The 1,151,511-nt window shown below is 45.7% G+C and overlaps 13 protein-coding genes, 1 long non-coding RNA gene and 2 pseudogenes across 20 annotated transcripts; 6 read left to right on the top strand and 10 right to left on the bottom strand.

Annotated features, from left to right (window-relative positions):
• Positions 1-13,455: 13,455 nt before the first annotated feature.
• Positions 13,456-50,381, bottom strand: LOC141121747 (uncharacterized). 2 transcript variants are annotated; one of them, XM_073611457.1, is made up of 8 exons: positions 50,270-50,381; positions 27,960-28,087; positions 27,750-27,873; positions 27,536-27,633; positions 27,219-27,446; positions 26,515-26,721; positions 23,021-23,162; positions 13,458-16,443 (listed from the first exon to the last, which is right to left on the bottom strand). In XM_073611457.1, exons 3-8 carry the CDS (start codon positions 27,832-27,834, stop codon positions 15,011-15,013), a joined length of 2,193 nt encoding a protein of 730 aa, XP_073467558.1. In that variant the 5' UTR covers positions 27,835-27,873; positions 27,960-28,087; positions 50,270-50,381; the 3' UTR covers positions 13,458-15,010. The 2 variants fall into 2 exon arrangements, with proteins under 2 accessions (XP_073467559.1, XP_073467558.1); XM_073611458.1 differs by lacking the exon at positions 27,219-27,446 and having other exon boundaries at positions 13,456-16,443.
• A 49,735-nt stretch (positions 50,382-100,116) lies between these two features.
• On the top strand, positions 100,117-244,387 carry LOC141121774 (uncharacterized). The gene is made up of 15 exons (XM_073611493.1): positions 100,117-100,207; positions 116,755-116,878; positions 116,995-117,092; positions 117,182-117,409; positions 117,515-117,653; positions 119,354-121,074; positions 131,514-132,029; positions 137,347-137,595; positions 145,445-145,562; positions 145,679-145,776; positions 145,866-146,087; positions 146,167-146,373; positions 146,497-146,638; positions 156,470-157,311; positions 243,835-244,387. Exons 2-15 carry the CDS (start codon positions 116,794-116,796, stop codon positions 244,312-244,314), a joined length of 5,145 nt encoding a protein of 1,714 aa, XP_073467594.1. The 5' UTR covers positions 100,117-100,207; positions 116,755-116,793; the 3' UTR covers positions 244,315-244,387.
• On the bottom strand, positions 180,749-200,434 carry LOC141121757 (uncharacterized). Of its 2 annotated transcripts, XM_073611478.1 has the most exons (7): positions 200,321-200,429; positions 198,976-199,103; positions 198,764-198,887; positions 198,550-198,647; positions 198,296-198,469; positions 198,047-198,188; positions 180,749-182,066 (listed from the first exon to the last, which is right to left on the bottom strand). In XM_073611478.1, exons 3-7 carry the CDS (start codon positions 198,846-198,848, stop codon positions 180,991-180,993), a joined length of 1,575 nt encoding a protein of 524 aa, XP_073467579.1. In that variant the 5' UTR covers positions 198,849-198,887; positions 198,976-199,103; positions 200,321-200,429; the 3' UTR covers positions 180,749-180,990. The 2 variants fall into 2 exon arrangements, with proteins under 2 accessions (XP_073467579.1, XP_073467580.1); XM_073611479.1 differs by lacking the exons at positions 198,764-198,887; positions 198,976-199,103 and having other exon boundaries at positions 200,321-200,434.
• Positions 244,388-260,062: 15,675 nt separating the features above from the next.
• On the bottom strand, positions 260,063-267,684 carry LOC141121773 (uncharacterized). Its single transcript, XM_073611492.1, has 2 exons — positions 267,629-267,684; positions 260,063-263,987 (listed from the first exon to the last, which is right to left on the bottom strand). The coding sequence occupies exons 1-2, from the start codon at positions 267,682-267,684 to the stop codon at positions 263,327-263,329; spliced, it is 717 nt and encodes a 238-aa protein (XP_073467593.1). The 3' UTR covers positions 260,063-263,326.
• Positions 265,628-453,716, bottom strand: LOC141121772 (uncharacterized). Its single transcript, XM_073611490.1, has 35 exons — positions 453,573-453,716; positions 451,740-451,868; positions 451,333-451,467; positions 418,377-418,500; positions 418,163-418,260; positions 417,885-418,088; positions 417,568-417,795; positions 417,285-417,491; positions 416,792-416,933; positions 412,896-413,608; positions 406,301-406,415; positions 406,087-406,184; positions 405,801-406,007; positions 405,487-405,711; positions 405,201-405,407; positions 404,623-404,764; positions 396,202-397,181; positions 363,543-363,633; positions 361,959-362,089; positions 360,994-361,130; positions 360,221-360,884; positions 349,978-350,887; positions 349,224-349,523; positions 348,850-348,929; positions 347,917-348,036; positions 343,482-344,609; positions 290,959-290,971; positions 288,661-288,788; positions 288,451-288,574; positions 288,237-288,334; positions 287,920-288,147; positions 287,637-287,840; positions 271,791-271,997; positions 271,536-271,677; positions 265,628-269,890 (listed from the first exon to the last, which is right to left on the bottom strand). Exons 1-35 carry the CDS (start codon positions 453,714-453,716, stop codon positions 268,980-268,982), a joined length of 9,714 nt encoding a protein of 3,237 aa, XP_073467591.1. The 3' UTR covers positions 265,628-268,979.
• Positions 296,710-326,352, top strand: LOC141121743 (uncharacterized; annotated as a pseudogene).
• On the top strand, positions 370,001-987,570 carry LOC141121752 (uncharacterized). Of its 3 annotated transcripts, none has more exons than XM_073611471.1 (8): positions 370,001-370,064; positions 979,346-979,473; positions 979,560-979,683; positions 979,787-979,884; positions 979,974-980,195; positions 980,272-980,478; positions 980,825-980,966; positions 985,610-987,570. In XM_073611471.1, the coding sequence occupies exons 3-8, from the start codon at positions 979,599-979,601 to the stop codon at positions 986,770-986,772; spliced, it is 1,917 nt and encodes a 638-aa protein (XP_073467572.1). In that variant the 5' UTR covers positions 370,001-370,064; positions 979,346-979,473; positions 979,560-979,598; the 3' UTR covers positions 986,773-987,570. The 3 variants fall into 3 exon arrangements, with proteins under 3 accessions (XP_073467572.1, XP_073467573.1, XP_073467571.1); XM_073611472.1 differs by lacking the exon at positions 370,001-370,064 and adding an exon at positions 934,357-934,659; XM_073611470.1 differs by lacking the exon at positions 370,001-370,064 and adding an exon at positions 951,588-951,794.
• Positions 372,545-382,449, top strand: LOC141121760 (uncharacterized). Its single transcript, XM_073611482.1, has 2 exons — positions 372,545-375,714; positions 381,152-382,449. The coding sequence occupies exon 2, from the start codon at positions 381,166-381,168 to the stop codon at positions 382,144-382,146; it is 981 nt and encodes a 326-aa protein (XP_073467583.1). The 5' UTR covers positions 372,545-375,714; positions 381,152-381,165; the 3' UTR covers positions 382,147-382,449.
• LOC141121739 (uncharacterized) lies at positions 461,569-934,885 on the bottom strand (annotated as a pseudogene).
• Positions 483,433-769,920, top strand: LOC141121742 (uncharacterized). Its single transcript, XM_073611451.1, has 10 exons — positions 483,433-483,895; positions 497,173-497,302; positions 497,430-497,564; positions 497,651-497,774; positions 497,889-497,986; positions 498,075-498,302; positions 745,024-745,251; positions 745,329-745,526; positions 745,640-745,781; positions 757,240-769,920. The coding sequence occupies exons 2-10, from the start codon at positions 497,207-497,209 to the stop codon at positions 758,568-758,570; spliced, it is 2,580 nt and encodes an 859-aa protein (XP_073467552.1). The 5' UTR covers positions 483,433-483,895; positions 497,173-497,206; the 3' UTR covers positions 758,571-769,920.
• Positions 558,605-562,132, bottom strand: LOC141121764 (uncharacterized). The gene is made up of 2 exons (XR_012240593.1): positions 561,172-562,132; positions 558,605-561,039 (listed from the first exon to the last, which is right to left on the bottom strand). It is a non-coding gene; the product is annotated as an uncharacterized lncRNA (long non-coding RNA).
• LOC141121741 (uncharacterized) lies at positions 562,224-582,418 on the bottom strand. Of its 3 annotated transcripts, none has more exons than XM_073611447.1 (7): positions 582,316-582,395; positions 571,531-571,654; positions 571,321-571,418; positions 571,010-571,231; positions 570,727-570,930; positions 570,473-570,614; positions 562,224-566,873 (listed from the first exon to the last, which is right to left on the bottom strand). In XM_073611447.1, exons 2-7 carry the CDS (start codon positions 571,613-571,615, stop codon positions 564,769-564,771), a joined length of 2,856 nt encoding a protein of 951 aa, XP_073467548.1. In that variant the 5' UTR covers positions 571,616-571,654; positions 582,316-582,395; the 3' UTR covers positions 562,224-564,768. The 3 variants fall into 3 exon arrangements, with proteins under 3 accessions (XP_073467548.1, XP_073467549.1, XP_073467550.1); XM_073611448.1 differs by lacking the exon at positions 582,316-582,395 and adding an exon at positions 571,741-572,491; XM_073611449.1 differs by lacking the exon at positions 571,531-571,654 and having other exon boundaries at positions 582,316-582,418.
• LOC141121766 (uncharacterized) lies at positions 605,846-611,853 on the top strand. The gene is made up of 3 exons (XM_073611485.1): positions 605,846-605,852; positions 605,941-606,465; positions 611,729-611,853. The coding sequence occupies exons 1-3, from the start codon at positions 605,846-605,848 to the stop codon at positions 611,851-611,853; spliced, it is 657 nt and encodes a 218-aa protein (XP_073467586.1).
• On the bottom strand, positions 622,883-677,330 carry LOC141121738 (uncharacterized). The gene is made up of 6 exons (XM_073611446.1): positions 677,307-677,330; positions 677,134-677,220; positions 674,226-674,558; positions 624,180-624,562; positions 623,603-623,969; positions 622,883-623,398 (listed from the first exon to the last, which is right to left on the bottom strand). The coding sequence occupies exons 1-6, from the start codon at positions 677,328-677,330 to the stop codon at positions 622,883-622,885; spliced, it is 1,710 nt and encodes a 569-aa protein (XP_073467547.1).
• LOC141121745 (uncharacterized) lies at positions 825,266-851,095 on the bottom strand. The gene is given in 9 exon segments (XM_073611455.1): positions 825,266-825,850; positions 825,853-827,148; positions 840,111-840,252; positions 840,599-840,805; positions 840,885-841,100; positions 841,190-841,287; positions 841,404-841,527; positions 841,614-841,741; positions 850,994-851,095. Coding segments are annotated over 7 exon segments (2,328 nt in total). The 5' UTR covers positions 841,489-841,527; positions 841,614-841,741; positions 850,994-851,095; the 3' UTR covers positions 825,266-825,566.
• On the bottom strand, positions 943,442-1,135,862 carry LOC141121771 (uncharacterized). Its single transcript, XM_073611489.1, is given in 21 exon segments — positions 943,442-944,090; positions 944,093-944,425; positions 948,155-948,296; positions 948,420-948,638; positions 948,728-948,823; positions 1,002,096-1,003,342; positions 1,026,454-1,026,595; positions 1,026,717-1,026,926; positions 1,027,006-1,027,233; positions 1,027,314-1,027,411; positions 1,027,528-1,027,645; positions 1,045,527-1,045,611; positions 1,071,486-1,072,179; positions 1,129,966-1,130,865; positions 1,131,677-1,131,818; positions 1,131,943-1,132,155; positions 1,132,235-1,132,329; positions 1,132,446-1,132,569; positions 1,132,656-1,132,790; positions 1,132,918-1,133,046; positions 1,135,758-1,135,862. Coding segments are annotated over 21 exon segments (5,760 nt in total). The 5' UTR covers positions 1,135,845-1,135,862; the 3' UTR covers positions 943,442-943,767.
• Between the last annotated feature and the right edge of the window lie 15,649 nt (positions 1,135,863-1,151,511).

Here is a 1,151,511-nt window from a genome sequence, read left to right as displayed (position 1 = left end):
AGCCCTCTATCCCATGGAACAAGCATATCCAGGGATCTTCCGGAATTACTTTGTTGGTAATTTCCTTTATTAATTGTAGGACCTCTTTCCAATATTGTTTGATTATGGGGCATTCCCACCATAAGTGGGCCAATGGTCCCACTGCCTTACATCCTCTCCAACAGTCCGAGGATTTCCCCGGTTGATAATTACTTATTTTTCCCGGAGTCGCATACCACCTTGCTAGGCACTTGTAATTCATCTCAGCCGTCCTGGTATCTACAGCAGAATTATGTGTTAATTGAATAATTTTATCAATAGTGTATTTATTTCTTTGTAACCCTAGTTCGTGTTCCCATTTTTGATGTATGGCGGGACCTCCAGATCACCTCCGGCAGATATTTTTTAAAAAAAGAGCTACATTATTTCTTGATTTCCCCCTCATACATAGCCACTCCAGAGGCCTAAGATCCTCCACCTCTCCTATTGGGTGGGGCAGTTTCTCGACAAAATGGAGGTACCACCATCCATCTATCACCATTAATTCTGTGTCCAATCTTAAATCCCTATATGTGCTTATTGTTCCATTCTTCAATATGTCTTTCACCTGCGCATTATCCTTTTTATCCAATTCCCCCCAATTGATTTGTTCCCTTTTGCAAAATATTCGTTATCTTATAAAAATAATCAAAGGTGAATTATGTGTCCATTTATGTTATTTGTGAATAGTGTCCCAAATTTTAAATACATTGTGTGTTACTTCGTGCGTATCCCCCCCCAGTGTCCTGTATTGTGGAGGGTTCCAAATTACCCTTCTTAATTGTGTACTGCACATTGCATTTTCTATTTTAACCTATCTTTTTTCATTATTACTCCAAGCTTTATAACTTAGTGTCTGATAACCCGGACAAAACTACCTCAGAATCCGCAAGGATTAGAGATTTCCTATCCCAATATTGCCCCAAAACAATTACCACTCAGCAGGCTGAAGACATGGAAAGTCCTCTCTCGGTGGAGGAATTATGCACCGCCATAAAACAAAGGAAAGTAGGTAAAAGCCCTGGACCTGACGGCCTCCCACTCCAATATTATAAATGCTTCTTGGACGTTCTATCACCTAAGATGCTATCGACCTTTAATACCCTTGCTAACCCCCTATCGTCCCGGGAAGAATGCTGGAAGCCCACATAGCTGTCATCCTGAAAGATGGTAAGGACCTGACACAAGTCTCCAACGACAGGCCCATATCCCCGCTCAACGTGGACATAAAGCTTTACACCAAGATGTTAGCCAACAGATTACTTCCTCTTATACCCAATCTTATATCCTCAGACCAAGTAGGCTTCTTCCCGGGTAGAGGGGCAACAGATAACACCATACAGGCAATAAATCTCCACCATTGGCTCACCACAACTGAAACTCAGGGTTTCTTTCTCTCCCTTGATGCGGAGAAGGCGTTCGACAGAGTGGCCTGGGATTACATGCAAGAGGTACTGAAAGGAATTGGACTCCTACCTCGCATGTATGCGCATATTAAAGCATTATACTCCACTCCCTCAGCGAGTGTACGAGTGAATGGCCACCTGTCGAACGCCTTTACCATAAGCAACCTGACACGGCAAGGATGCCCCTTATCCCCCTTGAGTTTCATCTTGTCATTAGAACCTCTCTTAAACAGACTGAAAGCCAATCCCCATATTAAGAGAGTCACCATAGCAAACAGAGGCTTCAAGGTCGCAGCCTTTGCTGATGACATACTCCTTTCTCTACAATCACCTCAGATATCCCTGCCCAACTTACTGAAAGATATAGGAAAATTTGGAGACTTGTCAAACCTCAGAATTATGATTGATAGGGGGAAAGCAATGCGCTAAACCAAAAAACAATACAAAAAATGACAGCTGCTAACACTCAAACAAAGTCCACATAAAAGTGTAAACAAATAGTGTAGCGCTAAATAATGTAATGCATCTGTGTACCAAGAGAGGTAAAAAACAGTATTGAAAAAGTTATAGTGACACACCCACTGTAAAGATGTGCTAAAATGCTGACATACAACATATCATGAATAATAAATTACATAGTTACATAGTAGGTGAGGTTGAAAAAGACACAAGTCCATCCTATGTGTGATTATATGTCAGTATTACATTGTATATCCCTGTATGTTGCGGTCGTTCAGGTGCTTATCTAATAGTTTTTGAAACTATCAATGCCCCCGGCTGAGACCACCGCCTGTGGAAGGGAATTCCACATCCTTGCCGCTCTTACAGTAAAGAACCCTCTACGTAGTTTAAGGTTAAACCTCTTTTCTTCTAATTTTAATGAGTGGCCACGAGTCTTGTTAAACTCCCTTCCGTGAAAAAGTTTTATCCCTATTGTAGGGTCACCAGTACGGTATTTAGAAGTTGAAATCATATCCTCTCTCAAGCGTCTCTTCTCCAGAGAGAATAAGTTCAGTGCTCGCAACCTTTCCCCATAACTAAGATCCTCCAGTCCCTTTATTAGCTTTGTTGCCCTTCTTTGTACTCGCTCCATTTTCAGTACATCTTTCCTGAGAACTGGTGCCCAGAACTGGACAGCATACTCCAGGTGCGGCCGGACCAAAGTCTTGTAGAGAGGGAGAATTATTGTTTTATCTCTGGAGTTGATCCCCTTTTTAATGGCAATATTCTGTTTGCTTTGTTAGTAGCAGCTTGGCATTGCATGCCATTGCTGAGCCTATCATCTACTAGGACCCCCAGGTCCTTTTCCATCCTAGATTCCTCCAGAGGTTCTCCCCCCCAGTGTATAGATTGCATTCATATTTTTGCCACCCAAATGCATTATTTTACATTTTTCTACATTGAACCTCATTTGCCATGTAGTCGCCCACCCCATTAATCTGTTCAGATCTTTTTGCAAGGTTTCCACATCCTTCGGAGAAGTTATTGCCCTGCTTAGCTTAGTATCGTCCGCAAATACAGAGATTGAACTGTTTACCCCATTCTCCAGGTCGTTTATGAACAAATAAAATAGGATTGGTCCCAGCACAGAACCCTGGGGAACCCCACTACCCACCCCTGACCATTCCGAGTACTCCCCATTTATCACCACCCTCTGAACTCGCCCTTGTAGCCAGTTTTCAATCCATGTACTCACCCTATGGTCCATGCCAACGGACCGTATTTTGTACAGTAAACGTTTATCTACGGGCCTTCCTTTATCTAGATGGCAACTCACCTCCTCATAGAAGGTTAATAGATTGGTTTGGCAAGAACGATTCTTCAAGAATCCATGCTGATTACTGCTAACGATACCGTTCTCATTACTAAAATCTTGTGTATAGTCCCTTATCATCCCCTCCAAGAGTTTACATACTATTGATGTTAGGCTAACTGGTGTGTAATTCCCAGGGATGTATTTTGTGCCCTTTTTAAATATTGGTGCTACATTGGCTTTTCTCCAATCAGCTGGTACCATTCCAGTCAGTGGACTGTCAGTAAAAATTAGGAACAATGGTCTGGCAATTACTTGACTGAGTTCCCTAAGTACTCTCGGGTGCAAGCCATCTGGTCCCGGTGATTTATTAATGTTAAGTTTCCCAAGTATAAATTATAATTCTGTCCTCTGTTAACCATGGAGGTGCTTCCTGTGATGTGTCATGAGGATAAACACTGCAGTTTTGGTTACTGAAGCCCCCCGATTCCCTTGTGAAGACTGAGGAGAAGAATACATTCAATACCTTTGCCATCTCCCCATCCAATTTAACCAGATGCCTTTCCTCATTCTTTATGGGGCCAATATGGTCTGTCCTCCCTTTTTTACTGTTTACATACTTAAAGAATTCTTGGGATTTTTGTTGCTCTCCTCCGCTATGTGTCTTTCACGGTCTATCTTAGCTGTCCCTATGGCACCCTTACATTTCTTGTTGCATTCTTTATAAAGTCTAAATGCTGATGATGATCCCTCAACCTTGTATTTTTTGAAGGCCTTCTCCTTTGCTTTTGTATGCATTTTTACATTGGAGTGAAGCCATCTAGGACTTTTGCTCACTCTTTTAAATTTATTACCCAATGGAATGCATTGGCTAATGCCCTTATTTAATTTGCTCTGAAAGCAAACCCATCTCTCCTCCATGTTCTTTGTTTCTAAGATTTTATCCCAATTTGTGTCTTCTAGCAAGGTTTGTAATTTAGGGAAGTTGGCTCTTTTGAAATTCAGTGTCTTTGTATTCCCCTTATGTTTCCTATTTGTGTGATTTATACTGAAGCCAATTGACCTATGGATCGCTGTTTCCAAAATTGCCCCCTATTTCCACATCCGTGATCAGGTTTGTATTGTTGGTAATCAGTAGATCCAGTAATGCTCTTTTTTCTAGTTGGTGCGTCTACCATCTGACCCATAAAATTGTCCTGCAAGACATTAAAGAACTGGCGAGCCTTAGATGAATGCGCGGTTCCCTCCACCCAGTCTATGTCTGGATAATTAAAATCCCCCATTATGATAACACTTCCCATCCTTGCTCCTAATCCAAATTGTGATAGGAGATCTGTCTCCACTTCCTCCCTCAGGTTAGGGGGCCTATAGCATACTCCCAGTATTATTTTCCCCTTAGCTTCATCCCTTTGGAGCTCTACCCATAAGGATTCCACCTCCTCCCTAGCTCCCTCAGTGATGTCATCTCTCACTTTACTTCGTAACTAACAAGAAGGATGAGATATACCCTAAATTGCTACACAGTGGCATATACTGTGGATGCCTTAGACCCCAGGAGGGGGTGAAGTATCTGATGAGTGCAGCCATAATAGGAGCACGAATAAGGCACGCACGGTGTGATCACCCATGGGGAAGTGAATCAAGTAAAATGTGGATTTTTCACTGGCGCAAGAGCACTTTATTGATTTTAAATGATTTTGGATTATTGGTATCAGTATAGTTGGTTTCTTAGTGGCACATAGCACTTTATTGAATTGATATAAATTTGCACAATTATGTTAGGTCAGCCATTTTTGGAAATCTGAAAGTTTACATGCAGGTGGATTTTTCATCATTTGTTTCAGATTGGTTTTTATTTTTATTTTTCATATATTAATATTTCCATTTTACCTATGTTGACACATAGGGCATGGTGAATTGTGTTCACAGTACACAAAGTATCTAAACACACATATATACCACTTTTTAATTTATTAGAATCACCATACCAGTTCAAGTCATTTTTATTTTGTTTAATTTTTACATCACGTTTGCAGGATAAATTGGGAGACTAAGCTGTTTTTAAGCAGGCACCTTTGCTTACCCTTATGAGGGGTTTAACTAGCAGCACGTATTAGCAGGTAGTCAGTGGAGTAGCATTAATTGTAATCTACCTTTTTCTCCCTATCATTAACTCATTCCACTAATTGGTAACGTCAGTGGTTCTAATTAACCCTTCAAACAACAACATCTGATATTAGAACAGCGCCATATCTACTTTAGTTTCTTCTTCTATCTCTCACATTCACTTGTACATTATGCTTGATATATAGGCATACCCCTCCCCCTTTCTTAACCTCTCTATCCTTGCGATAAAGGGTATACCCTTGAATGTTTGCCAGCCAATTATGAGAGCTGTTGAACCAGGTCTCTGAAATTCCCACAAAATCCAAATCCACCTTGTACAGCAGTATCTCTAGTTCACCCATCTTGTCCGCCAGGCTCCTGGGCTTGGTGAACATGCCACGTAGTCTAGACCGGTCGCATATTATCCTCTTATTGGGTGTTCTGAGATTGCAACTAGGACTTGCTACTATACTTATCTTGGGTTTATGTGCTTTGGTCAACCTACCACTAATGCCCCCAATACTACCCTCTAGAATATGTTCCGCACTGACTATCTCTACTTCTGGACCCTCCCCCCTATCGCCTAGTTTAAAAACCCCTCTAACTTTTTGGCCATCTTCATTCCCAGCTGATCTGCACCCTCCTCATTTAGCTGCAGTCCATCCCTTCTATAGTACTGGTTTTTGACTGAGAAGTCAGCCCAGTCCTCCAGGAACCTAAAACCCCTCCTTACTACACCAGCTCTTTAGCCACTTGTTAACTTCCCTAATCTCCCTCTGCCTTTCTGGTGTGGCTCGATGTACCGGTAGTATTCCTGAGAATACTACCTTGGAGGTCCTTTTCCTCAATTTAGCTCCCAAGTCCCTAAAATCATTCTTTAGGACACTCCATCTGCCTCTGACTTTGTCATTGGTGCCAACGTGTGCACCATGACAGCTTGGTCTTCCCCAGCCCCTCCCAGTAATCTGTCCACCAGATCCATGATATGCCGAACCCGAGCGCCCGGTAGACAACATACAGTTCGGCGCTTCAGGCCTTTGTTACAGATTGGCCTCTCTGTCCTAAGAATTGAGTCCCCTACCACCAGAATATGTCTTTCCTTTCCCTACCCCCCCCCAATTCTCACTGGAGGAGTTCTTCCCCCGGCAGCTAGGAGAGTTCCTCAGCTCCAGCAATGCTGGTCCCTGACTGGTTTCACCAATGTTACTCAATGGAGCGTACTTATTGGGATGCTCCAGCCCAGGATCGGCCTCCCTGGCACTTCTCCCTCTACCCTTCCTGACTGTCACCCATCTACTCTTTCCTAGTGCCTGCACCTCTTTGTCTCCACCAACCTCTGTGCTGGCCCCTGCCGTGTACATTCCTGGCTCTCCGTTAGTATGGAGGACTTTTCAGTGCTGACAGTTGCTTCCCCAGATTCAGAACCTGGGCTTCCAGGGAAACAATGCGCTTACTATGACCCCCGTTATAACCTCCTGTTTTAAACTCACCACTTAGTCCAGTTCTACTAACTCTGGTTTTTAACTCACCACTTAGTCTAGTTCCACTTGGACAGAGTTCCAGCAAGCTCAAAGATGAGCAGGCTCACAATGAGTTCTACAGAAGGTTATATAGGCCTCAAGCACCTGTGACCAATTAACCACTCCCCTTAATTAGTAGGCTGAAGGAAGCAAAGAAAAAAAAAAGCGGTTTAAAAAATGTCAGAAAAGGGTGTTAAAAAGCTACAAGGAAAAGCCCCAAAAAGAACCTAAAAATGCAACACAGCAATCACTAGCAGTCAAAAAGCACGACTTGTTCACTCTCCACTCAAGGTCCCCACTGTTTAGCTTCCAACCAGCAGTCTGGTATGGTCTTGGCCACCGTGCTGGAGCTCAGTTTCAGGGTCTTGGCAATCTTCTTATAGCCTAGGCCATCTTTATGTAGAGCAACAATTCTTTTTTTCAGATCCTCAGAGTTCTTTGCCATGAGGTGCCATGTTGAACTTCCATTGACCAGTATGAGAGAGTGAGAGTGATAACACCAAATTTAACACACCTGCTCCCCATTCACACCCGAGACCTTGTAACACTAACGAGTCACATGACACCGGGGAGGAAAAATGGCTAATTGGGCCCAATGTGGACATTTTCACTTAGGGGTGTACTCACTTTTGTTGCCAGCGGTTTAGACATTAATGGCTGTGTGTTGAGTTATTTTGAGGGGACAGCAAGTTTACACTGTTATACAAGCTGTACAGTCACTACTTTACATTGTAGCAAAGCATCATTTCTTCAGTGTTGTCACACGAAAAGATATAATAAAATATTTCCAAAAATGTGACTGAGGGGTGTACTTACTTTTGTGAGATACTGTATATAGGAACAAGATGGTTTCTAAGTTGTTTGAAACCACAAAACATATGTAAAAAAAATTAATATGATTTTGGCCCTCTAGATTAATTATTTTAACCTCCATAGTTCTGACAACCCCCTCCCCCCCAAAAAAATAAAAAATCTGAGCCCCCACCCCCACATATACACATGTACAAACATAAACTCACACATTGGGGAGCCTACGCCTGAAAACGCTGATTGTGATACACAGGTTACATATTGCCGGAATGAGAGCAATAATTCTATACCAGACCTCCTCTGTAACACTAAACTGATGACCTATAGGTGGCTTTTAAAGCCTCGCCTATAGAAAATATAGGATACTGAAGTCTGTCACCATTTCACAGGTGCACACAGATTTAAGGTTTGACATGTTGGGTATCTATTTACTCGGTGCAACCTCGGCTTTTATATTTTACAAAAAAATTGGGTATTTTATTGTACTTTTGTTGCGTCTAAAATGGACTTTAGTGGGTTTTTTACTGAAATTTTGCATTTCATAAACTTTTGCAATAATATCATGTGACAAAAAATTAAACTACCTCGATATTATTCTCTAGTGTGTCTGCTTTCAGAAAATATATTATTATTATTATTATACAGGATTTATATAGCGCCAACAGTTTACGCAGCGCTTTACCTTCAGGCCTAAAATTATTTTTTAAACTCCTTTCCGCCTGGTCTATTGCAGAATGACTGCACGGCGGGGGTTCCATTATCCTGACTGGACGTCATATGTAGTCCAGAAGAATAAGCCAATCGGGCACGTGACAATCGTTGGTGTGGTGTGTTGCTCTGACACATGGATTCTCCAATCTCGGTAAAGAGCCTATGATGATGACAGATGAAAATTGGCCTTGACAGGAAGGGGGTGAAAGTGTCCATTACTGAAGAGGTTAAACATTTGGGCAAAAAAAATAATTAGGCATGAGCCCGAACAGCGAACAATATGCGGTAATCACGGCAAATTCGAAAGCTGTCCGAACACCATTAAAGTCTATGGGACGCTAACATGAAAAATCAAAAGTGCTAATTTTAAAGGCTTATATGCAAGTTATTGTCATAAAAAGTGTTTGGGGACCCGTGTCCTGCCCCAGGGAACATGTATCAATGCAAGAATTTTTTTTTTTAACAACTGAGGTTTTTCAGGGGCAGTGACTTTTTAATGCTTCAAGTGAAACAATAAAAATGAAATATTCCTTTAAATATTGTGCCTGGGGGTCCCCTTAGTCTGCCTGTAAAGTGGCACAGTTTCCCATTGTTTAGAACAATGCCACAGCAAAATGAAATTTCTAAAGGAAAAATTGTCATTTAAAACTGATTACGGCTGTAATGAATTGTCGGGTCTCGGCAATATAGATAAAACTCATTGAAAAAAAAGAGCATGGGATCCCCCCCACTCCATTATCAGGCCCTTTGGGTCTGGTATGAATATTAAGGGGAGCCCCACCCTCAGTTATATAAGAGCTGTCACAGCGAAGACACGTCATTCGACGGGAGCCTCCCATGGAGGCGGATAAGTTGTTGGATTTTTTGTTTCCGTCCGTCGGGCGGCGTGAACTTACATTGTGGGACATTTTTATTTTTTAACCACTTAACAACCGGCCCATAGCCAAATGACGGCTACAGGGCAGTTGCTTAACTCTGGGAGGGCGTCCAGGGATGTCCTCCCAGAAATCCGCTCTCGCGCGCCCCCTAGGGCGCGCACTCGAGAGCATCAGTGACTGCCGGGTCCAGAGGACCCGGCGCATTACGGATCTCGGTAAATGGCCGCTAATCGTGGCCGTTTACCATGTGATCGCTCCGTCACATGTAAACAAACCGGCGTCATCTCATGACGCCGGTTCCTCTCCTCTCCTCCCCTCCTGTGTACTGATCGGTACACTGAGCGGAGAGGGGGATGGATGGATGGAGCACTGTGGGCTGGATGTGTAGTGCCCACAGCGCTGCACAGAGACATTCAGCCATCCATCCATCCATGCTCAGCCATCCCCCACTATTCTGCAATGCTGTGCAATACTCTGCAATGCCCCACAATACTCTGCAATGCCCCGCAATACTCTGCAATACCCCGAAATACCCCGCAATACTCTGCCATACCCTGCAATACTCTGCCATACCCTGCAATACCCCAAAATACCCCGCAATACTCTGCCATACCCTGCAATACCCCGAAATATCCCGCAATACTCTGCAATACCCCGCAATACCCAGCCATACTCTGCAATACTCAGTGATACCCAGCCATACTCAGCCATACTCGGCCATGCTCAGCCATACTCTGCCTCTGTATGTGGCCAGGCTGTGGAAGTCTCACACATGTGATATCGCTGTACTCAGGAGGAGTAGGAGAATCTATTTTGGGGTGTCATTTTTGGTATGTACATGTTATGTGTTAGAAATATTGTATAAATGGACAACTTTGTGTTAAAAAAAAAAAAAAGCGTTTTAACCACTTCCCGCCCGCCGTCATACGACGTCCTTGACTTTGTGCGGGGATATCTGAATGATGGGTGCAGCTACAGGCATCATTCAAATATCAGCTTTTTCAGCCGGCGATTCCCTACACCATAAGAATGATCATAGCGGCTGTTACACTGCTTGATCGTTCTTACGGGAGGCGAGAGGGGATGTCCCCCCCCCACGCTTCTACCGACTCACCGCTACGATCGAAGCCAGGATCTTTTTTTTTTTTTCATTTCAGGCACAGCCTAGAGGTGAGATGTGGGGTCTTATTGACCCCATAGCTCACTGTAAAGAGGACCTGTCATGACATATTCCTATTACAAGGGATGTTTACATTCCTTGTAATAGGAATAAAAGTGATCAAAAAAAATTTTTGGGGGAAAAAAGTGTCAAACTAAAATAAATAAAGTAAAATGAACAATAAAAAAAAATTAAAAAATTTTAAAGCGCCCCTGTCCATGTGTTTGCATGCAGAAGCGAACGCATACGTAAGTCCCGCCCACATATGAAAACGGTGTTCAAACCACACATGTGAGGTATCGCTGCGATCGGTAGAGCGAGAGCAATAATTTTGGCCCTAGACCTCCTCTGTAACTCAAAATTTATAACTAGTAAAAAATGTTAAAGCGTCGCCTATGGCGATTTTTAAGTAGCGAAGTTTGGTGCCATTCCACAAGTGTGTGCAATTTTGAAAGGTGACATGTTAGGTATCTATTTACTCGGCGTAACTTCATCTTTCATATTATGCAAAAACATTGGGCTAACCTTACTGTTTTGTTTTTTTTTAAAGCACAAAACTGTTTTTTTTCCAAAAAAAAGTGTTCGAAAAATTGCTTTAGCAGGCCATCAACATAAATTATGTCGGTTTGCTGACGATATATTAATTCTTGTGTCTTCCCCTCATATTTCTGCTCCCAATCTTATAAGCAAACTAGATCACTTTGCCCAAATTTCTGGACTAATTATAAACTCACAAAAATCAACAGCTTTAAATGTCTCTTTACCATCGCAAACACTACAACAAGCTCAAGTATCTCTCCCTTTTACAGGGGGTCCCCGGGTTACAAACAAGATAGGGACTTTAGGTTTGTTCTTAAGTTGAATCTGTTTGTAAGTCAGAACAGGTAAATTTTTTAAGTGTAGCTCCAGCCAAAAAATCTATTTTTAAGTTTTGTAGATAGCATAGGGAAGGGTTATCACCCCTGTAACATTTGTTTTGCTGTCTGTGCCCCTGTTCAGAAGATTTCACCTCACTTTCTGTCCCAATGACAATTGGATTTTGAAAATTTGGGGTTATTAGGGAAATAAGGATAGGTGATGAAGCATCAGTGGAGACACCTTTTTCCCATATTAACTCTTACAGGAGTGAATTTCCCTTCCTAGGGGTAGATTTCCTCTCACTTCCTGTTGTCTCCCTCCGTTTGTAAGTAGGAGTCGTTTGTAAGTCGGATGTTTGTAAGTAGGGGACCCCCTGTACATGGTTAACGTGTCACCTCACATATCTAGGTATTACTCTTACCCCAAATTTATCTGATATCTTCTCTGCTAACTATCCTCCACTACTACGAAAAATTACTAATTTTCTTAAACAATGGTCCTCTTTTGCCAATATCTTTGCCAATATCATTGGTAAAATAAATGTAATAAAAATGACTGTATTACCTAAAATGTTATATCTCTTTTGTGTATTACCCATTCCTATCCTGGCATACTTCCTTAGGAACCTACAAGGTAAAACACAAGCATTCATATGGAGCTCCTTAAAATCTCGCTTACCTACCCACACTCTTCATCTTTCTAAACTTAAAGGAGGATTACCGTATATACTCGAGTATAAGTCGAGTTTTTCAGCACTTTTTTTGTGCAGAAAGTACCCCCCTCGACTTATACTCGAGTCAAGCACTTTTCTGCAGCAAAAAATTTCATTTTCCAAACCGATTTTGGGGCCCCGTATCTCAGGGTGACTTGGTGCTAGTAACCCCAAATTTGGTCTGCAAACCCAGTGGAACTGGTACCATAACATATCTAAAGATGGAGTTCCTAGCACCAAGTAGCCCCGAGATATTGACATTTTCTGAACTGATTTTTGGGGCCCTGTATCTCGAGGCCACTTGGTGCTAGAAACCCTAGCTTTGGATATTGTATGGTGCTAGTTCCACTGAGTTTGCACACCAAATTTGGGGTTCTTACCACTAAGTGGCCCCAAGATACGGGGCCCCAAATTCGGTCAACTGTGTCCATCTGCAGCAATGTCATTTTGGGACCCTTTGGGTTCAGAGACCCCAAATTTTGGCTGCAGCTAGGGGGCATCTAGGAACCCTTAACTACCGAGTTTGAAGTTCGGGGGACCTATGGCTGCAAATGGGCACAGTGAGGAATGCAAATGGGCACAGTGAGCCTGCAAATGGGCATTGACGACCCTCTTTTCCACTTACAGTAGCTGTGCAGTTCTCACCCTCGTCTTATACTCGGGTCAATAAGTTTTTCCCATTTTTTTGTGGTAAATTAGGGCCTCAACTTATACTCGGAACGACTTATACTCGAGTATATACGGTAGGTTTCCCTAATTTTACTGATTATTTCCATGTAGCACAAATAGCACATATTCCTAAATATCACACGAAACACGAGATCCCCCTCTGGGTAGCGATTGAATCAATCGACTGTGATCCGATCTCCATACCAAATCTAATATGGTCTACCTATTCTGACCATAAAATAATAAAAAATAGGATTACTAAACATACAATTGCTATATGGGATAGATTCAAAGTAATCAAAAGACTACAATCTCCACATTTACCTCTTGTATCATTTATTAGAAATCCACTTTTCTACCCGGCTCATACATCTCCTAAAACTTTTAAAAAATGGATTTCTGCTGATTTAACACAACTCTATGACCTGATAACGACCACGTCGCTTAAAACATTTGCTGAAATATGTGAAACCCATTCAATTTCCAGATTCAGAACTCTTTCGTTATCTACAGATCAAACATTTTTTTATGCCATTTATACAAGGTAGAGATAATCTATGTGACATAACGCATTTTGAACGTATTTGTAAAAATGACCCCCACTCAAAGGGGCTTGTGTCAATGTTGTATAGTCACCTGAATGCTTTGCCTGATACAAAAACACCCTCCTATGTGGAACAATGGGAGAATGATCTTGGTTTTCACATGGACTCATCCAAATGGGATAAAGTCTGGGTCAATACCAAAATATCTTCTCATAATGTAGTAGCCTTAGAGGCGAACTATAAAGTACTTATGTGTTGGTATCTGGTCCCTGTTAGGATCACGAAATATGTTCCAAAATGCTCTCCACTTTGCTTTCGCAGCTGTGGTGATCTAGGAATGCATTTTCATATCTTTTGGGATTGCCATATAGCAAAAAATTATTGGAAATAAATATTCCTAATGCTCTCTAGATTATTCAAGAAAACTACCATCCCAGATCCGACAATTGCGCTTCTAAATTTAAAGCCTACCCAAATCTCCTATACACAATTTAAACTCTTTCTACATATTACAACAGCCGCAAAGCAGACCATCGCCAATGCGTGGAAGTCCTCATAATTAATGCTTTCTGAAACTACGAATAGAATACATCAGGCCATGATCCTCTCGAAAACAGATGCCATATCCAACGATAACATACCTAAATTTGAGAAAATTTGGAGTCCTTGGGTGGCCCACTTTCTTTCTCCTAATTTTGACAGTTCTTTACTAAGACTTTGGTAACTATATAACTTTGTTTTGAATAACTGATAAAAAAATACTATGTACATATTGTTACTAAGATTTTCCCGGAAACCTCTACTAATCCACACTTTTTTTTTTCTTCTTAGCTTTACTTTCCTTTAATTCTTTTCTTTTCTTTTCTCCTTATTCTATCCTGTTTTCTCCTGTTTATTTTTACATAACGAAATGGTAGCGAAACATTCACTTTTATAATGTTCAATTATAATACAATAATAGATAGTAAGCTCTAATGTCCTATTAGAAATAACTGAATCTTGTATTAATTAATATTATTTCTTTATTACATATTACTCAAAGTTAAAAGTTTAACAACTTTTCCATTTTTTGTTGCTCTTGATTATATAATCGTTAAAATTGATTGTAACACCTTAGTCTTTCTAAAACATATAGCCTATTTAAGTCTTTCATTGCTTGTAACTACAAGAAATACTAAGATCTGATATGTAAATTCAACTAATGCTACCATTTAATGTAATCAATATTTTGTTAATTGTACCAATGTTTATATTTTCAAAATCAATAAACAAATTTGACAAGAAAAATAATAATACAAAAACATCTATGGCATTGAAAGGGTTAAAGGAAACGTTCCCCTTCGGGAAGATGTCACATGTTCCTGTTCCTCTAGCAGCTGTGTGACAGCAGTGCGGGGAGAAGTTCCCCGTACCGGCTGTCACTTTATGAAAAGAGCATGGCCGTGCCATTCATTCACAGAGTTCTGTCCTTTGCCGATGTCGGCTTGTAGTTTTCAATGAACTCCCACACCGCTGCTGAGCTCTCTGGTAGATGAGGAACAAGGAGATTGTCAAAAGAGACAAGGAGATTATCATAAGGGACAAAGAGATTGTCATAAGAGACAAGGAGATTGGGACCCCGATTTAGCCCCTCGGACAAGTAGTTTTTTTTACAAAAAATGTCCACACCCCTGGAACTGTTTCTTACACGATGAAGATCAGCCGTGGAGTATATCTGAGGTGTATATCAGGGTGTACTTCTTCCCCACATGAGAGCTGTGATGTCAATCAACTTCATATAGAAGACATTTACCGCACTCAAGGCACTAATACACCTATAGGGTTGTGTGGGATCCCTGATGTACAGGAAGACAGAGTAACAGAGTTCAATGAGTAACAATTCCCTCACTCAGGACAGGAATACAGCTTTTCCCTGTGTGAGATCTCTGATGTCTGTAAAGATGGTACTTATCTGAAAAGCATTTCCCACACTCAGCACAGGAATACGGCTTCTCCCCCTTGTGCAATCTCTGATGTTTGTAAAGAATGGAGATCCGTGAAAAACATTTTCCGCACTCAGGACAGGAATACAGCTTCTCCCCCTTGTGAGATCTCTGATGTGTGTTAAGACTGGACTTACTTGAAAAACATTTCCCGCACTCAGCACAGGAATACGGCTTCTCCCCTGTGTGAGATCTCTGATGTGCGGAAAGACTGTACTTTTTTGAAAAACATTTCCCGCACTCAGGACAGGAATATGGTTTCTCCCCCGTGTGAGATTTCTGATGTGTGTAAAGATGGGACTTCACTGAAAAACATTTCCTGCACTCAGGACAGGAATGCGGCTTTTCTCCTGTGTGAGATCTCAGATGTCTGTTAAGACTGGACTTGTCTGAAAAACATTTCTCACATTCAGAACAGGAATACGGCTTCTCCCCCGTGTGAGATCTCTGATGTGTGTAAAGATTGGACTTCTGTAAAAAACATTTCCCGCACTCAGGACAGGAATATGGCTTCTCCCCCGTGTGTGATCTCTGATGTTTGTAAAGATTGAACTTCAGTGAAAAACATTTCCCGCACTCAGGACAGGAATACGGCTTCTCCCCCGTGTGAGATCTCTGATGAGTGTAAAGATGAAACTTCAGTGAAAAACATTTCCCGCACTCAGGACAGGAATACGGCTTCTCTCCTGTGTGAGATCTTTTATGCTCATTAAGCTTGGATTTATTACGGAAACACTTCCCACACTCATGACAGGAATACGGCTTCTCCCCCGTGTGAGATCTCTGATGTGTGTCTAGATTGAACTTCTGTAAAAAACATTTCCCGCACTCAGGACAGGAATACGGCTTCTCCCCCGTGTGAGATCTCTGATGTCTGTAAAGATGGGATTTCACTGAAAAACATTTTCCGCACTCAGGACAGAAATACGGCTTCTCCCCTGTGTGAAATCTCTGATGTCTGTAAAGATCGGTTTTCATTGAAAAACATTTCCCGCACTCAGGACAGGAATACGGCTTCTCTCCTGTGTGAGATCTTATATGCACATTAAGACTGTATTTAGAATGGAAACACTTCCCACACTCAGGACAGGAAAACCTCTTATCTGTTGGAAGGACGGCACCGTCCCTCACAGTCTGAGGTTCCTCAGGATAAGAGGAATACGATGGTCCATCTACACTGTGTGGTGCCGGATGGACATTTGAGGTAGTCGGGTTTTCTCCTGGACTATACTGTGTGATGTCCTCATCTTCTACTTTACAGTCTGGAGACAAAGTGAGACAATCCTCTGAGGTTTTCCTCATCTCCCGTCCATCTACTAAAATAGAAATAAAAAGATTATTACTAGACATGAGCAGATTGGTTCCCCTAAACCAGGACTCCGCCCACATCAGGCAGCTTTGTCTCTGAGGATCTTACAATTCCCCCCTCAAGGTAACTAGTAAATGGGTCCTCTGTAAGGCGGCAACTAATGATTATTTTCATTAGTTGATTAGCCAATTATTGTTTTGATTAATCGACTAATTGGATAAAAACCTCAAAAAAAGGTTGGTGTATAATTCAGTTAATATTCTTGAATATCTATATACAGCGGTAAATATAAATATCCAGATATATAGTTGGATATTTAATCCACTCTGAGAATAACAGACAGATAGATGTATTATTAGAGGGAGAATCTGCTACATATCAGAATCAGAGATCAACATTATTAAAATATAAAAAAGACATAAAACGCTGTTTTGCAGATGATCAGACAGGAGTGTAATATAATATGATGGATGACAGACTCCCTTGTCATAGACAGGTAGGTGGGTACAAGCTCCCTGCACCTGATGTCACTTATGCTGGCCGTACACAAACTCATTTTTCTTTCAAAAAAACATTCATCCAATTTTCTAACTAATAGTGGGATCAAATCGGCGTTCATTTTCCACCACAGTGATGGGAAAATTCGAAGGAGCAGAACAGAAAACTTTTCTCCGTCAAACAAATTTTCAAATAGTATGTAGTTTTTGCTCAGAAGTTATATTCATTTTACAATTGAATGTTAAAATCAAGTGGAATTTTCTAATCACACTCGTCCATTTACTGAATGTATAAATCTTTTCATACAAATATTTGTGTGAATATTCTCGTCCAAAAATGGATCCGTGTATGACCAGCATAGGACATTTAGTAGCAGCAGCATGATTTTGTTTAATCATCTGTTATGATGGGGTTAAAAAAATATTCCTTTATAGTACAAAAACAGCAGATAATCACTACTATAAGGGATTAATTTATACTGTGAAATAGTGAAAGTAATATATCTTATATCATATATATAATAATAAATATACCCAGAAGTAGGATATATGGGGATTTTACCTGGGAGTCACACATGAAGATATATGGAGGTTAGAGGGGGGAGGGGGGACTTTTATATTAATGTAATACTGAAAGCTGAGACTTTTTTTTCATGGATATAATAATTTTATATATAATGCACAATACTAGTAAACTTTTACTTTATGTAATAGTAATGCCTTCTATCATCTCCAGTCTATCAGCCTCCACCTTCTCTGGGGTCAGATGCTGATCTTCCCTGCACAGAGCCCTTAAAGTCATTGTAAATGTTGGATTTGTTTTTTAAACAAACTTGTCATACTTACCTCTCGGGATGCACAGAAATTCCGGCAGCCAAAAAAAAAACCTGCAGAAAATTGTGTTTTCAGCACATTGCCGAAAGGAAAATATTGCCAATAATGGAGTGGAAAATGGGGCCACCTATTGCGGGGGTGTCATCCTGGAATGCCCCAGTCCTCCCCTCCCTCCTCCTCGCCTCCCTCTTCTCCTCCCTCCCACAGAGCGGCAATCTCCTTGTGTCACGGAGCTGAATTTGCCGGGGTCGCAGTAACAATGTCCCGCCTCCTGTGATAGATGGCACACTGATCCAATGGTGGGATATTAAATCTGTGACGTGATCACAGGAGGCGGGACATTGCTACTGCGACCTGGGCTATTCAAATACAGTTCCGTGACACATGGAGATCGCTGCTTTAATCCGGGCACTGGTGAAGCTGCATGATGGGCACTGGTGAGGCTGCATCTGACAGGCACTGGTGAGGTTGCATTGATCTCCTGCATCATGTCTGCAGTCTCTGACCATCTCCTGTATCATGTTTGCGGTCTCTGACCATCTTCTGTACTATGTCAGTAGTCTCTGACCATCCACTGTATCATGTCTGCAGTCCCTGACCATCTCCTGTATCATGTTCACAGTCTCTGACCATGTCCTGTATCATGTTCATAAATAGAAAAAGAAAAAACGGCGCTATTTAGTGGACAATATGCTGAGCTGTGACTAAAAGCGTTATACAACACTAAACAAAAATAAAAAACAAAAAGTTGCACTAGAAATGGTTAAATTGCAAGAAAATATGATATGTGCTCACAAAAAAATTGTAGCAATAGACCATACTAAGTAGATCTAAAAATAAACCAATCTATTCAGTGCAAAAAACAAATTGAATGGATAGCCACACTCAGTAATGATACTCAGTGGCCAGTGTGATACATCAAATATATTGCAATATAAAGGTGGATATTATTAATGTGATAAACAGGTGAAGTATATAAGTGCAAGAATCAAATTATATACTAAATATTATATGACAAAACTGTGACTTGTGTGGTCCCCTATAACAAGGGACCACTGAGTTCTGGTAAGCGGCAGTGTTTCTTTGTGGTGGAGGCATCCTTTCACTCGTCACTTTCTCTGGGAAACCCTGCAGCACATCACCATTCAAGAATCATTAATTTTTTAATGGACTAATTACCATTATGTTATGTTCTATTAGCACCAATGGACTTTTTTATTCAGTCACGGGTTTTGTCATATAATATTTAGTATATCATTTGACTTTTGTACTTATATACTTCACCTGTTTATCACATTAATAATATCCACCTTTATATTGCAATATATTTGATGTATCACACTGGCCACTGAGTATCATTACTGAGTGTGGCTATCCATTCTATTTGTTTTTTGCACTGAATAGATTGGTTTATTTTTAGATCTACTTAGTATGGTCTATTGCTACAAATTTTTTGTGAGCCTGTATCATGTTTGCAGTCTCTGACTATCTCTTGTATCATATTTGCAGTCTCTGACCATCTCCTGTACTATGTCTGCAGTCTCTGACCATCTCCTGTATCATGTCTGCTAGAGGTGCACCAAATGGACATTTTGCTAATACTATAGCAGCGTGTTTAAGTAAGAGATTGCAGACATGATACAGGAGATGGTTAGAGACTGAGGACATGATACAAGAGATGGTCAGAGACTGCATACATGAAACAAGAGATGGTTAGATACTAAGGACATAATACAAGTGATGGTTAGAGACTTGGGACATGATACAAGCGATAGTTAGGGACTGGGGACATGATACAAGAGATGGTTAGAGACTGAGGACATGATACAAGAGATGGTTAGAGACTGGGGACATGATACATGAGATAGTCAGAGACTGGGGACATGATACATAGGATGGTTAGAGACTGGGGACATGATGCAAGAGATAGTCATAGACTGGGGACATGATACATAGGATGGTCAGAGACTGGGGACATGATACATGAGATGGTTAGAGACTGGGGACATGATACAAGAGATAGTCAGAGACTGGGGACATGATACAGGAGATGGTTAGAGACTGAGGACATGATACAAGAGATGTCAGAGACTGAGGACATGATACAAGAGATGGTTAGAGACTGGGGACATGATACATAAGATGGTTAGAAACTGGGGACATGATACAGGAGATGGTTATGTGAAGGAATGTAATGAACATAATTATATTAGGAAAATGCCTATTTTCTTACGTGTATACATGATTCTATGCAACTCCTTACTTATTATATAGTATACACTTTAGCTTTGCTTCGGAACTAAGATGGCGCCTGCATCCTGTCGACTACGCCCTGGAGGTGTGAGGATGTAAAGCGAGAACAAGCAACAACCAAGCTTCAAGCATTAAGTTCCAGCATTTTTCCTGTATTTCAGCCACTAAGATGTGCCTTTTAGACTATGACCACATTTACATAGTAGTGATGTATACTCTATTGTTCTTTGTGTATAAAATGTTGGGCACTGCCCTGCAATAAAGCAGAGATAAGGAAGTAATTGAACTGAGCAGACGTCAGTGTGATTACTCCCGAGGTGCACGTACATCCACACTTCATAATTAGGAGCAGCAGCAGATTGCAGTTCTGATCCATTACAGTTAGAGACTGGGGGCATGATACAAGAGATGGTCAGAGACTAAGGACATGATACAAGAGATGGTTAGTGACTGAGGACATGATACAAGAGATGGTTAGAGACTGGGGACATGATAAAAGAGATGGTTATATATAAATGGTGGTTGTATATAAAAATATAAATATTTTTTTAAAACTGTAATTTTCAGTATTGGTTTTTGGCCTAGTGCATCCTTCATTTTCGGCACCAAAATTTCCATTCGGTACACCCCTACTTACCTCCTCCATGTAATGGTTTTGCACAGAGCAGCCCTGATTCTCCTCTTCTGGATCCCCCCAGGGACTTCTGGCTCCTCCTGCCTTCAGAGTTCCCCTATAGGAAGTCACAAAGTATAGTATAGAGTTCCCCTATAGGAAGGTACAAAGTATAGTATAGAGTTCCCCTATAGGAAGGTACAAAGTATAGTACAGAGTTCCCCTATAGGAAGCCACAAAGTATAGTATAGAGTTCTCCTATAGGAAGCCACAAAAGTATAGAATAGTGTTCCCCTATAGGAAGCCACAAAGTATAGTATAGAGTTCTCCTATAGGAAGCTACAAAGTATAGTATAGAGTTCCCCTATAGGAAGGTACAAAGTATAGTATAGATTTCTCCTATAGGAAGCCACAAAGTATAGTATAGAGTTCTACTATAGGAAGCTACAAAGTATAGTATAGATTTCTCCTATAGGAAGCCACAAAGTATAGTATAGAGTTCTACTATAGGAAGCTACAAAGTATAGTATAGAGTTCCCTTATAGGAAGGTACAAAGTATAGTATAGAGTTCCCCTATAGGAAGGTACAAAGTATAGTACAGAGTTCCCCTATAGGAAGCCACAAAGTATAGTATAGAGTTCTCCTATAGGAAGCCACAAAAGTATAGAATAGTGTTCCCCTATAGGAAGCCACAAAGTATAGTATAGAGTTCTCCTATAGGAAGCTACAAAGTATAGTACAGAGTTCCCCTATAGGAAGTCACAAAGTATAGTATAGAGTTCTCCTATAGGAAGCTACAAAGTATAGTATAGAGTTCCCCTATAGGAAGCCACAAAGTATAGTATAGAGTTCTCCTATAGGAAGCTACAAAGTATAGTATAGAGATCCCCTATAGGAAGGTACAAAGTACAGTATAGAGTTCCCCTATAGGAAGGTATAAAGTATAGTATAGAGTTCTCCTATAGGAAGCCACAACGTATAGTATAGTTCCCCTATAGGAAGCCACAAAAAAACTTCTGCCTTTAGAATCACTTGCTTCCTTCTCTTCCCCAGGACTACATGTCCCATGAGGCATTACTCCTCACACAATCAAGTTCTCAGGCATTTACTGACATGTATGGATGTGTACTGAGCTGTATTTTCTGATATGTATATAAGTATTGCATTCTGAATGCAGGCCAATTAATCGACTGACCAACTAATCAATTATGAAAATAGTTGACAGCTATTTCCATAATTGCATATCATCGATTAGTTGTTTCAGCCTTACATCTCTTTAATCTCCTACCAGTTAATTTCTTGTCATGGACCTTAGTCGGAGAGTGAGGAAACAACGAGAACTGTCTTTTATAGGAGTGACAGTGATGAGGGGATTATAGGACAAGTGTCCCCACCCCCTCTATCACTCATTGCCATCTTCCCAACACAAGAAGTCCTGCACTTCCTTATTTAGGCCATGATTTAGTCATGAATAACAGCGGGGATGAGCCCCACCAGAGGTCAGAGAGTGAGGATGGGGGGAGAACAACCAAGATGAAGACTGGACTGATCCTGAAGACCGCCATCATTGGGTTATTGACTCCTCCCTCATTATCACTTTCTGTTTAAGGTTCCAAAGTTTGAGGATGTTATCATATTATTATCAACATGTAAAAGTCTGTGCTCCAATCAAATCATCAGATATAAAATGTCCAGCTGGTAGGAAATGGGTGTAAAAGAAGTCAGGACTATGTAATGTACAACTTATTATATAGGATACAACAGATAGGACTATATAGTATCAGAATGATGTAATGTACAACATAGAGTATATAGTGCAGGGGTCAGGAGTATGTAATGTACAATATAAATTATACAGTGTAAGGGTCAGGACTCATAATATTGGTATTCAGTAATCAGTGGAAGATTAAATGTTTACATGAGACAAGTTGCGGAGGTCCCACACCACTGCCTCCCATCTCCTGAGACTGCACTCAGTGACTTGGGCCTGAGACTATACAGACATATCCCTCCATCCGGCACAGCCAGCAGATAACAGAACAAGTAATCCTGAGAGAATTGTTCTGTCAGAGATCTTGCCATACCCGGGTATGGGGCAGAAGACCCCAACCACATACCTCAGGTGCCTAGATCTAGTAACCCCTATGGTGAAAATGAACATTTTGCTGCCAAATGAACACCAAAATCTCCATAAATCCAGTCTAGATACATAAATTGTGTCTGCAGCACAGAGAAGGAAGATTATCCGAGAGGAATACAGGATGGAGAACACAGCTCAGGAAAGTGACCAGGGTATTACAGGCTGATATCACCCAGTCCTTGCCCTACTCTGGACCAATCAGAGAGCAGTATGGGTGGAGGAATGTATTTAGTGTTAATGACCCACCTGTACTGATCTCTGTAGGAGTGTCCTCCTCTATAAATGTCCCCGTTATTCCATCCTCCTCCATAGACTGCTGATCATCCCTCACATACCTCTCTTCTTCTTCTGATTTAACCTCAAATTCTATATCGATTGGATCTCCACTCTAAATCAAGAAAATGAGAGTGAATATCATCTGTGAGATATAAGCTTTATTATTGTGACATCACATATAAAATCTACACATTGTTGTTGATTTACTAAAGGCAAATCCACTATGCACTACAAGCAGTGCTGTGTTTTGGCCTAGGCCAACAAGGCCCAGGCCTAGGGCGGCACTGTGCGGGGGGGCGGCAAAAAGCCACCCCCCCCCCCCCGAAAACAGCAGCGGCGCCCTCTTCCCGACTCCCGCACAGCAGGGCCACCATCTGGGGAGTACAGCGAGTACTGCTTAGCAGTGCCGTGGCGTCCCGGGTGCAGAGGGGGCTAGAAAGTAGTTTAAGAGCCGTCAAGCCGCCCATCCGTAAATCTGTGATTCTGTCTCTGATTGGCCCTCTGCTGTGGCCAATCATGGGGAGGAAAACAGCGGTCAAGAAGCTGGGCGGCGGCACGGTGAAACCAATTAAGAGCCGCTCTCTCTCTTTTCTCCCTTCGGCTGACAGAAAGGGGGGGGGGGGGAGCGGGGGAGTTCTCTGGTAAATGGAGCAGCAGATCTGTGACAGGGAGAGGAGAGATGCAGGTTGTCTGTGTATCTCCCCCGCTCGCCCCCCTCCCCTTTCTGTCAGCCGAAGGCAGAAGAGAGAGAGAGCTGCTCTAATTGGTTTCACCGCGCCGCCGCCCAGCTTCCTGACCGCTGTTTCTCACCCCATACTTGGCCACAGCAGAGGGCCACTCAGAAGACTCTGGGGGGCATCATGGGAAAAGTAGTCCCTGAAAAGTGACGCCCCTGTGTGTCCACAGACATGCTACAGCCCCCAGCATGCATGCACTCTGCTGGGGAGGAGAAAAAGAGAGTACTGTGCTGGGGGAAGCCAGAGAGGGAGCCACGCTGTACCCCTGTACCACCAGAGCCACGCTGTACCCGCACCACCAGAGAGCCACACTGTACCCGCACCACCAGAGAGCCACGCTGTACCCACACCACCAGAGAGAGACGCTGTACCCGCACCACCAGAGAGCCACGCTGTACCCGCACCACCAGAGAGCCACGCTGTACCCGCACCACCAGAGAGCTACGCTGTACCAGCACCACCAGAGAGCCACGCTGTACCCGCACCACCAGAGAGCGACACTGTACCAGCACCACCAGAGAGCCACGCTGTACCCACACCACCAGAGAGCCATGCTGTACCCGCACCACCAGAGAGCCACGCTGTACCCGCACCACCAGAGAGCCACGCTGTACCCACACCACCAGAGAGCCACGCTGTACCCGCACCACCAGAGAGCCACGCTGTACCCGCACCACCAGAGAGAGAGCCACGCTGTACCCGCACCACCAGAGAGCCACGCTGTACCCGCACCACCAGAGAGCCACGCTGTACCCGCACCACCAGAGAGCCACGCTGTACCCGCACCACCAGAGAGAGAGCCACGCTGTACCAGCACCACCAGAGAGCCACGCTGTACCCACACCACCAGAGAGCCACGCTGTACCCACACCACCAGAGAGCCACGCTGTACCCGCACCACCAGAGAGCCACGCTGTACCCGCACCACCAGAGAGAGAGCCACGCTGTACCCGCACCACCAGAGAGCCACGCTGTACCCGCACCACCAGAGAGCCACGCTGTACCCGCACCACCAGAGAGCCACGCTGTACCCGCACCACCAGAGAGCCACGCTGTACCCGCACCACCAGAGAGCCACGCTGTACCCGCACCACCAGAGAGCTACGCTGTACCAGCACCACCAGAGAGCCACGCTGTACCCACACCACCAGAGAGCCACGCTGTACCCGCACCACCAGAGAGCGACACTGTACCAGCACCACCAGAGAGCCACGCTGTACCCACACCACCAGAGAGCCATGCTGTACCCGCACCACCAGAGAGCCACGCTGTACCCGCACCACCAGAGAGCCACGCTGTACCAGCACCACCAGAGAGCCACGCTGTACCCACACCACCAGAGAGCCACGCTGTACCCACACCACCAGAGAGCCACGCTGTACCCGCACCACCAGAGAGCCACGCTGTACCCACACCACCAGAGAGCCACGCTGTACCCAAACCACCAGAGAGCCACGCTGTACCCACACCACCAGAGAGAGAGCCACGCTGTAACTGCACCACCAGAGGGGGATAAAGATAAAGCCACTGCCAGGGTACAGACATGCTACACTACTGACCAGAGTCAGCCTGGGCAACCCAGAGTGAGCGAACGTCCAGCCGGAGGGATCACTGTTGCAGTTTCACCGGGCCTGGTAAGAGAGCCTGTTGGCCATTATCCATTACTGTTTCCAGGGACTGAGCCATTAGGAAGTGCCTAACCTGATATCCTCTAGGCCTTATTGACCGCCACAATGAGCTCCAACGCTGGGCCTCCAGTCAAAAAATTAAGGGGGGATGACACAATTTTTACAGCTCCAGGTGACACCAAACCTAGTGACGCCACTGTCCCGGAGCCCACAACAAGTTCCGGCACTGAGCTTCGGTAACTGGCCATACAGGGTGCGCTAGCGTGGGCACCCAGGACATCTGCTGCCTGGGGTCCCACAAGCCGCGATCGGCTTTCCGTAGCAGCCGCCACCTCTCTCCCCACTGTCAGTCACACACACTCCTCAGCTCCTCCTCCTTGTTCTAGTGTACACAGCCAGGAAGAGAAGGAGCCACAGAGGAGGGACACGACTTCAGTGCATGAGCCGCGCTGCTGCTCTGAGGTCTGTGTATAGTTTACAGTGGAGGGGGACACAGTAACCGGGAAGGGGGGGGCAGATAACAGATTCCCACATGAATGAGGGGAGGGGGGTAAGGGGATATGTGCTGGCTGCTTTGGGAGGGGAGAGGATATGTGCTAGTGGGGGGGGGGGTCTGATCCTCCCCTCCCAAAGCAACTAGCACATATCCCCTTACCCCCCAAATGAAAAGATGCCGCATGCCTCTCTGTCCTCCTCCTGTGGTGTCCCTCTGTCCTCTTCCCGCGGCGTCCCTCTGTCCTCCTCCAATGAAGATGACAGGGCGGATCTTAAAAAGAAAGGGGTGTGGCCTTGACAGGAAGGGGTGGGTCATATTTGAATTAGGGGGTGCGCAATTTAGTCTGGCCTAGGGCAGCACAAAACCTAAATACACCACTGACTACAAGTGCACATGGAAGTGCAGTCGCTGAAGATCTGAAATGAAGGGAAGCTCTGCTGATTTCTATCATCCAATCACATGCAAGCAAAAATGCTGTTTTTTTATTTTCCTTCCCCTCAGATCAACAGTGACTGCACTTTCAAGTGCACAGTGGATTTGCCTTTAGTAAATAAACCCTTCTGTCTCCTCAAGTCCATGTTCTAGATGATCCGTCCCACCAACCTTGTAACAGTGAGGGATGGTGTGATCTTCCTGTGTGGAATCCCGGGAATACAGAGGACGGGGACATCTCTCTGGTGGGTTCCTGGTATTTGGTGGCTCCATCATATCCTTGTGTCCTCCTGTAAACTCCTCCATCACTCCATACTCCTCATCCTCCTCTTTATACTCTTCCTTAACATCAATATTATCATCCCCGAGGTTTCCACTCTGAATATATAATAAAATATAATAAAACATTCATTGTAACAAACATGCTGTGTATAAATCAGAACTCAAAAAGAGGAAAGAAAATATTGGCTCCCTAATTTCTTCCCAACTCAGCACAATGTGGTTCCAGTTTATAGATTCAACAGGTAGTAGTGTTGTGATTGCTCACAATGCTAAACAAATTATACTTAGCTGCCACTTAAGCTTAAAAAAAAACAGATTTATATATAGGATAAAAATGGTCTGTCACAGTTAAAACCTCAAACGTAAAAGAGCATCATATCCAAGCGGCGCTTCTGTCAAAATTCTAAATAATGATTTAGAATTTTGACAGAAGCGCCGCTTGGATATGATGCTCTTTTACATTTGAGGTTTTAACTGTGACAGACCATTTTTATCCTATATATATATATATATATATATATATATATATATATATATATATATATATATATATATCTATAAATCAGAACTACCAATAATTGTCAATCATCTACCTGATGATGGTGAGGGATGGTGTGATCTTCCTGTGTGGAATCCCGGGAATACAGAGGATGGGGACATCTCTCTGGTGGATTTCTGTAGCTGGATGACTCCACCATGGTGTCCTGGTACAGATCTTTGTGTTCTTTTAGAGACTCTGACTCTTCCATCACCCCATCCTCATCATCCTCCTCTTTATACTCTTCTTTAACCTCAACTTTAGAATCTCTCAGGTTTCCACTCTGAATATATAATAAAAATGACATCAATTGTAACAATGCAGATAATGTACAGATCCTAATGATACTATCAGTGATTGTTTCTCATCTACCTGATGATGGTGAGGGATGGTGTGACCTTCCTGTGTGGAATCCCAGGAATACAGAGGACGGGGACATCTCTCTGGTGGGTTCCCATTACTGGATCCATCTGTAGGAAACACAGACACTGACTGAATACATTGTTTCTATGTGTTTATCAGATGATGGGGGATCTAGGTGGAGCCTCCGTACTGCTCTCTCCTTTACAATAAAGTCTCCTCTTACCCGGTGATGTGAGGGGCGGCTGATTGTCCATCATGATGTCCTTGTAGAGATCCTTGTGTCCTTCTAAATACTCCCACTCCTCCATGGAGAAATAGACAGTGACATCCTGACACCTTATAGGAACCTGACACACACAATGATACAGTCACCATCCAGACACATCCCTTGTCTGTTACTGGATAATGTCCCAGAATTCCCAGCACCGCTCACCTCTCCTCCATGATCTCTCTGGTGACTTCTAGAATCTTCTTTGTATTTCTCTATTCTATCAGGGAGGGAGGTGAAGGCAATGTGATGGTCATATGATCTCCAGACTTCACAGGAGGAAAACTCTAGATCTGAACACAAAGAGCAAAATCAAATGATATTCCCAGAATCCTCCTCACCTCACTATTCAGGTTTCCATTTTATTAAAGCCCCACTTCAGACTGAGATATAATTTACCCACACAGGACCCCCACACTATGCAGGTTAAATGCTTCTACCAGGCATTCTGACATTACATACAATGCAGGACCAACAGTCCCACTTTGTAAGTGAGGATGCCAAGGGTCCGCTCACATCCTAAGAGCATCAGAAAAAAAAAAGGGCTGGATGGAGAGACATTGCTAGGAGAAGCTGTGAGGTCAGTGTGATGTCATAGGACATATAGATTCTGGATGGAGGGACATTGGGAGGAGGAGCTGTGAGGTCAGTGTGATGTCATAGGACATATAGACTCTGGATGGATGGACATTGGGAGGAGGGGCTGTGAGGTCAGTGTGATGTCATAGGACATATAGACTCTGGATGGAGGGACATTGGGAGGAGGAGCTATGAGGTCAGTGTGATGTCATAGGACATATAGGCTCTGGGTGGAGGGACATTTGAGGGGTGCTCTATAAAAGGCTTGCTGTGCAAACCAAATCATTGTTCCTGGGTGTGTCCTACCTCTCCTAAACTGAAGAGTGAACTTTGACCTTTACCATACAGAAATCTGTCAGGAATCTGTGAAAGTAAGCTCTCATGTGATCAGGTGACGTGCCCATAGACTTTAACAGGGAGATGGAATGCCCATTGAGAATAATGGAATAAAATGGAATGCCCATAGAAAATAATGAAAACAACATATTATTATTATTATTATACAGGATTTATATAGGGCCAACAGTTTACGCAGCACTTTAAAATATAAAGAGAAGGAGACAATAAAGTTATAATACAATAAAATACAAGTGAATTAAGAGGGCCCTGCTCAGAAGAGCTTACAATCTAATAGGATGGGGCAGGTGGTACAAAAGGTTGTAACTGTGGGGAACGAGCTGATGGAAGTGGTAAAAGATTAGTTGGAGACGTGATCGGCTTCCCTGAAGAGATGAGTTTTCAGGGATCACCTGAAGGTAGCATGAGTAGGGGATAGCCAGACAGGTGGAGGTAGCGAGTTCCAGAGGATGGGAGAGACTCTGGATAAATCCTGGAGACAAGGGAATTTGAGAGTAGGAGGTCTTGAGAGGAGTGGAGAGGAGAGGTGATATTTGGAGACAAGACTGGTGGTGTAGCTTGGGGCAGATTTGTTAATGGCTTTGTATGTTGTGGTTAGTATTTTGAATTTAATTCGCTGGGCAATTGGGAGCCAGTGCAGGGATTGGAGGAGAGGGTTGGTGATCACTAATTGGGAGCCAATGTAGGGATTGGAGGAGAGGGTTGGTGGACACTAATTGGGAGCCATTGTAGGGATTGGAGGAGAGGGTTGGTGGACACTAATTGGGAGCCAGTGTAGGGATTGGAGGAGAGGGTTGTGGACACTGAATGGGGGCCAGTGTAGGGATTGGAGGAGAGGATTGGCAGACGCTGAGCGGTTGGTAAGGTGGATAAGCCTGGCAGCAGCATTCATGATAGACTGAAGAGGGGAGGAGCCTATGGAGAGGCAGGCCAGTGAGAAGGGAGTTGCAATAGTCAAGGCGAGAGATAACAAAGGAGTGAATGAGGAGCTTAGTGGTTTCATTTGTTTAAAAGGGGCAAACTTTAAAGATGTTACGGAGGTGAATTCTACAAACTTTTGACAACGATTGGATTTGAGGCTAAAAGGACAAGTCAGAATCTAGGATTACACCCAGTACCCTGGCGTGAGGGGAGGGACTGATGGTTGCATTGTTGATTTTGATGGAAAAGTCATGGAGGGGGGCACGGGCGGGGGGGATATTAATAGCTCGGTTTAGAAAGATTTAGTTTAAGGAAGTGGTGTGACATCCATGCTGATATGTCTGTTAGTAAGTTAGTAATGTGAGAGGAGACTGAAGGAGTGAGGTGAGGAGTAGACAGATGGATTTGGGTGTCATCGGCGTATAAGTGGTATTGGAAGTCGTGGGCGGTTATAAAGTGACCAAGGGAGGAGGAGTAGATAGAGAGAAGGGAGGTCCAAGAACAGAGCTATGGGAGACCCCCACAGAAATGTGCAATGGAGAGGAGGAGACAGAGTTGTAGGTAACACTGATGGAGCGCTGTAATAGGTAGGCAGAGAACCAGGATAGAGCAGAATCTCGGAGGCCAAGGGAATGGAGTTTATTGAGAAGGAGTGGGTGGTCAACAGTATCAAAGGCCACAGAGAGGTCAGGTAGTAGGAGTATGGAGTAGTGGCTGTTGGTTTTAGCAGTTAGTAAATCGTTAGAGAATTTTAGTAAGGCAGTTTCTGAGGAGTGCTGCGAGCGAAAGCCAGACTGTAAAGGGTCCAGAAGGTTATTTTCACTGAGGTAGGAGCTAAGACAGTTGTAGACTAAGCCTTCTAGAAGTTTAGAGGTGAATGGGAGCAATGAGAGGGGTCTTAAGTTGTTAAGGTTGGTGGGGTCCAGTGAGGGCTTTTTAAGTATGGGAGTGATCTGCGCATGTTTTAGAGGGGAGAGGAAGGTGCCACTAGAAAGGGAGAGATTGAAGATGTGGGTGAGGGAGCATAGGATAGAAGAAGAGGGTGACCATAGTAGTTGTGAGAGAACAGGATCCAGGGGACAATTGGTTCTTCAGTAGTAGCCAGTTCAAAAGAGGAGAGTGTTGATTGTGCGGTTAGGCAAGGTATGTTGGGTGGGGAAGATGTACGCACAGTGGAGGTGTCCTCACGAATTGCATCAATCTTGTCTTTGAAGTGATTGGCAATCTCTTGGGCAGTGAGAGAGTTAGTGGGTAGAGGGGGTGGGGGACGAGGAAGAGAGTTAAAGGTTGAGAAGAGCCGACTGGATGACAAGGAATTATTAAGAGAGACAAAGTAGGCTTTTTTGGCAGCATGGAGGCAGGAATTGTATCTTAGGAGGGCAGATTTATATAGGGTGAAGTCCTGCAGGGATTTTGTTTTATGCCACAGTCGTTCAAGAGCACGGCAATGTCTCTTGACATTTCTAGTGTTGTCAGTTTGCCAGGGTTGTAATGGTCATGGGGCCTAATTCTGCGTGTGGTTAGAGGAGCAAGTGCATCTAGTGATGATGAGAGTGAACTGTTGTAGACAGAGGTGGCCAGGTCAGGACAGGACAGGGGAGAGACTATGTCATATAGGTGATCAGTAGCAGAAAGAGAAGAGAAGGGTTAAAGTGGTAAAGGTTCCTACAAGTAATTGTTTGCTGCTTGGAGGGATGGGTGGCTGAAGGCAAGGATGCAGTGAAACTAATGAGGTTGTGATCCGAGAGTGGAAAGGTGGTGTTTGTGAGGTTGCCAGGGTTGCAGAGATGGGAGAATAAAAGGTCAAGGGTATTACAATTGGAGTGAGTGGAAGTATGTGTCCATTGGGTTAGGTCAAAAGATGAGGTTAAGTTGAGAAGTTTAGCTGTAGTTGGGCTGGTAACATTGACAGGAATGTTGAAGTCACCAAGAATGATAGTGGGTATTTCAGAGTAGAGAAAGTAGGGTAGCCAAGCAACGAAGTCATCAAAAAAGTGTGATACTGGTCCAGGAGGCCAAAAAAATAGGATTTTTTACTTACCATAAAATCTGTTTCTCTGAGTTCATTCCCAGACACAGCCTGCTTTATTCCTAACGACAGGGTTATATCGCCTCCGCAGGAGTAGGACTAGGCAGAACAAAAAAACGAAACATTTGGCCACTCCCATGGGCCGTCCTCAGTACATATATAACCCCCTCCCTGCTCTAGGTATTCAGTTTAGTAGCAAGCAGTAATAGAAGTATCAAAAAAAAAAACTCCATAGAGGGGTGGGTGCTGTGTCTGTCAATTAACTCAGAGAAACGGATTTTACGGTAAGTAAAAAATCCTATTTTCTCAGTCGTTCATGGACAGACACAGCCTTCTTTATTCCTAACGATAGGGTCGTCCCAAAGCAGTGCCAACATGAGGGGTGGGAAAACGAAAACTCCTGAGGCTAATACAAGAGCCAACCAGGTAACAGGAGCTTCACCCAGGACAAGCTGGAACCCCACCTGAACGATACCCCCTCAAGAGGGAATAGACCCTCTAAACAGCGGCCTGCAAAAAAACCTGCGGCCAAAGGAGGCATCCGCAGATGCCAATCCATCCACTTCGTAGAAGAAGAAGAATGCGCCATGACCGGGAAAGGAGGAAACCGATCCCTGACAGGATAGCCCAGAGACATCATCTGTCCGATCCATCCAGACCAACAGACTCAGTGGCTGGCAAATACATCCGAATCCCCCAAAAAAACATCCAGGCCAGATAAAGCCAATTCCTTGGGATGCGCTGACCAGGGACACAATAAGCCAACCCAATGTCCTTATTTAAATGGAAATCCAAGGACAGAACTATGTAAAAAAGGGCGAAGCACCACCTTAACCTGGGTAAGGTGAATGACAAGATAACACCACCATTCACGACAGTAGAGAAGATGTGATAGCCACCAAGAGGCCACCTTCTGAGACAGAGTAAGCAGTGGAATCTCCCGAATATTTTGAGAGAAAGATAGAGAGGCCTTGGAGAACCAAAAACACCAAGTTCAGATCCCACGGGCACCGACCGTGGCCCCTCACAGGGGCACTGACTGTGGCAGGGGGGACAAACCATGACCCCTCACAGGAGCACAGACCGGAGCCCCTCACAGGGGGCACAGACCCCCGCAGTGCCACCCCTCAGGAAAGGGGGCCGCCACGAGGCCTAACAGGCCTCCGAAGCCGTGGCCTAGCAGGCCGAAAAAGCCGCGGGCTAAATTTCTGGCCGCCCGCCGCGAGCATGCAGCCTGTGGGGGGACTGGACTGTGGTAGGCCACAAGCCACAGTCTAAATTTACGGATGCTGGCCGCAGTGCGCGGGCCGCGGGGAGACTGGACCACCGAGAGCCGGTAGGCCGCAAAAGCCGCAGGCTAAATTTTTAGCCGCCCGCCGCAAGCACGCGGCCTGCTGGGGGGACCGGACCGACCCTGAACGGACACTCAGCCAGTAGGTCGCAAAACTGCGGCCTAAATTTTTCACACGCCAGCCGCGAATGCGCTGCCCATGGGGGGGACCGGCCTAAATTACACAGCAGGACCCCTGATCACCCGCCTCCCAGGCCTAACCACCAGATACCCCCCCAATACAACCCAAGGGTGGAAAAAAGAGCCGTGTGTCCCAAAAAGTCCCTAGGCCGGAAGCCTGGGCCTCACGGGGGGGGGAGTAGGAGGGGGGGTGGAGGAGAACCCCAGAGGGACTGACCACCCCAGGGAGTACCCGCGTCCCACACCACTCTAGGGAAGGAGAGGAGGGGACTACTTACCTCTCTAGCAAAATGCGCAGGTAACGCTCCTGGACAGATCCTCCTCGCCACCAAAGTGGGGGGCTGTCGGCCATGAGGAACGCTGCGACACAGGCCGAGACCCGGTCGTATGCGACCTCACGAGACGTTTAATGCCGCGTACACACAGACGGACTTTCCGGCAGGAAAAGTCTGACGGAATAGTTTCATCGAACATTCCTCGTGTGTGGGCTTCATATGATTTTTTTTTTTCAAAAATGCTGACGGACCTAGAAATAGAACATGTTTCAAATCTTTCCAACGGAATCAGTTCCTATCAGGAAAACCGCTCGTCTATATGCTATTCCGACGGAACAAAAACGACGCAAGGGCAGCTATTGGCTACTGGCTACTGAACTTCCTTTTTCTAGTCCCATCTTACATCATCGAACGAACTTTGGTGTGATCGTGTGTAGGCAAGTCCGTTTCAGCAGAACTCCGTCGGAAAGGCCGTCAGAGTTCATTCCGACGGAAAGACCGGTCTTGTGTATGCGGCATAACTCCCAGGGCCAGCCCCTGTCCAGTGGGGCTATGTCGCAGCCGACCTAGCGCGTAGCTGCGGTCTGCAACCGCTCGCTGGCCAGACTGGGGTGACCCCTGGACCAAGTGTCCAGTCCGTCGCCCAGCCCGGCAGTTGATTGAAGATCTCACCGGAAAAAATCCAGGAAAAACAAAAAATAAACAAAAAATTCCCAGGACTAGCAATCCCAGCAGGTCCTTACTCCTGACTAGGCAGAAAAAAACTGAATACCTAGAGCAGGGAGGGGGTTATATACGGACTGAGGACAGCCCATGGGAGTAGCCAAGTGTTTTGTTTTTTTGTTCTGCCTGGTCCTACTCCTGTGGAGTCGATATAACCCTATCGTTAGGAATAAAGAAGGCTGTGTCTGTCAATGAACGACTGAGAAATTGCTGCAATCCTCAGAGAAATGGGAGAAAACTGATGAATACATTGCATCTCGAACAAAGAGAGGGATAGAGAGGGAGGGATAGGAAGGCCTTTGAAGGTGCTTTGCGGGAATAGAAGGAATCCAACTCCACCTCCTTTCTGTCCGTTGGGTCTGGGGAAGTGAGTCCAATGGAGACCACCATGGAAAAGGGCAACAAGAGAAGCTGAGTCAAAATTTTAAAGCCAGGTTTCAGTTATGGCGAGTATGTTAAAGCCATGAGAGATGAAAAGGTCATGCACAGATGTTAGCTTGTTACAGATGGAGCGGGTGTTCCAAAGGGCGCATGAGATTGGGGGACTGGTTTGAGGAAGCAGGGGGTTAGAAATTAAACTGAGCGGATTGTGGTGGTTGCCAGAGGAGGAGGGGTATTGGATATGTGGTTTACAGTTAGAAAATGGCGGGCCAGGATTAAGAGAAATGTCACCTGAGACTAGGAGAAGGAGGGTAAGGAAGGCAAGATGGGAGTGGGATGTTTATGAGCGCACATGTCTAATGGCCCTGGAGTTTATGTCAGCATGTGGGTGCAGCAAATGCAGGAGATGATGGGTGTAGTAGTAGAGATAGGGTAGGAGTGACAGTGATAAGTGTATGCTGCAGGGTAGAGGAGGAGGGGTAGAGTAAGGATAATTTGAGGATAGAAGACACCGATGTGAGAAGGAAGAGAAGAAGGAGCATGTTAGTGGATAGAGAGTAGGAATCTGACTTCATATAAAATAAATGTAGGAGCTTGGTTGCTTGTTGTCTTTCAGAGTGGAGCAGAGTTCTTGTATTTTCATACAGCTTTAGGCTCCATGCACACAGTGGTAGAAGGACCGGCAGAAGGAGAAAACATCGCCGAGGGAGAAGAGCCGCAGAGGATAGAAGGACCGGCAGAAGGAGAAAACATCGCCGAGGGAGAAGAAACGGAGAGGGGGGAAGGACCGGCAGAAGGAGAAGACATCGCCGTAGGAGGAAGGAGAGCCGGAGAGGGGAGAAGGACGGGCAGAAGGGTAAGACATCGCCGTAGGAGGGAGAAGAGCCGGAGAGGGGAGATGGACGGGCAGATGGAGAAGACATCGCCATAGGAGGGAGAAGAGCCGGAGAGGGGAGAAGGACCAGCAGAAGGAGAAGACATCGCAGAGGGAGAAGAGCCGGAGAGGGGAGAAGGACCAGCAGAAGGAGAAGACATCGCCATAGGAGGGAGAAAAGCCGGAGAGGGGAGAAGGACCGGCAGAAGAAGACATCACCAAGGGAGAAGAGCCGGAGAGGGGAGAAGGACCGGCAGAAGGAGAAGAAGAAGACATCTCCGAGGGAGAAGAGCCAGAGAGGGGAGAAGGACCAGCAGAAGGAGAAGACATCGCCGTAGGAGGGAGAAGAGCCAGAGAGGGGAGAAGGACCGGCAGAAGAAGAAGACATCGCCCGGAGGAGGGAGAAGAGCCGGAGAGGGGAGAAGGACCTGCAGAAGAAGAAGACATTGCCGAGGGAGGGAGAAAAGCCTGAGAGGGGAGAAGGAATCAGAAGAGATGTCGGAGCTGCCTTAATAAAATACTTTAAAAACCTGTAAACTGTGTTTGTTTTTGACACCTTTTTTTAGGTGAATGGGTAGGGATACCCACACCCCCATGTTGAGGGCATGTGGCCTGGTATGGTTGAGGGGGAGCGCTCACTTGTCCCCCCCTATCCTGACCTGCCGGGCTGCGTGCTCAGATAAGGGTCTGGTATGGTTTTCGGGGGGGGGGCCCAGGCATTTTTTTTGTGTGGGGGCTCCCCTTATAATCCATACCAGACCGAAGGGTCTGGTATCATTGGGGGGGGACCCCACGCCAATTTTTTTTTTCATTTTGTTAAGGGTTTCCCTTCAACATCCTCAGCACACAAGTCGCCCCACAAGTAGGATCATCATGATCTGACTTCTGGTGAAACCTATTCAAATCAATGGGCTCCCATAGGGAACCATTGATTTGGAATAGAGGCAGAGAAACGCGGCTAAAAGCTAGTACGGCTAAACGCACATTGACGCCAATGCAAAACGCTGATAAAATTGCATTTTTAAAGCAGCGTTTTCCTGACAGCAATCCGATGTCCAGAACAACTTTTTTAAGTGTCCTGTCTGCATGGAGCCGGAGTTATCCTGCTTTCGTTAAACTGCGGCGGTGAAACTGCGCATCACTCGTGACAGAGTCACTCAGGAAAGAGCCATGGTGTCTGCGCCTTGCACCTGTCTGCGCCTCCCCATAGGCTGCCTTTCCATTAGTGACAGAATCTTTAGACATATCAAATGAATCTTTAGCAAACCTACTTTTAAATATCAGTGGCAATGTTTAATATTGATATTAGGTGGGATTATTATTATTATTTTCTATGGAAGGACAGATAAATGATAGAAGGGAATGCCCATAGAGTATAATGGGAAACAAGATGTGACCCGGAGTCAGAACCACTAGACATATCAGATCAATCCTTAGAAGACATTCTCTCCATGTTCAGTGATGATGTTTATAACTAAGATAAAGTGGGATTAGCATTGCTTTCTATGCAATGACAGCAGTGCTGTGTCTTGACCTAGGATGACAAGGCCCAGGCCTAGGGCGGCACTTTGCATATGGGGGGGGGCACAAAAAAGCTTTGGCAGGGCGGAGGAACTGTGTTAGTTGGGGGTTCTGATTTATTATCCCCCCATTAGCACATGTCCTCTCCCAAAGCACCCCCCCAAGCATATATCCCCTCACCCCCCTCTCCCCCAAATCAAACGATGCCACATGCCCCCTGTCCTCCTCCCGCCGCGTCCCCCCGTCCTCCTCCCACCGCGTCCCTCTGTCCTCCTCCCATGGTGTCCCCCCCGTCCTCCTCCCACCGCGTCCCTCTGTCCTCCTCCCACCGTGTCCCTCTGTCCTCCTCCCACCGTGTCCCTGACTGATAATCATTGAGATGAAGCGGGGTTACCGATACATTTTATGGAATGACAAGGATGAATGACAGAAGGGAATGCTCATGGAATATAAAGTAATGCAAAATATAAACTCATTTGCAGACAAATCTGAGAAGCTCAGCAATTTCCCCTTTCCCACAGGTGTTCCTCCAGTAGAATAGCAGATTGTAACATTGAAATTATTTGGGATTATAATTGTTTTAAATGGAATGAGACAATAATGACAGAAGGGAATGCCCATAGATCAGGGGTCTCAAACTCAAACAAACAGTCACTGCAGCCTCACTGTGCCGATCAAATGACACCTCACCAGTGCCCATCATATACAGCCTCACTGTGCTCATCAAATGCAGCCTCACCAGTGCCAATCACATGCAGCCTCACCAGTGCCCATCACATGCAGCCTCACCAGTGCCCATCACATGCAGCCTCACCAGTGCCCATCACATGCAGCCTCACCAGTGCCCATCAAATGCAGCCTCACCCGTGCCCATCAAATGCAGCCTCACCCGTGCCCATCAAATACAGCCTCACCAGTGCCCATCAAATGCAGCCTCACCAGTGCCCATCAAATGCAGCCTCACCAGTGCCCATCAAATGCAGTCGCACCAGTGCCCATCAAATGCAGTCTCACCAGTGCCCATCAAATGCAGTCTCACCAGTGCCCATCAAATGCAGTCTATCTCCGGTTGTGTTACAGAGTTTGGATTTGAATTTCCGGGTGGCCACTGTATCAAAGTCCTACCTCCTAGACCGGCTCCTATTATACACATCGCACTGATTCAATTTCCCGACATCAGTGGATCAGTGTGCCGCCTATCACAGGAGCCGGTTTAGGAGGACTTTGTTACAGCACCGCCAAACAATTCAGACCCAAGCTCGGTGACACAGCAGGAGATCCTCGCTGTGTGTGATATACACAAGGAGAGGAGGAGGGAGGGGACTGCACTTTGTACACCTGCCAAGGATCAGCCCTGCCGCTGCAGCCACAGCTCAGAGCGGCCCCAGGGCAGACGGCCTGCCAGGAAATTTCCCGGTATTCTGGTAGGCCAGTCCGGCCCTGATCCTGGTGGACCACTCCTGTGGGCCCTTTGTAACCGGTCCGCGGGCCAGTACTTTGAGACCCCTGCTATAGAGTATAATGGGAAACAAGCTGTGACCCGGAGTCAAAACCTTTCAACATACCAAATAAATCCTTGGCAGACATTCTCTCCAAGTTCAGTGGGGATCTTTAAAATCAAGAGTCATGCCACACAGCGCCCTAAAGATGCCAGTGCCCACAAATGGTGCAAGTCAGTGCCCACTATGAATGCCTGCCAGATGTCTCCTCATCAGTGATGCCCAGCAGTGCCATCTATCAGTGCCACCCATCAGTGTCACCCACCAGTGCCCATCAGTGCCACCCACAAGCACCCATCAGTGCAGCCTTTCAGTGCCAAACAGTGCAGCCTTTCAGTGCCCATCAGTGCCACCTATCAGTGTCGCCTCATCAGTGTCGCCTCATCAGTACCCATCAGTGCAGCCTCATCAGTGCCCGTCACCGCAGCCTCATCAGTGCCCCTCAGTGCAACCTCATCAGTGCCCATCAGTGAAGGAGAAAACGTACTTATTTATAACATTTTATAACAGAAACAACTTTTTTTTATTTGTAGCGTAAAAAATAAAAACCCCGGCAGTGATCAAATATCACCAAAAGAAAGCTCTATTTGTGGGAGTGGGAGTGTAACATGACCGTGCAATTATCATTCAAAGGGCGACAACACTGAAAGCTGAGAATTGTCTTGGGCAGGAAGGGGGGAAGTGCCGGTATTGAAGGGGTTAAAGGTAATCAGAGATAAGTGACTGCAGAGTTTCAAACAACCATGTTCTTCATCAAGCTGCATGTGTGATTGATGAAGAACATGTAGAAACAAAAAGAGAACTATAGTGGGACTTTATATGAGGTATGTGCAGCAGCAGAAATGCAGTCAATGTAAAAGACACACAATGTTTATTGCTGAATAAAACATAACAGGTAAGAAAATACATTCATATATTTGTGTCCATAATGACAGCATATAACCATAATATGCAGAAAACTGGCAACAACAGTAAACAATACATTGTATAATAAATATATGACCGCTACCAAGATAATATACTGCAGGATAAGAACTTAAAGTGATTGTAAAGCTTTATTTAAAAAAAAAAAAAAAAAAAATTAACACACACATCATACTTACCTCCACTGTGCAGCTCGTTTTGCACAGAGTGGCCCCAAACCTCATCTTCTGGGGTCCCTCGGCGGCTCTCTCGGCTCCTCCCCACATCAGATAACCCCCTAGGAGAAGCAATCTCCCGGGGGGTTACCATGCGGGTGTGCTCCCGAGTCCATAATTCGCTGTCCATAGCCGCCAAATGTATGACTCGGCCCCGCCCCCGGCACCCGCGTCATTGGATTTGATTGACAGCACAGCGGGAGCCAATGGCTGCACTGCTATCAATCTATACAATCAAGAGCCGAGAACCCCGTGCAGAGAGACAGCACGAAGGTCAAGTTCCAGGGCTCAGGTAAGTAAAACGGGGGGGCTGGGGAGTCGGTCACTGCCAGGTGTTTTTTCATCTTAATGCATAGGATGTAGGAGGATTTACAACCCCTTTAACAGCCATTCTAGATGACACGGACCACCTCAGAAACAGTATAGAAGTAAAATCTGTATATATAAAATTTGCTAAACCATCCAATGAAAATGAGATGCATCCAATGATCCCTACGCGTTTTGACGATTTAAAGCGGAGTTCCACCCAACAATGGAACTTTAAGTGCAGGTGATCCCCTGACATGCCACATTTGCCATGTCATTTTTGGGGGGGCAGGTACCCAGTTTTTACGGGCACCCAGCTCCCACTTCCTTCCCAGGCACCGCGGTGCCGGAAGCAAGATCACCAATCCCCCCTCCCTTCTCCCTCCCGGCAATCTTCTGGGACATGCCACAGGTCCCAGAAGATTGCCCGGCCATTCACAGCGCACAGTGCGTGCCCGGATGTGAAGCCACAGTCAGGCACCCACAGTTAGAATGCCGGCACCGCAGAGAGGAGGGGGAGAGGAGCAGTGCTTTGTACGCCCGCATCGCTGGACCGTGGGACAGGCAAGTGTCTGGTTATTAAAAGTCAGCAGATACACTTTTTGTAGCTGCTGACTTTTAAATGGGTGGAACTCACCTTTAATCCACTCTTCAGGGGCAAATGCATTAAATATCTGTGAAATAAACACAAATATGTAAAATAGATAATATTGTATAAAGCAATCTAGCCAGAATACCTGTCAGATGACTACTAACCACAGGGTGGGAAGAGGACTTCTCCCCCGAGGGTACTTACATATCAGCTAAATATGAAGTGGTGAAACTGCAACAAAGGTGGCGCTCAAGGCGCCTGTCACGGGAACTGAGGTACTGGGACCCAAGGAATGGAGAAGGAGCACAAAAGGAACCTCCACAGAAAAAAAATATCCAGAGGTGATTTGTATAGACTCCAATACTATCATTTAATAAAATGTATTAAGAGAGTGATTGCACTTTTGTAAAAACATGAATGAAGTGGATGGAGACCTCCACCAAGGACAAGCTGGAGAAACAGGTACAAGAAAAGTACAAGAGTGGATTAAATCCATGAAACGCGTAGGGTTTATTGGATGCATCTCATCTTCATTGGATGGTTTAACCAATTTTATATATACAGATTTGACTTCTATACTGTTTCTGAGATGGTCCGTGTCATCTAGGATGGTTGTTATGTTTTTATCCTGCAGTATATTATCTCGGTAGCGGTCATATATTTATTATACAATGTATTGTTTACTGTTGTTGCCAGTTTTCTACATATTATGTTTACAGAAAAAATTGGGAGTTAGGGCGCTCAGAACTTCATTAATCTGCAAAGTCTCTATACAAATAGTCCAAACGTATTGATGATGGCGTGGTGTGGAGATATCTTCAACACAAAGGGCTGCAGCTTAACAGACTGAAGCGGAATCTATAAGAACATAAACAAACAAAAGGCGCCTCTAAGTGTAGAAGAAAAGCTGTTTTTAATGTCCCAACTGGGTTAAAAGCATTTACAGGATAGAAGAAATAATCAGGCACATCATGAACGTGGTGAACGGCTGCATTGGAAGGGGTCACGGTGGAGAAAAGTCTTCAGGAGGATGGATGCATGACTAACTGGATTTGTCACAGTCCACAGCAAGATAGAACGCTGGAACGCTCGGATACCGGCGTCGTCGGCAAGTGGAGGAGACGGACCCGGAAGTGATGTCATCTACTGCGAGACTCTGTAACCAGCCTGGACCGCAGCGCAGAGCCAAAGAGGGGATGTGACATCATAAAAAAGGGACGTGTTTCGGAACCATCAATCGTTCCTTTTTCAACCTATGACCATAATAATGACTGGATGTAGTATATATACTGGCGGTGGCCATGGGCGGATGCAGCAATAAACAACAGGAAATAGACAATGACAATAAGAACATTTTTTAAAAAGGGTTTAAAAATAGTGGAAAGTAAATAAAAAATATGTGATTAAAAATGTGTGATTAAAAAGTTAGAGTGTTCTGAGAAAAGATTTGGTGTATAAAAAAAGGGCAATAGCAGCATGAGTAGTCAACTTTTAGCCCTAACTCCCAATTTTTACTGTACTCATAATCTGAAGCAATTTTTTCCATTTGTCTCTTGTTATATTAGCTGATGGTCTTACTATTCATATAATCTTCTGCATGTTGTTTTATCTTTTAGCGTTCTGATTTCCTGTTTCAACTCATTCACCTCACACTTGTCATATACACTTTTCATTCATGGATTTTCTGTCTGAATTAGATTCCTTAAAATACTCTAGAATAAACGAACTTCTGGCCATTTTTCCTAAGGAATTTTTTAAACCCATCCGCCATTTTTCTCATGTGGAACATAAATCCTTTTGCTCACTGTTTCGTAAACTGGAGAAGCTAGTCGTTTCTGCCAATCAGCAATGGTGGGATGAATTCTTTCTCCTTAAATATTTGTCTGTCCATATTACTCCTAGGGGCCTGAGGATTTTAAAAACCATGTTCCTTTTTAGATCCAGATTCACAAAGAGAATGGTCTTCCATATCAGAGTTTTGTACAAATAAATGGATTAAAATCATTGCCGCACAGAGACATATTAAATATGAACAATGTATACATCAAATACAAACAGTGTTCTCCCAGATTGTAGAATTAACCACCCACTTACCATCTCTCTGGCTGTCCATTATTACCAAAAAAAACCCAGAAGGAGGAGGATAATCTTATTAAACATAAGTTAGGGAAATTTAGTAGGGATTTGAAAGATTATAGCAGTAACAATATATTTTCCTGGAAACGTAAATCCACTCATGACCTCCCATCCCTTTATGGATATTAATCCCTTTGCCACTATTGTCCCTCGAAAAATTATCCCTTCCAACAAAACATCTATCTCCGGACCAATTAAACTTACCACTACATATAATGGTAACATCAATACCATTATTTCATCATCCATATTGCCAGTCTAATTACCCACTGGTAATCCAGACCCTGGTCAGTTGTCACAGGAGGTGCATACGGCTCCCACTTGCACTGCACCTATTGTGTCCCATAACATCTTAGATGCTCCTCCTGCGATCACTTGCCTACCAACGACCACTGGTAGCCATAATAATGCTGCTGTTAATTCAGCATCCACTCCCTCTAGATTAAAAAACAGAGAATCTTCCATCCCATCAGTTTCTTTTGGCCCCAATTCTCTTCTTGTGACACCTCTTGCAACCACCCATTCCTCTGAGCTTACTGCGGTCCCTTTTTTAGCATTCGACCCTCCCCGGGCCAAACCACAAAAGAGAAAATAGGAAGGAGAGGATGCCGAGGTAGAGGAGGTAGATCCCAGTCCGTATCTTAGCAAAAAGAGAGCACTGTCAAAATCTTCAACCTCTCCACCCATGTCCTAACCAAAGATGAAATCTCCTTACTCAGTCGAGGTTTAAATTTTGCACCATCTGCTCCACCGAACCCTTTTCTCCTCTTTAAGGATTTGAATAAATTTGTTCGTCGTCTTACTTTAAAGAGATTTTTCAATATCCAGTCCTCCAAATTCCAGCTGTATACATACTCCAATGAATCTGATTTGCCATGTAATAATACTGAAACTGATGTAGAAAGTGATCCCCTTTCCACTCTAGAGGAACTATATAGCCACCCCTCCACCCAATCTTCCCGTCCAGATGGATCTGAGATTGAGTATTCATTATATACACAACATTTAATGACCTTTCCGCCCATTCAGAATACCACCTTCAGACCCACTTTTGTTTTTTATCCCACCCATTCTAAAGGCTTGTGTATTGATGCTTTCTATCGCATTGTTCATGCGGAAATACAAGATCTTTGTAATAACATAAAAACTACTTTAAACCTCACTCATTGTGAAAAAAAGAGCCCCTGACACACTTACCAACAATTTTGATCTGGTTATTAAAAGTGCGGACAAAGGAGGGGGCATAGTCATACAAAACAGGGCCGACTATGTCTCGGAAGCCACCCGACTGCTATCTGATACTAATACATATATCAGACTTAACAAAGACCCATTGCCGTATTTCACCCTTGAAGCCACATCCTTTGTTAAAAGAGCACTAAGTGACAACATTATTACTCAACAAGAAGCCTCATTTTTGGTTAAGGAGGTACACTTTACACCCTATTTTTATCACCTGCCCAAGGTGCATAAGGATCCAAATATACCACCTGGACGACCGATTGTGGCGGCTATGGATAGCATCAGCAGTGGCTTTTCACAATACATAGATCAGTTCCTCCAGCCACTTGCTCAATCTCTTCAGTCTCATATTAGAGATGGCGTTCGTTTATTGGAGATCCTATCCATATACTCCTGGGAGCCCAGTTATTACTGGGCCTCCTTAGATGTACAATCTTTATACACTTCCATACCACATGAAGTGGGCCTCAATGCCCTACAGTTTTTCCTATGTCAAGACCCCATGTTGAATCTGAGACAAGCCTCCTTCATTGTTGAGGCCACCTCCTTCTGCCTCACACACAATTATTTTAAGTTTGATAATGATTTTTTACGCCAGGTAAAAGGGACAGCTATGGGGGCGCATTTTGTACCCTCATATGCCAACCTTATCATGGGGCATTGGGAACACCAATACATATGGCAAAATAACCCTTTTTCTTCTCACATCGTTTTCTATGGTCGTTATATAGACGATGTGATTATTATATGGGATGGCAGTGCACCAACATTCTCTGACTTTGTCACATATTGTAACACCAATAATATGGGTCTAACATTCACCTCTGTCATTGACCAAAATAGACTAGCTTTCCTGGATCTTGAACTCTTTTGGGTTGGTAAGGAGATACATGCCAAAAATTACACCAAGCCAACAGCCGGGAATTTGTTCCTCCACTATAACAGCTGTCACCACCCTTTATGGCTAAATAATGTACCCAAGAGCCAGTTCTGCCGGCTAAAAAAGAACTGTACCTTGAGTAAGGACTATGACATCCAGGGTGAAATTTTAAAAGAGAAATTTCTTGATAAAGGCTTCCCTGCCAATCTTGTAGAAACAGCCTATCTGCAATATAAAAATACATCTTCTATAGAAAATTCTCTCCCACGTTCCAATACTCAGAAGAATAATTTACGTTTCATTACTCAATTCCATACCCGACATAAACAGATGGAAAATATTGTGAGGAAACATTGGCTTCTATTACTGCAAGATGAGCATCTTCTTCCTGCCCTGCCAAATAGACCCCAATTTGCCTATAGAAAGGCACCTAATATAAGAAGTAAGGTAGCGCCCAGTAAACTTAAAGCAACACCTTTGCCTCCGGGTCACCACATACCCACTTTTTTTTAGCGATTTCTGGGATGCACCAATGCCGCAAGCCTCTTTGCAAAACTTGACGCTTTGTGACGCATTGCCAGAAAGACTTTCTGTAAAAGGCAAAACATATCAGATAAAAGGCTTTCACACCTGCTCCTCTGACCATGTTGTATATTGCCTTACATGTCCCTGCGGTCTATTCTATGTAGGACGTACCATCCGGCCATTGCGTAAACGCTTTGGTGAACATCGCCGTTTTATCACAGGTGGATTGGATAACCATAGTGTTCCCAAACACTATCTCCAATTCCACGATAAGTCCACGGACGGCCTCAGGGTATGGGTCATTGAGGCAATGCCTAGAGACCTTCCCCCAGCTGAACGTTACCAGAAGAGAAATGTATTGGATCTTTTTATTAAATGTTTTAGCCCCTGGAGGGTTAAACGAGGACTTTGAAGTTAGTGCTATACTCTGATATTACATCTTTCTTTTTATTACTCTTAGTATCGACACTTATTCATGTTCCTATTCATGCTACCACCCCATACATATATGATTGTATGTGCTCATTTACGTTTGTTCTAGCATAAACATAGTCTATATCAAAAAATGTTTTATACATAGGCCCCTTTTTTATCAGTTCCAACTTTATATTTAGGCTGTCATATATGTGTGTGCACGCTTGGATACAACCCATAAGCCTGTACTACGCATCTGTGCACGCATATCCATGCTTTACTACTGATTGTCATATGCTTTGCTTGAGCCTTGCCTTCAAATCTTTTTATTTTTCTAAAGTTGAATACTCATGCTGCTATTGTCCTTTCTTATACAGCAAATCTTTTCTCAGAACGCTATAACTTTTTAATCACACATTTTTAATCACATATTTTTTATTTACTTTCCACTATTTTTAAACCCTTTTTAAAAAATGTTCTTATTGCCATTGTCTATTTCCTGTTGTTTATTGCTGCATCCGCCCATGGCCACCGCCAGTATATATACTACATCCAGTCATTATTATGGTCATAGGTTGAAAAAGGAACGATTGATGGTTCCGAAACGCGTCCCTTTTTTATGACGTCACATCCCCTCTTCGGTTCTGCGCTGCGGTCCAGGCTGGTTACAGAGTCTCTCAGTAGATGACATCACTTCCGGGTCCGTCTCCTCCACTTTCCAACGACGCTGGTATTAGAGCGTTCCAGCGTTCTATCTTGCTGTGGACTGTGACAAATCCAGTTAGTCATGCATCCATTCTCCTGAAGACTTTTCTCCACCATGACCCCTTCCAATGCAGCCGTTCACCACGTTCATGATGTACCTGATTATTTCTTCTATCCTGTAAGTGCTTTTAACCCAGTTGGGACATTAAAAACAGCTTTTCTTCTACACTTAGAGGCGCCTTTTGTTTGTTTATGTACATATTATGCTTGTTATATGCTGTCATTATGGACACAAATAAATGAATGTATTTTCTTACCCATTATGTTTTATTCAGCAATAAATATTTGTGTGTTTTTTACATTGACTGCGTTTTTGCTGCCTCACATTCCTCACATAAAGTCCCACTATGGTTCTCTTCTTGTTTCTACTGAATCAGGAATGGAGACTTATTCACATACGTTTCATATAAAGTCCCACCAAGTTCCCTCCCCCACTTTCCCTTTTTTCCTCATATGATGAAGGACATGGATATGTTCAAAACGGTGCAGTCGCTTTTCTCAGATTACTTATAATGTATGTGAAGATTTGAAGTAAAAAGAATAGTGCAAAGATCGGGATTGCCTCTTCAATTTTTATATATAAATGTATTTGTTTGATTATCCTGATCAACATGAAACAACTGTCTTATTTACAGGCAAAGCAAAACCTTTAAATGAGGCAGTTGTCTCAGAAGGAATACATGTCTGCAATGGCGTCACTAGAGTTGGTGCCATCTGGTGCGGCAAAACATGGTGTCAGCCCTACCCCTGTGGTGGATGGGATTGGGATGGTGGATGGAGCCGTAATGGGGTCAGGGAGGTGGAAGGAGCAGGAATGGGATCAGGGGGAATGGATGGAGCCCGGATGAGATTGAGGTGGTGGATGGAGCTGGGATGGGATCAGTGGGAAAGGATGGAGTAGGGATGGGAATGGATGGAGCTGGGATGGGATCAGTGGGACTGGATGGAGCTGGGATGGGGTCGGTGGGAAAGGATGGAGCTGGGATGGGGTCGGTGGAAAAGGATGGAGCTGGGATGGGATTGGTGGAAAAGGATGGAGCTGGGATGGGATTGGTGGGAATGGATGGATCCGGGATAGGATTGGGGGGAATGGATGGATCTGAGATGGGGTCAGGGTGGTGGATGGAGCCGGGTTGGGATGGGGGGAATGGATGGAGCCGGGATGGTGCATGGAGCCGGGATGGGATCGGGGTGGTGGATGGAGACGGGATGGGATTGGAGTGGTGGATGAAGTCGGGATAGGATGGGGGAATGAATGGAGCTGGAATGGGAGCAGGGGGAATGGATGGAGCCAGGATAGGATTGGGGGGATAGGGCTGGGCTGTGATCTTTGATTTGGGGGGGTTAGAGGATGTGTGCTAGGGGGTGCTTTGGGAGGGGGGAAGAATTGTGCTGGGGGGCCCTCCTCCTTCTAGCACAAATCCAATCCTACCCAAAACAAAGCACCCCCTAGCACATATCCTTTAACCCCCCAGCACAATTGCAAGCACAATTGTTACCTGTCCAGGCCCCCCAGAACCCCCCCTTCCCAATCACCATGTAAGACTCCTGCTGGTATTACAGACCTCGTAGGGCAGGTTTCCCTCCTCTGCCTCCTCCCCCCCTCTTCCTCCTGGCCTGTGTATGTGAACATCAGAGCCGAGGAGGATCCTGCAGGCTGCAGTCGAAGAGAGATGTGATTGTGGGGGTGTGGGGGGACGATAGGGTACCCTGTCTGTCAGTGTCACTCCCTCCACCCCCACCCTCCCCCGCACATCACATGGAGCTAAAGGGATTACAGAGATCCCGGAAGGGAAAGAGCGAGCCGCGGAGTTCAGTGTCAGTCCAGGCCTGGTGTCACCCTCTGGTGGGTGTCACCCGGGTGCCAGCAGCCCTCCGGTCCCCCCCCCCCATAGGGACGCCATTACATGTCCCTTTAACTTGCTATATCATTCAAGTTTGCCTGCAAAAAAGTTGATCTACATTCTACTCTATGGGGCTTTCATTCTTTTGTTCCATAGAAAACAATTATAATCCAATTACTCTCCATTTTAAACATCATCACTGAACATGGAGAGAATGTCTGTTAAGGATTGATTTGATATGTCTAATGGTTCTGACTCCGGATCACATCTCACCTTCCCATTATACTCTATGGGCATTCCTTTCTATCATTTATCTGTCATTCCATAGAAAACAGCTGTAATCCCAAATAATTACAATCATACAATCTGTTACTCTACTGGAGGAACAGCTGTGGGAAAGGGGGAATTGCTGAGCTTCTCAGATTTGTCTGCAAATTACTTTATATTTTGCTTCCCATTATACTCTATGGGCATAACCTTCTATCATTCACCTTTGTCATTCAATGGTGTATTTAGGTTTTGTGCTGCCCTAGGCCTGAATAAACTCGTGCACCCACTAATTTAAACATGAACCACCCCTTCCTGTCAAGGCCACACCTCTTCCTTTTTAAAACCCGCCCTGTCATCTTTGTGGGAGCAGGACAGAGGGAGGCTGTGGGAAGGAGGGTAGAGGGACGCCGTGGGTAGGAGGATAGGGGGACGCTGTGGGTAGGAGGATAGGGGGACACTGTTGGTAGGAGGATAGGGGGACGCCGTGGGTAGGAGGACGCCGTGGGTAGGAGGACAGGGGGACGCCGTGGGTAGGAGGACAGGGGGACGCCGTGGGTAGGAGGACAGGGGGACGCCGTGGGTAGGAGGACAGGGGGACGCCGTGGGAGGAGGACAAAGTGACGCCGTGGGAGGAAGAAGACAGAAGGACGCCGTGGGAGGAAGAGGACAGAGGGACGCCGTGGGAGGAAGAGGACAGAGGGACGCCGTGGGAGGAAGAGGACAGAGGGACGCCGTGGGGAGGAGGACAGGGGGACGCCGTGGGGAGGAGGACAGAGAGGGACGCCGTGGGGAGGAGGACAGAGAGGGACGCCGTGGGGAGGAGGACAGAGAGGGACGCCGTGGGGAGGAGGACAGAGAGGGACGCCGTGGGGACGAGGACAGAGAGGGACGCCGTGGGGACGAGGACAGAGAGGGACGCCGTGGGGACGAGGACAGAGAGGGACGCCGTGGGGAGGAGGACAGAGAGGGACGCCGTGGGGAGGAGGACAGAGAGGGACGCCGTGGGGAGGAGGACAGAGAGGGACGCCGTGGGGAGGAGGACAGAGAGGGACGCCGTGGGGAGGAGGACAGAGAGGGACGCCGTGGGGAGGAGGACAGAGAGGGACGCCGTGGGGAGGAGGACAGAGAGGGACGCCGTGGGGAGGAGGACAGGGGGAAACCGTGGGGAAAAGGACAGGGGGACACAGTGGGGAGAAGGACAAGGAATCCCTTTTTTTCCAAAGCTCCTAATGGTGGGGATGGATTTTGCTGAGTGCTGGTGCCAAGTTTCCACCCCCCAGGATCACTGCAGGTGTGGAGAAAAGCTGTGTAAGAGGATATGGAGGAGAGATGAGGAGGAGATCCAGGAATCAGGATAAAGGTCAGGACAAGCAACAGACGAGCGCATCCAAGAGAGGAAGCCGGGGTCACTACACAGAAAATCAGCAGGGATCGGTCACATTTCCATCCATGTGTGGTCACTGCCGGATAAAAGTCACTCGATCAGCGGCTGCAGCCAATAGCTTCATCACTGATCTGTGTATTCTGAGAGCGGAGGAGCGCCCCCCATTGTCAGAATACATCAGGGAGGATTCCCCCATCCCCCTCCAATGTGTGGATGGGAGAATCGGTTCAGTTTTTTTCTCTCATCCCGCTGGCTGAACGATAAAACTGAACCATGTATGGCCAGCTTTGGAGGGAAGATATATTAATCATCAACTGATCCTCCTGAAGGGGTTAATATACATATTACCTCCTCTGCCACCAAATCCAGCAACGTCTTCTCTCTACGTCTTATCAAATGGCATGTCTGTATCTGACATCACTTCCTGTCTGTATCTGACATCACTTCCTGTCTGTATTCCATAGAGACTTTTTTAATGGTTGAGATCACCACCTTGTGGAGCTCAGAGGAACTGCAGCTGAAGAAACGTCTCGTAGTGTGAACACGGCTGTTTCAAGTATTATTATTATACAGGATTTATATAACACCAACAGTTTACACAGCGCTTTACAGTATAGAAATGAAGACACTGCAAGCTGTTTGGGGAGTCATATTGACTTGTATAACAGGAACAGCAAACACAGAACAGGAAACAGGAAGTACAATCAATGCAATATTACCATGGAGTATATTACCATAGAGTCCCTGTATTTGTATAAGAACTCCATAACATCTCCCTTTTTTACTTTTTTTTTACATTCAATCTAAAAATGTGTAAACAATCTAAAAACAGATTGTGAACAGTCTTAAACATAACATATACTGGTAGATACACTACAGATGGAGTCTATTTGGCCATCTTGAAACTCGAACTCTGCGCAAGGCCACAGTGATTTTGCCTGGGGAATGCTGTTCAGCTCCAGAAGGTGTTGAAGAGCTGCTCTCTTTCCTGGCTGATGTGTTTGGTACAGAAGAACTTACTGGTATATGTGGCTTCATTATGTCATCCTCATGGTATCCTTCAGATATGACCGTAGTATTGGCTCTGCCTTGCTTACATGGTCCAGTAGGACACAGGGCATTGTAGGTCTAGGGGCATTGTAGGACAAGGGACATTGTAGGTCTAGGGACATTTTAGGACAGGGGACATTGTAGGACTAGGGGCATTGTAGGTCTAGGGACATTGTAGGACTTGGGGCATTGTAGGTCTAGGGACATTGTAGGACTAGGGGCATTGTAGGTTTAGGGACATTGTAGGACTAGGGACATTGTAGGACTAGGGGCATTGTAGGACAAGGGGCATTGTAGGACTAGGGGCATTGTAGGACTAGGGGCATTGTAGGTCTAGGGACATTGTAGGTCTAGGGACATTGTAGGACTAGGGGCATTGTAGGTCTAGGGGCATTGTAGGACAAGGGGCATTGTAGGACAAGGGGCATTGCAGGACTAGGGGCATTGTAGGACATGGGGCATTGTAGGACATGGGGCATTGTAGGACATGGGGCATTGTAGGACACGGGGCATTGTAGGACACGGGGCATAGGGTTGCCACATCATCCCTTTAATCCAGGACACGTATTAATTACACAGGTTCTGTGGCTGAATAAGGTGGTAATTAAACTCACTTGGTGCCTTATCTGCATTAGATCAGCCTCTGAACCTGTGTAATTAATGTGTGTCCTGAATTAAAGGGATGATGTGGCAACCCTAACTGGGCATTGTAGGACTAGGAACATTGTAGGAATATGGGCATTGTAGGACTAGGGGCATTGTAGGTCTAGGGGCATTGTAGGACACGGGGCATTGTAGGACACGGGGCATTGTAGGACTAGGGGCATTGTAGGACTAGGGGCATTGTAGGACTAGGGGCATTGTAGGTCTAGGGGCATTGAGCACCTCAGGAGGATCATGTGCAGGATGCTCAAAGGCTTGTGCTGTGAGTTGTTCTGCCACTCGCAGGTTCACTCGATTGCAGCGGTAGAGATTGCCTTCCACATCCACAAGATATGAGTGAGGAGCAACTCTCTGAGCAGAGGTGCCCAGTCTCCAGTGACCAGTCCTGTCGCCAGGCAGCAGCTTCATACGGATTGACTCTCCAGTTCTTAGCTCAGGTAAGTCTTTGGCAGACACATCAAATGTCAGTTTGTAGATCTGCTTCCTACGTCACAGTTTCTCCAGTACACCTGTAACCAAACAAGGTTCAAGCAATTTGTTTGCCACAGGTAATGAAGTCTTCAGTCTCCTTGACATCAAGCGTTGTGCAGGACTACTGTCTATACCTGTGGTTGGGGTGTTCCTCCAATGTAGAATGGCTTTCCATGGGTCATTACCATCATATTGGGACTTCTTGCAAAGATTCTTTACTATCTTTACAGCTCATTCTGCTTTGCCATTAGCTTGTGGGGGAGATGTTCAAACCCCCAATCTGTAGAGAACTGTCTGAATTGCTCACATGCAAATTGAGGTTCATTATCCTAGATTACTCTGCAGGCCATAACGTGCAAACTGTGCTTCACAACGCTTGATTGTAGTTTCAGCAGACAGGTCAGGAAGGTGCTCAATCTCTCAAAAATCAGAATAGTGATCCACAATCAGTAGAAAATTTTGCCCGCCATAATTCAGTAAATCCAAGCTTACAATCTGCCAAGGCCGGGTGGGCAGCACATGTGACATTATGGGTTCTTTCTGTTGTGCCTGTGCATGTTCATTGCATCATGAACAACGGATAACAAAGTCTCTAATCTCATTTTGCATGTTGGGCCAATATAAGGTATCTTGTGCCTGCCTATAGCATGCTTCTCCACCAATGTGACTGGCATGAATGAATATCACCGATCTTTAGGAATGATGACTTTTGGCCCTTTGTAAAGTATGCCATCCTGAATACAGCTATTACCTTTCGTACCACCACCCCCTCCCTTTAGAATGTAAGCTCTACGAGCCGGGCCCTCCTGTACCTTTTGTATTGAACTGTACTGTAATTGTGTTGTTCCCCTTATACATTGTAAAGCACTGCGTAAACTGTTGGCGCTATATAAATCTCGTATAATAATAATAAATAATAATAATGTCTGAAAGTCCAATATTCTCTCACAAGTAATGGAACTTCCATCTTTGAATCTGGACAACCATTCAGAACAGCAGATTTACGTGCTTGCAAACTCTTGTGTCAGGGAAATAGGCGCATCCCTATGCATAGTCCCGCTAGGTTAGCAAACCAGCACAGGCAAGGTCACGCTAACGCGCATCAACGCACACGGATGTGCAATGTTTCTACTAGGCGGACGCCTGGCGCCACGTTCGGACGAATATGCGTGCGTAACAATGTTGCGATGGAACGGTGCGCGTACGAAGTGATACTGCGCCTTGTTTATTTAAACGTTCCACTGACAGTGCCACATCGCTGGATTATCATTAGCTCTTCCTGTGTTCCTGTGATTGTGATTCCTGTTGTCCTGACCTCCTGTGTACCGACCCGGCTTGTTATCTACTCCTCTGGACCTCCTGGCTTACCCACCGGCTTGCTTTTGACTCTTCCTGCCTGCTTCCTGCATCTGACCCTGGCTTGGCTAACGGACGCATTCCTCTGTCTCCTGTACTTGGACTTGTTGTTTAGATTCTCGGACTGCTTCACTGTGTTTGACCCCCTGGCCTGGCTTCTGATTTCCTATTGGACTTCCATTGGCCCCCTCCTTGGACCTTAAGCACGTTGCCTCCAGTGACTTTGCTCTATCAAGCCTCCAACACCAGCTCCTACTTCCAGGCAACCCGTGCTTCTGTGAGCACCGCATCCCTGTGTCATCTTCAGGGTTGTGCTGCACTCGGCCGCAAGGGGAGCCCTCTCAGCAACTCGGTCTCCTACCAAGATCTTGACATCTCGTCAATTTCTCTGTGCTGTTTTATGTGAAGCAAACACTGGTCTGTGACGTTTAGATCTGATTAATTAATCTGTGACAGGACATCCAGGTCCTGTTGAACATTGTAGACTGGGGGTGTGGTCTGGACAAGGCTGTGTGAAGACATGTCTTCTGTGAGCTCCTGGCCTTCCCCTGCCTATCTCGACATATTATCGGATATAACCGTCTGTTTTACCGGCATGCTAGCTGTGAAAAGGTACAGGACCAGATCATCAGCTAGAGCAACCCGCTCCCACACATCCCAGGGGGAGATTCACCGTTTCTTCCAGAGCGTGTACCGCACCTCTCCAGGCGTCATTGTGGCGGCACCTCGTGGCTCAGGCCTAGGACCTCAACTAATGCCGGACCCACCTGATTCTCCTGGCTTTTCCTCTGTCTTGGATTCTCTACCAGAGACTCCTGCACTCTTCTGTCTGGTCATGTCAGGGGTGACAATTTCCCCGCTCCGCAGGGAGACGAGTCATCTTGACAGGGATGTCCGGGCGCTTCTGCAGGCCCTACCTATTAAACAGGACATTGAGGCCCTGATTATTTGGGTGGAGGAGACGCTCCACCAGGACATCCAAGTGGTCCACTCTCTCTCGGAGCGGGTGGATACTGGTGAGTCCTCGTTATCCTCCCTCGAACGCTGCGTGGTGGCCCTGGAGCACTCCCATGGTGGACCTTCAACTTCACTTGGAGGACCTGGAAGATAGAAGCCGCAATAATAATCTGCGGCTATGAGGTCTCCCAGAGGCAATGGGCACCGAAGATCTGCCAGCCACAGTGAGTGCCATCTTCCAAAGGGTCTTAAACTCTCCACAGGCAGATGTGGTACTCGACAGGGTTCATAGAGCCCTAGGCCCAATAGACCCTGAGATGTGGTGTGTCAATTCCATCGGTACCCTCAGAAGGAACCGATCATCTGCAAACCATGGGAGAGGGGAGGTGTAGACTTTGATGGTGCACCCATCAGGATTCTTCTTGATCTCTCGAGGGCGACTCTTCAGTGCAGGGCCCGCCTGCGTCCGGTCCTAGATCTGGCAAGAGAGCAGGGTGCCATGTACAGATGGGGCTACCCTTTGGCGGTCACCTTTCGAAAAACCTCTGCCTCCTTTACCCTGTGTACGCCTGCAGACTTACCGGAGCTGTTCACCTTCCTGGTTTTGGAGCCTATCCAGGTTCTGAATTGGCTCCATTTTCCCCCACACCCGGTAGGTCGACCTAGTTCTTCTGGGCCCCGGGGTCCCCCTCAAACATGCGAACAATGATTGTGGAGGAGGTCCTAAGCCCCTTCCAGGGAGCAGTCCCATGAGTCATAAACGACAAGAGTTTTTCTTCTACCTGTTTGCAGGGCAGTATCTGGCTGTGGGACTAATGGCGGACGTTCATAGTAGTCCCCGCCACTGGCCTACACCTGCCTGACTTGCTCCTTGCTGAAAGGGTTTGCCTGGAGGTTTACCCACTTAGCGCTGCCTGGTTTTATCTTTCAGTGGAAATAAGAAAAGGTTTTAACCACCTTTTAGTTCCTCTCATTTATGCATCCCTATGCCACCTCCATGTAGGGATACCACAAATGTTATGGTTGCAAGGTCTTTGTGCCTCAATGTTTTTTCTGCTTTACAATCTTCATATAGCAGTGACTTCAGCGTCTTCTTATTTTCCTGCTAAGTGCATTATTGTTCCTTACATGCCTGTGCTGCCTTACCATGCTCATTATGTATTCACTTAGTGCCTAAATGAGCTACCTGCTTCTATAGCGTTTCTGCTGAGGTTCCAGGACCTCTCATTGGTTTGCTCATAGAAGGCTTCACAAATCATTTGGGAGCTGCCTTGCTTGACCCAAGCTCCTCTATGGGACCAAACCAAGTCTGACTGGCAGGATTATGGTCTAGAGGTCACCGTGGTGACCACAAGCTATTGTACAAAAGGTGATTTATGCCAGCCGCTTTCATTTCAGTGCTGATGTGCATATGCTCCCTGCCACATACTTCCCCTCCTGGTATTACTAGCATAACATATGTGTAACAGCCCAGTCCCTGAGGGTTCTCACCTCACCCCCCTTGGTGGATCCAAAGTTGTAGTAGGCCCTGCTCATGCTTAGGGAGATGCTGAAATATGTGTGGAGTGGCTAGGGAGGATCGGAGGTCCCCACCTGGGGGAGATGGGTGGTTCCCCTCTCCCTCTGGGGGGCGGGGCCGCCATCAGGGGGGTACAGCCCATACAAGTGTAAGGGGCCCAGGCATCCCGGTCCTTCAGGACGTTGGGCTCCAAGTTGGCACCTCCCCTTTGCTCTTTTCCTCCCCCTACACTAGTCCTGACTCCCATTGGTGCCGCCCGCTGCACTGGCCCCTAACTTGGTGTACTCGAGGGGGGCGCAGAAATGACTACAACCCCCCTGGAAAACCCATGGTTCAACCCCCCTGCTCCTCTCCTCCCCTCGTTTGATTGCCGCTGAGCCGCTCCATCCTCCTGACGATCCCTGGGCTCAGTGTGCAGTGACAAGCGGCTTGGGAGGTGTGGCTGTCCTGGAAGGAGAGGATCCCCATGCTGCTCCGTCCCCTCCAGCACGCCTGAGCTTCACACACATCCCTTCTCCCCACCCCTCTCCCTGCCTGTGTGTTGTTGTTGTGTCTGTGAAGGGGATGTGGGGGCGGGAAGATTAAGGAGCTGACAACCACATTGAGAGAAGTCACTGACTCCGCCCCCCCTTTTTCCCCCCCTTCTCTCCGCCCCCTCATTCTCTCCTCTCTCCCCCCTCCTTCTCTACCTCCACTCTCCCCCCTCCATCTCTCCCTCCCCCTTGCTCTCTCCCTCCCTCTCCTTCTCTCCCCCCTCGCTCTCTCCCCCTTGCTCTCTCCCCTCACTCTCTCCCCATCTTCTCTCTCCCTTTGCCCTCCCCCCCTCGCTCTCTCTCCCCCCTCATTCTCTCCCCCTCCTTCTCTCCCTCCCCCTCTCCCCCCTCGTTCTCTCCCCTTTGCTCTCTCCCTCCCCCTCGTTCTCTCCCCTTTGCTCTCTCCCTCCCCCTCCTTCTCTCCCCTTCGCTCTCTCCCCCTCCTTCTCCCCCCCTCCTTCTCTCTCTCTCCCTCCTTCTCTCCCCTTCATTCTCTCCCTCCTTCTCTCCCCTTTGGTCTCTCCCTCTCCTTCTCTCCCTCCCCCTCCTTCTCTCCCCTTCACTATTTCCCCCCTCCTTCTCTCCCCCCTCGCTCTCTCCCCCCTCCTTTTCTCCCCTTGCTTTCCCCCTTCGCTCTCTCCCCCCTCCTTCTCTCCCCCCTCACTCTCTCCCCCCTTGCTCTCTCCCCTCATTCTCTCCCTCCCCCTCGCTCTCTTCCTTCCCCCTCCTTCTCTCGCCCCTCCTTCTCTCCCCTTCGCTCTCTCCCCCCTCCTTCTCTCCCTCCCCCGCCTTTTCTCTCTCCCCCCTTCATCTCTCCCTCCCCCTCTCCCTCCCCTTCCTTCTCTCCCCCCTCCTTCTCTCCTCCCTCCTTCTCTCCCCCTTCACTCTCTCCCCCTCCTTCTCTCCCTCCTTCTCTCCCCTTCGCTCTCCCCCCCCCCTTCTCTCCCTCCCCCGCCTTTTCTCTCTCCCCCCTTCATCTCTCCCTCCCCCTCGCTCTCTCCCTCCCCTTCCTTCTCTCCCTCCCCTTCCTTCTCTCCCCCCTCCTTCTCTCCCTCCTTCTCTCCCCTTCGCTCTCTCCCTACCTCCCTCTCCCTGCCAGCACTGGAAATAGCTTTACTCCAGTCTGTATAACTCCCATCATCTACCCATAGATGTGATGTATAACAGAATGACTTTATTAACTTAATCCACTTAAAGTGGTATTAAACCCGAAAGCAAATATTTATTATATTGCAGCTTACCAATTATTAAATGCATTGGCTGCATTCATTTTGTTTTTTAGGTTTCTTTCTGTTATTTTCACCTAGTGATCCTGCTAGTAAGTCTGTTGTTTTTCAATAGACCGAACTGTCTTGGAGACAAACCGTTTTACACTGGCAGATGTGCTTACAATGATCAGTTTCCATTTTTTCACTTTAGCCCAAAAGGGAAAAAAATGTTTGCTGTAACGGATTATAACTTGTGAGCTGGAGAATGGCTACAATTTGTTTAGTTTACCTAAATCTGCTATTACATCTAACACCCCCCACCTCCCTGCCCTTCAGCCTGCTGTCCAAAGGTGTCTCTGTTGCTCCTTCATCCAGAGTGGGGGGCACTCTAATACATGAGGTGTGTTACTGACCAGATCACCAGGGGAAAACAGAAAATAAAAAGCCTAAAAAAACCCCAAATGCAGCCACCACATCTAAGTATTGGTAAGCTGTAAATTGTATTTCTCTCCATTCACAGCGGATTCGGCAGGATGACCAGTGGGTGGACCCTGGGGAATGTTGGTGGTCAGGCCAGGGGGGGGCCCAGTCCTAAAGCAATGTAAGGGGCCCCAAAATTTCTGATGGCTGCCCTGCTGGGGGGGTCATGGTGATCTCACATTAGTGATCAGGGTCTTGAGGAGCTGATATTCTTCAACCCCCTGAACACTTCAAATTCCGCACAGGAGCTTTTCTTTACCGCCTACTGCACTATGAGACGCAAGGTTTGAATTATCTGTTTTATGTGGGTCTTAACATGTGTTGATTCCCTGAATGTTGCCGCCCATTTCTATGCATGTTGCATTATAATTTTTCATTATAATTTTTAGAATTTCAGTTTTAATGTTATCAATATCTTCCAAGGTCGGGATGGGTAGGGGCAGCCGGAGTTCTAATCTTGGTTGTGTCTATCCGTACCCCCGCATAGGTCATCGCTCACTTTCCAGTTTTTGCTGGTGGGCGTATTAGCAATAGTTTGCTGCCATCTTAGTATTCTTTTACTTTAGTTTGTTTTCTGCTCTTTTTCCTTCTCCCCGCTTTTTCTCTCTTTCTACTTCACCCCCCTCCCCCTTCTCCTTCATCCCCATCTTTCCGCAACCCTAACCATGGAGGTTATCAATGTGATCTCGCTTAATGCTAAGGGCCTCAGTGTGCCTGAGAAAAGACGAATGCTTTTACAGGATCTGCATCGCCTCAAATCGGATGTAGCTTTCATACAGGAGACCCATTTTAGAGACGACAAATTGCCCATACTCAAGAATAGGACCTTCCTGATGGTCTATCACTCGACCACTTCGACAGCGAAATCACGGGGAGTGTCTATCCTTCATTCGAGTAACGTTCCATGGACTTACCTAGACAACATTATAGATCTGGAAGGTCATTTCCTGTTCTTAAAGGGCATTGTTGGTGTCAAGGTCACTCTGGCAAATCTTTATGTCCCTAATAACCATCAAGATGTCTTCTTAGGCAAGACGCTAGAGCGCCTAGTGGATTTCACTGAGGGGCAGCTGATCTTGGGCGGTGACTTTAATGTCCCTTTGATCCCTCCTGAAGACACGTCTACAGGACTGTCCTCCGTTCCTCCTGGCTCCCGTAAACGCATTACTTAGTCTTTACTTAAGGCCCAACTAGTAGACGTGTGGCGCCTTTTACACCCCACCGAGAGGGATTTTACTTTTTATTCTTTACCTCACAAGGTATACTTGCGAATCGACTACTTTATAGTACCTCACGTACAACTACATTCAGTGTGAACTTCCACCATAGGCTACATTGCGTGGTCTGACCAGTCCCCGGTGTTTCTGTTCTACGTCCTCACTGATGCCCTCACTTCTAAAACCAAATGCTTGGGGCTAAATGAAAGCCTTCTGCAAGACAAAGAGGTGCTTACTGATGTCACTAGAGAACTAGAGTTTTACTTTCGCACTAACGACACGTCTGAAAGCGACCCCGGTATTGTTTGGGAGGCACACAAGGCGGTTATTCGTGGTGTGCTTATCAAACACGTGCCGAGACATTGTACTAAACAGTTGACATCCCTACTGGAGGACTTACAGGCCTTAGAGGCCCATCATAAACACGCACCAACATCTTCCCTGGAGAAGGAGCTTCTCACTCGACGCACACAAATTACGGACCTGTTGCAATTTAAAGCTAAAGCAGCCTTACAGATTGGTCGGAAAATATTGTATGAGTCTGGTAACAAACGTGACAGAATGGTAGCTAGATCCCTTAGGGAGCAGAAACTGGCAACCTATATACCACACTTAAGTCAGCCTTCTGGGCCCAAAATCACAATGCCCCACGACATTGCTCGGGAATTTCAGGGATTTTCTGAATCCCTATACAATCTGAAAAACGTGTCTCCAGCGTAGGAATGCATAGATTCCTACATATCTTCCTCCCTCATGTCCCACTTATCAAATGTGGCTAGTGAAGCATTAGAAGATCCCATTACATTTGAGGAACTTCAAGGGGCCATAGGAACAACTAAACCGGGGAAGGCACTGGTCCGGATGGTTTCACCATTCAATACTATAAAACACTGTTACCCTCTCTCAGCCCATTCATGGTCAAACTGTTCAACAATGTGGGATCCACCTCATTCTTTGCTGTAGATACTCTGCAAGCTCACATATCAGTGATCCCAAAGGAGCCTCCAGCCTCATGTGGGAGTTATAGGCAGATCTCACTGCTTAACCTGGATCTCAAATTATTCACGAAAATCTCTGCAACTAGGATTCAGCAACATCTGCCACATCTGATCCACTTAGACCAAGTAGATTTTGTCCCAACCTGAGAAACTAGGGATAATACCACCAAGGTCCCAAACTTGCTACACATAGCCAACAAATCCCACGCCCAATGTGTGTTTCTAGGTACAGACGCTGAGAAGGCCTTTGACAGTGTGAATTGGAGGTACATGCTTTCAGTTCTCCGGTATGCAGGTTTTGGTACCAATATGCTCCGGTGGATTTCTACAATCTACTCATGCCCCACAGTTCAGGTCTGAGCCACAGGGTCCTGTCGAACCCTTTCAAAATTACGAATGGGACACGACAGGGCTGTCCATTGTCGCCCTTCCTCTTCGCCTGTCACTGGAACTTTTTTATGTACTGTACATCTCAATCCGGATGTTACTGGCATAAACTTTGGAGACATACAACAGAAGGTCTACGTCGATGACATGTTATTTTCCCTTACTAATCCCCTGATCTCACTCCTGAACCTCCTTAAGGAATTTGAGAGGTATGGAGCCCTCTCCAATCTCAAAATCAATTTTACTAAATCTGAAGCGATGGGAATAAATCTCCCACAGTCGCTTATCTCACAACTCCAGATGAACTTTAAATTAAAATGGAATAGTTCTGCACTGACATACTTGGGCACACTCATCCCTTCAAACATATCCAAGATATTGAATTAAACTTCCCTCCATTACTAAAAAGAGTTTGTGCTTTCCTGGACAAATTGAATTTGGGACTCCGTTCATGGTTTGGCCGATGCAATATCTTTCAAAATGAGTATCCTCCCTAAATTCCTATATCTCCTACAGGCTCTACCAATTTCTATCCCGTCTAACTATTTCAAACAGATTCAGAAGGTTTTTTTTTTTTTATTTATATGGGCCCATAAACGCCCACGTTTTCAAAGAGGTCAACTCACACTACCCAAACAATATGGGGGACTGGCGGTGCTGGATGTATGTAAATACTATCAGGCAATTCATCTGAGTAGGCTCATTGAATGGAATAGACATCGAGACATCAAGTTATGGGTTTAGATGGAACAGGCTCAGAGTGCCATATCTCTCGGTAGACCCCCCCTGGTGTTACCATTCATTGCCTAGGGACATAAAAAACCATCCTCCTATTGGTCAGACCACACAACTTTGTTCATTTCTGTTTGTGCAAGCGTCTCTCTCTTCCCCGATTTTGCCACTCTTCCCGATATTGGGGAGCCTGCTCTTTACACCGGGATACCAAGATACAGCCTTTCGGAATCTGAGGGTGTCTGGCTGTTACCAGGCCTCCCATTTTGTGAAGGATAAAGGTTGGCCATCGATCTCTGATCTCACTAACCCCTCGGGTTTCTTCTGCCTGGAGTTTTGGAGGGCTCTCCAACTCACTAATTTCTTCAGATCCCCCCCTGAGCAAATTCTGCAAACATCTCACAACTCTGGTGGAGTATTGTTTGGAGGAGGGGGTGATGCCACATACACTATCGACCACCTATAATCTATTTATCACACCCCCAGAGACCTATATGTGAACTAAAAGTGCAACTAAGATCCCATGGGAACGGGATCTTAGTCGCACTTTTAGTTTGCAACTAAGGCAACATATTCTTAGATTTACATATAAAGTTTCCATCTGCACAAGAGTGCAGGAAACTAATTTTAAAATCTTAACCAGATGGTACAGGATGCTACAAAAAAATTTCCCGCAACTTTAGAGGAACGGGGCACACATCTATACATTTTTTGGACCTGTCCCAAGATCGAACACTTCTGGAAAGAAGTTAGACGTATCGCTCAAAAATTCACGGAAAGGCCGTTTCCGGACGTCCCAGCCTTTTTTCTTCTCCATGCTTCCAATACCCCCGGGAGGGTCTATAAGAAATCAATCATGCGCCATCTCCTTGATGCTGCTAAGACATGCATCCCTCTTAAATGGAAATCCTCACATTCTCCAACCATCGGAATATGGCTCAAAAAAGTGGAGGAAATTAACAAATTAGAGGATTTCGTCCTCTCAGCACGTCATCAGCAGGAACGTTACTCTAAAACTTGGTCGTTATGGAACATGTTCGTCTTCTCTGATGAGGGCCGAACCCTTTTTGAATGTGACTCTGTAGACTAAAATGGGCCTGAATACATTAGGTACTTTGGGGATACTGCTCAGGAATTCCGATCATCGCTTATGTGGTTCGCGATTTCACATTTTACATTTCTCCCCCCCCTTTTCTCTCTCCCTTTCTCCTCCTCCTTCTTATTACCTTTCGCTTCTCTCTATCATCTTGCTCTTTTCTTCTTCTTACCCACCATCTTTTTCTCATTCCTCTGTTGAGTGCCTCCACGGCTCTATGGTACTCTTTTTTATAAAAAGTTTGGAAAATGCTCTGGGCTGGTTCCGTGGGCTTACCCTGCCAAGCATTTTATCCCTTGGCTAGGGTCTGCCCTAGTCTTGTCCAGTTTTGAGATTATGTCTTCTCTATGACTAACCAGGGATATAAATGACGCCTTGGACGTTTCGTAGGCATAATGTCTTCTTCTGTTTCTAGTATCTCAAGATTTGGGTTGTGCTGTACTGTATGCCAATGTGTCTATGCAATGTTGTGTGTCCTTGAACCATGTCCTTTGCTTAAATAAAAGATTTGAAGAACATTGTAGACTGTGTGTTGTGCACATTCAGGTGTGCCACCTGCTGCTGTAGCTCTGCTAAGAGCATCACTAATGAACATTTCAGGTCCAGGTTTATAGACAACATTCATAGTTTTGTAACGTTAGCAACATGCTCTCTGGTGCTGCTGCTGCCATTTGTAGTAAGGAAAACTAGCAGTGAAGCCTTTTGGCTTCACAGTCGGTTCCCTACTGCGCATGCACAAAGTGCGCTGCACTTTATAACTGGCCCGACAGTGGAGGAAGGAGGAGGGGGCCAAACTTCTAAGGAATCTCAATGCCAGGAGGTCTCCCGAAAGTGGGGATGGGTACCTGTCAAAAACAGGTACCCACTCCCCCCAAAAGGTGCCAAATGTGGCACCGTAGGTGGGGAGGAAGTAAACAAGCAGAGCTTCCCCGTTTGGGTGGAGCTCCACCCAAAAAAAAGCAGAGCTTCCCTTTTTTGGGTGGAGCTCCACTTGTACCTGTGACCAAACGTTTGATTTCCTGCATTGCATTATCATGCTTAGGAAGCCAATGCCAAACCACATCCTTGTCCAGAAGCCTTCTCAATGGTCCACAGACTTCTGAGAGACGTGGTAGGAATTTTGCTAAATAGGTAATGTAGTGATTGTGGACTATAACTGTAATACTGTAAGTTTTCCTCATCATTCTATACCTACTGTATAGTTGTATCCCACCTGGGGAACAGCAGCAGCCACCGTCCATACCCACCTGGGGAACAGCAGCAGCCGCCATCCATACCCACCAGCCAGCGATACCTGCAGGAATCCTGAGGAAGAAGTGAAGATTAAGGTCAGTTAAGCTGCATTAGTGTGAAAGCAGCCTTAGGTCCCTTTCACTCGATCAGTCTGATTGGGTCTGCCTGTCCATTTTTCGTGCGGACCCAATCGGACCCTCCATTCACCTCTATAGAGCGTCAGTTGTAAATGGACCTGTGTCCTTTTACACCTGCCTATCTTCAATCCGATCCACTTTAAAAAAACCAGAAGGGGGTCCGTCCCTTTCTGTCTGGGTGGAAAGGACTGGAAGGTGCATAGAGTAGAGCGGGCTGTGTCCGTGTCTGCTCTGCATATGTAGAGTGGACACAGACCTGTCATCCGCCCGCTACACTCATTGTGGCCCGCAACTGGTTACCAAGTCGGTAAAGTGGCCCTCGCTCTTCAAAGGGTTGGGTACCCCTGGGTTCAAGTGTCACCTATGGGCTGTTTTTGAGTACAAAAGTTATTCTTCATTTCAATGGCCCACCAAATGTTGGTTATCTATTCACTCAGCAAAACCTCATGTTTATATTTTACCATCAAATTGGCAAAGCATTGTATTTGTCTGTTTTAAACTTAGTGTATTTTTTTTACCGATTGACATCATCAGTAATGTGGCATAAAAAATTTGAAACCACCACCATTTTATTCTCCAGAGCCTCTGCTTTCAGAAAATATATATTTGGGGGGTTTTATCTAATCTTCAGGCACAAAATCTGCATTTTAACATGTGTGGAAAAATAATCCAATCCAGCTCTGACAGTGAAAGGGTTAATGTAAGCTAGATGGGATCACTCTGCTGTGGTCACACTCTGAACGTTAGAGCTCCTCCTAGCTGCAGCCTGGTAATAACATTGCTAGGAGGTCTATTCATTTATCTGCTACATACTTCCCATCTTTATATAAACGTCTCCTGACATATAGGGCAGTGGCGTCACTAGGGGGGGTGGGGGGTGCAGGCCGCACCAGGGTGACACCTGTGGACAGTGCCGCGGCACCACTAACACCGCAGCCCTACACTGATCTGCTCTCACCAGCTGTGTCCCTCAACGGAGCACACCTAAGCTGCCTCCCCCTCCTCTCTGTTTACATCTACACAGGAGGGAGTCCGAGGGACACACCGCTGTGCATGTGCTGCGCTGTCTGAGGTCTGTACACTGTATTGTAATGTAGATGGACATATGCAGGGCGGGCGCTATGGGAGAAGGGTCTACTAGCACAGGTACTGAGTGAGGGTCTGCACTGGGGGGCTCTTTACTGAGAGGGGAGTCTATACTGAGGGAGGGGGTCTGTAATTAGTGGGGGGATCTATACTGAGAGAGAGGTCTATACTGGGGAAGGGGGGGCCTGTACTTAGTGGGGGAGTCTATCCTGAGAGAGAGGGGTCTGTAGTTAGTAGTTAGTGGTGGGGGTTTGTAGTTAGTGGGGAGTCTATACTGAGAGAGGGGGTCTGTAGTTAGTGGAGGGGGGTCTGTACTGAGGGGGGACTACAGTTGGTGGGGGGGTGACACCAATTTTTTCCGCACCGGGAGACACCCCCCCTAGTGACACAACTGATTTAGGGGTCTATTCATAATACATTTGCATAGCAATTCATCCATGGAAAGTGCATGTACATTCCTTCTGTGTGAATGGGATGGGGAGAACAAACGTTGATAGACTTTTTTCCGAGCTGTTTGAATGGTTTCCATTGATTTAAAATGGAAAATACCATATTTACTATTAGATGGGGCTAATTTCTTGATACTTAGCGCCATCTAAAGGCCAAATGCAGTATTTCCCATTTGAAATCAATGGCTGGTTTATTAGTGTTTGTTTAAATAACTTTTATGATGCACTAAAAATATATGCCAGGCCCTCAGCGTGCCGCCTACCTAATTCGTATATCAAAAAAGGTGAAACAATACTAATATATGGGGATTAAATAACCTCAAAAACATTCGAATAAAAATGACAAAATAAAAAAAGAAGGAAAAGGAGAGGATGGGAGCTCACGGTATGAAGATTAAATGGCAAACTTGAAATAAAAACCTGTAATAGCTCAACCAAGCCTGTGGTAGCACATAACTATAGAACTTCACTCACCATATAAACATGATTAGCAAAAAAGATTTATTGGTGTCAAAGATAAGAAAGACATTAAAAAACATCATGCATACATCAGCATTAAAGCTATAAAAACAAAAGGACATCTCTGGACAGGAGGTGCAATTCCACCCAAGTTGCAGGAGTTGTAAAAATGCTGTAATACAGCTGAGATAATATCCCCAGGTCTAAGCGATCTATGAAGAGTGACCCAAGTGTTGAACTGATATTCAAAAAGGGAGGATGGATAAAGTCAAAGCACAAAGTGGAAGCTATGAGATGATATGAATGTTTCTCCCGATCTGCATTGGAAAAAGGTGGACAAGTAGATGATTGTATTGATCTGGAAGGTAGGTGTTAAGAAATAGGGGAGCGTTGCTGGGTAACAGTGGTCAGGAGGAGATGTACAAGTGGAATAGTAATGAATATGGGGGTCCAATAAAGTGATGTGTGGCTCACTAAAACCAGAAGAACATGGTCCTCCTTGGCCTCCCTCTCACTGTACCAATCAGAGTCCCTATGAGGACTCGCTCTCAAACCCCAAATGAAAGAGCAATGTGAAGAGGTAATCCTTTCCAGAAAGTAATAGTCCTTTCCAAAGAATGGTAAATGTATTTATACTGTACTTATCAGCTTGTCATCAAGTCCACAGGTCCAGGGTCCCGGGGAAGGTCCTCCCTTGTCTTTGAAAACAGCAGTCTTCTAAAGTGTGTAGAACCATATATGGGTCAAAGGCATGTAGTCCAGAGATGGGCCGCGCTGGCCTGACCGCTTTCACCCATCTCTGCATCAGAGGCTGGTTCCCAATGCCGTCCATTGCACTTTTATCCTTCAGTGTCTACTTAACTCACAAGTGCATGAGTCCAATCTCAGATATTACAATCAAACCATGCCTGACAAATGAAAATTAAGGGCTCTACTAGCCAGAATTCACCTCAGTGATTTCCTATGACCATCAGCTCCATCTAGTGATCATAATGGGGTATTTTTCCTGAAATACCTTAATAAAAATAGCACAATACTGCCTTATGGCCACTAGATGGAGCCAAGGAAATCAGTGTATGAAATACAATACATCCAATATTCATCACAGCCGGGTGAATGCCGCTCACATTCATTCAACTGTTATTTTTTAAAAGGACCTCTAAATGTCTGTGAAAGATTACACCACAAAATGTACTCAGCCAATGAGAGGTAATGACTCCATTTTTATTATTCTACTGCTATCAATGGCCAATGCGGTACAACACTTCATCCATGTCTTTTGTGATCTGTGATCTCCTTATGAACTGTTTCTTACATGATGAAGATCAGCCATGGAATATATCTGAGGTGTATAGCATGGTGTGCTTCTTCCCCACATGAGAGTTCTTATGTTCAGCAACATTCATATAGAAGACATTTCCCGCACTCAAGGCACTAATACACCTCAAGGGTTGTGTGGGATCCCTGATGTACAGGAAGACAGGACTTCAGTGAGGAACAATTCCCTCATTCAGAACAATATGGCTTCTCCCCCATGTGAGATCTCTGATGTGTGTAAAGATGAGACTTCACTGAAAAACATTTCCCGCACTCAGGACAGGAATACGGCTTCTCCCGTGTGAGATCTCTGATGTTTGTAAAGACTGGACTTACGTGAGAAACATTTCCCGCACTCAGGACAGGAATATGGCTTCTCACCTGTGTGAGATCTTATATGCACATTAAGATAGGATTAAAATTGGAAACACTTCCCGCACTCAGTACAGGAAAGCCTCTTATCTGTTGGAAGGACGGCACCGTCCCTCACAGTCTGAGGTTCCTCAGGATAAGAGGAATACGATGGTCCATCTACACTGTGTGGTGCCGGATGGACATTTGAGGTAGTCGGGTTTTCTCCTGGACTATACTGTGTGATGTCCTCATCTTCTACTTTACAGTCTGGAGACAAAGTGAGACAATCCTCTGAGGTTTTCCTCATCTCCCGTCCATCTACTAAAATAGAAATAAAAAGATTATTACTAGACATGAGCAGATTGGTTCCCCTAAACCAGGACTCCGCCCACATCAGGCAGCTTTGTCTCTGAGGATCTTACAATTCCACCCTCAAGGTAACTAGTAAATGGGTCCTCTGATCTCCTACCAGTTCATTTCTTTATTCATGAACCTTAGTCAGAGAGTGAGGAAACAACGAGAACTGTCCTTTCTAGGAGTGACAGGAGTCACTTTGGGCGGGAGGCCCGTGGAACCCAGAATCCCTTGGGGAGGGTGGGAAACCCTTGTTTTAGCTCCCCATGCATGGAACGTAATGAATTAATAATAATGAATAACAATAATAATAATAACAACATTTTAATATTATTATTTATTATTACATATAGTTACATAGTAGGTGAGGTTGAAAAAAGACACAAGTCCATCAAGTCCAACCTATGTGTGTGATTATGTGTCAGTATTACATTACATATCCCTGTATATTGCGGTCATTCAGGTGATTATCTAATAGTTTCTTGAAGCTATCAATGCTCCCCGCTGAGACCACCGCCTGTGGAAGGGAATTCCACATCCTTGCCGCTCTTACAGTAAAGAACCCTCTACGTAGTTTAAGGTTAAACCTCTTTTCTTCTAATTGTAATGAGTGGCCACGAGTCTTATTAAACTCTCTTCTGCGAAAAAGTTTTATCCCTATTGTGGGGTCACCAGTAGGGATGAGCTTCGTGTTCGAGTTGAACCCATGTTCGACTCGAACATCGGCTGTTCGATCGTTCGCCGAATTGCGAACGTTATGGGCCGTTCGCGCTAAATTCGTGTGGCGCGTCACAGCCCATAATTCACTGCGGCATCGCAGTGCATTGCTGGCTGATGATTGGCCAAGCATGCACTATGACCCGCATGCTTGGCCAATCACAGCGCCGTCAGTAGAGAGAGCTGTAATTGGCCAAAGCCAGGGTGGCTTTGGCCAATTATGGCTCAGGGGATTTAGTACACACCCCACACTATATAAGGCCGCCTGCACGGCGGCCCTGTGTAGTGTGTGTTCCGGTGTGCTGAGAGCTAGAGAGAGAGAGAGACAGTGTCATTTGATTTGAGTTAGATAGATTAGGCAGAACAGTCAGTCAGTTAGCTGCACTTACAGTGTATTGTGTATATATATGCATCCCAGGTGTTGCATATATATATATATACACTGTATTCAGTTTAGCTAGATCCGTTCCTGTTATCTTCTATCTAGACTATTTACATTTAATGCAGTGCGTCCTGCTCACAGTGTTCAGCTAGATCCATTCCTGCTATTTACATTTAGTGCAGTGCGTCCTGCTCACAGTGTTCAGCTAGATCCGTTCCTGTTATCTTCTAGACTATTTACATTTAGTGCAGTGCGTCCTGCTCACAGTGTTCAGCTAGATCCGTTCCTGCAATTTACATTTAGTGCAGTGCGTCCTGCTCACAGTGTTCAGCTAGATCCGTTCCTGCTATTTACATTTAGTGCAGTGCGTCCTGCTCACAGTGTTCAGCTAGATCCGTTCCTGCTATTTACATTTAGTGCAGTGCGTCCTGCTCACAGTGTTCAGCTAGATCCGTTCCTGTTATCTTCTAGACTATTTACATTTAGTGCAGTGCGTCCTGCTCACAGTGTTCAGCTAGATCCGTTCCTGCTATTTACATTTAGTGCAGTGCGTCCTGCTCACAGTGTTCAGCTAGAGCCGTTCCTGCTATTTACATTTAGTGCAGTGCGTCCTGCTCACAGTGTTCAGCTAGATCCGTTCCTGTTATCTTCTAGACTATTTACATTTAGTGCAGTGCGTCCTGCTCACAGTGTTCAGCTAGATCCGTTCCTGCTATTTACATTTAGTGCAGTGCGTCCTGCTCACAGTGTTCAGCTAGATCCGTTCCTGCTATTTACATTTAGTGCAGTGCGTCCTGCTCACAGTGTTCAGCTAGATCCGTTCCTGCTATTTACATTTAGTGCAGTGCGTCCTGCTCACAGTGTTCAGCTAGATCCGTTCCTGTTATCTTCTAGACTATTTACATTTAGTGCAGTGCGTCCTGCTCACAGTGTTCAGCTAGATCCGTTCCTGCTATTTACATTTAGTGCAGTGCGTCCTGCTCACAGTGTTCAGCTAGAGCCGTTCCTGCTATTTACATTTAGTGCAGTGCGTCCTGCTCACAGTGTTCAGCTAGAGCCGTTCCTGCTATTTACATTTAGTGCACTGCGTCCTGCTCACAGTGTTCAGCTAGATCCGTTCCTGTTATCTTCTAGACTATTTACATTTAGTGCAGTGCGTCCTGCTCACAGTGTTCAGCTAGATCCGTTCCTGCTATTTACATTTAGTGCAGTGCGTCCTGCTCACAGTGTTCAGCTAGATCCGTTCCTGCTATTTACATTTAGTGCAGTGCGTCCTGCTCACAGTGTTCAGCTAGATCCGTTCCTGCTATTTACATTTAGTGCAGTGCGTCCTGCTCACAGTGTTCAGCTAGATCCGTTCCTGTTATCTTCTAGACTATTTACATTTAGTGCAGTGCGTCCTGCTCACAGTGTTCAGCTAGATCCGTTCCTGCAATTTACATTTAGTGCAGTGCGTCCTGCTCACAGTCTTCAGCTAGATCCGTTCCTGCTATTTACATTTAGTGCAGTGCGTCCTGCTCACAGTGTTCAGCTAGATCCGTTCCTGCTATTTACATTTAGTGCAGTGCGTCCTGCTCACAGTGTTCAGCTAGATCCGTTCCTGTTATCTTCTAGACTATTTACATTTAGTGCAGTGCGTCCTGCTCACAGTGTTCAGCTAGATCCGTTCCTGCTATTTACATTTAGTGCAGTGCGTCCTGCTCACAGTGTTCAGCTAGATCCGTTCCTGTTATCTTCTAGACTATTTACATTTAGTGCAGTGCGTCCTGCTCACAGTGTTCAGCTAGATCCGTTCCTGCTATTTACATTTAGTGCAGTGCGTCCTGCTCACAGTGTTCAGCTAGAGCCGTTCCTGCTATTTACATTTAGTGCAGTGCGTCCTGCTCACAGTGTTCAGCTAGATCCGTTCCTGTTATCTTCTAGACTATTTACATTTAGTGCAGTGCGTCCTGCTCACAGTGTTCAGCTAGATCCGTTCCTGCTATTTACATTTAGTGCAGTGCGTCCTGCTCACAGTGTTCAGCTAGATCCGTTCCTGCTATTTACATTTAGTGCAGTGCGTCCTGCTCACAGTGTTCAGCTAGATCCGTTCCTGTTATCTTCTAGACTATTTACATTTAGTGCAGTGCGTCCTGCTCACAGTGTTCAGCTAGATCCGTTCCTGTTATCTTCTAGACTATTTACATTTAGTGCAGTGCGTCCTGCTCACAGTGTTCAGCTAGATCCGTTCCTGTTATCTTCCTACTGACAGGCAGGCTTGTCTGGTTACAGTATATAAAGCTACCTGAAGAAAATTACAGGTGTTCCATTTGATCCTATTAGTACCACGGTCAGGCAGCTAGACTATTTACATTTAGTACAGTGCGTCCTGCTCACAGTGTACAGCTAGATCCGTTCCTGTTATCTTCCTACTGACAGGCAGGCTTGTCTGGTTACAGTATATAAAGCTACCTGAAGAAAATTACAGGTGTTCTATTTGATCCTATTAGTACCATGGTCAGGCAGCTAGACTATTTACATTTAGTACAGTGCGTCCTGCTCACAGTGTTCAGCTAGATCCGTTCCTGTTATCTTCCTACTGACAGGCAGGCTTGTCTGGTTACAGTATATAAAGCTACTTGAAGAAAATTACAGGTGTTCTATCCCAGCTTAGTGCAGCTACAGGCCATTAGTATGTCTGGAAGGCCAAGAAGGAGAGGCAGACAGTCACAAGCCAATAAGAGAGGGCAAGCAGGCTCTGTGTCTAGTGCTGGTCGTGGAGACGGTGCATCCTCATCAGCACGTGGCCATGGGACACGCTTGGCCTTTTTTTCGGCAGCTGGCCGTGTTGAGCCGCAACATGCGGAAGACTTGGTCGAGTGGATGACCAAGCCGTCCTCATCCTCCTCATCCTCTCTCACCCATGCCCAGGGTGCTTTGTCTGGCAAAGCAGCGGCCTCTTCCCTCAGCTCAATGTCATCAGTGACTCCTTCCCTAGCTCCACCATGTCCTCATGAGGATTCCCTCGAACTGTTTGACCACAGTGTTGGGTACATGCTCCAGGAGAATGCCCAGCGTTTGGAAGGCTCTGATGACGATACTGAGCTCGATGAAGGCAGTAACATGAGCACGGACAGAGGGGGTGCCCAAGAAGGACAGCAATCTGGCAGTCATGCTCCCCCTGCTGCAGCATACTGCCAGGTTTGCTCCAGTGATGAGGAGGGAGGGGATGATGAGGTCACTGACTCAACGTGGGTGCCTGATAGGAGAGAGGAGGAGGAGGAGGAGGAGGAGGCGGCGGCACATCACCAACGAGGCAGGATGCCCTCCAGGGGCCAGCCTAAGGGCAGCACATTGACTGCATCACACCCCAAAGCTCCACATGTGCAGGGCGCTGCAGTCTCTGCGCGTTATTCAAAAAGTTCTTTGGTGTGGGCCTTTTTTGAGACGAGTGCATCAGATCGCACCGCTGCTATTTGCAACATATGTCTCAAGCGTATCTCGCGTGGCCAAAACATCTCCCGCTTGGGTACCACATGCTTGACCAGACATATGTTGACCTGCCATGCAGTTCGTTGGCAAGCGTATCTAAAAGACCCACACCAAAGAACAAAGAGGATCTCTCCTTGCTCCTCATCAGCTGAGATTTCCAACCCCACTAGACCTTCAGTCCTCTCTGAGACCTGCAGTGAGAGGAATGAAGGTGTAGAATTAGGTGTGTCACAGCCAAGTACTTGTGGGGAATCTGCTTTTGGTACACCGACGTCAGATTGTACCAGGCAAATTTCCCTGCCCCAGCTGCTGCACCGCCGAAAGAAGTTTGCTCCCAGCCATCCACATGCCCAGCGGTTGAATGCTAGCTTGGCAAAATTGCTAGCACTTCAACTGCTGCCTTTTCAGTTGGTAGACTCTGCCCCCTTCTGTGAGTTTGTGGAATGTGCGGTTCCTCAGTGGCAGGTACCCAAACGCCACTTTTTCTCACGGAAGGCGATTCCGGCTCTCTACCGGCATGTGGAAGGCAATGTCCATGCCTCGCTGGACAGGGCGGTCAGCGGTAAGGTGCATATTACCGCTGACTCATGGTCCAGCAGGCATGGACAGGGACGTTACCTAAGTTTCACGGCGCATTGGGTGACTCTGCTGGCAGCTGGGAAGGATGCAGGACAAGGTGCAGTAGTGTTGGAGGTTGTTCCGCCACCACGCCTCCAAAATGCTGATTGTGACACACCTCTCTCCTCCACCCCCTCCTCTTCTTCTTCCTCCATGGCCTCTTCCTCGGAACCAGCGGTGCTCCGTAGTCGTTCAAGGGGCTACGCAAGTACGCAGGCCAAAAGATGCCATGCGGTGCTTGAGCTGGTGTGCTTGGGGGACAGGAGCCACACTGGGGCAGAGGTTCTGTCAGCTCTGCAGGGGCAGGTTCAGAGGTGGTTGACGCCACGCCAACTTAAGGCGACAATGGCACCAACCTCCTCTCTGCCCTCCGACAGGGACAAATGACCCATGTGCCCTGTTTGGCTCACGTCCTTAACTTGGTGGTGCAGCGGTTCTTGGGCAGGTACCCGGGTTTACAGGATGTCCTGAGGCAGGCCAGGAAAGTCTGTGTGCATTTCCGCCGGTCATATAATGCCAGTGCTCGGCTGACGGACCTCCAAAAGGAGTTTAACCTGCCCAAGAACCGCCTAATCTGTGACATGCCCACCAGGTGGAACTCAACGTTGGCCATGCTGCAGCGGCTGCACACGCAGCAGAGGGCCATCAATGAGTACCTGTGCGACTATGGCACCAGGACAGGGTCAGGGGAGCTTGGTTTTTTTTCCCCACGCCAGTGGGCCATGATCAGGGATGCATGCACTGTCCTGTCACCATTCGAGGAGGCCACGAGGATGGTGAGCAGTGACAGTGCATGCATCAGTGACACTGTCCCCCTTGTCCACCTGTTGGAGCACACGCTGTGTGGAATAATGGACAGGGCACTTGAGGCAGAACAGAGGCAGGAAGAGGAGGACTTCCTTAGCTCTCAAGGCCCCCTTTATCCAGACAGTGTTCCTGCGTGCCCGCCGATCACACAGGAAGAGGACGAGGAGGAAGAGGAGGAGGAGGAAGATTGTGTCAGTATGGAGGTGGAGCCTGGCACTCAGCATCAGCAGCAGTCTTTAAGGGATCAGTCCCAAGAAACACATGGACTTGTACGTGGCTGGGAGGAGGTGGCTGCGGACCATGTCGTTCTTAGTGACCCAGAGGACTCCGGACCAAATGCCTCAGCAAACCTACGCTGCATGGCCTCCCTGATCCTGCAAAGCCTGCGTAAGGATCCTCGTATTCGTGGTATCAAGGAGAAGGACCAATACTGGCTGGCAACCCTCCTTGATCCACGTTACAAGGGTAAGGTTGCGGACCTTATCTTGCCATCGCAGAGGGAGCAGAGGATGAAACATCTTCGGGAGGCCTTGCAGAAAGGTCTGTGCAACACGTTCCCAGAGACTGGGAGGTTACAAACTCCTGTTTCTGGACAACGTGTTGCTGAGGCTTCGGTCAGTCAAAGAAGGAGCGGTGGAGAAGGTGGCCATCTGACCGATGCGTTCAGACAATTTTTTGGTCCGCAGCCCCAAGGTATGATCGGTTCCAGCAACCATCGCCAGCGTCTGTTTTACATGGTGCAGGAATACCTAGGGGCAAGATCAGACTTGGACACCTTTCCCACCGAAAATCCTCTGGGTTACTGGGTCTTGAGGATGGATCACTGGCCAGAGCTTGCACAGTATGCAATTGAGCTACTGGCCTGTCCTGCATCCAGCGTTCTTTCGGAACGCACATTCAGTGCTGCTGGAGGCGTGGTAACCGATCACAGGGTGCGTCTGTCCACCGACTCGGTCGATCGGCTGACCTTCATAAAAATGAATGAGTCTTGGATCACCACCAGCTACCAAACACCTGATGCTGATGTAACCGAATAATTTTTTTTGAAATCTCAGATCCCTTCAAAGACTGCCTATGCTGATGCTGAGTGACTATCCCTGAGTAATTATCCTCTTCCTCCTCAATCATCACGCTGATAGCTTGTAAGAACATTTTTGGTTCTGGGCGCCACCACCAGTGCCTAAGGCACAATTTTTCAGCCCCTGTTTAACAGGGGCGTGTAATTACAATTTTTGATGTAATACTTTGCAGCAGGGCTCTTTCCTGCATTCCAACTAGAGTGTCTGTGAGGGGTTGCAGTGTTGTGGCACCAGCACCAGTGCCTAAGGCCCAATTTTTCTGCCCCTGTCTAACAGGGGCGTGTAATTACAATTTTTGATGCAATACTTTGCAGCAGGGCTCGTTCCTGCGTTCCAACTAGAGTGTCTGTGAGGGGTTGCAGTGTTGTGGCACCAGCACCAGTGCCTAAGGCCCAATTTTTCTGCCCCTGTCTAACAGGGGCGTGTAATTACAATTTTTGATGCAATACTTTGCAGCAGGGCTCGTTCCTGCGTTCCAACTAGAGTGTCTGTGAGGGGTTGCAGTGTTGTGGCACCAGCACCAGTGCCTAAGGCCTAATTTTTCAGCTCCTGTTCAACAGGGGCATGTAATTACAATTCTTGATCTAATATTTCACAGCAGGGCCCTGTGAGGGCTTACAGTGTTGTGGCCACAGCAACACCTAAGGCCCAAATTTCTGCTGAGTATATAGGGCAGGACCCTACTTTCAAACATCTAACTTACAAACGACTCCTACTTGCAAACGGAAGGAGACAACAGGAAGTGAGATGAAATCTACCCCTAGGAAGGGAAATTCTCTCCTGTAAGAGTTAATATGGGAAAACAATTTCTCCTTTCCACTGATGCTTTCCAATCCTTGTTCCACAAAAAAACCCAAATTTTCAAAAAACATTTTTCATTGGGACAAAAAAGTGAGGTGAAATCTTCTGAAGAGGAGGAAAGACAGCAAAACAAATGTCACAGGGGTGATAACCCTTCCCTATGTTTTCCAAAAAGCTTAGAAAAGATTTTTTGGCTGGAGCTAAACACGTTAAAAATGTTCAAAATTACAAACAGATTCTACTTAACAACAAACCTACAGTCCCTGTCTTGTTTGCACCGCCTGTATACTGCTGTTCAGAGTATATAGGGCCTGGTGGCCCCACACCTTTCCTTATTTTAATTTGGGTGCGGGGTTCCCCTTAATATCCATACAAGACCCAAAGGGCCTGGTAATGGACTGGGGGGTACCCATGCCGTTTGTCTCACTGATTTTCATCCATATTGCCATGACCCGACATGACATTAAACCCGCAAGCAGTTTTAAATGAGATTTTTTCCTTTAAAAATGACATTTGGTGCAGGGACTGTTCTAAACATGGGAAACACGCGTCACTTTACAGGCATACTATAGACACCCCCCAGGTACGATATTTAAAGGAATATTTCACTTTTTTTTTTTTACTTTAAGCATCATTAAAATCACTGCTCCCGAAAAAACGGCCGTTTTTAAAAGTTTTTTTTGCATTGATACATGTCCCCTGGGGTAGGACCCGGGTCCCCAAACCCTTTTTAGGACAATACCATGCAAATTAGCCTTTAAAATGAGCACTTTTGATTTCGAACGTTCGAGTCCCATAGACGTCAATGGGGTTCTAACGTTCGTGCGAACTTTCGGTCCGTTCGCGGGTTCTGGTGCGAACCGAACCGGGGGGTGTTCGGCTCATCCCTAGTCACCAGTACAGTATTTGTAAATTGAAATCATATCCCCTCTCAAGCGTCTCTTCTCCAGAGAGAATAAGTTCAGTGCTCGCAACCTTTCCTCATAACTAAGATCCTCCAGACCCTTTATTAGCTTTGTTGCCCTTCTTTGTACTCGCTTCATTTCCAGTACGTCCCTCCTGAGGACTGGTGCCCAGAACTGGACAGCATACTCCAGGTGCGGGCAGACCAGAGTCTTGTAGAGCGGGAGAATTATCGTTTTATCTCTGCAGTTGATCCCCCTTTTAATGCATGCCAATATTCTGTTTGCTTTATTAGCAGCAGCTTGGCATTGCATGCCATTGCTGAGCCTATCATCTACTAGGACCCCCAGGTCCTTTTCCATCCTAGATTCCCCCAGAGGTTCTCCCCCCAGTGTATAGATTGCATTCATATTTTTGCCACCCAAATGCATTATTTTACATTTTTCTACATTGAACCTCATTTGCCATGTAGTCGCCCACCCCATTAATTTGTTCAGGTCTTTTTGCAAGATTTCCACATCCTGCGGAGAAGTTATTGCCCTGCTTAGCTTAGTATCGTCTGCAAATACAGAGATTGAACTGTTTATCCCATCCTCCAGGTCATTTATGAACAAATTAAATAGGATTGGTCCCAGCACAGAACCCTGGGGAACCCCACTACCCACCTCTGACCATTCTGAGTACTCCCCATTTATCACCACCCTCTGAACACGCCCTTGTAGCCAGTTTTCAATCCATGTACTCACCCTATGGTCCATGCCAACACACCTTATTTTGTACAGTAAACGTTTATGGGGAACTGTGTCAAATGCTTTTGCAAAATCCAGATACACCACGTCTACGGGCCTTCCTTTATCTAGATGGCAACTCACCTCCTCATAGAAGGTTAATAGATTGGTTTGGCAAGAACGATTCTTCATGAATCCATGCTGATTACTGCTAATGATATCATTCTTATTACTAAAATCTTGTATATAGTCCCTTATCATCCCCTCCAAGAGTTTACATACTATTGATGTTAGGCTAACTGGTCTGTAATTCCCAGGGATGTTTTTTGGGCCCTTTTTAAATATTGGTGCTACATTGGCTTTTCTCCAATCAGCTGGTACCATTCCAGTCAATAGACTGTCTGTAAAAATTCGGAACAACGGTCTGGCAATCACCTGACTGAGTTCCCTAAGTACCCTCGGATGCAAGCCATCTGGTCCCGGTGATTTATTAATGTTAAGTTTCTCAAGTCTAATTTTAATTCCGTCCTCTGTTAACCATGTAGGTGCTTCCTGTGTTGTGTCATGAGGATAAACACTGCAGTTTTGGTTACTGAAGCCCCCCGATTCACTCGTGAAGACTGAGGAGAAGAATAAATTCAATACCTTTGCCATCTCCCCATCCTTTGTAACCAGATGTCCTTCCTCATTCTTTATGGGGCCAATATGGTCTGTCCTCCCTTTTTTACTGTTTACATACTTAAAGAATTTCTTGGGATTTTTTTTGCTCTCCTCCGCTATGTGTCTTTCATGTTCTATCTTAGCTGCCCTAATTGCACCCTTACATTTCTTATTGCATTCTTTATAAATTCTGAATGCTGAGGATGATCCCTCAACCTTGTATTTTTTGAAGGCCTTCTCCTTTGCTTTTATATGCATTTTTACATTGGAGTTAAGCCATCCAGGATGTTTGTTCGCTCTTTTAAATTTATTACCCAATGGGATACATTGGCTAATGCCCTTATTTAATATTAATTTGTTCCATTCCAGTTGTTTAGATGCAGCATTCGTTTTGGATAATTCTTAACTTCGGATAAATTCGTATTTGTTACGTTCACTGACAGTCAAATTTGAAAGGAAATTACAATACCTATAATTTAATAGTTACTATTTCAGATTTTTGAATTTTGGGGTTTTTGGATTTTCAAACTTCGAATTTACAAATTTCCGAATTCTCCAATTTACAAATGTACGAATTTACGAATGTACGAATGTACAAATGTAAAAATGTACGAATGAACGAATGTACGAAAGTTCAAATTTACGAATGTACGAATGAACGCATTTACGAATTTACGAATGAACGAATTTACGAATCGCGATCATAATGAATGACACGAAAAACGAAAAAAATAATAAACTAATGAAACGAAAACGAAAATGAACGAATTTTTTGGCTGTGCACATGTCTAGTTTCTTGCACCAGGGCACTGAAGGTTCTAGTTACGCCTTTGCTCAGAACCCTCAGTATTTTCCTCCCTCTGACACCAATGATGGAACATATTCTTCATGGCAGGCTGGGAATGTTTTCTTCCTCCTGACCAGCAATGTAAGGAGCTCTATGCTCCATACTCCTGACCCCTGCACTCCATCTTTGTATTGGCTGCATATTGTAATGATTGCCCATTTGCTGCCTGTGTAGTGTAAAAATTGCCCTTTATAGGCCATGTAGGGTCAGGATGGTCATTGTGTCTACTTATTGTCAGTGCTGTTTGTTTAGAGGACCATATTACTAAAATGTATCTCCAAAATGAAGAGAATGTTCCGGCCCCATAAATAGGTGAATGTTCTGACCCTGAAGGGGTTAATCTACAAATAAATGTTGGGGCAGTGCTTGTACTATGGACAAATTATCTGAATCCACAACATGATAGTTCCAATAAAACTTTCTGATAACAAAGTGTCAGACAACTCCTGGGGTAACCTGGTAGCACTTATAACCCCGGCTGTAGATGATAGGTGTGCTGGGCTCTGTAGTCCTACAGAGTTCATGGTGCCTGTGAAGCAATAGACGCTTCTATAGCAGTAAATAGGGAATACCGACATAAGGAGCAGAAGAGCCAATCCACTGCCAGAGTACTCCGGCAGATGGTGGGCCGGATTCCCCTTAGATGTAAACAGCGAGGGCGCCTCTCCTAACCTGGTGACATCCGATGTGTTTGGATTGGAAAACACCAATCATTGTCCAGGAGGGCTATTGGCAGATGAAGAGGTTAAAATGCGCTCCTACCCCCACCTAGATTCATTAACCATTTATAGGACAGAATTACATCTTCTATATCATCATATATCACTAAATTCATACAAAACTTTATTTGTAATCATAAATAACTGGTAAAATTATATAAAAATGCATAAAACAGATGAATCAAAAGCAAACAGCTCAATATCAATATTCAGTCCAGCCGGAACAATTGTATTCAGCTGAAAAATGCATTTTGATTCCCATCTGGACGTCTTTTTGATAAAATTGCCCCACCCCCACTCCGGGTTCACCATCTCATCCCCCCAAAATCCAGCCCCTTTCAGTGTCTCTGGAGGGGCGCTGATCATTCCTGTGTAAAATCTTACAGAAATCTTCCCTAATCCCAACCTTTAATTATCATTTCATTCCCCCCACATACAATGTCTGGAACCGACATTTACTGACATCAATAACTCCCCTCGTGGTACAGACTAAGGATGAGCTCCGGCGTGTTCCCACAGGCCACATGCAGAGCCCGCCAGGAAGTCGGCACAGCGCTAATCACAGGCAGTGAGACATTGTCCCGATGTGCGGCTGCAGAGATCGGGAAATGTCTCACTGCCTGTGATTAGCGCTCCGCAATGCCGACTTCCTGGCGGGCTCTACACATGGGCTGTGCGAACACGTTGGAGCTCATCCTTAGTACAGACTATAAATTCCCTCATTGTAATATACGAGGTAATTCTACATTTCCACACTATATATGTGTGTATCATCATCTGCTGGAGATAAAAGACATCACAGTGACTATGGAGGAAGAGGACGGACATGACGGGGGGTTACTGGGTGTAAATAGAACATAAGATCTTATTATCTCCTCTGCTGCTTCTTTATTCCAGTAACGTCTCCTATTTCCTATCCATTGGAACTTCCTGTATGTACCTGACATCACTTCCTGTCTGTACCTGACATCACTTCCTGTCTGTATTCCATAGAAACGTCCTGTCTGGATACGAGTGAGATCACCACCTTGTGGAGTTTAGAGGAACTGCAGCCTCAAGAAATGTCTCATAGTAACCATTCCTTTAACCACTTCAATATTGGACACTTTCAACCCCCTTTCATGCAACACTGTACCCCTATAACACTTTTATCGTTTTTTTTCACACAAATAGAGCTTTCTTTTGGTGGTATTTAACCACCGCTGGATTGTTTATTTTTTGAGCTACAAATGAAAAAAAAACTGACCATTTTTCTTAGTCTCTGTTATACTTTTTTTTTTTTTATAAAATTTGATTGAAATTTGAAAATTACAAAATACAGAGGTGACAAGACACCTCAACAGACAGAGGGTAACAGATAGCAGATACAAGGAATGAGAATATATTTGAAAACCACAACTGATTGAGGCAACAACCGATAGGAAAGTAGGGTATCCAACGTTGCTAAGATCAAGGAGATGTGGATGGATGAGAACAGAGGAAGGGTGATAGACCTCACATAGGGTCCAGAAAGGTGCCCTAAAAGCAGTGCATCTCCTGACCCTAAGATAAGGCTAGTGGTTGGAATGAAGAATATAGCTAGGTCTAGCTACTAGAACTCTCAGAACGTTGCAGGAGTTGATCTTGATCATAAAAAAATGAAGTGAGTAAAGCCAGCACTTCTGAGTCTGAAAAGGTGGAATCGATAAATACTTGCCATCTGGAAGTAAAACTTATTGCACATTTCCAGGTCAAGCTTTTCATGCTAGAACAAGGTTTTTAATTCCTTTTTTTGAGAATGGCCCTTCATGCCACTAGCAGGCAAATTGCGATCCAGTGTCAGTGAGCGATTCTCTGCTTTGATGATGGCGGCTTGTGTGTATGAGAGCTATCATACCCAAAAAGGAATAAAAAGGGGTCATTCGGGATATGCCGTTGGGTGACTCCGTAGATGAAGATAATCACCTGGTTCCAAAGGTTTGAGAGAGGTGGGAAGAGCCAAAAACGGTGTGTGCTAGGTATGGCCTTGCTTGGCCGCAGAGTGGGCAAAGAGCGAATTTGGGGTTGGATTTTTGATTTGAGAAATAGAACAAAGGATGAGTTTAAGCTGAGTCTTTTGTCAGACTTCATCGGGTATTAAAGGAGAAGTTCTATCGTACCCGCTTAGCTATTTATGTGTGAGCAATTTAACTGGAAAGACTTTGCTCCAGTTAGCTGCCGATGAACGACCGAAAGGGGACATAAACTTAAGGTGGTTGTGAAGCCACTTAGTAAATTACATGCAATCTTGTCTGTTAGAAAGAGTCCTATGCTGCAGTGTAAGTGCTTTGTAAGAAAAATACCCATTTCTACCTCAATTCACAGCACCACGCAGCGCTCGCGTGACTCCTCGCTGATCCCTCTCCCGATTTGACAGCTAGAGTCGGAGGGGCCGAGAATCCACCGCTGACTTCAGTGGTGAGGAAAGGAGGAGAGAGCCAAGACGTCAGCTGGGGAGGACAGGAGCAGCGAGGAGTCATCTGAGTTCCCAGCGGCGCTGTGAATTCAGGTAGAAATGGACAAATGTTTTACAAAGCACAGACACTGCAGCATAGGATGCTTTCTAACAGAGGAGATTGCATGTCATTTACACTGTAATTTCAGCTGAAGGAGGGGGAGGGGCACTGTTACTAGCTGACTGTTAGGGAGGGGAGGGGAGAGAGGATGGGGGAGAGCAGAAAGGAGAGCTGCAGATGAAGGTGGCACATAAGCTGACCACAGTGTCAGGGCTCAGCAGCCATGATAATCTGTGGTCGGTTTACAGGGGGGAGGGCAGAACCAGGCAGGATCAGCCAGGTATTTCAGGTGATACAGGGGGCCAAATGACAACACAAGCCCTGTGCTGTTTAACATGCTTTCAAAATACAGGATCCATTTTTTTTTAAGGGTTACAAACGCTTTAAGGTTGAGGGGACAGTAAATGTCCAAGATGGAATAAGCTTGAGCGGAGATAAAATGGTCTTCCAATGACAAATGAAATCTTTTAGTCTGGTCTAGGCAGCATGATGTTGCATATCTGATGCATTCCCAGTGATGAAATAGGTAGTGGGTGGGCAATGAAAAGTCTTTATCCAGAGTTTGGAAGGAGTGTGGGTTGCCAGATTCCATATCAAATTAGGAAGGAACCAATGTTAATCCTCTAAGATTCCATATCGTGAAGGCCCCATGTTGCTTACCTGCAGGGAACATCGGGGTTACCCTGTATGGGCAAATACCTTAAAATGATTGAAGAAAGTTTCTTTTCAACTTGCCACACTATGTTGGTGTCCCTTAGAATCACATTGTGTTGAAATACAGAAGGTAGTTGTTTCCATTTGCAATACAGTAGAACTCCTAGGGAGTAAGAAAGTGCCATTTCTGACTCCAGTGACCTATTTGTGTAGCGGGATGAGGAGAAAATCCAATCTAGTAGCCGGGCCAGATTATACACCCTAATATTTAAAGTTTGTATCCCCTTCACTCCTAGGGAGATAAAGTTTGAATAATGCTATGCAAGGATTTTTATTCTGCCACAGGAACGAGGACAGGGCCCTATTCAACAAATAAACATCCTTGTGTTTTAATAAAAGGGGGATAGTTTGAAGTGGATAAAGTAAGCTGGCGAAACTCGTCATTTTGAATAAAAGACATCTCCCCAGGAGTGAAATGGGTAAATCCATCCAAGTCTCCAATGCTGAAGCAATCTACTAAATCAGGGATGGAAAATTCAAAGAGTAAATAGAGGCAGGCAGTCTTCCTATCTTTATACCTAAATATGTGATAAAGCTCTCTGCAATGGCAGAAGGGGATGTTTGATACCAAGGACAAGAGAAAGGAGAATATCTCTTTTATCATAGTTAATTCGAAGACTGGAACATAAACAGAATTCATCAAAAATAATGTCAACAGATGGATTTGAGGCAAAAATTAGGACACTGTCAGCAAAAAAACTGTACGTGCCTCCACCCTACCCATGGGGACCCCATGCAAGCGAGCCACCTCCAACAGGTATCTGGACAAGGGTCCCAGTGCTATGTTCAACAAGAGGGGCAATAAATGACAACCATGTCTAGTTCCTTTAACTAACTAATTAACTAACTAATGGGATATCATTGAAGATCAGGGCCGCCATCACCACTCTAGCATCGGAGAACCATACATACTATGAATGAAATGTAAGAAGATAGAAAATTCAATTTTGTCTAGGACAACGGAGAGCCAATACAGACTGACATTATGGAAAGCTTTCTCCACATATAGAGTGATGATTGCATAATCCCGCAAAGGATGGGACTTAGAGCATTCCAAGACCGTGAGGACCTTACATTTATTGAATGAGGCTGTCCGGCCTTTGATAAAACCCGATTGCACGGGGTGAATCAAAGTTGGTAAGATTTCAGCCAAGTGGGTGGTCACAACTTTGGAAGGTATTTTCATATCTAAGTTTAATAAAGAGATAGGTTGATAGGACCCAGGTTCTAAGGGATCTTTGCCTTTCTTAGCTAATACTTTAATATACGCCTGATTGCCAGTTGGCAAATAGGTGCCGTCAGACCAAATCTTATTATATACGTCTGCCAAAGCTGGATGAATAATGTCTTTAAACCATTTAAAGAATTCCCCAGTGAACCCGTCAGGGCCAGGGGCTTTATTGTTTGGTAAATGCTGTATAAATTCCTTATTTCATCAGAGGAGATGGTAGGGTTGTCCCCTCATCTCTTTAACCACTTCAGCCCCGGAAGGATTTACCCCCTTCCTGACCAGAGCACTTTTTACAATTTGGCACTGCGTCGCTTTAACTGCTAATTGCGCGGTCATGCAATGCTGTAACCAAACGAAATTTGCGTCCTTTTCTTCCCACAAATAGAGCTTTCTTTTGATGGTATTTGATCACCTCTGCCGTTTTTATTTTTTGCGCTATACACGGAAAAAGACCGAAAATTTTGAAAAAAAATGATATTTTCTACTTTTTGTTCTAAAAAAAAATCCAATAAACTCAATTTTAGTCATACATTTAGGCCAAAATGTATTTGGCCACATGTCTTTGGTAAAAAAAATGTCAATAAGTGTATATTTATTGGTTTGCGCAAAAGTTATAGCGCCTACAAACTAGGGTACATTTTCTGGAATTTACACAGTCTTTAATTTATGACTGCCTATGTCATTTCTTGAGGTGCTAAAATGACAGGGCAGTACAAAACCCCCACAAATGACCCCATTTTGGAAAGTAGACACCCCAAGGAAATTGCTGAGAGGCATGTTGAGCCCATTGAATATTCATTTTTTTTGTCCCAAGTGATTGAATAATGAAAAAAAAAAAAAAAAAAAAAAAAAATACAAAAAGTTGTCACTAAATGATATATTGCTCACACAGGCCATGGGCATATGTGGAATTGCACCCCAAAATACATTTAGCTGCTTCTCCTGAGTATGGGGATACCACATGTGTGGGACTTTTTGGGAGCCTAGCCGCATACGGGGCCCCGAAAACCAATCACTGCCTTCAGGATTTCTAAGGGCGTACATTTTTGATTTTACTCCTCACTACCTATCACAGTTTTGAAGGCCATAAAATGCCCAGATGGCACAAACCCCCCCCAAATGACCCCATTTTGGAAAGTAGACACCCCAAGCTATTTGCTGAGAGGCATGTTGAGTCCATGGAATATTTTATATTTTGACACAAGTTGCGGGAAAGTGACAATTTATTTATTTATTTATTTTTTTTTTGCACAAAGTTGTCACTAAATGATATATTGCTCACACAGGTCATGGGCATATGTGGAATTGCACCCCAAAATACATTCTGCTGCTTCTCTTGAGTACGGGGATACCACATGTGTGGGACTTTTTAGGAGCCTAGCCGCGTACGGGACCCCGAAAACCAATCACCGCCTTCAGGATTTCTAAGGGTGTACATTTTTGATTTCACTCTTCACTGCCTATCACAGTTTCGGAGGCCATGGAATGCCCAGGTGGCACAAACCCCCCCCAAATGACCCCATTTTGGAAAGTAGACACCCCAAGCTATTTGCTGAGAGGCATGGTGAGTATTTTGCAGCTCTCATTTGTTTTTGAAAATGAAGAAAGACAAAAAAAAAAAATTTTTTTTTTCTTTTTTTAATTTTCAAAACTTTGTGACAAAAAGTGAGGTCTGCAAAATACTCACTATACCTCTCAGCAAATAGCTTGGGGTGTCTACTTTCCAAAATGGGGTCATTTGGGGGGGGTTTGTGCCACCTGGGCATTCCATGGCCTCCGAGACTGTGATAGGCAGTGAAGAGTGAAATCAAAAATTTACGCCCTTAGAAAGCCTGAAGGCGGTGCTTGGTTTTCGGGGTCCCATACGTGGCTAGGCTCCCAAAAAGTCTCACACATGTGGTATCCCCGTACTCAGGAGAAGCAACAGAATGTATTTTGGGGTGTAATTTCACATATTCCCATGGCATGTTTGAGCAATATATCATTTAGTGACAACTTTGTGCAAAAAAAAAAAAAAAAAAAAAAAATAATTTGTCTCTTTCCCGCAACTTGTGTCACAATATAAAATATTCCATGGACTCGACATGCCTCTCAGCAAATAGCTTGGGGTGTCTACTTTCCAAAATGGGGTCATTTGGGGGGGTTTGAACTGTCCTGGCATTTTATGCACAACATTTAGAAGCTTATGTCACACATCACCCACTCTTCTAACCACTTGAAGACAAAGCCCTTTCTGACACTTTTTGATTACATGAAAAAATTATTTTTTTTTGCAAGAAAATTACTTTGAATCCCCACACATTATATATTTTTTTAAAGCAAATGCCCTACAGATTAAAATGGTGGGTGTTTAATTTTTTTTTTTCACACAGTATTTGCGCAGCGATTTTTCAAACGCATTTTTTGGGGAAAAAACACACTTTTTTACATTTTAATGCACTAAAACACACTATATTGCCCAAATGTTTGATGAAATAAAAAAGATGATCTTAGGCCGAGTACATGGATACCAAACATGACATGCTTTACAATTGCACACAAACGTGCAGTGACAACAAAATAAATACATTTTTAAAAGCCTTTAAAAGCCTTTACAGGTTACCACTTTAGATTTACAGAGGAGGTCTACTGCTAAAATTACTGCCCTCGATCTGACCGTCGCGGTGATACCTCACATGCATGGTGCAATTGCTGTTTACATTTGACGCCAGACCGACGCTTGCGTTCGCCTTAGCGCGAGAGCAGGGGGGACAGGGGTGCTTTTTTTTTTTTTTTTTTTTTTTTTTCTTTATTATTTTTTTGCTTTTTTATCTTATTTTAAAACTGTTCCTTTCATTTTTTTTTTTTTTAATCATTTTTATTGTTATCTCAGGGAATGTAAATATCCCCTATGATAGCAATAGGTAGTGACAGGTACTCTTTTTTGAAAAAATTGGGGTCTATTAGACCCTAGATTTCTCCTCTGCCCTCAAAGCATCTGACCACACCAAGATCGGTATGATAAAATGCTTTCCCAATTTCCCAATGGCGCTATTTACATCCGGCGAAATCTAAGTCATAAAATGCTCGTAGCTTCCGGTTTCTTAGGCCATAGAGATGTTTGGAGCCACTCTGGTCTCTGATCAGCTCTATGGTCAGCTGGCTGAATCACCGGCTGCATTCTCAGGTTCCCTGTTGAGACAGGAGAGCCAGAGAAAAACACGGAAGACGGTGGGGGGGGGGGGCATTCTCTCCCACTGCTTGTAAAAGCAGTCTAGAGGCTAATTAGCCGCTAGGATTGCTTCTACATGAAAGCCGACCGCTGGCTGAAAAGAATGATACCAAGATGATACCTAAACCTGCAGGCATCATTCTGGTATAACCACTCAAAGTCGTGAATGCTGTACCTGAAGACAAAAATATGGTTAACAATAAAGCACAGTAAACGTTAAAGTATAAAAAATTGCAGACCTGAAAAGCAAACATGATAAAACATAATAACAATAAAACATTGCAGAATAGAATACAGTAAAAAAGAGCAGAACAATAGAGAGAATAGAGAAAGAGAGAATAGAGAGAGAACAATAAAACGACAACTATTATTTTTTATTTTATATTTTTGTTTGTGTTTTTTTTTTTTTTTTTTTTTACACTTTTTTTGTAACTGTAACTTTTATAACTGTAACCGGTTCCAGGTTCGGGTCTCTCAAAATGCGATGGCATCTTGGGAGACCCTGTGAAAGTGTGCCTAGTCTGTGCAATGCTGTACCCTACGCTAATACTCAACTAGTGAATGGTAGCGTTCAAAACATTCACCAATGCAAAGACCAGGATTGTCAGGACAGGAGGGACAATAATAGCGGGTGTCACGCCTATATCCACGCTTGCTGCAGACACAACATCTTTTTGGGGGGTGTTCGTTGGGTAGGGGTACTCGGGAGGACATAAAGAAAATGCCTCTCATGCAGCTGACTGCATTTGGTTGGGGATGTGAATGGGGGAAGTACGGGCGCTGCAGAAGTGGTGGGTTCCCAATTAGGATTGGCGAATGCAGCAGGAAGGGCATTATGGGCACGACGGGCCTGTGTTTGTCTTCTTGGTGGCAGCGGGACACTACTTGTGCTTGCCACCTCACCAGCTTGAACTGCACTTATGGGACTCGCCACGTCACCAAGTGTTACTGCAGTGCTGGTTTGACTACGACCGGGGTGTACTAGGCCGCTTGCCAGTTCACCAAAACGCTACCAAAAAAACTGTTAACGATCGCAGGGATCAGGCCTGACTCTGCGAACGCTGCAGTTATGCATTTAGTGTTTTGTAAGTGACAGTGATCGATCGATACTGCACTTGGGTGGGCTGGGCTGGGCCGGGCGGAGGGGCAAAACGCAGGTGCTAGCAGGTATCTGGGCTGATCCCGCTAACACTGCGTTTTTGGGAACCCTAAACTGCTGGGGACGCCAGTATAGATCTGATCGGATCAGATATTGATCAGTTCAGATACTATACCACTAAGGGAGGTGTACAGTGCGTGCGTGGGTGTTAGCGCTACTGGCACTAACCTGACGCTGCATGGGGCTGGTGCTTGCCAGTTCACCAAAACGCTACAAAAAAAACTGTTAGCGATCGCAGGGATCAGGCCTGACTCTGCGAACGCTGCAGTTATGCGTTTAGTGTTTTGTAAGTGACAGTGATCGATCGATACTGCACTTGGGTGGGCTGGGCCGAGCTGGGCGGAGGGGCAAAACGCAGGTGCTAGCAGGTATCTGGGCTGATCCCGCTAACACTGTGTTTTTGGGAACCCTAAACTGCTGGGGACGCTAGTATAGATCTGATCGGATCAGATATTGATGCGATCAGATACTATACCACTAAGGGAGGTGTACGGTGCGTGCGTGGGTGTTAGCGGTACTGGCACTAACCTGACGCTGCCTGGGGCTGGTGCTTGCCATTTCACCAAAATGCTACCAAAAAAACTGTTAGCGATCGCAGGGATCAGGCCTGACTCTGCGAACGCTGCAGTTATGCGTTTAGTGTTTTGTAAGTGACAGTGATCGATCGATACTGCACTTGGGTGGGCTGGGCCGAGCTGGGCGGAGGGGCAAAACGCAGGTGCTAGCAGGTATCTGGGCTGATCCCGCTAACACTGTGTTTTTGGGAACCCTAAACTGCTGGGGACGCTAGTATAGATCTGATCGGATCAGATATTGATGCGATCAGATACTATACCACTAAGGGAGGCGTATGCTGCGTGCGTGGGTGTTAGCGGTACTGGCGCTAATCAGACGCTGCCTGGGGCGACGCATATCACCGCCGGGCGATCAGGGGGCTAAATCTTTATTCGGTAATAAACGGCGGGTGCCCTGACACTATAAAAAATAAACAAACTAACCAGCATCACCCGTAACGGTTATACAGTGATCAGTGGTGAAAGGGTTAACTAGGGGGCAATCAAGGGGTTAAAACATTTATTAGATAGTATATGGGGGTCCCTGTCGCTATAAAACTCTGACGGCGAACCTAAATATTTACGTCCCTAACTAGCGTCACCAGCGACACTAATACAGCGATCAGAAAAATGATCGCTTAGCGACACTGGTGACAGGGGGTGATCAAGGGGTTAAAACTTTATTAGGGGGGGTTAGGGGGGTACCCTAGACCTACAGGGGGCCTAACACTCACTGCCCTGACACTGTAACTGTCACAAACTGACACCAATACAGTAATCAGAAAAAAAAAAACCTGCTTGGTGTCAGTTTGTGACGGGGGGGGTGATTGGGGGGGGATCGGGGGGCGATCGGGGGGGGGATCGGGGTGTTTAGTGTGCCTGGCATGTTCTACTGTGTGTAGTGTGTTGGTGCACTTACATTGCAGTCTTCTCTCCTCGGCCCGGAACAGAAAATACCGAGCCGAGGAGAGATGACATCATTTCCTCTGCCTCTGTGTACAATACAGAGGCAGGGAAATGATCCCATTGGCTGAGAGCGATCGCGAGGGGGGGGCCACGAATGGATGGCCTCCCCCTCACCTCCGATCGCCGGGGGAGATTTGCCGACCGCCGCAGGCACCGGGGGGGGGTCCGATCGGACCCCCCACCCGCGGGCAGGCAAGGACGTACATATACGTCCTTTTGCCTGCCCGTGCCGCTCTGTCGACGTATATAGTTGTGCGGCGGTCGGCAAGTGGTTAAACCCGAACACATATGAATTACACAGGTTCTGAGGCTAATTTAATGCAGATAAGGCACCAAGTGAGTTTAATTACCACCTCAATCAGCCACAGAATCTGTGTAATTCATATGTGTTGGGTTTTGAAGGTATGAGGTGGCAACCCTAGGAGATGGGCATATTTAAAGTAATTGTAAAGTCTCATTTTATTCTCTCTAAAAATACCAAACATGTTATACTTACTTGCTCTGCAATGGTTTTGCACAGGGCAGACCAGATCTTCCTCTTCTTGGGTCCCTCTTTGGCTCTCCTGGCCCCTCCCACCTGTAGAGTGCCCCCACAGCAAGTAGCTTGCTATGGGGGTACCCCGAGCTGAGTCACAGCTCTGTGGGTGCATTCAGACATGGAGCCCCCATTCGGCCCCCCCCCTCCTCTCTCCTGATTGGCTAACTGACTTGGATTGACAGCAGCGGAAGCCAATGGTGCTGCTGCTGTGTCTCAGCCAATCAGGAGGAGAGTCCTGGAAGGCTGAGGAACTCGTGAACATCGCTGAAAAGAGATGGGGGCTCAGGTAAGTATTAGGGGGGGCTGAGGGGGGCTGCTGCACACAGAAGGCTTTTTATCTTAATGCATAGAATGCGTCTTCTGCCTTTACAACTCCTTTAACCACTTAAGCCCCGGACCATTTGGCTGGCCAAAGACCAGAGCACTTTTTGCGATTTGGCACAACTGTCAATTGTGCGGTCGTGCGACCTTGCACCCAAACAAAACTGACGTCCTTTTTTCCCACAAATAGAGATTTCTTTTGGTGGTATTTGATCACCTCTGCGGTTTTTATTTTTTGCGCTATAAACAAAAAAAAGCGTCACTTTTGAAAAAAACCCAATGTTTTTTACTTTTTGCGATAATAAATATCCCCCAAAAATATATAAAAAAACATTTTTTTTTCCTCAGTTTATGCCAATATGTATTCTTCTACATATTTTTAGTAAAAAATATCGCAATAAGCGTATATTGATTGGTTTGCGCAAAAGTTATAGTGTCTACAAAATAGGGGATAGTTTTATGGCTTTTTTTATTATTATTGTTTTTTTTTTTACTTTTAATGGCGGCAATCTGTAATTTTTATTGGGACTGTGACATTATGGCGGACACATCGGACATTTTTACAGCGACCAAAGCTATAAAATTGCATTGATTATTATAAAAATGTCACTGGCAGTGAAGGGGATAACCACTAGGGGGCAGTGAAGGGGTTAAGTGTGTCCTAGTACGTGTTCTAACTGAAGGGGGATGGGGACTGTGCAGGGGAGATGACAGATCGTCTCTTCATACTCTGTATGAAGAGACGATCTGTCTGTTCTCTCCTCAGAGAACCGGAAACTGTGTGTTTACACACACAGATCCCGGTTCTTGGTGAGCCCCGAGCGATCGTGGGAGCCCGGCGGTGATTGCGACCGCCAGGCACTCGCATCGGCTCTGTGGGTGAGCAGGGGGCGCACATGCGCCTCCTAGTGAGCGTCTATGGGACCGACGTACCATGACGGCAATTCACGCAGCCAAGCCATGTTGCCGCAGTACAACTGCGGCGGCTGATCAGCAAGAGGTTAAGTGCGCTAGTCGGGAGGACGCTATGGTAGGGAGCCTTCCTGTCTGTACATGACATCACTTCCTGTCTGTATCTAACATGGCTTCCTGTCTTCCATAAAGACCTCTGGGTAGAAGTGAGATCACCACCTTGTGGAGCTCAGAGGAACTGCAGCCCTGAGAAACATCTTGTAGTGTGAACACGTCCTTGTGCTGTGTGTGTATGTACTGTATATCCTTATAGATGGGTCATCTCCACTCCCACCAAGGGGGATAGAAATATATTACTGCTCGGGGGGGAGACATTTTGGCCCCTTTGATTTTGCAGTAAAATTGATTGCAGATTTAGTCATGTAGAACATCTGTTATATGGATACAAAGAACCCCAGCCGAGAGTAAAGGGTGGAAATGGCTCCTGATCCCCAGATTTGGGCAATTATGTCACCAATATAAATAGAATAAAACCCGCGCTATGTGTAACAACTCAAATACCTACAAAAATAACTTATACCGGACTACTGCTGTAACAAAGGTAAGTATTCCCTTTATCAACTAGAAGAGCATTATGTGTCACAGCGCTGTCCTATTGTGTGTGCACATAAATCATCACAAATACACTAAAATATGTGGAGACATTCATATATAAAGTGCTAGGGGCTCAAATAATATTCTCTGCAGATCTACTGCTTCCATTTTACACCGACTTCATTGATCTTATGGTGTTTATCAATAAATTAAGTAAACTGATCCATGTGCAAATTCATATACAACATAAAGTGCTTTGTGCTCAAGATGATGTTCCCTGCAGATCCACTGCTTCCACTTTACACCTATTTCATTAATCTTATAATATTTGCTGCTATATTAAAGTAGAAACCTGTGGAAAAAATAATGTAATCATACAATATTTTGTGCTCAAAATAGTGTTCTCTGCAAGTCCACTGCTTCCACTTTACATCTACTTCATATAACTTATTTAAAAAAATAAAAATAAATCCACCAATCAAGGAAATCACACTCAGAACTCCGCCTCTTCATACACACTCAGAGCTCCGCCTCTTCATACACACTCAGAACTCCGCCTCTTCATACACACTCAGAACTCCGCCTCTTCATACACACTCAGAACTCCGCCTCTTCATACACACTCAGAGCTCCGCCTCTTCATACACACAGAGCTCCGCCTCTTCATACACACTCAGAGCTCCGCCTCTTCATACACACTCAGAGCTCCTCCTCTTCATACACACTCAGAGCTCCTCTTCATACACACTCAGAGCTCCGCCTCTTCATACACACTCAGAGCTCCTCCTCTTCATACACACTCAGAGCTCCTCCTCTTCATACACACTCAGAGCTCCTCCTCTTCACACACACTCAGAGCTCCACCTCTTCATACACACTCAGAGCTTCTCCTCTTCATACACACTCAGAGCTCCTCCTCTTCATACACACTCAGAGCTCCTCCTCTTCATACACACTCAGAGCTCCTCCTCTTCATACACACTCAGAGCTCCTCTTCATACACACTCAGAGCTCCTCCTCTTCATACACACTCAGAGCTCCTCCTCTTCATACACACTCAAGGCTCCGCCTCTTCATACACACTCAGAGCTCCTCCTCTTCATACACACTCAGAGCTCCTCCTCTTCATACACACTCAGAGCTCCTCCTCTTCATACACACTCAGAGCTCCTCTTCATACACACTCAGAGCTCCTCCTCTTCATACACACGCAGGGCTCCGCCTCTTCATACACACTCAGAGCTCCTCCTCTTCATACACACTCAGAGCTCCTCCTCTTCACACACACTCAGAGCTCCGCCTCTTCATACACACTCAGAGCTCCTCCTCTTCATACACACTCAGAGCTCCGTCTCTTCATACACACGCAGGGCTCCGCCTCTTCATACACACTCAGAGCTCCTCCTCTTCATACACACTCAGAGCTCCGCCTCTTCATACACACTCAGAGCTCCGCCTCTTCATACACACTCAGAGCTCCTCCTCTTTATACACACTCAGAGCTCCTCCTCTTCATACACACTCAGAGCTCCTCCTCTTCACACACACTCAGAGCTCCACCTCTTCATACACACTCAGAGCTTCTCCTCTTCATACACACTCAGAGCTCCTCCTCTTCATACACACTCAGAGCTCCTCCTCTTCATACACACTCAGAGCTCCTCCTCTTCATACACACTCAGAGCTCCTCCTCTTCATACACACTCAGAGCTCCTCTTCATACACACTCAGAGCTCCTCCTCTTCATACACACTCAGAGCTCCTCTTCATACACACTCAGAGCTCCTCCTCTTCATACACACTCAGAGCTCCTCCTCTTCATACACACTCAGGGCTCCGCCTCTTCATACACACTCAGAGCTCCTCCTCTTCATACACACTCAGAGCTCCTCCTCTTCATACACACTCAGAGCTCCGCCTCTTCATACACACTCAGAGCTCCTCCTCTTCATACACACTCAGAGCTCCTCCTCTTCATACACACTCAGAGCTCCTCCTCTTCATACACACTCAGAGCTCCTCTTCATACACACTCAGAGCTCCGCCTCTTCATACACACTCAGAGCTCCTCCTCTTCATACACACTCAGAGCTCCTCCACTTCACACACTCTCAGAGCTCCTCCTCTTCATACACACTCAGAGCTCCGCCTCTTCATACACACGCAGGGCTCCGCCTCTTCATACACACTCAGAGCTCCTCCTCTTCATACACACTCAGCGCTCCTCCTCTTCACACACACTCAGAGCTCCGCCTCTTCATACACACTCAGAGCTCCTCCTCTTCATACACACTCAGAGCTCCGTCTCTTCATACACACGCAGGGCTCCGCCTCTTCATACACACTCAGAGCTCCTCCTCTTCATACACACTCAGAGCTCCGCCTCTTCATACACACTCAGAGCTCCGCCTCTTCATACACACTCAGGAGCTCCTCCTCTTCATACACACTCAGAGCTCCGCCTCTTCATACACACTCAGAGCTCCTCCTCTTCATACACACTCAGAGCTCCTCCTCTTCATACACACTCAGAGCTCCTCCTCTTCATACACACTCAGAGCTCCTCCTCTTCATACACACTCAGAGCTCCGCCTCTTCATACACACTCAGAGCTCCTCCTCTTCATACACACTCAGAGCTCCTCCTCTTCATACACACTCAGAGCTCCTCCTCTTCATACACACTCAGAGCTCCTCTTCATACACACTCAGAGCTCCTCTTCATACACACTCAGAGCTCCTCTTCATACACACTCAGAGCTCCTCCTCTTCATACACACTCAGAGCTCCACCTCTTCATACACACTCAGAGCTCCGCCTCTTTATACACACACAGGGCTCCGCCTCTTCATACACACTCAGAGCTCCTCCTCTTCATACACACTCAGAGCTCCTCCTCTTCACACACACTCAGAGCTCCGCCTCTTCATACACACTCAGAGCTCCGCCTCTTCATGCACACGCAGGGCTCCGCCTCTTCATACACACGCAGGGCTCCGCCTCTTCATACACACTCAGAGCTCCTCCTCTTCATACACACTCAGAGCTCTTCTTCATACACACTCAGAGCTCCGCCTCTTCATACACACTCAGGAGCTCCTCCTCTTCATACACACTCAGGGCTCCGCCTCTTCATACACACTCAGAGCTCCTCCTCTTCATACACACTCAGAGCTCTTCTTCATACACACTCAGAGCTCCGCCTCTTCATACACACTCAGAGCTCCTCTTCTTCATACACACTCAGAGCTCCGCCTCTTCACACACACATTTAGGGCTCCGCCTCTTCATACACACTCAGGAGCTCCGCCTCTTCATACACACTCAGAGCTCCGCCTCTTCATACACACTCAGGGCTCCGTCTCTTCATATACACTCAGGGGCTCCGCCCTCTTCATACACACTCAGAGCTCCGCCTCTTCATACACACTCAGAGCTCCGCCTCTTCATACACACTCAGAGCTCCTCCTCTTAATACACATTCAGAGCTCCTCCTCTTCATACACACTGAGGGCTCCACCTCTTCATACACACTCAGAGCTCCTCCTCTTCATACACACTCAGAGCTCCGCCTCTTCATACACACTCAGAGCTCCGCCTCTTCATACACACTCAGAGCTCCGCCTCTTCATACACACTCAGAGCTCCTCCTCTTCATACACACTCAGAGCTCCTCCTCTTCATACACACTCAGAGCTCCTCCTCTTCATACACACTCAGAGCTCCTCTTCATACACACTCAGAGCTCCGCCTCTTCATACACACTCAGGGCTCCGCCTCTTCATACACACTCAGAGCTCCTCCTCTTCATACACACTCAGAGCTCCTCTTCATACACACTCAGAGCTCCGCCTCTTCATACACACTCAGAGCTCCTCCTCTTCATACACACTCAGAGCTCCTCTTCATACACACTCAGAGCTCCGCCTCTTCATACACACTCAGAGCTCCTCCTCTTCACACACACTCAGAGCTCCTCCTCTTCACACACACTCAGAGCTCCGCCTCTTCACACACACTCAGAGCTCCTCCTCTTCATACACACTCAGAGCTCCTCCTCTTCATACACACTCAGAGCTCCGCCTCTTCATACACACTCAGAGCTCCTCCTCTTCATACACACTCAGAGCTCCTCCTCTTCATACACACTCAGAGCTCCTCCTCTTCATACACACTCAGAGCTCCTCTTCATACACATTCAGAGCTCCTCCTCTTCATACACACTCAGGGCTCCACCTCTTCATACACACTCAGAGCTCCTCCTCTTCATACACACTCAGAGCTCCACCTCTTCATACACACTCAGAGCTCCTCCTCTTCATACACACTCAGAGCTCCTCCTCTTCACACACACTCAGAGCTCCGCCTCTTCATACACACTCAGAGCTCCTCTTCATACACACTCAGAGCTCCGCCTCTTCATACACACTCAGAGCTCCTCCTCTTCATACACACTCAGAGCTCCTCCTCTTCACACACACTCAGAGCTCCGCCTCTTCATACACACTCAGAGCTCCTCCTCTTCATACACACTCAGAGCTCCGCCTCTTTATACACACGCAGGGCTCCGCCTCTTCATACAAACTCAGAGCTCCTCCTCTTCATACACACTCAGAGCTCCTCCTCTTCACACACACTCAGAGCTCCACCTCTTCATACACACTCAGAGCTCCGCCTCTTCATACACACGCAGGGCTCCGCCTCTTCATACACACGCAGGGCTCCGCCTCTTCATACACACTCAGAGCTCCTCCTCTTCATACACACTCAGAGCTCTTCTTCATACACACTCAGAGCTCCGCCTCTTCATACACACTCAGGAGCTCCTCCTCTTCATACACACTCAGGGCTCCGCCTCTTCATACACACTCAGAGCTCCTCTTCTTCATACACACTCAGAGCTCCACCTCTTCACACACACATTTAGGGCTCCGCCTCTTCATACACACTCAGGAGCTCCGCCTCTTCATACACACTCAGAGCTCCGCCTCTTCATACACACTCAGGGCTCCGCCTCTTCATACACACTCAGGGGCTCCGCCCTCTTCATACACACTCAAGGGCTCCGCCCTCTTCATACACACTCAGAGCTCCGCCTCTTCATACACACTCAGAGCTCCGCCTCTTCATACACACTCAGAGCTCCTCCTCTTAATACACATTCAGAGCTCCTCCTCTTCATACACACTCAGAGCTCCTCTTCATACACATTCAGAGCTCCGCCTCTTTATACACACTCAGGGCTCCACCTCTTCATACACACTCAGAGCTCCTCCTCTTCATACACACTCAGAGCTCCACCTCTTCATACACACTCAGGGCTCCGCCTCTTCATACACACTCAGAGCTCCTCCTCTTCATACACACTCAGAGCTCCTCCTCTTCATACACACTCAGAGCTCCGCCTCTTCATACACACTCAGAGCTCCTCCTCTTCATACACACTCAGAGCTCCTCCTCTTCACACACACTCAGAGCTCCGCCTCTTCATACACACGCAGGGCTCCGCTTCTTCATACACACGCAGAGCTCCTCCTCTTCATACACACTCAGAGCTCCGCCTCTTCATACACACGCAGGGCTCTGCCTCTTCATACACACTCAGAGCTCCTCCTCTTCATACACACTCAGAGCTCCGCCTCTTCATACACACTCAGAGCTCCTCCTCTTCATACACACTCAGAGCTCCTCTTCTTCATACACACTCAGAGTTCCGCCTCTTCATACACACTCAGGAGCTCCTCCTCTTCATACACACGCATAGTTGCCAACAGTCCCGATTTTCCCGGGACAATCCCGATTTTGGGACCCTCGTCCCGATTGGAGAGTGTCCCGAATCGGGATTTTCCATAAGAAAAATCGGGAATGTTGGTTTCTTTTTGTTTTTTTTTTTGGAGCAGCAGGCTCCAGCAAAATGGCGGCCGGCGCCTCCGCTCTATCTACCTCTAGTGTTGAGTGGAGAGGGGAAGGGGGCTCGATCCGTGCAGCCAATGAAGCGGCTTCTTTGGCTGCACGGCCCCTCCCCTCTCCACTGAAGCGAGCAGAAGACACGGCGCCGGCGCCGTGTCTTCCTGAAAGTTCCCCAGCCCCGTACTGCGCAAGCGCTGCGCCTGCGCAGTACAGGGGGTCCGCCATTGCCGAGGGGAACTTTCTCGGCAGAACACCGGCCGCTCCTCCACTGAGCGGGGGCCGGGCTGCATTGAGGGGGGGAGGCTGCACTAACTGAGGGGGGCTGCACTGAGGGGGGGCTGCAATAACTGAGGGGGGGCTGCACTGAGGGGGGGAGGCTGCACTAACTGAGGGGGGCTGCACTGAGGGGGGGCTGCATTAACTGAGGGGGGGGCTGCACTAACTGAGGGGGGGCTGCACTAACTGAGGGGGGCTGCACTGAGGGGGGGCTGCACTAACTGAGGGGGGGGGGCTGCACTGGCGGGGGCACCTGATGCAAGGACAGACTCTGGCGGGGGCACCTGATGCAAGGATGGACTCTGCTGGTGGCAGGCGACGTGGCTAGTGACACGCTCAGGGATCCCACTGATTCGGCATTATGGTGAGTTGAATGATTTAATTTTATATTACAATGTAATAATAGAAATAATGCGCTTCAATCATCCTGACACCATAACAACCATGGTGCCGGGATGATTGAAGCGTTAACACCAGGTGTTTGGAGTATCTTTATCTGCTGATTGTTAAACTTTCTAGAATACACATATTTCTATTGTTGTGTAGGATCTGGGGCTGCTGTCCCGTCATTCCTCTCTCCCCCTCTCCCTCTCCATCCCTCATTCATCTCAGACTCTAACCACACCCTCTTGAGCCACGCCAATTTAAGCCACGTCCACTTTCATGCAAGCCACGCCCACTTTCCGCGTAAGCCACGCCCATTTTTCGAGCTCTGCCTCTTCATACACACTCAGAGCTCCGCCTCTTCATACACACTCAGAGCTCCGCCTCTTCATACACACTCAGAATCAGGAAAATTATTTTGCAAACCATGCGCTTCATTTAAAGTCCCAACCCTCCCCCCTTCTTGCTCGCTAGCTCCTTGCCTGCTTATTTAGTTACTTCATTTATTGATAAACACCACAAGATCAGTGAAGTAGGTGTAAAGTGGAGGCAGTAGATCTGCAGAGAATATTATTTGAGCCCCTAGCACTTTATATATGAATGTCTCCACATATTTTAGTGTATTTGTGATGATTTATGTGCACACACAATAGGACAGCGCTGTGACACATAATGCTCTTCTAGTTGATAAAGGGAATACTTACCTTTGTTACAGCAGCAGTCCGGTATAAGTTATTTTTGTAGGTATTTGAGTTGTTACACATAGCGCGGGTTTTATTCTATTTATATTGGGGACATAATTGCCCAAATCTGGGGTTTAGGAGCCATTTCCACCCTTTACTCTCGGCTGGGGTTCTTTGTATCCATATAACAGATGTTCTACATGACTAAATCTGCAATCAATTTTACTGCAAAATCAAAGGGGCCAAAATGTCTCCCCCCGAGCAGTAATATATTTCTATCCCCCTTGGTGGGAGTGGAGATGACCCATCTATAAGGATATACAGTACATACACACACAGCACAAGGCCTCTGAACTCCACAAGATGGTGATCTCACTTCTAGCCAGACAGGAAGTCTCTATGGAAGACAGGAAGTGATGTCAGATGCAGACAGGAAATGATGTCAGATACACAGGACATTCCATTTGATAAGACGTGGAGAAGACACGTTGCTGGATTTGGCGGCAGAGGAGGTAATATGTAGATTAACCCCTTCAGGGGATCAGTTGATGATTAATATATCTTGCTTCCAAATCTGGCCATACATGGTTCAGTTTTATCGATCAGCCAGCGGGATGAGAGAAAAAAACTGAATCAATTCTCCCATCCACACATTGGAGGGGGATGGGGGAATCCTCCCCGCTGCACTATTGTATTCTGACAATGGGGGGCGCTCCTCCGCTCTCAGAATACACAGATCAGTGATGAAGCTATTGGCTGCAGCCGCTGATGGAGTGACTTTTATCCGGCAGTGACCACACATGGATGGAAATGTGACCGATCCCTGCTGAACCAGCTGAATTTCCATGTATCTATGGTCACCATAAGTCAGGGCTCAACAAATCCCAGGTCACCATGGGGACTAGAAATGGTGTCCTGGCCCCTGGGCTCTTGTCAGCTCATTCTCACTGTTGGTCTGAATAATGTTTCTGCCTGAAACCCGGACACATACAGACAGGAATGTGGCTCGGAGCGGGGCCAGGCGGGAGGGTGAGGGGGGGGGGGGGAGGAGGAGATAAAGGCACCCGACCTGTGAAGTGAGGAGTGGACTGGACAGGACAGGACATGAGAGGACTCATCTCACTGAGCTCCCGCTGCCGATCTTTCTCCTTTCCATGGCCGCATTACTGTCACCATCGGCTCCTGCTTCCACCCACAGCTGCCTGTGTCCCTGCAGAGCCCTCCGGCTGAACAGAGAGGAAGGAGCAGGACCGAATCTCCAACATGGCGCCACCTCGGCACTGCCACAAAGATCCCCACAAGGTGCTGAGAAACAGGACTACAAGGTCCTTACAGGAGTAACCAGGACAAGCCTGCAAAGCAGCCAGCTAAGAAACCAGCCAGGGAGGGACATGCTGCTTTATGTACACAAGATGTCCTCTCCATCCACTCTGCTCTCACACACTGCTGGGGGAGATGTACAGGACATGCAGGAGGACACAGGGGAGGGGGGATTGGATTACTGTACTGAATTCTGCACCACATGTCCTATATCTTGCACCCCATGTGCTGTGTTCTGCACCCTGAACTCCATGTTCTGCACCCTTCTCATAAACCCTAAACTCAATCAGCTCAAGGCGCTTGATCCGTGCTGTTAGTCCTGTTTCTTAGAAGAGATGGGTCTTGAGTTTTTGTCTGAAGGCCCGATGGTTTTCTTCCATGCGGATGTTGGTGGGTAGAGCGTTCCATAGCCATTGTCCTTGGACTGCGAATCTTCGTTCTCCCTTTGATTTGTAGTGGGACTTGGGAATGAGGAGGAGGTTTTGGTTAGTTGATCAAAGACTGCGATTGGGTGTGTAGTGTTTTATTTTCTTGCATAGGTATTGTGGAGCGTTTCCTTGAGTGCATTTGTGGGTGAGGCAGAGGGTCTTGAAAGTGATCCGATCCTTTACGGTTAGCCAATGTAAGCTCCTCAGAGATGGGAAGATGGATTCCCAGGGTTTTTTTTCCTGTTATCAGTCTTGCTGCAGTGTTTTGGATGACTTGTAGGCGTGCAATCTAGTATTTAGGTAGTCCTATGTAGAGGGAGTTTGCGTAATCGAGCCGGGCATTGATGATTGTTCCAACCTCTGCTGCTTTGTCCTCTTCTGGAATGAAGGGGATGAGTCTTCATAGTAGGCGAAGGAGATGGTGAGATCCACTGACTACCAATCCTATTTGTGCATCCATCGACATTTCTGAGTCAAAGATTTTTCCGAGACTTTTGCCTTTTGTACTTGGGGAGATGGTCTGTCCAAGGATGGTGGGTGGTGTCCAAGGGGTCTTCGCTTCTGTATTACGGTTTGCGTGGAGGAGAAGAAGCTCTGTTTTGGATCCATTGAGTTTGAGGGAGCTAGTGGTCATCCAGTCGTCTATCAATGTGAGGCATTTTTCTAGTCGTTGGTAGTGGTCTTTTTCACCGGTGATTTGAAAGTAGAGTTGGGTGTCATCAGCATATGAGTGGAAGCAGAGGTCTGATTTTCTAATGATTTTGAGGAGTGGACAGATGTAGATGTTGAAGAGCACTGGTGATAAGGGTGAACCTTGGGGGACTAAATAAGAAATTGCGCAAGTTTCAGAGGTGAAGGCTCCTAGTTTTACTGTCTGTGAGCGATTTTGTAGGAAGGATGTGAACCATGGTAGATCTGAATCTGTGACTCCAGCTACTTCTGTGAGGTGGATGAGTAGGGTATTGTGATCCACTGTGTCGAACACTGCACTGAGGTCCAGCAGTATCAGGAGACATGATTCTCTGTCGTCTGCTGCTTCGAGGGTGTCGTCCCATATTTTGAGAAGTGACGTTTCTGTGCCATGGCCTGGGAGGAAGCCTGATTGCAGTGGGTCCAAGAGTTTGTTTGTGTCCAAGTGGAGTTGTAGCTGTTGTACTACTGCTTTTTCCATAATCTTGGAGATGGTGTTGAGGCTTGTTACCGGTTTGCGGTATGTGGGATCTTTAGGGTCGAGGTTGGGTATCTTTAGGAGGGGTTTGACGATGCCTTGCTTTGAGGGTGGTTGGAACAATCCCTTCTTTGAACGACTGATTTATGAGATGTGTTATAGTAGGAGCCAGAATGTCGGAACATTCTTTCGGGAGTTTTGTGGGAATGATGTTGTTTAGTGATGTGCTGTCTCGGAGGCTTCTGATGATGTTTTTGGTGGTGTCAGTGGTGATTGGCTTGTGTCGATATTCTGTTTGCTTTAGTGGAATGAGGTTGGTTGTTTTTTTCTGTTGAATTGTTTCCCAAATGTTGTTGATATTGTCGATGAAAAAAAATCTGATAACTCATTACAGAATTTTTGGGTTTCCTATGCTGGGGGCTCTAGGCAGGTAGGGTTCATAGTCTGCGCGACTATTTTGGTGGTGTTTGAGAAATGTTCTTTTTTTGCTTTGAAGATTGCTATGTGATATTTCTTAGTGAGTGCTTTGTAGTTTGTGTGGTTTTCCTTTGTAGAATTTCTTCTCCAGGCTCTTTCGGCTCTTCGGCGTTCCTGCTTCAGTAAAGTAAGAGTGCCGTTAAACCATCCAGAGTTCTTTTTGCAGATTCGTGTTCTACGTTTTAGACCCACATCATCTTCTGTTTGTAGTAATGCCTTGTTCAAGGAGTTGAGTGTTTGTTTAGTTGAGTGGTTTGAATTTAGCATTGCTATTTTGGTTGACAATGTGGTTTTGAAGAGTTCGGAATGTAGTTTCTACTGAGATCTGGTCCAGTCTGTCGATATTGCATGTTTCGATTTTTGGATGGTGGTGTTGGTGGCGATTTTAAATTTGATAGCGTGGTGGTCCGTCCATGGTAGCGGTACGTTGTCGAATATGTTGATGTCCATATTTTGTTTGAAGATGAGGTCCAGAATGTGTCCTGAACCATGCATGGGAGTAACCATGCAGTACCAGAAAGTTTTTGGATTTCAGGGTGTATGTTGAGATGAATTCAGGGAAGGGTGTAAGGAGATTAGTCTTTGGTCCTGGTGGTCTGTAGCATAGTAGTATGTGACTGGTGTCTTGGGGTGTTGTTTGAAAATGAAGGGTGAGTGTCTCCATGAAAGGCACTGAGTTCTGTAAAGTTGGTTTGATGAGCGCAAGGTGAGATTTGAAGATCACTGCTAGGCCTCCTCCTTTTTTTCCTCTTCTATGCTCAGTTAGAATGCTGTAGTTCTCCGGCACCAATTCCGTTAGGATGGTGTTGCAGTCGGGTGTTAGCCAGCTTTCCGTGATGAAGAGGCAATCTATTTTTTTTGGGTGATGAAGTCGTGGACTTCCAGTCTGTGTTTGACTGCAGATCTGGTGTTGATCAGGGCGCATGCTAATTGTTGTGGTTGGATTGGTGACTTCCTGTGTTTGATGGCATGCTCATCACCCTTCTGCACCTTGCTCCCCATGTCCTGCATTCTGCACTCTACCCTTCCCCTGCACCTCGTGTCCTTTGTTCTGCATCCCATGTGCTGCAATGACCTTCACCCTTCTCTCGTACCCTGCACCCCATGTTCTGCACCCCATGTCCTGAATTCTGCACAATGTACCCTTCCCCTGCACCCCATGTCCTGCATTCTGCACAATGTACCCTTCCCCTGCACCCCATGTCCTGCATTCTGCACAATGTACCCTTCCCTTGCACCCCATGTCCTGCATTCTGCACCCTTCTCTTGCATTTCATGTGCTCCGGTGACCTACACCCTTCTCTAGTACCCTGCACCCCATGGGGGGAGAACTTCTGGGGGAGTCAATAATGGAAAAAGATCTTGGGGTCCTAGTAGAAGACAGACTTAGTAATAGCATACATTGTCAAGCTGCAGCTACCAAATCCGGCAGAAATTTAGCATGCATAAAAAAGGGAATTTTCCCAAGTCGTCTTCCAGGACGGCACCCTGAGAGATGACTGGCCCCACCTGACAGGAAACACAAATAAAGAAGAAGTAAAAAACCCCGCCTCTCCGTGTGCTCCTTAGTTTTTTGATTGTGTTTCCCCATAGTGAAACGTTTTGTTGTTTTCCAATAGACCTGAAGCAGAGGGCTAGTGGTCTCCCCCTGGGAGCCGGACCGCAGGCTTGTGAAGCCTTTGGGTCTGGTAGGGCTTGCCTTTCCTGTGGGGTTTCCCCATCTTCCTCGGGGCAGCAGAGCTTGGAAGAGCCCCCTGAGTGCTGAAGGACCCTGGGTACAGTGGGGTACCCAGAACTTCAGGGACCATTGTTTCCTGCTTCCTCCCCCTTACCTGGCGGGTGTCCATTTAGCGGGGGGAGCTGGCAGTCAGATTTCCCATGGGGCATGCCGTTGCGGCAGGCTCCAACTCCTGGGCTTCCGGGTTGCGCATTGTGGCTTGCAGGGTAGAGGAGGTGGCACCGGCCGGTGCTCGAGCCCTTGCCAGCGGCAGGAAGAGGAATGATGCAGCTTCTTCCCTTGCAATGAAAATGCAGCCGCGTGTTCCACGAGGGCAGGTTACATCCGGGTCTCTGAGACTTTGGCAAAATGGCGGCTTCCTAGGACACCAGGAGTGGAGGTATGGCCATTAGTGGAGGCAGGCGTCTACAGCCTGCTCTGGCCAGCATCAAGCACCACTCAGCAGGACAAGCGGCGGTGTAGAGATGGAGCGAGAGGAAGGGCCAGCAGCGGCAACAGCAGTGGAGGAGACCACAGGGGGTGAGCTAGCTGGGAGGAGTAATGAGGGGGGAGGATCCCCCTAACTTTTACCCCTGCAGGGTACAGTAGCAGGTGATTTCTGTTTGAAGTAAGCATGAAAATGTTTCTTTCAGGGGAGGACATTACTGCCCAGGTTGTCGCCAGCCGTCCTAAGTCTAACACCCCTTCCTGTTCCAAGAGGTGTGGATACTGTAATGACAAGTCACAGGACCACACAAAACCCTTTTGCTACAAGTGTATCCACAAGTTAGCTGGGAAGGAGACCTCTCAAGTCATGAGGGACTTTCTCTCCATACAGATGGAGATGTTAATGACCCTCAAGGCTTTCCAAGCAACCCTGAAACCCAGGGAAGCCGAGCCCCACTCTAGTAGTGCCCAGGGGAAGGTTCATTCTCACAGGAGGGCCCCACCACCAATAGAGCAGAAACTTGGGATCCAGGTGGCAGATTTAGACACCCCGAACCCCTGCGGTCGCTGCCCTCTCAGGACTCGAAGGAGGAGACAGAGGTCTCCAATCAGGGCTTTTCTGATGAGGGGGAGGAAATAGAGGGCAGCCAGGAGGAGGAAGAGGACTCCAGACCAGGCAGACACATATTTTCCGCAGATGATATAGAGGGTCTCCTTAGAGCAGTGTATGCGTCAGAAGAGATCCAAGAGCCTACAGCCCAGTTTTCTGCTCAGGATAGGATATATAGAGGCCTGGTTAAACCCCAATCCAGGTTTCTCCCAATCCACCAGGCCCTCAAAGACATCATTCTAAGAGAATGGAAGGAGCCTGAGAGGAAGCTCTTAAAAATTAAGACCTGGAAACGCACGTGCCCCTTCAAGGAGGAAGAGGAGGAAAGATTTTTTAAGACACCCAGACTAGATGCTTCCCTAGCACAGGTGTCCAAACAATCTGACCTCTCCTTCAAGGATGCAGGCCATATCGGGGGCCAAATGGACCGACAGTCCGAGACCCTTCTGCGCAGGGCTTAAAAGGCCAATGCTGCGGCCATGAGTCCAGCCTTGGCAACGGCTTGTGTGGCCAGGAACGCAGATATGTGGGTCACAAAGTTGATGTACTATGTGTCGCAAACTTCCAAGTCCAAACAGGTCTCCTTGGAGATGATTGGTAGAACCATGACCTACTTGGCAGACGCAGTGATCGAAACAGTACGTACAACTGCTAAGCCTGCGGCTCTTCGGAATTCCGCAAGCAGGGCCTTGTGACTTAAGTCCTGGGATGGGGACAACACATCTAAGACACGTTTGTGTTGTCTACTTTTTGACCTTTTGAGGGTTCCCTACTCTTTTGTTCTGGGTTGGACCAGGCCCTTTCTAGGTCTACAGAGAAGTTTCTGGTAAAGCCTAAGAAAGATGGGTGAAGATTTTTTTTGAGGCCCCCAGGTTAAGAACCGATTCAGGGATAAGAAGGAAGGCAAGAAATGGGGTGTTGGTAAGAGCAAACAAAAAGGAGGCCTCCTATTTTCCGGGCCCAAAATCCACTGACAAAGATACCAAGTGACATCAGGGTGGGGGGGCTCTCTCACTTTGTCACTTAGTGGGAAAGGATCACACAAAGCCCCCACATCCTACAGATAATAAGAGAGGGCTACAGGTTGGAATTACTCTCTTTGCTTTCCCCAAGCTTCCTTCTAACCCGCCTACCCAGGGATCAGCAGAAAGCAGTGGGTCTTCTTCAGCGTATCAGGCAGCTGGCAGAGCAGGGTGTTATAGTATAGGGATGAGCCGAACACCCCCCAGTTTGGTTCGCAGCAGAACATGCGAACAGGCAAAACACCATTAAAGTATATGGGACACAAACATGAATAATCAAAAGTGCTCATTTTAAAGGCTTATATGCAAGTTATTGTCATAAAAAGTATTTGGGGACCCGGGTCCTGCCCCAGGGGACATGTATCAATGCAAAAAAGTTTTTTCGGGAGCAGTGATTTTAATAATGATTAAAGTGAAAAAATAAAAGTGAAATATTCCTTTAAATTTCGTACCTAGGGGGTGTCTATAGTATGCCTGTAAAGCGCATGTTTCCTGTGTTTAGAACAGTCCAAGAGCAAATTGACATTTCTAAAGGAAAAAAAGTCATTTAAAACTACTCATGGCTATAATGAATTGCCGGTCCCGGCAATACAGATAAAAGAAGTAATTGAAGAAAATGGCATGGGGATCCCCAGTCCATTACCAGTCCCTTTGGGTCTGGTATGAATATTAAGGGGAACCCCAAACCAAATTTAAAAAAAAAATTGCGTGTGGGTTCCCCAAATTCCATACCATGCCCTTCAGGTCTGGTATGGATATTAAGGGGAAACCCACGCCAAAATAAAAAAAAAAATGGCATGGGGGTCCCCCTAAAATTCATACCAGACCCTTATCCGAGCACGCAACCTGGCAGGCCACAAGAAAAGAGGGGGATGAGAGAGTGCCCCCCCTGAACCATACCAGGCCACATGCCCTCAACATGGGGAGGGTGCTCTGGGGTAGCCCCCCAAAGCACCTTGTCCCCATGTTCATGTTCATGGGGACAAGGGCATCATCCCGACAACCATTGCCCGGTGGTTGTGGGGGTCTTCGGGTGGGGGGCTTATCAGAATCTGGAAGCCACCTTTAACAAGGGGACCCCCAGATTCTGGCCTCCCCCTCTGTGTGAAATGGTAACGGGGTACAAATGTACCCCTACTATTTCACAAAAAAGTGTCAAAATGACAAGACACGACTTGGTACAAGTCCTTTATTAAAAAATAAAAATGTCCCACAAAGTCATCTTCTCTTGCTCCGCCGACGGACTGAAAAAAAAAGGGACCCGACTCCATGGGAGCCTCCCCCCGTATGACGCGTCTTTGCTTTGACTGTTCTTTTATAACTGCCACACCATGATGTTCCCAGACTTCGTGGAACTTTTTTATTTGTTAATAAAAGACTTGTACCAAGCCGTGTCTTGTAATTTTTACCATTTTGACACTTTTTTTTTGTGAAATGGTAGGGATACATTTCTACCCCGTTACCATTTCACACGGGGGGAGGCCGGGATCTGGGGATCCCTTTGTTAAACATGGGGAAAAGGTTCTTTGGGGGGCTACCCCAAAGCACCCTCCCCATATTGAGGGCATGTGGCCTGGTATGGTTCAGGAGGGGGGGCACTGGTATGGAATTTGGGGGGACCCCCACGCATTTTTTAAATTTTTTAAATTTTGGTTTGGGGTTCCCCTAAATATTCATACCAGACCCAAAGGGACTGGTAATGAACTGGGGGGATCCCCATGCCATTTTTTTCAATGACTTCTTTTATCTGCATTGCTGGGACCGACAATTCATTATAACCGCAAATAGTTTTAAATGACTTTTTTTCCTTTAGAAATGTCATTTTGGTCTTGGACTACCACCTTATAATTAATTCAAGGGAGGTGGTTTTGCACCTCCATCTCCAAGGGATAGAGCTGATCCCCTATCTGGATGACCTTTTGGTTTACAACCAGAGTCGCGATCTACTACTGTCTGACCTGGACAAAGTAGTAAGTACCTTTGGAATCCCTGGGGTGGTTAATCAGCCAGGAAAAATCCTCTCTGATTCCAGCGCAGACCAAGGTTTACCTAGGGTTCCTGGTAGATTCTGCGGCACAGAAGCTTGTGTTGCCCCCAGGGAAAGTAGAGGGCCTGATAGCTGCAGTCTCGTCCCTCCTAGAGGCAGAGGAGGTCTCCTTCAGAGGAGTTATGAGATTCCTTGGGTTAATGACAGCTTGTATTCCTGCGGTGCCATGGGCTCTACTCCAGGACTCTCCAGCAGTTCCTCCTATTCTCCTGGGATGGAAAAAGGGGAACCTTAGACGAAAAAGTCTCCATTCCAGGAGGGGTAAAGGAGTCTTTGCAGTGGTGGCTCAACCCTCATAGGTTGGGGGAGGGTCACCTCTGGGCTCAGCTCCAACCCCTCAGAGTGACGACCAATGCCAGCGCCTGGGTTTGGGGAGCCCATCTGGAAGAACTGCGGGGCCCAGGGTGTCTGGAACCAAGTTCAGAGGGGCTCTTTCTCAGACTTCTGGGAGCTCTTGGTGGTCTGGGAAGCTTTGAAGGCTTTAGAAGAAAGAATCAATGGGAAAGAAGTTCAGATCCTTTCTGACAATTCAAGCACGGTGGCCTTCCTGAATCACCGGGGGGGCACCAGGTCCCACGCTCTTTTGGGCCTGACTCAAGAACTCCTGGAGTGGACGGAACAGAGGATCCTCTCAATTTCAGCAGTGTATATAAAGGGGGTCTGCAATGTTGAAGTCTGCCACCCAAACCCTGGTTTATTTAGGCTAGCGGCTTGGCTCTTGAAAGGGAGAGCCTGCGGCAGAGGGGGTGTTCAGAGAGAGTAATTGACACCCTGTTACAGAGTAGGAAGCCGGTTACCAGGCGTATTTACGCCAAATTTTGGGGATTCTTCTTGCGTTGGTGTCAAGCGAGGGGGACTTCCCAGCGGGAGATCCGTGCAATCATGGATTTCCTCCAGGATGGCGCGGATCAGGGTCTAGCTACTAGGACTCTCAGGGTCCAGGTGGCAGCCTTGTCCAGTTTTTTGGACGGCAGACTGGCACTGAACCCACTGATCAAGAGATTTTTGTCGACTAGGGAGAGGATGTCCCTGGTGCAAGTGAACCAATTTCCACCATGGGATCCTAACCTAGTCCTCGGAGCCCTGACCAAGGCACCGTTCGAGCCCTTGGCTCATATCCTGCCTAAATTACTTGCCTTAAGACAACCTTCCTGCTGGCCATTACAACGGCCAGGAGGATAGGTGATCTCCAGACTCTGTCTGTAAAAGAGCCCTTTTTCTTATTATTTGAAGACAGGATTATCCTCCAGCAGGATCCCCTGTACCTTCCGAAGGTGGCCTCACGGTTCCACAGGACGCAGGAGATCGTCCTTCCTTCATTTTGTGCCAATCATCAGAACAAGAAGGAAAGTTAATTTCATTGTTTAGATGTCTGACGGTGTCTGTTAGTTTATTTAGAGAGAGTGAAGGATTTTAGAAGGTCCAGTCACTTATTAGTTGGTTTTTGCGGCCAGAAGAAGGGTCAGCAAGCATCAAAAGCAACCATAGCAAGGTGGATTAGGCAGACCATTTCTGTAGCCTATGAGCAGGCTGGTAAAGTGGTTCCCACTAACCTTAAGGCACACTCAATAGTCTCTGGCGATTTCTTGGGCAGAAAGGGCTGGAGCATTGGTAGAACAGATCTGCAGAGCAGCTACGTGGAGAAGCCAGGGACTACAGGGTGGAAATGCTCTGACCTCAGGATTTGGCATTGGGTAAAAAGGTTCTACAGGCTGTTGTCCCACCCTAAGGTAGGCCTGAGCTACTTGCTCTTCTATCAGGATGCCGCCCTGAAGGAACGTCTTGAGAAAATGACCAGTTACACTTACCGGTGACCGTGTTTCTGGGAAGTCTTCCAGGATGGCAGGCCTACTTCCCACCTGTTTTTTGTGTGTTGGTGTTGTATGAACATTTGGTGTGGTTCTCACTCTCGTGCACTGGTGTGGGTCAATACTTTTTCACAACTGAGGAGCACAGGGAGGGACGGGGGTTTTTGGGCTGTTCTTTGATTGTGTTTCTTGTCAGGTGGGACCAGTTATCTCTCAGGGTGCCGTCCTGGAAGACTTCCCAAAAACACCGTTACCGGTATGTGTAACTGGTAATTTTCTCCAGAGATAAAACTATAATTCTACCACTTTATAAAACTCTGGTCAGGCCACATCTGGAGTATTCCATCCAGTTTTGGTCTCCAGTCCTCAGAAGGGATGTGCTGGAGCTGGAGAGAGTCCAAAGAAGGGCAACTAAATTAATTAGGGGGCTGGAGGACCTCAAATACGAGGAGCAACTACAAGCGCTAAATTTATTCTCGCTGGAAAAAAGACACTTGAGAGGAGATATGATAGCTATTTATAAATATCTCAGTGGTGATCCCAGCATGGGAAAAAAGCTATTCAATCTCAGGGGGTGTCAGAGGACACGGGGACACACAATGAGATTGGAGGAGAATCGATTTAACATTAAGCTGTGTAGGGTTTTTTTCACTCTCAGGGCAGTAAGAATGTGGAACTCTCTTCCACAAGTGGTGGGGGCTGAGGGGAGTATTGATATTTTTATCCACTTCAATACCTGGCTATAGTCGTATGACGTCTGCAGATGGGATCTCCCATCCTGGGTGGGCGTCATATGGTGTCCTCGGTTTCTCGCCGCTCTTGCGGGCCCGCGGTGATCGAGAATGAGGTGTATCCCTTGGACAGAGCCCATCCCAGATCCGTGTAAAGAGCCAATAAAAAATGTCTCTTTACCATGTGACCAGCTGTGTCCAATAACAGCCGGTCACATGTACTGCCCACATGCCCGGCACTCGTGCACGCCCCTAGGGAGCGCACAGAGTGGCTATCAGGGACGAGGCTTGTCACCCTGACACAGCCCAACCCTGATCGCATTAAAGAGCCAATGAAATTGGCTCTTTACCACGTCACCGGCTGTGTCCAATCACAGCTGGTCACAGAATGTCAACAAACCGCGGTAACGAGGTTCTCCTCCTCACACACTGATCGTGTGGGAGAAGGAGATTGCAATAACATCTTGTTACCGCTTACAGTCTACACTGACTGCTCCCCCCCTAATAAAGAGTACTTGTCGCCAGCCATCCGAGTACCTGTCACCAGCCATCCGAGTACCTGTCACAGACCATCTGAGTACCTGAGTAGCTGTCACAGTATATCTGAGTACCTGATTACCTGTCACAGCCCATCTGAGTACCCGAGTACCTGTCACAGTTCATCTGAGTACCCGAGTACCTGTCACAGCCCATTTAAGTACCTGTCACTGCCCATTTAAGTACCCGTCACCAGGCCATCAGAGTACCCGAGTACCTGTCACCAGGCCATCAGGGTACCCGAGTACCTGTCACCAGGACATCAGAGTAACCGAGTACCTGTCACCAGGCCATCAGAGTACCCGGGTACCTGTCACCAGGCCATCAGAGTACCCGGGTACCTGTCACCAGGCCATCAGAGTACCCGGGTGCCTGTCACCAGGCCATCAGAGTACCCGGGTGCCTGTCACCAGGCCATCAGAGTACCCGGGTACCTGTCACCAGGCCATCAGAGTACCCGGGTACCTGTCACCAGGCCATCAGAGTACCCGGGTACCTGTCACCAGGCCATCAGAGTACCCGGGTACCTGTCACCAGGCCATCAGAGTACCCGGGTACCTGTCACCAGGCCATCAGAGTACCCGGGTACCTGTCACCAGGCCATCAGAGTACCCGGGTACCTGTCACCAGGCCATCAGAGTACCCGGGTACCTGTCACCAGGCCATCAGAGTACCCGGGTACCTGTCACCAGGCCATCAAAGTACCCGAGTACCTGTCTTCAGCCCAACAGAGTACCCGAGTACCTACTTGCAGCCCATGCCTCATAGAATATACGTTGGGGTGTTTGCTTTCCAAAATGGGGTAATTTTGTGGGTAATTCCACTGTGCTAGTGCTCAAGGACCTTCAAAAGTGTGATAGGTAGGAATGAAATGAGATGTGTAATTTATGCTCCTAGAATGCCTGAAGGTACTACTTCAATGTTGGGCCTCTGTATGGCCAGGCTGTGTAAAAGTCTCACACATGTGGTATCGCCATACTCAGGATGAGTAGCAGAATGTGTTTTGGGGTGTAATTTTTTCTATATACATGCTATGTGTTAGAAATATCTTATAAATTGACAACTTTGAGTAAAAAAAAAAAAAAAAAAGATTTTCATTTTCTTTCCACGTTTTCTGAAGACTTGTGTAAAAAATTAACCGTTCAAGAGACTCATAATGCCTTGTAGAATATTGGGGTGTTTGTTTTCCAAAATGGGGTCATTTTGTGGGTAATTCCATTGTCCTGGTGCTCCAGGGCCTTCAAAAGTGTAATAGGCCGTTAGGAAATTAGGTGTGTAATTTATGCTCCTAGAACGCCTGACGGTGCTCCCTGCATGTTGGGCCTCTGTATGTAGCCAGGCTGTGTCAAAGTCTCACAAAAGCAGTATCGCCATACTCAGGAGGAGTAGCAGAATGTATTTTGGGGTGTAATTGGAAGTATGCATATGCTGTGTGTGAGAAATAACTTATCATGACAATTATGTGGAAAAAAATAAATAAAAATTCTTAATTTTCCCAAGAATTGTGGGAAAAAATTACAACTTCAAAAAACTCACCATGCCTCTTACTAAATACCTTTTGACTGTCTACTTTTCAAAAAGGGGGTATTTGTATTTTCCTGACATTTCAGGGCCTCAAGAAATGAGATAGGCCGTCAGTGCATCAAGTGTGATCAATTTTCAATGATTTCCACCATAGCTTGTGGACTCTATAACTTTCACAGATCCTAAATAATATCCACTAATTTGGGTTATTTTTACCAAAGAGATGTAGCAGTATAATTTTTGGCCCAAATTTATGAACAAAAATAACTTAATTGCAAAATTTTATCATAGAAACTAAAAAAAAATTTCGCTCTTTTTTCACTTATGTCGCAAAAAATATAAAAACCCAGTGGTGATTAAATACCACCAAAAGAAATCTCTATTTGTATGAAAAAAATTATAAAAATTTTGTTTGGGTACAGTTTTGCATGACTGAGTAATTGGCATTCAAAGTGTGAGAGCGCTGAAAGCTAATAATTGGTCTGGGCAGGAAGGGTGTATAAATGTCCTGTATTGAAATGGTTAAGAGACTCTTGGACGTGCATCTTAAAGAACACAACATACAGGGATATGGGAAATGATTATTGACACTGACACACGTGCACCTACACAGGTCAGACTGGGTGGACTATTGTCTTTATTCAACCTTACCTACTATGTAACTATGTCCTGCATTCTGCACACTGTACCCTTCTCCTGCATCTCATGTCCTGTGGTGACCTACACCCTTCTCTGGTACCCGACACCCCATGTCCTGCATTCTGCACACAGCACAACATGTCCTGCACACTTCTCCTGCACCTTGCATCCCAAGTCCTGTGTTCTGCACCTCAAAAATTACTTGCCCTGCCGAAGGCTCCGATAACCCACACTTCCCTTAAAATCTCTCCTAACTTTTTTAGCTGGCTCCTAGATTAAGGGGAAATTTGTCAAGCCCCACCTTAAGTGACTTCTTCCCCTCCCCCTCATCTCCTTCATTATATAAGTCATGCTGAGATAATCTCCCATTGCCTGAGCAATATTCTCATTTGTCTCTGAGCTCCTTCTTGCTATTCCTCGTCCTGCCTGTTGTTTCCTTGGATTGATTTTCTGTGTAGTGACCCCGGCTTCATCTCTTGTATGCGCTTGTCTGTTGCTTGTCCTGACCTTTATCCTGATTCCTGGATCTCCTCCTCATCTCTCCTCCATATCCTCTTACACAGCTTTTCTCCACACCTGCAGTGACCCTGGGGGGTGGAAACTTGGCACCAGCACTCAGCAAAATCCATCCCCACCATTAGGAGCTCTGGAGAAAATGGTCCGATATTATTATTATTATTCACGATTTATATAGCGCCAACAGTTTACGCATTGCTTTACAATGTAGAGGGGAGACAGCACAATTACAGTACAGTTCAATACACAAGGGACAGGAGGGCCCGTCCGTTCAGGGATCTCCTAAAAGTGGACAGGTTAGGGGCTGATCGAATATACTGGGGCAGAGAGTTCCAGAGGATGGGAGAGGCTCTAGAGAAGTCCTGAAGGTGGACAGGTTAGGGGCTGATTGGATATACCGGGGCAGGGAGTTCCAGAGGATGGGAGAGGCTCTGAAGAAGTCGTGAAGACGAGCATGGGAGGAGGTAACAAGGGAGCTAGAGAGCAGGAGGTCCTGGGAGGAGTGGAGGGGACGATTTGGGCGATATCTGCAGATGAGGTTGGTGATGTAGATGGGGCGATGTTGTGGATGGCCTTGTGTGTTGTGGATGGCATTTTGAATTTTATACGGTGGGGTAGGGGAAGCCAGTGAAAGGATTGGCAGAGAGGAGCAGCAGTCACGGATCAATTAGTGAAGTGTATTAGTCTAGCAGCAGCATTCATAATAGACTGAAGGGGGAGGAGCCTGTGTAAGGGTCAGCCATTAAGGAGAGAGTTGCAGTAATCAAGGCGGGAAATAATAAAGGAGTGAATAAGTTGCTTTGTGGTGTCATTAGTCAGGAAGGGTCGAATTCTGGAGATGTTGCGGAGGTTAAGGCGGCAGGATTTAGCCAGTGATTGGATGTGGGGGCTGAAGGAGAGGTCAGAGTGAAGTTTTACACCCAGGACCCTGGCATGTGTGGAGGGACCAATGGTTGTGCTGTTGATATTAATGGTAAAGTCATGGTGGGGGGATCGGGAAGGAGGAAATATTACAAGCTCAGTTTTAGAAAGATTGAGTTTGAGAAAGTGGTGTGACATCCATGCTGATATGTCACTCAGTAAGTTTGAGATCCGTGAGGTGATCGAGGGGGTGAGTTGAGGAGTGGAGAGATAGATCTGGGTGTCATCGGCATAGAGGTGGTATTGGAAGCCATGGGAGGTTATCAACTGGCCCAGGGAAGAGGTATAGAGCAACAATAGGAGGGACCCAAGGACAGAGCCTTGGGGTACCCCAACAGAGAGAGAAAGAGGAGCGGAGGAGATGGAGTTGTAAGTGACACTAAAAGTGCGCTGAGATAGGTAGGAGGAGAACCAGGATAAAGCAGAATCACAGAGGCCAAGGGAGTGTAGTTTGCTGAGGAAGAGCGGGTGGTCAACTGTGTCAAAGGCAGCAGAGAGGTCTAAGAGTATGAATATGGAGTAATGGCTGATATTTACACTCCGTTCCTCCGCACGTCACCTGATCACATGAGAGCTTACTTTCACAGATTCCTGACAGATTTCTGTATGGTAAAGGTCAAAGTTCACTCTTCAGCTTAGGAGAGGAGGGATGCACCCAGGAACAATGATTTGGTTTGCACAGGAGCCTCATATAGAAGACCCCTCAAATCTCCCCATCCAAATGTCCCTCCATTCAGAGTCTATATGTCCTATGACATCACACTGACCTCACAGCTCCTCCCAATGTCCCTCCATCCAGAGTCTATATGTCCTATGACATCACACTGACCTCACAGCTCCTCCTCCCAATGTCCCTCCATCCACAGTCTATATGTCCTATGACATCACACTGACCTCACAGCTCCTCCTCCCAATGTCCCTCCAACTGGATTTTTCTTCTGATACTCTTAGGATGTGGGCGGATCCTTGGCATCCTCACTTACAAAGTAGGACTGTTGGTCCTGCATTGTATGTATTGATGTCAGAATACCTGCAACAAACTTTTAAACACGGAGTGTGGGGGTCCTGTGTGGGTAAATTCTACATCAGCCTTAGGGATGTGACAAGGGATGTGTCTGGATGGTGACTGTATCATTGTGTGTGTCAGGTTCCTATAAGGTGTCAGGATGTCACTGTCTATTTCTCCATGGAGGAGTGGGAGTATTTAGAAGGACACAAGGATCTCAACAAGGACGTCATGATGGACAATCAGCTGCCCCTCACATCACCGGGTAAGAGGAGACTTTATTGTAAAGGAGAGAGCAGTACGGAGGCTCCACCTAGATCCCCCATCATCTGATAAACACATAGAAACAATGTATTCAGTCAGTGTGTGTGTTTCCTACAGATGGATCTAGTAATGGGAACCCACCAGAGAGATGTCCCCATCCTCCGTATTCCCGGGATTCCAAACAGGAAGATCACACCACCCCCCACCATCATCAGGTAGATGAGGAACAATCACTGATAGTATCATTAGGATCTGTATATTGCCTGCATTGTTACTATTGATGTAATTTTTATTATATATTCAGAGTGGAAACCAGAGAGATTCTAAAGTTGAGGTTAAAGAGGAGATAAAAGAGGAGGATGATGAGGATGGGGTGATGGAGGAGTCAGAGTCTCTAAAAGAACACAAAGATCTGTACCAGGACACCATGGTGGAGTCATCCAGCTACAGAAACTCACCAGAGAGATGTCCCTGTCCTCTGTATTCCCGGGATTCCACACAGGAAGATTATACCATCCCTCACTGTTACAAGGTTGGTGGGGTGGAGCATCTAGAACATGGACTCGTAGAGATGATGTGTGGATTTTTTATGTGATGTCACAATAATAAATCCTATTGTTTAATTTTCTTGATTTAGAGTGGAGATCCAATCGATATAGAATTTGAGGTTAAATCAGAAGAAGAGAAGTATGTGAGGCATGATCAGCAGTCTATGGAGGAGTATGGACAAACGGGGACATTTATAGAGGAGGACACTCCTACAGAGATCAGCACAGGTGGGTCATTAACACTAAATACCTCCCTCCACCCATACTGCTCACTGATTGGTCCAGAGTAGGGCAAGGACTGGATGATAATCTTCCTTCTCTGTGCTGAAGACACAATTTATGTATCTAGACTGCATTTATGGAGATTCTGGGGTTCAGCTGGGTTCACTAGGGTTGCCCCGATACCACTTTTTTAAGACTGAGTACAAGTACCAATACTTTTTTCAAGTACTTGCCGATACCAATTACCGATACTTTTTTAAATGTCATGTGACAGTTTGACTGATGGGCACTGATAGGTGGCACTGACTGGCACTTATGGGCACTGACAGGTGGCTGGCACTGATAGACGGCACTTATGGGCACTGATAGGCAGGACTTTTGGGCACTGATAGGTGGCACTGACAGGTGGCTGGCACTGATAGACAACACTGATAGGTGGCTGGCACTGAAATGCAGCAATAAATGACATGAGGAAAGGATTTATTTTTGAAATGCTGTGCTGTGAAGCCCATCTTGGTACACCCTGCCGCAGTAAGCAGCAGCAGACATCTTGTTACACCCAGCCCACATAGTTCGAGCTGGGTGTAACAAGATGTCCGCTGCTGGCTTACTACAGCCGAGTGCAGGGTGTACCAAGATGGGCGTCGGGATGTTCAGCCGCCGACGTCTCTCTCTGTTATGTCTCTCTCTCTCTCTCTCTGAATTCTCCCTCTCCTTCGTATGTCTCTCTCTTCCTGATCTCTCTCTGTAATTTTGTACCGGGATCTCCCGAGGAGATAGGAAAGTGAAAGTAAACTCAGCTTCAATCTCTGTCACAGCGAGGTACAGGGCAGCAGAAGACACGCCCCCTTCACACACGCCCTCTTGTAATGTGTATCATTACACAGGCTAACTCCTCCCACCCTCTCCGTCCACACGCTGACTCCGCCCACCCACTCCGTCCACATGCCGACTCCGCCTGCCCTCTCCGTCCACACGCTGACTCCGCCCGCCAACCATGTGTCGGATAAGGCATCGGGAGCATTTGTGCGAGTACAAGTACTCGTGCAAATGCCCAGTATCGGTCCCGATACTAGTATCGGGACAACCCTAATTTTCACCATAAATGTTGCTCAACCTAGGCACCTTGGGTATGTGCTTTGGGTCTTCTACCTCATGACCAGGGATAAGCATGATCTCTGACAGAACAATCCCCCCAGGATTACTTGCTTTGTTTGCTGGCTGTGCCAGGTGGAGGGATGTCTGTATAGTCTCAGACCCAAGTCACTGAGTGCAGTCTCAGGAGATGGGAGGCAGCAGTGTGGGACCTCTGCAACTTGTCTCATGTAAACATTTAAGCTTCCACTGAATACCAATATTATGAGTCTTGACCCTTACACTGTATAATTTATATTATATATTACATACTCCTGACCCCTGCACTATATACTCTGTTGTACATTACATATTCCTGATAACTGCGCTATATTCTCTGTTGTACATTACATATTCCTGACCCCTGCACTATATACTCTATGTTGTACATTACATAGTCCTGACTTCTGCTCTCTCCCCTCTCCCCACTGCTATATATACACATAATATGTATTCTCTTTAGTTACACCCATTTCCTACCAGCTGGACATTTCATATCTGATGATTTGATTGGCGCACAGCAGGAACCAATCAGCTCATGTCTAGTAATAATCTTTTTATTTATATTTTAGTAGATGGACGGGAGATGAGGAAAACCTCAGAGGATTGTCTCACTTTGTCTCCAGACTGTAAAGTAGAAGATGAGGACATCACACAGTATAGTCCAGGAGAAAACCCGACTACCTCAAATGTCCATCCGACACGACACAGTGTAGATGGACCATCGTATTCCTCTTATCCTGAGGAACCTCAGACTGTGAGGGACGGTGCCATCCTTCCAACAGATAAGAGGTTTTCCTGTACTGAGTGCGGGAAGTGTTTCCCTTCTAAATCCAAACTTAATGTGCATGTAAGATCTCACACGGGGGAGAAGCCATATTCCTGTCCTGAGTGTGGGAAATGTTTTTCACAGAAGTCCAGTCTAGACACACATCAGAAATCTCACACAGGGGAGAAACCGTATGTCTGTACTGAGTGTGGGAAGTGTTTCCATTATAAATCCTATCTTAATAGGCATAAAAGATCTCATACAGGAGAGAAGCCGTATTCCTGTACTGAGTGCGGGAAATGTTTTTCAGTGAAGTCCAATCTTTACACACATCAAAGATCTCACACGGGAGAGAAGCCATATTCCTGTCCTGAGTGTGGGAAATGTTTTTCAGTGATGTCCAATCTTTACAAACATCAAAGATCTCACACGGGGGAGAAGCCGTATTCCTGTCCTGAGTGTGGAAAATGTTTTTCAGAGAAGTGCAATCTCTACACACATCAGAGATCTCACACGGGGGAGAAACCATATTCCTGTCCTGAGTGTGGGAAATGTTTTTTAGTAAAGTCCAGTCTTGACACACATCAGAGATCTCACACAGGGGAGAAGCCGTATTCCTGTCCTGAGTGCGGGAAATGTTTTTCACAGAAGTCTGATCTTTACACACATCAGAGATCTCACACGGGGGAGAAGCCGTATTCCTGTCCTGAGTGCGGGAAATGTTTTTCACAGAAGTCTGATCTTTACAGACATCAGAGAACTCACACAGGGGAGAAGCCGTATTCCTGTCCTGAGTGTGGGAAATGCTTTGTACTAAAGTCACAACTTTTCACACATCAGAGTTATCATAACGGTATTAGTCCAGGAGAAAACCCGGCTACCTCAAATGTCTGTCCGGCACCACACAGTGTAGATAGACCATCGTATTCCTCTTATCCTGAGGAACCTCAGACTGTGAGGGACGGTGCCGTCCTTCCAACAGAAAAGAGCTTTTCCTGTACTGAGTGCGGGAAGTGTTTCCGTTCTAAATCCCATCTTAATGTGCATAAAATATCTCACACAGGAGAGAAGCCGTATTCCTGTCCTGAGTGCGGGAAATGTTTTTCACAGAAGTCCCATCTTTACACACATCAGAGATCTCACACGGGGGAGAAACCGTATTCCTGTACTGAGTGCGGGAAGTGTTTCCATTATAAATCCTATCTTAATAGGCATGAAAGATCTCACACAGGAGAGAAGCCGTATTCCTGTCCTGAGTGCGGGAAATGTTTCCCTTCTAAATCCAATCTTAATGAGCATATAAGATCACACACGGGGGAGAAGCCGTACTCCTGTCTTGAGTGTGGAAAATGTTTTTCAGTGAAGTGCAGTCTTGACACACATCAGAGATCTCACACGGGGGAGAAGCCGTATTCCTGTCCTGAGTGCGGGAAATGTTTTTCACAGAAGTCCCATCTTCACACACATCAGAAATCTCACATGGGGAGAAGTCGTATTCCTGTCCTGAGTGAGGGAATTGTTCCTCACTGAAGTCCTGTCTTCCTGTACATCAGGGATCCCACACAACCCTCGAGGTGTATTAGTGCCTTGAGTGCAGGAAATGTCTTCTATGTGAATGTTGCTGGACATCACAGCTCTCATGTGGGGAAGAAGCACACCCTGATATACACCTCAGATATAGTCCATGGCTGATCTTCATCATGTAAGAAACAGTTCTTAAGGAGATCAGAGATCACCAAAGACATGGATGAAGTGTTGTACTGTGTTGGCCATTGATAGCAGGAGAAAAATAAAAATGTGGTGTAAACTTTCACAAACACTTAGAGGTCTATTAAAAAAAAATAGTTGAATGTGACCGGCATTCACCCGGAAGTGATGAATATTGGATGTATTGTATTTCATACACTGATTTCCTTGGCACCATCTAGTGGCCATAATGTGGTATTGTGCTATTTTTATTGCAGTATTTCAGGAAAAATACTCCATTATGGTCACTAGATGGAGCTGATGGTCATAGGAAATCACTGAGGTGAATTATGGCTAGTAGAGCCCTTAATTATCATTTGTCAGGCATGGTTTGATTGTAATATCTGAGATTGGACTCATGCACTTGTGAGTTAAGTAGACACTGAAGGATAAAAGTGCAATGAACCACATTGGCAACCAGCCTCTGATGCAGAGATGGGTGAAAGCGGTCAGGCCAGCGCGGCCCATCTCTGGACTACATGCCTTTGACCCATATATGGTTCTACACACTTTAGAAGACTGCTGTTTTCAAAGACAAGGGAGGACCTTCCCCCCCGGGACCCTGGACCTGTGGACTTGATGACAAGCTGATAAGTACAGTATAAATACATTTACCATTCTTTGGAAAGGACTATTACTTTTTGGAAAGGATTACCTCTTCACATTGCTCTTTCATTTGGGGTTTGAGAGCAAGACCTCATAGGGACTCTGATTGGTACAGTGAGAGGGAGGCCAAGGAGGACCATGTTCTTCTGGTTTTAGTGAGCCACACATCACTTTATTGGACCCCCATATTCATCACTATTCCACTTGTACATCTCCTCCTGACCACTGTTACCCAGCAACGCTCCCCTATTTCTTTACACCTACCTTCTAGATCAATACAATCATCTACTTATCCATCTTTTTCCAATGCAGATCGGGAGAACCATTCATATCATCTCATAGCTTCCACTTTGTGCTTTGACTTTATCCATCCTCCCTTTTTAAATATCAGTTCAACATTTGGGTCACTCTTCAGAGGTCGCTTAGACCTGGGGATATTATCCCAGCTGTATTACAGCATTTTTATAACTCCTGCAATTTGAGTGGAATTGCACCACCTGTCCGGAGATGTCCTTTTGTTTTTATAGCTTTAATGCTGATATATGCATGATGTTTTTTAATGTCTTTCTTATCTTTGACACCGATAAATCTTTTTTGCTAATCATGTTTGTATGGTGAAAGAAGTTCCATAGATATGTGCTACCACAGCCTTGGTTGAGCTATTACAGGTTTTCATTTCAAGTTTGCCATTTAATCTTCATACCGTGAGCTCCAATCCTCTCCTTTTCCCTCTTTTTTTCATTTTGTCATTTTTAGTCTAACGTCTTTGAGGTTATTCAATCCCCATATATTAGTATTGTTTCTTTTTTGACATACTAATTAGGTAGGCGGCTCGCTGAGGGTCCAACATATATTTTTAGTGTATCATAAAAGTTATTTAAACAAACACTAATAAACCAGCCATTGATTTAAAATGGGAAATACTGCATTTGGCCTTTAGATGGCGCTAAGTATCAAAGAAATTAGCCCCATCTAATAGTAAATATGGTATTTTCCATTTTAAATCAATGGAAACCATTCAAACAGCTTGGAAAAAAGTCTATCAACGTTTGTTCTCCCCATCCCATTCACACAGAAGGAATGTACATGCACTTTCCATGGATTTATAACTATGCAAATGTTTTATGAATAGACCCTAATTCAGTTGTGTCACTAGGGGGGGTGTCATCGGGTGCGGAAAAAATTGGTGTCACCCCCCCACCAACTATAGTCCCCCCCCTAGTACAGACCCCCCTCCACTGACTACAGACCCCCTCTCTCAGTAAAGACCCCTCTCCACTAACTAGAGACCCACATTCACCAGTATAGACCTCCCCCTCAGTATAGACCCCCTCTGAGAGCAGACACTCCCCCTGTGCAGACCCTCCCTCAGTGCAGACCCCCCTCAGTACCCGTGCTAGTAGACCCTTCTCCCACAGCGCCCCCCGCACATGTCCATCTACATTACAATACAGTGTACAGACCTCAGACAGCGCAGCACATGCACAGCGGTGTGTCCCTCTGACTCCCTCCTCCTAGGAAATATATGTAATAATATTGCGCTAACTATATAGAACAAGCAGCCAACATAACCAATAGACAGATTGCAAGGAAATAAACGTGTATAACAATGTGGCGCTGAAAAAAATATATTGTCCGTTATCAGGCAACAAATTCACCAGAATGTACGTCTGGAGATTGGCTTGAGCGATAAAGTTTTACTAGACAAACTCAATTTAATGAGCCTGAAAGGTATATAAGTGATAACTCAAACTTTAATGCTTGACGCATGTGAGTAGTGTTCATCCTATTTTAAATCATACATATGAAAGTGATAGCTTCCTAAAATCAAAAATAATTATTAGGACCTGTGTACTCCCATAAGAAGTGCATACAAAAAGTACCCATGTACAAACGCATGCATACATCTAAAAACGTGAAACACGTGTAACAGTAACAAAAAATTACACCTATATATGACAAATGGTGATGAAATTAAGTGTAGAAACAAAAACAGGTGAATATTATCATGTGTATCAACTCAACAAAGTTGATTAATCGGTGTTCACCAAAATATTAAATAGTGCATAAATCTGGTGTTGGAAGTGTTGAAGAGGAACCAGTCCAATGCTTCCCAATGGGTTGGATTTCCTTGCTCTGGAATAACTGGAATGGACCTTGGGGTGACCTGGCACTAGGATATCTGGTGGATGTATATAGCGAATAAAATACCCTTACCAGAATGGGTGGACTCACTAGCCAAGGGCTGCGAGTCAGACAAGCTTGTATCCAAACCATCCAAGGAATGGTTATCCCAGGGGAGATGGGTGCCGAACCTGATCCTGACGCTGTGAAGCGTGGTAGAGATTACTCACCGATCGTCCCGATCGTAATAATACACTCTTGGGATCTCTCCGGTTCAAACAAGCAGATGCTGATACATACACTCCGAATGTTGGTCAATCAGTAGGGTGTATGCCCGTCAAGGGGAAAAAATGAAAAAAATCCTCCACATAGTGTAAATCTGCTTCATAAGAAATTTAATGAAGTAAAAAGGTATTTGGGTACTGACACAAATAAAACCCAAAATAAAAACTGACAGTATATAAAAAAGCGCTTATAAAATAAGTGGCTCAGCAGGCATATCGGACCCGACGCGTTTCGTCCTTGTGGACTTCAACTGGGGTGCATGCCTGCTAGCCACTGACATCTTTATATATGAAATATACAACCAAACATCAAAATCACCTGTTTTCGCCATGTGAAGCACCACTTCCGGGTTTATGGAAAAATGGCGTCCAGGATGTTATCTCTGGCAAATGGGGAGAGGGTGAAGAACCAAGCCTCGATCTGGTCCTCCTATGAAGTGTTACCTCAGTGTTCAGGCCCACTCATTAGCACTGAGAATAATGGACATTAAACTCGTCCAATCCCGGTGTGCCTATCCGCTGAATCCACTGACGTGGACCGCACAGCGTAACGCACGTTGGTCGTCATCAATAGTCTTGCGAGACCCATCGGCGCCAATAGACCTTGGAACGCGAATGCGGTTCAAGTGGATAGGATAGCGTAAAACTACGTCAGCCTTCACCAATAATACCGCGAGACGTGCCGATGGTATCAGACCTTGGAACGCTATTTGCGATCCAAGCCTCAATATGGGCTGTGTTGTGAGTTAAACTTCCGGATTTTAAACGGAAAAAAGAAACAAGGGGACACTCATGACATAATTAACGGTGATGTACAAATATATTTACCTTAAGAAAGATTTCAGAACTATAAGTATACCGCTTCACATAACGCCAACAGTATAATTACATATAACGTAGTTCACATAAGAAACTATAATATAAATCCATATAAATGGAAAACTAAATATTCACAGATCTATACATGTAAAAAACGTTATATCTCTATAAAGGTGGAACCCCTATATGAGGTGGTAATAATCTCTATCCACTAATTAATAGCTCCATCAAATGGGTGTATCTGCAGATCATTCAAAATAATCGGTGTGGAGTCTAGATGACAGTAAATACTAAAAGTTAAAATATATCAAAAAGGGGGGAGAGAGCAGGACTCATACTCAAGGTTAATTAATGGTGAATGCATTAATGCCTAATACTGATGATCTAATGCTCAAGATTGATTGATGAATGCATTAATGTCCCAATCGATGTTGAGACCATTTTTAATTGGTGTATCCAGAAAGTCTCTAATTTGGACACGCCCCTCTTCAGTGACTTGCCTCTCCAGTGGGGGACAAACTTATCTATAACTTGAAAGCTCGTCCCCATTGGATTCTGATGATGACAGTGAAGAAAATGTCTCGGGACGCTATGATTAGTATGTCCTTTTTTGATATTAGTTATATGTTCATTTGCTCTCACGGAGAAGTACTCAAGGCCACAGCCCCTCCCCCTCCATATATTCTGCACTTACCAGCTCAGGAGAGATTTGTGTGAGAACGTTTATCCCAACTCTATAATATGGGCAGAGCAAGGGAGGAGACTCGCTCTCACACTGATCTCCGGGCTGTGGGCTCTGGCTGTGTCACTGAAGCATGGAGAGGCTGGGTATATATAGAGAGTCTGGGTATACAGAGAGGCTGGGTATACAGAAGATAGGCTGGGTATATACAGAGAGGCGGCTGGTATATACACAAGGAGGCTGGGTATATACAGAGAGGCTGGGTATGCAGAAGAGAGGCTGGGTATATACAGAGAGGCTAGGTATATACAGAGAGGCTGGTATATACAGAGAGGCTGGGTATATACAGAGAGGCTGGGCATACAGAGAGGCTGGGTATATACAGAGAGGCTGGGTATACAGAAGATAGGCTAGGTATATACAGAGAGGCTGGGTATACAGAGAGGCTGGGTATATACAGAGAGGCTGGGTATATACAGAGAGGCTGGTATATACAGAGAGGCTGGGTATACAGAGAGAGGCTGGTATATACAGAGAGGCTTGGTATATACAGAGAGGCTGGGTATATACAGAGGCTGGTATATACAGAGAGGCTGGTATATACAGAGAGGCTAGTATATACAGAGAGGCTGGTATATACAGAGAGGCTGGTATATACAGAGAGGCTGGGTATACAGATTCCCCCTCCATATATTCTGCACTTACCAGCTCAGGAGAGATTTGTGTGAGACTCTATAATATGGGCAGAGCAAGGGAGGAGACTCGCTCTCACACTGATCTCCGGGCTCTGGCTGTGTCACTGAAGCACGGAGTGCAGACTCAGTGAGAGTGCGGCGGCACCTGTCTCCCCCAGGTGGGGACCTCCAATCCTCCCTAGCCACTCCATATATATTTCAGCATCTCCCTAAGCATGAGCATCGCCCACTACAACTTTGGATCCACCACGGGGGGGGGGTGAGGAGGGTGGGGTGGGAAGGGGGTGAGAACCCTCAGGGACTGGGCTGTTACACATATGTTATGCTAGTCATACCAGGAGGGGAAGTATGTGGCAGGGAGCATATGCATATCAGCACTGAAATGAAAGCGGCAGGCATAAACCACCTTTTGTACAATAGCTTGTGGTCATCACGGTGACCTCTAGACCATAATCCCGCTGGTCCCATAGAGGAGCTTGGGTCAAGCAACACAGCTCCCATATGATTTGTGAAGCCCTCTATGAGCAAACCAATGAGAGGTCCTGGAACCTCAGCAGAAACTCTATAGAAGCAGGTAGCTCACTAAAATCATTTAGGCACTAGGTGAATACATTATGAACATGGTAAGGCAGCACAGGCATGTAAGGAACAAAAATGCACTTAGCAGGAAAATATTCAGGCTCAAAGACCTTGGCTAAGAAGTATACTAGAAGACACTGAAGTCACTGCTATATGAAGATCGTAAAGCAGAAAAAACATTGAGGCACAAAGACCTCGCAACCATAACATTTGTGGTATCCCCGCATGGAGGTGGCATAGAGATGCATAAATTAAAGGGACTAAAGGTGGTTAAAACTCTTTCTTGTTTCCACTGAACGATAAAACCAGGTAGCGCTAAGGGGGTAAACCTCCAGGCAAACCCTTTCAGCAAGGAGCAAGTCAGGCAGGTGTAGGCCAGCGGCTGGGACTACTATGAATGTCCGCCATTAGTCCCACAGCCACATACTGCGCTGCAAACAGGTGGAAGAAAAACTCTGACTCATGGGACTACTCCCCGGAGGGGGCTCAGGACCTCCTCCATGATCATTGTTGGCGTGTTTGAGGGGGAACTCGGGGCCCAGAAGAACCAGGGTGACCTATCGGTTGTGGGAGAAGCTGGAGCCAATGCGGAACTTGGATAGGCTCCACATCCAGGAAGGTGAACAGCTCTGGTAAGTCTGCAGGCGTACACAGAGTAAAGGAGGCGGAGGCTTTTTGAAAGGTGACCGCCAATAGGTAGCCCTATCTGTACGTGGTGCCCTCTCTCCTGCCAGGTCTATGACTGGACGCAGGAGGGCCCTGCACTGAAGAGTCGCCCTCGAGAGATCCAGAAGAATCCTGATGGGTGCACTGTCAAAGTCCACACCTCCCCTCTCCCATGCTTTGTGGATAATCAGTTCCTTCTGAGCGTACCGATGCAAACGACACACCACATCTAGGGGTCTATTGGGATCAGTAGATCTAGGGCCTAGTGCTCAATGAGCTTTGTCGAGTACCACATCTGCCTTTTGGGAGTTTAAGACCCTTTGGAAGATGGCACTCACTGTGGCTGGCAGATCTTCGGTGCCCGTTGCCTCCGGGAGACTTTGCAGCCGCAGATTAATCCTGCAGCTTCTGTCTTACAGGTTCTCCAAATGAAGTTGAAGGTCCACCATGAGAGCGCTCCAGGGCCACTACGCAGCAGGGCCTCAATTTCCTGTTTAGTAGGTAGGGCCTGCAGAAGCGCCCGGATATCCCCGTCAAGATGACTTGTCTCCCTACGGAGCGGGGAAATTGTCACCCCTGACATGAGGTGCCACCAAAATGACGCCTGGAGAGGTGCAGTGCATACAGTGAATCTCCCCCTGGGATGTATGGGAGCGGGTCACTCTAGCTGATGATTTGGTCCTGTACCTTTTCACAGCTAGCATACCAATAAAACAGACGATTATATCCGATAATATGTCAAGATAGGCAGGGGAAGGCCAGGACCTCACAGAAGACACGTCTTCACACAGCCATGTCCAGTCCACGCCCCCAGCTATAATGTTCAACAGGACCTGGATGTCCTATCACAGCTCAATTATTCAGATCTAAACGTCACAGACCAGCCTTTGCTTCACATAAAACAGCACACAGAAATTGACGAGAGTTTGCAAGCATGTAAATCTGCTGTTCTGAATGGTTGTCCAGATTCAAAGGTGGAAGTGCCATTACTTGTGAGTAGGGATGAGCTTTGAGTTCGAGTTGAACTCATGTTCGACTTGAACATCAGCTGTTCGCAAGTACGCCGAACGGCGAACAATTTGGGGTGTTCGCGGCAAATTCGAATGCCGCGGAACACCCTTTAAAAGTCTATGGGAGAAAATAAAAGTGCTAATTTTACAGGCTTATATTCATGGTATTGTCATAAAAAGTGTTTGGGGACCTGGGTCCTGCCCCAGGGGACATGGATCAATGCAAAAAAAAGTTTTAAAAACGGCCATTTTTTCGGTAGCAGTGATTTTAATAATGCTTAAAGTGAAACAATAAAAGTGTAATATCCCTTTAAATTTCGTACCTGGGGGGTGTCTATAGTATGCCTGTAAAGGGGCGCGTGTTTCCCGTGTTTAGAACAGTCTGAAAGCAAAATGACATTTCAAAGGAAAAAAAGTAATTTAAACTACTAGCGGCTATTAATGCATTGCCGGTCCGACAATACAGATAAAAGTTAATTGATAAAAACGGCATGGGAATTCCCCACAGGGGAACCCCGAACCAAAATTAAAAAAAAAAATGACGTGGGGGTCCCCCTAAATTTCATACCAGGCCCTTCAGGTCTGGTATGGATATTAAGGGGAACACCGGCCAAAATTTAAAAAAAAATGGCATGGGGTCCCCCTCAAAATCTATACCAGACCTGAAGGGTCTGGTATGGATTTTAAGGGGAACCCCGCGCCAAAATAAAAAAAAAAAAACGGCGTGGGGTCCCCCTAAAGATCCATACCAGACCGTTTTCCGAGCACGCAACCTGGCAGGCCGCAGGAAAAGAGGGGGGGATGAGGGAGCGCCCCCCTCCTTAACCGTACTAGGCCACATGCCCTCAACATTGGGAGGGTGCTTTGGGGGAGGGACGGGGTCACCGGGTCAACCGTCAGAAGAGGAGAAGTGTCACACAGCAGGAGCCTCCCTCCATGCCATCATGGATGCGGAGCGGCCCGAAAAGAAGATGAAGAGAAGAAGATGAAAAGATGAAGAGAAGAGCGGGAGCCTCCCTCCATGCCATCATGGATGCGGAGTGGCCCGAGGAGAAGAAGGGAAGAAGACGCCGATGCCACGGAGGAGATGCCAGACGAGAACACCGGAGGAAGAACCAGAAGAAGAAGAAGATGGAGGAAGAAACCGAAGGAAGATAGAAGAAAGTAGTAAGAAGAAGCATTTAAATAAAGGAATTGTCAAAAACTGTCTCTTGTCATTTTTAACATTTTTGACAGTTTTTTAGTGAAATGGGGGGAGGGCCAGGATCTGGGGGTCCCCTTGTTAAAGGGGGCTTCCAGATTCTGATAAGCCCCCCGCCCACAGACCCCCACAACCACCGGCCAGGGTTGTAGGGATGAGGCCCTTGTCCTCATCAACATGGGAACAAGGTGTTTTGGGGGGCTACCCCAAAACGCCCTCCCAATGTTGAGGGCATGTGGCCTGGTATAGTTCAGGAGGGGGGGCGCTCTCTCGTCCCCCCTCTTTTCCTGCAGCCTGCCAGGTTGCGTGCTCGAAAAATGGTCTGGTATGGATTTTTAGGGGGACCCCACGCCATTTTTTTAAAAATTTTGGCGCGGGGTTCCCCTTAAAATCCATACCTTCAGGTCTGGTATAGATTTTGAGGGGGACCCCACGCCATCTTTTTTTTTTTTTTTGGCCGGGGTTCCCCTTAATATCCATACCAGACCTGAAGGGCCTGGTATGGAATTTAGGGGGACCCCCCACGTCATTTTTTTTTTTAAATTTTGGTTCGGGGTTCCCCTGTGGGGAATTCCCATGCCGTTTTTATCAATGAACTTCTATGTGTATTGTCGGACCAGCAATGCATTAATAGCCGCAAGTAGTTTTAAATTACTTTTTTTCCTTTGAAATGTCATTTTGCTGTCAGACTGTTCTAAACACGGGAAACATGCGCCCCTTTCCAGGCATACTATAGACACCCCCCAGGTACGAAATTTAAAGGGATATTACACTTTTATTGTTTCACTTTAAGCATTATTAAAATCACTGCTCCCGAAAAAACGAATGTTTTTAAAACTTTTTTTTGCATTGATCCTTGTCCCCTGGGGCAGGACCCAGGTCCCCAAACACTTTTTATGACAATAACTTGCATATAAGCCTTTAAAATTAGCACTTTTGATTATTCATGTTCGTGTCCCATAGACTTTAACGGTGCTTGCGTTTTCGAACAAATTTTTTGCCTGTTCGCATGTTCTGGTGCGAACCGAACAGGGGGGTGTTCGGCTCATCTCTGCTTGTGAGAGAATATTGGACTTTCAGACATGAAATTGACATTCAGGATGGCATATTTTACAAGGGGCCAAGAGTCATCATTCCTAAATCTCTTAGATCGGAGACACGCATTCATGCCAGTCACATTGGTGGAGAAGCATGCTATAGGCAGGCACGAGATACCTTATATTGGCCCAACATGTAAAATGAGATTAGAGACTTTGTTAGCCTTTGCTCAGCATGCAATGAATATGCACAGGCACAACAGAAAGAACCCATAATGTCACATGTGCTGCCCACCTGGCCTTGGCAAATTGTAAGTATGGAGTTACTGAATTATGCCGGGCAAAATTTTCTACTGATTGTGGATCACTATTCTGGTTTTTGAGAGATTGAGCATCTTCCTGATCTGTCTGCTGAAACTACAATCAAGCGTTGTGAAGTACAGTTTGCACGTTATGGCCTGCCGGACAGAGTAATCTAGGATAATACACCTCAATTTGCATGTGAGCAATTCAGACAGTTCTCTACAGATCTTATGGCAAAGCAGAATCAGCTGTAAATATAGTAAAGAATCTTTGCAAAAAGTCCCAATATGATGGTAATGACCCGTGGAAAGCCATTCTACATTGGAGGAACACCCCAGCCAAAGGCATGGACAGTAGTCCTGCACAGCGCTTGATGTCAAGGAAACTGAAGACTTCATTACCTGAGGCAAACAAATTGCTTGAACCTTGTGTGGTTACAGGTGTACTGGAGAAAGTCTGTCATAGAAAACAGATCTCCAAACTGACATTTGATGTGTCTGCCAAAGACTTACCTGAGCTAAGAACTGGAGAGTCAATCCATATGAAGCTGCTGCCTGGCGACAGGACTGGTCACTGGAGACTGGGCACCTCTGTTCAGAGAGTTGCTCCTCACTCATATCTTGTGGATGTGGAAGGCAATCTCTACCACCGCAAGCGAGTGGACCTGCGAGTGGCAGAACAACTCATAGCACAAGCCTATGAGCATTGTGCACATGATCCTCCTAAGGTGCTCAAAGCCCCTAGTCCTACAATGTCCCTTGTCCTACAATGTCCCTAGACCTACAATGCCCCTAGTCCTTCAATGACCCTAGTCCTACAATGTTTCTAGTCCTACAATATCCCTAGACCTACAATGCCCCTTGTCCTACAATGCCCCTAGTCCTACAATGTCCCTAGTCCTACAATGTCCCTAGACTTACAATGCCCGTTGTCCTACAATTCCCCTAGTCTTACAATGCCCCTTGTCCTACAATGCCTCTAGACCTACAATGTCCCTTATCCTTCAATGCCTCTAGACCTACAATGTCCCTTATCCTTCAATGCCCCTAGTCCTACAATGCCCCTTGTCCTACCATGCCTCTAGACCTACAATGTCCCTAGACCTACAATGCCCCTTTTCCTACAATGCCCCTAGTCTTACAATGCCCATTGTCCTACAATGCCTCTAGACCTACAATGTCCCTAGACCTACAATGCCCCAAGTCCTACAATGTCCCTTGTCCTACAATGTCCCTATACCTACAATGCCCCTAGTCCTACAATGCCCCTAGCTGATGAGCATTGTGCACATGATCCTTCTAAGGCGCTCATAGCCCCTAGTCCTACAAAGTCCCTTGTCCTACAATGTCCCTAGACCTACAATGCCCCTAGTCCTACAATGTGCCTTGTCCTACAATGTCCCTAGACCTACAATGCCCCTAGTCCTACTATGCCCCTAGTCCTACAATGTTCCTAGTCCTACATTATCCCTAGACCTACAATGCCCCTTGTCCTACAATGCCCCTAGTCCTACAATGTCCCTAGTCCTACAATGTCCCTAGACCTACAATGCCCCTTGTCCTACAATGACCCTAGTCTTACAATGCCCCTTGTCCTACAATGCCTCTAGACCTACAATGTCCCTAGACCTACAATGCCCCTTGTCCTTCAATGCCCCTAGTCCTACAATGCCCCTTGTCCTACAATACCTCTAGACCTACAATGTCCCTAGACCTACAATGCCCCTTGTCCTACAATGCCCCTAGTCCTACAATGCCCCTTGTCCTACAATGCCCCTAGTCCTACAATGTCCCTAGACCTAAAATTCCCCAAGTCCTACAATATCCCTTGTCCTACAATGCCCCTAGAACTACAATGTCCCTACACCTACAATGCCCCTTGTCCTACAATGCCCCTAGTCCTACAATGCCCCTTGTCCTACAATGCCCCTAGACCTACAATGTCCCTAGACCTACAATGCCCCTAGTCCTACAATGTCCCTAGACCTAAAATGCCCCAAGTCCTACAATGTCCCTTGTCCTACAATGCCCCTAGAACTACAATGTCCCTAGACCTACAATGCCCCTTGTCCTACAATGCCCCTAGTCATACAATGCCCCTTGTCCTACAATGCCTCTAGACCTACAATGTCCCTTGTCCTACAATGCCCCTAGACCTACAATGTCCCTAGACCTACAATGCCCCTTGTCCTACAATGCCTCTAGACCTACAATGTCCCTAGACCTACAATGCCCCTTGTCCTACAATGCCCCTAGTCCTACAATGCCCCTTGTCCTACAATGCCTCTAGACCTACAATGTCCCTAGACCTACAATGCCCCTAGTCATACAATGTCCCTAGACCTACAATGCCCCCAGTACTACAATTTCCTTGGACCTACAACGCCCCTTGTCCTCCAATGCCCCTTGTCCTACAATGCCTCTAGACCTACAATGTCCCTAGTCCTACAATGCCCCAAGTCCTACAATGTCCCTTGTCCTACAATGTCCCTATACCTACAATGCCCCTTGTCCTACAATGTCCCTATACCTACAATGCCCCTAGTCCTACAATGCCCCTAGCTGATGAGCATTGTGCACATGATCCTCCTAAGGCGCTCATAGCCCCTAGTCCTACAAAGTCCCTTGTCCTACAATGTCCCTAGACCTACAATGCCCCTAGTCCTACAATGTGCCTTGTCCTACAATGTCCCTAGACCTACAATGCCCCTAGTCCTACTATGCCCCTAGTCCTACAATGTTCCTAGTCCTACATTATCCCTAGACCTACAATGCCCCTTGTCCTACAATGCCCCTAGTCCTACAATGTCCCTAGTCCTACAATGTCCCTAGACCTACAATGCCCCTTGTCCTACAATGACCCTAATCTTACAATGCCCCTTGTCCTACAATGCCTCTAGACCTACAATGTCCCTAGACCTACAATGCCCCTTGTCCTTCAATGCCCCTAGTCCTACAATGCCCCTTGTCCTACAATACCTCTAGACCTACAATGTCCCTAGACCTACAATGCCCCTTGTCCTACAATGCCCCTAGTCCTACAATGCCCCTTGTCCTACAATGCCCCTAGTCCTACAATGTCCCTAGACCTAAAATTCCCCAAGTCCTACAATGTCCCTTGTCCTACAATGCCCCTAGAACTACAATGTCCCTACACCTACAATGCCCCTTGTCCTACAATGCCCCTTGTCCTACAATGCCCCTAGACCTACAATGTCCCTAGACCTACAATGCCCCTAGTCCTACAATGTCCCTAGACCTAAAATGCCCCAAGTCCTACAATGTCCCTTGTCCTACAATGCCCCTAGAACTACAATGTCCCTAGACCTACAATGCCCCTTGTCCTACAATGCCCCTAGTCATACAATGCCCCTTGTCCTACAATACCTCTAGACCTACAATGTCCCTAAACCTACAATGCCCCTTGTCCTACAATGCCCCTAGTCCTACAATGCCCCTTGTCCTACAATGCCCCTAGTCCTACAATGTCCCTAGACCTACAATGCCCCTAGTCATACAATGTCCCTAGACCTACAATGCCCCCAGTACTACAATTTCCTTGGACCTACAACGCCCCTTGTCCTCCAATGCCCCTTGTCCTACAATGCCTCTAGACCTACAATGTCCCTAGTCCTACAATGTCCCTAGACCTACAATGCCCCTAGTCCTACAATGTCCCTAGACCTACAATGACCCTAGTCCTACAATGCCCCTAGTCCTACAATGTCCCTAGACCTACAATGCTCCTAGTCCTACAATGCCCCTTGTCCTACAATGCCTCTAGACCTACAATGCCCCGTATCCTACTGGACCACATAAGCAAGGCAGAGACAATACTTTGGTCATATCTGAAGGATACCACGAGGATGACATAATGAAGCCACATATACCAGTAGGTTCTTCTGTACCAAACACATCAGCCAGGAAAGACAGCAGCTCTTCAACATCTTCAGGAGTTGAACAGCATTCCCCAGGCAAAATCACTGTGGCCTTGCGCAGAGTTCGAGTTTCAAGACCACCAAATAGACTGTCTGTAGTGTATCTACCAGTAACACAGTATGTTATGTTTAATACTGTTCACAATCTGTTTTTAGATTGTTTACACATTTTTAGATTGAATGTAAAAAAAAGGGAGATGTTATGGAGTTCTTATACAAATACAGGGACTCTATGGTAATATACTCTATAGTAATATTGCATTGCTTGTACTTCCTGTTTCCTGTTCTGTGTTTGCTGTTCCTGTTATACAATTCAATATAACTCCTCAAACAGCTTGCAGTGTCTTCATTTCTATACTGTAAAGCGCTGCGTAAACTGTTGGTGTTAAATAAATACTGTATAAAATAATAATAACACTTGAAATAGCCGTGTTCACTCTACAAGACGTTTCTTCAGCTGCAGTTCCTCTGAGTTCCACAAGGTGGTGATCTCACCTCTACCCAGTAAAAAAGTCTCTATGGAATACAGACCGGAAGTGATGTCAGATACAGACAGGAAGTGATGTCAGGTACACAGGACATTCCAAAAGGTGTGGATAGAAAACGTTGCTGGATTTGGCGGCAGAGGAGGTAATACAGAGATTAACCCCTTCAGGGGGATCAGTTGATGATGAATATATCTTCCTTCCAAAGCTGGCCATACATGGTTCAGTTTTATCGTTCATCCAGTGGGATGAGAGGAAAAAAACTGAAGCAATTCCCTCATCCACACATTGGAGGGGGATGGGGGAATCCTCCCCGCTGCACTATTGTATTCTGACAATGGGGGGCGCTCCTCCGCTCTCAGAATACACAGATCAATGATGAAGCTATTGGCTGCAGCCGCTGATCGAGTGACTTTTATCTGACAGTGACCACACATGGATGGAAATGTGACCGATCCCTGCTGAACCAGCTAAATTTCCATGTATCTATGGTCACCTGATGATGATAATTTATGGTCAATAGTATGTAAACTCTTGGAGGGGATGATAAGAGACTATATACAAGATTTTAGTAATGAGAACAGTATCATTATCATTGGATTCATGAAGAATCGTTCTTGCCAAACAAATCTATTAACCTTCTATGAGGAGGTGAGTTGCCATCTAGATAAAGGAAGGCCTGTAGACGTGGTGTATCTGGATTTTGCAAAAGCATTTGACACAGTTCCCCATAAACGTTTACTGTACAAAATAAGGTCCGTTGGCATGGACCGTAGGGTGAGTACATGGATTGAAAACTGGCTACAAGGGCGAGTTCAGAGGGTGGTGATAAATGGGGAATGGTCGGGGGTGGGTAGTGGGGTCCCCCAGGGTTCTGTGCTGGGACCAATCCTATTTAATTTATTTTTAAATTACATGGAGGATGTGGTAAACAGTTCAATCTCTGTATTTGTGGATTATACTAAGCTAGGCAGGGCAATAACTTCTCCTCAGGATGTGGAAACCTTGCAAAAAGATCTGAACAAATTAATGGGGTGGGCAACTACATGGCAAATGAGGTTCAATGTAGAAAAATGTAAAATAATGCATTTGGTTGGTAAAAATCTGAATGCAATCTATAGACTGGGGGGAGAACCTCTGGGGGAATCTAGGATGGAAAAGGACCTGGGGGTCCTAGTAGATGATAGATTTAGACACCCCGAACCCCTGCGTTCACTGCCCTCTCAGGACTCTGAGGAGGAGGAGACAGAGGTCTCCGATCTGAGCTTTTCTGATGAGGGGGAGGAAATAGAGGACAGCCAAGAAGAGGAAGAGGACTCCAGACCAGGCAGACACATCTTTTCCGCAGATGATATGGAGGGTCTCCTTTGAGCAGTGTGTGCGTCAGAAGAGATCCAAGAGCTTTGTCTTCTGCCCAGTACAGGATGTATAGAGGCCTGGTTAAACCCCAATCCAGGGTTCTCCCAATCCACCAGGCCCTCAAAGACATCATTCTGAGAGAATGGAAGGAGCCTGAGAGGAAGCTCTTAAAATTTAAGAAATGAAAACGCAGGTGTCCCTTCAAGGAGGAAGAGGAGGAAAGATTTTTTAAGACACTCAGACTAGATGCTTCCCTAGCACAGGTGTCCAAACAATCTGACCTCTCCTTCGAGGATGCAGGCAATATCAGGGACCAAATGGACCGACGGTCCGAGACCCTTCTGCGCAGGGCCTGGGAGGCCAATGCTGTGGCCATGAGTCAAGCCTTGGCATTGGCCTGTGTGGCCAGGAACGCAGACATGTGGGTCACAAAGTTGATGGACCATGTGTCGCGAACTTCCAAGTCCAAACAAGTCTTGGACTCCTTGGAGGTGATTGGTAGAGCCATGGCAGTACGTGCGACTACTAAGTCTGCGGCTTTTCTGAATTCTACAAGGAGGGCCTTGTGGGTTAAGACCTGGGTTGGGGACAACACATCTAAGACACGTTTGTGTGGTCTACCTTTTGGGGGTTCCCTACTCTTTGGTTCTGGGTTGGACCAGGCCCTTTCTAGGTCTACAGAGAAGTTTCCTGTAAAGCCTAAGAAAGATAGGGGAAGATTTTTTTGCGAGGCCCCCAGGTTAAGAACCGATTCAGGGTTAAGAAGGAAGGCAAGAAATGAGGAGTTGGTAAGGGCAAGCAAAAAAGATGACAAAGATACCAAGTGACGTCAGGGTGGGGGGGGCTCTCTCACTTTGTCACTCAATGGGAAATGATCACTCAAAGCCCCCACATCCTGCAGATAATAAGAGAGGGCCACAGTTTGGAACTACACTCCTCACTTTATCCAAGCTTCCTTCTAACCCACCTACCCAGGGATCAGCAGAAAGCGGTGGGTCTTCTTCAGAGCTTTAGGCAGCTGGCAGAGCAGGGTTTTATAGTACCTGTCCCAGTAGAGCAACGCGGCCGAGAGTTTTATTCTCATATCTTTGTGGTCCCAAAGCCCTTGGGAAAGTACCGCCTTATAATAAATTTAAGAAGGCTAAACAGGTTCCTACAGTACAAGAAGTCAGGAAGCAACTTCTGAAGGAGGTGTTTATGGTCACGGTAGACCTAAAAGATGCCTATCTTCACGTCCCCATTGTCCCAGGGCACCAGGAATTTCTACGGTTTGCGATTCTCTCGGGTTAGGGCGTGGAGCATTGGCAGTTTTGCGCCCTACACTTTGAGCTGGCAGCCAGCCTGAGAGTTTTCACAAAGATCCTTGCAGGGGTGGCTTTGTACCTCCATCTCCAAGGGATAGTGCTGATCCCCTATCTGGATGACTTTTTTGGTTTACAACCAGAGTCGCAATCCCTTACTGTCTGACCTGGACAAATTAGTAAGTACCTTGGAGTCCCTGGGGTGGTTAATCAGCCAGGAAAAATCCTCTCTGACTCCGGCGCAGTCCAAGGTTTACCTAAGGTTCCTGGTAGATTCAGCGGCACAGAAGCTCGTGTTGCCCCCGGGGAAAGTAGAGGGCCCGATAGCTGCAGTCTCGTCCCTCCTAGAGGCAGAGAAGGTCTCCTTCAGAGGAGTTATGAGAGTCCTCGGGTTATTGACAGCTTGTATTCCAGCGGTGCCCTGGGCTCCACTCCAGGACTCTCCAGCAGTTCCTCCTATCCTCCTGAGATGGAAAAGGGGAACCTTAGACGAAAAGGTCTCCATTCCCGGAGGGGTAAAGGAGTCTTTACAGTGGTGGCTCAATCCTCAGAGGTTGGGGGAGGGTCACCTCTGGGCTCAGCTCCAACCTCTCAGGGTGAAGACTGATGCCAGTGCCTGGGGTTGGGGGGGATTGGAGGGGCCCATCTGGAAGAACTGTGGGGCCCAGGGTGTCTGGAACCAAGTTCAGAGGGGCTTGTCCTCCAACTTCTGGGAGCTCTTGGTGGTCAAGGTTCAGATCCTTTCTGTCAATTCAAACACATTGGCCTTCCTGAATCACCGGGGGGGTACCAGGTCCAGCGCTCTTTTGGGCTGGAGTGGGCGGAACAGAGGATCCCCTCAATTTCAGCAGTGCATATAAAGGGGTTGGCAGACTGGAGATAGATCTCTTCAGAGGGAACAGGAAGGTGAAGATGTTCTTTTCACTGTCCAGGGAGAAAGGATCAGAGGGGATGGACGCGTTGGCCCAAGACTGGGACTTCCACTTGGCCTATGCCTTTCCCCTTGGCTCTGATTCCAAAGATAGTGCAGAAGCTGAGTCAGTCCGAGGGCAGACTGATTTTAATCGCTCCCTGGTGGCCCAAGAGGACCTGGTTCACTACCCTGGGAAATTGATTCATGTCCCCTCCACAGCATCTTCCGGAGCGGCAGGACCTTCTCCTACAGGGTCCAGTCTGCTACCCAAACCCTGGTTTCTTCAAGCTAGCGGCTTGGCTCTTGAAAGGGAGAGCCTGCGGCAGAGGGGGTGTTCAGAGTGAGTAATTGACACCCTGTTACAGAGTAGGAAGCCAGTTACCAGGCGTATTTACACCAAATTCTGGGGAGTCTTCTCGCATTGGTGTCAGGCGAGGGGGACTTCCCAGCAGAAGATCCCTGCAATCCTGGATTTCCTCCAGGATGGTGCAAATCAGGGTCTAGCTACTAAGGCGCTCAGGGTCCAGGTGGCAGCCTTGTCCAGTTTTTTGGACAGGAGACTGGCACTGAACCTACTGATCAAGAGATTTTTGTTGGCTAGGAAGAGGATGTCCCCAGTGCAAATTAACCAATTTCCAGTATAGGATCTTATCCTATCCTCGGAGCCCTGACCAAGGCACCGTTCGAGCCCTTGGCTCATATCCCGCTTAAATTACTTGCCCTTAAGACAACCTTCCTGCTGGTCATTACAAAAGCCAGGAGGATAGGTGATCTCCAGGCTCTGTCTGTAAGAGAGCCCTTTTTCTTATTATTTGAAGACAGGATTATCCTCCGGCAGGATCCCCTGTACCTGTTCGAAAGGTGGCCTCAGGAGATCGTCCTTCCTTTGTTTTGTGCCAATCCTCAGAACAAGAAGGAAAGTTCATTTTATTGTTTAGATGTCTGATGGTGTCTGTTAGTTTATTTAGAGAGAGTGAAGGATTTTAGAAGGTCCAGTCACTTATTAGTTGGTTTTTGCAGCCATAAGAAGGGTCAGCAAGCATCAAAAGCAATCAAAGCAAGGTGGATTAGGCAGACCATTTCCGTAGCCTATGAGCAGGCTGGTAAAGCGGTTCCCACTAGCCTTAACGCACACTCTACATGGTCTCTGGCGACCTCTTGGGCAGAAAGGGCTGGAGCATCGTTAAAACAGATCTGCAGAGCAGCTACGTGGAGAAGCCAGAACACTTTTCTGAGGCACTACAGGGTGGAACTGCTGTCACCTCAGGATTTGGCATTCGGTAGAAAGGTTCTACAGGCTGTTGTCTCGCCCTAAGGTAGGGCTGAGCTACTTGCTCTTCTCTCAGGTTGCTGCCCTGGAGGACAACTTGAGAAAATGACCAGTTACACTTACCGGTAACTTTGTTTCTGGGAAGTCTTCCAGGGCGGCAGGCCTACTTCCCCCCCCCCCCCCCCCCGTTTTTTGTGTGTTGGTGTTGTATGAACATTTGGGGTGGTTCTCACTTTTGTGCACTGGTGTGAGTTAATACTTTTTCACAACTAAGGAGCGCAGGGAGGGGCGGGCGTTTTTGACCTCTTCTTTGATTTGTGTTTCTTGTCAGGTGGGACCAGTTATCTCTCAGGGTGCCGTCCTGGAAGACTTCCCAGAAACACTGTTACCGATAAGTGAAACTGGTCATTTTCTCCAGAGATAAAACTATAATTCTACCAATTTATAAAACTCTGGTCAGGCCACATCTGGAGTATTCCTTCCAGTTTTGGTCACCAGTCCTCAGAAGGGATGTGCTGGAGCTGGAGAGAGTCCAAAGAAAGGGAACTGAAGTAATTAGGAGGCTGGAGAACCTCAACTATGAGGAACGACACAAGCGCTAAATTTATTCTCGCTGGAGAAAAGACACTTGGGGGGGAGATATGATAGCTATTTACAAATATCTCAGTGTTGATCCCAGCATAGGAAAAAAGCTATTCAATCTCAGGGGGTGTGAGAGGACACGGGGACACACAATGTGATTGGAAGAGAATAGGTTTAACCTTAAGCTGCGTAGGGGTTTTTTTCACTGTCAGGGAGGTAAGAATGTGGAACTCTCTTCCACAAGTGGTGGTGGCTGTGGGGAGTATTGATATTTTTAAGAGACTCTTGGATGTGCATCTGGATATGGGAAATGATTATTGACACTGACACACGTGCACCTACACAGGTCGGACTGGATGAACTATTGTCTTTATTCAACCTTACCTACTATGTAACTATGTCCTGCATTCTGCACACTGTACCCTTCCCCTGCATCTCATGTCCTGTGGTGACCTACACCCTTTCTCTGGTACCCGGAACCCCATGTCCTGCATTCTGCACCCTACACCCCATGTCCTGCATTCTGCACTTTACACCACATGTCCTGCATTCTGCACACAGCACATGTCCTGCACCCTTGCACCCCAAGTGCTGTGTTCTGCTCCTCGCAAATTACTTGCCCTGCCCCCATAACCTACACTTCCCTTAAAAACTCTCCTAACTTTTTTAGCTGGCTCCTAGATTCAAAGCAAATTTGTCAAGCCCCACCTTAAGTGACTTCCTCCCCTCCCCCTCATCTCCTTCATTATGTAAGTCATGCTGAGATGATCTCCCATTGCCTGAGCAATATTCTCATTTGTCTCTGAGCTCCTTCTTGCTATTCCTCGTCCTGCCTGTTGTTTCCTTGGATTGATTTTCTGTGTAGTGACCCCGGCTTCATCTCTTGGATGCGCTTGTCTGTTGCTTGTCCTGACCTTTATCCTGATTCCTGGATCTCCTCCTCATCTCTCCTCCATATCCTCTTACACAGCTTTTCTCCACACCTGCAGGGATCCTGGGGGGGTGGAAACTTGGCACCAGAACTCAGCGAAATCTATCCCCACCATTAGGAGCTCTGGAGAAAATTCTGCTATTTACACTCCGTTCCTCCGCACGTCACCTGATCACATGAGAGCTTACTTTTACAAATTCCTGACAGATTTCTGTATGGTAAAGGTCAAAGTTCACTCTTCAGTTTAGGAGAGGTAGGACACACCCAGGAACAATGATTTGGTTTGCATGGGAGCCTCATATAGAGGGCCCCTCAAATCTTCCCATCCAAATGTCCACCCATCCAGAGTCTATATGTCCTATGACATCACACTGACCTCACAGCTCCTCCTCCCAATGTCCCTCCATCCAGAGTCTATATGTCCTATGACATCACACTAACCTCACAGCTCCTCCGACCAATGTCCCTCCATTCAGGGTCTATATGTCCTATGACATCACACTGACCTCACAGCTCCTCCTCCCAATGTCCCTCCATCCAGAGTCTATATGTCCTATGACCTCACACTGACCTCACAGCTCCTCCTCCCAATGTCCCTCCACCCAGAGTCTATATGTCCTATGACATTACACTGACCTCACAGCTCCTCCTCCCAATGTCCCTCCATGCAGAGTCTATATGTCCTATGACATCACATTGACCTCATAGCTCCTCATCCCAATGTCCCTCCATCTGGCTCAAATCCCCATATTTGCTTATTATGTTCAGGTGTTTAAATAGCCTTGTAGGATTTTAAATGACATTTTTGTATGTGTGCGTTGTAATATTTTGTTCTGTTTGTATGGTCTTATAGCAGCACCATCCTTAATGTGATGCATAGTTAGGGTGTGCCCCCCAAGTCTTTATTTGTCTGTTGTTTGGGTCCTGACCAGACCCCTTGGGATAGAGTACTACATCATCCCTCACCAGTGCTTCTAATCGGTGTCCACCTGAGTTATAGGAGGAGTCCCTTTAGTCCCTTTCTCTGCAATACTCGGTGATGCCCAGCCATACTCGCGATACCCAGCCATACCCAGCCATGCTCGGCCATACTCTGCCATGCTCAGCCATGCTCAGCTGTACTCGGCCTCTGTATGTGGCCAGGCTGTGGAAGTCTCACACATGTGGTATCGCCGTACTCAGGAGGAGTAGGAGAATCTATTTTGGGGTGTCATTTTTGGTATGTACATGCTATGTGTTAGAAATATTGTATAAATTGACAACTTTGTGTTAAAAAAAAATGCGTTTTAAACACTTCCCTCCCGCCGGCCATCATATGACGTCCTTTACTTTGTGCGGGGATATCTGAATGATGCATGAAGCTACAGGCATCATTCAGATATCAGCTTTTTCAGCCGGCAATTCCCTACACCATAAGAATGAAAATAGCGGCTGTTCCACTGCTTGATTGTGTTAAACTAAAATAAATAAAGTAAAATGAACAAGAAAAAAAAAAGAAAATTTTTAAAGCGCCCCTGTCCCCGTGTGCTTGCATGCAGAAGTGAACGCATATGTAAGTCCCGCCCACATATGAAAACGGTGTTCAAACCACACGTGTGAGGTATCGCTGCGAACGTTAGAGCAAGAGCAATAATTTTGGCCCTAGACCTCCTCTGTAACTCACAACATGTAACCAGTAAAAAATTTTAAAGCGTCGCCTATGGGGATTTTTAAGTAGCGAAGTTTGGTGCCATTCCACGAGTGTGTGCAATTTTGAAGGGTGACATGTTAGGTACCTATTTACTCAGCGTAACTTCATGTTTCACATTATGCAAAACCATTGGGCTAACTTTACTGTTTTGTTTTTTCTAAAGCACAAAACTGTTTTTTTTCCAAAAAAAGCGTTCAAAAAATTGTTGCGCAAATACCGTGCGAGATAAAAAGTTGCAACGAACGCCAATGTATTCTCTAGGGTCTTTGCTAAAAAACATATATAATGTTTTGGGGTTCTATGTAATTTTCTAGCAAATAAATGATGATTATTACATGTAGGAGAGAAATGTCAGAATTGGCCTGGGTGCTCCAGAATGCCTGAAGGTGCTCCCTGCATGTTGGGCCTCTGTATGTGGCCACGCTGTGTAAAAGTCTCACACATGTGCCATACTCGGGAGTAATAGCAGAATGTGTTTTGGGGTGTAATTTGTGGTATGCATATGCTGTGTGTGAGAAATAACCTGCTAATATGACAATTTTGTGAAAGAAAAAAAATGAAAAAAAATCTTGATTTTGCAAAGAATTGTGGGAAAAAATGACAACTTCAAAAAACTCACCATGCATCTTACTAAATACCTAGGAATGTCTTCTTTCCAAAAAGGAGTCATTTGGGGGGGTATTTGTACTTTTCTGGCATGTTAGGGTCTCAAGAAATGAGATAGGCCGTCAGTACTTCAGGTGTGATTAATTTATTGGCACCATGGCTTGTGGACTCTATAACTTTCACAAAGACCAAATAGTATACACCGATTTGTACTTATTTTTACCAAAGATATGTAGCAGTATAAATTTTGGCCAAAATTTATAAAGAAAAATTACTTATTTGCTAAATTTTATAACAGAAACAAAGAAAAATGCATTTTTCTATAGAAGTCTTTTTTCTTTTATAGCGCAAAAAATTTTAAAAAAACAGCGGTGATTAAATACCACCAAAAGAAAGCTCTATTTGTGTGAAAAAAAGGACAAAAATTTCATATAGGTACAGTGTTGCATGACTGAGTAATTGTCATTCAAAATGTGAGAGCACCGAAAGCTGAAAATTGGTCTGGTTAGGAAGGGGGTTTAAGTGCCCAGTGGTCAAGTGGTTAAGACAGACCTGACCGGAGAGGTGAGGAGGATTCTGGGAGGTCACATGACATCACTCTTATCTCTATTAATAAAAAAACACAGACCTGGCCGGAGAGGTGAGGAGGATTCTGGGAGGTCACATGACATCACTCTTATCTCTATTAATAAAAAAACACAGACCTGACCGGAGAGGTGAGGTGGATTCTGGGAGGTCACATGACATCACTCTTATCACTATTAATGAAACACAGACCTGACCGGAAAGCTGAGGAGGATTCTTTTGAGAATCATTTGATTGTAATGTTTGATTTGATTCGATTTCTAAATCTAGAGTTTTCCTCCTGTGAAGTCTAGAGATCATATGACCATCACGTCACCTCTACCTCCCTCCCTGATAGAATAGAGAAATAAAAAGAAGATTCTAGAAGTCACCAGAGAGATCATCGAGGAAAGGTGAGCAGTACTGGGAATTCTGGGACATTACCAGTAATAGACAAGGGATGTGTCTGGATTGTGACTGTATCATTGTGTGTGTCAGGTTCCTATAAGGTGTCAGGATGTCACTGTCTATTTCTCCATGGAGGAGTGGGAGTATTTAGAAGGACACAAGGATCTCTACAAGGACATCATGGTGGACAATCAGCCTCCCCTCACATTACCGGGTAAGAGGAGACTTTATTGTAAAGGAGAGAGCAGTACGGAGGGTCCACCTAGATCCCCCATCATCTGATAAACACATAGAAACAATGTATTCAGTCAGTGTGTGTGTTTCCTACAGATGGATCCAGTAATGGGAACCCACCAGAGAGATGTCCCCATCCTCTGTATTCCTGGGATTCCACACAGGAAGTTCACCCCATCCCTCACCATCATCAGGTAGATGAGGAACAATCACTGATAGTATAAATCGGATCTGTACTTTATCTGCCTTGTTACAATTGATATAATTTTTATTATATATTCAGAGTGGAAACCTGAGAGATACTAAAGTTGAAGTAAAAGAAGAGATAAAAGAGGAGGATGATGAGGATAGGGTGACAGAGGAGTTTCTAAAAGAACACAAAGATCTGTACCAGGACACCATGGTGGAGACATCCAGCTACAGAAACCCTCCAGAGAGATGTCCCCATCCTCTGTATTCCCGCGATTCCACACAGGAAGATCACACCATCCCTCACCATCATCAGGTAGATGATTGCCAATTATTGGTAGTTCTGATTTATACACAGCATGATTGTTACAATGAATGTTTTATTATATATTCAGAGTGGAAACCTCGGGGATGAAAATATTGATGTTAAAGAAGAGTATAAAGAGGAGGATGAGGAGTATGGAGTGATGGAGGAGTTTTCAGAAGGACACAAGGATATGATGGAGCCACCTAATACCAGGAACCCACCAGAGAGATGTCCCCGTCCTCTGTATTCCCTGGGTTCCACACAGGAAGGTCACACCATCCCTCACTGTTACAAGGTTGGTGGGATAGAGTATCTAGAACATGGACTCCTAGAGATGATGTGTGGATTTTTTATGTGATGTGACAATAATAAATCCTATTGTTTACGGATGATATTCACTTTAATTTTCTTGATTTAGAGTGGAGATCCAATCGATATAGAATTTGAGGTTAAATCAGAAGAAGAAGAGAGGTATGTGAGGGATGATCATCCATCTATGGAGGAGGATGGAATAACGGGGACATTTATAGAGGAGGACACTCCTACAGAGATCAGCACAGGTGGGTCATTAACACTAAATACCTCCCTCCACCCATACTGCTCACTGATTGGTCCAGAGTAGGGCAAGGACTGGGTGATAATCTTCCTTCTCTGTGCTGCAGACACAATTTATAGATCTAGACTGCATTTATGGAAATTCTGGGGTTCAGCTGGCAGCAAAAGGTTGATTTTCACCATAGATGTTGCTCTATCTAGGCACCTTGGGCATGTGTTTTGGATCTTCTACCTCATGCTCAGAAATAAGCATGATCTCTGACATAACAATTCCTCCAGGATTACGTGCTCTGTTGTCTGCTGGCTGTGGCGGGTGGAGGGATATGTCTGTATAGTCTCAGACCCTGAGTGCAGTCTCAAGAGATGGGAGGCAGCAGTGTGGGACCTCTGCAACTTGTCTTATGTAAACATTTAATCTTCCACTGATTACTGAATACCAATATTATGAGTCCTGACCCTTACATTGTATAATTTATATTGTACACTACATACTCCTGACCCCTGTACTATATACTCTATATTGTACATTACATACTCCTGACCCCTGCACTATATAATCTATATTGTACATTACATACTCCTAACCCCTGCACTATATACTCTATGTTGTACATTACATAAGCCTGACCCCTGCACTATATTCTCTATGTTGTACATTACATAGGCCTGAGCCCTGCACTATATACTCTATGTTGTACATTACATAGTCCTGACCCCTGCACTATATACTCTATGTTGTACATTACATACTCCTGACCCCTGCACTATATACTCTATGTTATAGGACAATTTTATGGGTCAGATGGTAGACGCACCAACTAGAAATAAAGCATTACTGGATCTACTGATTACCAACAATACAGACCTGATCACGGATGTGGAAATACGGGGCAATTTAGGTAACAGCGATCACAGGTCAATTAGTTTCAGTATAAATCACACAAATAGGAAACATAAAGGGAATACAAAGACACTGAATTTCAAAAAATTCAACTCCCCTAAACTACGAACCTTGCTAGAAGGCATAAACTGAGATAAAATCTTAGGAACAAAGAACACGGAGGAGAGATGGGTTTGCTTTAAGAGCATATTAAATAAGGACATTAGCCAATGCATCCCATTGGGTATTAAATTTAAAAGAGCGAACAAAAGTCCTGGATGGCTTAACTCCAATGTAAAAATGCATATAAAAGCAAAGGAGAAGGCCTTCAAAAAATACAAGGTTGAGGGATCATCATCAGCATTCAGACTTTATAAAGAATGCAACAAGAAATGTAAGGGTGCAATTAGGACGGCTAAGATAGAACATGAAAGAGACATAGCGGAGGAGAGCAAATAAAAACCCAAGAAATATGTAAACAGTAAAAAAGGGAGGACAGACCATATTGGCCCCATAAAGAATGAGGAAGGACATCTGGTTACAAAGGATGGGGAGATGGCGAAGGTATTGAATTTATTCTTCTCCTCACTCTTCATGAGGGAATCCAGGGGCTTCAGTAACCAAAACTGCAGTGTTTATCCTCATGACACATCACAGGAAGCACCTCCATGGTTAACAGAGGACAGAATTAAAATTAGACTTGAGAAACTTAACATTAATAAATCACCGGGACCAGATGGCTTGCACCCAAGGGTACTTAGGGAACTCAGTCAAGTGATTGCCAGACCATTGTTCCTAATTTTTACAGACAGTCTACTGACCGGAATAGTACCAGCTGATTCGAGAAAAGCCAATGTAGCACCAATATTTAAAAAGGGCCCAAAATACATCCCTGGGAATTACAGATCAGTTAGCCTAACATCAATAGAATGTAAACTCTTGGAGGGGGATGATAAGGGACTATATACAAGATTTTAGTAATGAGAACGGTATCATTAGCAGTAATCAGCATGGATTTATGAGGAATCGTTCTTTCCAAACCAATCTACTAACCTTCTATGAGGAGGTGAGTTGCCAGCTAGATAAAGGAAGGCCCGTAGACGTGGATTTTGCAAAAGCATTTGGCTCAGTTCCCCATAAATTTTTACTGTACAAAAATTACAGTTGGTCCGTTGGCATGGACCATAGGGTGAGTACATGGATTGAAAACTGGCTACAAGGGTGAGTTTAGAGGGTGGTGATAAATGGAGAGTACTCGGAATGGTCAGGGGTGGGTAGTGGGGTCCCCCAGGGTTCTGTGCTGGGACCAATCCTATTTTATTTGTTCATAAACGACCTGGATGATGGGGTAAACAGTTCAATCTCTGTATTTGCAGACGATACTAAGCTAAGCAGGGCAATAACTTCTCCGCAGGATGTGGAAACCTTGCAAAAGATCTGAACAAATTAATGGAGTGGGCAACTACATGGCAAATGAGGTTCAATGTAGAAAAATGTAAAATAATGCATTTGGGTGGCAAAAATATGAATGCAATCTATACACTGGGGGGAGTACCTCTGGGGGAATCTAGGATGGAAAAGCACTTGGGGGTCTTGGTAGATGATAGTGTGAAGGAATGTAATGTAGATAATAATAATCTGAAAATGTCTATTTTCTTATATGTATACATGTTTTACTCCTTACTCATTATATAAGTATAGAGATTAGCTCTGTATCTTGATTTTCAAAATTGCGGATACCTCCTGCTTCCCACACACCAGAAGAATGCCGAAGTGAAAACAGAACTAGCAACAGTCAAGCTTTGTCAGCAACTCTCTCCATTTCTCTTGTATCTTAACCAATGAGATGTACCTTTTAGACTAACATAGCAATTACGTATCTTTATGTATAAAGCATTAGCACCGCCCTCGAATAAATTAGAAGTGTAACAAGTAACCGAGCTGAGCGTGTCTCATAGTGTGTTTACTTCTATATGCATGCATATCCACACTTTCTAATTAGAAACAGCAGCAGATAACCTTGAGCTTGATTGAAGTTCTTAACCTTATCAGCTGGTACCGAAACCTGGGAGCTCTAGGCTACAGTTGAAGGGAGACCGCGAGAAGGATCGGGCGGCTAAACTGCGAGAAAACAAAGGGGGTCTGCACAGCCCTAACAGTACGGTAAGCAAATATATTCTTACCACTGTATGACTTTCTTGTCTCTTGGTTGGCTGCTCGATTCTGTTGGCTCTATGAGACTGTTTTAGAGGCAGGTAAATTATTCCTCGCCTGGGGCTGTTTTAATGAACCTGCCGATGGGTTTTTGCTGACTGTATTATTTGTTCAGTGTCTGTCATCCTGAAGGACTGCAACTCAGCAGACTGAAAGTGCAGCTGCAGATGTGTGTGTTCTCACCCTCAGATGAGCTGTCTGCCTCTGGGGGGAGATGTAATCCTGTAGCAAGCATTTATAGACGGGTTACTCGAGGTTGACAGTGTAGGACCTCTGAGGGTTATCTTAGCTGCTGGAGCTTCGCAGTCTGAAGAAGAGTTGCAAGTGTGTGTGTGTCCTGTCTCAGGTGAGCTGTGAGCCCCTGGCAGGAACCCTGTAACAAACGTCTATAAACGGGATTTTCAGGTGAGCTGTTTGCCCCTGTGGATTATCTCAGCTGCTGGAACTTTGCAGTTCAAAGAGTGGCAGGTGTAATGTCCTGTCCTGAGTGTATTTGTGGTTTACACGAGAGGGGTTGGGGATTGGTGAAGGTGAGAGAAGGCGGCTACCCGAAGGATCAGTTGGGCCACAAGCCGCTGCTCCCCACCAGCCCTGACGTGCTTGTTCTGAGGTTAAAAGTACATTACAGAGATAGAGCAGACAGAAACAGCCAGGAGAGCAGTGTCATGTGCCCCCACCCTAGGAATTTGTTGATAAGAAAGCAGTGGAAGAGGAATATTAACCCATTAGTTGTCCGTATTCTCCTCTCAAGCTGAGAGGTCAGCCGAGAAACAGAATAGAAAGAGAGAGAGAAGGGAATGCTAACATGTGATATTGTGAAGAATGTGATATTGTGAAGAGGAGAGAAGATGTTGCAATAGTAAACAAAGTTGTACAAAGTAGCGAAGTTACGTTGCTAAAGAAACAGGGAGGAATCCTGTGTGATAAAAAAAATTGGATAAAGGAAGTTAAGAATGCTGGCAATTGTATTATGTATCACAGAGTTGATGATATGCTGGAACCACCGCGCTATGCAAAAACCTAAAAATAGAGGAGGGGAGGGACAACCCTGCCCTCCGTCTAACAACCACTCCCTTCTCACCACTCCAGCCCAAACACAACCCACTGTGACAACTACGCCCGGCGGCCATCTTAGTGCACCCATGCCTTCACTTTCTGCCCAGCCCAGTGCACTTCCTGCCGGCGGGCCATCTTGGTACACCCAGTAGGCTCAAACACAGCCTATACCCAGTCCCTCCCTGTTTTAAACCAGGATGGTTCCTACAACACACCTGTCTTCCCCAATATGGAAGCACCACATTCACAGGCCGGATATGTTAATGATGAAGAAGCGTCCCAGTGGGAAGACCAACAACAGGCAGCAAGGCCACCCACTGATTTAACCCCCAATCTGGCTCCGGACTCACAGTTGCGAGAGAATCTCAAACATATGCTGGCAACCGTAAGAACCAGTGCCCCTTCCCAGCCCCCACCCCAACAAGAGTCTCGGTTACCAGAAGGGGCACCAGTGATGTGTGTCGCTTTTACCCCATCACGAGCAGCGACCTTGGTAACAAGTCTGCCTGACCCAGAGAAGCAGCCAATACCCTTCTACCGCAGGATAGTGCAGATACAAGAAACTTACTCTGCTGCCTGGATAGACTTGATCAGCCTATGCCAAATCAAAGCAGGACATGTCTTTTGGCTGGTCATGCAGGCGGCCTTCAATGATGCCTGCCTGACAAGTGCCACTTCCTACATCTCAGGCGTGGAGTTCTGTGCACAACTCCACGACTGGGCAAAGGAAAAACTGGGGGATCAGACCACCACAATCCAAGATATTGCCCAACATAAAGGGGAGTCTGTGAAGAAGTATTATGCTAGACTCATACAGGCCTTTGATGATCTAAGCTTCTGCCACTATGAAAAGGCACACACACGTTTCCTGCGTAGGAGTGGATGGGGTGCCCCGCTCCAGTCCACTTACTGAGCCACTCCAAGTGGGGACGTTTCCTGATTTGCTTGCCAGATTTGTGGTGTCCTCTACATGTCCCTTGAATCTACTAGGAGCTGATGTTCTGTCCAGACTACATGCCTCAATCATGTACATGCCTGAAGGGGGGATGAAGTTACATACTCCCCTATCCTTAGAAGACTCATCTCCTTTGTGTTCTCTGCCTCTCCTGATGACACTTCATGAAGCAATAACTCCAAGTTCAATACTGCAGAAAGTACTTGACAGAATCCCTGCGTGCCTATTGTCCACAGGACCGGAAGACAACGGTCACTTAAAGGTGCCACCAGTTTCAGTCAAGCTCAAAGAGGGCGGCATCATTGCCCGGAAACCACAATACCCCCTAAAGTTAGCCCAATCTGCAGCTATTTGATGCATTCATCCACGGAAAGAAACGTCAACATACCTAAACAGTTGTGCCACAAGGGGCACAGAACTCTCCAAGCCAGTTTGTAAAAGCTATGGCTATCATCGTTGACACATGACAAGAGGATCACCCGGAAGTGATTCTCCTCCAATATGTTGATATCCTTCTCCTCTGTGCAGCTGACTTACCCCCTGTTGCAGTCACCTCAGAAAGCCTGTTGTGCTATCTTGCCAACCAGGGTTGCAAAGCCTCAAAGCCCAAATTGCAGTGCTGCTCAACATCTGTCATTTTCCTTGGACACTGTTTGTCCCATGGGACAAGACACCTCACTGAAGACAGGGTGAAAGTAATCTCTGACATCCCACTGCCACAAGGCCAGAAATCCCTTCATGTCTTCCTTGGACTAATTTCCTAGTGCGGAGCATGGATTCCAGAAGCCTCCCTACTGATGCTCTGCAATCAGACCCCTTCCAGATGTCTCCCGAAGTAGTATCCAACTTTGAGGCCCTCGAGCGCACCATCTCTGGCGCTAGGGCTCCCAGAGTACGACAAAAAATGTTCAAGCTCTTTGTATCCAAACGTCTGGGACATGCTGCAGGTGTACTCACCCAATCACACGGCATCCGCCTATGCCCCATGGGATATTATTCCTGTCGGCTGGATGCGGTAGCAAGAGGAGGCCTATCATGTCTGCGAGCTGGCTTTGCTGCACAAGCCTTGCTTGACAAAACTTTGGACTTGGTCCTCAGACACTGCCTCGTTCTGCTTGCTCTCCATGACATTGCTGCCATATTCAGCCAAGATCCAGCCGAAACACCTGTCCACTACCAGACACTTGAAACTCCTGTGTTCCCTCCTACTGGACAGCATTACTCTATTACGTTGTCAAACACTGAACCATACCACTCTTCCTCCACTTCTCCAGGGGGGAAAGGAGGAGGAGTAGAGTCTTGACTTGTCACCCCATGACTGCTTCGAACTAATGCAGATGGAAACCACGCATCTCCCCATCGTGAGTAAATTACCCCTGCAGAATCCAGGTCACCACTGAAAACACGGTTCTACAAGCTGAAGCCTTACTACCAGTGATGTCTGCACAGGAGGCAGAGATGCAAGCACTTACTACAGCATGTAAATGGGCAGAGGGAAAAAGAGCCAACATTCATATGGACTCAAGATATGCTTTCAGCGTTGCCCATGATTATGGTGTTATCTGGAAGGACAGAGGATGCCTGACGGCTGCAGGAACACCTGTGAAACACAGTTCAGCTATAAAAAACTTGATAGATGCCTTGCTTCTCCCAACCCAAGTGACTATTCTGAAAGTAAAAGCACACGACAAACTGAACTCGAAGGAAGCTCGAGGCAATCATCTAGCCGATTCAGCTGCCAAACAGACAGCCAGTTGTCCACGGGAAGTGGACAGCAGGGTGGTAAAGACGACCACCCCATGCTTACCCTATAAACTCTCCCAGTGGACAGAGTTTATCTGAAAGAATTACAGGAAGCAGCAAGTCGGGATGAGAAGTGTGACAGACTCAACCAGGACAGAGGGGACTGAACACAAGCCTCTTGCCCACCGATTATGGGTCCTAGCATTTGGGGGAATGGTGCTCTCTGTGAGCTGTATGCCTGGGGACCCTGGGGTTGGTGTTACTTTGGATTTAGCTCCATGTCCCCCCAAAACACACAGACTCTGGGAACCCTTTATATGCCATATTAGAATGATAAGACTGAATTATACTGTTGGGACACATCCTGTGAGGAGATGCTAATGTCATCAACTCCACTCACCTGTCTGATGTCAGCTATCATGTGTTTAATGTAAATAAGTTTAGTCTAGGTTCTAAAGGTATTCAACTCATTGTTGTTTGTTCTAATTAACCCTGTGTTGATGTTTATGGTAATGTATGTTAATTGAAGGAGCTGATCACATTGTCCTCTATACAATGTAGGAGACGGGACGACTCCTATTGGAGCTGCAGCTATTGTGTTTATACTACTGTGTGAAGCTCGGTACCCACAAGTCTGTCATCTGGTCTGGGTAAATTTTTTAGTTAATTAGCTCATGGTTAATTATGTTAATTAGGTTAAGTTGTATTGTTAGAGGAGGTTCCAACGGCATATAAAGTCTTGTAACTTTGATTCATAATAAACAGTCCTGATGTACTCCAAGACTGGTGTTGTCTAGTTCTTGGGGGTTCCTATAGCCAGATCCATTGGACTCCTGTTCCAGAACTTAGGAAGCGGTATACTGATGGAAGCACTCAAGCGGAGTGTGGGACGTTCCGTGACAAGAAGGAAAGCTGGAAACGCAGAGGAGCAACTCTCAGAGATGGACTATTCGAGTGCAACAAGAAGCCTTGTCTACCCAGGAGTATGTACCCAGCCGTGGTGCAATGGGCACATGGAGCTGCCCACTTGACAAAGACTTTTATGAACTCTCTTATCAACAAGTGTAGCACCAGGAGTTACTCCACTGACCAACAACTTCTTCAGATCATGCACTATCTGCACCAAATGTAACCCAGGATGCACAGAAAAGGCACAGAAGAAGCACCTGGTGAAAGCCCTATACCCCTTTCCAGTGGATACAAATTGATCACTCTCAAATGCCAAGAAGCGGCTGGTTCGAATACGCCCTAGTGGAAGTGGTCATGACTGCCAGGACCACAGCTAACAAACTACTGAGTTAGATAGTATGTAGATTTGGGGTCCCGGAGGTGATAAAAAAACCTAAAAGAGTTGCTGAGGAGAATGGGCCAGGCGAAGTAGGACCTTTAGCATGAGGGACAGAAAAGAGAAAATAGCCAATTTAGGGGGGTCTGTGAAGGAATGTGATGTAGATAATAATAATCTGAAAATGTCTATTTTCTTATGTGTATACATGTTTTTCTCCTTACTCGTTATATAAGTATACTGATTAGCTCTGTTTCTTGATTTTCAAAATGGCGGATACCCCCTGCTTCCCACACATCAGAAGAATGCGGAAGTGAAAACAGAACTAGCAACAGTTAAGCTTCCTCATCAACTCTCTCCATTTCTCTTGTATCTTAACCAATGAGATGTACCTATTAGACTAACATAGCAATGACGTATCTTTGTGTATAAAGCATTAGCACCGCCCTCGAAAAAATTAGAAGTGTAACAAGTAACCGAGCTGAGCGTGTCTCAGAGTGTGTTTACTTCTATATGCATGCATATCCACAGTTTCTAATTAGAAACAGCAGCAGATAACCAGATAAGCTCGATTAAAGTTCTTAACCTTATCAATAGGCTCAGCAATGGCAGGCAATGCCAAGCTGCTGCTAACAAAGCAAAGAGAATATTGGCATGCATTAAAAAGGGGATCAATTCCAGAGATAAAACGATAATTCTCTCGCTCCACAAGACTCGCGACACAAGACCTTAAACTACGTAGAGGGTTCTTTACTGTAAGAGTGGCAAGGATGTGGAATTCCCTTCCACAGGCGGTGGTCTTAGCGGGGGGCATCAATAGTTTCAAGAAACTATATAGATAAGCACCTGAATGACTGCAACATACAGGGCTATACAATGTAGTACTGACATATAATCACACACATAGGATGGACTTGTGTCTTTTTTCAACCTCACCTACTATGTAACTATGTTGTACATTACATACTCCTGGCCCCTGCACTATATACTCTATGTTGTACATTACATAATTCTGATACTATATAGTCCTAACTGTTGTATCTTATACAATGTGTTGTACATTACATAGTCCTGACTTCTGCTCCCTCCCCTCTACCCACTGCTATATATACACATAATATGTATTCTCTTTTGTTGCACCCATTTCCTACTAGCTGGACATTTTATATCTGTTGATTTGATTGGAGCACAGACTTTTACATGTTGATAATAATGTGATAACATCTTCAAACTTTGGAACCTTAAACAGAAAGTGATAATGAGGGAGGAGTCAATAACCCAATGATGGTGGTCTTCAGGATCAGTCCAGTCTTCATCTTGGTTGTTCTCCCCCCCATCCTCAATTTCTGACCTCTGGTGGGCTCAGCCCCACTGTTATTCATGACTAAATCATGGACTAAATAAGGAAGTGCAGGACTTCTTGTGATGGCAATGAGTGATAGAGGGGGTGGGGATACTCATCCTATAATCCCCTCATCACTGTCACTCCTATAAAAGACAGTTCTCATTGTTTCCTCACTCTCTGACTAAGATCCATGAATAAAGAAATGAACTGGTAGGAGATCAGAGGACCAATTTACTAGTTACCTTGAGGGGGGAATTGTGAGATCCTCAGAGACAAAGCTGCCTGATGTGGGCAGAGTCCTGGTTTAGGGGAATCAATCAGCATATGTCAAGTAATAATCTTTTTATTTCTATTTTAGTAGATGGACGGGAGATGAGGAAAACCTCAGAGGATTGTCTCACTTTGTCTCCAGGCTGTAAAGTAGAAGATGAGGACATCACACAGTATAGTCCAGGAGAAAACCCGACTACCTCAAATGTCCATCTGGCACCACACAGTGTAGATGGACCATCGTATTCCTCTTACTCTGAGGAACCTCAGACTGTGAGGGACCGTGCCGTCCTTCCAACAGATAAGAGCTTTTCCTGTACTGAGTGCGGGAAGTGTTTCCATTCTAAATACAATCTTAATGAGCATATAAGATCTCATACAGGAGAGAAGCCATATTCCTGTCGTGAGTGCGGGAAGTGTTTCCATTGTAAATCCAATCTTAATGTGCATAAAAGAACTCACACAGGAGAGAAGCCATATTCCTGTCCTGAGTGCGGGAAATGTTTCTCACAGAAGTCCCATCTTCACACACATCAGAGATCTCACACGGGGCAGAAGCCGTATTCCTGTCCTGAGTGCGGGAAGTCTTTTTCAGTGAAGTCCAGTCTTTACACACATCAGAGATCTCACACAGGAGAGAAGCCACATTCCTGTCCTGAGTGCGGGAAATGTTTTTCAGATAAGTCCAATGTTTCCACACATCAGAGATCCCACACAGGGGAGAAGCCGTATTCCTGTGCTGAGTGCGGGAAATGTTTTTTAGTGAAGTCCCATCTTTCCACACATCAGAGATCTCACACAGGTGAGAAGCCGTATTCCTGTCCTGAGTGCGGGAAATGTTTTTCCCAGAAGTCCCATCTTGACACACATCAGAGATCTCACACAGGGAGAAGCCGTATTCCTGTCCTGAGTGAGGGAATTGTTCTTCACTGAAGTCCTGCCTTCCTGTACATCAGGGATCCCACACAACCCTCGAGGTGTATTAGTGCCATAAGTGTGGGAAATGTCTTCTATATGAATGTTGCTGGACATCACAGCTCTCATGTGGGGAAGAAGCACACCCTGATATACACTTCAGATATACTCCATGGCTGATCTTCATCATGTAAGAAACAGTTCATAAGGAGATCAGAGATCACCAAAGACATGGATAAAGTGTTGTAAAAATACAGTGGATGGGCGGCTCATACAGGTCTGGTAATGTACTTTTATGTCATGGCTTTCTTCCAGGTCCGCACCGGACAAGTTTGTCAGCAGGTTCCAGCCAATGATTTTACCCCGTACCCTGCTGATCACCTGCAGCTAATGACAAATCACTCTTGTGTTTTATTTTGTAAACACGGGGAGCTATCTTGTGATTTCTTCTCTTCCCGAGTCCTTTTCGGTTCAGGAAGAGAAGAGAACACCACACTGTGAGTATAATCACCACACTTTACACCCACACACCTTAGATTGGCACATTTAACCCCATTGATTGTCCTCATTCACCCTTTGATCATCCCTGTCATCCGAACAGTGCCATTAGTACAGCATCAGTGTACAGTATTTTTCACCAATCGCTGTATTAGAGTCATTTGTTACATCAGATAGCGCCTGGGTCAGCTAGCATTAGATTGTCCACACAGTATCGCACTTACGCTATAGGATCCTGATCACCACCATTGCTAGTATAGTGTCTGTATGGATCAATATTCTGATCATGAACAGAACTATATTAGTGTCCCCCCTTAGTATAGTGTCCCTAATAACGCAGCGTTAGCAGGATCAGCCCTTCTGCCCCCCAACAAGTGCAGTGTCAGTAGATCACCGGCACCTCTGATACATTGCACACATAACCGCAGTGTTAGCAGAATCAGGCCTGATTCTAGCAATAGCAGGTAGATTTTATTTGTGTAGCGCCCTGGAGTTTAGGCAGGGAGCTCCTCACAAATTTACTTGCCAGGAGTAGTTATCCTGGTTGATTGTTAGAGATCTATTGATTTCTCCCTAAGTTTGGCCTTGTTGCACTTTTCTCTTCTACTACTAGGTGGCCGGGCACTTGATGGTACTAGATATGAGAAGGGCAACCCATGGTCAGGTTATGGGTACATGGGGTATTTCAGCCAATGGGCAGGAGCTTTCTTGAATCCCTTGGCCTGCTGGGAGAACCTATATATTTAGGTGGAATCAGGTGATCAATGTTCTGTGCCACATGGACGGCTGTCTGTCATATGCCCCAGGCTTCTATACTGGAGATTGGGCCTATCCCGGGCACATCTGGCTGATAGGCTGTCTGAGGTCCTATCCAGAAGTAAGAGAGCAGCGCAGGGTTGGAACTGTGGCTTGCAGTCCAACCAAAAGTGATGGTTCTGCTGGCCGAAGAACCTGTCATGGTCAGAGGTAGAGGGGAAGCTGTCACCATTAAGGGACCAACCACCTTATTACCAGGGATCTCAGTGAGTATTTGAAGCAAGTACTGGAGCAGTATTCTCACCGAACGGGCATGGTGGAGAATCAGGAAACTTCAGGGACCCAACCAGCGTAGGTGATGCTTGTAGAGCAGCCTTGTGTGTCAAGCCAGGGACTGAGCAGGCCAGTGGGGTGAAACTTAAGAAGTTTTTGGAGTGCCAAGCTAGGGACCCAGCAAAGAATCGGGGGTGACGCTTGAGGAAGATACCACCGTGAAGATTGGAGAAGCTCAAGGGATTCAGAGTCAGTGAATCAGAGGGTCTAGTGAGAGACCGGGAGCACAGTGCGCTGAAGAACTACAAGGAGAAGTTGTAGTGAAGGTGAAAGAACTGTTATGCTTTGTGTTAGGAACTGTTAAAGACTGTTGCCATAGGAGACAGCATTCCTGCACGTGCAGATGTGGTATCTTGCTGGAGGCCTTTTCCTGCACGGCTGATATCCTATTGAAGTCTCAGAGTCTGCTAATTGAACTTGCAACTATGTAAGGGTGTCCTGGCCCTTACCCTCTTTCCCCCAAAAAGTTTGTAAGATAAATAAACATCTCTTTTGCATTCAAGAATTGTCTGGTGCCCAATAACTTCCACCTTGCACCCATACACCATACCCATACTCACAACCCACCACATACAGAAGGATGTCAGCGATCTCTGGCCCTGGAGGATCTCATTAAACTGAAGGAGGCCGGAGTCCTTGCTACATTTGTAGTAGTTCAGACAGTCTCTGACAGCCAGGACGTGAGTCGTACTAGGTACCTGTGAATTTAGTGGCCAAAATGTCCCAACAAAGGTACTCTAATGAAGAGGCCTACAGGATTCTGAGTATGACAGCTGAGAGCGAAGGAGGAGTCCTCACTGACAGAATCAGGCTCTGAATACGAACCTGTAGATAGCAGCGGCACCCTGACAGGGAGCTCAGAGGATGGAGGTGAGGTCCCTGCTAAGGTCAGGCGTACCCGACCCCGGTGGGTGAAGTGCTAGGAACACTTGATTTGTCTTTTAATGCAGCAGGATGTCAGTACTAGTACCGCACTAACTTTTGGTGAACTGGCAGGTACCAGCAGCCTAGTACATCCTAGTCTTTTACATACCAGGACAGAAGTATTTCGTGCTGACCTGGCGGGTCCCACAAATGCAGTCCAAGCTGGTGAAGTGGCTAGCACTAGTGTCATCCTGCAGACACCAAGAATTCAACCACAGACCCATAGAGCCCATAGTGTTCTTCCAGATGTGCTTGTAAGTCCTTATTGGCAGCCCACAGATTGTGCAGCGCTTGTACTTACCCCATTCACTGCCCAACCCAGAATTCAGGTGGAATCGGCAAATTTAACAACTCCCCTAGATTTTTTTTTATCTGTTTTTCTCTGAAGACCTGTATCGATCGATTGTGAGCGGAAGGAATTTATACACACAACAGTACATCGCCACTAGCCCAAATTCAACTCTTGCCAGACAATTCGCATTGGCGACCTATCAAGGTTTTTAAATGTAAAACTTTTTTGTGCCTAACCCTCAATATGGGCATTACTAAAAAGAATGAGCTGCGATCCTATTGGTCCAGAGGACCGATTTGTCATATGCCCGTGTTCTCTGCTGCAATGGCCAGGCATACATAAGAGACGATAATGCGTTTTATGCATTTTAGTGATCACACACTTTGTCGTCCTTAGGGTGACCATGAATATGATCAGCTGAACAAAATTCTGCCCCTCATAAAATAACTATCCCAGAAATTTGCAGATGTGTATATGCCCCAACAAACCATCTATGTAGATGAGTCCATCATACATTTCACTGGACACCTTCCAATCAAACAGCATCTCCCCAGCAAGCGTGCCAGATCTGGGGTCAAAATGTAGAAGCTCTGTGATAGGGCCACAGGCTATATATCTTTTTTTTTTTTTTTTCAACTCTTTATTTGTGTAAGACAATACAGAATCCGCGCATTGGTGTGCATACAAAGAAACAGTTGAAATTTAAAATCCAGCACTTAAACAGCATTTTACATTAGTAAATTAACCACAATCTCAGGGAAACATTCCCTGGACTTCAGGGTCTAGGGAGCCTCTGCAGCCCGCGTGACAATTTTCCATGGCAGTCGCTGTATTTATAGATGCCAGATATAAAAATAAGGTAGAGATGACCCACAGGGTCTCTACTACTAACAGAGAACAATGGTGCAAAAGTAGAGAAAGAGGAAGAAGGAAAAATAAATAAAAGGGGGCTAAGGAGGGAAGGGGGTGCCACCATCCAGTCGCCCAACCATGTCCTGGGAAAGCCTTATGAGGCGGCACACAATCGGAACTAATCCACCAGCTCTGCGTATTTCTCAGAATAGACAAATTCATGCCAATAGAACCATTTTGTGAGAAATCTCTCACAACGGCCATTCTCCGTGGCCTCCAAGTCCTCCATTGCATTAATGCCCGCCACTGTTTTCAGCCAGCCAGGGACCGACGGTGGCTGCGTCTACTTCCAAAACAGCAGGATGCAGCCTTTCACCACTGTGTGCAGGAGAGGCAATATGGATCTCCTGTAAATCTTGGTCGGAATCTCATGGTGGTGCAGAAGAAAGAACTCTGGGGTCCATGATAGTTCTCTGTCAGTGAACTTCTGGACTATGCGGTGAACCTCCTTCCAGAAGGATTAAAGGAGGCGGCAGGACCAGAAGATGTGGAGGGATCCAGTGTCCTCCCCAAACCTCCAGCATAGGTCTGAGATCTCATGGATCCTCTCTGGTGTGTAATACCAGCGGGTCAGCACCTTGAATCCCAACTCTTGATGTCTGGCACAGATGGAAGTTTTGTAGGAAAAGTCTATTGACTTGTTTTTCCGTAAATTGTAGTCCCAGCTTTCGTTCCCATTTGGCAAGATATGGAGGTCTAAAGTCTGGGGGTTGGGATAACAATAGTTGGTAAGTTTGGGATATTGCATGACGCATTGAAGACTTGCTACATTTGTGTCATCTTTTTTCTGCAAGGGACACATGTATGTGGACAACTTCTATACAAGAGTGCCACTTTTTAGACACTTACACAATCTTGGAATTGGCTCATGGCCAGTGGTGTATTTTGCCCTATAGGGCCTCCCATCTAAATTTGTCCAACCCTTTTCTTCCCAAGTGGCTATGCGGGGTCCCTGGTGGCTGTGTGGGGTCTCTGGTCCCAGTGCGGGGTCCCTGTGCGGGGTCTCTGGTGGCTGTGCAGGGTACCTGGTCCATATGCGAGGTCTCTGGTGGCTGTGCAGGGTCCCTGTGTGGGGTCTCTGGTGGCTGTGTGGGTTCCCTGGTGGCTGTGCAGGATTCCTGGTGGCTGTGCGGGATCCCTGGTGGCTGTGTGGGATCCATGGTGGCTGTGCGGGGTCCCTGGTGGCTTGCAGGGTCTCTGGTGGCTGTGCGGGGTCCCTGGTGGCTTGCAGGGTCTCTGGTGGCTGTGCAGGGTCCCTGGTGGCTGTGCGGGGTCTCTGGTGGCTGTGCAGGGTCCCTGGTGGCTGTGCAGGATCCCTGGTGGCTGTGTGGGATCCATGGTGGCTGTGCGGGGTCTCTGGTGGCTGCACGGGGTCCCTGGTGGCTGTGCGGGGTCCCTGTGCTGGGACTCTAGTGAAGGTGCGGGTTCCCTGGTTTGGGATATCGCATGACGCTTGGAGACTTGCTACATTTGTGTCATCTTTTTTCCGCACGGGACACTTGAATGTGGAAAACTTCTATACAAGAGTGCCACTTTTTAGACACTTACACAATCTTGGAATTGGCTCATGACCAGTGGTGTATTTTGCCCTATAGGGCCTCCCATCTAAATTTGTCCAACCCTTTTCTTCCCAAGTGGCTATGCGGGGTCCCTGGTGGCTGTGTGGGGTCTCTGGTCCCAGTGCGGGGTCCCTGTGCGGGGTCTCTGGTGGCTGTGCAGGGTACCTGGTCCATATGCGAGGTCTCTGGTGGCTGTGTGGGGTCCCTGTGTGGGGTCTCTGGTGGCTGTGTGGGTTCCCTGGTGGTTGTGTGGGGTCCCTGGTGGCTGTGCAGGATTCCTGGTGGCTGTGCGGGATCCCTGGTGGCTGTGTGGGATCCATGGTGGCTGTGTGGGGTCCCTGGTGGCTTGCAGGGTCTCTGGTGGCTGTGCTGGGTCCCTGGTGGCTGTGCGGGGTCTCTGGTGGCTGTGCAGGGTCCCTGGTGGCTGTGCAGGATCCATGGTGGCTGTGTGGGATCCATGGTGGTTGTGCGGGGTCCCTGGTGGCTGTGCGGGGTCTCTGGTGGCTGCACGGGGTCCCTGTGCTGGGATTCTGGTGAAGGTGCGGGTTCCCTGGTTTGGGATATCGCATGACGCTTGGAGACTTGCTACATTTGTGTCATCTTTTTTCCGCACGGGACACTTGAATGTGGAAAACTTCTATACAAGAGTGCCACTTTTTAGACACTTACACAATCTTGGAATTGGCTCATGACCAGTGGTGTATTTTGCCCTATAGGGCCCCCATCTAAATTTGTCCTACCCTTTCCTTCTCAAGTGGCTATGAGGGGTCCCTGCTGGCTGTGCGGGGCCCCTGGTGGCTGTGTGGGGTCCCTGGTCCCAGTGCGGGGTCCCTGGTCCCTGTGCGGGGTCTCTGGTGGCTGTGCAGGGTCCCTGGTCCATATGCGGGGTCTCTGGTCCCAGTGTGGGGTCCCTGTGCGGGGTCTCTGGTGGCTGTGCAGGGTACCTGGTCCATATGCGAGGTCTCTGGTGGCTGTGCGGGGTCCCTGTGTGGGGTCTCTGGTGGCTGTGTGGGTTCCCTGGTGGCTTGCAGGGTCTCTGGTGGCTGTGCAGGGTCCCTGGTAGCTGTGCGGGGTCTCTGGTGGCTGTGCGGGGTCTCTGGTGGCTGTGCAGGGTCCCTGGTGGCTGTGCAGGATCCCTGGTGGCTGTGTGGGATCCATGGTGGCTGTGCGGGGTCTCTGGTGGCTGCACGGGGTCCCTGGTGGCTGTGCGGGGTCCCTGTGCTGGGACTCTGGTGAAGGTGCGGGTTCCCTGGTTTGGGATATCGCATGACGCTTGGAGACTTGCTACATTTGTGTCATCTTTTTTCCGCACGGGACACTTGAATGTGGAAAACTTCTATACAAGAGTGCCACTTTTTAGACACTTACACAATCTTGGAATTGGCTCATGACCAGTGGTGTATTTTGCCCTATAGGGCCTCCCATCTAAATTTGTCCAACCCTTTTCTTCCCAAGTGGCTATGCGGGGTCCCTGGTGGCTGTGTGGGGTCTCTGGTCCCAGTGCGGGGTCCCTGTGCGGGGTCTCTGGTGGCTGTGCAGGGTACCTGGTCCATATGCGAGGTCTCTGGTGGCTGTGTGGGGTCCCTCTGTGAGGTCTCTGGTGGCTGTGTGGGTTCCCTGGTGGTTGTGTGGGGTCCCTGGTGGCTGTGCAGGATTCCTGGTGGCTGTGCGGGATCCCTGGTGGCTGTGTGGGATCCATGGTGGCTGTGCGGGGTCCCTGGTGGCTTGCAGGGTCTCTGGTGGCTGTGCTGGGTCCCTGGTGGCTGTGCGGGGTCTCTGGTGGCTGTGCAGGGTCCCTGGTGGCTGTGCAGGATCCATGGTGGCTGTGTGGGATCCATGGTGGCTGTGCGGGGTCCCTGGTGGCTGTGCGGGGTCTCTGGTGGCTGCACGGGGTCCCTGTGCTGGGACTCTGGTGAAGGTGCGGGTTCCCTGGTTTGGGATATCGCATGACGCTTGGAGACTTGCTACATTTGTGTCATCTTTTTTCCGCACGGGACACTTGAATGTGGAAAACTTCTATACAAGAGTGCCACTTTTTAGACACTTACACAATCTTGGAATTGGCTCATGACCAGTGGTGTATTTTGCCCTATAGGGCCCCCATCTAAATTTGTCCTACCCTTTCCTTCTCAAGTGGCTATGAGGGGTCCCTGCTGGCTGTGCGGGGCCCCTGGTGGCTGTGTGGGGTCCCTGGTCCCAGTGCGGGGTCCCTGGTCCCTGTGCGGGGTCTCTGGTGGCTGTGCAGGGTCCCTGGTCCATATGCGGGGTCTCTGGTCCCAGTGTGGGCTCCCTGTGCGGGGTCTCTGGTGGCTGTGCAGGGTACCTGGTCCATATGCGAGGTCTCTGGTGGCTGTGCGGGGTCCCTGTGTGGGGTCTCTGGTGGCTGTGTGGGTTCCCTGGTGGCTGTGCGGGGTCCCTGGTGGCTGTGCAGGATTCCTGGTGGCTGTGCGGGATCCCTGGTGGCTGTGTGGGATCCATGGTGGCTGTGCGGGGTCCCTGGTGGCTTGCAGGGTCTCTGGTGGCTGTGCAGGGTCCCTGGTGGCTGTGCGGGGTCTCTGGTGGCTGTGCAGGGTCCCTGGTGGCTGTGCAGGATCCCTGGTGGCTGTGTGGGATCCATGGTGGCTGTGCGGGGTCTCTGGTGGCTGCACGGGGTCCCTGGTGGCTGTGCGGGGTCCCTGTGCTGGGACTCTGGTGAAGGTGCGGGTTCCCTGGTTTGGGATATCGCATGACGCTTGGAGACTTGCTACATTTGTGTCATCTTTTTTCCGCACGGGACACTTGAATGTGGAAAACTTCTATACAAGAGTGCCACTTTTTAGACACTTACACAATCTTGGAATTGGCTCATGACCAGTGGTGTATTTTGCCCTATAGGGCCTCCCATCTAAATTTGTCCAACCCTTTTCTTCCCAAGTGGCTATGCGGGGTCCCTGGTGGCTGTGTGGGGTCTCTGGTCCCAGTGCGGGGTCCCTGTGCGGGGTCTCTGGTGGCTGTGCAGGGTACCTGGTCCATATGCGAGGTCTCTGGTGGCTGTGCGGGGTCCCTGTGTGGGGTCTCTGGTGGCTGTGTGGGTTCCCTGGTGGTTGTGCGGGGTCCCTGGTGGCTGTGCAGGATTCCTGGTGGCTGTGCGGGATCCCTGGTGGCTGTGTGGGATCCATGGTGGCTGTGCGGGGTCCCTGGTGGCTTGCAGGGTCTCTGGTGGCTGTGCGGGGTCCCTGGTGGCTGTGCAGGATCCCTGGTGGCTGTGTGGGATCCATGGTGGCTGTGCGGGGTCCCTGGTGGCTGTGCGGGGTCTTTGGTGGCTGCACGGGGTCCCTGGTGGCTGTGCGGGGTCCCTGTGCTGGGACTCTGGTGAAGGTGCGGGTTCCCTGGTTTGGGATATCGCATGACGCTTGGAGACTTGCTACATTTGTGTCATCTTTTTTCCGCACGGGACACTTGAATGTGGAAAACTTCTATACAAGAGTGCCACTTTTTAGACACTTACACAATCTTGGAATTGGCTCATGACCAGTGGTGTATTTTGCCCTATAGGGCCCCCATCTAAATTTGTCCTACCCTTTCCTTCTCAAGTGGCTATGAGGGGTCCCTGCTGGCTGTGCGGGGCCCCTGGTGGCTGTGTGGGGTCCCTGGTCCCAGTGCGGGGTCCCTGGTCCCTGTGCGGGGTCTCTGGTGGCTGTGCAGGGTCCCTGGTCCATATGCGGGGTCTCTGGTGGCTTTGTGGGGTCCCTGTGTGAGGTCTCTGGTGTCTGTGCGGGTTCCCTGGTGGCTGTGCGGGGTCCCTGGTGGCTGTGCGGGGTCCCTGGTTGCTGTGCAGGGTCCCGGGTCCCTGGTGGCTGTGCGGGATCCCTGGTGGCTGTGCGGGATCCATGGTGGCTGTGCGGAGTCCCTGGTGGCTGTGCGGGGTCCCTGGTGGCTGTGCAGGGTCCCTGGTGGCTGTGCGGGGTCACTGGTGGCTGTGCAGGGTCCCTGTACTGGGACTCTGGTGAGTGTGTGGGGTCCCTGTGCGGGGTCTCTGGTGGCTGTGCGGGGTCCCTGGTGGCTGTGCAGGGTCCCTGGTGGCTGTGCAGGGTCCCTGGTCCTTGTGCGGGGACTCTGGTGGCTGTGTGGGGTCTCTGGTCCCTATGCAGGGTCCCTGGTGGCTGTGCAGGGTCCCTGGTGGCTGTGCAGGGTTCCTGGTGGCTGTGCAAGGTCCCTGGTGGCTGTGTGGGGTCCCTGGTTGTTGTGCCAGGTTCCTGGTGGCTGTGTGGGGTTTGGGTCGAAAAAGTTAGCACATAGGTGAGTGGAGGGGGGTGGGGGCACCCCACACACACAGGTAGGTGACACACTCTGCATGGGGCAGGCACGGATGACAGTTAACTGTTCAAGTGAGGGGAGGTGTAGAGGAGAGCCAAGTCTTAGGAGGAGGGTGACAATGATGTCAGGTGTCTGTGCACAGGGTCGCACTTATGGGCACTGATGGGTGGCAATGATGGGCACAGATAGGCGGCACTTATGGGCATTGATGGGCATCACTAATAGGCACTGATTGCTGGCATTTGTGGGCATTGATTGCTGGCACTATCATTATTATTATACGCAATTTATATAGCGCCAACAGTTTGCGCAGTGCTTTACAAACTGATTGCTGGCACTAGTGGGCACTCATTGCTGGCACTGGTGGGCACTCATTGCTGGCACTGTGGGGGCTTTATTGTATTCAGGACACTGATTATCAGTGCCCTGATTACATGGCTAGATGTCCTCTGTGAGGAGATGCCGCTGATTGGCTCTCCTCTTCTCACACTCTGTCAGTGTGAGGCGAGGAGCTCCGATTACCGGCATCCCTGTGTTTACATGTGACCTGCTGTGATTGGACACAGCCGATCACATGGTTAAAGAGCCGCGGTCGCAGCTCTTTAGAGATTGGCATCCTAGCAACACGGCACAGCTGCCATCGCCCTGTGGGCACACGAGAGCAGCCGTTCTGGGCGCCGTCATATGACATCCACCCAGAACGAGAGCCACACCGCCGTCATTTGATGGTGGGCAGGCGGGAATTGGTTAATTTCATTAATGCAGAAACTATGGTTCAAATTTGCACGGTATGTGATGTAGTTGAAGAGCCTCTCTGTGTCTACGAATATAATCTTTATATGGGAGGGGTGGACTTCAGTGACCAGATAATGAAGCTGTACTTATTTTCCCGTAAAGCCAGATGCTGGTACATGAAAGTGTCTGTATATTTTCAGAACAATTGAGGTTAAAAATAATTATTTGTAATGGCCTAAATATATTATTTTTAAATGTGATTCTCTGGACATCAGTAGTAGCCATCTTGTTCAAAACATTTTTTTAAAGAGATTAAACTAAGTTTACTGTCTTTAGAGAAGAGATTTTCATAGGAAGGTTTTAAGGCCTCACCATATATTCTACTAAGTTGTAAATTATGAATCCTTGTCAGTTAATCAGTTAAGGCAGGGATCTTCAAACTACGGCCCTCCAGCTGTTGCAGAACTACACATCCCATGAGGCATTGTAAAACTCTGACATTCACCGACATGACTAGACATGATGGGAATTGTAGTTCCTGAACAACTGGAGGGCCATAGTTTGAGGACCCCTGAGTTAAGGCATTAGCCAAGGAGGCCCAATGGTATGTTAAAATAAAGGACTTCTAGGTTTCAAATAACAGTGAACAGACATCGTCTCTTTGACTAAGGAATGAAAGTAAGAGACGTATTCACAAAATATGTTTTAAAAAAAAAATTTTCTTGTATTACAAACTGCAAATAATTATATTGGCAATAATTATATTATCATATTAGTTTTACATTTATAATGAGACAAGTATATGCCTACTTAATTGAATATCTCACATATTTTGGTTTGTGCATTTTTGTTTATATATGTATTTTATATATTATTCATGTATATATTCATTACTTTTGTATATTGTTGAATATTAATCATGGATATATTGTCTATATATAAATATGACATAGCATGTTTGTCATCTTATGAAGAGTCTAAATGTATTGGGATTCTAAGAGTAAAATCCTCCTGAAATAATACATGGGGTTAAGTTCCACATTACCTAACTTAAGGAATGAAATGGGAAGGTATATTTTCTTAAAGTAATAGATCTCATGAGATACCGCCAGGTCCGGAATGGTTTGACACGTAAGTGACATTTCAGTCTAATTCATAGTTTTTCTTTAAGCTTAAGTCAAAAGGTTATTCAGAAATTAAATGAAATATATTAAGAAGAATTTCTTGACCATTTCTAATACAATACTGCCCCCATTGGCCACTGTGAATAAAGGAAACTACAATTTCCCTATAAGTTTTGGGCAGGAAATGACATGTGTTTGATGTCATTCATTACATGAAAGGCATTCCCACACCCACATTCTAGGGTGCATATATTGGGTTTAAACATACGGTGAGGGAATCTGGAAAAAAGAAGATCTTGAGAGCTGGAGACGGAAAGAGAGAGAGAGCAGGAGAAAAACAGGAAAAAAATGTAGGAATTGTAGACAAGACCTTTGGGGAAATCCAGCTGATCCCTCTCAAAACAACATATTTCTTAAATCTCTGGTAAGAATCAATTTATATTTTTTATCTTTTTGGGTAATTGAAGTTGTTTGAACATATGCTTAACTAATCCAATTAATGTTGGTAGTGTCAGTTTTGGAGTGAATTGAATTCGTACTGCAGTATGAATTTGACTCCCTTTTTAAATAGATACATATCTTGTTATATCTCAACAAAACTGACTTTAATGTCTTAGAATTGGATTAGTTATAGTATGTGTTGAACCATAGATTCATTCTAAATTTATCTTGATTTAAAAATGAGTCTTGGTTAAACTACCAAGTTTGTACAGTATATGGTTAACAAAATTGTCCATATACTGTAAAAGAGTTTTAGGCTTGAAAGTCTTTGTTTTGAGAAGAAATCACATTAAATTAAACACCTAGTGTGTTTTCATAAGTCTATAGAGCCACGGAAAGCTTTTTACTAAGCCATAATGAAGTGTGAAACATGGTATTTTGAAACAAGAGCCTGTGGTAAAATTTCTCATCATCTGTATCACCCAAATATTTGATATTTGAAGTTATATATTTTTGTATTATCACCAATTATATTTGATATTATTTTACACTGAATTTTTAGTTAATAAATATATATATTATAGCACATTACTGTATTCATTCTTGTCTTCAAACTAGCATGGATAAACCAATTTGAATTTTTTTGGTTTTGTGGAAAGATGTGAAAATCTCCTTAACCATAGATTTTTGCATAATTCCATAAATATAATACTGTTAATATTTATTTCAGTATAAATATCTGACAATATTTATTTCAATTGGCTCTGTACAATGCTGTTATGTTGTATAAAACAACAGGAAGAAGTGGATCCTTCCTAAAATTTCAGGAAGTGATTGTTACATCCCTTTTGTATCCAGAAGGTGCTGTGGCCCAAATCCAGATGCAGTGACCCACCTACATGAGAGGCATTTTCCTGATGTCTTTCCCGGTACCCCGACCCAAAGAGCACCACAAAAAATATGTTGTGTCTGTAGCAGATACAAAATTAGGTGTGACACCCGTTATTTCTGTTCCTCCTGTCCTGGGCAACCTGGTCTCTGCATCCAGGACTGCTTCCGTCGTTCCCACACACTAGAGAAGTATTAGTATAGGGTAAAATATTCAAGCTTGCAACAGGATTATACAAATAATAATGGAAACTATAATATTAAATTACATAGTTACATAGTAGGTGAGGTTGAAAAAAGACACAAGTCCATCAAGTCCAACCTATGTGTGTGATTATGTGTCAGTATTACATTATATATCCCTGTATGTTGCGGTCATTCAGGTGCTTATCTAATAGTTTCTTGAAGCTATCAATGCTCCCCGCTGAGAACACCGCCTGTGGAAGGGAATTCTTCATCCTTGCCGCTCTTACAGTAAAGAACCCTCTACGTAGTTTAAGGTTAAACCTCTTTTCTTCTAATTTTAATGAGTGGCCACGAGTCTTGTTAAACTCTCTTCTGCAAAAAAGTTTTATCCCTATTGTGGGGTCACCAGTATTTGTAAATTGAAATCATATCCCCTCTCAAGCGTCTCTTCTCCAGAGAGAATAAGTTCAGTGCTCGCGACCTTTCCTCATAACTAAGATCCTCCAGACCCTTTATTAGCTTTGTTGCCCTTCTTTGTACTCGCTCCATTTCCAGTACATCCTTCCTGAGGACTGGTGCCCAGAACTGGACAGCATACTCCAGGTGCGGCCAGACCAGAGCCTTGTAGATTGGGAGAATTATCGTTTTATCTCTGGAGTTGATCCCCCTTTTAATGCATGCCGATATTCTGTTTGCTTTGTTAGCAGCAGCTTGGCATTGCATGCCATTGCTGAGCCTATCATCTACTAGGACCCCCAGGTCCTTTTCCATCCTAGATTACCCCAGAGGTTCTCCCCCCAGTGTATAGATTGCATTCATATTTTTGCCACCCAAATGCATTATTTTACATTTTTCTACATTGAACCTCATTTGCCATGTAGTCGCCCACCCCATTAATTTGTTCAGGTCTTTTTGCAAGGTTTCCACATCCTGCGGAGAAGTTATTGCCCTGCTTAGCTTAGTATCGTCTGCAAATACAGAGATTGAACTGTTTATTCCATCCTCCAGATCGTTTATGAACAAATTAAATAGGAATGGTCCCAGCACAGAACCCTGGGGAACCCCACTACCCACCCCTGACCATTCCGAGTACTCCCCATTTATCACCACCCTCTGAACTCGCCCTTGTAGCCAGTTTTCAATCCATGTACTCACCCTATGGTCCATGCCAATGGACCTTATTTTGTACAGTAAACATTTATGGTGAACTGTGTCAAATGCTTTTGCAAAATCCGATACACCACGTCTACGGGCCTTCCTTTATCTAGATGGCAACTCACCTCCTCATAGAAGGTTAATAGATTGGTTTGGCAAGAACGATTCTTCATGAATCCATGCTGATTACTGCTAATGATACCGTTCTTATTACTAAATTCTTGTATATAGTCCCTTATCATCCCCTCCAAGAGTTTACATACTATTGATGTTAGGCTAACTGGTCTGTAATTCCCAGGGATGTATTTTGGGCCCTTTTTAAATATTGGTGCTACATTGGCTTTTCTTCAATCAGCTGGTACCATTCCAGTCAGTAGACTATCTGTAAAAATTAGAAACAACGGTCTGGCAATCACTTGACTGAGTTCCCTAAGTACCCTCGGATGCAAGCCATCTGGTCCCGGTGATTTATTAATGTTAAGTTTCTCAAGTCTAATTTTAATTCTGTCCTCTGTTAACTATGGAGGTGCTTCCTGTGTTGTGTCATGAGGATAAACACTGCAGTTTTGGTTACTGAAGCCCCCCGATTCACTCGTGAAGACTGAGGAGAAGAATAAATTCAATACCTTTGCCATCTCCGCATCCTTTTTAACCAGATGTCCTTCCTCATTCTTTATGGGGCCAATATGGTCTGTCCTCCCTTTTTTACTGTTTACATACTTAAAGAATTTCTTGGGATTTTTTTTGCTCTCCTCTGCTATGTGTCTTTCATGTTCTATCTTAGCTGTCCTAATTGCACCCTTACATTTCTTGTTGCATTCTTTATAAAGTCTGAATGCTGATGATGATCCCTCAACCTTGTATTTTTTGAAGGCCTTCTCCTTTGCTTTTATATGCATTTTTACATTGGAGTTAAGCCATCCAGGACTTTTGTTCGCTCTTTTAAATTTATTACCCAATGGGATACATTGGCTAATGCCCTTATTTAATATGCTCTTAAAGCAAACCCATCTCTCCTCCGTATTCTTTGTTCCTAAGATTTTATCCCAGTTTATGCCTTTTAGCAAGGTTTGTAGTTTAGGGAAGTTGGCTCTTTTGAAATTCAGTGTCTTTGTGTTCCCTTCATGTCTCCTATTTGTGTGATTTATACTGAAACTAATTGACCTGTGATCGCTGTTACCTAAATTGCCCTGTATTTCCACATCTGTTATCAGGTCTGTATTGTTGGTAATCAGTAGATCTAGTAATGTTTTATTTCTAGTTGGTGCGTCTACCATCTGACCCATAAAATTGTCCTGCAAGACATTAAGGAGCTGGCGAGCCTTAAATGAATGCGCGGTCCCCTCCGCCCAGTCTATGTCTGGATAATTAAAATCCCCCATTATGATAACATCCCATCCTTGCTGCTAATCCAAATTGTGATAGGAGATCTGTCTCCACTTCCTCCCTCAGGTTAGGGGGCCTATAGCATACTCCCAGTATTATTTTCCCCTTAGCTTCATCCCTTTGGCGCTCTACCCATAAGGATTCCACCTCCTCTCTAGCTCCCTCAGTGATGTCATCTCTCACATTCACTTGTACATTATTCTTGATATATAGGCATACCCCTCCCCCTTTTTTACCCTCTCTATCCTTGCGGTATAGGGTATACCCTTAAATGTTTGCCAGCCAATCATGAGAGCTGTTGAACCAGGTCTCTGAAATTCCCACAAAATCCAAATCCTCCTTGTACAACAGTATCTCTAGTTCACCCATCTTGTCCGCCATGCCCCTGGCATTGGTGAACATGCCTCATAGTTTAGACCGGTCGCATATTGTCCTCGTATTGGGTGTTTCGAGATTGCAACTAGGACTTGCTACTATACTCACCTTGTGTTTTTGTGCTTTGGTTACCCTACCACTAATGCCCCCAATACTACCCTCTGGAATATCTTCCACGCTGGCTATCTCTGCCTCTGGACCCTCCCCCCATCACCTAGTTTAAAAACCCCTCTAACTTTTTGGTCATCTTCATTCCCAGCAGATCTGCACCCTCCTCATTTAGGTGCAGTCCGTCCCTTCTATAGTACCAGTTATCGACTGAGAAGTCGGCCCAGTCCTCCAGGAACCCAAACCCCTCCTTACTACACCAGCTCCTCAGCCACTTGTTTACTTCCCTAATCTCCCTCTGCCTTTCTGGTGTGGCTCGATGTACCGGTAGTATTCCTGAGAATACTACTTTGGAGGTCCTTTTCCTCAATTTAGCTCCTAAGTCCCTAAAATCGTTCTTTAGGACACTCCATCTGCCTCTGACTTTGTCATTGGTGCCAATGTGCACCATGACAGCCAGGTCTTCCCCAGCCCCTCCCAGTAATCTGTCCACAAGATCCGTGATGTGCCGAACCCGAGCGCCCGGTAGACAACATACTGTTCGGCGCTTCAGGTCTTGGTTACAGATCTCTCTGTCCTTCTAAGAATTGAGTCTCCTACCACCAGAATCTGTCTTTCCTTTCCCTTTGCTGCCCCCCCCACTCTCACTGGAGGAGTTCTTCCCCCAGCAGCTAGGAGAGTCCCTAAGCTCCAGCAGTGCTGGTCCCTGACTGATTTCACCAATGTCACTCGATGGAGCGTACTTATTGGGATGCTCCAGTCCTGGATAGGCCTCCCTGGCACTTCCCCCTCTACCCCTCCTGACTGTCACCCATCTACTCTTTGCTAGTGCCTGCACCTCTTTGTCTCCACCCGCCCCTGTGCTGGCCCCTGCCGGCTCCTGCCGTGTACGTTTCTGGCTCTCCTTTAGTATGGAGGGACTTCTCAGTGCTGACAGTTGCTTCCCCAGATTCAGAACCTGGGCTTCCAGGGAAACAATGTGCTTACATTTTGCACAGCAGTATTCGCCCTCGATCGGATGATCAAGGAACGCATACATGCAGCAAGATGTACAAAGAGTCACCTCTTCACACCCGTCGGGCATCGTACCTATTAAATTTAGTGAGGATTGGGGATTTTACCCTGTCCAAATTACCTAACAGCTAGCTTCCTGGCACTAATACGCAAGACAATACACAGGTACACAACAAGACAATACACAGGTACTCACAGACCTACGTGCAATCGCAGAACAGTCGCAGACCTACGTGCACTCGCAATACTCAAGTATACAGAACACAATACACAAGTACTAAAGATCCACACACACTACTCAGACAACACTCAGGTACTCACACTACACAGGTACTATGACCCCTGTTATAACCTCCTGTTTTAAACTCTGGTTTTAACTCACCACTTAGACCAGTTCCACTAACTCTGGTTTTAACTCACCACTTAGGCTGGATTCACACCTATGCATTTTTTGTGCTTTTTGCATTTGCACTACAGAACGTGTTCCATAGGGAACCATGGTAAATGGACCAAATCTGCAAAATGCAAAAAGCACTAAAAATGCATTGGTGTGAATCCAGCCTTTGAGCAGTTCCACTAACTCTGGTTTTAACTCACCACTTAGACCAGTTCCACTTGGACTAAGTTCCAACAGCCTCACAATGAGCAGGCTCAGGATGAGTCCTACACAAAGTTATATAGGTAGCAAGCACCTGTGAGCAATTAACAACTCCCCTTAATTGATAGCCTGAAGGAACCAAAGAAGAGAAAAAAAAAAAAGCTATTTAAAAAGTGACAGAAAAAGGTGATTGAAAAACTAAAAGGAAAAGCCCCAAAAATGCAACCCAGAAAACAAAAAGCAAGACTTGTTCACTCTAACTGGTTTTAACTCACCACTTAGACCAGTTCCACTTGGACTAAGTTCCAACAGCCTCACAATGAGCAGGCTCAGGATGACTCCTACACAAAGTTATATAGGCCGCAAGCACCTGTGAGCAATTAACCACTCCCCTTAATTGATAGCCTGAAGGAACCAAAGAAGAGAGAAAAAAAAAAAAAAGAACCTATTTAAAAAGTGACAGAAAAAGGTGATTGAAAAACTAAAAAAGTGAAGTGGATCAAGAAGGCTATTATCAGCGAGGTGGTCACTCAGTCGGTTGTAGACCAGACGTTCAAGGCATTTGTATAAAAAGGGGAGCAAGGAGATAGGTTGTAGGTTGTTAAGATTGGATGGGTCAAGTGAGGGCTTTTTACGTATGGGGCTGACAAGTGCATGTTTTAAGGAGTTGGGGAAGATGTCAGAAGAGAGGGAGAGATTGAAGATGTGGGTTAGAGAGTGTAGAATAGAGCCAGAGGGTGAACGTAGCATTTGTAAGAGGGCAGGTGGTAAGATGGACAGTAGCAAGTAGTTTAGCAACCTCGTCTATAGTGGTGGGGTTTAAAAAGGGAAGAAATAATTGTACCTATGGGCATGAAGTGTAAAGCGTGGAGGGTATCTGAACAGTAGAGATCTCCTCACGAATTGTATCAATCTTCTGTTTGAAGTGATTGGCGATCTACTGGGTAGTGTGTGAGTTGGTGGGTGGAGGCAGTGGAGGATGAAGTAGAGAGTTGAAGGCAGAGAAGAGTTGACGGGGAAGGGAAGATAAGTTGCTAATGAGAGTGATAAAATCGGTCTGCTTGGCAGTGAGGAGGCTGGAATTGTGTTTTTGTAGAGCAGATTTATATTGGTTGAAATCGTTCTGAGACTTATGCCGCGTACACACGATCGGACTTTATGGCAGACTTTGTCCGGCGTACTTTTCGACGGACTTTACGACAGACTTTCCGAATGAACGGACTTGCCTACACACAATCAACCAAAGTCCGACGGATTCGTACGTGATGACATATGACCAGACTGAAACAAGGAAGTTCATAGCCAGTAGTCAATGGCTGCCCTAGCATCGTTTTTTGGCCGTCGGACTAGCATACAGACGAGCTGACTTTTCGGCCGGACTCGAGTCTGTCGGACAGATTTGAAACATGTTTCAAATCTAAGTCCGTCAAACTTTTGAGAAAACAAAGTCCGCTGGAGCCCACACAAGATCAAATTGTCAGACGAAATCCAGTACGCCGGACCAAGTATGCTGTAAAGTCAGATTGTGTGTACTCGGCATTAGTCTTATGCCACAGGCGCTCATGAGCATGACTATGTTTTTTCAGACTTCTAGTATCATCTGTTTGCCAAGGTTGAAGGGTTCGGGGCTTGATTCTGTGTGTAGTGAGGGGGGCCAGTGAGTTCAGTGAGGCTAAAAGTAAAACGTTGTAGACAGAAGTGGCCAGGTTGGTGCAGGACAGAGGTGCAATTTTGTCATAGAGGTTGTCAGTAGCAGAGTAGAGAAGAGAAGGGTTGAGATGACGTAGGTTTCTGTGGGTAACTTTTAGGTGGTTGGAGGGATAGGGAGGAGTGAGTGAGTGAAACTAATAAGATAGTGATCAGAGAGAGGGAATGGATAGTTGGAGAGGTTGCATGGAGTGCATAGGTGAGAGAAAACGAGGTCAAGGATATTGCCTTCAGAGTGAGTAGGAGCGTGTATCCACTGCTTCAGGTCAAAAGAGGAGGTTAGACAGAGAAGTTTGGAAGTAGCAGGAAGTGTTATGCCCCGTACACACAGTCGGACTTTCCGACGGAAAATGTGCAATTGGAGCTTGTTGTCGGAAATTCCGACCGTGTGTAGGCTCCATCTGACTTTTTCCATTGGAATTTCCGACACAAAATTTGAGATCTGGATCTCAAATTTTCTGACAACAAAATCCGTTTGTGTAAATGCTGATCGTGTGTACACAAATGCGACGCACAAAGTGCCAAGCATGCTCAGAATCAAGCAGAAGAGCAGCACTGGCTATTGAACTTCATTTTTCTCGGCTCATTGTACATGCACGTCACCGCATTCTTGACGTTTGGAATTTCCGACCAACTTTGGATGACCGTGTGTATGCAAGACAAGTTTGAGCCAACATCTGTCGGAAAAAATCCATGGATTTTGTTGTCGGAATGTCCGATCGTGTGTACAGGGCATTAGTATTAATAGTGATGTTGAAGTCACCCAGAATGATTATGGGGATTTCAGAAGAAAGAAAGTAGGGTAGCCAGGCAGAGAAGTCATCAAGAAAGGTTGATACTGGTCCAAGGGGCCTGTAGGTCACAGCTATCCTTAGAGAAACTGGAGTGAAAAGACGAATGCAGTATGCTTCGAAAGAGGAGAGGGAGGTGAGTACCTGATGTGGGGCTAGAAGGATTCCGATACCTCCTCCCTTCCATTCACTGGATCTGGGGGAGTGAGTCCAGAGAAGAGCACCATGGGATAGGGCAGCAGAAGAGACAGTCGGATTTCTTTCATTTACATATACGTAAATGAAAAAGACCAAACATTTTGAACCCCCCTCCCCCCGATATTTTCTACTTTCTGCTATAAAACATGTCCAATTAAAAAAAAAAAAATTCTTCATCAATTTTGGCCAAAATGTATTCTGCTACATTTCTTTGATAAAAAAAAACCTGATAAGTGTATATTAATTGGTATGTGTGAATGTTATAGAGTCTACAAACTATGGGATATATACTGGAATTTGTATTTATTTATATTTTATACTAGTAATAGGGGTAATCAGTGACTTATCATAGAACTGTGATAGTGTGGCGGGCAATCTGACACTAACTGGTGCTGGCTGGGGGGTACACTAACTGACACTACCAGTGACACTAATACAGTGATCAGTTAGGGGTACACTGATACTGGTATTGGTGCTGATACCAAGCATTTGCGTGAGTATCGGTACTCACACAAAAGCTCCCAATACCGAAACTGATACTTTGTGGTGCGATTTGCATCAATACAAAATTAATGGGCACAAATCGCACTGCAAAGAATCGCATACTATTTGAACAGGAATGCAGTGCGATTCTTTTCCGAATCGCATGCGATTTCCCCCACCGTTCCTGTATGTTTTTGTGTACAAAGGGAAAAGCGCCATCTAGTGGGCAGTTAAAAAAAATTAGACCTCACAGTACATATCTGGCCACATGAAAAATAATAAATACATAGCTGTCCCAACCTGCCGATGATAGCAAGTCAGGGACGCTGGATGTGCTCACAGCGATGGAGGAGATGTAGAGGCGGTCCATTCCCTAGCGTGACATTACTTTTGCCCTATAACCACAGGGTCCCAGAACCTCTCCTCTAGCCCTGTGAGCACCTCCAGTGGCCCTGATTTGCTATCATTGGCGGACCGGGACACCTATGTAGATTTTTTTGCATGTGGCCCGAAATGTACTGAGAGTTCTAACATTTTTCAAATTGCCCACTAGATGGCACTTTTCCATTCTATACACACACACAGGAGCAGTGGGGAAAATCACATGTGAGTCGTGCAAATGTTTTTTGTATTGACATAAATCGCACTGGAAAGTATCAGCACTCGTACTCGCCAATAAAGAAAATTGGTATTGGTGCAACCCAATGATCAGTGATAATACCATACACTGTCACTTTACTAATCACACTGGCTGGGAAGGAGATAACATCTAGGGGTGATCAAGTGGTTAATTGTGTGTCTAACAATGTGTTAAAGTAGAACTATAGATACAACTCTCTTTTTCATTTTGGATGGAGTAAGGGAGGGTTATAACGCCTGTCAGATTTTTTTTCGCCATCTGTGTCCCATTGCGGAGACTTCCCTTCACTTCCTGTCCCATAGCCAACCATGAAGTCAGAGGAAATCCCTGCAAATTAAGAGAATTCCTTGGGTATCCCCTGGTTACCAGAACTAGTGTCCCCATTGGAGGATTTCCCCTCTATTACTTTTCTGGGGACAACCCAAATTTTAGGATTTTTTTTTTACTACATTCAATGATAATGGCAAACAGGACAAAAAGAGAAGGGGAATCTCCCTAACGGGCAGACAGCAATAAAAACTGACAGGGGGTCTAATCCCTATCCCCTCTATATACAACTAAAAAAGTGTTCAGCTATACTTTCATATGTGCTGATTGTTACTGTAAATCAATGTGTTCCTGTGATTGGACACAGCTGATCAGCAGACATGTGTGCTGACAAAAATCCTTCTGTGTCTAAGCACAGCGGGGGGGGGGGGGGGGGGGGTGTTCACTGGGATGCGCATGCTCAGGCTCTGAACCCCTGATGAGTCAAGCGATATACAGGTATGTCGCTGTGCATGCACGGGCTGCCTATCTGCTGTACATTGTGGGTGGCAGTCTGTAAGTAGTTAATAATTGTAGGAGTACGATCTCTCAGTTATTTGTAGGAACCATGCCTGATGAAGTCATTGTATGAGTACAACGTCTCTGTTATTTGTAGGAACCGTGCCGGATGAAGTCATTGTATGAGTACGATCTCTCAGTTATTGGGGGGAACCGTGCCTCATGAAGTCATTGTATGAGTACAATCTCTCAGTTATTTGTAGGAACCATGCCTGATGAAGACATTGTATGGGTACAATCTCTCAGTTATTTGTAATAACCATGCCTGATAAAGTAAATTAAGGAGTCATTTTATAAACAATTTGTTGGAAGAATGTGACAATCATTCATCCAGCCATGACAAATACTTGCCATATTTGAGTTAAAGCAGAGGTCCACCCAATTTTATAAGTTGTGCTCAATCAAATTGCATAAATAAATGTATTCATTCTTAAACTGAACTTTTTTTTTTTTTTAATCGAGTGTACCTGTGTATTTCTGCTTTTCATCTTAGTTTCCGGTATATCACCCCTGCGGCTACGGGCGGGTATTTTCCGGGTATATACGTAATGTCCTGTGCACCACACTGTCTCCTGGGAGCTCGTGTCATTGTTCCCAGGAGACATTGCGGAGGCCCGCCGCGAGTTCTCGTGGGATTTGGAAAGATGAACTTCCTACAACGCCGCCCGTTGTGATGGCAACCAGGAAGTTTACGGCGCTCCGCGCCATTACAACTGTGCATGCGCGGAAACGAGCAAGGAATGTTGGTAGCTCAGCATCACAGGAACCAGGAAGTTAATGCTTGTGGGCTTCAAATGCCCACAAGCAAGATGAAAACGGCCGTCCACATTTTTTATAACTTCTTCTTTACAACAAAACTGGACAGACTGGTGAGATAATTCACCAAAACAGTGAGTGTGCCATTGGCAATATGTGATGGTGTTAATGTTTGGAAAAAAAAAAAAAAACTCCGCTTTAACACAGTGAATTTCTATGATTGTCAGCTCAATCTAGTGACCATAATGCGGCACGTTTCCTGAAATACTGAAATCAGGAAGAATAGTGCAATATTGCCTTATGGTCACTAGATGGAGCCAAACATCATAGAAAATCACTGTCTGGAGTAAAATTCAACCAACATTTCTCAAGGCTGGATGATAGCTTCTCATATTTAAAAAATAAAAAAAATTGGACAAAAGACCTTTAAGTGTTTGTGGAAAAGCTTACACCAAAAAATGTACCCAGCCAATGAAAGGTAATGACTCTATTTTTATTTTTCTACTGCTATCAATAACCAACACGGTACAACACTTCATCCATGTCGTATATCTGAGGTGTATATCAGGGTGTGCTTCTTCCCCACATGAGAGCTGTGATGTCCAGCAACATTCATATAGAAGACATTTCCTGCACTCAAGGCACTAATACACCTTGAGGGTTGTGTGGGATCCCTGATGTACAGGAAGACTTCAGTGAGGAACAATTCCCTCACTAAGGACAGGAAAGTGGATTCTCCCCTTTGTGCAATCTCAGATGTGTGTTAAGATTGGACTTCACTGAAAAACATTTCCCACACTCAGAACAGGAATATGGCTTCTCCCCTGTGTGAGATCTCTGATGTGTGTAAAGATTGGACTTCTGTGAAAAACATTTCCCACACTCAGGACAGGAATACGGCTTCTCCCCTGTGTGAGATCTCTGATGTGCATAAAGACTGGACTTCTGTGAAAAATATTTTCCGCACTGAGGACAGGAATATGGCTTCTCCCCTGTGTGCAATCTCTGATGCTTGGCAAGATCTGCTTTTGTTACAAAACAATTGCAGCACTCAGGACAGGAATACGGCTTTTCCCCCGTGTGAGATCTCTGATGTCTGTAAAGATGGGACTTCTCTGAAAAACATTTCCTGCACTCAGGACAGGAATATGGCTTCTCGCCTGTGTGAGATCTCTGATGTCTGTAAAGACTGGAATTACGTGAAAAACATTTCCCACACTCAGTACAGGAATATGTCTTCTGTCCCATGTGAGACCTCTGATGTGTGTTAAGATTGGATTTATTCAAAAAACATTTCCCGCACTCAGAACAGGAAAGTGGCCTCTCCCCAGTGTGCATTCTCTGATGTCGGTAAAGATCAGAGCTCTGTGAAAAACATTTCCCGCACTCAGTACAGGAATATGGCTTCTCCCCCGTATGAGATCTCTGATGCGTGTAAAGACTGGACTTTCGTGTAAAACATTTCCCGCACTCAGGACAGGAATATGGCTTCTCTCCTGTGTGAGATCTTCTATGCACATTAAAATTGTATTTGGAAAGGAAACACTTCCCACAGTCAGTACAGGAAAACCTCTTCTCTGTTGGAAGGATGGCACCGTCCCTCACAGTCTGAGGTTCCTCAGGATAAGAGGAATACGATGGTCCATTTACACTGTGTGGTGCCGGATGGACATTTGAGGTAGCCGGGTTTTCTCCTGGACTATACTGTGTGATGTCCTCATCTTCTACTTTACAGTCTGGAGACAAAGTGAGACAATCCTCTGAGGTTTTCCTCATCTCCCGTCCATCTACTAAAATAGAAATATAAAAGATCATTACTAGACATGAGCAGATTGGTTCCCCTAAAGCAGGACTCCGCCCACATCAGGTAGCTTTGTCTCTGAGGATCTTACAATTCTCCCCTCAAGGTAATTAGTAAATGTGTCCTCTGATCTCCTACCAGTTCATTTCTTTATTCTTGGACCTTAGTCTAGCGATCACAGAATAATTACATTCAGCATAACTTTTCTAAACTGCGCTCCATCCTACAAGACATCAACTGGGACCAAATCCTAGAAACAGCGATCTTGGAGGAAAAATGAGAACGCTTTAGAAACAATAAATAAAAGGTATCACCTAGTGTATTCCAATGGGCAATAAATATAGGAAGGTGAAGGCTAATACTGGGTGGCTAAACCATAACGTAAAAAGTTATTAAAGAGAAGAAAATGGCTTTTAACCACTTAAGGACCGAGCCTCTTTCTGAGATTTGTTGTTAAAAAAAAAAAAAACATTTTTTTTGCTAGAAAATTACTTAGAACCCCTAAACATTATACATTTTTTTTCTAACACCCTAGAGAATAAAATGGCAGTCGTTGCAATACTTTGTCACATCGTATTTGTGCAGCGGTCTTACAAGCGCACTTTTTTTGGAAAAAAATACACTTTTTTCAATTAAAAAATAAGACAACAGTAAAGTTATCCCAATTTTTTTTATATTGTGAAAGATGATGTTATGCCGAGTAAATTGATACCCAACAGGTCACGCTTCAAAATTGCGCCCGCTCCTGGAATGGCGACATACTTTTACCCTTAAAAATCTCCACAGGCGACATTTAAAAAAATTCTACAGGTTGCATGTTTTGAGTTACAGAGGAGGTATAGGGCGAGAATTATTGCTCTCGCTCTACCAATCGCGGCAATACCTCACATGTGTGGTTTGAACGCCGTTTTCATATGCGGGCACTACTCACGTATGCGTTCGCTTCTGCACGTAAGCTCGGCGGGACGGGGCGCGTTTAAATTTTTTTTTCTTATTTAGCTTTTATTTTTTATTCTTACACTGTTTTTTTTTTTTGTAAATTGGGTCACTTTTATTCGTATGACAAGCATGACAAGACCTCTTAAATATGAGATCTGGGGTCAAAAGAATGCAAAAATACAATTAAAAAAAAAAAAATTGTCATTTTAAAAAAATTGCCCTTTAAGAGCTGTGAGTGGAAGTGATGTTTTGACGTCGCCTCCGCCCTACAGTGTCATGGAGACGGGTGGGGGCCATCTTCCCCTCACTCGTCTGCATGCACAGCCACAGGAAGGATCCCATTGTCTCCGCCGCTGCCTACGGCTCCGGTAAGCAGCGAGGGCACCAGAGCGTGGCGGGAGGGGGGGGGCCCCTCTGGACTACTTAACCCTGAGCAGGGTGGATTGTCCCTCTATGCCTTCCAAATCATCTGGTAAATCGAAAGGCGGTAAGATACTCCGATTTTCCCCAGGGTATACCCAAGCCAGACAGCCCTACACTGTGCGGGGTGGGAAGCCTGGGAAGGAGATCCAACATGGCCACCCAGACAACACCTGTGGAGGACACCTCTCCTTCGCTCCCTGGTATACCCGAGGTCATGGCGGCAATAATGGCCTGTCAGACGGCACTAACGGGACGGGGAAGCTGGAAGCTGTACAGATGGATACTGGATTGATCTGACAGGATCTTGACAAGATCCGTGCCCGGCTTGCGGTCACCGAACAACAGGTCGGACGCATGGAGGATGTGGCGGAGAAGCACACTACAGCGATCCGCACCTTGCAAATGAAGATGAAGGTTCTTGAATACCGCACGGAGGATGCAGAGAACAGGAGCCGGCGAAACAACCTGCGCATCGAGGGGCTGGCTGAGAGGGCGGAGGCTGAATCCATCTACCTTTGTGGAGGATGTGCTGCGCTCCCTGCTACCCGTGGCCCAGCTCTCTCCATATTTTACAGTGGAGAGGGCGCACAAAGTACCACCGCAGCGGGGCACAGCCAGTTCCCCCCCTCACACGCTGATCCTGTGGCTGCTGAACTTCAGGGACCGTGATGAGCTTCTGAAGGCTGCACGGGCATGTGTGGTTTGAACACCGTATTCATATGTGTGCGCTACTCCATGTATGCATTCGCTTCTGCGCACGTTTAAATTTTTTTTTTCTTATTTATTTTACCTTTTATTTTTTATTTTTACACTGTTCTTTTAAAAAAAAATTGCTGTAAACATCCCTTGTAATAGAAAAAAAGCGTGACAGGACCTCTTAAATATTTTATCTGGGGTAAAAAAGACCTCATCTCATATTTACGGCGGAGGCTCTTTACCGCCTGATCAGCCATGTCCAATCACGGCTGATCACGATGTCAATAGGAAGAGCCGTTGATCGGCTTTTCCTCACTCGCGTCCAAAAGACGCGAGTAGAGGAGAGCCGATCGGCGGCTCTCCTGATGGGGGGGTCTGCGCTGATTGTTTATCAGCGCAGCCCCCCCCCCCCCAGATCACCACACTGGACTCCCAGGGATCGCCACTAGGACCACCAGCGAAGGGGCAACATGTGGATGGCCAGGTATGTACCCCATGGCCATCCAGATGTGCCCAATCTGTGCCAATCAGTGCCCACAAATGGGCACTGATTGGCACCATTATGTTTCAGTTCTGCCCAGCAATGCCACCAGTTTTATCAGTGCCACCTGTCAGTGCCCATCGGTGCCACCTGTCAGTGCCCATCTGTGCCCACCTATCAGTGCCACCCATAATTACCCATCAGTGCCACCCATAAGTACCAATCAATGCCACCTACGAGTGCCCATCGGTGCCGCCTATGAGTGCCCATCGGTGCCGCCTATGAGTGCCCATCGGTGCCGCCTATCAGTGCCCGTCAGTGCCACCTCATCGGTGCCCATCAGTGCCGCCATATCAGTGCCCATCAGTGCAGCCATATCAGTGCCCATCATTGAAGAAGAAAACGTACTTATTTACAAAAAATTAACAGAAACAAAAGAAAAACTTGTTTTTTTTCAAAATTTTCGGTCTTTTTTTATTTGTTGCGCAAAAAATAAAAACCGCAGAGGTGATCAATTACCACCAAAAGAAAGCTCTATTTGTGGGAACAAAATGATAAAAAATTTGTTTGGGTACAGTGTTGTATGACCGTGCAATTGTCATTCAAATTGCAACAGCGCTAAAAGATGAAAATTGGCCTGGGCGGGAAGGTGTCTAAGTGCCTGGTATTTAAGTGGTTAAAAAAAAAAAAAAAAAAGGCCCTTTAAGAGCTATGGGCGGAAGTGAAGTTTTGACGTCGCTTCCGCCATGCAATAGTATGGAGACAGGTGGGGGTCGTCTTCCCCTCACTCGTCTCCATACCACACACGGAAGAGGACCTGATTGCCTCCGCCGCTGCCAACGGCTCCAGTAAGCGGCGGTGGGCACCGGAGAGTGGTAGGGGGAGGGGGACCCTCTCCCACCGCCGATAAAAGTGATCTTGAGGCAAAACCACTGCAGAGACCACTATTGCCGGAAACGGGACGGCCCGCTGAAGAAGAGGATACCGGGGTTATGGCAGCTAGCTGCTGCCATAACAAAGATATTCCTCTTCAAACAGCCGACGTATATCGGTGTGCGGCGGTCTGGTATATTAACAGTAAAAAAATTGCCATCAGCGCATATTGGCCAAATAATGGATGATGAAGGAAGAATGATTACAGATGACAAGAAGAAAGCAACTGTACTAAATGCTTTCTTCTCCTCAGTTCTTACATAAGAAAGGAGGGGTATAACAACCACGACTGTATTGTTAGCAACACGTGACAGGAGGTACTCTTGTGTCTTGCAGAAGTCGGGGTCCAGAAAAGCTTAACACAAATTAATCACTAGGACCGGATGGCTTATACCTGAGAGTCCTCAACACACTCAGGCAGGTTATAGCCAGACCATTGTGCCTAATCTTTATAGACAGCATACTGACAGGAATGGTACCAGCTGATTGGAGAAAAGCCCACGTGTTACCAATATTCAAGAAAGGGCAGAGATATATATACCTGGAAACTACAGGCCAGTCAGTCTAACATCAATAGTAGGGATGAGCCGAACACCTCCCGGTTCGGTTCGCACCAGAACCTGCAAACGGACGTTAGAACCCCATTGATGTCTATGGGACTCGAACGTTCGAAATCAAAAGTGCTCATTTTAAAGGCTAATTTGCATGGTATTGTCCTAAAAAGGGTTTGGGGACCCGGGCCCTGCCCCAGGGGACATGTATCAATGCAAAAAAACTTTTAAAAACGGACGTTTTTTCGGGAGCAGAGTGATTTTAATGATGCTTAAAGTAAAAAAAAATAAAAGTGAAATATTCCTTTAAATATCGTACCTGGGGGGTGTCTATAGTATGCCTGTAAAGTGGCCCGTGTTTCCCGTGCTTAGAACAGTCCCTGCACAAAATGACATTTTTAAAGGAAAAAAAGTCATTTAAAACTGCTTGCGGCTTTAATGTAATGTCAGGTCCCAGCAATATGGATGAAAATCAGTGAGACAAACGGCATGGGTACCCCCCCCCAGTCCATTACCAGGTCCTTTGGGTCTTGTATGGATATTAAGGGGAACCCTGCACCCAAATTAAAAAAGGAAAGGTGTGGGGCCCCCAGGCCCTATATACTCTGAACAGCAGTATACAGGCGGTGCAAACAAGACAGGGACTGTAGGTTTGTTGTCAAGTAGAATCTGTTTGTAATTTTGAACTGGTACATTTTTAACGTGTTTAGCTCCAGCCAAAAAATCTATTTTAAGCTTTTTGGAAAACCTAGGGAAGGGTTATCACCCCTGTGACATTCTGTCTGTGCTCCTCTTCAGAATATTTCACCTCACTTTTTGTCCCAATGACAAATGTTTTTTGAAAATTTGGGGTTTTTAGTGAAACAAGGATTGGTGATAAAGCATCAGTGGAAAGGAAAAAAGTTTTTCCCATATTAACTCTTACAGGAGAGAATTTCCCTTCCTAGGGGCAGATTTCATCTCACTTCCTGTTGTCTCCTTCCGTTTGCAAGTAGGAGTCGTTTGTAAGTTGGATGTTTGAAAGTAGGGGCCTGCCCTATATACTCAGCAGAAATTTGGGCCTTAGGTGTTGTTGTGGCCACAACACTGCAAGCCCTCACAGGGCCCTGCTGTGAAATATTAGATCAAGAATTGTAATTACATGCCCCTGTTGAACAGGGGCAGAAAAATTGGGCCTTTGGTGGTGGTGGTGGTGCTGGTGCCACAACACTGTAAGTCCTCACAGATACTCTTGGTGGGCGCAGAAACGGGCCCTGTTGTGAAATATTAGATCAAGAGTTCTAATTACATGTCCCTGTTGAACAGGGGCTGAAAAATTGGGCCTTAGGCACTGGTGCCACAACACTGGAACCCCTCACAGATACTCTAGTTGGAGCGCAGGAACTAGCCCTGCTGCAAAGAATTGCATCAAAAATTGTAATTACACGCCCCTGTTAAACAGTGGCTAAAAAATTGGGCCTTAGGCACTGGTGGCGGGACTGGCGGCACCCAGAACCAAAAATGTTCTTACAAGTTACCAGCATGATCATTGAGGAGGAAGAGGATAATTACTCAGCATAACAGGATAGTCACTCAGCATCAGCATAGGCAGTCTTTGAAGGGATCTGACATTTCAAAAAAATTTATTCGGTTACATCAGCATCAGGTGCTTGGTAGCTAGTGGTGATCCAAGACTGATTCATTTTTATGAAGGTCAGTCGATTGACCGAGTCAGTGGACAGACGCACCCTGTGATCGGTTACAAAGCCTCCAGCAGCACTGAATGTGCGTTCCAAAAGAACGCTGGATGCAGGACAGGCCAGTAGCTCAATTGCATACTGTGCAAGCTCTGGCCAGTGATCCATCCTCAAGACCCAGTAACCCAGAGGATTTTCGGTGGGAAAGGTGTCCAAGTCAGATCTTGCCCCTAGGTATTCCTGCACCATGTAAAACAGACGCTGGCGATGGTTGCTGGAACCGATCATACCTTGGGGCTGCGGACTAAAAAATTGTCTGAACGCATCGGTCAGACGGCCACCTTCTCCACAGCTCCTTCTTTGACTGACCGAAGCCTCAGCAACACTTTGCCTAGAAACCGGAGTTTGTAACCTCCCAGTCTCTGGGAACGCGTTGCACAGACCTTTCTGCAAGGCCTCCCGAAGATGTTTCATCCTCTGCTCCCTCTGCGACAGCAAAATAAGCTCCGCAACCTTACCCTTGTAACGTGGATCAAGGAGGGTTTCCAGCCAGTATTGTTCCTTCTTGATACCACCAATATGAGGATCCTTCCGCAGGCTTTGCAGGATCAGGGAGGCCATGCAGCGTAGGTTTGCTGAGGCATTCGGTCCGGAGTCCTCTGGGTCACTAAGGACGACATGATCCGCAGCCACCTCATCCCAGACACGTACAAGTCCATGTGTTTCTTGGGACTGTAAATGATCCCTTAAAGACTGCTGCTGATGCTGAGTGCCAGGCTCCACCTCCATACTGACACAATCCTCCTCCTGTGTGATCGGCGGGCACGCAGGAACACTGTCTGGATAAAGGGGGCCTTGAGAGCTAAGGAAGTCCTCCTCTTCCTGCCTCTGGTGCCCTGTCCATTATTCCACGCAGCGTGTGCTCCAACAGGTGGACAGTGTCACTGATGCATGCACTGTCACTGCTCACCATCCTCGTGGCCTCAAATGGTGACAGGACAGTGCATGCATCCCTGATCATGGCCCACTGGCGTGGGGAAAAAAACAAGCTCCCCTGACCCTGTTCTGGTGCCATAGTCGCACAGGTACTCATTGATGGCCCTCTGCTGCGTGTGCAGCCACTGCAGCATGGCCAACGTTGAGTTCCACCTGGTAGGCAAGTCACAGATTAGTCGGTTCTTGGGCAGGTTAAATTCCTTTTGGAGGTCTTCCAGCCGAGCACTGGCATTATATGACTGGCGGAAATGCACACAGACTTTCCTGGCCTGCCTCAGGACATCCTGTAAGCCCGGGTACCTGCCCAAGAACTGCTGCACCACCAAGTTAAGGACTTGAGCCAAACAGGGCACATGGGTCATTTGTCCCTGTCGGAGGGTGGAGAGGAGGTTGGTGCCATTGTCGCAAACCGCCATTCCTGCCTTAAGTTGGCGTGGCGTCAACCACCTCTGAACCTGCCCCTGCAGAGCTGACAGAACCTCTGCCTCAGTGTGGCTCCTGTCCCCCAAGCACATCAGCTCAAGCACCGCATGGCATCTTTTGGCCTGCATACTTGCGTAGCCCCTTGAACGCCTACGGAGCACCGCTGGTTCCGAGAACAAAGCACAGGAAGAGGCCATGGAGGAAGAAGAAGAGGAGGGGGTGGAGGAGAGAGGTGTGTCTGAATCATTAGTAGTGGCATTTTGGAGGCGTGGTGGCGGAACAACCTCCAACACTACTGCACCTTGTCCTGCATACTTCCCAGCTGCCAGCAGAGTCACCCAATACGCCGTGAAACTTTGGTAACGTCCCTGTCCATGCCTGCTGGACCATGAGTCAGTGGTAATATGCACCTTACCGCTGACCGCCCTGTCCAGTGAGGCATGGACATTGCCTTCCACATGCCGGTAGAGAGCCGGAATCACCTTCTGTGATAAATAGTGGCGTTTGGGTACCTGCCACTGAGGAACCGCACATTCCACAAACTCACGGAAGGGGGCAGAGTCTACCAACTGAAAAGGTAGCAGTTGAAGTGCTAGCAATTTTGCCAAGCTAGCATTCAACCGCTGGGCATGTGGATGGCTGGGAGCAAACTTCTTTTGGCGGTGCAGCAGCTGGGGCAGGGAAATTTGCCTGGTACAATCTGACGTCGGTGTACCGAAAGCAGATTGCCCACAAGTACTTGGCTGTGACACACCTAATTCTACACCTTCATTCCTCTCAGTGCAGGTCTCACAGAGGACTGAAGGTATAGTGGGGTTGGAGATCTCAGCTGATGAGGAGCAAGGAGAGGTCCTCTTTGTTCTTTGGCATGGGTCTTTTAGGTACACTTGCCAACGAACTGCATGGCAGGTTAACATATGTCTGGTCAAGCATGTGGTGCCCAAGCGGGAGATGTTTTGGCCACGCGAGATATGCTTGAGACATATGTTGCAAATAGCAGCGGTGCGATCTGATGCACTCATCTCAAAAAAGGGCCCACACCAAAGAACTTTTGGAATAACGTGCAGAGACAGCAGCGCCCTGCACATGCGGAGCTTTGCGGTGTGATGCAGTCAGTGTGCTGCCCTTAAGCTGGCCCCTGGATGTGCCTCCTCCTCCTCTCAGGCACCCACGTTGAGTCAGTGACCTCATCATCCCCTCCCTCCTCATCACTGGAGCAAACCTGGCAGTATGCTGCAGCATGGGGAGCATGACTGCCAGATTGTTGTCCTTCTTGGGCACCCCCTCTGTCCGTGCACACGTTACTGCCTTCATCTAGCTCAGTATCATCATCAGAACCTTCTAAACGCTGGGCATCCTCCTGGAGCATGTACCCAACACTGTGGTCAAACAGTTCGAGGGACTCCTCAGGAGGACATGGTGGGGCTAGGGAAGAAGTCACTGATGCCATTGAGCCGAGGGAAGAGGCCATGTTGGCAGCTGCTTTGCCAGACAAAGTACCCTGAGCATGGGTGAGAGAGGATGAGGACGGCTTGGTCATCCACTTGACCAAGTCTTCCGCATGTTGCGGCTCAACACAGCCAGCTGCCAAAAAAAAAAGGCCAAGCGTGTCCCACGGCCACGTGCTGATGAGGATGCACCGTGTCCTTGACCAGCACTGTTGCCTCTAGACACAGATCCTGCTTGCCCTCTTTTATTGGCTTGTGACTGTCTGCCTCTCCTTGTTGGCCTTTCCAGACATACTAATGGCCTGCAGTGAGATGTAGCTGCACTAAGCTGGGATATATATTATATATATTGATACTGCAGCTAGCAAAATAGGATCAGGAAAACACCACCAACCTTCTACAGGTAGCTTTAGCTGAACACCGTGCAGAGGTCGCACTACACTAACGTGTAAATAATGTAGCTGCCTGTGGTAGTGATAGGATCAGGAAAACACCACCAACCTTCTATATGTAGCTTTAGCTGAACACTGTGCAGAGGTCACACTACACTAACTTGTAGCTTTAGCTGAACACTGTGCACTACACTAACTTGTAGCTTTAGCTGAACACTGTGCAGAGGACGCACTACACTAACTTGTAGCTTTAGCTGAACACTGTGCAGAGATAGCACTACACTAACTTGTAGCTTTAGCTGAACACTGTGAGGAGGACGCACTACACTAACTTGTAGCTTTAGTTGAACACTGTGCAGAGGTCGCACTACACTAACTTGTAGCTTTAGCTGAACACTGTGCAGAGGTCGCACTACACTAACTTGTAGCTTTAGCTGAACACTACACTAACTTGTAGCTTTAGCTAAACACTGTGAGGAGGATGCACTACACTAACTGTAAATAGTGTAGCTGCCTGACTGTGGTACTAATAGGATCAGAAGAACACCAGCAGTTTTTTTTCAGGTAGCTGTACTGTAACAACACCTGCCTGTCAGTAGGAAGATAATAACAGGAACGGATCTAGCTAAACTGAATACAGTATATGTGTGTGTGTATATATATATATATATATATATATATATATATATATATATATATATATATACACACACACACACACACACACACACCACCTGAGATGCATATATATATACACTGTAACTGCAGCTAACTGACTCGACTGCCTACTCTATCTAACTTAAATCAAATGACACTGTCTGTCTGTCTCTCTCTCTGTCTGAACGCCGTAACACACTACACAGGGCCGCCGTGCAGGCGGCCTTTTATAGTGTGGGGCGTGTACTAAACCCCCTGAGCCATAATTGGCCAAAGCCACCCTGGCTTTGGCCAATTACAGCTCTCTCTACAGACGGCGCTGTGATTGGCCAAGCATGCAGGTCATAGTGCATGCTTGGCCAATTATGAGCCAGCAATGCACTGCGATGCCGCAGTGAATTATGGGCCGTGACGCGCCACACGAATTTGGCCCGAACGGACCATATCGTTCGCAATTCGGCGAACGATCGAACAGCCATCCCTAATCAATAGTATGTAAACTAATGGAGAGGATGATAAGGGACTATATCCAAGAATTTACTGATGAAAAAGGTATCAGTAGTAATCAGCATGGGTTTACGAAGTGTCATTCCTGCCAGACCAATCTGTTAACATTCGACGAGGAAGTGAGCTGCCATCTAGATAAGGGAAGACCTGTGGATGTGGTGTATCTGGATATTGCACAAGCATTCGACACAGTTCCCCACAAACGCTTAATCTACAAACTGTGGTCTGTAGGCAAGGACCATAGAGTATGTTCATGGATATAAAACAGGTTATGGGGGTGTGTCCAAAGGGTGGTGATAAATAACATGTACTCAGAATGGTCTGGAGTGGTTAGCGGGGCACCCCAAGGCTCTGTCCTGGGACCAATCCTGTTCAATTTATTCATAAACGATATAGAGGTCAGTATGAATAGCTTGATCTCAAAAATATGCAGGACAATAAATTCACATCAGGATATAGACACTTTACAAGAAGACGTGAATGGGGTGGGCAACTAGATGGCAAATTAAGTTTAATGTGGAGAAATGTAAAGTGATGCATTTGGGGGCTAAAAATATAAATGCAAATTACTCTCTAGGGGGAGAACCTCTGGGGGAATCCAGGATGGAGAAAGATCTGGGGGTCCTAATAGAAGACAGACTGAGTAATAGCATACAATGTCAGGTTGCAGCAAGCAAAGTGGGCAGAAAATTAGCATGCATAAAAAAGGGAATTTATTCCAGAGATAAAACTATAATCCTGCCACTTTATAAAACTTGGGCTCGACCACATCTGGAATATTCAGTACAGTTCTGGTCACCAGTCCTCAGAAGGAATGTGCTGTAACTAGAAAGAGTTCAGAGAAGGGCAACAAAATGAATAAGTGGACTAGAGGACCTCAATAATGAGAAACAACTACAAGCACTAAATGTATTCTTCCTGGAGAAAAAGACGCTTGAGAGGAGATATGATAGCGATTTTCAAATATCTCAATGGTGATCCCAGCGTAGGGAGGAACCTATGTCGTCTCAGGGAGTGCAAGAAGACACGGGGACACACAATGAGATAGGAGGAGAAGTGGTTTAACCTTTTAATGTCGTGTCACGTTGTACCCAAACAAAATTTTCCTTTTTTTCCCCACAAAATTTTTTGCGCTATAAACAAAAAAAAGAGCGACAATTTTGAAAAAAAAAAACAATTGTTTTAACTTTTTGCTATGATAAATGTCCCCCAAAAAATGTAAAAAAATTAATTTCTTCATCAGTTTAAGCCGATATATATTCTTCTACATATTTTTGGTAAAAAAAAAAAAAAATTGCAATAAGCGTATATTGATTGGTTTGCGCAAAAGTTATAGCATCTACAAAATAGGGAATAAATCTGCGATTTTTAGTGGGACTGCGACATGGCGGCAGACAGATCGGACACTTTTGACACCTTGGGACCATTGACTTATCCCCTTCCCGCCGAGCGTACGCAGAAGTGCGTACTTGGCTTTCGGGGGTTATACCGGGATGATACCCGCAGCTGCAGGCATCATCCCGGTACCGTTGTTTAGAGCGGGCGATTGGCTTTTCAGGGATAACAACCGATGTGGCTAAAAGCCGCTCAGTTGTTATCCCGGAGGAGCGGGAGGGGACATCCCTCCTCCCGCCGCTCTGAACGGGCCTCCCGACCCACTGGGAGACCCGATCGACGATCCGGCTGTTCCGGTGCCTAGTGACAGACTGGAACGAAGCCGGAAACGGCTTTGTTCCAGTCTCCTGATTGTAAACACAGAAGCGACGTCACAACGTCACTTCCTGTTTACTCGGCTGCCAATGGCACCGGTTTTAAAAAAAAATATACAGTATTCAGAATCGCAGAAAACGGCGATCTGAATACTTTGAAGTGCAAAGGAGGGATTTGGGGTCTTTTAGACCCCCGATCCCTCCATAAAGCGTACCTGTCACCACCTATTACTGTCACAAGGGAAGTTTACATTCCTTGTGACAGCAATAAAAGTGATCAAAAATGTTTTTTGTTTTAACAAAATTTAATAATATAAAAATTAATAATAAAAAAAAAATTTAAAGCTCCCCCGTCCCCGCGAGCTCGCGCAGCAAAGAAAACGCATACGGAAGTCGCGCCCGCATATGTAAACAATGTTCAAATCACACATGTGAGGTATCGCTGCGATCATCAGAGCGAGAGCAATAATTCTAGCACTAGACCTCCTCTGTAACTCTAACCTGGTAACCATAAAAAAAATTTAAAGCGTGGCCTATGGAGATTTTTAGGTACCGTAGTTTGTCGCCATGCCACGAGTGCGTGCAATTATAAAGCGTGACATGTTTGGTATCTATTTACTCAGTCTAACATCATCTTTCACATTATACGAAAAAATTGGGCTAACTTTACTGTTTCATTTTTTTTTAAATTCATGAAAGTGTCCCTTTTCCCAAAAAGTTGCATTTAAAACACCGCTGCACAAATACCGTGTGACATAAAATATTGCAACAATCGCCATTTTATTCTCCAGATTCTCTGCTAAAAAAAAATATATAATGTTTAGGGGCTCTAAGTAATTTTCTAGCATAAAATACAGATTTTAACTTACACGTACACATGGGCGGACTTTTTGACCGGACTGGTCCGACAAACTTTCCAGCGGACTTTCGACTGACTTTTGACGGACTTCCTAACGAAGGGACTTGCCTACACACGATCACACCAAAGTCCGACGGATTCGTACGTGATGACGTACACCGGACTAAAACAAGGAAGTTGATAGCCAGTAGCCAATAGCTGCCCTAGCGTCGGTTTTTGTCCGTCGGACTAGCATACAGACGAACGGATTTCTGGGTCCGGTGGAGTTACGACGTAAAGATTTGAAGCATGTTCCAAATCTAAAGTCCATCAGATTTGCGACTGGAAAAGTCCGCTGAAGGTCCGGTGAAGCCCACACACGATCAGATTGTCCACCGGATTTGGTCCGTCGGCGTCCGTCAGACCAGTCCGGTCGAAAAGTCCGACCGTGTGTACGTCCCATAAGTCATGAAAGGGCTAAACAGCGATCAGTGCTATAAAAATGCAGATTACTATGTAAATGTCACTGGTAGGGAAGGGGTTAACACTAGGGGGCAATCAAGGGGTTAAATGTGTTCCCTCACTGTGTGTTTCTAACTGTGGGGGATGTGACTGAGTAGAGGAGGAGCCAGATCGCTGTTCCTAACTAGTAGGTAAAGACGATCTGTCTCTCCTCTCCTGACAGAATGGAGATGTGTGTTTACACACACACACACACACACACACACATCCCCATTCTGGCTCTCATGCCCACACTCACGCGTGGCCAGTGGACATCGCGCCCGCTGGCCACGCGCATCAGGTCCCCCACCGTACAGTGGGCGCGCATGCCTGCTATAGCTGTTTAAAGGGCCGACATACAGCTATAGCTATTTGCAGGAAAGAGCCAACCTGCCGCAGTATATTGACGGTGGCTGGTCGGCTAGTAGTTAAGCTGTGTAGGGGGTTTTCACTGTCAGGGCGATAAGGATGTGAAACTCTCTTCCACAATTGGTGGTGTCAGCTGGGAATATTGAGAGTTTTAAAAGACTCATTGACTTGCATCTTAGTGAACACAACATACAAGGATATGGGAAATAATTATCGACATTGACATGCATACACTTACACAGGTTGAACTGGATGGACTAAAACACCTTGTCCCCATGTTGATGAGGACAAGGGCCTCATCCTCACAACCGTGGCCGGTGGTTGTGGGGGTCTGCGGGCGGGGGGCTTATCGGAATCTGGAAGCCCCCTTTAACAAGGGGACCCCCAGATCCCGGCCCCCCCCCCGTGTGAAATGGTAAGGGGGTACTTACCCCTACCATTTCACTAAAAAACTGTCAAAAATGTTAAAAATGACAAGAGACAGTTTTTGACAATTCCTTTATTTAAATGCTTCTTCTTTCTTCCTTCATCTTCTTCTTCTTCTGGTTCTTCTGGCTCTTCTGGTTCTTCCTCCGGCGTTCTCGTCCAGCATCTTCTCCGCGGCGTCTTCTATCTTCTTCTCCTCGGGCCGCTCCGCACCCATGGCATGAGGGGGGAGGCTCCCGCTCTTTTCTTCATCTTCTTCTTCATCTTCTTCTTCTTCCTTCTTCTCTTCTTCCTGTCTTCTCCGGGCCGCTCCGCAGCCATGCTGGCATGGAGGGAGGCTCCCGCTGTGTGACGGCGTCTCTTCGTCTGACGGTTCTTAAATAACGGGGGGCGGGGCCATCCGGTGACCCCGCCCCCCTCTGACGCACGGTGACTTGAGGGACTTCCCTGTGACGTCACGGGGAATGCCACAGGGAAGTCCCGTCATGTCACCGTGCGTCAGAGGGGGGCGGGGTCACCGGGTGGCCCCGCCCCCCGTTATTTAAGAACCGTCAGACGAAGAGACGCCGTCACACAGCGGGAGCCTCCCTCCATGCCACAGCATGGCTGCGGAGAGGCCCGGAGAAGACAGGAAGAAGAGAAGAAGGAAGAAGAAGAAGAAGATGAAGAAGAAGATGAAGAAGAGAAGAAGATGAAGAGAAGAGCGGGAGCCTCCCCCCTCATGCCATGGGTGCGGAGCGGCCCGAGGAGAAGAAGATAGAAGATGCCGCGGAGAAGATGCTGGACGAGAACGCCGGAGGAAGAACCAGAAGAGCCAGAAGAACCAGAAGATGAAGGAAGAAAGAAGAAAGAAGAAGCATTTAAATAAAGGAATTGTCAAAAACTGTCTCTTGTCATTTTTAACATTTTTGACAGTTTTTTAGTGAAATGGTAGGGGTAAGTACCCCCTTACCATTTCACACAGGGGGGGGGGGCGGGATCTGGGGGTCCCCTTGTTAAAGGGGGCTTCCAGATTCCGATAAGCCCCCCGCCCGCAGACCCCCACAACCACCGGCCAGGGTTGTGGGGATGAGGCCCTTGTCTTCATCAACATGGGGACAAGGTGTTTTGGGGGGCTACCCCAAAGCACCCTCCCAATGTTGAGGGCATGTGGCCTGGTACGGTTCAGGAGGGGGGGGGGCCGCACTCTCGTCCCCCCCTCTTTTCCTGCGGCCTGCCAGGTTGCGTGCTCGGATAAGGGTCTGGTATGGATTTTTAGGGGGACCCCACGCCGTTTTTTTTTTTTTTTTTTTGGCGCGGGGTTCCCCTTAAAATCCATACCAGACCTGAAGGGTCTGGTATGGAATTTAGGGGGAACCCCACGTCAATTTTTTTTTTAAATTTTGGCTGGGGTTCCCCTTAATATCCATACCAGACCTGAAGGGCCTTGTATGGAATTTAGGGGGACTCCCACATCATTTTTTTTTTTTAATTTTGGTTCGGGGTTGCCCTGTGGGGAATTCCCATGCCGTTTTTATCAATGAACTTCTATGTGTATTGTCGGCAATGCAATAGCCGCGGTAGTTTTAAATGTGTTTTTTCCTTCAAAATGTCATTTTGCTGTCAGACTGTTCTAAACACAGGAAACATGCGCCCCTTTACAGGCATACTATAGACACCCCCCAGGTATGAAATTTAAAGGGATATTACACTTTTATTGTTTGACTTTAAGCATTATTAAAATCACTGCTCCTGAAAAAACGGCCGTTTTTAAAACTTTTTTTTGCATTGATTCATGTCCCCTGGGGGAGGACCCGGGTCCCCAAACACTTTTTATGACAATAACTTGCATATTAGCCTTTAAAATTAGCACTTTTGATTATTCATGTTCGTGTCCCATAGACTTTAACGGCGTTCGCGTGTTCGAACGAATTTTTTTCCTGTTCGCATGTTCTGGTGCGAACCGAACAGGGGGGTGTTCGGCTCATCCCTAGTGGAGGAATGTATTTAGTGTTAATGACCCACCTGTGCTGATCTCTGTAGGAGTGCCCTCCTCTATAAATGTCCCCGTTATTCCATCCTCCTCCATAGACTGCTGATCACCCCTCACATACCTCTCTTCTTCTTCTGATTTAACCTCAAATTCTATATCAATTGGATCTCCACTCTAAATCAAGAAAATGAGAGAAAATATCATCTATAAAATATAAGCTCACATACAAAATCCAAACATCATCTCCATTGTCAATGTCCTAGATGCTCTGTTCCACTAACCTTGTAACAATGAGTGATAGTGTGACCTTCCTGTGTGGAATCCCTGGAATACAGAGGATGGGGACATCTCTCTGGTGGGTTCCTGGTATTTGGTGGCTCCATCACTCCATACTCCTCATCCTCCTCTGTATCCTCTTCTTTAACAACAACATTATAATCCCCAAGGTTTCCACTCTGGAAGATATCATAAAACATTATTTGTAACAAACATACTGTGTATAAATCAAAACTACCAATAATTGTCAATCATCTACCTGATGATGGTGAGGGAAGGTGTGACCTTCCTGTGTGGAATCCCGTGAATACAGAGGACGGGGACATCTCTCTGGTGGGTTCCCATTACTGGATCCATCTGTAGGAAACACACACACTGACTGAATACATTGTTTCTATGTGTTTATCAGATGATGGGGGATCTAGGTGGACCCTCCGTACTGCTCTCTCCTTTACAATAAAGTCTCCTCTCACCCGGTGATGTGAGGGGCGGCTGATTGTCCATCATGACGTCCTTGTAGAGATCCTTGTGTCCTTCTAAATACTCCCACTCCTCCATGGAGAAATAGACAGTGACATCCTGACACCTTATAGGAACCTGACACACACACAATGATACAGTCACCATCCAGACACATCCCTTGTCTGTTACTGGATAATGTCCCAGAATTCCCAGCACCGCTCACCTCTCCTCCATGATCTCTCTGGTGACTTCTAGAATCTTCTTTGTATTTCTCTATTCTATCAGGGAGGGAGGTGGAGGCAATGTGATGGTCATATGATCTCCAGACTTCACAGGAGGAAAACTCTAGATCTGAACACAAATAGTAAAATGAAATGATATTCCCAGAATCCTCCTCACCTCTCCATTCAGGTTTCTGTTTTATTAAAGCCTCACTTCAGGCTGAGGTATAATTTACCCACACAGGACCCCCACACTATGCAGGTTAAAAGCTTGTTGCAGGTATTCTGATGCCATTACATACAATGCAGGACCAACAGTCCCACTTTGCTAGTGAGGATACCAAGGGTCCGCCCACATCCTAAGAGCATCAGAAAAACAAAATCCAGATGGAGGGACAGTGGGAGGAGGAGCTGTGAGGTCAGTGTGTTGTCATAGGACATATAGACTCTGGATGGAGGGATATTTGGATGAGGAGATTTGAGGGGCCCTCTATATGAAGCTCCTGTGTAAACCAAATCATTGTTCCTGTGTGTGTCCTATCTCTCCTAAACTGAAGAGTGAATTTTGACCTTTACCATACAGAAATCTGTCAGGAATCTGTGAAAGTAAGCTCTCATGTGATCAGGTGACGTGCGGAGGAGCGGGGTGTAAATACCAGACAATTTTCTCCAGAGCTCCTAATGGTGGGGATGGATTTTGCTGAGTGTTGGTGCCAAGTTTCCACCCCCCAGGATCACTGCAGGTGTGGAGAAAAGCTGTGTAAGAGGATATGGAGGAGAGATGAGGAGGAGATCCAGGAATCAGGATAAAGGTCAGGACAAGCAACAGACGAGCGCATCCAAGAGATGAAGCCGGGGTCACTACACAGAAAATCAATCCAAGGAAACAACAGGCAGGACGAGGAATAGCAAGAAGGAGCTCAGAGACAAATGAGAATATTGCTCAGCCAATGGGAGATTATCTCAGCATGACTTATATAATGAAGGAGATGAGGGGGAGGGGAGGAAGTCACTTATGGTGACCATAGAGACATGGAAATTCAGCTGGTTCAGCAGGGATCGGTCACATTTCCATCCATGTGTGGTCACTGCCGGATAAAAGTCACTGGATCAGAGGCTGTAGCCAATAGCTTCATCACTGATCTGTGTATTCTGAGAGCGGAGGAGCGCCCCCCATTGTCAGAATACAATAGTGCAGCGGGGAGGATTCCCCCATCCCCCTCTAATGTGTTTTTTCCTCTCATCTCGCTGGATGAACAATAAAACTGAACCATGTATGGCCAGCTTTGGAAGAAAGATATATTAATCATCAACTGATCCCCCGGAAGGGGTTAATCTACATAATACCTCCTCTGCTGCCAGATCCTGTAGTGTCTTCTCTCTACGTCCTTCCAAATTAAATTTCTGTCTGTACCTGACATCATTTCCTGTCTGTCTTCCATAGAGACTTCCTGTCTGGGTAGAGATGAGATCACCACCTTGTGGTGCTCAAAGGAACTGCAGCCCCGAGAAACGTCTCGTAGTGTGAACACGGCCTTGTGCTGTGTGTGTATGTACTGTATATCCTTATAGATGGGTCAACTCCACTCCCACCAAGGGGGATAGAAATATATTACTGCTCGGGGGGGGAGACATTTTGGCCCCCTTTGATTTTGCAGTAAAATTGATTGCAGATTTAGTCATGTAGAACATCTGTTATATGGATACAAAGAACCCCAGCCGAGAGTAAAGGGTGGAAATGGCTCCTGATCCCCAGATTTGGGCAATTATGTCACCAATATAAATAGAATAAAACCCACGCTATGTGTAACAACTCAAATACCTACAAAAATAACTTATACCGGACTGCTGCTGTAACAAAGGTAAGTATTCCCTTTATCAACTAGAAGAGCATTATGTGTCACAGCGCTGTCCTATTGTGTGTGCACATAAATCATCACAAATACACTAAAATATGTGGAGACATTCATATATAAAGTGCTAGGGGCTCAAATAATATTCTCTGCAGATCTACTGCTTCCACTTTACACCTACTTCATTGATCTTATGGTGTTTATCAATAAATGAAGTAAACTGATCCATGTGCAAATTCATATACAACATAAAGTGCTTTGTGCTCAAGATGCTGTTCCCTGCAAATCCACTGCTTCCACTTTACAGCTACTTCTTTAATCTTATAATATTTGCTGCTATATTAAATAAAGTAAAGTAAAGCCAGTACCGCTAACACCCACGCACGCAGCATACGCCTCCCTTAGTGGTATAGTATCTGATCGGATCAATGTCTGATCCGATCAGATCTATACTAGCGTCCTCAGCAGTTTAGGGTTCCCAAAAACACAGTGTTAGCGGGATCAGCCCAGATACCTGCTAGCACCTGCGTTTTGCCCCTCCGCCTGGCCCAGCCCACCCAAGTGCAGTATCGATCGATCACTGTCACTTACAAAACACTAAACACATAACTGCAGCGTTCGCAGAGTCAGGCCTGATCCCTGCGATCGCTAACAGTTTTTTTGGTAGCTTTTTATTGAACTGGCAAGCGCCAGTGGCCTAGTAAACCCCGGTCGTAGTCAAACCAGCACTGCAGTAACACTTGGTGACATGGCGAGTCCCATAAGTGCAGTTCAAGCTGGTGAGGTGGCAAGCACAAGTAGTGTCCCGCTGCCACCAAGAAGACAAACACAGGCCCGTCGTGCCCATAGTGCCCTTCCTGCTGCATTCGCCAATCCTAATTGGGAACCCACCACTTCTGCAGCGCCCGTACTTCCCCCATTCACATCCCCAACCAAATGCAGTCGGCTGCATGAGAGGCATTTTTATGTCCTCCCGAGTACCCCTACCCAACGAACCCCCCCAAAAAAGATGTAGTGTCTGCAGCAAACGCGGATATAGGCGTGACACCCGCTATTATTGTCCCTCCTGTCCTGACAATCCTGGTCTTTGCATTGGTGAATGTTTTGAACGCTACCATTCACTAGTTGAGTATTAGCGTAGGGTACAGCATTGCACAGACTAGGACACACTTTCACAGAGTCTCCCAAGATGCCATCGCATTTTGAGAGACCCGAACCTGGAACCGGTTACAGTTATAAAAGTTAGTTACAAAAAAAGTGTAAAAAACACAAAAAAATATATAAGATAAAAAAAAATAATTGTCGTTTTATTGTTCTCTCTCTCTCTATTGTTCTGCTCTTTTTTACTGTATTCTATTCTGCAATGTTTTATTGTTATTATGTTTTATCATGTTTGCTTTTCAGGTATGCAATTTTTTATACTTTACCGTTTACTGTGCTTTATTGTTAACCAATTTTTTGTCTTCAGGTACGCCATTCACGACTTTGAGTGGTTATACCAGAATGACGCCTGCAGGTTTAGGTATCATCTTGGTATCATTCTTTTCAGCCAGCGGTCGGCTTTCATGTAAAAGCAATCCTAGTGGCTAATTAGCCTCTAGACTGCTTTTACAAGCAGTGGGAGGGAATGCCCCCCCACCGTCTTCCGTGTTTTTCTCTGGCTCTGCTGTCTCAACAGGGAACCTGAGAATGCAGCCGGTGATTCAGCCAGATGACCATAGAGCTGATCAGAGACCAGAGTGGCTCCAAACATCTCTATGGCTTAAGAAACCAGAAGCTACGAGCATTTCATGACTTAGATTTCGCCGGACGTAAACAGCGCCATTGGGAAATTGGGAAAGCATTTTATCACACCGATCTTGGTGTGGTCAGATGCTTTGAGGGCAGAGGAGAGATCTAGGGTCTAATAGACCCCAATTTTTTCAAAAAAGAGTACCTGTCACTACCTATTGCCATGATAGGGGATATTTACATTCCCTGAGATAACAATAAAAAAGATTTAAAAAAAATGAAAGGAACAGTTTAAAAATAAGATAAAAAAGCAAAAAAATAATAAAGGAAAAAAAAAAAGCACCCCTGCCCCCCCCTGCTCTCGCGCTAAGGCGAATGCAAGCGTCGGTCTGGCGTCAAATGTAAACAGCAATTGCACCATGCATGTGAGGTATCACCGCGAAGGTCAGATCGAGGGCAGTAATTTTAGCAGTAGACCTCCTCTGTAAATCTAAAGTGGTAACCTGTAAAGGCTTTTAAAGGCTTTTAAAAATGTATTTATTTTGTTGCCACTGGAAGTTTGTGCGCAATTTTAAAGCATGTCATGTTTGGTATCCATGTACTCAGCCTAAGATCATCTTTTTTATTTCATCAAACATTTGGGCAATATAGTGTGTTTTAGTGCATTAAAATTTAAAAAAGGGTGTTTTTTCCCCAAAAAATTGGTTTGAAAAATCGCTGCGCAAATACTGTGTGAAAAAAAAAAAATGAAACACCCACCATTTTAATCTGTAGGGCATTTGCTTTAAAAATTATATAATGTTTGGGGGTTCAAAGTAATTTTCTTGCAAAAAAAAATAATTTTTTCATGTAAACAAAAAGTGTCAGAAAGGACTTTGTCTTCAAGTGGTTAGAAGAGTGGGTGATGTTTGACATAAGCTTCTAAATGTTGTGCATAAAATGCCAGGACAGTTCAAAACCCCCCCAAATGACCCCATTTTGGAAAGTAGACACCCCAAGCTATTTTCTGAGAGGCATGTCGAGTCCATGGAATATTTTATATTGTGACACAAGTTGCGGGAAAAAGACAATTTTTTTTTTTGCACAAAGTTGTCACTAAATGATATATTGCTCAAACATGCCATGGGAATATGTGAAATTACACCCCAAAATACATTCTGTTGCTTCTCCTGAGTACGGGGATACCACATGTATGAGACTTTTTGGGAGCCTAGCCGCACACGGGACCCCGAAAACCAAGCACCGCCTTCAGTCTTTCTAAGGGCGTAAATTTTTGATTTCACTCTTCACTGCCTATCACAGTTTCCGAGGCCATGGAATGCCCAGGTGGCACAAACCCCCCCCCCAAATGACCCTATTTTGGAAAGTGGACACCCCAAGCTATTTGCTGAGAGGTATAGTGAGTATTTTGCAGACCTCACTTTTTGTCACAAAGTTTTAAAAACTGAAAAAAGAAAAAAAAACATTTTTTTTCTTGTCTTTCTTCATTTTCAAAAACAAATGAGAGCTGAAAAATACTCACCATGCCTCTCAGCAAATAGCTTGGGGTGTCTGCTTTCCAAAATGGGGTCATTTGGGGGGGTTTGTGCCATCTGGGCATTTTATGGCCTTCAAAACTGTGATAGGTAGTGAGGAGTGAAATCAAAAATTTACACCCTTAGAAATCCTGAAGGCGGTGATTGTTTTTCGGGGCCCCGTACGCGGTTAGGCTCCCAAAAAGTCTCACACATGAGGTATCCCCGTACTCAGGAGAAGCAGCTGAATGTATTTTGGGGTGCAATTCCACATATGCCCATGGCCTGTGTGAGCAATATATCATTTAGTGACAACTTTTTGTAATTTTTTTTTTTTTTGTCATTATTCAATCACTTGGGGCAAAAAAATTAATATTCAATGGGCTCAACATGCCTCTCAGCAATTTCCTTGGGGTGTCTACTTTCCAAAATGGGGTCATTTGGGGGGGTTTTGTACTGCCCTGCCATTTTAGCACCTCAAGAAATGACATAGGCCGTCATAAACTAAAAGCTGTGTAAATTTCAGAAAATGTAACCTAGTTTGTAGACGCTATAACTTTTGCGCAAACCAATAAATATACGCTTATTGACATTTTTTTTCAAAATTTTCAGTCTTTTTCCGTTTATAGCACAAAAAATAAAAACTGCAGAGGTGATCAAATACCATCAAAAATAAGCTCTATTTGTGGGAAGAAAAGGATGCAAATTTCGTTTGGGTACAGCATTGCATGACCGCGCAATTAGCAGTTAAAGTGACGCAGTGCCAAATTGTAAAAATGCTCTGGTCAGGAAGGGGGTAAATCCTTCTTGGGCTGAAGTGGTTAAAGACCATCTACAGCATTTTCAAGTGAAAATTATTGACTTCATCTGGGGTTCGGAAGGGCATTGAGTGTCTAAGAGGGTTATTATTCACGCTCGTGATAAAGGCGGTCTTGGTCTGCCAAACCTATTATGGCACTAGTAAGCCGCTCAACTAGCCCACATCTCAATCATACAACCCCTGGCAAAAATTATGGAATCACCAGTCCCTGAGGATGTTCCTTCAGTTGTTTATTGTTGTAGAAAAAAAGCAGATCACAGACATGGCCAAAAACTAAAGGCATTTCAAATGGCAACTTTCTGGCTTTAAGAAACACTAAAATAAATCAAGAAAAATAATTGTGGTGGCCAGTAACAGTTAGATTTATAGAACAAGCACAGGGAATAAATGATGGAATCACTCAATTCTGAGGAAAAAAATTATGGAATCACCCTGTAAATTTTCATTACAAACACAAACACCTGCATCAGATTAAATCTGCTTGTAATGCCCCGTACACACAGTCGGACTTTGTTCAGACATGCCGACAACAAAATCCATGGATTTTTTCCGACGGATGTTGGCTCAAACTTGTCTTGCATACACACGGTCACACAAAGTTGTCGGAAAATCCGATCGTTCTGAACACGGTGACGTAAAACACGTACGTCGGGACTATAAACGGGGCAGTGGCCAATAGCTTTCATCTCTTTATTTATTCTGAGCATGCGTGGCACTTTGTCCGTCGGATTTGTGTACACACGATTGGAATTTCCGACAACGGATTTTGTTGTCGGAAAATTTTATATCCTGCTCTCAAACTTTGTGTGTCGGAAAATCCGATGGAAAATGTGTGATGAAGCCTACACACGGTCGGAATTTCTGACAACAAGGTCCTATCACACATTTTCCGTCGGAAAATCCGACCGTGTGTACGGGGCATTAGTATGTAGGTAAAGAGGGTAAATCATCACACAGTGTTGCACAAGATGTTGGTTGTTCACAGTCGGCTGTGTCTAAAACATGGACCAAATACAAACAACATGGGAAGGTGGTTAAAAGCAAGCATACTGGTAGACCAATGAAGACATCAAAGCGTCAAGACAGAAAACTTAAAGCAATATGCCTTGAAAACAGAAAATGTACAACAAAACAAATGAGGAACAAATGGGAGGAAACTGGAGTCAACATCTGTGACCGAACTGTAAGAAACCGCCTAAAGGAAATGGGATTTACATACAGAAAAGCTAAAAGAAAGCCATCTCTAACACCTAAACACAAAAAACAAGGTTACAATGGGCTAAGGAAAGGCAATCGTGGACTGTGGATGATTGGATGAAAGTCATATTCAGTGATGAATCTCGAATCTGCATTGGGTAAGGTGATGTTGCTGGAACTTTTGTTTGGTGCCGTTCCAATGAGATTTATGCAGACGACTGTCTGAAGAAAACATGTAAATTTCCACAGTCAATTATGATATGGGGCTGCATGTCAGGTAAAGGCACTGGGGAGATGGCGGTCATTAAATCTTCAATAAATGCACAGGTTTACATTGAAATTTTGGACACTTTTCTTATCCCATCTACTGAAAGGATGTTTGGGGATGATGAAATCATTTATCAAGATGATAATGCATCTTGTCATAGAGCAAAAACTGTGAAAAAATTTCTTGAAGAAAGACACATAAGGTCAATGCCATGGCCTGCAAACAGTCCGGATCTCAATCCAATTGAAAATCTGTGGTGGAAGTTAAAGAAAATGGTCCATGACAAGGCTCCAACCTGCAAAGATGATTTGGCAACAGCAATCAGAGAAGGCTGGAGCCAGATTGATGAAGAGTACTGTTTATCACTCATTAAGTCAATGCCTCAGAGACTGATAAAAGCCAGTTATAAAAGCCAGAGGTGGTGCAACAAAGTACTAGTGATGTGTTGGAGTGTTATTTTGTTTGTTTGTTTTTCATGATTCCATATTTTTTTTCCTCAGAGTTGAGTGATTCCATAATTTATTCCCTGTGCTTGTTCTATAAATCTAACTGTTACTGGCCACAACAATTATTTTTCTTGATTTCTTTTAGTGTTTCTTAAAGCCAGAAAGTTGCCATTTGAAATGCCTTTAGTTTTTGGCCATGTCTGTGATCTGCTTTTTTTCTACAACAATAAACAACTGAAGGAACATCCTCAGGGACTGGTGATTCCATAATTTTTGCCAGGGGTTGTATATTCCCAAGTTACTAAACCCAATCGGATGCATATAGAATGACAAGAGGTACCCCAGTTCACTCTGGACTACCTAATGTGGTGTCCTCCTTGTCCCTCTATCTTAGCTCCAACTTTCTCTCTTTCAGTAACCCTATAGGGTGGACTTAGAGGTCACCCAAAGTTGGTCTCTGATAGTCACCCATTAGCCCATCTGTTTCATAACCCTCAATTTCCTCCAGGCATGCACAAGATTGGTCACTTTTTCAAGTCTTCAGGTCCGATCTCTCTGAGCTTTTGTATAAGTAGACTAGATATGCCCCTGACAGAGACGTTCAGATTTCTCCAAATCTCCCATTTTTTACACTCTTTATGGGTGACTAAACCCGAACCTCCCAGAATCTTGGCCTATGAACAATGGTGTGGCCAGACCATGGAGTAGAGGGGGGAATGCCTGTGATCTACAAGTCACTATCTCTGATCTCACTAAGCCCCTATATATGGTGGAATGGGAGAGAGACCTCTTGCAGGTACGGGACTTGGAATGGCATGGGGCCTTCTCTCGCTCCTACCAAGGGTCGTTAAACATTACCTTGGTGGAGGCAAGTCAAGTCTGAAGGTACTGATGCAGTGGTACCTAGTTCTGTCCAAATTAGCTAAACTTTACCCATCAGTATCCCCCTTTGTTCCAGAGGTTGTGAACACTTGATGTTACACACATGGTGGGATTGCCCTAAAAGTAGAGGGTACTAGAATAAGATTTTTAATTTGATACGTAAGATTACAGGTCTCTCTATACCCAAATCTCCCCATATTGCCCTGCTCAAATTTCCAGTGGAAAGAGTGGCAGTTGATTTTCTTCATTCTCCTCAGAAGGGATCATGTAGGATGACAGGAAAGTCTCCTGACTAGTGAGATCATCCAAACATAATGATTACATCCATGAACTGGAGTGAGCTCGTTGGGGTGATAAAGTCAATCTGTAAACACTGTGTAGACTTTATCCAAGAACTCAGCACACTCTATATGTGGAGGAAGTCTCAAGCTGGATTTAGCCTGTGATTTATCATAGATAGAAAAGTCTGCACATGGACTTCCACAGGGACCACTGAGACTACACATATAACTTGTAACTTGTACAGCATCCCCAGGTCTTCAGGAGGATTTAGCCTGTAATGAATTGATTCTCGCCAGGCCAATAGTAGAATGATGGCCGAGTGGGAGCTCTCCCATCCATGGACTAGAGCGATCTCTTTGGGGTGATAAAGTCAATCTGTAAACACTGGGTAGATGTTATCCAAGAACTCAGGACACTCCAGGTGTGGAGAAAGTCTCAAGGTGGATTTAGCCTGTCATTTATCATAGGTAGACTCATCTCTTCAGGGAAGCCTAGTACACCTCCAACTTTTAACTCTTCTATCAGATCAACCCCCACAGTTATAACCTTTTATACCACCTACCGCACCCCATTAGATTGTAAGCTCTTATGAGTAGGGATGAGCCGAACACCCCCGGTTTGTTTCGCAACAGAACATTCGAATGGACTTAAAGTTTGCGCGAAGTATTGAACACCGTTAAAGTCTATGGGACTCATAGTTACATAGTTAGTCAGGTTGAAAAAAGACACAAGTCCATCCAGTTCAACCATAAAAAAACAAACAAAACAAAAAAAAATATCGTACAATCCAATATACCCAATTCTATACCCACAGTTGATCCAGAGGAAGGCAAAAAACCCCAGCAGAGCATGCTCCAATTTGCTACAGCAGGGGAAAAAATTCCTTCCTGATCCCCCAAGAGGCAATCGGATTTTCCCTGGATCAACTTTACCTATAAATGTCAGTACCCAGTTATATTATGTACATTTAGGAAAGTATCCAGGCCTTTCTTAAAGCAATCTACTGAGCTGGCCAGAACCACCTCTGGCGGGAGTCTAGTCCACATTTTCACAGCTCTTACTGTGAAGAAACCTTTCCGTATTTGGAGATGAAATCTCTTTTCCTCCAGTCGTAAAGAGTGCCCCCTTGTCCTCTGTGTTGACCGTAAAGTGAATAACTCAACACCAAGTTCACTATATGGACCCCTTATATATTTGAACATGTTGATCATATCCCCCCTTATTCTCCTCTTCTCAAGAGTGAACAAATTCAGTTCCTCTAATCTTTCCTCATAGCTGAGCTCCTCCATGCCTCTTATCAGTTTGGTTGCCCTTCTCTGCACTTTCTCCAGTTCCCCGATATCCTTTTTGAGAACTGGTGCCCAAAACTGAACTGCATGTTCCAGATGAGGTCTTACTAATGATTTGAACAGGGGCAAAATGATATATCTCTCTCTGGAGTCCATACCTCTCTTAATACAAGAAAGGACTTTGCTCGCTTTGGAACTGGCATTGCATGCTATTATTGAGCTTATGATCCACCAAAACCCCCAGATCCTTCTCCACCACGGATTCCCCCAGTTGTACTCCCCCTAGTATGTATGATGCATGCATATTCTTAGCCCCCAAGTGCATAACTTTACATTTCTCAACACTAAACCTCATCTTCCACATAGACGCCAAATAAGACAGAGCATTGAGGTCAGCTTGAAAATTGGAGACATCCTGTAAGGACGTTATTCCACTGCATAGCTTGGTGTCATCTGCAAAGACAGAAATGTTACTTTTTGATCTCAGACCCAATATCATTTATAAAGATATTAAAGAGTAAGGGTCCCAGCACTGAACCTTGGGGTACACCACTGATAACCCTAGACCATTCACAGTAAGAATCATTAACCACTACTCTCTGAATTCTGTCTTTTAGCCAGTTTTCTATCCATTTACAAACTGATCTTTCCAAGCCTGTAGACTTTAACTTACACATGAGCCGCGTGTGGGGAACTGTATCGAACGCTTTTGCAAAATCCAAGTATACCACGTCCACAGCCACCCCTCTGTCCAAGGTTTTACTTACCTCTTCATAAAAAGAAATCAGGTTTGTCTGACAACTTCTGTCTTTCATGAATCCATGCTGTCTGTTGCTTAAAATGTTTTTTTCCAGCAAGAACTCGTCTATGTGGTCTTTTATTAAATGCTCCAGTATCTTCCCCACTATAGAAGTTAAACTAACAGGTCTATAGTTACTTGGTAAAGACTTTGATCCCTTTTTAAATATAGGCACCACGTTCACCCTGCGCCAATCCAGTGGTACTATTCCCGTCATTAATGAGTCCCAAAAAATTAGATACAATGGCTTTGAAATAACAGAGCTCAATTCTTTTAGGATCCGTGGGTGGATGCCATCAGGTCCAGGTGCTTTATCCACCTTTATTCTGTCTAAATTTCTGGACCATTTCACTTTTGAGCCATTGTGGATCGTTCGGGGCTGTGTCACTACCACCCCCATTATGGACATGAGCTCCCCCATGCTCCTTTGTATACACAGAGCTGAAGAAAGTATTTAATAAAATAGCCTTCTCCTTGTCCCCAGTCACCCACTCTAGATTATTTTGTAAAGGGCCTACATGCTCAGACCTGACCTTTTTACTATTAATATATTTGAAGAATTTTTTGGGGTTTGTCTTACTATTTGTTATTCATTTTGAACTTTTGCATCCTTGATTTCCTTTTTACATATTCTGTTAAATTCTTTGTAGCATTTAAACGACACTAGTGTTCCTTCATTGTTATATTTTTTAAAAGCTCTTTTCTTATTGTTTATAGCTTTTCTAACTTTGACCGTGAGCCACATAGGTTTTATTTTTAGCCTTTTAAACTTATTGCCCATGGGAATATACTTTGCAGTGTGGTCCCAAACAGTCTTTTTGAAGAATTCCCATTTCTGTTCTGTGTTTATCGATGCCAATATTCCCTCCAAGTCCTGGAGAGCAGTCCTCATCCTTGGAAAATTTTCTCTCTTGAAGTGTTTTTATCTTTCCCGTATGTATCTCTTGTTTACAGCTAACATCAAATGAAATCATGTTATGATCACTGCTACCCAGGTGTTCCTTTATCTGAACATTAGTAATAAGCTCTACATGGTTTGAGATTACCAGGTCCAACAGAGCTTCATTCCTATGTGCAAACGAGAAGATCTGGACAGCCGCACTCCAGGAAGTAATAATCCAAGTTTCTTTATTTTAAAATCAGGAACACATCAGATACAGGACATCATAGACAGAGTGTACAGATCATGGGCTAACACGTTTCACACTTGTCCAAGTGCTTACTCATAGCTATGAGAGGGGGTGCATCCAGGTGAAGGGAGGATATAGCCAGGTGGACAGGAGAGGGGGTGCAGCCAGGTGGAGGGAGGATATAGCCAGGTGGACAGGAGAGGGGGTGCAGCCAGGTGGAGGGAGGATATAGCCAGGTGGACAGGAGAGGGGGTGCAGCCAGGTGGAGGGATGGAGCCAGGTGGAGGGATGGAGCCAGGTGGAGAGATGGAGCCAGGTGGAGGGATGGAGCCAGGTGGAGAGATGGAGCCAGGTGGAGGGATGGAGCCAGGTGGAGGGATGGAGCCAGGTGGAGAGATGGAGCCAGGTGGAGGGATGGAGCCAGGTGGAGGGATGGAGCCAGGTGGAGGGATGGAGCCAGGTGGAAAGGAGGACGGGTGCAGCCAAGTGGAGGGGTCACACACCAATGATAAGGTCTGACTGGAAGCCTTCATCCCCAGAGCTTCCCCCTACCACCTTTGGGCACTTCTTTCCAGCTCCCTCCACATGTCAGGCAGCGGGCGGCAGTCTGTGTCACCAGTCACATGGGAGACCTCCTCCAGCTCTACCCCCGTTCAGCTGATCATTCGGTTCCCCCCCCGGGCTCCGGCGGCTGGCCGAGGAGAGGCTGGATAAACTGCAGGAGCAGCTTTGCTTTTGGCTCCTCGCTCCTCCAGGACAAGTGGCCCGGCGTGTGTCCTGTGGCCAGTCCGGGCCTGGGTGGATCCATCATGGCTGTCTTGCACAATGCCGCCCGCCCTGCTCCTCCAATGGCTGCACATCACCCAGGGAGGGAGGCGGGGCGGGCGATGAGCTGACACCCACAGCTGCTGGACATCAGCTTGGTCGCCCCTGGCTTAGTCTGGGGAAGAGGGAGATCTGCCTGCTCCTTCTCCCCGCCCAGCGACTCTGCAGCCAGCCATATGGAGCATCTCCCGCTACACTCTGCACCAGCCACCACCCGCAAGGGGGAACCGATCCTCTGGAGGGGACCCAGCGACTGTGGCTGCGCCCCTAGGCGGCAGTGCGCCTTAGGCCAGTGCCTAATTCGCCTAGTGGGAGCGCCGGCCCTGGTTGCACCCCAATGAAAAGTCAGCCCAGTGCTCTAGAAACCCAAATCCCTCCTCCCTACACCAGGTCTTTAGCTATGCATTCAGCTCTCTAATCACCCCCTGCCTTTCCTGCGTTGTGCATGGCACCGGTAATATTTCAGAGAATATCACCTTGGAGGTCCTTCCCTTCAACTTGCAGCCTAGTTCTTTAAATTGATTCTTAAGGAGCCTCCACCTTTCCATGTATACTGTCATTGGTTCCAACGTGGACCAAGACAGCTGGGTCATGCCCAGCCCCTCCCAGTAATTTATCCACCCAGTCCACCACATGCCGAACCCTAGCACCAGGGAGACAGCAAACCATTCGTTTGAGGCGATCCTGGCGACAAATTATTCTATCAGTCCTTCTGATTATAGAATCCCCTATAACCACCAACTGTCTAGGCCTACCTGCACTCCCCTCACCACCTCTACTAGATGGGCTGCTCTCCCGGCTGTTAGGGGTAGCAGTGACATCTTGGGCTGCCACCTCTGTGTTTGCCACCTCCGCATCTTCACCCAGCTTGGCAAATTTGTTTTGATGCACAAACACAGAACTGGCCTTCCTATTCTGCGAGCCTTCCACTCCCTCTAACTACATTAACCCATCTTCCTATCTGATAATCCTGACTTCCCCCTCCACCCTCCACATCAACCCTACTGACCACCTGCTCTTTGAGCAGAGGACCCCCTTCAAGGTTGTCCTTTCTGCCCAGTGTGGCAACTTGCTCCTCCAGATCTCTAATGCGAGCTTCCAGAAGGGCAACCTGCTCACATTTGTCACAGCGGTATCCATCCTGGAGCTGTTGCAACAATTTTGCATACATGTGTCACACTGTGCACTGAGCAAAACCTTCAACCCTGCTAGCACTCATTTCCCAGTTACAATACAATTACTTAAGGGAAGTTTAAGATGTTACTTACAGATTAGAAGACTCCTGTTTTAACTCTTGTTTTCAACTCCTGGTTTTTAACTCTCCACTTTAGTTCAAAATTCCACTTGTGTTCACAAAATCCACATGCAAGCAGGCATGTACTGGCCATCGGGACTACCGGGAGTTTCCCGGTGGGCCGATGGCTCAGTGGGCCAGTTTCAGTGACAGAAATGCCTTCTTTTCTTTTGTGTGGCCCCACATCTTCCTCCGGCCACCACGTAGCTGACACAGGCACAAATTGGGTCTCTCAAGCGAGATTTCCAAACTGGTTGCTAGCCGCCTGCCGCCTAGCGTGTAGCAACCAGTGACGTCAGGCACACAGACACAGAAGGAGGCTGAGACAGCCCCAGCATTCACAGCGGAGCAGGATTTAACTTTCTCCTCCTCCGCGCCCAGTGCTTAGCTCCACCTACCTCCTCTTCTGCTCCTGTGACATGTTCTCAGAGAGGTGTGATCCTCTTCTTCTGCTTCTCCTGCCCGACTTTTCTGCACTGCCTGAGTGTTGTCTGAGGGACCTAAGAGGGAGAACAGACCTTCCTTTGCCCGCTGTGTCCCCACTGCTCCTTTCCCTGCTACCTGTTGCTGTTCGGAATCTCCAGGCAGCTGTCACTATGTCAGTGAGGTGACATCAGGCATGCCCATTCTATCTCCCGAACTACAGTCTACAGCACAGTTTTGACCAATGGGGAAACAAGCAGAAAGCAGCAGGAAATATGACAGGTGAGCCTGAGGGGACATCAGCAACACCAGATGACATCAATGTACAAGGTAATGGATCAGTGAAAAGTGTGAGGATCGGTTTTAGTGATAAGCTCTGTAACATTAAACAAAACTAGTTCTGAATGAAAGCTGTGAACCCTTAGGGGTTAACTTAGTAACAGTGCAGTTACCCTCCAAAGTGACTGAAGGGGTTAGTTTGTACCTCTGATTTAAGATAAGAGTCAGTGGAAGCTTCTCTCTCCCCTTATCTTAGTTTGCAAGTTTTGCTGTATTGCTGCTTCAACTTCTGCTCTGGTGTGGCTGACCTGAGTGTCCAGAATCATTACCTGGGGATCAGTATTCAGGATGTGTTTGAAATGTGGAGAGATAACATTATTTTATCACTATAGTAGAGCCACAGTATCCTATGCCATTGATATGAAATGGACTCTAGTCAAGTCACAAACAGCATTGCATGGGTATCTATGGATGTGCTATATGTTTAAACCATTTATTTTTCCAATGATCTATTAGGGCCGGTTCAAACTGCTGCGATGCGGGACCCCTGCGAATCTATTGCGGGTTCCTGCATCGCATGTTTCCTTGTGGCAGTTCACACTGCCCTATGCCAACTGCTGGGAGTGTCAATTAAAGTTAATGACACCCCCAAATCAGTTCGCAAAGCGCAGTGCGATCTGCAAACTTGGACAGGAATCGAATCGCAGGGGTGTGAACACTCCTGCGATCCGATTCTGCTGTGGACAAAAAAGGGTCCTGTGCGAGTTTGATGCAAATTCAGCCATACAATCTTTTTGGCTGAAATCGCATCGCACAGAGATCGCATGTGATTTTCACTGCAGCGCGAGAGAAATCAAAAGTGTGAATTTCAAAGGCTAATATGCAAGTTATTGTCCTAAAAAGGCTTTGGGGACCTGGGTCCTGCCCCAGGGGACATGTATCAATGCAAAAAAAGTTTTAAAAACGGCCGTTTTTTTCGGAAGCAGTGATTTTAATGATGCTTTAAGTGAAAAAATAAGAGTGAAATATTCCCTTAAATATTATGCCTGGGGGGTGTCTATAGTATGCCTGTAAAGTGGCGCATGTTTCCCGTGTTTAGAACAGTCCCTGCTCAAAAAGACATTCCTAAAGGTAAAAAAGTCATTTAAAACTGATTGCTGTTTTAATGTCATGTCTAGTCCCGGCAATATGGATGAAAATCATTGAGAACCCCCCCCCCCGGCCCATTACCAGCCCCTTTGGGTCTTGTATGGATATTAAGGGGAACCCCGCACCCAAATAAAAAAAGGAAAGGCGTGGGGCCCCATGCCCTATATACTCTGAACAGCAGTATACAGGCGGTGCAAACAAGACAGGGACTGTAGGTTTCTTCTTAAGTAGAATCTGTTTGTAATTTTGAACTGGTACATTTTTTACGTGTAGCTCCAGCCAAAAAATCTATATTTAAGCTTTTTGGAAAACATAGGGAAGGGTTATCACCCCTGTAACATTTGTTTTGCTGTCTGTGCACCTGTTCAGAAGATTTCACCTCACTTTCTGTCCCAATGACAATTGGATTTTGAAAATTTGGGGTTTTTAGTGAAACAAGGAACTCTTACAGGAGAGAATTTCCCTTCCTAGGGGTGGATGTCCTCTCACTTCCTGTTGTCTCCTTCCATTTGCAAGTAGGAGTCGTTTGTAAGTTGGATGTTTGAAAGTAGGGGCCTGCCCTATATACTCTGCAGTAATTTGGGCCTTAGGTGTTGGTGTTGCCACAACACTGTAAGCCCTCACAGTTACTCTTGGTGGGCACAGGAACGGGCCCTGCTGTGAAATATTAGATCAAGAATAGTAATTACATGCCCCTGTTGAACAGGGTCAGAAAAATTGGGCCTTTGGTGGTGGACGGTGTGATGGTTTTGCCACAACACTGTAAGCCCTCACAGTTACTCTTGGTGGGTGCAGGAACAGGCCCTGCTGTAAAATATTAGATCAAGAATTGTAATTACATGCTCCTGTTAAACAAGGGCTGAGAAATTGGGCCTTAGGCACTGGTGCTGGTGCCACAACACTGCAACCCCTCACAGATACTCTAGTTGGAGCACAGGAATGATCCCTGCTTCAAAGTATTGTATCAAAAATTGTAATTATACGCCCCTGTTGAACAGGGGCTGAAAACTTGGGCTTTAGGCACTGGTGCTGGTGTCACAACACTGCAACCCCTCACAGATACTCTAGTTGGAGCGCAGGAATGAGCCCTGCTGCAAAGTATTGCATCAAAAATTGTAATTACATGCCCCTGTTAAACAGGGGCTGAAAAATTGAGCCTTAGGCACTGGTGCTGGTGCCACAACACTGCAACACCTCACAGATACTCTAGTTGGAGCCCAGGAATGAGCCCTGCTGCAAAGTATTGCATCAAAAATTGTAATTATACGCCCCTGTTGAACAGGGGCTGAAAACTTGGGCTTTAGGCACTGGTGCTGGTGCCACAACACTGCAACCCCTCACAGATACTCTAGTTGGAGCACAGGAATGAGCCCTGCTGCAAAGTATTGCATCAAAAATTGTAATTACACATTAACAGGGGCAGAAAAATTGGGCCTTAGTCACTGGTGGCAGTGCCCAGAACCAAAAATGTTCTTACAAGCTATCAGCATGAACATTGAGGAGGAAGAGGATAGTCACTCAGCATAACAGGATAGTCACTCAGCATCAGTATAGGCAGTCTTGAAGGGATCTCACATAAAAAAAAAAATTTGGTTACATCAGCATCAGGTGCTTGGTAGCTGGTGATCCAAGACTGATTCATTTTTATGAAGGTCAGCCGATCGATTAGATTCGGTGGACAGGCGCACCCTGTGATCGGTTGCAAAGCCTCCAGCAGCACTGAATGTGCGTTCTGAAAGAATGCTGGATGCAGGACAGACCAGTAGCTCAATTGCATGCTGTGCAAGCTCTGGCCAGTGATCCATCCTCAAGACTCAGTAACCCAGAGGATTTTCAGTGGGAAAGGTGTCCAAGTCTGATCTTGCCCCTAGGTATTCCTGCACCATGTCAATCAGACGCTGGCAATGGTTGCTGGAACCAATCAGACCTTGGGACTGCGGACTAAAAAATTGTCTGAACGCATCGGTCAGATGGCCAACTTCTCCACCGCTCCTTCTGTGACTGACCGAAGCCTCAGCAACACGTTGTCCAGGAGGACCAGGAAATTGTAACCTCCCAGTCTCTGGAAACGCGTTGCACAAACCTTTCCTGAAGATGTTTCATCCTTTGCTCTCTCTGCGACGGCAAGATAAGGTCCGCAACCTTACCCTTGTAACGTGGATCAAGGAGGGTTGCCAGCCAGTAATGATCCCTCTCCTTGATACCATGAATATGAGGATCAGGCTTTGCAGGATCAGGGAGGCCATGCAGCATAGGTTTGCTGAGGCATTCGGTCCGGAGTCCTCTGGGTCACTAAGGATGATTGATTTGCAGCCACCTCCTCCCAGCCACATACAAGTCCATGGGTTTCTTTGGACTGTAAATGATCCCTTAAATACTGCTGCTGATGCAGAGTGCTAGGCTCCACCTCCATGCTGACACAATCCTCCTCCTCCTCCTGTGTAGGGATGAGCCGAACACCCCCCTGTTCAGTTCGCACCAGAACATGCGAACAGGAAAAAAGTTCGTTCGAACACACGAACACCGTTAAAGTCTATGGGACACGAACATGAATAATCAAAAGTGCTAATTTTAAAGGCTAATATGCAAGTTTTTGTCATAAAAAGTGTTTGGGGATCCGGGTCCTGCCCCAGGGGACATGGATCAATGCAAAAAAAAGTTTTAAAAACGGCCGTTTTTTCAGGAGCAGTGATTTTAATAATGCTTAAAGTCAAACAATAAAAGTGTAATATCCCTTTAAATTTCGTACCTGGGGGGTGTCTATAGTATGCCTGTAAAGGGGCGCATGTTTCCTGTGTTTAGAACAGTCTGACAGCAAAATGACATTTTGAAGGAAAAAACTCATTTAAAACTACCCGCGGCTATTGCATTGCCGACAATACACATAGAAGTTCATTGATAAAAACGGCATAGGAATTCCCCAAAGGGGAACCCCGAACCAAATTTGAAAAAAAAAAATGACGTGGGAGTCCCCCTAAATTCCATACCAGGCCCTTCAGGTCTGGTATGGATATTAAGGGGAACCCCGGCCAAAATTAAAAAAAAAAAAAATGACGTGGGGTTCCCCCTAAATTCCATATCAGACCCTTCAGGTCTGGTATGGATTTTAAGGGGAACCCCGCGCCAAAAAAAAAAAAAAAAAACGGCGTGGGGTCCCCCCACCCGGTGACCCCGCCCCCCTCTGACGCACGGGACATGACGGGACTTCCCTGTGGCATTCCCCGTGACGTCACAGGGAAGTCCCGTCAAGTCACCGTGCGTCAGAGGGGGGCGGGGTCACCGGGTGGCCCCACCCCCCCGTTATTTAAGAACTGTCAGACGAGGAGCGCCGTCACACAGCGGGAGCCTCCCTCCATGCCAGCATGGATTGCGGAGCGGCCCGGAGAAGAAAATGAAGAAGAGAAGAAGAGAAGAAGAGAAGAAAAGAAGAAGAGAAGAGCGGGAACCTCCCCCCAATGCCATGGGTGCGGAGCGGCCCGAGGAGAAGAAGATAGAAGACGCCGCGGAGGAGATGCTGGACGAGAACGCCGGAGGAAGAACCAGAAGAGCCAGAAGAACCAGAAGAACCAGAAGATGAAGGAAGATAGAAGAAAGAAGAAGCATTTAAATAAAGGAATTGTCAAAAACTGTCTCTTGTCATTTTTAACATTTTTGACAGTTTTTTAGTGAAATGGTAGGGGTAAGAACCCCCTTACCATTTCACACAGGGGGGGGCCGGGATCTGGGGGTCCCCTTGTTAAAGGGGGCTTCCAGATTCCGATAAGCCCCCCGCCCGCAGACCCCCACAACCACCGGCCAGGGTTGTGGGGATGAGGCCCTTGTCCTCATCAACATGGGGACAAGGTGTTTTGGGGGGCTACCCCAAAGCACCCTCCCAATGTTGAGGGCATGTGGCCTGGTACGGTTCAGGAGGGGGGGGCCGCACTCTCGTCCCCCCCTCTTTTCCTGCGGCCTGCCAGGTTGCGTGCTCGGATAAGGGTCTGGTATGGATTTTTGGGGGGACCCCACGCCGTTTTTTTTTTTTTTTTGGCGCGGGGTTCCCCTTAAAATCCATACCAGACCTGAAGGGTCTGGTATGGAATTTAGGGGGAACCCCACGTCATTTTTTTTTTTAAATTTTGGCCGGGGTTCCCCTTAATATCCATATCAGACCTGAAGGGCCTGGTATGGAATTTAGGGGGACTCCCACGTCATTTTTTTTTTTAAATTTTGGTTCGGGGTTCCCCTTTGGGGAATTCCCATGCCGTTTTTATCAATGAACTTCTATGTGTATTGTCGGCAATGCAATAGCCGCGGGTAGTTTTAAATGAGTTTTTTCCTTCAAAATGTCATTTTGCTGTCAGACTATTCTAAACACAGGAAACATGCGCCCCTTTACAGGCATACTATAGACACCCCCCAGGTACGAAATTTAAAGGGATATTACACTTTTATTGATTGACTTTAAGCATTATTAAAATCACTGCTCCTGAAAAAACGGCCGTTTTTAAAACTTTTTTTTGCATTGATCCATGTCCCCTGGGGCAGGACCCAGGTCCCCAAACACTTTTTATGACAATAACTTGCATATTAGCCTTTAAAATTAGCACTTTTGATTTCTCCCATAGACTTTTAAAGGGTGTTCCTCGGCATTCGAATTTGCCGCGAACACCCCAAATTGTTCGCTGTTCGGCGAACTTGCGAACAGCCGATGTTTGAGTCGAACATGAGTTCGACTCGAACTCGAAGCTCATCCCTACTCCTGTGTGATCGGTGGGCACACAGGACCACTGTCTAGATAAAGGGGGCCTTGAGAGGTAAGGAAGTCCTCCTCTTCCTGCCTCTGTTCTGCCTCAAGTGCCCTGTCCATTATTCCACGCAGCGTGTGTTTGGTAATTACAGACCAGTTAGCCTAACATCAATAGTATGTAAATAGTATGTAAACTCTTGGAGGGGATGATAAGGGACTATATACAAGATTTTAGTAATAAGAATGATATCATTAGCAGTAATCAGCATGGATTCATGAAGAATCGTTCTTGCCAAACCAATCTATTAACCTTCTATGAGGAGGTGAGTTGCCATCTAGATAAAGGAAGGCCCGTAGACGTGGTGTATCTGGATTTTGCAAAAGCATTTGACACAGTTCCCCATAAACGTTTACTGTACAAAATAAGGTGCGTTGGCATGGACCATAGGGTGAGTACATGGATTGAAAACTGGCTACAAGGGCGTGTTCAGAGGGTGGTGATAAATGGGGAGTACTCAGAATGGTCAGGAGTGGGTAGTGGGGTTCCCCAGGGTTCTGTGCTGGGACCAATCCTATTTAATTTGTTTATAAACGACCTGGAGGATGGGATAAACAGTTCAATCTCTGTATTTGCAGACGATACTAAGCTAAGCAGGGCAATAACTTCTCCGCAGGATGTGGAAATCTTGCAAAAAGACCTGAACAAATTAATGGGGTGGGCGACTACATGGCAAATGAGGTTCAATGTAGAAAAATGTAAAATAATGCATTTAGGTGGCAAAAATATGAATGCAATCTATACACTGGGGGGAGAACCTCTGGGGGAATCTAGGATGGAAAAGGACTTGGGGGTCCTAGTAGATGATAGGCTCAGCAATGGCATGCAATGCCAAGCTGCTGCTAATAAAGCAAACAGAATATTGGCATGCATTAAAAGGGGGATCAACTGCAGAGATAAAACGATAATTCTCCCGCTCTACAAGACTCTGGTCCGGCCGCACCTGGAGTATGCTGTCCAGTTCTGGGCACCAGTCCTCAGGAGGGACGTACTGGAAATGGAGCGAGTACAAAGAAGGGCAACAAAGCTAATAAAGGGTCTGGAGGATCTTAGTTATGAGGAAAGGTTGCGAGCACTGAACTTATTCTCTCTGGAGAAGAGACGCTTGAGAGGGGATATGATTTCAATTTACAAATACTGTACTGGTGACCCCACAATAGGGATAAAACTTTTTCGCAGAAGAGAGTTTAATAAGACTCGTGGCCACTCATTACAATTAGAAGAAAAGAGGTTTAACCTTAAACTACGTAGAGGGTTCTTTACTGTAAGAGCGGCAAGGATGTGGAATTCCCTTCCACAGGCGGTGGTCTCAGCGGGGAGCATTGATAGCTTCAAGAAACTATTAGATAATCACCTGAATGACCGCAATATACAGGGATATGTAATGTAATACTGACACATAATCACACACATAGGTTGGACTTGATGGACTTGTGTCTTTTTTCAACCTCACCTACTATGTAACTATGTAACTATGTGTGCTCCAACAGGTGGACAAGAGGGACAGTGTCACTGATGCATGCACTGTCACAGCTCACCATCCTCCTGGCCTCCTCAAATGGTGACAGGACAGTGCATGCATCCCTGATCATTGCCCACTGGCGTGGGGAAAAAAAAAGCTCCTCTGACCCTGTCCTGGTGCCATAGTCGCACAGGTACTCATTGATGGCCCTCTGCTGCGTGTGCAGCCACTGCAGCATGGCCAACGTTGAGTTCCACCTGGTGGACATGTCACAGATTAGGCGGTTCTTGGGCAAGTTAAATTCATTTTGGAGGTCAGCCAGCCAAACACTGGCATTATATGACCGGAGGAAATGCACACAGACTTCCTGGTCTGCCTTAGGACATCCTGTAAGTCCGGGAACTTTTAAAAGAACAGCTGCACCACCAAGTTAAGGACGTGGGTCAAATAAGGCACATGGGTCAGTTGTCCCTGTCGGAGGGCAGAGAGGAGGTTGGTGCCATTGTCGCAAACCACCATTCCTGGCTTAAGCTGGCGTGGCGTCAACCACCTCTGAGCCTGCCCCTGCAGAGCTGACAGTGTCCCAGTGTGGCTCCTGTCCCCCAAGCACACCAGCTCAAGCACCACATGGCATCTTTTTGCCTGCATGCTTGCGCCTATGGAGCACCACTGGTTCTGAGGACAAATAAGCACAAGAAGAGACCATGGAGGAAGAAGAAGAGGAGGGGGTAGAGGAGAGAGAGAGAGGTGTGGCAGAATCACCACTAGTAGAATTTTGGAGGCGTGGTGGCGGAACAACCTCCAACACTACTGCACCCTGTCCTGCATCCTTCCCAGCTTCCAGCAGAGTCACCCAGTGCGTGGTGAAAGATAGGTAATGTCCCTGTCCATGCCTGCTGGACCATGAGTCAGCTGTAATATGCACCTTACTGCTGACCGCCCTGTCCAGCAAGGCATGGACATTGCCTTCCACATGCCGTTAGAGAGCCGGAATCGGCTTCCGTGAAAAAAGTGGTGTTTGGGAACCTGTCACTGAGGTACTGCACATTCCACAAACTCATGGAAGGGGGCAGAATCTACCAACTGAAAAGGCAGCAGTTGAAGTGCTAATAATTTAGCCAAGCTAGCATTCAACCACTGGGCATGTGGATGGCTAGGAGCGAACTTCTTTCAGCGGTGGAGCAACTGGGGTAGGGAAATCTGCCTGCTAGAATCGGACGTTGGTGTACCGATGGCAGATGCTGGCAAGTACTTGGCAGTGGTACACCTAATTTTACACCTTCATTCCTCTCAGTGCAGGTTTCTGAGAGGACTGAAGGTATAGTGGGGTTGGAGATCCCAGCTGATGAGGAGAAGCAAGGAGAGGTCCACCTTGTTCTTTGGTGTGGGTCTTTTAGGTAGTGTTGCCAACGGGCTGCATGGGAGCTCGACATATGTCTGATTAAGCATGTGATGCCCAGTAGGGACGAGCTTCGTGTTCGAGTCGAACCCATGTTCGACCCAAACATCGTCCGTTCGCCTGTTCGCCGAATTGCGAACGATATGGGCTGTTCGCGCCAAATTCGTGTGGCGCGTCACTGCCCATAATTCACTGTGGCATCACAGTGCATTGCTGGCTGATGATTGGCCAAGCATGCACTATGACCCGCATGCTTGGCCAATCACAACGCCATCTGAACAGAGAGCCGTAATTGGCCAAAGCCAAGGAGGCTTTGGCCAATTATGCCAAGGAGGCTTTGGCCAATTATGGCTCAGGGGATTTAGTACATGCCCCACACTATATAAGGCCGCCTGCACGGCGGCCCTGTGTAGTGTGTGTTCCGGCGTTGAAAGAGATAGACAGAGAGACAGTGTCATTTGATTTAAGTTAGATAGATTAGGCAGGACAGTCAGTGAGTTAGTTGCACTTACAGTGTATTGTGTATATATATGCATCCCAGGTGTTGTATATATCTATATATATATATATATATATATATATATATATATATATATATATACACACTGTATTCAATTTAGCTAGATCCATTCCTGTTATCTTCCTACTGACAGGCAGGCTTGTCTTGTTACAGTATTTACAGCTACCTGAAGAAAATTTCTGGTGTTCTTTTGATCCTATTAGTACCACAGTCAGGCAGCTAGACTATTTACAGTTAGTGTAGTGCGTCCTCCTCACAGTGTTCAGTTAAAGCTACAAGTTAGTTTAGTGTGACCTCTGCACAGTGTTCAGCTAAAACTACAAGTTAGTGTAGTGTGTCCTCCTCACAGTGTTCAGCTAAAGCTACAAGTTAGTTTAGTGTGACCTCTGCACAGTGTTCAGCTAAAGCTACAAGTTAGGGTAGTGCGTCCTCCTCACAGTGTTCAGCTAAAGCTACAAGTTAGTGTAGTGTGTCCTCCTCACAGTGTTCAGCTAAAAATACAAGTTAGTGTAGTGCGACCTCTGCACAGTGTTCAGCTAAAGCTACAAGTTAGTGTAGTGCGTCCTCCTCACAGTGTTCGGCTAAAACTAAAAGTAAGTGTAGTGAGACCTCTGCACAGTGTTCAGCTAAAGCTACAAGTTAGTGTAGTGCGTCCTCTGAACATTGTTCAGCTAAAACTACAAGTTAGTGTAGTGTGACCTCTGCACAGTGTTCAGCTAAAGCTACAAGTTAGTGTAGTGCGTCCTCTGAACAGTGTTCAGCTAAAACTACAAGTTAGTGTAGTGTGACCTCTGCACAGTGTTCAGCTAAAGCTACAAGTTAGTGTAGTGTGTCCTCCTCACAGTGTTCAGCTAAAACTACAAGTTAGTGTAGTGCGACCTCTGCACAGTGTTCAGCTAAAGCTACAGGTTAGTGTAGTGCGTCCTCCTCACAGTGTTCAGCTAAAACTACAAGTTAGTGTAGTGCAACCTCTGCACAGTGTTCATTTAAAGCTACCTGTAGAAGGTTGGTGGTGTTTTCCTGATCCTATCACTACCTCAGGCAGCTAAATGAGCTACAAGTTAGTGTAGTGCATCCTCCTCACAGTGTTCAGCTAAAACTACAAGTTAGTGTACTGCACAGTGTGCAGCTAAAGCTACAAGTTAGGGTAGTGCGTCCTCCTCACAGTGTTCAGCTAAAGCTACAAGTTAGTGTAGTGCATCCTCCTCACAGTGTTCAGCTAAAACTACAAGTTAGTGTAGTGCGACCTATACACAGTGTTCAGCTAAAGCTACAAGTTAGTGTAGTGTGTCCTCCTCACAGTGTTCAGCTAAAGCTACAAGTTAATTTAGTGTGACCAATGCACAGTGTTCAGCTAAAACTACAAGTTAGTGTAGTGCGACCTCTGCACAGTGTTCAGCTAAAACTACAAGTTAGTGTAGTGCGACCTCTGCACAGTGTTCACCCAAAGCTACCTGTAGAAGGTTGGCGGTGTTTTCCTGATTCTATCACTACCGCAGGCAGCTAAATAAGCTACAAGTTCGTTTTTTGCGAGCTCTGCACAGTGTTCACCTAAAGCTACCTGTAGAAGGTTGGTGGTGTTTTCCTGATCCTATCACTACCGCAGGCAGCTAAATAAGCTACAAGTTATTTTTTTGCGAGCTCTGCATAGTGTTCAACGCGGCCTCTTCCCTCGGCTCAATGGCATCAGTGACTCCTTCCCTAGCCCCTCCATGTCCTTCTGAGGAGTCCCTCGAACTGTTTGACCACAGTGTTGGGTACATGCTCCAGGAGGATGCCCAGCATTTAGAAGGCTCTGATGATGATACTGAGCTAGATGAAGGCAGTAACGTGAGCACGGACAGAGGGGGTGCCCAAGAAGGACAGCAATCTGGCAGTCATGCTCCCCCTGCTGCAGCATACTGCCAGGTTTGCTCCAGTGATGAGGAGGGAGGGGATGATGAGGTCCCTGACTCAACGTGGGTGCCTGATAGGAGAGAGGAGGAGGAGAAGGAGGCACATCACCAATGAGGCAGGATGCCCTCCAGGGGCCAGCCTAAGGGCAGCACACTGACTGCATCACACCCCAAAGCTCCGCATGTGCAGGGCGCTGCTGTCTCTGCATGTTATTCTAAAAGTTCTTTGGTGTGGGCCTTTTTTGGGACCAGTGCATCAGATCGCACCGCTGCTATTTGCAACATATGTCTCAAGCGTATCTCGCGTAGCCAAAACATCTCCCGCTTGGGCACCACATGCTTGACCAGACATATGTTGACCTGCCATGCAGTTCGTTGGCAAGCGTATCTAAAAGACCCACACCAAAGAACAAAGAGGACCTCTCTTTGCTCCTCATCAGCTGAGATCTCCAACCCCACTATACCTTCAGTCCTCTCTGAGACCTGCACAGAGAGGAATGAAGGTGTAGAATTAGGTGTGTCACAGCCAAGTACTTGTGGGCAATCTGCTTTCGGTACACTGAAGTCAGATTGTACCAGGCAAATTTCCCTGCCCCAGCTGCTGCACCGCCGAAAGAAGTTCGCTCCCAGCCATGCACATGCCCAGCGGTTGAATGGTAGCTTGGCAAAATTGCTAGCACTTCAACTGCTGCCTTTTCAGTTGGTAGACTCTGCCCCCCTTCCGTGAGTTTGTGGAATGTGCGGTTTCTCAGTGGCAGGTACCCAAACGCCACTTTTTCTCACGGAAGGCGATTCCGGCTCTCTACCGGCATGTGGAAGGCAATGTCAATGCCTCGCTGGACAGGGCGGTCAGCAGTAAGGTGCATATTACCGCTGACTCATGGTCCAGCAGGCATGGACAGGGATGTTACCTAAGTTTCACCGCGCATTGGGTGACTCTACTGGCAGCTGGGAAGGATGCAGGACAAGGTGCAGTAGTGTTGGAGGTTGTTCCACCACCACACCTCCAAAATGCCACTACTAATGATTGTGACACACCTCTCTCCTCCACCCCCTCCTCTTCTTCTTCCTCCATGGCCTCTTCCTGTGCTTGGTCCTTGGAACCAGCGGTGCTCCATAGCCGTTCAAGGGGCTACGCAAGTATTCAGGCCAAAAGATGCCATGCGGTGCTTGAGCTGGTGTGCTTGGGGGACAGGAGCCACACTGGGGCAGAAGTTCTGTAAGCTCTGCAGGGGCAGGTTCAGAGGTGGTTGGCGCCATGCCAACTTAAGGCTGGAATGGTGGTTTGTGACCTCTCTGCCCTCCGACAGGGACAAATGACCCATGTGCCCTGTTTGGCTCACATCCTTAACTTGGTGGTGCAGCGGTTCTTGGGCAGGTACCCGGGCTTACAGGATGTCCTGAGGCAGGCCAGGAAAGTCTGTGCATTTCTACCGGTCATATAATGCCAGTGCTCGGCTGGAAGACCTCCAAAAGGAGTTTAACCTGTCCAAGAACCGCCTAATCTGTGACATGCCCACCAGGTGGAACTCAACATTGGCCGTGCTGCAGCGGCTGCACACAGCACCAGGACAGGGTCAGGGGTGCTTGTTTTTTTTTTCCCCAAGCCAGTGGGCCAAGATCAGGGATGCATGCACTGTCCTGTCACCATTTGAGGAGGCCACGAGGATGGTGAGCAGTGACAGTGCATGCATCAGTGACACTGTCCTCCTTGTCCACCTGTTGGAGCACACGCTGCGTGGAATAATGGACAGGGCACTTGAGGCAGAAAGAGGAGGACTTCCTTAGCTCTTAAGGCCCCCTTTATCCAGACAGTGTTCCTGCGTGCCCGCCGATCACACAGGAAGAGGACGAGGAGGAGGAGGATTGTGTCAGTATGGAGGTGGAGCCTGGCACTCAGCATCAGCAGCAGTCTTTAAGGGATCAGTCCCAAGAAACACATGGACTTGTACATGGCTGGGAGGAGGTGGCTGCAGACCCTGTCGTCCTTAGTGACCCAGAGGACTCCGGACCGAATGCCTCAGCAAAACTATGCTGCATGGCCTCCCTGATCCTGCAAAGCCTGCGTAAGGATCCTCGTATTCGTGGTATCAAGGAGAAGGACCAATACTGGCTGGCAACCCTCCTTGATCCACGTTACAAGGGTAAGGTTGCGGACCTTATCTTGCCGTCGCAGAGAGAGCAGAGGATGAAACATCTTCGGGAGGCCTTACAGAAAGGTCTGTGCAATGCGTTCCCAGAGACTGGGAGGTTACAAACTCCTGTTTCTGGACAACGTGTTGCTGAGACTTCGGTCAGTCAAAGAAGGAGTGGTGGAGAAGGTGGCCGTCTGACCGATGCGTTCAGACAATTTTTTAGTCTGCAGCCCCAAGGTATGATCAGTTCCAGCAACCATCGCCAGCATCTGTTTTACATGGTGCAGGAATACCTAGGGGCAAGATCTGACTTAGACACCTTTCCCACCGAAAATCCTCTGGGTTACTGGGTCTTGAGGATGGATCACTGGCCAGAGTTTGCACAGTATGCAATTGAGCTACTGGCCCGTCCTGCATCCAGCATTCTTTCGGAACGCACATTCAGTGCTGCTGGAGGCTTTGTAACCGATCACAGGGTGCGTCTGTCCACCGACTCGGTCGATCGACTGACCTTCATAAAAATGAATCAGTCTTGGATCACCGCCAGCTACCAAGCACCTGATGCTGATGTAACCGAATAAATTTTTTTGAAATGTCAGATCCCTTCAAAGACTGCCTATGCTGATGCTGAGTAACTATCCTGAGTAATTATCCTCTTGGTTCATTTTTGGTTCTGGGTGCCGCCACCAGTGCCTAAGGCCCAATTTTTCTGCCCCTGTTCAACAGGGGCATGTAATTACAATTCTTGATCTAATATTTCACAGCAGGGCCCTGTGAGGGCTTGCAGTGTTGTGGCCACAACAACACCTAAGGCCCAAATTTCTGCTGAGTATATAGGGCAGGCTCCTACTTTCAAACATCCAACTTACAAACGACTCCTACTTGCAAACGGAAGGAGACAACAGGAAGTGAGATGAAATCTACCCCTAGGAAGGGAAATTCTCTCCTGTAAGAGTTCATATGGGAAAAACATTTCTCCTTTCCACTGATGCTTTATCACCAATCCTTGTTTCACAAAAAAAACCCAAATTTTCAAAAAACATTTGTCATTGGGACAAAAAGTGAGGTGAAATCTTCTGAAGAGGAGCACAGACAGCAAAACAAATGTCACAGGGGTGATAACCCTTCCCTATGTTTTCCAAAAAGCTTAAAATAGATTTTTTGGCTGGAGCTAAACACGTTAAAAATGTACCAGTTCAAAATTACAAACAGATTCTACTTAACAACAAACCTACAGTCCCTGTCTTGTTTGCACCGCCTGTATACTGCTCTTCAGAGTACATAGCCTGTATACTGCTGTTTCCTTTTTTAATTTGGGTGCAGGGTTCCCCTTAATATCCATACAAGACCCAAAGGGCCTGGTAATGGACTGGGGGGTACCCATGCCATTTGTCTCATTTATTTTCATCCATATTGCCAGGTCTTGACATTACATTAAAGCCGCAAGCAGTTTTAAATGACTTTTTTTCCTTTAAAAATGAAATTTTGTGCAGGGACTGTTCTAAGCACGGGAAACACGTGCCACTTTACAGGCATACTATAGACACCCCCCAGGTATGATATTTAAAGGAATATTTCATTTTTATTTTACTTTAAGCATCATTAAAATCACTGCTTCCGAAAAAACGGCCGTTTTTAAAAGTTTTTTTTGCATTGATACATGTCCCCAGGGGCAGGACTCGGGTCCCCAAACCCTTTTTAGGACAATACCATGCAAATTAGCCTTTAAAATTAGCACTTTTAATTTAGACCGTTCGAGTCCCATAGACGTCAATGGGGTTCTAACGTTCGTGCGCATTTTTGGTCCGTTCGCAGGTTCTGGTGCGAACCGAACCGGGGGGGTGTTTGGCTCATCCCTAGTGCCCAAGCGCTTGCTGTCTAGTTCACGCTTGATACGCTTCAGACATATGTTGCAAATAGCAACGGTGCGATCTGCTGCACACGTCTCAAAAAAGGCCCACACCGAAGAACTTTTGGAATAACGCGTGGAGTCACCAGCGCCCTGCACTTGTGGAGCTCTGCGGTGTGATGCAGTCGGTTGGCTGCTCTTAAGCTGGCCCCTGGAGGGCATCCTGCCTCGTTGGTGATGTGTTGCCTCCTCCCTCCTATCAGGCAGCCACGTAGAGTCAGTGAGCTCATCATCCCCTCCCTCCTCGTCACTGGAGCAAACCTGGCAGTATGCTGCAGCTGGGGGAACATGACTGCCAGTTTGTTGTCCTTCTGGGGCAACCCCTCTCTTTGGGCTCACGTTACTGCCTTCCTCAAGCTGGGTACCATCATCGGAGCCTTCAAAATGCTGTGCATCCTCCTGCAGCATGTACAGGACACTGTGGTCGAACAGTTCAGGGGTCTCCTCCGGTGGGGCTAGGGAAGGAGTAACTGATGATGACCTCTTTGGCACCTGCATTGGCAGCCAAGGTAGCCTGGGTGACAGAGGATGAGGAGGATGAGGGCGGCTTGGTCATCCCGCTCTACCAACTCTTCGGCATGTTGTGGCTCAACACAGCTGCTGAGAAAAAGGACAAGCGTGCCCCACGGCCATGTGCTGATGAGGATGCACCGTGTCCACGACCAGCACTGTTGCCTCTAGAGACAGAGCCTGCTTGTCCCTCTTTTATTGGCCTGTGACTGTCTGCCTCTCCTTGTTGGCCTTCCAGACATACTGTCTTTGATGTATTGGAATAGGTACACAAGAAATGGCCTGTAGTGAGATGTAGCTGCACAAAGCTGGGATGTATATATACTGATTATACTGCAGCTAGCTGAATCGCCTGCCTGCCTGTAGTATTATTAGGAAGAAAACAACAGGAATTGTCTGCAGTGAGCTTTAGCTGCACACTGTGCCCAGTATACAGTACACTAATATACTGCAGCTAGCTGAATCAACTGCCTGCCTGTGGTATTATTAGGAAGAGAACACCAGCAATTGTCTGCAGTTAGCTTTAGTTGCACACTGTGCACAGGATACAGTACACTTACTGAAAATACTGCAGCTGCCTGCCTGTGGTATTATTAGAAAGAGAACACCAGCAATTGACTGCAGTTAGCTTTAGTTGCACACTGTGCACAGGATAAAGGACACTGACTGAAAATACTGCAGCTGCCTGCCTGTGGTATTATTAAGAAGAGAACACCAGCAATTGTCTGCAGTTAGCTTTAGTTGCACACTGTGCACAGGATACAGTACACTGACTGAAAATACTGCAGTTGCCTGCCTGAGGTATTATTAGAAAGAGAACACCAGCAATTGTCTGCAGTTAGCTTTAGTTGCACACTGTGCACAGGATAAAGGACACTGACTGAAAATACTGCAGCTGCCTGCCTGTGGTATTATTAAGAAGAGAACACCAGCAATTGTCTGCAGTTAGCTTTAGTTGCACACTGTGCACAGGATACAGTACACTGACTGAAAATACTGCAGTTGCCTGCCTGAGGTATTATTAGAAAGAGAACACCAGCAATTGTCTGCAGTTAGCTTTAGTTGCACACTGTGCACAGGATAAAGGACACTGACTGAAAATACTGCAGTTGCCTGCCTGTGGTATTATTAAGAAGAGAACGCCAGCAATTGTCTGCAGTTAGCTTTAGTTGCACACTGTGCACAGGATACAGTACACTGACTGAAAATACTGCAGCTGCCTGCCTGAGTTATTATTAGGAAGAGAACACCAGCAATTGTTTGCAGTTAGCTTTAGTTGCACACTGTGCACAGGATACAGTACACTGACTGAAAATGCTGCAGCTGCCTGCCTGTGAGTATATTAGGAAGAGAATAACAGGAACGGATCTAGCTAAACTGAATACAGTGTATATATATATATATATATATATATATAGAACACCTGGGATGCATATATATATATATACACACAATACACTGACTGCAGCTAACTGACTCGCCTGCCTGCTTTATCTAACTCAAATTAAATGACACTGTCTCTCTCTCTCTATCTCTCAGCACGCTGGAACACACTACACAAGGCCGACTTCCAGGCGGCCTTATATAGTGTGGGGCGTGTACTAAATCCCCTGAGGCATAATTGGCCAAAGCCACCCTGCCTTCGGCCAATTATGGCTCTCCGTTCTTACCGCGATGTGATTGGCCAAAGCATGTGGGTCATAGTGCATGCTTGGCCAATTATCAGCCAGCAATGCACTGCGATGATGCAGTGAATTATGGGCCTTGATGCGCCACTCGAATTTGGCGCGAATGGCCTATAATGTCCATAATTCGTCGAATGGCCGATGTTCGAGTCAAACTTACGTTTGACTCGAACTCGAAGCTCATCCCTAATAAGGATATACAGTACATACACACACAGCACAAGGCTGTGTTCACACTACCAGATGTTTCTCAGGGCTGCAGGTCCTCTGATATCCACAAGGTGGTGATCTCACTTCTACCGAGACAGGAAGTCTTTATGGAAGACAGGAAGTGATGTCATGTGCAGACAGGAGGTGATGTCATGTGCAGACGGGACATTCTGGAATAAGCAGAGAGAAGACATTGCTGGAAGTGGCAGCAGAGGAGGTAATAAGATTGTATTTTCTATTTACACCCAGTAACCCCCCTATAATGAAGGTCAGAAGTATTAGATATTTGTATTTAGTTTTATAAAATTGACAATCTCTAATCCGAATGCAATGTATAACGCAGTCAGTTTATCTGTATAATTTGGAGTGTGAGTTCCGGGGTCTCCACATGGGGAGGACATGAGGCTCCCTCAGTAAGAAGCACATAAATGATTGTACAGTACCTGACCGCGAGAATGTGTTTTCAGCGCGATCCCATCGCGCTGGTTCTCGGCGACAGGGTACTGTACATCTCGCGCTGGCTGGCTCATCGGGAAAGGAAAACTGATTTTTCCTTTTCCGATGAGCGACAAGCGTTGCTGACAGGTGTCTGGTATGAATCATGAGTGGGAACGCCTCGCCAAATGTTAAATAAAAAAACGGTATGGGTTCCCCTCCAGGGGCATACCAGGCCCTTAGGTCTGGTATGGATTTTAAGGGGAACCCCCTACGCCAAAAAAAAGGCGTGGGGGGCCCCCAAAATCCATACCAGAACCTTATCCGAGCATGCAGCTTGGCCGGTTAGGAAAGGGGGTGGGGACGAGCGTGCACCCCCCTCCTGAACCGTACCAGGCCGCATGCCCTCAACATGGGGGTGGGCGCTTTGGGGCAGAGGGGCGCCCTGCGGCCCCCCCACCCCAAAGCACCTTGTCCCCATGCTGATGAGGACAAGGGCCTCTTCCCGACAACCCTGGCAGTTGGTTGTCGGGGTCTGCGGGCGGAGGGCTTATCAGAATCTGGGAGCCCCCAGATCCCAACCCCCCCACTCTATGTGAAGGAGTATGGGGTATATCGTACCCCTACCCATTCACCTGGAGGAAAAAGTGTCAATAAAAAAACACACTACACAGGTTTTTAAAGTAATTTATTAGGCACCCCCGGGGGTCTTCTTCCGACTTCGGGGGTCTTCTTCTGACTTCTCTGCTCTCTCTGCCTCTTCTCCCGGTGTCTGGTTCTTCTCCCGCTCTCTGGTTCTTCTGCCGGGCTCCTCCGCTATCTTCTGCTCTTTTGCCGCTCTCTTGCTAGCGGTGGCCCGGTCTTCTCCGTCGTCTTGTTCCCTCTTCTCGTCTTCCGATGTTGACACGACACTCTCTCCCGCTGTAATGCTGTGTGCGAGGTGCGCAACGACCTATATAGGCATGGGGCATGGTCACCGGGTGATGTCACCCGGTGACCCCGCCCTCTTATGACATCACAGTCTCGGGGCATGATGGGACTGTGACGTTATAAGGGGGCGGGGTCACCACCCCCTTATGCGCCCACCCCCCATGTTGAGGGCAAGCGGCCTGGTACGGTTCAGGAAGGGGGGGCTCGCTCGTCCCCACCCCCTTTCCTGACCGGCCGGGCTGCGTGCTCAGATAAGGGTCTGGTATAAATTTTGGGGGGACCCCCACGCCATTTTTTCAGCGTAGGTGGTTCCTCTTAAAATCCATACCTGACCTAAGGGCCTGGTATGCCCCTGGAGGGGAACCCATGCCGTTTTTTATTTAAAATTTGGCGCGGCGTTCCCCCTCATGATTCATACCAGACACCTGTCAGCAATGCTTGTCTCTCATCGGGAAAGGAGAAAACACAGTTTTCCTTTCCCGATGAGCGAGCCAGCTCGGCGCTGGCTCCTGGGGCTCACTGGTGTCAAATCTTGACGATAACAGCGGCGAGATTGACACAATATCGCGGTCACCTACTGTATATTGTGGCAGGATAGAGCCAGACACCTCGGCACCACCTGAATCTGAGGTGAGGTCTCTGGCTGAATTGAAAACACAAAGAAGGGGGTCAGTCTGGTGAGAGTCACCTTCCATGATGGACACAGAGAGGAGCTGATGGCTGCAGACCTCACTGGAAGGTGCTTGGAACTGCTGAGTCTGATGGATCAGTATGGACTGGGTGCTACTCTCGGCACCCTGGGACATATAGTTCTGTATTGTCTGTGCTGCTGAGCTGTGGTCAGACCCTCCCAGTCCCCCTCCAAGAACCCATGTACTTCACCCTGCCTGCCCTGCTTCAGCTACCAGCCCCTATCCCTGTCGTTCCGGATATCTGCCCTGTTCTGGTCTTAGCCCTGCCTGCCTGGATCTCTGCCCCGTTCTGGGCTTAGCCCTGCCTGCCTGGATCTCTGCCCTGTTCTGGGGCTTAGCCCTGCCTGCCTGGATCTCTGTCCTGTTCTGGACTTAGATCTGTCTCCTTGGATCTCTGCCCTGTTCTGGACTTAGCCCTGCCTGGATCTCTGTCCTGTTCTGGACTTAGCTGTGTCTCCTTGGATCTCTGCCCTGTTCTGGGCTTAGCCCTGTCAGCCTGGATCTCTGCCCTGTTCTGGACTTAGCCCTGTCTGCCTGGATCTCTGCCCTGTTCTGGGGCTTAGCCCTGCCTGCCTGGATCTCTGTCCTGTTCTGGACTTAGCTGTGTCTCCTTGGATCTCTGCCCTGTTCTGGGCTTAGCCCTGTCAGCCTGGATCTCTGCCCTGTTCTGGACTTAGCCATGTCTGCCTGGATCTCTGCCCTGTTCTGAGTTTAGCCCTGCCTGCTTGGATCTCTGCCCTGTTCTGGACTTAGCCCTGTCAGCCTGGATCTCTGCCCTGCTCTGGACTTAGCCCTGCCTGCCTGGATCTCTGCCCTGTTCTGGACTTAGCCCTGCCTGCCTGGATCTCTGCCCTATTCTGGACTTAGCTCTGCCTGCCTGTCTGAATCTCTTCCCTGTTCTGGGCTTAGCCCTGTCTGCCTGGATCTCTGTCCTTGAGTACGGGTTCTCCATTTCTGCTGGGCCATCCTATGTGCACTATCTGTGTGGTGTTACATTGCCACCCGGGGGAAAGTTTCTTTCTACTGTGTCTTGCTACCCTGATGTGCTAACACTGCTCTGCCCATGTGCCAAGGCCTTTAACCCCACTGTATCAAACACTGCTCTGCCCTGTGGATTATCACCCCTTTGCTGTCCCATATTGCTGTCCTGAGGAGCATGCTTCATTGCTGTGCCTTCTGTTTTCCCTGTGGACTACCTCCCCTTTGATGTCCCATATTGCGACCCTGAGGATCCCTCTTCATTGCTGTGTCTATTGTTTGTTCTGTGAACTAATTCTCCTCCTACCTGTAAACCGAGTCCCCCAATAAACGCCAACGTGTCAGGTTCTTGGTGATTTGCCTCTGTGTGCTCTCTCTCTGCACTCTTTGTTCATCACACCCTTGTCATGTCCGTCCTCTTCCTCCATAGTCACTGTGACGTCTTTTACCTCCAGCAGATGATGATACACACATATATAGTGTGGAAATGTAGATTAACCCCTTAAGGGGGGATCAGCACAAGGGTTTCCACCATATCCCATAAAAACTGAACACATATTGATTACACGGGTTCTGTGGCTGAACTCACTTAGTGCCTTATCTGCATTTAATGATCCTCAGAACCCGTGTAATTTATATGTGTTTGGTTTTAATGGGAAGAGGTGGACAACCCTACGTGGCTGCACTATTGTATTCTTGTTTCCACACTATATACAGTGGGGACGGAAAGTATTCAGACCCCCTTAAATTTTTCACTCTTTGTTATATTGCAGCCATTTGCTAAAGTTTACGTTCATTTTTTTCCTCATTAATGTACACACAGCACCCCATATTGACGGAAAAACACAGAATTGTTGACATTTTTGCAGATTTATTAAAAAAGAAAAACTGAAATATCACATGGTCCTAAGTATTCAGACCCTTTGCTCAGTATTTAGTAGAAGCACTCTTTTGATCTAATACAGCAATGAGTCTTTTTGGGAAAGATGCAAAAAGTTTTTCACACCTGGATTTGGGGATCCTCTGCCATTCCTCCTGGCAGATCCTCTCCAGTTCTGTCAGGTTGGATGGTAAACGTTGGTGGACAGCCATTTTTAGGTCTCCCCAGACATGCTCAATTGGGTTTAAGTCAGGGCTCTGGCTGGGCCATTCAAGAACAGTCACGGAGTTGTTGTGCAGCCACTCCTTCGTTATTTTAGCTGTGTGCTTAGGGTCATTGTCTTGTTGGAAGGTAAACCTTCGGCCCAGTCTGAGGTCCTGAACACTCTGAAGAAGGTTTTCGTCCCGGATATCCCTGTACTTGGCCGCATTCATCTTTCCCTCGATTGCAACCAGTCGTCCTGTCCCTGCAGCTGAAAAACACCCCCACAGCATAAAGCTGCCACCACCATGCTTCACTGTTGGGACTGTATTGGACAGGTGATGAGCAGTGCCTGGTTTTCTCCACACATACCGCTTAGAAATCTTGGTCTCATCAGACCAGGGAATCTTATTTCTCACCATCTTGGAGTCCTTCAGGTGTTTTTTAGCAAACTCCATGCAGGCTTTCCTGTGTCTTGCACTGAGGAGAGGCTTCCGTTGGGCCACTCTGCCATAAAGCCCTGACTGGTGGATGGCTGAAGTGATGGTTGACTCTCTACAACTCTTTCCCATCTCCCGACTGCATCTCTGGAGCTCAGCCACAGTGATCTTTGGGTTCTTCTTTACCTCTCTCACCAAGGCTCTTATCCCCCGATAGCTCAGACGGACGGACGGACGGACGGCCAGCTCTAGGAAGGGTTCTGGTCATCCCAAACGTCTTCCATTTAAGGATTATGGAGGCCACTGTGCTCTTAGAAACCTTAAGTGCAGCAGAAATTTTTTTGTAACCTTGGCCAGATCTGTGCCTTGCTACAATTCTGTCTCTGAGCTCTTCAGGCAGTTCCTTTGACCTCATGATTCTCATTTGCTCTGACATGTACTGTGAGCTGTAAGGTCTTATATAGACAGGTGTGTGGCTTTCCTAATCAAGTCCAATCAGTATAATCAAACACAGCTGGACTCAAATGAAGGTGTAGAACCATCTCAAGGATGATCAGAAGAAATGGACAGCACCTGAGTTAAATATATGAGTGTCACAGCAAAGGGTCTGAATACTTAGGACCATGTGATATTTCAGTTTTTCTTTTTTAATAAATCTGCAAAAATGTCAAAAATTCTGTGTTTTTCTGTCAGTATAGGGTGCTGTGTGTACATTAATGAGGAAAAAAATGAACTTAAATGATTTTAGCAAATGGCTGCAATATAACAAAGAGTGAAAAATTTAAGGGTGTCTGAATACTTTCCGTCCCCACTGTGTGTGTGTATCATCATAGAATACATGAAGGTAAGAAACCTGGAGCCTTTAGAACCACTTTAAGTCATGCTGAGATAATCTCCCATTGGCTGAGCAATATTCTCATTTGTCTCTGAGCTCCTTCTTGCTATTCCTCGTCCTGCCTGTTGTTTCCTTGGATTGATTTTCTGTGTAGTGACCCCGGCTTCATCTCTTGGATGCGCTCGTCTGTTGCTTGTCCTGACCTTTATCCTGATTCCTGGATCTCCTCCTCATCTCACACCCAACATAGAGAATGGAGTTTGTGATCCAGAAGGCCAAATTTTACGAGACTCCCGGACCCCAAGAATCATAATGAACACTAAACTGTCCAGATTAAATATTTTCCCACTGGGGACCATAGTGCTTAACCACTTCAGCCCCAGAAGGATTTACCCCCCTTAATGACCAGGCCATTTTTTTGCGATTCGGCGTTGCATTACTTTAGCTGACAATTGCGCGGTCATGCGACGTTGTACCCAAACAAAATTGACATCCTTTTTCCCCCACAAATAGAGCTTTCTTTTGGTGGTATTTGATCACCTCTGTGTTTTTTTTTTTTTCATTTTTTTTTTGCGCTAGAAACAAAAAAAGAACGACAATTTTGAAAAAACAAAACCATTTTTTTTTTTACTTTTTGCTATAATACATATCCCCAAAAAATATAAAAAAACAAATTTATTCATCAGTTTAGGCCCATATGTATAATTCTTCTACATATTTTTGGTAAAGAAAATCGCAACAGGTGTATATTAATTAGTTTGCGCGAAAGTTATCACATCTACAAAATAGGGGATAGATTTAGGGACTTTAATTTTTTTATTGTTTTTACTGCTAATGGCGGCGATCTGTGTTTTATTTTTATTGCGACATTCCGGCAAACAAATCTGACCTTAAATTACACTTTTTAGGGAGCAGTGACATTATTACATTGATCAGTGCTATAAAAAATGACACGGGCAGGGAAGGGGTTAACACTAGGGGGTGATCAAGGGGTTAACTATGTTCCCTCAGCATGTTCTAACTGTAGGGGGGTAGGCTACCAGTGACATGATAGAGATCACTGTTCCCGATCACTAGGAACAATAGATCTCTGACATGTCACTAGGCAGAACGGGAAATGCCTTCTTTACATTCTGCATGTGTACAAGGCAATTGCGGGTCGCCAGCAGAGATCGAATCCACCCGTCCCGTGGGCACACTCCCACAGCGTGCAGAAATGGCGATTTGCGCAGGAGACCTGCCACCGTATAACTGCGGCGGGTGGTCGGCAACTAGTTAAATACATAAGGTAAATAATAGCTGCGCTAAAAAATGGTCTTAAGTGTGATTGTCACATTGATAATGATAATAATAATAATATGTACACAAAAATTAAGTGATAACAAAAGGAAAAAAGGGTTGCATAAAAGTCCAAACACTAAGCCAAGAGCTGGGTTCAGAGTGAAAAAGTGCAATCTTCCATCACCAGTGATAGTAAACACCAAACCAAATGTACGTTTACCAGAGGCAAGCAAGAAGGAGCTTGTAGCTTTAAACCCAGCCAGGGCCTTTCTAGGAAATGTCAGGAAACAAGCTCCCAGGGAACACTGATCCAGGATCGGTATACATTCAATGGGTAGAAAGGGCCCTCCGGTGCCGTGACATCTTTCATCATGTTCCAGTATTTCTCACTGCGTGGACTTGCCAGGCATCGCTCCTCTTCTAAGTGCATATGAGCACCATTGCCACAATTATTCCTATGAGTGTAACGTACCCCACTTTTCCTCAGAAATGAGATTGTTAGTCGGTGACATCACTTATTTCCTGACACAGACCTCAGTATAACATTCACCTCAGTGACGTTCCGCGTGTGGTTCCCGGAGTGTACGGGCGCTCGCAAGCCGGCCGGCTACTTATGATTGTTACTTATCCATGCTTGTAAGTGTGATTCTTTTACCTACAAATAAATTATTCATACGTTCTTACACTATGGGAGGTCCCTTTTCCTTTATGTTTTGGTGATACAATTACCTGAGGGCCCCTTCCATATATCCGAGCGGTGTGCCGATCCTGGATCAGCGTTCTCTGTGTGTGTACCTCTGATTCTTCAAGGAAAGACCCTGGCTGGGTTTATAGCCGCAAGCTTATCTTTGCTTGCCTCTGGTAAGTGTGCATTTTTTCTGGCGATTCACACTGAATGGTGATGGAAGATTGCACCTTTTTGTTTCAAATCCAGCAATTGACTGATTGTTTTGGACTTTCATGCTAAGCTCATCTTCACCACATGTCACATTATTATTATTTTTTGTCCCTCCTTCCATTTTGTTTTGGTTTGTTTTCTGTGAACCCCATATTCACAATTTTGTTCACTTTTTATTATACCTTTATTGATCTAAGGTTTTTCACATATTATGTTCATTATTTTAGCGCAACTATTTTTTTTGATATGATGGCTTATATGGTTTTATTTCATATGTTAGTTGCTGCTTTGTTTTTTTCTTATTAGAGCGCGGTATTTTTTTCTTTTTACCTTAAATACATACTGACTTTCATATTATCTGCTGATATCTTCATCCTATTATTGTACAACCAATCCAGATAATTCTCTGTTATCAATGTTATCTGTCTACAGGGAAACCTTCATAGATGATGGCACCAACGAGGATGGAGGGGGACCGGAGTCACATGACTGAGAAGATACTAAACCTCACCCTGGAGATCATCTACCTGCTGACCGGAGAGGTGAGGAGGATTCTGGGAGGTCACATGTCATCACTCTTATCTCTGTTAATAAAACACAGACCTGACCGTAGAGGTGAGGAGGATTCTGGGAGGTCACATGACAGCCATCTTATCGCTATTATTAAAACATAGACCTGACCGGATAGGTGAGGAGGATTCTGGGAGGTGACATGACATCACTCTTATCTCTATTAAATAAACACAGAACTGACCGGAGAGGTGAGAAAGATTCTGGGAGGTCACATGACATCATTCTTATCTCTATTAATAAAACACAGACCTGACCGGAGAGGTGAGGAGGATTCTGGGAGGTGACATGACATCACTCTTATCTCTATTAATAAAACACAGACCTGACCGGAGAGGTGAGGAGGATTCTGGGAGGTCACATGACATCACTCTTATCTCTATTAATAAAACACAGACCTGACCGGAGAGATGAGAAGGATTTTAGGATTCTAACATAATGTGTTCCTATTGGTTCCCCGATACAGAGATTTCCTCTTATGAAGTCAGGTGATCATATGACTATCACAGTGCCTCCATGTGACTCCCTAAAACCTGAAAGACACAACATGCAGAAGATTCTAGAAGTCACCAAGAAGATGATGGAGCTGCTGACAGGAGAGGTGAGCGGTGCTGGGAATTCTGGGACATTATCCAGTAACCAGGAACAGTAGAAATAGTATCCAGAAACAATGTATTCAGTCAGTGTGTGTGTTTCCTACAGATGGATCCAGTAATGGGAACCCACCAGAGAGATGTCCCCGTCCTCTGTATTCCCGGGATTCCACACAGGAAGGTCACACCATCCATCGGGTAAATGAGGAACAATCGCTGATAGTTACAAGCATTTTTTGTTACAATTAATGTTCTATTATATATTCGGAGTGGAGACCTCGGGGATGATAATATTGATGTTAAAGAAGAGTATAAAGAGGAGGATGAGGAGTATGGAGTGATGGAGGAGTTTTCAGAAGGACACAAGGATATGATGGAGCCACCTAATACCAGGAACCCACCAGAGAGATGTCCCCGTCCTCTGTATTCCCGGGATTCCACACAGGAAGATCACACCATCCCTCACTGTTACAAGGTTGGTGGCATGGAGCTTATAAAAAAGGCTCATGGAGATAATATGTGGATTTTTTATGTGATGTCACAATAATAAATCTTACATCTTACAGATGATATTTTCTCTCATTTTCTTGATTTAGAGTGGAGATCCAATCGATATAGAATTTGACGTTAAAGCAGAAGAAGAAGAGAGTTATGTGAGGGTTGATCTGCAGTCTATGGAGGAGGATGGAATAACGGGGACATTTATAGAGGAGGACACTCCTACAAAGATCAGCACAGGTGGGTCATTAACACTAAATACATTCCTCCACCCATACTGCTCACTGATTGGTCCAGAGAAGGACAGGGATTGAGTGATATCAGCCTGTAATACCCTGGTTCCCCGTCATGTATTCCTGTATTTCTCTCGGATAATCTTCCTTCTCTGTGCTGCAGACAAAATTTATGTATCTAGACTGGATTTATGGAGATTCTGGGGTTCAGCTGGCAGGATAATGTTTATTTTAACCATAGACGTTACTAGACCTAGGCACCTGGGGTATGTTTCTAATTAGATCTCTGACAGAGCAATTCTGGGGTTACATGTTTTGTTATCTGCTGGCTGTGCCGGGTGGAGGGATATGTCTGTATAGTCTCAGACACGAGTCACTGAGTGCAATCTCAGGAGATGGGAGGCAGCTGTGTGGGACCTCTGCAACTTGTCTCATGTAAACATTTATTCTTCCACTGATTACTGAATACCAATATTATGAGTCCTGACCATTACACTATATACTCTATTGTACATTACATACTCCTGACCCCTGCACTATATTCTCTATGTTGTACATTACATACTCCTGACCCCTGCACTATATATTCTATGTTGCACATTACATCATTCTGATACTATATAGTCCTATCTGTTGTATCTTATACAATATGTTGTACATTACATAGTCCTGACTTCTGCTCTCTCCCCTCTACCCACTGCTATATATAAACATAATATGTATTCTCTTTTGTTACATCCATTTCCTACCAGCTGGACATTTTATATCTGATGAATTGATTGGAGCACAGACTTTTACATGTTGATAATAATGTGATAACATCCTCAAACTTTGGAACGTTAAACAGAAAGTGATAATGAGGGAGGAGTCTATAAACCAATCCTGGTGGTCTTCAGGATCAGTCCAGTCTTCATCTTGGTTATTCTCCCCCCATCCTCACTCTCTGACCTCTGGTGGGGCTCAGCCCCGCTGTTATTCATGACTAAATCATGGACTAAATAAGGAAGTGCAGGGCTTTTTGTGTTGGGAATATAACAATGAGTGATAGAGGGGGAGGGGACACTCGGCCTATAATCCCTTCATCACTGTCACTCCTATAAAAGACAGTTCTCGTTGTTTCCTCACTCTCTGACTAAGGTTCATAAATAAATTAACTGGTAGGAGATTCAGAGGTGTAGGGCTGAAACAACTCATCAATTATGAAAATAGTTGTCAACTATTGCCATAAACAATTAGTTGGTCAGTTGATTAATTGGCCTGCATACAGAATGCATTATTTCTTTACATATCAGAAAATATAGCTCAGTACACCATCCATACATGTCAGTAAATACCTGAGAACTTGAATGAGTGAGGAGCAATGCCTCATAGGACATATAGTCCTGGGCAAGAGAAGGAAGCAAGTAATTCTAAAGGTAGACCTTTACCTTCCCATAGGGGAACTCTATACTATATTCAGAGGCTTCCTATAGGGGAACTCTATACTATACTTTGTGGCTTCCTATAGGGAAACTCTATACTATACTTTGTGGCTTCCTATAGGAGAACTCTATACTATACTTTGTGGCTTCCTATAGGGGAACTCTATACTATACTTTATACCTTACTATAGGGGAACTCTATACTATACTTTGTACCTTCCTATAGGGTAACACTATACTATACTTTGTACCTTCCTATAGGTGAACTCTATAGTATACTTTGTAGCTTCCTATAGGGGAACTCTATACTATACTTTACGAAATTTGTTCGATGGAGAAAATTTTTCTGTTCTGCTCCTTCAAATTTTCCGGTCATTGTGGTGGAAAATGAACGCTGATTTGACCCCACTAATGGTTAGAAAATTGGATAAATGTTTTTTTGAAAGAAAAATGAATTTTTGTACGGCCAGCATAAGTGACATCAAGTGCAGGGAGCTTGTACCCACCTACCTGTCTATGACAAGGGAGTCTGTCATCCATCATATTATATTACACTCCTGTCTGATCATCTGCAAAACAGCGTTTTACATCTTTTTTACATTTTAATAATGTTGATCTCTGATTCTGATATGTAGCAGATTCTCCCTCTAATAATACATCTATCTGTCTGTTATTCTCAGAGTGGATTAAATATCCAACTATATATCTGGATATTTATATTTACTGCTGTATATAGATATTCAAGAATATTAACTAAATTATACACCAACCTTTTTTTATGTTTTATCCAATTATTTGATTAAGCAAAACAATAATTGGCTAACTAATCAATTCTGAAAATAATCATTAGTTGCCGCCCTACAGAGGACCCATTTACTAGTTACCTTGAGGGGGGAATTGTAAGATCCTCAGAGACAAAGCTGCCTGATGTGGGCGGAGTCCTGGTTTAGGGGAACCAATCTGCTCATGTCTAGTAACAATCTTTTTATTCCTATTTTAGAGTCAAATATGTTTTTATTGCTTTTAACAAAATAAAACAATACATATATCTTTCAGATGGTCACAATATGGGATAATACAGAACAGGTTTTATTCCTATTTTAGTAGATGGACGGGAGATGAGGAAAACCTCAGAGGATTGTCTCACTTTGTCTCCAGACTGTAAAGTAGAAGATGAGGACATCACACAGTATAGTCCAGGAGAAAACTCGGCTACCTCAAATGTCCATCCGGCACCACACAGTGTAGATGGACCATCGTAGTCCTCTTATCCTGAGGAACCTCAGACTGTGAGGGACGGTGCCATCCCTCCAACAGAGAAGAGTTTTTCCTGTACTGAGTGCGGGAAGTGTTTTCGTTTTAAATCCCGCCTTAATGTGCATATAAGATCTCACACAGGGGAGAAGCCGTATTCCTGCCCTGAGTGCTGGAAATGTTTTTCAGTGAAGTCTGCTCTTAAAAAACATCAGAGATCTCACACAGGGGAGAAGCCATTTTCCTGTCCTGAGTATGGGAAATGTTTTTCACAGAAGTCCCATCTTTCCAAACATCAGAGATCTCACACGGGGGAGAAGCCGTATTCCTGTCCTGAGTGCGGGAAATGTTTTTCACAGAAGTCCCATCTTTCCAAACATCAGAGATCTCACACGGGGGAGAAGCCGCATTCCTGTCCTGAGTGCGGGAAATGTTTTTCGCTGAAGTGCAATCTTTACAGACATCAGAGATCTCACACGGGGGAGAAGCCGTATTCCTGTCCTGAGTGAGGTAATTGTTCATTTACTGAAGTCCTGTCTTCATGTACATCAGAGATGCCACACAACCCTTGAGGTGTATTAGTGCCTTGAGTGCGGGAAATGTCTTCTATATGAATGTTGCTGAACATCACATCTCTCATGTGGAGAAGAAGCACACCCTGATATACACCTCAGATATAGTCCATGGCTGATCTTCATTATGTAAGAAACAGTTGATAAGGAGATAATGAGAGACATGGATGAAGTGTTGTACCGTGTTGGCCATTGATAGCAGGAGAAAAATAAAAATGGAGTCATTACCTTTCATTGGCTGAGTACATGTTGCGGTATAAAATTTCACAAACACTTAGAGGTCTATTTAAAAAAAATAGTTGAACGGTTATGACCGGCATTCGTCCAGCTGTGTTGAATATTGGCTGTATTTTATTTCATACTCTGATTTCCTTGACACCATCTAATGACCATGTGGTATTGCACTAATTGAGGTATTTGAGGAAAAATACCCGATTATGGCCACTAGATGGAGCTGATGATCATAGGAAATCACTGTGTTAAATCACAGCCAGAAATTGTAACAGCTCAATGAATGATTGTCACATTAGTCCAATTCATTTTTTGAAAAATAGATCTTTTAGTCTCCTTCATCAGACATGTCTTCATACTAATACCTGAGATCATACTCATACACTTATCAGTACAGTACACACTGAAGGATATAACTTAAATAAGCCAACACTATTAGACTAACCATTGATTTAAAATGAAAAATACTATGTTTGGACTTTAGATGGCGCTAAGTATAATAGCAATTATCTCCAGCTAGTGGAAAATGTAGTATTTTCTATTTTAAATCAATGGAAATTATTCTACCAGCAAATAGCCAATTAGACCCCATTCTGCCCTCATTCACACAGCAGGAATGTACATGTATTTTCATTGGGTGAATTATTATGTAAATTATTTTTGAATAGACCCCTAAATGACAGGAGACATTTATATAAAGATGGGAATTATGTAGCAGATAAATTAATAGACTTCCTAGCAATGTTATTACCAGGCTGCAGCTAGGGGGAGCTCTAATGTTTAGAGTGTGACCACAGCAGAGTGATCCCATCTAGCTCACATTAACCCTTTCACTGCCAGAGCTGGTTTTACATTATTTTTGCACACATGGTAATATGGAGATTTTGGGCCTGAAGATTAGATAAAACCCCCAAACATATATTTTTTGAAAGCAGAGGCCCTGGAGAACAAAATGGTGGTAATTGTTAAGGTGAAACAAGTGTGAACAAATATCCGCGCTAACTAGAAAGAAAGGTTAGCAGCCAGCATAGTTTGTTGATTCATCAAACGCATATAAAAAAAATCAAAAATGCAGCGCTAAATTGAAAACAAAATAATCAAATGAATATAATAGTCCAAAAAAACTTTTTTGAAGAGTAGAAATGACATGAAGCCTCCACCAAACTTCAGTGTGCACAAAGAAAGCACACCACATCCACGTGCTGCCAATCTGCTTACCAGAATATGAAAAGCATGCGATGTAATCATATGATGCCAAGGCTCAACTGTAACTCCGAATGACACACTCCATCACAGACAGCCAGAGAATGGGAAAAGCCAGGTAGTCACATATCATCAGGACATCAAGGTTCACATAAGAAGATGAATGGATTATGCAGTCACCAGCAGGATAACCAACTGCAATCAACAGGTATCCTGGAGCAGACCAAAAAAGAAGAACTCAATTGTTAAGGTGTTCCTCGTACACAAATGTCACCTTCATATCTGGGTTTATTTTCTACTTTCCCCCATTTTCTATGGTGTGATCTTTTCTACAATACTTTGTTATAATAATGTAACACATTGTGTATTGTATTGTACACAAATTAATAATGACTCCGCCTCCACATTCCAGACAAGTCATTTTCCTGACCATTTGGATTTCTACCTTTACTATTTCCTGATTTTATGACTGCAATCTTGTTATCTTGTTATATTATAATAAAAAATGTTTTGAACAAAAATAAAAGTTGCGTGTCGGTGCAATGATGAAAATCTTTGGTACCCAAAATTGCTCATAGGTGATGCTTTAAATCGTTTACAGGTCATCAGTTTAGAGATAACCATAAATAATGGACCAGAGTGCAGTGGTCAGGAACATGTCATATACAGCCCTGTGTATAGAGTGCAGTGGTCAGGAACATGTCATATACAGTCCTGTGTATAGAGTGCAGTGGTCAGGAACATGTCATATACAGTCCTGTGTATAGAGTGCAGTGGTCAGGAACATGTCATATACAGTCCTGTGTATAGAGTGTAGTGGCCAGGAACATGTCATATACAGTCCTGTGTATAGAGTGCGGTGGTCAGGAACATGTCATATACAGTCCTGTGTACAGAGTGCAGTGGTCAGGAACATGTCATATACAGCCCTGTGTATAGAGTGCAGTGGTCAGAAACATGCCATATACAGCCCTGTGTATAGAGTGCAGTGGTCAGGAAAATGTCATATACAGTCCTGTGTATAGAGTGCAGTGGTCAGGAAAATGTCATATACAGTCCTGTGTATAGAGTGCAGTGGTCAGGAACATGTCATAAACAGTCCTGTGTATAGAGTGCAGTGGTCAGGAGTATGTCATATACAGTCCTGTGTATAGAGTGCGGTGGTCAGGAACATGTCATATATAGCCCTGTGTATAGAGTGCAGTGGTCAGGAACATGTCATATACAGCCCTGTGTATAGAGTGCAGTGGTCAGGAACATGTCATATACAGTCCTGTGTATAGAGTGCAGGGGTCAGGAACATGTCATATACAACCCTGTGTATAGAGTGCAGTGGTCAGGAACATGTCATATACAGCCCAGGGTACAAAGTACAGTGGTCAGGAGTAAACCATATGCAGCCCAGCATACATAGTGCAGTGGTCAGGTAAAGTAATGGTCAGGAACATGTCATATACAGCTCCTGTAAGGAATACTGAATGAAGGTATACAGTGACAGCAGGGATGACAAGAGCGGTGGTCTGTGCCTAAGAAAGCTGGAATATGACCGAGTATGATTATGTAGAGTTTATCACTGCACAAAACACCCACAGACCATAAACAAAGCAAAAGTGAAAAATACATGTGTCAGTGAAGTAAATAACCAACCAACCTAACTATAATACACTGTGTAGAAGTGGAGGGAAACGCACATAAACAGGGTATAACCAGGAATTGAAATGGCAATGAAGGGAAGCACAGTTGCCAACATTGTGAAAAAAAAATTTAGGGACACTTTCTTGGCTGTAGGCGGAGTCGCGTTATAATTAGGGGGCGGGGCATGCATTTGTAGGTGTGACATAGAAAAATGGGCATGGTTTACGTGAAATAGTGGGCGTTGCTCAAAGGGGGTGTGGTTAGAGTCTGAGATGAATGAGGGTTGGAGGGGGAAAAGGGGAGGAGAGGGAGAGGAATGGAGGGACAGCAGCTACAGATCCTACACCACAATAGAAATATGTGTATTCCAGAGTTTAACCACTTGCTTACTGGGCACTTAAACCCCCCTCCTATCCAGACCAATTTTCAGCTTTCAGTGCTCTCACACTTTGACAATTACTCAGTAATGCAACACTGTACCCAAATGATTTTTTTGTCCTTTTGTTCATACAAATAGAGCTTTATTTTGGTGGTATTTGATCACCTCTGGGTTTTTTATTTTTTGCGCTATAAATGAAAAAAATTTTGAAAAAAAAACGAATTTTTCTTAATTTCTGTGATAAAATTTTGCAAATTAGTAATTTTTCTTCATAAATTTTGGCCATAATTTATACTGCTACATATCTTTGGTAAAAATAACCAAAAATTTGTGGAAATTATTTGGTCTGTGTGAAAGTTTTAGAGTCTACAAGCTATGGTGCAAATCATAAAAAAATGATCACATCTGATGTACTGGTGGCCTATCTCATTTCCTGAGACCCTAACAAGCCAGGAAAGTACAAATGCCCCCCAAATAACCCCTTTTTGGAAAGTAGACATTTCAATGTATTTAGTTAGAGGCATGGTGAGTTATTTGAAGTTGTATTTTTTTTCCCACAATTCTTTGCAAAATTGAGATTTTTTTCCCCCCACAAAATTGTCATTGTAATAGCTTATTTCTCTCACATGGCATGTGTATACCACAAATGACACCCCGAAATACATTCTGCTACTCCTCCTGAGTATTACGATACCTCATGTGTGTGACTTTTTCACTGCCTGGCCACATACAGAGGCCCAACATACATGGAGCACCATCAGGTGTTCTAGGAGCATAAATTACACATCACATTTCTCAACCACCTATTACATTTTTGAAGGCCCTGGAGCACCAGGACAATGGAAACACCCACAAAATGACCCCATTTTGGAAAGCTAACACCCCAACGTATAATAATTGAGGCATAATTAGTCTTTTGAATGTTTTTTTTTTTCAGAAGTTTTTGGAAAATGTGGAAAAAAATGAAAACGCATTTTTTTTTTTACACAAAGTTGTCAGTTTATAAGATATTTCCAACACATAGCATTTAGATAGCAAAAATGACACCCCAAAATACATTTTGCTACTCCTGAGTATTACGATACCACATGTGTGGAACTTTTTCACTGCCCTGGCCACATACAGAGGCCCAACATGCATGGAGCACCATCAGGTGTTCTAGGAGCATAAATTACACATCACATTTCTCATCCACCTATTACACTTTTGAAGCCCCTGGAGCACCAGGACAATGGAAACACCCACAAAATGACCCCATTTTGGAAAGCTAACATCCCAACGTATAATCTATGAGGCATAATGAGTCTTTTGAATGGTTTATTTTTTTCAGAAGTTTTTGGAAAATGTGGAAAAAAATGAAAACGCATTTTTTTTTTTTTTTTTACACAAAGTTGTCAGTTTATAAGATATTTCCAACACATAGCATTTAGATAGCAAAAATGACACCCCAAAATACATTCTGCTACTCCTCCTGAGTATTATGATACCTCATGTGTGTGACTTTTTCACTGCCTGGCCACATACAGAGGCCCAACATGCATGGAGCATCATCAGGTGTTCTAGGAGCATAAATTACACATCACATTTCTCAACCACCTATTACACTTTTGAAGGCCCTGGAGCACCAGGACAATGGAAACACCCACAAAATGACCCCATTTTGGAAAGATAACATCCCAACGTATAATCTATGAGGCATAATGAGTCTTTTGAATGGTTTATTTTTTTTCAGAAGTTTTTGGAAAATGTGGAAAAAAATGAAAACGCATTTTTTTTTTTTTTACACAAAGTTGTCCGTTTATAAGATATTTCCAACACATAGCATTTAGATAGCAAAAATGACACCCCAAAATACATTCTGCTATTCCTCCCGAGTGTTGCGATACCACATGTGTGGGACTTTTTCACTGCCTGGCCACATACAGAAGCCCAACATGCATGGAGCACCATCAGGTGTTCTAGGAGCATAAATTACACATCACATTTCTCAACCACTTATTACACTTTTGAAGGCCCTGGAGCACCAGGACAATGGAAACACTAATTCTTGTGGAAACACTTGTGGTGTCAGCATGATTGAAGCGCATTATTTCTATTATTACGTTGCAATATAAAATTAAATCATTCACCTTAATGCAGAAGCAGTGGGAACCCTGAGCGTGTCGCCTGCCATGTTGCCTGCCACCAGCAGAGTCCATCCTTGCATCAGGTGTCCCCATCAGAGTCCGTACTTGCATCAGGTGTCCCCAGCAGAGTCCGTCCTTGCATCAGGTGCCCCCAGCAGAGTCCGTTCTTTCATCAGGTGCCCCCAGCAGAGTCCGTTCTTGCATCAGGTGCCCCCAGCAGAGTCCGTTCTTGCATCAGGTGCCCCCAGCAAAGTCTGTCCTTGCATCAGGTGCCCCCAGCAGAGTCCCTCCTTGCATCAGGTGCCCCCAGCAAAGTCCCTCCTTGCATCTGTTGCCCCCAGCAGAGTCAGTCCTTACACCAGTGTCCCCAGCCTCAGTCCTTACACCACTGTCCTCAGCCTCAGTCCTTACATCAGTGTCTCAAGCAGAGCCTTAGTTACCCCCCCGTACATAGTTACTCCCCTCTCCCTGTACATAGTTACCCCTCTCCCCCTAGTTACCCCCTGTACATAGTTACCCCCCTTGCATCAGGTGCCCCAGCAGAGTCCGTCCTTACATCAGGTGCCCCCAGCAGAGTCCGTCCTTACATCAGTTGCCCCCAGCAGAGTCCGTCCTTGTTTCAGGTGCCCCCAGCAGAGTCTGTCTTTGCTTCAGGTGCCCCCAGCAGAGTCCGTCCTTGCTTCAGGTGCCCCCAGCAGGGTCCCTCCTTGCATCAGTTGCCCCCAGCAGAGTCAGTCCTTACACCAGTGTCCCCAGCTTCAGTCCTTACATCAGTGTCCCAGGCAGAGCCCCTGTACATAGTTACCCCCCCTGTACATAGTTACCCCTCTCCCTCTAGTTACCCCCTGTACATAGTTACTCCCCCTGTACATAGTTACCCCCCTGTGCATAGTTACGCCCCCTGTACATAGTTACCCCCCTGTACATAGTAATCCCCGTGCATAGTTACCCCCACTGTATATAGTAACCCCCCCTGTGCATAGTTAGCCCCCCTGTGCATAGTTACCCCCCTATACATAGTTACACCCCTGTACATAGTAATCCCCCCCTGTACATAGTTAACCCCCCGTACAGAGTAACCCCCCTGTACATAGTTACTATCCCCCATGTACATTACAGTTACATTGCTGCTGGCCTGGGCTTTACACTGAGAGGGACAAGAGCAGAGCAAACTCCATGAGCGGCCACATGTGTTCAATGGAGAGGGGAGGGGCCTATCCATGCAGCTAACCCCGGCTTCAGAATTGTGAAGAGAGAAGCCAATTCATTGGCTGCACGGATCGAGCCCCCTCCCCTCTCCACTGAACACAAGGGGAACGATCTAGTGGTGGCGCCGGCTGCCATTTTGTTGGAGCCAGCTGCTGCAGAGCCAAATATTCCTGATTTCCCTGGACAAAAAAGGCAAAATCCCGAATTGGGACGGCCTCCGATCGGGACGAAGGTCACAAAATCAGGATTGTCCCAGGAAAATTGGGACTGTTGGCAACTATGGGGAAGCAGAAATTAGGTAACAGGATGCAGGAAACCAAATGCAAGGAAAAGTGTAAAGAATACAGGATCAAGCAAGGAACTGGCTCACAGGTAGAACACTGAGGCCCTGATGAAACCTAAGGGAGGAATTATATACTTTCCCAGCAGCCAGCTTTAGGTGGAGCCTAATTACTGAGATCTTCTGTCTGCTGGGAGACACCCATTGTTGGCCACCGGAACCGCATCCTTCACCTCTGGGAATCACATTGCTGTCAGCAAGTTATCCAGGCCATGAAAGGTCCCCCTCTTAAGGAGCAATCTCCAGATGCTCCACTTGGCCTTGAACATAAATATCCATGTGAGAGACCCTTGCACTGGATAAATCCAGAAAGGAGAAGATGCATGCATCAGTGTCTGAAGAATTTCCACATTTCTTAAAGCCATAGTCCTTCAACCTGTAGGATACCCGTGTGACAGGTTCTGTAAACTGGCTAGGTATTCCATAGATCAGATCATTTAAAAGGTGCTACATCTCAATGCTACATTCTAATGCTACATTCCAATGCTGGGATCCCATTGGCCATCTGAAGGTTTAACACTAGCGTCCCTAACCCATACAAGTACCCTGACAGCAGGGTGTCCCATGGGGAATTTGACATTCTCCATCTTAGTTATGAGTTTGGTTTCTAGAAATTGCTTTGCATTTTAATGACCACCCAAGGCACTGGTTACCCTTCCCTGGTCCCCTAACACAACTGTATTTGTAGAGATTATGCCTGGGTCAGAGAAAAGTTAAAATTGAACTCTGCCCTTCCCCAGAGGACCTCTACTACTGGAGCTGTTATAACAAGTGCAGTTACTGAATTCAGAATGGTTGTCTGGGCCACCAGGCTTTGGCACAATAGAAACAAATGGCTGCAAAAGGATCTCAGGCAAGACAGCTGTGGGAATCTCAGACCAGATGGATAGTCCACACCAAACATGTCATAGATGTTGTCAGGGTTTTTCTGATATGAAATTATAAATAATATGGATTCTTAATAAGATATGCAGAATGGTCTTCCAATTAACTTAGTATCACAGGTGTTACAAGATACAATGAAAGATTCTTGGAGAGTTGATTTCCAAAGACATACAGTGCACTGGAACTGAGGGGAAGGTCTGATTGGGTGGACCTTGTTGTCTGCTGGTATAGTCCGTCTGCTTGTATTCTGAGACAGTGGAGATGATGCCTTCTGAATGAAAATGTAATTCTCTAATGCCTCGTTTCCACTGAGCGGATCGGTTCGGTTCGGTACGGTGGGTGTTTCCATTATGAAAGTGGCCCATACAACCGAACCGAACCGTTCCATTCAGGGTCCTGCTTCAGATGTGGGGCCATAGAAAATGGAAGGGTTCGGTTAGGGTGGAGCTACGATACATTCCACTGATTGGCTGACAGAAAACCCTCTGCTGTGCTATGATGAGGCATTTTTTCTAAACCCTGTATGGCCCCTTGTGGTCCAACTTGCAGTGGAAACGCTCACCAGAATAGAACGGACCATTCTAGGCCATTCAAACTGTACCGACCCGAACCAATCCACTCAGTGGAAACAAGGCATAAGTCATCCTAAGTTCTGAGGTTGACATTTTTAGGTGTATTAATTATTGAGTAGTTACGTCATAATAAATTAAATGTCTCCATGTCTTTTGATAAATCAGACTTACACATAGGTGATTGTTAGTGATTTGACTGTGACTAAATTGTCATTTATTTTATTGTTATGGAGTTTGTAATTTTACTAAGAATTTTATTGTGCTTAACAATTTCAGGCTCTGCTGTATATCAATTAATTAATCAGTATTACTGACTTGGTTAATCATATAAACTTCCTGATAATGTGGAGACTCAGAGGTATCAGACCCAATAGCTGGCAAGAGCTTGACCTTAGTACCAGAGACTGGCTGGGCAGCAGACAAAGGATCAGCAGAGGCAGGCTGGTTAGCAGACACAGGATCCGCAGAGGCAGGCTGGGCAGAAGACACAGGATCAGCAGAGGCAGGCTGGGCAGAAGACACAGGATCGGTAGAGGCAGGCTGGGAAGAAGACACAGGATCAGTAGAGGTAGGCTAGTTAGCAGACACAGGATCAGCAGAGGCAGGCTGGGCAGCAGACACAGGATCAGCAGGGGCAGGCTGGGCAGAAGACACAGGATCAGCAGAGGCAGGCTGGGCAGCAGACAAAGGATCAGCAGAGGCAGGCTGGGCAGAAGACACAGGATCAGCAGAGGCAGGCTGGGCAGCAAACACAGGATCAGCAGAGGCAGGCTGGGCACCAGACACAGGATCAGCAAAGGCAGGCTGGGCAGCAGACACAGGATCAGCAGAAGCAGGCTGGTTAGAAGACACAGGTTTAGCAGAGGCAGGCTGGGCAGCAGACACAGGATCAGCAGAGGCAGGCTGGGCAGTAGACACCGGATCAGCAGAGGTAGGCTGGACAGCAGACAAAGGATCAGTAGAGGCAGGCTGGGCAGCAAACACAGGATCAGCAGAGGTAGGCTGGGCAGCAGACACAGGATCGGCAGAGGCAGGCTGGGCAGCAGACACAGGATCACCAGAGGCAGACTGGGCAGCAGACACAGGATCAGCAGAGGCAGGCTGGGCAGTAGCACAGGATCAGCAGAGGCAGGCTGGGCAGCAGCACAGAATCAGCAGGGGCAGGCTGGGCAGGAGGCACAGAATCAGCAGAGACAGGTTGAGCAGCAGCACAGAATCAGCAGAGGCAGGCTGGGCAGCAGACACAGGCTCAGCAGAGGCAGGCTGGGCAGTAGCACAGGATCAGCAGAGGCTGGCTGGGCAGAAGACAAAGGATCAGCAGAGGTAGGCTAGTTAGCAGACACAGGATCAGCAGAGGCAGCCTGGGCAGCAGACACAGGATCAGCAGGGGCAGGCTGGGCAGAAGACACAGGATCAGCAGAGGCAGGCTAGGGGGCAGACAAAGGATCAGCAGAGGCAGGCTGGGCAGAAGACACAGGATCAGCAGAGGAAGGCTAGGGGGCAGACAAAGGATCAGCAGAGGCCGGCTGGGCAGAAGACACAGGATCAGCAGAGGCAGGCTGGACAGAAGACACAGGATCAGCAGAGGTAGGCTGGTTAGCAGACACAGGATCAGCAGAGGCAGGCTGGGCAGCAGACACAGGATCAGCAGGGGCAGGCTGGGCAGAAGACACAGGATCAGCAGAGGCAGGCTAGGGGGCAGACAAAGGATCAGCAGAGGCAGGCTGGGCAGAAGCCACAGGATCAGCAGAGGCAGGCTGAGCAGCAGACACAGGATCAGCAGAGGCAGGCTGGGCAGCAGACACAGGATCAGCAGAGGCAGGCTGGGCAGCAGACACAGGATCATCAGAAGCAGGCTGGTTAGAAGACACAGGAGTAGCAGAGGCAGGCTGGGCAGCAGACACAGGATCAGCAGAGGCAGGCTGGGCAGTAGACACCGGATCAGTAGAGGTAGGCTGGGCAGCAGACAAAGGATCAGTAGAGGTAGGCTGGGCAGCAAACACAGGATGAGCAGAGGGAGGCTGGGCAGCAGACACAGGATCAGCAGGGGAAGACTGGACAGCAGACACAGGATCAGCAGAGGCAGGCTGGGCAGCAGCACAGAATCAGCAGAGGCAGGCTGGGCAGCAGCACAGAATCAGCAGAGGCAGGCTGGGCAGGAGGCACAGGGTCAGCGGACACAGGCTGGACAGTAAAGAGAGAATAAGTGAAGACAGATTGAATGGGATTAATGGTTGAGTTTGGTTGAGCAGAGAGATGAAGGATCAATGGAATCAGGTTGAACATCAGGCAGAGGATCAGTGTCATGAGGCTGGACTGAACAGTAGACAATGTGTCAGCAACTTTAGGCTGGGAACCAGGTAGAATATCAGTATATATATATATATATATATATATATATATATATATATATATATAGTATATATTTTGTGCTGTTTTGTACATCAATGTTGTGAACCAGGCCTTTGCGGCTGAAACGCGTCTACCTCTGCTGTAGTTTTATCCTTATGGAGATATAATAAATTCGGATTGATTTAAAGAGCATGTATGGAGTTGCGGATTGTCCTTTATCCATTCATCACTTTGGCAGCTGAGCAACTGCGCATCCTGCACCCGACAGCTCAGGAGGAGTTTCACTAATCTGGGGTAGTAGCACCTTTTGTTGTTGTTTATAAAATATCAGTTTTTGCATTCATTTTAGAATTGTTTATTTGTACATTCATTTTGGTACTATATCCCTGAGGTTCATTTCAGTGGTACTTTGAACTATTCCCTCTTCTAGTTGTTACATATGATTGGCAGGAAAAGGATTGGTGGCATCTGGCTGGGCAGCAGGTGATGCACCATTAAAGTCAAACTGGATAGCAGATAGAAGATCAGTAGAATCAGACTGGACAGTAGGAGAGGTATCAGCAGACTCAAGCTGGGGAGATTGAACATGGGCTTGGTGCACAGTGGCATTAAGCAGTGGTGAGTCCTAAGAATGGATAAAACTTCTTAGAAAGGCCTGAGCACATAATGTTTCAGTGGAGTAAAGCCAGGGTACTGAGAGCCCCAAATATGAGAGGATAATAGTCAGAAGTGAGGCTGAGTATGGAGCAGACTGACCCATAGTTGATGCAGTGCCAGGCTGAACTGAGGTAGCTGGTACAGGGACAGGAATGACTTGGCAGGAATAATTAGTGTAGGCTGGACTGTAGCAGAAGCCATGGAAACAGGCTGGAACAAGCTGGACTGCAGCAGTTGGCATGGAGGCAGACTGGTGTGATGTGGCAGGCATGAAGGCAAGAACTGGCATAGGACCGGTGGTTGGTGCAAGAGTGTACAGTGACAGAAATGTGAGTGGGAAAAAGTGTTTTTTCTTCTTTGGTACTGGAGTCTTGTGAGTGGTTGTGGGGTGCCTACTAGGTAGATCAGATAGTGGAGAAGTAGTGACCACACTCAGACATAGAGAAGGAAGGTGACAGAGGAACATTTCTGAGGGGTTGCCAAGGGCAGCGGAGTAGTAGAGGAACCTTCCATACTAATATACAGTTGGAAGTATGGAGTACTCAGGAGCAGCTGTGGTTACTAAGGGGAATGAAGGAAGAGGTTCTTGGTGTCAGGAGGCAGAACTGAATTGGTGTGAAATGACTGAAACTGGGGGGATTATCTCTGACTGGGCTTGGTATAAGGTCTGAACAAAGTTTAGTTTACATTTGCCTTGTCTAACCAGAGATTGCACAGCAGTAATACAATCTAACAGGGTCTCCTGGGAACAAGCTGAATAGTGATCAAGAATGTAAGCTTTGCCCAAACTCACCCTCACAATTTAAAAGAAAAGCAGGCATGTGGGGCTCCGTTCATCCAGCCATTTCATTCATTCAGAGTTCTGTGATTGGGAAATCTACAACTACTGTCAGCCTTTGTGGCTGATGGCTTATAATTTTCAATAAAGAACCAGGGTGATGTTGAGCGCTCTAGGCAGTTCATTGATGATTCCTGTCATTGTGTAACTACCTGCCCATGTGAGATACAAACAGACAGCTTACACTGACAGTCATCAGGAGACCTGCATTACACCCACAATCTGCTGATCACAGGTGCAATGGTTTACAGTCTCCTAATAAAAAATAATAAAGCCACATTTTTTACCTTTTTTAAAAGGTGAAATGATCCTTTCACATCTGTGCAAAAAAAAAATAAAATGCAAAAACAGTATTGACAGTGAAATGGTTAATGTGAGCAAGATGGACTCACATCGCAGTGGTCACACTCTAAACATTAGAGCTCCCCCTAGCGGCAGCCTGATAATAACTGTAGTGCATACACTCTGCTGGTCACGCTATTTTGTGCCAGATCCACTTTTCCCGCAGTGTAAGAGCAGCCAGGCACACAAATCATCCACACTCTTTGCTCAATAACTAGTCTAGAGGATTGATTTTTCTGAATACAACTAATTCTTCTTGAAAAGTCCCTTAGACAAAGCTCTTGGGACGTGGACAGCTCTGGGTACCAAAGCAATGTTCCAGGCCGGGCGAGCCTCAGCATTAGTGCAACAGGGGGGGTTACCAACAACATTTACCCAGATCCTGCTCTCAGGTATATACTCACAAGTCATTGGGTGCTGGGGGGGCTTTCTCAGCATCAGGCAGACAGCTGTGTAGTGGACTCTCCAGACTGGATTCCAGGGGAAATTAGAGTTGCCACCTCATCCCTTTAAACCCGAACACATATTAATTACACAGGTTCTGAGGCTAATTTAATGCAGATAAGGCACCAATTGAGTTTAATTTCCACCTTAATCAACCTCAGAACCTGTGTAATTCATATGTGTTCAGTTTTAAAGGGATAAGATGGCAACCCTAGGTGAAATCCCCATTCTATAGCTTGCAACTCTGGAGATAGGGCCCTTTGGTAGCTGGGGGCCTCACTGGGCTCTTAGTAAAGGTGTAAGGTGACCTGAGAGGGTCACGGTCCTCCAGGCTGGGAGTTTCTCCTACTGGGAAAGGACCTAGACTGATTCGGCCCCAGCCTATTTACTAACCACCTTCTGAACACGCCCCTCAGGGATTGTCTGGGACCTCATAAAATATTCAGACTGCTCACTCAGACTGCTCCACTCCTATGTTCTGGTGCCTTCCAGAAAGCAGGGAGAAGCAATCAAGTGTGCAGCCAGTAAATCGAAAGGAGACATATTTAGAAACTTGGGGCCAATGGAATACATTTAAATTCTCGGAGGAAGGGAGTTCACTCTTTGCTTTTGAGAGTATTTAAAAAAGAGAGGAGTGGGGGGCCTTGGGGGTGACCTCACTTCCCTGGATGCGGGTATAGTAAACTCGCCTTTTCCTCTGTACGTTTCCCCTCCAACTCCGACTCCCCCTCCCCTATCAGTGTTTTTTTTCTACCCTTCTCTCTTTCTATCTTTTTTCTCTCTTTTTTTTTAGGAGTTCTTTCCCTCATGGGGCTTCTTACTTTCTCCTTTTGATTCAGATATGTAGAGGTTTTTCTTCTTTGTAAAGTATGTTGTCAGGGCATACAAGAGAATCAGGTCTAACGGAAGACAGAATGTCAAATAACTAGTTATTGTTTTTTCTGTCAATGTATTTAAGATAGGAGTAAGGCTGTTAATTGGATTTTGAATGGATTCATTGGAGCTCATATGATTGATAGATTAATGAAATTGTTCATTTCTCTGTATGTATGACAACTAAAATAAAGAAATTTAATATTGTTGGTTTACTTAACTTTTTTCATTCAGTGTGTACTGTACTCACAAATACATGAGTATGACCTCAGTTATCTGTATGAAACCATGTCTGACAGAGGAAACTAAGGGGTCTACTTATAGAAAATTAATTGTACGAATGTGACAATCATTCATCCAGTCATTACAAATTCTAGCTGTATTTTAATTAACACAGTGATTTCCTATCATTGCCAGCTCCATCTAGTGTCCATAATGAGGTAATATTTCTGAAATACCCCCATCAGTAAAAATAGCACAATACGATATTATGGCCACTAGATGGAGCCAATGATCATATGAAATAAGGCCTGGTTCACGCCTATGCATTTTTTAGTTTTGCAGGAACACACTACAGTCCATTTAACATGGTTTCCTATGGGTCATGTTCAGTTCTGTGCATTTTATGAAAAGGGCCAGGGACTTTTTTCTGTTTTTTGGTTCCATAGACTTAAATGGATCAAAAACATTATATTTAAAAATGCAAAATGCACCTGGAATATGCAAACTGCAACCTGCATAGGTGTGAACCAGGCCTAAAATATGACCAAAAGTTGTCACGGCTGGCCTAATCATTGTCACATTCATTCAATATTTTTTTAACTATACCTCTAAGTGTGAAAGCTTACACCACAAAATGTACTCAGCTAATGAAATGTATTGCTACCCCCTCAGGAGCCGCTGAGTATTTTTGGTTCCCTGTCCACTTCTGAGCCCTGGCTGGAGCACAACCCCTTGATGACACCACCGTAATACCTTAGGCAGATGTTTCACCTGGCTGTAATACACACAATAATCACACAGTGTTTGGATGGGAAGAAATCAGTCTGTGTTAGAGTCAGGTTAGCTTGAAGATGTACACAAAGGGTCAATGACTGATTTCTACAAGGTGATCCATGCAAGAAGAAATAAACACTGAATTATAGTAAAATACCCCTTTAAACAATCCAAGTTGTCCTGCAGGACTCAGAGTGTAATCAGAGCTCTCTTACCGAGAGAATTTCCCCCAAAGGAGCAAAGGGGGAGATATGAAGAAGGTATGCCAGCTTGCATTGGGCTCCCAGTAAACAGAACCGGTCTTTAACTCTCTGAGGTTTCATCAAACAAAAAGTCCATATATGACCTATCACAGTATACAAGAGAGACTCTTCCATCGGCTTTGTTGGAGCTCTTTACATTGGTGCACAGTGCAGATGTCATCCCTTTGAATAAGGAATGTCACTGAAATAAATATGGGGTGGTTTTGGATCTCCCCTATTTATTATAAATATGTATGATCTTGTCTATTCCTATAGTTAGCTAGTCTATCGAAGCTCTGATAAGGTTAATGGTGGTGATATAATAACAAGGTTAGCTATAGAAATAAACACAATGCTTAAATAAGCAAAAGTCTCATTTATTGACAAAGAAAGTAGAACTACTAACATAAAACACTAAAAGAATACTACAGAGCATATAAAACAAAAAGAGCATAGATGATACTTTACATAAGGTCATCCTCAGAATTCGGTGTCTCTCGGCTGGGCTCAATGGGAAAAGAGAGAGCCTCATCATTTGCCCACACTTTTTAAATCCCACTTAGGCACAGCCCACACACACACCCTCTGCCCGCCCATGTAGTCCTCTGTCCAATGAGAAGCTATAAAAGGCCGTTCTTCCTGAAAGGGTCATGGAAATAGCCCCCCTTGTGTTTTGCAATCTAATACACAAACTGCGCCTTTAAAGCTATTGTTTTGCTGGTCAAGTAAATATATATATATATTGTTGTTTAAGAAGTGAATTTGTGTTGAAATGAAAACCAGACATAGGGAAGTAACGTGTGTGTCATATGATGGTCTCCATTTATATCTGTCTAGGTGACATAATATAATGTGACATAATGAGTTTGCTTGGATACTTACATCTGTAAGTAGTTTTGGGAAATCATTTTTCCCCCCTCCTCTCCTTCTATATAGACCTATCATCCAATTCCTCTTCTAATATATATGTTTCAATATTTATAGACACCTATCTCATACTTTCTCCTGAAGAGTGGCAGTTGCCATGAAACGTGTCGAGCCAGTAGATGACCTTTCGCTTATACTGCATTATTACCATCAATTACCTTATATACCAATTGGACTGTACCAACCGATTAGGGTTACAGCTATTTATCATAGAGACACGCTTTAATGAATTTGGTCATCTATAATGCTTACAGTATGAACTAATTATGTTAGTATATTATGGGATTATAAACCAAAAGTTGCCCCCTTATTTTTATAATTGCATTATTACCTTATATATCAATTGCATTTTACCAATTAACCAGGGTCACAGTTATTTATTATGGAGACATGACTTAATGAATTTGTTTTTTTTTATGTTTATATTATGAATTAACTATGCTATTATATTATGTTATTATTACTGTCATATTCTATATACAATTAAACCATTGAATGCCAATTGATGTTATGTAATGCTTTTATGTAACGTTTTTAGTTCTACTATTTTAGGTACCTGCCATACTCATTGTTATTGTGTCATCTCCCGGGGTGCATGCTTCATATAAAGTCCCACCTTCCTCCTTTCTTGGTCAATTATCGGGGATGTAGGCGCTCGGCTCTACACACCTTGCACCTCATATAACGTCCCACCTTGCTGCTCTGTTTTTATCTTGGATACAGAGATGTACCAAGTTAATAATATTGTGACATTATGATTGGTTGAATGTATGTTAAAAGGAAATGTGTCATTTGAATATGTACCCCTTATTGGTGGACAATGGTCGGTAACGCCGATCTTTCATTCATATTTAACACCGTGTCGGGGATAATAAAAGTGAACAGTGTATGAATCAACGTGTTGTTTGGTCAATTATTTATATACGCTGTTTTCTATGCATAGAGATATTTGATTATGAAAGCAACAGAATCGGCCGATGATGAGGTAATTATAATTAGATAATAAGGTGATAGTCAGAACTAGTGGTTAAAGGTGAAATTGCACCTTTCACTTCCTAATCACCAGGAAGTATATTATTCCCCCGAACATCTTCCAGGAAGGATATTATTGTCTACCACAAGGGGCCAGCATTAGTCTATGAACACCTAACTTGACCCAGGTCAACATTCCAGCTACAATTGGCCTTTTGAAGCTCTGTTTGCAGGCATGGCATTTGGGAACTTTAATCTTCCCATCACCAGGTGGTGTGAGGCAAAGCTTTCCTATGCCCATGCCCCATCACCAGGGGGTATGCGTGAATCCTTTATCCAGATGAAGTTTCTGATAAGCATTCTTCCGTTGCACACACTCTGCTGGGTAAACTTGCTTTACTGACATTCCAAGACTACTTACAAAAGGCCAAAAGGCTTTATTAATCCGGCAGTAAAAATCCAGAAATATATGATATAACATGTTCTCTTCCAACAGTCACTTTAGGCAGAGTTCCCCTTTAGTAAAGGCAAGACAACTGGGAGTTTAAACTGTGTTCAACAAAGGTATGGAGGTTATCCAAATTGAAGATGGGTGGGAGTAAGGTTTAGCAGAAGTATATCCTTTTGAGTGAGGAGTTGGTGGGTGCAACTTATTTCTTCTTTGGGTAGGAAGGACTTGGGGCAATATACTTTTCTTCAGTTCCTGCCAATCAGGCAAACAGAGACTATTAAAGCTAATAGATAGTGTTTTGGCACTTGTGTGGGCCACTGATATAGATAGGCCGCAACACAATTAGGACTACAAAGTCTGTGTCCCTACATGGCAGCCTGTATTGCAGGAATCCTAGACTAAAAATAACTGACAACTACTTCTGAACTTGTAGTGCATGATGGTGTGGTTTGGGTTAGGAACCCTCTCACCCAGTCCTGGAGAGTAGCGGTGCAGAACGATGGCCCTGTTGCTCGGGGGCCTCCTTTCCTCCTGCAGTGATAGTGGTGCTGCTGGCAATGACCAGTCTACCTGCAGGCAGGACCAACTGTCCTGCTCCTCACTACAATCAGCGCTCTGGGAACTCTCTTCTGGGCTCTCCGGTTCAGTCAGATCCAGTCTGAGGCCTAATGGATCGGCACTCTGCTCTCCCACACATCCTCCCCTCTCACAGACTCCTTCTTTCTTATCCCAGGACTCCCTTGGCTTTTCTTTATATATGCTCCCTCCCCTTCTGCTCTCTTCTGGGAAATGTAATCTGTTTCACTATGTCTGGGGAGAGAAGTTCTGCTATCAGCACACAAGTTCAAGAATCCTTTGCTTTATTATATTGAAATCTGTAATAACTAACCTGAAGAACACTGCCATCTTGTGGTTAATTAACAGTTGGCAATCAATAACAGTGCCGTGTGTTACAGAAAGGTAATGACTCCATTTTTATTTTTCTACTGCTATCAATGGCTGACACGGTACAACACTTCATCCATGTCTTTGGTGATCTCTGATCTCCTTATGTACTGTTTCTTACATGAAGAAGATCAGCCATGGAGTATATCTGAGGTGTATATCAGGGTGTGCTTCTTCCCCACATGAAAGCTATAATGTACAGCAACATTCATATAGAAGACATTTCCCGCACTCAAGGCACTAATACACCTCGAGGGTTGTGTGGGATCCCTGATGTACAGGAAGACAGGACTTCAGTGAGGAACAATTCCCTCACTCAGGACAGGAATACTACTTCTCCCCGGTGTGAGATCTCTGATGTGTGTAAAGATAGGACTTCTGTGAAAAACATTTCCCGCACTCAGGACAGGAATACGGCTTCTCCCCCGTGTGAGATCTCTGATGTGTGTAAAGACTGGACTTTTGTGAAAAACATTTTCCACACTCAAGACAGGAAAGTGGCTTCGCCCCCGTGTGAGAGCTCTGATGTCTGGAAAGACTGGACTTATCTGAAAAACATTTCCCACATTTCGGGCAGGTAAAAGGCTTCTCTCCCGTGTGAGATCTCTGATGTTTGTAAAGATTAGACTTCACTGAAAAACATTTCCCACACTCAGGACAGGAATACAGCTTCTCCCCCGTGTGAGATCTCTGATGTGTGTAAAGATTGGACTTCACTGAAAAACATTTCCCACACTCAGGACAGGAATACGGCTTCTCTCCTGTGTGAGATCTTATATGCACATGAACATGGGATTTAAAATGGAAACACTTCCCGCACTCAGTACAGGAAAACTTCTTCTCTGTTGGAAGGACGGCACGGTCCCTCACAGTCTGAGGTTCCTCAGGATAAGAGGAATACGATGGTCCATCTACACTGTGTGGTGCTGGATGGACATTTGAGGTAGCCGGGTTTTCTCCTGGACTATACTGTGTGTAAATCCTTCCGGGGCTGAAGTGGTTAAACAATTGTACTTATAATTTGTCCTAAATCAGAACCTTTATATTTTTACCTTATAACAGAATTATCATTAGGTCAGTAGATACTAAAATTGTAATCGTATCTGTGTCCTGGAATATAATATTATAATTTGAATGACTTATAACCACATGTATTTTAAAAATAATACTGACTGCCCCATGTGAAGTGAACTTTGGACAGACTCGATGGATATTTAGAGATGGATTAGCTATCTACACAGTTCCTAAAATCTAAAACAATGAGTTGTGTTAGCCAAGGGTGATTTCTATGTGTGACCAGACTAGACACATATTTGCTTCGCTTTCCGACAAGAACAGGTAAATGGTTTTTCTGGTTTCTGTTTCAACACAAGGCTTATATTATTCAATGGTTGATGCATTAAAACTTGGAAAGCATATGAAGTCACAAAGACTTTTAGTTCATCTGTTTTGAGGCCTACTTGAATTTTAACATCTCTGCCAGTAGATTATAAAATGTATTATTTGGGTTTGGCTTTATAAGGGAAATATGTGTAACAAATAATTGCTTGGGTATACGTGTTTTGTAAAAAAAAAAAAAAAATGCAGTTAAAAATTGCCACAATGATGTGATGAAATAAAGGGGAGAATTTGAATATTAAATTATTGAAAGATGACTCCCGTAAAATAGTTCGCTGATGTGGCAAAGAAAAAAAAAATAAAATAAAATGTATTATTTCTTCATCATAATTACAACAGTGGATGACCCTCTTTGGGGTCTCTGAGGTGTCCTCCTCGCAATTTTTGACCAGTTCGTATATTCCCTGATGAAGCCACAAGGCAAAACATGTTGGGATAATATACGACCACTCAATCTCTGCTCAACTGGAACCCTCTATATACGACCACCATAACGGAGATGTTCAACATAACTCAACAAATTGTTATGTCCTATTATTGATTATAATCATGTTTCCAATAAACGTTATTATATTTTAATATTATGGTTTCCATTATTATTTGTATAATCCTGTTGCAAGCTTCCCCCTTTTTTTAATAATTTACCCTATACTAATACTTAACTTGTGTAGGGTAATGACGGAAGCAGTCCTGGATGCAGAGACCAGGTTGCCCAGGACAGGATTTTGCATCTGCTACAGACACAACATATTTTTTGTGGTGATCTTTGGGTTGGGGTACTGGGAAAGACATCAGGAAAATGCCTCTCATGCAGCCGGATCACTGCATCTGGATTTGGGCCACAGCACCTTCTGGTTACAAAAGTGATGGAACGTTCACTTCCTGAAATTTTAGGAAGGATCCACTTCTTCCTGTTGTTTTGTACAACACAAAAGCATTGTACAGAGCCAATTGAAATAAATATTGTCAGATATTTATACTGAAATAAATATTAACAGTATTGTATATATGGAATTATGCAAAAATCTATGGTTAAGGAGATTTTCACATCTTTCCACAAATCAACCAAAAAAATTAAAATTGGTTTATCCATGCTAGTTTGAAGACAAGAATGAATACAGCGATGTACTAAAATATATATATTAATTAACTAAAAATTCAGTGTAAAATGATAGCAAATATAATTGGTAATAATACAAAAATATATAACTTCAAATATCAAATATATGGGTGATACAGATGATGAGAAATTTTACCATAAGCACTTTTTTACGAAATGCCATGTTTCACACTTTATGATGGCTTAGTAAATAGCTTTCCGTGGCTCTATAAACTTATGAAAACACACTAGGTATTGAATTTAACATGTGATTTCTTCTCAAAACAAAGACCTTCAAGCTTAAATCTCTTTTACAGTATATGGACAATTTTGTTAACCATATACAAACTTGGTAGTTTAACCAAGACTCATTTTTAAATCAAGATAAATTTAGAATGAATCTATAGTTCAACACATATTATAGCTAATCCAATTCTAAGGCCGCGTACACACAGTCTGACTTTTCGACCAGACTGGTCTGACAGACTTTCCAGCGGACTTTCGATGGACTTTTAAACGAACTGACTTGCCTACACACGATCATACCAAAGTCCGACGGATTCGTACATGATGACGTACACTGGACTAAAATAAGGAAGTTGATAGCCAGTAGCCAATAGCTGCCCTAGCATCGGTTTTTGTCCGTCAGACTAGCATTCAGACGAGCGGATTTCTGGGTCCGGCGGAGTTACGACGTAAAGATTTGAAGCATGTTCCAAATCTAAAGTCCGTCAGATTTGCAACTGGAAAAGTCCGCTGAAGGTCCGATGAAGCCCACACACGATCGGATTGTCCGCCGGATTTGGTCCGTCGGACAAGTACGGTCGAAAAGTCCGACCGTGTGTACGCTGCATAAGACTTTGAAGTCAGTTTTGTTGGGATATAACAAGATATGTATTTGTTTAAACGGGAGTCAAATTCATACTGCAGTTAGAATTCAATTCACTCAAAAAATGACACTACCAACATTAATTGAGTTAGTTAAGCATATGTTCAAACAACATCAATTACCCAAAAAGGTAAAAATATAAATTAATACGTACTCAAATCTGTTGTTTTGAGAGGGATCAGCTGGATTTCCCCAAAGGACTTCTCTACAATTCCTACATTTTTTTTCTTCTGTTTTTCTCCTGCTCTCTCTCTCTCTCTCATTCTGTCTCCAGCTCTCAAGATCTTCTTTTTTCCAGATTCCCTCACCGTATGTGTAAACCCTCTATATTTCTTCTAGAATGTGGGTGTGGGAATGCCTTTCACGTCATGAATGACATCAAACAAATGTCATTTCCTGCCCAAAACTTATAGGGAAGTTTCCTTTATTCACAGTGGCCAGTGGGGGCAGTATTGCATTAGAAATGGTCAAGAAATTCTTCTTAATATATTTCATTTAATTTCTGAATAACCTTTGACTTAGGCTTTATGAAAAACTATGAATTAGACTGAAATGTCACTTATGTGTCAAATCACCCTGGACCTGGCGGCGACTCATGAGATCTATTACTTTAAGAAAATATACCCTCCCATTAAATTTCTTAAGTTAGGTAATGTGGAACTTAACTCCATGTATTATTTCACAAGGATTTTACTCCTAGAATCCCAATACATTTAGACTCTTCATAAGATTACAAACATGCTATGTCATATTTATATACAGTATAGACAATATATCCATGATTAATATTCAACAATAAGTAATGAATATATAAATGGAAAATACATATATTAAAAAAATGCACAAACCAAAATATGTGAGATATTCAATTAAGTAGGTGCATACTTGTCTCATTATAATGTAAAACTAATATGATAATATGATTATTGCCAATATAATTATTTGCAATTTGTAATACAAGACATTTTTTTAAACATATTTTGTGAATACATCTATTACTTTCATTCCTTAGTCAAAGAGACGATGTCTGTTCACTGTTATTTGAAACCTAGAAGTCCCTTATCTTAACATAACATTGGGCCTCCTTGGCTAATGCCTTAACTGATTAAGGTGTCCGTTTATGAAGCAGTGAACAGCGATGATCCCCAGGATCGCCGCTGATCACAGCCCATAATTGGTTTATGAAACAGAGATAATCCGGGGAGAAGTGTTTGAACATGTTCTCCCGCCGATGATCTCCGCACACCGAGAATCCTCATAGACTGACACAGGAACGGCCAGTTTATGAAGCTGTGATCTCATCGCTTCACTGCCAATCTGTTCCAGAATTCACCCTCCCTGATTCACCAGCTCAGAGCAGGATGAGTTTTCAGTACAACCAGCACACTGACCACACTGTGCTCATGCCTAGTGTAATCAATTTTTAATAGGAAAGCAGAGGGAGTGGCAGGATCACCAGAGATTTCACACAAAGGAAGCAATACAAAGAGAACAGGAGTTATTCATACCAGTGCATGGGACAGCAGGCACATATCAGGAATATGACATCTTGGGTTTACATGCTCTTTAACTTAAGTTCTTCAGTTTGTACTGTACTCATCAGTGTATGATCTCAGGTATTAGTATGAAATAATTCCCGATGAAGGAAACTAAGGGGTCTATGAATAGAAAATGTGTTGGAAGAGCATGACAAGTATTGTCCCAGCTGTTATATATTTGTGGTATAATTAAAATTGATGTGATTTCCTATGATCATCAGCTCCATCTAGAGACTAATAAGTATTTTTTCTGAAATACCTCCATCCGGAAAATTAGAGTAATACCACATTATTGCCACTAGATGGTACCAATGGTAATAGGAAATCATTGTATGAAATAAAATAAGACTGATACTTAAGATTCTGGGGTTTGTTCTGCCGCCTCTCTTTTGTTCCAAGACCACATCTCAGTACACACTTCCTACAATTATTACTGTCGTTTCCATGAGGAGCTTTGAAATGTTGGTCATAGAGACAAGACGCTCGCCCCGTCACAGTCTCTGAATATAAACAGATTCCACATGTCTTTATTATGCTGAATATTGTTTCTACAATCGGATGTTACTGATGATTGTAGTCACTGCCCCTGTGTATATTCCTAGGCCTTTGGGTCCATCTAACTTCACCTACTAAAATATTTTTGGAAATATAAAAAAATAACCAATATTTCTCACAGCTGGAGGAATGCGTGCAAACATTCATTTAACTATTTTTTTTTAATAGACCGCTAAATATTTACAAAAGCTACAAAATAGATGAAAGGTAATGACTCCAATTTTATTTTTCTACTGCTATCAATGGCCAACACAGTATAAAACTTCATCCATGTCTTTGGTGATCTCTGATCTCCTTATGAACTGTTTCTTACATGATGAAGATCAGCCATGGAGTATATCTGAGGTGTATATCAGGGTGTGCTTCTTCCCCACATGAGAACTGTGAAGTCCAGCAACATTCATATACAAGACATTTCCCGCACTCAAGGCACTAATACACCTTGAGGGTTGTGTGGGATCCTTGATGTACAGGAAGACAGGACTTCAGTGAGGAACAATTCCCTCACTCAGGACAGGAATACGACTTCTCTCCTGTGTGAGATCTCTGATGTCTGTAAAGATTGGACTTCAGTGAAAAACATTTCTCACATTTAGGACAGAAAAACGGCTTCTCCCCTGTGTGAGATCTCTGATGTCTGTAAAGATTGGACTTCTGTGAAAAACATTTCCCGCACTCAGGACAAGAATACGGCTTCTCCCCAGTGTGAGATCTCTGATGTGCGGAAAGAGTGGACTTCAGTGCAAAACATTTCCCACACTCAGGACAGGAATATGGCTTCTCCCCTGTGTGAGATCTCTGATGTATGACAAGTTCTGATTTTTGTACAAAATATTTCCCGCACTCAGAACAGGAATGTTGCTTCTCCCTCATGTGAGATCTCTGATGTCGGTGATAGAAGGATTGGCTTGAAAAACATTTACCGCACTCAGAACAGAAGTACGGTTTTTCCCCTGTGTGAAGCCTTTGATGTGTGGCAAGATATGATTTCATTAAAAAACATTTCCCGCACTCAGGACAGGAATACGGCTTCTCCCCCGTGTGAGATCTCTGATGTGTATAAAGATGGGACTTCCGTGAAAAACATTTCCCGCACTCAGGACAGGAATACGGCTTCTCTCCTGTGTGAGATCTTATATGCACAATAAGAAGGGATTTAGAACGGAAACACTTCCCGCACTCAGTACAAGAAAAGCTCTTATGTGTTGGAAGGACGACAGCGTCCCTCACAGTCTGAGGCTCCTCAGGATAAGAGGAATACGATGGTCCATCTACACTGTGTGGTGCCGGATGGACATTTGAGGTAGTCGGGTTTTCTCCTGGACTATACTGTGTGATGTCCTCATCTTCTACTTTACAGTATGGAGACAAAGTGAGACAATCTTCTGAGGTTTTCCTCATCTCCCGTCCATCTACTAAAATAGAAATACAAAGATTATTACTAGACATGAGCAGATTGGTTCCCCTAAACCAGGACTCCGCCCATATCAGGCAGCCTTGTCTCTGAGGATCTTACAATTCCCCCCTCAAGGTAACTAGTAAATGGATCCTCTGATCTCCTACCAGTTCATTTCTTTATTCATGGACCTTAGTCAGAGAGTGAGGAAACAACGAGAACTGTCTTTTATAGGAGTGACAGTGATGAGGGGATTATAGGACGAGTGTCCCCACCCCCTCTATCACTCATTGTCATCTTCCCAACACAAGAAGTCCTGCACTTCCTTATTTAGTCCATGATTTAGTTATGAATAACAGCGGGGCTGAGCCCCACCAGAGGTCAGAGAGTGAGGATGGGGGGAGAACAACCAAGATGAAGACTGGACTGATCCTGAAGACCACCATCATTGGGTTATTGACTCCTCCCTCATCACTTTATGTTTAAGGTTCCAAAGTTTGAGGATGTTATCACATTATTATCAACATGTAAAAGTCTGTGCTCCAATCAAATCATCAGATATAAAATGTCCAGCTGATAGAAAATGGTTGTAACAAAAGAGAATACATAATATGTGTATATATACAGCATTGGGTAGAGGAGAGAGAGCAGAAGTCAGGACTATGTAATGTACAACATACTGTATAAGATACAACAGATAGGACTATATAGTATCAGAATGATGTAATGTACAACATAGAGTATATAGTGCAGGGGTCAGGACTATGTAATGTTGAATATAAATTATACAGTGTTATGCCCTGTACACGCGGTCGGACATTGATCCGACATTCCGACAACAAAATCCTAGGATTTTTTCCGACGGATGTTGGCTCAAACTTGTCTTGCATACACACGGTCACACAAAGTTGTCGGAAAATCCGATCATTCTGAACGCGGTGACGTAAAACGCATACGTCGGGACTATAAACGGGGCAGTAGCCAATAGCTTTCATCTCTTTATTTATTCTGAGCATGCATGGCACTTTGTGCGTCGGATTTGTGTACACACGATCGTAATTTCCGACAACGGATTTTGTTGGAAAATTTTATAGCCTGCTCTCAAACTTTGTGTGTCGGAAAATCCGATGGAAAATGTGTGATGGAGCCTACACACGGTCTGAATTTCTGACAAAAAGGTCCTATCACACATTTTTCGTGTGTACGGGGCATAAGAGTCAGGAATCATAATATTGGTAATCAGTGGAAGATTAAATGTTTACATGAGACAAGTTGCAGAGGTCCCACACCGCTGCCTCCCATCTCCTGAGACTGCACTCAGTGACTTGGGTCTAAGACTATAAAGACATATCCCTCCACCCGACACAGCCAGCAAATAATCCTTGGAGAATTGTTCTGTCAGAGATTTTCCTAGACCCAGGTATGGCAAAAGTCAACATTTTTCTGCCAGCTGAACCCTAGAATCTCCATAAATCCAGTCTAGATACATAAATTGTGTCCACAGAACAGAGAAGGAAAATTATCTGAGAGAAATACAGGATGGGGAACACAGCTCAGGAAAGTGATCAGGGAATTACAGGCTGATATCACCCAGTCCCCGCCCTACTCTGGACCAATCAGTGAGCAGTATGGGTGGAGGAATGTATTTAGTGTTAATGACCCACCTGTGCTGATCTCTGTAGGAGTGTCCTCCTCTATAAATGTCCCCGTTATTCCATCCTCCTCCATAGACTGCTGATCATCCCTCACATACCTCTCTTCTTCTTCTGATTTAACCTCAAATTCTATATCGATTGGACCTCCACTCTAAATCAAGAAAATAAGAGAGAATATAATCTGTAAGATATAAGCTTTAATATTGTGACATCACATAAAAAAATCTACACAAGTCCATGTGCTAGATGCTCCAGCCTACCAACCTTGTAACAGTGAGGGATGGTTTGATCTTCCTGTGTGGAATCCCGGGAATACAGAGGATGGGGACATCTCTCTGGTGGGTTCCTGGTATTTGGTGGCTCCATCTTATCCTTGTGTCCTTCTGAAAACTCCTTCATCACTCCATACTCCTCATCCTCCTCTTTATACTCTTCTTTAACAACAATATTATAATCCCCGAGGTTTCCACTCTGAATACATAATAAAACATTCATTGTAACTAGAGTTGGGCTGAACACCCCCCTGTTTGGTTTGCACCAGAACTCCCAAACAGAGAAAAAGTTCTGACCGAAACGACGAACCCTAATAAAGTCTATGAGACCCGAACTTGAAAAATCAAAAGTCCCCATTTTGAAGGCTTATATACAAGTAATTGGCCATAAAAAAGTGTATGGGGGCTGGGTACTGCCCTGGGGGACATGTATTGATGCAAAACATTTTTTTAAAAAGATTGTTTTTCCAGGAGAAGTAATTTTTAGGGATGCACCAAAATTTCGGCCGCCGAAACAGATCGGCCAAAAATGGCCTTTTCGGCAATTTGCCGAAAGAGAAAATGGCTGATAATGGAGCCGAAAATGGGGCAGGGCCTGGGCGGGGGGCAGACGTTCTGTCCCCTGCCCCTTACAGGGGTGTCCTATAGCGCAGAAGAGAGGAGAGCCGCCGCCTGGTTGATTAGGGAACATAACAGCTTTCATTTCAATAGCTGTGTGTTCCCCGCCGCGTGCCGTCACATACAGCCCCTCCCCCTTGTCCGGAGAAATTTGATAGACAAATCACCCGTCCTAGGATCTGTTATAAAGCTGTTATGTTCCCGGTGCTCTAATCAACCAGGCGGCGGTGGCTCTCCTCTTTCTTCTGCGCTATAGGACACCCCTGTAATGGGCGCCCCCCGCCCAGGCCCCGCTATTGAAATGAAAGCTGTTATGTTCCCAGTGTTTTAATCAACCAGGCGTCGGCTCTCCTCTCTCTTTCCCTGCACAGGCTGGCTGCACTGGGGACACAGGCTGGCTAACTGGCTGTACTGGGGACACAGGCTGGCTGGCTGCACTGGGGACACAGTCTGGCTAACTGGCTGTACTGGGGACACAGGCAGGCTAACTGGCTGAACACACACAACAAACCAAGTTTAGCGCTGTCCCCACTATACCTATTCCAACAGTAAACAGTCTGTATGTATATTCCTTGCTTAAGGTGTTGCAGCTCTCCCAAAAGTCCACTGGGTGGTAGACATGATTCTGAAAATATATAAAAACAAGAGAGAGCTCACGCCAGCCCTAGTGTGTTATCGTTTAATAGATGAAGATAAGTGTATAAAAAACGAGGGTTGCACTTACAAACATCCAGCGTTAAATGGCATAAACAGCTCCATAATAGCCTCCTCTCCTGGTCTGTAGAAATCAGTTAGCTCATAGCAACTAGCAGCGTGTTAAAGTATTCCAGTAAGCACAGACCGCTGGCTTGCTTGTAACACACCGCCCAAAGCACTCGCACGGACCAGCCGGCGCTGCCTGACATCACTTGTGGCCAGGGAGGGGATGCACAGTGATGCAGCTGACTCTTCTCTTAAGCTTCATGCAGCCAGTTAAGGCTAACTGGCTGCACTGGGGACACAGGCAGTCTAACTGGCTGCACTGGGGACACAGGAAGGCTAACTGGCTGCACTGGGGACACAGGAAGGCTAACTGGCTGCACTGGGGACACAGGAAGGCTAACTGGCTGCACTGGGGACACAGGAAGGCTAACTGGCTGCACTGGGGACACAGGAAGGCTAACTGGCTGCACTGGGGACACAGGAAGGCTAACTGGCTGCACTGGGGACACAGGAAGGCTAACTGGCTGCACTGGGGACACAGGAAGGCTAACTGGCTGCACTGGGGACACAGGAAGGCTAACTGGCTGCACTGGGGACACAGGAAGGCTAACTGGCTGCACTGGGGACACAGGAAGGCTAACTGGCTGCACTGGGGACACAGGAAGGCTAACTGGCTGCACTGGGGACACAGGAAGGCTAACTGGCTGCACTGGGGACACAGGAAGGCTAACTGGCTGCACTGGGGACATAGGCTGGCTAACTGGCTGCACTGGGGACACAGGCTGGCTAACTGGCTGCACTGGGGACACAGGCTGGCTGGCTGCACTGGGGACACAGGCTGGCTGGCTGCCCTGGGGACACAGGCTGGCTAACTGGCTGCCCTGGGGACACAGGCTGGCTAACTGGCTGCCCTGGGGACACAGGATGGCTAACTGGCTGCCCTGGGGACACAGTATGGCTAACTGGCTGCCCTGGGGACACAGTATGGCTAACTGGCTGCCCTGGGGACACAGGATGGCTAACTGGCTGCACTGGGGACACAGGATGGCTAACTGGCTGCACTGGGGACACAGGATGGCTAACTGGCTGCACTGGGGACACAGGCTGGCTAACTGGCTGCACTGGGGACACAGGCTGGCTAACTGGCTGCACTGGGGACACAGGCTGGCTAACTGGCTGCACTGGGGACATAGGCTGGCTAACTGGCTGCACTGGGGACACAGGATGGCTAACTGGCTGCACTGGAGACACAGGCTGGCTGGCTGCACTGGGGACACAGGCTGGCTGGCTGCACTGGGGACACAGGCTGGCTGGCTGCACTGGGGACACAGGCTAACTGGCTGCACTGGGGACACAGGATGGCTAACTGGCTGCACTGGGGACACAGGATGGCTAACTGGCTGCACTGGGGACACAGGATGGCTAACTGGCTGCACTGGGGACACAGGATGGCTAACTGGCTGCACTGGGGACACAGGCTGGCTAACTGGCTGCACTGGGGACACAGGCTGGCTAACTGGCTGCACTGGGGACACAGGCTGGCTAACTGGCTGCACTGGGGACACAGTCTGGCTAGCTGGCTGTACTGGGGACACAGGCAGGCTAATTGGCTGAACACACACAACAAACCAAGTTTAGCGCTGTCCCCACTATACCTATTCCAACAGTAAACAGTCTCTATGTATATTCCTTGCTTAAGGTGTTGCAGCTCTCCCAAAAGTCCACTGGGTGGTAGACATGATTCTGAAAATATATAAAAACAAGAGAGAGCTCACGCCAGCCCTAGTGTGTTATCGTTTAATAGATGAAGATAAGTGTATAAAAAACGAGGGTTGCACTTACAAACATCCAGTGTTAAATGGCATAAACAGCTCCATAATAGCCTCCTCTCCTGGTCTGTAGAAATCAGTTAGCTCACAGCAACTAGCAGCGTGTTAAAGTATTCCAGTAAGCACAGACCGCCTGCTTGCTTGTAACACACCGCCCAAAGCACTCGCACGGACCAGCCGGCGCTGCCTGACGTCACTTGTGGCCAGGGAGGGGATGCACAGTGATGCAGCTGACTCTTCTCTTAAGCTTCATGCAGCCAGTTAAGGCTAACTGGCTGCACTGGGGACACAGGCTGGCTAACTGGCTGCCCTGGGGACACAGGATGGCTAACTGGCTGCCCTGGGGACACAGGCTTGCTGGCTGCCCTGGGGACACAGGATGGCTAACTGGCTGCACTGGGGACACAGGATGGCTAACTGGCTGCACTGGGGACACAGGATGGCTAACTGGCTGCACTGGGGACACAGGCTGGCTAACTGGCTGCACTGGGGACACAGGCTGGCTAACTGGCTGCACTGGGGACACAGGCTGGCTGGCTGGCGACACAGGCTGGCTGCACTGGGGACACAGGATGGCTGGCTGCACTGGGGACACAGGCTGGCTGGCTGCACTGGGGACACAGGCTGGCTAACTGGCTGCACTGGAGACACAGGATGGCTAACTGGCTGCACTGGGGACACAGGCTGGCTAACTGGCTGCACTGGGGACACAGGCTGGCTGGCTGGCGACACAGGCTGGCTGCACTGGGGACACAGGATGGCTGGCTGCACTGGGGACACAGGCTGGCTGGCTGCACTGGGGACACAGGCTGGCTAACTGGCTGCACTGGAGACACAGGCTGGCTAACTGGCTGCACTGGAGACACAGGCTGGCTGACTGGCTGCACTGGGGACACAGGCTGGCTGACTGGCTGCACTGGGGACACAGGCTGGCTAACTGGCTGCACTGGGGACACAGGCTGGCTGGCTGGCGACACAGGCTGGCTGCACTGGGGACACAGGATGGCTAACTGGCTGCACTGGGGACACAAGGCTGGCTGGCTGCACTGGGGACACAGGCTGGCTGCACTGGGAACACAGGCAGGCTGCATCTGATGGGCACTGGTGAGGTTGCATTGATCTCTTGTATCATGTCTGCAGTCTCTGACCATCTCCTGTACTATGTCCCCAGTCTCTGACCATCTCCTGTATAAAAATATTTTTAAAAAAATACGTTTCGGTATCGGTCATTTTCGGTATCGGTTTTCGGCCTAGTGTATGTTTCATTTTCGGTATCGGTTTCGGCACCAAAAAACCCATTCGGTGCACCTCTAGACTAATTTTAATGATGCTTAACCACTCACCTACCAGGCTCCTATATCCACTTCCTGCCCAGGTCAATTTTCAGCTTTCAGCACTCTCACACTTTGAATGACAATTACTCAGTCATGTAACACTGTACCCATATGAAATTTGTGTCCTTTTTTCACACAAATAGAGCTTTCTTTTGGTGGTATTTATTCACCACTGAGGCTTTTATTTTTGCATTTTTCTTCATTTCGGTTATAAAATTCAGAAAATTAGTAATTTTTCCTTCATATATTTGGGCCAGAATTTATACTACTACATATCTTTGGTAAAAATAACCCAAATCAGTGTATATTATTTGGTCTGTGTGAAGGTTATAGAGTCTACAAGCTATGGTGCCAATCACTGAAAATTGATCACACCTGATGTACTGACGGCCGATCTCATTTCTTGAGACCCTAAGGCCCCTTTCACACGATCGGCCCCTTTCACACGCTGTCTGTTTTCGTCCGATCCCTCCATAGGCGGCAGCGGCGCCTGACAAGCCCCTCCCCGCTCAGTGAGCAGAGAGGGACCTGTCATCCGCCGGCTCAGCGGAGATCAACGGATTGATCTCCCGCTGAGCCGGCGGACCGAGGCGGGCTCCGTAGAAACGGAGCCCGCCTCGTGTGAAAGAGGCCTAACAAGCCAGGAAAGTACAAATACCCCCCAAATGACCTTTTTGGAAAGTAGACATTCCAAGGTATTTAGTAAGAGGCATGGCGAGTTTTTAGAAGTTGTAATTTTTTTCCCACAGTTATTTGCAAAGTGACGTTTTGTTCCCAAAATTTTTATATATCAAACAATTCACACAAATCGCAGTACCCGTACATCGGTATTTGACGCTAAATACCGTTGTTATGGCAGCAGCTAGCTGCCATAACCCCGGTATTTTCAGGAACGGCGTGCGTTTCTCTTTAGGATAAAAGTGGTTACTGCGTCTGCTCCCCTCACTGCCTGGATGCAGAGTGAGGGGAAGATGGCCCCCCTCAGCTCCATAGCATTGGAGGGCGGAAACAACGTCAAACGTCACTTCCACCCAATGCCCTTAAAAGGGAAATTTTTTTTTTTAAATGACATTTAATAATTTTTTTTATTGCATTTTAGTGTAAATATGAGATATGAGGTCTTTTTGACCCCGGATCTCATATTTAAGAGGTCCTGTCATGCTTTTTTCTATTACAAGGGATTATTACATTAATTGTAATAGGAATAAAAGTGACCCAAATTTTTTTTTTTTTAAAGGACAATGTAAAAATAAAAAATTTAAAATAAATAAGAACTTTTTTTTTCTTAAATCGCCCGTCCCTCCCAACCTCACACGCAGAAGCAAACGCATACGTAAGTCACGCCTGCAAATGAAAACGGTGTTTAAACCACACATGTGAGGTATCGCCGCGATCGTTAAAGCGTGAGCAATAATTCTAGTCCTAGACCTCCTCTGTAACTTAAAACTGGTAACCTGTAAATGTTTAAATGTTGCCAATAGGGATTTTTAAGTGCCAAAGTTTGTCGCCATTCCACGGTGCAATTTTGAAGCATGACATGGGTATCAATTTACTTGGCAAAACATTATCTTTCACAATATAGAAAGAAAATTGGGCTAACTTTACTATTGTCTTATTTTTAAACTAAAAAAGTACATTTTTTTCTCCAAAAAAAATGCGCTTGTAAGACCGCTGCGCAAATACTGTGTGACATAAAGTGTTGCAATGACCGCCATTTTATTCTATAATGTTTGGGGGTTCTAAGTAATTTTTTAGAAAGAAAAAAAAATTATTTTAACTTGTAAACAACAAATCTCAAAAAGAGGCTCGGGGCTGAAGTGGTTAACAGGTTAGGTAGAATAGTTCAACTCAAGTGGGGTGGAGGAGATGAACCCCAAAACAAAAAGAGACCCTCTGGTGGGACTTTGAAGGGCAATGACTCCAATTGGGCGTAGACCAGTTGAATATGTAAAATATTGATTTTATTATTGCAAAATATAAAACAGTACACAGAATTAACTATGACAAGCAAAATACAATTAGACAAAATACATAAATGATGTGTAGCATAATACTCATGAAAGGACAAGGACTATTGGTTGTGATTTCATGAGTATTATGCTACACATCATTTATGTACTTTGTCTAATTGTATTTTGCTTGTCATAGTTAATTCTGTGTCCTATTTTATATTTTGCCAAATTAAAATCAATATTTTACATATTCAACTGGACACTTCCAGGTGCACGAGAAGCCTGAGCACGGGAGAACGTCAATAGACGCCCTCCCAGAACTAGCCAGCCATACTTTAGCCATCATTCAGCTACAGGAAAGTATACTGAAGTGCGGTCGGCAAGTGGTTAAAGTGAAACCATAAAAATAAAAAATTCTTTTAAATATAGTGCCTGGGGGTCCCCTTAGTCTGCATGTAAAGTGGTGCATATGTACCATGTATAGAACCTGCTGCAGCAAAACTGACAAGTCTAAAAAAAAAAAAAATAAATGACATTAAAATTTTCGGCAATACAATACCATTTCCGGCAATAGAAAAATATATAAAAAAAAACAGCATGGTGGTCCCCCCAATCCATACCAGGCCCTTCTGGTATGGATTTTAGGGGAACCTCATGGAAAATTAAAAAATAAAAAACGGCGTGGGGTCCCCCCAAAATCTATACCAGACCCTTATCTGAGCATGCAGCCTGGTAGGTAAGGAATGGGGAGGGATGAACGAGTGCCGCCACCCCTCCTGAACCTTACCAGGCCACATGCCCTCAACATAGGGGGGTGCCCAGCATGCAGTGGTCGGCGATGTCATAGGAGGGGTGGTGACACAATTAACATTGTTGGTTGGCTCCGCCCCTTACCTATATAAGAACTGTCAAATGGCAAGCCAGGCATTTTGACTGGGGAGCGTTTTAAAAAAAAATAAATAAATAAAAAAATCGGGTCTACGGTGCAGTGGGCGTCATGATTGAAAATGGATCAACAATGGGGGGGGGGGGGGGGAACTTGTTTTTTTCTTTTTTGATAAAGCAATTGTCAAAAACTTAACAAGCGATGGAAAAATAGGATTTTTTTAAAACAGCTTACCTGTAAAATCCTTTTCTTTCGAAGGACATCACGGGACACAGAGCCACAGTAATTACTGATGGGTTATATAGGTATCACTGGTGATTGGACACTGGCACACCCTATCAGGAAGTTCAACCCCCTATATAATCCCTCCCCCTTGCAGGGATACCTCAGTTTTGTAGCCAAGCAATATAGTGTATTAGAAGAGGGGCGGGACCTCTGTGTCCCGTGATGTCCTTCGAAAGAAAAGGATTTTACAGGTAAGCTGTTTTAAAAAAATCCTATTTTCTTTCTCGAACATCACGGGACACAGAGCCACAGTAATTACTGATGGGATGTCCCAGAGCAATGCTACCTGAGGGGGGGGAACCACGACCAAGTAGGGTGCAATCAGACCTGAGGACCCTGTACCACTGCCTGCAGCACACTACGCCCAAAGGCGATATCCTCATGCCTTCTCACATCCACCTGATAGAATCTGGTGAATGTATGAACTGAAGACCAGGTTGCGGCCTTGCAGATTTGAGCCATAGAGGCCCGGTGATGCACTGCCCAAGAAGCACCAATAGCCCTTGTGGAATGTGCCCTGATCTGAAACGGAGGAATCTTCTGTTTCAAACCGTAAGCTTGAATGATCAACTGTTGAATCCATTTAGACATGGTAGCTTTTGACGCTGCCTGTCCTCTATTGGGACCCTCTGGCAGCACAAACAAAACATCCGTCTTGCGGATCTGAGTAGTTGCCCCTAGATAGGCCTTAACTGCTCTTACTACATCCAACGAATGTAGAGATCTCTCTTCCGGAGAACAGGGATCTGGAAAAAAGGAAGGTAGAACAATGTCTTGGTTTAAATGAAAATCAGAAACCACCTTCGGTAAAAAACTAGGATGAGGGTGTAGTACCACTCTATCCTTGTGTACAATCAAATAAGGCTCCTTACAGGAAAGAGCTGCTAATTCTGATACTCTTCTAGCAGAAGAGATGGCCACCAGAAAAATTAATTTCCTTGTCAACAAGACCAAAGGAATCTGACTTATTGGTTCAAAAGGCTGTTTCTGTAACACAGCCAGGACCAAATTCAAGTCCCAGGGGTTTAGGGGCGCTTTAACCGGAGGATTAAGACGCATCACCCCCTGCATAAAGTTTCGGACCAAAGAATGCGAAGCAAGTGGCCGCTGAAATAATACTGATAAAGCAGAAACCTGGCCCTTGATGGTACTCAAGGCCAGCTTCATCTCTAATCCCATCTGTAGAAAATCAAGGATTCTACCTATGACATATTTCCTGGGATGCCAACCTCTGGATTCACACCAGGTTATATAAGCCTTCCAGACTCTATGATAAATCATCCTGGAAGCTGGCTTCCTTGCATTAATCAAGGTAGATATGACAGGACCTGAGAGCCCACGACTCTTCAGAACGTGGGTCTCAATAGCCAAACCGTCAAATTTAGCGTTTGTATAGCAGGATGGAACACTGGACCCTGAGATAACAGGTCTGGGCGTACCGCTAGGGTCCACGGGGAACCCACCATCATCCTTACTATTTCTGCATACCAAGTCCTTCTGGGCCAAGCGGGGGCCACCAGAAGTATCGACTTCCTTTCCTGCCTGATCCTGCGAAGGAGTCGTGGTAGTAGCAGAATAGGCGGGAATGCGTAAATCAGTGAGAACCGATGCCACGGAATCACCAACGCATCCGTCCCGCATGCAAGAGGATCTTTTGTCCTTGCCATAAATCTGTCTATCTTTTTGTTGAATGGGGATGCAAAGAGATCTACATCTGGAACCCCCCATCTTTGGCATATGGCCCAAAAGACGTCGGGATGCAGAGACCATTCCCCTGGAAGTAACTGCTGGCGACTTAGATAGTCCGCCTGCCAATTCTCTATTCCCGGAATGAAAACTGCCGATATGCATGGCACATGCATCTCTGCCCAGACTAAGATCTGGTTCACCTCTTTTTGAGCAGCTCGGCTCCGGGTGCCTCCCTGATGATTGACATAAGCCACTGCTGTGGCATTGTCGGACTGGATCCTGACCGGACAACCCTGTAGCCTGATAGTCCAGGTTTTTAGAGCTAGATGTATCGCCCGGATCTCCAGAATGTTGATGGGTAAGGTCCTCTCTGTCTTGGACCATACCCCTTGGACCGCAGCCTGTTCCAGAACTGCTCCCCAACCTGACAGACTGGCATCTGTTGTTACCACCGTCCAGGTAACCGGTAGAAAGGATTTCCCCTTCTGCAGGTTTTCGGGTATGAGCCACCAATTGAGGCTCTGACGCACCGCATGCGACAGGTGCATCGGAAAGTCTAATGCCTGAACCTTCTTGTTCCAGGTCGACAGAATACTGTGTTGCAGCATTCTTGAGTGAAACTGAGCATAGGGAACTGCTTCGAATGAAGACACCATCTTCCCTAGTAGCCTCATACAAAGGCGGACTGAGGGACCCTTCTTGGTCCTTACTGTCAGAATCAGCTCTCTCAAAGCAGTGATCTTTGCCTGGGGTAGAAATATTCTCCTGGCTTGTATCTATAATCAGACCTAAATACTCCAGTCTTCTTACTGGTTTTAGGAAATACTTTTCTAAGTTGAGGATCCAACCCAGGTGTTCTAGATACCTGACCGTGGTCCTCAAGTTTCCATTCAAAGAGGCTACCGACCGGTCTATCAAGAGCAGGTCGTCTAGGTATGCTATGACAGCTATACCCTGAGCCCTTAATCTGGCCAGAGGAGGAGCCAAGATCTTTGTGAACACTCGAGGTGCAGTGGCTATCCCAAAAGGCAGAGCCACAAACTGGAAATGGCGCCCTCCTACCTCGAAGCGCAGAAACTTCTGATGAGCAGGAAAAATGGGCACATGCAGATATGCATCTCTGATGTCTATTGATGCCAGAAATTCTCCTCCCTGCAGGGTGGGAACTACTGTTCGAATTGATTCCATGCGGAAGGATTGAATCCTTAGGAATCGGTTCAGATCCCTTAAGTCCAAAATGGGCCTGACATCCCCATTTGGCTTTTGGACCGTAAAAAGGTTGGAATAGAAGCCCAATCCCTGGTCCTTTGCGGGAACTATCATAATGACCTCCTGCGACAAAAGTCGCTCTAACGCTAGAAGGAGCGACTGCTTCTTCTCTGGGTCTCTGGGAACATTTGACCTGAGGAACCGAGGAGAAGGGAATTCCTGAAACTCCAGCTTGTACCCTAAGGTTACCGTGGAGACTACCCATCTGTCCTGGAAGTCCTCGTGCCAGAGCTCTGAGAACTGTTGCAGTCTTCCCCCCACTCGAGTGAGCGGGGGCGCCCCCTCATGCAGAGGTCTTAGTGTTTTGCCTAGTAGGCTTCTTTCCCCAGGACTTCTTTTGTCCCTGGGGTTGACTCTTGTCTCTGGACCCCGTTGGAGGCGGCCGTCGAGACTGCCTGGAGGCTGAAGCCCCCGGCACTGGGGAAAGAGTCCGTTTGAAAGAGGGACGCTTACTCTTCTTCTTGACAGGTAAGAGAGTGCTTTTCCCACAAGAGATTCTCTTGATATAGTTATCCAAGTCCTCTCCAAACAACCTTGCACCATGAAATGGAAACCCAGCCAGTAGCTTCTTACATGGTGCTTCGGCTGACCAATTTTTCAACCATAGGATTCTACGTATATGCACCAACCCCAGTGAAAGACGGGAGGTTTGCAGGATAGAATCTCTAATGGCGTCAACCACAAAGCATAAGGCCGCTGGAAGGTTAGCAAACCCCTGGGCCTGCTGTTCAGGTAATACTTTGATGACCTGCTTAACATGGTCTCTTAAGTATTGACAGACTCCAATCGCTGCTACTGCAGGTTGGGCCACTGATCCTGCTAAGGAGAAAACATCCTTCAATAGGGATTCCATCCTTTTATCTACAGGATCCCTGAGCATCTGAGCATTGTCTACAGGACAAGTCAGGCTATTATTTACGGAGGAAATGGCGGCATCAAATAGCCGGTATTCCCCACATTTTAATAAACTTTTCTTCCATCGGATAAAGTGTTGAAAACTTTCTCGGCGGAAAAAAATGTTTGTCTGGGTGATCCCACTCAGAATAAATAAGCTTTTCAAGTAAAGTATGAACAGGAAAAGCATGTGCTGCTTGGAAAGGTTTCAGTGACCCCAAAGCAGAAGAGGATTCTTTAGCAGTTTCAGGTATGGGCAACTTAAATGTGGAGCGGACCAATCCAGTGAGGATCTGCACTAAGACTTTCTCCTCTTGGGAAGTCGCAGAGGGTCCCTCTCCACCTGAATCCTCCGAAGAGGAATCATCCATCCCATCCCGATCCTCTGAAAGGGATTCATCTCCTTTAACCCAGAGCTCCTCTGTCTGAGGGTCTTGGGGAACAGAGGAAAGCCTAGTGCGTTTTCTTCCACTGAGTGAAGACGTAATCACGGCCATTAATCTTTCCTCTAGACCATTAATGGTTGAGGAAAAAACCTCTTGTGTAATATATACAGGGGCTGAAGTGCCAGAAGCAGGTGTAGCCCCTGACCCCGATGGCTCTCCCTGGCTAGCCGTCTCTGGCCCATATTTAGGGGGGGAGGATGCTGCCGACAGGGGGCCCTCAGAACCTGAACGAGATCCCCTAGTGTCTCTGGTTCCTGGGGTGCTTGAACCTCTTCTACCCATAGTGCAAAGCAACAAGGTGTGAGGTATACAAATGAACACTGCCCGCTGAGCGATGTAGTCTGGCTAAAAGCCTTGCTACCCAATGCTCAGTCTGGTGTTACTTCAGTAAATGCTGCCTAGGAGAATGCCTGTGTCCCACCTTACATGCGACCGTCAGCTCTGTGTCTCTCAGAAGGCTGAGTGCACCTGTACAGAGTGCCTTTAATAGCCTGCAGCTGGCCTGAGTGGGAGTCTAAACACTCTGTGCTGACATCCCGCCCCCTCCTCTACCGCCCCCCCCCCCCTCGAGTTTTGAAAAAAACGAGCGCTTCCCACACTGCCGACTCTCCTGTCATGCTTCTGGAGAAAAGGCTGGGGATGGGGGGTGGAGGAGGGAGGCTGGTAACAAGATCTGCCTGAACGGATAGATTCAGAGATGGTGGCCATTAGGCCGCAGAGCCCGGGTGGTATAACCACTTTCTAGACCCCTGTGGCCCCTCTCTAGCCTGGGGGGAACATTCAAACATGAGAAATCCCCCTTTCCACCTTACCTGTTTGCAGCCTGCTTGAGACGCTGGGACATAAACAGCGATTACAACACCTGAGACAGAGTGAGCATGTGTAGGTTTGTGCTCTTGGCAGCCCCCGGTGGTCACAATAGGCATAGCATGCATTTACCTTAAAGGAGAAAAGCCACTAGAACTCAAAAATTCTGTGGAATCTCCTCTTACCTTATCCAGCCGCAGGGTGCTGTTTACACAGACCCAATCTTCACCTCTCACGGTGGGCTCCGTTTGAAAAAACCGTCAGAGACTGGGGTCCCCATCAGTAGGGGGATCCAACAGTTCTGGGACCGTAAAGCACCTCGCCAGAAATTAGGAAGTTTAAAGCCATTTTCTGATCTGCGGGGTCCAGCTCTCTAAAAAGAGAAGCATTACGGGTAAAACCTCGTTTCTTCGGACACGAGGCCCGGGTACCATTCAATTCGGCCATGAAAAGACACTTTGAACAGATCCGGTTCGCCTGGCTTGCCCCAGTATAGGATCTTAGGATATTCCCTTTGGAGCTCAGCACAGGACATCTTTACACGTCCATCACCTAAGACACTGGCGTAAAAACTGAGGTATCCCTGCAAGGGGGAGGGATTATATAGGGGGTTGAACTTCCTGATAGGGTGTGCCAGTGTCCAATCACCAGTGATACCTATATAACCCACCAGTAATTACTGTGGCTCTGTGTCCCGTGATGTTCGAGAAAGAAACATAAATATATCTAAGAGTGTATAAATAATATAATCCATATTAGCGCTCTTAAATGTAAAAAAAAGACAAAAAAAGTCCTTAATGAATATATATATATATATATATATATATATATATATATATATATATATATATATATATATATATATATATATATATATAAATATATAAATATATAAATATATAAATATACGGTGAAAAAAAATGTTTCATATATAATGCTGGTCATTACGGGGTTAATTGCACAGTTGGATGAAGCCGCTGCAGCCTTGATGGATATTTTCTCTCTAGTGGTTAGCGCTGACATACTTTATATATATATTTGTTATCCTAGGATTTAATGTGCAATATCCTTATTGGTCTGTGATTATAAGATTTTGATGATTGATAGATTAGATTGTCATGTTTGATCTCATAATACTTTTATTTGAAATTGATTCCCAATAAACGGATGTAGGGATAATTGGACATATGGATGAGGTGGGCGGTGTCTATGCCGGGTGCCGTGCTGACAGATCCTGATAAGAGTCTGTTGGATACTTTGTGATCTAAAGTGCAATAAACCAGTTAAATGAACATTGGATTATTTTCATGTTAAATATGTGGACTGGCAGTAAAGGGTTAATTGCACATATGTATGAAGTTTGTGGTGTTGCTGCGGGGCGGATTCACTCAGCAGCTCGCCGTGGTGACAGATCTTGATAAGTGGCGGTTGAATACTTGGAGATGAAATGAGCAAAAGACCAGTTAATGTAATGCTTCGAGATCATTATGTGTAATTATATGCATATGAGGTTGTGCCGAGCAGATTGGTCGATAAGGAAGGAGGAGGATATTTTAACTTGGTTGCCGTGCCGTGTCGCCACCCCCTGTGACGAAACGCGTCAGTGGGTGGCTACACAGCGACTGTGGAAGCTGGGATGGTGTTCTGATGTCTAGCGAATGAAGCAGTGGTAAGATCGCAAACACAGAGCCGCTCGGCATGTCTTGTACTGTGTTACAAAAAGGCTGGTTTTAGCTGAATTTGATGTACATACAATATAGATTTTATATAGATCGATATCTCATATGATTTCGCACTATTAGAGGCTCCATTTCTTTCTCCATTTTCTACATGTGGAGTCAAACCCGGACATGTGAATGGAGTGTGGAGAGCTACAGCAGCCGTTCAATATAACCTTTCAGCTTGTTTGCCAAACACGAGAGTGAATGGAACATCATCTGGTGAGCTTGTTCCTTATCAGGAGTTGGTCTCCCATTCATCACTGTGGTGGAGGAACTCATCTCATCATATTGTTTTTTGCACTATTCAAAACTGATGAACTGAACTGATAAAAAAAAATGGATGAACTGAACTGATGAACTGAACGGTCCGAATGTTTGAAAGGACCCCAAGGACTGTCTTTTTGGTGTGGATTCACAAGACACTCTCATTATTTATATATATATATATATATATATATATATATATATATATATATATATATATATATATATATATATATATATTCATTATTAAGGACATTTTATGTCACTTTTGGACACATATAAGAGCACTATTGTGGATTATATAATATATACACTGTTATATATTTATGTTTTTCCATCTCTTGTTATGTTTATGTTATTTAAGTAGCAGCAATACTATTGGGTATTAAAGCGCATTGATTTTGTATTTATAAATTGTCAAAAACTGTCTCTGTGTTTTGACACTTATTTGGTGAATGGGTACTATGCACCCCATACTCATTCAGGATCTGAGGGCCCCCTTGTTAAAGGGTATTCGAGATTCCAATAAGCCCCCGCCCACAGATCCCCACAACCACCGCCCAGGGTTGTCGAGAAGAGGCACTTGTCCCCATCAACATGGGGGACAAGGTGCTTTGGGATGGGAGGCCCCCCTGCCCCAAAGCACCACCCCTCCATGTTGAGAGCATGTGGCCTGGTATAGTTCAGAAAGGGGGGGGCACTCGCTCGTACCCCACAGTTCATTGGCCTATCAGGCTGCATGCTCGGATAAGGGTCTGGTATGGATTGGAGAGGGGGTTCCCACGTTTTTTTTTATTCAGCTGTCAGTGGGAGAAGCACATTGACAGCTGATGTCTTATCGGTTGTTAAGGATGCCACGGCCAGCTTCCGACCCCACTCCACCCCACCTATTCACTGCACCCTGATTGGGCAAGGCATTACCCAATCAGGGCTTAGAATGTACTGTGCAGCACGCAGTGTATTGCAGAGTATTCAGTGGAACGAACACCCACCGAATGCCCTACAAATTGGCATGATCGCCGAACGGACAAACAGGCAATGTTCGGACCACTTTTTGCTCGGCCCAAACCGTTTACCCAACTTTAATTGCAACAATCCGGCTGTGTATAAATTATATCTACCAATAATTGTCAATCATCTACCTGATGATGGTGAGGGATGGTGTGATCTTCCTGTGTGGAATCCCGAGAATACAGAGGATGGGGACATCTCTCTGGTGGGTTCCTGGTATTTGGTGGCTCCATCATATCCTTGTGTCCTTCTGATAACTCCTCCATCACTCCATACTCCTCCTCCTCTTTATACTCTTCTTTAACTTCAATATTATCATCCCCGAGGTTTCCACTCTGAATATATAATAAAACATTCATTGTAACAAACATGCTGTGTATAAATTATAACTACCAATAATTGTCAATCATCTACCTGATGATGGTGAGGGATGGTGTGACCTTCCTGTGTGGAATCCCGGGAATACAGAGGATGGGGACATCTCTCTGGTGGGTTTCTGTAGCTGGATGACTCCACCATGGTGTCCTGGTACAGATCTTTGTGTTCTTTTAGAAACTCTGACTCCTCTGTCACCCCATCCTCATCATCCTCCTCTTTTATCTCTTCTTTAACCTCAACTTTAGAATCTCTCAGGTTTCCACTCTGAATATAGAATAAAAATGACATCAATTGTAGCAATGCAGATAATGTACAGATCCTAATGATACTATCAGTGATTGTTCCTCATCTACCTGATGATGGTGAGGGATGGTGTGACCTTCCTGTGTGGAATCCCGGGAATACAGAGGATGGGGACATCTCTCTGGTGGGTTCCCATTACTGGATCCATCTGTAGGAAACACACACACTGACTGAATACATTGTTTATATGTGTTTATCAGATGATGGGGGATCTAGGTGGACCCTCCGTACTGCTCTCTCCTTTACGATAAAGTCTCCTCTTACCTGGTGATGTGAGGGGCGGCTGATTGTCCATCATGACGTCCTTGTAGAGATCCTTGTGTCCTTCTAAATACTCCCACTCCTCCATGGAGAAATAGACAGTGACATCCTGACACCTTATAGGAACCTGACACACACAATGATACAGTCACCATCCTGGCACATTCCTTGTCTGTTACTGGATAATGTCCCAGAATTCCCAGCACCGCTCACCTCTCCTTCATGATCTCTCTGGTGACTTCTAGAATCGTCTTTGTATTTCTCTATTCTATCAGGGAGGGAGGTGGAGGCAATGTGATGGTCATATGATCTCCATACTTCACAGGAAGTAAACTCTAAATCTGAACACAAATAGTAAAATCAATCAATATTCCCAGAATCCTCCTCACCTCACCATTCAGGTTTCCATTTTATTAAAGCCCCACTTCAGACTGAGGTATAATTTACCCACACAGGACCCCCACACTCCATAGGTTAAAAACTTATAGCAGGCATGCTGACATCATTACATACAATGCAGGACAAACAGTCCCACTTTGCTAGTGAGATGATGCCAAGGGTCCGCCCACATCCTAAGAGCATCAGAAAACAAAAAGAGATGGAGAGAAATTGGGAGAAGGAGCTCATAGAGAATCCTACGACATGACACTGACCTGACTGATTGGAAGGACATTGGGAGGAGGAGCTGTGAGGTCAGTGTGATGTCATAGGACATATAGACCCTGGATGGAGGGACATTGGGAGGAGGAGCTGTGAGGTCATTGTGATGTCATAGGACATATAGACTCTGGATGGAGGGACATTTGGATGGGGAGATTTGAGGGGTCCTCTATATGAGGCTCCTGTGCAAACCAAATCATTGTTCCTGGGTGTGTCCTACCTCTCCTAAACTGAAGAGTGAACTTTGACCTTTACCATACAGAAATCTGTGAAAGTAAGCTCTCATGTGATCAGGTGATGTGCGGAGGAACGGAGTGTAAATAGCAGACAATTTTCTCCAGAGCTCCTAATGGTGGGGATGGATTTCGCTGAGTGTTGGTGCCAAGTTTCCACCCCCCAGGATCACCGCAGGTGTGGAGAAAAGCTGTGTAAGAGGATATGGAGGAGAGATGAGGAGGAGATCCAGGAATCAGGATAAAGGTCAGGACAAGCAACAGACGAGCGCATCCAAGAGATGAAGCCGGGGTCACTACACAGAAAATCAATCCAAGGAAACAACAGGCAGGACGAGGAATAGCAAGAAGGAGCTCAGAGACAAATGAGAATATTGCTCAGCCAATGGGAGATTATCTCAGCATGACTTACATAATGAAGGAGATGAGGGGGAGGGGAGGAAGTCACTTAAGGTGGGGCTTGATAAATTTGCTTTGAATGTAAGAGCCAGCTAAAAAAGTTAGTGGGTGCAGAATGCAGGACATGGGGTGAAGGGTTCAGAATTCAGGACAGTAATCCAATCCCCCACTCCCCTGTGTCCTCCTGCATGTCCTGTACATCTCCCCCAGCAGTGTGTGAGAGCAGAGTGGATGGAGAGGACATCTTGTGTACATAAAGCAGCATGTCCCTCCCTGGCTGGTTTCTTAGCTGGCTGCTTTGCAGGCTTGTCCTGGTTACTCCTGTAAGGACTCTGTAGTCCTGTTTCTCAGCACCTTGTGGAGATCTTTGTGGCAGTGCCGAGGTGGCGCCATGTTGGAGATTCGGTCCCGCTCCTTCCTCTCTGTTCTGCCGGAGGGCTCTGCAGGGACACAGGCAGCTGTGGGTGGAAGCAGGAGCCGATGGTGACAGTAATGCGGCCGCAGAAAGGAGAAAGATCGGCAGCAGGAGCTCAGTGAGATGAGTCCTCTCATGTCCTGTCCTGTCCAGTCCACCCCTCACTTCACAGGTCGGGTGCCATCATCTCCTCCTCCTCCCCCCCCTCACCCTCCCTCCTGGCCCCGCTCCGAGCCACATTCCTGTCTGAATAATGTGTCCGGGTTTCAGGCAGAAACATTATTCAGACCAACAGTGAGAATGGGCTGACAAGAGCCCAGGGGCCAGGAGGACGCCATTTCTAGTCACCATGGCGACCTGGGATTTGTTGACTTATGGTGCTTGGCAAGTCTTGTTTTAAAAAAAAAAAAAAAAAAAAACTTTTTTTATACTTCCCTCTTCTGTGTAGTTGGTTTTGAACACATCAGGCCGGATCCTCCTCTTCTCGGGTCCCTCATTGCTGCTCCTGGCCCCTCCCTCCCCCCACACCCGGCAGCTTCCTATGAGGGCACCCGAGCCGAGTCACAGCTCCGTGTATTCATTCAGACATGGAGCCCCGTCCCCTCTCTGAACCATGTATGGCCAGCTTTGGAAACAAGATATATTAATCAACGGATCCCCCTAAAGGGGTTATTCTACATTTCCACACTATATATGTGTGTATCATCATCTGCTGGAGATAAAAGACATCACAGTGACTATGGAGGAAGAGGACGGACATGACGGGGGGTTACTGGGTGTAAATAGAAAATAAGATCTTATTACCTCCTCTGCTGCTACTTCCAGCAATGTCTCCTCTCCCGACTCACCTCTCACCCAGAACTTCCTGTCTGTACCTGACATAACGTCCTGTCTTCCATAGAGTCTTCCTGTCTGGGTAGAGGTGAGATCACCACCTTGTGGAGCTCAGAGGAACTGCAGAAACATCTCAGCGTGAACACGTCCTTGTGCTGTGTGTGTATGTACTGTATATCCTTATAGATGGGTCATCTCCACTCCCACCAAGGGGGATAGAAATATATTACTGCTCGGGGGGGGAGACATTTTGGCCCCTTTGATTTTGCAGTAAAATTGATGGCAGATTTAGTCATGTAGAACATCTGTTATATGGATACAAAGAACCCCAGCCGAGAGTAAAGGGTGGAAATGGCTCCTGATCCCCAGATTTGGGTAATTTAGTCACCAATATAAATAGAATAAAACCCACGCTATGTGTAACAACTCAAATACCTACAAAAATAACTTATACCGGACTGCTGCTGTAACAAAGGTAAGTATTCCCTTTATCAACTAGAAGAGCATTATGTGTCACAGCGCTGTCCTATTGTGTGTGCACTAGGGATGAGCTTCGAGTTCGAGTCAAACTCATGTTCGACTCGAACATTGGCTGTTCGCAAGTTCGCCAAACAGCGAACGATTTGGGGTGTTCGCGGCAAATTCGAATGCCGCGGAACACCCTTTAAAAATCTATGGGAGAAATCGAAAGTGCTAATTTTAAAGGCTTATATGCAAGTTATTGTCATAAAAAGTGTTTGGGGACCCGGGTCCTGCCCCAGGGGACATGGATCAATGCAAAAAAAAGTTTTAAAAACGGCCGTTTTTTTAGGAGCAGTGATTTTAATAATGCTTAAAGTCAAACAATAAAAGTGTATCCCTTTAAATTTCGTACCTGGGGGGTGTCTATAGTATGCCTGTAAAGGGGCACATGTTTCCCGTGTTTAGAACAGTCTGACAGCAAAATGACATTTTGAAGGAAAAACGCCATTTAAAACTACTCGCGGCTATTGCATTGCCGGTCCGACAATACACATAGAAGTTCATTGATAAAAACGGCATGGGAATTCCGAACCAAAATTTACAAAAAAATGACGTGGGGGTCCCCCTAAATTCCATGCCAGACCCTTCAGGTCTGGTATCGATTTTAAGGGGAACCCCGCGCCAAAAAAAAAAAAAAAACGGCGTGGGGTCCCCCGAAAAATCCATACCAGACCCTTATCCTAGCACGCAACCTGGCAGGCCGCAGGAAAAGGGGGGGGGACGAGAGAGCACCCCCCCTCCTGAACCGTACCAGGCCACATGCCCTCAACATTGGGAGGGTGCTTTGGGGTAGCCCCCCAAAACACCTTGTCCCCAGGTTGATGAGGACAAGGGCCTCATCCCCACAACCCTGGCCGGTGGTTGTGGGGGTCTGTGGGCGGGGGGGCTTATCGGAATCTGGAAGCCCCCTTTAACAAGGGGACCCCCAGATCCCGCCCCCCCCTGTGTGAAATGGTAAGGGGGTACAAAAGTACCCTTACCATTTCACTAAAAAACTGTCAAAAATGTTAAAAATGACAAGAGACAGTTTTTGACAATTCCTTTATTTAAATGCTTCTTCTTTCTTCTTTCTTCTATCTTCCTTCATCTTCTTCTTCTTTTTCTTCTTTTGGTTCTTCTGGCTCTTCTGGTTCTTCCTCTGGCGTTCTTGTCCAGCATCTATCTTCTTCTCCTCGGGCCGCTCCGCACCCATGGCATGGGGGGAGGCTCCCGCTCTTCTCTTCATCTTCTTCTCTTCTTCATCTTCTTTTCTTCTCTTCTTCTCTTCTTCATCTTCTTCTCCGGGCCGCTCCGCATCCATGCTGGCATGGAAGGAGGCTCCCGCTGTGTGACGGCGTCTCCTTGTCTGACGGTTCTTAAATAACGGGGGGCAGGGCCCCCCTCTGACGCACGGGACATGACAGGACTTCCCTGTGGCATTCCCCGTGACGTCACAAGGAAGTCCCGTCAAGTCACCGTGCGTCAGAGTTATTTAAGAACCGTCAGACGAGGAGCGGCCCCGAGAAGAAAATGAAGAAGAGAAGAAGAGAAGAAAAGAAGAAGATGAAGAAGAGAAGAAGATGAAGAGAAGAGCGGGAGCCTCCCCCCATGCCATGGGTGTGGAGCGGCCCGAGGAGAAGAAGATAGAAGACGCCGCGGAGGAGATGCTGGACGAGAACGCTGGAGGAAGAACCAGAAGAGTCAGAAGAACCAGAAGAAGAAGAAGATGAAGGAAGATAGAAGAAAGAAGAAGCATCTAAATAAAGGAATTGTCAAAAACTGTCTCTTGTCATTTTTAACATTTTTGACAGTTTTTTAGTGAAATGGCCATTTCACACAGGGGGGGCCGGGATCTGGGGGTCCCCTTGTTAAAGGGGGCTTCCAGATTCCGATAAGCCCCCCACCCGCAGACCCCCACAACCACCGGCCAGGCTTGTGGGGATGAGGCCCTTGTCCTCATCAACATGGGGACAAGGTGTTTTGGGGGGCTACCCCAAAGCACCCTCCCAATGTTGAGGGCATGTGGCCTGGTACGGTTCAGGAGGGGTGGGCCGCTCTCTTGTCCCCCCCTCTTTTCCTGCAGTCTGCCAGGTTGTGTGCTCGGATAAGGGTCTGGTATGAATTTTTGGGGGGACCCCACGCCGTTTTTTTTTTTTGGCGCGGGGTTCCCCTTAAAATCCGTAATCCGTAAATCAGACCTGAAGGGCCTGGTATGGAATTAAGGGGGACCCCCCCGTCATTTTTTTTTAAATTTTGGTTCTGGGTTCCCCTGTGGGGAATTCCCATGCCGTTTTTATCAATAAACTTCTATGTGTATTGTCGGACCGGCAATGCAATAGCCGCGAGTTTTAAATGGCTTTTTTCCTTCGAAATGTCATTTTGCTGTCAGACTGTTCTAAACACGGGAAACATGCGCCCCTTTACAGGCATACTATAGACACCCCCCAGCTACGAAATTTAAAGGGATATTACACTTTTATTGTTTCACTTTAAGCATTATTAAAATCACTGCTCCTGAAAAAACGTCCGTTTTTAAAACTTTTTTTTGCATTGATCCATGTCCCCTGGGTCAGGACCCAGGTCCCCAAACACTTTTTAGGACAATAACTTGCATATAAGCCTTTAAAATTAGCACTTTTGATTATTCATGTTCGTGTCCCATAGATTTTAACGGTGTTCGCTTGTTCGAACAAACTTTTTTCCTGTTCGCATATTCTGGTGCGAACCTCACAGGGGGGTGTTCGGCTCATCCCTAGTGTGCACATAAATCATCACAAATACACTAAAATATGTGGATACATTCATATATAAAGTGCTAGGGGCTCAAATAATATTCTCTGCAGATCTACTGCTTCCACTTTACACCTACTTTACTGATCTTATGGTGTTTGTCAATAGATTAAGTAAACTGAACCATGTGCAAATTCATATATAACATATAGTGCTTTGTGCTCAAGATGCTGTTCCCTGCAGATCCACTGCATCCACTTTACACCTACTTCATTCATCTTATGATATTTGCTGCTATATTAAATAAACTAAAAATCTGTGCAAATTCATGTAATCATACAATATTTTGTACTGCAAGTCCACTGCTTCCACTTTGCATCTACTTCAACAAACTGATTTTCCTAAAAGAAAAAAACCCCACCAACCAATGAAAAGTTGATAAGGTGTAAAGTTCTCGGTGCTCCAAACTGTGCCAGCTGTAGTGTAGCCACGCCTTCTTCCACCTCTTACACACGTGATGGTGAGGGCGCCCCCTTAGTAGTGCTTCCCCACTCACCAGAGCAATATGACTCCCAGCTTTAAATCTACCAAAGTCACCAACATCCTTCACACTCTCCTCACCTCCGATGGCAAAGGAACTGGATCCTCCTCGCTCACTCCTGAGAGTCTGCTGCAAGTCACACTCAGAGCTCCACCTCTTCATACACACTCAGAGCTCCTCCTCTTCATACACACTCAGAGCTCCTCCTCTTCATACACACTCAGAGCTCCGCCTCTTCATACACACTCAGAGCTCCGCCCCTTCATACACACTCAGAGCTCCGCCTCTTCATACACACTCAGAGCTCCGCCTCTTCATACACACTCAGAGCTCCGCCTCTTCATACACACCCACAGCTCCGCCTCTTCATACACACTCACGGCTCCGCCCCTTCATACACACTCAGGGCTCCGCCTCTTCATACACACTCAGAGCTCCGCCTCCTCATACACTCTCAGAGCTCCGCCTCTTCATACACACTCAGGGCTCCGCCTCTTCATACACATTCAGAGCTCCGCCTCTTCATACACACTCAGGTCTCCGCCTCTTCATACACACTCAGGGCTCTGCCTCTTCATACACACTCAGGGCTCCGCCTCTTCATACACACTCAGGGCTCCTCTTCATACACACTTAGAGCTCCGCCTCTTCATACACACTCAGAGCTCCGCCTCTTCATACACACTCAGAGCTCCGCCTCTTCATACACACTCAGGGCTCCGCCTCTTCATACACACTCAGAGCTCCGCCTCTTCCTACACACTCAGAGCTCCGCCCCTTCATACACACTCAGAGCTCCGCCTTTTTCACACATTCAGAGCTCCTCCTCTTCATACACACTCAGGGCTCCTCCTCTTCATACACACTCAGAGCTCCGCCTCTTCATACACACTCAGAGCTCCGCCTCTTCATACACACTCAGGGCTCCGCCTCTTTATACACACTCAGAGCTCCGCCTCTTCATACACACTCAGGGCTCCGCCTCTTCATACACACTCAGAGCTCCGCCTCTTCATACACACTCAGAGCTCCGCCTCTTCATACACACCCACAGCTCCGCCTCTTCATACACACTCACAGCTCCGCCCCTTCATACACACTCAGGGCTCCGCCTCTTCATACACACTCAGAGCTCTGCCTCTTCATACACACTCAGGGCTCCGCCTCTTCATACACACTCAGAGCTCCGCCTCTTCCTACACACTGAGAGCTCTGCCCCTTCATACACACTCAGGGCTCTGCCTCTTCATACACATTCAGAGCTCCGCCTCTTCATACACACTCAGGTCTCCGCCTCTTCGTACACACTCAGGGCTCTGCCTCTTCCTACACACTCAGAGCTCCGCCCCTTCATACACACTCAGAGCTCCTCCTCTTCATACACACTCAGGGCTCCTCCTCTTCATACACACTCAGAGCTCCGCCCCTTCATACACACTCAGAGCTCCGCCTTTTTACACACACTCAGAGCTCCTCCTCTTCATACACACTGAGGGCTCCTCCTCTTCATACACACTCAGAGCTCCGCCTCTTCATACACACTCAGGGCTCCGCCTCTTCATACACACTCAAAGCTCCGCCTCTTCATACACACTCAGAGCTCCGCCCCTTCATACACACTCAGAGCTCCTCCTCTTCATACACACTCAGGGCTCCGCCTCTTCATACACACTCAGGGCTCCGCCTCTTCATACACACTCAGAGCTCCACCTCTTCATACACACTCAGGGCTCCTCCTCTTCATACACACTCAGGGCTCCGCCTCTTCATACACACTCAGGGCTCCGCCTCTTCATAAACACTCAGGGAGGAGAGAAAGGGGAAGAATATACAGTACATACACACACAGCACAAGGCCGTGTTCACACTACGAGATGTTTCTCGGGGCTGCAGTTCCTCTGAGCTCCACAAGGTGGTGATCTCAGAACTACCCAGACAGGAAGACTCTATGGAATATTGACAGGAAGTGATGTCAGGAACAGGCAGGAAATGCCATTTGATAAGAGGGAAGACGCTGCAGGATTTGGCGGCAGAGGAGGTAATACATAGATTAATCCCTTCAGGGGGATCAGTTGATTATTAATATATTTTCCTTCCCTGATAGAATAGAGAAATAAAAAGAAGATTCTAGAAGTCACCAGAGAGATCATGGAGGAGAGGTGAGCGGTGCTGGGAATTCTCGGACATTATCCAGTAACAGACAAGGGATGTGTCTGGATGGTGACTGTATCATTGTGTGTGTCAGGTTCCTATAAGGTGTCAGGATGTCACTGTCTATTTCTCCATGGAGGAGTGGGAGTATTTAGAAGGACACAAGGATCTCTACAAGGACGTCATGATGGACAATCAGCCGCCCCTCACATCACCGGGTAAGAGGAGACTTTATTGTAAAGGAGGGAGCAGTACGGAGGGTCCACCTAGATCCCCCCATCAGTGCTGGGACAAGGCCATTTGGTGCCCAGGGCGAAGATGGCAAACTGCGCCCCCCCCCCCCCCCCATTTTTAAGAAAGAATCAATTTCAAAACAAGAATATACCTAAAACAATATAAATTCAATTATCACCCCACACACAGTATTTCACTATTTACATGACCCCCCCCCCCCACACCACACACACACACACACACACAGTATTATTACTATTATGCCTGCTAAAAACCCGCCCAGGGCCGTCTTTAACCACTTGCTGACCAGCGCACGACGATATACGTCACAATGGCACGGCTGGGCAGATTTTTTAAAAAAAAGTTTTTATTGAACAATTTACATTTTGAACATAGTTCTGCAAGTTACAAGGCAATACTGGAGAAATGCATAAAACAAAGAAATGTGGATTATACACAGCAGATCAAAAACGTATTCAGATAGCCACCTCTGTATCCCCCCTTCCACTGCCACCTCTGTACCCCCCTTCTATAGCCACCTCTGTACCCCCCTTCTATAGCCACCTCTGTATACCCCCCTTCTATAGCCACCTCTGTATACCCCCTTTCTATAGCCACCTCTGTATACCCCCCCTTCTATAGCCACCTCTGTATACCCCCCCTTCTATAGCCACCTCTGTATACCCCCCTTCTATAGCCACCTCTGTATACCCCCCTTCTATAGCCACCTCTGTATACCCCCCTTCTATAGCCACCTCTGTATACCCCCCCCTTTTATAGCCACCTCTGTATACCCCCCCCCTTTTATAGCCACCTCTGTATACCCCCCCCCTTTTATAGCCACCTCTGTATACCCCCCCCCCCCTTTTATAGCCACCTCTGTATACCCCCCCCTTTTATAGCCACCTCTGTATACCCCCCCTTTTATAGCCACCTCTGTATACCCCCCCCTTTTATAGCCACCTCTGTATACCCCCCCTTTTATAGCCACCTCTGTATACCCCCCCCTTTTATAGCCACCTCTGTATACCCCCCCTTTTATAGCCACCTCTGTACACCCCCCTTGTATGGTCACCTCTGTACACCCCCCTTGTATGGTCACCTCTGTACACCCCCCTTGTATGGTCACCTCTGTACACCCCCCTTGTATGGTCACCTCTGTATACCCCCCCCTTTTATAGCCACCTCTGTATACCCCCCCCTTTTATAGCCACCTCTGTATACCCCCCCTTTATGGTCACCTCTGTACATCCCCCTTGTATGGTCACCTCTGTACACCCCCCTTGTATGGTCACCTCTGTACACCCCCCTTGTATGGTCACCTCTGTACACCCCCCTTGTATGGTCACCTCTGTACATCCCCCTTGTATGGTCACCTCTGTACATCCCCCTTGTATGGTCACCTCTGTACACCCCCCTTGTATGGTCACCTCTGTACACCCCCCTTGTATGGTCACCTCTGTACACCCCCCTTGTATGGTCACCTCTGTACACCCCCCTTGTATGGTCACCTCTGTACACCCCCCTTGTATGGCCACCTCTGTACACCCCCCTTGTATGGCCACCTCTGTACACCCCCCTTGTATGGCCACCTCTGTACACCCCCCTTGTATGGCCACCTCTGTACACCCCCCTTGTATGGCCACCTCTGTACACCCCCCTTGTATGGCCACCTCTGTACACCCCCCTTGTATGGCCACCTCTGTACACCCCCCTTGTATGGCCACCTCTGTACACCCCCCTTGTATGGCCACCTCTGTACACCCCCCTTGTATGGCCACCTCTGTACACCCCCCTTGTATGGCCACCTCTGTACACCCCCCTTGTATGGCCACCTCTGTACACCCCCCTTGTATGGCCACCTCTGTACACCCCCCTTGTATGGCCACCTCTGTACACCCCCCTTGTATGGCCACCTCTGTACACCCCCCTTGTATGGCCACCTCTGTACACCCCCCTTGTATGGCCACCTCTGTACACCCCCCTTGTATGGTCACCTCTGTATACCCCCCTTGTATGGTCACCTCTGTATACTCCCCCCTGTCCACAACCCCCTCTGTATCCAACCCCCCCATCCGTCCACAGCCACCATTGTAATCCTCCCTTTAGAGTTCTCACCTCTTTTCACAAATTCCTCCCCCTCCTTCTCACAGTTCTCATCCTCCGTGATACTGCACCTCTCTGGTATGTGTGTGCTCTTTTTCGAACACACAGTCTCAGATCTGTAGCATACAGCCAGAACACTTCACTCTGTTCTGTGCTGTGCTATAGAAGTGTGAGGGGGGGTGATGGGACGGGGGAGCACGGACAATCGCTCTGCCTCACTTCCTGTCACAGGACAGCGTCTCCGATCCTGCAGCTCCTGAGAGAGGGATAAGCAGGACGAGTCGGCACTTACACACAGCCCGCAGCTGTTCTCCTCCCCTGTCAGTGTGGCCGCCTGTGTTAACCCGGCCGAGAGAGCAAACGGGGGAGGACGGCACAGCTGTGTTCGTGACCGCTACACCGGGAGAACTATTCTAAGCAGTGCGCGCTTCAGGGGCAGCTGCTTTTGCTCTGCGTTAAAGAGGACCCTGAGCCCGCCCCCTCTCACACTCCGCCCAGGGCACTCGCCCCTCCTGCCCACCCCTTGTACCGGCTCTGCCCCCCATCATCTGATAAACACATAGAAACAATGTATTCAGTCAGTGTGTGTGTTTTCTACAGGTGGATCCAGTAATGAGAACCCACCAGAGAGATGTCCCCGTCCTCTGTATTCCCGGGATTCCACACAGGAAGATCACACCATCCCCCACCATCATCAGGTAGATGAGGAACAATCACTGATAGTATCATTAGGATCTGTACATTATCTGCATTGTTACAATTGATGTCATTTTTATTCTATATTCAGAGTGGAAACCTGAGAGATTCTAAAGTTGAGGTAAAAGAAGAGATAAAAGAGGAGGATGATAAGGAAGGGGTGATGGAGGAGTCAGAGTATATAAAAGAGCACAAAGATCTGTACACCATCCCTCACCATCATCAGGTAGATGATTGTCAATTATTAGTAGTTCTGATTTATACACAGCATGTTTGTTACAATTAATGTTTTATTATATATTCAGAGTGGCAACCTCGGGGATGATAATATTGATGTTAAAGAAGAGTATAAAGAGGAGGATGAAGAGTATGGAGTGATGGAGCCACCTAATACCAGGAACCCACCAGAGAGATGTCCCCGTCCTCTGTATTCCCGGGATTCCACACAGGAAGATCACACCATCCCTCACTTTTGCAAGGTTGGTGGAACAGAGCATCTAGAACATGGACTTGTAGCAATAATGTGTAGATTTTTTGTGTGATGTCACAATAATAAAGCTTATATTTTACAGATGATATTCTCTCTAATTTTCTTGATTTAGAGTGGAGATCCAATCGATATAGAATTTGAGGTTAAAGCAGAAGAAGAAGAGAGGTATGTGAGGGATGATCAGCAGTCTATGGAGGAGGATGGAATAACGGGGACATTTATAGAGGAGGACACGCCTACAGAGATCAGCACAGGTGGGTCATTAACACTAAATACATTCCTCCACCCATACTGTGCACTGATTGGTCCAGAGTAGGGCGGGGGCTGGGTGATATCAGCTTATAATCCCCTGGTCACTTTCCTGAGCTGTGTTCTCCGTCCTGTATTCCTGTATTTCCCTCGGATAATCTTCCTTCTCTGTGCTGCAGACACTATTTATGTATCTAGACTGGATTTATGGAGATTCTGGGGTTCAGCTGGCAGCAAAGTTTTAGTTTTAAACTTAGACATTACTAGACCTAGGCACCTGGGGTATAGGCCTTGGGTCTCCTTCACCATGCCCGGGTCTAGTAAGATCTCTGACAGAACAATTCTCCCGGGATTACTTGCTCTGTTGTCTGCTGGCTGTGCCGGGTGGAGGGATATGTCTGTATAGTCTCAGACCTAAGTCACTGAGTGCAGTCTCAGGAGATGGGAGACAGCGGTGTGGGACCTCTGCAACTTGTCTCATGTAAACATTTAATCTTCCACTGAATACCAATATTATGAGTCCTGACCCTTACACTGTATAATTTATATTGTACATTATATACTCCTGACCCCTGCACTATATACTCTGTTGTACATTATTCTGGTACTGTATAGTCCTAACTTTTGTATCCCATATAATAAGTTGTACATTACATAGGCCTCACTTCTTCTGCACCCATTTTCTACCAATTGGACATTTTATATCTGATGATTTGATTGGAGCACAGACTTTTACATGTTTATAATCATGTGATAACATTCTCAGACTTTGGAACCTTAAACAGAAAGTGATAATGAGGGAGGAGTCAATAACTCAATGATGGGGGCATGATGACTGCATTAGTGTATGGCCGCTGTGTGAGATGGCTCTGCTCCACATCTGGGTAAATCACAAATCTGATGGACTTACTGCTGCTTCTGCGCCCACCAGACTGCTTCAGATCGCATCTGGGACCCAATGGCATGCCCATAAAACGAAAGAAGACCCCCATGCCAAAAAAACTTGAGGGATTCTTTCCCTCTCTACTGCCAAGGCTTTGGCAAGATGGCGGCCGCTTTTCACAACAGGCCGGATTAAGCTCAGGGCCCTCCAGGAGCAGGCATCATGGTGCTGAGATGACCGGACAATACGATCTAAACCCATCCTCAGGCTCTGGAGCTTCAACTCCCTCCACCCGCAGATCAGCTCCTCGTACACGCAGAAGACGACCAGGCTTTCCTCAATGACATGGAGGTAGGCACAATGCAGGCTGATTCTCCCCTTCCCCTGATCGCCCGGATCCCATAGCATCCTTCTCTATCTCAGGCCAGCAGTGTCTGACACCACATTAATAGATCTGCTTCTGTCACTTAGAGCATCCCTGCAGGCCGACATGTTCTCCTGCATCCACAGTTTTAAGGGGAACTCCATGAAGTGGGTGAAAGGGTAGTTCAAATTGAAGATTAAATGGGAGAAAATGCCTCCTACTTTAACTCACTTGTTGATGTCCACAACGCACACAGCGATGACATCCAGTGGCTCAAGGCAAAAGTAGCGGAGGACAGATCCTGCAGGAACAATAATAAAATCCAGGGGATCCCAGAATCAGACCAACTAGCCCAGTATGAGCAAGACTTGTTCAAGTCTGTGGCTCCCTCCTTGATGCCAGAGGACCTAGAAAGGATCTACAGAATCCTGAAACCTGCTCACGTGCCACAATCTGTCCCACGTGATGTGTTGTTGAGGATTCAACTCTTTCGGAGCAAAAAGAAGATTGTGTCTGCTTTCCGCTGGACAAAGCACCTTCCGAAGAAGGTTGCAACTGCTAGCTGACTTGTCTCAATTCACCTTACAGAGACGTAAGAATGTGGCAATGGTCACCAAGGCTCTCAGGAACATCACCCACCACTGGTGCTACGCATGCACCTTGGTCATCAAGTGCAATGGAAAATTTTAAACTGTCAAATACGGAAATACGGGACAATTTAGGTAACAGCGATCACAGGTCAATTCGTTTCAGTATAAATCACACAAATAGGAAACATGAAGGGAACACAAAGACACTGAATTTCAAAAGAGCCAACTTTCCTAAACTACAAACCTTGCTAAAAGGCATAAATTGGGATAAAATATTAGGAACAAAGAATACGGAGGAGAGATGGGTTTGCTTTAAGAGCATATTAAATAAGGGCATTAGCCAATGTATCCCATTGGGTAATAAATTTAAGAGAGCGAACAAAAATCCTGGATGGCTTAACTCCAATGTAAAAATGCATATAAAAGCAAAGGAGAAGGCCTTCAAAAAATACAAGGTTGAGGGATCATCCTCAGCATTCAGACTTTATAAAGAATGCAATAAGAAATGTAAGGGTGCAATTAGGACAGCTAAGATAGAACATGAAAGACACATAGCGGAGGAGAGCAAAAAAAATCCCAAGAAATTCTTTAAGTATGTAAACAGTAAAAAAGGGAGGACAGACCATATTGGCCCCATAAAGAATGAGGAAGGACATCTGGTTACAAAGGATGGGGAGATGGCAAAGGTATTGAATTTATTCTTCTCCTCAGTCTTCACGAGTGAATCGGGGGGCTTCAGTAACCAAAACTGCAGTGTTTATCCTCATGACACAACACAGGAAGCACCTCCATGGTTAACAGAGGACAGAATTAAAATTAGACTTGAGAAACTTAACATTAATAAATCACTGGGACCAGATGGCTTGCATCCGAGGGTACTTAGGGAACTCAGTCAGGTGATTGCCAGACCGTTGTTCCTAATTTTTACAGACAGTCTATTGACTGGAATGGTACCAGCTGATTGGAGAAAAGCCAATGTAGCACCAATATTTTTTAAAAAGGGCCCAAAAAACATCCCTGGGAATTACAGACCAGTTAGCCTAACATCAATAGTATGTAAACTCTTGGAGGGGATGATAAGGGACTATATACAAGATTTTAGTAATAAGAACGATATCATTAGCAGTAATCAGCATGGATTCATGAAGAATAGTTCTTGCCAAACCAATCTATTAACCTTCTATGAGGAGGTGAGTTGCCATCTAGATCAAGGAAGGCCCGTAGACATGGTGTATCTGGATTTTGCAAAAGCATTTGACACAGTTCCCCATAAACGTTTACTGTACAAAATAAGGTCCGTTGGCATGGACCATAGGGTGAGTACATGGATTGAAAACTGGCTACAAGGGCGTGTTCAGAGGGTGGTGATAAATGGGGAGTACTCAGAATGGTCAGGGGTGGGTAGTGGGGTTCCCCAGGGTTCTGTGCTGGGACCAATCCTATTTAATTTGTTTATAAATGACCTGGAGGATGGGATAAACAGTTCAATCTCTGTATTTGCAGATGATACTAAGCTAAGCAGGGCAATAACTTCTCCGCAGGATGTGGAAACCTTGCAAAAAGACCTGAACAAATTAATGGGGTGGGCGACTACATGGCAAATGAGGTTCAATGTAGAAAAATGTAAAATAATGCATTTGGGTGGCAAAAATATGAATGCAATCTATACACTGGGGGGAGAACCTCTGGGGGAATCTAGGATGGAAAAGGACCTGGGGGTCCTAGTAGATGATAGGCTCAGCAATGGCATGCAATGCCAAGCTGCTGCTAATAAAGCAAACAGAATATTGGCATGCATTAAAAGGGGGATCAACTCCAGGGATAAAACGATAATTCTCCCGCTCTACAAGACTCTGGTCTGGCCGCACCTGGAGTATGCTGTCCAGTTCTGGGCACCAGTCCTCAGGAGGGATGTACTGGAAATGGAGCAAGTACAAAGAAGGGCAACAAAGCTAATAAAGTGTCTGGAGGATCTTAGTTATGAGGAAAGGTTGCGAGCGCTGAACTTATTCTCTCTGGAGAGGAGACGCTTGAGAGGGGATATGATTTCAATTTACAAATACTGTACTGGTGACCCCACAATAGGGATAAAACTTTTTCGCAGAAGAGAGTTTAATAAGACTCGTGGCCACTCATTACAACTAGAAGAAAAGAGGTTTAACCTTAAACTACGTAGAGGGTTCTTTACTGTAAGAGCGGCAAGGATGTGGAATTCCCTTCCACAGGCGGTGGTCTCAGTGGGAAGCATTGATAGCTTCAAGAAACTATTAGATAATCACCTGAATGACCGCAACATACAGGGATATGTAATGTAATACTGACACATAATCAAACACATAGGTTGGACTTGATGGACTTGTGTCTTTTTTCAACCTCACCTACTATGTAACTATGTAACTACTATGTCATTGGAAAGCGGGCTACAACTGCTCAGGTGATGGGGCTAAGAAGAAAGCACACCCCATCCTGGTCCCGGAGGCTCTTATACAATCACATCGGACTGGCAAGTGGTCTCATAAAGGAGATCTCCTAACCAGTAAAGTGAGTCCTAATTGCCCCTCTGGGGGACCACAGCTATATAATTCCCCAGCTTTGAGACTGTTGTCTCTTTCTCCCTATCCCCCCTTACAGTTTAGCAGTTTATCTGCACACGGTTCTTCCCAGAATCTCTTTTTATTTTTGTTACTGCTTTATTTCTTACAGTTGGTTTCACCTGCTCTCCTGAGACCATTGGCCATATCGGTTTATCTTTTGTCTATGTTAGCTCTAATTCCACGGCACGTGAAGATGCACTCTATGCTCTAAAGTGTCTACTACTGCTTCTTCTTGGCCCTTGTAAGAAATGAGGGTTGCTCACGGAAATTATGAACTCTCTATCTTTCTGTCTCAAAGACTCTGTATTAGACCCCTCTATGGCAGATGCATAGTTCTGACCTGTCGCATAAATGCCATGAACCCTGGAGAATGTGTATACCCCAAACTCTCACCAACTTAATTTCCTCCGTAAGTTACTTCACAAAACAGCCAAAATTAGATACGGCCGGCTGTTTTTGTGTGGGGACTTTACTTAGCAGTGGACCCAGCAATAGACTCCTCCAAGCCACCTAGAAAATCGGCACCTACTCTTTGCCTTGCCTTCTACTCCACTCTGAGGACCTCTTTGATGTCTACATGCAGCTGAAAGTGACTATACATTTTTCTCCCCAGGCATTTCACGTATACTCATATTGACCTGTTTTTAGTAGATAAATGGCTACTGCTGCAACAGGCCTCCTCCTCCATATCAGAGTTCACATGGTCTGACCATGCCACTATCTCCTTGTATGTGGAGGAGAGGGATGCCTCTCCCCCAGTCTGCCTTTGGTGCTGCAATTCAAAAGTTCTCAGCTCTCCTACTAATGTTAAATTGCTCTCTCAGCAGTTCCGGGAATACTTTGACATGAATGCTGCCGCTACCAAGGACACCTTATTATTATGGAACGCCCATAAGGCCTATATGAGAGGGTTAATTATCCAAGCATATGCCCAAGCCAAGAAACAATACAACCTTCTCTTGGATACAGTCTTTTCCAAAATGTATAAGGTGGAATCTGCTAATAAATGGTTTCTGACCCTGCATACTCTTCCACTCTCCTTAAACTTAGGCTGGAATTAAGAGGCATGTTATTCTAAACAATATAAGATTACAAAAACTCTCAAAATAAAACATTCCATCAATGGTAATCACGCTGTCCTAGATAACAGACTTGCGTCCCAAAGAACCAAAACCTCAATATCCCACCTTCTCACTAACCATTAAATATTTAATCCCAGAACATGGCTAACTAATTTGCAGACTATTATGAAGCCCTATAAAATCTCAGAACTGACCCACTCACAAAACCCAATCCTCCACCCAGGCCATCAATTCATTTTTGGCTCACCTACAGCTCCCAACTATCTCTGAAGAACACTTCTATACCCTAAATGCCCCCTTTACCATGGCTGAGATCACTAACATCATTGACTCTCTAACAGGAAAGCCCCAGGCCCTGATGGCTTCACAAATTACTATTACAAACTTTTTAAAGACCAACTGGCCCCACATTTGTGCCCATCATGAGCTTCTTTTCCCCTTGGAGATGCTGGGGGCTTACGTTGTCACCATCCCCAAATTTAGGAGGGAACCAACGTCCCCTGCCAACTTTGGACCAATCTCTTTGTTTATCACAGATGTTAAGATTTACGCCAAACTATTAGCAGGGTGCCTGTTCAATATCCTCCCTTCACTGATAAAACCAGACCAGACTGGCTTCACCAAAGGCAGACAGGCTTCCAACGCTACTAGGCAAATAAGAAACCTTCTCCACCATGCTGAAGCTCACCGAACGCCTTCTCTGTTCCTGTCTTTAGATGCAGAGAAGACATTCAATCGGGCCTATTGAGGTTAAATGCTTGATGTGTTATCTAAGTTTGGATTTCAGGGTCCTATCCTAGTCCTATACTCATGCCTATCTGCTCAGGTATATGCTTCTAACCTCCTATCTAGACCCTTTAAGATCACCAATGGCACCCATCAGTGATTCCCCCTATCCCCCGCCATATTCAATCCATTAACAAAATCACTAGCCGAGGCCATATGCTTCAGGATTGGTCACTCTGTTCATACTATTAATCTTTTCATGGACAATGTCATCCTGCTTCTCACAAATCCCTCCAAGTTGCTACCACTTCAACTCCTGTCTCAAATTAGTGACATATCTTACTACAAGGTAAATTTTTCCAATTATTCATTTTAGATTTGAGTACAACAGAATCAACTAAGAAGGCACTGCAAGCCTCGCTCCCATACACTTGGAACTCCCAGGGTGTCCCATACTTGGGCATCACCCTTACCCCTAATACAACTCAGCTCGCTAAAATTAACACGGAGACACTGTCTAAAATAATTGTCCAGGAACTCACTCACCTGGCCAAATATGAGCTGTCCTGGTCAGGCCGCCTAGCATCCTTCAAAATGCTCATTCTCTAGCAAATCCTCCACCTTTTGAGAACACTAACCATTTCCCTGCCTTTGAAACACCTCCAAGCCTTAAACTGTTCACTCAAATGATTTATATGGCTGGGCAAGAGGACGGGATCTCCACACGTTCTTCTTTTTAACCACTTGCCACCCGCCCACCATCAAATGATGGCAGTACAGTGCGGCTCTCGTTCTGGGTGGATGTCATATGACAGCACACCCAAATCGGTTGCTTAGCTCGGTGGTCGCGCCGTGTTGCTAGGACACGGCGCGACTCCGATCTTTGTAAAGAGCCGCTGACATGGCTCTTTAAACATGTGATCAGCTGTGTCCAATCACAGCTGGTCACATGTAAACAAGGAAGTGCCGGTAATCGGCGCTCCTCACCTCACACTGACAGAGTGTGTGGCGAGGAGAGCCGATCAGCGGCATCTCCTCGCAGGGGACAGTGAGAGATATAATCAGGACACCAGTGCCCTGATTACATTAGAGCACCACCAGTGCCAGCAACCAGTGCCAACAATCAGTGCCCACCACAGCCAGAAATCAGTGCCCATTAGTGATGCCAGTCAGTGCTGGCTTTCAGTGCCACCTATCAGTAATGCCCATCAATGGATATCAGTAAAGCCCATCAGTGCCGCCCACCAGTACCGCCTCATCGGTGCCCATAAGTGCATCCCATCAGTGCCGCCTAATCAGCGCACATCAGTGAAGGAGAAAATATACTTATTTATAAAATTTACTGGCAGAGACCTAAGAAAAACTATTTTTTTTCCAAATTTTCGGTCTTCTTTTTTAAAAATTTTTTGTAAAGAATAAAAATCCCAGCAGTGATTAAATACCACCAAAAGAAAGCTCTATTTGTGTGAAGAAAATGATAAAAATTTCACATGGTTACAGTATAGCATGATTGCGCAATTGTCATTCAAAGTGCGATTGCCAGGAAGGGGGTGAAAGTGCCATGTAGGTAAGTGGTTAAACATAGAGCGGGGGGATGGGACTAATGGATATAAGGGACTATTACTTGGCAAGCTGCTTGGATCAACTCAAGCACTGGTTTTTACCTCTGGACCCCTTAATTTGAGCAGTAATTGAGCGTCCCCTGTTCCCTGCCCCAGACCTTTGTACCCTTTTAATTGCAGATCTTTGGCAACCCTTCAGATGAAAAGACTTTTCTCCCCCACTAAGAGCATCTCTCCTAGCTTGGAGGGAACTGAACAGCCAATCCCGGTTACAGCTCTTTGACACTCCAGTCCACATCCATATCTCAATGATTTCTACACTTATACCGCACATAAGCCTCCAGTCCTAGACATCGAAAGAAAATACAGTCCTAGATGATGGGATGCTTCACTTCTTAGTATGACAAACCTGAAGGAGATGTATGGGCTGTCAGATGCAGACCACTTCATGTATCTCAGAATACATCACCTCCTGGTGACATCCCCTCCTCCTGAGGTGCATCTCCCCAAACAATCATTGCAGTTCTATTTGTCAACACCTGCCGGGAACAAAGGCATCTCCCTAATATATAACACACTGCAGGAAAAACTAACATTCCTTAGATCAAACATTTCCTTCTATGGTAGGAAGATTTAAGATTTAAAATCCTCATTCACCTCCTTCCAATAGAGCAATGCCTTCAGGTCAGTCTTCAAAGTCTCGCATTGTGTCCAGCATTGGTAGTTGATACAAAAGATCTCACTCCATTTGTATCTCGCTCCCTGTCACTTAGCTCAGATTTATCCCTACCACTTCCCATTTAGTTGGTGAGGATGTGGCCAAATCTGCAATCTTCTCCATATCTTTTGGTCCTACAAGAACATTGCAAGCTTCTGGAACAAAATCTTCACAATAATCTCAGATGTGATGGGTGTGGTGACCTCTCCCACCCTGGCTTTGACTGCCTTGGGCCTTGGAATTGACAATGTACCCTGTTCTTCTCGAGAAGTTGTCAGGCATATCCTGGTCACTCATGATAGCCAAATACTGGAAAGCCCAGGAAGCCCCCAATCCATCTGAGGAATTTTTGGGGGAATTAAATAGTAATACTAACAATATTAGCTTAGAATATCAGATTAATGAGAAAGTGGTAAATTTTTTGGATGTTACAATAGAAAAAAGTTTGGATAGGCTTAGCACAAAAGTGTATTTCAAACCAACGGATCGCAATAGCTACTTGTCCATCAGAAGTGGTCATCATCCCACATGGATAAGAAATATCCCTAAGGAACAAATATTGCGAGTCCGACGAAACTGCACACAAATAGATGATTATTATATGCAAGCCGACACTCTTAAAGAAAAAATTGTACAAAAGGGCTATAATAATAATAGCCTTAATGATATTATTCAGGAGGTAGCAAATATCCCAAGGGACCAATGTTTTAAGAAAAGAAAAACCCAGTTGTGTAATAGTCAGCACCAACTGGGTTTCATTTCAGGTTTTCATTGCCAATTTAGGGAAATTGAAAATATATACAAAAAGCATTGGCACATCTTATGTAAAGATAGACATCTAGGAGAGATTTTGCCTAAGCAACTGAAATTTATTTACAGGACAGCCCCGAATTTTGGGGATCGATTAGTGGAAAAGATTTTGGATCCTCCGGGACAGGATGCTATAAAAATAAACATGAAGGGATTCTATTGTTGCAGAAAATGCATATGTTGCAGAACGTTGAAAGTTGGTAATAGAGGGGTGAAATCTTGGAGATAAAGGAGTTTAGCACATGTAATTCCACCCATGTGGTATATTTGATGTGGTGCCCCTGCGGTTTACTTTATGTGGGGAGTAGGGATGAGCCGAACACCCCCCCCCCCCCCCCGTTCGGTTCGCACCAGAACCTGCCAACGGACAGAAAATTTGCACGAACGTTAGAACCCCATTGACGTCTATGGGACTCGAACATTCGAAATCAAGTGCTAATTTTAAAGGCTAATTTGCATGGTATTGTCCTAAAAAGGGTTTGGGGACCCGGGTCCTGCCCCAGGGGACATGTATCAATGCAAAAAAAAGTTTAAAAAAGGCTGTTTTTTCGGGAGCAGTGATTTTAATGATGCTTAAAGTATAACAAAAAATAGTTAAATATTCCTTTACATATCGTACCTGGGGGTGTCTATAGTATGCCTGTAAAGTGGCGTGTGTTTCCCGTGCTTAGAAAAGTCCCTGCACAAAATGTAATTTTTAAAGGAATAAAAGTCATTTAAAACTGCTTGCGGCTTTAATGTAATGTCGGGTCCTGGCAATATGGATGAAAATCGGTGAGACAAACGGCATGGGTACCCCCCCAGTCCATTACCAGGCCCTTTGGGTCTTGTATGGATATTAAGGGGAACCCCGCACCTAAATTAAAAAAAGGAAAGGTGTGGGGGCCCCCAGGCCCTATATACTCTGAAGAGCAGTATACAGGCGGTGCAAACAAGACAGGGACTGTAGGTTTGTTGTTAAGTAGAATCTGTTTGTAATTTTGAACTGGTACATTTTTAACGTGTTTAGCTGCAGCCAAAAAATCTATTTTAAGATTTTTGGAAAACATAGGGAAGGGTTATCACCCCTGTGACATTTGTTTTGCTGTCTGTGCTCCTCTTCAGAAGATTTCACCTCACTTTTTGTCCCAATGACAAATGTTTTTTGAATATTTGGTTTTTGGTGAAACAAGGATTGGTGATAAAGCATCAGTGGAAAGGAAAAAAGTTTTTCCCATATTAACTCTTACAGGAGAGAATTTCCCTTCCTAGGGGTAGATTTCATCTCACTTTCTGTTGTCTCCTTCCGTTTGCAAGTAGGAGTCGTTTGTAAGTTGGATGTTTGAAAGCAGGGGCCTGCCTTATATACTCAGCAGAAATTTGGGCCTTAGGTGTTGTTGTGGCCACAACACTGTAAGCCCTCACAGGGCCCTGCTGTGAAATATTAGATCAATAATTGGAATTACATGCCCCTGTTGAACAGGGCCAGAAAAATTGGGCCTTTGGTGGTGGTGGTGCCACAACACTGTAAGTCCTCACAGTTACTCTTGGTGGGCTCAGAAACGGGCCCTGCTGTGAAATATTAGATCAAGAATTCTAATTACCTGTCCCTGTTGAACAGGGGCAGAAAAATTGGGCCTTAGGCACTAGTACTGGTGCCACAACACTGCAACCCCTCACAGATACTCTAGTTGGAGCGCAGGAACTAGCCCTGCTACAAAGAATTGCATCAAAAATTGTAAAAACAGGGGCTGAAAAATTGGGCCTTAGGCACTGGTGGCGGTGCCCAGAACCAAAAATGTTCTTACAAGCTATCAGCATGATCATTGAGGAGGAAGAGGATAATTACTCAGCATAACAGGATAGTCACTGAGCATCAGCATAGGCAGTCTTTGAAGGGATCTGACATTTCAAAAAAATTATTTGGTTACATCAGCATCAGGTGCTTGGTAGCTGGTGGTGATCCAAGACTGATTCATTTTTATGAAGGTCAGTCGATCGACTGAGTCGGTGGACAGATGCACCCTGTGATCAGTTACAAAGCCTCCAGCAGCACTGAATGTGCGTTCCGAAAGAACGCTGGATGCAGGACAGGCCAGTAGCTCAATTGCATACTGTGCAAGCTCTGGCCAGTGATCCATCCTCAAGATGTTTCATCCTCTGCTCCCTCTGCGACGGCAAGATAAGGTCCGCAACCTTACCCTTGTAATGTGGATCAAGGAGGGTTGCCAGCCAGTATTGATCCCTCTCCTTGATACCACGAATACGAGGATCCTTCTGCAGGCTTTGCAGGATCAGGGAGGCCATGCAGCGTAGGTTTGCTGAGGCATTCGGTCCGGAGTCCTCTGGGTCACTAAGGACGACATGATCCGCAGCCACGTACAAGTCCATGGGTTTCTTGGGACTGTAAATGATCCCTTAAAGACTGCTGCTGATGCTGAGTGCCAGGCTCCACCTCCTTGCTGACACAATCCTCCTCCTCCTCCTCCTCGTCCTCTTCCTGTGTGTTATCGGCGGGCTTGTAGGAACACTGTCTGGATAAAGGGGGCCTTGAGAGCTAAGGAAGTCCTCCTCCTCTTCCTGCCTCTGTTCTGCCTCAAGTGCCCTGTCCATTATTCCACGCAGTGTGTGCTCCAACAGGTGGACAAGGGGGACAGTGTCAATGATGCATGCACTGTCACTGCTCACATCCTCATGGCCTCCTCAAATGGTGACAGGACAGTGCATGCATCCCTGATCATGGCCCACTGGCGTGGGGAAAAAAAACAAGCTCCCCTGACCCTGTCCTGGTGCCATAGTCGCACAGGTACTCATTGATGGCCCTCTGCTTTGTGTGCAGCCGCTGCAGCATGGCCAACGTTGAGTTCCACCTGGTGGGCATGTCACAGATTAGGCAGTTCTTGGGCAGGTTAAATTCCTTTTGGAGGTCTGCCAGCGGAGCACTGGCATTATATGACTGGCAGAAATGCTCACAGACTTTCCTGGACTGCCTCAGGACATCCTGTAAGCCCGGGTACCTGCCCAAGAACCGCTGCACCACCAAGTTAAGGACGTGAGCCAAACAGGGCACATGGGTCAGTTGTCCCTGTCGGAGGGCGGAGAGGGGGTTGGTGCCATTGTCTCATTCCTGCCTTAAGTTGGTGTGGCGTCAACCACCTCTGAACCTGCCCCTGCAGAGCTGACAGAACCTCTGCCCCAGTGTGGCTCCTGTCCCCCAAGCACACCAGCTCAAGCACCGCATGGCATCTTTTGGCCTGCATACTTGCGTAGCCCCTTGAACGGCTACGGAGCACCGCTGGTTCTGAGGACAAAGCACAGGAAGAGGCCATGGAGGAAGAAGAAGAGGAGGGGGTGGAGGAGAGAGGTGTGTCACAATCAGTAGTGGCATTTTGGAGGCTTGGTGGCGAAACAACCTCCAACACTACTGCACCTTGTCCTGCATCCTTCCCAGCTGCCAGCAGAGTCACCCAATGCGCTGTGAAACTTAGGTAATGTCCCTGTCCATGCCAGCTGGACCATGAGTCAGCGGTAATATGCACCTTACCGCTGACCGCCCTGTCCAGTGAGGCCAAGACTTTGCCTTCCACATGCCGGTAGAGAGCCGAAATCGCCTTCCATGAGAAAAAGTGGCATTTGGGTACCTGCCACTGAGGAAGCGCACATTGCACAAACTCACAGAAGGGGGCAGAGTCTACCAACTGAAAAGGTAGCAGTTGAAGTGCTAGCAATTTTGCCAAGCTAGCATTCAACTGCTGGTACAGTAGCTGGAAATATTTCAATGAGCCTACACAAGCACCTGGCTACAGGTTGCTATATTGTAGGTCAAACTGTGCAGGGTACACAGTACAGTAATTAGAAATACTGTAAAAACGCCTGCCTGTCAGTATATTAGGAAGAGAAGAACAGGATCTAGCTAAACTGAATACAGTGTATGTACTGTATGTATGTGTATATGTGTGTGTGTGTGTGTGTGTGTGTGTGTATGTATACACACACACATATACACACACACACACACACACACACACACACACACACACACACACACACACACACACACACACACACACACACACACACATACACATATATATATATACATACACAATACACTGTAACTGCAGCTAACTGACTCGACCTGCCTACTCTATCTAACCTAAATCAAGTGACACTGTCTGTGTGTGTCTCTCTCTCTCTCTATGAATGCCAGAACACACTACACAGGGCCGCCGTGCAGGCGGCCTTATATAGTTTGGGGCGTGTACTAAACCCCCTGAGCCATAATTGGCCAAAGCCTTCTTGGCTTTGACCAATTATGGCTCTCTGTTTAGACGGCGTTGTGATTGGCCAAGCATGCGGGTCATAGTGCATGCTTGGCCAATCATCAGCCAGCAATGCACTCCGATGCCGCAGTGAATTATGGGCCGTGACGCGCCACACGAATTTGGCGCGAACGGCCCATATCGTTCGTAATTCGACGAACGGTCGAACAGGCGATGTTCGAGTCGAGCATGCGTTCGATTCGAACACGAAGCTCATCCCTAATGGGGAGAACTAAAAGGCTTCTTAAAGTCCATATAGCAGAACATTTAGCTAATATAAAGAATGGATACAAATTTCATAGTGTGTCAGTGCATTTTAAGGAAAAACACCATCAGGGCCCCTCTCTGCTGCAGTTTTGTGGAATCGATGTAGTTAACCCATCTTGGAGAGGCTCTAATAGGGTGAGGGACCCGTCCCAAAGGGAAACTCGGTGGATTTTCCTTTTGAAATGTTTGGCCCCGAGGGGGTTAAACATTGAATTGGATTTAAACTGCTTCATCAATACCTTTTAATTATAACAACAGTATTTGTTGCTGATGGATTGTGCAGTTGGTCCTGTATTTGATGTTTTTTGGCTCCATCATTTTCCGTTTAATGATATATTGCATGTCCATCATATTCCGAGGTATTTTGTTTTTTCTCGAGTGAACACATTCTGGTTCACACATTTATTTATTTTAATATATTATTAAAACAGATTATTTACATCCAGCATATTCAGAATTTTTTTTTTTTGTAGGAACAGATTATCAACACCTCGGATATTTAAAACTTTTAACACTTTTAATAGATGTTACACAGATGACTGACAGAATTAGCTGTAAACAGTAGGGGAGAGATCAATTGACTTACGGTTAATACCCATCAGGGGTGGTTCATAGTTTGATTTGTTGTCTGTGTTGCCTGTGCAATTATAGGTCTGGGGTGTTTTATGTAATTATGTTAGACCATTTTAAAGAAAAAAGAAAAGTGTGTTTTTTTTCTTATACACATATGTTTTCTATTTTTATAGATTTGTGCACACTGAAATATTTAGTTTTGGAATTTCGTTTTCGTCCGAAAAATAAATGTATTTAGTTACTCCCGAAATTCGTTTTTATTTATTTCGTTTTTCGTTAAAAATTGCATTCGTCCGAAAATCCAAATTAGGGTCGAATGTGTCATTGAAGGCTTATGGTGTCTGTCAAATGTTCAAAGAAGATTCGACGGAGCAGCTAAACTGTACGACGCCGTATAGTTTACCTGCTCCGTCGAATCTTCTTAGAACTCTCAACAGACGCCATAAGCCAAAGTACGTGTGTACTTAGTTCTAGCTATTTTACTGCTTCTCCTCTTTGGTTATAATCAGCCAATAACATTCATCATCATCATCATTATTTGTATTTATCTTTTCTCCCCTACGTCGAATCTTTTCTCCCCTACGTCGAATCTTTTCTCCCCTACGTCGAATCTTTTCTCCCCTACGTCGAATCTTTTCTCTCTATGTAGAATAATCTAGGACTAATAGAGTTAAGGTTAGGCACAGTCGACCACAGGTTTGATGGACACAGATTGTTATTGTCATCATCATGTCGAATCTCCTATCTGTATCGAACTGCTGTAGAAACGAAAACGAAAATAAAGCATTTGTTTATGTCGGATTCGTTGTTCGGATTCTGCACTTTCGTTATCGTTTGTTAAAACGATAATGAAAATACCTGAAATTTGGACGAAAATGCATTCGGATGAAAACTAATGCACATGTCTATTTTTATACATTACTTATTTTTTAAATATTATAAGAGGTATATGTTGCTGTACTCTGTACTCCAGCCATTCATACTGTATTTTAATTATAATTAGAGAGGTATTGAAGTAATTTAATACAGTCTATATAAAGTTTTTTTTAGAGATATAATGTATATTATGGGGATTTATGGTTTAGACTAGCGGGGTTTAGAAGAAATTTATGGGTGGTGGATTATTGAGATACATACACCGTTAAGTATACACCTTTAGTCTTTTGTCTGGTACGTCCTACGTGTAGTGGATATGGAAGAAGTGTATCTGTATTTTAGATTATGCGGTTCACATGTATCCTGCGGCACTTATGTATTACTTGGACGATCGGGATTATGTGGCCACGGAGACACGAGGTGTGTGCAGGCGCGTTGGAAGGTTCTCTTACACTTGTTTGATAGGAGGATTTAAAAGGTATGATTGTCATCCCGTGCAGCCAATCCCATGAATAAGTCGATCTGTGACGAAACATGTCAGGAGAGCTGATCCGATATAGTGGCAAGACACCAAGGAGGGGGTGAGAGCTGTGGTATAACGCCTGCACACCTTGGGTCCGCCGTGACCGTATCCCTGCACTGTGTGATCCAATTGTTTAGCGTGCTGTGATTTGAAGCTATATTTTTTTGCTGGCTTGGATTTTGTAAAATGTGAGTGGATAAGTTGAAGAGTGATAGTGTTTACAATAAATTGGTTATACTGTTTTACACTATTGGAGCACTTTATTATTTTACATGTGGAGCGATTTCTACATACACTGGTGGATATCGGTTTGCTGTTTTAACCCTTTTTATGTGGTTATAAAAGCGCTTTAGCCTGGCCCGCAAGTGTAGGCATTTGGAGTGGGTGAGTGCATTTCCTAAGGGAGTGGGATCACTAAACACTTTGGTGTGGTGGAAGAAATCAAGAAGACACAATTAGTCAAGGACTTTCTTTATGCTTCAATATATGGACATTTCGTTTGTTTCATGTACTTACAAATGTCAAAGGGTGTTTTAATTGTTTAAACACAGTTTTTTTACACCAGATATTTTATACACCAGATTGTTTTTCAGTATTGTCGAAATCAGACAGTTCTGTCTGAGAGAGCGCCACTGTTTTTTTTCCTTTTTTCCTTTTTTAATTTTTTCACTATTTTGATATATTAGAACACTGTCTCACATTTCTATTTTTTATAGTGGCAGCTTTATTCATTTTTTTTTTCTGCTTACAAGTCATCTGAGGCCCAGTGGTGGTAATTATAGTAAGGGGCGGTTGATTTTAATTTAATACCTACAATTATTCACATCCATAGCTCAATGATTTCTACACTTATACCGCACATAAGCCTCCAGTCCTAGATATAAAAAAAAATTACAGTCCTAGATGACGGGACGCTTCACTTCTTAAAATGACAGCCCTAAAGGAGATGTATGGGCTGTCAGATGCAGACCACTTCACGTATCTCAGAATACAGCACCCCCTGGTGACATTCCCTCCTCCCCAAACAATTATTGCAGTTCTATTTGTCAACACCTGCCAGGAACAAAGGCATCTCCCTAATATATAACACACTGCAGGAAAAACTAACATTCCTTAGATCAAACATTTCCTTCTATGGTAGGAAGATTTAAAATCTTCATTCACCACCTCCCAATGGAGCAATGCCTTCAGGTCAGTCGTCAAAGCCTCGCATTGTGTCCAGCATTGGTAGTTGATACAAAAGATCTCACTCCATTTGTATCTCACTCCCTGTCACTTAGCTCAGATCTATCCCTACTACTTCCCATTTAGTTGGTGAGGATGTGGCCAAATCTGCAATCTTCTCCATATCTTTTGGTCCTACAAGAACATTGCAGGCTTCTGGAACAAAATCTTCACAATAATCTCAGATGTGATGGGTGTGGTGACCTCTCCCAACCTGGCTTTGGCTGCTTTGGGCCTTGGAATTGACAATGTACCCTGTTCTTCTACCTAGCCAGCTCCAGCCCAGTGTCAGCCACCCTGCACAGATCACCTCTTTACCTGAAGTACCTTCCGGCTACTGTGCTACCTGCTGCTGACCCGTGCTTCTTCGTGCCCAATACCCGCTGTGCCACTTCCAGAGGGTATCGTGCACCCAGCTGCAAGGGGAGCCTCTCTCAGCAACTCGGCCTTGGTGAGTACCTGACACCTGGTCACTCATGATAGCCAAACACTGGAAAGCCCAGGAAGCCCCCAATCCCTCTGAGGCAGTTATATTTTTCAAGCTCCATCATTCTTATGAAACATGCTCTTGCATTATGGCTTGGTCAGGCATCAGCCTTCGACTCCTTGTGTGAACACTGGTCTATCTGGGCCAATAAATTACATTACCCTTGTGAGTATCTATTTGCTCTACCTTTACCTATATTATGTTAAGAAAAAAAACTGCGCTGTTAACCTATCACAAAAACTGCAATTTGAAAATACACACAAATACAGCGCTCACAAACCAACCATATATCTAAATTTAAAAAAATATATGAAAATGACATATAAAACTAAAAAGTGCAAGTGGATGAATAAAGTGACAAAAATCCACAAAAAATGTATTTAAATGATGTATGACATTTTACAAATGAACAGTCCTGAAAAGTCCTCCAAAGGAAAAATAAGTGAATGATTGTAGTAACACAATACGGTGACTGTGTCCTGTGACTTTATAGGACAATGTGAATCCACCACCACCACATAGAGTGCAAGCTTACCATCTGCACAAGCTTTAGAGCTTGTGGCGAATACCCAGCCAGGGCCTTTTATCTTCCAAGCGCCTCCGATGGCCGATCAGGCCAGGTACTCCTGGCGATTGTAGGTGTTATCCTCAATCAGCAGCCAAACATTCAAATCCACTCGATGTAGATAATCACAATTGTCATGGATATTCCACTATACTCTTGCGCTAATAAGCGGCCTTCCACCATAATGGTATAATGCAGCCTTAAATAACCCATGTCTCCCCCTATCCCCAGTAAACAGACATTACCATAGCTTACGTTCTCAGCTCCATCAGCATGCCTGCCGCCAAGCAGTTGACTGGTTCTTTTATTCAAAGACAACAAAAGAAATTACAAAGAGGAGGTCCTAGCTCCAACAGCCAATCGCCTCCTACACGGGATGTGAATATCAACACAGGAAATGACCAAATAAGGATTTAACAACACAGGATGTAAATGTCAACACATGATATGACCAAATAAGGACATGACCAATACACCAATGACTAGGGGAGTCTTATGGGCATGTCTGGGTGGGGGCAGAGTGTACAAACTCCAGCCCCCTATCTCAGATCACTGGAAGCCTGAAACTATGAACACTTCTCCCGACCACAACAATTCAAAGAATACCGTTCTTATCGTTTGTGAATCCTTATTCTGTGCTGTTCATAGAACAAGGCATACCCGGACTATACTACTGTCTTTGTGGACGAGAGATTACCTGCAGGTGTATGCTAATGGGGCCACAAATATGTTGATCAGGCATACAGGGGCAACACAAGATCACACTCGTTAAACTGATAATGTCTTTGCAGAGCGAACATACCTCCACCAGACGATCGTTCTGTGCATTGCACAGGGGCCCTTAGCTGGCGGACATGTCCCCACTCCGCAGACACTTCTCTACATCCCCAAGGAGCTTTTCACTACCAAACGGATCTCAACCAGCGTCAGTCTGCCCCAGTCAGCTCTTCAGAGCAAGCTGCAAGAGCACTAACACTGGGAGACACGTATGACAATACATATTAAAATACATCTTCATAAAATTTCCACAACACAATAAACCGAAAAAATAGAGGGGAATCGCCATAGGTAAAACCAGGTGGCGATTTATTCATTAAGAATATGCTTAAGAATATGCTTACAAGCATAGAAGTTCCAATAAAAGTACATGACGATTAGATTGCTATTGTTCCAACTGTTGTACAAGATTTGTTAGTCGTGTTCCTATTTTCTTGTTAAATATGCTGAGAGCAACTTTCCATGTGTGTTCGCTCACAGAAAATTAACCTGTATGTCTTATAAAATGCGCTAAACGTGTATTACTAAAAAAATTGCATAAACAATTATGGTGGTTTTCAGGATCAGTCCCGTCTTCACCTTGGTTGTTCTCCCCCCATCCTCATTCTCTGACCTCTGGTGGGGCTCAGCCCCGCTGTTATTTATGACTAAATCATGGACTAAATAAGGAAGTGCAGGACTTCTTGTGTTGGGAAGATGGCAATGAGTGATAGAGGGGGTGGGGACACTCGTCCTATAATCCCCTCCCAATGAATAAAGAAATGAACTGGTAGGAGATAAGAGGATGCATTTACTAGTTACCTCGAGGAGTGGAATTGTGAGATCCTCAGAGACCAAGCTGCCTGATGTGGGTGGAGTCCTGGTTTAGTAATCTTTTTATTTATATTTTAGTATACATATAATATGTATTCTCTTTTGTTACACCCATTTCCTACCAGCTGGACATTTTATATCTGCTGATTTGATTGGAGCACAGCAAGGACCAATCTGCTCATGTCTAGTAATATGGAACAAGAGGGGTTGGGGAGCGCTAAATAATTGACCAAAAAATTAAATACATATATACCAAAGGAATCTTTAAAATGTGAGTAGATTCAAATGAAAAAATACCAGCCTGCCCATAAAAATAAACTTAGGTGAACAAAATTCATAAAACTGAATACCAGTGAATAATAATAATTGTGCAATCGTGACATGTGATGTCAAAAAAATATATTATAAAATAATTATATATCAAATATAAATTAGCATCAATAACAAAGTCCATCCAGAATTGGTGCAAGATCCTGATGTAAATCTTTGATAACAAAAACGTGAGCAGCAAAAACCCTTCACCATCACTGAAAAAAATTCAGAGGCGGTACTTGGTCACGCAATTACATCACTTCCGGCCTCCGTGGTTCGTCTGTCCGTCGAGGGTGGAACGCACGCTGCTGCCGTGATTATCCGGGAAACTTCTCCCATAGATCGGAATTTTTCCATCCTTAGATACGCTTTTCAGCCTCAGTGCCGGGCGATGGCACCTTCTATGTGAGTAGCCATTTGGCTATGTTTTGTTTTTACTTTTATTCCTAATAAATGGTATTACACTATGTTCGGTTCCTCTCCATCTATTTTATATCCCATGCGTGAGACCCTGTGATGTGAGGACAAGAGTCTGGTATATTTTTTCTCCATTGCAGCAAGCAATATCTTGCTAAAGCCTATTTGACCTTTTTTTAATTAAATTGGTCAACTCCATCTGGTAAGCGGACATCCATTTCCATGAGCACATTGGTGAATTTTTTTCAGTGATGGTGAAGGGTTTTTGCTGCTCACGTTTTTGTTATCAAAGATTTACATCAGGATCTTGCACCAATTCTGGATGGACTTTGTTATTGATGCTAATTTATATTTGATATATAATTATTTTATAATATTTTTTTTGACATCACATGTCACGATTGCACAATTATTATTATTCACTGGTATTCAGTTTTATGAATTTTGTTCACCTAAGTTTATTTTTATGGGCAGGCTGGTATTTTTTCATTTGAATCTACTCACATTTTAAAGATTCCTTTGGTATATATGTATTTAATTTTTTGGTCAATTATTTAGCGCTCCCCAACCCCTCTTGTTCCACATTCATGCATTTATGGAATTTTTTTCATTTTTTGCTTAGGGTGTAGCTGCTTCACAATTTTTTTTTTATTTTTTACATTATTTTTATCTGGCGCGGAATTATTTATTATTTATTCACATGTCTAGTAATAATCTTTTTATTTCTATTTTAGTAGATGGACGGGAGATGAGGAAAACCTCTGAGGATTGTCTCACTTTGTCTCCAGACTGTAAAGTAGAAGATGAGGACATCACACAGTATAGTCCAGGAGAAAACCCAACTACCTCAAATGTCCATCCGGTACCACACAGTGTAGATGGACCATCGTATTCCTCCTATCCTGAGGAACCTCAGACTGTGAGGGACGGTGCCGTCCTTCCAACAGATAAGAGGTTTTGCTGTACTGAGTGCGGGAAGTGCTTTGTAAAAAAATCAGACCTTGTTAGACATCAGAGATCTCACACAGGGGAAAAGCCATATTCCTGCCCTGAGTGTGGTAAATGTTTTTCACAGAAGTACAATCTTTGCACACATCAGCGATCCCACACAGGGGAGAAGCCATATTCCTGTCCTGATTGCGGGAAATGTTTTTCAGAGACGTCCAGTCTTTACAAACATAAGAGATCTCACACGGGGGAAAAGCCATATTCCTGTCCTGAGTGCGGGAAACATTTTTCAGAGAAGTCTCATCTTAACACACACCAGAGATCTCACACAGGGGAGAAGCCATATTCATGTCCTGAGTGCGGGAAATGTTTTTCAGAGAAGTCCAATCTTTACACACATCAAAGATCTCACACGGGGGAGAAGCTGTTTTGCTGTCCTGAGTGCGATAAATGTTTTTCAGTGAAGTCCAGTCTTTACAGACATCAGAGATCTCATACAGGGGAGAAGCCATATTCCTGTCCTGAGTGTGGAAAATGTTTTTCAAGAAGATCCCATCTTAACACACATCAGAGATCTCACACAGGGGAGAAACCGTATTCCTGTTCTGAGTGTACAAAACGTTTTTCAGAGAAGTCCCATCTTGACACACATCAAAGATCTCACACAGGGGAGAAGCTGTTTTCCTGTCCTGAGTGCAATAAATGTTTTTCAGTGAAGTCCAGTCTTTACAGACATCAGAGATCTCATACAGGGGAGAACCTAAATTCCTGTCCTGAGTGTGGAAAATGTTTTTCAACAAAGTCCCATCTTAACGCACATCAGAGATCTCACACAGGGGAGAAGCCATATTCCTGTGCTGAGTGTGGAAAATGTTTTTCAAGAAAGTCCCATCTTCACGTACATCAGAGATCTCACACAGGGGAGAAGCCATATTCCTGTGCTGAGTGTGGAAAATGTTTTCCAAGCAAAAAATATCTTAACAGACATCAGAGATCTCACACAGGGGAGAAGCCGTATTCCTGTTCTGAGTGTAGGAAACCTTTTTCAGACAAGTCCAGTCTTATTAGCCATCAGAGATCTCACACGGGGGAGAAACCGTATTGTTGTTCTGAGTGCGGGAAATGTTTTTCAGAGAAGACCAATCTTTACAGACATCAGAGATCTCACACAGGGGCGAAGCCGTATTCCTGTTCTGAGTGCGGGAAATGTTTTTCCGACAAGTCCACTCTTTATAGACATCAGAGATCTCACAAGAGGAAATAGCCGCATTCCTGTCCTGAGTATGGGAAATGTTTTTCAGAGAAGTCCAGTCTTTTTAAACATCAGAGATATCACACAGGGGAGCAGTCTTATTCCTGTCATTAGTGCGGGAAATGTTTTTCACAGAAGACCCATCTTTACAGATATCAGAGATCTCACACAGGGGAGAAGTTGCTTTCCTGTTCTGTGAGCGGGAAATGTTTTATCAAAAGCACATCTTGTCAACCATCAAAGGTCTCACACAGGGGAAAAACCATATTCTTGTCCTGACTGCGGGAAATGTTTTTCAGTAAAGTGCAATCTTTATAACCATCAGAGATCTCACACATAAAATGTTGCTGGACATCACAACTCTCATGTGGGGAAGAAGCACACCCTGATGTACACCTCAGATATACTCCATGGCTGATCTTCATCATGTAAGAAACAGTTCATAAGGAGATAAGAGATCACCAAAGACATGGATGAAGTGTTGTACCGTGTTGGCCATTGATAGCAGGAGAAAAATAAAAATGGAGTCATTACCTTTCATTGGCTGACTACATTTTTTGGTGTAAGATTTCACAAACACTTAGAGGTCTAATTTTTAAAACGTAGTTGAATGAATGTGACCTGCATTCACCCAGCTGTGATAAACCATGTTTTTGAAGTCGTATTGCACTATTTTTATTGATGGAGGTATTTCAGGAAAAATATCATATTATGGCCACTAGATGGACCTCACCATCATAGAAAATCACTGTGTTATTAAAATATAGTGCTAATTTCATCCAATGAATTTTCTATAAGTACACTCCTTAGTTTCCTTCATCAGGCATGGTGTCGTACTAATACCTGAGGAGATACTCATACACTTGTGAGTATAGTACACACTGAAGGATATAAAGGGTACATTTCAGTGAAAAATACACTACACATAATTTTAGAGCACACGGGTGCAATATTTTACCAAATTGTTTTGGTAAAATATAAAAGATGAGGTTGTGCTGAGTAAATAGATACCCAACACGTCCATCCTTATAATTGTGTGTGTCATTGAAATGATGAAAGACTTTGGTACTTAAACATCCCATAGATGACACTTTAACCCTTCCGCTGCCATGGATGTTATACTGACCTACAGAACTGCTTCCAGCTGGCCAGGTCAGTACTACATATGTCTATGGCATTCCCCCTTCTGCTATAAGCTTATTGTCTGCTAAGCTTCCCTCCACTCCACAGGCGGTCTGCCTGTCCTCTAAAATGGCTCCCCTCAGCTCAAACATCCCCCCACAGCACTGATCCACCTGTGGCTGCTTTTGGCTTCTCTCCCCTCCCACTGAATTCAGCTGCTACAGGGGAGGCACAGGGAGATCAAAATGTCCAAATACATCCCCCGCCACTTAAAGTCCCCCCTGTGCTGGGACCTCCTACTGATGCCCCAGAGCCCCCTCCCCTGGCCAGCTCCCCTCCTTCCCAGTCCATTGGCTCCAGCTGGGGCAGGAGATCAGTGCGGTGTTCAGGATGGAGAGTGGGAGCATGTTTACCAGCCTCTTCCTGAATGAACACAGTGAGGGATTTCTACCAATCACTCCTGTGTTCATTCATCACTGAAGCATAGTAAGGAGTGTTTACTGTGCTTCATTTTTGTGAATGAATAGGAGCCTCTCTACAGAATCTTCCTACAAATCACACCCATAAAACAATATTGAAGATAACAGCAGTATTGTCTTCACCAATCACAGCCTGTATATTTCCCAGTACAGAGGGGGGGGGGGGGGTTATTGTACAATAAGGGACCCATACACATGATATGACAGAGACCCTCATAGATATGACTTTGTCATCTGATCTTTCAGGAAATGACCAGATTGGAGGACAATCCCATGTCTGGGAGGTACCTGCACACAGTGGGGGCTCCTCAGGGGATATTGTGATTGGACGGGTCAGAATACACTATAGTTCCCCCTAATAAATCAACACTGGGAGGAGTCTGTGTACCCCTCCCCCTCCCCTCTGCATACAATTACAAGTAGACCTGTCATAAGAGCAATATGTAGAAATTCTCCAAACCATCAGGAGAGGGGAAAAAGGATAAGACAATGGGAGAGATGGGACTAAGTGTAGTGATAATATCAGAATGGGTGAGATTGTTCTAGAAGATCGGTAGAAGTACGGGGCATGGACTCACATCTGTGAGGTTGTGGGGAACCCATAAAGGGATTAGACAACCTATCTGAGGACTTGTGGAGAATATGTCAGTCTCCTCAGTGAAGCCAATGGGTGGTCACACTCCACGGTCATCAGGGAGTTCCGAATGGTCATATACTAAGCAGTATTTGGATCCTGGTGGAGAACTTTCACACCAAAAAAAACGAGGGGGAGTTCAGCAGAGGCGCCCATAGTAAAGGGGGAAATTCTGAAATGTTTTCTTCAAAAGGTAGGAGTTTATTAGACTACAACTATAAAATACATGATCAATGCATTTCATTGCTTCAAATTGTCACTTCGTCAGGACAGGTGTAAGAAGACGATATAAAAATAGGGAATGAAGTAAAAGTCCAGTATATTGTATTACAAAGAGCCAAGTCAGATACAATTCACAGACATGACTGAGATTTATAGCATTTAGGATTTGTATTATGTTAGACAAGGCGAAGAGATATATAGAGAGGATGATCAATACATGGAGAAATCAATCTATTCTATCATATAAGGGAATCAATAGATCAATAAATGACATCAACCAATCAATAAGATCCATTTCATGTGACAGATTTATAATTCTGGGCACTGGTTATTTTGGACGATCAAACCGTGATTACTGGATATTGGAAACATTCCTATTGATCTGATGATTGCTGGTATGGATTCCTGATTGATTATTGATGAGAATAAAGTCCAATAAAAATGGAGATTTGATGGATTATTGATATAAAAATCTCTTCATATTCCATGGAATAAATATGTGTAAAATAGTTTTGGATTGGATGTAATAAATCTCTATAAAAAGACTTTGTGGTGTTTGTTAGATCTTTTTTATTCCTCTCTAGGTCTGGATTTCAGGAAGAAGAAACAATTCCTCCAATTTCTATTGGATGGTGAGGAGGGGGGAGGGGTTTGGGATAGTTTTGTACATACAGGAGGTAATATAGAGAATCCGGCTGGTAATATTTCACGATAAAAAAAAAAAGTCCAGATATTCATACAGATAAAGTAATAATGTGCACTTTATCCATATGAATATCTGGACTCTTATCTTTTGGGGGGGGGCTGATTTATCATGAAATATTGAATATATTAATATCACAGTGGGGGGGGATTTACTAAAACTGGAGCACACAGAATCTGGTACAGCTGTGCATTGTAACCAATCCACTTCTAAATTTAGCTTTTCCAATTCAGCTTTGACAATAGAAACCTGGAAGCTGATTCCTATGCGGAGCTGCTCCGGATTCGGTGTGCTCCAGGTTTAGTAAATCTTCCTATGTGTGACGGTTTGGCACTGAATCCTTGGAGCGGTTCTGTTTTGTATTTTATTATTGTCTGATTTCATGTAATTTATACACATCAGATGTTTGTGGAGCATGCATTATCTTCCATTACTGAGGGGTCACTTTGTGCTGCAGCTTCACTTGCTGAGTGGTCCATAGTAAAAATTTGTCATTACTTTGATGTATAATACCAGTGTTATGACTGCAGCTAGCTTCCATAGCCCCAGGATGATTTTTTTACTATGGCCGGTTCTACGTCAGATACAAAGGGTCCTGCAGGTGGATTTGCTGCAGGATAATTTTTAGAAGCCGTGGAAGGGGTGACCCCCCCTCTGCTTCCCAGTCATTCCCAGGCTTACAGGACTGGTAAAGATTTGGTAAAGCCCGGGAGTGATCTGATACAGCCATTTACTGGGCAGGAAGTTGAGTGAGGCCAGGATGGCTGCCACTCATTTCTATGCCCTTGAAGGTAGGGTTGCCACCTTTTCCGGGATTCACACTGACAGTCTGGGTTTTGAGTCATGTGTCTGGGTTTCAGGCAGACTAAAGCCTTGACACATTATTCAGGCTGGGCTGTGGCTCCCCAAGTAACCAAGATAGTCACACACAAATCTGTTGCCATCCGGGAGCTACGGGTGGCTGTCTGGTGGCAGGTTCGGCATCACTGGGGGCAGGATGATGATGTCAGCGAGAGCAATTTGGCCATGCCTAATGTTCGCTGCGGACTGCATTACTGCTCTCAGGCCACTAAAGAGTTCAGATTTGGCTTGAAGAAAAGGTGGCAACCCTACTTGGAGGACCGGAGCGACGTCTGACATCATTAACAAAAATGCAAAAAAAACCCCATCTTTTTCTTCTTTTGCTTTTGAGTCTAGGTTCACACTGACAGCGGGATTGGAATTATGTAAGTTCAGCTGAACTCACTCGATTTCATACCCGCATGTCAGTCCAAATTCAGATGCAATTTCAGAGACATCTGTGCTGGTTTTCTGCACTGAGGTCTATTGAAATCGCATCCGAAGTTGCCAAAAGTGGTACAGAAACTACTTTTGGGAATCTGTGCGGTGCTGCAAATGTGGCGTTGCAGCGATTCGGACGGTGCCATTGCTCGCACTTCCCACCAATTTGCCATGTGAATTGACAAATGGCCTGCCAAATCGCATCAATGTGTCTTTTTGACACCAGATCTCTCAATAAAGAGGACCTCTCATCTTTATTTCTATTGCAAGAGATGTTTACGTTCCTTGTAATAGGAATATAAGTAATCAAAAAAATATATAATTCTAAAAAAAATAAAAAGGGACAGTGTAAAAATAAAGTAAAATAAATAAGAAAAAAATGTGAAGTGCCCCCATACCTCCGGGCTCACGCACAGAAGTGAGCGCATATGTAAGTCGACCAGCCGCCGTCATTATACTGCATGAATGGGAGATAGCGGGCACCCACTGCACACTGCAGGAGTGTGCCCGCGGGTCCTGCGGGTCCAGCGAGCTTGATGTCCGCAGTTGACCCGCAATTGCGATGTACAGAGGCAGAACGGGGATCTGCCTATGTAAACAAGCAAATCCCAGTTCTGCCTAGTGATATGTCAGAGATCTCACTGGTCCCCAAAAGGTATCATTTAGGCTCAGATTTGTCCGCCGCGATGTTGCAGTCCCACTAAAAATAGCAGATCGCCGCCATTACCAGTAAAAACAATAAAAAATAAATAAAAGTCCCTAAATCTATCCCATAGTTTGTAGAAGCAATCAGGGCCAGCCAGGAAAAACTTATTTTTTGTCAAGAGAGTTCACCCTAATAAAGTTGTCTAAGTGGAGGGGAGTGTCTGTTTAATCAAAAGATAAAAATGAATTAAAAAAGTTACACTTCAACCATCCACTGACAAAAAACCAAAGTGCCTAATAGTATAAAAGTTTATTAAGGCATGTTCCTCTGAATCAATTGTAAAGTAGAAAAACTAGGGAAGGGGAAAAATAGCTGGAAAGTAAACCCAAAGGGTCTGTAAAGGGTTTGTCAAAGAGGAGCAAATTGGTTGTAGAAAATGTAAATAGGGGGGCGTGTCCGGAAGCTGACGAGACTAGACGTGTTGCAGAGGAGCTCCGCTGAGCCCTCTGCAATCCATCGCCATCCAGCGTACACAAAACTTAGAGGAGTCTCCAAACACTGCCCAATAACTGCTGAGCATTGGCCACATCGATCCCGGGGGAAATTGTGGAGTCTGGCCGGCTGATCGAGCTGTTCTTGGGCCACGGCCTGCTCCACGCTACAGACACCCGCCGCTATCTTGCTGCCTACAGGAATTTCAGCATCCCTGGGCTCGAGTGCTGCGATCGGACAGAGACCAACCTGCCCACAGCTGAGAGTGCTGTCCCCGGAGCGGACAGACTGTGTGGGGACCTGGACATATCCTAAAAACTCAGTGGAAATAGGCCCCGGACACCAGCGGCCTGCCGCCGTCTTGTGGCCTGTGAAGCCTCCGGCGTCCCCGGGCTCTAGTGCCAGGACCGGAGGTACGGGGGACAATCAATTCACCCTCATCTACAGCGGGCACCTCCGGGAGATTGCTGGACAGTACGCAACCCCCTAACAGCCATCAGAAGATAAAGGAGAGGCTGTCTTTGGGACATTCAGTGCTGGCCGCCATCTTGCGGCCTAATGTTCAGGACGGACCCACACAGTCAGGTACTGTACCCTAGCTATACTGAGCCTTCTTCCCTGAACCCTCACTCGTACAGTAATTGAGCCCTGAAGCAAATCCTTACCCCGCACTGATGCACTCTCAGGCCTGTTTCTCTGGGACCCAGTGCCTGCCTGCTACCCCTCTTCAGGCGTGCAGCCCTGCTCCAATACAGGACACATTATGAATAAACCCCCCCAGACCCGCTTCATCTCTAAAGAATGGTCTATCAGATACATATACAACCTCTCAACGTGACAGGCATATAAGCTTACTACCTTGATCCCCTCCTCCAATCGGGACTCCTGTTAACCATTCTGAAATGCCATTAGCCATAGGAGTCATCTCCTCAGCTTCCCACAGTGACCTGCACCCCATGGGAAAAATCGGAGACCAAAGGAAGAATTACACCTCAGCGTTCACCTCCCCGTCTTCTACCACCATGGATCGCTTCCTGCACAGACCAGCATCCACGGCTTCAAATGGTGGAGACGCCACACAGGATCCACGAGAATAAATTGAGCCTGAGTCGGGTATTTTATTTGACATTACACCCAATCCTCCACAGGGAACATTTGCCCCGCTAACGGCAGACGTCCTAGACACTAAATTGCAATCCCTGCTCCAGGCCATCACCCACAATATAGCCCAGGAAGTAGGGAAACTTGCTAAAGAACTGAGAGGTGAGAAAGACCAACTAGGTGACCGTACAAACACCCTTGAGACAAAGTTTGACAAACTCATACAATATGTCCAAGTTTTAGAAGAAGATAACGCTGCCATTAAACACTCAGTCACTCAGCTCCAGGCTCAACAAGAAGACCTTGAAAATAGAGAGCGCAGGCAGAACCTACGGATCAGAGGCATCCCTGAAACAGTTGAAGATAGAGATCTTCGCCCTTATCTTTTGAGTTTGTTTAATGTAGTGGCCCCAAAAATACCTGATATTGATTGACGCTTGGACAGAGCCCATAGATCCTTAGCCCCTAAACCTCCGGCTGGAGCCAACCCAAGAGATATGATTGTCAAGTTTCATTACTATGACAGCAAAGAAGCCTTAACCATCGAAACCCGTAATCAATCCAGACTTGATTTCAGGGGATCTAGGATCCAGATTTTTAGCGATCTTTCACCTATCACCCTGGCAAGACGAAGGAATCTCCATCCATTGACTCTACACCTCCAGACCCACAAAGTCCTGTACCGCTGGGGCTTCCCCTTCCGCCTCTCTGCTTCCCTGATGAAGATCCTGTACCCCTTCCCGCTACTCCTAAACCATCAGCAATCCCAGTGAGGCAGAAACCACACAAGACCAACCTTACTCCTCAGAGGCGTCCATCTTCCAGATTCCCAACCTGAGGAACCTCTCACCTGCCTATGGCTCTATTTGTTATTTCTGTTTAGCCTCCTGATGTTCCTAGGAGGCCGCCTGCCCCTCCGGTAGGCTTACACACCCATCATTCTGCCCATGGGGTGTCCTAACTTGACTGTTGCTGTTCTTTATGACACCTTGGTTAACCAGTTTTATATTTTACAAAGTTTCAATTACCTTTATAACCTAGGTTTTTTGCTCCGGAAGTCGAGAGGGATCCTCTGGCCCCTATTTTTTCGGTGGCCCTCATGTTCCCCTTCCCAGCCCAAGGCTCAGACCTGGGCTTCCTGGAGGGCTACGCCCTTCCAGGCTTCTCTTCGGATGACTTTTGGACTCGTATCTATTTTTTCTTTTTCCTTGTTCTCCTTTTTGCTGCTTATCATTTTTATGATTGTTTCATTTTTTACTTACATTTTCATTTTCATTTTTGTAATGTCCTCTCCACGGTTTATCCTCTGGCATTTTTTCCGGATCAGAGGTGGTTACATCTCCTAGATTGGAGTTGTCAAGGTTACAGTTGTGATGTGGTTTTGTGTATTGACAGGTTGCTTTACACCCTCCCTATAACCCTTGCACCATGGAAGCCCTTACCCGACAAATGCTATGCAATGTTACCTATCAAACGCATATTCACCAGGTTAAGTCGTTATGGCACTAAGGTTTTTTACTTGTAATGTCAAAGGTTTAAACTCTGTTCAGAAGAGATGGCTGGCTCTGAAATAGTTTAAGGCTTCTAAGGCTGATGTAATCCTAGTCCAGGAGACCCACTTCCGTCCTGGGGGTTCTTTCAAATTTGCCAGTAAACATTTTCCGTTATCTTTTATGGCATCTGACCCGTCTGTTAAAGCAGGCGTGGCGATCCTCATTAATCGCCTATGTCCATTGCAAATTAAATCCTCCTACTTGGACCCCCATGGCAGATTTATTATCCTGGACTGCATGATCCTTTCCCAATCCCTTACAATAGTCAATGTATACGCTCCCAACTCTGGACAGGTTCATTTCCTCACCACTATGTTTGACGTTCTCGATAAATTTTCTCAACCCTTTACAGTAATCGGCGGGGATTTTAATATGACCATGTCCTCCAGTAAAGACAGACTTGTACTGTTCCCGTCTAAAACTTCATCTAACTCTGATCACCTTTACAAATCATTTCAGAAACTCATCAGATCTAAGAACCTCTTAGACATCTGGAGGATCAAACACCCAACACACAAACAATACACATTTTACTCATACCCTCACAAACTTTACTCCAGATTAGATCACTTTATTATCTCCTCACCCCTTCTGACATCCACAGTCTCGTCCGTAATTAATCCTGTTTCCTGGTCAGACCACTTCTCTGTCCATCTGGATATTGCCCTGTCCTCTGCGTCCCCTAGAACCTGCCATTGGCGACTCAACGAAACCCTTCCCTGAAACTAGAGACCACTTATTCAATAGCTTAGTTGAATATTTCCAGCTTAATGATAATACAGTCTCAGAGCCCTCCACCCTATGGGAAGCTCACAAAGCCGTCTTTAGAGGGCACTGTATTGCCACAGGCTCTCGTCTAAAAAAAGACGCAGATCTCCAACGCTCCTCTTCTATTTCCAAACTCCGCAAAGCTGAAAAACTTTTATTCTCCTCTCCCATGGTGGCTAGACTCCGAGGCGTTATTTCCTTACGCAATCAACTCAGATCATTAGACATGAAAAAAATTGATAAATCTCTCCTATGGTCTAAACAGAAATTCTATGAATATTCAAACAAACCCCATAGGATGTTGGTAAATAAACTGAAACCTCGTCCTTTCCACTCATCTCCAGACTTTCTTAGACAACCTGACGGCACCCCTACATACTGCCTTTTTACAATGTCTAAAGTGTTCGGAGATTTCTATCACAAATTGTACAACTGCCTGCAATCAGACCCCCACTACAACTTTACGCAAGAAAAATTTGACTCTTTCTTTAAATCCCTACATGAACACCTTTTATCTCTAAATGCGATAGTTACCCCTGAGGAATTAGCTGATGTAGTTAAAAATCTCCCTACCCAAAAATCCCCTGGCCCTGACGGCTTGCCATATTCCTATTATAAAACCTTCCTCCCAATCCTTAGCCCACATCTAATTTCCTTATTCTCCTCCTTATTCAAAGGTACCTTACCCCACCCCCAATTCCTTCACGCCCATATCTCCGTAATCCCAAACCCTGGTAAAGATCCCTCCCTCCCAGATAATTAAAGTCCCATTGCATTACTCAACTCAGATTACAAAATATTTTCAAAAATTCTAGCTAATCGACTATCCCACTTGATCCCCAGGCTCATACATAAAAATCAAGTAGGCTTTGTAACAGCCAGGCATGTGAGAGACAATACAAGACGCACTATAGACCCTATTGATCTATTGAACAAAACAACACGTCCAGCTCTAATACTTAGCCTGGATGCTCAGAAAGCCTTTGATAGGCTCAGTTGGCCCTTTATGTTTGCTACACTTTCTAATTATGGTTTCGAAGGCCCCTTCATTGCCGCACTGCATGCTCCATATTCTCGTCCCTCGTCCCAAGTCCAACTATCGTCCTATTTATCACCATCCTTCTCCCTAAGCAATGGTACTAGACAGGGGTGTCCATTATCCTCCCTGCTTTTCAGGAACCCCTAGCTGCAGCCATCCGCATTCACCCTGACATCCATGGAGTCTCATTACGCCAGAACGAATATAAACTATCCCTATATGCAGATGACATTCTGTTAACCTTGACTAGACCCCATATTTCTCTCCCAAACCTACATGCTCTGCTTAAAGAATTCAGTTCCCTCTCAGGCTATAAGACCAACACAAGCAAAACGGAAGCCCTACCCTTACTCATCTCACCCTCAGATCTTACCACCCTACAACAAAATTATTCATATAATTGGTGTACAAAATCCCTTAAATACTTAGGAATTAATCTAACCTCCTCCTATTCAAGCCTCTACCAAGCCAATTTCCCCCCTCTCTTCTGTGACATTGACCTACTCCTGCGACAATAGGACACATATCCCATCTCTCTCTCTTGGGTCGCATCAATGTCCTGAAGATGTCTATCCTGCCGAGACTCTTTTATCTATTTGAGACCCTACCAATCCCCGTCCCAATGTCACAACTCAAAGCCACTCAGAGGTCATTCCTTAACTTTATATGGCACTATAAAGCTCACCGAATAGCTAGTTTGGTTGAACTCGCCCACAGATCCAGAGGTGGGTTGGGAGCCCCGGACTTCCTCAAATATTACTTTGCTACCCATCTAAAATCGATCATAGTCTGGTCACATAGAATGGCATCCAGTATCTGGTTGGATATTGAAATGAACATTACTTGCCCTGTTCACCCCTGCTCCATGATTTGGACAAATCTAGAGTCTTCTCTAAACCAACTTAGAAATTTATGCTTACACCCGATGATTTTCACTCAATATGGAAAAAATGCTCCCGTCAGTTCTCCCTTTCATCCCCATGTCCACTCCTGTTAAATGTGCTGTTTAATCCTGACATTCCAGATAGTTTATCTTATACTCGAATGCTTCCATGGACTCAGGCTGGAATTTTTCAACTCTGAAGTCTTGTACACCCACTCACCCACACACTTTTACCCTTTGATGAAATTCAACGGAAACACCGAATCCCTAAACACTTATTCTACTCTTATCTCCAATTTAAACATTACTTTAGCTCCAGGGCCCATACCAAACCCGTCTTATTTCAGAAATTATAAATAACTACATGAGGTCCTCCCACTCTGCCCCACATATCATATATACATGAAGAAATGGTCCCAAATCATCAAACAACCCATCCTCATCCCCCAATGGCAGAAAATATGGGAAGCTACGTCCAAATCTTTACGATGTGTGGAGCAAAGGGAGACATCCTATAAAATACTACTATTTTGGTATAGAACCCCGGAGGTCCTACATAGATACGACCCTGGGGTTCCTCGGGTATGTTGGAGATGTCATGACGACACCGGCTCCCATTTTCATATTTTTTGGGAATGCCCCATTATCCAACCCTTCTGGTCCCCTATTCATGCATACTTACAAAACCTTTTCGAAGCCAATCTTCCCTTAAACCCAATTCACTTTCTCCTAGGTTTACCATTCCCAGATATCCCCAAATATGCTCAAAAATTAGCTGGCTTTATCCTTCTGGCAGCTAAAGGAGCCATACCCTCGAGATGGTTATCTTCATCTCCACCCACCCTCTCACAAGTCCTGCAAATATTGGAACAAATACACAGAATGGAACACCTCACTGCTACTATCCATGACACACTTCCTCAATTTTCAAGGATTTGGGATCTGTGGGACCACACAGAACTCAACCCCGGTACTATTCCTCCACTCTCTAATAGCATAATACTTTCTTGAACAATGTAGGGTAAATGCCTGTTCTTCCAGGCCCATCTACAAATTTCCCTGGAGATTCCATGGTGCATCCTCTTCTTCCCCCCTCCTCTTTCCTTTGTGGGAATCACATGGAGCACCTCTATCTGGTATAGGCGCTCCTGGAACCCCGCTAACCCCAGACCCAGTGAGCGACAACTCTTATGATGCAAACTACTAACATATCCAGTTCGCCCCCTCCCTGGGTCCCTCCCCACCTTGACTCCTATCTACACCCCCCTCCTATGATTTATATACATGTCACTTTGTTAACCTGTGAAGTTGGTAACACTGTAATCTTGCTCTGAAAATTTCAATTTACGTTTTACACTTTTTGAATGATTGTACTCATTTTGTACTGCCAATTGTTTGACGGTAACTCTTTGTTGTATTTTCTTTGAAGTCCTTTAATAAAAATACAATTAATAAAAAAAAAAATAAAATGTAAATAGAATTCTTTATTGAAAATGGTTATTAAAATGTATGTATGAAAAGATACCTCCACCACAAAGTTTAAAAATAATGATAGCGTTATCAATAAACAGGTGATTACCACAGACAGTCAGGACCAGCGCCTGAGGGCGCCAGGATGGGGGGCGCTAAAGTGGGGGCTTCTCTCAAGAAAATCTGATGCTGGCGCCATCCCCGCTCGCACGCTTTCCTCCCTTAGCACAGCAGAGCTTAGTGATAGGCAGCACAGCCCCGGGCACTGGAACTTCAGGGCTGCCTCCACACATTTACATCCACTCTCCCTCCCCCTCCCCCTTAGGGTGACCACATTTCCAAACTGCCATTTAGGGACCCCCCCCATGCACGCCCTCGTGCCAGCCCAAAAAAAAGATGATTTTTGATACTTTTTTTTGCCAATTTTTGGAAAAACAAAAGCTAACAGTGGTCACCCTACTTGTCAGCCTCGTGTTTTATTGCCCCCAAGGGCAGAGCTCCACTTTGTCAGCCTCATTTATTACTGTACTGTCCCCAGCCCCAGTGCCCCGACTTGTCACCTGACCTGCTCTAATCAAGTTCCATTTGCTCACCTTTTAATCTGGACTGGTCTGGTGTGGTGAGTGGTTGAGCACCGGTCTTTGTTCTCTGGTCCAGGCTGGGGGGCCCCCCTCAGACAGTCGGGCGGCTAGGGCCACGGGCAGGAGGAGGAGAAGTCGGGTAATGCACTGCGGGAGTCAGGATGGGCAGCTGAGCCATGGATCTAAGCCAACCAGCACTGCAGAATGCCTCCAACTGCCGGGAGGTCACTGAAGACTGGAGGAGTTAGGAGGAGACACGGTGAAGACGCTCTGGCTGCTCTCTCTGGGTGCTGCTGCCAGAGAAGGAGAGGAGGTGGGTGGACTCATTAAAGGCCTTGCTCCTCTGGGCCTCGCTCTGAGACTCTGCAAATGTGATGTCACTGGTTGCTAGACACCAGGCGGGGTGGCCCTAGCAACCAGTTTGGCAATCTTCTATTAGAGTGGCTATGTGTCCTCATTTCATTCCAGGGCACTGTATTTTCCCAGAATGAAGGTGCCTGGGACACGGAACAAAAATGCGAATTGAGAGACAATCCCGGGCAATCCGGGACACGTGGGCACCCTACTCCCCCTCCTCTGCTCCCAGTCAGTTGCAGGGCAAAGATGGCTGTTGGTTTCTCTCCCTCCTGCTTGCCCTATAAACAATCTCCTGCCATGGACTCCCACCTCCAGTCCAGCACAGAGACTATCGCCAATGAACTGGAGGTGATTCAGATGAGACGGAGCCCGGGAGACCAGGGGGAGGAGCCGAGTGAGAGCAGGAGGCGAGGCACAGGAAATGTGAAGATCCTCTGGGGAGGGTAGGAGGGCGTGGATTAAATGCTTTTTATGTGTGACTCTGTGTGCTTCTATTATACAGTACACTGCATGTATGGGGACCCTCTATAGAGCTGAACTTATGGGGGGAAAGAGGACAGAGAAGGAGAGAGAAAGCAAGGGGAAAGGAGAGATGGGGGCAGAAGGGGACATAGGAGGGGGGGCAGTTAGAGAAGCTACACAGAGACAGAACATAGGAGATGGGGGGAACTCTGCTTGGCTCAGTGGGGGATCTTTGATCAGGGTGGGACTCTGCTGTATGGGTGGTCAGATGTCAGACTTTGCTGTCCGTTGAGTGTCAGTTCACACCAGCACGCTCTGTGAGATCGCATGTGATTCGCATCGGACTGCAGTCCAAATCACCTGCGTTGTCCGTGCGATGTGATTTCAGACATACGGATAGTATGGCTGATATCGCATTGCATTCAGACCAAACTCGCACAGAACCCTTTTTTTGGTCTGCACCAGAATCGGATTCCATGGGTATTCACACCTAATGCAATCTGATTCATGTCCAAATTGGCAGTTTGCAGTGCGATATGCGAGCTGAAATGGGGGAGTCATTACCAATGTACTGACACTCCCAGCATTTCTCATATGGCAGTGTGATGCGGGAACCCGCAGTGGATTCACAAGGTTCCCACATTGCAAAAGTGTGAACCCAGCCTTACACCCCACTGCAATCTGATCCAATCCAAACAGGGGAACAGATCCACTTCCATTTATTCTTAGTGGACTGGATTGGATTGGAGATTACACCCGCTGCTCTAAGAGAATAGAGGGTCCACCTGAAAAACAGACGGGCAGATCCAATTGGACTTCTCATATAAAAAGTGCCTAAAGTGCAATGTGATCGAGAGAGAGAATCATTAATATATGTCCATCCAAAGTGCTAAATGTAAATACATTTCATACAAAAAGTACAATAAGATTGTGTCATGATAAACTTGTGCAGATCCACTGCAAGCTGTTTGCACCGACTTCAGTGTGACCTCACCAAGACGCAAGAGCACATACCATTTGCTTACCAAACAAATGTGACTTTATAAACTTATGAGGTCATGTGTGCTTGTCATCTGCTGGATAAGTGTCCTTTCACCACTCTGTCCAGTCCAGTCCCAACCACAGGAAACCCGTATATACAAAGAATAAAGCACACTATAGTACATTACCAGCACAAGTAAACAATTTGTCTCTTTATCCCAGTAAAGTTTTCTGTAAGTACATTACATTAATAAAGCAGCCCAGTATGTCCTGGTCGAATGTTATACTGGGAAGAAAGATTTATAGTAGTCTGATGTTTTGAAGTGAGTCCAACAAGCCCACGTAGTTGTGAATTTTTGTATGCGCTCTTAAGTTCTTCCATTTCTTCTATTTTGGATACTCTAAGTATCCATTCTCTAATGGTAGGTATGTCTGTTGATCTCCAATGAATTGGAATGCAAAGTCTTGCTGCATTAACCATATGCATAGCCAGGGATTTGTAGTATTCGTGTTTGGGTAGTGTAGTATGGTGTAAGAGGTATTGAGCATGTTTGTAGTTCAAAGTTTATGTGGTAACTTGTTTTATGATGGAGTCACACTCCCATCATATATTGGAATTTTTATATGAAATGTATGTTTTATACGTATTATTTATTGCACTAGCACTTTGGAATGTACCTTTATGTACCAAAATGCACCTTCACCTACAGTATGTACACAAAAGTGCTGGCACCGGCCCGGGGTCCAGTGTGAAGTTTCCACAGTCAGCGGACATTTTATTGCCGGCTTCTTCTTTTTTTTAGCAGCACACAGACCCTCCAAAGGTCCCCCAAATACACAGAAGAACCTCGGGAGGGGGGGGTCTGTGTGATGTTTTGGTGAATTATAAAACACTTTCTGCGCATTACAGAGATGTCCCTTCGCAGGCGGGATTAGGACACCCCAGGATTAAGGCCCCCTAGATATGTTATTTAACCAGTTGAGCTCTTTGTAGGTACATACACCCAGAGAGTGAAGGGTTAATCACAAGCTGATGGTGGCAGTAGCAGGGCTTATTTTCTTCAGCTGGCTCCCAGCTGCAGAGTAATGCCCTGTACACACAATAAGATTTTCCGATGGAAAATGTGTGATAGGACCTTGTTGTCGGAAATTCCGACCGTGTGTGGGCTCCATCACACATTTTCACATAGGAATTTCTGACACACAAAGTTTGAGAGCTGGCTATAAAATTTTCCGACAACAAAATCCATTGTCGGAAATTCTGATCGTGTGTACACAAATCCGATGTACAAAGTGCCATGCATGCTCAGAATCAAGCAGAAGAGCAGCACTGGCTATTGAATTTCATTTTTCTCGGCTCATCGTACGTGTTGTACGTCACCGCGTTCTTGTCATTCGTAATTTCCGACTAACTTTGTGTGACCGTGTGTATGCAAGACAAGTTTGAGCCAACATCCGTCGGAAAAAATCCATGGATTTTGTTGTCGGAAAATCCTATCATGTGTACAGGGCATAAGAGTGATCCAGGAGGCTGTATAGCTGTCTGATCCCATATACACTGCAGACGGCCCGATTCCCTCCACCATGACCCCCCAGTGTGGTTCCTGGGCTCTCCCTCTTGTCATGGGAGCCTGAGACCTCACCCAGCAGCTTCAGGAGGCCAAAAGGGAGAAGACTGGTGACCGTCCATCCCCCGATCTCCTCTGCACTAAATGAAGCCGGCAGTCCTCAGTGTTTGAGCCGTCATTCCCTGGATGATACCACCAAGGAAACATCTAACCGAGCGCCTTGGAGGGTAGAGGAGATATTGGAGGTCTAATACACCCCCACGTCTCATAAAGAGGACCTGTCACCTGCCCAATGATATCACATGGGGGGGGTTGTTACATCCTTGTAATAGCAATACAGCTAAATAAGAAAAAATAAAATAAAACAAGTTAAAAAATATGAATTATAAAAAAGTATTAATAAAATTAAACAAGTTAAAAAAATGATGATAAAATTTATATAAAAAATAAAAAAAAGTAACCCCCATTGCCCCGCACATACCTGTAAACGCACCCATACTGTGTATATGTGTATGTAAAGTGTGATTGCACCACACATGTGAGGGATCACCACAAATGTTGGAGTGAGAGGAATAATTCTACCACCAGAGATCACACTTATCTCTAAACTGATGAGCAGAAAAGCGCCTCCTATTGAGATTTTTAGGTACTGTAGTATTTTGCCATATCGCAGACACACACAATGTTATTACTTGACATGTTTGGTATCTATTTACTCATCACAACCTCATATTTTATATTTTACCTTGAAATTGTGTATAATGTGTGCGTGTGTTCCCACCCATGAAAGTGGGGGGCATATAATTCAGATGAGTGGTGTCCAGAGGGGGGAGTGGTGACACGAGTGGTGATATATAAGGGAGTGGAGCAATTTCTTCTTCACACTTATTAATGGACTTTGTTTGAGGAATGTTTGGAATGTGATGTTTGCACATCTTTTCACTTTTTTTTTACTGTTTGTATATTTTCATCATGGCACCAATGTGAATGGAGAGGTGTTGTTGTGGTTATTACACTCATTTTTCCACTTTTTTATGTATAACAAAGTATTGTAGAAAAGATCACACCATAGAAAATGGGGAAAAGTAGAAAAACACTATGTAACTATGTAACCCGGATATGAAGGTGACATTTGTGTACGAGGAACACCTTAACAATTACCACCTTTTTATTCTCCAGGGCCTCTGCTTTCAGAAAATATATGTTTGGGGGTTTTATCTGATCTTCAGGCAAAAATAATGGAAAACCAGCTCTGGCAGTGAAAGGGTTAATGTGAGCTAGATGGGATCACTCTGCTGTGGTCACACTCTAAACATTAGAGCTCCCCCTAGCTGCAGCCTGGTAATAACATTGCTAGGAGGTCTATTCATTTATCTGCTACATACTTCCCATCTTTATATAAACGTCTCCTGACATTTAGGGGTCTATTCATAAATAATTTACATAGCAATCTGCCCAGTGACAATACATGTACATCCCTTCTGTGTGAATGGGGGGACTGAAGGAATGAAGCGATCTGCTGAGCTGGTTGAAAGTTTTCCATCAAATGAAAATAAACATTACATGTTTACATTTGTTCATTAGATGGCGATAACTTCTATGATACTTAGGACCATCTAATGGCCAAATGCAAATTTTCAGTTTTATATCAGTGGTTGGTTTAATATTGTTGCTTTGATTAATTTACATCCTTCAGTGTGTTCTGTACTCACCAGTGTATGAGGATGACCTCAGTGATCTGTATGAAGACATGTCTGATGAAGGAAACTAAGGGGTCTACTTATAGAAAATGTATTGGAGGAATGTGACAAGTATTCATCCAAATTCTATCCATAATGTAGCCAAGCGATTTCCTATGATAGTCAGCTCCATCTAGTGACCATAATGGGGTATTTTTCCTGACATACCTCCATTAGTAAAAATAAAAAAAAAAATCACAATACAGCATTATGACCACTAGATGGAGCCAAGGAAATCAGTGTATGAAATAAAATACATCCAATATTCATCACAGCTGGGTGAATGCTGGTCATATTCAAATTATTATTATTATTTTTAATAGAAAAAAATGAGGAAGATTTGGCTACTATTAGTGTACCACATCCAATATACTGTATATATCATTTCAATAAGAACCTTGTATGTCGGACTTTATTGGTACAAAAAAGGCCAAACACAAAAATAACATAAAATATAAATCTTTATTACAAATAGTAAAATGATGTGTTAAAACCACATGGGAACAAATCCATCAAACATTAGGCCATATAGATTCATAATGACTCATTTAGCTTTGCCAAATTGTCCAAGAGGTCGACGCATTTCACATCAATAAGCTTCTTCAGGACCTTTTATGCCTTGGTAGCAAAGAAAATCAGCCTAACTAAAAAAAACATACAGAATATAAATACATAGCAATCTCATAATTTTATAACATTGTAAATTATCACCTGTGCCACTTACACAACGCTTGGGGGGCATAGCAAGGAGACAGTGATAAATGGCAGGGTCAAAGTAGCTTGCACAGTCAGCTGGTCATGAGTTATGAAGATTAGCGGGATAATAGAAATGTGCATAAAAAAACACTTTTTTTTTTACTTGTACAAAACAAAAGTTACACCCAAGCACATAAAATGAAGTTAGTCACCATTTCACAGGCGCACACAAATTTAAAGTTTGACATGTTGGGTATCTATTTACTCAGTGCAACCTCGGCTTTTATATTGTAAAAAAATTGGTTAATTTATTGTGTTTTTCTTCCCCCTAAGATTAAGATAAGTGTGTTATTTACAAAAACATTGTGTTTCCTAGACTTTTGCAGTAATATCATGTGACCTAAACATATGGAACTACTGCCATTTTATTTTCCAGGGTGTCTGCTTTCAAAAAATATATAATGTTTTGGGGGTTTTATATAATCTTCAGGCCTAAATGTTTTTTCATATGTGGGCAAAAAACACAAAAACGGCTCTGGCCGTGAAAGGGTTAAAGGAAACGTTCACCTTCGGGAAGACGTTACATGTTCCTGTTCCTGCAGCGGCTCAGTGATCCGAGTCCTCTGTGTGACAGTAGTGCAGGGAAAAGTTCCCCGTACCAGCTGTCACTTAATGAAAAAAGAGCGCGGCCGTGCCATTCATTCACAGAGTTCTGTCCTTTGCCGATGTCGGCTTGTGAGCTCTCTGGTAGAAGATTGGTTCTTCCTGTAACTGTAACTGCCTTCCCCTATAATGTACAGACAGACAGATTACACAAACAGTCTGCAGGAGTTTGGCATAGCACCAGCCATCAGCACATCATGGATGCAATACTTTCCAGGCACTTAAAACAATAAAAAAAAAATTGAAAAATATTAAATTAACATTTTTTTACCTACAGAAAATGTGCATTTATTATTTTTTACAAAAGGTGAACTTTTCCTTTAACACAGCGGACACCGTAGCGTGATTTTTCTGCTCAGCATGTGCTTGTACTGAGCACCCAAGTTATAAAAGCCCCCGACATTCCTAAAAGTACCTCAGATTTATATACGTTTTTGGTTAAATTATCTTTTATTTTATCAAGACAAGGAGATTTAAAAAAAAGTCCACACCCCTGAAACCGTTTCTTACATGATGAAGATCAGCCATGGAGTATATCTGAGGTGTATATCAGGGTGTGCTTCTTCCTCTCATGAGAGCTGTGATGTTCAGCAACATTCATATAGAAGACATTTCCCACACTCAAGGCACTAATACACCTTGAGGGTTGTGTGGGATCCCTGATGTACAGGAAGACAGGACTTCAGTGAGGAACAATTCCCTCACTCAGGACAGGAACTTGGCTTCTCCCCATGTGAGATCTCTGATGTTTGGAAAGACTGGACTTCACCGAAAAACATTTCCCGCACTCAGGACAGGAATATGGCTTCTCCCCCATGTGAGTTCTCTGATGTGTGTAAAGACTGAACCTCCGTGAAAAACATTTCCCGCACTCAGGACAGGAATACGCCTTCTCCCCTGTGTGAGTTCTCTGATGTCTGTAAAGATCGGACGTCTGTAAAAAACATTTTCCGCACTCAGGACAGGAATACGGCTTCTCTCCTCTGTGAAATCTCTGATGTTTGTAAAGATTGGACTTCACTGAAAAACATTTCCCGCACTCAGGACAGGAATGCGGCTTCTCCCCTGTGTGAGTTCTCTGATGTCTGTAAAGATCGGATGTCTGTAAAAAACATTTCCCGCACTCAGGACAGGAATACGGCTTCTCTCCTCTGTGAAATCTCTGATGTTTGTAAAGACTGGACTTCACTGAAAAACATTTCCCGCACTCAGGACAGGAATATGGCTTCTCCCCCATGTGAGTTCTCTGATGTGTGTAAAGACTGAACCTCTGTGAAAAACATTTCCCGCACTCAGGACAGGAATACGGCTTCTCCCCTGTGTGAGTTCTCTGATGTCTGTAAAGATCGGACCTCTGTAAAAAACATTTCCCGCACTCAGGACAGGAATACGGCTTCTCTCCTCTGTGAAATCTCTGATGTTTGTAAAGATTGGACTTCACTGAAAAACATTTCCCGCACTCAGGACAGGAATGCGGCTTCTCTCCTGTATGAGATCTTTTATGCACATTAAGACGGCATTTGAAACGGAAACACTTCCCACACTCAGTACAGGAAAACCTCTTATCTGTTGGAAGGATGGCACTGTCCCTCACAGTCTGAGGTTCCTCAGGATAAGAGGAATACGATGGTCCATCTACACTGTGTGGTGCCAGATGGACATTTGAGGTAGCCGGGTTTTCTCCTGGACTATACTGTGTGATGTCCTCATCTTCTACTTTACAGTCTGGAGACAAAGTGAGACAATCCTCTGAGGTTTTACTCATCGCCCATCCATCTACTAAAATAGAAATAAAAAGATTATTACTAGACATGAGCAGATTGGTTCCCCTAAACCAGGACTCCGCCCACATGAGACAGCTTTGTCTCTGATGATCTTACAATTCCTCCCTCAAGGTAACTAAATGGCTCCTCTGATCTCCTACCAGTTAATTTCTTCATTCATGGACCTTAGTCAGAGAGGGAGTAAGCAATGAGTCGAGGAGCCCATGCACCAAGGAGCTGATGTGCGCGCCCGGCAGCCGCAATTTCCGCTGGGCATACGCGATCGCTAGTGACAGAGCAGGAACGTGGATCTGTGCGTGTAAACACACAGATCCACATCCTGTCAGGGGAGAGGAGACAGATCGTGTATTCCTAGTATATAGGAACACCAATCGGTCTCCCCCCCTAGTCAGTCTCTCCCCCCACAGTTATTACACATTTAACCCCTTGATCACCCCCTGGTGTTAACCCCTTCCCTGCCAGTGTAATTTATACTGTAATCAGTGGCTATTCATAGCTCTGATCGCTGTATAAATGTCAATGGTCCCAAAATAGTATCAAAAGTGTCCGACCTGTCCGTCACAATCCCGATAAAAAATTAAAAAAATAACGCAGATCACCGCCATTACGAGTAAAAAAATAAAAAATAAAAAAATAATAAAAATGCCATATATCAATAACCTATTTTTTAGGCGCTATAACTTTTGAACAAACCTTCCCTGCCCATGACATTTACACAGTAAACAATGCATTTTTATAGCACTGATCGCTGTATAAATGTGAATGGTTTCAAAAAAGTGTCAAAAGTGTTCAATCTGTCCACCGCAATGTCGCAGTCATGATAACAATTGCAGATCACCGCCATTACTATTAAAAAAAAATAATAATAAAAATTCCATAAATCAATAACTTAATTTTGTAGGCGCTATAACTTTTGTTCAAACCAATCAATATGCTTATTGCGATTTTTTTACCAAAAATATGTAGAAGAATACATATTGGCCTAAACTGAGGAAAAAAATTGACAGTTACTTACCGATAACTGTTTTTCTAGGATATCTTCCAGGACGGCATAACCTGAGAGATGACTGGTCCACCTGACAGGAAACACAATCAAAATACAAGGTTAAAAGGCCCCTCCCTTCCCCCTGCACCTCAGTTTTCCCAAAGTAATAGGTTATCCGGGCGACAGAGAGAAACTCTTCCCGTAGTACTTATATTAAAACATGGGTGGGAAGTAGGCCTGCCGTCCTGGAAGATATCCTAGAAAAACAGTTATCGGTAAGTAACTGTCAATTTTCTCTAGTCATCTTCCAGGACGGCATAACCTGAGAGGATGGACAAGGAGTTCAAGGCCTACCTCAGGGCGGGACCACCGCTTGTAGCACCTTTCTTCCAAATGTCAAATCCTGGGGCGACAGCAGTTCCACTCTATAGTGTTTCAAAAAGGTATCCTGCTTTGCCCAAGTGGCTGTGCGACAGACCTGTTCTATCGAGGCCCCAGCTCTCTCTGCCCAAGAGGCCGCCAAGGATCTTGTTGAGTGGGCCTTAAGGTTCCCTGGTACTGGGGAACCGGTCTGTTCATAGGCCAATGTTATTGTCTGTATCACGGGTACTCACCGAAGCCGAGATGCTGGAAGTGGCTTCCCTTGCAGCTAAGCGCACTATACCCCTGGTGATGGTACAGAGGGTATAGGGCACAGAGAGGCACGGGTCGCCAGCAGGCAGGTAGCTCTTGAGAGGAGGACTTCTGTAACGTGGAGATGAGAGCAGTGGTGACTCTGCCCCTGGAACTGGAGAAGAAGACCCGGCTGGGGTTCTAACCCGTAAACACAACAGGAAATGAGTGAGGTGCAGGAGATCAGGCATGGAGAACCCAGTAATGGAGAGTCTGTGGTGCAGGCCGGGAACATATACTGGAGACTGGTAGATAAGGAAGTCCTTTAAACTGGCCTTTGCTAACGCGCATGCGCAGAAGCGTGGCTCTGCCGCGCAAACGCACAGGAGCCTCCCGATATTGGCAAGCTCTTTTCTTATTGCTTGTCTGACAGTGCCCTCCCCCAAAGGGCAACCTCCGGATGCCCAATCTGGCCAGTACTCCCGGATATTTCTTGTGAAACGTTTGTATTAACCGTGGGGCGTGTATATTGGAGGAAGGTTCCCAAGAATTATCTTCTGGGGGGTACCCTTTCCACTTGATCAAATACTGGACACGACCCCCCCTCCTTCTACAGTCCATTATAGCCTCCACCTCGAATTCATCTTCGCCTTCAATATTAATTGGAGGAGGTGACAACTCTTCCCTTCCTGGGAAAGAACTGTGAGTTACTGGTTTCAAAAGAGAAGTATGGAAAACAGGATGAATTCTGTAAGAGCTGGGTAAAGAGAGTTCAAAGGCCACGGGGTTCACTACTCTTTTTACTTTGAAGGGACCAATAAATTTTGGGCCCAATTTGCGTGAGGGACAAGAAAGTTTAAGGTTTGTTGCAGATAGCCAGACTTCATCTCCAATCTTAAAAGTGGGGTTGCTCCTCCTCCCCCTGTCATAGTATTTCTTGTAGCTGTTTGAGCCTTCTTCATAGCTTTCTGAATTAATTGGAAATTGGTTTGAATAAAATTTATTCGGTCTTGCACCGCAGGAACTGATACTTCTGAAAAAGAGTTAGGCAAAAAAGAAATGTGAAATCCATAATTGGCCCAGAAAGGAGTTTGGTTGGTTGCTGTGTGTATGGAATTATTGTAGGCAAATTCTGCACAGGGGAGGAGCGAAACCCAGTTGTCTTGAAAGCATGAGCAAAAGCAGCGTAGATATTGTTCCAGCGTTTGGTTCGTCCTCTCTGTTTGGCCATTACTTTGGGGATGATACGCTGAGGACAGGCATACCTTGATTTCTAAGGATTTGCAAAGGTCTCTCCAAAATTTTGAGGTGAACTGGACTCCTCTGTCAGACACAATGCTAACGGGTACTCCATGGAGCCTAACCACTTCCTTAATGAATATATCCGCAGTATCTGAGGCAGAGGGTGTGCCCTTCAATGGTAAGAAGTGGGCCATTTTTGAAAGGCGGTCGACCACTACCAGAATGGTGGAGAACCCCTCAGCAGGTGGTAGGTCGACGATAAAGTCCATAGCCACTTCCTTCCAAGGTTGCTCTGGTATGGGTAATGGTCTTAACAGACCCCAAGCTTTCGCAGTGGATCCCTTGCTGCGTTGGCAAATAATACAAGATTTTACGTAGTTTTTGCAATCCTGACTCCACCCTGGCCACCAGAAGGAACGATGTATTAGTTCAGAGGTCTTTTGTAACCCAAAATGTCCTGCAAACTTGTTATCATGAAATGTTCTTAGTACCAAGGGTCTTACTTGTGCTGGAACGAATATTTTGTTTTGGGCCCATAGCAGACCATCCTGTTTCCTCAGTGTGGGTACTTCAGGGTTTAAGCATTGGCTGGAGGCCTGTTCAATGGCAGTTCTTAGATCTGGCTGGATTGAACAAAGAAAATTTTGTGAGGACAGAATAGTACCAGGTTCTGCTGTTTGAAAGGTTTCTGGGAACATCCAAGATAGAGCGTCCGCTTTCCCATTCTTGGAACCTGGCTGATAGGAAATGTGAAAGTTGAACCTGGAGAAGAACAGAGCCCAGCGGGCTTGCCGGAGTCTGAGGCGTTTTGCTGTTCTAAGGTACTCCAGGTTCTTGTGATCTGTGAAGATCATAATGGGGTGAGAAGCACCCTCCAAAATATATCTCCACTCCTCAAGAGCAAATTTGATGGCCAGTAGTTCACACTCCCCAACGTCATAGTTCCTTTCTGGCGGAGACAGTTTCCGGGAGGCAAATGCCACAGGGTGAAGAAGGGCCTTCTGGCCTCGCCTTTGAGATAGAATTGTTCCTAAAGCTGACTCTGAGGCGTCTACTTCCAACACATAGGGAAAAGCAGGGTCTGGATGCAGTAGTACCGGGGCAGAAGTAAATAGATCCTTCAGTTTATCAAATGCTTCCTGAGTTTCTGGAGATCACTGGAATCGGCTTTGCTGGCGAGTCAATTGGGTTATGGGAGAAATGATCGATGAGAATCCTTTTATAAACCTGCGATAAAAGTTGGCAAAGCCCACAAATCATTGGACCCCCTTTTTATCTGTAGGGGCTGGCCATTCTTGGATAGACTTCACTTTCTGAGGGTCCATTGAGACCCCTTCAGTGGAGATAATGAACCCTAGGAATTGGACTACCGTTCTTTCAAATTCACATTTCTCTCCCTTTAGATAAAGTCCGTGCTTCCTGAGGATCGTGAGTACCTTCTTCACATGGACTTGATGCAGCTCAATGGTTGCAGAGAAAATCAGAATATCGTCAAGGTAAACGATCACAAAGTTGTCTAAGTATTCACGAAAAATATTGTTCACTAGATGTTGGAATGTAGCCGGGGCATTGCATAGGCCGAATGGCATCACTAGATATTCGAAATGTCCGAATCTAGACCTAAAAGCTGTTTTCCACTCATCCCCTGGGCGTATCCGAACCAAGTTGTAGGCACCCCTTAGGTCAAGTTTAGAGAAAACTCGTGCGGTTCGGAACCATTGGAACAGTTCTGGGATGAGGGGAAGCGGATAGCGGTTTTTGATGGTGATCTTGTTGAGTTCCCTGTAGTCCACACAAGGCCTTAGAGTACCATCTTTTTTTTCAACGTAGAAAATCCCTGCTCCAGCCGGAGAGGAGAATGGACGAATGAATCCCTTTTCAAGGTTTTCGTCGATGTAGGACCGAAGAGCCTCCAACTCCTTTTCTGATAGAGGAAATATACGACCAAAAGGAATCTCGGAGCCAGGTAAGAGATCGATGGGACAGTCGTATGGTCGGTGAGGAGGCAAATTGTCGGCTTTCTTTTTGTCAAAAATGTCCATGAATTTACGGTAGGCTGCAGGGACGTGCTGAAGATGATCAGGGACTGGCTGGATAGTCAGACAGGAAGCTGTGCAGACGGAACCAGAGGTGAAGCAGTGCTGGGAGCAGTAGGCGGAAGAGAAGGAGATCTTCTTCTCACTCCAATTAATATGGGGGTCGTGAGCCTGGAAGTCCCAGGATGATAGGGAACATGGGAGAGCATATGATGTCAAAGCAAAGAAATTCTTGATGTCCTGAATCTGTGATGGTGAGAGTGGGTTTAGTTTCTTGGGTAACAGGCCCGGAACAGGGGGATGATCCATCGGCCAGGTGGATTTGGAGACTTTGTCTTTTATTTTGCAGAGGGATGCGTAAGCTTCGGGCTAGAGATGTATCCAGGAAGCAGCTGCAGGCGCCAGAATCAATAATGGCTGGTAGCCGGATCTCCTCGCCTGCCACCTGTAGGGAGACAGGAAGGACAAGGTGAGTTGAACTTGGACCATTAACTTGAAAGTTCATAGCTGTTTGTGAATGGGACTTACTGGGTCTTATAGGACAGTTGCGCAAGAAGTAGCCTGACCCTCCACAGTACAGGCAGAGATTGGCTTCCCGCCGGCGTTGTTTCTCATCAGGCGTAAGTGGAGCCCGGATCAGGCCCAGTTGCATTGGCTCACTTTCCAAGGTAGAGGAAGAAGGGACTGCAGGAAGAGGATGACCTGTAGGGACCCTGGGTAGCATCCATTTAGGCCGGGGAGATTGAAAACGTTCAGAACGTCGTTCCCGTAGACGTCTATCTAGTTTTATGGCTAGCTGGATCAACTCCTCCAGGGTGGAAGGAGAATCAACGCATGCTAATTCGTCTTTGAGAGTCTCTGAGAGTCCCTGGCGGTACTGGTATTTGAGAGCCGCCTCATTCCATCCAGTGTCCCCAGACCATTTTCGAAATTCGACCGTATAGTCCTCCACCGGTCTCTTTCCCTGGACTAAGGTATGTAAGATGGACTCGGCCGTGGCTGTGCGTTGAGGATCATCATATAATCTTCCCATGGATTCAAAGAAGGTTTCCACAGAGTTTAGTAAAGGGCTTTTCTGTTCCAGGAGGTTGTGAGCCCAGGCTTGGGGTTCTTCGGACAATAAGGAAATAATGAACCCTACTTTTACTGTCTCAGAACTGAAAGTCTTAGGTTGGAGAGCCAGGTATAACAAGCAGGCGTTCTTAAATGCTCTAAACCTCTTCCGATTTCCGGAAAATCGTTCGGGTGTGGGCACCCTAGGTTCTGGGAGAGTCATAACAACTGCAGGAGCTGAGCTGGAGTGATCTTGCGAAGAGCTGGCCCCACTGGGGGATGCGGAGGCTGCATCCCCGGGAGATAAGGTTAGGTGCTGGAGACGACCTTCTAGTTGGAAATAGCCATCTTGTAACCTCTGGACTGCTTGCGTAAGGGCTGTTACCTGCTGGCATAGAGCCTCGAGAGGGGAACCCGCTCTGTCGGCCTCAGACATCGGGCTGGTTTGTACTATCACGGGTACTCACCGAAGCCGAGATGCTGGGAGTGGCTTCCCTTGCAGCTAAGCGCACTATATCCCTGGTGATGGTACAGAGGGTATAGGGCACAGAGAGGCACGGGTCGCCAGCAGGCAGGTAGCTCTTGAGAGGAGGACTTCTGTAACGCGGAGATGAGAGCAGTGGTGACTCTGCCCCTGGAACTGGAGAAGAAAACCCGGCTGGGGTTCTAACCCGTAAACGCAACGGGAGCTGAGTGAGGTGCAGGAGATCAGGCACGGAGAACCCAGTAATGGAGAGTCTGTGGTGCAGGCCGGGAACATATACTGGAGACTGGTAGATAAGGAAGTCCTTTAAACGGGCCGAGGGTCAAACACAGCAGACTGTAAATAGAGAAGGCAAGCCAAAGGTAATGTACTGGAGATGTCAGCAGAGGAGTCCGTTAAACAAGCCGGGGTCATACACGAAAAGGCAGGAGAATCTGGAGACAGGCCGAGGGTCAAACACTGGAAGCAGATGGTGGAGAAGTCCTTTTAACAAGCCGAGGTCAAACACTGGAGAGAAACAAGGTAGGTCAGGCAAATCCGGGTCAAACAGGTAAACACAAGTAGCAGGAATCAGGAACGGAACACTGGAAGCTAAAAGACAAACCAGCAATTAAACAGAGAACAAGTCAGTCCTTATATAGGCCAGAAAGGGGGTGTAACGCTGACGATCGAACGTTCGTACACCATTACGCCGTTACGCCGTGTAGTGAACCTGTGTGTGCCGCTACTTTGCTAACGCGCATGCGCAGAAGCGCGGCTCCGCTGCGCAAACACACAGGAACCTTCCGATATTGGCAAGCTCTTTTCTTCTGCCACAGCTTCTCTGACAGTCTGCCTAATCCACCTAGCCACAGTAGATTTAGGTGCCTGCCCTCCCTTTCTAGGGCCGCTAAATAAAACTAAAAGATTATTCGACTTTCTGTAGTCCTTTACTCTATCTAGATATGTCAATAAACATTTCCTGACATCTAATAAATTAAACTTCCTCTCCTTCTCATTCTTTGGATTATCACAGAAGGAGGGTAAAATGATCTCCTGAGATCTATTAAACTTAGATGCGACCTTGGGAAGATATAGTGGGTCCTGTCTAAGAACCACTCTATCCTCCAGAATCAACAGAAAAGGCTCCTTAACTGACAGGGCCTGTAGGTCGCTCACCCTTCTGGCTGTGGTTATGGCCAACAGAAACGCTAACTTAAGAGTCAAAAACTTAACTGAAATCTATTGCGCTGGTTCGAAGGGCGCTTTCGTCAGTGCCTCCAAAACCAGAGGTAAATTCCATGGAGGGAATACATTCACCCTGACAGGGGTTAACCTCTCCCTTGCCAGAAGAAATCTCTTAATCAGAGGCTCTAGTGCGAGCCTCTGATCCAAAAATACAGATAACACTGCTATCTGTACTCTCAAGGTGTTTGGAGAAATCCCCTGATCCACCCCTGCTTGTAAAAATTCCAGTACCACTGGTACTGAAGGGTAAGACACCTCCTTATCACAGCACCACTGTGAGAAGCAATTACAAACCTTGGAGTAGATCATCCTGGTGACCAGCTTCCTGCTGCCCAAGAGGGTCTCAATTACCCTATCAGAGCAACCCTTGCCCCTAAGGATCTCCTCCTCAAGAACCATGCCGTCAGTTTGAGGAATCCCGGGTCGGGGTGGAGGACTGGCCCCTGTAGGAGAAGATCTCGTCTGGTTGGAAGATGGAGCGGAGGAGAAATTGACCACTTTTTCAGAGTGGCAAACCAGGTCCTTTTTGGCCACCATGGGGCTACAATGATCAGTCCGCAATCTGAGCGGGCCAATTTTTGTAAGACCCGTGGTATTAAGACTAGTGGGGGAAAGGCGTATGCTAGACGGAAGTCCCAGTCCTGAGACAGAGCGTCCACTCCCTGGGATCCCCCTTCTCTGTTGAGAGAGAAAAAACGATCCACTTTTTTGTTCCCTCTGTGGGCAAAAAGATCTATATCCGGAATCCCTAACTTCTGGCTTATCTGGAGAAAGACCTCCTGATTTAACTCCCATTCCCCTTGGAGGATGGGTTGCCGGCTTAAGAAGTCTGCCACCACATTGGCGGTTCCTCTTATGTGAACCGCCGATATGGACTGAAGATTCTCTTCGGCCCAGTTTAAGATGTTCAGGACTAGATTTAGTAGCTTCCTGGATCTGGTGCCCCCCTGACGATTGAGGTAAGAGACCGTTGTCACATTGTCTGACAGGACTTGGATCTCTAAGCCCTGAATCCTGTCTCCAAAGGATACTAACGCCTGTCCCACCGCCAGGAGTTCCCTGTGGTTGGAGGATGCCCTTGCCTGAGAAGGCGTCCAGGCCCCCTGTTCCTGGACGTCCCCCAGGTGAGCACCCCAACCCCAGGCGCTTGCGTTGGTAGTGATTCTTGTGGGGGTTCCACTGGTCCCAGGCTAGACCCAACCTGAGCTTGTCCTGATCCAGCCACCAATCTAGGGAGGTCCTTACTCTTGTTGGAATAGACACCCTTGCATCCAATGACTCTCTCCTTTTGTCCCAGGAGGACAAAAGGAAGAACTGCAGCTCCCTGGAGTGGAGCTGAGCCCAAGGAACCGCTGGAATACACAAGGTCATTAGACCTAGAACCCTCATGATATGCCTGCGAGAGCACTCCCTGGCTTCTTAAAGAGGATACTGCTGTAACCACCTTTAACCGTTTTTCCTCTGGAAGAAACAGTTTCTGAGCCTCTGTATCCACCAGATATCCCAGGAACACTTTTATTTGGGACGGTGCCAGAGAAGATTTCTCTGTTTACTATCCAGCCCAAGGACTCCAGAGTGAAAATCACTCTGCCTACGTCTACTTCCACCTGCTCTAGGGATTGCCCATATACCAAAAGGTCGTCTAGGTAGGGTATAAGGGACACCCCCTGTAGGTGTAGGTAAGCTACAACCTCCGCCGGACCTTTGTGAAGATCCTTGGACTTGCAGCTAATCCAAAGGGAAGAGCTTGGAATTGCCAATGTTGAATCCCTTCGCTCGTAAGGACTGCGAATCTCAGCAGGGACTGGTGTTCCCTGGTGATCAGGATATAAGGTAAGCATCCCTCAGATCTATCGTGGCTAAGAACGCACCCCTTAATAGATGCCTGCGCACCGTGTATATACTCTCCATCCAGAAGCTCTTTTGTCGCAAAAACCTGTTCAACTTCCTGAGATTTAATATCAGGCGAAATTTCCCTGACGGTTTTTGAACGACAAATACATGGGAGTAAAATCCTTGGTAAAGCTCTTCCGGTGGAACGGGGATGATCACCTCTTGGAATGCCAATCCCTGCAAGCTGTCCAACAGCCCTGCAGCTTTTGAAGTTTCCTTGGGGAGACGGGTCAGAAAAAAGTTTTGAGGGGGAGGGGAGAGAAGTTCCAGACGATATCCCTCTGTTACAATCTGCAAGATATAGGGGCTTTCGGAGATCCTCTTCCACTGAGGGACAAAGTGGGACAATCTCCCCCCTACCCTGATGCTGGCGTCACTTAGACTGCTTGGTGGCGTCTTTAGGTCCAGAAAAGAGCAGACTACCATTTTGTGCGCTCTTTCCCTTCCCCACCTCCTATTCGCATCCTTTTCTCCTTTAACTTTAATCGGGAACTTTTTTCCCTTTTCTGCTGACCTTGACAGCACCTGATCCAGGCCAGGTCCAAAGAGTTGTGAACCTTCAAAGGGCAAACCACATAGCCTTGATCTAGACATATGGTCCCCTTCCCATGATTTGACCCAGACTGCACTCCTGTGCTCCTGACAGACTCCACAGCCGCATCTGCCAAATATGCCTATTATTTCTAACGAGTCTGTGATTTCCTTAGAATCACCCCCTTTAGAAACATGGTTGGAAAGTCTGCCTAACCATGCGTCCACGTTTCTTGCCACGCATGCTGACGCCAAAGCAGGAGCCATGGCAGCCGCATTGGAATCGCATGCTCTGCGCAAAAGCGCATCCGCCCTTCTGTCCATTTGGTCTTTTAGGTTCCCTGAATCCTCAAAAGACAAGTCAGATTTTTTAGAAACCTGCGACAGAGCTGCGTCTAACTTAGGGGTTTTAAAGAATTTCTGCTCTTCTTCCTCCCAAAAGGAAACCTTCTCTTCCAAGTTTTGAGTCCAAGAACCTTTCTTTCCGGGTCTTTCCACTCTCTCAAAATCACCTCCTTTAGGGCCTGATGAACTGGGAACAGCCTGGACTGAGGCTTTCCCAAACCCCTGTACATCTTGTCCCGGGCCGACGCCTGAACCGGAGGTTCTGGGATATCCTCAGAGACATAGATCGCCCTAAGTAACTGCCCCAGGTCTTCCACGGGAAAGAGATGGCTACTAGCTCTAGGACTGTCACTATCCTGGCTGTCAGCGTCTGTTTCTACACCTTCCTCTAATGAGTCCTCCTCTGACTCCTCTGGGTCCTCAAACTCCTCAACTCCCGAAGTGACAGAGGAAGGGGCTTTTTGCAAGGTTTTCTGACCCCTATCTGAAAAACCTTCCTGAGAGGAAGTGCCTTCTCTAGAGGACAGGATTTCTCTATCATCCGCCTTAGGTGCTATAGCTGTCTTAATAGACTGGAGGGTAGAAAGCATCTCCGACTGTACCGCAAGGAAGTCCCTCATAACCTGTGAGGTTTCCTTACTAGACAGTTTCTGTATGCACCTATAGCAAAAAGGTTTCACATGGTCCTGTGGGAGCTTATTATTACAGTTCCCACATTTTTTTGACCTGGGAGGAGGGGGATTTTTGCCCTTCATCTTGTGAGCCCCCTGAGCAGAGCCGCCAGGATCTAGGGAGACAAAAAAGACAAAGTCCAAACTTTAACCAGTTTCCTAAGACTTTCTGTGTGTGTCTCTCTCTCTCTCTCCCCCCCTATGGTGTAGGCAAGACCCCTCTTACTTTACACATTCAAAACGGAAGAGGACTCACCACCACTGGCCTCTTCCTGGGCTAAGGGTGCAGCTGTTACATCCTCTCCATCCATATCTGCTGCTTTGCGAGGTTTTCCGACCCCAAGAGAGGAGTATCGTGAGGCCTTCTGCTTTTCCCTGGAGCGCTGAGTGTCTATCTCCTATACACCGATGATTGGCGCCATTTTGTTGGAGAGCCGCTGTCTGAGGGAGGATTTTGGCCTCTAGTGTCCGAATCCGCCATTTTGGCATAAACCGGAAGTTGGAAGTCACGGCGCCCGGAACCGGAAACGCCGCCATCTTACTCCACCCTGGGATGCTTGCTCCATACACAGGAGCTTCAGCATTCCCTATGAAGTCCAGGACCTCCACCAGCCCTACAAGGCACCTAGGTACCGACCTGGCTGGCGTCCTCTACCCCCTCTGTGGCCTAGACACCAGCCTGAGCCCCAGTTCCTTCGTCACCTCCGTACCTGACTGGTTGGAAGGAAAAAGCATGAGGTATGTGCTCACAGGAGTTCCGGGATACCCCTCTGTACCCGGGAGGCTCCTTGCCGGGGAAGACTCTCTCCCCCGGCCATTGGGGGACCCCCTGAGAAGGACAGGGCCATGGCTGGACCCGCCACCCTCCCCGACTTTGGCGTCCAGCCCTCGGGGGGGACCATCCGCTACCAGCTTCAGGTCTGAGAAAAAACAACAAACGTTGTGCCGGGAAACACAATCAAGAACTGAGGTGCAGAGGGAAGAGAGGGGCCTTTTAACCTTGTATGTTGATTGTGTTTCCTGTCAGGTGGACCAGTCATCTCTCAGGTTATGCCATCCTGGAAGATGACTAGAGAAATTTGTTTTTTTTTTAATTCATTTGGGATATTTATTATAGCAAAAAGTAAAATTGTGTTTTTTTCAAAACTGTTGCTTTTTTTGTTTATAACACAAAAAAAAAAAAAAAAAAAGCACAGAGGTGATCAAATACCGCCAAAAGAAAGCTCTATTTGTGTGGAAAAAAATCATCAAAATTTCATTTGTGTACAGTGTTGCATGACCGTGCAATTGTCATTCAAAATGTTACAGTGCTGAAAGCTGAAAATTGGCCTGGGCAGGAAGGGGGTGAAAGTGCCCGGTATTGAAGTGGTTAATCCATAAACTGTGAGGATCTTACAACAATGAACACTGGATAGGTCGAAAGATCATAATGTGTTCCACTCCATGAGATTTGAGGCTGAGATGCATTACTGGGAAATGAACAAAGGGTGGAGCTAACTATACAGGAAGAGGAGGAACCAGGGACAGAATAATGAATATAACAATTAAAGGCATATCACAAAGCATGTGAAACATGAAACTCCCCATCAAAATCTATGATTTCTATTCTTAACAAACTTTAGTCCAAGTACAATTATAAGCAAATGAAGATTCTTTCCCAGGAACATCTGCAAAACAAGGAGGGAAGGGAAGAACAAGGGGAAACAATGCAAACATTGACATAATACTTGCAGATGCTGATCTCGAAGGTCCAGGCCCTTTGAATCAAGTTGATGACTTGTGAGACTTGTCTTCCTCTTTGGGTAAAAGAAGTACTAGTTCCTTTATAGGCCTGAAGTAAAGGTGTGCAGAACCTTCTTTCATTACTTTAACCACATGCCGACTGGCCGTAGTCAGAATGGCTCCCCTGCGCAAATCACTGTAGCTGTGCGGCGGCAGCTTTAAGGGGTATAGGTGGACGGGCGCGTGCCTCCACGTCACTGAGGAGCCGATGCCTGGTGGCCGCAATGTCCTCCGGTCACCGCGATTGCTCATGACAGAGCAGGAACGTGTGTGTGTAAACACACTAATCCACGTCCTGTGAGGGGAGAGGAGACCGATTGTTTGTTCCTAGTATATAGGAGCACAGATCGGTCTCCTCCCCCAGTCAGTCCTATCCCCCCACAGTTAGAACACACAGTGAGGGAACACATTTAACCCCTTGATCGCCCCCTAGTGTTAATTCATTCCCTGCCAGTGTCATTTATACTGAAATCAGTGGCTATTCATAGCTCTGATCGCTGTATAAATGTCAATGGTCCCAAAATAGTGTCAAAAGTGTCCAAACTTTCCGCCGCAATCCCAATAAAAAAATAAAAATCACAGATCACCGCCATTACTAGTAAAAAAAAAAAAAAAAAAAATATAATAATAATAATAATAAAAATTCCATAAATCTATCCCCTATTTTGTAAGCGCTATAACAACTTTTGCACAAACCAAACAATTTACGCTTTTACCAAAAAATATGTAGAAGATTACATATCGGCCTGAACTGGGGGAAAAAATAGTTTTTTGTTTTTTTTTTTAAATTGGGATATTTACTATAGCAAAAAGTAAAAAAATATTGTGTTTTTTTCAAAATTGTCGCTCTTTTTTTTGCTTATAGCGCAAAAAATAAAAACCGCAGAGGTGATCAAATACCACCAAAAGAAAGCTCTATTTGTGGGGAAAAAAGAACATCAATTATGTTTGAGTTCAACGGTGTCAGTTAAAGTGAAGCAGTGCCGTATCGCAAAAAAATGGCCCGGTCAGGAAGGGGGTAAATTCTTCCAGGGCTGAATTGGTTAACTTCTACTTTATGTAGTTTTCCATCGTTACTTGGCATAGTATTTGTAATAAGACCCATAGGCCAATAGTTGCGATGAGAATCTGTCTCTTTCAAGAGAACTGTGTCTCCTACTTGTAGGTTGAGTTTGCTAGTTTGCCATTTATTGAGACTTTGAAGGTTAGAAAGGTACTCCATCTTCCAGCAGTTTCAAAACACAACAGCAAGATGTTGAACCTGTTTCCATTGATGCTTGTATCTGTTAGGGTAATCAACGTCCTCTGTGAGAATAGTGGCTATCCCAATATTTTGGGTAATAAGAGTGGCTGGAGTGAGCAATACTGGAGACACTGGATCTGAGGACACAGAGACCAGTGGCCTTGCATTGATTATAGCAGACACCTCTGGAAGAAGAGTGACTAAGATTTAATGGGTAAGCTGGGATGTTTTTTGGTCCAGTAGCATAGAGTCCTGGATTTTTCTTACAACTACAATCATGCCTTCCCAAGAGCCTCCTATGTGAGAGGAATGAGGTAGGTTGAATTCCCATTTACACTTGTCATTTAAGAAGTTCACTATCTTTTATGCTCCTGTAAAATTAGTCCCACAGTCACATCTAAGTAACTTTACAGGTCCTCATACAGAAACAAATCTTCTGAAGGCATTAATGAAACAGGAAGAGTCCATTGATTCTATCACTTTGATGTGCACTGCACAAACTTATCGTTAGCAACTCTACCACAAGTTCTGAGTGTAACAGTCCAGGGCTCCAAATATGTCCATGCCAACGTTAGTAAATGGTGATTCAGTGCTTAACTGGTCAGGCGGCAGCTCTGCCTTCTGTTGTAGGTGCTTTCCTCTTAGTTTTTGGCACTTGACACATTTCTGGAGTATGGACGATATACACTCTTTCATCCCGACGATCCAGAAACCTGCAGACCTTACTGTTCCCTCTGCAAAAGTGAAAACCTTGGTGCTAAACTTGCTCATGGAAATGTCTAACTAACAGAGCAGTAATGTGATGACGTCCAGGAATAATGAGGGGATTTTTTCTTCACTGAACGAATTAGATCTTCCAATGTGACCACCGACTCAAAGTAAATTGTTGTGATCAATTATTGGATTTAATTTGTACAGAGGGCTATCCTTAGATAGGTTGAGTTCCTTTGATATGTTAACAATCTCTTGTGAGTACACTTTATGTTGGACACATCGGATGATAACCATTTCTGCTTGAGCAACCTCCTAAATTGTGGAGGGGCCTTTACAGATATCCCATTTGTGACACTACTTTTCAGTGCTAGAGCAGTTTGCAAATTGATGAGCAATGTGAATAAGATGTGCAATGGCTCATACAACAAAGGACCACTTAGAAAAGCTTTCAAAACAGGGAGGACTCGGCCTTACACTTGCTTTCACAGGTGTTGAGTTTTACGGTAGCAGCTCTGAATACCTTATCAGATTCCGGATAAACCAGTTCAAAGGGTAGAATTTGTAGAAATTAAGATGAGTTTATCATTCAAGAGTACTGGTGGAGATAGCCATGATGTGTCCATAAATGCAGTAGTAGGTACTGCATGACTGCCGCAATCAGCAGGGTTGAGGTTAGTGGGAACATAGTTCCATTGTTCAGGCATAGAGAACTTCCTAATACGTTCCACTCTGTTACCGACATACACATAGAACTGCAATGTTTGATTGTGTATATATCCTAGGACTATTTTGCTGTCTATAAAAAAGTCAAAAGGAGTCTATTTCAACATCTGTTTCAAGTTCTATAAGCGCAGCAATTTCCACAGCTAACACAGCTGCACAAAGTTCAATCCTTGGAATAGTCTGTGCAGATTTTGGTGTGAGCTTGGCCTTGCCCATGATAAATCCTACACCGACTTCACCATTGAGATTCGTAGCTCGAAGATAGGCCACGGCAGCAATGGCTTTGTTGGGTGCATCGGAGAAGACAATGGTTTCTCTTCTGGTGGCATGCTTTAAGGATGCTAAGGTGTAAGAGCATTGTATCAGGATTAATGCTTTTAGAGACCGTTTCCAGGATTCCCACCTTTGTTGTTTCTCCTTGGGTAAGGGGAAATCCCAGTCTGAGCTTTCAGAAGTAAGTGGTCTCAGCATCTTACCCTGAATGGTGAGAGGTGCAATGAAATCCAACAGATCATAAATGCTATTCACTGTAGACAAAACTCTTTGCTTTGTGAAGGGCTTGTCACAGACTGATGCTTGAAATGTGAATGTGTCTTGCTTAACATTCCAAAGCAATCCAAGACTGTGTTGCGTAATGGAAAGGTCAGAGCCTAGTTGGAATTTGACACTGATAGCAATGTCATGAGAAGGTAAGGCTCTCATGACCTTGTCGTTGTTGGAGATGATTTTGTGAAGTCTAATGTTTGCAGTGGCAAGCATGTTCTGGGTTCTAGTGAGAAGGTCAATAGCTTCTTCCGTAGGCAGAGATTTGAGTCCATTGTCTACATAGAAATTACTTTCGACGAACTGTCGTGCATCAGATCCAAATTCTCTCTCACCCTCGAGCCATTTTCCTCAGTCCATAAATTGCTACTGCAGGAGAAGGACTGTTACCGAAAACATGTACCTTCATCCTGTAGTCTATGACTTTATCAATGACATCATTTTGCAGTACCTTCGGAACCTGAGGAAGTTCCTGCAGTTTTCACAGGAGATGAAACAGTGGAACGTTTGCTGAATGTCAGCCATAACAGCAATTGGTTCTTGTCTGAAGCAAAGTAAAACGCTTATTAGATTCTTATTAGACCGCGGTCCATATCAAGCTATTTGGATGCTCCATGGTGGACCGCGGCTCAGAACGAGGCTTGACATGATCTTCCGGTATTTAGGGAGGTGATGCAGAGCGCCGCCCGTGCCCCTGGATGACGTGACCTATCACGAAATGCATAGGGCGGAGCAGGACAACGCGCTGACGTCACCTCTAGTCTGTGTGTTTTCTTCCAGTAGGACGGGTTTGTCCGTGTGTGATCGGCTGACAACGGACTTCAGGCTTGATTACTGACGCTTTATGTAAGTGTGTTATTGACGTTTTATGAAAATAAAGTTAGAAGGTTTTACACGATCTGAGCTTTCTACTTTTTGTTACATGTTATGTTTACATCTGAACCGATTTGGTCCTTATGACGATCTGAGGTACAGCCACAGCAGTCCAACACGGGAGATACACTTACCACTACAGCTGACATGCCTTCTATGATCCTCTGTAATGGGGGATCATCTATGTCTGGTAAGAAGTAACCCCCTTCTATACTGGTGGTGAACCATAATCTTTCGTCACACAACAGTTGAAGATTCTCCTATGTGTGGACTTTTATATATTTGTTTTTACACGGTGAACTATTCAAAATATATTGAAAGACCTTTTTTATTTCTTTCAAATGTGACCTGATTCGGTTTTAGGTACCATTATTAGGGATCACAGAGCTATACACCATTAGTCTTTTTTCCAGTCTATTCATCTTACCGAATCATTCTGGAATGTACTGGAAGATATAAAGGAAAAACATCTTGAGGTACAGTAGGTGCAGAAACCTTGATTAAGTGCCTTGGCTGCTGTGATAGGGAGTTGACGTTCTGGAGGAGTATGTGAAGAATCTGAAGCATAAGATACAAATGAGTGTCTGCAACTGCAGTCTCTTTCACTTTCACTAGCAGCTTGTTCTAAGACCCTTACCTTGCCTGTGGCATGCTCACTATGTTTTTCCAAAACTTCCATTTCTGCTTTCTGTCGTGCGGTTTGAGCTTCCATCTCTGCTTTCTGGCGTGCAGCTTGAGCTTCCATCTCTGCTTTCTGGCGTGCAGCTTGAGCTTCCATCTCTGCTTTCTGTCGTGCAGCTTGAGCTTCCATCTCTGCTTTCTGTCGTGCAGCTTGAGCTTCCATCTCTGCTTTCTATTGGGCAAAAGCTGCCTGAATTTTAGAAGCTTCAGCATCTGCACAGGCTTTTATGAGTTGTTGACTGATCTTGATTGTAGGGATTAGGAAGATCTTGTGGAGTGTCTAGTATATGGTGCAGCTTGAGCTTTCGTTTCTGCTTTCTATTGGGCAAAAGCTGCCTGGATTTTAGAAGCTTCAGCATCTGCACAGGCTTTTATGAGTTGTTGACTGATTTTGATTGTAGGGATTAGGAAGATCTTGTGGAGTGTCTAGTAGATGCAGAGCGATAAGATCTGGATTCTTGAAACTATGTTATTCTCACTTCTGCCTTTGTATGCACCACTAAATTGTCACTTTCAAGATTGAGCTCCTCAGATCCCTTTAATTCTTCCAATGACCCTTGAGTGTTGTTCCACTTTAAGAGATTAATATATTTAACACAGTCTTTGATAACTCTCATAAGCAACATTCAATTTCTTGATAGCGCCCTCTAGTTGTAATTGCTCATGAGATTGTTAAGAGATAGCAGACATGCATTTAACAGTATTAGACCATAAGTCATTGATATTAGACAGCAGTTCTTCCTGGTCAGCTTTAAGATTCTCTTACACTCTCCAGGTTGGTTTTGTTAAGCGTTTTTCTCTCTTGTTTGATTCCGGGTTTAATTCCTGATCTGGTAGGAGTTCTGATTCTGGTTGTGTATTAGTTTCCCCAGATTGCATATTAATTAGCTCAAACATTGTGAGAGGGTTAATAGTAAAGTCCTTCCAGCAGCAATGTATCAATTTCCTGTGCCTGAGCTCAGGTTTTGAAGGCTATAGTTACAGAAAGGTTTGCTTTGCCTTTCTTATAAGGATTTCACAGACAAAAAGCCATGTGCTAATGCATACAGAGGCAGCGTATAAACTATTTGTATGGCACAGTTGTATGAACATTCACAGCAGTAATATTGTCTTGTGGCTGATGAGTGCTATGCTGAGATTTGCTTTCAGGCGCATACAGGCTTGTGTTCACTCTCTGTTAGCTGCTATTTCCAGTGACCATATAACATCTCACTGTGTAGCCAGGGATAGCAAGGATCCTATGAAAGACATTTCATTGATCTTTCTAACAATCTTTTGACTGTTCTGCCTCTCCAATCTAAGCATTGAAAGTGTAATCTATGTAACTTACAGTTGTGTTGAGATATTAATAACCCAATCTTAGCTGAATAAACAGACAGTGACAATCCAGATGACATCTTGAAGATCTTGTGAAGTTTAATCTATAAAGTGAGGATCTTACAACAATAAACATCAGATAGATCAAAAGATCATAATGTGATCCACTCCATGAGACATGAGGCTGAGATGCATTACTGGCAAAATGAGCAAAGGGTGGAGCTAACTATACATGATAAATCTGAGCTACAGGAAGGGGAGGAACCAGGGACAGAATAATATATATAACATTTTAAGGTATATCACAAAGCATGTGAAACATGACAACGAGAACTGTCTTTTTAGGAGTAACAGTGGTGAGGGGATTATGGGATGAGTGCCCCCACCCCCTCTATCACTCATTGCAATCTTCCCAACACAAGAAGTACTGCACTTCCTTATTTAGTCCATGATTTAGTCATGAATAACAGCAGGGCTGAGCCCCACCAGAGGTCAGAGAGTGAGGATGGGGGGAGAACAACCAAGATCAAGACTGGACTGATCCTGAAGACCAACATCATTGGGTTATTGACTCCTCCCTCATCACTTTCTGTTTAAGGTTCCAAAGTTTGAGGATGTCATCACATTATTATCAACATGTAAAAGTCTGTGCTTCAATCAAATCATAAGATATAAAATGTCCAGCTGGTAGAAATAGGGTGTAACAAAAGAGAATATATATTATGTTTATATATAGCAGTGGGTAGAAAGGAGAGAGCAGAAGTCAGGACTATGTAATGTACAACATATTGTATAAGATACAGCAGATAGGGCTATATAGTATCAGAATGATATAATGTACAATATAGAGTATATAGTGCAGGGGTCAGGAGTATGTAATGTATAGTATGAATTTTACAGTTTAAGGGTCAGGCAATCAGTGCTGGTTTAAATGCTCACATGAGACAAGTTGAAGAGGACCCAACCCACTCCCTATCATCTCCTGAGACTGAATACATTGTTTCTGTGTGTTTATCAGATGATGGGGGATCTAGGTGGATCCTCCGTACTGCTCTCTCCTTTACAATAAAGTCTCCTCTTACCCGGTGATGTGAGGGGTGGCTGATTGTCCATCATGACATCATTGTAGAGATCCTTGTGTCCTTTTAAATACTCCCAGTCTTCCATGGAGAAATAGATAGTGACATCCTGACACCTTTTAGGAACCTGACACACACAATGATACAGTCACCATCCAGACACATCCCTTGTCTGTTACTGGATAATGTCCCAGAATTCCCATCACCGCTCACCTCTCCTGTCAGCAGCTCCATCATCTTCTTGGTGACTTCTAGAATCTTCTTTGTATTTCTCTATTCTATCAGGGAGGGAGGTGGAGGCAATGTGATGGTCATATGATCACTGGATGTCATAGGAGGAATACTCTAGATCTGAACACAGATAGTAAAATCAAACAATACCCCCAGAATCCTCCTCACCTCTCCATTATAATAAAGCCCCATTCCCAGGCTGAGGTATAATTTTCCCACACAGGACCCCCACACTACGCAGGTTAAAAGCTTGTTGCAGGCATTCTGATGCCATTACATACAATGCAGAACCAACAGTTCCACTTTGCAAGTGCCAAGGGTCCGCCCACATCCTAAGAGCCTCAGAAAAAAAGCCAGATGGAGGGACATTGGGAGGAGGAGCTGTGAGGTCAGTGTGATGTCATAGAACATATAGACTCTGGATGGAGGGACATTGGGAGGGGGAGCTGTGAGGTCAGTGTGATGTCATAGGACATATAGACTCTGGATGGAGGGACATTGGGAGGAGGAGCTGTGAGGTCAGTGTGAGGTCATAGGACATATAGACTCTGGATGGAGGGACATTGGGAGGAGGAGCTGTGAGGTCAGTGTGATGTCATAGGACATATTAACTCTATATGGAGGGACATTTGGATGGGGAGATTTGAGGGGTCCTCTATATGAGGCTCCATGCAAACCAAATCATTGTTCTTGGGTGTGTCCTACCTCTCCTAATCCGAAGAGTGAACTTTGAACTTTACCATACATAAATCTGTCACAAATCTGTAAAAGTAAGCTCTCAAGTGATCAGGTGATGTAGGGAGGAATGTAATGTAAATAGCAGACCATTTTCCCCAGAGCTCCTTATGGTGGGGATGGATTTTGCTGCGCACTGGTGCCAAGTTTCCACCCTAGGGTTGCCACCTGTCCGGTTTTCTCCCGGACAGTCCAGTTTTTCAATGATGTGTTCAGTTTTCCATCTCCCTCAGACCCGGACGCATCATTCACACTGGACTCCACTGGGAGTGAAGAGTCTGATCGCCATCTGATGTGTGTCTCCCCTCTCGACGGCAGAGTGTCAGTGGAACAAAGCTCCCCCTCTGCCCCCTCCTCCACTCTGTTTACACACACACGGAGGAGGAGGGAGACATGCTGATCGAGGTCTGTACAAAGTTTTCTATGTTCTGTAGACGGACAGGGAGGAGGAGGAGAGTGGCTGGGAAGGAGAAAAATGTAAAAAATGTGTAGTGATTGGGGGGGTTAAGAAGATATGTGCTGGGGGGTGCACGTTGGCAAATCAGACCCCCAAGCGCCCCCCCAGAAAATATCTGACCCCCCTTGCACTAGCCCTCTCCTCTCTTTAAGCGCCCCCCCAGAACATATCTGCCCTCACCCCCATTTTGCACTAGCCCACTCCCCTCCCAAAGCACCCCCAGCACATATTAGAACCCCAAGCTCCCCCAGCACAACATATCTAACCCCCACCTCCTTGCACTAGCTCTCTCCCCTCACAAAACACCCCCCCAGCACATATCAGACCCCCAAGTGCCCCCCCAGCACATATCCAACCCCCCCTTGCACTAACCCTCTCCTCTCTTAAAGCGTTCCCCCAGCACATATCTGACCCCCCACCCCCATCTTGCACTAGCCCTCCCCACTCCCAAAGCGCCCCAGCACACATATTAGACCCCCAAGCTCCCCCCTGCATATATCTAACCCCGACCCCCGCTCCACTCACAAAACACCCCCGCAGCACATATCAGACCCACCCTTGCACTAGTCCTCTCCCCTCTTAAAGCACCCCCCCAGCACATATCAGATCCCCAAGCACCCCCAGCACATATCCAACCCCTCTTTGCACTATCCCTCTCCCCTCCTGAAGCACCCTCCATTACATACCTGACTCCCCCCGAACACTAGCCCTCTCCCCTCCCATAGAGTCCCCCCAGCACATATCTAACTCCCTCCACCCCCTGTCAGCACTAGCTCTCTCCCCAGCACATATCTGACCCCTGCAATTTGTGCATTAATTATTTCTGACCCCCGCTTTCCATGCAGAGCACTCACAATTTGGCCACATGCACCTTTCACCATGGCGGGCTAGTCGCGCCACATTACTGCTCTCTTTCAGGCTACCAAAAGTGTCCTAGGTCTTTTACACTCTTATAGCGTATACACCAAAAAAAAATGGCACCACTAAACTGTTCGGGTTTGACTTGAAGAAAAGGTGGCAACCCTATTCCACCCCCCGGGGTCACTGCAGGTGTAGAGAAAAGCTGTGCAAGAGGATATGGAGGAGAGATGAGGAGGAGATCCAGGAATCAGGATAAAGGTCAGGACAAGCAACAGACGAGCGCATCCAAGAGATGAAGCCGGGGTCACTACACAGAAAATCAATCCAAGGAAACAACAGGCAGGACGAGGAATAGCAAGAAGGAGCTCAGAGACAAATGAGAATATTGCTCAGCCAATGGGAGATTATCTCAGCATGACTTACATAATGAAGGAGATGAGGGGGAGGGGAGGAAGTCACTTAGGGTGACCATAGATACATGGAAATTCAGCTGGTTCAGCAGGGATTGGTCACATTTCCATCCATGTGTGGTCACTGCCGGATAAAAGTCACTTGATCAGCGGCTGCAGCCAATAGCTTCATCACTGATCTGTGTATTCTGAGAGCGGAGGAGCGCCCCCATTGTCAGAAAACAAGCGCAGCGGGGAGGATTCCCCTATCCTCCTCCAATGTGTGGATGGGGGAAACACTTCAGTTTTTTTCCTCTCATCCCGCTGGCTGAACGATAAAACTAAACCATGTATGGCCAGCTTTGGAAGCATGATATATTAATCATCAACTGATCCCCCTGAAGAGGTTAATGTACGTATTACCTTCTCAGCCACAAGATCCAGCAAGGTGTCCTCTAACACATGGAACTTCCTGTCTCTAGCTAACTTTACTTCCTACCATGCCTGACATCACTTCCTGTTTGTATTCCATAGAGACTTCCTGTCTGGGTAGAAGTGAGATCACCATCTTGTGGAGTTCAGAGGAACTGCAGTGCTGAGAAACGTCTGGCAGTGTGAACACGGCCTTGTGCTGTGTGTGTATGTACTGTATATCCTTATAGATGGGTCATCTCCACTCCCACCAAGGGGGATAGAAATATATTACTGCTCGGGGGAGACATTTTGGCTCCTTTGATTTTGCAGTAAAATTGATTGCAGATTTAGTCATGTAGAACATCTGTTATATGGATACAAAGAACCCCAGCCGAGAGTAAAGGGTGGAAATGGCTCCTGATCCCCAGATTTGGGCAATTATGTCACCAATATAAATAGAATAAAACCCGCGCTATGTGTAACAACTCAAATACCTACAAAAATAACTTATACCGGACTGCTGCTGTAACAAAGGTAAGTATTCCCTTTATCAATTAGAAAAGCATTATGTGTCACAGCGCTGTCCTATTGTGTGTGCACATAAATCATCACAAATACACTAAAATATGTGGAGACATTCATATATAAAGTGCTAGGGGCTCAAATAATATTCTCTGCAGATCTACTGCTTCCACTTTACACCTACTTCTTATGGTGTTTATTATTAAATTAAGAAAACTGATCCATGTGCAAATTCAAATACAACATAAAGCGCTTTCCACTTTGCACCTACTTCATTAATCGTATAATATTTGCTGCTATATTAAATAAACAAAAAATCTCTGCAAATTCATGTAAACATACAATATTTTGTGCTCAATATAGTGTTCTCTGCAAGTCTACTGCTTCTACTTTGCATCTACTTCAATTAAGTTTTTTCTTATTACAAAAATCCACCAATCAATGAAAAGTTGATAAGGTGTAAAGTTCTCGGTGCTCCAAACTGTGCCAGCTGTAGTGTAGCCACGCCTTCTTCCACCTCTTACACACGTGATGGTGAGGGCGCCCCCTTAGTAGTGCTTCCCCACTCACCAGAGCAATATGACTCCCAGCTTTTCATCTACCAGAGTCACCAACATCCTTCACACTCCCCTCACCTCCGATGGCAAAGGAACTGGATCCTCCTCGCTCACTCCTGCAAGTCTGCTGCGCTTTCTGTCAGTCTCCCCCCTAGACTCGGCTTCCTCCTCCGACCGCTGTTCCAGCAGGAGCTCCACCTCTTCATACACACTCAGAGCTCCGCCTCTTCATATACACTCAGAGCTCCGCCTCTTCATACACACTCAGAGCTCCGCCTCTTCATACACACTCAGAACTCCGCCTCTTCATACACACTCAGAGCTCCGCCTCTTCATACACATAGAGCTCCGCCTCTTCATACACACTCAGAGCTCTGCCTCTTCATACACACTCAGAGCTCCTCCTCTTCATACACACTCAGAGCTCCGCCTCTTCATACACACTCAGAGCTCCTCCTCTTCATACACACTCAGAGCTCCGCCTCTTCATACACATTCAGAGCTCCGCCTCTTCATACACACTCAGAGCTCCTCCTCTTCATACACACTCTGGGCTCCGCCTCTTCATAGACACTCAGGGCTCCACCTCTTCATACACACTCAGAGCTCTGCCTCTTCATACACATTCAGGGCTCCGCCTCTTCATACACTCAGGGCTCCGCCTCTTCATACACATTCAGGGCTCCGCCTCTTCATACACACTCAGGGAGGAGAGGAAGGGGAAGGATATACAGTACATACACATACCTCACAACTGTCCCTGATTTTGAGGGACTGTCCCTGATTTGGAACAATGTCCCTCCTTTTCTCCTCATTTGTCCCTCATTTTGGTCGTATCTATATAATTGTATATAAAATGCACTATTTATCTTTCAAAAAGTGTTTCCCAGTGCTAAATCTTTCATCCAATTACTAAATTGCTGCATCTGTAAGCTTCAAAAGCCAATATAAAGGAATAGTAGTGGTAAAAATAAAGCACTTGTGGGTTTAACTAAATTTTTTTTGTATAATTCTCCTTTAAGGGGGCGTGGCAGGGGGTGTGTCCTATGCTTATCTACATTTGCTAATAGGTGTCCCCTGCTCCCATCTCAAAAAGCACAAGGCCGTGTTCACACTACAAGACGTTTCTTCAGCTGCAGTTTATCTGAGTTCCACAAGGTGGTGATCTCACTTCTACCCAGACAGGAAGTCTCTATGGAATACAGACAGGAAGTGATGTCAGATTCACGCAAGAAGTTGCATTTGGAAGGATGTAGAGAGGAGACGTTGCTGGATCTGGCGGCAGAGGAGGTAATATGTAGATTAACCCCTTCAGGGGGATCAGTTGATGATTAATATATCTTCCTTCCAAAGCTGGCCATACATGGATCAGTTTTATCATTCATCCAGCGAAATGAGAGGAAAAAAATGAAGTGATTCCCCCATCCACACATTGGAGGGGGATGGGGGAATCCTCCCCGCTGCACTATTGTATTCTGACAATGGGGGGCGCTCCTCCGCTCTCAGAATACACAGATCAGTGATGAAGCTATTGGCTGCAGCCGCTGATTGAGTGACTTTTATCTGGCAGTGACCACACATGGATGGAAATGTGACCGATCCCTGCTGAACCAGCTGAATTTCCATGTCTCTATGGTCACCATAAGTGACTTCCTCCCCTCCCCCTCATCTCCTTCATTATGTAAGTCATGCTGAGATAATCTCCCATTGGCTGAGCAATATTCTCATTTGTCTCTGAGCTCCTTCTTGCTATTCCTCGTCCTGCCTGTTGTTTCCTTGGATTGATTTTCTGTGTAGTGACCCCGGCTTCATCTCTTGGATGCGCTCGTCTGTCGCTTGTCCTGACCTTTATCCTGATTCCTGGATCTCCTCCTCATCTCTCCTCCATATCCTCTTACACAGCTTTTCTCCACACCTGCAGTGACCCTGGGGGTGGAAACTTGGCACCAGCACTCAGCAAAATCCATCCCCACCATTAGGAACTCTGGAGAAAATTGTCTGCTATTTACACTCCGTTCCTCCGCACATCACCTGATCACATGAGAGCTTACTTTCACAGATTCCTGACAGATTTCTGTATGGTAAAGGTCAAAGTTCACTCTTCAGTTTAGGAGAGGTAGGACACACCCAGGAACAATGATTTGGTTTGCACAGGAGCCTCATATAGAGGGCCCCTCAAATCTCCCCATCCAAATGTCCCTCCATCCAGAGTCTATATGTCCTATGACATCACACTGACCTCACAGCTCCTCATCCCAATGTCCCTCCATCCAGAGTCTATATCTCCTATGACATCACACTGACATCACAGCTCCTCTTCCCAATGTTCCTCCATCCAGTTTCTATATGTCCTATGACATCACACTGACCTCACAGCTCCTCCTCCCAATGTCCCTCCATCTGATTTTTTTCTCTGATGCTCTTAGGATGTAGGCGGACCCTTGGCATCTTCACTTACAAAGTAGGACTGTTGGTCCTGCGTTGTATATAATGATGTCAGAATACCTACAACAAGCTGTTATACTGCATAGTGTGGGGGTCCTGTGTGGGTAAATTATACCTCAGCCTGAAGTGGGGATTTAATAAAATGGAAACCTGAATGGTGAGGTGAGGAGGATTCTGGGAATATCATTTGATTTAGCTGTTTCTGTTCAGATCTAGAGTTTACCTCCTGTGAAGTCTGGAGATTATATGACCATCACATTGCCTCCACCTCCCTCCCTGATAGAATAGAGAAATAAGAAGAAGATTCTAGAAGTCACCAGAGAGATCATGGAGGAGAGGTGAGCGGTGCTGGGAATTATGGGACATTATCCAGTAACAGACAAGGGATGTGTCTGGATGGTGACTGTATCATTGTGTGTGTCAGGTTCCTATAAGGTGTCAGGATGTCACTGTCTATTTCTCCATGGAGGAGTGGGAGTATTTAGAAGGACACAAGGATCTCTACAAGGACGTCATGATGGACAATCAGCCGCCCCTCACATCACCGGGTAAGAGGAGACTTTATTGTAAAGTAGAGAGCAGTACGGAGGGTCCACCTAGATCCCCCATCATCTGATAAACACATAGAAACAATGTATTCAGTCAGTGTGTGTGTTTCCTACAGATGGATCCAGTAATGGGAACCCACCAGAGAGATGTCCCCGTCCTCTGTATTCCCGGGATTCCACACAGGAAGATCACACCATCCCTCCCCATCATCAGGTAGATGATTGACAATTATTGGTAGTTCTGATTTAAACACAGCATGTTTGCTACAATGAATGTTTTATTATATATTCAGAGTGGAAATCTCAGGGATGATAATATTGATGTTAAAGAAGAGTATAAAGAGGAGGATGAGGAGTATGGAGTGATGGAGGAGTTATCAGAAGGACACAAGGATATGATGGAGCCACCTAATACCAGGAACCCACCAGAGAGATGTCCCCATCCTCTGTATTCCCGGGATTCCACACAGGAAGGTCACACCATCCCTCACTATTACAAGGTTGGTGGGACGGAGCTTATAAAACACACTTATAGAGACAATGTGTGGATTTTTTATGTGATAATAATAAAATCTTATATCTTACAGATGATATTCTTTTATTTTCTTGATGTAGAGTGGAGATCCAATCGATATAGAATTTGAGGTTAAAGCAGAAGAAGAAGAGATGTATGTGAGGGATGATCAGCAGTTTATGGAGGAGGATGGAATAACGAGGACATTTATAGAGGAGGACACTCCTACAGAGATCAGCACAGGTGGGTCATTAACACTAAATACATTCCTCCACCCATACTGCTCACTGATTGGTCCAGAGTAGGGCAAGGACTGGGTGATATCAGCCTGTAATCCCCTGGTCACTTTCCTGAGCTGTGTTCCCCCGTCCTGTATTCCTGTATTTCTCTCGGATAATCTTCCTTCTCTGTGCTGCAGACACAATTTATGTATCTAGACTGGATTTATGGAGATTCTGGGGTTCAGCTGGCAGCAAAATGTTCATTTTCACCATAGATGTTACTATATCTAGGCACCTAGTTTATGTGTTTTGGGTCTTCTGCCCAATACCCGGGTATGGCAAGTTGTCTGACAGAACAATCCCCCCAGGATTACTTGTTCTGTTTGCTGGCTGTGCCGGGTGGAGGGATATGTCTGTATAGTCTCAGACCCAAGTCACTGAGTGCATGACCAGTGTAGTACAGATAAACCCAACCTTCCTTTTACTGCTTAACCATGCGTACTCCAACACCCCCTTATATCCCCTTTAAATGATGAGACCACACCTTAATTTGGAGTATAAATGGCCATAGCAGCCTTTTTATTAACACAATATTAGATAGTTCCAATATCAAAATATAACATCTGCAACAACTTGTTTTAACCCCAGTCTGTTGGTCTTTGACGGCACCCCCGAACACATATTCCACCAATACACTGCGGGACCTTTTTCATCATGATAGGCCTCCAGCCGTATCACCAGCTCGGGGACAACCCCCTTCCTGCAGTGCAACCATTACCGTATTCCAGCTAACACCAGAGGGGCACATACTACCGATGAGCCCCCCACCCCTTCCATCACATATGTTTACTGCCACCATCAAAGACCAACAAAACACTGTCAATCCACAGCTGCCAAGAAGACCAGATTAAAGCACACCTGAAATGAAAGAAAACAAACAAACACAAACACCATATAGGGAGGGCGGGTGGGAAAAACTGCCTTCTCCTTTCTCTCTCCCATCTTCTGTTACTCAGAAAGTACCACCTCCTCCTTAACCACTTAAGGACCAGCCTCGTTTTGGATTTTAGGTGTTTACATGTTTAAAACAGGTTTTTCTGCTAGAAAATTACTTAGAACCCCCAAACATTGAATGTGGTTTTTCTTCTAACACCCTAGAGAATACATTGGCGGTCATTGCAATACTTTTTTTTGCACCGTATTTGCGCAGCGGTCTTATAAGCGCACTTTTTTTGGAAAAAATTCACTTTTTTGAATAAAAAAATAAAACAACAGTAAAGTTATCCCAATTTTTTTTTATATTGTGAAATATAATGTTACGCCAAGTAAATTGATACCCAACATGTCACGCTTGAAAATTGCGCCCGCTCGTGGAATGGCGTCAAACTTTTACCCTCAAAAATCTCCATAGGTGACGTTTAAAAAATTCTACAGGTTGCATATTTTGAGCTACAGAGGAGGTCTAGGGCTAGAATTATTGCTCTCGCTCTACTGGTCGCTGTGATACCTCACATGTGTGGTTTGACCACCGTTTTCATATGCGGGCGCTACTCGCATATGCGTTCGCTTCTGCGCGCGAGCTCGTCGGGACAGGGGGGGTTTTAAATTTTTTTTTTTAATTTTTATTATTTATTTTACAATATTTTATTTATTTTTACACTGTTTAAAAAAAAAAATGGTGTCACTTTTATTCCTATTACAAGGGATGTAAACATCCCTTTTAATAGAAAAAAGCATGGCAGGACCTCTTAAATATGAGATCTGGGGTCAAAAAGACCTCAGATCTCATATTTACACTAAAATGCAATAAAAAAAAAAAAAAAAAAAAAAAGTCATTTAGAAAAATGACATTTGAAAAAATATGCCTTTAAGAGGCGTGGACGGAAGTGACGTTTTGACGTCACTTCCGCCCAGCAGTGTCATGGAGACAAGTGAGCGCCATCTTGGCCTCACTCGTCTCCAAACACACCACGCAGAAGGACGCGATCGCCTCCGCCGCTACCGACGGCTCCGGTAAGCGGTGGAGGGCACCGGATCGCGGCGGGAGGGGGGGGGCCTCTCCCACCACCGATAAAAGTGATCTCGCGGCGAATCCGCCGCAGGGACCACTTTTATCTGAAAGCCGGCCGCCGCACGAAGACGGGGATTCCGGGGTTATGGCAGCTAGCTGCTGCCATTACAACGATATCCACGTTCAAACTTAGGACGTACATCGTCGTGCGGCGGTCGGGAAGTGGTTAAATAATACCACTCCCCCTCTGACTCTGCTCACTATCACCTCCCCTCTTAGCACCTCTCCTGTTAACCCTTTGTTGTCTCCCCTTTACACACTGTCATGCCCGGCCCTGCACTACTTTTCTTTTCTTCTTTTTCCTTTCCGGGCCTCACTGTCTCAGGAGATGGGAGGCATCGGTGTGGGACCACTGCAACTTGTCTCATGTGAACATTTAGACCACTGCTGATTATTGAATACCAATATTATGAATCCTGACCCTTACACTATATAATTTATATTGTACATTACATACTCCTGACCCCTGCACGATATACTCTATGTTGTACATTACATCATTCTGATACTATAAAATCCTAACTGTTGTATCCTATATATAATAAGTTGTACATGACATAGTCCTGACTTCTTTTACACCCATTTCCTACCAGCTGGACATTTTATATCTGATGATTTGATTGGAGCGCAGACTTTTACATGTTGATTATAATGTGATAACATCCTCACACTTTTGAAACCTTAAAGTGATTGTAAAGCTAGGTTTTTTTAAATGGTTTTTATTTTTCATACATCAAATACCATACAGACGGGAAGTAGTGGTAAAAAGGCAGCAGTAAAGCTCTCAGCACAAGTAGAGATACAGACTGTTCCTAAAAAGTTCTGCAGGTGAAGAAGTTATTCAGAGTGACTCTTTACCATATATATCTTTATATTCTCTAGTAAATCTACTTCCGTGCTTCCGTGTATCTCTTCTTAATAAATTTGGAATTTGTTTACGGAATCACACTATGTGGCTTCTTTCCTTCTTATTTTACCATACGGCCATCTGTTTTTCAACATTATCCTGAGGGACCCACTAGCGTCCAGCTGTCTCTTGGACCTCCACTTTCATCATCAGCCTGGAACATCCATCATCATCCACCACTCAAGCCTGATTTGACCCAGTCGGGCGTATGCCCCCTTGGGTCCACGTCATCTGGTAAGCCTTCTTACATTTGGTGGTGGTGTGTCCCCTCTGTGTCCATCTTAGATGTCACATATTTGCTATGTTCTTCAAACGAAGTCACTGATATTTTGAGTCTCACTTATACGGAGGACTTTTTTATATATTTTTCCTTGACATCCCTGTCATCTGTTGGACATCATGTTGAACTTTTAGCGCTACACATAATTTTTATTTTTTGTTACATGCGTATATCCAATTGGTTGTGTTAGCTGCTTATTGTTATTTTCTTTCTTTGGCCGCGCAGAATTTCTTGTTACCCCATAGTTTCGTCTTCCCCACTGAAGAAATCATTCAAAGTGATTTTTTTATAGTCCGCATTGTTCTAAGTCTTTGCATAAGAAGGCAGAGAAAAGATTATGAAGCAACAAAAGAGCATCTCAGAAAATCCTTCTCCTATCCCAGTTTATGTTATATTAATAAAGCAAGAGAAAAGTACAATATGGACTGTTTCTATGGGTTGCGATGGGCTAGGTGGAAAACGTGATTTACGGATATAATATATATCAGCAGCCCCTGTGGGGGTAAGTGCTGCATATATATATATATATATATATATATATATATATATATATATATATATATATATATATATATATATATATATTTTTTTTTTTTTATGGTTGACTTGGATAGACTTGTGTCTTTTTTCAACCTGACTAACAATGTAACTATGTAACTTTGCTGATTGAGAACATCCTGACAGGATTTTCAGGGAACATCCTGACATGGATGAAAAGTTGGTTGAATTGGATGGACTTGTGTCTTTTTTCAACCTGACTATGTAACTTTGCTGATTGAGAACATCCTGACAGGATTTTCAGGGAACATCCTGACAGGGATGAAAAGTTCACTAAGAAATGGAGCATGCCAGCCACCATAGATGCAGCAGTCTTTTCCTTAAACAAGAACTTAACTTGTCCAGTGGATAATGCACTGGGCCTGAAGGACCCTGCTGACAAGAAATTGGAGTTATTATTAAAGGCTTCCATTTCTTTAGCCAGTTCAGCTATTCAGCCAGCTGTTGCAGCAATTGGTATTTGCCAGTCAGGTTCAAGGATCAGGTCCAACGGCCTGATAGGCCTAGCCAGGAGGATGATCTGCCTGAAAATTAGCAGATATTCCTCGAGCGCTGTGTTTTGCTGTTGACACCTTAAAGGATTCAATACAGAAGGTTTCTCGTTTGGCTCTCTTGTTTGTACATATGCGCAGATTTTTGTGGCTTAAGAACTGGTCAGCCGAGCTTCCTTGTAAGAAGTTATTGGCAGGTTTCCCCTTTCATGGGGAGCGTTTATTTGGCGATCATCTGGACAAATCTATCCAAAAGATTTCCGGAGGGAAGAGTTCTCTACTTCCTGTGAGGAAAAGAACTAGGCATCCCTCGTTTAAAACTTCAGGGACTGTTTCCTCAAATGTCTAAGTGCCAAGGCAGTTCCGCCGCCAACAGGGAACTAGAGCTAGAGGCAAGCCACAAGGCCAGGGCTAGAAAAAGCCCTGCGTCCAAAATTCTTCTAAATCTAACACCAAGCCCTCCTTTTGAGGAGATGCCCCCACTCTATTGAGAAGGCTGCTGCACTTTGCGGACATTTGGAGAACAATAGTTCAGGACGAGTGGGTCACCTTTAACTATATTCCGCGGTTACAAGCTGGAGTTGCGGGGGGTTCCTCCTCAGATGTTTTTAAGATCCAGCGTTCCCTCGGATCCTCCAAAACGAGACTAACCTTGTGTACACACAGGCAAACTTTTCGACCGGACTGCTCGGACGGGACAAATCCATTGGACAATCTGACCATGTGTGGGCTTCATCGGGCCTGCAGCGGACTTTTTCGGTCGAAAATCAGACGGACTTTAGATTTGGAACATGTTTCGTCATGCTCGTCTGTATGCTAGTCCGGCGGACGAAAACCGATGCTAGGGCAGCTATTGGCTACTGGCTATTGGCTACTGGCTATCAACTTCCTTATTTTAGTCCGGTCGTACATCATCACGTACGAATCCATCGGACTTTGGTGTGATCATGTGTAGGCAAGTCCGTTCATTCGGAAGTCCTTCGAAAGTCCATCGGAAAGACCGTCGGACCTTTTGATGCTGAAAAGTCCGTCCGTGTGCTTTATTGTTTCAGGCACTACATCATTTAGTGCATCAGGTCCCTGTAGCCAAAAAGGGCACAGGATTTTACTCGAACCTGTTTACGGTTCAAAAACCAAACAAGGACACCATTTTGGACCTAAGATCCCTGAACCAGTATCTACTGATCCAATCCTTTCAGATGGAGTCTGTTCGCTCAGTAGTAGCCTCACTCCAGATGGGAGACTTTCTAGCCTTCATAGATATGGAGGCTTTCAACCTCATCAGAGGTTCCTGGGAGTTCCAGTAGAGGAATGTAATTTTCTTGTTTGTGGCTCTACCCTTCGGGCTTTCTCCAGCTCCCTGGGTGTTCACAAAGGTCCTAGCACAAGTACTGGGTCTTTTAAGGGCCCAATGGATTTTGGTCCTAGGGTATCTGGATGACCCCCTACTCAGAGATCACTCACTACAGGCTCTACAACAGAGCATAACATGTACAGTGCGGTATTTGGAAAGCTTAGGCTGGATCATAATTACCAAAAAATCAACCTTGAGGCCAGCTCAAAGTCTGAAGTATTTAGGTCTGATACTAGATATGGTCCAAGCAAGAGTATTCTTACCACCTGCAAGGGTCTGTGCCCTGAACAATCAGGTGCGTTAGATAAGGGGCACCAGACAACCCCCCCATTCAGCTCTATATAAGTCTTCTGGGCAGGATGGTATCCTCTTTCGAGGCAGTGCCCTATGCCCAGTTCCATTCCAGACCTCTACAACGAGACATCTTTTTGGCTTGGAACAGAAGAGGACAAGCCAAGGATTATCCAATGTGCTTATTTCCTCAGGCACGTTTAAGCCTGAACTGGTGGTTGTAGGACCAGAACTTGCGAAAGGGAAAATCCTTTCTCTCAGTAACTTGGAGAGTACTGGCTACAGATGCGAGTCTCTCAGGCTGGGGAGTGACCCTAAAAGGGCTCACAGCTCAGGGGAAATGGTCAAGGACAGAACAGATTCTGCCCATCAACGTCCTGGAATTATGGGCATGGACGGTGGAGCTTCAGGACTGCCCTATCAGGATTCAGTCCGACAATGCCATGGCAGTGGCCTATATAAACCACCAAGGTGGTACCAGGAGTCCTTCAGCTCTGAAGGAGGTGAACTAAATACTAGCCTGGGCAGAGGGACAGGTGCCGATTATATCAGCAGTCCATATCCCTGGAGTAGAAAACTGCAAGGCAGATTATCTCAGCCACCAGCAGATCTGCCCAGGGGAATGGCCCCTACACCTAGAGGTGTTCCAGGAAATTTGCAAATGTTGGGGATGGCCAGAGGTCAACCTACTGGCATCCAGGTTCAATAACAAAGTACAGCAGTTTGTGTCCCGAACAAGCGATCCTCTGGCAATTGGAGCAGATGCTCTAATAGTTACATGGAGCCAGTACTCCCTGGTTTATGCTTTCCCTCCGATCCCTCTCCTTCCACATTAGTTGCATAGGATTCGGAGAGAGGGAGTTCCAGTCATTCTGGTGGCACCAGCCTGGCCCAGAAGGCTTTGGTTCCCAGAGATTGTGAGACTGGCAATAGATGGGCTATGGACGCTTCCACAGCGCCCCGATCTACTGTCTCAAGTTCCTATATTCCACCCCAATTTACAGTCTCTAAATTTGAGGGCATGGCTATTGAAGCCAGGGTGTTGAAGGACCGTGGCATCTCGAGATCAGTGGTGTATGGCTTGGTGTGAAGGCAGAAAATGACATCCACGGAAATACGTGATTGGGAGAATTCTCTCTTTTCTACAGTCGGTTGTAGAAATCAAATTGGCTTTGAGTGCAATCAGAGGTCAAGTTTTGGCCCTATCAGTATTCTTCCAAAGGCCTTTAGCCTCCCATTCACTGATCCGAACCTTTATGCAGGGGGCAACTCGTTTGCTTCCCCCCATTAGGTCACCTATGTGTCCTTGGGACCTGAATTTGGTACTGTCTGTGTTACAGGAACAACCATTTGAACCTATTAAGGAAATTCCATTAGACTTGCTGTCACGCAAGCTAGCCTTCCTGATGGCTATCACCTTGGCTAGAAGGGTGTCATAGTTGGCGACCCCTTCATGCAGGGAACCGTACTTGATCCTTCACCATGACAGGGTCGTGTTAGGACCTGTTCCATCCTTTTTGCCAAAAGTGGTGTCAGCCTTTCATTTAAATCAGGACATTATTTTGCCTTCTTTTTTTCTCTCAGCCTCGTTCGGCGGATGAGACTGCATTCTTTTGACGTTGTCTGGGCAGTCCAGGTTTATTTGCCTAGATCTGCAGAGATCCAAGGATCAGACTCTTTTTTTTGTTTTACCAAAAGGACCCAAAAAGGGGTCCCGTCAATTGGTCATTCAGGCCTACGATCTGAAACATAAAGCTCCTCCCTTTAGGGTAAGGGCTCATTCTACCAGGGAGGTAGGAACCTTCTGGGTTTTTCGCCATCAGGTATCTGTGGCTCAGATTTGTAAGGCTGCTACCTGATCTTCAGTGCATACATTCACAAAATTTTATCAAATGGATGTTCGAGCAGCTGAGGATTCGGCTTTCGGCCGCATAAAGTTTTGATGGCTATTGTTTGACAAGGTGTCTCCCTCCCCTCAAATCTATTGCTCTGGGACGTCCCAGCAGGTAATGAATATTAGCCTGACTCTGTGTCCCATGATGTATAAAAAAGAAACTAGGATTTTATGTCATACTTATCTGTAAAATCCTTTTATTTGACTACATCACGGGACACAGATCTCTCCCCTCTTTCTTGAGGATTCAGTGCTTGCTACAAAACTGATGTGCTTCTGTATGGGAGGGGTTATATAGGGATCACTTCCTTTCTAATGACCTTTGGTCTACCAGTGTCCATTCACCTGATGATGAAGTATAACCCAGCAGGTAATCAATATTAGCCTGACTCTGTGTCCCATGATGTACTCAAAGAAAGGGATTTTACAGGTAAGTATGATAAAAAAATCCTATATTTTTTAAATCATTGATTTTTATCCACTCTGCTAAATAAGGAAGTGCAGGACTTCTTTTGTTGGAAAGATGGCAATGAGTGATAGAGGGGGAGGGGACACTCGTCCTATAATCACCTCATCACTGTCACTCCTATAAAAGACCGTTCTCGTTGTTTCCTCACTCTCTGACTAAGGTCCATGAATAAAGAAATTAACTGGTAAGAGATCAGAGGACCCATTTACTAGTTACTTTGAGGGGGGAATTGTAAGATCCTCAGAGACAAAGCTGCCTGATGTGGGCGGAGTCCTGGTTTAGGGGAACCTAAATCTTCTCATGTCTAGTAATAATCTTTTTATTTATATTTTAGTAGATGGACGGGAGATGAGAAAAACCTCAGAGGATTGTCTCACTTTGTCTCCAGACTGTAAAGTAGAAGATGAGGACATCACACAGTATAGTCCAGGAGAAAACCCGGCTACCTCAAATGTCCATCCGGCACCACACAGTGTAGATGGACCATCGTATTCCTCTTATCCTGAGGAACCTCAGACTGTGAGGGACGGTGCCGTCCTTCCAACAGAAAAGAGGTTTTCCTGTACTGAGTGCAGGAAGTGTTTCCCTTTTAAATACAGACTTAATGTGCATATAAGATCTCATACAGGGGAGAAGCCGTATTCCTGTCCTGAGTGCGGGAAGTGTTTACGTTTAAAATCCAAGCTTAATGAGCATATAAGATCACACACGGGGGAGAAGCCGTATTCCTGTCCTGAGTGCGGGAAATGTTTTTCACAGAAGTCCAGTCTTGGCATACATCAAACATCCCACACAGGGGAAAAGCCATATTCATGTCTTGAGTGCGGGAAATGTTATTCACAGAAGAACAATCTTTACACACATCAGAAATCTCACACGAGAGAGAAGCAATTTTCCTGTCCAGATTGTGGAAAATGTTTTTCTGTGAAGTGCAATCTTAATAGACATCAGAGATCTCACACGGGGGAAAAGTCGCATTCCTGTCCTGAGTGTGGGAAATGTTTTTCACAGAAGTCCCATCTTTCCACACATCAGAGATCTCACACAGGTGAGAAGCCGTATTGCTGTCCTGAGTGTGGGAAATGTTTCTCAGACAAGGCCAATCTTTACATACATCAGAGATCTCACACGGGGGAGAAGCCGTACTCCTGTCCTGAGTGCGGGAAATGTTTTTCACATAAGTCCAATCTTTCCACACATCAGAGATCTCACACAGGTGAGAAGCCGTATTGCTGTCCTGAGTGTGGTAAATGTTTTTCACAGAAGTCCAGTCTTTACACACATCAGAGATCTCACCTGGGGGAGAAGCCGTATTCCTGTCCTGAGTGAGGGAATTGTTTCTCGCTGAAGTCCTGTCTTCTTGTACATCAGGGATACCACACATCCCTCAAGGTGTATTAGTGCCTTGAGTGCAGGAAATGTCCTCAATATGAATTATGCTGGACATCACAGCTCTCATGTGAGAAAGAAGCACACCCTGATATACACCTCAGATATACTCCATGGCTGATCTTCATCATGTAAGAAACAGTTGATAAGGAGATCAGAGATCACCAAAGACATGGATGAAGTGTTGTACCGTATTGGCCATTGATAGCAGTAGAAAAATAAAAATGGAGTCATTACCTTTCATTGGCTGAGTACATTTTGTGGGGTGGTGACTTAGAGGTCTACTTTAAAAAAAATTGTTTTAAAAAAATGAGAGGCATTTGCCCAGCTGTGATGAATGTTGGTAGTTTTATTCCATACAGTGATTTCCTATAATCATAATTTCCATCTAGTGGCCATAATGTGGTATTATGTTATTTTTCCTGCTATTTCAAGAAATATACCCCATCATGGTCACTAGATGGAGCTGCAATCAAGGGAAATGTTAAAGGAGTTGTACAGATTCATGTTTCTTTATCGTACATCATAGGACACAGAGCCTCAAATAATTACTTAGTGGGTTATGGGCCTACCTTCAGGTGTTGACACTGGTATAACCAATACAGGAAGTTGACTCCCCTATATAACCCCTCCTCCTTCCAGGAGTCCTCAGTTTTTTCGCCAGTGTCTAAGGTGTTGGTCACAAGTGAAGATGTGCTCTGAGGAGATCCAGAGAGGGATCCATGCTGGATTTAAAAAACCTCCACAACCGGATCCATCCTCGCCACTGAGGCCATAGGATGGTACCTGGGCCTCGCATTGAAGAACGAGGTTTTGCCTGTAAGCTTCCCTTTGAGAGCTGGACCCTAGGAACGAGGACTCTTTTTGGTTTTTCATATTACCTAAAGTTGTTCCTGAGGGGTGCTATACAGGTCCAAAGCAGAGGAACCCCTATTAAAAAGGGCCCCAGTCTTTGAAGGTTTAACTACGCTGCCCGTCGTGATGGGTGAAAGTTGGATCTGTCTGTTAAATCAGCAGCATCCTGCAGCGAGGATAAGGTAAGTGGAGAAGCCTAGGAACTGTAAAAAGTCCACCTATGCCTTTTTCTCCAAAAAATACATGTATAAAATGTATAACTGTATGCCTTAAAATGTCTCCTCTAGAGGGAGTATATTACACTTACCTAGTACGATGCCTTTTTCAGCAGCTCTGTGTCTGGCTATAGCAGCGGGTGTGGTCCCTGCAGCCAGAGGGGAGTTCTTAATTGAACAGATGGTGTTCCTCTTCTGATGGATCTAAAGGGGTTACAGCAGTAGTTTATGAACATACAAAACCAACTATTTGCATTTTTTTGTATAAAGTGAAGTCTTCCTTTAAAACTAGGAGCCTATTAAACACTGCTGATAAAAAATCCCCTCCCCCTCCCCTCTCCTCCTGGAGAGGTGCGGTAACAGCTGACACTTATGTGTAATCAGGTTCTCACCTGAGGCTTAACACAGACGCTCTCAGTTCATATGCTGAAGACAGAAGTCTGTCACACTAAGAGACACAGGAGCGCTGGGCATGTAAAGGTGTGTAAATAGGCATTTCCAGCACAGGAAATATTATGGTACTTAGCATTAAAGGGTGATCCTTATGGTGACATTGTTTTCTTTTGCTAAAACTATTGTTCAGCAAATACCATAATTTGTTAAAGTGCCTCTGCTGTTGTGCTTAGCACATTTGATTTCCAGTGTACCACAAAGGTACCAAGGATTCCACCCCCCAGGCGCTGGGAACTCCAGTCATGCCTCCACACTGTCATGCTCTCCGGAGATACCTGACATGGCAAGCCAGGGTGAGTCATTGGAAGCAATTGGTGGTGCAACTGCTTCTCACACTTCAGCCCCTGTGTATGTGACTGAAGATGCATTCTCCTCTGCCCTGTTGGGCTTAGAAGGAAGATTAGCGGCTTTAATCGCATTCTCCATCCAAGAGGATAGGAAGCATGCTAGATCCCCCTCCCCCACCTCAAACCCCTTTTTCCAAGGGAACAGTGGGCACAGGATGAGGTTATCCTCAGGTGATCACAGGGAAAAACAAGCCAAATTTTCCTCTGCGGAGGAAACAACAGTTGATGAACCTTATGCAACCTCACAATCTGACTTCTCTATCATGGAGGAAAAATTCACAAAGTTTGGAAAGTACCAGCAGTAGACGCTGCGATTTCCAGCATCAATAAAGATGCATAATTGCAATGGCGCTATGTTTTGCCATAGATGCCATAAAAGACCCTATCCACCAGGCGTCTCGCCTTGTGCTTGTGCTAAAACCCATGCTTAGGACTCTGTGGTTAAAAGGGTTGGTCAGCCAAAGTGTCTTGCAAAAAAGGGTGTCTGACTAGTTTCCCTTTTCATTGGGGATGGTTTGGGGAAATACATCCAAATGATTTCTAGCAGTAAAGCTCTTTTGTCCAAAAGAAGGTATAAATGTCCTTTTATTTAAAGTGAAGCCACAACAGCTCACAGGTTAAGTACTCTGACGGCCAGTGCAGCCATGGGAGACTTCCTGACAGACATGGGTTCAGATCCACATGTCGGCGTTCACTAGTGAAGGAGCCACTCCTCACAGGTTAGCTACTCTGAGGGCCAGCGTAGCCATGGGACAAGTCACTTAAGCAGATTCCTTCCCCTGCGCAGCGGCAGCTGCCTCTAGGCAGCGGTGAAGGCCTCCACCGTCAGCCTCTAGGGCATGATTTCCAAGGAGTACTGTTCAGATCTGTGCGACTTCAAGGTAGTCCCTTTGGGGTTGCAATAGTGGAAACTGAGCCTAAGAGGAGAAAATATTCAGCCCCTGTATACATGATTGAAGATGCGTTTTTCCTCCGCCCTGCAGGGCCTAGAAGGAAAATTAGCAACTTTAATCGCATCCGCTATCCAAGGATGTTGAAGCGCGTTAGATCCCCTCCCCCACCTGAGATCCCTTATTAAGGGAACAGTGGGTAGAGGATGAAGGATTACCCTCAGGTAATCTTTCAAGCTACCTCTAGTAGAGTCAGCTGATAGTTCTGTTTTTTTTCTTAGGTTCCTTGGAACCTTCACTGCCTTTTTCATGCGTTTCCTGTACATGTACATGTACAGAGCCACGCAGAAATTCAACAGATCCATTCTAGATTTAAAAGAATCTAAATCGGTTCCTGAAGATCCGCTCCTTTCCGCTCCTTTCTATGGAGTCGGTCAAGTCAGTAGTTTCTATCCTGCAAGGAGGAAAACTTCTGGCGCCTATCGGCATCAGGGATGCATATCTGCATGTCCATATATTTCCCACTCACCAAATGTTTCTGCGGTTCGAAGTAGAACAGCAGCATTTCAGTTTATAGCCTTGCTCTTCGGGCTAGCTACAGCACTTCGAGTGTTCACAAAAGTGCTAGCCCCACCTGTAGCCAGTTCAAGGGCACAGGGCTTAAACAGTCTTGGCATACCTAGACGATCTATTGCTAATAGACCAATCGCTGGATCTGTGGTCCCTTCCACTAAGGCCAGACCTGCTCTCACAGGGGCCGGTATTCCATCCTACTTTACGAATGCTAAATTCAACGGCCTGGCTATTGAGACCCACATTCTGAAAAGACGTGGGCTTTCCAGGGCAGTTATTTCTACTTTAATTAATGCTAGGAAGCCAGCTTCTAGAGCTATATATTATAGAGTCTGGAAAGCTTATGTTTCCTGGTGTGAATCCAAGGGTTGGCACCCTCGGAGATATATTAGAGGCAGAATTCTTGCCTTTCCACAAGTAGGCGTAGAGATGAAGTTGGCCCTGAGTACTATTAAGGGCCAAGTCTCAGCCTTATCAATTTTATTTCAAAGACCACTTGCTATGCATTCTTTAGTCCGGGGTTTCATGCAAGGAGTGATGCAGATTAATCCGCCAGTTAAATCACCCTTAAGCCCCTGAGACTTGAATTTAGTTTTGTCAGTGTTACAAAAAACGGCATTCGAACCATTACAGCATGTTCCCTTAGTGCTTCTGACTAGGAAGATGATATTTTTGGTTGCTATATCCTCAGCAAGGAGGGTTTCAGAATTGGCTGCTCTTTCCTGTAAAGAGCCATATTTGATTATTCATGAGAGTGGTGTTACGCCCTTGTCCAGGCTTTTTGCCAAAAGTGGTTTCAGGCTTTCATCTGAATGAAGATATTGTCCTGTCATCATTTTTCTTTCTCGAACATCACGGGACACAGAGCCACAGTAATTACTGATGGGTTATATAGGTATCACTGGTGATTGGACACTGGCACACCCTATCAGGAAGTTCAACCCCCTATATAATCCCTCCCCCTTGCAGGGATACCTCAGTTTTTACGCCAGTGTCTTTTGTCGCAGGAGGTCATTATGATAGTTCCCGCAAAGGACCAGGGATTGGGCTTCTATTCCAACCTTTTTACGGTCCAAAAGCCAAATGGGGATGTCAGGCCCATTTTGGACTTAAGGGATCTGAACCGATTCCTAAGGATTCAATCCTTCCGCATGGAATCAATTCGAACAGTAGTTCGCCCCCTGCAGGGAGGAGAATTTCTGGCATCAATAGACATCAGAGATGCATATCTGCATGTGCCCATTTTTCCTGCTCATCAGAAGTTTCTGCGCTTCGAGGTAGGAGGGCGCCATTTCCAGTTTATGGCTCTGCCCTTTGGGATAGCCACTGCACCTCGAGTGTTCACAAAGATCTTGGCTCCTCCTCTGGCCAGATTAAGGGCTCAGGGTATAGCTGTCATAGCATACCTAGACGACCTGCTCTTGATAGACCGGTCGGTAGCCTCTTTGAATGGAAACTTGAGGACCACGGTCAGGTATCTAGAACACCTGGGTTGGATCCTCAACTTAGAAAAGTCTTTCCTAAAACCAGTAAGAAGACTGGAATATTTAGGTCTGATTATACATACAAGCCAGGAGAAAATATTTCTACCCCAGGCAAAGATCACTGCTTTGAGAGAGCTGATTCTGACAGTAAGGACCAAGAAGGGTCCCTCAGTCCGCCTTTGTATGAGGCTACTAGGGAAGATGGTGTCTTCATTCGAAGCAGTTCCCTATGCTCAGTTTCACTCAAGAATGCTGCAACACAGTATTCTGTCGACCTGGAACAAGAAGGTTCAGGCATTAGACTTTCCGATGCACCTGTCGCATGCGGTGCGTCAGAGCCTCAATTGGTGGCTCATACCCGAAAACCTGCAGAAGGGGAAATCCTTTCTACCGGTTACCTGGACGGTGGCAACAACAGATGCCAGTCTGTCAGGTTGGGGAGCAGTTCTGGAACAGGCTGCGGTCCAAGGAGTATGGTCCAAGACAGAGAGGACCTTACCCATCAACATTCTGGAGATCCGGGCGATACATCTAGCTCTAAAAGCCTGGACTATCAGGCTACAGGGTTGTCCGGTCAGGATCCAGTCCGACAATGCCACAGCAGTGGCTTATGTCAATCATCAGGGAGGCACCCGGAGCCGAGCTGCTCAAAAAGAGGTGAACCAGATCTTAGTCTGGGCAGAGATGCATGTGCCATGCATATCGGCAGTTTTCATCCCGGGAATAGAGAATTGGCAGGCGGACTATCTAAGTCGCCAGCAGTTACTTCCAGGGGAATGGTCTCTGCATCCCGACGTCTTTTGGGCCATATGCCAAAGATGGGGGGTTCCAGATGTAGATCTCTTTGCATCCCGATTCAACAAAAAGATAGACAGATTTGTGGCAAGGACAAAAGATCCTCTTGCATGCGGGACGGATGCGTTGGTGATTCCGTGGCATCGGTTCTCACTGATTTACGCATTCCCGCCTATTCTGCTACTACCACGACTCCTTCGCAGGATCAGGCAGGAAAGGAAGTCGGTACTTCTGGTGGCCCCCGCTTGGCCCAGAAGGACTTGGTATGCAGAAATAGTAAGGATGACGGTAGGTTCCCCGTGGACACTACCGGAACGCCCAGACCTGTTATCTCAGGGTCCAGTGTTCCATCCTGCCTTACAAACGCTAAATTTGATGGTTTGGCTATTGAGACCCACGTTCTGAAGAGTCGTGGGCTCTCAGGTCCTGTCATATCTACCTTGATTAATGCAAGGAAGCCAGCTTCCAGGATGATTTATCATAGAGTCTGGAAAGCTTATATAACCTGGTGTGAATCCAGAGGTTGGCATCCCAGGAAATATGTCATAGGTAGAATCCTTGATTTTCTACAGATGGGATTAGAGATGAAGCTGGCCTTGAGTACCATCAAGGGCCAGGTTTCTGCTTTATCAGTATTATTTCAGCGGCCACTTGCTTCGCATTCTTTGGTCCGAAACTTTATGCAGGGGGTGATGCGTCTTAATCCTCCGGTTAAAGCGCCCCTAAACCCCTGGGACTTGAATTTGGTCCTGGCTGTGTTACAGAAACGGCCTTTTGAACCAATAAGTCAGATTCCTTTGGTCTTGTTGACAAGGAAATTAATTTTTCTGGTGGCCATCTCTTCTGCTAGAAGAGTATCAGAATTAGCAGCTCTTTCCTGTAAGGAGCCTTATTTGATTGTACACAAGGATAGAGTGGTACTGCGCCCTCATCCTAGTTTTTTACCGAAGGTGGTTTCTGATTTTCATTTAAACCAAGACATTGTTCTACCTTCCTTTTTTCCAGATCCCTGTTCTCCGGAAGAGAGATCTCTACATTCGTTGGATGTAGTAAGAGCAGTTAAGGCCTATCTAGGGGCAACTACTCAGATCCGCAAGATGGATGTTTTGTTTGTGCTGCCAGAGGGTCCCAATAGAGGACAGGCAGCGTCAAAAGCTACCATTTCTAAATGGATTCGACAGTTGATCATTCAAGCTTACGGTTTGAAACAGAAGATTCCTCCGTTTCAGATCAGGGCACATTCCACAAGGGCTATTGGTGCTTCTTGGGCAGTGCATCACCGGGCCTCTATGGCTCAAATCTGCAAGGCCGCAACCTGGTCTTCAGTTCATACATTCACCAGATTCTATCAGGTGGATGTGAGAAGGCATGAGGATATCGCCTTTGGGCGTAGTGTGCTGCAGGCAGCGGTACAGGGTCCTCAGGTCTGATTGCACCCTACTTGGTCGTGGTTCCCCCCCCCTCAGGTAGCATTGCTCTGGGACATCCCATCAGTAATTACTGTGGCTCTGTGTCCCGTGATGTTCGAGAAAGAAAATAGGATTTTTTAAAACAGCTTACCTGTAAAATCCTTTTCTTTCGAAGGACATCACGGGACACAGAGGTCCCGCCCCTCTTCTAATACACTATATTGCTTGGCTACAAAACTGAGGTATCCCTGCAAGGGGGAGGGATTATATAGGGGGTTGAACTTCCTGATAGGGTGTGCCAGTGTCCAATCACCAGTGATACCTATATAACCCATCAGTAATTACTGTGGCTCTGTGTCCCGTGATGTCCTTCGAAAGAAAAGGATTTTACAGGTAAGCTGTTTTAAAAAATCCTATTTTTCCAAATCCATGTTCCAAGGAAGAAAAGTCACTACATTGTCTTGATGTGGTGAGAGCAGTGAAGATCTATGTAAAGAAAACTGCTCAGATTCGTAAGACTGATGTCTTATTTATTCTGACAGAGGGTCCTAAAAAAGGACAGGCAGCGTCAAAATCCACTGTGGCTAAGTGGATTCGGCAAGTTATAATTTGAACTTATGATTTAAAGGGAAAGATTCCCCCTTTTCAAGTTAAGGCGCACTCTACCAGAGCGGTTGGTGCTTCTTGGGCAGTGCGTCACCAGGCCTCCATGTCTCAGATCTGCAAGGCCGCGACTTGGTCTTCAGTGCATACATTCACAAGATTTTATCAAGTAGATGTAAAATGGAATGAGGATATCGCCTTCGGGCGCAGTGTGCTGCAAGCAGCAGTATAATTCCTCAAGGTCTGGGGGTGCCATACGGGTTGTGTCTCCCTCCCCTCAAGTAGCATTGCTATGGGACGTCCCACTAAGTAATTACTTGAGGCTCTGTGTCCTATGATGTACGATAAAGAAAATAGGATTTTTAAAACAGCTTACCTGTAAAATCCTTTTCTTGAAGTACATCATGGGACACAGAGCTCCCGCCCCTCTGTTTTATGGGGTGAGAGTATATTGCTTATATTGCTTGGCTACAAAAACTGAGGACTCCTGGAAGGAGGAGGGGTTATATAGGGGAGTCAACTTCCTGTATTGGTTATACCAGTGTCAACACCTGAAGGTAGGCCCATAACCCACTAAGTAATTATTTGAGGCTCTGTGTCCTATGATGTACTCCAAGAAAAGGATTTTACAGGTAAGCTGTTTTAAAAATCCTATTTTTTTATACTAATAAATTGTCGTTGGTTTTATACTATTGGAGCATTTATTTCTTCCATGCACCATGACATCTATACGCTGATTTGAGCTGTTGTGAAGTGACCTTCCAGTGAATGAACATTGCCTGCTGTCCCATTGGAGCCGGTCCATGTTATAACCCACGTTTTCCCTGATCCTCTGTGATGGGGGATCATGGGGTTTTGGTAAGGGTGCATTTCAGCTGATATTGGTGGTGGATTTCACATAACACTTGAAGACAACAGATTGTTCATCTTTATGGACAATTTTCTCCCTTCACTGGTGTATACCATATTTTACTGTGTGTTTTTTATTTATCATTTGATATTCAATATATTAATTGTTTATGATATTTTGATGCTTAACATTAATCTATTTTTAGGTATTTATATCATTTGTTTGCACTGCTGATTTATTTCACATTTATTTCACACATTAATGTATTTTGATTTTCTATCATCAACTACATAGCTTTTGGCTATTTTTCTAGGGGTAGCGCAATTTTTTACTTTTTATTTGGTTAAATAACATGTCTGGGGAGTTCTAATTCTGGGGGGGGGTCATAATCCTGGGGCAGTTCTAATCCTGGGGGGTCCTAATCCTGCCTGTGAAGGGACATCTCTGTGATGTACAGAAAGTGCTGCAGTTGTGCTGACATTTATAGAGGAAAAATTGCCAAAACAGCAAACAGACCCCCAAGGTTCTTCTATGTATTCGGGGAACCTTTGGAGGGTGTGTGTACTGTTTAAAAGAAGCCGGCAATGAAATTTCATTTTCTGGCAAATTTAAAGGATTCATTTTATCTTTGTGAATGTCACTTTTTCTGTAGCCCGTCCTACAGCAAGAATGAAAAAATGTATAGAGCCCCCCAAATACATACCAGACCCTCTTAGTCTAAGATGGATATTAAAGGGTTACCGCACACAAAAGTGTGTGCCCCCCAGAAAATCCATACCAGACCTTTAATCCAAGCATGCAGCCTGGCTGACCAGGAAAAGGGGAGGCACAAGTGTGTAGCTCCAGCCTCTCCTCCCGAACCACACCAGGCCATATGCCCTCAACATGGGAGTGCCTTGCCAGGGGGACCCCCCATGGCAATTCATCTTTATGAGGAAAATGGCCCTTATCCTCACAATCCTGGCCTAGTGGTTGTGGGGGGCTTATCAGAATTTGTAAGTGTCCAGATACCCCTATATGAATGGGTTTGGGAAGCACAGCATCCCTACTCATCAAAAAAAAATAAAAATAAAGACCCTCAATGTCTTTTATAAAAGAAAATCCCCCAAAAGAGTCTCATAGTAAATCTATCATCAATCACGATGCCAACCACCCACTGACTCACCAATAACCCCCAATGACCTGCCACACAGGAGCGATCTCCAATGGTAACACTCGCTGGCTGATAGCATCCTGAGCTGTCATCAGCTAAATAAAGGAAGGGGCGGGGATATTGGTGACATCATTGCCCATATTCAGACAATGATGTCATGATCTATGCCCCACCCATTTGCCTACGTGGCAATGTAAGGGAATGGGCGGGGTGAAGTCACTGGTTGCTAAGGATGCAGCTGTTACAGGCAGCCGTTGCTTCCCTAGAAACCAGTGACAGCCAGAAGCTGTCACATTCGTCTGCACCAAATACTGTAAACGTTGGATGTTCAGAAGAATGTGGGAGGAGCCAGTGTTCATCCAATCTTCTGTTCAGACAAAGAGCTCCTCCCTAATGCAGATTATTGTCAGTGTATGGAAGTGATTGTATCTGCAGACAGGGATCTGTATGTGTGTGTGTATCACTGCCTGGCCCATCCATCGTTGGTGTCAATGAGATAGAAAAAAGTCTCATCATTGGTGTCAGCAAAATAAAATAAGGCATATTGTTGGTGTTGGTGAGATAAAAGCCAATCTTTGGCTGCAGTGAGATAAAATAATCTCCATCACTGGTGTCAGTAGGAAAATAAAACCCATTGTTGGTGTCACTGAGATAAAATAAGCCCCACTGTTGCTGTTAGTGTGATAAAATAAGTTCCGTCATTGGTGCCATGAGATAACGTAAGCCCCATTATTGGTGTCAGTGAGATAAAATAAGAACCATTGTTAGTGTCAGTGAGAATAAAGTGTAACTCCAGCATTGGTGGTCAGTGGTGGTACTTACCTGATCACACACTCCTGCTGCCTTTATGCAGTCCTGGAACCTGCGAGATGAGGACATGATTGGACAATGGACTAAATCCCAGGACTGTTCTTCATTATCTAGGTACACTTGGCAACAATGGCAAGGCCATGTTCACACTGCGAGATGTTTCTCAGGGCGAGATGTTTACTACGAGATGTTTCTCAGGTTTCTCAAGGTGGTGATCTCACTTCTACTCGGACAGGAAGTACTGCCAACCTGCATCCACAGCATACCTGCATCCGCTCTCCTGCATCCACAGCATACCGGCATCCGCCGTTCCTGCTACCTTCTGGTGCTCAGCAATCCAGTCTGGTCCTGCTACTCATCAGCTGCCACTACCAATGGAGGACTTTGCAGGCGCTCTTACCTCACCGTGCTCTCGTGGCCACTGTTGCAACTCCAGTGGTCCTTGAGCCGGGGCTGTGCGAGAGGTCTTCCTCTACTTGTCAGGCTCTCCCAGACGGTACATAACAGCAACGACACACACAATGTTTTTTGTTTAACATATTCTTTATTAAAATTTTAATTTCAACAAGAGTGCAGAAAGAAATGAATAAAATAGTAAAAGTAGAAATCCAATTGGTCAGGAAAATGACTTGTCTGGAATGTGGAGGCGAAGTCATTATTAATTTGTGTACAATACAATACACAACGTGTTACATTATTATAACAAAGTATTGTAGAAAAGATCACACCATAGAAAATGGGGGAAAGTAGAGAATAAACCCGGATATGAAGGTGACATTTGTGTACGAGGAACACCTTAACAATTACCACCATTTTATTCTCCAGGGCCTCTGCTTTCAGAAAATATATGTTTGGAGGTTTTATCTAATCTTCAGGCCCAAAATCTTCATTTTACCATGTGTGCAAAAATAATGAAAAACCAGCTCTGGCAGTGAAAGGGTCAATGTGAGCTAGATGGGATCACTCTGCTGTGGTCACACTGTAAACATTAGAGCTCCCCCTAGCTGCAGCCTGGTAATAACATTGCTAGGAGGTCTATTCATTTATCCACTACAAACTTCCCATTTTTATGTCTGTATGTAGGTGTAAAAAATGTAAAAAACATTTGCATAGCAATTCGCTCAGTGACAATGCATGTACATTCCTTCTGTGTGAATAGGGAAACATTGAATCTTATTAGGATATTTGCTTAGTTGATTGAATATTTTCTATTGATTTAAAATAGAAAAAGTTGCATTTGGACACTAGATGGCACTAATTGCTATGATACTTAGCGCCATCTAAAGGCCAAATGAGGTATTTTTGGTTTTAAATGAATGGTTGGTTTAATCCTGTAGATTTATTTAATTTATGTCCTTCAATATTTACTGTACTCATAAATACCCGAGTATGATCTCAGGTATTTGTATGAAACCCCCCTGACATAGTAAACTAAGGGGCCTATGCAAACACTATGTTGGGTGAGAGTGACAAGCATTGGTCCAGCCATGACAAATTCTGGCCGTATTTTAACGACATGCCGACCAGCGCACAACGATATACGTCGGCACAATGGCATGGCTGTGCAAATGGGCGTACAGGTACATCCCCTTTTAAGAAGCGGCATTGTGGGCATGCACCGCCAGTGGGGCGCGAGCCCGCCACGTGCTCCGTGACCGTGCCCACGGGACTCAATGTCCGCTGGTGTCCCGCGATGGTGTCACGGAGCAGCAGAACGGGGAGATGCCTATGTATACAAGGCATTTCTCTATTCTACCTAGTTACAAGACAGAGATCTCCTGCTCCCTGTCATCGGGAGCAGTGATTGCTGTCATGTCCTAGGTAGCCAACCCCCTCTACAGTTAGAATCACTCCCTAGGACACACTTAACCCCTTCACCGCCAATGTCACTAGGGTGTTTAACCCCTTCCCTGCCAATGTAATTTATACAGTAATCAATGCATTTTTATAGCACTGATCGCTGTATAAATGAAAATGCTCCCAAAATAGTGTAAAGAATTTCCGATGTGTCCGCCATAATGTCGCAGTCACGCTAAAAATCACAGACCGCCGCCATTACTACTAAAAAAAAATAATAAAAATGCCATAAACTTATTTTGTAGACGCTATAACTTGTGCGCAAACCAGTCAATATACGCTTAGTGTGGTTTTTTTTACCAAAAATATGTAGAAGAATACGTATCAGCCTAAACTGAGGAAAACATTTTTTTTTTTATATATTTTTTGGGGATATTTATTATAGCAAAACGTAAAAAATATTGCTTTTTTTCAAAATTGTCGCTCTTTTTTTGTTTATAGCGCAAAAAAAAAAAAAACGCAGAGGTGATTAAATACCATCAAAAAAAAGCTTTATTTGTGGGGAAAAAAAAGGACGTCAATTTTGTTTGTGTACAACGTCGCACGACCGCGCAATAGTCAGTAAAATTGACACAGTGCCGAATCGCGAAAAGTGCTCTGATCAGGAAGGGCGTAAAATCTTCAGGGGCTGAATTGGTTAATAAACACAGTGATTTCCTATAATCATCAGCTCCGACTAGTGGCCATAATGAGGTATTAGTTCCAAAATACCTCAATCAGGAAAAATAGTTCAATGCCGCATTATGGCCACTAGATGGGCCCAATGATCATAGGAAATCACTGTATGAAATAAGATAAGACCAACATTAGACATGGATGAATGAATGGATTGTCACATTTGTTCATTTATTTTTTTTTTAAAAACTAAACATGTAAGTGAAGTGGTAACTATGGAGCCAATCCCTTTTTCCAACCACACACAATATCTCCTTGAAAACAGTGAAAACAGAAATGATTTACACAAAATCAAACAGTATAAATATTCTCCAATCAATAACCTCTACCCAGACAAGATATGTAGAAATATAAAGACAAGCGGTGTTCCCTCTCGTGCCGCACTCCGCCAAGCCACCCAAACCCACACAGGAGCAAAGGAAAGAAGTTCTCACCTAGTTTATCTCTGAGTTCTCCTTCCCTCCTGTTGGGGGATGGGAGAAGGATGGACTGAAGACAGAGAGACGAGCTTCGGGGTCACCACTGGTAAGTAGAACCTTGAAATGAAGGACATCGACTTCAGAATTTCTGTCTTGTCTGTGTAAAGTTTACTGATAAAGATATATCGGCTCTCACAGCTTCTAGTTCTGTAACCCGCTATATCATTATCAGTAAACGTCACACAGACAAGACAGACATTCTGAAGGTGATGTCCTTCATTTCAAGGATCTACTTACCTCTCTACACCCCAAAATGTACTCAGCCAATGAAAAGCCAACACAGTACAACACTTAATCCATGTCTTTGGTGATCTCTGATCTTCTTATTAACTGTTTCTTACATGATGATGATCAGCCATGGAGTATATCTGAGGTGTATATCAGGGTGTGCTTCTTCTCCAAATGAGAGCTGTGATGTCCAGCAACATTCATATAGAAGACATTTCTCACACTCAAGGCACTAATACACCTCGAGGGTTGTGTGGGATCCCTGATGTACAGGAAGACAGGACTTCAGTGAGGAACAATTCCCTCACTCAGGACAGGAATATGGCTTCTCTCCCGTGTGAGATCTCTGATGTCTGTAAAGACTGGACTTCACTGAAAAACATTTCCCACACTCTGGACAGGAATACGGCTTCTCACCCATGTGAGATCTCTGATGTCTGTAAAGACTGGACTTCACCGAAAAACATTTCCCACACTCAGGACAGGAATACGGCTTCTCCCCCGTGTGAGATCTCTGATGTCTGTAAAGATGGGACTTCTGTGAAAAATATTTCCCGCACTCAGAACAGAAATACGGCTTCTCACCCGTGTGAGATCTCTGATGTGTGTAAAGAATGGACTTGTCTGAAAAGCATTTCCCGCACTCAGGACAGGAAAATGGCTTTTCCCCCGTGTGAGATCGCTGATGTGTGGAAAGCCTGGACTTCTGTGTAAAACATTTCCCGCACTCAGGACAGGAGTGCGGCTTCTCCCCCGTGTGCAATATCTGATGGGTGTAAAGATGATGCTTCTGTGAAAAACATTTCCCGCATTCAGGACAGGAATACGGCTTCTCCCCCGTGTGTGATCTTATATGCTCATTAAGCTTGGATGTTAAACGGAAACACTTCCCGCACTCAGGACAGGAATACGGCTTCTCCCCCGTGTGAGATCTTATATGCACATTAAGATGGGATTTAGAAGGGAAACACTTCCCGCACTCAGTACAGGAATATGGCTTCTCTCCCGTGTGAGATCTTTTATGCACTTTAAGTTTGGATTTAGAAGGGAAACACTTCCCGCACTCAGTACAGGAAAAGCTCTTATCTGTTGGAAGGACGGCACCGTCCCTCACAGTCTGAGGTTCCTCAGGATAAGAGGAATACGATGGTCCATCTACACTGTGTGGTGCCGGATGGACATTTGAGGTAGTCGGGTTTTCTCCTGGACTATACTGTGTGATGTCCTCATCTTCTACTTTACAGTCTGGAGACAAAGTGAGACAATCCTCTGAGGTTTTCCTCATCTCCCATCCATCTACTAAAATAGAAATAAAAAGATTATTACTAGATATGAGCAGATTGGTTCCCCTAAACCAGGACTCCGCCCACATCAGGCAGCTTTGTCTCTGAGGATCTTATAATTCCCCCCTCAAGGTAACTAGTAAATGGGTCCTCTGATCTCCTACCAGTTCATTTCTTTATTCATGGACCTTAGTCAGAGAGTGAGGAAACAACGAGAACTGTCTTTTATAGGAGTGACAGTGATGAGGAGATTATAGGATGAGTGTCCCCACCCAGGCATGGAGCAGAAGATCCAAGGTACGTGCCTAGGTTGAGTAACGCATATGTTGAAAATCAACATTTTGCTGGCAGCTGAACCCCAGAATCTCCATAAATCCAGTCTAGATACATAAACTGTGTCTGCAGCAGAGAGAAGGAAGATTATCCGGGAGAAATACAGGAATACAGGAGGGGGAACACAGCTCAGGAAAGTGACCAAGGGATTACAAAAACAGCAGAAAGAGGGCGCCTGGGTCAGTGTGATAGTAAAAGCAAGTAACACTTTATTCATATACACTTACATAAAAGTATCTTGCAAGCTGCACAAAGGGTGGATGTGGATCACTAATCAAGCAGTCAGCCATCACATGGGAAAAAAGTTTAGTCTGAAGAAGGAGGCGGCGCCTCGTAAATGTGTTGCGGCCCTCCCCCATCCTGATTTGGCCTCTTGCTAGCCCTGTGAGAGCTGGAGATGCTGCTGGTTATACACCTCCATATAGAAAGTGCAAATATAATACCGCACTGTGCCCTGGGAAAAAGCAGCTAACACAGCAAGAAGACAATTGCAATACTAGTAATAAATGGAAAGTGCAGCGCTGAAATTCTGAGTGAACAAAGTAAATCTCACAAATAATAAATACAAGTGATGTGGAACTCTAATGCGATAAATGTTCAGTAATTCTGTATACAAAATCAACAAGAAAACACATAGACATTGAGTCCATAGGTGAAGTGAAAAACTTGATGAATCTGGGTGGCCCTTAAAGGAACATTCGCCAAGTGTTCATAACATCTTTAAGACATGCAAAAATGGTGAATGAATAATAAAACAATATTGGAACAATGTGTGAATATAGTCCACCACTGATAGGATGAAGGCTTACCAGATGATTTGAACTCATACGTCAAACGTCCTATGGTCAAATTGGAGACATCTGATCTGGAGGCTTTTGACATGGAAGCCAGGTCCTCACACAGTCATTGGGGTAGTAGTCTCCATAGAGGGTATTTCATAAGAAAAATTGATGGTTTCTCCCATATGTTCATGTATATATCGAGGAAAGGAGAACAAAAAAGGGCCACATAGTGTAATTCCGTATAAAAATTAGAAATTTAATAAAGTTAAATACCTCATATTTTTGAGAAGAGTAAACAGCGCTTAAGAAATGTGTATGGTGGTAGTGAAGCCCGTCCCGATGCGTTTCGTCTAAATAGACATCATATAGGGTGCCAGTCCACTGTAGCCATTCTGATTATATAAGAAATATGACCCCAATAATGAGAAACAGACCTGTGATGCGTCATCAATCTCAGAAGTGCAAATCAGCGATCAGTTCCTGTGAAACAAAGATGGCAAATCGGCGTGCGTACCACGCCTCGCATTGGAATCACATTGAAACTGTGCACGTGCGTGGAGACATGCGCTCCACGCCTCGCTCCAAGGAAAGTGTATGGAAAAGCTGGATGCATGTCAAGCCCATCAATGAATGGCAAGGTGCGCATACAGCCGAAGTACATCACTTTCCCTAGAAAAAACGAGGACGCGCATCGCGCACCTCTCCCTTGCATCTCTCTTGCAAGGAGAGGCGTGCGCCAAATAACCCACAGAGGGAAGGCACGATGACATGACATTCACACATGCCTTAAAGTGCCTGTACTGATAAAAATATAGGGGATGTGAATAACAGTCCAACAATAGTTAATAGTAAACGCCCAGAAGGACAGTGAATGGCCAGAACCCACAGCGGCACGTCCACATGCCCTAATGGTTGATTCATAGAAAAATATGAACCCATGTAATAAAAATTAAAAATAATAAAATAATTATAATTTGTAAACCCATGTAATGTTCGGAACATATAACTGACCAGTCCATCAGCGACACGGAACACAAGAAAAATAAATAAATAAATGCATTTGGAGAATAACGCCAATAAGTGAATATGTGATGAATGAGACTGAACCTAAATCTAAATTGAATCTAAATGTAAGTTATGACAGTCCAGCGGGCCTGATACTCATCTGGGGTCAACAACTATACACATTGTTCAGCAAAAAGCAAAACAGATCCCTAAAAGAGATAAAATGAAACATAATAAATAACATAAAACAAAAGGGAAGTCCCAGAATACCACATAAATTGAAAATATTAAAATCTTAGAATATGATTCTCAATTTTTACGCCCTATTGATGAATGCGTTAATGTCCCAGTCCAAGTTCATGCCGAGTGGGAAGAGGGACTGTAATTCATAAATCCAGAAGGTCTCTAAACGCGAGACGCCCCTCATGGCACCTCTCCTCCAAGGGGGAATATACTTGTCAATGACTAAGAATTCAGTGCCTTTGGGATCTCTGTTGTGACACTGTCTGTAGTGTCTAGGCACACTATGTTTGGTATCCCCACTTTTGAACAAGGTATTCACTGACTCTGATGGAGAATGTTTGAATCGTTCGGCCAACATATTGTTTGCCACACGGGCAGGTGATCAAATAGACAACGTGTTTGGTCGCACAAGTGCAGAAATGTTTAATGGGATACGCGCAATGGGTTATGGAAGATTTAAAAACTCTACTGTTTTGGGCCTTCTCAATGAGTTGTGTTGACAAACACCACATCTTTTGCATGAAAAAAAATCAATCAAATTGTGAAAAAAAAGATGTATGAATAGCTGGATTAATGATATTAGGTGCTACTCTACTTTGTAGAGAAGGAGCCCCCCCTAAAAATGACCTTGACTTGGTCAGGTAGTGTAGTACCGAGAATACAGTCACTCTTAAGTATATCCAAATGTTTATTCATAATCGTTTTGATTTGTTTATGTTGTGTCGAAAATTAGGTCACCATGGACCATTTATAATTGTCATCTGGGTCGCGCCAAGGTTTAACGGCCAATAGAGAACTCCTCTTGACATCTAGAGTATTCCGTAACTCAGAGTCTACCTCAACTGGATCATAACCTTTGTCGAGGAACCTCTGCCTAAGGACCATGGTTTGCATTTTGAAAGTCTCTGTTTCAGTACAGTTCTTGCGTAATCGCAGAAACTGGCTACGTGGTACAGAGCGAAGCCAAGATCTATGATGGCAACTGTTGATGGGGATGAAGCCATTACGGTCGGTAGGTTTAATATATGTTTGAAATTTGAACTGTTGATCCTTAAGTTCAATTTCAAGATCTAAAAAATTAATTTTACTTCGACTGGATTTGAATGACAGGGAAATACCTCTATCATTCGAATTCAGAGAGACAAAAAACTGTTTCAAAGAATCCTCAGTGCCATTCCATAGGAGGAGGATGTCGTTGATGTATCTGGCCCATAAAACCAAGGAAGGTGTATCTTGGGCGTAGATGACATCCTCCTCCTATGTTTATGGCCAAGTGGGAGGAGGATGTCGTCGATGTATCTGGCCCATAAAACCAAGGATGGTGTATCTTGGGCATAGATGACATCCTCCTCCCACTTGGCCATAAACAAATTGGCGAGGCTGGGAGCAAATTTAGCTCCCATTGCTACGCCTCTCTGTTGAAGATAAAAACAGTTGTCAAATCAGAAGTAGTTATGTTTAGTATCGAACTCTAAAAGTTTGATAATGTAACTACTCTAGAAATCAGTGAGGGTCAGTTGCTGACTCAAAAAATGTCGAACTGCGTCAATCCCCAACTGGTGGGGTATGCAGGTATATAGGGAGGCGACATTGGCAGTAGCCATGATGTAATCACCCTGTATATCCAAACTTTCTAATAGTCTGATGGTATCTCCCATGTCTTTAAGATATGAGGGTGTCCATCTGACCAGAGGTTGTAAGTGAAAATCGATGTAACAGACTATACATGAAGTGACTGAATCAATTCCACTCACGATGAGCCGTCCGGGAGGGTGTAATGGATCCTTGTGGATTTTGGGCAAATAATAAATGGTGGGTATTCTGGGTTCCAGTGGGACTATAAATAATCTTTCCTTCTTATTTAAAATATTAAGGTTGTATCCCTTTGTGATGAGATCCTGTAGTTCCCTTTTATATGAAAAGGTTGGGTTATTAGTTAACTCCTGATATGTATCTTGATCGTTCAATATCTTATACATATCTATTTCATAGTCAGTCTTGTCTAATACTACAATACCATCACCCTTGTCATTAGGGCGAATCACTAGGTCCTTCTTCTCACACAAGGACCTAAGCCCAGATTGTGACAAGGAATGGTGGTAAGTCCACTTCACAGGTAGTTTGGCTAAATCTTTATGTACCAACTCCTTGAAGATGTTAACGGCCGGAGCAGCCGGGACAGGTGGGTTAAACAAAGATGGATTTGACAATCCAGAATAAACAGTCCCAGAAATGGCGCTCTGGCTGAATTTTCACGAGGATTAGAGATTAGATATTGTTGTATGTTAATTTTGCGGATATATTTTTGTACGTTGATAAATATGTTAAATTTATCTAGTTTTTTCGGAGGGGCAAATTTAAGGCCCTTATCCAAAACTGATTGTTCATCATGAGTAAGTATTTTTGTGCTAAGATTAAAAAACACCTTGGCCCATTAGGTTCACCTTCTTTTTTCTCCTCTGAATTCCCCCCCCCCTCTGGACCCTCTCTTAGGTCGGGACCTCTTTTTCTCGCCTGGGTGATCTTGTGAAAAACCTGATTACCATAGGTATTAGGGTTATGTTGGTTATACCCATATGGAGATTGCTCATAGGTTCCTTCTATGTACAGTAGGTGTGGGTTTCCCCCCAGGAGCATACCAGGCCCTTAGGTCTGGTATGGATTGTAAGGGGAACCCCCTACACCAAAAAATCGGCGTGGGGGTCCCCCCAAAATCCATACCAGACCCTTATCTGAGCACGCAGCCCGGCCGGTCAGGAAAGGGGGTGGGGACAAACGAGCGCCCCCCCTCCTGAACCGTACCGGGCCGCATGCCCTCAATATGGGGGGTAAGTGCTTTGGGGGAGGGGGGCGCCCTGCACCTTGTCCCCATGTTGATGAGGACAAGGGCCTCTTCCCGACAACCCTGGCCGTTGGTTGTCGGGGTCTGCGGGCAGAGGACTTATCGGAATCCGGGAGCCCCCTTTAATAAGGGGGCCCCCAGATCCCGGCCCCCACCCTATGTGAATGAGTATGGGGGACATGGTACCCCTACCCATTCACCTAGGAAAAAAAGTGTCAATAAAAAAAAAAAACTACACAGGTTTTAAAAGTAATTTATTAGGCAGCTGTGGGGGTCTTCTTCCGACTTTGGGGTCTTCTTTCGTCTTCTCCCGGTGTTTTGGCTTCTTCTCCCTGGCCCCTCCGCTATCTTCTTCCAGCTCTTTTGCTAGCGGGGGCCCAGTCTGCTGCCGCTGTCCGGTTCTTCTCTGGTATCTTCTGCTGGACTCCCCCGCTATCTTCTTCCAGCTCTTTTTGCTAGCGGGGGCCCGGTCTGCTGACGCTGTCTTGTCGCAGCTTCTCTTCTTCCGATGTTGACACAACGCTCTCTCCTGCCAGAATGCTGTGTGCGAGCTGCGCAGCCATTTATATAGGCGGTGACCCCGCCCCCTTGTGACATCACAGTCCCAGCATGCGCAGGGACTCTGGGGTCATGCCCCCTTATGACGCCGGGTTGCTCGGATAAGGGTCTGGTATGGATTTTGGGGGGGACCCCCCACACCGATTTTTCGGCGTAGGGGGTTCCCCTTACAATCCATACCAGACCTAAGGGCCTGGTATGCTCCTGGGGGTGAACCCACGCCAGTTTTGTTCCCCCTCAGGATTCATACCAGACAGCTGTCAGCACTGCCTGTCGCTCATCGCAAAAGGAAAAAAAAGTTTTCCTTTCCCGATCAGCGAGCCAGCGCGACATGCACAGTACCCTGGGATCGCGCTGGAAACACAATCTCACGGTCAGGTACTGTATGACTGATAATCCTCATTATGTAGATCTCTAAGTGGAGAATACCTATTATGGGTAGTCATAGGAGGGCGGTTATGGTGGCGGATCTCGGTTGTCTCCAATTTTGGCATTTGCCAATACAAGCCCGTTTGACTCATAGGACGTATGTCCTTTTGAGTTCAAACCATCTGGTAAGCCTTCATCCTATCGATGGTGGACTATAATCACACATTGTTCCAATATTGTTTGATTATTTAGTCACTATTTTCAGATGTCTTAAAGATGTTATGAACACTTGGTGAATGTTCCTTTTAGGCCCCTTTCACACGATTGGACCGTTCAGGTCCGCCTGTCAGTTTTGACGGCGGACCTGAGCGGACGCTCCAAGCTAGCCTATGGAGCGATGGATGTCAGCGGAGACATGTCCGCTGACATCCGACCCGGTCCGATACACTAAAAGCAGACGGATGGCCCTACGTCCAGGTCCGACGCAGGTGGATCGGGTGAGATCTGATGAGCAGAGAGGGACCTGTCATCCGCCGGCTCAGCGGAGATCAACGGAGAGATCTCCCGCTGAGCCGGCGGACCGAGGCGGACTCCGTGGAAGCGGAGTCTGCCTCGTGTGAAAGGGGCCTAAGGGCCATCCAGACTCATCACGTTTTCCACTTTACCTATGGACTCAATGTCTATGTGTTTTCTTGTTAATTTTTTTATACAGAATTACTGAACATTTATCACATTAAAGTTCAACATCACTTGTATTTATTATTTGTGAGATTTACTTTGTATACACCTCCATATGGCAAGTCTGAGCTTATCCCCACAGTGGTCTTCTCATCCCTTGTGATGGCTGACTGCTTGATTGGTGATCCACATCCACCCTGTGTGCAGCTTGCAAGATACTTTATGGAAGTGTATCTGAATAAAGTTTTACTTGCTTTTACTATCACACTGACCCAGGCGCCCTCTTTCTGCTGTTTTTGTTTGTCTGAGGGAACTCCCATTTCCTGCTGAGGAGCTGCCAGTGACTGTATGTGCAATCCCCATCCACCTGTGGATCCATCTGTCCTGTGGACTTCTCCTTGATATCTCTTACTACTTTGGACTGTATGGACTAATTCTTATTAATTCATTTTGGGTATATCTTGTTGCTTCCCCCCTCCCTGTTATTGATACCTTATAGCTGCCAGTGAGCGCTGACTCACACACTACCTGACAGTTCTGTGTGATATATTGCAGGGTATTACAGGCTATCAACCAGTCCCCGCCCTACTCTGGACCAATCAGTGAGCAGTATGGGTGGAGGAATGTATTTAGTGTTAATGACCCACCTGTGCTGATCTCTGTAGGAGTGTCCTCCTCTATAAATGTCCTCGTTATTCCATCCTCCTCCATAGACTGCTTATCATCCCTCACATACATCTCTTCTTCTTCTGCTTTAACCTCAAATTCTATATCGATTGGATCTCCACTCTAAATCAAGAAAATGAGAGAGACTATCATCTGTAAAATTTAAGCTCACATAAAAAATCCTCCATAAGTCCATGTTCAAGATCAGGAGTCTCCAAACTTTCAAAGCAAGGGGCCAGTTTTTTGTCCTTCAGACTTTAGGGGGGCCAAACTGTGGCCAGTAGCAGTGGAAATTGTCCTGGCATCAGTGGGCATAAACATCTCCATATTTGGTCTTAGTGGGAGGAATAATGCCCCATCATTGGCATCTTTAGAAGAAATGGTGCCCCATTATTGGTGTCAGTGAGAGAAATGGTGCCCCATCCTTAGTGTCAGTTGGCAGAATAGCATCTCATATCAGTGAGAGGAATAGTGCCCCAAGGGCCAGATAAAGGCAAGCGAAGGGCCACATCTGGCCGCAGTTTGGAGACCACTGTTCTAGATGCTCTATTCTACCAACCTTGTAACAGTGAGGGATGGTGTGATCTTCCGGTGTGGAATCCCCGGAATACAGAGGAAGGGAACATCTTTCTGGTGGGTTCCTGGTATTAGATCGCTCCATGATATCCTTGTGTGCATCTGAAAGTTCCTCCTTCACTCCATACTCCTCATCCTCCTCTTTATACTCTTCTTTAACTACAAACTTCTCATCCCTGAGGTTTCCACACTGAATATATAATAAAACATTCATTGTAACAAACATGCTGTGTATAAATCAGATCTACCAGTAATCGTCAATCATCTACCTGATGATTTTGAGGGATGGTGTGACTTTCCTGTGTGGAATCCCGGGAATACAGAGGACGGGGACATCTCTCTGGTGGGTTTCTATAGCTGGAAGACTCCATTATGGTGACCTGGTACAGATCTTTGTGTTCATTTAGAAACTCTGACTCCTCCATCACCCTGTCCTCATCATCCTCCTCTTTTATCTCTTTAACCTCAACTTTAGAATCTCTTAGGTTTCCACTCTGAATATATAATAAAAATGACATCAATGGTAACAATGCAGATAATGTACAGATCCTAATGATACTATCAGTGATTGTTCCTCATCTACCTGATGATGGTGAGGGATGGTGTGACCTTCCTGTGTGGAATCCCAGGAATACAGAGGACGGGGACATCTCTCTGGTGGGTTCCTGGTATTAGATCGCTCCATGATATCCTTGTGTGCATCTGAAAGTTCCTCCTTCACTCCATACTCCTCATCCTCCTCTTTATACTCTTCTTTAACAACAAACTTCTCATCCCCGAGGTTTCCACTCTGCATATATAATAAAACATTCATTGTAACAAACATGCTGTGTATAAATCATATCTACCAATAATTGTCAATCATCTACCTGATGATGGTGAGGGATGGTGTGATCTTCCTGTGTGGAATCCCGGGAATACAGAGGATGGGGACATCTCTCTGGTGGGTTCCCATTACTGGATCCATCTGTAGGAAACACACACACTGACTGAATACATTGTTTCTATGTGTTTATCAGATGATGGGGGATCTAGGTGGACCCTCCGTACTGCTCTCTCCTTTACAATAAAGTCTCCTCTTACCCGGTGATGTGAGGGGCGGCCGATTGTCCATCGTGACGTCCTTCCCAGCTCTGATAACCTCTCCTGTTAGCAGCTTGATGATCTCTCTGGTGACTTCTAGAATCTTCTTTGTATTTCTCTATTCTATCAGGGAGGGAGGTGGAGGCAATGTGATGGTCATATAATCTCCAGACTTCACAGGAGGAAAACTCTAGATCTGAACACAAATAGTAAAATCAAATGACATTCCCAGAATCCTCCTCACATTACCAATCAGGTCTCCATTTTTTATCAAAACCCCCCTGGGATATAATTTACCCAGACAGGGCCCCCCACTCTGTAGGTTAAAAGCTTGTTGCAAAGAATTCTGGGACCAACAATCTTGCTTTGCTTGTGAAAGGGACATTGGATGGAGGGGCTGTGAGGTCAGTGTGATGTCATAATATTCTCTGACTCAGATTGGTAGGAAATTGGGAGGAGGAGCTGTGAGGTTTCTGTACATAGAATCATTTCTCCCGGGTGCGTCCCACCTCTCCCAAACTAAAAGATGAACTTTGTCTTTGGGCTTTGCCAGGACACATCATATTCCTGTGATCTCCTGTGGTCTCCGGAGACTTTACTGATCACATTTTAGGATGAATATCTGAGACTGGGATCATTATGGAGAACTTGGTTTTCAGGACATTTACTACAAATTACATTTTTTTTCCTATTTGAATCTTATATATATATATATATATATATATATATATAAAAAAAAAAAAAAACAAACACATAAATATTCCAATCCCCCCTAAATAACCCCATCCCCCACCACTAATAAAAATCGTATAACCCATTAGTATAGACTGATGAGGTGAGAAGGTGATTGGTGGGAAAGGTGACACATCTCCAAAATGAGAGAATGTGGGGAAATGTTCTGCCCTTGAAGGGGTTATTCTACATTTCCACACTATATATATGTGTATCATCATCTGCTGGAGATAAAAGACATCACAGTGACTATGGAGGAAGAGGACGGACATGACGGGGGGGTTACTGGGTGTAAATAGAAAATAAGATCTTATTACCTCCTCTGCTGTCCCTTTCAACGTCTCCTCTCTACTTCCTCCTGACTCACCTCTCACCCGGAACTTCCTGCGTGTACCTGACATCACTTCCTGTCTGTATTCCATAGAGACTTCCTGTGTAGAAGTGAGATCACCAACTTGTGGAGCTCAGAGGAACTGCAGCCCAGAGAAACGTCTGTTAGTGTGAACACGTCCTTGTGCTGTGTGTGTATGTACTGTGTATCCTTATCCACTTCAGCGCTGGAAGAATTTACCCCTTCCTGACCAGGCCATTTTTTGCGATACGGCACTTTGTCGCCTTAACTGACAATTGCGCGGTCGTGTGACGTTTTACTCAAACAAAATTGACGTCCTTTTTTCCCCACAAATAGAGCTTTCTTTTTGGGTGTATTTGATCACCTCTGCGATTTTTTTTTTTTTGCGCTATAAACAAAAAAAGAGTGACAATTTTGAAAAAAAAAACCACAAGATTTTTTACTTTTTGCTATAATAAATATCCCAATTTTTTCTTTTTTTTAAACAAATTTTTTCCTTAGTTTAGGCCGATATGTAATCTTCTACATATTTTTGGTAAAAAAAAAAAAAAGCGTATATTGATTGGTTTGCGCAAAAGTTATAGCGCCTACAAAATAGGTTATAGATTTATGACATTTTTATTATTATTATTTTTTTTTTTTACTAGTAATGGCAGCGATTTATATCGGGACTGCGACATTGCGGCGGACAGATTGAACACTTTTGATACTTTTTTGAAACAATTGACATTTATACAGCGATCAGTGCTATAAATAGCCACTGTTTATTATTATTATTATACAGGATTTATATAGCGCCAACAGTTTGCGCAGCGCTTAACAAAATGAAGGCAAACATTACAGTTACATTACAATTTGGTACAAGAGGAATCAGAGGGCCCTGCTCGCTAGAGTTTATAATCTAGGAATCACTATATAAATGTCACTGGCAGGGAAGGGGTTAACACCAGGGGGTTAAATGTGTTCCCTCACTGTGTGTTCTAACTGTGGGGGGATACCGATCGTAGTTCCTATATACTAGGAACACACGATCTGTCTCCTCTCCCCTGACAGGACGTGGATTTGTGTGTTTACACACAGATCCACGTTCCTGCTCTGTCACGAGCGATTGCAGGTGCCCAGCGGACATCGTGGCCGCCGGGCAAGCGCATCGGCCCCCCAGTGATGCGGCGGGCGTGACCCCTGTACCCCTTAAAGCGGCCACCGTACAGCTACGGCGATTCACGCAGGGGAGCCATTCTGCCGCCGTTAAACGGTGGCGGGCAGTTGGCATGTGGTTATAGATGGGTTGTCTCCACTCCCACCAAGGGGGGTAGAGATATATTACTGCCTAGTCCAGTCTTTCTCGGCCAGGGTTCCTCCCAAGGTTTCTAGGGGTTCCTTGAGCAATAAACAATTTCTGTAAATAATAATGGTGTAGAACTAGATGAGGGTGTGCTTCCCTGCCCACCAAAACTTAACTAAAACGTAACCTTTATTGTAAATCATAAAAGGTATGTAAATGACCATATCAGGTATACCTATAGGATGAGGTCAATGCCATTATATGTGAATCAATGTTTTATCTCTATGTGGTAATATTTACATCTACAAAGTTTAAATAGTGAAACTTCTCTTGATATATACATATAGACAATATGAGGGTTATAATCTCCTCCTACATTCAATAGAAGGCTCCAGGCTGTATAGAGGAGATGTAAATTCAAGGTCTACTCACCAACACCACCTGGTATCAAGAGATGGGGGTATATCTGTCTCTCCTCCCATCTATTGGTCACATATAAAAATGAGATGAACAGAAAAAGAGAAAGTATGCCAGTAAATAATGTCTTACTGAAGATATGGGCTATCGGTCTTCTGCCCTATGAAATGATCTCTCAGATATGTAATAAGGGTACAACTCATCCATGTGGACACAAATATCCACTGATGGACGAGCCCCATATATCACCATATCCACAAAAATACTTGTCTCTTAATCAAGACTGCATTGACACAAGGCATGGGGTGAGATACTCCTTGTATATATACATCGGGGGGTCTGTGTGCTGTTTTGGTAATTTTAATTGTATGAGTATGATCTCAGGTGTTAGTATGAAGACATGAAGGAAACTAAGGGGTCTACTTATAGAAAATTCATGGGACAAATACAACAAACATTCCTCCAACCATTACATACTCTGCCCATAATGTAACAAAGTGATTTCCTATGATTATCAGCTCCATCTAGTGACCATAATGGGGTATTTTTCCTGACATACCTCCATTAGTAAAAATAGCACAATACTGCATTATGACCACTAGATGGAGCCAAGGAAATCAGTGTATGAAATAAAATACATCCAATATTCATCACAGCTGGGTGAATGCTGCTCACATTCATTCAACCATTTTTTTTTCTTAATAGACCTCGAAGTGTTTGTGAAATCTTCCACCACAAAATGTACTCAGCCAATGAAAGGTAATGACTCCATTTTTATTTTTCTCCTGCTATCAATGACCAACATGGTACAACACTTCATCCATGTCTTTGGTGATCTCTGATCTCCTTATGAACTCAGGGATGTACAATTCCTATCGCCTGACACCCGGGACATGCAGTTCTGAGGGCCGGAGAGGTCGTTCTTTTTAACATTTAGCCCTGCTGTGGGCGAGGAAGGAGCAGGTTTACTTGTCAGATGGAAGCATTCGGGTGGATGAGCGAATGTTTTCACACCCCCTGGTAAAGTGCCCCCACCCCGACACACACCCACTATGTATCCCGGGCTCCTCTTACCCATCTGTGGACCCGGGACCAGCATAGTGGATGATGATGGGTAGAGGGGAGGGAGGAGAGAGGACACACATCCGCTCTCCTCCCCTTCTTCTTCCTGACCTGGAAGTGACATGTATGACATCACTTCCGGGTCCCTGGTGACAGTTTCCCCGACTATCAAGGTCGGGAAAGAACATAATGCAGTGCGATCTGTATTACATTACATTCAGTGGAGCACAGAGGAGACATGGGGGGTCTTTTAGACCCTGGATGTCTCATTAAAGAGAACCTGTCACCAAAAAATCATCAGGAGCTTTTTTGTCCTCTATGTCAGTGTTTCTCAAACTTTTTTCAGTCAAGGCACCCTCCAAAATTATGGACAGTCTTGAGGTGTCCTCCAAAATTATGGACAGTCTTGAGGCACCCCAATCTAAAATTTAAAAACTATTCTAATAGTTTTACATAATGCAACAATCAACACACGTAGGACTCCCAACGTTATAAGTGATTTATTCTTCCAAACTAAATACACTTTTGCAAACTGGTACTGACTAGTATTCCAATGTTTCTCTTCCCCCTCGGTTTTTCTCCATCACTCAGCTAATGAGACCCCAAAGCTGATGGAGAGAGGCGGGGGAGGGTCACACAAGGATGATATTCAGGCAACTGACATCCTCCTTATCAACTCATGATGTCTTTGGTCGTTAGGAGGTTGGCATCTAGAAGGTTGTAATGGTGTACAATGAAAACCTGTGGCTTTGTGTAACTAAAAGGCTTCATCCACCCTCCGGCTTGTATATAATTTTGGGGCAATTGTTCGGCATTTTGCCAAGGGGCCCCTGAAGAAACCTCAAGGCACCCTGGTTGAAAAGGCTGCTCTATGTTGGAAAGAATGTTTTTTTTTTTTAAATTGTATAAAATGACATTTAAACCCAGCCACATAACCCCTTCCCCAAAACAAATCGGAGGCCCCGCCCCCACATATACACATGTACAAACATAAACTCACACATTGGGGAGCCTATGTCTGAAAACATTGATTGTGATACACAGGTTAAATATCGCCGCACACAAAGGAATGAGAGCAATAATTCTATCATCAGACCTCCTCTAACACTAAACTGATGACCTATAGGGGGCTTTTAAAGCATCACCTATAGAAAATATAGGGCACTGAAGTCTGTCACCATTTCAAAGGCACACACAAATTGAAGGTTTGACATGTTGGGTATCTATTTACTCGGTGCAACCTCGTCTTTTATATTTTACCAAAAAATTGGGTAATTTATTGTGTTTTTGTGCCCCCTAAAATGAACTTTAATGTGTTTTTTTTTTTTTTTTTTTGCGGTAATATCATGAGACATAAAAAATTGGAACTACCACTATATTATTCTCTAGGGTGTCTGCTTTCAAAAAATATATCATGTTTTGGGGGTTTATATAATCTTCAGGCCTAAAATGATTTCTTAAGATTTCCTGCCTAGCCAGGCAGAATGACGCCCAGGTGGGGGTTCCCTTATCCTGAGTGGACGTCATATGACATCCAGAAGAATAAGCCGCTCTGGTGCGCGGCGATTGGTGGTGTGGTGTGTCGCTCTGACAAAACGCATCTCCAATCTCGGTAAAGAGCCTGTGATGTAGGCTCTTTACCATGTGATCAGCCGTGTCCAATCAAAGCTAATTATAACCAGGAAGTTCTGGTTATCGGCTTTCCTTTACTCATGCTGACAAGGTGAGAGTAGAGGAGAGACGATCAGCGGCTCACCTGACAGGGGGATCTGCACTGATATTCAGCATTGATTATCAGTACAGGTCCATCAGTGATGATCGCAAGTGATGACTACCAGTGATGCTAATCAGTGCTCATTAGGGATGCTTGTCAGAACCTCCTCATCAGTGCTGCATATTAGTGCCTCCTCATCAGTGAAGGAGAAAATGTACTTATTTACAAAATTTTATAACAGAAACAAAGAGAAACTTTTTTTTTCTTTAATTAAAAACCCCCAGAGGTGATCAAATACCACCAAAAGAAAGCTCTATTTGTGGGAAAAAAAGATAAAAATGTCATATGGGTTCAGTGTTACATGACCGTGCAATTGTCATTCAAAGTGTAAGAGCGCTGAGAGATGAAAATTGGCCTGGGCAGGAAGGGAGTGAAAGTGTCCAGTATTGAAGGGGTTAAACATGTGGGTAAAAAAACCTTCCAAAACCGTCTCTGGCAGTGAAAGGGTTAAAGGAAACGTTCACCTTCGGGAAGATGTTCCTGTTCCTGCAGCGGCTCAGCGATCCGAGTCCTCTGTGTGACAGCAGTGTGGGGAGAAGTTCCCCGTACCGGCTGTCACTTTATGAAAAGAGCGCGGCTGTGCAATTCATTCACAGAGTTCTGTCCTTTGCCGGTGTCGGCTTGTAGTTTTCAATTAACTCCCACACCGCTGCTGAGCTCTCTGGTAGATGAGGAACAAGGAGATTGTCATAAGGGACAAGGAGATTGGGATCCTGATTTAGTCCCTTGGACAAGTAGTTTTTAAAAAAAATGTCCACACCCCTGGAACTGTTTGTTACATGATGAAGATCAGCCATGGAGTATATCTGAGGTGTATATCAGGGTGTGCTTCTTCCCCACATGAGAGCTGTGATGTCCAGCAACATTCATATAGAAGACATTTCCCGCACTCAAGGCACTAATACACCTCAAGGGTTGTGTGGGATCCCTGACGTACAGGAAGACAGGACTTCAGTGAGGAACAATTCCCTCACTCAGGACAGGAAAGTGGCTTCTCCCCCGTGTGAGATCTCAGATGTCTGGAAAGATGGGATTTCTGTGAGAAACATTTTCCGCACTCAGGACAGGAATACGGCTTCTCCCCCGTGTGAGATCTCCGATGTCTGCTTAAACTGGAGTTGTCTGAAAAACATTTCCCACACTCAGGACAGGAATACGGCTTCTCCCCTGTGTGAGATCTCTGATGTGTGTAAAGATCGGACTTCATTGAAAAACATTTCCCACACTCAGGACAAGAATACGGCTTCTCCCCTGTGTGAGATCTCTGATGTGTGTAAAGATCGGACTTCACTGAAAAACATTTCCCGCACTCAGGACAGGAATACGGCTTCTCCCCCGTGTGAGATCTCTGATGTCTGTAAAGATCAGACTTCTGTGTAAAACATTTCCCGCACTCAGGACAGGAATACGGCTTCTCCCCTGTGTGAAATCTTATATGCACATTAAGATTAGATTCAAAACGGAAACCCTTCCCGCACTCAGTACAGGAAAGCCTCTTCTCTGTTGGAAGGACAGCACCGTCCCTCACAGTCTGAGGTTCCTCAGGATAAGAGGAATACGATGGTCCATTTGAGGTAGTCAGGTTTTCTCCTGGACTATACTGTGTGATGTCCTCATCTTCTACTTTACAGTCTGGAGACAAAGTGAGACAATCCTCTGAGGTTTTCCTCATCTCCCGTCCATCTACTAAAATAGAAATAAAAATTATTCTTACTAGACATGAGCTGATTGGTTCCCCTAAACCAGGACTTCACCCACATCAGGCAGCTTTGTCTCTGAGGATCTTACAATTCCACCCTCAAGGTAACTAGTAAATGGGTCCTCTGATCTCCTACCAGTTCATTTCTTTCTTCATGTACCTTAGTCAGAGAGTGAGGAAACAACGAGAACTTATAGGAGTGACAGTGATGAGGGGATTATAGGACGAGTGTCCCCACCCCCTCTATCACTCATTGCCATCTTCCCAAACAAGAAGTCCTGCACTTCCTTATTTAGTCCATGATTTAGTCATGAATAACAGCGGGGCTGAGCCCCACCAGAGGTCAGAGAGTGAGGATGGGGGAGAACAACCAAGATGAAGACTGGACTGATCCTGAAGACCACCATCATTGGATTATTGACTCCTCCCTCATTATCACTTTCTGTTTAAGGTTCCAAAGTTTGATGATGTTATCACATTATTATCAACATGTAAAAGTCTGTCGCTGAGCTGGCTCGTTAAATCGGGAAAGGAAAACTTTTTTTTACTTTCGCTATGAGCTACAGGCAGTGCTGACAGCTGTCTGGTATGAATCATGAGGTGGAACGCCGCGCCAAATTTTTATTAAAAAAAACCGGCGTGGGTTCCCCCCCAGGGGCACACCAGGCCTTTAGGTCTGGTATGGATTTTAAGGGGAACCCCCTACGCCGAAAAATCGGCGTGGGGGTCCCCCCCAAATCCCTACCAGACCCTTATCCGAGCACGCAGCCCGGCCGGTCAGGAAAAGGGGTGGGGACGAGCGAGTACCCCCGCTCCTGAACCGTACCAGGCCACATGCCCTCAACATGGGGGGGTGGGCGCTTTGGGGCAGGGGGGCACCACCCCAAAGCACCTTGTCCCCATGTTGATGAGGACAAGGGCCTCTTCCCGACAACCCTGGCCGTTGGTTTTCGGGGTCTGTGGGCGGAGGGCTTATCGGAATCCGGAAGCCCCCTTTAATAAGGGGGCCCCCAGATCCCGGGCCACGGGGTACATCGTTCCCCTACCCATTCACCTGGGGGAAAAAGTGTCAATAAAAAAACACACTACACAGGTTTTAAAAGTAATTTATTAGGCAGCTCCGGGGGTCTTCTTCCGACTTCGGGGGGTCTTCTTCTGACCTCTCCGCTCTCTCAGGCCTCTTCTCCCACTCTCCGGCCTCTTCTCCCGGTGTCCGCTTCTTCTCCCGCTCTCCGGCCTCTTCTCCCGGTGTCCGGTTCTTCTGCCGGGCTCCTCCTCTATATTCTTCCGCTCTCTTGCTAGCGGTGGCCCGGTCTTCTCCGTCTTGTTCCTTCTTCTCTTCTTACGATGTTGACACGACGCTGTCTCCCACTGTAATGCTGTGTGAGTGGTGCACGATGACTTATATAGGCATGGGGCGTGGTCACCAGGTGCTGTCACCCGGTGACCCCGCCCCTTATGATGTCACAGTGTTGGGGCGTGATGGGATTGTGACATCATAAGGGGCGGGGTCACCGGGTGACAGCACCCGGTGACCACGCACCATGCCTATATAAGTCATCGCGCACCGCTCACACAGCATTACAGAGGGAGACAGTGTTGTGTCAACATCAGAAGAAGGAACAAGGCGGCGAAGACTGCGCCACCGCTAGCAAGAGAGAGGAAGAAGATAGCGGAGAAGCCCGGCAGAAGAAGGGAACACCGGGAGAAGAGGCCGGAGAGAGCGGAGAAGTTGGAAGAAGACCCCGAAGTCGGAAGAAGACCCCCGAAGTCGAAAGAAGACCCCCGGAGCTGCTAATAAATTACTTTTAAAACCTGTGTAGTGTTTTTTTATTGACACTTTTTCCCCCAGGTGAATGGGTAGGGGTACGATGTACCCCATACTCATTCACATAGGGTGGGGGGCCGGGATCTGGGGGCCCCCCTTATTAAAGGGGGCTCCTGGATTCCGATAAGCCCTCTGCCCGCAGACCCCGACAACCAACGGCCAGGGTTGTCGGGAAGAGTCCCTTGTCCTCATCAACATGGGGACAAGGTGCTTTGGGGTGGGGGGCCTGCAGGGCGCCCCCCTGCCCCAAAGCGCCCACCCCCCCATGTTGAGGGCATGCAGCCTGATACGGTTTAGGAGGGGGGGTAGCGCTCGCTCGCCCCCACCCCCTTTCCTGACCAGCCGGGCTGCGTGCTCGGATAAGGGTCTGGTAGGGATTTTGGGGGGAACCCCATGCTGATTTTTCGGCGTAGGGGGTTCCCCTTAAAATCTATACCAGACCTATGGGCCTGGTATGCCCCTGGGGGGGAACCCACGCCAGTTTTTTATTTAAAATTTGTCGCGGCGTTCCCCCTCAGGATTTATACCAGACAGCTGTCAGCACTGCCTGTCGCTCATCGTGAAAGGAAAAAAAAGTTTTCCTTTCCCGATGAGCGAGCCAGCGCGAGATGCACAGTACACTGTCGCCGAGAACTAGCGCGATGGGATTGCGCTGGAAACACAATCTCGCAGTCAGGTACTGTATGTAATGTACAACTTATTATATAGGATACAAAAGTTAGGACTATACAGTATCAGAATGATATAATGTACACCATAGAGTATATAGTGCAGGGGTCAGGAGTATGTAATGTACAATATAAATTATACAGTGTAAGGGTCAGGACTCATAATATTGGTATTCAGTAATCAGTGGAAGATTAAATGTTTACATGAGACAAGTTGCAGAGGTCCCACACCACTGCCTCCCATTTCCTGAGACTGCACTCAGTGACTTGGGTCTGAGACTATACAGACATATCCCTCCACCCGGCACAACCAGCAGACAACAAAGCAAGTAATCCTGGGAGAATTGTTCTGTCAGAGATCTTACTAGATTCGGGAACTGGGCAGAAGATCCTAAGTATATTCTCTAGCTGTCTAGTAACGTCTATGGTGAAAATGAACATTTTGCTGCCAGCTGAACCCCAGAATCTCCATAAATCCAGTCCAGATATATAAATTGTGTCTGCAGCACAGAGAAGGAAGATTATCCAAGAGAAATACAGGAATACAGGACGGGGAACACAGCTCAGGAAAGTAACCAGGGTATTACAGGCTGATATCACCCAGTCCTTGCCCTACTCTGGACCAATCAGTGAGCAGTATGGGTGGAGGAATGTATTTAGTGTTAATGACCCACCTGTGCTGATCTCTGTAGGAGTGTCCTCCTCTATAAATGTCCCCGTTATTCCATCCTCCTCCATAGACTGCTGATCATCCCTCACATACCTCTCTTCTTCTTCTGCTTTAACCTCAAATTCTATATCGATTGGATCTCCACTCTAAAGCAAGAAAATGATAGAATATCATCTGTAAGATATAAGCTTTATTATTGTGACATCACATAAAAAATCCTTTACTGAAGGCAAATCCACTACGCACTACAAGTGCACATGGAAGTGCAGTCACTATAGATCTGAGGGGGAAGATCTGAAATGAGGGGAAGCTCTGCAGATTTCTATCATCCAATCATATGCAAGCAAAAATGCAGTTTTTTCATTTCCTTCCATGTTCCCCTTATATCTACAGTGATTGCACATCCAAGTGAACTTGTAGTGCACAGTGGATTTGCCTTTACTAAATAAACCCCCCGTCTCCTCAAGTTCATGTTATAAATGATCCATCCCACCAACCTTGTAACAGTGAGGGATAGTGTGATCTTCCTGTGTGGAATCCTGTGAATACAAAGGATGAGGACATCTCTCTGGTGGGTTCCTGGTATTTGGTGGCTCCATCATATCCTTGTGTCCTTCTGAAAACTCCTCCATCACTCCATACTCCTCATCCTCCTCTTTATACTCTTCTTTAACATCAATATTATCATTCCCGAAGTTTACACTCTGAATATATAATAAAACATTCATTGTAACAAACATGTGTATAAATCAGAACTACCAATAATTGTCAATCATCTACCTGATGATGGTGAGGGATGGTGTGACCTTCCTGTGTGGAATCCCGGGAATACAGAGGACGGGGACATCTCTCTGGTGGGTTTCTGTAGCTGGATGACTCCACCATGGTGTCCTGGTACAGATCTTTGTGTTCTTTTAGAAACTCTGACTCCTCCATCACCCCATCCTTATCACCCTCCTCTTTTATCTCCTCTTTGACTTCAACTTTACGCTCTCTTAGGTTTCCACTCTAAATATATAATAAAAATGACATCAATGGTAACAATGCAGATAATGTACAGATCCTAATACTACTATCAGTGATTGTTCCTCATCTACCTGATAATGGTGAGGGATGGTGTGATCTTCCTGTGTGGAATCCTGGGAATACAGAGGACGGGGACATCTCTCTGGTGGGTTCCTGGTATTAGGTGGCTCCATCATATCCTTGTGTCCTGAAAATTCCTCCATCACTCCATACTCCTCATCCTCCTCTTTATACTCTTCTTTAACATCAATATTATCATCACTGAGATTTCCACTCTGAATATATAAAACACACACTGTAACAAACATAATTGTTTAAAAATAATCACAAGGGATTGTTCCTCATCTACCTGATGATGGTGAGGGATGGTGTGACCTTCCTGTGTGGAATCCCGGGAATACAGAGGACGGGGACATCTCTCTGGTGGGTTCCCATTACTGGATCCATCTGTAGGAAACACACACACTGACTGAATACATTGTTTCTATGTGTTTATCAGATGATGGGGGATCTAGGTGGACCCTCCGTACTGCTCTCTTCTTTACAATAAAGTCTCCTCTTACCCGGTGATGTGAGGGGCGGCTGATTGTCCATCATGACGTCCTTGTAGAGATCCTTGTGTCCTTCTAAATACTCCCACTCCTCCATGGAGAAATAGACAGTGACATCCTGATACCTTATAGGAACCTGACACACACAATGATACAGTCACCATCCAGACACATCCCTTGTCTGTTACTGGATAATGTCCCAGAATTCCCAGCACCGCTCACCTCTCCTCCATGATCTCTCTGGTGACTTCTAGAATCTTCTTTGTATTTCTATTATATCAGGGAGGGAGGTGGAGGCAATGTGATGGTCATATGATCTCCAGACTTTACAGGAGGAAAATTCTAGATCTGAACACAAATAGTAAAATCAAATTATATTCCCAGAATCCTCCTCACCTCACCATTCAGGTCTCCATTTTACTTAAATACTGAGGTATAATTTACCCACACAGGACCCCCACACTATGCAGGTTAAACACTTGTTGCAGGAATTCTGATGTCATTACACACAATGCAGGACCAACAGTCCTACTTTGCTAGTGAGGATGCCAAGGGTTCGCCCACATCCTAAGAGTATCATTAAAGTAGCCAGGCCAGACAGAGGGACATTGGGAGGAGGAGCTGTGAGGTCAGTGTGATGTCATAGGACATATAGACTCTGGATGGAGGGACATTGGGAGGAGGAGCTGTGAGGTCAGTGTGATGTCATAGGACATATAGACTCTGGATGGAGGGACATTGGGAGGAGGAGCTGTGAGGTCAGTGTGATGTCATAGGACATATAGAATCTGGATGGAGGGACATTGGGAGGAGGAGCTGTGAGGTCAGTGTGATGTCACAGGACATATAGACTCTGGATGGAGGGACATTGGGAGGAGAAGCTATGAGATCAGTGTGATGTCATAGGACATATAGACTCTGGATGGATGGACATTGGGAGGAGGAGCTGTGAGGTCAGTGTGATGTCATTGGACACATTAACTCTGAATGGATTAACCACTTGCCAACCAACGCATGGCAGAATGGCATGGGCAGGCAAATGGGCATACCTGTACGTCCCTTTAAATTTGCGTGACTCGTGAGTGCGCCCGCGGGTCCCGGGAACTCGATGTTCCCAGGCAGCCCGCGATTGCGGTTGACAAAGGCAAAACAGGGGGATGCCTTTGTAAACAAGGCATTCCCCTGTTCTGCCTAGTGACAGGTCAGGGATCTACTGTTCCCTGTGATCGGGAACAGTGATTGCTGACGTGTCACTGGTAGCTCCTCCCCCTAACAGTTAGAATCACTCCCTAGGACACACTTAACCCCTTCAGCGCCCCCTAGTGGTTAACCCCTTCACTGCTTTTTTTACAGTAATCAGTGCATTTTTATAGCATTTTTATATAGCACTGATCGCTGTATAAATTTGAATGGTCCCAAAATAGTGTCAAAATTGTCCCATGTGTCCGCCATAATGTCGCAGTCACGATAAAAATTGCAGATCACCGCCATTACTAGTTAAAAAAAATTAAAAATAAAAATGCCATAAATCTATCCCCTATTTTGTAGACGCTATAACTTTTGTGCAAACCAATCAATATACGCTTATTGCAATTTTTTTTACCAAAAATATGTAGAAGAATACATATCGCCCTAACCTGAGATAAAATTTGCTTTTTTTAAAAAAAATTTGGGGATAATTATTATAGCAAAAAGTACAAAATATTGCTTTTTTTTTCAAAATTGTCGCTCTATTTTTGTTTATAGCGCAAAAAATAAAAACCGCAGAGGTGATCAAATACCACCAAAAGAAAGCTCTATTTGTGGGGAAAGAAGGACGCCAATATTATTTGGGAGCCACGTAGCACCACCGCGCAATTGTCAGATAAAGCGATGCAGTGCCGAATCGCAAAAAGTGGCCCGGTCATTTGGCAGCCAAATGGTCTGGGGCTGAAGTGGTTAACATTTAAATGGAACGATTTGAGGGGTCCTCTATACGAGGCTCCCATGCAAACAAATCATTGTTCCTGGGTGTTTCCTACCTCTCCTAAACTGAAGAGTGAACTTTGACCTTTATCATACAGAAATCTGTCAGAAATCTGTGAAAGTAAGCTCTCGTGTGATCAGGTGACGTGTGGAGGAACGAGGTGTAGATACCAGACAATTTTCTCCAGAGCTTTTAATGGTGAGGATTGATTTTGCTGAGTGCTGGGGCCAAGTTTCCACCCCCCAGGATCACTGCAGGTGTGGAGAAAATCTGTGTAAGTGGATATGGAGGAGAGATGAGGAGGAGACACAGGAATCAGGATAAGGCTCCATGCACACTGGAGCTTATAAACGGCTGTTTTTTTGGAGTTTGGGCGTTTTTTTTTAAAAGCCCATAAACTCCACTCTATGTTATCCTATGTGCACACATGGATGTTTTTGGACGTTTATCAGCAGTGGAGTTTATGGGCTGTTGTCTGAACGCCATAAAATCGCGTTCAAGAGCCGTTCAAGAGCAGTACTGGAAACGCTAGACACCGGTAAAAGGTGTTAAACGAGGGTTAACGCTGCAAAAAGAGCGTTAAGCCTCGTTTGGCGTTTCTCTGCCTCTCACTTTGGTCTGGTATCGATTTTAAGGGAAACCCCCTTCGCCACAAAACGGCGTGGGGGTCCCCCCAAAATCTATACCAGACCCTTATCCGAGAACGCAGCCCGGCCGGTCAGGAAAGGGGGTGGGGATGAGCGAGCGCCCCCCCCCCTCCTGAACCGTACCAGACCGCATGCCCTCAACATGGGGGGTGGGTGCTTCGGGGCAGGGGGGGCGCCACCCCAAAGCACCTTGTGCCCATGTTGATGAGGACAAGGGCCAAAGGCCAGGGTTGTCGGGGTCTGGGGGCGAGAGGCTTATCGGAATCTGGGAGCCCCCTTTAATAAGGGGACCTCCAGATCCCGGCCCCCCACCCTATGTGAATGAGTATGGGGCACATTGTACCCCTACCCATTCACCTGGGAAAAGTGTCAAAAATAAAACACACTACACAGGTTTTTAAAGTAGTTTATTCGTCAGCTCCGGGGATCTCTTCCGTCTTCGGAGGTCTCTTCTTTCTTCTCCGCGCTCTCCGGCCTCTTCTCCCGCTCTCCAGTGTCTTCTGCGGGGCTCCTCCGCTATCTTCTGCTCTTTTTCCCCACTCTTTTGCTAGTGGTGGCCCGGTCTTGTCCCCGCTGCAATGCCGGGTAAGCGGTGCGCAACGACTTATATTGGCATGGGGCGTGGTCACAAGGTGATGTCATCCGGTGACCACGCCCCCTTTAACATCATTCCCCGGGGCATGACGGTATGGTGACGTCATACGGGGGCGTGGTCACCGAATGACATCACTCGGTGACCACGCCCCATGTCAATATAAGTTGTTGCGCACCGCTCACCCGGCATTACAGAGAGAGAGAGCGTCGCGTCATCATCGCAAGAAGAGCAGAGGGAAGAAGACGACGGACAAGACCGGGCCACCGCTAGCAAAAGAGCAGAAGATAGTGGAGGAGCCCGGCAGAAGAGCGGGAGAAGTACCGGAGACCGGGAGAGGAGACCGGAGAGCAGGAGAAGGACCGGACACCGGGAGAAGAGCCCAGAGAGAGCAGAGGAGTCGGAAGAGACCCCCGAAGACAGAAGAGACCCCCGGAGATGACTAATAAACTACTTTAAAAACCTGTGTAGTGTGTTTTATTTTTGACACTTTTCCCAGGTGAATGGGTAGAGGTACGATGTACCCCATACTCATTCACACAGGGTGGGGGCCGGGATCTGGGGGCTCCCTTATTAAAGGGGGCTCCCAGATTCCGATAAGCCTCCCGCCCGCAGACCCCGACAACCAAAGGCCAGGGTTGTTGGGAAGAGGCCCTTGTCCTCATCAACATGGGGACAAGGTGCCTTGGGGTGGGGGCGCAGCCCCCCCTGCCCCGAAGCACCCACCCCCCATGTTGAGGGCATGCGGCCTGGTACGGTTCAGGAGGGGGGGCGCTCGCTCGTCCCCACCCCCTTTCCTGACCAGCTGGGCTGCGTGCTCGGAGGTTTGGTATGGATTTTGGGGGGACGCCCACACCATTTTTTTTCGGTGAAGGGGGTTCCCCTTAAAATCCATACCAGACTGAAGGGCCTGGTATTGTCTGAGGGGGGAACCCCACGCCAATTTTTTTTTCATTTTGGCGGGGTTCCCCTTCATCCTCAGCACACAAGTCGCACCGCAAGTCGGATCATGATGATCCGGCTTGCGGTGTGACTTCTATTCAAATCAATGCGCTCCCATAGGGAACCATTGATTTTGAATAGAGGCAGAGAAACTAGTTAAATGCTAGCGCCGCTAAACATTAATTGACGGCAATGCAAAACGCTGATAAAATCGCGTTTTTTAAAGCAGCGTTTTCCTGCCAGCAATCCGTTCAGAACAGCCGTTTACGAGCTCCAGTGTGCATGGAGCCTAAAGGTCAGGACAAGCAACAGACGAGTGCATCCAAGAGATGAAGCCGGGGTCACTACATAGAAAATCAATCCAAGGAAATAACAGGCAGGACAAGGAATAGCAAGAAGGAGCTCAGAGACAAATGAAAATATTGCTCAACCAATGGGAGATTATCTCAGCATGACAGCAGGACAGTTTTGTTACCTCCACATATTTTAAACCAACAGACAGAAATTCATTGATCCCCAATGATAGCTGTCACCACTCTTCCTGGCTTAGGTCTGTGCCCAAAAGCCAGTTTCTTAGGCTGAAAAGGAACTGTATTGAGGATAGTACATTCCAGGCTCAGGCACAAGTTTTAACCCAAAGATTCTTGGCTAAGGGGTATGACCCTGACTCCCTTGCCAACACCTTATTTCAGGTTAATCAAGTGGATCGTAAGGATCTGCTGATAGCAGGAGCTGGTGGCCCTGGTGGGGAGGCTTATCGCTGCCCCTTTATCACCAATTTTTCCTGTTAACATTCTAAGGTTAAGCATATTATTGGTAAACACTGGCATATCCTTAAGAACGATAGGGTTTTGACATCTATCCTGCCAGAGAAACCTCAGGTGGTTTTCAGAGGTGCACCGTCTCTTAAAGATAGATTGGCGCTTAATATTTTGAACCCCCCAGTCTCTAGACCTGGTTTCTTTTCATAATTAACTGGATATTATCAATGTAGGAGGTGCCAGGTCTGTTCACTCAATCATTGTAGGACAAGAAGGACCATTAGCTTTACCTCCACCTGCACTTCCAAAACCTTTGCAATTGAGCCCTTCATTACTTGCTCCTCGGCTGGGTGGTATGATATATGCTTCAGTGTCCCTGTGGCCTGCAATATGTGGGCCAGACCAAGCGACCCTTGCAAGTGCACCTAAATGAACATATAAAAAACATACGTAGGGGTTTCACCAAACACTCTGTATCTAAACATTATCTTACAGTACACAACAGAGATCTTTCGAACACCCTTTTTCTGGGCATTGATAAATTCAAACCCCACTGGAGGGGCAGTTGCCTAGTTCGAAGCATCTCCAGATTAGAGATGTCTTGGGTTCACAAAATTAAAAGCTACACTTCTTTTGGTCTTAACATCGATGTCGATGTTAATTCTTTCATTGACAACTTCCTAGTGACTCGGTGTATATCCACATATTTTTCATATTTTTATCACATATTACTATTATATATTTCTTTACAGCAATTTTTGACTACATGTTAAGGGTATTTTCACTTTTTAAGTTTTTCTATTTTATATTTTCTAGTAAACTGTTTCATTACTATTTTTTAATTGTTAATTAGTTCTCCATTTTCTGTTATGGTATTTTCCAGTTTAGCACTTTTTATGCTACATGGACATTTCAATTTTTTGCCCCTTCTCTTATTATATTGGTGGGTTATGAGAACTGCGGAGCGCCTTTTTGTCAAGGGAGAACGGTGACCCTATACATCCAGTCATTTTTATTTAATATGTAGTTACCATTTTGTCAGCGATCTCGCTGTTTAGTCTGCTCTCTTGCTTGCTGTTTATGTTAGGTTCATCACCTTAATGTACATTTTATTGGGTCCACAGGTCTCCTTTGTGAGTGTTAGGACCTGACTGTTTTGTCTGTAGGCTACCCAGTTAGCCTTGTTAATCTTGTTCTGTCTACTTTATTTTTATTCTTATTTTCATTATCTTTTGATTTTTGGAAGCACTTTAACCATTCTTAGTTGTTTGTTTTATGCTAACTAGTAAGTCTTGATGCTCTTTGCATGTCCTTTTTATTAGCCAGTTTACATTTGGCTGCTTCCGTTTTGCCATCACATATGGGCTTTTAGATATATTTATCCCTGGGTTTTCCCTTGAACAAGATGGCGCCTAATGGTTCTTTCCTCGGGATCCAAACTGAGGATTGGTTGTATGTATGCTATTTAAGCGGTGCATCAGGACGCCGCCCGTATCCCGTGACCACGTCTGCTAGTGACGAAACGACATAGGGAGGAGAAGCGACGCACTGACGTCACCGCTACATGTCCTGTCCCGGAAGCAACGAGCTGTTTACAAGCCGGCCGGCTCTTTTTATGCTTATACTGTCTACTACTCTGTAAGTATTCACTAGTCTTTTTAACATGGAATAAATTTAAAAGGATTTTATGCTATGTGAAGCCTTTGTTGTTTTAGGGGGAACTTACAACTCACCTGAATCGATCCATCCATGGACCGTTCCTACTAAGGTTGAGGTGTCCTGTATATGCCAGAGAGATCCCGGGCTGGGGTTACAGTCATCCGCCTTGTGTGGTCCCCTATAATAAGGGACCACCGAGTTCTGGTAAGCGGCAGTGTTTTTCTGTGGGGGGGCATTCTTTCATTTGTCACTTATTCCGGGAAAACTCTGCAGCACATCACTTTTCAAGAACCATCAATTTTTTCAATGGACTGATCACCATTATGTTATGGTTTATATATTAACACAAATTGACTTTATTAATTCACAGGTTTTAATATAGAGCATATCATTTGATGTTTGTATTTATAAACCTCACTTGTTTATTACATTAACAATATCCACCTTCATATTGCAGTCTGTTTGATGTATCACACTGGCCGAGTATCATTACCGAGTGTGGCTATACAATTTATCTGTTTTTTGCACTGTATGGATTGGTTTATTTTAGATCTACCTAGTGTAGTCTATTGATACACATTTTTGGGAGCACTCATCAGAATTTCTTGTAATTTGATCATTTTAGTGCGACTTTTTGTTTTTATTTTTATGACTTACATAATGAAGGAGATGAGGGGGAGGGGAGGAAGTCACTTATGGTGACCATAGAGACATGGAAATTCAGCTGGTTCAGCAGGGATCGGTCACATTTCCATCCATGTGTGGTCACTGCCGGATAAAAGTCACTCGATCAGCGGCTGCAGCCAATAGCTTCATCACTGATCTGTGTATTCTGAGAGCGGAGGAGCGCCCCCCATTGTCAGAATACAATAGTGAAGCGGGGAGGATTCCCCCATCCCCCTCCAATGTGTGGATGGGGGAATCACTTCAGTTTTTTCCTCTCATCCCGCTGGCTGAACGATAAAACTGAACCATGTATGGCCAGCTTTGGAAGCAAAATATATTCATCATCAACTGATCACCCTGAAGGGGTTAATCTACATATCCAGGGCCATCTTTAAGGCAGGGAAAAAGGGGCAGCCCTATTGCTGTGTACAGGTGACTTACCTGCAGACCTTGTGTTTATATGTAAAAAACCTGCATTGATATGTATATAGATAGGCATTCTTATGTACTGTATATTATGCCCCCCTGAGGTCTTATCCACCATCACTTCTGCTGAATGCTGCCCACTGGGGAGGTAAAGAGACATGCTGGAAAGTGCTGCCTACATCTGTGGTCATGAAGCCCAACATCAGCCTGTTCTGCAAAGGTGAGCAAATTGGAGGTGGAACCCTTTTTCTAAATACCATGGTGGCCTCAACACGGTGAAGTTTGGTGGATGTGAATACGCAAATCTCAGCAGATGTGTGAGGGTGTCATTAACAAGTAATGGCATTGATGTGTATCTGATAAAGGGCAGCACATTTCTGTGGTGTCAGGAAAGTGATTTTTCATGCGTTCCCAACACACACAAATGTGAACGGAGGCTAAATGTCCGAGTTACATTGGTGGTCAGTGTAAATCTTCTCATTACATTGGGGCTTGGTGTGTAATCCTTTCATTCACACTAGTGGCCATTGTGAAGGTCCCCCTTATATTGGTGGTCAGTGTAAATACCCTCCTTACATTGGTGGTCAGTGTAAATACCCTCCTTACATTGGTGGTCAGTGTAAATACCTATTACATGGTGCTTACTGTGAATGCTCCTATTACATTGGTGGTCAGTGTAGAAACTCCTCTTTATATTGGTAATTGGTAAAAAAAAAATCGAATCCTTCATTGGTGGTCCATGTAGAAGCCCCATTTAAATTGGTGTTCAGTGTAAATCCCCCCTAACATTAGTGTTCAGTGTAAACCGTCCTTACATTGGTGGTCAGTGTAAATCCCCTCTAACATTGGTGGTCGGTGTAGAAGTGTCATGTTACATTGGTGGTCAGTACAAATCTCCTTGACAATGGTTGTCAGTGTTAATTCCCCCTTACATGGAGGTCATTGTATATTCCCCTTTACACTGGTGGTTGGTGTAAATGCTCTTATTACATTGGTGTCAGTGTAGAAATCCTTCTTTATATTGGTGGGTGGCGTAAAATCCCCCGTTATGTTAGTGGTCAGTGCAAAGTCCCCCTCATATTGGTGGTCAGTGCAAATTCCACCTCACATTGGTCATCATTGTAAACCCCCCTCACACTGGTGGTCGGTGCAAATTCCCCCTCAAATTGGTGGTCAGTGTAGAATCCCTCACTATATACTTGTCAAAGATTTCCAGCCTTGCACTACATGATTCAGAATTAGCCACAGTGTACTGTCTCCTAACTAATCCCATCCCCCCCCACCACTGATCCCATCAAATCCCCCCCCCCACCCCCGCAGCATTGCCACTGATCCCAGGAGTCCTAGGAGTTTTCTGTCTATTGATGGGTCCCCTCACCTCCCAGTCCATGGTGTGCAGGCAGCGAGGAGATGATGTGCTGTAACCTTTAGCAACTAATCAGTGAGCAGTAATGCTGTGCACTGACCTCTTGCAACCAATCATTAAATGGTAAGAATGTCCAGTAATCTCTAGCAACCAATCAGTGAGCAGTATTGATGTACAGTAATCTCTATCAACCAATCAACAAGCAGAAGCCATGTGCTGTAAACTCTAGCAAATAATCAGTGAGCCATAATGTGTGCTGTAACCTATAGCAGCCAGTCAGTAAGCGGTAATGATACACTGTAACCTCTGGCAACCAATCGCAATCGCTGCCTGATCTGACTCTGTAAACTGATTTTGAATCTAGCTGCTATTTATTGTATGTCTGAGAGCAGGTGGAGAGAGAAATTGCATGAAAATGTTTGCCTAGGGTCCAATCAATATTAAATTACTTGTTGGTATCCACACTATATATGTGTGTATCATCATCTGCTGGAGATAAAAGACATCACAGTGACTATGGAGGAAGAGGACGGACATGACGGGGGGGGGTTACTGGGTGTAAATAGAAAATAAGATCTTATTACCTCCTCTGCTGCCACTTCCAGCAATGTCTTCTCTCTACTTCCTCTCAACTCACCTCTCACTCTGAACTTCCTGTTTGTAACTGACATCACTTCCTGTCTTCCATAGTGACTTCCTGTCTGGGTAGAAGTGAGATCACCACCTTGTGGAGCTCAGAGGAACTGCAGCCCTGAGAAACTTCTCGTTGTGTGAACACGGCCTTGTGCTGTGTGTGTATGTACTGTATATCCTTATAAATGGGTCATCTCCACTCCCACCAAGGGGGATAGAAATATATTACTGCTCGGGGGGGAGACATTTTGGCCCCTTTGATTTTGCAGTAAAACCACAATATAATAAATACGCCCTCTTCTCTGATGATCTCCTTTTATTTGTCACTTCCCCTTTAATCTCCTCCCCCAACATCTCTCCATTACTGGATGATTTTGGTGGATCTCTGGCCTGAACATCAACATGTCCAAATCTCAGACATGACATATCACGGACCCGCACACACTAGTTACACGTGTGATAGATCACTGTGACTTGGCTTGGAGTGATTCCGTCATTCCTTACCTGGGAGTGAATGCAGCCTCCAGTATAGACCAACTGTATGGAGCCAACCTCACCCCTCCCCCGATATACAGGAAATTAGAAGAAGATCTACAACAATGGGCACAACTCCACCTGTCCTGGTGAGGTCGGGGTCATTCCATTAAGATGACTTTGCTCCCCCGTGTACTATATTTCTTCTGCTCCCTACCCTTCCCTATTGTTAAAGACCATCTGCAGCATTTTCAGGTGAAAATTCTTGACTTCATTTGGGGTTCGAAAAGGCATTGAGTGTCTAAAAGAGTCCTATTTCACGCTCGTGATAAAGGTGGTCTTGGTCTGTCAAACCTATTATGGTTCTATCAAGCCGCTCAACAAGCCCACATCTCAATCATATATTCCCGAGTTACTAAACCCAATTGGGTGGATATGGAATGACAGGCGGTACCCCAGTTCACTCTGGATGACCTAATGTGGTGTCCTCCTTGTCCCTCTATCTTGGCTCCAACTCTCTCTCATTCAGTAACTCTATAGGGTGGCCTTTGAGAGGTCTCTGATAGTCACCCATTAGCCCATCTGTTTCATAACCCTCAATTCCCTCCGGGCATGGACATCAAAGCTTTTAAATGGTGGCTGAACAAAGGGTTGTATAGGACGGCCACTTTTTAAGGTCCTGCAGTCCGATCTCCCTTAGCTTTTTGTATAAGTAGACTGGATATGCCCCGGACAGAGAAGTTCAGATTTCTACAAATCTCCCATTTTTCACACTCTTTATGGGTGACTAAAACTGAATCATGGCCTACGAATAATGGTGTGGCCAAAAAATGGAGTAGAGGGGGGAAATATCTGTGATCTACAAGTCACCAGCCACTGATCTCACCAAGCCCCTCTACATGGTGGAATGGGAGAGACCTCTCACAGGTGTGGGACTTGCAGGAATGGCATTGGGCCTTCTCTCGCTCCTACAAAGGCTTGTTAAACATTGCGGTCCAGAAATATTTAGACAGAATAAAGGTGGATAAAGCACCTGGACCAGATGGCATCCACCCACGGATCCTAAAAGAATTGAGCTCTTCAATTTCAAAACCATTGTATCTAATTTTTAGGGACTCATTAACCACTTCCCGACCGGCGCACGCCGATGTACGTCGGCAGGATGGCACAGCTGGGCAAATGGACTTACAGGTACGTCCATTTGAATTCCCCGCCGTGTCATTGCGTGTGCGCTGCCGGCTGCGCGCGCGCCCGGAGGGAGCTCCGTGAGTCGGGTCGCGGGTCCCGCAGGCTCGATCGCCACGGGGATACCCGCGATCACCTCACGGGGAGGACGAACTGGGAGATGCTGATGTAAACAGCATCTCCCCGTTCTGCCTAGTGACAAGTGTCACTGATCACAGCTCCCTGTCATCGGGAGCAGTGATCAGCGTAGTGACACAGCTAGCCCATCCCCCCTACAGTTAGAATCACTCCCCTAGGACATACTTAAGCCCTCCCTGCCCCCTAGTGGTTAACCCCTTCACTGCTAGTGTCATTTACACAGTAATCAGTGCATTTTTAATCGCACTGATCGCTGTATAAATGACAATGGTCCCAAAAATGTGTCAAAAATGTCAGACATGTCCGCCATTACGTCGCAGTCACAATAAGAATCGCTGATCGCCGCCATTACTAGTAGAAAAAAAAAAAATATTAATAAAAATGCTATAAAACTATCCCCTATTTTGTAAACGCTATAACTTTTGCGCAAACCAATCAATAAACGCTTATTGCGATTTTTTTTTACCAAAAATATGTAGAAGAATACGATCGGCCTAAACTGAGGAAAAAAAATGTTTTTTTATATATTTTTGGGGGATATTTATTATTGCAAAATGTAAAAAATAATGCGTTTTTTTCAAAATTGTCGCTCTTATTTTGTTTATAACACAAAAAATAAAAATCGCAGAGGTGATCAAATACACCAAAAGAAAGCTCTATTTGTGGGAAAAAAAGGACGTCAATTTTGTTTGAGAGCCACGTCGCATGACTGCGCAATTGTCAGTTAAAGCGACGCAGTGTCGAACTGCAAAAAGTGCTCTGGTCAGGAAGGGGGTAAAATCTTCCGGAGCTGATGTGGTTAATGACAAGACTAGTACCACTGGATTTGCACAGGGCGAACGTGGTGCCTATATTTAAAAGGGAAACAAAGTCTTTAACAAGTAACTATAGACCTGTTGGTTTAACTTCTATAGTGGGGGAGATACTGGAGCATTTAATAAAAGACCACATAGACGAGTTCTTGCTGGTAAAAAATATTTTAAGCAACAGACAGCATGGGTTCATGAAAGACAGAAGTTGTCAGACAAACCTGATTTCTTTTTATGAGGAGGTAAGTAAAACCTTGGACAGAGGGGTGGCTGTGGACGTGGTATACTTGGACAGAGGGGTGGTTGTGGACGTGATATACTTGGACAGAGGGGTGGCTGTGGACGTGGTATACTTGGACAGAGGGGTGGCTGTGGACATGGTATACTTGGACAGAGGGGGGGCTGTGGACGTGGTATACTTGGACAGAGGGGTGGCTGTGGACGTGGTATACTTGGACAGAGGGGTGGCTGTGGACGTGGTATACTTGGACAGAGGGGTGGCTGTGGACATGGTATACTTGGACAGAGGGGTGGCTGTGGACGTGGTATACTTGGACAGAGAGGTTGCTGTGGACATGGTATACTTGGACAGAGGCGTGGCTGTGGACGTGGCATACTTGGACAGAGGGGTGGCTGTGGACGTGGTATACTTGGATTTTGCAGAAGCATTTGACACACTTCCCCACACACGGCTCATGTGTAAGGTAAATTCTACAGGCTTGGAAGTATCAGTTTTTAAATGGATAGAAAACTGGCTAAAAGACAGAATTCAGAGAGTCGTGGTTAATGATTCTAATGCCGCGTACACACGGTTGGAATTTCCGACAACAAATGTTCGATGTGAGCTTGTTGTCGGAAATTTCGACTGTGTGTAGGCTCCATCGGACATTTTTTGTCAGAATTTTTTTTAGAGCTGGTTCTCGAATTTTCCGACATCAAAATCCGTTCACGCAAATTTCGAGCATGTGTACACAATTCCGACGCACAAAATTCCACGCATGCTCTGAATCAAGCAGAAGAGCCGCACTGGCTATTGAACTTCAATTTTTCTCGGCTCGTTGTACGTCACCGCGTTCTTGACGTTCGGCATTTCCGACAACATTTTTGCGACCGTGTGTATGCAAGACAAGTTTGAGCCAACATCCATCGGAAATAAATCCAGTATTTTGTTGTTGGAATGTCCGATCGTCTGTAAGTGGCATTACTCTGAATGGTCTAAGGTTATCAGTGGTGTACCCCAAGGTTCAGTGCTGGGACCCTTACTTGTTAATATCTTTATAAATGATATTGGGTCTTGGATTAAAAGTAACATTTCTGTCTTTGCAGATGACACCAAGCTATGCAGTGGAATAACGTCCTTACAGGATGTCTCCAATTTACAAGCCGACCTCAATGCACTGTCTAATTGGGTGACTATTTGGCAGATGAGGTTTAATGTTGATAAATGTAAAGTTCTGCACTTGGGGGCTAAGAATATGCATCATACATGCTAGGGGGAGTACAACTGGGGAATCAATGGTGGAGAAGGATCTGGGGGTTTTGGTAGATCATAAGCTCAATAATAACATGCAATGCCAAGGTGCAGGTTCCAAAGCGAGCAAAGTCCTTTCTTGTATTAAGAGAGGTATGGACTCCAGAGAGAGAGATATCATCTGTACAAATCATTAGTAAGACCTCATCTGGAATATGCAGTTCAGTTTTGGGCACCGGTTCTCAAAAAAGATATCGGGGAACTGGAGAGAGTGCAGAGAAGGGCAACCAATCTGATAAGAGGCATGGGGAGCTCAGCTATGAGGAAAGATTAGAGGAACTGAATTTATTTTCTCTTGAGAAGAGGAGATTAAGGGGGGATATGATCACCATGTATAAATACATAGGGGGTCCATATAGTGAACTTGGTGTTGAGTTATTCACTTTACAGTCAACACAGAGGACAAGGGGGCACTCTTTACATCTGGAGGAAAAGGGATTTCATCTCCAAATATGGAAAGGTTTCTTCATAGTAAGAGCTGTGAATATGTGGAATAGACTCCCGCCAGAGGTGGTTCTGGCCAGCTCAGTAGATTGCTTTAAGAAAGTCCTGGATACTTTCCTAAATGTACATAATATAACTGGGTACCAGCATGTATAGGTAAAGTTGATCCAGGGAAAATCTGATTGCCTCCCTGGGATCAGGAAGGATTTTTTTCCCCTGCTGTAGCAAATTGGATCCTGCTTTTCTGGGGGGTTTTTCGTCTTCCTCTGGATCAACTGTGGGTATAGGATTGGGTATATGGGATTGTATATTTTTTTTTATGGTTGAACTAGATGGACTTGTGTCTTTTTTCAACCTAACTGTAACTATATAAGACTTTCACAAATGTCCACTAGAGGAATATATCCTCTATATGTAATGTTTCCCCATATATCATACACGACACCAATGACCATCATCTAATTAGGTGTAACAATATTCTGTATAGTCCAGATGATCTTGTCCAACGGTTAACGCGTTTCCCTGAATAGCTTTTTCAGGACTGTATGCTTTTGAGGAAAACATCACTATCATCATCAAACAGACAAACACAAGATAAGGTTCCTACATCAAGTGTTCCAGAATGTAGGTAGTAAGATGAACATCCACATGCATAAACAGGAGATCATTCTACAAAAACAGAGAAACCAAAATCTAGGCCACCATTGTATGCACATTTGTGATATCTCACCCCATAAATTGCCACTTACATCCAATATAGATAATCAGCTGTGGGTTCCAATGTAATCCATGGCTAAGTAGCAATATCCCTAGGGGCCAATAATACTATATGTGACGTGGAATATACCCCATCTTCAGAACAACCCCTGCAACACAATGGCAATATAAACAAAAATATTTGGGGGGGCACACCCTACAATGCTTTTAAATTCAAGATGGTGCTGCTATAAGACCAATAAACAGTACAAAATATATTACAGCGCACACATTCAAGAATGACATTTCCTGCAAGGCTAGTTAAAAACACCTGAACATATTCAAAAAATACAGGGGTTTGGTCACACTATATGGTCATATAGTGCTTAGCCCACTTACTGCGACAAAGTACCCCGAATTAGTGGGTCCTACCCTAGTAATAGAATATTCTTTGTCTCAACCATGGGAGCTGAACTCCTCTATGTGGGAGAACTGAAGGGGATACATCCTATGCACTGGTGGCCACTAAATAAGAGGTAATGAGGAGGAGGAGGGGTGCTCCAGCCCACCTGGTCAAGGTCTATTACAATATACAAAAAAAATTCATTCTTGAATGTGTGCGCTGTAATATATTTTGTACTGTTTGTAGGTCTTATAGCAGCACCATCTTGAATTTAAACGCATTGTAGGGTATGCCCCCCAAATATGTTTTTGTATATTGTAATAGACCTTGACCAGATTTTTTGGGCTGGAGCACCCCCCCTCCTCATTACCTCTTATTTAGTGGCCACCACTGCATAGGATGTATGCCCTTCAGTTCTCCCACAGAGGAGATCAGCCAAAGGATCTTCCATTCTATTACTAGAGTAGGACCCACTAATTCGGGGTACTTTGTCGCAGTAAGTGGGCTTAGCACTATATGACCATATACTGTGACCAAACCCCTGTATTTTTTGAATATGTTCAGGTGTTTTTACCTAGCCCTGCAGGAAATGTCATTCTTGAATGTGTGCGCTGTAATATATTTTGTACTGTTTGTAGGTCTTATAGCAGCACCATCTTGAATTTAAACGCATTGTAGAGTGTGCCCCCCAAATATGTTTTTGTTTAACACAATGGCAATGCTTGTTACACTTAGGGGCTCCGTCAAACCAAAAACAGCATAGCGGAGTCTCACCCTGTTATCCTAGGGAAAACAATAAGTGGGGTCCAGATATATACAGCCGGATATCCTGGAGGATAATATCTTGGGAAGAAGGGAGGGAAGAGCTTTAAGATGAACAAACAAGGGGGGGCGTGGTTTGACCTCGCTAGAAGATGGCCACATAGAGAAAGAGCTCCCACCGCTACGGATTGCTGTCTTCAACCTACAGAGGTAAAACCTCCCTAAAACCCCTTGGACATCATGGGAACGGCATCCCGCAATTCCTCTGCTTCCCGCTCCAGCTCTCCCCATGAACAACCCTGGAATATGAGCCAGCAAATCCCGGAGATGTTCAGGACACAGCGCAGCAACATGGCATCTTCCCGCCATGTACAAACACAGGCGGCTTCTCCACCTTTACCCGGAACGGTGCCCACTCCTTCCCTACTGGTAATGCTGGGACAAGGAGACAATAGCTCCGCTCCCCAGCCACATCTCAGCATACAGGATCTGAAACGATCGAAGCCGACATTAAAGACACCCTGTCAGCTGCCATCTCAGAACTGCGACTAGACATACACATGCTAGCTGACAGGGCCCATGAGGTGGAACAGATCTCTGCACAGCACGATACGGTCCTCCGCAAGACCACCTGGAAAGTAGATGCACACACCCTACAGCTCAGGGAACTCCAGCGTCACATGGAGGACCTGGATAATCGGGGAAGAAGGCACAACCTAAGGATCCGTGGCCTACCCGAGTCGGTTGACACTGAGCAACTTACTCTTATGGTCACTGGCCTGTTTAACAATCTCCTTAACAGACCAGCCCAAACGGCGATCAACAAGGAAAGAATCCATCGTGCAATCAGGCCTAAGGGAAGAGATAAAGACCCGCCAAGGAACGTTATCTGCTGCATAGTGGATTACAAGGAGAAGGAGGAAATATTGCGAAAGGCCAGAAGCAGAATACAACTTACCTACGACAGAGCAGACATCCATATCTTCCAGGATCTTTCTGGCATCACCCTGCAGCACCGCCGAGACCTAAAGCCACTGTTGGAAGTCCTCCGCACAAAGGGAATCTAATACTGGTGGAAGTTCCCCTTCTGCCTTGCGGCCACTACCCACGGTCGCACTGCACTCCTAAAGGTACCAGAAGATATACCACACTTTTGCGAGACCCTGGGAATCCCGTTAGTGGAGGTACTGAATTGGTATGCGGAATTTCACCGCCTGACCAGCAGAAAGAATGCCCACCAGGAAGAGCCCATGAATGCGCAGAACACCCGGTTCCGCAGACAGCGTTCACCATCAGGCTCCAGACCCCCCGTGGTCACACATGGCGCCCAGCAAGGTTCCAGCTCCACTGAGTCACCTAGAGCATGGAGAGCCCTCAGAGATTACTAGCAGCATTGCATAATGCCCACTGAGATCTTCACACATGAGGCGGCTGTCTCAGTTATGATTTTATCTTCTTCTCAGGCGAGTTATTAACTCACTACGAGTTAACCTGTTTTCTGTTAACTGTTGAGCTGTTTCTATTTTTCCTTTTTTTTGATCTTGCCTTTTCTCAATATCTCTGCTCAACTCCCTTGGCGCATGACCCTTTTTTACTATTGAGGCCAAGCTAAGGGTTAACTACCTCGAGGAGGACTAGACTGCCACATCACACTTTCGCTGTCCACAATATGCCTCTTTGAAGCGCCCTCACGATTTTGCAGACTGCCAAGCGGTGTACGAGGACATTCGCAATAACTATTTATACTGCTTCTTTACTGCTGGTCCTTTCACACTCAACAACTTGCCTATATGGACGCCCGGATGACTCTGCACTTTCGAAGGAGGACTTGCCACTGCACCCCGATCGAATACGTCGTACTTAACCATGGATCGGATGAGAACATCCAAACTGTATTGAATACCACAAGAGAAACTCCCATGGATGGGCCGGGTGAGGTTAATCCAGACGGGGTTGCACGCTGGGGGTCTCCCTCATGTTCACAGGCTGGATTTCCCATTTCCAGTTCCCCACTGATTATAGCATTCCATGCCTGGTGGTATAAACTTCCATACCAATATGGAGAGACCCCATACTATGCCTTTGAGCAAACTGCTCACCTTTGCCCCCATACGGGACTCTTTTGATGATAGTAATGCATTAAGCAAGATGTATAATATTATTGAATTTGACTATCGGGGGGGGGGGGGGGCGGAGAGAAGGAGGAGAGTACAGATCTGCTATACACATCTACTATACCAGGATAACTTATAATACTAAAAGCATAACATAATGACATCTGTCTTATGAGTAAATAATTACACTTAATACGATCCACTTATAAGGGGATCATGGGTTAACTAAGACTCGCTTTACCCCCGGTCTCTTGACAGACGTGCAATGCACTTAACCGGGCTTGATGGGCTCTTCTCTGTCTCCTATGACCCCCTTCGTGGTTATGTTAGTGTCGAATTGCATGCTTTTAGCTAGAAATCTGTTACACTGACATTCACTTAGATGCACCTTTCTCCCTATCTTCATCACCAGGCATACTCGCCCATTCCTGGTATACTTAGGGGTACTGCAATACCTCCACAACAACTAATACAAGGAATGCCCCACCCCCCCAACACATGACTAATATTCCCCCATGCTATACAGCTTATCCACATCCCTTTTTATCTACACCATTCATGCTCTCTCCACTACCACACCAGCAATCCCCAATAAGCATTTATCCACATGAAACATATGGGATCATCTGTGGCGACTAACGACCGGAGACTGGCAGATAATACCCTCACGATGGACACACCACACCTCTTACAGACACAGGTGCCACTTAAAACATACCACGTCATACTGCTAAGGGACGTTATGTTACAGCATATTTCCATAATTTTTTTCTCAAAACTGTTAAAATGTTAAATGTTTCACTACTTTTTTTATACCTATAGATATAGAGACTTTAAATAAGACTAATGAATGTGATGGCTATGCCCCACCTTTGGTTTACCCAACCGGGTGGTATGTGCGATGCTGAAAGCTGCATATACGCCAATCTGAGGACAACCACTAACCAAGCACGACATAGATACCCACCCTCTGCCGTCACCCTATTAACCTCGTGACAAGCAAATTGTACCTCTCTCAGATGCCTCCACCTACCTTCCCTCAACTCACTCACATTCTCAACTAGACCCTTATAGACTGCCTTTACCTATTTAGCTCCATACCCCGTAGCGGCGGGCTATCCACTGAAACAAAGCAGTAAACCTCTTCTTCACCAGGTTTTACCAACCCCCACACAGTGACTGCATAGCGTAAGTAGCCCTCAGGCGCATACGCTCTAGCTACTCACTGTACCCGACTGACACATTTCATCACTAAACTCCCTCCCTTTTTTTTATTATTATTACCCCTACGCTCCTTGTAGTCATTAGGTTACCCTCTATCGCAAAAAGGAGTCAGATTACCCCCTATTATCGGCTTACAGATCTGGGAGGACATCTCCTCCTAACTGACTACCTCACGTCATCAACCCCCCTGGTACTTAAGGTACCCCACAGACACACAATCCTATATCATAGCGGATTCCCCTACCCCCTTCATGGCTCCTCACGACAAGACCCAAACACCTACACAGATCAAACTTTACTCATTAAATATACGCGGACTCAATATCCCAGAAAAGAGACCCCAATTACTCCTAACCCTACAGAAGACTAAAGCACATTCCTCCAGGAGACTCATTTCAGATCTGACAACATCCCCAAACTCAATAGTAATTACTTCCCTACAGCATATCACGCTTCTAACAGACACTCAAAATCTAAAGGCGTTTCCATCCTGATATCCAAACATTGCCCCATCCAAGTTCATGACATTCTACGAGACGACGAAAGCAGATTCCTGTTTCTAAAAGGAACTTTACACAATAAGCCCATCACATTAGCCAATCTATACGCCCCTAATAAACAACAAGTACCCCTTTTCCGCAAGACCCTACACCACCTTACAGAGTTCCAATCTGGAAACCTAATAGTAGGGGGCGATTTCAACGTGGCACTTTCCCCCTCCCATGACACTTCAGCAGGTGCTTCGTCTATACCTTACAGAGCCCTACGGGCTATCAAAACCCACCTCAGTGACCTGACGCTACACGATACGTGGCGCACACTACACCCAAACGAAAAAGACTACACATTCTCCTCACCACCCCACAACAAATACACCAGGATTGATTACTTTTTCTTTTCGCAGAATGATTTGACACTTCTCACCAAAGCAAAGATAGACCCCGTGCTCCTCTCAGACCACAACCCCATCTCTATGACCCTGACACTCCCACCCACACGCTCTACACCGGCGGTATGGCGCCTGGACAACTCACTCCTAAATGACCCGGAAACAACATCACGACTTACCACACACCTAGCAAATTATTTTCGAGAACGATTCAGCAGATACCACACCTGCCACACTCTGGGCTGCTCATATGTGTGTAATCCGCGGAGTACTAATCTCTATAGCGGCCAAACGACACAGAGACAGAAAGGCACATATCGAAGCTCTATCCCTACGCATCCGCTCTCTCGAACATAAACACAAACAAACACTAGCCGCTGATTCCCTTGCTGACTTGTTAAAAGCCAGAGAAGAACTACTTGAAGAGCTTGGAAAAACCCTAAAACGAAAATATGCACTGACATGGAAAATATACTATGAATTTGGAAACAAGTCAGGGAGGCTATTGGCTAGAGCACTTCAACTCAAAAAAGCTGCATCCACAGTCCACACTATTAAAAGCCCATCTGGCGCCACATATAATACACCAGAAGACATAGCCAATCAATTCGTACAATATTTTACCAAACTATACAACTTACCCACCCCGACGGAAACCGGGCAAGAGCTCACCAGAATGGGAGCAATCAACAACTTCCTAAAGCAATATAGCCCTAACCCCATTACCACGGAGGAAGCTATGGAAATTAACCACCCCATTTCCATGAGCGAAACCCTCTCAGCACTAAAACAACTAAACACTGGCAAAAGCCCCGCCCCCGACAGTTTGACTGTGATCTACTATAAATCCTTCACGGACACTTTCTCAAAGCATTCAATTCACTAACCTCCTCACCCCAAGCACCTAAAGATATCCTATCTGCACACATAACGCTCATATCAAAATACGGTAAATACCCCACTTTAGTGTCCAATTACAGGCCTATATCACTCCTTAATGTGGATGTGAAACTTTATGCGAAAGTATTAGCGAATCGCCTACTCCCCTTGCTCCCCAAGCTAATCTCATTGGACCAGGTTGGCTTCATCCCCGGCAGAGATGCAAGGGATAACACTATAAAAACTATCAATATCCATCACTGGCTCTCCAAATCCTCATGCCCGGGCTTCCTGCTATCCCTCGACGCGGAGAAGGCAATCGACAGAGTGGCATGGGACTATATGACAGCAGCAATAAAGGCACTGGGAATACCAGAACGTATGCTCCAATTGATACTGGCTCTTTACTCCTCGCCAACTGCGAGCATCCGTGTCAATGGTCGCCTGTCGTACGCCTTCTCCGTGGCGAATGGCACACGCCAGGGCTGCCCATTATCCCCCCCTCCTCTTTGTACTCACCATGGAACCCCTGTTACGCAGACTTATGCCGCGTACACACGGTCGGACTTTTGGTCTACAAAAGTCCAACGGATGCCGACGGACTAAAGCTGGCTGGTAATCCGATCGTGTGTGGGCTTCTCCGGACTTTCAGCAGACTTTTTCAGCCTCAAATCCGACGGACTTTAGATTTGAAACATGCTTCAAATCTTTACGTCGTAACTACGGACCCCGAAATCCGCTCGTCTGTGTGCTAGTCCGACGGACAAAAACCCATGCTAGGGCAGCTATTGGCTACTGGCTATGAACTTCCTTATTTTAGTCCGGTGTACGTCATCACGTACGAATCCGTCGGACTTTTGTGTGGTCGTGTGTAGGCAAGTCCGTTCGTTAGAAAGTCTGCTGCAAGTCCGCGGAAAGTCCGCCGGAAGTCTGTCGGACAGGCTGTCGGACTTTTGTAGACGAAAAGTCCGACCGTGTGTACGCGGCATTAGAGATAACCCTGATATTAAAGGAATTGATATCGGAGACAAACACTGCAAAATAGCTGCGTACGCAGATGACATTTTATTATTCCTCACCGACCCCATAAAGACCATACCCAATCTACTCCAAGACTTTGCGCTCTTCAAAACAATCTCTAATCTCCAAATTAATTTCTCAAAATCCAAAGCTTTAAACGTCTCCCTATCATCAAGGATGGTGACACAATGTCAGAATAACTTCCCCTTTAGTTGGGAACCCCATAGGCCCTTACATACCTCGGAGTAAAGATCCCGACACGCCTCTCAGAACTATATTCTAGAAATTTCCTACCCATTCTTACAACTATTCAGCAAGACCTCCACGAATGGTCAAAAGGCCCCTTCTCCTTGTTCGGCAGGGCCGCCATAACAAAAATGAACATCCTACCCAGAATTCTCTACCTGTTCCAAACCCTCCCAATTAGGATTCCCCCTACATTCTTTACCACGTACAAATGATTATGTCAAAATTTCATCTGGTCCGCCAACACCCCAAGACTGAACTGGGACAGACTGGTTCTCCCCAAACTTAAGGGAGGTGTTGGCCTACCAGATATCCTCAAATATCACTGGTCTAGTCACCTGACATGCATAATAGATTGGCACGTCCATTCAAACATGAATGACTGGGTAAACATTGAAGACTCGTTCGCCCCTACACCAATCTCTCACCTGCCATAGATTAGGCGGACATCTATCCCCAAGGACAACATTAGTCATCCACTAACTGGCCCAACTCTACTTATCTTTCACCGGGTGTGCAAAAAATGTAACCTAGCCTCCGCACCTGGACCACTAACCCCCATGGATCAAAATCCTGATTTCCCCCCAGGGCTCTCGGAAAACAAACTGATGGATAGCACCCCAAGAACTCCATTACTGGCTGAACACTTCTTTCACCAAAACGAAATCATCACATGTTCATCCCTCTCTTCCCGATTCCCCTACCGGACCATTCCCTTCTTTAAATACCTACAAATTAGACATTTCCTCAACAGCTCAAAACCCCTGGATGACTGGTACAGAGACCACACCCCCTTTGAAGCACTTTGCACCAGTACTGAACTCAATGACACTTGATCTCTGCCATTTATATGCTACTATTCATAAGCTACAACCCTAAGGCTAACTCTATTAGCCAGCAATGGGAAAAAAATCTCAACCTGGATTTACCCAAGGAAGACTGGGAACGAATATATGAGCATATCCACAAAGGATCAATTAACGTAACCGCCCAAGAAAATGGATATAAAATCTATTCCTACTGGTACAGGACCCCTGATAAGTTACACAAGTATTACCCTAGTGTATCCCCACTATATTGGAGATGCGCACGGGCTTTGGGTACCATGGTCCACATATGGTGGGAGTGCCCACTCTTACAAACCTTCTGGAAGGAAGTACACCGATTAACCATCCACATTACAACCAGCACCCCAGCCCAACACCTCCTTCATCACACCTCCATACCATACTCGGTGCACTGGAGGACGACTGGAGGACGACCTCCCCCCACAGATTTCTGAGTGGCTTTGCCACACAGACAAAATAGCAAACATGGAAGCCCTCATTCATCAAACCAAAGAAACCCCGACTAAGTATCAAACGATCTGGGCTTGCTGGACACACTTCAGGGAATCCGCAGAATTCCAAAACCTCATGACCAACCCTTGAACACCCATGATCCTTCCCCCAGCCCCCTTTGTTTTTTTTTGTTTTTTTTTTACTATCCACCACATAGGCGGAACTTACTTCAGCTCCATCACGTTGGACTCAAAATGAATCCCACCATGCACCAGCGTAAACCTGAATTACTATATTTTCAAACCTCCGAGTTCTCTACCCCACCCATCCACAGCTAGCTCCCAGTGGGGGTGTTTGGGTGTTTGGGTAGTTAAAATGGTTTATTTGCACATCTTACTAACAACCCTTGAACCATCTCCCCCATACCCCGTATCGGTTTATAAACAAAAAGTGACTTGTATACGTATTGATTACGAATTTGTTCAATGGATTTCTCACTCTCTATTAACCACACTAGACTGTCTTAACATACTCTATGTAACAACATGAATAGTTTACAAACATAGAAAAATGTTTTATCTTTGTTATTACTGTATTTCTGAAAACTCTAATAAAAATCTTCTGGGAAAAAAAAAAAAAAAGATGAACAAACACGCCATAACTGTACAGATGCCGTGCGACACCGACAGTGCCGAGGAAAGGAAATGCCGATAACCAGCATTTGTTTACATGTGATTGGACACAGCTGATCACATGGTAAAGAACCTACGTCATCAGCTCTTTACCACAAATGGTGATGCACAGTGTCCAAGGGGCACAGCGCCCCACCGATCGCCTCGCTACTCACCTGCGTGAGCACACATGTTCAGCAAGAATGGTAGCATGTCATATGACGTCCTCCCAGAACAATAGCAGTCCCACCATCATTGTACTTTAGGCTGGGCGGGAATCAGTTAATATTGTTGGTTTAAATAACTTTTATCCTGCAATGCCTACTGTAATTATTAGTTCATAAGTATGATCTCAGGTACTAGTATGAAACTATTCCTGACAAAGGAAACTAAGGAATCTATGTAAAGAAAATATGTTGGACAAATGTGACAAACATTCATCCACTCGTTACATATTCTTTACCTTAGTGATTTCCTGTGATCATCAGCTCCATCTAGTGGCCATACTAAGACATTTTGCCTCAATCAGTAAAAAAAAGCACAATACCTCATGGCCACTAGATGGAGCCAATGATCATAATCATTTCACAGGTCACATTTTTTCAACTATTTATTTTTAAAATAGACCTCTAAGTGTTTGTGAAATCTTCTACCACAAAATGTACTCAGCCAATGAAAAGTAATGACTCCATTTTTATTGTTCTACTGCTATCAATGGCCAACACAGTACAACACTTCATCCATGTCTTTGGTAACCTCTGATCTCTTATGAACTGTTTCTTACATGATGAAGATCAGCCATGGAGTATATCAGGGTGTGCTTCTTCCCCACATGAGAGCTGTGATGTCCAGCAACATTCATATAGAAGACATTTCCCGCAATTGAGGCACTAATACACCTCGAGGGTTGTGTGGGATCCCTGATGTACAGGAAGACAGGACTTCAGTGAGGAACAATTCCCTCACTAAGGACAGGAAAGTGGCTTCTGCTCTGTGTGAGATCTCTGATGTCTGGAAAGATTGGACTTCTCTGAAAAACATTTTCCGCACTCAGGACAGGAATACGGCTTCTCCCCTGTGTGAGATTTCTGATGTGTGTAAAGATTGGACTTATGTGAAAAACACTTCCAGCACTCAGGACAGGAATACGGCTTCTCCACTGTGTGAGATCTCTGATGTGTGTAAAGATTGGACTTATGTGAAAAACACTTCCAGCACTCAGGACAGAAATACGGCTTCTCCCCCCGTGTGAGTTTTCTGATGTGTGTAAAGATCGGACTTCCGTTAAAAAACATTTCCCGCACTCAGCACTAAGGAATACGGCTTCTCCCCCGTGTGAGATCTCTGATGTGTGTCAAGATGAGACTTCTGTGAAAAATATTTCCCGCACTCAGGACAGGAATACGCTTTCTCCCCTGTATGAGATCTCTGATGTGTGACAAGACTGGACTTCACTGAAAAACATTTCCTGCACTCAGAACAGGAAAATGGCTTCTCCCCGTGTGAGATCTCTGATGTGTGTAAAGATGGGACTTCTGTGAAAAACATTTCCCACATTCAGGACAGGAATACAGATTCTCCCCTGTGTGAGATCTCTGATGTCTGTAAAGATCCGACTTCACTATAAAACATTTCCCGCACTCAGGACAGGAATACGGCTTCTGCCCCATGTGAGATCTCTCATGTGTGTCAAGATGCGACTTCTGTGAAAAACATTTCCTGCACTCAGGACAGGAATACGGCTTCTCCCCTGTGTGAGATCTCTGATGTATGGAAAGACCGGACTTATCTGAAAAACATTTCCTGCACTCAGGACAGGAATATGGCTTCTCCCCCGTGTGAGATCTCTGATGTCTGTAAAGATGAGACTTCACTGAAAAACATTTCCCACACTCAGGACAGGAATACGGCTTCTCTCCTGTGTGAGATCTTATATGCACAATAAGATGGTATTTAGAAGGGAAACACTTCCCGCACTCTGTACAGGAGAACCTCTTCTTTGTTGGAAGGACGGCACCGTCCCTCACAGTCTGAGGTTCCTCAGGATAAGAGGAATACGATGGTCCATCTACACTGTGTGGTGCCGGATGGACATTTGAGGTAGCCCAGTTTTCTCCTGGACTATACTGTGTGATGTTCTCATCTTCTACTTTACAGTCTGGAGACAAAGTGAGACAATACTCTGAGGTTTTCTTCATCTCCCGTCCATCTACTAAAATAGAAGTAAAAAGATTATTACTAGACATGAGCAGATTGCTTCCCCTAAACCAGGACTCCGCCCACATCAGGCAGCTTTGTCTCTGAGGATCTTACAATTCCTTTGAGTATGTTTAGTGTTGTCACCCCAGGGTGGCTCTGTGGACAACACAGTTAATGATATACTAATCCACGTCCTAAAATGAGTATATATAGGAATTGGAAAAAATTTACTTTTCAGGCATATTTTACTGTTTGTTAAAAAAAATAACAGTATTTATTTATTACATATCATTCATGAAAAAGACTAGGACAAGAATAAAACAAACATTTAAGTGGAAGGAAAATGATAAATGGTTTTCAATTTTTTTACAAATAAATATGTGAAAAGTGTGGGGGGGCATTTGTATGGCGCCCCTCCGAGTCAATACTTTGTAGAACCTCCTTTCTCTGCAATTACAGATGCAAGTCTTTTTGGGGATGTCTCTACCAGCTTTGCCCATCTAGAGAGGGATTTTTGCCCATTCTTCTTTGCAAAATATCTCAAGCTCTGTCAGATTGGATGGAGAGCGTCTGTGAACAGCAATTTTCAAGTCTCGCCACAGATTCTCAATTGGATTTAGGTCTGGACTTTGACTGGGCCATTCTAACACATGAATATGCTTTGATCTAAACCATTCCATTGTAGCTCTGGCTGTATGTTTAGGGTCGTTGTCCTCCTGGAAGGTGAACCTCCACCCCAGTCTCAAGTCTTTTGCAGACTGTAACAGGTTTTCTTCTAAGATTGTCCTTTACTTGGCTCCATCCATCTTCCCATCAACTCTGACCAGCTTCTCTGTCCCTGCTGAAGAAAAGCATCCCCACCACATGATGCTTCCACCACCATGTTTCACGGTGGGGATGGTGTGTTCAGGGTGATGTGCAGTGTTAGTTTTCCTCCACACATAGCGTTTTGCTTTTAGGCCAAAAAGTAAAATTTTGGTCTCATCTGACCAGAGCACCTTCTTCCACATGTTTGCTGTGTCCTCCACATGGCTTCTCACAAACTGCAAACAGGACTTCTTATGGCTTTCTTTCACCAATGTTTTTTTTCTTGTCACTAAAGGGCAGATTTGTGGAGAACACGACTAATAGTTGTCCTGTGGACAGATTCTCCCACCTGAGCTGTGGATCTCTGCAGCTCCTCCAGAGTTACCATGGACCTCTTGGCTGCTTCTCTGATGAATACTCTCCTTGCCCGGCTGGTCAGTTTAGGTGGACGGCCATGTCTTGGTAGGTTTGCAGTTGTGCCATACTCTTTCCATTTTCCGATGATGGATTGAACAGAGCTCCGTGAGATGTTCAAAGCTTGGGAGATTTTTTTTTTTATAACCTAACCCTGCTTTAAACTTTTCAACTTTATCCCTGACCTGTCTGGTGTGTTCCTTGGCCTTCACAATGCTGTTTGCTCACTAAGGTTCTCTAACAAACCTCTGAGGGCTTCACAGAACAGCTGTATTTATACTGAGATTAAATTACACACAGGTGGACTCTATTTACTAATTAGGTGACTTCTGAAGGCAATTGGTTCCACTAGATTTTAGTTAGGGGTATCAGAGTAAAGGGGGCTGAATGCAAATCACCCCCCCACACACTTTTCACATATTTATTTGTATCATTTATCATTTTCCTTCCACTTCACAATTATGTGCCACTTTGTGTTGGTCTATCACATAAAATCCCCAATAAAATACATTTACGTTTTTGGTTGTAATATGACAAAATGTGGAACATTTTAAGGCATTGTATATTACCAAAAAAGGAAACTTTGCATCGGAATATGCAATAGGTCCGTGTCAAAGCAAATGTACAGTATTCAAAAATACATTTTTGTTGATAAAAAAAGTTATTTTTTGCCAAGGAGCGAAAGAAAGTGCTATTTTTTGGAAGGGGGAGGACAGGTTCCTCTCCCACAAGGATACGGGATTTTTCACAAGAAAGGCTTATATGAGATCACTTCATTCAAACCTGGTGATTTGATAGCATTCAATCGTTCTATCCAAAAGGTTTCCTTTTGTAGGATTCTCTTATCCCTCTCGGATTATGGGGTATCACCTCCAGGACCATAAATGACACATAACTTGTATCAAATCTATGGTACAGATCAAGGTGGTGGCTCACTGGGGTGATCATTTTTCCATTAGAGGAGTAAAGGATATGATCATTGATCCTCTGTCTCAGATGTTGGATCGTTTTACCCACGTAAAACGATCCACAACGGCACTGCATCAAATAGATCACCCCTTTTGTACTGCAATTCGTGAAAAAACATGGAGTGAAAATCTCCTCATTGGGAAGCGTGTAGTGGGTTCCCTCCGTATCCCAGGGGCACATGTCACAGGATCCACATGTAAAAATGCCTTTAGGCATTCTATTATGGCAAGAGATGGGAATATAGTGGCTCTGGGTTGGTTTATCCCGTAGAGAGGTGTTGCTACAGAACACAATCTCAGGGGTAGATCGAATATATTTGGAAATAACATGGTCATTTATAAGAAAATGCCAATGTTTATTTAGTAGTTGGCGCACTTGAGAATGTTGGGAAGAAAATGTAGTGATACATTTTACTGTGGAAGAATGGGAGTCCCTCATTTTTTTGGGCTGTCTTATAGACCAGTGAGTTTCTGTCCTGTGTTAAAGCTTTTTTTGTATGCCTTTCTGAGTAAAGATTTTCTATAGTCACATGCTAGTAAACATTGTCTAAGGAGGGCTGACTGTGGTTTAAAGTCACTAAATTTGGTGCAATTCCATGGAAGTCGTAGATATTGTGCATAGGCAATGCTTTGTACTAAGGAAATAGGGTGAGCACTATCCGCATGTAGAATTGTATTGCCTGATGTTTCCTTTCTATATAAATTTGTGGCTAGGCAATGGTTGGGATCCACATATATCTGGAGATCTAGGAAAGTGATTTGTACGGGATGATAATTTAATGTGAATTTAAGATTGTCATTGTTTGAGTTAATACAATCCACAGACTCAGTTAGCAATTCAACCGTGTCTGTCCAGATGATAAAAATATCATCGATAAAATGGAACCAGCATAGGGCCTGATCGGTATATGTGCTTAACGTTTCACTTGCAAACAATTCCCTCTCCCATCCCCCCCAGGTACAGGTTTGTGTAGGCAGGTGCACAACGTGTGCCCATAGCGACCCCCTGTACCTGGAAATAAGTGGTGTCTAAAAAAAGAAACCAATTGTGAGCAAGAATGAAGTATAGTAATCTGAGAACAAATTCCCTATACTTCCATTGTGTATGGTCTAGTTCCCTAAGGAATGTCTGCGCCTTACTGACTCCCCGTCCGTGAGGGATGCTGGAGTATAGTGCTTCAACATCAAGTGTCACCAAAAGGGCCCCAGTTGGCACCAACATTCCCTCAATACACCTCCTGTGTGTCCTTAATGTATGACGGAAGCCTAATGACACGTGACATGAGGTAGCAATCTAATAATTCGCTCACTTTTTCGGTAAGAGACCCTATACCCGATATGATCGGTCTGCCTGGAGGGTTGGTCATTCTTTTGGGGATCTTTGGGAGGACATAGAAAGTTGCCTCTCTAGGGAATTTGGTATTTAAGAAATCATACGTGTCCTGATCAATAAGTGGCAGGACCTGGTCATTCCTTGGGAGCTGTAGGATACCTGCCATGGGCCATATATACTGAGCCATGGATAGTACTTAACCTAGCATTCAGCTGGTCACCTTTGATGCAAATAGAGATCTCTCAGTTCATGTCCAATATACACCTCTCCTGGCTCTGCAGTTTTCAGGTTCCCCAATGAGCTCCAGTCGCCTTATGGTGACCGGGAACCCCCTGTGAAGTCTTTGTGTTACCTGCCTGCCTCACCTCAGTGATAAATTCATACTTCTTCTTCTTTACACATATATTCATATATCTCCAGAAGAAGAACGTCCAGAGCGCAAAACTGGTCGAGCAAATTTTGAATGTACCCTTTGAATATTGAAGCAGAATTGATCTATTCCAGCTTGGCTCTATCAACCCCTCCATACATGACTGCTGTATGATAAATGATTAGGTCATCTTATATAGAATTATATAATATAATATATATATATATAACTAGATTTTAGGGGTTCATTTGTAAAGCCATAGGAACCTTCTCGTCTATCTACCAACCCAGTCCATGTAGGTTCAGGTTGAACTCTGGACTGTTTGGTTGGTCACTGAGACATGTTTTTAAACAACATTCACTTTGTAAGTGTTTTTTATTCTTGTCCTAGTCTTTTTCATGAATGATTTGTAATAAATAAATACTGTTATTTTTTTAAACAAAGAGTACAATATGCCTGAAAAGTAATTTTTTTTTCCAATTCCTATATATGATCTTACAAGTCCACCCTCAAGGTAAATAGTAAATGGGTCCTCTGATCTCCTACCAGTTCATTTCTTTATTCATGGACCTTAGTCAGAGAGTGAGGAAACAGCGAGAACTGTCTTTTATAAGAGTGACAGTGATGAGGGGATTATAGGACGAGTGTCCCCACCCTCTCTATCACTCATTGCCATCTTCCCAACACAAGAAGTCCTGCACTTCCTTATTTAGTCCATGATTTAATCATAAATAACAGTGGGGCTGAGCCCCACCAGAGGTCAGAGAGTGAGGATGGGGGGACAACCAAGATGAAGACTGGACTGATCCTGAAGACCACCATCATTGGGTTATTGACTCCTCCCTCATTATCACTGTCTGTTTAAGATTCCAAAGTCTGAGGATGTTATCACATTATTATCATAATGTAAAAGACTGTCCTCCAATCACATCATCAGATATAAAATGTCCAGCTGGTAGAAAATGGATGTAACAAAAGAGAATACATATTATGTGTATATGTAGCAGTGGGTAGAGGAGAGAGAGCAGACTATGTAATGTACAACATATTGTATAAGATACAACAGATAGGACTATATATTATCAGAATTATGTAATGTGCACCATAGAGTATACACTGCAGGGGCCAGGAGTATGTAATGTACAATATAAATTACACAGTGTAAGGGTCAGGACTCATAATATTGGTATTCAGTAATTAGTGGAAGATTAAGTGTTTACATGAGACAAGTTGCAGAGGTCCCACACCGCTGCCTCCCATCTCCTGAGACTGCACTCAGTGACTTGGGTCTGAGACTATACAGACATATCCCTCGACCCGGCACAGCCAGCAGACAATAGAACAAGTAAAGCCCCATACACACTATCAGATTTTCTGCTGATTTTTTCCTTCAGATTTACCAAAAACCATATAATATGAGGTCAAACCTTGGGAGTTTCAATTTGTATGCAATCAGGCAGGCCCTTGCACTACATGGTTTTGGTAAATCTGAAGGAAAAAGTCAGCAGAAAAGCTGATAGTGTGTATAGGGCTTAATACTGGGAGAATTGGAAATCTTGCTAGATGGCTATTTTGAAAATGAACATTTTGCTGCCAGCTGAACCCCAGAATCTCCATAAATCCAGTCTAGATACATAAATTGTGTCTGCAGTACAGAGAAGGAAGATTATCCGAGAGAAATACAGGAATACAGGACGGGGAACACAGCTCAGGAAAGTGACCAGGGGATTACAGGCTGATATCACCCAGTCCCCGCCCTACTCTGGACCAATCAGTGAGCAGTATGGGTGGAGGAATGTATTTAGTGTTAATGACCCACCTGTGCTGATCTCTGTAGGAGTGTCCTCCTCTATAAATGTCCCCGTTATTCCATCCTCCTCCATAGACTGCTGATCATCCCTCACATATCTCTCTTCTTCTGCTTTAACCTCAAATTCTATATCAATTGGATCTCCACTCTAAATCAAGAAAATGAGAGAGAATATCATCTGTAAGATTTATTATTGTGACATCACATAAAAGATCCACACATCATCTCTATAGGTGTATTATAAGCTCCGTCCCACCAACCTTGTAACAGTGAGCGATGGTGTGACCTTCCTGTGTGGAATCCCGGGAATACAGAGGACGGGGACATCTCTCTGGTGGGTTCCCATTACTGGATCCATCTGTAGGAAACATACACACTGACTGAATACATTGTTTCTATACTGCTCTCTCCTTTACAATAAAGTCTCCTCTTACCCGGTGATGTGAGGGGCGGCTGATTGTCCATCATGACGTCCTTGTAGAGATCCTTGTGTCCTTCTAAATACTCCCACTCCTCAATGGAGAAATGGACAGTGACATCCTGACACCTTATAGGAACCTGACACACACAATGATACAGTCACCATCCAGACACATCCCTTGTCTGTTACTGGATAATGTCCCAGAATTCCCAGCACCGCTCACCTCTCCTGTCAGCAGCTCCATCATCTTCTTGGTGACTTCTAGAATCTTCTGCATGTTGTGTCTCTCAGGTTTTAGGGAGTCACATGGAGGCACTGTGATGGTCATATGATCACCTGACTTCACAAGAGGAAATCTCTGTATTGAGGAACCAACAAGGAATATCATGTTAGAATCCCAGAATCCTCCTCACCTCTCTTGTCAGGTCTGTGTTTTATTAATAGAGATAAGAGTGATGTCATGTGACCTCCCAGAATCCTCCTCACCTCTCCGGTCAGGTCTGTTTTATTAATAGAGATAACAGTGATGTCATGTGACCTCCCAGAATCCTCCTCACCTCTCCGGTCAGGTCTGTGTTTTATTAATAGAGATAAGAGTGATGTCATGTGACCTCCCAGAATCCTCCTCACCTCTCCGATCAGCAGGTAGATGATCTCCAGGGTGAGGTTTATTATCTTCTCAGTCATGTGACTTCGGTCCTCCTCCATCCTCATTGTTGCCGTCATTTGATCTATACAGGTCTCCTTGTAGACGGATAACTTTGGGAAATAAAAGTAAGAATTATTTGGATGGTATTGTCACACAATAATAGGATGTGGATGTAAGGGGGGTAATAGGAGAGTTGCTGTACATTTAACAACTACTCCCCCCATGGGAACAGATTTAGTTTGGACTGTTTGCTACATTTTTGAGGTCCGGGACCGTATTGGCCTGATGGATCAGATATTCCCCTTTTATATGTTGGGTTTGTTTAGTTTCTGAACTGGATTTGATTAGTTTTAGATCTGCAGATAAGGAATGATAAATACGATCCTTCCTTTGACTTGTTTGCTCTGAGGCAGTGATGTGAGGACAATGTCGGGTCATCATGATGTCCAGGAAGGGGAATTTGCTGACTTTTGGCAGGAGTTGCCGGCTAATCAGGATAATTGCCAGAACTCTGGCTGCAAGGCTCCAATCTCCGGCAGCCTGCTGACTGATCAGAGTGATGTCACTGTCACTCTCTGCAGTAAGAGAAGGGATCGGATTGGATAGCAGGAGGATGCTGCTGGTGGAGTACAGAACTGTGGGGGGAGGAGTGAGTTCTGTTCTCTCCAATAGCAACTCATCTGCCATCTATGCTGGTTATCAAGATTTTAACATGTAAGTGTACTATTTGTTTTTATGGAATAAATGACTTCATCATTCTAATGAGGATCTCGCGCTGTCATTTCTTTGTTGTTTGAGCTCCTTGGATCTTCCCGGATCTTTATCTGGCAAGTTGCAGGACCCTTGTATGTTGGAATGAACATTTGTCCTCATCGTGCTGTTACCATAGACTGCTGTCTGTTGGGCTGGACCTTGTAGTGCACATTACTGGTGTGTGATTTTTATTTCAGTGCTAGTAGGAGGACAGCAGGGGGGAGGGGTTTGTTCTCTTGGTCTATTTTGTATTCTGCAACATAATTCTAGAACGGTGAAATGGTGAGGTGAAGGCTTCCTTCACTTGCTGGCAGAAGGTCTTTAAAAGAGAAGTATGATTTTTTTTTTTCAGATTCATACTTACCTAGGTGGATGAAGCATCGGTCCCCCGGCACCTCTTCACTGAGAACCGAGCGATCTAACATCTGCGATGGCTCGGTTCTCACAGCTCCGCCCCCCGCACTCACTGGAGCTGTGGAGGGGCTGGGAGCGGCCATCTCAGTCTCTCAGTGGCTCGCTGAGAGACTGAGATGGCCATGATGATGCGGTGCCTGGACTGATTCCAGTGATGTCCCCAGAGAGAGGACTTCAGCCCGCTCTCTGCTGAAAACAGGTCACAAGAGTGCAAAACAAACTGCACTCCTGTAACCCATAGGAGAAGCCCAGCCAAGTGATCTCAAGCTGGACTTCTCCTTTAAGGAGGTGAGAAAAGTATGTGCAGGTGGGGTGAGAGGACCATCAGAGACCAACAGCCTGTGTGGTGTAATAATTGCCCTTTGTAGGCCATGTATGGTCAAGAAGGTCATTGTCTTGTCTATTTATTGTCAGTGCTGTTTGTTTAGAGGAACATATTACTAGAATTTATCTCCAAAATGAAGAGAATGTTCCGGCCCCGTAAGTGGGGAAATGTTCTGACCCTGAAGGGGTTATTCTATATTTCCACACTATATATGTGTGTATCATCATCTGCTGGAGATAAAAGACATCACAGTGACTATGGAGGAAGAGGACGGACATGACGGGGGGTTACTGGGTGTAAATAGAAAACAAGATCTTATTACCTCCTCTACTGCCTCTTCCAGCAATGTCTTCTCTCTACTTCCTCCTGACTCACCTCTCACCCGGGACTTCCTGTCTGTAGCTGACATCACTTCCTGTCTGTATTCCATAGAGACTTCCTGTCTGGGTAGAAGTAAGAACACCATCTTGTGGAGTTCAGAGGAACTGCAGCCCCAAGAAACGTCTCATAATAACCATGTATAACAGGGCAAAGTTAAAAACATAACTCCCGAAATTGAATTTTTTGGTGAAGAAAATGCAAACATATATCAAAAAGCATAAAAATATATATATCAGTCAACTCATAATGAACATGTTAAACATAAATTGCAAGGATGTAATGTTTACATAGAAATAGTGGTGGAGATCTCTCCAAGTAAGAACACTTCCTCGTATATGCTTATATATATGAAATAATTAAATGTGAAAAAGCTGTAAAACCAGGGCTTTTTTTCAGGGGGAACTTGGTGTTCCACCACCTCTGGCTTAGACCCTTTGGTGCCTGCTCACCACAATCACTTGTAAACACAGAAGTCTGGTTTCTGTGTTTACAAGTGACAGCTCTGCACTCTGTATGTAATGCAATCCTGTTATTTAATGCCCCTTTAAGATCCTCCTACTGTTTTCGTGAAATTTGACTGAACACACCCACTATTTGATGTGATTTGGAGGGTGTGTGTAGGGGGAGGGGTTTTGTGGGGCCCTGGTTAAGTTCCAGCACCTATTGTTTGAGAAAAAAAGCCCTGTGTAAAACAATATAAAAATATATAGACTGAGTCATCCACTTCAGCCATAAAGGCATTGTGATTCAAGATCTTCTAGATCACATAGAAGGAGGACTCATCGATATTTGTCACAACTTTTTGAGATGGGAACGAGGGACACCTATTAGCAAAAATATGTAGGCATCGGACACAGCCCCTGCCACGCCCCCTTAATGGAGAATCATACAAAAAAAATAATTGGTTAAACCCACAAGTGCTTTTTTACCACTACTATTCCTTTACACTGGCTGTTAAAATTTACAAATGCAGCAATTTAGAAATTGGATGAAAGGTTTAGCACTGGGAAACAATTTTTGAAAGATAAAAAGTGCATTTTATATACAACTATATAGATCAGACCAAAATGAGGGACAAATGAGGAGGAAAGAGGGACAGAGGGACATTGTTCCAAATCAGGGACAGTCCCTTGAAATCAGGAACAGTTGGGAGCTATGCATCAGTGATTTCATACATTTGTTTGGAAGGATAGAACAATCCTCAGAAGGGAGCATGTAGGATGACAGGAAAGTCTCCTGACTGGTGAGATCCAAAAGACATCCCAACTCTCCCACATTTCGGCTGTGGCTCCCTGACACCCGCAAGTGCCACGCAATATCCCGATAGCAGGGCCGATTCTGGGCAGGTGTGCGGGGTGCACTCAGGGGCGGCGATACCGCTAGGCAAAACTAAGCAGTCGCCTAGGGCGCAGCCACAACCGCTGGATTACCTACTCTCCATTGGGAGGAGAGAGGGCACTTGAAGCTTGTGAGTGCTTGTGCGGCTGTGCCTCATCCTCTACCCCTCCCCTACCCGGTGGCTATGTGATCAGTGGCATAGCATGGGGGGGAGGTAGGTGGGGCACCACCCTGGGGCCGGGTGCAGAATGTAAAGGGACGCTGTTGTACTGTCCCCAGTGTGATGGCCATTTAGCGGGGGCAAATAGGCACAGCGCTAGTGGCACTACAGCAGCAATGCGCATCACCCTTGGGGTGCAGTTGGGCATCCATCGCCACACACAGCAGTAATCAGAGATTCGAGGGCAGATAGGTGGGGGGTACCTGAGAGAGCCCAGGACTCGGAAGAAGAGCTCCTCCGGCACCGCCTCTTCCTCCTAGACCCTGCCTCCTGAGGAGGCGAGAAGCAGCTGGGCAGGCGCAGCATACCGTACCCCTTGCTTCCAGAGCAGCATGGATTGCTCAAACTTCCTCCGCTCTCTAACGTCACATGAGGCCCGGAGCGAGGACTGTCCTCTGCGGACAGGCTGATTTGGGACACAGAGGACAGGCAGGAGCAGCTGACTGGCAGAAAGGATCAAAGCAGACTGGCATTGAATGGAAGGTACCGTACCATCAGGTCATCATCATACACACACAGGTCTGCAGGCTGCAGATCTGCAGACAGATTCTAGTACAATGGGACAAAGGGGGGACTGCAGATAGGGACAGCTCTTGGGGTCTCCCAAGGGGGCTCCCCTCTCTCAGCCCCCTCTCTCAGCACCCCCTCTCTTTTAGCCCTTCCTCTCTCCTCTCTTAACCACCCTCTCTCTCTCAACCACCCTCTCTGTCAGCCCCTTCTCTCTCAGCCCCCCTCTCTATTTGCCCCTCTCTCTCTATCTCTCTCAGCCCCCCTCTCTCTCAACCACCCTATCTGTCAGCCCCCTCCCTCTCTATCAGCCCACCCTCTCTTGCTCACCCCCCCCCTCTCTGTCCACCACCCTCTCTCTCTCTGAGCCCCCAATAATGTTTTGAATAAGCGGAGGATTTTCATGGTGTTTTTGTAGTTTGTCTGACAACACATTTATAGGGCTGCCAATAATCGGTTGTAGAGCATGTAAATGTGAGGATGAGTACGCTGCATATGCAGCTGCACTGCACATGAGATCTGGGTTTGGGACTCTGGACATGAGACCCCTTAAAGATTGGCAGATATGGTCAGAGGGTACAGTAAGGTGTATTCTTTTGGAAGGTACTTTTGATGTCTGGAGGTACAAGACCCCAGAATAAAAATACCTTGGAAGTAGTTCAGCTGTGGCTTCAGAAATCTGTAATGGTGAGTGAGTTGATGGATGTATAGTACACGTTTGTGTGATTAAAAATATACAGGCCTGTTTTTGAATTTTGTGTGGCTGGTCAATGCAAAGATTTCGAGATGCTCTTGTGTTTTTCAAATTGTATTTTTTTCTATCGCTAAAAGAGTGAGCATTCCATCTGCTCGTTTTTATTTTTTCATTTTTGTTTTGGGAACTATGAAATATCTCCCCCACATTTGTATCTAAATGTTTGTCTCATGTTTTAGTCCTCTCAATGTTCGTATGTAGTAACATGAAGAATATGTTTGAACCTACCGCGACAGCCCTCTTACGTGTCGCGGCTGTTGTATTTTAGTAAAAACGTGAAAGTAAGATTTATAGAGGGTTTAGTTATTATCGGTTTTGTGGAATGTCAGTGACAATTTACCAATGTACACGAATGTTGTATTGTTTACCATTCTTTGAAGGATAGAGTAACTCTTGTTTATAAGTATCTTTTCAGATCCAAGGAGTTTCTGAAAGTGTATGTACATAGAAAGCAGGTGTATAAGAAGGTAAAAGTATCATAGGCCGTTTCACTGTTTCATTGGTTTTTTTTTTCTGCACCATTCTAAACCCTGAGTGTCTTCCTCCAGTTTGTAATCAGGAGGAAAAAAGGGGGGGATGAGAGTGGTGAGGATGACAAATTTTCAAACCAATAATACTAACCGCTCTAATTCTAGCCAAGTTTGTAACCTAGTAGAAACGACAGGTTCCACGACTTTTTTCCTTTGATGGAATTTGAGTTAGCAGTCTGGTGAAGGACGCTCCCATAAGAACCTTTTTTTCAATGGTTCCAGGTATTACACCCCAGATGGTAAGATGCAGTGACCACAGTCATTAAGTTCCCACATGTCTGGGTTATTGCCATATGAGGTTTGTTTGGAGGTCAACCAAAACCAGTGTTGTACTTTCCTCAGCAGCTGTCAACATTCTCAGCTGATGGGATAGGTGCAGTCACTGTAATATGACCTTTAAAAGGTCCACCACAGGGTTCATGAGTCCCTCCTGGACGATGACACAATAACCAGTTTACATTCTTTCTAACCAGGTGACTGGGTCGTTGTAAAGAAGCTTGAGGGACAAGACCAGGCCAGCCACTGCAAGAAGCTGCTCAACTACGCCAAAAGGATGAGGAGTATCTTTGTTTATTTATATTTTTAAAGTGTATTTTCCAACTAGCTAAGAAAGCGAACAGGACACATGGTGCGGTCCTACTCTGAATCTCCACTGAGCTCTAGTGCCCCAGCGATGACGGAGGTACATGCTATATGTGAGGTTCATATTGGTGTGAGGAGTTTTGACAAACTAGTAAAATCCCAACAGACACCTGTCAATAGAACTTAATGATAAATTTCTAAAGGGTAAAATGAATTATAATTTTAACAATAGCTCTGGTTCTTGCCAGCTTTTTTGGACAACTAGATTAGCCCACAAGTGTGCTTCAACTTTAGTTTGGTATTAATGCAGATCTACAGCTTATAAGGTAATTTCCCTAAGGCAAGAGGTTCATGTGTGCTGGTGAAACTCGTCCCAGCATCTTATGTCACGGCCGAGATTGCGGATATTACAGTGGGGGAGATGTGGATATTACAGTGGGGGAGATGTGGATATTACAGTGGGGGAGATGTGGATATTACATGGCGCTAGGATCTGATGGCGCGAGAGAAGGTAAGAATGGCAGGGACAGCTAGAAGGGAATTGCTTGTACACGGTGGGGGCTTGAGCTTATGAAACGATTAAACAATTTCTCATCCATTGAGGATGGGATGTTTCATGTAACTGTTGAAGCTACAAGGAAGTTCCCACAGTCCAAGAGGGGTTTCTGGGAATTCATAACTAAAGATTGTTATACCTGGATTGAGGATACCAGTGACAAAGTTCAGGCCCATATGGATAAGGTTAGATCCCTGCAAGGCAAAGCCAGAGCTATAGCTAGTGAAGGTTGGAATCCTTTTAAGGGCTTATCTAATCATGTTGTTTTTATTTATCTTCCTTCTATATGTCGTGATGAGGTGCTCCTGTCGCCTGATTGGACGAGTGAACAGAGCCCGAGCAGATGACCACATCTTCCTCACCGAGATGAGACCCCCCGAAGCCCAGCCCACGTACAAGACACAGAGGATCCCAGACCGACCGGCGATTACTACAGCTCACCATGTCGTGTCCTCCCTATAAGTCATTCCTCCTGAAGAACAGAGTCTACATGTCAAGCTGTGTTTTCCTTTTTTATGGACTCATATGGACTGTAAGGACTGATACATTTCCAGGTGTAAGAAGAAGATCAAGATTCATCGAGGGACACATGGGAGAATATGACAAAGAGGAGGAGCTGTTGTGGAAAATTTTATGTTGTCAGATGCCTCCCAGTGTCAGTTTTGCTATAATACGCTCATGCGAGGGTATTCGCACATACAGACGTTGGTGGAAGACCATTGGATGGGGAAACCTTCCCTTGGACATGGCGGATCTGTTTGCTCTTTTAAGGTTGTTTGTTTATGCCTCACCAAGGAACTGGCCACTCCATGGTGATCGCATTTAAACTCCTAAGTAAGCAGATTTGTGTACTTGGGAACTATAGTATAACCATACAAGATTATGGCCAACTGAGCCATAATGTAGTATGGCTCGAATCACTGGTAGCAGTGGGAATGTGCACACGGTTGTGTTCGAAACCATGTGCTTGCCGCATGGTTTTGCACACCACCATCTGCACACGTCACTACTGTATTTCTATTTGAATATATGCATGTGTGTCATTGGTTCTTTTGAATGAATACAAGTGTCTGATTGGCTGATTCTGAAGTCAGCAGCCTCTTTTGTTATCCATGTGTTTAGTATAAATAAAAGCCACTTGGCTACCTGTTCAGGATTTGTACTGAGCTTGAGGTGATACCAACAACTGTTTGTGTTACTTGGAGAGATAAATGAGCGCGCTTTCCCGGCATTATATAAGAGAGCTTTTTGTGCCTTTAAGCGCAGAGAAATTATATGCTTATAGGGAGAAGCTTAGATTTTCCTTGACAGAGACCTACAGCACAGCTGTTCTAGATTGTTGGTGGTTATCTTCATGGTATAATTAGGTCCCATGGAAAGGTTTCTTATGTTATCTGAATGCAACATTACCTATGTATTGCTGTTTACTATACATTTTCGTATTATGTGTTGTTTTTAAGTGTTTGTTAAATACTTTTTTTTATACACTTTACCTTTTACGTTTGAGGTGTGACTCTTTAAAAGTCCCCCGGGCTAATTTGTTTTTGTTGTGGTAATTCTAGCACCAGACCTCCTCCGTAACACTAAACTGATGACCTATAGGGGGCTTTTAAAGCATTCCATATAGAAAATATAGGGTACTGAAGTTTGTGACCATTTCACATGAGCACACAAATTTAAGGTTTGATATGCTGTGTATTTATTTAACTTAGTGTGTTTTTTACTAAAATTTTGCATTTCCACGACCTTTGCGTTAATATTGTGTGGCATAAAAAATTGAAACTACCACTATTTTATTCTCTAGGGTGTCTGCTTTCAGAAAATGTATCATGTTTTGGGGGTTTTATTTAATCTTTGGGCCTAAAATTATTTTTAACTCCTTGCTGTCCGGCCTATAGCAGAATGACAGCCAGGTGGGGGTTCCATTATTCTGACTGGACGCCATACAACGTTCCAGAATAATAAGCTGCTCGGGCGCGTGGCAATCGGTGGTGTGTTGTGTCGTTCTGACATGCCGCATCTCCAATCTTGGTAAGGAGCCTATGTCGTAGGCTCTTTACCATGTGATCAGCTGTGTCCAAACAAAGCTTATCACATGGTATCCAGGAAGTGCCGGTTATCATCTTTCCTTTATTCATGCTGACAAGGTGCGAGTAGAGGACAGCCAATCAGCGGTTCTCCTGACAGGGGAGGGAGGGCCTGCACTGATATTCAGAATTGATTATCAGTACAGGCCCATCAGTGATGATCGCCATTGATGACCACCAGTGACCCACCAGTGATGCCAATCAGTGCCCATCAGGGATGCCAATCAGTGCCGACCAGGTATGCCAATCAGTGCCCATCAGGGATGCCAATCAGTGGCCATCAGTCCTGCATATTAGTCCCTTCTTATCAGTGCCCATCAGTAAAGGAGAAAACTTTCTTATTTACAAAATTTTATAACAGAAACTTTTTCAAAATTTGTTGTCTTTTTTTATTTGTAGCACAAAAAATAAAAACCCAAGTAGTGATCAAATACCAAAGCTCTATTTGTGGGAAAACAAAAGATAAAAATGTCATATGGGTACAGTGTTACATGACAGCACAATTGTCATTCAAAATGTGAGAGCGCTGAAAGACGAAAATTGTTGTGGGCAGGAAGGAGGTAAAAGTGTCCGGTATTTAAGGGGTTAAACATGTGGGCAAAAAAAAACCCTGCAAAACTAGCTGTGGCAATGAAAGGGTTAAATGAAACGTTCACCTTTGGGAAGATGGTACATGTTCCTGTTCCTGCAGCAGCTCAGCGATCCGAGTCCTCTGTGTGACAGCAGTGTGGGTAGAAGTTCCCTGTACCGGATGTCACTTTATGAAATGGCTGTGCCATTCATTCACAGAGTTCTGTCCTTTGCTGATGTCAGCTTGTAGTTTTCAATGAACTCCCACACTGCTGCTGAGCTCTCTGGTAGATGAGAAACAAGGAGATTGTCATAAGGGACTAGGAGATTGTCATACGGGACAAGAAGTTTGGAACCCCAATTTAGTCCCTTTCACAAAATCACACCCCTGGAACTGTTTCTTACATGATGAAGATCAGCCATGGAGTATATCTGAGGTGTATATCAGGGTGTGCTTCTTCCCCACATGAGAGCTGTGATGTCCAGCAACATTCATATAGAAGACATTTCCCACACATAAGGCACTAATACACCTCGAGAGTTGTGTGGGATCCCTGATGTACAGGAAGACAGAACTTCAGTGAGGAACAATTCCCTCACTCGGGACAGGAAAGTGGCTTCTCCCCGTGTGAGATTTCTGATGTTTGTAAAGATTGAACTTGACTGAAAAACATTTTCTGCACTCAGGACAGGAATACGGCTTTTCCCTCGTGTGTGATCTATGATGTGTGTGAAGCTGGGACTTCATTGAAAAACATTTCATGCACTCAGGGCAGGTAAGTGGCTTCTCCACCGTGTGAGATCTCTGATGTCTATTAAGAGTGGAATTGTCTGAAAAACATTTCCCACACCCAGGACCAGAATTCGGCTTCTCCCCTGTACGTGTGAGATCTCTGATGTTTGTAAAAACTGGACTTGACTGAAAAACATTTCATGCACTCAGAACAGGAATATGGCTTCTCTCCCGTGTGAGATCTCTGATGTGTGTAAAGCTAGGACTTCATTGAAAAACATTTCCCGCAATCAGGACAGGAATACGGCTTCTCCCCGTGTGAGATCTCTGATGTGTGTGAAGCTGGGACTTCATTGAAAGCCATTTCCTGCACTCAGGACGGGAATACGGCTTCTCCCCTGTGTGAGATGTCTGATGTATGTGAAGATGGGACTTCTGTGAAAAACATTTCCTGCACTCAGGACAGGAATACGGCTTCTCTCCCCGTGTGTGATCTATGATGTGTATTAAGCTGGGACTTCATTGAAAAATATTTCATGCACTAAGGGCAGGAAAGTGGCTTCTCCACCGTGTGAGATCTCTGATGTCTATTAAGAGTGGAATTGTCTGAAAAACATTTCCCACACTCAGGACCGGAATACGGCTTCTCCCCTGTACGTGTGAGATCTCTGATGTCTGTAAAAACTGGACTTGACTGAAAAACATTTCCTGCACTCAGAACAGGAATATGGCTTCTCTCCTGTGTGAGATCTTATATGCACATTAAGACCGGATTCAAAATGGAAACATTTCCCGCACTCAGGACAGGAATACGGCTTTTCCCCTGTGTGAGATGTCTGATGTATGTGAAGATGGGACTTCTGTGAAAAACATTTCCTGCACTCAGGACAGGAATACGGCTTCTCCCCCATGTGAGATCTCTGATGTCTGTAAAGATGGGACTTCACTGAAAAACATTTCTCACACTCAGAACAGGAATATGGCTTCTCTCCTGTGTGAGATCTTATATGCACATTAAGACCGGATTCAAAATGGAAACATTTCCCACACTCAGGACAGGAATACGGCTTCTCCCCCGTGTGAAATCTCTGATGTTTGTAAAGACTGGACTTGTCTGAAAAACATTTCCTGCACTCAGAACAAGAATACGGCTTCTCCCCCGTGTGAGATCTCTGATGTGTGTGAAGCTGGGACTTCACTGAAAAACATTTCCCGCACTCAGGACAGGAATACGGCTTTTCCCCCGTGTGAGATCTCTGATGTGTGTGAAGCTGGGACTTCATTGAAAAACATTTCCCGCACTCAGGACAGGAATATGGCTTCTCCCCCGTATGAGATTTCTGATGTCTGTGAAGCTGGGACTTTATTGAAAAACATTTCCTGCACTCAGGACAGGAATACGGCTTCTCCCCCGTGTGAGATTTCTGATGTGTGTGAAGCTGGGACTTCATTGAAAAACATTTTCCGCACTCAGGACAGGAATACGGCTTCTCCCCTGTGTGAGATCGCTGATGTCTGTGTAAATGGGACTTCTGTGAAAAACATTTCCCGCACTCAGAACAGGAATACGGCTTCTCCCCCGTGTGAGATCTATGATGTGTGTGAAGCTGGGACTTCATTGAAAAACATTTCCCGCACTCAGGACAGGAATACGGTTTCTCCCCTGTGTGAGATCTCTGATGTGTGTGAAGATGGGACTTCTGTGAAAAACATTTCCCACACTCAGGACAGGAATATGGCTTTTCCCCTGTGTGGGATCTTTTATGAACATTAAGATTGAATTTAAAACTGAAACACTTCTCGCATTCAGTACAGGAAAAGATCTTCTCTGTTGGAAGGACGGCACCGTCCCTCACAGTCTGAGGTTCCTCAGGATAAGAGGAATGCGATGGTCCATCTACACTGTGTGGTGCCGGATGGACATTTGAGGTAGTCGGGTTTTCTCCTGGACTAAACTGTGTGATGTCCTCATCTTCTACTTTCCAGTCTGGAGACAAAGTGAGAGAATCCTCTGAGGTTTTCTTCATTTCCCGTCCATCTATTAAAATAGAGATAAAAAGATTATTACTAGACATGAGCAGATTGTTTCACCTAAACCAGGACTCCGCCCACATCAGGCAGCTTTGTCTCTGAGGATCTTATAATTCCCTCAAGGTAACTAGTAAATGGGTCCTCTGTAGGGTGGCAACTAATGATTATTTTCAGAATTGATTAGTTGGCCGATTATTGTTTTGATTAATGGACTAATTGGATAAAAATCTCAAAAAAAGGTTGGTGTATAATTTAGTTAATATTATTGAATCTCTATATACAGCGGTAAATATAAATATCCAGATATATAGTTGGATATTTAATCCACTCTGAGAATAACAGACAGATAGATGTTTTATTAGAGGGAGAATCTGCTATATATCAGAATCAGAGATCAACATTATTAAAATGTAAAAAAGAGGTAAAACGCTGTTTTGCAGATGATCAGACAGGAGTGTAATAGGGCTGGGGAAAAAATCGATTGAAATCTTGAATCGAGTTGAGAGGTCAAATCGATTCAAAATGTAAACAAATCAATTTTTTTAGATATTTTTTTTTTTACCGCGCCGGTCCTGAGGAGCTGCGGGCAGGAGTTTTTAGGCAAGGCCGCAGCTTAGTCCACGAGGCCAGACGCCGCGGACTAGACCGAAGCCGCAGCCTCGCCTAAAAACTCCTGTATGCAGCTCCTCAGGACTGACGCGGTGTCCAAAAAAAAAAAACTGAATTCGAATAATGAATCAAGTTTTTTTTTTAAAAATCACATTTTTTTCTTTGAGAAAATCTCTCAGCCCTAGAGTGTAATATAATATGATGGATGACAGACTCCCTTGTCATAGACAAGTAGGTGGGTACAAGCTCCCTGCACCTGATGTCACTTATGCTGGCCAAACACACTCATTTTTCTTTCAAAAAAACATTCATCCAATTTTGTAACCATTAGTGGGGTCAAATCGGCGTCCATTTTCCACCACAGTGACGGGAAAATTCAAAGGAGCAGAACAGAAAACTTTTCTCCATCAAACAAATTTTCACATCGTGTATGTGTTTTTTTTTCTCAGAAGTTACATTTATTTTAAAATTGAATTAAAAGCAAGTGGAATTTCCAAACTATACTTGTCCATTCATCAAATGTAATAATAATTTTCATTCATATATTTGTGCGAATATTCGTCCAAAAATCGATCCATGTATGGCCAGCATAGGACATTTAGTAGCAGCAGCGTGATTTTTTAAAATCATCTGTTATGATGGGGTTAAAAAATATTCCTTTATATTGCAAAAACAACTGATAATTTCTACTATAAGGGATTAATTTATACTGTGAAATAGTGAAAGTAATATATCTTATATCATATATATAATAATAAATATACCCAAAAGTAGGATATATGGGGATTTTAGCTGGAGTCACACATGGAGATATATGGAGGTTAGAGGGGGGAGGGGGGACTTTAATATTAAAGTTGTACTCAAAGCTGAGACTTTTTTCATGGATAGAATAATTTTATATATAATGCACAATACTAGTAAACTTTTAGTTTATATAATAGTAATGCCTTCTATCACCTCCAGTCTATAAGCCTAAACCTTCTCTGGGGTTAGATGCTGATCTTCCCTGCACTAAGACCTTAAAGTCATTGTAAATGTTGGATTTCTTTTTTTAAAATAAACTTGTCATACTTACCTGCTCTGTGTAATGGTTTTGCACAGAGCAGCCCTGATTCTCCTCTTCTGGACCCCCCCCTGAGACTGCCTTCAGAGTTCCCCTATAGGAAGCCACAAAGTATAGTATAGAGTTCCCAATAGGAAGCTACAAAGTATAGTATAGAGATCTCCTATAGGAAGCCGCAAAGTATAGTATAGATTTCCCAATAGGAAGCTACAAAGTATAGTATAGAGTTCCCCTAAAGGGAGCCGCAAAGTATAGTACAGAGTTCCCCTATAGGAAGCCACAAAGTATAGTTTAGAATTCCGCTATATGAAGATAAAAAATTTCTGATTTTAGAATCACTTGCTTCCTTCTCTTGCCCAGGACTACATGTACCATGAGGAATTGCTCCTCAGGCCAATTAATTGACTGACCAACTAATCAATTATGAAAATAGTTAACAACTATTTTCATAATCAAATATATTAAACAATGAGAACTGTCTTTTATAGGAGTGACAGTGATAAGGGTATTAAAGGACGAGCGTCTCCACCCCCTCTATCACTCATTGCCATCTTCCCAACACAAGAAGTCCTACATTTCCTTATTTAGTCCATGATTTAGTCATGAATAACAATGGGGCTGAGCCCCACCAGAGGTCAGAGAGTGAGGATGGGGGGAGAACAACCAAGATGAAGACTGGACTGATCCTGAAGATCACCATCATTGGGTTATTGACTCCTCCCTAATTATCACTTTCTGTTTAAGGTTCCAAAGTTGGAGGATGTTATCACATTACTATCAACATGTAAAAGTCTGTGCTCCAATCACATCATCAGATATAAAATGTCCAGCTGGTAGGAAATGGGTGCAAAAGAAGTCAGGACTATGTAATGTACAATTTATTGTATAAGATACAACAGTTATGATTTTATAGTATCAGAATAATGTAATGTACAACATAGAGTATATAGTGCAGGGGTCAGTAGTATGTAATGTACAATATAGAGTATATAGTGCAGGGGTCAGGAGTATGTAATGTACAATATAGAGTATATATTGTAAGGCGGCCCTCAAATTTTCCACTCGCCTGCCCACATTTTACGAGTGGAAAATTATGGCTGCTTCGGAGGAGGGGGGCGAGCACCACCAGCAGGCGGGGGTTGAACGGGAGCCGTAGTCCCAGCCAGGGGAAGAGAGGAGAGAAAGAGTCGAGCTGGCCGATCATCAGAGAGAGGGGATTGCCCGCTGTAACAGCTTTCATTTGAATATCTGGGTTCCTGGCGCGGCTCACTGTCACATACAGCTCCGCCTCCTCGCCCAGCACCGCTCACGTCACACAGTCCCGCCTCCTCGCCCAGCGCATTTCATAGACAGAACATCGGTCCAATGCTGGGAGGTGCCGGGTGAGGAGGCGGGACTGTGTGACGTGAGCAGCAAGGAGGTGGGACTGTGTGAAGGTGAGCGGCACCGGGAACCCAATAATTCAAATGAAAGCTGTTACAGCGGGCAATCCCCGCTCTCTGATGATCGTCCAGCTCGACTCTTTCTCTGCACAGGTGAGACTGTACTGACGGGCACAGGTGAGGCTGTATTGATGGGCACAGGTGAGGCTGTATTGATGGGCACAGGTGAGGCTGTATTGATGGGCACTGGTCTCGCTGTATTGATGGGCACTGGTGAGGCTGTCCGGAGGTGCACTGATAAAGTTGTTGTTAATATTTATTTTTGTGACTTAATTCTGCATAAAACATTTAAGTGTGATTTCCTGAGATAATTTATGAGGGTGTGTTTAGGGGCGGAGACTGGTTGGGTTGGGTAGAGCAACTAGTGACGAGTAACCCTTAAGGCCTGGTTAGTAACTCAGGACTTGAAATTTTGAGCCCTGGTGTAAGGGTCAGGACTCCTAATATTGGTATTCAGTAATCAGTGGAAGAATAAATGTTTACATGAGACAAGTTGCAGAGGTCCCACACCACTGCCTACCATCTCCTGAGACTGCACTCAGCAAATAACCAAGCAAGTAATCCTGGGAGAATTGTTCTGTCAGAGATCTTGCCATACCTGGGTATGGGGCAGAAGACCCAAGACTTATTCTCCAAGTGTCTAGGTCTGGTAACATCCAAATCCAAATTTTTCTGCCAGCTGAACCCCAGAATCTCCATAAATCCAGTCTAGATACATAAATTGTGTCTGTAGCACAGAGACGGAAGATTATCCGAGAGAAATACAGGAAAACAGGACGGGGAACACAGTTCAGGAAAGTGACCAGGGGATTACAGGCTGATATCACCCAGTCCCTGTCCTACTCTGGACCAATCAGTGAGCAATATGGGTGGAGGAATGTATTTAGGGTTAATGACCCACCTGTGCTAATCTCTGTAGGAGTGTCCTCCTCTATAAATGTCCCCGTTATTCCATCCTCCTCCATAGACTGCTGATCATCCCTCACATACCTCTCTTCTTCTTCTTCTGCTTTAACCTCAAATTCTATATCGATTGGATCTCCACTCTAGAATCAAGAAAATGAAAGTGAATATCATCTGTAAGATATAAGCTTTATTATTGTGACATCACATAGAAAATCCACACATCTCTATAATTGTGTTTGATAACCTCTGTCCCACCAACCTTGTAACAGTGAGGGATGGTGTGACCTTCCTGTGTGGAATCCCGGGAATACAGAGGATGGGGACATCTCTCTGGTGGCTTCCTGGTATTAGGTGGCTCCATCATATCCTTGTGTCCTTCTGAAAACTCCCCCATCACTCCATACTCCTCATCCTCCTCTTTATACTCTTCTTTAACATCAATATTATCATCCCCGAGATTTCTACTCTGAATACATAACAAAACATTCATTGTAAGAAACATGCTGTGTATAAATCAGAACTACCAATAAATGTCAATCATCTACCTGATGATGGCGAGGGATGGTGTGACCTTCCTGTGTGGAATCCCGAGAATACAGAGGACAGGGACATCTCTCTGGTGGGTTCCTGTAGCTGGATGACTCCACCATGGTGTCCTGGTACAGATCTTTGTGTTCTTTTGGAAAATCTGATTCTTCCATCACCCCATCCTCATCATCCTCCTCTTTTATCTCTTCTTTAACCTCAACTTTAGACTCTCTCAGGTTTCCACTCTGAATATAGAATAAAATGACATCAATTGTAACAATGCAGATAATGTACAGATCCTAATGATACTATCAGTGATTGTTCCTCATCTACCTGATGATGGTGAGGAATGGTGAGACCTTCCTGTGTGGAATCCCGGGAATACAGAGGAGGGGGACATCTCTCTGGTGGGTTCCCATTACTGGATCCATCTGTAGGAAACACACACACTGACTGAATACATTGTTTCTATGTGTTTATCAGATGATGGGGGATCTAGGTGGAGCCTCCGTACTGCTCTCTCCTTTACAATAAAGTCTCCTCTTACCCGGTGATGTGAGGGGCGGCTGATTGTCCATCATGACGTCCTTGTAGAGATCCTTGTGTCCTTCTAAATACTCCCATTCCTCCATGGAGAAATAGACAGTGACATCCTGACACCTTATAGGAACCTGACACACACAATGATACAGTCACCATCCAGACACATCCCTTGTCTGTTACTGGATAATGTCCCAGAATTCCCAGCACCGCTCACCTCTCCTCCATGATCTCTCTGGTGACTTCTAGAATCTTCTTTGTATTTCTCTATTCTATCAGGGAGGGAGGTGGAGGCAATGTGATGGTCATATGATCTCCAGACTTCATAGGAGGAAAACTCTAAATCCGAACACAAATAGTAAAATGAAATGATATTCCCAGAATCCTCCTCACCTCACCATTCAGTTTTATGAATTTTATTAAAGCCCCACTTCACGGTGAGGTATAATTTACCCACACAGGACCCCCACACTATGCAGGTTAAAAGCTTGCTGCAGGCATTCTGATGTCATTACATACAATGCAGGACCAACAGTCCTAATTTGCTAGTGAGGATGCCAAGGCTTCCCCCACATCCTAAGAGCATAAAAAAAAAAAGCAGATGGAGGGACATTGGGAGGAGGAGCTGTGAGATCAGTGTGGTGTCATAGGACATAAAGACTCTCAATGGAGGGAAATTTGGAGGGTGAGATTTGAGGGGTCCTCTATATGAGGCTCCTGTGCAAACCAAATTATTGTTCCTGTGTGTGTCCTACCTCTCCTAAACTAAAGAGTGAACTTTGACCTTTGCCATACAGAAATCTGTCAGGAATCTGTGAAAGTAAGCTCTCATGTGATCAGGTGACGTGCGGAGGAACGGAGTGTAAATAGCAGACAATTTTCTCCAGAGCTCCTAATGATGGGGATGGATTTTTCTGAGTGCTGGTGCCAAGTTTCCACCCCCCAGGATCACTGCAGGTGTGGAGAAAAGCTGTGTAAGAGGATATGGAGGAGGGATGAGGAGGAGATCCAGGAATCAGGATAAAGGTCAGGACAAGCAATAGATGAGCGCATCCAAGAGATGAAGCCGGGGTCACTACACAGAACATCAATCCAAGGAAACAGGCAGGATGAGGAATAGGGATGAGCCGAATACCCCCCGGTTCGGTTCGCACCAGAACCTGCGAACGGACCGAAAATTCGCACGAACGTTAGAACCCCATTGACGTCTATGGGACTCGAACGTTCGAAATCAAAAGTGCTAATTTTAAAGGCTAATTTGCATGGTATTGTCCTATAAAGGGTTTGGGGACCCGGGTCCTGCCCCAGGGGACATGTATCAATGCAAAAAAAACTTTTAAAAACGGCCGTTTTTTCGGGAGCAGTGATTTTAATGATGCTTAAAGTCCCTGCACAAAATGTCATTTTTAAAGGAAAAAAAGTCATTTAAAACTGCTTGCGGCTTTAATGTAATGTCGGATCCTGGCAATATGGATGAAAATCAGTGAGACAAATGGCATGGGTACCCCCCAGTCCATTACCAGGCCCTTTGGGTCTTGTATGGATATTAAGGGGAACCCCGCACCCAAATTAAAATAAGGAAAGGTGTGGGGCCACCAGGCCCTATATACTCTGAACAGCAGTATACAGGCGGTGCAAACAAGACAGGGACTGTAGGTTTGTTAAGTAGAATCTGTTTGTAATTTTGAACGGGTACATTTTTAACGTGTTTAGCTCCAGCCAAAAAATCTTTAAGCTTTTTGGAAAACATAGGGAAGGGTTATCACCCCTGTGACATTTGTTTTGCTGTCTGTCCTCCTCTTCAGAAGATTTCACCTCACTTTTTGTCCCAATGACAAATGTTTTTTGAAAATTTGGGGTTTTTTGTGGAACAAGGATTGTAAAGCATCAGTGGAAAGGAGAAATGTTTTTCCCATATTAACTCTTACAGGGGTGAATTTCCCTTCCTAGGGTTAGATTTCATCTCACTTTCTGTTGTCTCCTTCCGTTTGAAAGTAGGAGTCGTTTGTAAGTTAGATGTTTGAAAGTAGGGGCCTGCCCTATATACTCAGCAGAAATTTGGGCCTTAGGTGTTGTTGTGGCCACAACACTGTAAGCCCTCACAGGGCCCTGCTGTGAAATATTAGATCAAGAATTGTAATTACATGCCCCTGTTGAACAGGGGCAGAAAAACTGGGCCTTTGGTGGTGGTGGTGATGCTGGTGCCACAACACTGTAAGTCCTCACTCGCTCTTGGTGGGCGCAGAAATGGGCCCTGCTGTGAAATATTAGATCAAGAATTGTAATTATATGCCCCTGTTGAACAAGGGCAGAAAAATTGGGCCTTTGGTGGTGGTGCTGGTGCCACAACACTGTAAGTCCTCACTCGCTCTTGCTGGGCACAGAAACAGGCCCTGCTGTGAAATATTGGATCAAGAATTGTAATTACATGCCCCTGTTGAACAAGGGCAGAAAAATTGGGCCTTTGGTGGTGGTGCTGGTGCCACAACACTGTAAGTCCTCACTCGCTCTTGGTGGGTGCAGAAATGGGCCCTGCTGTGAAATATTAGATCAAGAATTGTAATTACATGCCCCTGTTGAACAGGGGCTGAAAAATTAGGCCTTAGGCACTGCTGCTGGTGGCACAACACTGCAACCCCTCACAGATACTCTAGTTGGAACGCAGGAACGAGCCCTGCTGCAAAGTATTGCATCAAAAATTGTAATTACACACCCCTATTAAACAGGGGCCGAAAAATTGGGCCTTAGGCACTGGTGGTGGCGCCCAGAACCAAAAATGTTCTTACAAGCTATCAGCATGATCATTGAGGAGGAAAAGGATAATTACTCAGGATAGTCACTCAACATCAGCATAGGCAGTCTTTGAAGGGATCTGAGATTTCAAAAAACATTATTCGGTTAAATCAGCATCAGGTGCTTGGTAGCTGGTGGTGATCTAAGACTGATTCATTTTTATGAAGGTCAGTCGATCGACCGAGTCGGTGGACAGACGCACCCTGTGATCGGTTACAAAGCCTCCAGCAGCACTGAATGTGCGTTCCGAAAGAACGCTGGATGCAGGACAGGCCAGTAGCTCAATTGCATACTGTGCAAGCTCTGGCCAGTGATCCATCCTCAAGACCCAGTAACCCAGAGGATTTTCGGTGGGAAAGGTGTCCAAGTCAGATCTTGCCCCTAGGTATTCCTGCACCATGTAAAACAGACGCTGGCGATGGTTGCTGGAACCGATCATACCTTGGGGCTGCGGACCAAAAAATTGTCTGAACGCATCGGTCAGATGGCCACCTTCTCCACCGCTCCTTCTTTGACTGACCGAAGCCTCAGCAACACGTTGTCCAGAAACAGGAGTTTGTAGCCTCCCAGTCTCTGGGAACAGCGGTGCAGCAGCTGGGGCAGGGAAATTTGCCTGGTACAATCTGACGTCGGTGTACCCAAAGCAGATTGCCCACAAGTACTTGGCTGTGACACACCTAATTCTACACCTTCATTCCTCTCAGTGCAGGTCTCAGAGAGGACTGAAGGTATAGTGGGGTTGGAGATCTCAGTTGATGAGGAGCAAGGAGAGGTCCTCTTTGTTCTTTGGTGTGGGTCTTTTAGATACGCTTGCCAACGAACTGCATGGCAGGTCAAGATATGTCTGGTCAAGCATGTGGTACCCAAGCGGGAGATGTTTTGGCCACGCGAGATACGCTTGAGACATATGTTGCAAATAGCAGCGGTGCGATCTGATGCACTCGTCTCAAAAAAGGCCCACACCAAAGAACTTTTTGAATAACGCGCAGAGACTGCAGCGCCCTGCACATGTGGAGCTTTGGGGTGTGATGCAGTCAGTGTGCTGCCCTTAGGCTGGCCCCTGGAGGGCATCCTGCCTCGTTGGTAATGTGCCGCCTCCTCCTCCTCTCTCCTATCAGGCACCCATGTTCAGTCAGTGACCTCATCATCCCCTCCCTCCTCATCACTGGAGAAAACCTGGCAGTATGCTGCAGCAGGGGGAGCATGACTGCCAGATTGCTGTCCTTCTTGGGCACCCCCTCTGTCCGTACTCACGTTACTGCCTTCATCGAGCTCAGTATCATCATCAGAGCCTTCCAAACGCTGGGCATCCTCTGGAGCATGTACCCAACACTGTGGTCAAACAGTTCGAGGGACTCCTCAGGAGGACATGGTGGGGCTAGGGAAGGAGTCACTGATGACATTGAGCCGAGGGAAGAGGCCGCTGCTTTGCCAGCATGGGCATGGGTGAGAGAGGATGAGGAGGATGAGGATGGCTTGGTCATCCACTCGACCAAGTCTTCCACATGTTGCGGCTCAACGCGGCCAGCTGCCGAAAAAAAGGCCAAGAGTGTCCCACGGCCACGTGCTGATGAGGATCCATCGTCTCCATGACCAGCACTAGACACAGAGCCTGCTTGCCCTCTTTTATTGGCTTGTGACTGTCTGCCTCTCCTTCTTGGCCTTCCATACATACTAATGGCCTGTAGCTGCACTAAGCTGGGATATATATATATATATATATATATATATATATATATATATATATATATATATATGTACTGATACTGCAGCTAGCAAAATCAACTGCCTGCCTGTAGTATGAGAACACCACCAACCTTCTACAGGTAGCTTTAGCTGAACACTGTGCAGAGCTCGCAAAAAACTAATTTGTAGCTTTTTTGGCTGCCTGCGGTAGTGATAGGATCAGGAAAACACCACCAACCTTCTACAGGTAGCTTTAGCTGAACACTGTGCAGAGCTCGCAAAAAAATAACTTGTAGGTTTAGCTAAACACTGTGAGGAGGACGCACCACACTAACTTGTAGTTTTAGCTGAACACTGTGAGCAGGACGCACTACACTAACTTGTAGCTTTAGATGAACACTGTGCAGAGGTCTCACTACACTAACTTGTAGTTTTAGATGAACACTGTGCAGAGGTCTCACTACACTAACTTGTAGTTTTAGCTGAACACTGTGAGCAGGATGCACTACACTAACTTGTAGCTTTAGATGAACACTGTGCAGAGGTCTCACTACACTAACTTGTAGTTTTAGCTGAACATTGTGAGCAGGACGCACTACACTAACTTGTAGCTTTAGATGAACACTGTGAGCAGGACGCACTACACTAACTTGTAGCTTTAGATGAACACTATGAGCAGGACGCACTACACTAACTTGTAGCTTTAGATGAACACGGTGCAGAGGTCTCACTACACTAACTTGTAGTTTTAGCGTGTGAGCAGGACGCACTACACTAACTTGTAGCTTTAGATGAACACGGTGCAGAGGTCTCACTACACTAACTTGTAGTTTTAGCTGAACACTGTGAACAGGACGCACTACACTAACTTGTAGCTTTAGATGAACACTGTGCAGAGGTCTCACTACACTAACTTGTAGTTTTAGCTGAACACTGTGAGCAGGATGCACTACACTAACTTGTAGCTTTAGATGAACACTGTGCAGAGCTCGCAAAAAAATAACTTGTAGGTTTAGCTGAACACTGTGAGGAGGACGCACTACACTAACTTGTAGCTTTAGATGAACATGGTGCAGAGGTCTCACTACACTAACTTGTAGTTTTAGCTGAACACTGTGAGCAGGACACACTACACTAAATTGTAGTTTTAGCTGAACACTGTGAGCAGTACGTACTACACTAACTTGTAGCTTTAGCTGAACACTGTGCAGAGGTCTCACTACACTAACTTGTAGTTTTAGCTGAACACTGTGAGCAGGACGCACTACACTAACTGCAAATAGTCTAGCTGCCTGACTGTGGTACTAATAGGATAAAAAGAACACCAGCAATTTTCTTCAGGTAGCTGTAAATACTGTAACAAGACAAGCCTCCCTGTCAGTAGGAAGATAACAGGAACGGATCTAGCTAAACTGAATACAGTGTATATATATATATATATATGCAACACCTGGGATGCATATATATATACACAATACACTGTAAGTGCAGCTAACTCTCTGATTGTCCTGCCTAATCTAGCTAACTCAAATGAAATGACACTGTCTCTCTGTCTATCTATGTATCTCAACGCCGGAACACACACTACACAGGGCTGCCGTGCAGGCGGCCTTATATAGCGTGGGGCGTGTTCTAAACCCCCTGAGCCATAATTGGCCAAAGCCACCCTGGCTTTGGCCAATTACAGCTCTCTCTACCGACGACGCTGTGATTGGCCAAACATGCGGGTCATAGTGCATGCTTGGCCAATCATCAGCCAGCAATGCACTGCGATGCCGCAGTGAATTATGGGCTGTGACGCGCCACACGAATTTGGCGCAAACGGCCCATATCCTTCGGAATTCGACGAACGATCGAACAGCCGATGTTCGAGTCGAACATGGGTTCGACTCGAACATGAAGCTCATCTCTAATGAGGAATAGCAAGAAGGAGCTCAGAGACAAATGAGAATATTGCTCAGCCAATGGGAGATTATCTCAGCATGACTTACATAATGAAGGAGATGAGGGGGAGGGGGAGGGGGGGAAGTCACTTATGGTGACCATAGAGACATGGAAATTCAGCTGGTTCAGCAGGGATCGGTCACATTTCATCCATGTGTGGTCACTGCCGGATAAAAGTCACTCGATCAGCGGCTGCAGCCAATAGCTTCTTCACTGATCTGTGTATTCTGAGAGCGGAGGAGCGCCCCCCATTGTCAGAATACAATAGTGCAGAGGGGAGGATTCCCCCATCTCCCTCCAATGTGTTGTGTTATGTATAAACCTTAACACATATGAATTACACAGGTTCTGAGGCTAATTTAATGCAGATAAAGCACCAAGTGAGTTTAATTACCACCTTAATCAGCCACAGAACCTGTGTAATTAATTTGTGTCCGGGTTTAAAGGGATGAGGTGACAACCTGACTCTGGCTGAACGATAAAACTGAACCATCTATGACCAGCTTTGGAAGCAAAATATATTAATCATCAACTGATTCCCCTGAAGGGGTTAATCTACATATTACCTCCTCTGCCGCCAAATCCAGCAACGTCTTCTTTGTGCGTCCTTCCAAATGGAATGTCCTGTGTACATGACATCACTTCCTGTCTGTATTCCATAGAGTCTTCCTATCTGGGTAGAAGTGAGATCACCATCTTGTGGAGCTCAGAGGAACTGCAGCCTTGAGAATCAAATCATAGTGTGAACACAGCCTTGTGCTGTGTGTATGTACTGTATATCCTTCCCCTTTCTCTCCTCCCTGAGTGTGTATGAAGAGGCGGAGCTCTGAGTGTGTATGAAGAGGCGGAGCTCTGAGTGTGTATGAAGAGGAGGAGCCCTGAGTGTGTATGAAGAGGTGGAGCTCCTGAGTGTGTATGAAGAGGCGGAGCTCTGAGTGTGTATGAAGAGGCGGAGCTGAGTGTTTATGAAGAGGCAAAGCTCTGAGTGTGTATGAAGAGGAGGAGCTATGAGTGTGTATGAAGAGGCGGAGCTCTGAGCGTGTATGAAGAGGCGGAGCTCTGAGTGTGTATGAAGAGGCAGAGCTCTGAGTGTGTATAAAGAGAGGCGGAGCTGTGAGTGTGTATGAAGAGGCGGAGCTGTGAGTGTGTATGAAGAGGCGGAGCTGTGAGTGTGTATGAAGAGGCGGAGCTCTGAGTATGTGTGAAGAGGTGGAGCCCTGAGTGTGTATGAAGAGGCGGAGCTCTGAGTGTGTATGAAGAGGCGGAGCCCTGAGTGTGTATGAAGAGGCGGAGCTGTGAGTGTGTATGAAGAGGCAGAGCTCTGAGTGTGCATGAAGAGGAGGAGCCCTGAGTGTGTATGAAAAGGAGGAGCTCTGAGTGTGTATGAAGAGGCGGAGCTCTGAGTGTGTATGAAGAGGCGGAGCTCTGAGTGCATGTGAAGAGGCGGAGCTCTGAGTGTGTATGAAGAGGTGGAGCCCTGAGTGTGTATGAAGAGGCGGAGCTCTGAGTGCGTGTGAAGAGGCGGAGCTCTGAGTGTGTATGAAGAGGTGGAGCCCTGAGTGTGTATGAAGAGGCGGAGCTCTGAGTGTGTATGAAGAGGCGGAGCTCTGAGTGTGTATGAAGAGGAGGAGCTCTGAGTGTTATGAAAAGGCGGAGCCCTGAGTGTGTATGAAGAGGTGGAGCACCTGAGTGTTTATGAAGAGGCAGAGCCCTGAGTGTGTATGAAGAGGCGAAGCTCTGAGTGTGTATGAAGAGGCGGAGCTCTGAGTGTGTATGAAGAGGCGGAGCTCTGAGTGTGTATGAAGAGGCGGAGCCCTGAGTGTGTATGAAGAGGCGGAGCCCTGAGTGTGTATGAAGAGGCGGAGCCCTGAGTGTGTATGAAGAGGCGGAGCTCTGAGTGTGTATGACGAGGCAGAACTCTGAGTGTGTATGAAGAGGCGGAGCTCTGAGTGTGTATGAAGAGGCGGAGCCCTGAGTGTGTATGAAGAGGCAGAGCTCTGAGTGTGTATGAAGAGGCGGAGCTCTGAGTGTGTATGAAGAGGCGGAGCTCTGAGTGTGTATGAAGAGGCAGAGCTCTGAGTGTTATGAAAAGGCGGAGCCCTGAGTGTGTATGAAGAGGTGGAGCTCCTGTGTATGAAGAGGCGGAGCCCTGAGTGTGTATTAAGAGGCGGAGCTCTGAGTGTGTATGAAGAGGCGAAGCTCAGAGTGTGTATGAAGAGGAGGAGCTATGAGTGTGTATGAAGAAGCGGAGCTCTGAGTGTGTATGAAGAGGCGGAGCTGTGAGTGTGTATGAAGAGGAGGAGCTCTGAGTGTGTATGAAGAGGCGGAGCTCTGAGTGTGTATGAAGAGGCGAAGCTCTGAGTATGTATGAAGAGGCGGAGCTCTGAGTGTGTATGAAGAGGCGGAGCTCTGAGTGTGTATGAAGAGGCGGAGCTCTGAGTGTGTATGAAGAGGCGGAGCTGTGAGTGTGTATGAAGAGGCGGAGCTCTGAGTGTGTATGAAGAGGCGGAGCTCTGAGTGTGTATGAAGAGGCGGAGCCCTGAGTGTGTATGAAGAGGCGGAGCTGTGAGTGTGTATGAAGAGTCGGAGCTCTGAGTGTGTATGAAGAGGAGGAGCTCTGAGTGTGTATGAAGAGGAAGAGCCCTGAGTGTGTATGAAGAGGCGGAGCTCTGAGTGCGTGTGAAGAGGCGGAGCTCTGAGTGTGTATGAAGAAGTGGAGCCCTGAGTGTGTATGAAGAGGCGGAGCTGTGAGTGTGTATGAAGAGGCGGAGCTGTGAGTGTGTATGAAGAGGCGGAGCTGTGAGTGTGTATGAAGAGGAGGAGCCCTGAGGCGGAGCTCTGAGTGTGTGTGAAGAGGCGGAGCTCTGAGTGTGTATGAAGAGGTGAAGCCCTGAGTGTGTATGAAGAGGCAGAGCCCTGAGTGTGTATGAAGAGGCGGAGCTGTGAGTGTGTATGAAGAGGCAGAGCTCTGAGTGTGTATGAAGAGGCAGAGCTCTGAGTGTGTATGAAGAGGCAGAGCTGTGAGTGTGTATGAAGAGGCAGAGCTCTGAGTGTGTATGAAGAGGCGGAGCTCTGAGTGTGTATGAAGAGGCGGAGCTCTGAGTGTGTATAAAGAGGCGGAGCTCTGAGTGTGTATAAAGAGGCGGAGCTCTGAGTGTGTATGAAGAGGTGGAGTTCCTGCTGGAACAGCGGTCGGAGGAGGAAGCCATGTCTAGGAGGGAGACTGACAGAAAGCGCAGCAGACTTGCAGGAGTGAGCGAGGAGGATCCAGTTCCTTTGCCATCGGAGGTGAGGAGAGTGTGAAGGATGTTGGTGACTCTGGTAGATGAAAAGCTGGGAGTCATATTGCTCTGGTGAGTGGGGAAGCACTACTAAGGGCGTGCCCTCACCATCATGTGTAGGTGGAAGAAGGCATGACCATTGGGTGGAGCCTTCGACGGTGACGTCATCACGTTCGTTCCTTCCGAGACGGTGGATGGGCGCGCGACATAGGAAGTAGTGGGAGACCGATGGTTGTATCGCAACTCCGGCTTATTGTATCCACACTGCCTGTTTGCTGATAGATGACTCCTTTCTTGTAAGTGCAATACTTATGTTTAATTCAATTTTATTATCAACGTACTACACAATGGAAGTCCTTTTCGCTTTGTGTTTCTAAATACTTATAGCAGCAGCGGGAGTCTTGGATTTTCCACAGGGGTTTGAGGGATACCATACTTCTCTAAGGCTGGGCGAGACTGCTGTGGCGGTCATCGCTTTCTGGTAAGCAGCTGGATGATCTGATCTGGATGCACTTTGTTTGTTTTGAAGACTTCTTCTTTCTGCAATTAATTTTGCTCATCTAGTTGGATCTAGTTGTTTTTTAAGAATCTATGGACTTTTTTCCTTGATGGGACCCTGCTTTAGTTTTTCTTTTTTTCACTTTTTTCTTTTTTTCACTTTGGTATTTTCTCACCAATTTTTTATGTATATTTATATTCATATATGTATGATTATATTAGCGCTGCATTTTTTGTTGGATATTTGCACTTTATTAGGAGTTTCTGTATTGGACTTTTTGATGTCAGCAGCTTATTTTTTATTTCACTAGTTTTTAGTTTTAGCACAGCATCAGCCCAGGGGCTTCAAACTTATACTAATATATTTCTATCCCCCTTTGGTGGGAGTGGAGATGACCCCATCTATAAGGATATACAGTACATACACACACAGCACAAGGCCGTGTTCACACTACCAGACGTTTCTGCAGTTCCTCTGATCTCCACAAGGTGGTGATCTAATTTCTACCCAGAGGTCTTTATGGAAGACAGGAAGCCATGTCAGCTACAGACAGGAAGTGATGTCATGTACAGACAGGAAGGCTCCCTACCATAGCGTCCTCCCGACTAGCGCTCTTAAAGGAGTTGTAAAGGCAGAAGATGCATTCTATGCATTAAGATAAAAAGCCTTCTGTGTGCAGCAGCCCCCCTCAGCCCCCCTAATACTTACCTGAGCCCCCATCTCTTTTCATCGATGTCCACGAGTTTCTCAGCCTTCCAGGACTCTCCTCCTGATTGGCTGAAACACAGCAGCAGCACCATTGCCTTCCGCTGCTGTCAATCCAAGTCAGTTAGCCAATCAGGAGAGAGGGGGGGCTGAATGGACCCACAGAGCTGTGACTCAGCTCGGGTGCCCCCATAGCAAGCTACTTGCTGTGGCGGCACTCTACAGGTGGGAGGGGCCAAGAGAGCCAAAGAGGGACCCAAGAAGAGGAAGATCTGGTCTGCCCTGTGCAAAACCATTACAGAGCAGGTAAGTATAACATGTTTGGTATTTTTAGAGAGAAAAAAATGAGACTTTACAATTACTTTTATTAATGCCCATCTCCTAGGGTTGCCGCCTCATACCTTCAAAACCGAACACATATGAATTACACAGGTTCTGTGGCTGATTGAGGTGGTAATTAAACTCACTTGGTGCCTTATCTGCATTAAATTAGCCTCAGAACCCGTGTAATTCATATGTGTTCGGGTTTAAAGAGATGAGGGGACAACCCTACCATCTCCTCTGATGAAATAAGGAATTTATACAGCATTTACCAAACAATAAAGCCCCTGGCCCTGACGGGTTCACTGGGGAATTCTTTAAATGGTTTAAAGACATTATTCATCCAGCTTTTGCAGACGTATATAATAAGATTTGGTCTGACGGCACTTATTTGCCAACTGGCAATCAGGCGTATATTAAACTATTAGCTAAGAAAGGCAAAGATCCCTTAGAACCTGGGTCCTATCAACCTATCTCTTTATTAAACTTAGATATGAAATACCTTCCAAGATTGTGACCACCCGCTTGGCTGAAATTTTACCAACATTGATTCACCCCGTGCAATCGGGTTTTATCAAAGGCCGGACAGCCTCAATCAATAAATGTAAGGTCCTCACGGTCTTGGAATGCTCTAAGTCCCATCCTTTGTGGGATTATGCGATCATCACTCTATATGCGGAGAAAGCAATGTCAGCAAAGCAATGTCAGCAAAGCAAATTTCCATAATGTCAGTCTGTATTGGCTCTCCATTGTCCTAGACAAAATTGAATTTTCTACCTTCTTACATTTCATTCAAAGTATGAATCGTTCTCCGGTGGCTAGAGTGGTGATGATCTTCAATGATATCCGATTAGTTAAAGGAACTAGACATGGTTGTCATTTATCGCCCCTCTTGTTGAACATAGCACTGGGACCCTTGTCCAGATACCTGTTGGAGGTGGCTCCCTTGCATGGGGTCCCCGTGGGTAGGGTGGAGGCACGTACAGCTTTTTTTGCTGACAGTGTCATAATTTTTGCCTCAAATCCATCTGTTGACATTATTTTTGATGAATTCTGTTTATGTTCCAGTCTTCAAATTAACTATGATAAAAGAGATATTCTCCTTTCTCCCGTCCTTGGTATCAAACATCCCCTTCTGCCATTGCGGAGAGCTTTATCACATATTTAGGTGTAAAGATAGGAAGACCGGCTACCTCTATTTACTCTTTAAATTTTCCATCCCTGATTTAGTAGATTGTTTCAGCATTGGAGACTTGGGTGGATTTACCCATTTCACTCCTGGGGAGATGTCTTTTATTCAATATGACGAGTTTCACCAGCTTACTTTATCCACTTCAAACTATCCCCCTTTTATTAAAACACAAGGATGTTTATTTCTTGAATAGGGCCCTGTCCTCGTTCCTGTGGCAGAATAAAAATCATTGCATAGCATTATCCAAACTTTATCTCCCTAGGAGTGAAGGGGATACAAGCTATAAATATTAGGGTGTATAATCTGGCCCGGCTACTAGATTGGGTTTCTCCTCATCCCGCTACACAAATAGGTCACTGGAGTCAGAAATGGCACTTTCTTACTCCCTAGGAGTTCTACTGTATTGCAAATGGAAACAACTACCTTCTGTATTTCAACACAATGTGATTCTAAGGGACACCAACATAGTGTGGCAAGAAGTTTAAAAAGAACTGGGCCTTTCTCCAATCATTTCAAGGTATTTGCCCATACAGGGAAACCCGATGTTCCCTGCAGGTATGCAACATGGGGCCTTCACGACATGGAATAGAGGATTAACATTGGTTTCTTCCTTATTTGATATGGAATCTGGCAACCCACAATCCTTCCAAACTCTGGCAAAAGACTTTTCATTGCCCACCCACCACCTATTTCATCACTGGGAATGCATCAGATATGCAACATCATGCTGCCTAGACCAGACTAAAAGATTTCATTCATCTCCACTCAAGCTTATTCCATCTTGGACATTTACTGTCCCCTCAACCTTAAAGCGCTTGTAACCCTAAAATAAAAAAATGGATCCTGTATTTTGAAAGCATGTTAAACAGCACAGTGCTCGTGCTGTCACTTGGTACCCTGTATCACCTGAAATACCTGGCTGATCCTGCCTGGTTCTGCCCTCCCCCCTGTAAACTGACCACAGTTTATCATGGCTGCTGAGCCCTGACACTGTGGTCAGCTTATGTGCCACCTTTATCTGCAGCTCTCCTTTCTGCTCTCCCCCATCTTCTCCCCCCTCCCCTCCCTGCCTGTCAGCTAGTAACAGTGCCCCCCCCTCCTTCAGCTGAAATTATAGTGTATATTACACGCAATCCCCTCTGTTAGAAAGCATCCTATGCTGCAGTGTCTGTGCTTTGTAAAACATTTGCCCATTTCTACCTGAATTCACAGCGCCGATGGGCACTCAGATGACTCCTCGCTGCTCCTGTCCTCCCCAGCTGACGTCTTGGCTCTCTCCTCCTTTCCTCACCACTGAAGTCAGCGGGGGATTCTCAGCCCCTCCCACTCTAGCTGTCAAATCGGGAGAGGGATCAGCGAGGAGTCACGCGAGCGCTGAGTGGTGAATTCAGGTAGAAAAGGGCATTTTTCTTACAAAGTACTTACACTGCAGCATAGGACTCTTTCTAACAGACGGGATTGCATGTAATTTACTAAGTGGCTTCACAACCACCTTAAGTTTATGTCCCCTTTCAGTCGTTCATCGGCAGCTAACTGGAGCAAAGTCTTTCCAGTTAAATTGCCCACACATAAATAGATAAGCGGGTACGATAGAACTTCTCCTTTAATACCCAATGAAGTCTGACAAAAGACTCAGCTTAAACTCATCCATAGAGCCTTTTGTTTTATTTCTCAAATCAAAAATCCAACCCCAAATTCGCTCTTTGCCCACTCTGCAGCCAAGCAAGGCCATACCTAGCACACACCGTTTTTGGCTCTTCCCACCTCTCTCAAACCTTTGGAACCTGGTGATTATCTTCATCTACAGAGTCACCCAACGGCATATCCCGAATGACCCCTTTTTATTCCTTTTTGGGTATGATAGCTCTCATACACACAAGCCGCCATCATCACAGCAGAGAATCGCTCACTGACACTGGATCACAATTTGCCTGCTAGTGGCATGAAGGGCCATTCTAAAAAAAAAGGAATTAAAAACCTTGTTCTAGCATGAAAAGCTTGACCTGGAAATGTGCAATAAGTTTTACTTCCAGATGGCAAGTATTTATCCATTCCACCTTTTCAGACTCAGAAATGCTGGCTTTACTCACTTCATTTTGTTATGATCAAGTTCAACTCCTGCAACGTTCTGAGAGTTCTAGTAGCTAGACCTAGCTATATTCTTCATTCCAACCACTAGCCTTATCTTAGGGTCAGGAGATGCACTGCTTTTAGGGCACCTTTCTGGACCCTATGTGAGGTCTATCACCCTTCCTCTGTTCTCATCCATCCACGTCTCCTTGATCTTAGCAACCATACACTACTTTCCTATTGTTGCCTCAATCAGTTGTGGTTTTCAAATATATTCTCATTCCTTGTATCTGCTGTCTGTTACCCTCTATCTGTCTGTTGAGGTGTCTTGTCACCTCTGTCTTTTGTAGTTTGCAAAATTCAATCAAATTTATATAAAAAGAAATGTATAACAGAAAATGGTCAGTCTTTTGTCGTTTGTAGCTCAAAAAATAAACAACCCAGCGGTGATTAAATACCACCAAAAGAAAGCTCTATTTGTGTGAAAAAAAAAAATGATAAAACTGTTATATGTGTACAGTGTTGCATGAAAGGGGGTTGAAAGTGTCCAATATTGAGGTGGTTAAAGGAATTGTTACTGTGAGACATTTCTTGGGGCTGCAGTTCCTCTAAACTCCACAAGGTGGTGATTTCACTTATATCCAGACAGGACATCTCTATGGAATACAGACAGGAAGTGATGTCAGGTACAGACAGGAAGTGATGTCAGGTACATACAGGAAGTTCCATGTGATAGGAAATAGGAGACGTTACTGGAATAAGGAAGCAGCAGAGGAGGTAATAAAATCTTATTTTCTATTTACACCCAGTAACCCCTAGTCATGTCTGTCCTGTTCCTCCATATTATTATACAGGTTTTATATAGCAGCAACAGTTTGTGCAGTGCTTTCCAACATGAGGGCAGACATTACAGTTACATTACAATTTGGTACAAGAGGAATCAGAGGGCCCTGCTCGGTAGAGCTTACGATCTAAAAAGGAAGGGTCAATTGATACAAAAGGTAATAGCTGTTGGGGGATGAGCTGATGGAGGAAGTAAAACAGTGTTAGAAGCAGGATAGGCTTTTTTGAAGAGAAGGGTTTTCAGGGATCGCCTAAAGATGGATAGATTAGGGGACAGTCGGACTGATTGGGGTAGGGAGTTCCAAAGGATGGGAGAAGCTCTGGATAAATCCTGGAGGTGAGCATGGGAGGAGGTGACAAGGAAGCTAGAGAGCAGGAGGTCTTGGGATGACCGAAGAGAGTGGCTTGGTTGGTATTTTGGGACTAGGTTAGTGATGTAGCTGGGGGCAGAGTTATGGATGGCTTTGTAAATTATTGTTAGTACTTTGAATTGTATTTGTTGGTTGGGTGGAAGCCAGTGTAGGGATTGGCAGAGAGGGGCGGAGGACACTGAATGGTTGGTAAGGTGGATGAGTCTTGCAGCGGCATTCATTATGGACTGAAGGGGGGGTAGTCTATGTAAAGGTAATCCAATGAGGAGGGAGTTGCAGTAGTCGAGGCAAGAGATGACCAGGGAGTGTCATTAGTTAAAAAGGGGCATATCCTGAAAATGTTGGGGCTAAGGCGGCATGATTTGGACAGGAATTGGATGTGAGCCTGAAAGGACAGTTCAGAGTCTAAGGTTACCCCTAGCACCCCGGCATGTGGGGACGGACAGATAGATGTGCCATTGATCTTGACAAAGAAGTCAGGCACGTGGGGGAGGAAATATTAAGAGCTCAGTTTTAGATTCAGTTTGAGGAAGTGGTTTGACATCCAGGCTGATATGTCTGTTATTAGATCAGTGATGCGTGAGGAGATTGATGGGGTGAGATGAGGGGCAGAGAGATAGATTTGGGTGTTATCAGCATATAAATGGTAGTGAAAGCCATGGGAGGCTATCAGCTGACCCAGGGAGGACATGTAGATCGAGAATAGTAGAGGTCCAAGGACAGAACCTTGAGGGACCCCAACGGTAAGAGGAGTTGGAGAAGAGGAAGTGGAGTTGTAAGTTGTAACTAACGGAGAGTGCAGCCATGGAGACCAAGTAAATTGAGTTTTTTGAGGAGGAGGGGGTGGTCAACTGTATCAAAGGCAGCAGAAAGGTCCAAGAGTAAGAGTATGGAATAATGACCGTTGGTTTTGGCTGTTAGTAAGTCGTTTGAGTTTTAGGAGGGCAGTTTCTGTGGAGTGCTGTGGGCGAAATCCAGACTGAAGGGGATCGAGAAGATTATTCTCAATGAGGTGGTCACTCAGTCAGTTGTGGACTAAACGTTCAAGGAGTTTGGAGGCAAAAGGGAGTAAAGAGATTGGTCTTAGGTTGTTAAGATTGGTGGGGTCTAGTGAGGCCTTTTTTGGTATGGGAGTGACTAGCGCATGTTTTAGAGGGTTGGGGAAGATGCCAGTAGAGAGTGAGAGGTTGAAGATATGAGTTAAGGAGTGTAGGATTGAGTCAGACGGTGACTGTAGTATTTGAGAAGGAACAGGGTCCAGGGGGCAGGAGGTTAGGTGGGCATTAGAAAAAAGTTTAGTGACTTCCTCTATAGTAGCTGGGTTAAAAGAAGGAAGTATTGATTGTGCGGGAGGACAAGGAGTGCAAAGTGAGGGAGATGTTTGCAGAGCAGAGATCTCGAGACAAATTGTCTCAATCTTATTTTTGAAGTGATTAGCGATCTCCTGGGCAGTGAATAAGTTAGTGGGTGGGGGAAATGGAGGATGAAGTAGAGTGGTAAAGGTAGAAAAGAGATGATGGGGACTGCGTGAGAGGGTGTTAATGAGAGTGATAAAGTAGGTCTGTTTGGCAGTGTGGAGGCAGGAATGGTATTTTTGGAGGGCAGATTTATATTGGCTGAAAACTTTGTGACTTTGTTTTTCGCCACAGATGCTCAAGAGCGCGACTATGTTTTTTGAGGCTTCTGGTATTGTCTGTCTGCCAGGGTTGTAGCGGTCGAGGCCTGATTCTGTGCATAGTGAGGGGGGGGCGAGGGTATCCAGGGTGGGACAGTGAACTGTTGTAGACAGAAGTGGCCAAGTTGGAGCAGGACAAGGATGAGATTTTGTCGTAGAGACAATCTGTAGCAGAAAAAAGAAGGGAAGGGTTAAGATGGAGAAGGTTTCTACGGGTAATAGTTTGGTAGTTGGAAGGCAAGGAGGAGGCAGACAAGGAGAGAGTGAAACTAATAAGGTGGTGATCTGAGAGAGCAAAAGGAATATTGGAGAGGGTGTGCGGAGTGCATAGGTAGGAGAATATGAGGTCAAGGCAGTTGCCAACAGAGTGAGTAGAAGCGCTTGTCCATTGTTTTAGGTCAAACGAGGAGGTTAGGCTCAGCAGCTTAGAAGTAGCGGGAGTGTTAAGATTAACAGGGATGTTGAAGTCACCAAGAATGATTGTTGGAATTTCAGAAGAGAGAAAGTAGGGTAGCCAGGCAGAGAAGTTGTCAAGGAAGTTTGATACTGGTCCAGGGGGCCGATAGATCACAGCAATTCTCAATGAAACTGGAGAAAATAGACAAATACAGTGAGCTTGAAGAGAAGGACAGAGAGGGGGTGGATGAAGAACCTGAAAAGTGCTTTGAGGGGATAGGAGGATTCCAACACCACCTCCTTTCTGTCCACTAGGCCTGGGAGAGTGAGTCCACAGGAGGCCACCATAGGAGAGAGAAGCAGGAGAAGGATAGTCAGATTCTTGAATCCAGGTCTCAGTAATTGCAAGTAGGTTCAGGGAGTTTGCGATAAATAGATCATGGACGGTGGTGAGTTTGTTACAAACAGAGAGGGCATTCCAAAGGGTACAGGAGAAGGGGAGGCTGGTTCTATGCCAAAGAGGAATAGAAATGAGATTGTGTGGATTGCGGCTGCTATCAGAGGATGGGGGTGCTGGGTATGTTGGACGAAGGTAAATGATGGTGGTCCAGGATTTGGGGAAATATCTCCAGAAGTTAGGAGAAGCAGAAGGATGGGAGAGGTGATATGGGAGTGTGACTTATGTGGGGGGACACGTCCCAGCGGCCTGCAGGTTTTATTGGTATATGGGTTCAGAATTAGCAGGAGCTGATATGTGCAGTGATAAGGTGAAGACAGGAGTGAGGGTGATTATATATAAGCTGTGGGGTGGAGAAGATGGGCGAAGGAGTGAGAATTTAAGGAGAGAGGATGCAACTGTGAGAAGGAAAAGTAGGGAGTGCATGATACAGATACAGAGTGGAGAAAGCCTGAATGAGAGATGAAGAAGTTTGATGGAGAATCAGGTCACCTGTAGTCTGTTTAGTGTTCTGCAGAAGTCTGTTCTGTATTGTTGCTTTGTGACAAGTGCTGAGCGGAAGTGTAAAGCCGCGTACACACGGTCGGACTTTTCATCTACAAAAGTCCAACGGACGCCGACGGACTAAAGCTGGCTGGTAATCCGATCGTGTGTGGGCTTCTCCGGACTTTCAGCAGACTTTTTCAGCCTCAAATCCGACGGACTTTAGATTTGAAACATGCTTCAAATCTTTACGTCGTAACTACGACGGACCCCGAAATCCGCTCGTCTGTGTGCTAGTCCGACGGACAAAAACCCATGCTAGGGCAGCTATTGGCTACTGGCTATGAACTTCCTTATTTTAGTCCGGTGTACGTCATCACGTACGAATCCGTCGGACTTTTGTGTGGTCGTGTGTAGGCAAGTCCGTTCGTTAGAAAGTCTGCTGCAAGTCCGCCGAAAGTCCGCCGGAAGTCCGCCGGAAGTCTGTCGGACAGGCTGTCGGACTTTTGTAGACGAAAAGTCCGACCGTGTGTACGCGGCATAATACTTAATCCAATATGGATACTTTATCCAAGATGATAGTTGCCAATGCAATCCCAGCCTTTGCAAACCCCTGCCTGTCATTCCATAGTCACTGTGATGTCTTTTATCTCCAGCAGATGATGATACACACATATATAGTGTGGAAATCTAGAATAACCTCGTATATTACAATGAGGGAATTTATGATCTGTCTGAGGATGAGCTCCGACATGTTCGCACAGCCCATGTGCAGAGCCTGCCAGGAAGTCGGCATTGCGCTGCGATAATCATAGGCAGTGAGACATTTCCCGATCTCTGCAGCCGCACATCGGGACAATGTCTCACTGCCTGTGATTAGCGCAGTTCCGACTTCCTGGCGGGCTCTGCGTGTGGGCTGTGCGAACACGCCGGAGCTCATCCTTAGTCTGTACCACGAGGGGAGTTATTGATGTCAGTAAATGCCGGTTCCAGACATTGTATGTGGGGGGAATGAAATGATAATTAAAGGTTGGGATTAGGGAAGATTTCTGTAAGATTTTACACGGGATTGATCAGCGCCCCCTCCAGAGACACTGAAAGGGGCTGGATTTTGGGGGAATGAGATGGTGAACCCGGAGTGGGGGAGGGGAGGACAATTTTATCAAAAAGACGTCCAGATTTGAATCAAAATGCATTTTTCAGCTGAATACAATTGTTCCGGCTGGACTGAATATTGATATTGAGCTGCCTGCTTTCGATTCATCTGTTTTATGTATTTTTATATAATTCTACCAGTTATTTATGGTTACAAATAAAGTTTTGTATGAATTTAGTGATATATGATGATATAGAAGATGTAACTCTGGGCTATAAATGATTAAGGAATCTAGGTGGGGGTAGGAGCGCATTTTAACCTCTTCATCTGCCAATAGCCCTCCTAGACAATGATAGGTGTTTTCCAATCCAAACACAACGGATGTCACCAGGTTAGGAGAAGCGCCCTCTCTGTTTACATCTAAGGGGAATCCGGCCCGCCATCTGCCAGAGTACTCTGGCAGTGGATTGGCTCTTCTGCTCCTTATGTCAGTATTCCCTATTTACTGCTATAGAAGCGTCTATTGCTTCACAGGCACCATGAACTCTGTGGGACTACAGAGCCCAGCACACCTATCATCTACAGCCGGGGTTGTAAGTGCTGCCAGGTTACCCCAGGAGATTTCTGACACTTTGTTATCACAAAGTTTTATTAGAACTATCATGTTGTGGATTCAGATAATTTGTCCATAGTGCAAGTGCTGCCCCAACATTTATTTGTAGATTAACCCATTCAGGGTCAGAACATTCACCTATTTATGGGTCCGGAACATTCTCTTCATTTTGGAGATAAATTCTAGTAATATGGTCCTCTAAACAAACAGCACTGACAATAAATAGACACGACAATGACCATCCTGACCATACATGGCCTACAAAGGGCAATTATTACACTACACAGGCAGCCAATGGGCAATCATTACAATATGCAGCCAACACAATGATGGAGTGCAGGGGTCAGGAGTAGGGATGAGCCCAACATCCCCCGGTTCGGTTCGCACCAGAACCTGCGAACGGACCGAAAATTTGCACGAATGTTAGAACCCTATTGACGTCTATGGGACTTGAACGTTCGAAATCAAAAGTGCTCATTTTAAAGGCTAATTTGCATGGTATTGTCCTAAAAAGGGTTTGGGAACCCAGTCCTGCCCCAGGGGACATGTATCAATGCAAAAAAAACGTAAAAACGGCCGTTTTTTCGGGAGCAGTGATTTTAATGATGCTTAAAGTAAAAAAAAGTGAAATATTTCTTTAAATATCGTACCTGGGGGGTGTCTATAGTATGCCTGTAAAGTGGCGCGTGTTTCCCGTGCTTAGAACAGTCCCTTCACAAAATGACATTTTTAAAGGAAAAAAAGTCATTTAAAACTGCTTGCGGCTTTAATGTAATGTCGGGTCCTGGCAATATGGATGAAAATCAGTGAGACAAATGGCATGGGTACCCCCAAGTCCATTACCAGGCCCTTTGGGTCTTGTATGGATATTAAGGGGAACCCCACACCCAAATTAAAAAAGGAAAGGTGTGGGGCCCCCAGGCCCTATATACTCTGAACAGGAGTATACAGGCAGTGCAAACAAGACAGGGACTGTAGGTTTGTGGTTAAGTAGAATCTGTTTGTAATTTTGAACTGGTACATTTTTTAAGTGTAGCTCCAGCCAAAAAATCTGTTTTTAAGCTTTTTGGAAAACATAGGAAAAGGTTATCACCCCTGTGACATTTGTTTTGCTGTCTGTGCTCCTCTTCAGAAGATTTCACCTCACTTTTTGCCCCAATGACAAATGTTTTTTGAAAATTTGGGGTTTTTAGTGAAACAAGGATTGGTGATAAAGCATCAGTGGAAAGGAGAAAAGTTTTTCCCATATTAACTCTTACAGGAGAGAGTTTCCCTTCCTAGGGGTAGATTTCATCTCACTTCCTGTTGTCTCCTTCCGTTTGCAAGTAGGAGTCGTTTGTAAGTTGGATGTTTGAAAGTAGGGGCCTGCCCTATATACTCAGCAGAAATTTGGGCCTTAGGTGTTGTTGTGGCAACAACACTGTAAGCCCTCACAGGGCCCTGCTGTGAAATATTAGATCAAGAATTGTAATTACATGCCCCTGTCGAACAGAGGCTGAAAAATTGGGCCTTTGGTGGTGGTGGTAGTGCTTGTGCTACAACACTGTAAGTCCTCACAGTTACTCTTGGTGGGTGCAGAAATGGGCCCTGCTGTGAAATATTAGATCAAGAATTCTAAATACATGTCCCTGTTGAACAGGGGCTGAAAAATTGGGCCTTAGGCACTGGTGCTGGTGCCACAACACTGCAACCCCTTCACAGATACCCTGGTTGGAATGCAGGAACGAGCCCTGCTGCAAAGAATTGCATCAAAAATTGTAATTACACGCCCCTGTTAAACAGGGGCTTAAAAATTGGGCGTTAAGCACTGGTGGTGGCGCCCAGAACCAAAAATGTTCTTACAAGCTATCAGCGTGATCATTGAGGAGGAAGAGGATAATTGCCCAGGGATAGTCACTCAGCATCAGCATAGGCAGTCTTTGAAGGGATCTGAGATTTCAAAAAAAATTATTCAGTTACATCAGCATCAGGTGCTTGGTAGCTGGTGGTGATCCAAGACTGATTCATTTTTATGAAGGTCAGTCGATCGACCGAGTCGGTGGACAGACGCACCCTGTGATCGGTTACCACGCCTCCAGCAGCACTGAATGTGCGTTCCGAAAGAACGCTGGATGCAGGACAGGCCAGTAGCTCAATTGCATACTGTGCAAGCTCTGGCCAGTGATCCATCCTCAAGACCCAGTAAGCCAGAGGATTTTCGGCGGGAAAGGTGTCCAAGTCAGATCTTGCCCCTAGGTATTCCTGCACCATGTAAAACAGAAGCTGGCGATGGTTGCTGGAACCGATCATACCTTGGGGCTGCGGACTACAAAATTGTCTGAACGCATCGGTCAGACGGCCACCTTCTCCACCGCTCCTTCTTTGACTGACCGAAGCCTCAGCAATAGGTTGTCCAGAAACAGGAGTTTGTAACCTCCCAGTCTCTGGGAACGCGTTGCACAGACCTTTCTGCAAGGCCTCCCGAAGATGTTTCATCCTCTGCTACGGCAAGATAATGTCCGCAACCTTACCCTTGTAACGTGGATCAAGGAGGGTTGCCAGCCAGTATTGGTCCTTCTCCTTGATACCACGAATACAAGGATCCTTACGCAGGCTTTGCAGGATCAGGGAGGCTATGCAGCGTAGGTTTGCTGAGGCATTCGGTCCGGAGTCCTCTGGGTCACTAAGGATGATATGGTCCGCAGCCACCTCCTCCCAGCCATGTACAAGTCATTGTGTTTCTTGGGACTGATCCCTTAAAGCAGTGTTTCTCAACTCCAGTCCTCAAGGCGCCCCAACAGGTCATGTTTTCAGGCTCTCCATTATTTTGCACAGGTGATTTGATCAGTTTCACTGCCTTAGTAATTACCACAGCCATTTCATCTGAGGGAAATCCTGAAAACATGACCTGTTGGGGCGCCTTGAGGACTGGAGTTGAGAAACACTGCCTTAAGGACTGCTGCTGATGCTGAGTGCCAGGCTCCACCTCCATACTGACACAAACCTCCTCCTCGTCCTCTTCCTGTATAATCGGCGGGCACGCAGGAACACTGTCTGGATAAAGGGTGCCTTGAGAGCTAAGGAAGTCCTCCTCTTCCTGCCTCAAGTGCCCTGTCCATTATTCCACGCAGCGTGTGCTCCAACAGGTGGACAAGGGGGACAGTGTCACTGATGCATGCACTGTCACTGCTCACCATTAGGGATGAGCTTTGAGTTCGAGTCGAACTCATGTTCGACTCGAACATTGGCTGTTCGCAAGTTTGCCGAACAGCGAACAATTTGGGGTGTTCGCGGCAAATTCGAATGCCGCGGAACACCCTTTAAAAGTCTATGGGAGAAATCAAAAGTGCTAATTTTAAAGGCTTATATGCAAGTTATTATCATAAAAAGTGTTTGGGGACCTGGGTCCTGCCCCAGGGGACATGGATCAATGCAAAAAAAAGTTTTAAAAAGGACGTTTTTTCAGGAGCAGTGATTTTAATAAAATATCTCCTCCGCGGCGTCTTCTATCTTCTTCTCCTCGGGCCACTCCGCACCCATGGCATGGGGGAGGCTCCCGCTCTTCTCTTCATCTTCTTCTTTTCTTCTTTTCTTTTCTTCTTCTCTTCTTCTCTTCTTCTCTTCTTCTCTTCTTCATTTTCTTCTCCGGGCCGCTCCGCATCCATGCTGGCATGGAGGGAGGCTCCCGCTGTGTGACGGTGTCTCCTCGTCTGACGGTTCTTAAATAACGGGGGGCGGGGCCACCCAATGACCCTGCCCCCTCTGACGCACGGTGACTTGACGGGACTTCCCTGTGACGTCACGGGGAATGCCACAGGGAAGTCCCGTCATGTCCCGTCATGTCCCGTGCGTCAGAGGGGGCGGGTTCACCGGGTGGCCCCGCCCCCCTTTATTTAAGAACCGTCAGACGAGGAGACGCCGTCACACAGCGGGAGCCTCCCTCCATGCCAGCATGGATGCGGAGCGGCCCGGAGAAGAAAATGAAGAGGAGAAGAAGAGAAGAAAAGAAGAAGAGAAGAAGATGAAGAAGATGAAGAGAAGAGCGGGAGCCTCCCCCCATGCCATGGGTGCGGAGCGGCCCGAGGAGAAGAAGATAGAAGACGCCGCGGAGGAGATGCTGGACGAGAACGCTGGAGGAAGAACCAGAAGAGCCAGAAGAAGAAGATGAAGGAAGATAGAAGAAAGAAGAAGCATTTAAATAAAGGAATTGTCAAAAACTGTCTCTTGTCATTTTTAACATTTTTGACAGTTTTTTAGTGAAATGGTAGGGGTAAGTACCCCCTTACCATTTCACACAGGGGGGGCCGAGATCTGGGGGTCCCCTTGTTAAAGGGGGCTTCCAGATTCCGATAAGCCCCCCGCCCGCAGACCCCCACAACCACCGGCCAGGGTTGTGGGGATGAGGCCCTTGTCCTCATCAACATGGGGACAAGGTGTTTTGGGGGGCTACCCCAAAGCACCCTCTCAATGTTGAGGGCATGTGGCCTGGTACGGTTCAGGAGGGGGGGCGCACTCTCGTCCCCCCCTCTTTTCCTGCGGCCTGCCAGGTTGCGTGCTCGGATAAGGGTCTGGTATGGATTTTTGGGGGGACCCCACGCCGTTTTTGTTTTTTTTTTTGGCGCGGGGTTCCCCTTAAAATCCATACCAGACCTGAAGGGTCTGGTATGGAATTTAGGGGGACCCCCACGTCATTTTGTTTTAATTTTGGCCGGGGGTTCCCCTTAATATCCATACCAGACCTGAAGGGCCTGGTATGGAATTTAGGGGGACCCCCACGTCATTTTTTTTTTTTTTTAATTTTGGTTCGGGGTTCCCCTGTGGGGAATTCCCATGCCGTTTTTATCAATGAACTTCTATGTGTATTGTCGGCAATGCAATAGCCGCGAGTAGTTTTAAATGGGTTTTTTCCTTCGAAATGTCATTTTGCTGTCAGACTGTTCTAAACACAGGAAACATGCACCCCTTTACAGGCATACTATAGACACCCCCAGCTACGAAATTTAAAGGAATATTACACTTTTATTGTTTGACTTTAAGCATTATTAAAATCACTGCTCCTGAAAAAACTGCCATTTTTAAAACTTTTTTTTGCATTGATCCATGTCCCCTGGGGCAGGACCCAGGTCCCCAAACACTTTTTATGACAATAACTTGCGTATAAGCCTTTAAAATGAGCACTTTTAATTATTCATGTTCGTGTCCCATAGACTTTAACGGTGTTCGCGTGTTCGAACGAACTTTTTGCCTGTTCGCATGTTCTGGTGCGAACCGAACAGCGGGATGTTCGGCTCATCCCTACTCACCATCCTCGTGGCCTCCTCAAATGGTGACAGGACAGTGCATGCATCCCTGATCATGGCCCACTGGCGTGGGGGAAAAAAAACAAGCTCCCCTGACCCTGTCCTGGTGCCATAGTCGCACAGGTACTAATTGATGGCCCTCTGCTTTGTGTGCAGCCGCTGCAGCATGGCCAACGTTGAGTTCCACCTGGTGGGCATGTCACAGATTAGGCAGTTCTTGGGCAGGTTAAATTCCTTTTGGAGGTCTGCCAGCTGAGCACTGGCATTATATGACCGGCAGAAATGCACACGGACTTTCCTGGACTGCCTCAGGACATCCTGTAAGCCCGGGTACCTGCCCAAGAACTGCTGCACCACCAAGTTAAGGACGTGAGCCAAACAGGGCACATGGGTCAGTTGTCCCTGTCGGAGGGCAGAGAGGAGGTTGGTGCCATTGTCGCAAACCACCATTCCTGCCTTAAGTTGGCGTGGCGTCAACCACCTCTGAACCTGCCCCTGCAGAGCTGACAGAACCTCTGCCCCAGTGTGGCTCCTGTCCCCCAAGCACACCAGCTCAAGCATCGCATGGCATCTTTTGGCCTGCGTACTTGCGTAGCCCCTTGAACGCTTACGGAGCACCGCTGGTTCTGAGGACAAAGCACAGGAAGAGGCCATGGAGGAAGAAGAAGAGGAGGGGGTGGAGGAGAGAGGTGTGTCACAAACATTAGTAGTGGCATTTTGGAGGCGTGGTGGTGGAACAACCTCCAACACTACTGCACCTTGTCCTGCATCCTTCCCAGCTGCCAGCAGAGTGACCCAATGCGCCGTGAAACTTAGGTAACATCCCTGTCCATGCCTGTTGGACCATGAGTCAGCAGTAATATGTACCTTACCGCTGACCGTCCTGTCCAGCGAGGCCAAGACATTGCCTTTGCACACACAGGGCTCACCTCTGCCGATCGCACACACAGGGCTCACCTCTGCCGATCGCACACACAGGGCTCACCTCCACCGATCTCGCACACACACAGGGCTCACCTCTACGGATCATACACACAGGGCTCACCTCCACTGATCTCGCACACACAGGGCTCGCCTCCACTGATCTTGCACACACACAGGGCTCACCTCTGCGGATCGTACAGACAGGGCTCACCTCCACCGATCTCCCACACACAGGGCTCACCTCCGCTGATCGCACACACAGGGCTCACCTCCGCCGATCACACGCACAGGGCTCACCTCCACTGATCGCAGGAACAGGTCTCCCCTCCGCGGATCGCATGCACAGGGCTCACCTCCGCCGATCGCACGCACAGGGCTCACCTCCGCCGATCGCACGCACAGGGCTCACCTCCGCCGATCGCACGCACAGGGCTCACCTCCGCCGATCGCACGCACAGGGCTCACCTCCGCCGATCGCACGCACAGGGCTCACCTCCGCCGATCGCACGCACAGGGCTCACCTCCGCCGATCGCATGCACAGGGCTCACCTCCACCGATCGCAAGCACAGAGCTTCCCTCCGCCAATCGCACGCACATGGCCTACCTCCTCTGATCGCACACACAGGGCTCACCTCCACCGATCGCTTCCTGCAGTGCCCAGCGAGGTGCTTTGCTCTTTGTGACCCCCAAATCTGGCACAATGCAGCCACTGAAGTTTCCAAGTGATGACAAAGGGTGGGATGAGGTACAGGAATGGGGGGGAAGGGTGTCTCAACTGGGGTGCCAGTCAGAGGGGGGTATGGGCAGGGGTGACAGAGGGAAGAGATGAGGGGGGTGGATAGGAATGGGTGGGACAGATGGAGGGGCAATAATATGGGCAGACCTGGGAGAGGCACAAGAGAAGAGATGGGGGGGGCAGAGGGCTTGGTAGAAACTCCAGAGAGCAGCTGGCAGAGGTAGGAGAGGAGTTGGAGATGTGCAGAGAGCTGATCCTGCCCCCCACACATCTCAAGGGCCCCACACACACCGAGGACCCCCACCCCACATACAGGCACTTGCCATGCTCCGGACCCTGTAGCTAGCATCAGTGAATGGTCCCTCAGAGCCAGCGCAGAGTCCATTCGGTATGTAGAACTTCAAGCTGTTGTTGATGTTGGAGGGTGCTGTGCCCACGTTGGGGGCAGATCAGGCACAGCAAGGGGGCTCTGCAAAGGCTGAATGTACTTCACACCCTGTTCTCAGCAATCCTACTTGGCGATCATCGGGGAAGACTCCACTGATCCCAGGACTCTTTCCTGCTGTCTTGGTGCCCTCCCCGTGGTGGCAGAATGCCAGGGCCCGGTGGCAGGTGTGGCCTTTGCGACCACGGTAGTTGCGCCACTGGTTCTGAGTAAAGTAGAGTCTCTGAGGATGTACTGGGACTAAAGGACTCTACAAGCCTCTGAAGGTTTACTTCATCTGAAAGACTCTAGGACCCCTGAGGAGGAAGTGTAGCTGAAGGACTTTGGGGGTCTCTTAGGAAGTAATAGGGCTGAACAACTCTGAGAGGTTAGTGGGGCTGAAGGCTGAAGGGCTGTGGGGGCCTTTAAGAGGGTAGTCAGGCTGCAAGGCTCTCAGGTAAGAGGTAGCTTTAGGGCTCATAGGGGTCTCTGATGGTCCTCCCACCCCACCTGCACTTCATTTTATGGCCTTCTTAAAGAACTCCTGCCAGCAAGCGAAGGGCCTTCACCTCACCATCTCACTGATGAAGAAATATGTTGCAGACACAAAATAGACGTGGACATTTTTAGAGGGGCATGAAGGCAGTAGTTCTTAAATGTACAGCAACCCTCCTACACCCCCCCCACACACACACCCATATCCTATTGTTATGTGATCAATACCATCCAAATAATTCTTACTTTCATTTCCCAAAGTTATCCGTCTACAAGGAGACCTGTATCGAATCAAATGATGGCGCCAATGAGGATGGAAGAGGACTGGAGTCACATGACTGAGAAGATAATAAACCTCACCCTGGAGATCATCTACCTGCTGACCGGAGAGGTGAGGAGGATTCTGGGAGGTCACATGACATGACTCTTATTTCTAGTAATAAAACACAGACCTGACCAGAGAGGTGAAGAGAATTCTGGGATTCTAACATGATATTCCTATTGGTTCCTCAATACAGAGATTTCCTCTTGTGAAGTCAGGTGATTATATGACCATCACAGTGCCTCCATGTGACTCCCTAAAACCTGAGAGACACAACATGCAGAAGATTCTAGAAGTCACCAAGAAGATGATGGAGCTGCTGACAGGAGAGGTGAGTGGTGCTGGGAATTATGGGACATTATCCAGTAACAGACAAGGGATGTGTCTGGATGGTGAATGTATCATTGTGTGTGTCAGGTTCCTATAAGGTGTCAGGATGTCACTATCTATTTCTCCATGGAGGAGTGGGAGTATTTAGAAGGACACAAGGATCTCTACAAGGACGTCATGAGGGACAGTCAGCCGTCCCTCACATCACCGGGTAAGAGGAGACTTTATTGTAAAGGAGAGAGCAGTACGGAGGCTCCACCTAGATCCCCCATCATCTGATAAACACATAGAAACAATGTATTCATTCAGTGTGTGTTTCCTACAGATGGATCCAGTAATGGGAACCCACCAGAGAAATGTCCCCGACCTCTGTATTCCCGGGATTCCACACAGGAAGGTCACACCATCCCTCACCATCATCAGGTAGATGAGGAACAATCACTGATAGTATCATTAGGATCTGTACATTATCTGCATTGTTACAATTGATGTCATTTTATTCTATATTCAGAGTGGAAACCTGAGAGAGTCTACAGTTGAGGTTAAAGAAGAGATAAAAGAGGAGGATGATGAGGATGGGGTGATGGAAGAGTCAGATTTTCCAAAAGAACACAAAGATCTGTACCAGGACACCATGGTGGAGTCATCCAGCTACAGGAACCCGCCAGAGAGATGTCCCCGTCCTCTGTATTCCCGGGATTCCACACAGGAAGGTCACGCCATCCCTCACCATCATCAGGTAGATGATTGACAATTATTGGTAGTTCCGATTTATACACAGCATGATTGCTACAATGAATGTTTTATTATAAATTCAGAGTGGAAACCTCGGGAATGATAATTATGATGTTAAAGAGGAGTATGGAGTGATGGAGGAGTTTTCAGAAGGACACAAGGATGTGATGGAGCCACCAAATACCAGGAACCCACCAGAGAGATGTCCCCATCCTCTGTATTCCCGGGATTCCACACAGGAAGGTCACACCATCCCTCTCTGTTACAAGGTTGGTGGGATGGATCATCTAGAACATGAACTTGAAGGCAAATCCACTGTGCACTTGGAAGTGCAGTCGCTGTAGATCTGAGGGGAACATAGAAGGAAAATAAAAAAACAGCATTTTTGCTTGCATATGATTGGATGATATAAATCAGCAGAGCTTCCCCTCATTTTAGATCTTCCCCTCAGATCTTCAGCGACTGCACTTCCATGTGCACTTGTAGTGCGTAGTGGATTTGCCTTCAGTAAAAAATATTTTATGTGATGTCACAATTATAAAGCTTATATCTTACAGATGAGATTCTCTAATTTTCTTGATTTAGAGTAGAGATCCAATTGATATAGAATTTGAGGTTAAAGCAGAAGAAGAAGAGAGGTTGGTGAGGGATGATCAGCAGTCTATGGAGGAGGATGGAATAACGGGGACATTAATAGAGGAGGACACTCCTACAGAGATCAGCACAGGTGGGTGATTAACACTAAATACATTCCTCCACCCATACTGCTCACTGATTGGTCTAGAGTAGGGCGGGGACTGGGTGATATCAGCCTGTAATCCCCTGGTCACTTTCCTGAGCTGTGTTCCCCATCCTTTATTCCTGTATTTCTCTCAGATAATCTTCCTTCTCTGTGCTGCAGACACAATTTAGGTATCTAGACTGGATTTATGAAGATTCTGGGGTTCAGCTGGCAGCAAAATGTTCATTTTCACCATAGGCGTTACTAGACCTAGGCACCTGGGGTATGTGCTTTGGGTCTTCTGCCCCATACCCGGGTATGACAACATCTCTGACAGAACAATCCCCCCAGGGTTACTTGCTCTGTTATTTGCTGGCTGTGCCAAGTGGAGGGATATGTCTGTATAGTCTCAGACCCAAGTCACTGAGTGCAGTCTCAGGAGTAGGGATGAGCTTCGAGTTCGAGTCGAACTCATGTTCGACTCGAACATTGGCTGTTCGCAAGTTCGCCGAACAGCGAACAATTTGGGGTGTTCGCGGCAAATTCGAATGCCGCGGAACACCCTTCAAAAGTCTATGGGAGAAATCAAAAGTGCTAATTTTAAAGGCTAATATGCAAGTTATTGTCATAAAAAGTGTTTGGGGACCTGGGTCCTGCCCCAGGGGACATGGATCAATGCAAAAAAAAGTTTTAAAAACGGACGTTTTTTCAGGAGCAGTGATTTTAATAATGCTTAAAGTCAATCAATAAAAGTGTAATATCCCTTTAAATTTCGTACCTGGGGGGTGTCTATAGTGTGTCTGTAAAGGGGCGCATGTTTCCTGTGTTTAGAACAGTCTGACAGCAAAATGACATTTTGAAGGAAAAAACTCATTTAAAACTACCTGCGGCTATTGCATTGCCGACAATACACATAGAAGTTCATTGATAAAAACGGCATGGGAATTCCCCAAAGGGGAACCCCGAACCAAAATTAAAAAAAAAAAATGACGTGGGAGTCCTCCTAAATTCCATACCAGGCCCTTCAGGTCTGGTATGGATATTAAGGGGAACCCCGGCCAAAATTTAAAAAAAAAAATGACGTGGGGTTCCCCCTAAATTCCATACCAGACCCTTCAGGTCTGGTATGGATTTTAAGGGGAACCCCGCGCCAAAAAAAAAAAAAAAACGGCGTGGGGTCCCCCCAAAAATCCATACCAGACCCTTATCCGAGCACGCAACCTGGCAGGCCGCAGGAAAAGAGGGGGGGACGAGAGTGCGGCCCCCCCTCCCTCCTGAACCGTACCAGGCCACATGCCCTCAACATTGGGAGGGTGCTTTGGGGTAGCCCCCCAAAACACCTTGTCCCCATGTTGATGAGGACAAGGGCCTCATCCCCACAACCCTGGCCGGTGGTTGTGGGGGTCTGCGGGCGGGGGGCTTATCGGAATCTGGAAGCCCCCTTTAACAAGGTGACCCCCAGATCCCGCCCCCCCCCTGTGTGAAATGGTAATACCCCTACCATTTCACGAAAAAAGTGTCAAAAATGTTAAAAATGACAAGAGACAGTTTTTGACAATTCCTTTATTTAAATGCTTCTTCTTTCTTCTATCTTATCTTCCTTCATCTTCTGGTTCTTCTGGCTCTTCTGGTTCTTCCTCCGGCGTTCTCGTCCAGCATCTCCTCCGCGGCGTCTTCTATCTTCTTCTCCTCGGGCCGCTCCGCACCCATGGCATGGGGGGGAGGCTCCCGCTCTTCTCTTCTTCTTTTCTTCTCTTCTTCTAATCTTCATTTTCTTCTCCGGGCCGCTCCGCAATCCATGCTGGCATGGAGGGAGGCTCCCGCTGTGTGACGGCGCTCCTCGTCTGACAGTTCTTAAATAACGGGGGGCGGGGCCACCCGGTGACCCCGCCCCCCTCTGATGCACGGTGACTTGACGGGACTTCCCTGTGGCATTCCCCGTGACGTCACAGGGAAGTCCCGTCAAGTCACCGTGCGTCAGAGGGGGGGCGGGGTCACCGGGTGGCCCCGCCCCCCGTTATTTAAGAACTGTCAGACGAGGAGCGCCGTCACACAGCGGGAGCCTCCCTCCATGCCAGCATGGATTGCGGAGCGGCCCGGAGAAGAAAATGAAGAAGAGAAGAAAAGAAGAAGAGAAGAGCAGGAGCCTCCCCCCCATGCCATGGGTGCGGAGCGGCCCGAGGAGAAGAAGATAGAAGACGCCGCGGAGGAGATGCTGGACGAGAACGCCGGAGGAAGAACCAGAAGAACCAGAAGATGAAGGAAGATAGAAGAAAGAAGAAGCATTTAAATAAAGGAATTGTCAAAAACTGTCTCTTGTCATTTTTAACATTTTTGACACTTTTTTCGTGAAATGGTAGGGGTACTTATGTACCCCCTTACCATTTCACACAGGGGGGGGGGCCGGGATCTGGGGGTCACCTTGTTAAAGGGGGCTTCCAGATTCCGATAAGCCCCCCGCCCGCAGACCCCCACAACCACCGGCCAGGGTTGTGGGGATGAGGCCCTTGTCCTCATCAACATGGGGACAAGGTGTTTTGGGGGGCTACCCCAAAGCACCCTCCCAATGTTGAGGGCATGTGGCCTGGTACGGTTCAGGAGGGAGGGGGGGCCGCACTCTCGTCCCCCCCTCTTTTCCTGCGGCCTGCCAGGTTGCGTGCTCGGATAAGGGTCTGGTATGGATTTTTGGGGGGACCCCACGCCGTTTTTTTTTTTTTTTTTGGCGCGGGGTTCCCCTTAAAATCCATACCAGACCTGAAGGGTCTGGTATGGAATTTAGGGGGAACCCCACGTCATTTTTTTTTTTAAATTTTGGCCGGGGTTCCCCTTAATATCCATACCAGACCTGAAGGGCCTGGTATGGAATTTAGGAGGACTCCCACGTCATTTTTTTTTTTTAATTTTGGTTCGGGGTTCCCCTTTGGGGAATTCCCATGCCGTTTTTATCAATGAACTTCTATGTGTATTGTCGGCAATGCAATAGCCGCGGGTAGTTTTAAATGAGTTTTTTCCTTCAAAATGTCATTTTGCTGTCAGACTGTTCTAAACACAGGAAACATGCGCCCCTTTACAGGCATACTATAGACACCCCCCAGGTACGAAATTTAAAGGGATATTACACTTTTATTGTTTGACTTTAAGCATTATTAAAATCACTGCTCCTGAAAAAACGGCCGTTTTTAAAACTTTTTTTTGCATTGATCCATGTCCCCTGGGGCAGGACCCAGGTCCCCAAACACTTTTTATGACAATAACTTGCATATAAACCTTTAAAATTAGCACTTTTGATTATTCATGTTCGTGTCCCATAGACTTTAACGGTGTTCGCATGTTCGAACGAACTTTTTTCCTGTTCGCATGTTCTGGTGCGAACCGAACAGGGGGGTGTTCGGCTCATCCCTACTCAGGAGATGGGAGGTAGTGGTGTGGGACCTCTGCAACTTGTCTCATGTAAACATTTAATCTTCCACTGATTACTGAATACCAATATTATGAGTCCTGACCCTTACACTATATAATTTATATTGTACATTACATACTGCTGACCCAAGCACTATATACTCTGTTGTACATTACATCATTCTGATAATATATAGTCCTAACTGTTGTATCCTATATAATAAGTTGTACATTACATAGTCCTGACTTCTTTTGCACCCGTTTTCTACCAGCTGGAGATTTTATATCTGATGATTTGATTGGAACACAGACTTTTACATGTTGATAATAAAGTGATAATATCCTCAAACTTTGGAATCTTAAACAGAAAGTGATAATGAGGGAGGAGTCAATAACCCAATGATGGTGGTCTTCAGGATCAGTCCAGTCTTCATCTTGGTTGTTCTCCACCATCCTTACTCTCTGACCTCTGGTGGGGCTCAGCCCCGCTGTTATTCATGACTAAATCATGAACTAAATAAGGAAGTGCAGGACTTCTTGTTTTGGGAAGATGGCAATGAGTGATAGAGGGGGTGGGGACACTCGTCCTATAATCCCCTCATAACTGTCACTCCTATAAAAGACAGTTCTCGTTGTTTCCTCACTCTCTGATTAAGGTCCATGAATAAAGAAATTAACTGTTGGAGATTCAGAGATGTAGGTCTGAAACAACTAATCGATGAAATGCAATTATGAAAATGGTTGTAAACTATTTTCAGAATTGATTTGTTGGTCAGTCGATTAATTGGCCTGCATACAGAATGCATTTTTTATTTACACATCAGAAAACACAGCTCAGTACACCATCCATACATGTCAGTAAATGCCTGAGAACTTGAATGTGTGAGGAGCAATGCCTCATGGGACATGTAGTCCTTGGCAAGATAAGGAAGCAAGTGATTCTAAAGGCAGAAGTTTTTTTATCTTCCTATAGGAGAACTCTATACTATACTTTGTACCTTCCTATAGGGGAACTCAATACTATACTTTGTACCTTCCTATAGGGGAACTCTGTACTATACTTTGTGGTTTCCTGTAGGGCAACTCTATAGTATACTTTGTAGCTTCCTATAGGCAAACTCTATACTATACTTTGTGGCTTCCTATAGGAGAACTCTATACTATGCTTTGCAGCTTTTTATAGGGGAACTCTATACTATACTTTGTGGCTTCCTATAGGGGAACTCTATACTATACTTTGTGGCTTCCTATAGGAGAACTGTATACTATACTTTGTGCTTTCCTATAGGGGAAATCTACATTATACTTTGTACCTTACCATAGGGGAACTCTATACTATACTTTGTACCTTCCTATAGGAGAACGCTATACTATACTTTGTGGCTTCCTATAAGGGAACTCTATACTATACTTTGTACATTCCTGTAGGAGAGCTCTATACTATACTTTGTGGTTTCCTATAGGGGAACACTATACTATACTTTTTACCTTCCTATAGGGGAACTCTATACTACACTTTGCAGGTTCCTATAGGGAAACTCTATACTATACTTTGCGGCTTCCTATAAGGGAACGCTGAAGGCAGGAGGAGCCAAAAGTCCCGGGGGGGGGGGGGGGGGGGTCCAGAAGAGGAGAATCAGGGCTGCTCTGTGCAAAACCATTACACGGAGGAGGTAAGTAGGGGTGCACCGAATGGAAATTTTGGTGCCGAAAATGAAGGATGCACTAGGCCGAAAACCGATACCGAAAATAAGTTTTTAAAAAATATTTATATTTGTATATACAACCACCATTTATCTCTAACCATCTCCTGTATCATGTCCTCAGTCTCTAACCATCTCCTGTGTCATGTCCTCAGTCTCTAACCATCTCCTGTATCATGTCCCCAGTTTTTATCCATCTCTTGTATCATGTCCCCAGTCTCTAACCATCTCCTGTATCATGTCCCTAGTCTCTAACCATCTCTTGTATCAAGTCCCCAGTCTCTAACCATCTCTTGTATCATGTCCCCAGTCTCTAACCATCTCTTGTATCATGTCCCCAGTGTCTAACCATCTCTTGTATCACGTCCCCAGTCTCTAACCATCTCTTGTATCATGTCCCCAGTCTCTAACCATCTCCTGTATCATGTCCTCAGTCTCTAACCATCTCTTGTATCATGTCCCCAGTCTCTAATCATCTCATGTGTCATGTCCCCAGTCTCTAACCATCTCCTGTATCATGTCCCCAGTCACTAACCATCTCTTATATCATGTCCTCAGTCTCCAACCATCTCATGTATCATGTCCCCAGTCTCTAACCATCTCCTGTATTATGTCCCCAGTCTCCAACCATCTCCTGTATCATGTCCTCAGTCTCTGACATCTCTTGTATCATTTCTGCAATCTCTTACTTAAACACACTGCTATAGTATTAGCAAAATGTCCATTCTGTGCACCTCTAGCAGACATGATACAGGCGATGGTCAGAGACTGCAGACATGATACAGGAGATAGTCAGAGACTGCGAACATGATACAGGACATGGTCAGAGACTGCGGACATGATACAGAAGATGGTCAGAGACTGCAGACATACAGAAGATGGTCAGAGACTGCAGACATACAGAAGATGGTCAGAGACTGCAGACATGATACAGGAGATGGTCAGAGACTGCAGACATGATACAGGAGATGGTCAGAGACTGCAGGTATAGTACAGGAGATGGTCAGAGACTGAAGTCATAGTTCAGGAGATGGTCAGAGATTGCAGACATAGTACAGGAGATGGTCAGAGACTGCAAACATGATACAGAAGATGGTCAGAGACTGCAGACATGATGCAGGAGATCAATGCAACCTCGCCAGTGCCCGGATTAAAGCGGCGATCTCCGTGTGTCACGGAGCTGTATTTTAATTGCCCGGGTCGCAGTAACAATGTCCCGCCTACTGTGATCACGTCACAGATTCAATGCCCCACCATTGGATCAGTGTGCCGTCTATCACAGGAGGCAGGACATTGTTACTGCGACCCGGGCAATTCAGCTCCGTGACACAAGGAGATTGCCGCTCTGTGGGAGGGAGGAGAAGAGGGAGGCGAGGAAGAGGGAGGGGAGGACTGGGGCACTCCAGGATGACACGCCCGCAATGGGTGGTCCCATTTTCCGCTCCATTATCGTCAATATTTTCCTTTCGGCAAGGTGCAGAAAACACAATTTTCGGCAGTTTTTTTTCGGCCGCTGAAATTTCTGTGCATCCCTAGAGGTAAGTATGACAAGTTTGTTTAAAAAAGAAATCCAACATTTACAATGACTTTAAGGTCTCTATGCAGGGAAGATCAGCATGTGACCTCAGAGAAGGTGGAGGGTGATAGACTGGAGGTGATAGAAGGCATTACTATTATGTAAAGTAAAAGTTTACTAGTATTGTGCATTATATATAAAATTATTATATCCATGAAAAAGTCTCAGCTTTCAGTATTACTTCAATATAAAAGTCCCCCCTCCTCCCTCTAACCTCCATATATCTTCATTTGTGACTCCCAGGTAAAATCCCCATATATCCTACTTCTGGGTATATTTATTATAAATATGTATAAATGAATCCCTTATAGTAGTGATTATCTGCTGTTTTTGTACTATAATGGATTTTTTTTAACCCCATCATAACAGATGATTAACCATTTCCCGCCCGGCCTTTAACAGATTGACAGCCGGGAAGTGGTTCTGTTATCCTGACTGGGCGTCATATGACATCCAGCAGGACAACATGCCGGTGCGCGCCCATGGGGGCGTGCATCGCGGTGATTGCGAGTGCGGCGTGTCAGTCTGACACCCCGCATCTCCGATTGTGATAAGAAGCCTCTGTCAGAAGTGGCTCTGTCAGAAGCGGCTCTCCCTGTTAGAGGGGGTCTGTGCTGATAATCAGCACATTGATTATCAGCACAGACCCCACAAATGTAACAGTCACCTGCCAATCAGTGCCCAGAAGCGCCACAACAATAAAGTGTGCCAGTGCCCAACCACAGTGCCAATCATTGCCCACCACAGTGCTAATCACTGCCCACCACAGTGCCAATAACTGTCCAGCAGTAACACCTGTCAGTACTTCTTAGTACCTAATCATAAGTGCTGCCAATCAGTGCCACCTGTCAGTGCCGCCTATCAGTGTCCATCAGTGCTGCATATCAGTGCCACCTATTGGTGCCCATCAGTGCTGCATATCAGTGCCCATCAATTGTACATATCAGTGCCAACTCATCAGTGCCCATCAGTGCCGCCTCATCAGTGCCCATCAGTGTCGCCTCATCAGTGCCCGTCAGTGAAGGGGAAAACCAAATTTTTTTTACAGAAACTAAAAAAAAAAAAAATATTTTTCTTTCTCGAACATCACGGGACACAGAGCCACAGTAATTACTGATGGGTTATATAGGTATCACTGGTGATTGGACACTGGCACACCCTATCAGGAAGTTCAACCCCCTATATAATCCCTCCCCCTTGCAGGGATACCTCAGTTTTTACGCCAGTGTCTTAGGTGATGGACGTGTACAGATGTCCTGTGCTGAGCTCCAAAGGGAATATCCTAAGATCCTATACTGGGGCAAGCCAGGCGAACCGGATCCATTCAAAGTGTCTTTTCATGGCCGAATTGAATGGTACCCGGGCCTCGTGTCCGAAGAAACGAGGTTTTACCCGTAATGCTTCTCTTTTTAGAGATCAGAAAATGGCTTTAAACTTCCTAATTTCTGGCGAGGTGCTTTACGGTCCCAGAACTGTTGGATCCCCCTACTGATGGGGGCCCCAGTCTCTGACGGTTTTTTCAAACGGAGCCCACCGTGAGAGGTGAAGATTGGGTCTGTGTAAACAGCACCCTGCGGCTGGATAAGGTAAGAGGAGGTTCCACAGAATTTTTGAGTTCTAGTGGCTTTTCTCCTTTAAGGTAAATGCATGCTATGCCTATTGTGACCACCGGGGGCTGCCAAGAGCACAAACCTACACATGCTGAATGTCTGTCTCAGGTGTTGTAATCGCTGTGTATGTCCCAGCGTATCAAGCAGGCTGCAAGCAGGTAAGGTGGATGGGGGGATTTCTCATGTTTGAATGTTCCCCCCCAGGCTAGAGAGGGGCCACAGGGGTCTAGAAAGTGGTTCTACCACCCGGGCTCTGTGGCCTAATGGCCACCATCTCTGAAGATAGCCGTTCAGGCAAATCTTGTTACCAGTCTCCCTCCTTCCCCCCCCCCCATCCCCAGCCTTTTCTCCAGAGCATGACAGGAGAGTCGGCAGTGCGGGAAGCGCTCGTTTTTTTCAAAACTCGAGGGGGGGGCGGTAGAGGAGGGGGCGGGATGTCAGCACAGAGTGTTTAGACTCCCACTCAGGCCAGCTGCAGGCTATTAAAGGCACTCTGTACAGGTGCACTCAGCCTTCTGAGAGACACAGAGCTGACGGTCGCATGTAAGGTGGGACACAGGCATTCTCCTAGGCAGCATTTACTGAAGTAACACCAGACTGAGCATTGGGTAGCAAGGTTTTTAGCCAGACTACATCGCTCAGCGGACAGTGTTCATTTGTATACCTCACACCTTGTTGCTTTGCACTATGGGTAGAAGAGGTTCAAGCACCCCAGGAACCAGAGACACTAGGGGATCTCGTTCAGGTTCTGAGGGCCCCCTGTCGGCAGCATCCTTCCCCCCTAAAGATGGGCCAGGGACGGCTAGCCAGGGAGAGCCATCGGGGTCAGGGGCTACACCTGCTTCTGGCACTTCAGCCCCTGTATATATTACACAAGAGGTTTTTTCCTCAACCATTAATGGTCTAGAGGAAAGATTAATGGCCGTGATTACGTCTTCACTCAGTGGAAGAAAACGCACTAGGCTTTCCTCTGTTCCCCAAGACCCTCAGACAGAGGAGCTCTGGGATAAAGGAGATGAATCCCTTTCAGAGGATCGGGATGGGATGGATGATTCCTCTTCGGAGGATTCAGGTGGAGAGGGACCCTCTGCGACTTCCCAAGAGGAGAAAGTCTTAGTGCAGATCCTCACTGGATTGGTCCGCTCCACATTTAAGTTGCCCATACCTGAAACTGCTAAAGAATCCTCTTCTGCTTTGGGGTCACTGAAACCTTTCCAAGCAGCACATGCTTTTCCTGTTCATACTTTACTTGAAAAGCTTATTTATTCTGAGTGGGATCACCCAGACAAACGTTTTTTTCCGCCGAGAAAGTTTTCAACACTTTATCCGATGGAAGAAAAGTTTATTAAAATGTGGGGAATTCCGGCTATTGATGCCGCCATTTCCTCAATAAATAATAGCCTGACTTGTCCTGTAGACAATGCTCAGATGCTCAGGGATCCTGTAGATAAAAGGATGGAATCCCTATTGAAGGATGTTTTCTCCTTAGCAGGATCAGTGGCCCAACCTGCAAAAGCAGCGATTGGAGTCTGTCAATACTTAAGAGACCATGTTAAGCAGGTCATCAAAGTATTACCTGAACAGCAGGCCCAGGGGTTTGCTAACCTTCCAGCGGCCTTATGCTTTGTGGTTGACGCCATTAGAGATTCTATCGTGCAAACCTCCCGTCTTTCACTGGGGTTGGTGCATATACGTAGAATCCTATGGTTGAAAAATTGGTCAGCCGAAGCACCATGTAAGAAGCTACTGGCTGGGTTTCCATTTCGTGGTGCAAGGTTGTTTGGAAAGGACTTGGATAACTATATCAAGAGAATCTCTTGTGGGAAAAGCACTCTCTTACCTGTCAAGAAGAAGAGTAAGCGTCCCTCTTTCAAACGGACTCTTTCCCCAGCGCCGGGGGCTTCAGCCTCCAGGCAGTCTCGACGGCCGCCTCCATCGGGGTCCAGAGACAAGAGTCAACCCCAGGGACAAAAGAAGTCCTGGGGAAAGAAGCCTACTAGGCAAAACACTAAGACCTCTGCATGAGGGGGCGCCCCCGCTCACTCGAGTGGGGGGAAGACTGCGACAATTCTCAGAGCTCTGGCAGGAGGACTTCCAGGACAGATGGGTAGTCTCCACGGTAACCTTAGGGTACAAGCTGGAGTTTCAGGAATTCCCTTCTCCTCGGTTCCTCAGATCAAATGTTCCCAGAGACCCAGAGAAGAAGCAGTCGCTCCTTCTAGCGTTAGAGCGACTTTTGTCGCAGGAGGTCATTATGATAGTTCCCGCAAAGGACCAGGGATTGGGCTTCTATTCCAACCTTTTTACGGTCCAAAAGCCAAATGGGGATGTCAGGCCCATTTTGGACTTAAGGGATCTGAACCGATTCCTAAGGATTCAATCCTTCCGCATGGAATCAATTCGAACAGTAGTTCCCACCCTGCAGGGAGGAGAATTTCTGGCATCAATAGACATCAGAGATGCATATCTGCATGTGCCCATTTTTCCTGCTCATCAGAAGTTTCTGCGCTTCGAGGTAGGAGGGCGCCATTTCCAGTTTATGGCTCTGCCCTTTGGGATAGCCACTGCACCTCGAGTGTTCACAAAGATCTTGGCTCCTCCTCTGGCCAGATTAAGGGCTCAGGGTATAGCTGTCATAGCATACCTAGACGACCTGCTCTTGATAGACCGGTCGGTAGCCTCTTTGAATGGAAACTTGAGGACCACGGTCAGGTATCTAGAACACCTGGGTTGGATCCTCAACTTAGAAAAGTCTTTCCTAAAACCAGTAAGAAGACTGGAATATTTAGGTCTGATTATACATACAAGCCAGGAGAAAATATTTCTACCCCAGGCAAAGATCACTGCTTTGAGAGAGCTGATTCTGACAGTAAGGACCAAGAAGGGTCCCTCAGTCCGCCTTTGTATGAGGCTACTAGGGAAGATGGTGTCTTCATTCGAAGCAGTTCCCTATGCTCAGTTTCACTCAAGAATGCTGCAACACAGTATTCTGTCGACCTGGAACAAGAAGGTTCAGGCATTAGACTTTCCGATGCACCTGTCGCATGCGGTGCGTCAGAGCCTCAATTGGTGGCTCATACCCGAAAACCTGCAGAAGGGGAAATCCTTTCTACCGGTTACCTGGACGGTGGTAACAACAGATGCCAGTCTGTCAGGTTGGGGAGCAGTTCTGGAACAGGCTGCGGTCCAAGGGGTATGGTCCAAGACAGAGAGGACCTTACCCATCAACATTCTGGAGATCCGGGCGATACATCTAGCTCTAAAAACCTGGACTATCAGGCTACAGGGTTGTCCGGTCAGGATCCAGTCCGACAATGCCACAGCAGTGGCTTATGTCAATCATCAGGGAGGCACCCGGAGCCGAGCTGCTCAAAAAGAGGTGAACCAGATCTTAGTCTGGGCAGAGATGCATGTGCCATGCATATCGGCAGTTTTCATCCCGGGAATAGAGAATTGGCAGGCGGACTATCTAAGTCGCCAGCAGTTACTTCCAGGGGAATGGTCTCTGCATCCCGACGTCTTTTGGGCCATATGCCAAAGATGGGGGGTTCCAGATGTAGATCTCTTTGCATCCCGATTCAACAAAAAGATAGACAGATTTGTGGCAAGGACAAAAGATCCTCTTGCATGCGGGACGGATGCGTTGGTGATTCCGTGGCATCGGTTCTCACTGATTTACGCATTCCCGCCTATTCTGCTACTACCACGACTCCTTCGCAGGATCAGGCAGGAAAGGAAGTCGGTACTTCTGGTGGCCCCCGCTTGGCCCAGAAGGACTTGGTATGCAGAAATAGTAAGGATGACGGTAGGTTCCCCGTGGACACTACCGGAACGCCCAGACCTGTTATCTCAAGGTCCAGTGTTCCATCCTGCCTTACAAACGATAAATTTGACGGTTTGGCTATTGAGACCCACGTTCTGAAGAGTCGTGGGCTCTCAGGTCCTGTCATATCTACCTTGATTAATGCAAGGAAGCCAGCTTCCAGGATGATTTATCATAGAGTCTGGAAAGCTTATATAACCTGGTGTGAATCCAGAGGTTGGCATCCCAGGAAATATGTCATAGGTAGAATCCTTGATTTTCTACAGATGGGATTAGAGATGAAGCTGGCCTTGAGTACCATCAAGGGCCAGGTCTCTGCTTTATCAGTATTATTTCAGCGGCCACTTGCTTCGCATTCTTTGGTCCGAAACTTTATGCAGGGGGTGATGCGTCTTAATCCTCCGGTTAAAGCGCCCCTAAACCCCTGGGACTTGAATTTGGTCCTGGCTGTGTTACAGAAACGGCCTTTTGAACCAATAAGTCAGATTCCTTTGGTCTTGTTGACAAGGAAATTAATTTTTCTGGTGGCCATCTCTTCTGCTAGAAGAGTATCAGAATTAGCAGCTCTTTCCTATCCCTGTTCTCCGGAAGAGAGATCTCTACATTCGTTGGATGTAGTAAGAGCAGTTAAGGCCTATCTAGGGGCAACTACTCAGATCCGCAAGACGGATGTTTTGTTTGTGCTGCCAGAGGGTCCCAATAGAGGACAGGCAGCGTCAAAAGCTACCATTTCTAAATGGATTCGACAGTTGATCATTCAAGCTTACGGTTTGAAACAGAAGATTCCTCCGTTTCAGATCAGGGCACATTCCACAAGGGCTATTGGTGCTTCTTGGGCAGTGCATCACCGGGCCTCTATGGCTCAAATCTGCAAGGCCGCAACCTGGTCTTCAGTTCATACATTCACCAGATTCTATCAGGTGGATGTGAGAAGGCATGAGGATATCGCCTTTGGGCGTAGTGTGCTGCAGGCAGCAGTACAGGGTCCTCAGGTCTGATTGCACCCTACTTGGTCGTGGTTCCCCCCCCTCAGGTAGCATTGCTCTGGGACATCCCATCAGTAATTACTGTGGCTCTGTGTCCCGTGATGTTCGAGAAAGAAAATAGGATTTTTTAAAACAGCTTACCTGTAAAATCCTTTTCTTTCGAAGGACATCACGGGACACAGAGGTCCCACCCCTCTTCTAATACACTATATTGCTTGGCTACAAAACTGAGGTATCCCTGCAAGGGGGAGGGATTATATAGGGGGTTGAACTTCCTGATAGGGTGTGCCAGTGTCCAATCACCAGTGATACCTATATAACCCATCAGTAATTACTGTGGCTCTGTGTCCCGTGATGTCCTTCGAAAGAAAAGGATTTTACAGGTAAGCTGTTTTAAAAAATCCTATTTTTTCAAAAATTTTGGTCTTTTTTAGTTTGTTTAGCAAAAGATAAAAACCGCAGAGGTTATCAAATACCACCAAAAGAAAGCTCTATTTGTGGGAAGAAAATGATAAAAATGTAGTTTGGGTACCGTGTTGTATGACCGCGCAATTGTCATTTAAAGTGTGACAGCGCTGAAAGCTGAACATTGTCCTGGGCAGGAAGGGGTGTAAGTGCCTGGTATTGAAGTGGTTAAACAAAATCATGCTGCTTCTACTAAATGTCCTATGCTGGCCATACACGGATCGATTTTTGGATGAGAATATTCACACAAATATTTGTATGAAAATGATTTGTACATTCGATGAATGGACGAGTGTTATTAGAAAATTCCAATTGCTTTTAACATTCAATTATAAAATGAATGTAACTTCTGAGCAAAAATCACATACACGATGTGAAAATTTGTTCGATGGAGAAAAGTTTTCTGTTCTGCTCCTTCGAATTTTCCCATCACTGTGGTCGGAAATGAACGCCGATATGACCCCACTAATGGTTAGAAAATTGGATGAATGTTTTTTTGAAAGAAAAATGAGTTTGTGTACGGCAAGCATAAGTGACATCAGGTGCAGGGAGCTTGTACCCACCTACCTGTCTATGACAAGGGAGTCTGTCATCCATCATATTATATTACACTCCTGTCTGATCATCTGCAAAACAGCGTTTTACCTCTTTTTTACATTTTATTAATGTTAATTTCTGATTCTGATATGTAGCAGATTCCCTCTAATAATACATCTATCTGTCTGTTATTCTCAGAGTGGATTAAATATCCAACTATATATCTGGATATTTATATTTACCGCTGTATAGAGATATTCAAGAATATTAACTCAATTATACACCAACCCTTTTTTGAGATTTTTATGCAATTAATCTATTATTCAACACAATAATCGGCCAACTAATCAATTCTGAAAATAATCATTAGTTGCCACCCTACAGAGGACCCATTTACTAGTTACCTTGAGGGGGGAATTGTAAGATCCTCAGAGACAAAGCTGCCTGATGTGGGAGGAGTCCTGGTTTAGGGCAACCAATCTGCTCATGTCTAGTAATAATCTTTTTATCCCTATTTTAGTAGATGGACGGGAGATGAGGAAAACCTCAGAGGATTGTCTCACTTTGTCTCCAGACTGTAAAGTAGAAGTTGAGGACATCACACAGTATAGTCCAGGAGAAAACCCAGGTACCTCAAATGTCCATCCGGCACCACACAGTGTAGATGGACCATCGTATTCCTCTTATCCTGAGGAACCTCAGACTGTGAGGGACGGTGCCATCCTTCCAACAGAGAAGAGGCTTTCCTGTACTGAGTGCGGGAAGTGTTTCCCTTCTAAATCCCATCTCAATGTGCATAAAAGATCTCACACAGGGGAGAAGCCGTATTCCTGTTCTGAGTGTGGAAAATGTTTTTCAGTGAAGTCCAGTCTAGACACACATCAGAGATCTCACACAGGGGAGAAACCGTATTCCTGTCCTGAGTGTGGGAAATGTTTTTCAGTGAAGTCCAATCTTTATACACATCAGAGATCTCACACGGGAGAGAAGCCATATTCCTGTCCTGATTGTGGGAAATGTTTTTCAGACAAGTCCCATCTTTACACACATCAGAGATCTCACACCGGGGAAAAGCCGTATTCCTGTCCTGAGTGTGGGAAATGTTTTTCACAGGTGATCAATCTTTACACCCATCAGAGATCTCACACAGGGGAGAAGCCGTATTCCTGTCCTGAGTGCGGGAAATGTTTTTCAAATAGTTCCAGTTTAAACAGACATAAGAGATCTCACAAGGGGGAGAAGCCACTTTCCTGTCCTGAGTGAGGGAATTGTTCCTCACTGAAGTCCTGTCTTCCTGCACATCAGGGATCCCACACAACCCTCGAGGTGTATTAGTGGCTTGAGTGTGGGAAATGTCTTTTATATGAATGTTGTTGGACATCACAGCTCTCATGTGGGGAAGAAGCACACCCTGATATACACCTCAGATATACTCCATGGCTGATCTTCATCATGTAAGAAACAGTTGCTAAGGAGAAAAATAGTTGAAAGAATGTGACCAGCATTCACCCATCTGTGATGAATATTGGATGTATTTTATTTCATAAACTGATTTCCTTGGCTTCATTTAGTGGCCATAATGTGGTATTGTGCTATTTTTATTGAGGTATTTCAGGAAAAATACCCCATTATGGTCACTAGATGGAGCTGATGGTCATAGGAAATCACTGAGTTAAATTCTGGCTAGTAGAGCCCTTAATTTTCATTTGTCACGCATGGTTTGATTGTAATATCTGAGATTGGACTCATGCACTTGTGAGTTAAGTAGACACTGAAGGATAAAAGTGCAATGGATCGCATTGGCAACCAGCCTCTGATGCAGACGACAGAGATGGGTGAAAGCGGTCAGCGCGGCCCATCTCTGGACTACATGCCTTTGACCCATATATGGTTCTACACACTTTACAAGACTGCTGTTTTCAAAGACAAGGGAGGACCTTCCCCCGGGACCCTGGACCTGTGGACTTGATGACAAGCTGATAAGTACAGTATAAATACATTTACCATTCTTTGAAAAGGACTATTACTTTCTGGAAAGGATTACCTTGTCACATTGCTCTTTCATTTGGGGTCTGAGAGCGAGTCCTCATAGGGACTATGATTGATACAGTGAGAGGGAGGCCAAGGAGGACCATGTTCTTCAATACAATCATCTTCTTATCCACCTTTTTCCAATGCAGATCGGGAGAACCATTCATATCATCTCATAGCTTCCACTTTGTGCTTTGACTTTATCCATCCTCCCTTTTTCAATATCAGTTCAACACTTGGGTCACTCTTCATAGGTCGCTTAACCAGTTGCCGACAGCCTAACGCAGATATACTGCAGCAGAATGGCACGGGCAGGCAAAATCACGTACCTGGTACGTGATCTGCCTCCCGCGGGCGGGGGGTCCGATCGGACCCCCCCCCCCATGCCCGAGGCGGTCGGCTTCTGTCTGGGAGCCATCAGAGGTGAGGGGGAGACCATCCATTCGTGGCCCCCCCCTCATGATCACTCCCAGCCAATGAGATTCTTCCTCTACTGCTGTATAGTAAACAGCAGCAGAGCAAATTATGTTATCTTTCCTCGGCTCGGTATTTTCCATTCCGGCGCCGAGGAGAGAAGACATTTGAGTGAGGTGCACAACACAAAACACACAGTAGAACACGCCAGGCATACTGTACACCCCCTGATCACCCCCCGCCCCCCCATCACACTGACACCAAGCAGTTTGGGTTTTTTTGCGATTACTGCATTGGTGTCAGTTTGTGACAGTTAGTGTGGTAGGGCAGTTAGTGTTAGCCCCCTTTAGGTTTAGGGTACCCCCCTAATAAAGTTTTAAACCCTTGATCACCCCCCGTCGCCAGTGTCACTAAGCAATCATTTTTCTGATCGCTTTATTAGTGTCACTGGTGACGTTAGTTAGGGAGGTAAATATATAGGTTCACCGTCAGAATTTTATAGCATCAGGGACCCCCATATACTACCTAATAAAAGGTTTTAACCCCTTGATGGCCCCCTAGTTAACCCTTTCACCAGTGATCACCGTATAACTGTTACGGGTGACGCTTGTTAGTTAGTTTATTTTTTATAGTGTCAGGGCACCCGCCATTTATTACCGAATAAAGGTTTAGCCCCCTGATCACCCAGCGGTGATATAAGTTAGGTTTTAGGGTCAGATAGGGTCTGCGTCACCCCAGGCAGCGTCAGGTTAGCGCCAGTAGCGCTAACATACACGCACGCAGCATACACCTCCCTTAGTGGTATAGTATCTGAACGGATCAATATCTGATCCGATCAGATCTATACTAGCGTCCCCAGCAGTTTAGGGTTCCCAAAAATGCAGTGTTAGTGGGATCAGCCCAGATACCTGCTAGCACCTGCGTTTTGCCCCTCCGCCCAGCCCAGCTCAGCCCACCCAAGTGCAGTATCTATCGATCATTGTCACTTACAAAACACTAAACGCATAACTGCAGCGTTCGCAGAGTCAGGCCTGATCCCTGCGATCGCTAACAGTTTTTTTGGTAGCGTTTTGGTGAACTGGCAAGCACCAGTGGCCTAGTACATCCCGGTTGTAGTCAAACCAGCACTGCAGTAACACTTGGTGACGTGGCAAGTCCCATAAGTGAAGTTCAAGCTGGTGAGGTGGCAAGCACAAGTAGTGTCCTGCTGCCACCAAGAAGAAGACAAACACAGGCCCGTCGTGCCCATAATGCCCTTCCTGCTGCATTCGCCAACCTAATAATTGGGAACCCACCACTTCTGCAGCGCCCGTACTTCCCCCATTCACATCCCCAACTAAATGCAGTCGGCTGCATGAGAGGCATTTTCTTTATTTCCTCCCAAGTACCCCTACCCAACGAACCCCCCCAAAAAAGATGTCGTGTCTGCAGCAAGCGCGGATATAGGAGTGACACCCGCTATTATTGTCCCTCCTGTTCTGACAATCCTGGTCTTTGCATTGGTGAATGTTTTGAACGCTACCATTCACTAGTTGAATATTAGCGTAGGGTACAGCATTGCACAGACTAGGCACACTTTCACAGGGTCTCCCAAGATGCCATCGCATTTTGAGAGACCCGAACCTGGAACCGGTTACAGTTACAAAAGTTACAGTTACAAAAGTTACAGTTACAAAAAAAAGTGTAAAAAAAAAAAAAAAAAATATATAAAATTTTAAAAAATAGTTGTCGTTTCATTGCTCTCTCTCTATTCTCTCTCTATTGTTCTGCTCTTTTTTACTGTATTCTATTCTGCAATGTTTTATTGTTATTATGTTTTAGCACGTTTGCTTTTCAGGTATGCAATTTTTTATACTTTACTGTTTACTATGTTTTATTGTTAACCATTTTTTTGTCTTCGGGTACGCCATTCACGAATTTGAGTGGTTATACCAGAATGATGCCTGCAGGTTTAGGTATCATCTTGGTATCATTCTTTTCAGCCAGCGGTCGGCTTTCATGTAAAAGCAATCCTAGCAGCTAAATAGCCTCTAGACTGCTTTTACAAGCAGTGGGAGGGAATGCCCAACCCCCACCGTCTTCTGTGTTTTTCTCTGGCTCTCCTGTCTCAACAGGGAACCTGAGAATGCAGCCGGTGATTCAGCCAGCTGACCATAGACCTGATCAGAAACCAGAGTGGATCCAAACATCTCTATGGCCTAAGAAACCAGAAGCTACGAGCATTTCATGACTTGGATTTCACCAGATGTAAACAGCGCCATTAGGAAATTGGGAAAGCATTTTATCACACCGATCTTGGTGTGGTCAGATGCTTTGAGGGCAGAGGAGAGATCTAGGGTCTAATAGACCCCAATTTTTTCAAAAAAAGAGTACCTGTCACTACCTATTGCTATCATAGGGGATAGTTACATTCCCTGAGATAACAAAAATGAAAAAAAAAAAAAAATGAAAGGAACAGTTTAAAAATAAGATAAGAAAGCAAAAAAAAAAAAAAAAGCACCCCTGTCCCCCCCTGCTCTCGCGCTAAGGCGAACACAAGCGTCGGTCTGGCGTCAAATGTAAACAGCAATTGCACCATGCATGTGAGGTATCACCGCGAAGGTCAGATCGAGGGCAGTAATTTTAGCAGTAGACCTCCTCTGTAAATCTAAAGTGGTAACCTGTGAAGGCTTTTAAAAATGTATTTAGTTTGTCACCACTGCACGTTTGTGCGCAATTTTAAAGCATGTCATGTTTGGTATCCATGTACTCGGCCTAATACCGCGTACACACGACCGGACTTTACGGCATACTTTGCCCGGCGGACTTTTCGACGGACTTTCCGAATGATCGGACTTGCCTACACACGATCAACCAAAGTCCGACGAATTCGTACGTGATAACATACGACCGGACTAAAACAAGGAAGTTCATAGCCAGTAGCCAATAGCTGCCCTAGCGTGGGTTTTTGTCCGTAGATACAGACGAGCTGACTTTTCGACCGGACTTGAGTCCGTCGGATAGATTTGAAACATGTTTCAATTCTAAGTCCGTCAAACTTTTGAGAAAACAAAGTCCGCTGGAGCCCACACATGATCGAATTGTCCGACGAAATCTGGTATGCCGGACCAAGTATGCCGTAAAGTCCGATCGTGTGTATGCGGCATAAGATCATCTTTATTATTTCATCAAACATTTGGGCAATATAGTGTGTTTTAGTGCATTAAAATTTAAAAAAGTGTGTTTTTTTCCCAAAAAAATGCGTTTGAAAAATTGCTGCACAAATACTGTGTGAAAAAAAAAAATGAAACACCCACCATTTTAATCTGTAGGGCATTTGCTTTAAAAAATATATAATGTTTGGGGGTTCAAAGTAATTTTCTTGCAAAAAAAATAATTTTTTCATGTAAACAAAAAGTGTCAGAAAGGGCTTTGTCTTCAAGTGGTTAGAAGAGTGGGTGATGTGTGACATAAGATTCTAAATGTTGTGCATAAAATGCCAGGACAGTTCAAAACCCCCCAAATGACCCCATTTTGGAAAGTAGACACCCCAAGCTATTTGCTGAGAGGCATGTCGAGTCCATGGAATATTTTATATTGTGACACAAGTTGCTGGAAAAAGACAATTTTTTTTTTTCTTTTGCACAGTTGTCAATAAATGATATATTGCTCAAACATGCCATGGGCATATGTGAAATTACACCCCAAAATACATTCTGTTGCTTCTCCTGAGTACGGGGATACCACATGTGTGAGACTTTTTAGGAGCCTAGCCGCGTACGGGACCCCGAAAACCAAGCACCGCCTTCAGGCTTTCTAAGGGCGTAAATTTTTTATTTCATTGCAGACCTCACTTTTTGTCACAAAGTTTTGAAAGTTGAAAAAAGAAAAAAAAATGTTTTTTTTCTTGTCTTTCTTCATTTTCAAAAACAAATGAGAGCTGCAAAATACTCACCATGCCTCTCAGCAAATAGCTTGGGGTGTCTGCTTTCCAAAATTGATTCATTTGGGGGGGGGGGGGGGTTGTGCCACCTGGGCATTCCATGGCCTCCGAAACTGTGATAGGCAATGAAGAGTAAAATCAAAAATTTACACCCTTAGAAATCCTGAAGGCGGTGATTGGTTTTCGGGGCCCCGTATGAAGCTAGGCTCCCAAAAAGTCCCACACATGTGGTATCCCCGTACTCAGGAGAAGCAGCTAAATGTATTTTGGGGTGCAATTCCACATATGCCCATGGCCTGTGTGAGCAATATATCATTTAGTGACAACTTTGTGCAAAAAAAAAAAAAATTTGTCACTTTCCCGCAACTTGTGTCAAAATATAAAATATTCCATGGACTCAACTTGCCTCTCAGCAAATAGCTTGGGGTGTTTACTTTCCAAAATGGGGTCATTTGGGGGGGGGGGGGTTTGTGCCATGTGGGCATTTTATGGCCTTCAAAACTGTGATAGGTAGTGAGGAGTGAAATCAAAAATTTACGTCCTTGGAAATCCTGAAGGCGGTGATTGGTTTTCGGGGCCCCGTACGCGGCTAGGCTCCCAAAAAGTCCCACACATGTGGTATCCCCATACTCAGGAGAAGCAGCTGAATGTATTTTGGGGTGCAATTCCACATAGGCCCATGGCCTGTGTGAGCAATATATCATTTAGTGACAACTTTTTGTAAAATTTTTTTTTTTTGTCATTATTCAATCACTTGGGACAAAAAAAATAATATTCAATGGGCTCAACATGCCTCTCAGCAATTTCCTTGGGGTGTCTACTTTCCAAAATGGGGTCATTTGGGGGGGTTTTGTACTGCCCTGCCATTTTAGCACCTCAAGAAATGACATAGGCAGTCATAAACTAAAAGCTGTGTAAATTCCAGAAAATGTACCCTAGTTTGTAGACGCTATAACTTTTGCGCAAACCAATAAATATACACTTATTGACATTTTTTTTACCAAAGACATGTGGCCGAATACATTTTGGCCTAAATGTATGACTAAAATTGAGTTTATTGGATTTTATTTTATAACAAAAAATAGAAAATATCATTTTTTTTCAAAATTTTCGGTCTTTTTCCGTTTATAGCGCAAAAAAAAAAAAAACGCAGAGGTGATCAAATACCATCAAAAGAAAGCTCTATTTGTGGGAAGAAAAGGACGCAAATTTCGTTTGGGTACAGCATTGCATGACCGCGCAATTAGCAGGTAAAGCGACGCAGTGCCAAATTGTAAAAAGTGCTCTGGTCAGGAAGGGGGTAAATGCTTCCGGGGCTGAAGTGGTTAAACCTGGGGATATTATCCCAGCTGTATTACAGCATTTTTACAACTCCTGCAACTTGGGTGGAATTGCACCTCCTGTCCAGAGATGTCCTTTTGTTTTTATAGCTTTAATGCTGATATATGCATGATGTTTTTTAATGTCTTTCTTATCTTTGACACCAATACATTTTTTTTGCTAATCATGTTTATATGGTGAGTGAAGTTCTATAGATATGTGCTACCACAGGCTTGGTTGAGCTATTACAGGTTTTTATTTCAAGTTTGCCATTTAATCTTCATACCGTGAGCTCCCATCCTCTCATTTTCCCTCTTTTTTCATTTTGTAATTTTTACTCCTAACGCTTTTGAGGTTATTCAGTCCCCATATATTAGTATTGTTTCACCTTTTTTGACACACTAATTAGGTAGGCGCCACGCTGAGGGTCTGGTGTATATTTTTAGTGTATCATAAAAAGTTATTTAAAGCGGAGTTCCACACAAAAATGGAACTTCCGCTTTTCGGAACCCTCCCCCCCCTCCGGTGTCATATTTGGCACCTTTCAGGGGGGAGGGGGGTGCAGATACCTGTCTAAGACAGGTATTTGCACCCACTTCCGGCATAGACTCCCATGGGAGTCTATGCCTCTTCCTGTCCCTTCACACTGTCTCCTGGGAAACACACAGCTCCCAGGAGATAGCAGGGACCACTTACGATGTGCAGCGCGACTCGCGCATGCGCAGTAGGGAACCGGGAAGTGAAGCCGCAACACTTCACTTCCTGATTCCCTCACCTAGGATGGCGGCGGCAGCTGCCGAGAACCGAGCGGGGTCTCGGCGTCGCCTGCCGACATCGCTGGACCCTGGGAAAGGTAAGTGGCCATTTATTAAAAGTCAGCAGCTGCAGTATTTGTAGCTGCTGGCTTTTAATTTTTTTTTTTTTGCGGTTTGGGTGGACTCCCTCTTTAACCACTTGACGACCGCCTCACGCCGATTTACGTCGGCAAGGTGGCACGGACAGGCAAAATCATGTACATATACGTGATTTGCCTTCCGCGGGTGGGGGGTCCGATCGGACCCCCCCCGGTGCCCGAGGCGGTCGTCTTTTGTCCTACGGTGATCGGAGATGAGGGGGAGGCCATCCGTTCGTGGCCCCCCCCTCGCGATCGCCGCCGCCCAATGAGAACATTCCTTTGCTGCTGTATGCTAAACAGCAGCAAAGGAAATGATGTCATCTCTCCTCGGCTCGGTAATTTCCGTTCCAGCCCGAGGAGAGAAGACAGGTATGTGAGTGCACCAACACACACAGTAGAACATGCCAGGCACACAAAACACCCCGATCCCCCCCCCGATCGCCCCCCGATCCCCCCCCAATCACCCCCCCCCGTCACAAACTGACACCAGCAGTTTTTTTTTTTTTTTTTTCTGATTACTGCATTGGTGTCAGTTTGTGACAGTTACAGTGTTGGGACAGTTAGTATTACCCCCCTGTAGGTCTAGGATACCCCCCTAACCCCCCCCTAATAAAGTTTTAACCCCTTGATCACCCCCCGTCACCAGTGTCACTAAGCGATCATTTTTCTGATCGCTGTATTAGTGTCGCTGGTGACGCTAGTTAGGGACGTAAATATTTAGGTTCGCCGTCAGCGTTTTATAGCGTCAGGGACCCCCATATACTATCTAATAAATGTTTTAACCCCTTGATTGCCCCCTAGTTAACCCTTTCACCACTGATCACCGTATAACTGTTACGGGTGAAGCTGGTTAGTTTGTTTATTTTTTATAGTGTCAGGGCACCCGCCGTTTATTACCGAATAAAGGTTTAGCCCCCTGATCGCCCGGCGGTGATATGCGTCGCCCCAGGCAGCGTCAGATTAGCGCCAGTACCGCTAACACCCACGCACGCAGCATACGCCTCCCTTAGTGGTATAGTATCTGAACGCATCAATATCTGATCCGATCAGATCTATACTAGCGTCCCCAGCAGTTTAGTGTTCCCAAAAACACAGTGTTAGCGGGATCAGCCCAGATACCTGCATACCTGCTAGCACCTGCGTTTTGCCCCTCCGCCCGGCCCAGCCCAGGTGCAGTATCGATCGATCACTGTCACTTACAAAACACTAAACGCATAACTGCAGCGTTCGCAGAGTCAGGCCTGATCCCTGCGATCGCTAACAGTTTTTTTTGGTAGCATTTTGGTGAACTGGCAAGCACCAGCCCCAGGCAGCATCAGGTTAGCGCCAGTAGCGCTAACACCCACGCACGCACCGTACACCTCCCTTAGTGGTATAGTATCTGAACGGATCAATATCTGATCCGATCAGATCTATACTAGCGTCCCCAGCAGTTTAGGGTTCCCAAAAACGCAGTGTTAGCGGGATCAGCCCAGATACCTGCTAGCACCTACGTTTTGCCCCTCCGCCCGGCCCAGCCCACCCAAGTGCAGTATCGATCGATCACTGACACTTACAAAACACTAAACACATAACTGCAGCGTTCGCAGAGTCAGGCCTGATCCCTGCGATCGCTAACAGTTTTTTTGGTAGCTTTTTATTGAACTGGCAAGCGCCAGCGGCCTAGTACACCCCGGTCGTAGTCAAACCAGCACTGCAGTAACACTTGGTGACGTGGCGAGTCCCATAAGTGCAGTTCAAGCTGGTGAGGTGGCAAGCACAAGTAGTGTCCCGCTGCCACCAAAAAGACAAACACAGGCCCGTCGTGCCCATAGTGCCCTTCCTGCTGCATTCGCCAATCCTAATTGGGAACCCACCGCTTCTGCAGCGCCCGTACTTCCCCCATTCACATCCCCAACCAAATGCAGTTGGCTGCATGAGAGGCATTTTCTTTATGTCCTCCTGAGTACCCCTACCCAACGAACCCCCCCAAAAAAGATGTTGTGTCTGCAGCAAGCGCGGATATAGGCGTGACACCCGCTATTATTGTCCCTCCTGTCCTGACAATCCTGGTCTTTGCATTGGTGAATGTTTTGAACACTACCATTCACTAGTTGAGTATTAGCGTAGGGTACAGCATTGCACAGACTAGGCACACTTTCACAGGGTCTCCCAAGATGCCATCGCATTTTGAGAGACCCGAACCTGGAACCGGTTACAGTTATAAAAGTTAGTTACAAAAAAAGTGTAAAAAAAAAAAAATATATAAAATAAAAAAAAATAGTTGTCGTTTTATTGTTCTCTCTCTCTCTATTCTCTCTCTCTTGTTCTGCTCTTTTTTAGGCTCGGTTCACACTGGGACGACTTGGGATCCGACTTGTCGCCCCTCAAGTCGCCCCAGAAAGAGATTCACATGAGAGTGAATGGGAGCGTCTTAAATGACACTACTGAAGTCGCTCCGACTTCAGAGCGTACTCCCTGTACTACTTGGATCCGACTTGGTAGGCGACCTGTACCATAGAAATCAATGGAAGTCGCCTCCAAGTCGGATCTCTCTGTAAAGTCAAGCGACTTTGCAGGGAAAACCCCTCCCTCCCCCCCTCCCTCCCAGAGAGCTGATTGGCCACAGGCGAAGTCGCCTGTCATGCAGGCAACTTCAAGTCGCCTTGTAATTTGCTAAAGTCGCGTCGAAGTCGCGTCGAAGTCGCGTCGAAGTCGCGTCGAAGTCGCCGTGCAAAGTCGCGCTGAAGTCGTGTTGCCCCAGTGTGAACCGAGCCTAACTGTATTCTATTCTGCAATGTTTTATTGTTATTATGTTTTATCATGTTTGCTTTTCAGGTATGCAATTTTTTATACTTTACCATTTACTGTGCTTTATTGTTAACCATTTTTTTGTCTTCAGGTACGCCATTCACGACTTTGAGTGGTTATACCAGAATGATGCCTGCACGTTTAGGTATCATCTTGGTATCATTCTTTTCAGCCAGCGGTCGGCTTTCATGTAAAAGCAATCCTAGTGGCTAATTAGCCTCTAGACTGCTTTTACAAGCCGTGGGAGGGAATGCCCCCCCCCCCACCATCTTCCGTGTTTTTCTCTGGCTCTCCTGTCTCAACAGGGAACCTGAGAATGCAGCCGGTGATTCAGCCAGCTGACCATAGAGCTGATCAGAGACCAGAGTGGCTCCAAACATCTCTATGGCCTAAGAAACCGGAAGCTACGAGCATTTATTGACTTAGATTTCGCCGGATGTAAATAGCGCCATTGGGAAATTGGGGAAGCATTTTATCACACCGATCTTGGTGTCATCAGATGCTGTGAGGGCAGAGGAGAGATCTAGGGTCTAATAGACCCCAATTTTTTCAAAAAAGAGTACCTGTCACTACCTATTGCTATCATAGGGGATATTTACATTCCCCGAGATAACAATAAAAACGATTAAAAAAAAAAAAAAATGAAAGGAACAGTTTAAAAATAAGATAAAAAAGCAAAAAAAAATAAAGAAAAAAAAAAAAAAAAGCACCCCTGTCGCCCCCTGCTCTCGCGCTAAGGCGAACGCAAACGGCGGTCTGTCGTCAAACGTAAACAGCAATTGCACCATGCATGTGAGGTATCGCCGCGAAGGTCAGATCGAGGGCAGTAATTTTAGCAGTAGACCTCCTCTGTAAATCTAAAGTGGTAACCTGTAAAGGCTTTTAAAGGCTTTTAAAAATGCATTTATTTTGTTGCCACTGCACGTTTGTGCGCAATTTTAAAGCATGTCATGTTTGGTATCCATGTACTCGGCCTAAGATCATCTTTTTTATTTCATCAAACATTTGGGCAATATAGTGTGTTTTAGTGCATTAAAATTTAAAAAAGTGTGTTTTTTCCCCAAAAAATGCGTTTGAAAAATCGCTGCGCAAATACTGTGTGAAAAAAAAAAAATGAAACACCCACCATTTTAATCTGTAGGGCATTTGCTTTAAAAAAATATATAATGTTTGGGGGTTCAAAGTAATTTTTTTGCAAAAAAAAAATAACTTTTTCATGTAAACAATGAGTGTCAAAAAGGGCTTTGTCTTCAAGTGGTTAGAAGAGTTGGTGATGTGTGACATACGCTTCTAAATGTTGTGCATAAAATGCCAGGACAGTTCAAAACCCCCCCAAATGACCCCATTTTGGAAAGTAGACACCCCAAGCTATTTGCTGAGAGGCATGTCGAGTCCATGGAATATTTTATATTGCGACACAAGTTGCGGGAAAGAGACAAATTTTTTTTTTTTTTTTTGCACAAAGTTGTCACTAAATGATATATTGCTCAAACATGCCATGGGAATATGTGAAATTACACCCCAAAATACATTCTGCTGCTTCTCCTGAGTACGGGGATACCACATGTGTGAGACTTTTTGGGAGCCTAGCCGCGTACGGGACCCCGAAAACCAAGCACCGCCTTCAGGCTTTCTAAGGGCGTAAATTTTTGATTTCACTCTTCACTGCCTATCACAGTTTCGGAGGCCATGGAAAGCCCAGGTGGCACAAAACCCCCCCAAATGACCCCATTTTGGAAAGTAGACACCCCAAGCTATTTGCTGAGAGGTATAGTGAGTATTTTGCAGACCTCACTTTTTGTCACAAAGTTTTGAAAATTGAAAAAAGAAAAAAAAAAAGTTTTTTCTTGTCTTTCTTCATTTTCAAAAACAAATGAGAGCTGCAAAATACTCACCATGCCTCTCAGCAAATAGCTTGGGGTGTCTACTTTCCAAAATGGGGTCATTTGGGGGGGTTTTGTGCCACCTGGGCATTCCATGGCCTCTGAAACTGTGATAGGCAGTGAAGAGTGAAATCAAAAATTTACACCCTTAGAAATCCTGAAGGCGGTGCTTGGTTTTCGGGGCCCCGTACGCGGCTAAGCTCCCAAAAAGTCCCACACATGTGGTATCCCCGTACTCAGGAGAAGCAGCTGAATGTATTTTGGGGTGCAATTCCACATAGGCCCATGGCCTGTGTGAGCAATATATCATTTAGTGACAACTTTTTGTAAATATTTTTTTTTTTTTTTGTCATTATTCAATCACTTGGGACAAAAAAAAAAAATATTCAATGGGTTCAACATGCCTCTCAGCAATTTCCTTGGGGTGTCTACTTTCCAAAATGGTGTCATTTGGGGGGGTTTTGTACTGCCCTGCCATTTTAGCACCTCAAGAAATGACATAGGCAGTCATATACTAAAAGCTGTGTAAATTACAGAAAATGTACCCTAGTTTGTAGACGCTATAACTTTTGCGCAAACCAATAAATATATGCTTATTGACATTTTTTTTACCAAAGACATGTGGCCAAATACATTTTGGCCTAAATGTATGACTAAAATTTAGTTTATTGGATTTTTTTTATAACAAAAAGTAGAAAATATCATTTTTTTTCAAAATTTTCGGTCTTTTTCCGTTTATAGCGCAAAAAATAAAAACTGCAGAGGTGATCAAATACCATCAAAAGAAAGCTCTATTTGTGGGAAGAAAAGGACGCAAATTTCGTTTGGGTACAGCATTGCATGACCGCGCAATTAGCAGTTAAAGTGACGCAGTGCCAAATTGGAAAAAGACCTCTGGTCCTTACGCAGCATTATGGTCCGGGGCTCAAGTGGTTAAACAAACACTAATAAACCAGCCATTGATTTAAAATGGGAAATACTGCATTTGGCCTTTAGATGGCGCTAAGTATCAAAGAAATTAACACCATCTAATAGTAAATATGGTATTTTCCATTTTAAATCAATGGAAACCATTCAAACAGCTTGGCAAAAAGTCTATCAACGTTTGTTCTCCCCATCCCATTCACACAGAAGGAATGTACATGCACTTTCCATGGTTGAATTGCTATGCAAATGTTTTATGAATAGACCCCTAAATCATTTGTGTCACTAGGGGTGGTGTCACCCTGTGCAGAAAAAATTGGTGTCACCCCCCACCAAGTATAGTCCCCCCTCAGTAAAGACCCCCCTCCACTAAGTATAGACTCCCCCACTAAGTACAGCCCCCCTCCCTCAGTATAGACCCCCCACTAAGTACAGCCCCCCTCCCTCAGTATAGACCCCCCACTAAGTACAAACCCCCTCCCTCAGTATAGATCCCCCCACTAAGTACAGACCCCCTCCGTCAGTATAGACCCCCCACTAAGTACAGACACAGACCCCCTCCCTCAGTATAGATCCCCCCACTGAGTACAGACCCCCTCCCTCAGTATAGACCCCCCACTAAGTACAGACCCCCTCCCTCAGTATAGACCCCCCACTAAGTACAGATCCCCTCCCTCAGTATAGACCCCCCCACTAAGTACAGACCCCCTCCCTCAGTAAAGACCACCCCACTAAGTACAGCCCCCCTCCCTCAGTAAAGACCCCCCTCCACTAAGTACAGACCCCCCTCTCTCAGTATAGACCCCTCCACTAAATACAGACCCCCTCTTTCAGTATAGACTACCCCCCACTAAGTACAGAACCCCCATTCCTCAGTAGGGATGAGCTTGATGTTTGGGTCGAACATCAGGTGTTTGCAGAAGAACGAACATTATGGGGTGTTCATGGGAAATTCGAGCACCCGCAGTGCATTGCTGTACGATGATAGGCCAAAGCATGCACCTGACCTGCATTCTTTGGTCAATCCCAGCGCCCTCTGCTAAGAGAGCCATAATTGGCCAAAGGCAGGGTGCCTTTGGCCAATCATGGCTCAGGGGGACTAAGTCCACGCCCCAAACTATATAAGGCTGCCTACAGGGTGGCCCTGTGTAGTGTTGTTGGTGTGGAAGGAGAGATAGCTTGCTTTAGATTAAGCAGGCAGGTTATTCAGTTAGTGGCAGTGTATTTGATATATACAGTCAGTCTAGTATCTATCTATCTATCTATCTATCTATCTATCTATCTATCTATCTATCTATCTATCTATCTATCTATCTATCTATCTATCTATCTATCTATCTATCTATCTATCTATCTATCTATCTATCTATCTATCTATCTATCTATCTATCTATCTATCTATCTATCTATCTATCTATCTATCTATCTATCTATCTATCTATCTATCTATCCTGTATACCCTGCATCCAGTCAGTGTACCCTAGAGATGTGCATTCCATGGTGTACTATTTCTAATCTACTTCAGGCAGTGTATTTGATATATATATACAGACAGTCTAGTATATTTATAAATATATGTAGCAATAACTCTCGTTGGAGCTGCTGGTTTAAAGCGGGCTGTTACCTTCACCGGCACCGGGTCTAGGGTCCTGTTGAGTTTACTTCCAGACAATGTAAGCACCAAACACTTGAGTATCTTTTCCAATGCTTTAATGAACAGGGAATAAATGAAGTAGCAGGAAATAGGCAGAAGGAAAGTTGCAGGGAAGCTCAAATACCTTTTGTTAGTATTCTTTAGTACATTGCTAGGAATTGAACGCTTGTTGTTGAATGCACTCCCCTTGTGGGATTCAATCTTTGCCCGCCTGGATAGGCCTCTCTCACTTGCCTAGCAGCCAGTACGTAGCACGAACAAAAGTCTCTGCCACAGACTTGGTTGAAGTAAAACTGTACGATCCTCTGCCACAGGATGTAATGGTTTGTGATGAATATCAGACACAGCACTTGAACCTTTAAGCCGACCCGGCAGTACTATGCAGTAAGATTATTTCAGGATACGTCCTCCAACTGAGTCACCAGGACCCTCTCCAGACCAGCACTCTGCATGATCCTTCCATGATGGGTCCTCCCCTGGGATCTCTTTAGTTGTCCAGCTTCTTCACTCAGGATAGACAGCCCAGGACCGTTCCTATGCCGCTGTGGTAGGCCCCAGACAGGTTTTTGGGCCCACCCACATGCCGCTTTGACGTGGGCCTCCGGAACGGAGGACCATGAGGTGGTATTTCTATTGCATACCTGTCGGCCAGGAGGGCCAGCAGGTGGATGAAAACGAATCCCTAAACATGGCATCTGTCCCATAAATACCCTCTCCCAGAATGCAACTCGGAGGACCACCTCCACCGAGTTGTCTCCGGGACAGAGGAGCACTCATACGTTTCAACACGTTGCCTTTCCAACACTGGCCCATGGTGACAACGACACCCACTGGCGCAGTGTTGAACTACCCGCAACTCAGCCAAGCTGGAACAGAGGCAAATCTAACTTCACCTAACAAGTAACCCACTAGATTTACCTATCAGGGGTAGATTGAAAATCTACCAGCGCTACATACTCCCCCCCCCATTACAATAGACGTCCTCAACGTCTGTCAAAAATAACTCCCAAGCCTGAGAGTAGGCAAAGCAAAGAAGAAAGGAAGACAGTAGAAAGACATTACAATTTCAACATATTTTTTTTTTTTATATGTTCACATCCGTAAACAAAACCACATTAAGACTGTTACAACCCCACTATCTATCTAGCTGAACAGCTTGATAGGAGGTCCACTTGCTCCTGAAAAGAAACAAAGTTAAACACACACACACACGATATATACAGTTTAAGGAGCAAAGTCTCATTTTGAAAGAAAAATGACACTCTCTTCCCATAATCTTTTTTACATTCCCTTTAAAGCGGTTGTATACCCGCAAAAATTTTTTATTTTTTTTTACCCCTGTAAAGCAAAAGGCATAATGAGCTAGTATGCACCGCATGTATCGTGGTTCCAGCGCTGTGAGTGGCTGGAGCCGCAATGTCATCACTCCCGCGCATGCGCGCGGGAGATTTCTTACCCGGCAACGTCCGGCAGTTGCCGGGCCTTCAGCCGAGAATCCCCTGTGCGCATGCACCGCTGCAGTCAGTGGCTCATAGCAAGGGGAATATCTCCTAAACCGTACAGGTTTAGGAGATATTTTTTTTACCTACAGGTAAGCCTTATTGTAGGCTTACCTGTAGGTAAAAGTTACAAAAAAGACTATACAACCACTTTAAGGAACCAACCAAAACTACTTAAGGAGTCCATCCCTATATGTATTTAAGTATGTCATATCTTTCAAACGAAGGAAGTCCAGTTAGCAAAACCGAGCCTTGAATTTAGAAACACTGAGTGGAACATCAAATCTTGATCACGAAGATCTCTAAACACTGACACTGTCTATCTACATACCCCACAGTTCTTTATCCATAATCACCAGTAAAACCGAGGATCTGGCAATGTCAGTGTCTTTCCCAGTTTATCCACTGTAGTAATGAAATACACAACGTCATCTTTTCCGGGTCTGCAAATGACCACTTTGTCAGCATGAATGTGCCGACCATAGTTCCAGTGCAGGAAACATCCACTGAAGCGTTCATCCATAGCGACAGAATATCCAGTTTTCCGGAAAGGTTTAGGCACTGACAAATAGTCCCAAACAGCTTCACTGTACCAGAGCTCCCGGTTAGCTTCAATCTCTTGCATAATGTCCCGAGTAACATAAGGGAACTCCAGGCCATATTCCGTGGCCACACGCTTGTTAAGCATTCTCTGTAAATGTGCAAGTTTAGGCAACAATCTGTTTTTCCCCAAACCAGGAGGCACACAAGAGTTCAATGACTTGTTCACCATAGACCTGACAGGTGTTGGAAACAAAGTAGTAACTTTAGGCAATGTCTCCTTGATAGTACTGTGCGGCTCCACACAAGGCGATGTTCTCCCAGAATCCAGGGCTGTCCATTCTGAGAAAGTCAAGGCTGAAGCAACATCTTCACCCTGAGACCATAACAGTTCCTGTGACATTGTCTCAAATAAAACATCATCACCGGAGAGATCCGACATGGAATCTATCTCTGAATCTCTCAATTCTTCTGCGGGCAAATATCTACACAAAGTCCCAGATACATTCCCCTCTGATCTCTCACCGGTTCCTGACGTGGACTTCTCTGGTTCGGGTAGTCTCTGGGGTAGGCCTCAACCACAGAAACGGGAAGCCTTTACGTACCCCACCTTCCTCTGGACAGGTACAACGGGGATAGGCGTGGTGGACGCGGAAATCAAAGTAATGTCTGCTGATGAGTTAGTTACTGCAGTATCTCTCTCAGGAACACTTTCGGTGACAACAGGCGAAATCATGGCCTGCTGTTCTTTTTTCAACAGTAGCAGCAGCTTCCACTGTGGCAATACCTGTAGCCCAGTCCATACGATAATCACAGGGCGACATGGTAGGTTGCTCTACCACAAACAAATATTCTCCACATTTCGGGCAGCGTACAAATGGACGGAGATGTACGGCCAGTCCTTCACACTTGTGGCAAAGCATGCCCATCCCTTCAATATCTCCGACTGTATAAAGGACAAACCTCCCCTGCGGTTTCAGATGAATGCCGGTATCCGTAAGCAAGATTCCGGACAGCATTACACCCGCAGCGGTGCTTGTAGGGAACATCTTAGGTCCCACTGTTGGTTGCATTACCGAAAAAGACATGGCCACACTCTGATCTTCTTCAGCACGATCACGAGGCCTCTCTTCTTCTCTGGCACCAACACACATACACGCGTCCCACGCAGTATCAAGTAGGCTAGGCTCCACCCACTTGTTTCTCTGGTCACGTAGCTCCCGGGCTTTCACTGGCGCCCACCGCCTACGCAGTCAGAAATAAAGTCCTGCAACTTTAACCCCTTCTTTTCCTGAGAATTTGACAAAGTCCAGCTTTCACTGTAAACTCCCGGTGAAATACCTCTCTGGGTTGCGGAAAGTTGATGGCCAACAAATCCCGGACGACGCCCCCACGTGTAGCAATAACTCTGGGTGGAGCTGCTGGTTTAAAGCGGGCTGTTACCTTCACCTCCGCCACCTCTGTTTCACCGGCACCGGGTCTAGGGTCCCGTTGAGTTTACTTCCAGACAATGTAAGCACCAAACACTTGAGTATCTTTTCTAATGCTTTAATGAACAGGGAATAAATGAAGTAGCAGGAAAGAGGCAGAAGGAAAGTTGCAGGGAAGCTCAAATACTTTTTGTTAGTATTCTTTGAATTGAATGCTTGTTGTATAGAAGGGGGGGGTTGGGACTTTAGATGAAGCACCCGAAGGTGCCTCCAACCCGGTGTTGAATAGAAACTAAAAGGGAGTTTGGGACTTTGAATGAAGCAACTGGATAGTGGAGGTGTTTGTACAATATTGAATATTTATTAAATATTTAGGACACATAGTTCATCTCATATATGTACATGGAGCATGCACACAGCTTAAATATGATGTATGGAAAAGTACAAGCATAACGACATATGATCAAAATAGTAGACATATAAATATCAATGGCAATGAGCCCAATGTTGGCAAATGCATCCACATGGTATATATGCATCCACCAAATAAATATAGTTAACAAAATAGAGTAAAAAGGTGTGAACGAATAAAAGACAGTGGCATCAAATATAGTTTGACACGTTTCGTGGGTTATCCCACTCGTCAGGAGCGGATGCAGACCGTAAATGCAGTGCGGGGCAGCGGGCGTAGGGTTAGCCAAGGACATAACCTCGCCACGGGAGCTGAGGTGACATAAAGCAGGGATGCAACAATGGGCAGTGTGAAAGCGTGTGAGGTATAAATGAGGTCTCCAGATAACGAAGGATGGTGTATGTTTAATTAAACAGGAATATCTGGGAACAAAATATTAAATATGTATGTAATTATGACAGTGTATATAGTGAACAATAACGATATATCCAAATAGTGAACCCAGTGTGGTTTCATAAGGAGTAAAGACAGCGGTATAAAGGTGCCAAATAATGTTACAGTGTCTGTGTTTGGAAATGGTAGACAGTTGACATAAGTGTCCAAAAGTGTAAATAATTTGCAAAGGTGCCAAATGGAAGGAGAGGCAAGGAATTGAGATGTAGACTAGCACCACCAAAAAAGGGGGAAGGAAACAAAAGAAAGAGAAAAAAAACAGAACTAAGAACAACAAGAAAAACTAACCTCAATGTTGCATCAAAACACCACCAGCAAACAGGCGTAACTGGTGTGTAATAACCCCAACAGGAGACCGGTCAAAATGAACAGCTCACCTGAATGGGGGGGTGGATATATGCTGCCAACGACACGCACAGTGGACCAATGAGGAGAGGGGAACCGCACCTGAACCGGGTAACCACTCAGTAACAGGCACGGAAACCTCCCCATAAGAAAACGCAAGATGTTAAGGCCGAGCGCCGGTGCAGTGACGTCATAACTGACGTCACACGCACGGCGCATCGGCCGTCACACAGATAGCGTGACAGGCGTGGCACCGATGCACGAAGGGGCACCCGCCCGATCCCCCTAAACACAAGGGGAGGAAGGGGAGGGACCACTGGGCGCATCGCTGCTCCCGTATTGAAGAGAGACCACAGCGACACCCAAACGCCGATCCTCCACACCCACAAGCATACACCTGACCAGGCGGGGAGAGTGTGTCAGGCATCTGGATAGAAACAATCCATGTGGAACCATATGACCAATACAGTAGACATTGCATGTAAAAAGTACCATGTACAAAGCTCAAGCTTGTTGAATGCACTCCCCTTGTGGGATTCAATCTTTTCCTGCCTGGATAGGCCTCTCTGACTTGCCTAGGAGCCAGTACATAGCATGACAAAAGTCTCTGACACAGACTTGGTTGAAGTAAAACCCGTACCATCATCTGCCACAGGATGTAATAGTTTTTGATGAATATCAGACACAGCACTTGAACCTTTAAGCCGACCCGGCAGTACTATGCAGTAAGATTAATTCAGGCTACGTCCTCCAACTGAGTCACCAGGACCCTCTCCAGACCAGCACTCTGCATGATCCTTCCATGACGGGTCCTCTCCTGGGATCTCCTCAGCTTCTTCACTCAGGATAGACAGCCCAGGACCATTCCTCTGCCGCTGTGGTAGGCCCCAGACAGGCTTCTGGGCCCACCCACACGCCACAGCGATGTGGGCCTCCGGAACGGAGGACCACGAGGTGGTATTTCTATTGCATACCTGTCGGCCAGGAGGGCCAGCAGGTGGATGAAAACGAACCCCTAAACATGGCGTCTGTCCCATAAATACCCTCTCCCAGAATGCAACTCGGAGGACCACCTCCACCGAGTTGTCTCCGGGAAAGAGGAGCACTCATACGCTTCAACACGTTGCCTTTCCAACACTGGCCCATGGTGACAACGACACCCACCGGTGCAGTGTTGAACTACCTGCAACTCAGTCAAGCTGGAACAGAGGTAAATATAACTTCACCTAACAAGTAACCCACTAGATTTACCTATCAGCGGTAGATTGAAAATCTACCAGCGCTACATATATATACATATACACACTGCAGCTTCCAGTGTAGCCTATATCTACAGTGTATTCCGTGGTGTACTATTTCATCTACTTCTACTTCGCCATACAGGTAGGTACAGGTACGTTGTTTCGTGCAGCCGGGCTGCCCTGCCACAGTGTATGTGCAGTGGGCGGTCCGGAAGCAATTAAAGTACCCCACTTTTTTGGAAGAACCCTAACATGCGCCTCCTAGCATGTGGTTCATATCACTTCCTGTCTGTACCTGACATTACTTCCTGTCTGTATTCCATAGAGACTTCCTGTCTGTATTCCATTGAGACCTCCTGTCTGGGTAGAAGTGAGATCACCACCTTGTGGAGGAACTGCAGCTCTGAGAAACATCTCATATTGTGAACACGGCCTTGCCATTGTTGCCAAGTGTTCCGGAATGATGAAGAACAGTCCCGGGATTTAGTCCTCTGTCCCATCATGTCCTCGTCTCACAGGTTCCAGGACTCAGAGTGCAAAGTGTCAGTGAGGTGATGAGGGCTGGAACACTCTCTGGGTTCCATCACCAGGCACTGCAATTATAGCAGACCATGGGGAGCAGTGATCTCCTTTCTGACAGTGATAGTAGAACTTCGACATCAGCAGAGAGGCAGTGGGAGTGTGTGATCAGGTACATACCACCACTGACCACTAATGCTGGGCTGGAGTTACACTTTATTCTCACTGACACCAACATTGGGGCTTATTTTATCTCACTGACACCAACAATAGAGCTTATTTTATCTCACTGACACTAACAATGGTTCTTATTTTATATTACTGACACCAATGATGGGACTTATTTTATCTCAGTGACACTAACAATGGGGCTTATTTTATCTCATTAACACCAACAATGGGTTTTATTTTCCTACTGACACCAATGATGGAGATTATTTTATCTCACTGAAACCAATGATGTGGCATATTATATTTTACTGAAGCCAAAGATTGGCTTTTTTCTCACCGACACCAGTGATGAGACTTTTTTCCTATCTCATGGATGTGCCGGGCAGTCATACACACACATACAGATCCCTGTCTGCCAGATACAATCACTTCCACACACTGACAATAATTTTTTGTCTACCGGGCGCTCGGGTTCGGCACATCACGGATCTTGTGGACAGATTACTGGGAGGGGCTGGGGAAGACCCGGCTGTCATGGTGCACGTTGGCACCAATGACAAAGTCAGAGGCAGATGGAGTGTCCTAAAGAACGATTTTAGGGACTTAGGAGCTAAATTGAGGAAAAGGACCTCCAAGGTAGTATTCTCAGGAATACTACCGGTACATCGAGCCACACCAGAAAGGAAGAGGGAGATTAGGGAAGTAAACAAGTGGCTGAAGAGCTGGTGTAGTAAGGAGGGGTTTGGGTTCCTGGAGGACTGGGCCGACTTCTCAGTTGGTAACCGGTACTATAGAAGGGACGGACTGCACCTAAATGAGGAGGGTGCAGATCTGCTGGGAAGGAAGATGGCCAAAAAGTTAGAGGGGTTTTTAAACTAGGCGATGGGGGGGAGGGTCCAGAGGCAGAGATAGCCAGCGCGGAAGATATTCCAGAGGGTAGTATTGGGGGCATTAGTGGTAGGTTAACCAAAGCACAAAAACACAAGGTGAGTATAGTAGCAAGTTCTAGTTGCAATCTCGAAACACCCAATACGAGGACAATATGCGACCGGTCTAAACTATGTGGCATGTTCACCAATGCCAGGAGCATGGCGGACAAGATGGGTGAACTAGAGATACTGTTGTACGAGGAGGATTTGGATTTTGTGGGAATTTCAGAGACCTGGTTCAACAGCTCTCATGATTGGCTGGCAAACATTCAAGGGTATACCCTATACCGCAAGGATAGAGAGGGTAAAAAAGGGGGAGGGGTATGCCTATATATCAAGAATAATGTACAAGTGAATGTGAGAGATGACATCACTGAGGGAGCTAGAGAGGAGGTGGAATCCTTATGGGTAGAGCTCCAAAGGGATAAAGCTAAGGGGAAAATAATACTGGGAGTATGCTATAGGCCCCCAAACCTGAGGGAGGAAGTGGAGACGGATCTTCTATCACAAATTGGATTAGCAGCAAGAATGGGAAGTGTTATCATAATGGGGGATTTTAATTATCCAGACATAGACTGGGCGGAGGGAACCGCACATTCATTTAAGGCTCGCCAGTTCCTTAATGTCTTGCAGGACAATTTTATGGGTCAGATGGTAGACGCACCAACTAGAAATAAAACATTACTGGATCTACTGATTACCAACAATACAGACCTGATCACGGATGTGGAAATGCGGGGCAATTTAGGTAACAGTGATCACAGGTCAATTAGTTTCAGTATAAATCACACAAATAGGAAACATAAAGGGAATACAAAGACACTGAATTTCAAAAGAGCCAACTTCCCTAAACTACAAACCTTGCTAAAAGGCATAAACTGGGATAAAATATTAGAAACAAAGAATACGGAGGAGAGATGGGTTTGCTTTAAGAGCATATTAAATAAGGGCATTAGCCAATGTATCCCATTGGGTAATAAATTTAAAAGAGCGAACAAAAGTCCTGGATGGCTTAACTCCAATGTAAAAATGCATATAAAAGCAAAGGAGAAGGCCTTCAAAAAATACAAGGTTGAGGGATCATCCTCAGCATTCAGACTTTATAAAGAATGCAACAGGATATGTAAAGGTGCAATTAGGACAGCTAAGATAGAACATGAAAGACACATAGCGGAGGAGAGTAAAAAAAATCCCAAGAAATTCTTTAAGTATGTAAACAGTAAAAAAGGGAGGACAGACCATATTGGCCCCATAAAGAATGAGGAAGGACATCTGGTTACAAAGGATGGGGAGATGGCGAAGGTATTGAATTTATTCTTCTCCTCAGTCTTCACGAGTGAATCGGGGGGCTTCAGTAACCAAAACTGCAGTGTTTATCCTCATGACACAACACAGGAAGCACCTCCATGGTTAACAGAGGACGGAATTAAAATTAGACTTGAGAAACTTAACATTAATAAATCACCGGGACCAGATGGCTTGCATCCGAGGGTACTTAGGGAACTCAGTCAAGTGATTGCCAGACCGTTGTTCCTAATTTTTACAGATAGTCTACTGACTGGAATGGTACCAGCTGATTGGAGAAAAGCCAATGTAGCACCTATATTTAAAAAGGGCCCAAAATACATCCCTGGGAATTACAGACCAGTTAGCCTAACATCGATAGTATGTAAACTCTTGGAGGGGATGATAAGGGACTATATACAGGATTTTAGTAATACGAACGATATCATTAGCAGTAATCAGCATGGATTCATGAAGAATCGTTCTTGCCAAACCAATCTATTAACCTTCTATGAGGAGGTGAGTTGCCATCTAGATAAAGGAAGGCCTGTAGATGTGGTGTATCTGGATTTTGCAAAAGCATTTGACACAGTTCCCCATAAACGTTTACTGTACAAAATAAGGTCTGTTGGCATGGACCATAAGGTGAGTACATGGATTGAAAACTGGCTACAAGGGCGAGTTCAGAGGGTGGTGATAAATGGGGAGTACTCAGAATGGTCAGGGGTGGGTAGTGGGGTGCCCCAGGGTTCTGTGCTGGGACCAATCCTATTTAATTTGTTCATAAACGATCTGGAGGATGGGATAAACAGTTCAATCTCTGTATTTGCAGACGATACTAAGCTAAGCAGGGCAATAACTTCTCCGCAGGACGTGGAAACCTTGCAAAAAGACCTGAACAAATTAATGGGGTGGGCGACTACATGGCAAATGAGGTTCAATGTAGAAAAATGTAAAATAATGCATTTGGGTGGCAAAAATATGAATGCAATCTATACACTGGGGGGAGAACCTCTGGGGGAATCTAGGATGGAAAAGGACCTGGGGGTCCTAGTGGATGATAGGCTCAGCAATGGCAGGCAATGCCAAGCTGCTGCTAACAAAGCAAACAGAATATTGGCATGCATTAAAAGGGGGATCAACTCCAGAGATAAAACGATAATTCTCCCGCTCTACAAGACTCTGGTCCGGCCGCACCTAGAGTATGCGGTCCAGTTCTGGGCACCAGTCCTCAGGAAGGATGTACTGGAAATGGAGCGAGTACAAAGAAGGGCAACAAAGCTAATAAAGGGTCTGGAGGATCTTAGTTATGAGGAAAGGTTGCGAGCACTGAACTTATTCTCTCTGGAGAAGAGACGCTTGAGAGGGGATATGATTTCAATTTACAAATACCGGACTGGTGACCCCTCAATAGGGATAAAACTTTTTTGCAGAAGAGAGTTTACCAAGACTCGTGGCCACTCATTAAAATTAGAAGAAAAGAGGTTTAATCTTAAACTACGTAGAGGGTTCTTTACTGTAAGAGCGGCAAGGATGTGGAATTCCCTTCCACAGGCGGTGGTCTCAGCGGGGAGCATTGATAGCTTCAAGAAACTATTAGATAAGCACCTGAATGACCACAACATACAGGGATATACAATGCAATACTGACACATAATCACACACATAGGTTGGACTTGATGGACTTGTGTCTTTTTTCAACCTCACCTACTATGTAACTATGTAACTATGTAACCAACAATGGGTTTTATTTTCCTACTGACACCAATGATGGAGATTATTTTATCTCACTGAAACCAATGATGTGGCATATTATATTTTACTGAAGCCAAAGATTGGCTTTTTTCTCACCGACACCAGTGATGAGACTTTTTTCCTATCTCATGGATGTGCCGGGCAGTCATACACACACATACAGATCCCTGTCTGCCAGATACAATCACTTCCACACACTGACAATAATCTGCATTAGGGAGGAGCTCCGTGTCTGAACAGAAAGTTGGATGAACACTGGCTCCTCCCACATTCGTCTAAACATCGAACATTTACGACATTTGGTGCAGACAAATGTGACGGCTTCTGGCCGTCACTGGTTTCTAGGGAGGCAACGGCTGCCTGCCACAGCTGTGTCCTTAGCAACCGCCGACTTCACCCCACCCATTCCCTTACATGGCCATGTAGGCAAATGGGTGGGGTCTAGATCATGACATCATTGTCTGAATATGACCATATTTGGGCAATGATGTAACCACTATCTCCGCCCTTTCCTTTATATATCTGATGACAGCTCAGGACACTATCAGTCAGCAAATGTTACCGTCGGAGATCACTCCTGCAGCAGTTGAAGTGCTAGAAATTTTGCCAAGCTAGCATTCAACCGCTGGGCATGTGGATAGCTGGGAGCGAACTTCTTTCGGCGGTGCAGCAGCTGGGGCAGGGAAATTTGCCTGGTACAATCTGACGTCGGTGTACCTTAAGCAGATTGCCCACAAGTACTTGGCTGTGACACACCTAATTCTACACCTTCATTCCTCTCAGTGCAGGTCTCAGAGAGGACTGAAGGTATAGTGGGGTTGGAGATCTCAGCTGATGAGGAGCAAGGAAAGGTCCTCTTTGTTCTTTGGTGTGGGTCTTTTAGATACACTTGCCAACGAACTGCATGGCAGGTCAACATATTTCTGGTCAAGCATGTGGTGCCCAAGCGGGAGATGTTTTGGCCATGTGAGATACGCTTGAGACATATGTTGCAAATAGCAGCGGTGCGATCTGATGCATTCATCTCAAAAAAGGCCCACACCAAAGAACTTTTTGAATAACGCACAGAGACTGCAGTGCCCTGCACATGCGGAGCTTTGGGGTGTGATGCAGTCAGTGTTCTGCCCTTAGGCTGGCCCCTGGAGGGCATCCTGCCTCGTTGGTGATGTGCCTTCACCTCCTCCTCCTCTCTCCTAGCAGGCACTCACGTTGAGTCAGTGACCTCATCATCCCCTCCCCCCTCATCACTGGAGCAAACCTGGCAGTATGCTGCAGCAGGGGGAGCATGACTGCCAGATTGCTGTCCATCTTGGGCACCCCCTCTGTCTGTGCTCACGTTACTGCCTTCATCTAGCTCAGTATCATCATCAGAGCCTTCCAAACGCTGGGCATCCTCCTGGAGCATGTACCCAACACTTTGGTCAAACAGTTCGATGGACTCCTCAGGAGGACATGGTGGGGCTAGGGAAGGAGTCACTGATGACATTGAGCCAAGGGAAGAGGCCGCTGCTTTGCCAGACAGAGTACCCTGAGCATGGGTGAGAGAGGATGAGGAGGATGAGGACGGCTTGGTCATCCACTCGACCAAGTCTTCCGCATGTTGCGGCTCAACACGGCCAGCTGCCGAAAAAAAGGCCAAGTGTGTCCCACGGCCACGTGCTGATGAGGATACACGGTCTCCACGACCAGCACTGTTGCCTCTAGACACAGAGCCTGCTTGCCCTCTTTTATTGGCTTGTGACTGTCTGCCTCTCCTTGTTGGCCTTCCAGACATACTAATGGCCTGTAGCTGCACTAAGCTGGGATATATATATATATATATATATATATATATATATATATGTACTGATACTGCAGCTAGCAAAATCAACTGCCTGCCTGTAGTATGAGAACACCACCAACCTTCTACAGGTAGCTTTAGCTGAACACTGTGCAGAGCTCGCAAAAAACTAACTTGTAGCTTATTTAGCTGCCTGCGGTAGTGATAGGATCAGAAAAACACCACCAACCTTCTACAGGTAGCTTTAGGTGAACACTGTGCAGATCTCGCCAAAAAATAACTTGTAGCTTATTTAGCTGCCTGCGGTAGTGATAGGATCAGGAAAACACCACCAACCTTCTACAGGTAGCTTTAGGTGAACACTGTGCAGAGCTCGCACTACACTAACTTGTAGCTTATTTAGCTGCCTGCGGTAGTGATAGGATCAGGAAAACACCACCAACCTCCGACAGGTAGCTTTAGGTGAACAGTGTGCAGAGCTCGCCAAAAAATAACTTGTAGCTTATTTAGCTGCCTGCGGTAGTGATAGGATCAGGAAAACACCATCAACCTTCTACAGGTAGCTTTAGCTGAACACTGTGCAGAGCTCGCAAAAAAATAACTTGTAGGTTTAGCTGAACACTGTGAGGAGGACGCACTACACTAACTTGTAGCTTTAGCTGAACACTGTGCAGAGGTCACACTGCACTAACTTGTAGTTTTAGCTGAACACTGTGAGGAGGACACACTACACTAAATTGTAGCTTTAGCTGAACACTGTGCAGAGGTCTCACTACACTAACTTGTAGCTTTAGCTGAACACTGTGCAGAGGTCTCACTACACTAACTTGTAGTTTTAGCTGAACACTGTGAGCAGGACGCACTACACTAACTTCTAGCTTTAGCTGAACACTGTGCAAAGGTCTCACTACACTAACTTGTAGCTTTAGCTGAACACTGTGCAGAGGGTGCACTACACTAACTTGTAGTTTTAGCTTAACACTGTGAAGAGGACGCACTACCCTAACTTGTAGCTTTAGCTGAACACTGTGCAGAGGTCGCACTACACTAACTTGTAGTTTTAGCTGAACACTGTGCAGAGGTCTCACTACACTAACTTGTAGTTTTAGCTGAACACTGTGACCAGGACGCACTACACTAGCTTCTAGCTTTAGCTGAACACTGTGCAGAGGTCTCACTACACTAACTTGTAGCTTTAGCTGAACACTGTGCAGAGGTTGCACTACACTAACTTGTAGTTTTAGCTTAACACTGTGAGGAGGACGCACTACCCTAGCTTTAGCTGAACACTGTGCAGAGGTCACACTAAACTAACTTGTAGCTTTAGCTGAAAACTGTGAGGAGGACGCACTACACTAACTTGTAGCTTTAGCTGAACACTGTGCAGAGGTCTCACTACACTAACTTGTAGTTTTAGCTGAACACTGTGAGGAGGACGCACTACACTAACTTGTAGCTTTAGCTGAACACTGCGCAGAGGTCGCACTACACTAACTTGTAGTTTTCGCTGAACACTGTGAGGAGGACACACTACACCAACTTGTAGCTTTAGCTGAACACTGTGAGGAGGACGCACTACACTAACTTGTAGCTTTAGCTGAACACTGTGCAGAGGTCTCACTACACTAACTTGTAGTTTTAGCTGAACACTGTGAGGAGGACGCACTACACTAACTTGTAGTTTTAGCTGAACACTGTGAGCAGGACGCACTACACTAACTTGTAGCTTTAGCTGAACACTGTGCAGAGGTCTCACTACACTAACTTGTAATTTTAGCTGAACACTGTGAGGAGGACACACTACACTAACTTGTAGCTTTAGCTGAACACTGTGCAGAGGTCGCACTACGCTAACTTGTAGTTTTAGCTGAACACTGTGAGCAGGACGCACTACACTAACTTGTAGCTTTAGCTGAACACTGTGCAGAGGTCTCACTACACTAACTTGTAGCTTTAGCTGAACACTGTGCAGAGGTCGCACTACACTAACTTGTAGCTTTAGCTGAAAACTGTGAGGAGGACGCACTACACTAACTTGTAGCTTTAGCTGAACACTGCGCAGAGGTCGCACTACACTAACTTGTAGTTTTCGCTGAACACTGTGAGAAGGACACACTACACCAACTTGTAGCTTTAGCTGAACACTGTGAGGAGGACGCACTACACTAACTTGTAGCTTTAGCTGAACACTGTGCAGAGGTCTCACTACACTAACTTGTAGTTTTAGCTGAACACTGTGAGGAGGACGCACTACACTAACCTGTAGCTTTAGCTGAACACTGTGCAGAGGTCGCACTACACTAACTTGTAGTTTTAGCTGAACACTGTGAAGAGGATGCACTACACTAACTTATAGCTTTAGCTGAACACTGTGCAGAGGTCGCACTACACTAACTTGTAGTTTTAGCTGAACACTGTGAGCAGGTCGTACTACACTAACTTGTAGTTTTCGCTGAACACTGTGAGGAGGACACACTACACCAACTTGTAGCTTTAGCTGAACACTGTGAGGAGGACACACTACACTAACTTGTAGCTTTAGCTGAACACTGTGCAGAGGTCTCACTACACTAACTTGTAGTTTTAGCTGAACACTGTGAGGAGGACACACTACACTAACTTGTAGATTTAGCTGAACACTGTGCAGAGGTCGCACTACGCTAACTTGAAGTTTTAGCTGAACACTGTGAGCAGGACGCACTACACTAACTTGTAGCTTTAGCTGAACACTGTGCAGAGGTCTCACTACACTAACTTGTAGCTTTAGCTGAACACTGTGCAGAGGTCGCACTACACTAACTTGTAGTTTTAGCTGAACACTGTGAGCAGGACACACTACACTAACTTGTAGCTTTATATGAACACTGTGCAGAGGTCTCACTACACTAACTTATAGTTTTAGCTGAACACTGTGCAGAGGTCTCACTACACTAACTTGTAGTTTTAGCTGAACACTGTGAGGAGGACACACTACACTAACTTGTAGCTTTAGCTGAACACTGTGCAGAGGTCTCACTACACTAACTTGTAGTTTTAGCTGAACACTGTGAGGAGGACGCACTACACTAACCTGTAGCTTTAGCTGAACACTGTGCAGAGGTCTCACTACACTAACTTGTAGTTTTAGCTGAACACTGTGAGGAGGACACACTACACTAACTTGTAGATTTAGCTGAACACTGTGCAGAGGTCGCACTACGCTAACTTGAAGTTTTAGCTGAACACTGTGAGCATGACGCACTACACTAACTTGTAGCTTTAGCTGAACACTGTGCAGAGGTCTCACTACACTAACTTGTAGCTTTAGCTGAACACTGTGCGAAGGTCGCACTACACTAACTTGTAGTTTTAGCTGAACACTGTGAGCAGGACACACTACACTAACTTGTAGCTTTATATGAACACTCGCAGAGGTCTCACTACACTAACTTATAGTTTTAGCTGAACACTGTGCAGAGGTCTCACTACACTAACTTGTAGTTTTAGCTGAACACTGTGAGGAGGACGCACTACACTAACTTATAGCTTTAGCTGAACACTGTGCAGAGGTCGCACTACACTAACTTGTAGTTTTAGCTGAACACTGTGAGCAGGACGCACTACACTAACTTGTAGCTTTAGCTGAACACTGTGCAGAGGTCTCACTACACTAACTTGTAGCTTTAGCTGAACACTGTGCAGAGGTCTCACTACACTAACTTGTAGTTTTAGCTGAACACTGTGAGCAGGACGCACTACACTAGCTTCTAGCTTTAGCTGAACACTGTGCAGAGGTCTCACTACACTAACTTGTAGCTTTAGCTGAACACTGTGCAGAGGTTGCACTACACTAACTTGTAGTTTTAGCTTAACACTGTGAGGAGGACGCACTACCCTAACTTGTAGCTTTAGCTGAACACTGTGCAGAGGTCACACTAAACTAACTTGTAGCTTTAGCTGAAAACTGTGAGGAGGACGCACTACACTAACTTGTAGCTTTAGCTGAACACTGTGCAGAGGTCTCACTACACTAACTTGTAGTTTTAGCTGAACACTGTGAGGAGGACACACTACACTAACTTGTAGCTTTAGCTGAACACTGCGCAGAGGTCGCACTACACTAACTTGTAGTTTTAGCTGAACACTGTGAGGAGGACACACTACACCAACTTGTAGCTTTAGCTGAACACTGTGAGGAGGACGCACTACACTAACTTGTAGCTTTAGCTGAACACTGTGCAGAAGTCTCACTACACTAACTTGTAGTTTTAGCTGAACACTGTGAGCAGGACGCACTACACTAACTTGTAGCTTTAGCTGAACACTGTGCAGAGGTCTCACTACACTAACTTGTAGTTTTAGCTGAACACTGTGAGGAGAACACACTACACTAACTTGTAGCTTTAGCTGAACACTGTGCAGAGGTCGCACTACGCTAAATTGTAGTTTTAGCTGAACACTGTGAGCAGGACGCACTACACTAACTTGTAGCTTTTGCTGAACACTGTGCAGAGGTCTCACTACACTAACTTGTAGCTTTAGCTGAACACTGTGCAGAGGTCGCACTACACTAACTTGTAGCTTTAGCTGAAAACTGTGAGGAGGACGCACTACACTAACTTGTAGCTTTAGCTGAACACTGCGCAGAGGTCGCACTACATTAACTTGTAGTTTTCGCTGAACACTGTGAGGAGGACACACTACACCAACTTGTAGCTTTAGCTGAACACTGTGAGGAGGACGCACTACACTAACTTGTAGCTTTAGCTGAACACTGTGCAGAGGTCTCACTACACTAATGCCGCGTACACACGGTCGGACTTTCTATCCTACTTGGTCCGGCACACTTTCCGACGGACTTTGTCCGCCAGGTGCGCCGGACTTTAAAACGGACGGACTTGCCCACACACACCCGGACTTTCCGGCGGGCTAAGTCCGCCCGTCTTTCCGTCGGACTTTCGCCGGAGTTCCGGCGGACTTTCAGAATGAACGGACTTGCCCACACACGGACAAGTCCGTTCATTTTGAACGTGACTCAGGTGCGACGGGACTAGAAAAGGATGTCAATCTTGCCGCTTTTATCGGCGAGATTGACACCTTGCGAGCCCCGTCGCGGGGCATACCAGGCCCTTAGGTCTGGTATGGATTATAAAGGGAACCCCCTACGCCGAAAAAACGGCGTGGGGTCCCCCCTAAAATCCATACCAGACCCCGATCCGAGCACGCAGCCTGGCCGGTCAGGAAAGGGGGTGGGGACGAGCGAGCGCCCCCCCCCCCCCTCCTGAACCGTACCAGGCCGCATGCCCTCAACATGGGGGGTGGGTGCTTTGGGGGAGGGGGGCGCCCTGCGGGGCCCCCCCCCCCCAAAGCACCTTGTCCCCATGTTGATGAGGACAAGGGCCTCTTCCCGACAACCCTGGCCGTTGGTTGTCGGGGTCTGCGGGCGGGGGCTTATCGGAATCTGGGAGCCCCCTTTAATAAGGGGGCCCCCAGATCCCGGCCCCCCACCCTATGTGAATGAGTATGGGGTACATGGTACCCCTACCCATTCACCTAGGGAAAAAGTGTAAGTAATAAAACACACTACACAGGTTTTTAAAATATTTTATTAAACAGCTCCGGGGGGGGGATCTTCCTCCGGCTTCGGGGGTCTTCTTCCGGCTTCGGGGGTCCCTCCGCTTCATCTTCTCCCGGCGTCCGGTTGGTTCTTCTCCGCTCTCTTCTCCCGGTGTTCCTGTTCTTCGGCCGGCTCCTCTGCTGTCTTCAAGTAGCTCTCTTGCCAGCAGAGGTCCGGACTTCTGGGCTTCTGGGCTTCTGGGCTTCTCTTCCCCAGATGTTGACACGACGCTCTCTCCTGCTGGACTGCTCTCCGAGGGCTGCGTTGTGACTTATATAGGTGGAGACCCCGCCCCCTTTTGATGTCACAGTCCCTGGGCATGCTGGGACTGTGACGTTTTAGGGGGCGTGGTCACTGGGTGATGTTGACCACGCCCCCTAAAACGTCACAGTCCCCCATTGAAGGCTTATGGTGTCTGTCGAATGTTCAAAGAAGATTCGACGGAGCAGCTAAACTGTACAATGCCGTATAGTTTACCTGCTCCGTCGAATCTTCTTAGAACTTTCAACAGACACCATAAGCCAAAGTACGTGTGTACTTAGTTCTAGCTATTTTACTGCTCCACCTCTTTGGTTACAATCAGCCAATAACATTCATCATCATCATTATTTTTATTTATCTTTCCTCCCCTACGTCGAATCTTTCCTCCCCTACGTCGAATCTTTCCTCCCCTATGTCGAATCTTTCCTCCCCTATGTCGAATCTTTTCTCTCTACGTCGAATCTTTTCTCTCTACGTCGAATCTTTTCTCTCTACGTCGAATCTTTTCTCTCTATGTAGAATAATCTTGGACTAATAGAGTTAAGGTTAGGCACATTCGACCACAGGTTTGATGGACACAGATTGTTATTGTCATCATCATGTCGAATCTCCTATCTATATCGAACTGTTGTAGCAACGAAAACGAAAATAAAGCATTTGTTTATGTCGGATCTTTCGTTTTTCGGACTCTGCACTTTCGTTATCGTTTGTTAAAACGATAACGAAAATACCTGAAATTCGGACGAAAATGCATTTGGACGAAAACAAATGCACATGTCTACACTACACTAACTTGTAGATTTAGCTGAACACTGTGCAGAGGTCGCACTACGCTAACTTGAAGTTTTAGCTGAACACTGTGAGCAGGACGCACTACACTAACTTGTAGCTTTAGCTGAACACTGTGCAGAGGTCTCACTACACTAACTTGTAGTTTTAGCTGAACACTGTGAGCAGGACGCACTACACTAACTTGTAGCTTTAGCTGAACACTGTGCAGAGGTCGCACTACACTAACTTGTAGTTTTAGCTGAACACTGTGAGCAGGACGCACTACACTAACTTGTAGCTTTATCTGAACACTGTGCAGAGGTCTCACTACACTAACTTGTAGCTTTAGCTGAACACTGTGCAGAGGTCGCACTACACTAACTTGTAGTTTTAGCTGAACACTGTGAGGAGGACGCACTACACCAACTGTAAATAGTCTAGCTGCCTGACTGTGGTACTAATAAGATCAAAAGAACACCAGCAATTTTCTTCAGGTAGCTGTAAATACTGTAACAAGACAAGCCTGCCTGTCAGTAGGAAGAAAACAGGAACGGATCTAGCTAAACTGAATACAGTGTAAATATATATATATGCAACACCTGGGATGCATATATATACACAATACACTGTAAGTGCAGCTAACTTACTGACTGTCCTGCCTAATCTAGCTAACTCAAATGAAATGACACTGTCTCTATCTCTCAGCACGCCCAAACACACCCTGGCTTTGGCCAATTACAGCTCTCTCTACTGACGGCGATGTGATTGGCCAAGCATGCGGGTCATAGTGCATGCTTGGCCAATCATCAGCCAGCAATGCACTGCGATGCCGCAGTGAATTATGGGCCGTGACGCGCCACACGAATTTGGCACGAACGGCCCATATTGTTCGCAATTTAGCGAACGATCGAACAGCCGATGTTCGAGTCGAACGCGAAGCTCATCCCTATTGATAGGGATGACTGTGAAGATGGAGTTTCAGCTGTTGCATTTACATATAGCTGTGTGTCATCAGCATAGCAGTGGAACAAAATTTTGTGGCGGCTGATAATTTGGCCAAGGGGGGCAAGATAGAGGATAAAAAGGATTGGGCCAAGAACTGACCCTGGGGTACACCACAAGTAACTGTATGTGGGTTTGATTTGAAATGACCCAGAGAGATGTATTATGTCCGGTTTGTGAGGTATGATTTAAACCAACTGAGAGCTGTATAATTTAATCCAGTGGTATGATGGAGCCAGTTTAAAAGAATACCATGGTCAACAGTATCGAATGCAGCAGAAAGATCCAGGAGGATGAGGAGGGAGGGAGAGCCAGCATCGGATAATATAAGGAGGTCATTTGTAACTCTGACGAGGGCAGTCTCTGTACTGTGAGCAAAGCGGAAACCTGACTGAAATTTTTCAAAAAGGTTATTATGTTTAAGATGGTCCTGAAGGTAAGTAGCAACGACTTTCTCAAGTACTTTTGATATGAAAGGGAGATTTGAGATAGGCCTATAATTGGATAGGACTTCCGGATCAAGAGTGGGTTTTTTAAGCAATGGTCTAATAATGGCATTTTTTTAAAACAGGGAGAACGTGACCAGTTTGAAGTGAATGATTTATAACAGCGGTGATCAGAGGACTCAGGACAGTGATATTAGTTTTTACCAGAGAGGTTGGGAAGGGGTCCAGGGAACAAGTGGAGGGTTTCATCTTCCTGACAATATTCTGCACCTCTTCTGATGACACCTCAGGAAAACAGTTTAGGGGTTGGGAGCCGATATATGTTGGGGGAACAATTTGGGTGGGAGGACCAGAAAGGGCAGAACGAATATGTGCGATTTTTGATGTGAAAAAAAATAAATTTATTGCACTGCTCTTCTGTAATTGCAGTAAATGGAGGGGATTTTGGTTTAAGAAGGTGATTTAGAGTAGAGAAAAGCTGCTTAGAATTTCCTGGACTGTTTCTAAAGACATTGGAATAAAACTGTGATCTTGCCTCTTTGAGGGACTGTGCATATTTTAGTCGTTGCTCCCGAAAAATATGTTTATGGACAGTAAGGCCAGATGCTTTGAAACGCCGCTCAAGGAGCCACCCTCCTGCCTTAATCTTACAAAGCTCATCTGTGAACCAGGGAGCTGAGTGGGTGAAAGTGACTGTTCTTGTTTTAACAGGGGCATGGAGGTCCAAGAGGCTGCTAAGTTGACTGTTGTAATAATCCACTGCTTCGCCGACTGATAAAAAATGTGTGGAAAGATGATGAAAATCTGCTGCCAAAAGTTCTGGGTTTATGTTTTTTAGGTTTATTAAACAGATATTCCACTTACGCTTGTAGAGGCTAGATGTGGATGGCAAATCCATGGAAATGACCTTGTGATCAGACACACCTAGGTCATACACCTGCAGGTTGGTAAGAGGAGCAGAATTTGTAATGACCAGATCCAAGGTATGCCCCCTGGTATGTGTAGGCACATCAACAAATTGTTTTAAATTAAAGCAATCCAATAGTTGAAGAAAATCAGCTGCAAAACGGCAAGAGGGAGTGTCAACGTGGATGTTCATATCACCCAAGATTATAACATCAGCAGAGGATGTGCAGAAAGTTGTGAGAAGATTTGACATCTCAGTGATAAATAATGGGTTTGGTTTTGGGGGTCGATAAATGAGGAGGAACAACACAGGGGAAGACAATTCGGGTAATGGTTGTAGAGATAGCTCCAGATTGCTGCGATGGATAACTAATAGGCCCCCACCATGTCCTGTGCTGCAAGCTTTTTGGAGGTAGCTATATCCTTGGGGACAACTCTCATTTAAAGAGGAAAAGGTATTTGGTTGGTGCCAGGTCTCTGTAATACACATATAGTCCAGACATTTATTCAGGATATGGTCATGAATGAGGCAGGATTTGTTTGTAATAGACTGTGCATTTAAAAGCTCAATTTTGCTACTCGATGATGATACAAATCTTTAGACCGGCCGTAGCAGACTAAAGTCCACACCACGTTTCCCATTCGGCTCACTGAGAGGTGTTACCATGGAAACGTTAAAACTTCATGTCTGGTAGAAGACAGTACTCTGATGATGCGTGTGCGAAGTGATAATTCGCGTTGTTGACCAGAGAGCTGGGATGATATGGCTTGTCTGTGAACAGACAAACTTTCTGTGAGAACTTCTATGAATGTAGCGCGGACGGCGAAGAAGCTCTAATTGTTTCATCACTGCAATACATGGTAGAGTGAAAAAAAGCTACTGAGATTTATCAGCTGGTTAACGGAGTAGCTCAACATAGTGGTGGTGCTGACAACGGCATAGAAAAAGTGCAGGCAGTTTTTAACTGCGTGGCCAGAATGCTAGCTGCAAGGACTTTCAACTCTGCAGCAGTGGCGATGGATGGTTTCAGGCTTCCCAAATGCGCTTCATGATGGCATGAACAAGCTGAGTCAAGCCAATTTCAGGGAGTCTCCAGGCTAGTATTTTGCTAGCGGCAACAGATAGGCCACCGCTAGGCTCAAAGGCTACCTAATAGCTATCCAAAAAGGTCCACGATTTAGAGGTGCATATAGCAAATTCTCTCTACTCAGTATGTCCCGTCTTACATGCACTCTATGTGCTGATCCTGCATTTGGTTATAAGATGTCATACTTTTACAGTTCTTTCCTAGTGACCGGGGTCTTACCATCCCTTCTTTAACCGCACAACCTCTCAGTTTAAACTTTGCATCCACATTCATCAATATCATAATCACTCAGAATTACATCAATTTTCTATATCGCACAGTTCTCCAGAAGGCATACAGTCATATAAGCCTACAGTCTGACTATAAGTCAAGCAGGTGGTCTGCTGCAAACTTTAAGGAATATGCCCAAGATGTTCGAAAGTAATATATCCATATATCACATTGCTCTGTTCAGTCCGGCAGTAGTGCAAGGGAATGACAAAACCACTCACTTTGTAGCAGCTTTTCTGCTGCAGCTCCGGCCACTTTGCTGACTAGTTCCGGTAAAATGGGGGATGGGTGAGGACCATAGGGAACATCTCCCACCCTACAATCCGGGCAGCTGACTATCCCCACAGCGCGTCTCCTCTCTCCTCCCAAGCCGAGACCAGCGCTGATTTTGGGCACTCTCCTCCTGTTGCTGCTTTAAACACTCTGACACTAGGTAAGCCCCTGGAAATGCAACCTCTCAGTACATCCGCCGCCGGGGCCACTGCAGGCTCTTCACCAACACTCCAGTAATCTTTCTCCTGTAAGTTCCTGAAGCACCAGGGCACACAAAGGGTGGGAGGGGACGGAGAGGGGATCCTTTCCTCACTCTCTCATGCCGGGGAGGATTTGCGGGCCTCAAGACATTAATGGCTGGGGCTGTGTGTTACTCCACTCGACTGGAGAAGCGGCGAACAGACAGCACCAGCAGGGAGATCATATACATCATATATATCATTATGGGTTGGTTTGTCCTTTCCTGTTCCCTGTTCTGTAAGCCATGGGACAGGATGCATGACTTATGACTCATAACCAGATGGTCTGTTGACTCTTGTGAACTCATGATAAATGTATCTTAGGGGTCGCTGATTTGAATAACCATATATTTTATACAAATACATAATTTACTAACCACTCCCCTTTTTTCTCTTTTGATTGGTAGGTTGAACCATATATAAGCTGTATACGCACTTAATAAAGGCAGGCATCTTATGTATGCACAACCTGCCTCTTGTTTCATTCTGTGTCTCCAGATATCTGAGGGCCCGGTTGGTGTACCTACAGAAGGGGTGGTCGTCCAGAATACCTACTATTTCCTTTCAGCGATCAAATACCACTAAAAGAAAGCTCTATTTGTGGGAAAAAAGGACACCAATTTTGTTTGGGTGCAACATTGCGCAGCCACGCAATTGTCAGTTAAAGTGACGCAGTGCCGTATCACAAAAAATGGCCTGGTCATTGAGCAGCCAAATCTTCCGGGGCTGAAGTGGTTAAGAAAATATACCCTCCCATTAAATTCCTTAAGTTAGGTAATGTGGAACTTAACTCCATGTATTATTTCACAAGGATTTTACTCTTAGAATCCCAATACATTTAGACTCTTCATAAAATTACAAACATGCTATGTCATATTTATATATAGACAATATATCCATGATTAATATTCAACAATAAGTAATGAATATATAAATTAATATTATAATAAAAAAAATATATATAACAAAAATGCACAAGCCAAAATATGTGAGATATTCAATTAAGTAGGCGTATACTTGTCTCATTATAATGTAAAACTAATATGATAATATAATTATTGCTAATATAATTATTTGCAATTTATATTACAAGACATTTTTTTTTTAAACACATTTCGTGAATACGTCTCTTACTTTCATTCCTTAGTTAAAGAGACGATGTCTGTTCACTGTTATTTGAAACCTAGGAGTCCCTTATCTTAACATAACATTGGGCCTCCTTGACTGATTAACTGACAAGGATTCATAATTTACAACTTAGTAGAATATATGGTGAGGCCTTAAAACCTTCCTATGAAAATCTCTTTTCTAAGGACAGTGAAGTTAGTTTAATCTCTTAGAAAAAAGATTTTGAACAAGATGGCTACTACTCATGTCCAGAGAATCACATTTAAAAATAATATATTTAGACCATTTTAAATTACCGTATATCCTCGAGTATAGGTCGATCCGAATATAAGCCGAGGCCCCTAATTTACCACAAAAAACTGGGAAAACGTATTGACTCGAGTATAAGCCAAGGGTGAGAAATGCAGCAGCTACTGTAAGTGGAAAAAAGGGTCAACAATGCCCATCTGCAGCTGCATGCCTCCCTGTGTCTATTGCATATCTCCCTGTGTCCTGTGCATACCTCACTGTGTCCATTGCATACCTCCCTGTGTCCTGTGCATACCTCATTGTGTCTATTGCATACCTCCCTGTGTCCTGTGCATGCCTATCTGTGCAGATCTGCCTACCTCACTGTGTCCTGTGTATACCACCCTGTGTCCATTGCAGCCTACCTGTGCCAATCTGCATCCTCTCTGTGTCCTGTGCATGCCTCCTGTGCCGATCTGCAGCCTCCGTGTGCCGATCTACATCCTCCGCGTGCCGCTCTGCATCCACCGATCAGCGTGTCATAAAAACATATGGCGGCCATTCCAGTGTTCAAAAGCCGCGCCTCCTCCTCGTCTGTGATAGGCAGAACACTCAATTTCCCAGCAGTCAGTGTTCAGCCTATCACGGGCATCCACTCATCCTCATACCACGGCTGAGGATGAGAGGATGTCCGTGATAGGCTGAACACTGACTGCTGGTAAATTGAGTGTTCTGCCTATCACAGATGAGGAGGAGGCGTGACTTTTGAACACTGGAATGGCCGCCGTATGTTTTTATGACACGCTGGCTGTCGTCTGTCTGCATGACATGCTGATCAGGTAGGCAGACGGTGGTGACTCGAGTATAAGCCAAGGGGGCACTTTCAGCCTAAAAAAAGGGCTGAAAATCTCAGCTTATACTTGAGTATACGGTAATTCTTTTTAACCTCAATAGTTCTGACAATATACAGATACTTTCATGTACCACCATCTGGCTTTACGGGAAAATAAGTACAACTTCATTATCTGGTCATTGAAGTCCACCCCTCCCATATAAAGATTATTTTCATGGGCACAGAGAGGCTCTTCAACTACATCAGATACCGTGGAAATTTGAACCATAGTTTCTGCATTTATGGAATTAACCACTTGCCGCCCGCCACCGTCAAATGACGGCAGGGCAGTGCGGCTCTCGTTCTGGGTGGACGTCATATGACGGCGCCCAGAACGGCTGCTCTCGTGTGCCCACGGGGCAATCGCAGCTGTGCCATGTTGTTAGGACATGGGGCGACAACGATCTCTGCAGCTCTGTAACCATGTGATCGGCTGTGTTCAATCGTAGCAGGTCACATGTAAACACAGGGATGCCGGTAACTGGCTCTACTCACCTCACACTGACAGAGTGTGAGGAGAGGAGAGCCAATCAGTGGCATCTCCTAGCAGAGGACATCTAGGTATGTAATCAGGGCACTGATCATCAGTGTCCTGATTACAATAAAGCCCCCACAGTGCCAGAAATAAGTGCCCACCAGTGCCAGAAATGAGTGCACACCAGTGCCAGCAATCAGTGCCCATCAGTGCCTATTAGTGATGCCCATCAAACTTGCCCATCAGTGCCGGCTATCAGTGCCCACCAATGCCATTCATCAGTGCCCACCAGTGCCACCTATCAGTGCCCAAAAGTGCAGCTTATTCATGCCTCCTCATCATTGCCACCTCATCAGTGTCCATCAGTGCAGCCTATCAGTGCCGCCGCATCAGTGCCAATCAGTGAAGGAGAAAAATTACTCATTTACAAAATTTACTGACAGAAACTGAGAGAAAACTTTTTTCTTCAAACTTTTCAGTCTTTTTTTAGGAAAATATAAAAAACCAGAAGTGATTAAATGCCACCAAAAGAAAGCTCTATTTGTGTGAAGAAAATGATAAAAATTTCACATGGTTACAGTATACCATGACTGCGCAGTTGTCATTCAAGGTGCGACATCGATGAAAGCTGAGAAATGGCCTGGGCAGGATGGGGGTGAAAGTGCCCGGTATTGAGGTAGTTATTTGTCCTTCCTCTTCACTGCGAGAAATTCATTAGTTCTCAAGCAGGCTTTCTCCTCCTTTCTAAGTTGGATGTTTTACAAGCCATTGGGGGAAGCCCCGGCATTTAGGTTGCACGGTGCCACGAGCCAATTCCAAGATTGTGTAAGTGTCTAAAAAGTGGCATGCTTGTATAGAAGTTGTCCACATACAAGTGTCCCTTGTGGAAAAAAGATGATACCAAGTCTATCTTGCCACTGCTCCCCATGTAGTCTGGGCAGTACGGGGGGCTCTACTTCCCTCATAAACTCTAAAATTACTTGTATATTTGCCTAGAGAAGTCTCCAATGCATCATGTGATATTCCAAACTTACCAACTATTATTATCCCAACCCTCAGACTTTAGACCTTTATATGTTGCCAAATGGGAACGAGAGCTGGGACCACAATTTACAGAGAAACAAGTCAATAGACTTTTCCTCTTTTCCTACAAAACTTCCATCTGTGCCGGATATCAAGAGTTGGGATTCAAGGTGCTGACCCGCTGGTACTACACACTGGAGAGGATCCATAAGATGTTCCCCCAGAGCTCAGACCTATGCTGGAGGTGTGGCGAGGACACTGGATCACTCCTTCACATCTTATGGTCCTGCCGCCTCCTTTAATCCTTCTGGAAGGAGGTCCACCTCATAGTCCAGAAGTTCACTGACAGAGAACTACCATGGACCCCCGAGTTCTTTCTTCTGCACCACCATGAAATTCTGACCAAGATTTACAGGAGATCCATATTGCCTCTCCTGCACACAGCGGCGGAAGGCTGCATCCCACTGTTTTGGAAGCAGACGCAGCCACCGTCGGTCGCTGGTTGGCTAAAAAAAGTGGTGGGCATTAATGCAATGGAGGACTTGGTGGCCATGGAGAAGGGCCTTTGTGAGAAATTTCTCACAAAATGGTTCTATTGGCACAAATTTGTCTATTCCGAGAAATACGCAGAGCTGGTGGCTTAGTTCACTGATTGTGTGCTGCCTGACAAGGCTTCCCCCGGTCATGGTTGGGCAACTGGACGGTGGCACCCCTTCCCTCCTTACAACCCCCTTTTTTATTTTTCATTCTTCTTCCACTTTCTCTACTTTTGCTCCATTGTTCTCTGTTAGTAGTACAGACCCTGTGGGTCATCTCTACCTTATTTTTATATCTGGCATCTATAAATACGGCAACTGCCGTGGAAAATTGGCACAATCTCAGGTTTCCCTGAGATTGTGGTTATTTACTAATGTAAAGTGGTGTTTATGTGCTGGATTTTATATTTCAACTGTTTCTTTGTATGCACACCAATGCACAGATTCTGTATTGTCTTACACAAATAAAGAATTGAAAAAAAAATGACATGTATAATCTGTGGCCCTATCACAGAGCTTCTACATTTGGACCCCAGATCTGGCACGCTTGTTGGGGAGATGCTGTTTGATTGGAAAGTGGCCAGTGAAATGTATGATGGACTCATCTACATAGATGGTTTGTTGGGGCGTATACACATCTGCAAATTTCCGGGAGAGGTAGTTTATGAGGGGCAGAATTTTGTAAGATGATCATATTCAGGGTCACCCAGAGGACGACAAAGTTTGTTCACTAAGATGCATAAAACGCATTATCGTCTCATATTTATCCCTGGCCATTGCAGTAGAGAACACGGGCATATTATGATCTCTGGACCAATATGATTGCGGCTCATTCTTTTAGTAATGCCCATGTTGAGGGTTAAGCCCAAAAAAGTTTTACATGTGTAAACCTTGATATGTCTCCAATGCGAATTGTCTGGCAAGAGTTGAATTTGGGCTGGTGGCGATGTAATGCTGTGTGTATAAATTCCTTCAGCTCACAATCGATAGATACAGATCGTCCGTGAAAAAAATCTAAAAAAAAATCTAGGGGAGTTGTTAAATTAGCTGTTTCCACCTAAATTCCGGGTTGGGCAGTGAATGGGGGAAGTACGGGCGCTGCACAATCTGTGGGCTTCCAATCAAGACTTGCAAGCACATCTGGAAGAACACTATGGGCTCTATGGGTCTGTGGTCGAATTCTTGGTGTCTGCAGGATGCTACTAGTGCTAGCCACCTCATCAGCTTGGACTCCATTTGTGGCACCCTCCAGGTCAGCACAAAATACTTCTGTCCTGGTATGTAAAAGACTAGTCTAGGATGTACTAGGCCACTGGTGCCTGCCAGCTCACTAGAAGGTAGTGCGGCACTAGTACTGGCATCCTGCAGCATATAAGACAAATCAAGTGTTCCTAGCACTACAGCTACCTGGGATCGGGTACGCCTGACCTTAGCAGGGACCTCTCCTCCATCCTCTGAGCTCCCTGTCAGGGTGCCGCTGCTCTTTACAGGTTCGTATTCGGAGCCTCATTCTGTCAGTGAGAACTCCTCTTTCGTTCTCAGCTGTCATACTCAGAATCCTGTAGGCCTCTTCAGGATTAGCTTTGTTGGGACATTTTGGCCACTAAATTCACAGGTACCTAGTGCGACTCACGGGGAAAGGAGCTCAGGGTGTCAGCGACTGCTTAAACTACTACAATTGTAGCAAGGTCTCTGGCCTCCTTCAGTCTAATGAGAACCTCCAGGGCTAGAGATAGCTGACATCCTTCTGTATGTGGTGGGTTGTGAGGCATATTAGGTGCAAGGTGGAAGTTATTGGGCACCAGACACTTCTTGAATGCAAAAGAGATGTTTATTTCTCTTATAAACTATTTGGGGGAAAGAGGGTTAGGGCCAGGACACCCTTACATAGTTGCAAGCTCAATTAGCAGACTCCGAGACTTCAATAGGAGGTCAGCCATGCAGGGAAAGGCCTCCAGCAAGACGCCACATCTGCAAATGCAGGAATGCTGTCTCCTATGGCAACAGTCTTTAACAGGGAAAAAACATATATGAGAGCACCCGAGGCTGCACAACCCAAAAGTGTAATACAAAGAAAACAAAGCAAAGGTTCCCCAGGGTTTTTTTTAAAGCAGCAATATATTAAATATTATTGTAACAATAAAATAGATCAAGTTCAAGATGTATTCAAATATGCAACAAATTTATTGTAAAATACAGACTCTGGTTCACGTATAACAAACAACAGCATAAAACATCACCTATGGCCAAAAGGGCCTCCAGATAAATGGCGTTATGATAAAATTAATGTCCACATGAATACCCCGATGCATTTCGACCCATTGGTCTTCTTCAGGGGGATTTATATTCTAGGGAAATATATCACAGTTAGAGTTTCAACTTGAAATTTTTTAATCAATATATAAATATATAGAACATTTACACAGTATTTTCCGTTGATAAATAACTATATTTCATAATATCTATGGAGGTTTATTTACCATTGAGTGGATGATATGGTGAAAATGCACTACGCGAACCAGATTGTTTAAAAGCATGAAGGCTCAGAGATCCCAGAGACCACACATATCCCTCCGTACCCCACAGGCGCATCCACAGTCCATCGGACTTACAAGGGGCCACACACTTAGGCGGGGAGCGAGGCACCTGCCATTGTATATAAGAGGACTTTATTAGTAACCTTAATAGTAAATGTTCCAAACGTGTCTAGTGCCGTAGGGCAATAGCCAATTAGCCCTCACTGAGGTAGTTGTTTGTATATATCTATATATTGATGAGACCTACTGGAGTATATCATTTATTAATAATGTGATAAATATAAAATGCGGATGAATGAAAATGTGTCTGAGTAGGGTATGATAAATAATAGAATTATATTGGAAGGAGTATTAGATCCAATTTAGTCATGGAGAGAGGAAGTGAGTGTGCTGGTGGTGCCATGGTGATGATAATGGATGTGAAATAATCGTGTAGGAGTGCAATGTGAAGTGTAAAATGGGAAAACAAAAAAGTGTAGAAAACAACAGAAATAAATGAAAAAATAAACCAAACAGTGATAGAGACTAAAAGTGTATATTAAGTGTCCGTGACCAAGAAAAGCCATGTCTCAATTATTTGGTTACATGAAATGAGTGTACAAGTGGGTGTAAAAAATATATAAATATGGACTAGGACATGTGTGTGAATGGTGATGGCAAAAAGTAAAACAGGTATGCTGTATAAGCATACCTGAAGCCAAAAAGTAGTGAATTGGTGATACGGTAGTACTAATAATGATGATGAAATCAATATAAACTATAATGTGTATGTGAAACATTGCACTTACCTAGTGCTGGATACTTCTCAATAGAGTGGCAGCTTTCCTGGGATTCAGCTAAGGATCAACCGGGAACTGCCAATTTATGTAATCTCAGGGGGGCTAACCTACGATTTCTAGGTGGTGAAACTCCTCCCCGACACACCATCCCCCACACATGCAGGCCGCTGACTAGTGGCGTCTGTGTTGCCCCCTCAGCGTTCCGGAAGGCAGAAGCCCCAGCCATCGCCGTCACCTCGGGCGCAATTGCGTGACGTCAAGACGCCACGCGCATGCGCAAGAAGATCCGCACGTGGGTGTAGTCACAGACAGTCCAGCGGTGATCACGGGACTCCGCCGGCACGGGAAAGACTCCCCACGGTTGCCCCTAATAGAGAGCCTTGCCGTGGAGACCAAACAGGGGGGAGAATCGCTAATTAAAGTGTCTCCCCCCCACGTGCTGGGAAGTTGGATGGAGATAGGAATGCCATCCCGGGACACGGAGCGGACACTGCGGCCCATGGGTAGTGAGCCCTACATGCCAAAACAAAGTATTATAACCACATATAGTAGTTCAAAAATATTAGAGATGGTGATTTGGTCTGATAGTATTAAATAATTCAATGAAAAAGCCAGGGACATATTGTGAAACCAAAAAGGTGGGGAGGGAAAAAATATGTTTTCCTTCATCCCAGGAGTAGTGTTCTCCTATGCTTAAATGGTAGATGTGATCTATACCGGGCAACATTCTTAGACCATTGGAAAAGAAAACCAATTGGAGCAAGGATGGGGGGGGGGATGAATGTTTTCCTCCATCCCAGGAGTGGTGTTCTCCTATGCCAATTAATGGTAAGTGCAATCTATACCAAGCAACATCTTTAAACCATTGGAATATGCCCTGGCTTATATTGGGTCTCTCATGTGTTAGGAGGGAAAGCGGGTGTTTAACCACCCAAAAAGAAAAACCATGGAAAAAACACATATACGAGAGCACCTGAGGCTGCACAACCCAAAAGTGTAATACAAAGAAAACAAAGCAAAGGTTCCCCAGGGTTTTTTTTAAGCAGCAATATATTAAATATTATTGTAACAATAAAATAGATCAAGTTCAAGATGTATTCAAATATGCAACAAATTTATTGTAAAATACAGACTCTGGTTCATGTATAACAAACAACAGCATAAAACATCACCTATGGCCAAAAGGGCCTCCAGATAAATGGCGTTATGATAATATTAATGTCCACATGAATACCCCGATGCATTTCGACCCATTGGTCTTCTTCAGGGGGATTTATATTCTAGGGAAATATATCACAGTTAGAGTTTGAACTTGAAATTTTTTAATCAACATATAAATATATAGAACATTTACACAGTATTTTCCGTTGATAAATAACTATATTTCATAATATCTATGGAGGTTTATTTACCATTGAGTGGATGATATGGTAAAGAATCACCACGCGAACCAGATTGTTTAAAAGCATGAAGGCTCAGAGATCCCAGAGACCACGCATATCCCTCCGTACCCCACAGGCGCATCCACAGTCCATCCGACTTACAAGGAGCCACACACTTAGGCGGGGGAGAGGGCGGGGAGCAAGGCACCTGCCATTGTATATAAGAGGACTTTATTAGTAACCTTAATAGTAAATGTTCCAAACGTATCTAGTGCCGTAGGGCAATAGCCAATTAGCCCTCACTGAGGTAGTTGTTTGTATATATCTATATATTGATGAGACCTACTGGAGTATATCATTTATTAATAATGTGATAAATATAAAATGAGGATGGATGAAAATGTGTCTGAGTAGGGTATGATAAATAATAGAATTATATTGGAAGGAGTATTAGATCCAATTTAGTCATGGAGAAAGGAAGTGAGTGTGCTGGTGGTGCCATGGTGATGGTAATGGATGTGAAATAATCGTGTAGGAGTGCAATGTGAAGTGTAAAATGGGAAAACAAAAAAGTGTAGAAAACAACAGAAATAAATGAAAAAATAAACCAAACAGTGATAGAGACTAAAAGTGTATATTAAGTGTCCGTGACCAAGAAAAGCCATGTCTCAATTATTTGGTTAAATGAAATGAGTGTACAAGTGGGTGTAAAAAATATATAAATATGGACTAGGACATGTGTGTGAATAGTGATGGCAAAAAGTGAAACAGGTATGCTGTATAAGCATACCTGAAGCCAAAAAGTAGTGAATTGGTGATAGTACTAATAATGATGATGAAATCAATATAAACTATAATGTGTATTAGGGCTGGGAAAAAAATCGATTTAAATCTTGAATCGAGTTGAGAGGTCAAATCGATTCAAAATTTAAGCAAATCGATATTCTTAGGTTTTTTTTTTTTCACCGCGCCAGTCGGAGGCGCTGTGGGCATGAGTTTTTAGGCGAGGCCGTGGCTTCGGCCTAGTCCGCGGCTACGGCCGGTAGGCCGAAGCCGTGGCCTCGCCTAAAAGCTCATGCCCGCAGTGCCTCAGGACCGGCGCGGTTTATAAAAAAAAAAAACTCGATTCGAATCGTGAATAGAGTTTTTTTTAAGAGAATCGAAGATTTTTTTTTAAAGAAAATCTCCCAGCCCTAATGTGTATACATTGTATATGTGTATATGAAACATTGCACTTACCTAGTGCTGGATACTTCTCAATAGAGTGGCAGCTTTCCCGGGATTCAGCTAAGGATCAACCGGGAACTGCCAATTTATGTAGTCTCAGGGGGGCTAACCTACGATTTCCAGGTGGTGAAACTCCTCCCCAACACACCATCCCCCACACATGCACGCCGCTGACTGTGTGGCCCCCTCGGCGTTCCAAAAGGCAGAAGCCTTCTTACAATAAATTTGTTGCATATTTGAATACATCTTGAACTTGATCTATTTTATTGTTACAATAATATTTAATATATTGCTGCTTAAAAAACCCCCTGTGGAACCTTTGCTTTGTTTTCTTTGTATTGCAGTTTTTAACAGATCCTAAAACAAAGCATACGTTTTTTCTCCTTTACTACAACTTCTCCTTGTAGTTGTTCAGCTCCCGGTCTCTCACTAGACCCTCTGATTAACTGACTATGAATCCTTTAAGCTTCTCCAATCATTACAGTGGTATCTTCCTCAAGCATCACCCCGCCTCTTTGCTGGGTCCCTAGCTTGGCACTCCGGATACTTCTCAAGCTTCACCCCACTGCTCGGTCCGTGGCTTGACAACAAGGCTGCTCTACAAGCGTCACCTCCGCTGGTTGGGTCCCTGGCTTTATCACCGCCTGAAGTTTCATGTTTCTCCACTATGCCCGTTCGGTGAGAATACTGCTCCAGTACTTGCATCAGTTACTCACTGAGGTCCCTGGTAATAAGGTGGTTGGTCCCATAGTGGCGACAGCTTCTCCTCTACCTCCGACCACTGACAGGTTCTCCGGCCAGCAGAACCATCACATTTTGGTTGGCCTGCAAGCCGCAGTCCCAACCCTGTGCTGCTCACTTACTTCTGGATAGGACCTCAGACAGCCTAGCAGCCAGATGTGCCCGGTATAGGCCCAGTCTCTGGTCTAGCAGCCCGGGGCATACGACACACATCCACCTATACAGCCATCCAGGTGGCACAGAACATCAATCACCCGACTCCACCCAAATATATAGGTTCTCCCAGCAGGCCAAGGGATTCAAGAAAACCTCTGCCCATTGTCTTAAATACCCCATATGGGTTGCCCTTCTCATATCTAGTACCACCAAGTGCCCGGCCACCTAGTGGTAGTAGAGGAAAATGCAACAAGGCCAAACCTAGGGAGAAATCAATAGATCTCTAACAATCAACCAGGATAACTACTCCTGGCAAGAATTTGTGAGGAGCTCCCCATATCAGAGGTGCCAGTGATCTACTGACACTGCACTTGTTGGGGGGGCAGAAGGGCTGATCCTGCTAACGATGCGTTATTAGGGACACTATACTGAGGGGGGACACCAATATAGTTCTGTTCATGATCAGGAAATTGATCCATGCAGACACTATACTAAGGGGAGACACAAATATAGTTCTGTTCATGATCAGGATATTGATCCATACAGACACTATACTAAGGTGGTGGACACTAATATAGTTCTGTTTATGATCAGGATATTGATCCATACAGACACTATACTAAGGGGGACATGAATATAGTTCTGTTCATGATCAGGATATTGATCCATACAGACACTATACTAGCAATGGTGGTGATCAGGATATTAATCCATACAGACACTATACTAGTAATGGTGGTGATCAGGATCCTATAGCGTGAGTGCGATAGTGTGCGGGCAATCTAATGCTAGCTGACCCTGGCGCTATCTGATGTAACAAGTGATGCTACTATAGCGATGGGTGAAAAATACTGTACACTGAAGCTGTACTAATGGCACTGGTTGGGTGACAGGGGTGATCAAAGGGTGAATGAGGGCAATCAATGGGGTAAATGTGCCAATCTAAGGTGTGTGGGCGTAAAGTGTGGTGATTAAACTCACAGTGTGGTGTTCTCTTCTCTTCCTGAACCGAGAAGGACTCGGGAAGAGAAGAAATCACAAGATAGCTCCCCGTGTTTACAAAATAAAACACAGGAGTGATTTTCCATTGGCCTCAGGTGATCAGCAGGGTACGGGGCGAAATCGTTGGCTGGAACCTGCTGACAAACTTGTCCTACAACCAATGACAATGGTGGTTTCTGGGTGTGCGCGTGCATGGGTGCGGACCTGGAAGAAAGCCATGACATAAAAGTATATTACCAGACCTGTATGAGCCGCCCATCCATTGTATTTTTACAACACTTCATCCATGTCTTTGCTGATCTCTGATCTTCTTATCAACTGTTTCTTACATGATGAAGATCAGCCAAGGAGTATATCTGAGGTGTATATCAGGGTGTGCTTCTTCCCCACATAAGAGCTGTGATGTCCAGCAACATTCATATAGAAGACATTTCCCACACTCAAGCCACTAATACACCTCAAGGGTTGTGTGGGATCCCTGATGTACAGGAAGACTGGACTTCAGTGAGGATTAATTCCCTCACTCAGGACAGGAATACGACTTCTCCCCATGTGAGATCTCTGATGTGTGTAAAGATTGGACTTCTGTGAAAAACATTTCCCACACATAGGACAGGAATATGGCCGCTCCCCCGTGTGAGATCTCTGATGTCTGTAAAGACTGGACTTCGCTGAAAAACATTTCCCACACTCAGGACAGGAATACGCCTTCTCCCCCGTGTGAGATGTTTGATGTGTGTTAAGATCGGACTTCTGTGCAAAACATTTCCCGCACTCAGGACAGGAATATGGCTTCTCTCCTGTGTGAGATCTCTGATGTGTGTAAAGATTGGACTTCTGTGAAAAACATTTCCTGCACTCAGGACAGGAATATGTTTTCTCCCCTGTGTGAAATCTTTGATGTGTGGCAAGACTGGACTTCACTGAAAAACATTTCCCACACTCAGGACAGGAATACGGCTTCTCCCCTGTGTGAGATCTCTGATGTGTGTCAAGATGCGCCTTCTGTGAAAAACATTTCCCGCACTCAGGACAGGGATATGGCTTCTCCCCTGTGTGAGATCTCTGATGTGTGTAAAGATGGGACTTATCTGAAAAACTTTTCCCACATTCAGGGCAGGAATACGGTTTCTCCCCTGTGTGAGATCTCTGATGTGTGTAAAGATTGGACTTATCTGAAAAACATTTCCCACACTCAGGACAGGAATACGGCTTCTCCCCCGTGTGATATCTCTGATGTGTGTAAAGACTGGACTTCACTGAAAAACATTTCCCACACTCAGGACAGGAATACGGCTTCTCCCCTGTGTGAGATCTTTTATGCACAATAAGATGGGATTTAGAAGGGAAACACTTCCCACACTCAGTACAGGAAAAGCTCTTCTCTGTTGGAAGGACGGCACCGTCCCTTACAGTCTGATGTTCCTCAGGATAAGAGGAATACGATGGTCCATCTACACTGTGTGGTGCCGGTTGGACATTTGAGGTAGCTGGGTTTTCTCCTGGACTTTTCCCGTTATGAGAACTTTGATGTGTGAAAAGTTGTGACTTTAGAACAAAGCATATCCCACACTCAGGACAGGAATACGGCTTCTCAACTGTATGAGATCTCTGATGTCTGTAAAGATGATACTTCACTGCAAAACATTTCCCGCACTCAGGACAGGAATACGGCTTCTCTCCTGTGTGAGATCTCTGATGTGTGTAAAGATTGGACTTCTGTGAAAAACATTTCTCACACTCAGGACAGGAATACAGCTTTTCCCCCGTGTGAGATCTCTGATGTGTGTAAAGATAGGACTTCTGTGAAAAACATTTCCCACACTCAGGACAGGAATACGGCTTCTCTCCTGTGTGAGTTCTTTTATGCACATTAAGATTGGATTTATAACGGAAACACTTCCCGCACTCAGGACAGAAAAAGCTCTTCTCTGTTGGAAGGACGGCACTGTCCCTCACAGTCTGAGGTTCATCAGGATAAGAGGAATACGATGGTCCATTTACACTGTGTGGTGCCGGATGGACATTTGAGGTAGCCGGGTTTTCTCCTAGACTATTCCCGTTATGAGAACTCTGATGAGTGAAAAGTTGTGACTTTAGTACAAAGCATTTCCCACACTCAGGACAGGAATACGGCTTCTCAACTGTGTGAGATCTCTGATGTGTGTAAAGATTGGACTTCTGTGAAAAACATTTCCCACACTCAGGACAGGAATACGGCTTCTCCCCCGTGTGAGATCTCTGATGTGTGTAAAGATAGGACTTCTGTGAAAAACATTTCCCACACTCAGGACAGGAATACGGCTTCTCCCCTGTGTGAGATCTTTTATGCACATTAAGAGTGGATTTATAACGGAAACATTTCCCGCACTCCGTACAGGAATAGCTCTTCTCTGTTGGAAGGACGGCACCGTGCCTCACAGCCTGAGGTTCCTCAGGATAAGAGGAATACGATGGTCCGTCTACACTGTGTGGTGCCGGATGGACATTTGAGGTAGTCGGGTTTTCTCCTGGACTATACTGTGTGATGTCCTCATCTTCTACTTTACAATCTGGAGACAAAGTGAGACAATCCTCTGAGGTTTTCCTCATTTCCCGTCCATCTACTAAAATAGAGATAAAAAGATTATTACTAGACATGAGCAGATTGGTTCCCCTAAACCAGGACTCCGCCCACATCAGACAGCTTTATCTCTGAGGTTCTTACAATTCCACCATTAAGGTAACTAGTAAATGGGTCCTCTGATCTCCTAGCAGTTCATTTCTTTATTCATGGACCTTAGTCAGAGAGTGAGGAAACAACGAGAACGGTCTTTTATAGGAGTGACAGTGATGAGGGGATTATAGGACGAGTGTCCCCACCCCCTCTGTCACTCATTGCCATCTTCCCAACACAAGAAGTACTGCACTTTCTTATTTAGTCCATGATTTAGTCATGAATAACAGCGGGGCTGAGCCCCACCAGAGGTCAGAGAGTGAGGATGGGGGAGACCACCATCATTGGGTTATTGACTCCTCCCTCATTATCACTTTCTATTTAAGGTTCCAGAGTTTGAGGATGTTATCACATTATTATCAACATGTAAAAGTCTGCGCTCTAGTCAAATCATCAGATATAAAATGTCCAGCTGGTAGAAAATGGGTGTAACAAAACAGGACTATGTAATGTACAACATATTGCATAAGATACAACAGATAGGACTATATAGTATCAGAATAATGTGATTCACAACATAGAATATATAGTGCAGGGGTCAGGAGTATGTAATGTACAACATAGAGCATATAGTGCAGGGGTCAGGAGTATATAATATACAACAGAGTATATAGTGCAGGGGTCAGGAGTATGTAATGTACAACAGAGTATATAGTGCAGGGGTCAGGAGTATATAATGTACAACATAGAGTATATAGTGCAGGGGTCAGGAGTAGGGATGGGCCGAACACCCCCTTGTTCGGTTCGCAGCAGAACATGCGAACAGACAAAAACTTTATTCGAACACGCAAACACCGTTAAAGTCTATGGGACACGAAAATGAATAATCAAAAATGCTATTTTTAAGGGTTAATATGCAAGTTATTGTCATAAAAAGTGTTTGGGGACCCGGGTCCTGCCCCTGGGGACATGTATCAATGCAAAAAAAGTTTTAAAAACTGCAATTTTCTCGGGAGCGCTGATTTTAATAATGCTTAAAGTGAAACAATTAAAGTGAAATATTCCTTTAAATTTCATACCTGGGGGTGTCTATAGTATGCCTGTAAAGTGGCGCACGTTTCCCATGTTTACAGCAGTCCGAGAGCAAAATGACATTTCTAAAGGAAAAAAAAGTCATTTAAAAGTACTAGCGGTAGCGCCGGCTATAATGAATTGTCGGGCCTCTGCAATACACATAAAAGTCATTGAAAAAAACAGCATGGTATTCCCCCACTGTGCATTACCAGGCCCTTTGGGTCTAGTATGAATATTAAGGGGTACCCCGAACCAAAATGTAAAAAAAAAAAAAAAAAAAAAAAAAAATGCGTTGGGGTCCCCCTCAAAATCCATACCAGACCCTTCAGATCTGGTATGGATTTTAAGGGGAACCCCGTGCCAAAATTAAAAAAAAAAAAAAATGACGTGGGCGCCCCCCTAAAAATCCATACCAGACCCTTATCCGAGCATGCAACCTGGCAGGCCACAGGAAAAGAGGGGGGATGAGAGAGCGCCCCCCTTCCTGAACCATACCAGGCCACATGCCCTCAACATGGGGAGGATGTTGATGGGGACAAGGTCCTCATCCCCACAACCCTTGCCCAGTGGTTGTGGGGGTATGCGGGCGGGGGGCTTATCGGAATCTGGAAGCCCCCTTTAATCAAGGGGACCCCCAGATCCCGGCCCCCCTGTGTGAAATGGTAATGGGGTACAAATGTACCCCTACCATTTCACAAAAAAAGTGTCAAAAATAATAAAAAAAGACAATAGCCGGTTTTTGACAAATCCTTTATTAATGTCTTCTTCTTTCCCCAATTCTTCTTCCATCTTCTTCTGGTCTTCATTCGGTTTTCTTCCTCCATCTTGTTATTCCCCCGCTTCTTCCTTCGGTATTCTCGTCCGCATCTTCCTCCGGCTTCTTCTTCTTCCCCGGACGATCTGCATCCATGGGAGGTTCCCGCTGTGTGACGCTTCTGTTCTTCTGACAGGATCTGGGGTCCCCTTGTTAAAGGGGGCTTCCAGATTCCGATAAGCCCCCCGCCCGCATACCCCCACAACCACCAGGCAAGGGTTGTGGGGATGAGGCCCTAGTTTCCATCAACATGGTACGGTTCAGGAGGGGGGCGCTCTCTCGCCTCCCCTCTTTTCCTTTGGCCTGCCAGGTCGCGTGCTCGGATAAGGGTCTGGTATGGATTTTTAGGGGGACCTCCATGCCATTTTTTTAAAAATTTTGGCATGGGGTTCCTCTTAAAATCAATACCAGACCTGAAGAGCCTGGTATGGAATTTGGGGGACCCCCACGCATTTTTTTTTCATTTTGGTTCGGGGTTCTCCTTAATATTCATACCAGACGCAAAGGGCCTGGTAATGCACTGTGGGGGAATCCCAGGCCATTTCTTTCAATGACTTTTATGTGTATTGCAGAGACCCGACAATTCATTATAGCCGGCGCTACCGCTAGTACTTTTAAATGACTTTTTTTTCCTTTAGAAATGTCATTTTCCTCTCGGACCGTTGTAAACACGGGAAACATGCGCCACTTTACAGGCAATACTATAGACACCCCCCAGGTACGAAATTTAAAGGAATATTACACTTTTATTGTTTCACTTTAAGCATTATTAAAATCACTGCTCCCGAAAAAACGGCAGCTTTTAAAACTTTTTTTTGCATTGATACATGTCCCCAGGGGCAGGACCCGGGTCCCCAAACACTTTTTATGACAATAACTTGCATATAAGCCTTTAAAATTAGCACTTTTGATTTCTCCCATAAACTTTTAAAGGGTGTTCCTTGGCTTTCGAATTTGCCACGAACACCCCAAATTGTTCGCTATTCGGCGAACAGCCAATGTTCGAGTCAGACTCATGTTTGACCCAAACAGACAGCCCATCCCTAGTCAGGAGTATGTAATGTACAACATAGAGTATATAGTGCAGGGGTCAGGAGTATGTAATGTACAATATAGATTATACAGTGTAAGGGTCAGGACTCATAATATTGGTATTCAGTAATCAGTGGAAGATTAAATGTTTACATGAGACAAGTTGCAGAGGTTCCACACCACTGCCTCCCATTTCCTGATACTGCACTCAGTGACTTGGGTCTGAGACTATACAGACATATTCCTCAGCCTGGCACAGCCAGAAAATAATAGAACAAGTAATCCTGGGGGGATTGTTCTGTCAGAGATCAAGCTAGACCTGGGCATGGGGCAGAAGACGCAAAGCACATGCCCAAGGTGCCTAGGTAGAGCAACATCTATGGTGAAAATCAACCTTTTGCTGCCAGCTGAACCCCAGAATTTCCATAATTCCAGTCTAGATACATAAATTGTGTCTGCAGCACAGAGAAGGAAGATTATCCGAGAGAAATACAGGAATACAGGATGGGGAACACAGCTCAGGAAAGTGACCAGGGGATAACAGGCTGATATCACCCAGTCCCCACTCTACTCTGGACCAATCAGTGAGCAGTATGGGTGGAGGAATGTATTTAGTGTTAATGACCCACCTGTGCTGATCTCTGTAGGAGTGTCCTCCTCTATAAATGTCCCCGTTATTCCATCCTCCTCCATAGACTGCTGATCATCCCTCACATACTTCTCTTCTTCTTCTGCTTTAACCTCAAATTCTATATCGATTGGATCTCCACTCTAAATAAAGAAAATGAGAGAAAATATCATCCGTAAGATATAAGCTTTATTATTGTGACATCACATAAAAATCCACACATTGTCTGTGCTTTATATCCTCCGTCCCACCAACCTTGTAACAGTGAGGGATGGTGTGATTTTCCTGTGTGGAATCCCGGAAATACAAAGGATGGGGACATCTCTCTGGTGGGTTCCTGGTATTTGGTGGCTCCATCATATCCTTGTGTCCTCCTGAAAACTCCTCCATCACTCCATCCTCCTCATCCTCCTCTTTATACTCTTCTTTAACATCATTATCATCCCTGAGGTTTCCACTCTGAATATATAATAAAACATTCATTATAACAAACATGCTGTGTATAAATCAGAACTACCAATAATTGTCAATCATCTACCTGATGATAGTGAGGGATGGTGTGACCTTCCTGTGTGGAATCCCGGGAATACAGAGGACGGGGACATCTCTCTGGTGGGTTTCTGTAGCTGGATGTCTCCACCATGATGTCCTGGTACAGATCTTTGTGTTCTTTTAGAAACTCCTCCGTCACCCCATCCTCATCACCCTCCTCTTTTATCTCTTCTTTAACTTCAACCTTAGAATCTCTCAGGTTTCCACTCTGAATATATAAAAAAAATGATATCAATTGTAACAAGGCAGATAATGTACAGATCCTAATGATAGTATCAGTGATTGTTCCTCATCTACCTGATGATGGTGAAGGATGGTGTGACCTTCCTGTGTGGAATCCCGGGAATACAGAGGACGGGGACATCTCTCTGGTGGGTTCCCATTACTGGATCCATCTGTAGGAAACACACACACTGACTGAATACATTGTTTTTATGTGTTTATCAGATGATGGGGGATCTAGATGGACCCTCCTGCTCTCTCCTTTACAATAAAGTCTCTTCTTACCCGGTGATGTGAGGGGCAGCCGATTGTCCATCATGACGTCCTTGTAGAGATCCTTGTGTCCTTCTAAATACTCCCACTCCTCCATGGAGAAATAGACAGTGACATCCTGACACCTTATAGGAACCTGACACACACAATGATACAGTCACCATCCAGACACATCCCTTGTCTGTTACTGGATAATGTCCCAGAATTCCCAGCACCGCTCACCTCTCCTCCATGATCTCTCTGGTGACTTCTAGAATCTTCTTTTTATTTCTCTATTTTATCAGGGAGGGAGGTGGAGGCAATGTGATGGTCATATGATCTTTAGATTTCACAGGAGGAAAACTCTAGATTTAGAAATCTAATCAAATCAAACATTAAAATCAAATGATTCTCAAAAGAGTCCTCCTCACCTCTCCTGTCAGGTCTGTGTTTTATTAATAGAGATCAGAGTGATGTCATGTGACTTCCCAGAATCCTCCTCACCTCTCCAGTCAGGTCTGTCTTTGATTAATAGAGATAACAGTGATGTCATGTGACCTCCCAGAACCCCCTCACCTCTCCAGTCAGGTCTGTGTTTTATTAATAGAGATAAGAGTGATGTCATGTGATCTCCCAGAATCCTCCTCACCTCTCCAGTCAGGTCTGTGATTTATTAATAGAGATCAGAGTGATGTCATGTGACCTCCCAGAATCCTCCTCACCTCTCCGGTCAGGACTGTGTTTTATTAATAGAGATCAGAGTGATGTCATGTGACCTCCCAGAATCCTCCTCACCTCTCCGTTCAGGTCTGTCTTTGACCACTGGTCACTTAAACCCCCTTCCTAACCAGACCAATTTTCAGCTTTCGGTGCTCTCACATTTTGAATGACAATTACTCATGCAACACTGTACCTATATGAAATTTTTGTCCTTTTTTTCACACAAATAGAGCTTTCTTTTGGTGGTATTTAATCACCGTTGGGTTTTTTTATTTTTTGCGCTAAAAAAGAAAAGAGACCGAAATTTCTGTAAAAAAAGGAATTTTTCTTAGTTTCTGTTCTAAAATTTAGCAAATTAGTAATTTTTCTTCATACATTTTGGCCAAAATCTATACTGCTACATATCTTTGGTAAAATAAGTACAAATCGGTGTATATTATTTGGTCTTTGTGAAAGTTATAGAGTCCACAAGCTATGGTGCCAATATCTGAAAATTGATCACACCTGAAGTACTGATGCGCGCCGGCCATGAGCTCCGTGAGTCAGGTCGCGGGTCCCGCGGACTCAATCGTCGCGGGGATACCCGCGATCGCCTCACGGAGAGGACAAACGGGGTGATGCTGATGTAAACAGCATCTCCCTGTTCTGCCTAGTGACAAGTGTCACTGATCACAGCTCCCTGTCATCGGGAGCAGTGATTAGAGTAATGACACTGCTAGCCCATCCCCCCTACAGTTAGTAATCACTCCCCTAGGACATACTTAACCCCTCCCCACCCCTAGTGGTTAACCACTTCACTGCCAGTGTCATTTACACAGGAATCAGTGCATTTTTATAGCACTGATTGCTGTATAAATGGCAATGGTCCCAAAAATGTCCGACATGTCCGCCATAATGTCGCAGTCACAATAAAAATCGCTGATCGCCGCCATTACTAGTAAAAAAAAAATTATTAATAAAAATGCCATAAAACTATCCTTATTTTGTAAATGCTATAACTTTTGCGCAAACCAATCAATAAACGCTTATTGCGATTTTTTTTACCAAAAATATGTAGAAGAATACGATCGGCCTAAACTGAGGAAAAAAACATTTTTTATATATATTTTTGGGGGATATTTATTATAGCAAAATGTAAAAAATAATGCGTTTTTTTCAAAATTGTCGCTCTTATTTTGTTCATAGCGCAAAAAATAAAAATCGCAGAGGTGATCAAATACCACCAAAAGAAAGCTCTATTTGTGGGGAAAAAAGGACATCAATTTTGTTTGGGAGACACGTCGCACGACCACGCAATTGTCAGTTAAAATGACGCAGTGCCGAATCGCAAAAAATGCTCTGGTCAGGAAGGGGGTAAAATCTTCCGGGGCTGAAGCGGTTAAGCTCACCACTGCGTCAAAGTACCCCATTTTCAGTGGGTCCTACACTAACCATAGAATGAAAGATCCCACTTCTCAACCATGGGAGAAATACACTCTTTTTTATGGGAAAACTAAAGGGTCCCCTCCTATAACTCAGGTGGACACTGATTAGAAGTACTGGTGAGGGATGATGGGGTGCTCTATCCCAAGGGGTCTGGTCAGGGTCTGGTCAGGACCCAAATAACAGACAAATGGCCAGCAGGAAAGTTGTCTTAAGGGCAAGTAATTTAAGTGGTATATGAGCCAAAGGCTCGAACGGTGCCTTGGTCAGAGCTTCGAGGACTAGGGTAAGATCCCATGGTGGAAATTGGTTCATTTGCACCAGGGACATCCTCTCCCTAGCCGACAAAAAATCTCTTAATCAGTGGATTCAGTGCCAGTCTCCTGTCCAAAAAACTGGACAAGGCTGCCACCTGGACCCTGAGAGTCTTAGCTCTAGCTAGACCCTGATCCGTGCCATCCTGGAGGAAATCCAGGATTGCAGGGATCTCCTGCTGGGAAGTCCCCCTCGCCTGACACCAACGCGAGAAGACTCCCCAGAATTTGGCATAAATATGCCTGGTAATCGACTTCCTACTCTGTAACATGGTGTCAATTAGTCTCTCTGAACAATCCCTCTGCCGCAGGCTCTCACTTTCAAGAGCCAAGCCGCTAGCTTGAAGAAACGGGGGTTTGGGTGGCAGACTGGACCCTAAAGGAGAAGGTCCTGCCGCTCCGGAAGATGCTGTGGAGGGGACACGAACCAATTTCCCAGGGTAATGAACCAGGTCCTCTTGGGCCAAGGGAGCGATTACAATCAGTCTGCCTTCGGACTGACTCTGCTTCTGCACTATTTTTGGGATCAGATCCAAGGGGGCATAGGCCAAGTGGAAGTCTCAGTCTTGGGCCAATGCATCCACCCTCTTGGATTCTTACTCCCTGGACAGTGAAAAGAACCTCTTCGCCTTCCTGTTCCCTCTAAAGAGATCTATCTCCGATCTGCCGAAGCTTTTACACATGAGGCAGTACCATTCGGGGTTCTACATTGCAGATCCCCTTTATATGCACTGCTGAAATTGAGGGGATCCTCTGTTCCGCCCACTCCAGGAGTTACTGAGTCAGGCCCAAAAGAGCACTGAATCTTGTACCCCCCCCCCACAGGGATTCAGGAAGGCCACCGTGTTTGAATTGTCGGAAAGGATCTGAACCTCTTTTCCCCAGATTCTTTCTTTTAAGGCTTCCCTGACTGCCTAGAGCTCCCGGAAGTTGGAGGAAGAGCCCCTCTGAACGTCGTTCCAGACACCCTGGGCCCCACAGTTCTTCCAGAACCTCTGAGGATTGAGCCACCACTGTAAAGACTCCTTTACCCTTCCTGGAATGGAGACCTTTTCGTCTAAGGTTCCCCTTTTTCCATCCCAGGAGGATAGAAGGAACTGCTGGAGAGTCCTGGAGTGGAGCCCACGGCACCGCAGGAATACAAGCTGTCATTAGCCCGAGGACTCTCATAACTCCTCTGAAGGAGACATCTTCTGCCTCTAGGAGGGACGAGGCTGCAGCTATCAGGCCCTCTACTTTCCCCGGGGGCAACACAAGCTTCTGTGCCGCCAAATCTACCAGTAACCCTAGGTAAACCTTGTCAGAGAGGATTTTTCCTGGATGATTAACCACCCCAGGGACTCCAAGGTACTTACTACTTTGTCCAGGTCAGACAGTAAAGGGTCGCGACTCTGGTTGTAAACCAAAAAAGTCATCCAGATAGGGGATCAGCGCTATCACTTTGAGATGGAGGTACAAAACCACCTTTGTAAAAAAACTCTCAGGCTGGCTGCCAGCCCAAAGTGTAGGGCGCAAAACAGCCAATGCTCCACGCCCTAACCCGAGAGAATCGGAAACCATAGAAATTCCTGGTGCCCTGGGACAATGGGGACGTGAAGATAGGTGTCTTTTTGGTCTATTGTGACCATAAACACCTCCTTCAGAAGATGCTTCCTGACTTCTTGTACCGTAGAAACCTGTTTAGCCTTCTTAAATTTATTATAAGGTGGCACTTTCCCGAGGGCTTTGGGACCACAAAGATATGAGAATAAAACCATCAACCGCGTTGCTCTACTTGGACAGGTACTATAACACCCTGCTCTGGCAGATGCCTAAAGCTCTGAAGAAGACCCAGCGCTTTCTGCTGATCCCTGGGTAGGTGGGTTAGAAGGAAGCTTAAGGGAGGTGAGGAGAGTAGTTCCAAAATGTAGCCCTCGCTTATTATCCATAGGATGTGGGGGCTTTGAGTGATCCTTTCCCACTGAGAGAGAAAGTGAGAGACCCCCCACCCTGAGGTCACTTGGTATCTTTGTCAGTGGATTTTGGGCCGGAAAAGAGGAGGCCTACTTTTTGCTTGCCCTTACCAACTCCCCATTTCTTGCCTTCCTGCTTATTCCTGAAACAGTTCTTAACCTGGGGGCCTGGAAAAAAAAATCTTCCCCTATCTTTCTTAGGCTTTACCGGAAACTTCTCTGTAGACCTAGAAAGGGCCTGGTCCAACCCAGAACCAAAGAGTAGGGAACCCCCAAAAGGTAGACCACACAAACGTGTCTTAGATATGTTGTCCCCATCCCAGGTCTTAACCCACAATGCCCTCCTTGCAGAATTCAGAAGAGCCGCAGACTTAGCAGTCGCACATACTGTTTTTCAGCCACTGCGTCCGCCAAGTAGGCCATGGCTCTACCAATTACCTCCAAGGAGTCCAAGACCTGTTTGGACTTGGACGTTCACGACACGTGGTCCATCAACTTTGTGACCCACATGTCTGCGTTCCTGGCCACACAAGCCGATGCCAAGGCTTGACTCATGGCCGCAGCATTGGCCTCCCAGGCCCTGCGCAGAATGGTCTCGGACTGTCGGTACATTTGGTCCCGGATATTGCCTGCATCTTCAAAGGAGAGGTCAGATTGTATGGACACCTGTGCTAGGGAAGCATCTAGCCTGGGTGTCTTAAAATATCTTTCCTCCTTATCCACTTTGAAGGGGCACCTGCGTTCCCAGGTCTTACATTTTAAGAGCTTCTTCTCAGGCGCCTTCCATTCTCTCAGAATGATGTCTTTGAGGGGCTGGTGGATTGGGAGAACCCTGGATTGGGGTTTACCAGGCCTCTATACAGAAAACTGAACTCTTGGATCTCTTCTGCGGAAAAGATGTGTTTGCCTGGTCTGGAGACCTCTTCCTCCTCTTGGCTGTCCTCTATTTCCTCCCCCTCATCAGAAAATCTCTGATCAGACACCTCTGTCTCCTCCTCCTCAGAGTCCTGAGAGGGCAGTGACCGCAGGGGTTCAGGGTGTCTAAATCTGCCACACGGATCTGGATTTTCTGCTCTATTAGTGGAGGGTCCTCCTGTGAGGATGAACCTTCCCCTGCCTGGGCACTACTTGAGTGGGGCTCGGGTTCCCTGGGTTTTAGGGTTGCCTGGAAAGCCTTGAGGGTCGTTAAAATCTCCGTCTGTACGGAGAGAAAGTCCCTCATGACCTGAGAGGTCTCCTTCCCAGCTAACCTGTGGATACACTTGTAGCAAAAGGGTTTTGTGTGGTCCTGTGACAACTTGTCGTTACAGTATCCACACCTCTTGGAACGGGAAGGAGTCTTAGACTAAGGATGGCTGGTGACCACATGGGCAGTAACATCCTCCCCTGAAAGAGACACATTTTCACGCTTACTTCAAACAGAAATCACCTGCTACTGTACACTGCAGGGGTGATTACCCCTGCCAGCTAGGTAGACTCACTCCCTGTGGTCTCCTCTAATGCTGTTGCTGCTGCTGGCCCCTCCTCTCGCTCCATCTCTACACTGCAGCTTGTCCTGCTGAGTGGTGCTTGATGCTGGCCAGAGAAGGCTGTAGACGCCTGCCTCCACTGATGGCCAGACCTCCGCTCCTGGTATCCTAGGACGCCTCCATTTTGCCAAAGTCTCAGAGACCCAGAAGTAAACTGCCCTTGTGGCACATGTGGCAGCATCCTTTCCAGTGCAAGGGAGGAAGCTGTGGCATTCCTCTTCCTGCTGCTGGCAAGATGTCACTCGAGCACCGGCTGACACCATCTCCTCTCCCCTGCAAGCCACACCGCGTGACCCGGAGGCCCAGGAGTCGGGCACCACCACACGGTGTTCCCCACGGGAAATCTGACCGCCAGCTCCCCCCGCTAAACGGACACCTGCCAGGTAAGGGGGAAGAAGCAGTAAACAATGGTCCCTGAAGTTCTGGGTACCCCACTGTACCAGGGGCCTTCAGCACTCAGGGGGGCTCTTGTAAGCTCTGCTGCCCCCCTGAGGAAGATGGGCAAGCTCTACCAGACCCAAAGGCTTCACAAGCCTGTAGTCCAGCTCCCAGCGAGAGACCACCTGCCCTCGGCTTCGGGTCTATTAGAAAACAACAAAAGGTTTTGCTGTGAGGAAACACAATAAAAAAAACAGAGGAGCACAGGGAGGGGTGGGGTTTTTTGACCTCTTCTTTAATTGTGTTTCCTGCCAGGTGGGACCAGTTATCTCTCTCAGGGTGCCGTCCTGGAAGACGACTTCAGAAAATTCCCTTTTTTATGCATGCTAATATTCTGCCGGCTTTGGTAGCTGCAGGTTGACATTGTATGCTATTGCTCAGTCTGTCTTCTACTAGGACCCCCAGATCTTTCCCCATTATTGACTCTCCCAGAGGTTCTCCCCAAATGGGGTGCAGGGTACCAGAGAAGGGTGTAGGTCACCAGAGCACATGGGATGCAGGAGAATGGTGCAGAATGCATGACATGGGGTGCAGGGTACCAGAGAAGGGTGCAGGTCACCGAAGCACATGGGATGCAGGAGAAGGGTACATTGTGCAGAATGCAGGACATGTGGTGCAGGGTGCAGAATGTAGAACATTGGGGTGCAAGGTGCACGACATGTGGTGCAGGGTGCATAACGCAGGACATGGGGTGCAGGGGAAAGGAAGAGTATGCATAATGCAGGACATGGGGTGACGGGTACCAGAGAAGGGTGTAGGTCACCACAGCACATGAGATGCAGGAGAAGGGTGCAATACACAGGACACGGGGTGCAGGGGAAAGGTACAGTGTGCAGAATGCAGAACATCGGGTACAGGGTACCAGAGAACAGTGAAGGACATGCGGTGCAGAATGCAGGACATGGGGTTCAGAACACAGGACATGGGATGCAATCCCTGCTCCCCGTGTCCTCCTGCATGTCCTGTACATCTCCTCCAGCAGTGTGTGAGAGCAGAGTGGATGGAGAGGACATCTTGTGTACATAAAGCAGCATGTCCCTCCCTGGCTGGTTTCTAAGCTGGTTACTTTGCTTGCAGGCTTATCCTGGTTACTCCTATAAGGACTCTGTAGTCCCGTTTCTCAGCACCTTGTGGGAATTTTTGTGGCAGTGGCGGGGTGGTGCCATGTTGGAGATTCGGTCCCGCTCCTTCCTCTCTGTTCTGCCAGAGGGCTCTGCAGGGACACAGGCAGCTGTGGGTGGAAGCAGGAGCCGATGGTGACAGTAATGCGGCTGCGGAAAGTAAAGTTCGGCAGTGGGAGCTCAGTGAGAAGAGTCCTCTCATGCCGCTGTCCTGTCCAGTCCACCCCTGACTTCACAGGTCGGGTGCCACCACCTCCCACCTTGTCCTCCCGCTTGGCCCCACTCCGAGCCACATAGTCTGAATAATGTGTCCGGGTTTCAGGCAGAAACATTATTCAGACCAACAGTGAGAATGGACTGACAAGAGCCCAGGGGCCAGGATGCCATTTCTAGTCACCATGATGACCTGGGATTTGTTGAGCCCTGACCTAAGGTTACATAGTTACATAGTAGGTGAGGTTTAAAAAAGACACAAGTCCAACCTATGTGTGTGATTATATGTCAGTATTACGTTGTATATCCCTGTATGTTGCGGTCGTTCAGGTGTCTATCTAATAGTTTCTTGAAACTATTGATGCCCCCCACTGAGACCACCAGCTCTGGAAGGGAATTCCACATCCTTGCCACTCTTACAGTAAAGAACCCTCTACGTAGTTTAACCCCTTCCCGCCGACCGAACGCATATATGCGTCCTCGGCTTTCCGGGGTTATACCGGGATGATGCCCGCAGCTGCAGGCATCATCCCGGTACCGTTGTTTTCAGCGGGCGATCGGCTACCCGAATATAACAACCGATGCGGCTAAAAGCCGCTCGGTTGTTATACCGGAGGAGCGGGAGGGGACATCCCCCCCCTCCCGCCGCCTCCCGCCGCTGTTACCGGGCCTCCCGTGCGATCGGGAGGCCCGGTGTCCGGTCCGCTGCCTTCGGCGGCTGGGGGCGGACTGGAACGAAGCTGCGAGCGGCTTCGTTCCAGCCTTCTTCTTGTAAATGCGGAAGCGACGTCATGACGTCACTTCCCGTTTACTCGGCTGCCAATGGCGCCGAATTTAAAAAAGTACACAGTATTCAGAATCGCCGTTTTCGGCGATCTGAATACTTTGAAGTGTAAAGGAGGGATGGGGGGTCTTTTAGACCCCCGATCCCTCCATAAAGAGTACCTGTCACCACCTATTACTGTCACAAGGGATGTTTACATTGCTTGTGACAGCAATAAAAGTAAAAAAAAAAAAAAAAAATTTAAACACAATTTATAAAGTACAAAAATAAATAAATTAAATAAAAAAAAAAAAAAAAAAATTTTTTTAAAGTGCCCCTGTCCCCGCGAGCTCGCGCAGCGAAGAAAACGCATACGGAAGTCGCGCCCGCATATGTGTGTTCAATCGGTGTTCAAACCACACATGTGAGGTATCGCCGCGATCGTCAGAGCGAGAGCAATAATTCTAGCTCTAGACCTCCTCTGTAGCTCAAACCTGGTAACCGTAAAATTTTTTTAAAGCGTCGCCTATGGAAATTCAAAGGTACCGTAGTTCGTCGCCATTCCACGAGTGCGTGCAATTATAAAGGGTGACATGTTTGGTATCTATTTACTCGGCGTAACATCATCTTTCACATTATACAAAAAAATTGGGGTAACTTTACTGTTTGGATTTTTTAAAATTCATGAAAGTGTCACTTTTCCAAAAATTTGCGTTTAAAACACCGCTGCACAAATACCGTGTGATAAAAAATATTGCAACAATCGTCATTTTATTCTCTAGATTCTTTGCTAAAAAAATATATATAATGTTTGGGGGTTCTAAGTAATTTTCTAGCAAAAAATATGGATTTTAACTTGTAAACACCAAATTTCAAAAATAGGCTTAGTCATGAAAGGGTTAAGGTTAAACTTCTTTTCTTCTAATTTTAATGAGTGGCCACGTGTCTTGTTAAACTCCCCTCGGCGAAAAAGTTTTCTCCCTATTGTGGGGTCACCAGTACGGTATTTAGAGATTGAAATCATATCCCCTCTCAAGCGTCTCTTCTCCAGAGAGAATAAGTTCAGCGCTCGCAACCTTTCCTCATAACTATTATCCTCCAGACCCTTTATTAGCTTAGTTGCCCTTCTTTGTACTCGCTCCATTTCCAGTACATCCTTCCTGAGGACTGGTGCCCAGAACTGGACAGCATACTCCAGGTGCGGCCAGACCAGAGTCTTGAAGAGCGGGAGAATTATTGTTTTATCTCTAAAGTTGATCCCCTTTTTAATGCATGCCAATATTCTGTTTGCTTTGTTAGCAGCAGCTTGGCATTGCATGCCATTGCTGAGCCTATCATCTACTAGGACCCCCAGGTCCTTTTCCATCCTAGATTCCCCCAGAGGTTCTCCCCCCAGTGTATAAATTGCATTCATATTTTTACCACCCAAATGCATTATTTTTCTACATTGAACCTCATTTGCCATGTAGTCGCCCACCCCATTAATTTGTTCAGGTCTTTTTGCAAGGTTTCCACATCCTGTGGAGAAGTTATTGCCCTGCTTAGCTTAGTATCATCTGCAAATACAGAGATTGAACTGTTTATCCCATCCTCCAGGTCGTTTATAAACAAATTAAATAGGATTGGTCCCAGCACAGAACCCTGGGGGACCCCACTACCCACCCCTGACCATTTCGAGTACTCCCCATTTATCACCACCCTCTGAACTCGCCCTTGTAGCCAGTTTTCAATCCATGTACTCACCCTATGGTCCATGCCAACGGACCTTATTTTGTACAGTAAACGTTTATGGGGAACTGTGTCAAATGCTTTTGCAAAATCCAGATACACCACATCTACGGGCCTTCCTTTATCTAGATGGCAACTCACCTCCTCATAGAAGGTTAATAGATTGGTTTGGCAAGAATGATTCTTCATGAATCCATGCTGATTACTGCTAATGATACCGTTCTCATTACTAAAATCTTGTATATAGTCCCTTATCATCCCCTCCAAGAGCTTACATACTATTGACCATAGATCATCAGGTGACCATAGATACATGGAAATTCAGCTGGTTCAGCAGGGATCGGTCACATTTCCATCCATGTGTGGTCACTGCAGCCAATAGCTTCATCACTGATCTGTGTATTCTGAGAGCGAAGGAGCGCCCCCCATTGTCAGAATACAATAGTGCAGCGGGGAGAATTCCCCCATCCCCCTCCAATGTGTGGATGGGGGAATCACTTCAGTTTTTTTCCTCTCATCCCGCTGAATGAACGATAAAACTGAACCATGTATGGCCAGTTTTGGAAGCAAAATATATTAATCAACTGATCCCCCTGAAGGGGTTAATCTACATATTACCTCCTCTGCCGCCAAATCCAGCAATGTCTCCTCTCCACGTCTTTTGGAATGTCCTGTGTACCTGACATCACTTCCTGTCTGTATCTGACATCACTTCCTGTCTGTATTCCATAGAGACTTTTTATACTGTGTAGGGGTGAGATCACCACCTTGTGGAACTCAGAGGAACTGCAGCTGAAGAAACATCTCGTAGTGTGAACACGGCTGTTTCAAGGATTATTATTATACAGGATTTATATAACACAAACAGTTTACACAGTGCTTTACATTATAGAAATGAAGACACTGCAAGCTGTTTGATGAGTCATCTTGAATTGTATAACAGGAACAGCAAACACAGAACAGGGAACAGGAAGTACAAGCAATACAATATTACCATAGAGTATATTACCATAGAGTCCCTGTATTTGTATAAGAACTCCATAACATCTCCCTTTTTTACATTCAATCCAAAAATATGTAAACAACCTAAAAACAGATTGTGAACAGTCTTAAACATAACATGCTGTGTTACTGGTAGATATACTACAGATGGAGTCTATTTGGTGGTCTTGAAACTCGAACGCTGCACAAGACCACAGTGATTTTGCCTGGGAAATGCTGTTCAGCTCCAGAAGGTGTTGAAGAGCTGCTCTTTTTCCTGGCTGGTTTGTTTGGAACATAAGAACTTCCTGGTATATGTGGCTTCATTATGTCATCCTCATGGTATCCTTCAGATATGACCAAAGTATTGTCTCTGCCTTGCTTATGTAGAACAAGGGGCATTGTAGGACTAGGGGCATTGGAGGACAAGGGGCATTGTAGGTCTAGGGACATTGTAGGTCTAGAGGTATTGTAGGTTTAGGGACATTGTAGGTCTAGAGGAATTGTAGGACAGGGGGCATTGTAGGACTAGGGGCATTGTAGGACAAGGGGCATTGTAGGTCTAGGGACATTGTAGGTCTAGAGGCATTGTAGGACAAGGGGCATTGTAGGACTAGGGGCATTGTAGGTCTAGGGACATTGTAGGACTAGGGGCATTGTAGGTCTAGGGACATTGTAGGACTAGGGGCATTGTAGGTTTAGGGACATTGTAGGTCTAGAGGAATTGTAGGACAGGGGGCATTGTAGGACTAGGGGCATTGTAGGACAAGGGGCATTGTAGGTCTAGGGACATTGTAGGTCTAGAGGCATTGTAGGACAAGGGGCATTGTAGGACTAGGGGCATTGGAGGACAAGGGGCATTGTAGGTCTAGGGGGCATTGTAGGTCTAGAGGCATTGTAGGACAAGGGGCATTGTAGGTCTAGGGACATTGTAGGACTAGGGGCATTGTAGGTCTATGGACATTGTAGGACTAGGGGCATTATAGGTCTAGGGGCATTGTAGGTCTAGAGGCATTGTAGGACAATGGGCATTGTAGGACAAGGGGCATTGTAGGACTAGGGGCATTGGAGGACAAGGGGCATTGTAGGTCTAGGGACATTGTAGGTCTAGAGGCATTGTAGGACAATGGGCATTGTAGGACTAGGGGCATTGTAGGACAAGGGGCATTGTAGGTCTAGGGACATTGTAGGTCTAGGGGCATTGTAGGACAAGGGGCATTGTAGGTCTAGAGGCATTGTAGGACAAGGGGCATTGTAGGACAAGGGGCATTGTAGGACTAGGGGCATTGGAGGACAAGGGGCATTGTAGGACTAGGGGCATTGTAGGACAAGGGGCATTGTAGGTCTAGAGGCATTGTAGGACTAGGGGCATTGGAGGACAAGGGGCATTGTAGGTCTAGGGACATTGTAGGTCTAGAGGCATTGTAGGACAATGGGCATTGTAGGACTAGGGGCATTGTAGGACAAGGGGCATTGTAGGTCTAGAGGCATTGTAGGACTAGGGGCATTGGAGGACAAGGGGCATTGTAGGTCTAGGGACATTGTAGGTCTAGAGGCGTTGTAGGACTAGGGGCATTGTAGGTCTAGGGACATTGTAGGACTAGGGGCATTGTAGGTTTAGGGACATTGTAGGTCTAGAGGAATTGTAGGACAGGGGGCATTGTAGGACTAGGGGCATTGTAGGACAAGGGGCATTGTAGGTCTAGGGACATTGTAGGTCTAGAGGCATTGTAGGACAAGGGGCATTGTAGGACTAGGGGCATTGTAGGTCTAGGGACATTGTAGGACTAGGGGCATTGTAGGTCTAGGGACATTGTAGGACTAGGGGCATTGTAGGTTTAGGGACATTGTAGGTCTAGAGGAATTGTAGGACAGGGGGCATTGTAGGACTAGGGGCATTGTAGGACAAGGGGCATTGTAGGTCTAGGGACATTGTAGGTCTAGAGGCATTGTAGGACAAGGGGCATTGTAGGACTAGGGGCATTGGAGGACAAGGGGCATTGTAGGTCTAGGGGGCATTGTAGGTCTAGAGGCATTGTAGGACAAGGGGCATTGTAGGTCTAGGGACATTGTAGGACTAGGGGCATTGTAGGTCTATGGACATTGTAGGACTAGGGGCATTATAGGTCTAGGGGCATTGTAGGTCTAGAGGCATTGTAGGACAATGGGCATTGTAGGACAAGGGGCATTGTAGGACTAGGGGCATTGGAGGACAAGGGGCATTGTAGGTCTAGGGACATTGTAGGTCTAGAGGCATTGTAGGACAATGGGCATTGTAGGACTAGGGGCATTGTAGGACAAGGGGCATTGTAGGTCTAGGGACATTGTAGGTCTAGGGGCATTGTAGGACAAGGGGCATTGTAGGTCTAGAGGCATTGTAGGACAAGGGGCATTGTAGGACAAGGGGCATTGTAGGACTAGGGGCATTGGAGGACAAGGGGCATTGTAGGACTAGGGGCATTGTAGGACAAGGGGCATTGTAGGTCTAGAGGCATTGTAGGACTAGGGGCATTGGAGGACAAGGGGCATTGTAGGTCTAGGGACATTGTAGGTCTAGAGGCATTGTAGGACAATGGGCATTGTAGGACTAGGGGCATTGTAGGACAAGGGGCATTGTAGGTCTAGAGGCATTGTAGGACTAGGGGCATTGGAGGACAAGGGGCATTGTAGGTCTAGGGACATTGTAGGTCTAGAGGCATTGTAGGACAAGGGGCATTGTAGGACTAGGGGCATTGTAGGTCTAGGGACATTGTAGGTCTAGGGGCATTGTAGGACAAGGGGCATTGTAGGACTAGGGGCATTGTAGGTCTAGAGACATTGTAGGACTAGGGGCATTGTAGGACTAGGGGCATTGTAGGTCTAGGGACATTGTAGGTCTAGGGACATTGTAGGACAAGGGGCATTGTAGGTCTAGGGACATTGTAGGTTTAGGGGCATTGTAGGTCTAGGGATATTGTAGGATTAGGGACATTGTAGGACAAGGGGCATTGTAGGTCTAGGGACATTGTAGGTCTAGAGGCATTGTAGGACAAGGGGCATTGTAGGACTAGGGACATTGTAGGACAAGGGGCATTGTAGGTCTAGGGACATTGTAGGACTAGGGACATTGTAGGACTTGGGGCATTGTAGGACAAGGGCCATTGTAGGTCTAGGGATTAGACATGTGCATTCGTTTTCGTCCGAATGCTTTTTTGTCCAAATTTCAGGTATTTTCATTATCATTTTAACAAACGATAACGAAAGCACAGATTCCAAAAACTGAAAGATCCGACATAAACAAATGCTTTATTTTTGTTTTCGTTGCAACAGTTCGATATAGATAAGAGTTTTGACATGACGCTGACAATAACAATCTGTGTCTATCGAACCTGTGGTCAAATGTGCCTAACCTTAACTCTGTAGTCCATCCATAGTAGTCAAGATTATTCTAAAAGATTCGACATAGAGAGAAAAGATTTGACAAAGAGAGAAAAGATCGCTGCTGGAATTGGGTGGGGGAAGTAAAAAAAAAATAATGATGATGATGACGATGAATGTTATTCGCTGATTGTAACCAAAGAGGAGGGGCAGTAAAATAGCTAGAACCACGCACGCACAGCCAACTTACTTTCACTTATGATTTGCTAGCAGAGAGAGACAGACACGCTGAATCATTTCAGAAGACAGTCAATCTTAGCTGGTCCGTTTGAATGGTCACTTTGTCAGAGAACCTGAATTATTTCATTTGAGCATAATCTAAGCACAGCAGCAGAACAGTAGTGAAGCAAGCTACATCTGTGTTGTAAACTTGATAGATAAATACTAGTGATACTAGTGTTGCAATAGCCTCAGAGGCTGCCCGTGTTGTGGGGGGTGGATTTATATAGATTCTATATTATAGATTGAGATTCTATATACCCTATCACCAGTCCATTTTCTGAACTATACAGCAACAGCAAGTCAGCAATGTACCCTTCTAACGTAAAAGTGAAGGCAGGTAGAGGTAGTGGTCGTGGTCGCGGTGGATGCCTTGCTAAAAAAAGTGGCAAGGTCTCTGCTACTAGTGCCTCTGACACTTCTGCCGCCACCAACATGCTGTCCACAGCAGTGGGTGTCACCACCTGTGCCACCAGCAGAGCTAGTTCCACCACCCCCAGTTCTTCTAATATTACTTTTTCTGCCAGACCACCAACATCTGCTGACGCTTCCACTGCCAGTGCAGCCCCTCCTTCCACTTCTACAGGTGTCATGGCTGCTTATTTTTATGGAGTAGGCAAGAAACCTAGTAAAGTGGAGTTGCCTTTACAGACACCACCACCAATTACACTGCCAGTGCCACTGCCCAGCTCCCCAAAGAAGCAATTGAGGGAGACAGCAGCAGAGACAGAGTGTGAGACTTTTTTCATTGGCCCAAGAAGATAATGATTTAGAATGTGATGCTCCTCTTTCCCCAACCACTGCAGATGTTTTATACACTCTTAGCCCACAGGACTTACAGTTTGACCTGGAGAAAGTGCAAGAGGGATATTCTGTGAGGAGTAGGACAGGTAGCAGTCCACTTTTTTCATCTGCTGCTAACTCCCCTTATCCCTCTGTTATTATGGAAGAATCCTGTGATGATGATATCACTGACCTCCCAGTCCCCAGCACCCCTGCCATTAGCAGCACTAGTTCTAGTTCACTAAGTGTAACTGTAGTGGCAACAGCTTCCACCACTGGTGTGCTACCTGCTGCAGCTATATCAGCCCTAAATAGATATTAACAGGGTCAAGGGGATGCATCCCGCCGCAGCAACATTTGGAAATACTTTCAAACATTGGAAGGCGGGTTCTTTGCAAAGTCTAAATTGTGTGGGAAGCAAGTGAGTAGGGGTAAAAAGTTAGGTCATTTAACCAATGCTGGTATGAACCTACACCTTAAAAATTACCACCACTCTACTTTACTGCGGGCAGAGGCAGAAAAAGAAGATGGTAGCGCAGGAAGCAGCATAACGCACTCTGACTGTACTGGTGGTACCTCCTCAAGCACACCACTTACTCAGAGCACAGGAGGCAATAGAAAGGGTTCAATTAAGACAACCCCTCCACGTGCAGTAGTTCCACTGCAGACCCAATCAGGCTCCTCATCCTCCCAAAGACATCATCAGCCTACCCCCGATAGTTTTGTTGGCTTTAATTCCAAGGGCATGTCAAAACAGCAGGCCAACAAGATCACCCACCTCATTGGCCAATTAATTGCTGTTGGAGGAGCCTCTTTTCGCAGGATTGAAGGGGAGCCGTTTAAACAGCTCATGCATGCCCTTGCTCCACGATACGTTGTTCCTGCACGAACAACTTTCAGCAGAAAGATTATTCCAGCACTATACCATTCGTGCATTGGATTATTGAAGGAAAAAATGGCTAAAGCCGAGGGTCAGACAATTCATTTGACAACTGATTTGTGGACAGCTCCCAGCGGTCAACACAGTGTTTGACTGCACACTGGTGGCAGGCCACTGTGCCTGTTGGTGGTGGCACTAGTGTAAGAGTTCAAACTCCATCAGGAAGCAGGTCTGCAGCGCAAGACCAGCAAGGTTATCAAGCTTTCCTGCTCCACACAGAAGTTTGTGATGATAAACACAGCTCTACCAACATATTGTGAGCAATTAGATCGATGTTGGCCAATTGGTTTAAAGAGCGGGCAGTCACCAATGTCTCTGTTGGGTTCATTGTGACAGACGGAGGTTCAAACATGGTAAAGTGCTCCAAGATGAATCTTTTGTCGGTGTGCGCTGTTCTGCACACATACTGCATTTAGTGGTCAAGGGTGCAATCCCAGTGGAGAAAAACAACAAGATTGCTCAAATCTTGGACCTTTGCATAAAGATTGCAGGGCATTTCCACCACAGTGTAGAGGCTAGTCAACTGTTGAGGGAGGAGCAAGAACAATCAGGGCTCCCTATACATCGCCTGAAACAAGATGTCAGCACCCGGTGGAACTATACCCTGGAAATGCTGGAACGCATTTTGGAGCAAAAGACAGCCATCCACAATCTATCATCCCGCATCCAGCATTGGGATTGATTCCACACTGGGACGTGATGACTGGTGTATAATTGGGCAGCTCGTTTATGTCTTAAAACCCTTTCGGAATGTGACGGAAAGCTTGAGTCAGAGCAATGCCAGCCTAGGACAGGTCATACCCTTGTTTACCTATCTCATTGATAAGATGGGATTGTTCCTAGAAAACAGTGAACCTGTTTGTGGCAGCCCACTTCATGCCGATGTAGCTACTTTCATCAGAAAGCTACAAGATAACTTAAAAGATCAGCTAAATGACCGTGTCCGCAAAAGCCCTGAACTCATGCTGGCTTCCCTGTGTGATCCCAGGATCAAAGGTAAACTGGCACTCAGAGACAACAGCCTCTCCTACTGGAAAGAAAAACTGATTGAAAGGGTCCGTAATTTGCAGCAACAGAGATGTATGCCGGATGAGGCTGGTTTGGAAGATTCACCTGCCATGTCGGCTATTCCAAGGCCTGGCACCACTCAAAAACAACAGAGTGGAGCATGTGCATGTTGGGTAGAGGCACTTGACAATCTGGTGGATGCAGGTCAAGCAGCAGGTAATCAAGAGGAGAGCAGTGCCTCTGAAATGGTCAGGACCTACCTATATGAAGCACCTTTGCTTCCTACAGAGGACCCTTTGACCTATTGGGATGGTAAGAAAAGTTTGTGGCCTGGTCTTTGCCTGGTTGCCCAGCAACTACTATCCTGTCCTCCAACTACTGTGCAAAGTGAGAGAGTTTTCTCTATTACTGGGAATATCCTTAATCCACACCGTTCACAACTAACACCCCATTTGATGGAACAAATAATTTTCCTCAAATTTAACTTCCCCAAGCTGGGTTACCCTACCCTTAACTTGTGAGACCTGAATCATTGTTACCATGTGAAGATAGATGGGACTCAGAGGAACCATCCAAATGTTGAGGAAAAGCTTTTTTTTTTTTTTTCTTACCACTTGACACAATAGCAATTGTCTACTTGTCTTTGGTGTGACCCCAAGATTTAAATAGAATTATATTGTTTTAAGCAATCCAAATGTTTCCCTTTATTCCTTCCATCACCCTTTTTTGTAATGAATGTTGTGTAGAGTGACTAGAGTGTGTGTGATTGCATGAATGAATGTTGTGTGAATGGACAGTAGCAAAGGATGAAGCCTTGATGTGGCACTACTGCTCACGTGTTGCTGTCTTTGTAAATACAAATAGCAACGTGTGCTAATTTAACCATTTTTGTTTGATGGTCTGGAAATAAGAGACAATGATTAAAGATGACCTCAACAGCATGACAGTTCCATTTGATGGAGAGACTGTCAACCCAAGGATCAGAATATGTTACCAACACAACATAGCACAAAAAAGCATACAGTTGGAAACGTGATTCTATGCTAGATAGATTAGTTGGTCACTGCTGAGCTGCATCCAGATGCCCAGGACCCCTCCCATTTGCCATCTCTGACCCAGGGGACACCAGGGCCCTCTCTGATCCTCCGCCTGTTTCATGACCATCTACAATTGTCCGAAGTCACCAGTGTGAGTAATCTACCCTGCTGCCATGTTACTCAAGCCCTGGAAATGATGACTGCCCTTTGAACTGTTGCTCCTTGTGATTGCGTTAGCCTGTGAACCTCTGTCCGGTTAACTGTTGCCCTCATGATTGCAAGCCTGCAACCTATGTCCTGTAGACTGTTGAGGAGTGGACTGTATGGTGGTTAACCCCTGCTGTAACTATCTGCTGTGTATTCTGGTGGGGGGAAAGCTGAACGGCGTGACTTGACACAATACATGGGATTACCCTTTGCACATTGAAATAGTGTAGAGAGAAATCTCATCAATTTTCTAAGTTCTGCCTGATGGTTAAATGTAGAAAAACTACAATTATAAGGCCTCTAGTAAGTTAGTAACAATAAATGGACTAGTTCATTTAGATAAACATCACATGAATCTAACAAGGAGAGCAAAACTCAAGAAAACAATTATTTCTGAACAAATTTTTTTTATTTTTAAGATAAACAAAACAAAAAAAATTGAAAATAAAAAAAATTATAAAAGTATATTCTTCCCCAACCTGGTGACCAGTCGCTGTAGGGACATATTAATCCCAGCCATCTGGTCAGGTACCGAGTAGCCTCCAGTTGTCTCCTGAGGCTACGTTGGTACCTCTCCAGAGCCACATAGTGATGGAGCTGCCGGCGATTGTGGAGGGCCAAAGAGTGACACAGCCTCCGGGTCACGGCATATTGTCTCTCTTGGACCTCCACAATGTGCTGCAGATAATCATTCACATGTGGCTCTGGAGGGTGGGGGAAGGGTACTGGTTCTGGAGCGGGTGGAGAAGGATGCACTGGGGAGGAGGCACCAATAGGTGTGTCCAAGTGGGGGGATAGTGATGAATGGTGGAGGAGAACATGCCCTGTAGAAATCACTGGGGAGGAAGGACAGTCAGCCCAACCAGACACGGGCAGGTCCAGGCCTTCGTCCACCGGGTGGAGTTGAAGGATGAAGACTTCACCTGTGAAGAAAAGAAAATACATTAGATAGATAGATAATACAATACACATGGTATCTTCACCCTAACATTATATAAAGGCAATTATCTCCCAGCCCTTGTAGATAATCATGTAACATCTTGAGATGTTTTCACTTCCATACCAGTTTTCCATTTTTGATATTTAGTGAGATGCACCTAATCAATTTGTGTGTAGGGGATAGTGGTGTCTGTGTCAATTCGCTGCGTCATACCAAGTTTGCAGAGCTGTGCAGGAAGGTGTAGTACTACTTTACTGTACTCTGACCGGGGAGGAGCTGAGTGTCCTCCACGGCCAGACTACAAAGGGATTCCCCTCTACACATCGAGCAATGTAAAGGGGAATCTCCCAAAGATTTTATCCACTTGGTCACACGGCCGGCTGGAGAAAATCTGCTGACCGACCACTAACTAATCTACCTCATCCAGACTGACTGACTGTCACAAATATAGAAGATCAGTTGCACTTGCAGAAAATCATATCAGCTATACCAGCTTTTAACATTACACTCACCAAAGAGAAGATATTCAAGCCATTGCATTTGGGATGACCTAATAAAAAGTTGTTTAATAAAATATAGCAGGCTACTTTTTAAAGTTGATAATTTTGTAAGGCCACTGATTGTTGAATAAGCCTCACTTCTGTTCTAGGCTAGGTAGGTTACTCACTCCTGGTCTAGGCTAGGAGGTATAACAGGTATAACATCATGAGAAAAGTGTTAATGCATGCATTAGGGGCATGCCAGGGATTGAACATGTCCAGGGACTGCCAGCCAATAGCTGGAGATTCTTTTCTGACACACCCCCTCCAGCCTGCTGTATTATTCACGATGATTAACAGCGATTGGCTCAGACTGGGAATCTGAACTGCAGCAAGAAGGTGGCGTGATCAGGGACATTGAGGAAATAACTAGCACAGGTCACGCTAACAGGAAGACTGGAATCAGCTGCAGAGGAGGACTAATATAATTAATAATTCTAGCTAAACCAAAGCCTTGCAGAATAAATCACAACAATTTCTAGACAAGGTATGCCATCAGCATTTCATATTTAAAATACTATATTTGCCTGGAAAATACAAAAAAAGTTATACTTACTCCCTGGATCTGCCGCGTCTGGCTGTTCTTCCTCATCCCCAGCAGCCTCTACAGGGCAGGTCTCCTCCACCTCCTGCTCATCCTCAGTAGCTGTTGATTAATGATAGAAAAGAACATTACAATCTGCAGCGTACAACAATCTCACACATTAGTACAAGAACATTGAAACGTGTAGCAATAACTCTCGGTGGAGCTGCTGGTTTAAGCGGGCTGTTACCTTCACTCTCCTTCCCTCTGTTTCACCGTCACCGGGTCTAGTGTTCCGTTGAGTTTACCTCTGGACGATACAGGCACCAACACTTAAGTACGTTTTCAATGCTTTATTGAACAATTAACGAAGGAAGTAGCAGGAAAGAGGCAGAAGGGAAACTGCAGGGAAGCTCAAATACCTTTCTGTAGGATTCTTGACAAATGTCCTTTAGAGTTGAATATTACAGTAGAATGCACTCCCCTTGTGGGACACACTCTTTGCTCGTCTGGATAGGCCTCTCTCACTTGCCTAGCAGCCAGTACGTAGCACGAACAAAAGTCTCTGCCACAGACTTTCTTGGGATAAACCTGTACGATCCTCTGCCACAGGATATATTGTTTTTTTGCGGTGAATGTCAGTCACAGTGCTTGAACCTTTAAGCCAGACCCGGCAACACTATGCTGTAAAGTTACTTTAGGATACGTCCTCCAACTGAGTCACCAGGCCCCTCTCCAGACCAGCACTTTGCATGATCCTTCCATGACGGGTCCTCCCCTGGGATCTCCTCGGTTGTCCAGCTTCTTCACTCTGGATAGACAGCTCAGGACCATTCCTCAGCTGCTGTGGTAGGCCCCAGACAAGCTTCTGGACCCACCCATGCGCCGCAGCGATGCGGGCCTCCGGAACGGAGGACCATGAGGTAGCACTCTAATGCATACCTGTCGGCCAGGAGGGCCAGCAGGTGGCTGTAAAACGACCCTAAAACATGGCGTCTGTCAAATAAAAACCCTCTCCCAGAATCCCACTCGGAGGACCACCTCCACCGAGTTGTCTCCGGGACAGAAGAGCACCCATACGCTTTGACACGTTGCCTTTCCAACACTAGCAGATAGTAACAATGACACCCACCGTCTCAGTATGGAAACACACGCAACGTCAGCCAAGCTGGAACAGAGGCAAATCTAACTTCCCTTAACAAGCAATTTACTAAATTTACCTATCAGATGGTAGATCGCAAATCTACCAGCACTACATACTCCCCCACTACAGTAGACGTTGTCCCCAACGTCTGTCCAAAAACAATGACGATAACTCCCAAGCCTGGGAGTAGATATTTGAGCTTTTCAATAACTTGGATAGACAAAGAAGAAAGAAAGACAGTGAAAAGACATTATAAGACTTACATCTACAAAACATTATGTTCACGTCCATAAACAAAACCATCCTATGACTGTACATAACCTCACTATCTATCTAGCTGAAAAGCCTCCCAGCTTGATAAGAGATCCAATAGTTCCTGAAAAATGAAAACATATTAAACACACACACATACTGTACAATATCAGGAGCAAAGCCTCATCTTTTTTTTTTTTTTTAAATGAGCCTCTCTTCCTTTTACCTATATATCAAAATAATCTTAAGGAGTCCATCCCTGTATAATAATTTCTTCAAATGAAGGAAATCCAGCTAGCAAAAAGAAGTCCTTGGATTTGAAACACTGGACAGAATATGCAGATCTTGACCATGAAAATCTCTTTATACTGACACTAACTGACTATTTAACTTCAAAGTTCTTTTGTCCATAATCACCAATAAAACCGGGGATCTGGCAAGGTCAGTGTCTTTCCCAGTTTATCCACTGTGGTAATGAAATAGACAACGTCATCTTTTCCGGGCCTGCAAATGACCACTTTGTCAGCATAGATGTGCCGACCGAAGTTCCAGTGCATAAAACATCCACTAAAATGTTCATCCATTTTAACAGAACATCCAGTCTTTCGGAAAGGCTTAGGCACAGACAAATAGTCCCAAACAGCTTCACTGTACCAAAGTTCCCGGTTAAGTTCAATCACTTGCATTATGTCCTGGGGCACATAGGGGAATTCCAAACCATACTCCGCAGCCATACGCTTGTTTAACATTCTCTGCAAAAGTGCAAGTTTGGGCAAAGATCTGTCTTTCCCCATACCAGAAGGTACACAGGAATCCAATGATTTGCTCACCATAGACCCAGCCGGTGTCTGTAGTGAACTAGCAACTTTCGATAAAGTCTCAGTAACAGTACTGTGTGGCTCCACACAGGGTGACGTCTTCCCAGAACTCAGGGCTGTCCATTCAGGGAAAGTTATAGCAGAGGCGACATCTTCGCCTTGTGACATAGTCTCAAATAGGTCATCATCACCGGAAAGATCCGACATGGATTCTATTTCCGAATCTCCCAACTCTTCCGCTGGCAGATATTTATTTACAGTCTCAGATACATTCCCCATCAGTGGCTTACCCATTCCTGACATGGACTTTGGTAGCTCCAGTTCAGGTAACCTCTGAGGTAGGCCTCGATCACGGCCGCGGGAAGCCTTCACATACTTCACTTTCCTTTGAACAGGTACAACAGGAATAGTTGTAATGGACGCAGAAATCAAAGTAATGTCCCCTGACGGCAACAGCAGCGTCTCTCTCCGGAACATTCTCAGTAACAACAGGCAAAGTGGTGGCCTGACGTTCTCTCTCTGTAGTAGTAGCAGCTTCTACTGTGGTGATACCTGTTGCCCAATCCATCCGATAAGCACGGGGCGACGTGGTAGGTTGCTCTACCACAAACAAGTACTCTCCACATTGCAGACATGGGCCAAACGACGAAGATGCACGGCCAGTCCTAAACATCGATGGTAGATCATGCCCAGTCCCTCAATATCTCCTGAGGTATACAGAACAAACCTCCCCTGCGGCTTCAAACGAACTCCAGTATCCGTAAGCAGGGTTCCGGTCAGCACAATATTCAACACAGTGTTTGCAGGGAACATTCTCAGTCCCATAATTGACTGCATCGCCGGAAAAGACATAGCCACACTCTGATCTTCTCAGCACGATCACGAGGCTTCTCCTCTTTTCTGGCGCCAAACACATACACGCGTCCCACACAGTATCAAGTAGGGTAGGCTCCACCTACTTGTTCCTCTGATCACGTAGCTCCCGGGCTTTCACTGGCGCCCACTGCCTACGCACTCAGAAATAAAGTCCTGCAGCTTTAACCCCTTCTCTTCCTGCGAAATTTTGACAAAGTCCAGCTCTCACCGTAAACTCCCGGTGAAACACTTCTCTGGGTTGCGAGAATTGACGGTCAACAAATCCCGGACGACGCCCCCACATGTAGCAATAACTCTCGGTGGAGCTGCTGGTTTAAGCAGGCTGTTACCTTCACTCTCCTTCCCTCTGTTTCACCGTCACCGGGTCTAGTGTTCCGTTGAGTTTACCTCTGGACGATACAGGCACCAACACTTAAGTACGTTTTCAATGCTTTATTGAACAATTACCGAAGGAAGTAGCAGGAAAGAGGCAGAAGGGAAACTGCAGGGAAGCTCAAATACCTTTCTGTAGGATTCTTGACAAATGTCCTTTAGAGTTGAATATTACAGTAGAATGCGCTCCCCTTGTGGGACACACTCTTTGCTCGTCTGGATAGGCCTCTCTCACTTGCCTAGCAGCCAGTACGTAGCACGAACAAAAGTCTCTGCCACAGACTTTCTTGGGATAAACCTGTACGATCCTCTGCCACAGGATGTATTGGTTTTTTATGGTGAATGTCAGTCACAGTGCTTGAACCTTTAAGCCAGACCCGGCAACACTATGCTGTAAAGTTACTTCAGGATACGTCCTCCAACCGAGTCACCAGGCCCCTCTCCAGACCAGCACTTTGCATGATCCTTCCATGACGGGTCCTCCCCTGGGATCTCCTTGGTTGTCCAGCTTCTTCACTCTGGATAGACAGCTCAGGACCATTCCTCGGCTGCTGTGGTAGGCCCCAGACAAGCTTCTGGGCCCACCCATGCGCCGCAGCGACGTGGGCCTACGGAACGAAGGACCACAAGGCAGCACTCTAACGCAAACCCGTCGGCCAGGAGGGCCAGCAGGTGGCTGTAAAATGACCCTAAAACATGGCGTCTGTCCCATAAATACCCTCTCCCAGAATCCCACTCGGAGGACCAACTCCACTGAGTTGTCTCTGGGACAGAAGAGCACCCATACGCTTTGACAGGTTGCCTTTCCAACAATAGCCAATAGTAACAACGACACCCACCGGCTCAGTATGGAAACACACGCAACTTCAGCCAAGCTGGAACAGAGGCAAATCTAACTTCCCTTAACAAGCAATTTACTAAATTTACCTATCAGATGGTAGATCGCAAATCTACCAGCGCTACACATGTATGATCACTCAGCAGATACCAGCAAGATTATACTAACTTACATGTGGGGGTTGCTGCCTCAGCCTCCTCCTCCTGAGTCTCCCCCTCTGACTGGATGACACCTATTTATAAAGGAGAAATGATAAACGTTACAATGTTAAAGCTTCAAATTACTATAACTAAATATACCGTAGTATATATATATAAAATTAATTATCCATTAGCATGCAATACAGAGTAGGTCACTAACGTTTATCTACAAGGCAGGGAAATGCATTCACCATTTAGAAAAAATCATAAAAAAAAAAACAAATATGAGGCACTTACCTGTCCTGGTTCCAGCGGCGCCGGCGAGTGCTAGGTGCACCGCCACTGATCAGGCGCCTCACTTCAGAGCGGCGACGTTCTGTCAGATTACATAAGTTACGCAAGCGCTTGCGTTACCTGACAGAGCGTCGCAGAGGCTCTACCTGTCACTGCTTGAGCGAGAAGCAATGACACTGGAATCGACAATGGAAGGCTGGACAAATGGAAAAGGAACCACTGTATTAGTATCACTACTACAGTACTTACTGCGCGTTGATGACGTGGAGGACTCCTGCTCCTTCGCCCTCTGCCTCCGGCGGCGCTGGGCCTGGATACGATCTTTAAATAAAATCAAACACATCATGGTAAATGACTATGTCGCGTCACATGCTTGACTAAAAAAATGTCCTGCACACATTGCAAACAATGCAATGCTGACACCAACCTTGATGAGCCAGCAGCTGGGTGATCTCATACTCCCCTACACCCGCTAGGAGCTCCTTCTCATAGGGGAGGAGAGGCACCTGCTTCCCTCTGCGCCCCCCCCAACTGCCTGCGCTTACGCGCTATGGAACTGCAAAACAAAAAGAGAAGAGAAACGTGTTTCACAATTAAACTACAATTGTAAACTGAAAATGACATCAACACATGAAACACGTGTAGAATGAACCCGTAGAATGAAACACTGCAAATGGAATTTTTGGATTAGGCACATTTTTTCATGTAGCACAAGGTTTGCACATTTATTTATTAACCTAATTTATTGTAAGAAAAATGTATGCTTTTTTTGGTGCACAATAAAATATAAAAGACAGGATTGGGATTGTGCCGAGTAAATGTCCATTGTTCACTCCAGTCCACCTTTCTAATTATTATTACGCGCTTGTGTGAACTGTGTATAGTGTAAAATTTCTTTTCTTGTTTCTTTTGCAAAGCATTAACCCACTTGTGGATGTGGACCCCCCCATAGTAACTAAACATATGGCGGGTCCGCAAGCTGGTTAAGTCCAGCCACCGTAACACTTTTTTTTATATATATATTTAACTCTTTTTATTTTTCAATAACAAAAAATGTAAAACCCATCGGTGATCTAATGCCACCAATAAAAGCTCCATATGTGGTGGGAGAATAGCATAAATTTAATTTGGGTAGTACATCGCAGGAGCGAGAAGTTTAAAGCTGCAACGCGCTAAATAGCAGAATATGGCCTGGTCAGAAAGGGGGCGTAACCTACAGGTGGTCAGGTCAAGTGGAACTTAGAAGCACTTACTGCTCAGTTTAGTGATAACTAAGAACAAATAATGGCCATGGAAATATTCTTCTTAAAATGATTGTGGCGATAATGATATTTAACATGTGCAACTTCAAACTATGCTTTCATGTGTAGGCTAGGCACACCTATGCGCAAATTTGGTTTTTCACAGGAGGGAGGATGATTTGAAAATTATTTATTCCTTTTTAAAAAAAAAAATTTCACTTAACTTTACTGACACCACATGTGATAGCAGTGATATATGTTTATGTGTGTGTGTGTGTGGGGGGGGGGGACTTGTTTTTGGGCATAATTTGTAATTTCATTTTTAACTACTTGCTGACCAGCCCACGCTGATATATATCGGCAGAATGGTACGGTTGCGCAAAGTAACGTGACATCAAGGCCCGCGGACTCGATGTCCGCCGCGTGCCGGCGATCGTGTCATGGAGCTGAAGAACACAGCATCTCCCTGTTCTGCCTAGTGACAGGAGAGTGATCTTCTTCTCCCTGTCATCGGGAGCAGTGATCAGTGTTGTGTCACTGGTAGCCCATCCCCCCACAGTTAAAATCACTCCCTAGGACACACTTAACACCTTCAGCGCCCCCTAGTGGTTAACCCCTTCCCTGCCAGCGTCATTTTTTACACAGTAAAATCAGTGCATTTTTTGAGCTTTGATCATTGTATAAATGACAATGGTCCCAAAATGGCATCAAAATTGTCCGATGTGTCCGCCATAATGTCGCAGTCACAATAAAAATCGCTGATCGCCCCCATTACTAGTAAAAAAAATTATTAATAAAAATGCCGTAAAACTATCCCTATTTTGTAGACGCTATAACTTTTGCGCAACCAATCAATAAATGCTTATTGCAATTTTTGTTACCAAAAATATGTAGAAGAATACATATCAGCCTAAACTGAGGAAAAAATTTGTTTTTTTTTATATTTTTTGGGGATACTTATATAGCAAAAAGTAAATAAAAACCGCACAGGTGATTAAATACCACCAAAAGAAAGCTCTATTTGTGGGAATAAAAGGACGTCAATTTTGTTTGGGAGCCATGTCACATGACCGCGCAATTATCAGTTAAAGCGACGCAGTGTCGACTAGCACAAAGTGGCACGGTCATTTGGCAGCCAAATCCTCCGGGGCTGAAGTGGTTAAAATGTAAAAAAAAAATAATAATCAGACACGTTACTTGCCGTTTTATGCCGCTGAATTTCTTGCGACAGGCAGTCGGGTCATGCCGATGGCGATAGGTCTCCTCAACCCTTCTGGAGATCTCCTCCCACTTCCACTCCTGAGTGGTTTCCCTGGAGCGGGGGCCACACAGCTGCATCCAGCAAGGAAGTGTTTCCCTTACAAGGACCCTAGACTCAATGTGAGTCCACGTAAGGTTACGCTTCCTGCTGGTTGCAGCTTGTGTCCCCCTCCTGTGCCCATTTTTGGATGCTGGTGTTGGGGATGTTGCTGCTGCTGCTGCCTCCATAGAAGGCCCAGGAACGTCCTCCTCCATGTCTTCATTATGAGTTGCTGCCATATCTGAGACTGACACAGACACAGCGTCGGATTTTGCGCCCGCCATTGCACTTGCGATTGGGAAACGAATGTGAAAGTTGGCTGACTGCTGGGGCAGAGTAGACCAATGATCATGAACGATGAAGATTCGACAAAGAAACAAAAAACATACAAAAGTGAATCTTTGGCTTATGGTGTCTGTCGAAAGTTAGAAGATTCAACGGAGCAGCTAAACAAACTGTACGACGCTGCAATCTTACATTTCCGGTCAAATGCATCCGCCCATAGGCTATAGAAAAATTCTAATGTTGGTTGACTAGTAAAATAATTAATAAATATAATTATTAATTTATTACTAGTCATACAACATTAGAATTCTATTACAGCTAGCTTGTAGCGGAAAATTTGACCGGAAATGTACGATTGCACCGTCATACAGTTTAGCTGCTCCGTCTAATCTTCTTTGAACATTCGACAGACACCATAAGCCTTCAATGACAGATTCAACCTTAATTAATTTCAATTTTCGGACGAATGCAAGTTTTTAACGAAAAAGGAAACAAAGAAAAACGAATTTCGGGAGTAACTAAATAAATGTATTTTTCGGATGAAAACGAAATTCCGAAACAAAATATTTCAGTGTGCACATGTCTAATGCCCACTTGCACCCCAAGGGCGATGCTAATTGCTGCCGTAGTGCCACTAGCGCTGCGCCTATTTGCCCCCGCTAAATGACTATCACACCGGGGACAGTACAACAGCGCCCCTTTACATTCTGCACCTAGCCCCAGGGCAGTGCCCCACCTGCCTCCCCCCATCCTATGCCACTGGTCACATAGCCACCGGGTAGGGGAGGGGTAGAGGATGAGGCACAGCCGCACAGGCACTCACAAACATCAGATGCCCTCTCTCTTTCCAATGGAGATAGGTAAGCCAGCGATTGTGGCTGCACCCTAAGCGACTGCCTAGTTTTGCCTAGCGGTAGCGTCAGCCCTGGGTGCACCCCATACACCCGCCCAGAATCGGCCCTGCAGCCGGGATATTGCACAGCACTTGCGGGTGTCAGGGAGCCACAGCCGAAATGCTGGAGAGTTACGATGTCTGTTGGATCTCACCAGTCAGGAGACTTTTCTGTCATCCTACATGGTCTCTTCTGAGGATTCTTCTGTCCTTCCAAACAAATGTATGAAATCACCGATGCATAGCTCCCAACTGTTCCTGATTTCGAGGGACTGTCCCTGATTTGGAGCAATGTCCCTCTGTCCCTCTTTCCTCCTCATTTGTCCCTCATTTTGGTCTGATCTTTATAGTTGTATATAAAATTCACTTTTTATCTTTCAAAAATGGTTTCCCAGTGCTAAACCTTTCATCTAATTTCTAAATTGCTGCATTTGTAAATTTTAACAGCCAGTGTAAGGGAATAGTAGTGGTAAAAAAGCACTTGTGGGTTTAACCAATCATTGTTTTTGTATGATTCTCCTTTAAGGGGGCATGGCAGGGGGTGTGTCCGATGCCTACATACTTATAATAATAGGTGTCCTTCGTTCCCATCTCAAAAAGTTGAGACGTATGTCGATGAGTCCTCCTTCTATGTGATCTAGAAGATCTTGAATCACAATGCCTTTATGTCTCAAGTGGATGACTCAGTCTATATATTTTTATATTGTTTTACAGCTTTTTTTCACATTTAATTATTTTATTTATATAAGCATATACGAGGAAGTGTTCTTACTTGGAGAGATCTCCACCACCATTCCAATGTAAACATTACATCCTTGCAGTTTATGTTTAACATGTTCATTATATATATTTATGCTTTTTGATATATTTTTGCATTTTCTTCACCAAAAAGTTCAATTTCGGGAGTTATGTTTTTAACTTTGCCTTGTTATTCAGGAATGGTTATTATATGTTTCTTGGGGCTGCAGTTCCTCTGAACTCCACAAGATGGTGATCAGGGCAATAACTTCCCCGCAGGATGTGTAAACCTTGCAAAAAGATCTGAACAAATTAATGAGGTGGGCGACTACATGACAAATGAGGTTCAATGTAGAAAAATGTAAACTAATGCATTTGGATGGCAAAAATATAAATGCAATCTATACACTGGGGTGACAACCTCTGGTTGGAAAAAGACCTGGGGGTCCTAGTAGATGATAGGTTCAGCAATGGCATGCAATGCCAAGCTGCTGCTAACAAAGCAAACAGAATATTGGCATGCATTAAAAAGGGGATCAACTCCAGAGATAAAACGATAATTCTCCTGCTCTACATAACTCTGGTCCAGCCGCACCTGGAGTATGCTGTCCAGTTCTGGGCACCAGTCCTCAGGAAGGATGTACTGGAAATGGAGTGGGTAAAAAGAAAGCCAACAAAGCTAATAAAGGGTCTGGAGGATATTAGTTATGAGGAAAGGCTGCGAGCATTGAACTTATTCTCTCTGGAGAAGAGACACTTGAGAGGGGATAAGATTTCAGGATACAAATACCGTACTGGTGACCCCACAATAGGGATACAACTTTTTCGCAGAAGAGAGTTTAACAAGATTCGTGGCCACTCATTAAAATTAGAAGAAAAGAGGTTTAACCTTAAACTATGTAGAGGGTTCTTTACTGTAAGAGCGGCAAGGATGTGGAATTCCCTTCCACAAGTGGTGGTCTCAGTGGGGAGCATTGATAGCTTCAAGAAACTATTAGATAAGCACCTGAATAACCACAACATACAGGGATATACAATGTAATACTAACACATAAACACACATAGGTTGGACTTGTGTCTTTTTTCAACCTCACCTACTATGTAACTATGTATCCAGTAACAGACAAGGGATGTGTCTGTCAGTGAATGGGAGGTGGTTTTCAGACACTTAGCAGAGGCTATTTCTAGCACTAAAGCACCTGACAACCGCCCCAGTGTGAAACATCAAAGATGATAATATTGATATTAAAGAAGAGTATAAAGAGGAGGAGGAGGAGTATGGAGTGATGGAGGAGTTTTCAGAAGGACACAAGGATATTATGGAGCCACCTAATACCAGGAACCCACCAGAGAGATGTCCCCGTCCTCTGTATTCCCAGGACTCCAAACAGGAAGGTCACACCATCCCTCACTTTTACAAGGTTGGTGGGACGGAGCTTATAAAACACACTTATAGAGACAATGTGTAGATTTTTTATGTGATGTCACAATATTAAAGCTTATATCTTACAGATGATATTCTCTCTCATTTTCTTGATTTAGAGTGGAGATCCAATCGATATAGAATTTGAGGTTAAATCAGAAGAAGAAGAGAGGTGTGTGAGGGATGATCAGCAGTCTATGGAGGAGGATGGAATAACAGGGACATTTATAGAGGAGGACACTCCTACAGAGATCAGCACAGGTGGGTCATTAACACTAAATACATTCCTCCACCCATACTGCTCACTGTTTGGTCCAGAGTAGGGTGGGGACTGGGTGACATCAGCCTGTAATACCCTGGTCACTTTCCTGAGCTGTGTTCCCCGTCCTGTATTCCTGTATTTCTCTTGGATAATCTTTTTTCTCTGTGCTGCAGACACAATTTATGTATCTAGACTGGATTTATGGAGATTCTGGGGTTCAGATGGCAGTACAATGTTCATTTTCACCATAGAATTTACTATACCTAGGCACCTGGGGTATGTGTTTTGGGTCTTCTGGCAATATCTCTAACAGAACAATTCTCCCAGGATTACTTGTTCTGTTGTCTGCTGGCTGTGCCGGGTGGAGGGATGTCTGTATAGTCTCAAACCCAAGTCACTGAGTGCAGTCTCAGGAGATGGGAGGCAGCGGTGTGGGACCTCTCTAGTAAACATTTAAGCTTCCACTGATTACTGAATACCAATATTTTGAGTCCTGACCATTACACTGTATAATTTATATTGTACATTACATACTCATGACCCATGCACTATATACTCTATGTTGTACATTACATCGGTTGGACTTGATGGACTTGTGTCTTTTTTCAACCTCACCTACTATGTAACTATGTAACATCATTCTGATACTATATAGTCCTCTCTGTTGTATCTTATACAATATGTTGTACATTGCATAGTCCTGACTTCTGCTCTCTCCCCTCTACCCACTGCTATATATACACATAATATGTATTCTCTTTTGTTACACCCATTTTCTACCAACTGGACATTTTATACCTGATAATTTGATTGGAGCACAGAATTTTACATGTTGATAATAATAAGATAACGAATAAAAGGGGGGACGGGTTTCCGCGCTCACGGATCAAAGGTTTGCAGCCTCCCCTTACACTTACCCCTATGGGGGTGAGGTTACTTGTAAATGAGATTATAGATAGGGGTAGGTGGCGCTACCTTTAGCAGGGTACCTTAAAAAATATAACATAAATATACAAATAAATAAGTAATATGTACTCATATGTGTAAAGCAAGAGTCACTCAAGACCATTGGTTAATGAGTGTGAGTGTGCATCTCTTAAATAGTGAACCGTGCTAATATGCCAATCTCATATCATACCTATAGATATATAAAGTGTAGTTAACCATCAAAATGTGAATAATATATATCAATGTAATAAATAAACCATTCAATAAACACCACAATCTGTAACATAGAAGGGAATCAGTCCAATAGGAATCCCCCCTCGGGAAGCAATGTGGTGTCCAATCTCCAAGTAGCATTAATCAACACGTGCAGTTAGTGATATCCCATAACCCAGATCCTGTGTTGATCCACTTTCCCATCCACAGCCAAACAAATGGACGGGAACCACAAGTGTATCAAAAAATAAATGGTATAAGGGTGAAAAGTCTAAAACATCTGAAGATATATTCTAAGTAGTCCCAGCTTAGGCAAAAAATGCAAAGATACAAAAAACAGTAGTGCAGAAAATGGTGAAAAAATAAGGCAAAAATAATGCATCAAATTCCAGCATAGGCAAAAAGTCTGTGATTAGTGACTTTCGTGAAGACAGCGGTTCATATCCAGTGACTTGCGGTGCTCCCCCTCAAAGATCCCCACTCACCAGCTCCCTACACCCCTGCAGGGGTAATAGGCATGTAGTACCAGGCAACAGTATGGTGTTTTGGGTCCCCAGGTGCTCCCGCTCCAGCTGTGATGTATCCGTCAGTTCATCCTCATAAGGAAGAAACAGGGCTCCATAGTGTGATACGTTTTTAAATTAATTTATTAAGCTATCATCAAAACAGCACATAAAAAAATTAAAGAAATATAAAATAAACTAAATAAAAATCCGGGCTCCTATTAGGAAAGCCAGATAGTCACACTGCGTGTAAACAAGTTTGTATGGAGAGAGCTAGTGGTAATAGGACCATCAGCTGAGCGGCGTGCGCCTCAGCTGCGTTCCACACTCTCTCCTACTTCCGCGTGTGACGTTAGTGCGTAGCTCCGCCTTACGCGTTTCGTCATCGACGTGATGCCTTTGACAACGTCGATGACGAAACGTGAGGACATCACACAGTATAGTCCAGGAGAAAACCCGACTACCTCAAATGTCCATCCGGCACCACACAGTGTAGATGGACCATCGTATACCTCTTATCCTGAGGAACCTCAGACTGTGAGGGACGGTGCCGTCCTTCCAACAGATAAGGGGTTTTCCTGTACTAAGTGCTGGAAGTGTTTCCATTTTAAATATGATCCTAATGTGCATAAAAGGACTCACACAGGGGAGAAGCCGTATTCTTGTCCCGAATGTGGGAAATGTTTTTCACAGATGTCCAATCTTTATAAACATCAGCGATCTCAGACGGGGGAGAAGCCGTATTCCTGTCCTGAGTGCGGGAAATGCTTTTCACAAAAGTCACATCTTTATGGACATCAGAGGTCTCACTCGGGTGAGAAGCCATATTCCTGCCCTGAGTGCGGGAAATGTTTCCATTCTAAATCCAAACTGAATGTGCATAAGAGGTCTCACACTGGGGAGAAGCCATATTCCTGTCCTGAGTGCGGGAAATGTTTTTCAGTAAAGTCCAATTTTTACACACATTAGAGATCTCACACAGGGGGGAGCCATATTCCTGTCCTGAGTGTGGAAAATGCTTTGTGCTAAAGTTACAATTTTTCACACATCAGAGTTCTCATAATGGGAATAGTCCAGGAGAAAACCCGGCTACCTCAAATTTCCATCCAGCACCACACAGTGCAGATGGACCATCGTATTCCTCTTATCCTGAGGAACCTCAGACTGTGAGGGACGGTGCCAACCTTCCAACAGAGAAGAGCTTTTCCTGTACTGAGTGCGGGAAGTGTTTCCATTATAAATCCAATCTTAATAGGCATATAAGATCTCACACTGGGGAGAAGCCATATTCCTGTCCTGAGTGCAGGAAATGTTTTTCAGATAAGTCCAATCTTTACACACATCAGCGATCTCACACGGGGGAGAAGCCGTATTCCTGTCCAGAGTGCGGGAAATGTTTTTCAATGAAGTCCCATCTTTACACACATCAGAGATCTCACACAGGAGAGAAGCTTTATTCCTGCCATGAGTGCGGGAAATGTTTTTCACGGAATTCCAATCTTTACAGACATCAGAGGTCTCACACGGGGGAGAAGCCATATTCCTGTCCTGAGTGCAGGAAATGTTTTACACATAAGTCCCACCTTTCCACACATCAGAGATCTCACATGGGGAGAAGTTGTTTTCCTGACCTGAGTGAGGGAATTGTTCCTCACTGAAGTCCTGTCTTCCTGTACATCAGGGATCCCACACATTAGTATTTTATTAGTGCCTTGAGTGTGGGAAATGTCTTCTATATGAATGTTGCTGGACATCACAGCTCTCATGTGGGGAAGAAGCACACCCTGATATACACCTCAGATATACTCCATGGCTGATCTTCATCATGTAAGAAACAGTTCATAAGGAGATCAGAGATCACAAAAGACATGGATGAAGTGTTGTACCGTGTTGGCCATTGATAGCAGTAGAAAAATAAAAATGGAGTCATTACCTCTCATTGGCTGAGTACATTTTGTGGTGTAAGATTTCACAAACACTTAGAGGTCATTAAATTAAAAAAAAGTTGAATGAATCTGAGTGGCATTCACCCGGCTGTGATGAATATTGGATGTATTTTATTTCATACACTGATTTTCTTGGCTCCATCTAGTGGCCATAACGTGGTATTGTGCTATTTTTTTTTAGGTATTTCAGGAAAAATACCCCATTATGGTCAGTAGATGGAGCTGATGGTCATAGGAAATCACTGAGTTCTGGTTAGTAGAGCCCTTAATTTTCATTTGTCAGGCATGGTTTGATTGTAATATCTGAGATTGGACTCATGCACTTTTGAGTTAAGTAGACACTGAAGGATAAAAGTACAATGGACTGCATTGGCAACCAGCTTCTGATGCAGACGACAGAGATGGGTGAAAGCGGTCAGGCCAGCGCGGCCCATCTCTGGACTTTATGCCTTTGACCCATATATGGTTCTACACACTTTACAAGACTGCTGTTTTCAAAGACAAGGGAGGACCTTCCCCCGGGACCCTGGACCTGTGGACTTGATGACAAGCTGAGAAGTACAGTATAAATACATTTACCATTCTTTGGAAAGGACTATTACTTTCTGGAAAGGATTACCTCTTCACATTGCTCATTCATTTGGGGTGTGAGAGCGAGTCCTCATAGGGACTCTGATTGGTACAGTGAGAGGGAGGCCAAGGAGGACCATGTTCTTCTGGTTTTAGTGAGCCACACATCACTTTATTGGACCCCCATATTCATTACTATTCCACTTGTACATCTCCTCCTGACCACTGTTACCCAGCAACGCTCCCCTATTTCTTTACACCTACCTTCCAGATCAATACAATCATCTACTTGTCCACCTTTTTCCAATGCAGATTAGAAGAACCATTCATATCATCTCATAGCTTCCACTTTGTGCTTTGACTTTATCCATCCTCCCTTTTTGGTTATCAGTTCAAGACTTGGGTCACTCTTCATAGATCGCTTAGACCTGGGGATATTATCCCAGCTGTATTACAGCATTTTTACAACTCCTGCAACTTGGGTGGAATTGCACCACCTGTCCAGAGATGTCCTTTTGTTTTTATAGCTTTAATGCTGATGTATGCATGATGTTTTTTAATGTCTTTCTTATCTTTGACACCAATAAATCTTTTTTGCTAATCATGTTTGTATGGTGAGTGAAGTTCCATAGATATGTGCTACCACAGGCTTGGTTGAGCTATTACAGGTTTTTATTTCAAGTTTGCCATTTAATCTTCATACCGTGAGCTCCCATCCTCTCCATTTCCCTCTTTTTTCATTTTGTCATTTTTACTCTAATGTTTTTGAGGTCATTCAATCCCAATATATTAGTATTGTTTCACCTTTTTTGATATACTAATTAGGTAGGCGGCACGCTGAGGGTCCGGCGTGTATTTTTAGTGTATCATAAAAGTTGTAACAGTAAAGCAATGTCAGAGCCAGCAAGGACTCTGACCCTAGCGCTCAGAATGGATAGAATATTTCAATGTCCTACTAGCTGCTATTATAGAATAAAATAAAAAAGTCGTTATAGCATCTATCCTAATAAGTGCTGTTAATATTTTTCTTTTTCTAAGAAAATATATCCATTTTTATATCATAAAAGTTATTTAAACAAACACTATTAAAGAGGAAGTAAACCCTGATGGGTTTACTTCTTTGTTTCCCTGCAAAGGTAAAGCATAATGGGCTACTATGCATTGCATACTAACCCATTATGTGTCACTTACCTGACACAGGGGCCTGCGATGTCACCGCTGTCCCCTCTTCCATGAAGAGTCCATCTTCCTTCCGGGTATCGCTGCTCCGGAGCTGTGAGTGGCTGGAGCAGCGATGACGTCACTCCGGCGCATGCGCACGGGAGCCGTCAGTGTTAGCCTTCACTAAAGGCATGCTCAGTGTGCTTGCGCCGGTGTCTGTGTCGCGCATGCACCGTAGACATCGGTGCCCCTTTTTAGGAAAATATCTTAACAGTGTAGGTTAAGGAGATATTTCTTGCACCTACAGGTAAGCCTTAATCTGGGCTTACCTGTAGATTAAAGTGGTCTGTAAGGGTTTACAATCACTTTAAACCAGCCACTGATTTAAAATGGGAAATACTTCATTTGGCCTGTAGATGGCGCTAAGTATCAAAGAAATTAGCCCCATCTAATAGTAAATATGGTACTTTCCATTTTAAATCAATGGGAACCATTCAAACAGCTCGGCAAAAAGTCAATCAACGTTTGTTCTCCCCATCCCATTCACACAGAAGGAATGTACATGCACTTTCCATGGATGGATAGCTATGCAAATGTTTTATGAATAGACCCCTAAATCAGTTGTGTCACTAGGGGTGGTGCCACCCGGTGCGGAAAAAATTGGTGTCATCCCCCCCGACCAACTATAGTCCCCCCTCAGTACAGACCCCCCTCCACTAAGCACAGACCCCTCTCTCTCAGTATAGACCCCCCCACTAAGTACAGACCCCCTCCCCCAGTATGAGCGCCCTCGTAACGCCCCATAATGCACTGCGAGATCAGGGTGCCTTTGGCCAATCATGGCTCAGGGGGACTAGGTCCACGCCCCACACTATATAAGGCCGCCTACACGGCCCCGTGTAGTGTGTTGTTGGTGTGGATGCAGACATAGCTCGATTTAGATTAGGCAGGTAATTCAGTTAGTGGCAGTGTATTTGGTAGATATATATATATATATATATATATATATATATATATATATGTCAGTCTAGTGTATGTGTGTATATATATATATATATATATATATATATATATATATATATATATATATATACCCTGTTTCCCCAAAAATAAGACCTAGCGTGATTGTCGGTGATGGCTGCAATATAAGCCCTACCCCCCAAATAAGCCCTATTTAAAGTCCTTGTAGGTCTTATTTTCAGGGTAGGGCTTATTTTCGGGGAAACAGGGTAGGGCTTATTTGGGGGGGTAGGGCTTATATTGCAGCCATCACCGACAATCACGCTAGGTCTTATTTTCGGGGAAACAGGGTATATACATACATATATATATATATATATATATATATATATATATATATATATATATATACAGTCAATCTAGTATATATGTATATACATACATGTATACATATATATGCTCTGCATCCAATCAGTGTAGCCTAGATCTACATTCTACAGTGCATACCGTGGGGTACTATTTCTAATCTACTTCAGGCGGTGTATTTGATATATATATCTATATATATAGATAGATATATATATCTATATATATAGATATATATATACACACAGACAGTCTAGTATATATATACTCTATATATTCTACAGTGCATTCCGTGGTACTATTTCTAATCTACTTCATCTACTTCTACTTCACCGTACAGTAGACATGTGCACACTGAAATATTTTGTTTCGGAATTTCGTTTTTGTCGTTTTGAAAAATAAATTTATTTAGTTACTCCCGAAATTCATTTTTAATTATTTCGTTTTTCGTTAAAAATTGCATTCGTCCGAAAATCCAAATTAATTAAGGTCGAATCTGTCATTGAAGGCTTATGGTGTCTGTCGAATGTTCAAAGAAGATTCGACGGAGCAGCTTAACTGTACTTGTACATTTCCGGTCAAATTTTCTGCCTACAAGCTAGCTGTAGTAGAATTCTAATGTTGTATGACTAGTAATAATAATAAAACTATTAATTATTTTACTAGTCAACCAACATTAGAATTTTTCTATAGCCTATGGGCGGATGCATTTGACTGGAAATGTACGATTGCAGCGTCGTACAGTTTAGCTGCTCCGTCGAATTTTCTTAGAACTTTCGACAGACACCGTAAGCCAAAGATTCAGCGTTTGTATGTTTTTCGTTGCTTTGTCGAATCTTAATCGTCCATGTTGAATGGTCTACTCTACCCCAACAGTCAGCCAACTTTCACATTCGTTTCTCAATCTCCAAGTGCAATGGCGGGCGCAGCATTCGACTTTGTTTTAGATATTGATATGGCATTATAATATAGAATCTATAATAATAAATCCCCCCCCCCCCCACAACACTGGCAGCCTCTGAGGCTATCACAACACTAGCAACACTAGTATCACTATCAAGTTCACAACACTAACACAATAGCAGCAGATTATTCTGAAAAAGTTAAGTTGAACTGTAGCTTGCTTCACTATTGTTCTGCTGCTGTGCTTATGCTTAATTGCTAAATAATTCAGGTTCTCTGACAAACGGAGAAGCTAAGATTGACTGTCTTCTGAAATGATTCAGTGTGTGTGTCTCTCTCTGCTAGCAAATCGTAAGTGAAAGTAAATTGGCTGTACGTGTGTACTTAGTTCTAGCTATTTTAATGCCCCTCCTCTTTGGTTACAATCAGCCAATATCATTCATCATCATCATTATTTTTATTTGATTTCCCCCACCCAATTCCAGTAGAAATCTTTTCTCTCTATGTCGAATCATTTTTCTTTATGTCGAATCTTTTCTCTCTATGTCGAATCTTTTTTCTTTATGTCGAATCTTTTCTCTCTATGAAGAATAATCTTGGACTAAAAGAGTTAAGGTTAGGCACATTCGACCACAGGTTCGATAGACACAGATTGTTATTGTCAGCGTCATGTTGAATGTCCTATCTATATCGAACTGTTGTCGCAACGAAAATGAAAATAAAGCATTTGTTTATGTTGGATCTTTCGGTTTTCGTATCCTGCACTTTCGTTATCGTTTGTTAAAACGATAACGAAAATACCTGAAATTCAGACGAAAATGAATGCACACGTCTACCGTACAGTACGCTGTTTTGCGCAGCCGGGCTGCCCTACCGCAGTATATGTGCAGTGGGTGGTCTGGAAGCAATTAAAGTACCCCACTTTTTTGGAAGAACCCTAACATGCGCCCCCTAGCATGTGGTTCACATCACTTCTTGTCTGTATTCCATAGAGATTTCCTGTCTGTATTTCATAGAGACTTCCTGTCTGTATTCCATAGAGACCTCCTGTCTGGGTACAAGTGGGATAACCACCTTGTGGAGGAACTGCAGCCCTGAGAAACATCTCGTACTGTGAACACAGCCTTCCCATTGTTGCCAAGTGTTCCGGGATGATGAAGAACAGTCCCAGGATTTAGTCTATTGTCCTATCATGTCCTCATCTCACAGGTTCCAGGACTCAGAGTGCAGAGTGTCAGTGAGATGATGATGGCTGGAACACTCTCTGAGTTCCATCACCAGGCTCTGCACTTATAGCAGACTGTGGGAAGCAGTGATCTCCTTTCTGACAGTGATAGTAGAACTCCAACATCAGCAGAGAGGCAGCGGGAGTGTGTGATCGGGTAAGTACCACCACTGACCACCAATGCTGGGCTGGAGTTATGCAGCGTATACACGACCAGACTTTCTGGGAAACTAGGTCCGATGGTCTTCCCGACGGACTTCCGGCCACATTAGTGGAAAAACCCTGTGTTCCTGGAACCGATCTCTCAGCCGTCTTGTAGTCCTTCCCACATATTGCATGTTACAAATCGCACATGTGATTAAATAAACTATATTAATAGTATTGCAGTTGGAGAAGGACCCAATGTTGTATATTTTGTGGTTAACAGAAGAGCTGAAGGTGTTACCACCCTGGATGTGACTGCAGCAGTTGCATCCCGCTGCACCGCATCTGTAGTTACTCGAATGCTGCGTACACACGAGCAGACTTTGCAGCAGAATTGGTCCGACGGTCTTTCCGGCGGACTTTCCGCCGGACTTTCTGAACGGACAGACTTGCCTACACATGACCGGACTTTCTGGCAGACTAGGTTTGCCGGCCTTCCCGACGGAGTTACAACGGACTTTCCGAATGAATGGACCTGCCCACACACGGAAAAGTCCGTTCATTTTGAACGTGACTCGGGTACGACAGGACTAGAAAAGGAAGTCAATCTCGCCGCTTGGCGAGATTGACACCTTGCAAGCCCCGTCGCGGGGCATACCAGGCCCTTAGGTCTGGTATGGATTGCAAGGGGAGCCCCCTACGCCGAAAAGACGGCATGGGGTCCCCCCCAAAATCCATACCAGACCCTTATCCGAGCACGCAGCCTGGCCGGTCAGGAAAGGGGGTGGGGTCGAGCGAGCGGCCCCCGCCACCCCAAAGCACTTTGTCCCCATGTTGATGAGGACAAGGGCCTCTTCCTGACAACCCTGGCTGTTGGTTGTCGGGGTCTGCGGGCGGGGGGCTTATCGGAATCCCGGAGCCCCCTTTAATAAGGGGGCCCCCAGATCCCGGCCCCCCACCCTATGTGAACGAGTATGGGGTACATGGTACCCCTACCCATTCACCTGGGGGAAAATGTTTCAATAAAAAAACACTACACAGGTTTTTAAAGTAATTTATTAGACAGCTCCGGGGGTCTTCTTCCGACTTCGGGGGTCTTCTTCCGACTTCGGGGGTCCGTCCGGCCTCTTCTCCCAGCGTCCGGTTGGTTCTTCTCCGCTCTCGCTGGCCTCTTCTCCTGGTGTTTGACCTCTTCTCCCGGTGTTCCAGTTCTTCTGCCGGCTCCTCCGCTATCTCCTGCTGCTCTTTTGCTAGCGGTGGCCCAGACTTCTGCCTTCTGCCTTCTTGTCTTCTTCCGTCTTCTCTTCTTCCGATGTTGACACGACGCTCTCTCCAGCTGTAATGCTCTCTGAGTGCTCCGCTATGACTTATATGTTCAACATGACCACTCCCCCTTTAGCCGTCACAGTCCCAGCATGCCCAGGGACTGTGACTTCTTAAGGGGGCGGGGTCACCCCCCCTTATGGTACTTATTTTATCTCACTGACACCAACAATAGAGCTTATTTTATCTCCCTGACATCAACAATGGGACTTATTTTATCTCACTGACACTAACAATGGGACTTATTTTATATCACTGACACCAACAATGGGACTAATTTTATGAAAGTGTAAGAACTAGTGCGCAAGAACCCAATGTATACAGGGAGCTATAAAACTGATGGTAAAATACCCGATGGAAAGCTGCCAACATAGATAGGTTCACTCAGTTCCCCCAAAAAAGATATTCAATAGAGATATGTGGCGCTACTCCATCAATCAGTACAAAATATCAATAATCCAAAATCGCAATTAAAATGAACTAAACTGTAAGGATAAAATAAGCAAAAGTGGGACTCCACCCAATACAATACCAGAAACAATATTTAAAGCCTCAAAATATCACCATGCATGAATATGACAAAGAAAAAATTCCTGCAATGCAAATAAGCAGCAATCGAATGCTCAAAATAATAGATAATCTCAGTGCTCAATAAATAAATGTCAACTACCCATCTTCAAGTGGTAAAAAATATGTGAATATAAAACGCTGACTTCCCAGACTGAAAAGCTCCAAAGACCAACACACATATGGCGTCCAATGTCTCACAGAAAATGGCTGGAGATCAAATCATTTCTAGTGCTAAGTAACAAAGTATATAAATCATCAACGTGAACTACAAAGTGAATGTAATAGCATACAGTGCAAAAAAAATATTTATACGGTCAGCAAAAATTCCCATCTGATCTACAATATAAAAGTGAATCCCATAATAATGTTGTAGTCATATCTAAATCCAATCCATAATTAATAATAATTGAAAATATTTGTGAAAAAAAATAAAATAAAAAAACATATAATTAAATAAATAGAAATAAATAAAAATCAAATGTAATAGGACAAGTAATCCCACAGAAGAGACACTGTCCTAAATGGTGACAATAGTGCGATTAGTCCATATAAAAAGTGCAGTAGTGCTGAGTGACTTCCAAAAAAACAGTCTTTAAATATGGTGCAAAATGTGCAGTGACTGGTGTTTTTTCTTCTATGCACGTTCTAGTGCATCTCTCAAGTGTTTCCCCCAGCCTCTCACCTCCAGCAGCGGCCCCCAATGGGCCAAGTGAAGCGGATACGTATTCTAGGAGAGGATGTATTTTCTGCAGTGTTTCTTAGGTAACAAATAAATCCGTCTCTCTGCAACTTTTCCCGCAGCTCCCAGCACTCACAGCAGTCCCAGCAGTTTGTTTAAAAACAAAGGAGAGGTCTCATGGTGCAGTATGAAATATCCGTTTATTCAAAAAATATAACAACTTACATTAAAATTAGCAGCGAACAGTAGATGTGTGAGGCTTCCGGGTTCGGCCGTCCCCGAGAAGCGTAGGCACCTGACTCCTCCTACCCTGACGCGTTGCGTCACACCACGTGACTTTATCAAAGGGATGAGGAGTCCGGTGCCAGCCGTTCAGTTTATATGTACGCCGTTGACATAGCAACGGATAAACAATACTTGAAGCCGAGCTAATGCCTAGAATGCTGCACAATGAGGAGGTATACATAGTGTACTCAATTATAACAATAAAAGACATGATCAGTAAACATAATCTCCTAATACTAAACTATAATTAAATACATATATAAAAACATGATTATCACGGCAATTAACATTGTAAATTCTTCTAATAAACATAAGAAATTCATAGAGTCACACGATCAACATCGCCATCTTGTGGTGACTCAGGATATCACTCCCAATGATTTCACAGGAACCATGGAATAGAACTAAAATTTGTATGTAATCCATTGAAAACACTGGTCACTAAGTCAATCCAGGCAAACAAACACGACCAGTCAGACAAATACAGGTACAGAGAGATCATTAAAATACTTTTTTAAAAAAATATATAATAACAAATTATACTAATTTTATATCACTGACACCAATGATGGGACTTACTTTATCTCATGGCACCAACGATAGGACTTATTTTGAATCACTGACACCAACAATGGGACTTATTTTATCTCATTAACATCAATGATGGGACTTATTTTATCTCATGGCACCAACGATAGGACTTGTTTTATTTCACTGACACCAACAATGGGGCTTATTTTATCTCATTAACACCAACAATGGGTTTTATTTTCCTACTGACACCAATGATGGAGATTATTTTATCTCACTGAAACCAATGACAGGGCTTATTTTATTTTACTGAAGCCAAAGATTGGCTTTTATATATCAAACACAAACGATGATACTTTTTTTCCTATCTCATGGATGTGCCGGGCAGTGATACACACACACATACAGATCCCTGTCTGCCAGATACAATCACTTCCACACACTGACAATAATCTGCATTAGGGAGGAGCTCCATGTCTGAACGGAAAGTTGGATGAACACTTTCTCCTCCCACATTCGTCTGAACATCCAATGTTTACGACATTTGGTGCAGACGAATGTGACGGCTTCTGGCTGTCACTGGTTTCTAGGAAAGCAACGTCTGTCTGCAACAGCTGTGTCCTTAGCAACCGCCGACTTCACCCCGCCCATTACCTTACATGGCCATGTAGGCAAATGGGTGGGGTCTAGATCATGACATCATTGTCTGAATATGACCATATTTGGGCAATGATGTCACCACTATCCCCGCCCCTTCCTTTATATATCTGATGACAGCTCAGGACGCTATCAGTCAGCGAGTGTTACCGTCGGAGATCGCTCCTGTGTGGTGGGTCATTGGTGGGTATTGGGGAGTCAGTGGGGGAGTTGGCATCATAATTGACGATGGATTTACAATAAGAGACTTTTTGGGGGAATTTTTTAAAATAAAGGACACTGAGTGTTTTTATTGTTTTTTTTTTTTAATGAATGTACCCTAAATGCATTCATATGGGGGGGGCGACTGGGCACTTCCAGATTCTGATAAGCCCCCAAGACCCCCACAACCACTAGGCCAGAGTTGTGATGATGAGGCCCTTGTCCTTGTCAACATGGGGACAAGGTGCTTTACTATAAGGAGTCCCCCCAGGGAAGGCCCCCCATGTTGGGGGCACATGGCCTGGTATGGTTCAGTAGGAGGGGGTGGAGCCGCACACTTATCCCTCCCCCTTTCCTGGGCAGCCAGGCTACATGCTTGGATAATGCATATGGTATGGATTTTCTGGGGGGCACCTACATTTTTTTGTGTGAGGCCCCCCCTTAAATTCAATCTTACACTCAGAGGGTCTTGTATGTATTTGGGGGTCTCTATACATTTTTTTTCATTCTTGCTGTAGGATGGGCTAGAGAAAAAGTGACATTTACATAGAAAAATTAATCAGTTTAAATTGCCAGAAAATGACATTTCATTGCCGGCTTCTTTTTTTTTTAACAGCACACAGACCCTCCAAAGGTCCCCCAAATACATAGAAGAACCTCGGGGGGGGGGGGGGGGGTGTCTGTTTTGGAAATGTGCTATTTTGGTAATTTTTCCTTAGTAAAAGTCAGCACAGCTGCAGCACTTTCTGCACTTCATAGAGATCCCCCTTTACAGACAGCATTATGACCCCCCCAGGATTAGGACCCCCCAGGATTAGTACCCCCCCAGTATTAGGACCACCCAGCATTAGGGCCCCCCAGGATTAGGACCCCCAGACATGATATGTAATCAGTTCAGCTTTTTGGAGGTACATAGTACACCCAGAGAGTGAAAGGTTAATCACAAGCTGATGGCGGCAGTAGCAGGGCTTGTTTTCTTCAGCCGACTCCCAGCTGCACAGTAAGAGTGACCGGGGGGGCTGTATAGCTGCCTGATCCCATTTACACTGCAGACGGTCCGATTCCCTCCATGACCCCCCCAGTGTGGTTCCTGGGCTCTCCCTCTTGTCATGGGAGCCTGAGACCTCATCCAGCAGCTTCAGGAGGCCAAGAGGGAGGAGACTGGTGACCGTCCATCCCCCCGATCTCCTCTGCACTGAATGAATCGGGCAGTCCTCAGCTCTGAGTGTTTGAGTCGTCATTCCCCGGATACCGCCAAGGAAGCATCTAACCAAACACCATCTGTGCATTGGAGGGTAGAGGAGCCATTGGAGGTCTAATACACCCCCCATGTCTCAAAAAGAGGACCTGTCACCTGCCCAATGATATCACATGGGGGGTTGTTATATCCTTGTAATATAGCAATAAAGCTAAATAAGAAAAAATAAAACAAGTTAAAAAATATGAATTATAAAAAAGTATTAAAAAAATGAAACAAGTTAAAAAAAAATGATGATAAAATTTATATAAAAAAATGAAAAGTAACCCCCATTGCCCCGCACATACCTGTAAACGCACCCATACTGTGTATATTTGTATGTAAAGCATGATTGCACCACACATGTGAGGAATCACCACAAATGTTGGAGTGAGAGGAATAATTCTACCACCAGAGATCACAATTATCTCTAAACTGATGAGCAGGAAAGCGCCTCCTATGGCGATATTTAGATACTGTAGTATTTCGCCATGTCACCGGCACACACAATTTTCCGACTTGACATGTTTGGTATCTATTTACTCATCACAACCTCATCTTTTATATTTTACCTTAAAAATAATGTGGGTGTTCCCACCCATGAAAGTGGGGCAGTTCCGGTGAGTGACACCCAGAGGGGGGAGGGGTGACACGAGCACTAAGTGGTGTATATATAAGGGAGTGGAGCAATTTCTTCTTCATACTTATTAATGGACTTTGTTTGAGGAATGTTTGGAATGTGATGTTTGCAAATATTTTCACTTTTATTTTTACTGTTTGTATATTTTCATCATGGCACCAATGTGAATGGAGAGGTGTTGTTGTGGTTATTACACTCATTTTTCCACTATTTTATGTATAACAAAGTATTGTAGAAAAGATCACACCATAGAAAATGGGGGAAAGTAGAAAATAAACCCGGATATGAGGGTGACATTTGTGTACGAGGAACACCTTAACAATTACCACTTTTTTAATTCTCCAGGGCCTCTGCTTTCAGAAAATATATGTTTGGGGGTTTTATCTAATCTTCAGGCCCAAAATCTCCATTTTACCATGTGTGCAAAAATAATGGAAAACCAGCTCTGGCAGTGAAAGGGTTAATGTGAGCTAGATGGGATCACTCTGCTGTGGTCACACTCTAAACATTAGAGCTCCCCCTAGCTGTAGCCTGGTAATATCTGCTACATACTTCCCATCTTTATATAAACATCTCCTGACATTTAGGGGTCTATTCTTAAATAATTTACATAGCAATCTGCCCAGTGACAATGCATGTACATCCCTTCTGTGTGAATGGGGGGATTGAAAGAATGAAGTGATCTACTGAGTTGGTTGAATGTTTTCCATCAAATGAAAATAAACATTACATGTTTACATTTGTTCATTAGATGGCAATAACTTCTATGATACTTAGCGCCATCTAATGGCCAAATGCAAATTTTCAGTTTTAAATCAATGGTTGGTTTAATATTGTTGCTTTGATTAATTTATATCCTTCAGTGTCTACTGTACTCACCAGTGTATGAGGATGACCTCAGTTATCCGTATGAACATGTCTGATGAAGGAAACTAAGGGGTCTACTTATAGAAAATGTATTGGAGGAATATGACAAGCAATTCTGTCCATAATGTAGCAAAGCGATTTCCTCTGATGGTCAGCTCCATCTAGTGACCATAATGGGGTATTTTTCCTGACATACCTCCATTAGTAAAAAAAAAAAAAAAAATCACAATACCGCATTATGACCACTAGATGGAGTCAAGGAAATCAGTGTATGAAATAAAATACATCCAATATTCATCACAGCTGGGTGAATGCTGGTCACATTCAAATTATTATTATTTCTTTTAATAGAAAAAAAAATGAGGAAGATTTGGCTACTATTTGGCTACTATTAATGTACCACATCCAATATACTGTATATATCATTTCAATAAGAACCTTGTATGTCGGACTTTATTGGTACAAAAAAGGGCAAACACAAAAATAACATAAAATATAAACCTTTATTACAAATAGTAAAATGATGTGTTAAAACTACATAGGAACAAATCCATCAAACATTGGGCCATATAGATTCATAATGACTCATTTAGCTTTGCCAAATTGTCCAAGAGGTCGACGCGTTTCACATCAATAAGCTTCTTCAGGACCTTTTATGCCTTGGTAGCAAAGAAAATCAGCCTAACTAAAAAAACCATACAGAATATAAATACATAACAATCTCATAATTTTATAACATTGAAAATTATCACCTGTGCCACTTACAGAATGCTTGGGGGGCATAGCAAGGAGACAGTGATAAATGGCGGGGTCAAAGTAGCTTGCACAGTCAGCTGGTCATGAGTTATGAATATTAGCGGGATAATAGAAATGTGCATGAAAAAAAAATTTTTTTTACTTGTTCAAAATAAAAGTTACACCCAAGCACATAAAATGAAGTTAGTCACCATTTCACAGGCGCACACGAATTTAAAGTTTGACATGTTGGGTATCTATCTACTCAGTGCAATCTCGGCTTTTATATTGTAAAAAAATTGGTTAATTTATTGTGTTTTTCTGCCCCCTAAGATTACGATAAGTGTGTTATTTACAAAAAAATAGTGTTTAGTAGACTTTTGCAGTAATATCATGTGACATAAACATATGGAACTACTGCCATTTTATTCTCCAGGGTGTCTGCTTTCAAAAAATATATAATGTTTTGGGGGTTTATATAATCTTCAGGCCTAAATTTTTTTTCATATGTGGGCAAAAATCACAAAAACGGCTCTGGCAGTGAAAGGGTTAAAGGAAACGTTCACCTTCGGGAAGATGTTACATGTTCCTGTTTCTGCAGTGGCTCAGTGATCCAAGTCCTCTGTGTGACAGCAGTGCAGGGAAAAGTTCCCCGTACCGGCTGTCACTTTATAAAAAAAGAGCGCGGCCGTGCCATTCATTCACAGAGTTCTGTCCTTTGCCGATGTCGGCTTGTGAGCTCTCTGGTAGAAGATTGATTCTTCCTGTAACTGTAACTGCCTTCCCCTATAATGTACAGACAGACAGATTACACGAACAGTCTGCAGGAGTGCGGCATAGCACCAGCCATCAGCACATCATTTATATTAGGTTGGAAGTCCGCTCTTAGGAGAATTGAAAGGGCTGCAGCCTCCCCCTAATTAATTCCCACTGGGAGTTAATTTACCATAAATGACAAAGAAATTGGGGAAATTGGCGCTGCCCTGTTTAAATGATGTTTACTGGATAAGCAGAGTCTACCACATCCGCAAGATTAGTTAATCCAAAAATTATAAATGATATAATGATTAGGTTGAAAATGCAAATCCTCTGTAGTGTATAAAGGTAATTCCCATGTGTACAACACGTGAATTATTATGTGAACATTTCCCTACATGCATAAAGAATTGGGTGACAGTGTAACACCCCCTAAGTGGGGCTAATATTAGCAATAGTAAAAAATAAGACGTCTTTGAAAACGTCCTATGACGAAACGCGTAAGACAGAGTCACGCTCACACGTCATACCCGGAAGTTAAGGCTGGAACGCAAGGTGAGACGCACGCTCGGACTCTTTTCCTGGTCTCATCCTTGCTCGCAGCCGCGTCTGTATGGGGTATTAATTTTATAGAAACCATATGTAATATGCAATTCCAATAAACTGGACATACTTCACCACGAAAGCCCCCTGTTTATTATTTCTTCATTACGGAGGATAAAGCAAACCGAAGGCGGAGAGTTGTGGAGGAGCCCAGCCCTGGAGCACCAGGTGAAACCCTGAGTTGGATCACTGGACGTACCCCACGGATGAACGAAGCAAAACTTCAGTGACAGCCATCCCAAGATACCCTCTCCTTTGCCTAGTACCCCTGTAGGGGTGACTGAGTCTGGTGAGTGGGGGAGCACGGGGGGGAGCACCTGGAGTCACCAGCGTTAATGAGCACGAAAGTCACCATCTGTTATCTTATAACCTCTATAATCACATATAGATGTGGCTCCTATAGAACTGTTTTTTTTCCATTGAAATATTGAAACTGCCTGTTTCCTCACAGAGACTATATACATTATGCTATGCAGCCATAAAGAGCTTTTTTAGCTACCATCTAAACCATATATACATCTGCTTGTAATTTTTGCTTATCATATGAACCATACATGTATCTGCTAGTATGAAATCTGTTTATCATCTGTATCCCATTGGGGTCTGATACATGATAAATATAGGGTCCCAGGAATTTCTGGATCACTTTATTAGAATTTGTGCACGTTAACACTTTATTTGCTGGCAAGGTTTATTACGTCTTCATTTATTTTTCACTACTGATGCCATTAGCCCCACTTAGGGGGTGTTACACTGTCACCAAAAAAATTTTTCACTGTAGTATTTTTTGGTATTCGGTAATTGATCACTTAATATCACACGTGTCGTCCACACGGGACCTACCCTTTATACATCACAGAGGATTTATATATATATTTTTTTTCATTTAATTGTAATTCAATTCATATATTTATTTATTTTTCATTATTTTTCACTAATGCTGATATTAGCCCCACTTAGGGGGTGTTACACTGTCACCCAATTCTTTATGCATGTAGGGAAATGTTCACCTAAAAATTCACATGTTGTACACACGGGACTTACCTTTATACACTACAGAGGATTTGCATTTTCAACCTAATCATTGTATAATTTATAATTTTTGGATTAACTAATCTTGCGGATGTGGTAGACTCTGCTTATCCAGTAAACATCATTTAAACAGGGCAGCGCCAATTTCCCCAATTTCTTTGTCATCAGCACATCATGGATGCAATGCTTTCCAGGTTCCTAAAACAATAAAAAAAAATTTAAAAAATAGTAAATTAACATTTTTTTTTTTTACAGAAAATGTGCATTTATTATTTTTTATAAAAAGTGAACTTTTCCTTTAACAGAGTAGACACCAGAGCGTGATTTGTCTGCACAGCATGTGCTTGTACTGAGCACCCAAGTTATAAAAGCCCCCGACATTCCTAAAAGCACCTCAGATTTATATACGTTTTTGGTTAAAGTATCTTTTATTTTATCAAGACAAGGAGATTTTAAAAAAATGTCCACACCCCTGAAACCATTTCTTACATGATGAAGATCAGCCATGGAGTATATCTGAGGTGTATATCAGGGTGTGCTTCTTCCTCTCATGAGAGCTGTGATGTTCAGCAACATTCATATAGAAGACATTTCCCGCACTCAAGTCACTAATACACCTCGAGGGTTGTGTGGGATCCCTGATGTACAGGAAGACAGGACTTCAGTGAGGAGCAATTCCCTCCCTCAGGACAGGAACTTGGCTTCTCCCCTTGTGAGATCTCTGATGTGTGTAAAGATTGAACTTCTTTGAAAAACATTTCCCGCACTCAGGACAGGAATACGGCTTCCCCACTGTGTGAGATCCCTGATGTCTGTAAAGATCGGACTTCTGTGAAAAACATTTCCCGCACTCAGGACAGGAATACGGCTTCTCTCCTGTGTGAGATCTCTGATGTCTGTAAAGAATGGACTTCTGCGAAAAACATTTCCCGCACTCAGGACAGGAATACGGCTTCTCCCCTGTGTGAGATCTCTGATGTTTGTAAAGATCAGACTTCTGTGAAAAACATTTCCCGCACTCAGGACAGGAATACGGCTTCTCCCCTGTGTGAGATCTCTGATGTTTGTAAAGATCGGACTTCTGTGAAAAACATTTCCCGCACTCAGGACAGGAATACGGCTTCTCTCCTGTGTGAGATCTTTTATGCACAATAAAATGGGATTTAGAAGGGAAACGCTTCCCACACTCAGTACAGGAAAAGCTCTTCTCTGTTGGAAGGACAGCACCGTCCCTCACAGTCTGAGGTTCCTCAGGATAAGAGGAATACGATGGTCCATCTATACTGTGTGGTGCCAGATGGACATTTGAGGTAGCCGGGTTTTCTCCTGGACTTTTCCCGTTATGAGAACTCTGATGTGTGAAAAGTTGTGACTTTAGAACAAAGCATATCCCACACTCAGGACAGGAATACGGCTTCTCAACTGTATGAGATCTCTGATGTCTGTAAAGATGATACTTCACTGCAAAACATTTCCCGCACTCAGGACAGGAATACGGCTTCTCTCCTGTGTGAGATCTCTGATGTCTGTAAAGAACGGACTTCTGCGAAAAACATTTCCCGCACTCAGGACAGGAATACGGCTTCTCCCCTGTGTGAGATCTCTGATGTTTGTAAAGATCGGACTTCTGTGAAAAACATTTCCCGCACTCAGGACAGGAATACGGCTTCTCCCCAGTGTGAGATCTTTTATGCACAATAAGATGGGATTTAGAAGGGAAACACTTCCCACACTCAGTACAGGAAAAGCTCTTCTCTGTTGGAAGGACGGCACTGTCCCTTACAGTCTGAAGTTCCTCAGGATAAGAGGAATACGATGGTCCATCTACACTGTGTGGTGCCGGATGGACATTTGAGGTAGCCGGGTTTTCTCCTGGACTTTTCCCGTTATGAGAACTCTGATGTGTGAAAAGTTGTGACTTTAGAACAAAGCATATCCCACACTCAGGACAGGAATACGGCTTCTCAACTGTATGAGATCTCTGATGTCTGTAAAGATGATACTTCACTGCAAAACATTTCCCGCACTCAGGACAGGAATATGGCTTCTCTCCTGTGTGAGATCTCTGATGTCTGTAAAGAACGGACTTCTGCGAAAAACATTTCCCGCACTCAGGACAGGAATACGGCTTCTCCCCTGTGTGAGATCTATGATGTTTGTAAAGATCGGACTTCTGCGAAAAACATTTCCCGCACTCAGGACAGGAATACGGCTTCTCTCCTGTGTGAGATCTTATATGCAAAATAAGTTTGGATTTAGAAGGGAAACAATTCCCGTACTCAGTACAGGAAAGCCTCTTCTCTGTTGGAAGGACGGCACCGTCCCTCACAGTCTGAGGTTCCTCAGGATAAGAGGAATACGATGGTCCATCTACACTGTGTGGTGCTGGATGGACATTTGAGGTAGTCGGGTTTTCTCCTGGACTATACTGTGTGATGTCCTCATCTTCTACTTTACAGTCTGGAGACAAAGTGAGACAATCCTCTGAGGTTTTCTTCATCTCCCGTCCATCTACTAAAATAGAAATAAAAAGATTATTACTAGACATGAGCAGATTGGTTCCCCTAAACCAGGACTCCGCCCACATCAGGCAGCTTTGTCTCTGAGGATCTTACAATTCCTCCCTCAAGGTAGCTAGTAAATGGGTCCTCTGATCTCCTACCAGTTAATTTCTTCATTCATGGACCTTAGTCAGAGAGGGGGTAAGCAATGAGTCAAGGAGCTGATGCACCAAGGAGCCGATGTGCACGCCCGGCGGCCGCAATGTCCTCTGGGCATACGCGATCGCTAGTGACAAAGCAGGAACGTGGATCTGTGTGTGTAAACACACAGATCCACATCCTGTCAGGGGAGAGGAGACAGATCGTGTATTCCTAGTATATAGGAACAACAATCGGTCTCCCCCCTAGTCAGTCCCTCCCCCCACAGTTATTACACATTTAACCCCTTGATCACCCCCTAGTGTTAACCCCTTCCCTGCCAGTGTCATTTATACTGTAATCAGTGGCTATTCATAGCTCTGATCCCTTGTATAAATGTCAATGGTCCCAAAATAGTGTCAAAAGTGTCCGACCTGTCCGTCACAATCCCGATAAAAAATTTAAAAAATAACGCAGATCACCGCCATTACGAGTAAAAAAATTAAAAATAAATAAATAATAAAAATGCCATAAATCAATAACCTATTTTTTAGGCGCTATAACTTTTGCACAAACCTTCCCTGCCCGTGACATTTACACAGTAATCAATGCATTTTTTATAGCACTGATCGCTGTATAAATGTGAATGGTTTCAAAACAGTGTCAAAAGTGTTCGATCTGTCCACCGCAATGTCGCAGTCACGATAAAAATTGCAGATCACCGCCATTACTATTAAAAAAAATAATAATAATAAAAATTCCATAAATCAATAATCTAATTTTGTAGGAGCTATAACTTTTGCACAAATCAATCAATACGCTTATTGCGATTTTTTTACCAAAAATATGTAGAAGAATACATATCGGCCTAAACTGAGGAAAAAATGTGTTTTTTTAAAAATACATTTGGGATATTTATTATAGCAAAAAGTAAAATTGTGTTTTTTTCAAAACTGTCAATTTTTTTTTTTTTTCTTCAATTGAGGGGAACAAGGATAAACATACAGCAACATATACCTATCTCACAGGATAGCAATGAGAACAAACCCCCGGATTGTCCCTCTCCAACCCTCCCTCCTACCCCCCCCACCTCCCGCAGATTGTTCACTTCCAATATAAGCTTAGCGAGTTAAAGTGCAACTATACTTAAATTACTGCAGAATAGCTTCCACAAAACACTCAGATTTTTTAAAGGCTTCCCATCTACCCCTTCCCTCTACTTGGTCCCTTTCTAAGTGATCTACTACCTCAGATTTCTCTAAAATATAAATTTCATTTACTCTTGAGATCCAATCCCTAATCCTCGGCTCCTCCACTTCCTGCCATTTCTTTGGGATTACGCTCTTTGCTGAGTTGAGCAACACCGGGATTAGTGAGGATTTATACCATCTTTTTGCGCCCTCCAACCCATGGAACAAACAGACCCATGGGTCAAACGGGATGGCCTTGCCCGTTATCACTTCTATTAAACCTATTCACCTCCCGACAAAATATTTTAATTTTTAGGCATTCCCACCATGGATGCGCCATAGTCCCCGGGGCCACACACCCTCTCCAACAATTGGGAGACCTATCCGGAAGAAATTTGCTAACTTTAGCAGGGGTCATATACCATCTGGCCAGACACTTATAGTTGCTCTCCGTCGTTTTCATATCGGCTGCAGTTCCATGCGTTGCCCCCAGGATACTTCTCACCGCATCTCTATGGCAGATTACTCCCAATTCCTGCTCCCATTTTTTAATGAATGGCGGTATTTCCGGTCCCACACTACTTAACAAAATTTTATACATTGCAGAAATATTCTTCTTTGCTATGTCCCTACAAAATATTTTCTCTATCGGTCTATAATCTGCTTTCTCCCTTAAGGGGCCAGGTAGACTTCTAACAAAATGCATGAGCTGGCCATACCGCCACCCATTTACCCTCATTAAGTCCCCTTGTGAAGCTAATTCCTGAAATGTGCGAATTTTCCCTCTATTAATAATATCTTTTAATTGTGCTTCCCTATCCAAAATCCAGTTTCCTCTCACTTTCTCCAACCCCGGTGGAAAATAGGCATTATCTTTTAGAAAAATTAAGGGAGAATTATACTCCCACTTGTTAGTGAAGTGAATCTGATCCCATATTTTAAATGTGAGGTGCGTTATATAATGTGTGTCTGGACCTAAATTCCTGTGGTGAGGGGGGTTCCAAATCATGTTATTCAAACGTGAGTTACTTAAACCTAATTCTATATTAACCCACCTTTTTTTATTACTGCCTTTTTCCAATCTAGTGCTCCTGATAATACAATCGCTTTATAATAATTTCTAAAATCAGGGATAGCCATCCCACCCTGTGCTTTTTCTCTACTCAACACTGTGTACGCTATCCTAGGTTTCTTATTATCCCATACATATCTGCCTATTAAATCTGTCAATGTTCTGAAAAAATTTTGTGGTAGGGGAATAGGGAGCATCTGCATCTTGTAGAACACCTTAGGGGCTATCACCATTTTCACTATATTAATTCGCCCTATCCATGAGATAGGGCGATATAATATTCTTTTCATTTCTGATTTAATTTCGTTTAAAAGAGGAATGAAATTCAACTTATATAACTTCCTAATAGAACCTGTAAGCTTAACTCCCAGGTACTTTATATTATCTCTCCAGGGGAAGTGAAACACCTCGCTGAGTCTAACAACTTCCTGTTTGTTAATATTAATTTTTAACGCTTCTGATTTCTCAAGATTAATTTTGAAGTTTGACAGCTCGCTAAATTTCCTCAGGGTGGACAATAAATTAGGTATCGTAATTCTAAGTTTAGAAATATAAAAGAGAACATCGTCTGCAAAAGCAGCCAATTTGTGCTCCTCTTTACCCACTGAGCAACCGCTAATATCTGGGTTTTTTCGGATCGTAGCTAATAGGGGTTCCAAGGTTAGAACGAATAGAAGCGGGGACAACGGGCATCCTTGTCTAGTCCCGTTTTCCATAACGAACTGGGCTGAGGGTAGATTATTGACCTTCACAAATGCAGTTGGTTGATTATACAGTATTTTAATCCATTTTAGCATTGTTGGCCCTATTCCCATTACTTCAAGCGTTTTAAACATGAATCCCCAGTCTACCCTGTCGAATGCCTTCTCGGCGTCTATCGACAGAAATAGACCTGGGGAACCACTTGTTTTAATTGCCTCCATTATGAGAAGAGACCGCACCCCATTATCTCTTCCTTCTCTCCCTGGAATAAATCCCACCTGGTCCAGGTGGACCAGGTAGGCCATTTTTTCCTTGAGCCGAAGTGCCAACACCTTGGCATATAGTTTAGTGTCCGCATTTAAGAGCGCGATCGAACTGTAGCTCGAGCATAGGGTGCAGTCTTTCCCCTCCTTAGGAATAAGTGTCACTGATGCAGTTAATGCACCCCTGCACAATTCTCCCTGCTTCCCCAGCCCGTTCCAAACCTGACATAGCCGTGGAACCGGGAGTCTTTACATTTTTTATAGAAGCTGCTTGTGAAAACGTCCGGCCCGGGACTCTTACCCGGGGGGATGATTTTAGGGCCAAACATACCTCATCTTCAGTTATCGGACTCTTTAGTTCTATTATATCTTTTTCTGACAGAGTAGGAAGTCCCGCCCCTTTTAAGAAGTCTCTCACCTTCGCCTCCTTATTTCCACCGCGTTTTTCCCTCTGCCCAACCGAGTAGAGGGAGGAGAAATACTGTCTAAATTCTTCTCCTATCTCTCTAGAAGTATGTCACATTTCGCCTTTTTTATTTTTGATCTTCTCTATAAAGTTCTCATCCTTTTTTTTTCTAATAATTGATGCCAGATGTTTCCCAACCTTATTTCCTCTCTGATAGTTATCTTTTAGATGTTTATTCCTAATTTTAAATGATTCTTTTTCTAATAAATCCCTCAGTTCTCTTTTAATTATCGATTCTTGAAATACAGATCTATCGTTTCCCATGGAGGCTTTATGTAGTTGTTCTAACTGATGTATTTTGGCTATCAGACCTTCCTTCCTTTTAGTTCTCTCTCTCTTCTCCCCGTACCGATAGATATTAAGACCCCCCTTACATATGCCTTAAAGGCCTCCCAAATAACAGCCCCCGAGATCTCTCTAGAATCATTATTTAGGAAAAACTCTTCTATTTCCTGTTGGACTATCTTATCTTTCTCGAGAAGTTTTTCATTTAAACGCCAAGTGAATGGGACCCTTTGAAGCCCTTTAATCTTTACTATCATCATGACGGGGGCGTGATATGACAGAGTCATAATCTCTATCTTCGACTCCTCAATAGGGTCCAGTAAACTATGATCTACCATCAAATAGTCCAGCCTTGAATAGGTCCCATGCACCGGTGAGAAAAAAGTATAATCCCTCTCCTTAGGATGCTGCACCCTCCAAACATCTATCAGTTGACTGTCATGCAACTTTCTCCCTAGGCTCAATAACAGGTTGTTACCTGCCTCCCATGTTCCAGAAGACCTATCCAAGGCTGGGTCTAAACAGAAATTGCCTGTCAAAATCACTTCCCCCTCTTTAAATTCCATTAGACTATTCAGGGTCCGGGAGAGGTATTTAATCGGATCTCTGTTCGGACAATAAACATTGGCCAATGTGTAAATCTTTTCCCCTATTTTTACCCTCAAAAACAAAAAATGCCCCTCTGGGTCCACCCTTCTCTCTATCAGTGTGAATTTGGTCCGTTTCGAGAATCCGATAACCACTCCCTTTGCCCGTTTGATGGGTGTGTCACAGTAAATCCAGACCGGGAAATTTCTTGAGTCCAGCTTAATACCCTCCTTCAGCACCAGGCGCGTCTCCTGCAAGAAAACAATATCTGCACCATAGAGCTGTAATTCTTTTAGCACTTTGCGCCTTTTCCCAGGAGAATTTAACCCTTTTACGTTGTATGACAGACATTTAACTTCCATCCCCCAGATCTTCAGTGATACTCCTGTTTCAGTCGCATACGCCTCAACCTTTCCCCGTGTTTGGCCCAAAAACAGGACCAAGGAGAAAATAGAAAAAATCTGCAGGAACCCCTTTCCTCCTCCTCCTCCCCTATATTTCTTCCCAGGAGTGGATTAGATATTTCTTTCCTCTTGGAGAACAAATCCTCCCCTCTCTGTTCTGGGATAGATCTAAACCTCAGGTTTTGCCTCCTGCTTTGGTCCTCCTGTTCCTCCAGTTTGAGTTGCAACTCCCGCTGACCTGACTGTAATTTTTTGACTTGGTTTTTTAGATCTAGGATCGCAAGCGCTTGTTGTTCTAATGCCTCCTCCACTGTTTCCACCCGCTTCAGGAGGTGCCCCATATCTGTCCTTACGTTAAGAATCTCTGCCTTTAAGGAGATCTCTAATTTAGAAAACATATCCTGCATCTCTGTTTTTGTTGGTGGTGCATCCACATATGCTTCTATGCTTAGATCTAGGTCCGCTCCCGGGAGTGTCTCACCTCTGGGAGTCCCCCCTAGGGCTCCTTTATATTTTGCGGAATCTTTCTTCTTATCTTTTGTGCTTTGTTGCCTATTGTCCATAATCGGGCTTTTAGATTGCACTTCTTTTAGATACTTTTGAATGGAGCTTGAATTTAAACTGTCTCTGGGTTTTTTAGCTTCAGCTGCCTTATGTGAGCGAGCGTCCTTTCATATTCTTCGCCCCCCCGCTCAGCGCCTCTCCTTTATTTCTTACTTATGGGACCTTTAAGCTAATGCGCTACTCCCAACACTGTGCATGCCGACCATATTCGCTCATTCTAGATAGTTCTTATGATTTTTTTTTTTTTCCTTTTTGGTTCCACTGAACCACCGTGCTAATCTTCAATACAGCAATACCTCTTATTCGATAATGATTTTATTTATTTATTTATTTTATTTAAAGGCAGCAAAAGACTTCCGAGGTACATAGGCAAATACTATTTGAGAAAAGCGTTCAGCTTCTGCTGATCCTACCTGGGGTCATCCGGTCTTAGGGAGGAAATCAAGCAGCGATCCAGGCTTTTCTTAAGCTCGGCGGGGGAGGACAAGAGCGTTCTCTGGAGAAGGCTTAGGGTTCAGCAGCTTCAGGGTCGATCTCCACTCTGCACTTGTACAGGAAGCGTAGGGCTGCCGGCCGTCAGTTCTCTTTCCATCTACGTCCGTGGGTGGAGAGAGGGGGGGTAGGGGGCACGGACGCGAGCAGGGACAGGGAGCCGGGACACGGGCAGGGACCGGGAGTCGGGCTCCAGGGAGAAATATCAGCGCGATGTGTCAGTCCCCTCAAGGCAGGCCGGGAACTTGTCAGAAAGCCTCCTTCCTGTGATGTCTGCGTCCGGGACGTACACACCAGCCTCCTCTTCGGGTGTGACACTCCCGCTGTGCAGATGTAACAGCTTAACGGGACCAGCGTGAGCTCTCACCCCACGCCGTCTCTCCCGCCATCATCCTACACTCCTCCGCTCACCTCCACCACCCCACCGCCAGGCCCCTCCCCCGGATCAAGCACGTCACATCCTCAGCCCCTTCTGAGCTCCAAAACTGTCGATTTTTTGTTTATAGCACAAAAAAAAAAACACAGAGGTGATCAAATACTGCCAAAAGAAAGCTCTATTCGTGTGGAAAAAAATAATCAAAATTTCATTTGTGTACAGTGTTGCATGACTGTCATTAAAAATGTTACAGCACTGAGAGCTGAAAATTGGCCTGGGCAGGAAGGGGGTGAACGTTCCCGGTATTGAAGTGATTAATCCATAAACTGTGAGGATCTTACAACAATGAACATCGGATAGGTCAAAAGATCATAATGTGATCCACTCCATGAGATTTGAGGCTGAGATGCATTACTGGGAAATGAACAAAGGGTGGAGCTAACTATACAGGAAGAGGAGGAACCAGGGACAGAATAATGCACATAACAATTAAAGGCATATCACAAAGCATGTGAAACATGAAACTTCCCATCAAAATCTATGATTTCTATTATTAACAAACTTTAGTCCAAGTACAAATATAAGCAAATGAAGATTCTTTCCCAGGAACATCTGCAAAACAAGAGGGAAGGGAAGAACAAGGGGAAACAATGCAAACATTGACATAATACTTGCAGATGCTGATCTCGAAGGTCCAGGCTGTGACAAGGAAAAAATCCATCTTCAGAGGGGAAGGCAGCAACATGCACCAATCCTTCTTACCTCCCTTTGAATCAAGTTGATGACTTGTGAGACTTGTCTTCCTCTTTGGGTAAAAGAAGTACTAGTTCCTTTATAGGCCTGAAGTAAAGGTGTGCAGAACCTTCTTTCATTACTTTTTTAACAAAAACAGTGGTGCTTTATTGTTGTACAAGATAAATTAGAGTTACAGAATACCATTCAACAGAGTACAATACACAACATATGTAGATTACACATTTTAGGATAAGGAATACAATATGCAAAGCCCACAAGTAATACGTAGGGATAATAGTACCATTCTCAACAAGTACCGTCCACCCGCCACCCTCCAAAGCCCTCCCCTCTTGGGGCAGATGATCGTAATGAACTAAGTGTTTCTCTACGAGGCCATCCACGGAGCCCAAACTTTTTCAAACTTCCACGGACAACCACGGTTTATATATGTCATTTTATACATTGGGATTACTGCCTCAATCTGTGCCTCCCAGGCTGAAAAGGATGGAGGGGAAGAATCTATCCATTTCATGAGTATTTCTTTTTTGGCATAGAAAAGAAGGAAGGAAATTAGTAATTTAAGATGATATGGCCTCTGCTCATCGTCATGTATCCCCAGCAACGCCATAGCCGGTAAGAGCGGAATAGAGGTCTGCAGTCTGGAGTTAATTTCACCTATTATCTTAGTCCAGAATAGTGCAACGACTGGGCACTCCCAGAACATATGTATAAATGTGCCTATATGAATTTTGCATTTAGGACACATGGGGTCTCTCTCAGGGAATATGCGATGGAGTCTCTGCGGGGTATAGTAGATCCTGTGTATAAATTTAACTTGAATCAGTTTGTCCTTGGATGCTATCACCAATTTCGGGCCATACTCTAAACAGTCCTCCCATCCCTCTCTATCCAATGACGGAATATCAGCCCGCCATCTTTCCCATAGTTCATTTATCTTGGGGGAATCCCTTCCCAGTAACACATTATAAAGAGAGGATAGGGGTTTAATCAAGTCTCCAGGAGATAGGAGATCTTCAATGGGATCCGTCTGTAACAGGGGGGTTTGCGGGAATTGAGCCCTGGCCGCATGTCTCAGCTGTATGTACCGAAACCCCATCCAACGGGGCAACCCAAATTTAGCCGTAAGCTCATGCAAGGAGAGCAGTTGTCCCCCAGACATTACGTGTTCCAACGTGGTTACACCATATCTGGCCCACACCTGTGGGTCCGGTATCATACGAAAGTGTTTAAGTCGTGGGTTTCCCCATAAGGGATGAGCTGGAGATAATTGGCCAGGTCTCAAATATCTGCGCCTAGCCGCCTCCCATACCCTCCAAGTTGCCCTAGTAGGCCCAGGGACCCCACAATATGCCCTGGGTCCTCTATAGGGAAAGTTCCGAAGGTCCGTCAGTGAACCCAGGATATTCGCCTCGAGACAGGTTGCCACATTGGATCTAGAACCCTGGAACCACCAGTGCACCGTCACCAACATGGCTGCCCAAAAATATATCTGGAAATCTGGGAGAGCAAGTCCGCCCAAATCTGCAGGTAAACACAACGTAGTGCGTGCCAACCTAGGGTTCCCCCCCGACCAAATAAAGGATCCCACTATACGGTCAATGTCCTTAAAGAACGAGATGGGGACCCAAACCGGACAATTCCTAAACAAATAGTTAAATTTGGGCAATATTATCATTTTAAGGAGACTAATGCGACCCAGAAGATTCAGAGGAAGACTCTCCCAGGCAGCACATTTCGAACGTAGGGTGTTCAGGACAGGGGTCAGATTTTTTATAATAAAATCAGAGGGATTTCTAGTGATCACAACACCAAGATATTTAAATTCCCTAACCCTTTGTAACGGGGAGGAGAGGGGCCCAGAGTTAGCTCCATCATCTATAAAAAATAGGACTGATTTGGTCCAATTTATTTTAACTCCCGAGAGTGCATCAAAACTGTCAAAAATACGCAAGGCAGCTTGAAGAGAGGGCCCAGCATCATTTAGGTACAATAACGCGTCATCGGCATATAGGGAGAGGCGCTCTTCCATCATACCCACCCGCAGGCCCCGAACGTCCGGTGCACTCCTAATGGCAATTGCCAGGGGCTCCAGCGCCAGGGCGAACAGGCTGGGGGAGAGCGGGCATCCCTGCCTCGTACCGCGAAACAAGTCAAAGGAGTCTGAGACCCAATTGTTAGTGCGAACCCGTGCTCGGGGGGAGCGGTACAGCAATCGTACTCCGTGAATAAACTTGGGACCAAATCCGAATCTACGTAAAGTCTCCCATAAAAATTTCCATTCGACGGAGTCGAAAGCCTTCTCGGCATCTAAAGAGGCAATAACCCTGGACCCCGTGTTGTCATGCGATGTTGCTAAGTTTAAAAATAGGCGCCTAATATTTATATCTGTACCCTTTCCTGGCATAAATCCTGTCTGGTCTATACCCACTAGATCTTCTATTACATGAGATAGTCGGGTGGCCAAGACCTTAGCAAAGATCTTGGCGTCGACATTAAGCAACGAGATGGGCTGGTACGATGCGCAATCAAGAGGGTCCTTTCCTGGTTTAGGAACCAGAACAATAACCGCCTCATTCATTGAGTCAGGTAGGGTTGGCAGAGTTGCAAATTTAGAGAGCAGTGAAGTCAGCTTAGGGGCCAATAATTCAGAAAAATTGGTGTAAAATTCAGATGGTAACCCATCTGCACCCGGGGCCTTCCCTCCCCTAAGGTGTCCCATGGCAACTTGGATCTCCTCAAGTGTGACGTCAGCCTCCAGCCCCTCCCTTGCTTCCTCAGACAAAACAGGGATAGACAGGGAGTCAAAAAATGAGGACATGGATGAGTCCGCTGCAACATCTCTTGAGGAGTAAACCTCCTGAAAGTATTCTCGAAAACGGTCATTAATATTACCAGGGGCGGTGAGGATCTGACCAGTATTGTCTCTAATGGAACCTATGGGGGTAGAGGGTATGTTACCTTTAGCCAGCCATGCAAGGAGCTTCCCATTTTTACCACCATGTTCGAACACCCGCTGAGCAGAGTACAGCAAGGCCTTGTCCGTCTGGGCCATCCTAAGAGTGGATAGGTCACGCAGAGCCCTTTTCCACGCCCTATACCGGTCCTCCCCAGGAGCAGAAACATATTCAGCCTCCAACCTACCAGCCAATGCCTCCAGCCCATCCATGGAGCGAGTAGAGTCACGCTTGAGCCGAGTGATACTATGCCCATACTCCCCACGTATCCAAGCTTTAAAGGAGTCCCATACAACAGAAGGGGCAGCTGATTCAGCATTGTCTGTCCAGAAATTGCAGATAGAGGCCGTTAGGGGTTCCAACAATCTCTCATCATTAGCCCAAAATCTGGATAAGCGCCACAGGCGAGTCCCCGGTGGAACAGACAGCGTCAGTGTCAAACATAATGGTGCATGGTCTGAAATTCCCCTGGGAAGCACAGATAGGTCATGTACGTATTGGAGTGCAGGGCCTGAAGCATAGACAAGATCTATTCTAGACAGCGTTTTGTGGGAGGCTGAATGACAAGTGTAGACTTTCAATGTCGGGTACAGGTGCCTCCAAACGTCAGTGAGGGCAAAAGTTTCCGCCTACTGCCTGAGGTCCGGAGTGTCCCGAGCCGAGGATTGTAGCCGGTCAAGTTCCACCAGTGGAACCATGTTAAAGTCCCCCATGAGGTACACCAATGCGGTATCAAATTGCACCGCTATTTGCATGATCTCATGAAGGACCCTGCCAGATGCTGGCGGAGGAACGTAAAGCCCAACTAGTACCACATTTTTATCAAATATATTAGCATGTATAATAACAAATCTCCCTTCTTTATCTGTTGTAACCTCAATCAGCCTAAACGGTAGTGTCTTGTGGACCAGGATGCTAACCCCACGGGCATAGGTGGAAAAGGTGGAATGGTAGTTAAGGCCCACCCAGGCTTTCCTAAGACATACCGTCTTGTTTTGCTGCAGATGTGTCTCCTGGAGAATACAGATCTGCGGGTTGTGGGAGCGAAGGAAACGAAACACCAGGGAACGCTTAAGAGCGGTATTGAGCCCCCGAACGTTCCATGAAATTACCTTTAACTCAGCCATGAAATATGAGGTATAGGGGAGATGCAGTCACGCACCACACCAGACAGGCAGCATCCCAGTCCAGCCACACATATTATTCTACATAGCACTGTGTAAATGGTTCTGTTCAAACATGTGTCATATCTAAAGCACCTGAAACAACAAAAAAATTTTAACAAAAACAGTCCCAGCATTAAACCTCGCCCCCCACCCCGCATCCCCCACCCCAACCTAGGAATGCCTTGTTCCCCAAACATCAAAAAAAAAAAAGAAAAATCAAACCCCAAGTTCAGGGAGCGTGAACCAGTGGGTGCAGAAGCTTTGTGGAGTGAATTGTCCACGTAAGGTGACGTGAGACTCCGCCGCCATTAGGAATTAGGAGAAATATAGTGATCCAACCAAAAACAGGGTTATTTCGGACCGTCTCATATAAATAAAGAAAAAATAAAATAAAAACACCCTAGCAGCATCTGAAAAATGAAAAATAGAAAAAACAAACACAAAATGTTCTCTGTTTAGGATAGGTGAGAAGAAACATCCCGTAACTCAGGAAGACAGGGTGCACCATCCTCCTAGGCAGGTAATCTGGCAAAGTGTTTATCTCCCTCGAATGCAGTTAGCAATTGATTGTCTCCTAGATTGGAAGTCCAGACCAGGCAATCATAAGAACAGGTGTATTACACTGCAAGTGGAAGAAGAGGAAGGATCTATCCTGTAATTCGTGTAATGGTCACTAGAGTCCGCCAGTGACCATCCCATAAACACTGCAAGCACCACTGAAATCTGAGCCTCCATAAGAGCCAAACAGGTCATTGCTGCAGTAGGTCAGTATAACATAAGCAATCTTCATCTCTAAAGATCCCAGCAACTCAGAAACATCTTGTAGAGGGCAAAAAAAAAAAAAGTTATCCCACAGTAGAATCAAACAGTGGCAGGCCTGGAAGTAGATATCACCTGGCATAGCCAGGGGCACAATACTTATATTGTAATCCTACAGGGAAAACAAAGGGCACAACAGGTGCAAGATTAATTCCCCTGTCCAGATTTAAATAATCAGTGGCTAGTAATCAGAACAGAAGTATAGAAGAGCATGCTGCAGCGGTTAACGGTTGGGGGGCAATGATTCCAGCCATGCGTTAGCATCCCTGGGGGAGGTAAAAAATCTGGTAGTTTCCCCGTCTTGAACTCTTAACCGTGCTGGAAACAGAACACTGTATCGAATGCCCTTAAGACGCATGGCTGCCTTCACCTGGTCGAAGGAGCGTCTGAGCTTTTGAGTTTCTACAGAGTAGTCAGGGAAGATAAGTAGCTTGTTATTTTGATGGCGTATTTCTCCCTGCACTCTAGCAGCCCGGAGCACTTCATCCCTGTCACGGAAGTTCAGAAACTTTAGGATAAATGTACGCGGCGGCGCTCCAGGGGGGCCCGGCTTGGGAGGGATCCGGTGAGCTCGCTCCACCGCATAGAAAGGTGAAAATTGAGCCCCCGGTAGGAGGGAACGTAACAGGCCTTCGATAAACTCCGTCGGACATTTCCCCTCAGCTCCTTCCGCCAGACCTACAATACGGAGGTTGTTCCTCCTATTACGATTTTCCGCATCCTCGGATTTATATTCCAGTGCTTTAATTTTGGTTTGCAGGGCCCGCAAGTCTGCTCCGTGAGACTCGACAGTGTCCTCCACGTGCCCCAGACGCTGTTCTGCAACAGAAAGTCTACCCCTTATTTTATCCATGTCCAACCTTATTAAGCCAACATCTAGTTGCACAGCATCTACCTTGGAGGTGAGGGTAGTAAGGGAGGCTTGGCAATTTCCAATAGCAGCCAGGACATCAGCCAGGCCTGGCTGTGTAGAGGGAGACTGCTCTGGCTGCTCTGTCTGGGACGCCATATTGCTGATAGCGTGCCCCCCGGACCCCACGCGGCCTGCACAGGCTGCCTCTATCTCCACCGGTTCAGGGGGGAATTTTAGTTTCTCACCCCTTCCTCTGGCAGGCTGGGACGATCGGCGGTGCATGTGAAGAAAAGCCGCCGGCTTAGCGATCTGCTGATGCTGCTGTTTAGGATTCCTCCACAGTGAGATGTCAGGGGTGGAGGTGCTCAGGAGTTCCTCCTCTGTTCAGGCAGCCGCCCTAAGCTGCTATATGGTCACTTCTCAGGCCACAAGGTTCAGGCCCCCCTCCAGCTGGTCAGAGGGCTCCGATCCTCCAGGAAAGGCCGCGGTCCCGGCCTAGTAAACACAGGGAGGGGAGAGACTTCAGGCCCAGGCCCAGCCTGTAATCCGTCCAGGGGTCGCCTCACCCGCTTCCCGCCGTGCTCCCTGGCAGCCGATGGAACCCCGCAGCCGATCCGATCGCGAGGATGAGCACCCGGTCCGCGGCGCGATCCGCCAGGAAAGGCCGCGGCTTCGGCCTATACTTCGGAGGTAGGCCCAAGCGGCGGCGGAGTGCCGATCACGGCCCGGGGACAGCAAATTTTCCTCCCCCCTCTGCAGGCAGGTCTTCCCCAGGTCCCCCACGGTCAGCAGGAGTGTTTTCCTGAGAGATTTAGTGGCGATGGATCCGGATAAACTGCGGATCAGCGGAACTCCCCAGAAAAGCTGCCTCTCACAGCTCCATCTTGGCCACGCCCCTTCATTACTTTAACCACATGCCGACTGCCCATCGTCAGAATGGCTCCCCTGCGCAAACCACTGTAGCTGTACGGCAGCCGCTTTAAGAGGTATAGGGGGATGGGCGCGTGCCGCCACATCACTGAGGAGCCGATACGCGTGCCTGGCGGCCGCGATGTCCTCCGGTCGCCGCGATTGCTCATGACAGAGCAGGAACGTGTGTGTAAAACACACAAATCCACGTCCTGTGAGGGAAGAGGAGACCGATTGTTTGTTCCTAGTATATAGGAGCACAGATTGGTCTCCTCCCCCAGTCAGTCCCATCCCCCCACAGTTAGAACACACAGTGAGAGAACACTTTTAACCCCTTGATCGCCCCCTAGTGTTAACTCATTCCCTGCCAGTGTCATTTATATGGTAATCAGTGGCTATTCATCGCTCTGATCGCTGTATAAATGTCAATGGTCCCAAAATAGTGTCAAAAGTGTCCAATCTGTCCGTCGCAACCTCAATAAAAAAAATAAAAATCGCAGATCACCGCCATTACTAGTAAAAAAATAATTTAAATAATAATAATAATAATAATAATAATAATACAAATGCCATAAATCTATCCCCTATTTTGTAGACGCCATAACAACTTTTGCGCAAACTAAACAATTTACGCTTTTACCAAAAATATGTAGATTACATATTGGCCTAAACTGAGAGAAAAAATTGTTTTTTTTTTTTTTTTTAATTGGGATATTTACTATAGCAAAAAGTAGAAATATTGTGTTTTTTTTCAAAATTGTTGCTCTTTTTTTGCTTATAGCGCAAAAAATAAAAACCGCAGAGATGATCAAATACCACCAAAAGAAATCTATTTGTGGGGAAAAAAGGACATCAATTATGTTTGAGTTCATCAGTGTCAGTTAAAGCGACGCAGTGCAAAAAAATGGCCTGGTCAGGAAGGGGGTAAATTCTCCTGTTGCTGAATTGGTTAACTTCTACTTTTCCGCCGTTACTTGGCATAGTCTTTGTAATAAGACCCATAGGCCAATAGTTACTATGAAAATCGGTCTCTTTCAAGAGAACTATGTCTCCCACTTGTGGGTTGGGTTTGCTAGTTTGCCATTTACTGCGACTTTGAAGGTTAGAAAGGTACTCCATCTTCCAGCAGTTCCAAAACACAACAGCAAGATGTTGAACCTGTTTCCATTGATGCTTGTAAATGTTATGGTAATCATCTTCCTCTGTGGGAATAGTGGCTATCCCAATATTTTGGGTAATAAGAGTGGCTGGAGTGAGCAATACTGGAGACACTGGATCTGAGGACACAGGGACCAGTGGCCTTGCATTGATTATAGCAGACACCTCTGGAAGAAGAGTGACTAAGATTTCATGGGTAAGCTGGGAAGTTTTCTGGTCCAGTAGGATAGAGTCCAGGGGCGGATCCAGGGGGGGGCAACAGGGCAATTGCCCCCCCCGAAATAATAGCACACTGACACTGAATGTTATTGTATATCCTGCTGCCGCTCCGCTGTGCCAGCCCGAGTCACTCTCTCTCATGTGCCGATCAGCAGCGGCGCCGAGAGAGAGACTCGCGTGTGGTACGGGCGGCGGCGGTCACTGACACTAAAGGAAGGAGGTGGGCGGAGCCTTTTCCCTGCACTCGTTGCTAGACGCCAGGCGGCCCTGGCGTTAGCAACGAGTGACGTCAGTCAGGTCAGCGTCAGTCACACTCTCAGCCGACCGGCCGGTGTGAGTGTGTGACTGTGTGACACACACAGCCTGGAGCAGCGCCTCCTATACATTACATACAGCAGAGGCCAGAGAGCAGACAGCAGAGCAGTAACTCAGTGATTGTGACACTGTGACTGTGACACAGGCGGAGGAGCCCGAGGGACACGGCTGTGTGTGTGTGTATCGTCCAGTCCGCGCTGTTCTGAGGTCTATATTAATGGGGGTTCTGCACTGAGGGGGGATTCTATATTAATGGGGGTTCTGCACTGAGGGGGGATTCTATATTAATGGGGGTTCTGCACTGAGGGGGATTCTATACCAATGGGGGGCTCTGCACTGAGGGGGGATTCTATACCAATGGGGGGCTCTGCACTGAGGGGGGAGTCTATACCAATGGGGGGCTCTGCACTGAGGGGGGATTCTATACTAATGGGGGGCTCTGCACTGAGGGGGGATTCTATACTAATGGGGGGCTCTGCACTGAGGGGGATTCTATACCAATGGGGGGCTCTGCACTGAGGGGGATGCTATATTAATGGGGGGCTCTGCACTGAGGGGGATTCTATACTAATGGGGCTCTGCACTGAGGGGGATTCTATATTAATGGGGGGCTCTGCACTGAGGGGGATTCTATACTAATGGGGGCTCTGCACTGAGGGGGGATTCTATACTAATGGGGGGCTCTGCACTGAGGGGGGATTCTATATTAATGGGGGTTCTGCACTGAGGGGGGTTCTATACTAATGGGGATTACAACATCTCTCTGCTGCCTGTCTCTGGGACACAAGAGACCACCTTAGCAGGTGGCAAGTGACAATCTTCATCTGGTGACAGGCGACGTGGCAAGAGACAATCCGCAACATGTGGCAGGCGACGTGGCAAGTGACAATCTGCATCTAGTGACAAGTAACGTGGCAAGTGACACACTCGGGGCTCCCACTGATTCTGCATTATGGTGAGTTAAACTATTTAATTTTTTATAACAATGTAATAATAGTAATAATGCGCTTCAATCATCCTGACACCATAACAACCATGGTGCCGTGATGATTCAAGCGCCAACACCAGCCATTTCCCCAATAGATGTACCCCCAAAAAATATATTTTCTGCCAGTGCCCCTCCCGAGACTAGACTCTGGATCCGCCCCTGATAGAGTCCCGGATTTTTCTTACAACGCCAATCACGCGTTCCCAAGAGCCTCCCATGTGAGAGGAATGAGGTAGGTTGAATTCCCATTTACACTTGTTTTCATTTAAAAAGTTCACTATCTTTTATGCTCCTGTAAAATTAGTCCCACAGTCAGATCTAAGTAACTTTACAGGTCCTCATACAGAAACAAATGAAACAGGAAGACACCCCCCAGGTACGAAATTTAAAGGGATATTACACTTTTATTGTTTGACTTTAAGCATTATTAAAATCACTGCTCCTGAAAAAACGGCCGTTTTTAAAACTTTTTTTGCATTGATCCATGTCCCCTGGGGCAGGACCCAGGTCCCCAAACACTTTTTATGACAATAACTTGCATATAAGCCTTTAAAATTAGCACTTTGGATTATTCATGTTCGAGTCCCATAGACTTTAACGGTGTTCGCGTGTTCGGACAAACTTTTTTCCTGTTCGCATGTTCTGGTGCGAACCGAACAGGGGGGTGTTCAGCTCATCCCTATTCTGGAGTATGGACGATATACACTCTTTCATCCCGACGATCCAGAAACCTGCAGACCTTACTGTTCCCTCTACAAAAGTGACGACCTTGGTGCTAAACTTGCTCATGGAAATGTCTAACTAACAGAGCAGTAATGTTATGACATCCTGGAATAATGAGGGGATTTTTTTTCTCCACTGAATGAATTAGATCTTCCAATGTGACCACCGACTCATAGTAACTTGTTTTGATTGATTATTGGATTTCATTTGTACAGAGGGCTATCCTTAGGTTGAGTTCCTTCGATATGTTAGCAATCGCTTGTGAGTACACTTTATGTTGGGCACATTGGATGATAACCCTTTCTGCTTGAGTGACCTTCTCAATTGTGGAGGGGCCTTTACAGATGTCCCATTTGTGACACTCCTTTTCAGTGCTAGAGCGGTTTGCAAATTGATGAGCAATGTGAATAGGATGTGCAATGGCTCATACAACAAAGGACCACTTAGAAAAGCATTCAAAACAGGGAGGACTCAGCCTTACCCTTTCTTTTACAGGTGTTGAGTTTTACGGTAACAGATCTGATTTCCTTATCAAATTCCGGATAAACCAGTTCAAAGGGTAGAATTTGTAGAAATTAAGATGAGTTTATCATTCAAAAGTAGGGATGGGCTTTATGTTCGGGTTGAAACATGAGTTCGACTCGAACATTGGCTGTTCGCCAGTTCGCCGAACAGTGAACAATTCGTGGTGTTCGTGGAAAATTCGAAAGCCGCGGAACACCCTTTAAAGGTCTATGGGAGAAATCAAAAGTGCTGATTTTAAAGGCTTATATGCATGGTATTGTCATAAAAAGTGTTTGGGGACCTGGGTCCTGCCCCAGGGGACATGTATCAATGCAAAAAGAAGTTTTAAAAACTGCAGTTTTTTCGGGAGCAGTGATTTTAATAATGCTTAAAGTGAAACAATAAAAGTGTAATATTCCTTTAAATTTTGTACCTTGAGGTGTCTATAGTATGCCTGTAAAGGGCCACATGTTTCCCGTGTTTAGAACAGTCTGACAGCAAAATGACATTTCAAAGGAAAAAAAGTCATTTAAAACTACTCGCGGTTATTAATGAATTGTCGGTCCGACAATACACATAAAAGTTCATTGATAAAAATGGCATGGGAACCCCGAACCAAAATAAAAAAAAATGCGTGGGGGTCCCCCTAAATTCCATACCAGGCCCTTCAGGTCTGGTATGGATATTTAGGGGAACCCTGCGCCAAAATTAAAAGAAAAAAAAATGCGTGGGGGACCCCCTCAGAATCCATACCAGACCCTTCAGGACACACCCGAATCAAGAGTGCACCCTGAACACCCTAAGCTCCTTCAGGTGATGGGTACATAAATGAATACAGTTGAAATAAATCATGTGCAAATCAATTAATAAATAAATGAATAAATAATGTCCATATGAAAATTAAATATAATGAGCAGTGTCTTCCTTAAATGTGATAGAAAGGTGAAAAATATGTGAGTTATAATCCACAACAGGTATCAGGGTCCAAATAATCAGCCTTATTCTTTGATGTCCACAAATGAGAGACAACTTGATGTAAAACTCTGTATATGATAACCCTTACTGGAACCGGTGGACCCCCTAAAGAGCGGGGTCATACGAGCAGACAGATTAAGCCCTCTGCGGGGACACTTGAATCCTCTGGTATCTCGAGTCCTTTGGTTGCCTTGAGCGGTCAGCAAGGATTTCGCCAAGTAGCAGTGAATGCTTATCAGCTGGATGTCCCCAATCTGAAAAGAAAAGCACACTCGTGTTCCTAGCCACGAATGAGCAAACAGAGAGGGACTCCAGTCGTGTAGTAGGTTAAAACTAAAAATCTTTAATGCTAAGGCTTCTGCCCCAGGAAGACGCAAGGTATTGCAAAACATGTAGGGCGGTGCGTTGTGCTGACGCAATCACGCCACATGTGACCCGGTACACAGGTGCTTTTTATTGTTTGTTTTAGCTAGCCGGCTTTTTATATATTCATGCACCTCTATGCAATATCTCTGTACAATATCTATGTACATTATCTCTGTACATGTTGTCTTATGAGCTTTGCCTATTTAGTTAGCCATATTAACTCTTACAGGAAAGAATTTCCCTTCCTAGGGGTAGATTTCATCTCACTTCCTGCTGTCTCCTTCCGTTTGCAAGTAGGAGTCGTTAGTAAGTTGGATGTTTGAAAGTAGGGGCCTGCCCTATATACTCTGCAGAAATTGGGGCCTTAGATGTTGGTGTTGCCACAACACTAAGTCCTCACAGTTACTCTTGGTGGGCGCAGAAATGGGCTCTGCTGTGAAATATTAGATCAAGAATTGTAATTACATGGTATTACACTGGTGCTGGTGCCACAACACTGCAACCCCTCACAGATACGCTAGTTGGAGCGCAGGAACGAGCCCTGCTGCAAAGTATTGCATCAAAAATTGTAATTACACGCCCCTGTTATACAGGGGCTGAAAAATTGGGCCTTATGCCGTGTACACACGAGCGGACTTTACGGCAGACTTTGCCCAGCGGACTTTGACGGACTTTACGACAGACTTTCTAAATGAACGGACTTGCCTACACACCATCAACCAAAGTCCAACTAATTTGTATGTGATGACGTACGACCGGACTTAAATAAGGAAGTTCATAGCCAGTAGCCAATAGCTGCCCTAGCATGGCTTTTTGTCCGTCGAACTAGCATACAAATGAGCGGACTCGAGTCCGTCGGATAGATTTGAAACATGTTTCAAATCTAAGTCAGTCCAACTTTTGAGAAAACAAAGTCAGCTGGAGCCCACACACGATCGAATTGTCCAACGAAATCCGGTACGCCGGACCAAGTCTGCCGTAAAGTCCGCTCATGTGTACGCGGCATTAGGCACTGGTGCTGGTGCCACAACACTGCAACCCCTCACAGATACTATAGTTGGAGTGCAGGAACAAGCCCTGCTGCAAAGTATTGCATCAAAAATTGTAATTACACACCCCTTTTAAACAGGGGCTGAAAAATTGGGCCTTAGCCACTGGTGCTGGTGCCACAACACTGCAACCCCTCAAAAATACTCTAGTTGAGTGCAGCAACGAACCCTCCTTGCAAAATATTGAATCAAAAATTGTAATTACACGCCCCTGTTAAACAGGGGCTGAAAAATTGGGCCTTAGCCACTAGTGGCGGCGACCAGAACCAAAAACATTCTTACAAGCTATCAGCATGATCATTGAGGAGGAAGAGGATAGTCACTCAGCATAACAGGATAGTCACTCAGCATCAGCATAGGCAGTCTTGAAGGGATCTGACATTTCAAAAAAAAATATTCGGTTACATCAGCATCAGGTGCTTGGTAGCTGGTGGTGATCCAAGACTGATTCTTTTTTATGAAGGCCAGTCGATCGACTGAGTCGGTGGACAGGCGCACTCTGTGATCAGTTACAAAGCCTCCAGCAGCACTGAATGTACGTTCCAAAAGAACGCTGGATGCAGGACAGGCCAGTAGCTCAATTGCATACTGTGCAAGCTCTGGCCAGTGATCCATCCTCAAGACCCAGTAACCCAGAGGATTTTCGGTGGGAAAGGTGTCCAAGTCAGATCTTGCCCCTAGGTATTCCTGCACCATGTAAAACAGACTCTGGCGATGGTTGCTGGAACCAATCATACCTTGGGGCTGCAGACTAAAAAATTGTCTGAACGCATCGATCAGACGGCCACCTTCTCCACCACTCCTTCTTTGACTGACCAAAGCCTCAGCAACACGTTGTCCAGGAACAGGAGTTTGTAACCTCCCAGTCTCTGGGAATGCGTTGCACAGACCTTTCTGCAAGGCCTCCCGAAGATGTTTCATCCTCTGCTCCCTCTGAGATGGCAAGATAAGGTCCACAACCTTACCCTTGTAACGTGGATCAAGGACAGTTGCCAGCCAGTATTGATCCCTCTCCTTGATACTACGAATACGAGGATCCTTCTGCAGGCTTTGCAGGATCAGGGAGGCCATGCAGTGTAGGTTTGCTGAGGCATTCAGTCCGGAGTCCTCTGGGTCACTAAGGACGACATGATCCACAGCCACCTACTCCCAGCCATGTACAAGTCCATGTGTTTCTTGGGACTGTAAATGATCCCTTAAAGACTGCTGCTGATGCTGAGTGCCAGGCTCCACCTCCATGCTGACACAATCCACCTCTTCCTCCTCCTCGTGTGTGATTGGCGGGCACGCAGGAACACTGTCTGGATAAAGGGGGAATTGAGAGCTAAGGAAGTCCTCCTCTTCCTGCCTCTGTTCTGCCTCAAGTGCCTTGTCTATTATTCCACGCAGCATGTGCCCCAACAGGTGGACAAGGGAGACAGTGTCACTGATGCATGCACTGTCACTGCTCACCATCCTTGTGGCCTCCTAAAATGGTGACAGGACAGTGCATGCATCCCTGATCATGGCCCACTGGCGTGGGGAAAAAAAAACAAGCTCCCTTGACCCTGTCCTGGTGCTATAGTCGCACAGGTACTCATTGATGGCCCTCTGCTGCATGTGCAGCCGCTGCAGCATGGCCAACGTTGAGTTCCACGTGGTGGGCATGTCACAGATTAGGAGGTTCTTGGGCAGGTTAAATTCCTTTTGGGGGTCTGCCAGCCGAGCACTGGCATTATATAACCTGCGGAAATGCACACAGACTTTCCTGGCCTGCCTCAGGATATCCTGTAAGCCCGGGTACCTGCCTAAAAACTGCTGCACCACCAAGTTAAGGACGTGAGCCAAACAGGGCACATGGGTCAGTTGTCCCTGTCAGAGGGCAGAGAGGAGGTTGGTGCCATTGTCGCAAACCACCATACCTGCCTTAAGCTGGTGTGGCATCAACCACCTCTGAACCTGCCCCTGCAGAGCTGACAGAATCTCTGCCCAGTGTGGCTCCTATCCCCCAAGCACACCAGCTCAAGCACCGCATGGCATCTTTTTGCCTGCGTGCTTGCGTAGCCCCTTGAACACCCATGGAGCACCGCTGGTTCCGAAGACAAATCAGCACAGGAAGAGGCCATGGAGGAAGAAGAAGAAGAAGAGGGGGTGGAGGACAGAGGTGTGGCAGAATCACCACTAGTAATATTTTGGAGGCGCGGTGGCGGAACAACCTCCAACACTACTGCACCCTGTCCTGCATCCTTCCCAGCTGCCAGAATGGTCACCGAGTGCACGGTGAAAGATAGGCAACATCCCTGTCCATGCCTGCTGGACCATGAGTCAGCGGTAATATGCACCTTACCGCTGACCGCCCTGTCCAGCGAGGCCAAGACATTGCCTTCCACATGCAGGTAGAGAGCCGGAATCGCCTTCCGTGAGAAAAAGTGGCGTTTGGGAACTTGCCACTGAGGGACCGCACATTCCACAAACTCACGGAAGGGGCAGAGTCTACCAACTGAAAAGGCAGCAGTTGAAGTGCTAGCAATTTAGCCAATCTAGCATTCAACCGCTGGGCATGTGGATGGCTGGGAGCGAACTTCTTTCTGCGGTGCAGCAGCTGGGGCAGGGAAATTTGTCTGGTACAATCTGACGTTGGTGTACCGATAGCAGATTGCCCCCAAGTACTTGGCTGTGACACACCTAATTCTACACCTTCATTCCTCTCAGTGCAGATCTCAGAGAGGACTGAAGGTATAGTGGGGTTGGAGATCCCAGCTGATGAGGAGCAAGGAGAAGTCCTCTTTGTTCTTTGGTGTGGGTCTTTTAGGTACGCTTGCCAATGAACTGCATGGCAGGTCAACATATGTCTGGTCAAGCATGTGGTGCCCGAGCGGGAGATGTTTTGGCCATGCGAGATACGCTTGAGACATATGTTGCAAATAGCAGCGGTGGGATCTGATGCACTCCTCTCAAAAAAGGCCCACACCAAATAACTTTTGGAATAACGCACTAACCCTTGAACCCATGCTTCGCAAACTGAGAGACAACCCCACTATCAAAGGTGTTGATATGCACCACAAATCATACAAATTAGTTGCATACGCGGATGACATACTGCTGTTCCTGACTGACCCCATCACAACCATCCCCAACCTTTTTAGCTGACTTCAAATTCTTCAAAACCCTCTCCAACTTGCAAATCAATTTTGACAAATCCAAAGCCCTCAATATTACCCTATCCTCTGATACGGTTAATCTCTGTAAACTTAACTTCCCCTTCGGCTGGGAGCATTAGCCATTTCTTACCTCGGAATCAAAATCACCACAGACCTGAAAAATCTCTACTCTAGTAATTTCGCTCCCATGATCCTGTCCATCCAAAGGGATCTTCAGAAGTGGCATCTGGGATCCTTCTCTTGGCTAGGCAGGATTGCTATATTGAAGATGAACGTTTTACCCAGACTCCTCTACCTTCTTCAAGCCATACCAATAAAGTTACCTTCAACATTTTTCACATTTGCAGGTCCTTCATATGGGCATCTAAACAACCGAGACTTAGCTGGGACAGATTAGTCCTTCCCAAACGATTAGGGGGCCTGGGACTCCCAGATCTCCTAAAATACCACTGGGCTTGCCACTTAACTAGATTGGTAGACTGGCACAAACACCGCCCGGCCAAAGAGTGGGTAGAATTAGAGGACTCCTTTGCGAGTCTTCCGATCGTTAACTCTCCATGGGTTATTAGTAGACACATACCAGAAGCTTTCTCGTCCCACCCATCCATTGGCGCCACCCTTATGATCTTCAAAAGGATTTGCAAAACGCTTCACATGCTTCCAGCACCGGGTCCCATGACTCCACTAGAAAATAACTCAGAATTCCCCCCGGGTCTAGTGCATAAAGACCCTGCCCAAGATACGGCCACCACTCCAGTAAGGGCCCATAGCTGTTTCCGAAATGGCTTGCTACTATCCCACACAGACCTCGACTCGACATTTTCTAACTATCACTTACCTTTCTTTAAATACCTGCAACTGAGACACTTTCTCCAAACACATAGCAGGGATTCCCCTTACAGCAGAGACCACACCCCACTGGAACTCATTTGCCTCAACACCGAACCCCAGGGTCATCTGATATCCACCACTTACTCTCTCTTGTTCTCACAACACATGGTCAAAAACGACAAATTAATACAGCAATGGGAATCAGACCTGTCATTGGACCTTTCCTCACAGGAGTGGGATTCCATCTTCACCCTCATGCACAAGGGATCTATAAACGTCTCAGCACAAGAAAACAGATATAAAGTGTTCTCTAAGTGGTACAGAACACCTGACAAGGTTCACCACTTTTACCCAACCATTCCCCCAACTTGTTGGAGGTGTGGTTCCGCCAAAGGCACCCTATTGCACATATGGTGGAATTGCAGCCTCATTCAGCCGTTTTGGCGGGTAATCCACCGGTTGATTGCTCAAATATCCACTTATTCACCGGCATTCACGCCCGAAAGATATCTACTCCACCACACTCCTGTCTCATCGGGATCCTACAAAAAAAATCGCTTACCATACATTTAATCAACGCGGCTAATCTATGCATCTCCGCTCTTTGGAGGAATACGTCGCCCCCGACGGTCCAAGATTGGATGCGGAGGGTAGATAAAATAGCAGAGATGGAAAATCTTATCTGCCAAGCCAACGATAACCCTACCAAATTCAACACCACCTGGGCAAGCTGGCTGCACTTCCATCAATCCCCCACACAGACCACTCAGCCTACATCTCCTCCACACACACCACACTGAGCGCACATGTTTGGCAATCCTGAATCCCTGATTCCGCTGAGCCGCCTACCCACTGCTCCTTCCTACTTCCCTCTTCTCGCTCCATTTAGGACCTTATCTTCACCCTTCTCACAGATACAATGGACACTGATCCTCCTGAGCATACTCTCCCATCTTACACACATGTGACATAGGCATGTAAGCACCTCTGTCAACCTGCCTTTCCCAACACCCATATGCAATGAACCCGGTCACCCAGTGGAACCACTTCCTAACCCACATGGCTCCTTAGTTAATGGTCCCACTTACCTACCAACTTCTTTCCCGGCCCATTCACAGCGATGGTCCCTTTAGGGGTGAATGGAACCGGGGTTTGTTCCCCTACCAATTCCTGCTGTGACCGTTGCTTCCCTGCAGACCTCCCCTTCTAGACGCAACATCTCAGCTCTACTCTAATGCTTTAGGTTCGGGAATTCTAATTATTTTTTGAACTACATATTCTCTCATTAGAATTGATTTACTATCGTCCGTTAGCGAGCGGATTACTATGGAAATTGCATATATGCTATAAGTTTGTAAACTCACGGATCGAGATGTATGTTACATATTCTTTGTAAAACTGTAAAACTCAATAAAAATGTTTTGAGAAAAAACTTTTGGAATAACGTACAGAGACAGCAGCGCCCTGCACATGCGGAGCTCTGTGGTGTGATGCAGTCGGTGTGCTGCCCTTAAGCTGGCCCCTGGAGGGCATCCTGCCTCGTTGGTGATGTGCCTCCTCCTCCTCCTCTATCCTATCAGGCACCCACATGGAGTCAGTGACCTCATCATCCCCTCCCTCCTCATCACTGGAGCAAAGCTGGCAGTATGCTGCAGCTGGGGGAACATGACTGCCAGATTGCTGTCCTTCTTGGCCACCCCCTCTCTCTGGACTCACGTTACTGCCTTCCTCTAGCTGGGTACCATCATCGGAGCCTTCAAAACGCTGGGCATCCTCCTGGAGCATGTACCCAACACTGTGGTCAAACAGTTCAGGGGACTCCTCAGGAGACATGGTGGGGTTAGGGAAGGAGTGACTGATGCCATTGAGCCGAGGGAAGAGGCCGCGTTGGCAGCTGCTTTGCCAGACAAAGTACCCTGAGCCTGGGTGAGAGAGGAGGAGGATGAGGACGGCTTGGTCATCCACTCTACCAAGTCTTCCGCATGTTGCGGCTCAACACGGCCAGCTGCTGAAAAAAAGAACAAGCGTGTCCCACGGCCACGTGCTGCTGAGGATGCACCGTCTCCACGACCAGCACTGTTGTTTCTAGACACAGAGCCTGCTTGCCCTCTTTTATTGGCTTGTGACTGTCTGCCTCTCCTTGTTGGCTTTCCAGACATACTAATGGCCTGCAGTGAGATGTAGCTGCACAAAGCTGGGATATATATATATATATATATATATATATATATATATATATATATATATATATATATATATATATATATATATACTGATACTGCAGTTATCAAAATAGTGTAAACAATAATTCTGCGCTGCCTAAAACAAACAAAAAAAGCAGCTAACACGGCAAATGTGGTATATGCATTAAAGATGTAGGACAAAAAGTGTAGCGCTAATAAAATAAATACATGTATGGACACATATCATTTTTTTTTTAATAAACCCAGTGGATAAACAACATATGAATGAAAAACCAAAGTGAATAAATCAATATAAAATAAAGTGAAAAGTCCCAAACGAAACTTAGTGTAAAAATCTTGATAGGTGCAAATTTGAAATGAAGAGACACCACCACCAATAATATAGAGGCTTACCAGAACGTTTGAACCCAAAAGAACCTACGTTCAATGGGTCAAACAAGCTTGTGTGGTGGAAACAACCACTAACAGCATGGAATCCTCTAGAAGCTGTACCGAAAAACACGACCATCCATGGATTGGTGTATCTCATAAAGAAGATGGCCCGTATTGCATGGATAACAAATGGATAAGGGAGAAAGAATAAAAGGGCCACATAGCGCAATTCCGTAAAATATACAAAATGTATTAAAAAATTGGAAAAACTCACATTTGATTAGGTAAAACAGTGCTTTGGTACATAAAATGGCGGCAATGGAATCCTACCCGACACGTTTCATCTCCTTAGACATTGTCTGGGGAGCCAGCTAGCTAGCCTGCCTGTCTGTAGTATTATTAGTATGAGAACACTAGAGATGAGCTTCGTGTTCGAGTCGAACCCATGTTTGACTCGAACATCATCTGTTCGCCCGTTCGCTGAATTGTGAACGATATGGGCCGTTCGCGCCAAATTCGTGTGGCGCGTCACAGCCCATAATTCACTGCGGCATCGCAGTGCATTGCTGGCTGATGATTGGCCAAGCATGCACTATGGCCCGCATGCTTGGCCAATCACAGCGCTGTCTGTAGAGAGAGCTGTAATTGGCCAAAGCCAGGGTGGCCTTGGCTAATTATGGCTCAGGGGGTTTAGTACACGCCCCACACTATATAAGGCTGCCTGCATGGTGGCCCTGTGTAGTGTGTGTTCCGGCGTTGAGAGACAGAGAGACAGTGTCATTTGATTTAGGTTAGATAGATTAGGCAGGAGTCAGTGAGTTAGCTGCACTTACAGTGTATTGTGTATATATATATATATGCATCCCAGGTGCTGCATATATATATATATATATATATATATATATATATATATATATATATATATACACTGTATTCAGTTTAGCTAGATCTGTTCCTGTTATTATCTTCCTACTGACAGGCAGGCTTGTGTTGTTACAGTATTTACAGCTACCTGAAGAAAATTGCTGGTATTCTTCTGATCCTATTAGTATCACAGTCAGGCAGCTAGACTATTTACAGTTAGTGTAGTGCGTCCTCCTCACAGTGTTCAGCTAAAGCTACAAGTTAGTTTAGTGTGACCTCTGCACAGTGTTCAGCTAAAGCTACAAGTTAGTGTAGTGCGTCCTCCTCACAGTGTTCAGCTAAAGCTACAAGTTAGTGTAGTGCGTCCTCCTCACAGTGTTCAGCTAAAGCTACAAGTTAGTGTAGTGCGACCTCTGCACAGTGTTCAGCTAAAGCTACAAGTTAGTGTAGTGCATCCTCCTCACAGTGTTCAGCTAAAGCTACAAGTTAGTGTAGTGCGTCCTCCTCACAGTGTTCAGCTAAAGCTACAAGTTAGTGTAGTGCGACCTCTGCACAGTGTTCAGCTAAGGCTACAAGTTAGTGTAGTGCGTCCTCCTCACAGTGTTCAGCTAAAGCTACAAGTTAGTGTAGTGCGTCCTCCTCACAGTGTTCAGTTAAAGCTACAAGTTAGTGTAGTGCGACCTCTGCACAGTGTTCAGCTAAAGCTACAAGTTAGTGTAGTGCGTCCTCCTCACAGTGTTCAGCTAAAGCTACAAGTTAGTGTAGTGCGTCCTCCTCACAGTGTTCAGATAAAGCTACAAGTTAGTGTAGTGCGTCCTCCTCACAGTGTTCAGCTAAAGCTACAAGTTAGAGTAGTGTGACCTCTGCACAGTGTTCAGCTAAAGCTACAAGTTAGTGTAGTGCGACCTCTGCACAGTGTTCAGCTAAAGCTACAAGTTAGTGTAGTGCGTCCTCTGAACATTGTTACATAGTTACATAGTAGGCAAGGTTAAAAAAAGACACAAGTTCATCAAGTCCAACCTATGTGTGATTATATGTCAGTATTACATTGTATATCCCTGTATGTTGCGGTCATTCAGGTGCTTATCTAATAGTTTCTTGAAGCTATCGATGCTCCCCGCTGTGACCACCGCCTGTGGAAGGGAATTCCACATCCTTGCCGCTCTTACAGTAAATAACCCTCTACGTAGTTTAAGGTTAAACCTCTTTTCTTCTAATTTTAATGAGTGGCCACAAGTCTTGTTAAACTCTCTTCTGCGAAAAAGTTTTATTTCTATTGTAGGGTCACCAGAACGGTATTTGTATATTGAAATCATATCCCCTCTCAAGCGTCTCTTCTCCAGAGAGAATAAGTTCAGTGCTCGCAACCTTTCCTCATAACTAAGATCCTCCAGACCCTTTATTAGCTTTGTTGCCCTTCTTTGTACTCGCTCCATTTCCAGTACATCCTTCCTGAGGACTGGTGCCCAGAACTGGACAGCATACTCTAGCTGCGGCCGGACCAGAGTCTTGTAGAGTGGGAAAATTATTGTTTTATCTCTGGAGTTGATCCCCTTTTTAATGCATGCCAATATTCTGTTTGCTTTGTTAGCAGCAGCTTGGCATTGCATGCCATTGTTGAGCCTATCATCTACTAGGACCCCAGGTCCTTTTCCATCCTAGATTCCCCCAGAGGTTCTCCCCCCAGTGTATAGATTGCTTTCATATTTTTGCCACCCAAATGCATTATTTTACATTTTTCTACATTGAACCTCATCTGCCATGTAGTTGCCCACCCCATTAATTTGTTCAGATCTTTTTGCAAGGTTTCCACATCCTGCGGAGAAGTTATTGCCCTGCTTAGCTTAGTGTCGACTGCAAATACAGAGATTGAACTGTTTATCCCATCCTCCAGGTCATTTATGAACAACTTAAATAGGATTGGTCCCAGCACAGAACCCTGGGAAACCCCACTACCTACCCCTGACCATTCCGAGTATTCCCCATTTATCACCACCCTCTGAACTCGCCCTTGTAGCCAGTTTTCAATCCATGTACTTACCCTATGGTCCATGCCAAAGGACCTTATTTTGTACAGTAAACGTTTATGGGGAACTGTGTCAAATGCTTTTGCAAAATCCAGATACACCACGTCTACGGGCCTTCCTTTATCTAGATGGCAACTCACCTCATAGAGGGTTAGTAGATTGGTTTGGCAAGAACGATTCTTCATGAATCCATGCCGATTACTGCTAATGATACCGTTCTCATTACTAAAATCTCGTATATAGTCCCTTATCATCCCCTCCAAGAGTTTACATACTATTGATGTTAGGCTAACTGGTCTGTAATTCCCAGGGATGTATTTTGGGCCCTTTTTAAATATTGGTGCTACATTGGCTTTTTTCCAATCAGCTGGTACCATTCCAGTCAGTAGACTGTCTGTAAAAATTAGGAACAACGGTCTGGCAATCACTTGACTGAGTTCCCTAAGTACTCTCGGATGCAAGCCATCTGGTCCCGGTGATTTATTAATGTTAAGTTTCTCAAGTCTAATTTTAATTCTGTCCTCGGTTAACCATGGAGGTGCTTCCTGTGTTGTGTCATAAGGATAAACACTGCAGTTTTGGTTACTGAAGCCCCCCGATTCACTCGTGAAGACTGAGGAGAAGAATACATTCAAAATCTTCGCCATCTCCCCATCCTTTGTAACCAGATGTCCTTCCTCATTCTTTATGGGGCCAATATTGTCTGTCCTCCCTTTTTTAGTGTTTACATACTTAAAGAATTTCTTGGGATTTTTTTTTCTCTCCTCCGTTTTCATCTAAAGCTACAAGTTAGTGTAGTGCACAGTGTTCAGCTAAAGCTACAAGTTAGTTTAGTGCGACCTCTGCACAGTGTTCAGCTAAAGCTACCTGTAGAAGGTTGGTGGTGTTTTCCTGATCTTATCACTACCGCAGGCAGCTACATTATTTAACGTTGGTGTAGTGCGTCCTCTGCACAGTGTTCAGCTAAAGCTACCTGTAGAAGATCGGTGGTGTTCTCATACTACAGGCAGGCAGTTGATTTTGCATATATATATATATATATATATATCCCAGCTTAGTGCAGCTACATCTCACTGCAGGCCATTAGTATGTCTGGAAGGCCAACAAGGAGAGGCAGACAGTCACAAGCCAATAAAAGAGGGCAAGCAGGCTCTGTGTCTAGAGGCAACAGTGCTGGTCATGGAGACGGTGCATCCTCATCAGCACGTGGCCGTGGAACATGCTTGGCCTTTTTTTCGGCAGCTGGCCGTGTTGAGCCGCAACATGCAGAAGACTTGGTCGAGTGCATGACCAAGCTGTCCTCATCCTCTCTCACCCATGCTCAGGGTACTTTGTCTGGCAAAGCAGCTGCCAACGCGGCCTCTTCCCTTGGCTCAATGGCATCAGTGACTCCTTCCTTAGCCCCACTATGTCCTCCTGAGGAGTCCCTCAAACTGTTTGACCACAGTGTTGGGTACATGCTCCAGGAGTATGCCCAGCATTTAGAAGGCTCTGATGATGATACTGAGCTAGATGAAGGCAGTAACGTGAGCACGGACAGAGTGGGTGCCCAAGAAGGACAGCAATCTGGCAGTCATGCTCCCCCTGCTGCAGCATACTGCCAGGTTTGCTCCAGTGATGAGGAGGGAGGGGATGATGAGGTCACTGACTCAACGTGGGTGCCTGATAGGAGAGAGGAGGAGGAGGAGGAGGAGGCACATCACCAACAAGGCAGGATGCCCTCCAGGGGCCAGCCTAAGGGCAGCACACTGACTGCATCACACCGCAAAGCTCCGCATGTGCAGGGCGCTGCTTTCTCTGCATGTTATTCCAAAAGTTCTTTGGTGTGGGCCTTTTTTGAGACGAGTGCATCAGATCGCACCGCTGCTATTTGCAACATATGTCTCAAGCGTATCTCGCATGGCCAAAACACCTCCCGCTTGGGAACCACATGCTTGACCGGACATATTTTGACCTGCCATACGGTTCGTTGGCAAGCGTATCTAAAATACCCACACCAAAGAACAAAGAGGACCTCTCCTTGCTCCTCATCAGCTGAGATCTCCAAACCCACTATACCTTCAGTCCTCTCTGAGACCTGCACTGAGAGGAATGAAGGTGTAGAATTAGATGTGTCACAGCCAAGTACTTGTGGGCAATCTGCTTTCGGTACACCGACATCAGATTGTACAAGGCAAATTTCCCTGCCCCAGCTGCTGCACCGCCGAAAGAAGTTCACTCCCAGCCATCCACATGCCCAGTGGTTGAATGGTAGCTTGGTAAAATTGCAAGCACTTCAACTGCTACCTTTTCAGTTGGTAGACTCTGCCCCCTTCTGTGAGTTTGTGGAATGTGCGGTTCATCAGTGGAAGGTACCCAAATGCCACTTTTTCTCATGGAAGGCTATTCCGGCTCTCTACCGGCATGTGGAAGGCAATGTCCATGCCTCGCTGGACAGGGCGGTCAGGGGTAAGGTGCATATTACTGCTGACTCATGGTCCAGCAGGCATGGACAGGGATGTTACCTAAGTTTCACCGCCCATTGGGTGACTCTGCTGGCAGCTGGGAAGGATGCAAGACAAGGTGCAGTAGTGTTGGAGGTTGTTCCGCCACCACGCCTCCAAAATGCCACTACTAATGATTCTGACACACCTCTCTCCTCCACCCCCTCCTCTTCTTCTTCCTCCATGGCCTCTTCCTGTGCTTTGTCCTCTGAACCAGCGGTGCTCCGTAGGCATTCAAGGGGCTAAGCAAGTATGCAGGCCAAAAGATGCCATACGGTGCTTGCGCTGGTGTGCTTAGGGGACAGGAGCCACACTGGGGCAGAGGCTCTGTCAGCTCTGCAGGGGCAGGTTCAGAGGTGGTTGACGCCACACCAACTTAAGGCAGGAATGGTGTCTTGCGACAATGGCACCAACCTCCTCTCCGCCCTCTGACAGTGACAACTGACCCATGTGCCCTGTTTGGCTCACGTCCTTAACTTGGTGGTGCAACGGTTCTTGGGCAGGTACCCGGGCTTACAGGATGTCCTGAGGCAGGCCAGGAAAGTCTGTGTGCATTTCTGCCGGTCATATAATGCCAGTGCTCGGCTGGCAGACCTCCAAAAGGAATTTAACCTGCCCAAGAACCGCCTAATCTGTGACATGCCCACCAGGTGGAACTCAACATTGGCCATGCTGCAGCGGCTGCACACGCAGCAGAGGGCCATCAATGAGTACCTGTGTGACTATGGCACCAGGACAGGGTCAGGGGAGCTTGGTTTTTTCCCCCATGCCAGTGGGCCATGATCAGGGATGCATGCACTGTCCTGTCACCATTTGAGGAGGTCACGACGGTGGTGAGCAGTGACAGTGCATGCATCAGTGACACTGTCCCCCTTGTCAACCTGTTGGAGCACACGCTGCGTGGAATGATGGACAGGGCACTTGAGGCAGAACAGAGACAGGAAAAAACCTTTCTCCTTTCCACTGATGCTTTATCACCAATCCTTGTTTCACAAAAAACCCCAAATTTTCAAAAAACATTTGTCATTGGGACAAAAAGGGAGTTGAAATCTTCTGAAGAGGAGCACAGACAGCAAAACAAATGTCACAGGGGTGATAACCCTTCCCTAGGTTTTCCAAAAAGCTTAAAATAGATTTTTTGGCTGGAGCTAAACACGTTAAAAATGTACCATTTCAAAATTACAAACAGATTCTACTTAACAACAAACCTACAGTCCATGTCTTGTTTGCGCCGCCTGTATACTGCTGTTCAGAGTATATAGGGTCTGGGGGCCCCACACCTTTCCTTTTTTAACTTGGGCGCGGGATTCCCCTTAACCACTTGACGACTGCCTCACGCCGATGTACGTCGGCAAGGCGGCACGGACAGGCAAAATCACGTACATGTACGTGATTTGCCTTCCGCGGGTGGGGGGTCCGATCGGACCCCCCCCGGTGCCCGAGGCGATCGTCTTTTGTCCCACGGCGATCGGAGGTGAGGGGGAGGCCATCCGTTCGTGGCCCCCCGCTCGCGATCGCCGCTGGCCAATCGAATCATTCCTTTGCTGCTGTATGCTAAACAGCAGCAAAGGAAATGATGTCATCTCTCCTCGGCTCGGTAATTTTCGTTCCAGCCCGAGGAGAGAAGACAGGTATGTGAGTGCACAACACTACACACACACAGTAGAACATGCAAGGCACACAAAACACCCCGATCCCCCCCCGATCGCCCCCCGATCCCCTCCCAATCACCCCCCCCCCCCGTCACAAACTGACACCTGCAGTTTTTTTTTTTTCTGATTACTGCATTGGTGTCAGTTTGTGACAGTTACAGTGTTAGGACAGTTAGTATTAGCCCCCTGTAGGTCTAGGATACCCCCCTAACCCCCCCTAATAAAGTTTTAACCCCTTGATCACCCCCTGTCACCAGTGTCTCTAAGCGATCAATTTTCTGATCGCTGTATTAGTGTCGCTGGTGACGCTAGTTAGGGACGTAAATATTTAGGTTCGCCGTCAGCGTTTTATAGCGACAGGGAACCCCATATACTACCGAATAAATGTTTTAACCCCTTGATGGCCCCCTAGTTAACCCTTTCACCACTGATCACCGTATAACTGTTACGGTTGACGCTGGTTAGTTTGTTTATTTTTTATAGTGTCAGGGCACCCGCCGTTTATTACCGAATAAAGGTTTAGCCCCCTGATCGCCCGGCGGTGATATGCGTCGCCCCAGGCAGCGTCAGATTAGCGCCAGTACCGCTAACACCCACGCACGCAGCATACGCCTCCCTTAGTGGTATAGTATCTGATCGGATCAATATCTGATCCGATCAGATCTATACTAGCGTCCCCAGCAGTTTAGGGTTCCCAAAAATGCAGTGTTAGCGGGATCAGCCCAGATACCTGCTAGCACCTGCGTTTTGCCCCTCCACCCGGCCCAGCCCAGCCCACCCAAGTGCAGTATCGATCGATCACTGACACTTACAAAACACTAAATGCATAACTGTAGCGTTCGCAGAGTCAGGCCTGATCCCTGCGATCGCTAACAGTTTTTTTGGTAGTATTTTGGTGAACTGGCAAGCACCAGCCCCAAGCAGCGTCAGATTAGCGCCAGTACCGCTAACACCCACGCACGCAGCATACACCTCCCTTAGTGGTATAGTATCTGAACGGATCAATATCTGATCCGATCAGATCTATACTAGCGTCCCCAGCAGTTTAGGGTTCCCAAAAACGCAGTGTTAGCGGGATCAGCCCAGATACCTGCTAGCACCTGCATTTTGCCCCTCCGCCCGGCCCAGCCCACCCAAGTGCAGTATCGATTGATCACTGTCACTTACAAAACACTTAACGCATAACTGCAGCGTTCGCAGAGTCAGGCCTGATCCCTGCGATCGCTAACAGTTTTTTTGGTAGCTTTTTATTGAACTGGCAAGCGCCAGCGGCCTAGTACACCCTGGTCGTAGTCAAACCAGCACTGCAGTAACACTTGGTGACGTGGCGAGTCCCATAAGTGCAGTTCAAGCTGGTGAGGTGGCAAGCACAAGTAGTGTCGCGCTGCCACCAAGAAGACAAACACAGGCCCGTCGTGCCCATAATGCCCTTCCTGCTGCATTCGCCAATCCTAATTGGGAACCCACCACTTCTGCAGCGCCCGTACTTCCCCCATTCACATCCCCAACCAAATGCAGTCGGCTGCATGAGAGGCATTTTCTTTATGTCCTCCCGAGTACCCCTACCCAACGAACCCCCCCAAAAAAGATGTCGTGTCTGCAGCAAGCGCGGATATAGGCGTGACACCCGCTATTATTGTCCCCTCCTCTCCTGACAATGCTGGTCTTTGCATTGGTGAATGTTTTGAACGCTACCATTCACTAGTTGAGTATTAGTGTAGGGTACAGCATTGCACAGACTAGGACACACTTTCACAGGGTCTCCCAAGATGCCATCGCATTTTGAGAGACCCGAACCTGGAACCGGTTACAGTTATAAAAGTTACAGTTACAAAAAAAAAATATATATATATATATATATAAAATAAAAAAAAATAGTTGTCGTTTCATTGTTCTCTCTCTCTCTATTCTCTCTCTCTTGTTCTGCTCTTTTTTACTGTATTCTATTCTGCAATGTTTTATTGTTATTATGTTTTATCATGTTTGCTTTTCAGGTATGCAATTTTTTATACTTTACCGTTTACTGTGCTTTATTGTTAACCATTTTTTTTGTCTTCAGGTACGCCATTCACGACTTTGAATGGTTATACCAGAATGATGCCTGCAGGTTTAGGTATCATCTTGGTATCATTCTTTTCAGCCAGCGGTCGGCTTTCATGTAAAAGGAATCCTAGCGGCTAATTAGCCTCTAGACTGCTTTTACAAGCCGTGGGAGGGAATGCCCCCCCCCCACCGTCTTCCGTGTTTTTCTCTGGCTCTCCTATCTCAACAGGGAACCTGAGAATGCAGCCGGTGATTCAGCCAGCTGACCATAGAGCTGATCAGAGACCAGAGTGGCTCCAAACATCTCTATGGCCTAAGAAACCGGAAGCTACGAGCATTTTATGACTTAGATTTCGTCGGATGTAAATAGCGCCATTGGGAAATTGGGGAAGCATTTTATCACACCGATCTTGGTGTCGTCAGATGCTTTGAGGGCAGAGGAGAGATCTAGGGTCTAATAGACCCCAATTTTTTCAAAAAAGAGTACCTGTCACTACCTATTGCTATCATAGGGGATATTTACATTCCCCGAGATAACAATAAAAATGATTAAAAAAAAAAAAATGAAAGGAACAGTTTAAAAATAAGATAAAAAAGCAAAAAAATAATAAAGAAATAAAGAAAAAAAAAAAAAAAAAAAGCACCCCTGTCGCCCCCTGCTCTCGCGCTAAGGCGAACGCAAGCTGCGGTCTGTCGTCAAACGTAAACAGCAATTGCACCATGCATGTGAGGTATCGCCGCGAAGGTCAGATCGAGGGCAGTAATTTTTGCAGTAGACCTCCTCTGTAAATCTAAAGTGATAACCTGTAAAGGCTTTTAAAGGCTTTTAAAAATCTATTTATTTTGTTGCCACTGCACGTTTGTGCGCAATTTTAAAGCATGTCATGTTTGGTATCCATGTACTCGGCCTAAGATCATCTTTTTTATTTCATCAAACATTTGGGCAATATAGTGTGTTTTAGTGCATTAAAATATAAAAAAGTGTGTTTTTTCCCCAAAAAATGCGTTTGAAAAATCGCTGCGCAAATACTGTGTGAAAAAAAAAAAAATGAAACACCCACCATTTTAATCTGTAGGGCATTTGCTTTAAAAAAATATATAATGTTTGGGGGTTCAAAGTAATTTTTTTGCAAAAAAAAAATAACTTTTTCATGTAAACAATGAGTGTCAGAAAGGGCTTTGTCTTCAAGTGGTTAGAAGAGTGAGTGATGTGTGACATAAGCTTCTAAATGTTGTGCATAAAATGCCAGGACAGTTCAAACCCCCCCAAATGACCCCATTTTGGAAAGTAGACACCCCAAGCTATTTGCTGAGAGGCATGTCGAGTCCATGGAATATTTTATATTGCGACACAAGTTGCGGGAAAGAGACACATTTTTTTTTTTTTTTTTTTTTTGCACAAAGTTGTCACTAAATGATATATTGCTCAAACATGCCATGGGAATATGTGAAATTACACCCCAAAATACATTCTGCTGCTTCTCCTGAGTACAGGGATACCACATGTGTGAGACTTTTTGGGAGCCTAGCCGCGTACGGGACCCCGAAAACCAAGCACCGCCTTCAGGCTTTCTAAGGGCGTGAATTTTTGATTTCACTCTTCACTGCCTATCACAGTTTCGGAGGCCATGGAAAGCCCAGGTGGCACAAAACCCCCCCAAATGACCCCATTTTGGAAAGTAGACACCCAAAGCTATTTGCTGAGAGGTATAGTGAGTATTTTGCAGACCTCACTTTTTGTCACAAAGTTTTGAAAATTGAAAAAAGAAAAAAAAATGTTTTTTCTTGTCTTTCTTCATTTTCAAAAACAAATGAGAGCTGCAAAATACTCACCATGCCTCTCAGCAAATAGCTTGGGGTGTCTACTTTCCAAAATGGGGTCATTTGGGGGGGGTTTTGTGCCACCTGGGCATTCCATGGCCTCCGAAACTGTGATAGGCAGTGAAGAGTGAAATCAAAAATTTTCACCCTTAGAAATCCTGAAGGCGGTGATTGGATTTCGGGGCCCCGTACGCGGCTAGGCTCCCAAAAAGTCCCACACATGTGGTATCCCCATACTCAGGAGAAGCAGCTAAATGTATTTTGGGGTGCAATTCCACATATGCCCATGGCCTGTGTGAGCAATATATCATTTAGTGACAACTTTGTGCAAAAAAAAAAAAAAGTGTCACTTTCCCGCAACTTGTGTCAAAATATAAAATATTCCATGGACTCAATATGCCTCTCAGCAAATAGCTTGGGGTGTCTACTTTCCAAAATGGGGTCATTTGGGGGGGTTTTGTGCCACCTGGGCATTCCATGGCCTCCGAAACTGTGATAGGCAGTGAAGAGTGAAATCAAAAATTTACACCCTTAGAAATCCTGAAGGCGGTGCTTGGTTTTCGGGGGCCCCGTACGTGGCTAGGCTCCCAAAAAGTCCCACACATGTGGTATCCCCATACTCAGGAGAAGCAGCTGAATGTATTTTGGGGTGCAATTCCACATAGGCCCATGGCCTGTGTGAGCAATATATCATTTAGTGACAACTTTTTGTAAATATTTTTTTTTTTTTGTCATTATTCAATCACTTGGGACAAAAAAAATAAATATTCAATGGGTTCAACATGCCTCTCAGCAATTTCCTTGGGGTGTCTACTTTCCAAAATGCGGTCATTTGGGGGGGTTTTGTACTGCCCTGCCATTTTAGCACCTCAAGAAATGACATAGGCAGTCATAAACTAAAAGCTGTGTAAATTACAGAAAATGTACCCTAGTTTGTAGACGCTATAACTTTTGCGCAAACCAATAAATATACGCTTATTGACATTTTTTTTACCAAAGACATGTGGCCGAATACATTTTGGCCTAAATGTATGACTAAAATTTAGTTTATTGGATTTTTTTTATAACAAAAAGTAGAAAATATCATTTTTTTTCAAAATTTTCGGTCTTTTTCCGTTTATAGCGCAAAAAATAAAAACTGCAGAGGTGATCAAATACCATCAAAAGAAAGCTCTATTTGTGGGAAGAAAAGGACGCAAATTTCGTTTGGGTACAGCATTGCATGACCGCGCAATTAGCAGTTAAAGCGACGCAGTGCCAAATTGGAAAAAGACCTCTGGTCCTTAGGCAGCATAATGGTCCGGGGCTCAAGTGGTTAATATCCATACAAGACCCAAAGGGCCTGGTAATGGACTGGGGGGTACCCATGCTGTTTGTCTCACTGATTTTCATTCATATTGCCAGGACCCGACATTACATTAAAGCCGCAAGCAGTTTTAAATGACTTGTTTTCCTTTAAAAATTACATTTTGTGCAGGTACTGTTCTAAGCACGGGAAACACGCGCCACTTTACAAGCATACTATAGACACCCCCCAGGTATGATATTTAAAGGAATATTTCACTTTTTTTTTTTAATTTAAGCATCATTAAAATCACTGCTCCCGAAAAAAAGGCCGTTTTTAAAAGTTTTTTTTGCATTGATACATGTCCCCTGGGGTAGGACCCGGGTCCCCAAACCCTTTTTAGGACAACACCATGCAAATTAGCCTTTAAAATGAGCACTTTTGACTTCAAAAGTTCGAGTCCCATAGACGTCAATGGGGTTCTAACGTTCGTGCGAATTTTCGGTCCGTTCGCAGGTTCTGGTGTGAACCAAACCGGGGGGTGTTCTGCTCATCCCTAGAGAACACCAGCAATTGTCTTCAGAGGATGCAGTACACTAACTGTAAATACTGTAGCTGCCTGCCTGTGGTATTAATAGGAGCAGAACAACAGCAATTGTCTTCAGGTAGCTTTAGGTGCACACTGTGCAGAGGACGCACTACACTAACTGTAAATGCTGTAGCTGCCTACCTGTGGTGTTAATATAGGATCAGAAGAACACCACCAATTTTATTCAGGTAGCTTTAGGTGCACACTGTGCAGAGGACGCAGTCGGTTCACACTGAGACAGCACGACTTGCAGCACGACTGCCTCAGGCGACCTGGACATGACTGGAGTGGCGACTTGCAAAACGACTTCTGTATAGAAGTCAATGTCGCCCCCAAAGTCGTACAGGAACCTTTTTCAAGTCGGAGCGACTTGCGTCACTCTGATTAGAACAGTTCTATTGTACAGAACGGGACGCTACTTGTCAGGCGGCTAAGTCGCCTGACAAGTCGTCCCAGTGTGAACCGGCTCTAACTGTAAAAATACTGTAGCGGCCTGCCTGTGAAGAACACCACTAATTATCTTCAGGTAGCTTTAGGTGCACACTGTGCAGAGGACGCACTACACTAATTTGTAAATACTGCAGCTGCCTGCGGTACTGCACTAATAGGATCAGAAGAACACCACTAATTTTCTTCAGGTAGCTTTAGTTGCACACTGTGCAGAGGACGCACTACACTAACTTGTAAATACTGCAGCTGCCTGCAGTACTGTACTAATAGGATTAGAAGAACACCACCAATTTTCTTCAGGTAGCTTTAGGTGCACATTGTGCAGAGGACGCACTACACTAACTTGTAAATACTACAGCTGCCTGTGGTACTAATAGGATCAGAAGAACACCGCCAATTTTTTTCAGGTAACTTTAGGTGCACACTGTGCAAAGGACGCACTACACTAATTTGTAAATACTGCAGCTTCCTACGGTACTGTACTAATAGGATCAGAAGAACACCACTAATTTTCTACAAGTAGCTTTAGGTGCACACTGTGCAGAGGACGCACTGCACTAGCTTGTAAATACTACAGCTGCCTGCGATACTAATAGGATCAGAAGAACACCACCAATTTTCTTGAGGTAGCTTTAAGTGCACACTGTGCAGAGGACGCACTACACTAATTTGTAAATACTGTAGCTGCCTACGGTACTGTACTAATAGGATCAGAAGAACACCACTAAGTTTCTTCAGGTAGCTTTAGGTGCACACTGTGCAGAGGACGCACTACACTAACTTGTAAATAATACAGTACCGCAGGCAGCTGCAGTAACAGGATCAGAAGAACACCACTAATTTTCTTCAGGTAGCTGTAAATACTGTAAAAACACCTGCCTGCCAGTAGGAAGAGAATAACAGGAACGGATCTAGCTAAACTGAATACAGTATATATATATATATATATATATATATATATATATATATATATATATATATATATATATATATATATACACACATATACACACACACACACACACACACACACAATACACTTTAAGTGTAGCTAACTGACTCACCTGCCTACTCTAACTCAAATCAAATGACACTGTCTCTCTGTCTATCGCTCTCTCAACACCGGAATACACTACACAGTGCCGCTGTGCAGGCGGCCTTATATAGTGTGGGGCGTGTACTAAACCCCCTGAGCCATAATTGGCCAAAGCCACCATGGCTTTGGCAAATTACGGCTCTCTGTACAGACGGCGCTGTGATTGGCCAAGCATGGGGGTCATAGTGCATGCTTGGCCAATCATCAGCCTGCAATGCACTGTGATGCCACAGTGAATTACGGGCCATGACGTGCCACTCGAATTCGGCGCGAACGGCCCATATCATTCGTAATTCGGCGAACGGCCGAACACACGATGTCCGAGTCGAACATGGGTTCGACTCGAACACGAAACTCATCCCTAGTGATGAGCCACAGTGGGCTGATCAAGAACAACCACAGATGGGGGGACAAGACAACATATAACAAAAAGTGAAAGAAAAAGTCCGGACGCCAGGTAAATTGGTGTCAGTCCAACACACCACATTGAAGTGGAGAATCCAGCGGGTGCTGAGTTCAGGGTAGACTAACACCAACCCCCCTGGGGGCTCGAGCCAGCAGAGGAAAAAGGGACAGGGATGGAAGGAAAGGGGTCAAACAGAGTTCTTTGATGGCTATGTGTGGGAATAGTCCTGTGATATGGCCGCTTAAAGCAAGTTGATTGCCAAGACTGCTGAAAATTCCAGAGGGGAAACAGAGTCCATCAGTGCATACAGATTCCTATGCAGGGGTATCAATATACTTCCTGCGTAAATCCCCAATAGAATGTAGTAATTAAGCGGTGGACATACACAGTTGCGGTACTAGCACACTACCAAACTATTAGTAGAGGCAATACATTACCGCTCCCCATGACGAGTGGTTCCGTCAGTCTATGAGATGTATTTTTCTCGGGCGGAGCACCCTTATTCGTTTATTCATCTCCCGGAAAACCAATAAGCCATCGGGGAGGTATTGCATGGAGTGCTGTATTGCGCATCCAGAAGGTTCTTGCTTCCAAACTAGTCCCATAGGAATCAAATAAGGTCCACAGGTGGACACGCCGAATTACCTCCTTCCATTTGCCGTGAACCGGCGATCGTAGCCCTTCCCTCAGTGTGCAGGCTTACGAGCACCACGGGGATGTTGCCGTAGCGTGGCATCCGGGAGGAAGTGATGTCAACGCATTTCACAATTTCAAATTGACAGCGTCCATTCCTCAAATACGCCCACCTTCAAACAGGGCTTCTTAAAGGAGCAGCACCTAATCTGTAAGGAAGCCAGAATTGTTTATTGGCTGTTACTCGCATTTTTGCTGTTCAACTCACTCACTTGGCAATACTTAACCCACCGTATGGGGGCATTAAGTAAAGAGTTGTTAAAAACCATACAGCATGTCAAGTGTGTATAGAATACGTATGTTGGGGAGTATTAAGGCCTTATTTTTTCGTCTCTTGCGAGCACTACAGCCCAGAGCGTAAGCTCCAAACTGAGGGGCCAAAGTACATAAAGAAAGAGGGAATTCAAAAATCTATCCCAGATCTAACAAGGGAAAGATACCCATGGGGGTAGCGGACCAGGAAAAGGGAGGGAAGGAATAGACATGAGTCGAGGGTCAGATCATAGGGTGACACATGTGCACATACACGTATACTGATACACACACAAACCGAACCATAAACACAACACAGAAACAGAACACCTAATAGCATGGTGGCATGTGTATCCCCATGGAATGAGGTAACCCATGGGGATAGTTGCCTAAGTTACCAGAAAAGGCTGTAAATTTAGTTCAGCATTCAGTCACTGCGGTATGAGTGAATCTAAATGGAAGATCCACCACTTTTCCTTTTGCCTGAGAACTTGATCAAAATCCCCTCTTCAGGAAGAAAGATTGAGGGAATAGATACCTTATACCGTCATGCCAGACAGATTGCCCTTGTGAAACTGTGCAAAGTGTCTGGCCATGGGTTTGTCTGGGTTTTTTCAACGATCTCCCTCATATGTTCCCCCAGGCGAATTCTCAACTGACGTTTGGTTTTGCCAATGTATATTTTATTGCACGGGCAAGTAATCATGTAAATAACCCTAGTTATTTGGCGCAGTTGATAAGATTTCTGATCTGGAAACTGTTTTTCTTTTGGAAGTCACTGAAGGTTGCTGTTTTATGTATGTACGGGCACACCTGGCAATGTCCACAGGGGAACATCCCCTTATTTCTCTGAAATTGTGACAGCCAGGTTGTGTCTATACGTCTAGTATGTTCGGATTGAATTAGACTATCGCCCAGATTCCTGACCCTTCTTGCCAACATTTTGGGGGTGGGCCCCATTATCTCTGCTATACCAGGGGCATTGTTGAGGATCCCCGAATGTTTTTGTAGTATGTTTCTGACTGACTTGGGTACCAAATTGGGCGATGATCCTCACTGGGCCTAGGTCAGGGGTTAGGGATAGTGTCTTTTCCATTTTATTTAGAAGGGCGGGGCAGGGCGGTGCCGGACAGCTGCCTTCCGCTTCGCCCTTCTAATCTGTTTGTGGGAGTAACCACATTCCCGAAAGTGCTTGTATAGTTCAATCGCTTTCTCATCTATAATCCTCAGCACTAGAACAATTGCGCCTAATGCAGATAAATTGACCATTTGGGATACTATCCCTAAGCCACTGTGGATGGTGGCTGTCTGCTCTCAATAGAGTATTAGCCGAGGTCTCCTTCCGGTAGGTGTGAGTCACAAAGGACAGGTCCCTAGTGCCAATCGAGAGATCCAGAAAGGAAATCCCCTCTCGATCACACACAAAGGTGAGTTTAATGTTATGATCGTTAGTATTAAGAATTTCAATGAATTCCATGAGTGACTTTTCGTCACCCCTCCAGATAACAAACACGTCATCAATGTACCTGAGCCACATGTATATGTGGCTCAGGTACATAGGTGAGGTGTAGACCAAGTCCTCCTCCCATAGCCCGAGGTGGAGGCATGCATATGCCGGGGCCCACGGGGCTCCCATTGAGGTACCATTGGTTTGCTGGTAAAAATTGGACAGAAATTGAAAAAACATATTCTCTAGGGCAACAGTTAGGAGGTCCACCAAAAACTCATTTTGGGGTCCACAATTTGGAAAATGTCTTGCAAGGAAGGTCTCTATGGCTCTAATCCCCCATTAATGAGGGATTGATGTATAGAGGGACTCCACATTGATCCCCACGAGTAAGATCTCCTCTGTTTGACCCCTTTCCTTCCATCCCTGTCCCTTTTTCCTTTGCTGGCTCGAGCCCCCAAGGGGGTTGGTGTTAGTCTACCCTGAACTCAGCACCCGCTGGATACTCCACCTCAATGTGGTGGGTTGGACTGACACCAATTTACCTGGCATCCAGACGTTTTTGTTCACTTTTTGTTATATGTTGTCTTGTCCCCCCTATCTGTGGTTGTTCTCGATCAGCCCATTGTGGCTTGTCACCAATCTGAGCCAGGGTTAGATTGTCATTGGTCTTATCAATTTACCTCCATGTTTTAAATATACCAATAAATCATTATATTTTGATACTTGATTATTAGTGTTTACTGCCATTCGGTTAGTCCCTTTCCTTTTCTGTCCCCCTCTGTTTGGGATAGCTGTTGCTATAGTTTTTTCTGGGGCTGAATCACAGTCACTATAATACTTGGTATATTGTGCATACATGGTTAATCAAGCCTCATGTCTTCATACATATTTTTAATTCTATGATGACCCAGCCTAGATCCAGAGACTGAGAATATGGTGCATCATGTGGACCGTTGACATGCTGACGAACCCTGCGCACCCTTAAGATGTCTCCGCCGAGTAACAACAGGATATCAGCACTTTTGATAAGGACTGCTATTTGGTCAGCTATGTTCTTCAAGTGAGAATGGTGAAAGGCAGCTTCAGGAGTAGGGATCTCCTCTTTGTTGCTTGGAATCTAACTGCAGTGATAGTGGGCAAGGATATTTCCACATTGTCATTCAGAGGAGCACCTACACAACCACTGGCTCTCCAACCTAAGGCTTGTTTGGCGCCGGCACAAGTGCTTAGGGTATAAGGTAGAGCATTTCCTGTTATCTTCAACAGCTCTTGCAAGAGATCTGTTGCTCTGATCATCCAGAATAGTATAGTCTTATGGCCTCTTCAGGATGACCTTTGGGCTATACATGAACCAAACATATCTTTGCACAGGATTTGTCACAGAGTAGAGAACACTGAAGTGGAGGGTGCTGTTTGATCTGTGAGCTCCCTGCCTTGCTTTGCCTCAGGAAGATTGTTTGTGAACATAGTAGAGTTGTGCGGATATTGATGAAGAGCTTGCACATGGTTATCACTGTCACACTCCATACAATTGGTGATAGCTTTACAGTCCACAGCATTTGTAGCAAACCCCACATTTCTTTCAAATGTCCTTACATTCTTGTAGGGTTTTCTTTCTGAAGCTGATACATTTCCTAACTGGATGTGGTTTGTTATGTTTTGGACATTGGCAATTTGGGTTCTCAATTTTCTTGTTTTGATCAGTCTTTTCAAGAACTGTAACAGGCGCAGGTAGAACATTAGCCCTTTTCACTGACAATGGACCTCTATGGTCTCTGTGTGTCATACGTGTGTTCATAGGTTTCGGAGAGGGTGAACTGAGAGGGTTACAGTCACCATAGGAGAAACTTGGGACATTCTTAGCATCTGTAATTCTTTTGATGAACTCACAGAAGTAGAAAAATGGAGAAAAGTCCATATATATACCATCTCCAAAGTAGAGCCCAACCAAAGCATGGAGTCCGCTATAAAGTTGGCAGACCAACGTAAAGCAGACCCCGAACAGCCTAACTACCATCCGACAGAGTCCCTACATGAGCCAATAGCGATCGCACGATAGCACAATAAGCACGCTGTGTTGTGTATGAGAGGGTCAATGTATATCTCACATGGGGGTCATAAAGATAGAAGGTGCTTAGCACAATAAAAAGCTGACAAGGCGAATAATGGAATGTGGGGACATATATTGAAAAATATATAAAAAATCAAGTAAATAAATAAACAAAACAGGCTGTTGGTCTCGATGTATGGAGAAAAGTATAGGTAAATCACTCATAAAAATGACTAACATCCCATTCAAAGTTGAGCCCGAGTGGGATGCGAGTTTGGAGGTGAAAAATACAGAAAACTTCCCCCCGACAAAGGGACCAGAATGCATCACCCCCTCGTCTTGATACTCTGACCTTTTCTATAACCTGGTGACGCATAGCTGTTTTGTCCCCATGGTGACACCTGTTGAAATGTTTGGCCACATTAGTGGAAAAATCCTGTGTTCCTGGAACCGATCTCTCAGCCGTCTTGTAGTCCTTCCCACATATTGCATGTTACAAATCGCACATGTGATTAAATAAACTATATTAATAGTATTGCAGTTGGAGAAGGACCCAATGTTGTATATTTTGTGGTTAACAGAAGAGCTGAAGGTGTTACCACCCTGGATGTGACTGCAGCAGTTGCATCCCGCTGCACCGCATCTGTAGTTACTCGAATGCCGCGTACACACGAGCGGACTTTGCAGCAGACTTGGTCCGACGGTCTTTCCGCCGGACTTTCCGGTGGACTACCTGAACGGACGGACTTGCCTACATATGACCGGACTTTCCGGCAGGCTAATTCCGCCCGTCTTTCCGACGGACTTTTGCCGGAGTTGCGGCGGACTTTCAGAATGAACAGACTTGCCCACACACGGGCAAGTCCGTTCATTTTGAACGTGACTCGGGTACGACGGGACTAGAAAAGGAAGTCAATCTCACCGCTTTTATCGGCGAGATTGATACCTTGCAAGCCCCATCGTGGGTCATACCAGGCCCTTAAGTCTGGTATGGATTATAAAGGGAACCCCCTACGCCGAAAAAACGGCGTGGGGTCCCCCCTAAGATCCATACCAGACCCCGATCCGAGCACACAGCACAGCTGGCCCCCCCACCCCAAAGCACCTTGTCCCCATGTTGATGAGGACAAGGGCCTCTTCCCGACAACCCTGGCCATTGGTTGTCGGGGTCTGCGGGCGGGGGGGGCTTATCGGAATCCGGGAGCACCCTATAATAAGAGGGCCCCCAGATCCCAGCCCCCCACCCTATGTGAATGAGTATGGGGTACATGGTACCCCTACCCATTTACCTAGGGAAAAAGTGTCAATAAAACACACTACACAGGTTTTTAAAATAATTTATTAAACAGCTCCAGGGGTCTTCCTCCGGCTTCGGGGGTCTTCTTCCGGTTCCTCTTCTCCCGGTGTCCGGTTGGTTCTTCTCCGCTCTCTCTGGCCTCTTCTCCCGGTGTTCCAGTTCTTCTGCCGGCTCCTCCGCTGTCTTCATGCCGCTCTTTTGCCAGTGGAGGTCCGGACTTCTGGGCTTCTTGTCTTCTTGGCTTCTTCCCTCTTCTCCAAATGTTGACACAACGGTCTCTCTGGCTGGACTGCTCTCTGAGCACTCCACTGTGACTTATATAGGCAGAGACCCCGCCCCCTTATGCCGTCACAGTCCCTGGGCATGTTGGGACTGTGACGGCATAAGGGGCCGTGGTCATTGAACACACCCCCTAAAATGTCACAGTCCCAGCATGCCCAGGGACTGTGACGGCATAAGGGGGCGGGGGTCTCCGCCTATATAAGTCACAGCGGAGCGCTCAGAGAGCAGTCCAGCCGGAGAGACTGTCGTGTCAACATCTGGAGAAGAGAAGAGGGAAGAAGCCAAGAAGAAAGAAGACAAGAAGCCCAGAAGTACGGACCTCCGCTGGCAAAAGAGCGGCATGAAGACATCGGAGGAGCCGGCAGAAGAACTGGAACACCGGGAGAAGACGCCAGAGAGAGCGGAGAAGAACCAACCTGACGCTGGGAGAAGAGGAACCGGAGGGACCCCCGAAGCCGGAAGAAGACCCCTGAAGCTGGAGGAAGACCCCCCCGGAGCTGTTTAATAAATTATTTTAAAAACCTGTGTAGTGTGTTTTATTATTGACACTTTTTCCCTAGGTAAATGGGTAGGGGTACCATGTAGGGTGGGGGGCTGGGATATGGGGGCCCTCTTATTATAGGGGGCTCCCGGATTCCGATAAGCCCCCCGCCCGCAGCCCCGACAACCAACGGCCAGGATTGTCGGGAAGAGGCCCTTGTCCATATCAACATGGGGACAAGGTGCTTTGGGGTGGGGGGGCCCCGCAGGGCCCCCCCTCCCCCAAAGCACCCACCCCCCATGTTGAGGGCATGCGGCCTGGTACGGTTCAGGAGGGGGGGCGCTCGCTCGTCCCCACCCCCTTTCCTGACCGGCCGTGCTGCATGCTCGGATCGGGGTCTGGTATGGACTTTAGGGGGGACCCCACGCTGTTTTTCGGCGTAGGGAGTTCCTTTTAAAATCCATACCAGACCTAAGGGCCTGGTATGCCCTGCGCTCGCCGCAATTTGTTTTTCCTATTGCAGCGAGCGCGAGATGCAATACCCTGCCCTTGTGTCGTATCAATGCCTGTCAGACTGACATCTAAAAAACACATGGAGCTGTTGTCAGCAGCGCCAGTGAATGACAAATTGACTCATCATCATTAAGGTATGTAAGCATAGATGACATGAGAGCCACTCCCCCACATACAACCAGCAAGAGGTCATCAATGAATCTTAGGTAAATGACAATCCTAGCTCTATAGGGATTTCCACCCCCAAAGATGCGGGACCGTTCCCACCAACCCATGAAAAGGTTGGCTAACAAGGGCGAAAATTTTGCTCCCATAGCTGCCCCACACCTTTGGAGGTAGAAATCCCCATCAAAACAAAGACAATATGTGACAGAAGATATTCCAGCACGTCAGCAATGAAGAGACGGTGTTCAATAGATAAGTTTGTCAGTGTCTCCAAGTAAAAAAGTACAGCTGTTATAGCCTGCTTGTGGGGGGAGTACAGACTACTCACATCAAAAGTAACCCATGAGTAGTCTTCCTGCCACCTAAGATCCTTCATAACATATAAAAGATGGTTGGTGTCTTTCAAAATTACCGGGAGCTGGTTTACCAACGGCTGTAGTTGTCTGTCAAGCCATTGGCCCAACCGCTCATATAGGGAAATGGTCCCTGATATGATCGGTCTACCCTGCAGGGGCTCTAACCCTTTATGTGTTTTTGGCAAATGATAGAACGTGGGGATGACGGGACATTCTGGTACTAAAGACGCTGCCTCCTTTGTATTAAATGAACCGAGTCCCATACCCCTACATATCAATTCTACAAGCACACCTCTAAACTTTTTAGTGGGGTCCTCACTTAATGTGTCATATGTAGACCAATCAGAGAGTTGTCGGATGGCCCCCTGTCTGTATTGCTCTGTGTTTAGAATCACAATTAACCCAACCTTATCTGAATTACGGATGGTAATGGTATCGTCTTCACCCAGGTTTTTAAGTGTCAGCCTTTCCTCCCTCGTGATGTTATCATGCCATACTGTCTCACCCTGCTGTGTCTGGTGTGCTTGGGCCATCAGATCCTGTTCAATACTTCTTTGAAACTTGGTCATATAAACAGACTGTGAGTTTACTAGATAAAAGTTAGTAGTTGATTTAAATTGAACTGGTCTGACGGTGCCATCACCCACCTGTAGGCAATCACACATATCACCTTCAGCTGCCAACTCTTCTAAATCTCTAATGGCACAACATTCCCTGCTGAGATGCTGCAGTCTGATGTACTGGAAGATATAAAGGCAAATCATCTTGAGGTACAGCAGGTGCAGAGACCTCGATTCAGTCCATTGGCTGCTGTGATAGGTAGTTGACATTCTGGAGAAGTATGTGAAGAATCTGAGGCATAAGATACAACTGAGTGTCTGCAACTGTTGTCTCTTTCGCTTTCACTAGCAGCTTGTTCTAAGACCCTTAACCTTGCCATGGCTGTAGCATGCTCACATTGTTTTTCCAAAACTTCCATTTCTGCTTTCTGGTGTGTGGCTTCAGCTTCCATCTCTGCTTTCTGGCGTGCAGCTTGAGCTTCCATCTCTGCTTTCTGGCGTGCAGCTTGAGCTTCCATCTATGCTTTCTGGCGTGCAGCTTGAGCTTCCATCTCTGCTTTCTGGCGTGCAGCTTGAGCTTCCATCTCTGCTTTCTGGCGTGCAGCTTGAGCTTCCATCTCTGCTTTCTGGCGTGCAGCTTAAGCTTCCATCTCTGCTTTCTGGCGTGCAGCTTGATCTTCCATCTCTGCTTTCTGGCGTGCAGCTTGATCTTCCATCTCTGCTTTCTGGCGTGCAGCTTGATCTTCCATCTCTGCTTTCTGGCGTGCAGCTTGGTCTTCCATCTCTGCTTTCTGGCATGCAGCTTGAGCTTCCATCTCTGGATTCTTGAAGCTTCTGCCTTTGTATGCACCATTAAATTATCTCTTTTAAGATTGAGCGCCTCAAATCTCTTTAATACTTCAAAGGACCCTTGAGTGTTGTACCGCTTTAAGAGAAAAATGTATTTAACAGTCTTTGATAACTCTCATAAGCAACATTGAATTTCTTGATAGTGCCCTCTAGTTGTAATTGCTCATGAGATTGTTGAGAGATAGCAGACATGCATTTAACAGTATTAGACCATAAGTTATTGATATTAGACAGCAGTTCTTCCTTGTCAGCTTTAAGATTCTCTTACACTCTCCAGGTTGGTTTTGTTAAGAGTTTTACTTTCTTGTTTGATTCAGTGTTTAATTCCTGATCTGGTAGGAGTTCTGATTCTGGTTGTGTATTAGTTTCCCCAGATTGCATATTGCACTGTATGATTTTGCTGTGCCTGAGCTCAGGTTTTGAAGGCTACAGTTACAGAAAGGTTTGCTTTGACTTTCTTATAAGGATTTCACAGACAAAAAGCCATGTGCTAATGCATACAGAGGCAGTGTATAAACTGTATGGCACAGTTGTATGAACATTCATAGCAGTAATATTGTCCTGTGGCTGATGAGTGCTATGCTGAGATTTGCTTGCAGACACATACAGGCTTGTGTAGTAATGGTTTCACTGTCTGTTAGCTGCTATTTCCAGTGACCATATAACATCTCACTGTGTAACCAGAGGTAACAAGGATCCTATGAAAGACATTTCATTGATCTTTCTAACGATCTTTTGACTGTTCTGCCTCTCCAATCTAAGCATTGAAAGTGTGATCTCTGTAACTTACAGTTGTGTTGAGATATCGATAACCCAATCTTAGCTGAATAAACAGACAGTGACAATCCAGATGACATCTTGAAGATCTTGTGAAGTTTAATCTATGAACTGTGGATCTTACAACAATAAACATCAGATAGATCAAAAGATCATAATGTGATCCACTCCATGAGACACGAGGCTGAAATGCATTACTGGCAAAATGAGCAAAGGGTGGAGTTAACTATACATGATAAATCTGAGCTACAGGAAGGGGAAGAACCAGGGACAGAATAATATATATAACATTTAAAAGCATATCACAAAGCATGTGAAACATGACAACGAGAACTCTCTTTTATAGGAGTGACAGTGGTGAGGGGATAATAGGACGAGTGCCCCCACCCCCTCTCACTCATTGCAATCTTCCCAACACAAGAAGTCCTGCACTTCCTTATTTAGTCCATGATTTAGTCATGAATAACAGCGGAGCTAAGATCCACCAGAGGTCAGAGAGTGAGGATGGAGGGAGAACAACCAAGATGAAGACTGGACTGATCCTGAAGACCACCATTATTGGGTTATTGACTCCTCGCTCATCACTTTCTGTTTAAGGTTCCAAAGTTTGAGGATATTAACACATTATTATCAACATGTAAATGTCTGTGCTCCAATCAAATCATCAGATATAAAATATCCAGCTGGTAGAAAATGGGTGTAACAAAAGAGAATACGTATTATGTTTATATATAGCAGTGGGTAGAGGGGGGAGAGCAGAAGTCAGGACTATGTAATGTACAACATATTTTATAAGCTACAGCAGATAGGACTATATAGTATCAGAATAATGTAATGTACATTATAGAGTATATAGTGCAGGGGTCATGAGTATGTAATGTACAACATAGATTATATAGTGCAGGGGTCAGGAGTATGTAATGTACAACATAGATTATATAGTGCAGGGGTCAGGAGTATGTAATGTACAACATAGATTATATAGTGCAGGGGTCAGGAGTATGTCCCAACCCACTCTGTGTGTTTATCAGATGATGGGGATCTAGGTGGACCCTCCGTACTGCTCTCCTTTACAATAAAGTCTCCTCTTACCCGGTGATGTGAGGGGTGGCTGATTGCCCATCATGACATCATTGTAGAGATCCTTGTCTCCTTTTAAATACTCCCAGTCCTCCATGGAGAAATAGATAGTGACATCTTGACACCTTATAGGAACCTGACACACACAATGATACAGTCACCATCCAGACACATCCCTTGTCTGTTATTGGATAATGTTCCAAAATTCCCAGTACCGCTCACCTCTCCTGTCAGCAGCTCCGTCATCTTCTTTGGTGACTTCTAGAATCTTCTTTGTATTTCTCTATTCTACCAGGGAGGGAGGTGGAGGCAATGTGATGGTCATATGATCACTGGATGTCATAGGAGGAATACTTTAGATCTGAACACAGATAGTAAAATCAAACAATACCCCCAGAATCCTCCTCCCCTCTCCATTATAATAAAGCCCCATTTCAGGCTGAGGTATAATTTTCCCACACAATACCCCCACACTACACAGGTTAAAAGCTTGTTGCAGGCATTCTGATGCCATTACATACAATGCAGAACCAACAGTTCCACTTTGCAAGTGCCAAGGGTCTACCCACATCCTAAGAGCCTCAGAAAAAAATGCCAGATGGAGGGATATTGGGAGGAGGAGCTGTGAGGTCAGTGTGATGTCATAGGACATATAAACTCTGGATGGAGGGACATTGGGAGGAGGAGCTGTGAGGTCAGTGTGATGATATAGGACATATAGACTCTGGATGGAGGGACATTGGGAGGAGGAGCTGTGAGGTCAGTGTGATGTCATAGGACATATAGACTCTGGATGGAGGGACATTGGGAGGAGGAGCTGTGAGGTCATTGTGATGTCATAGGACATATTAACTATTTTTGGAGGGATATTTGAATGGAGAGATTTGAGGGGTCCTCTATATGAGGCTCCATGCAAACAAAATCATTGTTCCTGGGTGTGTCCTACCTCTCCTAAACTGAAGAGTGAACTTTGACCTACGTCACCTGATCATGTGATCAGGTGACGTAGGGAGGAATGGAATGGAAATAGCAGACTATTTTCCCCAGAGCTCCTTATGGTGGGGATGGATTTTGCTGCGCACTGGTGCCAAGTTTCCAACCTAGGGTTGCCACCTGTCCGGTTTTCTCCCGGACAGTCCAGTTTTTCAATGATGTGTTCAGTTTTCATCTTCCTCAGACCCGGACACATTATTCACACCGGACTGCACCGGGAGTGAAGAATCTGATCACCATCTGATGTGTGTCTCCCCTCCCGACGGCAGAGTGTCAGTGGATCAAAGCTCCCCCTCTGCCCCCTTCTCCTTCTCCACTCTGTTTACACACACACACACACACACAAGGAGGAGGAGGGGGACGTGATGATCGAGGTCTGTACAAAGTTTTCTATGCTCTGTAGATGGACAGAGAAGACAGGGAGGAGGGGGAGAGTGGCTGGGAAGGAGAAAAATGTAAAAAATGTGTAGTGATTGGGGGGTTAAGAGGATATGTGCTGGGGGTACACTTTGGCAAATCAGATCCCCAAGCACCCCCCCATCACTTATCAAACCCCCAAGCACCCCCCTAGAAAATATATGACCCCCTTGCACTAGCCCTCTCCTCTCTTTAAGCGCCCCCCCAGAACATATCTATCCCCCATCTTGCACTAGCCCACTCCCCTCTCAAAGCACCCCCAGCACATATTAGACCCCCAAGCTCCCCCCAGCACAACATATCTAACCCCCACCTCCTTGTACTAGCCCTCTCCCCTCACAAAACACCCCCCAGCACATATCAGACCCCCAAGCGCCCCCCAGCACATATCCGACCCCCCTGCACTATCCCTTTCCCCTCACAAAGCACCCCCTCAGCACATATCTAACCCCCACCCCCTTGCACTAGCCCTCTCCCCTCACAAAGCACCCCCCAGTACATATCAGACCCCCAAGTGCCCCCCCAGCACATATCTGGCCCCCCTTGCACTAACCCTCTCCTCTCTTAAAGCATCCCCCCAGCACATATCTGACCCCCCCACCTCCATTTTCACTAGCCCTCTCCACTCCCAAAGCGCCCTAGCACATATTAGACCCCCAAGCTCCCCCAGCACATAACTAACCCCCACCCCCTTGCACTAGCCCTCTCCACTCACAAAACACCCCCCCCCAGCACATATCAGACACACCCTTGCATTAGCCCTCTCCCATCTTAAAGCAACCCCCAGCACATATCTGACCCCTCCTTGCACTAGCCCTCTCCCCTCCTGAAGCACCCTCCAGTACATATCTGACTCCCCCAAACACTAGCCCTTTCCCCTCCCATAGAGTCCCCGCAGCACATATCTAACTCCCCCACCCCCTGCTAGCACTAGCTCTCTCCCCTGCACATATCTGACCCCTGCATTTTGTGCATTAATTATTTCTGACCCCTGCTTTCCATGCAGAGCACTCACAATTTAGCCACATGCACCATTCACCATGGCGGGGTAGCACTGCTCTTTGGGACACCAAAAGTGTCCTAGGTCTTTTACAATCTTATAGCGTATATGCCAAAAAAAAAGATCCAGGAATCAGGATAAAGGTCAGGACAAGCAACAGACGAGCGCATCCAAGAGATGAAGCCGGGGTCACTACACAGAAAATCAATCCAAGGAAACAACAGGCAGGATGAGGATTAGCAAGAAGGAGCTCAGAGACAAATGAGAATATTGCTCAGCCAATGGGAGATTATCTCAGCATGACTTACATTATGAAGGAGATGAGGGGGAGGGGAGGAAGTCACTTATGGTGACCATAGATACATGGAAATTCAGCTGGTTCAGCAGGGATCGGTCACATTTCCATCCATGTGTGGTCACTGCCGGATAAATGTCACTTGATCAGCAGCTGCAGCCAATAGCTTCATCACTGATCTGTGTATTCTGAAAGTGGAGGAGCGCCCCCCATTGTCAGAATACAATAGTGCAGCGGGGAGTATTCCCCCATCCCCCTCCAATGTGTGGATGGGGGAATCACTTCAGTTTTTTCACTCAACTCGCTGGCTGAACGATAAAACTAAACCATGTATGGCCAGCTTTGGAAGCAAGATATATTAATCATCAACTGATCCCCCTGAAGGGGTTAATTTACGTATTACCTCCTCTGTCACCAGGTCCAGCAAGGTGTCCTCTAACACATGGAACTTCCTGTCTCTAGCTGACTTTACTTCCTGCCGTGCCTGACATCACTTCCTGTTTGTATTCCATAGAGACTTCCTGTCTGGGTAGAAGTGAGATTACCATCTTGTGGAGTTCAGAGGAACTGCAGCCCTGAGAAACATCTGGTAGTGTGAACACGGCCTTGTGCTGTGTGTGTATGTACTGTATATCCTTATAGATGGGGTCATCTCCACTCCTACCAAGGGGGATAGAAATATATTACTGCTTGGGGGGGAGACATTTTGGCACATTTGATTTTGCGGTAAAATTGATTGCAGATTTAGTCATATAGAACATCTGTTATATGGATACTAAGAACCCCAGTAGAGAGTAAAGGGTGGAAATGGCTCCTGATCCCCAGATTTGGGCAATTATGTCACAAATATAAATAGAATAAAACCTGCGCTATGTGTAACAACTCAAATACCTACAAAATTAACTTATACCGGACTGCTGCTGTAACAAAGGTAAGTATTCCCTTTATCAACTAGAAGAGCATTATGTGTCACAGCGCTGTCCTATTGTGTGTGCACATAAATTATCACAAATACACTAAAATATGTGGATACATTCATATATAAAGTGCTAGGAGCTCAAATAATATTCTCTGCAGATCTACTGCTTCCACTTTACACCTACTTTATTGATCTTATGGTGTTTATCGATAAATTAGGCAAATTGATCCGTGTGAAAATTCATATACAACATAAAGTGCTTTGTGCTCAAGATGCTGTTCCATTTTGTACCTACTTCATTAATCTTATAATATTTGCTGCTATATTAAATAAACTAAAAATTTGTGCAAATTCATGTAAACATACAATATTTTGTGCTCAAAATAGTGTTATCTGCAGATTAATCAATGAAAAGTTGATAAGGTGTGAAAGTGCTCGGTGCTCCAAATTGTGCCAGCTGTAGTGTAGCCACGCCTTCTTCCCAGTGGTGTATTTAGGTTTTGTGCTGCCCTAGGCCTGACTAAACCCATGCACCCCTAATTTAAATATGATTCACCCCATCTAGTCAAGGCCACACCCCTTTGAGTTTAAGTCCGCCCTGTAATCTGTAAACCACACCCCTTCCCTTTCAAGCTCCACCTTTTCATCTTAGAGCTCCACCTCTTCCTCTCTACATTAAAAGTGGGTACCAAGTGTAGCCTCATCACTGCCCTTCAATGCAGCCTCATCAGTACCCATCAATGCAGCCTCACGGGTGCCCATCAATGCAGCCTCACTGGTGCCCATCGATTCAGCCTCACCGGTGCCCATCAGCGCAGCCTCACCAGTGCCTATCAGGGCAGTCTCGCCATTACCCATCAGCACAGCCTCACCAGTGCCCATCAAGGCAGTCTCGCCATTACCCATCAGCACAGCCTCACCAGTGCCCATCAGGGCAGTCTCGCCATTACCCATCAGACAGCCTCACCAGTGCCCATCATCGCAGCTTCACCAGTGCCCGTCAGTGCAGCCTCATCAGTGCCCGTCAATGCCTCCTCATCAGTGCCCATCAATGCAGCCTCACCAGTGCCCATCAGCACAGCCTCACCAGTGCCCATCAATGCAGCCTCACCAGTGCCCATCAATGCAGCCTCACCAGTGCCCATCAGGGCAGTCTCGCCAGTACCCATCAGCACAGCTTCACCAGTGCCCATCATCGCAGCTTCACCAGTGCCCATCAGCACAGCCTCACCAGTGCCCATCAATGCAGCCCCACCAGTGCTCATCAATGCAGCCTCATCAGTGCCCGTCAATGCAGCCTCATCAGTGCCCGTCAATGCAGCCTCATCAGTGCAGGTTATCAGGGGCCATCAGTGCGGCCTCATCAATGCCCATCACTGTAGCAAATCAGTGCTGCCTTATAAGTACAGCTGAAGAGTGCCGCCTAATCAGTGGAAATCAGTGCTTTAACATCTTTAGAGCCTTTTCACACTGAAAGCGCCCCGGTGGTAAAGCAGCGCTATTTTTAGCGCCGCTTTACCGTTGTTTTAGCAGCGCTATTTGGCCGATAGTGGGGCGTTTTTAAAAGGGTTAAATCTGCCTGCAAAACACTGCTGCAGCGCTGCTTTGCAGGTTGTTTTAACCCTTTTTCGACCGCTAGCGGCCGAAAACCCCTGCAGAAACGACGGCAAAGCGTCACTAAAAATAGCAGCGGTTTACCACCAACAGCCCCGACGCACAGTGTGAAAGGGCTCTTAGTGAAAGTTCATGTACTGCAAAGTTTGCAGTACATGAACTTTCACTGAAGGTGGACTGTGCAATGAGCTTGTAGCATGGATCACTTTATTGCAATATCATGATCTGTATATTCATTTCCATATTGAGCACAGATTGGCTGCTTGGCACATGCACCCAAGCAGCCAATCTGTGCTCATGATATTGCAATAAAGTGATCTCATTACTGTACAAGAGTAATAGTAATTGAATCTACAGTATTTTACCTCCTGTCCTGGCTAAGGGGTAGGGGATTCCCCTCGTGCTTCTCTCTCTCTCTCCTCCTGTCATCAGACCCTGCCCGAGACAAGTGATGCAGGAAAGCCGAACGGAGGACGGTAGAGGGTGGAGCTTTAGGCTCCGCCTCCGCCCATCCAAATGACATGCAGCAAGTCACCGCAGCCACTCATGGGGGCGCGAGGAAAGCCGAACGGAGGAGGGTAGAGGGCGGAGCTTTAGGCTCCGCCTCCGCCTGTCCAAATTACATGCAGCAAGTCACCACGGCCACTCATGGGGGCGCGAGTCGCCCCCCCTGACAAGCATGCCATCACACCACAGGAAGCCGACCCCCGGAGCCTGCATCTGTGCGGGAGAAGGCCGCGGGACTCGGGAAGGCGGGTGGGGGGGCGGCTTTTTCGCCGCCCCCCGCAAAGTGCCGCCCTAGGCCTGGGCCTTGTCGGCCTAGGCCTAAATACAGCTCTGCTTCTTCCACCTCTTACACACATGATGGTGGGGGCGCCCCCTTAATGGTGCTTCCCCACTCACCAGAGCAATATGACTTCCAGCTTTTCATCTACCAGAGTCACCAACATCCTCCACACTCTCCTCACCTCCGATGACAAAGGAACTGGATCTTCCTCACTCACTCCTGCAAGTCTGCTGCGCTTTCTGTCACTCTCCCTCCTAGACTCAGATTCCTCCTCCGACTGCTGTTCCAGCAGGAGCTCCGCCTCTTCATACACACTCAGGGCTCCGCCTCTTCACACACACTCAGAGCTCCGCCTCTTCACACGCACTCAGAGCTCCGCCTCTTCACACACACTCAGAGTTCCGCCTCTTCATACACACTCGGAGCTCCGCCTCTTCATACACACTCAGGAGCTCGGCCTCTTCATACACACTCAGGGCTCAGCCTCTTCATACACACTCAGAGCTCTGCCTCTTCATATACACTCAGAGCTCCGCCTCTTTATACACACTCAGGGCTCCGCTTCTGCATGCACACTCAGGGCTCTGCCTCTTCATACACACTCAGAGCTCCGCCTCTTCATATACACTCAGAGCTCCACCTCTTCATATACACTCAGAGCTCCACCTCTTCATGCACACTCAGAGCTCCACCTCTTCATGCACACTCAGAGCTCCGCCTCTTTATACACAATCAGAGCTCCGCCTCTTCACACACACTCAGTGCTCCGCCTCTTCACACACACTCAGAGCTCCACCTCTTCATTCACACTCAGAGCTCCGCCTCTTTATACACACTCAGAGTTCCACCTCTTCATACACACTCAGAGCTCCACCTCTTTATACACACTCAGGGCTCCGCCTCTTTATACACACTCAGAGCTCCGCCTCTTCATACACACTCAGAGCTCCGCCTCTTCATACACACTGAAGGAGAGAAAGGGGAATCCCACATGGTGTAACGCCTTTTGTTAAAAGTGAATACTAAAAATTGCACTCACTTAAAGGAGAAGTTCACCTTTTCTGGCAGAATTTCACTTTCCATAATAAATAGAATCATTTTGTAATATAAATTCTGGCCCCTGCCTCTTGACTTACCTCATATGCTAAGAGTTTGACATTTCATCTTTCTGTCTTCATTTTAGAACATTCTCTGTGATGACATCACTTCCTGTAGGACAGCTCCCATCATTCTATGTGGTGACATCACTTCCTGTAGGACAGCTCCCATCATTCTCTGTGTTTTTCCATTAAGGAAAAGGGTGTGATAGGGTGTGTCTTACCAGTCTGGACCACACCTCCCTCATTACTATGTCACCACCTACTTCTTCTCTTAGACCCCTTTTACACTGGGGCGCTTTGCAGACGCTACGGTGCTAAAAATAGCGCCTGCAAAGCGCTCTGAAACAGCCAAGGGCTTTCACACTGGAGCGGTGTGCTGGCAGGACCCTGAAAAAGTCCTGCTAGCAGCATCTTTGGAGTGGTGAAGGAGCAGTGTATACACCGCTCCTTCATCGCTCCTGCCCATTGAAAACAATGGGGCAGCGCGGCTATACCGCTGGCATAGTGCTGCTATGGCAGTGCTTTGCGGTGGGTTTAACCTTTTCGCGGCTGGGTTTTAACCCTTTCTCGTCCGCTAGCGCAGGTAAAAGCACACCGCTAGCAGCCGAATACCGCCGCAAAAACGACGGTAAAGCGGCTCCGTTTTTCCGCCGATGCCACCCCCGCCCCAGTGTGAAAGGGGCCTTAAGGTGTCACATTACAATCTGATTGTACAATCTCCTTTAGATCTCCCATCAGCTATGTAGTACAAGGCCCTGTCTGATTGGATACAGAGTGAATGGATTGGTCAGGTGGGTCCTCCTATTCCATAGTTCTGGTAAATCTAAAGGAATAGTGTATGGCTATCATTATACAAGTATATAGGTGGGAGTGGATGGAGACACTGTCAGGCCCCATTCATGTCTTCACATAGCAGAAACTCACCTTGCCACGTGTTTTTTTTGTGGGGGGGGGCATTTGGAGCATTTCTGCTTGTCACACATACTGTAGGGCAGACCATTCACTTGAATGCTCACCAATCGCCCCAAGAAAGCTCCAGACCTTTCCTTTAGGGTGGATCTTTCTTGCATTTTTTACTGTGCTTTTTAGTGCGTTTGCAGCGTGTTTCTGAAACGCACAGCATAGCGCACATTTTCTGTGTGGTTTGCCATGCGTTTGGAAACAAACAGATGTGAATGGAGCCTCATTGTTCTGTGCAAACTCACCAATTTCACTTTCAGGCCCCACTCACACCTAGAGTAGTGGGAGCACACATTTTTTTGGCTTGTTTTTCCCATGACACACATAGGGCAGCCCATTAATTTCAGTGGGCTTCACTACTTGTGGCAAAGTAGCTCATGGGACATTTTGGCGTGGTGCGGGTTCCATGTTTGTTACTGTGCGTTATACTGCGTTTGTCACCTGTTTTTCTGGTCCAATGTTTTTATTTGAAACCAGATGCCCTAATCCCATGCAGAGGATAAAAACATGAAACCTAATACACAAGTTCACACAAAATTTGCTATAAGACCTAAATTCTAAACTAACAGTGACCCTCAGGCATGGCCAGGGGTGAGTGCGGAATGCCTGAGCCTGCAGACGCAGGGGCTGAGGTGGACAGGGGGAGCAGAACTGTCCGCAATAATGGGGAGACCAAAACCAAAAGCACAAGACAAACAAACTAAACAACAAAAAAAAAAGAGGGGGGACAAAGAACACCCCACGCAATGTGGGGGGAGAAAGGGAAGGAAGGAGCAGAGCGGTGGGCAAGAGGCCCAGAAATGGAGTAAGAGGAGAGACGAGGAGGAGTTTCCCCCAGGCTGGGCATGGAGTCAAGTTAGTTTGAGAGGCTGGTCGGTGAAGAGTAGGGAATGCATAGAACCAGCACAGGGCCCATACTTTGCGGAACTTAGCCTTATAGTCATAGAGGATACTGGTCAACTTTTCATGGATCATGAGGGTCGTTAAGGTGTTCTTCACCTCCGAAAATGGTACAGCCGGGTTTTTTCCAGGCCCTTGCTATTGTGCGGTTAGGTGCGATAAACAGGTATGTAGCAAGCAGGGATGGGACAAAGGGTTGGCAGGAGGGATGATTGCCCTGGGCACAATGGTTTATTGCAGGGATGGGGGTGCCCTGACCCTAACATTAAGAAAGGTGGGGGGAAATATTTTGGTATTTTGGCATCTTTACCCTGGGCACTGGATGACTTTATCCCGGCACTGGTGGCTTGTTTCTGCTGGTAATAGAAGAGGCCTGGGATTGGACAATGGAGCAATTCAAATTTGGGGTTCTTATGGAAAGGTATGTGGAAGAGGGTACACAGGAGTCCAAAAAACCCTAGAGTCGGGGCAGGACCACCATATGTGTATTTCATCTCCTCATTGACCACACCTCCGGAACCATTTATAACTATAGGATGTCTTTGACTTGGCAATGCAGGCTGGGACCCAGTACCAGTGTAGGAGGACCTTATATTTCACCCATGTTTCAAATGGCAAAATATGTCTTTGTTTCTGTATTTGGACTGCTGTTAGCAATTAATGACACTGAAAGGTGGCCATACACATGTAGCACCCTGGTGTTTAGGCAGGGTTGCTCCTAAATTTATCTGCCAGGTATAGCTACCTAAGTTAATTGTTGAGGATAAATTTATTTCACTCTAAGTCTGTAATTGCTGCACTTCTCTCTTTTGCCGCTAGGTGGCCCGGTACCTGGTGGCATTAGATACAAAAAGGGCAATGCAAGGTCACATTATGGGTACATGGGGTATCCCAGCCAATGGGCAGGGTTTTTTTTAAATCCCTTGGCCTTCTGGGAGAACCTATATTTTTGTGTGGAGTCAGGTGATCAGGGTTCTGTGCCACCTAGACGGCTGTCTGGGTGGACTGTGTTGTATTGCCCGGGCTGCTAGGCCGGAGTTTGGGCCTATCCCGGGCACATCTTGCTGCTAGGCTGTCTGAGGGCCTATCCAGAAGTAAGAGAGCAGTGCAGGTTTGGGATTGCGGCTTGCAGTACAACCAGAAGTGATGGTTCTTCCGGCCGGAGAACCTATCATGGTCGGAGGTAGAGAGGAAGCTGTCACCACTAAGGGACCAACCACCTTATTACCGGGGACCTTAGTGAGTAACTGAAGCAAGTACCAGAGCAGAATTCTCACCAACCGAGGACGGTGAAGAAACGGTGAAGAACTACAAGAAGTGATTGTAGTGGAAGTGAAGTAACTATTACACCTTGTATTAGAAACTGTTAAAGACTTTTGCCATAGGAGACATTCCTATACATGCAGATGTAGCGTCTTGCTGGATGCCTTTCCCTGCATGGCTGTCCTCCTGTTGAAGTCTCGGAGTCTGCCAATTAACATTGCAACTACCTAAGGGTGTCCTGGCCCAACCCTCTCTCCCAAAGTTCTGTTAAGAGAAATAAAATCTCTTTGCATTCAAGAAGTGTCTGACGCCCAATGAATCTACTTTGCATTACACCCACTATGCCTCACAACCCACCATATACAGAAGGATGTTAGCTATCTCTGGCCCTGGAGGTTCTCATTAGACTGAAGGAGGCCTGGGACCTACATTTGGCGCCCAACATGGGGTAAAGGTGTCATTCTTGCAGCAGTCGCCCATAGCAACCAGCTTCAGCTTCATCAGTATTTTGTCTAGGTTCCGTGGAAAGGTGGCAAGTAACATCTATACTTCTAATAGACTGTGTTGTCATGCATTCTAACAACGTGGGGAAGAACCAACAAGTCTCATTGCTCATGGGAGAGGATCAGCCTGGTCTTTTGACACTCCCCACCAGCGCTGTGAGGGTTAAAATAGACTCCAAAATGGACTCCATTACAGTTTTGGCACCCCGCAACATGAAGAAGGCGGGCACTACAATTTCCAGAGAACATCTGCACCAATCCGTTGGCAGGGGGAGGAGTTCCTGCTCTGCAGAGGAGGATAAGGAAGTGCTGCCACATGTGTCTGATTGTGGGTTGGAGAGAAAGATGGTGCAGTTTGTGAGTGAGATGGTGGATTGGAAGTACGCTCCAGGTGTTTGTTTCAGTCTGAGCGATGCAAAACCTGTCCTGACTGACACCAAAGTGCAGTATACACCGAATGGTAAACTTGCCCTGTATACAGCAGGAGGCTATGAGGCCATGGGACTGATCTGTGAGAGATGTTCTGGCCTGACCACGCAGTTGAGGTCTGTGGACGTTGCAGAGAGCACCTGTTTGAAGTTGTCTCCCCAACTCAACCTCCGTGGATACTAAAAGTTGACTGGAACAAGAAGGTCCCTATCCCAGCTGGGAGTGATATTCAGAGCCCACCAGCCATCAGCAGAGTCATGCAGGAAGCTGCTACCCCTGCCTTAGCAACTACCCCAGGACCCAGCGCACTGATTGCTCCTCGAGGCCGCGGTCGGGCCCAACTGCTTGTCCTAATGTCTGAACCGCCAGGGAATAGAGTATTGGAGCCGGGTAAGCCAGTGAGGAGTGCAAGAAGTGTGCCTGTAGGGGAGGTGATGCCTGTGGCCGTTAAAGGGGATAATACAGTTGTGCCAGTTAAGGCAAGCGCCAAGAGCAATTATATCCCGGCCGAAGAGTGTTCTACCATAATGGATTCAGACGTTTCGTCTGATGGACTGTCTGTTTTCGGGAACTTTGTCCTGTACCTGGAAGTGGAGTGACAATGATGAGGAGCCAATGAGTGATGTGCAGGAGGGTGAAGTTCTCTCTACTACTGCTGCTAATGTGAAAATTAAGCTCTCTGCCAATGCAGCTCCACTGATCAGTATCACCAGATCTTTTGAGGAGGATCGTTGGGCTCAATGGGTTCCCAAAGTTCGTCCTATTACGCCCATGCTTGTAATTAAGCCTGATCACAACCCAGGAGTCATTGCTGGGTGCTCAGTTCAGCATGCTCCAGACGCATGGGTCCTACCCGGATTTGAAGACCTTAAGACCCTGCCTCGGCTGTCCAAGGTACAGCAGATCATTATAAAGAAGTGGCTGAGGAATATGGGTACATATACCCTTACATACCCACTAATCTGGAAGAGGAAATCCTGGAGAAAGAGACCCAATGAGTGGATGAAGCTGTGCGCAGTTTCCTCCGGATCCCTCTCAAAAAAGACTTTCTGAAACTGTCAACCAAGGTGGCCGGAAAATATATCTCAGTGTTAAACATCTGGAGCTACAGCTGTAAAATTAATCTGAACAGCATAATCCTCCATAGGCCTGACAAGAAGGACGCTAAACATTATGTTGTCACCGTAAATGCCAAAGGAGAAGATGTAACACTGCGAGATCCCAGGTACAAGTGGCAAATGCCATAAAGATGCCTCTGTCACCTTTCCTTGTGGATTACAAATGTGTGTTGTGTGATGTAAAGGAGGCTATGCTGAAAGCCACTTCACACTCACATACAAGTTGTTGCTAGTGGAGAACATTCCAGAGAGCTGTACTGACAGGATTGTGCTGGACTGGATGCTGCCAGCAGATACAGGGAGTGCCCAACTGAGCCACGTTGGCTAATGTTGAAGTTACTGGGGTGCTTCACCCTGATAAGGGACCTGTGATGTTCAGCAGGTTGTTGTTCTTCAATTGAGGAAGGAAATGTTCTCAGTCCCCGGCTGTCACATGGCCAGATTGAGGTAATGTTGCAAGGGGATCTATGTCCCAAAGTGCAGTCCTTTGCATCATGGCTTGGCTGCTTGTTGTCTGAATGCAGCTGTGCCTCTTGTCCCCAGAGTTGTCCCTAAAGAAGAAGGGAAACTGCTGGGAAATGTTGTCCACCCCGAGTGAAATTGATGGACTGTGACACGTCATGGACACTGGGTGTGTAGTTAGTTAGGTGTAGAATAGGCTGTGTCAAAGGGGCAAATTCTTACCTTTCTTTGAATAATGGACTTATCCATGCATCAGGACTGTTACTTGATGAAACCATAACAAAGTTTATATTTAATTAGGAAAGGGGGTGGCATTCTCGGCTGAGAATGGAGCCTGCTTTCATTATGTATATAATGCAGATATATCATAGGGTGTATTTACACTGCTATGCTGTCTTTGGCTGAGGACAATTGAAATCCATTTAACCACTTCAATACCGGGCATTTTCACCCCCCTTCCTGCCCAGGCCAATTTTCAGCTTTCAGAGCTCTCACACTTGAATGACAATTGCGCGGTCGTGCAACACTGTACCCAAATGAAATTTTGATCATATTTTTCCACACAAACAGCACTTTCTTTGGTATTTGATCACCTCTGCGGTTTATATTTTTTTGCGCTATAAACAAAAAAAGAGCGACAGTTTTGAAAAAAAACACAATATTTTAAAAATTTTTTGCTATAATAAATATCCCAAATTTATTTAAAAAAAAAAACTATTTTTTTTCTCAGTTTAGGCCGATATGTATTCTTCTACATATCTTTGGTAAAAAAATTGCAATAAGCGTATATTGATTGGTTTGCGCAAAAGTTATAAATCAGGTGGATGTAAGGAGGTATGAGGATATTGCCTTCGGGTGCAGTGTGCTGCAGGCAGCAGTTTAAGTCCTCAGGTCTGGGGGTGCCCTACGGTTTGTGTCTCCCTCCCCTCAAGTAGCATTGCTATGGGACGTCCCATTAAGTTATTACTTAGGCTCTGTGTCCCATGATGTACGACAAAGAAAATAGGATTTTTAAAATAGCTTACCTGTAACATCCTTTTCTTAAAGTACATCATGGGACACAGAGGTTCCACCCCTCTTTTATGGGGTTTAAGTATATTGCTTTGCTACAAAAACTGAGGTACTCATGGAAGGAGAAGGGGTTGTATAGGGGAGTGAACTTCCTGTATTGGGCATAACCAGTGTCCATCACCTGAAGGTGACCCATAACCCATTAAGTTATTACTTAGGCTCTGTGTCCCATGTACTCCAAGAAAAGGATTTTACAGGTAAGCTGTTATAAAAATCCTATTTTTTTACTAGTAATGGCGGCAATCTGCGATTTTTATTGTGACTGCGACATTATGACGATACTTCATATTCCCATCGCACACATTCCTGGATGAGCTCACAAGTATGGGTGCTGCAGCAACAAGCAGCTGGATACTGGTTCAAGTCATAATGAGGATATTTGCCAGCACACCATGGAATGACGTACATAGCATCCAAACGTGTAATTTATTGTATGATTACAACACAGGGAGAGTGCAACGTTTCGGAGTCACGCAGGAACCCTTCGTCAGGCATGCCTGACGAAGGGGTCATGCGTGACTCTGAAACGTTGCACTCTCCTTGTGTTGTGATCATGCAAAAAATTAAACATTTGGACGCTATCTACGTCGTTCCATGGTGTGCTGGCAAATATCCTCATTGCGACATTATGGCGGACACATCGCACACTTTTTTGGGATGATTGACAATTATACAGCGATCAGTGCTATAAAAATGCACTGATTATTTATAAATGTTACTGGCAGGGAAGGTGTTAACACTAAGGGGCTATCAATGGGTTAACTGTGTTCCCTGACTGTGTGTTCTCACAGTAGGGTGAGGGGACTGACTAGAGGGGATGACAGATCATGGTTCCTAGCTATTAAGAACTCACGATCTGTCTCTCCTCACAGAACAGGGATGTGTGTGTGTTTACACACACACATCCCTGTTCTGCCTCTTGTGCCCGCGATCGCTTGTGGCTGGCGGTCATCGTGACCATCGGCCGCGAGCATCGGCACCCTCCGGCGACATGCATGTGCCTGCTAACGCGCTTAAAGCAGCCGACGTATAGCTAGGATGGCTCGTGGGATCCTGCCGACCTGCCACAGTATAATGACGGCGGCTGGTCGGCAAGCGGATAAACAAGTGACAGCTGACTATCCCTCGTGTTCTGACAAAGTTCCGTGTGTATAGGAAGGAAACATGTAAACATCTAAACGATGGGACAGGCACCCCCGTTCCCCACTTGGCTCAGCCACCCATTTTCAGGGATATCTAACCTGAGCATCTGATGTGCAGACCGGAGAAGTCCATCTGACCGGAGAAATCCATCCAACCTCTTCCCAAGGACTCTGGAGAACCACTATACTATATATTGAAACAGAAATACTGATCAGCACAATCTGAATCTTATGCCGTGTACACACGAACAGACTTTTCGACCGGACCGAGTCCGGCGGACAATTCGACCGTGTGTGGGCTTCATCGGACCTGCTGTGGACTTTTTCGGTCGAAAATCTGATGGACTTTAGAGTTCGAACATGTTTCAAATCTTTCCGACGGACTCAAGTCCGGTTGAAAAGTCCACTCGTCTGTATGCTAGTCCGACGGACAAAATCCGACGCTAGGGCAGCTATTGGCTACTGGCTATCAACTTCCTTATTTTAGTCCAGTCGTACGTTATCACGTACGAATTAGTCGGACTTTGGTGTGATCGTGTGTAGGCAAGTCCGTTTGTTCGGAAAGTCCGTCGGAAGTCCGCCGAAAGTCTGTCGGATAGACCGTCAGACCAGTCCGGTCGAAAAGTCCGCTTGTGTGTACGCGGCATAACAGTAAAGGAATTTGCCAGCTGGAAAAACTGTATGTATCGGTAACACACCGACAGGTCGATTCGACTGAATGTATGTGGAGATCTCTGTTTAGTGACCAGAGGGATCTGTGAGTCATTTTTACATAAAGAAACACTGAGAAGTGTTACCTATAATTGGGAGTGAATATAATTACCTGCACACTGTGGGAATCCCTTACGTTGCCATGCTTTACTTCACTTGAATCTGTTGTAATCGCCTATATACAATGAATGAATATCTGAGCAGATTGGATCAGTATTGCACATTTTATGCCGTTTTTCTCTTACCTGGATTAAGCAGTCGAGATGGAATACAATCATTATTACACTCATTTGGTACGGATGTACAAATATTTGGCTGTATTATGATACGTCCAATCCCGTTGTCTTCTCAGCCCCACTGACTGACGGACTTATGACCAGGGTAGTTTTGTTGATATTATAGAGTGTGGTTCTTTTTCTGTGCATCTTTCCATTACGGGATAGTGTGACATATGTCACATGTGTTCTACACAGACACACACTGCTCCGCTTTAGGAATGAGCTGCAGGGATCCCGTTTTAGCTGGCTTTGAGCCATCATATAGGAATTAAAGAGGAGGACCCATCAAAAAAAAAAAAAATAAAAGTCAGCAGCTACAAATACTGCAGCTGCTGACTTTTAATTGGACACTTACCTGTCCCAGGGTCCAGCGATGCGGGGGATCAAAGCCCCGCGCGTCTCCCCCTCTGTTCAGCGGCGCCGGCATTGCAACTATGGGCGCCGGGCTGTGGCTTCACAGCCTGGCACCCACTGCGCATGCACGAGCGGCGCCGCATGCTATGATTGCCTGCTCAGTCACCTGGGACCTGTAATGGGTCCCAGATGATTGACAGGAGGGAGGGAGCAGAGCCGAGTCCTTCCTGCGCCAAGGGGGAAGTGATGTAACCAGCCCAGGCACTGGAAGAGGCAGACTACGAGGGACCCCCTAGCAACAGGCATTTAGAGGTAAGTAAAAAAAAAAAATCCAAATGTTTTTTTTAATTTTTTTTTAGGCACAGTCATGAATTTTTTTTTTTTAGGGTGGAACACCACTTTAAGTGGGTGCTTTGCATTGGGGAGGGTGGGCTTGCCTATTGTGGGGTTTTTTGCACTTTTTTTTGACCCTCAGGCTCACAAGGGGTATTGTTGCTCTACATAGTGTGTCTGCTTTTAAAAGGAATATTTTGGGGGAAGGTTGGAGTATTTTGGGAGTATTGGGGGGGGGGGGGGGTTGGGTCATTGTGCTAATAAATTGTTGTACATCACTTTTTTAAGCAATAAATCTTTTTTTTTATTTTTTGTTTGTTGGTATAGTATATTACTGATTACACCCCCCAATATTTATTTGGTGATCTCTGCATATTTAATTAATTCCCATTTATTCCATATTTGTTCCATGTAAAATCACCGGAAAGTCATACATTTGTCCGAATCTTTAAGACTTTGCTGCGACTTCTGAGGAAGTGTTTCTTTAACCCTCACCTCTCCTGCCTGGTCATCCTTGCTGCTTAAAATCTTCCTCCCAAGCACAATCCCAGTCACACCATGCCAGTTTTTCCATTTAAAATTTGGCGTTCCCCCTCATGATTCATACCAGACAGCTGTCAGCACTGCCTGTCGCTCATTGCGAAAGGAAAAAAAAGTTTTCCTTTCCCGATCAGCGAGCCAGCGCGACATGCACAGTACCCTGTCACCGAGAACCAGCGCGATGGGATCGCGCTGGAAACACAATCTCGTGGTCACGTACTGTAGGCACAAGCAATGACCTTATTTCCTAACTGTCTAGCTAATATATACAATGATAAGAAATATAAAAGAAGGTTAGTGTTGTCATCAGGTTAGATCCCTGTCTCTCCTTGTCCAAGGAAGACGCACCGATACAGCAACACCTGAAAGAGAGATCAATAGCAATGCAAATGCTTTCTATCCTATTGTAACATGGTGCGGTATATACATAGGTGATTAACCACTTCCCATCCTGCGTATTGTCAAGGTGGCTCTCTCATCCTGGGCGGGTGTCATAAGACATCCTTTGCTTCCCGCCAGCATAGGGGCGCTGCATTCTGGCCGCGTCACCAAGGAGTCGAGGTGCACACACGATCACTCGTGACAGAGCAGGAACATGGATCTGTGTGTATAAACACACAGATCCAGGTCCTGTCAGGGGAGAGGAGACACATTGTGTGTTCCTAGTATATAGGAACACCGATCGGTCTCCTCCCCTAGTCAGTCCCATCCCCCCACAGTTAGAACACACAGTCAGGGAACACACTTAACCCCTTGATCGCCCCCTAGTGTTAACTCCTTCCCTGCCAGTGACATTTACACAGTAATCAGTGGCTATTTATAGCACTGATCGCTGTATAAATTTTAATGGTTTCAAAAAAGTGTCAAAAGTGTCCGATCTGTCTGCCAAAATGTCGCAGTCACGATAAAAATCACAGCCATTACTAGTAAAAAAATAAAAATGTCATAAATTAATAACCTATTTTGATCCGCAGAGTTCCCCCTTGCACTGTAGAGGGGAATCCCGTAGAGTTCGATGTAAAGGGGATGATGTGAAGGTGGGACTCTGGTGACAACTAGGGATGAGCTTCGTGTTCGAGTCGAACCCATGTTCGACTCGAACATCGGCTGTTCGATCGTTCGCCGAATTGCGAACGTTATGGGCCGTTCGCGCTAAATTCGTGTGGCGCGTCACGGCCCATAATTCACTGCGGCATCGCAGTGCATTGCTGGCTGATGATTGGCCAAGCATGCACTATGACCCGCATGCTTGGCCAATCACAGCGCTGTCAGTAGAGAGAGCTGTAATTGGCCAAAGCCAGGGTGGCTTTGGCCAATTATGGCTCAGGGGATTTAGTACACACCCCACACTATATAAGGCCGCCTGCACGGCGGCCCTGTGTAGTGTGTGTTCCGGTGTGCTGAGAGATAGAGAGAGAGAGAGACAGTGTCATTTGATTTGAGTTAGATAGATTAGGCAGAACAGTCAGTCAGTTAGCTGCACTTACAGTGTATTGTGTATATATATGCATCCCAGGTGTTGCATATATATATATACACTGTATTCAGTTTAGCTAGATCCGTTCCTGTTATCTTCTATCTAGACTATTTACATTTAATGCAGTGCGTCCTGCTCACAGTGTTCAGCTAGATCCGTTCCTGCTATTTACATTTAGTGCAGTGCGTCCTGCTCACAGTGTTCAGCTAGATCCGTTCCTGTTATCTTCTAGACTATTTACATTTAGTGCAGTGCGTCCTGCTCACAGTGTTCAGCTAGATCCGTTCCTGCAATTTACATTTAGTGCAGTGCGTCCTGCTCACAGTGTTCAGCTAGATCCGTTCCTGCTATTTACATTTAGTGCAGTGCGTCCTGCTCACAGTGTTCAGCTAGATCCGTTCCTGCTATTTACATTTAGTGCAGTGCGTCCTGCTCACAGTGTTCAGCTAGATCCGTTCCTGCTATTTACATTTAGTGCAGTGCGTCCTGCTCACAGTGTTCAGCTAGATCCGTTCCTGTTATCTTCTAGACTATTTACATTTAGTGCAGTGCGTCCTGCTCACAGTGTTCAGCTAGATCCGTTCCTGCAATTTACATTTAGTGCAGTGCGTCCTGCTCACAGTGTTCAGCTAGATCCGTTCCTGCTATTTACATTTAGTGCAGTGCGTCCTGCTCACAGTGTTCAGCTAGATCCGTTCCTGCTATTTACATTTAGTGCAGTGCGTCCTGCTCACAGTGTTCAGCTAGATCCGTTCCTGCTATTTACATTTAGTGCAGTGCGTCCTGCTCACAGTGTTCAGCTAGATCCGTTCCTGCTATTTACATTTAGTGCAGTGCGTCCTGCGCACAGTGTTCAGCTAGAGCCGTTCCTGCTATTTACATTTAGTGCAGTGCGTCCTGCTCACAGTGTTCAGCTAGATCCGTTCCTGTTATCTTCTAGACTATTTACATTTAGTGCAGTGCGTCCTGCTCACAGTGTTCAGCTAGATCCGTTCCTGTTATCTTCTAGACTATTTACATTTAGTGCAGTGCGTCCTGCTCACAGTGTTCAGCTAGATCCGTTCCTGCTATTTACATTTAGTGCAGTGCGTCCTGCTCACAGTGTTCAGCTAGATCCGTTCCTGTTAAATTCCTACTGACCGGCAGGCTTGTCTGGTTACAGTATATAAAGCTACCTGAAGAAAATTACAGGTGTTCTATTTGATCCTATTAGTACCACGGTCAGGCAGCTAGACTATTTACATTTAGTACAGTGCGTCCTGCTCACAGTGTTCAGCTAGATCCGTTCCTGTTATCTTCCTACTGACAGGCAGGCTTGTCTGGTTACAGTATATAAAGCTACCTGAAGAAAATTACAGGTGTTCTATTTGATCCTATTAGTACCACGGTCAGGCAGCTAGACTATTTACATTTAGTACAGTGCGTCCTGCTCACAGTGTACAGCTAGATCCGTTCCTGTTATCTTCCTACTGACAGGCAGGCTTGTCTGGTTACAGTATATAAAGCTACCTGAAGAAAATTACAGGTGTTCTATTTGATCCTATTAGTACCACGGTCAGGCAGCTAGACTATTTACATTTAGTACAGTGCGTCCTGCTCACAGTGTACAGCTAGATCCGTTCCTTTTATCTTCCTACTGACAGGCAGGCTTGTCTGGTTACAGTATATAAAGCTACCTGAAGAAAATTACAGGTGTTCTATTTGATCCTATTAGTACCACGGTCAGGCAGCTAGACTATTTACATTTAGTACAGTGCGTCCTGCTCACAGTGTACAGCTAGATCCGTTCCTGTTATCTTCCTACTGACAGGCAGGCTTGTCTGGTTACAGTATATAAAGCTACCTGAAGAAAATTACAGGTGTTCTATTTGATCCTATTAGTACCACGGTCAGGCAGCTAGACTATTTACATTTAGTACAGTGCGTCCTGCTCACAGTGTTCAGCTAGATCCGTTCCTGTTATCTTCCTACTGACAGGCAGGCTTGTCTGGTTACAGTATATAAAGCTACTTGAAGAAAATTACAGGTGTTCTATCCCAGCTTAGTGCAGCTACAGGCCATTAGTATGTCTGGAAGGCCAAGAAGGAGAGGCAGACAGTCACAAGCCAATAAGAGAGGGCAAGCAGGCTCTGTGTCTAGTGCTGGTCGTGGAGACGGTGCATCCTCATCAGCACGTGGCCATGGGACACGCTTGGCCTTTTTTTCGGCAGCTGGCCATGTTGAGCCGCAACATGCGGAAGACTTGGTCGAGTGGATGACCAAGCCGTCCTCATCCTCCTCATCCTCTCTCACCCATGCCCAGGGTGCTTTGTCTGGCAAAGCAGCGGCCTCTTCCCTCAGCTCAATGTCATCAGTGACTCCTTCCCTAGCTCCACCATGTCCTCATGAGGATTCCCTCGAACTGTTTGACCACAGTGTTGGGTACATGCTCCAGGAGGATGCCCAGCGTTTGGAAGGCTCTGATGACGATACTGAGCTCGATGAAGGCAGTAACATGAGCGCGGACAGAGGGGGTGCCCAAGAAGGACAGCAATCTGGCAGTCATGCTCCCCCTGCTGCAGCATACTGCCAGGTTTGCTCCAGTGATGAGGAGGGAGGGGATGATGAGGTCACTGACTCAACGTGGGTGCCTGATAGGAGAGAGGAGGAGGAGGAGGAGGAGGAGGAGGAGGAGGAGGCGGCAGCACATCACCAACGAGGCAGGATGCCCTCCAGGGGCCAGCCTAAGGGCAGCACATTGACTGCATCACACCCCAAAGCTCCACATGTGCAGGGCGCTGCAGTCTCTGCGCGTTATTCAAAAAGTTCTTTGGTGTGGGCCTTTTTTGAGACGAGTGCATCAGATCGCACCGCTGCTATTTGCAACATATGTCTCAAGCGTATCTCGCGTGGCCAAAATATCTCCCGCTTGGGTACCACATGCTTGACCAGACATATGTTGACCTGCCATGCAGTTCGTTGGCAAGCGTATCTAAAAGACCCACACCAAAGAACAAAGAGGATCTCTCCTTGCTCCTCATCAGCTGAGATTTCCAACCCCACTAGACCTTCAGTCCTCTCTGAGACCTGCAGTGAGAGGAATGAAGGTGTAGAATTAGGTGTGTCACAGCCAAGTACTTGTGGGCAATCTGCTTTTGGTACACCGACGTCAGATTGTACCAGGCAAATTTCCCTGCCCCAGCTGCTGCACCGCCGAAAGAAGTTTGCTCCCAGCCATCCACATGCCCAGCGGTTGAATGCTAGCTTGGCAAAATTGCTAGCACTTCAACTGCTGCCTTTTCAGTTGGTAGACTCTGCCCCCTTCCGTGAGTTTGTGGAATGTGCGGTTCCTCAGTGGCAGGTACCCAAACGCCACTTTTTCTCACGGAAGGCGATTCCGGCTCTCTACCGGCATGTGGAAGGCAATGTCCATGCCTCGCTGGACAGGGCGGTCAGCGGTAAGGTGCATATTACCGCTGACTCATGGTCCAGCAGGCATGGACAGGGACGTTACCTAAGTTTCACGGCGCATTGGGTGACTCTGCTGGCAGCTGGGAAGGATGCAGGACAAGGTGCAGTAGTGTTGGAGGTTGTTCCGCCACCACGCCTCCAAAATGCTGATTGTGACACACCTCTCTCCTCCACCCCCTCCTCTTCTTCTTCCTCCATGGCCTCTTCCTCGGAACCAGCGGTGCTCCGTAGGCGTTCAAGGGGCTACGCAAGTATGCAGGCCAAAAGATGCCATGCGGTGCTTGAGCTGGTGTGCTTGGGGGACAGGAGCCACACTGGGGCAGAGGTTCTGTCAGCTCTGCAGGGGCAGGTTCAGAGGTGGTTGACGCCACGCCAACTTAAGGCAGGAATGGTGGTTTGCGACAATGGCACCAACCTCCTCTCTGCCCTCCGACAGGGACAAATGACCCATGTGCCCTGTTTGGCTCACGTCCTTAACTTGGTGGTGCAGCGGTTCTTGGGCAGGTACCCGGGCTTACAGGATGTCCTGAGGCAGGCCAGGAAAGTCTGTGTGCATTTCCGCCGGTCATATAATGCCAGTGCTCGGCTGACGGACCTCCAAAAGGAGTTTAACCTGCCCAAGAACCGCCTAATCTGTGACATGCCCACCAGGTGGAACTCAACGTTGGCCATGCTGCAGCGGCTGCACACGCAGCAGAGGGCCATCAATGAGTACCTGTGCGACTATGGCACCAGGACAGGGTCAGGGGAGCTTGGTTTTTTTTCCCCACGCCAGTGGGCCATGATCAGGGATGCATGCACTGTCCTGTCACCATTCGAGGAGGCCACGAGGATGGTGAGCAGTGACAGTGCATGCATCAGTGACACTGTCCCCCTTGTCCACCTGTTGGAGCACACGCTGCGTGGAATAATGGACAGGGCACTTGAGGCAGAACAGAGGCAGGAAGAGGAGGACTTCCTTAGCTCTCAAGGCCCCCTTTATCCAGACAGTGTTCCTGCGTGCCCGCCGATCACACAGGAAGAGGACGAGGAGGAAGAGGAGGAGGAGGAAGATTGTGTCAGTATGGAGGTGGAGCCTGGCACTCAGCATCAGCAGCAGTCTTTAAGGGATCAGTCCCAAGAAACACATGGACTTGTACGTGGCTGGGAGGAGGTGGCTGCGGACCATGTCGTTCTTAGTGACCCAGAGGACTCCGGACCGAATGCCTCAGCAAACCTACGCTGCATGGCCTCCCTGATCCTGCAAAGCCTGCGTAAGGATCCTCGTATTCGTGGTATCAAGGAGAAGGACCAATACTGGCTGGCAACCCTCCTTGATCCACGTTACAAGGGTAAGGTTGCGGACCTTATCTTGCCATCGCAGAGGGAGCAGAGGATGAAACATCTTCGGGAGGCCTTGCAGAAAGGTCTGTGCAACGCGTTCCCAGAGACTGGGAGGTTACAAACTCCTGTTTCTGGACAACGTGTTGCTGAGGCTTCGGTCAGTCAAAGAAGGAGCGGTGGAGAAGGTGGCCGTCTGACCGATGCGTTCAGACAATTTTTTGGTCCGCAGCCCCAAGGTATGATCGGTTCCAGCAACCATCGCCAGCGTCTGTTTTACATGGTGCAGGAATACCTAGGGGCAAGATCAGACTTGGACACCTTTCCCACCGAAAATCCTCTGGGTTACTGGGTCTTGAGGATGGATCACTGGCCAGAGCTTGCACAGTATGCAATTGAGCTACTGGCCTGTCCTGCATCCAGCGTTCTTTCGGAACGCACATTCAGTGCTGCTGGAGGCGTGGTAACCGATCACAGGGTGCGTCTGTCCACCGACTCGGTCGATCGGCTGACCTTCATAAAAATGAATGAGTCTTGGATCACCACCAGCTACCAAGCACCTGATGCTGATGTAACCGAATAATTTTTTTTGAAATCTCAGATCCCTTCAAAGACTGCCTATGCTGATGCTGAGTGACTATCCCTGAGTAATTATCCTCTTCCTCCTCAATCATCACGCTGATAGCTTGTAAGAACATTTTTGGTTCTGGGCGCCACCACCAGTGCCTAAGGCACAATTTTTCAGCCCCTGTTTAACAGGGGCGTGTAATTACAATTTTTGATGTAATACTTTGCAGCAGGGCTCGTTCCTGCATTCCAACTAGAGTGTCTGTGAGGGGTTGCAGTGTTGTGGCACCAGCACCAGTGCCTAGGGCCCAATTTTTCTGCCCCTGTCTAACAGGGGCGTGTAATTACAATTTTTGATGCAATACTTTGCAGCAGGGCTCGTTCCTGCGTTCCAACTAGAGTGTCTGTGAGGGGTTGCAGTGTTGTGGCACCAGCACCAGTGCCTAAGGCCCAATTTTTCTGCCCCTGTCTAACAGGGGCGTGTAATTACAATTTTTGAAGCAATAATTTGCAGCAGGGCTCGTTCCTGCGTTCCAACTAGAGTGTCTGTGAGGGGTTGCAGTGTTGTGGCACCAGCACCAGTGCCTAAGGCCTAATTTTTCAGCTCCTGTTCAACAGGGGCATGTAATTACAATTCTTGATCTAATATTTCACAGCAGGGCCCTGTGAGGGCTTACAGTGTTGTGGCCACAGCAACACCTAAGGCCCAAATTTCTGCTGAGTATATAGGGCAGGACCCTACTTTCAAACATCTAACTTACAAACGACTCCTACTTGTAAACGGAAGGAGACAACAGGAAGTGAGATGAAATCTACCCCTAGGAAGGGAAATTCTCTCCTGTAAGAGTTAATATGGGAAAACAAGTTCTCCTTTCCACTGATGCTTTCCAATCCTTGTTCCACAAAAAAACCCAAATTTTCAAAAAACATTTTTCATTGGGACAAAAAAGTGAGGTGAAATCTTCTGAAGAGGAGGAAAGACAGCAAAACAAATGTCACAGGGGTGATAACCCTTCCCTATGTTTTCCAAAAAGCTTAGAAAAGATTTTTTGGCTGGAGCTAAACACGTTAAAAATGTTCAAAATTACAAACAGATTCTACTTAACAACAAACCTACAGTCCCTGTCTTGTTTGCACCGCCTGTATACTGCTGTTCAGAGTATATAGGGCCTGGTGGCCCCACACCTTTCCTTATTTTAATTTGGGTGCGGGGTTCCCTTAATATCCATACAAGACCCAAAGGGACTGGTAATGGACTGGGGGGTACCCATGCCGTTTGTCTCACTGATTTTCATCCATATTGCCATGACCCGACATGACATTAAACCCGCAAGCAGTTTTAAATGAGATTTTTTCCTTTAAAAATGACATTTGGTGCAGGGACTGTTCTAAACATGGGAAACACGCGTCACTTTACAGGCATACTATAGACACCCCCCAGGTACGATATTTAAAGGAATATTTCACTTTTTTTTTTTTACTTTAAGCATCATTAAAATCACTGCTCCCGAAAAAACGGCCGTTTTTAAAAGTTTTTTTTGCATTGATACATGTCCCCTGGGGTAGGACCCGGGTCCCCAAACCCTTTTTAGGACAATACCATGCAAATTAGCCTTTAAAATGAGCACTTTTGATTTCGAACGTTCGAGTCCCATAGACGTCAATGGGGTTCTAACGTTCGTGCGAACTTTCGGTCCGTTCGCGGGTTCTGGTGCGAACCGAACCGGGGGGTGTTCGGCTCATCCCTAGTGACAACAGTGACCCCCCATAGACTCTGTGTGGCCTGGTTGGAGCTGTCACACCGACCTCACCTCTTCCATTGCTCAGATGCAGAGCAGGCTCAGTCAGATGGACCTTGGCTTTGATCCATCACCTCTTCTCTTCTCCTCTTGGCGCTCCCACTCCCCCTCTTTATATCACCCGCCCATTCAGTGTAGTTTATCATCTCTAGCGCCCTGTTTGGTGAGATGCTGAAAAACAAGTAACATTTATCCCATATTTGCGGCTTTGGGCACCATATTGCTGAAGACTAACTCAGATCTGTGTATTTGGGCAGACTTCAACAAAATGGTGCCGGTAAAAGGGAAATTGGCTCGGTGGGGGGTCTAGCTCCTGGGGACAGAGATGAGGGGGAGATGTCCTGTCCTGGATGGTGAGGGGTTGCAGTTTTGTGGCACCAGCACCAGTGCCTAAGGCCCAATTTTTCTGCCCCTGCTCAACAGGGACATGTAATTCTTGATCTAATATTTCACAGCAGGGCCCATTCCAGCGCCCACCAAGAGTATCTGTGAGGACTTACAGTGTTGTGGCACCAGCACCACCACCATCACCAAAGGCCCAATTTTTCTGCCCCTGTTCAACAGGGGCATGTAATTACAATTCTTGATCTAATATTTCACAGCAGGGCCCTGTGAGGGCTTACAGTGTTGTGGCAACACCAACACCTAAGGCCACAATTTCTGCAGAGTATATACGGCAGGCCCCAATTTAAAACATCCAACTTACAAATGACTCCTACTTGCAAACGGAAGGAGACAACAGGAAGTGAGATGAAATCTACCCCTAGGAAGGGAAATTCTCTCCTGTAAGAGTTAATATGGGAAAAACTTTTCTCCTTTCTACTGATGCTTTATCACCAATCCTTGTTTCACTAAAAACCCCAAATTTTCAAAAAACATTTGTCATTGGGACAAAAAGTGAGGTGAAGAGGAGCACAGACAGCAAAACAAATGTCACAGGGGTGATGATAACCCTTCCCTAGGTTTTCCAAAAAGCTTCAAAATAGATTTTTTGGCTGGAGCTACACTTTAAAAATTTACCAGTTCAAAATTACAAACAGATTCTACTTAACAACAAACCTACAGTCCTTGTCTTGTTTGCACCGCCTGTATACTGCTGTTCAGAGTATATAGGGCCTGGGGGCCCCACACCTTTCCTTTTTTAATTTGGGTGCGGGGTTCCCCTTAATATCCATACAAGACCCAAAGGGCCTGGTAATGGACTGGGGGGTACCCATGCCATTTGTCTCACTGATTTTCATCCATATTGCCAGGACACAACATTAAAGCCGCAAGCAGTTTTAAATAACTTTTATTCCTTTAAAAATGTCATTTTGTGCAGGGACTGTTCTAAGCACGGGAAACACACGCCACTTTACAGGCATACTATAGACACCCCCCAGGTACCATATTTAAAGGAATATTTCACTTTTTTTTTTTTTACTTTAAGCATCATTAAAATCACTGCTCCCGAAAAAACGTCCGTTTTTAAAACTTTGTTTTGCATTGATATATGTCCCCTGGGTCAGGACCCGGTCCCCAAACCCTTTTTAGGACAATACCATGCAAATTAGCCTTTAAAATTAGCACTTTTGATTTCAAACGTTCGAGTCCCATAGAAGTCAATGGGGTTCTAAATTTTCGGTCCGTTCGCAGGTTCTGGTGCGAACCGAACCGGGGGGTGTTCGGTTCATCCCTACTGTGTAATATTGCACCCTATATACCTCAAGTCACATGAAAGTCACACCAAAGTAGTACAGGGACTACTTTGAAGTTGGTGCGACTTAAAGTAGCACAGATATGAATGGTTATCGTTGAGAATCATGGGGTAAAACTTGTCATGCAACTCAGAGGTCCAAATTTGCTGGAAAAGTCGCCCAACTGTGAAACAAGTCATATATATTTTAATAAAAGGAGCTATCATTTATACTTGCATTTACATCAGCAGAACAAATGCAGGAAGTGATGTGTGCACATGGGATGGAAGGTAATGTGTGGTAATGCCAAATAAATCAATGAACCCCACCCCCACCAAATCTAACTACAAAAATCCACCCCCACATTGAGTAAGTACATATTCTACACTTACCCGGCCAATCAGCAGCACCTCCTCTTTGCTAAAGAGGGACCTCGCCATGTCCACCTAGATGGAGATCCTGACCAGCACAGGAACTTCCAGGTGATTATAATGACTCATTTCCAGGTCAGAAGGTGAAACCACGCTCTTTTGATCGCAGCTGCGAATATTTGATCGCAACCCCAATTCGTATTTTTTATTTTTAGATATGCAAATCTGTATTTCTACATATAATGATATTTGAAGGTAAAGGGAGTTTGATAAGAAATGGTGTCCCTGGGATAGCAGCAGGTGAATTACAAAGACAAAGGCCCAGTTTGAGCCCTGGTTTACACTGACAGCGGGAGGAAATCATTCAGCTGAACTCACACGATTTCATTCCTGCATGTCCATCCCGACTGCGGGGGGAATATCAGAGACATCTGTGCAGGTTTCTGCACTGATATCAATACAAATCGCACCCCAAAGTCACACCAATTAGGACGGTGCAATTGCCACCAATGTGAACCAGGGCAGATGCATACAACACTGCCTATCCATCAGCTGAATTCATTACCTGCAATTCTCCACAGTTGTTATATATAAAGATTCCACCTTTATCACTTACTTGCAGGTGCGCTGAAGCCTAGGTTTACATTGGAGCGATTTGTCATGCGATTTGAGAGATCAAATCACATGACAAGCCACAGCCTATTGGAGGCAATGGCACTGTTCCAATCAATGCAACACCGATTTTGCGGCACCGCACCGATTTGCAAAAGTAGTTCCTGCACTACTTTTACTGATTTCAGGTGTGACTTCAATAGAAATTTGTATGAAGCCACACAGATGTCTATCAAGTAGCAACTGAAATCGTGCTGACCTTGCTACTCTGAAATCGGGCTACTTCAAGTGAAGTAGCCCGATTTCAAAGTAGCATCAATGTGAACAAGGGCAAAGAGATTAGTTTTTTTGGTGCACAAATACATATAGAAATAAGATATAAAAGATGCACTTTCCCAAAACCACCACCACCCCCAAAACTAAAGAGAAAGAAAAGAGAGAAAAAAAAAACACAACAAAGCTCAATAATGTACTTTTATTTTGCCAGCAGAAAAAAAATTATGTGCATTCATTTACCGTATATACTCGAGTATAGGTCGGTCTGAATATAAGCAACTTATTGGCTCGTGTACAAGCCAAGGGTGAGAAATGCAGCAGCTACTGTAAGTGGAAAAAAGGGTCAACAATGCCCATCTGCAGCTGCATGCCTCCCTGTGTCCTGTGCATACCTCATTGTGTCTATTGCATGCCTCCCTGTGTCCTGTGCATGCCTACCTGTGCAGATCTGCCTATCCCACTGTGTCCTGTGTATACCTCCCTGTGTCCATTGCAGCCTACCTGTGCCAATGTGCATCCCTCCGTGTGCCGATCTGCAGCCTCCGAGTGCCGATCTGCGTGTCATAAAAACATAAGGAGGCCATTCCAGTGTTCAAAAGCCGCACCTCCTCCTTATCTGTGATAGGCAGAACACTCAGCAGTCAGTGTTCAGCCTATCACGGACATCCGGTCATCCTCATACCACGAACGAGGATGTCCGTGATAGGCTGAACACTGACTGCTGGGAAATGGAGTGTTCTGCCTATCACAGACGAGGAGGAGGCATGGTTTTTGAACACTGGAATGGCCACCGTATGTTTTGATGACACGCTGACCACTGTCTGTCTGCATGACACGCTGATCAGGTAGGCAGACGGTGGTGACTCGAGTATAAGCCGAGGGGGGCACTTTCAGCCTAAAAAAAAAGGACTGAAAATCTCAGCTTATACTCGAGTAAATACTGTACTAGCTTCAAAACAATTTGTACAGGATATATGGTGCTACATTTAGCAAAACAGTTAGCAATTGGATTTTAAGGGCCCTGTTTATAGGAGCTTACAAGCTAAAATTTGTCAAAACCTTAGAGTGGACACAGCTTTACTTTCAGTGTATAACGGGCAACACATCACATTTTTATCTGCAAGGTTATAGAAACATACTTAACAGTCATTATTCTTACAAAGTATTCCAACATAATATTAAAAAAAAACAATTATTCAAAACATAACACCCACCACCACCCCACAATCCACACCCATATACATTGGTGACCATGTTCTGCTGGAAGCTGCATTTCTGTGTACACAATTAAGCAATGAGATCAAAGAGTAGAAGGTCAGCAGATGCTTCCAAACTATGTTTGCATGGTCAGACAGGAACAATACACACATAACATTGACAGTATGGCCACATAAACCCACTTTTGATTGAAAAAATGCACAAGAATTTCAGCAAACAAACAGCCTTAGTTGGGCATTTGTTAATATCCACAATATCATTCCTTCTCCCCCAAAAATCACAGCAAAAAAAAACTGTCCTTCTCAGGCCAAACGAACCCCCCTACTGCAGGCCTTTATATAAGATAGGTTGTAGTGTAGTGTTAGCACACTGACACACGCCCAATAGAAGTACACGGCCACCAGTATCTTTCAATCTGTCTCTTTGTGTATGTCTAAAGTGATTGCACCTGATGGGCAGGAACACATAATACTATTGCAACTGTGTTAGCTCTTGGCTATGTGCATCAAATCTCCAACTACAGGCCAAAGATTAAAGTCCATTTGCATGCACATAAACAACAGTTTTCTAAGCATATGTACCTGTGCAGTGTAAACCCTACAATTTTAAATGTCCAAGTCACTGGGTATAATTAGTGCTAACAAACATTAACATCAGTCCCTGGCTGCAATGAGCTTCCAATCTAAAGTCCAAAATTAACTTTCTTAACTTAGAGACTATTTAGACAGGAGACAAATAAAATGCCAGCATGTCTTTGGATTGTGGTGAGAAACCCACACAGGGAGAACATAAAAACTTTAACCACTTCCCGACCGCCACACGCCGATGTACGTCGGCAGAATGGCACAGCTGGGCAAATGTTTTTTTATATATTTTTGGGGGATATTTATTATAACAAAATGTAAAATATAATGCTTGGTGTGTAAGTGTAGAATAATGACGTTACCCTCTAATTTTTGGGAAATACATTTTGATTTCTGATGTTGGTATATTTTATATATCACATTTTTTTGGGCTCAAATTATGATTATTTGGAAATAATAAAAAACATACAAAATTGTGACTTACAGGGGGTCCCCGGGTTACGAACAAGATAGGGACTGTAGGTTTGTTCTTAAGTCGAATTTGTTTGTAAGTCGGAACAGTACCTTTTTTTCAGTGCAAATCCAGTCTTTTATTTATTTTTGTATAATTTTCTTATTGTTAATATTATTTTTCTTATTCTTTTTTAATTTTTCTTATTCTTTTTTAATTACTTCTTTTTTATTTTATTAATTTAATTATTACTGTATTTCTTATTTTTTTTTTTATCAATTTTTTTTCATTTAAACTTTATTGCTATCACACAGGAGAAAACAATTCCCTGTGTGATAGCAATTGGAGGTGACAGGTTCTCTTTATTGACCCTGTCACCTCCAAAACAGGACTCCCAGCACTGTGCTAGATTTCCACAGCACAGCTCTCCCCTCTCACTGTTTACATGGCAGCAGGGACAGGAGACACCAGAGAGAGGGGAGCTGATGTGTGATGGCACAGCAGGGAGATGGATGGTTACAGCAGCAGTGATCCGAGTCCGGGCAGGCCGGCCGGCCGGCTGGCCGGCCGCAGTGCACCTCCGCGGGGCAGCGGCGCAGGAAAGACCGGGGATCCTGGAGGCTTCACTAGGCCGCGGCCACGACGGGCAGTTTTAGCGGCCTGGCAGGCCACCGGCCCGTACCAGGCCTGTGGATGGGCAGGCAGCATGAAGAGGGGGGCCCGCAGCCAGGCCAGGAATGGAGGAACGGCTCAGTCAAGCAAGGAGAGGAAGATTCGTCCGGCAGTGACGTCATTCGGGCCCCGTTCGTAAGTAGGAGTTGTTCGCAACTCGGATGTTCGTAAGTCGGGGACCCCCTGTATTTTACATTTGCATCAGCAATGGTAATGTTTGTGGTTTGTAAAGACGTCTGTGTGAGATTGGGTGAAGATTTTTGTGAGATGGAGAGTAACAAGCATGCTCAGTTGTGCTGGCACCTAGTTGTACAGGGAAAGGGAATTTATCTCTTCTCAGACTTTTAAAGATATTTCAGTCACACCAAGATGTTTAGCAACATATCTAGTTTTTATTGTATGGGACATTATATGGTGTTCGTCCCTAAAGATTACGGAATCACTATGTGCAAATTCTTTACTCTCCCTATCCCTATGCCAGAGGTAATCATTGATACTGTTGCATGGTGGGAACCAAAGTATGATGGATCTTATATAACTGTGAGTTCAAACAACACTTATAGCTTGGATGATTGCCAGAAAGCAGATAAGGGTCTCATTTGTACACATGGGTCTCCTGTGTTTGAACCCTGCTTATTATCTAAGCCAAATGTTAACATGTGTATTTGGAATTTATATCCACAGGGTTATAATGCGTTTATAGAAGTAGGTTCACAGCAGGTATGCTTAGCAACGGAGGTAGGAGTAAACATCACTGAAGTGGATGCTCATTTACCCTTTTCAGGCTGCATACACAATGTTTCACTTTTGCATTGCCATGGGAAAAATTATATGTTAGGAGTCACAGAACACTTCCACAGTATCTCCTGGAGACCAGATGCACTCCCAGTGGGCGATTTCTCATTGCCCATTGGCCCAATTGTAGAAATACTCAAACAATAAAAGACATCTTTGCAATATCTTAAGACATATAATTTGACAGTACATCAGGAAATAGTAAAAACTACCATTATGAGAGGTAAACTTGAAGCAGGCACTACTCAGTTATCACAAGACACCCATCATTCATGGTATAATGTGTTCAAAGATTCGTCACCCACAGGAAGTGAGGTGATAAAAACTTTCTTCTACCCACTTGCTGTTTATGTTATTATTTTGGTCATACTAGTCCTGTACAATTGCTATTTGGTTTGTACTATAGACGAAAATTAACAGAATGATCAATAAGGCTGATGATAAAGCCTGGGCAAGCTTATTTCCAAAGTAATATGGAGAAAATGATCATATTCATGATAAAAGAGGGGCTTGAAGGGTTAATGATGTTTCTATGCTGTTTCTGTTCTGTATATGTCCATGTTATTTCTATTATCTGAGTTTGACTTGGAATGTGTTTACTTGCTAGATATGTTTAGGCTAATAGGTTGGCATGGCTGGTTTCTCAGGCCGAAGACGGCCTGACCTGTACTTTTTACCGAAAATATTATGAGACTGCACGTCATATGGAGGTAAACATCTTTTCTTTCTTCCATCCTTCCTTTATTTTGTATAAAACAAAGTAACATTCCCCTTAATAAACAGACATGTTTTTGACCTCATCTCATGTGTGTGTCATTTGGGTGTCCACAGGATCCTGGTGGAAGTTATCCAGCTGTCTGGTTCAAGTCCCTGACACCCCCCTGTGAGATCTCTGATGTGTGTAAAGACTGGACTGGTCTGAAAAACATTTCCCACACTCAGGACAGGAATATGGTTTCTCTCCCGTGTGAGATCGCTGATGTGTGGAAAGACTGGCCTTATGTAAAAAACATTTCCCACAGTCAGGACAGGAATACGGCTTCTCTCCTGTGTGCACTCTCTGATGGCTGGAAAGATTGGACTTACGTGAAAAACATTTTCCACACTCAAGACAGGAATACGGCTTTTCCCCCGTGTGAGATCTCTGATGTGTGTAAAGACTAGACTTCTGTGAAAAACATTTCCCGCACTCAGAACAGTAATATGGCTTCTCCCCCGTGTGAGATCTCAGATGTCTGTAAAGACTCAACTTGTCTGAAAAACATTTCCCACACTCAGGGCAGGCATATGTCTTCTCTCCCGTGTGGGAAATATGATGTCTGTAAAGATTGGCTTTCTGTGAAAAGCATTTCCCGCACTCAGCACAGGAATAGGGCTTCTCCCCTATGTGGGAATTCATATGTCTGTAAAGATTGCCCTTAAGTAAAAAACATTTCCCGCACTCAGGGCAGGAATACTGATTCTCACCTGTGTGAGATCTCTGATGTGTGACTAGATCTGATTTTCCTCCAAAACATTTCCCGCACTCAGAACAGGAATACAGTTTTTCCCCCTTATGAGATCTCTGATGTCTGTAAAGATTGGACTTTTGTAAAAAACATTTCCCGCACTCAGCACAGGAATAGGGCTTCTCCCCCATGTGGGAATTCTTATGTCTACAAAGATTGGACTTGTGTAAAAAACATTTCCCACACTCAGGGCAGGAATACGGCTTCTCTCCTGTGTGAGATCTTATATGCACATGAAGATGGGATTTAGAAGGGAAACACTTCTCGCACTCAGTACAGGAAAATCTCTTATCTGTTGGAAGGACGGCACCGTTCCTCACAGTCTGAGGTTCCTCAGGATAAGAGGAATACGATGGTCCATCTACACTGTGTGGTGCCGGATGGACATTTGAGGTAGTCGGGTTTTCTCCTGGACTATACTGTGTGATGTCCTCATCTTCTACTTTACAGTCTGGAGACAAAGTGAGACAATCCTCTGAGGTTTTCTTCATCTCCCGTCCATCTACTAAAATAGAAATACAAGGATTATTACTAGACATGAGCAGATTGGTTACCCTAAACCAGGACTCCGCCCACATCAGGCAGCTTTGTCTCTGAGGATCTTACAATTCCCCCCTCAAAATAACTAGTAAATGGGTCCTCTGATCTTCTACCAGTTCATTTCTTTATTCATGGATCTTAGTCAGAGAGTGAGGAAACAACGAGAACTGTCTTTTATAGGAATGACAGTGATGAGGGGATTATAGGGCAAGTGTCCCCTCCTCCTCTATCACTCATTGCCATCTTCCCAACACAAGAAGTCCTGCACTTCCTTATTAAGATAAATATGATATGAGATCATTAAGACTAATGATAAATAAGAAAATACAAACAGTGCACAACCAACCCAACAAACCCACCAACAACAATATATACAGCAAGGGGCAGTACCAGAATCACAGAGGTCAGCCAGGCCAGGGTCATACATGGCAGGTCAGCAGGATAAGGGATATTCCAGAAGTGTAAACGTTAGCCAAGCCAAGGTCATACACAGGAAGATCAGTAAATGAGAGACAGGGAACCAACAGGACAGAAAGGGGATGGATCGGGCTGAAGGGTACAGGAACACAGAAGGGACCGGGTAAGGATAAGCTCGGGAACAAGGTCGGATACAGGCTCAGGATCGGTTAACAGGCAAACAAGGTCAGGGCTCAAGGAAAGAGATACCAAGGCAAGCATGTGAGGGCTTGCCAGGTATTTATGGGACTGACAATAATTGTCTTCACGTAACAGCTGAGCGCAGGGAGTGTTGTCTGCTCCATACTGCCAGGATTCATCCGCTGGTGGACGTCAGTACTGCGGCCAAAAGATGAAATAACACCAGCAGGGAAAGATTCCCCAGACAGTTCCAAACTGCCCGGAGACACCTGCTTGTGGACCCCAGTACTGCACGCCAAATGATATATCTTACCAGCGGACGGACCCTTTCCTGACAGCATCATTGGTTTATTGACTCCTCCCTCATTATCACTTTCTGTTTAAGGTTCCAAAGTTTGAGGAAGTTATCACATTATTATCAACATGTATAAGTCTGTGCTCCAATCAGATATAAAATGTCCAGCTGGTAGGAAATGGGTGCAAAAGAAGTAAGGCGTATGTAATGTACAACTTATTATATAGGATACAACAGTTAGGATTTTATTGTATCAGAATAATGTAATGCACAACATAGAGTATATTGTGCAGGGGTCAAGAGCATGTAATGTAAAATATACATTATATAGTGTAAGGCAGCCCTCAGATTTTCCACTCGCCTACTCGCATTTTGTGAGTGGAAAATGATGGCTGGCGAGCGTGGGCTGCTTAGGAGGAGGGGGGCGAGCACCACCGGCAGGCAGAGGTTGAACGAGAGCCGTTCTCCCAGCCAGGAGAAGAGGAGAGGAAGAGTCGAGCTGGCCGATCATCAGAGATTGGGGATTGCCCACTGTAACAGCTTTCATTTGAATTGCTGGGTTCCCGGCGCCGCTCACCGTCACATACAGCCCTGCCTCCACACCCAGCACCGCTTGCATCACACAGTCCCGCCTCCTTGGCCGGTGCATTGGGTAGGCAGAACATCGGTCCAATGCCAGGAGGCGGGACTGTGTGATGTGAGCAGTGAAGAGGTGGGGCTGTATGTGACGGTGAGCGGCTGTCAGACTTTCACGTACCTGGCCGATGAGCCCAATGGAGCAGAGGAAGGTCTCCCTTATGTGTCTGACTCGCGGCCCCTGGTAGTATGGACAGGAGGCATGGGAATGCATAGTGGTACGAGAGCATAGAGGGTAGTAGCAGAAGAGGCGGCTCTGGATCCAGGTGCGGAAGGGTCAGTGACCACCGGACAGCAGACAGGCAGGCAGGTATGCTGACAGAAGATGCTGAGCAGGAGCAGAGCAGGCAGGTCGGGTCACAGGCAGGATTGGCAACAGGCGGGCAGCGAAATACAGAGGAGCAGATGAGTTCAGAGTCAAGACAGGTCGAGGTCAGGTGCAGGCAGAAGACAAGGGTAATCTAAAGGGCATGCTGGGTGTTCAGGGGATCAAAGTACAACAGACAACAGGAGCAGGGACACAGGGAGCTGCAGATCAGACAGCACTGATCCAAAGTGCACTGTCAGTTTAAATAGACTAATTGTCAGCAAGCTCCGCACGCGTGCACCGATGCGCACACCAACGTGCACAGGAGCATGCACACCGGCGCGCACCAGAGTGTCCAGCACTTCTTTCATTGAGTGAACTTCTCTGTCAAACAGGAACGCGTGCACCAGAGCGTCCAGCACTGCATTCATTAAGGGAACTTCTCTGACAGCGGCACTGGGAACCCAGCTATTCAAATTAAAGCTGTTACAGCGGGAAATCCTAGCTCTCTGATGATCGGCCAGCTCTACTCTTCCTCAGCACAGGTGAGGCTATATTGATGGGTACAGATGAGACTGTACGGACGGGCACAGGTGAGACTGTATTGATGGGCACAGGTGAGGCTGTATTGATGGGCACAGGTGAGGCTGTATTGATGGGCACAGGTGAGGCTGTATTGATGGGCACAGGTGAGGCTGTACTGACGGGCACAGGTAAGACTGTACTGACGGGCACCGGTGAGACTGTACTGACGGGCACCGGTGAGGGTGTGCTGGGGGCACTGATAAAGTTGTTGTTAACCACTTAAGGATCGAGTCTCTTTCTGAGATTTGTTGTTTACAAGTTAAAAACATTTTTTTTTTGCTAGAAAATTACCAAACCCCCAAACACTATACTTTTTTTTCTAACACCCTAGAGAATAAAATTGCGGCCGTTGCAATACTTTTTGTCACACCGTATTTGCGCTGCGGTCTAATGCCGCGTACACACGAGCGGACTTTCCGGCAGACTTGGTCAGGTGTACCGGACTCCGTCAGACAATTCGATCGTGTGTGGGCTCCAGCTGACTTTTTTTCCCCAAAAGTCAGATGGACCTACAAATAAAATATGTTTCAAATCTGTCCGACGGACTCGAGTCCGGTCGAAAAGTCTGCTCGTCTGTATGCTAGTCCGACGGACAAAAACTGACACTAGGGCAGCTATTGGCTACTGGCTAAACATGTGCACACTGAAATATTTCGTTTCGGAATTTCGTTTTCGTCCGAAAAATACATTTATTTAGTTACTCCCGAAATTCCTTTTTATTCATTTCGTTTTTCGTTAAAAATTGCATTCATCCGAAAATCCAAATTAGGGTCGAATCTGTCATTGAAGGCTTATGGTGTCTGTCGAATGTTCAAAGAAGATTCGACGGAGCATCTAAACTGTATGACGCCGTATAGTTTACCTGCTCCGTCGAACCTTCTTAGAACTTTCAACAGACACCATAAGCCAAAGAACGTGTGTACTTAGTTCTAGCTATTTTACTGCTCCTCCTCTTTGGTTACAATCAGCCAATAACATTCATCATCATCATTATTTTTATTTATCTTTTCTCTAGGGTTGTCCCGATACCACTTTTTTAGGACCGAGTACAAGTACCGATACTTTTTTTCAAGTACTCGCCGATACCGATTACCGATACTTTTTTTTTAATGTCACGTGACAGTTTTTTTTGTTTTTGTTTTTTTTTAACAGTGCTTGCTTTTTTTTGGGGGGGGGGTGGGGGGGAGGGGGTGAACGTTGTATGTGTGTGTTATTTTTTTTTTTTTTACAATTTTTATTTTTTACAATAATATTTTTTTATTCCTTTTTTTTTTTTTTTTTAATCAGCCCTTTTGGGGGGCTTTGGTGAGATATCAGGGGTCTTAACAGACCTCTGATATCTCCCCCTTGAGACAGAGAAAGAGACAGAGGATAGAGATTCCCCAGTCCCTTTCTCTGCAGCCTCAGCTGCACTGAGAATGAATGGAGAGAAGACAAGCGGCTTCTCTCCATTCATAAACTGACACATCGTAATCACAGGAGATTACAATGTTTCAGTTATGTGAATGGACAGAGTCAGCTGACTCTATCCATACACAAAGGAAGGAGGGGGAGGGCGGAGGAACGGAGGGGGAGAACGGAGGGGACAGATAAGGAGAGAGGAACGGAGGGGGAGAACGGAGGGGGACAGATAAGGAGAGCAGAACGGATGGGACAGATAAGGAGAGCAGAACGGAGGGGACAGCTGAGAGGCACAGAGGAACGGAGGGGGCACGGAGGAGGATGCAGTGACATACAGCGGTGACCAATCACCGCTGTATGTCACTAAAGCAGCTGAAAGCCGGCGGGGGGAGAAGCTTGTATCTCCCCCACGCGCCGATCACAGCTGACTTCCAGGTATCGGGGGAAGCATCGGGAGCATTTGCCCGAGTACAAGTACTTGGGCAAATGCTCGGTATCGGTGCCGATACCGATACTAGTATCGGTATCGGGACAACCCTACTTTTCTCCCCTACGTCGAATCTTTTCTCTCTATGTAGAATAATCTTGGATTAATAGAGCTAAGCTTAGGCACATTCGACCACAGGTTTGATGGACACAGATTGTTATTGTCATCATCATGTCGAATCTCCTATCTATATCGAACTGTTGTAGCAACGAAAACGAAAATAAAGCATTTGTTTATGTTGGATCTTTCGTTTTTCGGATTCTGCACTATCGTTATCGTTTGTTCAAACGATAACGAAAATACCCGAAATTCGGATGAAAATGCATTCGGATGAAAACAAATTCACACGTCTACTACTGGCTATCAACTTCCTTATTTTAGTCCGGTGTACGTCATCACGTACAAATCCATCAGACTTTGGTGTGATCGTGTGTAGGCAAGTCCGTTCATTTGAAAGTCTGGCGGACCTACGCTGCAAAGTCCATCGGAAAGACTGTCGGACCTAATCCGTCAAAAAGTCCGCCCGTGTGTACGCAGCATTATGCGTTCACTTCTGCATGTGCGCTCGGCAGGACGGGGCGCATTTAAAAAAATTTTATTTTTTTTTCTTATTTATTTTACCATTTATTTTTTATTTTTACACTGTTCTTTTAAAAAAAAAAAAATGTGTCACTTTTATTCCTATTACAAGGAATGTAAACATACCTTGTAATAGAAAAAAGCATGACAGGACCTCTAAAATATGAGATCTGGGGTCAAAAAGACTTCACATCTCATATTTACACTAAACGCAAGAGCTAAAACCTTTAAGAGCTATGGGCGGAAGTGACGTTTTAACGCCACTTGCGCCCTGCAATTGTATGGAGAGGGGTGGGGTCCATCTTCCCCTCACTCGTCTCCATACCACACATGGAAGAGGACCCGACTGCCTCTGCTGCTGATGGCTCCAGTAAGCGGCAGAGGGCACCGGAAATTGGCGGAAGGGGAGGGCAATGGAGAGCGGCGGGAGGGGAGGGCGATGGAGAGCGGCGGGAGAGGGCCCCCTCAGGGGAGGCCGATAAAAGTGATCTTGCAGCGAATCCATCTGAGGGAACACTATTATCGAAAACCAGACCGCCCGCTGAAGAAGATACCGGGGTTATGGCAGCTAGCTGCTATCACAAAGATATCCCTCTTCAAACAGCCGACATATATTGGCATTAGAGGTGTTGAAAATGATCGCCGCATCACAATTCTGCCCTTCCCGATTCGGCATCAATGCGGTAGCCAGCGTAATCAATTATGCATGACGTAATTCCGGCTCCTCCCCCTACACAGCAGTGTCCTTGCACTGATCGGCTGTCTGAGCCTGGGCCCGTTCCCCCGGCAATGGATGATGTAGCCTCAGCATGCTGCCCCCTCCTCAGGATTTGTACCTGTGGACAGTGACCCCTCTCATTTCCCCGATGGGCGGGCGCAGAGCTGTGGGACAGATAACTAGCTGTCATCACATCCGTGGGATAAGGGCAGTGGCGTAACAATCAGGGTTGCCGAAGTCGCACTTGTGACTGGGCCCTGGAGATCCTGCACTGTGGGGGGGCCCATGCAGTGACGTCCGTAGGACAGGAGAATCAGTGTGTACATTTAGGGGCTGGTGGCTGCAGCTGAGTGGAGTGTCTCTGACACTCGTCTCACACAGCCCAGCGAAGTTCACTCCCCCTCCTAGCAACGGACGGGAGATCAACAATGCATACAACTGCCCCTCCCCCTCTTGCCCCCGTTCTCCCTGTGTCTGCCCGGTCTGCCCACTCTCCTATCCCGACGTACAGCTGTTAAGGAGAGAGAGGAAGGGGGGGGTGTGCGGGAGATATGAAGAACAGTCAGCAGCTCCACATTCCAAGCTGTGTGAACTTCCAGCCTCGGCCCTCCAGTGAGTGAGCTCTGCATTGTTCATTACACATTCATCACTGAATTGTCCCTTTCTCTCCCCTATCTGTCTCCCTCCCCCGCTCTGTTCTTCTAAGATCCAGTTAGCACTAAGCCACTTATGCAGCCCATATATTGATCGCTTTTTTTCGTTTGGTCATTACAATCCAATTCCCCCATCTACACATTCCAGGTGGATGGGGGAATCCTCCGACAGTGGGCGAACAACCAGGGTTGCTGTCCTGGCACCGCTATTGACAGTGCTGGTCTCTGTCTCCATGGCAGCAGCAGCGCATTAGAACCTAGTTCTGGCTACTTGGCACATCATGTCTGCAGTCTCTGATCATCTCCTGTATCATGTCTGCAGTCTCTGACCATCTCCTGTATCATGTCTGCAGTCTCTGACCATCTCCTGTATCATGTCTGCAGTCTCTGACCATCTCCTGTATCATGTCTGCAGTCTCTGACCATCTCCTGTATCATGTCTGCAGTCTCTGACCATCTCCTGTATCATGTCTACAGTCTCTGACCATCTCCTGTATCATGTCTGCAGTCTCTGATCATCTCCTGTATCATGTCCGTAGTCTCTGACCATCTCCTGTATCATGTCCGCAGTCTCTGACCATCTCCTGTATCATGTCCGCAGTCTCTGACAATCTCCTGTATTATGTCCGCAGTCTCTGACCATCTCCTGTATCATGTCCGCAGTCTCTGACCATCTCCTGTATCATGTCCGTAGTCTCTGACCTTCTCCTGTATCATGTCCGCAGTCTCTGACCATCTCCTGTATCATGTCTGCAGTCTCTGACCATCTCCTGTAGTATGTCTGCAGTCTCTGACCATCTCCTGTATCATGTCTGCAGTCTCTGATCATCTCCTGTATCATGTCTGCAGTCTCTGATCATCTCCTGTATCATGTCTGCAGTCTCTGATCAGCTCCTGTATCATGTCTGCAGTCTCTGACCATCTCCTGTATCATGTCTGCAGTCTCTGACCATCTCCTGTATCATGTCTGCAGTCTCTGACCATCTCCTGTATCATGTCCGTAGTCTCTGACCATCTCCTGTATCATGTCCGCAGTCTCTGACCATCTCCTGTATCATGTCTGCAGTCTCTGACCATCTCCTGTAGTATGTCTGCAGTCTCTGACCATCTCCTGTATTATGTCTGCAGTCTCTGACCATCTCCTCTAGTATTTTTTTGGGGGGGAGCCTGGAACTCCTCTAAGTTGTTGTCTGCTGTGTTTTGACTTTGCTGCATGCAGGGAATGTTGTCTTTTTTTCTTTTTTAAGAACATATAAAATAAGAAAATGAAGTTCTCCTGATTACTTGAATTTTTTTTATGAAAACCGCACGCAGTAATCATGATGCATCACGGAATCGAATCGTTGACATGATAATTGTAATCGAATCGAAAGGCTAGTGAAGATGCGCACCTCTAATCGGCGTGCGGCGGTTCAGAAGTGGTTAATATTTATTTTTGTAACTAAATTCTGCATAAAACATTTAAGTATTATTTCATAAGATAATTTATGAGGGTGTGTTTAGGGGCGGAGACTGGTTGGGTTGGGTGGAGCAACTGGTGGCGAGTAACCCTTAAGGCCTGGCTAGTAGCTCAGGACATGAAATTTTGAGCCCTGGTGTAAGGGTCAGGGCTCATAATATTGGTATTCAGTAATCAGTGGAAGATTAAATGTTTACATGAGACAAGTTGCAGAGGTCCCACACCACTGCCTCCCATCTCCTGAGACTGCACTCAGTGACTTGGGTCTGAGACTATACAGACATATCCCTCCACCCGGCACAGCCAGCAGATAACAGAGCAAGTAATCCTGGGAGAATTGTTGTCAGACATCTTGCCATACCCGGGTGTGGGGCAGAAGACCCAAAATACATACCCCAGGTGCCTAGGTCTAGTAACATCTATGGTGAAAATTAACATTTTACTGCCAGCTGACCCCAGAATCTCCATAAATCCAGTCTAGCTACATAAATTGTGTCTGCAGCACAGAGAAGGAAGATTATCCAAGAGAAATACAAGAATACAGGATGGGGAACACAGCTCAGGAAAGTGACCAGGGGATTACAGGCTGATATCACCCAGTCCCCGCCCTACTCTGGACCAATCAGTGAGCAGTATGGGTGGAGGGATGTATTTAGTATTAATGACCCACCTGTGCTGATCTCTGTAGGAGTGTCCTCCTCTATAAATGTCCCCGTTATTCCATCCTCCTCCATAGACTGCTGATCATCCCTCACATACCTCTCTTCTTCTTCTGATTTAACCTCAAATTCTATATCTATTGGATCTCCACTCTAAATCAAGAAAATGAGAGAGAATATCATCTGTAAGATATAAGATTTATTATTGTGACATCACATAGAAAATCCACACATCTCTATAAGTGTGTATGATAAGCTCTGTCCCACCAACCTTGTAACAGTGAGGGATGGTGTGATCTTCCTGTATGGAATCCCGGGAATACAGAGGATGGGGACATCTCTCTGGTGGGTTCCTGGTATTAGGTGGCTCCATCATATCCTTGTGTCCTTCTGAAAACTCCTCCATCACTCCATACTCCTCATCTTCCTCTTTATACTCTTCTTTAACATCAATATTATCATTCCCGAGATTTCCACTCTGAATATATAATAAAACATTCATTGTAAGAAACATGTTGTGTATATATCAGAACTACCAATAATTGTCAATCATCTACCTGATGATGGTGAGGGATGGTGTACAGATCTTTGTGTTCTTTTAGGAACTCTGACTCCTCCATCACCCCATCCTCATCATCCTCTTCTTTTATCTCTTCTTTAATCTCAACTTTAGAATCTCTCAGGTTTCCACTCTGAATATAGAATAAAAATCACATCAAAGATAACAATGCAGATAATGTACAGATCCTAATGATACTATCAGTGATTGTTCCTCATCTACCTGATGATGGTGAGGGATGGTGTGATCTTCCTGTGTGGAATCCCGGGAATACAGAGGACGGGGACATCTCTCTGGGGGGTTCCCATTACTGGATCCATCTGTAGGAAACACACACACTGACTGAATACATTGTTTCTGTGTGTTTATCAGATGATGGGGGATCTAGGTGGACCCTCCGTACTGCTCTCTCCTTTACAATAAAGTCTCCTCTTACCCGGTGATGTGAGGGGCGGCTGATTGTCCATCATGACGTCCTTGTAGAGATCCTTGTGTCCTTCTAAATACTCCCACTCCTCCATGGAGAAATGGACAGTGACATCCTGACACCTTATAGGAACCTGACACACACAATGATACAGTCACCATCCAGACACATCCCTTGTCTGTTACTGGATAATGTCCCAGAATTCCCAGCACCGCTCACCTCTCCTGTCAGAAGCTCCATCATCTTCTTGGTGACTTCTAGAATCTTCTGCATGTTGTGTCTCTCAGGTTTTAGGGAGTCACATGGAGGCACTGTGATGGTCATATGATCACCTGACTTCACAAGAGGAAATCTCTGTATTGAGGAACCCAATAGGAATATTATGTTAGAGTCCCAGAATCCTCCTCACCTCTCCGGTCAGGTCTGTGTTTTATTAATAGAAATAAGAGTGATGTCATGTGACCTCCCAGAATCCTCCTCACCTCTCCGGTCAGGTCTGTGTTTTATTAATAGAGATAAGAGTGATGTCATGTGACCTCCCAGAATCCTCCTCACCTCTCCGGTCAGCAGGTAGATGATCTCTATGGTGAAGTTTAGTATCTTCTCAGTCATGTGACTCCGGTCCTCCTCCATCCTCATTGGTGCCGTCATTTGATCTATACAGGTCTCCTTGTAGACGGATAACTTTGGGAAATAAAAGTAAGAATTATTTGGATGGTATTGTCACACAATAATAGGATGTGGATGTGAGGGGGGTAATAGGAGGGTTGCTGTATATTTAATAACTACTCCCCCCATGGGAACAGATTTAGTCTGGACTGTTTGCTACATTTTTGAGGTCCGGGACCCTCTTGGCCTGCTGGATCAGATATTCCCTTTTCTCTGTTGGGTTTGTTTAGTTTCTGAACTGGATTTGATTGGTTTTAGATCTGCAGACAAGGAATGATAAATACGATCCTTCCTTTGACTTGTTTGCTCTGAGGCAGTGATGTGAGGACAATGTCGGGTCATCATGATGTCCAGGAAGGGGAACTTGCTGACTTTTGGTCGGAGTTGTCGGCTAATCAGGATAATTGCCAGAACTCCAGCTACAAGGCTCCAATCTCCGGCAGCCTGCTGACTGATCAGAGTGATGTCACTGTCACTCTCTGCAGTCAGAGAAGGGATTGGATTGGATAGCAGGAGGATGCTGCTGGTGGAGTACAGAACTGTGGGGGGAGGAGTCTGTTTTGTTCTCTCCACTAGCAACTCATCTGCCATCTATGCTGATTATCAAGATTATAACATGTAAGTGTACTATTTGTTTTTATGGAATAAATGACTTCATCATTCTAATGAGGATCTCGCGCTGTCATTTCTTTGTTGTTTGAGCTCCTTGGATCCTTCCAGATCTTTATCTGGCAAGCTGCAGGACCCTTGTATGTTGGAATGAACATTTGTCCTCATCGTGCTGTTACCATAGACTGCTGTCTGTTGGGCTGGACCTTGTAGTGCACATTACTGGTGTGTGTTTTTTATTTCAGTGCTGGTAGGAGGACAGCAGGGGGGAGGGGTTTGTTCTCTTGGTCTATTTTGTATTCTGCAACATATTTCTAGAACGGTGAAATGGTGAGGTGAAGGCTTCCTTCACTTGCTGGCAGACGGTCTTTAAAAGAGAAGTATGATTTTTTTCTTTCAGATTCATACTTACCTAGGTGGATGCAGCATCGGTCCCCCGACGCCTCTTCACTGAGAACCGAGCGATCTAACATCTGCAATGGCTCGGTTCTCACAGCTCTGCTCCCCCGCGCTCACTGGAGCTGTGGAAGGGCGTGGAGTGCCTGTCTCAGTCTCTCAGTGACTCGCTGAGATCGCCATCAGTCCAGGGACCTGGAAGATCCAGACTTCATTGTCTTGCTGAAACGGTGCCTGGACTGATTCCAGTGATGTCACCAGAGAGCAGTCCCTGATGTACCCTGATGTGCCCTGTACCCTCGGCCCTACCATGTCCCATACCCTGTGCCCAGTACCCTGATGTGCCCTGTACCCTGTGCCCTGCCATGTCCAGTACCCTGATGTGCCCCATACCCTGTGCCCAGTACCCTGATGTGCCCAGTACCCTGCCATGTCCAGTACCCTAATGTGCCCCATACCCTGTGCCCAGTACCCTGATGTGCTCTGCTGTGCCCAGTGCCACATACTCTGTGCCCATACCCTGATGTGCTCTGCTGTGACCCATACCCTGATGTGACCAATACCCTGCACCCTGCTGTTCCCCATACCCTGTGCCCAAACCCTGATGTGCCTTGCTGTGCCCCATTCCCCAATGTGCCCCATACCCTGCGCCCTGCTGTGCCCCATACCCGGTGCCCTGTTCCCATGCCCTGCTGTGCCCCACACCCTGTGCCCTGTATCCTGATGTGCCTAGTACCCTGCTGTGCCCTGTACCATGCACCCTACTGTGCCCTGTATCATGTACCCTTATGTGCCCTGTACCCTGCTGTACCATGTACCCTGCTGTGTGCCCTGTACCACGCTGTGTGCCCTGTACCCTGCTGTGCGCTCCATGCCCTGCTGTGTGCCTTCTGATAAGCCTTGCTGTGTACCCCATGTTATGCCGCTTGCCCCATGGTGTGCCCCATGCCCAGCCGTGAGCCCCTTAAAGTGCCCCATGTTCTGCTGTGAGCCCCATGATGTACTTCATGTTTTGCTGTGCGCCCTGTAATTTGTCCCCTGCCCTGCTGTGTGTCCTTTGCCCTGCTGTGAGACCCATAATGTGCCCCATGTTCTGCCGTGTGCCCCATGATGTGCCCAAGGTTCTGCTGTGTGCCCCATGATGTGCCCAATGTTCTGCTGTGTGCCCCATGATGTGCCCCATGTTCTGCTGTGTACCCCATGATGTACCCAATGTTCTGCTGTGTGCCCCATGATGTGCCCCATGTTCTGCTGTGTGCCCCATGATGTGCCCAAGGTTTTGCTGTGTACCCCATGATGTGCCCAATGTTCTGTTGTGTGCCCCATGATGTGTCCCATGTTCTGCTGTGTACCCCATGATGTACCCAATGTTCTGCTGTGTGCCCCATGATGTGCCCAGTGTTCTGCTGTGTGCCCCATGATGTGCCCAAGGTTCTGCTGTGTGCCCCATGATGTGCCCAAGGTGCTGCTGTGTGCCCCATGATGTGCCCAAGGTTCTGCTGTGTGCCCCATGATGTGCCCAAGGTTCTGCTGTGTGCCCCATGATGTGCCCAATGTTCTGCTGTGTGCCCCATGATGTTCCCCATGTTCTGCTGTGTGCCCCATGATGTGCCCAAGGTGCTGCTGTGTGCCCCATGATGTGCCCAAGGTTCTGCTGTGTGCCCCATGATGTGCCCAAGGTTCTGCTGTGTGCCCCATGATGTGCCCCATGTTCTGCTGTGTGCCCCATGATGTGCCCCATGTTCTGCTGTGTGCCCTATGATGTGCCCAATGTGCTGCTGTGTGCCCCATGTTCTGTGTGCCCCATGATGTGCCCAATGTTCTGCTGTGTGCTCCATGATGTGCCCAATGTTCTGCTGTGTACCCCATGATATGCCCCCCAATGTTCTGCTGTGTGCCCCATGATGTTCCCCATGTTCTGCTGTGTGCCCCATGATGTTCCCCATGTTCTGCTGTGTGCCCCATGATGTGCCCAAGGTGCTGCTGTGTGCCCCATGATGTGCCCAAGGTTCTGCTGTGTGCCCCATGATGTGCCCAAGGTTCTGCTGTGTGCCCCATGATGTTCCCCATGTTCTGCTGTGTGCCCCATGATGTGCCCCATGTTCTGCTGTGTGCCCTATGATGTGCCCAATGTGCTGCTGTGTGCCCCATGTTCTGTGTGCCCCATGATGTGCCCAATGTTCTGCTGTGTGCTCCATGATGTGCCCAATGTTCTGCTGTGTACCCCATGATATGCCCCCCAATGTTCTGCTGTGTGTGCCCAATGTTCTGTTGTGTGCCCCCATAATGTGCCCTTCTGCCCCCCCCCCCCCCTCCGTATTGTCTCCTGACCTCCTGTGCTCTACCCTGCTGTCCCCTGTAAATTGCTTATCTCAAGTTAAACCCAGAACTGAGCGTCTGTGGGAAAAAAAAGTAAAAGTTTCACATAAAATAGGTAAGCGCTAAGATTTGTTTGTATTATTTAAAGGGGTTGTAATCCTATGCATTAGTGTGAAAAAACTTCTGTCACTCAGCAGCCCCCCATTTTACTCACCTGAGCCAGTTCGTCCCCACGCCGGAGACGCGCTCTACCTCTCTGGACGGGGGTTCTCGGCTCTTGACTGGATAGATTGATAGCAGCCCAGCCATTGACATGGGGGGCGAGGCTGAGTCTGGAATTCTGTGTCTATGGACGCAAATGCTGGAAAAGGGAGCGTGCCCACAAGGTAACCCCCAGGGAGAGCACTTTTCCTAGGTGGTTTCCCAATGCCGGGAGGAGCCGCGAACGCCGTTGGGGGACCCCAGAAGAGGATGTTTATTCAAAAACGAACTGCACAGTGGAGGTAAGTATATGTTTGTTATTTTATTTTATTTTTTTTAAAACAAGGGTTTACAACTCCCTTTAATGCTATATTTTTAAATGTTTTTATATGACAGCTCGCTGATCATGCCAATGTTCCGTGAGCTGTAGATCTGAACACTACAGGTTACAGCACACCTAAATTGTTAGCCCCACTCCTGAACTCCCAATGATTGCCTTACCCATACCCCAGTTCATTTTTAGTATTTTTCCCATTATGGGTGTGAGTGGGGCCTCATGTCCAAGTTTTGCCTAAGGCCTCTCAAAGCCTAGAGCTGCCTCTGCCCTTTGTAGGCCATGTATGGTCAGGATGGTCATTGTCTTGTCTATTTATTGTCAGTGCTGTTTGTTTAGAGGAACATATTACTAGAATTTATCTCCAAAATGAAGAGAATGTTTCGGCCCCATAAGTGGTGAAATGTTCTGCCCCTGAAGGGGTTAATCTAGGTTTCCACACTATATATGTGTGTATCATCATCTGCTGGAGATAAAAGACATCACAGTGACTATGGAGGAAGAGGACGGACATGACGGGGGGTTACTGGGTGTAAATAGAAAATAAGATCTTATTACCTCGTCTGCTGCCACTTCCAGCAATGTCTTCTCTCTACTTCCTCCCGACTCACCTCTAACCCGGAGCTTCCTGTGTGTACCTGACAACACTTCCTGTTTTCCATAGAGACTTCCTGTCTGGGTAGAAGTAAGATCACCATCTTGTGGAGTTCAGAGGAATTGCAGCCCCAAGAAACGTCTCATAATAACCATTCCTGTATAACAGGGCAAAGGTAAAAACAGGACTAGGCACTTAGCGAGAATTGAATTGAATTCCCTAGATTGACTGATGCCCAACGTGAACTCTTAGAAGCTCCCATTACTAAGGAGGATATCTCTGAGGCTATCTCCTGTCTGGCTACATCTAAGGCCCCAGGATCAGATGGCTTACCACTTGAATTTTATGCCACCTACTCTGAAATTTTAACCCCTAAACTTCATGATCTATACAAATCCATATTTGATACGGGAATCCTACCCCCCTCTATGAGAGAAGCCCAAATTGTGGTAATCCCTAAGCCTGGTAAGGACCCCAAATACCCAGAATCATATAGACCCCTTTCCTTACTACAGGTCGACATTAATACTTGCCAAGATTCTAGCCACCCGCCTTAACCAGGTCATTCTTTCCCTGATCCACCCTGATCAGACAGGCTTTTTGCCAGGGAAGAACACTGCTATGAATATTCACCGTCTATTTATGAACATCCAGGGGTCCCATGATGAAGTCATCTCGAGGGTCGTGGTGGCTCTAGACACCGCCAAGGCCTTCGATTCCATGGAGTGGAACTACCTATGGGAGTGCCTTTCGAGATTTGGACTTGGCCCCAACTTTATTCTCTGGGTTCAGCTCCTGTATCAATCCCCGAAGGCCAAGGTGTTTGTAAATGGTTGGCTCTCCGATCAATTCCCTCTGGAGAGAGGGACCCGACAAGGCTGCCCCCTTTTCCCCATGCTGTACACATTGGCTGTGGAGCCGTTGGCCATCATGGTTCATGCGGACACCAATATTCAAGGCCTCAAGATAGGGAATCTGGAAGAAAAGATTGGGATGTACGCAGATGATACGCTCCTCTACTTGGCCGACTCGGGTCCCTCCCTTGTTGCAGCCCTCCACTCCATAGAGCATATTGGTAGCCACTCGGGCCTAAGCATAAATTGGTCTAAGTCCTACATCCTTCCGATTGACCATTTCCCTCCCTCACTCACATCCCCCCCTGACTCTCCCCAGGGTCTCTGTAATTAAGTACCTCGGCGTGCAAGTTACTAGATCACTTACAGACTACATACTCTTGAATAGGGATGAGCCGAACACCCCCCTGTTCGGTTCGCACCAGAACATGCGAACAGGAAAAAAGTTCGTTCGAACACGCGAACACCGTTAAAGTCTATGGGACACGAACATGAATAATCAAAAGTGCTAATTTTAAAGGCTAATATGCAAGTTATTGTCATAAAAAGTGTTTGGGGACCTGGGTCCTGCCCCAGGGGACATGGATCAATGCAAAAAAAAGTTTTAAAAACGGCCGTTTTTTCAGGAGCAGTGATTTTAATAATGCTTAAAGTCAAACAATAAAAGTGTAATATCCCTTTAAATTTTGTACCTGGGTGGTGTCTATAGTATGCCTGTAAAGGGGCGCATGTTTCCTGTGTTTAGAACAGTCTGACAGCAAAATGACATTTTGAAGGAAAAAACTCATTTAAAACTACCCGCATTGCCGACAATACACATAGAAGTTCATTGATAAAAACGGCATGGGAATTCCCCAAAGGGGAACCCCGAACCAAAATTAAAAAAAAAAATGACGTGGGAGTCCCCCTAAATTCCATATCAGGCCCTTCAGGTCTGGTATGGATTTTAAGGGGAACCCCGTGCCAAAAAAAAAAAAAAAAAAAACGGCGTGGGGTCCCCCCAAAAATCCATACCAGACCCTTATCCGAGCACGCAACCTGGCAGGCCGCAGGAAAAGAGGGGGGGACGAGAGTGCGGCCCCCCCCCCTCCTGAACCGTACCAGGCCACATGCCCTCAACATTGGGAGGGTGCTTTGGGGTAGCCCCCCAAAACACCTTGTCCCCATGTTGATGAGGACAAGGGCCTCATCCCCACAACCCTGGCCGGTGATTGTGGGGGTCTGCGGGCGGGGGGCTTATCGGAATCTGGAAGCCCCCTTTAACAAGGGGACCCCCAGATCCCGGCCCCCCCCCTGTGTGAAATGGTAAGGGGGTACAAAAGTACCCCTACCATTTCACTAAAAAACTGTTAAAAATGACAAGAGACAGTTTTTGACAATTCCTTTATTTAAATACTTCTTCTTTCTTCCTTCATCTTCTGGTTCTTCTGGCTCTTCTGGTTCTTCCTCCGGCGTTCTCGTCCAGCATCTCCTCCGCGGCGTCTTCTATCTTCTTCTCCTCGGGCCGCTCCGCACCCATGGCATGGGGGGAGGCTCCCGCTCTTCTCTTCTTCTTCATCTTCTTCTCTTCTTCTTTTCTTCTCTTCTTCATTTTCTTCTCCGGGCCGCTCCTCACACATGCTAGCATGGCGGGAGGCTCCCACTGTGTGACGGCGCTCCTCGTCTGACAGTTCTTAAATAATGGGGGGCGGGGCCACCCGGTGACCCCGCCCCCCTCTGACGCACGGTGACTTGATGGGACTTCCCTGTGACGTCACGGGGAATGCCACAGGGAAGTCCCGTCATGTCCAGTGCATCAGAGGGGGGCGGGGTCACCGGGTGGCCCCGCCCCCCGTTATTTAAGAACTGTCAGACGAGGAGCGCCGTCACACAGCGGGAGCCTCCCGCCATGCTAGCATGTGTGAGGAGCGGCCCGGAGAAGAAAATGAAGAAGAGAAGAAAAGAAGAAGAGAAGAAGATGAAGAAGAAGAGAAGAGCGGGAGCCTCCCCCCATGCCATGGGTGCGGAGCGGCCCGAGGAGAAGAAGATAGAAGACGCCGCGGAGGAGATGCTGGACAAGAACGCCGGAGGAAGAACCAGAAGAGCCAGAAGAACCAGGAGATGAAGGAAGACAGAAGAAAGAAGAAGTATTTAAATAAAGGAATTGTCAAAAACTGTCTCTCGTCATTTTTAACATTTTTGACAGTTTTTTAGTGAAATGGTAGGGGTCCTTTTGTACCCCCTTACCATTTCACACAGGGGGGGGCCGGGATCTGGGGGTCCCCTTGTTAAAGGGGGCTTCCAGATTCCGATAAGCCCCCCGCCCGCAGACCCCCACAACCACCGGCCAGGGTTGTGGGGATAAGGCCCTTGTCCTCATCAACATGGGGACAAGGTGTTTTGGGGGGCTACCCCAAAGCACCCTCCCAATGTTGAGGGCATGTGGCCTGGTACGGTTCAGGAGGGGGGGGGCCGCACTCTCGTCTCCCCCTCTTTTCCTGCGGCCTGCCAGGTTGCGTGCTCGGATAAGGGTCTGGTATGGATTTTTGGGGGGACCCCACGCCGTTTTTTTTTTTGGCGCGGGGTTCCCCTTAAAATCCATACCAGACCTGAAGGGTCTGGTATGGAATTTAGGGGGAACCCCACGTCATTTTTTTTTTAAATTTTGGCCGGGGTTCCCCTTAATATCCATACCAGACCTGAAGGGCCTGGTATGGAATTTAGGGGGACTCTCACGTCATTTTTTTTTTTTTAATTTTGGTTCGGGGTTCCCCTTTGGGGAATTCCCATGCCGTTTTTATCAATGAACTTCTATGTGTATTGTCGGCAATGCAATAGCCGCGGGTAGTTTTAAATGAGTTTTTTCCTTCAAAATGTCATTTTGCTGTCAGACTGTTCTAAACACAGGAAACATGCGCCCCTTTACAGGCATACTATAGACACCCCCCAGGTACGAAATTTAAAGAGATATTACACTTTTATTGTTTGACTTTAAGCATTATTAAAATCACTGCTCCTGAAAAAACGGCCGTTTTTAAAACTTTTTTTTGCATTGATCCATGTCCCCTGGGGCAGGACCTGGGTCCCCAAACACTTTTTATGACAATAACTTGCATATTAGCCTTTAAAATTAGCACTTTTGATTTCTCCCATAGACTTTTAAAGGGTGTTCCACGGCATTCGATTTTGCCGCGAACACCCCAAATTGTTCGCTGTTCGGCGAACTTGCGAACAGCCAATGTTCGAGTCGAACATGAGTTCGACTCGAACTCGAAGCTCATCCCTACTCTTGAACATTGAACCCCTGTACACCCTGATCAAGACTAAGACACAAAATTGGGCTCGACTACCCCTGGGTGTCATGGGACGCATCAGTCTAGTCAAAATGATACTTCTCCCACAGATACTCTATTTGGTGTGGCATGCTCCCCTGTATATACCACAAAATTTTTTCAAAACATATGAATCTATTCTTAATTTGTTCATATGGGGACCCAGCAGACTAAATTATCTTGGAAAATACTTAAGAACCCAGTGACATTGGGAGGAGTTGCTCTTCCAGACTTTCAGGACTATTATCTTGCCTCCCAACTGTCCCACTTCTATCATTTTGACAAGAACGAGATACCAGCTACTACTCTGTGAACACCCTGATAACCCAGCTCATACCCCAATTCAATCAGTCCTAAGGGCCCCATTGACAGGACATACCCCCCAACATAAAGCAGGCATGTTGACACATCACCGGAGGGTGTGGCGGTTGGCACTACAAAAACTCGGGATTCCACAGGTTCATTCCCACACCCCCCTTTGGTTCAACACACGCCTACCTGAGCTGTTGTCTATCCCAGACCCCGCGGTTTGGATACGTAGCTGGATCTTGTGCTCATGGCCATGTTGGCTTATATTATTTTTTATGTACCAAGCATAGGCCATCAAGGTTTATATCAGTACTATACTTTATGTCTTCACAGTTTTTGTATTACCAATGTTGTATAATATATGCAGCAACTTCAATTGATTTGTATTTGTTTGATAAAAAAAATTAAAAATATTGTTAAAAAAACAAAACATAACTCCCAAAATTGGTGAAGAAAATACAAAAATATATCAAAAATCATAAAAATATATATATATCAGTCCACTCATAATGAACATGTTAAACATAAATTGCAAGGATGTAATGTTTACATAGGAATGGTGGTGGAGATCTCTCCAAGTAAGAACACTTCCTCATATATGCTTATATAAATAAAGTAATTAATGTGAAAAAAGCTGTAAAACAATACAAAATACATAGACTGAGTCATCCACTTCAGCCATAAAGGCATTGTGATTCAAGATCTTCTAGATCACATAGAAGGAGGACTCATCGACATACGTCCCAACTTTTTGAGATGGGAATGCGGGACACCTATTAGCAAAAGTATGTAGGCATCAGACACAGCCCCTGCCACACCCCCTTAAAGGAGAATCATACAAAAAAAATGATTGGTTAAACCCACAAGTGCTTTTTTACCACTACTTTTCCTTTACACTGGCTGTTAAAATTTACAAATGCAGCAATTTAGAAATTGGATGAAAAATTTAGCACTGGGAAACAATTTTTGAAATATAAAAAGTGCATTTTATATACAACTATATAGATAAGACCAAAATGAGGAGGAAAGAGGGACAGAGGGACATTGTTCCAAATCAGGGACAGTCCCTTGAAATCAGGAACAGTTGGGAGCTATGCATCTGTGATTTCATACATCCAACAATCCTCAGAAGGGATCATGTAGGATGACAGGAAAGGCTCCTGACTGGTGAGATCCAACAGACACCCCAACTGTCCCCCATTTCAGCTGTGGCTCCCTGACACCCGCAAGTGCCGCGCAATATCCCAGCTGCAGGGCCGATTCTGGGCGGGTGCGCGGGGTGCACCAAGGGGCTGCAATACCGCTAGGCAAAACTAGGCAGTCACCTAGGGCACAGCCACAACCACTGGCTTACCTACTCTACATTGGGAGGAGAGAGGACACCTGATGCTTGTGAGTGTCTGTGCAGCTGTGCCTCATCCTCTACCCCTCCCCTACCCGGTGGCTATGTGACCAGTGGCATAGGATGGGGGGAGGCAGGCGGGGCACCGCTCTGGGGCTGGGTGCAGAATGTAATGGGGCGCTGTTGTACTGTCCCCAGTGTGATGGTTGTTTAGCCGGGCAAATAGGCGCAGCGCTAGTGGCACTACGGCAGCAATCCGCATCGCCCTTGGGGTGCTGGTGGGCATCCATCTCCACACACGGCAGTAATCAGCGATCCGAGGGCAGATAGGTGGGCGGATCTGAGAGAGCCCAGGATTCGGAAGAAGAGCTCATCCGGCACCACCTCTTCCTCCTAGACCCCGCCTCCCAAAGAGGCAAGAAGCAGCTGGGCAGGCACAGTGTACCGAACCCCGTGATTCCAGAGCAGCATAGATTGCTCAAACTTCCTCCGCTCTCTAACGTGAGGCCGAGAGCGAGGATTGTCCTCTAAGGACAGGCTGATTTGGGACACAGAGGACAGCCGAGAGCAGCTGACAGGATCAAAGGGGATCTTCACAAGAAGACAGACTGGCGTTGAATGGAAGGTACTGTACCATCACATCATCATCATACACACACAGGTCTGCAGACAGATTCTAGTACAATGGGACAAATGAGGGACTGCAGATGGGGACAGGGCTAGGGGTCTCACTCATCTCCCCTCCCGCTCCCCTCTCTCAACCCTCCCCTCTCTAAGCACCCCCTCTCTTTTAGCCCTTCCTCTCTCAGCCCCCCTTTCTCAGTCCTCCTCTCTCTCAGTCCCCCTCTCTCTCAGCCTTCCCCTCTCTTAGCCCCCTTCTCTCAGCTCCCCCTCAACCCCCTCTCTCAGCCCTCCCTCTCTCAGCCTCCCTCTCCCTCAGCCCTCTTCCCTTTCTCTCTCAACCACCCTCTCTCAGCCTCCCTCCCTCTCTCTACATCAGCCCCCTCTGTCTCTCAACCACCCTCTCTATCAGCCCCCCCTCTCTCTATCTCTCTCAGCCCCCCCTCTCTCAACCACCTCTCTCTCAACCACCTTATCTGTCAGCCCCCCTCCCTCTCTATCAGTCTCCCCTCTCTCAGCCCCCCTCTCTGTCCACCACCCTCTCTCTGAGCCCCCCATCTCTCTGTCAGTCATCCCCTTCTCACCCTCCCTCTCTCTCTCAGCCACCCTCTCTGTCAGCCTCCCCCTCTCTCAACCACCCTCTCTCTCTCTCAGCCTGCCCTCTCTCTCTTTCAGCCCCCTCTCTGTCCACCACTCTCTCTCTGAGCCCCCCTCTCTCTCAGCCCCCACCTCTCTGTCAGTCACTCCCCCCTCTCTGAGCCCCTCCCTCTCTCTCAGCCCCACTTCTCACTCTCTTTCAGCCCTCCTACCTGTTTCAAGCAGAAACACTGCACACCCTGACTCCATAGTTGCCAACATTGTAAAAAAAAATGTAGGGACACTTTTTTGGCTGTAGGCGGAGTCGCATTATAATTAGGGGCAGGGCATGCGTTTGTGGGTGGAACATAGTCAAAACATAAAAAATGTGCCACGCCGAAACTGGGCATGGTTTATGCAAAATAGTGGGTGTGGCTTAAATTGGCGTGGCTCAAAGGGGTGTGCTTAGAGTCTGAGATGAATAAGGGATGGAGAGGGAAAGGGGGAAAGGGGGGAGGGAGCGGGATGGAGGGACAGCAGCCCCAGTTCCTACACCACAATAGCAATATGTGTATTCCAGAGTTTAACAATCAGCAGATAAAGATACTCCAAACACCTGGTGTTAGCACTTCAATCATCCCGGCACCATGGTTGTTATGATGTCAGGATGATTGAAGCACATTATTTCTCTTATTACATTGTAATATAAAATTAAATCATTCAATTCACCATAATGCAGAGACAGTGGGAGCCCTGAGCGTGTCACCTGCCACGTCGCCTGCCACCAGATGCCATCAGGTGCCCCCAGCAGAGTCCGTCCTTACATCAGGTGCCCCCAGCGGAGTCCTTCCTTACATCAGGTGCCCCCATCAGCGGAGCCTTCCTCACATCTGTGTCCCCAGCAGCTGAGTCCTCCTTACATCTGGTGTCCCCATCAGCGGAGCCCCTCCTTACATCTGGTTCCCCATCAGCGGAGCCCCTCCTTACATCTGTGCCCCCATCAGCGTAGCCCCTCCTTACATCTGTGTCCCCATCAGTCCTCCTTACATCTGTGTCCCCATCAGTCCTCCTTACATCTGGTGTCCCCATCAGTCCTCCTTACATCTGGTGTCCCCATCAGCGGAGCCTTCCTTACATCTGTGACCCCATCAGTCCTCCTTACATCTGTGTCCCCATCAGTCCTCCTTACATCTGTGTCCCCATCAGTCTTCCTTACATCTGGTGTCCCCATCAGTCCTCCTTACATGTGGTGTCCCCATCAGTCCTCCTTACATCTGGTGTCCCCATAAGTCCTCCTTACATCTGGTGTCCCCATCAGTCCTCCTTACATGTGGTGTCCCTATCAGTCCTCCTTACATGTTGCGGTGTCCCCATCAGTCCTCCTTACATGTCGCGGTGTCCCCATCAGTCCTCCTTACATGTCGCGGTGTCCCCATCAGTCCAACCTTACATGTCGCGGTGTCCCCATCAGTCCTCCTTACATGTCGTGGTGTCCCCATCAGTCCTCCTTACATGTCGTGATGTCCCCATCAGTCCTCCTTACATGTCGTGGTGTCCCCATCAGTCCTCCTTACATGTTGCGGTGTCCCCATCAGTCCTCCTTACATGTTGTGGTGTCCCCATCAGTCCTCCTTACATGTCACGGTGTCCTCATCAGTCCTCCTTACATGTTGTGGTCTCCCCATCAGTCCTCCTTACATGTCGTGGTGTCCCCATCAGTCCTACTTACATGTCGTGGTGTCCCCATCACTCCTCCTTACATGTCGTGTGTCCCCATCAGTCCTCCTTACATCTGGTGTCCCCATAAGTCCTCCTTACATCTGGTGTCCCCATCAGTGCTTACACCTGGTGTGCCCATCAGTCCTCCTTACATGCCCGTGGTATCCCCATCAGTGGAGTTCTCCTCACATCAGCATTCCTCCCCAGCAGCGGGGCCGGCCTTACATCAATGTCCCCATTAGCAGAGTCCTCCTGTGTGTCCCTGGCAGCAGAGCCCTTCTTCATGCCGCATCTGTCGTATCCCCTTCAGCAGCAGCTAGTGCGTTTCCGGGTTTCTCTGTGTGTTCAGTGGAGAGGGGAGGGGCCTCCCCTCTCCACTGAACACAAGGTGATTAGTCCTCATGGCGGCAGCAGCAGCCATCTTCTTGTAGCCCGCCGGCTGTTTTTACTAAAACATTCCCGATTTTCCCCTGGACAAAAAGCGAAATCCTGGGAATTTAATCGGGACGAGCTCCGATCGTGATGAGGGTCCCAAAATTGGGATTGCCCCAGGAAAATCGGGACTGTTGGCAAGTATGCTGACCGTACCCCTATCTCAATCCTTAGGATCCTGATCCCCCAGGATAAGATTAGCAACATCCCTCAGGATATAACAGATGCCTTCCTATCTTTCTACCATGACCTTTATACTACTAGGGCCCACTACTCCAAGACACAACTCGACGAATACTTAACCCAAACAGCACTTCCTCAATTGTCGGACCAAGACCGCGATTAACTAGACGAACCTCCCTCTATGGAGGAGCTCTCCCTTGCAATTTCGCAGCTACCGACCCATAAGATGCCAGGCTTGGATGGTTTTCCAGTTGAATGGTATACACACTTTCAGCACCTCCTGGGTCCTATCCTACTCAATACATATAATGAGGCCTTGAAAGATGGAGCCCCTCCTTCCTCAATGAGAGAGGCACTAATCATTTTGATACTAAAACCTCGGAAAGATCCTCTTAAATGCGACTCCTATCGGCTGATATCCCTTATCAATGTAGATGTCAAAATTCTGACCAAAGTGCTGGCCAATCGTCTGAACAAAGTGGTTGCGAAATTGGTTGGGAGCGACCAGGGGGGCGTCATACCAGGCCGCTCAACTAGAATGAACATCTGTAGACTATTCCACAACCTGACTTACCCACATGACTGTTCGCCTACCCGTGTTGTTGTGTCACTGGACACCTGCGAAGCTTTCGACAGTGTGGAATGGCCTTATTTGGTTTGAGTATTACAACTATACAGGTTCGGCCCCCGACTAATAGCATGGATATGTCTCCTCTATAACTTACCACTAGCCCGCATACAAATTAATTCCCATGTCACTGAGACATTCCCAAATCACCAGAGGTACCAGGCAGGGATGTCCTTTATCACCCCTCTTATTTGCTCTGGCTATGGAACCCCTTGCTGTACGGATCCATAGCTCTCCATCAATTAAAGGCCTCCCCATAAATGATATAGAGGAGTGCATATCCCTATACGCAGAGGATACCCTAGTTTACCTAGCAGATCCCTGCGTCTCCCTCACCAACCTCTTAGCTGAAATTAAATACATTTGGTGACTTTTCCGGATTCCGAGTGAATTGGGACAAATCAATCCTTTTTCCCCTAGACCAAGCTACTATATCAGAGATTTGATCGGACTCTAAGCTACAAGTCACCACCTCCTTCAGGTACTTAGGAGTCAAAATTCAATTGCCATTATCCCTATACATAACCAATAACCTATGCCCCTTACTGCTCCAATTACAAACACAAACCAAACAGTGGAAGGATTTGCCCCTAGACCTCATGGGAAGAGCCAATATCCTTAAGATGATTTGCTTGCCTAAATTACTGTATGTCATAGCTAATTCCTCTTGTAGAATTCCCAAATCAATTTTTAAAAGTATTAACTCTATTTGTACTGCGTTCCTCTGGAATGGATGACCCCCTAGAGTTTCACTGAAGACACTGCTCCTTCAATTCCACATCGCTGGCTTGGCTTTCCCTAACTTCTACCTTTACTATCTAGCATCCCAGCTGGTTAATATTCACGATTGGCTTCACCCCAACTCTAATTATGCCTGTACCACTACTGAAGGAGCTATAGTCTCCTCATTTGAAACTCTCCATAACATTGTATATAGAGGATGCACACCACCTGTACCAGGCATGTCTGTTATATGCACCTCCCTCTCCCTGTTCCAAACTGTGGTAGCGAAGCTTTCCATTGACTCCTGGATGGTCTCTCCCAATAGTCCACTGTGGTTTAACCCTACTCTTAAGGAGTTATGCTCTATGCCTGACCCCAAAAAATGGACAACCAGGGGAATCAAGTACTTATGTCACATATATACCCCTCAAGGTTTCAAATCCTTCTTTCACATGCGTTTAGACTTTGACCTACCACGTACCTATCTATTTTACTATTACCAACTTAGAAATGCAGTATGAGCACAGTTTGGTTCTCTGGACAGTCCTCTTAGGACGCCTGACCTGGAAAAACTCCTGAGATCCCCGGACCAGACAAAATTCATTTCCACCTATTACTCGGCCTTCGTGGCAGACACCAACCCTAGACTTAAGACAGCACAAAAGAAATGGGACTCCCTAGATGTCCCTATTACAGAAGAAGACTAGTCTGAATTCTGTGACACATTTAAGACTTCTGTTATCATATCCAGTGATAGGGTAATCCAAATTAAAATCTTACACCATTCACACCTCACCCCGGCTAGAATGCATAAAATGGGAATATCCTCCTCTGCAGAATGCTTTGGGGATGTGGCCAAACAGCTCCACTGCTTCTGGACCTGCCCCATAGTACATGATTTCTGGTTGAACATAGGCTCCTTCATCTCCTCAGCACTGGGTCTCCCAAATATAGTCAACCCCAAGAATTGTCTTCTGGCCATCTTGGCGACCTCACTATTCCCTCTCAGGCCAAGAGACTGCTTCGTATCTTCTATTTTTATGCGAGGAAGTCCCTTTTACTGACATGGAAAGGATCAGAGACCCCACTTCGGAATGTCTGGTTAAAATTGGTTAATGAGTCCCTGTCTCTATACAAGCCTTTGATATCCGAAAGAGGAAAAAAAAAACATTCCACAAAATCTGGGGCAAATCATCTGCCATAATCAAAGATTTTACTGTGAAATTTGTATTGTACTACTACCCTGAACTTTGCCATGGTGATAATGTTTGGAACTATAGCACTTACCTCCCAAGATTGATACCCGTATTGGACATACTACTGCACTGCCTAGTGTCTATATGATGCACAATCCCCTTTGTTATAAGCTGGAATAGGAAAATTCTGTACTTTGTGTGAGGGTATTTTTTGTGTATGTATGTATGTCTGTTAAGAAAATGCAATAAAAAATATCTTTAAAAAAAAAGATAAGGCACTAAGTGCGTTCAGCTACAGAACCTGTATAATCAATATATGTTCACTTTTTATGAGATGAGGTGGCAACCCTTGTGCTGATCCTCCTTGAAGGGGTTAATCTACAGTAGGTGACCGCGATATTGTGTCAATCTCGCCGCAGTTATCGGCGAGATTTGACACCTGCGAGCCCCTTCGTGGCAGCCAGTGCCGAGATGGCTCGCTCATCGGGAAAGGAAAACATTTTTTTCCTTTCGCGATGAGTGACAGGCAGTGCTGACAGCTGTCTGGTATGAATCATGAGGGGGAATGCCGCGCCAAATTTTAAATGAAAAAAACGGCGTGGGTTCCCTCCCCAGGGGCATGTCACGGTCGCAGCATGCACAGGGGCTCTGGCGTCATAAGGGGGCGGGGTCACCACCTATATAAATGGCTCTGTAGCTCGCACACAGCATTCCAGCCGGAGAGAGCGTTGTGTCAACATCAGAAGAAGAGAAGAAGAGAAGAGAAGAAGAAGAGAAGACGGGACAAGACAGCGCAGCAGACCGGGTCCCCCTCTGGCAAAAGAGCTGGAAGAAGATAGCGGAGGGGCCCGGTAGAAGAGGCGGAACACCGGGAAAAGTCAGAAGAAGACCCCGGAGCTGCCTAATAAATTACTCTTAAAACCTATGTACTGTGTTTTTTTTTATTGACACTTTTTTCCCTAGGTGAATGGGTAGGGGTACCATGTACCCCATACTCATTCACATAGGGTGGGGGGCGGGATCTGGGGGCCCCCTTATTAAAGGGGGCTCCTGGATTCCGATAAGCCCTCCACCCGCAGACCCCGACAACCAACGGCCAGGGTTGTCGGGAAGAGGCCCTTGTCCTCATCAACATGGGGACAAGGTGCTTTGGGGTGGGGGGGCCCGCAGGGCGCCCGCTCTTCCCCAAGGCACCCACCCCCCCATGTTGAGGGCATGCGGCCTGGTACGTCCCAGGAGGGGGGACGCTCACTCGTCCCCACCCCCTTTCCTGACCGGCGGGGCTGCGTGGTCGGATAAGGGTCTGGTATGGATTTTGGGGGTGACCCCACGCCGATTTTTCGGCGTAGGGGGTTCCCCTTACAATCCATACCAGACCTAAGGGCCTGGTATGCCTCTAGGGGGGAACCCACGCCGGTTTTTCATTTAAAACTTGGCACAGCGTTCCCTCTCATGATTCATACCAGACAGCTGTCAGCACTGCCTGTCACTCATCGCAAAAGGAAAAAAAGTTTTCCTTTCCCGATGAGTGAGTTAGCGTGACATGCACAGTACACTGTTGCCGAGAACCAGCGCGATGGAATTGCGCTGAAAACACAATCTCGCGGTCAGGTACTGTAGGTCTCCACACTGTATATGTGTGTATCATCATCTGCTGGGGATAAAAGAGGTCACAGTGACTATGGAGGAAGAGGACGGACATGACGGGGGTGTGATGAACGAAGAGTGCAGAGAGAGAGAGCACACAGAGGCAAATTACCAGGAACCGTTTATTGGGGGACTCGGGGTACAGGCAGGAGGAGAATTAGTTCACAGAACAAACAATAGACACAGCAATGAAGAGGGATCCTCAGGGTGGCAATATAGGACATCAAAGGGGATGTAGTCCACAGGGCAAACAGAAGGCACATCAATGAAGAGTGAACCTTCGGGACAGCAATATGGGACAGCAAAGGGGTGATAATCCACAGGGCAGAGCAGTTTTGGTACAGCGGGGGTTAAAGTCCTTGGCACATGGGCAGAGCAGTGTTGGCACACCAGGGTAGCAAGACACAGTAGAAAGAAACATTCCTCCGGCTTGCAATGTAACACCACACAGATAGTCCACGTAGGATGGCCCAGCAGAAATGGGGATCCTGTACTGAGATCCAGGCAGGCAGGGCTAAGTCCAGAACAGGGTAGAGATCCAGGCAGGCAGGGCTAATCCCAGAACAGGACAGAGATCCAGGCAGACAGGGCTAAGTCCAGAACAGGGCAGATATCCGGAACGACAGGGATAGGGGATGGTAGCTTAAGCAGAGCAGGCAGGGTGAAGTACATGGGCCCATGGAGGGGGACTGGGAGGGTCTGACCACAGCTCATCAGCACAGACAATACAGAACTATATGTCCCAGGGTGCAGAGAGTAGCACCCAGTCCATACTGATCCATCAGACTCAGCAGTTCTAAGCACCTTCCAGTGAGGTCTGCAACCATCAGCTCCTCTCTGTGTCCATCATGGAAGGCGACTCTCACCAGACTGACCCCCTTCTTTGTGTTGTGAATTCAGCCAGAGACCTCACCTCAGATTCAGGTGGTGCCGAGGTGTCTGGCTCTATCCTGACACAATATACAATCATTTATGTGCTTCTTACTGAGGGAGCCTCATGTCCTCCCCCTGTGGGGACCCCGGAACTCAGAGCTCCTCCTCTTCATACACACTCAGGGCTCCGCCTCTTCATACACACTCAGGGCTCCGCCTCTTCATACACACTCAGAGCTCCGCCTCTTCATACACACTCAGAGCTCCGCCTCTTCATACACACTCAGGCCTCCGCCTCTTCATACACACTCAGAGCTCCGCCTCTTCATACGCACTCAGAGCTCCGCCTCTTCATACACACTCAGAGCTCCGCCTCTTCATACGCACTCAGAGCTCCGCCTCTTCATACGCACTCAGAGCTCCGCCTCTTCATACACACTCAGGGCTCCGCCTCTTCATACACACTCAAAGCTCCACCTCTTCATACACACTCAGAGCTCCGCCTTTTCATACACACTCAGGGCTCCGCCTCTTCATACACACTCAGAGCTCCGCCTCTTCATACACACTCAGAGCTCCGCTTCTTCATACACACTCAGAGCTCCGCCTCTTCATACACACTCAGAGCTCCGCCTCTTCATACACACTCAGAGCTCCACCTCTTCATACACACTCAGAGCTCCGCCTCTTCATACACACTCAGAGCTCCGCCTCTTCATACACACTCAGAGCTCCGCCTCTTCATACACACTCAGGGAGGAGAGAAAGGGGAAGGATATACAGTACATACACACACAGCACAAGGCCGTGTTCACACTATGAGATGTTTCTTGAGCTGCAGTTCCTCTGAGCTCCACAAGGTGGTGATCTCACCTCTACACAGTAAAAAAGTCTCTATGGAATACAGACAGGAAGTGATGTCAGATACAGACAGGAAGTGATGTCAGGTACAGACAGACATTCCATTTGGAAGGACGTGGAGAGGAGACGTGGCTGGATCTGGTGGCAGAGAAGGTAATATGTAGATTAACCCCTTCAGGGGGATCAGTTGATGATTAATATATTTTGCTTCCAAAGCTGGCCATACATGGTTCAGTTTTATCGATCATCCAGCGGGATGAGAGGAAAAACTGAAGTGATTCCCCCATCCACACATTGGAGGGGGATGGGGGAATCCTCCCCGCTGCACTATTGTATTCTGACAATGGGGGGCGCTCCTCCGCTCTCAGAATACACAGATCAGTGATGAAGCTATTGGCTGCAGCCGCTGATCGAGTGACTTTTATCTGGCAGTGACCACACATGGATGGAAATGTGACCGATCCCTGCTGAACCAGCTGAATTTCCATGTATCTACAGTGGGGATCCAAAGTTTGGGCACCCCAGGTAAAAATGTGTATTAATGTGCATAACGAAGCCAAGGAAAGATGGAAAAATCTCCAAATGGCATCAAATTACAGATTAGACATTCTTATAATATGTCAAAAAAAGTTGGATTTTATTTCCATCATTTACACTTTCAAAATTACAGAAAACAAAAAAAAAATGGCGTCTGCAAAAGTTTGGGCACCCTGCAGAGTTAATATCTTGTACTGCCCCCTTTGGCAAGTATCACAGCTTGTAAACACTTTTTGTAGCCAGCCAAGAGTCTTTCAATTCTTGTTTGAGGTATCTTTGCCCATTCTTCCTTACAAAAGGCTTCCAGTTCTTTGAGATTTCTGGGCTGTCTGTCACGCACTGCGCTTTTAAGGTCTATCCATAGATTTTCAATAATGTTGAGGTCAGGAGATTGTGAAGGGCATGGCAAAACCTTCAGTTTACGCCTCTTGATGTAATCCCCCGTGGATTTTGAGGTGTGTATCCATGTTGTAGAAGCCATCCTCTCTTTAACTTCAGCTTTTTCACAGATGGCATCAAGTTACCATCCAAAATTTGCTGAAATTTTATTGAATCCATTTTTCCTTCTACTCGTGAAATGTTCCCTGTGTCACTTGCTGCAATACAACCCCAAAGCATGATTGATTAACAGTTGGACAGAGGTTCTTTTCATTAAATTCTGTGACCTTTATTCTCCAAACGTACCTTTGCTCATTCCGGCCAAAAAATTCTATTTTAACCTCATTGGTCCACAGAAATTATTTCCAAAATGCCTCAGGCTTGTCTATATGTTCATTTGCAAAGTTCAAACGCTGATTTTTGTGGTGAGGACGTAGAAGAGGTTTTCTTCTGATGACTCTTCCATGAAGACCATATTTGTACAAGTATCTCTTTATAGTGGAATAGTGTAGCACAACTCCAGTGTCTGCCAGATCTTTCTGGAGGGATCGTGCAGTCAAACGTGGGTTTTGAATTGCTTTTCTCACAATCCTGCGAGCTGTTCTGTCTGATATTTTTCTTGGTCTTCCAGATCTTGCTTTAACTTCCACTGTTCCTGATGACTGCCATTTCTTAATTACATTCCAAACAGAGGATATTGACATCTGAAAACGCTTTGCTATCTTCTTATAGCCTTCTCCAGCTTTGTGAGCGTCAATTACGGTATTTTCAGTTTCAGTTTTCTAAACAACTGCTTAGAAGAACCCATGGTGCTGATTGTTGGGGCAAGGTCAGATGAGTCTGGCCATTTAAAAGCTTTGAGATTGACATCACCTGGTCTTCCCAGACGATGATTGAGAACAATCCATGATACTGGCAGGTCTCAGCTTTGCAAAGGGGGCAGTGCATGCTATAAATTCTGCAGGGTGCCCAAACTTTTGCAGACGCCATTTTTTTGTTTTCTGTCATTTTGAAAGTGTAAATGATGGAAATAAAATCTAACTTTTTTTGACATATAAGAATGTCTAATCTGTAATTTGATGCCATTTGGAGATATTTCCATCTTTCCTTGGCTTCGTTATGCACATTAATACACATTTTTACCTGGGGTGCCCAAACTTTCGATCCCCACTGTATGGTCACCATAAGTGACTTCCTCCCCCTCATCTCCTTCATTATGTAAGTCATGCTGAAATAATCTCCCATTGGCTGAGCAATATTCTCATTTGTCTCTGAGCTCCTTCTTGCTATTCCTCGTCCTGCCTGTTGTTTCCTTGGATTAATTTTCTGTGTAGTGACCCCGGCTTCATCTCTTGGATGCGCTCATCTGTTGCTTGTCCTGACCTTTATCCTGATTCCTGGATCTCCTCCTCATCTCTCCTCCATATCCTCTTACACAGCTTTTCTCCACACCTGCAGTGATCCTGGGGGGTGGAAACTTGGCACCAGCACACAGCAAAATCCATCCCCACCATTAGGAGCTCTGGAGAAAATTGTCTGCTATTTACACTCCGTTCCTCCGCACATCACATGAGAGCTTACTTTCACAGATTCCTGACAGATTTCTGTATGGTAAAGGTTAAAGTTCACTCTTCAGTTTAGGAGAGGTAGGACACACTCAGGAACAATGATTTGGTTTTCACAGGAGCCTCATATAGAGGACCCCTCAAATCTCCCCATCCAAATGTCCCTCCATCCAGAGTCTATATGTCCTATGACATCACACTGACCTCACAGCCCCTCCTCCCAATGTCCCTCCATCCAGAGTCTATATGTCCTATGACATCATACTGACCTCACAGCTCCTCCTCCCAATGCCCCTCTATCTGGCTTTTTTTCTGATGCTCTTAGGATGTGGGTGGACCCTTGGAATCCTCACTAGCAAAGTGGGACTGTTGGTCCTGCATTGTATGTAATGACATCAGAATGCCTGCTACAAGCTTTTAACCTGCATAGTGTTGGGGTCCTGTGTGGGTAAATTATACCTCAGTCTGAAGTGGGGCTTTAATAAAATGGAGACCTGAATGGTGAGGTGAGGAGGATTCTGGGAATATCATTTGATTTTGCTATTTGTGTTTATATCTAGAGTTTTCCTCCTCTGAGGTCTGGATATCATATGACATCACATTGCCTCCACCTCCCTCCCTGATAGAATAGAGAAATACAAAGAGGATTCTAGAAGTCACCAGAGAGATCATGGAGGAGAGGTGAGCGGTGCTGGGAATTCTGGGACATTATCCAGTAACAGACAAGGGATGTGTCTGGATGGTGACTGTATCATTGTGTGTGTCAGGTTCCTATAAGGTGTCAGGATGTCACTGTCTATTTCTCCATGGAGGAGTGGGAGTATTTAGAAGGACACAAGGATCTCTACAAGGAAGTCATAATGGACAATCAGCCACCCCTCACATCACCGGGTAAGAGGAGACTTTATTGTAAAGGAGAGAGCAGTACGGAGGCTCCACCTAGATCCCCCATCATCTGATAAACACATAGAAACAATGTATTCAGTCAGTGTGTGTGTTTCCTACAGATGGATCCAGTAATGGGAACCCACCAGAGAGATGTCCCCGTCCTCTGTATTCCTGGGATTCCACACAGGAAGGTCACACCATCCCTCACCATCATCAGGTAGATAAGGGACAATCACTGATAGCATCATTAGGATCTGTACATTATCTGCATTGTTACCATTGATGTCATTTTTATTATATATTCAGAGTGGAAACCTGAGAGAGTCTAAAGTTGAAGTTAAAGAAGAGATAAAAGAGGAGGATGATGAGGATGGGGTGATGGAGAAGTCAGAGTTTCTAAAAGAACACAAAGATCTGTATAAAGACACCATGGTGGAGTCTTCCAGCTACAGAAACCCATCAGAGAGATGTCCCCATCCTCTGTATTCCCGGGATTCCACACAGGAAGATCACACCATCTCTCACCACCATCAGGTAGATGATTGACAATTATTGGTAGATCTGATTTATACACAGCATGTTTGTTACAATGAATGTTTTATATCTTTCAGAGTGGAAACCTTGGGTATGATAATATTGATGTTAAAGAAAAGTATAAAGAGGAGTATGGAGTGATGGAGGAGTTTTCAGAAGGACACAAGGATATGATGGAGCCACCTAATACCAGGAACCCACCAGAGAGATGTCCCCGTCCTTTGTATTCCCGGGATTCCACACAGGAAGGTCACACCATCCCTCACTGTTACAAGGTTGGTGGGATGGAGCATCTAGAACATGGATGATGTGTGGATTTTTTATGTGATGTCACAAAAATAAATCCTATTGTTTACAGATGATATTCACTTTCATTTTCTTGATTTAGAGCGGAGATCCAATCGATATAGAATTTGAGGTTAAAGGAGAAGAAGAAGAGACGTATGTGAGGGATGATCAGCAGTCTATGGAGGAGGATGGAATAACGGGGACATTTATAGAGGAGGACACTCCTACAGAGATCAGCACAGGTGGGTCATTAACACTAAATACATTCCTCCACCCTACTGCTCACTGATTGGTCCAGAGTAGGGCAAGGACTGGGTGATAATCTTCCTTCTCTTTGTTGCAGACACAATTTATGTATCTAGACTGGATTTATGGAGATTCTAGGGTTCAGCTGGCAGCAAAATGTTCATTTTCACCATAGGCATTACTAGACCTAGGGACCTGTGTATGTGTTTTGGGTCTTCTGCTCCATAACCGGGTATGGCAAGATGTCTGACAGAACAATTCTCCCAGGATTACTTGCTCTGTTGTCTGCTGGCTGTGCCAGGTGGAGGGATATGTCTGTATAGTCTCAGACTCAAGTCCCTGAGTGCAGTCTCAGAAAATGGGAGTCAGCGGTGTGGGACCTCTGCAACTTGTCTCATGCAAACATTTACCGTATATACTCGAGTATAAGTCAAGGCCCCTAATTTACCACAAAAAACTGGGAAAAACTTATTGACCCGAGTATAAGACGAGGGTGAGAAATGCAGAAGCTACTGCAAGTGGAAAAAGAGGGTCAACAATGCCCATCTGCAGCTGCATTCCTCCCTGTGTCCTGTGCATGTACCCTGTCTCCTGTGCATGTGTCCTGTACATGTGTGCTGTGTCCTGTACATGTGTCCTGTACATGTGTATGTGTCCCTGTGTCCTATACAAGTGTCCTGTGTCCTGTACATGTGTATGTGTCCTGTACATGTATCTGTGTCCTGTGCAGCCTCCGTGTGGCGATCTCCATCCTCCGATCAGCGTGTGATAATACACTTCGGCGGCCATTCCACTGTTCAAAAGCCACGCCTCCTCAGCAGAAAACTCCATTTCCCAGCAGTCAGTGTACAGCCTAGCATGGACATTCTCTCATTCTCATACCACGGACGAGGATGAGAGAATGTCCGTGATAGGCTGTACACTGACTGCTGGGAAATAGAGTGTTCATCCTATCACAGACGAGGAGGAGGCGCAGCTTTTGAAAGCTGGAATAGCCTCTGAACGGTATTATCACATGCTGATCATGTAGGCAGACGGCGGTGACTCGAGTATAAGTCGAGGGGGGGCACTTTCAGCCCAAAAAAAGAGCTGAAAAGCTCGACTTATACTCGAGTATATATGGTAATCTTCCACTGATTACTGAATACCAATTAGGGATGAGATGAACACCCCCCCGGTTCGGTTTGCACCAGAACCTGCGAACGGACCGAAAGTTTGCGCAAACATAGACATTAAAGTCTATGGGACTCGAACGTTCGAAATCAAAAGTGCTAATTTTAAAGGCTAATTTGCATGGTATTGTCCTAAAAAGGGTTTGGGGACCCGGGTCCTGCCCCAGGGGACATGTATCAATGTAAAAAAAAGTTTTAAAAACAGCCGTTTTTTCGGGAGCAGTGATTTTAATGATGCTTAAAGTGAAAAAAAAAGTGAAATATTCATTTAAATATCGTACCTGGGGGTGTCTATAGTATGCCTGTAAAGTGGCACATGTTTCCCGTGCTTAGAACAGTCCCTGCACAAAATGACATTTTTAAAGGAATAAAAGTCACTTAAACCTGCTTGCGGCTTTAATGTAATGTCGGGTCCTGGCAATATGGATGAAAATCAGTGAGACAAACAGCATGGGTACCCTCCAGTCTATTACCAGGCCCTTTGGGTCTTGTTTGGATATTAAGGGGAACCCTGCACCCAAATTAAAAAAAGGAAAGGTGTGGGGCCACCAGGCCCTATAAGAACAGCAGTATACAGGCGGTGCAAACAAGACAGGGACTGTAGGTTTGTTGTTAAGTAGAATCTGTAATTTTGAACTGGTACATTTTTAAAGTGTAGCTCCAGCCAAAAAATCTATTTTAAGCTTTTTGGAAAACATAGGGAAGGGTTATCACCCCTGTGACATTTGTTTTGCTGTCTGTGCTCCTTCAGAAGATTTCACCTCACTTTCTGTCCCAATGACAAATGTTTTTTGAAAATGTGGGGTTTTTAGTGAAACAAGGATTGGTGATAAAGCATCAGTGGAAAGGAGAAAAGTTTTTCCCATATTAACTCTTACAGGAGAGAATTTCTCTTCCTAGGGGTAGATTTCATCTCACTTCCTGTTGTCTCCTTCCGTTTGCAAGTAGGAGTCATTTGTAAGTTGGATGTTTGAAAGTAGGGGCCTGCCCTATAAACTCTGCAGAAATTGGGGCCTTAGGTGTTGTTGTGGCCTCAACACTGTAAGCCCTCACAGGGCCCTGCTGTGAAATATTAGATCAAGAATTATAATTACATGCCCCTGTTGAACAGGGGCAGAAAAATTGGGCCTTTCGTGGTGGTGCTGGTGCCACAACACTAAAAGTCCTCACAGATACTCTTGGTGGGCGCAGAAATGGGCCCTGCTGTGAAATATTAGATCAAGAATTGTAATCACATGCCCCTGTTGAACAGGGGCAGAAAAATTGGGCCTTAGGCACTGGTGCCACAACACTGCAACCCCTCACACATACTCTAGTTGAGCGCAGCAATGAACCCTCCTGCAAAATATTGCATCAAAAATTGTAATTACCGTATATACTCGAGTATAAGCCAACCCGAATATAAGCCGAGGCGCCTAATTTTACCACAAAAAACTGGGAAAACTTATTGACTGGAGTATAAGCCTAGGCCTGGAAATTTGGGGTCTCTGGACCCAAAGGGTCCCGAAATGACATTGCTGCAGATGGACACAGTTGACCGACTTTGGGGCCCCGTATCTGGTTCAGAAAATGTCAAGTACTTTTCTGCTAGGAACCCCGAATTTGGTGTGAAAACCCAGTGGAACGAGCACTACAACATATCTAAAGCTGGGGTTCCTAGCACTAAGTGGCCCCGAGATATGGGGCCCCAAATTTGGTTCAGAAAATGTCAAGCACTTTTCTGCAGCAGAGAATGACATTTTCCGAACTGACTTTGGGGCCCAGTATCTCGGGGCCACTTGGTGCTAGGAACACCGGCTTTGTGGTATTAGTTCCACTGGGTTTGCACACCAAATTTGGGGTTCCTAGCACCAAGTGGCCCCGAGATACGGGGCCCCAAAGTCGGTTCGGAAAATGAAATTTTTTGCTGCAAAAAAGTGCTTGACTCGAGTATAAGCCGAGGGGGGCACTTTCAGCACAAAAAAATGTGCTGAAAAACTCGGCTTATACTCGAGTATATACGGTACACGCCCCTGTTAAACAGGGGCTGAAAAATTGGGCCGTAGCCACTGGTGGCGGGTGGTGCCCAGAACCAAAAATGTTCTTGCAAGCTATCAGCATGATCATTGAGGAGGAAGAGGATAATTACTCAGCATAACAGGATAGTCACTCAGCATCAGCATAGGCAGTCTTGAAGGGATCTGACATTTCAAAAAAAAATATTCGGTTACATCAGCATCAGGTGCTTGGTAGCTGGTGGTGATCCAAGACTGATTCATTTTTATGAAGGTCAGTCGATCGACTGAGTCGGTGGACAGGCGCACCCTGTGATCGGTTACAAAGCCTCCAGCAGCACTGAATGTGCATTCCGAAAGAACGCTGGATGCAGGACAGGCCAGTAGCTCAATTGCATCCATCCTCAAGACCCAGTAACCCAAAAGATTTTCGGTGGGAAAGGTGTCCAAGTCAGATCTTGCCCCTAGGTATTCCTGCACCATGTAAAACAGATGCTGGCGATGGTTGCTGGAACTGATCATACCTTGAGGCTGCGGACTAAAAAATTGTCTGAACGCATCGTCAGACGGCCACCTTCTCCACCGCTCCTTCTTTGACTGACTGAAGCCTCAGCAACACGTTGTCCAGGAACAGGAGTTTGTAACCTCCCAGTCTCTGGGAACGCGTTGTACAGACCTTTCTGCAAGGCCTCCCAAAGATGTTTCATCCTCTGCTCCCTCTGCGATGGCAAGATAAGGTCCGGAACCTTACCCTTGTAACGTGGATCAAGCAGGGTTGCCAGCCAGTATTGATCCTTCTCCTTGATACCACGAATACGAGGATCCTTTGCAGGATCAGGGAGGCCATGCAGCGTAGGTTTGCTGAGGCATTCGGTCTGGAGTCCTCTGGGTCACTAAGGAGGACATGATCCACAGCCACCTCCTCCCAGCCACGTACAAGTCCATGGGTTTCTTGGGACTGTAAATGATCCCTTGAAGACTGCTGCTGATGCTGAGTGCCAGGCTCCACCTCCATGTTGACACAATCCTCCTCGTCCTCTTCCTGTGTGATCGGCGGGCATGCAGGAACACTGTCAGGATAAAGGGGGCCTTGAGAGGTAAGGAAGTCCTCCTCTTCCTCTCTCTGTTCTGCCTCAAGTGCCCTGTCCATTATTACATGCAGCGTGTGCTCCAACAGGTGGACAAGGGGGACAGTGTCACTGATGCATGCACTGTCACTGCTCACCATCCACGTGGCCTCCTCAAATGGTGACAGGACAGTGCATGCATTCCTGATCATAGCCCACTGGCGTGGGGAAAAAAAACTAAGGTCCCCTGACCCTTTCCTGGTGCCATAGTCGCATAGGTACTCATTGATGGCCCTCTGCTGCGTGTGCAGCCACTGCAGCATGGCCAACGATGAGTTCCACCTGGTGGGCATTTCACAGATTAGGCGGTTCTTGGGCAGGTTAAATTCCTTTTGGAGGTCAGCCAGCCGAGCACTGGCATTATATGACCTGCGGAAATGCACACAGGCTTTCCTGGCCTGCCTCAGGACATCCTGTAAGCCCGGGTACCTGCACAAGAACCACTGCACCAAAAAGTTAAAGATGTGAGCCAAACAGGGCACATGGGTCAGTTGTCCCTGTCGGAGGGCGGAGAGGAGGTTGGTGCCATTGTCGCAAACCATGATACCTGCCTTAAGCTGGTGTGGCGTCAACCACATTTTTGCCTGCGTACTTGCGTAGCCCTTTGAACGCCTACAGAGCACCGCTGGTTCTGACGATAAATCAGCACAGGAAGAGACCATGGAGAAAGAAGAAGAGGAGGGGGTGGAGGAGAGAGGTGTGGCAGAATCACCACTAGTAGAATTTTGGAGACGTTGTAGCGGAACAACCTCCAACACTACTGCACCCTGTCCTGCATCCTTCCCAGCTGCCAGAAGAATCACCCAGTGCGTGGTGAAAGATAGGTAACGTCCCTGTCCATGCCTGCTGGACCATGAGTCAGCGGTAATATGCACCTTACCGCTGACCGCCCTGTTCAGCGAGGCCAAGACATTGTCTTCCACATGCCGGTAGAGAGCCGGAATCGCCTTCCATGAGAAAAAGTGCCGTTGAGGAACCACACATTCCACAAACTCACGGAAGGGGGCAGAGTCTACTAACTGAAAACGCAGTAGTTGAAATGCTAGCAATTTAGCCAAGCTAGCATTCAACCGGTGGGCATGTGGATGGCTGGGAGCGAGCTTCTTTCGGCAGTGCAGCAGCTGGGGCAGGGAAATTTGCCTGGCACTATTTGACATTGGTGTACCAATAGCAGATTGCCCGCAAGCACTTGGCTGTGACACACCTAATTCTACACCTTCATTCCTCTCAGTGCAGGTTTCAGAGAGGACTGAAGGTATAGTGGGGTTGGAGATCCCAGCTGATGAGGAGCAAGGAGAGGTCCGCTTTTTTCCTTGGTGTGGGTCTTTTAGGTACGCTTGCCAACGAACTGCATGGCAGGTCGACATATGTCTGGTCAAGCATGTGGTGCCAAAGTGGGTTTTGGCCACGCGAGATACGCTTGAGACATATGTTGCAAATAGCAGCAGTGGGATCTGATGCACTCGTCTCATAAAAGGCCCACACCAAAGAACTTTTGGAATAACATGCAGAGACAGCAGCACCCTGTACATGCGGAGCTCTGCAGTGTGATGCAGTCGGTGTGCTGCCCTTAAGCTGGAACCTGGAGGGCATCCTGCCTCGTTGGTGATGTGCCTCCTCCTCCTTTCTCTCCTATCAGGCACCCACATGGAGTCAGTGACCTCTTCATCCCCTCCCTCCTCATCACTGGAGCAAAGCTGGCAGTATGCTGCAGCTGGGGGAACATGACTGCCAGATTGCTGTCCTTCTTGAGCACCCCCTCTCTCTGGGCTCACGTTACTGCCTTCCTCTAGCTGGGTACCATCATTGGAGCCTTCAAAATGCTGGGCATCCTCCTGGAGCATGTACCCAACACTGTAGTCAAACAGTTCGGGGGACTCCTCAGGAGGACATGGTGGGGCTAGGGATGGAGTGACTGATGCCATTGAGCCGAGGGAAGAGGTCGCGTTGGCAGCTGCTTTGCCAGACAAAGTACCCTGAGCCTGGGTGAGAGAGGATGAGGACGGCTTGGTCATCCACTCGACCAAATCTTCCGCATGTTGCGGCTCAACACGGCCAGCTGCCAAAAAAAAGGACAAGCGTGTCCCATGGCCACGTTATCAGGAGACTAGTAGACCAGACTGTGTGGACTGCACAGAGAAGACCAGAAACACATGTATGTGAATGATGGTGTTTATTAACAAGTGATAAGTGAAAGGAATCCAAACAGTGCAAAAACCCACACAACAACCCACTACAAACAACAATATATATATATAAGTAAAATGGAGATACCGTAATCGTAAACAAGCCAAGCCAAGGTCATACACAGGGAAGTCAGCAGAAGGGTAAGGACGGGAAACTGAACAGGACAAGGAGAGGATGGATGGATGGGGTTCAGGGCAGGGATCCAAGGTAACCAGGAACAGAAGGGACAGGACTAGGAAGGCCTCAGGATAGGGATTGGATAAGATCAGGGAAAGGCAAATGCAGGCTCAAGGTCAAACAGGCAGCAAGGTCAGAACGCAGGGAGAGAGATACCAAGGCAAGCCTATGAGGGCTTGCCGGGTATTTATAAGGCTGTGGTAATTGACTTCAAGTCACACCTGAGCGCAGGGAATGTTGTCCGCTCCATACTGCCAGGATCCATCCGCTGGTGGACATCAGTACTGCGGCCAAGAGATGAAATGACACCAGCAGGGAAATATTCTCCTGACAGTTCAACACTGCCAGGAGACACCTGCTGGTGGACCCCAGCACTGCATGCCAAATGATATAACTTACCAGCGGATGGACCCTTTCCTGACACACGTGCTGATGAGGATGCACCGTCTCCATGACCAGCACTGTTGCCTCTAGACACAGAGCCTGCTTGCCCTCTTTTATTGGCTTGTGACTGTCTGCCTCTCCTTGTTGGCCTTCCAGACATACTAATGGCCTGCAGTGAGATGTAGCTGCAAAAGCTGGGATGTGTATATATATATATATATATATATATATATATATATATATATATATATATATATACTGATTATACTGCAGCTAGCAGAATCAACTGCCTGCCTGTAGTATTATTAGTATGAGAACACTAGCAGTTGACTTCAGGTAGCTTTAGGTGCACACTGTGCAGAGGACACAGTACACTAACTGTAAATACTGTAGCTGCCTGCCTGTGGTATTAATAGGAGCAGAACAACAGCAATTGTTTTCAGGTAGCTTTAGATGCACGCTGTGAAGATAACGCAGTACACTAACTGTAAATACCGCAGTTGCCTGCGGTACTAATAGGATCAGAAAAACACCACCAATTTTCTTCAGGTAGCTTTAGGTGCACACTGTGCAGAGGACACAGTACACTAACTGTAAATACTGCAGCTGGCTGCGGTACTAATGGGATCAGCAGAACACCACCAATTTTCTTCAGGTAGCTTTAGGTGCTCACTGTGCAGAGGACACACTACACTAACTTGTAAATACTGCAGCTGCCTGCGGTAATAATAGGATCAGACGAACACCACCAATTTTTTTCAGGTAGCTGTATGTGCACACTGTGCAGAGGACGCACTACACTAACTGTAAATACTGCCGCTGCCTGCGGTACTAATAGGATCAGAAGAACACCACCAATTTTCTTCAGGTAGCTTTAGGTGCACTCTGTGCAGAGGATGCACTACACTAACTGTAAATACTGCAGCTGCCTGCGGTACTAATAGGATCAGAAGAACACCACCAATTTTCTTCAGGTAGTTTTAGGTGCACACTGTGCAGAGGATGCACTACACTAACTTGTAAATACTGTAGCTGCCTGCGGTAATAATAGGATCAGACGAACACCACCAATTTTCTTTAGGTAGCTGTATGTGCGCACTGTGCAGAGGACGCACTACACTAACTGTAAATACTGCAGCTGCCTGTGGTACTAATAGGATCAGAAGAACACCACCAATTTTCTTCAGGTAGCTTTAGGTGCACACTGTGCAGAGGACGCACTACACTAACTGTAAATACTGCAGCTGCCTGCGGTACTAATAGGATCAGAAGAACACCACCAATTTTTTTCAGGTAGCTTTAGGTGAACACTGTGCAGAGGACGCACTACACTTATGCCCTGTACACACGGTCGGACATTCCGACGGATGTGTGATCGGAAATTCTGACCGTGTGTGGGCTCCATCGGACTTTTTCCATCGGAATTTCCGACACACAAAGTTTGAGAGCATGCTATAAAATTTCCCGACAACAAAATCTGATTCTTTAAATTCCGATCGTGTGTAGGCAAATCTGACGGACAAAGTGCCATGCATGCTCAGAATAAATGAAGAGACAAAAGCTATTGGCTATTGCCCCGTTTATAGTCCCGACATACGTGTTTTACGTCACCGCGTTCAGAACGATCGGATTTTCCGACAACTTTGTGTGACCGTGTGTATGCAAGACAAGTTTGAGCCAACATCCGCCGGAAAAAATCCATGGATTTTGTTGTCGGAATGTCCGATCAGTGTCCGACCATGTGTACGGGGCATAACTGTAAATACTGCAGCTACCTGCGGTACTAATAGGATCAGAAGAACACCACTAATTTTCTTCAGGTAGCTTTAGGTGCACACTGTGCAGAGGACACAGTATACTAACTGTAAATACTGTAGCTAATAGGACTAATAGGATCAGAAGAACACCAGCAATTTTCTTCAGGTAGCTGTATATATGTATATGTGTATATATATGTGTGTATATATATATATATATATATATATATATATATATATATATATATGTATATGTGTATGCATATATATACACAATACACTGTAAGTGCAGCTAACTGACTCGCCTGCCTACTCTATCTAACTTAAATCAAATGACTCTGTCTCTCTCTCTCTATCTCTCTCTCAACGCTGGAACACACTACACAGGGCCGACGTGCAGGTGGCCTTATATAGTGTGGGGCGTGTACTAAACCCCCTGAGCCATAATTGGCCAAATCCACCCTGGCTTTGGCCAATTACGGCTCTCTGTACAGATGGCGCTGTGATTGGCCAAGCATGCAGGTCATAGTGCATGCTTGGCCAATCATCAGCCAGCAATGCACTGTAATGCCGCAGTGAATTATGGGCCTTGACGCGCCTCTCAAATTTGACGCGAACGGCCCATAACGTTCGCAATTCGACGAACAACTGAACAGGCGATGTTCAAGTCGAACATGGGTTTAACTCGAACTCGAAGCTCATCCCTAATACCAATATTATGAGTCCTGACCCTTACACTGTATAATTTATATTGTACATTACATACCCCTAACCCCTGCACTATATACTCTATGTTGTACATTATATACGCCTGACTCCTGGACTATATACTCTATGCTGTACATTACATCATTATGATACTATATAGTCCTATCTTACATAGTATGTGAGATTGAAAAAAGACACTAGTCCATCAAGTCCAACCTATGTGTGTGATTATATGTCAGTATTATTGTATATCCCTGTATGTTGTGGTCGTTCAGGTGATTATCTAATAGTTTTTTGAAACTATCGATGTCCCCCGCTGAGACCACCACCTGTGGAAGGGAATTCCACATCCTTGCCACTCTTACAGTAAAGAACACTCTCCGTAGTTTACGGTTAAACCTGTTTTCTTCTAATTTTAAGGAGGGACCATGTGTCTTGTTAAACTCCCTTCCGCGAAAAAGTTTTCTCCCTATTGTGGGGTCACCAGTACAGTATTTGTATATTGAAATCATATCCCCTCTCAAGCGTCTCTTCTCCAGAGATAATAAGTTCAGTGCTCGCAACCTTTCCTCATAACTAATATCCTCCAGACCCTTTATTAGCTTTGTTGCCCTTCTTTGTACTCGCTTCATTTCCATTACATCCTTCCTGTGGACTGGTGCCCAGAACTGGACAGCATACTCCAGGTGCGGCCGGACCAGAGTCTTGTAGAGCGGGAGAATTATCGTTTTATCTCTGGAGTTGATCCCCTTTTTAATGCATGCCAATATTCTGTTTGCTTTGTTAGCAGCAGCTTGCATGCCATTGCTGAGCCTATCATTTACTAGGACCCCCAGGTCCTTTTCCATCCTAGATTCCCCCAGAGGTTCTCCCCCCAGTGTATAGATTGCATTCATATTTTTTTTCACCCAAATGCATTATTTTACATTTTTCTTCATTAAACCTCATTTGCCATGTAGTTTCCCACCCCATTCATATGTTCAGATCTTTTTGCAAGGTTTCCACATCCTGCCGAGAAGTTATTGCCATGCTTAGCTTAGTATCGTCCGCAAATAGAGATTGAACTGTTTACCCCATCCTCCAGATCGTTTATGAACAATTTAAATAGGATTGGTCCCAGGACAGAACCCTGGGGGGCCCCACTACCCACCCCTGACCATTTCGAGTACTCCCAATTTATCACCACCCTCTGAACACGCCCTTGTAGCCAGTTTTCAATCCATGTACTCACCCTATGGTCCATGCCAATGGACCTTATTTTGTACAGTAAACGTTTATGGGGAACTGTGTCAAATGCTTTTGCAAAATCCAGATACACCAGGTCTACGGGCCTTCCTTTATCTAGATGGCAAAAAATGTCCCAACAAAGGTACTATCTGTAGTATCTTATATAATAAGTTGTACATTACATAGTCCTGACTTATTTTGCACCCATTTCCTTCCAGCTGGACATTTTATATCTGATCTATATTTGAACCTTAAACAGAAAGTGATAATGAGGGAGGAGTCAATAACCCAATGATGGTGGTCTTCAGGATTAGTCCAGTCTTCATCTTGGTTGTTCTCCCCCCATCCTCACTCTCTGACCTCTGGTGGGGCTCAGCTCTGCTGTTATTCATGACTAAATCATGGACTAAATAAAGAAATGCAGGACTTCTTGTGTTGGGAAGATGGCAATGAGTGATAGAGGGGGTGGGTACACTCGTCCTATAATCCCCTCATCACTGTCACTCCTATAAAAGACAGTTCTGATTGTTTCCTCACACTCTGACTAAGATCCATAAATAAAGAAATGAACTGGTAGGAGATCAGAGGACCCATTTACTAGTTTCCTTGGGGGTGGAATTGTAAGATCCTCAGAGACAAAGCTGCCTGATGTGGGCGGAGTCCTGGTTTAGGGGAACTAATCTGCTCATGTCTAGTAATAATCTTTTTATTTCTATTTTAGTTGATGGACGGGAGATGAGGAAAACCTCAGAAGATTGTCTCACTTTGTCTCCAGACTGTAAAGTAGAAGATGAGGACATCACACAATCTAGTCCAGGAGAAAACCCGACTACCTCAAATGTCCATCTGGCACCACACAGTGTAGATGGATCATCGTATTCCTCTTATCCTGAGGAACCTCAGACTGTGAGGGACGGTGCCCTCCTTCCAACAGAGAAGAGCTTTTCCTGTACTGAGTTCGGGAAGTGTTTCCCTTCTAAATCCCAGCTCAATGTGCATATAAGATCTCACACGAGGGAGAAGTCATATTCCTGCCCTGAGTGTGGGAAATGTTTTTCAGTGAAGTCCCATCTTGACACACATCAGAGATCTCACACAGGAGAGAAGCCATATTCCTGTCCTGAGTGCGGGAAATGTTTTTCAGTGAAGTCGAATCTTTACACACATCAGAGATCTCACACAGGGGAAAAGCCGTATTCCTGTCCTGAGTGCGGGAAATGTTTTTCAGTGAAGTCCCATCTTGACACACATCAGAGATCTCACACAGGAGAGAAACCGTATTCCTGTCCTGAGTGCGGGAAATGTTTTTCGGTGAAGTTCAGTCTTGACACACATCAGAGATCTCACACAGGAGAGAACCCGTATTCCTGTCCTGAGTGCGGGAAATGTTTTTCAGTGAAGTTCAGTCTTGACACACATCAGAGATCTCACACAGGAGAGAAGCCGTATTCCTGTCCTGAGTGCGGGAAATGTTTTTCAGTGAAGTCGAATCTTTACACACATCAGAGATCTCACACGGGGGAGAAGCCATATTCCTGTCCTGAGTGCGGAAAATGTTTTTCAGATAAGTCCCATCTTTACACACATCAGAGATCTCACACAGGAGAGAAACCGTATTCCTGTACTGAGTGCAGGAAATGTTTTTCAATGAAGTCGCTTCTTTACGGACATATGAGATCTCACACAGGGGAGAAACCGTATTCCTGTCCTGAGTGCGGGAAATGTTTTTCAGTGAAGTTGCGTCTTTACAGACATCAGAGATCTCACACAGGGGAGAAACCGTATTCCTGTCCTGAGTGCGGGAAATGTTTTTCAGTGAAGTCGAATCTTTCCAGACATCAGAGATCTCACACAGGGGAGAAGCCATATTCCTGCCCTGAGTGCGAGAAAAGTTTTTCAGATAAGTCCGTTCTTTACAGACATCAGAGATCTCACACGGGGGAGAAGCCATATTCTTGTCCTGAGTGCGGGAAATGTTTTTCACTGAAGTCTAATCTTTCCAGACATCAGAGATCTCACACGGGGGAGAGGTCACTTTCCTGTCCTGAGTGAGGGCATTGTTCCTCACTGAAGTCCTATCTTCCTGTACATCAGGGATCCCACACAACCCTCAAGGTGTATTAGTGCCTTGAGTGCAGGAAATGTATTTTATATGAATGTTGCTGGACATCACAGCTCTCATGTGGGGAAGAAGCATAGCCTGATATACACCTCAGATATACTTCATGGCTGATCTTCATCATGTAAGAAACAGTTCATAAGGAGATCAGAGATCACCAAAGACATGGATGAAGTGTTGTAAAAATACAATGGATTGGTGGCTCATACAGGTCTGATAATGTACTTTTATGTCATGGCTTTCTTCCAGGTCCGCACCCATGCATGCGCACACCCAGAAACCTCCACTGTCATTGGCTGTAGGACAAATTTGTCAGCAGGTCCCAGCCAATGATTTTCCCCAGTACCCTGCTGATCACCTGCAGCCAATGACAAATCACTCCTGTGTTTTATTTTGTAAACACAGGGAGCTATCTTGTGATTTCTTATCTTCCTGAGTCCTTTTCGGTTCAGGAAGAAAAGAGAACACCACACTGTTAGTATAATCACCACACTTTACACCCACACACCTTAGATTGGCACATTTAACCCCATTGATTGCCCTAATTCACCCTTTGATCAAGCCTGTCACCCAACCAGTGCCATTAGTACAGCGTCAGTGTACAGTATTTTTCACCCATCGCTGTATTAGGATCACTTGTTACATCAGATAGTACCAGGGTCAGCTAGCATTAGATTGTCCGCACACTATCACACTCATGCTATAGGATCCTGATCACCACCATTACTAGTATAGTGTCTGTATGGATCAATATCCTGATCATGAATAGAACTATATTAGTGTCCCCCCTTAGTATAGTGTCTGTATGGATCAATATCCTGATCATGAACGGAACTGTATTAGTGTCCCCCCCCTTAGTATAGTGTCCCTAATAACGCAGTGTTAGCAGGATCAGCCCTTCTGCCCCCCAACAAGTGCAGTGTCAGTAGATCACCGGCACCTCTAATACATTGCACACATAACCGCAGTGTTAGCAGAATCAGGCCTGATCTCTTCTAGCACTAGCAGGCAAGTTATATTTGTGTAGCACCCTGGAGTTTAGGCAGGGAGCTCCTCAAAAATTTACTTGCCAGGAGTAGTTATCCTGGTTGCTTGTTAGAAATCTATTGATTTCTCACTAAGTTTGGCCTTGTTGCACTTTTCTCTTCTACCACTAGGTGGCCGGGCACTTGGCGGTACTAGATATGAGAAGGACAACCCAAGGTCAGGTTATGGGTATATGGGGTATCTCAGCCAATGGGCAGGGGTTTTCTTGAATCTCTTGGCCTGCTGGGAGAACCTATATATTGGGGTGGAGTCAGGTGATCGATGTTCGGTGCCACCTGGACGGCTGTCTAGGTGGATGTGTGTCGTATGCCCCCTGCTGCTAGACAGGAGATTGGGCCTATCCCGGGCACATCTGGCTGCTAGGCTGTCTGAGGTCCTATCCAGAAGTAAGTGAGCAGCGCAGGGTTGGCACTGTGGCTTGCAGTCCAACCAAAAGTGACGGTTCTGCTGGCCGGAGAACCTGTCATGGTTGGCGGTAGAGGGGAAGCTGTCACCACTAAGGGACCAACCCCCTTATTACCAGGGGCCACAATGAGTAACGGAAGCAAGTACCGGAGCAGTATTCTCACCGAACGGGCTTGGTGGAGAATCAGGAAACTTCAGGCGGTGATCAAGCCAGGGACCCAGCCAGAGGAGGTGACGCTTGTAGAGCAGCCTTGTGTGTCAAGCCAGGGACTGAGCAGGCCAGTGGAGTGAAGCTTGAGAAGTATCTGGAGTGCCTAGTTAGGGACCCAGCAAAGAGGCGGGGGTGACGCTTGAGGAAGATACCACCATGAAGATTGGAGAAGTCAAGGGATTCAGAGTCAGTGAATCAGAGGGTCTAGTGAGAGACCAGGAGCTCAGTGGGCTGAAGAACTACAAGGAGAAGTTGTAGTGAAGGTGAAAGAACTGTTATGCTTTGTGTTAGGAACTGATAAAGACTGTTGCCATAAGAGACAGCATTACTGCACGTGCAGATGTGGTGTCTTGCTGGATGCCTTTCCCTGCATGGCTGTCCTCCTTGAAGTCTTGGAGTCTGCTAATTGAACTTGCAACTACTTTAGGGTGTCCTGGCCCTAACCCTCTTTCCCCCAAAAAAGTTTGTAAGAGAAATAAACATCTCTTTTGCATTCAAGAAGTGTCTGGTGCCCAATAACTTCCGCCTTGAACCCATTATGCTTCATAACCAACCATATACAGAAGGATGTCAGCTATCTCTGGCCCTGGAGGTTCTCATTAGACTGAAGGAGGCCGGAGACCTTGCTACATTTGTAGTTGTTCAAGCAGTCGTTGACAGCCAGAAACTCTTTTTCCGATGAGTCGCACTAAGTACCTGTGAATTTAGTGGCCAAAATTTCCCAAAAAAGGCACACTAGTGAAGAGGCCTACAGGATTCTGAGTATGACAGCTGAGAGCAAAGGTGGAGTCCTCACTGACAGAATCAGGCTTTGAATAGGAACTTGTACAGAGCAGCGGCACCCTGACAGGAAGCTCAGAGGATGGAGGAGAGGTCCCTGCTAAGGTCAGGTGTACCCAACCCCGGGGAGCTGAAGTGCTAGGAAAACTTGATTTGTCTTATATGTAGCAGGATGCCAGTACTAGTGCCCCACTACCTTTTGGTGAACTGGCAGGCACCAGCAGCCTAGTACATCCTAGTCTTTTATATACCAGGACAGAAGTATTTCATGTTGACCTGGCAGGTCCCACAAATGGAGTCCAAGCTGGTGAGGTGGCTAGCACTAGTATTATCCTGCAGACACCAAGAATTCAACCACAGACCCATAGAGTCCATAGTGTTCTACAAGATGTGCTTGCAAGTCCTGATTAGCAGCCCACAGATTGTGCAGCGCTCGTACTTCCCCCATTCACTGCCCAACCTGGAATTCAGGTGGAAACCGCAAATTTTTGGTGTTTTTCACGGAAGATCTGTATCGATCGATTGTGAGCTGAAGGAATTCATACACACAGTTCGCATTGGAGACCTATCAAGGTTTATAAATGTAAAACTTTTTTGGGCCTAAAACCCAACATGGGCGTTACTAAAAAGAATGAGCCGCGATCATATTGGTGCAGAGACCTGATTCATCATATGCCCGTGTTCTCTGCTGCAATGGCCAGGCATAGATATGAGACGATAATTAGTATTATGCATTTTAGTGATCACACATTTTGTCGTCCTTGGGGTGACCCTGAATATGATCAGCTTTACAAAATTCCGCCCCTCATAAACTACCTCTCCCAGAAATTTTCAGATGTGTATACGCCCCAACAAACCATCTATATAGATGAGGCCATCATACATTTCACTGGCCACCTTCCAATCAAACAGCATCTCCCCAGCAAGCATGCCAGATCTGGGGTCCTAATGTAGAAGCTCTGTGATAGGGCCACAGGCTATGCATGTCATTTTTTTATATAATATATAAAATCCAACACATAAACACCACTTTATATTAGTAAATTAACCACAATCTCAGGGAAACCTTCCCTGGACTTCTGGGTCTAGGGAGTCTGTGCATCCCGTGTGCCACTTTATAGACACAATCTTGGAATGAATTGCTCGCAGTGAAGTGGAAGGACAATTAACCACCTTAATACCGGGCACTTTCACCCCCATCCTGCCCAGGCCATTTTTCAGCTTTCATTGCTGTCACACTTTGAATGACAATTGCACGGTCATGCTACACTGTAACCATGTGATTTTTTTATCATTTTCTTCACACAAATAGAGCTTTATTTTGGTGGTATTTAATCACTTCTGGATTTTTTATCTTCTCCTAAAAAAAAACAACACGGCGCAGCTGCGATTGCCCCATGGGCACGCGAGAGTGGCCGTTCTGGGCGCCATTATATGACGTCCACCCAGAATGAGAGCCGCCCCATCGTCATTTGACAGTGGGGCGGGCGGCAAGTGGTTAATTCCATTAATGTAAAAACTATGATTCAAATTTGCACGGTATGTGATGTAGTTGAAGAGCCTCTCTGTCCACGAATATAATCTTTATATGGGAGGGGTGGACTTCAATGACCAGATAATGAAGCTGTACTTATTTTCCCGTATAGTCAGATGCTGGTACATGAAAGTGTCTGTATATTGTCAGAACTATTGAGGTTAAAAAGAATTAATTTATAATGGTCTAAATATATTATTTTTAAATGTGATTCTCTGGACATGAGTAGTAGCCATCTTGTTCAAAATCTTTTTTTTAAGAGATTAAACGAAGTTCACTGTCCTTAGAGAAGAGATTTTCACAGGAAGGTTTTAAGGCCTCACCATATATTCTACTAAGTTATAAATGATGAATCCTTGTCAGTTAATCAATTAAGGCATTAGCCAAGGAGGCCCAATGTTATGTTAAGATAAGGGCAGGGCAGACATCAGAAATTTTTGGGCCCCTTACACAGCTTTAGGCCTGCCCCCCCCCCCCCCCCCAGCCTGACCACCAACATTCCCCAGGGCTTGCCCACGGGCCATCCCACTGAATCCAAACACCGGCCACCTCACCTGTACGCACTCAGCCCCCCTCAATAGCTCCTCCCAAAAAGGCATTTAACCTTCCCCTATATACAAAAAAATAGCTGCGCTGCCACTTAAAAGTGAATACAAAAAAAGATAACCTTGATATCTACAGGTTGTGCACCCATATACCATAAATAAACAGTGAAAGAAAAATATCAATTACAATTAAATAATCATCATGAGTCAAATATAAAAATAAAACACTGAACATGAGCAGTCCAATTCAAAAATTAATGGAGCAAGAGAAGTTCATAGAATAAAAAGTTCACTAGTGAAAAAGTCTTTCAGAGGAGGAATATGACAGTCATCCAGGCGGTGTGGGACATGTGATTTTTTCACCCTGAGGAGCGTGATGACAGGAAAGTTCCTCCACCTTTAGACAAACTGCCCCTTACCAGATCAAGTGATCTCTTGTTAGGGAGATCGTATGAGCGTGTGGCTGTCTCCCCCAGCCTGGGGTCTCTGCTGGGAGCGGATCCCAAAAGTGTCACCTCCCAAGGGGTCCTCTAGATGATGGAAAAACGCTCGTTCCCCATGGAAAAAAATATAAGAAAAGCCTCCATAGCGTAACACAATTTTAAAGTTTTATTAAAAGATAAAAAAACACACTTACAGAGTAGTAGTGTCAAATTCACATTAAAACCAAAAGCCGGCCGGCTCCAGACTGCTGTCCGTTGCTTCCGGGATCAGCGAGGATAGTGGTGACGTCAGCACGCCGCTCCTCCCTACGCCGTTTCGACAAACCTGCCGTCTTCCAGGGCGGCGTGCTGACTCACCACCTATATATATCCTACCAACTCAACAGAACGCCCCCTTCTGAGATCAAGGTGTCCAGTGTTGATGTCGCCATCTTAAGAATAGGCAAAACGCCCTTCTTCAAGTGAAACTTGTCTGTTACCAAGGTAACTCAATGAGGATATACCTATAACCGCATATTGACCATTTAAAAGTTTTAGTAAAAAAATATTTTTTTATAAAAGAGGTTAACTAAAAAGCAATCTTTTCAATCCCCCCATATGATGACAATGGAGGTTGAACGTCAGAGGTTACATCCTTATAGCCCAAATTTTCAAGTGACAGTCCGGGTATTGTAACAACCACAGACCCACCATGGCTACATACCACCCGATGCTCGATGCTATCGACATGCATATAACAAAAAAGGGAACACAACATAGTATGCATGGGGATCGCACCATGCATGCTCACGAACAGTGTTAAATGCATGCATGACAGATCCCAAATTGCTCGATAGATCGAATTGGTTGTTAGATATTGGGACTAGCAATATAATTAGTTAATCATCCCCCCAGGTTGCAGAAGCAAACTGGGGTCACCAAAAACTCCAAAAGTTCTGTATATAGCTTTCTGTAAATGGAAAAAAACTATTTATATTTCCCCCAAGTAATAATGATACTTGTATGGGTGTATGATCAATTAATTAATACTATATCCAATCATAGGCACTAGGAACAGGAGGTCTCCCCATATATTCCCATACAATGGTGTTATTAGGACAAGAGGTTTATATTGTTATCTCAAAAGGATTACAAAAACAAAGAAATGGCCAAGGGGTTGGGGACCCAACTAGCCCATTCGCGTGTATAATAAACCAATGAAATATAAAGGGACTATGCAGCCCTATAATCATAAGAGTACCCCCAACATTTGCCTATACACGAGGTACCCAATGTTAAATTAAACTCCCAAAGAAGGTCAACCATGAACTCAGAATGGGGCCAAGATAAAAATTTCTAACCATTATCAATAAAGGCATTTACATCTGTGTCAATATTAAGGCCGTGAGGGGTATAACACCGGACTCGATGGATCCAAGCCATTTCAAGTCTAGATAATTCCCTGACTAAGGAGCCACCCCTCCAATGAGCACTATATCTGTCTATCCCCAAAAATAGAGTATTTGCAGGGTTACGATTATGATGTAACGCATAGTGCTTAGACACCGAGTGAAATTGAAAGCCATTTTTGATGTTTGTGATGTGTTCCCCCAGGTGGACTTGCATGGGCCCTTTAGTCCTGCCTATATATTGCAGCCCACAGGGGCATTGCAATAGCTATACAACCCCCTTCGAACTACACGTAATGAAAGGCTCTATTTTATGTACCCTAGATGTACTGTGAGAGATGAAGGACTCGGTTTTCCTCTGCTTTTATTGAGTTAGCAAATCTGACACCTATGACACTTGTGGTAGCCTGAAAGGTTTGAAAAAATGACACCTTTTGAATAGGTGGATCCACCACATTAGGGGCAATCCTGTCCCGCAAAGATGGAACCCCCCTAAACACAATCTGTGGTTTCTCAGGTAGGATTGTTCTGATGACTCTATCGTTCTCCAGAAGGTGCCAATTCTTCTATAGAATACTTTTTATTTGGCGATGTTGTGTGGAAAAGGTGGTGATAAACGGTAAAGTGGGTCTCCTATTGTCTTCCCTAGGGACCTCATTCAACAAAGTAGCTCTATCAATAGTTTCCACTTGTTCCATTGTTTTCATCAAGAAATCCCTATCATACCCCTTTTCTTCCAACCTTCTTGAAATAATGCCTGCCTGTGTCCTGTAATCACTGACATCTGTGCAATTATGCCTCGTTCTTATAAACTGGCTTTTTGGGATTGACTTGAGCCAGGGGTCATGATGGCATCTCCCTATAGGGATGAAAGCATTACGATACGTTATTTAAAAAACGAGATGGTTTTAAATGTATTTCCTTCCTTGGAAATAGTAAGGTCAAGGAAGTTAATCCTCTCCTGGCTGCTCTCATGGACAAACCTGATCCCCCTATTATTGTTATTGATCGAGGAGAAGAAATCGTCCAATTGGGAGGTGGATCCATCCCATAGGAGGAGGATGTCATCGATATACCTAGCCCAGACCTCAAATAAGGGCTTCGGTCTTTATAGATGACGTCCTCCTCCCATTTAGCCATAAATAAATTGGCTAAACTGGGGGCATACTTAGCCCCCATGGCGACGCCACGCTGTTGACGATAATACTGATGATTAAACCAAAAGTAGTTGTGGCCAGCCGCATATTCCAGCAGTTCAATAATCTATGTCTGTTGTTGTTTGTGTAAAGATGAAAATTTACTCATATAATATTCCACTGCAGAAATCCCTAGATGGTGTGGGATGATAGTGTACAAGGATGTGGCATCTGCCGTCACTAACAGAGTTTGGTCGTTAGATCTTATTTCAGACAGCAGATTAATCACATGCCTAGTGTCCTTCACATACAAAGGCATTTTGAGTACCAATGGTTGAAGGAAGTGATCAATGTACTTGCCCACCCGGGACGTGATGGAATCGATCCCACTCACAATCGGACGTCCCGGGGGGCAAGTCAGGCTCTTGTGAATCTTCAGTAAACAATACAATATGGGGACTCTCGGTTGCTTTCGGAATAAGAAAGAGCTTTTCTTTTTCGTTGAGGATACCCATCCGGTATTCAACTAAGGGCAATAGTGTCTTCTTGTATTCCCCAATGGGATTGCCTGGTAGTCGGACATAGGTGTCCTCATCCCCCACTATATTCTGCATCTCTAGTAGATATGCGTCTCTATCCAAAACCACGATTCCCCCACCTTTGTCCGCTGGGCGGATCACTATGTTCTTTTTATTACAAAGTGAATCCAACCCTTCTTCAAGGGTCTTATCCATTCTAGGATTGGGATTTTTTATGAGCTCCAAATCTCGTATGAGAACATCCCTAAATACCCTCAATGAGGGGGCCAAAGTTCCAGGGGGGTTAAATGTTGAGGCATTCGATAACCCAGAGTGTTGGACATGCTGCTGTACAGTTGCAATTTGCGTGGTTTGATTACTCGCAAAATATCATTTGATATTGACCCTACGGACAAACCTATGGATGTCCATATAGGTCTGAAATGTATTTAATTTCTTGGGTGGTGCAAATTTTAAACCCTTACTAAGCAGGATAGTCTCCGCCCTAGTGAGGGTTTGAGAGCTTAAATTGAAAATCCCATCACTTTTTACTTCCTTGATTTTTTTTTTACTGTGCTCTCCTCCCCCCTCTGGTTCCTCTTTGTTTTCTACTGGTCTTTTGACCCCTTGATTGGGTCTGGGAAAACCCCAATTCTGTTGTTGGTAATTCCCCCCAGTTGGCCTATTGGAATGTTCTCTAGATGGGCCTGGTCTCACATGGTCGAAGTCCCGATTATTATTTTCAAAGACAGAGGGTCCATATTCAATGGGACCTTCTCTATCTCTTAAGGGAAAAAAACGATTATGTGTATTGACCCCATATTCATAATGCCGATCCTCCTCCCTCTCGGAGTATGAGCGGTTCCCACTATAATAATCCTGATCGTACTGTCTAGTAGAACTCTGATTGTGGTATGGCATTCTATCTGTATCTCTCCTATGATACTGATACTCCCTCCTATAGTTATGATATAATCCTAGATAATGTGAGGGGCCATAATCATAATTTCCTTTCTTTCTCTGAGAAGGTGGTTGGTTCCCTCCCATGGGCCTTTTAGGATATCCCCCTCTCGGTGGTCCCGTCTCTCTTTGTGGTGACTGGTATGAAACTCTTCTACCTTTCTTGTCCCCTTTGGTGTTATTTGGTGTTTTTTTGGATGTTTGTTGTGTATAATAAGTTGTTGGTAAATGTTGTACCGTTGGGAGGTCACTCTTGGGGTGTCACTCCCCTGAGTGATAGCCTCCATTCTGGAGTCTGAGTGGGCCGCTTGTTCAGTGGCCAATTTCTTCTGCCACTCAAAAACCATACTCGCCTGATAGTCTTCATAGTCCCTATTGTATTTCTTACCTTTTTTAATTTTTTGTTCCCTTTCCTCTTTATCAAGAGTTTTAATAAGATAGCAGGTGCTTTCCTTATACTCCTCACTGTCCTTATAAGGGAGTAAACTGTCCTTGAAGGTCTTAATTTCCAGATCCAATCTGGCTAGTTTACCTTTTTTTCTGGATACCAGAAATTGAACTCTGATCCCAGCGTCATTGAAATACCGGAACCATTCCTCCAACTCTGATTCTCCTTTCTGTGGACAAACCTCCCACCTCAGACTTCTGGGAACCATTTTAAGTCTGATATATGTTTCTAGAAATGCAACATCCCATTGAGTGTGAATTTCTGAGACTGTTACATTTTTAAGTCTCATGAAAAGACCTCCCAGATCATTGTCACTATCCTTAAAGGTCTCAAAAACCCCTTCAGTATTAACTGTTTTAGATGCTCTGTATTCAAATATGTCCATGTTTATACACAAAAACTCCTCTCAATCTGAGAGAAAGAATTAACAACTAAATACAATTCCACAATTGTTGAAAAGTGATATGACTGTGAGTGCATGTAAAATTATTAATAATTAATATGACTGTGCGTACATGTAGTGTACATACAGGGATTGCTGCTGTAAACTCGTATCTCAATAAACAAACTTCAAACAGGAAAAATTACTGCGCTATCCCAAAATCCAATCTATGAAGATATGTGGTATATATTGTGAAAAAAAAGGGTTGTTTGTGTAGCTGCAACCATAAATGTGAGACACATCCCCTTACTAAACACTATATACAAAAAAATAGCTGTGCTGCCACTTAAAAGTGAATACAAAAAAAGATAACCTTGATATCTACAGGTTGTGCACCCATATACCATAAATAAACAGTGAAAGAAAAATATCAATTAAAATTAAATAATCATCATGAGTCAAATATAAAAATAAAACACTGAACATGAGCAGTCCAATTCAAAAATTAATGGAGCAAGAGAAGTTCATAGAATAAAAAGTTCACTAGTGAAAAAGTCTTTCAGAGGAGGAATATGACAGTCATCCAGGCGGTGTGGGACATGCGATTTTTTCACCCTGAGGAACGTGATAACAGGAAAGTTCCTCCACCTTTAGACAAACTACCCCTTACCAGATCAAGTGATCTCCTCCCAAGGGGTCCTCTAGATGATGGAAAAACGCTCGTTCCCCATGGAAAAATATATAAGAAAAGCCTCCATAGTGTAACACAATTTTAAAGTTTTATTAAAAGATTAAAAAAACACACTTACAGAGTAGTAATGTCAAATTCACATTAAAACCAAAAGCCGGCCGGCCCCAGGCTGCTGCCCGTTGCTTCCGGGAGCAGCGACCTTCCCCCTCTAATGCATATGATTTCCTTGGGCTAACTTTTGCTTTTAAAGGGGAACTCCACACTCCATTCTCCAATGCTCTTGTCTCCCCTTCTAATGCATATGTTTTATTTTGGCTAGTTTTTGCTTTTAAAGGGGAACTCCACACTCCATTCTCAAAAGGCTGTGAGCTGCCTTCACCAATACAAACCACATCCTTTTTCAGAGCAAACAACAGGGCCAGCTAGGAAAGGGGTGAGAAGAGCAATCGCCCAACCCCCTCCTGAACCATACAAGGCCACATGCACTCAACTTAGCTGGCTGCCTTTGGGGCATGTTGGGCTCAGCCCAATACCAACCACAAAGCACCTTGTACCCACTAGATTAAAGGGGCTTTCCACATTCCGGAAAGCCCCCTGTCTGCAGCCCCCACAACCCCAGCCTAGGGTTGTGTGGAAGAGGCCCTTGTCCCCCTGAATATGGGAACAAGGTGGTTGACTTTTCGGGGGCCCGAGCCCCTCCTGCCCCCGAGCATACACGCCCCTTTCATGGGCTGGCTTGCTGTATTTGGCTAGGGGTATGTTAGTGTGTGGGAGGGGCACAATCTTTTTTTAGTTTGGGGTGGGATTTTTCATGTGTGTGTGTGGGGTGGGGTGGGGGGGCTGGCCTGGCCAGAGAGTACATTTGGGTGTCCTTATAGAGCAGGGATATGCAATTAGCAGACCTCCAGCTGTTGCAAAACTACAAGTCCCATCATGCCTCTGCCTCTGTGTGTCATGCTTGTGGCTGTCAGAGTCTTGCTATGCCTCATGGGACTTGTAGTTCTGCAACAGCTGGAGGTCCGCTAATTGCATATCCCTGTTATAGAGTTTGGAACACATGTATTTTCTCTTCGTACAGCACCTGCCCGCGAGATTGTGCTTCCAGCGCGATACCATCGTGCTGGTTCTCGGAAACAGGGTAGTGTACATCTCGCGCTGGCTGCAATAGGAAAAACACATTTTTCTATTGCAGCGAGCGTGAGAAAGAATTCCCCTCCAGGGGCATACCCTGCCCTTAGGTCTGGTATGGATTTTAAGGGGAACCCCCTACGCCGAAAAAACGGCGTGGGGGTCCCCCCCAAAATCCATACCAGACCCTTATCTGAGCATGCAGCCTGGCCGATCAGGAAAGGGGGTTGGACAAATAAAGGCCCCCCACCCTATGTGAATGAGTATGGGGTACATCGTACCCCTACCCATTCACCTGGGGAAAAAGTGTCAATAAAAAAACACACTAGACAGGTTTTTAAAGTAATTTATTAGGCAGCTCCGGGGGTCAACTTCGGGGGTCTCTTCCGACTTCTCCGTGCTCTCCAGCCTCTTCTCCCGCTCTCTGGCCTCTTCTCCAGGTCTCTGGTTCTTCTTCCGCTCTCCGGTTCTTCTGCCGGGCTCCTCCGCTATCTTCTGCTCTTTTTCTAGCGGTGGCCCGGTCTTCTCCGTCGTCTTGTTCCCTCTTCTCTTCTTCCGATGTTGACACGACGCTCTCTCCCGCTGTAATGCCGTGTGCGAGGTGCGCAACGACTTATATAGGCATGGGGTGTGGTCACCGGGTGATGTCATCTGTTGACCCCGCCCCTTATGACATCAAAGTCCCATCATGCCCCGGGACGGTGGATTCATAAGGGGCAGGGTCACCAGATGACATCACCCAGTGACCACGCCCCATGCCTATATAAGTCGTTGTGCACCTCGGACACGGCATTACAGCGGGAGAGAGCGTCGTGTCAACATTGGAAGAAGAGAAGAGAGAAAAAGACGACGGAGAAGACCGGGCCACCGCTAGCAAAAGAGCAGTAGATAACGGAGGAGCCCGGCAGAGGAACCGGAGAGAGGGAGAAGAACCGGAGACCCGGAGAAGAGGCAGGAGAGTGGGAGAAGAACCGGAGACCTGGAGAAGAGGCTGGAGAGCGGGAGAAGAGGCCGGAGAGCAGGAGAAGAACCGGACACTGGGAGAAGTGGCGGGAGAAGAACCGGACACCGGGAGAAGAGGCTGGAGAGAGCGGAGAAGTCGGAAGAGACCCCCGAAGTCTGAAGAAGACCCCCAGAGCTGCCTAATAAATTACTTTAAAAACCTGTCTAGTGTGTTTTTTTATTGACACTTTTTCCCCAGGTGAGTGGGCAGGAGTACGATATACCCCATACTCATTCACATAAAGGGTGGGGGGCCCCCTTATTAAAGGGGGCTCCCGGATTCCAATAAACCCTCCGCCCACAGACCCCGACAACCAACGGCCAGGGTTGTCGGGGAAAGGCCCTTGTCCTCATCAACATGGGGACAAGGTGCTTTGGGGTGGGGGGAAGCAGGGCGCCCCCCTTCCCCAAAGCACCCACCCCCCAAGTTGATGGCATGTGGCCTGGTACGGTTCATATCAAACACCTGGCAGTATTGCTTGTCGCTCATCGGGAAAGGAAAAAACACTTTTTTCCTTTCCCGATGAGCGAGCCAGCTCTACGCTGGCTCCCGCTACGGGGCCTGCAGGTGTCAAATCTCGCCGATAACAGCGGCGAGATTGACACAATATCGCGGTCACCTACTGTATTTTGTTTGTTATGTCTTTGCAAAACAGATGTGTTTTCAAGCAAGTTTTTTTTTACTTTGGTTTATTGTATTTTTTTGGGTGGGGGATATTTTCCCCTGAAATATTTTTGATGTTGTCAATGTGTGTCGCTTTTAGGTTGTTCACTTTGATTTAATTGTCTGTGCTGAATTATTTTGCAAATTCTTTCTCAAGATGATGTGACTAATTAATGTTTAAATCCTTAATAGATGTCCATTTGTGGGCGAAGACCTTTTATCTCCTGTTAATTACCAATGCAAAATGGTCAGACCTCAAAAACCATATTCTGTTAGTGTCTCAAATTAACATACAAGTGTTTTTTGCTTTCCTTGCTCTTTTCCAAGTCCTGTTTTGTTGACCAATAAAATTTGATGCAAATTTTGATGTTTGTGTTTTTTGTTATTTTTCATACAACAGATTTCCCAGCTGCAGCTTAAAGTGGAGTTCCAACGACATGTTCAAATTTTTTTTTTCTAAAGGTCAGAACATTACAATATAACACTCACTTGTTTAGTAGATTTCTTCCCCCGATGTCCGCTGTAATATAAAAAATTAAGTTATATAATTGTGTCCTGTCCTTTTCATTTTGCTTGTGGGCATGTGAAGCCCACAAGCATCCAGTTCCGGGGACACGGTGCTGCTGCTGGACCAGCATGCACCGCCCATTCCCACCCGGTTCTTGCGCTTGCCCAGTAATGCGCCGTAGCGGTGCTGTAAAGTATACAGGTTGTCATAACAATGGGCGGTGGCGTCGGAAGTGCCCGCCCCGTTGTTATGGCAACCTAGCCCTCGCGCTGTCCAACTGACTCCGGGGATATGATGACTACATCTCCCAGGAGCAGTAGCGAGCGTAGGCGCCGAAGGAAGTGACGAAAGGAACCTTGGCGATGAAGGAGGAAGATTTTGAGGGACTGCATAGCAACAGCCATTTAAAGGTGAGTAAAAAGAAATATCCAAATTTTTTTTTAAATTTATTTCATGCACATTAATGACTTTTTTTTTGGGTGGAACTCCACTTTAACCGCTTGCCGACCACCTCACGACGATATACGTCGGCAGAAGGGCTTGTACAGGCAGAATCACGTACCTGTACGTTACCCTTCAAGAGGCGGCCAGCGGGCGCGCCGCCGGCGGCAAGTTCCGTGAGTCGGGTCGCGGGACCCGCGGACTCGATCGCTGCAGGGATACCTGTGATCGCCTCACGGGGAGGAAGAACGGGGAGATGCTAATGTAAACAAGCATATCCCCGTTCTGCCTAGTGACAGTGTCACGGATCTCTGCTCCCTGTCATCTGAGCAGAGATCAGTGATGTGTAACACACAGCCCAACCCCCCCACAGTTAGAAACATTCCTTAGGACATACTTAACCCCTCCCCGCCCCCTAGTGGTCAACCCCTTCACTGCCAGTGTCATTTACACAGGAATCAGTGCATTTGTATAGCACTGATTGCTGTATAAATGACGATGGTCCCAAAAATGTCCGATGTGTCCCCCATAATGTCGCAGTCACAATAAAAATCGCTGATCGCTGCCATTTAAAAAAAAAAATTATTAATAAAAATGCCATAAAACTATCCCCTATTTTGTAAACGCTATAACTTTTGTGCAAACCAATCAATAATCGCTTACTGCGATTTTTTTTACCAAAAATATGTAGAAGAATACATATCGGCCTAAACTGAAGAAAAAAATAGGTTTTTTTATATATTTTTGGGGGATATTTATTAAAGCAAAAAATAAAAAATAATGCCTTCTTTTCAAAATTGACGCTCTTTTTTTGTTTATAGCGCAAAAAATAAAAACCCGCAGGGGTGATCAAATACCACCAACAGAAAGTTTTTTTTGTAGGAAAAAAGGACGTCAATTTTGTTAGGGAGCCACGTCGCACGACCGCGCAATTGTCAGTTAAAGTGACGCAGTGCCGAATCGCAAAAAGTGCTCTGGTCAGGAAAGGGGTTAAATTCTTCCGGGGCTGAAGTGGTTAACTAGGCTGATTGGCATGTCAAAAAAAGGTGTGATTTGTCTAAAAGTTACTTTCCTGGTGCCTTCATGGTAGCATATGCATGGATTGTGTGTATGCTGCCATGGATAGTCACCAGGAAAGGAAAATTACAGAGCGGTAAGTATTCAATTTTCCTTTTTAGTGCAGTGGTTCTCAGTCTCAGTCCTCAAGTACCCCCGACAGGACATGTTTTGTGAATTTTGCCGGGTTCACACTGGTGCGACACGACAGCCATCCTATTTTGGATCCGACTTTGCCCTGCGACATGAAGCCGGCATGTGTTCGACTTTCAATGAACGGGGATCCGACTTGGATCCCCGCCAATGCCCGGCACAGTGTTTGGTATGAATCTTTAGGGGGAACTTCGCGCCAAATTTTAAATAACGGCATGGGTTCCCCCTCCAAGAGCATACCAGGCCCTTGGGTCTGGTATGGACCTTAAGGGGAACCCCCTATGCTGAAAAAACGGCGTGGGCCCCCCCCAAATCCATACCAGACCCTTATCCAACCACGCAGCCCGGCCAGTCAGGAATGGGGGTGGGGACGAGCGAGCGCCCCCCCTGAATCGTACCAGGCCGCATGCCCTCAACATGGGGGTGGGTGCTTTGGGGCAGGGGGGCACCCTACGGGCCCCCCACCCCAAAGCACCTTGTCCCCATGTTGATGAGGACAAGGGCCTCTTCCCGACAACCCTGGCCGTTGGTTGTCGGGGTATGCGGGCGGGGGGCTTATCGGAATCCGGGAGCCCCCTTTAATAAGGGGGCCCCCAGATTCCAGCCCCCCACCCTTTGTGAATGAGTATGGGGTACATCGTACCCCTACCCATTCACCTAGGGAAAAAAGTGTCAATAAAAAAACACACTACACAGGTTTTTAAAGTAATTTATTAGACAGCTCCGGGGTCTTCTTCCGACTTCGGAGGTCTTCTTCCGACTTTGGGGGTCTTCTTCCGACTCCGGGGGTCTTCTTCCGACTTCGGGGGTCACTCCGGCATCTCCTCCCGGTGTCCTGATCTTCTACCGGGTGATGTTGACCATGCCCCCTTATGACGGCACAGTCCCAGCATGCCCCGGGACAGTGACCTCATAAGGAGGCGGGGTCACTGCCTATATAAGTCCATTGCAGAGCGCTCAGAGAGCATTCCAGCCGGAGAGAGCGTCGTGTCAACATTGGAAGAAAAGAAGAAGGCAGAAGTCCGGGCCACCACTAGCAATAGAGCTGCAGAAGATAGCGGAGGAGCCGGCAGAAGATCAGAACACCGGGAGGAGACACCGGAGAGACCCCCGAAGTTGGAAGAAGACCCCCGGAGTCGGAAGAAGACCCCCCGAAGTCGGAAGAAGACCCCGGAGCTGTCTAATAAATTACTTTAAAAACCTGTGTAGTGCGTTTTTTTATTGACACTTTTTTCCCTAGGTGAATGAGTAGGGGTACGATGTACCCCATACTCATTCACAAAGGGTGGGGGGCCGGGATCTGGGGGCCCCTTATTAAAGGGGGCTCCCAGATTCTGATAAGCCCCCCACCCGCAGACCCCGACAACCAACGGCCAGGGTTGTCGGGAAGAGGCCCTTGTCCTCATCAACATGGGGACAAGATGTTTTGGGGTGGGGGCCCATATGGTGCCCCCCTGTCCAAAGCACCCACCCCCCATGTTAAGGGCATGCGGCTTGGTACGGTTCAGGAGGGGGGGCGCTCGCTCGTCCCCACCCCCATTCCTGACCAGCCAGGCTGCGTGCTCGGATAAGGGTTTGGTATGGATTTGGGGGGACCCCCACGCTGTTTTTTTAGGCGTAGGGGGTTCCCCTTAATGTCCATACCAGACCCAAGGGCCTGGTATGCTATCGGAGGGGGGAACCCATGCCGGTTTTTTATTTAAAATTTGGCGCGGAGTTCCCCCTCAAGATCATCTGAGCACAAGTCGCATGCGGAAGTCGGATCATGCAAGACGGCGATACGTCTTTAATCCGACTTCAATGATAGTCAATGGGCTGAAGTAGGATCAAAGTCGGACCAAAGTAGTACAGGGAGCATTTCTAAAGTCGGAATGACTTGTGTCGGACCAGTTAGGACGGCTCCCATAGGGAAACAATAAATTTCACACGTCATGCGACATGAGCTCCCAATGTCGGAGCGTTTGTTGGACCAGTGTGAACCCAGCCTAAATCTTCTCTAGAATACCTGTCCAAAATACCAAGCCATTGACTGTGATTTAAAGCACCTGTGCAAGATTAAGGAAAACCTGCAAACATGGCCTGTTGGGGTTAATCGAGGACAGGGTTGAGAAGCACTGATTTAGAGCACTGCGCTAAAATCTAGCTCAAGACAATTCTATTCTAATTTTGGGCATTTGAGGGAAACCAAGTGAGTGTTAGAACCCGATTGTCTTTTTTAGGTTGGGCTTTGTGTCCCTTTTCTTAAAATTGTCTTCACTTCCTGTCACACAGCTAAACAGGAAGTGAGGGTAAAACCCTACCAATGTCTTTCCTTGGGGACACACAGGTCAATCTAACTAGTGTCCCCATTAAGCAAATTGCACTCCAGCACTTTGTTGTGTACACCCCAAATTATTAGGTAGTTTTGGGGTTTAGTAAAGGCAAATCCACTCTGCAATACAAGTGTTGAAAAAAAAGGGGAGAAAAGGGGAAGGGAAAAAATGGGACTTTAGATGAGGAAGAGACCTGGTGTGGTCTCATACCTCCATACTTTAATTAGATACCATAGAATTCATAAAAATCATTAAAAAATGTTACAATATAATTCATTTATGTACACAAAAGGAACATGATTAAACATGACAGTGGAAAGGGATTGAGCCTGCACAACCTGAGAACTTCCTATTGCATCAGAATAATTGAACTTCATGAACATCTAAGATTATACATATGAATAATAATGATAACAAAGTCGGTATAAACATTGCATTACAAAGGCTCTACGCGTTTCATGAAGTATTTATATCCACTCTTCAGGAGCAGCAATGTAATTATCTGAAATTAAATTAAATGAAACACATGGGTTTCAAGATCACTACCTTTGAAAAAAGAAAGAAAGAAAAAATAAAACAACAAATACAAGAGGAGTGTAGATCAAAGAATTCACCCTTGTCAGAAAAATATTCATAATCGCCATGCGACAGTGCAAAAATGAGAGCTGGAAACTCCCCTTAGGGCAACTTTTCCAGGAGTTGTGGTAGTGTGAGGCGTGGCCCCCGTATAGCCACATAGGGAGAAGACAGTGGCGGAATTTCCAGGGTTGCAACAGTCGCTCTTGCGACTGGGCCCTGGAATTCTGCCAGTGTGGGGGGGCCCCAAGACACGCAACTCCCCTGGCTGGCATCTAACTATACAGGAGAGGGGGGGCGATCGGCAGCTATGTGATGTCTGCACTCTGCGGGATGTCCCTCCAGGCAGCACACAGTTCACTTCCCAAATATCAGTGAGTACAATGGAGAGGGAAGGGGCCTCTGACCCGAGCAGACACCAGATTCAGTGCACAAGTTTGTCCCTCTGCTTGTACACTCTGAGTCTTGCTGATACACGCTCGGGTCAGAGGCCCCTCCCCTCTCCATTGGATACAATGATACTCGGGAAGTGAACTGTGCTGCCTGGAGGGACATCCTGCGGACATCACAAGGAAGCATGCTGCTTCTTCCATATGTGCTTCTCATGTAAGTTAAGCACAACACTGCCCACCCACCTGTCCCCACTCACACTGCCCCCCACCAGTCCCCTCTCAAACTGCCCCCCACCAGTCCCCTCTCAAACTGCCCCCCACCTGTCCCCTCTCACACTGCCCCCCCACCTGTCCCCTCTCACACTGCCCCCCCACCTGTCCCCTCTCACACTGGCCCCCACCTGTCCCCTCTCACACTGCCCCCCACCTGTCCCCTCTCACACTGCCACCCCACCTGTCCCCTCTCACACTGGCCCCCACCTGTCCCCTCTCACACTGCCCCCCACCTGTCCCCTCTCACACTGCCCCCCACCTGTCCTCTCACACTGCCCCCCCACCTGTCCCCTCTCACACTGCCCCCCCACCTGTCCCCTCTCACACTGCCCCTCCACCTGTCCCCTCTCACATTGCCCCCCACTTGTCCCCTCTCACACTGCCCCCCACCTGTCCCCTCTCACACTGCCCCCCCACCTGTCCCCTCTCACACTGCCCCCCACCTGTCCCCTCTCACACTGCCCCCCCACCTGTCCCCTCTCACACTGCCCCCCCACACATCCCCTCTCACACTGCCCCCCCACCTGTCCCCTCTCACACTGCCCCCCCACCTGTCCCCTCTCACACTGCCCCCCACCTGTCCCCTCTCACACTGCCCACCCACCTGTCCCCTCTCACACTGCCCCCCCACCTGTCCCCTCTCACACTGCCCCTCCACCTGTCCCCTCTCACACTGCCCCCACTTGTCCCCTCTCACACTGCCCCCCACCTGTCCCCTCTCACACTGCCCCCCCACCTGTCCCCTCTCACACTGCCCCCCACCTGTCCCCTCTCACACTGCCCCCCCACCTGTCCCCTCTCACACTGCCCCCCCACCTGTCCCCTCTCGCACTGCCCTCCCACCTGTCCACTCTCACACTGCCCCCCCACCTGTCCACTCTCACACTGCCCCCCACCTGTCCCCTCTCACACTGGCCCCCCCCTTTCCCCTCTCACACTGCCCGCCACCTGTCCCTCTCACACTGGCCCCCACCTGTCCCCTCTCACACTAGCCCCCCACCTGTCCCCTCTCACACTGGCCCCCCACCTGTCCCCTCTCACACTGGCCCCCCACCTGTCCCCTCTCACACTGGCCCCCCACCTGTCCCCTCTCACACTGCCCCCCACCTGTCCCCTCTCACACTGCCCCCCCACCTGTCCCCTCTCACACTGCCCCCCCACCTGTCCCCTCTCACACTGGCCCCCACCTGTCCCCTCTCACACTGCCCCCCACCTGTCCCCTCTCACACTGCCCCCCCACCTGTCCCCTCTCACACTGCCCCCCCACCTGTCCCCTTTCACACTGCCCCCCACCTGTCCCCTCTCACACTGCCCACCCACCTGTCCCCTCTCACACTGCCCCCCCACCTGTCCCTTCTCACACTGCCCCTCCACCTGTCCCCTCTCACACTGCCCCCCACTTGTCCCCTCTCACACTGCCCCCCACCTGTCCCCTCTCACACTGCCCCCCCACCTGTCCCCTCTCACACTGCCCCCCACCTGTCCCCTCTCACACTGCCCCCCCACCTGTCCCCTCTCACACTGCCCCCCCACACGTCCCCTCTCACACTGCCCCCCCACCTGTCCCCTTTCACACTGGCCCCCACCTGTCCCCTCTCACACTGCCCCCCCACCTGTCCCCTCTCACACTGCCCCCCACCTGTCCCCTCTCACACTGCCCCCCACCTGTCCCCTCTCACACTGGCCCCCCACCTGTCCCCTCTCACACTAGCCCCCCACCTGTCCCCTCTCACACTGGCCCCCCATCTGTCCCCTCTCACACTGGCCCCCCACCTGTCCCCTCTCACACTGGCCCCCCACCTGTCCCCTCTCACACTGCCCCCCCACCTGTCCCCTCTCACACTGGCTCCCCACCTGCCACATAGCCCCTCTTTTATCACACTGCCCACGTCATACTATTTCCCCATCATACTGCCCCCACCTGTCTCACTGTCCCCTGTCACACTGCCCCCTTGGCACAAAACATTCCTGTCACACTGCCCACTCCTGTAACACTGCCCCTCCATCATTCTGCCCCCTCATCACACTGCCCCCTTCTGTCATATTTACCCCCCTCCTGTCACACTACCCCCCTCTTGTTAAACAGTCCCCCTCCTTTCACAGTGCTCCCTCATTACACTGCCCCCCTCTTGTAATACTTCCCAGGTATCCTTTTCCTGTCACACTGCCCCCCTCTTGTCACAATATCCCCCTGTCACACTGTCCCCCTGTCATACTGCCCCCATCATACTGCCCCTTCTTGTCACACTGCCCCCTTCTTTCACAGTGCCCCCTCTTATCACACTCCCCCCTCTGGTCACACTTTTCAGATACCCTTCTCTGGTCACACTCCTGTCAAAATACCCCGTCATACTGCCCCTCATCCTTTCACAATACCCCCCCATCATAGTGCGGGTCAGGGGCCCTTCATGGTTTCTTGCACTGGGGCCCTGAAGGTTAAAGTTATGCCTCTGGGAGAAGTTAGTTAGTGTAGTGCAACTTCTGCACAGTGTTCAGCTGAAGCTACAAGTTAGTGTAGTGCAGTGTTCAGCTAAAGCTATAAGTTAGTGTAGTGCGACCTCTGCACAGTGTTCAGCTAAAGCTACAACTTAGTGTAGTGCGACCTCTGCACAGTGTTCAGCTAAAGCTACAAGTTAGTGTAGTCCACAGTGTTCACAGTGTTCAGCTAAAGCTATAAGTTAGTGTAGTGCGACCTCTGCACAGTGTTCAGCTAAAGCTACAAGTTAGTGTAATGCGTCCTCCTCACAGTGTTCAGCTAAAGCTACAAGTTAGTGTAGTGCGACCTCTGCACAGTGTTCAGCTAAGGCTACAAGTTAGTGTAGTCCACAGTGTTCAGCTAAAGCTACAAGTTAGTGTAGTGCGACCTCTGCACAGTGTTCAGCTAAAGCTACCTGTAGAAGGTTGGTGGTTTTTTCCTGATCCTATCAGTACCGCAGGCACCTACATTATTTACACGTTAGTGTAGTGCGATCTCTGTAGAAGGTTGGTGGTGTTTTCCTGATCCTATCACTACCGCAGGCACCTACATTATTTACACGTTAGTGTAGTGCGACCTCTGCACAGTGTTCAGCTAAAGCTACCTGTAGAAGGTTGGTGGTGTTTTCCTGATCCTATCACTACCGCAGGCACCTATATTATTTACACGTTAGTGTAGTGCGACCTCTGCACAGTGTTCAGCTAAAGCTACTTGTAGAAGGTTGGTGGTGTTTTCCTGATCCTATCACTACCGCAGGCACCTACATTATTTACACGTTAGTGTAGTGCGACCTCTGCACAGTGTTCAGCTAAAGCTACCTGTAGAAGGTTGGTGGTGTTTTCCTGATCCTATCACTACCGCAGGCAGCTAAATTACTTACATGTTAGTGTAGTGCGACCTCTGCACAGTGTTCAGCTAAAGCTACCTGTAGAAGGTTGGTGGTGTTTTCCTGATCCTATCACTACCGCAGGCAGCTAAATTATTTGCACGTTAGTGTAGTGCGTCCTCTGCACAGTGTTCAGCTAAAGCTACCTGTAGAAGGTTGGTGGGGTTTTCCTGATCCTATCACTACCGCAGGCAGCTACATTATTTACACATTAGTGTAGTGCGACCTCTGCATAGTGTTCAGCTAAAGCTACCTGTAGAAGGTTGGTGGGGTTTTCCTGATCCTATCACTACCGCAGGCAGCTAAATTACTTACATGTTAGTGTAGTGCGACCTCTGCACAGTGTTCAGCTAAAGCTACCTGTAGAAGGTTGGTGGTGTTTTCCTGATCCTATCACTACCGCAGGCACCTACATTATTTACACGTTAGTACAGTGCGACCTCTGCACAGTGTTCAGCTAAAGCTACCTGTAGAAGGTTGGTGGTGTTTTCCTGATCCTATCACTACCGCAGGCAGCTAAATTATTTACACGTTAGTGTAGTGCGTCCTCTGCACAGTGTTCAGCTAAAGCTACCTGTAGAAGGTTGTGGGGTTTTCCTGATCCTATCACTACCGCAGGCAGCTACATTATTTACACATTAGTGTAGTGCGACCTCTGCACAGTGTTCAGCTAAAGCTACCTGTAGAAGGTTGGTGATGTTCTCATACTACAGACAGGCTGTTGATTTTGCTAGCTGCAGTATCAGTAATATCTATATATATATAGATATATATATACATAGATATAGAGGCAGACAGTCACAAGCCAATAAAAGAGGGCAAGCAGGCTCTGTGTGTAGAGGCAACAGTGCTGGTCGTGGACACGTTGCATCCTCATCAGCTCGTGGCTGTGGGACATGCTTGGCCTTTTTTCAGCAGCTGGCCGTGTTGAGCCACAACATGCAGAAGACTTGGTCGAGTTGATGACCAAGCCGTCCTCATCCTCCTCATCCTCTCTCACCCATGCTCAGGGTACTTTATCTGGCAAAGCAGCTGCCAACCTGGCCTCTTCCCTCGGCTCAATGGCATCAGTGACTCCTTCCTTAGCCCCACCATGTTCTCCTAAGGAGTCCCTCGAACTGTTTGATCACAGTGTTGGGTATATGCTCCAGGAGGATGCCCAGCGTTTAGAAGGCTCTGATGATGATACTGAGCTAGATGAAGGCAGTAACGTGAGCACGGACAGAGGGGGTGCCCAAGAAGGACAGCAATCTGGCAGTCATGCTCCCCCTGCTGCAGCATACTGCCAGGTTTGCTCCAGTGGTGAGGAGGGAGGGGATGATGAGGTCACTGACTCAACATGGGTGCCTGATAGGAGAGAGGAGGAGGAGGCACATCACCAATGAGGCAGGATGCCCTCTAGGGGCCAGCCTAAGGGCAGCACACTGACTGCATCACACCGCAAAGCTCCGCATGTGCAGGGCGCTGCTGTCTCTGCGCATTATTCCAAAAGTTCTTTGGTGTGGACCTTTTTTGAGACGAGTGCATCAGATGGCACCGCTGCTATTTGCAACATATGTCTCAAGCGTATCTCGTGGGGCCAAAACATCTCCCGCTTGGGCACCACATGCTTGACCAGACATATGTTGACCTGCCATGCAGTTCGTTGGCAAGCATACCTAAAAGACCCACACCAAAGAACAAAGAGGACCTCTCCTTGCTCCTCATCAGCTGAGATCTCCAACCCCACTATACCTTCAGTCCTGTCTGAGACCTGCACTGAGAGGAATGAAGGTGTAGAATAAGGTGTGTCACAGCCAAGTACTTGTGGGCAATCTGCTTTCGGTACACCGACGTCAGATTGTACCAGGCAAATTTCCCTGCCCCAGCTGCTGCACCGCCGAAAGAAGTTTGCTCCCAGCCATCCACATGCCCAGCGGTTGAATGCTAGCTTGGCAAAATTGCTAGCACTTCAACTGCTACCTTTTCAGTTGGTAGACTCTGCCCCCTTCCTTCCCTGTGGAATGTGCAGTTCCTCAATGGCAGGTACCCAAACGCCACTTTTTCTCACGGAAGGCGATTCTGGCTCTCTATTGGCATGTGGAAGGCAATGTCCATGCCTCGCTGGACAGGGCGGTCAGCGGTAAAGTGCATATTACCGCTGACTCATGGTCCAGCAGGCATGGACAGGGATGTTACTTAAGTTTCATCGTGCATTGGGTCACTCTGCTGGCAGCTGGGAAGGATGCAGGACAAGGTGCAGTAGTGTTGGAGGTTGTTCCACCACCACGCCTCCAAAATGCCACTACTAATGATTCTGACACACCTCTCTCCTCCACCCCCTCCTCTTCTTCCTCCATGGCCTCTTCCTGTGCTTTATCCTCGGAACCAGCGGTGCTCCGTAGGCGTTCAAGGGGCTACGCAAGTATGCAGGCCAAAAGATTCCATGCGGTGCTTGAGCTGGTGTGCTTGGGGGACAGGAGCCACACTGGGGCAGAGGTTCTGTCAGCTCTGCAGGGGCAGGTTCAGATGTGGTTGATGCCACGCCAACTTAAGGCAGGAATGGTGGTTTGCGACAATGGCACCAACCTCCTCTCCGCCCTCCAACAGGGACAAATGACCCATGTGCCCTGTTTGGCTCACGTCCTTAACTTGGTGGTGCAGCAATTCTTGGGCAGGTACCCGGGCTTACAGGATGTCCTGAGGCAGGCCAGGAAAGTCTGTGTGCATTTTCGCCGGTCATATAATGCCAGTGCTCGGCTGGCAGACCTCCAAAAGAAATTTAACCTGCCCAAGAACCGCCTATCTGTGACATGCCCACCAGGTGGAACTCAATGTTGGCCATGCTGCAGCGGCTGCACACGCAGCAGAGGGCCATCAATGAGTACCTGTGCGACTATGGCACCAGGACAGGGTCAGGGGAGCTTGTTTTTTTTTCCCATGCCAGTGGGCCATGATCAGGGATGCATGCACTGTCCTGTCACCATTTGAGGAGGCCACGACGATGGTGAGCAGTGACAGTGCATGCATCAGTGACACTGTCCCCCTTGTCCACCTGTTGGAGCACACACTGCATGGAATAATGGACAGGGCACTTGAGGCAGAACAGAGGCAGGAAGAGGAGGACTTCCTTAGCTCTCAAGGCCCCCTTCATCCAGAGAGTGTTCCTGCATCACCGCCGATCACACAGAAGGAGGAGGATTGTGTCAGTATGGAGGTAGAGCCTGGCACTCAGCATCAGCAGCAGTTTTTAAGGCATCATTTACAGTCCCAAGAAACACATGGGGGGTCATTTACTAAGATGAATGCACTGCGCTGGTTCAGACCTTAATTGGTGCGCTGGATAGATCCTTAATCCAGCGTGTGAACCAGCGCAGGCACAGGAGTACCTGCACGTGAGAATGTTTCCAGCACAATGGGATCGCGCTGGTTCTCGGCAAGGTACATCTCGCGCTCACTGCAATAGGAAAAATACTCTTCCTATTAAAGCAGCACGAGAAAAACCGGCATGGGTTCCCCCTTCAGGTGCATGCCAGGCCCTTTGGTCTGGTATGAATTTCAAGGGGAACTCCCTACACCAAAAAAATGGCGTGGGGTCCCCCTCAAAATCTATACCATACCATTATCCGAGCACGCAGCCCGGTCGGTCAGGAAGGGGGGTGGGGACGAGCGAGCGCCCCCCCTTCCTGAACCGTACCAGGCCGCATGCCCTCAACATGGGGATGGGTGCTTTGGGGAAGGGGGTGCGCTGCGGGCCCCCCCACCCCAAAGCACTTTGTCCCCATGTTGATGAGGACAAGGGCCTCTTCCCGACAACCCTGGCTGTTGGTTGTCAGGGTCTGCGGGCGGGGAGCTTATCGGAATCCGGGAGCCCCCTTTCATAAGGGGGCCCCCAGATCCCGGCCCCCCACCCTATGTGAATGAGTATGGGGTACATGGTACCCCTACCCATTCACCTAGGGAAAAAGTGTCAATAAAAAAAACACACTGCACAGGTTTTTAAAGTAATTTATTAGACAGCTCCGGGGAGAGGGGTCTTCTTCCGGCTTCGGGAGTCTTCTTCCGACTTTGTGGTCTTCTTCCATCTTCGGGGGTCTCTCCGGTTCTTCTCCACTGTCTCCGGCCTTTTCTCCCATTGTTCGACCTGTTCTCCGTGCCTTCTGCCGGGATCCACGCTATCTTCTGCTCTTTTGCCGCTCTTTTGCTATAGCGGAGGAGCCCGGTCTGCTGCCTTCTGCCTTCTTCCCTCTTCTCTTCTTCCGATGTTGACACGACGCTCTCTCCGGCTGGAATGCTCTGAGTGCTCCGCTCAGACTTATATAGGCGGTGGCCCCGCCCCCTTATGCCATCACAGTCCCTGGGCATGCTGGGAATGTGACATTTTGGGGGGTGTGGTCAAGATCACCTGTGACCACGCCCCCTAAAATGTCACAGGATCTGTCTAATAAAATTCTTTAAAAACCTGTGCAGTGTGTTTTTTTATTGACACTTTTCCCCTAGGTGAATGGGTAGGGGTACCATGTACCCCATACTCATTCACATAGGGTGGGGGGCCGGGATTTGGGGGCCCCCTTATTAAAGGGGGCTCCAGGATTCCGATAAGCCCCCCGCCCACAGACCCCAACAACCAACAGCCAGGGTTGTCGGGAAGAGGCCCTTGTCCTCATCAACATGGGGACAAGGTGCTTTGGGGTGGGGGGGCCCCACTGCGCGCCCCCCTTCCCCAAAGCACCCATCCCCCATGTTGAGGGCATGCGGCCTGGTACGGTTCAGGAGGGAGGGGGGCGCTCGCTCGTCCCCACCCCCCTTCCTGACCGACCGGGCTGCGTGCTCGGATAAGGGTCTGGTATGGACTTTGAGGGGGACCCCTCTCCGTTTTTTCGGTGTAGGGGGTTCCCCTTGAAATCCATACCAGACCGAAGGGCCTGGTATGCCCCTGGAGGGGAACCCATGCTGGTTTTTTATTTAAAATTTGGCCTGGAGTTCCCCCTCAAGATTCATACCAAACAATGCCGGGCATTGGCAGGGATACAAGTCGGATCCCCGTTCAATACAGTTGGTACTCTGTCGGGTTGCTATGGAAATTGCAAACCGCAGCTAAACGCAACCGCATCTAATCACAACTGCAGCTAATCGCACTGTACCAATGCAGCTGATCGCAGTGCCTGGAGTTAAATTTCACAGAAAAAAAACATGCTTTTAACTGCAGCAGTATAGCTGTCCGTGTCAAAGGCGCCTAAGGCCCCTTTCACACTGGGGCGTTTTTCAGGCGCTATAGCGTTAAAAATAGCGCCTGAAAAATGCCCTAAATAAATGGCTCTATTCACTCCAGTGTGAATCGGGCTTTCACACTGGAGCGGTGCGCTAGCAGGACAGTAAGGCTCGATTCACATCTATGCATGTTGCTTTTGAGTGTTTCTGCAGTGCTTTTTGCGGTGCTTGCCGCGTTTTTCCGACTTCTCCACTCTCTTCTCCGCGCACTCCGGTTCTTCTCCCGTTGTCCTGTGCCTTCTGCCAGGTTCTTCTGCTCTTTTGCTAGCTCTTGCCCGGTCTTCATCATCTTCTCCCCTCTTCTCTTCTTCCCATGTTGACTCGTCGCTGTCTCCTGCTGTAATGCTGTGTGCGTCGTGCCCAATGACTTATATAGGCATGGGGCGGGGTCACTGAGTGATGTCATCTGGTGACCCCGCCCCTTATGACGTTACAGCCCTGGGCATGATGGGTCTGTGACATCACAAGGGGGCGTGGCATTCTAATGATGTAATCCGGTTGCCACGCCCCCATCGTTATTTAAGAAATGCAGGACATCAGCGCCGACAGATCAGCAGGACGCAGCATCGGAGGAAGGTCATCGGCGGGAGCGTAGAAAGAAGAACACCGGACAAAGAAGACAGAAGAAGAGCAGAAGAAGAGCAGAAGAAGAAGCAGGGGGAGAAGGAGAAGAGTGGAGAATGAAGATGCGAGAGAAGATGGAGGAAGAAGCAGAGAAGAAGATTTGTAATAAAAGACTCGTCAAAAACTGTCTACTGTATTTTTTAACACTACACTACTTTTTTTTACAGGTGAATGGGTAGGGGTACAATGTACCCCATACTCATTCACATAGCGCAGAGCCCCCCTGCCCCAAAGCACCCATCCCCCCCATGTTGAAGGCATGCGGCCTGGTATGGTTCAGGAGGGGGGGGCGCTCGCTCGTCCCCTCCCTTTCCTGACCTGCCGGGCTGCGTGCTCAAATAAGGGTCTGGTATGGATTTTGGGGGGACCCCACGCCATTTTTTTTTAAATTTTGGCATGGGGGTCCCCTACGAATCCATACTAGACCCAAGGGCCTGGTATGGACCTGGGGGGACCCCACGCTGTTTTTTTTCATGATTTTTTTTTTTAACCGGCATTTTTTTTTACATTGAGCGGGAAGTCAGCTGATGACTCATAGGTTGTTAAGGAGGCGGCGGCCGGTTTCCCGACCCCTTCTTAACAACCAGCTATATACAGTGTAAAAAAAAAGAAATTAAAAAAATTCAAATCGCGGTAAAAACGCAGTACTTGCATTTTGGATGCAGGTCCATTGAAATCTATTACAAGCAAAACGCTGCATTTTGCGGGAAAAAAGTCCCCGGCCCTTTCCAAAAACACAAAAATGCATTGATGTGAACATGTTCCATAGGAACCCATGTTAAAGAATTCCCATGCATCAAAAAATGCATTAGTGTGAAAAGAGCCTAAGGCCCTTTCCACACTGGGGCGGGGGGTGTCTGCGGTAAAGCGTCACTATTTGTAGCGCCACCTTACTGTCGTTTTAGCGGCGTTATTCAGCTGCTAGCGGGGCGGTTTTAACCCCCCACGGGGCGGTTTTAACCCCTCTGCTAGCGGCTGAAAAGGGGTTAAATCCGCCCGCAAAACGCCGCTGGATCGTCATTTTGCAGGCGGTATCACAGCGCTGCCCCATTGATTTTAATGGGGAGGAGCAGTGATTTCACCGCTCCAAAGAAACTGCTGGCAGGACTTTTTGTGATGCCCTGCCAGCGCACCGCTCCAGTGTGAAAGCCCTCACTGGAGTGAATGGAGCCGCTTCTTTAGGGCGTTTTTCAGGCGCTATTTTTAGTGCTGTAGCGCCTAAAAACACCCCAGTGTGAAAGGGGCCTAAAAAAATCCTGCTAGCAGCATTTTTGGAGCGGTGTATAAACCTCTCCTGTCCATTGAAATCAATGGGACAGCCGGCAAAACGCTGCTGCGGTGGCGTTTTGCGGGCGAATTTAACCCCTTTTCGGCCGCTAGCGGGGGTTAAAACCGCTAGTGGCCAAATACCACCGGTAAAGCAGCACAAAAAATAGTGCAGTTTTAACGCTGCACCGCCCCAGTGTGAAAGGGGCCTAAGGCTCCCCTCACACGACGGACCTTTCAGGTCCGCCTCAGACCTGAACGGACACTCCATAGACCTCTATGGAGGGTCGGATGTCAGTGGTGACATGTCCGCTGACATCCGACCCACTCCAATCCTAAAAAGTGTAACGGAGGAAAAACCTATTTTTCCATCCATCTGCGGATAGGATCGGGTGACGGCGGACTCTACGGTCCGTCTTCATCCGATCCCCCATAGAGGAGAGCGGCACTTTGACAGGTCTGTCCCTGCACAGTGTGCAGAGACAGACCTGTCATCTGCCTGCCCACTGGGATCGACGGAGCGATCCCCCGCTGAGCAGAGCGGGCTCCGTACACGGGGTACAAAGTCCCATCGTGTGTGTGAGGCTTAAACACCAGAAATTCAAGTTTTCATATCTTTAAAGGTCACCATACACTGGCCAATCAGTTAGATCTTCCATAAATTAGATTCAGTGCAACAGCCGGTTTGATTTTCTACAATTAGAAGTAATTCTTACAGTGCATCTTCCTATTACCACTTTAGCCTAATGCTCTCTTTCCACTATTTCAACCCCAAAGTTGTGTGATTCACAATGTGCTTTTTCAGCTTGTTTTCCACTATTGCAACTTGTCATGCCACTAGGGACTGAAAAGTTGCATCACAAGTTCTACCCCATGATTTACAATGAGTACCGTTCATATGTCTGCGACTTCAAGTCGCAGCAACTTCAAAGTAGTCCCTGCACTACTTTGGTCCCACTTTGATGCGACTTGAGGTCCATAGACCTCAAAAATACACAGGCATTGCTTCAAGTTTTGGCAAAAAGTTGGGGGAAACTCACGGCAAAAAACACGCAATTTTGGGCTTGCAATAGTGGAAACCGAGCCTTGCCGTGTCATGCGACTAATTCAAAACATCTGAGAAAAAGTCGCACTAAAGTTGGAACAAAGTAGTGCAAGAACTTTTTTTGGAGTTGCACCAATTAGAACAGGGGAACATCGAAATACATGTGTTTTGACTTGTCCTGCGACTTCACGTGTCAAGTCGCACAACAACTCGCAGTAGTGGAAAGAAAGCCTAAGGCCACTTGGGACTGAAAACTTGCATCACAAGTTGTACCCCATGATTTACAATGGGTACCGTTCATATGTGTGCGACTTGCTTATGCCCATGCCGTATACACAGCGGGCACACATCTTCATTACAGAAATCCATATTTGGCATGGAAATTAAACACTTGCTTACTGGGCACTTAAACCCCCTGCTGTGCAGACCAATTTTCAGCTTTCAGCGCTCATGCACTTTGAATGACAATTGCGCGGTCATACTTAGCCAAATGTTTTTTTTTTAAGTTCCCACAAATAAAGCATTCTTTTGGTGGTATTTGATCACCTCTGTGGTTTTTTTCTTTTGTTCAAAAAAAAAAAAGAAAATACAGATTTTTAAAAATAATTTTGTATATTTTTGGATATTTTGATATTAAATTTTGCAAACAGGTAATTTGTCTCCTTCATTGATGTACGCTGATAAGGCGGCACTGATGGGCACTGATTGGTTACACTGATAGGCAGCACTGCTTGGGACCACTGGTAGGCATTGATAGGTGGCACTGGCAGGTGGTACTGGTGGGCACAGATGAGGCAGAATTGTCCCTTGCACCTAAGCCGGTGATCAGCTTTTATTTTTATCCTCATGCTGTCAGCGTGAGGAGAAAAAATAAACAATTACCGAGCTTTAGTTTACATCATGTGATCAGCTGTCATTGGCTGACAGCTATTCACGTGGTAAGGGTCCGGGATCGGCCCTTACTTCGATCTGTGATCACCCGAGACTCAGTGCGTCCTGCGGGGAGCACACGGAGAGCCCGTCCTATGACAGCCTCCCAGAAATTCAGGTCCACGCTGAGGCCGTCGTTTGGCTATAGCACAGACACCAAGTGGTTAATAGAAAAACAGATGGAGATTTCTAGGACTGGCTAAAAAACGGAAAATTGTATACTCACCTCTCCGTAATTTTCCTTTCCTGTCGTATCTTCATGGCAGCATACACTTTGGGTTGTGACTCCGCCCCTCACAACCTGATAGGACCACATAGCTATAAATTGTAGAGATGGCCCCCGCCCCAGTATTCTCCGTATATATCACCTTAGAAGAGTGGGAGATTGTATGCTGCCATGAAGATACGACAGGAAAAGAAAATTACGGAAAGGTGAGTATACAATTTTCCATTTTCCTGTCGCATCATGGCAGCATACACTTTCGGGAGTAACTCGGAAAGACTGGGTGGGAATTCAAACTAAATTTATTAACAAAGAATAGAAGAATTGGCCTGGATAACGGATCTTCCAAAATCCACTGTGGATAAGCAGGCGGAATCCACCTTGTAATGGGACATAAAGGTGTTCCTGGAAGTCCAGGTAGCCGCTCTGCAAATTGTCTCCGCCGAGACTCTACAATATGCTGCCCAGGAGGTTGCCACTGCCCTGGTGGAGTGTGCCCTTAAGCCCTCAGGTACTTTATGACTACTCAGTGAATAGGCCTTTTTGATGGTCTTCACCAGCCATGACGCAATGGTGCGTGAGGATGCCGCTTGACCTCTCCTGAATCCATGCGGAATGATTAGGAGACTTTCCGTTTTCCTGATGGATCTGGTAGCTGAGAGATACTCCAAGACATTACCCTTGACGTCCAGTGGGTGAGGATCGCCTTATTCTGTACTGAGTGCTGGAAGGTTAATCTCCTGGTTGAAGTGAAAGGATGAGGATACCTTGGGGATGAACCGGTCCGAAGGTTTTAAGACTAATCTGTCTGGCAATACAACCAGATATGGATCACTGACCATTAAGGCTTGCATCTCTGACACCCTCTTAGCTGATGTTATGGCTATCAGGAATGAGACTTTCAGCGTCAGATCCCATAAGGATATGTTCTCGTTAGGAAAGAAGGGCTCCTTAGATAGAGCTTTCAGTAGGACTGAGAGGTCCCAGACTGGGAAGGGAGGTTTTTTAGGCGGCCTCAGCTTTAGACAGGCCCGTTGGAACTGAACCACAAGGGGATCTTGTGCCCATCTGACTCCTGTCAAGGTGGACAGGGCCGAGACTTGGACCTTTAGGGTACTTGATCTAAGGCCCTTCTCTAGGCCTAGTTGAAGGAACTCCAGGACCTGTGACACCGATGGTGAGGATGAGTCCCAACCTTGCTGTTGAGCGAAGGCGGTAAACTTCTCCCAGACTCGCCTGTAAGTATTATTCGTGGTAGGCCTCCTGGCCTGGAGTAGGGTATCCACTACCCTCTGGGAGCAGCCTTGTTCTAGGTACCTAGCCCTTTCAGTCTCCAAGCCATCAAATGTAGCTTCTCCGGGTTGGGGTGAAGAAGATGACCCTGGGAGAGTAGGTCTGGCGTCAACGGAAGGGGCAGGGGATCTGCCGTATTCAGCTGCATCAGAGTGGCAAACCATGGCCTCTTCGGCCAGAAGGGAATCACTGCCACCACCAGTGCCGATGACTCCTTGAGTCTCAGGAGTAGGGATGAGCCGAACACCCCCCGGTTCGGTTCGCACCAGAACCTGCGAACGGACCGAAAGTTCGCACGAACGTTAGAACCCCATTGACGTCTATGGGACTCGAACGTTCAAAATCAAAAGTGCTCATTTTAAAGGCTAATTTGCATGGTATTGTCCTAAAAAGGGTTTGGGGACCCGGGTCCTACCCCAGGGGACATGTATCAATGCAAAAAAAACTTTTAAAAACGGCCGTTTTTTCGGGAGCAGTGATTTTAATGATGCTTAAAGTAAAAAAAAAAAAGTGAAATATTCCTTTAAATATCGTACCTGAGGGGTGTCTATAGTATGCCTGTAAAGTGACGCGTGTTTCCCGTGTTTAGAACAGTCCCTGCACCAAATGTCATTTTTAAAGGAAAAAATCTCATTTAAAACTGCTTGCGGGTTTAATGTAATGTCGGGTCCTGGCAATATGGATGAAAATCAGTGAGACAAACGGCATGGGCACCCCCCAGTCCATTACCAGGCCCTTTGGGTCTTGTATGGATATTAAGGGGAACCCCGCACCCAAATTAAAATAAGGAAAGGTGTGGGGCCACCAGGCCCTATATACTCTGAACAGCAGTATACAGGCTGTAGGTTTGTTGTTAAGTAGAATCTCTTTGTAATTTTGAACGGGTACATTTTTAACGTGTTTAGCTCCAGCCAAAAAATCTTTTTTAAGCTTTTTGGAAAACATAGGGAAGGGTTATCACCCCTGTGACATTTGTTTTGCTGTCTTTCCTCCTCTTCAGAAGATTTCACCTCACTTTTTGTCCCAATGGATTGGAAAGCATCAGTGGAAAGGAGAAATGTTTTTCCCATATTAACTCTTACAGGAGAGAATTTCCCTTCCTAGGGGTAGATTTCACTTCCTGTTGTCTCCTTCTGTTTACAAGTAGGAGTCGTTTGTAAGTTAGTTGTTTGAAAGTAGGGTCCTGCCCTATATACTCAGCAGAAATTTGGGCCTTAGGTGTTGCTGTGGCCACAACACTGTAAGCCCTCACAGGGCTCTGCTGTGAAATATTAGATCAAGAATTGTAATTACATGCCCCTGTTGAACAGGAGCTGAAAAATTAGGCCTTAGGCACTGGTGCTGGTGCCACAACACTGCAACCCCTCACAGACATTCTAGTTGGAATGCAGGAACGAGCCCTGCTGCAAAGTATTGCATCAAAAATTGTAATTACACGCCCCTGTTAAACAAGGGCTGAAAAATTGGGCCTTAGGCACTGGTGCTGGTGCCACAACACTGCAACCCCTCACAGACACTCTAGTTGGAATGCAGGAACGAGCCCTGCTGCAAAGTATTACATCAAAAATCGTAATTACACGCCCCTGTTAAACAGGGGCTGAAAAATTGTGCCTTAGGCACTGGTGGTGGCACCCAGAACCAAAAATGTTCTTACAAGCTATCAGCGTGATGATTGAGGAGGAAGAGGATAATTACTCAGGGATAGTCACTCAGCATCAGCATAGGCAGTCTTTGAAGGGATCTGAGATTTCAAAAAAAATTATTCGGTTACATCAGCATCAGGTGCTTGGTAGCTGGTGGTGATCCAAGACTCATTCATTTTTATGAAGGTCAGTCGATCGACCGAGTCAGTGGACAGACGCACCCTGTGATCGGTTACCACGCCTCCAGCAGCACTGAATGTGCGTTCAGAAAGAACGCTGGATGCAGGACAGGCCAGTAGCTCAATTGCATACTGTGCAAGCTCTGGCCAGTGATCCATCCTCAAGACCCAGTAACCCAGAGGATTTTCGGTGGGAAAGGTGTCCAAGTCTGAACTTGCCTCTAGGTATTCCTGCACCATGTAAAACAGACGCTGGCGATGGTTGCTGGAACCGATCATACCTTGGGGCTGCGCACCAAAAAATTGTCTGAACGCATCGGTCAGACGGCCACCTTCTCCACCGCTCCTTCTTTGACTGACCGAAGCCTCAGCAACACGTTGTCCAGAAACAGGAGTTTGTAACCTCCCAGTCTCTGGGAACGCGTTGCACAGACCTTTCTGCAAGGCCTCCCGAAGATGTTTCATCCTCTGCTCCCTCTGCGATGGCAAGATAAGGTCCGCAACCTTACCCTTGTAACGTGGATCAAGGAGGGTTGCCAGCCAGTATTGGTCCTTCTCCTTGATACCACGAATACGAGGATCCTTACGCAGGCTTTGCAGGATCAGGGAGGCCATGCAGCGTAGGTTTGCTGAGGCATTCGGTCCGGAGTCCTCTGGGTCACTAAGGACGACATGGTCCGCAGCCACCTCCTCCCAGCCACGTACAAGTCCATGTGTTTCTTGGGACTGATCCCTTAAAGACTGCTGCTGATGCTGAGTGCCAGGCTCCACCTCCATACTGACACAATCTTCCTCCTCCTCCTCCTCCTCTTCCTCCTCGTCCTCTTCCTGTGTGATCGGCGGGCACGCAGGAACACTGTCTGGATAAAGGGGGCCTTGAGAGCTAAGGAAGTCCTCCTCTTCCTGCCTCTGTTCTGCCTCAAGTGCCCTGTCCATTATTCCACGCAGCGTGTGCTCCAACAGGTGGACAAGGGGGACAGTGTCACTGATGCATGCACTGTCACTGCTCACCATCCTCGTGGCCTCCTCAAATGGTGACAGGACAGTGCATGCATCCCTGATCATGGCCCACTGGCGTGGGGAAAAAAAACCAAGCTCCCCTGACCCTGTCCTGGTGCCATAGTCGCACAGGTACTCATTGATGGCCCTCTGCTGCGTGTGCAGCCGCTGCAGCATGGCCAACGTTGAGTTCCACCTGGTGGGCATGTCACAGATTAGGCGGTTCTTGGGCAGGTTAAACTCCTTTTGGAGGTCCGTCAGCCGAGCACTGGCATTATATGACCAGCGGAAATGCACACAGACTTTCCTGGCCTGCCTCAGGACATCCTGTAAGCCCGGGTACCTGCCCAAGAACCGCTGCACCACCAAGTTAAGGACGTGAGCCAAACAGGGCACATGGGTCATTTGTCCCTGTCGGAGGGCAGAGAGGAGGTTGGTGCCATTGTCGCAAACCACCATTCCTGCCTTAAGTTGGCATGGCGTCAACCACCTCTGAACCTGCCCCTGCAGAGCTGACAGAACCTCTGCCCCAGTGTGGCTCCTGTCCCCCAAGCACACCAGCTCAAGCACCGCATGGCATCTTTTGGCCTGCGTACTTGCGTAGCCCCTTGAACGACTACGGAGCACCGCTGGTTCCGAGGAAGAGGCCATGGAGGAAGAAGAAGAGGAGGGGGTGGAGGAGAGAGGTGTGTCACAATCATTAGCATTTTGGAGGCGTGGTGGCGGAACAACCTCCAACACTACTGCACCTTGTCCTGCATCCTTCCCAGCTGCCAGCAGAGTCACCCAATGCGCCGTGAAACTTAGGTAACGTCCCTGTCCATGCCTGCTGGACCATGAGTTAGCGGTAATATGCACCTTACCGCTGACCGCCCTGTCCAGCGAGGCATGGACATTGCCTTCCACATGCTGGTAGAGAGCCGGAATTGCCTTCCGTGAGAAAAAGTGGCGTTTGGGTACCTGCCACTGAGGAACCGCACATTCCACAAACTCACGGAAGGGGGCAGAGTCTACCAACTGAAAAGGCAGCAGTTGAAGTGCTAGCAATTTTGCCAAGCTAGCATTCAACCGCTGGGCATGTGGATGGCTGGGAGCAAACTTCTTTCGGCGGTGCAGCAGCTGGGGCAGGGAAATTTGCCTGGTACAATCTGACGTCGGTGTACCAAAATCAGATTGCCCACAAGTACTTGGCTGTGACACACCTAATTCTACACCTTCATTCCTCTCAGTGCAGGTCTCAGAGAGGACTGAAGGTCTAGTGGGGTTGGAAATCTCAGCTGATGAGGAGCAAGCAGAGGTCCTCTTTGTGTGGGTCTTTTAGATACGCTTGCCAACGAACTGCATGGCAGGTCAACATATGTCTGGTCAAGCATGTGGTACCCAAGCGGGAGATGTTTTGGCCACGCGAGATACGCTTGAGACATATGTTGCAAATAGCAGCGGTGCGATCTGATGCACTCGTCTCAAAAAAGGCCCACACCAAAGAACTTTTTGAATAACGCGCAGAGACTGCAGCGCCCTGCACATGTGGAGCTTTGGGGTGTGATGCAGTCAATGTGCTGCCCTTAGGCTGGCCCCTGGAGGGCATCCTGCCTCGTTGGTGATGTGCCGCCTCCTCCTCCTCCTCCTCCTCCTCCTCTCTCCTATCAGGCACCCACGTTGAGTCAGTGACCTCATCATCCCCTCCCTCCTCATCACTGGAGCAAACCTGGCAGTATGCTGCAGCAGGGGGAGCATGACTGCCAGATTGCTGTCCTTCTTGGGCACCCCCTCTGTCCGTGCTCGTGTTACTGCCTTCATCGAGCTCAGTATCATCATCAGAGCCTTCCAAACGCTGGGCATCCTCCTGGAGCATGTACCCAACACTGTGGTCAAACAGTTCGAGGGACTCCTCAGGAGGACATGGTGGGGCTAGGGAAGGAGTCACTGATGACATTGAGCCAAGGGAAGAGGCCGCTGCTTTGCCAGACAAAGTACCCTGGGCATGGGTGAGAGAGGATGAGGAGGATGAGGACGGCTTGGTCATCCACTCGACCAAGTCTTCCGCATGTTGCGGCTCAACATGGCCAGCTGCCGAAAAAAAGGCCAAGCGTGTCCCATGGCCACGTGCTGATGAGGATGCACCGTCTCCACGACCAGTACTAGACACAGAGCCTGCTTGCCCTCTCTTATTGGCTTGTGACTGTCTGCCTCTCCTTCTTGGCCTTCCAGACATACTAATGGCCTGTAGCTGCACTAAGCTGGGATATATATATATATATATATATATATATATATATATATATATATGTACTGATACTGCAGCTAGCAAAATCAACTGCCTGCCTGTAGTATGAGAACACCACCAACCTTCTACAGGTAGCTTTAGCTGAACACTGTGAGGTGGACGCACCCCACTAACTTGTAGGTTTAGCTGAACACTGTGAGCAGGGCGCACCCCACTAACTTGTAGGTTTAGCAGAACACTGTGAGCAGGACGCACTGCACTAACTGTAAATAGTCTAGCTGCCTGACTGTGGTACTAATAGGATCAAAAGAACACCAGCAATTTTCTTTAAAATACTGTAACAAGACAAGCCTGCCTGTCAGTAAGAAGATAACAGGAACGGATCTAGCTGAACACTGTGAGCAGGACGCACCCCACTAGCTTGTAGGTTTAGCTGAACACTGTGAGGTGGACGCACCCCACTAACTTGTAGGTTTAGCTGAACACTGTGAGCAGGACGCACCCCACTAACTTGTAGGTTTAGCAGAACACTGTGAGCAGGACGCACTGCACTAACTGTAAATAGTCTAGCTGCCTGACTGTGGTACTAATAGGATCAAAAGAACACCAGCAATTTTCTTCAGGTAGCTGTATTTACTGTAACAAGACAAGCCTGCCTGTCAGTAAGAAGATAACAGGAACGGATCTAGCTGAACACTGTGAGCAGGACGCACCCCACTAGCTTGTAGGTTTAGCTGAACACTGTGAGGTGGACGCACCCCACTAACTTGTAGGTTTAGCTGAACACTGTGAGCAGGACGCACCCCACTAACTTGTAGGTTTAGCAGAACACTGTGAGCAGGACGCACTGCACTAACTGTAAATAGTCTAGCTGCCTGACTGTGGTACTAATAGGATCAAAAGAACACCAGCAATTTTCTTCAGGTAGCTGTATTTACTGTAACAAGACAAGCCTGCCTGTCAGTAAGAAGATAACAGGAACGGATCTAGCTGAACACTGTGAGCAGGACGCACCCCACTAGCTTGTAGGTTTAGCTGAACACTGTGAGGTGGACGCACCCCACTAACTTGTAGGTTTAGCTGAACACTGTGAGCAGGACGCACCCCACTAACTTGTAGGTTTAGCAGAACACTGTGAGCAGGACGCACTGCACTAACTGTAAATAGTCTAGCTGCCTGACTGTGGTACAAATAGGATCAAAAGAACACCAGCAATTTTCTTCAGGTAGCTGTATTTACTGTAACAAGACAAGCCTGCCTGTTAGTAAGAAGATAACAGAAACGGATCTAGCTGAACACTGTGAGCAGGACGCACCCCACTAGCTTGTAGGTTTAGCTGAACACTGTGAGGTGGACGCACCCCACTAACTTGTAGCTTTAGCTGAACACTGTGAGCAGGACGCACCCCACTAACTTGTAGGTTTAGCAGAACACTGTGAGCAGGACGCACTGCACTAACTGTAAATAGTCTAGCTGCCTGACTGTGGTACTAATAGGATCAAAAGAACACCAGCAATTTTCTTCAGGTAGCTGTATTTACTGTAACAAGACAAGCCTGCCTGTCAGTAAGAAGATAACAGGAACGGATCTAGCTGAACACTGTGAGCAGGACGCACCCCACTAGCTTGTAGGTTTAGCTGAACACTGTGAGGTGGACGCACCCCACTAACTTGTAGGTTTAGCTGAACACTGTGAGCAGGACGCACCCCACTAACTTGTAGGTTTAGCAGAACACTGTGAGCAGGACGCACTGCACTAACTGTAAATAGTCTAGCTGCCTGACTGTGGTACTAATAGGATCAAAAGAACACCAGCAATTTTCTTCAGGTAGCTGTATTTACTGTAACAAGACAAGCCTGCCTGTTAGTAAGAAGATAACAGAAACGGATCTAGCTGAACACTGTGAGCAGGACGCACCCCACTAGCTTGTAGGTTTAGCTGAACACTGTGAGGTGGACGCACCCCACTAACTTGTAGGTTTAGCTGAACACTGTGAGCAGGACGCACCCCACTTACTTGTAGGTTTAGCAGAACACTGTGGGCAGGACGCACTGCACTAACTGTAAATAGTCTAGCTGCCTGACTGTGGTACTAATAGGATCAAAAGAACATCAGTAATTTTCTTTAAAATACTGTAACAAGACAAGCCTGCCTGTCAGTAAGAAGATAACAGGAAAGGATCTAGCTGAACACTGTGAGCAGGACGCACTGCACTAAATGTAAATAGTCTAGCTGCCTGACTGTGGTACTAATAGGATCAAAAGAACACCAGTAATTTTCTTCAAAATACTGTAACAAGACAAGCCTGCCTGTCAGTAGGAATATAACAGGAACGGATCTAGCTGAACACTGTGAGCAGGACGCACTGCACTAAATGTAAATAGTCTAGAAGATAACAGGAACGGATCTAGCTAAACTGAATACAGTGTATATATATATATATATATGCAACACCTGGGATGCATATATATACACAATACACTTTAAGTGCAGCTAACTGACTGACTGTCCTGCCTAATCTAGCTAACTCAAATGAAATGACACTGTCTCTCTCTCTCTCTAAGCACACCGGAACACACTGCACAGGGCCGCCGTGCAGGCGGCCTTATATAGTGTGGGGCGTGTACTAAATCCCCTGAGCCATAATTGGCCAAAGCCTCCTTGGCTTTGGCCAATTATGGCTCTCTGTTAAGGCGGCGCTGTGATTGGCCAAGCATGCGGGTCATAGTGCATGCTTGGCCAATCAGCAAGCAATGCACTGCAATGCCGCAGTGAATTATGGGCCGTGACGCGCCACACGAATTTGGCGCGAACGGCCCATATCGTTCGCAATTCGGCGAACGATCGAACAGCCGATGTTCGAGTCGAACATGGGTTCGACTCGAACACAAAGCTCATCCCTACTCAGGAGAAACCTCGCTATGAGTGGAGTTGGAGGGAAGATGTATCCTAGATGGAAATTCCAGGGGTGCAGGAGACAATCCGTCCCCTCTGCCGAAGGGAATGGTATTCTTGATAGGAATCTCCGACATTTCGCATTCTCTGGGGTTGCCCCAGGTCTATCTCTGGAGAACCCCAAGTCTGGGATATGAGGGCGTAGGCCTGTAGGTTCAGAGACCACTCGTGGTTGGAGGTGAAATTCCTGCTCAGCGAGTCGGCCAACACGTTCTGGACTCCCGGAACATAGACTGCCCTTAAGCTTAACAGATTCAGTTGTGCCCACTCTAGAACAGGACGGACCTCCTGCATCATGGACCTGCTTCTGGTGCCCCCCTGCCTGTTGATATGGGCAACCGCAACCTTGTTGTCCATTCTCAGAAGAACATGTTTTCCTCTCAAGAGGGAGCTGAAGGATAGGAGCGCCTGGAGTGCTGCTCTCATTTCTAACACATTTGACACTGCGTCCTGTGCCCTGAATGGCCAGCGGCCTTGGGCCGCAAAGTGCTGATGGTGGGCTCCCCACCCCTGCAGACTGGTATCTGAGGTCACCGTCTCCTGGTGAGGGGTGATGATTTTGTGCTTGCACCTTCCCAAGTTGCAAGGCCGTGTCCACCACAGCAATGATTGCTTCACCTCCTGAGGGATGTGAATCGATTGAGACATTGAAACACCGTTCCACTGGCGCAGAAAGGAAATTTGGAAAGGCCTCGAGTTCCATTGCGCCCACTGAACCATCGGAATGGTGGATGCCAAGGAGCCCATGATACTGAGGTATGTTCTGGCTGGTAGTCTCTTGACCGAGATAGCCTTCTTCACCTTCTGAATCAGGGGAGGAATCTTCTCCCCTGCAAGCTCCACCGTGTTCTCTCTCGTGTCCAGCTCGGCCCCTAAGAAGACCATTCTCTGAGTGGGATGGATACTGCTTTTCTTCCAGTTTATCAGCCACCCTAGAGACTGTAAGGTGGAGACCAGGATTTCCCGATGCTGGATGAGAGACTCCTTGTTGTCCGAGAGAAGCAGGATGTCGTCCAGGTAATGGTGGACTCTCAATCCCCTCTCTCTCAAGTGGGCTATCACAGGCAATAGGACCTTCGTGAATGTCCTGGGTGCGGTGGAGATTCCGAACGGAAGACTTCGAAATTGGAAGTGCCAGCTGTTTATCGTGAAACGGAGGAATCTCTGGAACTCTGCGTGGATCGGGATATGTAAGTATGCCTCTTGAAGATCGATCGAGAGCATCCAGTCTCCCCGATTTATCACTTGGAGGATTGATTGGAGACTTTCCATCCTGAATGTTTCTACCCGGATTGACCGGTTGAGGTTCTTTAGGTCCAGGACAGGACGAAAGTCCCCTGACTTTTTTCGTACTAGAAAGAGTGGGGAATAGAAACCCTGACCTCTTTGAGATGGTGCGACCTCCACTATTGCTTGTTTCCTTAACAGATCCTGGATATACTGGACCAAGGACAGCCTTTTCTCTCTGGAAGGAGGAAGCTTGGCTGCGCAGAAGTGACCCCCTGGGGGGTGGTTCTTGAACGACCACCTGTGCCCGACCCGGATGGTGGATACTGTCCATGGGTCTTTTATCAATTCCGCCCAAACCAACCTGAATCTTGTGAGCCTGGCACCCACTACCGCTGGTTGGGCGGGTGTACCTTCAAAAAGGTTACTGTTCATTGGAGGCAGGAGTTTTGTTTTTTTGGAATTTGAGGAAGGACGTCTGAGGGTTCTTCCAAGTTCTCCTGTACTCCTTCCCAAGCCTATAGGATTTTGCATCCCTGTATCTTTCCGGGAGATTGCGCTTGAAGGGAGGCGCTCTTTATTGTTTTGGTCTTCTGTCTGAAGGGATAAGAACAGACTTCCCGCCTGTCACTTTGGATATTGCTGTATCCAGCTTTGCACCAAAGAGGGTAACTCCATCATATGGAATCCTGCACCAGTTGGACTTTGAGGCCGGGTCGGCCCACCAGAGTTTAAGCCATAACGCCCTCTTCCTCTTGGCCATTACCATCGCTAACATAGATCTTGAAGCGGACCTAATGGTATCCACAGAGGCTTCTGCCACGAATTCTCCTGCGAGACTGAGTTCCTGTAGGGCTTTAATGATCTGGTCTTGACCTGCGCCTTCAGCAACGAGTTTCGCGGTGTTCGATGACCAACCGGAAATAGCTTTCCCGACGGCGGCCAGTGCCACTGCTGGTCTGCAGGCGCCTCCTGCAAAAACGTAAGCCCTCTTAAGGTCCGTATCCACCTTTCTGTCCAGGACATGCCTGAACGTCACTGCGTCCTCAATGGGAAGCATCACATGCCTGGCTAGGCGCATCAAAGAGGCGTCCGCCACTGGAGTGGAAACCAGGGGAGATACCCTTGGCTCTTTCAGAGGATATAACTTGGTAAGTCTGTTAGAAAGACTAACTTTCTTCTCTGGATTCTGCCATTCTTCCTTAATAAGCTCATCCAGTTCCTCTATAAATGGAAAGGCTTCAGGCACCTTCTTGAGATTCGGGAAATACTTCCTTTGTTTCTGCTGTACCTCCTCAGGTTCCTCCCAGTTAATCGCTTCCTTGACCGATTTCGCAAAGGGCCCTATGAGCGAGAAATCAAACCCTGCTCCCGCCTCCAGTTCTTCCTCATCTGATGGGAACTCTTGTTCCCTAGACATACTAGGATGGGATGGTGAGGCGCTCAGGGCTGTAGCCTCCACATCTGGAGTTGAGATATGCGTAGCAGGGACCCCGGTAGGTTCTACAGTGACCAGCTCTTTTTCCCTGGTGGCTTCATCCATACATCTGCGGCAGGCCAATCTGTCTGGTAGAGCTGTGGCCCCGCATACCCAGCAAGCATTCCCTGCTGGATGGGAAGGATGTGCAGGAGACTGACGTCTACGAGCAGGGGATCTTCTGTAATGGGAATGTCTATGCCTGGAGTAGGAACGGCTCCTCCTACGGCTTCCCCTGTGGGCTGAGCGACTTCTGCCGCGTGAGCGGCTTCGCCTATGGCTGGAGTGGCTTCTCCTGCGTGAGGTCTCTCTTCGCCTTGATTTAGATGATCTTGATGACCTGGTAGGGCTGACCAATTAGGCAGCATTAGTACGATCCTGCTCTCTTTTTCAATCTTCACTACTTACCATGAACATCCCCCCCCTTACCTATTGGGTTGATGGTGATCTGCTGGGGCAGCGGTCTCCATAGAAAGGATAACTGTGATACCCTGGAGGGATACAGGCAGGTATAAACATGCAGGCAAACAATCAGAGGTACCAGGGGAAGAGAGAAACACTTACCCCAAGGAGGGAGCGTCAGAGGTGAGGCAGAGCTGATAGCAGAGTTGACAGCAGCGTCAGATATGCTCAGGAAACTGGAGGCATCAGAAAATGACATTCTGAGCCTTTTAAAAGAACCGCCATGGCCGCCGGGGTCACGTCCCGCCCGCACATGCGCAGCAGTGCCGAGCCGCGCTCGGCGCCATCTTGGAACCTGGCAAACGTGCCAGGACGCCCTAAAAGCACTCACTGCACATGCGCGGAAGCGCCGAGACATCCGTCTGCACAGGGGGGAGACAGAGAAGAACCACAATGCCCAGAGAGCTTCACCACAAAATAGAAAAGGCAGATGGAGACCGCTGCACACAACTAAGCCTATTTAAGGCTTATACTGGAGCCGCACATACTCCTGAAACCACCAGAGTGGGGTTCCTTCCATCTAGCTCATTTAGAGGCTGTACAGGCAAGGACTTCCACCCAGGAGAGGCTAGAACCTGGCTGCGGCAAATTCGGTAAGGGGGTGCTTCTGACATCTTCAGTCCTTTCAGGTGAGGAAAAATAAGAGAATACTGGGGCGGGGGCCATCTTTACAACTTATAGCTATGTGGTCCTATCAGGTTGTGAGGGGCGGAGTCACAACCCAAAGTGTATGCTGCCATGATGCGACAGGAAATAATGTTTAGAGCCGGTTCACACGGGGGCGACTTGTCAGGCGACCTAGCCGCCTGACAAGTCGCCTCCCGTTCTGTACAATGGAACCGTTCTAATCGGAGCGACGCATGTCGCTCCGACTTAGAAGAAAGGTTCCTGTACTACTTTGGGGGCGACTTGCATAGACTTCTATACAGAAGTCGTCTTGCAAGTCGCCGTGGCAGTCGTGTGCAGGTAGCCTCGGTGAGGCGACCTGCAAGTCGTGCCGCTTCTAGTGTGAACCGGCTGTTAGAGTCAAAGGCAACTGATGACTTTCTATTAAAGGTCTAAATGGGCCATTAACATGCATCACAATTGAACTTAGGAATGTGTCTTTGCAAAGTTAAACTTATTAAAATCCTTTCTTATTTTTGCTTGGGGATAGACTGCAGAGGGATTAGAAGATTTGGGGGATGTCTACACCCCTGATACATAGCCAAACAGGAAGTGAGGGTAAAACCCTACCAATGTATGTCCTTGGGGACACACAGGTCCATCTAAATAGTTTCCCCATTCGGGAAATTGCACTCTAGCTTTTTGCCATGTACATCTCAAATTATTATGTATCTTGGGGTTTATTTACTAAAAGGTAAATCCACTTTGGACTACAAGTGCACTTACTGGAGATCCGAAGGGGACATGCAAGGAAAAGAAAAAACAGCATCTTTGCCTCTACATGATTGGATGGGAAAATCACCAGTGCTACCCCTCTGATTTTCATCAACTACACTTGTATTGCAGAAATAATTTGCCTTTAATAAACCCCCAAATACCTAATAATTTGGGGTGTACACAACAAAGTGCTAGAGTGCAATTTGTATAATGGAGGCACTAGTTAGATTGACCTGTGTGTCCCCAAGGAAAAATATTAGGGTTTTACTCTCATTTCCTGTTTGGCTATGTGACAGGAAGTGAAGCCAATTTTAAGAAAAAGGGACACAAAGCCCAACCCAAAAAAAAAAAAAAATTGATTTCCCTCAAATGTCCACGATTAGAATAGGATTGTCTTCAGCTTGATTTTAGTTCAGTGCTTCTCAACCCTGTCCTCAAGTAACCCCCAACAGGCCATGTTTGCAGGTTTTCCTTCATCTTGCACAGGTGCTTTAAATCAAAGTCAATGGCTTTGTATTTTGGACAGCTATTTTAGATAAGATAAAAGGACTGGGGCTGAAAACCACTGCTCAAAAAGAAAATTGAATACTTTCCTGGTCACTATCCCTGGCAGCATACACACAATCCATGCATGTGCTACCATGAAGGCATCAGGAAAGTAACTTAAAATTAAAAGAAAAAAAAAAGGGATTTGTCTAAGACATGCCAATCAGCCTAGTTAAGCTGCAGTTGGGAAATCCGTTGCATGAAAAGAACACACATAAAACAAAGAATTTGAAACCATTTTATTGGTCCAAAAAACAAAACAAAAACACAGGACTTGGAAAAGAAGCAAGGAAAGCAAAATACACACATGTATGTTAATTTGAGACACTAACAGAATAGGTTTGAGGTTTGAGGTTTGACCCTTTTGCAGTGTAAATGAACAGGCGTTAAAAGGAGTGCACCCACAAATGGACATCTATTAAGGATTAAAACAACATTAGGCACAACGTATCTTGAGAAAGAATTTTAAAAATAAGGCGGCAGACAGTTAAATCAAAGTGAATGTAAAAACAACAAAAATTGCCAACATAAAAAAATATTCATGGTAAAATAACCACCACCCAAAAAAAAAACAGCAAACCAAAGTAACAAATAAAAACACATCTGTTTTGCAACAACATAACAAACAAAATACAAATAGAAAATACATGTGTTAGACACTCAATAAGGACACCCAAATGTACTCTCTTGCCGGCCCCCCACACACACAATCTTGGCTCTTTTCAGGGCAAAGTAAAGATTGCTATCTGCAAGCTTTATATAACATAGGTTTGTGTGCTAATGAGGCAATTGCAAACACATGGACAGCCCATGAAACACACTAAATGCAAGTTCACCCAATGTAGAGACTGAACTTCAAAGTGGGTACACTTGTTAAGGATGTCCTCAAATTAGTAACCCAAAAAACACACTCTGAGCATGCCCAGAAACATCCAAGTGCTGTTCACACACAAAAAGCACCACCACTGAGCATGCCCAGAACAACCCAAATGCAGCTAGCACAAAATAAGCCACCCCACTGTCCAAAATTAAGCACATCATCCAGCATGCACCAAAATTACAGATGGGACAAAACACCCCCCAGTCCAGGGGGGCAACTAAAGAGCCTAACATGTGCAAAAGCTATACAACAAATACCATTGCAGGCTAAGGGAACTGACTTGGCAATTTTACTAGTCCCCACTTGGCTGGCTTATCTTCTAGTTATTGGCCTTAAAATGAGTATGGGGCCCAGGTCCCACCCTAAGGGACATATATCAATGTCACCAATTGGACAAACCCAAAAACTAAACAAGGAGAAATGCCTTTAAATATGCCAAATTGCTTAAGGGCCAGTTCACACCAATGCAGTCCAGTGCATATTTTATGCATCAAAAATGCATGGAAATTCGGTTATATGGTGTGCAATGGCATAGTTCACACCAGTGCTTGCCGTTCCGGTGCGTTCCAGTTCCAGAAAAAAAAGTAGAACATGCTGCATTTTTTCTGCACTGGACTGTATTGAAAAGCTGTAAAACGCATCAAAAACGCAATGGAACACACTTATCCTTATTTAAGGTTAAGAAAAAAGAGGGGTGAAAAAAAGCACTGGACCGCATCAAAAACGCACTGGAACGCATCAAAAATGTGCATGCAGAAAAGCACCTGGAACGCGTCCGGACTGCGTTTCTATGGTGTGAACTGACCCTAAGGGCCCTAAGGGCAAGATCACACCATAGAAACGCAGTCCGGACGCATTCCAGGTGCTTTTCTGCATGCACCTTTTTTATGCGTTCCAGTGCGTTTTTGGTGCATTTTTGATGCAGTCCAGTGCTCTTTTTTCTTAACCTTAAGGCCTGATTCACACCTATGCACTTTTAGTGCCTTTTGCATTTTGCAGATCTGCACTACAGTCCATTTAACATGGTTTCCTATGGAACACGTTCTGTAGTGCAAATCTGCAAAATGCAAAAAGCACTAAAAATGCATAGAATGTAAATCAGGCCTAAATAAGGACAAGTGTATTGCAGTGCGTTTTTGGTGCATTTAGGTGCGTTCCAGTGCGTTTTTTAGACATTTTACAGCGTTCCAGTACAGTCCAGTGCATAAAAAATGCAGCATGTTCGACTTTTTTTGGGGGGAACTGGAAACGCACTGGAACTGCAAGCACTGGTGTGAACTATGCCATTGAAAACCATATAACCTACTTCCTGTGCATTTTTGATGCAGAAAAAAAGCACTGGACTGCATGTGGTGTGAACTGGCCCCTAAGGAATAAAAGTTATTTAAAACTACTCGCGGCTATAATGAAATGTTGGTCCGGCAATTAGGGATGAGCCGAACACCCCCCTGTTCGGTTCGCACCAGAACTTGCGAACAGGCAAAAAATGTGTTCGAACACACGAACACCGTTAAAGTCTATGGGACAAGAACATGAATAATCAAAAGTGCTAATTTTAAAGGCTTATATGTATGGATGAGCTTCGAGTTCAAGTCGAACTCATGTTCGACTCGAACATCGGCTGTTTGCAAGTTCGCCCAACAGCGAACAATTTGGGGTGTTCGCGGCAAATTCGAATGCCGAGGAACACCCTTTAAAAGTCTATGGGAGAAATCAAAAGGGCTAATTTTAAAGGCTTATATGCATGGTATTGTCATAAAAAGTGTTTGGGGACCTGGGTCCTGCCCCAGGGGACATGTATCAATGCAAAAAAAAGTTTTAAAAAATGCCGTTTTTTCAGGAGCAGTGATTTTATTAATGCTTAAAGTGAAACAATAAAAGTGTAATATCCCTTTACATTTCGTACTTGGGGGTTGTCTATAGTATGCCTGTAAAGGGGCACATGTTTCCCGTGTTTAGAACAGTCTGACAGCAAAATGACATTTCAAAGGAAAAAAGTCATTTAAAACTACTCGCGGCTATGGCGGCTATTGCCGGTCCGACAATACACATAAAAGTTCATTGATAAAAATGGCATGGGAATTCCCCACAGGGGATCTCCGAACCAAAATTAAAACAAAAAAATGTCGTGGGGGGTCCCCCTAAATTCCATACCAGGCCCTTCAGGTCTGGTATGGATATTAAGGGGAACCCCGGCCAAAATTAAAAAAAAAAATGACGTGGGGGTCCCCCTAAATTCCATACCAGGCCCTTCAGGTCTGGTATGGATATTAAGGGGAACCCCGGCCAAAATTTAAAAAAAAAACGCGTGGGGTCCCCCCAAAAATCCATACCAGACCCTTATCCGAGCATGCAACCTGGCAGGGCGCAGGAAAAGAGGGGGGGACGAGAGAGCGCCCCCCCTCCTGAACCGTACCAGGCCACATGCCCTCAACATTGGGAGGGTGCTTTGGGGTAGCCCCCCAAAACACCTTGTCCCCATGTTGATGAGGACAAGGGCCTCATCCCCACAACCCTGGCCGGTGGTTGTGGGGGTCTGCAGGCGGGGGGCTTATCGGAATCTGGAAGCCCCCTTTAACAAGGGGACCCCCAGATCCCAGCCCTCCCCCCTGTGTGAAATGGTAAGGGGGTACAAAAGTAACCCTACCATTTCACAAAAAAACTGTCAAAAATGTTAATAATGACAAGAGACAGTTTTTGACAATTCCTTTATTTCTTCTATTTTCTATCTTCATTCTTCTATCTTCCTTCGGTTTCTTCCTCCATCTTCTTCTTTTGGTTCTTCCTCCAGGGGTTCTCGTCCAGCATCTCCTCCGCGGCAGGCCGCTCCGCATCCATGGCATGGAGGGAGGCTTCCGCTCTTCTCTTCATCTTCTTCTCTTCTTCATCTTCTTCTCTTCTTCTCCGGGCCGCTCCGCACCCATGGTGGCATGGAGGGAGGCTCCCGCTGTGTGACGCTTCTCCTCTTCTGACGGTTCTTAAATATCGGTGGGAGGCGGGGCCACCCGGTGACCTCGCCCCCCTCTGACGCACGGGGACATGACAGGACTTCCATGTGGCATTCCCCATGATGTCACAGGGAAGTCATGTCAAGTCACCGTGCGTCAGAGGGGGCGGGGTTACCGGATGGCCCCGCCCCCCGTTATTTAAGAACCGTCAAAGGAGGAGAAGCGTCACACAGCGGGAGCCTCCCTCCATGCCACCATGGGTGCGGAGCGGCCCGGAGAAGAAGATGAAGAAGAGAAGAGGATGAAGAAGAGAAGAAGATGAAGAGAAGAGCAGGAGGCTCCCTCCATGCCATGGATGCAGAGCGGCCCTCCGCGGAGGAGATGCTGGATGAGAACACCGGAGGAAGAACCAGAAGAAGAAGATGGAGGGAGAAACCGAAGGAAGATAGCAGAAAGAAGATAGAAGAAATAAAGGAATTGTCAAAAACTGTCTCTTGTCATTTTTAACATTTTTTGACAGTTTTTTGTGAAATGGTAGGGGTACTTTTGTACCTCCTTACCATTTCACACAGGGGGGAAGGCCGGGATCTGGGGGTCCCCTTGTTAAAGGGGGCTTCCAGATTCCAATAAGCCCCCTGCCCGCAGAACCCCATAACCACCGGCCAGGGTTGTGGGGATGAGGCCCTTGTCCTCATCAACATGGGGACAAGGTGCTTTGGGGGGCTACCCCAAAGCACCCTCCCAATGTTGAGGGCATGAGGCATGGTCAGGACGGGGGGCGCTCTATCACCCCCCCTTTTCCTGTGGCCTGCCAGGTTGCGTGCTCGGATAAGGGTCTGGTGTGGATTTTTGGGACCCCACGCCAATTTTTTTTTTTTGGCGCAGGGTTCCCCTTAAAATCCATACCAGACCTGAAGGGCCTGGTATGGATTTTTGGGGGAACCCCACGCATTTTTTTTTCTGAATTGTGTTTGTTTTCTTAATGCTGTTTTTATCAATGAACTTGTATGTGTTTTGCCGGACCGACATTTCATTAGAGCCACACGAAGAGAACCAGCGTTAAAAAAAAAAAAAAACAGAGGTGCGCCCGTTCAACCTATGCAAATGTTTTTACGTTGCCTGACATTTACTAATATTTTGCCGGCGCACTGAACTAAAGTATTTGAACAAGCGCAAATGCTGTTTGAGCATGCGCAGTGTATAAATTCACCTCCCGCAATTTAAATGTATTTGCCGGCGCTGCCGGCTTGTTCCGAGAAAGTCACTTTCTCATTCTATATTGGCCATATTTGTGACTTGGGCAGTTAGTACAACACTTCCCCACATCACCCCCATATTATTGGCACTTCCAGCTTGTTTAAATTTGAAGTTAAACATGCCGTGCACCAGGTCTATAGTGGCGTACAGATCACCTCTTCCCTTGCACCGGGAAGAGAATAGGAAATGGGGGATCGCGCTGTGTTACCGGCGCAAAAGCTTTGTAAATACGAAAATGTAATTTGCGCATCGGCGTGCACCGCAAGTCATGGCGCAAATGCTTTATAAATCAGCCCAGTGTGTCAACATGTGCTATCTGCCATCACTGGAGATCAATGTACGCTTTTGGGCATGCAACCCCTTCCTCAATATTAAAGTAGCTGAGAGGAAGGTGTTGCACCCACAAAACACGTCCATTGATCCCCCATGATGGCAGCTAGCACATGTTGACATTCTGCAATTTGTATGCATCTTCAAAATTTGGCTTTTTCAGGGGTGACTTCACCCCATATGAACGCAATATCAAACACAGTTTATAAATACTCATGTCTGATATTGCATTCAATTTCTATAAAAGTTGAACTTTGTAAGTTCCAGAGTTGTGTATTTCTTGTTGGTTTTAAACATGCCTGTTTTACCTTAGAAGGAAATTTCTACTTTTATTAATGTGACCTAAAATTTGTTATACAACAAACATGTTGGTTTGTTTTAAAAACCTTTTATAAATGCACATGTGATTGTGCTTGGATTAAAAAGATTGATAATCAACAATGTGTGGCTTCTTCTTTCAATGCTCAAAAGCATTTTTTTTTGTAAAATTGTTGTTTTCAGTGGCAATGGGGGTTATTTACTAAAGGCAAATCCACTTTGCACTACAAGCGCAGTTTCTGTGCAGTCTCAAGTGCACTTGTAGTGCAAAGTGTCTTTGCTTTTAGTAAATAACACCCAACAGTGCTTTATAATTTTACAGAATCAAGCCATTTTCACGACTCCCCAAATTTCAGTCAAGGTCTCAGACATTGTCTGGCATATTTATGGCCCCCCTACCCGCAAAGTATTCAATGTATCTTAGACAGACCGCACGGGCACTCTGGGAGGGCAAGCCAGGATGGCCAGCTTCAAGCGCCATCAGGATTGGTTCATTGAGATTCATTCTGGATTCAGGCTCAACTGAGCCAGCATAGTTCACAGAATTTCTTATTAAAAAGTTGTGGAGAACACAGCAAGCCAGGATGATGTGATTGAGTTTATACTCCGCCATGTGTATCGGTGTAAGAAATAGGCAGAACCGGCTGGCGATTATTCCAAACGTGTTCTCAACCACTCTTCTGGCTCTGGCCAGCCGGTAATTAAAAACTCTCTGGTCCGGGGTGAGGGTCCTCATAGGGAATGGCCGCATAAGATGGTCCCCCAGCGCAAATGCTTCACCCACAATAAAGATGAATGGGAGTCCTTCCGCATTGTTTTCTGGAGGTGGCAAGCCCAAGCTGCCATTCTGGAGACGCCTCAGGAAATCCATGTGGGTGATGACTCCACCATCTGACATCCGGCCATTCTTCCCCACGTCCACATACAGGAACTCGTAAGTAGCCAACACCACCGCCAACATCACAATACTATTAAACCCCTTGTAGTTGTAATAGTATGACCCCGATTTGGGTGGTAGGGCGATGTGGATGTGTTTCCTATCAATTGCCCCTCCGCAGTTAGGAAAGTACCACCGTTGGGCAAAGTGGGAGGCCACAGTCTGCCATTCCTGTGGGTTGGAAGGAAACTGTGGCATCAAACAAGAAAAAAAATATTCATTTTGCACATAAACATGGAAAGCAGATTAGACACAAACATTCTTGGCCAACATCAGTATAACATTTATTTTAGGGAGTATTTAAAGACAAAGGTATAAGGTCCACCTATCAGATTTCCCCCCCCCCATGGGCCATTTTATAAATTTTATGGGGGGGGAGATGTTTTGGCCAGGTAACCCTCTCCACTTCATTGAGAGATGAATGCCTAAATAATGGGTATTACTTTAAACAGCCCCTCCTTAGTTACACTATTGGCAGCCCACTGGACAGGTAAGAAGTGTCATAATACAAAGATATAAATACACATTGTACACATTTGAGCACATTTTTACATTCTGCTATTACCTATCAAGATAATAATAGGATACAAAAACTTTAAACAGTACCATTTGAAAGTATTCAGGCAGGCCCTTGCACTACATGCGTTGGGAAATTCATCCATAAATCTGACCACAAAAGAGGTGGGTATATAGTGTGTATGGGTTTGGCAAAGTCAGCAGATAGATGATTGGTATAAGCTGAGTTAGCAGTTGGGGGGAGGGAGGGTTCCAAATAATTTTGCGACCCAAAAAAAAAAACTTCTGGCACTCTGCATGAATTTAAAGCACAAATCACATTTTTACACATTTTAGGGGGTATTTAGAGTAAAGCACTACTATGGAGCTGACAAAATACATTAAGTGACTAGACGAGGTGGATATAGGCCCAGGAGAGCATGCTGGGGAGGTAAGTGAAGGCAAATATGTATGAAGGACAAAATTCATTTTTTTTTAAATCCAGCATGCATGAAGACAAAGGGGACATTCACAGCATATTACAATCATGGTAATTAGGGAATGAGGAAAGAAATACAATATATTATCAAACATTAAATACAGAAAAATGTGATGCTAAAGGATAAAAATCCTACCTTAACCACTTACCGACCGCCGCACGACGATGTACGTCCAAACTTTGAACGGGGATATCGTTGTTATGGCAGCAGCTAGCTGCCATAACCCTGGTATCCCCGTTTTCGTGCGGTGGCCGGCTTTCAGATAAAAGTGGTCCCTGCGGCGGATTCACCGCGAGATCACTTTTATTGGTGGCGGGAGAGGGCCACCCCTCCCGCCGCGATCTGTGCCCTCCGCCACTTACCAGAGCCGCCCTTAGCGGCGGATGTGATCGCATCTGTCCCCGTCCTGTGCCTGGAGACAAGTGAGGCTAAGATGGCGCCCACTCATCTCCATGACACTGCTGGGCGGAAGCGACGTCAAAACGTCACTTCCGTCCACGCCTCTTAAAGGCACATTTTTTCAAATGTCATTTTTTTAAATGACTTTTTTTTTATTGCATTTTAGTGTAAATATGAGATCTGAGGTCTTTTTGACCCCAGATCTCATATTTAAGAGGTCCTGTCATGCTTTTTTCTATTACAAGGGATGTTTACATCCCTTGTAATAGGAATAAAAGTGACACAATTTTTTTTTTAAAAACAGTGTAAAAATAAATAAAATATTGTAAAATAAATAATAAAAATAAAATTTTTTTTTTTAAAAACCCCCCGTCCCGACGAGTTTGCGCGCAGAAGTGAACGCATATGCGAGTAGGGCCCGCATATGAAAACGGTGCTCAAACCACACATATTAGGTATCACCACGACCGGTAGAGCGAGAACAATAATTCTAGCCCTAGACCTCCTCTGTACCGCAAAATATGCAACCTGTAGAATTTTTTAAACGTCGCCTATGGCAATTTTTGAGGGTAAAAGTTTGACGCCATTCCACGAGCGGGTGCAATTTTCAAGCGTGACATGTTGGGTATCAATTCACTTGGCGTAACATTATATTTCACAATATAAAAAAAAAATTGGGCTAACTTTACTGTTGTCTTATTTTTTTATTCAAAAAAGTGAATTTTTTCCAAAAAAAGTGCACTTTTAAGACCGCTGCGCAAATACAGTGCAAAAAAAAGTATTGCAATGACCGCCATTTTATTCTCTAGGGTGTTAGAAGAAAAACCATATATAATGTTTGGGGGTTCTAAGCAATTTTCTAGCAAAAAAACGTGTTTTAAACATGTAAACACTTAAAATCCAAAACGAGGCTGGTCCTTAAGTGGTTAATATACTCCTTCTGCAGGACCTGGATGATGGCAGAACAGGTCTCTGGTATAATGATCCCCAGAGCCTGGGGGAGATGCCTGTCGAGAACTTGAGGTCCTGCAGGCTTCTCCACGTCGCCAAGTACCGCAGGGTGGCGACTAGCCTCTGCTCCGGTGTGATGGCTTGCCTCATGCAGGTATCCTGCCTGCTGATATAAGGGGTCAGCAAAGCCAACAAATGGTGAAATACGGGGTCCGTCATCCTGAGAAAGTTCCTGAAATCATCAGGATTATTCTCACGGATCTCGTGGAGCAAAGGCATGTGACAGAATTGGTCATGCTGGAGCAACCAATTCTTGGTCCATGAACTCCTCCTCGTCCTGTTCATGGTTCATTGTGTCAAAGTAAGAACCCCAACACCAAGCCCCCGCACAGCACGAACTTTACGATGAGTACGTAGACGCAACATGGCTAAAAAATGGTCGGCTGGTCAGAACGAAGTAACAGAACGCACTGATGAACAGCAAGGCCCGTGAAGAGCGACCTGAAAATCAGTAACGAATGGACAAGAACACAATGACAAATCAATGGGAACTCGCTACACGCACTGAAGACCAGATACAAACCCACAAGCACAAACTGAACAGCAGAAATATACGATCTGAAAACCACGAGTCTGAAAAAGCACGAATCGTCTCTCACCAAACTTTTACTAACACGAGATTAGCAAAAGGAGCCCAAAGGGTGCTGCCCTTGGTACTGAACTGCCCTTTTATAGTCTTGTCATACGTGGTGTACGTCATCGCGTTCTTGGCGTTCGGAAATTCCGACAACTTTGTGTGACCGTGTGTATGCAAGACAAGTTTGAGCCATCATCCTTTGGAAAAAATCCATGGATTTTGTTGTTGGAATGTCCGATCAATGTCCGATTGTGTGTACAGGGCATTACTGTAAATACTGCAGCTGCCTGCCTGTGGTATTAATAGGATCAGAACAACAGCAATTTTCTTCAGGTAGCTTTAGGTGCACACTGTGCAGAGGACGCACTACACTAACTGTAAATACTGCAGCTGCCTGCCTGTGGTACTAATAGGATCAGAAGAACACCAGCAATTTTCTTCAGGTAGCTGTAAATACTGTAAAAACACCTGCCTGCTTGTCAGTAGGAAGGGAATAACAGGAACGGATCTAGCTAAACTGAATACAGTACATATATATATATATAAATATATAAAAATATATACATATATATATATACATATATATATATATATATATATATATATACACAACACCTAGGATGCATATATATATACACAATACACTGTAAGTGCAGCTAACTGACTCGCCTGACTACTCTAATTTAAATCAAATGACACTGTCTCATTGTCTATCTCTCCGCCGCAACACACTACACAAGGCTGCCACGTAGGCCTTATATAGTGTGGGGCGTGTACTAAACCCCCTGAGCCATAAATGGCCAAAGCCACCGTGGCTTTGGCCAATTATGGCTCTCTGTACAGGCGGCGCTGTGATTGGCCAAGCATGCACTATGACCCGCATGCTTGGCCAATCATCAGCCAGCAATGCACTGCGATGCCGCAGTGAATTATGGGCTGTGACGAGTCACTCGAATTTGGCGCAAACGGCCCATAATGTTCGCAATTCGACGAACGGTCGAACATGCAATGTTCGAGTCTAACATGGGTTCAACTCGAACTCGAAGCTCATCCCTAACAGTGGTGACATCATCGCCCAGATATGGCCATGTGGTCATACTTAGGCAATGGTAACCCACTCCATTCCTCTCCTATTTTATCACCTGACCAGTAATTTCCAACCACGTAAGTGAATGGGCCAGGTGACCTCAGCAGTTGGTAAGGGTGCAATCAGCTTCTGTATACTAAGTAACTATTGACAGTTGGAAGCTATCATGATCCTCCACATCTAACACCTTAAACGTTCATCTCTACTAGTGACTATATGACTGACATGGTTCTAATAGTCTACTCTATACACAGGACTGTATATGACATGTTCCTGACCACCACATTCTATACACAGGACTGTATATGACATGTTCCTGACCACCGCACTGTATACACAGGACTGTATATGCCTGGACTTCTTGACCACTGCACTCTGGGCCATTATTTCTGGTTATCTCTAACCTGATGACCTGTAAAGGCTTTAAAGCATCATCTATGAGCAATTTTGGGTACCAAAGATTTTCCTCATTCCCCCGACACACAGAATATTTTTTTTCATTTAATACATATTTTTTTTATAATGTTACTTATGACAAGATTGCAGTCATAGAATCGGGAAATAGTAAGGAAGAAATCCAATTGGTCAGGATGATCACTTGTCTGGAATGTGGAGGCGGAGTCATTATTAATTTGTGTACAATACGATACACGTGTTCCATTATTATAACAGAGTATTGTAGAAAAGATCACACCATAGAAAATGGGGGAAAGTAGAAAATAAACACAGATATGAAGGTGACATTTGTGTACGAGGAACACCTTAACAATTACCACCATTTCATTCTCCAGGGCCTCTGCTTTCAGAAAATATATGTTTGGGGTTTTTATTTAATCTTCGGGCCCAAAATATGCATTTTACCATGTGTGCAAAAATAATGCAAAACCAGCTCTGGCAGTGAAAGGGTTAATGTGAGCTAAATGGCATCACTCTGCTGTGGTCACACTCTAAACATTAGAGCTCCTCCTAGCTGCAGCCTGGTAATAACATTGCTAGGAGGTCTATTCATTTATCTGCTACATACTTCCCATTAGGGATGAGCCCAACACCCCCCTGTTCGGTTAGCAGCAGAACATGCAAACAGGCAAAAAATTTGTTTGAACACGCGAACACCGTTAAAGTCTATGGGACACGAACATGAATAATCAAAAGTGCTAATTTTAAAGGCTTATATGCAAGTTATTGTCATAAAAAGTGTTTGGGGACCTGGGTCCTGCCCCAGGGGACATGGATCAATGCAACAAAAAGTTTTAAAAACGGCCTTTTTTTCGGGAACAGTGATTTTAATAATGCTTAAAGTGAAACAATAAAAGTGTAATATTCCTTTAAATTTCGTACCTGGGGGGTGTCTATAGTATGCCTGTAAAGGGGCGCATGTTTCCCATGTTTAGAACAGTCTGACAGCAAAATGACATTTCAAAGGAAAAAAAGTCATTTAAAACTACTCGCGGCTATTAATGAATTGACGGTCCGACAATACACATAAAAGTTCATAAAATTTTTTTTAAAAATGACGTAGGGGGTCCCCCTAAATTCCGTACCAGGCCCTTCAGGTCTGGGGCTACCCCAAAGCACCCTCCCAATGTTGAGGGCATGTGGCCTGGTACGGTTCAGGAGGGGGGGCGCTCTCTCGTCCCCCCCTCTTTTTCTGTGGCCTGCCAGGTTGCCTGCTCGGATAAGGGTCTGGTATGGATTTTTGGGGGACCCCACGCCATTTATTTTAAAAATTTTGGCCGGGGTTCCCCTTAATATCCATACCAGACCTGAAGGGCCTGATATGGAATTTAGGGGGACCCCCACGCCATTTTTTTTTAAATTTTGGTTCGGGGTTCCCCTGTGGAGAAATCCCATGCCGTTTTTATCAATGAACTTTTATGTGTATTGTCGGACCGGCAATTCATTAATAGCCGTAAGTAGTTTTAAATGACTTTTTTTCCTTTGAAATGTAATTTTGCTGTCAGACTGTTCTAAACACGGGAAACATGCGCCCCTTTACAGGCATACTATAGACACCACCCAGGTACGAAATTTAAAGGAATATTACACTTGTATTGCTTCACTTTAAGCATTAATAAAATCACTGCTCCTGAAAAAACTGCAGTTTTTAAAACTTTTTTTTGCATTGATCCATGTCCCCTGGGGCAGGACCCAGGTCCCCAAACACTTTTTATGACAATACCATGCATATAAGCCTTTAAAATTAGCACTTTTGATTTCTCCCATAGACTTTTAAAAGGTGTTCTGCGGCTTTCAAATTTGCCGCGAACACCCCAAATTGGTCGCTGTTCCGCGAACAGCCGATGTTTGAGTCGAACATGAGTTCGACTCGAACTCGAAGTTCATCCCGACTTCCCATCTTTATATAAATGTCTCCTGACATTTAGGGGTTTATTCGTAAATAATTTATATAATAATTCACCCAATGAAAATACATGTACATTCCTTTTATGCGAATGAGGGGAAAATGGAGTTTAATTGGCTATTTGCTGGTCGAATAATTTCCATTGATTTAAAATAGAAAATACTACGTTTGCCACTAGCTGGAGATAATTGCTATTATACTTAGCGCCATCTAAAGTCCAAACATAGTATTTCTCATTTTAAATCAATGATTAGTCTAATGCCCCGTACACACGGTCGGACATTCCGACAACAAAATCCATGGATTTTTTCCGACGGATGTTGGCTCAAACTTGTTTTGCGTACACACGGTCGCACAAAGTTGTCAGAATTTCCGCTCGCCAAGAACGCGGTGACGTACACCACGTACGACGAGACTAGAAAAGGCCAGTTCAGAACCAAGCGCGGCACCCTTTGGGCTCCTTTTGCTAATCTCGTGTTAGTAAAAGTTTGGTGAGAGACGATTCGCGCTTTTTCAGACTCGTGGTTTTCAGATCGTTTTCTGCTGTTCAGTTTATGCTTGTGGGTTTGTATCTGCTCTTCAGTGCGTGCAGCAAGCTACACGTGACTCTGTCATTGTGTTCTTGTTCGTTCGTTACTGTTTTTCAGGTCGCTCTTCACAGGCCTTGCTGTTCTTCAGTGTGTTCTGTTAATTCGTTCTGAGCAGCCGACCGTTTTCTAGCCATGTTGCGTATACGTACTCCTCGTAGAGTTTGTGCTGTGCGGGGGCTTTGTGTTGGGGTCCTTACCTTGACACAGGTCCAGTCCATGAACAGGGTGGGGAGGAGTTCATGCACCAAGAATTTGTTGCTCCAGCGTGACCAGTTCTGTCACATGCCTTTTCTCCGTGAGATCCGTGAGAATAATCCTGATGATTTCAGGAACTTTCTCAGGATGATGGACCCCGTATTTCACCGTTTGTTGGCTTTGCTGACCCCCTATATCAGCAGGCACGATACCTGCATGAGCCAAGCAATCACTCCGGAGCAGAGGCTCGTCGACATCCTGCGGTACTTGGCGATGGGGAGAAGCCTGCAGGACCTCAAGTTCTCGACAGGCATCTCCCCCCAGGCTCTGGGGATCATTATCCCAGAGACCTGTTCTGCCATCATCCAGGTCCTGCAGAAGGAGTATATTAAGGTAAGATTTTTATCCTTTGACATCACATTTTATTGTATATAATGTTTGATAATATATTGTATTTCTTTCCACATTCCCTAATTACCATGATTTTAATATGCTGTGAATGTCCCCTTTGTCCTCATGCATGCTGGATTTTTAGGTTATTATTTTTGTTGTCCTTCATACATATTTGCCTTCACTTACCTCCCCAGCATGGTCTCCTGCCCCTATATTCACCTCATGTAGTCACTTAACAATGTATTTTATCAGCTCCATATAGTGCTTTACCCTAAATACCCCCTAAAATGTTTATAAATGTGATTTGTGCTTTAAATTCAGGCAGAGTGCCAGAGGCTTTTTTTGAGTGTCCCCAAATCATTTTTAACCCTCCCTCCCCCCAACTGCTAAGTCAGCTGATACCAATTCTCTATCTATCCTCAATCATCTATCTGCTGACTTTGCCAAACCCATACACACTATACCCATCTCTTTTGTGGTCAGATTTATGGATGAATTCCCCAAAGCATGTAGTGCAAGGGCCTGCCTGTATACTTTCAAATGGTACTGTTTAAAGTTTTTGTATCCTATTATTATCTTGATAGGTAAAAGCAGAATGTCCAAATGTGCTCAAATGTGTACAATGTGTATTTATATCTTTGTATTGACACTTCTTACCTGTCCAGTGGGCTGCCAATAGTGTAACTAAGGAGGGGCTGTTCAAAGCAATACCCATTATTTAGGCATTCATCTCTCAATGAAGTGGAGAGTGTTACCTGTCCAAGAGCCCCCCCCTATAATTTAAGAAATGGCCCATGAGTGGGGGGGAGGTGGAATCTGATAGGTGTACCTTATACTTTGGTCTTTAAAAACTCCCTCAAATAAATGTTATCTTGATGTTGGCCAAGAATGTTTGTGTCTAATCTGCTTTCCCTGTTTATGTGGAAAATTAATAATTGTTTTTTTTTGGTTTGACTCCACAGTTTTATTCCACGCCACAGGAATGGCAGACTGTGGCCTCCCACTTTGCCCAGCGGTGGGACTTTCCTAACTGTGGAGGGGCAATTGATGGGAAACACGTCCACATCGTCCCACCACCCAACTTGGGGTCGTACTATTATAATTATAAGGGGTTCAATAGTATTGTGATGTTGGCGATGGTGTCGGCTACTTATGAGTTCCTGTATGTGGACGTGGGGAAGAATGGCCAGATGTCCGATGGTGGAGTCATCGCCCAGACGGAGTTCTACAGGCATCTCCAGAATGGCAGCTTGGACTTGCCACCTCCAGAAGACAATGTGGAAGGACTCCCATTCGTCTTCGTTGCGGATGAAGCGTTTGCGCTGGGGGACCATCTTATGCAGCCATTCCCAATGAGGACCCTCACCCCGGACCAGAGGGTTTTTAATTACTGGCTGGCCACAGCCAGAAGAGTGGTGGAGAACACGTTTGGAATCATGGCCAGCCGGCTCCGCCTATTTCTTACACCCATACATATGGTGGAGTATAAACTGAATCATATAATTCTGGCGTGCTGTGTTCTACACAACTTTTTACGGCAACATTCTGCCAACTATGCTGGCTCAGTTGGGCCTGAGGCTGGACTTCAAAATGAAACAACCCTGACAGCGCTTGAAAGTGGCCATTCTGGCTTGCCCCCCCGAGTGCCGTGATGTTCGGCTAAGATACCTTGAATACTTTGCGGGTAGGGGGGTTATCAATATGCCAGACAATGTCTGAAAACGTTTTCTAATTAAAAAAAACAAATAACTACTCAAATCTTTGGTGACATTTACTGCTTGTGTTTGTTTTAGCTGACCCTGATAGAACTGTGGTGAGTCCTGAAAATGGCATGATTGTGTAACCTTCCAAAGCACTGTTGGGTGTTATTTACTAAAGGCAAAGACACTTTGCACTACAAGTGCAGTTGAAACTGCACTTGTAGTGCAAAGTGGATTTTCCCTTAGGAAATAACACCCATTGTCACAGAAAACACCAATTAGAGCACCACAAAAGTGTTGTAGCGTTGAGACAATAATCCACACATTCTTGATTAACAATCTTTTTAATACCAGAACAATCACATGTGCATTTAGAAAAGGTTTTTAAAACAAACCAACATGTTTGTTGTATAACAATTTTTGGTGTCACATTAGAAAAAATAGAAATGTCCATTTAAGATAAAACAGGCATGTTTAAAACCAACAAGAAAGGCACAAATCTTGAACTTACAAAGTTCACTTTTGGTAGAACTTGAAGGCAATTTCAGACATGAGTATTTACAAACTGTGTTTGATATTGCATTCAGATGGGGTGAAGTCACCCCAGGAAAAGCCAAATTTTGAAGATGCACACAACTTTAGATGCACATATACTTTATTATAGAGGAAGGGGTTGAACCCCAAAAACGCATCCATTGATCTCCCGTGATGGCAGATAGCACATGTTGACACACTGTGTGCATCTTAAAAATTTGGCTTTTCTCAAATTTTTCAAAAAATGTCAAAAATTTTTATCACACAAAAAACCAAAGGAATTTGGAGGGGTTTTAAACTCTCCCTGCTCTGTTTGTTTTGGGTGGATTTCCCCTTCTTCCAGAGGTGGGGGATCTGTGGTCTCCTCAGATGAGGGGTGTCCTCCGAGTCTTTTATCCCTTATGTTAAAAAAAATAGTTATACTTAGCATACAGATATTTGATGGCAGAACTATAAACATGAAACATTGCTTAGAAGTGGGGTACAACTGTCTGTTTTGGCAGAGTTCCAAGATGTTGCATTTTTCTTGTCCTTTGTCAATCTTCAATACTTTACCTGTTTTGTACAAGCTTCACAGATGGAGACACCCCTATAGTATACACTGGAGCACCTGTGTGGACCCCCTAATAAAAAGGGTGTTCTTGTGTCCCACACTAGTGCTCCAGCGTCCAGATGTGTAAACAGCTGCTGAGTGTCCTCTCCTTACACAGAATCTAGTTTGCATTTCATTCTAGTAGCAAACCCATCTACACAACCAAATTATTTTAAGATAAGTAGGCCCTAAAAAATGTGGGCAAATGCATATGGACAAAACAATGGTGTTTTCTAGGCCGAAAGAAAAATGTTTGACGAACGAATAATGTGCCCATGAACATGAAAGTTGACATTTTAAACTGGATAACAGTTAAGAAAAGCACATGGAGCAGCACGAACGTAATAAACATAAAAAGAATAGGAACACAGCAAAACTACTTACTTTTTTGCAGCACTCTCCAGATCTTTCTGTACTGCTTGTGCTCTCTTAATTTCAGGTCCGACCACCGTTTCCTGAGCTGATCTTTCGAACAATGTACCCCGAAATTCCGGTGCAGATTTTTGACCACTTTCGCCATGATCTTGGCCTTTTGGACATTGGGGTTGGGGTAAGGTCCATACTTCCCCTCATAGTCTTCCCTCTTCAGGATGTCGACCATCTCCAACATCTCCCCAAAGGACATATTTGATGCCTTAAATCGTCTCCTTCTGGATCGGGATGTTTCTGGCTCCGGGCTTTCCTCCTCCTCCTCCTCATTGGTGTAATTATCAGACACCTGCTCTGACCCCGCCATGTGCTCTTCCCCACTGCCATGAACGAGAAGGGGTGGGGAATAGACTAGAAAGAACATCAGGGTAGGGCAGAGTTTCACGCAAGCGCAGTGTCTATAAAGCGTAACACGCGTGCGTAGTACGTACGATCTGTGAGCAGAGGAAGGAGTAACGGAGGCGCTGATTGTGATTGCGAAGGTAAGATTTAACATTGGGCCTATACTGCTTCTAGATTGAGGCCTGTATTTGCACAAGTTTAGAAGACTTTAGGCTGACATTAGGGTTTGTCTTGTGTTGTGTCTTGCAGTGAAAATGGATATCTTGAAAGATAAGGACTTTATGCCAATCTTCATTGATATGTTCAGGGAGCTGCCTTGTCTGTGGCAGATAAACCACCCTGAATATAAGAACCAAACAAAGAGGAAGGCAGCGCTGGATAATTTGTTGGAATTTGTGAAGACGGTGATCCCCACGGCAGACATCACCTATTTGAAGATCCTAATTGGTGGCCTGAGGAGCACTTATCTAAGGGAGCACAAGAAGGTCCAGGATTCCCAGAGATCAGGAGCTGCAGATGACATTTATGTCCCCAGACTGTGGTACTATGACAGGCTGCATTTTCTGGCAGGTCAGACTGAACCCAGGCCAGCACTCTCCAGTCTTCCTTCCCCCCCAGCTGAGGCTTCTGATGCCCAACCTGGGCCTTCCAGGCAGCAACATGTGGAGGAGCCCAGTTTGAGCCAGGTATAGCATTCTTCTAAATATTGCTGGTTGTCCAATCGATGATGTTAACTAGATGTTAGTTTGGAGTACTAATTTATGATTGATGATGCAAAAACTAAAACCATGTCCCTTTTTCATACACAGGGAAGTCTCAGCCAGGAGGTGGCCGGGCCAAGCAGGCTGCCCAATACCCAAGTCCCTCCCCTACACCTTCAAAGACAAAGTGGCAGGAAGAGGAGTAACCTGGAGGAGGCTGCCATAGGCCTCTTTTGGAAGGCTACAGAGGCCCTGAGAACCCCCCGCAGTGTGGAGGAGGACTTTGCTGGCATAACTGCCAGCAAAATGATGCAGATGGAGGAGGGCCAATGACTCCTGTGTGAGTCCTTAATTTTGGAAGCTCTCAATAAGGGGTTGAGGGGCCAAATAACATGTGCTACCCACATTTGTGACCTTACACATAGTCCTCCTCCAGGTCCTACTCCTCCTCCTCCAGGTCCTACTCCTCCTCCTGCCACATCTCCAACACCAGAGCCACAGCCAGGAAGGAAGCGTGGAAAGACCACCAGAGAGTGATGACCCTGGGCTCAGTCTGGTCTGGCAAAAGATGCAGGCTCTTGTATGACCACAGCCTGGGGACATACATGTCATCTGCCGCTTTCATGATCTCTGGGACTTCGGGACCAGACTGCACTCCCTTATATATGGACTCCTCAGGCCACCGATTTTGCAGTAAAATAATTGATGTCTGCCCTGGGGGTCCAAGGCTTTGCCAATTTCTGCTGTTTCTCCAGCATTGCCTCCCTCTTTGTTTGGTTCTGAGCCCTTAATAAAGGAATTTTTGTTTCAATTATACTTGCCTATGTGTATTTTCCATCAAAAAGGACAGTTTGTTTGTGAGGATTCAGGTACATTTCAAAAATACAATGTGAAATTAACAAGGGACACCAACACCAAGCAATCTCGAGATTAAATAATACAAGATATCAATGGTGTTGTGGTAACTTGACACACAAAACACACACAAAAATATTCTGGAGTAAAAAAAAAATAAAAATAAAAAAAATATCAGCCTTGAAAAAAAATACAAAACCAAAAAAAAAAGATTTTTGGTCAGATGTGTCAAATCAAAATATATTGAGGGAATCACGATAAATAATAAAGAAAGAAGTTTGTGAGAAGTCTGTGTGAATATGAGCAGCAAAACTACTTCATTCTTCTCACATTATAAAGAAGAAGAGAGTGCGCTGTATTAAACCATTTTTTACATTGCAGTGTGATGAAAGTGCTCTATCCATTCCGAAGGCTAATTTTACCAGACCGAGCTGTTCCGTCTCGGAATTTCTTCTGAGCATGTGTGGCACTTTGTGCGTCGGAATTGTCCACATACGGTCGGAATTGACGCGATCGGATTTTGTTGTCGGAAAATTTTATAGCCAGCTCTTAAACTTTGTGTGTCGAAAAATCCGATGGAAAATGTCCGATGGAGCCCACACACGGCCGGAATTTCCGACAACACGCTCCGATCGCACATTTTCCATCGGAAAATCCGACCGTGTGTACGGGGCATTATAGTTTTGGCTTATTTAAGTTATATCCTTCAGTGTGTACTGTACTGATAAGTGTATGAGTATGATCTCAGGTATTAGTATGAAGATAAATAAGGAAAATAAGAGGTCTATTTTTCAAAAAAAAATATTGGACTAATGTGACAATCATTCATCCAGCTGTTACAATTTCTGGCTTTGATTTCAACACAGTGACTTCCTATGATCATCAGCTCCATCTAGTGGCCATAATCGGGTTTTTTTCCTGAAATACCTCAATTAGTGCAATACTGCATTATGGTCATTAGATGGAGTCAAGGAAATCAGGGTATGAAATAAAATACGGACAATATTCATCATGGCTGGGCGAATGCCGGTCATACCCGGCTCACAACTATTTTTTTTTAATTGACCTTTAAGTGTTTGTGAAATCTTACACCACAAAATGTACTCAGCCAATAAAACGTAATGACTCCATTTTTATTTTTCTCCTGCTATCAATGGCCAACACGGTACAACACTTCATCCATGTCTGTGATGATCTCTGATCTCCTTATGAACTGTTTCTTACATGATGAAGATCAGCCATGGAGTATATCTGAGGTATATATCAGGGTGTGCTTCTTCCCCACGAGGGCTGTGATGTCCAGCAACATTCATATAGAAGACATTTCCTGCACTCAAGACACTAATACACCTCGAGGGTTGTGTGGGATCCCTGATGTACAGGAAGACAGGACTTCAGTGAGGAACAATTCCCTCACTCAGGACAGGAAAGTGGCTTCTCCCCCATGTGAGATCTCTGATGTGTGTAAAGATTGGCCATCTGTGAAAAACATTTCCTGCACTCAGGACAGGAATACAGCTTCTCCCCCGTGTGGGATCTCTGATGTTTGTAAAGACTGGACTTATGTGAAAAACATTTCCCGCACTCAGGACAGGAATACGGCTTCTCCCCTGTGTGAGATCTCTGATGTATGCAAAGATCAGATTTCAATGAAAAACATTTCCCGCACTCAGGACAGGTATACGGCTTCTCCCCATGTGAGATTTCTGATGTGTGTCAAGAATGGACTTCTGTGAAAAACATTTCCCACACTCAGGGCAGGCATACGGCTTCTCCCCTGTGTGAGATCTCTGATGTATGTAAAGATGGGACTTCTGTGAAAAACATTTCCCGCACTCAGGACAAGAATACGGCTTCTCCCCTGTGTGAGATCTCTGATGTTTGTAAAGACTGGACTTATGTGAAAAACATTTCCCGCACTCAGGACAGGAATACAGCTTCTCCTCTGTGTGAGATCTCTGATGTATGCAAAGATCAGATTTTAATGAAAAACATTTCCCGCACTCAGGGCAGGAATACGGCTTCTCTCCCGTGTGAGATCTCTGATGTCTGGAAAGACTGGACTTCACTGAAAAACATTTCCCGCACTCAGGACAGGAATACGGCTTCTCCCCTGTGTGAGATCTCTGATGTGTGTCAAGAATGGACTTCTGTGAAAAACATTTCCCACACTCAGGACAGGAATACGGCTTCTCCCCCGTGTGAGATTTCTGATGTGTGTCAAGAATGGACTTCTGTGAAAAACATTTCCCACACTCAGGGCAGGCATACGGCTTCTCCCCTGTGTGAGATCTCTGATGTTTGTAAAGATGGGACTTCTGTGAAAAACATTTCCCGCACTCAGGACAGGAATGCGGCTTCTCCTCTGTGTGAGATCTCTGATGTGTGTAAAGATTGGATGTCTGTGAAAAACATTTCCCGCACTCAGGACAGGAATATGGCTTCTGCCCCGTGTGAGATCTCTGATGTGTGTAAAGATGGGACTTCACTGAAAAACATTTCCCACACTCAGGACAGGAATACGGCTTCTCTCCTGTGTGAGATCTCTGATGTATGTAAAGATCAGATTTCAATGAAAAACATTTCCCGCACTCTGGGCAGGAATACGGCTTCTCTCCTGTGTGAGATCTCTGATGTCTGGAAAGACTGGACTTCACTGAAAAACATTTTCCACACTCAGGACAGGAATACGGCTTCTCTCCTGTGTAAGATCTTAGATGCACATTAAGTCTGGATTTAGAACGGAAACACTTCCCACACTCAGTACAGGAAAAGCTCTTCTCTGTTGGAAGGACGGCACCGTCCCTCACAGTCTGAGGTTCCTCAGGATAAGAGGAATACGATGGTCCATCTACACTGTGTGGTGCCGGATAGACATTTGAAGTAGTCGGGTTTTCTCCTGGACTATACTGTGTGATGTCCTCATCTTCTACTTTACAGTCTGGAGACAAAGTGAGACAATCCTCTGAGGTTTTCCTCATCTCCCGTCCATCTACTAAAATAGAAATAAAAAGATTATTACTAGACAGGAGCTGATTGGTTCTCCTAAACCAGGACTCCGCCCACATCAGGCAGCTTTGTCTCTGAGGATCTTACAATTCCCCCCTCAAGGTAACTAGTAAATGGCTCCTCTGTAGGGCGGCAACTAATGATTATTTTCAGAATTGATTAGATGGATGATTATTCTTTCAATTAATCGATTAATTGGATAAGAACCTCCAAAAAGATTGGTGTATAATTTAGTTAATATTCTTGAATATCTATATACAGCGGTAAATATAAATATCCAGATATATAGTTGGATATTTAATCCACTCTGAGAATAACAGACAGATAGATGTATTATTAGAGGGAGAATCTGCTACATATCAGAATCAGAGATCAACATTATTAAAATGTAAAAAAGATATAAAACGTTGTTTTGCAGATGATCAGACAGGAGTGTAATATAATATGATGGATGACAGACTCCCTTGTCATAGACAGGTAGGTGGGTACAAGCTCCCTGCACCTGATGTCACTTATGCTGGCCGTACACAAACTCATTTTGCTTTCAAAAAAACATTAATCTAATTTTCTAACCATAAGTGAGGTCAAATCAGCGTCCATTTTCCACCACAGTAACGGGAAAATTCAAAGGAACAGAACAGAAAACTTTTCTCCATCGAACAAATTTTCACATCGTGTATGTGGTTTGTGGTCAGAAGTTACATTCATTATAAAATTGAATGTTTAAAGCAAGTGGAATTTTCTAATAACACTCGTCCATTCATCGAATGTACAAATAATTTTCATACAAATATTTGTGTGATTATTCTCTTCCAAAAATCGATCCGTGTATGGCCAGCATAGGACATTTAGTAGCAGCAGCATGATGTTTATTTAATCATCTGTTATGATGGGGTTAAAAAACATATTCCTTTATAGTACAAAAACAGCAGATAATCACTACTATAAGGGATTCATTTATACTGTGAAAGTAATACATCTTATATCATATATATATAATAATAAATATACCCAGAAGTAGGATATATGGGGATTTTACCTGGGAGTCATGGGGAAAAAAAACTTTTATATTAACCACTTGCTGACCAGCCGACATCATTATATGGCGGCATGCTGGCACGTTCCCGCAAATCACCGTGGGTGTACGTCGGCTCCATTAAGGAGTCATAGCGTTGGTGCGGCAGGGGACCTGATCCGCGTGGCCGGTGGCTGCAATGTCCGCTCCTCAGAGAGCCAGAACAGGGATCGGTCAATGTAAACAGACAGATCCCCGTTCTGACAGGAGAGTTAGAGAGAGATCTGCTGTTCCTAGTGATTAGGAACTGCAATCTGTCTCCTCCTCCAGTCAGCCCAGCCCCACACAGTTAGAAATAATCCCAACCCAGCCCCTGAGGAAGGCACGTGACATAACGCAACGCGTAGGGCATGACCTGAGTATACAGCGGACCGGAAGTCTCATGAGAGGTGGCGTGAACACCGTTTGTTTGTCTTTCCTTGGCACATTTTTTATTATATTGATGTAAGTGGGCATTTTTAAGTCTAAATTCTTTTCTAATGGTAATACACTATTGGAGGCTTATTTACCTTACATGTGAAACGGATTACCTTGAATGAGGGGCGGAATCTTTTTGGGAAGAGGCATATTGGTGACCCTGGATCCTGGAAGTGGTGGTGATCGTTGTTTTACTGGATGATGATCTAAGGCATATGTTATATGTCCATGAGGTGAGAGTCCTGTGAGCACAGTGGTGTGGTGTCAGCCATTTCACTCATGAGAATACACCAAGGGATTATTTCTTCACCGTCTTCACTGTTTGCACCTTTCTGAATATTGGACTATTCATTCATAAGGACTTTACTGCACTTTTTCAAAATATTTGTTTTCACTTCATTTTTTTATGAAATATTGGATGCACTTTGACCACTTGCCGACCGCCGCAACGTCAGCAGAATGGCACAGCTTGGCATATGGACGAATATATACGTCCCCTTTAAGACACGGCATTGTGGGCCCGCCGCAAGCTCCGTGAGTGTGACCGCGGGTCTCGTGAACTCGATGTCCGCCGGCAGTCCCACGATCGTCTTACGGAGAGGAAGAACGGGGAAATGCTGATGTAAACAAGCATTTCCCCGTTCTGCCTAGTGACAGGACACTGATCGTCTGCTCCCTGTGATCAGGAGTGGTGATCAGTGTCGTGTCACACGAAGCCCATCCCCCCTACAGTTAGAACACATCCCTAGGACACACGTAACCCCTTCAGCGCCCCCTACTGGTTAACCCCTTCACTGCCAGTCACATTTACACAGTAATCAATGCATTTTTATAGCACTGATCGCTGTATAAATGTGAATGGTCCCAAAATAGTGTCCAAAAGTGTCCGATGTGTCCGCCATAATGTCGCAGCCATGATAAAAATCGCTGATCACCACCATTACTAGTAAAAAAAAATGTTGTTAATAAAAATGCCATAAAACTATCCCCTTTTTTGTAGACGCTATAACTTTTGCGCAAACCAATCAATAAACGCTTATTGCGATTTTTTATTATATATATATATATATATATATATATATATATATATATATATATATATATATATACACACACACATACACACACACACACATACATACACACACACTATATTGTCAGAAGTATTGTGACGCCTGCCTTTACATGAAATTTAATGGCATCCCAGTCTTAGTCTGTAGGGTTCAATATTGAGTTGGCCCACCCTTTGCAGCTATAACAGCTTCACCTCTTCTGGGAAGGCTGTCCACAAGGTTTAGGAGTGTGTCTATGGGAATGTATGACCATTCTTCCAGAAGGGCATTTGTGAGGTCAGGCACTGATGTTGGATGAGAAGGCCTGGCTTGCAGTCTCAACTCTAATTCATCCCAAAGGTGTTCTATAGGGTTGAGGTCAGGACTCTGTGCAGGCCAGTCAAGTTCCTCCACCCCAAACTCGCTCATTCATGTCTCTATGGACCTTGCTTTGTCCACTGGTCCAAATCATTTGGTGGAGGAGGGATTATGGTTGGGGGGGGGGGAATTATGGTGTGGGGGGATTATGGTGTGGGATTGTTTTTTAGGGGTTTGGTTTGGCCCCTTAGTTCCAGTGAAGGGAACTCTTAAGACATCAGCATACCAAGACATTTCATGCTCCCAACTTTATGGGAACAGTTTGGGGACGGCCCCTTCCTGTTCCAACATGACTGCACACCAGTGCACAAAGCAAGGTCCATAAAGACACGGATTTAGCAAGGTGCACAAAATTACATTATAATAGTAGCTAAAACATATAAATTGAATGTAACAATCTAAAAAATAAAAATTCCAAAGTGCTATAATGGTGGGAACCTCCCAACTAAAAAGTTGTTGCACTTGAAGTTAATTTGTATTGCAATTATATATGTTTATATATGTTTATGTCTTCTTCTCATTTTGATGTGTATTACATGTGACGTCACATATCACTGGAATTATTGCACTTGAAGATAATCTGTATGGGAAATATCTATAGGAGGGGGGGGTTTCCACCATCCCTACTAAGTTTCATTTTGTATGTCTTATTCTCAGTGTGATGTGTATTATATGTGACGTTACAGATCACTATTGTGCTAATATTGAAGTTTATTGAGATTTCCATACATTAGAGGGTTCAGCCATTATTGTTAAGTTAATGATCAGTAAGTTAGCGCTGCACCTTTTTTGTGGTGTGGGAACACATAACAGTGCTTAGCGGAAGGACTTTTACTGACACTTTTTTATTTTACCTTTTAGATATTTGATATATTATATTTCAGTTGTGCCCAACCAGGCCGGCCCCCCCATGGAAAATGTGCCTGTCTGCTGAATTCATGTCCCCATTCCTGCACTCAGTGCACTGACAGGTAGCACTGATGGGCATTGATAGGTGCCACTGGTAGCACTGATGCCCACTGATTGGCACTGCTTGGAACTGATAGGCGGCACTGATTGGCACTAATAGAAAGCACTGATTGACAACACTGATGGGCACTGATTGGCAGCACTAATGGCACTGATAATCTGCACTAACAGGCAGCACTGATTGGCAGCATTTAGTGGCACTGAGTGGCAGCACTGATTGGCACTGGCAGGTGGCACTGACTGTGAGAGAGGGGAAGCAGCACATTGAGCAGATCATGAGGCTTGTAAGATCCGCTCAGAGTGTGAAAATGTCATGTAACTGCATACAGGGAGAGGGAGGAGCTGTCACAACTCAGCTGTGATGTCGGGCATGGGCGGGACCGAACAGCTATCTAAACACCAGCTAATGATTGGGCTGCCTAGGAAAGGGGGCGTAGCCACATACACATAGCAGCCCGCTCAGACTCCATCCCATTGGCTGGTGTTTGATAGCTTTTCAGTCCCACCCATCCCTGACATCACAGCTGAGTTGTGACAGCTCCTCCCTCTCCCTGCATACAGTTACATTACATGACAGTTTCACACTCTGAGCGGCTCTTATAAGCCTCACAATCTGCTCAATGTGATTCTGTCTCACAGGCAGCGGGGGCTTCTCAATGCTTGGATGCAGAATTTCACAGCAGCCCAGGCAGATCTCAGGATACTAACACACACAGGGTGATTAGGGTGTGCCCAGACACACCCAGCACACCCCGTGCGCACACCTATGATAGCACTGCAAGAGCTGTGAAAATGTGGAATAGACTCCCTCCAGAGGTAGATCTGGCCAGCTCAGTAGATTGCTTTAAGAAAGGCCTGGATACTTTCCTAAATGTACATAATATAACTGGGTACTGACATTTATAGGTAAAGTTGATCCAGGGAAAATCCGATTACCTCTTGGGGGATCAGGAAGGAATTTTTTCCCCTGCCGTAGCAAATTGGAGCATGCTCTGCTGGGGTTTTTTGCCTTCCTCTGGATCAACTGTGGGTATAGAATTGGGTATATTGGATTGTACGATTTTTTTTATTTTATTTATTTATTTTTTAATGTTTGAAGTGGATGGACTTGTGTCTTTTTTCAACCCAACTAACTATGTAACACTGATTGCTGTATAAATGTCAATGGTCCAAAAAAAGTGTCTGATCTGTCCGTCGCAATGTCACATTCCCGATAAAAATCACAGATCGCCGCCATTACTAGTAAAAAAAATCTTGCGCAAACTAATCAATATGCGCTTATTGTGATTTTTTTTTTTTTTTACCAAAAACATGTAGAAGAATATATATCGGCCTAAACTGAGAAAGAAATTAATTTTTTTTTTTTTTTATCTTGGGATTATTATAGCAAAAAGTAAAAAATATTGTTTTTGTTTCAAAATTTTTGCTCTTTTTTTGTTTATAGCACAAAAAATAAAAACTGCAGAGATGGTCAAATACCATCAAAAGAAAGCTCTATTTGTGGGAAAAAAAGGACTTCAATTTTGTTTGTGTACAACGTCGCATGACAAGACCAGGCCAATTTTCAGCTTTCAGCACAATCACTTTGAATGACAATCACGTGGTCATGCTAGACTGTAACCAGGCCTGGACTGGCCATAGGGCATACCGGGCGTTTGCTTGGTGCCGCATGTAACCATGTAACCATGCATTCACTCCTCTCCATTCTGTCATCGTTTCCCAACTCCTGGGGGGCGAGACAATGCCGAGCGAGGGCCAGCGGTGGTTGCTCGTGACCAGTGCAAGGCTCGCCCCCAGGGGTGGACTGACAATTCAGGCTCTCGGACTGAGTGCCCGAGGGCCGCGGCCAGTAGGGAAACCTATGAGAGGCTCCTGGGTGGATGGGGGAGGATGGATCCACGGGATGGGTGGCGTCAACGGGCTCCTGGTCCTGAGAGGAGAGAGAGGGACCGACAGAGCCCAGGGAGGAGGAGGAGGACACTTCCTGGACTGGGTAAGTGTTATTGGATGTGACGGTGGGAGGAGGGACCGAGAGAGCCCAGGGAAGAGGAGGAGGACACTTCCTGGACTGGGTAAGTGTTATTGGATGTGACGGTGGGAGGAGGGACCGAGAGAACCGGGAGGAGGAGGACACTTCCTGGACTGGGTAAGTGTTATTGGATGTGACGGTGGGAGGAGGGACCGAGAGAACCGGGGGGAGGAGGAGGACACTTCCTGGACTGGGTAAGTGTTATTGGATGTGACGGTGGGAGGAGGGACCGAGAGAGCCCAGGGAAGAGGAGGAGGACACTTCCTGGACTGGGTAAGTGTTATTGGATGTGACGGTGGGAGGAGGGACCGAGAGAACCGGGAGGAGGAGGACACTTCCTGGACTGGGTAAGTGTTATTGGATGTGACGGTGGGAGGAGGGACCGGCGAGCAGCTGAGAACCGGAGTGTGTGAGCCTGACTTCTACACAGACAGGGGAGAGACCGTGTATGTGGGTGGGGGATGTACTGTACTTTATACAGTATAATGGTGGGACATAGCAGATATACTGATCAACCCACCCTTTCCTTCTCACTACCCCCCACTTCCTACACCCCCCTCTCACTTCCGTCCACTACCTACACCCCCCCACCCCTCCCCCTCTTTCACTACCCCACCACTTCCTAGACCCCCCTCCCCCTCTCTCACTACCCCCCTCCCCCTCTTTTACTACCCCCCACTTCCTAGACCCCCCTCCCCCTCTCTCACTACTCCCCTCCCCCTCTTTCACTGCCCCCCACTTCCTAGACCCCCCTCCCCCTCTCTTACTACCCCCCTCCCCCTCTTTCACTACCCCCCTCACTTCCTAGACCCCCTCCCCCTCTTTCACTACCCCCCCACTTCCTACACCCCCTCTCTCACTACCCCCCCACTGCCTACACCCCCTCCCCCTAACCCCCACTGCCTACACCCCCCTCCCACTATCCCCCACTTCCTACACCCCCTCTCTCACGACCCCCCCTCTTTCTACACCCCTCTACCCCCTCTCTCACTACCCCCCTCTACCTAAACCCCCCACCCCCTCCTGCCTACACCTCCTCTCCCCCTCTCTCACTACCCCCCTCTTCCTACACCCCCCACTTTCTACACCCCCTCTCTTACTAACCCCCCGACTGCCTACACCCCCCCTCTCACTACCCCCCCACATTCTACACCCTCCTTACTACCCCCCACTGGCTACACCCCCTCTCCCCCTACCCCCTCTTCCTACACCCCCCACCCCCCTCTCTCACTACTTCCCCCACTTTCTACACCCCCTCTCTTACTACCCCCTCCCCCCCTCTCTCACTACCCCCCACTTTCTACACCCCCTCTCTTACTACCCTCCACTGCCTACACCCCCTCTCCCTACACCCCTCTCTCACTACCACCCCCCACTGCCTACACCCCCTCTCTCACTTTCCCCCCTCTTCCTACACCCCTCTCCCCCCTCTCTCACTACTCCCCTCTCTCCCTCACCCTACCTAAATCCCCTTCTCTCATACTCCCTCCTCTTCCCCCTCCCTCTCTCCCCTTCCTCCATCTCTCTCCTACTTTCCCATCTCTCTCTCCCTCCTAGACATAGGTATACAGCGGAAAAGTGGCTCCGCTGCTTCAGATCATGTACCTAGTACGTGCTCTGACACTTCTGGGTAGGGGGTGCAGACCGCTGGCGACCCGGCCGTGCTGTGACTAAACACAGCAGATGTCGATCACCAGGTGCACCCGCTGATCATCATGAATTTACACAGGACAGAGCCCTGCCTGTGTAGACAAGGCCGAGCTCTGTTCTGTCAGTAGGGAAATAATAGATTTTCTTTACCTGCAAAGCAGGGAATAAAATCCATGACTTCCCTTAGTAAAAGCACCAATCACAGTAAACACAAACACAGGCTAGGCACACATTTAACCCTTTGATCGCCCCTAGATGTTTAACCTCTTCCCAGCCAGTGTCATTAGTACAGTGACAGTGCATATTTTTAGCACTGATCACTGTATTAGTGTCACTGGTTCCCACAAAGTGTCAGCTAGTGTCCAAATGTCTGCCGCAATATCACAGTCACTGATTGCTGTCATTACTATTAAAAATAAATAAAAATTCCAGTATATATCCCATAGTTTGTTGACACTATAACTTTTACGTAATTTACACGATTTTTTTTTACCAAAAACATTTAGCAGAATACATATTTTTGATTTTTTACATAGTTTTTATAGCAGAAATATGTAATTATAATATATATATATATATATATATATATATATATATATATATATATATATATATATATATATATATATATATATATATATATATATATAATATATATTTTATTAATTGTCTGTTTTTGTTTATAGCTCAAAAAAAAGAGAGACACAGATGTGATCAAATACCTCCAAAAGAAAGCTTTATTTGTGGGAAAAAAAGGACATAGATTTTATTTGGGTACAGCGTTGAGTGTGGGCGGGTACACATGATCTCTTATTGCCCCGGGGCCCCATGAGTTGTCAGTCCGTGCCTGGTATGGACTGCTCAATCTAAAATGCCTGGGCTTATTATTTGTCCCAGTCCGGCCTGACTGTAACATGTGACATTTTCTTCACACAAATAGAGCTTTCTTTTGGTGGTATTTAATCACTGCTGGGTTTTTTATTTTTTACTAAAAAAAAAAAAAAAAGACCGAAAATTTTGAAAAAAAACCCCATCTCTTTGTTTCGGTCAGTGAATTTGTAAATAAGGAATTTCTCTTTCCTTGATGAGGCTGCACTGAAGTGCACTGATGAGGCGACACTTATGGGCACTGACGAGGTGGCACAGATAGGCACTGATGGGTGGCAATGATGGGCAACACTGATAGGCTGCACTGACTGGAATCACTAATGGGCACTGGTTGCTGGCACTAGTGGCACTTTAATGTAATCGGGGCACTGATGATCAGTGTGCTGATTATATGTCTCCAAGTCCCCTGCGAGGAGAGGCCACTGATCAGCTCTCCTCTCCTCACACTCTGTCAGTGTGAGGCAATGAGATCCGATTACTGCCATTTCCATGTTTACATGTGACCTGCTGTGATTGGACACAGCCGATCATATGGTTAAAGAGCTGCGGCTCTTTAGAGATTGGGGTTGTGCCGTGTCCTAGCAACGAGGTGCGGCAGTGAGGGGGGGGGGGCGTGCGAGAGCCGGCATTCTGGGCACCGTCATATGACAGCCTCCCAGAACGTAATACTGAAAGCTGAGACTTTTTTCATGGATATAATAATTTTATATATAATGCACAATACAATACAAGTAAACTTTTACTTTATGTAATAGTAATGCCTTCTATCACCTCCATAATAAGCCTCCACCTTCTCTGGGGTCAGATGCTGATCTTCCCTGCACAGAGCCCTTAAAGTCATTGTAAATGTTGGATTTCTTTTTTTTTTGTTTAACTTGTCCTACTTACCTGCTCTGTGTAATGGTTTTGCACAAAGCAGCCCTGATTCTGCTCTTCTGGACCCCCCCCCCACCGGCACTTCTGGCTTCTCCTGCCTTCAGAGTGCCCCTATTGGAAGGTACAAAGTAGTGTATAAAGTTCCCCTATAGGAAGGTACAAAGTATAGTATAAAGTTCCCCTATAGGGAGGTACAAAGTATAGTATAGAGTTCCCCTATAGGAAGGTACAAAGTATAGTATAAAGTTCCCCTATAGGGAGGTACAAAGCATAGTATAGAGTTCCCCTATAGGAAGGCAAAGTATAGTATAGAGTTCCCCTATAGGAAGCCACAAAGTATAGTATAGAGTTCCCCTATAGGAAGGCAAAGTATAGTATAGAGTTCCCCTATAGGAAGGTACAAAGTATAGTATAGAGTTCCCCTATAGGAAGGTACAAAGTATAGTATAGAGTTCCCCTATAGGAAGGCAAAGTATAGTATAGAGTTCCCCTATAGGAAGATAAAGTATAGTATAGATTTCCCCTATAGCAGTGATGGCGAACCTATGGCACGCGTGCCACAGCTGGCACACCAAACCCTCTCTGTGGGCATTTGAGAAAATCCTGTACAAGGTGTATCTCATCCACACCACATCCCCTCCCATAGAACTACATCTCCCACACAGCTCTGGGGCCAGTAGTGACGTGTCAAGGGTGGGCGTGGACGAGATGAAGTTGTGCTGCTGGGTTGGATGAAGTTTGGTAGGTGGAACACATGGTGGGGATTGAGCCAATGGGAGGCTGTGATGGTGCCTACTGAAGAAAACCAATCACAGGCCATTCTTGTGCCCGGGAGCTTAGTCGGCTGATGTGTGTGTTATTGAAGCGCTGTGGAAATCATTCTTAAAGTAAGTGTATTCTGTGTGGGGAATAAACGTGTGTACACTATGTTTCTGTGTCTTCATTTTATAACGTGGCTATGGATGTGTGAGCTGTGCGGTGGAGTGATAAGAAGCAGAAACCTGGAGCAGGGGGGAGGAGGACTGAAGAGCTGATTTCTGGTTATTGAGATCCTGGGTTACACACATTACAAGGGTATTCCTTGTTCCTTGAGGTAAACAGGTTTTTCACCTGGTAAAGGATGAGCACAGAAGCATGAATATAGATTGAAGACACTGAGTGTTTGTTTGCTGTACTGATATAATCATTAGGAGAGACACTGGACTGTGGATCATTAAATATTGGACTTTTTTTAATGTGATGCATTATATATTTGTTAAAATTTGACACTTGATTTTGAGTATGTATTGGTAAGATGTTATGCTACAGTATTTTTATTGGATTTAATTGTTTCATATGATGGGTGGAATTACTGTTTAGTGTTTTAGCAAGCAACTAGGGGGAATACACTTGTTTTATTATTATTTAGGTCTGATTGCGCTGATTGATTTTATTCACTTGATATCCTTTTTATATGCTGTTTGCAGGATTGTCATAAGCTTTATGACAATCCTCCAAACCCCATATAAAAAGGATAGACAATGGGGGTAATTTACTGAAGGCAAATCCACTTTGCAGTACAAGTGCAAAGTGCACTTGAAAATGTACTGAAAGTGCACTTGGAAGTGCAGTTGCTGTAGATCTGAGAGGGACATGCAAGGCAAATAAAAAAACAGCATTTTATCTTGCACATGATTGGATAATAAAATTCAGCAGAGCTTCCACTCATTTCAGATCTACCCCTCAGATTTACAGCGACTGCACTTCCAAATGCAATTTCAAGTGCACTTTGCACTTGTAGTGCCTTTAGTAAATAACCCCCAATGCTATCACCCTAAAAAACACACTTAAGGGCTCAGGCACCATACACATGCGTTCCACTGTCAAACATGCACAGCATAGCGGCTATACAAATGCATAACTGAAATCAGATCACTGCTCCTTATCATGACACCCCCCCTAATGATTTCTGATGTCTCCCATGTTCACCCACAGACATCACAGCACACGCTCATTAAGTTCTGTATATGTTGGCACTTTGAAATAAATACGTTGGTTTTGTGTTGCAGTTTGGGCACTCGGGCTCAGAAAGGTTCGCCATCACTGCCCTATAGGAATCCACAAAGTATAGTCTAGAGTTCTCCTATAGGAAGCCACAAAGTATAGTATAGAGTTCCCCTATAAGAAGGTAAAAGGTCTGCCTTTAGAATCACTTGCTTCCTTCTCTTGCCCAGGACTACATGTCCCATGAGGCATTGCTCCTCACACATTCAAGTTCTCAGGTCTTTACTGACATGTATGGATGGTGTACTGAGCTGTATTTTCTGATGTGTAAAATAAATAATGCATTCTGTATGCAGGCCAATTAATCGACTGACCAACTAATCAATTATAAAAAAAGTTGACAACTATTTTCATAATCGATTCGTTGTTTCAGCCCTACAACTCTGAATCTCCTACCAGTTAATTTCTTTATTCATGGACCTTAGCCAGAGAGTGAGGAAACAATGAGAACTGTCTTTTATAGGAGTGACAGTGATGAGGGGATTATAGGACGAGTGTCCCCTCCCCCTCTATCACTCATTGCCATCTTCTCAACACAAGAAGTCCCGCACTTCCTTATTTAGTCCATGATTTAGTCATGAATAACAGCGGGGCTGAGCCCCACCAGAGGTCAGAGAGTGAGGATGGGGGGAGAACAACCAAGATGAAGACTGGACTGATCCTGAAGACCACCATCATTGGACTATTGACTCCTCCCTCATTATCACTTTCTGTTTAAGGTTCCAAAGTTTGAGGATGTTATCACATTATTATCAACATGTAAAAGTCTGTGCTCCAATCAAATCATCAGATATAAAATGGTAGGAAATTGGTGTAAAAGATATCAGAACTATGTAATGTACAACTTATTATATAGGATACAACAGATAGGATTTTATAGTATCAGAATAATGTAATGTACAACATAGAATATATAGTGCCGGGTCAGGGGTATGTAATGTACAATATAGAGTATATAGTGCCGGGTCAGGAGTATGTAATGTACAATATAGAGTATATAGTGCCGGGTCAGGAGTATGTAATGTACAATATAAATTATACAGTGTAAGGGTCAGGACTCATAATATTGGTATTCAGTGGAAGATTAAATGTTTACATGAGACAAGTTGCAGAGATCCCACACCGCTGCCTCTGATCTCCTGAGACTGCACTCAGTGACTTGGGCCTGAGACTATACAGACATATCCCCTCCACCCGGCACAGCCAGCAGACAACAGAGTAAGTAATCCTGGGAGAATTGTTCTGTCAGACATCTTGCCATACCCGGGTATGGGCAGAAGACCCAAACCACATACCCAAGGTGCCTAGGTCTAGTAACACCTATGGTGAAAATGAACATTTTGCTGCCAGCTGAACCCCAGAATCTTCATAAATCCAGTCTAGATACATAAATTGTGTCTGCAGCACAGAGAAGGAAGATTATCCGAGAGGAATACAGGAATACAGGATGGGAACACAGCTCAGGAAAGTGACCAGGGGATAACAGGCGGATATCACCCAGTCCCCGCCCTATTCTGGACCAATCAGTGAGCAGTATGGGTGGAGGAATGTATTTAGTGTTAATGACCCACCTGTACTGATCTCTGTAGGAGTGTCCTCCTCTATAAATGTCCCCGTTTTTCCATCCTCCTCCATAGACTGCTGATCATCCCTCACATATGTCTCTTCTTCTTCTGATTTAACCTCAAGTTCTATATCAATTGGATCTCCACTCTAAACCAAGAAAATGAGAGAAAATATCATCTGTAAGATATAAGATTTATTATTGTGACATCACATATAAAATCCTCACATTGGTGTTGATTTATTAAAGGCAAATCAACTACACACTACAAGTGCACATGGACGTGCAGTCGCTGTAGATCTGAGGGGAAGAGATGAAAAGATGGGAAGCTCTGCTGATTTCTATCATCCAATCATGTGCAAGCAAAAATGCTGTTTTTTATGTTCCCCTCAGATCTACAACAACTGCACTTCCAAGTGCACAGTGGATTTGCCTTTGGTAAATAAACCCCCCTGTCTCCTCAAGCTTGTGTTCTAGATGATCCATTCCACCAACCTTGTAACAGTGAGGGATGGCGTGACCTTCCTGTGTGGACTCCCGGAAATACAGAGGATGGGGACATCTCTCTGGTGGGTTCCTGGTATTAGGTGGCTCCATCATATCCTTGTGTCCTTCTGAAAACTCCTCCATCACTCCATACTCCTCATCCTCCTCTTTATACTCTTCTTTAACATCAATATTTTCATCCCCGAGGTTTCCACTCTGAATATATAATAAAACATTTATTGTAACAAACACGCTGTGTATAAATCATAAATACCAATAATTGTCAATCATCTACCTGATGATGGTGGGGGATGGTGTGATCTTCCTGTGTGGAATCCCGGGAATACAAAGGATAGGGACATCTCTCTGGTGGGTTTCTGTAGCTGGATGTCTCCACCATGGTGTCCTGGTACAGATCTTTGTGTTCTTTTAGAAACTCTGACTCCTCCATCACCCCATCCTCTTTTATCTCCTCTTTAACCTCAACTTTAGGATCTCTCAGGTTTCCACTCTGAATATATAATAAAAATGATATCAATTGTAACAATGCAGATAATGTACAGATCCTAATGATACTATCAGTGATTGTTCCTCATCTACCTGATGATGGTGAGGGATGGTGTGATCTTCCTGTGTGGAATCCCGGGAATACAGAGGACGGGGACATCTCTCTGGTGGGTTCCCATTACTGAATCCATCTGTAGGAAACACACACACTGACTGAATACATTGTTTCTATGTGTTTATCAGATGACGGGGGATCTAGGTGGACCCTCCGTACTGCTCTCTCCTTTACAATAAAGTCTCCTCTTACCCGGTGATGTGAGGGGCGGCTGATTGTCCATCATGACGTCCTTGTAGAGATCCTTGTGTCCTTCTAAATACTCCCACTCCTCCATGGAGAAATAGACAGTGACATCCTGACACCTTATAGGAACCTGACACACACAATGATACAGTCACCATCCAGACACATCCCTTGTCTGTTACTGGATAATGTCCCAGAATTCCCAGCACCGCTCACCTCTCCTCTATGATCTCTCTGGTGACTTCTAGAATCTTCTTTGTATTTCTTTATTCTATCAGGGAGGGAGGTGGAGGCAATGTGATGGTCATATGATCTCCAGACTTCACAGGAGGAAAACTCTAGATCTGAACACAAATAGTAAAATAAATGTTATTTCCATAATCCTCCTCACCTCACCATTCAGGTTTTCATTTTATTAAAGCCCCACTTCAAACTGAGATATGATTTACCCACACAGGACTCCCACACTATGCAGGATAAATGCTTGTAGCAGGCATTCTGATGTCTTTACATACAATGCAGGACCAACAGAAGATGCCAAGAGTCCGCTCACATCCTAAGAGCATTAGAAAAAAAGCCAGATGGGGAGGCACATTGGGAGGAGGAGCTGTGAGGTCAGTGTGATGTCATAGGACATATAGAATCTGGATGGAGGGACATTTGGATGGGGAGATTTGAGGGGTCCTCTATATGAGGCTCCTGTGCAAACTACATTATTGTTCCTGGGTGTGTCCTTCCTCTCCTAAACTGAAGAGTGAACTTTGACCTTTACCATACAGAAATCTGTCAGGAATCTGTGAAAGTAAGCTCTCATGTGATCAGGTGATGTGCGGAGGAACGGAGTGTAAATAGCAGACAAGTTTCTTCAGAGCTCCGAATGGTGGGGATGGATTTTGCTGAGTACTGGTGCCAAGTTTCCACCCCCCCCCCGGATCACTGCAGGTGTGGAGAAAAGCTGTGTAAGAGGATGTGGAGGAGAGATAAGGAGGAGATCCAGGAATCAGGATAAAGGTCAGGACAAGCAACAGACGAGCGCATCCAAGAGATGAAGCCGGGGTCATAGTTACATAGTTAGTAAGGTTAAATAAAGACACCAGTCCATCCAGTTCAACCTGAGTGAGAGTGGGTGTCTACAATTATCCCTAACCCTGTACATCCCACACTCACATCATTCCCTACCCTCAATCCAAGGTCCCCATTCATATACTAAGGCCAATTTTGGACAGAAGCCAATAATCTACCAGCATGTTTTTGGAGTGCGGGAGTAAACCGGAGTACCGGAGGAAACCCACGCAGACACAGGGAGAACATGCAAACTCCAGGCAGGTAGTGTCATGGTCGGGATTCGAACCAGCAACCCTTTTTACTGCTAGGCGAGAGTGCTAACCACTACACCACTGTGCCGCCCTACACAGAAAATCAATCCAAGGAAACAACAGCCAATTGCTCAGCCAATGGGAGATTATCTCAGCATGACTTACATAATGAAGGAGATGAGGGGGAGGGGAGGAAGTCACTTAAGGTGGAGCTTGACAAATTTGCTTTGAATCTATGAGCCAGGTAAAAAAGTTAGGAGAGTTTTTAAGGGAAGTGTGGGTTATTGGCGCCTTGGGGCAGGGCAAGTAATTTGTGAGGTGCAGAACACAGGACTTGGGGTGCAAGGGTGCAGGACATGTTGTGCTGTGTGCAAAATGCAGGACATGTGGTGTAGGGTGCAGAATGCAGTACATGGGGTGTACGGTGCAGAATGTAGGACATGGGGTGTACGGTACCAGAGAAAGGTGTAGGTCACCACAGGACATGAGATGCAGGAGAAGGGTACAGTGTGCAGAATGCAGGACATAGTTACATAGTAGATAAGGTTGAATAAAGACAATAGTCCATCCAGTCTGACCTGTGTAGGTGCATGTGTGTCAGTGTCAATAATCATTTCCCATATCCCTGTATGTTGTGTTCTTTAAGATGCACATCCAAGAGTCTCTTAAAAATATCAATACTTCCCGCAGCCACCACCACTTGTGGAAGAGAGTTCCACATTCTTACCACCCAGACAGTGAAAAAAACCCCTACACAGCTTAAGGTTAAACCAATTCTCCTCCAATCTCATTGTGTCCCCGTGTCCTCTCACACCCCCTGAGATTGAATAGCTTTTTTCCTATGCTGGGATCACCACTGAGATATTTGTAAATAACTATCATATCTCCTCTCAAGTGTCTTTTCTCCAGCGAGAATAAATTTAGCGTTTGTAGTTGCTCCTCATATTTGAGGTAATCCAGCCCCCTAATTCATTTAGTTGCCCTCCTTTGGACTCTCTCTAGATCCGGCACATCCCTTCTGCGGACTGGTGACCAAAACTGGACGGAATACTCTAGATGTGGCCTGACCAGAGTTTTATAAAGTGGTAGAATTATAGTTTTATCTCTGGAGAAAATGACCAGTTACACTTACCGGTAATGGTGTTTCTGGGAAGTCTTCCAGGAAGGCACCCTGAGAGATAACTGGTCCCACCTGACAAGAAACACAAATCAAAGAAGAGGTAAAAAACCCCCGCCCCTCCCTATGCTCCTCAGTTGTGAAAAAGTATTGACCCACACCAGTGCACGAGAGTGAGAACCACCCCAAATGTTCATACAACACCAACACACATTAAACGGATGGGAAGTAGGCCTGCCATCCTGAAAGACTTCCCAGAAACACCGTTACTGGTAAATGTAACTGGTCATTTTCTCAAGTCGTCCTCCAGGACGGCACCCTGAGAGAAGAGCAAGTAGCTCAGGTCTACCTTAGGGTGGGACAACAGCCTGTAGAACCTTTCTACCGAATGCCAAATCCTGAGGTGACAGCAGTTCCACCCTGTAGTGTCTCAGGAAAGTGTTCTGGCTTCTCCACGCAGTTGCTCTACCGATGCTCCAGCCCTTTCTGCCCAAGAGGTCGCCAGAGACCATGTAGAGTGTGCCTTAAGGCTAATAGGAACCGCTTTACCAGGCTGCTCATAGGCTATGGAAATGGTCTGCCTAATCCACCTTGCTATGGTTGCTTTTGATGCTTGCTGACCCTTCTTCTGGCCGCAACAACCAACAAATAAGTGACTGGACCTAAAATCCTTCACTCTCTCTAAATAAACGAACAGACACCGTCAGACATCTTAACAATGAAATTAACTTTCCTTCTTGTTCTGATGATTGGCACAAAATGAAGGAAGGATGATCTCCTGCACCATGTGGAACCGTGAGGCCACATTTGGAAGGTACAGGGGATCCTGCCTAAGGATAATCCTGTCTTCAAATAATAAGAAAAAGGCTCTTTTACAAACTGGAGATCACCTATCCTCCTGGTCATTGCAATGGCCAGCAGGAAGGTTGTCTTAAGGGCAAGCAATTTAAACGGGATATGAGCCAAGGGCTCGAACGGTGCCTTGGTCAGGGCTCCGAGGACTAGGGTAAGATCCCATGGTGGAAATTGGTTCATTTGCACCACGGACATCCTCTCCCTAGCCGACAAAAATCTCTTGATGAGTGGGTTCAGTGCCAGTCTCCTGTCCAAAAAACTGGACAAGGCTGCCACCTGGACCCTGAGAGTCTTAGTAGCTAGACCCTGATCCCTGCCATCCTGGAGGAAATCCAGGATGGCAGGGATCTCCTGCTGGGAAGTAGCCCTCGCCTTACACCAATGTGAGAAGACTCCCCAGAATTTGGCATAAATACATCTGGTAAACCGGCTTCCTACTCTGTAACAGGGTGTCAATTACTCTCTCTGAACAACACCTCTGCCGCAGGCTCTCCCTTTCAAGAGCCAAGCCACTAGCTTGAAGAAACCAGGGTTTGGGTGGCAGACTGGCCCCTGTAGGAGAAGGTCCTGCCACGCCGGAAGATGCTGTGGAGGGGACACAGACCAATTTGCCAGGGTAGGGAACCAGGTCCTCTTGGGCCACCAGGGAGCGATTAAAATCAATCTGCCCTTGGACTGACTCAGCTTCCGCATTATCTTTGGGATCAGAGCCAAGGGGGCAAAGCATAGGCCAAGTAGAAGTCCCAGTCTTGGGCCAACGCGTCCACCGCCTCGGGTCCTTTCTCCCTGGTCAGTGAAAAGAACCTCTTCACCTTCCTGTTCCCTCTCCATGCAAAGAGATCGATCTCCGGTCTGCAGAAGCATCAACACACGAGGGAGTACACTTTGGGGTTCAGTTCCCACTCTCCCTCGTGAATCGGCTGTTGACTGAGGTAGTCTGCTTTGACATTGCAGACCCACTTTATATGCGCTGCTGAAATTGAGGGGATCCTCTGTTCCGCCCACTCCAGGAGTTCCTGAGTCAGGCCCAAAAGAGCGCAGACCTGGTACCCCCCGGTGATTTAGGAAGGTTACCTTGGTTGAATTATTGGAAAGGATCTGAACCTCTTTCCCCCAGGATCTTTCTTCAAAAGCCTTTAGGATTTCAGTGACTGCCAAGAGCTCCCAAAAGTTGGAGGAAGAGCCCCTCTGAACTTGGTTCCAGACACCCTGGGCCCGCAGTTCTTCCAGATGTGCCCCATAACCCCAGGCATCGGTCGTCACCCTGAGGGGTTGGAGCTGAGCCCAGAGGTGACCCTTCCCCAACCTATGAGGGTTGAGTCACCACTGCAAAGACTCCTTTACCCCTCCTGGAATGGAGACCTTTTCGTCTAAGGTTCCCCTTTTTCCATCCCAGGAGGATAGGAGGAACTGCTGGAGAGTCCTGGAGTGGAGCCCATGGCACCACAGGAATACAAGCTCATTAACCCGAGGACTATCATAACTCCTCTGAAGGAGACCTCCTCTGCCTCTAGGAGGGACGAGACTGCAGCTATCAGACCCTCTACTTTCCCCGGGGGCAACACAAGCTTCTGTGCCACCGAATCTACCAGGAACCCTAGGTAAACCTTGGTCTGCACCGGAATCAGAGAGGATTTTTCCTGGCTAATTAACCACCCCAGGAACTCCAAGGTACTTACTACTTTGTCCAGGTCGGACAGTAGTAAATCGTGACTCTGGTTATAAACCAAAAGATCATCCAGATAAGGGATCAGCTCTATCCCTTGGAGATGGAGGTGCAAAACTACCTCTCTTGAATTTATTATAATGTGGTACTTTCCCGAGGGCTTTGGGAGCACAAAGATGTGAGAATAAAACCCTCGACCGCGTTGCTCTACTGGGACAGGTACTATAACACCCTGCTCTGCCAGCTGCCTGACGCTCTGAAGAAGACCCACCGCTTTCTGCTGATTCCTGGGTAGGCGGGCTAGAAGGAAGCTTGGGGGAGGTGAGGAGAGTAGTTCCAACCTGTAGCCCTCTCTTATTATCTGTAGGATGTGGGGGCTTTAAGTGATCCTTTCCCACTGAGTGACAAAGTGAAAGAGCCCCCCACCCTGATGTCACTTGGTATCTTTGTCAGCGGATTTTGGGCCGGAAAAGAGGAGGCCTCCTTTTTGCTTGCCCTTACCAACTCCCTATTTCTTACCTTCCTTCTTATCCCTGAATCGGTTCTTAACCTGGAGGCCTCGAAAAAATATCTTCCCCCATCTTTCTTAGGCTTTACCGGAAACTTCTCTGTAGACCTAGAAAGGCCTGGTCCAACCCAGAACCAAAGAGTAGGGAATCCTCAAAAGCCCAAAAGGTAGACCACACAAACGTGTCTTAGATGTGTTGTCCCCATCCCAGGTCTTAACCCACAAGGCCCTCCTTGCGGAATTCAGAAGAGCCGCAGGCTTAGCGGTCGTACGAACTGTTTCGACCGCTGTGTCTGCCAAGTAGGCCGCGGCTCTACCAATCACCTCCAAGGAGACCTATTTAGACTTGGAGGTTTGCGACACATGGTCCATCAACTTTGTGACCCACATGTCTGTGTTCCTGGCAACACAGGCTGATGCCAAGGCTGGACTCATGGCTGCAGCATTGGCCTCCCAGGCCCTGCGCAGAAGGGTCTCAGACCGTCGGTTCATTTGGTCCCTGATATTGCCTGCATCCTCGAAGGAGAGATCAGATTGTTTGGACACCTGTGCTAGGGAAGCATCTAGTCTGGGTGCCTTAAAAAATCTTTTATCCTCTTCCTCCTTGAAGGGGCACCTGCGTTTCCAGGTCTTAAATTTTAAGAGTTTCCTCTCAGACTCCTTCCATTCTCTCAGAATGATGTCTTTGAGGGCCTGGTGGATTGGGAGAACCCTGGATTGGGGTTTAACCAAGCCTCTATACATCCTGTCCTGGGCAGAAGACTGAGCTGTAGGCTCTTGTGACCCATACACTGCTCTAATGCCGTGTACACACGGTCGGGCTTTTCAGCTACAAAAGTCCGACAGCCTGTCCGACAGACTTTCGACGGACTTGCGGCGGACTTTCGACGGACTTGCGGCGGACTTTCTATCGAACAGACTTGCCTACACACGATCACACAAAAGTCCGTCGAATTCTTACGTGATGACGTACACCGGACTAAAATAAGGAAGTTCATAGCCAGTAGCCAATAGCTGCCCTAGCGTGGGTTTTTGTCCGTCGGACTAGCATACAGACGAGCGGATTTTTCGACCGGACTCGAGTCCGTCGGAAAGATTTGAAGCATGTTTCAAATCTAAAGTCCGTCGGATTTGAGGCTGAAAAAGTCAGTTGAAAGTCCGGAGAAGCCCACACACGATCGGATTTCCAGCCAGCTTTAGTCCGTCAGCGTCCGTTGGACTTTTGTAGCTGAAAAGTCCGACTGTGTGTACGCCCCATAAGGAGACCCTCCATATCATCTATGGAAAAGATGTGTCTGCCTGGTCTGGAGTCCTCTTCCTCCCCCTGGCTGTCCTCTATTTCCTCCCCCTCATGAGAAAAGTCTTAGAGTCCTGAGCAGCAGGGGTTCAGGGCGTCTAAATCTGCCACCCGGATCCTGAGTTTCTGCTCTATTAGTGGGGGGGCCCTCCCGTGAGGATGAACCTTCCCCTGCCTGGGCCCTACTAGAGTGGGGCTCGGGTTCCCTGGGTTTCAGGGTTGCCTAGAAAGCCTTGAGGGTCGTTAACATCTCCGTCTGTATGGAGAGAAAGTCCCTCATGACCTTAGAGGTCTCTGTCCCAGCTAACTTGTGGATACACTTGTAGCAAAATGGTTTTGTCTGGTCCTGTGACAACTTGTCATTACAGTATCCACACCTCTTGGAACGGGAAGGGGTCTTAGACTAAGGACGGCTGGCGACCATCTGGCCAGTAACGTCCTCCCCTGAAAGAGACACATTTTCATGCTTACTTCAAACAGAAATCACCCACTACTGTACCCTGCAGGGGTAAGGGTTAAGGGGACCCTCCCCCCTCATTACCCCCGCTGCTAGGTAGACTCACCCCCTGTGGTCTCCTCCATTGCTGTTGCCGCTGTTGGCCCCTCTTCTCACTCCATCGCTACACCGCAGCTTGTCATGCTGAGTGGTGCTTGATGCTGGCCAGAGCAGGCTGTGGACGCCTGCCTCCACTGACGGCCAGACCTTCACTCCTGGTGTATAAGGACACCGCCATTTTGCCAAAGTTTCAGTGACCCGGAAGTAACCTGCCCTCGTGGAACACGCGGCGGCATCATTTCCAGTGCAAGGGAGGAAGCTGCGTCATTCCTCTTCCTGCCGCTGGTAAGATGGCATTGGAGCACCGGCCAGTGCCATCTCCTCTCCCCTGCAAGCCACGCCACGTGACCCGGAGGCCCAGGAGTCGGGGGGCACCGCAACAGCGTGCCCCACAGGAAATCCGACTGCCAGCTCCCCCCCGCTAAACGGACACCTGCCACATAAGGGGGAGGAAGCAGAAAACAATGGTCCCTGAAGTTCTGGGTACCCCACTGTACCCAGGGTCCTTCAGACTCAGGGGGGCTCTTCCAAGCTCTGCTGCCCCCCTAAAGAAGATGGGGAACTCCCCCAGGAAGGGCAAGCCCTACCAGACCCAAAGGCTTCACAAGCCTGCGGTCTGGTTCCCAGGGGGAGACTACAAGCCCTCTGCTTCGCTGTGAGGAAACACAATAAAAAAAATTGAGGAGCATAGGGAGAGGCAGTGGTTTTTGACCTCTTCTTTAATTGTGTTTCCTGTCAGGTGGGACCAGTCATCTCTCAGGGTGCCGTCCTAGAAGACGACTTCAGAAAATTCCCTTTTTATTATGCATGCTAATATTCTCCCTGCTTTGATAGCTGCAGCTTGACATTGTATGCTACTGCTCAGTCTGTCTTCTACTAGGACCCCCAGATTTTTCTCCATTATTGACTTTCCCAGAGTTTCCCCCCCCCATGGGGTGCAGGGTACCAGAGAAGGGTGTAGGTCACCGGAGCACATGGGATGCAGGAGAAGGGTGCAGAATGCAGGACATGGGGTGCAGGGGAAGGGTACATTGTGCAGATAGCCGGACATGGGGAGCAGGGTGTAGAATGTAGAACATTGGGATGCAGGACATGTGGTGCAGGGTGCATAACGCAGGACATGGGGAGCAGGGTGCAGAATGTAGAACATTGGGGTGCAAGGTGCAGGACATGGGGTGCAGGGTACCAGAGAAGGGTGAAGGACATGTGGTGCAGGACATGGGGTACAGGGTACCAGAAATGGGTGCAGGTCACCTCAAAACGCAGGACATGGGGTGCAGGGTTCCGAATGCAGGACAGTAATACCATCCCGCACTCCCCTGTGTCCTCCTGCATGTCCTGTACATCTCCCCCAGCAGTGTGTGAGAGCAGAGTGGATGGAGAGGACATCTTGTGTACATAAAGCAGCATGTCCCTTCCTGGCTGGTTTCTTAGCTGGCTGCTTTGCAGGCTTGTCCTGGTTACTCCTGTAAGGACTCTGTAGTCCTGTTTCTCAGCACCTTGTGGGGATCTTTGGGGCAGTGACAAGGTGGCGCCATGTTGGAGATTCGGTCCCGCTCCTTCCTCTCTGTTCGGCCGGAGGGCTCTGCAGGGACACAGGCAGCTGTGGGTGGAAGCAGGAGCTGATAGTGAAAATAATACGCCCGTGGAAAGGAGAAAGATCGTCAGCGGGAGCTCAGTGAGATGAGTCCTCTCATGCCGCTGTCCTGTCCAGTCCACCCCTCACTTCATAGGTCGGGTGCCTTTATCTCCTCCTCCTCCCCTCACCCTCCCCCCGCCAGGCCCCGCTCCGAGCCACATTCCTGTCTGAATAATGTGTCCGAGTTTCAGACAGAAATATTATTCAGACCAACAGTGAGAATGACAAGAGCCCAGGGGTCAGGACACCATTTCTAGTCACCATGGCGACCTGGGATTTGTTGAGCCCTGACTTAAGGTGACCATAGAGACATGGAAATTCAGCTGGTTCAGCAGGGATCGGTCACATTTCCATCCATGTGTGGTCACTGCCGGATAAAAGTCACTCGATCAGCGGCTGCAGCCAATAGCTTCATCACTGATCTGTGTATTCTGAGAGCGGAGGAGCGCCCCCCATTGTCAGAATACAATAGTGCAGCGGGGAGGATTCCCCCATCCCCCTCCAATGTGTGGATGGGGGAATCACTTCAGTTTTTTCTTCTCATCCCGCTGGATGAACAATAAAACTGAACCATGAATAGCTTTGGAAGGAAGATATATTAATCACCAATGATCCCCCTGAAGGGGTTAATCTAAATATTACCTCCTCTGCCGCCAAATCCAGCAACGTTTCCTCTCTCTACGTCCTTCTAAACGGAATGTCCTTTGACCTCTCTGTTCTGATCTGAGATCACTTCCTGTTTTTACCTGACATCACTTCCTGTCTGTACTTGACATCACTTCATGTCTTCCATAGAGACTTCCTGTCTGGGTAGAAGTGAGATCACCACCTTGTGGAGCTCAGAGGAACTGCAGCCCAGAGAAACGTCTGGTAGTGTGAACACGTCCTTGTGCTGTGTGTATGTACTGTATATCCTTATAGATGGGTCATCTCCACTCCCACCAAGGGGGATAGAAATATATTACTGCTCGGGGGGGAGACATTTTGGCCCCTTTGATTTTGCAGTAAAATTGATGGCAGATTTAGTCATGTAGAACATCTGTTATATGGATACAAAGAACCCCAGCCGAGAGTAAAGGGTGGAAATGGCTCCTGATCCCCAGATTTGGCCAATTATGTCACCAATATAAATAGAATAAAACCCGCGCTATGTGTAACAACTCAAATACCTACAAAAATAACTTATACCGGACTGCTGCTGTAACAAAGGTAAGTATTCCCTTTATCAACTAGAAGAGCATTATGTGTCACAGCGCTGTCCTATTGTGTGTGCACATAAATCATCACAAATACACTAAAATATGTGGAGACATTCATATATAAAGTGCTAGGGGCTCAAATAATATTCTCTGCAGATCTACTGCTTCCACTTTACACCTACTTCATTGATCTTATGGTGTTTATCAATAAATTATGTAGAAAATAATAGAAACCTTCGTGCCAGTGGTGTCGATAGCAGATACTATATATGAATTACATATACTGGTGGTACATCTAGTAAGAAAACATTCCCAACAATAAAAAAAATTTGTGGAAATATGTAAACAAACAGTGTAAGTTGCTCCCCAATTTTTGAATAATCAAAAAAATAGATAATCAAAAAAAGATGTAAGAAAGATAGGGGGCGCTAGATACCATAATAATCAAGTGCTCTAAATAAATATATCTCCTGCATTACCAAGAAAATGGAAATGTAAGAAAGCTAGGGGGCGCTAGATACCATACTATTCAAGTGCTCTAAATAAATATATCTCCTGCATTACCAAGAAAATGGAAATGTAAGAAAGCTAGGGGGCGCTAGATACCATACTATTCAAGTGCTCTAAATAAATATATCTCCTGCATTACCAAAAAAATGAAAATCATAATAATGACAAATCATAATTAGATTACACATTGAAGTGCCCACAATAGTGAAAAAAATATATATAGTGATTGATTGTCCACATAAAAAAGTGATAGAAGTAGTTGAAGTGATATCTTTCAATATTATCCCAATCTTGTTGCTGAAAACAAAAGGTTTTCCATCACCAAAGAAAAAATAAGAAAGGAAAAACACCTCGAAGTAGTAGATATCTGCTTACCAGATACCAATGACTCCTTTAGTTAAAAAGAGAGTCACTAGCGCTTGTGCAGGGTTGTGCCTGCTCACATGGATGGCCGGACTGTGGTTGGTATTATAGGCATGGATCGTTCCCGTCAAGCTCATTCAAGATAGGATAAGGATACATAGGAAACAAAAACAGTCTCCATAGCGTAAAACCATTTATTAAAAAAGTAAACAAATTAAAAAGCCAAATGGCCGCTTACATTGGTGGGTGCCTACCCGGCACTGGGGCTGCTTGCATGTCAGGGTGACTTCGCATTCAGTAAAAGCCTTTCATGTCTCCTCCACGCTGGCGTGCGTTCCAGCTTACACAGGGGGGCAGCCAAAGGATCCGGATGTTGTTGGGTGATAGGACATGTGACCACGTACCGCTCCGACGTACGTTTCGTAGTAAAACGTCTTCAGGGTGATAGGACATGTGACCACGTACCGCTCCGACGTACGTTTCGTAGTAAAACGTCTTCAGGGAAGACGTTTTACTACGAAACGTACGTCGGAGCGGTACGTGGTCACATGTCCTATCACCCAACAACATCCGGATCCTTTGGCTGCCCCCCTGTGTAAGCTGGAACGCACGCCAGCGTGGAGGAGACATGAAAGGCTATTTCTGACTGCGAAGTCACCCTGACATGCAAGCAGCCCCAGTGCCGGGTAGGCACCCACCAATGTAAGCGGCCATTTGGCTTTTTAATTTGTTTACTTTTTTAATAAATGGTTTTACGCTATGGAGACTGTTTTTGTTTCCTATGTATCCTTATCCTATCTTGAATGAGCTTGACGGGAACGATCCATGCCTATAATACCAACCACAGTCCGGCCATCCATGTGAGCAGGCACAACCCTGCACAAGCGCTAGTGACTCTCTTTTTAACTAAAGGAGTCATTGGTATCTGCTTGACGGGAACGATCCATGCCTATAATACCAACCACAGTCCGGCCAATAAATTATGTAAACTGATCCATGTGCAAATTCATATACAACATAAAGTGCTTTGTGCTCAAGATGCTGTTCCCTGCAGATCCACTGCTTCCACTTTACACCTACTTCATTCATCTTATAATATTTGCTGCTATATTAAATAAACTAAAAATCTGTGCAAATTCATGTAAACATACAATATTTTGTACTCTATATAGTGTTCTATGTAAGTCCACTGCTTCCACTTTGTATCTACTTCAAAAAACTGATTTTGCTTAAAAAAATCCACAAATCAATAAAAAATCACCATTAGGGGGCGCCCTCACCATCACGTGTGTAAGAGGTGGAAGAAGGCGTGGCTACACTACAGCTCCGAGAACTTTACACCTTATCAACTTTTCATTGATTGGTGGATTTTTGTAAGAAAAAAACTTAATTGAAGTAGGTGCAATGTGGAAGTAGTGGACTTGCAGAGAACACTATATTGAGCACAAAATATTGTATGATTACATGAATTTGCACAGATTTTAAGTTTATTAAATATAGCAGCAAATATTATAAGAATAATGAAGTAGGTGTAAAGTGGAAGCAGTGGATCTGCAGGGAACATCATCTTGAGTACAAAGCACTTTATGTTGTATATGAATTTGCAGATGGATCAGATCACATAATTCATTGATAAACACAGTACAGTGCAGACCACAATATAATAAATAAGTCCTCTTCTCTGATGATCTCCTTTTATTTGTCACTTCCCCTCTAATCCCCTCCCCCAACATCTCTCCATTACTGGATGATTTTGGTGGATCTCTGGCCTGTCCGTAACATGTCCAAATCTCAGACATGACATATCACGGACCCGCACACACTAGTCACACGCGTGATAGATCACTGTGACTTGGCTTGGAGTGATTCCGTCATTCCTTACCCGGGGGTGAATGTAGCCTCCAGTATAGACCAATTGTATGGAGCCAACCTCACCCCTCCCCCGATATACAGGAAATTAGAAGAAGATCTACAACAATGGGCACAACTCCACCTGTCCTGGTGAGGCCGGGGTCATTCCATTAAGATGAATTTTCTCCCACATGTACTATACCTCTTCCGCTCCCTACCCTTCCCTATCATTAAAGACCATCTACAGCATTTTCAGGCCAACATTACTGACTTCATCTGGGGTTCGGAAGGGCATCGAGTAGCTAAGAGGGTCCTATTTCACGCTCGTGATAAAGGCGGTCTTGGTCTGCCAAACCAATTATGGTTCTATCAAGCCACTCGACTAGCCCACATCTCAATCATATATTCCCGAGTTACTAAACCCAATTGGGTGGATATGGAAGTACAGGTGTTACCTCACTTCACTCTGGACTACCTAATGTGGTGTCCTCCTTGTCCCTCTATCTTGGCTCCAACTCTCTCAAATTCCGTAACCCTATAGGGTGGACTTAGAGGTCACCCAGAGTTGGTCTCTGAGAGTCACCCATTAGCCCATCTGTTTTATAACCCTCAATTTCCTCCGGGCATGGACATCAAAGCTTTTAAAATGGTGGCCGAACGAAGGGTTGTATAGGATTGCTCACTTTTTCAAGTCCTCTAGCCCGATCTCTCTTAGTTGCTGTATAAGTAGACTGGATATGCTCCTGACAGAGAAGTTCAGATTTCTCCAAATCTCCCATTTTTTACACTTTTTATGGGTGACTAAACCCGAACCTCCTAGAATCACAGCCTATGAACAATGGTGTGTCCAGATCATGGAGTAGAGGGGGGAATATCTGTGATCTACAAGTCACTATCCACTGATCTCACTAAGCCCCTCTACATGGTGGAATGGGAGAGAGACCTCTCACAGGTATGGGACTTGGAGGAATGGCATGGGGCCTTCTCTCACTCCTACCAAGGGTTGTTAAACATTACATTAACAGCTAAAACTCATAAACAAATATTCATAATTGCTGTGCAAAACGATAGTGAAACCATACAAAAAGACTTGTCCAAAAAAACTTGAGGCTCGGTGCAAAGTGACACACACCTAGTGTCAGTTATTAAAGGTCCATTTGTGATAATTCTGATGCATAGATTACAATCTTCTAATTGCTTGATGATTGGAAAGTACACCTTCACCAGAATAGAACACCCAAAGTGTTCGATATGTGGGTTCTGCTTACCAGATGGCGTTGACCTCTTTAATTAAAAAGTGGGTCAATTGCGCTTTAGCAAGATAATGCTTGCTGCAATAGTGGCGACTGTTACGGTAATTCAATCCCTCGACCGACAGAGATCATAGATGGGAAGAATATGTGGAAGAAAATTTGGAAACAATAGTGTAATCCCGTTTATTTCAAAATTCAATAAAATACAAATGCCAAGTGGCTGCTTACATATAGTTGTGCCTTCGCCCGGCACTGAGGCTGATAGTGTAGCTGGAGATCGAATGGTGCCCCGCGGCTCTCACTCGTGGTTTGACCAAGTACCGCCTCGACGTACGTTTCCTGTGTTTCACGCTTCCTGATGATGTGAAACACACGAAACGTACTTCGAGGCAGTTATTGTTCACGCTACTTCCGGTCCCTCTGGTTGTCTCCCTTTAAAGGTGGAGCGCACGCTAAACCACGAGTGAGAGCCGCGGGGCACCATTTGAATTACCGTAACAGTCTCCACTATTGCAGCAAGCATTATCTTGCTAAAGCCCAATTGACCCACTTTTTAATTAAAGAGGTCAACACCATCTGGTAAGCAGAACCCACATATCGAACACTTTGGGTGTTTTATTCTGGTGAAGGTGTACTTTCCAATCATCAAGCAATTAGAAGATTGTAATCTATGCATCAGAATTATCACAAATGGACTTTTAATAACTGACACTAGGTGTGTCACTTTGCACTGAGCATCAAGTTTTTTTTGCACAAGTCTTTTTGTATGGTTTCACTATCGCTTTGCACAGCAATTATGAATATTTGTTTATGAATTTTAGCTGTTAATGGTATATTTAGCACCATAGCACTTTATATTCGCATTTATTAGAGCGCACCCTTTTTGTTTATTTCAATAATGTCCTAGTGGTTTTTCTATCTAGTTAGGGGTAGCAGCCATCAGTAATTTATTTACATAGTCTATTTAGTTAATTGGCACAAAGTATCTACATACCATATTTATCGGCGTATAACACGCACTTTTTTCCCCTTAAAATCAGGGGGAAATCGCGGGTGCGTGTTATACGCCGATCCCCTGCGATCCTGACCTGTCAGATCTAAAAAAATCGCCGACCGCGATGTCTACTCGGCTAGGTTCGGATAGCTCCGCTCACAGTCACGCCCATCCCGAGTGGAGCCGAAAGTGAACGAGAGCCGCCGAGAAGAGCCGAGGACCGGCTCTGTGTATTTCGGCGCCGGTGGCGCCATTTTCAAATCGCGGTCGGCGATTTTGAAGCTCAGCGAGCTGCAAGGCTGCACTGGGGCAAGGCTGGACTGGGGCAAGGCTGGACTGGGGCAAGGCTGCACTGGGGCAAGGCTGCACTGGACACTGGGGAAGGCTGCACTGACAAGGCTGCACTGGGGCAAGGCTGCAATGGACACTGGGGAAGGCTGCACTGACAAGGCTGCACTGACAAGGCTGCACTGACATGGCTGCACTGACATGGCTGCACTGAGAAGGCTGCAATGATGGGCATTTAAATGTAAGTTTTTTTCCCTTCAACTTCCCTCCTAAAAGTTTTTTTTTCCTTAAAATTCCCTCCTAAATTGGGGTGCGTGTTATACGCCGGTGCGTGTTATACGCCGATAAATACGGTATTTTTTTCACTTGTTAAACATTACCTTGGTGGAGGTGAGTCTGCAGGTCCTGATGCGATGGTACCCAGTTCTGCCCAAATGAGCTAAACCGTACATATCAGCATCTCCCCTCTGTTTCTGAGGTTGTGAACCCACGGGCTCGATGTTACAACACATGGTGGGACTGCCCCAAAATAAGGGGTTACTGGAAAAGGATTTTTTCTTGATACCTAAGATTACAGGTCTCTCTATACCCAAATCTTCCCATATCACCTTACTCAACTTCCCAGTGGAAAGAGCAGCTAAGAGTGAGCGGTAGTTGATTTTCTTCATTCTCCCCAGAAGGGATCATGTAGGACAGTGATGGTGAACCTTGGCACTCCAGATGTTTTGGAACTACATTTCCCATGATGCTCAACTACACTGCAGAGTGCATGAGCAACGTGGGGAATGTTCCAAAACATCTGGGGTGCCAAGGTTCGCAATTACTGATGTAGGATGACAGGAAAGTCTCCTGACTGGTGAGATCATCCAAACATAATGATTACATCCATGAACTGGAGCGAGCTCGTTGGGGTGAAAAAGCCAATCTGTAAACACTGTGTAGACATTATCCAAGAACTCAGCACGCTCCAGGTGTGGGGAAAGTCTCAAGGTGGGTTTAGCCTGTCATTTATCACAGGTAGACTTTTCTCTTCAGGGAAGCCTATCACACCTCCAACTTTTAATTCTTCCATCAGCTCATCCCCCACAGTTAGAACCTTTTCTACTACCTGCCCACCCCATTAGATTGTAAGCTTTTATGAGCAAAGCCCCCTTAACCCTCTTGTATTGTAACTGTATTGTCTCCCTTTAGATTGTAAAGCACTGCACAAACTGTTGGCGCTATTTAAATCCTATACATTTATAATAATAATAATAGTTAAAAGTGTCCGCACATGGACTTCCATGAGGACTACAAGACTACATTTATAATTTATACAATGTCCCCAGGTCTCCAGGCAGATTTAGCCTGTAATTATTAATGCACAAATGTCCATATAAGAATTTCTACACGGACCACCGATACCATCTATGCATGGCTTGGATGTCGCACATATTACTAGGAGCCCATAAAAGTCCACTCACTGTCATGGAACTTCAGCTCAAAGGACCTTCATTCCAGGTGTAAGAACAAAAGTCTATCCAATGGAGAGATATAGAGAGCACCACCATAGGATCAGATGGGGGAAAGACTAACATCTGACCAGTTTTATGACTATCAGAGACTGCCCTGCCCACAGTAGTATATACCACCCTTTAATACCAGACCAGGTAGAAAAGATGTCACCCAGAGACGCGGAGGATGGCATATAGCCTTCCTGCCCCTTTTCTCTGAATAACAGAGTATTCCATTTTTAAACCTATTCCCTCCCACCGGGAAAAGCATCATGTGCCTAATCATTTTGTCTATTGCTTCTAGAATGTAATGATTTTATGACCAACTTATGGGTAAATACTGTAAATATAAATCTTTAACTGCTTCAAAGCACAAACCTTTCATAACAGAGCAAAACCTCAAACCCTTAGAAAGAGGAAGAATGTGAGCAGCAGAGAGGGTCACTTTGGAAAGGTTATCAATTGTAAAGTCACTTTTGTTACATTGTTAGTCCATCCTGTACATATCTTGTTCTATCCCCTGTCTCTTGGGGCCTCCCCGACCACTCCACGCTTGTGTGGTTACACTTCGAGTGAATACCCCCATTTGTGGAGAACCTCCCTCTCCTCCCCCTTCCTTCCTTTCCCCCCTCCTTAGCTAAGATTCCATTCCTCTTCCTCCTTCTGTTCCTCTCCACTCCCCCTATACTCCCATTTTTTGCTAGTGATCCACCAACACCAACTTGGTCCTTATCTGCAAAAAATGAATGGTGTGACTGGAATGAAGTTCCTTCAATCTGAAGCTTCATGACACTGAGTGGACTTTTATATCTTTCTATGGTCTTCTGCTTTATGGTCTCCTAGTAATATGGGTGACATCCAAGCCATGCAGAGATGGTCTTGGTGGTCCCTATAGAAATCCTTGTATTATTTTATTTCAGTTACTTATATAGCGCTGTCAATTTACACAGCGCTTTACATATACATTGTACATTCACATCAGTCCCTACCCTCAAGGAGCTTACAATCTAAGGTATGTATGGACATTGTGCATTATTAATCACTTCAGTACCCGACACTTTCACAGCCTTCCAACCCAGGCCAATTTTCAGATTTCAGCGCTGCCACACTATGAATGGCAATTACTCTGTCATACAACACTGTACCCAAATGGAGTTTTTATATATTTTTTTAAACAGATGGAGCTTCCTTTTGGTGGTATTTAATCACTGCTGGGTTTTTTATTTTATTCTATATATGCAAAAAAATAAATATATGTTTTCTTAGTTTCTGTTGCAAAATGTTGCAAATAAATAATATTTTTTCATAAACTTAGGCCAAAATGTATTCTGAAACATTTCTTTTGTAAAAAATAACTCAAAAAAATAACTCAGTTCATTTTTATTCTGTGTGAAAGTTATAGAGTCTATAAACTATGGTATATATATTTATAAATTAATCAATCCTGATGTTATGATGGCCTGTCTTGTTTCTTGAGGCCCTTAAAATGTCAGAACAGTACAAATATCCCCAAATGACTTTTTGGAAAGTAGACAATCCAAGGTATTTAGTAAGAGGCATGGTGGGTTTTTCAAAGTTGTCATTTTATGGAAAAAGGAAGAAAAATATATATTTTTTTACAATTTGTTTGTCACCAAAGTGGTACAGGATTATCATATGACTGGTGTGGTGGTGATCAGTGATACTGACTGGTGGTACTACTCTGGGGAGGTGATCAGGATTTTTTTTGATAATTACTGTTATAAGCAACCATTTTTATGAATAACACAGGGTGTACTATTGTGATGATTGGTCACAACTATCATATGGTACAGATGTGATAGGCCCTGTCTGTACCATGTGATCACTGTGACCAATCACAGAGATATTCACAATATGAATAGCTATGAATTAAAGCCATTCATTGTGTACAACTGTCATGTGATCGCTGTGATTGGTCACAGAGATCACATAGAACTGGGACCAGCCCGGTACAATGAGCTATCATCTGGTGGAGCTGCAGCATGGCTACTAGACTTGGAAGTATTCATATGAAGAGCTCCCACTTGGCTGCTATAGGTCTGATGGGAAGCAGTTAATTACAGTCTAAATCTACCTGGGAACACTGTACAAGTTATATATGGAGTCTCGGTGGTCTCTATGGAAATCCATGTGTGGACATTTCTACCTATGATAAATGACAGGATAAATGTACCTTGAGACTTTCCCCACACCTGGAGTGCATAGTTGCCAACAGTCCTGATTTTCCGGGGACAATCCCGATTTTGGGACCCTCGTCCCGATTGGAGGCTGTCCCGAATCGGGATTTCCATCAGGAAAATTGGGAATGTTGTTTTTTTTTAATTTTTGGAGCAGCTGGCTCCAGCAAAATGGCCGCCGGCGCCCCTAGTTTTAAGTGGAGAGAGGAAGGGGGCTCGATCAGTGCAGCCAATGAATCGGCTTCTTTAGCTGCACAGATCGGCCCCTCCCCTCTCCACTAAACACAGGGCGCCACCGTGTCTTGCCAAAAAGTTCCCCAGCTCAGCTATTTCGTCCGGCTCGTACTGCGCAAGCGCTGCGCCTGCGCAGTACAGGGGGTCCTTACTTGCTGAGGGGAACTTTCTCGGCAGAACACTGGCCGCTCCTGGACGAGGGGAGGGTCTGCACTAATAGAGGGGGGGCTGCACTGAGGGGGGTCTGCACTAATAGAGGGGGGCTGCACTAATTGAGGGGGGTCTGCACTAATAGAGGGGGGTCTGCACTGATGGAGGGGGGCTGCACTAATAGAGGGGGGGCTACACTGAGGGGGGTCTGCACTAATAGAGGGGGGCTGCACTAATTGAGGGGGATCTGCACTGATGGAGGGGGATTTGCACTGATGGAGGGGGTCTGCACTGAGGGGGTCTGCACTGATGGAGGGGGTCTGCACTGAGGGGGTCTGCACTGATGGAGGGGGCCTGCACTGATGGAGGGGGTCTGCACTGAGAGGGTCTACACTGAGGGGGTCTGCACTGATGGAGGGGGGTCTGCACTGAGGGGGTCTATACTGACTCTGCTGGGGGCACCTGATGCAAGGACAGACTCTACTGGGGACACCTGATGCGAGGACAGACTCTGCTGGGGGCACCTGATGCAAGGACAGACTCTGCCGGGGGCACCTGATGCAAGGACAGACTCTGCTGGTGGCAGGCGACGTGGCTAGTGACACGCTCAGGGATCCCACTGATTCGGCATTATGGTGAGTTGAATGATTTCATTTTATATTACAATGTAATAATAGAAATAATGCGCTTCAATCATCCTGACACCATAACAACCATGGTGCCGGGATGATTGAAGCATTAACACCAGGTGTTTGGAGTATCTTTATCTGCTGATTGTTAAACTTTCTAGAATACATATATTTTTATTGTGTAGGATCTGGGGCTGCTGTCCCGTCATTCCCCTCTCCCCCTTTCCCTCTTCCCCTTTCCCTCTCCATCCCTCATTCATCTCAGACTCTAACCATACCCTCTTGAGCCACGCCCATTTAAGCCACGCCCACTATTTCACGTAAACCATGCCGATTTTTCGCCACGGCGCGCTTCGCGCGCTGCACTTGTATTTTTTGCTAAGCCACGCCTACAAACGGATGCCCCGCCCCCTAATTATTGTACGGCTCTGCCTACAGCCAAAAAAGTGTCCCACATATTTTTTTTGCAATGTTGGCAACTATGGGAGTGTGCTGAGTTCTTGGATAACGTCTACACAGTGCTTACAGATTGGCTTTATCACCTCAATGAGCTCACTCAAGTTCATGGATGTAATCATTATGTTTGGATAATCTCACCAGTCAGGAGACTTTCCTGTCATCCTACATGATCCCTTCTGAGGATTCTTCTATCCTTCCAAACAAATGTATAAAATCCTCGATGAGTCCTCCTTCTATGTGATCTAGAAGATCTGGAATCACAATGTCTTTATGGATGAAGTGGATGACCCAGTTTATATATTATTTATTGCTTTACAGCTTTTTTTCACTCCAGTATTATTTATTTTATTTCTATAAACCATAGTTGCCAACATGGTAAAAAAAATTTTAGGGACACTTTTTTGGCAGTAGGTGGAGTTGTATTATAATTAGGGGGCGGGGGCATGAATCTGTAGGCGTGGCCTAGTAAAAATGGAAAAATGCGGCGCGCAAAGCAAAAAAATGGTCGTGGTTTACGTGAAATAGTGGGCATGGCTTAAATGGGCATGGCTCAAAGGGGTGTGGTTAGAGTCTGAGATGAGTGGGGGATGGAGAGGGAAAGGGGGGAGAGGGATGGAGGGACAACAGCCCCAGATCCTACACCACAATAGAAATATGTGTATTCCAGAGTTCAACAATCAGCAGATAAAGGTTCTCCAAACACCTGGTGTTAGCGCCATGGTTGTTGTGGTGTCAGGATGATTGAAGCACATTATTTCTATTATTACATTGTAATATAAAATTAAATCATTCAACTCACCATAATGCAGAATCCGTGGGAGCCCTGAGCGTGTCACCAGCCACCTCGCCTGCCACCAGATGCCCCCAGCAGAGTCCGTCCTTACATCAGGTGCCCCCATCAGTGGAGCCTTCCTCACATCTGTGTCCCCAGCAGCGGAGTCCTCCTTACGTCTTTGTCCCCATCAGCGGAGCCCCTCGTTACATCTGTGTCCCCATCAGCGGAGCCCCTCTTTACATCTGTGTCCCCATCAGTCCTTCTTACATCTGGTGTCCCCATCAGTCCTCCTTACATCTGGTGTCCCCATCAGTCCTCCTTACATCTGGTGTCCCCATCAGTCCTCCTTACATCTGGTGTCCCCATAAGTCCTCCTTACATCTGGTGTCCCCATCAGTCCTCCTTACATCCGGTGTCCCCATCAGTCCTCCATACATCCGGTGTCCCCATCAGTCCTCCTTACATCTGGTGTTCCCATCAGTCCTCCTTACATCCGGTGTCCCCATCAGTCCTCCTTACATCCGGTGTCCCCATCAGTCCTCCTTACATCAGGTGTCCCCATCAGTCCTCCTTACATCCGGTGTCCCCATCAGTCCTCCTTAAATCCGGTGTCCCCATCAGTCCTCCTTACATCAGGTGTCCCCATCAGTCCTCCTTACATCCGGTGTCCCCATCAGTCCTCCTTACATCCGGTGTCCCCATCAGTCCTCCTTACATCTGGTGTCCCCATCAGTCCTCCTTACATCTGGTGTCCCCATCAGTCCTCTTTACATGCCTGTGGTGTCCCCATCAGCAGAGTCCTCCTCACATCAGCGTCCGTCCCCAGCAGCGGAGTCGGCCTCACATCAATGTCCCCATACAAAAAAATAATAATGAAAATGCCATAAATCTATCCCCTATTTTGTAGACGCTATAACTATTGCACAAACCAATCAATATATGCTTGTTGCGATTTTTTTACCAAAAATATGTAGCAGAATACATATCGGTCTAAAATGAGGAAAAGATTAGTTTTTCACATTTTTTGGGGGGATATTTATTTTATCAAAAAGTTTGTTGCTTTTTTTGTTTATAGCACAAAAAAAAGACGCAGAGGTGATCAAATACCACCAAAAGAAAGCTCTATTTGTGGGGGGAAAAAAAGGACATCAATTTTGTTTGGGTGTAGTTTCGCACGGCCGCACAATTGTCAGTTGAAGCAACGCAGTGCCGTATCATATAAAAAATGGCCTGGTCAGGAAGGGGGTAAATCCTTCCAGTCCTTAAGTGGTTAATGCAGATACTGGAAACAGGTCATTTCTATAGTTAGTGACCTGCTGCGTGTTCAGTTGCTCTTTTGTTGTTGACAGATTCCCTTGAGGATCAATTAGCGTCAGTATGAATGATGCTGTTTGTGTGCATGCACCCACTAGTGCATCATTATGACAGACGGGATACAGCCTAAAATACAGGAGTGAGCAATAGCTGGAGCTGGGAGGAGGGAGGAGAGAGTCGGGGGCAGGATAGACGCAGTGAGAGCAGACAGATGATCTATTCTGTGTTTAGTTTCTCTTTCCACTGCTCTAATCAAAGCTGTTTAGAGTAAACTTGTCAGCTACATCATACAGTCCAAGTAGTAGGAAAGATTTTTTGTAGTTTTTCAAACAAAAATCATGTCCCAAATCCAATGGATCACCTAAGCCTACAGGTACTTCTTACCCTGGAAATGTCATTGCCTCCCTCCTTCATGCCGGCCGCGTCTATCGTGTCCCCTTCAGCGGCATCTAGTGCATTCCCGGGTTTCTCCGTGTGTTCAGTGGAGAGGGGAAGGGCCTCCCCTCTCCACTGAACACAAGGGGAGCACTCCTCACGGTGGCAGCGGGCGGCCATCTTCTTGTAGCCCGCAGGCTGTTTTTGCTAAAACATTCCCGATTTTCACGGGACAAAAAAGCAAAATCTGGGAATTTAAACGGGACGAGCTCCAATCAGGACGAGGGTCCCAAAATCGGGATTGTGCCGGGAAAATCGGGACTGTTGGCAAGTATGTATAAACATTCAAGGAAGTGTTCTTACTTTGAGAGATCTCCACCACCATTCTGTCGTGAATAATCAGTCAGAATGAGTTGTGCCTTTTTAAGGACAGGTTTCCCGCACAATAATTATTATTGAATAATTTTTAACGAGGATATTTTTAAGATACAAAATCAATCTATATGACACAGTCTGTGCATGTGAAACTTATTCACGGAGACGTGTGGGCATACGAAACAGTTATTTATTGGTTGACAAAAACAAATAATCACATGAAATTAAGATACCGATTGCATTACATGAACGTCTTGAAAATCAATAAAAACACTTGCAAAAATGGGCGTACCATCCCTTTGACACAATACCACCATGATAACTTCTCGGTAGAATCGATAACCTTGTGAACTTGACAATTAAACAGAACATCTGTATTTCACACGTACAACCGTTACTATACTGCAGGTAAGTAAGTGGTTAAAAATGTGAAATAAATTAGATGTTTGTTTTGTCAATAAATGTGGCAACTATGCAAAAAGAAAAATATGATGAAAAATTTGAATCTTTAGAGAAAAATCTACAAGGCGGTTATTGATTCGGGAGAATGATTATCAATTGTATAATATTCAATACATCAATATTTGAGAGAACAAATCAATATTTGAGAGAACATACAAGATAAAATCAACATGACATAATTACCCATTCCAGGATGGCTACAGTTCCTATTGGCTGGTCACCAGAGTTAAAATGGCTGCTGTAGTTTCAAAATGGATACTCTTAAAAGAGGATTTACTTCTTGTGACCTCCGAGTTCTAAGTATTAGGTGTTGAGGAATCTTCATGAATGTAAAGATATGTATTCATGCATGGTGCATGAGTGTCCGTCTGGTAGTGTGTGTGTCTCCCAGTGTCCCCCCTCAGGGTGGTTCCCTGAGCTTCCTTCCCCTCCTTGGCATCTTACTTGCCTCTAAATACCATTTCAGATAATAAGACCATAAAAATTATAATGGCTCTGCCCAAAAGGACGTGGCCTCTTTTCTACTGGTTTAAGAGACTTAATTATTAACCTTTCCCGGGAATTTAGTGAGTTCAAATAATACCACCTTTAACCACCAGGTGTCTCACATGTGTTTTGAGTTTATATTTTTAAGTTAATGCGTTCAATTTTCATAATGTGTATAATGGTAAGCATAGTATATATCTTTAAATATTCTGGTAATCGGTCTAATATAAAATACACTCAGTATAAGTTTGATTAGTCACCATTACATAACTTGGTTATATATATGTATCTCTATAAATGTATATCTGTAAAAACTGGTCTATCTATGAAATACACACGTTGTTATATATATTACTCAATACTACATAAAAATGATTATCTATATGGATACCTGTATAACTTCTGGTATCTCCAATGAATATTTGTTTATCCAAGCATAGGCTACAGTCTTTTATATAGTTATAATCATAATTATATGTTTTTCCTAATACTAATCAGTTTCTTGAAACACTTCTACTTATAAAATCACACTTTCATATACATTTTCTTCATAGCAAAGTTGTTGGGTCCGCAGATGCCAACATTATAATGTCTCTGTGACCTACAATGTCATAGATAGTTTGAAATGATTTATAAAAACCTTATAGATACTTTTAAAATATTTTTGACTGGCACAGGATCCAACTCTCTCTAACGTGTTGAGATGGACCTTGAACATTCCCACTGGGTGTTTAGAAATGACTTGTTTGTCTAAACCATCCTAAAAGTTCATACAATGGGTTTTGTTAGCCAAGGTGTTAGCTACTTAAACAGTCCCTCACTTGAACACAATAGGTTTAAGCCAGGTGAGGGTATCTCTATGTGAGAATAGTCATGTATAACCTTGTATCCTTTGGTAGCTTTCGTTTATTCACAATACCATGTAAATATCTCCTTGTTTTGTGACGAGAGCAGTTTTTTGTTCCAACAGTTTTCCTTACAATACATGCTTGTAAAAGTCTTCAATATTTGAAGTAGTAGAGAAACTACAAAAAAACATGAGAGCGTCTAATTTGTCCTAAAGGTCTCCAAGAGGGCAACAGTTCAATTATTGCAACATCCAGTTCGTCCACTTTTTGAGGCCTAAGCATCTCTCATGTTTCTGCCAGTAAATATAAAATATATTTCTTCATGAATTCACAACAATTCCCATGTGAACATTACATACTTGTAATTTATGTTTAACATCTTCATTATAAGTGGATTGATTTATATGTTTATGCTTTTGGGTATATTTTTATATTTTCTTTACCAAAAGAATCAATTTTAGGGGGTATCTGTTTTATTAGCTATACATTTGTTGTGACCTTGTGTTCTGTGTCTTTAAGACTTTTCTATATGTAATAAAAATATATTTGTTAAGCAGTTGGTTACTAAGATAAGAACTGTATCTATTTTTCTTACTTTTTTTGTGTTATATTTGAACTTTTCTGGTAGCTCTGTAAGATATTTTTACAGGAATGGTTACTATGGGACATTTCTTGGGGCTGCAGTTCTGCTGAACTCCACAAGGTGGTGATCTCACTCATATTTAGACAGGAAGTTTCTATGGAATGCAGACAGGAAGTGATGTCAGTTACAGACAGGAAGTGATGTCAGTTACAGACAGGAAGTAATCTGGACTATAGACAGGAAGTGATATCAGTTACAGACAGGAAGTAATCTGGAATAAAGACAAGACGTTACATGTGGCAGGAAAGAGAAAACATTGCTGGAAGTAACAGCAAAGGAGGTAATAAGATCTTATTTTCTATTTACACACACCAGGCTCACCTCCACCGATCTCTTCCAGCAGCCCCCAGTGAGGCTCTTTGTTCTCGGTGACCCCAAACATGGCACATTGCAGCCACTGAGATTCCCAAGTGATTACAAAGGCTGAGATGAGGTGCATGAATGGGGGGGGGGGTCTGAACTGGGGTGCCAGTCAGAGGGGGTTATGGGCAGGGGTGGCAGAGAGATGAGGAGGATGGATAGGAATGGGTGGGACAGATGAAGGGGCAATAATATGGGCAGTCCTGAATGGGGCACATAGGTGTTGGGGGGGGGGCAGAAACTCCAGATAGTAGCTGGCAGATGTAGGAGAGGAGTTGGAGATGTGCAGAGAGCTGATTCTGCCCCCTTCACACATCTCAAGGGCCCCACACACACTGAGGACCCCCACACCTCATACAGGCACTCACCAGGCTCCGGGCGCTACAGCTGGCATCAGCGACGGGTCCCTCAGAGCCAGCACAGGGCGCAGTCCGCCCAGTATGGAGAACTTGGAGCTTGTGTCTGGGGGAGGAGGAGCGGGGAGAGGAGTTGGCTGATGTTGGGGGGCGCTGTGCCCGTGTTGGGAGCAGATCAGAGACAGAAAGGGGGCTCTGCAAAGGCTGAATGTGCTGCACACTCTGTTCTCAGCAATCCTAATTGGCAATCACCAGGGAAGCCTCCCCTGATCCTGGGACTCTTTACTCCAACAGCAAGACCCTTTCCTGCTGTCTCAATGATCCCCGCGCATTAGTGGAACACCATTGTCGCAGGTGTGACCTTTGCGACCGTAACAGTTCTGTCACTGGTTCTGAGTAAACTAGAGGAGTTGAGGTGTCTCTGAGGTGGTAGTGGGACTAAAGGACTCTGGGAGCCTCTAAAGAGTTGACTTCATCTGAAGGTCTCTGGGACCCCTGAGGAGGAAATGTAGGTGAAGGACTTTGGGGGCCTCCTAGGAAGTAATAGGGCTGAACAACTCTGAGAGGTTAGTGAGGCTGAAGGGCTGTGGGGGCTCTGAAGGGGGTAGTCAGGCTGTAAGGCTCTGAGGTAAGAGGGGGCTTCAGGGCTCATAGGGGGCTCTTGGTCTCTGATGGTCCTCCCACCCCACCTGCACTTACTTTTCTGACCTAAAAGAACTCCTGCCAGCAAATGAAGGAATATATAGCAAAAAGGGGAATGGAAGGGAACCAAAAAATTGTGGTACATAAGGTACCCACCGGTATTGTACCGCACACTTGTATAAAGCGGGAACATAAAGAAAAATGTGCTCTGTGTCAGAGAGACGACTCAAAGTGTCACATGAAGAAATCCTGGGAAATAATACCGGACTAATAGGTATAAATAAATTGATCAGCAAATTATTTGATAAATGATTAATTAAATGTATTGAAAAAGGATCAATTGTTAAAATTACAGTAATTCCACATCTTACACTAGGAAAAGACAAAAGGTCTGGGGACAAAGACACACATAAGACAGAGACAAGACACCACCAACAAAATTCATCAAATAGCGCTATCAATGTAATAGACAGTAAAAGAACATCACCACCAAGCCTAATAAATTATAAATTGTATACAGAGGCAACGGCCGTTGCAGAATTGAGGTTAATAATGTAAGCAATGTGACATTGCATATAACAGTCTGTGGTAGAAATTGCAGGGTAAAAGGACAAAATTAGTCCAGGGGATTGGAGAAAAGGGGGAGCTGAAAACAGGGAGCCGTCTGCAACTGCAGATATACAAAGTCCAACAAGCTGTAGATAATGATAACAAGCTGTGTATCCTTTAGACTGAACGTAATCCAAATCAGCAGTTGACTGATCAATAAGGCTGTAGTGATTAATCGGAGCTATTCCACTGAACCAAAATCAATGAACAGAGGTCGGAGGCCGGACAATAGTAAAGTTCTAAGTGGAAATAAGACAATAGTTCAGTCAAACAGGACTTGATGACGAAAAGAGACCGTTATATGCAATCTCATATTCCTTCCATTATTAACCTCAATTCTGTAATGGCCGTTGCCAATCATTGGCTGATCAATTTATTTATACCTATTAGTCCGGTATTATTTCCCAGGATTTTCTCATGTGACACTTTGCACTGAGTCATCTCTCTGACATTATTCTTCAGTAAGTGAAGGAAGCCTTCATCTCACCATATCACTGGTCAAGAAAAATGTTCCAGAACACAAAATAGACCAAGACTAAGAGAACAAACCCCTCCCCCCCTGTTGTCCTCCTCCTACCCATATGAATTGCTATTGGAGAGTACAGAAAAGACTCCTCCCCCACAGTTCTGTACTCCACCATCAGAATCCTCCTGCTATCCGAACCGATCCCTTCTCTTACTGCAGAGAGTGACATCACTCCGATCAGTCAGCAGGCTGCCGGAGATTGGAGCCTTGCAGCCGGAGTTCTGGCAATTATCCTGATTAGCCGACAACTCCGACCAAAAGTCAGCAAGTTCCCCTTCCTGGACATCAGGATGACCCGACATTGTCCTCACAGCACTGCCTCAGAGCAAACAAGTCAAAGGAAGGATTGTATTTATCATTCCTTGTCTGCAGATCTAAAACCAATTCAGAAACCAAACAAACCCAAAAGAGAAAAGAGAATTTCTGATCTGGCAGGACAAGAGGGTCCCAGGAGCCCACAAAAAAATCAGACGCTAAACAGTCCAAACTAAATGTGTTCCCATGGGGGGGAGTAGTTCTTATATGTATAGAAACCCTCCTATTACCCCCCCCCCTCACATCCACATCCTATTATTGTGTGACCAATACCATCCAAATAATTCTTACTTTTATTTCCCAAAGTTATCCTTCTACAAGGAGACCTGTATAGATCAAATGACTGCACCAATGAGGATGGAGGAGGACTGGAGTCACATGACTGAGAAGATACTAAACCTCACCCTGGAGATCATCTACCTGCTAAACGGAGAGGTGAGGAGGATTCTGGGAGGTCACATGACATCACTCTTATCTCTATTAATAAAACACAGACCTAACCGGAGAGGTGAGGAGGATTCTGGGAGGTCACATGACATCACTCTTATCTCTATTTATAAAACACAGACCTGACCAGAGAGGTGAGGAGGATTCTGGGAGGTCACATGACATTACTCTTATCTCCATTAATAAAACACAGACCTGACCGGAGAGGTGAGGAGGATTCTGGGAGGTCACATGACATCACTCTTATCTCTATTTATAAAACACAGACCTGACCGGAGAGGTGAGGAGGATTCTGGGATTCTAACATAATATTCCTATTGGGTTCCTCAATACAGAGATTTCCTCTTGTGAAGTCAGGTGATCATATGACCATCACAGTGCCTCCATGTGACTCCCTAAAACCTGAGAGACACAACATGCAGAAAATTCTAGAAGTCACCAAGAAGATGATGGAGCTGCTGACAGGAGAGGTGAGCGGTGCTGGGAATTCTGGGACATTATCCAGTAAAAGACAAGGGATGTGTCTGGATGGTGACTGTATCATTGTGTGTGTCAGGTTCCTATAAGGTGTCAGGATGTCACTGTCTATTTCTCCATGGGACAATCTAGTGCTCTCCGTATAGATATTTATTTGAATAGTGGTAAAAAGAAGCAAAATTGCTCACAAACACAGCACTCGGCCGAGTGTTAGCAAACAGGCATGTATATCATCTGGTTTCCAACCAGAAAGATGGCCGCGGGTGACGCTAGACGTAGCTCTTCACCCCGTACATGTTACGTCCTATGGGCGGGACTTCTTCAGCGTGGGGTCCTTTCATGCTAGTATACTGGCGTGTTTTTACATTGTGGCTACGTCGCTGTGTGTGTGAGTCTCTTGGTTTGTTAGGTCTCCATGGCAACATAAATAGCAGCGGGCTGCCGACGTGTCTCCGAGCCCACGCTGAAGAAGTGCCGCCCATAGGACGTAACGCGTGCGGGGGGAGGAGCTACGTCTGGCATCACACGCACTAGATTGTCCCATTTTTTTTTCTTGTCCATATGTGCACTGTGAGCATCGGCTGGATCGCTTACGATCGCTACCCTAGGTCTGGGTCAAATGCTGTGTGACCGTTACAGGTTGAGTCTATGAGGTTAGAGGCTGCACTATCTGTAGTAGATGGGCTGAAATCACCTCTTTACTGTTTGTGTCCAAGATTGCACTTTAGGAGGCTTCTTTCACTTACAAGACTGGCTTTCATCAAGCAGATGATTTTATGAACTGTTTATTATGATTACGCTGCACTATATTTTATTTATTGTTTGAGGCGTTTTGAATTACCCTTGAGTGTCAGCTAGCATTCCTTGATTGAATTTTATTTTGTTTCATTTAATTTTATCTGCGCAGAATATTTGTTGTTTATATTGTTACAATTGATGTAATTTTTATTATATGTTCAGAGTGGAAACCTGAGAGATTCTAAAGTTGAAGTTAAACAAGAGATAAAAGAGGAGGATGATGAGGATGGGGTGACGGAGGAGTCAGAGTTTCGAAAAGAACACAAAGATCTGTACCAGGACACCATGGTGGAGTCATCCAGCTACAGGAACCCACCAGAGAGATGTCACCATCCTCTGTATTCCCGGGATTCCACACAGGAAGGTCACACCATCCCTCACCATCATCAGGTAGATTGTTGACAATTATTTTTAGTTCTGATTTATACACAGCATGATTGTTACAATGAATGTTTTATTATATATTCAGAGTGGAAATCTCAGGGATGATAATATTGATGTTAAAGAAGAGTATAAAGAGGAGGATGAGAAGTATGGAATGATGGAGGAGTTTTCAGGAGGACACAAGGATATGATGGAGCCACCAAATACCAGGAACCCACCAGAGAGATGTCCCCGTCCTCTGTATTCCCGGGATTCCACACAGGAAGATCACACCATCCCTCACTGTTACAAGGTTGGTGGGATTGGAGCATCTAGAACGTGAACTCCTAGAGACGATCTGTGGATTTTTTTATCTGATGTCACAATAATAAATCATATTGTTTACAGATGATTTTCATTTTCTTGATTTAGAGTGGAGATCCAATCGATATAGAATTTGAGGTTAAAGCAGAAGAAGAAGAGAGGTATGTGAGGGATGATCAGCAGTCTATGGAGGAGGATGGAACAACAGGGACATTTATAGAGGAGGACACTCCTACAGAGATCAGCACAGGTGGGTCATTAACACTAAATACATTCCTCCACCCATACTGCTCACTGATTGGTCCAGAGTAGGGCAAGGACTGGGTGATAATCTTCCTTCTCTTTGCTGCAGATACAATTTATGTATCTAGACTGCATTTATGGAAAGTGCAGTCTCAGGAGATGGGAGGCAGCGGTGTGGGACCTCTGCAACTTGTCTCATGTAAACCTTTAATCTTCCACTGATTACTGAATACCAATATTATGAGTCCTGACCCTTACACTGTATAATTTATATTGTACATTACATACTCCTGACCTCTGCACTATACACTCTGTTGTACATTACATACTCCTGACCTCTGCACTATATACTCTGTTGTACATTACATACTCCTGACCCTGCATTATATACTCTGTCAGGGGTGCCCATGTGGCCCACGGCGTCCTCCGATGTGGCCCGACACGTCTTGCTCTGAGATGGCGGGTTGGCAGGCCCAGATCGCAGGTTCCAGACCCTCCATCTGTGAGCATCAGTGCGAAGAACGGAGCTGCTGCTAGAGGAAGCAGAGCCGATGCTTCCTGTATAGTGCCGGCTCCTTCACAGGCGGAATGATGCCAAATGTACTCCGCCTGTGACAGGAAGCATGGGCTCTGCTCTCTACTGCAGCCGCATGATTCTGTCACACTAATGCACGGGAACCTGCAATCTTGGACAGCAGCCAGCAGTACCAGGACCCGCCAGCAGTATCTGCCAGCAGTACCAGCCCTGGAGGACAGCCAGCATCAGCCACCAGTTATAACCACCTGGTGGACAGCAGCAACCAGCTGCAGGAATCCTGAGGAAGAAGTGAAGATCAAGGTCAGTTGAGGAGCAGGTAAACCGCTGTGCATCAGTGTGAAAGCAGCCTTAGGCCCCTTTCACACGATCAGTCCGATCGGGTCTGCCTGTCTGTTTTTCAGGTGGACCAAATTGGACCCTCCATTCACCTCTATAGAGCGGCAGATGTAAACGGACTTGTGTCTGCTTACACCCGCCTATCTGCAATCCGATCTGCTTAACCACATTAGCCCCGGACCATTATGCTGCCTAAGGACCAGAGGACTTTTTCCAATTTGGCACTGCGTCGCTTTAACTGCTAATTCCGCGGTCATGCAATGCTGTACCCAAACAAAATTTGCGTCCTTTTCTTCCCACAAATAGAGCTTTCTTTTGATGGTATTTGATCACCTCTGCCGTTTTTTATTTTTTGCGCTATAAACGGAAAAAGACCGAAAATTTTGAAAAAAAATGATATTTTCTACTTTTTGTTATAAAAAAAAATCCAATAAACTAGTCATACATTTAAGCCAAAATGTATTCGGCCACATGTCTTTGGTAAATAAAATGTCAATAAGCGTATATTTATTGGTTTGCGCAAAAGTTATAGCGTCTACAAACTAGGGTACATTTTCTGGAATTTACACAGCTTTTAGTTTGACTGCCTATGTCATTTCTTGAGGTGCTAAAATGGCAGGGCAGTACAACCCCCCCAAATTACCCCATTTTGGAAAGTAGACACCCCAAGGAAATTGCTGAGAGGCATGTTGAACCCATTGAATATTTATTTTTTTGTCCCAAGTGATTGAATAATGACAAAAAAAAAAAATGTACAAAAAGTTGTCACTAAATGATATATTGCTCACACATGCCATGGGCATATGTGGAATTACACCCCAAAATACATTTAGCTGCTTCTCCTGAGTATGGGGATACCACATGTGTGGGACTTTTTGGGAGCCTAGCCGCGTATGGGACCCCGAAAACCAATCACCGCCTTCAGGATTTCTGAGGGTGTAAATTTTTGATTTCACTCTTCACTGCCTATCACAATTTCGGAGGCCATGGAATGCCCAGGTAGCACAAACCCCCCCCCCAAATGACCCCATTTTGGAAAGTAGACACCCCAAGCTATTTGCTGAGAGGCATGGTGAGTATTTTGCAGCTCTCATTTGTTTTTGAAAATGAAGAAAGACAAGAAAAATGTTTTTTTTTTTTTCTTTTTTCAATTTTCAAAAGTTTGTGACAAAAAGTGAGGTCTGCAAAATACTCACCATACCTCTCAGCAAATAGCTTGGGGTGTCTATTTTCAAAAATGGGGTCATTTGGGGGGGAGGGGGTTGTGCCATCTGGGCATTCCATGGCCTCCGAAACTGTGATAGGCAGTGAAGAGTGAAATCAAAAATTTACACCCTTAGAAAGCCTGAAGGCGGTGCTTGGTTTTCGGGGTCCCGTACGCGGCTAGGCTCCCAAAAAGTCTCACACATGTGGTATCCCCGTACTCAGGAGAAGCAGCTAAATGCATTTTGGGGTGTAATTTCACATATTCCCATGGCATGTTTGAGCAATATATCATTTAGTGACAACTTTGTGCATAAAAAAAAAAAAAAAAATTGTCTTTTTCCCGCAACTTGTGTCACAATATAAAATATTCCATGGACTCGACATGCCTCTCAGAAAATAGCTTGGGGTGTCTACTTTCCAAAATGGCGTCATTTGGGGCAGTTTTGAACTGTCCTGGCATTTTATGCACAACATTTAGAAGCTTATGTCACACATCACCCACTCTTCTAACCACTTGAAGACAAAGCCCTTTCTGACACTTTTTGTTTACATGAAAAAATTATTTTTTTTGCAAGAAAATTACTTTGAACCCCCAAACATTATATATTTTTTTTAAAGCAAATGCCCTACAGATTAAAATGGTGGGTGTTTCATTTTTTTTCCACACAGTAATTGCGCAGCGATTTTTCAAATGCATTTTTTGGGGAAAAAAACACAATTTTTTAAATTTTAATGCACTAAATCACACTATATTGCCCAAATGTTTGATGAAATAAAAAAGATGATCTTAGGCCGAGTACATGGATACCAAACATGACATGCTTTAAAATTGCGCACAAACGTGCAGTGGCGACAAACTGAATACATCTTTAAAAGCCTTTACAGGTTACCACTTTAGATTTACAGAGGAGGTCTACTGCTAAAATTACTGCCCTCGATCTGACCTTCGCGGTGATACCTCACATGCATGGTGCAATTGCTGTTTACATTTGACGCCAGACCAACGCTTGCGTTCGCCTTTGCACAAGAGCAGGGGGGGACAGGGGTGCTTTTTATTTTTTTTTTTCTTTATTATTTTTTTTGATTTTTTTATCTTATTTTTAAACTGTTCCTATCATTTTTATTGTTATCCCAGGGGATGTAAATATCCCCTATGATAGCAATAGGTAGTGACAGGTATTCCTTTTTTTTTTTTTTTTTTTTTTAAAAACTGGGGTCTATTAGACCCTAGATCTCTCCTCTGCCCTCAAAGCATCTGACCACACCAAGATCAGTGTGATAAAATGCTTTCCCAATGGCGCTGTTTACATCCGGCGAAATCTAAGTCATGAAATGCTCGTAGCTTCCGGTTTCTTAGGCCATAGAGATGTTTGGAGCCATCCTGGTCTCTGATCAGCTCTATGGTCAGCTGGCTGAATCACCGGCTGCATTTTCAGGTTCCCTGTTGGGACAGGAGAGCCAGAGAAAAACATGGAAGACAGTGGGGGGGGGGCATTCCCTCCCACTGCTTGTAAAAGCAGTCTAGAGGTTAATTAGCCACTAGGATTGCTTTTACATGAAAGCCGACCGCTGGCTGAAAAGAACAATACCAAGATGATACCTAAACCTGCAGGCATCATTCTGGTATAACCACTCAAAGTCCAGCAACATACCAGTACGTTGCTGGTCCTTGTTGGGCATATATTGTAAACTTTTTTTTCATGCAGCCTGTGGGCTGAACGAAAAAAAGAGATTGATCAGTGGGTATACCCACCATTAGAATACCTCCTTTCATCCACCCACTTCTAATGATGGGCATACATGCCGAAGCATGGGGGCATCCTCCCACAAAAGGTAGGAGCAAATCGCTCCTCCACCCACCGCTGCCCCCACGCTTTTGGCATATATGCTGAAGTATGTAACTGTGGTGGTGAAATCACCTCCGACAGCGCTGGAGTCAAGGCTTTATGTATCGTGGGAGCAAACGCTGTTGCTGTCAAGATAAATAAATCCGCGCTGCAGCTGAATGGCGTACCTGAAAACAATAAAATGGTTACCAACAAAACACAGTAAACAGTAAAGTATAAAAAAAATTGCATATCTGAAAAGCAAACATGGTAAAACATAATAACAATAAAACATTGCAGAATAGAATAGAGTAAAAAAGAGCAGAACAATAGAGAGAGAATAGAGAGAGAGAGAACAATAAAACAACAACTATTTTTGTTTTTTTTTATTTTATATTTTTTTTGTGTTTTTTTTTTTTTTTTTTTTTTTAGTAACTTTTAACTTTTGTAACTGGTACCAGGTTTGGGTCTCTCAAAATGCGATTGCATCTTGGGAGACCCTGTGAAAGTGTGCCTAGTCTGTGCAATGCTGTACCCTACGCTAAAACTCAACTAGTGAATGGTAGCGTTCAAAACATTCACCAATGCAAAGACCAGGATTGCCAGGACAGGAGGGACAATAATAGCGGGTGTCATGCCTATATCCGCGCTTGCTGCAGACACGACATCTTTTTTGGGGGGCTCTTTGGGTAGGAGTACTCAGGAGGGCATAAGGAAAATGCCTCTCATGCAGCCGGCTTACTGCATTTGGTTGGGGAAGGTGAGGTGGAGCACCGTCTGGAAACAGAAGGGCTCTGAGGATCTCTTACTGGAATTTAAGGAAGGATTCAGTCTGTCCTGAAGCTCTGTATAGCACATAAGCATTCAGCAAAGCCAAATGAAATAAATAAACAGACACTTTTTTGTACCAGCGTCTGGCCTTACGGGGAACTAGGTACGGCGCCAACAACTGGTCATTGAGATCCACCCCTCCCATATTGAGGTTATATTCGTGGACACAGAGGGGTTTCTCCACAACACCAGTCGCCGTAGTAATTTGGGTCGTCGTGTCTGCATGAAGGGAGGTGAGAACGAAAACATTCTTATTGTCCCTCCACTTCATAGCGAGCAAGTTATTACACTGCAAGCAGGCGCTCTCCCCCAGCCTAAGACGGGAATCTACAAGCCGCTGGGGAAAGCCCCGGCGATTAGGTCGCACGGTGCCACATGCTCCAATTTGATGATCAAACAAGTGACTAAAAAGTGGCACGCTCGTATAATAATTGTCCACGTACAAGTGGTACCCCTTTCCGAATAAGGGTGACACCAAGTCCCACACTATCTTGCCAGCGCTTCCTATGTAGTCAGGGCAGTTTGTCGGCTCTACGTGACTATCTTTGCCCTCGTAAACCATAAAACTACATGTATAGCCTGTGGCCCTGTCACAGAGCTTATACATCTTGACCCCGTATCTGGCACGCTTGCTGGGAAGGTACTGTTTGAAGGACAAGCAGCCAGAAAATTTAATCAGGGACTCATCAACGCAGACAACTTGATGGGGGTAAACAAGTCTGCAAAACGTTGGTTGAAATGGTTTACGAGGGGCCGAATTTTGTAGAGCCGATCGTATTCAGGGTCTCCACGAGAACGACAGAGTTCATTGTCATTGAAGTGCATGAACCGCAAAATCTGCTCGTATCGTGCCCTGGCCATGGAGGCAGAGAACACGGGCATATGGTAAACTGGGTCAGTGGACCAATATGACCGCAACTCACTCTTTTTATTTATGCCCATGTTGAGGGAAAGGCCCAGAAAGATCTTAAATTCGGAGACTGTAATTGGTCTCCAATCTCTGGCAAGGGAGGACTGGGGAATAGCGGCGATGTGTTGACCAGCGTATAAATTGCTTTGGTCCACAAAAGATCTATAGAGATCTTCGGTGAAAAACAGCGAATAAAAATCCAGTGGCGTAAAATCAACTGTTTCCACCTGAATTCCAGGTTGGCCAGTGAATGGGGGAAGTACGGGTGCTGCAGAAGTGGTGGATTCCCAATTCGGATTGGCGAATGCAGCAGGAAGGGCAGTATGCGTACGATGGGCCTGTCTTTGTCTTCTTGGTGGCAGCGGGACACTACTAGTGCTTGCCACCTCGCCAGCTTGAACTGCACTTATGGGACTCGCCACGTCACCACGTGATACTGCAGTGCTGGATGTACGACCAGGGTGTACTAGGCCGCTGGTGCTTGCCAGTTCACCAGAAGGAATAGCGGCACTAGTACTGCTCTGCTCCATACGAGGAACCTGCGGTTCTTACACCTCAAGAACAGAAGAAGAAGATTGGGGTCTGGTACGCCTGACCTTGGCAGGGACCACAACTCCGTCGTCAGAGCTATCTGTCATGGAGCCGCTGTCCTCTACAGGATCGTATTCTGAGCCTGAATCTGACAGATGAGTGACTTCCTCTTCACTATCTGTCATGCTCAGAAACGTGTAGGCCTCTTCACTAGTGTACCTTCGATTTGCCATTTTGGGCTCTAAATTTAGTGGTACACTAGTGAGACTCACAGGCAAAAAAGCTCCTGACTGTCAGCGACTGTATCAAAACGCTACCAAAAAACTGTTAGCGATCGCAGGGATCAGGCCTGACTCTGCAAACGCTGCAGTTATGTGTGCTTAGTGTTTTGTAAGTGTCAGTGATCGATCGATACTGAACTTGGGTGGGCTGAGCAGGGCTGGGCCGAGGGGCAAAACGCAGGTGCTAGCAGGTATGTGGGCTGATCCCACTAACACTGTGTTTATGGGAACCCTAAACTGCTGGGGACGCTAGTATAGATCTGATCGGATCAGATACTATAGCACTAAGGGAGGTGTATGCTGCGTGCGTGGGTTTTTGCTGTACTGGCGCTAACCTGACGCTGCCTGGGGCGACGCAGACCTTATCTGACCCTAAAAACTTAACTTATATCACCGCCGGGCAATTAGGGGGTTAAACCTTTTATAAGGTAATAAACGGCGGGTGCCCTAAAACTATAAAAAACAAACTAACTAACCAGCATCACCTGTAACACTTATACGGTGATCGCTGGTGAAAGGGTTAACTAGGGGGCAATCGGGGGGTTAAAACCTTTATTAGGTAGTATATGGGGGTCCCTGTCGCTATAAAACACTGACAGCGAACCTATATACTTACCTCCCTAACTAGCGTCACCTGTGTCACTAATACAGCGATCAGAAAAACAATCGCTTAGCGACACTGGCGACGGGGGGTGATCATGGGGTTAACCTGTATTAGGGGGGGTACCCTAGACCTAAAGGGGGCTAACCTAACTGCCCTAACACTTATAACTGTCACAAACTGACACCAATGCAAAAAAAAACTGCTATTGGTTTCAGTGTGACAGGGGGGTGATGGGGGGTGAAAAGTGTGCCTGGCGTGTTCTACTGGAAGTGTAGTGTTGGTGCACTTACTTGGATGTCTTCTCTCCTCGGCGCCGGATCAAAAAGACCGGCTCGAGGAGGGATGACATCACTTCCTCTCCCTCTGTTTACATTACAGAGGGAAAGGAAGCGTTTTCATTCGCCGGGAGTGATCGGGAGGGGGTGGCCACGAATGAATGGCCTCCCCCTCACCTCTCATCGCCCGGGAAGAAATGGCGACCGCCTCGGGCACCAGGGGGGGGGGGGGTCCGAATGGACCCCCCACCCGCGGGAGGCAGATCACGTATATGTACTTGATTCTGCCTGTCCGTGCCACCTTGCTGACGTACATCGGAGTGAGGCGGTCGTCAAGTGGTTAAAAAAACAGAAGGGAATCTGTCCCCTTTTGTCTGGGCGGATTGGAGGGCCCTTAGGGTAAAGCGGGCTGCATCTGTGTCTGCTCTACATATGCAGAGTGGACACAGACCTGCCATCCGCCCGCTACACTGATTGTGGTCCGTGACCTGATACCAAGTTGCTAAAGTGGCCCTCGCTCCTCAAATGGTTGAGTACCCCTGCTCTATGTGGTACATTACATACTCCTGACCCCTGCACTATATACCGTAATCTATGTTGTACATTACATACTCCTGACCCCTGCCCTAAATAATCTATGTTGTACATTACATAGTCCTGACTTCTGCTCTCTCCCCTCCAGCCACTGCTATATATACACATAATATGGATTCTCATTTGTTACACCCATTTCCTACCAGCTGGACATTTTATATCTGATGATTTGATTGGAGCACAGCAGGAACCAATTTGCTCATGTCTAGTAATAATCTTTTTATTTCTATTTTAGTAGATGGACGGGAGATGAGGAAAACCTCAGAGGATTGTCTCACTTTGTCTCCAAACTGTAAAGTAGAAGATGAGGACATCACACAGTATAGTCCAGGAGAAAACCCGACTACCTCAAATGTCCATCCGGCACCACACAGTATAGATGGACCATCGTATTCCTCTTATCCTGAGGAACCTCAGACTGTGAGGGACGGTGCCGTCCTTCCAACAGAGAAGAGCTTTTCCTGTACTGAGTGCGGGAAGTGTTTCAGTTCTAAATCCAGGCTTAATGTGCATCAGAGATCTCATACAGGAGAGAAGCCGTATTTCTGTCCTGAGTGCGGGAAATGTTTTTCACAGAAGTCCAGTCTTTACACACATCAGAGATCTCACACAGGGGAGAAGCTGTTTTCCTGTCCTGAGTGTGGGAAATGTTTTTCACATAAGTCCAGTCTTTCCACACATCAGAGATCTCACACAGGGGAGAAGCCGTATTCCTGCCCTGAGTGTGGGAAATGTTTTTCACAGAATTCCCATCTTTCCACACATCAGAGATCTCACACGGGGGAGAAGCCGTATTCCTGTCCTGAGTGTGGAAAATGTTTTTCAGACAAGTCCAATCTTTACCAACATCAGAGATCTCACACGGGGAAGAAGCCACTTTCCTGTCCTGAGTGAGGGAATTGTTCCTCGCTGAAGTCCCGTCTTCCTGTACATCAAGGATCCCACACAACCCTCGAGGTGTATTAGTGCCTTGAGTGCGGGAAATGTCTTCTATATGAATGTTGCTGGACATCACATTCCTCGTGTGGGGAAGAAGCACACCCTGATATACACCTCAGATATACTCCATGGCTGATCTTCATCATGTAAGAAACAGTTCATAAGGAGATCAGAGATCACCAAAGACATGGATGAAGTGTTGTAAAAATACAATGGATGGTAATGTACTTTTATGTCATGGCTTTCTTCCAGGTCCGCACCCATGCACACGCACACCCAGAAACCTCCACTGTCATTGGCTGTAGGACAAGTTTGTCAGCGGGTCTCAGCCAATGATTTTGCCCTGTACCCTGCTGGTCACCGGCAGCCAATGACAAATCACTCCTGTGTTTTATTTTGTAAACACGGGGAGCTATCTTGTGATTTCTTCTCTTCCCGTCTTTTTCGGTTCAGGAAGAGAAGAGAACACCACACTGTGAGTATAATCACCACACTTTACACCCACACACCTTAGATTGGCACATTTAACCCCATTGATTGCCCTCATTCACCCTTTGATCACCCCTGTCACCCAACCAGTGCCATTAGTACAGTGTCAGTGTACAGTATTTTTCACCAATCGCTGTATTAGCGTCACTTGTTATATCAGATAGGGTCAGCTAGCATTAGATTGCCCACACACTATTGCACTCACGCTATAGGATCCTGATCACCACTATTACTAGTATAGTGTCTGTATGGATCAATATCCTGTTTATGAAGAGAACTATATTAGTGTCCCCCCTTAGTATAGTGTCTGTATGGATCAATATCCTGATCCTGAACAGGACTATATTAGTGTCTCCCCTTAGTGTAGTATCTGTATGGATCAATATCCTGATCATGAACAGAACTATATTAGTGTCCCCCTTAGTATAGTGTCTGTATGGATCAATATCCTGATCATGAACAGAACTATATTAGTGCCCCCCATTAGTATAGTGTCCCTAATAATGCAGCGTTAGAAGGGTCAGCCCTTCTGCTCCCCAACAAGTGCAGTGTCAGTAGATCACCGGCACCTCTGATACATTGCACACATAACTGCAGTGTTAGAATCAGGCCTGATCTCCTCTAGCAGGTAAGTTTTATTTGTGCAGCACCCTGGAGTTTAGGCAGGGAGCTCCTCACATATTTACTTTCCAGGAGTAGTTATCCTGGTTGATTGTTAGATATCTATTGATTTATCCCTAAGTTTGGCCTTGTTGCACTTTTCTCTTCTACCACTAGGTGGCTGGGCACTTGGTGGTACTAGATATGAGAAGGACAGATTATGGGTATATGGGGTATCTCAGCCAATGGGCAGGGGTTTTCTTGAATCTCTTGGCCTGCTGGGAGAAAATATATATTGAGGTGGAGTCAGGTGATTGATGTGCGGTGCCACCTGGACGGCTGTCTAGGTGGATGTGTATCGTATGCCCCATGCTGCTAGACTGGAGATTGGGCCTATCCCGGGCACATCTGGCTGCTAGGCTGTCTGAGGCTGTCAGAAGTAAGTGAGCAGCGCAGGGTTGGCACTGTGGCTTGAAATCCAACCAAAAGTGACAGTTCTGCCAGCCAGAGAACCTGTACTGGTCGGAGGTAGAGGGGAAGCTGTCACCACTAAGGGACCAACCACCTTATTACCAGGGACCACAGTGAGTAATGGAAGCAAGTACCGGAGCAGTATTTTCACCGTACGGGCATGGTGGAGAATCGGAAAACTTCAGGCGGTGCTCAAGCCAGGGACCTAACCAGCGGAGGTGACACTTGTAGAGCAGCCTTGTGTGTCAAGCCAGGGACTGAGCAGGCCAGTGGAGTGAAGCTTGAGAAGTATCTGGAGTGCCAAGCTAGGGACCCAGCAAAGAGGTGGGGGTGACGCTTGAGGAAGAACCACCATGAAGATTGGAGAAGCTCAAGGGATTCAGAGTCATTGAATCAGAGGGTCTAGTGAGAGAGCAGGAGCTCAGTGGGCTGAAAAACTACAAGGAGAAGTTGTAGTGAAGGTGAAAGAACTGTTATGCTTTGTGTTAGGAACTGTTAAAGACTGTTGCCATAGGAGACAGCATTCCTGCAAGGGCAGATGTGGCATCTTGCTGGATGCCTTTCCCTGCACGGCTGTCCTCCTATTGAAGTCTCAGAGTCTGCTAATTGAACTTGCAACTACTTTAGTGTGTCCTGGCCCTAACCCTCTTTCCCCCAAAAAGTTTGTAAGAGAAATAAACATCTCTTTTGCATTCAAGAAGTGTCTGGCGCCCAATAATTTCCACCTTGCACCCATTATGCTTCATAACCAACCATATACAGAAGGATGTCAGCTATCTCTGGCCCTGGAGGTTCTCACTAGACTGAAGGAGGCCGGAGACCTTGCTACATTTGTAGTTGTTCAAGCAGTCATTGACAGCCAGGAGCTCTTTTTCCCGTGAGTCGCACTAGGTACCTGTGAATTTAGTGGCCAAAGTTTCCCAACAAATCTACTCTAATGAGGAGGCCTACAGGATTCTGAGTATGACAGCTGAGAGGGAAGGAGGAGTCCTCACTGACAGAATCAGGCTCTGAATACGTTCCTGTAAAGAGCAGCGGCACCCTGACAGGGAGCTCAGAGGATGGAGGAGAGGTCCCTGCTAAGGTCAGGTGTACCCGACCCGGGTAGCTGAAGTGCTAGGAACACTTGATTTGTCTAATATGCAGCAGCATGCCACTACTAGTGCCCCACTACCTTTTGGTGAACTGGCAGGCACCAGCGGCCTAGTACATCCTAATCTTTTATATACCAGATCAGAAGTATTTTGTGTTGACCTGGCGGGTCCCACAAATGGAGTCCAAGCTGGTGAGGTGGCTAGCACTAGTATCCTGCAGACACCAAGAATTCATCCACAGACCCATGGAGCCCATAGTGTTCTTCCAGATGTGCTTGCAAGTCCTGATTAGCAGCCCACAGATTGTGCAGCGCTCATACTTCCCCCATTCAATGCCCAACCTGGAATTCAGGTGAAACCGCACATTTAACAACTCCCCTAGATTTTTTTTGGTGTTTTTTACGGAAGATCTGTATCGATCAATTGTGAGCTGAAGGAATTTATACACACAACAGTACAGACAGTTCCCATTGGAGACCTATCAAGGTTTATAAATGTAAAACTTTTTTGGGCCTAAAACCCAACATGGGCGTTACTAAAAAGAATGAGCCGCGATCATATTGGTCCAGAGACCCGATTCATCATATGCCCGTGTTCTCTGCTGCAATGGCCAGGCATAGATATGAGACGATAATTAGTTTTATGCATTTTAGTGATCACACACTTTGTCGTCCTCAGGGTGACCCTGAATATGATCAGCTTTACAAAATTCTGCCCCTCATAAACTACCCAGAAATGTTCAGATGTGTATACGCCCCAACAAACCATCAATGTAGATGAGGCCATCATACATTTCACTGGTCACCTTCCAATCAAACAGCATCTCCCCAGCAAGCGTGCCAGATCTGGGGTCCAAATGTAGAAGCTCTGTGATAGGGCCACAGGCTATGCATGTCTTTTTTTTATATAATATATAAAATCTAACACATAAACACCACTTTATATTAGTGAATTAACCACAATCTCAGGGAAACCTTCCCTGGACTTCCGGGTCTAGGGAGTCTGTGCATCCTGTGTGCCACTTTTTAGACACAATCTTGGAATTGGCTTGTGGCACCGTGTGACCTAAATGCCGGGGCTTCCCCCAACGACTTGTAAAACATCCAACTTAGAAAGGAGGAGAAAGCCTGCTTGAGAACTAATTAATTGCTCGCAGTGAAGTGAAAGGACAATTAACCACCTTAATACCGGGCACTTTCACCCCCCATCCTGCCCAGGCCATTTCTCAGCTTTCATTGCTGTCACACTTTGAATGACAATTGCACGGTCATGCTACACTGTAACCATGTGATTTTTTTATCATTTTCTTCACACAAATAGAGCTTTATTTTGGTGGTATTTAATCACTTCTGGATTTTTAATCTTTTCCTAAAAAAAAACCCAACACGGCGCAGCTGCGATTGCTCTATGGGCGCGCGAGAGCGGCCGTTCTGGGCGCCATTATATGATGTCCACCCAGAACGAGAGCCGCCCGTCGTCATTTGACAGTGGGGCGGGCGGCAAGTTGCTAATTCCATTAATGTAGAAACTATGGTTCAAATTTGCACGGTATGTGATGTAGTTGAAGAGCCTCTCTGTCCACGAATATAATCTTTATATGGGAGGGGTGGACTTCAATGACCAGATAATGAAGCTGTACTTATTTTCCCGTATAGTCAGATGCTGGTACATGAAAGTGTCTGTATATTGTCAGAACTATTGAGGTTAAAAAGAATTAATTTATAATGGTCTAAATATATTATTTTTAAATGTGATTCTCTGGACATGAGTAGTACCCATCTTGTTCAAAATCATTTTTTAAGAGGTTAAACGAAGTTCACTGTCCTTAGAGAAGAGACTTTCATAGGAAGGTTTTAAGGCCTCACCATATATTCTACTAAGTTATAAATGATGAATCCTTGTCAGTTAATCAATTAAGGCATTAGCCAAGGAGGCCCAATGTTATGTTAAGATAAGGGCAGGGCAGCCGTCAGAAATTTTTGGGCCCCTTACACAGCTTTAGGCCTGCGCCCCCCCAGCCTGACCACCAACATTCCCCAGGGCTTGCCCACGGGCCATCCCACTGAATCCAAACACCGGCCACCTCACCTGTACGCACTCAGCCCCCCTCAATAGCTCCTCCTAAAAAGGCATTTAACCTTCCCCCTCTAATGCATATGATTTCCTTGGGCTAACTATTGCTTTTAAAGGGGAACTCCACACTCCATTCTCCAATGCTCTTGTCTCCCCTTCTAATGCATATGTTTTATTTGAGCTAGTTTTTGCTTTTAAAGGGAAACTCTAAACTCCAATGCTCTTGTCTCCCCCCTCTAACCCCTTGGATTTCCATGGGCTAGCTTTTGCTTTTAAAGGGGAACTCCACACTCCACTCCATTCTCAAAAGGCTGTGAGCTGCCTTCACCAATACAAACCACATCCTTTTTCAGAGCAAACAACAGGGCCAGCTAGGAAAGGGGCTAGAAGAGCGATCGCCCAACACCCTCCTGAACCATACAAGGCCACATACACTCAACTTAACTGGCTGCCTTTGGGGCATGTTGGGCTCAGCCCAAAACCAACCACAAAGCATCTTGTACCCACTAGTTTAAAGGGGCTTTCCACATTCTGTAAAGCCCCCTGTCTGCAGCCCCCACAACCCCAGCTTAGGGTTGTGTGGAAGAGGCCCTTGCCCCCCTGAATATGGGAACAAGGTGGTTGACTTTTGGGGTGCCCGAGCCCCTCCTGCCCCGAGCATACACCCCCCTTTCATGTCCTGGCTTGCTGTATTTGGCTAGGGGTTTGTTAGTGTGTGGGAGGGGCACAATCTTTTTTTAGTTTAGGGTGGGATTTTTCATGTGTGTGGGTGGGGTGGGGGGGCTGGCCCGGCAAGAGAGTACATTTGGGTGTCCTTATAGAGCAGGGATAAGCAATTAGCGGACCTCCAGCTGTTGCAAAACGACAAGTCCCATCATGCCTCTGTGTGTCATGCTTGTGGCTGTCAGAGTCTTGCTATGCCTCATGGGACTTGTAGTTCTGCAACAGCTGGAGGTCCGCTAATTGCATATCCCTGTTATAGAGTTTGGAACACATGTATTTTCTCTTCGTACAGTACCTGCCCGCGCGATTGTGCTTCGGAAACAGGGTACTGTACATCTCGCGCTGGCTGCAATAGGAAAATGTGTGAGAAAGAATTCCCCTCCAGGGGCATACCCTGCCCTTAGGTCTGGTATGGATTTTAAGGGGAACCCCCTACGCCGAAAAAACGGCATGGGGTGCCCCCCAAAATCCATACCAGACCCTGCACGCAGCACGCAGCCCGGCCGGTCAGGAAAGGGGGTGGGACAAATAAAGGCCCCCCACCCTATGTGATTGAGTATGGGGTACATCGTACCCCTACCCATTCACCTGGGGAAAAAGTGTAAATAAAAACACACACTAGACAGGTTTTTAAAGTAATTTATTAGGCAGCTCCGGGGGTCTTCTTCCGACTTCGGGGGTCTCTTCCGACTTCTCCGCTCTCTCCGGTCTCCGGTTCTTCTCCCGTTCCCTCTTCCGATGTTGACACGACGCTCTCTCCCGCTGTAATGCCGTGTGCGAGGTGCGCAACGACTTATATAGGCATGGGGTGTGGTCACCGGGTGATGTCATCCGTTGACCCCACCCCTTATGATGTCAAAGTCCCATCATGCCCCGGGACAGTGGATTTATAAGGGGCAGGGTCACCGGATGACATCACCCAGTGACCACGCCCCATGCCTATATAAGTCGTTGCGCACCTCGGACACGGCATTACAGCGGGAGAGAGCGTCGTGTCAACATCAGAAGAAGAGAAGAGGGAACAAGACGACGGAGAAGACCGGGCCACTGCTAGCAAAAGAGCAGTAGATAACGGAGGAGCCCGGCAGAAGAACCGGAGAGAGGGAGAAGAACCGGAGACCCGGAGAAGAGGCCGGAGAGTGGGAGAAGAACCGGAGACCTGGAGAAGAGGCCGGAGATTGGGAGAAGAGGCCGGAGATCGGGAGAAGAACCGGACATCGGGAGAAGAGGCGGGAGAAGAACCGGACACCGGGAGAAGAGGCTGGAGAGAGCGGAGAAATCGGAAGAGACCCCGGAAGTCGGAAGAAGACCCCCGGAGCTGCCTAATAAATTACTTTAAAAACCTGTCTAGTGTGTTTTTTTATTGACACTTTTTCCCCAGGTGAATGGGCAGGGGTACGATGTACCCCATACTCATTCACATAGAGGGTGGGGGGCCCCCTTATTAAAGGGGGCTCCTGGATTCCAATAAACTCTCCGCCCACAGACCCCGACAACCAACGGCCAGGGTTGTCGGGAAAGGCCCTTGTCCTCATCAACATGGGGACAAGGTGCCACCCCCCATGTTGATGGCATGTGGCCTGGTACGGTTCATATCAAACACCTGTCAGTATTGCGTGTCGCTCATCGGGAAAGGAAAAAACACTTTTTTCCTTTCCAGATGAGCGAGCCAGCTCGTTGCTGGCTCCCGCAACGGGGCCTGCAGGTTTCAAATCTCGCCGATAACAGCGGCGAGATTGACACAATATCGCGGTCACCTACTGTATTTTGTTTGTTATGTCTTTGCAAAACAGATGTGTTTTCAAGCAAGTTTTTTTTTTTTTACTTTTGGTTTATTGTATTTTTTTGGGTGGGGGATATTTTCCCCTGAAATATTTTTTATGTTGTCAATGTGTGTCGTTTTTAGGTTGTTCATTTTGATTTAATTGTCTGTGCTGAATTTTGCAAATTCTTTCTCAAGATGATGTGACTAATTAATGTTTAAATCCATAATAGATGTGCATTTGTGGGCGCAGACCTTTTATCTCCTGTTAATTTCCAATGCAAAATGGTCAGACCTCAAAAACCATATTCTGTTAGTGTCTCAAATTAACAAACAAGTGTTTTTTGCTTTCCTTGCTCTTTTCCAAGTCCTGATTTGTTGACCAATAAAATTTGATGCAAATTTTGATGTTTGTGTTTTTTGTTATTTTTCATACAACAGATTTCCCAGCTGCAGCTTAAAGTGGAGTTCCAACGACATGTTCAAATTTTTTTTTTTAAACACTTCTAAAGGTCAGAACATTACAATATAACACTCACTTGTTTAGTAGATTTCTTCCCCCGATGTCCGCTGTAATATAAAAAATGAAGTCATATCATTGTGTCCTGTCCGTTTTCATTTTGCTTGTGGGCATGTGAAGCCCACAAGCATCCAGTTCCGGGGACACGGTGCTGCTGCTGGACCAGCATGCACCGCCCATTCCCACCCGGTTCTCGCGCTTGCGCAGTAATGCGCCATAGCGGTGCTGTAAAGTATACAGGTTGTCATAACAACGGGCGGTGACTTTTTTTTTTGGGTGGAACTCCACTTTAACCGCTTGCCGACCGCCTCACGACGATATACGTCGGCAGAAGGGCTTGTACAGGCAGAATCACGTACCTGTACGTTACCCTTTAAGAGGCGGCCAGCGGGCGCGCCGCCGGCGGCAAGCTCCGTGAGTCGGGTCGCAGGACCCGCAGACTCAATCGCCGCGGGGATACCTGCGATCGCCTCACGGGGAGGAAGAACGGGGAGATGCTAATGTAAACAAGCATCTCCCCGTTCTGCCTAGTGACAGTGTCACAGATCTCTACTCCCTGTCATCGGAGCAGAGATCAGTGACGTGTAACACACAGCCCAACCCCCCCACAGTTAGAAACATTCCTTAGGACATACTTAACCCCTCACCGCCCCCTAGTGGTTAACCCCTTCACTGCCAGTGTCATTTACACAGGAATCGGTGCATTTGTATAACAGTGATTGCTGTATAAATGACGATGGTCCCAAAAATGTCCCATGTGTCTGCCATAATGTCACAGTCACAATAAAAATTGCTGATCGCTGGCATTTTAAAAAAAAAAATTATTAATAAAAATGCCATAAAACTATCCCCTATTTTGTAAATGCTATAACTTTTGTGCAAACCAATCAATAATTGCTTATTGCAATTTTTTTTACCAAAAATATGTAGAAGAATATGTATCGGCCTAAACTGGGGAAAAAAATTGTTTTTTTTATATATTTTTGGGGGATATTTATTAAAGCAAAAAATAAAAAATAATGCCTTTTTTCAAAATTGTCGCTCTTTTTTTCTTTATAGCGCAAAAAATAAAAACCGCAGGGGTGATCAAATACCACCAAAAGAAAGTTTTTTTGTGGGAAAAAAGGACGTCAATTTTGTTAGGGAGCCACGGCGCACGACCGCACAATTGTCAGTTAAAGTGACGCAGTGCCGAATCGCAAAAAGTGCTCTGGTCAGGAAAGGGGTAAATTCTTCCGGGAATGAAGTGGTTAACTAGGCTGATTGGCATGTCAAAAAAAGGTGTGATTTGTCTAATAGTTACTTTCCTGGTGCCTTCATGGTAGCATATGCATGGATTGTGTGTATGCTGCCATGGATAGTCACCAGGAAAGGAAAATTACAGAGCGGTAAGTATTCAATTTTCCTTTTTAGTGCAGTGGTTCTCAGTCCTCAAGTACCCCCGACAGGACATGTTTTGTGAATTTGGCCGGGTTCACACTGGTGCGACACGACAGCCGTCCTACTTTGGATCCGACTTTGCCCTGCAACATGAAACCGGCATGTGTCCGACTTTCAATGAACGGGGATCCAACTTGGATCCCCGCCAATGCCTGGCACTGTGTTTGGTATGAATCTTTAGGGGGAACTCCGCGCCAAATTTTAAATAAAAAACCGGCATGGGTTCCCCCTCCAAGAGCATACCAGGCCCTTGGGTCTGGTATGGACCTTAAGGGGAACCCCCTACGCTGAAAAAACGGCGTGGGGGTCCCCCCCAAATCCATACCAGACCCTTAGCCGAGCACGCAGCCCGGCCGGTCAGGAATGGGGGTGGGGACGAGCGAGCGCCCCCCCTCCTGAACCGTACCAGGCCGCATGCCCTCAACATGGGGGGTGGGTGCTTTGGGGCTAGGGGGGCACCCTACGGGCCCCCCACCCCAAAGCACCTTGTCCCCATGTTAATGAGGACAAGGGCCTCTTCCCGACAACCCTGGATGTTGGTTGTTGGGGTATGCGTGGAGGCTTATCGGAATCCGGGCCCCCCACCCTAGATCCCGGCCCCCCACCCTATGGGGGTCTTCTTCCGACTTCAGGGGTCTCTCTGGCTTCTCCTCCCGGTGTCCTGATCTTCTGCTGGCTCCTCCGCTATCTTCTGCAGCTCTATTGCTAGCGGTGGCCCGGACTTCTGCCTTCTTCTCTTCTTCCAATGTTGACACGACGCTCTCTTCGGCTGGAATGCTCTCTGAGCGCTCCGCAATGGACATATATAGGCGGTGACCCCACCCCCTTATGCCGTCACAGTCCCTGGGCATGCTGGGACTGTGACGTTTTAGGGGGCGTGGTCACCGGGTGATGTTGACCACGCCCCCTTATGACGGCACTGTCCCAGCATAAGGGGGCGGGGTCACCGCCTATATAGTCCATTGCGGAGCGCTCAGAGAGCATTCCAGCCGGAGAGAGCGTTGTGTCAACATTGGAAGAAAAGAAGAAGGCAGAAGTCCGGGCCACCGCTAGCAATAGAGCTGCAGAAGATAGCAGAGGAGCCGGCAGAAGATCAGAACACCGGGAGGAGACGCCGGAGAGACCCCCGAAGTTAGAAGAAGACCCCCGGAGTCGGAAGACGACCCCCCGAAGTCAGAAGAAGACCCCCAAAGTCAGAAGAAGACCCCGGAGCTGTCTAATAAATTACTTTAAAAAATTGTGTAGTGTGTTTTTTTATTGACACTTTTTTTCCCTAGGTGAATGGGTAGGGGTACGATGTACCCCATACTCATTCACAAAGGGTGGGGGGCCAGGATCTGGGGGCCCCCTTATTAAAAGGGGCTCCCGGATTCCGATAAGCCCCCCACCCGCAGACCCTGACAACCAACGGCTAGGGTTGTCGGGAAGAGGCCCTTGTCCTCATCAACATGGGGACAAGGTGTTTTGGGGTGGGGGGCCCGTAGGGTGCCCCCCTGCCCAAAGCACACACCTCCCATGTTGAGGGCATGCGGCCTGGTACGGTTCAGGAGGGGGGGCGCTTGCTTGTCCCCACCCCCATTCCTGACCGGCCAGGCTGCGTGCTCGGATAAGGGTCTGGTATGGATTTGGGGGACCCCCACGCCGTTTTCTCGGTGTAGGGGGTTCCCCTTAAGGTCCATACCAGACCCAAGGGCCTGGTATGCTCTTGGAGGGGGAACCCATGCCGGTTTTTTATTTAAAATTTGGCGCGGAGTTCCCCCTCAAGATCATCTGAGCACAAGTTGCATGCCGAAGTCGGATCATGCGAGACGGCGATCCGACTTTGATCCGACTTCAATGATAGTCAATGGGCTGAAGTAGGATCAAAGTCGGACCAAAGTAGTACAGGGAGCATTTCTAAAGTCGGAACGACTTGTGTCGGACCAGTTAGGATGGCTCCCATAGGGAAACATTAAATTTCACACGTCATGCGACATGAGCTCCCAATGTCGGAGCGTTTGTCGGACCAGTGTGAACCCAGCCTAAATCTTCTCTAGAATAGCTGTCCAAAATACCAAGCCATTGACTGTGATTTAAAGCACCTGTGCAAGATGAAGAAAAACCTGCAAACATGGCCTGTTGGGGTTACTCGAGGACAGGGTTGAGATGCACTGATTTAGAGCACTGTGCTAAAATCTAGCTCAAGACAATTCTATTCTAATTTTGGGCATTTGAGGGAAACCAAGTGAGTGTTAAAACCCGATTGTCTTTTTTAGGTTGGGCTTTGTGACCCTTTTCTTAAAATTGTCTTCACTTCCTGTCACACAGCTAAACAGGAAGTTAGGGTAAAACCCTACCAATGTCTTTCCTTGGGGACACACAGGTCAATCTAACTAGTGTCCCCATTAAGCAAATTGCACTCTAGCACTATGTTGTGTACACCCCAAATTATTAGGTAGTTTTGGGGTTTAGTAAAGGCAAATCCACTCTGCAATACAAGTGTTGAAAAAAAAGGGGAGAAAAGGGGGAGGGAAAAAATGGGACTTTAGATGAGGAAGAGACCTGGTGTGGTCTCATACCTCCATCCCTGTATATATGACAAAATAAAGGGGGACAAAGCGGGACTTTAAGTGAGGCACGTAGTCATCAGTCAGGCATCAAGACAAGGTACTTTAATTAGATACCATAGAATTCATAAAAATCATTCAAAAATGTTACAATATAATTCATTTATATACACAAAAGGAACATGATTACACATGACAGTGGAAAGGGATTGAGCCTACACAACCTGAGAACTTCCTATTGCAGCAGAATAATTGAACTTCATGAACATCTAAGATTATACATATGAATAATAATGATAACAAAGTCGGTATAAACATTGCATTACAAAGGCTTTACGCGTTTCATGAAGTATTTATATCCACTCTTCAGGAGCAGCAATGTAATTATCTGAAATGAAACACATGGGTTTCAAGATCACTACCTTTGAAAAAAGAAAGAAAGAAAGAAAAAATAAAAACAACAAATACAAGAGGAGTGTAGATCAAAGAATCCACCCTTTTCAGAAAAATACTCACAATCGCCATGGGACAGTGCAAAAATGAGAGCTGGAAACTCCCCCTAGGGCATCTTTTCCGAGAGTTGTGGTAGTGTGAGGCGTTGCCCCCGTATAGCCACATAGGGAGAAGACAATTATCCATAGAGTGGTGGTCCCTGAAGTATAGTTGTAGGAAGTGACTAGGAACGTCTGGGGAGACTTCTATAGGGAATATCAATATATAATTTATAATTAGCATTAGTGCCAACTACTATGTGCTAAAATAATAGCAACAACATAGAGTTGTGAGCACAAGACTTGTATAGATTACCTGGTATTCGACCATATGAAACCATGGTATGAGGTATATAGTGTGGCCAAAACGTCAGGGAGGACCAACACGATGGATAGTCTGCTCCAAATGAGACTTATAGGGACCCCTATGCCACAAACACTCCCAAACATCATGTAATGCGTGCTCAGTAAGGGGGAGGAGCCAACACCAGAATGGGAAGCCATGCAGAGCTTGGTGCCAAAAAGGAACCCCTACAAGCTGCAGATGGATAGGACTAGCGCCGTGACGGCGCAAGGAAGACGCCGCAGGCACGCTGCATATGACGTGACGTCGATGCACAGCGTGGAGACGTACAAGGCTCCCTAACGGGGAAACAGGAGATCCCGCGGTGTGCATCGCAGCTCCTGGAACTTACGTGGGCAACCACCCACGGATCCAGATCAAGCAAGCACTGTCAGCACGCAATGTGAAGCATAATAACTAGATCTAAATAAAATAAAAAGGTTATCAAAAAACCAACACGGTAGGTGTCTAAATCATGAAACAAAATAAAAAGTATGAACCAGAATTTACAAAGAACTGATTGTTTATACTAACTTTGTTATCATTATTATTCATATGTAGGGATGAGCTTCGTGTTCGAGTCGAACCCATGTTCGACTCGAACATCGTCAGTTTGTCCATTCACCTAATTGCGAACGATATGGGCCGTTTGCGCCAAATTCGTGTGGCGCGTCACGGCCCATAATTCACTGCGGCATCGCAGTGCATTGCTGGATGATGATTGGCCAAGCATGCACTATGACCCGCATGCTTGGCCAATCACATCGCCATATGTAGAGAGAGCTGTAATTGGCCAAAGCCAGGGTGGCTTTGGCCAATTATGGCTCAGGGGGTTTAGTACACGCCCCACACAATATAAGGTCGCCTGCACGGCGGCCCTGTGTAATGTGTTCCGGCGTTCAGACAGACATAGAGAGAGAGAGAGACAGACAGTGTCATTTGATTTAAGTTAGATAGAGTAGGCAGGTCAAGTCAGTTAGCTGCAGTTACAGTGTATTGTGTATATATATGCATCCCAGGTGTTGTATATATATATATATATATATATATATATATATATATATACATACACTGTATTGAGTTTAGCTAGATCTGTTCCTGTTATTATCTTCCTACTGACAGGCAGGCAGGTATTGTTACAGTAAAGCTACCTGAAGAAAATTGCTGGTGTTCTTCTGATCCTATTAGTACCACAGTCAGGCAGCTACACTATTTACAGTTATTGTAGTGCGTCCTCCTCACAGTGTTCAGCTAAAGTTACAAGTTAGTGTAGTGCACAGTGTTCAGCTAAAGCTACAAGTTAGTGTAGTGTGACCTCTGCACAGTGTTCAGCTAAAGCTAGAAGTTAGTGTAGTGCGTCCTCCTCACAGTGTTCAGCTAAAGCTACAAGTTAGTGTAGTGCACAGTGTTCAGCTAAAGCTACAAGTTAGTGTAGTGCGACCTCTGCACAGTGTTCAGCTAAAGCTACAAGTTAGTGTAGTGCACAGTGTTCAGCTAAAGCTACAAGTTAGTGTAGTGCATCCTCTGAACAGTGTTCAGCTAAATTTACAAGTTAGTGTAGTGCACAGTGTACAGCTAAAGCTACAAGTTAGTGTAGTGCGACCTCTGCACAGTGTTCAGCTAAAGCTACAAGTTAGTGTAGTGTGTTCTCCTCACAGTGTTCAGCTAAAGCTACAAGTTAGTGTAGTGCGACCTCTGCACAGTGTTCAGCTAAAGCTACAAGTTGTGTCCTCTGCACAGTGTTTAGCTAAAGCTACAAGTTAGTGTAGTGCCACCTCTGCACAGTGTTCAGCTAAAGCTACAAGTTAGTGTAGTGCAGTGTTCAGCTAAAGCTACAAGTTAGTGTAGTGCGACCTCTGCACAATGTTCAGCTAAAGCTACAAGTTAGTGTAGTCCACAGTGTTCAGCTAAAGCTACAAGTTAGTGTAGTGCAACCTCTGCACAGTGTTCAGCTAAAGCTACATGTAGAAGGTTGGTGGTGTTTTCCTGATCCTATCACTACCGCAGGCAGCTAAATTATTTACATGTTAGTGTAGTGCGACCTCTGCACAGTGTTCAACTAAAGCTACCTGTAGAAGGTTGGTGCTGTTTTCCTGATCCTATCACTACCGCAGGCAGCTAAATTATTTATACGTTAGTGTAGTGCGAACTCTGCACAGTGTTCAGCTAAAGCTACCTGTAGAAGGTTGGTGGTGTTTTCCTGATCCTATCACTACCGCAGGTGTTAGAAAAGTTTTAAAGGTTTATTGTGTGACTATTAGAAAAACTATTAGAAAAACAATAACCCTGAGACTTTTCTTAAGATGACTTCTGAGCACATTGTTGTATTAACTTGCTATATCGTTTGCTTTAACTAACTCCATAGTAAGTTGTAGGATGATTAGGCTTAACCATATATGGTAGAACAAGAATGTACAGGAAACACTAATTAGCTAAATAGAGTACCATTTTGTACCAGGCACTCTATCTGTGTTTCCTCAGCCAATAGAAGCGTTATAGCTATATTATTGTAGGTATTAGGAGGGGGGATGTACACCTCTTTGTATGATTCTTACTGCATCTTTTGGCTTGTAAGCATCATCTATTTGTGTGACACATCTGAAATAAATTGTCTGCTTTTCAATACATCTGGAGTTCAACTGATCACAAGAGGAGAGTAATCCTAACAGCAGGCACCTACATTATTTACACATTAGTGTAGTGCGACCTCTGCACAGTGTTCAGCTAAAGCTACCTGTAGAAGGTTGGTGGTGTTTTCCTGATCCTATCACTACCGCAGGCACCTACATTATTTACACGTTAGTGTAGTGCGACCTCTGCACAGTGTTCAGCTAAAGCTACCTGTAGAAGGTTGGTGGTGTTTTCCTGATCCTATCACTACCGCAGGCAGCTAAATTATTTACATGTTAGTGTAGTGCGACCTCTGCACAGTGTTCAGCTAAAGCTACCTGTAGAAGGTTGGTGGTGTTCTCATACTACAGGCAGGCAGTTGATTTTGCTAGCTGCAGTATCAGTATATATATATATATATATATATATATATATATATATATATATATATCCCAGCTTGGTCTGGAAGGCCAACAAGGAGAGGCAGACAGTCACAAGCCATTAAAAGAGGGCAAGCAGGCTCTGTGTCTAGAGGCAACAGTGCTGGTCGTGGACACGTTGCATCAGCTCGTGGCTGTGGGACACGCTTGGCCTTTTTTTTGGCAGCTGGCCGTGTTGAGCTGCAACATGCGGAAGACTTGGTAGAGTGGATGACCAAGCCGTCCTCATCCTCCTTATCCTCTCTCACCTATGCTCAGGGTACTTTGTCTGGCAAAGCAGCTGCCAAGGCAGCCTCTTCCCTCGGCTCAATGGCATCAGTGACTCCTTCCCTAGCCCCACCATGTCCTCCTGAGGAGTCCCTCGAACTGTTTGATCACAGTGTTGGGTACATGCTCCAGGAGGATGCCCAGCGTTTAGAAGGCTCTGATGATGATACTGAGCTAGATGAAGGCAGTAACGTGAGCACGGACAGAGGGGGTGCCCAAGAAGGACAGCAATCTGGCAGTCATGCTCCCCCTGCTGCAGCATACTGCCAGGTTTACCCCAGTGGTGAGGAGGGAGGGGATGATGAGGTCACTGACTCAACATGGGTGCCTGATAGGAGAGAGGAGGAGGAGGAGGCACATCACCAACAAGGCAGGATGCCCTCCAGGGGCCAGCCTAAGGGCAGCACACTGACTGCATCACACCGCAAAGCTCCGCATGTGCAGGGCGCTGCTGTCTCTGCGCGTTATTCCAAAAGTTCTTTGGTGTGGGCCTTTTTTGAGACGAGTGCATCAGATGGCACCGCTGCTATTTGCAACATATGTCTCAAGCGAATCTCGCGTGGCCAGAACATCTCCCGCTTGGGCACCACATGCTTGACCAGACATATGTTGACCTGCCATGCAGTTCGTTGGCAAGCGTACCTAAAAGACCCACACCAAAGAACAAAGAGGACCTCTCCTTGCTCCTCATCAGCTGAGATCTCCAACCCCACTATACCTTCAGTCCTCTCTGAGACCTGCACTGAGAGGAATGAAGGTGTAGAATTAGGTGTGTCACAGCCAAGTACTTGTGGGCAATCTGCTTTCGGTACACCGACGTCGGATTGTACCAGGCAAATTTCCCTGCCCCAGCTGCTGCACCGCCGAAAGAAGTTCGCTTCCAGCCATCCACATTCCCAGCGGTTGAATGCTAGCTTGGCAAAATTGCTAGCACTTCAACTGCTACCTTTTCAGTTGGTAGACTCTGCCCCCTTCCGTGAGTTTGTGGAATGTGCGGTTCCTCAGTGGCAGGTACCCAAACGCCACTTTTTCTCACGGAAGGCGATTCCAGCTCTCTACCGGCATGTGGAAGGCAATGTCCATGCCTCGCTGGACAGGGCGGTCAGCGGTAAAGTGCATATTACCGCTGACTCATGGTCCAGCAGGCATGGACAGGGACGTTACCTAAGTTTCACCGCGCATTGGGTCACTCTGCTGGCAGCTGGGAAGGATGCAGGACAAGGTGCAGTAGTGTTGGAGGTTGTTCCACCACCACGCCTCCAAAATGCCACTACTAATGATTCTGTCACACCTCTCTCCTCCACCCCCTCCTCTTCTTCTTCCTCCATGGCCTCTTCCTGTGCTTTGTCCTCAGAACCAGCGGTGCTCCGTAGGCGTTCAAGGGGCTACGCAAGTATGCAGGCCAAAAGATGCCATGCGGTGCTTGAGCTGGTGTGCTTGGGGGACAGGAGCCACACTGGGGCAGAGGTTCTGTCAGCTCTGCAGGGGCAGGTTCAGAGGTGGTTGACGCCACGCCAACTTAAGGCAGGAATGGTGGTTTGCGACAATGGCACCAACCTCCTCTCCGCCCTACAAAAGGGACAAATGACCCATGTGCCCTGTTTGGCTCACGTCCTTAACTTGGTGGTGCAGCGATTCTTGGGCAGGTACCCGGGCTTACAGGATGTCCTGAGGCAGGCCAGGAAAGTCTGTGTGCATTTCCGCCGGTCATATAATGCCAGTGCTCGGCTGGCAGACCTCCAAAAGGAATTTAACCTGCCCAAGAACCGCCTAATCTGTGACATGCCCACCAGGTGGAACTCAATGTTGGCCATGCTGCAGCGGCTGCACACGCAGCAGAGGGCCATCAATGAGTACCTGTGCGACTATGGCACCAGGACAGGGTCAGGGGAACTTGTTTTTTTTCCCCACACCAGTGGGCCATGATCAGGATGCATGCACTGTCCTGTCACCATTTGAGGAGGCCACGAGGATGGTGAGCAGTGTTAGTGCATGCATCAGTGACACTGTCCCCCTTGTCCACCTGTTGGAGCACACGCTGCGTGGAATAATGGACAGGGCACTTGAGGCAGAACATAGGCACACTGGAGCGGTGCACTAGCAGGACAGTAAGGCTCGATTCACATCTATGCATGTTGCTTTTGAGTGTTTCTGCAGTGCTTTTTGCGGTGCTTGCTGCGTTTTTGGACCGGCGTTTTTACCGCGATTTGCGTTTTTTCTTTTTTTTCTACTGTATATAGCCAGTTGCTAAGGAGGGGGCCAGGAAGCCGGCCGCCACACCCTTAACAACCCATGAGTCATCAGCTGACTTCCCGCTCAATGAAAAAAAAAATGCCGGCTAAAAAAAAAATTAGAAAAAAAAACAGCGTGGGGTCCCTCCCCAGGTCCATACCAGGCCCTTGGGTCTAGTATGGATTCGGAGGGGACCCCCATGGCAAATTTTTTTTTTTTAAATGGCATGGGGGTCCCCCCAAAATCCATACCAGACCCTTATCCGAGCACGCAGCCCGGCAGGTCAGGAAAGGGAGGGGACGAGCGAGCGCCCCCCCCTCCTGAACCATACCAGGCCCTCAACATGGGTGGATGGGAGCTTTGGGGCAGGGGGGCTCTGCGCCCCAAACACCCCAAAGCACCTTGCCCCGATGTTGATGGGGAAAAGGGCCTCTTCCCAACAACCCTTGCCCGGTGGTTGTCGGGGTCTGTGGGCGGGGGGCTTATCAGAATCTGGAAGCCCCCTTTAACAAGGGGGCCCCCAGATCCAGCCCCCCCTATATGAATGAGTATGGAGTACATGGTACCCCTACCCATTCACCTGTAAAAAAAAGTAGTGTAGTGTTAAAAAATACAGTAGACAGTTTTTGACGAGTCTTTTATTATGCAGCTCCGGGGGTCTCTTCCGACTTCTCCACTCTCTTCTCCGTGCTCTCCGGTTCTTCTGCTCTTTTGCTAGCTCTTGCCCGGTCTTCATCATCTTCTACCCTCTTCTCTTCTTCCGATGTTGACTCGTCGATGTCTCCCGCTGTAATGCCGTGTGCGCCGTGCCCAATGACTTATATAGGCATGGGGCGGTATCACTGGGTGATGTCATAAGGTGACCCCGCCCCCTTATGACGTTATAACCCTGGGCATGATGGGTCTGTGACGTCACAAGGGGGCGTGGCATTCTGATGTAATCCGGTTGCCACGCCCCCATCGTTATTTAAGAAATGCAGGACATCGGCGCCGACAGATCAGCAGGACGCAGCATCAGAGGAAGGCCGTCGGCGGGAGCAGAGAAAGAAGAACACTGGACAAAGAAGACAGAAGAAGAGCGGAAGAAGAAGGGGGAGAAGGAGAAGAGCAGAGGTTTGTAATAAAAGACTCGTCAAAAACTGTCTACTGTATTTTTTAACACTACACTACTTTTTTTTACAGGTGAATGGGTAGGGGTACAATGTACCCCATACTCATTCACATAGGGCAGAGACCCCCTGCCCCAAAGCACCCATCCCCCCATGTTAAAGGCATGCGGCCTGGTATGGTTCAGGAGGGGGGGCGCTCGCTCGTCCCCTCCCTTTCCTGACCTGCCGGGCTGTGCGCTCAGATAAGGGTCTGGTATGGATTTTGGGGGGAACCCCACGCCATTTTTTTTATTTTAGCATGGGGGTCCCCTCCGAATCCATACTAGACCCAAGGGCCTGGTATGGACCTGGGGGGGACCCCACGCTGTTTTTTTTTTACGATTTTTTTTTTTAACCGGCATTTTTTTTTACATTGAGCGGGAAGTCAGCTGATGACTCATAGGTTGTTAAGGACGCGGCGGCCGGTTTCCCGGCCCCCTTCTTAGCAACCAGCTATATACAGTGTAAAAAAAAGAAATAAAAAATGCAAATCGCGGTAAAAACGCAGTACTTGCGTTTTGGATGCAGGTCCATTGAAATCTATTACAAGCAAAACGCTGCATTTTGCGGGAAAAAAGTCCCCGACCCTTTCCAAAAACACAGAGGCACAAAAATGCATTGATGTGAACATGTTCCATAGAAACCCATGTTAAAGAATTCCAATGCATTTCTGCAAAATGCATCAAAAAACGCATTAGTGTGAAAAGAGCCTAAGGCCCTTTCCACACTGGGGCGGGGGGGTGTCTGCGGTAAAGCCCCGCTATTTGTAGCGCCGCTTTACTGTCGTTTTAGCGGCGTTATTCGGGTGCTAGTGGGGCGGTTTTAACCCCTCTGCTAGCGGCTGAAAAGGGGTATCACAGCGCTGCCCCATTGATTTTAATGAGGAGGAGCAGTGAGTGCACCGCTCCAAAGAAGCTGCTGGCAGGACTTTTTGTGATGCCCTGCCAGTGCACCGCTCCAGTGTGAAAGCCCTCACTGGAGTGAATGGAGCCACTTCTTTAGGGCGTTTTTCAGGTGCTATTTTTAGTGCCATAGCGCCTAAAAATGCCCCAGTGTGAAAGGAGCCTAAAAAAAGTCCTGCTAGCAGCATCTTTGGAGCGGTGTATAAACCGCTCCTGCCCATTGAAATCAATGCTGCGGTGGCATTTTGCAGGCGGATTTAACCTCTTTTCGGCCGCTAGCAGAGGTTGAAACCGCTAGCGGACGAATACCGCAATTTTAACGCTGCCACCCGCACCGCCCCAGTGTGAAAGGGGCCTAAGGCTCCCCTCACACGGACGGACCTTTCAGGTGCAAATGCAGCTAGCACAAAATAAGCCACCTCACTGTCCAAAATTAAGCACATCATCCAGCATGCACCAAAATTACAGATGGGACAAAACACCCCCCAGTCCAGGGGGGCAACTAAAGAGCCTAACATGTGCAAAAGCTATACAACAAATACCATTGCAGTCTAAGGGAACTGACTTGGCAATTTTACTAGTCCCCACTTGGCTTCTAGTTATTGGCCTTAAAATGAGTATGGGGCCCAGGTCCCACCCTAAGGGACATATATCAATGTCACCAATTGGACAACCCCAAAAAGGAAACAAGGAGGAACGCCTTTAAATATGCCAAATTGCTTAAGGGCCAGTTCACACTAATGCAGTCCAGTGCATATATTATGCATCAAAAATGCATGGAAATTCGGTTATATGGTTTGCAATGGCATAGTTCACACCAGTGCTTGCCGTTCCAGTGCGTTCCAGTTCCAGAAAAAAAAGTAGAACATGCTGCATTTTTTCTGCACTGGACTGTACTGGAAAGCTGTAAAACACATAAAAAACGCACGGGAACGCACTGGAACGCACTTATCCTTATTTAAGGTTAAGAAAAAAGAGGGGGGAAAAAAAAGCAAAAACGCACTGGAACGCATCAAAAACGTGCATGCAGAAAAGCACCTGGAACACGTCCGGACTGCGTTTCTATGGTGTGAACTGGCCCTTAGGGCCCTAAGGGCCAGATCACACCAAAGAAACGCAGTCCGGATGCGTTCCAGGTGCTTTTCTGCATGCACATTTTTTATGCGTTCCAGTGCGTTTTTGGTGCATTTTTGATGCAGTCCAGTGCTTTTTCTCCCCATCTTTTTTCTTAACCTTAAAAAAGGACAAGTGTGTTGCAGTGCAGTTTTGGTGCATTTAGGTGCGTTCCAGTGCGTTTTTGGTGCATTTTCAGCATTCCAGTACAGTCCAGTGCATAAAAAATGCAGCATGTTCTACTTTTTGGGGGGGGAACTGGAAACGCACTGGAACTGCAAGCACTGGTGTGAACTATGCCATTGAAAACCATATAACCTACTTTCCGTGCGTTTTTGATGCAGAAAAAAACACACTGGACTGCATGTGGTGTGAACTGGACCTTAAGGAATAAAAGTTATTTAAAACTACTTGCGGCTATAATGAAATGTCGGTCCGGCAATTAGGGATGAGCCAAACACCCCCCTGTTCGGTTCGCACCAGAACTTGCGAACAGGCAAAAAATACGTTTGAACATGCGAACACCGTTAAAGTCTATGGGACAGGAACATGAATAATCAAAAGTGCTAATTTTAAAGGCTTATATGCAAGTTATTGTCATAAAAAGTGTTTGGGGACCCGGGTCCTGCCCCAGGGGACATGTATCAATGCAAAAAAAAGTTTTAAAAACAGCCGTTTTTTTGGGAGCAGTGATTTTAATAATGCTTAAAGTGAAACAATAAAAGTGAAATATTCCTTTAAATTTCGTACCTGGGGGGTGTCTATAGTATGCCTGTAAAGGGGCTCATGTTTCCGGTGTTTAGAACAATCTGACAGCAAAATGATATTTCAAAGGAAAAAAAGTCATTTAAAACTACTCGCAGCTATTAATGAATTGCCGGTCCGACAATACACATAAAAGTTCATTGATAAAAATGGCATGGGAATTCCCCACAGGGGAACCCCGAACCAAAATGAAAAAAAATGATGTGGGGGTCCCCCTAAATTTCATACCAGGCCCTTCAGGTCTGGTATGGATTTTAAGGGGAACCCCGGCCAAAATTTAAAAAAAAAATGGCGTGGGGTCCCCCTCAAAATCTATACCAGACCCTCCAGGTCTGGTATGGATTTTAAGGGGAACCCCGCGCCACAATTAAAAAAAAAATGGCGTCGGGTCCCCCCAAAAATCCATACCAGACCCTTATCCGAGCACGCAACCTGGCAGGCCGCAGGAAAAGAGGGGGGACGACAGAGCTCCCCCCCTGAACCGTACCAGGCCACATGCCCTCAACATTGGGAGGGTGCTTTGGGGTAGCTCCCCAAAACACCTTGTCCCCATTTTGATGGGGACAAGGGCCTCATCCCCACAACCCTTGGGACAAGGGCCTCATCTCCACAACCCTTGGCCAGTTGTGGGGGTCTGCGGGCGGGGGGCTTATTGGAATCTGGAAGCCCCCTTTAACAAGGGGACCCCCAGATCCCGGCCCTCCCCCCTGTGTGAAATGGTAAGGGCCTACCATTTCACCAAAAAACTGTCAAAAATGTTAAAAATGACAAGAGACAGTTTTTGACAATTCCTTTATTTAAATGCTTCTTCTTTCTTCTATCTTCTTTCTTCTATCTTCCTTCGGTTTCTTCCTCCATCTTCTTCTGGTTATTCTGGTTCTTCCTCCAGTGTTCTTGTCCAGCATCTTCCTCCGCGGCGCCTTCTTAACTTCTTCTCCTCGGGCTGCTCCGCATCCATGATGGCATGGAGGGAGGCTCCTGCTGTGTGATGCTTCTCCTCTTCTGAAGGTTCTTAAATAACAGGGGGCGGAGCCACCCGGTGACCCAGCCCCCTCTGACGCACGGGGACTTGACGGGGACTTCCCTGTGGCATTCCCCGTGACGTCAGAAGGGGGCGGATTTACGTAATGGGTGACCCCGCCCCCTCTGACGTCACAGGGAATGCCACAGGAAAGTCCCCATCAAGTCCCCGTGCGTCAGAGGGGGGTGGGGTCAACAGGTGGCCCCGCCCCCCGTTAGTTAAGAACCGTCAGAAGAGGAGAAGTGTCACACAGCGTGAGCCTCCCTCCATGCCAACATAGATGCGGAGCGGCCCGAAAAGAAGATGAAGACAAGAAGATGAAGAGAAGAAGATGAAGAGAAGAAGATGAAGAGAGAAGCGTCACACAGCGGGAGCCTCCCTCCATGCCATCATGGATGCGGAGCGGCCCGAGGAGAAGAAGGGAAGAAGACGCCGACGCCTCGGAGGAAGATGCCGGACGAGAACATCGGAGGAAGAACCAGAAGAAGCAGAAGAACCAGAAGAAGAAGATGGAGGAAGAAACCGAAGGAAGTAAGAAGATAGAAGAAAGAAGTATTTAAATAAAGGAATTGTCAAAAACTGTCTCTTGTCATTTTGAACATTTTTGACAGTTTTTTTGTGAAATGGTAGGCCCTTACCATTTATCACAGGGGGGAGGGCCGGGATCTGGGAGTCCCCTTGTTAAAGGGGGCTTCCAGATTCTGATAAGCCCCCCCGCCCGCAGACCCCCACAACCACCGGCCAAGGGTTGTGGGGATGAGGCCCTTGTCCTCATCAACATGGAGACAAGGTGTTTTGGGGGGCTACCCCAAAGCACCCTCCCAATGTTGAGGGCATGTGGCCTGGTACGGTTCAGGAGGGGGGGCGCTCTCTCATCCCCCCTCTTTTCCTGCAGCCTGCCAGGTTGCGTGTTCGGATAAGGGTCTGGCATGGATTTTTAGGGGGACCCCACGCCAATTTTTTTTTTATTTTGGCGCAGGATTCCCCTTAATATCCATACCAGACCTGAAGGGCCTGTATTGAATTTCGGGGGAACCCCACGCATTTTTTTTCTGAATTTTGTTTTCTTAATGCTGTTTTTATCAATGAAATTTTATGTGTATTGCCGGACTGACATTTCATTAGAGCCGCACGAAGTGAACCAGCGTTAAAGAAAAAAAAAAAGTCTAAAGGTGCGCCCGTTAAACCTATGCAAATGCTTTTATGTTGCCTTACATTTACTAATAATTTGCCTGCGCAGTGAACCAGAGTATTTGAACAAGCGCAACTGCCATTTGAGGATGCGCAGTGTATAAATTCACCTCCCGCAGTTTAAAGCAGTAAATCAAAGCAAATATTTGTACAGTTTAAAATATATTTTTATTTAAAAAACATCTCAGACATTGTCTGGCATATCGATGGCCCCCCTACCCGCAAAGTATTCCATGTATTTTATACGGACCTCGCAGGCACTCTTGGGGGGCAAGCCAGGACGGCCAGCTTCAAGCGTCGTCAGGGTTGGTTCATTAATATTAATTATGGCCTCAGGCCCAACTGAGCCAGCATAGTTCCAAGAATTTCTCCTTAAAAAGTTGCGGAGAACACAGCAAGCCAGGATGATGTGATTGAGTTTATATTCCGCCATGTGTATTGGTGTAAGAAATAGGCGGAACCGGCTGGCCATTATTCCAAACATGTTCTCCACCACTCTTCTGGCTCTGGCCAGCCGGTAATTAAAAACCCACTGGTCTGGGGTGAGGGTCCTCATAGGGAATGGCCGCATAGGATGGTCCTCCAGCGCAAACGCTTCATCCGCAACGAAGACGAATGGGAGTCCTTTTGCATTGTATTCTGGAGGTGGCAAGCCCAAGCTGCCATTCTGGAGACACCTGTAGAACTCCGTGTGGGTGGTGACTCCACCATCTGACATCCGTCCATTCTTCCCCATGTCCACATACAGGAACTCGTAAGTGGTAGACACCACTGCCAACATCACAATACTATTGAACCCCTTGTAGTTGTAATAGTATGACCCCGAGTTGGGGGGTGGGACGATGTGGACGTGTTTCCCATCAATTGCCCCGACGCAGTTAGGAAAGTCCCACCGCTGGGCAAAGAGGGAGGCCACAGTCTGCCATTCCTGTGGGTTGGAAGGAAACTGTGGAGTCAAACAAGAAAAATAAATTAATCATTTTGCACATAAACATGGAAAGCAGATTAGACACAAACAGTCTTCGCCAACATCAGTATAACATTTATTTTAGGGAGTATTTAAAGACAGAAGGTACAAGGACCACCTATCAGATTCCCCCCCCTCTCATGGGCCATTTTAAACATTTTAGGGGGGGATGTTTTGGCCAGGTAACCCACTCCACTTCATTGAGAGATGAATGCCTAAATAATGTGTATTACTTTGGCCAGCCCCTCCTTACTTACACTATTGGCAGCCCACTGGAAAGGTAAGACGTGTCATAATACAAAGATATAAATACACACTGTACACATTTTAGCACATTTTTACATTATGCTATTACCTATCAAGATAATAATAGGATACAAAAACTTTGAACATTTGAAAGTATTCAGGCAGGCCCTTGCACTACATGCTTTGGGGAATTCATCCATAAATCTGACCACAAAAGAGGTGGGTATAGTGTGTATGGGTTTGGCAAAGTCAGCAGATAGAGGATTGAGGATAGATAGAGGATTGGTATCAGCTGAGTTAGCAGTTGGGGGAGGGAAGGGTTCCAAATGATTTTGGGACCCCCCAAAAAAACCTCTGGCACTCTGCCTGAATTTAAAGCACAAATCACAATTTTACACATTTTAGGGGGTGTTTAGGGTAAAGCACTACTATGGAGCTGACAAAATACATTGTTAAGTGACTACACGAGGTGAATATGGGCCCAGGAAAGCATGCTGGGGAGGTAAGTGAAGACAAATGTGTATGAAGGACAAAAAAATAACATAAAAATCCAGCATGCATGAGGACAAAGGGGACATTCACAGCATATTACAATCATGGTAATTAGGGAATGAGGAAAGAAATACAATACATTAGCAAACATTCTATACAATTAAATGTGATATTAAACCCCTTCCCGCCGACCATACGCACATCTGCATACTCGGCTTTCCGGGGTTATACTGGGATGATGCCTGCAGCTGCAGGCATCATCACGGTAGCGTTGCTTAGAGCGGGCGATCGGCTATCCGATTATAACAACCGATGCGGGTAAAATCCGCTCGGCTGTTATACCGGAGGAGCAGGAGGGGACATCCCCCCTCCCGCTGCCTCCTGCCGCTCTTACCGGGCCTCTCGTGCGATCGGGAAGCCCGGTGTCCAATCGGCTGCCTTCGGCGGCTGAGGGCGGGCTGGAACGAAGCTGTGGACGACTTTGTTCCAGCCTTCTCAATGTAAACGCGGAAGCGACGTCATGACGTCACTTCCCGTTTACTCGGCTGCCAAACGCGCCGGTTTTAAAAAAATACACAGTGTTCAGAATCGCCGTTTTCGGTGATCTGAATACTGTGAAGTGCAAAGGAGGGATCGGGGGTCTTTTAGACCCCCGATCCCTCTATAAAGAGTACCTGTCACCACCTATTACTTTCACAAGGGATGTTTACATTCCTTGTGACAGCAATAAAATTTTTTAAAAAAATGTTTTTTTTAAACACAATTTACAAGTATAAAAAAAATAAAATAAATAAATTAAAAAAAAAAATTTTTTTAAAGCGCCCCCGTCCCCGCGAGCTCGCACAGTGAAGAAAACGCATACGGAAGTCGCGCCCGCAAATGTAAACGGTGTTCAATTCACACATGTGAGGTATCGCTGCGATCGTCAGAGCGAGAGCAATAATTCTAGACCTAGACTTCCTCTGAAACTCTAATCTGGTAACCGTAAAAAAAAATTTAAAGCGTCACCTATGGAAATTCATAGGTACCGTAGTTTGTCGCCATTCCACGAGTGCGTGCAATTATAAAGGGTGACATGTTTGGTATCTATTTACTTTTTTTTTAAATTTCATGAAAATGTCCCTTTTCCAAAAATTTGCATTTAAAACACCGCTACACAAATACCGTGTGATATAAAATATTGCAACAATCTCCATTTTATTCTCTAGATTCTCTGCTAAAAAAATATATATAATGTTTGGGAACTCTAAGTAATTTTCTAGCAAAAAATACGGATTTTAACTTGTAAACACCACATTTCAAAAATAGGCTTAGTCATGAAAGGGTTAAAGGATAAAAATCTTATCTTAATATAGTCCTTCTGCAGGATCGGGATGATGGCAGAAAAGGTCTCCGGGATAATGATCCCCAGAGCCTGGGGGGAGATGCCTGTCGAGAACTTGAGGTCCTGCAAGCTTCTCCCCGTCACCAAGTACCGCAGGGTGGTGACTAGCCTCTGCTCCGGAGTGATGGCTTGCCTCATGCAGGTATCCTGCCTGCTGATATAAGGGGTCAGCAAAGCCAACAAACGGTGAAATAAGGGGTCCATCACCCGGAGAAAGTTCCTAAAAACGTCAGAATTATTCTCACGGATCTTACAGAGCAAAGGCACCTAACAGAACTGGTCACGCTGGAGCAACCAATTCTTGGTCCATGAACTCCTCCTCGCCCTGTTCATGGACTGGGCTTGTGTCAAAGTAAGAACCCCAACACCAAGCCCCCGCACAGCACGAACTCTACGATGAGTATGTACACGCAACATGGCTAGAAAATGGTCGGCTGGTCAGAACGAAGTAACAGAACGCACTGAAGAACTGCAAGGCCTGTGAAGAGCGACCTGAAAATCAGTAACGAACGAACAAGAACACAATGACAAAGTCAATGGTAACTCGCTGCACACACTGAAGACCAAATACAAACCCACAAGCACAAACTGAACACCAGAAAAACAAACTGAAAACCACGAGTCTGAAAAAGCACGAATCGTCTCTCACCAAACTTTTACTAACACGAGATTAGCAAAAGGAGCCCAAAGGGTGCCGCGCTTGGTACTGAACTGCCCTTTTATAGCCTCGTTGTACGTGGTGTACGTCACCGCGTTCTTGGCGTTCGGAAATTCCGACAACTTTGTGTGACCGTGTGTATGCAAGACAAGTTTGAGCCAACATCCGTTGGAAAAAATCCATCGATTTTGTTGCCGGATTGTCCGATCAAGGTCTGACCGTGTGTACGGGGCATAAGAGTACCATAGAGGAGAGGGCAGTGGATCTTCTCTTTGGGGTGGAAGTATCAAGTGAGTGGTCAAGTTTGTTATTAAAGTCGCCACATAAAATAATTTGGTCTCTAGGATAATGTTGAATTTTTTGTATGATAGTTTTATAAAAGGATTTTTGGTGGGTGTTTGTGGCGTAGAGATGAACAATTATTAGAGGCTTGTTGTTGAAATGAGCTGATAGTATTAGGTACCTGCCAGAGGGATCTTGTTCTATGTGTGATACTGTGAGGGATACGGTAGAACGCACCACTATCATTACCCCTCCTACTTTTTTATGAGTTTGGAAGTGGAAAGTATGTGGGTATAATTTGTGGGTGCAGCATGGTGGATTGATGAAGGAAAAGTGTGTCTCCTGAATACATAGTATATCGGTGCGTTGGGAAATCGCATCCCTCCATAGCATGGATCGTTTGAATGAGCTATTCAAACGATTGACATTAAGGGAGGTGATTTTGAGTGACATGGGTAGTGGTTGGGTAGATGTCAAGGTGGCACAGAGAATGTTCAGTCCTATAAAGATATAAACAGTAATTAACAGAACTTTTGAGTATTAGTAATGCGTTTACAATTTGCTTACATACGTAGAGAGTAAGAAAATTGACTTCTACACGGTAATCAAGACTGATATAGAGACTTCATAAATTTAGTTAAACAGATCTGTTACAAACATAAAAAAGAAGAAATATATTATGGTAACCTGATAGAATGCTGTGTGCACACTTTAGCAGTAGGGTGAGGAGAGTCAACCAGTAGGGGAGGAGCTCCTCCACAATTTTAAAGCAGATGATATCCAGCTGGGTTTTAGGTATGACCTTGATAGGTTGTCCAATAGCTAAGGTTTATCCCTTGCCATCCACTTGTTGGAGATCTTGGAAGATCTCTTGTTTAAGGGGGTTGTTGGAGGTGGATTAGGGACAATACCCCAGTTATGCAGCTGTTTAATCCCATCTTTGGGTGCCAACATGGAGACTTGCTGACGCTGGTAAGTGACAAGAAGTTTGGTAGGAAATCCCCATTTGTATGTGATTTTGTGTTCAATAAGGACCGATGTGACTGGTGCAAAAGCTTTGCGTGCCTGCGATGTAGCTGCAGAAATGTCATTATAGAGTGATATTTTGGAGAAGGAGGGAGGTTGCACAGAGATCTTGCTGCTCTCATAATTTGCTCTTTAGAGTGAAAAAAATTGACTCGGGCCAGAATATCCCTAGGCAGGGATTCAGGTAAGTGCTGTGGCTTATGAATCCTGTGGGCTCTGTCAATGAGGAGGTCTTGCGGCATTAACGTCGGTAGGATTTTGCAGAATAATTGGTGTAGATATGGAAGTATCTCAGCAGGTGTTATTGCTTCTGGCACTCCCCTAATCTTAATATTGTTCCACCTGGAGCGGTCCTCAAGTTCGGCCATTTTCAAACGCAATTGTTGGATAGCCTTTGAGTGTTCATCCTGTATGTCTACAGTAGGGCTGGGGAAAAAATCCATTTAAATCTTGAATCGAGTTGAGAGGTCAAATCGATTCAAAATTTAAACAAATCGATTTTTTTAGATTTTTTTTTTTCACCGCTCCGGTCCTGAGGCGCTGCGGGCATGGGTTTTTAGGCGAGGCCGTGGCTTCGGCCTACTCCGCAGCTTCGGCCGGATGCCGCGGACTAGGCCGAAGCTGTGGCCTCACCTAAAAACTCATGCCCGCAGCGCCTCAGGACCGGCGCTGACACCGCGCCGGTCCTGAGGAGCTGCGGGCAAGGAGTTTTTAGGCGAGGCCGCGGCTTCGGCCTAGTCCGCAGGTTCGGCCGGACACCGCGGACTAGGCTGAAGCCGCGGCCTCACCTAAAAGCTCATGCCCACAGCGCCTCAGGACCGGCGCTGTTTCCAAAGAAAAAAAAAACTCGATTCGAATTGTGAATCGAATTTTTTTTAAGAGAATCGAAGATTTTTTTTTAAAGAAAATCTCCCAGCCCTAGTCTACAGTGGTGTTATGGGCAGTGGTAGCTGCCGCCAGGTGCTGCTCAATATGCTCAGTACAGTCCTCCAGGCTATCCACTCTATCAAGTAAGTGATTAATTGAGGATCTGTACTCTTTTTGCATGTCAGATTTTAGGGAGAGCAGCATCGCTTTCAGTGTATGTTCTGAGGCAGGATTCTCTGTAGTTGTGTATGCAGCTAGAGATGTGGTAGGTATATCAGCCGCCATAGCACTACAGGTCTCAGCACCATGTTACCTCTTCACAGGAGGCTTTGTGGGAGAGTGCGCTGGGGAGTTTGCAGACTTCTTACCTCTATCTGCTGGAGAGGTGGCTGGCTGAGGCTGCTGCTCTTCTGACTCCTCCATGCCCAAGATAGGGTCCTCGGTTTGTGCAGGCACTATCTGTATTGTGCGTGGTGAAGGAGCTCCATCTTGGGCTGGTGGCTTGGACACCATCATGTAGAAATCAAGCAGTTTCCGTGATCCATGTGAGTCAGATCGTCCGCAGGTCCATACTCCTGGGGATGTGGGGTGTCAGCTGCCCCTCTGTAGGGGATGATAAGAGTAGCTGAAACGCTGGATGCCGCCAAGTAGCTCTGTGGAGGAGCGGAGCTCCGCGTTCAGGCGGCCATTCTCGTGTGCCATCCAGGACTTTTGTTCGCTCTTTTAAATTTATTACCCAATGGGATGTATTGGCTAATGCCCTTATTTAATATGCTCTTAAAGCAAACAAATCTCTCTTCCGTGTTCTTTGTTCCTAAGATTTTATCCCAATTTATGCCTTCTAGCAAGGTTCGTTGTTTAGAGAAGTTGGCTCTTTTGAAATTCAGTGTCTGTGTTCCCCTTATGTTTCCTATTTGTGTACTGAAGCCAATAGACCTGTAATCGCTGTTTCCTAAATTGCCCCGTATTTCCACATCCGTGATCAGGTCTGTATTGTTGGTAATCAGTAGATCCAGTAGCGCTTCATTTCTAGTTGGTGCGTCTAACCTCTGACCCATAAAATTGTCCTGCAAGACATTTAGGAACTGGCGAGCCTTAGATGAATGCGCGGTTCCCTCCGCCCAGTCTACGTATGGATAATTAAAATCCCCCATTATGATAACACTTCCCATTCTTGCTGCTAATGATAGGAGATCTGTTTCCCCTTCCTCCCTCAGGTTAGGGGGCCTATAGCATACTCCCAGTATTATTTTCCCCTTAGCTTCATCCCTTTGGAGCTCCACCCATAAGGATTCCGCCTCCTCCCTAGCTCCCTTAGTGATGTCATCTCTCACATTCACTTGTACATTATTCTTGATATATATAGGCATACCCCTCCACCTTTTTTACCCTCTCTATGCCTGTAATAAAGGGTATACCCTTGAATGGTTGCCAGCCAATCATGAGAGCTGTTGAACCAGGTCTCTGAAATTCCCATAAAATCCAGATCCTCCTCATACAACAGTATCTCTAGTTCACCCCAAAAACACACTCCACATCCATTTCGGATGCATTTCTGCATTTGCTTTTTCAATGCATTTCCAGATGCTTATTTCGTCCTTTTTCCCAGTTTTTTTTTCTCACTGTACTGGGGTCTGGTACATTTTTGGATGCATTCCGGTGTTTCTTTTATATGTTTTACCGCATTCCAGTACAGTCCAGTGCAGGAAAAATGCAGCATGAGGAGAAAAAAGTTTTTAGGGATTGTCTTAAAGTGGATAGAGTTGGAGATAGTTGGACAGATTGGGATAGGGAGTTCCAAAGGATGGGAGAGGCTCAGGAGAAGTCCTGGAGGCGAGTATGGGGGGAGGTGACTGCATGTGGTGTAATCTGGCCCTTAGGGGTTGGTTCACACCACAAAAACACTACAGATCCATTCCAGTTAAGTTTCTGCATGCACATTTTTAACGTGGTTCAGTTTTGATTAATTTCTGGATGCATTCCAGATGCTTTTTTTTTATTCCCTATTCCTGTTTTTTTTTTTTTTTTTTTTTTTACTGCACTATGGTCTAGTGCATTTTTGATGCATTCTAACGCATCCCAGTGCATTTTTTAATTGTTATACCATGTTCCAGTACAGTCCAGTGCAGGAAAAATGCAGCAGGTTCTACTTTTTTTCTGGAACTGGAACGCACTGGAACTGACCACACTGGTGTGAACTATGCCTTTGGAAACCATATAACTTACTTTCCATGTGTTTTTGTTGCAAAAAAAAAATGCATTGGACTGCATGTGGAGTGAACGGGCCCTTAAGGTGGAGTTCCACCCAACTTTACTACTTGATCTTAAACTAAAGACCACCCCCCCCCCCCTCGTTTTTGGATATACATTTTTTTTCTTACCTTCATGTAGTACAAAGGTGAACTTCCGTCCCAGTCTCGCCGAGGCGAGGTACGTAATTTCCTCTTCTGGCTCTGCCCATCCTCCTCCCCCCCGCCCCGCTGCCTTCTGGGACCTGTTTGTGTCCCAGAAGACGATGGGGCCATTCAGAAAATGCTGCGCGACTCGCACATGCGCAGTAGGAAACCATCTGTGAAGCCTGAAGGCTCCACTGCTGGTTTCCCTTAGTTACAATGGCGCCTGATCCGATAGACGGACCGGCCTGGGGGGGCGACATCGTGGGCCCCCCCGCGGACAGGTAAGCATCCTTATTAAATGTCAGCAGCTAGTCAACGCACTACAGCAACTACAGGCAGCTAAAAAAGGAATAAACTAAATGCACACACAAAGGAGACAGACTGGGCAAATTGAGTGGGGGGAGGGGAAATTTCTGTTACAGTAAGAGTGATGTGATTAAAGTTTGTTTTAATATAACATTGAGAGACATCTTATAGCCCGCCTACACCAGCCACAGCTTTTTGCACAGAAAACACATAGGACTCAGATGCCATGGTTGGGATTTGAACCCATGACCCTAGTGCAGCTTGGCGAAAGTGCTAACCACTAAGACACTGTGCTGCTCAAAGTATTAAAATATATAGCAGTGCCATGATTTAAGAATTAAGATATGTAATTAGAAGTGGATATTCTTATAAAATTCGAATAGACATGAACATTTTTTGTCATATACTAGAGATATAACTATCATTTTTATATTTAACATTCGAAAAATGTGTGCATTACTCTGCAACATTTATTAAAAAACGGATTAGTTTGCAGAACATGTAAAAAAAACACGACAAAACAGGAAAGAAAATTAATATCTTTACTATCAACCACATTTGCCAATTGTTTCTTTTTACACACAAACAGGATCTTGGGTAAATCCTGTAGTCCTACACCCTCTAGGGACCACGTTTAGTATTCTCTATTTCTCTATTATGGAAAAGTGACGATCCTGACTTGTCATTTACTAATAGGTGATCACCTAATTGATGGTGCTTCTCCGTTCTCCACATCAAAGTCTTATGCCGTGTACACACGAGCGAACTTTTAACGGACTGAACTCCGAAGGATTTTTCGACGGAACAAGATCGACGGATTCGTCAAATCGGACTTGTCTACACAAGATCACAACAAAGTCTGATGGATTCGTACGTGATGACGTACGACTGGACTAGAATAAGGAAGTTCATAGCCAGTAGCTGCCCTTGTGTCGTTTTTCATCCATCGTCCTAGCATACAGACGAGCGGATTTTTCAACCAGACTCGAGTCCATCGGAAAAATATGAAAAATGTTCTATTTATAAAGTCTGTCAGATTTTCGACATAAAAGGTATAGAAGCCCACACGCGGTCGAATTGTCCGCCGGATTCATTCCGTCGGACCAGTTCGGTCGAAAAGTCCGGCTGTGTGTACACGGCCTTAGTTGTTGCAATTAGGTGTTTACCATCTATTGCATCTCCTAATTTTTAATAAATTAACCCCTATGTAACTATATCTGAGGTTTGTATCAGGTTGTGCTTCTTCCACACTTGAGACATTTCCCACACTCAAGGCACTAATACACCTCAAGGGTTGTGTGGGATCCCTGATGTACAAGAAGACAGGACTTCAGTGAGGAACAATTCCCTCACTCAGGACAGGAATATGGCTTCTTCCCCGTGTGAGATCTCTGATGTGAGGAAAGATGGGACTTCTGTGAAAAACATTTGCCACACTCAGAACAGGAATACGGCTTCTCCCCCGTGTGAGTTCTCTGATGTATGTAAAGATTGGACTTCCGTGAAAAGCATTTACCACACTCGGGACAGGAATGCGGCTTTTCACCTGTGTGTAATCTCTGATGGGTACGAAGACTGGACTTCCTTGAAAAAAATGCCCCGCACTCAGAACAGGAAAGTGGCTTGTCTTCTGTGTGAGATCTCTGATGTGTGTAAAGACGGGACATCTCCGAAAAAGATTTTCCGCACTCGGGACAGGAATATGGCTTTTCACACATATGAAATCTCTGATGTCTGGAAAGATTGGATTTATCTGAAAAACATTTCCTGCATTTAGGACAGGAATATGGCTTCTCCCCTGTGTGGGACCTCTGATGTGTGACAAGTTTTGCTTTTAATACAAAACATTTACCGCACTCGGGACAGGAATAAGGCTTCTCACCTGTGTGCAGTCTTTGATGTGTGTGATAAAGGGACTTGTGTGAAAAACATTTCCCACACTCAGAACAGAAGTACGGTTTTTCCCCCGTGTGAAGCCTTTGATGTCTGACCAGATATGAGTTTTGTATAAAACATTTTCCGCACTCGGAACAGGAATACGGTTTCTCACCTGTGTGCAATCTTTGATGTGTGTGATAAACGGACTTGTGTGAAAAACATTTTCCGCACTCAGAACAGACATATGGTTTTTCCCCTGTGTGAAGCCTTTGATGTCTGACCAGATGTGATTTTTGTATAAAAGTTTTCCCGCACTCAGGACAGGAATGTGGCTTCTCCCCTGTGTGAGTTCTTTTATGCCTACTAAGTTTGGATTTTGAATGGAAACACTTCCCGCACTCAGTACAGGAAAAGCTCTTATCTGTTGGAAGGACGGCACCATCCCTCACAGTCTGAGGTTCCTCAGGATAAGAGGAATACGATGGTCCATCTACACTGTGTGGTGCCGGATGGACATTTGAGGTAGCCGGGTTTTCTCCTGGACTATACTGTGTGATGTCCTCATCTTCTACTTTACAGTCTGGAGACAAAGTGAGACAATCCTCTGAGGTTTTCCTCATCTCCCGTCCATCTACTAAAATAGAGATAAAAAGATTATTACTAGACATGAGCAGATCGGTTCCCCTAAACCAGGACTCCGCCCACATCAGGCAGCTTTGTCTCTGAGGATCTTACAATTCCCCCCTCAAGGTAACTAATAAATGTGTCCTCTGATCTCCTACCAGTTCATTTCTTTATTCATGGACCTTAGTCAGAGAGTGAGGAAACAACGAGAACTGTCTTTTATAGGAGTGACAGTGATGAGGGGATTATAGGACGAGTGTCCCCACCCCCTCTATAACTTGCTGCCATCTTCCCAACACAAGAAGTCCTGCACTTTCTTATTTAGTCCATGATTTAGTCATGAATAACAGCGGGGCTGAGCCCCACCAGAGGTCAGAGAGTGAGGATGGGGGGAGAATAACCAAGATGAAGACTGGACTGATCCCGATGACCACCATCATTGGGTTATTGACTTCTCCCTCATTATCACTTTCTGTTTAAGGTTCAAAAGTTTGTGGATGTTATCAACAAGTAAAAGTCTGTGCTCCAATCAAATCATCAGATATAAAATATCCAGCTGGTAGGAAATGGGTGTAACAAAAGAGAATACATATTATGTGTATATATAGCAGTGGGTAGAGGGGGGAGAGCAAGATAAGATACAGCAGATAGGACTATATAGTATCAGAATGATGTAATGTACAATTACATATATATAGTGCAGGGTTCAGGAGTATGTAATGTACAACATAGAGTATATAGTGCAGGGGTCAGGAGTAATATACAATATAAATTATATATATATATATATATATATATATATATATATATATATATATATATATATATATATATATATATAAATAAATAAATAAATAATGGGAGTAGAGACTATTATGGGCACATCAAACAAAACAAATTCCAAAAACATGGATTATAAAGCAATATAAATGTTATCACATACAGATTAATAACATGGATTATAAAAGAATGTGGCTTGTGAACATTTGTGTAATAACATGCTAGAAAGAGAGGCTGAATTGTGGCCATCTAACATGAACTTCCAGACCGGAGAACAGACTGGAGAAGAGTGAGTGGTGCAGCTGAGCTGACAAAACGGCCCTGTGCTTTGCTGTTACCGGTGTTTTGACAGCTTAACTACAGCCAATAAATAACGTTTGGTAATATCCGCGCTCAGATTGTAAGGCACATAAAAGATACCAGCAGCTGACATAAATATTGTTGATTGCAATATATAAATAAATACAAAAGACCATATGCACCGCTAAAAGTGGAAAGTAAATGAAGTCCAAAAGAAATGGTGAGCCAAGATAAAGGAAGGAGGTAAGACCCTCACACCAGCTTCGGTGTATATTCAAACACACCACCGTGGTCACACACCTCTGATGACGGCCCATAGGCTGAAATTTATCAGGTGATGCTGTGAGGATGCTAGCACGCTACAAACACGGTTCTTTTGAAAAGGTATCTCTTATGCTCGATTTTACCAGTTGTTTGCGAGTACCCCTTTTTTAAATAAATTTGAGGTCCTTCTCGCATGGGCTTCACTATGTGCCTCTTTATTTCCTTCTTGGGGTGCATTCATCTAACCGATTGTGACTGGAGTTGATGTCACATTCCTTGGTAGTGGAGGCTGCAGAGGATCCTCTACCCTGAGAGCTCCTGTGCTGATTACACTGTGTGAGAGTGGATGACGCTGCGAGTTGGAGATATTGGATGTGCCATATACCCATATGCCTGCTTTATCTGGCTTTCTGGTAAGAAGAATAGATGTGAGCACGGTGGTGTGTTTGAATATACACTGAAGCTGGTGTGAGGGTCTTACCTCCTTCGATTATCTTTGCTCACCATTTCTTTTGGACTTCATTTACTTTCCACTTTTAGCGCTGCATATGGACTTTTGGGCTTAACTACACCACCTAGCCTGATTAATCTGTGAGTCTGGAAGTTCATGTTAGATGGCCAAACCTCAGCTGCCTGCTCTGTATTCAGCATTACACTTATCATTGGATGACTGTTTCATCTAGCAGCATGGTGTTTGCTGTCATTAGTGTAATTATATGGATCTATCTGAGGATACCTGGTCCTATTTTGATGCCCCCTGCGGCTCTGCAGACTGAATCACAGCGCCCTCTATCTTAGGTCCAAGACATCAACGTGGCGGGGCACAATTACTTGTCTTAATGATCCTTGGCTTGTCCATGTGAAGGCACCGTATATGGCCTGAATACCTTTATACCCACCATATGAGCATCCCCCAAGTAGATTGCCAACCCTCATTTTCAAAACGCCTCGGATGTCTCAATTCAATATTATGTTTTGGTTGAGGTCTTGGTAGTCCTACTGTTGAGCTGCTATTGCACAAATGTTCACAAGCTACATTCTTTTATAATCTAGTTTTCAATTTATATGTAATAAAATGTATATTGTTTTATAATCCAGGTTTTTGGAATTTCTTTTGTGTGACACACCCATAATAGTCCCCATTCCATTGGAGGGTATTTTTTAAATGTTATAAATGAGATGATGGCATTCTTCCAGCTTTCCACCATTTACATTTATAATATAAATTATGCAGTGTAATGGTCAGGACTCATAATATTGGTATTCAGTAATCAGTGGTGACCTAAATGTTTATTGGAGACAAGTTGCAGAGGTCCCGCACCGCTGCCTCCCATCTCCTGAGACTGAATACATTGTTTCTATTTGTTTATCAGATGATGGGGGATCTAGGTGGACCCTCCGTACTGCTCTCTCCTTTACAATAGTCTCCTCTTACCCGGTGATGTGAGGGGTGGCTGATTGTCCATCATGACGTCCTTGTAGAGATCCTTGTGTCCTTCTAAATACTCCCACTCCTCCATGGAGAAATAGACAGTGACATCCTGACACCTTATAGGAACCTGACATACACAATGATACAGTCACCATCCAGACACATCCCTTGTCTGTTACTGGATAATGTCCCAGAATTCCCAGCACCGCTCACCTCTCCTGTCAGCAGCTCCATCATCTTCTTGGTGACTTCTAGAATCTTCTGCATGTTGTGTCTCTCAGGTTTTAGGGAGTCACATGGAGGCACTGTGATGGTCATATGATCACCTGACTTCATCAGAGGAAATCTCTATATTGAGGAACCAATAGGAATATCATGTTAGAGAAGAAAGTATGCCAAATAATTCTGCGCTGCCCTAAGGAAAGAGAATAAGCAGCTAACACAGCCAGTAGGATATGTGCATATAGGAAAGAAAACAAAATAAGTGTAGCGCTAAAACAATCTTAAATGTCCAACATAGAGACAATATAGTCCAAGAGCTGGTAAACCTCTAGGTACGGATTAGAAGAAAGTCCTCCATATTTGTGTGGCTCCTAATAGATGATAGTCCATAGAAATTAAGTGACTTCATGTGTGGAACATATCAATGGGTGCGTAACATCTGAAGTGAAGACATAAACACCAACACCGACAATAAGGAGGCTTACCGGATCTATTGGACCCAAAGAGACATACGCCTAGTTGGGTCAAAACAGGCTTAGGTGGTAAACGGCTGTAGGGGATCCAGAGGGGTTGTGAGAATGGAGGTCCTGGGATGAACCGTGGACTGGTATGTCCCTGTGCCCTGCTTTGTTGCTGGCCCGCTGCTCCCTTCCCAATGCTACACTATATCAATAGCCTGTTTCTTTTTTTCTGAACCCTGCTGCAGTCTCCTCCATTTGAAAGCCCCTCCTCCTCTTCAGCACAGATCGACAACTGACTCCGCCCCCACGTACATCTGTGCTGAAGAGGAGGAGGGGCTTTCAAATGGAGGAGACTGCAGCAGGGTTCAGAAAAAAAGAAACAGGCTATTGAAATAGTGTAGCATTGGGAAGGGAGCAGCGGGCCAGCAACAACGCAGGGCACAGGGACATACCAGTCCACGGTTCATCCCAGGACCTCCATTCTCACAACCCCTCTGGATCCCCTACAGCCGTTCACCACCTAAGCCTGTTTTGACCCAACTAGGCGTATGTCTCTTTGGGTCCAATAGATCCGGTAAGCCTCCTTATTGTCGGTGTTGGTGTTTTTGTCTTCACTTCAGATGTTACGCACCCATTGATATGTTCCACACATGAAGTCACTTAATTTCTATGGACTATCATCTATTAGGAGCCACACAAATATGGAGGACTTTCTTCTAATTCGTACCTAGAGGTTTACCAGCTCTTGGACTATATTGTCTCTATGTTGGAAATTTAAGATTGTTTTAGCGCTACACTTATTTTGTTTTCTTAGGAATATCATGTTAGAATCCCAGAATCCCCCTCACCTCTACGGTCAGGTCTGTGTTTTATTAATAGAGATAATAGTGATGTCATGTGACCTCCCAGAATCCTCCTCACCTCTCCGGTCAGGTCTGTGTTTTATTAATAGAGATTAGAGGCATGTCATGTGACCTCCCAGAATCCTCCTCACCTCTCCGGTCAGGTCTGTGTTTTTTTAATAGAGATATGAGTGATGTCATGTGACCTCCCAGAATCCTCCTCACCTCTCCGGTCAGGTCTGTGTTTTATTAACAGAGATAAGAGTGATGTCATGTGACCTCCCAGAATCCTCCTCACCTCTCCGGTCAGGTCTGTGTTTTTTTAATAGATGTGACCTCCCAGAATCCTCCTCACCTCTCCAGTCAGGTCTGTGTTTTATTAATAGAGATAAGAGTGATGTCATGTGACCTCCCAGAATCCTCCTCACCTCTCCGGTCAGCAGGTAGATGATCTCCAGGGTGAGGTTTAGTATCTTCTCAGTCATGTGACTCCGGTCCTCCTCCATCCTCATTGATGAGGTCATATGCAGGTTTCTCTGTAGACGGATAGCGGAGAATGCACTGCTTAGCTTCTGATCAGCTGATTGGTAAGAGCCAATAATGTGCAGGAATAGATCACCCCGCCCCCTCACTATGAAAGGTTTAGATCCCAGCAGCCATATTGTCAGTGTTTAGGAAGAGATAACATTTTATACTTGGCTATAGAGTTCTATAGATTACAATGGTGGGCTACATATTCTTCTGAATCCCCCACCTCCCCCCTGCCCCTCCCCCATACTCACAGCTTTGTCCTCACACCTCTCACTGCTGTAGGACTTTTTTCTCTACTTGTTAGCTGTTGTGCCCTCCCCTCTTTTGTAGTTTTATTTTGTGACTTATGGGGGATTTCTTTCATGTTTGCTTTCTGCTATAGTTGGAAAAAATTTACAGCAGGCTTTTGTTTTGGGATTTGTCTTTTACGGTTCATATTTCTTATTTTTTTACGTTCTTTTTTCTAGGATCTCTTATAAAATTTGGGGTTCCCCACATACACTTGGAGTTAGAATGATGTTGAAGCATCACTTTGTATGCAGCATCTCCTCACTTTGATGTGCGGTAAACAGTGTGCAGCAAAGGCTCCACACATCCCCTCCCCCATCACTATAGTATACATAAAGGTCAGGCTTTCCATAAACCTCCATAGAAATACTACAAGACAGGCAGGCCTAATATGAAAGGAAGAGTTGCTGTGTGTGTGTGTGTGTGGGGGGGGGGAGTAGGAGGTGAGAGGGTGTGACAGGACAAAGCGGGGGTGGGGCTGCACACACTAGAGGCGGGGGCAGTTTGTATCACACTATACCTGTGACAATGGCACTCCCAGCCCCTCCCTGCAGAGATTTTCCAGCTCGCAGGACCACAGCCATTTGTTGTTGCTTGAAACCACTCATCCATGCGAATACTGACCCCGGACGCAGCCAGTGTGTCTCCCGGGTTGGCAATTCTTTGGTGTTTTTTCTGCACATAAACTGGCTGCAGGTAATCAGTCACATTGTATGTGGACATAACAGACTGTTGCTACATCAAGAGGTGGTGTTTAGCTTCCTCTGAATGCTGCAAAGTACCCACAGGCAACCTCCTGAGTGATTGTAACCTAACTCCACTGATACAACAGTGATGGGGTGTATGGGGCAATAAGTGTTGTGTGTACACAGATATGCAGAACAGCAAAAAGGTCATAAGATTTCAAATGGAACATTCTGGGTGATCTCCCGCTAATCTCACAGCACCTCTGAAGAGACTGAAGAGACAGGGCGTAGTCTGAGTGTAGCATGTTAATGTATTTATTGTGGTAAAAAGACAAATGGCAAGGCAACTCACACTGTGACAGGTAAAATTAGGCTCATCACTAGAGTTGGGCCAAACACCCCCCCCCCCCCCCGTTCGCACCAGAACTCCCAAACAGAGAACAAGTTCAGACTGGAGACGCAGATGCTGCAGACTCTTAAAGTCTATGGGTCCATAATGTGAAAAATCAAAAGTCTCCATTTTGAAGGATTACAGTGCCTTGCAAAAGTATTCACGCCCCCCCCCCCTTGGCTTTTGTTACATTACAGCCTTTAGGTCAATGTTTTTTTTTTTATCTGAATTATATGTGATGGATCAGAACACAATAGTCTAAGTTGGTGAAGTAAAATTAGAAAAATATATACATAAAACTATTTTTCAGAAATAAAAAACTGATAATTAGCATGAGCGTATGTATTCACCCCCTTTGTTATGAAGCCCATAAAAAGCTCTGCTGCAACCAATTACCTTCAGAAGTCACATCATTTGTGAAATGATGTCCACCTGTGTGCAATCTAAGTGTCACATGATCTGTCATTACATATACACACCTTTTTGAAGGGCCCCAGAGGCTGCAACACCTAAGCAAGAGGCACCACTAACCAAACACTGCCATGAAGACCAAGGAACTCTCCAAACAAGTAAGGGACAATGTTGTTGAGAAGTACAAGTCAGGGTTAGGTTATAAAAAAATATCCAAATCTTTGATGATCCCTAGGAGGATCAAATCTCAAATCTATCATAACCAAATGGAAAGAACATGGCACAACAGCAAACCTGCCAAGAGACGGCCGCACACCAAAACTCACGGACCGGGCAAGGAGAGCATTAATCAGAGAGGCAGCACAGAGACCTAAGGTAACCCTGGAGGAGCTGCAGAGTTCCACAGCAGAGACTGGAGTATCTTTACATAGGACGACAATAAGCCGTACGCTCCATAGAGTTGGGCTTTATGGCAGAGTGGCCAGAAGAAAGACATTACTTTCAGCAAAAAACAAAATGGCACGTTTTTAGTTTGCAAAAAGGCACGTGGGAGACTCCCAAAATGTATGGAGGAAGGTGCTCTGGTCTGATGAGACTAAAATTAAACTTTTTAGCCATCAAAGAAAACGCTATGTCTGGCGCAAACCAACCCAACACATCACATCACCCAAAGAACACCATCCCCACTGTGAAACATGGTGGTGGCAGCATCATGCTGTGGGGATGTTTTTCAGCAGTCGGGACTGGGAAACTGGTCAGAGTTGAGAGAAAGATGGATGGTGCTAAATACAGGGATATTCTTGAGCAAAACCTGTACCACTCTGTGTGTGATTTGAGGCTAGGACGGAGGTTCACCTTCCAGCAGGACAATGACCCCAAACACACTGCTAAAAACACTTGAGTGGTTTAAGGGGAAACATGTAAATGTTTTGGAATGGCCTAGTCAAAGCCCAGACCTCAATCCAATAGAAAATCTGCGGCCAGACTTGAAGATTGCTGTTCACATGCGCATACCAACAACTTGAAGGAGCTGGAGCGGTTTTGCAAGGAGGAACGGGCAAAAATCCCAGTGGTAAGATGTGGCAAGCTCATAATGCCTTATCCAAAGCGACTTGGAGCTGTGACAGCTGCAAAAGGTGGCTCTACAAAGTACTGACTTTAGGCGGGTGAATATTTATGCACATTACTTTTTCTGTTATTTTGTCCTTTGTTGTTTGCTTCACAATAATAAAAAAAAAAAACATCTTCAAAGTTGTGGGCATGTTCTGTAAATTAAATGATGCAAATCCTCAAACAATCCATGTTAATTTCAGGTTGTGAGCCAACAAAACAAGAAAAATGCCAAGGGGGGTGCGTTTGCAAGGCACTGTATATGCAAGTTATAAACAGAAAAGTCAGTGCTACTACCCATACATACACATAGATAGCAGAGCTCCCAGGTGCTCGATCCACAGTCGCTGGCTGAGTAGAGTAATGTAGACAAAATGATCCGCACTCCGGTTGTTGCTCTTAAAATTTCTTCATTTTATTGAATAGCCACAGTGAACAAATGCAGATTAAGTCATTTGACGCGTTTCAGCCTATAAGGTCTTAGTCATAACCTTATGACTAAGGCCTTATAGGCTGAAATGCATCAACTGACTTAATCTCCATTTGTTCACTGTGGCTATTCAATAAAATGAAGAAATTTTAAGTGCAACAACCAGAGTGCGGATCATTTATTTTACATTATATGCAAGTTACTGGCCATAAAAAAAAGGTATGGGGCTCAGGTACTGCCCTGGGGAACACGTTTCAATGAGAAAAAAGTTTTAAAACCTATAATTTTTAAAGGAGCAGTGATTTTAATGATGACTAAAGTGAGACAATAAAAATGAAAATTTCCTTTAATATTGTGCTTGGGGTCCCCTTAGTCTGCCTGTAAAGTGGTGCATCTGTACCGTGTATAGAACCTGCTGCGGCAAAACTGACATTTTTAAAGAAAGAAAAATGGCATTTTGATTGATTTTCCCTGAACACTTTCTTGAAAAAAAAAACATCCAGGTCCTTTGGGTCGCATATGGATTTTATGGGGAACCAAAAAAAAAAAAAACGCCATGGGGTCCCCCAAAACTGATACCAGACCCTTATCCAAGCATGCAGCCTGGCAGGTCAGGATGGGGGGGGGTATGCCCACTCCTAAACCATACCATTCCACATGCCCTCAACATGGGGGGTGCTTTGGGTGCTTCCTCACCCCCACCCAAAAGCACCTCATGTTGATGGGGAGAAGGGCCTCTTTCCCACATCCCTGGGCTGGTTGTGGGGGTCTGCAGGCAGGGGGCTTATTGGAATCTGGAAACCCCCTTTAATGAGGTGGCCCCCAGATCCTGCCCCCCCATGTGAATGAGTATGGGGTACATTGTAAATCCATTGTCAATCACAACACTTGCCACACCGCCAGCAATGAAGGCTAAGCGCTGACTGTCTGGTCCTCCCTATGACCGTTCTTAACCGGTTCCCAACCGGCTCAAATAGATATACTGCTGCAGAATGGCTCTCCTGGATGAAACCCAGAGGGCGCATGCATGCCCGCTGCACGACGGGGGACCCGATGCGCGTGGCCAGGGGGCGCGATCGCATGCACGAGATATGTCTCCTCCCCTAGACAGTCCTATCCCCACACAGTTATAACACACACGAGAGAACACACATTTAACCCCTTGATCTCCCCCTAGTGTTAACCCCTTCCCTACCAGTGACATTTACACAGTAATCAGTGTATATTTATAGCACTGGTCGCTGTATAAATGTCAATGGTCCCAAAAATGTGTCAACAGTGTCCGATCTGTCAGTCGCAATGTCGCAGTACCGCTAAAAATCACAGATCACCGCCATTACTAAAAAAAATAAATAAATAATAAAAATGCCATAAATCTTTCCCATAGTTTGTAGACACTATAACTTTTGTGTAAACCAATCAATATACGCTTATTGCATTTTTTTTTTTACCAAAAATACGAGAAGAATATATATTGGCCTAAACTGATGAAGACATTTGCAAAAGGGGGGAAGGAAATGGGACTTTATATGAATCATGCAGCATAGGAGATAACATGACAGAGTGTGTCTGGTAGGTAGTAAATAATTAGTAAGAACCACATATGTTACATAGTAGCACAATGTATAAATAGTAGATAAAGTACATATAATTTATTCCATACAAATAACATAATAATGGCATAGCGAGGTAACATATAAATTCACAAACAAAGGTAAAAACCAAACTCATTGACGTGTGTCTCCATGATATAGAAATAATCAAATCTTGATTAAATTGGTACTCTCTAGTAAGCCTAGCATATGTTGTAATGATATGATAATAGTCTTATCCTATGTCCATCCTGTTGCCATGGGGTATGCTACCTCATCTCCTGGGGCTAATGACATCTCCAGCCGGCCTCTGGCTCTCCATGCTTGCACCCAGATCCATGTTTTACATGTAGATATGATTCTATATATATATATATATATATATATATATATATATATATATATATATACACACACACAATTTTACCGTCTCCATCTCCCTTGTTTGGATGGACCGGTTACAACTACTCACACACTATAGTAATTTTCAATATTATTATTTTTAGACTCCTGCCTTTCTCTTCTCCTGATAAATGGCGTTGGTCACGAAACGCGTTGAGCTATCAGATACCCCTTTTTAAATACATTTCAAGACCATTATCATATCATTACTACATATGCTACTATTTATACATTGTGCTACTATGTAACATATGTGGTTTTTGAAAAGCAAAGTTTTTCCTCAGTTTAGGCCAATATGTATTCTTCTACATATTTTTGGTAAAAAAAAAAAAAAAAAAATTGCAATAAGCGTATATTGATTGGTTTGCACAAAAGTTATAGCATCTACAAAATAGGGGATATTTTTATGGCATTTTTATTATTTTTTTTTTTACTAGTGATGGCAGTGATCAGCGATTTTTATCAGGACTGTGACATTATGACATTATGGCGGACACGTCAGACACTTTTGACACATTTTTGGGACCATTGTCATTTATACAGCGATCAGTGCTATAAAAATGCACTGATTACTTTGTAAATGTCACTGGCAGGGAAGGGGTTAACAGTAGGGGGCAAACAAGGGGTGAAATGTGTGTCCTAGGGAGTGATTTTAACTGCGGGGGGGGAATGGGACTGCCTGAGTGAGGAGAGCGATTCGTTGTTCATACTTAGTATGAACAACAGATCGCTCTCCTCACCTCTGAGATCTGTCTGTTTACATTGACAGATCTCCGTTCTGTCTCTGTGTGAAGTGATTGCGGGTGCCCGGTGGTCATCGCGACCACCAGGCACGCGAATCGGCTCTAGCGTTGCACCCCCTAGTGGTCAAAAGGCGAACCGAAGTAAGGTATCGTTGTTTTGCCCAGGGGAGCCAACGACTGCGGCAGCTGGTCGAGAATGTGTTGTTTGGCGCACTATAAACGGTTTACAGTTGGCGAATGTCGCTGACACGAATGACAAAACCAAAAAAAATAAACTAAAATATTTATATATATATATATATATATATATTTATATATATATATATATATATATATATATATATATATATACACACACGCACAGTTTAAAAAAAGGGGGCAGGAGAACAATAATAAAAAAGACGCAACGACTAAAAAAAAAAAAGTATGTGGTGTTTGGTGCACTATAAACTGTGTACAACTAGGGACACAAATTGAAAAACTAAAAAAAAAAGAAAAAAAAAGCTATATAAAAAAAAGGGTGAAACGCCAGCATTGCAGTAAGACAAACTTCAGCTGATAATTTAAAAAAGGGGGCAGGGGAACAACAACAATAATAAAAATTAAAAAAAAGAATGTAGCGACAAAAAAAAAAAAAAAAAGTGTGCATACAGCACTGTATATAGTACTAAATGGAATGCTGTTAAACACTGCACTACACTGACACTATACTATACTCACACTACACTAACACTCTACACTGAGAGTCACAATAACACTATGCTCACTAGTAGCAAACTGAGCCCTGCTCTATCTATTTCCACTCCACAACACTGCAAAAGCTTCCTGCGGGAAGGAACCTTCTATAGTGTGGGGTGGGACTATGAGCACTGAGCCGTGATTGGACAATCAGGGCTCTGAGAGTACTATGTGCCCTAAGGTGCAAGGCTTTATCCAATTAGGGCCTTAGAATGCACTGTGCAGTGCCCAGTGCATTGTGGGGTACTAAGTGAACATCCCGCAGAGCACCTCGCAAATTCGGGTGTTCACCAAACACGCAAACAGGTGATGTTCGGGCGGACCTTATGCTCGATCCAAACTCCTTGCCAAACTCTACTCATTTCATAGTAAAGGCTTCTGGTGGACAGTCTCACAACAACAGGGGACCTCAGACCAGGATGGGAACATTGGGTGGATGGATAGATGAATGGATACAACTGCAGGACCAAAATAACACATCGGGGGCGCCAAAGTAAGTGCAGTATTAGATTTACTGAGAAACACTAGTAGATTGGCAGCTCACATGAGAAGAAGAAATGGCACTTTCTGTATGTAGTCTGTGAGTGGTCAGCTCCTGCATCTGGGATAAGAAGCTTCCTCCTAAAACTTGCAGCCAGGATGGTCCGGACATCATGCTGGATGACAGCTGGGATGAGGAAGTGGAAACCAATAAGATCCTGGTCTGAGGTTCCCGTTTGTTGTGAGACTGTCCACTGGAAGCCCTTATGCCGCGTACACGCGGTCGGACTTTTTGACTACAAAAGTCCGACAGACTTTCGACTGACTTTTGGCGGACTTGCGGCGGACTTTCTAATGAACGGACTTGTCTACACACGATCACACAAAAGTCCGACGGATTCATATGTGATGACGTACACCGGACTAAAATAAGGAAGTTCATAGCCAGTAGCCAATAGCTGCCCTAGCGTTTGTTTTTGCCCGTCGGACTAGCATACAGACGAGCGGATTTCTGGGTCCGGCGGAGTTACGACGTAAAGATTTGAAGCATGTTTCAAATCTAAAATCCGTCAGATTTGCAGCTGGAAAAGTCCGCTGAAAGTCCGGGGAAGCCCACACGCGATCGGATTGTCCGCCGGATTTGGTCTGCCCGTCTGACTTTTGTAGATGAAAAGTCCGACCATGTGTACGCGGCATAACTATCCGCTGAGCCTGATTTCACCTGTCACAGTGTGAGTTGTCATTTGTCCTTTCATCACAATAAATATGTTTACACGCTACACTCGGACTGCAACCCTGCTCTTCTTATTAATTCCACTGGTAACCTGTAACACACACACACACACACACACACACACACAACAGCTTCCACTATGTGTTCTAACAGCGACATGCAACGCTCACAGTATCTGCTGTAACCATTCTGACAAAACGTCTGTAATACACGCTGCCACACCAGACAGGAATATAGCAGAAGGTAAATCTTGTAACATTCCTCAAAGAGACAGAAATTCTTTAAGTTCTGGTTTAGTGCATTAGAGATAAAGCTTAACAATTAATTACCAAAAGCTGATCCCAAAATTTACAGATGAAGATTATACACAAAATATACAATAATAACAACAACAAATAAAATGGGATTAAGAATGGGAGAAGAGTACTTAGCCAGGTTCCCGGTCGTTGGTGTTGGCAGAGTCCAGTTCCATTGTAAAATAAAACATCTCCCTTCATTGCCAACGAAACCATTTTCTAAACTATTCATGACCGGCGTCATCCAGTTCTATCTAATGGAAGTTAATACCCCCAATTATGAAAGTAAAACTTTATGACGGCTTCATTAGAAATCTTTGAGGCTTTGCAGATTCTGGGCCAAAAAGTGTTTATTCCACCTGAGCTGTTACAGATATATGTTTGTGTAATAGGTTGTATAAGTCAGGCCTGTGTCCTGTAATCACACGTTGTGATGTCATGTATTGTTATGTATGATCGGCCTCATTAGAAGGTCTCTGGTTATCAGCGGTCTGCCAAGTAAAGCTGCAGCTAGAAATGTTAATGGCAATGTATGAGGGCTTCACGAGTTTTTACGAGTTTACTGACCCTCAACAAAATTGTTCAGGAATAAAGAGAGGGCAGGGGGGTGTTGTGGAGTATGGGGTTGGGAAGAGGGCATGGACACAAGGATTTAAATCTGATAGTTTGTTGCACACTTATGAAGGTTAGAAAAATAAAGGTGCCCCTGAGTGTTCTCACTCAGTTTTGGGGTTCATTGGACCTCATTGCTGTCACAATATCTGCTGTGATTGTAAAGCCCCCTTCCTATGGCTTTCAGATGTGTTGTTACTTCCACTGATCACATCACACTTACATCCTCCTGATGGAAGTGTTGCTGATAAAACTACCTGAAAGTATGTGTTTTTTTTTTTTTTTTTAAACCTGAAATTAATCAGATTGGGGGGGGTGTTGTGGGGTGTGAGAAGAGATCTGTGCTAGAGAGTGGTTTGGGAAGAATATGGGGGAGGTCATTTTTAGTATTAAAGTGACCTGTGGGATATGCACTCATAAACCATGCATGCTGTATGTAATGCACTCCTGGACCCTGCACCCTGTGCATAACACACTTCTGAACCCTGTGCTCTGTGCGTAATTCACTCCTGAACCCTGCATCCTGTGCGTAACACACTTCTGAACCCTGCATCCTGTGCGTAACAGACTTCTGAACCCTGCATCCTGTGCGTAACACACTTCTGAACCCTGCACCCTGTGCATAACACACTTCTGAGCCCTGTGCTCTGTGCGTAATTCACTCCTGAACCCTGCATCCTGTGCGTAACACACTTCTGAACCCTGCATCCTTTGCGTAACACACTTCTGAACCCTGCACCCTGTGCGTAACACACTTCTGAACCCTGCACCCTGTGCATAACACACTTCTGAGCCCTGTGCTCTGTGCGTAATTCACTCCTGAACCCTGCATCCTGTGCGTAACACACTTCTGAACCCTGCATCCTTTGCGTAACACACTTCTGAACCCTGCACCCTGTGCGTAACACACTTCTGACCCCCTGCACCCTGTGCGTAACACACTTCTGACCCCCTGCACCCTGTGCGTAACACACTTCTGACCCCTGCATCCTGTGCGTAACACACTTCTGACCCCTGCATCCTGTGCGTAACACACTTCTGACCCCTGCATCCTGTGCGTAACACACTTCTGACCCCTGCATCCTGTGCGTAACACACTTCTGACCCCTGCACCCTGTGCGTAACACACTTCTGACCCCTGCACCCTGTGCGTAACACACTTCTGACCCCTGCACCCTGTGCATAACACACTTCTGACCCCTGCACCCTGTGCGTAACACACTTCTGACCCCTGCACCCTGTGCGTAACACACTTCTGACCCCTGCACCCTGTGCGTAACACACTTCTGACCCCTGCACCCTGTGCGTAACACACTTCTGAACCCTGCACCCTGTGCATAACACACTTCTGAACCCTGCGCATAACACACTTCTGAACCCTGCACCCTGTGCATAACACACTTCTAAACCCCTGCACCCTGTGCGTAACACACTTCTGAACCCCGCACCCTGTGCGTAACACACTTCTGAACCCTGCGCATAACACACTTCTGAACCCTGCACCCTGTGCATAACACACTTCTGAACCCTGCACCCTGTGCATAACACACTTCTGAACCCCGCACCCTGTGCATAATGCACTCCTGAACTCTGCCTCCCTGTGCATAGTACAATACTGAACCCTGCACATGCCCCCCTTAACCCTGTGCGAACAGACTCCTGAAACCTGCACCCTCTGTGTAACACACCCCTGAACCCTGCATGTAACATATTCCTGAACCTTGCATGTAACGTATTCCTGAACCTTGCGTGTAATATATTCCTGAACCCTGCATGTAATATATTCCTGAACCCTGCATGTAATATATTCCTGAACCCTGCATGTAATGTATTTTTGAACCCTGCGTGTAACATATTCCTGAACCTTGCTTGTAATATATTCCTGAACTCTGCATGTAACGTATTTCTCGGCTCGTCATAGTGTTGCACATCACCGCGTTCTTGGCGGTTGAAAGTTCAGAGAACTTTTGTGTGACCGTGTGTATGCAAGCCAAGCTTGAGCGGAATTACGTCTGAAAAACCATCCAAGGTTTTTCCAACGGAAATTCTGATCGTGTGTATGAGACATTATAGTAAAGGAGGGTTATCCACCTCCCCCAATTATTGGCTGATCTCAGTCCCCCTCTTATAGTGAGGAGGGGTTATTCATACCCCCATTATTGGCTGATCTCAGTCCCCCTCTTATAGTAAGGGAGGGTTATCCATCCCCCCCCCCCAATTATTGGTTGATCCCAGTCCACTCTTACAGGGAAGAAGGGTTATCCAGCTCCCCCGTTATTGGCTGCTGTGAGTCAGCTGACCAGGAACAAACACTGTGCAGGACATTATGGGTGAGTACCAAAATAATCAACCACAACTTCAGCCAAAATTAAAATCCTGGAAATTCAGTAGAACCCAAATCCCATTCCATGTTACCAGAGACTGCCAAGGAAAGAATTAGAGCTGCGCCGTTAGTTCTGTCTGAATTGGCCAAATATGGCCACCATACTCATTAACAGGGGGGTGGTTATCTGAGGGTCATTTTTTTATTACAGAGAGTTTTCATTCTCTGATAACCTCTCTGCCTGAAGACCCAACCAATCACCGGGCAGCGTAGTGGGAAAGAGGCATCAACATAAGGACAGGGTGCTTTGCCAGTAGGGGGTCTCCCTGGCAAGGTAACCCCAAAGTTGAGGTCATGAGGCCTGGTATGGTTCAGGAGGTGAGGGGGGCACACGCTCATCCCTACCTTCCTGACATGACAGGCTGTATGCTTGGATTAGGGGCCCGGTACACCCCTCTAGGATTAGGACACTCCCCTCTAGGATTAGGACATCCCCTCTAGGATTAGGACACCACCCTCTAGGATTAGGACACCACCCTCTAGGATTAGGACACTCCCCTCTAGGATTAGGACACTCCCCTCTAGGATTAGGACACTCCCCTCTAGGATTAGGACACCGCCCTCTAGGATTAGGACACTCCCCTCTAGGATTAGGACACTCCCCTCTAGGATTAGGACACCCCCCTCTAGGATTAGGACACCCCCCTCTAGGATTAGGACACCCCCCTCTAGGATTAGGACACCACCCAGTGTTAGGACTCCCCACAGACATGTTATTTAAGTATTTTAAGTATTTAAAAATCACTGCTCCTGGCTGAATGGAATTTCTAAGATTTTTTTTTTTTTTTTTTTTTCATGTTCCCCTCCTATGTTATTGTTTGGCACCCCCTTGTCTATTAGCCCAAAAATTTTTCATTTTGAAGTTGACAGATTCACCTCCCATTGATTTCACTGGGGTCTGGGTTCAACATCAGAAGTTTACAGAACAATGCTTGACTGGAACCCGGGGCAGTTCATCTCATCCCACGATGAGGAGAATGTTCTGCCCCTGAATTGGTTATTCTACATTTCCACACTATATATGTGCGTATCATCATCTCCTGGAGATAAAAGACATCACAGTGACTATGGAGGAAGAGGACGGACATGACGGGGGGTTACTGGGTGTAAATAGAAAATAAGATCTTATTACCTCCTCTACTGCCATTTCCAGCAACGTCTTCTCTCTACTTCCTCCCAACTGACCCCTCACCCGGAACTTCCTGTCTGTACCTGACATCACTTCCTGTCTGTACCTGACATCACTTCCTGTCTGTACCTGACATCACTTCCTTTTTTGTATCCCCTTGTGGAGCTCAGAGGAACTGCAGCCCTGAGAACACGGCCTTGTCAATGTTGCCAAGTGTTCCAGGATGATGATGGACATTCCTGTGATTTAGTCCTCTGTCCCATCATGTCCTCATCTCACAGGTTCCAGGACTCAGAGTGCAGAGTGTCAGTGAGGTGATGACGGCTGGAACACTCTCTGGGTCTCATCACCAGGCACTGCAATTATACCAGACTGTGGGGAGCCGTGATCTCCTTTCTGACAGTGATAGTAGAACTCCGACATCAGCAGAGAGGCAGCGGGAGATGTGTGATCAGGTAAGTACCACCACTGACCACCAATGCTGGGCTGGGGTTATACTTTATTCTCACTGACACCAACAATGTTTTTTTTTTTTTTTTAATCAAACTGACACCAATGTTGGATGTCAGGAAAATCATGCCAATAGTGATTTGCTAACTGGAGTGAGAGTCCTGATTGGTGGAGGAGGAATGAGGCGGTAGGTTTATTTGGGAAGATAAAACCAGCTATGATACAGTTCTCACAGCCTGCAATACTGGTGACCACCACTAGGGGGGAGACTCTCCCACATTTATCTGGCTGGACACACACAGGCAGATACAAATCTTTCATACAATCTAAGCAGTGTGGAGCAGGCAAGTGATCCCCACACACTTCAGAGGATCCCCCAAGTGATCCTTCAATCTGGAATCCTGGTGTGAAGACTTCTTCCCCCCCACCCCACCCCCGCACACATGATTTAGGGCAGATTGGCTGAAGTGTGTGATGTGAGTGATGTGTCGGGCAGTGATACACACACACATACAGCTCCCTGTCTGCCAGATACAATCGCTGCCACACAATGACAATAATCTGCATTAGGGAGGAGCTCCGTGTCTGAACAGAAGATTGGATGAACTCTGGCCCCTCCCACATTCTTCTGAACATCCAACATTTACGGTATTTGGTGCAGACGAATGTGACGGCTTCTGGCTGTCACTGGTTTCTAGGGAAGCAATGGCTGCCTGCAACAGCTGTGTCCTTAGCAACCGCTGGCTTCACCCCGCCCATTCCCTTACATGGCCACGTAGGCAAATGGGTGGGGCATAGATCATGACATCATTGTCTGAATATGGCCATATTTGGGCAATGATGTCACTACTATCCCCGCCCCTTCCTTTATACAGCTGATGACAGCTCAGGATGCTATCAGTCAGCGAGTGTTACTGAGTGAGATCACTCCTCTGTGGTGGGTCATTGGGGGGTATTGGGGAGTCAGTGGGGGGATGGCATCGGGATTGATGATGGATTTACAATGAGAGACTTTTTGGGGGATTTAATTTTAATAAAAGACATTTAGGGTCTTTATTGCTTTATTTCTTTTTTTGGTGAATGAGTAGGTACGTAGGGGGGTGGTATCTGTAGGACCCCTAATATTAAAGAGGGGTTCCAGATTCTGATAAGCCCCCCTGACCCCAAAACCAGCAGGCCAGGGTTGTGGGGATGAGGCCCTTTTCCTCATCAACATAGGGACAAGGTGCTTTTCCATGGGAAGATTCACTCCTGACAAGCCCCCCCCATGTTGAGGGCACATGGCCTGGTATGGTTCAGGAGAAGGGGTGGGGCCACATGCTCGTCCCTCCCCCTGTCATAAAGGACGAGAAGATTGTCATAAGTAATGTAAAGGGGTGTAAACCGCGCTAAAGAGCAAATGCTAAAAGACACTACAGCTGCAACAAAAAACCAACAAATATCTATGTGGCAAAAGACAAAAGTGTAAACATAGGTGTGCTAGCAGTGAAAATACAATAGGACATAAAAAGTGATAATCAATGGTACATATGACAAAAAAAAAAAGCGACAAATGGAAAAGGAAGTGAATAGAGTTCATACACTAATCGGATAAACCTTTGATACAGTGTAAAAAATTGTCCATACATAGATCAAAAAAGGGAGACTTGATGAGGACAGATAGGACCATTAAAAGGCGAGATTGAGCGTCCAAAATTCATCCACCTTCACCCAGGAAGGAAAGCAGGGGGGAAAGGAAGTGTAAAGAAGGTCCCCGGATTGGAGGTGAATGCAGATCGATAAGTCTGTGCCCTTACCGGAAACGGTGGACCTCCTAAAGAGCAAGGTCTTACTCGCAGGCAGATACAGCCCACTGCAGGGACAGATGAACCTCCTGTACGTCTGTATCCTCGGGCATCTGTGGCGTTTCAAGGACAGACAGACCCGAAAATCCAATCTGGAAATAATACTCCTTGGTCTAGGAGACCGGGAGTATAAAAAAGTGGAAAGAACTCCAATGGTGTAGTAGGGTAACGTAAAAAAATTAGAGTTACGTACCGGTAACGTCTTTTCCAGTAGTCTTTCAGGACAGCCACCATGAGAGATAGTCTCCTCCTCTTCCTCTTAGGAAACACTGCGCCAGCCCATAAATTCTCACTTCCCCCTGCCAGACCTCAGTATATTCCGAGATTACCTCCGGTCAGCTGGGGAGACACAAGAACACATTAATAACATACTATTCCATATCATTATCATGCTGCGTTCTGGTCTTTTGTAAGACCCCCCCAAAAATTTCGGGTGGGTAACTAGGGCTGTCCTGAAAGACTACTGGAAAAGACGTTACCGGTACGTAACTCTAATTTTCCCCTATCGTCTTTCAGGACAGCCACCATGAGAGGATAAACGAGCACTTACCAGTTTAGGGTGGGACTACCGCTTGCAATACCTTTCGCCCAAAGGCTTGCTCACTAGCCGACACCAGGTCCACTCTGTAGTGCTTTACAAAAGTGGAGTAGCTGGACCATGTTGCAGCCCTGCATATTTGCTCTGGTGTTGCTCCAGCCCTTTCTGCCTGCGAAGCTGCCATAGCTCTAGTAGAGTGTGCTCTTATACCCATTGGGATTTCTTTCCCTGCCAATGTATAGGCCTGGCCAATGGCTACTCTGAGCCATCTGGCAATAGTGCGTCGAGACGCTTTGCATCCTTTTCTGGCCCCAGAAAACAAAACAAATAAAGAGTCTGACTTTCTAAACATCTTGGTCAGCTCTAGGTATCTAAGGATACATCTCCTTACATCCAAAGAATGAAATTTTAATTCCCTTTCCCCCGAGGGGTTGGGACAAAATGAGGGTAAAACTACCTCCTGACTTCTGTGGAAACCAGAAGCAACCTTAGGTAAAAATGCTGGATCGGTCTTAAAGATGATCCGATCTGGAAAAATAACGCAAAAAGGAGGTCTAACAGATAAGGCCTCAATCTCGCTGACTCTCCTGGCAGTTGTCACTGCTACCAAAAAAACTGTTTTTAACGTAAGATCCTTTAGTAGACATTCCTCTAAAGGTTCAAAGGGGATTCCCGTCAGGCCCTGCAAAACTAACGATAGGTCCCACTTGGGAAAGGGAGGACCTTGAACCGGTCTTTGTCTAGACAGAGCCTTAAAGAATCTGACCACCCAGGGGTTGGTGGCCAGATGTTTCTCTAAATAAGCACTAAGTGCTGACACCTGACCTTTAAGGGTACTTATGGATAAACCCCTGTCTGCCCCGCACTGAAGGAATTCCAACACAGCTGTGGGACTATGTACCGCAAGGGAGCCTTCTGCACACCATTTATTGAAACGTACCCAGATTTTTTTATATATCTGGCGTGTTTCCTTCTTCCTGCTATTGAGGAGGGTGGAGATTAATTTCTCAGAAAAACCCCTAGCTCTCAGCATACCCTCCTCAGTAGCCAGGCCGCTAACTGCCATTGGTGAACCTGTGGACAGAGGACTGGGCCCTGTGAGAGGAGATCCTCTCGAGGTGGCAGGAATAAGGGAGGTTCGACCGCTAGCTGCTTGAGTACTGAGAACCAAGCCCTCTTTGGCCAATGTGGTGCTACCAGAATCAGGGACGTGTTTTCCATCTGAAACTTCCTGAGAACTGCTGGTAATAACGCTGGGGGCGGGAAGGCATAGCAGATTCTGAAATGCCAGTCCTGGATCAATGCGTCGACCCCTCGTGCTCCCTCCCCTCTGTTTAGGGAGAAAAAACAAGGGGTTTTCGCGTTGTTTTTTGACGCGAACAGATCTACCTCTGGAGGACCCCACTTCTCTGAGATGAGATTGAAAACCTCCTGGTTGAGGATCCAGTCGCCCTCTCTCAGCTTGGTTCGGCTGAGAAAGTCTGCTATCACATTCTTTTCTCCTCTCAGGTAGACTGCTGAGAGTGAGAGAGTGTGTCTCGGCCCAGCTCAGAATGTCTGATGCCAATGCCAGCAGTACTCCGCTCTTTGTGCCTCCCTGCTTGTTCACATAAGCTACGGCGGACGAGTTGTCCGACTGCACCTGTACATGGTGGCCCTGTAGCTCCTTTTTGAAGAACCTGAGTGCTAGCCCGATTGCCTTCAGCTCCTTCCAATTGGACGACCTTCTGAGTTCGTTTCCCTCCCAGGTGTCCTGTGCTACAAGGGAACCCAGATGCGCCCCCCAACCTCTGCCGCTTGCGTCTGTGGTTACCACCTGAGAGACTGGGATGAACCACAGACGACCCTGCGACAAGTTTGAGACCCTCCTCCACCACCAGAGGGATCTCTTTACTTGGGATGGGACCTGAACCAAGGCATCCAGACTTCTCTGGCTGTGATCCCATACCCTTAGGACAAAGGACTGTAAGGGACGAAAGTGCAGACCTGCCCATTGCACTGCTGGGAGGGTCGCGGTCAAAAGACCCAGGGCCGACATCAGAACTCTTATGGAGACCCGACTGCTGCACTGGAGACCAGCCACTGCCCTGTCCAGCTTTAGTATTTTTTCTCTTGGAAGAAACACTCTCAATAGTGTTGAGTCCAACTGGTAGCCCAAGTAGGTAATGCGCTGGGAGGGAATCAAACTGGATTTCTCCAAGTTCATTAGCCACCCTAGACCTGAAAGAACTCTTCTTGTAAGTTCTAGATCCCTGACTAACTGCAGTGGACACGCTGCAAACAGGAGCAGGTCGTCCAGGTATGCTATCACTGATATTCCCTGGAGCCGAAGAAAGGCCATCACCTCCGCCAAGACCTTGGTGAAGATGCGGGGCGAAGAGGATAGCCCGAAAGGCAGCGCCTGAAACTGTAGATGTACCGTTGTTCCACCTAGATCTACCGCTAGCCGGAGAAACCTCTGTGAGGCTTCTGCTATGGGAACGTGTAGATACGCGTCCTTTAGGTCCAGGGATACCATAAAGCAGTTGCGGGGCAACAGTGTTCTCACCGTGAAAATTGTTTCCATACGGAATCTCCTGTATGTCACTGACTTGTTCAGGGGCTTTAGATTCAGAATCAGTCTGAATTTCCCTGTGGGTTTCTTCACTACGAAGATGTGTGAATAAAACCCCTCTCCCTCCTCGGCTTTTGGAACTTTTAGAACCACATTCTGATCTACCAGATCTCTTAATGCTTCCAACAGAGCCTCGGCTTTTGCCGTACACCTGGGTAGGTGCGTGACCAAAAATCTCCGAGGAGGAAGATTTGTGAAATCGATATGGTACCCCCTTCTTATAATCCCTAGGATAAAGCGATTGGGGGATATTGCCTCCCACTGTGGGAGGAAGGCCCCCAATCTTCCCCCCACCATGGTTGGGGAGTCATTGACTTTTACGGGGCTGTTCAGGAGGGCGAAAAATCGCCCCTCCTCTGCCCTTGCCTTTCTGACCCCAGAACTTCCTTTGCCCTTCCGGCTTTGGAGTCTCTTTACGCTTTTGCGGACGAAACCCCTTCTTTGTAGGTGCAGGGGTTTTCCGCTTAACCGGGAAGGATTTCTTCCTGTCTGCTGTGCGGTCTAAGACAGTCTCTAAGCCTGGGCCGAAGAGAAGGTCTCCCGTTAACGGTATGCCGCACAATTTGACTTTAGAGGCGCTATCGCCCGGCCAGGTTTTTAGCCAGAGGGCCCTCCTGGCCGAATTGGCCAGAGCCGCTGATCTGGCCGTCATACGTACTGACTCTGCCGAGGCATCAGCTATGTAGGCGATACCCCGCAGAATCGTAGGGAAAGAAGACAGAATGGTTTCTTTTGCCGTTCCAGCCTCAATATGCTCTTGAATCTTAGAGAGCCAGTGCTCCAGATTGCGAGCCACTACTGTGACAGCCAACTCAGGTTTCAAGTTACCAATTGTTGAATCCCACGTCTTTTTAAGGAGAGAGTCTATTCTCTTATCCATGACATCCACCAGGGCCCCCATGTCCTCAAAAGCCAGGTCAGTGTGTCTGGAAACCTGGGAGAAAGCAGCATCTAACTTGGGATTTTTATTCCAGACAGATGTAGGATCATCCGAAAACGGAAATCTCCTCTTTAAGGATCTAGAAAAAAAGGATTTCCTTTCGGGATCCTGCCACTCCTTTTTGATAGTTTCAACCAGTACTTCATGAACTGGAAAAACCTTTTTCTTTTGTTCCCCCAAGCCTCTGTACATCTGGTCATGAAGGGTCAGGGGTTTCCTGTCCTCCTGAATACCGAGGGTTGTATAAATAGCCCCTAAGAGGTCCTCTACCTCCTCTAGGGATAATTTATATCTGGAGGATCTCCTGGACTCCCCGTCCTGGTCCTCCCCCTCAGAACCATCCTGGGAATCGGAGGAGGAACTATCTGGCTGTCTTAGTTCCACTCCGGAAGGCCCTGGAGCTTCCTCTGCCCTAACTGAAGTTGCAGGTTGGGCAGGAGCAGAGCCCTGCGCCTGAGGCGGGGTTGTATCCTGGGGAGCTGGACTAATGGGAGGTTGAAACCTTTCAAATAAGGCCTTAAATGAAGAAAAGGTGGACGAGAGCTCCTTAACTGAGGCTGCAAGTCCTGACTCCTGTTCAGAGTCCCTCTCCTTAACAAGGGAGTCTATGCACTCCCTACACAAGACCTTTGTCCATGCCTCCCCTAATGTGTCCCTGCAAGAGGCACACCTCCTCTTAGAGCTATGGGTAGACTTAGATTTTTCTGTAGCTTTCTGAAATACAAGAAAGGAAAAACAAACATTTCTGTCACTTTTTTTTTTTTTTTTTTTTTTAAAAAACAAGGATACAACCCTGGGAGTGCACTAGACCCTCCTTCATCTATGGGGATCTGAGCCTCCCTCCCCTGACCACCCAGGGTATCTGCCCCCCCATGACAGGAACCATACATGGAGGGACAATCCTAGGTAAAGAGTACTTTTCCCCAAAGCACTCTTACCTTAGGAAGGCTGGAGGTAGTGTCCGTTGGTTGAGCATCCGCTTCCGACATGACTTGCAGGTGGTTGCTACTACCGAGTCCAACGCTGCCTGTGCGCGTCCCAGACTCGTCTCCAGCCTGTGCCTGGCTTCCCTATCAGCCCTGCGACCCGGAACCGGAAGCCGCGGGTCAAAGGCAAGCCCCCGCCCTTCCGCCGGAAATGACGTCGCCTGTCGTCCGGCCCGCCTAGTTCCAAAAAGAGAGCGGCCTGTAAAGTATACAGGAAGGGCGGACGCCAGCCTGCTGCAGCCCTGTGACCGCGATAGGGAACCCCCACAGCCTGAAGCTGCGCTCAGCTAGGAAGTGGTGGCCACCGAATCGAGGGGTAAGTCCCCCCCATGCCCATAGGAAGCCCCTGCTCCCATTTACAGGCTCAAAAAAAAAAACAAATAACAGCCACAGTCCCCTGACTGAAAAGCCTGGTTCCTTGCACAGTGTCTCCCCACCGGAGGAAACACTAATACTGAGGTCTGGCAGGGGGAAGTGAGAATTTATGGGCTGGCGCAGTGTTTCCTAAGAGGAAGAGGAGGAGACTATCTCTCATGGTGGCTGTCCTGAAAGACGATAGGGGAAACTTTTATTCCTCAAGGAGAAGCAGGCAGGAACAAGCCACCGCCATAAAAATACAAGTAAAAACAAGCCGGCAGGTTAAAACAAAACGAGCACCCGTGTACCAAGGGAACATGGGGCGTAATGGCGTCAGTGCGTAGCCACGCCCTACATGTTTCGTCATAGATGACGTCTTCAAAGGGGCACGGCGACGCACTGAACCATCACCTTTATAGTACCAAACGGCAACCAGACCTCGTTTTCGTTTGGGCGCCGTTACGTAATTTGCAATAACAATGCATGGGAGAACACCAAGCCTCGATCTAATGTACATCCAGCAGGTGAAACAATGCAAACACGGAAGGAGAAAATAAAAAACTAAATGGGCAAATGAGCAGCCCTGGACGTGTATGGGATTGCACAACCTTACAAACGTCCTGGTAAGTATAAAAAACTAAAGTGTCTATTAATAATACAGCAACCAAAAAATAAATGTATGTATTAGACCAGAGGAATAAGCACAAGTAAAAACGGGACCAAATCAAACTGTCACAGGAACATTGCAAACAGTGGTGACACTCAAGACACCATACTTTCAGCATAGATCATGAGACATGTATTAATAGATTGCGTCATATCAAAGTGGTGTTCTCCCAGCAAGATAGTAAAGTGCAAAGAACAGATTCAAAAGTGGGCATAATTTATGCATTATCAATAAACGCATTTATCTTAATATCGACATTTAGCCCAAGGGGTCTAAGACATCTGATTTTATATATCCACCCCATTTCTAACTTGGAGATGGCACGTGGTTTGGCTCCCCCTCTCCATGGTAGTTTTAATCTGTCAATGCCTACAAATGAAGTTCCAATAGGGTCCTGTCTATGTACTTCTAAATAGTGTTTTAGAAGGGACAAGGAGATTGTCATAAGGGACGAGGAGATTGTCATAAGGGACGAGGAGATTGGGACCCGATTTAGTCCCTCAGACAAGTCGTTTTTTTTTTTTTTTAAAAAGTCCACACCTCTGGAACAGTTTCTTATGCCGCGTACACACGGTCGGACTTTTTGGCTACAAAAGTCCTACAGCCTGTCCGACAGACTTTCGACGGACTTTCTAATGACCGGACTTGCCTACACACGATCACACCAAAGTCCAACGGATTCGTACGTGATGACGTACATCGGACTAAAATAAGGAAGTTGATAGCCAGTAGCCAATAGCTGCCCTAGCGTCGTTTTTTGTCCGTCGGACTAGCATACAGACGAGCGGATTTCTGGGTCCGGTGGAGTTACAACGTAAATATTTGAAGGATGTTCCAAATCTAAAGTCCGTCAGATTTGCGACTGGAAAAGTCCGCTAAAGGTCCGGTGGAGCCCACACACGATTGGATTGTCCGCCGGATTTGGTCCGTTGGACCAGTCCGGTCGAAAAGTCCGACCGTGTGTACGCGGCATTACATGATGAAGATCAGCCATGGAGTATATCTGAGGTGTATATCAGGGTGTGCTTCTTCCCTACATGAGAGCTGTGATGTCCAGCAACATTCATATAGAAGACATTTCCCGCACTCAAGGCACTAATACACCTCCAGGGCTGTGTGGGATCCCTGATGTACAGGAAGATAGGACTTCAGTGAGGAACAATTCCCTCACTCATGACAAGAATACGGCTTATCCACCGTGTGAGATCTCAGATGTCTGGAAAGACTGGACTTTTGTGAAAAACATTTCCCACATTTAGGACAGGAATACGGCTTCTCCCCTGTGTGAGATCTCTGATGTGTGGAAAGTTTGGACTTCTCTGAAAAATATTTCCCGCACTCAGGACAGGAAAATGGCTGCTCCCCTGTGTGAGATCTCTGATGCGTGTAAAAACTGGATATTGTTGAAAAACATTTCCCGCATTTAGGACAGGAATATGGCTTCTCCCCTGTGTGAGATCTCTGATGTGTGTAAAGACTGGACTTCACTGAAAACATTTCCCACACTCAGGACAGGAATATGGCTTTTCTCCTGTGTGAGATCTTATATGCCTATTAAGTTTGGATCCAGAAGGGAAACATTTCCCGCACTCAGTACAGGAAAACCTCTTCTCTGTTGGAAGGACGGCACCATTCCTCACAGTCTGAGGTTCCTCAGGATAAGAGGAATACGATGGTCCATCTACACTGTGTGGTGCCGGATGGACATTTGAAGTAGTCGGGTTTTCTCCTGGACTATACTGTGTGATGTCCTCATCTTCTACTTTACAGTCTGGAGACAAAGTGAGACAATCCTCTGAGGTTTTCCTCATCTCCCGTCCATCTACTAAAATAGAAATAAAAAGATTATTACTAGACATGAGCTGATTGATTCCCCTAAACCAGGACTCCGCCCACATCAGGCAGCTTTGTCTCTGAGGATCTTACAATTCCCCCCTCAAGGTAACTAATAAATGGGTCCTCTGTAGGGCAGCAACTAATGATTATTTTCAGAATTGATTAGTTGGCCGATTATTGTTTCGATTAATCGACTAATTGGATAAAAACCTCAAAAAAAGGTTGGTGTATAATTTAGTTAATATACTTGAATATCTCTATACAGCGGTAAATATAAATATCCAGATATATAGTTGGATATTTAATCCACTCTGAGAATAACAGACAGATAGATGTATTATTAGAGGGAGAATCTGCTACATATCAGAATCAGAGATCAACATTATTAAAATATAAAAAAGAGGTAAAACGCTGTTTTGCAGATGATCAGACAGGAGTGTAATATATTATGATGGATGACAGACTCCCTTGTCATAGACAGGTAGGTGGGTACAAGCTCCCTGCACCTGATGTCATTTATGCTGGCCGTACACAAACTGTTTTTGCTTTCAAAAAAACATTCATCCAATTTTCTAACCATTAGTGGGGTCAAATTGGCGTTCATTTTCCACCACAGTGATGGGAAAATTCAAAGGAGCAGAACAGAAAACTTTTCTCCATCGAACAGATTTTCACATCGTGTATGTGTTTTGTTTTTTTTTTAAGTTACATTCATTTTAAAATTGAATCAAAAGCAAAAGGGATATTCGAGCTACACTCATCCATTCATCGAATGTACAAATAATTTTCATACAAATATTTGTGTGAATATTCTCGTCCAAAAATTGATCCGTGTATGGCCAGCATAGGACATTTAGTAGCAGCAGCATGATTTTTTTAAGCATCTGTTATGATGGGGTTAAAAAAATATTCCTTTATAGTACAAAAACAGAAGATAATCACTACTATAAGGGTTCATTTATACTGTGAAATAGTGAAAGTAATATGTCTTATATCATATATATAATACTAATAAATATACCCAGAAGTAGGATATATGGGGATTTTACCTGGGAGTCACACATGAAGATATATGGAGGTTAGAGAGGGGGAGGGGGGACTTTTATATTAAAGTAATACTGAAAGCTGAGACTTTTTTTCATGGATATAATCATTTTATATTTAATGCACAATACTAGTAAACTTTTACTTTATGTAATAGTAATGCCTTCTATTACCTCCAGTCTATCAGCCTCCTCCTCCTCTAGGGTCAGATGCTGATCTTCCCTGCACAGAGACCTTAAAATCATTGTAAATGTTGGATTTCTTTTTTTTTTTTTTTTTTAAACAAACTTGTGATACTTACCTGCTCTGTGTAATGGTTTTGCAAAGAGCAGCCCGATTCTCCTCTTATGGACCCCCCCCCCATCGGCACTTCTGGCCCCTCCTGCCTTCAGAGTTCTTCTATAGGAAGCCACAAAGTATAGTACAGAGTTCCCCTATAGGAAGATCAAAAAACTTCTGCCTTTAGAATCACTTGCTTCCTTCTCTTCCCCAGGACTACATGTCCCATGAGGCATTGCTCCTCACAAATTCAAATTCTCAATCAACATGTATGGATGGTGCACTGGGCTGTAATTTCTGATATGTAAAGAAATAATGCATTCTGTCAGGCCAATTAATCGACTGACCAACTAATCGATTATTTTCATAATCGATTAAAATAAACATTTTCTTTTATAGGAGTGACAGTGATGAGGGGATTATAGGTGTCCCCACCCCCTCTATCACTCATTGCCATCTTCCCAACACAAGAATTCCTGCACTTCCTTATTTAGTCCATGATTTAGTCATGAATAACAGCGGGGCTGAGCCCCACCAGAGGTCAGAGAGTGAGGATGGGGGGAGAACAACCAAGATGAAGACTGGACAAATCCTGAAGACCATCATCATTGGGCTATTGACTCCTCCCTCATTATCACTTTCTGTTTAAGGTTCCAAAGTTTGAGGATGTTATCACATTATTATCAACATGTAAAAGACTGTGCTCCAATCAAATCATCAGATATAAAATGTCCAGCTGGTAGAAAATGGGTGTAAAAGAAGTCAGGACTATGTAATGTACAACTTATTATATAGGATACAACAGTTAGGATTTTATAGTATCAGAATGATGTAATGTACACCATAGGGTATATAGTGCAGGGGTCAGGAGTATGTAATGTACAATATAGAGTATGTAGTGTAAGGCGGCCCTCAAATTTTCCATTCGCCTACTCACATTTCGCGAGTGGAAAATTATGGCTGCCACAGAGGAGGGGGGCGAGCACCACCAGCAGGCGGGGGTTGAACGGGAGCCGTTGTCCCAGCCAGGGGAAGGGAGGAGAGGAAGAGTCGAGCTGGCCGATCATCAGAGATTGGGGATTGCCCAATGTAACAGCTTTCATTTGAATTGTTGGGTTCCCGGCGCGGCTCACCATCACATACAGCCCCGCCTCCTCGCCCGGTGCATTTGATAGACGTTACACCGGTCAAATGCCAGGAGGTGCCAGGCGAGGATGCAGGACTTTGTGATGGTGAGCGGCACCTGGAACCCAGCAATTCAAATGAAAGCTGTTACAGTGGGCGATCCCCGCTCTCTGATGATCGGCCAGCTCGACTCTCTGCACTGGTGAGGCTGTATTGATGGGCACAGGTGGGACTCTATTGAAGGGCACAGGCGGGGCTCTATTGACGGGCACAGGCGGGGCTCTATATTGACGGGCACAGGTGAGGCTCTATTGACGGGCACAGGCGAGGCTCTATCGACGGGCACAGGCGAGGCTCTATCGACGGGCACAGGCGAGGCTCTATTGACAGGCACAGGCGAGGCTCTATTGACAGGCACAGGCGAGGCTCTATTGACAGGCACAGGCGAGGCTCTATTGACAGGCACAGGCGAGACTCTATTGACGGGCACAGGTCACGCTGTATTGATGGGCACTGGTGAGGCTGTCACTGATAAAGTTGTTAATATTTATTTTTGAAATTTATTTAATTTTTTGAAATTTAATTCTGCATAAAACATTTTAAGTGTCATTTCATGAGATCATTTCTGAGGGTGTGTTTAGGGGCGGAGACTGGTTGGGTTGGGTGGAGCATCTGGTGGCGAGTAACCCTTAAGGCCTGGCTAGTAGCTCAGGATTTGAAATTTTGAGCCCTGGTGTAAGGGTCAGGACTCATAATATTGGTATTCAGTAATCAGTGGAAGATTAAATGTTTACATGAGACAAGTTGCAGAGGTCCCACACCGCTGCCTCCCATCTCCTGAGACTGCACTCAGTGACTTGGGTCTGAGACTATACAGACATATCCCTCCACCCGACACAGCCAGCAGACAACAGAACAAGTAATCCTGGGAGAATTGTTCTGTCAGATATCTTGCCATACCCGGGTATGGGGCAGAAGATCCAAAACGCATTCCCCAGGTGCCTAGGTCTAGTAACGCCTATGGTGAAAATGAACATTTTGCTGTCAGCTGAACCCCAGAATCTCCATAAATCCAGTCTAGATACATAAACTGTGTCTGCAGCACAGAGAAGGAAGATTATCCGAGAGAAATACAGGAATACAGGACGGGGAACACAGCTCAGGAAAGTGACCAGGGGATTACAGGCTGATATCACCCAGTCCCCGCCCTACTCTGGACCAATCAGTGAGCAGTATGGGTGGAGGAATGTATTTAGTGTTAATGACCCACCTGTGCTGATCCCTGTAGGAGTGTCCTCCTCTATAAATGTCCCCGTTATTCCATCCTCCTCCATAGACTGCTGATCATCCCTCACATACCTCTCTTCTTCTTCTGATTTAACCTCAAATTCTATATCGATTGGATCTCCACTCTAAATCAAGAAAATGAGAGAGAATATCATCTGTAAGATATAAGCTTTATTATTGTGACATCATATAAAAAATCCACACATTGTCTCCATGAGTCTGTGTTTTATAAGCTCCGTCCCACCAACCTTGTAACAGTGAGGGATGGTGTGATCTTCCTGTGTGGAATCCCGGGAATACAGAGGACGGGGACATCTCTCTGGTGGGTTTCTGTAGCTGGATGATTCCACCATGGTGTCCTGGTACAGATCTTTGTGTTCTTTTAGATACTCTGACTCCTCCATCACCCCATCATCATCCTCCTCTTTTATCTCTTCTTTAACTTTAGAATCTCTCAGGTTTCCACTCTGAATATATAATAAAAATGACATCAATTGTAACAATGCAGATAATGTACAGATCCTAATGATACTATCAGTGATTGTTCCTCATCTACCTGATGATGGTGAGGGATGGTGTGATCTTCCGGTGTGGAATCCCGGGAATACAGAGGACGGGGACATCTCTCTGGTGGGTTCCCATTACTGGATCCATCTGTAGGAAACACACACACTGACTGAATACATTGTTTCAGGGAGGGAGGTGGAGGCAATGTGATGGTCATATGATCTCCAGACTTTACAGGAGGAAAACTCTAGGATATAAACACAAATAACAAAATTAAATGAAATTCCCAGAATCCTCCTCACCTCACCATTCAGGTCTCTGTTTTATTAAAGCCCCACTTCAGACTGAGGTATAATTTACACACACAGGACCCCACACTACATAGGATAAAAGCTTGTAGCAGGCATTCTGACATCATTACATACAATGCAGGACCGACCAACAGTCCTACCTTGCTAGTGAGGATGCCAAGGGTCCGCCCACATCCTAAGAGCATCAGAAAAAAAAGCCAGATGGAAGGACGTTGGGGGGAGGAGCTGTGAGATCAGTGTGATGTCATAGGACATATAGACTCTGGATGGATGGACATTGGGGGGAGGAGCTGTGAGGTCAGTGTGATGTCATAGGACATATAGACTCTGGATGGAGGGACACTTGAATGTGTAGTTTTGAGGGGTCCTCTATATGAGGCACTGATTAGGTGGCACTGACGAGGAGGCACTAATATGCTGCACTCATGGGCACTAATAGGCAGCACTGCTAGACGATACTGCTGGGCACTGATAGGCGGCACTGGTGGGCACTGATGGGTAGCACTGATGGGCATTGATTGCCACACTGATGGGCATTGACTGGCATCGCTAATGGGCACTGATTGGTGGCACTTGTGGGCAGTGATATCTGGCATTGGTGGGCACTGATTTGTGACACTATTTTGCAATATTGTGATCAGTGCCCTGATTACATACCTAGATGTCCCCCTGTGAGGAGATGCCGCTGATCGGCTCTCCTCGCCACACACCCTGTCAGTGTGAGGCGAGGAGAGCTGATTACAGGCACTTCCTTGTTTACATGTGATCGCTGTGATTGGACACAGCCAATCACATGGGTAAAGAGCTGTGGATGCGAGATCGGGGTTGCGAGAGCCGCACCGCCCTGGGGTCATTTGACGGTGGGTGGGTGGCAAGCAGTTCAACTGTCCGCTCTGAATGTAGCTTCTGACAGGCTGAACAAGGAGCCCCGTATCTCCGGAACCATAGATGATAGGAGCCCCAAATTTCCCAGGAAGCCGAACTACGACCCTCGAAGCTCGATCTTTTTTTTTGTTTTGATTTTTTACCTTCATGGCAGGTGAGGCTCTGCCTCCCCTGACTGCATGTACCTACAAAGAACCCCAGCCGAGAGTAAAGGGTGGAAATGGCTCCTGATCCCCAGATTTGGGCAATTATGTCACCAATATAAATAGAATAAAACCCGCGCTATGTGTAACAACTCAAATACCTACAAAAATAACTTATACCGGACTGCTGCTGTAACAAAGGTAAGTATTCCCTTTATCAACTAGAAGAGCATTATGTGTCACAGCGCTGTCCTATTGTGTGTGCACATAAATCATCACAAATACACTAAAATATGTGGAGACATTCATATATAAAGTGCTAGGGGCTCAAATAATATTCTCTGCAGATCTACTGCTTCCACTTTACACCTACTTCATTCATCTTATCAATAAATGAAGTAAACTGATCCATGTGCAAATTTATATACAACATAAAGTGCTTTGTGCTCAAGATGCTGTTCCCTGCAGATCCACTGCTTCCACTTTACACCTACTTCATTAATGTTATATTTGCTGCTTTATTACATAAACTAAAAATCTGTGAAAATTCATGTAATCATACAATATTTTGTGCTCAATATAGTGTTATCTGCAAGTCCACTGCTTCCACTTTACATCTACTTCAACAAAGGTATTTTGCTAAAAAAAAAAAAAAAAAATTCCAGAAATCAAGAAAAATCACCACTAAGGGGGCGCCCTCACCATCACGTGTGTAAGAGGTGGAAGAAGGCGTGGCTACACTACAGCTGGCACAGTTTGGAGCACCGAGAACTTTACATCTTATCAACTTTTCATTGATTGGTGGATTTTATTGAGCAAAATAAATTAATTGAAGTAGATGTAAAGTGGAAGCAGTGGACTTGCAGAGAACACTATATTGAGCACAAAATATTGTATGATTACATGAATTTGCACAGATTTTTAGTTTATTTAATATAGCAGCAATTATTATAAGAATAAAGAAGTAGATGCAAAGTGGAAGCACTGGATCTGCAGGGAACATCATCTTGAGCACAAAGCACTTTATGTTGTATCTGAATTTGCACATGGATCAGTTTACTTCATTTATTGATAAACACCATAAGATCAATGAAGTAGGTGTAAAGTGGAAGCAGTAGATCTGCAGAGAATATTATTTGAGCCCCTAGCACTTTATATATGAATGTCTCCACATATTTTAGTGTATTTGTGATGATTTATGTGCACACACAATAGGACAGCGCTGTGACACATAATGCTCTTCTAGTTGATAAAGGGAATACTTACCTTTGTTACAGCAGCAGTCCGGTATAAGTTATTTTTGTAGGTATTTGAGTTGTTACACATAGCGCGGGTTTTATTCTATTTATATTGGTGACATAATTGCCCAAATCTGGGGATCAGGAGCCATTTCCACCCTTTACTCTCGGCTGGGGTTCTTTGTATCCATATAACAGATGTTCTACATGACTAAATCTGCAATCAATTTTACAGCAAAATAAAAGGTGCCAAAATGTCTCCCCCCCGAGCAGTAATATATTTCTATCCCCCTTGGTGGGAGTGGAGATGACCCATCTATAAGGATATACAGTACATACACACATAGCACAAGGCCGTGTTCACACTACGAGATGTTTCTCTGGGCTGCAGTTCCTCTGAGCTCCACAAGGTGGTGATCTCACTTCTACCCAGACAGGAAGTCTCTATGGAAGACAGGAAGTGATGTCAGGTAAAGACAGGAAGTTCCGGGTGAGAGGGGAGTAGAGCGGAGATATTACTGAAAGTGGCAGCAGAGGAGGTAATAAGATCTTATTTTCTATTTACACCCAGTAACCCCCCCGTCATGTCCGTCCTCTTCCTCCATAGTCACTGTGATGTCTTTTATCTCCAGCAGATGATGATACACACATATATAGTGTGGAAATCTAGATTAACCCCTTCAGGGGGATCAGTTGATGATTAATATATTTTCCTTCCAAAGCTGGCCATACATGGTTCAGTTTTATTGTTCAGCCAGCGGGATGAGAGGAAAAAACTGAAGTAATTCCCCCATCCACACATTGGAGGGGGATGGGGGAATCCTCCTCGCTGCACTATTGTATTCTGACAATGGGGGCGCTCCTCCACTCTCAGAATACACAGATCAGTGATGAAGCTATTGGCTGCAGCCGCTGATGGAGTGACTTTTATCCAGCAGTGACCACACATGGATGGAAATGTGACCGATCCCTGCTGATTTTCTGTGTAGTGACCCCGGCTTCATCTCTTGGATGCGCTCGTCTGTTGCTTGTCCTGACCTTTATCCTGATTCCTGGATCTCCTCCTCATCTCTCCTCCATATCCTCTTACACAGCTTTTCTCCACACCTGCAGTGATCCTGGGGGGTGGAAACTTGGCACCAGCACTCAGCAAAATCCATCCCCACCATTAGGAGCTCTGGAAAAAAAGGGATCCCCTATCCTTCTCCCCACGGCCTCCCTCCCACGAAGATGACAGGGCGGGTCTTAAAAGGGAAGCGGTGTGGCCTTGACAGGAAGGGGTGGGTCATGTTTAAATTAGTGGGTGCACAAGTTTATTCAGGCCTAGGGCAGCACAAAACCTAAATACATTGAATGACAAAGGTGAATGATAGAAGGTTATGCCCATAGAGTATAATGGGAAGCAAAATATAAAGTCATTTGAAGACAAATCTGAGAAGCTCAGCAATTCCCCCTTTCCCACAGGTGTTCCTCCAGTAGAGTAGCAGATTGTATGATTGTCATTATTTGGGATTACAGCTGTTTTCTATGGAATGACAGATAAATGATAGAAAGGAATGTCCATAAAGTATAATGGGAAGGTGAGATGTGACCTGGTGTCAGAACCATTGGACATATCAGATCAATCTTTAGCAGACATTCTCTCCATGTTCAGTGGGGATCATTAACCACTTGACAACTGGGCACTTCCTTCCTAACCAGACCAATTTTCAGCTTTTGGTGCTCTCACATTTTGAATGACAATTACTCAGCCATACAACACTGTATCTATATGAAATGGCTGGGTTCTTTATTTTTTGCGCTATAAAAGAAAAAAGACCGAAAAATCTGTAAAAAAAATACATTTTTCTTCATTTCTGTTATAAAATTTTGCAAATTAGTAATTTTTCTTCATATATTTTGGCCAAAATTTATACCGCTACATATCTTTGGTAAAAATAACCCAAATCAGTGGATATTATTTGGTCTTTGTGAAAGTTATAGAGTCCAAAAGCTATGGTGCCAATCTCTGAAAATTGATCACACCTGAAGTACTGACGGCCTATCTCATTTCTTGAGACCCTAACATGCCAGAAATGTACAAATACCCCCCAAATGACCCCTTTTTGGAAAGAAGACATTCCAAGGTGTTTAGAAAGATGCATGGTGAGTTTTTTGAAGTTGTCATTTTTTTCCCACAATTCTTTGCAAAATCAAGTTTTTTTTTTCTACTTTTTTTTTTTTTTTCACAAAATTGTCATATTATCAGGTTATTTCTCACACACCGCATATGCATACCACAAATTACACCCCAAAACACATTCTGCTATTACTCCCGAGTACGGTGATACCTCATGTGTGAGACTTTTACACAGCGTGGCCACGTACAGAGGACCAACATGCAGGGAGCACCTTCGGGCGTTCTGGAGTGCCCAGGCCAATTCTGACATTTCTCTCCCTGTGCGCACAACCATGACATTATTTGTTGCTCTGGACTGTCTTACCTAAGTTTTATGTGTTGATCTTATCTTGGCCTCTTGCTATTCTGACTTTTGAAGCAAAAGGTCCACTTTGATTGTTAGGCATTCTTATAGTCACTCATGATTAATTAATGAACTTCAACCCCACCCTTATAACAGTATATATTTGAGCATCCTTAAGGGGTGAGCACATTGCAGGGGCTTCTATCCTTAAGGCTTCTTTCTCTAAGTGATTCTTCTACAAGTGATATGCACTTCATTCTCTGCACTTCAGCGATTGCACGAAGCAAACGAATACAGCAATCTGCACTGGAAAGCTGCTAACAGACTGCAGGTGACCCTGTCTCTCTATTAAGCTCTCCTTCCGCTCTGTAACATGCACTCTCTACCACTGCTTCTGACACTCCTCTCCTCTCTCCTCAAACTCTCTTACCTTCACCCCCCCTCTCCACCCGCCTGCTTATACATATCACCCTGCCTTCTGTCTTCCCCCTACTACTGCTCTTACCAACTCTCGCTCATTCTACATCCATACACTGATAAAACCTCCAGTACTCTGAGACATGCCCCTTCACATAAATCACATTCCCACATTACCTCCCTCACCCTCCTGCTTTTCCTAATCTCTGGTGACATATCCCCAAACCCTGGGCCACCATCATCTGTCTTTGCCCAACGCTCCTATCCCCCTACACCCTCTGGCAGGAGCCGCAACCCACAGAACTTGGTCTCTATTCCTCTTTCCAAAACCAGCCCCCCCTTTTCCTGTGCCCTGTGGAATGCACGTTCTGTCTGCAACAAACTCACCGCCCTCCACGACCTCTTCATCACAAATTCCTTTAACCTACTTGCCATTACTGAAACCTGGCTTCATGAATCGGATACTATTTCTCCTGCTTCCCTCTCCCATGGGGGCCTTCTCTGGACTCACTCCCCCAGACCAAGTGGACGGAAGGGAGGTGGAGTGGGAATCCTTCTAGCCCCATGCAGCACCTATCAGGTTCTTCACCCACCTCCCTCTCTGACACTCTCCTCTTTTGAGGCACACTGCATTCGTCTTTTCTCTCCTATTTCTCTAAGAATTGCTGTCATCTACCGGCCCCCTGGACTGGTATCAGCCTTTCTTGATGACTTCTCTGCCTGGCTACCCTACTTTCTCTCTTCTGAAATCCCGACAATTATTCTTGGGGACTTCAACATCCCTGTCAACACTAACACTACTATTACTTCTAAACTTCTTAATCTAACCTCATCGCTTGACCTGAAGCAATGGATACAGGCTCCTACCCACTCCAACGGCAACACCCTTGACCTTGCCTTCTCCTATCTGTGCACTCCGTGCAACCTTTCCAACAATCCACTCCCACTCTCTGATCACCACCTTATTAGTTTTGCTCTCTCCTTGTCTTCCACCTCTTCTCCCTCCAACCGCCTAACAATTACACGCAGAAACCTTCGCCACCTCAACCCTTCTCTTCTCTACTCTGATACTGATCACCTCTATGACAAAATCTCCCCCCTGTCCTGCCCCAACCTAGCTACTTTCATCTACAACAGCTCACTGTCTTCCTCCCTAGACAAGCTGCCCCCCCTCACTACACGCAGAATTAGGCCCCGACTGCTACAACCCTGGCAAACAGATGACACCAGAAGTCTCAGAAAACGTAGCCGCGCTCTTGAGCGCCTGTGGCATAAGACTAAGACCCAGGAAGACTTCACACAATATAAATCTGCCCTCCTAAAATACTACTCCTGCCTTCACACTGCCAAACAGACCTACTTTATCACACTCATTAACACCTTCTCATCCAGTCCACGTCATCTCTTCTCTACCTTCAACACTCTACTCTGTCCTCCACTGCCTCCACCCACCAACTCACTCACTGCCCAGGAGATTGCCAATCACTTCAAAACTAAGATTGATACAATTCATGAGGAGATCTCCAATGCGCAAAAACCTCCCCCATGCAACACCCCATGTCCACAGATACAATCATTACTTCCCTCATTCAACCCTGCTACTACTACTGAGGTTGCTAAACTTTTATCTAGCACTCATCTAACCACTTGCCCCCTGGATCCTGTTCCCTCGCAAATGCTACGCTCACCCTCTGACTCGATTCTACGCTCTCTAACTCACATTTTCAACCTCTCCCTCTCTTGTGGCATCTTCCCAAACTCTCTAAAACATGCGCTAGTCACCCCCATACTAAAAAAGCCCTCACTGGATCCCACCAATCTCAACAACTTACGTCCCATCTCCTTACTCTCCTTCTCCTCCAAACTTCTTGAAAGACTGGTCTACAACCGACTAAGCAACCATCTGACCATGAATAAACTTCTTGATCCCCTTCAGTCCGGTTTTCGCCCTCAACACTCCACGGAAACTGCTCTCCTTAAACTCTCAAATGACCTACTAATGGCTAAAGCCAATGGACACTATTCTGTACTACTTCTCCTGGATCTCTCTGCTGCCTTTGACACAGTGGACCACCCCCTCCTCCTCAAAAAACTCCACTCCTTTGGTCTCCGTGACTGTACTCTTCGCTGGTTCTCATCCTACCTATCCCACCGCTCCTTCAGTGTCACTTACAACTCTACTTCCTCATCTCCTCTTCCTTTTTCCGTTGGGGTCCCCCAAGGTTCTGTTCTCGGACCTCTCCTTTTCTCAATCTACACCACCTCCTTGGGTCAGTTGATTGCCTCCCATGGCTTTAAATATCATCTCTACGCTGATGACACCCAAATCTATCTCTCCACCCCCCAGCTCTCTCCATCTGTCTCCTCACGCATTACCAACTTACTAGCAGACATATCAGCCTGGATGTCACATCACTTTCTCAAACTCAACCTATCCAAAACCGAGCTCATGATATTTCCTCCCTCAGGTGCCACTTCCCCTGATCTCCCTGTCAAGATCAACGGCTCAACTATCAACCCATCTCCCCACGCCAAGGTCCTAGGTGTAATCCTGGACTCTGAACTAACCTTTCGACCCCACATTCTATCACTATCCATAGCTTGCCGCCTTTGTCTTCGCAACATCTCCAAGATACGCCCCTTCCTAACCAATGACACCACAAAGCTTCTAATCCACTCCTTGGTCATCTCCCGCCTTGACTACTGCAACTCCCTCCTCATTGGATTACCTCTAAATAGGCTATCCCCACTTCAGTCCATCATGAACGCTGCGGCCAGGCTCATCCACCACACAAACCGCTCAGCGTCTGCTACACCCCTCTGCCAATCCCTCCATTGGCTGCCACTCAGTCACCGAATTAAATTCAAGATACTAACTATAACCTACAAAGCCATCCACAACCTGGCCCCTAGCTACATCTCTAACCTAGTCACAAAATACCAACCTAATCGTTCTCTTCGCTCCTCCCAAGACCTCCTGCTCTCAAACTCCCTTGTCACCTCATCCCATGCTCGCCTTCAGGACTTCTCCAGAGCCTCCCCCATCCTCTGGAATGCTCTACCCCAATCCGTCCGATTTTCTCCTACTTTATCCACTTTCAGACGATCCCTGAAAACTCATCTCTTCAGAGAAGCCTATCTGGCCCCCACCTAACAACTGTACATTTATCTTCTCAATCAGCACATCACCCACAGTTATTACCTCTTGTATCTCTTGACCTTCCCTCTTAGATTGTAAGCTCTAAGGAGCAGGGCCCTCTGATTCCTACTGTATCAAATTGTATTGTATTTGTACTGTCTACCCTCAAGTTGTAAAGCGCTACGTAAACTGTTGGCGCTATATAAATACTGTATAATAATAATAATAAATAATACATGTAAAAATCATCATTTATTAGCTAGAAAATTACATACAACCCCAAAACATTATATATGTTTTTTTAGCAAAGACCCTAGAGAATACAATGGCGGTCGTTGCAACTTTTTATCTCGCACGGTATTTGCGCAGCAATTTTTTTAACGCCTTTTTTTTGGGAAAAAAACTGTTTTGTGCTTTACAAAAACCAAAACAGTAAAGTTAGCCCAATGTTTTTGCATAATGTGAAAGATGAAGTTACGCCGAGTAAATAGATACCCAACATGTCACCTTTCAAAATTGCACGCGCTTGTGGAATGGCGCCAAACTTTGCTACTCAAAAATCCCCAAAGGCGACGCTTTAAAATTTTTTACTGGTTACATGTTTTGAGTTACAGAGGAGGTCTAGGGCCAAAATTATTGCTCTCGCTCTACCGATCGCAGCGATACCTCACATGTGTGGTTTGAACACCGTTTTCATATGTGGGCGGGACTTACGTATGCGTTCGGCGCTTTAAAACATTTTTATTTTTTTATTGTTCATTTTACTTTATATATTTTTGATGCTTTTTTCCAAAAAAAAAATTTTTTGACCACTTTTATTCCTATTACAAGGAATGTAAACATCCCTGTAATAGGAATATGGCATGACAGGTCCTCTTTACTGTGAGATATGGGGTCAATAAGACCCCACATCTCACCTCTAGGCTGGGAAGCCTGAAGTGAAAAAAAAAAAAAAAAAAACGATCCTGGCTTCGATCGTAGCGGTGAATCGGTAGAAGCACCGGAGGGCGACGGAAGGGGGGGACATCCCCTCTCGCCTCCCGTAAGAACGATCAAGCAGTGGAACAGCTGTTATGATCATTCTTATGGTGTAGGGAATCGCCGGCTGAAAAAGCTGATATCTGAATGATGCCTGTAGCTGCACCCATCATTCAGATATCCCCGCACAAAGTCAAAGACATCGTATGACGGCCGGCGGGCGGGAAGTGTTTTTTGTTTTTTTTTAACACAAAGTTGTCCATTTATACAATATTTCTACCACATAGCATGTACATACCAAAAATGACACCCCAAAATAGATTCCCCTGCTCCTCCTGAGTACGGCGATACCACATGTGTGAGACTTCTACAGCCTGGCCACATACAGAGGCCGAGTACAGCCGAGCATGGCTCAGCATGGCAGGGTATGGCCGAGTATGGCGGGGGGTGTTGCAGAGTATGGCACAGCATTGCAGAATAGTGGGGAAGGCTGAGCATGGATGGATGGCTGGATGTCTCTGTGCAGCGCTGTGGGCACTACACATCCAGCCCACAGCGCTGCAGCCATCCATCCATCCCCCTCTCCGCTCACAGTGTACCGATCGGTGCACAGGGGGGGATGAGAGGAACCGGCGTTATCAGATGACGCCGGTCTGTTTACATGTGACGGCGCGATCACATGGTAAACGGCCGCGACCAGCGGTCATTTACCGGGATCCATGATGCGCCGGGTCCTCCGGACCCAGCGGTCACGGATGTGTTCGGGTGCACGCCCCAGGGGGCGCGCGAGAGGGCAATTCTGGGAGGACGTCATAGTACGCCCTCCCAGAGTTAAGCAACCGCCCTGCAGCCATCATTCGGCTATGGGCCGGTTGTTAAGTGGTTAAAATCGAGAGTAATTGGATTATAATTGTTTTCTATGGCATGAAAGAATGAAATGCCCATAGAGTATAATGTAGGTCAACTTTTTTGCAGGCAAACTTGAATGATACAGCAAGTTAAAGGGACATGCAATGGTGTCGTTATGGGGGGTATGAGGGGTGCAGCTGGAACCCGGGTGACACCCACCAGAGGGTGACACCAGGCCTGGACTGACACTGAACGCCGCGGCTCTTTCCCTTCCGGGACCTCTGTAATCGCTTCAGCTCCACATGATGTGCGGGTGGAGGGAGTGACACTGACAGACAGGGTGCCCTATCGTCCCCCCACACCCCCACAATCACATCTCTCTTCCACTGCAGCCTACAGGATCCTCCTCGGCTCTGATGTTTACATACACAGGCCGGGAGGAAGAGCGGGGGAGGAGGCAGAGGAGGGACACCTGCCCTACTAGGTCTGTAATACCAACAGAAGTCTTACATGGTGATTGGGAAGGGGGGGTTCTGGGGGCCTGGACAGTTAATTGTGCTGCCAAGAGTGATTGTAGGGGTGGGGGGTTAAGGGATATGTGCTAGGGGGTGCTTTTTTTTGGGTAGGATTGGATTTGTGCTAGAAGGAGGAGGGCCCCTCAGCACAATCCCTCTCCCCCTCCCCAAAGAACCCCCTAGCACACATCCTTTAACCCCCCAAATCAAAGCTCCCATCCCAGCCCTATGCCCCCCAATCCTATCCTGGCTCCATCCATTCCCCATCCCATCTCGGCTCCATCCACCACTCCGATCCCATCACGGCTCCATCTATTCAACCCGATCCCTTCCTGGCTCCATCTATTACTTCAATCTCACCCTGGCTCCATCCATTCCCCCGATCCCATCCCAGCTCCATCCATTCCCACTGATCCCACCCTGGTCCATCCATTCCCACCAATCCCATCCCAGCTCCAACCATTCCCACTGATCCCATCCCAGCTCCATCCACCACCCCAATCCCATCCCGGCTTCATTCATCCCCCATCCCATCTCGGCTCCATCCACCACTCAGATCCCATCACGGCTCCATCTATTCCCCTCGATCCCATCCTGGCTCCATCCATTCCCTCCTCACCCTGGCTCCATCCATTGCCCCAATCCTATTCAGGCTCCATCCACCACCCCAATCCCATCCCGGCTCCATGCACCATCCTGGCTCCATCCATTCCTCCATCCTGGCTCTATCCACCACCCCGACCCCATCCCAGCTACATCCATTCCCCCGATCCCACGCTGGTTCCATCCATTCCCCCGATCCCACGCTGGTTCCATCCATTCCCCCGATCCCACCCTGGTTCCATCCATTCCCCTGATCCCACCCTGGCTCCATCCATTCCCCTGATCCCACCCTGGCTCCATCCATTCCCCCGATCCCACCCCGGCTCCATCCATTGCCTCCAATCCCATCCTGGCTTCATCCATTGCCTCTGATCCCATCCCAGCTCCATGCATTCCCCCCAATCCCATCACAGCTCCATCCATTCCCCCAATCCCATCCCGGCTCCATCCATTCCCCGATCCCATCCTGGCCCCATCCATTGCCTCTGATTCCATCCCGGCTCTATCCATTCCCCCCGATTCCATCCTGGCTGTATCCATTCCCCCCGATCCCATCCCAGATCCATCCATTCCCCCGATCCTACTCCGGCTCCATCCACCACCCCGATCCCATCCCAGCTCCATCCATTCCCACCGATCCCACCCCAGCTCCATCCACCACCCCAATCTCATCCTGGCTTCATTCATCCCCCATCCCATCTCAGCTCCATCCACCACTCCGATCCCATCACGGCTCCATCTATTCCCCTCGATCCCATCCCGGCTCCATCCATTCCCTCAATCTCACCCTGGGCATCACTGATGAGGAGACATCTGGCAGGCATTTGTAGTGGGCACTGACTGGCACCATTTGTGGGCACTTGCATCTAGGACGCTGTGTGGCATACCTGGTCATCCATGTGTGGTGGGCGCCCTGGGGGTCCTGGCGGCATCCCTGGTGGTCTAGTGTGGCCATCCGCAGGGGGGCTGCCTTGATAATCAATCAGCACAGACCCCCCCCCCCCCCTGTCAAGAGAGCTGATTGGCTCTCTTCTACTTATGTTTGTCAGATGCGAGTGAGGAAAAGCCGATAATTGGCTGATCATGTGGTAAAGAACCTCCATCAGAGGTTCAATTTTTATATATAAATGTATTTATTTATTCTGTTACTGCAACATGAAACAACTGTCTTTTATAAAGGCAAAGTCTTTAAATGAGACCATTGTCTCAGAATTCACGTCCCTCTAACTAGCTAGACTTTTTAGGTTTGCCTGCAAAAAAGTTGATCTACATTCTCCTCTATGGGCATTTCATTCTTTCATTCCTTAGAAAACAATTTATAATCCAATGACTCTCGATTTTAAAGATCCCCACTGAACTTGGAGAGAATGTCTGCCAAGGATTTATTTGGTATATTGAAAGGTTTTGACTCCGGGTCACATCTTGTTTCCCATTATACTGTATAGCAGGGGTCTCAAAGTACCGGCCCGTGGACCAGTTACAAAGGGCCCACAGGACTGGTCCACCAGGATCAGGGCCGGACTGGCCTACCAGAATACCTGGAAATTTCCCAGCAGGTTGCCTGCCCTGGGGCTGCTCTGAGCTGTGGCGGCAGCGGCACGGCTGATCCTTGGCAGGTGCACAAAGTGCAGTCCCCTCCCTCCTCCTCTCCTTGTGTAGGTCACACACAGCGAGGATCTCCTGCTGTGTCACCGAGCTTGGGTCTGAGTTGTTCGGCGGTACTGTAACAAAGTCCTCCTAAACTGGCTCCTGTGATATACGGCACACTGATCCAATGCCGGCAAATTGAATCAGTGCGATGTGTATCATAGGAGCCGGTCTAGGAGGTGGGACTTTGATACAGTGGCCACCCGGAAATTCGAATCCAAACTCTGTGACACAGCCGGAGATAGACTGCATTTGATGGGCACTGGTGAGACTGCATTTGATGGGCACTGGTGAGACTGCATTTGATGGGCACTGGTGAGACTGCATTTGATGGGCACTGGTGAGACTGCATTTGACGGGCACTGGTGAGGCTGCATTTAATGGGCACAGTGAGGCTGCAGTGACTGTTTAATGTGGTTTTTGAAGTTTGAAAGTCTGCATGCGGCCCCCATGGGATATGAAAACATGTCCAGTGGCCCTCAGGTGATTTGAGTTTGAGACCCCTGATCTATGGGCATTCCCTTCTGTCATTATTGTCTCATTCCATTTAAAACAATTATAATCCCAAATAATTTCAATGTTACAATCTGCTATTCTACTGGAGGAAAACCTGAGGGAAAGGTGAAATTGCTGAGCTTCTCAGATTTGTCTGCAAATGACTTTATATTTTGCATTACATTATATTCCATGAGCATTCCCTTCTGTCATTCATCCTTGTCATTCCATAAAAAGCATTGATAATCCCGCTTCATCTCAATATTAAACATTATCACTGGATTTGGAAAGTGTGCCAGCTAACGTTTTCTTCTTCTACATCTAATGGTTCTGACTCCCATGCTTTCCATTATAGTCTCTGGGCAGTCTTTTCTGTCATTCACCCCTTTCATTCCATGGAAAACAATAAAAGTCCCGCTTCATCTCAATATTAAAGATCATCACTGAACATGGAGAGAATGTCTTCTAAGGATTGATCTGATATGTCCAATGGTTCTGACTCCGGGTCACATCTCGCCTTCCCATTGTAGTCTATGGACATTCCTTTCTATCATTTATCTGTCATTCCATAGAAAACAGCTTTAATTCCAAACAATGACAATCCTACAATCTGTTACTCTACTGGAGGAACACCTGTGGGAAAGGGGAAATTGCTGAGCTTCTCAGATTTTTCTGCAAATGACTTTATATTTGTAGTCAGAGTCTTCACTTGGAAATGCGATAATCCTAACTACCAAGACCTGAGGTGTGCCTTGGCCTGGCTGGTCAGTATGCCGAAAAGAGGGCAAAAAGAGACCCAAAGTAGGTGTGATGTGAAAGCTTCAATGAAAGGCCAGCAACAGCCATCAGTCCAAAAAATAGCGAAAACCTGGATGCCTACAAAAGGGGATTATGTATGAGACAGCTAAAACAGGAGGAACTTCAGCGCCCCATGTACCTGATGATGAAAGAAGGGACCTCCTGTTCGGGACCCACAAAGTTGCCTCCAATCCTGATGAATATCCAGAAAAGGGTTTAGGATATGAGTCTAATATGGATGGTAAACCTAGACATGAGAACGAACTGTTCTTGCTGAGAGGATGCATGGGGAAGGGAGAAAGAGCTGACCAGAGGAATCTTGCAGAGAAGGATGTATACTTGAATCCGATACCGTTCCAGTGGTATGGTAATGACCATGAGCCCCTAGCTTGTCCATCTATACTAAACATGGAGAAGTTGTGAGCAAAGCAAAAGGGAATTGCCTAGAGCACTAACTGGTAACTGAGCCAATGGTAGGAGACAGGAAGTCTGAAACACCACGAAAACCTGGCCCGTAACTGGTAGCCGTGCCAAGAGAACATCCCTGACTACCCTTATCACAGCTTAGAGAGGGTGAGCTGCAAAAAATGGACAGAGTGACAGGATTTTGTGGGGGCCTGAAATGCTGGTCACCTGGTAGATACTTGATAGTGTTGGCAGATGGTCAAAATGCAGAGGCAATATGCAGTGAAAGCCAGAGACAGGAACCTATGAAACCTTCCCACCTTTGGTAGAAGCCCTCGGAATACTCTGGATAAAGAACCATAGGCCAGATCAATTGCCTGTGACCAGGCTAGCCCCTAGTTCCACATGCCACTGGGAAGAAATGCCAACATCGCCTGCAGGTGCCCAGAGAAGAGCAGGAGCCGGGGTTGTTGCTGACACCTCCGCTCTAGCCGAGCGGGCTATGATCCCCTCCATCCTGCCTAATAACTAGCATGGACGTAAGAGCGTATTAAGTACCGCATGGAACTAGGTTAAGAATCAAGCATAGAAACATGTTCTGGTGGATGGAAGAGGTTGGGACGGAGTTAGGAATAACAACCTAAAAAATACTGCCCCCCCCCCATCTAAGGCCGGGAAAGGGGTAAACCAATGATAAAACTCAGCTATGAGTTTGGTATGGTCCCACCCCTACCTGATGGGGAGCTGCCATGCACTGAACCCCATGCAACGATGGAGAGATGAATGCGAATTTGTCGCGCATCATGTCCTGATCTAAGGAAACACAAACGAGAGAAAAGAGAACAGACAACCAACCCATGAACAACAACACTCCTTCGTACCTGACAAGTGTGAGGATGTGGGTGCAGAAATGACAAGACCAACAGCGCATGAATGTGAACCTAATGACAACACCACCCTAGTGTATAAAGTAAGCGAGCCTGAGCAACCTGCAGTGCCAAGACAGGCAATTAAAAACGAACACTCAGGGCGGATGTACTTACAGACCGTGGTGGGTAGTAGTAAAGGTGTAATGGTGAACGTGCATGTATGACGTATGGTATACGGGCGAGAAGATTGTGGGATGACAATCAATTAAAAACAAAACCTCAGCCCCAGAGGCGGCTCTCTAATTAGGCAAATTAGGCGGTCGCCTAAGGCCCAAAGCTCATAGGGGCCTCGCAGCTGCCTAATTTGCCTAAGAGCCGACTGAGGCTGGCCCACAGAGCATCCATGGATGAGACAAAGCCGCGCATGTCACTCTCTGGCTCCTGTTACGTTTCTAAAAAAGGCGGCGCAGCACGGGCATGGATTATCCTCCCTCTCAGCTCTTTCTGGCGCTCCCGCTCAGTGTACTCCAGTGCTGTCGGCAAAAATCTTACAACAAGGGAGGAGGCGGAGCTGCAGCTGACAAGTGCTTAGATGGGAGTGAATGGGACGCTGAGAGCTCATTGCCTGGGATCGGAGATCCCACGGGAAAGGATACAAGCAGAGCGAGTCCATTCTGCAGGGTGTGTGCAATGTGGTAAGTTGGCGGGGTTTTGCACGTTTCCAGGAGACATTTCTGTGCAGCAACTTGAGGAAGAGGGTTGAGATGGGGGGGGGGGGTGAGAGCAATGTCTGCAGGGAGGCGCAAGGCCAGTTCTAGTGCTGTGTGTGTGTGCAGCTAGCTTCACTTCCTCAGTGCATACCAGTGGTCTCTGCAGTGCTGGGGCTTGTTCACACCATATAACCCATCTGCACCCCCCTCCTGCACATACCACCCACCCCTATTCACTCCCTGCCCCCCTCCTGCACATACCACCTACCCCTATTCACTCCCTGCCCCCCTCCTGCACATACCACCCACCCCTATTCACTACCTGCCCCCCTCCTGCACATACCACCTACCCCTATTCACTCCCTGCCCCCCTCCTGCACATACCACCCACCCCTATTCACTCCCTGCCCCCCTCCTGCACATACCACCTACCCCTATTCACTCCCTGCCCCCCTCCTGCACATACCACCCACCCCTATTCACTACCTGCCCCCCTCCTGCACATACCACCCACCCCTATTCACTCCCTGCCCCCCTCCTGCACATACCACCCACCCCTATTCACTCCCTGCCCCCCTCCTGCACATACCACCCACCACCAATTACTCCGAGCCCCCCTCCTGCACATACCACCAATTACTCCATGCCCCCCTCCTGCAAATACCACCCACCCTAAATTACTCCCTGCCCCCCTCCTGCACATACCACCCACCACCAATTACTCGGAGCCCCCCTCCTGCACATACCACCCACCCACCACCAATTACTCCATGCCCCCCTCCTGCACATACCACCCACCCTAAATTACTCCCTGCACCCCCCTGCACATACCACCAATTACTTCGAGCCCCCCTACTGCACAGACCACCCACCCTAAATGACTCCTTGCCCCCCTCCTGCACATAACACCCACCCACCCGAAATGACTCCGTGCCCCCCTCCTGCACATACCACTCACCACCAATTATTCCGTGCCTCCCTCCTGCACATACCACCCACCCCCATTCACTCCGTGCCCCCCCCTGCACATACCACCCACCCCCATTCACTCTGTGCCCCCCTCCTGTACATACCACCCACCCCCATTCACTCCGTGCCCCCCTTCTGCACATACCACCCACCCCCATTCACTCCGTGCCCTACTCCTGTACATACCACCCACCACCATTCACTCCGTGCCCCTCTCCTGCACATACCACCTACCGCCATACACTCAGTGCCCCCTCCTGCACATACTACCCACTGACATACAATCTGTGCCCCTCTCCTGCACATACCACCCACCGCCATACACTCAGTGCCCTCTCCTGCACATACCACCCACTGCCACACACTCTGTGCCCCCTCCTGCACATACCACCCACCGCCATACTCTGTGCCCCCCTCAGTGCCCCCTCCTGCACATACTACCCACTGACATACAATCTGTGCCCTCTCCTGCACATACCACCCACTGCCACACACTCTGTGCCCCCTCCTGCACATACCACCCACCGCCATACTCTGTGCCCCCCTCCTGCACAGACCACTGCCATAAAATCTGTGCCCCCCTCCTGAACAGACCACCCACTGCCATACAGTCAGTGCCCTCTCCTGAACATACCACCCACACCATACTCTCTCTTCCTTTCTTTCCCCCTCCCTGCCAGCCCATTTGCTTGGATTATACTATGGCTATTCCTCACCAACCAACAGTATTCCCCATCCCGCTCCAGTCCCATTGACATCCATCTACCCCCCCCCCTCATGCCAGTGCAAATCCTCTTCCTTTTTTATCCCTATACAGACCAAGATCCCCCAGTTTCACTCCAGTTCTCCTCTACCCATCACTCATTTCCTACCCACTCCTTCCTTTTTACCCCAGCCTTCTTCTTCAGGGGCTAAGGAACGACCCTGAGGCAGAGCATCTTACTACTGCTGCTGCTTGTGTGGGTGGGATGTGTACTGCACCCATCCTTGCTGATCCCCCTCTCCTATTCATCCCATGTGATTGGCGCAGTACACATCCCACCCCCACAAGCAGCAGCAGTAATAAGATGCTCCAGCCCGGGGTTCTTCCTTAAGCCCTGCAAAGGATGTGAGTAGGGCCTCATGTCTAAATTTTGCCTAAGGCCTCACAAAGCCTAGAGCCGCCTCTGCTCAGCCCGTATGGGTCCGTAGACGTGACAGACCCTGGATGTGAGCACTAGCTAACAGACATGCTACGAAATGAAAGGCTACAACAGAAAACAGACAGGAAGCAAATTGAAACCCTCAGGGCTAGTATACCCACAGACCATGGTGGGTAATTGTACAGTTGTAATGAAATGAACATGCATCGTATGACGTATGTTATGTGGGCGAGAAGATGTGGTCAAACATTTTAAACCTTTATGGATCCGTAGACATGACAGACCCTGGATGTGAGCACTAGCTGACAGGAATGCTATGAACGAAACGCTACGACAGGACAAAGCTACAAATGAAAGCAACCCAGGAAAATCACTACGAAAGAAAGCTACGACAGGAAAATGCTACGAATGAAATGCTACGACAGGAAATGTTACAAATGAAACTACACGGGAAAATAAAAACCGCTGCGACAGGAAAATCATTACGACTGAAAAGCTACGACAGGAAAACGCAATGAATGAAAGCTACACGGAAAATCGCTACGACAGGAAAATCGCTACGAATGAAAGCTAACACAGGAAAAAATCGCTGCGACAGGAAAATTGCTACGACAGGAATGCAACGAATGAAATGCTATGACGAAAAGCTACGAACGAAAAGCTATGACAGAAATGCTACGTTTGAAATGCTGTGACAGAAAATGCTACGATCGAAATGCTACAAATGAAAGCAACGAATTAAATGCTACAAACGAAAAGCTATGACAGAAATGAACGAAATGCTGTGACAGGAAATGCTATGATGGAAAAGCTGCGACAGGAATGCTACCCTTGAAACAGGAATGCTGCGAACAATGACAGATGCTGATAGATTGTGGAAATCCAGCAAGAACTGAGCAGATCTAGTATTAATGTCTGTCATATGGTAGTGAACCTAGAGCACCGCTTAACACCAGAAATAAAATACTCCTGCTCCAGTTACATGAATCAACTCCCAGCATGCGTGGCCCCTCCCCAGGACCGTCGGCGACAGACCAACTGGCTTCTCTGTCCCCTTCCCCTCATGCCTGTTTCCTATGGCTGAGTGCTCGCTGAGTATGCATTATAGTTGCTAATCATACATGTATAGCGTTCCTGGTGTTTGGCCAGCAGTCCAATTAAGGTTGTTAGACATCCCAGATGCTGGATGAAAAGCTGAAAACAGGGAGCTAAGGAATCACAAAAGACCACCGTTAGCTGAACATTCTTAATTTGGCGTGGAAACAGTTGGCATGATAGTTACGGCTGGAGGCGTATACATGAAGACGTGTCCACCCGGAGAATGAAGAGTATGGTGACACTGGATCTGTACATTACTAAAACTGAGCATGTTTTGTCACACTCACAGACGAGGTGATAAACAGCCCACGTCCCTGCATTCCCACTGGTGGTGGAGGTGGACGAGCCCTGCGTTTGGCTCCAGCTTGATGCAGCCATGAAATGAATGGGAGCACAGCGCATGAGCTGTAGCTGCCCTCCTGGGCTCGGCACCCCCAGCTGCTCTGGAGCCCAGAACCAGCCAATACGGGTGCTTCCATCATCCCCCACAGAGACAGAGCATTGCTGAGCTTCAGGAAACCTGCAACAAACCCCCCCCCGGAGTGAACAGGCTGAGAATTGCGGGATTTATCGTATGAGCATTGTTGAGGTTCGAGAATTGCGCAAGGAAACACTCAGGTGTGAATGAGGACCTGAGCTGCATTAACAGTTTACTGCCCCATTCATCCACAAGGGGGCGATATTTATCTCTTCAGGCCGTATGTTGCTGTAATATACCGTGGCCTCTTCCCTCATACTACTATGTGCAGATATAGATGGACCCCTGAATGAATGAAATGCAAAACCGGCTCAGAATTTCAATCACTTAAACAAATGATTGTGAATTCCCGGTACCCATATCTGAGTTCTCTTGAACAATGAATATATTTGTACTTTCCTGAGCTTCACGGAGAGGCGGCAAATGACACAAAACCTAGGAGCCCAGTTTTAGCACAACTGTGCCAAAAGCAGGCCAACCTCCCTTGTGACAGGACGGACACCCCCCCCCCCCACGAGTCGACATACCCCCACGATCGGCTGACACATGAGCGGGACGGATGGCATCCGCTGCGGACCCTCCGTTGATGCCATCCGCCGCACCTACCGGAACCGCGAGCGAGGCCCGACGAGAACCCTGCAGCCGACCGCGCTGCTACTCTGCTGGCTGAAACTAGAAGTGACGCGAGAATGCCCTATGGACCCGGAAATGATCCGACGAAGGATTTGATGGAAGAGGAGTGATATATAGCCCTCAGACTCCTACAAATCCAGGCTAGCCTGTAGCCAGCCTTCAAACTTTGCTTCCCATTATACTCTATGGCAGGGATATGCAATTAGCAGACCTCCAGCTGTTGCAAAACTACAAGTCCCATCATGCCTCTGCCTCTGGGTGTCATGCTTGCGGCTGTCAGAGTCTTGCTATGCCTCATGGGACTTGTAGTTCTGAAACAGATGGAGGTCCGCTAATTGCATATACCTGCTCTATGGGCATAACCTTCTATCATTCACCTTTGTCATTCAGTGGTGTATTTAGGTTTTTGTCCTTCCCTAGGCCTGACTAAACTCGTGCACCCCCTAATTTAAACACGACCCACCCGTTCCTGTCAAGGCCACACCCCTTCCCATTTTTAGACCCGCCCTGTCATCTTTGTGGGAGGAGGACAGGGGGACGCCGTGGGAAGGAGGACAGGGGGACGCCGTGGGGAGGAGGACAGGGGGACGCCGTGGGGAGGAGGACAGGGGGACGCCGTGGGGAGGAGGACAGGGGGACGCCGTGGGGAGGAGGACAGGGGGACGCCGTGGGGAGGAGGACAGAGGGACGACGCAGCGGGAGGAGGACAGGGGTGGTTGCAGCGGGAGGAGGACGGGGGGGGGACGCGGCGGGAGGAGGACAGGGGGGGACGCGCCGTGGGGAGGAGGACGGGGGGCGCCGTGGGGAGGAGGACAGGGGGGGCGCCGTGGGGAGGAGGACAGGGGGGGCGCCGTGGGGAGGAGGACGGGGGGGGCGCCGTGGGGAGGAGGACGGGGGGGGCGCGGCAGGAGGAGAAGAGGCCGTGGGAGGAGGACAGGGGGACGCCATGGGAGGAGGACAGAGAGGGATGCTGCAGGAGGAGGACAGGGGGGACACGGCGGGAGGTGAACGGGGGGAGGTGCGGCGGAAGGATAACAGGGGGATGCCATGGGAGTAGGACAGAGGGGGATGCTGTGGGAGGAGGACGGGGGACGCGACGGGAGGAGAACATGGGAGGAGGACAGGGGGGACGCCATGGGAGGAGGACAGGGGGATGCCATGGGGGGAGGACAGAGAGGGATGCTGCGGAAGCAGGACTGGGGGGACACGGCGGGAGGAGAACAGGGGGGACACGGCGGGAGGAGGACAGGGGGGACGCGGCGGGAGGAGGACAGGGGGGACGCGGCGGGAGGAGGACAGGGGGATGCAGTGGGAAGGAGGACGGGGGGATATCGTGGGAAGGAGGACAGGGGGCGTGGCGGGAGGAGGACAAGGGGACGGGGGCGGCATTGTTTGATTTGGGGGAGATGGGGGGTAAGGGGGATATATACTGGGGGGGGTGCTTTGGGAGAGGAAAGGACATGTGCTAATGGGGGGATCAGAAATCAGAACCCCCCCCCACTAGCACATATCCTCTCCCCTACCTAAGATTTTCTGCGTGCCCCCCGCAAAATGCCGCCCTAGGCTTGGGCCTTGTCAGCCTAGGTCAAGACACAGCTCTGCTGTCATTGCATAGAAAACAATGCTAATCCCACTTCATCTTAGTAATAAACATCATCACTGAACATGGAGAGAATGTCTTCTAAAGATTGATCTGATATGTCTAATGGTTCTGACTCCGGGTCACATCTTGCTTCCCATTGTACTCTATGGGCATTCCCTTCTATCATTTATCTGTCCTTCCATAGAAAATAATAATAATAATCCCACCCAATCTCAATATTAAACATCGCTACTGATATTTAAATGTAGGTTTGCTAAAGATTCATTTGATATGTCTAAAGATTCTGTCACTAATTGAAAGGCAGCCTATGGGGAGGAGTAGACAGGGGCAAGACGCAGACACCATGGCTCTTTCCTCAGTGGCTCTGACACCAGTGATGCGCAGTTTCACTGCCGCAGTTTAACAAAAGCAGGATAACTCCGGCTCCATGCACACTCCATGCACATAAAGTTTTCTTTATCGTACATCATAGGACACCGAGCCATAGTAGTTACTATGTGGATTATAGGCCACCTTCAGGTGATGGACACTGGCACACCCTAAGACAAGAAGTCCCCTCCCTATATAACCCCTCCCACTACTGGGAGCACCTCAGTTTTTTCACCAGTGTAATAGGTGTTGGTCACGAGTTGTGCTGTGCTGAGCTCCACTGGAGCAATCCTTGGATCCCCAGGATCCAGTGCTTCTGTTTTTTTCAGCCATAAAGTTTTTCTGGCGGGGTCTTTTACGGCTCCAGGAGTGTGGATCCCCGATAAAAAGGGGCCCCGGTTCCTGAACGTTTTTAAACTGAGCCCACCATGAGGGGTGAAGATTGGGTCTGTTGGTTTTACCACAGAAATCCCTGCGGCGGGAAAGGTAAGTGGAGATTTCTAAGGAATTTTTAAGTTTCTTATAAATTGTCTCCTTTAAAAAGTAAATGTTGTCATGCCTAAAATTCATCACTGGGGGCTGTATAGAGCACGTACCTTGTCATGCTTTCCTCAGAGATCACGCTGTCTCAGCAGAAGCTGCAGATTCCCTCCGGCGAGCAGCCCAGGCCTCCGGTATGATTGGGGGGATTTTCTTCCAAAAAAAAAACCCCCACCTGGACAAAGCTCTCCCCCTCTCCCTGAATAGGGATAAGCCAGAACGATCGGCTCTGTCTTTCACCGGCCCTGCACATGGTTTTGTTACCAGGTCTCCTCCTCGCCACCCCCCCCCACACACACACACACACACAAGCCGATCCTGTCGGATCTGTGGCCCGCACCCGTGTGGGAAAGCACTCTTGTAAAAAGAGAGGAGGGGGTGCGATGTGACAGAGGGGGCGGGGCTTAGCCCAGCGTTGGTGTGTGGCAATGTCCAGTGCGGGAGTATGTTTTAAAAGCTCCATTTTTGCTGGCTCAAAAAAGCCTAAACTCATCTCTACAATGGCATCCTCCCCTAAGAGATCTAAAGTGGCTGGTCAGAATGAGCCATCAGGGCCATCAGGTGTTGCAACTGTTTCCAACACTGCAGCCCCTGTCTGTTACTGAAGAGGTTTTTTCCTCAACCATATTAGGATTGGAGCAAAGGTTAGCGGCTTTAATCACATCCCAGAGTGGGACTAATGGGGCGTACACACGGTCGGATTTTTGGCTACAAAAGTCCGACAGCCCGTCCGACAAACTTTCAACTGACTTTTGGCGGTCTTGCGGCGGACTTTCTAAAGAACGGACTTGCCTACATACGATCACACAGAAGTCCGACGGATTCGTACGTGATGATGTACACGGGACTAAAATAAGGAAGTTGATAGCCAGTAGCCAATACCTGCCCTAGCGTGTTTTTTTGTCCGTCAGACTAGCATACAGACAAGCGGATTTCTGGGTCCGGCGGAGTTACGACGTAAAGATTTGAAGCAAGTTCCAAATCTAAAGTCCGTCAGATTTGCGACTGGAAAAGTCCGCTGAATGTCCGGGGAAGCCCACACACGATCGGATTGTCCGCTGGATTTGGTCCGTCGGCGTCCGTCGGACTTTTGTAGCCGAAAAGTCCGACGGTGTGTACGCCCCATAAGCGTGATAGGTCCTCTTGCATTACCCAAGACCCTCAAACTGAGGAACCGAGGGCAGGAGATGATGAATTTTTCTCTGGGGACCGGGAAGAGGCTGATGACTCCACTTCTGAGGGGTCAAATGCGGAAATATCAGGTTCATAATCAGAAAGATTGATGGTACAATCTCTTACTGAATTGGTCTGCTCCACATTTATGCTACCCTTAACTGAGTCGGTTGATAAGCCCACTTCTTGTTTGGGTTTGCTAAAGCCTCCCCAAGCTGTGCATGCTTTTCCTGTCCATTCATCGCTGGAAAAGCTTATGTATTCTGAGTGGGATCACCCAGATAAGCATTTTTATCCTCCTAAAAAGTTTTCAACACTTTATCCTATGGAGGAAAAGTTTAATAAAAAATGGGAGATACTAGTAATTGACGCTGCCATATCCTTTGTGAATACAAGTTTGACTTGTCCGGTAGACAATGCTCAAATGCTTGGGGATCCAATGGATAAGAAGTTGGAATTCCTATTAAAGAACACTTTTTCTCTGGCAGGTTCAGTAACACAGCCTGCGCTGGCAGCAATTGGTGTATGTCAATCTTTTAGAGACCAGTTTAAACAGGTGCTCAAGGTTATTCCTGATCAGCAGGTCCAAGATTTCGCCGATCTACCAGTGGCGTTATGTTTTGCAATAGACGCTATGAGAGATTCCATTCTCCAGGCTGCCTTACGCTTGGGCTGGTGCATATGCGTAGAATACTATGGTTGAAAAATTGGTCAGCCGAGCGCCATGCAAAAAGCTCCTGGCTAGTTTTCGCAGTGAACGGCTGTTTGGGGATGATCTGGATAAATGCATCCAAAGAATTTCTAATGGAAAAAGTACCCTTTTGCCAGTTAGGAAAAGGAGTAAGCACATTTCATTTAAACAAGCTTCCTCTCCAGTGCCAGGGGCATCAGCCACCAGGCAGTCATGAGGGCCCTCACCATCAAATTCAAGAGGTAAACCTCAGGGTCAACCCCAGGGACAAAAGAAGTCCTGGGGAAGGAAACCTACAAAACAAAATACTAAAGCCTCCTTATGAAGGGGCACCCCCGCTTACTCGAGTGGGGGGAAGACTTCTGCAGTTCTCAAGGGTCTGGCAGGAAGAGTGTCTAGACAAATGGGTGGCTTCCTCAATAACTCTAGGGTACAAACTAGAGTTCCGAGAGTCCCCGTCTCCTCGTTTTCTCAGATCAAACGTTCCCAGGGATCCAGAGAAAAAGAAGTCTCTCTTTCAAGCATTGGACCATCTTTTGTCTCAAAAGGTGATATCGGTGGTCCCCATGGAAGAGCAGGGATTGGGGTTTTATTCATACCTTTTCACTGTACCAAAACCAAATGGAGATGTCAGACCCATTCTGGATCTCAAAGATCTAAACCGGTGTTTGATTATCCGCTCTTGGAGTCAATCCAATCAGTAGTCTCCATCCTACAAGGTAGAGAACTTCTGGCGTCAATCGACATCAAGGATGCATACCTCCATGTGCCTATTTTTCCCGCTCACCAGAAATATCTACATTTCGAGATAGAAAATCCTCATTTTAAGTTTGTAGCTCTGCCTTTCGGTCTAGCTACTGCACCTCGAGTATTTACAAAGGTTCTGGCCCCTCTAGCCAGATTAAGGGCTCAAGGTATAAAGATTTTAGCTTACCTATACTATCTGCTCTTGATAGACCAGCTGATAGCCTGCTTAGACCAAAATATGGTCACCACAGTCAACTACCTGGAATACCTGGATTCTCAACCTAGAGAAATCTTCCTTAAAACCATCAAGGAGATTGGAATACTTGGGTCTGATCCTAGATACAGCCCAGAAGAGGGTATTCCTACCCCAGGCGAAGATCAGTGCCATAAGGGAGCTGATTCGGGTAGTCAAGGCAAAGAAGAAGCCTTCTATTTGACTTTGCATGAGGTTGTTGGGAAAGATGGTGGTTTCATTGGAGGCTGTTCCTTATGCTCAGTTTCATTCGAGACTGCTACAAAACAGTATTCTATCGGCTTGGAACAAGAAGGTCCAAGCTCTAGATTTCCCAATGTGTTTGTCTCCAAAGGTGCTCCAGAGCCTCAGTTGGTGGTTGATAACCAAGAATCTGCAGAAGGAAAAATCCTTCTTACCAGTGACCTGGAAGCAGTGTTAATTTTAGTCTTAGGACTAAAATGGCATTTTAGTTTTAGTCCCATTTTAGTCTTCTGCAATTATTTTAGTCGTATTTAGTCGATTAAATCTCCAGTACGTTTTAGTCGACTAAAATGTCCTACGTTTTAGTCGACTAAAATCTCCAGTACATTTCAGTAATTGCAATTTAGTTTTAGTCATAGTCTTTTGACTAAAATGGCATTTTAGTTTTAGTCTCATTTTAGTCTTTTGATTAAAATGGCTTTTAATTTTAGTCACCTCAATTGTTTTAGTTTTAGTCGTATTTTAGTCGACTAAAATAGTATTCATTTAGTCGACTAAAATGTTTTAGTTGACTAAATTAACGCTGCCTGGAAGGTGGTAACAACAGATGCCAGCCTTTCGGGTTGGGGAGCAGTCCTGGAAGAGGCGACTGTCCAAGGGAAATGGTCCAAATCAGAAATCACCTTGCCCATCAATATTCTAGAGATTCGGGCAGCAGAGGGCCTGGACATTCAGGTTACAGAATTGTATGGTCAGGATCCAATCCGACAATGCCACAGCAATGGCCTATATCAATCACCAAGGGGGCTTGAGAAGTTGTGCAGCCCAGAGAGAGGTGAATCATATCCTAACTTGGGCAGAAAACAATGAACCTTGCCTATCAGCAGTCTTCATTCCAGGAATAGAGAATTGGCAGGCGGACTACTTGAGTCATCAGAAGTTGTTCCCGGGAGAATGGTCTCTTCACCCCGATATCTTCCTGACAATATGTCAAAGATGGGGATTCCGGACGTAGATCTGTCTGTGTCCAGGTTCAACAAAAAGATTGACAACTTTGTGTCAAGAACAAAAGATCCGCAAGCTTGCGGAACAGATACCTTGGTATTCCCATGGAATCAGTTTTCACTGATTTATGCATTCCCTCCTGTTCTGCTGCTTTCACGACTTCTTCGCAGGATCAAGCAGAAAGGGAAGGGGGTGATTCTTGTGGCCCAGGAGATCTTGGTATGCAGAGGTCATAAAGATGGCGGTAGGGGACCCATGGACCCTACCACCATGTCCAGACCTTCTCTCGCAAGGTCCTGTATTCCATTCTACCTTACGAACGCTAAATTTAATGGTTTGGTTATTGAGACCCACATTCTTAAGAAGCGTGGGCTGTCAGGTTCAGTGGTATCTACCATGGTTAATGCAAGGAAGCTGGCCTCCAGAATCATATATTATAGAGTCTGGAAGGCATATGTTTCCTGGTGTGAATCCAGGGGTTGGCACCCCAGGAAGTATGTCATAGGTAGAATCCTTGACTTTCTGCAAATGGGGTTAGAAATGAAGCTGGCCTTGAGTACTATCAAAGGCCAGGTCTCTGCCTTATTGTTATTGTTTCAGCGACCACTTGCTTCGCATTCTTTGGTTCGTAGCTTTATTCAGGGGGTAACGTGGCTTAATCCTCCGGTTAGGTCACCCCTGAACCCTTGGCACTTGAATTTAGTTCTGTCAGCATTACAGAAACAGCTTTTTGAGCTGATATGACATAGTCCCTTGGTCCTTTTGACAAGGAAACTATTTTTTCTGGTAAAAACAGGTGAACGAATATCTGCGCTAACTAAAAAGAACAATAAGAGCAGCCAACATAGTTTGTTGATTTCATCAAACGCAAATATAAAAAGTCAAAATGCAGCGCTTGGGTGAAACAAATTTACAAATAAATGTGATAGTCCATAGAAAATCAATAAGGAGTAGAGATGACGTGAAGCCTCCACCAAACTTCAGTGTGCAAAGGAAAGGCACACCGCACCCACGTGCTATCAATCTGCTTACCAGAAAGATATGAAAACAAGCGATGTAATCATATGATGCAAAGGTTTAACAGTAGATCCGAATGGCACACGCCATCATTGACAGGCAGGTTATGGAAAAAGGTCAGGTCGTCGCATATCAAAAGGACATCAGGACTCACATATGAAGATGGATGAATTGTGCGATCACCAGCAGGATAAAACCCAGTAGGAAGAAAGCAACAATAGTGAAGCCCGTAAAGGTAAAACACACGTATTTATTGTAGTCTACTTACAGGTAAAAAATGAACATCATCACAGAAAGAGAATAATCCGTGGCTCACAGCATACTTGCATCGGCTAGCCTGACATGTTTCATCCTATGTGGATATCATCAGAGGCGCGCCAACATCGAGTCAACATCAGAAGAAGAACAGAGGGAGAAGACAGGGGAAGATCCGGCAAAAGGGAGAGAAGACAGCGGAGAGAGAAGAATTTTTTTTTTATTTTGGCAGGGGTACCCCTTCAACATCTTCAGCACACAAGTCGCACCGCAAGTCGGATCATTATGATCTGATTTCTGGTGCGACTTCTATTCAAATCAATGGGCTCCATTGGGGGGCTATTGATTTTTGAATAGAAGCAGAGTAACGCCTGTCGGGGCTTAACGCTCTGTTTACAGCATTAAACCACGTTTAGCAGCCTTTACTGGCGTTATTGGCTGTTAAAAACGCTCCCAAAAAGGGCCGTTTATGTGCTTCAGTGTGCATGGAGCCTAAAGCTGTATGAAAAAATACAACAAGAACTCTGCTCCACTCTGAAAGACAACAAGCAACCAAGCTCCGACATTTATTTTATATGAAGTCAGATTCTCACATCGGTGTCTTCTATCCTCAAATTATCCTTAAAGCAGAGTTCCACCCTAAAGTGGAACTTCCGCTCATCGGATTCCTCCCCCCCTCCGGTGTCACATTTGGCACCTTTCAGGGGGGAGGGGATGCAGATACCTGTCTAATACAGGTATCTGCAACCACTTCCGGGCTTAGACAGCCGCAGAATATCCGCAAATGCCCGCCCATGCACCCCCCTTGTGTGTGCTTGGAAACACACAGTTCCCAGAACACAACGGGGACCAGTGCAGAGGCGCAGTGCGACTCGCGTATGCGCAGTAGGGAACCGGGCAGTGAAGCCGCAGAGCTTCACGTCCCGATTCCCTGACCGAGGATGGCGGCGGGGGCAGCCGAGAAACGAGCGATTGATCGGCTTCGGCTGCCGACATCGCTGGACCCTGGGACAGGTAAGTGTCCATTTATTAAAAGTCAGCAGCTGCAGTATTTGTAGCTGCTGGCTTTTAATAATTTTTTTTAAGGTGGAGCTCCTCTTTAATCTACCCCTCCTCCTCTACCCTGCAGCATACGCTTATCAACCTCACTCCTACCCTCTCCCTACTACTACACCCATCATCTCCTGCATTTGCTGCACCCACATGCTGACACAAACTCCTTCAGTGTTACCTATAACTCTGTCTCCTCCTCTCCTTTGCCCCGTTCTCTGGGGTCCCCCATAGCTCTGTTCTTGGACCCCTTCTCTTCTCTATCTACATCTCCTCCCTTGGTCACTTGATAACCGCCCACGACTTCCAACACCACCGCCGATGACACCCAAATCTATCTGTCTACTCCTCACCTCGCTCCTTCAGTCTTCTCTTGCATTACTAACTTACTAACTGACATATCAGCATGGATGTCACACCACTTCCTTAAACTAAATCTCTCTAAAACCGAGCTATTAGTATTCCCCCCGTCCGTGCCCCCTCCATGATTTTTCCATCAAAATCAACAATGCAACCATCAGTCCCTCCCCTAATGCCAGGGTACTCGGTGTAATCCTAGACTCTGACTTGTCCTTTTAGCCTCACAGCTCCTCCTCCCAATGTCCCTCCATCCAGAGTCTATATGTCCTATGACATCACAATGACCTCACAGCTCCTCCTCCCAATGTCCCTCCATCCAGAGTCTGTATGTCCTATGACATCACACTGACGTCACAGCTCCTCCTCCCAATGTCCCTCCATCTGGCTTTTTTTTTCTGATGCTCTTAGGATGTGGGCGGACCCTTGGCATCTTCACTAGCAAAGTAGGACTGTTGGTCCTGCATTGTATGTAATGACATCGGAATGCCTGCTATAAGCTTTTATCCTGCATAGTGTGGGGGTCCTGTGTGGGTAAATTATACCTCAGTCTGAAGTGGGGCTTTAAAAAATAGGAAATCTGAATGGTGAGGTGAGGAGGATTCTGGGAATATTGATTGATTTTACTATTTGTGTTCAGATCTAGAGTTTTCCTCCTGTGAAGTCTGGAGATCATATGACCATCACATTGCCTCCACCTCCCTCACTGATAGAATAGAGAAATAAAAAGAAGATTCTAGAAGTCACCAGAGAGATCATGGAGGAGAGGTGAGCAGTGCTGGGAATTCTGGGACATTATCCAGTAACAGACAAGGGATGTGTCTGGATGGTGACTGTATCATTGTGTGTGTCAGGTTCCTATAAGGTGTCAGGATGTCACTGTCTATTTCTCCATGGAGGAGTGGGAGTATTTAGAAGGACACAAGGATCTCTACAAGGACGTCATGATGGACAATCAGACGCCCCTCACATCACCGGGTAAGAGGAGACTTTATTGTAAAGGAGAGAGCAGTACGGAGGGTCCACCTAGATCCCCCATTATAGAAACAATGCATTCAGTCAGTGTGTGTGTTTCCTACAGATGGATCCAGTAATGGGAACCCACCAGAGAGATGTCCCCGTCCTCTGTATTCCCGGGATTCCACACAGAAGGATCACACCATCCCTCATCATCATCAGGTAGATGAGGAACAATCACTGATAGTATCATTAGGATCTGTACATTATCTGCATTGTTACAATTGATGTCTTTTTTATTCTATATTCAGTGTGGAAACCTGAGAGATTCTAAAGTTGAAGTTAAAGAAGAGATAAAAGAGGAGGATGATGAGGATGGGGTGATGGAGGAGTTTCTAAAAGAACACAAAGATCTGTACCAGGACACCATGGTGGAGTCATCCAGCTACAGAAACCCACCAGAGAGATGTCCTCGTCCTCTGTATTCCCGGGATTCCACACAGGAAGGTCACACCATCCCTCACCATCATCAGGTAGATGATTGACAATTATTGGTTCTGATTTATAGACAGCATGTTTGTTACAATTAAGGTTTCATTATATATTCAGAGTGGAATCCTTGGGGATGATAATATTGATGTTAAAGAAGAGTATAAAGAGGAGGATGAGGAGTATGGAGTGATGGAGGAGTTTTCAGAAGGACACAAGGATATGATGGAGCCACCAAGTACCAGGAACCCACCAGAGAGATGTCCCCTTCCTCTGTATTCCTGGGATTCCACACAGGAAGATTACACCATCCCTCACTATTACAAGGTTGGTGGGATGAATCATCTAGAACATGGACTTGAGGCGACAGGGGGGGTTTATTTACTAAAGGCAAATCCACTATGCACTCGGAGGTGCAGTCGCTGTAGATCTGAGGGGAACATACTGTAGAAGGAAAATAAAAAAAACAGCATTTTTGCTTGCACATGATTGGATTATATAAATCAGCAGAGCTTCCCCTCTTTTCAGATCTTCCCCTCTACAGCGACTGCACTTGCAATGCGTAGTGGATTTGCCTTTAGTAAATCAACACCAATGTGTATATTTTTTATGTGATATCACAATAATAAAGCTTATATCTTACAGATGATATTCTCTAATGTTCTTGATTTAGAGTGGAGATCCAATTGATATAGAATTTGAGGTTAAAGCAGAAGAAGAAGAGAGGTATGTGAGGGATGATCAGCAGTCTATGGAGGAGGATGGAATAACGGGGACATTTATAGAGGAGGACACTCCTACAGAGATCAGCACAGGTGGGTCATTAACACTAAATACATTCCTCCACCCATACTGCTCACTGATTGGTCCAGAGTAGGGCGGGGACTGGGTGATCTCAGCCTGTAATCGCCTGGTCACTTTCCTGAGCTGTGTTCCCCGTCCTGTATTCCTGTATTTATCTCGGATAATCTTCCTTCTCTGTGCTGCAGACACAATTTATGTATCTAGACTGGATTTATGGAGATTCTGGGGTTCAGCTGGCATCAAAATAGGCACTTGGGGTATGTGTTTTGGGTCTTCTGCCACATACCCGGGTATGGCAAGATCTCTAACAGACAATTCTCCCAGGATTACTTGCTCTGTTATTTGCTGGCTGTGCCTGGTGGAGGGATATGTCTGTATAGTCTCAGACCCAAGTCACTGAGTGCAGTCTCAGGAGATGGGAGGCAGTGGTGTGGGACCTCTGCAACTTGTCTCATGTAAACATTTAATCTTTCACTGATTACTGAATACCAATATTATGAGTCCTGACCCCTGCACTATATACTCTATGTTGTACATTACATTATTCTGATACTATAAAATCCTATCTGTTGTATCCTATATAATAAGTTGTACATTACATAGTCCCGATTTCTTTTACACCCATTTCCTACCAGCTGGACATTTTATATCTGATGATTTGATTGGAGCACAGACTTTTACATGTTGATAATAATGTGATAACATCCTCAAACTTTGGAACCTTAAACAGAAAGTGATAATGAGGGAGGAGTCAATAACCCAATGATGGTGGTCTTCGGGATCATTCCAGTCTTCATCTTGGATGTTTTCCCCCATCCTCACTCTCTGACCTCTGGTGGGGCTCAGCCCCGTTGTTATTCATGACTAAATCATGGACTAAATAAGGAAGTGCAGGACTTCTTGTGTTAGGAAGATGTAAATGAGTGATAGAGGGGGTGGGGACACTCGTACTATAATCCCCTCATCACTAGCACTCCTATGAAAGACAGTTCTTGTTGTTTCCTCACTCCATGACTAAGGTCCATGAATAAAGAAATGAACTGGTAGGAGATTCAGAGATGTAAGTCTGAAACAACAAATCGATTATGAAAATAGTTGTCAACTATTTTCATAATCGATTAATTGGCCTGCATACAGAAAATACAGCTCAGTACACCATCCATACATGTCAGTAAATGCTTGAGAACTTGAATGTGTGAGGAGCAATGCCTCATGGGTCATGTAGTCCTGGGAAAGAGAAGCAAGCAAGTGATTCTAAAGGCAGAAGTTATTTTGTATCTTCCTATAGGGGAACTCTATACTATACTTTGTACATTCCTATAGGGGAACTCTATATTATACTTTGTAGCTTCCTATAGAGGAAATTTATACTATTCTTTGTACCTTCCAATAGGGGAACTCTATACTATACTTTGTGTCTTCCTATAGGGGAACACTATACTATACTTTGCGTCTTCCTATAGGGGAACTCTGTACTATACTTTGTGGCTTCCTATAGGAGAACTCTGAAGGCAGGAGGAGCCAGAATTCCCGGTGGGGTGATCCAGAAGAGGAGAATCAGGGCTGCTCTGTGCAAAACCATTACACGGAGGAGGTAAGTAGGGGTGCACCGAATGGAATTTTTGGTGCCGAAAAGGAAGGATGCGCTAGGCTGAAAACTGATACTGAAAATGACAGTTTTTAAAAAATATTTATATTTTTATATACAACCACAATTTATATATAACCATCACTTGTATCATGTTCTAGGTCTCTAACCATCTCCTGTATAATGTCCCCAGTCTCTAACCATCTCATGTATCATGTCCCCAGTCTCTAACCATCTCATGTATCATGTCCCCAGTCTCTAACCATCTCATGTATCATGTCCCCAGTCTCTAACCATCTAGTGTATCATGTCCCCAGTCTCTAACCATCTCATGTATCATGTCCCCAGTCTCTAACCATCTAGTGTATCATGTCCTCGGTCTCTGACATCTTTTGTATCATGTCCTCAGTCTCTAACCATCTCATGTATCATGTTCCCAGTCTCTAACCATCTCCTGTATCATGTCTCCAGTCTCTAACCATCTCTTGCATCATGTCCCCAGTCACTAACCATCTCATGTATCATGTCCCCAATCACTAACCATCTCTTGTATCATGTCCCCAGTCTCTAACCATCTCTTGTATCATGTCCCCAGTCTCTAACCATCTCTTGTATCATGTCCCCAGTCTCTGACCATCTCTTGCATCATGTCTGCAGTCTCTGACCATCTCTTGTATCATGTCCTCAGTCTCTGACCATCTCTTGTATCCTGTCCCCAGTCTCTAACCATCTCTTGTATCCTGTCCCCAGTCTCTAACCATCTCTTGTATCATGTCCTCAGTCTCTAACCATCATGTATGTCCTCAGTCTTTAACCATCTCTTGTATCATGTCCTCAGTCTCTAACCATCTCTTGTATCATGTTCCCAGTCTCTATAACCTCTTGTACCATGTCCCCAGTCTCTAACCATCTCCTGTATCATGTCCCCAGTCTCTAACAATCTCTTGTATCATGTCCTCAGTCTCTAACCATCTCTTGTATCATGTCCCCAGTCTCTAACCATCTCTTGTATCATGTCCCCAGTCTCTAACCATGTCTTGTATCATGTCCCCAGTCTCTGACCATCTCTTGTATCATGTCTGCAGTCTCTGACATCTCTTGTATCATGTCCTCAGTCTCTGACCATCTCTTGTATCATGTCTGCAATCTTACTTAAACACACTGCTATAGTATTAGCAAAATGTCCATTCGGTGCACCTCTAGCAGACATGATACAGGAGATGGTCAAAGACTGCAAACATGATACAGGAGATGGTCAGAGACTGTAGACATGGTACAGGAGATGGTCAGAGATTGCAAACATGATAAGGGATATGGTCAGAGACTGCAGACATAGTACAGGATATGGTCAGAGACTGTGAACATGATACAGGAGATGGTCAGAGACTGCAGACATGATGCACGAGATTAATGCAGCCTCACCAGTGCTCATCATGCAGCCTGCCTGTGCCCATCAGATGCAGCCTCACCAGTGCCCGTCATGCGGCCTCACCAGTGCCCGGATTAAAGCAGCAATCTCCGTGTGTCACGGAGCTGTACTTGAATTGCCCGGGTCGCAGTAACAATATGCCGCCTCCTGTGACCACGTCAAAGAGTCAATGTCCCACCACTGGATCAGTGCGCTGTCTATCACAGGAGGTGGGACTTTGTTACTGCAACCTGAGCATTTTAGCTCCGTGACACACGGAGATCGCCGCTCTGTGGGAGGGAGGAAAAGAGGTAGGCGAGGAGGAGGGAGGGGAGGACTGGGGCAAGCCAGGATGACACCCCCGCAATGCGTGGCACCATTTTCCGCTCGATTATCGGCAATATTTTCCTCTCGGCAGTGCGCCAAAAACACAATTTCTGTGCATCCCTAGAGGTAAGTATGACAAGTCTGTTTAAAAAATAAATCCAACATTTACAATTGGTCTCTGTGCAGGGAAGATCATCATCTGACCCCAGAGAAGGTGGAGGCTGATAGACTGGAGGTAATAGAAGGCATTACTATTACATAATATAAAAGTTTACCAGTATTGTGCATTATATATAAAATTATTATATCCATGAAAAAAAGTCTCAGCTTTCAGTTTTACTTTAATATAAAAGTCCCCCCTCCCCCCTCTGATCTCCATATATCTTCATGTGTGACTCCCAGGTAAAATCCCCATATATCCTACTTCTGGGTATATTTATTATTATATATATGATATAAGATATATTACTTTCACTATTTCACAGTATAAATGAACCCCTTATAGTAGTGATTATCTGCTGTTTTTGTACTATAAAGGAATATGTTTTTTTAACCCCATCATAACAGATGATTTAAAAAAAAAATCATGCTGCTGCTACTAAATGTCCTATGCTGACCATACACGGATCGATTTTTGGACGAGAATATTCACACAAATATTTGTATGAAAATTATTTGTACATTCGATGAATGGACGAGTGTAGTTCGAAAATTCTACTTTCTTTTAACATTCAAGTTTATCTCTTTCTGAACAAAAACCACATGCACAATTTGAAAATTTGTTCGATGGAGAAAAGTTTTCTGTTCTGCTCCTTTGAATTTTCCCGTCACTGTGGTGGAAAATGAACGCTGCCTACCTGTCTATGACATATGACATATTATACTCCTGTCTGATCATCTGCAAAACAGCGTTTTACATCTTTTTTATATGTTAACAATATCGATCTCTGATTCTGATATGTAGCAGATTCTCCCTCTAATAATACATCTATCTGTCAGTTATTCTCAGAGTGGATTAAATATCCAACTATATATCTGGATATTTATATTTACCGCTGCATATAGATATTCAAGAATATTAACTAAATTATACACCAACCTTTTTTTGAGGTTTTTACCCAATTAGTCGATTAATCAAAACAATAATCGGCCTACTAATCAATTCTGAAAATAATCATTAGTTGCCATCTTACAGAGGACCCATTTACTAGTTATCTTGAGGGAGGAATTATAAGATCCTCAGAGACAAAGCTGCCTGATGTGGGCGGAGTCCTGGTTTAGGGGAACCAATCTGCTCATGTCTAGTAATAATCTTTTTATCTCTATTTTAGTAGATGGACGGGAGATGAGGAAAACCTCAGAGGATTGTCTCACTTTGTCTCCAGACTGTAAAGTAGAAGATGAGGACATCACACAGTATAGTCCAGGAGAAAACTCGGCTACCTCAAATGTCCATCCGGCACCACACAGTGTAGATGGACCATCGTATTCCTCTTATCCTGAGGAACCTCAGACTGTGAGGGACGGTGCTGTCCTTCCAACAGAGAAGAGCTTTTCCTGTACTGAGTGCGGGAAGTGTTTCTGTTCTAAATCCAAACTTAATAGACATATAAGATCTCACACGGGGGAGAAGCCGTATTCCTGTCCTGAGTGCGGGAAGTGTTTCCGTTTTAAATCTAAGCTTAATGAGCATATAAGATCACACACAGGAGAGAAGCCGCATTCCTGTCCTGAGTGTGGGAAATGTTTTTCACAGAAGTCCCATCTTTACAATCATCAGAAATCTCACACAGGGGAGAAGCCATATTCTTGCCCTGAGTGCGGGAAATGTTTTTCAGTGAAGTCCCATCTTTACACACATCAGAGATCTCACACGGGGGAGAAGCCATATTCTTGTCCTGAGTGCGGGAAATGTTTTTCGCAGAAGTACAATCTTTACACACATCAGCGATCTCACACGGGGCAGAAGCCGTATTCCTGTCCTGAGTGTGAGAAATGTTTTTCAGACAAGTCCAGTCTTTACAGACATCAGAGATCTCACACAGGAGAAAAGCCACATTCCTGTCCTGAGTGCGGGAAATGTTTTTCAGTGAAGTCCCATCTTAACATACATCAGAAATCTCATACGGGGGAGAAGCCGTATTCCTGTCCTGAGTGCGGGAAATGTTTTTCACAAAAGTCCAGTCTTTCCACACATAAGAGATCTCACACAGGGGAGAAGCCGTATTCTTGTCTTGAGTGCGGGAAATGTTTTTCAGTGAAGTCCGATCTTTACAGACATCAGAGATCCCACACAGGGGAGAAGCCGTATTCCTGTACTGAGTGCGATAAATGTTTTTCAGTGAAGTCTCATCTTTACAGACATCAAAGATCTCACACAGGAGAAAAGCCGCATTCCTGTCCTGAGTGTGGGAAATGTTTTTCAGAGAAGTACCATCTTAACACACATCAGAGATCTCACACGGGGGAGAAGCCGTATTCCTGTCCTGAGTGAGGGAATTGCTCCTCACTGAAGTCCTGTCTTCCTGTACATCAGGGATCCCATACAACCCTTGAGGTGTATTAGTGCCTTGAGTGCGGGAAATGTCTTCTATATGAATGTTGCTGGACATCACAGCTCTCATGTGGGGAAGAAGCACACCCTGATATACACCTCAGATATACTCCATGGCTGATCTTCATCATGTAAGAAACACTTCCAGGGGTGTAAACATTTAAAAAAAAAACGACTTGTCCAAGGGACTAAATCTGGGTCCCAATCTCCTCGTCCCTTATGACAATCTCCTTGTCCCTCATCTACCAGAGAGCTCAGCAGAGGTGTGGGAGTTCATTGAAAACTACAAGCCGACATCGGCAAAGGACAGAACTCTATGAATAAATGGCACGGCCACACTTTTTTCTGGTATGGGGAACTTTTCCCTGCACTGCTGTCACACAGAGGACTCGGATCGCTGAGCCGCTGCAGGAACAGGAACATGTAACATCTTCTCGATGGTGAACGTTTTCTTTAACCCTTTCACTGCCAGAGACAGTTTTGTGGGGGGTTTTTGCCCACATATTTAACCCCTTCAATACCGGACACTTTCACCCCCTTCCTACCCACACCAATTGACAGCTGTCACTGTTGTCACACTTTGAATGACAATTACTCAGTCCTGTAACACTGTAACCATATGACATTTTTATATTTTTCCCCCCAAATAGAGCTTTCTTTTGGTTGTATTTGATCATCACTGGGGTTTTTATTTTTTGTTCTACAAATAAAAAAAGACAGAAAATTTTGAAAAAAAAAGTTTTTCTTTGTTTCTGTTATAAAATTGTGTAAATAAGTAAGTTTTCTCCTTCACTGATGAGGAGGTACTGATTGGCATTACTTATGGGCACTGATTGGCATTACTTATGGGCACTGATTGGCATCACTGACAATAGATGATAGAAACTACAAAGCAGCGCTCTATGGGTTAAATCCAGAAAGTCCATGTGAAATCCAAGACTTGAATAAAAAGAATAGTTTATTGCACTGTAGATTGGAAAAACAGTCATGCAGATATGTTATCAGATTGGTATTGTTAAAAAAAACATTAAAAGCAAATGATACCACTGGTGACATCCGGATGGAGAAGGGTTAATGCCATCCAAGGACTTGCTGGTCAGACATGGTAAGGGGCGCCTTACGCTATGTGGAGATGGATGAAAAGCCCGATGAAGACAATGTCAGTCCGCTGCCTGAAACCTTATGATCCAACTTCCCCTGTGTCCAGGAAGAATGGGACCGCGGAGTGCAGGGGAACGCTGTGCCCACCATTGTGAGGACCTGAGCTGGTGGCCCGAGGATACCAAACTGGGCTGTGAGCGGTGGGGTATGAGAGCTGCCGTGGGATGGAAAAATCCGGTAGAGCCGGGCAGACCCGAAAAGGGACCTGGCGCATTGAATGATGTCAGCCCCACTCCAGAAACCAGGAAGTATGTTATGCACAGTAGAACGCAAGCTGCTGGGTTGCTGTGACTACATGTGCTTTTTCCAAGTCTCAGAAGAAAAGGCAACAGCAGTATTTAAGCCTGATGTGAGGGGCGGAGTATCTAGCTCAAGTACAGCCAATAACCCATCTCAACCCTATCATTTTATGAAAGAAAGAGAGCGTTTGTGGAATCCATATTACACTCATTGAAATAAATTCATAGTAAAATTCATAGGGCCTCTCAAAAACAATGTTATAAAAAATATATAAAATACAGTATATATCTGTATATATACTGATAAAAATCCATAATAATCAATAATGTTGAATCATGAATAAATAACAAATAAAAAGATAAAAAATAATGAAAAATTATATATATTGATGATGTCTTGCTCATTTGGAATGGGGGCCCAGACATGTTCTCTTCCTTTGTAGCCCATTGCAATACCAATGAATTAGGGTTGTATTTCATGCATGTATTAGACCCCACTGAACTAGTCTTCCTAGATTTGGTTCTGTCTCACAATAAACAAGATATCGTCACCAGCAATCACATCAAACCTACAAGTGCCAACTCCTACCTTCATTTTGACAGTTGTTATCACTCCACCCGGCAGATGAACATCCCCAATGGGCAGTTTCATAGGTTGAGGAGGAACTATTCCAGGTTGGTAGACTATACTACACAAGGCAAGCACATGCAGGGAAAATTTTTTTCAACACTAAAATATAGGACTATTTCAAAGATCATCAATAAACATTACAAAATATTATTGCTCCAAGCGAGTTACAAAGTTCCAATAAAAGACCTCTGTTTGACATGAATGCCTATTTTGATACTAGGACGGGCATTTTTCAGTGTCGCAAAAGAGGTTGCCTCACCTGCCAATTTATCACTCATGGTCGCCCTGAGATTGCCACCAATAAGGGTACCACTTTCCAGATTAAGCAGTTTATTACTTTCTCAACCAATTTTGGTATTTACTGTATATCCTGTGGTGCCCTTGTAACCTCTTGTACGTAGGCCGTACGATACGTACCTTGCATAAGAGGGTTGGAGAGCACCGGAGGTTTATTAAAAAGGGATTTGACAAACAGCGTCCCACGCCATTTTCTCCAGATACATAACAAATATATAAAATGTCTGGAAGTATTGGCGATCAAATCCATTCCTAAAGGTACACCTACTGACAACGAGATGTTTTTCCTGTGCAGGAGGGAAAACTTTCAGATCTAGGTGTTAGGATCTCTTTCGCCTGAAGGCCTCAATGAAGAACTTGATATTCATGGCATCATGTAACATTCATACAGCTAGTTCCCGTCTAACTGGGTCAGGTGTTCTAAGAAATAGGTTTGTTCCAGTTCTATATATACTTTTTATAGGTATTGATAGGTTCATGGTTATACATGTATACACTATTACTATTTCATGTAGATTTACCCTCACATTCCACCGTCCTTGTGTTATAAGCATCATCATTATCATTGTTAGTGTCACATGTGTATACACACATATATACAGGTAGAGTTACCCTTACATCCAACCGTCATCATCATTATTATTCCTTTTATATATCAACTCCTCCCCCTTTTTTCACATATATCTATTTTATTATTTTCATCATTTATAATTTTTCATCATTTTTTATCTTTTTATTTGTTATTTATTTATTCATGATTCAACATTATTGAACATTATGGATTTTTATCAGTATATATACTTTAGTTTATATATTTTTTATAACATTGTTTTTGAGAAGCTCTTTGAATTTTACTATGAATGTATTTTCAAGAGTGTAATATGGATTCCACAAGCTCTCTCTTTCTTTCATAAAATGATAGGGTTGAGATGGGTTAATGGCTATACTTGAGCTAGATACTCCCACCCCTCCCCACCCCTCACATCGGGCTTAACCACTTCAGCCCCGGAAGGATTTGCCCCCTTCCAGACCGGAGCACTTACAATTTGGCACTGCGCTGCTTTACCTGGTAATTGCGCGGTCATGCAACGCTGTACCCAAACACAATTTACATCCTTTTTTTCCCACAAATATAGATTTCTTTTGGTGGTATTTGATCACCTTTGCGTTTTTGCGCTATAAACTAAATAGACCAACATTTTTTTTTTTAAATTATATTTTCTACTTTTTGTTATAAAAAAAATACAATAAACTCAATTTTAGTCATATATTCAGGCCAAAATGTATTCGGCCACTAGGGTACATTTTCTGGAATTTATGCAGCTTTTAGTTTATGACTGCCTATCTCATTTCTTGAGGTGCTAAAATGGCAGGGCAGTACAAAATCCCTCCCCCTAAATTATCCCATTTTGGAAAATAGACACCCCAAGGAATTTGCTGAGAGGCATGTTCAGCACATTAAGAAAAAAATGTTTTTGATTGAAAAAATAAAAAAAAAAAAAAAAAATTACACAAAGTTGTCACTAAATGATATATTGCTCACACATGTCATGGTTATATGTGGAATTACACCCCAAAATACATTCTGCTGCTTCTCCTGAGTATGGGGATACCACATGTGTGAGACTTTTTGGGAGCCTAGCCGTGTACAGGACCCCAAAAACCAATCACCGCCTTCAGGATTTCTAAGGGCGTAAAATGGTGATTTCACTCCTCACTACCCTATCACAGTTTCGGAGGTCATAAAATGCCAAGATAGCACAAAACTCCCCAAATGACCCCATTTTGGAAAGTAGACACCCCAAGGTATTTGCTGAGAGGCATGTTGAGTATTTTTCAGATCTCACTTTTTTGTCACAAAGTTTTCAAAATGGAAAAAAAAACATAATTTCCTTTTCTTTAATTATTTTCAAAAACAAATGAGACCTGTGAAATACTCACCATGCCTCTTAGCAAATACCTTGGGGTGTCTACTTTCCAAAATGGGGGGATTTGGTGCTATCTTGACATTTTTTGGCCTCCGAAGCTGTGATAGGCAGTGAGGAAGTGAAATCACCATTTTACGCCCTTAGAAATCCTGAATGCGGTGATTGGTTTTCGGGGTCCTGTATGCGGCTAGACTGCCAAAAAGTCCCACACATGTGGTATCCCCATACTCAGGAGAAGCAGCAGAATGTATTTTGGGGTGTAGGAGACAGGAGACACTTTGGGACAAGTCCTTTATTAAAAAATAAAAATGTCCTGCGATGTAGATCCATCTCACGCCGACCGACAAGCCAAAAAAAGAAAAAAAAAAAAGCCGCAACAGCTCCGCCTCCATGGGAGACTCCCACCAAGTGATGCTTTTTCTCGATGACAGCTGTTATATGGCTGAGGGCGGGGCCACTCAGTGACATAAGCAGGTGACCCTGCCTTCCTCTGACGTCACGTTCATCGGGCGGCTTGAGATGGATCTACGTCACGGGACATTTTTATTTTTTAATAAAGGACTTGTCCCAAAGTGTCTCCTGTCATTTCTACTATTTTTGACACTTTTTTGGTGAATGGGTAGGGGTGCAATGTACCCGTTATCAATTCACATAGGGGGGAGGCCCGGGATCTGGGGGTCCCCTTGTTAAAGGGGACTTTCATATTCTGATATGCCCCCTGCCCCCAGACCCCCACAACCACCAGGCCTGGGTTGTGGGGATGAGGCCCTTGTCCTTATCAACATGGGGACAAGGTGCTTTTCTACAAGGGGATCCCTCCCGACAAGCCCCCCCCCCATGTTGAGGGCACATGGCCTGGTATGGTTCAGAAGGGGGGAGTCGCACACTCATCCCTCCCCCTTTCCTGGTCAGCAGGCTGCGGGTTTGGATGAAGGGTCTGGTATGGATATTTTGGAGGGAGGGGCACACATTTTTTGTGTGAGGTCTCCCCTTATTCCATCAATATCCAACAAATATGTATATTTAAACAGCACACAGACCCTCCAAAGGTCCCCCAAATACATAGAAGAACCTGTGTGCTCTTTTGGTAATTATAAGTGTAAGAGTATGATCTCAGGTATTAGTATGAAGACATGTCTGATGAAGGAAACTAAGGGGTCTACTTATAGGAAATTCATGGGATGAATGTGACAATCACTCATCCAGTCATTACATATTCTGCCCATAATGTAGCAAAGTGATTTCCTATGATTGTCAACTCCATCTAGTGGCCATAATGGGGTATTTTTCCCTGACATACCTCCATTAGTAAAAATATCACAATACTGCATTATGACCACTAGATTGAGCCAAGGAAATCAGTGTATGAAATAAAATACATCCAATATTCATCATAGCCGGGTGAATGCCGGTCACAATCATTCAACTCATTTTATTTTTAAACATACCTCTGTCCTTGTGAAATTTTACACCACAAAATGTACTCAACCAATGAAAGGTAATGACTCCATTTTTATTTTTCTACTGCTATCAATGGCCAACACGGTACAACACTTCATCCACGTCTTTGGTGATCTCTGATCTCCTTATGAACTCAGAGATGTACAATTCCTATCGCCTGACAACCGGGACATGCAGTTCTGAGGGCCGGACAGGTCGTTCTTTTTTAACATTTAGCCCTGCTGTGGGCGAGCAAGGAGCAGGTTTACTTGTCAGATGGAAGCATTCGGGTGGCTGAGCAAATGTTTCCACACCCCCCGGTAAAGTGCCCCCACCCCGACACACACCCGCTATGTATCCCGGGCTCCTCTTACCCATCTGTGGACCCGGGACCAGCATAGTGGATGATGATGGGTAGAGGGGAGGGAGGAGAGAGGACACACATCCGCTCTCCTCCCCTTCTTCTTCCTGACCCGGAAGTGAGGTCATACATGTCACTGGTGACAGTTTCCCGGCTATCAAGGCCGGAAACGACTATAATGCAGTGATCGGTATCAGATTACATTCAGTGGAGCACAGGGGAGACATTGGGGGTCTTTTAGACCCTGGATGTCTCATTAAAGAGAACCTGTCACCAAAAAAATCATCACATAGGGAACTTTTTGTCCTCCATGTCAGTGTTCCTCAACCTTTTTTCAGTCAAGGCACCCTCCAAAATTATGGACAGTCTTGAGGCGCCCTCCAAAATTATGGACAGTCTTGAGGCGCCCTCCAAAATTATGGACAGTCTTGAGGCGCCCTCCAAAATTATGGACAGTCTTGAGGTGCCCTCCAACATTATGGACAGTCTTGAGGCACCCTCCAAAATTATGGACAGTCTTGAGGCGCCCTCCAACAATATGGACAGTCTTGAGGTGCCTCAATCTAAAATGTAAAAACTATTCTAATAGTTCTACTTAATGCCACAACATCAACACACGTAGGACACCCAATGTTATAAGTGATTTATTCTTCCAAAGCAAATATACTTTTTCAAACTGGTACTGACTAGTATTCCAATCAGATACCGGTCTGCCAGGTGCAATCACTTCCACACACTGACAATAATCTGCATTAGAGAGGAGCTCCGTGTCTGAACAGAAGATTGGATGAACACTGGCTCCTCCCACATTCTTCTGAACACCCATTTACGGCATTTGGTGCAGACAAATGTGACGGCTTCTGGCTGTCACTGGTTTCTATGGAAGCAATGGCTGCCTGCAACAGATGCATCCTTAGCAACCAGTGACTTCACCCAGCCCATTCCCTTACATGGCCACATAGGCAAATGGGTGGGGCATAGATCATGACATCATTGTCTGAATATGACCATATCTGGGCAATGATGTCACTACTAATCCTGGCTCTTCTTTTATATAGATGATGACAGCTCAGGATGCTATCAATCAGCGAGTGTTACCGTCAGAGATCGCTCCTGTGTGTGGGTCATTAGGGATTATTGGGGAGTCAGTGGGAGGGTTGGCATCATCATGGACAATGGATTTACAACTACTTTTTTGGGGGATTTTTTTAAATAAAGGACATTGAGGGTCCTTATTGTTTTATTTCTTTTTCTGTGAATGAGTAGGAGTGCTATATACCCCAAACTCATTCATATAAACACTTCCAGATTCGGATAAGCCCCCCAGACCCCCACAACCACTAGGCCAGGGTTAATGTGGGGATGAGGCCCTTGTCCTTATCAACATGGGCACAAGGTGATTTACAATGTGGGGTCCCCCTGGGAAGGCACCCCCATGTTGAGGGCACATGGTCTTGTATGGTTCAGAAGGAGGGTGGAGCCACACGCCTGCTCCTCCCCCTGTCCTAGTCATCCAGGCTGCATGTTTGCATTAAGGGTCTGGAATAGATTTTCTGGGGGGCACACACTTTTCTGTGTGAGATCACCCCATAATATCCCTCTTAGACTCAGAGGGTCTGGTATGTATTTGGGGGTCTCTATACATTTTCTCATTCTTGCTGTAGGACGGGCTACAGAAAAAGTGGCATTTACAAAGAAAAAATTAATCAGTTTAAATTGTCAGAAAATGACATTTCATTGCTGGCTTTTTTAAACAGCACACAGACACTCAAAAAGGTCCCCCAAATACATAGAAGAACCTGGGGGGGGGGGTCTGTGTGCTGTTTTAGCAATTTTAAGTGTATGAGGATGATCTCAGTTATCTGTATGAAACCATGTCTGATGAAAGGAACTAAGGGGTCTACTTACAGAAAACTCATGGGATGAATGTGACAAACATTCATCCAGCCATTACATATTCTGCCCATAATGTAACAAAGTGATTTCCTATGATTATCAGCTCCATCTAGTTACCATAATGGGGTATTTTTCCTGACATACCTCCATTAGTAAAAATAGCACAATACCACATTATGGCCACTAGATGAAGCCAAGGAAATCAGTGTATGAAATAAAATACATCCAATATTCATCATAGGTGGATGAATGCTGGTCACATTCGTTCAACTATTTTTATTTTTAATAGACCTCTAAGTGTTAGTGAAATTTTACACCACAAAATATATCATAACATATATTTTTCTACTGCTATCAATGGCCAACACGGTACAACACTTCATCCATGTCTTTGGTGATCTCTGATCTCTTTATGAACTCAGGGATGTACAATTCCTATCGCTTGACACCCGGGACATGCAGTTCTGAGGGCCGGACAGGTCGTTTTTTTAACATTTAGCCCTGCTGTGGGCAAGAAAGGAGCAGATTTACTTGTCAGATGGAAGCATTCGGGTGGCTGAGCGAATGTTTCCACACCCCCCAGTAAGGTGCCCCCACCCCGACACACACCCGCTATGTATTCCGAGCTCCTCTTGCCCATCTGAGACCCAGGACCAGCATAGCGGGTGATGATGAGTAGAAGGTAGAGTACACACATCTACTCTCCTCCCCTTCTTGTTCCTGACCCGGAAGCGACATGTATGACGTCACCCATTGACAGTTTTCCCGCAATCAAGGCCAGGAAAAAATATAATTCAGTGCGATCTGCATTGCATTACATTCAGTGGAACACAGGGGAGACATTGGGGGTCTTTTAGACACTGGAGGTCTCATTAGAGAGAACCTGTCACCAAAAAAATCATCACATAGGGGACTTTTTGTCCTCTGTGTCAGTGTTTCTCAACCTTTAATCAGTCAAGGCGCCCTCCAAAAATATGGACAGTCTTGAGGCGCCCCAATCTAAAATGTAAAAACTATTCTAATAGTTCTAAATAATGCAACAACATCAACACACTTAGGACACCCAACGTCAGAGGCGTCACCAGGGGGTGGCTATTGGGGCTACAGCCCCGAGCCTGGGGCTAATAGCCCCGAGTCTCTGGTCCCAGTCCTAGAATGCAGGGGACAGGGGCGGACTGAGCCGTGGTAACGCTGGCTCCAGCTCCGCCCCCAGACTCTACTCTCGGTCACTGGTTGCTATAGCCGCCTAGCGGCTAGCAACCAGTGACGTCACTGCCCACACTGCCTGGCATTCAAAGCGGAGGAGGATTGCACTTCCTCCTCCTCCGCGCTAGTTCTCATGCCATTTCTGGACTGGAGCGGCCCAGTCCTATGTGACAGGAAGAGGAAGGAGGCGGCAAGCACAATTTGGCCGCCGTGCGACATCGATCGGCGCTCGGCTCTCCTCTGGCTGCCTCACACACCAGCACCACGGTAGAGCTGCTGCTGCAGGACCTGGACACAGGTAGGTCAGTCAGTGTGTGTATGGCAGGTACCAGGTCAGTGTGTGTGGGTCAGGTAGGTCAGTTTAGGTCAGTGTGTGTGTCGGTCAGTGTGGGTCAGGTAGGTCAGTGTATGTCAGGTAGGTCAGTGTGTGTGGGTCAGGTAGGTCAGTGTGGGTCAGGTGGGTCAGGTAGGTCAGTGTACGTCAGGTATTTCAGTGTGTGTGGGTCAGGTAGGTCAGTGTATGTAGGTCACTGTGGGTCAGGTAGGTCAGTGTATGTTAGGTAGGTCAGTGTAAGTCAGTGTGTGTAGGTCAGTGTGGGTCAGTGTATGTAGGTCAGTGTACGTCAGGTATTTCAGTGTGTGTGGGTCAGGTAGGTCAGTGTATGTCAGGTAGGTCAGTGTATGTAGGTCAGTGTATGTAAGGTGGGTCAGTGTATGTAGGTCAGTGTGGGTCAGGTAGGTCAGTGTGGGTCAGGTAGGTCAGTGTAGGTCAGGTGGGTCAGGTAGGTCAGTGTATGTCAGGTAGGTCAGTGTAGGTCAGTGTGGGTCAGTGTGGGTCAGTGTGTGTGGGTCAGTGTATGTAGGTCAGTGTGGGTCAGGTAGGTCAGTGTATGTCAGGTATTTCAGTGTGTGTGGGTCAGGTAGGTCAGTGTGTGTGGGTCAGGTAGGTCAGTGTATGTAGGTCAGTGTGGGTCAGGTAGGTCAGTGTGGGTGGGTCAGTGTATGTAGGTCAGTGTGGGTCAGGTAGGTCAGTGTATGTAGGTCAGTGTATGTCAGGTAGGTAGGTCAGTGTGTGTGTCAGGTAGGTCAGTGTATGTCAGGTAGGTCAGTGTATGTAGGTCAGTGTAGGTCCGTGTGGGTCAGGTAGGTCAGTGTGGGTGGGTCAGTGTATGTAGGTCAGTGTGTGTGGGTCAGGTAGGTCAGTGTGGGTCAGGTAGGTCAGTGTGGGTCAGGTGGGTCAGGTAGGTCAGTGTGTGTGGGTCAGTGTATGTAAGTCAGTGTGGGTCAGGTAGGTCAGTGTATGCAGGTCAGTGTACGTCAGGTATTTCAGTGTTTGTGTGTGGGTCAGGTAGGTCAGTGTATGTAGGTCAGTGTATGTCATGTGGGTCAGGTAGGTCAGTGTAGGTCAGGTGGGTCAGGTAGGTCAGTGTGGGTAGGTCAGGTAGGTCAGTGTAAGTCAGTGTGTATGGGTCAGGTAGGTCAGTGTGGGTCAGGTAGGTCAGTGTATGTAGGTCAGTGTGGGTCAGGTAGGTCAGTGTGGGTAGGTCAGGTAGGTCAGTGTGGGTCAGGTAGGTCAGTGTGTGTGGGTCAGTGTATGTAGGTCAGTGTGGGTCATGTAGGTCAGTGTGGGTCAGGTAGGTCAGTGTATGTCAGGTATTCAGTGTGTGTGGGTCAGGTAGGTCAGTGTGTGTGGGTCAGGTAGGTCAGTGTATGTCAGGTAGGTCAGTGTATGTAGGTCAGTATGGGTCAGGTAGGTCAGTGTGGGTGGGTCAGTGCATGTAGGTCAGTGTGGGTCAGGTAGGTCATTGTATGTAGGTCAGTGTATGTAGGTCAGGTAGGTCAGTGTATGTAGGTCAGTGTATGTCAGGTAGGTCAGTGTATGTAGGTCAGTGTATGTCAGGTAGGTCAGTGTATGTCAGGTAGGTAGGTCAGTGTGTGTATGTCAGGTAGGTCAGTGTGTGTGTCAGGTAGGTCAGTGTACGTAGGTCAGTGTGGGTCAGGTAGGTCAGTGTATGTGGGTCAGTGTATGTAGGTCAGTGTGGGTCAGGTAGGTCAGTGTATGTCAGGTAGGTCAGTGTATGTAGGTCAGTGTGGGTCAGGTAGGTCAGTGTAGGTAGGTCAGTGTGTGTCAGGTAGGTCAGTGTACGTAGGTCAGTGTATGTCAGGTAGGTCAGTGTATGTCAGATAGGTAGGTCAGTGTGTGTATGTCAGGTAGGTCAGTGTATGTAGGTCAGTGTGGGTAAGGTAGGTCAGTGTGTGTCAGGTAGGTCAGTGTATGTAGGTCAGTGTATGTCAGGTAGGTCAGTGTATGTAGGTCAGTGTATGTCAGGTAGGTAGGTCAGTGTGTGTGGGTCAGGTAGGTCAGTGTATGTCAGGTAGGTCAGTGTATGTAGGTCAGTGTGGGTCAGGTAGGTCAGTGTGGGTCAGGTAGGTCAGTGTGGGTGGGTCAGTGTATGTAGGTCAGGTAGGTCAGTGTATGTCAGGTAGGTCAGTGTATGTAGGTCAGGTAGGTCAGTGTAGGTCAGTGATGGTCAGGTAGGTCATTGTATGTAGGTCAGTGTGGGTCAGTGTATGTAGGTCAGTGTATGTCAGGTAGGTAGGTCAGTGTGTGTGGGTAAGGTAGGTCAGTGTATGTCAGGTAGGTCAGTGTATGTAGGTCAGTATGGGTCAGGTAGGTCAGTGTGGGTGGGTCAGTGTATGTAGGTCAGGTAGGTCAGTGTGGGTGGGTCAGTGTATGTAGGTCAGTGTATGTCAGGTAGGTCAGTGTATGTAGGTCAGTGTGGGTCAGGTAGGTCAGTGTGGGTGGGTCAGTGTATGTAGGTCAGGTAGGTCAGTGTATGTCAGGTAGGTCAGTGTATGTCAGGTAGGTCAGTGTATGTAGGTCAGGTAGGTCAGTGTAGGTCAGTGTGGGTCAGGTAGGTCATTGTATGTAGGTCAGTGTGGGTCAGTGTATGTAGGTCAGTGTATGTCAGGTAGGTCAGTGTGTGTGTCAGGTAGGTCAGTGTACGTAGGTCAGTGTGGGTCAGGTAGGTCAGTGTGGGTGGGTCAGTGTATGTAGGTCAGTGTGGGTCAGGTAGGTCAGTGTATCTCAGGTAGGTCATTGTATGTAGGTCAGTGTATGTAGGTCAAGTAGGTCAGTGTGGGTCAGGTAATTCAGTGTATGTCAGGTAGGTCAGTGTATGTAGGTCAGTGTGGGTCAGGTAGGTCAGTGTATGTAGGTCAGTGTGTATCAGGTAGGTAGGTCAGTGTGTGTGGGTCAGGTAGGTCAGTGTATGTAGGTCAGTGCATGTCAGTGTGGGTCAGGTAGGTCATTGTATGTAGGTCAGTGTATGTCAGGTAGGTCAGTGTATGTAGCTCAGTGCATGTCAGTGTAGGTCAGTGTGGGTTAGGTAGGTCATTGTATGTAGGTCAGTGTGGGTCAGTGTATGTAGGTCAGGTAGGTCAGTGTGGGTCAGTGTATGTAGGTCAGTGTATTTCAGGTAGGTAGGTCAGTGTGTGTATGTCAGGTAGGTCAGTGTGTGGGTCAGGTAGGTCAGTGTGTGTCAGGTAGGTAGGTCAGTTTAGTGGTCAGCATTGAAGGGCACTGGTAAGCCAGGCAGCAACCAGCAAGTCAGCCTACCCCCGCCACACAACCACACAACCCCTCCGCCCAACCAAAAAAACCCAGCGCCACTAGAGGCCCCCCCCCCGTGCCGGCCTTGGACTTCGGGCTGAAGCCCCTGGTCTTTTTGCCACCTAGCAACGCCCCTGCCCAACGTTATATGTGATTTATTCTTCCAAAGCAAATACACTTTTGCAAACTGGTACTGACTAGTATTCCATTGTTTCTCTTCTCCCTCAGTTTTTCTTCATCGCCCCAAAGCTGATGAAGAGAGGCGGGGGAGGGTCACATAAGGATTATATTCAGGCAACTGACATCCTCCTTATCAGCTCATGATGTCATTGGTCGTTAGGAGGTTGACAGCTAGAAGGTTGTAATGGTGACAATGAAAACCTGAGGCTTTGTGTAACTAAAAGGCTTCATCCACCCTCAGGCTTGTATACAATTTTGTGGCAATTGTTCGGCATTTTCTTTCTTTTTCTTTCTTTTTTTTTTTTCAATTGAACAAAGTTAAATTTAAACCAAGGCACATACCCCCCCCCAAAAAAAAATCTGAGGCCCCACCCCCACATATACGCATGTACAAACATAAACTCACACATTGGGGTGCCTATGTCTGAAAACTTTAATTGCGTTACACATGTTACATATCGCCGTGCCTGCTGGAATGAGAGCAATAATTCTATCACCAGACCTCCTTCATAACACTAAACTGATGACCTATAGGGGGCTTTTATGGCATCACTTATAGAAAATATAGGGTACTGAAGTTGTCACCATTTCACAGACACACGCAAATTTAAGGTTTGATATGTTGGGTATCTATTTACTGGGTACAACCTCATCTTTTATATTTTACCAAAAAATTGGGTAATTTATTGTGTTTTTGTGCACCCTAAAATGAACTTTAGTGCGTTTTTAACAGAAATTTTGAGTTTCCAAATTTTGCGGTAATATCGTGTGACATAAAAAATTGGAACTACCACTATTTTAATCTTTAGGGTGTCTGTTTTCAGAAAATATATCATGTTTTGGGGGTTTTATATAATCTTCAGGCCCACAATGCTTTTTTAACTCCTTCCCGCCCAGCCTATAGCAGAATGATGGCAAGGCGGGGGTTCCATTATCCTGAGTGGACATCATATGACGTTCAGAAGAATAAGCCGCTCGGGCGCGCGGCGATCGGTGGTGTGGTGTGCGTCGTTCTGACACACCACATCTACAATCTCGGTAAGGAGCCTATGACGTAGGCTCTATACCATGTGATGAGCTGTGTCGAATCAAAGCTAATCACATCGTAACCAGGAAATGCCGGTTATCGGATTTCCTTTATTAATGCTGACAAGACGTCAGTAGAAGAGAGCCGATCAGCGGATCTCCTGACAGGGGGGGATCTGCACTGATATTCAACATTGATTATCAGTACAGACCCATCAGTGATGATCACCAGTGATTACCACCAGTGCCTGCCAGTGATGCCAATTAGTGTCTGCCGGTAATGCCAATTGGTGCCCATCAGGGATGCCAGTGTCCATCAGGGATGCCAATCAGTGCCCATCAGTAATGTCTGTCAGTACCTCCTCATCAGTACTGCCTATCAGTGCCCATCAGTGCTGCATATTAGTGCCTCCTTATCAGTGTTGCCTCATCAGTGCCTATCAGTGAAGGAGAAAACGTACTTAATATTTAAATAAAATTATAACAGAAACAAAGAAAAAAACTTTCTTTTTCAAAATTTTCTGTCTTTTTTTATTTGTAGCACAAAAAATTAAAAACCCCAGAGGTGATCAAATACCACCAAAAGAAATCTCTATTTGTGGGGGGAAAAAATGATAAAAATGTAATTTGGGTACAGTGTTACATTACAGCGCAATTGTCATTCAAAGTGTGAGAGCGCAGAAAGATTAAATTTGGCCTGGGCAGGAAGGGGGTGAAAGTGTCCGGTATTGAAGTATATAAACATGTGGGCAAAACCGCCTCTAGCAGTGAAAGGGTTAAAGGAAATGTTCACCTTTGGGAACATGTTACATCAGAGATCCGAGTCCTCTGTGTGACAGCAGTGCGGGGAGAAGTTCCCCGTACCGGCTGTCACTTTATGAAAAGAGCGCGGCCGTGCCATTCATTCACAGAGTTCTGTCCTTTGCCGATGTCGGCTTGTAGTTTTAAATGAACTCCCACACCGCTGCTGAGCTCTCTGGTAGATGAGGGACATGGAGATTGTCATAAGAGACAAGTAGATTGGGACCCCGATTTAATCCCTTGGACAAGTTGTTTTTTCAAAAAATGTTTACACCCCTGGAAGTGTTTCTTACATGATGAAGATCAGCCATGGAGTATATCTGAGGTGTATATCAGGGTGTGCTTCTTCCCCACATGAGAGCTGTGATGTCCAGCAACATTCATATAGAAGACATTTCCCGCACTCAAGGCACTAATACACCTCGAGGGTTGTGTGGGATCCCTGATGTACAGGAAGACAGGACTTCAGTGAGGAACATTTCCCTCACTCAGGACAGGAATACGGCTTCTCCCCCGTGTGAGATCTCTGATGTCTGTAAAGACTGGACTTCTCTGAAAAACATTTCCCACACTCGGGACAGAAATGTGGCTTCTGCCCCGTGTGAGATCTCTGATGTGTGGAAAGACTGGACTTCTGTGAAAAACATTTCCCGCACTCAGAACAGGAATACGGTTTCTGCCCCGTGTGAGATCTCTGATGTAAATAAAGATTGGACTTCACCGAAAAACATTTCCCGCACTCAGGACAGGAATACGGCTGCTCCCCTGTGTGAGATCTCTGATGTGTGGAAAGACTGGACTTCTGTGAAAAACATTTCCCGCACTCAGAACAGGAATACGGTTTCTGGCCCGTGTGAGATCTCTGATGTGAGTAAAGATTGGCCTTCCGTGAAAAACATTTCCCACACTCAGGACAGAAATACGGCTTCTCACCAGTGTGAGATTTTTGATGTGTGGAAAGATTGGACGTCTGTGAAAAACATTTCCCACACTCGGGACAGGAATGCGGCTTCTCCCCCGTGTGAGATCTCTGATGTTTGTAAAGACTGGACTTCACTGAAAAACATTTCCCGCACTCAGGACAGGAATACGGCTTCTCCCCCGTGTGAGATCTCTGATGTCTGGAAACACTGGATTTATGTGAAAAACATTTCCCGCACTCAGGACAAGAATGCGGCTTCTCCCCCTTGTGAGATCTCTGATGTTTGTAAAGTTGGGACTTCACTGAAAAACATTTCCCGCACTCAGGACAGGAATATGGCTTCTCCCCCGTGTGAGATCTCTGATGTGAGTAAAGATTGGACTTCACTGAAAAACCTTTCCCGCACTCAGGACAGGAATACGGCTTTTCCCCCATGTGAGATCTCTGATGTATGACAAGCTCTGATTTTAGTATAAAGCATTTCCCGCACTCAGGACAGGAATACGGCTTCTCTCCAGTGTGAGATCTTTTATGAATATTAAGTTTGGATTTATAATAGAAACATTTTCCGCACTCAGTACAAGAAAACCTCTTCTCTGTTGGAAGGACGGCACCGTCCCTCACAGTCTGAGGTTCCTCAGGATAAGAGGAATACGATGGTCCATTTACACTGTGTGGTGCCGGATGGACATTTGAGGTAGTCGGGTTTTCTCCTGGACTATACTGTGTGATGTCCTCATCTTCTACTTTACAGTCTGGAGACAAAGTGAGACAATCCTCTGAGGTTTTCTTCATCTCCCGTCCATCTACTAAAATAGAAATAAAAAGATTATTACTAGACATGAGCAGATTGGTTCCCCTAAACCAGGACTCCGCCCACATCAGGCAGCTTTGTCTCTGAGGATCTTACAATTCCACCCTCAAGGTAACTAGTAAATGGGTCCTCTGTAGGGCAGCAACTAATGATTATTTTCAGAATTGATTCGTTGGCCGAATATTGTTTTGATTAATCGTCTAATTGGATAAAAACCTCAAAAAAAGGTTGCTGTATAATTTAGGTAATATTCTTGAATATCTATATGCAGGACTTTTTTTTCTCAGAGAATGGGTGCAGGAACACACCCTCCCTAGTCAACTCCCCACCCCCAACCCCACCATATCCCCACCCCAATCCCGCCATTCCTCAGGAAAGAGAAGTAAAGTGTTGCCAAACAATGGGTGTAATCAAGGCTCACCTCCCCCATCCAAAGCCCACCCTCTCCCCCCTGTCCACAGTTCACATCCCCATACACAGGTCACCTTCTCTTCTCTCGTCCACAGCTCGCCCCCTCCCCCCCACAGCTCGCCCTCTCTCCCACTCTCCACAGCTCCCCCCACCCATAGTAGGGGTGTTGAAATTAATCGTCGATTCGATGCATCGGGATTCGACCGTCCACGATGCGGCATCGATTCTATAGCTTTAAGAAATCGATTATTGAGGATGACGTCATCCTCGCGCCGTGCCGCCGCACCATGCCCTGCCTCCGAGTGGAGCTGAAAGCCAAAGTTTCTACGCAGTTTTGATCCGCCTCCCACTGACGTCACCCCCCTGTGTCGCGAGGAGAGGAGGCCTTCCATCCATCCCCTTCTCTCTCCCCTCATCGTCCCACCCCCTCACCAGCCAATAGAAAGTGATCCCAGGCGGCGTCATGGTGGTGGAATGCGGAAGTGAGGAGCCACGCTGTGTGCACGTTGGGAACATGGAGCGCCGGGGCCGGAGCTTGTTGTGGCTGGAGCTGTCCCTGCTGCTAAGATTGGTGGCCGCAGCCGGCTTTTGGAGCACGGAGCTCCGAGGAGGAGAGTGGAGCCATCAGTGCTTTTGGTCCCGGAAGGTTTCAGAGCGGTGATGGAGGAGGATGAGGCAGAGCTGGAGGAGAGCCAGAAGAGCAGTAGAGCCAGGTGAGGGGGCCACGGGGAGGACACTGAGAACTAAAGACTGACATGGTAAGGGAGGTGCCAGACTGTATGCAGATAGGGCAATAAAACCAAAAATGGTGTGCAGTGCTTTGCAGTGACAAATGAACAAAAGAGTGTTATTAAGTAGTGAACAAATATAGTCCTGAAATATATATATAAATCTGTGATCTGATTGAAAGAAATCTTCTGTATATTCAAAGTAATTCCAGTGCTGAGAGTTCTCTGCTGTGTTCAAATCATTCCTGATTTCTGGTGAATGATTTGAACACAGCAGAGAACAATCAGCACTGGAATTACTTTGAATACACAAAAGATTTCTTTTAATCAGATCACAGATTATATATTTCAGGACTATATTTATTCACTACTTAAGACTCTTTTGTGCATTTATTATCACCACAAAGCACTGCACACCATTTTTTGTTTTATTGCCCTATCTGCATGCTCACTGTGTAGAGGTGGGGGGGGGGTGGAGAGCAGAGGACTGTGTGGATGCTGGTCGAGAAGGATGGGAATTGGTCCGTGGTGACACTGGGCAGGGGAGCGCTATGGTAATAGTATTATATGGTGACAGGTTAGTGGTGAGGGGGGGCGGGGTATTGGTCATCTTGGATAGGACAGTCTGGCACCTCCCTTACCACGTCCAGCAGGTCTGCAGTCTCTGATCATCTCCTGTACCATGTCTGCAGTCTCTGACCATCTCCTGTAGTATGTCTGCAGTCTCTGATCATCTCCTGTAGTATGTCTGCAGTCTCTGATCATCTCCTGTACTATATCTGCAGTCTCTGATCATCTCCTGTAGTATGTCTGCAGTCTCTGATCATCTCCTGTATCATGTCTGCAGTCTCTGATCATCTCCTGTATCATGTCTGCAGTCTCTGATCATCTCCTGTAGTATGTCTGCAGTCTCTGATCATCTCCTGTAGTATGTCTGCAGTCTCTGATCATCTCCTGTAGTCATTTGGGGGCAGTCTGGAGCTCCTCTTTAAGTTGTCTGCTGTGTTTACACTTTGCTACATGCAGGGAGTGTTGTCTTTTTTTTAAGAACAGATAAAATTTAAAAAATGGAGTTCTTCTGACTACTTAAATTTTTTGGATGAAAACTGCATGCAGTAATCGTGATGCATCGTGAATCGTGGACCTGATAATCGTAATCGAATCGAATCGTGAGGCCAGTGAAGATGCGCACCCCTAACCCATAGGTTACCCTCTCTTCTCTCATCCACAGTTCATGCCCCCCATCCACAGCTCACCCTCTTCACCCCCACATTACACAATTCACCTTAGCATGCGCAGCCTCCTCCCCCCATCCACAACTCCCCTTTTAACCTCTGTCAACATGTCACCTCTGCACACCCCCCATTCCACAGCTTACACCCCCAGTCCACAATCACCTCTGCATCCCCATCCACAGCTTATCTTTCCCCCCTTCACATTTCACTTGTGCACCCCTATCTACAGCTCAGCCCAGTCCACAGCTGTAAACCTCTACAACCCCCTATCTTCCACCTCTGCACCCCAAGCAACCCCCCCCCCCCTCTTAACCCTGTACAAATCCCCCTGCCCACAGCTCTCACTTTACACAATATAAATCTGCTCTGACCTCTGCAGAACATCCAGTCTCCACTCTCTCTGCACCACCAGCTTGCCTTCCTCCCCCTTTCTCTCGGCAGCTCTCTCACCGGCATTAGAACAGTGCAGCAGACTTCCGTTCTGGGAGGCAGATCAGGCTTCCTTCCCCCCAGTCTGCTTAGCTGTCTCTTCCATGAAGCTCCGCCTGTCAGATCAGTGTGGCACAGAACCGAGGAGGAGTTTCAGTCGGCTCACACAGATCTGACAGACAGCAGGCGGGGATAGCTGCCTCTGGAATCCTCATTAATGCCGACAGTTGCAGCATCTAGACCCGTTTCCATGGCACCAATCAGTCAGCTGTGGGGCACATACCCTGGATGTCAGAGCTAGCATACAGAAGTCTGTGGAGGAAGTGAATGGTATAGAAAACTTCCTCTACCGGCTTTTGTGTTATGTGACATCCTGCAGAGGAGAGGGCTGCCTGAGGTGGCGGAACTTCGTTCCAGCACATTCCAGGAGAAAAAAAGCCCTGTCTATATGCAGCGTTAAATATAAATATGCAGATATATAGTTGGATATTTAATCCACTCTGAGAATAACAGACAGATAGATGTATTATTAGAGGGAGAATCTGCTACATATCAGAATCAGAGATCAACATTATTAAAATGTAAAAAAGACGTAAAATGCTGTTTTGCAGATGATCAGACAGGAGTGTAATATAATATGATGGATGACAGACTCCCTTGTCATAGACAGGTAGGTGGGTACAAGCTCCCTGCACCTGATGTCACTTATGCTGGCCGTTCACAAACTCATTTTTCATTCCAAAAAAAATTCATCCAATTTTCTAACCATAAGTGAGGTCAAATCGGCGTTCATTTCCGACCACAGTGACGGGAAAATCCGAAGGAGCAGAACAGAAAACTTTTCTCCATCGAACAAATTTTCAAATAGTGTATGTGGTTTTTTGCTCAGAAGTTACATTCATTTTAAAACTGAATGTTAATCCGCCCCAGGTGCCAAGCGCTCTAGGTACACCCCTGGATAGCAATCACATGAAGCCATTTATTATCACATAGTTTTTTGGATCCTTTTTAAATCATAATGGTAACAGAAATAACCCAAATGGCCCTGATAAAAAGTTTACATACCCTGGAATGTTTGGCCTTGGTACAGACACTGAAGGTGGCACACGCAGGTTTAAATGGCAATTAAAGGTTAATTTCCCACATTTGTGGCATTTTATTTTCAATAAGTCTTTATTGTGGTTGTTTTCACAATGTTAAACAGTGTTAAACCGTATACATGGAAATGTAATAAAATAACCGTTAAGTTAAAGGGGGAAGTAAGCAAAGCGGGTAGAAGATGAAGGTAAATAGAGGGCGGGGTTCCGGTATGGTGTTGAGTAATAATATCTAGGTACAGAAAGCATTAAATAGTCATAGCAATAGTTATCTCCCACAGATGTTGTGGGATTTATAAGGCCTATGTAGTATACATCATAGGGGATAGTATAACATTCTTTCAGATATGGTAGTTCAGAGCTAAAATTATAAATTTGGGTGGTGGGTGCATTAGATAGGTGAAGGAGGAAAGAGGATAATATGATGAAATAGTTTATGATTTAAAATTGTAGTTTGCAGAGTGGATGGGTTGTCCATAGGTGCCATTGCCGTAAGAATTATCTTGGGACAAATGTGCTTTAGGAAAGGAGTATTCAAGTTGAGCATGCTCGTTTAGGGTGTGAATTACATTGTTGGTGTTCGGTGGAGTTGGTGATTTCCAGTTACGTGCAATGGAAAGTCTGTCTGCAATGAAGAAATGGGTAAGAAGGGGATGAGAGTTATGGGACCAGGAGTCCATACCTATGCCAAGAAAGGCTAGTTAGGGGTCAGTAGGAATGTTTATTTTGGTCACTGTGGCTATTAGTAGAAATAGTTGGGCCCAAAATGGTTGGACGATAGGACATTGCCACCAGATATGTAGGAGTGATCCGGAAAGTTCCACATTGTCTCAAGCACATAGAAGAGTGGTTGGGGTATACCGAAGCCAGTTTTTGTGGAGTGAAGTACCAGTGGTAAATAAGCTTTTGCAGAGAATCCCAATGGGTGATGCAATGTAAATATATCAGTGGAAGAGCTTGGGCTTGTTGCCATTGTTTAAGCATAGAGGAAAAGGAGAGGGATTGTTCCCAGGTTAATATTTGTTTAGGTTTGTCTAGTTGGGGTGGAGTAGATAATAAAAGGTATAAAAAGGGGAGAGTCATTTGTAAAGGTTTGGAGGAGATCCAAAAATGTCCAGGATGGAGTCCGCGAGGTCCGAGTTGCCAAGTTGGATGTGTCTTAGGGCATGCCGGATTTATAGGTCTTTAAAGAATGAGGATCATGGGATAGGAAAGGAGGAACACAATTCTTGAAAAGAGCAGAAACGGTTTTGATGGTAGAGTTGTCCAACTGTATATATTCCAAGAGATTTCCAGGACCTACTAAACCAGTAAGTTTAGTAGGACAGAGGAGGCTTGTGGCTTTGATCCGAGGGCGTTTGCCACGACAGATGAGTTTGTTCAGAATGTTTTGCAGTTTCTTTAAATGAGCTGAAAGAAAGGGTATTGGAAGGGCCCGGAACACATATAATATATGAGGAAGTAAGAACATCTTAACTAGAGTGAAATGCCCTGGCCATGATGGGGATAGATTTTGGAGAGTTATATAGTGATAAATAAAAGTTCTGGAACTGGTCTGCAATTTCCGAGGGGTTAAAGATTTTACGGTTATAGTTAGCTGTTGAGAAGGGTATTTTAGAGGCTGCTCTATTGCGTTTATGTTGCTTTGCTAAGAAGGCACCAGGTTTATTATTTAGTGCATAGAAGGAAAAACAAAGTCTCTTTATGTGGTATTCGAAGGACCAATGAAAAAGGTTACAAAGTTGAGAACGTAGGTCTTTCAGTTTGGCAGTGGTGGTAGGGTAGTTTTTTGTTTATTTTGGGATTCTAGAAGATGTATTTTGGGGGTGAGTTATGTAATGGAGAGAAGACGTTGACGTTTCTTTTGAGCTGAAATTTTGATGAGTATTCCCCTAATGAAGGCTTTGTGACTGTTCCATAAAATTGCAGGATCAGAAACTGAGCCATAATTAATTGCAAAGAAGTTTTCCAGGGCAGAGTCGATCTGTTTCTGATATTCAGGTTTGGTAAGGAGAAAAGAGTTAAGTCTCCATGGAGAGGGGGTGGTGTTGTTTGTTGAGATGGAGATTTCCAGAGATAAAAGGGCATGGTCAGATCAAGTGATCAATCCGATGAAGGTTGAGGAAACTCTTTGTAGAGTAAATTTGTCTACCAGGAAAAGATTGAGTCTGGAGTAAACTTTGTGAGCAGAGGAATAAAAGGTGAAATCTTTCTCGTTGCCATGTATGCATCTCCACGGGTCGAAGAGATCTTCTTGGGATATAAGGGAGTGTAAGGAGGAGGAGGTTTTGTGAGTAGGGTTAGTGGAATCCATTGAGGGGTCGAGGACTTAATTGAAGTCTCCACATATTACTATGGGATTGGGTTTGAAAGGTTGAAGTTTGGAAAAAAGAGATCTAAAAAAGGACTTTTGGTTAGTATTAGGGGCATATAGGTTTACTATGGTTGTCCGAATATTGTTAATGTTTGATGTAATAATGAGGACTCGACCGCTGGGATTGATATCTAAAGAGTGGAGGAGGAAGGAAGCAGAATCACGAACAGCAATCAAGACTCCCTTTCGTTTGGAGTGGGCATTGGCAAAAAATATATGAGGGAATTTTGGGTGAGAGCATTTAGGTGGATTTGAAGCTGTGAAGTGTATCTCTTGGAAGCATAATACGTCACATTTGGCTGAAAGAGCTTCTTTCCACAAGAGTGATCTCTTAAAGGGGCTGTTAAGCTCTTTGGCATTCAGGGATATGATTTTTAGTGACATAACTATATATATATGAGGGATTGTAAATATGTCAGATGTTAACATTGGCAACAGGTAAAAATTGACCGTCAATGATACTACTAGGCAAGTAAGAGTTAATATACCAACACTACATGACAATATATTGAACATAAAACAATAAGAGAACCATACCAGTCCATGGGAAGAGGGGGAATAAGGAGGGGAAAGAGGTAAATAGAGAAGGAAGAAGGTGTACAAGATTGTGTGCATGACACACCAATACTTCGGGGTGGAGGGTAACAAACGAAATCTAACAGGTACGAACAGGAGAAAAAAAAAAAACGAATCAAACAACTGTTAAATAGAACATGAAGTTCCAGCATGGGGAAACTATATTAGAAGCTGAGAAGGCTACAAACCCTGTGATGGTTATTGGATATGGCAGATTCAGGTGTTAACAGCATGTTGCCATGCATCTGAAATTCGTTGCGGGATTGCAGTGTTAGATGGGGTATCCAGTTGTGGGGGGAATAGTCCCCAATTTTTGAGTTGTTTTAAGCCCTGTTTGAGATGATATATGGTTACTGATTTGCCCTGGAATGAGACAATAAGCTTAGTAGGGAATCCCCATTTGTATGCAATGCTATGCTCCCTCAGTGTGGCCATAATAGGTGCAAGTTCTTTGCGTTTTTGGGCCGTGGCTGCAGAAATATCTCCGTAGAGTGTTAAGGCTGAGTATGGTTCTGGGAATGTGGACATATCCTTGGCAGATAGGAGTATTCGTTCCTTAGCTTGAAATAAATGGATTTGCACTAATATGTTGCAAGGTTTATCTGCTGGAATATGTGCAGGTTTGAAAATTCTGTGTGTTCTATCGATCGTGAGATCTAGGGTTGTTAGGGAAGGAACCAGCAGTTTGAAAAACTGTTGCAGATAAGAGGACAGCTCTGCAGGGGAACAGTCTCAGGAATGCCTCTAATTTTGAGATTATTCCTGCGAGAGCGGTCCTCTACATCCGCTATTTTGACAGTAATGCGTTGAATTTCTTCTGCTTGGCGTTGATGAGCATCAGCCAATTTGTTGTATGCAGTGGCATAGTTACTCAATTGGTGTTCCAGGGTGTCTGTGCGGTCCCCAAGCCATCAATCTGAGATTGTATGCGAGAAATGGACTTATTTATGTCTTTTCTGAGATCTTTTTGTAATGAGAGAAGCATGTGTTTGAGCATGTTCTCAGAGACAGGGTTATCAGTTGTTGGTAAGGCTGCAAGGGTGACTGACTGTTCTTGTTCAAGATCAGTGTCATCATCATCTGCACGCTGGTGATATGTGAGATGTTTCTTGCTTACCCGTCCACGCTGAGATGGTGAGGCATGAGGGGATGAGGCTGCTCTCTTAGTGCCATCTCTGGGGTTGTTCCCTTTCGTGGCAGAACAATCCATGTCTTCTGCTGCTGCTTTGTGAGTGTTGGGCTGCTGTGAGGCATGGGCTACTGCTCCGTGAGGTGAGCCGGCGCCATTTTGGCTGTGTCCAGAGCAGGTGTCACTGAAGAAATCAGTGAGCTTATGAGGGCCTACCGGCTTGTTGTCTCTCCTCATCACGACCAGCGGGTCTCCAAGAGCTGACCTGCCTGTCTGTGTGCAGCAATCGCGGCTGTAGCTGGTACAACAAGTTAAATTGTTCCCCATACTGTCAGAGGTGGTGATCTAAGCAGCCAAGCTCTGCCCCAGTTGTGGCTTTTTATCCACTTGCCACCCAGGCCAATTCTGACATTTCTCTCCTACATGTAAAAATCATCATTTTTTTTGCTAGAAAATTACATAGAACCCCCAAACATATATATATATATATATATATATATATATATATATATATATATATATATATATATATATTTAGCAAAGACCCTCGAAAATACAATGGCGGTCGTTGAAACTTTTTATCTCGCACAGTATTTGCGCAGCAATTTATCTAATGTTTTTTTGGGAAAAAAAATTGGTTTTGTGCTTTAAAAAAAAAAAAAACAATAAAGTTAGCCCAATTTTTTTGTATAATGTGAAAGATGAAGTTACGCCGAGTAAATAGATACCTAACATGTCACGCTTCAAAGTTGCACACGCTTGTGGAATGGCGCCAAACTTCGGTACTTAAAAATCCCCATAGGCGACGCTTTAAAAAATGTTACTGGTTACATGTTTTGAGTTACAGAGGAGGTCTAGTGCTAGAATTATTGCTCTCGCTCTAATGTTCGCCGCGATACCTCACATGTGTGGTTTGAACACCGTTTTCATATGTTAGCGGGACTTATGTATGCGTTAGTTTCTGCATGCGAGCACACGGGGACAGGGGTGCGTTAACAAGCATCATTCAGATATACCTGCACAAAGTCAAGGACGTCATATGACACTGAGCCATGAGGAGGTAGAAAATAACAGTCAAAAGGCCTTCATAACAAGCTTACAAAGATGGAAAAGGATATAAAAAGATATCCAAAGCCTTGAATATGCCAGTCAGTACTGTTCAATCACTTAATAAGTAGTGGAAAATTTGGGGGATCTCTTGATATCAAGCCAAGGTCAGGTAGATCAAAAAAGATTTCAGCCACAACTGCCACAGGAACTGTTCAGGATACAAAGAAAAACCCCACAGGTAACCTCAGGAGAAATACAGGCTGCTCTGGAAAAAGATGGTGTGGTTGTTTTTAAGGCGCACAATACGATGATACTTGAACAAAAAGCTGCATGGTAAAGTTGCCAGAAAGAAGCCTTTACTGTACAAGTTCCACAAAAAAGCCCGGTTACAATATGCCCAACAAAACCTTGACATGCCTCATTGGCTTTTTCGTGGCATTGGCGCAGTAAAGGCTTTCTTCTGGCAGCTCAACCATGCAGCTCTTTTTTATTCAAGTATCGTTAAATTGTGCTCCTTAAAAGCAACCACACCGTCTTTTTGGAGAGCAGCCTGTATTTCTCCTGAGGTTACCTGTGGGTGTTTCTTTGTATCCTAAGCAATTCTTCCGCCAGTTGTGGCTGCAATCTTTCTTGGTCTACCTGACCTTGGCTTGGTATCAAAAGAGCCCCTAATTTTCCACTTCTTAATAAGTGATTAAACAGTACTGACTGACATATTCAAGGCTTTTGATATCTTTTTATATCCTTTTCCATCTTTGTAAAGTTTCATTACCTTGTCATGCAGGTCTTTTGACTGTTCTTTTCTACCTCCTCATGGCTCAGTGTCTAGCCTGCTTAGTGCATCCATGTGAGAGCTAACAAACTCATTGACTATTTATACACAGACACTAATGGTGATTTAAAAAGCCACAAATGTGTGAAATTAACCTTTAATTGTCATTTTAACCTGTGTGTGCCACCTGCTGTGCCTGTACCAAGGCCAAACATTCCAAGGTATGTAAACTTTTGATCAGGGCCATTTGGGTGATTTCTGTTATCATTATGATTTAAAAAGTATCCAGAAACTATGTGATAATAAATGGCTTTATGTGATTGCTATCTTTAAATAAAAGACAGTTTTTTGACATGATCAGTCATATTTTTAATATTAATAGCAAAGGTTCACAATTTCTGCCAGGGTATATGAAGATTGGGGGGGGGGGGGACTTTTATGTTAAAGTAGTACTGAAAGCTGAGACTTTTTTCATGGATATAATTAAAGAGGAAGTAAACCCTGTCCGTTTTTCCTTTTTTTTTATATAATGATCCTGCAATGTATTGGTAAGCCATACACATTTAAATATGACAAAAACAAGGTTTTAAAATACCTTATTTCATTGTTTTAAAATTGTGTTTCTTCTGGGTATTGGCCGCGGCATCTTTACTACTTTGTTTTCCTTTCCAAGACTAAACTAAGCCTCTAGCTCGATTGCCGTTACTACGGCAACCGAGCTAAGCCATCAACGACAGCAAATCCCTCTCTGTGCTGCTCCAGTTCACTCTCCATGTGACGTCTTATACAGTCACAAGGAGGAGAACCAGGAAGGAGAGGATGAGATCACAGCATCGCGAGGCTTCTTTCTTTCTTTTTGCCGTTTCCAATGAAAGTGAATGGCATGCAGAAGATAGTGAACGGCACAGATAGCATGCCGTTAAAGAATCTAAGGAATGCGCAAGCGTGGCTGATGTCACCAAAGATTGCAGGACGGTTTCTAAGGCAACAGAAAGAGTGAGTAAACTTTCACAGACAGCGATCAGCTGCCTGTTCTATATAGATTAGAATGAGCTGAAGTTGTAGTGGAGGGTTTACAACCGCTTTAATTTCAAATATAATGCACAATACTGGTAAACTTTTACTTTATGTAATAAAAAATGGTGGAAAACCTGTGCTAATGAGCAAAACACAGTAAATAAAAATTGCTTAAATTCACAAAATGCAGCTGCAACAAAATACTCCAAATATCCATAAAGTAAAAAGCATATAAATTAAAATTTGTGCGCTAGCGAAATATAATGAGGTAGTACAATTAGGAAGCTCCTTGGGTTAATACCCGGAGCTACAATGTGTTTAAATCCCAACGCAGGGAAATACCAAAACAACAAATACAAATTATGCATTAAATCATATCTCCATGAAAAATAAAAAAAATGAAAAAATATGAAGAAATATTGAAAAGAAGTGAAAGTTCTGAAGATGCGACTGATCGCTCAATCGTTTAAAGAACACCACATTCAGTCCATGAAAAACAAAAACCAAAATAAGTGAAAAAGAAAAAAAGGAAAAGTAAAGACGTTCCTTTGGTGTGTCACATCAAAACGGAAAGGTCAAAAGATGCAAAAAACACTTCCAAGCCACCATTGATTGCAGGAGAGGAGTAATGGATGTGCCCTTACCCCATTTGTTGGACCTCCTCTATGGCGAGGTCATACGGGCTTGCAGATATAAACCTCTGCAGGGACAGATGGAGTGTTGATGTCCAGGTCTTGTCCACGAGCACCACCAGCTCCGGGCTGATCCGACTGCTGCAGCATCAGAAGGGAGACTCAGGATTCGGAGGATCCATAATTAAGAAAAGAAGGGGAAAACTCCAATGGTGTAGTAATAATATTAGGGATTTATTGGTTAGATAAACTGAAGGTAAATATACAAAAGTTCCAGTATGAAAATCATTAAATCTAAAAAGCCGGCATAAAAACAAAGGCTGAACGCCCGTGCAAACAAAGAACACGTGATGGCAAGCACTGCGAGGCCACGCCCTACATGTTTCGTCATACGTGAGGTCTTCTACGGGGCACGGGCGACGCAATGAACCATCACCTTATATAAGAACAAAATGCAACCAAGCCTCGTCTCCGCGCAAATCCGTCGCATGACTGGGCATGCGCAGAGACTCGTTACGGCCGTCATTGAAGACCGCCTATAGAGGCGGAACGTAACACGTAAACAGGAAATGTTGAGAAGACCAAATACAACCAAGCCTCATCACCGCGCAGGCCCGTCACACGACTGGGCATGCGCAAGGGTATACCAAGCCTCGGTCTGGCTGTCATTGAAAGCCTCCTATAGAGGCGGAACATAGTTATAAACAGGAAATGCTCAAGCGTGTGACTCTAAGTCCAAATATAGAGTGACGGAGTCAAATACGCAAGAACATCCGGTATCCTATAGGTAAAAAGTCAAACTTAAAGGCATCTCAATACCAGTAATAAACTGCTCTACAGCACATGTGGTACGCTCAAATATAACCAAAATACTATAATATGCTGTACACTTACTTTAATAAGAAAAAAATCTTTTTATAAAAAAATCCTCTTTTATTTTTTATGAAAAAACTAAATATATATATAAAAAAAAAATAAGAAAAATATGTGTATGGAAAAAATAAAAAATTAAAAAATGAAGGAATACTGAAATAAAGTAAAAAAATGGCGTAAACCATTTAATGGGGACATATAAACTAAAAATATCCCGTTTTATCAAAGGAGTTATATGAGGTTTGGACCCATTGTGTTAGGATTTTGGGCTCATTATATTTTTAAAATTCAAACATGTTAAGTTTAAATTTAGACATGACAACCAGGTCAAGCCCCAGTATACCCCTTTACAGTCATTGACCTAGGGGATAGACACTAGAGTCTGTTAAACACACAAAGCCCATAAAATAAACCTGAGAGTGAACACATATCCAAACATTTGAATACTTAATAGTCCCTCTTAAACAAAAATTGAGTCACGAAAAACACATAAGTTGTTATGTCTGAAATTTCCGTCATGCGTTGTCAATAAACGCATTGATTTCAATGTCGACATTAAGTCCTCGTGGTTTGAGACATCCGATTTTGTATATCCATCCCATTTCTAACTTGGATATAGCTCGTCTTTTGGGCCCTCCTCTCCATGGTACCTTCAATCTGTCAATACCTATGAATTGGGTGCCCTTGGGATCTTTGTCATGTACGTTAAGATAGTGTTTGGATACCGGATGGCCTATAAAGCCTCTCCGAATATTGCCGATGTGCTCGTTTAAACAGACCTGAAGCGGGCGAACCGTGCGTCCCACATATTGGAACCCGCACGGACAGGTTAAAAAGGTACACCACATGGGTAATGGAACATGTGATAAACGGTTTTATTGGGAAAGTTTGTGAAGTGCTGGTAGAGTGAAAATGGGTCACTTTCCGGTCTTTAATAGCATTAACAGTACAAACTGCACATTTTCTACATCTATAGTACCCCACTAAATTCTGAAAGAACATTGGTTTCCTTATCGGAGGGTCACATACACTGAGAGCTACCGATGTTCTAATAGATGGCAACCCCTTAAAGACCACCTGAGGCCTCTCAGGAAGTAGGGGACCCAATATATTATCGTTTTTCACAATATGCCAATATTTATGTATCAACTTTCTGATTGTAAAATGTTGATGGGAGTAACTGGTTATAAACGGGCAGGTAAAGTCTTTCTTTGTAGTGTTCCCTGTTTCTGTTTGATCTCTTAATAGGGATTCTCTATCTAACTTTTCTACCTCTTCAACTCGCTCTCTTAAAAAAAGAGGCGTCATAGCCTTTTTCAATGAATCGATCGGTGAGGACCTGAGACTGAATCCTGAAGTCGCCAATAGAAGAACAGTTGCGTCTAATCCTGACATATTGGCTTTTCGGAACTGAATCCAGCCAGGCTTTATGATGGCAACTATCTCGCGATATAAACGCGTTTCGATCCGTGGTCTTAAAATAGGTAGAAGTCAGTATCATATCTCCTTCTCCCCATATTTTAAGATCTAAAAAATTTACAGTACTTAAACTGGCTTCATAATTAAAATGAATTCCCCTATCATTTTCATTTAAGTCCTCCATAAATCTACACAAAGAATCATGGGTACCATTCCATAGGAGGAGGACGTCATCAATATATCTTGCCCACAGGACTAATTCAGGCCTGCATTGGGCATAGATGACGTCCTCCTCCCATTTACCCATGAATAAATTAGCCAGTATCCATTCTTATACCCACAGTCCCTAAGTAGGTTGATGGCATGTCTGCTATCTTTGTTACAAGCAGGTAATGATCGAACCAAAGGCTGGAGGAAGTTATCAATATACTTGCCAGCCCTCGAGGTGATTGAATCGATGCCGCTGATTATTGGGCGGCCGGGCGGGTGGACAGGGTCCTTATGGACCTTTGGTAGGTAGTATATAATCGGTATCCGTGACGACACCGGTATCAGAAATTATTTTTCCTTCTTATTTATAACGCCTAATTTAAAACCATATTCCACAATGTTTTCAAGTTCCCTTTTATAAAAGTTCCCTTTTATATTTACTCCGAGGGTCTGATTTTAAAGGAATATAGGTGGTAGTATCTCCCACTATTTTGTCAAGTTCCTGGAGATAGTCATTCTTATTCAGAACCACTATCCCACCCCCCTTGTCAGCTGGTCTCACAACTAGATCTTTCCGTTTACAAAGTTGATCTAAACCGGATTCTAAATCTTTTGTCATTTTAATGTTTTTACTTTTTATACCATCCAGATCCCTCAGGAGAAGGTCCCTAAAGACCTTAATGGAGGCCGGTAGACCACCTGGTGGATTGAACAGTGAAGCGTTCGCCAGGCCTGAATGTTTGACGTTCGTATGGTCGTGGTTCTGGGTATTAATAGGATTAGACAACAAGTATCGCTTGATGTTCAGTCTTCTAGTATACTTGTGTATATCCATATATGTTTGGAATTTGTTAAGCGGCTTTGGGGGTGCAAATTTGAGCCCCTTATCGAGGATGGCAGTCTCATTAGAAGTCAGAGGGATATTACTGAGGTTAAAAATACCCTGCCCGGTTATAACCGTTTTCTTTTTGCTCCTAATCTTCCTCCCCCCTCTAACTCCTCTCTTTCTTCTATTGGCCGTTGGAAGTTTTGTTCTCCCCTGGGAAAACCCCAATGCTGGGGTTGTGAATACTCTTCCCGGTGGGATTGCCGGGGGGTATATTCATCCCTCTGTATATTCCTCTGGGGGGGAAAGGGAGGTTGGTACCAGGGTGACTGATCATACCCTTTTTCCCGCCTCGGGGTTTGGTATCCATGGTTGAACTTTCCATAGTTATCATTATCTCTAGTATGATGCTCCCTGAGTGGTTGGAAGCGGTTATGGGTGGGTATAGAATATCCTGGAGACCACTCATCTCTATAAGGTCTACCATGGTAATCAAATTGACCATCGTAGTGACCATCATGGTATCCTCCTGATCGTTCTGGATAATATCGATTATCTTTATTATGATGTTTCCTTAAATTTTTTGAATTCTGATTTCTTGGTTTCTTTTTAGGAGCATGAGTGGGAACTCTCACATTCCGAGCTGGGGACTGTGCATAAGAAATAGGATTGGATCTACCTGGAGAGCGATAAGACACCCTTCTCGGGGGGTTAGGGTATTGTTTCTGCGATGGTAGGGGTCTATCTGATTCTCTAGGCTGTCTATCATGACTGGAATCAGCAGGGGCCGACACCTCCATGTTATCATTGGCTTCGGCTTCCTCAGCAGCAATTTTTATCTGCCATTGGAATACAGATCCATTTTTATAGTCTGTAAAATCCCTACTAAACTTTTTCCTTTTTTTATTTTTCTGTTCTATCTCTTCCTTTTCTAAAACTTTCCTTAGGTTAGAGGATCGCTCCTTATATTCCTCGCTCCCACTGAAAGGGGATAATTTTTCTTTTATGAGTTTAATTTCAACATCTAACCTATTCAACTTGGCTTTCTTTCTGGGAATCAAAAATTCCAAGAATTTTCCTCCAGCCTCGTTGAAATATCTGTACCAATCTTGAAGGTCAGATTCACCTTTTTGGGGACTGACCTCCCATCTCAGGCTTCTTGGGACCATTGATACAGATACGTAGTGTTCCAAAAAAAATATATCCCACTGAGTGTGTACCTCGGAGATCATGAGATTTTTAAGTCTCATAAATAAGCCACCGAGGTCACTCTCAGGTTCATTATTACCCTCAAACACACCTTCTTTGGCAATAGTGCGCTTGGAACGGTAATCAAATACATCCATATTGAATAGTGGACTAATAAGTAAAAAAATTCAAATTAATTAGTGTATTTTCTATTATACACCAAGTAAGTAAAGTGCAAGTGAATTACAGGTCTGAGTGTAAATCAACACAATTAAAAAAACGCTCCAGCTGCAAGTAGGTAGATATTAATTAGAACTAAAAAATGGTGGGAAAACCTGCGCTAATGAGCAAAACACAGTAAATAAAAATTGCTTAAATTCACAAAATGCAGCTGCAACAAAATACTCCCAAATATCCATAAAGTAAAAAGCATATAAATTAAAATTTGTGCGCTAGCGAAATATAATGAGGTAGTACAATTAGGAAGCTCCTTGGGGTAATACCCGGAGCTACAACGTGTTTAAATCCCAACGCAGGGAAATACCAAAACAACAAATACAAATTATGCATTAAATCATATCTCCATGAAAAATAAAAAAATGAAAAATATGAAGAAATATTGAAAAGAAGTGAAAGTTCTGAAGATGCGACTGATCGCTCAATCGTTCAAAGAACACCACATTCAGTCCATGAAAAACAAAAAACAAAATAAGTGAAAAAGAAAAAAAGGAAAAGTAAAGACGTTCCTTTGGTGTGTCACATCAAAACGGAAATGTGAAAAGATGCAAAAAACACTTCCAAGCCACCATTGATTGCAGGAGAGGAGTAATGGATGTGCCCTTACCCCATTTGTTGGACCTCCTCTATGGCGAGGTCATACGGGCTTGAAGATATAACCCTCTGCAGGGACAGATGGAGTATTGATGTCCAGGTCTTGTCCACGAGCACCACCAGCTCCGGGCTGATCCGACTGCTGCAGCATCAGAAGGGAGACTCAGGATTCGGAGGATCCATAATTAAGAAAAGAAGGGGAAAACTCCAATGGTGTAGTAATAATATTAGGGATTTATTGGTTAGATAAACCAAAGGTAAATATACAAAAGTTCCAGTATGAAAATCATTAAATCTAAAAAGCCGGCATAAAAACAAAGGCTGAACGCCCGTGCAAACAAAGAACACGTGAAGGCAAGCACTGCGAGGCCACGCCCTACATGTTTCATCATACGTGATGTCTTCTACGGGGCACGGGCAACGCAATGAACCATCACCTTATATAAGAACAAAATGCAACCAAGCCTCGCCTCCGCACAAATCCGTCGCATGACTGGGCATGCGCAGAGACTCGTTACGGCCGTCATTGAAGACCGCCTATAGAGGCGGAACGTAACACGTAAACAGGAAATGTTGAGAAGACCAAATACAACCAAGCCTCATCACCGCGCAGGCCCGTCACACAACTGGAGATATGGAGATATGATTTAATGCATAATTTGTATTTGTTGTTTTGGTATTTCCCTGCGTTGGGATTTAAACACGTTGTAGCTCCGGGTATTACCCCAAGGAGCTTCCTAATTGTACTACCTCATTATATTTCGCTAGCGCACAAATTTTAATTTACATACTTTATGTAATAGTAATACCTTCTATTACCTCCAGAGTATCAGCCTCCACCTTCTCTGGGTTCAGATGCTAATCTTCCCTGCACAGAGACCTTAAAATCATTGTAAATGTTGGATTTCTTTTTTTAAACAAACTTGTCATACTTACCTGCTCTGTGTAATGGTTTTGCACAGAGCAGCCCTGATTCTCCTCTTCCAGACTACCCCCCCCCCCCCCCCCCCCGCTGGCTCCTCCTGCTTTCAGAGTGCCCCTATCAGAAGCCATATAGTATAGAATTCCCCTATAGCAAGCCGCAAAACATAGTATAGAGTTCCCCTATAGGAAGCCACAAAGTATAGTATAGAGTTCCCCTATAGGAAGCCACAAAGTATAGTATAGAGTTCCCCTATAGGAAGGTAAAAAACGTCTGCCTTTAGAATCACTTGCTTCCTTCTCTTGCCCAGGACTACATGTCCCATGAGGCATTGCTTCTCACGCATTCAAGTTCTCAAGCATTTACTGACATGTATGGATGGTATACTGAGCTGTATTTTCTAATATGTAAAGAAATAATGCATTCTGTATACAGGCCGATTAATCGACTGACCAACTAATCGATTATGAAAATAGTTGACAACTTTTTTCATAATCGATTATAATCAATTCGTTGTTTCAGCCCTACATCTCTGAATCTCCTACCAGTTCATTTCATTTGTTTATTCATAGACCTAAGTCAGAGAGTGAGGAAGCAACGAGAACTGTCTTTTATAGGAGTGACAGTGATGAGTGGATTATAGGAAGAGTGTCCCCACCCCCTCTATCACTCATTGCCATCTTCCCAACACAAGAAGTCCTGCACTTCCTTATTTAGTCCATGATTTAGTCATGAATAACAGCGGGGCTGAGCCCCACCAGAGGTCAGAGAGTGAGGATGGGGGGAGAACAACCAAGATGAAGACTGGACTGATCCTGAAGACCACCATCATTGGGTTATTGACTCCTCCCTCATTATCACTTTCTGTTTAAGGTTCCAAAGTCTGAGGATGTTATCACATTATTATTAACATGTAAAAGTCTGTGCTCCAATCAGATCATCAGATATAAAATGTTTAGCTGGTAGGAAATGGGTGCAAAAAAAAAGTCAGGACTATGTAATGAACAACTTATTATATAGGATACAACAGTTAGGATTTTATAGTATCAGAATAATGTAATGTACAACATAGAATATATAGTGCAGGGGTCAGGAGTATGTAATGTACAACATAGAGTATATAGTGTAGGGGTCAGGAGTATGTAATGTACAATATCAATTATATAGTACAAGGGTCAGGACTCATAATATTGGTATTCAGCAATCAGTGGAAGCTTTCTTCTTTTTGGTAATGGTTTTCATATCTTCCCCAATCATTCATTGTGTAGTCACTTTGCTGATACACTTTATTTTTTCACAGAAGCCCTATGGGCCTTTACTCAGCACTTATTACAACCACAGTTATTTATTGGGGACGAAATCTCTATCGGTGCTCACTTATTGTTCTCTGTTCACCCTGTGTTGCCGCAGTTATCGCCACCTCAGTTTCCGGGGATGATGTTACCATAGTGCCTCCACCTTCCAATACTACCCATGTTGTTGAGTACTGTAGCTTACTTATAGGTAAGAATGTTGGGATTAAGACGTGGTTCCCCCTCTTCCTGTTACTTTAGTTACTATACTATTTGGCATTTATATTTCATTACAGACATACCTATATCACACTTGCTCCTGAAGAGTGGAAGTTATCCATGAAACGTGTGTAGAGCTTTCTATCAATGCATTGTCACAGCTAGGTGTCTACTATGAGACTACCTTGAAGAATTTTGAATCAATTATTTTACAATATCATGTGTGCAATCAATCATGTCTATATGCAAGTTTGGGCTACATTTAATAAATTTTTAATATATACCATGTACGATGTAGGAACACTTATATGTGTGTATATATATGTATATATTTTATGTTATTTATTATATGCAATGTATTGTCCCACATGCATTCATGTGTACCATTAAATGATATACACTAATTGATTAATTTGGTTCTGGTAGTGTGCTTCATATAAAGTCCCAACCCTCCCCCATTCCCCTTCCCTCCTATTTCTTCAGTATATAGTGCAGGGGTCAGGAGTATGTAATGTACAACATAGAGCGGGGGTCAGCAACCTGTAGGTCACGATTTAGCAGTAGATCACGGAAATGGGGGCTTGTAGATCTCGGTCTGGGATTGCTGACCCGACATCTCTGAGAATCGAACAGAGTGCAATGCAGAGGGACTCCTTGTAAAGTTAGAGCTGCCAAAGGGAGCAAGAGCCGCATAATCCGATGCCTCCTCTGTAGTGCCGGCTCCTGTCCCATGTGGAGTGATACCAACCGCACGCCACCTCTTATCCTGGCGGTCTCCAGAGTGGTGCCAGCAGCAGGAAAGAAGAGATCTTCAGGTCAGTGTGAAGCAATACACCGGGCATAATAGGATAGGGCTGCTTTCACACTGATGTGCTGCGGTTTACCCACACCATGGGTGAAGTGCGGTGTACCTGCAGCTTTCCTGCAGGTTTGCTGGACTTAGCTATAGACTTATATTATATCCTGCTGTTTTACCACCCTGAACAAGTACAAGTGCTGCTCCTCTGAAAAGCGATCTGAGTGTGTGTTGATAGGTGGTGAGGAGGCGATATGTTGCCTTCTCAACACCTGATTTAAACCCATGATTGCCGTTTAATGCATGCATTTGCCACACGGTAGTCCTGCAATTAGAGGTTTAAATCAGGTGTGAGGAGGGACGTCTCCTGTGTTGTTTAGGTAGATCTCCACCTCTCTAAGGTTTCCTACCCCTGACACAGAGTATATAGTGCAGGGGTCAGGAGTATGTAATGTGCAATATAAATTATAAAGTGTAAGGGTCAGGACTAATATTGGTATTCAGCAATCAGTGGAAGCTTAAATGTTTACATAAGACAAGCTGCAGAGGTCTCACACCGCTGCCTCCTATCTCCTGAGACTGCACTCAGTGACTTGGGTCTGAGACTATACAGACATATCCCTCCACAGCCATCAGACAACAGAGCAAGTAATCCTGGGAGAATTGTTCTGTCAGACATCTTGCCATACCCAGGTATGGGGCATAAGACCAAGCACATACCCCAGGTGTCTAGGTCTAGTAACGCCTTTGAAAATGAACATTTTGCTGCCAGCTGAACCTCAGAATCTCCATAAATCCAGTCTAGATACATAAATTGTGTCTGCAGCACAGAGAAGGAAGATTATCTGAGAGGAATACAGGATGGGGAACACAGCTCAGAAAAGCAACCAGGGTATTACAGGCTCCTTGCTCTACTCATGACCAATCAGTGAGCAGTATGGGTGGAGGAATGTATTTAGTAGGGATGCACCGAATGGGTTTTTTGATGCCGAAACCGATACCGAAAATAAATCTTCCTTGATCCCGAAAACCGAAACCGATACCGAAACAGCACCGAAACCGAAAGTGACTGTTTTTAAAAAATATTTTTATACAGGAGATGATCAGAGACTGGGGACATGGTACAGGAGATCGTCAGAGACTGGGGACATGGTACAGGAGATTGTCAGTGATTGCAGACACATTACTGGAGATGGTCAGAGACTGGGGACATGGTACAGGAGATGGTCAGAGACTGCAGACACATTACAGGAGATGGTTAGAGACTGGGGACATGGTACAGGAGATGGTCAGAGACTGGGGACATGGTACAGGAGATGGTCAGAGACTGCAGACACATTACAGGAGATGGTTGGAGACTGGGGACATGGTACAGGAGATGGTCAGAGACTGCAGACACATTACAGGAGATGGTTAGAGACTGGGGACATGGTACAGGAGATGGTCAGAGACTGCAGACACATTACAGGAGATGGTTAGAGACTGGGGACATGGTACAGGAGATGGTCAGAGACTGCAGACATGGTACAGGAGATGGTCAGAGACTGGGGACATGGTACAGGAGATGGTCAGAGACTGGGGACATGGTCAGAGACTGGGGACATGGTACAGGAGATGGTCAGAGACTGCAGACACATTACAGGAGATGGTCAGAGACTGCAGACACATTACAGGAGATGGTCAGAGAATGGGGACATGATACAGGAGATGGTCAGAGACTGGGGACATGGTACAGAAGATTGTCAGAGACTGCAGACACATTACAGGAGATGGTGAGAGACTGGGGACATGGTACAGAAGATTGTCAGAGACTGCAGACACATTACAGGAGATGGTGAGAGACTGGGGACATGGTACAGGAGATGGACAGACACTGGAGACACATTACAGGAGATGATCAGAGACTGGGGACATGGTACAGGAGATTATCAGAGACTGGGGACATTGTACAGGAGATGGTCAGAGACTGCAGACATGGTACAGGAGATGGTCAGAGACTGGGGACATGGTACAGGAGATTGTCAAAGACTGCAGACACATTACAGGAGATGGTCAGAGACTGCAGACACATTACAGGAGATGGTCAGAGAATGGGGACATGGTACAGGAGATGGTCAGAGACTGGGGACATGGTACAGAAGATTGTCAGAGACTGCAGACACATTACAGGAGATGGTGAGAGACTGGGGACATGGTACAGGAGATGGTCAGAGACTGCGGACATGGTACAGGAGATCAATGCAGCCTCACCAGCGTCCATCAAATGCAGTTTCACAAGTGCCTGTCAGATGCAGCCTACCAGTCAGTTGTAGCAGCCTGTCTGTGCCCGTCATGCAGCCTCACCAGTGCCTGTGTCCATATGTAGCAGCCCGCCAGTGCCCATGCCATGCAGCCTCACCAATGCCCGTGCCCATCAGATGCAGCAGCCCGCCAGTGCGCATCATGTACAGCCTGCCAGTGCACATGTTCTGCAGCCTGCCAGTGCCCATCATGTACAGACTCCCCAGTGCCTGGTAACGCAATGTCACGCTGTGTGTCAGATCTGAATCGCCGTATAGCCAGTTTCATGCCGGTACGCCCCTCAGAGTCTCCCCTCCCTCCTCCTCCTCTCACTCCTGTCCTACACAGCCTCCCCAGTGCTTGGTAATGAATGTCACGCTCACACGTGTGTCAGAGCTGGATCTGAATCGCCGTGCAGCCGATGTCCCGCCTCCTATGACACACAGCACAATGATTCCTAGCATTGGATCAGAGTGCCGTCTATCACAAGAGGCGGGAAATCATTACATCGGCTGCGCAGCGATTCAGATTTAGCTCTGACACACGTGTGAGCGTGACATTCATTACCAAGCACTGGGGAGGCTGTGTAGGACAGGAGTGAGAGAAGGGAGGGAAGACTCTGAGGGGCGCGCGGGATGAAACATGTGCGGCACCCGGTGGGATTGCCCCACCCCTTTTTAGGGCGCCATTATCGGCAACATTTCTCTTTTGGCAAATTGCCGAAAAGGCCATTTTTTTGCCTATATGTTTTGGCGGCTGAAATTTCGGTGCATCCCTAGTATTTAGTGTTAATGACCCACCTGTGCTGATCTCTGTAGGAGTGTCCTCCTCTATAAATGTCCCCGTTATTCCATCCTCCTCCATAGACTGCTGATCATCCCTCACATACCTCTCTTCTTCTTCTCCTTTAACCTCAAATTCTATATCGATTGGATCTCCACTCTAAATCATGAAAATGAGAGAAAATATCATCTGTAAGATATAAGCTTTGATATTGTGACTTCACATAAAAAATCCACACATTGTCTCTATAAGTATGTTTTATAACCTGTATCCCACCAACCTTGAGGTAACAGTGAGGGATGGTGTGATCTTCCTGTGTGGAATCCCGGGAATACAGAGGAAGGGGACATCTCTCTGGTGGGTTCCTGGTATTAGGTGCCTCCATCATATCCTTGTGTCCTTCTGGTAACTCCACCATCACTCCATACTCCTCATCCTCCGCTTTATACTCTTCTTTAACATCAATAATATCACCCCCGAGGATTCCACTCTGAATATATAATAAAACATTCATTATAACAAACATGCTGTGTATAAATCAGAACTACTAATAATTGTCAATCATCTACCTGATGATGGTGAGGGATGGTGTGATCTTCCTGTGTGGAATCCCGGGAATACAGAGGACGGGGACATCTCTCTGGTGGGTTTCTGTAGCTGGATGACTCCACCATGGTGTCCTGGTACAGATCTTTGTGTTCTTTTAGAAACTCTGACTCCTCCATCACCCCATCCTCATCATCCACCTCTTTTATCTCTTCTTTAACCTCAACTTTAGAATCTCTCAGGTTTCCACTCTGAATATAGAATAAAAATGACATCAATGCAGATAATGTACAGATCCTAATGATACTATCAGTGATTGTTCCTCATCTACCTGATGATGGTGAAGGATGGTGTGATCTTCCTGTGTGGAATCCCGGGAATACAGAGGACGGGGACATCTCTCTGGTGGGTTCCCATTACTGGATCCATCTGTAGGAAACACACACACTGACTGAATACATTGTTTCTATGTGTTTATCAGATGATGGGGGATCTAGGTGGACCCTCCGTACTGCTCTCTCCTTTACAATAAAGTCTCCTCTTACCCGGTGATGTGAGGGGCAGCTGATTGTCCATCATGACGTCCTTGTAGAGATCCTTGTGTCCTTCTAAATACTCCCACTCCTCCATGGAGAAATAGACAGTGACATCCTGACACCTTATAGGAACCTGACACACACAATGATACAGTCACCATCCAGACACATCCCTTGTCTGTTACTGGATAATGTCCCAGAATTCCCAGCACCGCTCACCTCTCCTCAATGATCTCTCTGGTGACTTCTAGAATCTTCTTTGTATTTCTCTATTCTATCAGGGAGGGAGGTGGAGGCAATGTGATGGTCATATGATCTCCAGACTTCACAAGAGGAAAACTCTAGATCTGAACACAAATAGTAAAATTTAAATGATATTCCCAGAATCCTCCTCACCTCTCCATTCAGGTCTCCATTTTATCATAGCCCAACTTCAGTCTGAGGTATAATTTACCCACACAGGACCCCCACACTATGCAGGTTAAAAGCTTGTAGCATGCATTCTGATGTCATTACATACAATGCAGGACCAACAGTCCCACTTTGCTAGTGAGATACCAAGGGTCCGCCCACATCCTAAGAGCATCAGAAAAAAAAAGCCAGATGGAGGTACATTGGGAGGAGGAATTGTGAGGTCAGTGTGATGTCATAGGACATATAGACTCTGGATGGAGGGACATTTGAGGGGCCCTCTATATGAGGCTCCTGTGCAAACTAAATCATTGTTTCTGGGTGCGTCCTACCTCTCCTAAACTAAAAAGTGAACTTTGACCTTTACCATACAGAAATTAGTCAGGTATCTGTGAAAGTAAGCTCTCATGTGATCAGGTGACGTGCAGGGTGCAGAAGATGAGATGCAGAACGCAGGACATGGGGTGCAGGTTAGCACAGGACAGTAATGCAATCCCCCCTCCCCCTGTGTCCTCCTGCATGTCCTGTACATCTCCCCCAGCAGTGTGTGAGAGCAGAGTGGATGGAGAGGACATCTTGTGTACATAAAGCAGCATGTCCCTCCCTGGCTGGTCTCTTAGTTGGCTGCTTTGCAGGCTTGTCCTGGTTACTCCTGTAAGGACCCTGTAGTCCTGTTTCTTAGCACTTTGTTGCAATGCCGAGGTGGCACCATGTTGGAGATTTGGTCCACCATGGTGATCTCGGATTTGACAATAGATACATGGAAATTCAGCTGGTTCAGCAGGGATCGGTCACATTTCCATCCATGTGTGGTCACTGCCGGATAAAAGTCACTCGATCAGCGGCTGCAGCCAATAGCTTCATCACTGATCTGTGTATTCTGAGAGCGGAGGAGCGCCCCCCATTGTCAGAATACAATAGTGCAGCGGGGAGGATTCGCCCATCCCCCTCCAATGTGTGAATGGGGGAATTACTGCAGATTTTTTTTGCTGCTGTCCTGCTGTCTGAACGATAAAACTGAACCATGTATGGCCAGCTTTGGAAGGAAGATATATTCATCATCATTAGTGATGGGCTCAGGCATGTTCGAAAACCCCACGTTCCCGATCCTGCCAGGAAGCCGACACTGCACATCGCTAATCACAGGCAGGGAGACATTTCCTGATCTGTGCAGCTGAGGACCAGGAAATGTCTCACTGCCTGTGATTAGCGCTGTGCAGTGTCGGCTTCCTGGCGGGATCGGGAATGTGGGGTTTCCAACCAGGGTTGCCACCTTACCCCTTTAAAACCGAACACATAATAATTACACAGGCTCTGTGGCTGATTAAGGTGATAATTAAACTCACTTGGTGCCTTATCTGCATTAAATTACCCTCAGAACCTGTGTAATTCATATGTGTTCAGGTTTAAAGGTGGCAACTCTATTTCTAACACACCCGAGCCCATCTCTACTATTCATTATCAACTGATCCTCCCTAAAGGGGTTAATCTCGGTTTCCACACTATATATGTGTGTATCATCATCCGCTGGAGATTAAAGACATCACAGTGACTATGGAGGAAGAGGACGGACATGACGGGGGATTACTGGGTGTAAATAGAAAATAAGATCTTATTACCTCCTCTGCTGTCACTTCCAGCAATGTCTTCTCTATACTTCCTCCCGACTCACCTCTCACCCGGAACTTTCTGGCTGTACCCGACATCACTTCCTGTCTGTACCTGACATCACTTCCTGTCTGTACCTGACATCACTTCCTGTCTGTACCTGACATCACTTCCTGTCTGTACCTGACATCACTTCCTGTCTTCCGAGCTCCACTGTTGACAGGAAGCATGCGGCCTCCACTGCACTTTATTTTTTACCTGAACTTTATTGTGAATCTCTGCAGCAGGAGCTCCACTGTCACATGAAAAATGTAGGCTGGACTAGGCCATCAAGGTTTATATCACTACTATACTTTATGCCTTGTCAGTTTTTGTATTATAAATGCTGTATAATATATGCAGCAACTTCAATTGATTTGTATTTGTTTGATAAAATAAATAAAAATTATTGTTAAAAAAAAAAAAGAAAAATGTGTCCTCCACAACTCCACTTTTTTTTATTTTCAAATGAACTTTAATGTAACAATCAACAAATAGACAATGCTACAGGAAGTGGAGGTCACATGATTCCTGTGTAGAGTGGAGCTCCAGTGACTGCCGTCTCCAGCACACACTGATCCAATCTGTTGTTCTTATTTATTGAGCCCGGGATTTGCAGAAATACAAGAAGATATTTTTGGTAGGTTTTGCACTTTCTGTAAAGTGCTGTCCTTAAAGGGGTTGTAAAGGTAATTTTTATTTTTTTTTAAAATAACAAACATATCATACTTACCTTCACTGTGCAGCTCGTTCTGCACAGAGTGGCCCCGAACCTGGTCTTCTGGGGTCCCTCGGCGGCTGTTTCAGCTCCTCCCCGCAAGCATTTACCACCTTAATGCGAGCTCCCTCGCACGGTGGTGAGTGCTTGCGGGCGCGCTCCCGTGATACAGCCGGCGGCTATAGCCGCTCGCTGTATCACTCGGCCCCGCCCCCCGGCGCGCCGCGTCATCGGATGTGATTGACAGCAGCGCGAGCCAATGGCTGCGCTGCTTTCAATCCATCCACTGCAGCTAATCAGCGACCAGGCTGAGCTGCAATGAAGATAACGAGAACGAGCAGCGAAGATTCGAGGCGTCAGGTAAGTTAAACGGGGGGCCTGGGGTCGGCGGTATTGTCAAAAGTTTTTTCACCTTAATGCATAGAATGCATTAAGGTGAAAAATTTTTTATCTTTACAACCCCTTTAACCGCTTCAATACCGGGCACTTTCACCCCCTTCCCGCCCAGGCCATTTTTTTATCTTTCAGCGCTGTCACTCACACTTTATATGAGAATTGCGCGGTCATGCAACACTGTACCCATATGAGTTTTAATTATTTTCTGTACACAAATAGAGCTTTCTTTTGGTGGTACTTAATCACTGCTGGGTTATTTATGATTAACTTAAAAAAAAAAAAAGTTTTTCTTAGTCTCTGTCAGTAAATTTTGTAAATAGGTAATTTTTCTCCTTCACTGATGTGTGCTGATGAGGTTGCACTGATAGGCAGCCTATTAGTGCAACCTCATCAGCGCACATCAGTGAAGGAGAAAAATTACTTATTTAGAAAATTTACGGACAGAAGATTTTTTTTTTTTGTATCAGATGGGTACTGATAGGTAGCACTGATGAGCATGCACTGACTGGCATCACTAACGGGCACTGATTAGCATCACTGATGGGTACTGATTGGTGGCACTGGGGGGCTTTACTGTAATCAGGGGTTCAGGGCACTGACGATCAGTGCCCTCATTACCTGTCCGGGTGTCCCCTGCGAGGAGATGCCGCTGATCGGCTGTCCTCACCACACACTTTGTCAGTGTGAGCCGAGGAGAGCCGATTACTGCCACTTCCACATTTACATGTGACCGGCTGTGATTGGACACAGCCGATCACATGGTTAAAGAGATCAAGGTCGCGCAGTGTCCTGGGAACACGGCACAGCCATGATCGCCCGCAGGTGCGTAAGAGTGACCATTCTGGGTTGCCGCCCACCCAATTCGACACTGGGTGGGCGGCAAGTGGTTAAGTTAACTTTGTAAACTGGATTTGTTTATAAAAGCGATTGTTTAACATTTACCAATTTATATTTTTTGGTGGTGATGGAAGTTAATGATTATGTTGGAAGAAGGATTCAATCCATGTCTCTAATCACAATCTCATTGTCCTTGTTCCACCTTCATACCAACTAACAGGGCCAAGACTGAGACACACATGGATCTCCACACAAAAAATGTTTTATGGTTCAATGGTATGTCGGCATTAAACCTCCATCTTCCTGAAAATCATATCTGTTCTGGTGCAAATATTATCCACTTAACGATCGCCTTGTACTGAGGACAGGGGGGGGCGCTGTACTGAGGACGGGGGGGAGCACGCTGTACTGAGGACGGGGGGGCACTGTACTGAGGATGGAGGGCATAGTTGCCAACAGTCCCGAATTTGTCGGGACAATCCCGATTTTGGACCCTCATCCCGATCAGAGGCTGTCCCGAATCGGGATTTGCCCATCGAAAATCGGGAATGTTTGCAATTTCCATTTTTTGGGAAGCGGGCTTCAGTAAAATGGCGGCTGGTCCCGCCGCCGCCGCTGCTTGATCGCTCCTCCTTGTGTTCAGTAGAGAGGGGAAGATCCGTGCAGCCAATGAATCGGCTTCTCCTCTTGCACGGATCGGCCCCTCCCCTCTCCACTGAACACATGATCAATGAACTGAAAGCTATATGAGGCAGGTAAGTAGATAATCAGGAAGTTGGAGGCTGTAGCAGACAAAGAGGGAGCTGATCGCTGAGCTGGGAACTGTAGGAAGCAGAGAGGGAACTAGTCGTAGACTGGAAGCTATAAGAAAGGGAGCTGTAAAAGGATCATGAAACTGTAAGTTGTAGGAGACAGAGAAGCAGAGAAGGAGATAATCCTAAACCATGTAGGAGGAAAGACGAAGCAGATTGGTTGTTGGCTCTGAACCATAAAGACTTACAGGAGGCACAGTGGACCCTGATTGCTGCCGTGAATGGACAACAGAGCAATGTGACAACATACCCTATAAAAGCTTGAAATGCAGAGAAGGCACGGTAGTAGCTAAAGGGGAAGGAAAGAGAGAAGAGACAGGTCATATGCCGATTAAGTATTGGGACGGGAGAGTAAGAGATGGCAGATTTGTATAAATATGGTCAGAAGAAAGAAAGTGAGTGTCAGAATGTGAACTGATCAAAGATGTGTGAGGGCACAGAGGTAATCATACATTGGCAGAAGAGAAAGAAGGCCAGAGGTCTGATCATGACCAGAGGATAGATGTGGCTGAGGCTGAGTATGATCTGATCACAGGCTATTGTTAGAGTAGTTAAAGTGGCTCTGAACATGACTGGGGGCAGAAAAGGAAGATAATCGTAATGGTAGCAAAGATAGATAGGGGACAGTGGGAACAGATGTCTGCTCTGAGGGGGTCTGCACTGATGAGGGGGGTCTGTACTGAGGGGGTCTGCACTGATGGAGGGGGGTCTGCACTGAGGGGGTCTATACTGACTCTGCTGGGTGCACCTGATGCAAGGAGGGACTCTGCCGGGGGCACCTGATACGTGAAGAGACTCTGCTGGGGACACCTGATGAAAGGACAGACTGTGCTGGTGGCACCTGATGCAAGGATGGACTCTGCTGGTGGCAGGCGACGTGGCAGGTGACACGCACAGGGATCCCACTGATTCTGCATTATGGTGAGTTGAATGATTTATTTTTATATTACAATGTAATAATAGAAATAATGCGCTTCAATCATCCTGACACCATAACAATCATGGTGCCGGGATGATTGAAGAGCTAACACCAGGTGTTTGGAGTATCTTTATCTGCTGATTGTTAAACTTTCTAGAATACACATATTTCTATTGTTGTGTAGGATCTGGGGCTGCTGTCCCTTCATTCCTCTCTCCCCCTTTCCCTCTCCATCCCTTACTCATCTCAGACTCTAACCACACCCCTTTGAGACACGCCCATTCAAGCCACGCCCACTATTCACGTAAACCATGCCCATTTTTGCCACAGGCTTGGTTTTCATTGCTAGGCCACGCCCACAAACACATGCCCCGCCCCCTAATTATTATACGGCTCCGCCTACAGCCAAAAAAGTGTCCCACATTTTTTTTTTTGCAATGTTGGCAACTATGGGAGGGGTGCTGTACTGGGGATGGGTGGCATTGTACTCAGAATGGGGGCGCTTTACTGAGGATGGGGGGCGCTGTAGGCAAAGCGATGTGCTGGTACAGTGCTGCCTACTCCCAGGTTTAGGGCGCGCATGTTCACCCTCACCCAGCTCCGGCTGCAATTGTACACAGAGTCCCGACCAATGATTCACACCCGGGACCAGCTGATCGGCTGTGTCCAATCACAGTTCAGAGCTCTGTGTTGGGTTGTGTACAGAGGGAATGATCTGTCGGAGATCATTAGTATAAAGCAGCACACTGTACACACATTACACCAAGTTAAGGAACATATTTAACCCCTTCATCACCCTAGCTGTTAATCTTTTCCCAACAAGTGTCATATTTTTAGCACTGATCACTGTATTAATGTCTCTGGTGATGTCAGTTCCCCCCAGCGGCAGTTAGTGTCAGATCGCACTATCACAGTCCCACTAGAAGTCGTTTATCTCCGCCATTTGATTTTTCTTTGTATCAAAAACATGTAACAGAATACATTTAGGACGAAATGTATGAATCATGTTTTTTACAAGAGATAATTTAGGTAGATTTTAAAGTTTAGGTCTAAAAATGTCACACTGAGAAAGTTGTATTGTATTGTGAATTGTTTACATTATTTGCAGTTTATTAACCACTTTAAGACCGCCCCAACATCGTTTGACAGCGGTTAGGGGGCACGCGCCTGCCCCCACAGTGCACACGGCAATCGGATTCATTACAGAAACGATCAGTCTTCAGGTCCAGGCCAATGATTTCTGGCCTGGACCTGCTGATCGGTTCTGGCGAATGAAAATGCTTCCTCTGCCTGTAAATGTAAACACGTTCTGGAATTATTTTCGGTTCCAGAGCGCAGAGAGAGGACATCTAAAAGTGAATTACACCAACACTACACTGACACAGTACACATAGGCACACTCCCCCCCCCCCAGTTAATCCCTTCACTCCCTGTCACTGTGTCACCAATTGTAGTTTTTTAAGATTTTTCACTGATCACTGCATTGGTGTCATTTGTGACACTAATCAGCATTAGGGCAGTTAGTAGTAGGCCCAGGTACCCCCCTAAATCCCCCCTAATAAAGGTTTAACCCCTTGATTGCCCCCCAGTTAACCCTTTCAGCCCCTGTCACCAGTGTCACTAATATAGTGTACTCTTTTCTGATCACTGTATTTAGTGTCCCAGGTGACACTAGTTAGATAGTTAGCTAGTTACTGTCAGGGTACCCGCCATATATTGCTGAATAAAGCTTTTACCCCCTGATCACACCCCAGTACAGGTTTTAGCATCAGGTTCAGCGTCAGCCCCAGGGAGAGTCAGATTAGTGCCAGTAGCAATAACACCCACGCACGTACCATACACCTCCCTTACTAGTATAGTGTTTGAACGGATCAATATCTTTGATCTGATCAGATCTATACTAGCATCCCCAGTAGTTTAGTGTTCCCAAAAATGCAACTTTAGTAGGATCAACCCAGATACCTGCTAGCACCTGCGTTTAGCCCCTCCGCCCATCCCAGCCCACCCAAGTGCAGTATCAATCGATCACTGTCACTTACAAAGCATAACACACATACCTGCAGCATTCACAGAGTCAGGCCTGATCCCTGCGAATGCTAAAATTTGTTTTGGTAGCGATTGAAGCAGGCTCTGAGAATCAGGTGCTCTTTTTGCCTGTGAGTTTCACTAGTTGTACCAGTAAATTTAGAGGCCACAATGCCCAATCTAGGGTACACTAGTGAAGAGGCCTACACGTTTCTGAGCATGACAGATGAGAGTGAAGAGGAAGTCACCCATATGTCAGATTCAGACTCAGAATAGGATCCAGTAGACAGCAACGGCACCCTGACAGATAGCTCTGACGACAGAGTAGTGGTCCCTGCTAAGGTCAGGCGTACCCGACCCCGTTCTTCTGTTGTTGAGGTGCAAGAACCGCAGGGCTCTCGTATGGAGCAGAGAGCCAGTACTAGTGCCGCTCATCCTTCTGGTAAACTGGCAAGCACCAGCAGCCTAGTACATCCTGGTCGTAGTCAAACCAGCACTGCAGTATCACGCGGTGACGTGGCGAGTCCCATAAGTGCAGTTCAAGCCGGTGAGGTGGCAAGCACAAGTAGTGTCCCGCTGCCACCAAGAAAACAAACACAGGCCCGTTGAGCCCATAGCGCCCTTCCTGCTGCATTTGCCAATCCGAATTGGGAGCCCACCACTTCTGCAGCGCCCATACTTCCCCCATTCACTGGCCAACCAGGAATTCAGGTGGAAACAGTTGATTTTACGTCACTTGATTTTAATTCGCTGTTTTTCACGAAAGATCCCTATAGATCCATTGTAGACCAAAGCAATTTGTATGCTGGTCAATTCATCACCGCTAATCCCCATTTGACCCTTGCCAGAGATTGGAAACCTATTATGGTTTCCGAATTTAGGACCTTTCTGGGCCTATCCCTCCTCGTGGGCATAGTTAAAAAAAGTGAGTTGCGGTCATATTGGTCCACTGACCCAATTCATCATATGCCCGTGTTCTCTGCATCCATGGCCAGGACACGATATGAGCAGATCTTGCGTTTCATGCATTTTAATGACAATGAACTTTGTCGTCCTCGGGTGACCCTGAATTTGATCGGCTTCACAAAATTCAGCTGCACGTAAACCACTTCAACCAACAGTTTTCAGCCTTGTTTACTCCTGATCAAGTTGTCTGAGTTGATGAGTCCCTGATTAAGTTTTCTGCCCACTTGTCTTTCAAACAGTATCTTCCCAGCAAGCGTGCCAGATACGGGGTCAAGATGTATAAGCTCTGTGACAGGGCAACAGGCTATACATGTAGTTTTATGGTTCACATGAAGCATCACAACTGCCCTGACTACATAGGGAGCACCGATAAGATTGTGTGGGACTTGGTGTCACCCTTCTTCAGAAAGGGGTACCACTTGTACGTGGTCAATTATTACACAAGCGTGCCACTTTTTAGTCACTTGTTTGATCATGGAATTGGCGCATGTGGCACCGTGCGACCTAATCGCCGGGGCTTACCCCAGCGGCTTGTAGATTCCCATCTTAGGCTGGGGGAGAGAGCCTGCTTGAAGTGTAATAATTGGCTCGCAGTGGAGGGATAATCAGAATGTTTTCATTCTGTCCTCCCTTCATGCAGACACAACGGTCCAAATTCAAAGGGCGACTGGTGTTGTTGAGAAACCCCTCTGTGTCCACGAATATAACCTTAATATGGGAGGGGTGGACCTCAATGACCAGTTGTTGGCGCCGTACCTAATTGCCCGTAAGGCCAGACGCTGGTACAAAAAAATATCTGTTTATTTATTTCAATTGGCTCTGCTGAACGCTTATGTGCTATACAAAGCATCAGGCCGAACTGGATCCTTCCTTAAATTTCAGGAAGATATCATCACAGCCCTTCTGTTTCCAGATGATGCTGTGGTCCAACTTATTTTATTTCAGGTACTTATATAGCGCCGTCAATTTACGCAGCGCTTTATATATACATTGTACATTCACATCAGTCCCTACCCTCAAGGAGCTTACAACCTAAGGTCCCTAATCCACAATTATACATATATTAGGGCCAATTTAGACAGGATCCGATTAACCTACCAGCATGTCTTTAGAGTGTGGGAGGAAACTGGAGTACCCGGAGGAAACCCACACAGGCACAGGGAGAACATGCAAACTCCAGGCAGATGGTGTCGTGGTCGGGATTCGAACCAGCAACCCTTTTTGCTGCTAGGTGAAAGTGCTATCCACTACACCACTGTGCTTCCCAATGCAAATGCAGTGAGCCAGCTGCATGAGAGGCACTTTCCAGAAGTCCTCCTTGGTAGCTCAGGCCAAAGAACACCCCCAAATGTCTTGTCTGTAGGAAACGCGCATACAGGCGTGACACCCATTTTTATTGTCCCTCCTGTCCTAACCAACCTGGTCTCTGCATCAGTGAATGTTTCCAACGCTACCACACACTAGTAGAGTATTAGCGTAGGGTACAGCACTGCACAGTCCTAGGACACACTTTCACAGGGTCTCCAAAGATGCCATCACATTTTTAGAGACCCGAACCTGGAACCTTTACAGTTACAAAAATTGTTAAATATATATATATATATATATATATATATATATATATATATATATATATATATATATATATATATATATAAAATAAAAAATCCAAAAATAGTAATTTTCTTGTTCTTCTCTCTCTATTGTTCTCTCTCTATTCTGTTCTGTTTTACTGTATTTTATGCTTAACTGCAATGTTTTATTGGCTTTGCAGGTGTGTAATTCTTTTATAATTTACTGTATTTTATTGTTAATCCTTATTTTATTTGTAGCACTGATATAGCTATCTTGAAAGCAACAGCGATACATAAATCAGTGACTCCAGCACTGTAGGAGGTGATTTCACCATCACAGTTGAAAAAAAAAGCATATATGCCGAAGCATGGGGCAGGGGTTAAGGGGCGATTTGTCCCTAACATTAGGGGCGGATTGCCTCCAAGCTTCAGGATATATTTTTTTACTCTTTTTTGGCACAAAAGTTGTTTTATTGAGTTAATATTTTATTGTTACCATTGTTTGCTTTTCAGGTATGCCATTCAGCTGCAGCCCACAGGCTGCATGAAAAAAAAGAACATTACAATATATTCCCAGCAAGGACCAGTAACGTACTGGTATGGTGCTGGATTTTGAGTGGTTATACCAGAATGATGCCTGAGGGTTTAGGTATCATCTTAGTATCATTCTTTTCGCTTCCCTGAAGACGTTCACTACGAAACGTACGTCGGAGCGGTACGTGGTCACATGTCCTATCATCCAACAACATCCGGATCCTTTGGCTGCCCCCCTGTGTAAGCTGGAACGCACGCCAGCGTGGAGGAGACATGAAAGGCTTTTTCTGACTGCGAAGTCACCCTGACATGCAAGCAGCCCCAGTGCCGGGTAGGCACCCACCAATGTAAGCGGCCATTTGGCTTTTTAATTTGTTTACTTTTTTAATAAATGGTTTTACGCTATGGAGACTGTTTTTGTTTCCTATGTATCCTTATCCTATCTTGAATGAGCCTGACGGGAACGATCCATGCCTATAATACCAACCACAGTCCGGCCATCCATGTGAGCAGGCACAACCCTGCACAAGCGCTAGTGACTCTCTTTTTAACTAAAGGAGTCATTGGTATCTGGTAAGCAGATATCTACTACTTCGAGGTGTTTTCCTTTTCTTTTGTTTCTTTGGTGATGGAAAACCTTTTGTTTACAGCAACAAGATTGGGATAATATTGAAAGATATCACTTCAACTACTTCAATCACTTTTTTATGTGGACAATCAATCACTATATATGTTTTCACTAATGTGGGCACTTCAATGTGTAATCTAACTATGATTTGTCAATATTATGATTTTCATTTTTTTTGGTAACACAGGAGATATATTTATTTAGAGCACTTGAATAGTATGGTATCTAGCGCCCCCTAGCTTTCTTACATTTCCATTTTTTTGGTAATGCAGGAGATATATTTTTTTGGAGCACTTGAATATTATGGTATCTAGCGCCCCCTATCTTTCTTACATCATTCTTTTCAACCAGCGGTCGGCTTTCATGTAAAAGCAATCCTAGCGGCTAATTAGCTAATTAAGAGGGAATGTCACCCCCTCACACCATCTTCCATGGTTTTCTCTGGCTCTCCTGTCCCAATAGGGAACCCGAGAATGCAGCCGGTGGTTCCGCCAGCTGACCATAGAGCTGATCAGAGACCAGAACGGCTCCAATCATCTCTATGGCCTAAGAAAACGGAAGCTACGAGCATTTTATGACTTAGGTTTCGCCGAAAATAAACAGCGCCATTGAGAAATTGGGAAAGCATTTTATCACACCGATCTTGGTGTGGTCAGATGCTTTGAGGGCCTAGGAGAGATCTAGAGTCTAATAGACCACAATTTTTTCAAAAAAGAGTACCTATTACTAACTATTGCTATCATAGAGGATATTTACATTCCCTGAGATAACAATAAAAATAATAATACAAAAATTGAAAGGAACAGTTTAAAAATAAAATAAAAAGCAAAATAAATAATAAAAAAAATCACCCCTGTCTCCCCATGCTCACGCGCAAAGGTGAACGCAAGCGTCAGTCTGGTGTCTTATGTAAACAGCAATTGCACCATGCATGTGAGGTATCACCGCGAAGGTCAGATCGAGGGCAGTAATTTTAGCAGTAGATCTCCTCTGTAAATCTAAATGATGCGATCGGTACTGGAGAGGGTACAGTAGATGATGGGATCGGTACTGGAGAGGGCCCAGTGGATGATGAGATCAGTACTGGAGAGGGTGCAGTGGATGGTGGGATCAGCACTGGAGATGGTGCAGTGGATGATGGGATCAGTACTAGAGAGGGTGCAGTGGATGATGGGATCAGTACTGGAGAGGGTGCAGTGGATGATGGGATCAGTACTGGAGAGGGTGCAGTGGATGATGGGATCAGTACTGGAGAGGGTGCAGTGGATGATGGGATCAGTACTAGAGAGGGTACAGTAGATGATGGGATCGGTACTGGAGAGGGCCCAGTGGATGATGAGATCAGTACTGGAGAGGGTGCAGTGGATGATGGGATCAGTACTGGAGAGGGTGCAGTGGATGATGAGATCAGTACTGGAGAGGGTGCAGTGGATGATGGGATCAGTACTGGAGAGGGTGCAGTGGATGATGGGATCAGTACTGGAGAGGGTGCAGTGGATGATGGGATCAGTACTGGAGAGGGTGCAGTGGATGATGGGATCAGTACTGGAGAGGGTGCAGTGGATGATGGGATCAGTACTAGAGAGGGTGCAGTGGATGATGGGATCAGTACTGGAGAGGGTGCAGTGGATGATGGGATCAGTACTGGAGAGGGTGAAGTGGATGATGGGATCAGTACTGGAGAGGGTGCAGTGGATGATGGGATCAGTACTGGAGAGGGTGCAGTGGATGATGGGATTGGCAATGGAGAGGGTGCAGTGGGTGGTGATTTCGGCATTGCAGAAACTTTAGACAACAATAAATATCTTTCCATATCCACCCTGCATATAATTGTTCTTTTTCAAAGGTGGAGGTGATAATGTCCCACTGGCCAGCACAGAAGCCTGCACCGGCATAAGATTTTGTCTGTAATAGAAATAACATATTAACCACTTCCCTACCCGCCCATAGTCATATGACGTCCACAGATGGGATCTCCCATCCTGGGTGGACGTCATATGACGTCCTGGGATTCCCGGCCGTCTAGCGGGCGCGCGCGCCCGCCGCATTCCTCGGGACCCGGTGCGTGTGCCCGGCGGCCGCGATGTCCGCCGGGCACCCGCGATTGCCCGTTAACCGGGCCGGCATGTGGATTTGTGTGTGTAATCAATGCAATTTTATAGCATTGATCGCTGTATAAATGTGATTGGTCCCAAAAATGTGTCAAAAGTGTCCGATGTGTCCGCCATAATGTCGCAGTCACCAAAAAAAATTGCGATCGCCGCTAAAAAAATAAAAATTTTTTTTTTTTTTAAAAATGCCATAAATCTATCCCCTATTTTGTAGACGTTATAACTTTTGCGCAAACCAATCAATATACGCTTATTGCGATTTTTTTTTTACCAAAAATATGTAGAAGAATACGTATCGGCCAAAACTGAGGAAAAAATGTGTTTTTAAAAAGAAAAATTGGGATATTTATTATAGCAAAAAGTAAAAAATATTGTGTTTTTTTTTAAATTGTCGCTCTTCTTTTGTTTATAGCGCAAAAAATAAAAACGGCAGAGGTGATCAAATACCACCAAAAAAAAGCTCTATTTGTGGTGAAAAAAGGATGTCAATTTTGTTTGGGTACAACGTCGCACGACCGCGCAATTGACGTTTAAAGTGCGACAGCGCTGAAAACTAAAAATTGGCCTGGGAAGGAAGGGGGTGAAATTGCCCTGTATTGAACCGGTTAATAAACTGCAAATAAAATAAAAGAAATTCATACAACTTTCTCAGTGTGCACTTAAACTCTAAAATCTACCTAACTATCCCCTATAAAAAAAATAAATAAAACTAATAATACTTTCTGCTAAAAAACAACCAAAAAAAAAGATTCATACAGTTTGTCCTAAATTCTGCTGGATGTTTTTAATACAAAGAAAAATCCCAATAAGTGTATATCAATTGGTTTGCTTGAAAGTTATAGCGCCTACAAACTATGGGATATGTACTGGATTTTTTATTTGTTTTATATGTAGCATAACCCCCTAAGGGACTGCGTGGAATTACCTGTTTATCTGCACTGCCATGACCTGGTGAACGTTCCAACCCACCTGACACTCTGGGTTCAGACATCCTTGTACCACCTTAAAGTAATAAATCAGACATCACGTCCAATGATTGTTTGATTGCAGTCAGGTTGTGAGAGAACCTATTGATTTCTGCAACGAATGGACAATTCATTGATGTCTTATCCCTTTGCCCTCTACTTTGGAACCTTGCAAAAATTGTTTTTAAGATTGGAACTTTGTAAAGATTGATTTTAATGAAATTAAACAAGACGTACTTCATCATGCTGGCTCTTTCTCCATATGTTTGTGCCTGAAAACACCCCAGCAAGGATTGCACCCAGGAGTTGGTGTTTTTCATCACCCCGCTCACCACATTAAGCTTGATAGACCTGCAACACAGTACTGCTTGATGGTCCTTTGGATCTGGTGAGTTCAACCATAAGGGGGGGCGGGGGGGGGGTGTGGATCTTATGTGCACCTGTTTACAGCATTGTGTGTTTGTTAGCACAGCAGCAGTTTTGGAAGGAACGTGAGAAAGGAACTTATCAATTCAAAGTAGCTACAGTGGAACCTCGGTTTGCGAGTAACGCGGTTAACGAGCGTTTCGCAAACCGAGCACTGTATTTCTAAAATTGTGAGTGTTGTCTCGCAAACCGAGCAGGATTCAGGCCAAAAGCGGCGTGCAGTACCCCTTTTGGCCTGAGGTGGAGGGCGCCGGAGCCCAGCAGAGCCGAAAGTCGCCGATCGGCGCCACTCGGAAATGCACGGAAAGGCCGGAGGACAGTTCGGCTGACCTCGGCAAACCTCGGAAAGGCTCGTGAACGGAGTCTTTCCGAGATTTGCCGAGGTCCACTGAAGTGTCCCTCTGGCCTTTTCTGCCGTTTTCAAGGCTCTCCGGCGCCCCCCCCACCTCTGGCCGCATGCGGTATTGCATTATTTTCGTTTCCATTGACTTTAATGGGAAAACTCGCTTTGATATGCGAGTACATAGGATTACGAGCATAGTCCTGGAACGGATTATGCTCGTAATCCGAGGTTCCACTGTATATGTTTATTGGCACGTCATTTTGAACTTTCACTGACCTCATGCTTAATATCAATTTGCACCATTTCATTGCACAGTGGCACTTGCGGAAGGAACCTGTCAAAGGAACTTTCCAATTAGATCATTTATGCTCATTTGCACGCTATTTTCGTGTTTTCACTGGCTACATGCTTTATAATTTTTTTCTACTACTGGATGTGTTTTTTCATGTAATTTTTTTATGCACAGCGTTTGCACTTTAGTGTAATCATCTCGGACTGTCAGCGCTGTGCTATTCGTACCCTTTTTCCCCATGGTTTGACCTATGTCATGTACAGCAGCGGCAAGCCTAATCACTCATTAGCACTTTTAGCGCAGGGGTTGTTGATTCTTTACAATAAATCAGACAACTCTGTGTATTTATGTTCTGGTAATACTCACTAAAACAGATTAAAAACGATATTGTCACAAAGAGGAGGTAATAGATCTGCTGAGTTTTAGGCAACAGTGCCAACTCAGCAAAAGAACTCCTCCCAATAAGACAAAGCAAGATATTATTATTAAGTAGAACAGTATATTATATACACTGGATCAATGAAGTACTGCTATCACCTATAAGGATAAACACAGCTATCTGAATATATTACTGACACACTTCTTATGAGGGAGTCTTTGGCCGGCCTATAACTGTTACCCTAATGAGAGGTCAGACTTAAAGGTAATATTATAATGGCCCTATATTTTCTATAGGCGACGCTTTAAAAGCCCCCTATAGGTCATCAGTTTAGTGTTACAGAGGAGGTCTGGTGATAGAATTATCGCTCTCATTCCAGCGTGTGCAGTGATATGTAACATGTGTATTGCTATTAATTTTTTTTTCAAACGTAGGCGCCCGAGACACTTGTGTTTACGTTCATGGGGGGGGGGGGGCTCAAAAAAAAAATTTGGGGGGGGGGGGGTTTTGTGCTTTGGTATAACTTTATTTTTTTTCGTTTAACCACTTCACCTCCGGAAGATTTACCCCCTCTCGTGACCAGACCATTTTTTTGTGATACGGCACTGCGTCACTATAACTGACAATTGCGCAGTCGTGCGACGCTGTGCCCAAATAAAATCGATGTCCTTTTTTTTTCTCCACAAATAGAGCTTTCCTTTGGTGGCATTTGATCATCTCTGTGGTTTTTATTTTTTGTGCTATAAAGAAGAAAGGCCGACAATTTTGAAAAAAATAATAATATTTTTTTTACTTTCTTTACAAAACATCCAATAGAAAAATGTCTTTATCAATTTAGGCCGATATGTATTCTGCTACATATTTTTGATAAAAAAAATCCCAATAAGCGTATATTGATTGGTTTGCGCAAAAGTTATATCGTCTACAAACTATGGGATAGATTTATAGACTTTTTATTTTTTATGTTTTGTTTACTAGTAATGGCGGCAATCAGTGATTTTTAGCGGGACTGCGACATTGCGGCAGACAAATCTGACACTAAGTGACACTTTTTGGGGACTAGTGACACCAATACAGTGATCAGTGCTTAAAAAAATGCACTGTCACTGTACTAACGACACTGGCAGGGAAGGGGTTAACATCAGTGGCGATCAAAGGATTAAATGTGTTCCTAGGGAGTGCTTTCTAACTGTGTGGGGGAGGTGCTTCAACTGTGGGAAGACAGAGATCCCTGTTCCTGCTTAGCAGAAACACAAGATCTCCATCTTCCCCTCTGACAGAATGGAGATCTGCATTGATTGCATAGCCAGACTGCCGTTCTGCTTCTCTTGGAATGGTCGCCGGCCCTGACGGACCCGCTGATTGGCTCTCGCTGTGTCCAATCACAGGGGGAGGTGGTCGCCAGTGGCGCGCAGGCGGGCCCCAGACCTATTTTACAAAATTATGTAACTGTATGTGATTTCAGGCAATAGAGCCGCCGCCCCGCAGTACACGTACGTGGGGTCTTCGACAAGTGGTTAAGAGGATAGACACTCTGATATGGAAAGAGAAGCAGCCTAGGATCCACTTACCTATTCTACAACTGAACAAAGATGGTGGAGGTTTGGCTGTCTCCTCTGCTGGTTATACTTCCTGGTTTCCCAGCTGTAACATTTTTCTGGGTGGGGGACTATTGATGGTAGGGACCCCATTCAAGATATACTGCTGTCTAGGTCTAATAAATATCCTCTGCTGGCCCAATTGGAGGCGGGTGGGTTTTGGGATTGTTCCACATGTCCTACCTTGATCCTCATGGCTAAGGTCTGGGATGAGATGTGACGTATTATGGGCTATGATGGCATTTCCAGATTTCATCCTATCTGGAAAAAGGGGCGACTAGAGGAGATTGGGAAACTACAGGGCTTTTCTGCCTGGTATTCTAGGGGTATACATTTCCTGTATCGATTATATACCAATGGCCATCTAAAATCCTTTAAAGACTTACAACCCGAGTTTGGTTTACCCACAACTAACTTTTATCAATACCTTCATCTTCGCCATACATGTTCTATTCAAACCAGGTCCACATCTCTCATACAGATAGACACTCCACTCATAGATCAAGTAGCTACTAGCAAGGAGAAGAAAAGGTCTTATATCATCTTTATATGGGTCTCTTCTTATATCATCTTTATATGGGTCTCTTCTTATATCATCTTTATATGGGTCTCTTCTTCTATCATCTTTATATGGGTCTCTTCTTCTATTATCTTTATATGGGTCTCTTCTTCTATCATCTTTATATGGGTCTCTTCTTCTATCATCTTTATATGGGTCTCTTCTTATATCATCTTTATATGGGTCTCTTCTTATATCATCTTTATATGGGTCTCTTCTTATATCATCTTTATATGGGTCTCTTCTTATATCATCTTTATATGGGTCTCTTCTTATATCATCTTTATATGGGTCTCTTCTTATATCATCTTTATATGGGTCTCTTCTTATATCATCTTTATATGGGTCTCTTCTTCTATCATCTTTATATGGATCTCTTCTTATATCATCTTTATATGGGTCTCTTCTTCTATTATCTTTATATGGGTCTCTTCTTCTATCATCTTTATATGGGTCTCTTCTTCTATCATCTTTATATGGGTCTCTTCTTCTATTATCTTTATATGGGTCTCTTCTTCTATCATCTTTATATGGGTCTCTTCTTCTATCATCTTTATATGGATCTCTTCTTATATCATCTTTATATGGATCTCTTCTTATATCATCTTTATATGGGTCTCTTCTTCTATCATCTTTATATGGATCTCTTCTTATATCATCTTTATATGGGTCTCTTCTTCTATCATCTTTATATGGGTCTCTTCTTCTATTATCTTTATATGGGTCTCTTCTTATATCATCTTAATATGGGTCTCTTCTTATATCATCTTTATATGGATCTCTTCTTCTATCATCTTTATATGGTTCTCTTCTTATATCATCTTTATATGGGTCTCTTCTTATATCATCTTAATATGGGTCTCTTCTGCTTCGCTCTCAAAGAACGGTGCAGCTTTATGGCAGGACAGGGTGGTTTACAGATATCTCTAACATGGAAGAAAAATGGGTGGCCTCTAATGGTAGTAACCATAGATATAAACATAGAAAACAATTTGTACCATCATCCAAAATATAATAGAATAGAAATGAGGGAATCTGGTCCCCCACCAGGGCTCACCTAGGGAATAAAGGAGCAAGTGGACTATTAGTCCACGTAATAGTCCACTTGCTCCTTTATTCCCTAGGTGAGCCCTGGTGGGGGACCAGATTCTCTAATTTCTATTCTATATCTCTAACATGGATGGAGAGTGGTGGCAGTCTATATTAGAGCAAGTACCTTTAATGTCTATTTCTCCTACTCAACGGTTGTCAAAACATTTTGTTATTCACAGAGTACATAGAACTCCCCTTAAATTGTATAGATGACAATGTAGAGAGAGTCCAGAATGTCCAAGGTGTGGAGGTTCCCCTGCGGACCATTTATACATGTGTTGGTGGTGCCCCAAACTGGTGCGCTATTGGAATAGAGTAATATCGATTACAAACCAAGCGTTTCAGGTGTCCCTACCAAATATCCTTAGACCTGTATATAAGGGTTTTTGTATGAAGAGCTACTTACACCCCATGTCCAGATTGCTATATCTCACTTATTGTTTTTGGCAGGTAAATGTATTCTGTTAAAGTGGATAGCGACTCTACCACCAATGTCTGAGGACTGGAGTACCCAAGATAACTCCACATTGCTTAAGGAGAGACATATCTTGAAACTCCGTAGTACTCCACTCAAGTTCAATAGATGATGGAACCCGTGGTTACAGGTACCTGGCTTGGCTCCATTGGTCCTCGTTTCTTTACAACTCCTACAGTGATAAATATTTGGTTGGGGATGCTCTAGAATGGGTTACCTTTAGAACAATAATGTGTGGACACATATGGACCTCTCATAATGTAATTTAATATGCTCATAATCTGCTATTTACAGGAGGTTGGTATTAAACGTCCAAATGTTTAGTGTTGTTTGCTGTCTCTTTGTGCATCTATTGGTTATACCTTATTATATAACTGACTGCTAGTGATAAGAAAGTATTTATGTATTTATGTCTATTTCAGAGGTCTCCAAACTTTCTAAACAAAGGGCCAGTTTACTGTCCTTCAGACTTCAGGGGGCCGGACTGTGACCATCATGAGAAGAAATTGTCCCAGCATCAGTTGGAGTAAACAATGCCCCATTTTTGGTGTCAGTGAGAGCAATAGTGCCCTATTGTTGGGGTCATTGGGGGGGGGACTGGACCCCATCATTGGTGTCATTGGGAAGAATGGTCCCCCATCATTGGTATTATTGGGTCCCATTGTTGGTGTCATTGGTAGGAACTGTGCCCCTTCGTTGGTGTCAGTGAATAAAATACTGCCCCAAGGGCCGGATAAAAGCAAGCAAGGGGCCGCATTCACCCCCCCAGGCCACAGTATGAAGATCACTGGTCTACTTGATTGTTTTCAAGATCTGTAGCAATATTCTTGTTCCGAATACGGACTTTACGGTACTTATTACTGAGCTGATCTTTTTCATATTGTATGAGGGAAAAAAAATTGCACTATGTGAGGACAAATGTTCTGCTTTTTGAGTTGTTGCCCTCGTGTGACATGAATATTTCATGTTTTTGTTTGTTTTGCTTGTCTGTTTTGTTTGTGTATGTAAAATCACAAAACCTTTATTAAATAACATTTGGAAAAAAACTAAAAATATGTGGAGACATTCATATATAAAGTGCTAGGTGCTCAAAATAATATTCTCAGCTGCTCTACTGCTTCCACTTTACACCTACTTCACTGATCTTTTGGTGTTTATCAGTAAATTAAGTAAACTGATCCATGTGCAAATTCATATACAACATAAAGTGCTTTGTGCTCAAGATGCTGTTCCCTGCAGATCCACTGCTTCCACTTTACACCTACTTCTTTAATTTTACAATATTTGTTGCTATAATAAATATACAAAAAATCCTTTGCAAATCCATGTAATCATACAATATTTTGTGCTCAATATAGTGTTCTCTGCAAGTCCACTGCTTCCACTTTGCATCTACTTCAATGAAGGTATTTTTCTAAAAAAAAAAAAAAAAAGTCCACCAATCAATAAAAAGTTGATAAGGTGTAAAGTTCTGTGCCAGCTGTAGTGTAGCCACGCCTTCTTCCACCTCTTACACACGTGATGGTGAGGGCGCCCCCTTAGTAGTGCTTCCCCACTCACCAGAGCAATATGACTCCCAGCTTTTCATCTACCAGAGTCACCAACATCCTTCACACTCTCCTCACCTCCGATGGCAAAGGAACTGGATCCTCCTCGCTCACTCCTGAGAGTCTGCTGAGCTTTCTGTCATCTCCCTCCTAGACTCCTCCTCCTCCGACCGCTGTTCCAGCAGGAGCTCCGCCCTTTATACACACTCAGAGCTCCTCCTCTTCATACACACTCAGAGCTCCGCCTCTTCATACACACTCAGAGCTCCGCCTCTTCATACACACTCAGAGCTCCACCTCTTCATACACACTCAGGGCTCCACCTCTTCATACACACTCAGAGCTCCGCCTCTTCATACACACTCAGAGCTCCGCCTCTTCATACACACTCAGAGCTCCGCCTCTTCATACACACTCAGAGCTCCACCTCTTCATACACACTCAGGGCTCCACCTCTTCATACACACTCAGAGCTCCGCCTCTTCATACACACTCAGAGCTCCGCCTCTTCATACACACTCAGAGCTCCGCCTCTTCATACACACTCAGAGCTCCGCCTCTTCATACACACTCAGAGCTCCGCCTCTTCATACGCACTCAGAGCTCCTCCTCTTCATACGCACTCAGAGCTCTGCCTCTTCATACGCACTCAGAGCTCCGCCTCTTCATACGCACTCAGAGCTCCTCCTCTTCATACGCACTCAGAGCTCCGCCTCTTCATACGCACTCCAGCGGGAAGCCAAATGTGATGGGTCGCCATATGTGACAAAACAGGGCCGTGCAGTGGCACAATCTGTGACCTGCTGTGTCCACCAGACACAGCGGAAGACAGATCGCTATACCGGGCCGGCCCTGGTACCGTGTGATGGCTGTGACCAATCACAGTGACATTGTTGCCAACCATCAGTATTTATACTGGCAGCCAGTAAAAAACAGGCACTTTTCTACTGCCAGTAAATGCCAGTGACAGGAAGAAGTTGCCAGTAAAAAAAGTCTGACGGTTGGCTTGATACTGCACATGTACAATTCTGGTCTGGAGCCGGCCGAGACTATTGAAGTGCCTGCTACAGTGTGTTCGGGCAGCACCGGCAGGGGCGGGTCTACCACAGGTGTGCCTGAGCATGTCGTGTGATGGTGCAAGGGAGCTGAGCAGAGCGGCCGGAGCCTCGTGTGCAGGTCTGTGGGACAGGAGTGGGGCTGTCAGTGCTGTTTGGACTGAAGGGACCACCTGGTGTGGAGAGAGACTGTGATTCAGGAGGAGACGCGTCGTGTCGTTGAGGTGTCCTCATCATCTGTGCTGCTGCACACTGCTGTCAATGTCATTGTGAGAGTCAGTTTCATGTGTGTGCGTGCCTCCCCATTCTTATTTCTTGCCCCGTGAGCTACTTACTATATCAAAAATAAGATAGAAATATTTTTTTTTTAAGTTAATATCTACTTTTGGAAAATTCCAGTAAAAACTTGGCTGTGCCAGTAAATTTTGGATGTTGTGTCAGTAAATTTCAATCTGGTAGGTTGGCAGCACTGCACAGTGATCACATGTCAAATGTACACAATGGCTTATAGTCATAGCCAATCATTGTGTACTGTTGTGATCTCTGTGATTGGTCCCTGTGATCACATGGTACAGACAGGGCTAATCACAGCACACCTGTACCATGTGATAGCCAATCACAGCTATTGCAATAATACATAATGACACATGAATTGATGCCATTCATAAAAAATAAGCGAGTACACCCCTCACATTTTGTAAATATTTTATTATCTTTTCATGTGACAACACTGAAGAAATGACACATTGCTACAATGTAAAGTAGTGAGTGTACAGCTTGTATAACAGTGTAAATTTGCTGTCCCCTCAAAATAACTCAACACACAGCCATTAATGTCTAAACCGCTGGCAACAAAAGTGAGTACACCCCTGAAAATTGTGAAAAAGTGAAAATGTCCAAATTGGTCCCAAAGTGTCAATATTTTGTGTGGCCACCATTATTTTCCAGCACTGCCTTAACCCTCTTGGGCATGGAGTTCACCAGAGCTTCACAGGTTGCCACTGGAGTTCTCTTCCCCTCCTCCATGACGACATCACAGAGCTGGTGGATGTTGGAGACCTTGCACTCCTCCACCTTCCGTTTGAGGATGCCCCACAGATGCTCAATAGGGTTTAGGTCTGGAGACATGCTTGGCCAGTCCATCACCTTTACCCTCAGCTTCTTTAGCAAGGCAGTGGTCGTCATGGAGGTGTGTTTGGGGTCGTTATCATGTTGGAATACTGCCCTGCGGCCCAGTCTCTGAAGGGAGGGGATCATGCTCGACTTCAGTATGTGACAGTACATTTTGGCATTCATGGTTCCCTCAATGAACTGTAGCTCCCCAGTGCTGGCAGCACTCATGCAGCCCCAGACCATGACACTCCCACCACCATGCTTGACTGTAGGCAAAAAACACTTGTCTTTGTACTCCTCACCTGGTACCACCACACAGGCTTGACACCATCTGAACCAAGTAAGTTTATTTTGGTCTCATCCCCAAAAATGGGGATATTTATTACAGCAAAAAGTACAAAATATTGTTTTTTTTTTCAAAATTGTCGCTCTTTTTTTGTTTATAGCGCAAAAAATAAAAACCGCAGAGGTGATCAAATACCACCAAAAGAAAGCTCTATTTGTGGGAAAAAAGGACGTCAATTTTGTTTGGGTGCAACGTCGCACGACCGCGCAATTGTCAATTAAAATGACGCAGTGCCGAATCGCAAAAAATGGCCTGGTCATTCAGCAGCCAAATCTTCCAGGGCTGAAGTGGTTAACCACTTGTTTACTGGGCACTTAGACCCCCCTCCAGACCAATTTTCAGCTTTCAGCGCTGTCGCACTTTGAATGACCATTGCGCGGTCATACAACACTGTACCCAAATTAAATTCTTATCATTTTTTCCCACAAATAGAGGTTTCTTTTGGTGGCATTCGATCACCTCTGCGGTTTTTATTTTTTGTTAAAAAAATTTAAAAAGACTGAATTTAAAAAAAAATATATATTTTTTTTATATTTTGTTATAAAATGTTGCAAACAGGTCATTTTTCTCCTTCATTGATGTACGCTGATGAGGCTGCACTGATGGTCACCAATAGGCTACACTGATAGGCACCGATGGGCTGCACTGATGGGCACCGATAGGGCAGCACTGGTGGGCACTGAGAGGTGACACTGAGAGGTGGCACTGAAGGGCATTGAACACTTTTGTGGCTGTAGGCGGAGCCGTACCATAATTAGGGGGCGTGGCATTCGTTGTAGGCGTGGCTTAGGAAAAATATACAAGTGCGCAGTGGCGAAAAATGGGCGTGGTTTACGTGACATGGTGGGCGTGACTCAAGAGGGTGTGGTTAGAGTCTGAGATGAATGATGGAGAGGGAGAGGGGGAGAGGGGGAGAGGGAAATGACGCAACAGCAGCCCCAGATCCTACACAATAAAAATATGTGTATTCTAGAAAGTTTAACAATCATCAGATAAAGTTACTCCAAACACCTGGTGTTAGCACTTCAATCATCCCGGCACCATGGTTGTTATGGTGTCAGGATGATTAAAGAGCCCCCACCTCACACCAGGAGTCCCCAGCGGAGCCCCCCCTCACACCAGGAGTCCCCGGTGGAGCCCCCCCTCACACCAGAAGTCCCCGGCGGAGCCCCCCCTCACACCAGGAGTCCCCGGCGGAGCTCCCCCTCGCATCAGGAGTCCCCGGCGGAGCCCCCCTCGCATCAGGAGTCCCCGGCGGAGCTCCACCTTGCATCAGGAGTCCCCGGCGGAGCTCCACCTCGCATCAGGAGTCCCCGGCGGAGCTCCACCTCGCATCAGGAGTCCCCGGCGGAGCTCCCCCTCACATCAGGAGTCCCCGGCGGAGCCCCCCCTCGCATCAGGAGTCCCCGGCGGAGCCCCCCTCGCATCAGGAGTCCCCGGCGGAGCCCCCCCTCGCATCAGGAGTCCCCGGCGGAGCTCCCCCTCGCATCAGGTGTCCCCAGTGGAGCCCCCCTTACGATTCCCAGAGCTTTTCTTCCAATAATAATAATCCAAAAAGTGACTAAAAAAAACAAACGAAACTCCATATTAAAGTGGTGTTCTGGCCAAAATTATACTTTTTAAATAAAAATACCTCTACACAAGCTTAATGTATTCTAGTAAAGTTAGTCTGTAAACTAAGGTCTGTTTTGTTAGTTTATAGCAGTAGTTTGTTATTTTATAAACTTACAGCAGGCCGTGGCCATCTTAAGTGTGGGCATCTGAAGCCAGACTGTATTTCTTCCTGGATCTCATCCTCGCAGATCTCGCACATGCTCAGTGCAGCACAAGCAGTTTAATAGGTTTCAGGTCAGGTTTCCATAGCAACTGCAGTGTCAGAGGAAGTTGCCGCCCCTTCCCAGAAGGCATTGCAAACAGGAAATGATGCGATGGGCCACGGCCAGGGAGGAGGAAGTGAAAAATGAATACAGCAGATATACAGTAGGTGCTGAGAAAAAAAAAATTAAAAAATATCCAATTCGTTTACAGTGCACAGTTTAGTGAGGGATGCTGAAGAGTTGTAAAAGTGAGTGGAACTCCACTTTAAGTGTAACTAATGAATTCATAGAACCACTGTGCAAATAGAATATAAAAAAGCAATAAATATGGCACTCTAAAATAAGTAATGGTAGTGCAACTTTGTGATATGTGCAATAATAATATAGAATCCATATATATAAATAATGACAGATAAAAATCCACACAAGTGCAATAAATAATAATTAAGTCCAATTGTATCAAAAAGGTGCTTAGATCAGTGAAGAAACGTGCCCTTGGTAAAAAGGTCCCATAGACGATACAATCAAAATTGATAAAACAGCTCCACGATCCTCCTCAAAATGACTCTCCTAGGGATCTCTCGTCCTAACAGCGCATAGGATTTTCCCTATAGAACCTCCATTCACGTGGTTGTTTTACATTTCTATTATATTCATTTTTTTGAGCGATATTTATTATACTTTTTTGAGCGTCACTTAATCATCAGTTTTTTACACCATTTATATTTTAATCTGATTGAGCACCACATTAATTGAATATTTTGTCACCTACATTTACTAGCGCCTGGGTTGTCCCCTATTTGCGCCTGGATTATGCCTACATTACCTAAATGGGCGCCCGGATTGCGCCTACTTGACCCCTATTAGCGGCTCAGTTGCTGCTGCTCTGTAGCAGCTGATCTAGATAGCTACAGCTTGTGCGCAGGTGTGGTAGAGCAGAGAGCGTCCCTTGAGCTCAGCAGCGTGCGGGTGTGATTCCCAATGCTGCCTATAGATGGCAGTGCTGAACCGATGACTTCAATGAGAAACCAGCTTCTAGATACAGAGAGCACTGCAATAACTTTGCCGGACGCCGCGGCGTGCGTCCTTAATCCAAGCTGCTTGGGAGGTGTCTGATTGTTTGCGTCCACGAGTTCTAGTCTACCCTGTGCTATGTCGATCGGGTGTGCAACACACTCTCTTTTTTCCTACATTTTTTTAATTATTCATTTTATTTATGGTATTTATGGTTTTCATTTATTATTTTTATACCCCTTTATATTTATTCATTTCATCAAGCACCCATTTTTATACACCATTATTTATTTTTAGATTTACCCATTATTATATATTTTTTTTTCTTTTTCTACACCATTTTTTATTTTTCATATGCATTTATTATTTTTATACACCCTGATTCATAGTTATTTTTATATTTATTAATTATTATCCTCATTATTTTTCTTTATTTTCATACACCCTTATTTAGAGTTATTTTTATATTTATTAACTATTATATTTATCATTATTATTTATTTTATACACCCTTTTTTTTTATCTTTATTCTTCAAATTTATTTATAAATGTATCCTTTTTTATATACATTTTTATTCATTATCTTTATTTTTTTATGTATATTTATACTCTCTTATTTTTTTATTTTATATTACTTTTATTTGTTTATATTTTTTAACCTATTTTTTTCCATTCACAATCTTTTATTTATATTTATTTATTATTAATGTCATCGCACACCCATTTTTATTTTTATACACCGTTATTTATTTTTAGATTTACTCATTATTAAGAAAGCGGGGCCCCATTCACAGGGGCCCTGGGGCCCAGGAACCATTCCTAACAAGGAAGAGACCTGGTGTAGTATAAAAGGGGTTTTTAACCGATTCAGATGATGTCCACCTGGAACGATGATAGTCCCACTCGGCCGTCAAATTGCTAGAGGCCTGGCAGTAGGGATGAACTCATGTTCGACTCGAACATCGACTGTTCGCCATGTCACCGAACAGTTTGGGGTGTTCGCGGCAAATTCGAAAGCCACGGAACACCCTTTAAAAGTCTATGGGAGAAATCAAAAGTGCTAATTTTAAAGGCTTATATACATGGAATTGTTATAAAAAGTGTTTGGGGACCCGGGTCCTGCCCCAGGAGACAAGGATCAATGCAAAAAAAAAAAGTTTTAAAAACGGTCGTTTTTTCGGGAGCAGTAATTTTAATAATGCTTAAAGTGAAACAATAAAAGTGTAATATCCCTTTAAATTTCGTACCTGGGGGGTGTCTATAGCATGCCTGTAAAGGGGTGCATGTTCCCCGTGTTTAGAACAGTCTGACAGCAAAATGACATTTCAAAGGACATTGAAATGACATTTCGCGGCTATAAATGAATTGCCGGTCCAACAATACACATAAAAGTTCATTGATAAAAACGGCATGGGAATTTCCCACAGGGGAACCTCGAACCAAAATTTATTAAAAAAAAAAAAAAAGACGTGGGGGGGGTCCCCCTAAATTCCATACCAGGCCCTTCAGGTCTGGTATGGATTTTAAGGGGAACCCCGCGCCAAAATTAAAAAAGAAAAATGGCATGGGGTTTCCCCAAAAATCTATACCAGACCCTTATCCGAGCACGCAACCTGGTAGACCGCAGGAAATGAGGGGGGACAAGAGAGCGCCCCCCCCTCCTGAACCGTACCAGGACATATGCCCTCAACATTGGGAGGGTGCTTTGGGGTAGCCCCACAAAACACCTTGGAGACAAGGGCCTCATCCCCACAACCCTTGCTCAGTGGTTGTGGGGGTCTGCGGGCGGGGGGCTTAATCGGAATCAGGAAGCCCCCTTTAAACAAAGGGGACCCCCAGATCCCGGCCCTCCCCCCTGTGTGAAATGGTAAGGGGGTACAAAAGTACCCCTACCATTTCACAAAAAAGTCTTCTCTCGTCCGGCATCTTTTCCTTCTCCTCAGGCCGCTCCGCATCCATGATGGCATGGAGGGAGGCTCCCGCTGTGTGACGCTTCTCTTCTGACAGTTCTTAACTAACAGGGGGGGGCACCCAGTGACCCTGCCTCCCTCTGGCATTCCCCGTGATGTCAGAGGGGGGCAGGGTCACCCATTACGTAACCCCGCCCCCTTCTGCCGTCACGGGGAATGGCACAGGGAAGTCCCCCCCTGTTATTTAAGAACCGTAGAAGGAAGGAGGAAGAAGGAAGGAGGAAGGAGGAAGGATTTAAATAAAGGAATTGTCAAACACTGTCTTGTCATTTTTAACAGTTTTGACAGTTTTTTTGTGAAATGGTAGGGGTACTTTTGTACCCCCTTACCATTTCACACAGGGGGGAGGGCCGGGATCTGGGGGTCCCCTTGTTAAAGGAGGCTTCCAGATTCGGGTAAGCCCCCTGCCCACAGACCTCCACAACCACCGAGCAAGGGTTGTGGGGATGAAGCCCTTGTCCCCATCAACATGGAGACAAGGTGTTTTGGGGGGCTACCCCAAAGCACCCTCCCAATGTTGAGGGTATGTGGCCTGGTACGGTTCAGGAAGGGGGGGGGCGCTCTCGCCCCCCCCTCTTTTCCTGCGGCCTGCAAGGTTGCGTGCTCGGATAAGGGTGCCCGAGGTGGTCTTCTTTGGTCTGGGAGCGTTCAGAGATGAGGGGGAGGCCATCCATTCGTGGCCCCCCCCCCTCGTGATCACTCCCATCCAATGAATTCAAAGAAAGAGGATTCCCCTAAGTGGATTTTTCCGGCACTTGCACAAAAGTTATATAGAGTGGAAGAGTACAAACTCATATAAAGAATAAAACAGTATTTTTATTTATTTAAAGATTATCATGTATTAAAAACATTGTAAACATTGCAAACAACGAAAACATATTGTATAGTGAACATAATTCAGAAGAATTTGTCTGTTTCCACTAGACAATGACAATGGTGGGACTCTTTTCAAGCCCAACACGTTTCGGGGTACATTATATTTTATTCCTTCAGGGGCATAATTGAAAAGAGGAATTCATCTGTTGTGTTATCGTTGATTTCTTTATAATAAAAACCATAAAGGAGAAGCAAGGGATGCTTGAGAATAGAATGGCAGTTGAGTATTATTTATAGGTGCGAAATGCTGTTCTTTGGATACTCTATCGTTGTACAGTAGCTCCCCAAGTGGGGGCTCCCAGCCAATGAGATCATTCCCCTGCCTCTGTATAGTACACAGAGGCAGAGGAAATGATGTCATCTCTCCTCGGCTCGGTATTTTCTGTTCCGGCGCGGAGGAGAGAAGACATCCGAGTGATGGTAAAACACACATACAGTAGAACATGCCAGGCATACTTTACACCCCCCCTTTACCCCCCGATCACCCCTCCCTCCCCCCTGTCACACTGACACCAAGCAGTTTTTTTTTTTCTGATTACTGCATGGTGTCAGTTTGTGACAGTTAGTGTGGTAGGGCAGTTAGTGTTAGCCCCATTTAGGTCTAGGGTACCCCCCTAACAAAGTTTTAACCCTTTGATCACCCCCCGTCGCCAGTGTCGCTAAGCGATCATTTTTCTGATTGCTGTATTAGTGTCGTTGGTAACGCTATTTAGGGAGGTAAATATATAGGTTCGCTGTCAGTGTTTTATAGCATCAGGGACCCCCATATACTACCTAATAAATGTTTTAACCCCTTGATTGCCCCCTAGTTAACCCTTTCACCACTGATCACCGTATAACTGTTACGGGTGACGCTGGCTAGTTTGTTTATTTTTTTATAGTGTCAGGGCACCCGCCGTTTATTACCAAATAAAGGTTTAGCCCCCTGATCACCCGGCGGTGATATGCGTCGCCCCAGGCAGTGTCAGATTAGCGCCAGTACCGCTAACACCCACCATACACCTCCATTAGTGGTATAGTATCTGAACAGATCAATATCTGATCCGTACAGATCTATACTAGCGTCCCCAGCAGTTTAGGGTTTCCAAAAACAGTGTTAGCGGGATCAGCCCAGATACCTGCTAGCACCTGCGTTTTGCCCCTCTGCCCGGCCCAGCCCACCCAAGTGCAGTATCGATTGATCACTGTCACTTACAAAACACTAAACGCAAAACTGCAGCGTTCGCAGAGTCAGGCCTGATCCCTGCGATCGCTAACAGTTTTTTGGTAGCATTTTGGTGAACTGGCAAGCACCAGCCCCAAGCAACGTCAGGTTAGTGCCAGTAGCGCCAACACCCACGCACGCACCGTACACCTCCCTTAGTGGTATAGTATCTGAACGGATCAATATCTGATCCGATCAGATCTATACTGGCGTCCCCAGCAGTTTAGGGTTCCCAAAAACGCAGTGTTAGCGGGATCAGCCCAGATACCTGCTAGCACCTGCGTTTTCCCCCTTCGCCCGGCCCAGCCCACCCAAGTGCAGTATCGATCGATCACTGTCACTTACAAAACACTAAACGCATAACTGCAGCGTTCGCAGAGTCAGGCCTGATCCCTGCGATCGCTAACAGTTTTTTTGGTAGCGTTTTGGTGAACTGGCAAGCGCCCTAGTACACCCCGATCGTAGTCAAACCAACACTGCAGTAACACTTGGTGACGTGGCGAGTCCCATAAGTGCAGTTAAAGCTGGTGAGGTGGCAAGCACAAGTAGTGTCCCGCTGCCACCAAGAAGACAAAACACAGGCCCGTCGTGCCCATAATGCCCTTCCTGCTGCATTCGCCAATCCTAATTGGGAACCCACCACTTCTGCAGCGCCCGTACTTCCCCCATTCACATCCCCAACCAAATGCAGTCGGCTGCATGAGAGGCATTTTCTTTATGTCCTCCTGAGTACCCCTACCCAACGAACCCCCAAAAAAGATGTTGTGTCGGCAGCAAGCGTGGATATAGGCGTGACACCCGCTATTATTGTCCCTCCTGTCCTGACAATCCTGGTCTTTGCATTGGTGAATGTTTTGAACGCTACCATTCACTAGTTGAATATTAGCGTAGGGTACAGCATTGCACAGACTAGGCACACTTTCACAGGGTCTCCCAAGATGCCATCGCATTTTGAGGGACCCGAACCTGGAACCGGTTACAGTTATAAAAGTTACAAAAAAAAAAAAAAAAGAAGAAGTGTAAAAAAAAAAGTTGTCGTTTTATTGTTCTCTCTATTGTTCTGCTCTTTTTTACTGTATTCTATTCTGCAATGTTTTATTGTTATGTTTTATCATGTTTGCTTTTCAGGTATGCAATTTTTTATACTTTACTGTGCTTTATTGTTAACCATTTTTTTTGTCTTCAGGTACGCCATTCACGACTTTGAGTGGTTATACCAGAATGATGCCTGCAGGTTTTAGGTATCATCTTGGTATCATTCTTTTCAGCCAGCGGTCGGCTTTCATGTAAAAGCAATCCTAGCAGCTAATTAGCCTCTAGACTGCTTTTACAAGCAGTGGGAGGGAATATCCCCCCCACCGTCTTCCGTGTTTTTCTCTGGCTCTCCTGTCTCAACAGGGAACCTGAGAATGCAGCCGGTGATTCAGCCAGCTGACCATAGAGCTGATCAGAGACCAGAGTGGCTCCAAACATCTCTATGGCCTAAGAAACCGGAAGCTACGAGCATTTTATGACTTAGATTTCGCCGGATGTAAACAGCGCCATTGGGAAATTGGGGAATCATTTTATCACACCGATCTTGGTGTGGTCAGATGCTTTGAGGGCAGAGGAGAGATCTAGGGTCTAATAGACCCCAATTTTTTCAAAAAAAAAAAAAAAAAGAGTACCTGTCACTACCTATTGCTGTCATAGGGGATATTTACATTCCCTGAGATAACAATAAAAATGATTTAAAAAAAAATGAAAGAAACAGTTTAAAAATAAGATAAATAAAGCAAAAAAATAATAAAGAAAAAAAAAAAGCACCCCTGTCCCCCCTGCTCTCGCACTAAGGCGAACGCAAGCGTCGGTCTGGCGTCAAATGTAAACAGCAATTGCACCATGCATGTGAGGTATCACCGCGAAGGTCAGATCGAGGGCAGTAATTTTAGCAGTAGACCTCCTCTGTAAATCTAAAGTGGTAACCTGTAAAGGCTTTTAAAAATGTATTTATTTTGTTGCCACTGCACGTTTGTGCGCAATTTTAAAGCATGTCATGTTTGGCATCCATGTACTCAGCCTAAGATCATCTTTTTTATTTCATCAAACATTTGGGCAATATAGTGTGTTTTAGTGCAATAACATTTTAAAAAGTGTGTTTTTTCCCCAAAAAATGCGTTTGAAAAATCGCTGCGCAAATACTGTGTGAAAAAAAAAAAAAATGAAACACCCACCATTTTAATCTGTAGGGCATTTACTTTAAAAAAAAATATATAATGTTTGGGGGTTCAAAGTAATTTTCTTCCAAAAAAATATAATTTTTTCATGTAAACAAAAAGAGTCAGAAAGGGCTTTGTCTTCAAGTGGTTAGAAGAGTGGGTGATGTTTGACATAAGCTTCTAAATGTTGTGCATAAAATGCCAGGACAGTTCAAAACCCCCCCAAATGACCCCATTTTGGAAAGTAGACACCCCAAGCTATTTGCTGAGAGGCATGTCGAGTCCATGGAATATTTTATATTGTGACACAAGTTGCGGGAAAGAGAATTTTTTTTTGCACAAAGTTGTCACTAAATGATATATTGCTCAAACATGCCATGGGAATATGTGAAATTACACCCCAAAATACATTCTGTTGCTTCTCCTGAGTACGGGGATACCACATGTGTGAGACTTTTTGGGAGCCTAGCCTCGTACGGGACCCCGAAAACCAAGCACCGCCTTCAGGCTTTCTAAGGGCGTGAATTTTTGATTTCACTCTTCACTGCCTATCACAGTTTCGGAGGCCATGGAATGCCCAGGTGGCACAAAACCCCCCCAAATGACCCCATTTTGGAAAGTAGACACCCCAAGCTATTTGCTGAGAGGTATAGTGAGTGAGTATTTTGCAGACCTCACTGTTTGTCACAAAGTTTTGAAAATTGAAAAAATAAATTTTTTCTTGTCTTCATTTTCAAAAACAAATGAGAGCTGCAAAATACTCACCATGCCTCTCAGCAAATAGCTTGGGGTGTCTACTTTCCAAAATGGGGTCATTTGTGGGGGTTTTATGCCACCTGGGCATTCCATGGCCTCCGAAACTGTGATAGGCAGTGAAGAGTGAAATAAAAAATTTACACCCTTAGAAATCCTGAAGGCGGTGATTGGTTTTCGGGGTCCCGTACGCGGTTAGGCTCCCAAAAAGTCCCACACATGTGGTATCCCCATACTCAGGAGAAGCAGCTAAATGTATTTTGGGGTGCAATTCCTGCTTGCGGCTGTCTGGCTTTAGTTTGCCCCTCAAAATACACCGCCGCTCCACCCGGGCTCTCCCGTCACCACCAGGAGGCCTAAGCGACCAGCCGTCACATCCGCCAGCTGGCCGGAGACCCAAACACAGCCAGAATTGGCTTTGATCGGGTCTCGGATCTAGTAACCCAGAAGCAATGTCATGACGTCATTTCTGGTTTACTGGAGCCTAAAAGAGGTTGTAAACCTCCATTTTCAAGTTGTACCTATAGGTAAGCCTTATTATAGGCTTACCTATAGGTACTGTAAATAGCTCCTAAACGTGCACTGTTTAGGAGAGATTTACTTTGTACTGCGCCGATGATGTCATCAGCGCATGCGCTGTGAAGAAACAGCACTCCGTACCGTCTCTTCATTAGTGAGCACTGTGACTGCCGGCTCTCGCACGCATGCGTGGGAGTGGCATCACACGACTGCGGAGTGGGAGTGGCATCACGCGACTGCGGCTAGTCACAGAGCCGCAGTTCGCGGCCCCAGAAGTAAGAGGGGCGAAGATGGATGCGGCCTTCAGCGGAGACAGTGCGGGCTTCATTTGCAGGCAAGTGTCACATAATGTGCTAGTATGCGATGCTTACTAGCACATTATGCTTTTACTTTGCAGGGAACAAAAAAGGAAGTAAAAGCCATCAGGGTTTACTTCCTCTTAAACCTCTTCCCGCCCACCGTCAAATGACGGCTGGGCGGCGCGGCTCTCGTTCTGGGTGGACGTCATATGATGGCCCTCCAGAACGACCGCTCTCGCGTGCCCCCAGGGGCCATGCCGTGTTGCTAGGACATGGTACGACCCCAATCTGTGTAAAGAGCCGCGGCCGCATGTCCAATCACAGCCGGTCACATGTAAACCTGGAGATGCTGGTAATCTGCGCTCCTCGCCTCACACGATCAGCGGAATCTCCTCAGAGGACATCTAGGGATGTAATCAGTGCCCTGATTACAATTAAGTGCCAGCAATGCCACTGCCAGCAATCAGTGCCCACAATTGGCACCCATCTGTGCCCACAAGTGCCAGCATTCAGTGCCAATCAGTGGACATTAGTGGTGCCAGTCAGTGCTGCCCATCAATGGTGCCCACCACTGCTGCCCACCAGTGCCACCTATCTGTGCCCATAAGTGCAGCATATTCGTGCCTCATCAGTGCCACCTAATCAGTGCCCATCAGTGAAGGAGAAAAATTACTTTTTTTATGTATCTTAGGATCAGAACATAGACCACTCACGTGTTTTGAAAATTTTGCCGCTCAATGTCCGCTTTAATATAAAAAAAAGTAACTTATATTACCCAGTCCTGGCAGTTTCCATATTGCTTGTGGGCATGTGAAGCCCACAAACATAATGTTCCCGGGATACGGTGCAGCTGAACGACCAGCGTGCGCCGCCCGTTCTCACGCACGCGCAGTACGATAGGCTCGCCAGCGCCGTAAACGTCTCACATTGCCATCACAACGGGCAGCGTCGTAGGAAGTGCCCGCCCCATTGTGATGGCAACGAAGCCCTCAGCGCTGCCCACTGACTCCTGGGCAATGATGACACACATCTCCCAAGAGCAGTAGCGAGCACAGGAGCTGAGGGAAGTGACATCAAGAGCCGCGGTGAGGAAGGGGAAGATTAGAAGGGACCACATAGCAACAGGGATTAAAAACGTTAAAAAAAAAAATTCTCCAAATGTCATTTGCTATGTTACTTGCTGCGCAGTTATGTAAAATTATTTTTATGGGTGGAATTCCACTTTAAAGATTCCAGATCCCTCCAAAAAAATACCTGTCACAGGGGATGTTTACATTCCTTGTGACAGCAATAAAAGTGATAAAAAAAAAAATAAATAAATAATTTTTTTTTTTTTACACTGTCCCTTTAAAAGAAAAGAAAAAAAATTAAAAAAAAATAGGATTTTTTAAGACAGCTTACCTGTAAAATCCTTTTCTTTCGAAGGACATCACGGGACACAGAGCCACAGTAATTACTGATGGGTTATATAGGTATCACTGGTGATTGGACACTGGCACACCCTATCAGGAAGTTCAACCCCCTATATAATCCCTCCCCTTCCAGGGATACCTCAGTTTTGTAGCCAAGCAATATAGTGTATTAGAAGAGGGGCAGGACCTCTGTGTCCCGTGATGTCCTTCGAAAGAAAAGGATTTTACAGGTAAGCTGTCTTAAAAAAAAAATCCTATTTTCTTTCTCGAACATCACGGGACACAGAGCCTCTGTAATTACTGATGGGATGTCCCAGAGCAATGCTACCTGAGGGGGGGGAACCACGACCAAGTAGGGTGCAATCAGACCTGAGGACCCTGTACCGCTGCCTGCAGCACACTACGCCCAAAGGCGATATCCTCATGCCTTCTCACATCCACCTGATAGAATCTGGTGAATGTATGAACTGAAGACCAGGTTGCGGCTTTGCAGATTTGAGCCATAGAGGCCTGGTGATGCACTGCCCAAGAAGCACCAATAGCCCTTGTGGAATGTGCCCTGATCTGAAACGGAGGAATCTTCTGTTTCAAACCGTAAGCCTGAATAATCAACTGTCGAATCCATTTAGAAATGGTAGCTTTTGACGCTGCCTGTCCTCTATTGGGACCCTCTGGCAGCACGAACAAAACATCCGTCTTGCGGATCTGAGCAGTTGCCTCGAGATAGGTCTTGACTGCTCTTACTACATCCAACGAATGTAGAGATCTCTCTTCCGGAGAACAGGGATCTGGAAAAAAGGAAGGTAGAACAATGTCTTGGTTTAAATGAAAGTCAGAAACCACCTTCGGTAAAAAACTAGGATGAGGGCACAATACCACTCTATCCTTGTGTACAATCAAATAAGGCTCCTTACAGGAAAGGGCTGCTAATTTTGATACTCTTCTAGCAGAAGAGATGGCTACCAGAAAAATTAAACTTCCTTGTCAACAAGACCAAAGGAATCTGACGTATTGGTTCAAAAGGCTGTTTCTGTAACACAGCCAGGACCAAGTTCAAGTCCCAGGGGTTTAGGGGCGCCCTAACCGGAGGATTGAGACGCGTCACCCCCTGTATAAAGTTTCGGACCAAAGAATGCGAAGCAAGTGGCCGTTGAAATAATACTGATAAGGGCGAGACCTGGCCCTTGACGGTACTCAAGGCCAGCTTAATCTCTAATCATAATTGTAGAAAATCAAGAATTCTACCGATCACATATTTTATGGGATGCCAACCCCTGGATTCACACCAGGATACATAAGCTTTCCAGACTCTATGATAAATCACTCTGGAAGCTGGCTTCCTTGCATTGATCAAGGTAGATATCACAGGACCTGAAAGCCTGAGATTCCTCAGAACGTGGATCTCAGTAGCCAAACCGTCAAATTTAGCGTAAGGCAGGATGGAACACTGGACCTTGAGATAACAGGTCTGGGCGTTCCGGTAGTGTCCACGGGGAACCCACCGTCATCCTTACTATTTCCGCATACCACGTCCTTCTGGGCCAAGTGGGGGCCACCAGAAGTACCGACTTCCTTTCCTGCCTGATTCTGCGAAGGAGTCGCGGCAGTAGCAGAATAGGCGGGAATGCATAAATCAGTGAGAACCGATGCCACGAAATCACCAACGCATCCGTCCCGCATGCAAGAGGATCTCTTGTCCTTGCCACAAATCTGTCTCTTTTTGTTGAATCGGGATGCAAAGAGATCTACATCTGGAACCCCCCATCTTTGGCATATGGCCCAAAAGACGTCGGGATGTAGAGACCATTCCCCTGGAAGCAACTTCTGGCGACTTAAATAGTCCACCTGCCAGTTCTCTATCCCTGGAATGAAAACTGCCGATATGCATGGCACATGCCTCTCTGCCCAGACTAAGATCTGGTTCACCTCTTTTTGAGCAGCTCGGCTCCTGGTGCCTTCCTGATGATTGACATAGGCCACTGCTGTGGCATTGTCGGACTGGATCCTGACCGGGCAACCCTGTAGCCTGATAGTCCAGGCCTTTAGGGCTAGACATACCGTACGGATTTCCATAATGTTGATGGGTAAGGTCCTCTCTGTCCTGGACCATACCCCTGAACCGCAGACTGTTCCAGAACTCCAGAACTGCTCCCCAACCTGACAGACTGGCATCTGTTACCACCATCCAGGTAATAGGCAGAAAGAATTTCCCCTTCTGCAGGTTTTTGGGAATGAGCCACCAATTGAGGCTCTGGCGCACCGCATGAGACAGGTGCATCGGAAAGTCTAATGCCTGAACCTTCTTGTTCCAGGTTGACAAAATACTGTGCTGCAGTAGTCTTGAATGGAACTGAGCATAGGGAACTGCTTCGAATGAAGACACCATCTTCCCTAGTAGCCTCATACAAAGGCGGACTGAGGGACCCTTCTTGGTCCTTACTGCCAGAATCAGCTCCCACAAAGCAGTGATCTTTGCCTGAGGTAGAAATATTTTCTCCTGGCTTGTATCTATGATCAGACCCAAATATTCCAGTCTTCTTACTGGTTTTAGGAAAGATTTTTCTAGGTTGAGGATCCAACCTAGGTGTTCCAGATACCCGACTGTGGTTCTCAAGTGCCCGTTCAAGGAGGCTACCGACCGGTCTATCAAGAGCAGGTCGTCTAGGTATGCCATGACAGCTATACCCTGAGCCCTTAATCTGGCCAGAGGAGGGGCCAAGACCTTTGTGAACACTCGAGGTGCAGTGGCTATTCCGAACGGCAGAGCCACAAACTGGAAATGGCACCCTCCTATCTCGAAGGGCAGAAACTTCTGATGAGCAGGAAAAATGGGCACATGTAGGTATGCATCTCTGATGTCTATCGATGCCAGAAATTCTCCTCCCTGCAGGGTGGAGACTACTGTCCGAATTGATTCCATGCGGAAGGACTGAATCCTTAGGAATCGGTTCAGATCCCTTAAATCCAGAATGGGTATGACATCCCCATTTGGTTTTTGGACCGTAAAAAGGTCGGAATAGAAGCCCAATCCCTGGTCCTTTGCGGGAACCATCATAATGACCTCCTGCAACAAAAGTCGCTCTAACGCTAGAAGGAGCGACTGCTTCTTCTCTGGGTCTCTGGGAACACTTGATCTGAGGAACCGAGGAGAGGGAAATTCCTGAAACTCTAGCTTGTACCCCAAGGTTACTGTGGAGATTACCCATCTGTCCTGAAAGTCCTCCTGCCAGAGCTCTGAGAACTGTCGCAGTCTTCCCCCACTCGAGCGAGCGGGGGCGCCCCTTCGTGAAGAGGTCTTAGTGTTTTGCCTAGTAGGCTTCTTACCCCAGGACTTTTGTTCCTGGGGTTGACTCTTGTTTCTGAACCCAGACAGAGGAGGCCGTCGAGACTTCCTGGAGGCTGAAGCCCCTGGCGCTGGGGAAATAGTCCGTTTGAAAGAGGGACGCTTACTCTTCTTCTTGACAGGTAAGAGAGTACTTTTCCCACCAGAGATCTTCTTGATATAGTCATGCGAGTCTTCTCCAAACAACCTTGCACCGCGAAACGGAAACCCAGCCAGCAGCTTCTTACATGGTGCTTCGGCTGACCAATTTTTCAACCATAGGATTCTACGTATATGCACCAACCCCAGTGAAAGACAAGAGGTTTGCACGATAGAATCTCTGATGGCGTCAACAACATAACATAAGGCCGCAGGAAGGTTAGCCAACCCCTGGGCCTGCTGTTCAGGTAAGACTGATGACCTGCTTAACATGGTCTCTTAAGTATTGACAGACTCCAATCGCTGCAACTGCAGGTTGAGCCACTGAAGCTGCCAAGGAGAAAACATCCTTCCATAGGGATTCCATCTTTTTATCTACAGGATCCCTGAGCATTGTCTACAGGACAAGTCAGACTATTCTTTACGGAGGAAATGGTGGCATCAATGGCCGGTATTCCCCACATTTTAATAAACTTTTCTTCCATCGGATAAAGTGTTGAAAACTTTTTCAGCGGAAAAAAAACGTTTGTCTGGGTGATCCCACTCAGAATAAATGAGCTTTTCAAGTAAATTATGAACAGGAAAAGCATGTGCTGTTTGAGGAGGCTTCAGTGACCCCAAAGAAGAAGAAGGTTCTTTAACTGAATCAGATACGGGCAACTTGAATGTGGAGCGGACCAAACCAGTAAGGATCGGCACTAAGATTTTCTCCTCCTGGGAAGTCGCAGCCCGATTCCTCTGAAGAAGAATCATCCGCCCCATCCCAATCCTCTGAAAGGGATTTGTCGCCTTTATCCCAGAGCTCCTCTTCCTGAGGGTCTTGGGAAACAGAGGAAGGCCTAGTGCATTTTCTTCCACTGAGTGAAGATGTAATCACGGCCATTAATCTCTCCTCTAAACCACTAGTGGTTGAGGAAAAAACCTCCTGTGTAAGGTTTAGGCTCTGACCCCAATGGCTCCCTCTGGCTAGCCGTCCCTGGCCCCTCAGGGGGGAGGGTGCTGCAGAAAGGGGGTCCTCAGAACCCGATGAGATCCTCTAGTGTCTCTGGCTCTTGGGGTGTTTGAACCTCTTCTACCCATAGTGCAAAGCAACAAGGTGGAGGTATCACAAAATGAACACCGACACCCAGTCTGGTGTTACCTTAGTAAATGCTGCCTAGGAGAATGCCTATGTCCCACCATACATTCGACCGTCAGCTCTGTGTCCCTCCAAAGGCTGTGTGCACCTGTACAGAATGCTTTAAATAGCCTTCAGCTGGCTCGAGTGGGCGTCTAAGCACCTGTGCTGACGCCCCGCCCCCCCTCGAATTTCGAAAAAACAAGCGCTTCCCGCGCTGGCCGACCCTCCGGAAACAATATGGAGGAAGGCTGGGGGAGGGGGAGGAAGGAGAGAGGCCGGTAGTGATGGGCCTGTACCTGTAACGGCAATGGCGGCGGCGCTCGAGCGGTGTACAACCGCTTTTCAGACACCTGTGGCGAACATTCGTGCAGGAGAAATCCCCCCATCCCATCCTACCTGGAGCCGGCCGGAGACGCTGTGCAGCGTGAGAACACTGAGACTGACATCAGCATGACAAGGTATGTGCTCTTGGCAGCCCCCGGTGGTCACAATAGGCATAGCATGCATTTACCTTAAAGGAGAAAACCTACTAGAATTAAAAAATTCTGTGGAATCTCCTCTTACCTTATCCAGCCGCAGGGTTCAGTTAATACAGACCCAATCTTCACCTCTTACGGTGGGCTCCGTTTGAAAAACCGTCAGAGACTGGGGCCTCCTACGAATAGGGAGATCCACAGTTCAGGGCCTGTAAAGCACCCGGCTAGAAATTAGGCTAGAAAAACCATTTTCTAATCTGCAGGGTCCAGCTCTCTAAAAAGAGAAGCGTTACAGGTAAAACCTTGTTTCTTCGGACACAAGGCCCGGGTACCATCCAATTCGTCCACGAAAGGACACTTTGAATGGATCCGGTTCGCCTGGCTTGCCCCAGTATAGGATATGGAATATTCCCTTTGGAGCTCAGCACAGCACATCTTTACACGTCCATCACCTAAGACACTGGCGTAAAAACTGAGGTATCCCTGCAAGGGGGAGGGATTATATAGGGGGTTGAACTTTCTGATAGGGTGTGACCAGTGTCCAATCCCCAGTGATACCTATATAACCCATCAGTAATTACTGTGGCTCTGTGTCCCGGGATGTTCGAGAAAGAAATAAAAATTAAACCTATCCCTCTATGCTCGCACACAGAAGCGAACGCATACTCAAGTCAAGCCAGGCAAATGTAAACAGAGTTCAAACCATACATGTGAGGTATCGCCGCAATTGTTAGAGTGAGAGCAATAATTCCAGAACTAATCCTCCTCTGTAACTCTAAACTGGTAAATGTTAATTTTTAAAGCGTCGCCTATGGAGATTTTTTAAATACCATAGTCTGCCGCCATTCCACGAGTGTGCAATTTTAAAGCATGCCATGTTAGGTATCCATCTACTTGGCGTTACATTATCTTTCACATTATTCCAAAAAAAAAAAAAAAAAAAAAATTGGGCTAACTTTACTGTGTTTTTTTTTTTTTTTTTTTTAACTCTTAAAAGTGTATTTTTTCCCAAAAAAAATGGCGTTTGAAAGACCGCTGCGCAAATACTGTGTGACATAACACTTTGCAATGACCGCCATGTTAAAAAAAATATAATATAATATAATATAATATCACACACTATACTGTTTGGGGGTTCTAAGTAATTTTCCAGCAAAAAAAAAAAAAAAAAAACTGATTTATACTGATAAATAACTGATATAACCAACAAGTGTTTTTGTAACCCAATATATGTGTAGAATGTATAGTGGAACCTTGGATTACGAGCATAATCCGTTCCAGGAGAATGCTTGTAATCCAAAGCACTCGCATATCAAAGCGAGTTACTCCATAGAAGTCAATGGAAATGAAGATAATTTGTTTCGCATTGACTTCTATTGCATGCAATACTGCATGTGGCCAGAGGTGGGGGGGCGCCGGAGAGCCTCAAATACTCGGGGACATCTCGGCTGCTGAACTCAGAAGCCCTCGGAAAGGCTTGGAAACACTCGGGAACCCAGTATTTCCGAGTGATTCTGAGTATTTCCGAATGTCTCTGAACCGTTCCGAGTGTCACCGGCGCACACCCCATTCGCTTGAATTCTGCTCGTTTTGTGAGACAAGACTCGCAAACCGAGTCAGGATTTAAAAAAAAAAAAAAAAAAAAAAAAAAGTTGCTTGTCTTTCAAAAGGCTCATTAACCGCGTTACTTGTCAACCAAGGTTCCACTGTATCCACGTTTCTTTTTTGGCGTAAGTTTCACTCCTTAGGCAATCGTAAGCCGAGATTGAATATGCCTTCGACAATTATTTTCTTCTTCTTCGTTTCTGCCCTACATCCTCTCCTCTTCTGGGATTTCTTCTTTGTATTCGCAATCTTTACATTTTTAAAAATTTATTATATTTTCACACAGTGTCCTAAATTGCGACCACTTGGGGTTTTAATCCAGAGTTGGTATAAAAGGAAACCTTTATATTAACCACTTTCCACTGCCATATGCAAAATGACGGCTGCAGTGTGCCTCTACTATCCTGACTGGGTATCACATGACATCCAGCAGGATGAGTAAGCCGCGGGGAGCGCACAGCTCAGAGATCGGAAGTGCGGTGCGTCGCTCTCACACACCGCATCTCTGATCACGGTAAAGAGCCTATGATGTAAGCTCTTTACCATGTGATCAGCTGTGTCCAATCACAGCTGGTCACATGGTAACCAGGAAGTGCCGTTTATCGGCTTGAGTAGTGGAGGAGAGTCAATCAGCGGCTCTCCTGACAGGGCGGGGGGGGGGTGGTGTCTGCACTGATAATCAGCGCATTGCTTATCAGTGCAGGCCCATCAAGGATGCCCACTAGAGACCACCACGAATGCCAACCCCTGCCCCCACCAGGGATGCCCATCAGTGCTGCATATTAGTGCCACCTCATCAGTGTAGCCTATCAGTGCTGCATATTAGTGCCACCTCATCAGTGCTGCATATTAGTGCCACCTCATCAGTGTAGCCTATCAGTGCTGCATATTAGTGCCACCTATCAGTGTAACCTATCAGTGCTGCATATTAGTGCCACCTCATCAGTGCCACCTATCAATACCGCATATCTGTGCCACCTATTAGTGCCACCTCATCAGTGAAGGAGAAAATGTACTTATTTACAAAATTTTATAACAAAAACAAAGAAAAGCTTTTTTTTTTCCAAAATTTTCAGTAAGTCTTTATTTGTTTAGCAAAAAATAAAAAATATCAGTGGTGATCAAATACCACCAAAGGAAAGCTCTATTTTTGGGGAAAAAAAATTATAAAAATGCAACAGCGCTAAAAAGGTAAAAATTGGCCTGGGTAGGAAGGAGGTGAAAGTGTCCAGTATTGAAGTGGTTAAAACAAGCACGGGTTTATGATATCACTTTATTATAACACTTCATCCATGTCTTTGGTGATCTCTGATCTCCTTATGAACTGTTTCTTACATGATGAAGATCAGCCATGGAGTATATCTGAGGTGTATATCAGGGTGTGCTTCTTCCCCACATGAGAGCTGTGATGTCCACTTTGTCCAGCAAAATTCATATAAAAGACATTTCCCTCACTTAGGACAGGAAGGGGCCTTCTTCCCCTTGTGAGATTTCTGATGTTTGGAAAGAATGGACTTAAGGGAAAAACGTTTCCCGCACTCAGAACAGGAATACGGCTTCTCCCCCGTGTGAGATCTCCGATGTCTGGAAAGACCAGCCTTATCTGAAAAACGTTTCCCGCACTCAGGACAGGAATATGGCTTTTCCCCCGTGTGAGTTCTCCGATGTGTTTCAAGTACTGATTTTTGTAAAAAACATTTCCCGCACTCAGTACAAAGATAAGTCTTTTCGCCTGTGTGCAATCTCTGATGTCTCTGAAAATTGGACCTATCTGAAAAACGTTTCCCGCACTCAGAACAGGTAAGTGGCTTCTCTCTGGTGTGCAATCTCTGATGGATGTATAGATGCGATATCTGTGAAAAACATTTCCTGCACTCAGGACAGGAATACGGCTTCTCCCCCGTGTGAGATCTCTGATGTGTGACAAGTGCTGATTTTTGTATAAAACATTTCCCGCACTCAGGACAGGAATACGGCTTCTCACCTGTGTGCAATCTCTGATGTCTGCGAAGACTGGACTTCATTGAAAAACATTTACCGCACTCAGGACAGGAATGTGGCTTCTCCCCTGTGTGGGATCTTTTATGCACATTAAGATTGTATTGAGACTGGAAACATTTCCCGCACTCAGGACAGGAAAAGCTCTCATCTGTTGGAAGGACGGCATCGTCCCTCACAGTCTGAGGTTCCTCAGGATAAGAGGAACACGATGGTCCATCTACACTGTGTGGTGCCGGATGGACATTTGAGGTAGTCGGGTTTTCTCCTGGACTATACTGTGTGATGTCCTCATCTTCTACGTTACAGTCTGGAGACAAAGTGAGACAATCCTCTGAGGTTTTCCTCATCTCCCGTCCATGTACTAAAATAGAAATAAAAAGATTATTACTAGACATGAGCAGATTGGTTCCCCTAAACCAGGACTCCGCCCACATCAGGCAGCTTTGTCTCTGAGGGTCTTACAATTCCACCATCAAGGTAACTAGTAAATGGGTCTTCTGATCTCCTACCAGTTCATTTCTTTATTCATGGACCTTAGTCAGAGAGTGAGGAAACAACGAGAACTGTCTTTTATAGGAGTGACAGGGATGAGGGGATTATAGGACGAGTGTCCCCACCCCCTCTATCACTCATTGCCATCTTCCCAACACAAGAAGTCCTGCACTTCCTTATTTAGTCCATGATTTAGTCATGAATAACAGCGGGGCTGAGCCCCACCAGAGGTCAGAGAGTGAGGATGGGGGGAGAACAACCAAGATGAAGACTGGACTGATCCTGAAGACCACCATCATTGGGTTATTGACTCCTCCCTCATTATCACTTATGTTAAATTGGAAGTCCAGTCAAAAATGAAAAATTTCTATGAATTATATGTAAAACATTTATCTTTGACATTATTCATTTTCTGTATAGCCAATTGCCAAGCTTAGAAAGTCTAATCAAAGCTGGACAGACAACCACCTTCTTCCTGTTCTTCAGGGACAACCTCACTTATTTCTGAATTCTGCATGGGGGGGCCTCTCACTTCCTGAAAACGTTGTCCTTCTCTTCTACACAGGCATGCCTACTGTTCATTTTAACTGCACCTGTCTTGCCCCACCCCCATCCCTCCTCTCCTTTTTAGACAGACATGCCTAGACCTGCCCAGCCCCGCCCCCATCCCTCCTCTCCTTTTTAGACAGACATGCCTAGACCTGCCCAGCCCCGCCCCCATCCCTACTCTCCTTTTTAGACAGACATGCCTAGACCTGCCCAGCCCCGCCCCCATCCCTCCTCTCCTTTTTAGACAGACATGCCTAGACCTGCCCAGCCCCTCCCCCATCCCTACTCTCCTTTTTAGACAGACATGCCTAGACCTGCCCAGCCCCGCCCCCATCCCTCCTCTCCTTTTTAGACAGACATGCCTAGACCTGCCCAGCCCCGCCCCCATCCCTCCTCTCCTTTTTAGACAGACATGCCTAGACCTGCCCAGCCCCTCCCCCATCCCTACTCTCCTTTTTTAGGCAGACATGCCTAGATCTGCCCAGCCCCGCCCCCATCCCTCCTTCACAGATCTCCTCCTGTCTTCATTGCCTTGTTTTGGCCAGCAGTTTCTCCTGAGGGAGAGGGGGGAGGGGAGGCTTTGGAATTATGTTCTGCTTGTTAGAAACTGTAATATAGATTACAATGCAACATGCTGCAGATTTTCTACAGTGTACAACCACATGGTTGTTTCTGCATGGCATGGTGAAGGGCACTATGTGGCAAACGCCCAGCTGAGGGAGCTACATGTGAGTAATGAGTTGATCCAGAGTGTAAAGTTGGATCAAAGCTACACTCAAAGTCGCACGGCTTTGGAGTCGCCCTAGTGGAAACGTACCACAAGGCTAGAGTGCGACTTTGATGCAACTTTACACCCTCTGGATCAAAGTCGCGTTATAAGTCGAATCAAAGCATTGCAGGTACCTTTTCAAAAGTTGCTGATTTTTCAAAGTCACATAGATGGGAACGACTGCCATTGAAATCAATGGGCTGTGACTTGTCATGCGACTGTGTCCAAAGTCGCATGACAAGTCATACTAGTGGAAAACTGAGCCTTAGTCTACGTTTCCACTATTACAAAGTTGCATGATATAGAGTGCAGCTTTGGAGTCGCCCTAGTGGAAATGTACCATAAGGCTAGAGTACGACATTGATGCAACTTTACACTCTCTGGATCAAAGTCGAGTTCAAAGTCGAATCAAAGCATTGCAGGTACCTTTTCAAAGTGGCTGATTTTCAAAGTCGCATAGATGGGAATGGGTACCATTGAAATCAAATGGGCTGTGAGTTGTCATGAGACTTTATGTGTCCAAAGTCGCATAACAAATCGCACTAGTGGAAACGGAGCCTTAGTGTGGTTGCCTGTACTATGATCATTGTAGACTGTGAGCCGAGACCCCAGAGCACTTCCAGCTACACTGCGTGGATGGGGCTTTCTATTTCTTAATTTTCTCATGAACTAGGATGTACAATGAGAGAACAATGGGCGGGAAGCTATGATCAGCTCCTCCCATCCTGTATACGCCCACTGACTACACAGGAACAGTGTCCCTCCCAGGAAGTGATGTCACTTAGCTTTCAGTAACCACACCCACTGGCTGATTTCACACTCAGAAGGAAGTAGAATTAAGGTTGTGTGACGGCACCGAATTCTGAAAAATAAAAAAGGTGGAAAAACCTGGGATTTTTTAAATTTTGAGGCAGAAGACTGAACTTGGCTCACGTTAATGATTGCAGGGGAGAATTCAAGTTTTAGGGTGGACTTCCACTTTAGAGGTTCCAAATGTATCCACATATTATCACATTATTATCAACAAGTATACAGACATATCCCTCCACCGGCACAGCCAGCAAACAACAGAGGAAGTAACCCTGGAAGAATTGTTCTGTTAGAGGTCTCGCTGGACCTAGACATGAGGTAGAAGATTCAAAACACATGCATCGGATGCTTAGAATAAGCAATGTCTATGGTGAAAAACAATATTTTGCTACAAGCTGAACCCCAGAATCTCCATAAATCCAGTCTAGATATATAAAATTGTGTCTGCAGCACAGAGAAGGAAGATTATCTGAGAGAAATACAGCAATACAGGATTGGGAACACAGCTCAGGAAAGTGACCAGGGTATTACAGGCCAATATCACCCAGTTCTTGCCCTACTCTGGACCAATCAGTGAGTAGTATGGGTGGAGGAATGTATTTGGTGTTAATGACCCACCTGTGCTGATCTCTGTAGGAGTGGAATCCCGGGGATACAGAGGAAGGGGGCCTCTCTTTGGTGGGTTCCCATTAGTGGATCCATCTGTAGGAAACACACACACTGACTGAATACATTGTTTCTATGTGTTTATCAGATGATGGGGGATCTAGGTGGACCCTCCGTACTGCTCTCTCCTTTACAATAAAGTCTCCTCCTACCCGGTGATGTGAGGGGCGGCTGATTGTCCATCATGACGTCCTTGTAGAGATCCTTGTGTTCTTCTAAATACTCCCACTCCTCCATGGAGAAATAGACAGTGACATCCTGACACCTTATAGGAACCTGACACACACAATGATACAGTCACCATCCAGACACATCCCTTGTCTGTTACTGGATAATGTCCCAGAATTCCCAGCACCGCTCACCTCTCCTGTCAGCAGCTCCATCATCTTCTTGGTGACTTCTAGAATCTTCTGCATGTCGTGTCTCTCAGGTTTTAGGGAGTCACATGGAGGCACTGTGATGGTCATATGATCACCTGATTTCTCAAGAGGAAATCTCTGTATTGGAAAACCAATAGAAATATGTTCGTATCCCAGAATCCTCCTCACCTCTCCAGTCAGGTTTGTGCCTTATTAATAGAGATAAGAGTGATGTCATGTGACCTCCCAGAATCCTCCTCACCTCTCCGGTCAGCAGGTAGATGATCTCCAGGGTGAAGTCTAGTATCTTCTCAGTCATGTGACTCTGGGCCTCCTCCATCCTCATTGGTGCCGTCATTTGATCTATACAGGTCTCCTTGTAGACGGATAACTTTGATAAATAAAAGTAAGAATTATTTGGATGGTATTGGTCACACAATAATAGGATGTGGATGTGAGGGGGGGTAATAGGAGGGTTGCTGTACATTTAAGAACTACTGCCCCCATGGGAATACATTTCATGTTGTAAAGCGCTACGCAAACTGTTGGTGCTATATAAATCCTGTATAATAATAAGAATAAAAAGAAGAATAAAAAGAAGAAGAATAAAAAGAAGAAGAATAAAAAGAAGAAGAATAAAAAGAAGAAGAATAAAAAGAAGAAGAATAAAAAGAAGAATAAGAATAATAATAATGTCACTCTCTGCAGTAAGAGAAGCGATTGGATTGGATAGCAGGAGGATGCTGCATTTGGGAGTAACAAACTGTGGAGGAGGAGTCTGTTCTTTTCCCTCCAATGGCAGCCCAGTGTGGGTAGGAGGAAGACAGCAGGGGGGAGGGGTTTGTTCTCTTGGTTGCCAAGTATACTGTGGTATCCAGGACAATGCACAGAGTGGCAGTGGGCTCCTGGGGCTCTGAATTCCAGCACCAGGCACTGCCAGAGTGTGTGTTATGGGAAGATATTGGACGGTCTCCCCCAGATACACAGCACTGACCCCTGGGCACCCGCTAGGCAATGCTGTGCAAACAAACCTCCTCTAAAAATGAGTGCCCACCAAGGGGTGAAGGACTGCTCTTCTTCATTCTACTTGGCATCTTGGAAAAAAAATTTAGACAAGTGAGATGGTAAGAAGGTGAAGGTTGCCTTCCTTGCCTGGCAAGAGTTCTATAAGGAAGTCAGAAAAGTGCAGGTGAGAGGACCATCATAGACCAAGACCCCCCTCCATACCTTAGAATCCTCCTCAGCCCTACAGCCGCCTCTTCCCTCAGAGTCCCGCTGCCCTCCATCCTTATCAAGGGCCCAAAGTCCTTCAGCTACACAACCCCCTTAGAATCCTTCAACCCCACTACCCCCTCAGGTGCCACAAAGTCCTTCAGCCTCAGTACCTTCTCAGAGACCCCTCAGCTCCTCTACTTCCCTCAGAACCCTCAGTATTTTCCTCCCTCTGACACCAATGATGGAACATATTCTGTATTGAAATGCTGTACTGTCTGCCCTCAAGTTGTAAAACAACAACCACAACCAGGGGAATGTTTTCTTTCTACCGACCAGCAATGTAAGGCTCCTTTCACACATGCAGACCGTTTGTTTTTCATTCATCCATTGGACGGATGAAAAACGCATATCAATGTAGCTCTATGGAAAAACAAATGTAAATGGATGATCATCTATTTTACAACATCTGTTTTTTGGAACGGACCAAAGCTCTATTTTTCTTTCGTTAACCACTTGACAACTGGGCACTTAAACCCCCTTCCTAACCAGACCAATTTTCAGCTTTTGGTGCTCTCACATTTTGAATGACAATTACTCAGTCATGCAACACTGTATCTTTATGAAATTTTTGTCCTTTTTTTCACACAAATAGAGCTTTCTTTTGGTGGTATTTAATCACTGCTGGGTTCTTTATTTTTTGCGCCGTAAAAGAAAAAAGACCGAAAAATCTGTAAAAAAATACATTTTTCTTCATTTCTGTTATAATATTTTGCAAATTAGTAATTTTTCTTCATATATTTTGGCCAAAATTTATACCGCTACATATCTTTGGTAAAAATAACCCAAATCGGTGGATATTATTTGGTCTTTTTGAAAGGTATAGAGTCCAAAAGCTATGGTGCGCATATCTGAAAATTGATCACACCTGAATTACTGACGGCCTATCTAATTTCTTGAGACCCTAACATGCCAGAAAAGTACAAATACCCCCCAAATGACCCCTTTTTGGAAAGAAGACATTCCAAGGTATTTAGAAAGATGCATAGTGAGTTTTTTGAAGTTGTAATTTTTTCCCACAATTCTTTGCAAAATCCAGGTTTTTTTTTTACTTTTTTTTTTCCACAAAATTGTCATATTAGCAGGGTATTTCTCACACACCGCATATGCATACCACAAATTACACCCCAAAACACATTCTGCTATTACTCCCGAGTACGGTGATACCACATGTGTGAGACTTTTACACAGCGTGGCCACATACAGAGGCCCAACATGCAGGGGAGCACCTTCAGGCGTTCTGGAGCACCCAGGCCAATTCTGACATTTCTCTCCTACATGTAAAAATCATCATTTATTAGCTAGAAAATTACTTAGAACCCCAAAACATTATATATGTTTTTTTAGCAAAGACCCTGGAGAATACAATGGCGGTCGTTGCAACTTTTTATCTTGCACGGTATTTGCGCAGCAATTTTTTTAACGCTTTTTTTTGGAAAAAAAAATGTTGTGCTTTACAAAAAACAAAACAGTAAAGTTAGCCCAATGTTTTTGCATAATGTGAAAGATGAAGTTACGCCGAGTAAAGAGATACCCAACATGTCACCCTTCAAAATTGCACGCGCTTGTGGAATGGCGCCAAACTTTGCTACTCAAAAATCCCCATAGGCGACGCTTTAAAATTTTTTACTGGTTACATGTTTTGAGTTACAGAGGAGGTCTAGGGCCAAAATTATTGCTCTCACTCTACCGATCGCAGCGATACCTCACATGTGTGGTTTGAACACCGTTTTCATATGTGGGCGGGACTTACGTATGCGTTCGCTTCTGCATGCGAGCACACAGGGATAGGGGCGCTTTAAAAAATTTTTTTTTTTTTTTTATTGTTCATTTTACTTTATTTTAGTTTGATGCTTTTTTCCAAAAAAAAAAAAAAATTTTGACCACTTTTATTCCTATTACAAGGAATATAAACATCCTTGTAATAGGAATATGGCATGACAGGTCCTCTTTACAGTGAGATATGGGGTCAATAAGACCCCACATCTCACCTCTAGGCTGGGAAGCCTGAAATTAAAAAAAAAAAAAAAAAAAAGATCCTGGCTTCGATCGTAGCGGTGAGTCGGTAGAAGCACCGCAAGGCGGCGGGAAGGGGGGGGACGTCCCCTCTCGCCTCCCGTAAGAACGATCAAGCAGTGGAACAGCTGCTATGATCGTTCTCATGGTGTAGGGAATCGCCGGCTGAAAAAGCTGATATCTGAATGATGCCTGTAGCTGCACCCATCATTCAGATATCTCCGCACAAAGTCAAGGACGTTGTATGACGGCCGGCGGGCGGGAAGTGGTTAAAACGCTTTTTTTTTTTTAACACAAAGTTGTCCATTTATACAATATTTCTACCACATAACATGTACATGCCAAAAATGACACCCCAAAATAGATTCTCCTACTCCTCCTGAGTACGGCGATACCACATGTGTGAGACTTCCACAGCCTGGCCACATACAGAGGGCGAGTACAGCTGAGCATGGCGGGGCATTGCAGAGTATTGTGGGGGCATTGCAGAGTATTGTGGGGGCATTGCAGAGTATTGCACAGCATTGCAGAGTATTGTGGGGGTATTGCAGAGTATTGCACAGCATTGCAGAGTATTGTGCTGGTATTGCAGAGTATTGCACAGCATTAGTAGTGAGGGATGGCTGAGCATGGATGGATGGATGTCTCTGTGCAGCGCTGTGGGCACTACACATACAGCCCACAGCGCTGCAGACATCCATCCATCCCCCTCCCCGCTCACTGTGTACCGATCGGTACACAGGAGGGGAGGAGAGGAACCGGCGTCATCAGATGACGCCGGTCTGTTTACATGTGATCGCGCCGTCATTTGACGGCTCGATCACATGGTAAACGGCCGCGATCAGCGGCCATTTACCGGGATCCGTGATGCGCCGGGTCCCCTGGACCCGGCGGTCACGGATGTGTTCGGGTGCGCGCCCCAGGGGGCGCACGAGAGGGGAATTCTGGGAGGACGTCATAGTACGTTCACCCAGAGTTATCCAACCGCCCTGCAGCCGTCATTCGGCTATGGGCCGGTTGGTAAGTGGTTAAAAAAAAAAAAAAAATTGGATAAAAAAAAAAAATGGTTGTACAGTAAATGGACAAACGGTCAATTTTTGCATGAAAAAAAAAATGGCTCCAGGACTCATGTGGTTAAAGTGTAAGTTCACCTTTACAGAAAATCTGTAAGATGAACTTGCACTGAACCCCCTCCCCATCCTGCCGACCTCGAGTCCTGCGACCTCCCGCTGTGACACATCGTATAGCAGCTTTACCTGTCAGGGGATTTAAAATCCCTGCAGCTTTCTCTCCTCCCCCGCTGACAGGACACGCTATGCAGGTTCTGATTGGTCGGTGCCGTCCATGTGACGGCACCAACCAATTAGAATGCCTCCTACACGTACCTTTATGGAGGTACATTTAGGAGATTAAAGTAAAAAGGTGAACTTACCCTTTAACCACTTGCCGATCACCCGCTGCTGTAGTACTGCAGCAAAGTGGCTCGGGTGCGCGAAACGATGTACCTGTACGTCATGTTGTGCAATAGCCACTGGGTGGCGTGCATGCCCATTGGCCACAGGGGGGAGACAATCAGTGGGTTCAGCGGCCGCCGGAACCCACCGAGCATTCCCCAGAGAAAGAACGGCAGTCTGCCAAATGTAAACAAGGCAGTCCGCCATGCTGTCAGACATGGGCACTGGGATCTTGTGTTCCTGCTAATCAGGAACACGGATCACTGTGTCCATGCAGTGAGCCCATCCCCCCCCCACAGTAAGAAAGCACAAACAGGGAACACAGTTAACCCCTTCCCTGCCAGTGTAATTTATACAGTGTCAGTGTACATTTTTAGCACTGATCACTGTAATAATGTCATTGGTTCCCAAAAAAAGTGTCAGTTAGGTGTCCCATCTGTCCGCCACAATGTCGCAGTCCCGCTAAAAATCGTTGATCGCCACCATTACTAATAAAAAATTTAAAAAAAAAAGCCATAAATCTATCCCATAGTTTGTAGACGCTATAACTTTTGCGCAAACCAATCAATATACGCTTATTGGGATTTTTTTTTTTTTTTTAACAAAAACAGGTTACAGAATACATTTTACATTTTTTTTATTGTATATATGTTTTGTAGCAAAAAAGTTAAAATTGTTATTTTTTTTTTTTTTTTTTTTTTAATTTCGGTCTTTTTTTAACCGGTTCAATACAGGGCATTTTCACCCCCTTCCTTCCTAGACCAGTTTTTAGTTTTCAGCGCTGTCGCACTTTAAACGACAATTGCGCGGTCGTGCTACGCTGTACCCAAACAAAATTGACGTCCTTTTTTCCCCACAAATAGAGCTTTCTTTTGGTGGTATTTGATCACCTCTGCGGTTTTTATTTTTTGCGCTTTAAACAAGAGCGACAATTTTGAAAAAACAAAGAAAACAACCTATTTTTTCCTCAGTTTAGGCCGATATGTATTCTTATACATATTTTTGGTAAAAAAATTCAAGTTAGACTTACCGGTAACTTGTTTTCCTTGAGTCTTTCAGGACAGCACTTGAGAGAGTGACTCCTCCCCTTGCCAACAGGAAACACCTCTTCCACCAAACTTTAAAAGGAGGCTCCTTTCCACACATTGTCAGTAGTAGTAGAGAACCTCCGGCCCCAAACTGGAACACATAATCGAGATATGATTAGTCACAGTATATATATGTAAAAACAATAGGGCGGGATGCTGCTGTCCTGAAAGACTCAAGGAAAACAAGTTACCGGTAAGTCTAACTTGAATTTTCCCTTATCGTCTTTCAGGACAGCACTTGAGAGGATAATAGAGACTTACCCCCCTAGGGAGGGACCACAGCCTGCAGAACCTTTCTGCCAAAAGCCTGATCACCTGCTGATAGGAGATCCAGTCTGTAATGACGGACAAACGTTAAGTAGCTTGACCACGTAGCCGCCTTACAAATCTGATCTGGGGTGGCACCAGCTCTTTCTGCCCATGTAGTGGCCTGCGCTCTTGTTGAATGAGCCCTAATTCCCAGCGGGGAAGATAAACCCATTTGAGAATAGGCTACAGAAATAGCTGTCTTAAGCCATCTAGCCAATGATGCTTGTTGGCCTTTCTTGTTTCCAGAAAAAAAGAACAAATAATGAATCTGAAACTCTAAACCCTCCTGTTACTTCCAAATACTGTAATAGGATACGTCTTACGTCTAAATTGTGAAACTGCTCTTCCTTTGCACCCGAAGGGTTAGCAGAAAAGGTTGGTAGAGTAATCTCTTGAGACCTGTTACTAAAGCTTGCCACTTTTGGCAAAAACCCCGGATCTACTTTAAGGACAACTCTATCAGGAAAAACTGACAAAAAAGGCTCTTTTACTGATAGGGCGTGCAGTTCACTAATCCTTCTTGCTGAAGTAATTGCGACCAGAAAAATAGTCTTCAAAGTTAAATTCTTTAGGGATATGGCCTGTAAAGGCTCAAATGGTTCTTTTGCCAGAGCCTGCAGAACCACCGAGAGATCCCAATTTGGGAAATGCTTCACCGGTACCGGTCTCGACCTGGAAAGTGCTTTGAAAAATCTCATGATCAGAGTTTCTGAAGATAAGGATCTCTCCAGATAAACTCCCAAGGCAGCCACCTGCACCTTAAGAGTGCTGACCGCCAGATTCTTGTCTGCACCTTTTTGCAAAAATTCCAGCACTGAAACTAGGTCTTTAACCCCCCTATGTTCGGAATGACAGAAAGAAACATAGACTTTCCATACTTTGGCGTAAATATCCCTGGTTACCTTTTTCCTACTGGAAAGCAACGTAGCAGTTAAACGTTCTGAAAAGCCTTTGCTTCTCATTAATTGCTCCTCAGATACCAGGCAGTGAGCTTTAACCTGTCTACCTCTGGATGAAGCACTGGCCCCTGAATCAACAGATCCTGACTGAGTGGGAGATGCCAACATGGTTTGATTGCCAACTGCAGAATCGTGGAAAACCAAGCTCTCTTTGGCCAATATGGAGTAATCAAAATGATTGATACTCTCTCTTTCAGTATTTTCCTCAACACTAGAGGGATTAATCGAAATGGAGGAAAAGCATACCCTAGGTGAAAATCCCACGGATGTGCCAGAGCATCTATCCCCTGAGAGCAAATGTCTCTCTGAAGGGAGAAAAAATTCGGGAGCTGCGTGTTTTGTTTTGAAGCAAACAGATCTACCTGCGGAAGGCCCCAAACACTGGTGATTAATGCAAACACCTTCCTGTTCAGACTCCACTCTGATTCCTGAACTTTTTGTCGGCTCAGATAATCCGCTACTTCGTTCAATGTGCCTTTTAGATGGACTGCGGATAGAGATAGTAAGTGGTTCTCCGCCCACTCCAGAATCTCTACTGACAGTAAGTGAAGGGCCCTGCTTCTTGTGCCTCCCTGTTTGTTCAGGTAGGCTATGGCCGTGGCATTGTCCGACAAAATCTGGACATGGCAACCTATGAGGTTTTGAGAGAAGAAAGCTAATGCTAGGGCAACTGCCTTCAGCTCTCTCCAATTTGAGGATCTTTGGGCCTCGAACTGGGACCATGTTCCCTGCGCTAAGGCTTGACCCATGTGGCCCCCCCATCCCTGCAAACTGGCGTCTGTTGTGACCACTTTCCCGGTCGGAAAAGACCAAAGAAGACCTTTGCAGTACCACCTGACTTTTCCACCACCAAAGTGAGCGTTTGACTCTGGTGGGAATCTTTACTTTTGTATCCAAACTCTCCGTCCTGTGGTTCCATGTCCTTAGAAGGAACCTCTGGAGGGTCCTGAAATGCAGCCTTGCCCATTGGATGGCTGGCATTGAAGAGGTTAATGTCCCCAGAGCCGACATAACCTTTCGGACTGAAATCAGTTGATTTGTTTGTAGTGCCGTTATTACCCTTTGGACCTTGATCTTTTTCTCTTCTGGGAGAAAAATCTTTTGCTCCACTGAATCTATCAAATAACCCAGAAACAGTACTTGCTGAGCTGGGATGAAATTTGATTTTTGAACATTCACTATCCACCCTAGTGACTCCAAATGATGCGGGATTTGTTCAAATCCTCCTGCAACTTTTCCCTGGATGGGGCAAAAAAGAGGAGGTCGTCCAGATATGGAATTACCGCAATCCCCTGGAGTCGAAGAGGGGCGAGAGCTTCCGCCATTATCTTCGTAAAAATACGAGGAGCTGACGACAGGCCGAAGGGAAGGGCCCTGAACTGAAGATTTATAATCTCCTTGCCCATATTCACCGCAAACCTCAGGAACTTCTGGGACTGAGGTGCTACAGGAATATGAAGATAAGCATCCCTCAGATCGATTGATGCCAAAAAACAATCTTTTGTCAGAATGTTTGACCGTGAAAATTGAGTCCATACAAAACTTTTTGTATAGGACTGACTTGTTCAGGGGTTTTAGGTTGAGGATAAGACGGAAGTTTCCGGATGGTTTTCTTATCAGAAAGATGTGTGAATAGAAACCCTGACCCTGTTCTTCTGGGGATACTGGTATCACTACCCTCTGGTGCCTCAGATCCTTTAAAAGGTTCTTCATGGCCAGAGCCTTTGTTAGATCCCTTGGTAGGTTTGTTACAAAGAACCTTTCTGGCGGGCGATCCGAAAACTCTATCCTGTAAGCTTGGGACAGCATGTCCAAAATATATAGACTTTCTGTCATGCTGGCCCAAAGGGGAAGGAAACTTTGAAGCCTTCCCCCCACTGGTACGCACAAGTCATTGTGCTTTACCGGAGGCTGTAAAAGGACATTTCCTTTGCCTTTACCCTTCTGCGATGCCCAATTTTTTCTTTTCTCCTGGGGTTTGGTTTGTTCTTGAGCCCTTTGGGAACGAAAAAACCGTTTAACTGGCTGCTTTTTCTTTTTGATGGGAAAAGACTTTTTTATCAGCAGTTCTATCTAGAACCGCATCTAAATCAGGTCCAAAAAGCAAGTCACCCAGGAACGGTATCCCACACAGCTTGTTTTTGGATGCCGCGTCCCCCGGCCAAGTTTTCAACCACAGAGCCCTTCTGGCTGAGTTGGCTAGGGCAGCAGATCTAGCTGTCATTTTAATTGATTCCGCTAAAGCATCAGATATAAATGCGACAGCGGCAGACAGAGTTGAAAATGAATCCAAAATTTCTTGTTTTGGTGAGTCTGCTGAAATATGGGCCTTAAGTTGCTCTAACCAGAACTCCATATTTCTGGATACCACTGTAGTTGCCATAGTAGGTTTAAGATTTCCCATGATGGATTGCCAAGCCCTCTTTAGTAGCTGGTCCATCCTTTTATCCATGGGATCTTTCAACACCCCCATGTCCTCGAATGCCAAATCTGTAGACCTCGAGACCTGGGAAAACGCGGCATCTAGTTTGGGGTTTTTGTTCCAAACCGCCGCTGGATCTTCATCAAAAGGGAAACGCCTTTTTAAGACCCAGACCCAGTGTGGTATAGATTGCTTTTAACAGGCCATCTACCTGTTCTAAAGACAATTTAAATCTTGAAGGTAAATTTTCTCCTTCCTCACCCTCATCAGAATCCTCAGATTGAGAGGGGGAATGTCCTTCTGGGGTAGGAGATGCCTCAGTCTCCATCGCCGGGACTATAAGTGAGCCTTGGGAGGACTGTGAGGTAGTAGGCTGACTCAGGGATGGGTTTGCTAGGGAAGAGCGAAATGATTGAATAGTCGCATCAAGTTCCTTTTTAACCGATGCAATCAAGTCGCTGCAAGCGGAAGAAGCTTCTTCTTTAACTAGCAAATCAATACAAGCTTGACATAACGTCTTCTTCCATCCTTCAGGTAGCTTGGATTTACATGAAGGACATTTTCTTTTTGCCACTGGATCAGAGCTCTTGGCCTGCCATGAGACAAAAGAAGAAACCATCCCAGTGAGACAACCTGTCCTATACCCAAGGATGCTCACCACAGGTGCACAGTAAGAGCTAACTGCTTTATGTGCCCAGACAGGCCCCTGCCACAGTACAAGGAAGACAGTATACAACTGCACCTTACCTGGGCCTTGCTGGTGCCTGTGCCTGTCCCACTCGCTGCCGCCATCGATTCCATCGAGGAGCGCTTGCTGTGTTTGTGTGGCTAAACGCCGGTTCCGGACTCCAATAGCGCCAGTGCGCCGGACCAGAACCGCTAAATAAGCCCCAGCCCCGTTCCTCCCCTTTCCCTCTGCGATTTCCGGCGGAAATGACGCCGCACGCCTGTTCCGTGGGCGCCGCCCCCTCCGGATGCCTCACTTCCGGCGGATGGAGCCCCGCTGCCATCCCCAAGATGGCGGCGGTGCAATAAGCAACAGGCGGTGGACCTGAGAAAAAAATATAGTAAACGGCCACCGCCTGTCTTGCCGCCGCCTAGGAGCGATGCCCACGACAGTCGGACTCACCCTGAGCCCATATGAAGAGGGAGAGGGAGCCCAGCCAGCAGCACTTCACCTCAGCTGTGGAATGGGAGGAACAGCTCTCATGAGGTAAAAAAGTGTTTGATGGAAATCCAGGAAACCTGAGCTCCCAGGACAGCACCTGAGAGCCCTGACTTCCCACGAAGTGTTCCCTCCGGAGGAAACACAAAAACTGACAATGTGTGGAAAGGAGCCTCCTTTTAAAGTTTGGTGGAAGAGGTGTTTCCTGTTGGCAAGGGGAGGAGTCACTCTCTCAAGTGCTGTCCTGAAAGACGATAAGGGAAAATTGCAATAAGTGTTTGATTGGTTTGCGCAAAAGTTATAGCATCTACAATATACGGGATAGATTTATGGCATTTAAAAAAAAATATATATATTTTTTTTACTAGTAATAGTGGCGATCTGCGATTTTTTCCGTGACTGCGACATTATGGCAGAAACATCAGACACATTTTTGGGACCATTCATATTTATACAGCGATCAATGCTATAAAATTGCATTGATTACTGTATAAATGTGACAGGCAGTGAAGGGGTTAACCACCAGGGGGACACAAGGGGTTAAATAGGTTTCCTAAGGGAGTGATTCTAACTGTAGGGGGAGGGGACTCACAAGGGGAGGAGACTGATCAGTGTTCCTCTGTCGGTCTCCTCAACTGACAGGACGTGGATCTGTGTGTTTACACACAGATCCACGGTCCTGCTCAGTTAACGGGCAATCGCGGGTGCCCGGCGGCCATCGCGGCCGCCGGGCACACGCACCGGGTCCCGAGCGACGCGGCGGGCGCGCGCCCCCTAGACGGCCAGGAAGCCCAGGACGTCATATGACGTCCACCCAGGATGGGAGATCCCATCTGTGGACGTCATTTTACTATGGGCGGGTAGTGAAGTGGTTAATCATAGCGGAAAAAATAAAAATCTCTGAGGTGATCAAATACCACCAAAAAAAAAAAAAAAAAAAAAAAAAAAAAAAAAAAAAAAAAAAAAGCTCTATTTGTGGGAAAAAAAAGGACCATAAAATTGTATTTGTGTACAGCATCGCACGACCGAAAACTTGTCAGTTAAAGTAAAGCGGTGCCACATCGCAAAAAATGGCCTGGTCAGGAAGTGGGTAAAACCTTCTGGTCTTTAAGCAATTAATCGCTTCAGCCCCAGAAGATTTTACCCCCTTCCTGACCAGAGCACTTTTTGTGATTCGGCACTGCGTCGCTTTAACTGACAAGTTTGCGGTCGTGCGACGTTGTACCCAAACAAAATTGACATCCTTTTTTTCCCCACAAATAGAGCTTTCTTTTGGTGGTATTTGATCACCTCAGCGGTTATTTTTTTGCGCTATAAACAAAAAAAGGAGCAACCATAAAAAAAAAAAATAAAAAATATCGCAATAAGCGTATATTGATGGGTTTGCGCAAAAGCGTCTACAAAATAGGGGATAGTTTTATGGCATTTTTTTAAATTTCTTTTTTTCACAATCTGCGATTTTTATCGGGACTGCAACATTATGGCGGACACATCGGACACTTTTGACACTATTTTGGGATCATTATCGTTTATACAGCGATCAGGGCTATAAAAATGCACCGATTACTGTAAAAATGTCACTGGCAGTAAAGGGGTTAACACTAGGGGGCGATCAAGGGGTTGTGTTCCCTGTGTGTGTTACTAACTGAAGGGGGAAGGGACTGTGTAGGGCAAAGAGATAGAGCGCTGTTCATACTCTGTATGAATGGATGATCTGTCACTTCTTTACACACAGAGATCCCGGTTTTCCGTGTGTCAGCGGCGATTGCGGGAGCACTCGCATCGGCTCGGGTGGCCACAACAGCCCCTAGTGGCCACAGGGCAAAGCGCCGTAACATAACGTTGCTTCGCCCAGCCGTGCCATTCTGCCTCAGTAAAACTGTGGCGGCTGGTCGGCAAGTGGTTAAGTACATTAGCTGAAGGATGTAAAAAAAATGATGAACCGATGGAAATGTTATCCCTTTTTTCTTTGAAAAAAAAAAAAAAAAAAAAAACCCCACACGTGACTGTACTGATGAAATGAACGGTCAGAATGTGTGAAAACGGAAAATTGTATCGAATACTTACCGTAATTTTCCTTTCCTGACTCCAAAACATGGCAACATACTAGTGATAGGCTCCGCCTCTCTTCCACTCCCTCAGGACCAGTGCATAGCATAAATTAAAGGCCTAGTTAGGCCCAACCCCATTCTTTGTAATTCGCTACATACCGAAACGTACAAGGGTGGGGCCGTATGCTGCTACGGTTTGGCGTCAGGAAAATTATGGTAAGTATTTGATACAATTTTCCATTTTCCTGAAGCTACCATGGCAGCATACTAGTGATAAATAACTAGCTGACAAGGTGGATTGTACTTGTCGAATCAATTTATTTTTATTTCAAATATAAAAGTTTATTTAGACACAAGAAAGGGTCTTGCCCCAGAGTAACAACAAGTACAAGTTTACTAATTGAGGACGCAGCCTTGCACAGCATCATAACTAGAAATACAACCACATTTACTTCCAAAGCATGAACAATTATATTCTGTAGAGCTATGTAACCATTGTTCAACATTGCTGCGGTCCTTATAAATGTCTGGATATCCCTCTCCTTTTTTTTTTCTATTTAAACCTTAAATTTATATGGTTATCCAATAAAAGGATGTGAAATGGATGAGGGAGGAAAGGGAACAGGAGAGAAGGAAAGGAGAAAAGAGAGGGGGGGGGGGGAGGCACACGGAGGCGGCGATCACCCCTGACTTGGGTGACTGAAGACACCAGACATTCCAATTTAATACGTATGCCCCATCATAAGGCTCTGTCCTTCAGTGGAGAAAATAAAAGTTAACCAGTTCGACCAGATTTTGGTGTACAACTCATTTTTAATGTCGAGCTGTGAGGATGAGATCCTCCATTTTCCTGATGTCCTCTACCTTCCTGATCCACATGCCTAAGGTTGGGGATTTGATTGACTTCCACAGTAGTGGAATACAGGATTTTGCTGCGTCTAATAAAATGTCGGATCAGGGATTTTTTGTATTTTTTTGCTCGCCATGTCTGTCGCATGGAATAAGAAGCCGCCCGGATCCCCCGGGATAGGGCGTTCCGTGAATTTTTGTATTGTTTGTTGTATATTCCTCCAGAACTGCTCCAGTAGGGGGCAGCTCCAGAAGATGTGGAGAATCGTTCCCAGATCTCCTTGACATCTCCAGCAGAGCCCCGAGGAGGATGGAAAGAACCTCTGCAGTTTTTTTTAGGTGTGTTGTACCATCTAGTGAGTAATTTAAAATTCATTTCTTGCATCTTTGTACAAATTAAAGATTTAAAAGTGAAATGTATAATGTTTTGTTTTTGTCGCGGTGTGAACGTACACTGTAGGTCCTTTTCCCATGCCCCTAAACGCGGGTATCTTGTGGTTTTTTGGTGGTGTAATCAGCAACTGGTAGGTGGCCGACAGCGCATGGGGGAGAGCTCCCTCCTCCAAACAGTAAGTTTTAAAAGTTGTGTAGGTCCGCTCGAGACCCTCAGGAGGAGGTAAAGTGCTAAGATAGTGCTTAAGTTGGAGGGTTCTCCAGAAGTCCAAACAGAATGGCCCTTCTGGGTTCGTGAGGTCATCTGCTGAGGGCCACCGACCATTCGCGACAAAATGTGAAGTTTGAAAATAACCCCTATCCCGTAGAGATCTGAAGACTGGGTCCGTGTACCCTGGAATGAAATCTGGCGTTCCCAGAATCGGGCATAGTGGGGAGTTAGAAGATGTCAGTTTTGAGCGTGTGAAAAGGGAGGAGCAGATTCTCGAGGTCACACCTATTAGGGGGTGATTCTTTAACTCACGTGATAGGGAATCATGGCACCAGGGCATTCTGTTTAAAATGTATATTACTTTGGATCTGCTCAAGCTGCGTCCATAGTTTAGTAGGTTGGTGCCGAATCCAGTCTGAGTCTGGTCAGGTGGGTTGCTTGCTGGTATTTACGAAGGTCTGGGACCGCCAGGCCTCCATAAACTTTGGGTAGTGTAAGCAGTCTTTTGTTGAGTCTGGGTCTTTTGTTTGCCCAAATAAACTTAGAAAAAAGGGCACTTGTCTGATCGAAGTAGTGAGAGGGTAATTGGATCGGTAAGGCCTGCAACAGGTACAGAAACTTTGGAAGTACGCACATCTTAAAGGATGTTGCATCTACCAAACCATGAATGTAACCCTTTGTTCCATGTGTTAAGTAAAATTTCGGACTGTGGATAATAGAGGGGGGAAGTTCAGAGCATATATTTGTGACAATTTAGGAGGGATGTACGTACCCAAGTATTTAAGGCCCGTATTAGTCCATTTAAAATTGAAACTGTCTCTAAGGGAAGCCAGGAGGCGTGGGGGGCAGTCCCACACTCATGGCCTCTGACTTGTTAAAGTTAAATCTTCATGTTAGAGATGTTGCCATAAATTTGGAATTCTTGTAGTAAATTGGGAATAGATATTAACGGGTTGGTAAGGGTGAACATCATATCATCTGCATAAGCAGCGATTTTCTGCTGTGTCTCTCCCAATGTCGCCCCGGTTATATCCGGATGGGCACGTACGGTCCGCAGGAAGGGTTCCAGTGACAGGGCGAAAAGAGGAGACAATGGGCACCCCTGCCGAGTTCCATTCCTAATCGGGAAGGGATCAGACAGGACTCCATTCACACGCACCCGGGCTGTGGGGTCCGTGTAAACTGAGTTGATCCATTGAAGCACCCGGTCTCCCAATCAAACATGTCTCAGGACAGAGATCATGAAATTCCAATCTACCCTGTCAAAGGCCTTCTCTGCGTCCATGCTTAGGAAGACACAGGGAGTTGTATTCTGATTCACTACATGCAGTATGTTGAGCACTTTGGTTGTATTATCCCTGGCTTCTCTTGTGGGGACAAATCCAACCTGATCCAGGTGAATCAAGGAAGGGAGATATGTCTGGATTTTGGTGGCTAATATTTTCTTAAAAATATTGAGATCAAGGTTAAGTAATGAGATTGGCCTATAGCTCCCACAGGCCGTCATGTCTTTCCCCTCCTTGGGAATTACCGCAATATGCGCTGTCAAGGTGTCTCTAGGTATGCATTATCCAGAGCCCAGTGAGCTGAAGAATTTTAGCATGTGTTCCCCCAAATCTCTACAGGCAATTGGGGTAAACCAGATCTACATGTAGTTGTGGTGTGGGTGGCGTTTGCAGGTTGTAAAGTGAGGAATAAAATTCCCTAAACTCAGTTGCCATCCTCTGTGGGTGTACGACTTTCTGACCAGAAGATGCCGTAATACAGGGGATATAATTAGCCAGGGTCTGTTCCCTCAAAGAATTTGCAAGTAGTTTGCCACATTTGTTTCCCGACTCGTATGTTACACGACGGCAAATTTGGAGCGCGGCTTTCGCCTTAAACTGCATTAAGTCCGTTATTTTACTCCGTATCTGTTTAAGTTCTGCCTCTCCATCTGGTGTCTGAGCATGTTTATGTCTTGCTTCTGCTCTGTGTAAGTCGTGGAAGAGAGATGTAATCTGCTTTGAACGTTCCCGTTTAATGCGAGCTCCGTGTTTGATTAAAACTCCGCGGATTACTGCCTTATGGGCTTCCCACACTATTCCGGGATTGCTGTCCAGGGCGTTATTTTGAAATAGTCTGCTACTTCTCGTGAGACATCTTTTAGCACAGGGCTCGACAAACCCCGGGCGCCAGGTCGCATTTGCGACTAGAATTAGCGACCTGGCGCCTGGGGCGGCACAGCTGGGGGTATCCTGTCTCTGTGCGGACTCCGACCCCCCCCGTGCGATCGCGTCGGGCCGCGCCGGCTGGTAATTGAGGCCACGGCTTTGCGGCCTTCTTCGGTCCTTCTGGAATCTGGTGCCATCTTGTGGTGGCCGTTGGTATTACAACCAGCAATGCTAATGCAATGCTAATGCGAAATACCTGCCTGTTTTCCCTGCCTGCCCATCTCCTTCCCAAAGTGGAGAAGAGAAGGAAGTGATGTGGGGATAGCCTTTTTTTTTTCATAATAGCTTTTATTTTTATTTATTTATATAAAAACTGTTTATTTTTTTCCTAATTAAAATTAATTTATTTGTTATCTCCCTGCTTGGCCCCTTTCACACGGGCTGTCTGATCAGGTTCGCCTGTCTGTTTTTCAGGCGGACCTGATCGGACCCTTAGAGCCCTTTCACACCGAGCCGCGGGGGGGCGTCGGCAGTAAAGCGGCGCTATTTTTAGCGCTGCTTTACCGTCGTTTTAGTGACGCTATTCGGGCCTCTATCGGGGCGGTCTTTCTGTGTAAATTTAAGATTAGTTATTTTTTATATTGAAAATAAAGCTTTGTCGGTCGTTTAAAAAAAAAAAACCTGGCTCCTAACTTTTTTAGCTGGCTCCTAGATTCCAAGCAAATTTGTCAAGCCCTGTTTTAGCACTTCGTCCTGTAGGAGGCTTTCATTTAGTCTCCATGTTTTGGATCTAGTGGTCGTGTTATCTGTCAATGCATATGTCAGCATAACAGGGGTGTGGTCAGACCATGTGATTGACCCAATTTTGGAGTCACGAAGGGCGTGTAATTGGGCATGCGGGAGTAGGAAGTAGTCAATCCTTGAGTAGTGTTTGTGCGGACTCGAATAGAAGGTATAGTCACGTTCAGTCGGGTGGAGGAGTCTCCAAGCATCAATCAATTGTGCTCTGTGTAGTGTCTTGGATATTCGTTTCAGAATGTTAGGTGTTCTAGATTAATTCTCGGAGGAGGTATCCTCGGCGGGAATTAGTGGGACATTAAAGTCGCCGCCTACTATAAGGTGACCACTCGTAAACTCTAGGAGGGCCTCTATGTTTTTGCGGAGGAAATGGGCTTGGTGGCAGTTAGGTACATAGATATTAGCAAGGGTCACCTGTACTCCGCCAATCTCCCCCTTAAGGAACAAGAATCTACCCTCTGGGTCCGATTTTATATCTGTACATTTCCAGGGAACTCTTTTTGAGATGAGTATGGACACTCCACGGGTCTTGGATGAACCATTAGTGGAGTGGTATGCCAGTGGGAAGAATTTATTTTTCAAAATGGGAAGGTTACTGCTTTTAAAATGTGTCTCCTGAAGTAGTGCTAGGTCCGCCCTATGGCGTTTTAGATCATGTAAGAGCATCCTTTTTACGGGTATGTTCAGGCCTTTTGTATTCAACGAAAATATGTTCACCGCCTCCATGTTACCCGGTATAGAGAGGGATTTGGGTTTAAAAAGGGATCGGGAATAGAAAAGGGGGGCTGAACAGAGGGGAGTGAGGGGTGGAGAAGAAGAGCAAGCGAAAGAGGGGAAGGTAGAGAAGGAAGAGATATATGGTAATATCTGGGGCCAATATCTTGGCGTGTCAGAAAAGTGAGCAGGAGTTGGGGAAAATCAAAAATCAGAGAAAGGAAGGAGTAATTAGGAAGTGCTAAATCGCACTTATAGACTCTATATAGAGTATTCTAAATCAGTAGTACAATGGTACTAAGACGCTCACCAGTACTAACTGGTAATCGAGCGCTGGCCTACTTGGGGTTGTGGAAAGCAATAGCCAGGGTTGAACTCACTGACCTCCCCCGCCCGCTATAGAGCTGTATATGTCAGTGTTATAATGACTACGGCTATCGCACCTGGTCATGCAAGTATGGTATAGTCAAAACAGGGAACAACAACTGCTAAGTAATCAAGTATATACCTTTATGCAATCTGTATAGCACACATAATGCCCCTGCCCGAGCATGGTAACTGTTGAAATTAAAAAGAAAAACTCCCTACGTGACCTAAAAGTAGAAACAGGGGAGCAGCCTCAGAACTTAAATGGAAAAACAAGGTCAACTAGAGACCGCATCCCCAATCCCCCATGTGCACTTCTCATAGACACCCCTCTATGGGGGGGGGGGGGGGATCTCCTGGTGATACTCCATCATAACCATCTCCCCTTTCTTCAGGCAGGCCATTGCACCACGAGGTGGGAACCTGTGCTGTGGGAATGGTCACCATGTCTACACTTGTCTCCCTCCGTCATTTGCCCATGTCCCACATTCCACGCCCTCTCCCTCCACCCCAAGAGGTCTGGCATGTACCTATCCTATTCTCCACTACAGTGAATAGATCCTCTGTGCAAATAAACCTTACCACATTAGAGTTTGTCAGGTATGTCTATGCTTGTACATTCACGTAGTATACTCCCATCTCCTCACTGGGGGGATCCTCAATCAATCATCACATAGCCGGACTGTAAGTGCAGGACCTGGGGCCCCAAACATGGGAGAAGTTCTCAGTAGATCCCTCTTTTACGTCCTTAGCATCTCCCAAAGTTCTGGCATGCTTGTTCCTTTCCAAGCAGTCTTTGTAATGTTCCTGCCTCCTCCACCCGGTTCTCACATCACAGTATAGGTACATCCCAAGGAGTGAAAGCCTTGTATGTCCAGGTGTTTCAGATCTAACTGCCTGTCAATCAGTGGAAATGTAGGCATCAATCGTGCACATATACAGGGGGTCAGTCAGTAGGTCAACATTTCTAGGGGTGTTGTGATCCTCCTGAGTGATCCTCTGGGAAGTTAGGCAATGCCCAGATGACTGTTAGATGGTGGGCTGTCGCTACCCTTGATTCAAGATGATCTATCGGACACAAGTCTACTCCTTCTGGAAAGAAAATATTATCTTTTCTGAAGCTCTCGGAACTTGAATCTCAGACATCCTTCTCCTCGAAGATCTTGCGATAGTTGTAGTTATTGTTATTATTCAAGATTTATATAGCGCCAATAGTTTACTCAGTGCTTTACAATATAAAAAGGAGACAATACAATTACAATACAATAAAATACAAGAGGATTAAGAGGGCCCTGCTCCAAAGAGCTTACAATCTAATAGAGAGGGGCAGGTGGTACAAAAGGTTGTAACTGTGGGGAATGAGCTGAAGTGGTAGAAGATTAGTTGGAGACGTGATAGGCTTTCCTGAAGAGATGAGTTTTCAGGGATCGCCTGAAGGTAGCAAGAGTAGGGGATAGCCAGACAGGTGGAGGTAGCGAGTTCCAGAGGATGGGAGAGGCTCTGGAGAAATCCTGGAGACGAGCATGAGAGGAGGAGATGAGAGAGCTTGAGAGTAGGAGGTCTTGTGAAGAGCGGAGAGGACGATTTGGGTGATATTTGGAGACAAGGTTGGTGATGTAGCAGAGTTGTGAATGGCTTTGTACGTTGTGGTTAGTATTTTGAATTTAATTTGCTGGGTGATTGGGAGCCAGTGTAGGGATTGGAGGAGAGGGTTGGCAGACACTGAGCGGTTGGTAAGGTGGATAAGTCTGGCAGCAGCATTCATGATAGACTGAAGAGGGGAGGAGCCTATGGAGAGGCAGGCCAATGAGAAGGGAGTTGCAATAGTCAAGGCAAGAGATAGATACTGCCTAGTAGATAATGACACAAACTGAACACTGTTCTGTTGGAGCAAATGGTCGAACTGATTTGAAATCCAGAAACACCGAAAGGGAAAGATCCTCCTTTGCGGTGGTCGAAACCTCTTGTCTTCAAAATGTGTGCAAACAAAAGGATTTCCGGCACATTTAAGCCTTGCTATTGCCAACCTAGTCGACACTTGCAATCTCAAGAAATATAGGCTAAGGCTCATGTCTAATCTGGTCTACAAGAAGTCCAGAACAGCTGTCACTGGAGGTGCAGTAGTGTCAATATCTCACCCTGCTGAGAAATAACGCAAACTTGTTCCAGATTTTGGCATAGATGTTAGTAAAGTGCCTTCTCACACTCCACAAGGTAGAGATCATCCTGGAGCAGGCTAGGTTCTCAAGTTTCCCCTATCAGTCTTCCTGTTTGCAGCCACGGCCTGCGTATGTGCAAAGGGGAATTGGCTTCTGTCTCATGAGATGAATGGCCACAAAAACTCAAGGCCCTCATTGTCAAAATGGATCTGACTACCATGTTCACCCTCGACAGCCTTAAGAGGAATCTCATTATGAGAAATGTTGTTGGAAAATATATATATATATATATATATATATATATATATATATATATATATATATATATATATATATATATATATATATATATATATATATATATATATATATATATATATATATATATATATATATATATATATATACACAATGGAGAAAATCAAGGAATTTGTCCCCTCTGCCTTGGGGTACGAAAGAGAAAAAAAAAAAAAAAGGGAAAAAAAAAAAAAAAAAAAAAAAAGGAGAAAAGAGAAAAAGAGAAAAAAAAAGAGAGATGGCATTTTTATTATTAAAATTTTTAGTAGTAATGGCAGTGATCTGCGATTTTTATCAGGACTGCGACATTATGGCAGACACATCGGACACTTTTGACATCATTTTGGGACCATTGTCATTTATACAGCGATCAGTGTTGTAAAAATGCACCGATTACTGTGTAAATGACACTGGCAGGGAAGGGGTTAAACACTAGAGGGCGATCGAGGGGTTAAGTGTGTCCTGGGGAGGTGTTCTAACTGTGGGGGGGGGGGGGATAGGCTACCACTGACATGACAGTGATCACTGCTCCTGTTGACAGGGAGCAGTAGATCCCTGTCATGGACTGTGCAAGTAGGCAAAAAACAGCAATTAATAAATTAAATGTGCAGCATGCGATCAATATGTGCAAAAATCGCAAATGCAGTGTATAATAAACATATAACCAAAATAAGTCAGCACCTTATTGCACATTTTCTGATTAGCCACAATAAGAGGATTTAATCGCATTGGACTACATTCTCAGTCCCATTATATATTTTGCACATGTTTGAATTTTCACAAGTTCTACAGTGGACTTATTTTGGTTATATGTTTATTATACACTGCATTTGCGATTTTTGCACATATTGATCGCATGTTGCACATTTAGTTTATTAATTGCTGTTTTTTGCACAATGTTTCTTGCCTACTTGCACGGTCCATTGAGGTTTTTAGTGATTGTATATTGATTTTAGTGTTTCTAGTAAGATACTTATCACATCTGGCCTTAAGTCTTTATTGAATGATTTTCTTGCACTTTGCCATTACCACCGATTATTGTGGAATATCACACTGCACCTATTGGGTATAGAAGTGCTCTATATTGATTGTACTTATTCTTATATTGTTTCTGTTTTTTTATATGTTTATATCATTTTACGTGTTCATTTACCTTTGTACTACTACCTCTAGCAGCATAGGTTTTTTTTTTTTGTTTTTTTTTTTAGCGCAGCACAAATTTTTACATACCTTATTTCTATTGCTGTATGGGCTGAGCTTGACCTATATTCGGTGCTTGCAGCAGTTCAACGTTCATTGCCCTTCCTTAACATGGTAGCGCAGGAATAACTATACATTTCAATATTTCCCCGTTCTGCCTTGTTTACAAAAGGCATCTCCCAGTTTTTCCGCTCCGTGACACGATCGCGGGCCCCCGGCAGACATCTAGTCTGCGGGATCCGCGGGCTCGGAGTACGTGGCGGCGCGCACCACCGGCGCCGTGCGCCCACAATGCTGCGATTTAAAGGGGACGTACCTGTACGCCCATTTGCCCAGCCGTGCCGATGTACATCGCCGTGCGCTGGTCGGCTAGTGGTTAATAGCATATTGCCACAAGTTCCTCCTTGGTGATGAATATAGGCAACTGCTGCCATGTTGTTCAACTGCAGAGAGAATGATCTTCCCTTGATTCTGTGTATTAAGGCGAAAAGTGCTAAAGAAGCTGCTTGGATTTCTAGGGTATTTAAGACTACCCAGCGTGGCTGGGAATCTCCCATTGAACTGACGGTTTCTCGCAGTGTGCCTTCCAGGCTATCTTTACCAAGATGAATAGTAATTGTGATCTAGTCTAATGGTTCTAACGGGGCGACTTAATCAGATTCCCCCTCTTCAGCCACCACCGTATACTCCTACTCATACTGAGTGACAGTTGATAACTGTGCCAGACTCTGTTTCCTCTATTGTGCTAGGATTCCCAGCTCAAACTGTGGAAGTCAGAGCGCCCAAGGGATTATTGATATGACGACATTGTGCTCCAAAGATTGAGGCACTGAGAAATGGTCAAAGTGGAGAGTACTGTCTTCAGCATTCCTTCTTTGACTGCCACCATATTCTCTGGTGGAACCTGAACAGAGGAGTTGGCAGAGTACCTCCCGGCATACTAACCGTTAAGTTAGAGAGAGTTAATAAACCAGCCATATCCCCGCAGGGTGTTTATGAGAATCTCTTGGTGCGTCAGCAATTGTTTCAGACCTCTGGATACAAGAACAATGTTGTCCAGATAGTGGAGCACCTGGAGAACTTGTCCTCTGAGTGGAGCTAACACGGCACCGAGAACCCTTGTGAACAGTCTCGGAGACCCGCATAGGCCAAAGGGCAGGCTGTTAAACTGGAAATGCGCCTAGCCGATCGCAAGCTTACCAATTATGAACGAAATAAATATTTTGGGGTGTTTAGATCGTCAACGTGAAGATCCAAAAATAGCATTTTGCCATCTGGCTGCGCTGGTTTAATGGACTCCATTTTGAAGATCTCTAAGGGGATAAAAAAAACGTTTAACGTCTTCAGATCTACAACCGGACGCTAGCCACCATCCCCTGTAAACTACATACAGGATTGAATTGAAGCCTGTATATTCTTTTTGTGAATGGAGTCAGGACGAAAAAGCCCCCCCTAGGTCTGATATGCATGTAATATAGCAGCCCATCTGCCTAGAAGAATGGAACCTGCTGAGAGGAGGAACATTCCCTATCCCTTTGCTTCCCATCTTGCGGGAGCAGGGTGGACTTCCTGTCACTCCTGGTATGGCTGTGTTAACTTTCCTACCAACACAGAGATTTCCTGGTATAAGGTATCTTACACCGAACTTGCCTGAAAAAACAAAAACGCAGCCCAAAGTTTCAAACATCATATCTACTGTAGGTAGGGGTGCAATGGATCAAAAAAACTCACGGATCGATCCTCGGATCAGAGTCACGGATCGGATCAGCAAAAAAAAAAAAAACACAAATCTTGTTACACCCACCAGAGTTTTAGATTTAAAAGCCATTTTCAACACAAAACCGAGCTTATATGCATAAATACAGTATTTGTAAATCGGACGGACTGTTTAGATGTTAGATTTTAAAAGCAACAGCAAACCTGCTGACCTTACATGGTTGCTAATGTGACAGAACACCTCTGATTTTCACATTTAATATTAAATGTGAAAATCAGAGGTGTTCTGTCACATTAGCAACCATGTAAGGTCAGCAGGTTTGCTGTTGCTTTTAAAATCTAACATCTAAACAGTCCGTCCGATCTACAAATACTGTATTTATGCATATAAGCTCGGTTTTGTGTTGAAAAATCGCTTTTAAATCTAAAACTCCGGTGGGTGTAACAAGATGTCCGCTTGCCCCCTTCTCACTCTCTCATTACTGTACTGTGCAGGAGTGGGGGGTGTAGCAAGATGGCGGCGATGAAACATCACTTCCTGCCGAGACAGCGGCCGCTTCCGGGTGTACCAAGATGGCCGCTGCTCCGGAGCTAGGCCGAAGCCGCGGCCTTTCCTATGGCCGAGGCCGCAGAGTGCTCTGCGGATGTGCCGATCCGCGGAGGTTGATCCGTACGGATCACTGATCGGCGACGTTCCATTGCACATCTAACTGTAGGCAGGGATTAAAGCGACGCTATCCAATCTCTAACGAGGATAAAACCTGTATAGACAAAAAGGAGATTTTCTCTCCGGACTTTGCGTTCTGAAGAAAGGGTGACTTTACCCATACAATTGGCCTGCTTGACTGTCTGGATCAGTGTTTCTCAACTCCAGTCCTCAAGGCGCACCAACAGGTCATGTTTTCAGGCTTTCCCTCAGATGAAATGGCTGTGGTAATTATTAAGGCAGTGAAACTGATTAAATCACCTGTGCAAAATAATTGAAAGCCTGAAAACATGACCTGTTGGGGCGCCTTGAGAAACACTGGTCTGGATACATAGTTTGATGGAGGGAAAACTGAAGCCAAGCAGTTCTGGGCCTTTCTCTGATGAAGAGGAGATACTACTGTCCGCAGGCTGTCCACTCGCCAGAGTAGCGGAACTAAGTGGGTTACCGCCACCTGCCGAGGTGCCAGGGCATCTGCTAGTGACAGGCAACTAGGAGGGGTCTGCCTGGCCGAGATAATTGAAATAAGTACAGCATAAAATCTCACGCCGCCCTCTTCAATAATAATATTTGAGTGTTACCTGTCAACTGCGAACTCCTCCAGGCAGTCTTTACTCTCCAGCCTATTGTGCATAGGTATCGCGCCACAGGACTTTTGCTGGAATGGTAGCGTTGCTCTAGGAAGAAGCGATAAGACATCATCCTTGGAAGTTTCCCCTTGAATGGGAGCGCCCTCTAGGGCTATGTTCCTCCAAAGAACGTCCGCCTTCCGTGGCTCTTGGACTTAGAGAGCATGAGCATGTGGAGCTGAATAAAATTCAAAGCAATCCGCAAAGGGAGTCACTCTTTTCCTGAAACTTACCACATGATGGTCTCCCACCTTTGAATTCTATAGTTACATAGTAGGTGAGGTCGAAAAAAGACACAAGTCAAACCTATGTGTGTGATTATATGTCAGTATTACATTGTATATCCCTGTATGTTGCGGTCATTCAGGTGCTTATCTAATAGTTTCTTGAAACTAGCGATGCCCCCCGCTGTGACCACCGCCTTTGGAAGGGAATTCCACATCCTTGCCGCTCTTACAGTAAAGAACCTTCTACATAGTTTAAGGTTAAACCTCTTTTCTTCTCATTTTAAAAGAGTGGCCATTTAATGAGGGTCTTTTGTATAAATGGTGAATGACTCATGGTTTGAGGACAAATAGGATGGCCAGCTGAAAAAAACAAGGATAGCTGAAAAGGAAAAATAGCATCAGAGAGCAAAACGTTTAGAGATGAAAAAGAAAAATATACAATGGTAAAAAAGAAAAAAAAAAAAAAAAATTAAAAATTGTTCCTTTTTTTAAAATAGAAGAAGTCTAATGCCCCGTACACACGGTCGGACATTGATCGGATATTCTGACAAAAAAAATCCTAGGATTTTTTCCGACGGATGTTGGCTCAAACTTGTCTTGCATACACACGGTCACACAAAGTTGTCGGAAAATCCGACCGTTCTGAACGCGGTGACGTAAAACATGTACGTCGGGACTATAAACGGGGCAGTAGCCAATAGCCTTCATCTCTTTATTTATTCTGAGCATGCGTGGCACTTTGTGCGTCGGATTTGTGTACACACGATCGGAATTTCCGACAACGGATTTTGTTGTCGGAAAATTTTATAGCAAGTTCTCAAACTTTGTGTGTCGGAAAATCCGATGGAAAATGTGTGATGGAGCCCACACACGGTCGGAATTTCCGACAACAAGGTCCTATCACACATTTTCCGTCAGAAAATCCGACCGTGTGTATGGGGCATAAGGCCACTTTCGTAGTTTTGTTGGCGGACCTGAACGGGCGCTCCATGCTAGTCTATGGAGCGACGGATGTCAGCGGTGACACGTCTGCTGACATCCGACCCGGATATCCCGCTGAGCTGGCAGACAGAGGCGGACTCCGAGGCAGCGGATCCGCCTCGTGAGAATGATGCCTAAGGGAAATAAATAAATTATTGCCCATACACACACATATGAATACGTGTATACAAACACAGGTTTTTTTTATGTACCATAAACCCTGAAGTGCCCTGAAACAAACAGGGGGAGTTGAAGGAAAGCTCACCTGTCCCAGGAAGCAGGAGGGAAGAACGATCCAGAGCCAGGTAAAGGAGGCTCTTCCTGACCAAACCCCCAGGGCCGTTTGAGCCCCTCCAATTATCCCTGTAGATCTATAGATCTACCCTGTGATGCTGACCCTCATTATTACCAAGAGGGCAGCTTTTCCCAAAAGAAAAATGGTGGTTGGTATTCCCGCCAGCCAGTGTGCATGTGCAGACCGATGATGTCATCAAGAGCGCCTCCAGCACAGGATCCAAAGACATGCTGGTAGGTTAATTGGATTATGTATGAATGTGTGTTAGGGACCTTGGCGTGTAAGCTCCTTGAGGGTAGGGACTGATGTGAATGTACAATGTATATGTAAAGCGCTGCGTAAATTGACGGCGCTATACAAGTACCTGAAATAAAAAATAAATAAAACAAGCAAAAAGGGCAAACATAATCAAAGGAATGGAGCCAAAGAAGGCACAGAAAAGGAAAAGATCAAGGTAAAAAAAAAAAAAAAAAAAAAAAAAAAAAAAAAAAAAGAAGAAGGGGGAAATATATAGGCAGATAGAAAAGAAAAACAAAAAAGGGATAAGCAGCCCTGTGAGATACAAGGGACCAAAGGAGTGAAATTAATGAACTAGCTGGCCCCCCAAGCCTCGGCCTGCAGAGACTTAGACCCCTTTCACACTGCGGGCGTTTTTTTGGCGCTACAGCGCTAAAAATAGCGCTTGCATAGCGCCAGAAAAAAATCGGCTCCATTCACTCCAGTGTGAAAGCCCGAGGGCTTTCACACTGAAGCGGTGCGCTGGCAGGGCGTCAGAAAAAGTCCTGCCAGCAGCTTCTTTGGAGCGCTGAACTCACCGCTCCTCCATTGTTGAAATTAATGGGGCAGTGCTGCTATACCGCCGGCAAAACGCCACTACGGTGGCGTTTTGCAGGGGGGGTTTAACCCCTTTTCGGCCGCTAGCGGGGGTTTAAAACCGCCCCGGTAGCGGCCAAATAGCGCCACTAAAACGACGGTAAAGCGGCACTAAAATAGCGCCGCTTTACTGCTGACGCCGGGGGCGGCTCGGTGTGAAAGGGGTCTTACTGGCAGATTTCGTTCCTAAAGAGGAAACACTGCAGGACCCCATCAAGACCCACAGAAGGGGTTCCCAGGCTGTTTAGCGCAATTTAGCGGCCAGAGCGCTGGGACTTTGCACTGGGAGAGGCTCAACCCAGCCGGAAGCTGCATGGAGGCAGAGGGGGGGGGGGGGGGGACATAGTACTGCTTACTCTTCACTGGTGCGTGGAGGTATGAGGGGAAAACGAAGAATGGGGTGGGGCCTTTAATTTATGCTATTCACTGGTCCTGAGGGAGTAGAAGGGGCTCTATGGTCCATACTCCTGACTAAGGATGAGCTCCGGCGTGTTCGCACAGCGCACATGCAGAGCCCGCCAGAAAGTCGGCACTGCGCTAATCACAGGCAGTGAGAGCCCGCCAGGAAGTCGGCAGTGGCGTCTCCAGCTTTCATATTTAGGGGGGGGCACAGGGACAAAAGTAGGGGGGGAGATGGAGAGATAGAGATCTCTCTATCCCCTGGGGCCCTTTACTACGACCCCACAATGGCCCTTTCACATGTTCTGCAGTGAGTTCCCTTCCTACTGTATTGGGGTCCCCCCCAGGGTGGCAGAAAACAAGAGATATATGTCACCAGCATACCAAGAAAATATAAGGATCCAAAGCAGTGGGAGAACTATCAGGGTTGCAAAGGTTGTCTTGCCACCAGGCCCTGGTGTTCTGCCGCTGTGGGGTTCCCCAGCCTCCTCTTGCTGTCCTGCCCCTGCTATTGACAGCGCTGGTCTGAGAAATCAGTCTGTTTTTTCAGTAACTGAGAGTCCTGGTGGAGTCCTTCCTGCAACTCGCTCTTCTCCCTGCCAATGAGGATGCAGGGGAAGGAGCAGATCGGGCGGCCGTGGTTGTGTGAGCGCTCGCATTATGCAGTGACAGTGAGCAGAGGGAGGGGGGAGGAATCACCCGCAGGAGCCGACTGGGGACTCTCTCCCTCTTAGACATTTTTTTTTTTTTTTCTTCAAAAAAATCAAATTTTTATTGGGGGGGCACAGCATAATGTGGGGGGGGGGGGGGGGGGTCAGGGCCCCCTCTGGCCCCCCCCCCCCTAGGGACGCCATTGATCACAGGCAGTGAGACATTTCCCGATCTCTGCAGCCGCACATCGGGAAATGTCTCACTGCCTGCGATTAGCACAGCGCCGTGCCGACTTCCTGACAGACTCTACATGTGGGCTGTGCGAACGTTCCCAGTGGAAGCCTGTTGAGGGGAAACGCGCGTCGGATGGAGCAAGTGGCTGTGATGCCATCACGTTTTATTCATTTTTTTCCCTATGCAGTGAGAAGGCTCAACCCGATGCTGCCTGTGAAACATTTTTATCCAGTTCCCTTTGCTGTGCACCATTTGCGGTGATGTTGCTGTGCAATTTGATTTGACTTTTTGGCTTGCAGTTTCCGAAATGCTGTGTTCTTAGTGCTGTGTGCAATTGCTGTGGAATTACATTTTTACATCTACACTATGGAGTTTCCCCCGTTTTGTTTTCATTGAGGGGTCTGGATGTGTGGAGGATTGAGGGAAGATAATTGACCTTCCCTCCCACAGCTGTGGAAGTTTAACACCTGAACCCAAAGAAAGTGTCTGTTGGTTATTCCATTGAAGAAAAACAGGAAAAAAACTTTCTGGGATTACTACCCAGGTGGAGATCACAGATGCCGGCAGGTGAATGCAACAAGCCTTTAAGATCTCTAGAATTTGAGATCCTACAGATTCGGTAAGCGAGCATTTCTACTTTACCTATAGCGGGAAGATCATTTGTTTGTTTGTTCCAAAGCAGAAGATTCAGGATTGATCTACAATACAAGATATCCTCATATGGACTTGATCTTTTATGACACATCACAAGGGTGTTTATTTCTGCTATTTTTTTTTTTTTAAAGAGGAACAAGTACCGTATTTATCGGTGTATAACACGCGCCCCAAGTTTAGGAGGGAATTTTAAAGGAAAAAAAACTTTTAGGAGTAAAGTTTAAGGAAGAAAAACTTACATTAAAATGCCCATCAATGCAGCGTTATCGGTGTCCATCTGCAGCCTTGCTCCAGTGTCTATTGCAGCCTTGTCAGTGCAGCTTTGCCCCAGTACAGAATTGTCAGTGCAGCCTTGTCAGTGCAGCTTTGCCCCAGTACAGAATTGTCAGTGCAGCCTTGTCAGTGCAGCTTTGCCCCAGTGCAGAATTGTCAGTGCAGCCTTGCCCCAGTGCAGAATTGTCAGTGCAGCCTTGCCCCAGTGCAGAATTGTCAGTGCAGCCTTGCCCCAGTGTCCATTGCAGCCTTGTGGGATCGCCGCGATCCCTGCCGACATACACAGCCGTGTGTAAATTCAAATATGGCCCCGAGACTGCAGGGACTGGGAGGAGCCGAGATACACATACCCGAGAGTCCTCGGCTTTTCTCGGCGCCGCTTACAGTCCCGCCCTATGATGGGCATCACACAGGTCCAATGGCGGGAATGTATACGGCGCCGAGAAAAGCCGAGGACTCTCGGGTATGTGTATCTCTGCTCCGCCGAGTCCCTGCAGTCTCGGTGCCATATTTGAATTTACACACGGCTGTGTGTCGGCGGTGAACGCGGCAATCGCTCCGATCACACAAAATTGGCGGGGATCGGCCTATAACACGCACCCACGATTTTCCCCTGATTTTCAGGGGAACAAAGTGCGTGTTATAGGCCGATAAATACAGTAAATTTAATTGGTGTGTTGAAAGATTATGAACGCATAGATCTATACAATTGATTTTTTTCTCACATAAGCACCAGTTTTAATAGGCACTTGGTAACTTTTTACTTATATTTCACCATTTGAATAGTTATTCGTTTAACCCATTGGTAAAAGTAAAAAGTAAATGGAGTAAATTAGTTGCTCCTTATTTATGACATATAAACACTTTGCATAAACAAGATATTTCAGCTAGTTTGAAAAATGTATCTATTTCTTTAAAACATTTCTTCACGAGAATAGTGGTGAATCACGGAAATGTAGTTGTACACATTGTATTCAGATACATAGTTATTGGTGGCACGCTTGTATTTTTTTGTTACTTTGTTTGGGTCCTTTTTGTATTTTTGACATACACGAGCAGCTGCACCGGGTTTTTTTTTTTTTTTTTTTTTTTTTTACACATATGGTTAGCGCAAAATATACTCTTGATTCTGTGCGAACACGCCTGAGCTCATCCTTAACAGTGAGACATTTCCCGATCTCTGCTACTGCGGACCGGCGGGCAATGTCTCACTGCCTATGATAAGCTGTATGCAGTGTCGGCTTTAGAGTTGCCACCTCATCCCTTTAAACCCGAACACATATGAATTACACAGGTTCTGTGGCTGATTAAGGTGGTAATTAAACTCACTTGGTGCCTTATCTGCACTAAATTAGTCTCAGAACCTGTGTAATTCATATGTGTTCGGGTTTAAAGGGATGAGGTGGCAACCCTAGTCGGCTTCCTGGTGGGCTTTCGAACATGCCAAGCAGAGCACACCTCTACTGGGTGTAAACAGAAAATAAGATCTTATTACCTCCTCTGCTGCCAGTTTCAGCAATGTCTTCTCTCTACTTCCTCCCAACTCACCTTTTACCTGGAACTTCCTGTTTATACCTGACACCACTTCCTGTCTGTATTCCATAGAGATGTTCAATCTCGATATAAGTGAGATCACCATCTTGTGGAGCTCAGAGGAACTGCAGCCCAGAGAAACGTCTCGTAGTGTGAACACGTCCTTGTGCTGTGTGTGTATGTACTGTATATCCTTATAGATGGGGTCATCTCCACTCCCACCTAGGGGGATAGAAATACATACCTTCCAACTTTTTAACTTCAGAATGAGGGACACCGGAGGAATAAAAAGACCTATGGCACGCTACGTTGTGATAAATTGTGGTCATGTTCAAGCGCCTAGCAGCGGGAGGGGCTTAAATGATATGGTTAAGCAAAACCCATGCTTCCTTGTACCTATAAAATATGCTTTGATTGCTTTGTCTGAGCCTAACTTAAAGAACTTCATTAAAATAGTCAGAGACTGCATAGCAGAGGTATGGACATAATACAGAAGATGGTAAGAGACTCCAGACATGATACAAGAGAGGGTCAGAGACTGAGGACATGATACAGGAGATGGTCAGAGACTGCAGACATGCCCCAAGAGACTGTCAGAGACTGAAGACATGATACAAGATGTGGTCAGAGACTACAGACATGATACAAGATGTGGTCAGAGACTGCGGATATGATACAGGAGATGATCAGAGATTGCAGACATGCTCCAAGAGACTGTCAGAGACTGCAGACATGATACAAGAGACTGCTAATTTGTAGTCCTGTGAGCCTCCAGGTAATTGACCAAATCTGGTCTCCAAAATAGTATATCTTTGCAAATGATCAGCTGCTAACGTTACGCATGTCTCATAACCATGCAAAATAGTTAAACCAAATTGTACACACGCTGCGCTTATCAAAATAAAAAATAAGAAATTTCCACTAAAATATTAATAAAGTGATATTGTGCTTAACATATACAAAATCTATTAATACTATACTATACGTTAATGTGCAATAAATTTCAATGAATGAATAAATAGGTAAAAGTGCTCCAATAAGCCTGTGTATTGCAAATATTCCACAAAGCTTGTGCAATTTTCAAACATTAATAGATAATTCAACACAAACATCCATGCGATTTAGTGTTGCATCCAAGCATATCAGTACTGCATCTATGCAATATGGTGTTAGTGCAATGTTCGAACAATAAAAAGTTAACAAATACAAAAAAAAAACGCATCCATGCGATTTGGTGCTGCATCCATGTGATTCTATGCAATTCAGTGCTGTGTTGCTGTGCAATGATTAAATTAACAGTCCGATTTAGTGTTGCATCCATGCATTTCAGTGCTGCATCTGTGCAATATGGCGTTAGTGCAATGTTCGAACAATAAAAAGTAAAAAAATACAAAAAAACGCATCCATGCGATTTGGTGTTGCATCCGTGTGATTCTATGCAATTCAGTGCTGTGTTGTTGTGCAATGATCAAATTAACAGTCCACAGATCTTCCACAATCCATTCATGTGTTATGGTGAACACAAACTAAAGTGCTGTGTGCTCATACAAGTGCTCCCCCCTAGGTGATAGCCCCTCACCTTAGGGCGTGCAACCTTGCAATTAAGCTTGGTCAGAATGCGCCCTAGAACCTCTCTGGGTTTGATGTTATATGCAGGGTCCTGGAAAGATTTGCACTGGTGCCTCTGTTCCTCACAGCAGTCCCGTTTGTACCTCAATATAGCAACATAAAAAGGACTTCATGGTGCAGTATGTACTAAATTTATTAAAAACATAAACAAATCCCGCAATGGGTACTCACAGTAACAAGGCGCTTAAGGGCGCCACACTAAAACAGCAGAGACGAACAGGCAACAGCGGCCGGTATGGGGTGGCGTGCTAATCTGTCCCAACAGGTTGTATGTATAACGTTCCGTCCTGTCCCCTTCCCCTACGCGTGTTTGATACAAGGGGTATTTCGTATCTTCATCAGGGGGTGAAATCACTTGTATCGAAATCACCCCCTGATGAAGATACGAAATACCCCTTGTATCGAACACGCGTAGGGGAAGGGGACAGGACGGAACGTTATACATACAACCTGTTGGGACAGATTAGCGCACCACCCCATACCGGCCGCTGTTGCCCGTTCGTCTCTGCTGTTTTAGTGTGGCGCCCTTAAGCGCCTTGTTACTGTGAGTACCCATTCGGGATTTGTTTATGATTTTAATAAATTTAGTACATACTGCACCATGAAGTCCTTTTTGTGTTGATATATTGAGGTACAAACGGGACTGCTGTGAGGAACAGAGGCACCAGTGCAAATCTATCCAGGACCCTGCATATAACATCGAACCCAGAGAGGTTCTAAGGCGCATTCTGACCAAGCCTAATTGCAAGGTCGCATGCCCTAAGGTGAGGGGCTATCACCTGGGGGAGGGGCACTTGTATGAGCGCACAGCACTTTAGTTTGTGTTCACCATAACACATGAATGGATTGTGGAAGATCTGTGGACTGTTAATTTGATCATTGCACAGCAACACAGCACTGAATTGCATAGAATCACATGGATGTAGCACCAAATCGCATGGATGCGGTTTTTTGTATTTTTTAACTTTTTATTGTTCGAACATTGCACTAACACCATATTGCATAGATGCAGTACTGATATGCTTGGATGCCAACAAAGAGCGACCAAGTACAAACTCTTTTATCCTCTATATGAGTTTGTACTCTTCTACTGTATACAATTTATGTGCAAGTGCCGGGAAAATCCACTTAGGGGAACCCCTTTTTTGCTTTTTATGATATGCTTGGATGCAACACTAAATCGCATGGATGTTTGTGTTGAATTATCTATTAATGTTTGAAAATTGCACAAGCTTTGTGGAATATTTGCAATACACAGGCTTATTGGAGCACTTTTACCTATTTATTCATTCATTGAAATTTATTGCACATTAACGTATAGTATAGTATTAATAGATTTTGTATATGTTAAGCACAAAATCACTTTATTAATATTTTAGTGGAAATTTCTTAATTTTTATTTTGATAAGCGCAGCGTGTGTACAATTTGATGATACAAGAGACTGTCAGAGACTGCGGACATGATACAGGAGATGGTCAGAGACTGCAGACATGCTCCAAGAGAACGTCAAAGACTGCAGACATGATACAAGATGTGGCCAGAGACTGCGGACATGATACAGGAGATGGTCAGAGACTGCGGATATTATACAGGAGATGGTCAGAGACTGCGGACATGATACAGGAGATGGTCAGAGACTGCAGACATGATACAAGATGTGGTCAGAGACTGCGGACATGATACAGGAGATGGTCAGAGACTGCAGACATGCTCCAAGAGACCGTCAGTGACTGCAGACATGATACATGAGACTAGGGATGAGCCGAACACCCCCCGGTTCGGTTTGCGGCAGAACATGCGAACAGACCAAAAATTAGTGCGAACACGTGAACCCTGTTGAAGTCTATGGCAGTGGTGATCAACCCTGTCCTCAGGGCCCACTAACAGGCCAGGTTTGCAAGATAACTGAAATACATCACAGGTGATATCATTTGCTGCTCAGTGATTGCACTATTCTAGTCTGCATCTCCCCCAAGGTAATACACAAAACCTGGCCTGTTAGTGGGCCCTGAGGACAGGGTTGGTGACCACTGGTCTATGGGACTCGAACGTGAAAAATCACAAGTGCGAATTTTAAAGGCTAATATGCAAGTTATTGTCCTAAAAAGTGTTTGGGGACCCGGGTCCTGCCCCAGGGGACATGTATCAATGCCAAAAAAAGGTTTAAAAGCGGCTGTTTTTTCGGGAGCAGTAATTTTAATAATGCTTAAAGTGAAAAAAAGTGAAATATTCTTCTAAATATGGTACCTGGGGGGTGTCTATACTATGCCTGTAAAGTGGCGCGTGTTTCCCGTGTTTAGAACAGTCTCTGCACAAAATGACATTTCTAAAGGAAAAAAATTCATTTTACACTGCTTGCGGCTGTAATGTAATGTTGCCCCCCCCCCCCCGCACATTAATGGGCACTTTGGGTCTGGTATGGATATTAAGGTGAACCCCACACCCAAATAAAAAAAAAGTTGTGGGGCCCCCAGGCCCTATATACTCTGAACAGCAGCAGTATACAGGCGGTCTCCGGGTTACAAACATGATAGGGACTGTAGGTTTGTTTTTAAGTTGAATCTGTTTGTAATTTGGAACATTTTCTAAGTGTAGCTCCAACCAAAAAATCTATTTTTAAGCTTTTTGGATAACATAGGGAAAGGTTATCATCACCCCTGTAACATTTGTTTTGCTGTCTGTACCCCTGTTCAGAAGATTTCACCTCACTTTCTGTCCCAATGACAATTGAATTTTGAAAATGTTGGGTTGTTGTAGAAACAAGGATTGGTGATAAAGCATCAGTGGAAACACCTTTTTCCCATTAACTCTTACAGGAGAGAATTTCCCTTCCTAGTGGTAGATTTCCTCTCACTTCCTGTTGTCTCCCTCCGCTTGTAAGTAGGAGTCGTTTGTAATTTAGATCTTTGAAAATAGAGGGCCACCTGTATATACTATACAGCCTGCCCTATACACTCTGCAGAAAATTGGGTCTTAGGTGTTGGTGGTCCCAGAACACTGTAAGCCCTCACAGTTACTCTTGGTGGGCACTGTAACGGAACCTGCTGCAAAATATTATATCAAGAATTGTAATTACATATCCCTGTTAAACAGGGGCAGAAATATTGGACCTTAGGCGGTGGTGGTGGCACAACACTGTAAAGCCTTACAGATACTCTTGTTGAGCGCAGGAACGGGCCCTGCTGTGAAATATTAGATCAATAGTTTTAATTACGTGCTCCTGTTAAACAAGGGCATAAAAATTGGGCCTTAGGCGGTGGTGGTGGTGGTGGCACAACACTGTAACCCCTTACAGATACTCTTGTTGGGTGCAGGAATGGGCCCTGCTGTGAGATATTAGATAAAAAATTGTAATTACACGCCCCTGTTAAACAGGAGCAGAAAAATTGGGTCTTAGGCAGTGGTGGTGGTGGTGGCACAACACTGTAATCCCTCACAGATACTCTTGTTGGGCGCAGGAATGGGCCCTGCTGTGAAATATTAGATCAAAAATTGTAATTACACTCCCCTGTTAAACAGGGGCAGAAAAATTGGGTTTTAGGCAGTGGTGGTGGTGCCACAACACTGTAACCCCTCACAGATTCTGTTGTTGAGCGCAGGAACTGGCCCTGCTGTGAAATATTAGAGCAAATATTGTAATTACATGCCCCTGTTAAACAGGGGCAGAAAAATTGGGATTTAGGCACTGGTAGTGGTGCCACAACACTGTAACCCCTCACAGATACTCTAGTTGAGCGCAAGAACGAGCCCTGCTGTGAAATATTACAGCAAAAATTATAATTATACATCCCTGTTAAACAGGGGCATAAAAATTGGGCCTTAGGCACTGGTGGTGGTGCCCTGAAACAAAAATGTTCTTAGAAGCTATCAACATGAACATTGAGGAGGAATAGGCTAGTCACTCAGCATAACAGGATAGTCACTCAGCATAGGCAGTCTTCAAGGGATCTCACATTCATAGAAAAATTAATTGGTTACATCAGCATCAGGTGCTTGGTAGCTGGAGATCCAAGACTGATTCATTTTTATGAAGGTGAGCTGATCAACTGAGTCTGTGGACAGGCGCACTCTGTGATCGGTTACAAAGCCTCCAGCTGCACTGAATGTGCGTTCAGAAAGAACGCTGGATGCAGGGCAGGCCAGTAGCTCAATTGCATATTGTGCAAGCTCTGGCCAGTGATCCATCCTCAAGACCCAGCAACCCAGTGGATTTTCAGTTGGAAAGGTCTCCAAGTCTGATCTTGCCCCTAGGTATTCCTGCAATGTAAATCAGACGCTGGCGATGGTTGCTGGAACCAATCAGACCTTGGGGCTGCGGACTAAAGAATTGTCTGAACGCATCGGTCAGACGGCCACCTTCTCCAACGCTCCTTCTGTGACTGACCGAAGCCTCAGCAACACGTTGTCCAGGAGGACCAGAAAATTGTAACCTCCCAGGCTCTGGAAATGCATTGCACAAACCTTTCTGCAAGGCCTCCCGAAGATGTTTCATCCTCTGCTCCCTCTGCGAAGGCTGGATAAGTTCCGCAACCTTACCCTTGTAATGTGGATCAAGAAGGATTGCCAGCCAGTAATGATCCCTCTCCTTGATGCCACGAACCCGAGGGTCCTTTCACAGGCTTTGCAGGATCAGGGAGGCCATGCAGCGAAGGTTTGCTGAGGCATTCGATCCGGAGTCCTCTGGGTCACTAAGGATGACATGATCCACAGCCACCTCCTCCCAGCCACGTACAAGTCCATGGGTTTCTGGGGACTGAAAACGATCCCTTGAAGACTGCTGCTGATGCTGAGTGCTAGGCTCCACCTCCATGCTGACACAATCCTCCTCCTCCTCTATGATTGGCGGGCCTGCAGGAATACTGTCAGGATAAAGGGGGCCTTGAGAGGTAAGGAAGTCCTCCTCTTCCTCCCTCTGTTCTGCCTCAAGTGCCCTGTCCATTATTCCACGAAGCATGTGCTCTAACAGGAAGACAAGAGGGACAGTATCACTGATGCATGCACTTTCACTGCTCACCATCCTCGTGGCCTCCTCAAATGGTGACAGGACAATGCATGCATCCTTGATCTGTAGCCACTGGCGTGGCTAAAAAAGCCAAGCTCCCCTGACCCTGTCCTGGTGCCATACTCACACAGGTACTCATTGATGGCCCTCTGCTGCATATGCAGCCGCTGCAGCATTGCCAACATTGAGTTCCACCTGGTGGGCATGTCACAAATGAGGCAGTTCTTGGGCAGGTTGCATTCCTTTTGAAGGTCAGCCAGCCGAGCACTGGCATTATATGACCAGCAGAAATCCCCACAGACTTTCCTGACCTGCCTTAGGAAATCCTGTAAGCCCGGGTACCTGCACAAGAACTGCTGCACCACCAATTAAGGACGTGAGCCAAACAGGGAACATGGGTCAAGTGTCCCTGTTGGAGGGCGGAGAGGAGGTTGGTGCCATTGTCGCAAACCACTATTCCTGCCTGAAGCTGGCGTGGCGTCAACCACCTCTGAGTCTGCCCCTGCAGAGCTGACAGAATCTCTGCCCCAGTGTGGCTCCTGTCCCCTAAGCAGACCAACTCAAGCACCTCATGGCATCTTTTTGCCTGAGTGCTTGCGTAGCCCCTTGATTGCCTACAGAGCACCGCAGGTTCAGAGGAGAAATCTGCAGAGGAAGATGCCATAGAGGAAGAAGAAGAGGAGGGGGTGGAGGAGAGAGGTGTGGCAGAATTACCACTACTAGCATTTTGGAAGCGTGGTGGCGGAACAAGCTCCAACAATACTGCACCCTGTCCTGCATCCTTCCCAGCTGCCAGCAGACTTACCCAGTGCTCCGTGAAAAAAAGGTTACGTCCCTGTTCATGCCTGCTGGACCATGAGTCAGCAATAATATGCACCTTACCGCTGACCGCTCTGTCCAACGAGGCCAAGACATTGCCTTCCACATGCCGGTAGAGAGCCGGAATGGCCTTCCGTGAAAAGAAATGGCGTTTGGGAACCTGCCACTGAGATACTGCACATTCCACAAATTCACGAAAGGGGGCAGAGTCTACCAGCTGAAAAGGCAGCAATTGGAGTGCTAGCAATTTAGCCAAGCTAGCATTCAGCCGCTGAGCATGGGGATGGGTGGGACTGAATTCCTTTTGATGGTTTAGCAACTGGGGTAGGGAAATTTGCCTGCTACAATCGTAGTTTGGTGTAGCGATAGCAGATTGCCCGCAAGTACTTGGCACACCTAATTCTACACCTTCATTCCTCTCAGTGCAGGTTTCTGAGAGGACTGAAGGTATAGTGGGGTTGGAGATCCCAGCTTGTTCTTTGGTGTGGGTCTTTTAAGTACTGTTGCCAACGGACTGCATGGGAGGTCGTCATATGTCAAGCATGTGGTGCCCAAGCGGCTGCTGTTTTGGCCATGCTTGATACGCTTCAGACATATGTTGCAAACAGCAATGGTGCGATCTGCGGGGAGTCAGCAGCGCCCTGCACATGCGAAGTTCTGCGGTGTTATGAAGTTGGGTGGCTGCCCTTAAGCTGGCCCCTGGAGGGCATCCTGCCTCCTCCTCCTCTCTTCTATCAGGCACCCACGTAGAGTCAGTGACCTCATCATCCCCTCCTTCCTTGTCACTGGAGCAAACCTGGCAGTATGCTGCAGCTGGGGAAACATGACTGCCAGTTTCTTGTTCTTCTTGGGCACCCCCTCTCTCTGGGCTCATGTTACTGCCTTCCTCAACCTGGGTACCATCATCGCAGTCTTCAAAACGCTGCTCATCCTCCTGCAGCATGTACCCGACACTGCGGTCGAACAGTTCGGGGGACTCCTCCGTGCATGATGTTGGGGCTAGGGAAGGAGTGACTGATGACATTGAGCCAACGGAATAGGCCGCTTTGGCAGCTACATTGGCAGGCAAACTGCTCTGAGCCTGGGTGACAGAGAATAAGGAGGATGATGACGGCTTAGTTATCCACTCTAGCAACTCTTCTGCATATTGTGGATCAACATGGCCAGCTGCCAAAAAAAAGGACAAGCGTGCCCCAAGGCTACGTGCTGAGGATGCACCGTGTCCACTATCAGCACTGATAGCTGTAGACACAGAGCCTGCTTGCCCTTATTTAGTGGCCTGTGAGCGTCTGCCTCTCCTTCGTGGCCTTCCAGACATGCTGTAAAATTTTATTAGCAAAACACCACCTGAAGTTTCCTAGAAAAAGTACACCAGGAATGGCCTGCAGTCAGATATAGGCTTGGTTAGACTAGAATGCAGTGGATATATATATGTAGGAGACTATTTATTTTATGCACTGCAGATCACTGAATCGCCTGCCTGCCTGAAAGTGTATTTGAAAATGTACACCAGGAACAGCCTGCAGTCAGATATAGGCTTGGCTAGACTAGAATGCAGTGGATATATATATGTAGGAGACTGTATATATATTTTATGCACTGCAGATCACTGAATCACCTGCCGGCCTACCTGAAAGTGTATTTGAAAACGTACACCAGGAACTACCTGCAGTCAGATATAGGCTTGGTTAGACTAGAATGCAGTGGATATATATATATGTAGGAGACTGTATATATATTTTATGCACTGCAGATCACTAAATCACCTGCCTGCCTGCCTGAAGTATATTAGAAACAGTACACCAGTAACAGACCACAGTGAGATATAGGCTTGGCTAGACTAGAATACAGTAGATATATATATGTAGGAGCCTGTATATATATTTTATGCATTGCAGATCACTGAATCGCCTGCCTGCCTGCCTGCCTGAAGTATATTAGAAACAGCACACCAGGAACAGACCGCAGTGAGATCTAGCTAAACTGTATGCAGTGGATTTACATGTACTAGACTGACTGTATATATATATATATATATATATGAAATACACTGCAGCTAACTGAATCACCTGCCTGCCAGAAGTATAGTAGAAACAGTACACCACCAGGAACGGACTGCAGTGAGATCTACCAAAACTGTATGCAGTGGATATATATATATATATATATATATATATATATATATATATATTAGACTGACTGTATATATATATATGAAATACACTGCAGCTAGCTGAATCACCTGCCTGCCAGAAGTATAGTAGAAACAGTATACCACCAGGGACTGACCGCAGTGAGATCTAGCTAAACTGTATACAGTAGATATATATATACTGGACTAACTGTATATATATATATGAAATACACTGCAGCTGACTGAATCACCTGCCTGCCAGAAGTATAGTAGAAACAGTACACCACCAGGAACGGAGCACAGTGAGAGCTAGCTAAACTATATCCAATGGATATATATATATATATATATATATATATATATATATATATATATATATATATATATATATATATATTAGACTGACTGTGTATATATATATATGAAATACACTGCAGCTAACTGAATCACCTGCCTGCCAGAAGTATAGTAGAAACAGTACACCACCAGGAACAGACTGCCGTGAGATCTAGCAAAACTGTATGCAGTGGATATATATATATATACTAGGCTGACTGTATATATATATGAAATACACTGTAGCTAACTGTATAATCTGCCTGCCTGCTCAATCTAAATGACACTTTCTCTCCGCCCACGCCGGCAACGACACACTACACGAGGCCGATGTGTAGTCAGCCTTATATAGTGTGGGAGTGGACTTAGTCCCCCTGAGCCATGATTGGCGAAAGGCACCCTGCCTTTGGCCAATTATGGCTCTCTTAGCTGAGGGCGCTGTGATTGGCCAAAGCATGCAGGTCATGGTGCATGCTCTGGCCAATCATCATACAGCAATGCACTGCGCAATGCAGTGCATTATGGGCCATTACACGCCGCTCGAATTTGGCGCAAATGGCCCATAATGTTCGGCTTTTCGGGCGAACAGCCAATGTTCGAATCGAACTCATGTTCGACCCGAACAGAAAGCTCATCCCTACATGAGACATGATACAGGAGATGGTCAGAGACTGCAGACATGCTCCAAGAGATGGCCAGACTACAGACATGCTTCAAGAGATGGTCAGAGACTGCAGACATGCTCCAAGTGCAGACATGTTCCAAGAGATGGTCAGAGACTGCAAGCATGCTCCAAAAAACTTTTGTCAGAGTCTGCAGACATGATACAAGAGGTGGTCAGACACTGCGGACATAATACAAGAGGTGGTCAGACACTGCAGACATGATACAAAAATGGTCAGAGACTGCAGACATGATACAGGACATACTCAGAGACTATGAACATGCTACAGGGGTTGTTGGAGACTGGGGACATGCTTCAGCAGTCAATCATAGACTGGAGACATAGTACATGATAGATTACAGATAAGTGTGTGCAGGGGACCAATGGGCCACACATAAAGTGGCAATGGGCTCTAAGCACTGCATTGTATATTTGGAGGGAAGTGCACATGCTTTTTCCAAAACCCCAAGAGCTAGCTCTCTTCTCCAGCTCTGGCAACACTGCCAGGATGTTGGCTATGAGAAATGAAATACAATCTAATGCTGAGATCGGGGACATACAAGAGCCAGTCTTCAGTAGGGTGTCCACATTTCCAAACTGCCCATCAGGGACACCCCCCCCCCCCACCCGCCCCCCTTCCCAAAAAAAGATGGGGGTTTGGGGAATGCAGCCTCAGGGTTGACAGGGAATTTGGCGGCAGGGTTGATTTGTCGGCCGATCGACTGGTGTTTTACAACATTGTAATATATAATCAAATAGTTTAACTCACCATAATGCAGAATCAGAGGGAACCCTGAGCTTGTCACTTGCCACCAGATGCAGTGTGCCACTTGTCACCATTGCCTGCCACTAGAGATAGCTTGTCACTGTTGCCTGCCCCCAGATGCAGCTTGTCACTTGCCACCATTGCCTGCCACCACATGCAGTGTGCCACTTGCCACCCATTGCCTGCCACCAGATGCAGCGTGTCACTTGCCACCGTTGCCTGATGCCAGATGCAGTGTGCCATTTTTTACCTGTAGCCTGCCACCAGATGCAGCGTGTCACTTGCCACCATTGCCTGATGCTAGATGCAGTGTGCCATTTTTTACCTGTAGCCTGCCAGCAGATGCAGAGTGCCACTTACCACTCATAGCCTGCCACCAGATGCAGTGTGCCACTTTTCACCCGTAGCCTGCCACCAGATGCAGTGTGTCACTTTCCACCCATAGCCTGCCATGCCACCAGATGCAGTGTGCCACTTTTCACCCACAGCCTACCGCCAGATTAGGGTTGCCACCTTTTCTTCAAGCCAAACCTGAATACTTTAGCGGCGGCATTTTTTTTGGGGGGGGTATATGTTATAAGATTGTAAAAGACCTGGGACACTTTTGGTGGCCTGAAAGAGAGTAGTAATGTGGCGCAAAGCTTGCCGCAGCAAACAGTGCGCGTGGCTGAATTGTGAGTATTCTGCACAGAATGCAGGGGTCAGATATGTCCTGGGGAGAGGGCTAGTGCTAGCAGGGGGGTGGGGAGAGTTAGATATTTGCTGGGGGGCAGTGGCGGCTGGTGCTCAAACAGTTTTTGGGGGGGGCAAACAAATTGAAAAATATTGAAAAAAAAACATTAATTGCAGCTTCACTGTGCCATAAAATTGAGTCACTGTGCCCCATTAAATGCAGCCATTGTGCCCATCAAATTCAGTCACTGTGCCCATCATATGCAGCCTCTGTGCCCATCATATGTATGCAGCCTCTGTGCCCATCATATGCAGCTTGTGCCCATCATACAGCCTCTGTGTCAATCATACAGCCACTGTGCCCATCATATGCAGCCTCTGTGCCAATCATACAACCACTGTGCCCATCATACGCAGCCACTGTGCCCATAAAATGCAGCCTCTGTGCCCATCATATGCAGCCTCTGTGCCCATCATATGCAGCCTGTGCCCATCATACAACCACTGTGTCAATCATACAGCCACTGTTTCCATCATATGCAGCCTCTGTGCCAATCATACAGCCACTGTGCCCATCATACAGCCACTGTGCCCATCATATGCAGCCTCTGTGCCAATCATACAGCCACTCTGCCCATCATATGCAGCCTCTGTGCCCATCATACAGCCACTGTGCCCATTATATGCAGCCTCTGTGCCCATCACATGCAACCTGTGCCCATATGTGCTGGGGTCGTTGCTTTGTGAGAGAAGAGGGCCAGTGCAAGGGGGAGGGGTGGGGGGCTAGGATATGTGCTGGAGAGGTCCTTTGGGAAGGAAGAGAGATAGTGCTAGGAGGGGTTGTCAGATTTCAAATCCAATCCACACTTCTAGCATATCTTCCCCCTGCCAAAGCCCCCACAGCACATATCCTCCCAACCCCTCAATCACTCCACATATTTTCTACCTTGTCCTCCTTTCCAGCCACTCTCTCCCCCTCCCTCTACAGAGCATAATAAAACTTTCTACAGACTTGATATCAGGGCATCCCTTCTCCAGCTCCTCCTCATGTGTGTACAGAATGGAGAAGGAGGAGGAGGGGAGGAGCTTTGATACACTGACACTGTGTTCTGCTCTGCTGAACCAAGCTGCTGTCAGGTAGGGGAGACATGTCACTCTCGGTGCAGTCCGTGTGAATGATGTGTCTGGGTCTGGGGCAGAAGTAAACTCGAACACATCCTTCAAAAACCGGACTGTCCGGGAGAAAACTGTACAGGTGGCAACCCTGTGCCACTTTTCACCCGTAGCCTGCAACCAGATGCAGTGTGCCACTTTTCACCTGTAGCCTGCCACCAGATGCAGTGTGCCACTTTTCACCCATAGCCTGCCACAAGTCCGACACACGGAGCCCTGGGAAAGTGAACGCCACTCTTGCTGCTGGCTGCTGATGTGACTCCTCCCATGCAGGAGGTCCCAGCATGGAGCCCTGAGAATTAAGGGTGTGACCCCATAGATTTCATGGGCTCATGCTGGGACCTGTAGTTCTTCACTAATTGGGGGATCACATCTTCAGTCCTGAGGGGTTCATGCTGGGACCTGTAGTCCTTCAATTTTTGGGGGTCACATCCCCTAAAAGTGAAGGACTACAAGTCCCAGCGTGAACCCTCCCTGATATCTAAGGATGTGTCCACCTTCCATTCCTCTGAGGGTGTAATATCATCTGTCAGTGTCCTCTCTTCTTCTGCCAGCATACTTATCTGCCTACCCCTTATCTGCCTACCATCCTCTCTGCACAGATAGGCTTGCTAGCTCCAGGCTGAGACACACACACTGAGCTCTGCTGTGCAGTGCTGACAGTTCAGCACAGAAGGCTGGCTGCTGGGGGAGATCTGACTGAGGATTTTAACCCCGATCTCTCATGTTGGTAAGTGCTTTGGATTGTACTTGCCTTTCTACCTAAACGTATCCCTCCCTTTGTGCACTGCAGTTAGTGCCTCAGATATCTCTTCTGCATGCTGCTGGCTGGACTCGAGAAGATGCAGGGAGGAGGTGGGTGGAGCTATAGGCGCGGAGAAGGAAGAAGTTGAATCCTCCTCCACTGTGAATGCTGGGGCCTCTGCCTCTCTCCTCCTCGTAACGTCACTGGTTTCTAGATGCCAGGCGGGCGGCGGTTAGCAACTATTTTGGGCACTGTGCCAGCGGCAGTGGTTAATAAGGAAATGGGGTCTCATAAGCCAGGGGTCCACCAGAGGCTGACATTGAGTGACAGCGGCAATGTGAGGGCTATTTTAGGGGGCATCAGATCAGCCTAGGGCCAGGGGACAATTCCGGGACACTGTGTTTCACTGAATGAGGAGGCCTGGGGACCTGAAACAGAGCTGCCAATTGCATGACTGTCCCGCCAAATCAGGGACGGTTGGGATGCATGGAAATATATTACTGCCTAGTCCAGCCTTTCTCAGCAAGGGTTCCTCCATAGGTTTCTAAGGGTTCCTTGACCAATGAACAATATAAAAGATGATGCATAGAGTAAATAGATACCAAACTTGTCAAGATTTAAAACTGCGCATGCCTGTGAAATGGCGACGAACTACGGTACCTACAATTGTTCATAGGTAATGCTTTAAAAGCCTTTCAAGGTTATCAGTTTAGAGGTAACCATGAACTATGGTCCTTGACTTATTGCTCTCACCCTAACATTCATGGCGATACCTCCCATGTGTGCTGCAATCACCATTTACATATGTGTGCCAGACCTACATACGTGTTTGCATGACCTACATGCATGTGAGAAAGGGGGGGCGGGGCTGATTTTTATGCATATTCAGTATGTTCCGTGTGTTAGCAGTGCATTTTCATGTGCTTTCACTGTGTTTGCAGTACATTTACATGTGTTTGCAGTACTTTACTTGGGTTTTCAGTGCATTTTCAGTCTATATGCCTTTTCAGTGTGTCTACATATTTTTAGTTTGTTTTTTTGCAATGCTTTTTCCTTTATTCAATTTATTCTTTTTACAAAGTTGCATTTGCATGTGATTTCTTGTGTGTTCATGCGCATTCCTGTGCGTTCACATGTGCATTTGCTGTCAATTCTGTTGCTGTACTGCAAAAAAAATGCACTTGCCTGCATCCAGCATAAATGTGTCCTAGTTGTGTGAAAATAGGTATAAACTGATGTATTTCTACCAAAAGATTCTACCAGCAGGAACCTGCGAAGACCTCAAATAAGGTTGATAGAATGTTGAAAAAGGTTTTTGGTTTTGGGTGAAATAATGAAGAATCTTTGTAATGTTGGATGTTCACACAGATCTAAGTGTGGAGACCTTAGACTTTTTTTAGAGATCTCTATATCTTGTGAAAACTTGGGGGTTGTTTAGCTCATTGGTAGTTCTTCGCAGTGAGTTCAGTCCATGCAAGGTACACCACCTGCTGCACACACTGCTGAGCAAAACAGTCTCTGGCAACTGTTCTGGCATGAGAGGATCTGGAGCGCCACTGTCTTGCCCGCATTCTCCACCAACTGTGACAACTTGGGGGATGTTTAGCTCATTGGTAGTGCTTCAGAGTTCAATCTATGCCAGGATCTGCCTTTTCAGGGTTGTTTCTGTCCACTTTTAATAACCACTTCAGTTTCGGAAGGTTTTACCCCCTTCCTGACCAGGCCATTTTTTGTGATACTGCACTGCAATACTTTAACTGACAATTGCGCACTCGTGCGACGCTGTACCCAAATACAATCTTTGTCATTTTTTTTGGTTGTATTTGATCACCTCTGCGGTTTTTATTTTTTGCACTATAAACAAAAAAAGATCAACAATTTGGAAAAAAAAACTCAACATTTTTTTACTTTCTGCTATAAAACATTTCCAATAAAAAAATTTAAAAAATCTAATTTCTTCATAAATTTAGGCTAATATGTACTGTATCCTGCTAAATATTTTTGGTAAAAAAAAATCACAATAAGCGTATATTGATTGGTTTGCGCAAAAGTTATAGAGTCTACAAACTATGGGATAGATTTAGGTGCTTTTTATTTTTTTAATAGTAATGGCGGCTATCAGCGATTTTTAGACAGACAGAGGTCTGCCTTGTTTACATAAACAGATGGCCGCTCTGCTTTTCTACGAATAATTGGCGGGTTCCCACGGCCGCCGGACCCACTAATTGGCTCCTGCAGTGTCCAATCACAGCGGGGCTTCAGTTTGGCACTGGCACCTGAGACCCGAAGACGAAGATCACGTACAGGTGATTTGCCCTAAAGGGCCAAGCAGCCAGGTGGGCTGGTATTTTCAAGAGAGGGGACATAGTGCTCCTACATTGTTGTGGAAAGTTTATGAAGATGTATTTTAATATGTATTGTCATAAGTGTCTCTCAGTGTTAGTTCTCCTGCAGCCCGCTCTAAAGAGCTGACTGGAGCAGACTGACGCTGGTTGAGATCTGTTAGGTAGTGGAAAACTTCCTGTTGTTTGGAGAGAGGTGTTTGCGGAGTGGGGATATGTCCACCAGCGAAGAGCCCCTGTGGAATGCACAGAACGATCGTCTGGGGGGGATGTGTTCGCTCTGCAAACACATTATCGGTTTAGCGGATGTGCGCTCCTGTCACCCCTGTATGCCTGATCAACGTATTTGACGTGCCATGATGTACACCTGCAGATAAGCTCCCATCAGCAGGAATTGTAGTCATCGTTCATTGGTTGTTGTATAAATTCATTTATCCTGTGTTGTTACATCCATATTTGGTCATTTCCTGTGTTGACATTCACATCCTGTGTTACGTCCTTATTTGGTCATTTCCTGTGAGGTCATATCCTGTGTAGGAAGCGATTGGCTGTTGGAGGCAAACCCTCCAGTTTGTGACTTCCTTTGTGTGTGTGAATAAAAAGCAAGTGCACTTCTCGGCAAGGCAGTCATGCTGATGGAGCTGAGAACATAAGCTATGGTGATATCTGTTTACTTGGGGATATACGGGAAATAGAATGATAGGTAAGGTGCATTATATCATTAGACAAAATGTGTGCTTATTAGCACAGGAGATATGGTGTGCGCATAGCGTTCAGCCAAATTTCCCTGACATACATACAGTAGTACATACAGTACAGGACTTAGAGCTATTTCTACCAAGGGTACAGAAAGCTCCTGCAAGTTGGGACTTTTGCTAAAACTCCCCACAGAGCTTCTAGAAGGGGCATTTCCCTTGTCAAGTCCAAAAAAATTGTCGCTGTTCTGGAGGGAATGCAGTCAAGGATTTGCTCATTTTTTTGCTGTACATAGAGAAGAATTTGTCCTCATCGTTGTTCTTCAAGTCAAGTTGGGCATCCCCTAATCCCTATTAAGTTGTTTCCCCATGAAAAACAACAAAAACAAACCCATGGACTGATTCCTTGTCTCTGAATGAGAGTTGAAAATGCACATTGCCTGGCTGTGCAGGAATAGGGGAATCCAAAAATCCAGCGGCCCTCTAGGGGGTAGGGCTGCATGTCTTTTAGGGTTAACAACCCCTTCCTGGCTACTCTTGATCCGATATTAGGAACACATTATTCTGTTGACCATCACCAGCAATATTCCAAAGTGGATTATGCACCACATTTTTGTCAACATCATCAGGAACTGTTTCCCCAGTGTCTGCTAGGACAGTGTCTGAGGGGGGAACCACATACAGGCAAATGAATATCCCTTATGGGACCCTTTCAGAGTTTCATGTCGCCTGTCTGCAAGCGACTGTCCTATCAACTGACATTTTTTTTAACACAATTTATTTTCAGACTGGTGGTGACCCCAACCTCTTTAACCCTATCTTCAGTGGCGGCCCGTCTATAGGGGGCGCTTGGGCGCCCCCCTCCAGGCAGTCAAAAAAAAAGTTAAAAAAAAAAAAATTTAATACTGGCCCTATAAATATAAAAAAATGACAAAAAAAAGGTCCTTAAGTGCACTGTGTTCGGACGACGGATACAGTGCGATGCCGGACACAGTGCACTTATGGGAAGCGCCACGTCTATGCAATCACGAGATTGCAGACGTGGCGCTGCATTTGCGGGCGTATAGTCCGCCTTGTGGCGCTTCCCGAAGTGCCGAGTAGCTTCCGCCTGGCGCTTGTAGTATATATTACTACGGCCGGGCGGTTTGATTGACATCTCTGTTTGATGTCACTTCCTGTTTTCTCTGTCTCATTGCGCCCAAGAGAGAGAGGAAACAGCAAGCATGAGGACTGCAGACTGACTCCCCGGGCACTGGAATTTGGCTGGTGATCCCTCCAAACACACCAACAGCATGACAGAGGACACGGAAAATGATGAGGATGGCCGGCCGGGGAAGGTAAGAAGTTTTTTCAGCCGCTCTAATGACCTCCTTCCCTCCCCCACCCATCCCACCCAAATTAAAGCCGTCCATTCAGTGACTGATCATCTGAGAATCCATCCCCATCCCATAATGACAGCAACAAAGCTTACAATCCGAGGTGTTGTCTCTGGCCAGGAGTGGGTGTCTGCAGCATGATGTCCTACACATGACTACACATATGTTTGGGCTGCTTCATGTGTATGTCATGTTATGTGGAGGACATGTTATGTGTATGTGGAGGACATGTTATGTGTATGTCATGTGTATGTCATGTTATGTGTATGTTATGTGTATGTGGAGGACATGTTATGTGTATGTGGAGGACATGTTATGTGTATGTCATGTTATGTGTATGTCATGTGGAGGACATGTTATGTGTATGTCATGTTATGTGGAGGACATGTTATGTGTATGTGGAGGACATGCTATGTGTATGTCATGTTATGTGTATGTTATGTGGAGGACATGTTATCTGTATGTGGAGGACATGTTATGTGTATGTCATGTTATGTGTATGTCATGTGGAGGACATGTTATGTGTATGTCATGTTATGTGTATGTCATGTTATGTGGAGGACATGTTATGTGTATGTGGAGGACATGTTATCTGTATGTGGAGGACATGTTATGTGTATGTCATGTTATGTGTATGTCATGTGGAGGACATGTTATGTGTATGTCATGTTATGTGGAGGACATGTTATGTGTATGTGGAGGACATGTTATGTGTATGTCATGTTATGTGTATGTCATGTTATGTGGAGGACATGTTATGTGTATGTGGAGGACATGTTATGTGTATGTCATGTGTATGTCATGTTATGTGTATGTTATGTGTATGTGGAGGACATGTTATGTGTATGTGGAGGACATGTTATGTGTATGTCATGTTATGTGTATGTCATGTGGAGGACATGTTATGTGTATGTCATGTTATGTGGAGGACATGTTATGTGTATGTCATGTTATGTGTATGTCATGTTATGTGGAGGGCATGTCATGTGCTGGACATGTTATGTTTATGTCATGTTATGTGGAGGGCATGTTATGTGTATGTCATTCTATGTGTAGAAGAACATGCTATGTGTAGGACATGCTATGTACAACATGTAATTCATGGCATGTCCTACATAAGATGTTCTACACACAGCTGGTTGCTTTTTGTGTGACACATGCTGCATGTAAGGAGCGACTCCGCTGGGGACACCTGATGGCATCTGGTGGCAGGCGACACGCTCAGGGCTCCCACTAAATCTGCATTATGGTGAGTTGAATGATTTCATTTTATATTACAATGTAATAATAGTAATAATGCGCTTCAATCATCCTGACACCATAACAACCATGGTGCCGGGATGATTGAAGTGCTAACACCAGGTGTTTGGAGTATCTTTATCTGCTGATTGTTAAACTTTCTAGAATACACATATTTCTATTGTTGTGTAGGATCTGGGGCTACCGTCCCTCCATCCCTCTGTCCCTCTCCCTCCATCCCTCGTTCATCTCAGACGCTAACTACACCACCTTAGAGCCACGCCCACTATTTCGCTGAAACCACACCCATTTTCACCAAGTGGGAGGGGTCAAAAAGGAAGGGCAGGGTCCAGCGCCCTCCCATCCTAAAACTTCACCAGCCGCCACTGCCACTCTTGTGTCCTCTGCTAACTTAGACAAAACCTTTGACCCTTCCAACAGTGCTCCGGAGCGCCTCTCATACATAACACTGCTATAAAGCAATCCAGCATTGCACATAAGACAACTTTGGTACTTGGTGGTGTGGTACTTCGCAGTATGAGTTCTCCTGACCAAAAAGAAGATGGCAAGATACCGCTGCCGGAGAGTAACAACACAGGTGCAGACTATGTAACACATAGCCTGTGACGTTCCACCCTTCTTCTCAGCTAGGGGCTATTTAATTGTGTTTGGTACAAGTGGCGGGCGTTTCCTTAAAGATGTCATTTTCTGACGAAACATGCAGGGATGCAGCCTACACCGCGTTATATGACATCCACCCTGAACAATGAAAGTCCTGCTCAACCATCAAATTGCTATCAGCCCTGCGGGAACTGTTTAATGTCCTATCTGTTGTTAATTCGGCATCTTCACGGTCAGTTATAAAGTATAATTAACCCTACATTGGCCATCGCAAAGATGAATTTACTCGCATCTTCCATTTCAATTTTCTGCAGTAGTTGTAAGAGATGCTTTGTGTCCCTTAGGTATGCTGCCATTTTCTTTACCACTAGTTGTAGGAACCAGTCAATATACTGGCAAATTCCATCCCTCACTGATTCTAGGTCATGCTTAATGGGTCTACCGGTGACTTTTTTTCATCATTTTGTTTTTTTGGCACACAGTAGATAATTGGTGTGGCAGGTAGATGGTACCAAATACTTTTCTTAAGTATTTAGATATTTTTTTTAGCTCCCTTCTTTGCTAGAATTTATGCCTCTTTTTTATATATATCAACATGGGATTATGTCCTTATTTTTACCCAAAGTATTGGGACGCCTGCCGTTACACACACATGAACTTTAATGGCATCCCAGTCTTAGTCCGTTGGGTTCAATATTGAGTTGGCCCACCCTTTGCAGTTATAACAGCTTCAACTCTTGTGGGAAGGCTGTCCACAAGGTTTAGGAGTGTGTCTATGGGAATGTTTGACCATTCTTCCAGAAGAGCATTTGTGAGGTGAGGCACTGATGTTGATGAGAAGGCCTGGCTCACAGTCTCCACTCTAATTCATCCCAAAGTTGTTCTATCGGGTTGAGGTCAGGACTCTGCACAGGCCAGACAAGTTCCTCCACCCCAGACACGCTCATCCATGTCTTTAAGGACCATGTTTGTGCATTGGTGCTCAGTCATGTTGGAACAAGAAGGAGCCATCCCCAAATTGTTCCCACAAAGCGAGAGAGCATAAAATTGTCCAAAATGTCTTGGTATGCTGAAGACTTAAGCGTTCTCTTCATTGGAACTGTACATACTGCCCACTGTCATACCCTCCCCACTCCTCTCCTGTACACACTGCCCACTGTCATACCCTCCACACTCCTCTCCTCAGGGGTGGACTGACAACTCATGGGGCACCCAGGCAATAGGAGATTATGGGGGGCCCCTGGGCAATAGGAGAAGATTATGGGGCCCCCCGGCAATAGGAGATTATGGGGCCCTCAGGCAATAGATTATGGGGCCACAAAGTATACACACACACATACAGTATACAGACACACAATATACACACACACAGAATACACATACACACACTGAAAAGGTACTGGAGAGGCGGGGCAGCTAAGATCTTGAGATTTTTAAAAAAACACAGATTTTTACATACTGTCACTGGTTTTATTGAGGCTGGCAACCCTGATGGGGCCCCTTAGTGGCATGGGGCCCTCGGGCACTGCCCGAGTGCCCGAATGGTCGGTCCGCCCCTGCCTCTCCTGTACATACTGCCCACTGTCATACCTTCCATACTCCTCTCCTATACATACAGCCCATCATCATACGCTCCACACATCTCCACACTCCTCTCCTGCAGATTCAAATGTAAAGGAAAACTCTGTAGATTCAGATGTATAGGGAAACTTCAGAATCAGATGTAAAGAGTAATGAACCCAGATCTAACAGGAATTCTATTGACTCTGATGTAAAGGAGGACTCTTGTTCCATTTGATCAGAAATTGTATTTAATCACAAAACTATATGTATAGTGTATATTACATAAAAAATTGCTGTGCATTGCATTGTAGAGGTAATGAATTTAATGTACAACAAAAAAAAAAAAATTCCCCGCGCTGCTTAAGTGTTCGAGTTTGGCTTGAAGAAAATATGGCAACCCTACTGTCCACCCACAGCTGGTCACATCGTAACTGGGAAGTGCCATTTATCAGGTTTTCCTCTATTAGCACTGACAATGCGTGAGTAGAGGAGAGCCGAACGGTTCTTCTGACAGGGAGGGATCTGCACTGATAATCAGTGCATTGATTATTAGTGCAGACCCATCAAGGATGCCTACTAGAGGCCACCAGGGATGCCAAAACATACTCACAAGGGATGCCAACCCACCCCCTCCAGGGATGTCAATCAGTGCCCTTTAATGAAGCCAATCAGTGCACATTAGGAATGCCTGTCAGTGCCTCCTCATTATGTTGCCTATCAGTGCCCATCAGTGGCACCAATCAGTGCCCATCAATGGCACCAATCAGTGCCCATCAGTTGCACCAATCAGTGCCCATCAGTGCGGTCTATCAGTGCCCATTAGCGCTGCATATTAGTGCCTCATCATCAGTGCCCGTTAGCGCAGCCTCATCAGTGCTCGTCAGTAAAGAAGACAGAAGAAAACATTACTAATTTACAAAATTTTATAACAAAAACAATGAAAAACTTTTTTGTTTTCCAATTTTTTTTTTTTTAATTGTCTAACAAAAAATAAAAACCCCCAGTGGAGATCAATTACCACCAAAAAAAGCTCAATTTGTGGGAAAAAAAATATATAAAAATTTTGTTTGGGTACAGCATTGCATGACTGAATAATTGTCATTCAAAATGCGACAGCGCTGAAAATTGGCCTGGGTAGGAAGGAGGTGAAAGTGCCCAGTATTGAAGTGGTTAAGACAAGCACGGGTTTACTATATCACTTCATTATAACACTTCATCCATGTCTTTGGTGATCTCTGATCTCCTTATGAACTGTTTCTTACATGATGAAGATCAGCCATGGAGTATATCTGAGGTGTATTATCAGGGTGTGCTTCTTCCCCACATGAGAGCTGTGATGTCCAGCAACATTCATATAGAAGACATTTCCCACACTCAAGGCACTAATACACCTCAAGGGTTGTGTGGGATCCCTAATGTACAGGAAGACAGGACTTCAGTGAGGAGCAATTCCCTCACTCAGGACAGGGAAGTGGCTTCTCCCCCGTGTGAGATCTCTGATGTCTGGAAAGATTGGACTTATGTGAAAAACATTTCCCGCAATTAGGACAAGAATATGGCTTCTCCCCCGTGTGAGATCTCTGATGTGTGTAAAGATTGGACTTATGTGAAAAACATTTCCCGCACTCAGGACAGGAATACGGCCTTTCCACCATGTGAGATCTCTGATGTCTGACAAGTGCTGATTTTTGTATAAAAGCTTTCCCACACGCAGTACAGAAATATGGCTTATCAACTGTGTGCAATCTCTGATGTCTGTGAAAATTGGATTTATCTGAAAAACATTTCCCGCACTCAGAACAGGAAAGTGGCCTCTCTCTGGTGTGCAATCTCTGATGGGTGTATAGATGCGATATCTGTGAAAAACATTTCCCGCACTCAGGGCAGGAATACGGCTTTTCCCCCGTGTGAGATCTCTGATGTGTGACAAGTGCTGATTTTTGTATAAAACATTTCCCGCACTCAGGACAGGAATACGGCTTCTCTCCTGTGTGCAATTTTTGATGTCTGTGAAGACTGGATTTCATTGAATAACATTTCCCGCACTCAGGACAAGACAGTGACTTCTCACCTGTATGAGATTTTTTATGTCTATTAAGATGGAATTTAGAACGGAAACATTTCCCACACTCAGTACAGGAATACTCCTTCTCTGTTGGAAGGACGGCACCGTCCCTCACAGTCTGAGGTTCCTCAGGATCAGAGGAATACGATGGTCCATCTACACTGTGTGGTGCCGGATGGACATTTGAGGTAGTCGGGTTTTCTCCTGGACTATACTGTGTGATGTCCTCATCTTCTACTTTACAGTCTGGAGACAAAGTGAGACAATCCTCTGAGGTTTTCCTCATCTCCCGTCCATCTACTAAAATAGGAATAAAAAGATTATTACTAGACATGAGCAGATTGGTTCCCCTAAACCAGGACTCCGCCCACATCAGGCAGCTTTGTCTCTGAGGATCTTACAATTCCACCCTCAAGGTAACTAGTAAATGGGTCCTCTGATCTCCTACCAGTTCATTTCTTTATTCATGGAGGAAACAACGAGAACTGTCTTTTATAGGAGTGACAGTGATGAGGGGATTATAGGATGAGTGTCCCCCCCATCAATCATTACAGAGCCCCAGCAGAGGTCAGAGAGTGAGGATGGGAGGAGAACAACCAAGATGAAGACTGGACTGATCCTGAAGACCACCATCATTGGGTTATTGACTCCTCCCTCATTATCACTTTCTGTTAAAGGTTTCAAATGTATCAACATGTTATCACATTATTATCAACAGACATTTTCTACCACCCAGAACTGCCAGAAAACAACAGAGGAAGTGACCCCGGGAGAATTGTTCTGTTAGAGGACTTGCTAGATCCGGGCATGAGGTAGAAGTTCCAAAGCACATGGATCAGATGCCTAGAATGAGCAATGTCTATGGTAAAAATCAACATTTTGCTGCCAGCTGAACCCCAGAATCTCCATAAATCCAGTCTAGATATATAAATTGTGTCTGCAGCACAGAGAAGGAAGATTATCCGAGCGAAATACAGGAATACAGGACAGGGAACACAGCTCAGGAAAGTGACCAGGGTATTACAGGCTGATATCACCCAGTCCTTGCCCTACTTTGGACCAATCAGTGAGCAGTATGGGTGGAGGAATGTATTTAGTGTTAATGACCCACCTGTGCTGATCTCTGTAGGAGCGTCCTCCTCTATAAATGTCCCCGTTATTCCATCCTCCTCCATAGACTGCTGATCATCCCTCACATACGTCTCTTCTTCTTCTGCTATACCCTCAACTTTTATAATTATCAGATCTTCACCCTAAACCAAGAGAAAGATCAACAATAACATCTGTACGACATAAACTTTAATATTGTGACATCAACAAAAAGAATCCACATATTGTCTCCACAGGTCCTTTTTCTAGATCCTCTATCCCACCAACCTTGTAATGGTGAGGGATGGTGTGATCTTCCTGTGTGGAATCCTGGGAATACAGAAGACGGGAACATCTCTCTGGTGGGTTCCTGTTATTAGGTGGTTCCATCATGATGTCTTTAAAGAGATCCTTGTGTCCTTCAAAAAGCTCCTTCACTACACCATACTCCTCATCCTCCTCTTTAAACTCTTCTTTAAGAACAATCCCAAGGTTTCCGCTCTGAATACATAATAAATAATTAATTGAAACAAAGTTACTGTGTATAAAACATAGCTATCAGTGATTGTTCCTCATCTACCTGATGGTGAGGGATGGTGTGATCTTCCTGTGTGGATTCCCTGGAATACAGAGGGTGGGGACATCTCTCTGGTAGGTTCCCATTACTGGATCCATCTGTAGGAAACACACACACTGACTGAATACATTGTTTCTATGTGTTTATCAGATGATGGGGGATCTAGGTGGACCCTCCGTACTGCTCTCTCCTTTACAATAAAGTCTCCTCTTACCCGGTGATGTGAGGGGCAGCTGATTGTCCATCATGACGTCCTTGTAGAGATCCTTGTGTCCTTCTAAATACTCCCACTCCTCCATGGAGAAATAGACAGTGACATCCTGACACCTTATAGGAACCTGACACACACAATGATACAGTCACCATCCAGACACATCCCTTGTCTGTTACTGGATAATGTCCCAGAATTCCCAGCACTGCTCACCTCTCCTGTCAGCAGCTCCATCATCTTCTTGATGACTTCTAGAATCTTCTGCATGTTGTGTCTCTCAGGTTTTATGGAGTCACATGGAGGTATTGTGATGGTCATATGATCACCTGACTTCCAAAGAGGAAATCTCTGTATTGAGGAACCAACAGGAATATAATGTTAGAATCCCAGAATCCTCCTCACCTCTCTGGTCGGGTCTGTGTTTTATCAATAGAGATAAGAGTGATGTAATGTGACCTCCCAGAATCCTCCTCACCTGTCCGGTCAGCAGGTAGATGATCTCCAGGGTGAGGTTTAGTATCTTCTCAGTCATGTGACTCCGGTCCTCCTCCATTCTCATTGGTGCCGTCATTTGATCTATACAGGTCTCCTTGTAGACGGATAACTTTGGGAAATGAAAGTAAGAATTATTTGGATGGTATTGGTCACACAATAATAGGATGTGGATGTGAGGGGGGTAATAGGAGGGTTGCTGTACATTTAAGAGCTACTGCACCTATAGGAACACATTTAATTTGGACTGTTTAATGTTTACTACATTTTCATGAACACAGAATTCTCCTGGATCAGAAATTCCCTTTTGTCTGTTGGCAAGGAATGATAAATGATCCTTCCTTTGACTTGTTTGCTCTGAGGCAGTGCTGTGAGGACAATGTTGGGTCATTATAATGTCCAGGAAGAGGAACTTGCTGAAATTTGGCCAGAGTGGTCGGCTTATCAGTATAATTACCTGAAGCTGTAGGGCTCAAATGTTTGGCAGCCTGCGGACTGATAGGAGTGATTTCACCCCCACAGTTATTACCTTTGGTTTCACTTGATCCTCCTTTTTAGATTGTAAGCTCTAATGAGCAGAGCCCTCTGATTCCTCCTGTATTGAATTGTATTGTAACTGTAATGTCTGCCCTCATGTTGTAAAGTGCTGCGCAAACTGTTGGCGCTATATAAATCCTATATAATAATAATAATGATAATCTTACTGTCACTCTCTGCAGTAAGAAAAGGGCTTGGATTGAATAACAGGAGGATGCTGCTGGTGGAGTAGAGAACTGTGGAGAAGGAGTCTGTTCTCTGCCAGAGTGGCAGCGGGCTCCTGGGGCTCTGAATTTCAGCACCGGGCTCTGCCAGAGTGTGTGTCATGGGAAGGTACTGGGCTGCCTCCCCCATATGCACAGCACTGACCCCTGGTCACCTGTTAGGCAATGTTATTCAAACAGATCTCCTACATAAAATGAGTGCCCACCAAGGGGTGAAGGTCTGTCCTTAATTCTACTTGATATTCTGGAAAAATTTTAGATGACAAGTGAGAAGGTGAAGGTTGCCTTCCTGGCCTGGCAAGAGTTCTGTAAGGAGGTCAGAAAAGTAAGTGCAGGCGGGAGGACCATCATAGACCAAGTCCCCCCTCCATACCTTAGAGTCCTCCTCAGCCCTACAGCCGCCTCTTCCCTCAGAGTCCCGCTGCTCTCCATCCTCGTCAAGGGCCCAAAGTCTTTAAGCTACACAACCCCCTCAGAATCCTTCAACCCCACTACCCCCTCAGGGGCCCCAAAGTCCTTCAGCCTCAGTACCTTCTCAGCTCCTCTACTTCCCTCAGAGCACTTAGTATTTTCCTCTCTCTGACACCAATGATGGAACATATTCTTCATGGCAAGCTGGGGAATGTTTTCTTTCTACTGACCAACAATGTCAGGCTCCCTTCACACATGCAGTTCGTTTTTTATTCATCTATTGACGGATGAAAAACAGACATCAATGCATCTGTATGGAAAAATGGATGTAAATGGATGATCATCCATTTACATCCGCTTCCATTTTTGGAACAGATCAAAGCTCTATTTTTCTTCCGTTAAAAAAACGGATTGGATGAAAAACGGATGTAAATGGAAAAACGGTCAGTTTTTGCATGAAAAAATGGCTCCAGGACTTAAGTCCTTAAAGGGGTTGTAAACCCTCATGGTTTTCCACCTTTGTGCATTAAGGTGAAAAATCTTCTGTGGTGCTGCAGCCCCCCCTTCCCCCCAAGCCCCCGTTTTACTTACCTGACCCTGATCTTTCTCATGGCCGGGAACGAGCACACCAGCTCTAGCTGGTGTCTCGTGTCCTGATTGGATTGATTGATAGCAGCGCAGCCATTGGCTCCCGCTGCTGTCAATGACATCCAATGACGCGGCGCCGGGCTCTGAGTCCTGCATTCTGTGTGAATGGACTCGGGAGCGTGTCCGCATGGGTGTCCACCAAGGGGAACGCTTCTCCAACATGGACACCTGATGCGGGGAGGAGCCACCAGCGCCAATGAGGGACCCCAGAAGAGGAGGACCGGGGCCACTCTGTGCAAAACGAACTGCACAGTGGAGGTAAGTATGACATGTTTGTTTTTAAAAAAACAAAACAAAAAAACGAGGGTTTATAATCCCTTTAAGGACACTAGCTGGAGGATGTAAAAAAATGGATGAAAACCGGATGAAAAACTGCTGGAAACTTTTCTTCTTTGAAAAAAAACCTGACTGTACGGATGAAATGAACAGTCTGCATGTGTGAAAGGGGCCTAAGGGTCTCTATCCTCCATACTCCCGCACTCCATCATTGTGTTGGCTGCATATTGTAATGATTGCCCATTTGCTGCCTGTGTACTGTAATAATTGCCCTTTGTAGGCCATGTATGGTCAGGATGGTCATTGTCTTGTCTATTTATTGTCAGTGCTGTTTGTTTAGAGGATCATATTACTAGAATTTATCTCCAAAATGAAGAGAATGTAAGAGGGGAAATGTTCTGACCGTGAAGGGGTTAATCTAGTGACTATGGAGGAAGAGGACAGGCATGACGGGGTGGGGGGTTACTGGATCATAGAGATGAGCTCGGGCGTGTTCGTAATCCCACAGGCCCAATCCAACCAGGAAGCCGACACTGCACACGGCTAATCACAGGCAGTGAGACATTTCCCGATCTCTGCAACTGCGGACCGGCGGGAAATGTCTCGCTGCCTATGATTAGCCCTGTGCATTGTCGGCTTCCTGGTGGGATTGGGCCTGTGGGATTACGAACACGCCCGAGCAGAGCACACCTCTACTGGGTGTAAATAGAAAATAAGATCTTATTACCTCCTCTGCTGCCTCTTCCAACAATGTCTTCGCTCTACTTCCTCTTGACTCCCCTCTCACCAAGAAAGTCCTATTTATACCTGACATCACTTCCTGTCTGTACTTGACATCACTTCCTGTCTGTATTCCATAGAGATGTTCAATCTTGGTATAAGTGAGATCACCACCTTGTGGAGGTCAGAGGAACTGCAGCCCTGAGAAACATCTCGTAGTGTGAACACAGCCTTGTGCTGTGTGTGTATGTACTGTATATCCTATATATGGGGTCATCTCCACTCCCATACCTCCCAACTGTCCCTGATTTAGAGGGACTGTTCCTAATTTGGAGCAATGTCCCTCTGTCCCTCTTTCCTCCTGATTTGTCCCTCATTTTGGTCTGATTTATAGTTGTATATAAAATGCACTTTTTATCTTCCAAAAAGTCAAAGTGAGAACAACAGGGTGGGACTTTGCATGAGGGTATAGGGGCCGTTCAAAACCCCTCCTCCATCCCAATTAAGTAGTGGAGTATGAAGAGAACAGGTGTGGGACTTTATACAAGGCACATGGGAACAAAGGTATGAGTTAGGTAAAAATTGAAATTTATTAATGAGAGAAAAAGGTTTTACAAAAATTCATACAGTACATAGTTGAGCATAAATAGTACATAAGTAATTTTACAAAAATACATACAATACATAATTAGGCACATGGCTCTGCATATGTTGGCACTCAGCTCTAAGGTAGTATATATTGGGTATTAAAAGTGTAATCGAAAACTAATGCATCAAAAATGACAAATATAAATAAATGGATACAAGTATATAGGAACGTTATGTGCATATGGGTTCATGTAGTGTACACCTAGCGGTAGATTGGAGCTCTACGTCGTTACGTCGTTTCGGGGCCTTAAAGCCACTCATCAGGAGCGATACCGAGGTGGTACCTGTGAGTTGGGGAAATAGCGGTTATGAATGGTGGGAAAATGCAAGGGAAAAAAAATTAATATATAAGTCATGAATATCATGTTGTTGGTAGTAGCTCTAAACTCACAGTAGTGTCTGCGCAAAGGCGACGCGGCCCAAGGTGCCACGCCAACCATGGATGCCCCGTCCCGAAGCTGAGGGGGCATAGTCCGACAGGCGAGACCAACACAACGAACTCCCCAGGTGGGGTCAAAGTGTGAAGACAAATGTGTGGGTGGGGGGTGGTCCCAAAATGAGGGAGGATAGGCGCTGGGTGTCTGTGTAAGAGGAAACAAAAATAAAAAAGTAAAAAGGTGTGAGGTTGAATGGAGTGAACAACTGGGGCAAGGTGGGGTGTGGGGTAAGACAAAAGAAGTGTGGAGAAAGCCGGAGAGGGAAAGGGGGAGGAGGGAAAGAGAGAGAGAAGGAGGGAAGAAGGGGGAAAAGGATAGGGGAAAATAGGGAATAAAGAGGGAGAGAAAAGAGAAAAGGAAAAAGGGGGGGGGGGTGTTTGCACCTATATACTTGTATCCATTTATTTATATTTGTCATTTTTGATGCATTAGTTTTTGATTACACTTTTAATACCTAATATATACTACCTTAGAGCTGAGTGCCAACATATGCAGAGCCATGTGCCTAATTATGTATTGTATGTATTTTTGTAAAATTACTTATGTACTATTTATGCTCAACTATGTACTGTATGAATTTTTGTAAAACCTTTTTCTCTCATTAATAAATTTCAATTTTTACCTAACTCATACCTTTGTTCCCATGTGCCTTGTATAAAGTCCCACACCTGTTCTCTTCATACTCATCTTCCAAAAAGTGTTTCCCAGGGCTAAACCTTTCTTTCAATTTGTAAATTGCTACATTTGTAAATTTCAAAAGCCAATATAAAGAAATAGTATGGGTTTAACATTTTTTTTTTTTTTTTATAATTCGCCTTTAAAGGTGGCGTGACAGGGGGTAGGTCCTATGCTTACATACTTTTGCTAATAGGCGTCCCTCCTTCTCATCTCAGAAAATTGGGATGTATGCCACTCCCACCAAGGGGGATAGAAATATATATTACTGTCTAGTCTAACCTTTTGGCCTCCAGGGTTCCCCAAAAAGTTTCTAGGGGTTCCTTGACCAATGAACAATATAAAAGATGATGCATAGAGTATATAGATACTAAACTTGTCAAGATTTAAAACTGCGCACCTCTGTGAAACGGCGACAAACTACGGTACCTAAAATTGTTCATAGGTAATGATTTAAAAGCCTTTACAGGTTATCAGTTTAGAGGTAACATGAACTATGGTCCTAGAAATATTGTTCTCTCTCTGACATTCCTGGCGATACCTCCCATGTGTGCTGCAATCACCATTTACATATGTGTGCCAGACCTACATACATGTGAGAACGGGGGGACATGGCAGAATCTTTATGTGTATTCGGTGTGTTCCGTGTGTTAGCGGTGCATTTTCATGTGTTTTCACTGTGTTTGCAGTACATTACATGGGTTTTCAGTGCATTTGCCTTATCAGCTTTTACCAGCGTCAGACATTTTTACAGCTCTAACGCCGGTCTTCAGAACTCGCTGGCCCTGGGTTTTTTTTTTTACAGCTTGAAAATGCCTATGCCACTTACAGCTCCTAAAAGCCTGTGTGCATTGACACATAGAATAACATGGAGGGGCGTTTTTAACCACTTCAGCCCCGGAAGATTTGGCTGCTCAATGACCAGGCCATTTTTTGCGATACGGCACTGCGTCACTTTTACTGACAATTGCACAGTCGTGCGATGCCGAACAAAATTGATGTCCTTTTTTCCCACAAATAGAGCTTTCTTTTGGTGGTAATTGATCATCCTTGCGGTTTTTATTTTTTGCGCTATAAACAAAAAAAGAACGACAATTTTGAAAAAAACACAATATTTTGTACTTTTTGCTGTAATAAATAGCCCCAATTTTTTTAAAAAAAGCTATTTTTTTCCTCAGTTTAGGCCGATATGTATTCTTCTACATATTTTTGGTAATAAAAATTGCAATAAGTGTATATTGATTGGTTTGCGCAAAAGTTATAGCATCTACAAAATAGGGGATAGTTTTATAGCATTTTTATTATTTTTTTTTTTTTATTACTAGTAATGGCGGCTATCTGCGATTTTTATCGAGACTGCAACATTATTACACATCGGACACTTTTGATACATTTTTGGGACGATTGACAATTATACAGCGATCAGTGCTATAAAAGTACACTGATTACTGTATAAATGTCACTGGCAGGGAAGGGGTTAACATTATGGGGCGATCAAAGGGTTAACTGTTTTCCCTATGTGTGTGTTCTAACTGTAGGGGGATGGGACTGACTATAGGAGAGGAGAGATCTGGTTCCCAGCTTGTAGGAACTCACAATCACTCTCTCCTCTCCTCACAGAACTGGGATGTGTGTGTTTACACACACACGTCCCTGTCCTTCCTCTCGTGCCCGCGATCACTCGTGGTCGGCGGTCATTGGGCGCGCACACGCCTGCTATCTCGCTTAAAGGGACCCACGTATAGCTATGACAGTTCGCTGGATCGTGCCGACCTGCCCCATTATAATGACGGAGGCTGGTCGGCAAGTGGTTAAGCTGCAAAAAAAAGTCTGACGCTGCTAAAAGCAGCTGTAAAAATGCCCTGTGTGCATGAGGCCTAAAAGTGGTGCATCTGTACCGTGTATAGAACCTGCTGCAGCAAAACTGACATGTATAAAAAAAATGACATTTAAATTGCCAGCAATACAATACCAAAAGAAGGGTATTGCTGGGTCAGTGACGTCATAAGGGGATGGTGCCAGCAGGTGAAGTCACCATGTGGCCCCGCCGCTTACCCCTTCCCTACTGGCACATTGTAAAATGATGCCGTCAGGAACCCTTACTCTGGGCGGGAGTCATATGACGTCCGCCCATTCTCGGGTCACAGCTCATCCCCGATCAGGGTAAAGAGCCAAAGAAAATGGATCTTTACCACATGACTGGCTGTGTCCAATCACAGCCAGTCACATGCACTGTCTTTGTGCCCACCGCTCATGCGTGCCCCCCGGGGAGCCCATCACGGCGATCGGGATAAGCTGTATCACCCTGACACAGCCCATCCCTGATCAGGGTAAAGAGCCTATGGGATTGGCTCTTTACCACGTAACCAGTTGTGTCCAATCACAGCCGGTCCCAAATGTCAAACGAGCTGTTACTGGGTTCTCCTCCTCCCACACACCGATCCTGTGGGAGGAGGAGGTTGCGGTAACAGCTAGTTACCACTTACAGTGCACACTAAAACACGCTGATTGCCCCAGTAATAAAGAGTACCAGCCCATCAGAGTAGCTGTCACCAGCCCATCAAAGTACCCGAGTACCTGTCTCCAGACCAGAGTACCCAAGTACCTATCTTCAGCCCATCAGAGTACCTGAGTATCTGTCTCCAGCGCATCAGAGTACCCGAGTACCTGTTTCCAGCCCAGAGTACCCAAGTACCTATCTTCAGCCCATCAGAGTACCTGAGTATCTGTCTGCACCCCTATCAGTGTACCCGAGCACCTGTCCCCAGCCCATCAGCATACCTGTATACCTGTCTCCAGCCCATCAGAGTACCTGTGTACTTGTCTCCAGCCCATCAAAGTACCTGTATACCTGTCCCCAGCCCATCAGCGTACTTGTCTCCAGCCCATCAGAGTACCTGTGTACCTGTCTCCAGCCCATCAGAGTACCTGAGTACCTGTCTCCAGCCCACCAGAGTACCTTCCCGGCTTCCCAGCCTGCTCCTTGACAACCAGCTATTTAATGCGTCCTGATTGGGCAAAGCCTTGCAGTGCATTAGGGGGGCTCGGTGGGCGAACATCCCTCCAAGCGCCTGGAAGGTTTAGGTGTTCGCCAAACGACCAAGCAGGTGATGTCTGGGCTGAACTTTTTCTCGGCTCGAGCTGTATGCTCAACTCTACTGAACACCTTTTGGGGAGATCCCCTGGAACTAGGACTCTTCCACACTATGATGTCTTGCCTTTGGGCGGGTATGCATCGGTTAGCCTATGTTTAGTCAGTTAGGGAAGGACTGTGCCATTTTTTCATTGCACTGTTGGGACTGTACTGCTGAGAATGTTCAGTAAAAATATTAACTGTTTCATACCTGGACTGAAGTTACTGCAAAGGGGTGCATGGTGGTATATGACCTATCATAAAGAACAGGACCCGTTACACACACACATTGGGTGGAGAGGAGAACATGTAGTCACCAAGAGCAATAATCAAGAGAGAATAAAATGGCAGCCAGACGGTGGACAGTACCGGCAGCAGTGACAGGTTCTCTGCATAGCAAGGGGATCGGTTTGCTGTTTCCCTCCCTAGCAGTCGGTCCCCAAGCTACCGGGAGACCTCAAGGACTTAGATACAGGTTCAGAAGGAGTTAATTGAGTCAAGTCATGCATGCATGGAGTTCCTCGCAGTTATAAGGCGGGACCTGTATGCTATCACTGGGAGCAAAGTGATAGGAAAACTGGACTGGTGGGACAGAACACAAGCTCAGTGGTGTTCCCTTCTAAATGTCACATTCCATAAAACAAAGGGTTGGAGTGATCCAAATAGTGGAGCCTCAGAGAAGGTAATACTGCGCCGGGTGGCTAGCTCACTCTTAATACAGGGTGCTGCCTTAATGTTGAAGTCACATGAACGGCCTTGTCTTTTCCCGGGCATTAACAAGCACATTCACCGGAGAGTCTGGAGGGGGGGGGGGACAAGCGGCCCTGTGTGCACCCAGCCAATACACCCACTGGCTGTACATCTAAGTATTCTAACATTTCTTTCAGCATATCTGTCAACACAAGGCACACTACACCATTCATTTCTTTATGCATTGTGGGAAAACCCCTGCTGTGCATTTACGCTCGCTTAGTCCTTTTGTCTTGGGTTAACCTCTGCAGCAGCCAACATTCCCTTGACTACAGGCTGTTCAGCAGACCCTCTCCTGGCACAGGGGTAATAGTGTTCACTTCCCTAATCCCAACAGAAGATTCTTTCAGTATCGCTATTTGCCTCTTGGTACAACTATCCCAATCCATTCATACTTGCCAACAGTCCTGATTTTCAAGGGACAATCCCTTGTCCCGATCGTAGCTCATCCCGATTAAAATCCCAGGATTTTCTTTTGTCATGGGAAATCTGGACTATTTTTGCCAAAAAACAGCAGAGGGCTACAAAAAGATGGCCGCCGCCGCGAGTACTGTTTTCATGTGTGTTCAGTGGAGAGGGGAAGGGCAGCCAATCAGCTTCTTTCTTCAGTGTACAAGTAGACAATTCTCTTGTACACTGAAGCTGATTGGTTGCACAGATCGGAGGCCCCTCCCCTCTTCACTGAACACACAGGGAGTTCTGTCAATTTCTTTTGCTGCTGGGGACACTGATGTAATGATTCAGGCTCCACTGGGGACACTGATGTAAGGAGGGGCTCCGCTACTGGGGACACTGATGTAAGGATTCAGGCTCCGCTGGGGACACTGATGTAAGGAGGGGCTCTGCTGCTGGGGACACTGATGTAAGGAGGGGCTCTCCTGCTGGGGACACTGATGTAAAGAGGAGCTCCCCTGCTGGGCACACTGATGTAAGGAGGGGCTCCCCTGCTGGGCACACTGATGTAAGGAGGGGCTCCACTGCTGGGGACACTGATGTAAGGAGGGGCTCTGCTGCTGGGGAAACTGATGTAAGGAGGTAAGGAGGGGCTCCGCTGCTGGGGACACTGATGTAAGGAGGAGCGCCACTGCTTGAGACACTGATGTAAGGAGGGGCTCCACTGCTGGGGACACTAATGTACAGAGGGGCTTCCCTGCTGGGGACACTGATGTAAGGAGGGGCTCCGCTGCTGAGGACAGTGATGTAAAGAGGGGCTCCCCTGCTGGGGACATTGATATAAGGAGGGGCTCTCTTGCTGGGGACACTGATGTAAGGAGGGGCTCTCCTGCTGGGGACACTGATGTAAGGAGGGGCTCTGCTGCTGAGGACACTGATGTAAGGAGGGGCTCCATTGGGGACACTGATGTAAGGAGGGGCTCCGCTGCTAGTGACATTGATGTAAGGAGGGGCTCTGCTGCTGGGGACACTGATGTAAGGAGGGGCTCCCCTGCTGGGGACACTGATGTAAGGAGGGGCTCCCCTGCTGGGGACACTGATGTAAGGAGAGGCTCCACTGCTGGGAACACTGATGTAAGGAGGGGCTCTGCTGCTGGGGACACCGATGTAAGGAGGGGCTCCCCTGCTGGGCACACTGATGTAAGGAGGGGCTCCCCTGCTGGGCACACTGATGTAAGGAGGGGCTCCACTGCTGGGGACACTGATGTAAGGAGGGGCTCTGCTGCTGGGGAAACTGATGTAAGGAGGTAAGGAGGGGCTCCGCTGCTGGGGACACTGATGTAAGGAGGAGCGCCACTGCTTGAGACACTGATGTAAGGAGGGGCTCCACTGCTGGGGACACTAATGTACAGAGGGGCTTCCCTGCTGGGGACACTGATGTAAGGAGGGGCTCCGCTGCTGAGGACAGTGATGTAAAGAGGGGCTCCCCTGCTGGGGACATTGATATAAGGAGGGGCTCTCTTGCTGGGGACACTGATGTAAGGAGGGGCTCTCCTGCTGGGGACACTGATGTAAGGAGGGGCTCTGCTGCTGAGGACACTGATGTAAGGAGGGGCTCCATTGGGGACACTGATGTAAGGAGGGGCTCCGCTGCTAGTGACATTGATGTAAGGAGGGGCTCTGCTGCTGGGGACACTGATGTAAGGAGGGGCTCCCCTGCTGGGGACACTGATGTAAGGAGGGGCTCCCCTGCTGGGGACACTGATGTAAGGAGAGGCTCCACTGCTGGGAACACTGATGTAAGGAGGGGCTCTGCTGCTGGGGACACCGATGTAAGGAGGGGCTCCACTGCTGGGGACACTGATGTAAGGTGGGGCTCCGCTGCTAGGGACATTGATGTAAGGAGGGGCTCTGCTGCTGGGGACACTGATGTAAGGAGGGGCTTCCCTTCTGGGGACACTGATATAAGGAGGGGCTCCGCTGCTGGGGACACTGATGTAAGGAGGGGCTCCCCTGCTGGGGACACTGATGTAAGGAGGCTCTCTGCTGCTGGGGACACTGTTGTAAAGAGAGGCTCTGCTGCTGGGGACATTGATGTAAGGAGGGGCTCCCCTGCTGGGGACACTGATGTAAGGAGGGGCTCCCCTGCTGGGGACACTGATGTAATGAGGGGCTCCGCTGCTGGGGACACTGATGTAAGGAGGGGCTCCACTGGGGACACTGATGTAAGGAGGGGCTCCGCTGCTGTGGTGTGTTCAGTGGAGAGGGGAAGGGCAGCCAATCAGCTTCTTTCTTCAGTGTACAAGTAGACAATTCTCTTGTACACTGAAGCTGATTGGTTGCACGGATCGGAGGCCCCTCCCCTCTTCACTGAACACACAGGGAGTTCTGTCAATTTCTTTTGCTGCTGGGGACACTGATGTAATGATTCAGGCTCCACTGGGGACACTGATGTAAGGAGGGGCTCCCCTGCTGGGGACACTGATGTAAAGAGGAGCTCCCCTGCTGGGGACACTGATGTAAGGAGGGGCTCCCCTGCTGGGCACATTGATGTAAGGAGGGGCTCCACTGCTGGGGACACTGATGTAAGGAGGGGCTCTGCTGCTGGAGACACTGATGTAAGGAGGGGCTCCATTGGGGACACTGATGTAAGGAGGGGCTCTCCTGCTGGGAACACTGATGTAAGGAGGGGCTCTCCTGCTGGGGACACTGATGTAAGGAGGGGCTCTGCTGCTGGGGACACTGATGTAAGGAGGGGCTCCATTGGGCACACTGATGTAAGGAGGGGCTCTCCTGCTGGGGACACTGATGTAAGGAGGGGCTCTCCTGCTGGGGACACTGATGTAAGGAGGGGCTCCACTGCTGGGGACACTGATGTACAGAGGGGCTCCACTGCTGGGGACACTGATGTAAGGAGGGGCTACGCTGCTGGAGACATTGATGTAAGGAGGGGCTCCACTGCTGGGGACACTGATGTAAGGAGGGGCTCCACTGCTGGGGACACTGATGCAAGGATAGGCTCCGCTGCTGCGGACACTGATGTGGGGAGGGGCTCCCCTGCTGGGGACACTGATGTAAGGAGGGGCTCCGCTGCTGGGGACACTGATGTAAGGAGGGGCTCCACTGCTGGGGACACTGATATAAGGAGGGGCTCCACTGCTGGGGACACTGATGTAAGGAGGCTCTCTGCTGCTGGGGACACTGTTGTAAAGAGAGGCTCTGCTGCTGGGGACACTGATGTAAGGAGGGGCTCCACTGCTGGGGACACTGATGTAAGGAGGGGCTCCCCTGCTGGGGACACTGATGTAATGAGGGGCTCCGCTGCTGGGGACACTGATGTAAGGAGGTGATCCACTGGGGACACTGATGTAAGGAGGGGCTCCGCTGCTGGGGACACTGATGTAAGGAGGGGATCCGCTGCTGGGGACATTGATGTAAGGAGGGGCTCTCCTGCTGGGGACACTGATGTAAGGAGGGGCTCCACTGCTGGGGACACTGATGTAAGGAGGGGCTCTGCTGCTGAGGACACTGATGTAAGGAGGGGCTCCACTGCTGGGGACACTGATGTAAAGAGGAGCGCCACTGCTTGAGACACTGATGTAAGGAGGGGCTCCACTGCTGGGGACACTGATGTAAGGAGGAGCGCTGCTGCTTGAGACACTGATGTAAGGAGGGGCTCCACTGCAGGGGACACTGATATGAGGGGCTCTGCTGCTGGGGACACTGATGTACAGAGGGGCTCCACTGCTGGGGACACTGATGTAAGGAGGGGCTCCGCTGCTAGGGACACTGATGTAAGGAGGGGCTACACTGCTGGGGACACTGATGTAAGGAGGAGCGCCGCTGCTTGAGACACTGATGTAAGGAGGGGCTCCACTGCTGGGGACACTGATGTGGGGAGGGGCTCTGCTGCTGGGGACACTGATGTAAGGAGGCTCTCTGCTGCTGGGGACACTGTTGTAAGGAGGGGCTCTGCTGCTGGGGACACTGATGTAAGGAGGGGCTCCACTGCTGGGGAAACTGATGTAAGGAGGAGCGCCGCTGCTTGAGACACTGATGTAAGGAGGGGCTCCACTGCTGGGGACACTAATGTACAGAGGGGCTCCTCTGCTGGGGACACTGATGTAAGGAGGGGCTACCCTGCTGGGGACACTGATGTAAGGAGGGGCTCCCCTGCCGGGGACACTGATGTAAGGAGGGGCTCCGCTGCTGGGGACATTGATGTAAGGAGGGGCTCCCCTGCTGGGGACATTGATGTAAGGAGGGGCTCTCCTGCTGGGGACACTGATGTAAGGAGGGGCTCTGTTGCTGGGGACACTGAATAACAGAGGGGCTACACTGCTGGGGACACTGATGTAAGGAGGGGCTCCGCTGCTGGGGACACTGATGTAAGGAGGGGCTCCCCTGCTGGGGACACTGATGTAATGAGGGGCTCCGCTGCTGGGGACATTGATGTAAGGAGGGGCTCTCCTGCTGGGGACACTGATGTAAGGAGGGGCTCCGCTGCTGGGGACACTGATGTAAGGAGGGGATCCGCTGCTGGGGACATTGATGTAAGGAGGGGCTCTCCTGCTGGGGACACTGATGTAAGGAGGGGCTCCACTGCTGGGGACACTGATGTAAGGAGGGGCTCTGCTGCTGAGGACACTGATGTAAGGAGGGGCTCCACTGCTGGGGACACTGATGTAAAGAGGAGCGCCACTGCTTGAGACACTGATGTAAGGAGGGGCTCCACTGCTGGGGACACTGATGTAAGGAGGAGCGCTGCTGCTTGAGACACTGATGTAAGGAGGGGCTCCACTGCAGGGGACACTGATGTACAGAGGGGCTCCGCTGCTGGGGACACTGATGTAAGGAGGGGCTCCGCTGCTGGGGACACTAATGTAAGGAGGGGCTCCACTGCTAGGGAAACTGATGTAAGGAGGAGCGCCGCTGCTTGAGACACTGATGTAAGGAGGGGCTCCACTGCTGGGGACACTAATGTACAGAGGGGCTCCACTGCTGGGGACACTGATGTAAGGAGGGGCTACCCTGCCGGGGACACTGATGTAAGGAGGGGCTCCGCTGCTGGGGACATTGATGTAAGGAGGGGCTCCCCTGCTGGGGACATTGATGTAAGGAGGGGCTCTCCTGCTGGGGACACTGATGTAAGGAGGGGCTCTGCTGCTGGGGACACTGATGTACAGAGGGGCTCCACTGCTGGGGACACTGATGTTAGGAGGGGCTCCGCTGCTGGGGACACTGATGTAAGGAGGGGCTCCACTGCTAGGGACACTGATGTAAGGAGGGGCTCCACTGCTGGGGACACTGATATGAGGGGCTCTGCTGCTGGGGACACTGATGTACAGAGGGGCTCCACTGCTGGGGACACTGATGTAAGGAGGGGCTCCGCTGCTAGGGACACTGATGTAAGGAGGGGCTACACTGCTGGGGACACTGATGTAAGGAGGAGCGCCGCTGCTTGAGACACTGATGTAAGGAGGGGCTCCACTGCTGGGGACACTGATGTGGGGAGGGGCTCTGCTGCTGGGGACACTGATGTAAGGAGGGGCTCCACTGCTGGGGAAACTGATGTAAGGAGGAGCGCCGCTGCTTGAGACACTGATGTAAGGAGGGGCTCCACTGCTGGGGACACTAATGTACAGAGGGGCTCCTCTGCTGGGGACACTGATGTAAGGAGGGGCTACCCTGCTGGGGACACTGATGTAAGGAGGGGCTCCCCTGCCGGGGACACTGATGTAAGGAGGGGCTCCGCTGCTGGGGACATTGATGTAAGGAGGGGCTCCCCTGCTGGGGACATTGATGTAAGGAGGGGCTCTCCTGCTGGGGACACTGATGTAAGGAGGGGCTCTGTTGCTGGGGACACTGAATAACAGAGGGGCTACACTGCTGGGGACACTGATGTAAGGAGGGGCTCCGCTGCTGGGGACACTGATGTAAGGAGGGGCTCTCCTGCTGGGGACACTGATGTAATGAGGGGCTCCGCTGCTGGGGACATTGATGTAAGGAGGGGCTCTCCTGCTGGGGACACTGATGTAAGGAGGGGCTCCGCTGCTGGGGACACTGATGTAAGGAGGGGATCCGCTGCTGGGGACATTGATGTAAGGAGGGGCTCTCCTGCTGGGGACACTGATGTAAGGAGGGGCTCCACTGCTGGGGACACTGATGTAAGGAGGGGCTCTGCTGCTGAGGACACTGATGTAAGGAGGGGCTCCACTGCTGGGGACACTGATGTAAAGAGGAGCGCCACTGCTTGAGACACTGATGTAAGGAGGGGCTCCACTGCTGGGGACACTGATGTAAGGAGGAGCGCTGCTGCTTGAGACACTGATGTAAGGAGGGGCTCCACTGCAGGGGACACTGATGTACAGAGGGGCTCCGCTGCTGGGGACACTGATGTAAGGAGGGGCTCCACTGCTAGGGAAACTGATGTAAGGAGGAGCGCCGCTGCTTGAGACACTGATGTAAGGAGGGGCTCCACTGCTGGGGACACTAATGTACAGAGGGGCTCCACTGCTGGGGACACTGATGTAAGGAGGGGCTACCCTGCCGGGGACACTGATGTAAGGAGGGGCTCCGCTGCTGGGGACATTGATGTAAGGAGGGGCTCCCCTGCTGGGGACATTGATGTAAGGAGGGGCTCTCCTGCTGGGGACACTGATGTAAGGAGGGGCTCTGCTGCTGGGGACACTGATGTACAGAGGGGCTCCACTGCTAGGGACACTGATGTACAGAGGGGCTCCACTGCTGGGGACACTGATGCAAGGAGGGGCTCCACTGCTGGGGACACTGATGTAAGGAGGGGCTCTGCTGCTGGGGACACTGATGCAAGGAGGGGCTCCCCTGCTGGGGACACTATTGTAAGGAGGGGCTCTGCTGCTGGGGACACTGATGTAAGGAGGGGCTCCACTGCTGGGGACACTGATATGAGGGGCTCTGCTTCAGGGGACACTGATGTACAGAGGGGCTCCACTGCTGGGGACACTGATGTAAGGAGGGGCTCCGCTGCTGGGGACACTGATGTAAGGAGGGGCTACACTGCTGGGGACACTGATGTAAGGAGGGGCTCCCATGCTGGCTACACTGATATGGGGAGGGGATCTGCTGTTGGGGACACTTATGTAAGGAGGGACTCTGCTGCTGGAGACACTGATGTGGGGAGGGGCTCTGCTGCTGGAGACACTGATGTAAGGAGGGGCTCTGCTGCTGGAGACACTGATGTAAGGAGGGGCTCCGCTGCTGGGGACACTGATGTAAGGAGGAGCGCTGCTGTTTGAGACACTGATGTAAGGAGGGGCTCCACTGCTGGGGACACTGATGTAAGGAGGGGCTCTGCTGCTGGGGACACTGATGTGGGGAGGGGCTCTGCTGCTGGAGACACTGATGTAAGGAGGGGCTCTGCTGCTGGAGACACTGATGTAAGGAGGGCCTGTGCTGCTGGGGACACTGATGTAAGGAGGGGCTCCACTGATGGGGACACTGATGTAAGGAGGGGCTCCACTGATGTTGACACTGATGTAAGGACTCAGGCTCCGCTGCTGGGGACACTGATGTAAGGAGGGGCTCCGCTGCTTGGGAAGCTGATTTAAGGACTCAGGCTCCATTGCTGGGGACACTGATGTAAGGAGGGGCTCTGCTGCTGGGGACACTGATGTAAGGAGGGGCTCTGCTGCTGGGGACACCAGATGTATGGAGGGGCTCCGCTGCCGGGGATACCAGATGTAAGAAGGGGCTCTGCTGCTGGGGACACTGATTTAAGGAAGGGCTCCGCTGCTGGGGACACCAGATGTAAGGAGGGGCTCAGCTTCTGGGGACAATGACGTAAGGAGATGCTCCGCTAGGAGCACCTGATGAAAGGATGGACTCTGGTGGGGCACCTGATGTAAATACGGACTCTGCTGGGGGCACATGATGTAAGGATGGACTCTGCTGTGGCACCTAATGTAAGGGCGGACTCTGTTGGGGGCACCTGATGTAAGGGGGGACTCCGCTGGGGTCACCCGATATGAGAAGGGACTCCGCTTGAGACACCTGAAGGCATCTGGTGGCAGGCGATGTGGCAGGTGAAACACTTAGGGCTCCTACTCGTTCAGCATTATGGTGAGTTGAATTATTTCATTTTAGATTAAAATGTAATAATAGAAATAATGCGCTTCAATCATCCTGACCCCATAACAACAATGGTGCCAGGATGATTGAAGCGCCAACACCAGGTGTTTGGAGTATCTTTATATGCTGATTATTAAACTCTGGAATACACACATTTCCATTGTGGTGTAGGATCTGGGCCTGATGTCCCTCCATCCCTCCTTCTTTCCTTCCTTCTCTCCCTATCTCTTTCTTTCTCTCTCTCCCTCCCCCACATTGTAGTATTGTGGCTCCTGCTGGCTGGAGGGGAAAGGAATTCCTTCCTGATCCCCGAGAGGCAATCGGATTTTCCCTGGATCAACTTTACCTATAAATGTTAGTACCCAATTATATTCTATACATTTAGGAAAGAATCCAGGACTTTTTAAAGCAATCTACTGAACTTGCCAGAAACACCTCTGGAGGGAGTCTATGCCACATTTTCACAGCTCTTACTGTGAAGAAACCTTTCCGTATTTGGAGATTACATTTTTTTTCCTCTTGACGTAAAAAGAGTGCCCCCTTGTCCTCTGTGATGACCTTAAAGTGAATAACTCAAGACCAAATGCACTATATGGACCACTTATGTATTTGTACATGTTGATCATATCCCCCCTTAATCTCTTCTTCTCAAGAACTAATGATTTCTACAGGGGCAAAATGATATCTCTCTCTGAAGTCCATACCTCTCCAAATACAAGAAAGGACTTTGCTTGCTTTGGAAACTGCAGCTTGACATTGCATGCTATTATTGAGCTTATGATCTACCAAAACCCCCAGATCCTTCTCCACCATTGATTCCCCCAGTTGTACTTCCCCTGGTATATATGATGCATGCATATTCTTAGCCCCCAAGTGCAGAACTTTGCATTTATCAACATTAAACCTGATTTGTCACTTAGTTGCCCAATTAGACAGTGCATTGAGGTCGGCTTGTAAATTGGAGACATCCTGTAAGGATGTTATCCACTGCATAGCTTGGTGTCATCTGCAAACAGAGGTGGCTCTCTAATTAGGCAGATTAGGCACTCGCCTAAGGCCTTGCACTCCAAGGGGCCTCGCGGCTGCCTAACCTGTGTGTAGCAGAGAAGGGAATGTCCCCCGGCTGATCTCCCCACGGCCGTTCTTAAAGGGGTACTCGTAGTGCCTGTAACTAGCTTTCCCTGGCCGGGGGCGGACCGACCGCCTGAGCACAGCCCGGAGTCCCAGGAGCAGTGGATGGCTCTGGGTACTGCCCTCACCCAGCTCCTCCTCTTCTGCCGCGCTCCACGGATCTCTGCCATGTGCAGAGCACGGATAATGGCCGCAGCTGCAGTGGCCGAGGAGGAACTCCCTGATCTCCTCTCCAGGATGGACGTCACCTGCCAGAGTTGGGGCCGCCGCCTGGTACAGTCATCGAAGAGTCAGTGAGTCCGCAAGAGCGTCAAGGTATTGCATGACACTCAGTCCTGCTCCCCGACAATGACAGTGACACAGCATCCCAAGCAAAGGTGCCACTGCTCCGAAAATTACCGCTGCCAGCTGCCTGTGACCTCACACACACAGAGCACTGACGATATTTATGCTATCTGGCATATGATGTCATCTCCATCCTCATC

This window comes from Aquarana catesbeiana, unplaced genomic scaffold, assembly GCF_042186555.1.
Source record: "Aquarana catesbeiana isolate 2022-GZ unplaced genomic scaffold, ASM4218655v1 unanchor229, whole genome shotgun sequence".
In the NCBI taxonomy this organism is placed as follows: Eukaryota; Metazoa; Chordata; class Amphibia; order Anura; family Ranidae; genus Aquarana; species Aquarana catesbeiana.
This window is presented reverse-complemented; position numbering and strand designations above follow the sequence as displayed.

Excerpts from the sequence above, each read along its gene's own strand:
- LOC141121747 (XM_073611457.1), bottom strand. The coding sequence starts at position 27,834 with ATGGAGGAGTGGGAGTATTTAGAAGGACACAAGGATCTCTACAAGGAC. Across the intron at positions 27,447-27,535 it reads CCATCCCTCACCATCATCAG|AGTGGAAACCTGAGAGATTC; the intron begins GTAGATGAGAAA and ends TTATATATTCAG. Across the intron at positions 26,722-27,218 it reads CCATCCCTCACCATCATCAG|AGTGGAAACCTCGGGGATGA; the intron begins GTAGATGATTGA and ends TTATATATTCAG.
- LOC141121774 (XM_073611493.1), top strand. The coding sequence starts at position 116,794 with ATGGAGGAGTGGGAGTATTTAGAAGGACACAAGGATCTCAACAAGGAC. Across the intron at positions 116,879-116,994 it reads GCTGCCCCTCACATCACCGG|ATGGATCTAGTAATGGGAAC; the intron begins GTAAGAGGAGAC and ends TGTTTCCTACAG. Across the intron at positions 146,639-156,469 it reads TCCTACAGAGATCAGCACAG|TAGATGGACGGGAGATGAGG; the intron begins GTGGGTCATTAA and ends TTTCTATTTTAG.
- LOC141121757 (XM_073611478.1), bottom strand. The coding sequence starts at position 198,848 with ATGGAGGAGTGGGAGTATTTAGAAGGACACAAGGATCTCTACAAGGAC. Across the intron at positions 198,648-198,763 it reads GCCGCCCCTCACATCACCGG|ATGGATCCAGTAATGGGAAC; the intron begins GTGAGAGGAGAC and ends TGTTTCCTACAG. Across the intron at positions 198,470-198,549 it reads CCTTCCCTCACCATCATCAG|AGTGGAAACCTTGGGGATTA; the intron begins GTAGATGATTGA and ends GATATCTTCCAG.
- LOC141121773 (XM_073611492.1), bottom strand. The coding sequence starts at position 267,684 with ATGAGATCACAGCTTCATAAACTGGCCGTTCCTGTGTCAGTCTATGAG. Across the intron at positions 263,988-267,628 it reads TCAGTCTATGAGGATTCTCG|CCCCGGAAGGATTTACACAC; the intron begins GTGTGCGGAGAT and ends TAACCACTTCAG.
- LOC141121760 (XM_073611482.1), top strand. The coding sequence starts at position 381,166 with ATGAGAAAAACCTCAGAGGATTGTCTCACTTTGTCTCCAGACTGTAAA.
- LOC141121772 (XM_073611490.1), bottom strand. The coding sequence starts at position 453,716 with ATGGTGTTCTTACTTCTACCCAGACAGGAAGTCTCTATGGAATACAGA. Across the intron at positions 451,869-453,572 it reads TGGAAGAGGCAGTAGAGGAG|TTATCCGTCTACAAGGAGAC; the intron begins GTAATAAGATCT and ends TATTTCCCAAAG. Across the intron at positions 404,765-405,200 it reads CCATCCCTCACTGTTACAAG|AGTGGAGATCCAATCGATAT; the intron begins GTTGGTAGAATA and ends TTCTTGATTTAG.
- LOC141121742 (XM_073611451.1), top strand. The coding sequence starts at position 497,207 with ATGATGGCGCCAATGAGGATGGAAGAGGACTGGAGTCACATGACTGAG. Across the intron at positions 497,303-497,429 it reads TCTACCTGCTGACCGGAGAG|AGATTTCCTCTTGTGAAGTC; the intron begins GTGAGGAGGATT and ends TCCTCAATACAG. Across the intron at positions 498,303-745,023 it reads CCATCCCTCACCATCATCAG|AGTGGAAACCTGAGAGAGTC; the intron begins GTAGATGATTGA and ends TTATATATTCAG.
- LOC141121741 (XM_073611447.1), bottom strand. The coding sequence starts at position 571,615 with ATGGAGGAGTGGGAGTATTTAGAAGGACACAAGGATCTCTACAAGGAC. Across the intron at positions 570,615-570,726 it reads CCATCCCTCACTGTTACAAG|AGTGGAGATCCAATCGATAT; the intron begins GTTGGTGGGACG and ends TTCTTTATTTAG. Across the intron at positions 566,874-570,472 it reads TCCTACAGAGATCAGCACAG|TAGATGGACGGGAAATGAGG; the intron begins GTGGGTCATTAA and ends TCTCTATTTTAG.
- LOC141121766 (XM_073611485.1), top strand. Across the intron at positions 606,466-611,728 it reads AAGTTGTTTTCCTGACCTGA|AGATTTCCTGTCTGTATTTC; the intron begins GTGAGGGAATTG and ends TGTATTCCATAG.
- LOC141121738 (XM_073611446.1), bottom strand. The coding sequence starts at position 677,330 with ATGACGGAGCTGCTGACAGGAGAG. Across the intron at positions 674,559-677,133 it reads ACAAGGATCTCTACAATGAT|TACATCAGACTGCAGCATCT; the intron begins GTCATGATGGGC and ends TATATCTTCCAG. Across the intron at positions 623,970-624,179 it reads TCTCATACAGTTGAGAAGCC|CTTTTCCTGTACTGAGTGTG; the intron begins GTATTCCTGTCC and ends AACAGAGAAGAG.
- LOC141121752 (XM_073611471.1), top strand. The coding sequence starts at position 979,599 with ATGGAGGAGTGGGAGTATTTAGAAGGACACAAGGATCTCTACAAGGAC. Across the intron at positions 979,684-979,786 it reads GACGCCCCTCACATCACCGG|ATGGATCCAGTAATGGGAAC; the intron begins GTAAGAGGAGAC and ends TGTTTCCTACAG. Across the intron at positions 980,196-980,271 it reads CCATCCCTCACCATCATCAG|AGTGGAATCCTTGGGGATGA; the intron begins GTAGATGATTGA and ends TTATATATTCAG.